The sequence below is a fragment of the Schistocerca piceifrons genome, chromosome 7 (genome assembly GCF_021461385.2).
Source record: "Schistocerca piceifrons isolate TAMUIC-IGC-003096 chromosome 7, iqSchPice1.1, whole genome shotgun sequence".
In the NCBI taxonomy this organism is placed as follows: Eukaryota; Metazoa; Arthropoda; class Insecta; order Orthoptera; family Acrididae; genus Schistocerca; species Schistocerca piceifrons.
The window spans coordinates 85,908,138-87,061,570 of NC_060144.1; the positions used below are offsets into that span (position 1 = coordinate 85,908,138).

A 1,153,433-nucleotide genomic window follows, 5' to 3' on the forward strand; every position below is an offset into this window, starting at 1 on the left:
GCTAAGGGCAATAACTGCAGCTTTAGGAGTGACTTGGATGAAGCAGGAGTATCAACTACATATACAAGGGTGAGTTTTGTGGAGGTCCTGCAGCGCTATGACGAGTCCTCGGTTAACACTGCTGTGAACTGTGTGTCTCGAAATTTGGTAGAAAATCCGAAGAAATTCTGGTCGTATGTGAAGTACACAAGTGGCAGGACGCAGTCAATACCTTCGCTGCGCAGTGCCGATGGTACTGTTACCGACGACTGTGCCGCTAAAGCGGAGTTATTGAATGCAGTTTTCCGAAATTCCTTCACCAGGGAAGACGAATGGAATATTCCATAATTTGAAACACGAACAGCTGCTAGCATTAGTTTCTTAGTAGTAGATACCTTAGGGGTTGCGAAGCAACTCAAATCGCTTGATGCGGGCACGTCTTCAGGTCCAGATTGTACACCGATTAGGTTCCTTTCAGATTACGCTGATACAATAGCTCCCTACTTGGCAATCATATACAACCGCTCGCTCACCGATAGATCTGTACCTACAGATTGGAAAATTGCGCAGTGTTTAAGAAGGGTAGTAGGAGTAATCCATCGAACTACAGACCTATATCATTGACGTCGGTTTGCAGTAGTGTTTTGGAGCATGTACTGTATTCAAACATTATGAATCACCTCGAAGGGAACGATCTATTGATACGTAATCAGCATGGTTTCAGAAAACATCGTTCTTGTGCAACGCAGCTAGCTCTTTATTCGCACGAAGTAATGGCCGCTATCTACAGGGGATCTCAAGTTGATTCCGTATTTCTAGATTTCCGGAAAGCTTTTGACGCCGTTCCTCACAAGCGACTTATAATCAAGCTGCGGGCCTATGGGGTATCGTCTCAGTTGTGCGACTGAATTCGTGATTTCCTGTTAGAAAGGTCGCAGTTCGTAGTAATAGACGGCAAATCATCGAGTAAAACTGAAGTGATATCAGGTGTTCCCCAGGGAAGCGTCCTGGGACCTCTGCTGTTCCTGATCTATATAAATGACCTGGGTGACAATCTGAGCAGTTTTCTTAGGTCGTTCGCAGATGATGCTGTAATTTACCGTCTAGTAAGGTCATCCGAAGACCAGTATCAGTTGCAAAGCGATTTAGAAAAGAATACTGTATGGTGTGGCAGTTGGCAGTTGACGCTAAATAACGAAAAGTGTGAGGTGATCCACATGAGTTCCAAAAGAAAACCGTTGGAATTTGATTACTCGATAATTAATACAATTCTCAAGGCTGTCAATTCAACTAAGTACCTGGGTGTTAATATTACGAACAACTTCAGTTGGAAAGACCATATAGATAATATTGTGGGGAAGGCGAGCCAAATGTTGCGTTTCATTGGCAGGACACTTAGAAGATGCAACAAGTCCACTAAAGAGACAGCTTACACTACACTCGTTCGTCCTCTGTTAGAATATTGCTGCGCGGTGTGGGATCCTTACCAGGTGCGATTGACGGAGGACATCGAAAGGGTGCAAAAAAGGGCAGCTCGTTTTGTATTATCACGTAATAGGGGAGAGAGGGTGGCAGATATGATACGCGAGTTGGGATGGAAGTCATTAAAGCAAAGACGTTTTTCATCGCGGCGTGATCTATTTACGAAATTTCAGTCACCAACTTTCTCTTCCGAATGCGAAAATATTTTGTTGAGCCCAACCTACATAGGTAGGAATGATCATCAAAATAAAATGAGAGAAAGGTTTAGGTGTTCGTTTTTCCCGCGCGCTGTTCGGGAGTGGAATGGTAGAGAGATAGTATGATTGTGGTTCGATGAACCCTCTGCCAAGCACTGAAATGTGAATTGCACAGTAATCATGTAGATGTAGATAAACATTAAGTTGAACGGGTTGCTGCTGACTGAAATGACGTTTCTCATGAGTGCAGTATGTGTTGCTATAATTTTGAACTGGGGATATGCTAGACATGGCCTGCACCTAAACAGAAGAAAGATATGTTCGCTGAGCTTCTTACAGATAATATAAGCCCCCCCCCCCCCCCACCAACGTACAAAGCAAGAGCCCTGTGGTTACTTCTTCTTAGTTAGAATAAGGGATTCAGGCATCCTGTTTTAAAATAACAGAAGAGCACAGAAAAATTCGTAAAAATGCACAGAAGAGTACGGTTAGCTTATTTCATCAAAGTATTAGAGGATGGACTAATAAGGTTGAAGAGTTTTTTTGCCTGTTTGGGAAATTTAGAGAGCTCTGAATAGCTAGATACTCTGTGACTCTCTGAGCACCACATAACCACAGAGCCAGAGACGTTGCATATGGATGACTACCCTATAGCAGATTACTCATACAGAACTAATATGAGAGAAGACAGAAAACAAGATCAAAAGCATAGCGACAAGTTGATTTTGTAGTGACCAGAAAACAGAAGTGAGTGCTTGTCAACTAACACTGAAAAATAATTCACTGTTAATTGTAACTGTATATAGATCCACACTAGGAAATATTGAAATGTTTATGAGGAATCTGGATTCCTTACTGTGCTATCGGTCAGACACCATCAAGCAGTTATTACTCTGTGGTGACTTGAATATAGATTTTCTGCATGATTATTATATTGTTCATCATTGTGTCAACGTCGGGGTGCGTTGAAAATTGTTATAGTATTCTGAAATATCAGCTGCGCCAAGATCGCTTGTAAAATATTTTATTGATTATCTGTTTCGACAGGTCTGTGCTGTCATCATACGGTATTGTAACATACTAACAGAAGTTAATCATTTTTACTCATTCCTAAGTCACATAGTGATGATCCGCGGTTTTACAATAAAAGGCAGCAAGGAACATCATCATATCAAACATAAAATAGCACAAATATAAAACATACATCATGTTGTTCTAACGAGTGTGAATTTCTAAGGGACCAAACTGCTTAGGTCGTCGGTCCCTACACTTACTCAGTACTTAAACTAACTTATGCTAAGAACAACACACACACGCATGCCCCAGGGAGGACTGGAACCTCCGGCGGGAGGGGCCGCGCAGACCGTGATATGCCGCCTCAAACCACGAGGCCACTCCGCGCTGCTACATCATCCTGTGCTGGTGCCCTAGCGCACATGTTCAATTACCACCTCAATGGCAACGCCCCAGGACAGCAGCAGAACATGCTGATGTTCCTTTTTACCTTTTATTGTGAAACGACGTAACAGGACTACATCACCTACATTTTTGGAACGATTATGAACTTCTGCTAATATGTTCTAAGTCCCGATGATGAGAGCACAAATCTGTTTTGAAACCTATAACAAATGAAATGAGTTACAAGAGATCTTGTGGTATCTAATATTTCGAAGTAACAGAAAGAATTGTGAAAGGAAAAATTATCTGGAAACCTTATTTGGATTCTACAATTTGATCTCAGTCACTAACTTTCCAAAACGGGTGGATTAATACGATAGGACCGTAACTGATAATGTGTTCTTCGGTGAAGCTCAAAGCAAGGAAATAACTGTTTACCCAGTAACAAATGCCCTCTGTGATCAATATGCACAGTTAGTTAGATTAAATAACGAAGTGCATTACACTATGGATACTCCTCAGTAGAAATCAGTTAGAATAGATGATGACTCCAGGAGGAACGTTTTTAGAGTAGCTTCCAAGAGGTGACCTGGGATGAAATTTACAATCAATCAAATGCTAACAAAAAAATTTGATGTATTCTTTGACAAATCCATATCACTATTTGAAAATTGCTTTCCGCATAAGCTAATCAGAAAGGGCATTTTAACAGCCATGTAACAAACCATGGATCACTAGAGGGATTACAGTATCTTGTGAAAAGAAAAAGGAAATGTATTTTTTCACAAGAACAAGCAGAAGTACTGCAGCAGGTACACACTATAAAAATACTAAAAATTACTATGAAATGTTATTAAAAATTGAGGAAATCAGTAGTTTCGACAACAGACGTAGGGCTGTATGGAATGTTGTGCAAATGGAGACAGGAGAACCAGCCACTTTACAGGATAACATCATTGTTGAACTAAAGGGAAGGGCTGCAAATGATGAGTCACAGATAGTAAATATACTTAATAATCATTTCTTAAATATGGTAGAAAGCATAGGGAAAAAAAGTTCAAGAGAAAAATCACAGCATTATGTTGAAAAAGAATTCATTTATGTGAATGTATCACGAAGTTCTACTTCTGATATTAAGAAAAACATAGATTCTGTCAAAAACAAAATCTTATATGCTTTCGATTGTGTTTCCAATACAGTACTAAATATTTGTTCACTGAGTACTAAATATTTGTTCACATATAATAAGTATGGTCTTATCTGAAATTTGTAATGCATCAGTAACTCAGGGCATTTTTCCAGAGTGATTGAAATATGTCATTGTTAAGTCCCTTCTGAAGGTGATAAGAGAGATGTCAGTAGCTAACGAACTGTTTCACTGCTGACTTCATTTTTTCAAAATTTTTGGAAAGTTGCCTCGCGGAATGGCCGCGCGGTTAGAGGCGCCATGTAACGGCTTGCGCGGCCCCTCCCGCCGGAGGTTCGAGTCCTCCCTCGGGCGTGGGTGTGTTTGTTCTTAGCATAAGTTAGATTAAGTAGTGTGTAGGTCTAGGAACCTATGACCACAGCGTTTGTTCCCTTAGGAATTCACACGCATTTGAACATTTTGGGAAGGTCTCGCATTTTTATTTTTTTAATTTATTTTTTTGTTCCGTGGGACCAAATTAAGGAGAAGTCTCCATGGTCATGGAACGAGTCAATACATGAAATTATAACACGATATTAGAAACAGATAAAATGAAATATAAAAAAAACATATTCAGGTGACAAGTCGTTAAGTTTAAATAAAGAAAATCAACATTGTAACACTGGAATGCTTAATTTTTTAGCTCTTCCAGGAGTTCCTTGACAGAATAGAAGGAGTGAGCCACGAGGAAACTCTTCAGTTTACTCTTAAAAGAGTTTGGGCTACTGCTAAGATTTTTGAGTTCTTGTGGTAGCTTATTGAAAATGGATGCAGCAGAATACTGCACTCCTTTCTGCACAAGAGTCAAGGAAGTGCATTCCACATGCAGATTTGATTTCTGCCTAGTATTAACTGAGTGAAATCTGCAAACTCTTGGGAATAGGCTAATATTGCTAACAACAAACGACATTAAAGAAAATATATACTGTGAGGGCAATGTCAGAATTCCCAGACTATTGATTAGGGGTCGACAAGAGGTTCTCAAACTTACACCACATATAGTTCGAACAGCCCGTTTTTGAGCCAAAAATACCCTTTTTGAATCAGAAGAATTACCCCAAAAAATAATACCGTACAACATAAGCGTATGAAAATATACAAAGTAGACTACTTTTCATGTTGAACTGTCACTTATTTCAGATACTGTTCTAATGGTTAATAAAGCAGCATTTAGTTTCTGGACAAGATCCTGGACATGGGCTATCCACAACAGTTTAATATCTATCCGAACGCCTGGAAACTTGAACTGTTCCGTCTCGCTTAAAATATGCCCATTCTGTCTGATCAAAATATCGGTTCTTGTTGAATTGTGAGTTAGAAACTGTAAAAGCTGCGTCTTACTGTGATTTAGCATCGAATTATTTTCCACAAGCCATGAACGTATTTCATGAGCTGCATTATTTGATACTGTTTCAATATTACACACAAGATCCTTCACTACCAGGCTGGTGTCATCAGCAAACAGAAATATTTTTGAATCACCTGTAATGCTAGAAGGCATATCATTTATATAAATAAGAAACAGTAGTGGCCCCAGCACCGACCCTTGGGGAACGCCCCACTTAACAGTGCCACATTGGGACTGAACATCACTACCGCTCTCAATATTGCGGAGAATTACCTCTTGCTTTCTGTTCTTAAAGTAAGAGGCGAACCAATTGTAACCTACTCCCCTTACTCCACAATGGTCCAACTTCTGCAGTAATATTTTGTGGTCAACACAGTCAAAAGCCTTCGTTAAATCAAAGAAAACACCTAGCGTTCGCAACCTTTTATTTAATCCGTCCAAAACCTCACAGAGAAAAGAGAATATAGCATTTTCAGTTGTTAAACCATTTCTAAAACCAAACTGTACATTTGACAGCAAATTATGTGAATTTAAATGCTCCAGTAACCTTGTATATACAACCTTCTCGATAACTTTAGCAAACACCGATGGCATAGAAATAGGTCTAAAATTGTCAGCATCATCCCTGTCTCCCTTTTTATAAAGTGGCTTCACTACCGAGTACTTTAATCGGTCAGGAAACCGACCACTCCTAAAGAAAAAGTTACAGTACTGGGCTAACATACATAGAACAATACTTCAGTATTCTGCTAGATACCCCGTCATATTCATGAGAGTTCTTGGTCTTTAGTGATTTAATTATTAACTCAGTCTCTCTCTTGTCAGTATCATGGAGGAGCATTTCGGGTAACAGTCTCGGAACACTATTTTCTAAGAGCGCTATATGATTCCCCGTTGGGACTAGGTTTCTATTTAGTTCACCTGCTATATTCAGAAAGTGATTATTAAATACAATACATATATGCAACTTATCAGTAACACGGACATTCCCACTACGCACTGATTCTATATCCTCGACCTGTCTCTGCAGACCAGCCACTTCCTTCACGACTGACCATATGGTTTTAATTTTATCCTGAGACTTAGCTATTCTATCTGCATACCACATACTTTTTGCGTTCCTAATAACATTTTTAAGCACCTTAAAATACTGTTTGTAATGGACTGTTGCATTTAGATTTTGCCTGTTTCGAACGTTTTGATATAATTGCCACTTTGTTCTACAAGATATTCTTATCCCTCTAGTCAGCCACCCAGGCTGCCTGTTTGTGCTAGTACCCCGTTTTGAAAGTTCTAACGGAAAGCAACTTTCAAAGAGCACGAGAAAAGTCTTGAGAAAAGCATTATATTTATCATCTACTGTATCAGTGCTATAAACATCTTGCCACTCTTGTTCCTTGATAAGGTTTAAAAAAGTCTCTACAGCAACTGGATCAGCTTTCCTAAAAAGTTGGTAACTATATTTAACATGTGTTGCAGCACAAAAATCTTTTAGAGCTAAAATTTGTGCATCATGATCTGAAAGGCCATTCACCTTTTTGCTAACATAATGCCTTTCTAGTAATGAGGAATGAACAAAAATGTTGTCTATGGTTGTTCTACTGTTCCCTTGCACTCTCGTTGGAAAGAATACGGTTTGCATAAGATTATATGAATTAAGGAGGTCTACCAGCATCCTTTTCCTTGCACAATCACTTATACAATTAATGTTGAAGTCATCACATATAACTAATTTTTTGTATTTCCTATAAAGTGAACCAAGAACCTCCTCTAGCTTTAGCAAAAATGTCGTGAAATCGGAGTCTGGGGATCTATAAATAACAACAGTTAGAAGTTTAGCTCCATTAAATTTAACCACACCTGCACAACATTCAAACACCTTTTCAGTGCAGTACTTTGAAACATAAATTGACTCAAATGGGATGCCGTTTTTCACATACATGGCTACTCCCCCACACCGCAAAGAGCTCCTAGAAAAGCTGCCAGCCAACCTGTATCCTGGTAAAGGAAGCCTCTGAATTATCTCCTTATTTAAGAAGTGTTCAGATATACCAGTAATTTCGGAGTCCACATGTATAAGCAGTTCACTAACTTTATCTCTAATACCTTGTATATTTTGATGAAATATACTAATTCCCTCATTACTCGGATACCTAAGCTTTGTCAAAAGTGGTTCCTTTGTTAGAGAGACTTCCCTAAAGCAGGAATACCTATCAGCTGACTTCAATCTAAAAAAAGGTGCAGCTCTAAAACACACTACTGTAGGAATTTTCCCATGAGTGATCCCACCACCCCCACCTATGCTGTCACCTATATGCTTTGCCAACCTCCCCTTCCCATGCCTGTTGAGGTGCAGGCCATGTCTAGTGAACCCCGTCCTGCTGATATACTCCACCGACACCAATGAAATGTGACCCATGCTTTCTGTCATCAGCGCACCCCCAAGTCTCATGTTATTACGCCTGACGGCTGCACTAAGATGAGGCCGATCGTGACGCTGAAACAGTTACACGAAATGCACATTCGTGTTGCTAGTCTGAGTGGCTATCTTTTCCAGGTCACCATCTATGTCATACTCCCCATCGCTATCAATACTATTACCATCCCCGCCCACAATCACTACCTGATCCTCTTCAGTAAAATCCCTACATAACCCCCCTATGTTAACAGTCACCTGAGCCATTCCTGCATTTGGCTTCACAATGCTGGTGACCTGGTACTCACTCCCCAAAACTTCCTGCAACTGTTGGCCTACACCTCTGCCATGAGAACTAACTAACAGCAGAACCTTCTTCTTCCTCTTCGACTTTGCAACTGTCCTAGCCACCGTAACTGCTGAGGTCTGCTGCATACTTCCTACATCTACAGTTACTAGAGATTCCTCTCCACTAGACTCTGACAGTTGTTCATATTTATTGCAAACACCAGTAGTAAAACTATCTGAAAATCTTCTTCTCCTAGCAGATCTCTTGCCAACAGCCAGCTCCTATTCCCCAACCCCCTTCTCCCTCCTCATCCTATCTAGCTCCTTCTGTGCGTTTTTCAACTGCACCTGCAGGGCACAGATCTTACGCTCCTGCTCCTCTATCAACTTACTCTTGCTACATAACTTACAGTTCCAGGAGAGGATTTCACCAGAATGTCCACTGGCTTCCCCACCGCATTCCCCCCAGTGAAAATAATCCGAACACGTCTCACACCGCAATCCACTACTCACGAACCTACGGCAAAGCCCACACTTCTCACTGATGGTAAAATTTTACCCTTATTGAAACAAGAAAACTACTTTATCTAAGTTCCGTTACTACAATAAGAAGATTTTTAAAAACCTGACTACAATAATCACAAACTTACTCTACAAGGGAAGTAACTACTATTATTAACAGTATTAATCAACAACAAAAGAGAATGTAACAAAAGACTAATACAGAAAGAGAATCAAACATCTAATGACACAGTAACGAAACTGAAAACAGTTCCCAAAAGGTTCTTCTGAAATTATTTCACCAGAAAACACCAAGAACACCGGTTGAAGACTACTAAAGTTACTAAATAAACCACTATACACACACAATTAATTAGTACTTAGCTTTCGATACGCCGCTACAGCTGCAACTGGTCAGCGCGGAATGTAAACACAGGTAAGAGGTTAAGTTGCTCGATACGAAACACTCACAAATATCATGTCACAACACAAGAAAGGCAGAGGTGAATGAAGAAACCACTAATAAATCACTTATATAGTAAATATTATCACAAAAACCGTTGAAATATGTATCTGAAACCTAAAAATATATAAAAATTTAGAGAGCGATCTCACACGCAGTCATTCTAGAATAGTATCTCACCTTAACAACAATAATATTATCAGAAAATCAAAGTTTAGGTTTTAGAAGAATTATTCTACTGGGAGTGTCATTTACATGTTCACTTACCAAATTTTACAAGTATGAAATAATATAATAGCTCTGGTTGGTACTTTCTGCAACTTATGTAAGGCATTTGGGTGTATGAATCACAGCATTCTCCTAGACACACTGAAGTTTTATGAGACTGATGGTTTAGCCTACCAATGAATAATGTGATATCTAATCAATTGAATGCAAAATGTTATACTCAGTAATTCAACCAATGTAGTTCAGGGACATTGTTCTGACCGGGGAGAAATCACGTAGGGGGATCCCCAAAGCACAGTCTTCGATCCTCAAATATGTCAACGATTTAACAAACAATATACAAGAAGCAGAACTAGTTCCTTTTGCAGATGACACCAGTATTGCAATCAGTTCAAGTATACGTACACAACAGAAGAAATGGTACACAAGATTTTTAAAAATATCACTGGTTTTCTGCCAGTGGTCCCACCTTCAATTTTTCAAAGACACAAAATATTCGATTCTTCACATCCAGGTGTACTAAACCAATGATAAATGTAACACATGGTGAGAAAATAATAAATAGTGTGGAAATTTCAAAAGTCTCAGGTGTCGATATTGACGAAAAATTAAACTGGACAAAGCACATCTTGAAACTCCTAAAACAAATTAGTTCAGCCACATTTGCACTTAGAATTATTGCAGATCTCGGGAAGAGACAAATCAGTAAACTGACATAATTCGCATATTTTCATTTAGTAATGTCAAGAATAGTGTTTTGGGGTAACTCATCTTTAAGAGAGAAAGTCTTCATAGCTCAAAAACACTCTGTAAGAATAACATGTGGTGCTCAAACGCGATCATCTTGTAGACATTTGTTTCAGTAGTTGGGCATTCTGACTATTGCTTCACATTACACCTATTTCTTCAAGAAATTGGTTGTAAATAATCCACTGTGGTTTAACTGCAGTTCAAAAGGAACAGAAATGTACACAATTACAAAACCAGAGGGAAAAATGGCCTTTATTATTCCACATTAAAGCTGTCCTTAGCACAAAATGGAGTGTACAATGCTGCAATTAAAATTTTTGATCACTTACCCGGAAAAGGAAATGTCTGACAGACAGCAAAATAAAATTTGAAAACAAACTGAAAAAGTTGATCCTTGACAACTCCTTCTGTTCCGTAGAAGAATTTCTATTATTGTAATGTGTGGAAGGAATTACGAACTCAGGTCTGTATATCTCGAAATAAGACAGTCTCGTTTGCAAAATATTTTTTATTTAAAGGAAATGACGCGTTTCGACCTTTTGGGGCATCAGAAGATTGACGTCAAAATTAACATGGAAGCCAACATTTGTCCATTAATGCCCAAATATGGCATCTTTAAGAAAGAATGTTTCGATAGCACAAAAACGTACTGTAAGATTAACATCTGTTGCTCACCCACGATCATCGTTAATGGACGAATGCTGGCTTTCCAAATTAATTTTCTCGTCAGTCTGATGTTGCCCCAAAATGGCGAAATGCGTCATTTCGTGTAAATAAAAAAGATTTTGCAACCGAGACTGTCATAATTCAAGAAATTGATAACCGGTTGCTATACCAGGCGGCCAGCATGGAATGGAATCATTTTTTCACACCTATATTTCTTTTTTGTTTTTTATAAAAACCTTAGTGATGTTGAGCATGTAACCATATTTACAATTAATTTGCGGTGTGAATGTAAAATGACTCGTTCCGCATCTTTATGATTTGTCGTGCACAGTGATTCTTGAACATGAAAGTAACTAACTAACTGTCATCACTTCCTCAGTAGCTGTTGCGATCTCGTACGGAGCTGTTTTTAATTTGTTTTGTTGTATTCGAAACATATAATTTTGTTTTGCATTGATATGGATCCTAAACAGCATAAAGTTGATTGTGAAAATAGGAACTCTTTTACTGAGTGGGCTGAACGATATTATTTTACGGTGCCTGATAGGCCTGAAACTGTTCTAGTTTGCGCCATACGCAACAAAACTGTCTCTTGTTAAAACTGCCTATTTAAAGTGACACGATGAAACAATTCACCAGCAGTTCTATAAAAAATTTCTTCTGGGTAGTGAAGCTCGCCCATAAAACTCCAGGTATACCTAGCTTCTTGTGTAAAAAGCGTGGCCTTACCAAAACACCCTAGGAACAGGAAGTGAAGATATGCCGAAGCAAGGTCCCGTGTGTATTGGACGTATAATAAACAGCAGAAGCCATTTTCAAACTCTGAGATGGGTGTTGGTAATGGCCACGTCAAGACTTTTGATGACTTTATGAACAAAATCAAACATTAGTTACGATAAAACTGTGTCGGGCAGATATGTCAGAAAAGTTAAGAAGGAAAATGGATAGGTTGAAGTTAGATATAGTAGGAATTAGTGAAGTTCGATGATAGCAGGAACAGGAATTCTAGTCAGGTGAATACAGAGTTAGAAATTCAAAATCAAATAGGAAGAATGCAGGGGTGGGTTTAATAATGAATACGAAAACAGGAAAAAAAGAATAAAGTAAGCCACTACAAACAGCATAGCGAACGAATCGTCGTAGCCAAGACGCCTACCACAGTAGTACAAGTTTACACGCCAACTAACTCCACAGATGATAAAGAGACTGAAGAAATGTATGATGAGATAAAAGAAAGAATGTTAAAGGAGGCGAAAATTTAACTATGATGGGGGACTGGAACTCGATAGCAGGAGAAGGAAGTGAAGGAAACATAGCATGTGAATATGGACTTGGAGAAAGGAATGAAAGAGGAAGCAGGCTGGTAGAATTTTGCACAGAGCATAATTTAATCATCGCTAACACTTGGTATCATAAAAGAAGGATGTATACGTGGAAGAGACCTGGAGACACCGGAAGGTTTCAGACTGATAATATAATTGTAAGACAGAGGTTTAGGAACCAGATTTTAAATTGTAAAACATTTCCAGGGGGAGTTGTGGACTCTGGCCACAATTTTCTGGTTATGAATGGTAGATTAAAACAGAAGAAACTGCAGAAAGGTGGAACCTTAAGGATATGGAACCTGGATGAACTGAAAGAACCACAGGTTGTAGAGAGTTTCAGAGGGAGCATTAGAACACAGTTGACTAGAACAGGGGAAAGGAATGCAGCAGAAAACGAATGGGTAGCTTTAAGAGATGAAACAGTGGAGGCAGCATAGGATCAAATAGGTAAAAAGACAAGGCGTAGTAAGAATCCATGTGTAACATAAGAAATATTGAATTTAATTGATGAAAGGAGAAAATCTAAAAATACACCAAATGAAGCACATGAAAGGGAATACAAATATTTCAAAAAATGAGATTAACAAGAAGTGCAAAATGGCTAAGCAGGAACGGCTGTAGGGCAAATGTAAGGATTTAGAGGCATATTTCACCAGGGGAAAGGTTGATACCACCTATAGGAAAATTAAAGAAGGGTTTGGAAAAAGAGAAGCAGCTGTATGAATATCAAGAGCTCAGTCTGAAAACCAATACTAAACAAAGAAGGGAAAGCTGAAAGGAAGGAGTGTATAGAGGGTCTATATAAGGGAAATGTACTTGAGGACAATATTATGGAAATGGAGGAGGACGTACATGATGAGATAAGAGGTATGAATTTGCGAGAAGAATTTGATAAACCCTGAAAGATCTAAGCCGAAACAAGGCCACGGGAGTAGACAATATTGCGTTAGAACTACTAACAACCTTGGGAGAGCCAGGCATGACAAAACTCTTCCATCTGGTGTGAAGGATGTGTGAGACAGGCGAAATACCCTCAGTAGTAATTCCAATTCCAAAGAAAGCAGGTTCTGACAGGTGTGATAATTACCGAACTATTAGTTTAATAAGTCATGGTTGCAAAATACTAACACGAATTATTTACAGAAGAATGCAAAAACTGGCAGAAAGCGACCTCGGAGAAGATCAGTTCGGATTCTGTAGAAACGCAGGAACATACGAGGCAATACTGAGGATATGACTTATCTTAGAAGATAGATTAAGGAAAGGCAAACCTACGTTTATAACATTTGTAGACTTAGAAAAAGCTTTTGATAATGTTGACTGGAATATTCTCTTTGAAATCTGAAGGTAGCGGGGGTAAAATACATGGAGCGAAAGGCTATTTACAGCTTGTGCAGAAACCACACGGTGGTTATAAAGGTCAAGAGACATGAAAGGGAAGCAGTCGTTGAAAAGAGAGTGAGACAGGGTTGTAGTCTATCTCAGATGTTATTCAACGTGTACATTGACAAGCAGTAAAGAAACCAAAAATAATTGGAGTACGAATTCAAGTTCAAGGAGGAGGAATAAAAACTTTGATGTTTGCCGACGACATTGTAATTCTGTCAGAGACAGCAAAGGACTTAGAAGAGCGCTGAATGGAATGGATAGGTCTTGTAATGAGGGTATAAGATGAAGGGCAACAAAAGCAGGACATGAATAATGCAATGTAGATTAATTAAATCAGGCTAGACTAGGAAACGAGACACTTAAAGTAGTAGATGAGTGTTTTGAAAGGTGGATATCAAATGAACAGCAACAAAAGCAAAACATGGATCATGAAATATACTCGAGGACGAATTAAATCAGATGAAGCTGAGGGTACTGGATTATGAAAGCGACACTTAAAGTAGCAGGTGAGTTTTGCTATTTGGACTTCAAAACAACTGATGATGGCCGAAGTAGACAGGATATAAAATGTAGACTGGTAATGGCAAGAAAAGCATTTGTGAAGAAGAGAAATTTATTACCATCGAATACTGATTTCAGTGTTAGGAAGTCTTTCTGAAAGTATTTGTCTGGGGTGTATGCATGGAAGTGAAACATGGATAATAAAAGATTAGACAAAAAGAGAATTCAAGCTTTTGAAATGTGTTGCTACAGAAAAATGTTGAAGATTAGATAGGTAGATTACGTAAAGAATAAGGAGGTACTGAATAGAACTGGGGAGACAAGAAATTTGTGGCACAGCTAGACCAAAGAAAGGGATCGGTTGAAAGGACACATACTGAGACATCAAGGGATCACGATTTAACATTGGAGGGAAGTGTGGAGGGGAAATAGTGGAGGGAGACCAAGAGATGAGTACCGTGAGCAGACTCACAAGGATGTAGGTTGCAGTAGTTATGTGGAGATGAAGAGCCTGGTACAGGATACATTAGGATGGAGAGCTGCATCAAACCAGTCTTAGCACTGAAGACCACAACAAGAACAACTCTTTCAATTGACGGGGCCCCAACGACGATCAGCAAAGAACAGGGACTAGTAAAGAGAATCAATTATACGAATGCAGGACTACTATCATATTACCTAATAATTCATCAGGCAGCCCTCTGTGAAATACTTAGTGCCACTCTGAAAGAAATAATGAACAACTCGATCACGCTGATTAATTTTATGAGGTCTCGTTCTGCTCTTCAGCTCAAAGAGTTCAAAGAGTTTCTATCTGAATGTGATACGGCACATTCTGACTTAATGCAGCACTACAATGGTCGTTGGCAAACAAAGGAAGAAGTGACCTCCTCCTTGGACAACTTGGATACACAAGAAACAAAGAATCATCTGGAGTTACTAGCAAACGAACGCAATATGGTAACTGTAGCTTTCCTGTAAGACATTCTGGAGCATTTAAATGGGCTCAGTACCAAGATGAAATGAACTAGGAAATTAATGTTTTCTGACAGAAAATATGTCATCTTTCCGACGCAAGCTGGACATCTTTGACAAAGACACTCAAACTCAAGAATTTATTCGCGTCCTAAAATTTCTTGAGCATAAAAGCAATTCGGAAATATACATTGCAATATTTTCAAAATTTTATGTTAGATCTGAAAGTACAAATGATTTTCATCTTCAAGTGAATTAATTTTTGGTTTATGCATAGGGCTATACAATGTTCTTGTTAAATACAGGAAAGTCTTAAGAGCCTGTAAAATTGGTGTTACGTGAAATCACTGAAAATTCGTATGGAATTATTCTTCGTTTTCTGTAAGAAGTGTAGCCACTATACGCTCGAACAAGTCTTTGGTGGGACACTATCGGTGGGGCTGACGTCCTTTACGTACATATTCTATTGTCGGACCACAAATTACAGTGTCACAAGTCCTCACTGCATAAGATTGTTTGTAGAATATTTGTGAGTTAAGGTCCTCACGAATCGTGAACCACATATTCTCGATTACTTCATGATGACTCTCAGGCGACATTGGTGGTTTGGCACAACGCCATCACTGCACTGGTGTCAACACAATTTCGGGATCTTGCCAATGAAAGACAGTATCGTTTAACAATGTTTACTGAAAACGATATTATAACATATTTCGACAAAGAATAATTGTAAAAATTGTTTTTTTTTTAATTTACGCACTTTCTTTACTCCTATTTTCTAAGAAAACACAGTTCACTGGCATGATGTGTTTTTTTTGTGTTAGGGAAATGAGAAACTGAAGTAATATGTAATTTTTGTCTCCGTTTTTACCAAGTATTTCATTTAATCATAATCGCCGGCCGCGGTGGTCTAGCGGTTCTAGGCGCTCAGTCCGGAACCGCGCGACTGCTACGGTCGCAGGTTCGAATCCTGCCTCGGGCATGGATGTGTGTGATGTCCTTAGGTTAGTTAGGTTTAAGTAGTTCTAAGTTCTAGGGGACTGATGACCACAGATGTTAAGTCCCATAGTGCTCAGAGCCATTTAATCATAATCCATGTTTTCTCAGTCTGTGTCAAATCCTGGAACATGTTTTTTGGCAACGTCAGTAACAGTCACGGAGTAGTTGTCTTACGTCATAATACTGATTTCAGTATTTTGTCACCCGTCCGGAGTATTATTGTGCCAGTACCGCGTGTCCTCTAGGAAAATAGTAGAGTGGGAAATGCTTACATATGTGAATGTGTGTGCCTGTGATGATTATACATTGAAAAAAAGGAGATTACTTGAAATAAACCGATTTAATGTAATTGTTTGATGATTACACACAAATTTGCTCAAGATGGCTGTATGGGCTAATAACTAAATAATCATTTAAATAATAGAAAACAGAAGCGGTATACATTGGAAAGTGGCAATGTTGTAAAGAAAAGCTATCTGTGCTCGTTGCAAGCATCAGGAAGCGTGAGAAAGAGAAAATACGCTCTCCATTTCATCAAGCATATAAAGTAAGTTATGGCAAACATGTTTGTGGTTAATGTACGGTAATTACATGCTAATACGGTATACTGGTCAGGATCAACCGACGGCTCAGTTTAAATAAACTTCTGCTGGCTAAAGATTTCAGGTACGAACTCAGTCGTATCAATAAACTGTCGTCTGAACGTAAATATCCCTGGGACTATAAATCATACGTTAAAGGTATGCGTACGTTGTATGGTAATTATTATAAATTAAATGTTACTATTAGATTGGCACTGGTAAACAGTGAATCAATATAAAACAGTTAGTAAATCACCTTAATTATGTAGAATAAATATTTTTGTAAAGGTAATGTAAGTTGTAAAGGGGCATCCGTTAACAATCAGATAGATAAGAGACACTAGTGCTCCTTCAGAAGTGTACCAGTATAGAAAGCAGCTCGGTTCTTCCCACAGTGTGAATTCTGTTCTTTTATTTATTACCAGTGGTAGGCAAAATACCGATTTTTTTTTTGCTGTGATGGCTATATTGTAGCAGAGACCAAAGAAAAGTTTACTATACGCTCTTCTAAAGTACCTGAAATTTAATTTCAGTGACGCCCCCGAGAATGGGCCACAGACGGGCTCTCGGAAATGTCCTTTATGTCGTGAATGCTCCTTCCCAGCAGCGTCGGTGAGTCCTTGAGGCGTGTGGGCCGATGCGGGGGTGGGGATTTTGGGTGGGGGTGCGGGTGGCGGGGAGGCAGCGGGAAATTATGGCTTTGAGTCCGTCCCCGAGGCGCGGCCGGATTTCTCAATGGTACGGCTGCCGCTGCGAAAGAAAGTTGGTTCGAATTCCGATTCAGCTCTTCGCTTCAAATTGTCACATGATGTTCAACGCTGTAAACCCTACACTACAGAGTCAGAAATCTCTTTCCAGTTACTTATTGTATGGTAGTCGCTAGTTAGATAGATAAGAGAGAGAGAGGGAGAAAGAAAATTATGATTTCGTGTGTTATGTGGTTTATGAAGGGAGGAAGGAGGGAGGACTAGGGTGTAACGTCCCACCGACATGTGACTTATGAAATTTACTCCATGGGTTACAAGAAAAATTTGCTGCTAGTCGAAACAAGTTTCAGATTTTTACTACGAAAAGAACTGACATTCCTTGAATGTTAAACGACATTGCAACTTCATAAAAATAATAAAAATATCAGAAATAACTTTTTAAAACAATTTTGATGCAAAATCTCATAACAGCTTATAGCAGTTGCACAGAAAATCACAACATTAACGTCCACTAACATCACCTCTCCACGCAGCCATTCTTCTTAAACAAAACCGCAGCGGCTGTTGAATAATTAAACCTTTTTTTAGTACAATCGCCTATGCAACCTAAAGTTACATCATCCTGTACATATGCAATCGATTTACAGCGAAACTTAGAGATTACTGGATGTCCCCAACACTCCCCGTCAAGTTGACGTAAAAGTCCTTAAAATGAATGGTATTTAAAATACGAGTTCTTTTTAAGACAACCTAGCTGACCTTACACTATAGTGATTTGAATATGTACTTGATGATGACTTTGTGTTGCGGAATTGGTTGTACTAATGAAGTTTTATCCACCAGCTGTTGCGGATTTCCTTAACAATATTCTTACAGCTGTGGTTGCCCACAACACAAAGTGTATTGCTCTCTATGCAACGTTACTGCGCAGCTTCTCCAAGGACTTCTCAATGTGGTTTTATCGAGGCAGAAGGTACACACTATCTAATTAATCTTCAGTTTTCATATTTTTCTATAGCACTATTTTGTCTGACGTATCCATAGACAAAAATGTAATGATGTAAGCTGCGCTTACCTCTTCTGCCATCTGTGAACAAATATACTATTTAGATAGTTTCGGCGTCATTAAAAGTGGTCATTTATTTTGCTGGAGTTTCCAGCCGTTAACGCTCTAAGGCGACTTCTAAGGATTTAGCATATAGTTAAAAATGGTTGATGAGAAAGCCTCACGAATGTACAAAAACGCCAACCAGACAGCGCTATGCGTTAAACATGAAAAGAAAACAGAATGAGATTAATGAAATGTGTAGTGCGTCGCACGACCAACTTTTTTTTTCTGACGCTAGTATCTTCGTAGGCTCGTTTTCGACCCTAAAACCAAAAACCATCAGCGACTTATTTACTTCCATGTTTTCTAAACTGTTGTTAAGGATGCAATAAAAGAAAGGTTTCCATTTATGAAAAACCAATCGTTATTAAAAACCAACAATTAAAGCTCTTATATTAACATTGACCTGTTAAAGAGTTCCTGCAATTAACGAAAGAAACAAAGAAAATCTATTGCAACAATGTTCAGAAAAATGTTTTGACTTCAAATAATGAGAAATTAACTGAAGTGTAAAGAAAAAATTAAAGACTGACTTTCAGTAAAAAAAAAATGGCAGTAAGTACATGAACGAATCAGATAAGCACTTATTTCCGTTCATCAAGTCAATGCACAACTTTTCGTCAGCTGAATGGGTTTTGCATACTTATTTTTGACATTTGGAACATATTTTGGTTGTTTTTATGTATTAGGGCGTGGGACACACGAGGTGTCGTGACACCCTTGACTTTTTTGGCCGAGTCGATCCCTTTTGGACTTGCTTTGCATTTTCATCAAACCTGCTCTCATTTTTGAAAAAAATTGCTAAGGGCTTTGTCCATTTCGTTCTCCAAGTTCCTCGAAAGCCCATTATAAGAAAACTTTCTCTGCCATGAAATAAACTACTGAAAATGTTAAAGGAGTAGTAAAACTACGTTGAGTGTAATTCATGTGAAGTGCTAACTTTGCTTATTCTTGTCTGAACAATGAACTAACTAACCCAAAGCAATTAAAAAAATCCCACTAAGTCTTTCCATTTTTCAAACGTATCATAATTACGTGCAAACAAGCAGTGCAGCAACAACTTTACCTCATAACCATCGCTTGTCCAGTAAATATTTATCAAATCATATTCCATAAGTCATCATTATCTGTATCTTTATCTCTGTACTCTGTAAGTTATTTCAGTCCGCTCAGAACGGTACCCAACACCCGACTCACTTCCTAGCTTCTGTTTGAATGCGGCCACAATGGCATTATTACAATACTTCGTTCATCATAAGAGTAAACCTGATGTAGACAAACACAAGTGAGGTGATTGGTCAGCAGCCTAACTCTCGTACACCGGTATTGCTCCACTCTTGGAAGTCGGTCCAACTTATTATGAGATATCTTATTACTATGTCATTATAAATGAAATTTTAAGAAATTCTGATGTTTTAACAGTCATGAACGTTTTTCTTAATCATACTTTAGCTACCGGTACGTAATTCTTTTGTTCAAAAATCGTGTACAGTCGCAGTCGCCGTAAACGCTACTTGTGCTCTGATTGTCTCGCTGTTAATACGTACCTGAAATTGTTGACACTGCTTCCTGCTACGTAGCGAAACATACAGGCGGAACACCGTTAATGGCGAGAAAAAAGTGTTCTAAAGTTTTTCACAAGCTTACAGAGAAAGGTAAGTTCGAGAAACACTATGTTATAAGCAGTAGATCATAGTCATATGTGTGGCGTGATCGGTAACGTCGACGAAGCCCGCGCGGTAGCTCAGCGTGTTCGGTCAGTATAGTATTCAACGATCAGCTCGAAGGGATGTCAAATGACGTCTGCCTAGACCAAATGAGGAGAACTATAACGAACAGAATGGACCAACATTGGAAAAAAATCGTTCAAATGGGTCTGAGCACTATGGGACTTAACATCTAACGTTATCAGTACCCTAGAACTTAGAACTACTTAAACCTAACTAACCTAAAGACAACACATACATCCATGCCCCAGGCAGGATTCGAACCTGCGACCGTAGCGGTCCCGCAGTTCCAGACTGTAGCGCCTAGAGCCGCTCGGCCACTCCGGCCGGCAACGACGGAAAAAAAGAGTGACAATCATGTATGCTTTGGGGTGAAATCTCGGATCTCGTTGAGGTCTATAACTTTTTTTCGGTTTGAAGATCTAGATAACTTAAATATGAAATTCACAAATACATGTTAATTAACTGATATTCAGCCACCATTTTTTAAGAATAATGCGCGTCTTCCAGTTTCTAATGACATATCGCACGAAAAATTCTGATTTTCATTGAAAATATAAGTTCTTAAGTATCAATATTTTCTAAAAGGTTGTTAAAGATTGCTGAAGAAAACATCAAATCTTTTTGCAGAAAAATGAAAAATCTTATACACTTTCTTTGAATATGCTCAGGACAGCAATGGTCTCACACTGGCCAGAGTAATAAATGTCGTAGAAACATGCAAAACAATAATTGACACGACGTGGAGCACACAGTACAAATACTGATTTTTCCAGTTGTCAGAGTACCATCGCTATCTGAACCCAGCAGAACTGATCTAGAACCAAGTTAATGGATTTGTCGCGAGAAATAACAACGCATTAAAGCTGCCAAACGTTGTGGAACTAGTGCAAGAAGTTTTGTGGCACGAAATGCAGAACAGCACGTCAATAAGTATTAGTAGTATGGTATTCTGCTTTACGGCAGGTCTTGCCATGGGTTAAGTCTCTTCCACTTTTATCTATCCATAGCCATCCATAGCCAGTCTTTTCATTTCTGAATATATATCTCCTTTTATATTGTCCAGCATTTGACATCTTCTTTTTCCTCTTCCCCTTTTTCCCTCCACCATTCCTTCTAATTCCTTCCTTCAACAAACAATGTCCAATCTAGTTCCGTTTTCTCTTTCTGATAACTTTCAGCATGTTTCTTTCTTCTCCAACTCTTCTTAATACTTCTTCATTCCTTACTCGTCTTCCCATTTCACTTTATCCATTCTTCTCCATATCTACATCTTTAGTGCCTCCAATCTTCTTTCATCTTCCTTCCTCAATGTCCAGGTCTCCGCACCATATGGTGCAACGCTCCAGATGTAACATTTGACAAGTCTTTTCCTCAGATCTTTGTTTACTGGTCCACAAAGTAATTTCTGTTTCCCCTTGAATCCTTCTTTTGTCATTGCAGTTCTTTTCCTAATTTCTGTTGTGCAATACATATCATTCATTATTACACTTCCCAAGTAATTGAAGTTATTCACTTGCTCAATTTCCTCCCTCCCCCCTCTATTTTCATACGGCATTTTCTCCCCTTTCCTCCAGTTGCTATGCTTTTCGTTTCCTTCTTGTTAATCTTCATTCCATATTCCTCTAATTTTATGTTTAGATCATCTAACATTTGTTCCATCTCTCTTGCACTCTCTGCCATCACAACCATGTCGTCTGCAAATCTTATACACTCCACTCTCCGACACCCTATACAAACTCCTCTCCTTCCATCAAAACTTTCATTAATAGTTTCCTCCAGATAGATATTGTACAGTGTTGGTGATAAACAACAACCTTGTCTTACACCTCTTCCCAGTTCTATTTCTTCACGCATCACACCTCCTATTCTTACTCTTGCTCTCTGGTTCAAATATAAATTTCTAATTAGCCGTATATCCCTCCAGTCACCTACATGTTTCATTAGGATTTCCATCAGTCTGTCCCACCTGACACAGTCAAAAGCCTTTTCAAGATCAATGAACACAACATACACCTTCCTTTTCTTCTCCAAGCACCTCTCCCTTATCACTCTCAGTAGCCCAATGGCATCTCTAGTTCCCACTCCTCGCCTGAAACCAAATTGTTCATCTCCTATTACGGGATTCAGCTTTCCATATAGCCTTCTGTTGACCGTCCTCAGGAAGACTTTGGCTGCATGCGATATCAGGCTCAGTGTTCTATGTTCCTCACACTTTTTGATGTTCTTTTTCTTTTCTATAAGTATTAAGATACTTTCTGTAAAGTCCTTTGGCCATTTCCTCTCATGTACAGTTGATTACACAATTCAATCAACTCCCTTTTCCCTTCTTTCTCCAATGTCTTTAGCAGTTCCACAAGAATCTCATCAATTCCCATTCCCTTTCCATTTTTCATCTCCTTCAAAGATTCTTCAATCTTACTGGTTGGTATTGCATTTCCTTTGTCATCATCTGCAACTTTATCTTCTTCATCTATCCCATGGTCTTCTTCACTTGATCGACTGTCTGCAGTGTATAGCCATTCTATATATTCTTCCCATCTTCTCATTATTCCTTGGGGTTCACTCATCATTTTACCGTCTGCTGCCTCTACTTTCTTTAGTCCATTGTTGTTTCTCTTTTCCCTGAATGTAAAATCCATTGCTTCTTTGTACATCAAATCATATTTTCCTTCTTTCTCCAATTTCTCTATCTTGTTACACTTTTCTGTCAGCCATTTCTCCTGTGCTTTTTCTGTCTCATTTCTTAATCCATTATTTAAATTCCTGTAGTTGCACTTCCCTTCTTCCGTGTTTACAGTTTTTCATTTCCTGCGAACATCCATCTTGGTTATCATATCTAGTGTTACCCATTCTTTCTTTATTTTTTCCTCTCCTTGACTCCAAGCGTTTCCTTAGCTGTCTTTTTGAGCCCATTTTTAAAGCGATCCTATCTTTCTTCTGTGCATTTCGCTTCCTGTCCTTGTATCATGATTTCACCACATGCATTCTTTAATTTTTGACAATTGCCTTTGTCTCTCAGTTTCTCAAAGTTAATGTGCTCCCTCTTCTGTCTTTTCCAGGTTCTTTTCAATTTAACTAAAACCTCAGCATCTACTAATACATGGTATGAATAAATAACTGCACCTGGATAGCTTTCGACACTCTTTAGGCGATTTCGGTATCTTTGTTGTATCATTATATAATCAATTTGGTATCTTTTGTTGTTAAATCGCGATATCCAAGTATAGAGTCCTCTTTTGTGGTTATCAAATAGAGTATTTCCAACTATCATGAAATTTTCATTGCAGTATTCCAACAATCTTTGCCCTCTCTCATTTCTTTCTCCCACTCCAAATTTTCCCAGAGCTTTTCCTTCTGGTCCTTCATCAACTACCGCATACCAATCACCGATTATAACAATACATGCATTTCTTTTCTCTCTCTCTGTTAAGTTTTCTATCGTCTCATTACATTCTTCTACCTCTTCATGTGAATGATTACTTGTAAGCATATAGACCTTGATGATAACTAAGTCTTTCAGCCTCATCATCATTATTCTTCCACTAACATATTCAATCTTGATAACCTTGCTCTTCAGTCTTTTACCTATCAAAATTACAACCCCATACATTCCATTTTTATCTTTACCTTGTAACGTATTACTATCTTTACGACGTTTCTCATCGAGCCATTTCTAGGTGCTTCTCTCACACAAATAATGATAAAAATTCAAGGCCACCAGTAGCCCAAGCCCTCCTAACCATTTAGAAAAAACGGAACAGGAAAATTATTAGTTTAATTACTTTAATAATTTAATTACAAGTATGCAGATTTCTTTAAGTAGCCAGATAAATAGCACTCCATGTCGTGCATGAAGCAACTTGATTAATTCAGGATTGGAAATCGGAGTAAGTGGGTAAGATCAACACTAGATTATTTATTGTATCTAAGTATTTGGTTGCACATCCTAACTACACATAACTGGTGCCTGCCTAGAAATATTTAAGCAAGAATTACTTGAGAATGTAACAGAGCACAATTTAACTACAGCAAGAAGAAACACAGAAAACGGGGGTGGGAGATAATGAGACTATCATCTCCTTTGCATTCATACCATAAAAATATCTCAGTGAGATTGGCATTACGATTCTACGCATGCACTGTTCTGGACAGAGGTTTATAACCAATGCACGAGGTTGTGTGATAATTATTCAACATACTAACTGCGTCTGCTGCTTGCAAACGGCCAAACTAGAGCACGTGGTGCATTCCGAATCAGACTGTTGTGCTGCTTTGTAGAAAGCGTACGAAAGAACTGTTATTCTTGCAGAAATTATAGCTCACTAAGCAAGCAAACTGTTAAAATAAAGCCTATTGCGGTGCCGTGGTGGACCAGAAGTGTCATTGACTACCAAACACGTGGCGCAAAATCGACACACAAAGACAAAAGCAACTTCCACAAAATATAAGATTAATAATCATTAAAAATCATACTCGCTTCGACACAGTATTGCACTCACGCACGGTTGAAGTGATCCTAACCAGCTTTTACTAATCGGATTTACCGTTTGAAATTCTACTTCACCGTTGTTCAAAATGAACAAAGTAACTTCCACACTTTTAACTCAAACACCCAAATGTCGCCTATTTAAAGCAATATAATTATGGCAAATTCGGAAAAATAACTCGCTTCACACGCTTCAGTTAAGCTGAAGTTCTTAAGTATTTCAGCAGTTAAACATAACGAAGTCCTAACTCAACCTGCTTCCTATCACCTGAAACCCCCTTTAAGAGCTGCGATCCGTACTCATGAAGCGTTCACCGAAGAGTGCCGCTTTCTCTTCCGAGATTACCTAGCTCCCCGCGCAGCGGAAGCTACCAGAGGGGTAGCCCTCCGTCACCAACCTCACACACAAAAATAGCCTTCGACACAGCCTTCGACTAAGATGGGTAAACCTCTCTGTTCAGGTATGGGAAACCTAAGTAGGTCATCCTTTACTCCCAGCAGACGATGACCAACTCAGCGTTTCCCACAAAACAAAACCGAAACCCCACATTAAAACACACATATAATATTCAATAGGTCTTATTTGAGCGCTCAGTCTTTCTGGAAGAGTTCATGAATTGAGCTAAAATCAGGTAGTAAAGTGAATAAGTTGTAGCGAATTCGACAAGTGTCTTATGAAACGACTTCACAGAGACGTTTCAACCTGAACAGTACAATCGGAAGTTGTCACTTTCTACTTCTCCACAACCACCCCATCTCACCTCACACATAACGAGTACATACAATTTGTTTCTTGTCATTTCATGCTTGGCATTTTCTAATTTACCTTCCTGGAGAAGGGTTAAAACATTCCAAGTCCCAATCCTCAATAAGTCTTCCTTCCTCTTCTCCTTCCTTTCTTTCCCATTTGCCCTAATCTCTGGAGTCCTCATAGTATTCCCCTGCTGGAGAACCGATTGAGGGTAAACTTTAGCTCCGGAATATTGAACAAAGAGGTCCATCCCGTGAACGTCTAGGGAAGTAATTCCAGTAGTGGTTCCCCGTTGCCTTCCACTGTCCTCCACATCCTGTCGCTGACCCAGTTTCCCGCTGGGGTTGGTTACCCAACCTTCCACTGGGTTGCTCAGCTTAACAGTGGCACCAAGTGTAGGTAGGACTGTGGAGAATTGAGTTGAGAGAGGCTAAGAGAACTCCTTTGTTGAGTTCTTGTATTCGCATCTCACCTCATTTTTTAGCCAGTGTCGCAAGGTTGTATCAGCGACTCCCGCAGGTCATCTCCCAGGCCCACGTCAATAACGAGGAAGAGGAAATGTGGAGCTTTTGGTGACTTGGGATTCTGTTACTGATCGCCTGTTTATCAACGTAGCAGCACTGAAAAGTATTCTTTGGAGTGCCCCCCCCCCACTCCCCCCACCTCCATATCACTGCAGGTTAATTGAGTCACTTGATTGGCCAGTGCTCCTAAGTTAAATGCGCAGGTAAAGCTGTTGTGTCCTTTATCATCGTTGAGTCGATGTACGCGTAACGCACAGCGTAGACCGTATCCTCATAACCATACGTGACTGCAGTCGAGACAGGTTGGGTTCAGCTTCACGTGATACAAAATTCAATGAGGTTGCAGCAAACGCGGAAGAATACGTAGTGTAACGTTTGCAACAGGTTTTTTCTTATGATGAGCTGAGTATAGCAACCAAAGATCACGCTGTTTGCACTCAGAACTTCAATGACGTAACATACTGACTACTGAAAACTACTTGCCCGAAAAATGTTTAGCGTACAAATATGAAATATAACACATGAAATGTAAATGTAAAGCTCAGATCATTTTCCACGAATACCAAAAAAAAAACCAGAGACCTTACACTGGTATTAATGCATAGCTCAGGCATACTCGTACTGTAACCTTTTTTCCACTCTGCAGTAAATTCTTTATTGGTAGGTCTTTGTAACAGAAAAAGCAACAGAAATAGTGCGTCAATTGAGTAGCAGCCAAGGTTTGCTTTTTATACGGATTCCAATTTATATGATTCCAACAACAATATTATTATAGCCTTAAGCTGCGGTAGTCTGAATCAACGCACAAATTTCGACTTCGAAAGAACCATTGCGATTTTCTGCAACAATAATGTGCGCGATTAATATGCTCCAACAATACTTCGACAAAATAATGGTTTCAGAAAATTCTCTGAAACTAAATTTGCAACATTTAGTTTCATGTTTGCGAAGCAGACCTGGCTAATTAGAGGTATGATTCGTCCCTTGCTGTCGAAATTGACCGATATTGACAAGAGGATTTGCCAGCAGTAATTCAGAGGGCAAATAACGGAATTACCGCACTTGCTCGGAGCGTGAAATTGCCTCTGCTGCTTACGTACAAATTTTACATTCACCAACCAACTGCTGAAAATCCATTTCGTGAGATTATATGTTATAGCAATATGATGTGCTATGAACTAAATAAAATACTTCTGATGCATAAGTGTCTTTCGTAATGTGGAACAGGACTCTTCGTTCACTATCGCTCATTTGCAATGCCCTGTAAAGTGAAAACCGTGGGTGTGAGATTATGAATGAGTACCATCGGCTGCCCTCTCGACAGTTTTATTGCGTTCTGTTAACATACACTACTGGCCATTAAAATTGCTACACCGCGAAGATGACGTGCTACAGCCGCGAAATTTAACCGACAGGAACAAGATGCTGTGATATGCAAATCATTAGCTTTTCATAGCATTCACACAAGGTTGGCGCCGCTGGCAACACCTACAACGTGCTGACATGAGGAAAGTTTCCGATCGATTTCTCCTACACAAACAGCAGTTGACCGGCGTTGCCTGGTGAAACGTTGATGCGATGCCTCGTATAAGGAGGAGAAAAACGTACCATTGCGTTTCCGACTTTGATAAAGGTCGGATTGTAGCCTATCGCGATTGCGGTTTAACGTATCGCGACATTGCTACTCGCGTTGGTTGAAATCCAATGACTGTTAGCAAAATATGGCATCGGTGGGTTGAGGAGGTTAATTAGGAACGCCGTGCGGGATCCCAACGGCTTCGTATCACTAGCAGTCTAGATGACAAGGAATCTTACCCTTATGGCTGTAACGGATCGTGCAGCCACGTCTCGATCCCTCAGTCAACAGATGGGGACGTTTGCTAGACAACAAGACTATCAGCTACGGAGACCATGGCTGCGGTTACCCCTGACGCTGCATCACAGACAGGAGCGCCTGCGATAGGGTACTCAACGACGAACCTGGGTGCACGAATGCCAAAACGTCATTTTTTTCGGATGAATCCAGGTTCTGTTTACAGCATCATGATGGTCGCATCCGTGTTTGGCGTCATCGCGGTGAACGCACATTGCAAGCGTGTATTCCTCATCGGCATACTGGCGTATCACCCGGCGTGATGGTATAGGGTGCCATTGGTTACAAGTCTCGGTCACCTCTTGTTCGCATTGACGGCACTTTGAACAGTGGACGTTACATTTCAGATGTGTTTCGACCCGTGGCTCTATCCTTCATTCGATCCCTGAGAAACCCTACATTTCAGCAGGATAATGCACCACCACATGTTGCAGGTCCTGCACGTGCCTTCCTGGATACAGAAAATGTTCGACTGCTGCCCTGGCCAGCACATTCTGCAGATCTCTCACCAATTGAAAACGTCTGGTCAATGGTGACCGAGCAACTGGCTCCTCGCAATTCGCCAATCACTACTCTTAATGAACTGTGGTATCGTGTTGAAGCAACATGGGCAGCTGTACCTGTACGCGCCATCCAAGCTCTGTTTGACTCAATGCCCAGTTGTATCGAGGCCGTTATTACAGCCAGAGATGGTTGTTATGGGTACTGATTTCTCAGGATCAATGAACCCGAATTGCGTGAAAATGTAATCACATGTCAGTTCTAATATAATATATTTGTCCAATTAATACCCGTTTGTCATCTGCATTTCTTCTTGGTGCAGCAATTTTAATGGGCAGTAGTGTATTTAACCCAAAAGGGGTTCACGTGCTTAACCATTATCATCATCGGGTAAGGTGCATCTGTTACATGTTTGTTCGTACTGGAAAACACTGACGCTTTCTTGTAGCAGCACGTGAGATGGCTGAGCGGTTACTTTGCGACTTGCTTTGTTAATATGTAAATAAGCTGTGACTGAGTAGGCCCGGAGAATAAGACTTGACTTTGCACACAATCCCCTCACCGCGAAATATTTCATATGAGTTTGCAAATGTCCATATACGCAAAGGCATTATTATATCTTTCACCACCAGAACCAAATTGGGCACATTACATCATAACAGCAACACAAGAAAACCCTTTACAGGTGTGCACAAAATTGACAGTTGTTTGTTTCTTTCAATAAAATTGAATGTTTACACTGCGATTGTGTCCACTAATGTCAGACAGCTAGATTATCTGTCATCAGATTGAAGGAAAACATGGCATCACTGAAAAGTTAATAATTCTTCGTATCATTGTTATCCATCCATACACTCTAAATAAAATACTGTATTAATCACACAAACATAAGTAGTCTGAATGTGCGGCCTAAAGGCGAAAAACAGATCACTCAACACCGTGTCAACATCCGACTGTAAACACGCTGATAGTTACAGTTTCTAACCAGAAGGTCATTGGTTCAATGTGGACGTTGACTGTCAGTGAATGTTTGCAATTTGTATTAACTGAAGAGGAAAGGAAATTAATAAACATTTACAATGGTCTGGTTGCACAGTGCTATGACAACTACGCCTACATCAGAGTTGCTGGGTGGTCACATGTGCCACCAGAATAGCGTGTGCGGGGTACATGATGCTGGAACCTACGAGAAGCATGGGGCGAGTGGAGCCAGGAATGCTGGCTCAGTAAAACCATTACAGGGTGTACATAAAGTCCGGGAACACTCTCAATTATTTATTGCACAAGAACCGAACACTGTACAGATATTATACGTATGTCATTTTGAAGAGAAGCCCTGAAAGTCTTTTTTCCCTGTATACCGCCACAGCGTAGTTTGGTAATTTGTCGATAGTCAGCGCTAGTCGCAAACATGGCGAGTTCAGGTGCGTAGCGACCCTTCTGTGTGTTGGAATTTTTGAAATGGCCTCCCCGATCACCAGATCTCACTCCGTGTGACTTTTTTCTGTGAGGACACATTAAAGATCTGGTGTATGTACCGCGTCTACCACGTAATGTAGCAGAGCTCCGGGAGAGAATACGGGAAGAGACTGCTACAGTAGACGATGCCATGCTGGGACGTTCAATTACCATACTGATATCTGCCGGGTCACTCAAGGTTCGCACATCGAATGTTTGTAAAGAAAACTTTCAGAATTTCTCTTCAAAATGCAGTATGTATGTCATCTGTACAATGTTTAGTTCCTGTGCAGTAAATAATTGAAAGTGTTCTCGGACTTCATGAACACCCTGTATTAATCGACGTTTTTTTCATACAGTAGTTTGACGGCTCCAGTCCAGGTGCTGACCATGGCTAGGAGCAGTGTGCGAGTCCGCAGAGACAGAGCAAATCAGCAACGGCATAACAAATGTTGACAGTAAAAAAAAAATGGTTCAAATGGCTCTGAGCACTATGGGACTTAACATCTATGGTCATCAGTCACCTAGAACTTAGAACTACTTAAACCTAACTAACCTAAGGAAATCACACAACACCCAGTCTTCACGAGGCAGAGAAAATCCCTGACCCCGCCGGGAATCGAACCCGGGAACCCGGGCGTAGGAAGCGAGAACGCTACCGCACGACCACGAGCTGCGGACCGTTGTCAGTCAAGGAGGACTTGGTGACGCACAGTGAATGTCCACTCCGCAGCACATGCGGCTTATGGCTGGAAGGACATGTTATACACGTGGCCCAAGGCTGTTGATAGTGGCGTGAAGACACGAGTTGAACCCAGGAATCTTAGATATTGACTGCAGGTAAAGCATTTCAATTAATTATTTCCTTTATGCCCTAATTTTTACTCTCGTAATTGATAATGTAATGATGTGTTTTAAGAAAAGGATGGCTCATTTGTAAAAACCCAGTTTGTGGAAAACATAGCAGAAAAATGCTCAAAGACCGCATTTAACATAGTAAAACTTGCAGTGTTTGTAAAAGTGGTGCATGCAGAGCCACTGAGAAGAAATGAAGAAACTCTGCTATTTTGTCTTCTTCCTGTAGAATTATCCCTTGTTCGGAACTTCTTGAGCTGTGCAGCCCTGAGGTGTGTAAGCAGTTATTCTTTAGCGGATAAATTTCATTTACATCTATATATTTTTCTGTTGATTCCGTCATGAATTGTAATTATTATCTAATATCCTTAACAATTATGCAATTTACGTTTAAATTAACATGTGTTTCAGCAAAAAGCGGGCTGCATTGGCGATGGATTGTTCGGATATGAACGATCGGGCGCAGCTGGCGTTCTTTCAGAAATCACTTTTCAATTAGTGCCCAAATCCTCCCGAGTTACTTAATTCGATGATTTCTCGGCTGCATGGAATATTTGCAATCAAAATCACGCGGGTCTGATTGGTTTCCATTTCCGAACAATGATGTCTGCCAGCCTATTCAGTGGCCGAATACCAAGCAGATCCACGTACAAAAGACACGAGGATGGACGTCTGTAAGCCAAATTTTGTTAGTAAGTCGGAAAACTTATGCGTTGCGCACCACACTGTGTGCATCTTTGTGAAATAACCCACCGTCAGTGTGGGTTGTCTCGATGTCGCGGCTGTCCTATTGTTCTGAGTTGCACTATTTGTAAATTATTAAATTGTTTCCGTGCCTATGGGTAACCTTGAACTTTTTTAACTTTTCGTTGCGGGGCAAGGAGAGAAAGACAGTGTGTCGAGCTATGGCACCTAGCAGATGGCTTCGCCTCGGCAGTACCAGTTCGTTATCGTGAAGCATCAAACCTAGCTGATGACCCGTGGACCAGAGGCTTCACCTAGTTGATGGTGCTGCTTGATGAAGTTGTAGCTGTAATGCTGCACATAGAGTACCGTCTGATGTGGAGACTGGGACGGTCGAATACACGGCGCTGGTGGAACGAAACTACCAGCTAATCTAGGAACATGTAAATTTGGCCTATCTAGGCGTGTTGTGACGGGAACTCATTTCTCATTACTATTCTGGCTGGCTGCGAAACTTCACATTACGCTACAGCACTAAACACCAAGGCATTCTATTATTACTGCAGTGGCTAACAACAAAATTAAGCAGAGCCAAGAACTGCACATTATAAACGTGTGCTTATTGTTTATTACTAGTTTGGTGGCAGAATTTGAGTCTTTTGGTATGAGAGCAAAGCACAGTTACCTTTCAAATAACTTACCTCATATTCCTAATAACCTGCAGGTTAGAGTATTACAGAGTAGACTAATTACAGAGTAAAAGTGAATAGAAATCAGTTTACAGACATATGCGATGATTTTAATGTCTACCCGTATTTCTTGAGAGAGGCACAGTATTCATCATCCTACGCCAGTTAGGATACTAGTGGAGCAGGCTGAGGCAAGTACGCAGTGAGAAGAAGTAAACCTCGCTTTCGCACACTGACAGGATAGGTCCCTATTTGTCTCCTCATATTATCTATAAACCCAATTAAATTGTTACCACAGATGTTTAGAACTTCTCTTACGTAATACATGTAGCGTTTTTATACACTGCTGGCCATTAAAATTCCTACACCAAGAAGAAATGCAGATGTTAAACGGGTATTCATTGGACAAATAAATTATACTAGAACTGGCATGTGATTACATTTCCACGCAATTTGGGTGCATAGATACTGAGAAATCACTACCCAGAACAATCACCTCTGGCCATAATAACGGCCTTGATACGCCTGGGCATTGAGTCAAACAGAGCTTGGATGGCGTGTACAGGTACAGCTGCCCATGCAGCTTCAACACGATACCACAATTCATCAAGAGTAGTGACTGGCGTATTGTGACGAGCCAGTTGCTCGGCCACCATTGACCAGAGGTTTTCAGTTGATGAGAGATCTGGAGAATGTGCTGGCCACGGCAGCAGTCGAACATTTTCTGTATCCAGAAAGGCCCGTTACAGCCATGCGGATAAGATGCCTGTCATCTCGACTGCTAGTGATTCGAGGCCGTTGGGATCCAGCACGGCGTTCCGTATTACTCTCCTGAACCCACCGAGTCCACATTCTGCTAACACTCATTGGATCTCGACCAAGGCGAGCAGCAATGTCGCGATACGATAAACCGCAATCGCGATAGGCTACAATCCGACCTTTATCAAAGTCGGAAACGTGATGGTACGCGTTTCTCCTCCTTACACGAGGCATCACAACAACGTTTCACCAGGCAACGCCGGTCAACTGCTGTTTGTGTATGAGAAATCGGTTGGAAAGTTTCCTCATGTCAGCATGTTGTAGGTATCGCCACCGGCGCCAACGTTGTGTGAATGCTCTGAAAAGCTAATCATTTGCATATCACAGCATCGTCTTCCTGTCAGGTTAAATTTCGCGTCTGTAGCACGTCATCTCCGTGGTGTAGCAATTTTAATGGCCAGTATTGTATAATCACTAACTAGTGTATAAACCACTAACTGTAGCGACAGTACTAAATACATTGATGATGCAAATCATTATGACCACCTGCTTAATAGCTTGTTTGTCAGACTTTGAAACGAAATACGTCTCTGGTTCTGCGTATCAGGGATCCAGCAGTTTGCAGTTTATGGATGTATGTGGCATTTTATATCTACGTAAATTCGCGTAAATTTTCTAACTGCATAAATAACGGGCCGCTGATTTGCGTACGCGGTGACGGTGCCCGATAGCGACCCTGGTGGGTTCCATAGGAGTTACATCAGGCGAATTTGGTCGCCGAGATATCAAAGTGCGTTCACTATAACGTTCCTGAAGCCACTGTAGCACGGTTCTGGCTCGGAGACACGGGCAGTTGTACTGCTGAAAAATGACATCGCCGTCGGGGAGGACATCAAGCACGAAAGGGTGCAGGGGGTTGGCAGCTGTCAGCGTGTCTTAGATTACCACTAAAGATCCAATGCAAGCGCAGGAGAATGCCTTCCATAGCACAATACTGCTCCAACCAGCCTGCGTCCGACACACTGTATTTCGAGGCGTTATTAATGAGGCGGGCATAGACGGCTCAGGTTCGGTTTACGGGGAGAATTTTAGGAAAGAGTGATTCATCTGTAAAGGAGACCCCGTGTAGGACGCTGGTGAGTACTGGTGGAATGTTTGGAATCTGTACCAGGACGGATTAGAGGAAGACATGGAAGCAATGCAGAGGTGGGCTGCTAGATTTGTTACTAGTAGGTTTGAACAACACGTACGAGTAAGTGTTGAAATGAGAATCCCTGGAGGGACAGGGACATTCTTTACGAGGAACACCAATGAGAAAATGTAATGAACTGGCATCTGAAGCTGACTGCCGACGGATTCTACTGCCATCGACATACGTTTCAGGTAAGGACCACAAGACGAGACACGAGAAATTAAGGCTCATGTGGAGGTGTATAGATAGTCGTTATCCCCTCGTTCTATTTTCGATGAAACGAAATGACTAGTAGTGGGCAGTAGATCTGTTGAAAAATATCGATATTTCGACATTTTTTTCCAAAATGTACATATGCATCTGCGGTATTGTAGCGGGACGTAAGTTTACTGTCACTGTGTGAAGGAGTCTTACATTTTTTGAGCTTCACCATACCCAATCTTTGTCCTTTGTCCTTGGCAGAAAGAGTAACTCCGATTCCACCGTTCCACCGGGGGAAGGGGGGGGGGAGGGGGGTTGACCGGGAATGACAAGATTTCCGATGAGAAGAAACGGCACACCAGTTGCTATATCTCCACGTGGACGTTCTTCAAAAACAATTGCTGAAAATTAAATGGTAATTAAATCGACACCCTAGCTGCAAACAGGCGTTGATAAACATCATTGGGGATATGTGGAAAATGTGTACTGCGATCGGGACTCGTACCGGGATCTCCTGCTTACATGGCAGACGCTCTATCCATCTGAGCGTCAGCGATGTAAGCAGGAGATCCCGGGTTCGAGTCCCGGTCGCGGCACACATTTTCAACATGTGAGCGTCTGCCATGTAAGCAGGAGATCCCGGGTTCGAGTCCCGGTCGCAGCACACATTTTCAACATGTGAGCGTCTGCCATGTAAGCAGGAGATCCCGGGTTCGAGTCCCGGTCGCGGCACACATTTTCAACATGTGAGCGTCTGCCATGTAAGCAGGAGATCCCGGGTTCGAGTCCCGGTCGCAGCACACATTTTCAACATGTGAGCGTCTGCCATGTAAGCAGGAGATCCCGGGTTCGAGTCCCGGTCGCGGCACACATTTTCAACATGTGAGCGTCTGCCATGTAAGCAGGAGATCCCAGGTTCGGGTCTTTTCAACATGTGAGCGTCTGCCATGTAAGCAGGAGATCCCGGGTTCGGGTCCCGGTCGGGGCACACATTTTCAACATGTCCCCAATGATGTATATCAAAGCCTGTTTGCAGCTAGGTTGTCGATTTAAATATCATTTCATTCTAGAGAAGCTACACGGTCATCAATGGTATCTGTTCTTTCGGGAACACATACTACCTTCATATATTGCTCAAAATGATAAACAAAAATCTAAATGACAAGACTGATCGTTGAGGTGGGTGGAGACTTGTTAGGAGAAATGTAAACGTAATTGACGCTCGGCTCTACCGACAAAAACTGCAACGTTTTGCTTCACCACGCAGTTTTGAGACTAGAGGTGTTGGAAAAAAATCATGGAAGTGAGCATGAATTGTTCCAGACGAATCCGATATGTGACGAAACCGAACGATGGACCCATCAAACTAATTTTATTGTTCTACTTGAGTGCAGTTACGATTGTTAGCAAAGTGATCATCGCAAAGCTTGAACGTGCATCGTTTTCCTTTCAATTCTTGCTCTAAGGCCCGATAGTGATTTTTTTTTTTCAAAATATGGATATATCGGATTCCAGATAGTTTTAAAAATATCCTACAGGGCAGGGTAGCGCCCACAACGCTCCGTCCGGTGGCTTGTATCTACGTAGATGTAGAAGCTGGACAGAAAGGCTAGCTAGAAACCTGACACTGGCATTTGCTCACTTGTACGCACCGTCCTTTGAGTGGGAGTAAACCAACGGGAGAGGAGGCAGAAGATTTCGAGGCACGTGCGGAACAAGCGGAAGTACTGGCAGATAGAACAATCGGAACTGCGTCCGAAATGGAGTAACGTAAGTGGCGCGACTTGGATGTGTGGTGTTGACTCACCGGAAGGCGAGAGCAGGGGAAGAGGCAAAACAGTTCCGTTGTGTAAACAGAAAAGTTTTCCCGTGTCCCTCGGCGCGCGCGTGCGTCACTGCAGAACAATGGGCAGGTGGAGATCGGCGAATTAAGCGCGGCGGAAGGCGGCGCCAGGCGCGCCGGCTGAATATTCAGCGCGCGACCGCCCTGTGCGTGTTGAACACGGTCGGCGGCCAGCTAATGGCTTCCAGGTGTCGCCCGGGTGTGCGGCCCCCGCTGCTGCAGCTCGCGGCGGCGAGACAGCACGCGCTGTTGTTGTTCGGATTCCGCTAAGCAGCTTTAATTGCACGGCGCTCCGGCTGACTCACGCCGCGCACACGTTGCGTAAACAGGACAACCAGCTGCGTGGCGCGCTGTCGCACTCGTTTTTTTTTTTTTTTTTTTTTTTTTTTAAGAAAATTCCATTCCGCTGCCCTGAAGACACTCTAGGATCATTGAGAGAAACGGAAAATTAACAAAATTAATTAGTGTTAAGGAAAATGTTTTCAAAGCCATTTGTTTACATAATGTAACAGTAAAAATGCGAGCAATTTAAGAAGGCAAATTTATTTCTTGAGGATGACACCTAGCGGGTGAACTCAATTTTCGCTGAAACATTCCTGCAGTCTCTTACAAGTAAACCCACTCTAGGGATACACTTAGATTTTCATCGGCTTTCAATACGTCGTGCCGCGCGGGATTAGCTGAGCGGTCTAAGGCGCTGCAGTCAGGTTAGGTTAGGTTAAGTATGGACTGTGCGGCTGGTCCCGGCGGAGGTTCGAGTCCTCCCTCGGGCATGGGTGTGTGTATCATGGGTGTGTGTATTTGTCCTTAAGATGATTTAGGTTAAGTAGTGTGTAAGCTTAGGGACTGATGACCTTAGCAGTTAAGTCCCATAAGATTTCACACCCATTTGAACATTTTTTCCAATATGTCGTGGTGCATAGCAAAATAAGACACACATAATTTTTTATATGTGCCGTTAAGGAGGTGCAAAACCTTCTTCAAAAAACCTTAGTTTAATATTTCTGAATGAATACCCTCAGAGGGTATATATATATATATATATATATATATATATGCTACAACGGTGCACAGAGATTTGTCGAAAAAGTAATTTTTTTCTAAATCCCTTCAAACTTCACTATTATGTTCTTTATTTCGACGTATGACTGGTAGCGTCATTAGTACCAAACTCAACTGTATGGGATGAAGAGATATTCCAAAGACACATCTGTCAGAAATAAGATAGAAATCTCTTTATATCGATGATCGTCCAATATGTGACTGCTTCAATATCAATTGTCATGTGGGCGTTTTAATTTTTTACAGATAAATATATTCTAAATGCATATTATATGTATATTGTTCTCTCTCTCTGTCCATCTCTCTCTCTCTTTTCCCCTTTCAGTTTCATGAAATTCAAAATATCTTGCGTTATATTTCACTTGTCTTTTTACATTTTGTGTCTTGTTATATTTTCAAGTTGCAGCCTTTTCAGATTTAATTATCTTATATTTGAAACTGTTTGTGCATTGCTGTTGTAATATTATTGTAAATCCATACAATAATAAGGAAGGTGCAGAATTATACAGGTACAAAAAAAATGCTGAATGCAGTTTCGTAGAGAGACGGTCTAGATTATGTCTAACAAATGCGTCTTTGGAATCCCACTTCATCATATATGACTCAGTTTGGTATCAATGATGCTATACATTTTGCTATTAGTTAAACTCAAAACGAAAAAGAAAATAATAGGTGAGATGGGATTTTGAAAAAAAGTGAATTTTTCGACAAATCTCCATGCACTACTATAACGTTATTTGAATTTTTTTCATATTTTTTAGCGTTTCAGCGGTATTCTGTCACGAATATTAAACTCAATTTTTTCAAGGGGGTGTTTCACCCCCTCATCAATAGTAGGGAAACATATGAAAGAAAACTGTTACTCTTATTTCTCTCTATACTACAACATATTCAAAGCCAATCAAAAAACGAAATGTACTGGCGTAAGCTGTCGCCAGCGCACTGGTCGGCAAAGATGTAGAGCGAAGATTGGTAGTAGGCGCTGGATGAAGCGCACCTGTCACGAAAGAGGCCAGAGAAACACCGACAAGCAACACGCCGCCAACGCCTTCTCGAGAGCGTGTATTTGTGCCGCCGCCACTGACTGGAGGGGCACTGTCTCGCACTACCAGTTGGTATCTGTCATTCATTCGCAGAGCTGCCTCAGATCACGTAACGGGCAACGACAGTACAAACCGACCAGATTAGTGACAATAGCAGGACCAGCAGTGAGACTAAAGTTTGTAATAGCAATATTACCGATATTGTCTGCAAGAGGACTATTACTGATGAGCTTGTATCACAACACGTGAACTCTATTCAGTTAATGTCCATGTAAATAAACAGCCATTTGTGTTGTAGAAAGAGGATGTTGGCCGCCAGTAATTACATCCTCTCCCTTGCTTCTTTGCTGGTCCCGGCGGAGGTTGGAGTCCTCCCTCGGGCATGGGTGTGTGTGTTTGTCCTTAGGATAATTTGGGTTAAGTAGTCTGTAAGCTTAGGGACTGATGACCTTAGCACTTAAGTCCAATAAGATTTCACACACATTTGAACATTTTGAACAAGACTCTCAAAATGTTCAAATTTTCAAATGTGTGTGAATTCCTAAGGGACCAAATTGCTGAGGTCATCGGTACCTAGAGTTACACACTACTTAAACTAAGTTAACACTAAGGACAACACTCACACCCATGCCACAGGGAGGACTCGAACCGCCGGCGGGAGGGGCCGCACGATTAGTACAAGACTCCATACTGGCTACACGGATACTCCATAAAGTGGATCCCTTGTGCAGTTATACTTGTTAGAAAAAAATATTTGTGGCTGTGAGCAACTGCTTTTCGAATCATAGCTTTAAGTTCTTCTGTTGTAGCAGGTCGACTACGACATACTTTGCGTCAAGGTGACTGTTATGACCAGACAAAACTACAATTCTCCAGACATAACTGTGGATTTTTTTATTGCTCTTTGAGACAGCTCATTGGAACTATAACAGAAAATTTTAATTGACTTTATTAAATGAACGATAAAAAGATTTACTTAACTTGATACAATATGTTGCCACAGGAGTGCATGGTAATGTACAACTGGCATTGACTATTAAAGCACCACTTGATGCATTGCTTAACAAATCTGCTCTTGCAGTACAGTGTTCAACATTTACAAAATTACGTTTCCGTCTGAGTTCTACTTGATGACGTCTACTGCTACCTGAGTTCTTCTCGGTGATGTTTACTGCTTCAGATGACGTCGGGAACTTGGGCAGGGTGCTTCAGTACTGGCCTCTATATTGACCTCTCTGCAAGAGCACTGCTGTACAGAGAGAGAGGGGGTGTGTCTCCTGGAGCACCTCCCGTTGATCATTTCAGTTGCACATTATGAGCGTGACACTGATCCGTGTTGGTGAAACCAACCATTTCCAATAATTTGTGGAAATGTCTATAGGTTTTGCTCAACAAAGGGTTCAGTGATGATAATGTACAGATTTGAGGTGGCTACAGTGGCAAGGCTATTCTCGTCCCTAGAAAAGAAGTAAATAGTGGTCCATTATGACTTACGATGTTGCAGCACACTACATGCGCAGTAACCTTGTTGCAGCGGAAAGTACGCTGGAGTTACTGTGTGGAGTTTTCTTGTGCCCAATAACGAAAAATTCGTTTATTAACATATCTGTTAAGATGGAAATGGGGCCTCGTATGACACGATCAGGTTCTTAACAAACTCATTGTCATTGATTATCTTTTCGAACATTCGTTCTATCGTCGCAATAGGCTATCTTTAGGATCAGTTCTTGGACGATCTGCAGCTTGTATGGGCGGTAATGTGATTCCTGTACCAATATTCTTCGAACACTTGAACTATACAGTTATAAAAATAGTTTATGATGACAGCTTGAACGATGTATGCTTCATACGACAATAGCTCGAACAACTTTGATATTGTTCCTTGTAGGAACAGTTTGAAAAGGGCCTGAACGTTTCTTTTCCATCGCTCAACCTTTTTCCTCAAAATTACGTTTTTCAACGGTGGACGTGGTCAGGTGGGTGTGGTTCACTGGTGCAGCTGCAGAAGGTGTGCAGAAGATGAAGGTAACCAATGGGGTAAATAATTTATTGACTTCCTAGTTAGACTGACAGGAGTAGAATGTGTGCACCTACAGGAGTTGAGTGGTAGCAGCGACCGGCGAACCTCTTGCCGTGTCGGGCAGGCGATGATGCGCTGTGTCAGCACTTCTCATCAGTGCCGCTCGCTACCTTTCTGGCAGCGCATTCCTGCGGCTACGTATTGCTGTCACTGGCGGTGGCACCTCTGCGCTCGTAACCGTGTGTGGAGCGGGTCGATTCTCAGCTTGCGAATTGCTGGTACTGTTGTCCAGGGTCGAACCCTGGACCCCGACCCCAAGGGCTCGGGGCTGAGAGGAACTTAGAATGAAGCCTGGCCCATCAAGGTTGCGGTTCGACCTCTGAGCTAGCAGTCCCTACAGGACGGCGGAAGAAGACTGCGGTCCACACAGCTCATACTATCACAGAGGACTCCGATTTGAGGCCTGACCGTACCCTGCTAAGCTTGGTTGGACGACTGTCTCTTAGACACGACCGGTCTTATTGCACATGAAGTCGTGTACGCAGTCTGCTAAGCGCCTCTGCATTGTCACGAAAGCTGGCATAGCATTACGCTGAGCCGGCGACTGTTTGGCACTCGGCACGTGACTGAGCCTCTATCGTTGCAGTATCCACGTTCTAATTGCATGTGCCGATGGTACGTAATCTTTGTGTTAAATTGAGGTGATGGCGAACTTCTGTGCATTCAGCCTCCACTCTGTGGTGAAAGCACATTGTGCACTACTTCGCAGGCCGGAGTGGCCGAGCGGTTCTAGGTGCTACAGTCTGGAGCAGCGCGTGGATGTGATGTACTTAGGTTAGTTAGGTTCTAAGTTATAGGGGACTGATGACTTCAGATGTTAAGTCTCATAGTGCTCAGAGCCATTTGAGCAGCCAACGTTCCAACAATTTCGACGACTTGTGCTATGTGATGCCAGATGCGCTGGAAATAGTTTTAGTATGCAGGGTGCGCCCAAAATTACGGTTACAAACTCTTAGGACTTGTAGAGGGGAGTGATTGCATAGTATTTTGTATAGGAACCCATGCCCGGAAACGTCATTCAGCGACGCTACAGAGCGTCAGAGTTACAGGCGCTGCCTACCACATAATCTGTTGATGTTTGTACATACGGAGTAATTCCGTCTTGATGTTACAAGCTTTCTAGGGTGATGGAGACGGATAAATGTATCAATTTGAGGTAATAGTAGCGGTACCAGACCTGAACGAGTCAAAAGTTATTAGTGGAAACCGTTCTGATACCTCTGACAGTGGAATACACGTAGTAGTGTTGTTGTTGCTAAGATTCCAGGAAGGCAACTGTTTTCGCTACTGTGGAACACGTCTCCTCTATTGAGCAAGTGAACATAGCTCTTCAGGTATGCATTTTGGAGTGCATGTTTACAAGAAATGTTTTCTTGGTTTGGTGAGTACTACCATCGATGAAAGCTGCCTACCATACAATCTCAACAACAACAGTACCAGCACGAAACTTCCTGGCAGATTAAAACGGTGGACCGGACGGAGAATCGAACTCTGGACCTTTGAATTTCGAGGGGGGGGGGGGAAGGGGGGGGGGCAAGGGGCAAGTGCTCTACCAAATGAGCTACCCAAGCACGACTCACGACTCGTCCTCACAGCCTTAATTCTGCCAGTATCTCGTCTCCTACCTTCCAAATTTCACAAGCTCTTCTGCATACCTTGCAGAACTAGCACTCCTAGAAGAGAGGATGTTGCGGAGACATGGCTTCGCCACAGCCTGGGGGATGTTTCCAGAATGAGATTTTCACTCTGCAGCGGAGTGTGCGCTCGTATCAAACTCGTTACCGGGAGGGCTAGTTCTGCAAGGTATGCAGAAGAGCTTTTGTGATGTTTGGAAGGTAGGAGACGAGATACTGGCAGAATTAAGGCTATGAGGACGGGTCGTGCGTCGTGCTTGGGTAGCTCAGTTGGTAGAGCACCTGCCTGCAAAAGGCAAATGTGGTGTCACCGCCAGACACCACACTTGCTAGGTGGTAGTTTAAATCGGCCGCGGTCCATGTAGTACATGTCGGACCCGCGTGTCGCCACTGTGATCGCAGACCTAGCGCCACCACCAAGGCAGGTCTCGTGATACGAGAGTGGACTCGACCCCAGTTGTACGAGAACCAAGCTACCGCCCAGTTGTACGCGAACCTAGCTATCGCCCAGTGGTACGAAGCCTTTCTCTCTCATTAGCCGAGAGACAGAATAGCCATCAGAAGTTAATGGCTACGAACTAGCAAGGAACCATTTGTATCAGTGCCTATAGCTTACGAGTATTCAAGAGAAATAAAAGATAAGTACAAAGCATCTACATACTTTTCTTCTTATTCATTAATAAGTTCTCATGTTCCAGACTTCACGCCCGTATGCTTAATGCGTGCACTATCGGCTACAGCGTTAGTCAAGCTTTCTTTTGCAGCAATCCACTTCACAGTGTCGGTCCAGCTACCGATACTACAGCAAAGGTTCGAGTCTCGGTCCGGCACACCGTTTTAATCTGCCAGGAAGTTTCATACCAGCGCACACTCCGCTGCAGAGTGAAAATTTCATTCTAGTACCAGCACATGTATTCCACTGTCTGAGATATCAGAAAGATTTTCCGTTATACCTTTCGACTCGATCATTTCCGGTACAGGGACCCCTTACCTTAAATTGATACTTTTATCCTTCTCCATCATCCTAAAAGGTTTGTAACAGCATCACTGGATCACCCTGTATATGCACTGACTTACAGGCGCCGGCGCCTACAACTTTGACGTTCTGTGGCGTCTCTGGATGACGTTTCCGGGCATAGGTACCTATACAAAATACTGTACACCCCCCACCCCCTACAATTACTAGAAGTTTGTAACGGGAGTTTCCGAACACCCTATATGTGGGCTGTAAAAAGCGAATAACACTGAGTACTGTGAGAACGAAGTCTTTTGCGACGGCAATGACACGTAAAACATTCACGGTTTTCTTGCCGCGTCAATTCGATTTCCGTCCCATTCTGAAATTTCCTTCGTGGTGCGTCTTTCTTTTTTTCCTTTTACAGTGTGTACTCTACTTGTAAATGTTTGTACCAAATTCTCGTTTAGCCTGTATTTCACTAAATTTTATTATTCAGATGATGACAACAGTGTAGCCAGTTCATAAAACGGTCTTTTGAAAGTGATATTGATGATAACATATTCTAGCTGTGAACTATATGCTAGAGAAAATTCCATTCCGCTGAAAACTGTTTGTAGATTTATTTGAAAAGTCTCATATTCCTCTTTCAAGCAAAGATTTAAATTTTTCTAAAAATTTAATTTTTCTAAAGTTATTCGCATTCAGAACTTTTGTATTCAAGAATGTTGCATTCTATAAACGATATTCTTTCAGAAACTCATGGTCAGTATTTTAACCCCAGTTTTGCTGATTCCAGAAAGGTATATTTTAATTAAATAACCTGTTACTTTCTTAATTGTTTCATACAGAAAATTTCACTTACTTATGAAATCTTGGCGAACTTTGAGAAGCTCCGTGCACAGTAAAGCTTTTCTGTCATAAAGTAGTACCTATTACTTCCTCATTTTTTAATTTTACAGCTTTTGATTCAACTAATTTTCTTAAATGAATACTGTATCTCTATATGCTTTCCTTGTTTCTTTCATGGGAGCATCTGTCATGTAATAATCTTGTATTTAACCGAAACGTAATTTCTGTTTATCCAGGCGTCTCACACAAAGCACACATAGGCAGCCGAAGGCGAGCGTTAGGAACTTAAACATCATATAGTATTCATCAGCCGTAAACGGTTGGCACGTATAGTTATTCTGTGTCAGCCAGTGAGGGTCCGGCGGTAATCTTGGAAGTGTACACGTCACTTCTGTGTCAGAACGCTTGTGGTATGTGTACATTATCGATCCGTAAAATGAAATCTAGAATCCAATAAAAACCAGTTAATTATCGGAATTGTTTAGTGACGATAAATGTGAATGTCTTTAAAAGCAAAAATCAGTTGTGTTGTATTTAGCTCTCTAGCTTGATAATAACAGAGCAACAACAGAATGACAAACTTTAATTAGACGTGTACAGACATACGAACAAGGTGGGTAACATTCGATGTTATGCCACAGGGGTACAGTTTCAGGAAATCACTCCTCGGTTTCCTTTCAATACATGGCACCATTTTAGCACTTTTACCGAACGATGCTTTCGTTGCCAATGTAAATTTACACGTCGTATCTTCTGTTCTTTGGCCACCTTGCTTCGCATGAAGAAATATTCTTTCACTTCTGCTGCTACTACTTCATCATTCCATGTTTTAATTTTAGGCAAGTCTTTTAAACCTTCACTACTATTCTTCATCACTTTCAGCTTTGTTCTGTTTATCTTTCACCCAAATTTCGTTAAATATGTTGCCCAATTCTTTCAGTAGATTTACAAACCTTCCTTACATGACACTATCTAGAAGATTCAAAGTGTGTAAAGGGAATTCCAAACGGTATTATCCTTTATCAACTGAGCCGCTGAAGTACGAGTCACGACGCAACCTGAAAACTTTACTTCTGGCAGTACTTTTCTCCTATTTTTCTACTTCACCAAAGTTCTCTGGCATACTTCGCTGCAACAGCACTCTTGGAAGAAACGACTCCTGCCAGCAGGCGAGATATGACTTCTGCTACTCTTCAACTTGTATGCCAGTATTTTATTTGACTTCTTCTATTGCTTCTACAACGTAAAAGTTGACCGAAAATGGAGATAATTTTCAGCCGTGTCTTACTTCTTCTTTGGTTCTGTAACCAACCCCTATGATTTTGTAAATGCTTCTGGTTCTGTAATGTAGCCCTACGCTTCTAAGGCCTGCCAATATCTTATCCCACTTTTCATTGGAAAGCCTTACTTAAGACCGCAGATACTGATAACGTATCTAGATCGTTGTACAGTTTGCCTTTCTTTATTAGTCGTGATTTCAACGTTTCTGCTCTGTTACCATTGCCTTTCCTGAAACCAGACTGACTTTCCTAGAGTAGATTTTCAAGTTTCGCTTTTATTCCTCTATATGTCGCTCTGGTCAACAACTTTCAAATGTTCCTTGAGCGAATTGTCATCTGATACTTTTCACATTTATCTGTAAGTGCCTTATTTCGTAATTTTACAATAATGTTTATCTGGAAAACACTTGTTTCATTGTTTTCTGACATCGAGTAAAATATCCTTCCACAGAGTTCAATATCTCCGATTATACACCATCGACTGCTACTTACTTGTGTGAGTTCGTATCATTCAGTGCTCAGTCCAATTCTGACTGCGTAACCGATTTTTCTAGATCTCCCAGATTAACTTCCTCCTCCTTCTCTTCTGTTACCCTTTAGGACATTTCCCTGTAGTTCAAGTGTTTCATGTACCCGTTTCCTCTGTTTCCCAATTCCTCGCTGTTAAATAGACGTTTTCTACTTCTACATGTAGCATTTTCTGTACCCTTTGTCAATGGTTCTCGCAACCCTTACTATCATTACATGCTTTTCCCATCCATTCTGACTGAACTGTTTCGTACTTCCAGTGAACGTCACTCGTAAGCAAATCTACACTGCTGCATTCCCACCTTTCCTAAGATTCTTATATTTTCTTCTTTTATCCTTGAACTTGAGGATATCGTCACTCTTTCACAACGTCCATACCTTTATTTTCTCAGTACCTATGGATTTCAGACTGTGTCTGATTGTATCAGTCTCTTTATATGATATGTTCCGAAATTTAGTCACAGATGTATCGGGTGCATTAAGGAACCGATAAATTTATACAGCAGTTTTCCTTGAAGTACGTCTCAGTATACGTATTTCGGGAGGACGGAAGCTCAGAAGGACAAGCACATAGGGTATTAATGGCAAAAACTAAAGTAATTTATATCACAAACGTGGTTGACGACGTAATTCATCCACATCCCAACGGTCTTCTTCGTCTCCGTCGTTTCTGGCTGTCTAGAAGGCTTGTCAAGGTCAAGAAGGCGGCAATTTAAGTTCCAAGCCAGGTCCGGGTGTACGCATTGCAGGCAAAACAACCAAGGAACCTTTTTGCCACACAGCCGGTTTTCTTGATGCGTCGTGTAGTTAGTAACGAGATTTAGCTACGGCTATGTGAGAAGTATTACCCAGAACCTGTTCTCGATGCTTTAGTGTCAAGGTTTACAATGTGGTCACATCATACTGTCACCTGCAGGCCGATTTCTGAGGTAGTGCTTCCTATCAACAGAATGTTGGCCATACCCACGACAACTTCAAGTGACGCAATAAAACTAACGAAATTTTTTTCCTTGCAGCATATCCGTTCTTAGTGTCACCATTATTTCACAACTGGTGCATCAGAACGAAGCGAACATATTTGGTGCACGTGTTTTTCGATCACTGATACCAATTTATGAACAGTTTACAATATTTGCATGCACAAAACACAAGGGTTGTTAATAGCGCATGAGATCACGGTATAACACTAGATGAACTGCTCACGTGAACTTAGAGTATGGAAGCCGCATACCACAAGGTATGTTCTCTATATCCCGTAAACAAGAATGAAATGCTTTTCTACACAGCCACGAGAAACAAATTGCTCAGGTTGCATCGCTATCAATTTTCGACTTCTGTGGCACCCTGCAAAACGGTCCTAATGGCAGCAACTACCGACACCTTAATTCCAGTCTAGATCCGTATATCAAACGCAGAATCGAGATACCTCTCCATAAAGACGTTTCTCTTCTAGTGCACACTCACTCTAACCTACACAAATTTTAAAAAAGTGTTACTGACACTACGTTTACTCCATGCCTTCTCACTAATCACGAGTCTCCTTCTCTGTTGCAGTACGCAATAATCACATAAAAAAACCTGCGAGGAACTGCCTTTACTTTTTAAACAGCTGACAGTCACCTCTTAATGCTACAAGTAATGAGAGTGTCATTTTGTGTTGCAGACACTTAACTATGGAGCAACTTCTTTTGAAATATCAGACAAGTTCCTCCACTTTTAGAAATAAAATGATGATTGTATCTGTAAGTAATACTAAATCTTAGTTCGTGTACTCTTTGTTAATTTGTTTCCCAAAAATTGTTAAATACCCTTTCTGCGATTCGTCACATCTTTCATTTGTATTTGATGTTGTTGTGATATTTGTTTTTCCATTACATTTATTTTAATTTTTTACAAGCTGCAGGTAACGAGAATCGTCAGGAATGATCATTGTGTATAGAAGTATGGTATTAAAATAGTGAATAACATTGATATGAATTCTAAGTTCTCTGAGGATGTAGACAATGCACTAAGGAGTACTGCAAGAGGAATGAAATGCCCTAAAATGGGAACTCATAGAATCTGAAAAGACGGTTATCCAACTTACAGTGCAGAATCTATGCTACTGGAGAAATGTATTGGACGTTTGGAAGAATATCATCCACATAAGCCCGAAGATAGTAAAAGCAAATAAATGCATAGTCTGCTGCACAATCAGCTTAACAGGTCGTACTTTCAAATTTCAGCCAAGGATAATATACAGGAAATGGAAAAAAATGGAATAACGCATCAGGAAGGCCAGGGAGGCAGTGCTAACGTTGCGCTTGAGGAAAGAGTTTGGAGAAAGCAAGAGAAAGAAATTCATGGAGAAGAAGTAAAAACTTTGAGGTTCGCCGATGACATTGTAATTCTGTCAGAGACAGCAAAGGACTTGGAAGAGCAGTTGAACGGAATGGACTGTGTCTTGAAAGGAGGATATAAGATGAACATCAACAAAAGCAAAACGAGGATAATGGAATGTAGTCAAATTAAATCGGGTGATGCTGAGGGGATTAGATTAGGAAATGAGACACTTAAAGTAGTAAAGGAGTTTTGCTATTTTGGGATCAAAATAACTGATGATGCTCGAAGTAGAGAGGATATAAAATGTAGACTGGCAATGGCAAGGAAATCGTTTCTGAAGAAGAGAAATTTGTTAACATCGAGTATAGATTTAAGTGTCAGGAAGTCGTTTCTGAAAGTATTTGTATGGAGTGTAGCCATGTATGGAAGTGAAACATGGACGATAACCAGTTTGGACAAGAAGAGAATAGAAGCTTTCGAAATGTGGTGCTACAGAAGAATGCTGAAGATAAGGTGGGTAGATCACGTAACTAATGAGGAGGTATTGAATAGGATTGGGGAGAAGAGAAGTTTGTGGCACAACTTGACTAGAAGAAGGGATCGATTGGTAGGACATGTTTTGAGGCATCAAGGGATCACAAATTTAGCATTGGAGGGCAGCGTGGAGGGTAAAAATCGTAGAGGGAGACCAAGAGATGAATACACTAAGCAGATTCAGAAGGATGTAGGTTGCAGTAGGTACTGGGAGATGAAGAAGCTTGCACAGGATAGAGTAGCATGGAGAGCTGCATCAAACCAGTCTCAGGACTGAAGACCACAACAACAACAAGACATCTTCATAGGATTCGTCAATCCAAAAATGTGATCAACAATGGAAAATTGATGAAGATATTTGAATAGTCTCAGACAAATAGATATATGCTATAGGGGCAGACGGATGATAAATAGGAATCTATTGGGAACAATAAGAGCGGAAGACCAAGAACATAATGCTCGCATTAAAAAAGGAGTAAGGAAGGATGGCTGTCTTACTATTGTACTTTTCAACCAGTACATCGAGAAAGCAATGACGCAAATTAAAAAAAAGGTCCAAGAGAGGGTTCAAAATTCATAGGGCAAGGATTTCAGTGATATGATTCGCTGGTGACATTCCTCTTCTTGGTAAAAGTCCGAATGAACTATAGGACCTGTTGACTGGGACGAATAGCCTAATGAATCTGTACAGATTGGTGCAGAAGTTAATCATGGACTGTGGCGAAACAAGGAAGGAAGAGAATCAAAAAACGTTTGGTGTATGTTGGAGCACCACGCGGAAAATTAAGTGGTAATATAAGAAATGAGCAGTTTCTCCGCAGAAATGGCAGAAAAGGGAATGTGTGGAAAACATTAAACAGCAAAATGGATCAGGTGGTGGGACACGTATTAAGGTGTGTCGCATCATCAAGTGAGGGTGTGAGGGTTACAGTCAATGGGCAATGGTAGAAAAGTTACAACGTACTGGACTCCCAGGAGAGCTTCCACGCGGTTTCCAGAGCCGCGCCAGAATCATAGATTTACAGTAGCAGAATGACTCCAACGATGTCCTCGAATCTTATACAATGGCCTAGCACCCTACTAATCTCGAGAAAACTCTTGAGGAAGGCATAAGTTTCTTGGAGAGACGTCGGCAGGGAGCCGGCAGTATGCAATCGCGAAGTAATTTCTGTGTCCTATCGTCTATGTGAAGGTGGGAGGGTTACAGTAAATGTGCAGCGGTGCGTCGCTTACAAGCTACCGAACTCCCCTGATAGGTTCCAAGCGGTGACCGCAGCCGCGCCAGTATCATAGATGAATATTAACGCAATGACTCTGACAACGACCTTGAGGCTTATGCAGCAGCCCAGCAGCCGCCTTAATGGCGAGACAACTCTTGAAGGCGGCATTAGTCTCTTGGAGAGAAGTGAACATTGAGCCTGTAGTATGCAATCGCGAAGCAATTTCTGTGTCCCATTGTCAATGTGAGAGTGCGAGTGATTACAGTAAGCAGGTAGCGGTGCATCGGTTACACGCTACTGGACTCCCACGATAGACTGCTTGCGGTGAATATAGCTGCGTCAGTATCATAGATGTACACTAGGAGAATTACTCCGATTGTGTCCTCGAGGCTTATGCACGGAGCCTGTAGAATGCAATCGCGAAGCAATTTCTGTGTCGCATGGTCAATTTGAGGGCATGAGGGTTATAGTAAACGGGCAGCGGTGCATCGGTTACAAGCTACTGGCTAAAGCTTTTATAAGGACAATTGGGTGTGGAGATTCTTTTCCAGTGAAAATACTCGGAGCTGGTGATGCTTCAATAAACTTTCTTCTAGAAGTAGCAGCGTCAAGGTGGGTGCTACCCCCAATAATCTGCGTGCGGGCTGACTTTTGTGCCTTATTTTAAGAAGTTCATTTGTAGGGACTTGTTGTTTCAAAAATTTGATGGGACGAGTGGGAGCTGCTGACCCATCTTACGGCTGTCCTTTTGTTGTGTTGGCAGAGGAGCCAACACCGTGTTATTAGTGGAGGCGGAAATGCACGCGTTTTAGCTCACGCAGGCTGGCGTGAGGAGGGAAGAACTATACTGACGTGAGGTCTGGAACATGACAAGGAATTAGATTTCAGAAAGCGGACGTAATTAGTTTGATACTTAACTTTAATCCATTAATGAGGAATGTCGCTCTTGACGGTACATGATTCACCATCTTGTCTGTTCAGAAGACATATAGTAACTGAATATGGCGCCTTGCTAGGTCGTAGCAAATGACTTACCTGAAGGCTATGCTAAACTGTCGTCTCGGCAAATGAGAGCGTATGTAGATAGTGATCGCTAGCAAAGTCGGCTGTACAACTGGGGCGAGTGCTAGGGAGTCTCACTAGACCTGCCGTGTGGCGGCGCTCGGTCTGCAATCACTGATAGTGGCGACACGGGGGTCCGAATTTGCCGTTACCTTCCTCTGACCGTAATGGGGATGAATGCTGATGATGTAGACGACACAACAACATCCAGTCATCTGTGGGCAGGTGAAAATCCCTGACCCCACCGGGAATCGAACCCGCGACCCCCTGCTCGGGAAGCGAGAACGCTACCGCGAGACCACGAGTGGCTGACTGATTTATATAAAAACAAATTAATACAATTATAGAAAAAACTGGATATTTCATTCAAGAGAAAGCGCTTCACAAATGCAGCAAGTCAGTAACGTGTTGGTCTACCTTTGGACCTTATGAAAGCAGTTAATCGGTTTGGCATTGATTGATGGAGATGTTGAATGTCCTCCTAAGGGACATCGTGCCAAATTCTGTCCAATCGGCGCGTTAGATCGTCAAAATCCCTTGCTGGTTAGAGGGCTTTGCCCACAATGATCCACACGTACTCAGACAACTCCAGCAATGTTGCCGGCGAAGGTAGTGTTTGTCAAGCTCGAAGTAAAATGGTAGAAATTCTCGCCGTGTGCTGGAGGACATTGTCTAATTGTAATCTTATTGAGTAATCTCATGACGTTCGGATATCTACAGAGTGGTGATTGGTGTTATTCATGCGACTGGCCTGAAGGAACGTCGAAACTGGTTGCCTGATAAAAAAATATCAAAATAACGGCTGTTGGTACAGTGTTATTACATTTCATCGACCAGCCACTGTCCCAAGCTCCTGAACTCAAGATGGAGCTACATTTACCAAACTTACGCCCCGACAACCGCTAATTATCATATAGAGTGACATTTCTTTTCATAGCAGGACCACTTTGGTCCTCATCCGTAGCATGGGTACGTCGACGATATTCTAAGCCCCGTTTGTTGCCCTTCGTGGCAAGGCATCCTGGGCTTACATTTAAGCAAGATAATGCCCGCTCACACACGACGAAAGTTTCAACTGCTCGTCTTCGTGCTTACCAAACCCTACATTTACCAGCAAGGTCGCCGGATCTCTTCCCAACTTAGAACATTTAGAGTATTATTGGCAGGTCCCTCCCACCAGCTCAGGATTTAGACGATCTGACATGGCAGTTGAATCGAATTTGGCGCGATATCCCTCAGGAGAGTATCCAACAACCCTATTAATAAATACCAAGCCGAATAACTGCTATCATAAGCTCCAGAGGTAGACCACACACCTTACTGACTTGCTCAGTTCATGAAACCCTTTCTCTTGAATAAAACATCGAATTTTTCAGAAATTGTAATAATTTGTTGGTCTATACGTACACATCACATCTGAGCCGTGTTGCGCCTTTTCTGGCACACCAGCTCTTTGCACGTCACTATCGATCACCCGGCTGTACTACCATCTTTGCCCCTGTTGTGATCTGGCGGCTGTTTTGCGGTCGCGGCAGTTGGGCTCAGACTCGCTAAGAGGTGGAAGGACGTGTTCGCGGGGACGAAGGAGCAAAACACGCTGGCTCGGCCAACAGCGGCGCGGCTGGTCTACGTTGCAAGACGGTCGCGAGTTTGTGGTGGACCTGCCTGATGTCAACTCCGGGCGCTGTTCGTCGCATTGCCTTGGTGCCTGTATTCTCGGAGAGACCCATCCCTGGAGACCATCTCGAACAACGATCGAAGGTGTAAGTGATTTTGGTGCCTTTGTTTCGTCGAACGATGTGCGTTGCAGCGAGTGTACTTTTTGGTTGGTTGCCCTAGCGTGCCTGTTGATGAAGTAAGTGCAGCCGGCAAGGTGTGTGACCGCATGAAGTACAGCAGTCACTACTTCCTTTAAAAAATCAGTGTTCCCAAATGAGGTAGTAACTGTAAGGTATTGAAGATATTAGGTCATAGTCTAGTTGTAATTTTCTGCATACCATCTACATTGCAGACCTATGCAACCAAATTAAAGTGCACAAAACCTAGTACCGTTGTGAAGTTGTGCATTTGAATAACGTGATAATATCTTGAAATTTTTTCCATTTCATCTTTGTACACATTGCCAGCCTTAATCATATGTGGAAATATTGTTTGGCAAACTATGAGAGTGTAAAAGTCTGATACTATATTTTGAGTATTGGATTTGTGTACAGTTCCTAGTTTAAATGTTTTACAGCATTGATATTGCTGTAAAACTTGTCACTTCTATTGAAAGTATTTATTGGTTCTTCATTTATATTGTTGTTTATTGATCTCTTAACTTATATTAATTGATGTTTGCTTAATGTCTGCCGTGTTTTCTGCCGTCTGTTTGTGTTCCAGTTTTCTGCGAGTTGGGGTGTGCAGGAGCGGCGCCACGTTCCGCTTCGGTGCACAGAAGCTGTGACGTGTCGTCTAATGGGAAGTGACTCCCGGTTGGGCCCCGGCATTTAGGTGTTTTGGACGTTTTGGACGGCTGGTCTGCTGCTTCCGGCATTTAAGTTAAGTCACTGGCGTTCATACTGCAGATTACTACCTCAAAAAAAAAAAAAAAACAAAAAAAACGAACTTTTTGTGCCACCTTTTAAAATCACCTTCGGATTGTAATTTATGTTTCTTAAGTATTGAAATCTCCATGTCTCATATTTTATGTCATGTGATTCTATATTTTGATATTGCCTTAAACACGGCCAGGTGTTATTTTGAATAAATTGTCAGTTATTGATTTGCTAGTTGTTGTGTTAAGGAGTGACATAGTAGGGGCCTTGACCTTCCATGCTAAGTGTACCTCTCATTCCGACTTCCTAAGTCACAATGTCTACCAGTTCTGTCCCATTCGTGTAATTTCTTCGTGGTGCTTCTTTTTTCCTGTCTTAGAGGGTATATGACAAACGAAAAGAACTCATAAAGGAAAAACAAAAATATTGACATCAGAAGTGGTATAATATCAGGTAGGCTAATTCTGCGATGCAAACATTCTAAGCAGGTGAAAAATCTGTACCATCCAGAGAAGAAGAGCCTGGAAACATCTGAAAGGTGAAATTATGAATGGAACAAGTTCTAACAAGAGGAGGTGATGGCGAATGTCTATGGGAGACACTCACCAGAAGAAGTAGACGGTGAGAGGAATGTCTGACAGTGCCTTCGGCAACAGTTAACGTGGTGTCGGAAGGAATAACCGAGAATAAACATAATATATGTAAGACGAAGACTAGAAAATGCAAAACAGATTGTAGAAAACGTTGAGTGTTAACAGTTGTATTAAAGTGTAGGTAGCGGCAGGACAAAAAAAAAAAAAAAAAAAAAAAAAAAGTAACCTGTACGAAACTAGAAACATATAGAGCAGTCAGAATCCCACACTAATGTAATTAATGTAGCAAATATAAGAATGGTCGTGGAAATGCCAGCTGATTATAGAACAATTTCCATCTCCTTTAACAAACATTTCAATGAAATAATTGGATATAAAGAGAAGTGGGAAGTTGTAACTTGTTGTTATTGTAAATTTAACTGGATTGAACTAGACTGGTTCAAATAAATGGTTCAAATGGCTCTTAGCGCTGTAGAACTTAACATCTGAGGTCATCAGTCCCCTAGAACTTAGAACTACTTAAACCTAACTAACCTAAGGACATCACACACATTTATGCCCGAAACAGGATTCGAACGTGCTACCGCGTGGTTCAGGACTAACTAAACTGGTTTCCTGCACTTTAACTTTCGTGTGTGCGTGTGTGTGTGGGAGTGTGTAATCCTGAACAATGTATGTGGTGTAGTTACGTAAATGCTGTCTCACAAAATGAGTCGCCAAACACTTGAAACGGTATACACTATTCGGCCAGAACATTATGACCATCTGCCTGGTAACCTGTGGCATGCGTCATGACGTGGAAGCAATGAGGCCTTGATAGGTCGCTAGAGGGAGATGGCACCACATCTGCACACACAAGTCACCTAATTCTCGAAAATTCAGGCGAGGGGTGGGATGAGCTCTGGCGCCACTTTCACATCCCAGTGCTTTCGATCGGGTTCAGATTTGGAGAATTGGGGGCCAGCACATCAATTGGAACTCGTTACTGTTTTCCTCGAACCACTCCATCACACACCTGACCTTGGGACATGGGCTATTATCTTGTTGGAAAACGCCACTGCCGCCACGGAACATGATCGTCATGAAGGGTTGTACGTGGTCTGCAACAAGTGTACGATACCCCTTGGGCGTCAGAATGGCTTGCACGAGCTGCACAGGACCCGTGGATGCCCACGTGAATATTACCCAAAGCATGATGGAGCCGCGGTCAGCATCTCTCCGTTCCGCAATACAGCTGCCAAGAAGCTGTTCCGCTAGAAGACGACGGATTCGCGTCCTCCAATCGGCATGGTGAAGAAGGTATCGGGATCCATAAGACCAAGAAACCAACGCTCCGCCACTGCGCTAACGTCCGGTACCGATGGTCACGTGCCCATTTCAGCTGTAGATGCCAATGTCGTAGTGTGCATGGGTTGTTCGTTGGCTGTGAAGGCGCATCGTTAGGAGTGTTCGGTGCAGTGTGTGTTCAGACACATTTGCACTCTCCCCAGCATTAAAGTCTGCTGTTAGTTCCGCCACAGTTCTTCGCCTGTCATATTTAACAGTCTGCTCAGCGTACGACGCCCAACATCTGTAACGAGGGGTGGCCGCCAATCTCACGACGTCTGGATGTGATGTCATCTTGTTTTCGCCACGTGTTCAAGACTCTCACCACATCACTCCTCGAACACAGGACAAGTCGTGCAGTTTCCGAAATGCTCATGCCGAGCCTCCAGGTCATCATAGTCTGCCCTCGGACAAACTCATACAGATCGCGCGCCTTCTCCCTTCCACACACGCACAGCTCTGTCACTGATACTACATGCACCGTGAATGTGTCTGACTAGAAGTAATTCCTCGCCAGGCGATGCTGCTATCGTCTGGACGGGCTTATATCGATATTAGGTCGGTGGTCATAATGTTTGGCTAATGAGTGTAAATATATTCACGTGCTGCAATTAACCTCTAGCAAATTTATTAGAAAGCCAAAATTGTATGCCAGGAAAACTGAAAATCTTTACCGTGAAGTTCAATGTGTGACGTCACAATATGTCGTAACTTGCAATTCCTGCACACAAAACTACCAGAATAAAAAATTATAAGTAAGATTTCAAAACGAATTTTGAAAGAATAAGTTTCCAGAATGTTTCTGCAAAAATGCCCTGTAGATTTACGTATCAGAACTAACTCGAAACATTCCAAACTTTAAATGAAACACACGCAAACGCTACGTTGCTGTATACGTATGACAATGGTGGTGGTTGTTGGGATGTTTAAGGGGGACGTATGACAATGTCTGCATAAGAAAACTAAACACAATTTTGAAATGCAAAGCTTCACTGAATAATCTTACTATGTTCGACTGTAGTGTAAAACTGATCCCAACAAATTTTTTTAGCTTACCTGTGGCAGTGGAAACTCGGTAGTGCTCGAAAGGGATCAACATAAAAATACATTGCAGCCCTCTAACCAGCTAAAAGAAAAGAAACTTTGCGCGGTGCAGTGCTAGGGCATGCAACTTTGCTAAGCACATTAAGCTTGAGTTTTAATCCCTGTGTCCGTGAAGTGCAATGTGGCGAGTTACAATTGGAAATCCAAATTTCAGTGGGAAAGCGGTGGAAGATATTGCATTTACTAAATTGCAAAGCATTCAAGAAGTATGTACAATCTCTGATACTTTAACAATTTAACCATCTTCACAAAAATAGTTTACATAAAAATATTACTCTGGCGTGAGTTTAGTTACTGAAACAGTAGGGGTGTGTTGTATCTACAACACTGGGTGCAAGCAATGTGAGCAGGTAACTTTTACTTAATAGCGTCACAATAATCGAACTAACTGACCTCCGAGGCCGCGCGGGATATATACTTGAATATTTCTTGGATCTCAACTGCAGATTTTTCAGCGCTCTTTTAATCGTGGGAGAGATTCTCCGTGGTGTACAATCACTGTACAGAAATTTCTAGAGAAAACAAGCATTACTGGACAATAAGCATAAAACAAAGCATAGGGCTATAGACAGAGAGGGCTCAATTCAGTACATGTGGCAGTTAAAGGAGTAATGTCTGATGACTTCAGTGACTACATTAGCAGAAAATTATTGAAAGGTCTTTCACGAAACCCAAAGAAATTCTGGTCGTAAGCAAAGGCTGTTTGTGGCATCGAGTTTGCGTCCAGTCACTCACGGACGAGACAAAAACTGAAATGCAGAGCAATAAATCAAAAGCGAAAAGGCTTAGCTCTTTCTTCAAATGTTCCTCTGCAGACGAATACCCAGGAGTAATGTCCCAGTTCAATGCTCATACCACTGAAAAGATGGGTGAAATATATATTAGTGCAAGTGGCGCTATGAAATGGCGGAAATCATTAAAACTGAAGATAGCTGCAAGACCCGTCGCAATCTCTGTTAGATTGTACGCCTAATTTGCGGGCGAGATAGTCCCTCTGTTACCTACAATTTATCGTAGATCCCGGCAACAAAAGAACCGTACCTAGTAGTTAGAAGATAGTACGGGTAACACCCACCTACAAGAAGGGTAGCAGGAGTGATCCACAAAACTACCGTCCAATATCCTTTACATCGGTTTGTTGTAGAACTGTAGAACAATTCAGAGCTCAAAACAATGATGTATCTTGAACGGAGTGACCTCACTCATGCCAACCAGTATGGATTTCGATAATATCGCAGATGTAAAACCAGCCCCCACTTTTCTGACATGACATCCTGAAAGAAATGAATGGAGCGAAAATCATTTTACTCAATACCACACCTACGCTTATTATCAAAAGTACGTTCGTATTCAGTACGTAGCGAACTTTGTGACTGCACTGAGGGTTTTTTGGTGAGGAGGGCGCAACAAGTTATCTTGGACGGATAGTCATTGACAGACACGGCATTAAGTTTGGGAGTACCCCAGGGAAGCGAGTTGGCCCGTTTCCGTTTATGTTGTATACTGACTTGACAAAACTAGCGGGATACCTCCTAATATAGTCTCGGACCTCCTTTCCCCTGCGTAGTGCAGCCTGTTGACGTGGCATGGGCTCAACGAATCGTTGGAAGTCCCAAGCAGAAATACTGGGTCACGCTGCATCTATAGCTATTAATAACTGCGAAAGTGTTCCCGATGCAGGATGTTGCGCACGAACTGAACTCTCTATTTTGTCCCACAACTGTTCGATGGGATTCATGACGGGTGATACGGATGGCCAAATTCGCACGAGTTGTCCACAGTGTTCTTCAAACCAGTCGTGAACAATTGTGGCCAAGTGAAACGGCTTATTGCCATGTATAAAATTGACGTCTTTGTTTGCTGCCAATGTTCCCCAAGTAGACGAACATAACTATTTACGGTCAATGATCGGTTCAGCTGGACCAGAGGACCCAGTGCATTCCATGTATACACAACCTCCACCACTACCAGCGTGCACAGTACCTTGTTGACAATTTGGGTCCACGGCTTACTGGGGTCTGCGCCACACTCGAACCCCAACATCAGCTCTTACCAGCTGAAAGGTGACTCATCTGACCAGCCATGATTTTCTAGTCGTCCAGGATGCAATCGATAGGTCACGGACCCTGAGGAGACGCTGCAGGCGACGTCGTGTTGTTAGCAAAGGTACTCACTTCGATCGTCTGCTGCCATTGCCCATTAACGATAAATTTCGCCTTACTGTCCTAACGAATACATACGTCGTACGTCCCACATTGCTTTCTGCTGTTATGTCCCACAGTGCTGCTTGTCTGTTAGCACAGATGACTCTACTGCAACGCCGCTGCTGTCTGTTGTTAAGTGAAGGCCGTCGGTTACTGTGTTGTCCATCGTAAGAGGTAACGTCTGAAATGTGGTGTTCTTGGCACACACTTGACAACGTTTTTCTCGGAATATTGAATTTCCCAACTATTTCCGAAATGGAACTTCCCACGGGTCTAGCTCCAACTATCTTTCCACGCTCAAAGTCTGTTAATTGCCATCGTGCGGCCATCATCTCTCCAGAAATGTTTTCACATGAACCACCTGAGTACAAATGATAACTCCTGGAATGCACTGCCCTGTACGCGATACTACTGCCATCTGTATATGTGCATATCGGTATGCCATTACTTCCGTCACCTCAGTGTGTATTAATGACCTTGCGGCAATATTCACAGTACCCTCAGTCTTTTTGCAGATAATGCAGTTATCTCTAATGAAGTACAGTCTGAGAGAAGCCGAACAGATATTAAGTGGGGTCTTGATACGATTTTAAAGTGGTGCAAGGATAGGCAATCTTTTCTGAATATTCAGAAATGTAAAAGTGAGAATTTCACTAAAAGAAAAAACATAACATCAGCGAGTCGCAATGGGAATGAGTTAACTCATACAAATACCTATACCACTTCGTAGCACCATGAAATAGAACCACCACAGAGGCTCAGTCGTTGGTACAGAAGGTGGGAGACTTCGGTTCATTGGTAGAATACTAGGGAAATATAGTGTACAAAGGAAATTCCTTACAAATGACTCCTCCGTCCCATTCTAGAATACAGCTCAAGTGTGTGGGACCCGTACCGAATAAGACTAACGGGGGATATTGACCTTATACACAGGAGAGCAGCACGAATGAACAGAGGTTTATCTGACACGCAGCAGATTGCCACAGAGATACAGAAAGACGTGAAGTGGCAGACTCTTGAAGATAGATGAAAACTATCGCGAGAAAGCCTTCTTACCAAGTTTCAAGAAAGGGCTTTAAATGATGACTCTAGAAATATCCTGCAACCCCGTATACATCGGTCTCATAGGGATCGTGACACAAGATTATATTAATTACAGCACAGAGGCATTTAAACAATCATTCTTCCCATCCCCCATACATGAAAAAGACCTAATAACTGGTACAATGGGACGTACCCTCTGCCATGCACTTCATAGTGGCTTACAGAGTATGGATGTAGATGTAGATGAAAGAGGATAGACAAATTTGGTACATGGTATTACGTAAGAATAATGAAGATGAGATTCGTAAATCGGGCAACTAATGAAAAGAAACTGAATTGAAAAAAACCTTCGTACTACAGCGTAAGTACACGCATGCTCATAAATTAAGCATAATGCTGATACATGGTGAAACAACGCTCTGGTGGGCGGTTTGCGGGTTTAAATCACCTCGGGGTACGACCATGCGGTGCATTTGACCTGCGGTCTTCGAACGGTGGCGATGGCAGCAGTCCACATAAGCAGAGGTGTGTTGGTGCATGTCAGAGTACGGTGCAGCGAGTAAGTGTGCAGACGTTTTCAGACGTGCTAATGGTGACAATGTGTTGAAAATGACTCAGAGAACACATATTGATGACGCTATGAGGGGTAGAATACTAGGGCGACTGGACTGGTCTAACACAGCAGGTCGTAGCACGGGCCCTCTGTGTGCCACAAAGTGTGATCTCAAGATTATGGCAACGATTCCAGCAGACTGGAAACATGTCCAGGCGCTACAGTACGGGACGTCCACAGTGTACAACACTACAAAAAGACCGATATCTCACCATCAGTCCCCGCAGACGGCCACGGAGTACTGCAGATAGCCTTGCTCGGGACCTTACCACAGTCACTGGAACAGTTGTCTCCAGACACACAGTCTACAGACGACTAAACAGATATGGTTTATTCGCCCAGAGACCTGTAAGGTGCATTACACTGACCCCTGGTCACAAGAGAGCCCGTAAAGCGTGGTGTCAAGAACATAGTACACGGTCACTGGAACAGTGCTCCCAGGTTATGTTCACGGATGAGTCCAGGTATAGTATGAACAGTGATTCTCGCTGGGTTTTCATCTGCCGTGAACCAGGAACCAGATACCAACCCCTTAATGTCCTTGAAAGGGACCTATATGGAGGTCGCGGTTTCATGGTGTGGGCTGGGATTATGACTGGTGCACGTAAACCCCTGCATATCTTTGACGGAGGAACTGTAACAGGTCAGGTGTATCGGGACATCATTTTGCACCAGTATGTCCGCCTTTTCAGGGGTGCAGTGGGTCCCACCTTCCTCCTGATGGATGATAACGCACGACCCCACCGAGCTGCCATCGTGGAGGAGTACCTTGAAACAGAAGATATCAGGCAAATGGAGTGGCCTGCCTGTTCTCCAGACCTAAACATCATTGAGCACGTCTGGGATTCTCTCGGTCGGCGTATCGCTGCACATCTTCAAACCCGTGGGACACTTTAGGAGCTCCGACAGGTACTGGTGCAAGAATGGGAGGCTATACCCCAGTAGCTGCTCAACTACCTGATCCAGAGTATGCCAACCCGTTGTGCGGCGTGTGAACGTGTGCATGGTGATCATTTCCAAAATTGATGTCGGGGTACATGCGCAGGAAACAGTGGCGTTTTGTAGCACATGTGTTTCGGGACGGTTTTCGTAACCTACCACCAATACCGTGGACGTACAGATCTGTGTTGTGTGTGTTCCCCATGTGCCTATGCTATTAGCGCCAGTTGTGTCGCACCACATTCTGCAATTTTCCTTAATGTATGAGCAGAAGGGGTATGTTTTAGGAAACATCCAGGACCATTAACGTCTAGTTAATTTGTTGACTCTGAATTTGCTGTCAAGATGGACAGAGATGGCATGCTTCCATTCTTGGATGTTTTAGCTGAGTGGAAGGCAGGAGTTGGGCTTGCTCGTTCAGTGTACAGAAAAGCTAAGTATGCTGACCCGTACTCGAACGTCAATAGCCTTCACTTCCTGTGCATAAGAAAGCAGTCCCGAACACGTTAGTATACCGGGCTAAGGTTATTTCTGAGGACGACCATCTACAGTCTGAATTTCAGTGTCTGATTAGAGTGTTCAGGGAAACTGGTTACAGCAAAGGAGAGATTGCAGAATCTTTCCGATGTCAGCGACGCTGCTGCCTCCTGATTCGGTGGAGCAGGCCAGCTGCATTCCTACCACACTGCGCGACAACCACCAGCAAGGCAGGACCCGTGCTGCCAGAGACATGGAGTGTATTCCAACCCCACCTCCAAGATACGAGATATGGGTCACTTTGGCCGTCTCTGGAGGGTTCTAGACGCTGCCATCCCACCTTTCTAACTGTGCCAACCCTGGCAGTCAGTGATTTTAACTCATGATGACGACGGCGGAGAAAGCCACCTAAAACTCTACCGTGTTACTCGAAGAGACAAGGATTATTGTAAGTTGAGAAGATATGTTTAAAGTTTGCCACCACGAAAGACTCCGACAGCAAAATTGGTAATTACACTTCTAAATTGCTACAAAATATATGCAGCTAAAAAATAACATCCTAAGCAAGTAGCTGATATTCTATTTTTAGGTCTACATGTGACGATGTACCAAAACATACCTGATCGAGACAATGATTACGGAACACTTGTTGGGTGTAATACTGTGTTAAGTAGGCAAGCATACAAACAAGTAATTACTGTCAGTAACTGGAAGAATGCAGTTAACGTAGTTCTACGTCTCAATGAGAGTATAAAGAACAACAAATCTCAACAAGCACCATTTTAGGAAGGAAGAAGATACGGCGAAAATAATGTATATGTATCACAATGTCTGTCAACCGCACTAATATTCTTTTTACGACATTTGGCTTAGGCACACTTGAGATTATATACGAAAATAAAGTTTGGAGGAAGGCTACAACATTTAAGAACGAGAACTACTGTGTCAAGGCACCCTTCAGTGTTTACAGATCGTATTTCCATAATCAACACTAAATAATACAAAAACTCTAAACATCATGATGCGTAATACGAGATGTAAAACAGCGATAGACATACGAACGGACCTAGCCCAATTTTAAGAGTGACGAAAACGTTTTGATGAGATATTTATTGAATAGCAACACTTAAATTGCATTTTTTCGTAATACGCTAATATGAATTGATAATACTCCGAATACTAGATGATGGAACAAGACAGAGCTGGAAGGTCGATATTCGAAAATTCGTTCTCATCAGCAATAAATTTATTTATCAGAATAAGAAACACACACAGATATATATATATATATATATATATATATATATATATATATATATATATGTATATATATATATAAGTAATTTTATTTGCATATTATCATAATACACAAACACACGTATATTGCTTATCATAATATGAAAATAAAATTACAGATCTCTGACCGTGGGGAAAAAATCCCAACTTTGCACGACAGTAAAATTATTCCTCAAAATCTGTAAGAGCACAATCATATATGACACTACTATCGTGATTTACTTGTGTTTTGTATCACTGAAAAATAAATGCACATAGCTCACTTATTCGCGCTATTGATAAATCTTATAGGTTTAGTAGCACTTGTTGACGACCGTGGTGAGGTAACCCTGCCAAACTTGACTAGCACAATGGACCCACGAACTAAATATTTCAACAAGTATGTTGTCGATACTACTTACCAGAATACACAAAGGCACTAGTGAAGTAAATTTTGGGTTAGTCGATGAGCTTAAATTGTTCTTGTGCCATGTATTATGTTTATGGTTCAAATGGCTCTGAGCACTATGGGACTTAACATCTATGGTCATCAGTCCCCTAGAACTTAGAACGACTTAAACCTAACTAACCTAAGGACATCACACAACACCCAGTCATCACGTATTATGTTTATGAAATCATGTAAAAATGTATTGTATAACACTACAAAATACACATGGGTTCCGTTTCTGACCTACTTTGTAACTCAAAGTGTACTTCTCGACAAACATCACGAAAGCAAACAATGTTATTCCCACAATTTTAACACTGAGAACAACTTATCCTTTCAAAAAGCAGTTTCAACTTGTTCACCACTCTTCCATGCCTCTTTTCATTCCTGGAATGGATTTAGCATAGCAGTGTGATCGGAATACCTAACTCCAGCGATTACCTTTTGCTGATTGGTTGCCAGTGCATCACCGTTAAAGATGCCCGTTATCATCGTGTTCCCTAGTCTTGGTTTAGCCGATAAGCTAACAAGGATCTGGCTCCATCTTTTTTTCTTTTTAATCTAAGCATTTCATTCTTTAAGTAAGATTTCAGTTTCAGTTACAGCATCAATAGATGGAGGCTGAACTGCCCTGCTAAGAAGCCGTGCTATCGCTCCTGTTACGTTGTAATTTTATTTATGTTTTAAATAGACAGTCATCGAAGTAGCATTCGAAATGTGTGTGTGTTTTCGCGTTTTTTATTGTCGCATATACGAAAAGAGCCGCGAAATATCTGTTAATAATGCTGTGCTTTGGTTTTCTTTATCATCATTACCTTTTAGCGGAATAAAATGTATATATGGAAGTCTTATTGTTCTGTATCTGGCCTACAATTTAAGGAACGATTTTTCGTAACTGCAACTCATGCTAAGAATCAATATATCTTCCCTACTTCATAGTGATTAAAAGTTGAAATTACTTTGTTATGAGCACTGATGTTGCAGTCCGTGTGATCGTTCAAAAACACAAGTTCGCAGTGGATTTTATTTCTCGTTAAAATGCTATTTCATACCACGACTAGCCCAAGAACATGAGACTCTCATTAAAAAATACGTTGTCACTATAAAGTTTGCCAGATCAGAACGGAGCACAGCAAGATTCCTATCATATTCTGAAGGTACATTAAATTATTTGCACTGTAAATTATATCCTATCAGCAGCCCGCGTCAATCTGCAACACATCATAAAATCTGCTGATCTTCACTGCCAGTCTGGGAGCTAAAAGAAATAATATTATTTTACTATTATTTTACCGCTTCCTTGCGGTATGCTCGACTATATTGTAAGTCGTTTAAATACGCCGCGGCAGCGGCTCTTCGTTCTCCACGCAGCTCAGCACCACAGATAATATTTATATAACTGAAAAATGTCTCAACAGGATGGGATAATATGCAAGCAAGCTTAACAATAAATAATACAAGTTTTCATTTAAACAACTCTATTAAAACCTTTAAATATCTCAGTGATTACAGACCTTTGTGAATTCACACGTAATGGCGTACATTGCTTAGTCTCGACAAAAGAATGCTACACTAGCGTTCGCTACTACGACACAGGATATCTTACTCGTTCGACTCCCAGATGAAGAAGACAAAGAAATTGCTATTCGTCACGTATTATATACTAGTGACTTATTTTAATCTCTGTTTAACATTTATCTTCTGTGTCGGTTTTATTACTCGCCGACGCAGACGTTTTCAGAAATAAATAATAAAAAAAATACATAATTTTATACAATGACACAATATGATACATCTGATTCTCTAATTACTACATAATATATTGTTTTTGTTTCTCTAGACGTTACAATGCCCCCTGGCAGCAATTGACTAACGTTGGAAATGTTCGGCAATATGCTGCCACTAACGTCTGTTTGGTTATTGTCTGTTACCTTGGTTGGATCATTCACTTTACACTTTTTAGTTCTTTCACTTTGCGAGGTGACCGTCAACCTAGTCCCAGGGTCATTACATTTATTTGGCTCCCCCATTCGGGCTACGTGCGATCAGAAAACCTGGGAAAACTGCGCCGGAGCCTTGGTCATCTCGTCTGGTTTGTTTTAATACCCAGTTTGATCACAAAAGGTTCAGATTCTATCCAGTGTTCACATATAACAAAGGCTATTTGTGAGAGCATGTTAAACATTTAGTCTCTTTGTTACCCATATAATATTTGTGTCTTGGATTGTAATGAAAGTCACTTGTTACACATTTTTACAGTAGTATCATGAATCGTCCTTGCATTTACTCGTGACAATTGGTTTAAAATGTCCAGCATTCATGCGAGTATACTCCATTAACATGACGAAAACATATTATATCTATATATCACTGAACCAATGAATACTTTGAGTCCGTATTGAATAACTCAAGAAAAAAAAACAAATGTTTGTCACGTCATTTCGTGTCCACTAAACCCTATTCATGTTAGTGCATTAAACACCTATTTGATAGTTCATTTGAATGACAACAATGTTGTACGGAGCTGGCGGCGCGAGGCAATTGTTGAGTAGCGTCGTCTGGAACGCCGCGTGCCGACGGCCGCTGGGTTCGACGACCGGCTCTCAGTAACAGCGACGTCGTGCTGACGTGGCGCCCAAGCAGTCGCGCACCGCGGCGAACCATTCGCCGATGTCGGCGAGTGGCAGTGGTTTACCGCGACCGGCTGGCTGGCGGCACGGCACTCGTCTCGGCTTCTCCGCATGGCTCCCCGTTGTAGCGCATGAAACAAACATTCCACAACGGTGTACTGTCTTTAAGGACACAGATTACTAGCTGTGGAAGAAGATGCAACTTGTTAAAAGCGTTTATTGTTCAGTAAGCCGTCGCTTCACTGGTACGCACAGGATGGTTTGGCGTGATAACAGGTTTCTTGTGGCATTGTGACACTGGTATTCAAGGTTCGTCACACGCTCATTGTACTACACATTTTCACTCACTCCACGGTTGGTACACTGCCAGAGCGTCTTTCAACACGTGAAAATGTTTCGTAACACACATACTAAATGTCCCCGTCGATCGATGTTCGTTTAACTCGACTCCGAACGAATCAATAACTACTGTTTTTATACACTGTCTATTGTTCGTTGAGCACTATACTAGGACAGTCTGTCACTCAACACTAGACTTATCGACGTATATATTGGTGCAGATACAACAGTCATTCTCTGTCCCTGCTACACACAATATTCCGTCCTTTCCTCCATTGTTTATGCACACAGTTTATTTTTTAATACCTTTTAACTGTTCTTCGCATACTCACTCTCATCTACATGGCGTCTATTTGTTTTTACCTTATCACAACACACTTTTCATATTGTTACTAGGCGTATATAGCCCTTTTGTGAAATTTTTTAATTTTCTTATCAGTGTAGCTTGCCTGGTTATCACCCATCTATCAAACAGATTTTACCATGTGCATGACAGCTTGACTTGGGCATATTGATCAATAAATACTTCATTTAGCACTAGCATTATTTTTAATGATTTTTCCTATATGACTACAGTGTAGGTTCCACATTGGTTGACTTAATTCGCGTATCGTGTAATGAATATTCAAGGGCGTGTACCAAGTACACAGGCTTCAATTGAAGCATTGTTATATACAAAGCGGATTTTCCACGGAACGGGCTTGTTTTTTGATTAGCTTATGCTCCAGTGTCGTTCTCATATCACTACTGGCAGCAAACATCACATAATTGTTGCATATTACAGAGTCCATGTTTGGCTAGTCAAGATTCTCTCTCTCAGGGTTCCTTATCCTAATACAATTACAACAGTTACCTTACTATATTAGATTGCATCATTAATTGCACTTACATACTACACATAGAAAATGGTTCAAGAAATTAATCCTTTGTATAATGATTCAAGAAATTAATCCTCACTTTATCAACAAGAAGATTGTTCGTTGCTTAATGAGCCTATAATTTTTAAATGGCTCTAATTGTCTGTAAACAAAATCTTTCCTGTGTAAGCTATTGCCTACTTTCTGAATCCACTTCCTCCAAGTTTCATTACACACAAATTTCTTTCTTAATACTAACATACTTATATTCTAAAACACAATTAAAATCTTCTTACAACTATTACTCTTTATATGTGATATGTCACTGAATAAATAACTTCACATCTTTACGTGGATACAATCCTTTGATCTTCCCCGTATGGGGATGTGCTAACAAATAGCTACATTCGTGTGGCACGCTTATTACTTCAAAAGGCCCTGAATATAGCAATTGCCACTTACTATTCTGTTTTAAGGTGGCTGAGGAGTTAGCGTGGTTACGAATAAGTACTAGATCTCCTACATTATATTTCTGTTCGTTAGTTACACCTCGGTCGTACTTCCTTTTCCTCTTTGCCGCACAGCTGGTTAGTCTGTTCCATATCTTTTTCATCTTTTCCTCCCTTGTTTCTGCCTTGACTGGTAGTCTCGGCAAAGGCGTGAGCCATTCATTCGGTGTCTCATTAAATCCCTTCAATATCTCTACCGGTGGATAGCCTGTACTTGAATGGGGTGTTAAATTGTGTATTTCTACAAATTTCGGTATTAGCCCTGGCCATTTTGTATGTTGGTTCCCTATGTAGATTCTAAGGAACTTATTCAATTCTCTGAATATTCTTTCAACTAGACTGGCTTCGGGATGGAATCGGGATACCAGAATATGCTGTATATTTTGTTCCCGTAGGTAATTTTTCCAAGTTCGACCCGTGAAATAAGAAGCATTATCAGTCGTTATGGCTTCGGGTTTTCCCACTTGAGGCAAGTATTCTTGACTGATCCGCCTGACCATGGTTTTGGCAGTAGCTGATTTTATGCAATAAATTGCCAAGTATTTGGAAAAAATATCGTACATGGCCAGTATATATTTCATACCTCCTCTGGCCATGGGATAAGGACCGGCTACATCCACAGATACTATTTGAAGCGGCCTGAGTGGAACTATGGGATGTAATTCAAACTTAGTGGATCTATTATAATGTTTTGCTTTTTGACATATCACGCAAGTTCTAACTGTTGCCTGAATCTGGTGTTTCATACGGGGAAAGTAGCAGTATCTCGCCATGATCTCTGCACACTTTCCAATCCCTGCATGGCCCCATGCCAAGTGCGTGTGCCATATCATAACTTTTACCGACTGGTTAGGTATACATACCGCCCAGCAGTCTTCTTTCGTATTAAGTTTATGATACAAAATATGGTTCACTATTTTAAAACCTTGCTCCTCTCTATTGTTAACACCCTCTTCAATATTATTAATGATTTTTTTCCACATCGGATCTGCCCTTTGTAATTCGCACATGTTTTTACATATATATAAAAAATCCTTCATGTAAGTATTGTCACGCACTACCAGCACTTTATACTCCGCGGATTGCTCTAACATTTCTGCTAAATCCGGTAATCCTACCGGCAGTCGCGACAGAGCATCCGCTATTACGTTATCTTGGCCTTTTATGTACATAATCTTTATCCGGTATTCTTGTAAGACAAGCATCCATCTCCTCAGTCTGGTATGGAATAGTTTGCATGACATCAAAAAACTTAACGCCTGGTGGTCACTATACACTTTAATCTCCTTCCCTTGTAAATAATAATTAAACTTTTTCACAGCCCAGACTACTGCAAGTGCTTCCAGTTCGGTTGCCGAGTAGGCTCTCTCGCAGCTAGTTAAAGTCCTACTGGCGAAGCCGATAATCTTTATTGTTGTCGGGTCGTTTCCTTCCTCCCACTGAAATAAGCACGCTCCCAGGCCATAGGAACATGAATCCGTCGCAAGACAAAAATCTTTTGACAGATCTGGGTGCTGCAAAATATTTGTATTCAGTAGGGCGGTTTTAATCGCTTCAAAAGCTTGTTGACATTTGTCAGTCCAAACCCACTGCACACTTTTTCGTAGCAATTTAGTAGCGACGCGTCATTTAACAACTGATTGGGCACGAACCTTCTGAAAAAAGACGTGAGCCCAAGGAATGCTTTCAATTGCCTCTTAGTGCGGGGGCTTGGAAATTCTCGGATCGCTTCTAGTTTTTTGTTGTCTGGGCGGATACCAAGTGGTGTAATAAGATGGCCTAAAAATTTAATTTTATTTCGTCCAAATTTTGACTTTTCTAGGTTTGCTGTCACACCTGCTTGCTTAAATCTCTCTAGTACTCTACGCAACAATTCCATATGTTCGTCCCAAGTAGCAGTAGCGATTACCAGATCATCAACATATACAGTGATTTTTTCTAATAAGTCTGGACCCAGTACCGTATCTAGTGCAGTAATAAACACTCCAGCACTCACATTCAATCCGAAGGGAAGTACCTTGAATTGGTAACTCCGCCCTCCGAATATGAAAGCTGTGTACTTCCTGGATTCCGGTGTAAGGGGAATTTGCCAATATGAACTTTTCAGATCGACCGAGGTCAAGTACTGTGCTCCATGAAATTTTTGTATCTGCTCATCTAAATTCTCAGGGCGAGTCCGGACAGGTATGATAATTTTGTTAATGTCCCTCGCATCTAACACTAGCCTGATTTTTCCATTGGCTTTCGCCACTGCTACAAGAGGACTACTGTACGGAGAGAAGGAGGGCTCAATGATATCCCACTCTAACATCTTCCGAATCTCTTTAGCTACTAATTCCCTCCTCGACCAAGGGATGGAGTAAGTCACGCGACAGTATGTTTTGTGGGGCATCACCTCTATGTGATAGTGGTACCCTTTGACTATTCCTGGTCGGTCGGTAAATACCATAGTGTATTCCGATAGCAGCTGCGTCAACTGTTGCTTTTGTTTATCGCTTAAACCTTCAGATTCCTGCACTTTGGTTTGAAATGCCTCAATATTTGTTTCAAAATTTCGATCCTCTAAATTCGGGTAATAGAGGTCTGCTGCATGTGACAAATCATCAAGGTGTAGTACCCAAGGGTTCCTACCCTTGATATTGATTCGATTACAACACGGCACAAGTACCTCCTTCGATTTCATCATAGATAACTCAATCCTCCTACCCCTATTAACTATGCTTAATTTCCCCAAGGAGAGGTCGACCAATGCATCCCTCTCACGGAGAAAATCTACTCCCAGAATGCAGGCCACCTTCAATCCTTTAACAACGAGGAACGAGCTCACTATGGCTTCGCCCTCCTTACAAATCTCCACCTGCACCTGGTACTTAACTGATTGGCTCTGTGCACCAATGGCTCCAGACACCTTACAATTATTAACCGGGAAAGTCGGAACGCTATGTCCTTTTCCCAGTGCCTTAAATAACTCCATACTCATTACACTCACTGAGGCACCTGTGTCGATGATTATATTCACTGCAACATCATTGATTTTCGCTTCGATAATAGCTTGCACATTTTCGTTATTATCTTTCTTACATTCGTGTGGTTCGTTCAGTAGATCTTTATCCATACTGACACCATCGTTGTATCGCAGCATACGTATCCCAGGTATATTATTATCACTCGTGTTGCTCTCACTCCATCCCTCGGCCATCGATGGAGAGCATATCGAGGCCGATTCTAGTTTGTTGAATTAGTTACTTGTGAAGTACTTGGAAGGCTATTGTCCGCGACCTCCACTCTATGTACACTCTGATTTGTCGGCCGCCACGGCTGCGCAATAGGCGCGTTTTGCGGCGGTGGTCTATTGTTGTCATACCGGTCATTACCCTGTCGCTCTGGGCTTCTTCGCTGATTTTGCTGCCAATTTCGATTACTATCACTATAATTGCTCTGCCACTGACCTCGCGCATTTTTCCAGCGGTTGGTCCCTGACATTCCAGATTCGTACCGGTCGTCAAATCGACACCTTTTGTTATAGGTTGTTTGTCCATACCCGTTCTGGCCTCTACCATTACTACCATTTTGCGAATGTTCTTGCCGCTTGTTACCACCCCCACCATTTCCATGGTTGTGGTTTTGTGCACTACTATTTCTGTCATGTTTACATACTGACCCATTATTCCGCGAGTGATCACACGCTGATTTTACGTCTTCCTGTATCAAGTCTATAGAATCTAGAACAGACAGGAAGTTTTCCATATCGCTTTCTGGTACGTGTATTAATTTCTCTTTGATATGAATGGGTAAATGTGATTTTAGTAGTCTTATTATGTCTCTTGATGATATAGGCTCGTCCCAGTAGCGTGTTTTGTTTATATATTTTTCAAAATACCGTCTCAAATTCCCCAGACGAGGTGAGTACGGTTCGGGATTATATACTTCTTTTCTTAGCCGCTCTTGTATACAAGGCGACCAATATTTCGATAGAAATGCCCTTTCGAACTGTTCATATGTCATGCAGCTGTCTGCTACTTCTGTAGCCCACAACGCTGCGTCACCTTGAATGTACGACATTACGTATTGAATTTTCTGTGTTTCGTTCCACACACTGGGCAAGATATTTTTAAAGCTTTTTATGAATACTACTGGGTGTACTGATTTCCGTTCAGTAGTAAACGTTTGAAATTGTCTATTTTTGATTAAACTTTCTTCCACTAATATTTTTGAACTACATGGTTTTGCTCCTTGGACATATGCTGTGTGCTCCGAACCGAAGCTACAGCTCTTCGCATTATCGACTACAGATTCCCCATTGTTGTATCGCGTATAAGTTTGTGCGTTGCCAAAACCATGGGCTGTTGGCGACAGAGGTTCCTGTCCCAAATGTTTTCTGCTTTGTGCTAAACCCTTCTCCAGGTCGGATATCCGTTTGTTCATATTCACTTGCCACTGCGGAATATCCTCACTGAGTATTTGTTTGATGGTTTGCACGTCGTTCTGTACCTGACTATTCACTGCGGTACTGAACGATTCGGATCCTCTATTTGCTATGGCTGCTTGTACTTTGGAATTAATGTTCTTGTCAATCTCACACTCCTTCACTTCTAGCCATGAGTTGAATTCTGTTTCAATTTTAGTTGCTTGTTCGTTCCACTTTTGCTCTACAAGCTGCGTGGAATCTGTTTCTAGCTTTTCTACTCGATTGGCTAATACACCTATTTCGTCTACCCTGTTAGTGTTTGCTACTTGCAGGTTGTTGACCTGTTCAGTCAGCTCCTGCACGGCCTTAGGTATCGACTCATAATTCTGTTTCATATCTGCAATCTCTTTTTTCATGTTTTCTAACGATTGCACAAGTTGCTGGTCCCGCTCAGCTTGCCGGCGATCTCGCTCAGCTTGCTGGGCAAGGAAACTTTCTGTTAACTGGCGATCTCGCTCAGCTTGCTGGGCAAGTAAATTTTCTGCTAGCCTACGATCTCGCTCAGCTTGCTTGCGGTCTCGCTCGACTTGCTGTTGCGCAAATTCTGCCTGGTAATTCAGCACGCGCTCTAATATAGCCTGAAGCGAATACCCACCAGGCAGATTACCACTCTCTGGTTCCTGCTTTTCTGGTGGTGGTACAACTTCTTTCTCTACATCCCCTTGAGGACTAATGGGCGGTGGCACCACTTCCTGTGCCCCTGCCCCCACGTTCTCACATGTTATATCCTCAAAGAGAGTACTAGTACTACTTGAGGTACCCGGTTCCACATTTCCTGCACTAACTAATTGTTGTTCCTCAGTATCCATATTGCTCGGACGTTGACTACGCAACTTAACCATATTCATAAATTGCTTACTAAACCACGAAGTCTGACAGTTTTGCCCCTTGCACACAAAATACGTTAATTTATCTACACTAACTGCACACTAAAAATTACTATCTACCATCAACTTTGTCCTGTCACAAACACTAACATCAAACTACGCACAATATGCACACCACTAGCGAAATGAGATCACTTCACTGGAGCTCGACTTCTACAAACAGGACAACTACACTGTAGTCTTACCTTTAGTTTATCTTATCTCGGGGTTCGGCTGCCCCCGGATTACGTAGTCGTTACAGCTTCTCAGTACTATCAGGATCGTCTTCTCAGACTCGTTTGCAGTAGTACGTTTTGTCATGAAAGAGTGTTTACACATTCATTAATACATAGCATTGATCATGATATACATACATACATTTATCACTAAATACATATATATCTACACATACATAACAATCAACACTGAAAGAAAAATACATAAAATTTTATATTTGTGGCCACTGCAAATTCGGGCCCCGCGTTTTTGGGCGCCAGTTTCGCGTTTTTTATTATCGCATATACGAAAAGAGCCGCGAAATATCTGTTAATAATGCTGTGCTTTGCTTTTCTTTATCATCATTACCTTTTAGCGGAATAAAATGTATATATGGAAGTCTTATTGTTCTGTATCTGGCCTACAATTTAAGGAACGATTTTTCGTAACTGCAACTCATGCTAAGAATCAATATATCTTCCCTACTTCATAGTGATTAAAAGTTGAAATTACTTTGTTATGAGCACTGATGTTGCAGTCCGTGTGATCGTTCAAAAACACAAGTTCGCAGTGGATTTTATTTCTCGTTAAAATGCTATTTCATACCACGACTAGCCCAAGAACATGAGACTCTCATTAAAAAATACGTTGTCACTATAAAGTTTGCCAGATCAGAACGGAGCACAGCAAGATTCCTATCATATTCTGAAGGTACATTAAATTATTTGCACTGTAAATTATATCCTATCAGCAGCCCGCGTCAATCTGCAACACATCATAAAATCTGCTGATCTTCACTGCCAGTCTGGGAGCTAAAAGAAATAATATTATTTTACTATTATTTTACCGCTTCCTTGCGGTATGCTCGACTATATTGTAAGTCGTTTAAATACGCCGCGGCAGCGGCTCTTCGTTCTCCACGCAGCTCAGCACCACAGATAATATTTATATAACTGAAAAATGTCTCAACAGGATGGGATAATATGTAAGCAAGCTTAACAATAAATAATACAAGTTTTCATTTAAACAACTCTATTAAAACCTTTAAATATCTCAGTGATTACAGACCTTTGTGAATTCACACGTAATGGCGTACATTGCTTAGTCTCGACAAAAGAATGCTACACTAGCGTTCGCTACTACGACACAGGATACCTTACTCGTTCGACTCCCAGATGAAGAAGACAAAGAAATTGCTATTCGTCACGTATTATATACTAGTGACTTATTTTAATCTCTGTTTAACATTTATCTTCTGTGTCGGTTTTATTACTCGCCGACGCAGACGTTTTCAGAAATAAATAATAAAAAAAATACATAATTTTATACAATGACACAATATGATACATCTGATTCTCTAATTACTACATTATATATTGTTTTTGTTTCTCTAGACGTTACAGTGTGTAAGCATGACCTGCACTAAGCCGCACGTTTATGTTGCAGTACCGAGTTACAGAGAGCTGACGTAAACAAAGGTTCCAGCTCTCGGGGCGACATGACAGCTGAGCTCAAGACCCCAGACTCAGCCACCAGTACAGGCGGGCATCGGCCCCTGGCAGACGGCGCCACCGCACGCCTGCGGGCCTTCGCCGGCAGTAGGTCGAGTCAGCCGACTGTGTGACCAATTGAGTCTATTGAGTCCTTGTTATGCTAACAGGTCGTGTGGCCGTCTCTGACACCTTGCTTTCTTAGGACAAGGCCCACAGGGCTAAAGTAAGTGCTGTTCGTAAGGCTCTTAACCATCTCTTAAGCTGTTAAATATAAAACTTGCTAGGTTCGTTAACATACACACACATTTCGAATGCTACTTCGGTGACTGTCTATTTAAAACATAAATAAAATTACAACGTGACAGGACCGATAGCACGGTTTCTTAGCAGGGCAGTTCAGCCTCCATCTATTGATGCTGTAACTGAAACTGAAATCTTACTTAAAGAATGAAATGCTTAGATTAAAAACAAAAAAAAGATGGAGCCAGATCCTTGTTAGCTTATCGACTAAACCAAGACTAGGGACCACGATGATAACGGGCATCTTTAACGGTGATGCACTGGTAACCAATCAGCAAAAGGTAATTGCTGGAGTTAGGTATTCCGATCACACTGCTATGCTAAATCCATTCCAGGAATGAAAAGATGCATGGAAGAGTAGTGAAAAAGTTGAAACTGCTTTTTGCAAGGATAAGTTGTTCTCAGGCGTCCAGACAGTCGTTTTTCCCTCGCGCGATCCGCGAGTGGAACAGAGGGGGGAAATATGACTTTGGCGTGAATTATGCCCTCCGCCACACACCGCTTGATGGTTAGCGGAGTATATATGTAGATGTAGAAAGAGATCTCACACACCCTTTGTGGACGTTATATGTGCGAAGCGAAGTTAACAGATGGCAGCACACATCACATTTGGGAAACATGTGGATGCAATATGGTAGTAAAATGTAATCAAGAATTAAAGGCTATTGCTTGTGTATTCTGTGTATAACTTACGCATCTCGGTACCAGAAATATATCAAGAAAGTTGAAAAGTGATTCTTACCCGCTTCACCTCGGAAACACAGGATTTCTTCAAACAATTTCTGCTAGGTGTTTCTGATACCAGTCTGCACACAACTACGTCAGTGGCGAGCTGAAAATTTCAGTCAACTGTCAGGAGCACAAGCGGCGCTCTGTTTGCGGCTGCGCACTCTTTGGTTCGTTTACCCTATGTAGTTCATTAAGTGTTCTGCAGTATACGACTTGCTTCTACGTCTAGTAACCCAAATTCAGTCTAAATTCTCTGATTTTATGGCACTGACCCTTGTACTGAAAATAAATATGCACAGTATCTACAAGACAGAGAATCATATTTTTTTGAATGCATTTTTCTTTGAAAAAGCTATATAATATTTTTTGGTTTATCTCCATTTATTTTTTGTGAGTACTTGGGAGAAATTCAAGACTGCAGAAAGCCGTAATGCATTATTAGCTGTACCAATGCACGTGCAGTATTCTGAAATTAATAACTAAAAAATATGATAGAGTTCAAACGCTTTGGCAAAAAGTCTTGTACTGGTAAATTTTCTGAGCATTTGTCACAAGGGGCACTCGGCATCCGGTTGCTGGTTACTGAGTAATAATGTATTTATGATTTATTTGATTTATTGCACCAGTGACCTTTATTTACGTAAAAATACCTTTACAATTGTGAAAACGCCTATAATATTGAATCATCCGAACACCGAAGGATCGTGTTTCTCGTAGGCGCCTGCATACTGAAAGCTCAGCATTGCGTCGTTGTGCTACACTCCCACCGCATTCAGTGAACTCATACACTGCGTACGTATCGACCAACTCTTCTTCAGCAGACATAGTGGCTTTGTATGACTGTCAAGGTACAGCATACCCGAAACAGAACCAAGCAGTACCGAATGTAAGCTCGAGAGCGAAAACCAACGTGCGTATTACTGCTGGCATTAAAAATACCATGATTGAATGGAACATGTCTTTTTCCATTAAAGACACCGTCAATATTTGAAATATTGTGTATTTTGTTCACTGATATACAAGCAGAAAGATAAAGGGGACAAGAAGCTGAACGAAACGGAATTACGCTGTAATGAGCCACTGGAGGCCATAGTTCTGTTATACCAAAATACTCAAAAATGGTCCTGAGCAACCGACAGACTTGCCAGTAGGAATTGGGTTCACCCTATATGATAAGGAAAGGACTTCTAAATTAGATTCCCTCAGTTGCAACTTGTCCTATAACGTTACTCAGCTCTTCCGATTGAGTTACGACAATTTGCAGAGCTGCAAGTCCGACTTTTGTGTGCCTATCCACGACATCGCCTAATTATATCCTGGTGGTACGCCAAAAAAGAAAAAAAAATGACGGAATGGGAAGGGAGGGAGACTTGGAGGAACGGTTCAGTGGAATAGACAGGACACTCAGCCCACAGCGTGGCTTGCTGACGTACGAAACTAATACGAACTAATGAATGAGAGAAATTCCAAAAGAAATATGCTGAACTTCAGAATGTGAGAATATTACAAAAGAGGTGCTAGTATTAGGTTCTGAGAGGAAAAAACGATGTCGAGGATGTCTGGATCAAATAAGATATCAGAAACAAATTGGAAAGGAGAAAGAAGATTTTTTCTAATGTTAACTAATTCAACTAACCCTGAGAATAAACTGAAGAAATCGACCTTGACTGTTGGCCTTGACTTAGTTCGCCAAGATTCGTGCCGTCTAAACACGTCATCTGACTTCATTGGCATTCTGTAACCGGTGGTGTACAGGTTTCCTGTTTGTAGTATTTATTCATATGTTTCGTATTCCGTGCCATATAGTTTTCGCCAGAAACTGTGTACGGAAGTTTGATCTACGAAACGCACTGGATGTTACTGTATACACTTCTTTTTCCTCTTGTTCCTCGACCCTTGTTTAAACTTTTCTTTCATCTTTTTCTCTGTTCCTTATCTTCCTCTTTAACTGTTTGTCTTCTGTTACAGCATCTGTTCTTTCTCTTTCTTTTAGAAAGCTTCTTCCTTCTCTTGCTTTTCAGCTTTCCCTTCACTTGTATTTTTCCATTGCTTATTTCTGGAACTTAGGCTTCTATGTTATTCCCTCTTCTATGTCAGTTCTTCTTCTCCTCTGCTTGCCTGTTTTGTTCTTGTTTTTCTCTTTCATTCTCATTTTATAACTGATAAGTAGCTTGCTTCACTATCAGTATTCTGTCACGAAGATCAAAGACCTCTTCAGATTTTTCGTATTTATTCCCATTTTTGATGGCACACTTATCTGCTTCTTCCTGTATGTATTCCACAATATTATCATTCACTGTCTTTTGGCTCAACTAACTTATGAAGGGACTGCAAAGTCGCAGAGGTTACACTTGAAGTTCTGTAACTGCCATACACCAAAAGAACTTATAATAGCACAGTTCATTTCAACGAAGTTGAGAATTACCTTTTATTTTCATTTTGATCAGGTTCTTACTGGGATCTTGAAGCGCGAATAACGTGTCTGGACACTACTCTACTAAGCGACGAAGTCTATAATATTTTCCGGTTAAATAGAAATTCGCAATGTGAACCTCTTGCTCTTCAGAATAAACTCGTCCTGTTAGTACATCTTCTATATCTTCCAGAGTAGGCTGCTCCAGCTTGCGTGCCCCTCAATAGATAGCTGGGTGCCCAAGGGTACAGCTGGGCAGAAATGGGCATGCAGCTGATGTTCGGGCAGTCGTCCAGTCGTGCCTTGACGTACGTGATCTTACTACAGCCGCCAGACCCACGGCCAGAAGTGATCAAGTGATTAGCGCATGCTCAGAACGCATGGAACAGTGCCTCCTAGCGGAAAGCCTATACGAGCTGCTCCTGTCCGCGTCTAAGCTGATGGGCTTCCAAGCGTGCTAGCAACCTATGCGGCAGCGATTCCTGTCCACACATGGTATGAACCCTTTCTTCACTCGACAGCTTCCTTGTTTTCTTTGATTTCAGTTTCCAGGTGTACTGATTGCGTTCTGGTCGAATATGCTTTCTCTCTCGTGGAATCTTTGGTTTCATTGCTGCAAATAGTATCTCACAGCTGCCTCTCCATGGGTCACTGACTGTTACCATAGCATTAGGAGGGTCTCTATTTCTCAACCTCTACATCACAATTTATATTCCCTGTTTTTATTTCTTGTGGAAAGAACTGTATTGGATTTTTATGTACGAGACTCCAAAGAGTTGCTATGTTTGCTATTTTCTCCCTCTGCACACAGTAGCTCCTTTCCAGGTTTGTATCTGAAATCTGTATGCTGTGCATACGTGACTTTAGTGAATGTGCGTATAGTTTGGTATCAAGTTTGTGGCACATGATTAGTAGAGATTGGAGAGGATGAAATCCGCTGCTACCACATAGTAGCACCAAGGGGACAGCAAAGATTAATGTCGACATCTGATGGCAACACTGTGTTGATGTCTGGATTTTAATCCAGGATATCTGGGTATCGAGAACATTAGGGCACCACAACTACTCTCCATGCCACCGAAATACCAGAAACTGGTTACGTGCGGGTCGCGGGCCATCACATACTGTTGAATTAGCGACCTCATCTGTGGAGCTGGTTGATCTTTCTAAATCTACTGTAACAAATTCCAATCCAAATATGTTGATGTTTTCACACATTCTTAACGATTCTTGCATCTGGACTGCCCACTTTTATTACCTCACATTGTTCTGGGAATTCTCAATCTGACACAAATTCGTCATCGCTTAAGTCCCATTCCCAACTCTCCCATCCACTGTATTTTTCAATCTTCTCTAGAGCTGATACACATTAACGATTTAATGCAGGACTTGCAAGTCAGCTGTATCGTTGTTGCGTTTTGCTCTCGCATATTTACTTGCACAGGATTTCTTCCGGTCACAAGACATAGTTCCCTAAAAGCCAGGAGATTGTTCAAATGATGTGCTGGAAGCGACGCTGCGACTCCCCATTCCTTGTTGCTTTGTTGTTGGCGTTGTTATAGCATGCTGCTGATTTGCAGCATTTACCTTTGTCGCGACGTACGAGTTGTCATGGACCTGCAGCGAATAAGTGAAGTAAGTATAATAATTGTGTTGTCCTTGTGTTGACCAATGATAACGAGAGAAGCGAGAGGGTAATACCTGGTGCCGGCTCCCCGACTACTCGTTTCGAATAGCGCTAAAAGGGCCACCAAGTTCGATGTCCCCATCCGACAGACAGGTCACCAACGGTGTTACATGCCCTCACTTCGTAACAGACTACAGAGCGGTTTTGAATTTAATGCAGGACATTCATGCAAAGACTGGTTTTAACAAAAATCAGTCCAGAGCACAATAAATCGTTTATTTTTAATCCTAGAATTACAAATAATTAATTTATTGAGATATGGAATGTTTTTAGTTCAAGCTGCAATTTACTACCGCTGTCATTCCTAAATGACGTCAAGATTTAGTAGCAAAGATGTCTGATCAGAAACCTTATGCCACAAGCTCTCCTCTAATTATCGGTCAAATACTGGAATTAAAAATCTCATCCATCACCAGGATTCGAACTGGGGTCGGACTGTAGCTGTGGTAGAAAATCATTATTATTTATTAATATTTGAGACTTGTCACTAAGGGTAGTATTGGGGTGATATCATTGATTCCACAAAACAACATTTTTAATTAAAATACTTAAGCAACCTAAACAAAAAAATATTCACCCTTTAAACAAAGAAAATTTAAAGGCAATCAATGTAAAAGTAAAAGATGATATTCACGAAAATAACCAAGAACACAAGTATAAACACCAGAATAATAATTACCATGCTGAGAATAAGAATACATATATAAAGTGTAAACAGCTCAAAAAAAGACAAAAAAATTAAAGCAAAAGATCTAAAAGGAGATCAAGACATAATTCTATTTAATAATCTAAGTTCACCTACCAAATTTAATGAAGGAGGAGCAGCTATATTTGATGATCTTAAAAGGAATCACCATAAAGCCATTCTTGGTATCAAATTAATTATACCCTTGTTAATTAATAATCTTCGTCTACCTAAACGTTCATAAATAATATTAGATAAACAAAATAACCCAGAAGAACATAAACCATGACCAACCATTAAAGATAGAGAACCCATACAACCCCACCAATTCATAGTTATCAAACCTCCAATAACCATTCTTATATGAGCAACAGAAGAATATGCAATTAAAGACTTTAATTTGAAATATTATATTACATATGCATAAGATGTATCAGCATCATCACTACTTGATATTGGTAAAGAAATATAAGTGTATTTATTTTCGTCATAAATAAGCAAATTATAAATATCAAATATTTCATATTAAGAAACAAAATTCTGTGTTCTCAAATACAGATTATGTGTTGTAATGTATACACAGTCTTATATTTTAGTTTTAATTACTGTAATGTATGATTCCAAAATGACTACATGGCCCTGTAAGACTTTTCCCCTATGATTCCAAAATAGTTGCGACTTATCCCCGTCCCCAAAGTCATCTGGGTGTGGCATCGTTCATTTGATAGGCTTGTCACTTACGCTCTGCCAATGAATCAGTCATTAAGAAGCATATTTTAGTCAAATTATGCCACACATTCCTTTTCTCCCCAATTCTGTTCAGTACCTCCTCATTAGTTACATTATCTACCCATCTAATCTTCAGGATTATTCTGTAGCGCCACATTTCTAAAGCTTCTGTTTTCTTCTTGTCTAAACTAGTTATCGTCCATGTTTCACTTCCATACATGGCTACACTCCATACAAATTCTTTCGGGAAAGGCTTCCTGAAACTTAAACCTATACTCGATGTTAACAGATTTCTCTTCTTCATAAACGCTTTCCTTGCCATTGCCAGGCTACATTTTATATCCTCTCTACTTTGACCATCATCAGTTATTTTGATGCCCAAACAGAAAAACTCATCTACTTCTTCGTGTCTTATTTCCTAACCTAATTCCTTCAGCATCACCTGATTTAATTCGACTACATTCCACTATCTTCGTTTTGCTTTTGTTGATGTTCATCTTATATCCCCGTTTAAAGACACTGTCCATTCTGTTTAAATGCTCTTTCAAGTCCTTTGCTGTCTCTGACAGAATTACAGTGTCATTGGCAAACCTCAAAGTTTTTATTTCTTCTCCATCTATTTTAATTCCATCTCCAAATTTTTCTTTTGTTTCCTTTGCTGCTTCCTCAATATACAGATTGAATAACAATGGGGATAGACTGCAACCCTGTCTCAATCTCTTTCCAACCACTACTTCCCTGTCATGCCACTGGACTCTTATAACTACCGTTTGGTATCTGTACAAATTGTAAATAGCATTTCGCTCCCTGTATTTGGTCCCTGCCACCTGCAGAACTTGCAGGAGAGTATTCCAGTCAAAATTGTCAAAAGGTTTCTGTGCGCCTACACATGCTAAAAACGTAGGTTTGCCTTTCCTTAGTCTTTCTTCTAAGATAAGTCGTAGGGTCAGTATTGCCTCGCGTGTTCTAACATTTCTATGGGCGCGTTCTCCCGTTATCACGTGGTGAAATATACCTCACTGCAATTAAAGACTATTAAAACTCTTTAAAAATTTAGAGAACTCTTTCTGTCTTTACTGGGTGTACTAAAATATTTCGTGCTGCGCTTACGATGAGTGGTGTATGAATGAGTGGCCTCCAGTGGGCTGGAGACTTACATTAACATGGGATATCTATCTGACATGCCCTGTTTACCTAGGAGTGTGCAGTGATCGCTCACTGGTCAACACATTGGGCAGCAGGTGTCTGCATGTGTATAGATAGTCGATTTATTGACTGTGTGGTAGCGTGTTACCTGTATATGCGGCACACACACTGTAAAGGTGGAGGCGTTGCCAACTCATCACAATAATGCGTCTCTAGCAGTGGGTGGAGAGGCTCCTCATTGATACTCAGCACTGAGTCCTCGCCTCTGGAGTTGCCAGTTCATAGCCTCCACTATGCAAGGCAGTCCATACAGTACAGCATAACCTCATTTTGTCACACAGACTCTTCGCATACAAACTACCATTGCGGCCTAGGTAATAAAAAGGGCATGTTTGCTGCCTGACGTAAGTTCTACACATCGCAATACACAGGCAATATAATGCATGCATTCTGTATGTTAATGAAGCCTGACTGAGGTCTTTAGTAATATATACTCGAAATTTATTGCCTCTGCTAAAGTTCCTGTGCACCATCAATCCTCCATACAGTGATTTGATTCAGTGCAATAACTTACTCACACACATTCGAGAGGGGTACACCAGCATCTATCTCGAAATTTATAACCCCTGGTAAACTTCCTGTGCGTTATCAATCCTCCATACAACGCCTGGATTCGGAATGTTAATGCTACCCCACACAAAACAGTGATAGACGTGTTTAAATAGAACACACGTAATGGTTGCAAACATCTTCCAGTGAGTCCTTGCACTGTAAAACAATTCTGTCAACATTCTCTTTTCCTGTTGGTCGAAAAATCGTGGGAGGTTACGCTATCACTATCGTTGGCAGCACTCATAAAGATGTTACCGTGATATAGCTCACCTAATAAAGTGGCGTAGAGCACAGTGTCAATCTGAGAGGGAATATACATGTTGTTGTAGTCATGCCGCCTATTCTAGAGATCAATGCGTTGGTAATGTTTGAAAATCCCAAATTTAATGGGATGGAAGTACTACTTTCACATTGTGAATGGTACGAATTATTCCCCAATTCTACAAGAATAACTGCAGTGTTCAGTTCTCAGATGTCTACGGTATTACTGGACTATCATAAATATGATTTAGAGACTACCCAAGGACAGTGAAAATATACAACAATGAGAATACTGCAGTCACACACTTTCAGGAATCCACGTTTAGAAACTTTATATGTGCTAGCTTGGCCATCAAGCGTGCTGTGTATGAGCGTTTCAGAAGGGAATATAAGTATGTGCATGAATTTTTTGGAAATGTGTGGTATGCACTTACAAAGCTTACCCATCAGAGCCCTTCAAATGACACTTTTGCTACTAATTTCGATGGTGTTGTGGTTATGTATGCATATATAAGATGCATCAGCATAATCACGGCTTGACATTGCTAAAGAAATACATCTGTACTTGTACTTATTTGTATACCCTAGAATTTTATCACAGATTAGAAAATAAATGCACATTTATATCTCTAAACTGTGTTTCATTGAAAAGGCAAAGACATGCATATGTAGGCTCTCCATAGCATGTATCAATGCACAGTCATTGTAGCTCAACCAGTAAGGTGCTTCCACTTAAATAAAATAGAAATATCTCATTACTATTGTACCCCCAACTGGCTACGTTATAGCGATAGCACATTTTCATGTGAAATAGAAATAGAACACCTGCAGAATTCACTCATCAGGAAGCATCTTAACAGATTTTTAGATTTAAGCGAATCAAACATGTAATAAGCATTACCTCTCTCCTATTCCTCTTCGCTGAACTGATAGTCCTCCAGTTTCTGAATCGTTACGTGTTCGAGATTCATGTCTTCCAGAATATGTAGGACGACTGGGTTTAGTAGATTTCGTGAGAATATCAACATCCATCTGTCATCACTCTCCCTTAGCAGTGACTTAATTGTTGAGTTCTAAGTTCTGACTGATGCTTCAGTGTTCCAGACTAACAGTATAAATTCACTACCACCACTTAAATTAACAACTAATACTATTTATCTGCGTTTATCGCGTTTGGTGTCGATTATCATATACTTATTCCTAATATGACCATGTCTATGAGAGATACCAATGAACTTCCCGAGGAGATCAGTGTGTGCTTTTTTTGTATATATGCTTTTTTATTTTAAAATTGCATACACTGCTGCGAAAAGCTTTCTCCCTGTCGTGGAAGAACTTTCAAAGGGTGAACACATCAAAATATGCTGTCCAGCTCTCCTCCTCCACCTCATTCCAGCTGACAAATAAGTATCAGTAGTGATGATGGTCATAGCACACTGTAGTCATACATAAGTGTCCAAATAATTATTAGTAATTTCTTTTGTGCAAGTGAAGCAAATCCATTACAGCTAGCTGACTTAAAAACAATAAAATTTAGTTCAACATTCAGTTCAAGCGGTAGTGATAGCAAATGTATTAGTTTGAAGATGATGTCAGATTTTGAATTCTATCCAGGGGTTGCTTTCGAAAATTCTCGGCATAGTTGTAGAGAAGTAATATTATAGTTGGATGTGTGGATCACTTATACGATACTTCAGTAGAAATTTAATATAATCCATTATGGAGTCGAGGTAGCAGTTGTCGTTATACTGGTTATCACTGTTAGCATTCAACCGCGATTCTTATACATATATCTTAACAACGCGTTTCAAGAGACAACTCTCTCATCATCAGGTTGTAAAGTCTATGTCATGAAATTAAACGGACTTAAAAGACAAAATACCATCACAAATAGTTGGGAAGTCCATAGAGTAAAACAGAATTAAAAGTATATTGGCTGTAACCACGCCACAACACCTAGGCACGTCAGTCCACAACAGCTCCCGAGCCGGCACAGTGCGACAGCATACTTGGTAGCTATGGGACGGCATCGACTTGTGTCAGCAACTTCAATGTAAGACGAGGACCCACAGTCCAATATACTTTTAATTCTGTTTTACTCTATGGACTTCCCAACTATTTGTGATGGTATTTTGTCTTTTAGGTCCGTTTAATTTCATGACATAGACTTTACAACCTGATGATGAGAGCATTGTCTCTTGAAACGCGTTGTTAAGATATATGTATAAGAATCGTGGTTGAATGCTAACAGTGATAATCAGTAGAAATTGCTGTCATGTTCCGTGGAACTGTTCAAGCTCTCTTGGTGATACTAGGTGATCACATAATCTCCACAGAGTAATTCTCATGAATGGCTGGACTTTTTAACAAGAGAGAGAGAGAGAGAGAGAGAGAGAGAGAGAGAGAGAGAGAGAGAGACAGAGACAGGGAACACCGTAGGAGAAAATACTTAAAAAAATTAATATATGCCAGTAAGGTGATCCAGCACGCTTTATACAAGTAAATAGCCTAGCATCCATACGTATACAGATTCAATGAGAAAATATGCACTGATATGGAGTTAGTATGCCAAGCTCTACATCCGCTGGGAGAAATCATTGGTCAACTCTACGACACATTCTATGCATCGAAATGTGGAAATACACAACTATATGTAAGTTTATTAATAAAAAATGTTTATGTGCCATATGTGTGTGTTTATTCTGTATAAATTCCCTTGTATGCTATTGGAAACGTATAGTCATCATCAAGGGCGTGTGAGTGAGACACCATCACCACAAGGACTTTATAGCAACTGACTGATTCTAGAGTGAAGAAGAATAAGAGGTAGAAAAGAACAAGAAGGAGAATTGATCGTTCCTCCCAGATAACATACAAACAATAGAGGTGTGTGACGATTCTGAAACAAAAATCATATGCAAGGGCAAATAATTTTTTTCCAGGTACTTATATAGTAGTTCATTGACATCCGTAATCCTCAATACACATATAACCTCCTTATTGTTAGTTGGGTTCGTGCTTCTTAATATTTTCTCAAGCTTGGCTTGGAGATCTATGACCTCCACTGCAATATCATTTCTAAGTTCCATAGGAATGAAAGAAAAAATACTCATAACAAACATACGCAAGCATAAATTATTAGTATTGTTGTAGTGATTACTCTCTGATCTGCTCATTCACAGATGAAATGTATTGTTGTGAACATTGGCCTGAAAATGACGTCATGGCTTTTGATGAGAAAATTTCGTTGTGCTAAATTTCAGCAGCTGTGGCATTTACGATTCTGCCAGTGTGATACGGTTGTCTGAGCTGCCTAAGAACAAAAAAATCTCTTACTCAATGTATGAAGCATGAATTATTGTAGAAACACTCTTTTGTGAACTTATTTCTTACGTACCCACTCATCCACAATCAGACAACAGCACTATGGATTTAGCGCTGAAAATGGCATCATGAATTGTGATAGGAAGTACATCCCCAGGGCTGGGGTGTTTCTATAAAACACAACAGTCATTTATACAGAAGTATTGGGTGTAAATATACCTTTTTATTAGTTATCTCTCTTCTGACTTTTTTTATGTCGGTCACCATGATTTCGTTTCTTCTGCCATCCTCTTCAACCCTGAGCAGCATTTGCGTGCTATATAAATCCATATATGCACACATATATATGAATATTAATTATGTTGATGTGCAGCTGTCAGGCTGGCCTCATCTGGGATAGGCTTAGGGCATATGTCCCATTAGCTAATAGCATCCAGAGACGATAAACTGGTAGTACTGTCTACATCCCAGGAACACAGTCAGACGGCCTGGCTCGGCCATAATACACTCACAAATATTCATTTCAGCAACATCATTCGAAAATCTTACAGGAAAAAGGACATAGCATTAGATAAGCATTGTAAAAAAAAGTTATTCACACACAGATGTATTAATAAATATGCCAATACCCACAATCTTCATTTGATAGCAATGCTGATTAAGTCATACTGAACCAGTCTCTATGTCTCTGGAGCATTTGAGATGCAGTATTAGAGTCAGAAACTGATAGTACTCTGGAATATTTAAGTTCGAACAAGGCGATATGGATAGGTACCTTTTCTCCAGAGTTTCTCATATTGTTGTGGGAAGATGTCGACCAAGTGATTATCCTGCTTAATGTGTAGAATTTACGGGAATGGTGTCACACCGTCAAGCTTTCTGAAGAATGTCAACCACATAATTTCGTAGTAAGCAGGACCCCAAATATCAAGATATTGGATATATCAACGATGGTGTTTTCGATGATGTGAGTGGTGAAACATGTTTGAAATACTCAGAGAACGGGTTGACGTTTTAAGGAAGATGAGTAATGTACAGCGTGTACCAAAAAAGAGGTGCTCGGATGAACGTGGTAAGACGCAGATGCAGTCTTTATTGTCTGCTATTTAACTGTAGATGGTGTAAATACTTTGCTCAACGCAGCATGTGGACTGAGAGTAAATCAGAGAATAACAGAAGTGGTGAGTGACATCAAAAATGAAACTGACGACAGACTTACCACCAAAATGAAGGTCCAGTAGTACAAGAAGCTGCACAGTTCTGCTACTTCGGAAGCAAAATACCGCATGGTGAAAAAAGTAAAGAGAACGTAATAAAAAGTCCGGTTAATGGTTTCAGGAAATAAAGAAAACAAGAGTTTCAAACAAAATATCTTTACTGGTGATCAAAGTAATTACCATTAGCTATATCACGTCTGACATCGGTTCTAAACATGTTGCGAAGTCTCAACAATGCTTCGTGTGTAGTCACTCGAAACCCCGTGGTCACGCATTGTTGGATATACGCGATGTGTGCGTGCACAACTTTCTCTCTCAGTGCAAAGTGATTGTTCTTCAACATCCTCCTTATTCTCCATACTGGGTGTTACCGTACCTTAAATAAGCCCTGAATGGCTTACATGCGTTACAACCGATGTCACAGTAGCTAACGGTGATTATTTTGGAGGTCAGTAAAGGTATTTTGTTTCTAAGTCTTGTTTCCTTTATTTTCTAAGACAACTAACCGAAATTTTAGTCGCACGTTCTGGTATTAAACATAGACATTAATTACGTGTGGAGAACGACAATGTATGCGAATAAATGATGATTTGTTGAGAAAGTTGGAAACTAAGGGCAAAGCGTTTCGGATGTGGTATTACAGAAGGATCCAAAACTTAAGTGGAATCTGCCAAAAATGAGATGTGGAGAAAACTTCTAGAGAGAAGGACAAGATGATATGCCATGTATTGAGATATAAACGAATCGCATTACAGGGGACTGGGCTGGGCAAAAATTGTAAAAGAAGACTTCTTCTTCTTTTGTTTTCAAACCGTAGGTTGGATGGCAACAATGCTCGTTCTCCATTTTTCACTATTTTCTACACGTCTCTTCAGTTCAGAAAATGTTGTCACTCTCATCCCTTCCTTTACCTCCGTGACGTAATGAAGCCTTGATATTACTCGTGCATTTTTTCATTTGTTAATTTCACAATGAATGTGCAGTGTCGTCTAGACGTCCGACACATTGGTCCCCCCATTCCTTAACAGTTTTCGACAATGATCTTCTGTCCTATTCTGTTGAAAACTTCTCCATCTGCCACTGTCTTTGTCCACGAAATCTTACGACTCTTCTCCCATAACATATCTCTAAACCCTGCAGCCTTTTCCGTTCTGGCCCCCCTACTGTCCATATCCACGAGCCTTATAGATCAAAGATCAAACCAGAGGTCTGAAACATTGTTTCCTGCTACTTAAACTAAGATATTTTGATGTTTATAGCTACTTGTTGTTGTTGAATCCCGTTTTAGTTTGTGTAGTTTCACACTTAATCTCCTGGTATTATCTATCATCTTCTGTCATTCTACTACCCAGATATAACTATTGACTTGCTTCAGATTCTCTCCATCCAAATGTAAGTTCACTGCATAGTTTACTACAAACAACGATCTTATTTTTCTTACCTTTTAGGTTCATGGTATCTGATTCTAAAAATTTCTTCTCCATGCCTCCCATGGGCTTTTGTAGACTGTTTACAGATTCGTCCGCAAATTGTAGAATTTTTATGTTTCCTCTGCGTATGGTTATTCCTTCGACAGACTTGTCTTTACGCTCGGTTATTTCATCCTCAATGTGTATGTTATCGTGAATTCGGGAAAGGCTGCAACCCTGCTAAACACCTTCATTTATTGTTGAAAAATTGCTGTCAGTTTCTCTTATTTTGTAAACCGCTGTGTGATTGCTGAAACCTGCTAGATTACTTACCTGTCTCGATGGTACACCTTGATGAGGATTAAAATTTTCATCATGTTACACCAGTCATAAGATTTTTCTAAATCAATAGAGCCTACAAAGAGTACATTATTAATTATGAACATTTTTACACGGCGTTCTTCAGCTAATTACTATTTATCTATTTCCTCTATCTTTCCTACATTTAGATTAATTTTGTCTGCTATTCTGTTGCTTATGATCTTTGTCAGTATCTTGCGGTTTTCTTCGGTAGTAGTACGAGTACAAGGACTGATTTTTGGAAATGTTCAGAGATTTGTATTTCGTCATACATCTAACTCACGAGCTCATATAGAGAACTTAAGTGTTCTGTCGTCTAGTGCTTGGAGCATTTCTCCTGTTATAGTATCATAGCTGGGAATCTTTTTTGCTTTGGTTCTTTATCGAATTTATCGAATTACGTTTTACAGGTTGTTTGTTCCATTTGTCATTTGTTGTGCCGGCTGCCTCTTGATTCAAAGGAAGACAGAGATTGGAATATATCCAGCAAATACTTGAGGACGTTTGCAGTAAGAGCTACCCTGAGATGAAGGGACTGACACCACAGAGGAAATTTTGCCTGTCCGCAACAAATTAGGCAGAAGACTGATCATCAAAAATATATGAGTGTCTAACGGAGCTACAGTTTATCAGTACTCAGCTTGGTTAAAGGTTTATTTGTAGCTGTGGTAGAAAATCATTTTAATTTATTAATATTTGAGACTTGCCACTAAGGCTACTATTGGGATAAAATAATAATTTGAATTATTAGATTACATATACATAAAATGTATCGGGATCATCACTACTTGATATTGCTAAAGAAATTTATGTGTATTTATTTTCATTATAAATAAGCAATTTGCAAATACGAAATATCTCATATTAAGAAACAGAAATCTGTGTTTTCTAATACAGATTATGTGTTGTAATGTGTACACATTCCTTTATTTTAGTTAATCTTAATTACTGTAATGTATGATTCCAAAATGATTACATTTCCCCATACGATTTTTCCCCCATGATTCCAGAATAGTCGTAATTTACCCCCTCCCCCAGTAATCTGGGTTTGGCAGCCATCATTTGATGGGCTTGTCACTTATGTTCTGTCAGTGAATCAGTCATCAAGAAGCATCAGCAGCAGCAGCAGAGATCAGTCACCGCTCGACACCCACTTCTTCTTTCATACTGGCAAAGTGCAACCTCCCACTCGCAGAGGCTCTCACTGTTTCCTTTCTACCACATAGTCTCACTTTTCTGCGTTTAACAGTGGTATCAATTTTATGCTCTTCACCGTTGAAGCCTTTACATTTACGTTATCCGCAAGTTGTTGAGATTTTCCTGTATGGTGAATGATCTTGAAGACAATACTGTAGGGAAGGAAGAGGAATTAATGGCTGTGAAATGGGAGACACGCTACTACGAGGTAAGTTGACGTAGCACTGAATGCCCCCGGAGTCGACGACAGTGCCCCAGAATTATTTCCCTTTCATTTTGGGGGGATCTGCTACTTCTAAGTCCTTAATAAAATAAAACATGGTCCTTAGTAGGCTGTAATATAGACGTTCTACGAGGGCTATTCGGAAAGTAAGGAACGATAGGTCGCGGAATGGAAACCACAGTGAAAATCAAAACTGTGTTATTTGCAACAGTTAGCTACAACTTCCAGCTACTTATCTCCATAGTCACCGATCCGACTTAGACGTTTGTCGTAGCGTTGTACCAACTTTCCAGTACCCTCATTACAGAAGGCAGCAGCCAGTGCTTTCCGCCAATTCTCAATTCTGGCCTACAGCTAGTTGTCTGTGCCAAAATGTTGTCTTCATAGCCAACGGTTCATGTCAGCAGAGACGAAACTCAGAGGGAGATAATTACAGGCTGTATTGTGGATAATCAAACATTTCCAATTGAAAACGATGCAGGAGCATCTTCATTGCTCCTGTAGAGTGCGGGTGAGAATTGTCTTGAAGAAGAAAACGCACGACAGTTGTGTAATGTTGACTGCATAGCTTCAGGCGAAATCTCACTCGCATTTGGCGGGAGACACTATTGTTCTAGGTATCTTTATGTGCTCCCTGTGTGCTCAGAACTAAAAAGAACGACGTAACGCGATCGATGGGCATACTAGAGACACTGCCCACCACACCTGTGCTAAACTTCATCGGATTTTCACTGTGGTTTCCATTTCGCGACCGATCGTTCCTTACTTTCCGAATAACCCTCGTACCGTATATTTAATCGCACGATTTAAATAAAGACTGTCTACATCGTAACCTACTACAGACCATGTTTTGATTTGTTAAAAATAACAAAACTATTCCATCTGGCCTGCCAAATACGTCAAAACAGGCGAAATACCAACGGACTTTAAGAGACACATAATAATTCCAGTTCCAATCAATCAAAGTGCTTACCGATGTGATTATTACCGCGCTTCCAATTTAATAAATCATGGTTTGAAAGTACTGGCGCGAATTATTTACATTACATACAGAAGAATGGAAAAACTGGTGCAAATTGACATCGGGGAAGATCGGTTTGGGTTCCGGAGGAAAGAAGGAACGCGTCGGAACAATACACACTACGACATTTCTTAAAAGACAAATTTAAGCATTAGCCGTTTCAGAGTAAACACTTGTCAATGTTGATTAAAATAATGTCTGTGAAATACTGAAGGAGGCAAGGCGGAACTTTATTTACAACTTGTACTGCAACAAGACTGCAGTTGCAAGAGTCAAATGACAGGAATCGAAAGCAGTTGTTGAGCAGGAAGTAAAACAGGGTTATAGCCTCTCCACAATTTATTTAGTCTGTACGCTGAGCGACCGGTAAAGGAAACCAACGAGCAATTAGAAAAGGGAATTACAGTTCAGGGAGAAGAAGTAAAAACTTCGAAATTTGCCGATGTAACCATAATTCTATGAGAGACGCAAAGAACTTAGAAAATCGTTTAAATGAAATGGGTACTGTCTTGAAAATAGATAACAAGTTCAATATCATCAAAAAAATGGTTCAAATGGCTCTGAGCCCTATGGGACTTAACATCTATGGTCATCAGTCCCCTAGAACTTAGAACTACTTAAAACTAACTAACCTAAGGACATCACACACATCCATGCCCGAGGCAGGATTCGAACCTGCGACCGTAGCAGTCGCGCGGCTCCGGACTGAGCGCTTAGAACCACTAGACCACCGCGGCCGGCCTCAATATCATCACAAATCAATGGTGGTAGGTGGGTAGATCGAATAACTAATAAGAAAGTGCTAAATCGAACTGTGGAGAAACGAAATCCGTGGCACAAGCGGACTAAAAGAAGGGATCGATTGATTGGACACATCCTATCAAGGTATCAGCAGTTTGATAACGGAAGGAAGCGCGTGTGGGGAGGGGCAGGGGGAGTAGTAAAAACTGAAGATCAGGACCAGAGTTTGCATGTAGAAAGCAAGTTCAAATTATTGTAGTAGCTTGCAGTAGTTGCCAAGAGATGATGACGCTTGCACACGATAGATTGGTGTGAAGACCTGCGTCAAACTGGTATCCGGGCTGAAGGCCAGAACAACAATACATGTTGAATTTGTTCTAACAGTGATTATTTCTGTTTTTATTTCTTCTGGTTCCTCTACGCCAGCTGTAAAATAAAGACAGAATCATACGGTGGCAGTCTATAGATAAGGTCACATCCCAGTATAAAAATATCTTTCAGTAACAGAAATAAGTGAGATAGAACACACAGACGAGTGGAAAAATACGACTACTTGCACAATAGTATGTTTATACCCTTTTGGCACCCAATTCAACAGCGATTCTCTCTGGCATGGATTTTAGAAGTCTTTCGTAGGTTTCCAGGCGTAGATGGCACCAGATGCCTACGCACAGCTAATGCACTTCCTGTAAGTAATTACCGGCCGATTGTTTGACGTTGCGGAGATAGCACCCAATAGCGTCGGACATGTGTTCCATCGGATTGAAATTAGGCGAATATGGTGGCGAAGACATCATCGTCAGTCCACTATCGTGCCCTTCAAACCACTTTAGCACGATTTTGAGAGTCTGGCACGGACATTTCTCCTATTAGAAGGCACCATAGCCATCAGGGAAGGCATCAAACATGTAGCCGGCCCGAATTAACATTCACATAGTCCACAGGTGTCATGGTATCTTCGATTACTACTACAGATCCAATGGAAGCACAGATGAATGTCCCCCATAGCATAATACTGCCTTCTCCTCTCTGTGACCGTAGTGCAGTGCATGTTCTGAGCATCGGACACGACCATCGACTTAGTGTAACAAGAAAGGCTATTGACCCGTCTAGATACTAAGTTTTCATGGTACACAGTCCACCCTCTGTGATTCAGTGCCTGCTGCAGTAGTAACTGACAATACTGTTGTTTCACAAGGGAACTCTTAAAGGTTGTCAGCTGCGGAGCACTACGTTCAACAATGTGCTCAAAACAGTGTGCTCCGAAACACTTGTGCCTTCAACAGACTTGTACTGTGTCGGCAGATCTGCGATAGACTGCCGCTTATGCTTCCTTAGAGAGCGAGCATACCCACGACCCCCACAGTCTGTGTTGAAGTGAACACCTTGTCGCCTACTCGTGGTTTCAACGTTCTCCAAGCACTTTCCATAGATGTTCATGACAGTAGCCGACCAGCTTCGCCGTTTCGGAGATGATCGTTTCCAGGCTCTGGACCGTAAGAATTTTTCATTTATCAAAGGCGATTGTGTCGATAGATTTCCCATTTGTTGCCTCTACAGTGATTCTCCATTGGTCTTTGTTCAGTTTAATGTATGTGCCTTATCGCATCACGTGCCCACAACTCCTCCAGTCGGCATTCAATTTAACGGTGAGCAGTCGTCACAATGTTTCGACCCGTTACTGAAGACGAGCGGAAAAAAGCCGAACATGCTCCTGTTTATTGAAAGACTCTGCCTGAAAAGTGGGGTGGCAGCTGCCTCTCTATGTCTTCTTCAGCTCCTTTAAATACTCCCCAAAAGTTTGGTATGCAAACATACTCGCGCTGTTGTTAACAAAAATGTTACCTCTCACTCCCATAAACTCCCCTGACTGTAACTCGCTGACACGCCATAGTCCATAGCTGTAAGTTGCTCATACCCATTCCCACTTGCCTATTCTCTCTCACTCATTCAGCCCTGCTCCTTGTTACTATCTCTTTGTGTCTCTTTAAATATCACTGCCCTCTGTCTCACAGACACAGTCTCCTTCGTTCTGTCCTACTGACTCACCTCACTGCCGCTGCCTCCCTTTCTCTCTCTCTTACTACTACTGTCTCATTTATTCCTTCCGACTGCTGCAGTCACTTCTCACCGTTACTATCTTTCTCTTTCTTGCTGTCACTGTCGTAGACTCTCTTCCATTATCACTGCTCTCACGCACTTCACCTTTCTCCACCTCTTTATTTCTCACCCATGACTTCAACACACTATTCCTAGCACTACTCTGTCACTGTCGACTGTGTTTCACTACCACTATGTTCCTCTCTTTTTCTCACACTGTCGTTGTCTTCTTCGAACTTTCTGTACCACTTTTTGCACCACAACTGTCTTCTAACTTCCAGCACCCCACTGCCACTGACTCTCTCAGCATAAAGAAATTCAAATATGTTCTATACCAAAAATGTTGGGAAAATTTTTAAAGGTGCTGAGGAAGGTGGAATCAGGCATCTGGTCCTCCACATTTCAGTCACAGTCTTTTAATAAACAGGAGCTTACTCGCCTTTTTTGGGATCTGACAGAAGCATTTCTCATGGATTCCCTTATCTTCCCTGCTACCGCACAGCATGTTACACATCAGAAAAGAACTTTATGAATGAGGGGAATTTTGATTGTTTACTTACGTGTAATTGAAGTAATGCAAAAACCATAAATGTTACTCCTCACACCGGATTTTATGTGGACAAAAGATTTGCACATACTCCAGTACTATAACTACGTGGGGTTCCCAGAACACTTGTGATGATAACGGACACACTGAAATCATATTTCTCCGTGATATGTCATTTTATAAACTACGTATTCGCCTCACACCGGATTTTACATGTAAAAGTAGGGTGATTACGAACCTCTGTATTTCGGAAACGGGTAATGACATCAAGGAAATTTTCAAGTTTTTTCGAGATCGGGGTCTTAGGAATAAATCGTAAATAATTCAGCCATTTGCAGTGCATAGCCGTCTTGGAATCAGCGGCTCGGATTTAGTACCCAAAAACTAGGTTTTTCGGGTTTTCTCAGGAACCGCCCATAGAAATAGTGCCTCCATAAGCGCCCTAAGGCTCACTGTAGACCACATTTAATGCAGAAAGAACCATTCTATTTTATCCATTTTCCTTACCTGGATGAAGTGTTCAAAAACGGCTCTAAGCACTATGGGACTTAACATCTGAGGTCATCAGTCCCCTAGACTTAGAACTACTTAAACCTAACTAACTTAAGGACATTACACACTTCCATGCCCAAGGCAGGATTCGAACCTGGGACCATAGCAGCAGCGCGGTTCCTGACTGAAGCACCTAGAACCGCTCGGCCACAGCGGCCGGGGGAGGAAGAGTATAAATTCAAACTTCGACCCTGTACTGTAGCATAGTTACAGTAAGACGATCCTTCTTATGGGTTTGCAAATGATCACTGGACCACGGGCTGTCCAAAATACTTGACCACATTTTTCTGTCACCAACAGAACGCGAGGTGTGAACCCCCGAAAAATCTCGTTTTTATGCGCGGCGTTTTGAAACGTATTACGACATTAGGTAATGCATGCCGTCGCACGCGTATCAATTTTAATGCATTACAAGGTTCACTACTATAGCGCAGCGTAGGTGCCATCTGTAGAAAGCTACGCAGCTTCAGAAATCAATCATGTAAAACTGATTTTTGTGATGAGGACAGTAAGTGAACTCTCCTCAGTTATTTAATGGATTAAGGGAGCCCTTAAAAATTAACATGCCACGTCCGTTTAACCATCACAGCGGACCCCACAAGTCGGGATTAATGCTTGGAAAGAGAGAGAGGAAGTCAAATGGGCTAACTTGGATCAGGAAAGGCGCCACAGGACATTTTAATTTCCCGTGTTTATACTTTTACAAATAAATCCATAAAACGTTGGCAGCGTGACCAGGAAGGATTCAGGATTTCACTCATAGCAGTGGAAGTTCAAAAACATGAAAAATAAATTTTTTTGCATGCGAAACTCCATCATTATTTCACTTACTATTGGCTGAATTTGTTGCTATAAATGCACTTCTCTTCATAAGTAAGACAGATCCTTCGATGAATTTTGCACAGCATACAAACCAAACTTACAGGTGTATGAAACTCTAGGATTAATTTAATTTATGAAAAAATGAATAACCTATTACATTTTCAACTTCATGCTTAGAAAAAAGTCAAATTTTACAGTTAATTATCTCAATTTTAACCACAGTTTTTAATAAATTTGGAAAATTCTAGAGTTTCATACACATTTAAGTATGGTTTGTATGCTATGCAAAGTTCATCGAAGAATCTCTCTTACTTATGAGGAAAAGTGTACCTATAGCAACAACTGCAGCCAACAGTAAATGAAAAAATGATGAAATTCACATGTAAAGAAATATTTTGTTTTGTTTTTGAACTTCCACTGCTATGAGTGCGAATCCTGAATCCCTCCTGGTCATGCTGAGAAAATTTATTTGTAAAAGTATAGACAGTGGAAATTAAAATGTCCTGTGGTGCCTCTCCTGCTCCAAGTCAGCCCATTTGACGTCCTATCCCTCTTAAAGGCTCTCATGAAGCCACTACCAACAACTTCCGCAATTGTGACTCTCACTTTTGGCTTTCGCATACGAACTTTTGGTGTTTCCTTCTCCGAGTCCTTCTCATCAAGCAAAACTGTGAGGACTACAAGGCCACGCGTTGTGTTTGCTGATAGGTTGCCCAATTTGCAAGTGATGGTGATTTTAACCTTATGCCGCCATGACGCCTCCCCTTCAGCGTTGAGAGCATTGCACTGCTTGCATGCGCATCGGGGCGTCGCGCGTGCGTCACGGAGGGCCTTGTTGTCAGACAGTTCCGCATTGGCATGCAGCTGTCGGAGGCCTAGATGTCCCACTGACGTCAAGACCTGCAATCGTAATGGGATAGGAGACACGTTGAGAGAGTGATGGGTAATGTTTCATGCTAATAGTCGCTTATCCGTTAAGTGCATTCTCTGCTTCCCCTCTAGAGTAGGATAAAGTCGGAGATGGTGAGGGAGTGTGCCGCCTGCCACGGAAACCTGTTACTTTTCATATACTGGCAGAAACCCTGGTCAGAAAACGATATACGCAACAGCTAGCGAAGCGTAACTTCGTCTCGGAATGTTGGGAATAAGAGAAAGGGAATTAAGTGCAAAGGTAGACTTACGAAAAGCAGAAGGCCCTGCCGAAATGCGTTTTTGAACCTACGCCTATGACAGTGTTATAACAAAAAAGCTGTAGTGTTATGTAATGTTCATAACGTAGTAACTGAATTTCATTTAAAATGACTTGGTCAGTAAAGCAATAATATTAGCATCTGATTACTAAACTGCTAAAATTGTCACTCATTCTCAGTTGCAGGTTGCCTATCTGATGGGTCCTAAGGGTAGCAAAAATTTGATTTCAGGGGCGCGTGGGATTAGCCGAGCGGTCTTAGGCGCTGCAGTCATGGACTGTGCGGCTGGTCCCGGCGGAGGTTCGAGTCCCCCCTCGGGCATGGGTGTGTGTGTTTGTCCTTGGGATAATTTCGGTTCAGTAGTGTGCAAGCTTGGAGACTGATGACCTTAGCAGTTAAGTCCTATAAGATTTCACACACATTTGAACGTTTTTGGATTTCAGGAAACTCATGACGCATGGCTGCATTAGAACAATTTATTAATTTGCTGCCGGTTTCGGTCAGTGACACACAACAAGGTGTGTGCATGACGAAGGTTGATGAAGCATGGAAATTATTGTTCTGCTGTATTATTATTCATGAAATTGGAAGTTAGTGCAGTTCTTTGGTTTATCATGATTGACATGTGACTTTCAGTGGTTAATTGTTCGTGCTATGTGATGGTCGTTGACCAAAACCGGTAGTAAACTAATAAATTGTTCTTACGCAGCAAAGCGTCATGAGGTTCTTATACATTTATCCGCTGCTGACAATTGCCTGAAGAAAACATTCGAAAAAAATTATTTTCATTATTTCATTATTCACAAAGTGTAATAATACAAAATGTTGTCATAACCTGCTCATTAAAATGCTTACGTTAAGAGCTTAACACAATTCTTCAAGTATTAAAGTTAGCCATTCTCGATGTGTTTAGAGGCAGTGTAACTCATGGCGCGCATATTACCCAGACTGTTCTCATCCTGTATTCGAGAATGATCGCACTTTACACATAACTTGAAATCCTGTAGAAACCTTTTCTTGGAACACCCACCACAAAATAAAAGTAAAAGCTGAAAATCAATCATAAGATTTTAATTTATTACTTCTTTAACCACCAACTCCATTCTCAGCATATTTTGCAGACAGTACCTACACATACCACTGAATAAACCTACAAAATTATGTGATTCGAACGATATATAGTTCAGGACATATGACGTCACAAAAAATAAGATGCTTGATTTGTAAAGTAATCAGACGTTTGTAGCAGCTGCACATATCGGAATTCACACAGTGCGCATGTGTACAACCTTTTTGGGCGTCAACTTCTTCCCAGTGCAAGTATCCAAGAAGTAGAGGACCAGCGACAACAGCTGTGGGCCAGCTTAATCAGCCAATAGCGTCACATACCCTCTCGGTCTGTGAAGTCTTACTTCATTTCTTATTTTCCTTCGGAGCGTTCCACTTTTTTCTCGGGCAGTGTATTTGCATTTGTTCCGTGAATCTTGACTGGCCTTGGGTTCTTCCTTTGCTTAATGTGTAACTTCCGGAAATATACAAATAATTAAATTAAGTTACGCTGTCCGAGAAATTGTTATCGTGTCATATGTTTGTATGACATTCGTTCAAAAACACAGCTATTTAGGTAAACTAAATTAAGGTGGGCACGCTAGAACAAGAGCAGCATGATTGTGACGATTTTATTTTACTCGTGGAAGAGAATCAGAGAGACAAAAACGATCTTCATTCAGAACACTAGAAGAAAGACAGTCAATTTCTTGTGAGAACTTAATTACAAAATATTAAGCTTCATTAAATAATATAATAATATTTTCACTCCCATGTAGGCCGCGAACAAAAATGTATGTTAATTACAACCGGAACAGGACTACGTAACGAGTTCTTCTTTCGATGCTCCATCCAAACGAACCTTCACTAGGTGAAACAATGTTTTTACGACCCATACACTCCCTATTATGACCGAAACTACCTCGCTGCCACAGTCTCCGTTTTCCCTAATCGTTTGACAGCCTTCCTTCACTAAAAATTCACGCCGTTCACTCTGAGAGGTATTATACACTACTGGCCATTAAAACTGCTACACCACGAAGATGACGTGCTACAGACGCAAAATGTAACCGACAGGAATAAGATGCTGTGATATGCAAATGATTAACTTTTCAAAGCATTCACACAAGGTTGGTGCCGGTGGCGACACCTACAACGTGCTGAAATGAGGAAAGTTTCCAACCGATTTCGCATACACAAACAGCAGTTGACCGGCGTTGCCTAGTGAAACGTTGTTGTGATGCCTCGTGTAAGGAGGAGAAATGCGTACCATCACGTTTCCGACTCTGATAAAGGTCGGATTGTAGCCTAACGCGATAGCGGTTTACCGTATCGCGACATTGCTGCTCGCGTTGGTCGAAATCCAATGACTGTTAGCAGAATATGGAATCGGTGGGTTTAGGAGGGTATTACGGGACGCTGTGCTGGATCCCAACGGCCTCGTATCACTAGCAGTCGAGATGACAGGCATCTTATCCGCCTGGCTGTAACGGATCGTGCAGCCACGTCTCGATCCCTGAGTCAACAGATGGGAACGTTTGGAAGACAACAATCATCTGCAGGAACAGTTCAACGACGTTTTCAGCAGGATGCACTATCAGCTCGGAGACGACGGCTGCGATTACCCTTGACGCTACATCACAAACAGGAGCGCCTGCGATGGTGTACTCAACGACGAACCTTGGTGCACGAAAGGCAAAACATAATTTTTTCTGATGAATCCAGGTCTGACGGTCGCATCCGTGTTTGGCGACACTGCGGTGAACGCACATTGGAAGCGTGTTTTCGTCATCACCAAAATGGCGTATCACTTGCCGTGATGGTATGGGTTGCTATTCGTTACACGCCTCGGTCACCTCTTGTTCGCATTCACGGCATTTTGAACAGTGGACGTTACATTTCAGATGTGTTACGACCCGTGGCTCTAGCCTTCATTCGATCCCTGCTAAACCCTATATTTCAGCAGAGTAATGCACGACCGCATATTGCAGGCCCTGTGCGGGCCTTTCTGGATACAGAAAATGTTCGAATGCTGCCCTGGCCAGCACATTCTCCAAATCTCTCACCAACTGAAAACGTCTGGTCAATGGTGGCCGAGCAACTGGCTCGTCACAATACGGCAGTCACTACTCTTGATGAACTGTGGTATCATGTTGAAGCTGCATGGGCAGCTGTACCTGTAAACACCATCCAAGCTCTGTTTGACTCAATGCCCAGGTGTATCAAGGCCGTTATTGCGACCAGAGGTGGTTGTTGTGGGTACTGATTTCTGAGGATCTATGCACCAAAACTGCGTGAAAATGTTATCACATGTCAGTTCTAGTATAATATATTTGTCCAATGAATACCCGTTTACCACTTGCATACATTCTTGGTGCAGCAATTTTAATGGCCAGTAGTGTATCTAGGCGTAACGTTGCAAAGCAGTACGAAATGCAGTCAGGACTGTTGTAGGGGAGGCGATCAGTCGACTTCGGTTTGTTGACAAAATTTTAGGAAAGTGGGGTTCATCTGTATAGGAGACCGCATGTAGGGCACTGGTGCAACCCATTGTCGAGTACCGTTTGAGTGTTTGGGGTTCGCACCAGGTGAGATTAAAGGGAGAAATCGAAGCAACTGAGTGGCTGTTTGCTAGATTTGTTACCGGTGGGTTCGAACAAGATGCAAGTATTACGGAAATACTTCGGGAACTCAAATCGGAATCACAGGAGAAATGGCGATTTCTGCTAGAGGAGCACTAATGTGAAAATTTAAAGAACCAGCAATTGAAGCTGATTGCAGAACGATTCTACTGCAACCAACGTACATTTGCGTACGGACTATGGTGATAAGATGAGAGAGATAGGGCTCGTATGGAGAGATATTGACACTCCTTTTCTCTCGCTGTATTTGCGAGGGGAAAAGGAAAGGAAACGTCCGGTAGTGCTACAGCATCATACGGTTGCTTGCGGAGTATGTATGAAGATGTAGATGTAGAATTTAATCTTTCCCGTGAACGATACACAAACACTAATTACGTTTACAATTCGATCCAAACTTAACCCTTACAAGCACAGGAATAAGCATGCTAGACAAACAAAATGATTAAACTGTTAATTTTATGCTGCGAGAGCCGGCCGCTGTGGCCGATCGTTTCTAGGCGCGTCTGTCCGGAACGGAGCTGCTGCTACGGTCGCAGGTTCGAATCCTGCATCGGGCATAGGTGTGTGTGATGTCCTTAGGTTAGTTAGGTTTAAGTTCTTCTAAGTCTAGGGGACTGATGACCTCAGATGTTAAGTCCCATAGTGCTGAAAGCCATTTGAACCATTATGCTGCGAGAATTTACAATATTTTGAGATAAAGTTCATAAAACGTCGATTTTACACTCTCTATGTGCATTAAATCGTGTTTGTTATATATCAAGGAAGATTTTAGACACAAAGTGAATGAATTCGTATGGTGCGAATGGGCTGTTTGCTCAGGTGTCTTTTGCAGACCAATTTGACGCTGCTGCCGGGGTAGATGACCACAAGCGTCCCTCATCAATTTGTTCATCTCGACTTCACCTACACCACTGTGGTATTTTTAAATTATTGTCATGTACATTCTATATGTGTATGTTACTCTACGAATTGTTGCTATTTCTGTCATGCCCAGCTAACTGAGCGTTTGCACTTACAGTAGCTTTGTAGTTACTTTCTCCTGTTTATATGTTATTACATTCTCTAATTTAATTTAAACTCTTACACTTGTAGTGCTTAAAAATTGAAGTTGATTTTTCATAACAAGGAAATCATTTGCGGACATTCCTTCTGTAGGACTCTTCAGAGAAAGATCGTTTATTTTCACCTTGAATGCTTTTATCCAGTAAGTAATTTAATTTCAGATTATTTTTTTAGAGAAGCATAGGCTTTATTTACTGTGATAAAAATATTTGAAATACTTGTATCAAATTTGTCACTAGATTATTTTGTTATAATTTGTAACAGCTAAGAACTGGAAGTTTTGCATTTATCTAGCTTCTTTTATAAACCATTTATGTACTCCTTCCAATGGGTGACAAAATTTAATAGACTAACTTAGTTGAACTCCGGACACATTACTATCGTTGAAGCCAAACGTAATGCTGAATAAATTTAAGAAGAACAAATAATTTCAATACACACACCTGGGAGATGACCTGGGGCAGTCGCTGCTACAACCTTGCGACTCTAGCTAAAAATGGGGATGAGATGCGAATACAAGAACTCAACAAGAGAGTTCTCTTAGCCTCTCTCACCTCAATTCTCCACAATCCTACCTACACTTGGTGCCCCTGTTAAGCTGAGCAACCTAGTGGAAGGTTGGGTAACCAGGCCCAGTGGGAAACTGGGTCAGCGAGCCGACAGCATGTGAGGACAGTAGAAGGCAACGGCAAACCACCACTGGAATTACTTCCCTAGACGTTCACGGGATGAACCTCTTTGCACAATATTCCGGAGGTAAAGCTTCCTCTCAATCGGATCTCCTGGAGGGGAATACAACGAGGACTCCAGAGATTAGGGCAAATGGAAAAGGAAGGAAGGAGAAGAAGAAGGAAGACTTATTGAGGAGTGGGACTTGAAATGTTTTAACCCTTCTCCAGGAAAGGAAATTAAAAATCGCCAAACATGAAATGACAAGAAACAAATTGGATGTACTCGGAATGTGTGAGGTGGGATGGGGTGGTTGTGGAGAACTAGAAAGTGACGACTTCGGGTTGTACTATTCAGGTGAAGATAAAAGTGGAATGTATGGGGTTGGAATTTTGATAGGTAAAACACTGAAGGACAAAGTTATCAAGGTTGAACATGTTAAAGGAAGAATAATGATGATGAGACTGAAAGGGAAAAAGAAAGACTTAGTTATCATTCAGGTCTATACGACAACAAGTGATCATTCAGATGAATAGGTAGAAGACTGTTATGACAAGATAGAAAACTAAGCAGAGAAAGAGAAAAGAAATGCCTATATTGTTATAATGGGTGACTGGAATGAGGTGGTTGGTGAAGGACCAGAAGGAAAAGCTCTGGGAAAATTTGGACTGGGTGAAAGAAATGAGAGAGGGCTTAGATTGTTGGAATACTGCAATGAAAATTTCGTGGTAGTTGTAAATATTCTATTTGATAACCACAAAAGGCGATATACTTGGATATCTCGATTTGACAACAAAAGATATCTAATTGATTGCATAATGATATAACAAAGATATCGAAATTGCATAAAGAGTGTCAAACGTTATCTAGGGGCAGATGTTTATTCAGATCATAAATTGAAAAGAACCTGGAAAGTACAGGAGAGAGAGCACATTAACTTTGAGAAAATGAAAGACAAAGGCAGTTATGAAAAATTAGGGAATGTGTGTTGTGAAATCATGATGCAAGGACAGGAAACGGAATGCACAGAAGGAAGATGGGATCGTTTTAAAAATGCGATCAAAAAGGCTGCTAAGAAAACACTTCAAGTTAAGGAGAGGAAAAAAGTATAGATAGAATGGGTAACACCAGATATGATAACCAAGGTGGATGATCGCAGGAAATGGGAAACTGTAAACACAGAAGAAGGGAAGCGCTACTACAGGAGATTAGATAATGAATTAAAAAGGGAGACAGAAAAAGCAAAGGAGAAATGCCTGACAGAAAAGTGTGACAAGATAGAAAAATTAGAGAAAGAAAGAAAATACGATTTGATGTACAAAGAAGCAATGGATTTGACATTCAGGGAAAAGAGAAACAACAATGGACTAATGGAAGTAGAGGCAGCAGATGGTAAAATGGTGAGTGAACCCCAAGAAATAATAAGATGGGAAGAATATATAGAATGGCTATACGCTGCAGACAGCCAACCAAGTAAAGAAGACCTTGGGATAGAAGAAGAAGATAAAGTTGCAGATGATGACACAGGAAATGCAATACTAACTAGTAAGATTGGAGAATCTATGAAGGAGATGAAAAATGGAAATGCAATGGGAACTGATGAGTTTGTTGCGGAACTCTTAAAGGCATTATAGAAAGAAGGGAAAAGGAAGTTGATTAAATTGTGTAATCAAATGTACATGACAGGAAAATTGGCAAAAGACTTTACAGAAAGTATGTTAAAACCTTTAGAAAAGAAAAAGAACATCAAAAAGTGTGAGGAACATAGAACACTGAGCCTGATATCGCATGCAGCCAAAGTCTTGCTGAGGACGGTCCCAGAACGCTATATGGAAAGCTGAATTACGTAACAGAAGATGAACAATTTGGTTTCAGGCGAGGAATGGGAACTAGAGATGCCATTGGGATACTGTGAGTGTTAGGAGAGAGGTACATGGAGAAGAAAATGAAGGTGTATGTTGTATTCATTGATTTTGAGAAGGCTTTTGACTGTGTCAGATGGGACAAACTGATGGAAAACCTGAGGAAACATGGAGTTGACTGGAGGGATAACAGCTAATTAGAAATTTATATTTGAACCAGAGAGTAAGAGTAAGAATAGGAGGTATGATGAGTGAAGAAACTGAACTGGAAAGAGGTGTGAGACAAGGTTGTTGTTTATGACCAACACTGTTCAATATCTATCTGGGGGAAATTATTAATAAAAGTTTTGATGGAAGGAGAGGAGTTTGTTCAGGGAGTCGGAGAGTGGAGTGTAGAAGATTTGCAGACGACATGGTTGTAAAGAGAGTGCAAAAGAGATGGAACAAATGTTATATGATCTAAACACAAAATTAAAAGAATGTGGAATGAAGGTTAGCAAGAAGAAAACGAAAAGCATGGTACTTGGAGGAAAGGGGACAGAATGGCGTATGAAAATAGGGGGAGAGGAAATAGAGCAAGTGAATAACTTCAATTACTTAGGAAGTATAATAATGGATGATAAGTACTGCTTAACAGATATTAGGAAAAGAACTGTAATGGCGAAAGAAGGATTCAAGAGGAGACAGAAATTACTTTGTGAACCACTAAACATAGATGTGACAAAAAGACTTGCCAAATGTTACATCTGTAGCGTTATACTGTATGGTGCGGAGACCTGGACATTGAGGATGGAAGATGAAAGAAGATTGGAGGCACTACAGATGTGGATATGGAGAAGAATGGAAAAAGTGAAATGGGAAGACCGAGTAAGGAATGAAGAAGTATTAAGAAGAGTTGGAGAAGAAAGAAACATGCTGAAAGTTATCAGAAAGTGAAAACGGAACTGGATTGGACATTGTTTGAGGAGGGACTGTTTATTGAAGGAAGGAATTAGAAGGAATGGTGGAGGGAGAAAGGGGAAAAGGAAAAAGAAGATATCAAATGCTGTACAATATCAAAGGAGACAAATATTCAGAAATGAAAAGACTGTCTATGAACAGACGAAAGTGAAAGAGGCTTAACCCATGACAAGACCTGCGGTAAGGCAGAATATCGTACTACTAGACACGTGAAACTTAACTGATAGACAGTTTTTGTGCAAAATCTCGATACTTTATTCCATTCACACTGAACAAATATATGGCGGGAGAGAGATAACATGAATGAAGAACACAATATGTTTATTAGTAAAGTTATTGTCATTCGTACAAGATTTCTTACAGTGGTAATTCAGATTGCACCCAAGCCTACTGTACATGCAGGGATTACTCTGGGAATAAAAATATCTTGCAGGCAATTGTATGTATTCATCAGAGTTGATTCTGATGTTAAGCCTATTACTGGGAATAGTGCGAAATAACGAAAACGCAACCTACGTGCAATAATGAGTAGCAACAGTAGGCAGTTTAGTTGAAGAGGAAGGGACATCTCTAAAAAAGGCAATCAGAGACATGGAGGGTAATTGCGAAGAAACCTTGGACAACAGAAGAAATACGTCAAGTCATCGATGAAAGAAGGAAATACAAATAGTTCAGGCAAAGGCAGGAATACAGAAATACTAGTCCTTACGAATGAAGTAAATAGGAAAGGCAGGAAAATCAAGGCGAAATAGCTACAGAAAAATGCGAATAAACACAAAAAAGAGTGGTCGCCGAATGACGTCATCACTAAGAATGCATGGAAGAGAGTGGAGAGATGGAACGAGTTGGCTGAATGCTTCTACGAGGGGAGGAACTGCCTGATAATGTGACAGAAGAAGAAATGGCAGTCGATATGGAAGACGCTGGAGATCTAGTATTAGAAAAATTTTAATAGAGCTCAAATAACGCGGAAGGTGTAGATTACATTCCTTCGGAACTTCTAAAATCTTTTTTAAAAGTGGCAAACTGACGACTATTCAAGTTGGTTTGAAGAATTTATGAGGCTAGAGGAATGCCGAAAGACTTTTGGAAAAATATTATCCTCACAATTCCGTAAACAGTAAGAGTAGAAAAACGCGAATATTATTACAGAAGGCGCGTAATATTTCACGTATATAAGGTGCTGACGAGAATAATACACTGAAGACTGGAAAAGGAAACTGAATACCTGTCACATGATGATCGGTTTAGTTTTATAATAGTTAAAGGAACCTGAGGGACAGTTCAGACGTTGTGCTTGATAACACAAGCAAGACCTACGAGAAATCAACCACGTAAAACCGATCGACAATGTAACATGATTCAATATGTTGGAAATTAACAGAGAAATTGGTACCAGTTATGGTGAGAAACTAGCAATTTACAGTCTACACATGAACCAAGAGGTAATAATAAAAATGGAAGACCAAGAACGAAATGTTCGGATAAATATGTATAACACAAGGATACAGTCTTTCACTCAGTAAAGAGATTAACGGTAAACTTAACATCAAGTAAAGGATGCGAAGATATTTTTCTACTTTTGAAGCAAAATAAGACACGACGAACGAAATACGTAGGACATAAAAAGCAGACCTGCGAGGGCAAAGAGAGTATTTGTGGCCGAAAGAGACCTACTAGCCTCAAACATCGCCCTTAGTTTGAGGAAGAACTTTCTGAGTGTATATATTTGCTATGGTAGTGAATCAGGGACTGCGGGAAACTTGAAAAGAAGAAAATCGAAGCAGTTGGGATGTGGTGCTGTTGAATGATGTTGAAAATTAGTTGGCCTGATGAGGTAAGAAATGAGGAGGTACCCCGTAGAATCGGAGAGTAGAGGAACACGTGGAAAAGAAGAGTCAGCATGAGAGGGCGTGAGTAAAGGCATAAGGGAATAATCTTGTGGTAATAGAGGGAACTGTAGAAGGTAAAACCGCAAGGAGAAGACAGAGACCAGAATATATCCAACAAGTATTTGAGGACGTTAGGTACAATTGCTACTCTGAGGTGAAGAGGTTCTCACAGGCGAAGAACTCATGGTGGGCTTCATCAAAACAGTTACAAAGAGATTACGAGAACTGGAGGAAGTGTGGAGGTAGAGTGATGCAGTGGATGTGTCTAGCGTAATAAACGTTTCTAACTAGGAATTTATATTTGCCGCTGGTGGAGAAGAAGCTACCGGAGAAGACAATACAAGCACTGAGCCACCTCTTCCGACGTAGAGGAGACTGGGATCAATTGGGACCCACTCTTGAGATTATCTTGTGATGTGTCACCAGCTTTCAACAGCGAAACACGAAGCACTAATGACATCGATGAGGGCTGTCAGATCAGCAAGTAATTCACTTTAACTCTGGAGACTAGCCATTACCAGTAACACAGGAAAGGGGCTCACATCACCGCGAGAATTACAATCTCCCATGGAATCTTCAAATTCATTGTATTCCGTATCCTACCATAAATGATCTACTAAGGTAATTAATGAAATTATGTAGCTAATGATAAGTAATTTCTTGTAATCTGTCATTTACCACTGATACATTTTTGCAAATTTTTCAGTTAGTCTAATTTTTGTTGGAAAAAGGGAAAAAAATACTGTGAGGCATCCACTGTACTTCGTTTGTGCTAGTATGCTGTAAAATGTGTTGGAATTATTATGTTTACACATGCAGCCTTACCCAATCATGCATCCACAAATAATATATAATATTATCCAAATCACAATTTTAATTTTAGATTTACTCCAACATTGGGCACGTCATTTTCATATGTATGTACTTAATTCAATAAATAATTGGTAACACATTAACACATAGCTGTTGGTTTCTGCGGCTTGTCATAAATACTGACTGCGCGAATTAAAATATTCTTTCAGTTAAATTAGAGAGGGTTGCAAATTGTTTCACGTCGTATTTAACACTGAAAGAAAAGGACGGAAATGCAATACACTCATTAATTTAGCTGTCTGTCAACATTCGGCTGAGATGTAATTACGACAGTGTCAGAAAACTCCACTCAGTCGTTAAGCTTTTTTGAATAACTAATGTACTATCTGTTTAATTTCCAGATTCAATAGGCCTTTTGTCTCCAGATGATAGAAATATTTTGACAAATAGCAAAGTTCAGGAAAACAGCTAATAAAACTTTTATTGACATCAGTTAATTGTTCGTACCTACGAAACTGTGAACGATTTTCATTCATCCGACGCAGAAAATATGAGGACGTGCTGGAAGTAGAATGATGGATTTACACTTTACACTCTGATAATCGTCATAGAGTAGGAGCCGAAAGTAATAGGTATAACTATATTTTTCACCTTATTTGGTTAGCCTTTTTTAATTTTGAGCCGTAATAAGCACTCGATTACTTTCAGCAGAAATCACGTAACGAATACCGTCGTTTCTTTTGATTTGTAATCATTATTTTTACAGTTAGAGACACAAAAGGGAAGGTGCTATAGACGTTAAAGAAAGCAATTTATATGTTTTTGATTAAAGGGCACGAACAAATTGCCAACACACTCCGGTTCTCGGTAACGGAATAACGAATAAGAATTCTAAGTAAATGAGAATGTTTACTCAACGACATGGGCTGTTCCGCTTGCTTGCATTGCGTTTTTGTTTCCAGTTTTATTGCGCGAAATTATTTTTTCTTTGAATCACCGAAATACGTGTCTGCAAATCTTACGTTCAAAACGATCTTTTCTGTTGCTTGGAGAACTATGATTCCTTAACAAGAGATGTCATAAAGTGATTGGTACATAAAACCCGAGTTTCATAGAACTTGTGTGTACTCGTAGTTAAATGATTTTATTCACATATGGACATGTATACGACACCAGTTGCATTAATCTGTAGAGAATGAAATGTGTAGTCTGCTTCCCAGGCTCAATTTGTTTAGAAAGCGGTATCATAGCAGTTGCAAAAGCTACTGTTTTAATAAAAATAACTGCCAATTATTCATGCTGTGAAGTTTGTTATGAATCACAATTTTATATTAAGTTGGAAATAACTGTACCCCAGAGTTCACTACGATCTATGTTGTTACAGCATGTTATTGTGTAGAATCATCATTAAAAACTTAATATCTATCGGCCGCTATGTTATGATGTTAAACAAAACTGTACATCGTGAACTGCAAAGGTAGCAGCTCTTGATAGTAAGCTTTGAACAACAACGATGGTGCCGCAGTGTGTGGAACAGCAGTATTCACATCTGCTGCTCCTATGTCGTATTTGACTACCGTTTAAATATTCTGTTCATTGCGACATGTTCAGTACCGGATTCCTCCTTAACTGTTAACAGATCACAAATTTACGTTACAAACAGTGATTCTACACTGGACAATATCTGAAAACCTAAATAACTTCTCTTGGCACCACGTTTTATAGTTACACTCCCAAAACAGATGACTTGAAACCATCTCTGTGTTATAACGACAAATGAACATATTCACAGAGAAATTTAAAAGGTACATCTCCGCTACTGGCAAGATACTACACGCTGTGACTGAAAACATGACGATAGCATAGGCGCTGGTGTCTGCTTCTTCAGAAATCATAGTTATTGCTTAGAGGGACGTTTCCACATGTGAATAATTTTATTTTGAACGCACAGTTATCGTAAAATAAATCCTTGGAAGTTTAATTTCTTCATGAAGGTTCAACAGAACAATATTCATTTCTAACACGTTTTAAGATTTTCTACAGAGTCCTAGTCTTTCAATTCGACTGAACTTTGGCGTAAATTTCACCATATCAGTCACAAATTAGTCTAGCGGCTACTAAAACTATAGATTTGGCATTAACTCCGGTTGTTTTCAATTATTTTTTGTGCCATCCCTTCTCACCACATCGCCATCTGTACGGGGAAAATGTCCTCACAGATAACATCCGTGAGCCCAGTCATCTCAAACTTTAGATTCGATCCAAATTCCAATCAGATTCCTTTATTTTTGCATGTTATTACTTGTTTACCTCTAGCACCCATTATAGTATACCCATCATCGGAACTTTCACCTATGAAACAACAATCCCAAAGGCTATGGATATGATATTAATATATGGTCACTTTCGATGGTTTTTCACTTTTCCATGCCTATCAGCGGAGCAAATTCCAATAAAAATCACTCGAAATATTCAACATTTTACTTTACATATTAGTCCCTTTCCCAGTTCCACACCAGTGCCTACAAGTCACTTTTCCTCGAGACTGCCACTTTCCATCCTACAATTTGACACAAATGTTTTTCATTCGTGCATTACCCATTTCTCGGTCCACTGAGTGAAAGGAATTTCGAATTGTCTCTAATCAGTCTAATCTCCACTAATAACCTTCACTTTTGATAATTTTTTTCTGTGCCACCACCTTCCCACATATAACCTTATTCCTAGCAGCACTACGGGCTCTTAAGCTTCCACTCTTAATTTCTTCATAGTCAGGCATATTTTTTAAAGCAATGCACACACACATACACACACACACACACACACACACACATTATATATATATATATATATATATATATATATATATATATTGATACTGACCAGGCCAAATATGTCACGAAATAAGCATCAAACGAAAAAACTACAAAGAACGAAACTCATCTAGCTTGAAGGGGCAAACCAGATGGCGCTATAGTTGGCCCGCTAGATGGCGCTGCCATAGGTCAAACGGATATCAACTGCGTTTTTTAAAATAGGAAACCATATTTTTATTACATATTCGTGTAGTACATAAAGAAATATGAATGTTTTAGTTGGACCACTTTTTTCGCTTTGTGACAGACGGCGCTGTAATAGTCACAAACGTATAAGTACGTGGTATCACGTAACATTCCGCCAGTTCGGACGGTCTTTGCTTCGTGATACATTACCCGTGTTAAAATGGAGCGTTTACCAATTGCGGAAAAGGTCGATATGGTGTTGATGTATGGCTATTGTGATCAGAATGCTCAACGGGCATGTGTTATGTATGCTGCTCGGTATCCTGCACGACATCATCCAAGTGTCCTGACCGTTCGCCGGATACTTACGTTATTTAAGGAAACAGGAGGTGTTTAGCGACATGTGGAACGTCAACCACGATCTGCAAGAAATGATGATGCCCAAGTAGGTGTTTTAGCTGCTGTCGCGGCTAATCCGCACATCAGTCGCAGACAAACTGCGCGAGAATCGGGAATCTCAAAAACCTGGGCTCAGCACAGAGACTGAAATACATTTAACACGCCACTTCATGAAACATTTTCAAGAGTGTCGAAATCTTTTTGACATACGACAGCATGAAGCTTAACATTTCCGAAAATAAAGCTTCGTTTCTAATTGCCTGCCCTATTCCGAAATGACGTAATATCTGCTTTATAAACACTAACCAAACAATAAAATAATGCACACTATTCGCATTCAGAATGATAAAAGTGCGAAAAACATTCAGTTAAATTACACATCTTTTATAAATACACTTCTCTGTTCATGTACAGTAATCATATTAAAAAACGCAAGTAAACGTACAACATTTTTGAATAAAATAAAGGCGTAGAGTGGCAGTTTGTAGACATATACCAGGTATAATTGCAAGAAATCTGCTTGACGGATCACTGGTGGTGTAATGGTGAACGGGAAGGGCTGTGAAGCATGGTGGATTTATAGTAATGGTTCGAAACACCTTGAGGGACAAAAGTCTTTTCTCTTCTATTTTTGTCATTTATTCGAAATATGTGGCGTGATTTGTGAATCTAGAGTCAATGTGCCTATTCTCCTCAATTATTCCTTTTATGTGCATGGAAATTAGCAGCATGGGTATATTACCCATGCTAACGGAATGTGGGAATTCCAGAAGCGCGTCCGTTGTTTCTGCAGTTTGCTGCCGCCTCCAGTTCCATTCGTGGTGGTTCTTCTGTCTTCAGCTATGGCGCTACGAAGTCCGGTGTGGGATTATTCTATGAAGACGAATCCTGAGAAAATTAAGTGTAGCTTGGACTCGGCAGTGTTGTCCCTTAAAAACAGTTCAACCTCTTGTTTAAACAGACATTTCCGACATAACCTTACAATAGTTAATTTAAGTGAAACTCGTTCGAAACGAGTTTTTATGGATCTGGGCAGTGACGAAGACAGTTCAGCTTCCACTGCAACTGTTCAGGAACCTGCCATTTCACTGCCTGTGCGTCAAGGTAAACGATCTGTGCAAGAAATACCCAGTACTTCCACGGGTTTAGTTCTGGGTAGGTGTGGTAGACAAGACCAGTGCCTTCATCCAAATGCGCCAAAATAGACGACCAGATTTTAACACTTGTTGTTAAAGAACATCTTCCGTTTAATGTAATTGAGAGTGAAGAGCTTAGAAAAATGTCTTATTTATTAAATGAAAACCATGTACCTCCCAGCGGAAAAACGCTCTGCAACAGTTTACTCTGTCAAGTGTTCGACAACACACTAGTGCGAGTAAGATCTGCAGTGCAAGGTGCATCTTACATCTGCATTACGAATGATGGATGGACATATGTGAAAAATGAGAATTATATTGCCGTGACTGCTCACTTCATTGACGAAAACTGCAATCTGAAGTCATATTTGCTATCTGATTTTAAATTCATTGACAACCATACAGCTGAAAACATTTCCAGTGAATTACAAAATGTTACTTCAACTTGGGGTATTAAAAATGAAATTGTAACTTGCACTACAGATATTGCACCTAATATGGTGAAGGCAGTGATGATGTGCAAATGGTGGATCTACCCAGTTTTGCACATACACGGAATTTAATTGTGCAAGCAAGCCTTGAACCAATTACAGACACATGGTAAAAGTTAAGTCAATAGTGGAATTTTCCAAAAGAAGTCCTCAAGCACTTGAGAAATTATACAAAGTTCAGAAGCAAATGGGCTTCCCTATTTTAACATCGAAACAAGATTGCCCTACGAGATCGAATTCCACGTATGAAATATTTGACAGGCTTTTGAAAATCGAAGAGTCTTCGCAAAGCACTCTCGCCGTCCTCAGTGTGGATTCACAAAGAAAATGATGATTGGTAAGTTATTGAAATATCTTGTGAAATAATATCCCCTTTTGAAAAAGTCACAACAGAAATTTGCAGCGAAAGAAATGTAACCTTGTTAAAAGTTGTCTTATGAAGCTAAGGTTTACAAAGTCATTGTCTGAGGCTGAAAAACTCAGATTACAGCAATGAAGCCATTAATACAGTAACTGCTAAACTTGAGGATGGAATCTGTACCTGCTTCGTTCAAACGTCTGCATATAAAGCAATTGTTTGTGAAGCAACATTATTCGATCCTCGCTTCAGGGAGCATGGATTTCCGAAAACTAGGCATCGATTAAAAGAAACAAAAAATGTCATAATTAACAATTGCTGTGCAACACTCGGTGTTCTACAGACAATCCACCACCAGTTGTGGTGAGCACATTCAATTCTACCAGTGGCATCACTTGGAAAGATTTCGACCAAGCTGGAGGAGGGTTGATCCAAAGTGTACAAAAATCCACGTGTTGCAAGTATAGTCGAGTTTGATAAATATATGAAGATGCCACTGATACACAGATCACAAGATCCATAGCTGTGGTGGAAAGAAAATCATGTGCTGTTTCCTATGTTGTTTGAAATAATGAAATGACGTCTTTGTATTATTGCCACCTCTCTTCCATGTGAGCGCATATTTTCAAAGCAGGGGCGAACAATAGCAGACAAACGATCCCAATTTGAAGCGAAAAAGTATAAAAATGATATTTCTAAACTATGACTTAGAATAGGTACAGTAGATCTACTCATAAATGAAATAGGAAAACTTCAGTTGATTTTGTTCTTCTCTGGACAATGTGCACTGACTTTATATTTGACTGTATTTTGTTTAGTCCACTAAATCTTACATGTACTCTCTTACAAGAACATTTTATCAAATTTGTTGCACACAGAAGACACTTACGTTTTTGCTCACCATTCAGTGAGTTTATTTTTTGAGTATGTTTATTTAGTTTTGTGTTTGAGAATAATTATCTTCTTTAGCAAGAATTTTAAGTGCTATAGAGCCAGATCTGCCATAATTTAGGTATCACAAAGGCATTACAATGTGTGAATTGTTTTAAATTTATATAAATTGTTTGAAATGTTTACCAGTTCTATCAAGTGTTCATATTATGAGCTGTATCCAGCTGACTTGTGAATGATGAAAAACTGCCATACTTGACCATTGCATTATATGCTCCAGTCTGTTATGGTAATTTTTTTTTGATCTGTGTGCGTCAGTCACTTTGCAGTCCTTCTCTGTGAGACAAACATTGGAAAATTTAACTGTGAGCAAGAAAAGTGTGAGTGGCACACTCATGTATGTGAATCCAGTGCCTCGCTTCCAATAACGCTATTTCAATAAATGGTATCTCATGATATGCCTTTTCAAGAGCACATACAGATTATCACTCATAAAACCTATCAAAATTAGGAGCTAGAATACAGGGAAACGAGTTTGGCAAAATCTGTTATGTCAAACATATAATCTCTGTTCCCAGCCAATTGGAAAGAACGAAGGTCATATGACACGAAATCATCACATATGCTGCAGGACATACGAGACTGCCAAGACACTTAAGTGAAAGTTTCATACTTTCTGCGATATGATTGGGGCTCTACCACTTCATTTGTGTTTATGTCAAGATATTGGTACAGTAGACACTCAAGGTGATATAATGCGTAGGCCTATAACACAAACTGTTTAGAAATATTACATTGTACTACACGATTTGTTTCGAAACAGCTGTGTGTTTCAGTGTGCCCATCTTTGGAGTCATGTTTTCCATCTTCCGTAGCGCTTTCTCAATTAATTTTCCGTGCTGTAATCATAAATGATCTCACACGACACTGCACGGCAGTGGCGTAAAAAAAAGGAAAGAAAGTGAAATCTCAAACGAGAACAGAATAGAGCCTTTTTACGTGGTGATGCCTGTAAGGATCAACAACTTTCTAGGTCTATTGAACAAGCATCCAGGAGTTCCGTTTTTATGATCTGCGCAGTGATCAGCAGGATAGGGTGTATGCGTAAAGCATTATAGTTCTCACGCACGTAGACCGAAACGTTCCGAGACGGGAAGCTTAGGCACTATAAACCAGCTGCGAGCAGAAAGAAACGAATAAAAATTCCAGCAAAGCGAGCAAGAACAGTACTTTAAGAACCAAGTACCTCTGTAAGACGACCCCGTGTCGACCATAGTTCCAGGGTGACGAAGTCTGGACCCCAACATTCCCCATCTCTGAGAGCCAAGCAGCCATTTGTTCCTTCTGAAACGCTTAGCCAACAGACAATGAACGTGCCTATTGCTGAGACTGAGTGGGTATCGTGGTACGTTTCCTTCTCCGCAACTCTACATACTAAGTTGGCTGGCGCCACATCTGTTGCACCTGCATTTGATTTCTTAATGTTCCAGAACTTAATTTTACAACAGTGACGAATTAAAAAAAAATAGGAGCGTGAGGGCACAGGGTATCGAACTGACGAAGAGCAGTGAGATGCAAGACACCAAGATAGGAAGAAGAATGTAGTGACAAAACTTGAAACTAGTCACATATATCTTGGAGAGGAAAGGGACCACCAAAGAAATTCCGAGGCAGCTCGCAGAAACAAGATCAGACCTTGACACACTAAATAAGTGGCACAAAGAAGTAAATAAAAATATTTCTGAGGCAAACAGAAAGGGTTCTGAAATGACAGAGCAGCAAAACAGACTGACAGAGAGTACTAAAAACTGAATATTAATTATGGAAATTAAACTCATAGTGCAAAGCAGTAGAGTACCCATTAATAACACACAAGGAAGGGAAGCGATTCATGAAACATTACATGAACAAAGCAAAGCAATATGAATGGGGTCAGAAAGATTGGAGTTGCTCGCTACCACAGCTGAACAACTTTCGGTCCAGAACGATAAGGACCCTGAACGCTCCTGTCCAGGCACAGTTGGTGACAGAGCAGAGATGCAATTCTGTTGCATTTCAGGCACAATCAGGCTGCAATAAATGACAGGAACAGAGAAGCATTGACCGAGCTTCAGCAGTTTCCGTCCAATGGAAAAACTGTACCAAGTGTGAACATGAGTGATGTTAGCGCAAGCGGAATTACACGTATGCGGACTAAATTACGAGAATTACGTGATCTGGAGGAGAAATTGTGCCATATGCTTGAAACAACCATGGATACAGAACAGAGCAAAGGGAAACTTCAATTGATTTTGATGTGGACGAGCAAGACAACACTTTGTTTCAGTTCAGAAGTAAGTGCTCTTTCATAATAGTTTGAGTGATTAAGATCCATGGACGTGGCCTGAGCAGTTTGAGGCAGACCTACATTAAAAATTAGTTTCTTCTGTGGACACTTGATGGAAGAAGCAGCTGGAAGAATGACGTCGCTAATGCGCGACTATGAAATTATCAGGACTTCAAACACTGAGGTCTGGTCTAAGAGGACCCAGGATCAAACAAAGTGAAGTATTTGGATGATAGCGTCGTATGTCAACTTATGTAATGGAAACATCATTTGGTTTTTCAAGGAGATGATAAAACAGAATCAGTAATTAACTCTGTATGACACGACAGCGTTAGTGTGGAATTGCCTAACTAAACTGCTCCATTGATTACAGAGGTAGATATAGTTGGGCAAAACACGAATAGCGTACAAGCATCTCAGCATATTTTGGAAGAGCAAGGTTAAAACAGCAATAGTGAGGCGTGAACATGAAATCGACGAGTAAGAAATAATTCCCTTTCAAATCGTAGAGCAGAGGTTGACAGTCCCATTATTATTCTACTCTCAATTATGGGAGGTGGAACTGTGGCCACAGGAGAGGACGATGGTCTCCACGAGATAATTATGATAATAGGCGTTATTTTGGTGATAACGATAGGGCTCAGAATAGTCCAACAGAGATTACAGAAGTGCGGATGATCAACCAGTGATCTAACGCCCCAAGTATGAGTGAAGCTGGAAATGCTACGAACTGACTAGAAGTGTATGGATTGGGTACTGATGTAAACAGGGAGACAAAACACGTGACGGTTTATCCAATTTTGAAGGGATAAGAGCTTTGCTGTTAGGGGAAAGAGGAATAAGCAAAGGTTGCTGGTTGCCCAGTATTGAGAATAATGGCCGGTCACAAAAAAATTTGTGGCATCCCCAACACACTACTGAAGTTAGTGCTGCATTGGCAGAGAAGGCAGAAGAAGTCTGGAGGCAGGTGAGAATTGATTTTATTCGACAGTCACTCCCAGTGTGGGTGAATTTCTTAATCGTTGTTTCCTTTACTATCAACACAGTACCAGGGCAGGACATTATAAGCCAGTGGAGGTTGACTGCGAGCTTTGTTGAGAAGTATGTAATGGAAGATGTTAATGGTGAGCACGTCAAGCTAGTTTCCGACGATTACGTAGATAAAGATGCTCTGGAAAAACATTGCTCAGTGATATTTATTACTGTGTCACAGATGGAAAACTCGACACCCTGTGTAAATGATGAGGGGATAGATTTGGCTCGAAAGGTAAATGAAAATCTGAATCACACTGACACAATTGCAGATATGCATCAGCTGCAAAGGATATTTATGTCACATGGTAGCGTAGATCCTGAAACACGTGATACAATGAAGAACTTTGAATAATGTTTTACAGTCATGTCACATCAAAAGATATTTGTGTGATCATAATCAATTCCTTTAGTGCATAAAGAGGGGCAGCGGAAGAGATATAGACTATAGCTGTACATGGAGTTATTGAAACAGCCTCTAGTTTTCACTGCAATTCCCTATTGTGTTTTTGCGCAAGAAGAATGGGCCAATACCTCTAGTACTTCGAACACATCAAATTAGTACAATCTCAGAGCCAGTGTTATACCACCCTGAAACACTAGAAGAATCGTTGCAGCATTTCGTGGTGTGCTTATAGTTACTTCGGTAGATTTACGTCAGTTTATTGGCAAGTGGAACTGCACCCAGACTGCCACTAATATATAGCCTTCCTCTGTCATGGGTGCTGCTATCCATTTAAGATATTACCATTTGGGGTAAATGGCTTATATACCATACTTATCAGTGATTTACAGATAGTAATTCTGCAAGAAGTATCGGTGAAAGTGACATTATATGTTGATGATGTTCTGATCCTGGTACAATCTGGGCAATACCACAACAAGTCCTTGTGCCATTTACTTCACACTTCCAAGATCATGGCGTGACAGTGAACCTTGGGAAGACAATGTTCTGGTGCAAGGAGCTCAACTTCCTCAGGCGCGTGATAAGATGACAACGGATTTGAGCTGCTACTGAGAAGATGAAAGCCATTCAAAATTATGCTGTACCCAGGACAAAACAGCATACTCGTGCCTCGATAAGGCTGATAAATTTTATAAAATATTGGTCTGTATGTTTCTATAGAAATGTGTCACATCACCAACAACTATAATCTTGGCGGCCACTTCATTATCACACATATTTATAATGGTCACTTAAAGTGTATGCAATATGTAAATGTGTTTCAAATGTTTTATAAATTTACAATTACTCCTCCACACTCCCCTATTATCTACTTTCTCATACCAGTTACCTCTTTTTCCATATATCACCGCTACCATTCCATTCCAGCCTCCTTTTCCTCTACCCTCTACTCATCACACATCTTTAAATTATTATTTACGTATAAGCTATGGTTTTATAGATATATCGCAACACCCATACAAAAATCTAGTATTACTCCATCATTCATCTTGTCTCATATGTTACCAGTGTAGAGAATAACCAAACGACTATTGTTTTACACTTGAGTAAATACTTTATATTGTACATTTAAATTCTTATGGAATTTCAACATTTTCTTAACTCACATGCAAACTGTGGTGTGGGTGTTAATGAAGCACATACTCAAGCAGTTTGACAATGTGTGTTATAGGTAGCGGTACACAAATTTTATTAGTACTTCAATAAATTTTATAGTTTAGATTCTACAGGAGTTTTATCTATATTTGACAGATAGTAAGGATCTCAGTGCAATAATCTCATGATCTTTGGTTTTTTCCCCCACCTACCACTTTGGTGACCCACTTCTTTATTCTACCCCTCCATCTCAATTCCCCACCTTCCTCGCCACCCACAACACTGTCACCTCTATCCATTCTGAATGATGTCTTCATGTTCTGTTGGTTCCACAACTGCATCCACGTTCCTTCTTACACCCCACCATTTTGTAATCATTGCATTAAGGTTTTCTTTGTTGATTATGTTGGTGTGAGGGAATTTTGGAAGCATTTGGATGCTTCTGTTGCAGTTTGTAACGAACCATATTACTGCTCGCTTTTATAGTGCACCATGTTTTATATAATTAACTGTATTAAAGAGTAGGAATTCTATGTGTGTTACAAATATGTTACGATAAGACACTTCACGATGTTTACATGTGAACTTTGATAGTGGACCTCCGTCTCATATACCTTAAACACTGTTACGTACCAATCTACGCAAAGATAATGCAATTATCACGCAAAATAAGCACTTCAGCTACCTTGTTCCCTAACATTCCACAGATTGCATTGTCCATACTTTGATGCCTCTCAAGCGATCTTTCGAAGATCGTTTTACCTATATGTCAGCTGTTGTCCAGAGACAATAGTTGGATGTATACCTGTATATTGGTTAGCAGTTTCATATAATAGCTGGGTTATAGGGTCCAGAAATGAAAGTCTACAATATAGTTGGGTATTTTAGAAATATTCTCACTCTTACGTATGAGAGATGTGGTTTTACTACAAGGAATTGTATTTCATACGAGTCTGATGTCTTTTGACATATAAATAAGATAATGAATCAAGGTATTTCTACGCTATTTTTCATGGTTGCTCTGTCTCTTCTTTGTGATTTATACTTCTGTTGTCTACTCCAGTTTTGGCATTTGAAAATGGCCTAAATCCGAAACCGGGATGATGTAACAATAAAATAAGAACTGTTACAGTCAAATGGCAGTAGCTCATTGAAGAAAAGCGAAAATGTAGTAAGGGACAAGCTTTTTTCCTTTCATTTCGTGGGGTTCGTGAGGGAGAAAAACTTTTACGAAAGACTGAAATTATCTGTAAAATTTCTTTCAAGTATCCATGTGCTCTTTTTCTCAAATACTGGATAGTTAAGTTATGGGTACTCACACGTCATAGGCTACATTGCTTTTTCAATACCATTCCCGCCCCTTAATAGATTGGTGGTTTCTACCCACACGGCCCTTCTTTCCAGTCAGTAAATGATATGTGTACGACGTTTGGTTGAAATAAATCCAGTGGTTCAGTAGGGGATGTGGAACACACGTACTTACACACGTACATCACATACTTTCATTTTTTATTAAACAGGCACTTGTCTGTAAATCTTCTATGACCCAACTGAGCGTAAGAATAATGTTCCTTGTTTATGTCATCTTTTGCTGAAAAGTTTTTTGTAAAGATTTTGTGAATCATTGTTTTGCTATGAATAGTCAACCACTTATAGTGTTCCACCACCATTTTTCTCCCCGTATTGCTGCAGAAATTTAATCTTTTGGCTTCATATGAAATGAGAATTGAGAGGAAGACTGCATAGGAAACCGTTGTACATTAACTTGATTTCACTTTATTTTACATCAGCATCATGTGCCATTCCTTTTGCCGGATTTCTCTTCAAGAATGAGCTCTTAAAGCGTTGATGCATGAGTAATTGGGCATTTCTTTGCATCTGAAGATTCAATATGGACTGTCTTTTCAAAAGAATCTTATTTTTCAAATCTGTCTGGTAGTCCGAGCTGGCAGTAGGGAATGAGCTTCCGACTCTTTTTTAAAAAGCACGCTTTGTTGTTGGCCAAATTAGAGCATAAGTGAGAAGCCGTAGCAGTTCCACTCAGTTTTCTGTTCGAATTTCGTCAGGTGAGCTAAAATGGGAGTAAGGCACAAAGGCTTCGGTGGTTTAATTGTGCACCAGATTTGGTGAGATTGTGGCACCACCAGCGTGCTTTTGTGATTGGCCAAATGCCTCCCCACCCTGTAAAGATGCGCAGGTCAAGTGGCTTTATAAAACTTTTGGAGAACAGAGGGAAGCTGCGGCCACAAGCTGAGTAAGACATGCTCTTATGAACATTGCTAATATAAGTCGCATATAGGGGGGTTCGATTCAGCTATTTCATAATCCGACGTAGGTGTTCATTGAGTTACTTCAATTCAATTTCCAGCTATTTAATTCAGTATGGCAACACATAAAGGATAAATTATTTCTAAGATCGGCGGGCATTTTGCTTGAAAGGCATGAGTGTGTTTCCGTGGATCAAATAATCTCTTCAAAGAGTGATCAAATCTTCCGAAGCCGATCACAACGAGTACGAGGATAGATATCTAAATTTGTATGCGACAACATTTATGAATATTAATTTTTTTTAGCAGAATGACTTAGAGATGTCGGCTCGTTAATAATGTTGGCATGCCACACTCTCCTACACAAGTGTCTAAGCATTATGAACGCGTGAAAGGCACAGAAGACCTTAGCAGTCTGAGCATCAGTGGTGACCATTAGAATCTCCACCACTATGGTGCACTTAGCTTCTGGGATTTGTTTCCTTCACCTGTGAAGCCAATATCCGTTAGTCATGCCCCTTACGTTTGAGTTTTCCTTGTTTAATTGATGTGAGTATGAGAATACTGTGACTATTTGGTGCTTATTTCGTTGCCGAGTTCATCCATTTTGCCATCATTTACCAATGCTGATAAACATTCGTAGTTCACTCCCTGCCAACCACTTAGAGAACCATAATGGTATTTTTTTTAAATTTTTGATGCTTGCTGATTGAGTTGAGAAAGGAGTGCCTGAAAGATGATAAATGTGGAACTTCATGGAGAGATATTCAATGATCATGTAAGCAGAAGATCCCGGGTTCGAGTCCCGGTCGGGGTACACAAATTTAGCTGTCCCCATTGAGGTATATCAACAACACCTCTCGGCAGCCGAGGGTTTCAATTAATTATCATTTATTCTAGAGAAGCTGCACGGTCATCAATGGTATCTGTTCCTTCGAGAACAGTTACTATATATATATATATATATATATATATATATATATATATATATATATAGTTAAAGGCTACCCAGCCATTGACCTTCGTCTGTGCGAATGCGCATAGGTTGCCCGAACTCTTACGGGAATCGCCAAAGTGTGCGCGAGTAATGATTGGATGGGCAAATATCTATTAGGTACATTACATATGTAGAATTGTGGACAGTTGGGAATGTGGATCTCACGGGAAGCGGGCAAGGGATAAGTCCCAGCAGTCGCGTTATTCATCTGTGTCTCCTCGGTGGCTCAGATGGATAGAGCGTCTGCCATGTAAGCAGGAGATCCTGGGTTTACGTCCCGGTCGGGGCACACATTATCTGCTGTCGCCATTGAGGTATATCAACAACACCTGTCGGCAGCTGAGGGTTTCAATTAATTATCATTCGATCATTATTCCTCCCCATGTGAACTACACCATCTTCCCCCTCCACCTGTAAGATTGCTCGAAATGGCAATGCTCGTTTGAATAGAGAAGTTTGATGCAATCCATTACTCTCTGCCCTGTCTTGTGAAATCATAAATTTCAAATTCTGTTTCGCTTTCTAATGTAAAATAGTGTGATGCATTCGCCAACTGCCTCGCATTGAGACAGACGTAAAAACCAAAACAGAAAAATATCACAAACCAAAATTGGCATTGTTTTAGTACAACTCTTTTGTGAGTCCTAACGTGGACCACAATGTATTAATGAACGTTGCTTTTCTTTCTCGATAAGATTTTACATTCAACACCGAGTCGTTCTAGCCGTCTACGCCTGTCGCTATGTACGAATGCGTGCCGGAATGACAGACCAAATTCCGCGGAGAGTACAGAGTCGGGACTAACACGCAACATAGCCCAGCATTTTTAATGACCAATGTGGAGGCGTTGGAGAGAGGCCATGTTACTGCCTACATCGTCTGCTTTTGGAGAAAGACTGGCGAATTACGCTCGACTGTGTTTAGCTCTCCTACAAGGCAGATAGCATTAGCCATTTGCTGCGTCTCTCTTGTATTTAGGCCGTTCTTGCAACCCACTCCTATTACCTATTTGATTGGTGTGCAGCAAATTTACGTGCATACTAGGGGATCTGATTACATGCGGGTCAGCCAAACGAAAACTGAACATGCATTACAATTGGACCATGAAATGATTCCATTTAAAGATAATCACCTCAGGCGTTAAGCTATTTATCTTAGTGGGAGACGACTAGATCAGATCCTGTTTCGTATAACGCTGTCTGCCTCTGGCGGGACCACAACCACACGCACTCTTGCACTTCCTCATCCGACTGAAACCAACGTCTGGGCCTGCCTCTCTTCACGTCGCCAAAGAGATGAAAGTCTTTCGCGATCTGGAGAAAGACATACGTAGACGTCGGATGCATTCGGACGAGGAACTGCAAGAGTGAGTGTGGTAGCAAATCAGGCAGCGACCGACTGCGTTCTGCAAAATACAAATATTGATCGTCTCGTCTCCGAAAAGGATCAGTATATTAATCCGTATGGTGATTACTTTTGAAGGGAACCATTCCATAGCCCCGTTGTGGCCGGTGTTAGGTTTTCATTTGACTGCCCCTTATAAACTACTGGCCATTAAAATTGCTACACCAAGAAGAAATGAAGATGATAAACGGGTATTCATTGGACAAATATATTATACTAGAACTGACATGTGATTACATTCTCACGCAATTTGGGTGCATAGATCCCGAGAAATCAGTACCTAGAACAAACACCTCTGGCCGTAATAACGGCCTTGATATGCCTTGCATTGAGCCAAAAGAGCTTGGGTGGCGTGTACAGGTACAGCTGCCTATGCAGTTTCAACGCGATACCACAGTTCATCAAGAGTAGTGACTGGCGTATTGTGACGAGCCAGTTGCTAGGCCACCGTTGACCAAACGTTTTCAACTGGTGAGAGATCTAGAAAATGATCGGCCAGGGCAGCAGTCGAACATTTTCTGTATCCACAAAGGGCCGTACAGGACCTGCAACATGTGGTCGTGCATTATCATGCTGTAATGTAGGGTTTCGGAGGGATCGAATGAAGGGTAGAGCCACGGGTCGTAACACATCTGAAATCACAGATCAAAGTGCCGTCAGTGCGAACGAGAGGTGACCGAGACGTGTAACCAATGGCACCCCATACCATCACGCCGGGTGATACGCCAGTATGGCGATGACGAATACACGCTTCCCATGTACGTTCACCGCAATGTCGCCAAACACAGATGCGACCATCATGATGCTGTAAACAGAACCTGGATTTATCCGAAAAAATGACGTTTTGCCATTCCTGCACCCAGGTTCGTCGTTGAGTACACCATCGCAGGCGCTCCTGTCTGTGATGCAGCGTCAAGGGTAATCGCAGCCATGGTCTCCGAGTTGACAGTCCATGCTGCTGCAAACGTCGTCAAACTGTTCGTGCAGACGGTTGTCGTCTTGCAAACGTCCCCATCTGTTGACTCAGGGATCGAGGCGTGGCTGCATAATCAGTTACAGCCATGCGGATAAGATGCCTATCATCTCGACTGCTAGTGATACGAGGCCGTTGGGACATAGCACGGAGTTCCGTGTTACCCTCCTGAACCCACCGATTCCATATTCTGCTAACAGTCATTGGATCTCGACCAATGTCGCGATACAATAAACCGCAATTGCGATAGGCTACAATCCGACCTTTATCAAAGTCGGAAACGTGATGGTACGCATTTCTCCTCCTTACACGAGGCATCACAACAACGTTTCACCAGGCAATGCCGTCAACTGCTGTTTGTGTAACGGAAACAGGTTGGAAACTTTCCTCATATCAGCACGCTGTAGGTGTCTTCACAGGCGCCAACATTGTGTGAATGCTCTGAAAAGCTGACATGTGCATATCACAGCATCTTCTTCCTGTCGTTTAAATTTCGCTTCTGTAGCACGTCATCTTCGTGGTGTAGCAATTTTAATGACCGGTAGTGTAGTCTGAATCTGCGATACAACGAGGTGACAAAAGTCACGTGATTGCGATATGTGAGTATACTCACGGCAGTGGTATCGTGTACGCAAGGAACAGAAGGGAAGTGTATTGGCTGAGCTATCATTTGTTCTCAGGCGATTCATCCGAAAAGATTTCCGACGTGCTACTGCCCACACGACGGGAATTGACAGACACTGAACGCGGAATGGTAGTTGCAGCTAGACGCATAGGACATTCCATTTCGGAAGTCGTTAGGGAATTCAGTATTCGGAGTCGACAGTGTCAAGAGTGTACTGAGAACAGCCAATTTTGGGCATTACTTCTCGTCACGGACAACGGACTGGCCGGCGGCCTTCACTTAATGATCGAGAGCAGCGGCGATCGCGTAGAGTCGTCGGTGGTAACAGACAAGCAAAAGTACGTGAAATAACCCCAGAGATGAACGTGGGACGTACGAAGAACGTATCCGTCAGGACAGTAAGGCGAAATTTAGCGTTAATAGGTTGTAGCAGCAGACGACCGACGCGAGTGTCGTTGCTAACAGCACGACATAGCCTGCACCCAGTCTCCTGATCTCGTGACCACATCGGTTGAGCCCTAGACGACTGAAGAATAGTGGCCTGCACGGATGAGTCCCGATTTCAACTGGTGAGACCTAATCGTTATGTTGGAGTGTTTGGTAGGCCCCACGAAGCCATGGACCCAAGTTGTCAACAAGGTACTGTGCAAGTGGCTTCGTAATGGTGTGGACTGTGTTTACGTGGAATGGATTGGATTCTCTGGTCCAACTGAACCGATCACAGAGTGGAAATACTTATATTCAGTTGCTTGGAAACCATCTGCAACCATTCAGCGATGGAAAAGAGCACAGGTCATCCCCGTTTTCAAGAGAGGGACGTCGAACAGATGTGCAAAACTATAGACCTACATCTCTAACGTCGATCAGCTGTAGAATTTTGGAACACGTATTACGTTCGAGTATAATGATTTTTCTGGAGACTGTCCGCACCCGGTAGCTGAGTAGCAGCCGGCACGGTTGCTCAGCGTGTTCGGTCGGAGGGTTAGCAGTCCTCTGTAATAAAAAAAAAAACTGAGCTAATCGATTAACAACGAACTTAAACGGATGTCTGACGACGTCCGCACCGAGCACATACAACGAACGAATACGAACAAAATGAGACTTAAAAAAAAAGTGGTCAGCGCGACAGACTGTCAGTCCTAAGGGCCCGGTTTCGATTAACGGCTGGGTCGGAGATTTTCTCCGGTCAGGGACTGGGTATTGTGTTGTCCTAATCTTCATCATTTCATCCCCACCGACGCGCAAGTCGCCGAAGTGGCGTCAAATCGAAAGACTTGCACCAGGCGAGCGGTCTACCCGACGAGAGGCCCTCGTCACACGCCATTATTATTATTATTATTGTTCTGGAGACTAGAAATCTGTAGGAATCAGCATGGGTTTCGAAAAAGACGATCGTGTGAAACCCAGCTCGCGCTATTCGTCCACGAGACTCAGAGGGCGATAGATACGGGTTCTCAGGTAGATGCCGTGTTACTTGACTTCCGCAAGGTGTTCTATACAATTCCCCACAGTCGTTTAATCAACAAAGTAAGAGCATATGGACTATCAGACCAATTGTGTAATTGGATTGAAAAGTTCCAAGATAACAGAGCGCAGAATGTTATTCTCAATGGAGAGAAGTCTTGCGAAGTAAGAGTGATTTCCGGTGTGCCGCAGGGGAGTGTCGTAGGACCGTTGCTATTCACAATATACATAAATGACCTTGTGGATAACTTCGGAAGCTCACTGAGGCTTTTGGTGGATGAAGCTGTAGTATATCGAGAGGTTGTAACAATGGAAAATTGTACTGAAATGCAGGAGGATCTGTAACGAATTGACGCATGATGCAGGGAATGGCAATTGAATCTCAATGCAGACAAGTGTAATGTGCTGCAAGAAAGATCCTTTGTCATTTAGCTACAATATAGCAGGTCAGCAACTGGAAGCAGTTAATTCCATAAATTATCTGGGAGTAGGCATTAGGAGTGATTTAAAATGGAATGATCACATAAAATTAATCGTTGGTAAAGCAGATGTCACACTGAGATTCATTGAAAGAATCCTAAGGAAATGCGATCCGAAAACAAAGGAAGTAGGTTACAGTACACTTGTTCGCCCACTGCTTGAATACTGCTCACCGGTGTGGGATCCGTACCAGATAAGGTTGATGGAAGAGATAGAGAAGATCCAACGGAGAGCAGCGCGCTTCGTTACAGGATCATTTAGTAATCGCGAAAGCGTTATGGAGATGACAGATAAACTCCAGTGGAGGACTCTGCAAGAGAGACGGTCAGTAGCTCGGTACGGGCTTTTGTTGAAGTTTCGAGAACATACCTTCACCGGGGAGTCAAGCAGTATATTGGTCCCTCCTACGTATATCTCGCGAAGAGACCACGAGGATAAAATCAGAGAGATTAGAGCCCGCAGAGAGGCATACCGTCAATCTTTCTTTCCACGAACAATACGAGACTGGAATAGAAGGGAGAACCGATAGAGGTACTCAAATTACCCTCCTCCACACACCGTCAGGTGGCTTGCGGAATATGGATGTAGATGTAGATGTAGAATTTTAATGGATGAGAAAATGGATGTTAGTGGGCCAAAAGCGCTCGCGACTGGTTTGAAGAATATTCCGGACAATTCCAGCGACTTATTTGGCCAACAACATCGCCCAACATGAATCCCATCGAACATTTGCGAGAAATAATCGAGAGGTCAGCTCGTGCACAAAATTCTCCACCGGGCAAACTGTCGCAGTTACGAACGGCTCAGTATTTCCGCAGCGGACTTTCAACGATTGAGTCCATCCCACGTGGAGTTGGTGCACCACGACGGGAAAAAGGAGGTCCGACACGATGCTAAGAGGTAGCCATGTCTTTTCTCAACTCTATACATTTCCAAATAGGTTACGTGCGAGGGTCACTCCAAAAGAAATGCACACTATTTTTGTAAAAATACAGTTTTCGTTCTGCATGTGCGACAGTTTTGCAGTGTGTAGATACATCCTTCCCGCTTGTTTTCAAACTCAGTTCAACCTGTTCCCGTGAGTGGCACCGTCACAGCATGTCTTCAAGATGGCTGCTACACTTGACGTTCGTCAGAAGCAACGTGCTCTCTTAGAATTCCTGTTCTGTGAAAACGAGACAGTGGGAAATATCCACAAGAGGTTGCAAAAGGTGTATGGAGATGCTGCTGTCGATCGCAGTACAGTTAGCCCGTGGGCAAGCAGAGTACTTGATGAAAGGGGGCACGGCAATATTGAGCATTGTCCTCGCAGCGGCAGGCCTCGTACTGCACACACTCCAGAAATGTGCAGAGAGTTAACGAATTGGTGACTGCTGACAGACGCATCACAGTGAACGAATTGTCACGCTACGTTGGGATGGGGGAAGGAAGGGTTTGCAGAATACTGAAAGTGTTGGCGTTAAAAAAGGTTTGTGCCAGGTGGGTTCGCAGGATGTTGACACTGGCTCACAAAGAAACAAGAAAAACGGTATGCAGCGAACTTTTGGAACAGTCCGGGAATGGTGAGGATGAATTTCTTGGAAGAATTGTGACAGGTGATGAAACATGGCTCCATCATTTTTCACCATAGACGAAGAAGCAATCAATGGAGAGGCATCATGCAAATTCACCCAAGAAAAAAAAAAAAATTCAAAACCACATCTTCTGCTGGAAAAGTTGTGGCTACGGTGTTTTTCGATACCGACGGACTCTTGCTTGTGGACATCATGCCAAGTGGAACCACCATAAACTCTGATGCCTATGTGACGACACTGAAGAAACTTCAAGCTCGACTGAGTCGTGTTCGACCACATCGGCAAAAGCAGGATGTTTTGCTGTTGCACGACAATGCATGGCCCCATGTCAGTCAAAAAACCATGGAAGCGATCACAAAACTCGGATGGACAACACTGAAACACCCGCCTTACAGTCCTGACCTGGCTCCATGTGACTGTCATCTCTTTGGGAAACTGAAAGACTCTCTTCGTGGAACAAGGTTTGAAGATGACGACTCCCTTGTGCACGCTGCCAAAGAGTGGCTCCAACAGGTTGGTCAGAATGTTACTGTGCGGGTATACAGGCGCTGGTTCCAAGATGGCGTAAGGCAGTTGAGAGGGATGGAAATTACGTGGAGAAATGAAAATATTGTTCCTAAAGCATGTATCTACACACTGTAAAACTTCCAAACATGCAGATTAAAATATGTATTTAAAAAAATAGTGTGCATTTCTTTTGGAGTGACCCTCGTACGTAGTGTTCATAGTCTGTCGCCTGATAAACGAAGTAAGATCCTACGGAATATCAGACCCGCTGTGTGGATGGATTGAAGAGTTTTTAGCAAACAGAACACAGCATGTTGTTCTCAATGGAAAGGCGTCTACAGACGTTAAAGTAACCTCTGGCGTGCCACAGGGGAGGGTTATGGGACCATTGCTTTTCACAATATATATATAAATGACCTAGTAGATAGTGTCGGAAGTTCTTTGCGGCTTTTCGCGGATGATGCTATAGTATACAGAGAAGTTGCAGCATTAGAAAATTGCAACGAAATGCAGGAAGGTCTGCAGCGGATAGGCACTTGGTGCAGGGAGTGGCAATTGACCCTTAACATAGACAAATGTAATGTATTGCGAATACATAGAAAGAAAGATCCTTTATTGTATGATTATATGATAGCGGAACAAACACTGGTAGCAGTTACTTCTATAAAATTTCTGGGAGTATGTGTGCGGAACGATTTGAAGTGCAATGATCATATAAAATTAATTGTTGGTAAGGCGAGTGCCAGGTTGAGATTCATTGGGAGAGTCCTTATAAAATGTAGTCCATCAACAAAGGAGGTGCCCAGAATGAAATTTTCTCTCTGCAGCGGAGTGTGCGCTGATATGAACCTTCCTGGCAGATTAAAACTGTGTGCCGGACTGTGACTCGAAAAAAAATGGCTCTGAGCACTATGGGACTGAACATCTGAGGACATCAGTCCCCTAGAACTTAGAACTACTTAAACCTAACTAACCTAAGGACATCACACACATCCATGCCTGAGGCAGAATTCGAACCTGCGACCGTAGCAGCAGCGCGGTTCCGGACTGAAGGGCTTAGAACCACTCGGCCATTACGGCCGGCCGAGAATCGAACTCGGGACCTTTGCCTTTCGCGGACAAGTGCTCTACCAACTGAGCTACCCAAGCACGACTCACGCCCCGTCCTCACAGCTTTACTTCTGCCAGTACCTCGTCTGCTACCTTCCAAACTTTACAGAAGCTATCCTGCGAAACTTGCAGAACTAGCACTCCTGAAAGAAAGGATATTGCGGAGACATGGCTTAACCACAGCCTGGGGGATGTTTCCAGAATGAGAGCTTCTGTAAAGTTTGGAAGGTAGGAGACGTATTACTGGCAGGACTGTGAGGACGGTGCGTGAGTCGTGCTTGGGCAGCTCAGTTGGTAGAGGACTTTCCCGTGAAAGGCAAAGGTCTCGAGTTCGTGTCTCGGTTCGGCACACAGTTTTAATCGTCCAGGAAGTTTCATATCAGCGCACACTCAGCTGCAGAGTGAAAATCTCATTCTGGAAACATCCCCCAGGCTGTGGTTAAGCCATGTCTCCGCAATATCCTTTCTTTCAGGAGTGCTAGTTCTGCAAGGTTCGCAGGAGAGCTTCTGTAAAGTTTGGAAGGTAGGAGACGAGGTACAGGCAGAAGTAAAGCTGTAAGGACGGGGCGTGAGCCGCGCTTGGGTAGCTCAGTTGGTAGAGCACTTGCCCGCGAAAGGCAAAGGTCCCGAGTTCGAGTCTCGGTCCAGCACACAATCTGCCAGGAAGTTTCAACAAAGGAGGTGGCTTACAAAACACTCGTTCGACCTATACTTGAGTATTGCTCATTAGCGTGGGATCCGTACCAGGTAGGGTTGACAGAGGAGATAGAGAAGATCCAAAGAAGAGCGGGGCGTTTTGTCACAGGGTTATTTGGTAAGCGTGATAGCGTTACGGAGATGTTTAGCAAACTCAAGTGGCAGACTCTGCAAGAGAGGTGCTCTGCATCGCGGTGTAGCTTGCTGTCCAGGTTTCGAGAGGGTGCGTTTCTGGATGAGGTATCGAATATATTGCTTCCTCCTACTTTTACCTCCCGAGGAGATCACGAATGTAAAATTAGAGAGATTCGAGTGCGCACGGAGGCTTTCCGGCAGTCGTTCTTCCCGCGAACCGAACAGGAAAGGGAAGTAATGACAGTGGCACGTAAAGTGCTCTCCGCCACACACCACTGGGTGGATTGTGGAGTATAAATGTAGATGTAAATGTAGTCCTGCCACGTGGATCGAAATAGAAATTGGAAAGGATTGGACGAATTTGGTGCCATATTAAGTTCACCTGCTGGAGTATGATGTTTCCAGCAAGCAACACTGTTAAAAAAAGGGTAATCGCCGAATACCAACTGTGTGGTGTCGTAGTGGGATGGAGGGGAAGTGACTGACACTTGGCGGCCAGCGTGGGCGTGTCGCCTCTGAACAGGCCAGCAATCAAGAGGGCACCGGGAGGCAAGCAGCAGGTGCGACGGACCTCGACGTCGCGAATCAGCAGCGCCTGCGTGGCGGCGCCTCTGGTGGGGACGGCGGTGGGTGGGGGAAGAGGGGAGCGGCGCCCGCGGGCGGTGGCGGCTTTGGCGGGCAGTGGCTGCGCGGCTGCCGGCAGACGCGACCACCGGCCACCGCGACGCGAACGGCCGGCGCAGCTCCGACGCACGCGGCACTCTCCGGCCTAACTGTCGGCGGCGGCGACGACGCCCGAGGGCTTTCTCCTTACCGTCCCCGAGGAACACCCTAGAGAACAATCACGAAGAACGAGAAACACTCGTATGACGTTATCACAATATTACTCGATATTCTCGGATCGTCTGGCTGCGATATGTCTTACAGTGTTACAGCGCGACATTAATGTGTCACGACAATTTCCCGAGCTCATTCCTCTTCCGAAAACCTTTCTTTCGTATAAATGCTGGTATTTTTCACAGCGTTAGCATACTCTGCGTCTGCGACCAGTCCTCGCGCCTGGGTGAACCGGCTGAAGTAAACCTGTTGGCGCCGTGTGCGGGCTTACATATCGGTACTTGCGCGTCTTCTCGTGGATGAGTCGGAGCAACGACCTGTGTCCGCGACGGAACCTGGGGACAACCACAGTGGTACCGGGAGTGACTGCTGGCGGGTGGCGTCTGCAGAAAAACGCACTGCTCTCCCAGCGAAACAAACTTTTCAGTTCCCAGTAGAGTGTGGTTGACTGAATGTGTGGGCTACACCACTCCTGAAACTATAAATGGTTATGTACATGCCAAAACGTGTTCGTTCAGGACAGTTCAGGACGTTTTAAAATAATATCCCTTGCTTTGCAGTGAGTGACATTGCCCGATTCCTATTTAGTCTATCTGATGTAGTTTAGTAGCTGCAGAAACAGGAGAAAACCCAATAGATACGTACATTAGTTAAGTGCATGACGGCACAGTCACTACTATCTAACGACTACATTAATCGTTCAGAACAATTCATGACGTTTTAAAATAATATCCTTTGCAGTGAGTGACATTGCTTGATTTCTATCTGATGTAGTTTAGTAACTGCAGAAACAGGCGTAAACCCAAATAGGTACGTACGTTAGTTACGTGCATGACGGCACAGTCAATACTATCTAGCGACTACATTAATCCACGACTGTAAAGTGATTACTTTTGTAGATAAAAACGGCCGTAGAAAGGTATTATTTTTGTTACCGCACAAGTACAACGATAGGGCGCCTTACGTTCATAGTTACAGACGGACACTGATACCACTTGTATCGAGGATTGCCAAAGAATGCGTGTTATAGCTCAGTACAAGTCGGAGGATATGTCTGAGGGATTCTGTGTACTGTTCCAGGAGTCTTCTTGATAACGTATTACTTCTCACCCTTTAGTAACCTTTCTTTTCATAAAAGACATTGTGACTTCTTAGTCTGGTGTGTGATATCATCGTCGACTTTTGCAGGTACTAAATAAAGTAACCATTTATTATTTGTCTGCAGTTTATCACGATGGGAAATATAGACAACAGAGAGCAACATTAGACGCCGTGGTCACCTACAAAACTGCAGCGTTTGTACGTTCAGTTTCCTAAGAGAAACAAGGCAGCAGCGACCGATGCCGTAACCTTGGTTAGGAGATGAGAGGAATCTGATGCAAACAAACGCTTTCGCAACGATTAGAGATAGGAAAAAAGAAACGACTTTGGCTCGGCAGTACAACTGTATGTGTTTAGTAAGGAACAGAAGGGTATCAGGAATCTTCAGTGGCCGTTGGACGAAAGTACAGTGGACCGAGGGAAGTTTTACGAAATACAGATTATAAGCGAAACCAGTGCGTCGTTAGGGGATTTCACGCGGTGGAAGTGAAGTTCGGAAAGGAGTCGAGCGTGTGACGATGGCGTTGTGCGACGGCGGCTGCGACCTGGCCAACGCGACGGGGGCGACGGCCGTGGCGGCGGCGGCGGCGGCGGCGGCGAGCGGCAACTGGACGTGCGAGCCGGCGCCCACGCTGACGCGGTCGTCGACGGTGCGCGCGGCCGTGCTGCTGGCGCTGGCGGTGCTCTCGTTGCTAGGCAACGCGGCCACCATCGCTAGCATCCGGCGGCGGCCGACGCGCCAGCCCTCGGCGGTGTACGCGCTCATCCTGCACCTGTCGGCCGCCGACCTGCTGGTGACGGTCTTCTGCATCGCGGGCGAGGCCGCCTGGAGCTACGCCGTGCAGTGGCTGGCCGGCAACGCCGCCTGCAAGCTCTTCAAGTTCGCGCAGGTGTTCAGCCTCTACCTGTCCACCTTCATCCTGGTGCTCATCGGCATCGACCGCTTCGTCGCCGTGCGCTACCCCATGCGCGCGCTCGGCACCGCCAAGCGGCTCAGCCGCCTCATCGCCTTTGTCTGGGTCCTCAGCATGCTGCTCAGCATCCCACAGGTAGGTCGCCGACCGCTAGCAGCTGTACGCCCGCTCTCTAGACCACCGACACTGCTCCTCCGGTACATACAGTGTGGTTACAAAAGTTATGGGGTACCTGCTAATGTCTCGTCGGACCATGTATTGCTCGCTTGAAATGTATGGGCTAAGGTCTGATCAGGGTAGCTCCAGAAAATAGTCGGTAGTTGCCAACCGCAAGGTTGAACGGGTATAATATCTTCGAGTAGGAAGTTCTTTGGTGGTTAAGAGAGCCGGGCGCGTGCAGTAAAAATCCGGGAAGTCGCAGCTAGGTGCCCGGAGGAAGCAGACGTGTGGTGACAGCTGTAAGGTAGGCCGCGCTTACTGCCCCAGACTAAACCTTAGCACGTAAATGAGAGAAGATGTACAGAGTGTTGCAAAAAGGTACGGCCAAACTTTCAGGAAACATCCCTCACACATAAATAAATAAAAGATGTTATGTGGGCATGTGTCCGGAAACGCTTAATTTCCATGTCAGAGATCATTTTAGTTACGTCAGTATGTACTGTACTTCCTCGATTCACCGCCAGTTGGCCCAATTGAAGGAAGATAATGTTGACTTCGGTGCTTGTGTTGACATTTGTGAACGTTTGGGCAGGCATTGTTGGTGATGTCTTGATTGGGCCCCATGTTCTTCCACCTACGCTCAATGGAGCACGTTATCATGATTTCATACGGGATACTCTACCTGTGCTGCTAGAACATGTGCCTTTACAAGTACGACACAACATGTGGTTCATGCACGATGGAGCTCCTGCACATTTCAGTCGAAGTGTTCGTACGCTTCTCAACAACAGATTCGGTGACCGATGGATTGGTAGAGGCGGACCAATTCCATGGCCTCCACGCTCTCCTGACCTCAACCCTCGTGACTTTCGTTTATGGGGGCATTTGAAAGCTCTTGTCTATGCAACGCCGGTACCAAATGTAGAGACTCTTCGTGCTCGTACTGTGCACGGCTGTGATACAATACGCCATTCTCCAGGGCTGCATCAGCGCATCAGGGATTCCGTGCGACGGAGGGTGGATGCATGTATCCTCGCTAACGGAGGACATTTTGAACATTTCCTGAAACAAAGTGTTTGAAGTCACGCTGGTACGTTCTGTTGCTGTGTGTTTCCATTCCATGATTAATGTGATTTGAAGAGAAGTAATAAAATGGGCTCTAACATAGAAAGTAAGCGTTTCCGGACACATGTCCACATAACATATTTTCTTTCTTTGTGTGTGACGAATGTTTCCTGAAAGTTTGGCCGCACCTTTTTGTAACACCCTGTATAATGATTTCAAATTGTTTTTGTTAGATAACATTCAGAGTTAGGATTTGTATGTCCAAGGTTTGACACAGTAAGTGTTTACGGTAGGTTTTGTGTATGAATTAAAATTTTAACAATGTATATATTGAGATCAACATTGTGTTTCTAGCAGCCTGAATCATAATCCAAATCCTTTGCTTAAATTGAATATGAAAATGAGTATTAGAATGAAGTTAGCTACCAATGAAAGATCCAAGTAAACATCAGGGCCAAAAGTTAATTTTCCAGTACCATCTTAATGCCATTGCACAAACGGCATTATTCTCTTAAATTTTATTGCTGAGTCCAATACATGTTGCATTTCTGTCAAAATGGAGGAGTGCAAGAAACAAGTTCACAGACGCAGTCAGATGCAGGTTTGCTGAATAATTAATTTAGAACAATCTTATCAATGCCACTTTCACGTTGTAGTGCAGACACTCGACGTGGCATGGGCTCAGCAGTCGGTCGATATCCGCTGCACAAGTACTGAGTGATGTTGCCTCTATAGCCGCCCAGAGCCGCGGAAGTGTTTCCAGTGCAGGATTTTGTTCACGAACTGTGCTCTCAGATATGTCCAACAAATCTTTGGTAGGATTTGTGTCGGGCGATCTGGGTGGTCAAATCATTCGCTCGGACTGTCCAGAATGTTCTTCAGACCAATCGTGAACATTTTTCCCCAGGTCACATGACGCATTATCATGCATAAGAGTTCCGTAGCTGTTTCGTCTCCATTTAGCTGAACGTAAGGGGGGTAGGACGTCATACAGACCGACTTGGAGCAGGAGAGGCACCACAGGACATTTGAATTTACACTGTCTATACTTTTACAAGTAAATTCATGAAACTTTGCCATCATGACCAGAAAGGATTCAGGATTCATAGTCATAGCAGTGGAAGTTAAAAAAGTAACAAAATAAATTTTTTGACATGTGAAATTTCATCATTTTTTTTCACTTACTATTGGTTGCATTTGTTGCTTTCCTTCATAAGTAAGAGAGATTCTTCGATGAATTTTGCACAACCATACTGAAGGGTGTATGAAACTCCAGAAGTTATTTAATTTATGAAAAACTGAATGAGCTGTTACATTTTAAATTTCATGTTTAGAAAAAAACTCAAATTTTATAGTTAATTATCTCAATTTTTACCACAGTTTTTAGTAGATTTGGAAAATTCTAGAGTTTGATACACCTGTAAGTATGGTTTGTATGCTGTTCAAAATTCATCGAAGAATCTCTCTTACTTATGAAGAAAAGTGTACCTATAGCAACAACTGCATCCAATAGTAAGTGAAAAAATGATGAAATTTCACATGCTAAAAAAAAATTATGTTGTTACTTTTTGAACTTCCACTGCTGTGAGTATGAATTCTAAATCCGTTCTGGTCATGCTGGCAAAGTTTTATGAATTTATTTGAAGAAAATTGTATAGACAGTGGAAATTCAAATGTCCAGTGGTGCCTCTCCTGCTCCAAGTCGGCCCGTTAGACGCCCAACCTCCCTTAAGGGGAGGTTTACTATCTTTGGCCCGAAAAAAGCTTATTCTTTGAGATTTTTTCTCTCGTGATATGTTATAGATATCAATGTCAAATCTGGACAAAATGTTTATTGATATTTCCTCTACAAACTGGATTTTTTCGACCAGAAATGTCGAAGAGCAAAGGCGGAAGTGCCGTCGGAACGAAACAAAATTTCGATGTAGACCTCCACGCGCGGTATGTTACAGGTCAGCCGGCTCGTCTGAAATCAAAGTTGAATTGACGTATTGAGGTATGTAAGATTGTTTAGGAGTTGTACCTCGCTTAAGTTATTTGGACAATAGGAAATAAAAAATTGCAGCCATTTGAAAAAGAATAGGGTTTTTTCATCGATTTTTCGACTTCGTCGGCCAAGTAAAAAAAATTACAGTTGATGGATCGGAATAAATGTGGTACTACTACTAGACAATTTAGTTAGCTTCGTCGGAAACAAAGAATCATGCCAATCGGTTCAGTAGATTTGAAGTTACCATACCGCGCGATAAAAAAAAGTCGTTTAGAGAAAAAAGCTTTTGAGGTTTTGACTACATATAAATGCAATATTATACAACTTACGTTCAATCTGCTATTCCGGGTCCATAAACTAGTCCTTCCTCTTCCGCACACAGGGCGTTCTGCTCGATCTGGGCCATCCTGCACTGCTCCAGAGCCGCTCGTACGACCGATGACAAACGGTTTTCGGCCGCTTGAATCCGGTGGTCGTCCGCATGCTTGGCGAGCTGCGTCGAATAGAGTCCCAGGGTGACGTCCATCGTTGTCATGGTCTTCAGAATTACTCAGTACCTGTCGTTGAAGCTGCTCACTGCCAGGAAAGTTGCAATCTCCACAGTCTTCGCACCAGAATGCATACGCTTGGGAGCTAACCTCCAAACATACCCGTTCAAACTTTCATTTGAATATTGTGAGTTTCCTCCCAAGCACCGGTACAATAACTCGTCCTCCGAAAGAAAAAAAACTGGAGCGTGAAAAAGGCCGATTTCAGGCATGTGCATTTTTTTCAGTTCCGTATTCGGAAAAACCGTTTCAGGGGTGGATTCTACACACTTTTATGGATCCAAAAATACAATTTAAAACAAATCGATTTTTTGATCAAAAAAACGAAAAAACAAAAACGTAAACCTCCCCTTAAACGTGGCCATTCAATGTTCGGTTCAGCTGGACCAGAGGATCCCGTCCATTCCATGTAAACACAGCCCATGCCATTATGAAACAACCACCAGCGTGCGGAGTATCTTGTTGACAGTTTGGGTCCTCTGTTGCGTACGGTCTGCGCCACACTCGAAACCTACCATCAGGTGTTTTCAATTGAATTCCGGACCAGGTCGCGGTTTTCCAGTTGTCTAGGGTCCAATCGATATGCCATCGAGCCCAGGAGATGTGCTGCAAGCGATGTCTTGCTGTCTACAGAACACTCCCTTTGGTCCTCTGCTACCATAGTCCGATAATGCCAGATTTCAACACTCTGTCCTAACAGATACGCTCGTCGTACGTCCCACATTGATTTCTGCGGTTGTTTCACACAGTGTTGCTTGTCTGTTAGCACCGATAACTCCAGGCAAGCGCCACTGCTCTTGGGAGTTAAGTGAAGGCCATCGGCCAGTGCTTTGTCCGTGGTGAGACGTAATGCCTAAAATGTGGAGTTCTTGCCACCGCGGGTCTCGGAATACTCAATTCCCTAACGATTTATGAACTGGAATGTCCCATACGTCTAGCTCCAACTACCATTCCGGGTTCAAAGTCGATTAATTCCCATCGTGCTACAACAATCACGCCGGAAATCTCTTCACATGAATCACCTGAGTACAAATGACAGCTGCACCAACGCACCGCCCTTTCACACCTTGTATATGCATAACTCCCGCCCTCTTACATGTGCATATCGCTGTCCCATGATTTTGTCATTTCAGAGTGTATTCACGGTGTTAATTTTAGCACTACGTCCAAGTATTGCCCTGAATTCGTTCAATGCATTTCTCAGGGGCTAGCGGAAGAAAGTGTTAACTCACGAGAAAGTTATTTAAACACTTTGACTACCAGCCACGTAAACCTTGTTTCTTGGAATGATTTGTCATTATGTCTTATTAACCCCACTACTCAAAATTTTTCATACTAACCTTCTGTCAAAGCCTGAAACTTCTTCTCCTCGATTACACATTTCCATCTTATCTGAATGTTTGGTTTTATTTTCTTACAAGGGGGCTATTCCGAAAATAAGGAACGATCGATCGCGAATTGGAAGAAAGAGTGAAAATCCGATGAAGCTTTACACAGATGTGTTGCACGGCGTCTCTAGCTAGCGTGAAGTCGCTCTTTACAGTTCTGATGGCACAGGCGCGCGTAGAAACTCCTACAAAATAATGTTTCCCGCCAAGTATGAGTGCCTGCCCAGAGATTTTGCCTGATTTCGCGTTACCGGTCATGCAGTTTCCTCTTCATGTATGTTCTCCGCCGCACAATGCAGGGGCAATGAGGAAGCTGCTGCAGCTTTTGCGATGGGAAGTGCATCATACAGCCCGGACTTGGCTCCCTCTGATTTTCATCTCCGCTCAAATGAACCGCTGGCTGTGAAGACAACATTTTGGTACAGGCAAACAGCTGCAGACCAGTGCAGAGAACTGGCAGAAAGCACAGGAGGATGCCTTCTGTGACGAGGGTACTGGAAAGCAGGTACGACATTCTGAGAGGTATCTACGTCAGAGAAGCGGCTATGTAGAGAAGAAGCTGGAAGGTGCAGCTAACAGTTGCAAATAAAACAGGTTTGATTTTTCACTGTGGTTTCCATTTTGCGACCGATCGTTCCTTACTTTCCGAATAGCCTAGTATTTTTAACAAATGTTTGGTTTTGCAAACAGAATAAATTTTACCAAAGCCAAAATAGTTTCCATTTACCTTTCTAGTTGACTTTACTACTTTCAGTAATTGAAAACTTTGAACCTATAACCGCAATTTATTATTTTTTATTTATTTATTTATTGTTCCGTGGGACCAAATTAAGGAGAAGTCTCCATGGTCATGGAACGAGTCAATACATGAAATTATAACACGATATTAGAAACAGATAAAATGAAATATAAAAAAAACATATTTAGGTGACAAGTCGTAAGTTTCAATGAAGAAAATCAACAATGTAACACTGGAATTTGCTTAATTTTTTAGCTCTTCCAGGAGCTCCTCGACAGAATAGAAGGAGTGAGCCATGAGGAAACTCTTCAGTTTAGAATTAAAAGAGTTTGGGCTACTGCTAAGATTTTTGAGTTCTTGTGGTAGCTTATTGAAAATTATAAACTGTTACACCTTTTTTCATATAGTATAATTTTTATGTTTACACGTCTTTTTGCCCATGACTATTTTGCTTTCACTACACTGGTATGATGTGTCTCTTCCTGCAGTCCTTCCTATTTGCCTACAACAAATTAAAAAAATGTATCATGGTTGACAAAATGAAGAAACATCGGGAAAAAAGCAACTTTTCAACGAACGATTTACGAAATAAAAACGAGAAATACTCACTTGAAGATTGACGCAATTCTTTTTCATAACGTCGGGACATTAATCTAAATCGTCCGTAGTGCATCCACACTGTCATCGTAAACAAATTCTTGCTCCAGTTCACGCAAAACTTCGTCTGTGTGTAAACTGAACGAACAGTTGCCGCTCTCCAGCAGCTTGATTTCATACAGCAAACAGCTGTTTTAGAAAATTCAGGCCCCTCGCCAACACAATGCAGACCAACTGAATCATCAATATTTGTGATTTCGTATATACAAAGGGAGAAACCGAAATGTTCTCGTCCCGTCAGTTGATGTGACTGGTAGTTAAGATATTAAGTTATTGCATGTTACAATACCGACAAACTGAATGACATGAACATTAATAAAATAAGACAAACAGTTCAAATAGTAGACATTCTTTCTACCAGTCGTATGGAACACCTTTTCATCTGCATACGGTCTATTCAGAAACACAACAAATACCGTGAGCTGAAGGTTAGCGCTTTGTGGTGGTTCTCTTACCTAAAGCCTGAATGGTTGGGTTGAACTGACAGAAGTCCAGCCTGCAGTTTCAGACCGGTCAGATTCTCTGCAATACCAGTTCCACTAATCTGGCTCGGGTGAAGCGTCCATGAGAAGACGCATAAAAAACCCTGATTAAAGCAGCAGGTTCCGTACGTTAAGTCTTACTGAGGCCATAAGTTTGCATCTGATTGCGTGTTCTCATAGACTTTCTACATTAGACAAAATTACATAGCTCTGGGCATATAATAGCTCCAAGGAACAAACAACTCTCCCTAATACACGTATCAATCCTCTCGTCACGCAAAAGAAAAGACTGTGAATCGGAGACCAAACAAGTCTTACTTACATTCTGAACCCACAGTTACAATCAATGTTCCTCGTGATCTTAACTGTCCTTCCATATGCCAGTTTCAACAGAGATCAAATTCAATCAATTATAATCGGCAGACGCAACAAAAATACACACATCAAAAAAGATTTGGGTCACCCCAGTTCCCAGAAATCCTGAAGATAGACGTTGACAGTGCATATTATATCACAGACACAGTCCCTTTCAATGTTCCTCGTGATCTTAACTGTCCTTCCATATGCCAGTTTCAACAGAGATCAAATTCAATCAATTATAATCGGCAGACGCAACAAAAATACACACATCAAAAAAGATTTGGGTCACCCCAGTTCCCAGAAATCCTGAAGATAGACGTTGACAGTGCATATTATATCACAGACACAGTCCCTTTGACTGTCACTAAACCCGCCTTACCAACAATTAATTTTATATGATCATTCCACTTCAAATCGTTCCGTACGCATACTCCCAGATATTTTACAGAAATAACTGCTACCATTGTTTGTTCTGCTATCATATAATCATACAATAAAGGATCCTTCTTTCTATGTATTCGCAATACATTAAATATGTCTATGCTAAGGATCAGTTGCCACTCCCTGCACCAAGTGCCTATCCGCTGCATATCTTCCTGCATTTCGCTGCAATTTTCTAATGCTGCAACTTCTCTGTATACTACAGCATCATCCGCGAAAAGCCTCATGGAAGTTCCGACACTATCTACTGAGTCATTTACATATATTGTGAAAAGCAATGGTCTCATAACACTCCCCTGTGGCACGCCAGAGGTGACTTTAACGTCTGTAGACGTCTCTCCATTGAGAACAACATGCTGTGTTCTGTTTGCTAAAAACTCTTCAATCCAGCCACACGGTTGGTCTGATATTCCGTAGGCTCTTACTTTGTTTATCAGGTGACAGTGCGAAACTGTATCGAACGTCTTCCAGAAGTCAAGGAAAATGGCATCTACCTGGGAGCCTGTATCTAATACTTTCTGGGTCTTATGAACAAATAAAGCGAGTTGTGTCTCACACGATAGATGTTTCCGGAATCCATGTTGATTCCTACAGAGTAGATTCTGGGTTTCCAGAAATGACATGATACACGAGCAAAAAAAATATTATAAAATTCTACAACAGATCGATGTCAGAGATATAGGCCTATAGTTTTGCGCATCTGCTCGACGACCCTTCTTGAAAACTGGAACTACCTGTGCTCTTTTCCAATCATTTGGAACCTTGTGTTCCTTTAGAGACTTGCGGTACATGGCTTTTACGGGGGGGGGGGGGGGGGGGGGGGGGGGGGGAGGGGGAAGTTCTTTCGCGTACTCTGTGTACAATCGAATCGAATTGGTATCCCGTCAGGTCCAGTGCACTTTCCTCTGTTGAGTGATTTCAGTTGCTTTTCTATTCCTTGGACACTTATTTCGATGTCAGACATTTTTTCGTTCGTGCGAGGATTTAGAGAAGGAACTGCAGTGCGGTCTTCTTCTGTGAAACAACTTTGGACAAAGGTGTTTAGTATTTCAGCTTTACGCGTGTCATCCTCTGTTTGAATGCCATTATCATCCCAGAGTGTCTGGATATGCTGTTTCATCCATTTACTGATTTAACGTAAGACCAGAACTTCCTAGGATTTTCTGTCAAGTCGGTACATAGAATTTTACTTTCAAATTCACTGAACGCCTCACGCATAGCCCTCCTTACGCTAACTTTGACATCGTTTAGCTTCTGTTCGGTTGCGTCCGCATTGTTACTTTGTGCCAGGAAGGGCTCCAGTCATCTCGGAGTGAACCAAAGCGATGTTGTTCGGACGTGGAGGAGATACAGGGAGACAGGAACAGTCGATGACATGCCTCACTCAGGCCGCCCACGGGCTACTAGTGCAATGGATGATCGCTACCCACGGATTATGACTCAGGGAAACCCTGACAGCAACGCCACCATGTAGAATAATGCTTTTCGTGCAGACACAGGATATCGTATTACGAGTCAAACTGTGCGCAATAGGCTGCATGATGCGCAACTTCACTCCCGACGTCTTCGGCGAGGTCCATTTTTGCAACCATGACACCATACAGCGGGGTACAGATGTGCCCAACAACATACCAAATGGACCGCTCAGAACTGGCATCACGTTCTCTTCATCGATGTGTGTCGCATATGCATTCAACCAGACAATCATCGGAGATGTGTTTGTAGACAACCTGGTCAGGGTGAAGGCCTTAGACACCCTGTCCAGCGAGTGCAGCAAGGCGGAGGTTGCCTGCTGCTTTGGGGTGGCGTTATGTGGGGCCGACGTATGCCGCTGGTGGTCATGGAAGACTCCGTAACGGCTGTACGATACGTGAATGCCATTCTCCGACCGATAGTGCAACTCCATCGGCGGCAGCTTGGCGAGAAATTCGTCTTCATGGACGACAATTCGTGCCCTCATCGTACACATCCTGTGAAGGACATCCTTCAGAGTGGCCAGAATGTCTCCAGCCATGAACCCTATCAAACATGCCTGGGATAGATTGAAAAGGGCTGTATATGGACGACGTGACCCACCAACCGCTCTGAGGGATCTATGCCGAATCGCCGCTGAGGAGTGGGACATCTGGACCAACAGTGCCTTGATGAACTTGTGGTAGCATGCCACGATGAATACAAGCATGCATTAATGCAAGAGGACGTGCTACTGGGTATTAGATTAACCGGTGTGTACAGCAATTTGGACCACCACCTCTGAAGGCCTCGCTGTATGGTGGTACAGCATGCAATGTGTGGTTTTCATGAGCAATAAAAAGGGCGGAAATGATGTTTATGTTGGTCTCTATTCCAATTTTATGTACAGGTTCCGGAACTCTCGGAACTGAGGTGATGCAAAACATTTTTTGATGTGTGTGTTAAGTCGGTCAATAATGGTTACAATGCTAAGACTGCGTTTGACAAGTTTTTAGAGAATCTTTTAGCTCAGCCCCGTTTCTGTGCATTCAATGCTGTCCGGTTTATTGCTATGTTGCCTTCAGCCCCGTTATGACTCCTCCGACCAGGATATGTACACTGATATAGTTGGACCGTTACAATTGTCTTCCACCGGCCGCCCTGATAGCTGAACGGCCAGTGTGACGGACTGCCGTCTTAAGGGGCCCTGGTTCGATTCCCGGCTTGGTCGGGGATTTTCTCCGCTCAGGGATTGGGTGTTGTGTTGTCTTCATCATCATTTCATCCCAATCCGGCGCAGGTCGCCCAATGTGGCGTCGAATGTAATAAGACCTGCACCAATGTGGCCGGACCTGCCCCGTAAGGGGCCTCCCAGCCAATGGCGCCAAGCGCTCATTTCCAGTCTTCCGCCGATCCCTTCAACGATGTTACGAAGCTGCTTTGACCATATGATCCGGAACATATTCATTAAAAACTATTTCTTGTTCAGTTCCTTTATGCATCAACATGGAATTTAAGACGTTTGCTATAAAATATTGCATTTTCATTCTTCATTATCGAGTTTTTGCGAAAGCTTTCGACTGTTTCAGTAATGGCTTAAATAATATGGTACTGTGTCAGTTCCCTTTCTTCTCCAAGCGTATCACGATGCGTTTCGAGAATTTACCCCCATTATAAAGAGCAGTTGAATTTTACAGCTGTGTTCTCATGTAATGTCTGCGTTTGTATTTATATCCATCTTTTGCCCTGCCTTAAAACAATTTCAGGATTAATATTTTCAAATTTTGCCGATTTGAGCTGAGACCAGCAGCCTCGTGCAGCACTAACACATACCCCCACAGCACTCGAAAAAGGGAGATAACGTTTATCCTGAGGTCCGCGACTTTTCTTTTGAACTGCCCTTTTATAGATTGAAATTTCCAAATTTATTTAGTTAATTCAGCAGATTAGAATTAGCACATGTTTTTAGGGATCTACATCGATTATCAACTCAGTCCTTAGAACTTGCTGGTTAAATGAATTACATCGAACGTCTTCACACTCTGCATGGAAACGAGTGTCTACATTACAACTTAAAAAATTACTGTTCTGCGTCTCATGACACATATTTTTCCTTCAAATCATATATTACGTTTTTCTCTTTTACTGAATAATATCCTAACTACAGTTCCGATAGCAGTATAATGGCACAGTAAATGAACACCATCTATTTACAATAGCAACGAAACAGAAATACAAATCAATGCTACGCTCTCGCGATTGGAGACTCGCAAAGTGCTTTCATGTGATGGCCAGATCCGGGGACCGTATCTGATTCACGCACGATACATTTCGTTCGGGCGAATTCTCTCGTAGTGAACGCATATTCTGTGTTGTTATTTCCAGGTGTTTCATTATTTGGCACTACACCACAGTAATTAGGCAAAGGAAGTCACGACTTCTGAGAAGCTGCAGTATGAGCAGTTTATTCAGCGACTAAATTCGACAGCGTTATCGTCACTTTGTCAGAGTAACTGAGTCATACCGGCTATACATCAAGAGTCATTGTGAACACCCGCCGTGAATCATTAAAAATTGTGAGCATTCGCATATGCATCTATATTATGTGCATCTGTACGTTGTGTCAAGGGGTAATGTACTCTCAACAAAAAAATGCGAGGTGCTCCGGAACACTACTAAAAAGGACACGTTAAATAAATCACACAAATTTAAACGTTCTCGATTCAACAAAATACCTTCGGATTGAAGTTTCGAGCGACTTAAAGTGGAACCATCACACAGAAAACGATGTGGAGAATGCGAACCGAAGACTACGTTTTATTGGCAGAAATCTTAGAAGATGTAACAGTTTTGCAAAAGAAACTGCCTACACTTCGTGCTTTTGTACTTGGCTGTGGTATTCTAAATTTCTCAATACTGGTTTTTGAAATGTTGTTCGCAGACTTTCGCGGAATAGTTGATATCTGTCCTAAATCGTCTGACAATTCAAGTTTATAGTATTGCCGTAACATTCTACCTTGGCTCAACTATCCTACCAATATTCGTGCTGCCCCTATTCGTATACGTTCAATATCCCCTATTCATCCTATTTGGTATGGTTGCCACACAACTGTGCGATATTCTACGGTAGTTTGCACGTTTTTTTAAGCAATCTCCGCTGAGCATATCCTACACTACTGGCCATTAAAATTGGTACACCACGAACATGGCGTGCTACAGATGTGAAATTTAACCGACAGGAAGAAGCTGCTGTGATATGCAAATCATTAGCTTTTCAGAGCATTCACACAAGGTTGGAGCCGGCAGCGACACCTACAACGTGCTGACGTGAGGAACGTTTGCAACCAATTTCTCATACACGAACAGTACTTGAACGGCGTTGCATGGTGAAACGCTGTTGTGATGCCTCGTGTAAGGAGAATAAATGCGTACCATCACGTTTCCGACTTTGATAAAGGTCGGATTGTAGCCTATCGAGATTGCGGTTTATCGTATCGCGACATTGCTGCTCGTGTTGGTCGAGATCCAATGACTGTTAGCAGACTATGGAATCGGTGGGTTCAGGAGGGTAATACGGAACGCCGTGCTGGATCCCAACGGCCTCGTATCACTAGCAGTCGAGATGGCAGGCATCTTATCCGCATGGCTGTAACGGATCTGCAGCCACGTCTCGATCCCTGAGTCAACAGATGGGGACGTTTGAAAGACAACAACCATCTGCACGAACAGTTAAACGACGTTTGCAGCAGCATGGACTATCAGCTCGGAGACCATGGCTGCGGTTACCTTTGACGCTGCATCTCAGACAGGAGCGCCTGCGATGGTGTACTCAACGACGAACCTGGGTGCACGAATGGCAAAACGTAATTTTTTCGGATGAATCCAGGTTCTGTTTACAGTATCATGATGGTCGCATCCGTGTTTGCCGACATCGCGGTGAACGCACATCGGAAGCGTGTATTTGTCTTCGCCATACTGCCGTTTCACCCCGCGTGATGGTATGGGGTGGCACTGGTTACACGTCTCGGTCACTTCTCGTTCGCATTGACGGCGCTTTGAACAGTGGACGTTACATTTTGGAAGTGTTACGACCCGTGGCTCTACCCTTCATTCGATCCCTGCGAAACCCTACATTTCAGCAGGATAATGCACGACCGCATGTTGCAGGGCCTTTCTGGATACAGAAAATGTTCGACTGCTGCCCTGGCCAGCACATTCTCCAGACCTCTCACCAATTGGAAACGTGTGGTCAATGGTTGCCGAGCAACTGGCTCGTCACTTACGCCAATCACTGCTCTTGATGAACTGTGGTATCGTGTTGAAGCTGCACACGCCACCCAAGCTCTGTTTGACTCAATGGCCAGGCGTATCAAGGCCGTTACTACGGCCAGAGGTGGTTGGTCTGGGTACTGATTTCTCGGGATCTACGCACCCAAATTGCTTGAAAATGTAATCACATGTCAGTTCTAGTATAATATATTTGTCCAATGAATACCCGTTTATCGTCTTCATTTCTTCTTGGTGTAGCAATTTTAATGGCCAGTAGTGTTTCAGGAAGTAATAGCAATGCACTGTGTCAACCACACTGTACGTAAATACGTTACTAATTTCTGAGTGATTCGGTACCAGTGCTATAGTACTATTTTCCTAAAGTATACTTCGCAATAGACAGCTTTACATATTATGGAGTATGAAAAACTGCTTGATGAAAATTTGGTCACCACGCACCCTCGCTTCCCTTCCCAACAGTCACCGATACGTGAGTCTCTTTCTCTACCTTTACCATGTCACTAAATGCCTGTTCATTGCAGGTACTGGTTATGGGGTGAGCACGTTCCCATGTTTTTATGGTATTATGTGTGGTCGGCATTTTGCTGTAAGCTTCTTCCTGCTCGTGCCCTTTAGTGTCAGTTGCGGTAAATTCAGCCGCCAGTGCGCAGATGAAGATCGTGCTTATCGAGCCATTTACACCGACTTAAAACGTTTAATCACTGCATCTGATCCTTGGAAAGGTGGTTGCATTGGGCTGCGGAGACCATTTTGTGTGATGAAAACTTACATGCACGATTCGCGTTGCAGGAATAAGCACAGGGCGGTTTTTTCTTCTCTAGTTTTTCTTTCCGTTTTCTCGTGGTAGCACTGATCGTATCGTGTTGATACGTGGTCGCAGACAGTTTGCTTGCGTCGCTCATCGTGCTGGTGAAGAGGGGAATGGTTAAGCAAAGTGTTTGTTCGAACATAATTTCACCTGTCTGTGTTGTAGCCCTCCTTAAAAGCTGTCGTCTGAATTTAAGAAATGTGACTGCGTTATTTGTTAACTTTTGCATGAAGCAAAGAATTGTGATAACATTAAAATGCGACGAGGTCTGAGTGATTTAAGGTTTTAACTAGTCGTATAGCGTGCGTAGTTACTAAATTTAGTCTTAAAGAAAAGTTTATCGCGCTTAATATTACGTTATTTTGAACTGAAAGGCAATATTCTGCTTGTATTTTCAACTTTCGATCCAGAGGAACATCACCTGCAGTTCTGGAACAAAATGACTGAAACACGCGTTTATGAGATTTATTGTGTGGTTTAATAAAATTAGTGAAGGGACAAAAGTGACAAGATGAATAAGCAAGCTGACGGAATTGCAATGCAGTGGTCACCAAGCTGAAAATCTGGTACAGCACGAAGTGGAAAAATCCGAACAAAATCGAACTCCCGAAGTAACACTTTCCACATCTAGGCTCATCAGGGTTCCGTAGCTCAATATGTGAAAGCGGAACCCTTACAGGGTGACTTTGTCGTCCATCTGTCTGTCTGTCTGTCTGTCTCAGGAACGGATGGAAGCATCTAGTGGAAATTTATGTCACATATTGTGGTCTACGGTCTCTTGACGATACAAAAACGCCGAAGCTTCTTATTCAATGCAATCAAAAGATTTCTATACTCCCAAACTCACTCACTAAACCTACGAGACCTACAATCATGAAATTTGCCACGAAGTAAGGTTTCACGATGAAGAAAAGAAAAAGAAAAATCTGAAAATTCGAAATTTGTAATTACATCAAACGGAAAAAATGATTTTGTCATCCCTTTTCGGACTATGTCTGTTCCTCAGTCTGTTAAATCCCCTTTTTCTCATGAACGGGGGACGCATCAAGCTGAAATTTATGTCACACAGTAATAGCTATGCCGCGCGGGAATAGCCGAACGGTCTCGGGCGCTGCAGTCATGGACTGTGCGGCTGGTTCCGGCGGAGGTTCGAGTCCTCCCTCGGGCATGGCTGTGTGTGTTTGTCCTTAGGATAATTTAGGTTAAGTAGTGTGTAAGCTTTGGGACTGATGACCTTAGCAGTTAAGTCCCATAAGATTTCACACAAATTTGAATTTGAAAAGTAATAGCTATGAACTCTTGGCGGTATAGTAAACGTTAACTTTTAAGTAAATGAAATAACTAGATACGACCATTTATGTAACATGTTTTGATAGAAACTCTTTCATCAAAACCCATAGCATACGGTCCCTTGATGCAGAATCATGATATTTGGCAACAAGCAAAGTTTCACTGTAGACGCCAACGAAAAATCCTTAATTTGTAGTTATATCACAAGACATAAAATCTGTCTATTTTATCGGACTGTGTGTCTGTCCGTCCGTCTATTACGTCCCTTTTTTCTCCGGAACGGTTAGACGTATCAAGCTGAAACTTACGTCACATACAGAAGCCTGCGGTCTCTCGGTGATATAAAAAACGTTAGCTGCTATGTCATTGCAATAAAAAGTTACGGCCATATACGTCACATACTTTGATACTGGCAAACTCACTTATTAAAACTTATGCGTTAGGTTTCCTTGACTCAGAATCATGAAATTTGGCAAGAAGAAAGGTTTTACAGTACAAGTAAAAAGGAAAAGCACGAAAAAATTTTTAATTTGAAATTACATCATACGAAGCAATATTCCATTTGTCATTTATTTTCCGGCTTCAGACTTGAAATTAAAACTTTCTCGGAAGTCTTGGAATCACTGCGATCAATGTCTTGTCAGTGTAACTACTGATAGCCGGCCGACGTGGCCGAGCGGTTCTAGGCGCTTCAGTCCGGACCGCGCTGCTGCTACGGTCGCAGGTTCGAATCCTGCCTCGGACATGGATGTGTATGATGTCCTTAGGTTAGTTAGGTTTAAGTAGTTCTAAGTCTAGGGGACTGATGACCTCAGATGTTAAGTCCCATACTGCTTAGAGCCATTTGAACCATAAACCTTGATAACAGGCAAAAATCGTCCCCATCCTCGATTACCGGAATGGATAAACTGTCTATAGACATAATTAAGTTTCTACGGAAATCTCAATGCGCCAGGCCTACTTGCACCTGGTCAGATTTTTACCTTTAGTTTAAGAGGTAATTTAAAAATTCTGTACGCTTTTCTTCTGACGACTAGCGGCACCCACGTGATGCACGTCAGGATCTATGTTATCATAACTTGATGATGTTGCAACTGTATGTAACTAGCACGATATTAATAACTAACATTTCAATAGACTAAGGAAATTATATATGAAGCTTGAGCAGAAGCCTGCGTAATGCTGTAGCCTACATTTCTATTCTCTTACACAAGTCCGTTACACCTCCCTTTCTTGAAAATTTCAGTCGTTCTCTCTTTTCAGTAATAGAAAGTATCTAATAAGCCCGTACCATTACGTCTCAGTATCTTTGACATAACTGTTGTCAAGAAGATGTTCCCAGTTCAAATATAGTAAATTTCCTTAAAACTGAAAAGCTGTTTTCCACAAATCAACACAGAATTAGAAAGCGTCGTTCGTCAGAAACAGCTGGCCCTTTTCTCACATGATACCCGGCGAACCATGGATGAAGAACAAATGACAGTAGACTTCTTACTCGTAGATTTTCGTAAACTGTTTGACACAGTGACCCAACGCAGACTGTTATCGAAGGTACGATCATACGGATTAGGTTATCAAATATGTGAGCGCGTCGAAGACTCCTACGCTGTCCTAGACGGTGAATCACACTCAAAGACAAGTCAGGCGTGCCCCCGCTCTGATTCTATACATACGTAAATAGTCTGACGGAGAAGGCGAGCATCGACCTGCCCCTGTTTACTGGTGATTTACTGGTAACGCGGCGGTGTACAGAAAGGTATCGTCGTGAAGCCACTGTAGGAGAATACAAGAAGACTTAGACAAAATTTCTAGTTTGTGTTATGAGTACGACCTTGCACTAAACGTAAAAAAAAAAAAAAAATGTTAATGCAGATGAGTAGGAAAAATGATCGCTCAATTTTCGAATACAGCATTTGTAGTGTGATGCTTGACAGAGCCGTGTCGATTAAATGTGTAGGCATAGCGCTGCATAGCGATCTCTCTGGAAAGAGCACCTAAGGACGGTAGTAAGGAAGGCGAGTGGTGGACTGCCTTTTATTGGGAGAATTTTGGGAAAAGTGTAGCTTATATCAAAAGGAAACATCGAACTGAACACTACTGTGATCCATTTTTGAGGACTGCTCGAGTGTTTGGGATCCACACCAGGTGGAATTAGAGGAAGAAATCGAAGCAATTCAGACGCTTGATGCTAGATTTGTTACCGCTAGATTCGATCACCACGGGAGATGCTTCGTCAGTTCAAATGGGAATCCCTGCAGGGATGACGAGGTTGGTTTCGCGAGGCAGTATTGAGAAAATTAAGGGAACGGAAATTTGAGGCTTAATTTAGAACGACTCTACTGTCGGCGACTTACATTTCGTGTAAGGACCAAGAAGTTAAGATGTGAGAAGTTAAGATGTAATATATTGATTATTCCGTGCTACTGTAGTGTTATCTTGAAACTGTGAGAAAGGAGGACAGGAGCTCCAAGGCGCGGTAGCTGAGACGATGCTGAGGGCAGACGAAACTAGGAGAGATATTGTTACACGAAGTAAACCGTAAGGGGAGAGCCTTGCGAAAATGCAGACGCCCCCAGACACGGTCCCAGGGCGCTAGTTACTCTTCAAGGAATTAACATTTAACTACATGCAGGGTTATTACAAATGATTGAAGCGATTTCACAGCTCTACAATAACTTTATTATCTGAGATATTTTCACAATGCTTTGCACACACATACAAAAACTCAAAAAGTTTTTTTAGGCATTCACAAATGTTCGATATGTGCCCCTTTAGTGATTCGGCAGACATCAAGCCGATAATCAAGTTCCTCCCACACTCGGCGCAGCATGTCCCCATCAATGAGTTCGAAAGCATCGTTGATGCGAGCTCGCAGTTCTGGCACGTTTCTTGGTAGAGGAGGTTTAAACACTGAATCTTTCACATAACCCCACAAAAAGAAATCGCATGGGGTTAAGTCGGGAGAGCGTGGAGGCCATGACATGAATTGCTGATCATGATCTCCACCACGACCGATCCATCGGTTTTCCAATCTCCTGTTTAAGAAATGCCGAACATCATGATGGAAGTGCGGTGGAGCACCATCCTGTTGAAAGATGAAGCCGGCGCTGTCGGTCTCCAGTTGTGGCATGCGCCAATTTTGCAGCATGTCCAGATACACGTGTCCTGTAACGTTTTTTTCGCAGAAGAAAAAGGGGCCGTAAACTTTAAACCGTGAGGCATCCAGAAGCTTTAAACTGCGCATACCATCGCCGAATGGAGTTAGCAGTTGGTGGATCTTTGTTGAACTTCGTCCTGAAGTGTCGTTGCACTGTTATGGCTGACTGATGTGAGTGCATTTCAAGCACGACATACGCTTTCTCGGCTCCTGTCGCCATTTTGTCTCATTGCGCTCTTGAGCGCTCTGGCGGCAGAAACCTGAAGTGCGGCTTCAGCCGAACAAAACTTTATGAGTTTTTCTACGTATCTGTAGTGTGTCGTGACCATATGTCAATGAATGGAGCTACAGTGAATTTATGAAATCGCTTCAATCATTTGTAATAGCCCTGTATGTCGTCTAGACGGTGTGGTAGGTTGCCACCGTAGAAGGTTGTAGCCAACAGGCACGTACTAGCGTATAAGGCCAGTATGATACCAGCCCTGAGAACAGCAACGTCAGTAGGCTCACAAGGGTTAGAAAGAGAGTGAAAAGGCCAAAAACTGTTGACCCAGCAGTCCCTACTGCGGGGAGCCCGAGGGGCCTTATTTGGCAAAGCAGTTACGTTTAGCTTTCAGCTGAACAACGTTGATAACAAATACGGACTAAGTGAACAGTGTCACATTCAATATGTTCTGTTTTGCAACTAAGTTGTTGCCTTAAGATGCTGCTAGTGTTTGTTACTGTGTTTAGGATCCACTCTGGGACTTGTGCACTGGCTTCTGTTGTAACAGTGTTATTCATCCTTTTTCTAACCCTAGAACTAGCCTCCAGTGTATTAGTTAGTCCTGTCTGGAATAAACAACAATTTCAAAACCCTGTTTGTCCATGAGTCTTCACACCTAGTTCCCTACCGCATGTCACCACCTGCATTTCTAGTAAATGCCTGTACCAGTGTTGGCTCAGATAGAAGAAAACAATGAAATGCCTTCACTGTGAATTGTCCTTCTGCCTTCTGCTCTGTACCGCTCGGGAGAGCAGACTGACCAGTAACCCCTTTTTCCCTCTCCCACCTATGTCAGGACATGACGTAGGCTCGTACCGAGGCTTATAGGTAGTTATTTTTCCCTCGGTAAATTTGCGAGTGGGACAGCAAATGACTAGTACATGGTACTCCCCACCATGCACTGTACGGTGGCTTGCTGAGTATGTACGTAGATGTAGATCAGAACTGCTCAGTCACTCGTTGTGAAACTAATGATGCGGCGATACCGTTTTTGTTACGATTGCCAGCCTCTTATTGCCGTCTGTCGTTTCCCAGTCCTGAGATCGCACGTGTAAAAACAGTTAATTTCATATTAATGAGATGTTGAGAAGAAAGTCTTGAGAAAACTGTTTACTGGTACAAACACAGGCCAGAAATTACATACAATCGTAATATACGAAGAGTTCTGCTGTTTAATCGAGATCGCTCTCTTACAGGGCGTTTCCTAGTTAGACGTGAAACATAGTGTGACGGCACATTACGTTGTCTGCTCAAGGGCTTGCTGACAGCTGGATGGTGCAATTACCTGCCCGTGACCAGTCGCCCGATAATCGGCGATGGCGAATGGTCGGCGTCGAAGCGCACACGTAGGCGGCGTCTAAAAAGTTCGTTTACAGGGTGTTCGGAACTTCCCGTTACAAACTTCTAGGTCACGTAGAGGGGATTGAGTACGTCATACTTTCTATAGGAACCCATGTCCAGAAAAGTACCATTTGCGTTCTACGTCGGTTTGAATTCAGATGTTAAACAGGCCGGCCAGTTGACCGAGCGGTTCTAGGCGCTTCAGTCCGGAACCGCGCTGCTGCTACGGTCACAGGTTCGAATCCTGCCTTGGGCATGGATGTGTGTGATATACTTAGGTTAGTTAGGTTTAAGTAGTTCTAAGTCCTAGGGGACTGATGACCTCAGCTGTAAAGTCCCATAGTGGTCATAGCCATTTTTTGTTACCTAACAACTGTATTGTGTCACGCTTAACTCAGTTACTCAAGCGGAAGTGCGGAAGTTTAACAAAAATGGCTCGAATAGCTCTAAGCACTATGGGACTTAACATCTGAGATCATCAGTCCCTAGAACTCAGAACTACTGAAAGCCAAATAACCTAAGGACATCACATACTTCCATGCCCGAGGCAGGTTTCGAACCTTCGACCGTAGCGGTGGTGCGGTTCCAGACTGAAGCGCCTGGAAGCGTTCGGCCACAACGGCCGGCAGGTCGCACTCACGATTGATAAAGTTCGCCTGGTGAGCCTGTATTCTCCTTCGGCACCGACAGAAGGAGGGAACGCCGCACCTTTTTTGCCGAAGACGTAGCTCTGCTCTTCCAGGGCAATGCCGACCACTTGGTAGTAGGCAGAGAGTTCAATTGTGTACTCAGACCATCCGCCAGGAGCCGCACTACACCACCTGCCCAGAACTTCAGCCACTTGTAAAGGAGTTTGCTCCGTTGGACACTTGGGTGATACAGCACGGCGACCGAAAGGCATACACCTACTTTACTGGTTTGGATATAATCTACGTCACACTCGGCCTGCGGTCGGCAGTTGTCGACGCTGAGATGTGGCCGGCACCGTTCAAGGACCACCTAGCATATGTGTGTACTCTCACCCTCGCCCGCCAACGCGTCCGACAAAATAGAGGTCTCTGGCGCCTAAGTGTGGCCCTTCTTGATGAGGTAAATTGCAGACACGAAGTTGAGTCCACATGGAGCAAATGCCACCTTGATTACCCGCCTACGGTTCCGTACTTCAGTGGTGGTTATGGGGTGTCAAACATTAGCCAGCTATGGACGAGATAGAGCGTACTGGTGTACTGTGACTATTGATTTCTACTACACTGCGCTCCACGAACTTGCTGTGGAACATCCGTCGCGCGGAACGACAATCGACAGAACACGTCAAGGCTACCTATCACCGCCGTACGTCTTGCGGCTATGCGGGTGCGAGCGAGGACAAGTGATGATGTTAGTGGAGAACGACCTTCCCTCCACCATATCACTCAAGATAGAGGAAGACGCAAGAGGCAGCTGATTACGGAGGTCGGGACGGACGATGGAGGGCGAGTTGACATTGTCCGAGCGTTCTTACAGTCATATACTGTCAGGGAAGTCCTATCTGACCTACCCGTCTCCCGGAACCCACAAGATGTTACTACGCTCTTGTCGGTGGTGACTTTGGAAGAACTACGAGAGGCCGTGTTGCGCGGTTGCTTCCAAAACGCCAGGCCCTGACGGACTCCCTCTTGAATTTTACAAAAGGCTTTTTGATCTCTTGGGCCCAATGTGGGTCAGGATGTACAGAGAACTCCTGAAGTCCGATTTTCAAGTACCATCTGAATTCACTGAGGGTCTCTTGATTGCGGTGACCAAACCCGGAGGAAGCTGTCGGCCACTTGATTTTCGCCCATTAACAATGCTAAACACCGACTACAAACTGTTGACACGCATCCCCCGTCAGAGGCTCAAGTCTACGGTAATGGCGGCCATTCACTCTGACCAAACCTACCTCGGAGGCGACACTGATGTGTTTACGACTTTAAGCACCTATATAGACGTAGTAGCGCTCGTGCAAACAGGCCGCCTCCACGGTGCTCTTATTACACTGGGTTTTTACCATGCTTTCCATCGCATTGAACATGGTTTCCTGCGTGCAGTTATGGAACACATTGGTACACCGCGCATGACGACATCTGTTGTGCTTCGTTTGATCCATGGTGCGGTCACGAGGATTATCGTATATGGCTATCTGTCCGCCCCCGTCCGTGTCAACAGGTCCGTCAGACATGGTTGTCCTCTTTCTGCCATGTTATTCGCCATTGCCCCCGTACCACCTCTTCATGGACGGCGCAGACGCTTGGAAGGACTTAGCCTCCGCTCCGTGACCTTTCGATGTGATGCATACGCCGATGATGTGATGTTCTTAGTACGGACTGGTGACGAAATACGAAAGGCGCTTTCATGGCTCCAACAGTATGGGGCGGTGGCAGGCAGTGTGATCAACCTCCGGAAATCACGCTACATGGAGGTGCGACGGGACATGCCTGCAGAAAGGTCCCAATGGTTAAATGTTTAGGGATATCGCTCCATCGACAGATACAACGGACGGAGGCCTTTACGTATCGTAAGGTCTTACGACGACTGCGCATAGAGGCTCGCCTCAATAAATTCAGATCGTTGGACATTTTACAACGCGCTCAATACGTCAATGTGTACATGGCTTCTCACCTTACGCCCATGTACAGGGTTATTACAAATGATTGAAGCGATTTCACAGCTCTACAATAACTTTATTATTTGAGATATTTTCACAATGCTTTGCACACACATACAAAAACTCAAAAAGTTTTTTTAGGCATTCACAAATGTTCGATATGTGCCCCTTTAGTGATTCGGCAGACACCAAGCCGATAATCAAGTTCCTCCCACACTCGGCACAGCATGTCCCCATCAATGAGTTCGAAAGCATCGTTGATGCGAGCTCGCAGTTCTGGCACGTTTCTTGGTAGAGGAGGTTTAAACACTGAATCTTTCACATAACCCCACAGATAGAAATGGCATGGGGTTAAGTCGGGAGAGCGTGGAGGCCATGACATGAATTGCTGGTCATGATCTCCACCACGACCGATCCATCCGTTTTCCAATCTCCTGTTTAAGAAATGCCGAACATCATGATGGAAGTGCGGTGGAGCACCATCCTGTTGAAAGATGAAGTCGGCGCTGTCGGTCTCCAGTTGTGGCATGAGCCAATTTTCCAGCATGTCCAGATACACGTGTCCTGTTACGTTTCTTTGCAGAAGAAAAAGGGGCCGTAAACTTTGAACCGTGAGATTGCACAAAACACGTTAACATTTGGTGAATTGCGAATTTGCTGCACGAATGCGTGAGGATTCTCTACCGCCCAGATTCGCACATGGTGTCTGTTCACTTCACCATTAAGAAAAAATGTTGCTTCATCACTGAAAACAAGTTTCGCAGTGAACGCATCCTCTTCCTTGAGCTGTTGCAACCGCGCCGAAAATTCAAAGCGTTTGACTTTGTCATCGGGTGTCAGGGCTTGTAGCAATTGTAAACGGTAAGGCTTCTGCTTTAGCCTTTTCCGTAAGATTTTCCAAACCGTCGGCTGTGGTACGTTTAGCTCCCTGCTTGCTTTATTCGTCGACTTCTGCGGGCTACGCGTGAAACTTGCCCGCACGCGTTCAACCGTTTCTTCGCTCACTGCAGGCCGACCCGTTGATTTCCCCTTACAGAGGCATCCAGAAGCTTTAAACTACGCATACCATCGCCGAATGGAGTTAGCAGTTGGTGGATCTTTGTTGAACTTCGTCCTGAAGTGTCGTTGCACTGTTATGACTGACTGATGTGAGTGCATTTCAAGCACGACATACGCTTTCACGGCTCCTGTCGCCATTTTGTCTCACTGCGCTCTCGAGCGCTCTGGCGGCAGAAACATGAAGTGCGGCTTCAGCCGAACAAAACTTTATGAGTTTTTCTACGTATCTGTAGTGTATCGTGACCATATGTCAATGAATGGAGCTACAGTGAATTTATGAAATCGCTTCAATCATTTGTAATAGCCCTGTATTACCGATGACAGACACGATGGCTTCCAGGATACAGGCAGTGTTTGGACACGTGGTAAACGCTTGTGCCGGTTTTAAGATCCGTTTTATTAGTCTTACTTTACCCGTCCACAAAGGAGGTGTTGGACTCACTCACGTCAAGGACAGAGCGTTGGCGCTGTATCTTAGCTCAACGCGGCGGCTCTGGCTTTCACCAACAGATGATCTTCCCGGCATCGTGATAGCAGAGGCGGCCCCACACACGCTGTGCCCACCGGTACCTGTTGGACATTAATCGCATTCGTTGTCACATGTTAGGATGTTTTTCGTGGAGCTCAGCTATATGCTGGGGGCCATACCGGAGACACGGAATCCTACAGCAAAGACTTATTATAGTGTTCTCCAGCGCTGGAATCCGGCTAATGACGTTGTACGACGCCACCCCACGATCGACTGGACGCGGGTTTGGCGAGCCATCCACGCGCCCTTCCTGTCAACTTTTGTGCGGTCGACGTGGTATGTGGTCACTAACGAGAAATTTCCGACCCGACGAACGCTACATGCCAGTCACCTAACTGACTACCCTATGTGGCCCCGTTGCGCGACGGTAGACAGCTGACGAACACAGACTGAACTATGGCCTCGTACGCTAGTGCTGGAAACTGATCCGCCAGATACTGGCTTTCCTGCTACGCCGCCCCTATGTTGCGATTGTGCCCCAGGACCTCTTTCAACCAGACGCTGTGTATTTCCCGATGACCCGAATGAATGCGGTCACTTGGGTACGAGGAATAGCGATACACTACATGTACCGCGTCGGCGAAAAGGAAGTCCTCGATTTGTGGCAATACATGATCGACGAGTTCCTGGTCTTAACGAACCGAACGGAATACCGGAACTTTTTGCCAACTATTCGGGACCGTCATTCATGGACCCAACGCCAAGCTGGGGTATGCTGGGTGTGAGAAGAAATTGACTTGCAGACGTGATGTTTCCACGATTCCACTACGGTAACAGATAAAGTCTCTGACTGTGTGCAGCAGCCACGGCCGCTCCGACGGTTGATGACTGGTGATGTTCATTGCAATGGCGACCGCCTGTTACTGGCTGCCTGCTTCGATATGGTGATCCCAGCGGGCAAGATGGCCCTTTTTAGTTCGCACTATGGGCATATAATTTTTGGCGTATGGCTCCCTTGATTTTGTTCTTACATTAAATAAATAAATAAATATTTTTAAAAAATGTACTGGTACGCGTAAAAAAAACCACTTGGTCGGCAGCCCGGGTTAATTTCCGGTCGAACCATTTGTTTTTGATTTATTCTTCTTTTTCCGTATCCAAGAGGTAGAAGAAATGCATAATTGTTTTACCCATAAAGCAGACAAAACCTCTCTTTTTTTATTAAAGAAAAAAATCTGTTCTAAAAATAAAAAGGTCGGATACAGCGTCTGCCACAAAAAGTGAGTTCGATCAAGGGGGTTGCCGATTCCTGTAAAATAAAAATGGTAAGGCGACCGCTCGGGATAAGTGGGAAATCTGGTTTCGACCCCCCAGTCGAGCATAATTTTGATTTTCGTTGTTCCATTCTACAGCTGATGGTAGTCCTTCGCAATTACGAATTCATTTAATGTACAACGGAGAATCAGCCATAGGTATGGAGTCTCTGGCGATTCATATGTTTGTGGCTGGCCGCGATATGCCGAGCCGCTCTGTCATCGGAATCGAGAAGAGCGCCATGCACTGAACGCCAGACCACCGACCTAGTAACCGAGGGTAGACAGCTTTCAGCCGGATTTAGGGGAAACGGCCTCAGCTAAGGAGGCGTGTATTACTTTGAATGTTTGCACTGTAAGGATGAGCATGAATTTGATCAGGAACCTGGCTGTACATACTCTAATGAAAGTTAGATGTCCGCTGTTTCCAGGATTACAGCTTGCTTTGGCGACTAATACACTACTGCTTGTGAAAATCGCTCTAATGAAGCTTGCAAGCGATGTTTCAGGTCAGTGAAGCAGAATATGATGCGTAAACTACGGAGGGTAGCGCGGGAGTTGACTGAGCAGTGAATAAAGAATGCTGAACATCGATGGAGCAGATGCAGTTCAGTAAGCCCTTATGTCGAACAGGTTAAGTAGCTTTATTTTTTTATGAACGAATATACAAACACAAATTAGGAAGACTTATCTCTGACAGTGATAGTATTGTTTCACTAACGAAATACAACAAATGTAATTTATCAGCGACCGATATTTCCCTTGAATACTTTTCTGATAGTAATACAAATAGTAGATTCGTGGATAACGAATTACATGCCACCCTACTGTGGTCTGCCTTGCCTACTGTGTGTCGTTGCCTGCCAGTGCTGAACATTGCAAAAAAGGACGCTGTGTTTTATCAAACTGAAGTAGATCCTTGTGATAGTGTTATGGAGTCGCAACGAGGATAACTATGTCTGTTTCAGGAACATGGTATCGGTTCTTTCAAATTCATCAAGGAAGTGACATAATAGACGGACAGATCTATGTCCTTGACTATGACCTGCAGATGCCTTCAGCTACAATGTCTCGTTATTACATGCTGTGCCGCATTTTACGACGTACCATGTTCCCGTCTTGAATGCAACGGTGACCACTTTTATGTCAAAACTAGTAAAATGGGGTCTACATTACATTATACGAAAATAATTCCAGGTCTGATAGCTTGGAGCTTTACTGCGCGCAAGGACGAGCTCTGTTATTCTCTCTAGTATCGAACGTTGCTCCAAAGTGGTTGTACACTTCTTGCATCTCATTCATGATTCAAAATAAAAAAAAAAGGCTCTAAGCACTATGGGACTTAACATCTGATGTCATCAGTCCCCTAGACTTAGACCTAGCTAACCTAAGGACATCACACACATCCATGCCCGAGGCAGGATTCGAACCTGCGACCGTAGCAGCAGCGCGGTTCCGGACTGAAGCGCCTAGAACTGTTCGGCCACTCCGGGCGGCTCTCATTCGTGACTCTGCACTTGCTCTAACGAAGATTTGCTCTTTTTACATCAAACATTGCTTTCTTGCGCACGTTTCCATCAAGCAGTTACGTGGTGAAGCTATGTCCAGTAGCAACAGGCAGCTTACCAACCGTCACAGCAACCTGCGTCGTCATTTTTTTATATCTGCATGTAGCCTCGGCTTACCGGTAGGCGCTCGGTATTTACTGCACTCCTTCATCTGCTTGCGACACCTGTGCCCGTTACGTATTTGCGGGCGCCCAGTCTTAACGATTTGCAGGGCGTAGACAAAAATATGGTAACGCCAAAGATACAACACATTACCACGCCTCTTACGGTACGGCAGTCCTGTTCACATTCAAAACAGCATCCAGCCGTCTCGGAATGGCTAAATACAGGTCCTGCATGGTTTTCGAGGGAATTTTGTTCTATTGTTCCAGCAAAATAGTTGAAAGTTCAGGTAACAATGTTGGAGGCAGATAGCGATTACGTATCTTTCGCGCAAATGTACACCACAAAGGCCCAATAAGAAATCTTGTGACATTGATGACCATTGGGGGTGGGAGAATTTATCCTCGTGGTCAGAAAACCAATGCTGAACGATGCCTGTTATGTGGACAGCATCCCTGTTCGGGAAGAAACACTGTACCTTGGGATGGACCCGATCAGCCAAAACCGTCACATAATCCTTGGCAATAATGCCAACTTGCAAAGTAACCGTGGAGCTCATGGAATACCACGATATGGCTGCGCAAGTCATCATCGAACTCTAGATATATTTCACTCTTGGAACATCGACTCGGCATGGGTGGGAAAAAACGTGAAACAAAACTCATACCACCAAACGATTTCTTCCATTGCTCCATAGTACAGTTTTAATGCTTTGGCGCTTCGTTTTCCTGTTAGGGGCATTTGAATCACTGGAACTCCAGCTTGCTCTACAGTTCTCTGCTTCTGGAGCTCTCTCCAAGTTGTTTTGGTGCTGACAGTGTCCTCACTTCTGCAGTGACTTTTGAAGCTGCTGTAATCATCTGTGACTTTCATTCAACATACACTTTCGTCCATGCTGTGTCGGATGATGTTTTTCCGCTTTCCCCGTACGCGGTAAAAATCTTCTACACGGTGCGTCATGAAACACCAAACAGTTCGACTCCCCTGCTTACTGAAGCACTGGCTCTGAGCACTATGGGACTTAACATCTATGGTCATCAGTCCCCTAGAACTTAGAACTACTTAAAGCTAACTAACCTGAAGACAGCACACAACACAACACATACGGAAGCACCCACAATTCGAGCAGCAACATTGTTCTGAATACGACTGACACTTGCAACGAACTGACGACATTTCACGGGTACCGTTCGTCATAAAATACAACACTACAACCTGCTGGCTTGTCAGGAATCTGCATTTATGTTCAAACATGCATTCCTCGCGGTTTTTGCATATTTTTGTCCAACCCCTGTTGCTTCTTTGCGGGTATGTCACTTTATTCCGTGGCTGTGGAACAGATGTTAACAGCATCTCTTACTTCGCGGTTACTCGGCTATATTCACATCTGAACGTCTAGTACCAATGTTAACAGGGTATAGTACACTACTGGCCATTGAAATTGCTACACCACGAAGATGACGTGCTACAGACACGAAATTTAACCGACAGGAAGAAGATGCTGTGATATGCAAATGATTAGCTTTTCAGAGCATTCTCACAAGTTTGGCGCCGGTGGCGACACCTACAACATTGTTGTGATGCCTCGTGTAAGAAGGAGAAATGCGTGCCATCACGTTTCCGACTTTGATAAAGGTCAGATTGTAGCCTATCGCTCCGATTTATCGTATCGTGACATTGATGCTTGCGTTGGTCGAGATCCAATGACTGTTAGCAGAATATGGAATCGGTGGGTTCAGGAGGGTAATACGGAACGCCGTGCTGGATCCCAACGGCCTCGTATCAATAGCAGTCGAGATGACAGGCATCTTATTCGCATGACTGTAACGAATCGTGCTGCCACGTCTCGATCCCTGAGACAACAGATGGGGACGTTTGCAAGACAACAACCATCTGCACGAACAGTTCGATGATGTTTGCAGCAGCATGAACTAGCATCTCGGAGACCATGGCTGCAGTTACCCTTGACGCTGCATCACAGACAGGAGCGCCTGCGATGGTGTACTCAACGATGAACCGGGGTGCACGAATGGCAAAACGTCATTTTTTAGGATGCATTCAGGTCCTGTTTACACCATCATGACGGTCGCATCCGTGTTTGGCGTCATCGTGGTGAACGCACATTGGAAGCGTGTATTCGTCATCGCCATACTGGCGTATCTTCGGCGTCATGGTATGGGGTGCCATTGGTTACCCGTTTCGGTCACCTCTTGTTCGCACTGACTGCACTTCGCACAGTGGACGTTACATTTCAGATGTGTTGCGAGCCGTGGCTCTACCCTTCATTCGATCCCTGCGAAACCCTACATTTCAGCAGGATAATGCACGACCGCATGTTGCAGGTCCTGTACGGGCCTTTCTGGACACAGAAAATGTTCGACTGCTGTCCTGGCCAGTACATTCTCCAGATCTCTCACCAATTGGAAACGTCTGCTCAATGGTGGCCGAGCAACTGGCTCGTCACGATACGCCAGTGACTACTCTTGATGAACTGTGGTATCGTGTTGAAGCTGCATGGGCAGCTGTACCTGTACACGCCATCCAAGCTCTGACTCAATGCCCAGGCGTATCAAGGCCGTTGTTTCGGCCAGAGGTAATTTTTCTGGGTACTGATTTCTCAGGATCTATGCACCCAAATTGCGTGAAAATGTAATCACATGTCAGTTCTAGTATAATAAATTTTTCAAATGAATACCCGGTTATTATCTGCATTTCTTCTTGGTGTAGCAATTTTAACGGCCAGTAGTGTATGTCTTAACTATCAGTTAGATCCAACTATCACTGAAAGAACGTGTTTTTCTTTATGAAAACTAACTGTACGTTTTTGGAGTTGCAAGGTAGCAGATACTTGTAAGGGACTTACGCTTTTCAGTTAGAAAAGTATCTTCATTCGGTTGGGTTAATTTTTCTTTCACTTAAGTAGCTGATTTATTCCCCGCACGAACACTTTTTGAACGTCGCAGCTGCGTAGCGCTTTTGAGCGATTTGCCGAGATGTGCATAGTAATTACTAACTCTTCCCGTCATTTGTCTGTTTTCTGCACACGCTATCACACATCAATTTTGTTAATAGGGCAACAGTCAATTATCAGTTCGCAGTTAAACTAATTTGATTTCCAATTGCCATCAGGCAACATATTTAATTTTATGAGTTTTTGCTGTAGTTTCATTTTCATAACTTGCCAGCTATTACTCTTCAGTATGTAGAACGAAGGAAAACACACTCATTTTCGGCTCGAGTCGGGAGCGAGAGATTGAAATCCCCCCTCCACCACACAAAGAACAGATCGTCGGTATTTGAGATGTCAACTACGCTCTCAAGGATAGTTTTTACTCTTTTTGTTTTGGTGTTTGAGGTCCGCCAGTTACGCAAAACACCGTTTTTCTCAGTACCCAAACATGTTTCGGCACCACTGTGCCATCATCAGTGGGTTTTCGTTTTTATGTATGGTTCAAAAAATTCATGCTAATCAAATGTAAATAATAAATAAAAACGAAAACCCACAGTGGTGCCGAAACATGGTTGGGTACTGAGAAAAACGGTGTTTTGCGTAACTGGCGGACCTCAAATCCCAAAAAATTTAACTGCAAACACGGCCAATACAAGGAGCTTCAAATCAAAAGATGGATAGTTTTTACTGTCTACAGACTGACGATAAATATATAATTACAAGTATAGCTGTAGCAGTATCAATTAAATCCAAAGGACTTAATGAACGTAATAGTAGAGTAGTATTACTGATATATTTCATTTACGTATTTCGTAGTTCACTTTGAATTCTTTTTATGTTGGAAAAAACCTGCAAAAATTTCTTCTTCAACAGTAATCGGGATTGTGTTTCTTTTTTTTAAAGTAAAAGTTATTAATAAATACACTGTTGTTATTAAATACTCACAAAAATTAAAAAAAAAGCAACAGAGGATCGTACGACGACTAGTTGGCGAATAAATGATCACACAAAGAGCGCTGTAGATGTTCTTGAACAAGCAATATCTGGCGTACAGAAAGTAATTCTTGCGTTCACGCCGCGGAAACCGGTTTGCGCAGAGGCAGACACCGAACTCTCTATAATTGATTTGTCCTAGAGCCCCGCCATTAATCCCTGTTATGGATGCTAATCTGCAGTTATTACTCTTGCTGCTCTCGACCTTCCCGTTTATTTTCCTTCTCAGGTCCTCGATTGTTAGGTACAAATTTTGCTTCTTTTGTGCATATGTCACCACTAGGGGCATACTTGCCGTATTAGCATTTCTGAGGCCAGCTTAGGTATTACACGTACTTCCGCGGTCGAGTTTAATGTCAGATTTTAATATTACAGCTATCAACGAGGTTCGGGGTTGCGAAAGAAGTAAACTCGCAAGATACAAATTACTTTTCAACAATAATCGGTAGCTATACTTCCGGCCATTAAAAGAGCAATGGAAAAAAGGATAGCATATGATAAATTTACTTATCGTACGTGTAGAACATACACTGAAGCGCTAAAGAAACTGGTACAGGCATGCGTATTTAAATACAGAGCTATGTAAACAAGGAGAATACGGCACTAACGCCGATAACGCATATATAAGACAACAAGTGTCTGACGCAGTTGTTAGATCGGTTACTGCTGCTACAGTGACAGGTTATCAAGATGTTAGTGAGTCTGGACGTGGTCTTATAGTCGCACGAGCGATGGGACACAGGTTCTCCGAGGTAGTGATGAAGTGGGGATTTTCCCGTACGACCATTTCACGAGTGTACCGTGAATATCAGGAATCTGGCAAAACATCGAATCTCCGACATCGCTGAAGCCGGAAAAAGATCTCGCAAGAACGGGAACATCGACGTCTGAAGAGAATCGTTCAACGTGACAAATGTGGAACCCTTCAGCAAATTGCTGCAGATTTCAGTGCTAGGCCATCAACAAATGTCAGCGTTCGAACCATTCAAGGAAACATTCACCCCTTGATGACTGCACCACAAAAAACTTTACAGCTAGCCTTGGCGCGTCAACATCGACATTGGACTGTTGATGACTGGAAACATGTTGCCTGGTCGGACGAGTCTCTTTTCAAATTGTATCGAGCGGATGGACGTGTACGGGTATGGAGACGACCTCATGAATCCATGGACCTCGCATGTCAGCAGCGGACCTATCAAGTTATTGGGGCCTCTGTAATGGTGTGAGGCGTGTGCAGTTAGAGTGATATGAGGCCCCTGATACGTCTGGATACGACTCTGACAGGTGACACGCACGTAAGCATCCTGTCTGATGACCTGCTTCCATTCATAACCATTGTGCATTCCGACGGACTTGGGCAATTCCAGCAGGACTTCTACGCCCAACACGTCCAGAATTGCTACAGAGTGGAGCCAGGAACACATTTCTGAGTTTAGACACTTCCGCTGGCCACCGAACTCCACAGACATGAACACTATTGAGCAAGTCTGGGATGCCTCGTAACGTGCTGTCCAGAAGGGATCTCCACGCCTCCGTACTTTATGGACAGCCCTGCAGGATTCATGGTGTCGGTTCCCTCCAGGACTACTTCCGACATTGTCCATGCGATGCAGTGTTGCGGCACTTCTGCGTGCTCGCTGGGGCCCTACACAATATTAGGCAGGTGTACCAGGTTTATGTAGGTCAGGAGGTCAGTGGGCGTCGAAGCTGGACAGGAGAGGCGGTGACGGTTGTATGTGTTGGAGGTCGAAGTCTGAGAGCTGATTGGGTTTCATTATTTCCCCCGAAGGAACCAGAGAAACAGACTTTTGGAACAAACATTTTTAACTTTTTTGCTACAGTCAATATTGTCTTCCCAGGTGCTCAGGAAACAGCTGGGCTGCTCGGCCAGGTGTCAGCGAGAAATGCTGGACACAGCACCCAAATAGCTTATAAAGTGCGCGGCACTCTATCTGACTGCGAAGTAGAACAGGGGCGGCAGCGGCACCCCGTATGTCGATCCGTGGACGCGCCGTGTTGAACCCGAAGGCCTCAACACACTTGAAGGACGCTCACGTGGACCTCTACCCACAGCGTCTTCCGGATGGCGGCTGTCGTGAAGGCGGAAGTCCAGGGCTCTCTACTGCCTGGGAGCCGGCTCTCCGGCGCTCACCCAGCAAGCAGAAGAGGGCAGCTTGCAGTCGGGCCGCTCGGCCCTTCACCAAAGGAAGGCTCCATAGGTCTGTATCTTCTACCATTCACGGCTGTGATCTATCAAGAGCGGCGGCGTGGAGCGACTAAGTCCACCTACAGCCGGCAGGCTGCAGTGTCATTATTAGCTGAAGTCTTCAGACACGCTGCAGAAAGTACATAATGTTTCGCCAAGAACGCCAACCTGTAACTAACAAGACTGTCAGTTCGTCAGGATTGTGATGCATACGGAATGAGCAGACACACTAAGGGTGAGCTGTCCGAAACAAGGGTATTTAAAGCCTACATCTACATTTACATTTATACTCCGCAAGCCACCCAACGGTGTGTGGCGAAGGGCACTTTGCGTGCCACTGCATTACCTCTCTTTCCTGTTCCAGTCGCGTATGCTTCGCGGGAAGAACGACTGCCGGAAAGCCTCCGTGCGCGCTCTAATCTCTCTAATTTTACATTCGTGGTCTCCTCGGGAGGTATAAGTAGGGGGAAGCAATATATTCGATACCTCATCCAGAAACGCACCCTCTCGAAACCTGGACAGCAAGCTACACCGCGATGCAGAGCGCCTTTCTTGCAGAGTCCATCACGCTTACCAAATAACCCTGTGACGAAACGCGCCGCTCTTCTTTGGGTCTTCTCTATCTCCTCTGTCAACCCGACCTGGTACGGATCCCACACTGATGAGCAGTACTCAAGTATAGGTCGAACGAGTGTTTTGTAAGCCACCTCCTCTGTTGATGGACTACATTTTCCAGGGACTCTTCCAATGAATCTCAACCGGGCACTCGCCTTACCAACAATCAATTTTATATGATCATTCCACTTCAAATCGCTCCGTACACATACTCCCAGATATTTTACAGAAGTAACTTCTACCAGTGTTTGTTCCGCTATCATATAATCATGCAATAAAGGATCCTTCTTTCTATGTATTCGCAATACATTACATTTGTTTATGTTAAGGGTCAGTTGCCACTCCCTGCACCAAGTGCCTATCCGCTGCAGATCTTTCTTCATTTCGCTGCAATTTTCTAATGCTACAGCTTCTGTGTATACTACAGCATCATCTGCGAAAAGCCGCATGGAACTTCCGACACTCTCTACTAGGTCATTTAGATATATTGTGAAACGCAATGGTCCCGTAACACCCCCCTGTGGCACGCCAGAGTGGACTTTAACGTCTGTAGACGTCTCTCCATTGAGAACAATATGCTGTGTTCTGTTTGCTAAAAACTCTTCAATCCAGCCACACAGCTGGTCTGATATTCCGTAGGCTCTTACTTTGTTTATCAGGCGACCGTGCGGAACTGTATCGAACGCCTTCCGGAAGTCAAGGAAAATGGCATCTACCTGGGAGCCTGTATCTAATATTTTCTGGATCTCACGAACAAATAAAGCGAGTTGGGTCTCACACGATCGCTGTTTGCAGAATCCATGTTGATTCCTACAGAGTAGATTCTGGGTTTCCAGAAATGACATGATACGCGAGCAAAAAACGTGTTCTAAAATTCTACAACAGACCGATGTCAAAGATATAGGTCTACAGTTTTTCGCATCTGCTCGACGACCCTTCTTGAAAACTGGAACTACCTGTGCTCTTTTCCAATCATTTGGAACCTTTCGTTCCTCTAGAGACATGCGGTACACAGCTGTTAGAAGTGGGGGGGGGGGGGGGGCAAGTTCTTTCGCATACTCTGTGTAGAATCGAATTAGTATCCCGTCAGGTCCAGTGGACTTTCCTCTGTTGAGTGATTTCAGTTGCTTTTCTATTCCTTGGACACTTACCAAGCCAGTTATCAAGTCACTGTCGCTTGTTAGGCGACCATTTTCTCTCACTTAAACAGAGATGTCTGCGATCCTGTCTGCACCGTGATGTCTAAAGTACGGACTGTTTCTCCTGCCTCTGTATTTCTCATCAGTACTAACACGCCATGGAGCGGTGGAGGTCGAATGTTGCATGTTATTACACCGTATTGTAGAGCTGGTAGACTGACGTTCTGAGTGACATCATACTGGACCGTTTGCAATCCTTGTCACACTTTTGCTCGCTGTGTAGCAATGAGGTACGGACGTTGTCGTGGTTTTGCTATACTGGCACCCTCTGCATGCTCTACATTACGGTTTTGATACACGACCTGATTTGATCTTGTTTCTTTTAAGGTCGGCCGCTGTGGCCGAGCTGTTCTAGGTGCTTCAGTCCGGAACTGCGCTGTTACTACGGTCTCAGGTTCGAATCCTGCCTCGGACATGGATGTGTGTGATGTTAGGTTTAAGTAGTTAGTTACGTTTAAGTAGTTCTAAATCTAGGGGACTGATGACCTCAGATGTTAAGTCCCACAGAGCTCATAGCTATTTGAACAATTTCAACCATTTGATTCTTTTAACGACTGGGGTGCAATAGCTTCGAAAATTTTTAGTGCAGACGGAAATAGTGTTGCCATGCAACAATGATAAAACATTTAGATCATTTGCAGGTATACAATGCGCCAAACGTAAGGACATAGGGACGTCACCTCTTTCACCAACAATGACTATAACAAAATCGCGCATCTAGTTAAATTGATCGTAATTGATAGAATCGAATACATCATTCAATATTGCATCAACTCCATTCTGGTGTTCATCAGTCCTAGTGTCTGGAACTTGGTGGTGCGTCAGTCACTCGTTAACACATGACCAGTTGTTTCCAATCAGTGAGAGATCTGGACAATGTGCTAGCCCGGACAACAAACACCCAGTGTATAAATGCAGACACAGAGCTCTAGGAGACTGTGCACAGCGACTGACTGTAACACGTGAGAAATGTAGGGCTTGAGTCCACATGCTGCATATGTGAAGACCCAACACAGAACGTCGCGCTGACAGTCCATTGTGCTCCAGAAGCTTGTGTGGCACCTTGTCTTGCTGTGTCTGTGGCTACTTGCTTGCTGTCCATGAGTCCATTTCCTCACTGAAGGTACACTTTGTGGGTGAACGATGTAGCATGGACGAAATGACACTTAACATCTGAGGTCATCAGTCCCGTAGAACATAAAACTACTTAAAGCTAACTAACCTAAAGACATCACACACATCCATGCCCAAAACAGGATTCGAACCTGCGACCGTAGCGGTCGCACGGTTCCAAACTGAAGCACCTCCAACCGCTCGGACACACCGGTCGGCTCAGATTTTATTCACTGAGTATTTGATAATGAGTACAGTTAGTGACTTGCGACAAATTTTACATGTAATTTCGAACTTTTACTCGCTGATAACACCCAAAAAATGTTGAAAGGAAAAAAAGTTTATCACTACATTTTCGCTGTTCATGCAGCAAAACTGCCACATTAGGCATGATGTTCCAATGTATTACTTCTTTACTAGTAACTCTATTCGTTACATATTTTGCAGACAGTATTCACATGTATCACTGAAAGTGCAGTAGGATTTTGGAACGGATACTGGGTTCAAAGACTATGAGTTACCTCAAAGAAAACGATTTTTTGACTAACAGCCAACACGGGTTCAGAAAATACTGTGCTTCTGGAACACAACTAGCTCTTTATTCTCAACAAGTAATGAATGCTATTGACAGGGGATGTCAATTTGATTCTATATTTATGATTTCGAGAATGCTCACAGGCGACTTTTAATCAAATTGCGTGCCGGTGTGCTATCGCCTCAGCCTGGATTCGTGATTTCCTGTCTGAAAGGTCACAGTTCGTAGTTATTGACTGAAAGTCGTCGTGTAAAACAGAATTAGTATCTGACGTTCCGCAAGGAAGTGTTAAACGACCGCTGCTGTGCCTATTCTATCTAAACGATTTAGGAGACAGTCTGAGTAGTACTCTTAGATTGTTTCCAGAAGATGCCGTCTTTTACCTTCTTATAAAGTTATCTGATGATAAAAAATTTGTAAAACGATTTATACAAGATGTCTGTATAGTACGAAAAGTGACAGCTGACTCTGCATAATAAAAAGTGTGAATTCATCCACATGAGCACCAAAAAGAATCCGCTAAATTTCGGTTACACTGTAACTCATACAAATACACGGATATAAATTCAACTAAATAGTTAGGGAACGAACACTTAATTACTGTTGTGGGTGAACTAAACCAAATACTACGATTTATTGGCACAAAATTGAGAAAATGTTACAATTCTACTAAAGAGAGTGCCTATGCTACGCTTGTACATCCTCTTCTATACAATCGACGTATGATATCGGATAAGTTCAAAGAAGGGCAGCTAGTTTTGTGCTGTCACCAATACGGGAGAGAGTGCCATAGATATGATACGTGAATTCGGGTGGCAATCATTAAAACAAAAACGTTTTTCGTTGAGGCGGGATCTTCGTATGAAATTTCTATTACCAACTTTCTCCTCAGAACGCGAAAATATTTTGTTGATGCGCACCTACATACTGAGGAATGATCATAACAAAGTAATATAAATCAGAGCTCGCACAGAAAGATTTAATAGTGTGACGACATTCACATGAGTACTAAAAGGAATCCGTCAAACTTAGGTTACACGATAAATCAATCAAATCTAAAGGCCATAAATACGATTTCATACGTAGGAATAGCAGCTACGAAGAACTTAAATTGGAAAGGAAACACAAAGAAGGTTGTGACGAACACGAACCAAAAACTGCGTTTTATCAACAGAACACTTAGAAGATGCAGCAGATCCACTAAAGGGACAAACTGCACTACGATCGTCCATACCTCCGTCCTCTTTTGGAGTCCTTGCCACATGGGATTAACGTAGTGCATCGAGATGGATCAAAGAATGGCAGCTTGTTTTATGTTATCGAGAAGTGGGGCAGAGAGTGTTACGGACATGAGGCAGAATTTGAGACTGACATCATTAGAACAAAAGCGTTTTTCGTTGCCGCGGGATCTTCTCACGAAATTTCAATCACCAACTCTCTCCTCCGAATGCGAAAATGTTTTCTTAACGCCGACCTACGTAGGGAGAAACCATCATCATAACAAAATAAGAGAAATCAGAGCTCGCACGGAAAGATATAGGTGTCCCTTTCTTTCTCTCATTGTTAGAAAGTGGAAGAATAGAGAATTATTGTGAAGATTGTTCGATGAACCCTCTGCCAGGAAGTTAAGTGTGATTTGCAAAATGGGAGGTCTCTTTTAGCTGACGGACAGCAAATTGCTCAAGCATGTTCACATAAACCATTCCTTATACTGTTTGCTCGATGTAGAAAAATGATCCAGCTATCATGTCTTTCATCACCTTTGACTGTTTCTGATATGTTCCAGAAAACTGTGGAGGTTTTCCGAGCTTCAGATGCGACCGTTGCGCCGATTCAATTTTTCACATTTGTGGAAGGTGGCTTCGTCATAGACAACGACATGTCCTACGTGATAGGGGCTTTCCCCGATCCGGCCCAACATCTCAATAGCAAATTCGTGGCGTGTTTCCAACTAGTTTTGCTCCAAAACTTGCACAATTTGAACTTTGATGGCCTGCAAACGAAGTTGTTCACTTAGCATCTCGTTAACTGTTGAGCTCGAGATGTTTAGCTCTCGACACTTTGGCGAACTGAGGTTGATAGGCTTCTCTGGAAGATTTCTGCGATATTCTCTACTATTTCATTAGATATTCGTTTTCTGCCAGAAGGTGACTGTCTGTTAACACACCCAGTGAGTAGGAGCTTCTGATACCAAACCGAAATTGTCTCAACGTCTCGTAAGCTCCTCTGAAATCCCGTTGGAAACTTCTTTGTACAGCTACATAGCACAACAGCATTGGACTCTCTCTTAGGGTGTAGGCATTTTTGGTAATTATTCAGCACCTGGAACAGAACAAAAGGAATCGTTTTACACAAAACCTTTTAACTTGCTCTATATGATGCCACAAACAGCAGGTATCGATGTACTTTTAATTGCTAATAATTTTTAATGCCATAACGGATCGACAGTGATCGCATTTAACAGTATAACAGAAATAGTCAGTCGAAATCACAACAGTTATTTATGTATTCATTACGTTGGCCTGTTACAGTGTAAGCGATCATGTTCAGACCTGCAGCTCTGAAATGTACAACAAAATGGGCCACGTATGATACAGTTGTTCAGCATAAAAACTAATATACAAACAACATAGTTACAAAATTAAATGATGACGTGTAGGTCCGGTTCATGGAGGAGCTGTGCATACCAGCAAGCACCAGTCGACAACTGGTGATTATCTAGCGAATGACAGGCGTGGCTGTCTGCATGTGCACGTAAAACCGTACTGCTGAACCTCTCACGACGTTGAGTATAAGGCGAGACATACATCGTTCCAGTGGCCCTCATGCAGGACAAGTTATCAGTGGTATATGGTATAGCAGAACTAACGACAGTGCGTTCCCATAGCAACCATTACGTCCGATACAGCGTGATCTTTGCTTGGCAGATCCCAAATGTTTGTGGAGAAAGGAATTACAGGAAAGAGAGCTGTGTATAAAGTTCCTGAGAAAGCCATCGTGAGCCACTCTGTCTACAGGTTGACACTAACTGCTTGTAACTTGGTAATAAGTGGGCAGAAATGGCACATGTCGTTAACAACCAAAGCTACGATACCGTAGGCTCTGTCTCTAGCACTGTCCCTTTTATACGAATTACAGCCTCTTTCAGCATCCGCTGTGATATCTTTGATGTGGCCCACGAAGATACAGGTGCAAGCAGCGACCGCTAGGCGAAAGACGCTCTCCCACCGCTGCTAAATTTGCAGGTGATGCTGATCCAAGAACCAGAAATTTCTCTTCATCTACACCTACATCTACATCCATACTCCGCAAGCGACCTGACGGTATGTGGCGGAGGTTACTTTGAGTACCTCTATCGGTTCTCCTTTCTATTCCAGTCTCGTATTGTTTGCGGGAAGAAAGATTGTCGGTATGCCTTTGTGTGGGCTCTAATCTCCCTGATTTTATCCTCATGGTCTCTCCGCGAGGTATACGGAGGAGGGAGCAATATACTGCTTGACTCGTCGGTGAAGGTATGTTCTCGAAACTTCAACGAAAGCCGGTACCGAGCTACTGAGCGTCTCTCCTGCAGAGTCTTCCACTGCAGTTTATCTATCATCTCCGTAACGCTTTCGCGATTACTAAATGATCGTGTGACGAAGCACGCTGCTCTCCGTTGGATCTTCTCTATCTCTTCTATCAACCCTACCTGGTACAGATCACACACTGGTGAGCAATATTCAAGCAGTCGTTAGCAGCAAATCGATTTGGGGAAGTTTCCGACGGTAGTTTTTATTTCGTTATTTATTTACTTTGTTTTTAGTAGAGACTAATTGAGGTGTGGAAAATCAAGTGAATAGGTTGAACTCAAGATGGAGAGGGTATATGATGAAGAACCCAACCGAAAAACCTTTTTCAATAGGGTATGAGTTACTGGGACACTCCGTGGCGTATCTAGGTATATATGTTCAAATGTGTGTGAAATCGTATGAGACTTAACTACTAAGACCATCAGTCCCTAAGCTTACGGCCGGCCGCGGTGACCAAGCGGTTCTAGGCGCTTCAGTCCGGAACCGCTTGGCTGCTACTGTCGCAGGTTCGAATCCTGCCTCGTGCATGGATGTGTGTGATGTCCTTAGGTTGGTTAGGTTTAAGTAGTTCTAAGTTCTAGGGGACTGATGACCTCAGATGTTAAGTCCCATAGTGCTCAGAGCCGTTTGAACCATTTTTGAACCTACGCTTACACACTACTTAACCTAAATTATCTCAAGGACAAACACACACATCCATGCTCGACGGAGGACTCGAACCTCCGCCGGGACCAGTCGCACAGTATCTAAGTATAGTTACATTGCCAGTCCAAAGGAAATAAGAGGGAATTTTGTGGAAGTGCACGACGATTAACAGAAAACGTGGAAGATATATTTGGAGACGATATGAATAAATAAAAAGTTGACCCCAAGCTAGAAATGGAGGAAAGGCAGTACGTATTGGCTAAGCCACTGAAGACTACAACGAGGCCGAGCAGGGCACTAAAGTGTACTCGTGGTACATTAGATAATTTTTGTGTTACCAAAACTCGTATCGTACTTGCTCTTAGTAACAAAAACGAGTTTTTATCGACGGGCTGGCGTGGATGAAGTTTCACTTTCACTGTCAGCAGAGAGGATTGGCATTGGAGGGCCAGGAAAAAGGCGGGGAACAAAGGTTCCGTACTACTTTCCGGAGAAGGCGGTTCTTGATCTGCCATTGGCAGGGAACCTTAGGCGATATTTTCCGATCTCTGAGCGGCGCCTAATGCGAAAATCGATACGGGAGCCCGAGCAGGCTGGGTCCGCTGTTAACGACAGACTGGGGCAGCAGCAGCAGCGGCGTGCCCGCCGCCTATCTGGCGTTCACACTGAGTTATCCCATTGAGGCCGACTGAGCCAGGCTAACGGCGGGGGCGGCTTACGCGCCGAGGCGTCCGTCCCAGAGAAGACGCGGCGCGGCTCGGCCCGGCGCTGACTGCGGTGTGTGGGGGTTGCGGGACGCTAGGAGCAGCGTTGGCTTGTCTAGCGGCAGCGGCGTAGCGTTACAATAACCACAGGAAGAAAAAAGAAAGTTAGTTGACGGATATTTTTACACTACTGTTATGAGCTGTATTTGGGTGTGGTAGCATGAAGTGATCTGTTGGTAAACTTAATCTGTGGGCCGGCCGCTGTGGCCGAGCGGTTCTAGGCGCTACAGTCTGGGACCGCGCGACCGCTACGGTCGCAGGTTCGAATCCTGCCTCGGGCATGGATGTGTGTGATGTTCTTAGGTTAGTTAGGTTTAAGTACACTACTGGCCATTAAAATTGCTACACCATGAAGATGACGTGCTACAGACGCGAAATTTAGCCGACAGGAAGAAGATGCTGTGATATGCAAATGATTAGCTTTTCACAGCATTCACACAAGGTTGGCGCCGGTGGCGACACCTACAACTTGCTGACATGAGGAAAGTTTCCAACCGATTTCTCATACACAGACAGCAGTTGACCGGCGCTGCCTGGTGAAACGTTGTTGTGATGCTTCGTGTAAGGAGGAGAAATGCGTACCATCACGTTTCCGACTTTCGTAAAGCTTGGATTGTAGCGTATCGCGATTGCGGTTTATCGTATCGCGACATAGCTGCTCGCGTTGGTCGAGATCCAATGACTGTTAGCAGAATATGGATTCGGTGGGTTCAGGATGGTAATACGTGCTTGATCCCAATGGCCTCATATCACTAGCAGTCGAGATGACAGGCACCTTATACCCATGGCTGTAACGGATCGTGCAGCCACGTCTCGATCCCTGAGACAACAGATGGGGACGTTTGCAAGACAACAACCATCTGCACGAACAGTTCGACGACGTTTGCAGTAGCATGGACTATCAGGTCGGACACCATGGCTGCGGTTACCCTTTACGCTGCATCACAGACAGTAGCGCCTGCGATAGTGTACTCAACGACGAACCTGGGTGCACGAATGGCAAAACTTAATTTTTTGGGATGAATCCAGGTTCTGTATACAGCATCATGATGGTCGCATCCGTGTTTGGTGACATCGCGGTGAACGCACATTGGAAGCGTGTATTCGTCATCGCCATACTGGTGCATCACCCAGCGTGATGGTATGCGGTGCCATTTGTTACACGTCTCGGTCACCTCTTGTTCGCATTGACGGCACTTTGAACAGAGGACGTTACATTTCAGATATGTTACGACCCGTGGCTCTACTCTTCCATCGATCCCTGTGAAATCTTATATTTCAGCAGGATAATCCACGACCACATGTTGCAGGTCCTGTACGTGCCTTTCTGGATACAGAAAATGTTCGACTGCCGCCCTGGCCAGCACATTTCCCAGATCTCTCACCAACTGAAAACATTTGGTCAATGGTGGCCGCGCAACTGGCTCGTCACAATACGCCAGTGACTACTCTTGATGAACTGTGGTATCGTGATGAAGCTGCATGGGCAGCTGTACATTTACACGCCATCCGAGCTCCGTTTGACTCAATGCCCAGGCGTATCAAAGCCGTTATTGCAGCCAGAGGTGGTTTTTCTGGGTACTGATTTCTCAGGATCTATGCACCCAAATTGTGTGAAAATGTAGTCACATGTCAGTTCTAGTATAATATATTTGTGCAACGAATACCCGTTTATCATCTGCATTTCTTCTTGGTGTAGCAATTTTAATGGTCAGTAGTGTACTAAAAGTTACTGTACCCAATTGTAGGGAGAGGGTCGGAAAGAAAGTAGGAGGAATTTGTACTCTGAAAACGAAGAAAACAATTTCTTTACCCTGATGCAACCCAATGTTTAGCCGTACCTCGTACGCGTCCAGTCTGTAGCTCATCCCGTCTTCAAGTGCCACGTTCTCTCTCTTATTGTCGCGAGGGGACGCACTTTGTGTGGCACCCTCCGGCCAATCATAGCAATAGCTTCCCGGCGCAACACGATGGTCCTATTGGCTAGCGTCAAAAACGCGCTACGTGGGTTACTCGTGCGCCCAGTATAACGGAAGAACTCTCTAGGAAGATTTCGAAACTCCTTCCGCAAACTTCCATCTACTAAATCAACGATTTTGGTGGGAAAGATCGTTCCACCTACGTGTCCCATATGACGTACGCCAAGAGAGAGAGAGAGCTGGTGTCCTCTACCACCATATGTCTCCTCGTTCTCCGATCCTACGTCCCTCCACCCCCCTACTCCCCACCCCACCCAATATGGTCCTGCTATTTTCCTGTGAATTCCACCGGTTCAGCCCTCCTTTCCTAAGCTCGAAGAGATCAGAAAATTCGCATTAGTCCACAGCTAAACCAAAACAATGGATTTAATGCAAGACATGGAGTGTTCATGAAACAGAGGCTGCTGATCGGTAGGGGAAAGATATACTCAAATAAACGGACGTCTTTCAGTGTGATATCTTTTTTAGATCGTACTACGGTTCCTCAATAATATTGTCTTACGGATGTCAAACTGGGAGTAGGATTCAACATAGAATATGGGAATGAACGTACTCCTCTTCTAGCAGCATATACCTATGGTCACTGGAGGAACGAAAAGTTAGAAAGAAGCGCAGGTCATACCCGTTTTTCTTTTTTTAAGTTATCTATCAAGCAGACAAACCTACGGGCCTATATCACTGACGTCAGTATGTTGTAGAATTTTGGACATGTTTCAGACTCGCATCTTATGATATTTCTGTAGACGGAATATCTTCTGTACACAAATCAACATGAAGCCCAGAAATAACGATCGTGGGAAAAAAAGCCAGCTCTTTTTGTCCACCAGACAAACATATCACTGAATACCGGCTCCCAGATTAATGCCTTGCTTATTGATTTCGATAATCTCGTGTGATGTGTTTCCGCCCTGCCGTGTAATTAAAAAAATACGAGCGTATGGAATATCAGGCAAACTTTCTGACTGGACACCAGAGTATTTGGCAAACAGAACACAGCTTGTCATTCCCAGCTGAGAGAAATTTTTGGACGTAAAAGTAATTTCTGGTGTAGCACATTGGAGATTTATGGAAACACTACTTTTTAAAATGTAAATTAGTGACGTTTTCGTAACGTCTGACGTTCCATCAGGATTTTCAAATCGTTCAAATGGCTCTGAGCACTGTGGGACTTAACATCTGAGGTCATTAGTCCCCTAGAACTTAGAACTACTTAAACCTAGCTAACCTAAGGATATCACACACGTCCATGCCCAAGACAGGATTCGAACCTGCGACCGTAGCACTCGCAGCGGTCCCGGACTGAAGCGCCTGGAACCGCTTGGCCACAACGGCCGACTCAGGATTTTCGTGGATGATGCTGTTATGTACAGAGAATTCGCGAAGCTAGTAAATCGTACCTAGATGCAGGTAAAGCTACAGAGGATCAACGTTTGGTGCAGTGGTTGGAAGTTGATCCTCAACATAAACAGATGTAATGTATTGCGCTTAATAAGCGAGAAGGAGCCATTGTTATATGATCGCACGCTTACAGAACATACTCTGGAACAGTCATATCCATTACACGTCTGTCAGTATGCGTACGGAGCGGTTTAAAGTGGAACGACTTCATGTAACTGAGCGCGGGAAAGTCAGATGCCAGACTGAGATCGTTGAAACAATTCTCATGAAGTGTTATCCTCTCTCGAAGAAATTATCGACACTCGAAGGAAGCACTTTACAAAATCCCTCATTCAACAAATATTTGAATATTTCTTGTTAGTTGGGGATCTGTATCACGCAAGATTAATAGACAAAATAGGGAATATCCAAAGAACAGAAGTCCTCTTCGACACTGGTTCAGTTAGGAAACCCAAAAGCTTTATGGAGAGGCTCACCTAACTCTAGTGGTAGACGCGATAGGCATTATGCATCAAGGTGTGTCTTAGTGCTAAAATTCCGCGAAAGTGTGTTCCTAGAAGTTGTTTCAAATGGCTCTGAGCACTATGGCACATAACATCTGTCCCCTAGAACTTAGAACTACTTAAACCTAACTAAGATAAGGACATCACACACATCCATGCCCGAGGAAGGATTCGAACCTGCGACCGCAGCGGTCGCGCGGTTCCAGACTGAAGCTCCTAGAACCGCTCGGTCACAACGGCCGGCTGTTCCTAGAAAAGTCAATGAATATATTTCGTGGTTCCATGAATATCTTCCGAAAAGTCCAAAAAGGTAAAATCAGAGGAATGCGGGCTCACACACAGGATTGCCTACAGATGTTGTTACCACTAACCACTGGCTGTTGGAACAGGAAAAGAGGGCACGTGACAGTCCTATGCCAAGTACTCTTCGCCACACACCAGGAAGTTCGTAGGTGCAAACGTAGACGTATAATGGAGCCTTGGTGTACAGTTATTCGTTGAAGAGTAATTGCTTGTCTTTTATCACCACCTTTTATCTTTGTGTCTATGTCGCACTGAAAATATCTGTACAGCAGTGCAAATGTCGGTGGTATATGCTGTAAGTCATCTTTCGAATCAAACTTTGTTCATTTTCTCACGGTATTTTCTGTTTACTGCAGTAATGGCCTCTTTTCTCTTCAAGATTGGGTTCTGTACTACTCGGGTCTGCCAGAGATGAGTTTTCCGACATTATTAGTTGTACATTAACAATAATAAGCCGGCTGGAGTAGCCGTGCGGTTCTAGGCGCTACAGTCTGGAGCCGAGCGACCGCTACGGTCGCAGGTTTGAATCCTGCCCCGGGCATGGATGTGTGTGATGTCCTTAGGTTAGTTAGGTTTAATTAGTTCTAAGTTTTAGGCGACTGATGACCTCAGAAGTTAAGTCGCATAGTGCTCAGAGCCATTAGAACCATTTTTGAACAATAGTAAACAGTAGTATGGATACGTGTGCTGATGAAGAATTGGGCGATATGCATCTCGTATATGACTATACTAACAGCAGTGGGAGAATGGCTCTACGACGTTTTGCCGAACTGTTCCCACAAGAACCACAACTACGTCACAGTCCCTTTACATCTATACACAGCTGTCTACGAGAAAATTCCATGTCGGAATGGAAAGTATTGGCCATGCGAGGTATACCAGATCACCCGACCTCATGGAGAACGTGTTACACGGCGATCATTGACATGTGTGCCAGCAGTATAATGTACGAAAAATGCGCTGGCCGCTAGACGCGCAGTTGGCTGAGGAAGCATGTGGGGAGCGACTGTGACTGAGGGGGGGGGGGGGGGGGGGCGCTTAGAGCACTGTAGGGGAAATAGCGAGCGCTGGAGGGGAAGTACCGTTCTAAACTAAAGCCTACGCTCACTTTTTTTTTTAAATATTAAGTGGAGGCCCTCCACACCCACACTTGCATGGTGAAAACTGGAAATTTGTGACAAGGTCGTATGGAACCAAGCTGCTGAGGTCATCGGTCCTTAAGCTTACACACTATTTTAATCTAACTTAAACTTACACTAAGGATGAAACACACACACACACACACACACACACACACACACCCATGCCCGATGGAGGACTCGAACCTCCGACAGGAGGAGCTGAGCGGACTGTGACAAGGCACCTGAGACCACGCAGCTACCCTGCGCGACCACTTGCATGGTGACCATTCTAAAAGATCTAGTATCAGCTCTGCTTTCGTTCCTATATAAAAATAGTCTCACAGAAAACGCAGCTATTTACTTCCGCCTGGCTTGTAAACCATTTGTAACTTTCAGAGAAGCGTCATGAGGCGAATTTTGAGTAAAACCTACAGATTTCTCTTGTTGCCACGTCAAAATCTGCCTCTTTTGCCAAAACGCAGAGGAGTCTACACTGCCTCACCTCACTAACATGTTGTGCAGACACAGTTACTAGAGAATTCTGAAACAGTGGTTTATTAAGTTTATTAAGTGAGGAACTGACGAAAAGTAAAGTCTGTAGCTTATGAAAAAGCACATCCTCGGTACAAAAGAACGTGTAATGTCTTCATTTATGTTGTTCCAAACCCCACAGCATTTCTCGTTTCACCACCTGTCGATGGTCCTTAAAAATTAAATTCCTTCACCGAAAAAGTCTGTACCTATTGGAATAATGCAGTACACAAAAAAGTTTTATATAATAACGATATCGTAAAATACTCTTGTCTTTGTGTGCTACCATCTGCCAAAATCTTATTTCCATATCTGAAACCGTTTATGAAATAAAAGGAATGTTGTGGATATTTCGCTTTGGCTTTATCGCTGGCACGGTGCGATTGCAAATGAGTGTGTTATGTCAGATCAATTTTCTCGAGATTGCTGACAGATAACCCTACTGAAGTCTGAAGAAAAATTCGGTACGTTAGACACATTTCATACGCAACAACATATTACGTAGTATGCACCGAAAGAAAAATCGTAGCGACCTCTACTTTTCATTGTATACTTTTCCGAATTTCGCGCAGTGTCTCACTTTCACGTGAATATCACAGGAACTATGACCATTAACGAAATGATGGGCACGTCATCATAAACCTGACATGTAAAGCTATAAGAAAAGCAAAAATGATTTTTTTTACCAAATAGTTCCTGTAAAATCGTCTGAGAAAGATTGCACAGTGCGCGCCTCATCGCTGACGAGCCAAAAGATGGAAAACACTTATCGGCCTCCCGTTCCGAACACACAAATGAACTCGCCCAGCGTTTTGGACGAAAACTGGTCAGCCATCGTGTCCTGAGCGAGATATAGTCAGAGGATTGCGAAGTTATGAACACAAGCAAAGATTCTGAGCATCTTACAAGAGCAACGGCTGTACCCTCATCATACATGGAAGGTGCAGTTATCGCCGCCTACCGTCTTCCCTTCTCCAGTGGAGACTCCAAAAACACTCCTACAGAAATGTGTAGAAAACCAAGATTGGAGTAACAATTCGAAAGTTACAATACTACTACGTCATGAGCCACCGGCGATTTCCATTATGCAGAAATAGACAGAAAATATCCATAAACAAACTCTGAAACTTTGTTCGCGGATTTCGGCATCTCTCTGTACAGATGAATTCTCGCATAGCGTTTAAAAGCTTTCATACACTTGTAAATACCTCAAATTAATCGACTTGGGGAACACCACGAGATGATATCACAACTTCTACTGACAGCTGCTTCCTAATTTTCTTGACACGTCACTGGACAGAATTATTGGAGGAATTTGAAAAATAAACAGAGGATTTTCCCGGTCCTTCAGGTCACCTACATATGTTCTTCTCAAACGCACGAATTCACTATTCCATTGTGGCAGTAGTGACATGTGTAGCTGACTCTAGCTTTCCTGGGATGCGGAGGTGACATGTTTAGAGGGGTTTAAACTATAGTACACCCAGTCCGCACTTATTATTCTTTGTTGAATTTACTTATCTGTCATACTTTTATTCGACAATGTTGATCCCAGGTAACTGAATTTTTCAACTCTTTCAAAACGGTGACCGTGTGTAGAGCACATCTAGCAAGGGAGAGCCATTAATACTGATTTTGCCCTAAGCAGCAGGTCAGGCATGGACGCAAAATGGGAAGTCTATACTGACATGTGTTGTCCACTTAATGTGCAGCTACGGCCAGGTGGAAGACACGAGGTAGTTCATTATGTGATTTGTTTGTGGCAAGACTGTTAGTCGCAAAAAAATTGACATCAAACACACGGAAGTTGATACATATTAAGTTGCTATTGGCTATATCTGCACTTATACCCCTCACAATACATAGAACAGCTTATACACTCGACCAAGCTTTATGAATAGTATCGGACTGCATATTCATGTATGATATTTGAGGGATAAGTACAGATGTTATAATTAGTAGCTTAAATTGTACCTACCGTGTGTTTGATGCCGTATTCTGCTTCTAATAGTCTTCCCACAAACAAGTCGCAATATTAACTACCTGATGTTTTCTGCTTGGTCATAACTGCACACTACGTGGGCAACACATGTCAGTACATACTAACCATTTTTGCGTCCGCACCTGACCTGCTGCCGTGGGGAAAATAAACATCAATTGCTCCTTCTTGCGAGGTGTGGATTTTGGTACTAACTAACACAAAATATACTGCTCCTTATAGCTGTAATTGCCAGAACATGATGATAATAAAAAAAATACGAAACGCTTGCTAATATTCTGAAAAGTCATATTTATGTGGTCATTAATCAGCTTTCGGCTTCTTAGACCATCTTCATTGATAACTGAATGTCACAAGCACAGATAAAGTGACGTGCCACTTACAAAAGTGTTATCTACACAGAAGATACAAAGTACACAGTAATGGTGACATGCAGAGTGTCTACAAATAAACGTATTACAGTTTTTGTCGCGCAGAAATAGTTACATTAACTGAAAAACGAGCTAAGATTTTATGTAGAGATTTATTTAATAGCTGATGATGAGAAAAAACTTGAATTCGTAGTCTCAACTTGATATTTATAACTAAAACTTAATTTAACCGAAGGTGAAAAGGGAAAGTGAATTTGGCCACATATTCAGAGTATCTCACGCAACACCTCTTTTTCCCACAGTTCCTGCGATAATATGCAGAGCAAATAGGCCTCAGGACAGTGCGGGCAGCCAACTTTACGGCATTACTGCATTTACCAGTTGCTATCGCATCGTTCCAATTTTTTGAAGTCTAAGTATTCCAGATGGTATAAGGTTTGGAGCAGTGACATCAAGTGTGCCATCACTAATTGTACACATAGTGCCATTTAAAAGCCCTAGCTTAGTGTTGAAAGTGGTGTTTGTCTGATTGTATGGGTTGGCCATTCGTGCGCATTGTGTGTGCCCCTGACATAGGTGCATCCCTGACCAACTGCAGTTTTCACATTTTGTTTCATTCCGGAAATACATGAGGTGACAAACTTATGTGGGGCACATCGTAGATTTGCGAACCTACTAATCCCAATCATGGTTCATGTAACGTTGCTCAATTTACACTTGCGGGTTGCCTACCTAATTGCTTCCAGGGCCAACAATAATTTGATTTCCTATATTCCATAGAATTACTAAAAGAATTTAAAAATTTAAAATTTTGTCCTAATCTGCTCCTTGAGATGTAGAATCATATGTTAAAGGTTCAACACAGTGAGACAAGGATTGCAGTTAAAAAGTGTGCATACGTCTAGATGTAGTATATCTCACAAGGCAAAATTACCACTTACCAGTATTTAGAATTGTATGGTCATCCGTATTCACACTGCTAGGAACTAGCTACAAGTTTGTGCTGAACATGCATCACCCTTAGAAGTACATAGGAAATACTTTTTAATGTTGTTCAATGTTATCTTTAGTTCGTTGGGAACCGGTTACTGACTTCTCAGACCATCTTCAGGAGATAACGGAATGTCACGAGCATAGCGAATATGATTTGCGTCTTACACAAATATTATTTGGCCTCCCTGCAACATTCTGTGTCATTCCAGACCATTGGTGGAAGAGCAGACGCACGCAGACTAGGGAACTGCAGTGTCATTCGTAGGCTGCCGTTAACACCATAACACAAACTGTTGTATCCTCGTCGATACTGTAGAGTCTTGTACCGTAGGAATGAAGGGAGAGGATGTTGTTTGGTGGCCATCATCCTGTTTCTACAACACAACTCCACACATGTATTAACAGCGTTCTTTATTTACATGAACAGGAGGCTAGTTATCTTTATGAGTGTCCATGTGGTGCAAGCTCTTCCGTAATAGTCCACCTTAGCGCCACTGCTGGTGATGTTCAAGTCTCGCTATGTGATGAATGACAGATGCCAGGCTGGAGTGCGAGTCCGTGTGATACTGACTCAGCTAGTGACTGAGCGACTACGCTAGTGACTTAGACTGACTGTGCTGGAGAATGAGACTGAGGCCTCCAGTTAGCGGCTGCAATCTAAATACTTGCGGTCGAGAGGGTGTTGGCGGCTTGTTTCTGTCTTTGACCTCTCTCCTAACCTATCCTTGATCCAGCGCCTGCTATCGATGTTCTTGCTACGTCTTTGCCGACCTGTGTGCCTGCGACAGCTTACGCCAGTACAAAAACAGCGGCGTTTAGAGTGGTATCGTTACGTGCTAGCCGATGACTGTCGTCGCATTGTGTTGAGCAATGAATCGGGACTCTGCACTACCCCAGATGACCATCATCGACGGGTATCGTGGCCAGCTGGGAAGAGGTTCAATCGTTCCAATGTTTTGGACAGGCAAATCGGTGTTACTTCTGACGTCGTGGTGTGCGGAGCCATTGGGTATGACTTCAGGTGACGGCTGGTGGTGTTGAGACGACTGTGAGGGCCCATGGTATGTCACGAACATCCTGCGTCCTCTGTGTCGCCCCTTACTCAAAAGTTTGTGGTGTCACTTTTCAACAGAACAATGCTCTTGCACGTGACTCTACAAGCTGTCTGCCTCAGTGTGTTTGTGTGTGTGTGTGTGTGTGTGTGTGTGTGTGTGTGTGTGTGTGTGCTGGGTCGGGGATTTTCTCAGGGACTGGGTGTTGTGTTGTCTTCATCATCATTTCATCCCCATCGGGCGCGCAGGTCGCCCAATGTGGGTCGAATGTAATAAGACCTGCACCAACGCGGCCGGACCTGCCCCGTAAGGGGCCTCCCGGCCAATGACGCCAAACGCTCATATCTCTCTCTCTCTCTCTGTGTGTGTTTTTTTGTGAGTTAGTGTGTGAGTGTGCAGTGTTGACGTATTCCCGTGGTCAGGAAGATCCACAGATCTGTTCCCGATAGAAAATGTGTGGGACGAGCTCTGACTTCAACTTAATCTCAGTGCCAGTACCCAAGATATCAGATATAAGTTACATCAGTTGTGGTCCAGACTGCCGCAGTAGAGAATACAAGGACTTTATTACACCCTTATAAACTAAATCAGTTCAGGCATCCAGGGCAGAGGGTTGGAACGTCATACTGAAGTAGGCTCAAACTGTCATGTTCTTTACAAATGTGACTCGATTTTATGATCGCTGAAATAACATACAGAGCCTCTTAACCCGTGAAATTTCTTTTGGTTTCCTACCCCTCCCCCACTCTTCTGGTGAGTTTTTTTCAGGCAGTGTATAATTGCCAGAGTAGAGAATGCTACGGTACAGCAACATGATAGAGTTTCAGGTGCATACCATTACAATAACTGTGCCAGTAAACCAGAATATGAAGCTATAAGAGGCTTTGAAATCGACTGTAGATAGGGTAAAGTAAGATCACAATTGAATGGAAAGTCGGTATGATGCCAGCACTTGTGATTCATAACAAAAAAGCACACAGCTAAAGATTATTTACGGTTTTGTGGTTGGATATGAGGGCACCAGCCATCTGGTACTGTTCCTCTTCATTCACAACAACTTTGCAAGTTTCCAACTACGTATCTTACTGGCTTCTGTATTTGTGTTCAGATTAATAAATTGGCCGTAGGCAATTCCTCAACGCCTTACTGAACTCACAACACTGACAGAGAAGAGAACGGTTTAGCCTTAGCCTAAGAGTTGTTTCTGGAATACATCTTTCACCGTGGGTGTCAGTACAGATATCCCAGTAACACCGAGCGTCCAAGCTTGAGATCTGTAATATATCAGGACGTTACATGCAGGCCGATACGATTAACTATAATGAGGGAGGGAGGATTGCAACAAACAATAAATTGACATCGAGTGCTCTGAATGCTAGAATAGGCAATGATTAGCACTTCAGCACATCCATACAAAATCTGTAAGGGTAGAAGCATCTGACTTCCGGACATAATGCAATAGTACGCAGCGGGCTTCGTATTCAGAAATCGCGTTCGGATGTTGTTTGTTTGTGAGAAGGTAGTGTTATAACTACTATACGAAGGATAAACTTCAGCTAACAAGTGTTGGGACTGCACACCAGTACTGTCTTGCCTACAGTTTGTTTCGAAATACACTACTGGCCATTAAAATTGCTACACCACGAAGATGACCTGCTACAGACTCGAAATTTAACCGACAGGAAGAAGATGCTGTGATATTCAAATGATTAGCTTTTCAAAGCATTCACACAAGGGTGGCGCCGGTGGCGACACCTACAACGTTCTGACATGAGGAAAGTTACCAACCGATTTCTCATACAGAAACAGCAGTTGACCGGCGTTGCCTGGAGAAACGTTGTTGTGATGCCTCGTGTAAGGAGGAGAAATGCGTGCCATCACGTTTCCGACTTTGATAAAGGTCGGATTGTAGCCTATCGCGGTTGCGGTATATCGTATCGCGACATTGCTATTCGCGTTGGTCGAGATCCAATTACTGTTGGCAGAATATGGAATCGGTGGGTTCAGGAGGGTAATGCGAACGCCGTGCTGGATCCCAACGGCCTCGTATCAGTAGCAGCCGACATGACATGCATCTTATCAGCATGGTTGTGACGTATCGTGCAGCCACGTCTCGATCCCTGAGTCAACAGATGGGGATGTTTGGAAGAAAACAACCACCTGCACGAACAGTTCGACGATGTTTACAAGAGCATGGACCATCAGTTCGGAGACCATGGCTGCGGTTACCCTTGACGCTATATCACAGACAGGAGCGCGTGCGATGGTGTACTCAACGACGAACCTGGGTGCACGAATGGCAAAACGTCATTTTTCGGATGAATCCAAATTCTGTTTACAGGTGGTCGAGCAACTGGCTCGTCACAATACGCCAGTCACTACTCTTGATGAACTGTGGTATCGTGTTGAAGCTGCATGGGCAGCTGTACCTGTACACGCCATCCAAACTCTGTTTGACTAAATGTCCAGGCGTATCAAGGCCGTTATTACGGCCAGAGGTGGTTGTTCTGGGAACTCATTTCTCAAGATCTATGCACCAAAATTTCGTGAAAATGTAATCACATGTCAGTTCTAGTATAATATATTTGTCCAATGAATACCCGTTTATCATCTGCATTTCTTCTTGGTGCAGCAATTTTAATGGCCAGTAATGTACTTCTACTCGCGTTGGTGGAGATCCCATAACTTCCATACAGATATGGAATGCATGACTACAGGCGGCCGGCAGGAGTGGCCGTGCGGATCTAGGCGCTACAGTCTGGAACCGCGCGACCACAACGGTCGCAGGTTCGACTCCTGCCTCGGGCATGGATGTGTGTGACGTCCTTAGGTTAGTTAGGTTTAAGTAGTTCTAAGTTCTAGGGGACTGATGACCTTAGAAGTTAAGTCCCATAGTGCTCAGAGCCATTTGAACCATTTTTGAACTACAGGTGGGACGCGCTCAACGCCATGCAGGTTCCTAACGATACCACGTGAGTGGAGCCAGAGAAGTGAGAAATATTGTTCGCCCAGTTTTTCAGTATCGTACAACCACATCACATACCTTTAGCCAGCAAATGGGAGGACGTATGCATCACTCAGTCGATTGACGATTGAACGTTGTAACACAGAAGGTATAGACGCAGTTGTCCCACTGAAGAAGTTTGAAAGCCCCAAGTTTGTCTCGGCTTAAATAAAGATGAAGAAAATCTTCTGGTTCCTGTTTTTCATCATGTAATTCAATCTACAGCCACGGAGGTGAACCACTATTAACATAGACAAGTTAATGATTACGGTTTATTGCTTGTTATTCATGCTATGACCTTTGATGTGAAATAAGACGCATCTGTTAGATAGACATTTAGGAAAAAATTCTATAATGGTGGTCTCCATTGTTAATTGTGGTGTTTTTCATCACTACTCGCTTCTGGCGCTCCAATATTCTTAAAAAATATGCCCTAGCAACATTTGCTGAGGGCGAAAATGCGATTTAGTTAAGATTTCGAAATGGTAGGTGAATTTATTACTTGTTAAAGTTTTTTTCTCAAAGGTTGTGTCCTTTATAGATCAATTATCTATAACAGACAAAATAAGACCTAAGTAATTAATTAATGTGAGGTAATGGAAGAACTCATCAATGATTACAAACTACCGCATAATTAACTTTCTTATACTAAACGTCGAAGTGGATTACACACCGTGCGAGGTGGCGCAGTGGCTAGCACACTGGACTCGCATTCAGGAGGACGACGGTTCAAACCTGCATCCGGACATTCTGATTTAGGTTTTCAGTGATTTCCCCAGATCGCTTGAGACAAATGCCGAGACGGTTCCTTTGAAAGGACACAGCCGATTTCCTTCCCCATCTTTCCCTAATCCGGGGTTCTACTCAGTCTCCAATGACCTCGTTGTCGACAGTACGTTGAACGCTAATCTCCTCCTCCTCCTCCTCCTCTTTAAAAGGCGCCCAATCAGATATCGACGGAGCTCCTGTGGGCGACGACATTCTTCCTCTAGAAGTGCTTCGTACCACAGATCCGTAATCTGCATGAAAGTCGCAATTTGCGCTGCCTATGATCCCTGATTGTCTCTTTATGCGGTCTTCAAACGTCAAACGATAAACGACGTCAATCTGTTACACTTAGTATTTACGAAAGAAGAATGGGATCATTGCGTCCGATTTTTCTAAATCGGTCACACTTCAGATTTATTCACATCTGTGAATCGTAGCAAAGTAGTGCAATTTCGTTTCCATTCTGCACAAACGTTTTAAGAATGTTTCGAAGAAAACGGACTAGCTGAAGTATTGTGTCATCAGTTTGCTAGCAAGAAGGTTTCTGTTGCTAGCACAGTAATCTTAATTCTTATTGCAACTAAATTCTGTCTAATGGAGCAAAGTTCCATAGTCCACTAATAAGGTTAACAGTAAATATAGCCTCCACGTACAGGATGTTGTAATCAAGAAAACGCTAAGCTACCTCTAGCATATAAACAGCAGTAGTTTCCTGTTATAACTGTGGAGGCAGCAGCTTTTGTCAAAGTAGTACTTCCCGTTACGGTATACCTGATTAAATTTAGCTGAAATACACACGAATGTTGTTAAACTGTATAATAATAGTTCACTGTTCATAAAAATAGCGTAATAAGTTTCTACGGTTTTCTTGTGTTTTGTTAACGTTTACCTTGACTCACACCACACTCCTGATGATTCACCTTCTTGGAGTTATTTATGAAACGCGATGAAAGAATGAAAACTGGGAACAAATGGCTGATGCCTCTTGTAAAATTCCCGCTGAAGTAGCACAACTAGTAAATTCGACAAGCCAGCCTTTATTCTATGCTGTTTTATATGTACAAACGTCAAAAAAAGGTTTGCATCACTCCGGTTCCCAGAACTTCTGAAGGTAGACGTTGAGTGTAGATATTGTGTCACAGACACAGTCCCTTTGACTGTTCAGAGATGTCACTAAACCCGCCCAAAGATGTAAACAACCATGCATGAACGGCGCCTACTAGACGGTGGGGGTCCAACAGCCGATCAGTTCCAATCATTCCACCACGAAGGATGTACACAGCTAGTGTTGACTGTGGTTCAACCACGCTTTGACGGTCAATATTGCGGTTCAATCGCGTACGCATTGTTACTTTGTGCCAGGAAGGGCTCTCAACAAGGAAAGTGTACACGAGTCTCGGAGTGAACCAAAGCGATGTTGTTCGGACATGGAGGAGATGCAGAAAGACAGGAACTGTCAATGACATGCCTCGCTCAGGCCGCCCAAGGGCTACTACGACTGCAGTGGATGACCGCTACCTGCGGATTATGGCTCGGAGGGACCCTGACAGCAACGCCACCATGTCGAATAATGCGTTTCGTGCAGCCACAGGACGTCGTGTTACGACTCAGACTGTGCGCAATAGCCTGCATTATGCGCAGCTTCACTCCCGACTTCTTTGGCGAGGTCCAGCTTTGCAACCACGACACGATGCAGCGCTGTACAGATGGGCCCAACTAAATGCTGAACGGACCGCTCAGGATTGGCATGACGTTCTCTTCACCGATGAGAGTGTCGCACATGCCTTCAACCTGACAATCGTCAGTGACGTATTTGGTGGCAACCCGCTCAGGCTCGACGCCTTAGACACACTGTCCAGCGAGTGCAGCAAGGTGGAGGTCCCCTGCTGTTTTGGGGTGGCATTATGTGGGGCCGACGTACGCCGCTGCCGTAACGGCTGTACGACACGTGAATGCCATCCTCCGACCGACAGTGCAACCATATGGGCAGCATATTGACGAGGCATTCGTGTTCATGGACGACAATTCGCGCCTCCATCATGCACATCTTGTAAATGACTTCCTTCAGGATAACGACATCGCTCTACTAGAGTGGCCAGCATGTTTTCCAAACATGAACCCTGTCGAAATGCCTGGGGTAGATTGAGAAGGTCTGTTTATGGACGACGTGACCCACCAACCACTCACAGAGATCTACGCCGAATCGCCGTTGAGGAGTGGGACACTCTGGACCAACAGTGCCTTGATGAACGTGTGGATGGTATGCCACGACGAATTGGGGCCCGCATCAATGGAAGAGGACGTCCTACTGGGTATTAGAAGCACCGGTGTGTACAGCAATCTGGACAACCACCTCTGAAGGTCTCGCTGTATGGTGGTACAACATGCAATGTGTGGTTTTTATGAGCAATAAAAAGGGCGGAATATATGTTAATGTTGAAGTCTATTCCAATTTTCTGTTCAGGTTCCAGAACCTGCGGAACTGAGGTGTTGCAAAACTTTTTTTAATGTGTGTTGTTTCATGAAGTTCCTCTAGGTGGCGGCGCTATACGAAGCCTTCAAAATGGCGTTTGTAGCGGAGGTGGGTTCCAAGCAGAGAGCTCTCATTGCGGGTTTCTTTTCTCCAATAACCAGTGCATCGCACATATTTATAAGCTCTTGTAGAATGTCTGTGGAGACCAGGCAGTGAACAAAAGCACGGTGAGTGCAACATGGTCGCGCAGACTTGTCCGATCTCCCGCTTGCCGTCCGGCCGCGCACTGCTGTGTCTGCTGCAATGTTGGGACGTGTGGACAACCTCATTCAACCTGATCGACGGATCACACTCAAACACCTCACTGCTCAACTGGACGTCTCTGTTGGTAGCGCCGACACATTCGTCCAACAGTTGGGGTACTGAAAATGGTGTGGGCGCTGGGTTCCTCGCCGCCTCACAGAAGGCTATAATGAGCAACGAAGGACCAACACAATGAAGGATGCTCTACGCAGGAAGCAGTATGTGGATGGTGGGTAGACTTTTGATGCAGCAAGACGTTGGGTCAGAAGTCGAACAGTCGCGTGGCACCAGACAGACATACAGGCCCTCCCAGTAAGGTGGCGTTAGGCCGTACTGATGAACGGAGGTTATGTTGAAAAGCAGGGTTTTTTAGTCAAAAGAGTGCGGAATAATATGACGTATTGCAATTCGGCATTAAATCAACCTGCTTTCCGAAAAAAAGTGTCGTATTACAAACTGAATTCCGCTCGTATTATGTATTTCTAAGCGCTCCATGAGTTTTGTGCTGTTAAATACTCATACCAGTGAGTCAGGGGCGTAAAATCTACGCTGAATGTGTTTGAACAAATCTGCAGGAAAACAGCTATGTCAGCTTGAGGTAGTAAACATTTGCCCTCAGAAGGAAGAAATTTCCCAGAAGACTTGGGTTCAGACTTAAATTTATATCACGACTAAACATTTGGAATCACTTCAATCAGTTTCATTACTTTATAAGATTCTTCTTGTTGAGCAGGCGAACAGCCTACCCTACCTGCTGTATCCGGGATAGAAATTTCATCCACGGGTCCTCATGACACTGGGTTACACAGGCTGCAGTCACTTAATAAAGTACTGTTTGGGACTGTAATATAAAAGATACATCATGTACATCAGAATCTCCTCCAATTCTTGAATCTTCTGCTTATTCTTCTACACTGAAGAGCCAAAGAAATTGGCACACCTGCCTAATATCGTGTAGCGTCCCCGCGAACACGCAGAAGTGCCGCAACAACATGGCATGGACTCGACTAATTTCTGAAGTAGTGCTGGAGGGAACTGACACCATGAATCCTGCAGGGCTGACCATAAATCCGTAAGAGTACGAGAGGTTGGAGATCTCTTCTGAACAGGTATCCCAGATAAGCTCAATAATGTTCATGTCTGGGGGGTTTGGTTGCCAGCGGAAGCGTATAAACTCAGAAGAGTGTTCCTGGAACTAATCTGTAGCAATTCTAGACGTGTGGGGCGTCGCATTGTCCTGCTGGAATATCCAAGCCCCTTCGGAATGTATAATGGACGTGAGTGGATGGAGATGATCAGACAGGATGTTTACGTGAGTGTCACCTGTTTGAGTTGTATCTAGACGTATCAGGCGTCCCACATCGCTTCAGCTGTACACGCCCCACACCATTACAGAGCCTCCACCAACTTGAACAGTCCCCTACTGGCATGCAGGGTTCATGGACTCATGAGTATGTCTCCATACCCGTACACATCCATCGGCTCGATACAATCTGGAATGAGACTCGCCCGACCAGGCGACATGTTTCCAGTCACAACAGTCCAATGTCGATGATGACGGGTCCAGGCGAGGCACAAAGCTTTGTGTCGTGCACTCACCGAGGTACATGAGTTGGCCTTTAGGTCCGAAGGCATGTATCGGTGTTGTTTCGTAGAATGGTTCGCATGTAGACACTTGTTGATTGCCCAGCACTGAAATGTGCAGCAATTGGCGGAGGGCTGCATTTTTGTCACGTTGAACGATTCTCTTCAGTCGTCGTTCGCCCCGTTCTGGCAGGATCTTTTTCCGGCCACAGCGATATCGGAGATTTGATGTTTTACCGAATTCCTTATATTCACGGTACACTCGTGAAATGGTCGAGCGGGAAAATTCCCACTTCATCGCAACCTCGGTGATGCTGTGTCCCATCGTTCGTGCGCCGACTATAACACCACGTTCAAACTCACCTAAATTTTGATAACCCGCCGTTGTAGTAGCAGTAACCGATAACCGATTTAACAATTGTGCCAGGCACTTGTCTTACATAGGCATTGATGACTGCAGAGCCGTATTTTGGCGGTTTACGTATCTCCGTATTTGAATACGCATGCCTACACCAGTTTCTTTGGCGCTTCAGTATATAACCTCTTCCATTCATTACACCATCAGCCAGAACGTAATCTGTTTTGGAGCTATGCCGCCTCCACGAAATCATTATTATGTACAAAAGAAATACGAATGTCAGTATGATCGCTGTAACTATAAAAATCAACAAAAACGGGTAGTAGCATTCCTGCTACATTCAGGTGTGTCCATAAATTGTTTTCATCATGTTGCATATTTTCAGTAATCATCCTACATGTGGAATGTTAACGAAAAAAATTTATATCATGTCAGCAGCTAACATTTTCGAGAGAATTTGTGAAATAATATTATGTGCAATTTTCAGTCTTCATTAGATGAAGCATTTCACAGTATGTAATCAGTGAAACTGGATGTAATCAGGAACTACATTCACGGTAATCAATTTGATTTCGTGCACGGAGAGGAAGAACAGGAGCTGTAAATAAATTTACGAGCGACTCCCGTAGTGATTTTATACATTACAATGTAGGATACGTTACTGTGAGTTAAACTTACTTTCGTTTGTATCAGAAGAGTAATTCCACAGACGACAAATATTACCTGAACACTCGAAGACGAGTGCGTCAAAGGCTGTCGGTAAATTTCATACCATTACTCACTGGTTCGCTGTTATCTGAAGCCTACCGACTTAGAAACGTAAAATGAATCTGATAATTATCAGAGAAACTATTCTGAATACATTAATACCAATACAACCGATTGATGTAGTAAATAAAGTTGTAAACAGCATTTAATACAAATGGTATATATATTCTGCAGTGTCGCTTGACGTGTTAATTTCTTGAATAACCCTAAAAATTGGTTCTCAGCGTGTTTTTGGAAGCACAAAGCGGTACTTTCTCCTGAATATGACTGAAATCTTGGTCTTATGCCCATCTTCTAATACTGTTTCTGTTATTCATACTATACAAATTAGAGACTCTGTTACAACGTACTAGAAATCTTAGGTTTCACATCACCCTCCAATTTAGTGTATACACATATACTTAAACGTTTCAGTTAATGGCAGAATATCCGAGAGCGCTATCTATTGAAACTGTAATGATCACAGTACAAAATTCATAACTGCTAACCATAGAAATTTAAAAAAAAAACCAGAATTATGGAAAGAGTAAGAAAAGTGTGACAAAGCGAGCTTATAGTATTGTAGGAAGTTTCGTGATGCTCTACACGTTGTAATGTACAAGGATACAGACATAAATGAAGGAAGAGCCATCATTATTTGGAGAGATCAGCCATCAGTTTGTCGTTGATATGATGAGGCGCTTTGTATCTTTATTTGAAGCGTGCAACACAAGAAGACTTGAATCGTTCCCTTAGAAAAATGTATGAATGACTGTGCTGATAAACCTCTTACATTAAGCGCAACGCACTCTGACTTTCAATAATCCCTACAAAAGAATGGCCCTGACTAATAATAACCTATACATTTCATGAATCACTTACCTCACAAAAATCTTCGTTACTCAAACTGCTGCAATACAGGGTGCGCCAATACTGCGAGCTGAATAACTATGTATTTACCTCACTAGTGTTCAAAAGTAATAATATATATATATATATATATATATATATATATATATATATATATATATATATATATCAGCTCGTGACATCCAGTCTTACAAATTTACTGTCTCTGATGGACACACGTCCAGACCATACGATCTTAAAATTCTGCCATCTCTCTCCCCACATCCGCCACTGCTGGCGGCTCACCTCCAACTGCGCAACGCTATGCGCTGTTAACAGCCAACTGCCCAACACTACAATAGCATATACTCCAACAATGCAAACCAGCCACAGACTGCACACAGCACAGCCAGTGATTTTCACTACGTGGCGTTACCAATATAAAAACCTAAACAGCCTACTTACAGGCTAAGTGCAACCACTTGTATTCTAAGTAGCTTATACCTAGAATTTTTAAGTGCTAAATTGTGACAAGGAAGGTGCAAGAAGTTGCGATGTTTTAGACAACAGAAAGGTGTCAATTCCAATTGTGCAAATTTGTTATGGAATGCTTATCATCATCATCATCATCATCATCAACTAGTATAATTTTTCATTCGGCATGCAGCATAGGATCCCAACAGGTTCCTCCATTTCTGCCTATCTTGAGCTTCCCACTGCTAACTGAATCCAGTTATCTCTCGTAAGTCTGTGCCTCATCTGTCCGGTGGGCTTTCCCGGTCTGTTTGGATAGATTTACCTCCAGTCTAGTACTCGTTTTGACCATCTGTCATTTAGTGTTCGAGCGACATAACCAGCCCGTGGTCATTTCAAAATATTTACTCTTTCCATTACGTCACTGATGTTTGTTGTACGTGTGATATTAACTGGTTTCTTCCCGTTTTCCTTTGTGGAACCCAACATTGATCTTTCCATTTCTCTTTGGGTTACTGTTAGTTTTCTTACAATGGACTCACCTAATTTCAGTGACACAAAAATTTCGTTTTCGGAATTTTTTAATTTATTTATTTCTTTTTAACTTTTTTTTTTTGCTGTATGATGTTAAGCACAGATTTGGTTCATTTGAGAAAAAAGAAGAAAGCACCTACCTCGACACTTCGTGGGTGCTGAAATAATCAACCGAGAAGACTTTTCTTCTGTACCAACTAGCAGTAATGACTGCGAGTACTTTTTTAGTGATGTGGTCCGGTGCTCAATAACGAACGCGCCAGAGTGGGGATCTGTATGTTTTCGTGCAATTACGTCTGCCGATTTCGATGAAACTTCTTTCTGACTTAATTTTTGCTAGTCCGCATTACGCTCGACGTTATGTAACTTCAGTAGTTTTATTATTTCAGTGTGGACCGCCAGTGTGTATGTATTATTCATTTTCTGCCCGGAGAGTTATGTTTCCGATGTTTTTACAAATTCCACCAGGATATTTGATAATTATTTAAATCTGCCAAATTAGTATGCTCTACTGCATATGATAAATCACAGTAATAATAATACTGATTACTTTCCGATAATATATATCTGCTGCAGATAAAAAGAACAACTTAATGTAGGAAAATAAAGACCGTGCAAATCTGGTGTCGGACTGTAGATTGTGTCAGCATATCCTAAGGTTAACACTTCCAACGCTTGCCCGGTGGACCGACCCGACGTTACTGTCATAGGACATAGGAAATATATAAAATTACCATGCCAATTTTTGTGAGAAACTACGGAGCGTGGAACTAAAGGACGCAATAAGTGTAGGTATTCTTCTCTTTATTATGACGGACATTTGTGCGAAGCTTCATCTACATCATTTACCGGCAATTGAGAATCTCCGCTCGTGTGTTGAAATATGTCGTTACAGACTCTGGAAGAATAAAAAAACCTGGACACCATAAAAGTTGAAAAGAAAGTTAATTAATGTTATCCAATATAACGGCTTTTGACGTAAAAATAGAGCAACATTCAGTGGAATAAATGCTGACATAGTGGTATGTTTGCACAACGAGTGTTTGTGGCTGAACGTTTGCCTAAAGTTTCTTAATACTCGTATATTCCACTGGCCAACAGTGCTCCTAATATGTGTACTAATACGGTGTTTTTCACTATTTGCGTATAACCTCTGAAATGCTACCCTATAGCAACGCTTCCTTACGGACGTTACTTTATCGCATTGTTTCGTTCCTTATTAAAGTGTGCTGTTGTTTGAAAATCCCATTTACCACCCCACAGATACGGCGCAAATCTCCGAAGCATTCTTTCAGCGCCATGTTTAAAGAAAAGAAGGACGCCCTTTAAAGTAAAGCGAACGGGAAAAATTTCGTAATTTACTTACATACCTAATACCACAACCGCTCTTTTCAAGATAAAATTTCCAAGAAGAAACAATATTTTAGCAAAATGGGGGCTACACTGATGTAGCCAGTAGCAAACGTAAACATTAAAACATATATGAAAAAATTACAACGCTGTTTACTCTGCTAATTAAATTTTTGAAGAAGAGTTCATGTCGCTTGTAGCGAAAAGGTAAAGGGAAAAAGCTTGTGTGTGTGTGTGTTTTGTGTGTGGTATGTGTGTGCGTGTGTGTGTGTGTGTGTGTGTGTGTGTGTGTGTGTGTGAGAGAGAGAGAGAGAGAGAGAGAGAGAGAGAGAGAGAGACCGAAATGATATCCTTTAATTGCATTGCCTTGTAGCTTAATAACTTGTAGTTCCTCAAATTGTTACCATGTTTTACCGCGTGTGACATCATGTAAACATTGTTTGCGTGACATGATGTAAACATTGTTTGGATGTTGAAATTAAAATAATTTCCAAAGTATTTCCTGGATTTTAAACGGGATTTGCGACTGTTCTCTTAAGAACTGCGGAGCTCCCAGTGATACGGCTCTTTACTTTATTAAACATTTTATAACTGTTTGTTCCTTCACAATTGAGGAACGCTGTATGTACTTCCTTGTATCTGCTGAAGTAACTGAATTCCAGCGCTCTTTCCCAAGGGCCGGCCTCGGTGGCCGAGCGGTTCGAGGCACTTCAGTCCGGAACAGCGCGACTGCTACGGTCGCAGGTTCTAATCCTGCCGCGGGCATGGATGTGTGTGATGTCCTTAGGTTAGTTAGGTTTAAGTAGTTCTAAGTTCTAGGGGACTGATGACCTCAGATGTTAAGTCCCATAGTGCTCAGAACCATCAGCAATCTTTCCCAAGTAAAGGGATTACCTCGGCCGCATTACCTCAGGTGACTGAAATGCTGCTTGAAGAATTTCCCTGTTGCCAAAATAATCCTAAATGCCTTAGTATTTCTGCTTCTAAGACAAGAAAATCAGCGAAGTTACAAGTGCGCTAAAGCCAACAGTCCAAAAAGATAATATGAAGGTAATGTTTGGTGCTGGTTTACCAGTCGGGCGATAAATCTGTACACAAAGAAACTGGATAAATTGAAAATGCCACAGTCAAACATCCAGTCCAGCCATCCAGATTTACGTTTCCTGTTGTTCCCCCACTTCCATACAGGCAAGTTACAGCCTGAGCAAATCCTGCAGCGGGTGAGTGAAACGAATGCTACAAGACAGTGTGTGCTATTTCTAACATGTATGTGACATAGTTGAATGCTTCACTGATGTGCATTTTCATACCTCCATGGCGTATAGATGGCTCTAGATTTATGGCTTTCAGCACACCACGCCGGAAATCTAATGCTATGTTGGAATCACGTGACTTGGTTTTAAATGGTTCAAATGGCTCTGAGCACTATGGGACTTAACTCCTGTGGTCATCAGTCCCCTAGAACTTAGAACTACTTAAACCTAACTAACCTAAGGACACCACACACATCCATGCCCGAGGCAGGATTCGAACCTGCGACCGTAGTGGTCGCGCGTTTCCGACTTGGTTTTAATGTTTCATTATTGAACACGACGCTCCCCATCTCACTAAAATCTCACCCGACAGCATTGAATATTCTGAAATTTAGTTAGAAAGGGAATACATGTTGGTGATGTTAAGCTTGTAACCAAGTGCAATGCATACATACAATGTGTAGTACATTCTCTAATGCCTGAAGCTTGACAACCATAATCTCTCACTGTTAGCGGTGCCATAATTTCAGTTTACTTCACTTAGTAACCTTCCTTTAAAGTTCATTCCAGAGTGCGAATTTTGTCTTACGAGAATGACGTTAATGAACAAATGTATCAACGACGACAACAATAGGAAGTTTCCACGACTTCCGTGCGGCCTCTTCAAGAAGACAGACTATTGTGGGACACACAATTAGTAGTGAACTATGACCTGACCAGAAATCCGTGATGTATCGGGTGGAAGAAAAAGATGGCTACGTTATAACGTCTCGTCGGCAAGGAGGTTGTTATTGTAGACGAAGCACAAACTCAGTTCGCCAAGGATGGACAAACAAATAGGACGTGCCGTTTTAAAAGGAATAGCCCTATCAGTTGCCACAAGCAATCTTTATATATATATATATATATATATATATATATATATATATATATATATATATATATGACGTCGCCGGACGCAGATATAACCTCTCGCCCCTCCCCGAAGTCCTGTGGCTTAGCCTGTCTTCCATTTCAGTCTGAGGATGGTGAGCTTATATTTCCTTTTAACTTACTCACATATCCTCACGTCAACATTCTTATTAAATCATCATCTGTTGGATGCACGTAGTAGGCACTTTGCCTACGTCTTTGTTGGCGTGACACAGCTTCAACACGTTCGAGAAAGCACCAACATAGGTAACACTAGATTGTTGTTAGCTTTACAGAGAGGTTACTTCTGCAAACAAGATGTTACAGAAGAAAGAAGTGGTTGCTTGAGTCATTCTGAATGGGAAATAAAATAAACTTACCTTTTTTTCTGAACAGTTTCGATCGTAACCATACTACGATCTGTCAGGATTGGAAACGAGACAGATGATAAACTTGAAGAATTTCTGTTGTTTTTTGCTTGGTATCCAACGCCAAATGGTCAGCGCATATACGCTTTGCAATGTTTGCTCCGAGACTGTGTAAGGTAGAGGAGCACCACCCGACATAACTGAAACCGATTTTCATTGATCTGGTTTTACACTCGTCTCCGTTCCATTTCGGTTAGGATCCTTTTACGACCGCTATTGTTATGACGTGTTACGTGGCTGGTAATGTTGTGCCATTTTCTGTAGACACTTCACGCTTATACACTAACACGTCGTGCCTCTTTATACAAGGTGTGGTTCTGGGCAAAACAGGATGGTTACTTTCTGAAATTTTGTAACGTCTCCACCTCCACACATTTTGCTGTGCTGATAGCATACAACCGAGCGGCACTCACATACACACATCATTAACATGTCTTAGGTCAGCCTTGGAGGGTCAAATCTGGTACTATTTCTGCACGATATACAGCGGTTCGATATGACAGTGTAGTCTTTGAAGGGGATGACTAATATTTATCCGCGTTCAGAAACGATGATACTGTCACCTCTTGGCTTATATCCGTTTCCAAGAGAAAAAAACATGCAGTTTTAAGAAGTACGCTTCCTTCGGGTAGGGATCACTTGTTTTTCATTTGTGAGACATTGTGCTTGAAAGAAACATGTGTACAGCAGGTACGTTAAAATGAAAGTGTTACAAATTCATTAAAATATAACCTGTCATCTAGTAAAGAGACTGCATACATTACGCTTGTTTGTCCACTTTAGGGGCGCTGCCGCGCGGTGTGGGATTCTTATCAGACAGGGTCAATAGAGTACATCGAGGAAGTTCAAAGAATGGTAGCATGTTTAGCATTATCAAATAATAGGGGAGAGAGTATCACAGACACGATATGGGACTTGCGACGAAAATCATTAAAACAATGGCGTTTTTCCTTGAGGTAGGATCTTCTCAGGAAACTTCAATCACCAACTTTCTCCTCCGAACGCGAAAATATTTGGTTGATGACGACCTAGATAGGGAAAAACGATCATCATAATGAAATAAGGGAAATAAGAGCTCGCAAGGAACGATATAGGTGTTGGTTTCTTACGCGCGCTGTTAGAGAGGGATAATAGAGGATAATTGTGTAGGTGGTTCGATGAACCTTCTGCCAGGCATTTAAGTGTTGTTTGCAGAGAAGCTATGTAGATGTAGGTAACACCAGTTAATTAACAAGATATTTTGTTCTCTTCCTGGGTCACGAAATTATAACGTGTAGGGTGAATAAAATTTGGTTTATCCTCGTACGTTTGTTGCAAAAAATGGTTCAAATGGCTCTGAGCACTATGGGACTTAACTTCTGAGGTCATAAGTCCCCCAGAACTTAGAACTACTTAAACCTAACTAACCTAAGGACATCACACACAGCCATTTCCAAGGCAGGATTCGAACCTGCGACTGTAGCGGTCGCGCGGTTCCAGACTGTAGCGCCTAGCAGCGCTCGCCCACTCCGGCCGGCGCGTTTGTTGCAGTTTAACTCTGGAACGCCTGGAGAAAGTAGCTGACGACGCCAGTTAATTGTTAAGCTTTCTTATCCTCTGGATATTATAGATTCCATTTGTAACTTCCATGTAAGTATGTGCATGTATGGGCAGTAAAACGATTATTGGAACATAAGTAATTATTTTAAAGATATAAAGACGGTCCTACACTGCCTTATTTATCTAACTGGCCCAAACTTGGAGCTCATTGTAAGGACTGTGGCCGGCCTGGCAGGGAACTTCGCAAACAATGAATTCGACACTAGTATCAGTCCTTTTCGATTATTTGGTACGTCATACTCTTCCTAGTTCCATCCCCATTCTCGGTGATCCCGACGAAAAGTCACGCCAAAAATTAGCATATCCACCACTGAAACAATGGGCACGAAATTAATATCGATGGTTTCTATCTATCCTTAGATGTTACTCCCAAGCCAAGGACTCCATCATCCACAGTGCTGCTACAGATGTTTTACCACCATTTTACTATTTCCCCGGTTAGCAAATTGTATTTGTATAGCAAATTGTATGTTACGCTGAAGTTGCTTCAAGAATTCTTTCATAATCGCTACCCCAGTGGGCTCTAGAGGGATATAGCAAACAGCAAATAGCAAGTAATAGCTGCACAAAATTTTCTTGGGTCAACTCCAGAGAGATTCGTTTGTTATGCTGAAACACATACATATACGCAACCATATATACGTGCTACCGAACGTTGTTATTTCGAAAGTGTGACACGATATTGAAGTTGAAGATCACGAGACAACGTAAACTGTGAAGGTGTGGGATAACTGAAGGAATTGGCAGAAGAAAGGGCTAGCCCGAAAGGTCGTATTTTGAGACATTGCCTTTTACATGTTCGGTTCAAACACAAGAACACAAGTACTATAAGACACAACAATTTATGTATTAGACAGTAGTTTCTAGCGATTCATAGGAGGCTAGTTTCTACCAGCATGCGACAGACTCGGAAACACATAAGAAAAACTGGTCGATGTAAGCCGTACTAAATAAAGTATTATTACTTCGTTCTCGCAACCCGTTCAATTGCTTAAATGCATGCAGTAGTATGAAAATGTAGCTCACTTGTGGATGAAAATGCAATCCTTCCGAAAGAGTAAGTAGTTGTAGCTCTCGGGAACTAAGGACTTTGAAGCATTACTTGAAAAATATTGTCTCTTTTTTTTGGATATTTATTAATAAAAATATTTCAAGTTTTCTACGCCGCGCGGGATTAGCCGAGCGATCTAAGGCGCTGCGGTCATGGACTGTGCGGCTGGTCCCGGCGGAGTTTCGAGTCCTTCCCCGAGCATGGGTGTGTGTGTTTGTCCTTAGGATAATTTAAGTTAAGTTGTATGTAAGCTTAGGGACTGATGACCTTAACAGTTAAGTCCCATAAGATTTCACACACATTTGAACAAATTGTCTACGAAAAACGTAATAAATTAACGATATCACAGAAATGAGGGTATGGCTGAAACGAATCGGAGGAATTGCACTTTAAAAAGAAAATACAAATAAAGTGAGGAGCTAACCTCGTCTCAGCAAACTGAATTTCCGACACGTCTCTTGTTTTCATAGAACTGAGCAGACGTACTGTGTAACTGTCTCTGTAATAGGTAGAGATTTGATTTTAAAATTAAACATTTTAAAAAGGGGTTATATTTTTGTTATCATTTATAACTAACATTTGTTCCCCGCGGTTATTAATTAGTACATGAAATATGGTTTTTGTAATATTTGTTTCAGAAAAACAATCAATTCAGATCCGTGAGGTCAGAGGATCGTCACAAAGAGACACAATCTGCTGAATGCAACTCGCCTTCAGCTATTGATTTCATTCTGCTATAAGCAAAGCGCATCCCTGAGATTATTCGTGGCTCATTTAACAGTGACTTGCGATCATTCTTCGCAAGCGCAAATTACGTATGATGTGGTCATTTTCTCCGAAATGTGAATCTGGTGTTCTAGCTTCTGTCAGAATTACTACGGCTCGTAAATAGTAAAAATTTTAGGACGAAATTGTAGTCTGAGATAATTGCACTCTTTTTATATGCGTAAAAGAAGCAGTAGGAAGAGTGTGCGCCACCATCAGCAGTGACAGTTGCTCCATATCTCACTGAGAAAGAAATTAAATTCATTTGACTTGTTACAAATTATGCTGCTTTATTCAAATACTGGAGCATAAGGCGTCGGCGTTCGGGAAGAAAATATGAATTATACATTGCTCCGATGCTGTGCGCAGGTTTCAAGTTATGACTGCAAGCACGCTACAGAAGGCTTAAGGCAGAAAGGTTTAGCTACAAAATACGTACAGTGTTTTACGGGGTAGGCTGTGTGTAGACTGCACATATGAGAAACTTTTACCTTGATCAGGCAGTGTCCAGATTTGTTGTTGAAAGCTTGGACATTTTTGTTTCACTGTGATAGTCGTTTCTTACATATTTATAAATGTTACCCAGTCGACACTATACCTCTGCTACCATTTTTTAATGGTTGTCCTATCGTCGAAGACACAGCTAACGTCGGTTACCGCGTTCCTCCCGTGTATGTTCAGAGGAGTGATTGTTGATGGTAGATGACTGACAGTACCATCCAAGTGTGGCTCTAATGTCCCCCGTCTCTTCAAAATTTTTCCAAATGCGCAGTCGTTCGATGCGGACAAGACTGCGGTCCTTTTATAATACGAGGATGCGGAGAACAAAGTTATAGCGGTCCGCCCACGCATCTTCATACCGTCCGCCGAGGCGTACCACGTTGTAACTAGTCTTCGCATCGAACACGCCCACGAGGAGCCAAAAGTTTCCCCAATAAAGTGTGAGGTTGCGCCGTAGCTGCACGTGTGTACAAGTTGAGGGGATCGTGAAATACTAACCAGACGGAGTATCTTCGCAAATAAGTTGTTTGCTCGAGGAATATTTGGTTAATATAACTCGGCACGTTATACTGGACTGCAAATTTTAGGCGTAAACGAAAGTACTCCGCAAGCAAACGTAGCACGGACTCTTAGTTTTCAGTATACGAAAATAATTTATCACGCACCATCGGGGGCACCGTAATGTGTTCGCTGATGACTCTATGGGTTTACAGGAAAGTATAGCCCTTAGATGATCCCGCGGTATTGCAGAAAGACTGGGACAAAATTTCCACACGGTGCAACGCGCCCCTCTTATATGTCGATGAACGTAAGGTAATCATTATAACAAAGAATTAGTGGTGAACACCTTGAGCACACTCCATCTGGCTGGTTAAAATTAAAATGCAGCTACCCACAGAGGTGCAGTGAGAGCTGCAGATACCGCACGGCAGCGACACTTGGTACATATTCTAATACGTTAATGGGGAACCGATTTACGGCGAAAAAAAAAAAATTTGTTCAAATTTTGGCCACCAGGGGCAGATATGTCCCTGTGAATGCAAGAAAGACGCATAGAAATTTTTCTATATACAGGGTGATTCAAAAAGAATACCACAACTTTAGGAATTTAAAACTCTGCAACGACAAAAGGCAGAGCTAAGCACTATCTGTCGGCGAATTAAGGGAGCTATAAAGTTTCATTTAGTTGTACATTTGTTCGCTTGAGGCGCTGTTGACTAGGCGTCAGCGTCAGTTGATGCTAAGATGGCGACCGCTCAATAGAAAGCTTTTTGTGTTATTGAATGCGGCAGAAGTGAATCGACGACAGTTGTTCAGCGTGCATTTCGAACGAAGTATGGTGTTAAACCTCCTGATAGGTGGTGTATTAAACGTTGGTATAAACAGTTTACAGAGAATGGGTGTTTGTGCAAAGGGAAAAGTTCTGGACGGCCGAGAACGAGTGATGAAAATGTAGCACGCATCCAGCAAGCATTTGTTCGCAGCCCAGGAAAATCGACTCGCAGAGCTAGCAGAGAGCTGCAAATTCCACAATCAACTGTATGGAGAGTCCTACGAAAAAGGTTAGTTATGAAACCTTATCGTCTGAAATTGGTTCAAGCACTGTCTGCAGCTGATAAGATTAAAAGAATCGATTTCTGTGATTTTATCCTTGCTCAAATGGAAACAGATGAATCTTTCGTTTCAAAGATTGTGTTTAGTGATGAAGCAACTTTCCACACTAACGGGAAAGTCAACCGTCACAATGTCTGTATACGGGGCACCGAGAATCCGCGGGAAACAACTCAGTATGAACGTGACTCGCCTAAGGTGCCATTTCAGCCAATAGAGTTTTTGGTCCCTTTTTCTTCGAAGGTGCTACTGTAACTGGACTACAGTATCTGGAGATGTTAGAGAATTGGCTGTTCCCTCAGCTCTAACAAGAAGCACAACAATTCATATTTCAGCAGGATGGAGCGCCACCACATTGGCACTTATCTGTCCGTAAATACCTGAACGTCAACTACCCGAGACGATGGATCGGCCGCCAGGCAGCCCGTGACAGAGCACTTCATCACTGGCCTCCAAGAAGCCCTGATCTTACCCCCTGCGATTTTTTCTTATGGGGGTATGTTAAGGATATGGTGTTTCGGCCACCTCTCCCAGCCACCATTGATGATTTGAAACGAGAAATAACAGCAGCTATCCAAACTGTTACGCCTGATATGCTACAGAGAGTGTGGAACGAGTTGGAGTATCGGGTTGATATTGCTCGTGTGTCTGGAGGGGGCCATATTGAACATCTCTGAACTTGTTTTTGAGTGAAAAAAACCTTTTTAAATACTCTTTGTAATGATGTATAACAGAAGGTTATATTATGTTTATTTCATTAAATACACATTTTTAAAGTTGTGGTATTCTTTTTTAATCACCCTGTATGGTGGCTTAGGAACGGTACATGGGCAGAAAAGGTGAAACAAGTGAGGAAAGCATAATGTTGATTTCATTATTAATCACCGCTTAGACAATTTGTTCAATATGAGCATCAACGCCGACAGGATGCTGCATCCGTAAAACAACGTGATACACAGTCGGTCGCAGCAGTTTCGGTGGTATCTGAGCAACGTGTTCTTGTACAGTGGCCTTCAGATCAGGTACAGTCCGAACTGGCCCCTGGCAAACGCATTCATTTAGATGTCTCCAGAGTCAGGGTTGGTTGATTTGGGTGAGAGGAGCAAGCAGTAAGGTCATCGGTTCCATTGAATTACGGACGGATGTGAAAGGAAGTATTTTCTTCAAAGAAAAACAGACCGAGGGTAAAGCTGCCTGTGAATCCAAATAATACAGTACTAAACCGCGAGTGCAATGGCTCTTCGTGCACAATACGCGGTGTAACAGTACCCCAAATTCTGTTCTTCTATGTATTTACTGCATACTGTAGCGTAAAATGTGCCTCGTGACTCCATAGAATATTGCCAGTATGCATGTCGTTAACTTCGATCAGTAGCAGAAACTGTATAGTAAATTCGGAACGTTGCTGCGCATCCTGAGGTTTCAGCTGCTGCACCATCTGGATCCTGTACGGATCCCAGTGTAACTTAGACCGCAGAACTTTCTGTACTGTTGACCAGGTGATGGACAGTTCTCGTGACACTGCACGATGCGGGTTTTCAAATAAAATTATGAAATAAATGAGGTAATGGCCCTCAACCACGTACCCTCCGACTCAGAGTTGAAATATTAAAAGTTTTGGCTGGTTTCGTTGTCTAGTGTCTGGGATACGTAGCTGCCGCATTACAATCCAAATACTGCTGAGTCTGCAGTGTACAATATGAATATACACATGAATCGAATGGTAGAAGGTGCCTATCACTCGGTAATTGCGAATGTAACGTAGAAATTTATAAATGAAAGTTTGCAATTAAATAAAATCTGCAGGTACTATGCTAACGACTTTAAATGATGAGTACTATAGTAGAAGTACTTTTGAGAATGTGGTATATTTCTGCATAACACTTGTTGGTGTCGATGGCCAAGGAATAAAATAAAATATAAGTTGAATAACAAGGAAACAATAGATTCATACTGCACGCAATTAGTTATGATCAACAACATAGCTCGCGAGATGTTCACTTCCAAACGCATACTACGTCTTCACTGCAGAAGCCACGGAAATCGCACAAGAGCACAGGTCGGCAATCCGAAATATTTCTATCCTCCGCGACCACGCGCAAAGTGCTCCACTGTCCAAGTTCTCCCGCCGACTGTCCGTCCGTTGCCTCGTCACGTCCAGCACCTCCCGTGTCCTGTGCGACTCTCCCTCCAGAACTGCCTCGTGTCCTCTCCCGAAACAATGCTACTCCCCAACCTCCATACGTCTCTCCTAGTAACGAGTGCAGTGATTAGCTAGAGCGCTCCCTCCATGTCCCCAAGCCAACGTGCACTCACAAACATATTGAAACACATACGAAATACTGGATTTACATTTAAATAATATTCCTACGGCTGGACCATAAACACGCTCTAACACACACTATTGCCGGCCGAAGTGGCCGTGCGGTTAAAGGCGCTGCAGTCTGGAACCGCAAGACCGCTACGGTCGCAGGTTCGAATCCTGCCTCGGGCATGGATGTTTGTGATGTCCTTAGGTTAGTTAGGTTTAACTAGTTCTAAGTTCTAGGGGACTAATGACCTCAGCAGTTGAGTCCCATAGTGCTCAGAGCCATTTGAACCATTTTGAACCACACACTATTAAATACATAAACAAATTAAATAAATACATATCAAAGGAATAGCAACAAAAGGTAGGCCAGTAGCCTAATGTCTCTTGGCTCTGAGCACTATGGGACTCAACTGCTGAGGTCATCAGTCCCCTAGAACTTAGAACTAGTTAAACCTAACTAACCTAAGGACATCACAAACACCCATACCCGAGGCAGGATTCGAACCTGCGACCGTAGCGGTCTTGCGGTTCCAGACTGCAGCGCCTTTAACCGCACGGCCACTTCGGCCGGCTAATGTCTCTGTGCTTTGTAAAACACAGTAAATATTTAACAAATTTCTTCATGAATAGTATGTACTGGATATAAACAAAGACATAGATGAATAAATATAAGCATGCTGCTACCGTCTTTTGTGTAACTGTGGAGTAATTATGGCCTGACGCCATCGATAGTAATCGGCCACTTTGACCTCCAATAACTCATGTACTATTCAAGTTACATGCTTGTAATTCATACCGATTTAGGTTTACTCTAATAGCTTTCTAAAGATACCTAGATCGACGAACTCGGATGAACCGTTTAGATTTTGGAAATTCGTTGCTGGGTGTTACTTGTGTAATTTATGTGATGTCACCGCCAGACACCACACTTGCTAGGTGGTAGCCTTTACATCGGCCGCGGTCCGTTAGTATACGTCGGACCCGCGTGTCGCCACTATCAGTGATTGCAGACCGAGCGCCGCCACACGGCAGGTCTAGAGAGACTTCCTAGCACTCGCCCCAGTTGTACAACCAACTTTGCTAGCGATGGTTCACTGACAAAATACGCTCTCATTTGCCGAGACGATAGTTAGCATAACCTTCAGCTACGTCATTTACTACGACCTAGCAAGGCGCCATTACCAGTTGCTATTGAAACTGTAATAATGTACCGTCAAGACCGACGTTCTTCATTAACGGATTAAAGTTAAAGTATTCCACCATCTACGTCCGTTTTTCTAAATTCTAATTTCCTTGTCCTGTTCCAGACCTCACGCCAGCCTGCGTGAGCTAAAACGCGCACCTTTCGGCTTCCTCTTGTAACCCGGTGTTGGCTCTCCTGCCAACCCACAACAATTTGTCGTCATATACTAAACTTTAAACTAATAAATATATTGAAAATCTGATTACACCATCAGAATCGTCGTGCAAATAATTCTTTTTGAGGTATCATGATCCATCTGGCTACTATTAATTTCTATACGAACTGTGAAATGTCTGCCTTTAAGGTTTCACATGGTCCGCCATCGGCACAGCGTCATAATGGAATTCCCAGCCAGGCAGCTGGACCATGCGCTGGGGCTACCCCTCTCGTCCGGCTAACGTTCGGCACCACGTGTTTGCTGCCGGGCCCCGGCTGGCCGAGCGGCCCGTGCGGCACCTCCGAACTCTTGTTTTCAGGGCATCACAATTCGCCCGTTACACGAGCACTAACTAGCGTTACCCAGGGCACTTGCTGCATGGCGAATTGCAGCAACAGCAAGCTCGTTAATAACTTCCTCTGAGATAGGAAGCCTCCCTCTTCCAGATGCCACACAGAGCTCACCAGTGTTTTCAAATTCCCTTATCATCTTCCCTAATCCATTTAATGATACTGGGCCTCTCCTCATATCTTTCAGAGTCCGATAATCTGTCAGTGCAGCACTGTAACTGCTGCCGTTCACACTACAGAGCCCCATGCCCGGGTTCCCGGGTTCGATTCCCGGCGGGGTCAGGGATTTTTCTCTGCCTCGTGATGACTGGGTGTTGTGTGATGTCCTTAGGTTAGTTAGGTTTAAGTAGTTCTAAGTTCTAGGGGACTGATGACCATAGATGTCTAGTCCCATAGTGCTCAGAGCCACACTACAGAGTTTCACTTACAGCCCATGGTCTCTTTTCGCGATACCCATATTGTACACTTTACGGATTGTCAAATGTCAGTGTGGATATCGTACCACCATGCAACCAGATTGCAGCGCCAGATCTGCAGCTGGTGGCCAAAACTGGAACTCATTTCTTTTTCAGCGTAAATCGGTTCCGCATTATAGTGTTATCTACGAAGAAAGGCTTGAAAGACAGGAGACGAGGTACTGGCTGAATTGTAGCTGTGAGGACGGGTCGTGAGTCGTGCTTGAGAAGGCCAGTCGCTGCCACCACGGTAGCTGAGCGTGTTCGGTCAGAGCGCTGGGTGGCGGTCTCTGTAATAATAATAATAATAATAATAATAAATAAAAAAAACGAACAAAATGGAAAAAAAGTCGGTAGAGAACTTGCCAGCGAAAGACAAATCCCGAGTTCGAGTTTCCGAGTCTCGGTCCAGGAGGTTTCATCTCAGCACACACTTCGCTGCAGAGTGAAAATTTGATTTTGGAAACACCCCCCAAGCTGCGGTTAAACCATGTCTCCGCAATATAATTTCTTCCAGGAGTGCTAGTTCTGCATGTTTCGCAGGAGTGCTTCTGAAAAGTTTGGACGGCAGTAAACGAGGTACTGGTGGAGTTGCAGCTGCGAGGATAGGTCGTGAGTCGTGCTTGGGTAGCTCAGTCGATAGAGCACTTGCCCGCGAAACGCAAAGGTCCCGAGCTCGAGTTCCGGTCCGGCACACGGTTTCAATATGCCAGGAAGTTTCATATCTACTAAGTTTCGCTGTCATGCGATAATTAAAGTCCACACAGAACCTCCATCAGTAGCTGCACTTCAGTTGTAACCACCCATTAATGAGATATTACGCTAAAAAGCGACATGAGACCGTTCGATCACATGATATTAGTATTTGGGAAGATGAGTGGGAGACTTCAATTTCTGTAAGGGTGCTGGAAAAACACAATGTATTTGTCTATGGATTCGCAAGCAAGACCAATTGTGACAAATTGTAGACTACAGTTTCAGTGTTTGGAGTTCTGAACAAGTTGCCATAACAAAAAAATATAAAACAAATTCAGTGGCGGTGCAATTAGCGTCGTAACTGGTCACTATAGTCCATACGAAATTATGCTAGAGGGACAAAAGAGAATCCTTGAAAGAAAGATAACGTAGCTCTCATGAAACCCTGCTGGATAAATTTAGAGACCCATTCGAAGAAGAATGTGTGACAATTCTCCTGCCACCTTAGTATGTCTTGCTCAATCAATATGAGAAGAAGATGGGAGAGATTAAGGCAAGTACGATAGTGGAAGCCATACCGTAGGTGCGATCACAATGGACGGTTATCTACGCAGGCGCCAGAAAAACATGTTGTTCCTGAAGAGGGGCAGCACTCTTTTCAGTAGTTGCAGGAGCAACAGCTTGGGTGATTCACTGAACTGGCCTTGTAACATCAGCCTTCATGATATTGCTATGTTGCTACTACCAACGGCTGAAAACAAGTGGAAAATACAGCCGTTTTTCTCCCGAGGACATGCAGCTCTGCTCTAAGGCATAATGAGGGCTTCACCCACCTGTGTAAAATATTCCGAAGGTAAAATAGTCTCCCATTCGCATCTCCGGGTGGGGACTACTCAGGAAGACGTTGTCATTGGAAGAAAGAGAACCTGGTGTTCTTAGTGTCGGAATGTGGAATATTAGATCCCTTAGCAGGGTAGGTAAGTTAGAGAGTTTAAAGAGAGGAATGAATAGGTTGTATTTAGATACTGGGTGAATCAGTGAGGTGTGATGACAGGAAGAACAAGACTATTGGTTAGGTGTGTACAGGGATATAAATGTAAAATCAAATAAGACTAATGCCAGTATTGGTCCAATAAACAATAAGAATACCGACAAGCTACTATTAACAGCCTAGTCGACGCTTTAGAGTAGCCAAGAATGACACGAAGCCAACACCCACTGCAGTGGTGCAAGTTTATATGACTACTAGTTCTGTAGATGATGAAAAAATGGAAAGAATATATGGTGAAAACATATTACTGAAATGGAAGAGGGAGGCAAATATTTTGTTCTGATGCGGACTGGAATTCGATGCTAGGGAAAGGACGATGAGACGGTACATGACAGCTACTGCTGAGTAGTTGCTCTTCCTAACAGCATCCCATACGAAAACCAATTGCGAGTTTAGTCGGTTTGTCCATTAATAAATAACCCGGAGTTCTTGCGCAAGTGTACTTATGTTAAATGGGAACAGATTGTCGCTAAGATTGCTTACGTAGTTATTTATGTCTGCCTGACATAAGCATCTTCTGGCATTCTTTTCTATTGCTGTGTCCGCTAACATATGCTATTGACCGCCTTTAAATTACCACAGTTTTTAATAGCACTTACAGTCAACATTTAAATAAAGTTACTGGCAAAATAGTAAACTCAAAAAATGGCTCTGAGCACTATGGGACTTAACATCTGAGGTCATCAGTCCCCTAGAACTTAGAACTGCTCGAACCTAACTAACCTAAGGACCTCACACACATCCATGCCCGAGGCAGGATTCGAACCTGCGACCGTAGCGGTCGTACGGTTCCAGACTGAAACGCCTAGAACCGCTCGGCGACAGCGGCCAGCAATAGTAAACTGTTCATTAAAAAGACGGAAGTATAACAACATGTAACGCACTGATGTTGTGTTCATTTTCTGTGTAAATGTAGAGAATACGCTGTTCTGACAATAACTTGCACAGTGAAAAAGATACAAAGGACGTCATAGATCAGTAAATAAAATAGATACAAATACGTAGCTTTCCAGGATGATAGATATAGTTCAATGCCATCATCTGAGATATTGTATGTTGAAATCGAGTGAGGTGTTTGAAAGTTGTTAATTCAGAGATTCATTGTGTAAATGTTTATTCACTGTGAAATATTAACTTTTGTAGTTTTAAAGATGTTGAAATATTGTTGTGTCACTGGATGCGTCTCATTCTCCTGGGATCGTGGATGTATTCATATTTGCTTTAATATTTGGTTGCGAATTATTATAGACTCTCAGAGAGCTGTAAGATGCCATCTTCCAGTTTGTCTCAAAGACCGCCATTGCCGAGAGTGCAGCGATCGACGCGTAGTCCAGATTCCCCACACTAGGATGTTCCAGTTTCCAGCCACGTGCTCCTTTTCTCATCTCCGGCTGTCATGGAGCATCCGTTGCGGCCAGCTATGAGCTCCGTGCCCTTTAGCGTTCAGCTGTACATCATATTCATGTTGCCTCGTAGCAATTCTAGTAGGCCGATTACCTTGTCTACATACGCGTAATGTTACAACAAGAAACGAAAACATTAGTACAACATGGACCGGTGGGAGAGGAATGCGCCGAGCGCAGTTTAATCATGGGTAGCCCTTGATATAAAAATCATGAATAGAAGATTGTATGTGTGAATGGGAGCTGGAGGTCCCGGGAGGCTCCAAAGAGATTCTGTCATGGGAAGACAGAGATTTCGAAACCATATTTTAAACTGAAAAGTATTTCCAGGGTCAGGTGTGGGTTATGACCATAATCAGTTTTAAAGAACTGCCAATTAAAACTTAAAAAATATGGGAGAACGTAGGAAATTAAGGGTGATGAACGTGGATACGTTTAAAAAACCAGAGTTTGTTCAGATTTTCAAAGGGAGCACTACGGAACGATGGACTGAAGCGTTGGTAAGGAATACAACAAAAGACCAATGAATAGGCTTCAGAGACAAAATACTGAAAGCAGTGGAGAATAAAAAAAGTAAAAAGATATGGAGCAATACAAACCACTAAATAACGCACGAAATACTGATTATGATTAACAAAAGGAGAAAATACAAAAATGGAGCAATAAAATCTGGCGGAAAGGATTATGGGAATCTAAAAAATGATATTGACTCGGGATGCAACTGGCAAAGCAGGAATCATTAGAAGAGAAAAAAATATGTTTTATCGATACTCATGTAAATGAATGTGGATATAACGGGTAGTTTACTCATCTCGGTTTCCACTATCACCTACATTATTACTTCAGACAGTGCAGCTATTATACCTTCCTAAAAGGAATGGTACAGTATTCATGCACCGTTTCCTTTTATTTCTCAAAATACATGTTAAATTACACTACTGGGCATTAAAATTGCTACACCAAAAATAAATGCAGATGATAAACGGGTATTCATTGGACAAATATATTATACTAGAACTGGCATGTGATTACATTTTCACGCAATTTGGATGCATAGATACTGAGAAATGAGTACCCACAACAACCACCTGTGGTCGTAATAACAGCATTGATTCGCCTGGGCATTGAGTCAGACAGAGCTTGGATGGCGTGTACGGGAATAGCTGTCCATGCAGCTTCAACACGATACCACAGTTCATCAAGAGTAGTGATTGGCTTATTGTGTCGAGCCAGTTGCGCGGCCGCCATTGACCAGACGTTTTCAGTTGGTGAGAGATCTGCAGAATGTGATGGCCAGGACAGCAGTCGAAAATTTCCTGTATCCAGAAAGGTCCGTACAGGACCTGCAACATGCGGTCGTGCATTATCCTGCTGAAATGTAGGATTTCGCAGGGGTCGAATGAATGGTAGAGCTACGGGTCGTAACACATCTGAAATGTAACGTCCACTGTTCAAAATCCTGTCAATGCGAACAAGATGTAACCGAGACGTCTAAGCAATGGCATCCCATATCATCACGCTGGGTGATACGCTAGTATGGCGATGACGAATACACGCTTGGAATGTGCGTTCACCGCGATGTCACCAAACACGGATGCGACCATCATGATGCTGTAAACAGAACCCGGATTCATCAGAAAAAATGACGTTCTGCCATTCGCGCACCCAGGTTCGTCGTTGAGTACACCATTGCAGCCGCTCCTGTCTGTGATGCAGCGTCAATGGTAACCGCAGCCATGGTCCCCGAGCTGGTACTCCATGCTGCTGCAAACGTCGTCGAACTGTTCGTGCAGATGGTTGTTGTCTGGCAAACGTCCTCAACTGTTGACTCAGCGATCGAGACGTGGATGCACGATCCGTTACAGCCATGCGGATAGGATGCCTGTCACCTCGACTGTTAGTGATACGAGGCCGTTGGGATCCAGCAAGGCGTTCCGTATTACCCTCCTGAACTCACGGAATCCATATTCTGCTAACAGTCATTGAATCTCCACGAACGCGAGCAGCAGTGTCACGATATGATAAATCGGAGTCGCGATAGGCTACAATCTGACCTTTATCAAAGTCGGAAACGTGATGGTACGCATTTCTCTTCCTTACACGCACGAGGCATCACAACAACGTTTCACCAGGCAACGCCGTTCAACTGCTGTTTGTGTATGAGAAATCGGTCGGAAATTTTCCTCATGTCGGCACGTTGCAGGTGTCGCCACCGGCGCCAACCTTGTGTGAATGCTTTGAAAAGCTAATCATTTGCATATCACAGCATCTTCTTCCTGTCTGTTAAATTTGGCGTCTGTAGTACGTTATTATCGTGGTGTAGCCATTTTACTGGCCCGTAGTTTGTTAAGTTCCTTGCTAATGGACGACGAATCCGGCCAAGCCGGTAAGACGCGTTAGTTTTCATTTTTGCTCCTTAAGTTAGCTGTGGAACTCGATTGGCGATTACTGATTTACCCCAGTATTACTCACCGTAAACGAAAAGTGAAATCAACAACTTTAAAAAAGTCTGAAACGAAAGAAAGACAACGGGAGAGACGGAACAGAAAATCTGATAACGAGTTGTAAGTGAGAAGAAATCATCTGCTGTTAAATATGGACTGTTGTCAGAAATAGTGCCAACGTAACCAAACTTTACGTACACACGATGACTCAGTTTGCCGTCTAATCGTTCGAAATTGTTGCGTTCTACATCACTGCTTCAGGATTGCTCTTGATGTTATCTTTTCTACTACCCGCAAGCGGTTATCGTGTTCATTGAGCGGATACCACGCATTTCAAATTCAGATTAGAAGTCCCACGCCCGTTGCATTAAACGTCACAGCTATGTCCATGTCAGCACACAGCGGGCGACCGATGGGTCGCTGAAACGCGCGGCAGTCTCTTATTGGCCGGAAATGTGGTTACCTCATAATTACCCGTGGGACGAAATCGGCACTGATCTGCGATCAAAGAGAAATACTGAAAGATCTGTCCCGATCAATCTGGAACATTCATTCAGTTCGTTACTGGCTTTTAGCTACTGGCACGCCAAAGTAATATCTGGCGCGAGCCATCATACATTTTTTTTCCTCTCTCTCGGGGGGAACTGGCCTGGGGGAAATGGCCCGAAAAGACGGGTCGATCTCTGCCTCCAGACATTAAATAGGAACGCGTCTGCCTAATGTAACGGCTTCTCATAAAAAAGAAAATACAACACAACTTGCGCACCACCTCGAAGTACGCCCCGTCATTCCCTAGTTAAATTTTACTTTTGTGTCAGTACGCAATTACTCTTTTTCTATAAGCAGTCTTTATGTAGTAGTAGAAGTTCGGTCACATCCTGCTCAACCGAACACTTCGTTCACATCATCATACACTGCCCCATGTCTCTGATTGAAGTCTACAAGTATAATGAAGGCGTTCTCTATAGAAAATAACCATCCCTGTCCTCTGGAGCGGTTCTAGACGCTTCAGTCCGGATCCGCACTGCTGCTATGGTCGCAGGTTAGAATCCTGCCTCGAGCATGGATGTGCGTGATGTCCTTAGGTTAGTTAGATTTAAATAGTTCTAAGTCTTGGGGACTGATGACCTCAGATGTTAATTCCCATAATGCTTAGAGCCATTTGAACCATTTGTCCTCTGGCCGTGTGTCGTTTCAATTAATGTGCACTTTCAATGGCCTATGCACAACAGTAAAAGAAGCTGCCTGTTGCACTCGCTAAAATAATGAGTGATTGCAGCAAAAGAGCTAGTTTTTTTTACGCACAAGCATTACTTACGTTCTACATACCTCTCATGAATTGGTCTAAAACTCATGGGAATCGGAATCGCTAACTTCGGCTTATGACGACGTCTAACCTTTACTAACCGTCGAATAGGGTGAGTACTTTGTGCAGTATATTCGTATTAATCATTTATTTCTAACCTTGTTGTTAAGCTCTTAAAAGCTGTGTCGGGAAAATTAGTATTTTACTCAAAACAGAACTTGACGCTAGCTCCTATCTGTCGAGCATTCCTTGCTCGGATTATGTGCAGATTAAACATGAATATGTTTTTCATGCTGTTCCTCTTGGTGTGGAATACGATTAACTGACTTGGTGGATTTCCGTCAGGTCCAAAATAGATCGCAGTCTCGTGCGTATGGAATTTAGGTAAGTTATTACACTGACAAAGTTTCTAATATGTACACTTCATTTTATTGGTAAACGTTCGACTTACATTTATTTTACAATGTAGATAACCAAGCATCTTGCGTGACGCAGTTGTTTTCCCAATGTAGAGGTAGTTCATCCAAAGAGTCCTATTCTTTCCAAGGCCTTAAGCCGCCGAATAAAGGGAAGAAGAAATGCAAGAGTTTCGCGTCCCCATAGTATCGAGTTTACCACAGACGAAGCAATATTCTAACTAAGTAGTGCAATAGAAATATGGGATCATTGTGGTTTAAAAAGAAAGAAAGCAGACCGGCAATCCCCTAGCTTTGTACCACTACAAGACGAGTTGAATAAATGTGAACATAATGTGCACTGCCCATTTTTATTTCGTTTTATCGAAGTTAACAGTGCCTTACTACTGTAATACACTATGTGATGGGAAAAAAGGTATTACACTGACGGAAATATAGCTCCTTACACCATGAATACCTTGACTGAATGATACCAAATGTATGCTTCAGTGGTTCCATATCTGTGGTACACAGTGAGGGCAGAAATAATCCGGAAAGCTTGTAAGGTTGTTGAAGGGTAGGTAGTGATGAGACATAATTGTTAAGAAAAGAATTCGGTATGTTGTCCCGTTTCTGAGTTAACTGATAATGAAGATAGACAATGACGCCGTTGCGCACCCAAGTCCCAGCGCGCGCCGGAGATTGTGTGGTCAAACGCGTTGATCTTTCGCTTTCCTAAAACCGAACAAGGGAGCGATAGAAACATTGAAGGACAGAACCAGAGCCAAAGGCTAAGAAGTCACGAACGCTACCATTTACGCTATTACAAGTGACATTATTTTGTATCTATCGGGTAGCTTGAATTTCCGCGCCTGATTGGCTAAGTGCATTACGAATTATGGCTAAGCACATTGATAATTAATCTGGAAACGCCGTAAAAAATCAAAATTTTTTTAAAAGGTGTTTCTCAGCACAACCTGCCTTGCAACACCCTTACAAAATTTTCAGACTGTTTCTGAACACCCTGTATTTTGACTAAAATTTCATCCTCAGGCGAACTGATTTTCAGCCACTACTAGAAAGGGGGAATGGTGTGAATACTTGGTGGGTATTAGGTGTGACGGACGTTAATCGAACTTTTAAGGTCAAAACCGCAACACAACATGCTCATTATGGATATCTGTGGCACTTTGAAATAGATCGAATCATTGCTATGAGGAACATAGGAGAATCATGCCTACAGTTCACGCATTGAGTTGGCTACACTGCTACGACTGCAGAAAACGTATTGAGGAGATGGTCTCAGGGCAACAGTGTAGCAGCATACACCACCGTGAGCTCTGACGAATATTGGAGTGATAATATGCGAAAGTCGGGCGGAGTTTACACGTACGAACAGACTACTGGAAGTTGGGTTAGCATCTCGAGCTGCTCTGCGCCTTTTTATTGCTGACACCACACCACACGCAACAGACAGTTGCTTCGTGTAGACCCAGAGTCAACTAGGAAAGTTTTATATCAGTTTCCAACAAACAATCTTCTGGAACTGACACAAAATACGTTTCAGGAAGGGCAAGGAGTTACTCACGATGACATTAGGAGGTGTCATTACCACGGCGAACAGATTTGTGTGTTTAGGACTCAAACTGATGTTGACGATGGGCGTAACTGGAATGAAAGTTTTACCATCTTATATTTCTTATGTGATCCACAAAATGTGGTCAGTACAGGACTGGTACTTCATGGCCTACCACTTCCATGTCCGTCTGAGTATTACGAGCCGTTGAGTCGTTCATGTAGTAAAATTGTTCTATGGTGAACATCAGTCCACAAAGATTACATCTTACGAGCGCAGCTTAGTTATGCTGAAATTACTTATTGCTGAGCGCTTTAACTCTTTGAGTATCAGTGTTTTTTCTGCCTGACACCAGTGTTTAATTACTTTTTCTTTTTTGAAGTACCAGTGCCTTTAGTATGATATCCCCGGTCCTATTGCAAGAAAGAGAACTCTAGTGGCACCCTGAAGTATTTCTACAAATGTAGTGAGTGGATTGTAGCAGTCACTTAACAGCGTTGGAAGCAACAGTCGACGCTGAGACTTTGCTACATGATGGTAGGAAACAGCAACACGCGTTTCTTTTTATAGTGATCATAATAAGTAAATCACTGACAGTAAGCTACTGTAACGTAAATTTGTGTCAATACTACTGCTTGTATGACTAGTTTCGAAATGAACGCACTGGAGCAGTATGCACTTTTGACATAACTTTCTTATATTTCAGGCCCGTTTTCGCTTGTTATTTGGGACTATAATTAGTTTTACGCATTGTGAGTTGATGGAAGTGTACAGATGTGGGACCGCGTCTAGGAGGACTTCGAAATTGCTTTCAAATATATCTCATGAAATCATTAGTGGTTGAAAACTGTGTGTCCCAGTGGTTCCAATGTGAAACCACAGTCTTAAAAGAATTGATTCTTTACTTTTTGTGGATTTCTCCTTGTATTCGTAGCTTACTATGAAAATAAAAGTTAATTTTGTAAAAAAAAAAATTATGTTTCAAATTGAAACCACCTCCTTCAAATAATTGATTGCGAAAGTTTTCCACTTTCTTCTTGTATTCGTTGCTTACTGTAGTGATAATGATCAGTTTTCCGAAAAATTTTAAAAATGTTCAAATGTCTGTGAAATCTTATGGGACTTAACTGCTAAGGTCATCAGTCTACATCTAATCTACATCTACATGATTACTCTGCAATTCACATGTAAGTGCTTGGCAGAGGGTTCATCGAACCACAATCATACTATCTGTTTTGGTTGGCAGGAGAGCCAACACCTTGTTACTAGAGGAGGCCGAAGGGCACGCGTTTTAGCTCACACAGGCTGGCGTGAGGTCTGGAACAGGACAAGAAAATTAGAATTTAGAAAAACGGACGTAACTGGTGGAATACTTAACTTTAATCCATTAATGGTGAACGTCGGTCTGGACGGTACATGATTCACAATAGCACTAGTAACCGATAATGGCGCCTTGCTAGGTCGTAGCAAATGACGTAGCTGAAGGTTATGATAAACTATCGGCTCGGCAAATGAGAGCGTATTTTGTCAGTGAACCATCGCTAGCAAAGTCGGTTGTACAACTGGGACGAGTGCTAAGAAGTCTCTCTAGACCTGCCGTGTGGCGGCGCTCGGTCTGCAATCACTGATAGTGGCGACACGCGGGTCCGTCGTATACTAGCGGACCGCGGCCGATTTAAAAGGCTACCACCTAGCAAGTGTGGTGTCTGGCGGTGACACCACACTATCTCTCTACCATTCCACTCCCGAACAGCGCGCGGGAAAAACGAACACCTAAACCTTTCTGTTCGAGCTCTGATTTCTCTTATTTTATATTGATGATCATTCCTACCTATGTAGGTTGGGCTCAACAAAATATTTTCGCATTCGGAAGAGAAAGTTGGTGACTGAAATTTCGTAAATAGATCTCGCCGCGACGAAAAACGTCTTTGCTTTAATGACTTCCGTCCCAACTTGCGTATCATATCTGCCACACTCTCACCCCTATTACGTGATAATACAAATCGAGCTGCTCTTTTTTGCACCCTTTCGATGTCCTCCGTCAATCCCACCTGGTAAGGATCCCACACCGCGCAGCAATATTCTAACAGAGGACGAGCGAGTGTAGTGTAAGCTATCTCTTTTGTGGACTTGTTGCATTTTCTAAGTGTCCTGCCAATGAAACGCAGCCTTTGGCTCGCCTTCCCCACAATATTATCTGTGTGGTCTTTCCAACTGAAGTTGTTCGTAATTTTAACACCCAGGTACTTAGTTGAATTGACAGCCTTGAGAATTGTACTATTTATCGAGTAATCTAATTCCAACGGATTTCTTTTGGAACTCATGTGGATCACCTCACACTTTTCGTTATTTAGTGTCAACTGCCACCTGCCACACCATACAGCAATCTTTTCTAAATCGCTTTGCAACTGATGCTGGTCTTCGGATGACCTTACTAGACGGTAAATTACAGCATCATCTGCGAACAACGTAAGAGAACTGCTCAGATTGTCACCCAGGTCATTTGTATAGATCAGGAACAGTAGAGGTCCCAGGACGCTTCCCTGGGGAACACCTGATATCACGTCAGTTTTACTCGATGATTTGCCGTCTATTACTACGAACTGCGACCTTCCTGACAGGAAATCACGAATCCAGTCGCACAACTGAGACGATACTCCATAGGCCCGCCGCTTGATTAGAAGTCGCTTGTGAGGAACGGTGTCAAAAGCTTTCCGGAAATCTAGAAATACGGAATCAACTTGAGATCCCCTGTCGATAGCGGCCACTACTTCGTGCGAATAAAGAGCTAACTGCGTTGCACAAGAACGATGTTTTCTGAAACCATGCTGATTACGTATCAATAGATCGTTCCCTTCCTACAGTATATGCTCCAAAACCCTACTGCAAACCGACGTCAATGATATAGGTCTGTAGTTCAATGGATTACTCCTACTACCCTTCTTAAACACTGGTGCGACCTGCGCAATTTTCCAATCTGTAGGTACAGATCTATCGGTGAGCGAGCGGTTGTATATGGTTGCTAAGTAGGGAGCTATTGTATCAGCGTAGTCGGAAAGGTTCCTAATCGGTATACAATCTGGACCTGAAGATGTGCCCGTATCAAGCGATTTGAGTTGCTTCGCAACCCCTAAGGTATCTACTTCTAAGAAACTCATGCTAGCAGCTGTTCGTGTTTCAAATTCTGGAATATTCCATTGGTCTTCCCTGGTGAAGGAATTTCGGAAAACTGCGTTCAATAACTCCGCTTTATCGGCACAGTCGTCGGTAACAGTACCATCGGCACTGCGCAGCGAAGGTATTGGCTGCATCTTGCCGCTTGTGTACTTTACATACGACCAGAATTTCTTCGGATTTTCTACCAAATTTCGAGACAATGTTTCGTTGTGGAACCTATTAAAGGCATCTCGCATTGAAGTCCGTGCCAAATTTCGCGCGTCTGTAAATTTTAGCGTCTTCGGGATTTCACGTTCTTCTGAACTTCGCATGCTTTTTCCGTTGCCTCTGCAACAGCGATATGACCTGTTTTGTGTACCATGGGGGATCAGTTCCATCTCTTACCAATTTATGAGGTATGAATATCTCAATTGCTGTTGCTACTACATCTTTGAATTAGAGCCACATCTCGTCTACATTTGCATAGTCAGTTCGGAAGGAATGGAGATTGTCTCTTAGGAAGGCTTCCAGTAATACTTTATCCGCTTTTTTAAATAAAATTATTTTGCGTTTGTTTCTGGTGGATTTGGAAGAAACGGTATTGAACCTAGCTACAACGACCTTGTGATCACTAATCCTTGTATCAGTCATGATGCTCTCTATTAGCTCTGGATTGTTTGTGGCTAAGAGATCAACGTGTTTTCGCAACAATTTACAATTCGCGTGGGTTCGTGGACTAACTGCTCGAAATAATCTTCGGAGAAAGCATTTAGGACAATCTCGGAAGATGTTTTCTGCCTACCACCGGTTTTGAACAAGTATTTTTGCCAACATATCGAGGGAAGGTTGAAGTACCCACCAACTATAACCGTATGAGTGGGGTATTTATTTGTTACGACACTCAAATTTTCTCTGAACTGTTCAGCAACTATATCATCGGAGTCTGGGGGTCGGTAGAAGGAGCCAATTATTAACTTAGTTCGGCTGTTAAGTATAACCTCCACCCATACCAATTCGCACCGAGTATACACATCGACTTCACTACAATATAAACCACTACTGACAGGCACAAACACTCTACCACCAATTCTGCCTAATCTATCTTTCCTGAACACCGTCTGAGACTTCGTAAAAATTTCTGCAGAACTTATTTCAGGGTTTAGCCAGCTTTCTGTACCAATAACGAATTCAGCTTCTGTGCTTTCTATTAGCGCTTGAAGCTCAGAGACTTTCCCAGCACAACTACAACAATTTACAACTACAATTCCGACTGTTCCTTGATCCAAGCACGTCCTGTATGTGCCATGCACCCTTTGAGATTGCAGCCCACCCCGTACTTTCCCGAGGCCTTCTAACCTAAAAATCCGCCCAGTCCACGCCACACAGCCTCCGCTACCCGTGTAGCCGCCAGCTGAGTGTAGTGAACTCCTGACCTATTCAGCGGAACCCGAAACCCCACCACCCTATCGCGCAAGTCAAGGAATTTGCAGCTAACACGGTCGCAAAACCGCCTGAGCCTCTGATTCAGACCCTCCACCCGGCTCTGCATCAAAGGTCCGCAGTTGGTTCTGTCAACGATGCTGCAGATGGGAGTTCTGCCTTCATCTCGTAAGCAAGACCGGCAGCCTTCACCAAATCAGATAGCCGCTTGAATCCAGACAGAATTTCCTCAGATCCAAAGCGAAACACGTCATTAGTGCCGACATGTGCCACCACATGCAGTTGGCTACACCCTGTGCTCTTGATGGCATCTGGAAGGACCCTTTCCTCATCAGGAATGACTCCACCCGGAATGCACATGGAGTGCACACTGGATTTCTTCCCCTCCTTAGCCGCCATATCCCTAAGGAAGCCCAGCCTGTGCGATTGCCCAGACCTTGAAGGCTGAGAATCATCCTCTGAAACAGGGCAGGCAGCTGCATCTGGCTCAGCCAGAGACGGTACCGGAAACCTGTTTGTCAGACGCACCGGGGAGGCTTTCTCATCAGCCTCCGGGGACGTCTTTCGCTGCCTGCCACGCCTTGGAACGACCTTCCAATCAACCACAGGCGAGGGCTCAGCCCCACTGCGGGCAGCAACCGGGGCATCTACAGCGGCAGACCGATCTGGGAACAGACGGGACGAGGTTGACATCCCCGTGATACCGATGTCCGCCTCCCCACAGTGGTGCCCATTGGTAACAGCCTCAAGCTGCACGACCGAAGTCAGCGCCGCCTGCAGCTGTGAGCGAAGGGATCCCAACTCAGCCCTCATCTGAACACAGCAATCAGAGTCCCTGTCCATTCTAATCACAGTACCTAAGCTTACACACTACTTAACCTAAATTATCCTAAGGACAAACACACACACCCATGCCCAAGGGAGGACTCGAACCTCTGCCGGGATCAGCCGCACAGTCTATGACTGCAGCACCTCAGACCACTCGGGTAATCCCGTGTGGCGAAAAATTTTAAAATTATGTTTTTTACATTACTGTGGCTCAAAGGGCTACAGGACTGTTGTTTTATTGTTCGTAAGCATGTTCAGAGTAGTCATAACATGTAAAAGAAACATTAAGTAGAGAAAGTGCCCAGGTAACCAGTGAGTTATTGACTACATAATTCACTGAGATTTAGGAAACTGACTGCAACAATTGGGTTAGGTATGAAACGATTTCTGTTCTTACAGTGTTTATGAAGTCTATGTATTGGCCACGACATCTTGGTAGATGATTGTTGCAGTGTGTGTGTTTATGGGTTGCATTTTTTCATATGACTTGTCAAGCCAATAGCAGCATGGCATCTCTTGCCACAATTCTCACAAGTGTATCTGGCTGATAAGGCAGGAGCAGTGATAGCATTGCGATGCTATATCTCCCTTAACCTGTCTAACAAGCCTTCATCATGCTTCGACATTCCAGATGATATATCATCACGCCACTCTGGTCTCATGCTAGCCCGTGCCTCCCATCTGTTTGTGTCGATTCCAAAGCTCTCCATATCTCGTTTACAGGAGTCCTTGAACCTAAATACAGGGCGACCTACAGGTCTTTTGGCTATAGAGATCTCTCCAAGTATCACCTCACATGGTAATCTGTCAGGATTCATACGGTGGACGTGTCCCAGCCAGCGGAGTCGTCTCTGCTTCAAGATAGCTGAAATACTGTTGCAGTTAGTTTTAGATAGCACTGCTTCGTTGGTCACTCGGTCCTTCCACATTACTCCGAGGATAGATCTCAGGCACCGCATGTGGAAAGCATTAAGGCGACGTTCTTGTTTGGCATAGGTAGTCCATGTTTCAGATGCATACAAAAGGATGCCGAGGACGCAAGTTTGATATACAAGAATTTTGGTGGTCAAAGAGAGTTTGCCAAAAGTTGTCACAGCTCTTCCAGTGCTAGCTTTAATTTCCTTGTCAACAGGCATATTTGATTCTATAGTAGATCCAAGATAGCAGAAGTTATCTACGACTTGCAGAGTAGTGCCATCTAGTGTGATATTCGGCTCTGTGTTAGCACCCTGAACCATAATTACGGTCTTACTGCTGTTTGCACTCATCGAGAATAGGTGGCATGCGTGACTAAATCTTGATACTAGCTCTTGCAGCTCTTCTGCGGAGTTCGCAACAATTGCAGCATCATCAGCATACAGAAGACTGACAGTGAAAAGCCTTCCACCTCTCCTAGTACACAGATGTACTCCAACATTGTAATTCTCGAAAGCCACTTGGAGCAGGCCCGAGAGAAAAATTCCAAAAAGTGTAGGTGCCAACACACAGCCTTGTCTTACGCCACAGTTCATACTGAATGGTTTAGATGTACTGCCATCGAAGATTACAGAGCCACGCATATTGTCGTGAAAAGATCTTATTAAAGACAGCAAAGTTGGGGGACATCCAATTTTTTCCAATATGCTGTAAAGTCCCTCCCTACTGAAGGTATCAAAGGCTTTGTTGAGGTCAACAATAGCCACATATAACGGCACCCTGTGTTCGAGGTACTTCTCTTGTAGTTGGAGCAAGGTGAATATCATGTCATTTGTGGATCTGCCAGTTCGAAATCCACACTGTGACTCAGGGTAGATCCGAGCAGCCAAGGTTTCCAGTCTCTTCAGGATTACCCTTGCATACGCCTTTCCAGGAATGCTCAAGAGAGATATTCCTCTATATTTGTTACAATTACCTCTTTCGCCTTTTCCCTTATAGATTGTTACTATATTTGCATCTCGCATGTCTTGAGGTACTGCGCCTTCTTCCCAGCACTGCAGTAGGATTTGATACAATATCGGCAAAACGAAGTCAAGCTTGATGATTTCTGCTGGTAAGTTATCACGGCCTGTACTCTTGCCTAGCTTTAGACTTTTAGGGGTGAGTTTTAATTCGTCAACAGTGGGAGGATCATCAAGCTCAGACATAACTGGGTAAGTTGGTAAAGTATCCAGAGCTTCTGAAGAAATGTTGACCTCTTCTGAGTATAGTTTAGCACAGTGCTGCACCCATCTATCTAGCTGCTGGTTTATATTGTTGATTGTGTCTCCATTTAGATCTTTTACTGCAGCGAACTTCCTGCTTGTTGGTTCAATGGCCTTTTTGATGCCTTGATACATGCCACTATAATCTCCTTTGTCTCGGCAGATCTGAATAGTTTTACAAAGGTTGGTCCAATATCTATTTGCGCAATGGCGAGAAACTCATTGCAGATCTGCTTTGTAGGCCTTGTATTCAGCTATTGCTCGTTGGTCTTTAGGATTATTCATAACCTGTATATGAGCATTACGTTTCTTGTCTATATATGGAGGCAAGTCACTTTCACATTCAGTAAACCAGTCACTTTGAGTCCTACCCTGCATCCCAAATGTTCCGATAGCTGTCTGCATAATATTTTCTTTAGCTAGATGCCACATATTTTCGGCGCTCTGTGCAGTTATAAATTGCTCAGGATTCAGTTTCATCTCAATTTCTTCACTGAACTTTTTGTACAGCGCATCATCTTGAATGGCTCTTCGACAAACGGTCTCAGCTGAGTGAATCTTCTTTGGCGTGAACCGTGATTTGGTCATAACTAAGGAGTGATCAGTATCACAGTCAGCACTGTGATATGTGCGGGAATTAAGTACATGACGTAGGTCGCTTCTTCTGGTTATGATGAAGTCGAGATGATGCCAATGGCCTGAACGTGGGTGTTTCCATGTTACTTTGTGCACGTCTCTGTGAAGCCTAGTATACTTCTAACTATGTAAAAGTGGCTTTTCGTCCTCTACCTCTGCTTCTCAAAAAATAAATTTAATACGACACATCTGACAAAGTGGAAGTATGTTCATGATCTGTACTGATGTTTCTCTAAGTAATCTGGACTGTTTACTATACGAAAGCGACAATGCTATCACATAAGTACGTATTACAAGTAATTATTACAAATAATAATCACACAAGTAATTACTGAAATATGAAAATGGATAAAACTGTTCTCTTAAACTGCTGTGCCAAAATGATGTGGCAGGATGGGAAAGTGTTGTGGAAACGGGCTAGAATTAGTGTTGGCATAAACCGGTTAAAATTTCCTGTCAGTTAATTAACGGACTCTCGCCAAATATCAGGTTACGGCAAACATTCCTCAGTAGATATAAAATTCTCCACAAATAACTTTTGGCTGTAAGAGTGGTTAACCATAAATTTGCCAAAAATTATATGTCAACGAAAATGCAATGGTTTCAAAATATTTACAACAAGAAAGCACTCGCGTTCACATACAGCGAATATATGTTGTAATTGAAATCATTAACGAGAATACCCTCAAAAACAAACCTCTTTAGAGTCAAGGTAAATATCATACTTGTGATGATCACAGAAGCAACCTGACCTTCAGATAATATTAAAATTTCCGTACACAGGTTACGGAAATATGTAGTTCGATTAAGGGACCAGCAACATAACGTTCGCAGCAATGAATGGTGATGCTGACGATGGTAAAACTGGATGTATAGAAAGAGACTGTAATTCTTATCGCAAAGGCTGTGATATGTATAAAGAGAAGTGTGAACCACGAGCCGTGGAAGATACTCATCAGCGAGAAAGTTTCCAATAGGCCTATTCTTGCAGCATGAAATAATCAGTTTATATACAACAGCAAAGACGCAAAAAAGAAACAGAGTTGTCCTGTTAATACACTTGTTCCACACATAGGAAAACACTGACAGTGTCTGCTTATCTGAAGACGTAGAACTGTTGGAATATGAAATACCTTGCGTTTAACGCATTGTCGATTGAGGGAATAGAGAACACGTTGCTTCTGTCTACTGAAAAACAGTTCCTCAAATGTCTGCTAAGTGTAAGTATGTCATCATTTTAATTAGGTACTAGGGCATTCTGTTTGTGTTAGTCAAATAAACTTCTACATCCCTTAAAAATCTTTCGACAAATCCATTCAGAAAATGTTTTAATAACGGCGAAGGAGACAGTTTTCAGTTGTTACGTGTAACATTGTTTTCATTATTACTTATTACTAAATGTGGCTAATCAACAGTGAAGACTTGATAACGTAATGTGCATCAGGTCCTCTGCAACGTACGTAGATAAAAAAGATCTATTTATTTTGAGGGCCAGAGATGAAAAGCGAGCAGCCATCCTTTGTGAGAGTTTTTCGATTCTCTGAATTTCAGCACCAGCTGTATGGCGTCATTCATCGACACGACATGCACATTACAGAACTGCTGCAGTTATTGGCGTAAGCGCGCTGCCATTGCTGCAAATTTTGCCTCTAACGCATGGAGCTCGGCGGCGGAACAAGAGGTATAGAGGAACAAAGAACTCTTTCTAGGAATAAGTAATCAATCTGAAATCAGTCCACTTGCTTTTATGTTCATTACTTCTGTCCTTCGCAGGCAGATGTTTTAATGCAAATGCTTCCGATGTATCGGATTGTTGCGGAGTAGCTGTGTACTTCGGCAACTACGTGACATTCGTTGCTGTACAGCTTACGTCTATTTAACGAGACCGAGAATACCACGGCTGAAATGTCTGTCTGCGCTGCTGATGTTGGGGATAAACTGACTGAAATGGGAAATGATATACAATGTGAAAATAAACCGCTATTTAGAAAACTTTCGAGAAACGTTCATCACGCGACGAGTTTAAATTAAAGCTACGTGTGGGCTGATATGAAACTTCCTGGCTGATTACAACCGCGTGTCGGACCTGCACTCGAACTCGGGACCTTTGTTTTTCGTCGGCAAGTGCACCACAGACTGAGTTACCCAAGCATAACGTAAGACAGTCCTCACGACCCTACTTCCGCCAGTATCTCGTCTACTACCTTCCAATCTTCACAGCAGCTATCCTGCGAAGCTTGCAAGACTAGCACTCCTGAAGGGAAGGATACTGTGCAGACGTGGTTTAGCCACAAATACAACGAATTATTTTACTTTCATTTCATTCGGAAATAGTGTCCATCGTCAACATTTGAGGTGTGACCTAAAATGGCTCTAATACGCTTTTCTGTTCGTCGTTGAACGGAAAGAAACAGTCTATAAATAACATTTTGAAGAGTTCATTGACATGTATGAAATACATGCCGTGCCAGTTCAGGAAAATTGCTGACTGCAGGCCTATAAAGTATACTTCTTTCGGTCGCATCAATCCTTTGTAGGTGAGAAAAATCATGGGACCAGTCAGGCCAGTCGAGGATTCGTACATTCCTCGAGGCGTTTGTGGCGTAGCTACAGTGTGGGGTCTTGCGTTATCCTGCTGGAATATGCCACTCTGGTCATAATGTTATGACAACACGGTTTGCCATGCTTGCTACTGGGCGTGCATTCAGCCTCCCTTCAACAATTACACAACGTGTTCCGTCATCATATCCAGTAGAAACGCACACCACGAGTGTCGAAGCTGAAATAGCATTGGTCTCGAGAATCGCTACTTCCAGTGGACCTCCAGGAGGCTTTCTGTGCATACATTGGTGTTGATATAACCGCCGCACACACAAGCAAGACTCATTGCTGGACACCGCAGAATGTCAGCCTATGTCCGAATTGATTCTGAGGCTACAGGGCGTAAGTCTTCTTTGTCTGTTGTGTGGTGTTAGCGGTAAACGACGCGTAGTGACTCCAGAACAATCCAGCTTCCTGTAATCCCATCCACTTAAGTCCTCATTTGCCACTTCATCCCGATTTTCAGCTGAGTAATCAGTCTATTCGTAGCAGACAAACACTATTCTACGATTTTCTCGCAGGGTAAGCCTTCTGAGAGGATTCTTCCTGGCACGCTGTTATCCTCAGTCCATCTCGTCACCACGTTCCGCAGTCGCTTCACTACAGTAAACTGTATGTACGAAATGTCGATACAACGTCCCATGTCATTCATGCCAATGAGTGATCTTACTCGAGGTCCAAAATATGGCGATACGCTGCACTTTCACGTACTGTGGGCATGGTGTATCGCTTTCTCCACATAGAATAGTCGTTATGTAAGGGTGCCTGTCTCCATCTGCAGGAATGGCAATTTCTAGTTCAGTAAATACTGAAAACGAGCTTACACCATGGATGAAATTTTAATAAGTGTATCCCGAAGGCACGGATATGCTAGGTATCCATGTCCCAGACTTCAGTGAAGGTGTCCATCAAGAAACACTTTCCGTTTCTCGTCCGTGTAATATGACTGGCACGTCTTCATAACTCAATCTCTATAGTGGGGATCGGTACTGAATGTGACATTGCTGACCATCATATCTACAATGAGTAGGTTTTGCAGTATACTTATCCAGTGAGAGTGGCGACATGGATTTGGAAAACTTCTGTCAAAATTTATCCGATCTTTCTCTAAAAACAAACATTTCTGTAGCCAAAGATCTGTATAGAAACGGTAATCAGCTACAATTTAACTTAAGACTTTGTTTTAAAATCACAATCAGTGCTACGACCAGTGAAAAAAATTTGTGATAGCGGCTGTTTCAGGTTATATGATGAATTCTTGCAGTATGATATTAATATTATATTCCACGACGAAATAATTCAATATGGAGGTTCCGCTTTTGTATAATGGAAATCACTATCAATACACCGTTAGTCCCATTGCGCAACTGATGTCAGCTCTATATTCGACGCACTACCGTTACAGTAAAAAGTTGATACGTTGCATTTGTGCAACAGCTTTAATGTGACTTGTTACGTAGAGATAAATCTGTAACAGTTTCAACGTACACCAGTGTGTTTCACGCAGTACACTATTAAATATAAGCTGTGTGATACCCTGAACAGTAAATTTAAGCAATAACATCGTTTCCACCATGCCCTTAATTTCGATGAGTACTTTATTCAGAACTACTCGCTGGTTTCCAGCATGCGCTCATCCTCAAACGTACCTGCAAACACACGACAGGTAAGCGTGTAATAGAGGATAGTAGGTGAATGTTTCAAACTCTGGACCGGTTATGTCGTATTTATGAATGAAAGTGAGGCTCATTTATGACTGGCTACTAGTCTAAAGCCAAAATTTTTATTCGTCGTTGAACGTATCTACGAGGTTTGCCCAGAAAGTAATGCACCACGTTTTTTTTTTTTCCTCAGCCGAAAACAATGCTACGAATGCGCAACGTTACGTATGTATTATTTGAAGTCTCCTGACAGAGCGCGGTAAGTTTCCGTCACTTCCGACAGATAGCGTAGCTGCAGGACAGTTTCAAAATGGCGCCTGTAGGTGATGTACGTTGCAGATAACGTGCTATCATTGAATTTCTCACTGCAGAGAAAGAAACTGTGGGGAATAGTTACAAACGTTTGTGCAAAGTCTATGGGGCATCTGCTGTCGGCAGAAATACACTTAGCTGCTGGGCACGGAGGGTGACGTCATCAGAAGGCGGTTCGGCGGAGATCCACGATTTGCAGCGGTCGGAGAGAGCATCCACGGATGCCACACCTGACATGTTGCAGCTAGCTGATATTGTTATTCACGAGAACAGACGCATTACGACTCCGCAGTTGGAGCTGCTTCTGACAGTCAGCCAAGGAAGCGTGGATGGAATTAGCCGCACTCTTGAATAATCAAAAGTGTGTGCAAATGGATCCCACTGTGTCTAATAGTGGATCATAAATCGCACAGAAAAAACATTTGTCTTGATTTGTTGCAACGTTTTGTAGCTGAGAGGGAGGCCTTTTCGTTCCGGATTGTGACAGGTGATGAAACCTGGGTTCACCATCTCGAGCCCGAAACAAAACGACAGTAGATGGAACCGCGCAATTCCCACTCCCCACAGAAGAAAAAATTCAAACCAACTGCTTCCGGCGGTAAGGTCATGTTCACCATGTTCTGGAACTGTTAAGATGTGATTCTCATTTATGTGATGCCAAGAGGCGGTACCACTAATTTAGAAGCATATGTTAACACATTAACAAAACTAAAGACGCGCTTCCGACGCTTCAGCGCCACAGCAACCTAGGACGTGTTTTGTTGCAACATGATAACTCTCGACCCCACACAAGTCTGAGGACTCCTGAACACATCGCGTAACAAGGTTGGACAGTGTTACACTATCCACCCTACAGCCCTGACCTAGCCTCTTCAGAGTTTCACTTGTTTGGTTCAAAAATGGTTCAAATGGCTCTGAGCACTATCGGACTTAACATCTGAGGTCATCAGTCCCCTAGAACTTAGAACTACTTAAACCTAACTAACCTAAGGACATCACACACATCCATGCCCGAGGCAGGATTCGAACCTGTGACAGTAGCAGTCGCGCGGCTCCGGACTGAAGCGCCTAGAACCGCTCGGCCATCTCGGCCGGCTCACTTGTTTGGGCCGTTAAAGGATGCCATTCGTGGAAAACATTTTGAGGACGATGAGGAGGTGATTCACACAGTGGTATCGACAGGGCATACACGCCTTTGTTTCGCGCTAAAGGAAGGCCATAGCACAGGATGCAGATTTCGTGGAAAAATTGGGTGTGTGTGATTCTCATTATGTTCAAAAAAGAACCGTTGAACAAAAAAAATGCGGTTCATTACCTTCTGGGCAACCCTCGCATCTATTTCTGATGGAGATTCGTTGAAAAACTGCTGGAGAGGTTCGGTTTCTGTAGCTTTCGGATTTACATGGCTGGACCTACACTAACACAGGGGACATTTTTACTACAGAATATGGTGGATAGCACTGAAGGTTTACATAAACGAAAATAACGATTTTCCTGGGTCCCTTCGAAATGGTAAGCCATTTCCGCAACAGCTAATTCTGTAGCTCACTTTTTCTGGTCCAGGCTTCTGACATGTAAAAGTACTCTTAATAACTGGAACATTGTTTGGGGCAGACCAATATACACTCCCTCCCTTAATAACTGGAGAACCGTTCAGTGCAGACACCATGACGAAAAAGTGAAGCACTTAGAAGATACGATTGGATGTTAGTGTGATTTCTTACGCATACACAACATCGTCGAATACGTAGATGATAAAGAGTGGCAGTTCACTGTGACAGGTAGAACGGCTACCAGGCTACGTTACTGTTGATCGTGTTTAATGTGGTTACCAGATCTGGTTGAGTATACAAGGGGCATGAACAGCGACACATGTTGAGTGATAACTGATGGTCATGGAGAAGCTGGAGCCGGCCGATGTGACCGAGCGGTTCTAGGCGCTTCAGTCTGGAACCGCGCGACCGCTACGGTCGCAGGTTCGAATCCTGCCTCGGGCATGGATGTGTGTGATGTCCTTAGGTTACTTGGGTTTAAGTAGTTCTACGTTCTAGGGGACTGATGACCTCAGAAGTTAAGTCCCATAGTGCTAAGAGGCATTTGAACCATTTTTTGAGAAGCTGGATACTTATCTACATCTACATCTACATTTATACTCCGCAAGCCACCCAACGGTGTGTGGCGGAGGGCACTTTACGTGCCACTGTCATTACCTCCCTTTCCTGTTCCAGTCGCGTATGCTTCGCGGGAAGAACGACTGTCTGAAAGCCTCCGTGCGCGCTCTAATCTCTCTGATTTTACATTCGTGATCTCCTCGGGAGGTATAAGTAGGAGGAAGCAATATATGCAATACCTCATCCAGAAACGCACCCTCTCGAAACCTGGCGAGCAAGCTACACCGCGATGCAGAGCGCCTCTCTTGCAGAGTCTGCCACTTGAGTTTATTAAACATCTCCGTAACGCTATCACGGTTACCAAATAACCCTGTGACGAAACGCGCCGCTCTTCTTTGGATCTTCTCTATCTCCTCCGTCAACCCGATCTGGTACGGATCCCACACTGATGAGCAATACTCAAGTATAGGTCGAACGAGTGTCTTGTAAGCCACCTCCTTTGTTGATGGACTACATTTTCTAAGCAATCTCCAAATGAATCTCAACCTGGTACCCGCCTTACCAACAATTAATTTTATATGATCATTCCACTTCAAATCGTTCCGCACGCATACTCCCAGATATTTTACAGAAGTAACTGCTACCAGTGTTTGTTCCGCTATCATATAATCATACAATAAAGGATCCTTCTTTCTATGTATTCGCAATACATTGCATTTGTGTATGTTAAGGGACAGTTGCCACTCCATGCACCAAGTGCCTATCCGCTGCAGATCTTCCTGCATTTCGCTGCAATTTTCTAATGCTGCAACTTCTCTGTATACTACAGCATCATCCGCGAAAAGCCGCATGGAACTTCCGACACTATCTACTAGGTCATTTATATATATTGTGAAAAGCAATGGTCCCATAACACTCCCCTGTGGCACGCCAGAGATTACTTTAACGTCAGTAGACGTCTCTCCATTGATAACAACATGCTGTGTTCTGTTTGCTAATAGCTCTTCAATCCAGCCACACAGCTGGTCTGATATTCCGTAGGCTCTTACTTTGTTTATCAGGCGACAGTGCGGAACTGTATCGAACGCCTTCCGGAAGTCAAGAAAAATAGCATCTACCTGGGAGCCTGTATCTAAAATTTTCGGGGTCTCATGAACAAATAAAGCGAGTTGGGTTTAACACGATCGCTGTTTCCGGAATCCATGTTGATTCCTACATAGTTGATTCTGGGTTTCCAAAACCGACATGATACTCGAGCAAAAAACATGTTCTAAAATTCTACAACAGATCGACGTCAGAGATATAGGTCTATAGTTTTGCGCATCTGCTCGACGACCCTTCTTGAAGACTGGGACTACATGTGCTGTTTTCCAATCATTTGGAACCCTCCGTTCCTCTAGAGACTTGCGGTACACGGCTATTAGAAGGGGGCAAGTTCTTTCGCGTACTCTGTGTAGAATCGATTTGGTATCCCGTCAGGTCCAGTGGACTTTCCTCTGTTGAGTGATTCCAGTTGCTTTTCTATTCCTTGGACACTTATTTCGATGTCAGCCATTTTTTCGTTTGTGCGAGGATTTAGAGAAGGAACTGCAGTGCGGTCTTCCTCTGTGAAACAGCTTTGGAAAAAGGTGTTTAGTATTTCAGCTTTACGCGTGTCATCCTCTGTTTCAATGCCATCATCATCCCGGAGTGTCTGGATATGCTGTTTCGAGCCACTTACTGATTTAACGTAAGACCAGAACTTCCTAGGATTTTCTGTCAAGTTGGTACATAGAATTTTACTTTCGAATTCACTGAACGCTTCACGCATAGCCCTCCTTACGCTAACTTTGACATAGTTTAGCTTCTGATTGTCTGAGAGGTTTTGCCTGCGTTTAAACTTGGAGTGAAGCTCTCTTTGCTTTCGCAGTAGTTTCCTAACTTTGTTGTTGTACCACGGTGGGTTTTTCCCGTCCCTCACAGTTTTACTCGGCACGTACCTGTCTAAAACGCATTTTACGATTGCCTTGAACTTTTTCCATAAACACTCAACATTGTCAGTGTCGGAACAGAAATTTTTGTTTTGATCTGTTAGGTAGTCTGAAATCTGCCTTCTATTACTCTTGCTAAACAGATAAACCTTCCTCCTTTTCTTTATATTCCTATTAACTTCCATATTCAGGGATGCTGCAACCGCCTTATGATCACTGATTCCCTGTTCTGCACATACAGAGTCGAAAATTTCGGGTCTGTTTGTTATCAGTAGGTCCAAGCTGTTATCTCCACGAGTCGGTTCTCTGTTTAATTGCTCGAGGTAATTTTCGGATAGTGCACTCAGTATAATGTCACTCGATGCTCTGTCCCTACCACCCGTCCTAAACACCTGAGTGTCCCAGTCTATATCTGGTAAATTGAAATCTCCACCTAAGACTATAACATGCTGAGAAAATTTATGTGAAATGTATTCCAAATTTTCTCTCAGTTGTTCTGCCACTAATTCTGCTGAGTCGGGAGGTCGGTTAAAGGAGCCAATTATTAACCTAGCTCGGTTGTTGAGTGTAACCTCCACCCATAATAATTCACAGGAACTATCCACTTCTACTTCACTACAGGATAAACTACTACTAACAGCGACGAACACTCCACCACCGGTTGCATGCAATCTATCCTTTCTAAACACCGTCTGTACCTTTGTAAAAATTTCGGCAGAATTTATCTCTGGCTTCAGCCAGCTTTCTGTACCTATAATGATTTCAGCTTCGGTGCTTTCCATCAGCGCTTGAAGTTCCGGTACTTTACCAACGCAGCTTCGACAGTTGACAATTACAATACCGGTTGCTGCTTGGTCCCCGCATGTCCTGACTTTGCCCCGCACCCGTTGAGGCTGTTGCCCTTTCTGTACTTGCCCAAGGCCATCTAACCTAAAAAACCGCCCAGCCCACGCCACACAACCCCTGCTACCCGTGTAGCCGCTTGTTGCGTGTAGTGGACTCCTGACCTATCCAGCGGAACCCGAAACCCCACCACCCTATGGCGCAAGTCGAGGAATCTGCAACCCACACGGTCGCAGAACCGTCTCAGCCTTTGATTCAGACCCTTCACTCGGCTCTGTACCAAAGGTCCGCAGTCAGTCCTGTCGACGATGCTGCAGATGGTGAGCTCTGCTTTCATCCCGCTAGCGAGACTGGCAGGCTTCACCAAATCAGATAGCCGCCGGAAGCCAGAGAGAATTTCCTCCGATCCATAGCGACACACATCATTGGTGCCAACATGAGCGACCACCTGCAGATGGGTGCACCCTGTACCCTTCATGGCATCCGGAAGGACCCTTTCCACATCTGGAATGACTCCCCCCCGGTATGCACACGGAGTGCACATTGGTTTTCTTCCCCTCTCTTGCTGCCATTTCCCTAAGTGGCCCCATTACGCGCCTGACGTTGGAGCTCCCAACTACCAGTAAGCCCACCCTCTGCGACCGCCCAGATCTTGCAGACTGAGGGGCAACCTCTGGAATAGGACAAGCAGCCATGTCAGGGCGAAGATCAGTATCAGCCTGAGACAGACCCTGAAACCGGTTCGTCAGACAAACTGGAGAGGCCTTCCGTTCAGCCCTCCGGAATGTCTTTCGCCCCCTGCCACACCTTGAGACGACCTCCCACTCTACCACAGGTGAGGGATCAGCCTCAATGCGAAGATCAGTATCAGCCTGAGACAGAGCCTGAAACCGGTTCGTCAGACAAACTGGAGAGGCCTTCCGTTCAGCCCTCCGGAATGTCTTTCGCCCCCTGCCACACCTTGAGACGACCTCCCACTCTACCACAGGTGAGGGATCAGCCTCAATGCGGGCAGTATCCTGGGCAACCACAGTCGTAGTCCGATCGGGGGATGCGTGAGACGAGCTGGCCGTCCCCGACAAACCCCCATCCGGACCCCCACAGTGATGCCCATTGGCAACAGCCTCAAGCTGTGTGACCGAAGCCAACACTGCCTGAAGCTGGGAGCGAAGGTATGCCAACTCAGCCTGCATGCAAACACAGCAGTTGCAGTCCCTATCCATGCTAAAAACTGTTTTGCAAAGAACGTCTGAACTAATCTACAGAGAGCGCAAACAAATCGACAAAATTTAAACGGTTATTAAAATACAAGATTGCCTAGTAAATGCAGTAATGCTGCTACTTACGCACTGCTGACACACTGCTCGGCGGTGGAAGGAGACTACGCGATTTTACACTATTCAGGTACTAAAACGCGATGCTACAACTCTCAAATACTATAATACGCCCGAAATTTATGAATTAAACAATGCAAGTACCAAAAACACGCAAAGGAATTAAGAATTAAACTATGTAACAAATGAGTGAGCTAGGAGTATACGACTTGCTGCTGCAGCTGCTTATCCAACGGCGGCAGGGAGCACACTGACTGTGACCAACCGACACTGGCCGTTCAAAACAAAAACAGAAGACAAACGACTACGCGAATTTACACTATTCAGGTACTAAAACGCGATGCTCCAACTCTCAAATACTATAATACGCCCGAAATTTATGAATTAAACAATGCAAGTACCAAAAACACGCAAAGAAATTAAGAATTAAACTATGTTACTAATGAGTGAGCTAGGAGTATACGACTTGCTGCTGCAGCTGCTTATCCAACGACGGCAGGGAGCACATTGAGAGACAGTGTTATCAGAAAGGGGCTTCACTATGGGTCTCCATTTAGCCGGCTGGTCAAATGGTACAGTGACTAGAGTTATGTGACGTTCATATGTGACAGCAGTTCGAACAAGTGATGGATCTGTTTCATCCCGCACCACTGGATGGAGGGAAGTAGCAGCCATATTGGATAACTACCCTCCCTAGGCTGCCGTTAACATGACAACACAGACGGCTGCGGCTGGGGTGGCACCAAGCAGCTTGGACTGCTGATTTATGGCGTCACATTGTGTTCAGTGATAAATCACGGTTCTGCACTGCCCAGAATGCCCTCGTGAGCGAGTTTGACGGTACGGCGGTGTCACTCCTGGCGTCACGTATTACGTCTCAGGCGACAGGACTCTTGCTCGTTCACACATGAAATGCGTCTGTATGAAAAGTCTGTGCCATGTTGACATAATCTGTGGACTTCAAGATACCCATACCCGTCCCTGTTAGAAATATGTGGAACCAGCTAGGAAGTCAGCACCGTCCCAGAGCTAGTACCAATTACACCAGGTAAGGACCAGCTTCCTTCCACAGTGGATTTATGAGACATTTCCCGACCGAACCAGTGCTTACAACCAGGCTAGACGGTGTGCTGTATGATATGAATAAGCAGCCTTAAACTGCCAAGTTCCTTTTAAATTTGTCGGCCGCTGTGGCCAAGCGGTTCTAAGCGCCTCAGTCCGGAACCGCGCTGCTGCTATGGTCGCAGGCTCGAGTCCTCCGTCGGGCATGGATGTGTGTGATGTCCTTAAGTTAGTTAGGTTGAAGTAGTTCTAAGTTTTAGGGGACTGATGACCTGAGATGTTATGTCCCCTAGTGCTTAGAGCCATTTGAACCATTTGAACCTTGTAAATTTCACTAGATTCTGTAATCACCGAAATAAGTTCGCTTACCCTCTCAATCAATAACGTTTCATTTCGTCTCCTCTTCCCTTTTTGGGTGCTTTACTTTTTGTGAGTAGTGTATTTTCATTGAAGCTATAAAGGTACAACAGCTCATCTAATGTGGGCAACGGGCCACAACGGCGTAAGTTACAATGAAGCAGCGAACGATTTTGCAAAACACAGCAATCTATGAGACAGAAGACACATAAATATCCTGCGTGAAGTAACAGAAAAGGACAAATGCAGATGGCCTACACTGTACGCATCACAGTGCGGTAGAGGAAAGCATTGGATCAACAGTGCATACGTACAAGACCTTTAAACTGTCGTATTAATCTAACGAGAAGTCATACAACCACCATTATTAGATTGCTTTTTTGCCAAGAAAATCCATGTAAAAACAAAGTTGTCCTCACTCTCAAATGACAATATTATGTGGGCAAATAAGAAGGCCTAAAACATCATTCGGAGATCTATATCTACATCTACAAAGATACTTCCCAACCCGCCGTACGGTGCGTTGCGGAAGGTACCTGTAACACTACTTGTCACTGCCTTTCCTGTTCGACTCGCTAATGCAGCGAGGGAAAAACGACTATTTATATGCCCCCGTATGAGCCCTGATTTCTCGTATCCCACCAATTTAAACGCTCAACAGAAGATACTATAAATTATTTAATGAAAACTGTGTTCTTTAGTCTATAACTACCACCAATAGCTCCATACAGCCGTTCCAAGCGTGTACCGTGCCGTAGTTCTGTACACAAAGAATTCAGATTCTTACATATGACATAAGAAATCTCAACATAAAAAGGACAAATAAGAGAAAATAAGAAGAAAATCATGTAGGATGTAATTCGAGTAAGTATCTACGTTTACTGCCTCTATATAAACAGGAAACGACTGTAAACTATAAGCAAAACATTACAGCAGAAATAGATTATACTTCTCACTAATCTAAACTAGATTCTTGTGTGCTGGTTCTAAAATTTGTGTATGGCATGCCTACGAATTAATTACAATTACTTAATGGCAACAACAGCTTTTGTTTGAGAATACGATCCATTAAATAGTGTGGAATATCTTTGTTGTGACGATACGATAACCGTTGCTCAAAATTTATAATTGGGCTCGGGTGTTGTTACGCACAGATGACGTATTGCTTTGGACATTTTCGTTGTGCCAAATTACAGGTTTCAGTTCTTTCACAGTCATCCAGATATCGGAATAATGGAGGTAAGATGAGGCGTCAGACAGGCTATGCGTGTCTGTAACTTTGTCAGCCTCATCTGTACATTTTTTACGGTAAACGTTAAGGTGGAACGAGCGGTAAATTTTCTTTATTTCAAAATATTGTGGGACGTGATCGCTTTCGTACGGAGCAAAATCGCATAATTTGAAGTAAATCACTTATAAAATCCATATTACCGAAAGAAACAAACTGCTTAATTGCATGATCTGTGGAATACGTAAAACCAGAGATTCGTAGTCTATGGTGAAGTCGAGAAATTTCGAGATGCAGAAAAAGGAAATCAGTTGTTTTAGAAAAACTGAATATCAGTATTACGTCCTTCGAGCATTTGCGTGGTAATAGAAGATGTGTTATGACAGGAGGAAGTGTTGGTATACACGTTATTATTTTCGAGAAAGACGAAGAGAGAACCTCTTCATGGTCAGCAGTGATTTGTTTTGGCGAAAAACAGTTTTCAGACAAGGAAATATTAGTGGGAAAAGGTGAGGCTAATTAGTTAAATACTGCTAAAGTGTAATTTGGAATATCCTAATTTTATAGTAACAGTACCAGTGCGTAGGAAACATACGGAACGCCTGTGAACTTTCTTAAGCTCAGATATAAAATGTGAATTTCGACTTTCCTGTCATGAACTAAACTGACCAGACGTCATTTCAATCTTTCGGAATTATTGAATGTGAAGGAGTGATAGAAAGACTTAATTATTCCACTAGTGGTACACATAACTTTTCCGCCTCCCCATTTTGAAGGCAGATCCACGCATCTTGCTGACTCAGAGACTGTCAGTCGATTGTTCACATTAACCAAAGAGGTAGGGGTACTGTCGCTTGTTTGTTGTATGTTGAAGCTCTCCGTTGTCACAACCAATTTTGAATGAAAGGAACTAAATCCGTACAAGACAGGGCATACGCAATAAATAAGCGGAGTTACTCTAGAAATAATAAGCACAAAGGCTCAGTTCTTTTTAAAATTTCGTGATAGAGGTTTGAATTTCTTGAAGCGTATATCATGTTAACATCAAAACAGTACAGAATCTCCCAGTGACTGAAAAACTATGTTCGATAAGTTGAACAGATGCAGAACAATAACTGTAACCCATTATATACACGAAAACAGACCCAAATTCATACTAGGCATATTTTGCGTCAGGATGTGTTGCTCTACACCAAAATAATAATAAATGTAACAATAAAAATGATCACAATAATAATAAAGAATAGTATAAATATTCCAATTCGGCTAAAGGTTCACAAATTTTAAATTTAGAACTAATGTGTCCCTTCATTATCTTATGATCTGAGTGAATAGACCGATCAATAGGTCGTATCCCTTACAGCCTACTCAAAACTTCGGGTTAAAGAATGAACTATAAAAAAGTGGATATTATGGATTTTAAGGAAGTTTTACAATGACAAAGAAACTAACTTCTATGGCTTTAGTATTCTGCGTGAAAAGCTTTAAGTAAATTCTCGAAAAATAGCACTTCCGGAATTAACGAGGGAAAACCAACAGTCAGCGAAAGCTAACACGAACTTTAAAACACATTTACTAACGTAACAGACACCACTGACCTCTGAAGTTCCAAAATGATCTTAGTACATATGTGATCACACACGTGACACGTCACTGCGTAACAAAACTGTTGTTCTATATAATCTACCTATTTCATGCTATTTATTCGTTTCCACGATGAAAGAGTGTGTTGCTACCAAATACGTGTCATTTAGTCATCAGATAGTGTTCAATTACGAATGAAAAGTTCTCAGAGTCTCAGCAAAATGTGATTCTTGTTTGGTCATTCTATTTGGGAAAGAATTCTGTAGATGACGACGAAAAAGGGAGAAGATGTTCTGTGAAACTGATACTCAGTCTACGTACTTGGATACGTGACTGATTTTTTTTAAAACGAACTACTATTACTGACCAGTGATAGTGGTCATATCGTACGAGGTAAGAATAGTTAAAGATTATATACTCAGTGATACCTGTGCCCGCTTACAGCAACGACATTTAAATGTATCAAATAGCAAGAAAAACGCTTTTACAGGATATCACAGCAATTAATGTTAACTACATGTTTTCTAAGAGCATGTATGATACAATAATTCAGTACGTTTTATTTCCTATGTATAAAGTACATAATTTCTGCGTCGTTTGCACTCACACGGGGAAGAAGGAATACATGTAGGCTTACGTGGCGTGATGGTAGTTAATTTATGGTGATTAGTCAGCAGGTTATCTGCTGGGTAAACGATTTTAGATCTAATCAGGAAACTGCATACCCCTTGTCATGCAGCTGGCAATGATAGGTCACTGCAGCTCTAACCACAACAACAGATCTCCCTCATAGTCTGTGTAATGAAAAGTACGTTTTTAGAGTTCTGACTCCGATGACCCAGCCGAAAACGTTACTTTTCCCAAATCTTTATAAGACAAGAAATGGACTTCACTCTGTACATAGTGTTAATTCAGACTGAACTCACATATATGTGGCAATTCAGGATTACCCGAAGTGTCCGCTGAATGTACTGTTCTCTGGCCTGGCGCCAGTTCAGGTTGCAACCGGTGTTGCTACTTGCCAGCAGAAACCAACTGCAAACACCTCAAGATGTCGAACTGTTGTTTTGAAGAAATATTGCGGACGTTACACAACGAGATTCGTCTATAGTCCCCAGAAAAATATGTTAGTACCCTTAGCGTGCACTGTACATAAATTATGAAGTAAAAGTTTTAAAAATTTACAATAATATTAACTTCGCCAAAAAAAAAAAAAAAAAGATTACCATACACTTCCAATCTACTTGCGTGCGTCCGTAAATATTTGTTGGCAACCGGAATAAAATAATAATTGGATCCTTTTACCGACCTCCCAATTCAGATCATACAGTTGCTGAAAGGTTTAAAAAAATCTTGAGTTTGATATGAAACACGTACCCGACTCATACGATAATAGTTGGTGGTGAATATTATAATCCCCAAAGCCTCGAAAAATAAGCGAAAAATATACCTATTCAAAAAAGCAGATAAAAATTCACTTGACGCCTTCCTGAGAAATAATCTCCACTCATTCCTAATTAATAATATAAGTGTAAACCAGATGTGGCCTAAATTCAAAGAAATAGCAGCGCCATCAATTGAGAGATTTATACCAAATAAATTAACAAACGACGGAGCTGATCCTCCTTGGTACACTAAACGGGTTAGAACACAGTTGCAGAAACAAGGAAGCAAACACGCCAAATTTAAACAGCCGCAAAATCCCCAAGTTTGGCGATCCTTTACAGAAGCTCGAAACTGAACGCGGACTTCAATGCGAGATGCTTATAACAGTTTTCACAACGAAACTTTGTCTCGAAACCTGGCAGAAAATCCAAGACAGTGCTGCCAAAGCAGATTTACTAAACACAGCCTTCCGATGTGCCTTCACAAAAGAAGACGAAGTAAATATTCCAGAATTCGAAGCGAGAACAGCTGTCAACATGAGTAACGTAGAAGTAAATATCCTCGGAGTAGTGAAGCAACTTAAATCACTTAATAAAAGCAAGTCTTCTGGTTCAGACGGTATACCAATTAGGTTCCTTTTGGAGCATACTGATGCATTAGCCCCTTACTCAACAATCATACACAACCGTTCGTTCGACGAAAGATCCGTACCCAAAGACTGGAAAGTTGCACAGGTCACACCAATATTTAAGAAAGGTAGTAGGAGCAATCCACTAAATTACAGGCCCATATCGTTGATGTCGATATGCAGCAGGATTTTGGAACATATATTGTGTTCAAACATTATGAATTACCTCGAAGAAAACTGTCTATTGACACACAGTCAACATGGGTTTAGAAAACATCGTTCCTTTGAAACACAACGACCTCTTTATTCACATGAAGTGTTGAGTGATATTGACAAGGGATTTGAGATTGATTCCGTATTTATGGATTTCCGGAAGGATTTTGACACTGTACCACACAAGCGGCATGTAGTGAAATTGCGTTCTTATGGAATATCGTCTCAGTTTTGTGACTGGATTTGTGATTTCCTGTCAGAGAGGTCACAGTTCGTAGTAATTGACGGAAAGTCATCGAGTAAAACAGAAGTGATTTCTGGCGTTCCCCAAGGTAGTGTTATAATGTCTTTGCTGTTCCTTTTCTGTATAAACGATTTGGGAGACAATCTGAGCAGCCGTCTAATGTTGTTTGCAGATTACTCTGTCGTTTATCGACTAGCAAAGTCGTCAGAAGATCAAAACAAATTGCAAAACGATTTATGAAAGATACCTGAATGGTGCGAAAATCGGCAGTTGACCCTATATAACGAAAAGTGTGAGATCATCGACATGAGTGCTAAAAGGAACTCGTTAAACTTCGGTGACTCGATAAATCAGTCTAATCTAAAAACCATAAATTCGACTGAATACCTAGTTATTACAATTACGAACAACTTGAATTGGAAGGAACACATAGAAAATGTTGTGGGGAAGGCTAACCAAAGACTGCGTTTTATTGGCAGGACACTTAGAAAATGTAACGGATCTACTAGGAGACTACCTACACTACGCTTGTCCGTCCTCTTTTAGAATAATGCTGCGCGGTGTGGGATCCTTACCAGGTAGGACTGACGGAGTACATCGAAAAAGTTCAACGAAAGGCAGCACGTTTTGTATTACCGGGAAATAGGGGAGAGAGTGTCACAGAAATGATACAGGATTTGGGCTGGAAATCATTAAAAGAAAGGCGTTTTTCGTTGCGACGGAGTCTTCTCACGAAATTCCAATCACCTACTTTCTCCTCCGAATGCGAAAATATTTTGTTGACACCTACCTACATAGGGAGAAACGATCACCACGATAAAATAAGAGAAATCAGAGCTCGTACGGAAAGATATGTGTTTGTTCTTTCTGTGTGCTATACGAGATTGGAATAATAGAGAATTGTGAAGGCTGTTCGATGAATCCTCTGCCAAGCACTTAAATGTATTTTGCAGAGTATCCATGTGGATGTAAATGTAGAATGTAAAGGAATGTAAATAATCTCCTCAAACACGGTGGTTTCGGAAAATTATTTCTGCAGCGTTAACATCTTTTAGAAACGATCAGAGCCGGCCGGTGTGGCCGAGCGGTTTTAGGCGCTTCAGTCTGGAATCGCGCGACCGCTACGGTCGCAGGTTCGAATGCCGCCTCGGGCATGGATGTGTGTGATGTCCCTAGGTTAGTTAGCTTTAAGTAGTTTTAAGTTCTAGGAGACTGGTGACCTCAGATATTAAGTCCCATAGTGCTCAGAGCCATTTGAACCACTAAGAATTTCCTGAAAATCTAAAAATTTCCTGAAAATTCTACAGTGTTTTCCAATCAGGTTGGAGGGCTCGAAAGCTATTAACATACTGATTCACGCGGTATCTCTAATCACTAGCCTTCAGGAGGCGTTTTTTTTCACATAGTGAGATTTAACTGTAACGAGGTTGGTTGCAACTGCGCTAATCATTTAAGATTTCACAGCAACAACCCAGGCCTAAGGGTGCCTAGCAGTTTTTTTTACCCGACACGTTATTTTTCCATTGATGAGAAGTCACATGTGTGCTATGACTTATTAAGATTACGTTGAGAGTTTCCGCATTTATGCTCACAAACACGCCTTGTAATGTTCTCGTATTGAGGGTTGATGAAACATACTTTTACAATAGAACTGTTCGTTAGAGTAACTAAACAAAGTACACTTGATAACTGAAAACTGTCCATCCTGGACAATATCTCGTGGAGAAGGGACGAGATTTCGGCACGGTCCTACGGTGCAAGGAATTCGTAGGCAGCCACTGGCATCCGCGGCGAATCGGTGCCTCCTGAGCGAGAGGCTGTTGGAAGTGCAGCAGCAGATGCGGTTCACAGCAAAGACGATGCAACGACTCCGAGGACAGCGGGAGCGGCAGCGAACACGGACACGGTAGGTGGCGCCCATTGATGAGATTGAAGCGCTTCTTGATACTTCGAGTCCGTGACGTGTCTAGCTACCTCTGGGCGAAGCGCGGACCTATGTAACCGTCTGCTGAAAGATAGGGCACTGTACCCTACCACGTGAGCACGTGACCGTGCGGACGGCAAATGATTCCCGCTGAACGCAGCGCTTCGTGTTGCAACTCTCAAGCTACATGGTGGCGCAGTTAGCGTTCCCGAACACTTTGGCAGCTCCTGGTCCTCTGACTGAATGCAATTCCTTGCCTCGTCTATTCACTAACGACCTAGTAGGGGTGGCATGAGCTGTACCTAGCCCACTAAACATAGCTGGAAGTATAGAAGCAAAAGCAATGATTTAAAATTTGTGCCACCCCGCGACATTCTTTTTAAATCTTCCCCTGGTAGGAGACAGGGATCCAATAAAAGGAAGGAAAATTGTTACCGCCACTTTTGCCTTAAGTATAAAAAAAAGTATAGAAAAAAGCAGCACCTCAGGCGTTGGCAACTATTTAATTCTATTTCTAGTATGACTAACCTAGAGCTAGCCCGCCAGTTTGGCCGTGCGGTCTAACGCACGGCTTTCCGAGCGGGAAGGAGCACCGGTCCCCGGCACGCATCCGCCCGGCGGATTTGTGTCGAGATCCGGTGAGCCGGCCAGTCTGTGGATGGTTTTTAGGTGGTTTTCCATCTGCCTCGGCAAATGCGGGCTGGTTCCCCTATTCCGCCTCAGCTACACTATGTCGGCGATTGCTGCGCAAACAAGTTCTCCACGTACGCGTACACCACCATTACTCTACCACGCAAACATAGGGGTTACACTCGTCTGATGTGAGACGTTTCCATGGGGGTCCACCGGGGTGCGAACCGCACAGTAACCTTGGGTTCGGTGTGGGGCGGCGGAGGGTGGACTGCGGTAGTCGTCGTGGGGTTGCGGACCACTGCGGCTGCGGCGGGGACGGAACCTCTCCGTCGTTTCTAGGCCCCCGGTTACCTTAACATAACATAACCTAGAGCTATGAGGGGACGAGAAAGGATAAAGTGAAGGAAGTCGCAGGGGGGCTATGGAAAGTAAACATAATTAGCTTTTTTTTCTTTTTTGTGTATGAGCGTGTTTTTTTGTGTATGCGTTTTTGTGTATGCGACGGCCAGCACGTCCAAACGTATCTTGTCGTTGAATGGGCGTAGAGTCCGATATCGTTCCTGTTAGGTTCGGTTAGCTTCAGATTAGTTTTCAGCTTCTCTGGGCTCGGACGTTCCAGCTGCGTGGCGGATCATGAAAGGTGCTCCCTAAGGAATTAGAGAAATATTGCTGGTAGCGTGTGTTGCTTGTTGGGACGTAGTGTCGTTCGTTGAGATAACTCCTATGCCGTAGCGCTGACTTATTGCCACAATTAGGAAGACAACGCATCGTTTGGCTACATGTCCAGGTTCCAAAGTGAGATTTGGTGTGGTGCAGAAGGTCCCCTCCGGGAATAAAAGTGTGTGGATGTCGATCTGAGCGAGTGTTTGGCGAGTAAGATACTCTAAAATACGCCGCTCAAGAGACCAGACTTCGGACGCTGGACCGCAGTGGAACCGGCGGTCGTTTGTGTCGTCCACTCCACAGTGGGTGCAGCGAGGTGAGTCGGCTAGATGGATGCGATGCGGTCGATATCGGTTAACTTTTTTGCAATTCAGTGTGATACACCACGCCGATTGCACGTCTGATTTGAGAAAGCGTGTGTCGACCGCATTCTTTCAAATGGCTCTGAGCACTATGGGACTCAACTGCTGAGGTTATAAGTCCCCTAGAACTTAGAACTACTTAAACCTAACGAACCTAAGGACAACACACACATCCATGCCCGAGGCAGGATTCGAACCTGCCACCGTAGCGGTCGCCCGGTGCCAGACTGTAGCGCCTAGAAACGCTCGGTCACCAGCGGCCGGCGACCGCATTCTTTAAGTGCTGCCACACATACTGGGGATAATTTCGATGGGGTTGGCCAGGTGGCACTGTTGTAACACTTGGTAAACTGTTTTCGTCTGATACAATCGTGTAAGAAATAAAGACCGGTAGACACACCTAAAGTCCGGGAAAAATCATCATATATGATAAAAGGGGGCTGAAATGGTCGATAGCAAACTGGGGTGGACAAGGAGATCAGCACGAAGTCTTGGAATAGGTGTCCAGTGAGGCTCTTTGGGCAACGATGCCAGAGTCTTAGTTGGGAGCTGACGTACACCTCCTTAAATCTGGTCGGCATTCGTATTAGTCCCGCCCCACCATGGTCCCGTGGAACTGTGGGGGAGTCATATTTCACTATGAATAACATCCATGAGCTGACAAAAGAGCCTAATGCCATCAAGAGACATCGGGCCAGTAGAGTTGGGACTGATAGTACCTGAGCGACGTGTGGTATACGGGAAGCATGATAGATTTTCATACATTGCACATGATGTATAGTGTCGAGGGTTCATAGCTGGCGATCTGTAAGGCTTGCTCTGATGGTCTGTACCAAACGCCTACCGTTAATAGTCACCGAGCGACGAGGATCGACCGTAAATTCAATGCTTAGGCCCTCATCGGTCAGCAGCACCCTGGATTTCGACACGTTGAGCGAGCTACCTGATGCGTTGCCGTAAGTCGACAGCTATATCAGGGCTCCTCCAATTTCATACTGACTACACAGATAAAGGACTATGTCATCTGCATAGGCCATGCAACACAAACAGTGCCTGTGCCTCGTCATACCTTCCAAACGTTGGCGCAGTCCCTGGAGCAGATGTTACAAAGCGAAAGCATATGAAATCGTGGAAATGGGGCAGCCTTGCCGCACAAATCGTGCAATGACTAGGAGCGGCGTGAGGGGACCCTTTTACATGAATTGGAGGTCGCCTGTCTCAAAAGGTGCAAAAATATCGTGACTGCCGCTGGGCAGTCCATATACTGAAGAAATGTACGCACATAAGAGTAGTCAACACAGTCCAGCGATGCCAAGGTACCAGGGAGACGTTGGTGGCGAGAAAATGCTGTCATATCTCGGTAATGGCAAAGGACTGTACAGATATTTTTGTCGCCTTCTAGGGAAGTCTGATAGCAGGATGTGCTGTAACATGCGACCCTCTTGATTCGCGTTGCCAGCACCTATGTAAATATTTTCTTAATAATGTTGAACAACGTGATTGGTCTATAATCACGGACCGTTGATCGCCGGTGAAGGTTGCGAAAGGGGATAATGACGCCACTGAGAAAGGTGTTACGGACCACTGACCTCAGACACATCTGCTCTTGTGCGATTGTCGTCCATGTGGGGATACCATTGGGTTCAGGGGATCTGTTATCAGATCCAGCCTTGATAGCATCGAATACTTCCTCTATGGTCACGTCTTCCTGGAGCAGTATGTCGTGCAACCTCTGTGATCAGTTCCATGGGATCCGATACAGCTGGATACAATCTGGTGAAATGATTGTGGAGAGCATGATCGATGGTTTTCTGGGTCCCATACTGGTGGCCTTTCGCATCAGTGAGGACGTGGATCAGAGCCCTGTGTCGTTGTTGTACTTCCTAGAGGAGGCGGTACATCGACAGATGTTCCTGAGGTAGACGATTACAGATTCGAGATCAGTTGCTTCCAGGTTATGGCGCATGTTCAAGGAGATCTGCGCCTTTGTCCAGTGTACCACTGTCTGCCAGGCTGGCGAGAAAGGCATCGTCAGGAAGATTTGAGTAATCAAAATGCAGAGTATAAGTTCGCCACGACTTGACTTCCTTACCATAATCCGTCAGTCTTACGAAGGGTCGGCTTTGCAAAGGGGAGCCACCAAGATAACGTGGAGTCACAGGCATTGCAGTGATGCAGCTTTGTGCCCTCGCATCCTCGACCATACAGCGACAGTTTGGGGAGGTCAGGTGGTCGACATCGAATTTACACAGACCACAACTATGCCACACAGCTATTGGGTCAGAGTAACGTCGCAGAAGTATGCTTCATGGTCTGAAAAGGCCATGTGCCAGTCTTTTGTATTGTGGGTGTCATCAACAAATGGGTGGGTGACGGAGATGCGGACTATGCGGCCTGACGAATGAATGGAGGAAAATGTGTAACCCTGTTGGGTTCTGTGGAGATCCATGATGATGTCAACGAGTCGCAGGCGACTGATGACCAACGAGAGAGTCGCACAAGCTGAATACCATGGGAGTTGGTCGGTGGGCCTTTTTATCGAGTATGAAATCGTCTTGTGGGCTTGTGAAGAGTGGTGTGACCTCCTTGGTGAAACCGTATGGAATTCATGATGGCAGTTAGACCCAGATGGTTTGCAGATATTAATGATACAATACATGCCAATCAGTGTGAGGGCCATACCCCTAGTGGTGGGGAGGTAAGCGACGTCCTCTGCAGGGAGCCCATCAAGTAGGAGGACGATGATGCTGCAACCACTGAGAAACGTGGGTGGCGTACCCAGTGGTACTTGGACGTCAGCGACGAACGCCTTCTGTAAGAGCGCAATATCAACATCCTAAAAGTAGATGGTGTCTCAAAATATAGCCAGTTTTTGAGGGGCTCCGATGGTTGCAAAATTCGTTGTAGTGAAAGAATGTTGCTATTTACAGTCCCTTGCAGTCGATGCAGAATGCGTGATGGAAGCATCTGGCGGGTGTAGATCCACCAGATCTGCCACTGGAAGGGTCCCAGCTGAGGCATCTCCATTGGGTGCACCCCCTCAGACACACTGGCGGTCTGATCTGCTCCTTCTTCAACATCATTGGCCTAGGATACCGGTGATGAAGACATGTGATGGTCATGCATTCTCGGGGTGGGTGAAGTGGGAGCTGCGACAAAAGCTGTTGGGGATCTGTGGTCCTCATGCACTGGAAAAACTGAGTACATGTTCTGGACTGAGAGAGCATCTGTCACGAGAGAGGCGCCAGGAGTGGTAACACCATGTGACTGGACGCTATGTGGAAGGTCACTATCAGAAATCCTGTCGTCATCTTGAGAGGTCATCTGAAGGAGATTTTTGCGCTTCTGATGTGTTGTTTCAAATGAGAATGTGGTCAACCATCGTCCTATGACGTACCCGTCAGGATAAAGGTAGAAATTGGCACTACATTTAGTTTGACGTCCATGGTTTGAAAAGGGTTTTCTGTGGATGGTTCTGGTGTGAGCACTGGAGGTGACGCAATGCTCGTCTCGTCGGCGCGTTTTGTTGCAGTGGGTGGCAATGACGAGTCTTCAAGCATATCCTGGAATGGCTTGGCACGGTTCTCCACTACCTTCGCATAGGTGACAGATAGGGACGTCAGGGCGACGCCAGGGTCACTTCACCAGCCTGCCCTGATTTTCCCCTTCTTAAATTGTCAGTATTGCATAGACTCTCTGATAATGGAATGGAACCTCAGCTTGTCGAAGATAAATTTGAGATTCAGTATGTTTCCAGGCGAATCAAGCGAAAAAAAAGGTCTTTCAAATGGCTCTAAGCACTACGGTACTTGATATCTGAAGTCATTAGTCCCCTAGACATAGAGCTACTTAAACCTAACTAACCTAAGGAACACACACATCCATGCCCGAAGCAGGACTGAAACCTGCGACCGTAGCAGCAGCGCGATTCCGGACTGAAGCGCCTAGAACCGCTCGATTACAGCGGCTGGCCATGCAGGGAGCAACCATGCAAATAACCCTCCCCCTTCCTCCCAGACACACAGAGGTCTCCAATTTAAACTTTGTGTCTCGAATTATTGCGTCACCGTTCACCGTTACAGTCACTAGTGCCCAATAAATATCTGGGAGTAGTTGGGTTGGGTTGTTTGGAGGAAGAGACCAAACAGCGAGGTCATCGGTCTCATCGGAATAGGGAAGGACGGGAAAGGAAGTCGGTCGTGCCCTTTCAAAGGAATCATCCCGGCATTTGCCTGGAGTGATTTAGGGAAATCACGGAAAACCTAAATCAGGATGGCCGACGCGGGATTGAACCGCCGTCGACCCGAATGCGAGTCCAGTGCTGGGAGTAGTGATGTGTAGATATATCCAGTGTAAAAACCATACTGACTTAGCTGTGAGTAAAGCTATGGCCGGCTGCGATTGGTAAATGAGATTCTACGAAACATTGGTTTGTATAAAAAGAAACTCCTTAAAAAATACCTTTGTGGCCCATATTTGGATGCTGCTCAAGCGGGTGGGACCCACGTTAGAGTGATTAAAAGGAAACGCCGATCGTGAACAAAGTAGAATAGTGAAAAAGTCAGAGCCTTCTTTTGCAGGCAAGGAAGCTTAACAGAAATATTGAGAGTAGTAAAGTGGCAGAAATTGGAATAATGACAACGAACGTCTTGCAAGGCTGTGATCAGAAACTTAAACATCAGTCTTTCGGGGCAGAATCCATGAGTGCCCTTCAATTCAGCCCCTCTGTATCAACCCCGTAAAGGGGGCGCAGATCAAATTTGGGAAATAACGGGTGACTAGCAGTCTTCTCCCTTCTTATAAATGGAACAAGAGGAAGCGTCTATGAACGCTTTCAGAAATTTCTGTCTGCCATAGGCTTGACTGTGATTCGCGGAATATAGGTGTAGATGCAGATATAGATGTTGAGGCCAGCATTCGTCATGCTACCAAGGAAGTACTCACTATTAAAATAAATAAATAAATATTTTTTATTTGAATTCATCAGTAAAAAGATACTAAAATCCGTTTGAGCTAGATTTTAGGTATACACCTTACAAATATCTACCTATAACATGTCTTAAGTTTGGTCGAAATACATAAAACCTTGGGCAGATCTATTGCGTTGCTTCGTCACCATTCGCGACGAAATAAGCGCGGAAAATTTCAGAAGTTGTCGGATGATGGGTGCCTATCGACGATGAAAAGGGTAATCTGTAGCTCTGTCGTTCCTACCAGCAACTTATCGGGTAAGTTGGAGATTACCTGCAAGATCTGTCTGGCTCCTTGATCGTACAGCATCGGCGCTCGCAAAATACAGCAGGTGTTACAACAGTAGCACGTTTCAGTTTTTATGGACACGTGGAAATCTAAAGACCAGTAACAGAGATTCTGTAGTTCAATCCAGAATCCGCATATCGATATCAGGCACATGAAATAAAAAGCAAGTCAGCCTTTACAGTTTGGTAGAAGACGTGACTCCGCAATTGTAGATAAATAGCGACACAAGCAAGCTCTCCACAGAGAATGAAGAGCGCAAACACCAGTCCACCCACCCACCCACCCACCCACCCACACACACACACACACACACACACACACACACCAAACAGACACAGATCCAAAACAATAAATGTCAAATAAAGGTAGGAGTTCGTTCCAGCCCTTAGAGGAAATTACTTTCTGTATCGAGAGAGGATTAATCTGAAGGACGTAAGTAAGAAGTTAACGAGTCACAGAGACGAGAAAGAGGGCGCAGGCGCCTGTGCGCGTTGCTTATGACAGGAGATTCAGCTTTCTGGCGGTGGCTGCTTTCACAACCAGATGCGAGTGAGTGTTGTTACAGCGATGACGGAGATTGTATATATTTTCCTGAGATACGACCGTATTACTCTCGTGAGATTCCAGTTCACACCTGACTCCGAGGTAATGGAGTTCAGGACATGTTGCAATTAAGATGGCGACAGATTTAACGCCAATCTCCACGACCAACCGACCGCGATTAGATACAATACGATATGTCTTTGTAATGGCCACACAACTTCTAATAGAACCCTATGCTGCCCACTCTGCATTTCATCTAAACCCCCAAGCTTGCAATCCCCACAACAATTTTCATTTCGTTTATACGTTTACAGTCCTCTCGTCCCTTTACTTAAAATACATTCTGAACATCTGCTACCCACGTTCCTCATCTAATCTCATACTATGGAGGTACAGGTGTACAACACTCTTCTCCACAAGATCCATTCTCTACCAGCTAACATAGTTTAAGTCCAAGCTTCTGTCCTCAACGAAACCCTCTTTGAGATTTATAATCAAATACCCACCACAATAGCGGAAAACCGAACACCAAAAGAATATATCTGGTTAACAAAAACATCTGTACAATATTCCCGCAGAACTACTCTTCATTACTGATTTATTATAAAATTTAACCGACAGTCCTGACACTATGTATGTATCCAACATCCTCGTCGCATTCCGAGTTACGTCCTCTCACAAATGCACAGCTTTTCTCCGCCAGTAATATTGCTGTTGACCTAAACACCCTTATCCGATGCCCTGTAGAACTACTGGAGTGACGTCAGTTTACTGACACTCTCAAGGTAATAAAGTACTCAGTTGACAGTATACCCGTCATCAAAGCAACTCCACGCCTTGATGTTCTCTTAAAATCTCATCACTATATTGGGCGCATTTCTGTAGAAGTTCCTGATATTATCATGAGCATGCCTGCTTAGAGTCAGTTGTCATAAAAGGTTTATGAATATCGTACCGTATAATAATATGAAAAACTTTACCGGAGATACCACCTTTTCGGCCGCGGTTGCAGTGGCCTTTTTCGAGCTCTCGGTAGACGATACTCAGAATATTTTGATGCCGATTATCGTAAGTGTTCACTTACCCATCGAACTCACTATCCGCCACAAAACACCTCACACCCCTAAGCCCATCCAATCCCAACACCAACCCCCTTTTCTTGCACCATCCATTTTGGCAAGCAGTATACTTGGGCATTCAGCTGTGTTTATTAATATTGCAATTCTAGACGTTCTGTTCATCTGTCTTAGTAGCTGCTGTTTATGTGTACAGTATATTAAGTGTTAACGCCATCTTCAGAGACCTATATGACTGTGGATTACTATGAAATACAGTGGAGAAATCAAATAGCATTCACATACAGGTATACTGTACAAGACCCTAACATTTATACTGATGTCGAGATACAAACATATGTCTGACAAATTGATATTGCTATAAGCCATGTAAGTCAAGTCACTACGAAAAGCTATACTGTGATCGACATGTGATGTGTGCGATATTTGGTTTGTCCATCAGTCCGAAGCCAATTGACTGGACAGTATTATTTATGTCTGAAGATGCAGTAATATAACTAAGATTGGTAATATGTTGTATACATATGGACGTTAGGGATATTGGTCTATGACACTGCTACTTATTGTCATTCAAACTTTATACAGGGTGTTACAAAAAGGTACGGCCAAACTTTCAGGAAACATTCTTCACACACAAATAAAGAAAAGATGTTATGTGGACATGTGTCCGGAAACGCTTAATTTCTATGTTAGAGCTCATTTTAGTTTCGTCCACCTACGCTCAATGGAGCACGTTATCATGATTTCATACGGGATACTCTACCTGTGCTGCTAGAACATGTGCCTTTACAAGTACGACACAACATGTGGTGCATGCGCGATGGAGCTCCTGCACATTTCAGACGAAGTGTTCGTACGCTTCTCAACAACAGATTCGGTGACCTATGGATTGGTAGAGGCGGACCAATTCCATGGCCTCCACGCTCTCCTGATCTCAACCCTCTTGACTTTCATTTATGGAGGCATTTGAAGGCACTTGTCTACGCAACACCGGTACCAAATGTAGAGACTTTTCGTGCTCGTATTGTGCACGGCTGTGATACAATACGCCATTCTCCAGGGCTGCATCAGCGCATCAGGGATTCCATGCGACGGAGGGTGGATGCATGTACCCTCGCTAACGGAGGACATTTTGAACATTTCCTGTAACAAAGTTTTTGAAGTCACGCTGGTACGTTCTGTTGCTGTGTGTTTCCATTCCATGATTAATGTGATTTGAAGAGAAGTAATAAAATGAGCTCTAACATAGAAAGTAAGCGTTTCCGGACACATGTCCACATAACATATTTTCTTTCTTTGTGTGTGAGGAATGTTTCCTGAAAGTTTGGCCGTATCTTTTTGTAACACCCTGTATACGCGAGTGTCAGACAGAGCTCTATGTTGCGTGAGAGATTCTCGGTGAATGTTACCAACAAATAACGAGTCCCAAAACATCTTTAGTGTAGCGTCTGGCAGGAATACCATTAAAGTGTAGTGCCTAGGTTGCTTTGAGTAGTCGTAACTGTTCTCCAGTATCGAACATTGGTATGTGCGACTCGGATGGTGTAGAAGGGAGTAGATTTCTGACACATGAATCCAGTATTAAAAGCAGAACTCACTATTTCAGAGTTCTGTGCACCATCTTGTGCTTCGATAATATATTAACATACAGAAAAGTATGTAAAGTTTCGATCTCTTCTCTGATATTGGATTGGAGCAGAATGTACCAGCTTCTCTCATACTTCTTTGTTTAGCATCCTGGCGTTGGAATTGTTCTCGACATAACGCACACCACGAGTTATTATTAAATTTTATCTATTGATTTTGCTACCCATTGCTTTTCGACGTGAGTCTTGGTGCTCTTAATATTCACTGTTTACTGTTATTTCTGTTCGGCTACGTAGCTGTGAGGTCAGCGTGGCCGCCTGTCACACGGGGGATGCCGCATCGGTTCCTGGTACTCTTAGCGATTTTTCCTTTGTGGGAGGTCTGTAACAGGTGAACTCAGCCTCGTGATGTTGATTGAGGGCCTCCTTGAAAGAGTATTAGCAGCACCAGGTATCCTACACCGAGAGAGCGATGTGCTGCCCAGGCACTTCCATACCACATCCATATGACGCCATTCAGAGAGCATGACACGGCGGTCGGTCTGTTTTGTCTATGGGAATAATTTTTTAAATGGTATGGTATTTAGGCTTTGGAGCTGGCATGTTATTATTGAGTGTGTTTGATTTTGCAATCGATATTGATGATATGAACATTATGTTGCTTGTATCTCGCGAGAAGAGGATGGTTATTGTTTCTTTATCATGTCTTTAGGTTTCAGCGCTTCAATCCGTGAAAACGGAATCCTTTGGCTTTGTTTCCCATGTATCTGTCTGTCTGTCTGTGTGCCAATAGCACTTTTTCAGCCGGCCGGAGTGGCCGTGCCGTTCTGGGCGCTACAGTCTGGAACCGAGCGACCGCTACGGTCGCAGGTCCGAATCCTGCCTCGGGCATGGATGTGTGTGATGTCCTTAGGTTAGTTAGGTTTAATTAGTTCTAAGTTCTAGGCGACTGATGACCTCCGAAGTTAAGTCGCATAGTGCTCAGAGCCATTTGAACTATTTTTGAGCACTTTTTCTCAGGAAATGCTAGACGTGTCAAGCTCAACATTATCTCAAGTATTAAGGTCAGTGGTTTATTGGCGGTGTAAAAATTTTAAGCTACTAAGTCAATGCAGTCAAATGATACGGCCATTTATGTCAAATATTTTGATGCTCATCAAAACTTTGTTTCTGTTGACCAAGGATAATGAGATTTGGCACGAAGCAAGGCTTCACCATAAAAGTGAAGGAAAAAACCCGAAAACTATTAATTTATTACTATATAACTCCAGAAAATATATTTTTATCATTTTCTATCCGTCTGTTTGTCTATCCCTCTGTTAACACTTGTGTTCTCTGAAAACGTTTGGCGTTTCAGGTTCAAATTTACTTCATATTAAGCTCTGTAGCTCCTTGCCAGTGTAAACAGTTGAAGCTTGTAAGTAAATGAAATCAAAAGGTAGGATTACCATCATTTATATCACTTATTTTGATACTCTAAATCTCACCTATCAAAACCTGTAGGGTACCTCCCGTTCACCTAGAATAATGAAATTCAGCAAGCAAGATTTCAAAGTTCAAGCAATGTAAAAAATCTCAAACATCTTACATTGCGATGATATCACATAAAAATATCTTTTGCCATTTGAACATACATTGCACTCATCATCCGTCAAAAGCATAATAGACCAACATAATTTCTTGCAAACGTAAACTGTAAGTTGTTGTCATGTTCTCGTAAGTAAATAAAAATGATTTATTAAATGTTCTCTCTCTACATGTATAAACTGATCTCCCCTGCTCAATTCTTTCTGCATGTCCGGGCTAGGCTGAAGAACTACTCCAGAGATTCTGATACGGTCTTGGAATTCCCAGGACCAATATCTATCCAGTATCGATATCGATAACAGGGAAAAATCGTTGAGATTTTAGACTCCCAGGTTAGTTGAACTAATTAGGTTTGTGCGGAACCCTCAGTGCGCAAGTCCTACTCACACTTGCCGAACGTTCTAATTATATCCAGGAACATATTGTTTCAGTCGCTCTTTCCTGACAAGTCAACGTAATTATAAGTTCTTTTTAAGCAATTTTTGATCAATTTTATTCTTGTTTCGCCCGAATTCGCCATGCAGAAATGATATTCACATATCTACACCAGTATAGCACCTTGTAGCAATGTTTCCCCTTTATGTTGCAACGCACCGTGCAGATTAGAGTGACATCTCGTATCTCAGCTGACAGATTACAAAAAATTCACCTTTTGACAACGAAGAATGGATGGTAGACCGCGCTGTATAGGATTGAACTTGTCGGCAGATCAGTTGCGATTTCTTAGACGAGCCACTTTTGTAACATCCTGGGCAAAAGTGAACTGTAGTTATTTCATTTACAACGAAGAATTCACCAACGACGTAACTAATGGCTGATCTCCGAAGGAAGAGTGCCGCTGACAAACATATTACCAATCCGAACCTTGACACAATACTAATTCCGGGCGATATGGCCATATGTTAGATATCTCAGTTGAAAAATTTTTGGATAACGCATATGACTTTAATTAACAAGAAGAATTCCACAGCTCCTACAGTAACCAACACCTATGACACTAGTTTGGCAGGCATTAAATAAATACAACAGCGCTGAATTCTGAGTATGCTCTCCTCAAGAGCATGCAACCTTCCGTAGTCCAGAAAATAACAACTAACCTCGACACGTAGACACCACGTATCAACATCACTCTCCGAGTATTATGATGGAACACACGCTAATAGCGATCGACTGATATGAAATTAACCAACAGCTCTATTCACTTTTAAAAAAAGGGCCAGCCGTCATCACTGTCAGGACGACGTAACGTATATTAATACACTACTGGTCATTAAAATTGCTACACCAAGAAGAAATGCAGATGATAAACGGGTATTCATTGGACAAATATAATATACTAGAACAGACATGTGATTACATTTTCACGCAAATTGGGTGCATAGATCCTGAGAAATCGGCACCCAGAACAACCACCTCTGGCCGTAATAACGGCCTTGATACGCCTGGGCATTGAGTCAAACAGAGCTTGGATGGCGTGTACAGGTACAGCTGTCCATGCAGCTTCAACACGATACCACAGTTCATCAAGAGTAGTGACTGGCGTATTGTGACAAGCCAGTTGCTCGGCCACCATTGACCAGACATTTTTAATTGGTGAGAGATCTGGAGAATGTGCTGGCCAGGGCAGCAGTCGAACATTTTCTGTATCCAGAAAGGCCCGTACAGGACTTGCAACATGCGGTCGTGCATTATCCTGCTGAAATGTAGGGTTTCACAGGGATCGAATGAAGGGTAGAGCCACGGGTCGTAACACATCTGAAATGTAGCGTCCACTGTTCAAAGTGCCGTCAATGCGAACAAGAGGTGACCGAGACGTGTAACGAATGGCACCCCATACCATCACGACGGGTGATACGCCAGTATGGCGATGACGAATACACGCTGCAAATGTGCGTTCACCTCGATGTCGGCAAACACGTATGAGACCATCATGATGCTGTAAACAGAACCTGGAATCATCCGAAAAAATGACGTTTTGCCATTCGTGCACCCAGGTTCGTCGTTGAGTTCACCATCGCAGGCGCTCCTGTCTGTAATGCAGCGTCAAGTGTAACCTCAGCCATGGTCTCCGAGCTGATAGTCCGTGCTGCTGCAAACGTCGTCGAACTGTTCGCGCAGATGGTTGTTGTCTTGCAAACGTCCCAATCTGTTGACTCAGAGATCGAGACGTGTCTGCACGATCCGTTGCCATGCCGATAAGATGCCTGTCATCTCGACCGCTAGTGATACGAGGCCGTTGGGATCCAGCACGGCGTTCCGTATTGCCCATCTGAATCCATCAATTCCATATTCTGCTAACAGTCATTGGATCTCGACCAACGTGAGCGACAATGTCGCGATACGATAAACCGCAATCGCCATAGGCTACAATCCGACTTTTCTCAAGCTCGGAAACGTGATGATATGCATTACTCCTCCTTACACGAGGCATCACAACAACGTTTCACCAGGCAACGGCGGTCAACTGTTGTTTGTGTATGAGAAATCGGTCAGAAACTTTCCTCACGTCAGCACGTTGTAGGTGTCGCCACCGGTGCCAACCTTGTGTGAGTGCTCTGAAAAGCTAATCATTTGCATATCACAGCATCTTCTTCCCGTCGGTTAAATTTCGTGTCTGTAGCACGTCATCTTCGTGGTGTAGCAATTTTAATGGCTAGTAGTGAATCAGCAACAGCGTTAATTAATATTCTATTATCGAGCACTGCTGAGCTTTAGTATGCACCACTATCACCAACAAACTTTTGCTACTGGTGATAACAAAACCTAGCTTTAACTGTGGCGGATTCCACCACAATTCTTTCGTCTGCTTAAACTTACGTGTAGGATATCCACTCGCACAAATAAAAAAACGACCTCCTCCTAGTACGAAACCAAATTGACGAACACCAATAGCTACTATTCCAGTTCAAAGTGAGCATACACAACCTTGTTTAATAATCATACTGACGTATTATAATTTCATGAAATATTACGTATATGTATTCCGTTAGTTTCTGTTGAAGCAACGATATTATTATTACGTCTTATTTACATTCCGTTGCGAACTGGCGTCTGTGTTATTCGCTGCCTCAGCATTCATCATTTTATTCCCATGTTCCAAATCTATTGCGAACCTGTTCTTTCGTAATGTTGCTTCTTTTTAAGTATTTGTACTATCTTTTCCTTTCCAAAGATTCTATCTTTTGCCACGTCCGACTCAATACTGTTATTATTATACAGGTGAGTCAAAAACTATTGACACCAAGAATAGTTCCGGAAGTATGATAGGAGCTGAAAAGTTTGTGGTACAAAAGTTGCATGGAACAACCGGACCCATAATATGACCTTGGTTATTTATTGCTAGGTGGGGTCGATTCAGAGATATGGAGGCCAATTTTTTTTTTTTTTTTTTGTAAGTTGGGATGCTATAGTTTGGTAGGTACTTATTTTCTTATAGCGGCTATCGAGACGAATCCAATGATATGTAACACTAAGGTCTTTGAAGGTTAACGAAGGTCAAAAAGGTGCGATGAACGTCCATTTACAGAAGGTGTTCCAAATGATGTCCATTGGTATCGGTGCAATACTGCAAACTTCTTATCATGGACTGAATGGTATTCCTTACCACTTCGGCGCTTATTGAAGCACATGGTCTGACAATTCTCTCTCGAATATCTTCAGGTGTAGTTGGAGCGTCTTTATAAACATTGTCTTTTACGAATCTCCACAAGAAAAAATCCAGAGGCGTCAAGTCTTCCAATCCAAAGATTTGGGAATTGTCTCTGCAACTCATTTCTAACCACCAGCGAAAAATGTGCCGTACACCCCCAGTGTTGATCCCACATTCTGTTCCTTGTTCCTAAAGGTATTTCTTCCAACAGCAGACCTAATGTTTCTTGCAGAATGTGGTGTACTTCCTACCATTAAGATTTCCTTCGATGAAATAGGGGCCTGTAATTCTGTCCTCCAGAATCCCACACCATACATTCACCGACCACGGTTTTTGGTCTGCAACTTTCCACAGCCAACATGGATTTTCCGTTACCCAGTAATGCATGTTATGCAAATTAAAATTTTGATGGTTCGTGAATGTAACCTCGTCAGTAAATAAAATCAAATTAATAAATGGGTCTTCCATCTGAATCTGAAGTTGAGCCCATAGGCAGAATTCAATGCGATGCATACAACCCGTACCAGTTAATTCTTGGTGGAGACTGATATGGTAAGGATGATATTTATGGCGATGCAGAACACGAACCACACTACTCTGGCTCATGCCAGATTCCCTTGCGATTTGACGCGAACTAACACAAGGATCTCGAACCACAGCGGCAAGAGTATCAATTTAGGTTTCCTCGTTAGTAACTTTCCTTTGCCGGATGTGTTTCCAATGAGTCAAAGGTCCAGTTGTTCTCAATTTGTCACGCACATATTTAAATGTACAACGTGTAGGGTGAGTACGTTGAGGATATCTTTCAGCGTAGAAGTCTCTAGCTCTCACTGAATTTCTTTGGCATTCTCCGTAAATGATAAGCATATCGCCTTTTTCTTCGAAGGAATAAATCACTCACATTCGTTTGATTCGACGATAATAGTCTCACCGTTCCTATTAGTGTTGTATTGCGAAACCGTCGAATGGGGTTTATACGTCAATGTCACGTGAGATGGATACGCCGTACTCGGCGGATATTTACTATTTGCACGATATACGAGAGAGAATTGTCAGAGCATATGCTTTGATAAGTGCCGAAATGGTAAGCAATACCACTCAATCCATGATAAGAAGATTGAAGCACTGGAATGCTACCAATGATCATCACTTCGAACACCTTCTGTAAAAGGATGTTCATGCCACTTTTTTGACCTTCAAAGACCTTACTGTTACACATCATTGAATTCGTCTCGACGGCCGCTATCAGAAAATAAGTAGCACACTATAGCATCCCATTTAAAAACATCAAGCTGATCTTCATATCTTTAAAGCTTCCTCACCTAGCAACAAAAAACCAACGTCATATTGTGGCCCCCGTTGTCCCAGTCAACATTTGTCCCACAAACCTTTCAGCTACAGTCATACTTACGGAGTTGTTATAGGTGGCAATAGTTAGTGACTCACTCTGTATATTTCTCAAATAACGTATAGCAAAATCTTGGGTTGCCTACGTTTACGTAATATTATATTCTTGGCCCGTGCAAATCCAATAAATGCGATTAACTTTAATTAACTTCCCCTAGAGCAACTCTGAAAAAAATCATCTGTTCTCTCTCTGTCTTTCTTTATCTTAATCTCTTTATCTCTTTCTTTCTCTTTACTAAAGGAATGAAAACTTTCTTTAGTACATTCTGTGTACGACAAATGACGTACGCGGAACACAGTTCTAAACTTTCACGTAATTAAACAACTTAATCTTGTGTCTTGAAAATCTCAATGGTCACATTTTACAGTGGTTGGTTCAAGTCTGTTTATGAACTATCCCCCATCGAATCGCGAAAACAAACTAAAACAAACACAAAAAACATGTGTCATCTACGCGGACGCCCACCTAGCTATCTTACGAATCTAAATTGTCATATAGCAACCACGTTGGGCTGCCACGCAGACACCAAAATTTCTCAGAACTAATCCAATCGATTAAACTCCCGACCTGAAAACTGGCTGCCGCATCTTGAACAAATTATTTTCAATTAACTTGGAGTGTATTATTATTGATGACGAACGAAAATTCAGAATCAAACCATGACACGTCAGTGTCCTATTATACACCGCTACTACCGACCGTTACCCATCTACGTCATAACAGCAACTACTCACACTTCTTTCCTCGAGGATCGAAGTAAGAACCATTTTTCGAACAATCTTAGAACGGTGATTATCCCTTGTACATGTTAAGTTCATTCTTCGTGGACTTCGGTAACGTTTCTGGTGGCCAGCGGCAGTAGTTGTTGCGTCGCTGACTCGTTCTACTACCCACTTGCTCTGGTGATGGAGCATCTCTGGTGATGGAGCATCTCTGGTGATGGAGCATCTCTGACTGCGACCTGGTTTTCGTCAGCTTTTTTTCTGGGTCTTTAGATAGTGTACTATAACATGTCAAAGGAATACACGTTAAAAGATATCTTTTACGAAGTTTGAACATGCATTTTCTTGTCGATGCTAAGTTCAGTCGGCTCTGTTAAGTAAAGCGAAACGAAAAAATTTTTGGCGCGTTACAATGTCTTACAACGAAGGACGACAAAGGTTGAATGTAGCGTCGACGCCGAGGTCATAAGAAACGGATCACAAGTTCAGTTTGGTAAAGAATGGGAAATTAGCTGTGTCATCTTCGTTGGAGACTTCCCTGCAATTTACTTAATCAATTTAGTGAAACACGGAAAACCTCGACGTGGACGGGCGAATAGGAATTGTAGCCTCCGTCTCTCGAATGTGTGTCCAGTGTCTTAACCACTGCGCAGCCTAACTTCGTTTCCACGTAGTTAGTGGACACTCTTGAGAAAACGTCTCATTCTAGTAATCGACAGTCTGATGGACTTGATTCGAAAAGGTTCCCACCGACATAAAGAAAATGTGTCGTAGTAGGAATTGTCTTTCAGAATTCTTCGCATTATAAGGTCATTCCCCATCGAAAAGCAATGTTATTTCCGCGCTTGTGATTTTTACATCTTTCACATGTCAGCTTTACTGTACTGGGCACAGATTATATCATGATTTTTTTATTTTATCTTTTTAATAAAAGTCGTGCGACGATGTCCGTTGGAAGACTTCCTCTACCTCCCCCCCCCCCCCCCCCCTTTTGCCACTATATTTAACTGTTGCTCAGTTTGGGTAATATGTTTTCAGTTGGAATCCAAGGGCGCCACCTTTGGATTCTTTTGCTCTGGCTGTTGTTTCTCTCGGTAATAAATCGTGTTGATTCTGTCTCTTTTTTTGAAATTGGAATTTGTAAGCAGGCTCCGATTTTAAGAAACTGATGTAGTCTCTCTAAATAAGATTCTCACTTCTCTGTGTGTGACGTCGCCTGTTATTCAGCTCCATTCTCTTTCGCTTATCTGGTTTTGTTACATTGTGTTTCCAATCTTTTTAGGAATTTCTCGAAGAATTAATGTTTAATAATTTGAGTGATTACATTAGTTTCTTTGAGTGTGGTCTAATGTTTTTGACTTCATTAATAATAATTCGTTTTCTTTTCTAACAATATGGGTTGTACATGTGTTATGACATATAGGACGTGACTTCAGCTGTACGTTTTGGGCTTATGAAGTTAATTGTGGTTGATGGAGTGTGTTCTTTTTGTACGTCGATTATTTGTGTCCATTACGCAGCAAGTTTTGTAAGTTCTTTTCTGTGCTTATTCTGTATCTCTATAGTGTGCAGTTTTATCAAATATAGATCGTGTAAAATATACATTTACTTAGTACGTTTATAAAATAGCATTCTAATGAGCAACCACTCTTTGCATTGCGCAGTGACTGTCCTGCTTTGTGTACGCTAATACGAATTCAGTCAAACAACTGATCTGTGCCTCAGCGACCAATCAGCCTTCTAGGACAAAAAATCGCACTTCAATAAACTGAGTAAACTGTCATACCGCAACAAAATACGGTAGTACTCAGCACTCGCCTCTTAATTTAGAAAAATAAACACAGATACGAGAAACGAATAAGTGTAAATAACAGATTCATTATTCCACAGCAACAAAACACCCTCGAAAACACGAATAGTGGCAACGCTGTAGGTGTATCTATGCATATAAAGAGATGCATTTAATTTTGTTCGCTTCATGAATAATGGAAAACGAAAAGAACCGACCACAAATTTGTTTCTAACTATGTTGAATCGGGAACAGCTATTGCAATGTAAAAATATAACCACATATATTTTATTCGAACACAAAAACTCCAAAACTCCAAAATAACTATCTGTATCCAAATCAAATATTACGAAATCAATTACAATGTGAATTTTGCAGCATAATACTTCAGGTGATGATTGGCAGAAACATGTAAAGCGCTTCTGCTGACATTAAATGGAGATAAAACAGGAGACTGCTGGGATTGGGTTTCTAAACTTTAGCTTTGACAATTCTAAGACTGCAGAAGACAAGTATGCGACTGAAGAGAGAATATTATAGAAAAACAACGTTTCGAGCTACGTCCCACGATATTCTTCTGGCTGTCGGACATAATGAAGACAGATCTCCTATGCGTATTCTTTTTGATGGAGAGGAGATACAAGTGTTGTACAATTACGTGGTGCCCATAGGTAATAATACAAATTGGTACAGTAGTTTTCACCGAATAATGCTGCAAGCAAAGTGAATTAAATTTTACGTTGCAAGTGGAGAGTATTAAAAACAGCATAAGTTAATAAGCTATGAACTACTAATGTTATGAGTAATAACTATTTGTCTACGCTGTCATTAGCTGCAATTTACTATTCTCGCGGTACTCATAAAGCTCTTTAGAATAATGCCAGGATGTAGAATGCTCCATATTCGGCTCTTTCACGCAGCCTTCACTATGTGAGATGGGGTTCTGTCATCGTCGCTGTTGACGAAAAGTTGAACTCTTACTTACCAGTACCGCCTTTCCGTGCCATAATAGGCTTCACACATCACTTTTTTCTTCGTATTTCTATCACAGTCATATATGTAGGGATATCAGTTTTCTTTCCATTAACATTTGAAACAACTCACTGCAGAGTATTAGGTTTCATCATGCTGACAGTGTGAAGAGTCCTGTTTGCTAATGACGCTACGGAACATAAAACAGCCGAAGCTGTTAAAAGCCCAGTACTACATGAATAAATCTGCTTTAATTAAGAGTGAAAGCGTTGTTGCTTATTTAAACGTTTATCTATAATGTAGTGCAGGCACGGAGCTTATGAAGTTGAATGAGGCTCGTAAAGTTCTATATCCTTGAAACAAACAAGGAAGAAGACGGCTTGGATTTATTTACTTAAAGATTGTATGTAGCCTGAATCGACAAACACGACTTTGTTCAAGTTATAAGGCATTTTACGATGCAAATATCTTCCACTCGGAATGTGTGTGTGGATGTATTACAAACTGCCTTGCCAGATGTCAATGTTCAAAGCTCAGAAAGCGAATAACTTGCTTTGCATTTCGTCTCGAAATGTTTTCTGTATTAGGAGCTGAACTCAGCAAAGATTCTTCACTAACAACTAGGGGAACATATATACGTGGTGGAAGGAAGTTAGCATTATCTTAGTAAGAATATGTGCTCATGTATTTGTATATACGAAAATCCCAGGAATTTATAGTGCTACCCCATTCCCTTCTCTCTCTCTCTCTCTCTCTCTCTCTCTCTCTCTCTCTAGTTGCAATAATTGTGGGGACACTCTGTAGGTCACACACTTGCACGAAATTTTATCCTCCATCTAGTTTTCGAAGTAAGAATCTTACTCGTTCAATCACTCTCATCCGTCTCAATAAAGCTAGCAGATAACCTTCTCAAAACAGAGTGGGCAATGGCCATACATCGCGACCTGCCCGCTAATTCCTTAATGGGCTCAATCACCCGCCTAACGTTGAACAGCCCAATGACCAGCAACTCACCTTCTGTTCTTGTCCAGACCTTTGAGGAAGATCGGCCATAGTCTCAACAGGCGAGGCGTCCAGTGCTGGTTCAGCTGTACTTTCAGTACCTGCTCTACGTCTACACTTATACTCTGCAAGCCACGTTATGGGGCGTGGGGGCGCGTGCTAGGGTACCACTGTCATTTAAACTGTTTCCCGTCCCAGCCGCGAATGGTTGGTGGATAAATGGTTGTTGTTAAGTCCTTATGTGAGCTCCCTAATTTTATCTTCATAGTCATTTTTGTGAGCTATACGTAGCAGGAACCGATGACGAAATATGCAGCAGTTGTTTACATTCCTTTATCAGTACTTTTTAGCTCAGATTCTAGAGTGATTACTTGATTGGACAAGTCGTCTTGAGCATCCTCCCAATGAATTTTAGTATGGGATCTGCCTTCCCCGCGATTATTTTCATGTGGTCGTTCCATTTTAACCTCTACATTTGTTTAAGTTGAGGGTCTACTGCCAATTACTACAACAAGCTCTGATCCTCTCCAGATCTACTTGCATTTCGCTACAACTCTCTGGCGTTTCTGTTCCATACAACCGCATGATCTACGAAAAGTCATGCGAAATTTTTCACGTCGCCCACTAAATCATTTATATTTATTGTGAAAAGTAATGGCCCTGTGATACTCCCTTGGGTCCAGCACGAAGTCTGAAGATTTTTCTCCGTTAAGAATGGCATGCTATATTCACTGGTAACCAGGGTCCGATCAATGCACCCACACAGGTGGTCTGATACTCCGTGTGCTCGTACCTTGTTCATTTGGGGGCCGTGCGGGATTGTATAGAAAGCCTTCTAGAAGTCAAGGAACATGACATCAATCTGGGCTCCTGTTCCTACTGTTTCTGGATCTTGTGCAAGAACTGAGCGGACTGAGTTTCACTGATTTCTACAGACGAGATTTCCGGTCTCTAAAACAGTCTCGCTCCTCCAGTGACTGCTGTTAGAAGAGGAGCAAATTCTATCGTACAGACTGTGTAGAATCGCTTAGGTATACCATAGGTCCACTGACCTTCCCTCTGTTGAACGATTTTAGCTGATTCTTTATTCCATGGTTACTTATTTCGATATGTGTCTGCAGATGTTCTTCCGGCAGTTTAAAGGATGTGCTGCAGTACGATCTTTCTCATTGAAACACTTTCGGAAAACAAAAGAAATATACTACAGCCTTCTCCCTGCCATCCTCCGTTTCGACGCCTTTATGTGTGTCTGGACGCATGGCAGTGATCCGTTTACTGATTTAAAATGATGTCAGAACTCTGTGGGATTTTCTGAGATCCGTAGATTGAATTTTACTTTTGAATTCACTAAACACTTCACGCTTGGCTCTTTTTATGCTGATATTAGTTTCATGTACACATACATCGTTCAGGTTTTGCTGCGGGGCTATGCATACGTTTGAATCTGACATGAAGTTCTCTTTCCTTTCGTAACAGCTTTCTAACAAGGCTCTTCAATCACGGCGCGTCTTCTCATCCATCAGTGCTCGGCTGATATTTGTCTAATACCTGTCCCGTACCTGCCTAATACTTTTGAACTTCCTTCACTTATGCCGAACGTTGTCGGTCTTAGAGATAAATACTTGATGTTGACCGCTAAGCTTACCTGAAGTCCCTTTTTTTTGCATGCGCTAAGCAGAAATATCTCCCGGGCTTTCTTTATATTCTTATTTACAACCGAACTGACTGATGCTCTAACTGCCTTATGATCACTGATTCTCTGTTCTTCCTCAACTGCATCAAAATGTTCGGGGCTATTAGTAACCATGAGATCTAAGATGTTACCACCATCAGTAGTTTCTCTGATTAACAGATCTACGTAATTTTCGGGTAGGCATTTACAACAATTTCACGCGATTCCCTGTCAATACTACCCACCCTAATCATCATAGCCTCCCAATCCATAGCCCGTAAGTTGAAATCTCTCACCATTACCGTAACATGACTAGTAAATTTAAACACAACATTTTCCAAGTTTTCCCTAAATATTCCGCCACTACTGCTTCTGAGGCATGGTGTCTATAAACACTTCTTGCTATCATGTTACATGCGCCTTTAACACTTACCTTCAACCAAATTATATCGCGCTCAGTACTTCGGAACACCTGTAGCCACTTCGCTGTAGCACACACTTGACCAATGGTGTACTGTAAGTCTCTTAATTCTCTACTCGATAGGGGAGGTCAAAAAATCAAGATTCAAGATCGCCGCAGAATCATCTGAGCCTCTGGGCTAGCCTTGCTCTCGGCTTCAAACAAAAGAGCCATGTGAACGATGATGAAAAACGCTAGCTCTACTTGTAAACCCACGCACGTGGACAGTTGTCTTCACAAAAGCTGCCATCTTGTGAGGTGCCAGTTGACCATTTAGCATGCCCCTGAGATACTACAGAACCTGTACCTGGTGACCTACAGTGGTAGGCGACTCTCCATAAGGTACTAAAATTAAAACAAAACAATGTGGTGCATGGTCTGCTTAAATTACCAGGGGTGGCCGGAGTAATGCATGAAACAGGGTTCCGCACCTCACGCAGAGATATTGACATCGAGATGCATAAAATTACTAAAAGAAACTAAGAAACACTTTAAAAACCTGATTTACTGGTAAAAGGCGTCAAAAAGTTTTATTCGCAACATCAAGAATGCAATCAGTGATCAAGGGAACAAGGGATTAAAAATATGTACCACAGCATTGATGCAATTGTGTGATACAAACGATACAAAACTGTGCTCGTGAATATGACCAATGATTATGAAATAAATTAATGAGCAAAAGAAAAGACTCGGAAAAGCATGAAAAAACACCATTATTCGCGCATGTCCATAGTGGCTGCAGCTAGCTGACTGTAAGGATTAGATCAGCAAAACGAAACCTTGATTCAAGAAAAATGACCTTGCAATCACCTCATCCCTGTGTACGCAGATATGGCTCATAGCCGGCCGGAGTGGCTGAGCGGTTCTAGGCGCTACAGTCTGGAACCGAGCGACCGCTACGGTAGCAAGTTCGAATCCTGCCTCGGGGATGGTTGTGTGTGATGTACTTAGGTTAGTTAGGTTTAATTAGTTCTAAGTTATAGGCGACTGATGACCTAAGAAGTTAAGTCGCATAGTGCTCAGAGCCATTTGAACCATTATGGCTCATACTTCCTACTTAGTCATGCACGACAACAGAGGATGGCCGCGCGGGATTAGCCGAGCGGTGTAGGGCGCTGCAGTCCTGGACTGTCCGGCTGGTCCCGGCGGAGGTTCGTCCTCCCTCGGGCATGGGTGTATGTGTTTGTCCTTAGGATAGTTTAGGTTACGTAGTGTGTAAGCTTAGGGACCTTAGCAGTTAAGTCCCATAAGTTTTTTTTTTGAAAAAGAAAGACGGAAGATGGCTGCAGTAATGGCTGAGAAGTTCAGCCGTGGCGTCTGCGGTCTGCAGAGCAAGTGCTCGATCTGACCCCCCTATAGTAAATGACCACTACGCTTCGTCTGGAGCAAGTGTTTTCTTTGGCACCCCTGGAGTGCGTGCTTTCTTATTCTTCTCTAGAAAACGTACCCGCTTCTGCTACCACCGGAATCTCACCACTCAAGAGCAACAGACCCTGTGAGTTTGAGCCACTGATAATTTAATAAATATGTTAACAAATTCTCTATTCTTAAGGATTCTGCCGTTTTCAACCAATGGAGCACATTTCAACTTTGGAGTGGGGTAGCAGGTAGAAAATCTCCCCCAATATATGACAGATTTATAGTTACGGACAATGAGAAGACGTGCATGTAGACATTCACGGGGACTCTCCCCAACGACTAAAATAATTGTTAGCCGTCCCTCAGGGATCTTCTTACTGAATTTTAAACAAAAGTCCAGCTGGTCTCCTTTGAGCTTACAGCCGGGTCCTACACTACCAGGGTAATGTTTTCTTGTATCCTTCAGATCTTATCTATGCTAAAAGGCATTCCTTGAGCTTTCATCACTATCAGACTTCATAACGGCCTGCCTCACTTGTCGCTCCAGCTGCCTTCAGCCGGCAGAGCACTCTTCCAGCATGCACTAGGCTGAAGCACTGCTTTCATCAGGCACATTTTTGTTCAAAAATGGTTCAAATGGCTCTGAGCACTATGGGACTTAACATCTGAGGTCATCAGTCCCGTAGAACTTAGAACTAGTTAAACCTAACTAATCTAAGGACACCACACACATCCATCCACGACGCAGAATTCGAACCTGCGACCGTAGTGGTCCCGCGGTTCCAGACTGTAGCGCCTAGAACCGATCGGCCACTCCGACCGGCCACATTTTTGTGGCATGTACTGCTGCCAACATGACTCAGTCCCAGGCTGCAGAACACTACAAGCATTGCGGTATTGCAACGGATGTGTTATTCATAAATATGATGCAAAGATATTTCCGATATGCATACATGTCCGAGAGAACAGGCACTGCGGCATCTACAGCCGTTATGAAATACATTAAATGTATTCGCAGCCGACCTTTCGCCATAAGTGGGAAATCCGGGTTCGAGTCCCGGTATGGCACAAATTTTAACTGTCGTCATTCCATTCTAGAACTGATGGTTGTCCATATTCGCAACTGCGAATACATTAAACGTATTGCAAGCATTCGCCACCTTACCAAGAAGAAAAGGGATAGAGCTAACTACATCCGCAATCATTGGCATTTATTATTATTGCTTGAAGCTCTCATACAGCATTAATGATTTGATTTGAATTATAATTCACATCTGCATACTGATTTATTAAACAGCTTATAGCACAGTTTTGGAGAGAGACTGCCGCATAACAGCCTGTAGGACCCAGACAGCAGGGGTCGTTCGTGCTGATATGAGCCACGGATTGCAACCGGGTGCCACGTGTGGGCTCTATTGCTGCTGGCAGAGCCTTCTCAACAAGTTGGGCGTGGCCTCTCAGCCAACAAACAGAATGGCCAATGGTTTTCTTTTCTTAACTGCCCGCTGTTTCCTTAAGTGGCTTCACCACAAGCGTAATTCTGGAACTCACAATAAGCAACAGTCCCACATTCTGCGTTTGTCCGGACCTCGCATTGCCCACAGATAAGACGTCCCGATTTGGTTCAGGTGAGGTAACTCAAACCTGTATTTAAGGCGTAAGGAGATATCTGTGCAGCCAGTTGTAATGTCTCTTGCAGCGGTCTCTCCGCGATATTTTCAGAAATTTTATAAATTATATAACTCAGTACATATCTCGAAATATCTGTTCTTATCTTACCGATTCCTAAACTTTAATATACGATGATTATCAGTGCAAAGTAGTTTTAAGCCCTATTATTCTTTGGAGCGTGCATTTACTCCATGGAATAGCTTCTCTGCTATCTATATTTTCTCTTATGAAAAGAGCGATTGAGATCTTGCCGATTAGCAGTGAAAGAACGAAGATCTATATGTATGTATTGTTGAGCTAGTCGCCATCTTGATGAGATTCTGTATGAGAAGGAATTTAATACATGAACTAAACTAAAGTAAATGTGTTCGCGTATTATTTAACTGATTATTATTGACAGTGTCTGCTTACTACGCCGTGTTGCACGGGATCAGTGGGGAACGTCTGATTTACACTGGACGAACCTGCCGTTTTGTATTCTCAAGATATCCAGCTTATTACTTTCAATAAATAGGCTAACACGGTCTTACCAGCAGATCTCCGGTCTTCCCCATGTGATCACCGAAAGTTAATAATTATTACAAATGTTTTCAGGAGATCGACTGACAATTTTCGTCGCACCGAGACTTCGAAATTGCTTCACTACCTTATGGAATTTAAGTTAAGCTCAATTTAATCAGGATAGAACAGTATTGAACTGTGTGAATGTGATAAGCCTGCTTTGTGAATGGAAATTCCCTTAATATACGCATGTTTTTTACTGTCCTGATCAGTGAAGCTAAATCAGCCGGTGTGAGAGAGGTTTTTTTTTTTTTTTTTTTTTTTTTTTTAATTTTAGATCCTACAAAAAATATTAAACAGTGCCCAGTTTTGCCTTCCACCCACAGATTCGCATGTGGTCATTGTCCGCCACTCATACTTTCGTGGGTATTGAAAGGCCAAGCCGAGCGCATCGGAAAGCGCTGCTGCAAGAGGAACCTCAGGCGTCGCCGTAAGCAGCAGAGGAGTCATGCCTGTACACCTGACGACTCAACGCCATTGGAGCCCAGGGGAGCAGGCGGATTCCCTATTCATCTTTAATCTGCGTTCATCTACGCAACAAGGAATATAACACAAAACCAACCCTTCCTACTGACGCTGGGGCTGTGATTTGCCACGCTGTTACCTTGTTACCAGTGGATCAGTTCCACACATGTTATCTCGTTTAAGTCCCCTTCGAAGGCTGCTTCAGAAGTACCCAATCTGACTATATAAAAAAAAAATGAATTCGCAATCATGATGCGGCAGTTATAAAGGCAAAAAAATTGCGTGTGTACGTAAGTAAATTCGCAACGTTTACGCAATAACTTTGCATAAACCACATGTCGATAAATTTTGATCGTTAGACGTTATGTACATTATATAAACACAGAGATGAAGTGATTAGCACGGGAAGGAAGGAAACTGAGGCAGGATCTGCGCGATTGGAAAGACTGATAATCGTAAAATAATAAGGGTGGTAGCTGGTACATGAAAGAAATTGTTACGATACCTGTACTTTTTCACTAAACTGTTTGACTTTTATTAATAAATTCGTTAAAAATTTCACGATTTTTGACTAAAATATTTATTCGAGGACGTTGGTTAAGGAGAACCACCACTTTTTTTTTTAGTTTCACGTTTTTTGCAACTACAGGGTGAGTCGCGTAAGACGTAAACCCCCATTATTCCGTTGGCGATTGCACGTATCGACAAGTGGTGTTCGGCGAATCATAGCCGACTATGGGGCACATACTTTGGTACGTGCACAATAATCGCAACGTTTATATTGACCGAGATAATGACGCAAATACATGTTTTTTAAATGGGACGCTATACTTTTTTACCATCATTCGAACGCTCTGGAAAAGACGCGTATAGTGATGTAACGCTTGTTGCTACTGTGATTCAAACTTCGTTTAAAAGAGGCTGGGAAATATTGTACGATTGCTCTCGCACCGTCCTTCCTATGTCACCCTCCACAACACCAACTCCCGTATCTTTTATCCCACGGCTGGTGTCCCCCAGGGTTCTGTCCTCTCCCCTCTCCTTTATCTCTTGTATACAGCTGATATGCCCAAGCCACCCCCACCAGTTCACCTTCTCCAATATGCTGATGACACCGCCTTCCTGGCTCTCTATCCTACCCTTCAACGGTCTCAACGTACCCTCCAAACCCACCTTAACCAGTTCACCACTTGGTGTAATCAGTGGCTCCTCCGTCTCAACCCCTCCAAAACCCAGGCAATCATCATAGGCCGTACCACTCGCTCCTTTCGCCTCCAAGATTTCTACCTCACCCTTTATGGTCGTCCTATCCAACTCACCCCCACCCTGAAATACCTTGGCCTCACCCTTGATCGCCACCTCACCTGGACCCCTCATCTCCTGACCATCCAGCAGAAAGCCCATTCCTGCCTCCCCCTGCTGAAACTCCTGTCCGGCCGGACATGGGGATTGCATCCTTCTACCATCCTCCACACCTACAAATCCCTCATCCGTCCTATCCTCTGTTATGCCAGCGTCGCCTGGATCTCCGCCCCCACCCGCTTTTACAAGGCTCTCCAAATCCTTGAACGCCATGCGCTCCGCCTTGCCTTCCGTATCCGCCTTCCTTCCCCCACACGGCTCCTGTATGAACTGATCCCCTTCCCCCACCTCCTCTTGTTCCTCCAACATCTCCGCATCCTTTACATTGTTCGCAGGCTTGATCCCCCCCACCCTCTGGTTTCCTCCTTCCTCTCCACCCCCCGCCCGTTGCCGCGCCTCTATCGCTGTATCCCTCCCTCTCTCCACCTCCACACCCTCCATCTCCTTCATCAGGGCAATTTCCAACGCCTTCCCCTCCCGGATGTCGAACTTCGCCGTGACATATACCCTTCCTTCCAACTATAACCCGGCCTTGTTCCCCCCCCCCCCCTCCCCAGGGCCCCCTTCTCCTCTTTCTTCCTTCTCCCAGAGCGGATTTTCCTCCATCCCCCCCCTCCCCTGAGACCCTGCCCCCCATACTTGCCTCTCTCCTTCCCACATCCCTCCCTACCTGGCCCTCTTCCGAGCGCCCCCCATTCCCCTCCCCCATCTCTTCCCCTCCCTCCCTTCTTCAGGTCTCCCTCATCTCCTTGAACCTGGCAGATCCTCTGTATTGCTCATCAACAGTGTGCCACGTCAGTGTTGTGTTTCGTGCTGTTTCCCGTGTGCGTCAAGAGGTGTGATTTTAATTGTGTACTGCCTTGAGGTTCGCCGTCAGTGTTACGCTGTGTGCTATGCCATCCGTCAACACCTTTATGCTCCAGTCATACTGTGCCTTGTGTTCTTTTAATCGTCGCAGTGTGTGGCTTTTTTGTGTGTGCTACTTTTAAACAGTTTTTTATCTCCATTTTACAGTCACCCCGTTTTTTTGTATATTGCCTTCCATGATGTTCTCCCTTTTTATATCTATGTTCGCCTTCTTCTCTCCTTTGCTGTTTTTAAATGTCTTCTATTGTTTTGCTCTATGTCTTTCGGCTGAAGAGCAGCGCATATGCTGCTGCCAGCCCGCCCCGATGGGGAATTGAAATACAATAAAGAAAAAAAAAAAAAAAAAAAAATTGTACGATTGAAGGTCGAGGCGGTCGGAAGCGACTGCAGACTGTAAACACGCCTCGCGCGACCCACGGGCCGAGTTGCCGTGCTCTATGCAGCATGCATCCACCCTCTTTTAAGCAAAGTTTGAATCACAATAGCAACATGCGTTACACCACTATACGCGTCTTTTCCAGAGCGTTCGAATGATGGTAAAAAAAGTCTAGCGTCCCATTTAAAAAACATGTACTTGCCTCATTATCTCGGTCAATATAAACGTCGAGATTATTGTACATGTACGAACGTGTGTGTCCCATAGTCCGCTATGATTCGCCGAAAACCGCATGCCGATACGTGCAATCGCCCCCGGAATAAAGGGGTGTTACGTCTTACGTGACTCACCCTGTATACCAGCCCATTCTATCTTGCCAGGAAAGTAAATATTTCAGTATGTAAATTTTCGTACTAATCAAGTTCAGCCAGTCATTTGTTTCTTTTTTTTCTTAGCAATCCCTTTTTACGAACTCATTGACTAAGAAGTCGTTACAACAACACAACAGTTACTGGTAGCATGAAGTTGTTTTGGGCAATGATATCCACTTCCTTGCGTATATCAAGCAGTAGCCTCATCATATAACGAAACAAGCCGAAATATCATCCTTAACTTTACTTTCACTGGAAGTGAAAAACACTGTGTATTTGTTTATGATGTTTTTTGTTTACCGTTTTTGTCCTTTACACACACAGACTAAAAGATATTCTAGTGGGATTGGGCTACGATCTTTTCTTAAGAATGCTCTCTTCATTTTTTCTGCGAAATTGGAATGTTTCGGATTTCACGTTTTTCTCTTGATGTGCCCTTTTCCGAGTTACTAGAGACTCCTGTGACAAGAAGAAGAAACAAAAACAAACTGATATGCGGATGCATACGCCGGGATCGCCGGGAGACAATTGGCAGTTCAATACTCCCATCGCGAAGTGAATACCGCTTCTCTTCGGCAGCTCATGGTATTCTTTACCACCTAAGGCCGTGTGGCATTTTTCGATTCGTTTCAGTCTCACACTCCCCAACATTGATGTTGTTCGTTTTTCGTATTTGGGGATACGGCTGTACTTACATTGCTTAATCCGCAATAGCAATGTCTGATTTTAAAATACGTCCAGCGTATCTCTGTTTACGAAATAGAACCGTTGTGCGTTACGGAGACATAATTTCATGTAAACGCTATTAGTCAGAACGTACTGTGCTGATGTGACAAGTGAAAGTGTGATGGCCGGCCGGTGTGGCAGAGCGGTTCTAGGCGCTTCAGTCTGAAACTGCGCGACCGCTACGGTCGCACGTTCGAATACTGCCTCGGGCATGGATGTGTGTGATGTCCTTATGTTAGTTAGGTTTAAGTAGTTCTATGTCTAGGGGACTGATGACCTCAGATGTTAAGTCCCATAGTGCTTGGAGCCATTTGAAAGTGTGATGCGTGACACAGTTACTCTCTGGAACGCTTCTCTAAGTGTTTACTAAGTGCTCCCATAGCGGCCGTTAGTGTAAACACCTGATATTAATCATTCACTCAGCGTCAGGTCTGTTACTGTTCTTTCCAATATGCAATCATAATGTATCACGGAGAAACTGCAGGAACGGTTTGTTAAATGAAGTTGTTCGATTTCATGTAGATGTTGAAACGTTTCACCTCGATTATCCGGAAAGCTACCGTAGTCTCTAGCGATGACCCGCTCTTAAAAGCTTCCAGAGGCGACACACTCGTAGCGCCGTGCGGTGCGCGAGGCAAACCACGCGACTTAGAAAAAAGGTGCACCGTAAAGGACTGGCCCGAATGGGATGGAAATCGGTAGATGTATATGTACACACAAACAAATGATAACAATTTCAGAAAAAAGTGGATGATTTATTCAAGAGAAAGAGCTTCACTAATCGAGCAATTCGATTACGTGTTTTTCCACCCCTGGCCCTTGTGCAAGCAGTTATTCGGCTATTCATTGATTGATAGAGTTGTTGTATGTCCTCCTTAGGGATATCCTGCCACGTTCTGTCCAACTGATGCGTTAGATCGTCAAAATCTCTAGACGGTTAGAGGGCCCTGCCCATAATGCTACAACCGTTCTTAGCCTGCAAAAGACCCGGCGACGTTTCTGGCAAAGGTAAGGTTTGGAAAGCGGGAAGACAAACAGTGGAAACTCTCAACGTGCGCGAGCGGCAGTTATCTTCCTCAAATACACTGAAGAGCGAAAGAAACTGGTGCATGTGCCTAATACCGTTAGGACCCCTGCGAGCACGCAGAAGTGCCGCAAGACGACGTGGCATGGACTCGACTAATATCTGAAGCAATGCTCAAGGGAATAGACACCATGAATCCTGAAAGACTGTGCATAAACCCGTAAGATGGGGTGGAGATCTCGTCTGTAAAGCACGTTGCAATGCATCCCAGATATGCTCAATAATATTCATCTGGTCGTGTGGGGTGTTGCATTGTCGTGCTGGAAATGCCCAGGTCCACCGGACTGCACAAAGGACATGAATGGATGCAGGGGATCAGACAGGATGCTTACTTGTCAGAGTCGTATCTAGACGTATCAGGGGTCCCATATCACTCCAACTCCACACGCCCCACAGCATTACAGAGCCTCAGTTAACTTGAACAGTATCCTGCTGACATGCAGTGTTCATGGATTCAGGAGGTTGTTTCCATACCCGTACAAGTGAATCCGCTAGATACAATTTGAAACGAGGTTCGTCCGACCCGGCACAATGTGTCCAGTCATCAACAGCCCAATGTCGGTGGTAACGGACCAAGGCGAGGCGCAAAGCTTTGTGCCGTGTTGTCATCAAAGGTACACGAGTGGCCTTCGGCTCCGAAAGCTCATATCGATTATGTTTCTTTGGATGGTTCGTGCGTTGATGGCCCAGCATTTAAATCTGCAGCAATGTGCGGAAGGGTTGCACTTATATCACGTTGCACAATTCTCTTTAGTCGTCGTTGGGCCCGTTCTTGCAGGATCTCTTTCCGGCAGCAGCAATGTCAGAGATTTGGTGAGTTACCGGATTGCTGATGTTCAGGGTACACACGTGAAACGGTAGTATGGGAAAATCCCCACTTCATAGCTAACTCACTAGCTCCAAGGAAATTTGTATAGACATACGTATTCCAGTACAGAGACATGTAAACAGGCAGTCGGCGTCGCCTATATAAGACAACAAGTGTCTGGCGTAATTGTTAAATCGGTTACTGGTGCTACGATGGCAGGTTATCAGGATGTAGCTGATTAATGGAATTTGATGCTTAACACATATTTCCATTAAGAGATTAGTCTAAGATACAAATGTTAGTCCCCTTTTTTACTGGAGTATTGCTGTCGGCTACTGCTTCCCACCATTAACAAGAAATTCCACTAGAACTACAGTCTTCTACGACATGCACACACACCGCCTAACCTCTTGATTTTGAAGCACAGTTTGCATATAAATAATAACCAGTACTTCAGAAGAATAATGAGACTGATGCGCAGTACATATTCCCTCATAGTTTACAGGCAAATAATTAATACTATAGGCAGTCCAATGCTCTGCTTTCCGGGCGTGAAAGTGTGCCGGTCCTCGGCACGAATCCGCCCGGCGGATTAGTGTCGAGGTCCGGTGTGCCGGCCGGTCTGTGCATGGTTTTTACGGCGGTTTTCCATCTGCATCTGCGAATGCGGGCTGGTTCCCCTTATTCCACCTCAGTTACGCTATGTCGGTGATTGCTGCGCAAACACTTTCTCCACGTACGCGCACACCACCATTACTCTACCACGCAAACATTGGAGTTACGCTCGTCTGGTGTGAGACGTTCCCAGGGGGGCCGCTGGGGGCAGAATCTCACAATAACCCTGGCTTCGGTGTGGGGCGGTGGTGGTGTGGGTGGACTGCCGTAGCCTGTTGTGGAGTTGTGAACCACTGAGGGCTACGGCGGGGACGAAGTCTCTCCGTCGTTTCTAGGTCTCTGGTTCAATACAATACAATAGGCAGGCGGACAGCATAGTTTCTAAGCTTTTCTCAGTCTTGATTGTCTGCAAGTTGTACTTCTATAACAGTCAATTTTTCTGCGTCTTTATTTCTCGCGGGACACAAATTTCGGAATCAAATCTTTTGAAATCGTAGCTTCTAGTTTCGTAATACCAAGATCTTAAGGCAAGGCAGATGTTACAGTGTATCATTATTTCCAATAATATTACTGCTTTTCTGGTAGTTTCCCTGGTGGTCGTGGTTTCATGTTAGGTAGTACGCATGTCTTTTTTGTTAAGAACCGCAGCGAAGTCTAGCAGTACATCATATCAATAAGACGACAATCATCTAAACAAAGCTGACGCAATAGTCCTGGCTACCGATCTCTGAGATCCTGCGTTTTAACATCAGCCAACTTTACTTTGCATCACTTAGGCATAGTTCGTTGATATTCGCTCGAAATGGTTTGCACTGCATTCATGTTAATTTTCTTTCCAATACGCCTTTTGCTAATGCAGTATTGTCCAGATGTAGGGGAATATAAGTTTTATGTTAACATCATGTCTCTACAGTGTCCCGTCTTTCCATTATGTCATCCCTTCCCTATACCTAGTGCTTAAAATAAAGTCCAACAGCTCATGCTACAAATTTCGATTACTCCCTCTACATAATGATATTTTTTATAATTGCGTCTGTTAATCAGTGTAGGCAAGAAAATATAATTGATATATTACAGCTGGTTTGTTTGGTAACAAGATCAGATTTCTTCCGTGCAGTGCACATCAAAACAGCGTCAATTCACCACTTGCGTTGCAAAGTGTACATTGCAAGCTGGTTCTGGCATGCTATTCCCATATTGCGAAACAGTTGTTATCAGATGATACAGATGTTTTACCAATAGCACACTGCAAAAAACAAAACCGTGTCTTTCTAAGCGTTCGAAAGACCGTTCACGTCGACAAACGGTGGTGCTGTCTGTCAGTTCTACGTTTTTAGTACTAAAACCGTGATTTATTAATCATGACCAGTTTTTTCTTTAGAAGGAAATGTTAAGATCACGATGTAATCATATTAAGAATTGAACTATTTCGCTGTTATTTTTGTCTACATAGAATGACGATGTATCGTCTCTCACTTAAAAAAGCAACAGACTTTTGTGTGTATATGTAACTATACAATATTTATTGCAAAGTTCACCATAAGATCTTTAAATCCAAAACACCTACCTATCCTCTATGTCCGAAGTAGAGTGTAAACTAATGTGCATGTCGTAAACACTCTCGAAACCATCATTTTTTTGCAGCTAAGTGAACAAATGACCACTATCCTTTAGTGTTTTATCGTAAATACCGGTATACTGTATTCCCGTTTCGTTTCAGTGCTTTTTTTCTTGTTTTACATGCTTTTTCATATTTTTCAGTATTTTCCATACTTTTTCCAGTATTAAGTGTGTAAATGCAGCAGAAAATTTGTGCTTTTATTGCTTATCCTACCTGGTTTCCTAAGCATCTAGCAATGATTCGGATTCCCCAATCAAACCACAGAGTATCTATTAAGTCTGTGCAAGAACACACGTTCCTTTTCTTCCAAATGTCAAAAAAGAAAAACCTCCATCAACACACGATGCTAACTGCCGAAATCAACCCTTGTATGCACTAAAAGATATGGACTGCGGCTGAAATGTACTGATGAGTTTTTTCTATCTCAAATACAGCTTCACATTTACTGATTCGTACAAAATATGCCTCCATGGTTGGTTGGGTTGTTTAGGGGAAGAGACCAAACTGCGAGGTTATCGGTCTCATGGGATTAGGGAAGGATGGGGAAGAAAGTTGGCCGTGCCCTTTCAAAGGAACCATCCCGGCATTTGCTTCAAAATGGTTCAAATGGCTCTGAGCACTATGGGACTTAACTTCTGAGGTCATCAGTCCCCTAGAACTTAGAACTAATTAAACCTAACTAACCTAAAGACATCACACACATCCATGCCCGAGGCAGGATTCGAACCTGCGACCGTAGCGGTCGCGCGGTTACAGACTGTAGCGCCTAGAACCGCTCGGCCACTCCGGCCGGCTCCGGCATTTGCCTGGAGCGATTTAGGGAAATCACGGAAAACCTAAATCAGGATGGCCGGACATGGGATTGAACCGTCGTCCTCCAGAATGCGAGTCCAGTGTGCTAACCACTGCGCCATCTCGCTCGGTCTATGCCTCCATGACCACCTAACAATGATGACATGACTTTGTACTTTCTTGTACGTTGATAACACAGAATACTGTACAGCTACAGCTGCGAAAGCTTCATCTGTATCCTAAAGAAACAAGATGAATGTTCAGAATACTGATTAACTGTGCAATATAACAACTCTCTACTTAAGAACATCTAAATAGAACTAAGGGCTTATAAACTGTTTCTTTGTATACGCCCAAATGTTGTAAACATCCTCCACGAATTTATCACTTTTCTACAAGAATGCAGACGACTTGAACTCATGATTTTTATGCAAGAATGCCAACTTATATAAATCGGCAACACAGTTATTCTGTTTTGTATGTGTGTGTGTGTGTGTGTGTGTGTGTGTGTGTGTGTGTTAGTTTGTCATGGGGAAAACAAGATTCTATCCCAGACCTAAAACGTATGGACCCACCTATGAGTAATACTCTTCCAGGCGTAACGCAAGTGTATACATCTGTGAACACTTCAGGATGTAACACAGTTCGAACGACCTCCGGGTATTATTTCATTCGTAAAACAGATGTACGCACATCCAGATACTACCACTGACCTAACACCTGTGGATACATCTCTGAATCATACCTCAGATCTAATGAATGAGAGTCGAAACCCAAACCTAATCCCAGATCTGCCGCGGACTGTTCCCTGTAATGAAACATAGACTAGGTACACAGCAAGAGAATATTTGTTGGTGTGTGATAATTATGTAACGTGGGGTGTTACTGTAGTTGTTAAAATATCACACTGTACTAACTGTTTAATGTTGGATATCGGTGTATTTCTAATCACACGAAATTGCCCGAGAGTCGTGATTAAGTCATCTGGGGTAGAACTTGTATTGATCCGCCACTTAGGTATACCAAATCGGGCGGCACATTCTCTGAGACCCCCTGGATCATTGGTTATGGTCTGTGACTAAACACAGTGTCAATGTGAATTAGTACTGCTATTCTAAGAACTAAACTTCTCTTTGCACTCTTGTGAGTTTGTATTCTGGAAACTTGAACTTAACGTCTACCCGTGACTTTACCAATAGTGGACTCTTTTTCCTCGACGATACAAGTGTTGCAGTGCGAAAATAACGCGGCTCTTATTTTCGGTGGAGGCAAGTCGGAGCGCTGCCTCACTGGCGTGGGAAGTTCCTACTTTTAAACAACAAACGACCTTGACGATGGTTCGGTAAGACAGGAACGCAGTACCTCGACTGAACGCACGCCTCCCTGATTCTCGGCTCTCACGCCGTCACACTTCCTCCTTTGTGTGTCAAATACAGCGAATGCCCTTTGACATCGAAACCAAACTGCGTTCAGAACACTAGGTCGTGACAGCCTGCAACGCCTTTCGGAGCAAATATAACATTGCCTCAGAAACACTACTTATTTCGAGAGTAGGTCAAAGATAATGTTTGTCCGATATTAAACATCGAATATCAATAGGGACTGTGAGTGGTGGCACAATGAAGGTATCATTACCGCGACACATCTGTTGAAGAATACTCTCTTTTGGTCACAAAAACGTTTATTGAGATGTCAGTCCCAGGTTACAATAATCTCAACATCAGCTACTGCGCAAACTAGTTTGTTCAAGGATACTGATGTAACTGTAAATATTATGTAGCTATTAATATGCTTTAGAACACACACCTTTTCGTCGTAGCTGATCTGAAGATGGTACGTACACTCCAGTGACTGATACAGATTATCGATGATAGTTTTTGCATATCAGATGGTGAGTTATTTAATTAGTTGATCTGTTGATCGTGACGAGCTGCAAGTCTTTTGAGAAGAATTATTAGATCATCTTCATATGGCCTCTGCTTCAGATTACTGCCATATATGGGAGGAAACAAAAAGCAACGAACTGTTTGTGCTGTGCCGGTGGTTGTGCATTTCGCCTGCTGGTTGCCTGTATTACACACTGATTTCAATCACCGGCTAATCGTCATCAACAAAAAAGCGTTAATTTTGTCGGTGTCTATACGTAAAGGCTCTGTCATCATTTTTATTTCGCCTCTTCTATGCCGTGAAAAAGTTTGTCTTTCATTCTAGGGAAGAGAAAAAGAAACTGGAGGAGCGGTAATAGTACGACTGAAAAACTGTTATTTTTTTTAGGTTTTGGAGAAGATTCTCGTGACACCATCAAGAGGGTTGTTGTGGAGGAGCCAGTCTTTCGATCTCTGCAGTACAGGCCGTTCTTCATTCCGTACCTCAAGGAACTGGTGTAACACCAAAGTCAGTAACGAGCGTTAATTGTAGCACCTAGCGGAACAAATTCATGATGGATTATTACGTCTATCATCAACTCACACTATAAATTAATTTCCGCTCACACATTTTTCAGTCTGTACGTGAAGGTAATCTCAAGAGCTACTGTAGGGATTTTGATACGGTTTTCACTATCAGACAGATTAATCCACGAGGAGGGTTTTTTATATCATTTACTACCGCTAAGGCAGTCACGTCGTATGGCTGTAGATAATTAGAAGCCGGGCTGGACCTCTAGTGAAACACTAATGAATATTATTTTGACACTGATTTCGACATCTTTTGCCTTCTTCAGCCATGGTGGTGAAGCAATCTTCCGCTGACTCACTTATCGCTTTATTTCAAAATGTTCAAATGTGTGTGAAATCTTATAGGACTTAACTGCTAAGGTCATCAGTCCCTAAGCTTACGCACTACTTAACCTAAATTATCCTAAGGACAAACACACACCCCAATGCCCGAGGGAGGACTCGAACCTCCGCCGGGATCACCCGCACAGTCCATGACTGCAGCGCCTTATACCGACCGCTTTATTTCTGAGCCATATTAGGCCCATAACATGATGTCTTGTTCTGTATTAATTTCTGACAGAAACTTTATTTAGTGCAACCGCAAACCTGCTGATCGCGTGAAACAGTGATTACGAAAACAGCATCATGACATAACTCACGATGACTGTTAATCAACTCATTCAAAACGGAACGTAACAGAGACACCTAGCAGACAAACCAGGCCATTTCTCCCGTACAAATGAAATCCTAGTTAATTCTTGGTCTCTCCTAGTATAGCATTTGGAGACACAAAATTAGATTTCAGTATCGAGTGTTGGATTAAATTTGTAGCGTACCCTTCGCTAATAACTCGTGAAGTTTCAGCTACCAACACTAATGTTGATCTGATGGTCTTCTTCGTTTCTGCCGTTCCCTAAGCAAGTTTTCTTTTCACTTTGGCATAACAGCTCCTTCCTGCATAATAAATCATTTTCCACTGGAACTAAGATATAGACGCTACGCCCTTGCGATTAATTCCTTCTCCAATCTCCTGGACTACGGTTTTCGGAAACATGTTTCGTAATAAATACCGAAACATTCTACCTTTGCGAGTTATATTGTTCTGCAATAGTACATTTTGTTGCCTCTGACACGTTGCAGGACGATTTCCTACATAACTGGATCAGTGCTCTTGGCATAGTTTTCAATTAACATTTTTCTGGGTGGAAGATCCATATTTTTGGATGCCTGTTTTAAACGTAAGCCCGTTTTTATTGGAATCCTTGCTACTGTATCTATCTTAGATCTTACTTCTTTATCTGTTCTCTTGGACAGTCGATTCTTAAAGTTTAACGGTTAGCCTTCGTTTTTGTTTTGTGTTTTCATGCATACTACTGCAGTCAGCTGTCACACGTTCCATTTCATTAAGCATCCGACTCTTTTTGCTACAGGTCTCTGCAGCTTTGTCGTAAACTAACTATATTACAGTAATTTTGTGTCCATGAAAAATAAGTCTAATATTGAGGCAGCCGTTCACTTTCCTCATTGCCGCATCAATTTTTAAAATTAAATACACGTCGTAGCAACGATAAATCCTGCATCCTTTCATGAGAGAGATTCATTCAGCATAAATGAGCTTGTAGACAGCGTAATAGAAATTCCCCTCTGCCAGGAATTTGCAGTCCCTTGCTATGTATAGATATACATTCAGAGCTTAAGCTAATTCCTCCTTGTAAAATGAGGAGGCTTGTTGGTTCGCGGAGAATTTACGATATTTGTGAACCTTCTACACAACGCACTGTATTGTAGCTGCATTACAAGCTTCCGTCTCACAATAAAAGTGCGAAGTCAGTTATAAAGTAAGTTAGCAGTAAAAATAAAAATCTGTTCTTCCCATCCATTACTGAAAATAGTTCATCTAGTAAAAGCAAGAAATAAAGGAAGTAATTGCTCGCCTATTTCCGCCTCCCTGTGTTAGGTCCGCGATCTATTCCCGCGACAAATGTTGCTTTTATCGCAATTACACCAGACCTCTTTATTGTACCCCAAGCTTCTTATAATGGCGCCACCAATAACCTTAATTGTCTTACCTGATGGACACGGACACGGCGCAGCCATTAACAGGTGTTTTTATTCTGCCCGATGGCGGCCATTAGCTGAGGAAACCATTGTCCGCGAGCGAGTTACGTGCGACGGAGCTGGGTTTGGACGCGAGGACAATATACATAGAAAGGCCGGCGTGGGAGAGAACTGTGTCGGACTGGCGTGGACATTACTGTCCTCGTTAATATGCAGCGAGCAGGGCCGCCGCTATCCGAATGACGTCGACTGCCGGTCGCTTGCTGTGTGTGGAGAGGTTTCGTCCTCAGTACGTCTGTGTGTGTGTGTGGCTCATCGCATTCGTTTCGACTGCTCTCATTTGAGGCGGCTGTGCGACATTGTTCTTTCACGAATCCCCAACATTTGCATCCACCAAAGATAACAAATATTCAGTGTTGAAGTTGTGAGAATGTACTCACAGTTAGAAAGTTCATTAATCCGTATGGGTGGAAACGACTGGTGCCAGAAAAGAGCTACAGAGGTATGAAGGTAATTAGTACACACTGCTGTGGTGTAAGGGAGGTGACTTACCTGACTGATGTTGCCGAAATGACGTGTCAAAAGAAATACTGAGGAAAACGTCTCCAGTGTGTTAGGTCCAAATGTTGTTAGCAGTATTGGTAGTCGTTCATGACGTCGTTAGAGTGTCTGATTATTATCTTGTAAAAATCACTTCGTGGAAGATGTATATCACATATATTTTACAAATAGCTCGCAATAATCAGACAATGTTCCTAGAAGTAATAGTATTTTTTAGCACGTAATTTTTTCATCGGTCTACTGGAGAAAGCGAGTATTTTGAAGTATTATTCATAGCATTCGATAACTTTTGAAAGTAATACCTTGATACGATACCTACAAAGATCATGAGCGTAATTTTTTGGGATAAGGATGAAATTCAAGATAACCATCACTGAAAAAAGAACTAACTTTACGAGGTGCATTCACGTTCTAAGGCCTCCGATTTTTTTTCTAATTAACTACTCACCCGAAATCGATGAAACTAGCGTTAATTCTCGACGTAATCGCCCTGCGTACGTACACATTTTTCACAACGCTGACGCCATGATTCCATGGCAGCGGCGAAGGCTTCTTTAGGAGTCTGTTTTGACCACTGGAAAATCGCTGAGGCAATAGCAGCACATCTGGTGAATGTGCGGCCACAGAGAGTGTCTTTCATTGTTGGAAAAAGCCAAAAGTCACTAGGAGCCAGGTCAGGTGAGTAGGGAGCATGAGGAATCACTTCAAAGTTGTTATCACGAAGAAACTGTTGCGTAACGTTAGCTCGATGTGCGAGTGCGTTGTCTTGGTGAAACAGCACACGCGCAGCCCTTCCCGGACGTTTTTGTTGCAGTGCAGGAAGGAATTTGTTTTCAAAACATTTTCGTAGGATGCACCTGTTACCGTAGTGACCTTTGGAACGCAATGGGTAAGGATTACGCCCTCGCTGTCCCAGAACATCGACACCATCATTTTTTCATCACTGGCAGTTTTTTTTTGTGTCGCTGTCCCAGAACATGGACACCATCATTTTTTCATCACTGACAGTTTTTTTTGTGGCGGTGAATCTGTTTGCTTCCATTGAGCTGACTAGCGCTTTGTTTCTGGATTGAAAAATGGCATCCACGTCTCATCCATTGTCACAATCGACGAAAAGAAAGTCCCATTCATGCTGTCGTTGCGCGTCAACATTGCTTGGCAACATGCCACACGGGCAGCCATGTGGTCGTCCGTCAGCATTCGTGGCACCCACCTGGATGACACTTTCCGCATTTTCAGGTCGTCATGCAGGATTGTGTGCACAGAACCCACAGAAATGCCAACTCTGGAGGCGATCTGTTCAACAGTCATTCGGGGATCCCCCAAAACAATTCTCTCCACTTTCTTGATCATGTCGTCAGACCAGCTTGTGCGAGCCCGAGGTGGTTTCGGTGTGTTGTCACACGATGTTCTGCCATCATTAAACTGTCGCACCCACGAACGCACTTTCGACACATCCGTAACTCCATCACCACATGTCTCCTTCAACTGTCGATGAATTTCAATTGGTTTCACACCACGCAAATTCAGAAAACGAATGATTGCACACTGTTCAAGTAAGGAAAACGTCGCCATTTTAAGTATTTAAAACAGTTCTCATTCTCGCCACTGGCGGTAAAATTCCATCTGCCGTACGGTGCTGCCATCTCTGGGACGTATTGACAATGAACGTGGCCTCATTTTAAAACAATGCGCGTGTTTCTATCTCTTTCCAGTCCGGAGAAAAAAAATCGGAGGCCTTAGAACTTGAATGCACCTCGTATTCAGAAGATAGCTCTTCCGACAGACTGAAACTCAAACACACAATTCCGGAAGTGGCTTGACATAGTGCCTCCTTATGGGCATGGGGCCTGTAAAAAAATGTTAACTTCAGATACATACACGAGTAACTTGGCGAGTGATAATCCACCTCGTTTGGTCACGTGCATAACACGAATCACAATGTCCGATTGATGCAGTGTCTCAGTCTCAAACAATTTTTTATGAATACATTCCAACCATTCACAACATTTTTCCCATTAATAAATGAAAATAGGTCTTGTCATCCAAGCACCAATCACGGTTTTTCGGAGGTTCCTCTTGGTAATCAGACGAATACTGGAATTAGAAATCTCGCCCAAATATTCCCAGTTATTCGTCCCCTGAGCCACAGTTTAACCCGATGTATGGCTGAAACAGGCAAAGTCATACAACAGTTCGCCCGACTCTCATGATTAGGGAACGAGAGGTATCTAAAATAAATCAATAAATTAATAACAAAACACGCGAATCAGCAGCTTCTGTGCTACAAAATACTGCATATGCTGGACAAGATGTCTGTTTACACTATACGCTCATAAGCAAATACACACATACTGGGGCCTGAAATTTCTTTTTTGGAATCCAGTCCCTGAATTAAATTAAAAACTGTCTTTCCCCTTGTTCTGGCCGAGTTTTCGGCCCGTTCCCTTGGATGTAAGGTAAATGCCGCAATTGTAGTTTCCTCCCAAATCGTTCTCACTGCCCCACTGCTACCGGCGCGCCTGGTATTTGGCTGAAAAGACAGTAACTCAAACAGCCTGTTGCAGCTGTAAACACCATAAAAAAGTGTAGCAAAGAAACTAACAGAAATCTGAATGAACAGATGCCACTCCCACATTGATACTCACATACGACAGCGAGTCAGTCACCTGTTCTCTCTACATAGTTTTATTTTGTGGACATCTAGTTGCAGTGCTTTACAAAGCAGTCGCACGGTGATTTTCTGTCGTTATCGTTTTTCATACCGCGCTGTCCATCACAACACCGACTCGATATGCTTATCATAATTTTTCAGCAGAGCTTCTTTAATTACGGTTGCTTGTGATGAAATTCTTATAGCATCAACCTATTCTTGCGTCAGAATTTCGATGTTCCTACGAATCACTTTCTTATTTGCCTGTTTCAAGTGACTCTGAAAGTGGACCAAAACAGAATTCGGATACCTTCACAGAATGAAGATTCTGTTTACGTGTAAACCACTTTCATTAAATATTGACTGAACTTGGTGTGAATGTGGATAGAAAAGCTAAACAGTATAAAGTCCGCAGCTCGTGGTCGTGAGGCAGCGTTCTCGCTTACCGCGCCCGGGTTCGATTCCCGGCGGGGTCAGGGAGTTCTCTCTCGTGATGACTGGGCGTTGTGTGCTGTCCTTACGTTAGTTAGGTTTAAGTAGTTCTAAGTTCTAGGGGACTGATGACCATAGCTGTTAAGTGCTATAGTGCTCAGAGCCATTACACAGTATAAAAACAGATATCACTGAAGAAATTTGGAAATAATAAATAAATAGAATGTGGTAGATATATCAAAATATTGAATTTAATTCATAGATTACTAATTCGAGCAGGCCGGTGTAGCCAAGCGGTTCTAGGCGCTACAGTCTGGAACCTCGCGACCGCTACGGTTGCAGGTTCGAATCCTGCCTCAGGCATGGCTGTGTGTGATGTCCTTAGGTTAGTTAGGTTTAAGTAGTTCTAAGTTCTAGGGGTCTGATGACCTCAATTATTAAGTCCTATAGTGTTCAGAGCCATTTAAACCAAATATGAGGTTGTTCACACTTCTGATAAATAGCAGTAATGGTGCGGATAATACCTAAAGGGAAAGTAAGGGCAATAACTTAATTCACACAACGGAAACTCATAAAGTAAACATAAGCATGAACACTGATATAAAAAAGGTGGCTAATTTTATACTGTAGCCGAAAACAAAGAGCATACTGTCCGTGGCAATCAGGTATAGTTTGACTGCTAGCATGCCGTGTTTCATTTACTAACAGAGGGGAGAATTCAGTAGACTTACATCAGAATCCTACTAAGTTAGGACGGGCTACATTAATCCTATAGTAATTTTATAAAATACCGAACTGCACAAATGATGTCTCACTGTTTCTTCGATAAGAAATAAAAGTTTAGTGAAATTATCAACTGATTTTGTGACAAATCAATCTAAACTTTCTTTTATAATCTGTAAAATGTTGAGGAATTGTAATACGAATGCAATTACTTCGAGGAAGTCGGTAACAATCTGTGCCTGCAACTGGAAATACGAACGAATTCACGTTGCTGTGTCGCACGCCGCTAGACAAGTGAAAATCGCTGGAGCTTATGAAACTCTCACGTCTACATCTACATCTACATCCATACTACGCAAGCCACCTGACGGTGTGTGGCGGAGGGTACCCTGAGTACCTCTATCGGTTCTCCCTTCTATTCCAGTCTCGTATTGTTCGTGGAATGAAGGATTGTCGGTATGCTTCTGTGTGGGCTCTAATCTCTCTGATTTTATCCTCATGGTCTCTTCGCGAGATATACGTAGCAGGGAGCAATATACTGCTTGACTCTTCGGTGAAGGTATGTTCTCGAAACTTTAACAAAAGCCCGTACCGAGCTACTGAGCGTCTCTCCTGCAGAGTCTTCGACTGGAGTTCATCTGTCATCTCCGTAACGCTTTCGCGATTACTAAATGATCCTGTAACGAAGCGCGCTGCTCTCCGTTGGATCTTCTCCATCTCTTCTATCAAACCTATCTGGTACGGATCCCACACTGCTGAGCAGTATTCAAGCAGTGGGCGAACAAGCGTACTGTAACCTACTCACTTTGTTTTCGGATTGCATTTCCTTAGGATTCTTCCAATGAATCTCAATCTGACATCTGCTTTACCGACGATCAACTTTATATGGTCATTCCATTTTAAATCACTCCTAATGCGTACTCCCAGATAATTTATGGAATTTACTGCTTCCAGTTGATGACCTGCTACTTTGTAGCTAAGTGATAAGGGATCTATCTTTCTATGTATTCGCAGCACATTACACTTGTCTACATTGAGATTCAATTGCCATTCCCTGCACCATGCGTCAATTCGCCGCAGATCCTCCTGCATTTCTGTACAATTTTCCATTGTTACAACCTCTCGATACACCACAGCATCATCTGCAAAAAGCCTCAGTGAACTTCCGATGTCATCCACCAGGTCATTTATGTATATTGTGAATAGCAACTGTCCTATGACACCCCCTGCGGCACACCTGAAATCACTCTTACTTCGGAAGACTTCTCTCCATTGAGAATGACATGCTGCATTCTGTTATCTAGGAACTCCTCAATCCAATCACACAATTGGTGTGATAGTCCATATGCTCTTACTTTGTTCATTAAACGACTGTGGGGAGCTGTATCGAACGCGTTTCGGAAGTCAAGAAACACGGCATCTACCTGGGAACCCGTGTCTATGGCCCTCTGAGTCTCGTGGACGAATAGCGCGAGCTGGGTTTCACACGACCGCCTTCTTCGAAACCCATGCTGATTCCTGCAGAGCAGATTTCTAGTCTCCAGAAAAGTCATTATACTCGAACATAATACGTGCTCTACAATTCTACAACTGATCGACGTTAGAGATATAGGTCTATAGTTCTGCACATCTGTTCGACGTCCCTTCTTGAAAACGGAGATGACCTGTGCCCTTTTCCAATCCTTTGGAACGCTACGCTCTTCTAGAGACCTACGGTTTACCGCTGCAAGATTGCATTTCCTTAGGATTCTTCCAATGAATCTCAGTCTGGCATCTGCTTTACCGACGATCAACTTTATATGATCATTCCATTTTAAATCACTCCTAATGCGTACTACCAGATAATTTATGGAATTAACTGCTTCCAGTTCCTTCGCGTACTCTGTGTAAAATCGAATTGGTAATCCATCAGGTCCAGCGGCCTTTCCTCTTTTGAGCGATTTTAATTGTTTCTCTATCCCTCTGTTGTCTTTTTCGATATCTGCCATTTTGTCATCTGTGCGACAATCCAGAGAAGGAACTACAGTGCAGTCTTCCTCTGTGAAACAGCTTTGGAAAAAGACATTTAGTATTTCGGCCTTTAGTCTGTCATCTTCTGTTTCAGTACCAATTTGGTCGCAGAGCGTCTGGACATTTTGTTTTGATCCACCTACCGCTTTGACATAAGACCAAAATTTCTTAGGATTTTCTGCCAAATCAGTACATAGAACTTTACTTTCGAATTCATTGAACGCCTCTCGCATAGCCCTCCTCACACTAAATTTCGCTTCGCGTAATTTTTGTTTGTCTGCAAGGCTTTGGTTATGTTTATGTTTGCTGTGAAGTTCCCTTTGCTTCCGCAGCAGTTTTCTAACTCGTTTGTTGTACCACGGTGACTCTTTTCCATCTCTTACGATCTTGCTTGGCACATACTCATCTAACGCATATTGTAGGATGGTTTTGAACTTTGTCCACTGTTCCTCAACACTATCTGTACTTGAGACAAAACTTTTGTGTTGAGCGGTCAGGTACTCTGTAATCTGCTTTTTGTCACTTTTGCTAAACAGAAAAATCTTACTACCTTTTTAAATATTTCTATTTACGGCTGAAATCATCGATGCTGTAACCGCTTAATGATCGCTGATTCCCTGTTCTTCGTTAACTGTTTCAAATAGTTCGGGTCTGCTTGTCACCAGAAGGTCTAATATGTTATCGCCACGAGTCGGTTCTCTGTTTAACTGCTCAAGGTAGTTTTCAGATAAAGCACTTAAAAAAAATTCCCTGCCACCCGTTATGAACGTTTGAGTCTCCCAGTCTAAATCAGGCAAATTAAAATCTCCACCCAGAACTATAACATGGTGGGGAAATCTACTCGAAATATTTTCCAAATTATCCTTCAGGCGCTCAGCCACAACAGCTGCTGAGCCAGGGGGCCTATAGAGACATCCAATTACCATGTATGAGACTGCTTTAACCGTGACCTTCACCCAAATCATTTCACATTTCTGATCTCCGTCAATTTCCTTCGATACTATTGCACTTCTTATCGCTATAAACACGCCTCCCCCTTCACTGTCCAGTCTGTCTCTGCGGTATACATTCCTGTCTGAGTTTAGGATTTCATTGCTGTTTACGTCTGGTTTCAGCCAACTTTCTGGCCCTAGTACTATATGGGCGTTGTGACCGTTTATTAATGGGAGCAGTTCTGGGACCTTTCTATAGACGCTCCTGCAGCTTACTATTAGCACATTAATATTGTTATTCCCTGTTCCATTTTGCCTACTCCTACCTTGCCGCGTCTCAGTAGGGTTCTTGTCGGGCCTAGGGAGGGAATTCTCTAACCCAAAAAACCCCCATGTGCACTCCACACGTACTCCGCTACCCTTGTAGCCGCTTCCGGCGTGTAGTGCACGCCTGGCCTATTCAGGGGGACCCTACATTTCTCCACCCGATAGCGGACGTCGAGAAATTTGCACCCCAGATCTCCGCAGAATCGTCTCAGCCAAACCATTAGACAACAGTACTGGCACTGCGATGAAGGTAATAGTTAGTGTTATTCACAATATTTTGTCTTGCTTACTATGTGGGTTAACCAGATGGTTTGACCTGACGTCCTAAACACGTAAGTGGGAGACAGATGTTATGCATCTTGATGTTTATAAGAACAGCTGTGGGTGGTTTTACCAATACGACGAAGATGTAGCACTGATCCTCATTTTAGCACTGAAATTCGAAGATCTAAAAGAAACGGTGCCCGTCAAATTCCTTGACAGGAAACTACAACTGCTATTGTGTTTAAACGCTGTAGTACACATTCCTGAAGAAGAAAAAGCATGAACTTGTGTTAACGGAAACACCGTCATATCGGAGCTGCACTGCAAGGAAAAATCATTCCCACAGACATCGCTCTACTGTCTCTTTTCACCTAGCTTCCAAACTGCTTCAGCTCACAATCTGGAAATTTTAGGTATTACGTTTTTGTTAAGTAGCTGTCAAACGCTTTGCTGAACGTATTCAGGAAATTGATCGCGAATAATGTATTCCAGGGCTTTGGATACAATTGGGAAGATACTAATTGGTCGGTAGTCACATTTTGATTGCAGGACATTGCACTATTCTTCGTTTCGATTCAGTGCGATATATCACATTCACGACAAAGAATGCAATTGGTACATTGTTGATCACGCTGCTGCTAATACTGTCGTTGCTTGTTGTTTGAGAAATGATTCTAATTATTGGTTCTCTGCTTGCCTTTATTCTAACACGTTGTTGGTGGAAAGTATAATAGTTATTTATATAGTTTGTGGTTTATTGTGCGTGGTAGCTCTTCGCAGCTTGGAGGTCTGAAAATAAATAATTCATTTCGTCAGCTGAGAGCTGAAAAACAGTTTTCGATTTTGTCTTTGCAATACGCAAGTTTTGGACATTTTTCCAGAGAATCGATGACTGAATTCGCTGTAAACAAGAGAGTAAGTGCATCTGTTATTGGCATTACAAACGTACTGATTGCTTTTCCATGCTTCACAGCTTTCTGTATTCTTCGTAGCGTTTAGACTTCGAATTTGACTTGGAACGTCTGTGAGCTACATCCCGGTTGTTCATAATTTGACGTCGTTCAGCTGTCGGAGTAGGAGAAGTTCTTCTTACTCGTATTGTACGTATAGAAGCATGATTGTCAAAGAGAACCTTCAACTTATCAGTACGTTCATGAACTTTAGCACGGAACCTCATTGGAATTTTGAGAAGTCAGCTGTCAGAGCACGGCAATGTATACGTTTACAGTTTTGTACGAATTATCTGACACGATTTGATGTTTTGGAGATGTAAGGGATATACCAGGAATATTACATAATGTGCTGAGAGGCCTCGAAATGATGGACGACGAGCGTTTATCGTTGTGTCTACGTCCGTGAAAGAATAACTGTGCATCGGGAGGTGTTTCAGCTGTAATGGAGGAATGCTCGTGTTTGCAACTAAGAATTCGTCGTAGGCTTATTGTGAAGAGAATCTCACCTTCCATATCTCTCTCTCACTCTCTCTCTCTCTCTCTCTCTCTCCCTTCTTCTCTTCCTCCTCCCTTCCCACACACACCCACCCTCTCTCGTACTTTGTCCCCCTCTCTCTCTCTCTCTCTGAACAAATCTATGTGCATGTTATTGCAGACAAACACATGTATCTGCGTATCCGTCAGCTACGTTAGTGGAGATGGTACAGGACTTTACCATTAATCTTATGCGGGGATTATTGATTTTATATTCCAATCTTGAAAGAATTACATGTTTGTCACAGCTTTTCTGGGTGAGACCTATTTCATATCCGTGCTAAATTAGACGAACAGAAATATGTATTTTGCACAGTGCAAAAAATATCAATGTAGTGCCTTAAGTGTGAACGCAAGGGCAGCGGATGGCGTGGCGCATTCGCAAGAGGACCAGCGTTCAAATACCCATGCGGCCATCGAAATACAAGTTTTCTGTGCCTCCCGTAAATGCAATGTGACAAATACTTGGATGGTTTCTGCTTTGTCGACCGAACAAGATACAGCCAGGGCAAAATCACCGCCGGCGCAAAAAAGCGAGCTGGTTGTAGTGCCATAGAGACTCGCCAGTTGCGCGAGTTTCACCAGCGCCACGGGCGACTCCGCCTCGGCCACTTGCGGGCCGAGTACAAACTGCCAAAGACCGGATGACAACGGACAGAAGCCTACCCGGAAGATAAAACAGCAGCTCTCACCCACTTGGTTATACAGGGCGTTACAAAAAGGTACGGCCAAACTTTCAGGAAACATTCCTCACACACAAACAAAGAAAATATGTTATGTGGACATGTGTCCGGAAACGCTTACTTTTCATGTTAGAGCTCATTTTATTACTTCTTTTCAAATCGCATTAATCATGGAATGGAAACACACAGCAACAGAACGTACCAGCGTGACTTCAAACACTTTGTTACAGGAAATGTTCAAAATGTCCTCCGTTAGCGAGGATACATGCATCCACCCTCCGCCGCATGAAATCCCTGATGCGCTGATGCAGCCCTGGAGAATGGCGTATTGTATCACAGTCGCCGAAAATACGGGCACGAAGAGTCTCTACGTTTGGTACCGGGGTTGCGTAGACAAGATGTTTCAAATGCCCCCATAAATGAAAGTCAAGAGGGTTGAGGTCAGGAGAGCGTGGAGGCCATGGCATTGGTCTGCCTCTACCAATCGATCGGTCACCGAATCTGTTGTTGAGAAGCGTACGAACACTTCGACTGAAATGTGCAGGAGCTCCATCGCGCATGAACCACATGTTGTGTCGTACTTGGAAAGGCACATGTTCTAGCAGCACAGGTAGAGTATCCCGTATGAAATCGTGATAACGTGCTCCATTGAGCGTAAGTGGAAGAACATGGGGCCCAATCAAGACATCACCAACAATGCCTGCCCAAACGTTCACAGAAAATCTGTGTTGATGATGTGATTGCACAATTGCATGCGGATTCTCTCTCGTCAGCCCACACATGTTGATTGTGAAAATTTACAATTTGATCACGTTGGAATGAAGCCTCATCCGTAAAGAGAACATTTGCACTGAAATGAGGATTGACACATTGTTGGATAAACCATTCGCAGAAGTGTACCCGTGGAGGCCAATCAGCTGCTGATAGTGCCTGCACACGCTGTACATGGTACGGAAACAACTGGTTCTCCCGTAGCACTCTCCATACAGTGACATGGTCAACGTTACCTTGTACAGCAGCAACTTCTCTGACGCTGACATTAGGGTTATCGTCAACTGCACGAAGAATTGCCTAGTCCATTGCAGGTGTTCTCGTCGTTCTAGGTCTTCCCCAGTCGCGAGTCATAAGCTGGAATGTTCCGTGCTCCGTAAGACGCCGATCAATTGCTTCGAACGTCTTCCTGTCGGGGTACCTTCGTTCTGGAAATCTGTTTCGATACAAACGTACCGCGCCACGGCTATTGCCCCGTGCTAATCCATACATCAAATGCGCATCTGCCAACTCCGCATTTGTAAACATTGCACTGACTACAAAACCACGTTCGTGATGAACACTAACCTGTTGATGCTACGTACTGATGTGCTTGATGCTAGTACCGTAGAGCAATGAGTCGCATGTCAACACAAGCACCGATGTCAACATTACCTTCCTTCAATTGCGCCAACTGGCGGTGAATCGAGGAAGTACAGTACATACTGACGAAACTAAAATGAGCTCTAACATGGAATTTAATCGTTTCCGGACACATGTCCACATAACATCTTTATTTGTGTATGAGGAATGTTTTCTGAAAGTTTGGCCATACCTTTTTGTAACACCCTGTAGATCATCGTCTAGGACTGACTTGGACAGGGAACGTCGTTTAGTGAACTCTCGGAAGTGAACAGACGGTTCTTGTAAATTGCATTTGCTACGTACTGCGAAGTTTAGCTACGATTATTTGCGCTTAGCCATTGAGGGCCTTTTCTGTGTTATATTACAAGCAGTGTTGCAGACTTAATCATTCAACAAGTCACAAAGATAAGTAAACGGTATTAACTCAGCTGTGTGACCTTGTTTCTTATTTGTTGGAGTGTTGTAGAACCATCGATCACCTATGTGTTACCTTACTCTGGGGCATAGCTGTTTAATAGTGGTAGGGAGAAATTGTCTTAGCGGTGTACTGCACCAGAAGCCATTTCAAGAACTCACAAACTCGGTCTAACGTGACAACAGTGGCAACTCTGTCTCCATAGCAGTAGCGAAGAGGCCTTTACAAAACTGGCGACGAGTTTGCAAAAGTTTCTCTGAAACGGACACGACTAGCCTCTTTCCTTTGCCTTGCTATGTTCGATTGTTATAACCTCACGAAGCTCCACTCGTCTGGTCGTAAATGCGTGTTCATTGATTGCTCTGGAGGATGGGAACTACAACTACAACGTACGAAACATTAGTTCACTTTATTACGAGAGCGATGAAAAAGTTTTATTTAACTTTATACAGTCCATTGCCACAGGAGTGCAACGAATATTTACAGCTGTCTGAACAGTAAAGCATCACTTGAGGCACGCAATTGCAAACTCTCTTCTTGAAGTACAAGTTCAACATTTACAAAAGTACACATTCGTTTGACACTTGAATAGCACTGGTGTCCGAACCAGATGATGCAGCCTGCTTCATCGGATGTCACGAACTGGGGCAGGGCAACTCCATAATTGGCTCTACAACGAGATCTGTGCCATGGCGATGCAATGCTGAGTGAGAGGGCATCTCTCCAGGAGCGACTCACATTCGTCTTGATGACTGCTTATGTCTGTCGTACCGATGCCCGTTGCCGACTTTAGTGTAGCACTGCGATGTTTGGACGATACCACACCGACCTTGTGCCCCATCTCTAAAGACCTCGACGTTGACCGCTACGGTCGCAGGTTCGAATCCTGCCTCGGGCATGGATGTGTGTGATGTCCTTAGGTTAGTTAGGTTTAAGTAGTTCTGTTCTAGGGGACTGATGACCTCAGATGTTAAGTCCCATAGTGCCCAGAGCCATTTGAACCATTTGAACCTCGACGTTGACTGGCGCTAAACCCAATTTTCTCTCCTCTTTCTTTGCAAAGGAGAATAATGGTGCTGTCTGACGAAAGCTGTCACTGGTCTACTCAGTTTTAAAGAAACCACACTTACTGGTATCATGTTCCTAGACATACTGATAATTACTTTATGACCGGGAATAATTCCCAAATGGACAGTATCATTTCTTGACAGATTCTTTCGGAGATTCGGACCTATGCAATGACCAACACGAACATCAAATTTATACCCATTGTACTTTCTTTTACGCTGTTGCGTATAGGCAAATGTGGTCGTCTTTGGGGGTTTGAGTTGCCAGATCACGAAGCTGACAGAACAGGTCGCACTTTTGACGCTTACTGACGTGCGGCAATAGGAAAGTATCGCGCTTATTATGGCATTCAGGTAGAGCAGTGCTAAAACTCTACAATAGCTGTCCTCATACATGTAAATTGTAACGCAGTGAAGACCATGACCTTAGAAATACCAGAAGTACGATGTCAATCGTTTCGTTGTTGGACATCCTGTTTCTGTGTAGTGACCGTATATTTCTCATAAGACGTCATAAACAGATACTGAAGATGGGACATGTCCTTACATTACATGCACGCATTAAAATGTTAGCGAATGATTTCAGGTAAGGTAATACTTTCAGTAAATTTTTGCGCGCGTGACAAATAATGAAGTGGAATCTGATAAACCTAGACGTAATTTTTCACTGTCAGATGATACATATTGTCTTAGAGTCGATTATCCTCATTGAACCTGCTGATGACGCCATCCTCCAACTTCTCTAACTCAGAAATCATCTAAACTTTAACTTCTCTGTGTGACTTAAATGCTGTCTTGAAATACTCATTTGGCAGGTATTGTGTATTAAGGCAGTCTCTGTTTTTCAAACGATAACAGTGACCAAAGAAATTGTAGATTGCAATTGACAGGCGATGATGTGTTTCCTCTAGCAGCCAGGCACTTTAACCGTAACACATAATACAATTTTCAGTTTTCGTGACTGCACGGAAAAGTTAACATTTCTGAATCCTTTTGCATACAGTAAAAAATATTTCATTCTGTAACCCAGTGGGCAAGCCGAGCATTTCGAAGTCAATTTCACTACGCAGAGAACGACAATTCAACTCTCCTCTGTAACTACAAAGCCCGCAATTCATAACCGCCGTGCGGCGGGCGGTGCGAGCAAACCAAACGCACGCAAGCTGCGTTTTGTTTTGCGTTATATTCTAATATAATCTTCACGTGTCAAATACACGCCAAAAAGACAAAACAAATAGGCACAGAACGAAATACGTCAAATTTCCACAAAAGTGAAATGCGAACGTTGATTTTATTTGTGCTAGAAATAATTATGTTTTAGACCGTTAATAAACGGGTCTTATGTAATTAATTACGAATATCGCATGGTCAAATACGAAAGAGCATAAACAATTTGCCGTCGCACTGGTATTGTTTCACGCTTTGATACAGAAATACGGATTGAAGCGGGTATATATTTACGTAAGGCCTATCAAATCTGATCGTTCGATTACGTGCTGGACGAAGGATTCCAGTACGCTGATTATTACAGCTTTTATTTTTCGAGGTATAGATTGCGAGGCATTAGCAGAGGGAGAAAGTAATTTTGTAACGACAAACAGCATTTGACCAACTGTGTACCATGCAGACGATACTGGTGTCGTAACTGAAATCATAAGCATTCATCCACTGATCATGTCCACCTGGATGCTTTAATTGTCTCAGTGATTCTTTGTTTCTTGTTGGGTAATATTTTCTTTCCTTTATCCACCACTAATCAGTATAACCTACTTTTTGCGGTTCCTAAAGACACGAGAAACCATGTCAGAGGACTGTAAGAACTACACAGAAACCATGCACTTCTTGAAAAGCAACTTGATACGTGGCTTACAGAACATCACTGTGGTTTCAAGATGGGCTGTTCGTACTCTGAATACATCTTTAGACAATACTTAAACTGGCGAAACACAGAGAGAAAATACATGTTACCAGTTCCATACACTAATGAGTGTATTCCACACTGCTTTAGAAAATATCTTCAGCAAATGGAGAAAATGACTCGGGCAAAAGAACCGGCTGATTGATGAAGATAATGATATGTTGCTCCGGCGTGTAACAGCAAGGTCCTTAGTGACAAAATGTCATGATATCAGTATGATTAAAGGGCAAAAACAGATAAAAATTGTAACTACAGAGGAAACCAGAAATAAGGGCCTTAATTCGAGCGCGCGCGAGCGCATACACAAACAAACAAACAAACACGCGCACACGCGCGCTCGCGCGCACACACACACACACACACACACACACACACACACAGAGAGAGAGAGAGAGAGAGAGAGAGAACGAACTCACAGCAATAAAGAAAATTAACGAAACGATGTGAAAGAATACAACAGAAAAAATGGCTGCCCGATCACTGAAACAAAAAGGATGAGCCATCTACTGTGAAACGCATTAAGTTCGCCGGACGCTGAACAGCTGGAACAGAGGGTAGATTTCCACCGAAATCCACTGTGCCTTTTATCCACAACATAAAATGCACTCAGTAAAAATGTGGCATAGAATGCTTTCCACGCTACGGTCTTAACAGACCGGGGGATCGTCTCGCCAGAATCGGAAGCCATGTGTTAGGGACAGTGACCAACTGGAAGAGCTTAAGGGTCGCTTCATCCTACGTGACAGCTAGGAGGTCAACCGCTGCCGGATGGTTGGCTTCACCACTTTCTGCCTGTCGTCCCTCATTGCCAGCCACTCCTCCACCACAAAACTACATGCACCAATGACGCAACAGTGAATTGCCAGCCTGCAGAGCAATGGCGCATTGTGCCACGTCATGTTCCTTGCAGACCTCCTTGGCGGCTCAGTCTGCCTGTTCATCCCCAAACCCCCACGTGCCCCAATACCCAGCAGAATTACACCTGCTCCCTCTGCCATTGAACAAAGTATAGTCGGCCGTGCACTAGATGGACCAGATCCTCTGCTGGGCACACGTACTGCACTGAATGTACAGGACTAAGGGAATCGAAGCAGATGAAACGGTTTGACCTGAAATGCCTTCTGGGTCACATTTAGCTATTAGTAAATACAGATCATTCACAGGGAAGACGAATCGTGAAAACGTGGTCTGGGAGCACTACTGAACAGCTAAGGGTGTGCCCTAAGCTTGATCCATAAGTTTATGCAGCTAGAAAACTGTGATCAAATTTAAAATTTAAAGAAGAAAAACAAAAAGCAAAGGGAGGTTGAAACGAAAAACTGGAGTTGAATCTTTTTTATAATGCGTAAAGTGTGAAAGGGTTTCGGGCCTCTGTAAGAGCCAGGATACAGACCTGCTCCAACCTTGGTAGAACTCTCAAAATAACCCCACCCGTCTCTAAAACACAATGTTTCGCACGAATCCCATAGCACCTTGTCACTATTTATTGACTTTGAAAAAGCCCTTCCATCCTTGGCCGTGCAGCGGTACGGAACGCAGGTGCATAAGGCGTGGCCAGTGTTTTAAGATTCGTCGCATCATGATGAATCATTGTCTGATGTGAAGCGGCGGGTCGCTAACCTCAGCACAATGGCTCGGTAAGAGGCTGGTTCCAAAGGCCCCAAAAGCCAGCCGAAATCCTCCATGGTGCAACGCATCGAACGTTTCTAAATAAGAGGGCTGAGGAAACCCATGCACCGTCTATCAATCATCGAGTGAATGAACGTCTCACCTTGTTGGTCCCTAAGGTGCGCCACCTTGCATATTTAGTTCAATGTGAGCCATAGAAAGCTCACCGTGTTTGTGTAAAAGTAATAGCAATGGCCTCCAATCGCAACCTGGAAAGTTTAAAACAGAAAGTGAACGGTTTAAAATAACGCACAAACACATACACACGCACTCCTCGGGAAGAAATTGAAACCTCCGCCCAATCCTGCAGCCGTCGAATACTCAGTTGCAATTAACAAGTTTTTGCAAGACTCTAAGAGGAGCAAAACAAAGAGAAGTGGTGAACAAACACGGAACACTTGACAGGACGTCTATCTATTGAGGTGATTCTATTAATAGCTATGGCAAAGACACTACCTTGCGGGGCACTTTTGTCTTGCTAAATTAGGCCAGAGGAAACCTCACCGACTTAGTATCTAAAATAGCGTGATGAGAGGAAGGAGCGTATGGAGATGGGAAGACATCCCCGGAAACCTCATTCATTGAGCCGCCCGAGGATAATGTGGCCCAAAGTAGTATCGAAGGCTCCCTCTATGTCAAAAAATATACCTTCCACGTGATTACGGCACAGTAAAGCCTGTTGTATGGCCTGCTTCTGGAGGGCAAAGTTATCAAAGGTGGAGTGATACGTCATGAAACCGCACTGAAAGACTTAAAAGTGTTCCGGCAAAACTAGTGAGGGCAACACTAAGGTAACTACTAGGCTACATGAGGGCTTTCTCAGGTTTCAGAGTGGAATCAAAATTGCCTCTCGCCAGAGTCGTGAAAGAGACCTGATGCCCAAATGAGGTTAAAAATGGCGAGGAGGGGTTCTTAGCTCCGCCCTATGACTTGCCGCATCATAGGCCCTACTACACTGAGCAAAAAGGTGTCAGTTTTTTCGAAGCCTGATATTTCTCTCCCAATACGACACATAAGTCTGAAATTTTGCTCATAAATGCAAACCTTCGCTTGTAATGCTGCAGAAGGACACCCTGCGACATCACCTTTGAGCAGGGCGACGCTTGAAACAGTAAGATGTCACACATGTGATAAAAGGCAACAACTTAGATGTTCATGCGAGGTGTACGGTGGTTAGTGATGTCACACTGGCACAAAATTTCTCCACAATTCTGCCTAAGGCCGTCGCGAAAGTCGTCACGCCACATCTAACCCACATATCAGCCCTTCTTTTGACGCCTCTGTGATCAAGGTCCGAACCGCGACACACACTGCTGAAACCACGCGGCTATCTTCTGCGTGGCCAAGGAAAACACTTATGACACACTGCCGATCAGAATCGACACGAAACGTCCTCAGGAGCTGGCATAAAAGGCGTCAATGGAGAAGCTGCATTTCCCAGAAGTAGCGCCTCCTGTCACAAAAGCTATCAGTGGCCGGGAGGGCGTTGTTGCTGACTACGTGCCCCTCCATATCCGCATGCAATGACGCCTGTCCGGCGGATGATACGGCAGTCGGTCGGTACTGTTGGACTTTACGAGGCCTATTCGGCTGCAGTCAGTCGCAGTAGAAAACGACAGTTCACGGAGCTATCAGCAATAGGACCATTCTCTTGAAGTTCTACACTGTTAACACACCCCGGACATTTCAACACTACTCTTCAGGACACCATGGGGCTGCAAAGCCATTGAACATAATCTGTCCCCTTTAGAGCATAGTGTAACTGCAGTTTTTGTTGCGGTATAAGGGATGTAATCTCTAGGGATCATTCAAAACCATTCGACGAAACCTGAAAGTAATCCGAAGCAGCAACCCGAGTGTTTATTCTTCTTCAGCCATCGAATGTTGCGACCTCCTGTGGGGTGCAACATTGATATGTGAGAGTATAAAACGGCAAAGGGACTCTCTAAGATCCCTCCAGTTTGGCAAAATACTCGGTGCCACCTACGCGCCTTTGATTAGTGCATTAAAAATCTACCTATGAGGGACTTCGATAGTCACTCAGTTAACTGAAAGATAATCAAATCAAGACCCGAAGTTGTCGACAGGCGTTGACATACGTCAACGGGGACAGTTGAAAATGTGTGCCCCGACCGGGCCTCGATCCCGGGATCTCCTGTTTACATGGCAGACGCTCTATCCACCTGAGCCACTGAGGGCACAGAGCATAGTGCGACTGCAGGGATTTATCCCTTGCACGCTCCACGTGAGATCCACATCCCCAACTTAACGTCAACACACTACATTCGTAGTGCCCCTGTCCATACACTCATTACTCGCGGCGGACAATCTTACCGAGTACCGTAAGTGTTCAGGCAATGCGTGTGCATCCAGCACAGAAGAAGAAGGTCAATGGCTGGTATGGAAATGAGCGTTTGGCGTCATTGGCCGGGAGGCCACTTGCGGGGCAGATCCGGCAGCCTTGGTGCAGGTCTTACTACATTCGACACCACATTGGGCGACCTGCGCGCCGGATGGGGATGAAATGATGATAAAGACAGCGAACACCCAGTCCCTGAGCGGAGAAAATCCCCGACCCGGAATCGAACCCGGAGCCGTAGGACGGCAATCCGTCACGCTGAACACTCAGCTATCGGGCCGGACAATGGCCGGTTAGCCTTAACTATATGAAGATGTTATGTGTTTCCAGAATGAGATTTTCACTCTGCAGCGGAGTGTGCGCTGATATGAAACTTCCTGGCAGATTAAAACTGTGTGCCCGACCGAGACTCGAACTCGGGACCTTTGCCTTTCGCGGGCAAGTGCTCTACCATCTGAGCTACCGAAGAACGACTCACGCCCGGTCCTCACAGCTTCACTTCCGCCAGTATCTCATCTCCTACCTTACAAACTTTACAGAAGCTCTCCTGCGAACCTTGCAGTACTGTAAAGTTTGGAAGGTAGAAGATGAGATACTGGCAGAAGTGAAGCTGTGAGGACCGGGCGTGAGTCGTGCTTCGGTAGCTCAGATGGTAGAGCACTTGCCCGCGAAAGGCAAAGGTACCGAGTTCGAGTCTCGGTCGGGCACACAGTTTTAATCTGCCAGGAAGTTTCATGTTATGTGTTCTTTCGGACATGTCCGAAAGAACAGATACCATCTTCACATACTTAAGGCTAACCGGCCATTGCCTGAACTCTTACGGTACTCGGTAAGATCGTCTGCCGCGAGTAATGAGTGTAATGGGCAGAGGCATTACGAATGTAGTGTGTGGACATTAAGTTGGGAATGTGGGTTTCATGGGCAGCGCGCAAGTGATAAATCCCTGCAATTGCACTATCCTCTGTCCTCGGTGGCTCAGATGGATAGAGCGTCTGCCATGCAAGCAGGAGAGCCCGGGTTCGATTCCCGGTCGGGGCGCACAGTTTCAACTGTCCCCGTTGATGTATATCAACGCCTATCGACACGTTAGGGTCTTGATTTAACTATCATTTCATTCTAAGAGAGGTGCATGGTCACCGATGGTATCTGTTCTTTCGGACATGTCCGAAAGAAGAGATACGATCTTTATACACCCATTTAACTGGTACCTCGCAACCTGTAGCGCCTGAGGGCAGGTGACTCCTCCTAAGGGGTGTCGAAGGGGTTGCCTGCCCTCAGGTGCTAGAGCAGCTGCGAGGCACCACCCAGCCGAATGGGTGTCGAAGTCTCTGACAGGTACATTTTTAAGGCGCTCGTCAAAGGTGCGTAGATGGCACACAGGATGTTGCCGATCTGGGGGACAAGGTACCTGCAATAATTCAAGGACTGTGGTGCAGCATACGTGTTATCACAAACCACTTAACAGGAGGTACGCGCCATTTGTGAAATGGCCTGTGTTTTCTCTTTCTCCAGCTACTGTGGTACGATGCGGCTCTACTAAACTACAATGACATTAGGTGCAAGCTGCTTGCGATCGAGAGTAGTGTGAAGCCGGTGCCAGCCTGCGCCTAGCACCTGTTAGTCGGGGTATTTGGCCGAAAGTGTTGGACCGCGGCAGCGGGAGCGCTCCCCTAAACACAGGCCATTATGCAGAGTGGCTGTACACCTGCCCGTGACACGCCACTCATCCAAGCCGGGCGGAGCCGGATGGCGCAGTTCGCATGTCGGCTTGTCACCCTCCATCAGGGAGCGGCGCTTGTCTCATTGCGGGTACGTCAGCCTATGACATGTGGTTGTACTCGGTTTTGCCGGTTTCATCTGTGGGCTTTTTCAGACTAGCGGTAATAGTGCAATCCATTTCCGTGGACATACATGAGAAAACTCTAGTGATAGTGTAATAGATAAAGGAAACATTGTAGCCAATCTGAAATCGTTGCTACGAATTTCCCACGTCAGCCACTAAGGATTAACTGAAGACTGCAGCCGCGCGGGATTAGCCGAGCGGTCTGAGGCGCTGCAGTCATGGACTGTGCGGCTGGTCCCAGCGGAGGAGGTTCGAGTCCTCCCTCGGGCAGGAGTGTGTGTGTGTTTGTCCTTAGGATAATTTAGGTTATGTAGTGTGTAAGCATGGGGACTGATGACCTTAGCAGTTAAGTCCTATAAGATTTCACACACATTTCAACATTCTTTTTTTTGAAGACTGTAATTCTCTGACAGAAATTCGAGGATTGACCGAAGAGGATAGAGATTGTGACTGTCTTTTTCCGTGACTTGGCTGAATATACGAGGTATGTAGTCAGCAGGCTGAAATATTTAAACAGTGGCGATACTTCGGACGTAAGTGTATTCTGAAAACGAAAGCAAAAGTTTTAAAATAATTAATCGCACGTAGTACTAGGAGGAATTTGTCAGTTTCTGTAATCGCTTCATCACCAACAGTTGATATAATAGAAAAACCTAATGGAAGGTCCGTCTGTTTCGCTGAGTGGTAACGTGTTTGCCTATCATGCCGCAGGCCCGCGTTCGATTCCCGGCCGGTTTGGAGGCTTTCTCTGCTCGTGGACTGCGTGTTCTGTCGTCCTCCTCGCCATCATGCCCAATGTGGCGTCACCTGAAATAAGACTTGCAACCTCGCTGCTGAACTTCCCCGAATGGCGACTCCCGGCCAACAACACCACACGATCACTTCATTTTTGACAAACTGCCTATTGGCTTCTGTATCGGGTTCTTCGGCCATCGTTCATCTAATGATTTCACTGGCGTTTCGCCAGCCCGAGTGGCTGGCATTGTCAAAGTTTTATCCTCCATTACCGGTGGTGAAATGGAGCCGAGCTCGCAGCCACAGACTATATGCACCTGGCGCGCCAACGTCCGAGGGCTTCTCCTCGGTCATTTCCGGTGCGGTTCTCCTCTTGCTACCTGCGACGGTCGTTCGCTGCAGTACGCGAAGCCCGAATCCGTTTACCTTAAGGCTTTCCTCTTTCTTGCGTGTTTTTGTATTTCTACAGCTTCTCTGAACAAGCCCGTGTGATAGCGCTTCTCTACAGCCAGAATTTCCGTGTCGGCGAATTTTATGACGTGCTTGGTCTCACTCAGCGCGTGCTCTGCCACGGCCGATTTCTCCACCTGCCCCAACCTGCAATGTCGCTTATGTTCTTTGATTTATCGCCTCCGCATTCCCCTTGTGATGTCTGATTCAGATAATTCGCATTGTAGACAACGGGGTTAGTTGTAGCTGCTGCGGAGAATGTCATCTCCCCTGTCGATAAACATATATTAGATAAGTCGATGACACACCAAAGTGCAACTCATTCAGAATCTCTGATTGGTATATCAAGTGAATTTTGAAAGATAATTCTCTGCCATTCCAGGAAGCAACAAAACTATCACAGCGTTACCAGACATGTTCCACTACGTTGTCATGACCCTATCATAGTCGCAGCAGGGCGATTATGTTTCTACAGGCAATGTCTTTCTTGTGTGGGCTAACAATTTAGGAGTGCATCTTTTGCATCAACGATGCAGCAGCTTAATTGCTTTTCCTACGACGTCATGAGGAATATGCTAGTATTTTTGGTAAGTGAGAAGAATGGAAAGTTGCACAGACCACCGCGATACATACGAAAGAAAATAAACGTAATCCACTGAGCTATAGGTCCATTTAATTGACATAGACATGTAGCAGGACGTGTAATCAAATACCTTGTTCCAAAGTTATGAAATACCCCAAAATATATTACCTATTGACATCAAACCAGCATGGATTTGGAAAGCACCAATCTTGTGAGACACAGCTGGCACGTTATTCGCACAACGTATTGCATATAGGAGCTTTCAGATTGATTCCGTATTTACAGAGTTCGCAAAAGGCCGTTGATATCATTCCTCATAAGCGCCTTCCAACGATATTGCTTTCCTATGGACTATCGTCTCAGTTGTGCGACTCGATTCGTGCTTTCCTGTCTGAAAGATCACACTAACTGAAGGGATGTTACCCAGTGAAACAGAAGTGATGGGTGTAATCCTCGAAAGTAAAGTGATATAGAACTTTTTAAATTTCTAATATACATAAACTATTTAGCAGAAAATCAGAATATTTCTCTTAGACTTGAAGCAGATAGTGCTGCTGTCTAGTAAACTCGTCCGAAGAGCAAAGCGAATTGGAAAATAATGTTGAAAACGTATCTTCAAGGTGCAAAACATGACAGTTTAACCGTAAACAAAGAAACGAATAAGGTTCTTCATATAAACGTAAACAATTCCTTTAAAGTTCGCCTTTACGATAAATCAGTCACATCCTAACGTTGTCGATTCAGCTAAATGTCAGGGAGCTACAATCATGGATAACTTAAATTGGAACCATCATATGGAAAATATTGTGGGGAAGGAAACCCAGACACCGCGTTATATTGGAGAATACGTAGTAGATGATCCCTTTTATTTCGGCACATGAAGGAGCCTAACCCTTTAAAGGAAGATGCTGCTGCAGGTGATGATGAATATGATGATGATGATGGTGACTCTGAACTTCTTTTTCACACTAGAAAAAGAGACCCAGCAGGAGACACTTCTGGGTCAACGCTGACTAAGGAATGGAAAAATGACCGACAAGTATGATAGTTTACTGATATTTGTGGATGCGCAGATATTTATTTATTTTCTGTCATATCTACAGTTTTCCGCCGAGAAACAAATTCAAACTGCTACTACAATCATATAAAAAAGAAGAAGAAATTATATTAATTGCATAACGAAATAAATTATAGCAATTGAAAACTGATCATCTAAAAAACTTCAAAGTGATCTAATTCTAAACGAGAATAGCTGTTTATTCACACGAAGTAATGTGTGTTATCGTCAAGGAATCTCAAATTGATTCCATATTTCCAGAAATCCAGAAGCGACCTCTAATCGAAGTATGTTCCTATTGAGCATCGTGGCAATTGTGCGAATGGATGCGTGCTTTGCTCTCAGAAAAATAACAGTTGGTAGTAAGTAAAGGAAAATCATTGAGTGAAGCAAAAGTGATATTTGTCATTCACCATGTAAGTGTTATAATCCATCTTCTATTCCTAATCTATGTAGACGATTAACGAGACAATCTAATCACCTCTCTTACATTGTTTGCAGGTGATGCTGTCACTTACCGTCTAGTAATCATTTACCTTCTAGTAAAGTCAACAGAAGATCAAACCCAACTGGTGAAAGAACTAGACAATTATCTATACCGCGTGAAAAGTAGCAATTGACTCTGAATAATGAAACTGTACGGTCATCCACATGAGTACCAGAAGGAATTCATTAAATTTCTATTACACGAATAAAACCCCGATCTGAAACCTGTAAATTCGCCTAAATACCCAGGGACTGCAATTACGAACAAAACAGAAATTGGAACGATCACATACACAATGTTGAGAGAAAAGCAAACCAAAGACTGCGTTTTATTGGCAGAAGATGCAATAAGTCCACTAAAGGGACTGCCTACACTACGATTGTGTGTCGTCTTCTGGAGTATTGATGCCGGTATGGGATCCATAACTGATAGGATTAACGGAGGACATCGAAAAAAATTCAAAGAAGGACAGCTCGTTTTCTATTTACAGGAAATAAATGGGGGAGTGTCACGGGTACGAAACGCGAGTTCAGGTACAGCCATTAAAACAAAGGCGTTTTTCTTTGGATTGAGATCTTATCACGGAATTTCAAACGCCAACTTTCTTTTCCGCATGCAAAAATTAATTGTTGACGCTCACCTAGAGAGGCAGAAATGTTCTTAATAATAAAATAACAGAAATCATAGCTCGCAAGAAAAGTTTTAAGTGGACGTTGCTTCCACGCACTTTTCAGTAGTGTCACAGTTGAGAAATAGTCTGAAGGTGGTTCAATGATTCCTCTGCCAGGCGCTTAAGCGTGAATTTCAGGGTGGTCCAGTAGATGCAGGGGTAGATCCGTCTGTCAGCCCGCAGTGTGTTTGTTTACCAAAGCGAAGTCTTCTGATCCGGTTCTCTGTGACACATGGTACTGTTTCGCAGATGCGCTACCTGTCATTGTATACCACATACATTCCTATTCCATTGTACTCACTTGCATGTATGTATTTACAGTGGTATAAAATACTGAGTGTCCGGGCCAAAGGTATACAAAAATATTTGTTTATAATTCAGCATCTATGAAGATTTATAACTTCATTCGTCCAGCAGTGTACACAGGGGCTGGAACATTTTTATGCATGTTGATACTATTCAACGTGGGCACTGTATCTCGACAGGTATTAAAACGGTACTCCACTTCTCGCCTCGTGTTAATAAGCATGACAGATGTTACCGCCTATACTGCGGCGTCGACCCGTTGTCTCACATCTCGAACCCTTGTTCTCTTAACAATGCCCTCGATAAACAACTGAGCCGTAGTAAAAAATGCTGTTTTGAAGAGCGCGCCGCAGCGCGTAGTGTGAAGCAGTCGTCCTCCGTTTCTGGCGGTGGCGCCGCTGTGGCACTCGCAGCTTTGGTGTCTCCCTCTGGTGGGAAAGGTTGCCAGTTCACGTGCATTTAAGGGGCGCTATGAGCTCGCCAGTCGGTCAGTCTGGTCAGTCTGCATCAGTCTCTCGTCCCCAGCTTGCTAGTCTGTCTCTCGTCCGCATTTGTTAGGCAGTTAGTCTCTGTCGTTCGGAGTGCTAGTATGACTGTCGTCCGGATCAATCTTTAAAGCCGGCAAAATGAGAGTCTTTCCACTCCGCCAATAAGAGAACTCAGCGAGTGGTCGTCCGGTAGGGGCTTAGTTCCTGCATCTGAGTCTGTGCGTTAGACTGCCAGTCTGCTCGAGTTTGCTCAGGCAATGGTCATTGGCGGTGGGATCGATCGGTTGGTCGATCGCGCACTGAGACATAAGATGACTTGTCCGTCTTGATCGTCGGCGCATGTAGGGTCGCCACGTGAGTCCAGTGGGCCGCGGCGTATAGCGAGGGGTAGTGGCTTCACGGTCGACACGAGAGCAACAGGAGTCAACCCACGACATCAGTCTGGCCGGTGCGAGCTGCGACGCCGTGAGACGGGAGATCGGCGCGCCTTCCTGCGTCCGTTGAAGTGGCTGGCAGCAGACGGTTCGGGAGAGCGATTTGGGGGTGCTGCGCCAGGTCTTCTCGAGAAATCGCAGTTTATTAGAAGTTAAGTGGTTGGTGATATCTTGTTTGATTTACTGTTGTTAAATTCTACATGTTTTCTTGGTGAGGTTACCAGCCGTCTTGCTTTGGGTTCGTCCCACCATTCTTCTCCGTTTGCCCACCCGCGGGAAGGTGGTTGTTTATAAATTGGGTGGTCCGTTTTTCCCTTGTGGAGTAGGGGTGGGTTAGAGCAACCTGCGATTCGGGTTGTTCGGTAATCTCCCTATCAATCTACCGTACGTTAGTAGCTGCCTCTGTCATGTTTGTCGGATTTGGTGTGTTAACGAATTTATTGCTTGGAGTGTAACGGCCTAACACCTGAAATACGTTTTTATCTTTGGAACCTTTGATATTATTGCCTATGATCTTGAGAGGCGATATCTTAACTACTGTTTGGCCAACCTTGTAGAATTTTATATAACATTGAATTTCATGGGCTTTCATTTAAATGACCATTTTAGTATATAAAGTTGCCACCCTTTCACTGTAACACTTTTCTTAGAAGTTAAAATCAAGTTGCAGCTTCGGTGGCAAGGTTAATATTTTAACCATTTCCATCCCTTCTGGGGGGGGGGGGGGGGGGTGTACCTCACCCCTCATGGTAATGTACATGTGCGTCAGTGAAAAAGACCGATAAAAAGATGTTAGCATGTGGACGTAATGTGCTGTTCCAGCCTCTTCTGTACCTAAGGTCCATCACCGTTCCCTTTGGATCCCTACGTAATTCGGTGCTCTTCGATACACACGATCGAAGAGCGGAGGAGTGGTACTCAAGTGTCAACTTTAGGTTACAATATCTCCGGATGTAATTAACATTTTACAATGCAACAAACGGCACTGATTACGTATTTGTTTATATGTTCAGATGTGCTAACAAAACTAACTTGGTTGCATTTAAAAAAACGTAGGTTTGTGTAAAAAAACATACTTCCGTGAATTTTTCTATGGTTTGTATTAACCAATTACACTTGCCCCTCTCCTCAAGTTCGGTCTGTGGAATCGATTCGTCAGTATTTGATGTGGTTTACGAAATATATCCAGCGGTAATGTTAGGTGACTCACCCTGTATAGTGCAGTGGATTATAACTGAGGAACTGTACATGCAATATTATTCTTCAACGCACCTGAGCAGCGTGTTTAACGTCCTATTGTGGGGTGGTACTTAATTTGTTCCCCATACAACGACGTGGAGCTAATAAGCTATGTCTCATATGATCTGAGTTATTTAATCCTTGCTTGTTCTCTTTGACAGTATTTAGGTCGTAATGCGAACCACTGATGTTCTTCTTGCTGCCCTAGGACCATCTCACTTGTGGTGCCTCTGGCAGCCTGCGTCTTCTCGTAGTTGAGTCCTGTTTCGTCGGGCTCTCTAAGTTACGTTGCGGCACCTTTTCACATAATCTGTTTGATGTCTCGTATAATCGCCGCCCTTAGCTATGCTGTAAAATACTTAATCGTTCTCTCTCTCCATATGTGATATTCGTACGAGGGTTGGAGCTTTTATAGTGGCAGCTATGTATTTACAGATCGTACAAAGTAGATACGTGTTTAAAAGTTTTAATGACCTTCAGAGTAGTCACCAGCATTGCGCATAACCCGTTGCCATCAATGTGGAAGTCGTAGGATACTATTAGCAGTGGTAGTTGCGTTGATAGTTCGAGCGGCGCGGTATATTGCCCGATGAATTTGTAGCAGTTCTGAAGCGAACGCCGTGAAGTGTTTCCTTCAGTTTAGAAATCGAGTTGAACACACGAGGGCTTAAATCAGGGGAGTGCAGTAGGTGGTATAGCACTTAGCAGCCCCATCAGTCAAACAAATCAGTAACAGCTTGCAATGTACGTGCTTGAGCATTGTCCTGCAAAATGATGTTTAGGTCCTGCAGAAACTGTCATCAATTCTGTCTCTAAGCTGGTCGTAGGTTGTGTTCCAAAAATGAACAGCATAGAGACAGAAGTGAGAGTACTTTGAAAGTAAGTAAAACTTTGAAATATGTATCTATTTTGTACGAGCTGTAAATAAATAGTTGACACTATTAGAGTTGCAACCCTCGTGCGTAGATCACGCTCGATGACAACGTGCTCAGGAATCCTGGTCACCTAAAAACCGCAAACGTCGCTTTCCCTTCCGCTTATCTTCTACAAGTATGACTATCTGTATCCTCCATGACAACCGATACTATCGGTATTACCTGCAATGCCGTGGAGGTCATCTGCTCTGACTTGGATGCAATGCACCTGTGTACTGAGTTCCAGGAGCATCTGTTGTCGTTGCACGCACACCGTCCATTTTCGGATACAAGTTCATGGGACATTTCTTCAAAATCCGTCCTCACTCAGTCATATGTTACCCATTGGAACTGTTTATAACTCATCGATTTCTCATTCGTCTGAAAACTGTTGCAATATACGATGACAGTGTCCACCGACGTCCAGCGCTACGACATTCCAGAATCTGACTCTAGACAAGCCCTTCCATAGGAAAACAAGTCGTATGGTATAATAGGCTCAGAGTTTCCGTTTAATGTACTATAGTCCTTTTATTTTCGCAGTATGTGTTTTATACTGTCGTACTTCATTCGTATTTTGTAGTCAGAAATCAGTCCCTTTTATGACGTGTAAAGTTTTAGTGTAAAGTTGAAAATAAGACAAATTAGTAATCTCTATGCATTATTTCCACAAATAATAAAGGTCATTTTCGCAGCCATTTCGGAATATTACATCGGGGAATGATGAAGAAGGGGACATATATACCGGTCTCACATTCTAGTAACTCTGTTTGAGCACAGGGTGTGTAAAGAATATATCTGAATAAGACTGCTAATAGGATGAGTTGGCTTAATATGGTAGGTAATTATTAAGTGATTACACCGGCAAATGGAACTAACACACCTCTCAGTCAAAAAGTACACCACCATGGAATCATGTATTTACGCTTACGCTTGCGTCATTACAGTTGGATGCAATCTGACATTAATTTGATGAAAACGCTGCGTCACGGAAGCGGAACCTACAAAATATGTAACTGGCGTAACCCACCATAAAGCAGCAGCAAACACGTTTAGCTTAATGCAATTGTATTATGGCTGAAATTAATTACTGCATTTCCATTTACACATATTCCACTATCTGATTTCATTATTCAAAGTATCACACACTAACACTGAATTATACGCGGATACTCCTGCAAATCTTTCGAGAAATTTATTGGTTAGATCTTTTTGTTTATCATAAAACAAAAGCGGTTTTAAATTTGTTAGTTACCAGATGATATATTGATAAATTTGCATCCTTTGTCGCAGCTATGAAAGTGGACGACTAACAACTCATATAAGCCCCTGAACACTGTCGCGTTGAACATTTTTTTGAGACATATACATAACGCCATTACACGATGTTGGAAGCAGTAGACGAGAAAACCTGTGAATGGATCTTTATGTTTTTTATTTTTTTTTATTTATTGCCAAATTATAGACCTGTTACCTGATGTTTAAAACAGGTCGTACATCTTACAATTTTCGTTTTTCATCTTTTTACAGTTTTCTTTCCTTTTGTTTTATCTACAATATTTACAAAGAATGATTCAAAATAACAATAATTTGAGGTTGAAATATAAATAAAATTTTGTTGTTTTTAAGAAGAATATAAAAAGAAGATAGGATAGATGAGAGATTTGTTAGTACCATCACCGAGTGTGACTGACGGTGAATACCTCGGAATGGTTTCATCGAGCCGTTGACCGCCAGTCACACACACACACACACACACACACACACACACACACACACACACACACAAATGGTTATTAGTAGAGAAATGTTTCTTATCCTATTTGTTACTAATCCTATGTATTAACTACATTAGGTGCGCATCCATGTACAGCATTTGGTGTTTTCTTGGCTAGATTGCCAGCAATTTACTTATTTACTGTCACATCTCAGCTTCCTCCTCCTGTTCCTCCTCATTGTCACTATTTTCGCTGTCACTGTGGGTATCGCTGTCCATCCCCTGGACATTTGTTACGCTGCACATAGGCATGTCTGTGACGTCGTGTCCGCATATACTCTTCATGTGTTGTTTTTGAAATACTGTTTGTCAGTGCGTTTAATTGTGCCCATTGTTCTTCGTCTCTTATTGCTGTGTATATATCTATGTCTGTATCTGTGTAATCTAAGTGTAGTGTATGTCTATTGTTCGCGTATTGCCCGCAGAAAAAGACAGTGTGTTCTGGGGAACCTTCTTCCCCGCATGTGCATGTAGGTGTCTGCCTCAGACTCATGCGGTTTAAGTGCGTGGGATAAGGTCCGTGCCCGGTTAAGAAATGTACCATACCGCGGCTGGGATCGATATGTCTCATTCTCAACCGCTCCCTTATGTCAGGGAGGAAGTTCTGCAATCTACGTCCCTTATCACTTACATCCCACTCACCTTGCCATGTATCCAAACGCCAACTTTTAAGGTGACGTATCGTCTCTATGGGCACACCGGTTATTGTGTGTACCTTATCTAGTCTCCCCACCTTTAACCAGTACCTTGCAGCTCTGTATTTGATTGTGATATCTATGGGGCATATTCCTAGCACCACACACAGTGCATCCGCAGATGTGGTACCGAAGGCTCCAGATAGCCTAAGTAGGACACTTCTCTGCCCTCGTCTGACGGATGCTTTGTTGGTGACCACGTTCAGTCTATGTGCCCACGTGCTAGCTGCAAAGCTGAGTACTGATTCGAAGAGCGCACAGTGGTATGTACGTATGACTGGTAGAGGTAGTCTGTACTGTTTTGAATTTAGCCTCACCAGTTTGTGGAGTATTTTTTCTGCTTTGTCTGTTGTTAGCCTTATGTGTTCGTGGAAATTCAATTTTTCATCTATGTGTACCCCAAGATAGCGCGTAATGCGTGCTCGTTTGATGTTTGTGTCCCCAATTTTAACCGAAGGATTCCTTTGGAGTGATCCTTTCAGTAAAGTGTATGTTGTTTTGTTTTCGGCTATCCTGAGTTTGTTGTTGTGACACCACTGAGTAATTGTTTGTAGTAATCCACTGGCTTTCTCTTCTAACTGGGCTCTGTTGTTTGCAGTGACTACAACTAATAGATCATCTGCGTAGGCGACAATTCCGTCTGACCTGTCATCCCCATCCAGAAGTTGTAGGAGGGGTTCGATTATGTCCCAGAAGATGGGGCCGCAGATCGACCCTTGAGGACAGCCTTTGGTAATTCTTTTAATTACTTTCCGGCTGTCCATCTGCCATTCGACTACTCGTTCTTTACAGTAGTCCAGAAAACTGTTGTACAGTGGTTGCGGTACCTCCAGATGTCTTAGCCTCTGAAACAGTGCTGGCCACCAAAGATTATCAAAAGCTCCGGCAATGTCAATCATTATTGCCATGGCGTATTTCTGTTTTGTGGTGTTAACTATGTGCAGGGCCTGGTTGATGGCATCATCTATTGATCTGCCCGCTCTGAAGCCGAACTGGTGTTGGCTCATACCCCTGAGAGCTCTGTGTGTTTGCAGGCGCTTGCACAGTAGCTTCTCCTGAATCTTTGCTAGGGTGTTTATTAGGCATATTGGCCTGTAAGTCTTTGGATCTGAAGGATCCCTGTCCGCTGATTTCTTAATAATGACTGCTTTGGAGGTTTTCCATACTGCAGGTACCCTGCCCAGCCGTAAGGCATCGTTCAGTAACGTTGTTAGGAACGGGGTGATCTGCGGTGCTAGTTTTTTCAGTGTTTCCGAGTGGATACCATCTGGTCCAGGTGCTTTTTTGTTTTTGAGCTCTGAGATTGCTAGCGCAACCTCTTCTTGCGCAAAAGGACAGGTGACAGTTGCAGTGTTGCATGGTGTGTGTAGGTTTCCTCTTAGTGTTGCATGATATTGTGTGTCTGTATCGATAACGTCGTCAGGGAGCAGTTTATACAGCAGAAACTCCGCTGTATTCCTCCATCCCCTCGTCATCGTGCCGTCATCCTGCCTTAGCGTTCCCGGAACTAGTGGGGTTTTTATTTTCTCTGTCAATATTTTGTATGGTTCCCCCCATATATTTTGCTCTGTTTGTGTTGTTACAAATAGCTCCCATTGTTGTCTACGCGTGTTGTATAGGGTCTGTCTGTATAAGTCTTGTGCATGCCTATATGCTTCAAGTCTTATTCGTCGGTCCCTATCTGCTATCGCCCTTTGATATAATTTTCGTTTGCGTCTTGCGTCTTGTTTGAGTCTCGTAAGTTCGTTGGTCACTTCCATATTTCCGGAAAGCAGCAAGACTGCACTGAATCACCGTGTTCCCCGTAATTTCATTGACGATAATCCATACAAGGGCGCCACGGAAATGGACAAAAAATATTTCAATCATCAGTGAGTGGGATAGTGCCATACTAGGAATTCACAGACGGGCGTTGACAAATAACGTTTGACGCATTGAAAAATCTTGCTTTCTTCATGGTGGGGACTACCATTAAGTATGTACGTGGAGAAATATAACCCAACATATAGTGATATTGATTCTGACTTCTGACAACTACGTCATCGAATACGCGAGGCAATAGATTGCTTTTCAGTTTCAAATATTACAATAGCTCTCTTGGTACCTACCATCCACTTCACAGAGGAATGATGAAAGACTATTGGAATCAGATTCACTGATGTACTTTACCAGATTCGAATCCTGCCTCGGGCATGGATGTGTGTGATGTCCATAGGTTAGTAAGGTTTAAGTAGTTCTAAGTTCTAGGGGACTGATGACCGCAGGTGTTAAGTGCTCAGAGACATTTGAACCATTTTTGAAAACAACGAATCTCAACTATAATTATCGGTCTTCGTTGTTGATTCGCACTAAATGAAACGTCTCTGTTGGATTCCTTTCGTGTTAATTTCTTAAATATGTTGTCATTTACGGCATAAATTCCTCTTCTAAATTTACTGTGCCGTTTCTGACTATCTGGGAGGAGACTGAGCAGTGTAACGTGTTGTTTTTACACATAAACAAGAACTATCTGTCACACTACTACACTTTAAAGCAAAGTTTATATGTAATTCATGTCACACAGTCTCGTACGGAACCTACATCCGCTTTCGTTTGTATACTGTATATGATAAGATACTGTCATCCCCCTTCCCTTCTGTGTGAGAGGATGAATGGGCAAAAGTATTTGTAGTTGCATGCTGGATGGTAGCAGACAAGCCTGTCTGCTAGAGAACAGTAGGACCAACGTCGGAACAGGTAGCTACGCTTTCTAAAAGCAGAGAGGTTTCTATTCTTAGTATGGTCCTGTCCATCCCTTGTCATGTTGGTATAGGGAGCTGCCTCTCTGGTCACTTCCGTTTGTATTTGGGAAGCACGCTCGGTAGGAGCGCAGGGCAGTCTGCCCGCGGCGAGCATCTGAAGTGGTAAGATCTCCGGCTAAGCGCGTGTCTGCTAAGTCCGTAGGACAATGGATTTCTTAAGTTCAGCCTAACTGAAAATTTAATCACCTTTATTTCAGTTTTAGTTCTAAAATATCTAATGTTATCTTAAATTGCAACGCAGTGTAATTCGCGTGTGAAGTTCAGAATATCTTCCGGTAGTTGCTTTGTCACTACTTTGTGAGTAATGTGGAACCACGTGTTGATCAGTAACTCTAACTAAGATCATCAGTCTTAAATGCGAATGCTCGTGTGATTATAACGTCTTGTCTTGACAATATTTTTCAATATAGCAACTTTTCTTTATGTTCAACCCACGTGGGGTGTACTTTATGAGACCAGTACCACGTGCTTATACAACTGTTTGACCCATCAGGTTAATAGTAAGACGATAGTAACCAGTTCGAGGTTTTTCTTTAGTAAATAGCGTTTCGATGTAATTTATTTTAATTATCAAAATTATTATGGAGTTACACTCTTTGTGTAAACCAAGTTGACCACGTGAAGCATGTGGTGAAAGCATCAAAGTAGCCCTCAGCTATTCTTTTCAGGAAGATTTCACAGAGAGTTAGTACGAATTTAGTATACCAGTGTGTGGTAATTACATGACGGACAGGATTGTGCTACGAACATAACTTCTTTGGGTGAAAATTGAATCGGTTGGTTGTGGTTAATTTCCTCTTGCATATGTTTCAACGTTCTTCTTGTGTTATTTTATGAATGCAGTGTTGTATGCAGTCTCACAATCTTGGCTCCATATTTGATGTGTTCTGTAAGATTACAAATTCACATTTTCACAATCCTAAATAAGGCACCAGCTTAGTTATGACTCAAGTTTAATATGCTGAAATTTCAATGATCAAAGTTAAAATAAATTTCCAAATATAAACTGATTTATTTCCTTTTATTTAAATTCTCTTATTTATATATATATATAATCACCGGTTGTCGTATGACTATTAAAAGATTATAATTAATGTTAGTCTGGTTGGGAATTTGGTAAGCTAGACTGGATACCTGGTGAAACAGTTGCTCAGTAATGCAAGGTTAACTTCCCCAGACAGCTCACAGCTTTAACTCACTTTTATGGTCTTGAATATCAGCACCGCTTTCATAACAAATTAAAGTAACAACGTTACATAAAGACCACTTTCTACGCGACATTAACCTGAGCAGTTTCTGCAGAAACGATTGCAGAGCATGTGTAGTCGCAGTACCTATATAAATTTTTATTTGTTGGAATAATGTGATGCTCTTAGATCAGGAACTTCAGATTCACTCCATTGTAGTAGCTTTTATAGAAGTATGCTGAGCTGATAAATTGCACAATGCGAGATTCGTCAAACTTCGATAAAACGAAACTGAAAGAATCTATTTTTAATAAAACTGCATGAAAAACCTGCTTGATTTTAGGAGAAGAAACTGTCCAAGCCTTTGCCCCGATATTTTCTTCGATTCTCCCACTAAACAGAAATAATACAAAAACGAAAGCCAAATAATAACAACGAAATTAAAACAAGGAGCATAGCCCCTTAGAATATCAATAAATTCATCAAACAAAGCACCCAACTTTTAGAAGGAAAGTGAAGCGAGATAACTGGAATTTGCAGCCTTTGTGTGAGTGAATTAATCTGAAACTTCGGTAAAGTTGCGGAAGGTGGATATAACTTACCAATGAATGGTGTGTAGTGTTACGCCCGTGATTAACAGGCTTTAATTTTGACGGTACACGTGTATTTCCTCTAAGAATAAAAGAAATTTATGGTAATGAGTAGGCAGTGCTACGCGCCGTAGGTTTGACATTACAACTGCGAAAAGCGCTTTGAGTAAAACGCAACATATTTTACGGACTCCCGAGCCACGAAATGGCGACAAACTAACACCTTTGCAGCTTCAGGCCGTTCTCGTTCATGCTCCCCATGTTCCAATTACACGCTACGGCATCCCGTCGACCAAACGCTGCCTCCCAGCGTCTTTTTCTGCTGCTTACGCTACAGAAGCAGCCTGCCTCAGCCGTTCCATACAGGGTGAAAATAATTTAAACCGACAAACTCTGGGAGGTTGTAGGGGACATCAAAACAAATATTTTTCGCTAATGTCATTTCTTCCTATGAGGAGTATTTAAACCGGTAGAGGAAGATTTCTCTGGTCGCAAATTAATTAAACGAACAAACACTTTTCCATTTTTTATGACCAAGAGACAACAGATCAGCACAACCCAATTTCAATTACATTAGAGGTTCAAAAATGCCTCCATTGACACGAAAACAAAGTTTACACCGTCGGATCATGTTCTGTCTGACATGGGCAAAAATCCCAGGAGTATCCTGAATTGTTCCTACTGCTGCTACTATCAGGGCAACCAGATCCTCTTCTGATGTAACAGGAGTTGCGCAAACAGGATTGCGCATCTAGCCCCACACAAAAAAGTCCAGAGGGGACATATCTGGGGATCGAGCAGGCCATGGTACAGGACCACCTCTGCCAATCCACGTTTCTGGGAACCGTCGGTCCAGGAATCGACGCACACGACGACCCAAATGTGGCGGCACCCCGTCTTGTTGGAACCACATGCGTTGTCCTGTTGGGACCGGGACGTCTTCCAGCAATTCTGGCAATGCTCTGGCGAGAAAATTGTAATAGTGCCTGCCATTTAATGGTCTAGGTAGCAGATACGGCCCAATTAAACAGTCCCCAACAACACCGACCCACACATTAAGGAAGAACCGCACTGATTGAAGGATCCCGCTCCACATGCTGCAAGACAGCTTCCTCAAATTGCAACGTTCTTACCGTGCGACGGCGTCCCTGTCCAGGTAATCTGCTAAATGACCCAGTCTCACGCAGACGTTGGTACACAGCAGCAAAGGTCAAATGATGCGGGATACGGCGATTAGGATATTGTTGTTGATAAACCCGCTGTGTAGCTTGTCCGTTGTGGTGCGCTACGTAGTACGCACCAACCATATCAGTGTACTCACTCCAGGTGTATCGCTCCATTAGTAAACACAGACAATGCACTACTACACTGGAAGACAGCAGTTGCCTACAACTGAAGAGCGTAATACGGCCTCTAACAATTGAAGATCGCAATACGGCCTCTAACAACTGACGAGCGTAATACGGCCTCCACCAGTGTAAATAATCCTCATAGGAAAAAATGACATTAGGGAAAAATATTTGTTTTGATGTCCCCTACAACCTCCCAGAGTTTGTCGGCTTAAATACTTTTCACCCTGTATATCTAAACGCGAACTTGCACAGCCAGACACAGTGACATCCACGCTACACTTATTCCACGAGTTCCTTTCTCAGCATTCTTCCATTTGCTTATATCTGAGTCTATTCTTTCTATTTGTACATAAAGAGCTAACGATGTCAGTATCTTCCCCGTATTCGTCGCCCCACGCAGTTTTCAGCCATTTGTTTCATTTCATCGACTAATTAGTACGTCCAGCATGTGGCATGTGAACCTATTTCTTTTATTGGCAAAAAATAAAAATGTTGCAAATTATCGCCCTGTTGAAGTCAAGGACATTGAAGTCTTGGCTCAGTTGTTGGAGGACCGTGGAAAGAACCACTGGGTGGATTTCTTACAGCCTGGTTTCCGCAAACTATTCCAGAATTCTGATCCATGAACTCGATACCCATTTCTACTTTGTGGACATTCTATTGAATCGTTTCTTCGTCCACGCTATCTCACAAATTCACAGTGGCTGCTTTATACTTCGATTTGTTGTTTCATATCTTTCTGTCACGACATACAAAACGTCTCCTTTCCCTTCCTCTAATGTCCATGTTTTGCTTCCATCTAGCACTGTGATTGAAATATATAACTACAACTCATGTTACCCGCCATGTACACAAATGTTGGAATGTCACTGATATAAGCTTTTATAGCTCACGATTATTTTACATACTTAGCAGATTTCATTTACTATTTCAACTGGATTTCATGTAAGTTTCATATTTCTTTACTGATTGCTCAGGGTGGTATAGGCGTGTTTCAATTTGACAGTTCTTTTGAGCTTCCATTATATTCAGCCCGTTCTAAACTTTAATCACTACATTGGTATGCGGGTCTTGAACTGACTTTCGTTCTGAACTTTCATTTAATAAGCACACAATTTTCTGCTTCAGTCGAGTTCAATACAAGTGTTCAGTTTAGCAGAACTGGATGCGAAAACATACTGTTGTCTTTCGGTGTGCAACATTCACCCCGCAATATTACAACAGAAGATTTCGTCATTTTACAGATTTTCGCGAAACGAGATACTCGTCGCCACATGAACCGACGTTGCGCCACATGCGACCTTTTCTATACACATAGTCACAAGACATAACATTATCAGTTTTGTGACAGAGAACAATTATTTATTTGATTTACAAAAATCTGTTTAATGTCGTCTAATAATACACGTTGCCTTTATATGGTTAAATACCACAGAAATAATAAAATGCACTTAAGGAGCATTTCATTGTACAGTACATAGAAAGGAGAAAGATAAAGAAGTCAGATGGAAGCGGTGCGTACGTAGTACCGAAGATAATATGGAGACAGGACGAAAGTTACTGCAAGTGTGATCTAGCAAACAATAATTCCCAACCGGATCGCTATAACTTCAACAATAATTATTAGTGTAGAATTGGCGAAATACGAGGCAGACACGAAATTTAGCTGTAGTCTCCATCGTAAACAATAAAATTTAAAACAGCATTAGAGATACTGGAGATTCTTAGACGTAGTAGCAATGCACATTTTAGAAATAAAAGAAAGATACACCACTGATATTATTAAAATGTGTCCCTCAACGCCTTCATATTCTGACGACAATAGAAAATCTTGCCTCCTCCTATCACACTTGGCAGACGGAAGGTCACTACCAAGTAACCATAACAAAGACTTAAACATAAGGAGACAAAATATCATCGCAATGGCAACGCACACTATACATCCCTCCTCATCATACGACGTTTAAGTTGGGAAGTGTGTGACCTGCCATCACCTACCATTGTCGAATTTTTAATTAGACCGTGATCAGAGTCACAAAACTGACGCTTTTAGAGTCCCCCTTAAAGTATGGCAACCGTCTACCCATCTACTTGACCCCCGCTCTAATCATTTTGCCAGAATCTCGGAGGAAACACGATTCTCAAATGTAAACGGACTGAGATTCCTTCACCGGTTGTAATACTGAGAGCTTACTGACACGCGGCCAGTATATTTTTCTGGGCTCTCTGTTACATTTCCCTGAAATCCTTGCGAGATATCTCGCTGGGTAGTAGTTCTTCAATACATCATAATTCAGCTAATGGGAAATTGGACCTAAAAGTGAGCATCAAGCCCACTGACGTCTCTCTGTGCATCTCATGCTTAGCTGTATTAAATATGTGCATTTACTATGCCAGTCTCGTCCCAGTTTGTGAGATGTAAGTGACGCTACGCAACTAACGCCATCTGCATATTACGCGTACCTCTGTCTGCGAAATATGTGTTTGGAAGCAAGTTGTGGTGGTTGGTTATTTTATTCCGAACCAAAAACAAAACTCCTTGAAACCTCTAAATGTAAATGTGTTGGAATTACCGGATACTAAAGCTTTACATGGACCAAAGGTGCTAAAGCTGTCTTCAACGAATACATTGCAACTTCTACGGTGGTAGTACTTGTAGGAATCAATCATTAGAACCTTGAAAATTATCCACGCATTCCAGATCATACTTGTTTCCTACCCACGACCCTGGAAACGGATCAACAGAATCGATGAACAGCTTCTTCATCTTAATCCTATTGCTTTCGATGCCAACATACCTTGTTTCGTATCTTGTGGTGGTTTGCTTACGGAACACGTCTTACACACGCAAGCCATTGTTCTGATATCCCCATCCATTCCTTTCCAAAAAAAATCCTCCCAGATTCTGGCCTGTGATTTATAGAATCCCCAATGTCCACCAACGGGAAAGTGATGATAATACGGAAATAGCGTATGTACCATCTCCGTGGGCAGCACAGTCTAGAATGTCGGAAAAAAAATCGCAACGCCAAAAAATAATTAATGTAGACTAATGAAGTTGCTGGACTACATTTGTCTATGTACCAAACTTAAGCGACTAATATTGCAAGATCATAGGTTAATATAAGCGCGTTACATCCTATGCAAACGTGATGTGCTGGTACGTTAACAACCGGTGTGACTGCCGCAATGTTGAATGAAAGTATGCAAACGTGCACGCACTGTGTTGTACACGTGCCGGTCGTCAGTTTGTGATTGGAATTCCATGCTTATTGCACTTGGTCGGTCAATACAAGGACGGTTAATGCTGTTTGTGGATCATGCTGGAGTTGTCGTCCCATGATGCTCCACATGTGCTCGATTGGAAAGAGGTCTGGTAATCGACACTCTCTAGAGGACGTTGGGTTACGACATGGGTATGTGGCTGAGCGTTACCATATTGCCCTGAAATGCTGTTCATGAACGGCAGCACAATTAGTCGAGTCACCAGACTGACGTGCAAATTTGCAGTTAGGGTCCATGGGATAACCACACCATAACTCCAGGTGGGGGTCCAGTGTGCCTAACACGCAGAGAGGTTGGTTGCAGGCCCTCAAATGGCTTCTTTCTAACCAACACATGGCAATTACTGGCACCGAGGCGGAACTAGTTTTCATGAGAGAACACAACAGACCACCATTCTGCCCCCCCCCCCCCCCCCGCCCCCAATGAGTACTTGCGTGACTTATTTATTATTCATTTATTTATTTCATTAACAGTACAGAGTAACCCACCGTCTTGACATGTAAGGTGGGTCGGATGCTTCTGAATCTTGCGTGACACCACTGAAGTACCAAATGTTGGTGATATGGTCCTACTCAAGTCTGGATTAATCGTTAAGTAGGAATGAGAGTGAGAGGGCTAAACCAAGTTCCGGGGGATCGAGCAATACAGGTTCCGACAGAGATAGCGAGTGGCGCGCCTCAGAATAGGCACCTCAGCCCAAATACGCGCCCGAGGTACAGGATACAAGATCACGGTTGGAACATCGGAAACCAATGTCGGCCCTGCAATGATCATAAAAACCGACGTTCCTTGTGTTCCCAGACCTTAAGTCGGAAGAATGTATATAAAAGGATGTACCAACATTATGGTCACTACGCAATCATCCAACAACCGGGGCACAATTCTCAATAATGATAGGTTAATTCTCAGATCTGTTGCGACCAAATATATATATATAAAGATTGAGAGAGAACGTATGTACATAAAACTAGAAAAATATAATCAACCAAGCAACAAGCCCAGAATACTACAGCTGAAGGCAGTAAGCTACCAGGAACCCGCTGCGGGTAAGACTATTAAGTGCCCAGAATTATTTTACCTTTTAAATATTAACAGACATAGATAAAGAACCGCAACAAGATAATCGTTGAGGCAACAAGTAGCAGGTAGCAGGTGTTACTGACAACAGTAATACTTAGTCGTCGAATCTGCTGCGACCCAGCATATACATACATCAAAAATAAGGGAGTTTTAACAGCAATACATGTATATAACAAGAACTATGTTATCTTGCTGAAACGCTAATAATCAGTCGCCAGACCTGTTGCGACCCAACATATACATACATAAAAGGAGCTTAAACAGCAATATATATAAACTATGTAATCAACCAAATCACAAGCACAGAGTCGGCCGCGGTGACCGAGCGGCTCTAGGCGCTTCAGTCCGGAACCGCGCGGTTGCTACGGTCGCAGGTTCGAATCCTGCCTCGGGCATGGATGTGTGTGATGTCCTTAGGTTAGTTAGGTTTAAGTAGTATTAAGTTCTAAGGGACTAATGACCTAAGATGTTAAGTCACATAGTGCTCAGAGCCATTTGAACCATTTGTCAAACGGTCCACATCGATATTATCGGTCCCCTTTCCGTGTTCGACTTCGCACTGAAAGCCCGAAATTCGCGTAGCGCTCCTTGCAATTCTCTCTGTGTGCCTGTAGCGTTCCAGCATCGACTTAAGAGCTTTCCAATTGAAAGCGATTGTGTTCTAGGTAGAACCTGACTTTCTCAAAAGCATACAAAACTGCGAAAGCTTCCAGCGCGTATTTTTCTCTAATGGCGACAGTTCTTTCAAGGCGTATCTCTCCGGATATTCCCGAAGCAGCACAGCCGCTACTCCCTGCATATATGCGTCCTTTCGAACAATACCCTCTTTATCGAAGTCAGGTATGGGTAGGACAGGAGCTCTGCCTAGCGCCCTCTTCAGTCCCTCAAATACAGCTTGTTGAGAATCACTCCCCTCAAATTTACAAATTTTTTTCGTAATTTATTCACCGAGGACGAGGTAGCACGTAATAAGTCACCTTTGCTTCGATTTACAATAATACAACTCTGGATGCAGCCATGGGGAAATAATATCCGGACTTATTGATTCGTCTTTTACCACGTATCCGTCAACTTCACCGACCAGGATTCCTATCAGCGATTAATATGGGTTCCTATACGAGAAGTGGCCATTAAATCAAGATAATTTCAATAATTACTACATGCAATGGACAACCCTGATGACAAAAAGTGGGTTCTCTACAGGAATGCAACGAAACAGAAAGCTGAAGAACGTGACTGTGGAATATAGTAGCTGGTTTCTAATCATATGTCTCCTCGCTCAATAACGGCAAGTTGATTATGCGTTGCATATGTCAGGGCGTTAAAATACAATCTGAGTTGAAGAGGGGATGAGGATATACCGCTTGAGGGTGCATTAAACTACCAATAGATTCAGAAAACATCTATGGATTTACATGTATCATTTTTTCCACCGCGGGCCGCGGTGAGACGTGCAGGAGGAGAGTCAATAAGATTGTGGAGGGCGCCGACGAGGAGTTGGGTCCATGCTGCCATGCTGACGCCACTGAAGGGGCCAGTTGCACTAGGTTTCTCAGTTGACGATTCCCGGAGCGAATAGGCAGATCGAGGTGGTCCCACAAATTCTCGATGGGTTTAAATCCGGGAAGAGGTGGTGGGTTCGATGGCCAAGGGTGAACTCATCCTGGTGTTGATACTTCTTGGCTTACGATAGCTATGTGCCAGTCTGAGAATCTAACTCGGGACCTTTGCCTTTTTTCGGGAAAGTGCCCTACCGACTCGTCCTCAAAGTTTCATTTCCTCCAATACTTATTCTCCTACCTCCCAAACTTCACAGGAGCTCTCGTGTGACGGGTCGTGAGTCGTGCTTGGGTCGTACAGTACAGGTGGTGCAGTTACCTGCGAAAAGCAAAGGTCCAGAGTTCGAGTTCTGCTCCGTCACGCAGTTTTAATCCGGTTACATATCAGCGCACACTCTGCTGCAGAGTGAAAATTTCATTCTCGAAACATCTCCCAGTGTGTGGCTATGTCTTCTTTCTTCCACGCGTGCTAGTCTTGCAAGTTTCGCAGGAGAGCTTCTGTGAAGTTCGAAAGGTAGGAAACGAGGTACTGGCTGAAGTTAAGCAGTGAGGACGGCTCGAGAGTCATGACTGGGTTATTCAGTCGGTAGCAAAAGTCCCGACTTCGGGTTCGGATCTTCACACAGTTTTAATCTGCTCCAGTATCATATTTCGTTCTGGAATCCTCCTGGTGTCCTTTGAATCACGCACGTACTCTAAGAGCAGTGTGACACGTTGCATTGTCCTGCTAGTACATGCCGTTCTGCAGAGGAAATACACACTGCAGCCGCGCGGTTTGAGGCGCCATGTCACGGATTGCACGGCCCCTCTCATTGGAGGTTCGAGTCCTCCCTCGGGCATGGGTGTGTGTGTTTTCCGTAACATAAATTAGTTTAAGTAAAGTGTAAGTCTAGGGAATGATGACCTCAGCAGTTTCGTCCCTTAGGAATTCACACACATTCGAACATTTTTTACAAGCTGCGTGTGGGGATGGTCGTGGTCCCCGATGATAGATACATACCTGCGCCTTCTACAACGACGAGATCCACCAGCGAATACCAAGAAAACATTCCCCAAAGCAAAATGCATGTAGGATGTTCGTTTTCACATGTTTCACGCCGTACGTGACAATGGCCGTCTGTCCGATGAACATAAAACATGATTCATCTGAAAATGACACCTGCCGACACTCAGTGCACATGCAAGTTCCAGCTTTCGTTGCCAATGAACAACGATCAGTATGGGTGCATGAAGCAGTTGCCCACTTCAGAGACCCATACGTCTTCTGTGACCTATGGTGCACCACGGTCGCCTCGGCGCAAATTTTTCCATGCAAAGTATACTTTAACCTCGGCGGCATGTTAATAATTTAGAGACTTAGGCCCTCCGCAAATACTTGCACCCCTCGTAGGAAAGCCTTTTGGCCTTTTTGGCGTCAGATAAATCGCACCATTTCCGCAATACGTCAACGACTGCACTGTTTTATGCGTTCTTCCAACAGGCACTGCTACTGTTGCCACCTGCTGTCCGAGATCGGTTATCACTCGCTGACGTCGAACGTAGGCTGTGGTCACATTAACGTGAGTAGACCGTGTAGAAGTAACGGTACTGTATACTCAAACTCCTCATGGGCTATATTGTTCACGAACACTTGTACAAATAAACTGAAAGAGTAATTACAAATATGGAAATTCACTCCGCCCGGCTTTTGGGATTACAGGAGGACACAATAAGGAAGAGGTCAAAAGCACTAGATTCACTCGAATATCTTTCCATTTAAGAAAAAATACATTAACTGCTCGACAATTTATTCTTATTCCAGGAGCAATAGAGCAATCTAGAGTGCTAGGAATGTGCATACACTTTACGGGGGAAGTTCCACACTCAACATCCAAATCAGAATATAAATATTTGGCTCAGTTACCGAAAGGAAATACCGATGAGTTACAAAGATCGTAAGTGTTTTGACTCAGGGCACATGGGGTGTTAGCAGACAAAAGTGCACTGTCTCCAGAAGTTTCAGAAACATGAAAATTACATAAAATTCAAATTTATATATGTAGTTATTCAAATCAGTGGTTCGTGATCTATAATTCGAACATGATTTTTTTGGCTCCAGCATTGTATCTACATCTACATCCATACTCCGCAAGCCACCTGACGGTGTGTGGCGGAGGGTACCCTGAGTACCTCTATCGGTTCTCCCTTCTATTCCAGTCTCGTATTGTTCGCGGAAAGAAGGATTTTCGGTATGCTTCTGTGTGGGCTCTAATCTCTCTGATTTTAATCTCATGGTCTCTTCGTGAGATATACGTAGGAGGGAGCAATATACTGCTTGACTCTTCGGTTAAGGTATGATCTCGAAACTTAAACAAAAGCCCGTACCGAGCTACTGAGCGTCTCTCCTGCAGAGTCTTCCACTGGAGTTTATCTATCATCTCTGTAACGCTTTCGCGATTACTAAATGATCCTGTAACGAAGCGCGCTGCTCTCCGTTGGATCTTCTCTATCTCTTCTATCAACCCTATCTGGTACGGATCCCATGCTGTTGAGCAGTATTCAAGCAGTGGGCGAACAAGCGTACTGTAACCTACTTCCTTTGTTTTCGGATTGCATTTCCTTAGGATTCTTCCAATGAATCTCAGTCTGGCATCCTCTTTACCGACGATCAACTTTATATGATCATTCCATTTTAAATCACTCCCAATGCGTACTCCCAGATAATTTTTGGAATTCACTGCTTGCAGTTGCTGACCTACTGTTTTGTAGCTAAATGATAAGGGATCTATCTTTCTATGTATTCGCAGCACATTATACTTGTCTACATCGAGATTCAATTGCCATTCCCTGCGCCATGCGTCAATTCGCCGCAGATCCTCCTGCATTTCAGTACAATTTTCCATTGTTACAACCTCTCGATACACCACAGCATCACCCGCAGAAAGCCTCAGTGAACCTCCGATGTCATCCACAAGGTCATTTATGTATATTGTGAACAGCAACGGTCCTATGACACTCCCCTGCGGCACACCTGAAATCACTCTTACTTCGGAAGACTTCTCTCCATTGAGAATGACATACTGCGCACTGTTATCTAGGAACTCTTCAATCCAATCACACAATTAGTCTGATAGTCCATATGCTCTTACTTTGTTCATTAAACGACTGTGGGGAACTGTATCGAACGCCTTGCGGAAGTCAAGAAACACGGCATCTACCTGTGAACCCGTGTCTATGGCTCTCTGAGTCTCGTGGACGAATAGCGCTAGCTGGGTTTCACACGACCATCTTTTTCGAAACCCATGCTGATTCCTACAGAGTAGATTTCTAGTCTCCAGAAAAGTCATTATACTCGAACGCAATACGTGTTCCAAAATTCTACAACTGATCGACGTTAGAGATATAGGTCTATAGTTCTGCACATCTGTTTGACGTCCCTTCTTGAAAACGGGGATGACCTGTGCCCTTTTCCAATCCTTTGGAACGCTACGCTCTTCTAGAGACCTACGGTACACCGCTGCAAGAAGGGGGGCAAGTTCCTTCGCGTACTCTGTGTAAAATCGAACTGGTATCCCATCAGGTCCATCAGCCTTTTCACTTTTGAGCGATTTTAATTGTTTCTCTATCCCTCTGTCGTCTATTTCGATATCTACCATTTTTTCATCTTTGCGACAATCTAGAGAAAGAACTACAGTGCAGTCTTCCTCTGTGAAACAGCTTTGGAAAAAGACATTTAGTATTTCGGCCTTTAGTCTGTCATCCTCTGTTTCAGTACCATTTTGGTCACAGAGTGTCTGGACATTTTGTTTTGATCCACCTACCGCTTTGACATAAGACCAAAATTTCTTAGGATTTTCTGCCAAGTCAGTACATAGAACTTTACTTTCGAATTCATTGAATGCCTCTCGCATAGCCCTCCTCACCCTACATTTCGCTTCGCGTAATTTTTGTTTGTCTGCAAGGCTTTGGCTATGTTTATGTTTGCTGTGAAGTTCCCTTTGCTTTCGCAGCAGTTTTCTAACTCGTTTGTTGCACCACGGTGGCTCTTTTCCATCTCTTACGATCTTGCTTGGCACATACTCATTTAACGCATATTGTACGATGGTTTTGAACTTTGTCCACTGATCCTCAACACTATCTGTACTTGAGACAAAACTTTTGTGTTGAGCCGTCAGGTACTCTGTAAGCTGCTTTTTGTCACTTTTGCTAAACAGAAAAATTTTCCTACCTTTTTTAATATTTGTATTTACGGCTGAAATCATCGATGCAGTAACCGCTTAATGATCGCTGATTCCCTGTTCTGCGTTAACTGTTTCAAATAGTTCGGGTCTGTTTGTCACCAGTAGGTCTAATATGTTATCGCCACGAGTCGGTTCTCTGTTTAACTGCTCAAGGTAGTTTTCAGATAAGGCACTTAAAAAAATTTAACTGGATTCTTTGTCCCTGTCACTCGTTATGAACGTTTGAGTCTCCCAGTCTATATCCGGCAAATTAAAATCTCCACCCGGAACTATAACATGGTGGGGAAATCTACTCGAAATATTTTCCAAATTATCCTTCAGGTGCTCAGCCACAACAGCTGCTGAGCCTGGGGAAATGTGGTGGGTTGAACTACAAACTGATTCTAACTCTGGGAAAATCAAAAAATAGACAAGTAATGGGATCTTGTGTAGGTATTCATCTGAATCAATCCATTATGTTTTCTATTCTGAATGACACAGCTAAGCACTAATAGCACACTGAGGGTAACATGATAGGCAGATGGTCAAATTTACACCAACTACATAAAAATTCAAAAATAGACAATTAACATGTATTTCTGCCTCATGTAGGTATTCATCTGAATATACACATTTTAATCTATTTTTGTAAAAGGTGCAGCTAAGCTCTAATATCACATCAGGGGAAACATGAAGGCAGATGGTAAAATTTACACTAACTCTGTAAAAATGCAAAAATAGAAAATCTTTGGGAATATTGGGCTCACGCAGGTGTTCACCTGAATCTGTACACTATGAACTATTTTTTGAAGAACGCAGGTGTATTATTCCGAGAAAAATAAGTAAAATGTTGAATTTAACAACCAATGAAACGGCTATGAAACGCAAAGGCAACTCATGAGAAATATTCGAGGTGACGATTCTCAAATTAATAACTAAGAAAGATGATGTTCTATTATCTTCTAGAAGCATACTGTGGGCACAACAGCTTTCAGTATGCGCTACCGATACAAAGGATCCCATTTTAAATTCACATCAGTATACCAAATGAAATAAATATATTGAAAACATGTCAAATACGAATAAGACCATGGAACGTCCACTATAAATTACAGCTGAAAGAAAATACTGGTAAAATCAGTACCTTTGTTCTCCTCTACTAGTGGTTTGCAAGAACCAGTCATACAAACCTTCAGTCCGAACATTCGGCCCATAGTGTCCATTGGCAGGAGGCGTTGGACCTCTTCCCTGGTGACCAGGTGGCGGGGGACTTCCTGCTAGCCCATGGACGGCGTACCCACTACTTTTTGACGATGTATTGACCTAGCTCTCATCTCGTCACTGTGCAACCAACTGTGGGTCCCACGACGCGGTACTACCCGCCTAAGTTGGCAACACAAGCTTTCAAAGCTACACACCCTGACCATGTGTAGGTAACATCAAAGCATACGTATGCAAGGAAAAATAGGAACAAAGCGGACTTTGTACGGGTAAATGAATAAACAGAGATTGCTCTTTCCTTCTACAGACATTGCGTGGGATTGCACTAGGCCGAAAATGACAGAGAACCAGACACTGCTCGCATGACAAGAAATGAAGTAATCTTTAACCCTTGTGAAACGGATTCAGCTGTCTAGCCACTGCACGAGTTTCGGAACAAACTTCGTAAAACAATTAACTGTATCCACGAATACTGTCACCTTGGCATTCATTGGGATAGGACACTCCCTACAAGACTTCGTGTGTCAGGATGAACTCCTCTCCCAGCGTCACTATATGTCTCTGAAGCTACAAGTCTGGAAATCAGTTCTTCGTCTTCTCAGGTTCAACGGTCAATTGCAAATTCCTAAGACATGTGAACGCCTCTCGTACGTGTCCCATATGTTCCTCCCTCCCCTAACTAAGAATCTGTATATCGACCAGGTTATAATATGAAGATCTGAATTAATTACAAAAAACAACTTGTTTAACAGTTAGGATAAAACTACCACCTAAGTTGTTCGACTAGAAGGCACCGATTAAATTCAGACAGGTTCCAACCAATGGTAAACGCTCTCATATGCTTCGATCCCTCGTGTAATGTAATTTGATAATATGCCCTGTTACGATCTAATGAAGTAAACGCACTGTTGCCTGGAAACCACCCAAAGTATTTATGCAAATTTGGAAATGGTATGTACCGGAGGATCATCTTCTGATTAAGTTCTTCGTTACATAATAATTGTCTGGATTTACCTGCTGGTCTTGGCACAAGAAACATGAGTGCTGCAAACGGCGACTTCGAAGGGCGACAAACCTCTTCCTGCATAACCGTTTTAACTATTTCAATGGTGTGACGACAGGATATATGGTGGCCGCCTCACAGGCATAGTATCAGTCAAATGAAGGCGAATTTGATTACATTGGTAAGTACCGAGTAGCAAGTCAACAAATCTTCAAATTCTCTACATCCTTGGTTTACTTGTTCCCTGAGACTCAATAAATGATCGAGTTACGTTGCACCACCTCCTCCTTCCCCTTGTTGTAAGGCCAGCGCCTTATTTTGAGTTATTCACACGCAAGCACCAAGGGTTTTGTTAGACTTCTAGCATGGTTGTAATCATGACTGAAGATGGCAGTTTTTATGTATCTGAATGAGTGTTTGTAAGAACGAATGACGTCTGTAATTTATTATAGCCTAAACGGTGAGCGTGGAGCTGGGTCATATATCCGAAGTATTAGCGTAAATTTTATTTTTTGTTTATTTTTTATAGTGCACGTCGAACTGAGGAGGCGATTTCCAAGAGTATGGAACGAGATAGAACATGAAATTATCATAAATAAAATAAAATATAGACTAAACCCATGCAGGTGACTCACAGGAATTAATTAATTTTTTCCAGGAACTCCTGAACAGAATCGGAGTTTAGACTTTAATGTGCGAGAATTACTGCTAAGCCATTTTATTTCTTGCGGTAGCTTGCTGAAAATGGATGCAGAAGAACACTGTATGTCTTTATGCATAAGAGTCAAGGAAGTACGATCGTAGTGCAGACTGGATTCCTGACTTGCAGTAACTGAGTGAAAGCTGCTAGTTCTTGGGAATAAGCTAGTTGTTAACAACATACGATATTAAAGAAAATAAATACTGAGAAACTGCTGTCAGAATTCCCAGACTCCTAACAGTGATTGAGAACAGGTTCGCGAATTTACAGGACATATTGGCCGAACTACCCATTAATATAGTGCCATATGTCATAAGCGAAAGAGAACAAGCAAAGTAGACTCATTTTCGTGTTTGTTCCTCATTTATTGCAGATACTCTTCTAATGGTAAATATAGCAGCATTCAGTTTCTGGACAAGATCTTGAACGTAGGCTTTCAATGGTAGTTTACTGTCTATCTGAAGACCTAGAAATTAAGGTAGTTGGGCTCACCAGTCATATGCCCACTCTGTGTAATCAAAATCTGTTTTAGTTTAATTGTGTGTTATAAACTGTAAAATTTGAGTGTTACGGTGATTTAGCATCAATTAACTTTCTACAAGGTATGAACATATTTCTTCTACTGTAGTATTAGATACATTGCTAATATGACACTCAGAATCCTTCATTACCACACTAGTGTCATTAGCAAAGAGAAATAATTTAGAATCACCTGTTACATTAGAAGGCATATCATATAAGAAGTAGTAGTGGCTCCAACACTGACCCCTGAGGAATTTCCCTTCACTCTTCCCCCCCCCCCCCCCCCCCTTCGCCCTCCACTTAACTATGCACCAATCAGATGCCACCTAATAGCTGTTTTCGTTACAGTGCAGAATGACCTTTTGCTGTCTATTTTTAAAGTATGAGAAGAATCAATTGTGATATACTCCTCTTATTCCATAATGGTCCTGCTTCCACAGTAAGATCCACACAATCAAACGCCTTAGTTAAATAAAAGAAGATGCCTAGCTTTCGCATCTTTTTCTTTAATCTGTCCAACGCCTCGCCGAGAAAAGAGAATATAGCGTTTTCAGTAGCTAAGCCTCTCTTGGAACCAAACTGTACGTTAGGTAGCAAATTTTCAGAAATGAAATGATCAGTTAACTTTATATACAGGTTGTATCACAATTAATGGCGTAAACGCATGCAGATCTTAGTGCACGATATTCGGAGGAAAAAAATCTCATTGAACATGGTCTGTAAAACGCATAACTTCATTTCGATACTGTGAAACAAATCTCTTCTACTGTACAAGTGTTTATAGTTCTTAACGCATGCACTTTAAGGCTCATATTTACTGCACATTTTTTCTTGTCTTGGTCCATACTACCTCCTCCGAAAATTTGGAAAGCAAAGAGCTTCCAGTAGAAGAGATCTGTTTTACAGTGTCGCAGATGGCGAAGTGGAGCTAGTTCTTAAGTTATGTGTTTTAGTGCCCATGTTTGCTGAGATATATTTGCTTCAAGTATCGTGTACTAAAACTGTATGCGATTACCCCATCTATTATGCTATCTCTTGATACAGCCTTTTCAGCAACATTTGCAAACACCGATGGCATAAAAACAGGTCCAAAATTGTCCACAATATCTATTTCTGCTTTTTCAGAAAGCGTATTTACTAATGAGTATATTAGTCATTCCGGAAACTGACCATTCCCAAAGGAAAAATTATAAATTTGGATTTGTTCTAACATACGCTGCACAGTGCCTCAGCATGCTGACAAAAACCCCATCATATCCAAGAACGTCTTTGGGCTTCAGTCTCCCCTTGTCAGTATCACTGTGGTGTATTTAAGATAGAACGCTTGGAAGGCCATTTTCTAAGAGAGTGGTTCCCTGTAGAAACTACGTTTCACCCAATTCCCTACTATATTTAGAAACGTATATCTGAATTATCTGTATCAAAAACTTCTTTAATCCGTATTGACTTTATATTCTCGAAATTGCGTTGTTGGCTAGACACTTGCTTCAAGGCTAACCATATAGTTTGAGTTTTATTCTCGGAATTAACTATTTCATTTACATGCCACATGCTTTTTGCCTTTCTAATGAGATATTTAAGCACCTTATAATACTATTTATAATGGACAACTACAGCTCTGTTGTTACCTTCCCCAAAGTTTCGATGTAATTCAAATGATCCAATGTTGGTGAATTCCTAAGGGACCAAACTTCTTAGATCATAGGTCCCTAGATTACTTACACTAACTTATGCTAAGAACAACAGACAAAACCATGCCAAGGGGAGGACTCGAACCTCCGACGGGGGGGGGGGGGGGGGGAGAGGGGGGGCGCCGCGCAGTCCGTGACATGAAGCCTCAAACCGCGCGGCCACTCCGATGTAACTCCTACTTTGTTCTGCGTGATATCCTTATATCACTAGCCAACCATCCAGGTTGCCTGTTAGTATCAGTTTCCTGTTTTAAACGTTCTAATGAAAAAGCAACCTCCAAAGATTATGAGAAATGTGTTGAGGAAAGCGTTATATTTATCGTGTATGTTATCTGCACTATAACATCATAAACGTCCTGCCACTAAACCTGTGTACCTAACTGTCGAATGATTTGGATGAGTTGATGGGTCAAAGTGGATGCCTTCTCACAGAGGTTCTCTGATTTATTTTTGATATATAAAAAGATGGGCGGTTCTCCTAGGAGATCCCTAATGTATGTGTTGGGAGTTTACCTGTCGATCTCAGCTGAACTGCGAAAGATACTGACTGCTCTGTAGTACTCGGAGCTCACTGAGGTATATGCTGGGCCTGCATCTCGTGGTCGTGCGGTAGCGTTCTCGCTTCCCACGCCCGGGTTCCCGGGTTCGATTCCCGGCGGGGTCAGGGATTTTCTCTGCCTCGTGATGGCTGGGTGTTGTGTGCTGTCCTTAGGTTAGTTAGGTTTAAGTAGTTCTAAGTTCTAGGGGACTGATGACCATAGATGTTAAGTCCCATAGTGCTCAGAGCCATTTGATCCATTTTTTATATGCTGGCTGCCATGGACCACACTTCCCATTCACGCAACACCATCGGAAGGATGACGGACTTTTAGAGCAGTAACTTTGTCCTTGTTGTTAGCCCACCTCCCCGCCCCCCCCCCCCTCTCCCCTCATCGTTAAGGAGTGGATACAGCTGATAATAAGCAGCTACCAGAGACCCAAAATGTTGGCAAAAGGAGAACGTCCTTTTCCTTCAAAGTTGGAAGGTGAAGTTGCGAACCCCCCCTCCCTCCTTCACTCCTCTCTCTCCGCTATTAAAGAGAAAGAGAAATGATGCCAGTCAGTTACCTATCTAGATCTCTGCCCAAGGAGCCGCACTAATTAAACTGTGCGCACGGAAGTTAATAAAGGCGACTTTTCGGCCCAGCTGTGTCCTGTTTGCCCTGCAGCTGAGACCATTCACAGAAATCGTCTTATACTGTACCCAGTAATCACACAAGGGATGTCTAAAACTGCTGACATGAAAGAAAAGGAAGAAATCACCTACCTAGTGACTGATGTTGGGTTCCTGTTAGACATAAACATGCGTTTGTGCAGACGTCTCCTTGATTTTCATATAAAACTGACCGATTTCCACATAGGAATGTGATTATTTTGCAAAATAACATACTGAAGAATGAGGAGAGACAAGGTATAATATTTCGTCGCTTTTCAAAGTGAGCTTCTCCCCAATTAGAAATCTGTCTTGACCACATTATCACATCGAGGCTCAAAATCAAAGCCGTGGAAATCCTCAGTTTGATCCTCCATGTGAACACAGAAATTCTCAACTTTGCATATATCTGTTTCAGCACACGCAAGTTGCTTGAATTGCCATCGTTAATCTTGTAAGTAAGCTGTTTAGGTTTTTATGTTGGTAAAGCCCTGTAGTGCTGTGTATGAAAATCGCTGATTGCGCTGTGTGCAGTCTGTGGCTGGTTGGACTTATTGTTGGAATATTCGCTTTTGTAGTGTTGGGCAGTTGGATGTGAACAGCGCCTAGCGCTGGGCAGTTGGAGGCGAGCCGCCAGCAGTGTTGTATATGGAGAGAGAGATGTCAGAGTTTTGAGAGGTTACTATAGTTCAATTCTTTTATCTTGGTGGCTCGCGCATGCCCGCCCAGACGCGGGAGATTGCTGCGTTGGCAGTTGTACACGCCAAGAGGAGCAGCGCCATAGCATAGTATAGTTCGCAAACTTAGGTTTAGGGGGGAGCGCGCAGTTTATGAAGTAAAGCCACCACGGCCGCATTAACCCTTTCGCTGCTACAGAGACGTGCTCCACGCATTCCGCGCTGTGCGCGATTTTGTCATCACTGCACTGCTCGCCTGTGCAGACACACGGTGTTCCGACTGCTTTGACACACTTCCATTCGGTTTCACAGAAACTATTTGGCCCAAAAATTTGATTTTTGCACATCTTCTTGACTGATACCTTCCCCCCATAATTTTGTTTTGATGTTCAGCGCAGTTATTGTGCAGCATTAAATGTAGTAAACCATTGCACGAAATTTTGAAGAGTCTGCAGAGGTAAAAGTCCATAGCGTATACTTTCCATATGGTCGATTTTAGTTGCCACTAGAAATTTCAAAAAATTACATTCAAACGAATAAAATTCATGAAGTAAGACACTTCGATATCGTTTTCAAATAAAGAAAATATTAAGCACCAAACAAGTTTTGCACTCAGAACCTTTCGCTTAGCAGCTATACACGTTAACCATTACACTACAGCAGCTCGTCATTCAATGCATCAACTGGAGGACTTTAAAGTCTCACGCAAATAACCGATAAACGCTGTTGGTATGACTATTAATTATTCACGTTTCGTCGAAGTACAATAGCAAATAAACAATTACCGCTGTTCTTTATTGCGAGAAAGTGGTTAGTGAGAATGATACAAACACCTTTCCTTGCTATCGCCTGAATTAGGAGGCTTATTGCTTGTTTCGTTTAATTAATTAATAGAATATGAAGCAATTGGTGTAAACAATGCTTTTTCCCAAACTTTCTATAAAAGAAACTCTGCTATCCAGGCATTGCTTTTCTTCAATTACTCTATTTATGGGCGAACGTTTCTAAAACTGAAGACACTCGTCCGTGCTCTGCACTGCAGTCGAGCTCTGGCAACGTCGTTCTCTGTTCATTGGCTGACTGTGTTTTGTGACGTCAGATGCGCAGAACGAACCTAAACTCGGCCTCCGTCGTAAATGACGCGCACTTTATAAGCGGACGATCTGGACGTGTGCCCGCCAGAAAAAGGAAATTTGTAAAGATGGATGTCATGAATTAATAGATATAAATATGATGACTTTTGAACATTATTAAGGTAAATACATTGTTCATTCTCTATGAAAATCTTTCATTTGCTAACTATGCCTAACAGTAGTTAGTGCCTTCAGTAGTTAGAATCTTTTATTTGGCTGGCAGTATTGGCGCTCGCTGTATTGCAGTAGTTCGAGTAACGAAGATTTTTTTGAGGTAAGTGATTCATGAAAGGTGTAGGTTAGTCAGGGCCATTCTTTTGTAGGGATTATTGAAAGCCAGATTGCGTTGCGCTAAAAAATATTGTGAGTCTGTTTAGTGATGATCAGAATAAGCAAAGAGAGAACTATCTGAGTACGTTCAGTTTTACTCGGCTGTCTTTGTATCAAATAACGTAGAAGTTTACCAGCACGGTCATTCTAAGGGGACGTTTCAATCTTTGGCCAACCACATACTGCCTGCTTAGTGTGAAACCTTCTTGCATTCACAACAGTGGATAACCTACTGGTTTCAAGCAAACCACATGCTGACATTCTGTCTCGTTATTAATATCGCAACAAATGAATGAGGTGGTATGCCTGACGGCAATAATCAAGTTCACATCCCTTACTGCACTCTCAGGAGAGTTTTAACTGCTTATGTTCAACTCCTTTTTCTGCTGTGTGTAATCCAGCCTAAAGTGTCCTACGTAACAACAGAGAAAAATGTTATTGGGTCTTAAAGTTCGGTTTCAGCTCACAGACTGTTCATGTATTATAGCTACTTCCTGTTCCTCATTCCCTCCTTAGTTAACATATCGAAATCAGTCGATGATACATTCTAAATTCCTCAAAGTACAAGAAGGTTGAGTGGAAGTTACCCGCGAACGGTCAACTGTCGATTCCTTCCAGAATATCAGCTACTGCTTCGGCTTCCATCCCCAGAAGACAAGATGCGCATGCCACTGTGGGTATCCGGTTAACATACTTCCCAAACTTCTCCTGTTTGAGTCTTTATTGTTTAGGAGGTTGTATTATGTATTTTATTATTTACGTTATTTCACATTAACATTGGCCATGAGCAGAGTATTGTCAATTTATTATTAACTGTTTAACATTCCATCGATACCATTGTGTTTTTAAGAAAATAATTTTGAGGTTAATTTTAAGCCCACACCCGAACAACGATTAGCTAAAACTTCACTCCACGCAATCCTTGACCTGCAGTTGGTAGCGCAGTGTGGTTCCAAATTGTCCAGGAGAGGTGCCCATGGCTGTAGATTTGAGAATACTTCCGTAGGTCATCGGTGAGCCGTTGAAAGCAGGGGAGGAGGTGGATACTGACAACATTACGTTGACTATTATGGACACAGAATTAATGCTGCTATTTTTCGGAAGTTAACGGATGTGTAAGTTACAGCGTAGGGCAATTCATCATCTGAATAGGGAGTGAGTGAACTACAAGATAAGTTTGAGTGGGTAGAGGTTGTAATTAGTCGTTTGTTGACTGAGTCATCCTTGTAGGGATGCAGGATGGATTCAAATTTGGTACTAAAGGAGGATGTCAATCAAACAGAGCTGCTAGATATGTCAGGACGAGAAAGCAGAAAGCACAAAACACAGTTCGCTAAGTTACCCCACCTGTTAGCAGGAATGCTGGCTAATCGAGGGTCCTCAGAAGATTCAAATTTTTATAGTATATAGTGTCGCTAGGTGAGTTGAACTAAGGGTTTGAGTTAAAGAGTGTGCAATTATTGAAGTTGTTGAATCCCCACACCTGGCAAAAAGAATAATGGAAAGGGAAACATCCCAAATATGGTTCAGGTCTTATGACACACAAGCAGGCACCAACCAAGAACAACGCAACAGAAAGCAAAATATTCATACTTTCCGCCTATACTACATTACAATCAGGCAATCACGTAAAAATTGTACAATAAATGAATAAAATCACAACAAAATCTATTTCTAATAGCAAGGAACTCCACCACATACAACATGGCCACCAAAGCCACCTCGTCCACAGCAGACAGATGTAATATAAAATTAGAAGAACTTTTATCTATGTACAATAGTTGAAAATTCCTTCAGCGTCATTAAAAGTAGAATACAGAACACTCTCTTATACAACAATAAAACATACCCTCAACGTGCAGATACGACACAATGCAAAAGCGCCCACATGTCCAAGCATTTCAATATCAGAATTTGTAATGAACACTTAACATTCAAAACACATACACCATCGACTATCTCTCTTAACCGTATACAGCCCCTGCTGTGCAATAATCTCAACCTGACGACGTGTCAGTTGTCCACCAACACTGCGAGCCACCTTGGTCCATTCTACTGTTCTGTGTATTACAGCAGCAAGAGCATCAGTCTTCTCTACGAGTCTGGTTTTGGCTGTCTTCTTCCCTGGGCGCCTGGTAAAGACACGTCCCCCCCCCCCCCTCCAGATAGGCGGAGTCCACAACACCTTGGCGTGACCCTACTTTGACGGGTGACTGCAAAGGCTGCCCGGATCCCCAGCACACCACGTTTTAACTGAATATCTGTCTCGGTTGCTGGCCACCAATCAACTGCACTGCACTTCGCTCTTTCAGCAGAGAATTACTGGAGAGCCGTGAAGTCCGTGCACAAAGCGAGCCCTCTGGTGGAGCGCGCCATTCCCAGCCCGCCAAACCCTTTGCCCCGGCGGCGGAAAATCCAAAAGTGAGAGGCACACTACGCTATGGTAATACTTCCAAGTTGCTTAGCGTCGTGATTCAAAGGAATTCCATTCAAATTGTTTATTTTACTTGTATCACATAAATGTGACCACGAATTCAGCCTGTACTGTCTAACATGCATCAGGCCTAACGGAAACTGTTTCCAGTGTCAATGAATATAAAATTGGCGCAACGTCTTTCTCGAGGGAAAACTGGTATATCCCGTGTCCCTAATTTTACGAAACGTGTTCGAAACCGTACCACACCCTAGACTAATAAAACAAAATACGATTATACGGAGACTCGTCGCAGAAGTGTTCTGGGGAGTTGCATTGTGATCAGTCATAGAGTATTATTCCAAGGATTGGAGTCCAAAGAATGTAGAGGCAGCAGCAGAGATTAAAACAATTCACATACGTGGTGCTAAGATCATAACAATCTGTGTTGCCCGTACTGAAATGTAACAGCTGTAAGAACTTAAAATGGATATTTTTGGAAGGAGGATGAGGTACAGATCCGGTTAGTAAACACGTATAAAAGGTGTCTGGGTGGATGGAGTGTGCGAGTGGTATTCTGCTCGTGGCGAATGGAAATGTGAACGATGAAGGCAGCCAGAGGTCGAGAAAGTTCTACATTGTTAACTATAAACAGACGTACGATACGTCACTGCACTGCCTGTGTTATTCCGAATTACGATGCAAAGTTCCTTCCAACATGCATGCATGTCCACGGGAATAGGCACTGCGGCGATTACAGCTGTTATAAAATACAAGAAATGTATTCGCAGTTGCAAGTATGAACAACCATCACCTGTATAATGAAATGAAAATAAAAATTTGTGTCGGACAGGGACTCGAACCTGGATTCCGATGTCCGAAGGAACACTGCATCGTAATCCATAATAAAACAGGCACTGCAATATCGATATATCCACCGACACCGGGCGAACGACTTTAAACTAAAAAGTCATCCCTGTACGGGAATATACGTAATGGATGTACGAGTTCTAGACGCATGGTTGTTGACATACGGAACTCTGGATCTGGTCGTGAGTCGTGCTCGGATAGCCTAAAAGTAAAGTGGCACTCGCGATAAAGGGGAAAAGCGCATTTGAGTCCTGATCCGGCACAAATTTTCATTGTCGTCATCCCATTATACAGCTGATGGTTGTTCATATTCGCAATTGCGAATAAATTTCTTGTAAAAAAATAGTGCAGCGCGCCTGCAGTAACGAGGCGGCAGGCGATGGGCGTTAAACCTTGAACCCACGTGAGGCGTTGTGGACACACCGCTGTAAGTCTTCTGTTGTGACTTGGCAAGACAGCCAAGCCACTAGGAGGAGGGGAGGCCGAAGGGCACGCGTTTACGCTCACGCAGGATGGCGTGAGGTCTGGAACGGGACAAGGTCTTTATAGTAGCAAAAATAGTACGTAGCTTCTGGAATACTTAACTTTAAACCATAATTGGTGAACATCGGTCTGACGGTACATGCATCACAAGATAAATAGCACTTGATAATGGCGCCTTGCTAGGTCGTAGCAAATTACGTAGCTGAAGGCTATGCTAACTATCGTCTCGGCAAATGAGAGCGTAATTTGTCAGTGAACCATCGCTAGCAAAGTTGGCTGTACAACTGGGGCGAGTGCTAGGACGTCTCTCTAGACCTGCCGTGTGGCGGCGCTCGGTCTGCAATCACTGACAGTGACGACACGCGGGTCCGACGTATACAAACGGACCGCGGCCGATTTAAAGGCTACCACCTGGCAAGTGTGGTGTCTGGCGGTGACACCACACCTTCCTCAAAGAGAGCGTCCAGTGACCGGTAGTCTTTCAATCAGCACATTCCCGCAGCCGGATGAACTGTGTCGTGGTGACGTGACAGTGTCCCGGCTTCGGGTGGGCAATGCGAGGCCAGGCTTGGTAACTAGCCTAATAGGAGACGTTGGCGTTGACCCGGGTGTCGAACCCCGCGCCAATGCTGCGGCTCAGCGTCTGTAAGCGTCAGATCCAGGTTGTAATGGTACTTGAATTACGTAACCATTACGGCACCTCACCTCAACCTCTCAATACCAGCAATATTCTACTGTGTTTCTGTAGAGTAGTTAACATATTTCTGAGACAACATTCAGATTTGATTTCATTAATGTAGAGGTACTTTGATACATCGATATGTTTATATTGCAGTGATATTATTCTTATGTGTATTCTTTCTATTGTCACTATGATCTTTGACGTACTTGTAACTCTGATTTTTGGGCGCGTAAGCGGTTATTAGAGAGTCAAGTCTTGGTCGTCATGTTGAAAAGACGCAAATTGTAGTCAGTTTATCAATGTGAACTTTAACAGTGAGGAAGATATTTTCAAGTTTTATATTGTGAAGTGATGCTTTGTGAGTTACGTGATATTGCAACAAAAGTAATAAAAAAGAAGTGTAACTTAAATTCGGAGTGCTGATTACTTTTTTACATCACCATTGTGCTAACTTGCAAAAGTTTAATCTTCAAGAAAGGTTTATGAAACACATCTATAAAACTTTCGAATATCGCAGAATAACACCCAGGCCTCTTTGCATCCGAGCTTGGAATCATCACCACCTAGATTTTCGACGATTGAGCCATGAGTTCAGAAGGAGACCAGTGTGGGAAACACGAAAAGATGAGTGCCTAGTTTATTCATTATTTCATGAAATGGTTTTATTAACTGTGCTCTGTTGACACCTGCCACATAATATAACGTTGTTGTTGCCCAAAATGCAATATTTAGTAGCGTGAGCAACACTACAATCATAATTAATTTCTGACCTTTGTTGTGGTAGGGTTGTGTCACGGAGATGGTAGGACCTCGGACCTCTGACCCTAAGGTAGCGGCAGGTTGCCCGAAAGGTGGTCTGTTGGAGATAACGGTAGAGTGAATGGACCTGGTGTTCCGGCCTTGAGGTAGTGGTCGATGGTTCACAGCCCAGTTGCGACAATTGTAACTGTCGTGAGAAGACTGTCAGCGATCCCTAGGTAGACACCAACATACAGCAAGCGCTGATGCATGGCCAGGTCATGAAGATGGCCTGTTTGGCTGGATCTGGGGTGTGTATTCGGCCAAAACGGGCGTGCTAATGCAAAAGGCAATTACGCTGCTTACTTCATTGCCTTCGAAAGTTCCTGAAGGCTGGTCACTGCCCGGAGAACTGAGTCGCTATTGTGGGCTCTGTCGGTACAGCGAAATGCTGAGTCGGCTGTGTGCGACTCATATCGTAGGTACACCACGGGGCTCCTGTCTTGTGTCGCTACACAAAAATGTTATCCAAGTACCGGTACAACTTGAGTGGAAATAAAGACATTGAGAAAAATACAAAAGTATACCATCAATATTCCTATAAAGTGCCTCAGAAGAAAGACAGGAGGCGATAATTTACTTCCTTCCGTGTCCATCTCACGAGATGACCGTTAATGTGAAACGGTTGGTTGTTTTGTTGATTTGGGAGAGGGGACCAAACAGGCCATCAGTTCCATCGGATCAGGGAAGGAAATCGGCCGTGCCTAGCAAAGGAACCATCCTGGCATTTGTCTGAAGCGATTTAGGAAAATCACGGAAAACCTAAATCACGATGGCCGGAGGCGGGTTTGAACCATCGTCCCCCCGTATGTGAGTCCAGTGTGCTAACCACTGCGCCACCTCGCTCGGTAACGTGAAAGGGACTAAAATGGCAGAAGCTTGTGGGGTACCCACCACCACAGATTACCTGGTGGTTTGGGGAATGTAAGTATCATTGTAGATGTAGGACATCATACAGAAGTTCTGTGCTCACAGGCTACGTACTTTTGGAGTCACAACGCGTTACATCAAAAACATGATATCCTATATATATGTGTGTTCCTAGGATTTTGGCTGTTACGTATTTAAAACTAAATTCAGTGGTACTAATGGATGTGGTATCTTGGTCAACAAACTGTCATCGTCTCACACCCCAACTACATTCAAGGGATGACAAGATGAGTAAAAGAGTAGTAAGGATGAAACTATTATCTTCAAGGCAAAATGAAAACTATGATATTTGAGGCACGCTTGTGATATTGTATTGGTACGTGGTTTGAAATGAGTGCCGCGGAAAGAATAATATATTAATTTTTCCTTTTCCCAATAATAGTGCTACCTACAATCTGTACGTGCCCATATAGGCAGTCTCACATATGATCACAACGACCTTTCTTTTGACATGACGTTCCAGCTTTACGTGTTGCTTTGAATAATTGGCACAATGGCGCAACTAAAGAAATGTAGGTTTGAATGATAAAACATTGTGTAGTCCTCAAAATTTAGGTTTATGACGTGTAAATTCATGTTGTAGAAACAAAACGATCTGTGGGGAAATCAACGTGTCGTCGGCATTACCAGGTGCTTCGAAACTGTTCTCTTCACAACGGGCACCCCTGTCTTAGGCTGTTTAAAAGGACTGACGCATTTTGTCTCATATATCCAGGCGTATACCAACAGAACATAAAATCGCAGTTCTGTTGGATTCTGCCGGAATGGCTGATATTATAATGCCAGCATCATTTATCGTCCACTGCAGGGCTGAAAATTAACGAGCACTCGCCTCAGTTTCGCATACAATGCATGAATCTTCCACTAGCGAGGGCTCGCAGCAATTCGGAACGACGTATGCGAGCCGCTCCTGAAGATAATGCTGCATCACTGCACTGAGGTCGGTATAGTTCTGAGCATGCAAGAACTTAGTCCCAGTTCGAGAACTCGGCTACAGCAGTAAGCGTCATAGTATAGGACCAACCAGTACATAAATTTTCAGATGAACCTGTACTGAAGTCAGTGTTTAACTTTGTACCTCTACAGAACAGGTTGTAAACTAGTACATTAAGTCACGCTTTGTTAGTTCATGTGAACTGTAAATTATCCAATGCCCCCGTGCCAAAGAACTGTGCCAAAGTTAAGTAGAGCCTTTAAGCTCTTATGTAATAAAGTGAACTAATATTTCATGTGTTCTACTTTGATGAGCCTTGTCCCACAGTTGTGGCTGGACGAAAGTAGTTTCGCCTGGTCACAACAATAATCATGCATGAACACAGTATCCAGTTGAGAATCAATCCGTATTTTATTGGAGATCTAGCTGGATCTATAGTATATCCATCACGAGATCGTTTAGCAGCGAAGCATGAAGACCCAGAGAGCTTGTACAAGCACATGTAATTGAAACGACCGTAAACTTCCCGTAGCTCAAATCACTTAAAGGCTGCCGTTTAAAATCCTACACTGGCAGCTACCGTGTACGCCATAGACAATAAAAGGGGGCCTCTATGCTAGTTAGAGTTTGGTTACAAAACATTATAAAATTACGAATTTTGCATTGGATAAATAAAACCAGGCTGAAATACACTACTGTCCATTAAAATTGCTACGCCAAGAAGAAATGCAGATGATAAACGGTTATTCATTGGACAAATATATTATACTAGAACTAACATGCGATTACATTTTCACGCAATTTCGGTGCACAGATCCTGAGAAATCAGTACCCAGAACAACCACCTCTGGCAGTAACAATGGCCTTGATACGCCTGGGCATTGAGTCAAACAGAACTTGGACGACGTGTACAGGTACAGCTGCCCACGCAGCTTCAACACGATACCACAGTTCATCAAGAGTAGTGACTGGCATATTGTGACGAGCCAGTTGCTCGGCCGCCATTGACCAGACGTTTTCAATAGGTGAGAGATCTGGAGGATGTGCTAGCCAGGGCAGCACTCGAATATTTTCTGTATCCATAAAGGCCCGTACAGGACCTGCAACATGCGGTCGTGCATTAGCCTGCTGAAATGTTGGCGTTCGCAGGGATAGATTGAAGCGTAGAGCCATGGGTCGTAACACATCTGAAATGTAACATCCACTCTTCAAAGTGCCGTCAATGTTAACAAGAGGTGACCGAGACGTGTAACCAATGGCAACCGGTACCATCACGCCCGGTCAGTATGGCGATGAGGAATACACGCTTCCAATGAGCGTTCACCGCGATGTCGCCAAACGCGGGTGCGAGCATAATGATGCTGTAAACAGAACCTGGATTCATCCGAAAAAATGATGTTTTGCTATTCGTGCACCCAAGTGCGTCGTTGAGAACACCATCGCAGACGATCCTGTCTGTGATGCAGCGTCAGGGGTAACCGCAGCCATGGTTTCCGAGATGATAGCCCATGCTGCTGCAAACGTCGTCGAACTGTTCGTGCAGATGGTTGTTGTCTTGCAAACGTCCCCATTTGTTGACTCAGGGATCGAGACGTGGCTGCACGATCCCTTACAGCCATGCGGATAAGATGCCTGTCATCTCGACTGCTAGTGATACGAGGCCATTGGGATCCAGCACGGCGTTCCGTATTACCCTCCTAAACCCACCGATTCCATATTCTGCTAACAGTCATTGGATCTCGACCAACGCGAGCAGCAACGTCGCGATACGATAAACCGCAATCGCGATAGGCTACAATCCGACCTTTATCAATGTCGGAAACGTGACTGTACGCATTTCTCCTCCTTACACGAGGCATCACAACAAAGTTTCACCAGGCAACGCCGGTCAACTGCTGTTTGTGTACGAGAAATCGGTTGGAAACTTTCCTCATGTCAGCACGTTGTAGGTGTCGGCACCGGCGCCAACCTTGTGTGATTGCTCTGAAAAGCTAATCATTTGCATATCACAGCGTCTTCTTCCTGTCGGTTAAATTTCGCTTCTGTAGCACGTCATCGTCTTGGTGTAGCAATTTTAATGGCCAGTAGTGTAGATCTGCAATAAAATACAGATCGATTCGGTTTCTGTTGTACCGACCATGATACGTACTCGTGTGATAGACGCAGAACTACATGACCCACTGGTTAAGTCACGGAGCTCGCACTTGGCAGGGTGGTTGTTCAGACGTCCACCTGGTACCAAGACTTAAATTCTCTTTGGTTTTTGGTAAACCAATTGGGGAAAATGACGGCATGGACCCTTTGAAACGGCACGGCCGATTTACTTCGCAGTCCTGATTTGTGTCCCTTCTTTTCAGACCTCTTCGTGGACGGAATATTAAATTCTATTCGGTCCTTCCTTTTGTGAGAACGAGCTAAATAAAACCAGACTGTTGCCATTGTTCATGACCACACTGATCTTAATATCTTTTAATTAATAAACTTGTTGCTTAATTTCATATCTCTACAATTAAAAGAAAAGCCTGTTCACGTTACTATTTACGTGATGTGTTGCCACGCTTTGACACAGGGCAGAAACGGCGGTGTCCAGTCATCGCTCTGTTGGAAACGACGCGTAGAAAGGTTCCGACCAGTGGAAGGAACGAATAGAAGCCAGTGTGGCTTGAGGTGAGTCCAACTCTGAAGACTAAGCATCACTAAATGAACATACCTGATAATCGAACAAATCGGCATCGCTTGTATGTAGTACACGATACTGTCCGGCTACTTTCCATTTGTGCAAAGTCGAACGTCGTGCAGGTTAATCTCTTATACTGTATTACCACTGCCTTTTTCATAACCATTGACAGAACATGAATTTATGTGTGTGAACGTGTGTGCATATATTTTTCTTGCAGCCATGTTTATGCAGCCATTATTACGCTGCATCACTTTCCTGTAGTGCTTAACCGAACATAATATTAATGGAAAGGAGAAAGAAAACTGTTTTAGGTAACCTGCAATAATTGCTTATTTCATAAAGCAGTTTTCGGCTTCATACACCGTAGCAAGTTGAGGACTATCACAAGCCCACATCAAACAAGAGTCGATGCTTCTCTCTCTAACGACGAATTTCGAGCGACAGCTGCCACAGCCGATGTCGCTAAGGCTGACTCGAATCACAGCGGTTGAACAAATGTTCACCGCCGAGAATTGTCCGGCAATGGGAGCGGAAGCTGTGGTGTATGGTGCCACTCAGCATCAATTTTCGCTCCATTGTCCCGGTCTCCATTCTGACTGTCGTGTCACCGCCAGACACCACACTTGCTAGGTGGTAGCCTTTAAATCGGCCGCGGTCCGTTAGTATACGTCGGACCCGCGTGACGCCACTATCAGTGATTGCAGACCGAGCGCCGCCACACGGCAGGTCTAGAGAGACTTCCTCGCACTCGCCTACTTTGCTAGCGATGGTTCACTGACAAATTACGCTCTCATTTGCCGAGACGATAATTAGCATAGCCTTCAGCTACGTCATTTGCTAGGACCTAGCAAAGCGCCATTACCAGTTACTATTGATGCTGTAAAACATGTACCGTCAAGAGCGATGTTCACCAATTATGGATTAAAGTTAAGTATTCCAGCAGCTACGTACGTTTTTTGTTAGTCTCATTTCCTTGACCTGTTCCAGACCTCACGCCAGCCTGCGTGAGCTAAAACGCGTGCCTTTCGGCTTCCTCTCATAGTGGGTTGGCTGTCTTGCCAATCCACAACACTGAACTACTCTACTGCCTTGCAACTCTGCTCTCTCTTCTGTACTGTTCGAAAGAAGAAGCAAAGATAGATTCCGCCCAGCGGAAAAATGTTCCTATCGGAGCACAAAAAATGCGAATACGTTCCCGTTCATTTAAAAGACTCTGAACGATGGAATACCAGCAGTCTCATTTTACCTTCCTCAGCGTTGTGTCCGACGTCTTGGACACTGATGTGGCTAGTAATAGTGCAGTTAATGAGACGCCTCTGAATCAGTAATAATTACTTACAACAAAACTTATCTTTGTCAGCCAAGCTCGGCTGTAACTGTGAAACTGTACACGTGCACTTAAGGTTCAGTACACACTAAATGAGCCACGATTCCTGAGTGGCGAACTGAAACAAGTCAGAATGGCGGTGCTGTAACATCATTACACTCACTAGATACACAAGTTCGTAGACATTTATTGACACAGCTCTGATACCGTTGCCGCGTAGGCACAGTTCGTAGGAGGCGGAAGTCTCTTCACTTCCAGTCGGTTGACACGGCGAGTACGCAGTAGAGTGACGTTACTACGACAGGAAGTTCCTGGAAGTGGGCAGGATCTGACCTCGACCAGAACTGCCCCCCTGACCTCTGGTGACGCTTCTTCAGGGCAGAGCCACGGCGGTGGCCCCTCGGAACTACGGGAGTCACTGGTACTTTCTAGCATCTCATTGGCGCCTCGTGATATCGCTTTGCTGTGCGGTATTTCTGTGGTGCTCGATACTTCTTGCGCCCCGCTCAATACTGGTCGACACCGCACGCAGTACCTTTAAAAAATTTCCCAAAAATTTTGGCGTGAGACAATATTCACGCCCTAAAACACCCACAAGCTCCCCTAACTGGGACTCATTCACAACCATCACCGGCGCTCAAGTCACCCACAGTGGCGTCAAATGAAATACGACTTGCACTTGGCGGCCGAACTGACATACGCTCTTCACCATCTCCATTTTCTCCTTTCATTGTCTCCTGTGTCTAATCCACAGTACGCTTCGTTCTGTTCTACTGCCACAGTCTCCTCTCACTATCACTGTCTCTTTCTTGCTCTCTGCCGGACGTGGTGGCCGAGCGGTTCTAGGCGCTACAGTCTGGAACCGCGAGACCTCTACGGTCGCAGGTTCGAATCCTGCCTCGGGCATGGATGTGTGTGATGTCCTTAGGTTAGTTAGGTTTAATTAGTTCTAAGTTCTAGGGGACTGATGACCTCAGAAGTTAAGTCCCATAGTGCTCAGAGCCATTTCAACCATTTTTTTCTTGCTCTCTCTTACTCCTAAAATCTCGTTGCTTCCTTCCTACTGCTCCTGTCTCTTCTCTCTGTCACTCTCTTCCTCGTTCTCATTGCCATATACTCCGTCTCTCATTATCAATGGCTCTCACCTACCTCTACTTTCTCTTTTGTTTTATTCCTTTCCTTCCCTCCTCCGCCCGGCACTATCTCCCTCACTCTTTTCCTAACACTGTTCTGTCACTGTCAACTACTGTGTGTTTCACTCCCATTGTGTCTCTCTGTTTCTCTCACAGAGCCATTGTCTCTTTCACTCTTTCTGTATTACTACCATTCTGTACAACTTCCAGTATGTATTACTTTTCCCTCTCTTTGCCACTGTCACTGTTCTCTTCTCTCTCAGTATGAAATGAGCGTACGGCATTGTGGGCCGGGAGTCCCCCATTCGGGGAAGTTCGGCCGCCGAGGGCAAGTACTTATTGCATTCGATGCCACATTCGGCGACTTGCGCGTCGGAGATGGGGATGAAATGATGACGAGGACAACACAACACCCAGTTCCTGAGTGGAGAAAATCTCCTGCCCCAGCCGGGAATCGAACCCGGGCCCCTTGGCGTGGCATTCCGCCGCGCTGACTACTCAGCTAACGGGCGCGGACTCTCTCAGTATAAGAAAGCACGAATATGTTCGCATGCCAAAATTTATGGGGAAATTTTTAAAGGTTCTGAGGAACATAGGATGAAGCCGCTGGTACCCCACTTTTCCCTCAAAGTCTTCTAAATGAAGATCATATTCACGTTAGTTCTGCTCCGACAGGAAAATTTTTCCGCTCGTTTCCCTCTTTTCCCTGCTGCAGCAGGGCATGTAGCGCCTGTGGAAAGAACTGTATCGATCAGAAAAATTTATATGGTGTACTTATGCTGTATGCTATACGTGTTCGTGAATCTAGATAGAAAAGCAGTAGTGTGATGTCTCAATGAGGAAACTTTCAGCACAGGGCAGAAGAATGTAGAGGAATTATGGCTCAAGTTTAAAAGAATAATTGACCATGCACTGAGTAGATATGTACTCGGTAGAACAGTTCATAATGGGAGGAACTCTCCTTGGTATTCAGTCACTGTGAAGAAACTTCTAAAGAAACATAGATTATTGCATAATAGAAGCAAAAAAACCTAGGGCTATAGACAGAGAGATGCTGAATGAAATGCGTTTGGCTGTGAGGATCGTAATTCCTGAAGCCCTCAGTGACTACCGTAGCAGAATATTGTCAAATAACCCTTTGCAAGCTTGTTAGTGGCACCAAAGTTAGTGGCCAATTCCTAGTGAATGAGACAGGAACTGAAATTGAGGGTAGCAAACCAAAAGCTGCAATGCTTAACTCTCTTTTCAAATGTTCCTTTACAAAGGAAAATCCTGAAGGATTGATCCAATTTAATCCTCATACCACGGAAAAGATGAGTGAACTAAGTATTAATGTCAGTGGTGTTTAACTGTTTCTCAAGTCGTTAAAATTGAACAAACCTCCAGGTCCCTATGGAACCCCTATCAGATTCTATATTGAATTTGCAGCTGAGTGAGACCCCGTTTTAACTATAATCTATCGTGTCCCAGTTATGGGAAAAGAGCACAGGTCACACCCGTGTACCAAAGGGTAGTATCCATGACATCGATTTGTTGTAGAATCTTAGAACATATTCCGAGCTCAAACATAACGATGTATCTCGAAGAAAATGACTTCTTCCATGCCAGCCAGCATGGATTCAGAAAACATCGATCACGTGAAACCTTTTTTTCGAATGACATACTGGAAGCTTTGGATCAAGGCAACCACGTAGATGCAGTATTTATCGATTTCCAAAAAGCATTTGACTCAGTACCGCACCTACGCTTATTATGAAAAGTACGATCGTATGGGGTATCAAGTGAAATTTGTGACTGGATTGAGAACTTTTTGGTAAGGACGATGCAGTATGTTGTATTGGACTTACAGTCATCGTCAGATATAGAAGTAACTACGGGTGCCCCCAGGGAAATGTGTTGGGACCTTTCTGTTCCTGTTGTTCATTAATGATCTTGCAGACAATATTACAGGTAACATGAGACTTTTTGCAGATGATGCAGTTATCTATAATGATGTACTGTCTGATGGAAGCTGCATAAATTCTCAGTCATATCTTGATAAGATATCAAAGTGGTTCAAAGACTGACAACCTTAGAACTTCACAAAACGAAAAAAACATAGTACCTAGGTGTACCACTTCGTATGGACATGAAGTGGAATTATCACATGGGCTCAGTAATGGGTAAAGCAGGTAACAGACTTCGAATTATTGGTAGAATACTGGGGAAGTGCAATGAATCTACAAAGAAGATTGATTGCAAATCACTCGTAGGGCCGGTTCTAGAATAGAGTTTGGGATCCGTGCCAAATAGGAATAACAGGTGGTACTGAACGTATACCAAGAAGGGCAGCACGAATGGTCGCAGGTGTGTTTGATCCGTGGTAGATTGTCACAGAGATACTGAAGAAACTGAATGGCAGACTCTTGATGATAGAAGTAAACTATCCCGAAAAAAGTCTACTAACAAAGTTTCTAGAACTGGCTTTAAATGATGACTAAGAATGTACTCGAACCCCTTACATATAGGTCACATAGGGATCGTAAGAATCAGATTACAATAATTACAGCACACATAGAGGCATTCACGCCATCATTCTTCCCGCACTCCATATGTGAATGGAACAGGAAGAAACCCTAATAATTGGTACAATGCGACGCATCCTTTGCGATGCACTTCACAGTGGTTTTCAGAGTACAGGTGTAGATGCAGATGTAACTGTGAAATTGAAATAGCGCTAAACAAATGTTCCACGTCAGACGGGATTTTAGTTGCGTAAAAACTTTGCATGTGCTTCAACATTTCAACAAAGGGTTCCCAGACGACAATGCATACACTTTACAGCATAATTCTTCATGTTACGTCACATTATAAAATACGTTTTCGCCTTGCACCGGGATTTACGTGCGTATTTTACATGTACATGTAGGGTAATTTTGAACCTCTGTATCTCAGAAACGGATAGAGATTTAATGAAAATTTTGAATGCTACTCGTGGTCGAGATCTTATGAATACATCCTGAAAATTTGCTGTGCATAGCCTTCTCGGAATCCGCGGCTGGGGTTTGGTATCCAAACAACTACTTTCTGGAGTGTGTCTCGATAAAGGATGAAGATTTTTGAAAACACGGTGATGATTCTTGTAGATAAATTACTGGAGAAGAAACCGTTAAAATTTGGGCAATTTTCTGTGATTATTTATTATTTAGATTTCGTCTCATACCGAATTTCGTAGAAGTAGGATAAATTTGAACCTCAGTGTCTTGGAAATGGATAAAGATGAAAGAAAATTTTCACAGTTGTTGGAGATCTGGATCTTAGGAATATATCGACATAATTTTAGCCGTTTTCTGTGCGTAGCGTCTTGTAATCCTCGGCTTGCTTTTGGTCCTCTAGTGACGGTGAAAATATAGTCTAAACATTTTTTTGGGGGGGGGGGGGAGCCCGAGGAGTCACCCATGAACATATGGTGCCTCCGTAACTTCCATCAAGCCCTCCGCAGACAAAATCAAATGCAAAAAGAACCAACAGATTTGCTCAATTTCCCTAAGGAGGAGGAAGTGTGCAATATTCATGCTTTGACCCTGTAGTGTAGGATAGTGGCACTAAGACGATCATTCTGTTGGGTACACAATTGGTCCCTAGCCCAAGGGCTATCCAAAACACTTGTCCTTACGTTTTCGCTAACAGAAACCGATATATGAGCACCGGAAAATCCTGTTTTGATTCACGGTGTTTTGGACGTACTGGGTACGCATGCTGTCGCATGCGTACCGATTTACAGTAATGTGGGAAACGAAACCGTATTTATTTTAGCACAGACGGAGAATGGCCTAAAAAAGAAAGTAGTTACGCTCCAACAAACGCACCGTGAGAGAACATTTAAAGGTCCCTTGCTGCACCGGTTATATTCTATAACCTGTAAATCTCCGCAGTCATCCATTAGAGGTCGCTGATTATGCCATGCCGGTTACTACGCTACCTTTACCTGAGTTACGCTATTCGAGAGTAATAGAGACGATGCAGGGTGTATGTCGAGTACCATTCTGTGAAGTTATTTGTCTAGTGAGGCGTCAGATAGGTTGTGAACCATGCCAATGTCCTGCGATTGGTTGAGATGAAGTTACAACGAATTATTCTTCGTGAGGTTGGTGTTGGAGTAGGTTTTCCGGTGTCCGTTATAGTGCAAAACCGTATACTGTTGTAACACTAACGCGTAATAATAATGATAGTGATGATAATGAGAAATATCTCGCTGCAAGCTTTGGTGATAAGGAAAGTTCGAGAAGAGACGAAAGAAGCAATGAAAGTGAATTCCAACCTTCTCCTAATAAGGAGTTCATTGTCAAAAGTGTTGTCAAGGTGTTTGATGCCATCACACTAGAGCCCGTGTATATGATGATTATCATGTCAGAGGTTTCAACACACATCACAGGATAATGAAAAGATGCTCTAAACTGAAGGCTAAAAGCATTATTACAAGAGTACTGGACTACGTGACAAAGAAAACGGAAGGCAGTACAGCAAAGGAAATCGTACGCTGCAGCTCACACTCAATATCATCAAGCTGCGTGTAACGGCGAAGTTTGATGAAGCGCGAGAATGCGGTTCGTCCTTTCGTTATTGGGATCACTGGACGTAGCCAGAAATCTCGGGTGTATAAACCTTAACGTCACTGGGATTTATTACAAATTTACTGAGATCTTTTACTAATTTGAAACTACGTTCCAAGTACTAAAGGATAATAACGACGAGTAAGAGACGAATCAACATCTTAAACATTTGTTGCTGAAGTCAAAGCGCGTATGGCGAGAGGGAACACCAAATGTGTTCTGTATGGATCTGTGATCAGATTCAGTTCAATTACGAGCTGTCTTCTGAGAGAGCCCTGTCCATAAAAGGGAGAGAAACATGGTCTCGACCTTGTCATCACCTAACAGTGCGACACACAGCTACACGATCGATGTTGCTGTATCTGGCAGATTGGCATATAGGCTCTAGAATTACATGATTCCAAGAACAAATGGTAAGTTTGAACCACGTGTGCCAAGGTAAATAGAGAAACGGTGCCCTCCGAACGTCTTCGTAGATGCGAATGTGAGCGGGAAGATGAAGGAAGAACACCTGAAGACGTTTCTTATATCACTTTTGAATTCACATTTGACGACAAAGTCACTAGTACCTCGTGACTTCTAGTCTACGGGAAGCCTCTGGAGGACTTTTAGGCCAGCCGCTGTGCCCGAGCGGTTCTAGGCGCATCAGTCCGGAACCGCGCTGCTACTACGGTCGCAGCTTCGCATGGATGTGTGTGATGTCCTTAGGTTAGTTACTTTTAAGTAGTTCTAAATCTATGGGACTGATGACCTCAGATGTCCCATAGTGCTTAGAGCCATTTGAACCATTTTTGAGGAGTTTAAAAAATCGCTCCACCTAAGACTGCAAAATATACAAAACCTCTAGGCATGTATTTCTTCAGGCAATATAAAGTATAGGCCAAGAGAATAACCGACTTCGTCAAACTACGTTCCAGGAACATGCTGCCACAATTGCATGCCAGATTCTTTAACATGAGCAAGCATTATGTCATTTACAATCAATTATATCCGGAAGTATATAGATCAGTCATAGAATGAAGGCTTTCACGACTAGATATCACAGTTGCTGATGAGTGTTCCGGGCTGTATAGCCGTGGTAGAAGAAACTTTTAGGTGCCTGACGTTTCGTCCAGAGATGCGCCACACATCTTCGGAGGTGCTCTAGATGACGCTGAGCCTATTCGACTGCCAGTGAACCAAGACGTTTATCTCGAGATTTCAGGTGATTAACTATTCCTTCTTCTACATTGTTTGGATACTCCCACCATCCCAAAAGAGAACAGCCGGCATTCTTTCCAGATCTGAACACTGTCGCACCATTTAAATGGGAAGTTGTCCGCCCCCGCTAGCTGAGTGGTCAGCGCGGCAGAATGTCAATCGTAATGGCCCGGGTTCGATTCCCAGCTGGGTCGGAGATTTTCCTCGCTCAGGGACTGGATGTTGTGTTGTCCTAATCATCGTCATTATTTCATCCCCATCGAAGCGCAAGTCGCCGAAGTGGCGTCAAATCGAAAGACTTGCACCCGGTGAACGGTCTAACCGACGGGAGGCCCTAGTGACACGACATTTACATTTAATGAGGAGTTAATCGAAAAGTTTAGATTTCAAATATATTTGTAGCGTCTACTGTTTGCGCCCGCATCTCGTGGTCGTGCGGTAGCGTTCTCGCTTCCCACGCCCGGGTTCCCGGGTTCGATTCCCGGCGGGGTCAGGGATTTTCTCTGCCTCGTGATGGCTGGGTGTTGTGTGATGTCCTTAGGTTAGTTAGGTTTAAGTAGTTCTAAGTTCTAGAGGACTTATGACCACAGCAGTTGAGTCCCATAGTGCTCAGAGCCATTTGAACAATTTTTTCTACTGTTTGCGACAGTCGCCGGCCGCTGTGGCCGAGCGGTTCTAGGCGCTTCAGTCTGGAACCGCGCGACCGCTTCGGTCGCAGGTTTGAATCCTGCCTCGGGCATGGATGTATGAGATGTCCTTAGGTTAGCTAGGTTTGAGTAGTTCTAAGTTCTATGGGACTGACGACCTCAGATGTTAGGTCCCACAGTGCTCAGAGCCATTTCAACGATTTTTGACTGCGACAGTATTTCATATAGAAATCAGCGGCAGCTCGCAAGCACACATCCGCAATTATCACGAAAACTGCTTGTCTGCTGACCAACTGGTACAGGAACGCTCACGCTACCGTCGTCGTGTGATTTCACCCGTGCCAGTTGACGCTATTAATTAGTAGGCGCCCTATATCATGAACAAATTCATACAAATATCCACAAACGACTTCAGTGGTTTAAATGAGGCGATGAATCAATCTAATTTTTATACGAGGCCGTGCTAAAAAGTAATGCCTCCGATTTTTTAATCGTGAAAACTCTTAAATTGTTTCAAATAAAACGAACGTTACTAGCATTCTGAATATATATTCCTCGTGTCCACATATTTATCTCTGAAAATAGTCAGCTTATCGAGAGGAACATGTGTCCCACCCAGAGTCCACTTTGTCGATAGCGTTACGACAGAATTTCTGACTTTCTTGACGAAGCAACAGCTCACCTCTATTTGCACCGCCTCGTGAATATCAAAGTGAAGTCCTCGAAAATGTTCTTTAAGTCAAGGAAACAGATGAAAATTGGATGGGGCCATGTAGCACTGCGTGGAGGATGATCGAAGATAGTGAAACCAAGGCGTTGCATTACTGCTGACGTCGCAGAGGTCGTAGAGATGTGGGGCTGTCATGCCGAAGCAGAGGGTACTCCTTATGTGGACGAACGCTTCGAACCCAAAACTCGGTGACAGTACCTTGTTTGTCAGGCACCGAGATAGTTACGTTACACTATGTTTCATGCTACACTACTGGTCATTAAAATTGCTACACCACGAAGATGACGTGCTACAGACGTGAATCTTAACCGACAGGAAGAAGATGCTATGATATGCATATGATTGGCTTTCCAGAGCATTCACACAAGGTTGGCGCCGGTGGCGACACCTACAACGTGCTGACATGGGGAAAGTTTCCAACCGATTTCTCATACACAAACAGCAGTTGACCGGCGTTGACGGTCTGCCGTATCGCGACATTGCTGCTCGCGTTGGTCGAGATCTGTTAGCAGAATATGGAATCGGTGGGTTCAGGAGGGTAATACGGAGCGCCGTGCTGGATCCCAACGGTCTCGTATCACTAGCAGTCGAGATGACAGCCATCTTATCCGCGTGGCTGTAACGGATCGTGCAGCCACGTCTCGATCCATGAGTCAACAGATGGGGACGTTTGCAAGACAACAACTATCTGCACGAACAGTTCGACTACGTTTTCAGCAGCATGGACCATCAGCTCGGAGACCGTGGCTGCGGTTACCCTTGACGCTGCATCACAGACAGGAGCGCCTGCGATGGTGTATTCAATGACGAACCTGGGTGCACGAATGGCAAAACGTCATTTTTTCGGATGAATGCAGGTTCTGTTTACAGCATCATGATGGTCGCATCCGTGTTTGGCGATTTCGCGGTGAACGAACATTGGAAGCGTGTATTCGTCATCGCCATACTGGCGTATCACCCGGCGTGATGGTATGGGTTGCCATTGGTTACACGTCTGTCACCTCTTGTTCGCAGTGACGGCAATTTGAACAGTGCCCGTTACATTTCAGATGTATTACGACCCGTGGCTCTACCCTTCGTTTGATCCCTTCGAAACCCTACATTTCATCAGGATAATGCACGACCGCATGTTGCAGGTCCTATACGGGCTTTTCTGGATACAGAAAATGTTCGTCTGCTGCCCTGGCCAGCACATTCTCCACATCTCTCACCAATTGAAAACGTCTGGTCAATGGTGGCCGAGCAACTGGCTCGTCACAATACGCCAGTCACTACTCTTGATGAAGTGTGGTATCGTGTTGAAGCTGCATGGGCAGCTGTACCTGTACACGCCATCCAAGCTTTGTTTGACTCAATGCCCGGGCGTATCAAGGTCGTTATTACGGCCAGAGGTGGTTGTTCTGGGTACTGATTTCTCAGGATCTATGCACCCAAATTATGTGAAAATGTAGTCACATGTCAGTTCTAGTATAATATATTTGTCCAGTGAATACCCGTTTATCATTTGCATTTCTTCTTGGTGTAGCAATTTTAATGGCCAGTAGTGTATTTGGATCTTCTTAAGTAGAGGGTTGTTATATTGCACACTCAATCACTGTTCTGAACATGAATTCATCTGTTACACTCATCTTGTTTCTTTAGGATACATATGAAGCTTTCTCAGCTGTAGCTGTGCAGCATTCTTTGTTATCAACGTACAAGAAAGTACAAAGTGATGTCATCATTGTTAGGTGGTCATGGAGGCATATTTTGTAGGAATCAGTAAATGTGAAGCTGTATTTGAGATAGAAAAACTCATCAGTCCATCTCAGCCGCAGTTCATGTCTTTTAGTGCATATAAGGATTGATTCCGGCAGTTAGTATTGTGTGTTGATGAAGGTTTTTCTTTTTTGGCATTTGGAACAAGCGGATCGTGTGATCTTGCTCAGACTTTATAGATACTCTCTGGTTTGCTTGGTGAATCCGAATCTCTGCTAGATGCTTGGCAAACCAGGTAGGATAAGCAATAAAAGCACAAATTTTCTGGTGCATTTACACACTTAATGCTGTAAAAAGTCTGGAAAATACAGAAAAATATAAAAAAGCATGTTAAACAACACGGAAAAAACACTGAAACGAAACTGGAATACAGGATACCGGTATTAACGATAAAATACGAGTACTAAAGGAGAGTGGTCATTTGTTTACTTAGTTGCGGAAAAAATGATGGTTTGAAGAGTATTGGTTTCTCAAAATCTATGCACCCAAATTGCGTGAAAATATAATCTCATGTCAGTTCTAGTATAATATATTTGTCCAATGAATACCCGTTTATCATCTGCATTTCTTCTTTGTGTAGCAATTTTAATGGCCAGTAGTGTACATTTCGGAGCCCACTAACGGCAGAGGGCAGCAATTACTGTATATAAATATGAAGAATAAAGCTGTAAAATTTTAATAACGTTCCTTTTAATAAAAAAGCTTTAATAGTTTTCACGTAAAAGACTCGGAGGCAGTACTTTTCAATAAGCTTTACTATTCACCGACATGACAAAGGTCACACGATACCTACCAGTATGCCTGGCGTAGTGCAACAAATCGTTGGTAGTCCCATGCATAAATACTGTGCCATGCTGCCTCTATAGCCGTCAATAATGGCAAAAGTATTGCCGGTACATGATTTTGTCCACGAACTGTGGATTTAGTCCCATAGTTTTTCGACGCGTGGCAAAATACTTCGCTCGAATCGTCCAGAATATTCTTCAAACCAACTTCGAACAACTGTGTCTCGGTGACATGGTACATAGTCACCCATAAAAATGCCATCGCTGTTTGGGAACATGAAGTCCATGAATCGCTGCAAATAGTCCAAGTAGCCGAACATAATAGTTTCCAGTCAATGATCGGTTCAGTTGGACCAGATGACTAGTCTATTCCATGTAAACACAGCCCACATCATTGTGGATCCACTACCAGCTTCCACAGTGCCTTGTTGACAAACAGTGTCCATGGCTTCGTAGAATCTGTGCCACACTCTAATACTATCATCAGCTCTTACTAACTGAAATCGGGACTCATACGACCAGGACACGGTTTTCTAGCAGTGTAGGATCCAGAAGAGACGCTGCTGGCCATGCCATGTAGTTAGCAAAAGGCACTCGCTCCGGTGTCTGCTGCCATAGCCCGTTAACGCCAAATTTCGCCATGGTGTCCTAAGCGGTAAGTTCGTCCTACGTCCCATAGTGATTTCTGCGATTACTTCACGCATTGTTGCTAGAAACTTCCTGGCAGATTAAAATTGTGTGCCGGACCGAGACTCGAACTCGGGACCTTTGCCTTTCGCGGGTAAGTGCTCTACCACACAGTTTTAATCTGCCAGGAAGTTTCACATCAGCGCTCACTCCGCTGCAGAGCGAAAAATCTCATTCTGGAAATATCCCCCAGGCTGTTGCTAAGCCATGTCTCCGCAGTATCCTTTCTTCCAGGAGTGCTAGTTCTGCAAGGTTCGCAGGAGAGGTTCTGTGAAGTTTGGAAAGTAGGAGTCGAGGTACTGACGGAAGTAAAGCTGTGAGGAGGGGCCGTGAGTTGTGCTTGGGTAGCTCAGATAGCAGAGCACTTGCCCGCGAAAGGCAAAGGTCCCGAGTTCGAGTCTCGGTCCAGCGCACAGTTTTAATTTGCCAGGAAGTTTCATATAAGCGCACACTCTGCTGCAGAGTGAAAATCTCATTCTGGACGCATTGTTGCTTGTCTGTTAGCACTGTGAACTTTTCCCAAGCGCCGCCGTTCTCGGGCGTTAAGTGCAGCCTATCGGCCACTGCGTTGTCCGCGGTAAGAGATAGTGCCTGAAATGTAGTATTATCGGCGCAGTTTTGACACTGTGGATCTCGGAATATTGAATTTGCTAACGATTTGCGAGGGGGAATATGCCACGCGTCTATCTCCAACAACCATTCCACGTTAAAGTCTCTTAATTCCCGTCATGCGGCCATAAAAACGTCGAAAACTTTCCCACGTGAATCACACGAATACAAATGACAGCTCCCCCAGTACACTGGCCTTTTATGCCTTGTGTACGCAGTACTATCGCCATTTTTATATGTGCATAGCGCTATCCCATGACTTTCGTCAGCTCAATGTATTATGTGTCAAAATATATGACAGATTTTTTAAGTCTGCTTTAATTTTATAGTCTTATTCAAAAAGGATGATATACTTTATATAAAAATCTATCAGCAAATATAGAAGAAGGTAAAGAACAAAAAATTCATTTTCTGCCGTAATTTGATATTTCTTTCCTTTCTTTCAATACGAAAGAAGAATTGCACAGTTTCCACACTACAGTAACTTTTAATGCGGACTTTGATGAACAGATGAACTTTTTAACATTCAATTTACAGTGGCTGATAGTGAAATATTTAGTTTCTCCCTCAAATCGGTAATCAAGTTTTGTTAGTTATCCTGATTAGTTTCAAGCAAATAAGATTTTTTTGTGAAAAAGTAGAGAACTCGCTGGTCATTTTGATACTCCGTTTCTCCAATTCTCACTCTTCCTTTGGCTATGAAAATTCGAACAAAAATCCATTGTAATGTCTAGGAAGTCTTGTTTTCGCACCTCTGAAATATTTGACCAGTGATACACAAATACATCACAAACTTTTATGTATACTGTATATCCAAAACTGCAAAAACTATTGAATTTTTCGGCTAAAAGGAAACGAATATCATACATCTGTACCGTATTCTTAAATTCAATAAACCCCTTAGCATTCTAGTGGTTAGAAGGACAAACATCGGCATTTCATTCATCAATCGATCCTCATTCGCATATAATTCTTCACACAGCGAGGAACCACGTGGTTGTGGCACGTAGCCATATCGAGTCTCTTACGAACCTCTCGGGTCTCTATGTTACTTTGCTTTATTTTGTTCCTGAAGCAATCCAGTCTGAAACATAGTAGCTACGCAGTTTATTTTTCTTCCATTGTTAAAGCGCCACAGCTGCTGAAGTACTTGGCAGGTACTTAGAAGTGAAGCTTCGTTTGCTGTTAAGTAAACTCATCAAATCATTGTTCGCAGAAGTCATCAAACTATCATGAGACCTCCTAGTACTGGAACTTTAAATCAGATACACCTATTTAGTTGATGAACCGGTGACTTTCTCGGTAATATTTGGACGTACATGATACATAATTATTTGGTACAGTGTTTCAAGAAACTAACAGTTCTTTTATTAATTATGAGCAATGATTATAAGCTCTAGGAGTTACGGAATGGGTTGTACTCTGTTACCACTTTCTACGGACAGCACTACTGGCGCATGGGAAGAGGTGACTTGCCTGTCTTTTCCAGAAGCCAATATCTAAGTTCATAACACAGGCAACTATCGGCTGCCAGATTTCCTCATGGTGGACGGCTTGTAACGCTTTCGGACGGGGTATCAGGCTGACCCATGAATAATTCAGAGCGCTGCACCTCCCGATCTCAGTGCAAAAGGGAACACAGGCCACAGGTAACATCCTGTGATGTGGTGAGACTGGGGTAGTTATGGCACTGTTATGAACACTGAGCGCAGGCATATAAAGATTACATATTTCGTGACCACGTTTATTTCTTCATTTTCTTTCGTGAGTATGCATCTTTTTTCTTTCTCTTCAACTATTGTTGTTATTATTGTTATTATAATTATTATTATACACACATTGGCAGCTAGTCAACACGAAATGTTTAATCGAGGTGAGATTTTCTCAGTCACGACACTCCTTCCATCTTCTCGTAGTGCATTTTCTTCATTTCATCCGACAATGTTGTTTCTGTCCTGAATAGTTTTTCTTCCACTTGAGTGCTTTGTGCTTGAATTTTTGTCTGCCTTGTATTAGGTTGGTATATAGCTTCGTAGCTTTTTTCCGTCCGTAAGCTCAATAATCCCAACAGATCCACATAATAGACACGTTAGTCACCAATAAAATATTATTTTCCTTCACTACTTAGAACAGTCTGCCAACGCTGAGGCATATTTTCCATTCCGCGACTATAGGATTAGCGTGGTTTTGAGCCATGTTCGGGGCTCATCTTCACTCGGAAAGGAAGTTTCTTGGGGTATGTGTGACAGAGAACAGAAAAGGTGAAAATCTGAGGACGTGAGATTAGGTGAATAAGGTGGGTGCGAAATGACTTCCCAAACCAACTCCTGTCCAGTGTTTTTTGTCAATGTAGCAGAACATAGGCGGGCTTTATCGTGGACTAGCATCACTTCACGCAGCCATCCAGGTCGTTGTTCTTAGATTGCGTCTGCAAGACGTCTCAATTGTTGACAGTCAATGTCAGCGGTGAATGTTACACCTCGAGGAAGCAAATCGAAGTACAGCACACCGTCGCTGTTCCATCACATTCATAACACTGTCTTTAGTCCATGCAGGAATACGGGGAGTTGTTGCTCTGCTTGGGTTCAGCCATTTCTCTCTTTTCCTTATATTAGAATAAAGACACCATTTATCGTCACCATTAACGATACACGATAAGCATGGTCGGTGTCGTTCACGAGAAAATTGATGTGGTGCAAGCAGAGATGCACTGAGTTTTGCGATTTTGGCTTACAGATAGTGGTAACCATCGACTCAATTTTTGAATCTTCCCATTGCATTCAAATGTCGGACGATGGTGGAAGATCACAGTTCATCACATTTGTCAGTTCCAGTGTCCACTAATTTGAATCACTGTGGGGTAAGGCCTTTAAAAGAGTCTGTAGTGTCAAAAATATCCTCCTCAATACAAGAAAATAGTTTTCTTGCCGTGCTATGTCCAGTAGCATTATCACCATACATGGAGCAAGTGTTTCTGTCTGTCATCTCTTTTGTCACTCCTCTACTGAACTCAAACAGAAGAATATGTCGGAAATATTCTGATTTCTACATTTGGCACTCCATTTTCTAGCGACCAAGGCACCTAAACTCAAATAACAACAGTGAGCTAGAAATAAAAAGTGACAATTCATAAATAAACCCTTAGCAACCGGAATACCAACATGCAAAACCAAAAGGACACGAACCTATGCACAACGTAATTTATCTGAGTTTGTTGCGCCAAAGTCCTTCATGTCTATTCTGACCTCGGTGTTTCACTTAATGTTCTTAATGCTTTCTGTCTACTGTCTGTGTAGCCTAAGTTCCGTTTAGTTGCTCCGGAGTCTGGCGCTCGTAAAATTTCAGTCGTCGTTACTTCATGTCATGCACTATGTTAGAAGTGTGTTGGGTCTACTGTCTACTCCGCGGTCTGAGGCGTTCATACACTATGTGATCAAAAGTATCCGGACATCTGGCCGAAAATGACTTAAAAGTTCGTGGCGCCCTCCATCTGTAATGCTGGAATTCAATATGGTGTTGGCCCACCCTTAGCCTTGATGAGAGCTTCCACTCTCACAGGCATACGTTCAGTCAGGTGCTGGAAGGTTTCTTAGGGAATGGCAGCCCATTCTTTACGGAGTGCTGCACTGAGGAGAGGTATCGATGTCGGTCGGTGACGTCTGGAACGGCGTTCCAAAACATCCCAAAGGTGTTCTGTAGGATTCAGGTCAAGACTCTGTGCAGGCCAGTCTATTACAGGGATGTTCTTGTCGTGTAACCACTCCGCCACAGGCCGTACATTATGAACAGGTGCTCGATCGTGTTCAAAGAAGCAATCGCCATCCCCGAATTGACCTTCAACAATGGGAAGCAAGAAGGTGCTTAAAGCATGGAAAACAGTTACGGATAAATAAAAAATACTTATTTACTTCTTAAATTTTGATTCGCTAAAACTACGAGTATAACTCTCCGTCTCTCCCCATGGGGTGGGTTTTGAGAGAGAGGTATTAGAGTTTTACAAATGTTGACCCAAATGACAAACCAAATTTATCCGAATCTGCGGAGAAAATTAATAAATTATGAGAGTCCAGCGAGCTAAAAAATGCAAAAATGAGAACATAGATTTTCTTGAATTACAGCGCCACCTACCAAGAATCAAAAGAAATGTTTAAGACAAAATGTACGTAGTTTTTCATGTAGAATTTGATTCTGCAATAAAAAATGGGGGTTCCCACTTGAAATTTTAAAGTTGCCTCCCGCCCTGCCACCAGGGGCTGGGGTGGTGGGCTAATTTTAGCACCAGCAGACGTATCCCTCGAGAATAATCAACTTTGGATTCGACAAATTTTTTCGTATGAAGCTTATTTTCGAGTTATTCTGGTTTGTCGACTGAAAATTTACACCCCGTGTACATCACTAAATGGCTAAATGGACCACCCAGTGAACATGTCCCAGTGCAAGTTGCCTGTCTAACGCCTACTTGTGGCAATGAAAATTTGATTTTCTGAGCGAATTCAAATACTTAAAATGCTCTCATAATCTGTCATGAAGAGGTATAGTCTTAGGTTAAAGGTTTATTACAAGTCAGCAACTGAATTTAGAATCCGTGTATGTATCTTGACACTGTAACTAACGGTGTGCAGATTACCCATACCACATGCATCCAGTATTTGAGGTTGAGAGGCATTAGCGACCTTCAAGTAACTTTACGCACAATTACAGACCTTTCTGAGACTTTCTCTCACTAACACCCCCGCCCCTCCACCTTCCTCCCCCACACTCAGATACATGTACTAATGGATAGAAGAAAGTATATCACTTACTACATTTTCGCTCATATCACAGTGAAAAGCCGCATGAGACATGACATTTTAATTACTTATTTACTACTGAATTAATTCGCAAAGCTGTTATATCATTTTATGATGCATTTCAGCATGTATGATGTCATAAAATTCGATGCTTACAGGTAGTATCCTTAAAACGCTTAGGGAATATGCTGGAATGATTCTTCTGGAAGGGAGTCGACCGTTGCTCTTCCATCTTCCTAACTTACCCATGCTTGTGCTCTTTCTCTACAGACTCTGACGTTCGCAGGATATCAATATCTTAATTTTCTCTTTTCTTAAGTGGTACCCCTGAGTGACATTTAATTCATTGTTGATTCTAAATGAAGACACAAACATCGTGATAATGGACTCCGGGTTTTCCACTGTCTATGGATATAACATTTCACTGTATACACTTCGAGTACAGTCCTTGATTCAATAAGATGGTTGAAAGTTATACCTACCTACTGCTAGATGGTCTGTGCCAAATTTATTGGCTGCCCCTTAGAAGAACTGGTCCTTCAGTGAGTTGTTTGAGAACCTAGTGCATCGAGAAATACATGAGATATTTGCTGTGTAAATAAGGGCTAGTCATGATTTCAGAGATTTACTAGACTGCTATAAGTAAGAACTATCTGGATGAAATAGAATAAAATGTAACTTTTTCCAAGCCATACGTAGGTAAACTAGACATTTTAGGAGTATCTATAGCTTCCTACAACAAAACGCACAACCAGATTACCACCGAAAACGACGGGAAAATCCTAAGTTTCTTAAAATATGTTCTAATCTTGGGGCGTTCCATTTGTTGTACTAGTGGTTGTGGCTTCTAAATAATATGTATGTGAGTCAAGGAAACGAGTTGCGAATACATCATAGAAAAAATTTACGGATACAGTAATTGTTACATATGTTTTCCTGTATTCATTTGTAATAAACTTTGTGTGTCAGAAAACTATTATTTCAGTGATGAGTCCTTATTGGAAGAATTTATTTTTATTTGTGGTAAAATGTAACTTACTCTGCGAGGGAAGATAACGGGCACACAACAAGGAAACTACGGTACTTCAGTGTAACGCTCATCGGATCCAAGTGCGACTCTTCAACTACAGTGTAATTTAACATACATCTGTTTTATGGGTGTCGTAAATATGTGAAAATAGATTGAGGAGAATGTCATATTATATGCAAAAGTACTGTACTTGTTTCTTCAGTTGCACGTCTGCTATACTGATGAGCTTAATTGTCATGTGAACATCAGAATTCCAGCCAGTATTTCGTAGATGAGAGAAGACGAGTGGATTCCAATTTGTGATACGAATTCCACTAATCTCAGCAAGATCTTTGGAAGCAGCACCATAGTACCTAATATAGAATGGAGAAGCTCATTTAAGATAACTGATGGAATTTTAATTACTTGATAAAAATAACTTTTTATTAAATCTGCTTTCATTTCTGACTGAATGATCTCTGGCCTTTAGGCTCCAGGAGGTACCTTTTCTTTTCAAAGCACAAGTTGTGGAATACTACTAAAACGTTTTTATTTGTAGAATAGTAGATGTACGCTCATTGCACAAGTGTTGATGAATTTTTTTCCTTCTGTGACTTGATATGTCACTAGTAACTATCTTTTAATGAAGGTATGGTGCAAACTGAGTAGTTATAAATTGGATATTTATTTCTGAACTTAAATCGGTACTCATTTGGTTTCAATATAGAGAAAAAGGACAAGAAAAACAGTCTAGACCTTTTCCTAGAGCTACCCTCAAAACTGCTGTTGAGAATATTTGTTGTCAAATGCCGCTATCTATCTGCTCAAACAGCAAAACAATGACCTCATAATTTTTGATAATAAATGAGACCTGGCTGGTACTCAGGGAAAGGCAGGATTCAGTGTGGACGGCGCCGTACTCAGTTACCGTTGGTTGCTCAGTAGTTTTTAAAAATCACATACACTTAATTTAAAAACAATTGCAAATAAGGTTGACAGTAAGGAACAATTATTAAATTTGACTGTTAAGACACAATGTCTAATAAAAAATTTCTTAAGCAAGTTGCACTCTCGGCTGAAGGCCGTATTGACTAGAAATTCAGCTTACTTGTTGGCTGAAGGCCCCAATAGTAATAATGCAAAAAATAATTTCACGGCTGAAGGCCAGGATAGCAAATTCTTAAGAATGAATCAAACTTCTCCGAGAGATAGTAAAATATTGTAAAAAAACAATCATTAAATTTTCACTATTAAGAGACAATATGTAATTAAAAATCCTTAAGACAAATTGCATTCACGTCTGAAGGCCTTATTGACAAGAAATTCAAATTATTTGTTGGCTGAAGGCCCAATAGTAATAACTCAAAAACAATTTGACGGCTGAAGGCACAGATAGCAAATTGTGAAGAACAAGTTAACTTTTCCAAGAAATATTGAAATATTAAAAAAAGGACAATCATCTTATTTTCACTATTACAATATCTAATTAAAAATTCTTAAGGCAAATTGCAGTCAACAGCTGAAGGCCTTATTGCCAATTATCACAATCTGACCAAGTCAAGAGAGAAATGGGCCTCAGACAGTGCTCCATGGATTGACCTGCGAAAGTTGCTCAACTTCGTAAACAATGAGACAGGCAGCCAAGAGTTTTATTCACTTAACCGGATGGCAACTCAAACCAGTGACACTTTAAATACAGGCCAACGCTCTTGCAACATCTACTTAACATCTGATAACCAACGGAACGATGGAATAGCCCAGACAAGGCGGAACCGGTGGACAGCACTGCGTCTTCAGAATCTGGTGTTTAGAACATCCAGAAGCAGAAGGACCCAAAGTAGTCCAAAAGAAACAAAATATCCGAACCAGGAGGCTGTCGATCTACACGCCTTACTGGACAGCAGCGGCAAGGCGAGGAAAGTTACACTGCCGCAAAAATATACCAACCTCCAGGGCAGGTAACTGGCGCGTTAGCGGCCTCTAGACAGAAAAATACCGCTGGTTGAACTTCATCAATAAACACAAGGAATTCAATGATTAATAATGATAGGTGGAGGATAGCTAATTAATTTCACCAACTCCTACCACTCCACTCATTGCTCTATGTCTCCGCTACCCTGAGAGCAGCAACTCACGAACAAACGGCGTGATCTCAAAATAGTGGAGGTTTCACTGCTGGGGTAGTGTTCACTCAAGTCAAACGTCCTGGGTCCGGTGGAGAACGCGGCTGAGGCCCTCGCAACTGCAGCCCCGCGATCCGGCAGTGCCTGCGTGCCGCCAGCGATACCGGCATGTCGGCGCCGCTGCAGGACCTCACTGCTTCTCCGTCCCAACCGAAATACCTGACCACTCCGATCCGGAAAACATTTGACGCCCCTCCAAAGATAGTAGAAGGGTACTAGATATCGATAAGCGCTGCTGCTGCCACTCGCAGACAGACAACGCTTGCAAACGTAGTGGCGCCAGTGAACACGAGAAGAAAACGACACGAGACGCCACTATCCCTATTACACGATGCCAACCCACCAACGGCACCAGCGTCGAGCTGCAACACAGCTCAATAAACTATGCTAACACATGATAGTAAATGCCAAAATATACAGCATTTTTACTCTACAGGCTCAAATAAAAGTACGGAACGAACACAGTAACTTGTTGTGAAACGTAATTTCCACGAAATATTGTGGTTGTATAAGTTATGGATTTTCACCTATGCTGCTGAAGTCTAATGAAGGCTGATGTGTTTCTTCGGCAGTGTACATAATTCGACTCAAAAAGTTTTTTTCACAAGGACTCATGGTCAACGATTTGTTTAAAAATACGTCGAAATCTTTCGCATATGCTGTTAATGCTAGACAGAATGGAAATTCACATCCATTAATCCGTCCTGCAATGATCCCCACGATTTGCGCTATGTAACATTTGGCAAGACACCAAATGATTTCAGAGACGCGATCCTAGGATCGCCACAGGTCAATATATCCTTCACAAAATTCGGCAGAGGGTCTCGTGGAATTAAGACAGCAATCTTTAGAAGATCTGCGACGCAGTTCTCGGTGAACCCTGCCGGATAAATCAAGAGAATCGATGTTCCGGAGGACTGTGTGCCAATACTGCTATCTCCACCACACATCTCGCTAAAAGATTTTGATAACGATGAGTCACACAGGTTGAAAACAAAAATTAACGCGGAAATTGGCAAGCAAATAAATATCTGTAACAAGATTTTGTCCAGTAAATAATTTCGTTTGAAAAAGCACACCAGTAGCGGACTAGTAATATTATAAGAAGATGTGCAACAAGTACCATCATTCACATCGACGTAACAACGCTGCCCGATCAGTACAGAGGTCAGGGTCTTAGGCTCTAATATTTGAGCTCGACTCTGGGTGTAAGCGCATTTGTTTATATTTTCTAATGCAGCTCTACTGAATGATACGATAGTGTAACACACACTATTTCTTAAATCGTAACTATCATAAGTAGGAGATTACTTTTATCAGTGAATGTAGCCGGCCGATGTGGCCGAGCGGTTCTAGGCGCTTCAGTCTGGAACCGCGCAACCGCTACGGTCGCAGATTCGAATCCTACCGCGGGCATGCATGTGTGTGATGTCCTTAGGTTAGTTAGGTTTAAGTGGTTCGAAGTTCTAGGGGACTGATGACCTCAGATGTTAAGTCCCATAGTGCTCAGAGCCATTTGAACCATTGAACGTAAGGCTAATTGGTCAAACACCTCAGAAATATTCACTTTACACTAATTTTACCTGTCTTTGTACTCACATTACTACAAAACTTTCTGATATGGTGAACGCGATTAATACGTATACAATTTAAAATCTGCTTGTCTTGCATACTATATTCAGCACTAACAATCAGATACAATACAGCTACTGCAATGCTGCCATCTTGCGATTTTTTGACGTCCACCTACCACTGAGATCGAGTGAAACATAATTATAGATAGTTTTGTACTGATATAACGTGAAGAATTACGTTACGAAGACTGAGTTCTCTAATTTTTATTCAATTTCAATATGTAGTAACCTTTTCTACGGTCCGTGCAGAAATAGACAGGGATAGAAAAACTTTATTGTTGTTATGGTATACACTCCGCCACGCACTGTGCAGTAACATGCAGAGTATATGTGTGAATGCAGATGTTAATGCAGTCAGCTACCGACAACTGACTGAGATCGGCACGTATGCCCATTTCTGGCGGAGGAGACTGTTAACTCGTTGAGTGTTCCATTTCCATCGATTATCCGACCTAACTCCAATAAGCCTCTGTAACAAGCTCTTGCGCCCTTTGCTCGTCGCTAACAACGTCTCAGACTGGTGTGGTTATGCAAAGGGCGTCTCTCCCCGACCTCGTTTCAAGTACTTCGCCGTTCCCTTATCTGAAAAATAACTTGTAGTAACGCGACCGTGTGCATTACTTCTGCACTGTATCTGCGTATGGGTCGTCCTCGTTTTGGCACCTGAAGCACTGTTAAATCAACAGCGTGGTTACCCTCGTTTTTGTCCACAACGAAAATCGCGCACTTGCGTAGTTCGTTGTAAGAAACCAGCATCGTATAGCTTTCTTGGTGAGTTTCCCAGGCGAACTGTAATTTTAATCCATGGATGAAACATGGTCTCGATAGAATGATTTAAAGAGGCTATAATTCATTAATTTCTGCCGATGTAGAACGGGACAAATGCCAGATGTTTGTAATTAAAGTGCAGCTATTCACATAGATCCACTGTGGGCAGTAATTATCGTATGACAGCGAAATTTCGCAAATATTCTAATGCATTAATGTGTAATCAATTTACGATGAAAAAATTCTAATGCATTAATGTGTAACCAATTTACGATGAAAAAATTCAGTAATGTATTTAGATACATTACTGAGCTTCTCATAATAAAATCAGTCACAAATTAGTTTTTTAAAAAAAAGGCAGTGAGGCACACATAACATTACAACGTCTGCGATGTCCCAGCGCATACAAACCACCAGTCTGTACATAGGTGTCTGCTGCTACTTACTTCCGGAAACCTACGCAGGATTTGTCGAAACCCAACAACGCAGAATCGTTGGTGTACTGCGTTCCTTTGGTGCAGTTATAACCAGGTGGTCATACTATTTTGCTTCATCGATGTAGCTGGTGGATACTGAGTATAACTCAGTAAACCGAGCAAGTAAGCGCCACGATACATTGCGTCTAATATGCTAAAAAATGAAATAAAGGAAAATAAAATGAACTTGATACGTCTGGCTCAAACATGTTTACATTTCTTGCATCCTTATCTGAAATGAATAATTTTGGCAGCGACATCACTTTCGCTGGCGAAATTTAATTCAATCTCTACATTAATATAACTACCGATAGCCATTAGACGTACTGTGCGAAACATCTAAAATGTTTCGTCTTCTTGTGCACTTCACGCTCAGACCGACTGTGTGCGCCGACTACATATTAAGTTTTGTGACGTCGTTGACACTGTAGAGTCTTGTACCAGGGAGGCCAAGAGAGCATGTTGTTTGGTGCCCAGTATCCTCCTTCTACAACACAACTGCACTGTATCAACAAGGTTCTTTATGTATCAGAACAGAAAGCTACTGATCTATGAGCTAGACCATGTGAGGTGCTACAAGCTCTTCCGTAATAGTCCATGTCAGCATCACTGCTGGTGAAGTACACGTCCCGGTAAGCACACTGCTCTGGTCGCTATGTGCTGCCTGGGACTGAGACTCTGATTGCGATGCGACAGGGCTGCGACCGATGGCTCCACTCTGCCTGTGACCGACTGGGACTTCCGGTCTGTTGCGGCGATCTAAATACCGGCAGTGGACAGGGCGTTGGTGGGGCGTTACTTACGAGTCTGTCTTTGGTCTTTATCCTGATCGGCTCGCTTGCTCCAGCGCGTGCTATAGATCTTCTCGCAGACTATTAAGAATTGTTCCCATCGTTTTGTCCGTCTTCCACGATCTTTCCTTCCTTGTGGCTTATGATAACTTACCTGTTTTGGTAGAATGTCTTCGTTCATTTTGTAAATATGTTCTTTCTTTTGCAATTGTTCACTTTCTCCCAATTATTATGAATATTTAGTTCTGTTTTCATGTATCGTTAGATAGTATGTCTAAAGTTGAGCATCGTTTCATCTTCCTTAAAAACGTCTTTCCATCTGTTTGCACCTTACTCTTGCCCTTCAGTGTGGACACTCTAGTCTTGCCCTCAGACGTTAAACAACTGTTGCTATTACTTGGCAAATGACGATTCTGCTTTTCTTGCATTGTTGCTCAAAATTCTTTTTATAATTATGTATTCATTGTAGTTCAAAACTTTGAATCTTAGATTCTGTACCTGTCTTTAATGTAACTTATGTCTGCTTCTAGAGTGGAGAAACGAGAGTTTTTTTTCTGTGGGTTTCCTGTTGATCATTGTCTTTAAACGGACAGAGTATTTTCACTGAAATGGCATTACTCTAGTTTTAGGTACTGAAATGTCTAAGACAGATTACTTGGCAACTTATTCAAGTTCACACACATACCTTTCCTTTTTTGTATGGCTCTATCATATCATACCCCCCCCCCCCCTCCCCCCCAAAAAAATTGTTATTTATTTTGATTTCAGGATTTATTTCCATTTTCCATTCTATAACGATATGGTCAACGTTTATGTTCGACAATGTAGATGAAAGGTTACATTCTTGTCTTCGTCGTTGAGTAGCTGCAAATTTAATATTTCAGTCATTTCGATATTGATCAAAAATCAGCTTTTTGGTCGTTCTCTCTCTCTCTCTCTCTCTCTCTCTCTCTCTGTTTGATCTACCCCCACCCAAGGGTGTAGTCGCATCACGTGATAAGCACCCTGACATCTGTCTCCACAAAGTTCTGTCTTCGGCGTGGTGACTTGGGTGCAACGAGCCCATTCAGGTAAAGTTCTTAACCTGGTCTATCCACCGTAATCGTGCACATTCTCTAGGTCTTCCTCCATTGACTTTTCCCTCTGTCATTAGTTTTTCTATTACTTCTTGCAATTTGACCAAAATATTTCACCTGATTTTGGTTGTCAAGAGTGGACATTCTCTGTTGATCTATGCATTAGCTCAATGTACTGTCCGTAGTTTTCGACATAATCAAATATAGCACCACATTTGCAGAGCATCAGTCCTGTGACGATCCACTATCATCATCCTCCAAGTTTCTGCTGTATAGATCATGACAGGAAAGATCAGAGTTCGAACGAGGGTGAGTTCTGTTTTGGCAGTGATGGTGGTGTCGTTCCAGAGGCGGCCAAGTTTTGTTGCAGAATTTTTCTCAATTAAAATTCGCCTACAGATACCACACTCGCAATCTCCAGCATCAGAGATAACAGATCCTAAATACTCGAAGCCGTTGTCGATCTCGTAAAGAAATTCTTGTAATGCCTGGTCTTTTGTCGTAAGGGTGATCTTCAATTATCACATTGATGTTTCTAATATACTCTGCTTCGTTCGTCAACCTTCGCATGATGCTTTCCAACTGATGTTCGTTTGTTGGAATTATTAGTTGATCACTATATACGTGAGATTGTTAATTTTTCTGCCACCTGCAACGATGCTGTCATACCAGTCTTCAAGAAGTTCCCTTATACTGTACTCATTATATGCACTGAACAACAGTAGTGAGAGAATGCAACCTTGTCTCACACCGGCATCAGTCGAAAAGATGTCTGAAAAGCTGATACTGATTCTTACTGTTGCTGCGTTCGAAAAGTAGACAGGCTGGATAAGGTATACTAGGAGCCTTGGCGTACCCATCTCGATGAGGATAGTCCATAGACTTTACTATCTCACCTGGTCGAAAGCGTTCCTGTAATTCACAAAGCATATTAATATCTGGATACTATATTCCCTTGCCTTCTTTATGAGCTACCGAATGTTCAGGATCCGTTAGGGGTTCACTTGCCTGGAAAAAACTCTGCTTCGTATGTTTTTAGTATATGAATTAAATGGCAGGGGGTGTCCTGTGGGGCTCATAACATTCCATAATTTAGATATGTTTACTTTATTGAAAGATTGTTTAAGTCGATAAATGCTATCTGAGGTTGTAAGATGAATTACCGAGTTTTCTTCTGCTATCTGTTTTAGAAGGAAGATGCTATTTTTGAACGATTACTTCTAAATCCTACTTGTTTCTTCTGTAATATTACACCAGTTATTATGGTATGCGGATTATTTATTATCGTAGCATATACGTTACATTCTGAATTCAATAGGCTTCCGCTTCGTAGTTTTCGCAGTGGTAACTTCCTTAAAAAGAGATGTTACTTGAGGAGGAGATCAGTGTTTTACGTCCCGTCGACAACGAGGTCTTTAGAGACGGAGAGCCAGCTCGGATTGGGGAAGGAGGGCGAAAGAAATCGGCCGTACCCTTTCAAAGGAACCATCCCAGCATTTGCCTGAACCGATGTAGGAAAATCACGGAAAACCTAAATCTGGTTGGCTGGACGCGGGTTTGAATCGTCGTCCTCCCGAATGCGTGTTCAGTGTGGTTAGCACCACTGCGCCACTTCGCTCAGTAGAGAGATATTACTTGAGCTTTATGCAATGACGATGGTATATCAGAGTTCCCCCAACATTCGTTTACTATGTGTGAGAATCACAGTTCACAAAACACTTCCCAATATTTTAGTAATTCACTGTTTATTCGTCTAGACCACAAGCTTTTCTATTTCTTGATTCTTTTCGTGCTTGTCATAATTCTGCCAGTGTTATTGGGCCTCCAGCATTTAATTCGCTTTCAATGATATCTCCAACGTTTTTGATTTCACACCATTATAAACCCTCGTAGTGGTTTTTCACATTTCATAATCAATTATATTTAATCTCACTGTGTCCTTTTCTGTTGTATTAAGGTGTTTTAGTACTTTGTTCTCTATTAATCGTCAGCCATGTTTATCATGTTCAATAGTGCTGATATCTCTCTCCACATCTTGTTGATAACCTATTCTAAATAAAGTTTTTGCTTCGTTTCTCTTCCTTTCATAATCTTCGTGACTTTCTGGTCCGTGTAGTTGTAGCTTTTTATGATTTACTTTTTTTACTCCTTTTTCGAAAGCTTGCCTTCATTCTACCTGAAAAATGACTTTCGTGCGTATACATGTTTTAAATACAATAGGTAAAAGGAAAGAAATGTGAGGGCAGTACTTTCTATGACTGTGTAAACTTTTATTCAGAAACTTCTTCACAGGAATTAAATGAGACCAAGGCATTATTGGAGATGATAATGTGAACTGGACGTATCGGAGAAATATTAGACATTATTAACCTGTAGGACCGAAGAAGTAAACTGATACATGCGGTCTACCTCAGGAGCTACTGTAGTTACCAAAGTTCAAATAATCTCGTCTGCAAGTGCATAGGACATCTTCTACAGCTCATGACAAGGTGTCGACAGGCCGCTGTATTTGGGTTTCACTGTCGTGCTTTTATTGAGAATGCTTTAACCAGAATAACGAATACTTTCTGTACACATGTTATAAAAATGGAACCATATTGGCGTGATCAGCTTCTAAATCCGGTTTCAATAGTAGTTTCTAGAGATAAAAATTTGAATAAAAAAATCTTACGTGGTTTCTACACTATATGATTAACGTTCACATAAGAGAATCCGTTATGCCTTGAGAAAGTGGAAATTTGTCAGAAAGATACATAGAACCCTAAATATCATTCAATATATATTTTACAGATGAAAAATCAACATTATATACTACAAACCACCGACATTTCCAACACTTCCTTGAAATAACTTGACGTTAATAAGGTGACATACAAATCAGATTGCCGAATTTTTCAGGCAAGTTATACAGAAATATTATTCGAGAGTAATAAATTCATAATGCACTGTCACCAATATCATCATCAGCCTCATTGTCCCGTATACAAGGTCGCCAGCTAGAGGAGGAATATTTTAAATGTGGGACCGTAGCCATAGAGGCTGGCACTAGGGGTTTCCCTGTTGTCCAACAGCTGGTAGTACGAGTACCAAGGCCCCTGAGCTGATCACTTGGACAAGAGGCACTCCAACTGGAGCTCTAGCCAGTTCTTGCCGAGTTCTTGCCCAGACGCCAGGTAGCTCCAGTTAGCAGCAGTCGAGGGTCGTCTAGTGCAGTCGCAACTTTCTCTACGAAAGTAGTACATCAGGATTACTATCAAGACTTAAGAATATTTTAAAATAGTGAACTGTTAACGTGTTTGAGTTATCGTGGCTTTGCCAAGGACTTGTACACTCATGCTCGTAGACTAAGGATACATATGGCGAAGCAACTCTCTGGTGGGCGGTTTGCGGGTTTAAATCACCTGGTGGTATGACAGTGCGGTGCATTTGACCTGCGGTCGTCGCACGGTGGCGCTGGCAGCAGTCCACATACGCAGAGGTGTGTTGGTGCATGTCAGAGTACGGTGCAGCGAGTAAGTGTGCAGGCGTTTTCAGACGTGCTAATGGTGACTGCGTGTTGAAAATGGCTCAAAAAACACATATTGAAGACGTTATGAGGGGTAGAATACTAGAGCGACTGGAGGCTCGTCAAACACAGCAGGTCGTAGCATGGGCCCACCGTGTGCCACAAAGTGTGATCTCAAGATTATGGCAACGATTCCAGCAGACAGCAAACGTGTCCAGGGGCTACAGTACTGGACGTCCACAGTGTACAAACACCACAAGAAGACCGATATCTCACATTCCGTGCCCGCAGACGGCCAAGGAGTACTGCAGATAGCGTTGCTCGAGACCTTACCGCAGCCACTGGAACAGTTGTCTCCAGACACACAGTCGACAGACGACTGAACAGACATGGTTTATTCGCCCGGAGACCTGCAAGGTGCGTTCCACTGACCTCTGGTCACAGGAGAGCCCGTAAAGCCTGGTGTCAAGAACACAGTACATGGTCATTGGAACAGTGGTCTCAGGTTATGTTCACGGACGAGTCCGGGTAAAGTCTGAATAGTGATTCTCGCCGGGTTTTCATCTGGAGTGAACCAGGAACCAGATACCAACCCCCTAATGTCCTTGAAAAGGACCTGTATGGAGGTCGGGTTTTGATGGTGTGGGGTGGGATTATGATTGGTGCATGTACACCCCTGCATGTCTGTGACAGAGGAACTGTAACGGGTCAGGTGTATCGGGACGTCATTTTGCAACAGTATGTCCGTCTTTTCAGGGGTGCAGTGTGTCCCACCAGGAAGGTGGATGATAACTCAATCGTCCCACGACGTATCGCTGCACGTCTTCAAACTCCCACGACACTTCAGGAGCTCCGACAGGCACTGGTGCAAGAATGGGAGGCTATACCCCAGCAGCTGCTCGACCGCCTGATCCAGAGTATTCCAACCCGTTGTGCGGCCTGTGTACGTGTGCATGGTGATGAGATCCCATATTGATGCCGGGGTACATGCGCAGGAAACAGTGGCGTTTTGTAGCACATGTGTTTCGGGACGGTTTTGTCAACATCACCAATACCGTGGACCTACAGACCTGTGTCGTGTGTTCCCTATGTGCCAATGCTATTAGCGGTAGTTTTGTGTAGTGCCACGTTGTGTGGAACCACATTCTGCAATTATCCTTAATGTATGAGCTTAAGTGTATATGGATTTCAACTAGGATGGTCTGTACCAAAGTTGACCATAAGACAATATTTCTCTCCGTGATTGTGTTCTCTCATTCTTTTCATATGTGCTTCAGAACCCATGCGCCAACCCGACGGGACATTGTGCGAGGCCTATTCGGAAAGTGACGTCCGATCGGGTGCGAAATGGAAACCACAGTTAACGTCTGATGAAGCCTTCCACAGATGTATTGGGCAGGGTCTCTGGTATTTCCGTCGATCGCGCCGCGTCGCTCTTTTCAGTTCTGAGAGTACAATGAGCATGTAAAGATGCCTAGAAAATAGTTTCTCCCACCAAGTAAGAAGGCCTGATGAGAGATTTCGCCTGGTGTCATGCAGCCCGCATAATACAACTGTCATGCGTTTCCTTCTTGATGACAGTTCTCGGCCGCACTCTGCAGGAGCAATGAAGATGCTCCGGCGGCGGTTTCGATTGAGAAGTGTTTGGTCACCCTGAATTTCATCTCTGCTCACATAAACCGCTGGCTATGAGGAAAACATTATGGCACAGTCAACGAGCTGCAGAGCAACGTAGAGAATTGATGGAAAGCACAGGCGGCTGCCTTCTATGATGGTATTGAAAAGTTGGTACAACGCAACGATAAATGTATAAGTTGGAGCGACGACTATTTAGAGAAGTACCTCGAAGGGTAGCCAACTGTTGTAAATAAGACATCTTTAACTTTGACAGTCGTTTCCATTCGTGAACGATAGGACATTATTTTACTTTACGAATAGCCCTCGTACGTTTGACGACGAGACTTACTTGGTCACTTCATTAAGGGGTTGTAATAAAATTTTATTCTGAAGTTTTTCTGGTATGCTTTGCTATTGAAGTGCCAGCGTGTGCTTCCGCAGTGCCTGCATTTGGCCGTTGCAGGACAGAAGCAGTTCATTCCAGTAAAAGTAGAACTCAATATCGCACTTCCCTTACTGCAATCACTGTCGAATAAACTCGCCATCCACACCAGCATTTAGCCAACAGGGAACGTGCGAGGTCAGCCAAGTGTGTCGCTGCTGGAAGTTCCTGGAAGGCAGAGAGCAATTGCGTCGCTCTCTTTTGTGTTGTGATAGCCGGCATACGGACCAGAAGCTCTCTCGTACTCCAGGCTTCAGCCAGGGTGGAATGCTTCCACCCGCCGTCCACATGAACGTGAACCGCCACCTCTCCCATTCTCCATTCCGTTCGTTTCTTTGTTGAAACTCCTGGACTGGCAGTCATACACTAATCCGGCTTCCATCATCTCGAATATTTCCCAAGTTCTTTAATTAACTTTTCTATCTCGCCGCCTCCCTTCAGAAGTGCATCCACCCAGTTTCGCAACTTGTATACCAGGGCCAATCATAGCGCGCCGAACCGCCAAGCGGTCCTACCCACTCTCGGCCGTCTCTGCTTTGCTCCGTCCTCCACAGAGACCCGGTACAGCACGACAATTCATTCAGTTCCGCGGTGTGGCATTCTTCAGTCGGCACAACTTTCTTCAGTTCGACAGAACAGTGCTGTCGGCGCTGCTTACACTTCGCTATTTGTTCGTGATGTAAAGGATGTTGACATGCCCAGTGGTTATTTGCACAAAAAGAGGTAGTCGAGTGGTCTGTCATCACAAGTATTTAAAACCAAGGGGCATGACAGAAGAGAGTGACGGGAATACTTACTATTACGCAATCACACAATTGGTGGGTTCTGCAAATTTGCTATAAAAGGCATTACAGTACCATGCAAGAATAACTTAAAGATTTAGTTGACAACGTAAGAGTAAAAAAATTACAACGATCGACGAGTGGGGATCTGTACATAAAGAAGCACTTTGTGTTATATTTGCAGGCTTCGAGCACATGAAGAAATTGGTGATGTGAATAATAAAATTTCCGATGTCGAATGCATTATTCCACTTTCAGTTGTAACAGTTTTCAGTGGAGCTGAACGAAGAGTATGGATACATTATACACGGTGTTACAAAAAGGTACGGCCAAACTATCAGGAAACATTCCTCACACACAAACAAAGAAAAGATGTTATGTGGACATGTGTCCGGAAACGCTTAATTTCCATGTTAGAGCTCATTTTAGTTTCGTCAGTGTGTACCGTACTTCCTCGATTCACCGCCAGTTGGCCTAATTGAAGGAAGGTAATGTTGACTTCGGTGCTTGTGTTGACATGCGACTCATTGCTCTACAGTACGTAGCATCAACAGGTTAGTGTTAATCACGATCATGGTTTTGCAGTCAGTGCAATGTTTACAAATGCGGAGTTGGCAGATGCGCATTTGATGTATGGATTAGCACGGGGCAATAGCCGTGGCGCGGTACGTTTGTATCGAGACAGATTTCCAGAACGAAGGAGTCCCGACAGGAAGACGTTCGAAGCAATTGATCGGCGTCTTAGGGAGCACGGAACATTCCCGCCTATGACTCGCGACTGGGGAAGACCTAGAACGACGAGGACACGTGCAATGGACGAGGCAATTCTTCGTGCAGTTGACGATAACCCTAATGTCAGCGTCAGAGAAGTTGCTGCTGTACAAGGTAACGCTGACCACGTCACCGTATGGAGAGTGCTACGGGAGAACCAATTGTTTCCGTACCATGTACAGCGTGTGCAGGCACTATCAGCAGCTGATTGGCCTCCAAGGGTACACTTCTGCGAATGGTTCATCCAACAATGTGTCAGTCCTCATTTCAGTGCAAATGTTTTCTTTACGGATGAGGCTTCATTCCAACGTGATCAAATTGTAAATTTTCACAATCAACATGTGTGGGCTGACGAGAATCCGCACACAATTGTGCAATCACGTCATTAACACAGATTTTCTGTGAACGTTTGGGCAGGCATTGTTGTTGATGTCTTGATTGGGCCCCATGTTCTTCCACCTACGCTCAATGGAGCACGTTATCATAATTTCGTACGGGATACTCTACCTGTGCTGCTAGTACATGCACCTTTACAAGTACGACACAACATGTGGTTCATGCACGATGGAGCTCCTGGGCATTTCAGTCGAAGTGTTCGTACGCTTCTCAACAACAGATTCGGTGACCGATGGATTGGTAGAGGCGGACCAATTCCATGGCCTCCACGCTCTCCTGACCTCAACCCTCTTGATTTTCATTTATGGGGGCATTTGAAAGCTCTTGTCTACGCAACTCCGGTACCAAATGTAGAGACTCTTCGTGCTCGTATTGTGGACGGCTGTGATACAATACGCCATTCTCCAGGGCTGCATCAGCGCATCAGGGATTCCATGCGACGGAGGGTGGATGCATGTATCCTCGCTAACGGAGGACATTTTGAACATTTCCTGTAACAAAGTGTTTGAAGTCACGCTGGTACGTTCTGTTGCTGTGTGTTTCCATTCCATGATTAATGTGATTTGAAGAGAAGTAATAAAATGAGCTCTAACATGGAAAGTAAGCGTTTCCGGACACATGTCCACATAACATATTTTCTTTCTTTGTGTGTGAGGAATGTTTCCTGAAAGTTTGGCCGTACCTTTTTGTAACACCCTGTATGTAACTGCAAAGTACACTGGATAAATCAACGGGCATGCCCGGAACGATTTACCGATTTAAAACACGCTGTTGTTGAATCTATGAAGAGAAAGGAGTGCAGCAATGAAATTTAGAAGAGAAGCAATGGATTGCAGACCTCAAACTGATTTGAGTGCACCCTGCCGACAGTTAGACATTGCAAGCTGTGAAACTCTTTCTGATTTGATGGAGATGTGTTTAAAAATTCCACATTTAAGAAATCGTTTACGCAGTAGCACCGTACAAGTCATCAGTAGAAAACATCAGAGATGAAAACAAAAAAGTCGCTAGGTCCGGATAGCACCCCTGCTCGGTTTTACAGTCCTCTAAATCATTGTCCCTTTACTTAGTTTTCATTTATCGCGAATCTCTAGCAAAGTGTCAAGCGACTGGAAAAAATTACAGCCGCGCGGGATTAGCCCGCGGTCTAAGGCGCTGCAGTCATGGACTGTGCGGCTTGTCCCGGCGGAGGTTCGAGTCCTCCCTCGGGCATGGGTGTGTGTGTTTGTCCTTAGGATAATTTAGGTTAAGTAGTGTGTAGGCTTAGGGTCTGATGACCTTAGCAGTTAAGTCCCATAAGCTTTCACAACCATTAAAAAATTACAGGTGACTATTTATGTAACAAGGGTAAAAGAATGGACCCGCAAAATTGCAGACTAATATCCTTAACAGCGGTTTGGGCCGGCCGGAGTGGCCGAGCGGTTCTAGGCGCTACAGTCTGGAACCGTGCTACCGCAACGATCACAGGTTCGAATCCTGCCGCGGGCATGGATGCGTATGATGTCCTTAGGTTAGTTTGGTTTAAGTAGTTCTAAGTTCTAGGAGACTGATGAATTCAGCAGTTAAGTCCCATAGTGCTCAGAGCCATTTTGAACAGCGGTTTGCTGCAGGATTCTAGAGTATATTCTGAATTCGAATATAGTAAATATCCTAGATATCGAAAAGCTCATATCCATGATTCGGCACGTCTTTAGAAAGCATCACTCGCGCAGAACCCAGATTGCTCATTTCTCACATGATATACTGCGATTTATGGATAAAGGGCAACAGGCTGAGTCCATATTTCTGGATTTCCGAAAAGTATTCGACACTGTACCCGAGTGCAGACTGTCAACGAAGGTGCGAGCATACGGAATAGTTTCCCAGATAAGTGACTGAATGGCTCGAAGACTTCTTAAGTGATAGAACCCATTACGTTGTCCTTGATGACGAGTGTCCATGATTAACAGGGCTAATATCAGAAGGCTCCAGCGAAGTGTGATAGGACCACTGTTGTTCTCTATACACGTAAATGATTTGGCAGGCAAGATGGTCAGCAATTCCCGTTGCTCGCTGATGATGCTGTGGTTGTGGTGTTCAGGAAGGTGTCGAAGATAAGTGGCCGTAGATACAATGTGACCTAGACAAAAATTTTAATTGCTTTGATGAATCGTAGCTGGCTGTTACTCTAGAAAAATGTAAGTTAATGAGAATGAGTAGGAAGAACAAACCCATAATCTTTGGACACAGCCTTAATACTGTGCTGCTTGACACAGTCACGTCTTTAAATATCTGGCCGTCACGTCGCGAAGCGATATGAAATCGATCATGTTACTGTTTCGGTAGGAAATGCAATGGTCGAATTTGGTTTATTGTGAGAATTTTAGGAAAGTGTGGTTCATTTGTAAAGGAGACCGCATATGGGACGCTAGTGCGACCTGTTCTTGAGTACCGCTCGAGTGTTTGGGATCGACACCAGATCAGATCGAAAGAAGTCACCGAAACAGTTCAGAGGCTATCTGCTAGATTTATTACCGATAGGTTCGATCAGCATGCAAGTGTTATAGATATGCTTTGTGAGCTCAAGTGGAAATCCCTGGAGGGAAGGAGACATTAATTTCGGAGAACACTACTGAGAAAGTTTGTGGTAGAGAACCGGCATTTCAAGCAGACTGAACAACGATCCTACTGCCGCCAACATACATTTCGATTAAATTAGGCCTCATACGGAAGTATGTGGACAGTCGTTCCCCCCGCCCCCCCCCCCCCCCCCCCCTCTAATTGTGGTACAGGGTACACTCCGCCACGCTCTGTTCGGTTTGTTGCGGAGTATGTGATGACTCTCGATCTTCCACCATAACCCAGTCCATCATGAGGTAGCAAATATGATGTAACCAAGGAGGTGTAAACGTGGGTTCTACTACGCCAAGACTGCTTCGTAGCTGCAACAGGGAAACACAATTAGTTAGCAGGAGTACAAAGTAAGAAAGTGTTCATTACTTAACTTTGTTGCAGTCCATGATCTGTTGGTTCACAATTATAGAAGACGCAAGTATACTAAGTGTCTGCAGAATGACATAATTTACAAGTCAAAAACTTTGCAGTGACGAATTAATCTCTCGTAATATTGAATGTCGAATCCGGTGAATTTGAAGACTAACTTGCAACTGGGACTACAAAGACTTGATGGCAGCAATGACTGAGCTGCAGAAGATGACTAACATGGGCGCTGGCTGACCACTGAGCGCGGCTACGAACTGTAGACTGGCACAACTGCACTACTCCCCTGCTGCACATGAAGTGACTGGCTGTCTACTCTTTGGCTAACACGGCCGTTCTTCTGTTCCGTTTGTCGAGAGAATCGCATCCGGCGGATCGATCTCTCAGGCGGCGGTGTGGTCGTATGGCTGACATCACAGTATGTATGTAGATGTATAAAAAAAAATCGCTTTGCAGAAAAGATAAATTCTGACAAAAGCCTTTTTGGCTACCCTCAGAAGCCTTTAAAAGCGTCAAACAAAACACGAGGTCTTAAGAATCCATTTTGGCCTTGAAAGAGTTACAAGGGTTTCTTCTAAACGTTTTAAGGGTACTACGAATGTTACATGTGTTTTGGAGAGCGTTTGCCGTTTCAATTGAAAGCGCTTCTGTGCATGTGAAGATGTAACTGACTGATCTCCAGTTAATTTCTTTTTTAAGGGCAAATCTTTTTACGACGAAACTCTCGATGACGTCTACATTACTTTCCTCAGATGGAGTTTCCGTGTCTCCATAATGATGCTGCAAAAGTGCTAGAATATTTCGATCACCGTATGAGGCTAAAGGCCTATTTTCATTATAAAAGTATGTAGCTCACCATTATGTGGCAACCAGAGTGCGAACATCTGTCAAAGCTCTCCCTGCTTTAGCCGTAGATTGTCACACACGGCAGCTGATACAACAGTACAAGACTAAGTAATGTAGTACCGTTTTACACACACACACACACACACACACACACACAAACTGTTTCAATTATAGACTGACGGCAAAAACTCACAACACAAATAAGGGGAAGTGCGACATAAGGAAAGGCGTGTTTCTACATCTAGAAGATGGTTGGAAGGAGAAACAGCCTTGGTCGGTTTCTTTTTTGTTTTACTATCCGCAAAATCGATTTTCGGTCACTTCGTGACCATCCTCAGTGCTAGAAGTTAAAAATTTCACTTAACGATCAGAGAGTGTAGAAAATCAAACTACACCTGCGTCGAAACATAACAGTTGGTAGGAACATACCTGTAAGATACAATTAAAATAGTTAGGCACTGGTATTAACAAGCTTAGAGCGATCCCATAAACAGAGGCCGCTGTTTACATGCACCTGTTCAGCAGACCTCGGTGTGACAGGGCTTGGAACGCCCTCTATGTGACATGTGCCACGTGAAAACTTAATATTACTGGTTTCGCGAGATATTAACACAAAATAACTTTTGTGCATTCGTGAATCATGAAGTAAACCTTTTTTGTTGTTGTAATGAATATTGTTTAACGGCATTTCAATTGTTACTTAGTGGGATTTTCGTACTATTACTATTTTTATATATTTCACTTCTCAGTTTTAACGTAATATTTACGTAAATGAAGAACGATATACTTCCAACTTCCCACGCCAAATGGTGGTTGCTATGTTTTACAGTAAGCTACCTTGTATATTTGATGTCATGTATGTATGGGTTCTGACCCAGTGCTTATGCGGAAGCGTATAACCACTGTTATAATAATGCTAGCTTGTCCAAAGGGACAAACGAGATGTACATCATCATGTCGGTTAAATATGATAACAAAATTGTTTATCCACACCTACAAACTTTTTTGTAATGAACATTATGTTTCACGGCATTTTAATTATTACGTAATGGCAGTTTCGTACTATTACTATTTTTTATATATTTGACTCCTTAGTCTTAACGTAACATTTTACGTAAATCACGGACGTTGTACTTCTAACTTCCTACGCCAGATAGTGGGTATTATGTTTTTTAAAAACCTGTGTTATACCTCATTTTATGTTATCCATATATTATTCTTTTTCATTGTCTTTTTCTCTTTTACCTATCCTCCACTCTGACAACTTATTATCGATCTGTTTTATGTTTTGTAAGTTTGTTTTTAAAAAACAATACGCCAATGTATTTTAGATGTTTCCTTCCCCCTTCGTCTGCTATGTGTTTTACGTACATTTTAAATTTCAATTACTTCATGATTCACAAATGCACAAGAGCTATTTTGTGTTAATATCTCGCAAAACCAGTAATATTAAGTTTTCACGTGACACATGTCACATAGAGGGGGTTCCAAGCCCTGGCACACCGAGGTCTGCTGAACCGGTGCATGTAAACAGCGGCCTCAGTTTATGGGATCGCTCTAAGCTTGTTGATACCAGTGCCTAACAATTTTAATTGTATCTTACAGGTATGTTCCTACCAACTGTTATGTTCATACGCAGGTGTAGTTTGATTTTCTGTTTTATACTCTCTGATCGTTATGTGAAATTTTTAACTTTTAGCACTGAGGATGGTCACTATGTGGTGTCACCGCCAGACACCACACTTGCTAGGTGGTAGCCTTTAAATCGGCCGCGGTCCGTTAGTATACGTCGGACCCGCGCGTCGCCACTGTCAGTGATTGCAGACCGAGCGCCGCCACACGGCAGGTCTAGAGAGACTTCCTAGCACTCGCCCCAGTTGTACAGCCGACTTTGCTAGCGATGGTTCACTGACAAATTACGCTCTCATTTGCCGAGACGATAGTTAGCATAGCCTTCAGCTACGTCATTTGCTACGACCTAGCAAAGCGCCTTTACCAGTTACTATTGGTGCTGTAAAACATGTACCGTCAAGAGCGATGTTCACCAATTATGGATTAAAGTTAAGTATTCCAGCAGCTACGTACGTTTTTTGCTAGTCTAATTTCCTTGACCTTTTCCAGACCTCACGCCAGCCTGCGTGAGCTAAAACGCGTGCCTTTCGGCTTCCTCTCATAGTGGGTTGGCTGTCTTGCCAATCCACAACACACTAAGTGACCGAAAATCGATTTTTCGGATAATAAAACAAAAAAAGAAAACGACCAAGGCTGTTTCTCCTTCCAATTATATCCATTATCTGGTCGTGGCGCACAGAACACTCCATGGAGTCGCCAATCAATAAAAGATGGTTTCTGTTCAAATTTCTAGACAGTCGCATAACTGGCGCTAATAGCGTCATTGTGAGTATGCAGATCAAGTTTACTTTAAATGCATTCTGTAACGGTCGCGAGCGTTAAGTTACATTTGAGGTTGGAAGTGTTGAGTTGACGTTAGTAAAGAATACCTTTAATGCGACAAAGGCACCATTATCGTCATCTCACTGAGTCTGATCGATGGCGTGTAATAGGGCTATGAGGAGCTGTATATTCTATCTGCAATGTTGTAGAAAGCCTTGGCAGGAATGTAGCCACTGTACATGAATACTGGCAATGGTGGTCAGGAGAATGTACGGTCACAAGAAGGCAGGGCTCCGCTTGACCATTTGTCACTACCGAGAGGGATGACCATCGTGTTCGGCGTATGGCTTTGGCTCATCGTACTGCATCTGTTGTAACAATATGAGGAGCAGTTGGCACCACAGTACCACAACGAACTGTTGTAAATCGATTTATTCAAGGACAGCTCCGAGTCAGACGCCCTGTGCACCGAAATGCCGCCATTTTCGACTTCATTGGTATAAAACGGAAGTTCATTGGAGGGCAGGGTGGACGTCTGTTGCGTTTTCTCATGAAAACCGGCTCTGCCTCGGTGCCAGTCATGGCGGTGTATTAGAAGGAGGACAGTTGAGGGCCTGAAACCAACAGCAAAACGCTGGGCCTCATACCACTGCTGTAACCAACATAATCTATAGAGTGTTGCCTTGACCTGCTCGATCACCACATCTGTCCCCAGTCGAGCACATATGGGACATAATCGGACGAAAAGTCCAGCTTTGATCGTCCCTGTATTGACCGACCAAGTGCAGCAGGCATACAACTCCGTCTCACAAACTGACATCCTGTACCCCTACAACACATTCGATATTCTGGCGGTTACACCGGTTATGCAGGGTGGTCCATTGATAGTGACTGGGCCAAATATCTCACGAAATAAGCGTGAAACCAAAAAACTACAAAGAACGGAAGCCGTCTAGCTTGAAGAGGAAACCAGATGGCGCTAGGGTTGGCCCGCTAGATGGCGCTGCCATAGGTCGAACGGATATCAGCTGCGTTTTTTTAAATAGGAACCCCCATTTTTTATTACATATTCGTGTAGTACGTAAAGAAATATGAATGTTTTAGTTGGACCACTTTTTTCGCTTTGTAATAGATGGTGCTGTAACAGTCACAAACACAGCGTAACTTTCCGCCAGTGCGCACGGTATTTGCTTCGTGATACATTACCCGCGTTAAAATGGACCGTTTACCAATTACGGAAAAGGTCGATATCGTGTTGATGTATGGCTATTGTGATTAAAATGCCCAACGGGCGTGTGCTATGTATGCTGCTCGGTATCCTGGACGACATCATCCAAGTGTCCGGACCGTTCGCCGGATAGTTACATTATTTAAAGAAACAGGAAGTGTTCAGCCACATGTGAAACGTCAACCACGACATGCAACAAATGATGATGCCCAAGTAGGTGTTTTAGCTGCTGTCGCGGCTAATCTGCTCATCAGTACCAGACAGATTGTGCGAGAATCGGGAATCTCAAAAACGTCGGTGTTGAGAATGCTACACCAACATCCATTGCACCCGTTCCATATTTCTATGCACCAGGAATTGCATGGCGACGACTTTGAACGTCGCGTACAGTTCCGCCAGTGGGGACAAGAGAAATTACGGGACGATGACAGATTTTTTGCACGCGTTCTATTTATCGACGAAGCGTCATTCACCAACAGCGGTAACGTAAACCGGCATAATATGCACTATTGGTAAACGGAAAATCTACGATGGCTGCGACAAGTGGAACATCAGCGACCTTGACGGGTTAATGTATGGTACAGCATTATGGGAGGAAGGATAATTGTCACCCCATTTTATCGATGCCAATCTAAATGGTGCAATGCATGCTCATTTCCTACGTAATGTTCTACCGATGTTACTACAAGATGTTTCGCTGCATGACAGAATGGCGATGTATTCAGAAATGATAAGCTCATACAGGTACATTTATCAGATTGGAACAACCGAAATAAAATGTTCAAATGCAGCTACGTTCTGTACTTTAATTTAAAAAACCTATCTGTTACCAACTGTTCGTCTAAAGTTGTGACCCTATGTTTGTGACTATTACAGCGCCATGCATCACAAAGGGAAAAAAGTGGTCCAAGTAAAACATTCCTATTTCTTTACGTAATACACGAATATGTAAATAAAATGGGGGTTCCTATTTAAAAAAAAAACGCAGTTTATATCGGTTTGACCTATGGCAGCGCCATCTAGCGGGCCAACCATAGCGCCATCTGGTTTCCACCTTCAAACTAGACGAGTTTCGTTCTTTGTAGTTTTTATCATTTGACGCTTATTTCGTGAGATATTTGGCCAGGTCACGATCAGTGGACCACCCTGTAGACATACCAGCATTTCCCATTTGTAGTGGTTCTTCTCGCGCTTACGTTAACCTGTGATCTTGCAACGCTAGTGACTCAAATATGTTATCTAGACAAATATATTGCAAAAATTTCATTATGCTATGTGGTGTCACCGCCAGACACCACACTTGCTAGGTGGTAGCCTTTAAATCGGCCGCGGTCCGGTAGTATACGTCGGACCCGCGTGTCGCCACTATCAGTGATTGCAGACCGAGCGCCGCCACACGGTAGGTCTAGAGAGACTTCCTAGCACTCGCCCCAGTTGTACAGCCGACTTTGCTAGCGATGGTTCACTGACAAATTACGATCTCATTTGCCGAGACGATAGTTAGCTTAGCCTTCAGCTATGTCATTTGCTACGACCTAGCAAGGAGCCATTATCATTTGCTATTTATCTTGTGATGCATGTACCGTCAGACCGATGTTCACCAATTATGGATTAAAGTTAAGTATTTCAGAAGCTACGTAACTTCTTTTGCTAATATAATTACTTTACCTGTTCCAGACCTCACGCCAGCCTGCGTGAGCTTAAACGCATGCCTTTCAGCTACCCGTCACACTGGATTGGCTGTCTTGCCAGTCCACAACATTCTACATTAGCCATATTTTGGCGTTGCGATTCAATTGTCTCAGTGCAGTTTCTGTCACTTTTATATGGGCAACAGCGGTTTTAGCTATTTCGCGAGGTAGGTGATAACAAGATTGCAGCTGACGCTGTTTGGACGGACAGCGGGCGCCTCCACAGCACGGCGGCGCCTAGCCCCGCTACGTAATGGCCGCGCGAGCATTAATCACGCCGCCGCGATACTCGCTGGCTCGCGCGCCTCGTTAGCCTCGGGGGCAGTGCAGCACAGCACTGCGCAACAGATCTCAGCGCGCGCAGGGCTGCTGGGTATCCAGTAGCTGCGGGGGCGGCCAGCGACGCGCCGCTCCCCCTAATCTGCCGCCTGCCGCACAGCTGGCTGCCTCTAGAGGAAGCGGCCACGCCCGCCGCCCCCGCCGCCCCTGCCGGCCCCTGCCACCCCGGCGCAACTACAGCTGCGCCCCCACACCCTATACCGTTCATTTCCGCCACAGCCTCCGGGTCACCCCGCCCTCTCTTCTAGCCGCGGCTTCTGCCCCCGTAAACAGCGAACCAGCCTCGTTAACTATATTTCGCTTGTGTCTCTCGTACCTCAACGAACACGCGATAAAAAACGCTCCTCTCATCGGTCGCTATATATGAATGCGAACGTTGCCCGCTCCCTAGTCTTTTTCTTTTTTTTTAACCGTAGCATCGTGGCCGGATTTTTTTCGCAGCTCTCGTGACGTCGCAGGGAATAATTTGTTTGTAACACACGCCATTTTTATTCCACCAATCGTCCTAAACCGTTACACAACCGCGAATTGTTGTAAAGTTTTAATTATCACCTCAAGAAAGTCAGTCTGCAAACTTGGTGGCGATGGTGGTGTTCGTCCTGGTCTACGTACTCATTTCGCAACGGTGGGAGATTTGGACGTAGACGCCTATACAGGGTGTTACAAAAAGGTACGGCCAAACTTTCAGGAATCATTCCTCACACACAAACAAAGAAAATATGTTATGTGGACATGTGTCGGGAAACGCTTACTTTTCATGTTAGAGCTCATTTTATTACTTCTCTTCAAATCACATTAATCATGGAATGGAAACACACAGCAACAGAACGTACCAGCGTGACTTCAAACAATTTGTTACAGGAAATGTTCTAAATGTCCTCCGTTAACTAGAATACATGCATCCACCCTCCGTCGCATGGAATCCCTGATGCAGCCCTGGAGAATGGCGTATTGTATCACAGCCGTCCAGAATACGAGCACGAAGAGTCTCTACATTTGGTACCGGGGTTGCGTAGACAAGAGCTTTCAAATGCCCCCATAAATGAAAGTCAAGAGGGTTGAGGTCAGGAGAGCGTATAGGCCATGGAATTGGTCCGCCTCTACCAATCCATCGGTTACCGATTTGATGTTGAGAAGCGTATGAATACTTCAACTGAAATGTGCAGGAGCTCCATCGTGCATGAACCACATGTTGTGTCGTACTTGTTAAGGCATATGTTCTAGCAGCACAGTAGAGTATCCCGTATGAAATGATGGTAACGTGCTCCTTTGAACGTAGGGGGAGAACAAACTAAAATGAGCTCTAACATGGAAATCAAGCGTTTCCGGACACATGTCCACATAACGTCTTTTCTTTATTTGTGTGTGAGGAATGTTTCCTGAAAGTTTGGCCGTACCTTTTTGTAACACCCTGTATTTTGGCTGTTCAGAAAACAGTGCACATCGAAAATGACGTCATCATTCTGTAAATCCCTCACAAACATTGGTTCCTCCATCCCACGAAAGAAGACAGACTCACGGAGTGCCATATCCGGAGAAAGTAGTGGTGAATCCCAAATTTTATAGTCCGAAAAGCAGCATTTGTTACCCTGTCCTCTCCAGAACAAACTGGGGCCTTGTCTCACAGCAGAAACACTTGCTTGGACAGCCTACTGTGAAGAAGTCTGTCGGCGGCATATGGCATCGTCGTCACGAAATTCTGGTAATGTGTGTTGTGAGCAGACCAAACTACTGGGTTGGTGGATAAGTTCGTAGCGTTATTGTTTGCATTTTGGTCTTTGAGTTGCTATTGGTTCATTTAGCGATTGTCGTTTTCCACTTGTAGTTCACTGTTACTGTCTGAGATTACATGTCGTCGTTTTCTCGTTTGGAGACAGTGAGCGGAGCTGTGGACGTTAGCAAATGGAGTGTCAAGTGGAGAAATCAGAAAATTTCCGCCGTAATTCTTCTGTTTGAGTTCAATAGCGCGGTGCCAGCAGCGGAGGCAGCCTGAGACATTTGCACCATGTATAGGTATAATGCCACTGTACAGAGTGTGGCAAGATGGATTCCTCGTTTCAAGGAGGATCATTTTGGCTTTAGTGCCTCGCCACAGTCAGGAAGACCTTCCGTGCAAAATGCATTAATTAACTATGATCCACGTCAGTGTACTAGAGAACTGACAAATATTGTGGTTATTCTGCTAATGTGCGACATGTAAATGCAGTGGAGAAGGTTAAAAAATTGGGTCGATGGGTACCAAATGCTCTAAGCCGAAGTCACAAGAATTGGTGGGTGGCCATACAGTGTGTAAACTTTTAGATGGCAGACCTCTCCCTAGTCCTGAATCGGTAGAAGTCGTTAAACGTCGGGAGGCTTCGGTAGGTATGCAGTTTCGACTGCTGCCAACATTACCTAGCTGACTGTGTAGCTGTACGCCGGTGCTTCGCAGCGGAAGAAATCTCGGAAAGTTGTTGAACGATTGATTTAAAATTTTGGCACAACGTTTTTTAGGAATACGCCCGTGGTTTTATATACTTTTTTTAACACGTTTGCGAAACGTGTTGCGAATAGTGTTAGTAGTGAAGAAATAATAGAACAAAACGTCATGCCTGACCCGGCACTTTTTTACGCATCTCGATGTTTACCACGTCATATCTCCTGAATTATATGCCGTAAAGGGACATAAATTTGCCGGAGCATTTACTGATATATGTGGATACTGTATGCGAAATATGTTGCGATTAGAGTTAACAGTAACGAAATAATACATGAAAACGTCTTGCCTACTGCGGCAGATTTACGGTGTATACTGAGAAACTGTAGTAAGCGACAACCTTTTTTCCTTTCATTATTTTGTGCGGGGTGTCTGCGAGAAAAATTTTCGTAAAGGTTTGAAATTGTTATATAACGTTTGTTGCTAGTCGCTAAGTGCTCTCATTCTCAAATAGTGGATGCATAAATCTGGGTATTTTCCAGCGGTGGCATCTCATTGTTTATGACGTCATATCTCCTCAAGAATGTGTCTTATTTCTTATTTTTTTGGCTAGGAACCTTCGTGGGTGTACGGAGAACAAATCAACAAAATTTCATCGCAATCGGATGAATGGTTTGGGAACGCACAGAGGGCAAAGTTAACACACTGTATGTGTATCTCTGCTTGCGCCATATGAACTGGCTCGTGAACAACACTGACCATTCCTATCGTGTATCATTACTAGTGACGGGAAATGCCGTCTATATGCTAATATAAGGAAAAGAAAGAAATCGTTGAGCCCAAACAAAGCAGAACCTCGCCGTACTCCTGCATGAACCAAGGACGGTGCTATGCATCTGATGGAACAGCAACGGTATGGTGTATGACGAATTGCTTCCTCGAGGTGTAACCACTACTGATCACATTTATTGTCAACAGCTGACACGTTTTGCAGACGCAGTCTAAGAACAACGACCGAGAAGACTGCATGGGCCGATGCTACTCCACGATGACGCCCACCTACGTTTTGCTAGATTAACATAAACAACTTTGCACGAGTTCGGTTGGGAAGTCGTTCTGCACTCACCTTATATTCCTTGTACGTAGGCTGTTTAGGTTTTTATGTTGGTAACGCCACGTAGCGCGCTGTATCAAAATCACTGACTGTGCTGTGTGCAATCTGTGGCTGGTTGGCACTGTTGGAGTATTCGCTAATGTAGTGTTGGGCAGTTTGATGTGAACAGCGCGTAGCGTTGCGCAGTTGGAGGTGAGCCGCCAACGGAGGTGGATGTGGGGAAAGAGATGGCAGCGTTTTGAGAGTGGACGATCTGGACGTGTGTCCGTCAGGAAAAGGAAATTTGTAAGACTGGATGCCATGAACTGATATATATATACACTCCTGGAAATTGAAATAAGAACACCGTGAATTCATTGTCCCAGGAAGGGGAAACTTTATTGACACATTCCTGGGCTCAGATACATCACATGATCACACTGACAGAACCACAGGCACATAGACACAGGCAACAGAGCATGCACAATGTCGGCACTAGTACCGTGTATATCCACCTTTCGCAGCAATGCAGGCTGATATTCTCCCATGGAGACGATCGTAGAGATGCTGGATGTAGTCCTGTGGAACGGCTTGCCATGCCATTTCCACCTGGCGCCTCAGTTGGACCAGCGTTCGTGCTGGACGTGCAGACCGCGTGAGACGACGCTTCATCCAGTCCCAAACATGCTCAATGGGGGACAGATCAGGAGATCTTGCTGGCCAGGGTAGTTGACTTACACCTTCTAGAGCACGTTGGGTGGCACGGGATACATGCGGACGTGCATTGTCCTGTTGGAACAGCAAGTTCCCTTGCCTGTCTAGGAATGGTAGAACGATGGGTTCGATGACGGTTTGGATGTACCGTGCACTATTCAGTGTCCCCTCGACGATCACCAGTGGTGTACGGCCAGTGTAGGAGATCGCTCCCCACACCATGATGCCGGGTGTTCGCCCTGTGTGCCTCGGTCGTATGCAGTCCTGATTGTGGCGCTCACCTGCACGGCGCCAAACACGCATACGACCATCATTGGCACCAAGGCAGAAGCGACTCTCATCGCTGAAGACGACACGTCTCCATTCGTCCCTCCATTCACGCCTGTCGCGACACCACTGGAGGCGGGCTGCACGATGTTGGGGCGTGAGCGGAAGACGGCCTAACGGTGTGCGGGACCGTAGCCCAGCTTCATGGAGACGGTTGCGAATGGTCCTCGCCGATACCCCAGGAGCAACAGTGTCCCTAATTTGCTGGGAAGTGGCGGTGCGGTCCCCTACGGCACTGCGTAGGATCCTACGGTCTTGGCGTGCATCCGTGCTTCGCTGCGGTCCGGTCCCAGGTCGACGGGCACGTGCACCTTCCGCCGACCACTGGCGACAACATCGATGTACTGTGGAGACCTCACGCCACACGTGTTGAGCAATTCGGCGGTACGTCCACCCGGCCTCCCGCATGCCCACTATACGCCCTCGCTCAAAGTCCGTCAACTGCACATACGGTTCACGTCCACGCTGTCGCGGCATGCTACCAGTGTTAAAGACTGCGATGGAGCTCCGTATGCCACGGCAAACTGGCTGACACTGACGGCGGCGGTGCACAAATGCTGCGCAGCTAGCGCCATTCGACGGAAAAAAGAACACATTGACACCGGTGTGTCAGACCCACCATACTTGCTCCGGACACTGCGAGAGGGCTGTACAAGCAATGATCACGCGCACGGCACAGCGGACACACCAGGAACCGCGGTGTTGGCCGTCGAATGGCGCTAGCTGCGCAGCATTTGTGCACCGCCGCCGTCAGTGTCAGCCAGTTTGCCGTGGCATACGGAGCTCCATCGCAGTCATTAACAATGGTAGCATGCCGCGACAGCGTGGACGTGAACCGTATGTGCAGTTGACGGACTTTGAGCGAGGGCGTATAGTGGGCATGCGGGAGGCCGGGTGGACGTACCGCCGAATTGCTCAACACGTGTGGCGTGATGTCTCCACAGTACATCGATGTTGTCGCCAGTGGTCGGCGGAAGGTGCACGTGCCCGTCGACCTGGGACCGGACCGCAGCGACGCACGGATGCACGCCAAGACCGTAGGATCCTACGCAGTGCCGTAGGAGACCGCACCGCCACTTCCCAGCAAATTAGGGACACTGTTGCTCCTGGGGTATCGGCGAGGACCATTCGCAACCGTCTCCATGAAGCTGGGCTACGGTCCCGCACACCGTTAGGCCGTCTTCCGCTCACGCCCCAACATCGTGCAGCCCGCCTCCAGTGGTGTCGCGACAGGCGTGAATGGAGGGACGAATGGAGACGTATCGTCTTCAGCGATGAGAGTCGCTTCTGCCTTGGTGCCAATGATGGCCGTATGCGTGTTTGGCGCCGTGCAGGTGAGCGCCACAATCAGGACTGCATACGACCGAGGCACACAGGGCCAACACCCGGCATCATGGTGTGGGGAGCGATCTCCTACACTGGCCGTACACCACTGGTGATCGTCGAGGGGACACTGAATAGTGCACGGTACATCCAAACCGTCATCGAACCCATCGTTCTACCATTCCTAGACTGGCAAGGGAACTTGCTGTTCCAACAGGACAATGCACGTCCGCATGTATCCCGTGCCACCCAACGTGCTCTAGAAGGTGTAAGTCAACTACCCTGGCCAGCAAGATCTCCGGATCTGTCCCCCATTGAGCATGTTTGGGACTGGATGAAGCGTCATCTCACGCGGTCTGCACGTCCAGCACGAACGCTGGTCCAACTGAGGCACCAGGTGGAAATGGCATGGCAAGCCGTTCCACAGGACTACATCCAGCATCTCTACGATCGTCTCCATGGGAGAATAGCAGCCTGCATTGCTGCTTAAGGTGGATATACACTGTACTAGTGCCGACATTGTGCATGCTCTGTTGCCTGTGTCTATGTGCCTGTGGTTCTGTCAGTGTGATCATGTGATGTATCTGACCCCAGGAATGTGTCAATAAAGTTTCCTCTTCCTGGGACAATGAATTCACGGTGTTCTTATTTCAATTTCCAGGAGTGTATTATTCACTATTATAGCGTCACTTGACACACAGATTAACAAACTATTCTCTTGCAGAACAGTGTTCCACCTATAAATGAACAAGTGCAGCGGATAACTTAACTATAAGATCGACGCTAGCAGATGTCCCCGTCACCCTTTGAATTGTCAAATAATAGAAACTCACACAATGTCCTAGCCTCCCATGATCGACGTGCCTGTTACTATCTATTCCCGTTTAAAATTCTGTTGTTACAGAATCTGCTGCTCTTGATATGATTTTTCTACTAAAATCATTTCTACATCTACATCAACATCCACCTCTATGTGCGAAAGTAATCGCTTTGTGTACGGCGGTGTAATTCTGCTACTACTGCCATCCATTCCTCGCTCCAGACGCGAATAGTACAAGGGAAGGTCATCTGTATGTTAGCTTCCGTATGAGCTCAAATTCCTTCGTTATTTCTCGAGACGTATATGGGAGGACACTTTTTGCAATATTCCCTCACAGATTTTATTTTGTAAGCCTCTCAATTGTGCTATCCGTCGTTGGAGTTTATTTAGCACATCCGTCACGCCACTGAGGAAAAGTGCCACACTTGGTGGAATCTTCGGCTGTAGAGGTACACAAAAGGTTCCGTTACAGTAAACAGGTTCCAATTGATGTAGGTTGCAGTAGTTATGCAGTGGTCGAAGAACACAACAAGAACAGCTGTTCTATTAATATAGCCTGATGAGTGTCTCAGACTGGTGAGCAATACTCAAGAAGTCGTTCGAGCAAGCATTTATATGCCATTCGACTAATAGGGTTGTGCCTTAAGCTCAAAAAATGGTTCAGATGGCTCTGAGTACTATGGGACTTATCATCGGGGGTAATCAGTCCCCTATAACTTAGAATTACTCAAACCTAACTAAACTAAGGACATCACACACATCCACGCCCGAGGCAGGATTCGAACCTGCGACCGTAGCAGTCGCGCGGTTCCGGACTGAAGCGCCTAGAACCGTTCGACCACAGCGGCCAGCGTGCTCTAAGGAAACAAAATTTTCTTATTCAAGTCTGCTTTTAAAGTACTATGACACACACATACACACGCATGCACACCAACACAGACCCGCCTCTCAGAGCCTGTCGTTAACACAAAGATCGAAATTCCCGCCCAGAACACAATAAAATGATGACGGAACAGATGAATATTTCGTAAACAGTACGCGTTGATGAGTGCAGTTACATAGACGCATGGAAAAGTAATAATCCTTGGTGCCAACAGGATGTAACATAAATATTTGCTGTAACATAATCTAAAATTGACTAAACGCCAAAAGAAAGAAAAAGAGCCCAAATACCTTTAGTCTCGTTTCAGGCCTAACATTTCATTAAATGTCAGTAATCGATACGCTTGCGCCAGCCTTCGCTGTCTAGTACTTCCAAAACGCCACACACAGCCGGCCGGAGTGGCCGATCGGTTCTAAGCGCTTCAGTCTGGAACCGCGCGACCGGTACGGTCGCAGGTTCGAATCCTGCCTCGGGCATGGATGTATGTGATGTCCTTAGGTTAGTTAGGTGTAAGTAGTTCTATGTTCTAGGGGACTGATGACCTCAGAAATTAAGTCCCGTAGTTCTCAGAGCTATTTGAAAAAAACGCAACACATAGAAACAGGATTTTTCCGAGTCTCATACCTCGGGCTCTGTTGGTGATAAAAAGGCAGGCTCAAGTGTTTTGGATAGCCCAACAGAACGTTCGTCTTACTGTAACTTCCCTACTGTACAGGGTCAAATTATGAGCATTAAACACGTCTTCCAGCTTAGGCAAATGGAGCAAGTCAGTTGGTTCTTTTTGCGTCAGACTGGGTCTACGGTGAGCTTTCAAGAGGGTATAGAGGCACTGTTTAGATAGTGGGCGGTTCCTGAGGAAACACGAAAAACATGACTTTTGGGTACCAAAATCGATCCGCGGATTTCGAGACGGCTGCACTCAGCAAATGTCTGAAATTTTTACGATCCTGATCTCGAAAAGTCTTTAAAATTTTCTTGATGTCTTTCTCCGTTTCCGAGGTCCAGAATTTCAAAGTTAACCTACTTGTACGCGTAAAATATGCAAGTACAGTTCGGCGGGAAACGAAAATGTAGCTTATAAAGTGACATAACTGAAAGAAATATCCTGTTAAGTGTTTCCGTTATCCTCAGAAGAATTTTGGTAACTCTATGCTGTTTTAGTACTGACGTATATGCAAAATTTTTTTGCACATAAAATCGGGTCTGAGATCTAAATTGATATAGTTCTGCGTTATGTAAATTTCACAAAGTAAACTATCAAAATTTTACTGACACGTGAAGTCCATATGAGTGACATGCCCTTCTCTAGCTGGGAAATGTAGGGAACCAGTGGTGAAACGCTGCTATGAGAGCAGAAAGAAAGGCGAACATGTTCCTGTTTATTAAAAGAATCTCACTGAAAAGTTGGGTAAGAGCTGCCCTATTCTACGTCGCTCGGCACCATTAAAACGTTTTCCAGAAATGTTTGCATGTGAACATTTTCGCGATTTTTTTTTGCTGAGAGAAGAACACAGTGGCAGCAGGAAAGAGACGGAAAAGTAATAAATATCGGAAGATAGTAGAGAGGTATACAAAGAGCGAAGACAAGGCAGTGTGAGAGAAAGAAAGAAACACAGTGGCAAGGATACATAGTTGACAGTGACAGAATAGTTCTAGAAAAAGAGTGAAGGAGACAGTGCTGGGAGGAGAGGAGTAAAGAGAAGTGGGAGTGGATGAGAGCCAACGACAAAGAGGCAGAATCCATGAGACCGACAATGAGAAAGAGAGAAATAGTGACAGTGAAAAAAGACGGCAGTAGTGTAAAGGAGTGAACGAGACAGCAGCAGTAAGAGAGACAGTGAAAGCCAAAAACGACAGTGTTAGTAGGACAGAAAAAAGGAGACTGTGGCTCTGAAAAAAGAGACAGCGACAGAGAGACACCAAGAGATAATGACAGTGAGTTGCGGTGAATGAATGAGCGAGAAAGGGGGCGTGGTAGTGGATGGGTGTGAGCGATTTACTGCGACGAGGGTAGTGGGTATGGGTCAGTTGCAGTTAGGGGAGCTTGTGGGAGTGTGAGGTGAGTTTCATGTTAAAAAGAGCTGGAATATTTTCAGGAAACTTTAAAAGGTGCTGAGGAAGGCAGAATGAGGCATTTGGTAGTCCATTTTCCAGTCAAAGTCTTTTAATAAACGGGAGAAAATTAGTCATTTCGTGTTCCGATAGGACTTTTTTCCCCTGGTATACTATGGGGAGATTCTGATTGTTTGCAGTTCACAAACTGGAGCAAAACGTCAGCCGTATTGCAGACGAAACACAGCTACACGATGGTCGGTAGTGTTATTACGATGTATATTTTATTAATAATGTTGTGAATATTAATACGATAGTCATTAATGTATATGTATAGTCATGAAACATCCGACAAGAAATGGGAAGATTCCGCTGCCGTAGGGAAACCACACCGAAACATCTATAGGCGTCAAAGAAGGAAGTGATGTTTTGTTAAGACAGATAGCTATTTCTATAATTACGTTTTGTGGACGAATTAAATTTCCTAAGAAATCTTGCAAGGAGTCTCAACTGGCACCGGTTTCCTACAACTAGTTTTATGTGAACGTTCCACTTTAAATCGCTGCGGAGGATTACTTCTACATACTTCAGTTACACAGTAATACGGCTGTAGTCTCTCCAGTGATTTATCGCCATTAGCGTATACGGTTGTGGATCTCTTTGCCTTTCTGTGTGAGTTGCGTCACATTTATTTACGTTTAGAGTCAACTACATGTCATTTTACCAGTCGTCGATCCTTTGTAGGTTTTCCTACATTCCGCTACAAAAGTTTGCTGTTCAGAGTTTATATGAACAGCAGCATCGTCTGCGACCACCCTGACGAATATTCTGACCTTGGCAAGTAGCTTTTTTATATAGCGACCACTTGGCATACTTCTGAAGTTAGATTTACGTTCCTCAGTTTTATCACATTAAGAACGACGACGTACTAAATATAACGGAAAATGGAATCCTTATGTTGTAAATGCGTGTTTTAGAAACTGTTGTGTTTTAGGAGGAAAGTTTTAAATATATGTTTGAATGAGGTTCTTTAAAATTGTTTTGCATACTTTGTAAACCAGCGTATGAATGTCTGTTTTTGGTGGAGAGGATAAATCTGTTGTTACTCCGGATCACACGCGCACGTGCGTGCCGCACGTATCCTCATGCTGAGAGAACTTGACAGTTTTGCCGCGTGGAGGAACATTAATTACGGGAACGCCGAAGGTTCCGAGAACTGCAGCCGTTTGATTCCGCCATGTGGCTGAGGAGACAGCAGTCTGGATGCAGTGTGCGTCTTGTTGCGTGGCTTGAGGTACTAGAGTCAAAGGTATGCCACAAAAGATATCGCAAGCTCCCTAGACTTGGTGAAAGACAACTATAGAAAAGAACAGAATGTGTAAGTGTGTAGCAGTATCTCGGTTAAGTGAAACACCGAGGAAAAAGGAAGTCTGCACAGTCATCTTTCTATCCCTCAGCGTAAGTAGATCACAGTTTATGATCACTTGCACTGTCTGTGACAGAGATACCGGTTGAACAAAGAGTTTCCTGCAGACGATGACAGCAGAGTTCATAAAGTACACGACTAGACAGAAACTAAGTCCATGGCGTAACGAAAGTCATAATAACCGTGTGCAAACGATGCAATAAGCGAACTGAACAAAAAAATCTTCGTACATCCATATTTAAAATTTATAAAGGTGGAACACAGCTGGTATAATTTTTATTAAAAATGAAATTCCTCTATACATCACATACATCCATGCCCGAGGCAGGATTCGAACCTGCGACCCCTAGACAGCGAAGGCTGGCGCAAGCGTACCGATTACTGACATTTAATGAAATGTTAGGCCTAAAATGAAACTAAAAGTATTTGGGCTTTTTTTCTTTCTTTTGGCGTTTAGTCAATTTTAGATTATGTTACAGTAAATATTTATGTTACATCCTGTTGGCACCAAGGGTTATTACTTTTCCATGCGTCTATGTAACTGCACTCATCAACACGTATTTAAGATTTTTTATTTACTTCGCTACTAGTTTCGACGTTACGTCAACGCCATCTTCAGGTCCGTACACTTCGAGCCACACACAACTGATTTCATCAAAATGTACGGGCCTGAAGGTGACGTTGACGAAACGTCGAAACTAGTAGCGAAGTAAATAAAAAATCTTAAGTCAAGCTGGAAGAATTTCATTTTTAATAAAAATTTGAAAAAAAATGCATAGACACAGTCAGAGTAAAACACTGATGTACTATCACAGGCGCGTAGTGAGGGCCACAGTCCAAGTCTAAGGAAAAAAGAAAAGAACGAACCACCACGGAAGAATTTGCCGAGAAGGATGGAAATGGTTGGATGTGAAATACAGTGACATCAGTTTCGGGAAAATTGGATGATCTATTGAAGAGAAAGTGCTTCACAAATTGAGCAACTCAATAACACGTCGATCCCCGTCTGGCCCTTATGCAAGCAGTTATTTGGCTTCCCATTAACTGATAGTGTTGTTGGATGTGCTCCTGAGGAATACCGTGCCCAAATTCTATACAGATGGCGCATCAGAGCGTCAAAAACCCGAGATGGTTGGAAGGTCCTGCCCATTATTCTCCAAACGTTCTCGATTGGGGAGAGATGCAGCGACCTTGCCGGTCAAGGTAGTGTTTGCTAAGCACGAAGGCAAGCAGTAGAAACTTTCGCCGTGTACGGGTGGCGGCATTATCTTGCAGCGCAGAGTGGCTTGCCAGGAATGGCAACAAAACCGGGCGTAGAATATGGTAAACTAACGGCTGTGCTGCAAAGGTGCTGTAGATGACAACCAAAGGGGTCCTGCTATGGAAAGAAATAACACACCTGACTATCAGTCCTTGTTGTACGGCCATATGGTAAGCGACAGTCACGTTGTTATTCAACCGCTGTCTCTAGACATATCTTCGGCTCGGAATCTCATTGACTAGAGTGGAATTGTCTTCGGTGATGAGTCACCCCTGGTCAACAATTTTGCCACTTCTCTCCCTAGTTTGAAACGTACCGTATGGAGCATTAAGGGGCAGGGTCCTCCAACCATCTCGGGATTTTGAGAATCTAACGCCCCAGTTGGACATAACTTGGTATGAAATCTTTCAGGAGGACATCCAACAACTCTGTCAATCAATGCCAAGCCGAATAACTGCCTGCTTAAGGTCCAGAAGTGGACCAACGCGTTGTTGACTTGCTCAATTTGTGAAGCCTTTTCTCTTGAATAAATCGTCTAATTTTTCTGAAATTGTAATCATTTGTTTGCCTGTATATTTACATCTCATCTACAGACCTCCTTACCATTAGGATAATTCTTTCGTGGTCACTCGTTTTTTGTCTTAGGGTTTGCTCACTAGGCACTCCTGCGTCAGTCGATGCCGTCGGCGGCGGCAGCGCCAGCGGCGGAGGCGGTAGCGGCGCCTTCCGTGGAAGCAAGACGCAACACGATATTTTCCAACAGGCTGAAAGGTATGCGCCAGTAATGTAAGAAAATGAAGCAAAGGTTAAAGGCTACACTGCAGCCTCAGTTGCGTGAGCTCAAAGAGCAGGGAGCCTTCCTGCTAGCAGAGTAATGAAATTTAGATTGTGGGCGGATGTCTAACGTGACGTTCCGTCTAAAGGTGCTTCGCTTGCTGCTAATTACACTATTTTGCCCTGGTAACTTGTGAAATATGTCACGTCGGTGGGACAAATTGTAAGATTTAACTCTCGAAATTGTTCCTGTGAACAACAGGTTTTTTCCCCTTCTGAATTTCTGTTGCTTCTCTGAATAAGCGAGTGAACCATTTCCGCGCTTTGCATGTCAAGAAATGATATCGTATGCTGAAAGGTTGCCAACGTTACTTTGAACCTATTCGTCAACGTATTCGATCGAAAAGGCATTGGCCTTGCTGATACGGTGAAGTAAGCTTTCTCATACGTTTTACGGGTTTGAAATTAAAGTTTCAAGCTGCCAGATGCACAATGCATGTAACTTGTCTTGGACGTGGTTCGTAACAGTTAGTTTCAGCTGTGTTCATAATTGTATTATGCTGACATTAACATAATGCTCGCTGTATGTCAGCTGCTCAGTGATTTAGGAAATTTCACTGCGAGATCAACACTCAATTTGTTTTTTCGTTTTTACATTTCTCGTCGTAGACCTACGAAAGGAAAGAAAAACAATATTCTCATTGCAGGAAGACTTAAAGAATGTAAGTCCCATGTAGAAAATAGTTTCAAAAGCTGATTACTTTACAAATAAGATAATGTGTTAAATACGAGGGTAATCCCTAAAGTAACGTCTCCTATTTTTTATAAGTACATAGACCTGTTTATTTCTACAAGGGTTTACGTCTGTTTACAGCTTGAACATTTAGCTATTTTTCGACATAATCACCATTTCTGTCATACCAGCTCGCCGCCATGCTGTTCAGGACGTTATGAACCTCTTCTTTCACCTCATAGTCGGAGCTGAATCGCTTTCGGGCCAAATGTCCTTTTAACCTAGGGAACAGGTGATAGTCACTGGGCGCCAAGGGCGGGAGGGTGGGTGGGTGATTATGTTCCACTGAAACTGTTGCAGGAGAGCAACCAACGGTTTGCCGAGCGATATGTGGGCGAGCGTTGTCATGCAGAATGTATACGCCCTTGCTCAACATTCCTTTTCTCCGGTTCTGAATTGCCCGTTTGAGTTTTTTCAGAGTCTCACAGTACCTGTCAACGTTAATTGTGGTCCCAGCGATTCAGCTCCGACGACGAGCTGATCGAATAGGTTCATAACTTTCTGAACAGCATGGCGGCGAACTGGTATCACAGGGGCATACAAAAACTGCCACCGCGTCTACAGAAATGCATCGACAGAAATGGTGATTATGTCGAAAAGTAAGTAATTGTTCAAGCTGTAAACTGATGTAAACCATTGCAGAAATAAACAGGTCTATGTACTTATAAAAAATAGGAGACCTTACTTTTGGGATTACCCTCGTATTTGACGTTAAGTAACAAATTTAGAAAAGATTTCAAATTATGTTTAATGTTCGTTGTACGTAGTCAAAATCCTCTTGCTATCAAACACTTGATACATATAATCTGGGTAATTTGGTCTCTGTTTCAGTAAAATCACGTTTTTCATGTATCTCAAAATTTATGACGCCATACCTCCAGAAGTACGCGTCGTATAGTCATATAGTTTTATAGATATATCGAGTGGTAGATGTGGATACAGTTTGCAAAAATTCTTGCTAATGTAGTTACTACTAAAGTGATAATAAATTAAAATGTTGTGCCTGCCGCAGAAATGTTTCTGTGTCAACAGCAAAAATGTAGCAAGTGATGGACGTCTGTATGCATTTCGTGTCGTGCATATTAGGGGTAGATACAAATGGACAGAGAGATTGGGAAAGAGCAGACTCAAAGAGAGCGAGAGCGAGAGTGGTATTAGGAAATGGACGGAGAGAAGAGAACGAGGATATGAACAGAGAGTAAGGACGGAGGAGATGGGCGTAGAGAGGTGTAGGCGAGTTGGACAGCAAGGGGGAAAAACGGAGTTTGAAAGATGAAGGGGGAAGGAGGGAGTTACGGAGAGACACGGAAGGAGGAGATGGACAAATGGATGACTGGAATAAATACATAGCTGAGAAATGCCAGATACTCAGGTAGTTATGTATATTAAAGTATCAAATATTTTTTCAGTATCGTTTTGTATCTGATTAACTTTCCTGGAAAAGGCAAATATTTTTTGAAAAGTGTAAGTTTCTACTTCTAGTGTTAGTCTAACACTGAAATGGATCGTAAACTTAATCGTGCATATGTTATTATGTCTTTGATGGAATTAGCATTTGACGACATGAATTGTACTTATCATTGGGTCATTTCCATGCATTTCCTTCACTGTAAATTATCTTTGAGTCTAAATTTATCCGCTTATGCTTTGAAATCGCGTAATAAATGCAACAACTCATGGACTCTTAGCTTTCTTGTATCACATGTCTCCTACATTTGATCCTTCTGAGCCAATTGGAAAATAGATTTTAGTGCGGCTTTCTTTGCTATCTGTTCCACAGCTATAAGTTTACATTCACGACAGTTGGTCGGCGCTAGGTTGTGCAGTGCAGCACACCTGGAACAAACAGCGGCGACGATACGAAAGCTACTGCGTTCACGATTAGGCTGCCCGGCAAAGAAGTCAAGTCAGGGAAACAGGCCGCACCATAAGCGAGCTAATCAGAACGTCTCTCTCATTCCTTTTTTTTATCTTTGTCTGTTTCAAACCGAATAGGAAGGAACAGGCTTCTTTTGAAAATGATCACTGACTATAATTACTGAAGAGGCCTATTACCAGTCTTCGATTTTAGACGTCCGGCCCATGAACGACAGTGTCAGCCCACCATGAGGGCATAAAATGTGATTCACCCTCAAACGGAATAAGAGTTTCCAATGATTAACATCATCGCATATCTGTAAGAACCATACAATAAAAGGTGCTGCGGAATTGGGAAAGGTGTGAAGGCGCTGGATAGAGAAACGGCTGCTGGAAGTGACAGAATTGTTGTTAAATTCTACATGGAAAAGCGGAAGAAAGAACCTGTCTTCTAGCAGCAGTCTGTCGTCAGTCGCTGGAGGAGCGGAATACCGCACACGACAAGAAGAAAGTGAAGTTCGCAACAGCAAAGAAGAAGGGAACTGAGACCGATAAGCAGGATTACAAAATAATGGTTCAAATGGCTCTGAGCACTATGGCACTTAACTGCTGAGGTCATCAGTCCCCTATAACTTTTTTTTTTTGCAACCTACGTCCTCAATTATTTGCTTGACGTATTCCAATCTCTGTCTTCCTCTACAGTTTTTGCCCTCTACAGCTCCCTCTAGTACCATGGAAGTCATTCCCTCATGTCTTAGCAGATGTCCTATCATCCTGTCCCTTCTCCTTATCAGTGTTTTCCACATATTCCTTTCCTCTCCGATTCTGCGTAGAACCTCCTCATTCCTTACCTTATCAGTCCACCTAATTTTCAACTTTCGTCTATAGCACCACATCTCAAATGCTTCGATTCTCTCCTGTTCCGGTTTTCCCACAGTCCATGTTTCACTACCAAACAATGCTGTACCCCAGACGTACATCCTCAAAAATTTCTTCCTCAAATTAAGGCCGGTATTTGATATTAGTAGACTTCTCTTGGCCAGAAATGCCTTTTTTGCCATAGCGAGTCTGCTTTTGATGTCCTTCTTGCTCCGTCCGTCATTGGTTATTTTACTGCCTAGTTAGCAGAATTCCTTAACTTCATTGACTTCGTGACCATCAATCCTGATGTTAAGTTTCTCGCTGTTCTCATTTCTACTACTTCTCATTACCTTCGTCTTTCTCCGATTTACTCTCAAACCATACGGTGTACTCATTAGACTGTTCATTCCGTTCAGCATATCAGTTAATTCTTCTTCACTTTCACTCAGGATAGCAATGTCATCAGCGAATCGCATCATTGATATCCTTTCACCTTGTATTTTAATTCCACTCCTGAACTTTTATTTCCATCATTGCTTCCTCGATGTACAGATTGAAGAGTAGGGGCGAAAGGCTGCAGCCTTGTCTTACACCCTTCTTAATACGAGCACTTCGTTCTTGATCGTCCACTCTTATTATTCCCTCTTGGTTGTTGTACATATTGTATATGACCCGTCTCTCCCTATAGCTTACCCCTACTTTTTTCAGAATCTCGAACAGCTTGCACCATTTTATATTGTCGAACGCTTTTTCCAGGTCGACAAATCCTGTGAAAGTGTCCTGATTTTTCTTTAGCCTTGCTTCCATTATTAGCCGTAACGTCAGAATTGCCTCTCTCGTCCCTTTACTTTTCCTAAAGCGAAACTGATCGTCACCTAGCGCATTCTCAATTTTCTTTTCTATTCTTCTGTATATTATTCTTGTGAGCAGCTTCGATGCATGAGCTGTTAAGCTGATTGTGCGATAATTTTCGCACTTGTCAGCTCTTGCCGTCTTCGGAATTGTGTGGATGATGCTTTTCCGAAAGTCAGATGGTATATCGCCAGACTCATATATTCCACACACCAACGTGAATAGTCGTTTTGTTGCCACTTTCCCCAATGATTTTAGAAATTCTGATGGAATGTTATCTATCCCTTCTGCCTTATTTGACCGTAAGTCCTCCAAAGCTCTTTTAAATTCCGATTCTAGTACTGGATCCCCTATCTCTTCTAAATCGACTCCTGTTTCTTCTTCTATCACATCAGCCAAATCTTCACCCTCATAAAGGCTTTCAATGTATTCTTTTCACCTATCTGCTCTCTCCTCTGCATTTAAGACTGGAATTCCCGTTGCACTCTTAATGTTACCACCGTTGCTTTTAATGTCACCAAAGGTTGTTTTGACTTTACTGTATGCTGAGTCTGTCCTTCCGACAATCATATCTTTTTCGATGTCTTCACATTTTTCCTGCAGCCCTATAACTTAGAACTACTAAAACCTAACTAACCTAAAGACATCACACACATCCATTCCCGAGGCAGAATTCGAACCTGCGACCGTAGCGGTCGCGCGGTTCCAGACTATAGCGCCTAGAACCGCTCGGCCACTTCGGCCGGCCCAGGCCTGCAGACCGATGTCACTGACGTCCATGTGTTGTGTTATAGTGGAATATGTCCGTCTGTCGCCTGTATGACTTTTTCGGGTACTGAAAATGTCGTGTGGAGGAATAAAGATGGATTTTGCTTGCAGCGGCCGTGTGAGAGCTTGCTCTGTTCATGGACAGACTGTAGACTGTGCTGCCACCGTTGATATCTTCACTCGATTTGTGACTTGCCTTGGACACAAACTGACGGAAGAAAAATCGCAACACGAAGGAGGAGTTGTGCGCCATAAAGTAAAGTTGGTAGACGTGTTTCTACATCTGATAGATAATGTCTATTCAAATTTCGCGACAGTCGTATAGTAGTGGCGACAGCAGCGCCGTAATGAGAATGCAGATGAGGTTTGCTTTAACTCTTTATAGGATAGTGGTCGATATATTGTCCACCTACCATAAGTGCGAAACCGTGTAAGTTTTCTATAGAAAAATGACCCTTAAAGATGCATCAGGTGTTGCTAAGTGGATGGTGTACTCTCAAGCGACCACTTTTTGTTTGCTGAGGTTGGTAGAACATTCTTATTGAAATGATGGTTGGCTAGGCGACCACTGTCCACGTGAGGAGTATCTTTGCTGGCGTTTTGTGTGTATGAGAGAAAATCGTCCCACTGAAGGCGCAATTAATGTGAGAATTTGTTAAAATATAAGGTATGTATGACATTTATTGAATTAATAGTTACGTGTTTTACATTGTATATACGTTTTATGTACCTAAATAGAGACTACACGTAATAATACAGAGATAACTGAGAGCGTGGAAGCAAAACTTGAGTGTCGTTTATTACATTTTCGTAAAAGTGCTCTTTTATCAAATACGTACGAGAGACTATGCAATATTTACGATATACCCCGATAATATGCAATTAATTTACAATATATATAAGCCAGTTTTAGTGTCTGGCTAACAAATTATTAGCAAATGCACAATGACAAAACGTAAACTGACATAACCTCGCATTTTATTATTAGAGATGCACAGAACTAAGAACACCTTCACATTTCGTGTATTGGAAGAGATGTCATCACAAGACTTCGAGAGTTTGATAGGCGATGATCAGGCTGTTGATTCCGAGTGTGGAGGTGATTCGGATGCCGACGACGTATTGACAAATACTCATCCCACTAATATAAGCAATGGAGATAATTCATCCCATGACTCTTGTAGTGATTTCATTCCTCCACCACCTCAACGAACATGTGTAATCCCTGAAAGTGATGAGGATGAAGACGAAAGTGCAGAAGAGGATCAACGTGACGATGCTCATGTTAGGCCTACCATGCAGTACAATTTATCAAAAAACATTACTAATCCTGCCATATACAATTCAGTAAATTATTCACAGGGTTTTGGAACAAACATTGAAGTGAATTTAGAATCTCCTACAGTTTTATTCTCGCAGTTTTTTCCTATCTTTATCTTAGAACATATTGTCAGGGAATCTAACCTTTATGCTAATCAGAAAGGTACTGATCTAAATGTGACCACAGCTGAATTGAAAGCATTCCTTGTTGTACTTCATATAATGGGTTTGCACAGACTTCCTAGCATAAGACATTACTGGTCATCTGATCCCAATTTATTTGTAAACAGAGTAGCTTAAGTTCTGCCAAAAAAGGGAGAATGTGGGTATGACAAATTTTATAAGCTTCATCCACTTCTTACCCATCTAAACCAAATTTTTTTGAAAACTTTTAGACCGAGCCGATTAATCAGTATTGATAAAAGCATAGTGGCTTTCAAAGGTAGGGCTTCCCGAAAGCAGTATATGCCAATGAAGCTTACAAAACGAGGATTTAAAATTTGGGTTGCAGCCTGCAGTGTTACAGGGTACATGTTATCTTTTCAAGTGAATGAAGGAAAATCTGAATTCAAAAAAGAAGGTTCTCTAGGTGAGAAGGTTGTTTTGTCACTTTCAAAACGATTCCAGTTTTTATGGTACCGCCGCTTTTTTGACAGACTTTTTACTAATTTACCATTGCTTTTTAAATTATTGACTAGAGGAACATTTGGTTGTGGAACAATGCTTCAAAATAGAACATATTTTCCTAAAATGTTATTGAAAGCTGACAAGCATATGAAATTAGGACAGCATGACTCTGTTATGAAAGATGATATTTCTATAACAAAATGGAAAGGCAGAGGTACAAAATCAGTAGTATTTGGGAGCAACATGCATAACCCTAGTAACATGTGTCAAGTGTCTAGGAGAAACAAGAAGGGTGAAAAGGAAAGTATAGTGTGTCCCAAGGCTATCGCTGACTATAATAGCTACATGGGAGGGGTTGATAAATTTGATCAACTGATGTCTGCCTACAGGGTTTCATGGAAATCAAAAAGTGGTGGATAAAATTATTCTGTTACTTTCTGGATGCTGCAGTTGTCAATTCCTTCATTCTTTATTATGAGACTGAAAAAATGGCACAGTCTTATAATGGAAGGCCACTGCCACATCTAAATTTCCGCAGTATCTTGGCCAATGAGGTAATTGTAACTTTTTCTAGCAGGAAGACATGTGGGCCACAAACTTCCCCGAAAGTTTTTATCACAAAAACAAAGTTTAGGGGCAAAAATGTTTCAAACGTGAATCCACAGATAGTAATGAATGTAGGGGCACATTTGCCACAGAGGGGTACAAGCAGAAGGTGTGCTCACTGTAGCACAAAAAAGCAACCCGAAAGAAGTAGTATTGTATGCAAGGAATGCAAAGTTGCGCTTTGCCTTCCATGTTTTCACCCGTTTCATTCTAGATAACATGTTTACCACTGGAATTTGTTGTATTTCATAGTGTTTGCTAATGTTGTATTGTTTGAATAGTGAAATGTGTTCAGTTTTTGTACTTCAGTACATTTGTTAATAAACTGTATCTTACTTTCATTCAGAATGCCATGTTTTTATTTATCTGTACCAGATATAAGAAGGTGGTCTTTTAAATGACCACCATCCACAGTAGTCTAAGCCCCACCCAAAATGGATAGTGGTCTGTATATCAACCACCTATTTCTTCCTTTCAGTTCCAAGACAAATGAACATAAAATTATTCTAAGTGTATTACATGCCTATGTAAGTCAAATGGGATGCAATAAAAATATTACCTTTTAAATTTTCAGAAAAAACGTTTTGTCCTATAAAGGGTTAAACACATACGGCAACGGTCGTGAGCGTTAGTTTGAGATAGGATGTGGTGAGCTGATGTTGGTCAAGAGTGCCTGTATGGTGATAAAGACGCCATTATCAACACCTGACCGAGTCTGAACGTTGTCGTGTAATGGGGCTACGGGAAGCTGGATGTTCCTTCAGCGTTACTACAGAAATGTAGCCACTGTACATGAATACTGGCAGCGGTGGTCACGAGAGTGTACGATGGCAAGGAGACCAGACTCCCTTGGCACTATCGAGAGGCAAGACCATCGGGTTCGGCGTATGGCTCTGACGCATCGTACTTCGTCTGCAGGAGCAATTTGATCCCGTTGGCACCATAAGGACACAAAGAACTGATACATATCGGTTACTTCAAAGGCAGCTCCGAGCCAGACACCCAGTAACGTGCATGCCACTGACCACAAACCATCGCCGTTTGCGAGTTCAGTGCTGTCAAGGGAGAGCTCATTGGAGGACAGGGTTCAGGTGTATTGCGTTTCTGATGAAAGCTGGTTCTGCCTCGGTGCCAGTTGTGGTGTCACCGCCAGACACCACACTAGCTAGGTGGTAGCTTTAAATCGGCCGCGGTCCGGTAGTACACGTCGGACCCGCGTGTCGCCACTGTCAGTGATAGCAGACCGAGCGCCACCACACGGCAGGTCTAGAGAGACGTATTGGCACTCGCCCCAGTTGTACAGCCGACTTTGCTAATTGACGTGATTTCCGGCGACGTCGACGCACACCATTTGTGGGACGAACACAGTCACTGTTAGAGAGAGTGGCACTGGGCGGAGTGGAATTAACTACATGAATTTCCATGGGCGAAGGTTCACGAGCCTGAGTATTCTTGGTTCGATTTCGGCGCGAAGCAAAGGGCCTGGAATGGTTGTGAGTGTCCGATCTGAGCTTTTTCTGGCAAACACTCTGAACATGTCCTTTTTTATTACAGAAAAAGCAAATAGCTTGGCGTGACGGGCAATTCTCACGCGAATGTCTGGTTGCACACCGCGGGCATGATTTTAGCACCGCATTTGCGTGCTGGCGCGGGACACGTGGCTGCGCGGACATGCGCGAGGGCTGTTTACTGTTCCGTGCAGCGCGCCCGGCGGGCCGGTTAACGTGACACACGGCTGGCGAAGTTTAAAATGATGCCTGAGCAAAGTCAAGTGTGTCGTGCCTATCCAATATGTCTATCACTTGTTGAAGGGAAGGATTGACTAGTTTCAAAATTTGCTCCCGTATACGAACATCAGAAACGTTCTGTGCAATTGCATCACGTACCATGGTATCTGAATAAGGGAGTCCACATTCACACTCAAAAGCACAATCCCTTGTAAGGCCTTGCAAAGTTGCAACCCACTCCCGATTAGTTTGACCGGCCGTACGTTTTGTACGAAAGAACGTATACCTTCATGCAACTACATTGACTGATTCCTTGAAATATGCATCTAACGCAGACAAAATTTCTTCGTAGGACAGAGTTGCTACGTCGCGTCGGGGAAACAATTTCACTATCACACGGTACGTCTGGATGCCGACACATGATAATAAGTGAGGCTGCCGCTCATTACCTTGAATTCTGTAGGCGGCGAGATGGAATCCAAATTGGCGTGACCACTCCGTCCAGCTTTCCAGTGCCACATCAAACGGGCGAAAAGGTGGTGCAACTGCGTGTTGTGGCTGCGTGAGCGGTGAAGCGGCGGCTGCCGCATCTTTTTGCATTGCACGTTGACCCTGGATGAGCTGTCCAAGGGCATCCAATAACACCTGCGTCTGCTGATTCTGCAAGCGATAAAATTCGGACAGTACATCTGGAGATTGTGGCGAAGCCATGACACAAGTAAATTAGAGCAATACGACCGTTAAATCTTCGTCGCCATATATGTTGTGTCTAGGCAAGACACCCTAGACACAATGAGAGGAAGCCGAAAGGCACGAGCATAAACTCACGCAGGCTGGCGTGAGGTCTGAAACAGGATACGTAATGAATGCTATAAAGAAAAGTACGTAGCTTCTGGAATACTTAACTTTAATCCACATTTGTAGAACATAACTCTTGATGATACATTAATAGAATCTCAATATCAATTGAATACGGTGCCTTGCTAGGTCGTAGCAATTGACTTAGCTGAAGGCTATGCTAACTATCGTGTCGGCAAATGAGAGCGTATTTGTCAGTGTGGCGTCGCTAGCAAAGTCGGCTGTACAACTGGGGCGAGTGCCAGTACGTCTCTCTAGACCTGCCGTGTGGTGGCGCTCGGTCTGCTATCACTGACAGTGGCGACACGCGGGTCCGACGTGTACTACCGGACCGCGGCCGATTTAAAGCTACCACCTAGCAAGTGTGGTGTCTGGCGGTGACACCCCACCAGTGATGGCCGTGATTAGGTGGAGGCCCGCTGAGGGCCTGAAACAAAACTGTCTGCGTGCTAGACAGGCTGCAGCTGCATCTGGAGTTATCGGCACGGATCCGATGTCATATTACAGCAGGAGCACCATCGTGGTTGTCCCACGCACTCTAATTGAAAATCTGTTTGTCAGTCTTCTGATTGGACCTGTTGTACTGCCATTCACGAACAGTATTCCAGCGGACGTCTCCAACGCTCGTCCTCTAACAGAGTTTGGACATGTTGCCCTGGCCTGCTCGATCACCAGATCTGTCTCCAATCGAGCACATTCTGGACATCATCGGACGGAAACTCCAGCGTCATTCACAAGACCCTTTATTGACCAACCACAAACTGACATCTGGTACCTGTGCAAGACAATTCATGCACGTTTGCATGCTTCCATTCATCATTCTAGCAATTACACCCATTATTAAAGTACCAGCATTCACATTCTCAATGCCTTACTTCGCTCTTACATTAATCTTGCGATTTACTTTAATATGTTACCTAGACAAATATATTCCCGAAATTCCGTTACTGTGTATTAATTATGTTTCAGTGTTCCGATTTTGTGTCCTCAGTGTAGTTCCGCGCCACTGCTTAGATCAGATACGTCCGTAGGGAATGTCATAACTCGTATTCTATGGCGAAATTAGAATTATATTAATACATTCAGCTGCTGACAGGCGTTGATTTATATCACCGGGGACAGGCGAAAATGTGTGCCCCGACCGGGACTCGAACCCGGGATCTCCTGCTTCCATGGCAGACGCTCTAGCCATCTGAGCCAACGAGGGCACAGAGGATAGTGCGACTGCACGTCTCCCGCGAGACCCATATTCGCACCTTGTATGTCCACACACTACATTCGTAGTGCCCCTACCCAACACACGCATTACTCGTGGAAGACATTCTTACCAAGTCCATTATGATTATCCTGGCTGTTATGCCCTGGTCGGTTGATGAATTTTGCCTCAATTCCCAACGTTTCGTCCCCGTCTGCGGATGACATCTTCAAGTCCCGTAAGAGTTCGGGTAGTATGTGTGCATCAGCACAGAAGAAGAAGGTCACGGCCGGTATCGCCAGAACTATATCCATATAAGTATATCCATGTAAGTACGTTTTCTATAGGGCTGAAGATAAACAGAGAGGAGATATTTTCAAAATGGTTTAAGGTCAAGCGAAATGACGAAAAATAACGAAGTCCTGCCTTCACTGACAATATTCAGAACTGAAACCCACATTTTATTGTCTCGAAAGTGCCATTGGGCAAATGATGAGCATTTTTTATCTGTCTGGGACGTTTCAAAAGTTGTATGAACGTCAAAAATGTGAAAATTGGAATACGGGCATGGGGCTTCGTCACGGGTTTATTCTGCTCGAAGCGTCGCAGGAACGTTTAACAGACTCCAGCAGAAAACTCAACAATTGGATGAGAATTACTCTCAAAACTCAGAGAATAAAGAAACGTTACTTCTATCAGTATTATGTCCCGCATAATAGTTACGAAGCTAGCATTACATAAACCGGTCGTATACAAAGGGGTACCAACAACCTGTGTACCTTTCTTTGCACCACCCATGAGCAGAAAACAATAGAGGAAATGGAGATAAATGTGGGACGTCTTGTAACCCCGTGCCGCAGCAGGTGGTAGCTTGCGGAGTGCAGATGTAAATCTGAGTGTAGACTGCAGCCCTGAGTAACGGAACATAACATATTTAATAGAAAAGGTATCTGAAAATGACTGACAGTAGGTCCAAAGCTTAGTAGTTCATTGTCTGCATCATTTACCGCACGTCACACGTACAAACGATAGAACTGATCTAATAAATTTCGTTGGACAGTGAGCACACCAGACTACATTATCGTTGCTCCCATTGTGTTCCTAGGCAACCAACGCGCTTGTATAGGGCAGCCCTTGGGAGAGGTTACTGGGCGCCAAGCCAGGCATAACCATTTCTATCCTAACTGTGTCGCTGGAACACACAGCAGCCAGGCATTTAGCATTGCGGAGATTTAGTCATGACGTGCAATACGTGACGCAAAACAGAAACTCTCTTGGCTCCAGCAGACCGATCTAGCATTCTGCGTATCACCCTCGTTCTACAACCTCGCCGTCCGCTCCCTCTACACGTTACCCAGTGACAAACTAAATCAATCAGTAGCAGTTCTCTCCCAAATTCTGTGTAGTCTCCAAAGTATTCTGCTCGACTGTTCTTGTAAGGGGTGGTCACACAATTTTAATTCTCACCTAAAACCTACAAAGACATTTAATTACACTCAAGCGCCAAAGAAACTGGTACAGGCATGCGTATTCAAATACAGAGACATGTAAACAGGCAGAATATGGCGCTGCGGTCGGCAACGCCTATATAAGGCAATAAGTGTCTGCCGCAGTTGTTAGATCGGTTACTGCTGCTACAATGGCAGGTTAACAAGATTTAAATGTGTTTGAACGTGGTGTTATAGTCGGCGCGCGAACGATGGGACACAGTGTCTTCGAGGTAGCGATGAAGTGGGGATTTTCCCGTACGACCGTTTCACGAGTGTACGGCGAATATCAGGAATCCGGTAAAACATCAAATCTCTAACATCGCTGCCACCGGAAAAAAGATCCTGCAAGAACGGGAGCAACGACGACTGAAGAGAGTCGTTCAGTGTGACGGAAGTGCAACCCTTCCGCTAACTGCTGCAGATTTCAGTGATAGACCATCAAGAATTGTCAGCGTGCGAACCATTCAACGAAACATCACCGATATGGGCTTTCTGAGCCGAAGGCCCGTTCGTCTACCCTTTGCGCCTCGCCTGGGCCCGTCAACACCGACATTGCACTGTTGATGACTGGAAACGTGTTGCCTGGTCGGACGAGTCTAGTTACAAAATGTTTGGAGCGGATGGACGTGTACGAGTATGGAGACAACCTCCTGAATCCATGGAACCTGCATGTGGACAGGGGACTGTTCAAGCTGGTGGAGGCTCTGTAATGGTATGAAGCATCTGCAGTTGGAGTGATGTAGAAGCGCTCGTACTTCTAGATACGAGTCTGACAGGTAAGCATCCTGTCTGATCACCTGCATCCATTCATGTCTACTGTGCACTCCGACGGGCTTGGGCAATTTCAGCAGGACAATGCGACCTCCCCTCCCCCACATCCATATTTACTACAGAGTGGCTGCAGAAACGCTCTTTTGAGTTTAAACACTTTCGGAGGCCACTAAACTACCCACTCATGGGGACCGATGACCAAGCAGTTTGGTCCCTTTTCCCCCTTTTCAACCAACCAACCAACCATCCCCAGTCATGAACGTTATTGGGCATATCTGGGATGCCTTGCAACGTGCTGATCAGAGATGATCTCCACCCCCACGTACTCTTACGAATTCATGGAGAGTCCAGGACGATTTACGGTGTCAATTTCCTCCAGAACAACTTTAGTCATTAGTCGAGCCCATGCCACGTCGTGTTGCGGCACTTCTGCGTGCTCGTGGGGGCCCTACACGATGTTAGTCATGTGTTCCAGTTTCTTTGGCTCTTTCGTGTATTATTTGTATGTATTTGCAGGTAAATGTCTCTAATCTTCGCACTCAATGAAATTATCCTGCCACAGCACCGTAGTACGTTTCTTTATTTTGTTTTGGTCCCTCTAGTGGCGCCATAGGATTCCGTGGCCCGTAAATTCGATGAATAACAAGAATATAGATGATTACCTGCAAATATGTAAAAATAATAATTACGTAACTTCATATTTTTTAGGTGATGATTAAAACTCTATGACTAACCCTTACAAGAACTGTTGAGAACAATGCTTTGGAGATTATACGAACTTGATTTTCTTTCTTTGGGTTTCATTTGATACATAAAGTTGTTTGTCTTTGCAAACCCTCGTAACACTCTGAACTCGGTACTGACAAGGGAACCTCCCCATCGCACCCCCCTCAGATTTAGTTATAAGTTGGCACAGTGGATAGGCCTTGAAAAACTGAACACAGATCAATCGAGAAAAAGGGGAAGAGTTTGTGTCGGCACAATGAAAAAAATAAGCAAAATAAACAATCTGAGCAGTCCATGTGCAAGATAGGCAACATCAAGGACAGTGTGAGCTCCGGAGAGCCGTGGTCCCATGGTTAGCGTCAGCAGCTGTCGAACGAGAGGTCCGTGGTTCTAGTCTTCCCTCGAGCGACAAGTTTACTTTCTTTATTTTCCCAAAGTTATGATCTGTCCGTTCGTTCACTGACGTCTATGTTCACTGTAATATGTTTAGTGTCTGTGTTTTGCGACCGCACCGCAAAACCGTGCGATTAGTAGAGAGGCATTGAAGAGGCACGTCCTTTCGTTTACTAATCGCACGGTTTTGCCGTGCGGTCGCAAAACACAGACACTAAGCTTATTACAGTGAACAGACACGTCAATGAACGAACGGACAGATCATAACTTTGCGAAAATAAAGAAAGTAAACTTTTCACTCGAGGGAAGACTAGAACCAAGGACCTCTCGTTCCGCAGCTGCTCACGCTAACCACGGGACAACGGCGCTCCTGAACTCACACTATCCTTGATGTTGCCTATCTTGCGCATGGACTACTCAGTTTGTATATTTTACTTTTTTTTCATAGTTTCACACAACTTCTTCCCGATTTCTCGATTGATCTGTGTTCAGTTTTTCAAGGCCTATCCACTGTGCCAACTTATAACTAAATCTGAGGGGGGTGCGATGGGGAGGTTCCCTTGTGAGCAAGTATTTGTAGAAGCTAATGCACTCTCGTACACTTCACAGTAATGTCTTATGGAATGGACGCTTGTGTATGCGTGTTGTGCATGACAAACCGACGACAATAATCGAACGAAAGCCTCATGTAAATTAATGCGTGAGAGTGAGTTGGCGTAGTTGAGTATGGAATCGCAGTTTTTTATTAGCTGCAGTAGCAGAGTTGTAGCGCTGTTTGCGCTTATTTACGGCAGTCCAGTTGCCGGTGCGTAAATATCGGATTTCTGACCCCCCTGCCGGTCGGACAGGACCGTCCGTTGCTGGCAGACACCGCCGTGCCTTCCGGCTCGCTCATCGCTGCCTGCCGGGATGAAATATGACGCACCCGCCGCTCCAGACAGCGGCGTCCGCGGCAAAATTATCTGGATGTAATTTTGCCGGACGCTTCCATTTCCTTCCTCAGAGTCTAGATGCTGCACATATTTCTGGCAGTGTATTTCCAGGAAGCGAAAAGTTGTCAAATGCAAAGCATTTTTTGGATGCAAAAAAAGTTTTCAGCATCCAAAAAAAAAGCAATCAGAATAATGTGTGGGGTCCATCAAAGACACTCTTGCAGGCACTTGTTTCGGAAAATAGGTATCCTAACAACTGCCTCACAGTATATTTTTTCCTTGTTGACCTTTGTGTGCAAAAATTATTCTATCTACCAAGACAACAGTAAATTCCATGGCTCTAACACCAGAAACAAAAACAATCTACATTTCGAAACGAAACGTCTCACTCTGGTACAAAAAGGAGTTTACTACTCCAGCATTAAGCTGTTCAATGCTCTACCGCTACATATCAAATGTGTTCATACAGAACTGCCAAAATTTATACAAGTTCTCAAAGATTACCTGACAGAGAAATCTTTTTATACTGTGGATGAATATCTGAAAGAAAATGTATACCATCACTAAACGTATTGTCTCTAGAAGTAGTTCAATTGATTTTATTGTGCATTTGAGCATTAGCACATTTTTTGTAACAACAAATTGGCTGCACCTGTATTTACTCTTGTAGGCCTAATATCTGATTTAACTTTTTGCTCTTATCATTAACCTTTATTTGAAAGTCCTTTTTCTGTTCAATGGTTGTTATGTTATCTAGCTGACATTGTATCTGTTACTGTATTTATAGTATGTCTTACTTAAACTATGTACAGTTTGGCATTGAATTTCCGTTGTATTTATTGTAAGTTTAAATTCGAACCTGTACAATTTGACACGTTCCATATTGTTGTGTACATAGTTCTGCGTAGTCAGCGCGTACACAACTTTCCCACTAGAGCGCGCCCCGCTGAGCACAACAGCACAGGCGCCGCGCTCGTCGTCTCCGCACTACGAGATGGCACTGCCATAGAGACGGACCAAATTCTGCTTCCACCGATCCGCGTGTTAACATGTAACGCAGCCAATGAGATTGCTGCTAATGTAGAACCTTTTCTCCTCCCGGATCACACTCGCGCAGTGATACCTGAACGTGCTAGGTATTATAACGAGTGTACAGACCTCCGATTAGTCAGTCTGCATTAGTCTGCATTAGTCTGTAGTCAAATTTCAGTCTGCGCCTAATAAGATTATCATATTCCTGTACATAGCCATGAAGAGAAATGCATAGACACTTTGTCAAGTACCAGAAATGTGAGAATAAGATTAACGTACCAAGACCAAAGGAACTTCAGATTGTCAATTGTAAATAGCATCCAGAACCAAGTTAAGTTATTTTTATGCTTGTTATTATTTCAATAAATGTCCAAAGTGGTCGAGCGGTTCTAAGCGCTACAGTCTGGAACCACGCGACCGCTACGGTCACAGGTTCGAATCCTGCCTCGGGCATGGATGTGTGTGATGTCCTTAGGTTAGTTAGGTTTAAGTAGTTCTAATTTCTAGGGGACTGATGACCATAGCAGTTAAGTCCCATAGTGCTCAGAGCCATTTCAATAAATGTGTGTGAAAATTAATCAAGTTCTGTTTAAAGTTGGTTACCGTCCATCTGCTACTCTAAGCGTGCAAGTGGCATTTCTATCGTTTGACCTAACGGCAGAAGATAAACACGCCACAATAAGACAACGAGACATATTGCTGACACTCGCCTACTTCGTTAGAACGACAAGTCAAATAATCTGATGGTGTGTGTACTGAAGGTCTTACAGTACGCACACCACACATATCCTTGTGATTGACTCACTAACTGGATCTACAGAACATGAAATAAATAAATAAATAAATAAATATTAGTGCCTGCACTGCAACTAGCCAGTTGTACGTAGATTGGGAGTGTCATGCTATCGCAACTGGTGCCAGAGACAGGGAGTCGTACGACATACTTCTGAATGTCTTGGCGAAGAGGAAGGTATCCGTGACTATAAGGTTATGATAGCAACTATGACCACGGGTTTTGCAGGGAATATTAAGAGAGGTACGAAAATATATTTTGGTCAGTAAGAGTGGCAGGATAGAATCTGCAGAGTATATGAATAGTCAGCACAAAATATTTGATGGTGAAGACGGAGATGCGGTGCACAAACGGAAGAAAATCAAAAGTATCATTCAGTATCCCTTAGATTACTACGTTCCGTGCACGGTCTTACAGGACAGAAAAAGCCCACCACCGTTTAATAGCCGTATTAAATACTGCTATGTATACCCCCGCCGGCGAAACATTGCACTTGACAGTTCGCTTTTTGTCTATTTAGGTTGGCTACTCTGTAATAGCGATGTTGCAACAGCAGCCTCTATACACACAGCAGACGATACAGTTTTCCGTCCCGTCTCGTAAATGCAAGCGATTGAGCAATTACAGTGTATATAAAAACTCGTTTTTAGTTGTACTACAATGACAGGAAGTAAACAACCGTATAACAATACATGTAAAAGCATAACTGCGCACCCTTTCGATAACGGAGCAAAGAAATACAAAAAAACAAGCATCTGACGACTGGTACTTTCAAATCAATAATGTACGTAGTTTACAAAATAAATAACAACCGAGATTGCAATAAATAACCAATATTAGTAATTTTTCACTCACCAATTTACAGCGATAATGGAGCAATTCCATCCAGCTCGCCATCGTCACTGTTGTCCGACTCATCGCCAAAACCGTCTTCATCGTCGTCATCAGCAAGACAAATCATTAATTGTTCATGGCCACTGATAATGCCTTCTATTGTCTGTGCTGCTCGTATAAGCTTCTCGACGTGCTCTACTTTTTGTCTCCATGAGGCTGCATCCACAGTCACAAGAGCTTCACGCAACAGCTTTTCCACCTCTGTTATTGTAAAGGACTTGTTGTTGTTCCTTACATACATTTTTACATCACTCCATATTAACTCAATAGGGTTGAAATGGCAGTGATATGGTGGCAGCCTTATTACAGTATGACCCTGCTCCTTGGCAATTTCGTCTACTACATATGTAGGTGTCGTAGGCTTATTTTCTTTAACAAGAGAATACAACAGAACCTTTGTCATACTCATATCCGCTGCAATATTTCGAGCCTGTAACCACTGCACCATAACTTCTTTCCGATCATTTGTGGTTGGGGCTTTGTTCTGTATCGCCGAATGATATGGAGCATTGTCCATTACAATTGTTGTAGGGACAGGAAATTGTTTTAAAAGGTTCCTGAACCACTCAACAAATCGTGTGTGATCCATATCTTCATGGTAATCACCAGTCTTTTTCGATCTAAAAACTAAAAGTGCGTCAGGGACAAAACCACTGGAGGAGCCTGCATGAACCACAATTAATCTAGCTCCTCTTCCCGTCGGCTGATGGCCGCTACTGCTGGGTGTGTTATCCGTCCAACATTTACTGACAGCTTCCCCGGCATTAACCCACGTTTCGTCTAGCCAAATTATGGAATGAATGTCTCTGCCCACAAGTTTGTGCAAGAAAATACTACGAGCGGTAACAATATGTGCCCTCTCTAACAGTACTTTGCGTCCGTCTAGCGTTTTGTAACGGAAACCCATATTTTTTAGCACTATTTTTAGTGATGTTTTACCACCCCTGAAGAGTTCACTTTCTTTTAAAGAGATTAATAACTTAGCTACAGTCGGATACTCTTTTCTGCTGTAGTAAGCATAAACATGCCTACGAATTGCATCAGTCTGGAAAGAATCAATCTGTGATAGGACTAGGCCGCTTTTTCTTCTTTCCCGGGGTTGATAAAAATGTATTATTTGATCCAGACAGCTCGGAATCATTACGGCTCACTTCAGTATCTTCCAAGTTTTGTAGTAATACTCCCTTACTTACTACGGTTCTTGCACTAATACCAAGAGTTTTCGACGTACGTTCCACCACTTTGTCGGCAGGAATTGATGGCTGTCCATGAATGCTTACGTAGTTTTTCTCCTGCTCGTAAAACTCACGAGTTCTGCGTAATAACTCCAGTGCCTGGCTGTTTAGCGGCACCCCTCGACGCAAGGGATTGTCACTAAGTGAACGAAGTCTTTTCGGTGGCATTTTCCAAGTATGTACACTCACAACGTAACAAAAGTCACAACGATATAGCACACAGTACAACGAAAACACGCGGTAAACAACATACAATTCACGTTGTATACACATTCACTAAACAAAGCCGGCAACGCGGGAACTTTGACGTCACAGCACGTGAGTAACAGCTGTGCTCACTGCGCTGTGATTGGCTGGCGCCCCACGCTGAACGCCTAGCGCCTATCGTTCTTCACTTGTTACTCTGTTACGCTGCCAATTTCATGCGCAAACGTCAAGTGCAATGGTTCAGCGGCCCGGGTATAAACAAACAGAGTTTCATTACAGTGTTACGAGAAATCAACTAGCTGACAAAACAAAACCCGAACGAATGGAAAATGAGAGTAAAAAGAGCAATGAGTGATGCGTTCAATGACTTTGAAAGTGAAATTTAGTCAACCAATTTCGGGTAATTTATCAAGCTAAACTAAAGTTTTCCGGGCACGAACACTTGCAGTAAGAGTTATATGTGGTGTGAACTCAAGAACATCCTGTAGAAGGCTGTTTAGGGAACTAGGGATACTAACTACTGCTTCCCAATATATTTATTCCTTAATAACATTTGTCATTAAAGATATATCACTTTTTCAGACCAACAGCTCAATTCATGGAATCAATACTAGAAATAAGAACAATTTTCACAAGGATTTAAAGTCACTTACTCTTGTACAAAAAAAGTGAGCATTATTCAGGAACACACATTTTCAATAACATAAAAAGCTTAACAACCAATGAAATTCAGTTTAAGAGAAGCCTTAAGGATTTATCGGTGGCCAACACCTTCTACTCCAGTGATAAATTTCTCAGTAGGACCAACTGATATACACTCCTGGAAATTGAAATAAGAACACCGTGAATTCATTGTCCCAGGAAGGGGAAACTTTATTGACACATTCCTGGGGTCAGATACATCACATGATCACACTGATAGAACCACAGGCACATAGACCCAGGCAACAGAGCATGCACAATGTCGGCACTAGTACCGTGTATATCCACCTTTCGCAGCAATGCAGGCTGCTATTCTCCCATGGAGACGATCGTAGAGATGCTGGATGTAGTCCTGTGGAACGGCTTGCCATGCCATTTCCACCTGGCGCCTCAGTTGGACCAGCGTTCGTGCTGGACGTGCAGACCGCGTGAGACGACGCTTCATCCAGTCCCAAACATGCTCAATGGGGGACAGATCCGGAGATCTTGCTGGCCAGGGTAGTTGACTTACACCTTCTAGAGCACGTTGGGTGGCACGGGATACATGCGGACGTGCATTGTCCTGTTGGAACAGAAAGTTCCCTTGCCGGTCTAGGAATTGTAGAACGATGGGTTCGATGACGGTTTGGATGTACCGTGCACTATTCAGTGTCCCCTCGACGATCACCAGTGGTGTACGGCCAGTGTAGGAGATCGCTCCCCACACCATGATGCCGGGTGTTGGCCCTGTGTGCCACGGTCGTATGCAGTCCTGATTGCGGCGCTCAACTGCACGGCGCCAAACACGCATACGACCATCATTGGCACCAAGGCAGAAGCGACTCTCATCGCTGAAGACGACACGTCTCCATTCGTCCCTCCATTCACGCCTGTCGCGACACCACTGGAGGCGGGCTGCACGATGTTGGGGCGTGAGCGGAAGACGGCCTAACGGTGTGCGGGACCGTAGCCCAGCTTCATGGAGACGGTTGCGAATGGTCCTCGCCGATACCCCAGGACCAACAGTGTCCCTAATTTGCTGGGAAGTGGCGGTGCGGTCCCCTACGGCACTGCGTAGGATCCTACGGTCTTGGCGTGCATCCGTGCGTCGCTGCGGTCCGGTCCCAGGTCGACGGGCACGTGCACCTTCCGCCGACCACTGGCGGCAACATCGATGTACTGTGGAGACCTCACGCCCCACGTGTTGAGCAATTCGGCGGTACGTCCACCCGGCCTCCCGCATGGCCACTATACGCCCTCGCTCAAAGTCCGTCAACTGCACATACGGTTCACATCCACGCTGTCGCGGCATGCTACCAGTGTTAAAGACTGCGATGGAGCTCCGTATGCCACGGCAAACTGGCTGACACTGACGGCGGCGGTGCACAAATGCTGCGCAGCTAGCGCCATTCGACGGCCAACACCGCGGTTCCTGGTGTGTCTGCTGTGCCGTGCGTGTGATCATTGCTTGTACAGCCCTCTAGCAGTGTCCGGAGCAAGTATGGTGGGTCTGACACACCGGTGTCAATGTGTTCTTTTTTCCATTTCCAGGAGTGTATATGATTTCTGCACAGTTTTAGTGCAGTACGGTGTTCATTGTAAATAAGTGTGTGTGTGTGTGTGTGTGTGTGTGTGTAAGTACAATCCTGGAAATTGAAATAAGAACACCGTGAATTCATTGTCCCAGGAAGGGGAAACTTTATTGACACATTCCTGGGGTCAGATACATCACATGATCACACTGACAGAACCACAGGCACATAGATACAAGCAACAGAGCATGCACAATGTCGGCACTAGTACAGCGCTCAAAGTCCGTCAACTGCACATACGGTTCACGTCCACGCTGTCGCGGCATGCTACCAGTGTTAAAGACTGCGATGGAGCTCCGTATGCCACGGCAAACTGGCTGACACTGACGGCGGCGGTGCACAAATGCTGCGCAGCTAGTGCCATTCGACGGCCAACACAGCGGTTCCTGGTGTGTCCGCTGTGCCGTGCGTGTGATCATTGCTTGTACAGCCCTCTCGCAGTGTCCGGAGCAAGTATGGTGGGTCTGACACACCGGTGTCAATGTGTTCTTTTTTCCATTTCCAGGAGTGTAACTTCTGCACCATTCAGTGCAGTGATGTGTTCAATGTAAATAAGTATTGTAGAAGTTCTAATACATGTTTAGTACCTCATAAACAAAAAAAAGCTTTTTTATTTTAAATTCAGTGCATTAGTGTTTGTAAAATGATTCTTTCATATAGTGTTAATGTTCTGACTTGGCAAGACAGCCAAGCCACTATGAGATAGCCGAAAGGCACGCGTTTAAGCTCACGCAGGCTGGCGTGAGGTCTGGAACAGTTAAAGGAATAGAGACTAGCAAGAAAGGTACGTAGCTTCTGGAATACTTAACTTTAATCCATAATTGGTGAACGTCGGTCTGACGGTACATGCATCACAAGATAAATAGCAAATGATAATGGCTCCTTGCTAGGTGGTAGCAAATGACATAGCTGAAGGCTAAGCTAACTATCGTCTCGGCAAATGAGAACGTAATTTGTCAGTGAACCATCGCTAGCAAAGTCGGCTGTACAACTGGGGCGAGTGCTAGGAAGTCTCTCTAGACCTGCCGTGTGGCGGCGCTCGGTCTGCAATCATTGATAGTGGCGACACGCGGGTCCGACGTATACTACCGGACCGCGGCCGATTTAAAGGCTACCACCTAGCAAGTGTGGTGTCTGGCGGTGACACCACAGTTAATTAAAAAAGTGACGATCATTCCACTTGGGACCTGTGGAAGGTACATTAGCTTATTTGTTTCAGTTGTAAATATTTGTCATGTATTATTGTTTTTCTGACATGTTCCATATCCTGGAGGACCTCCTCACTATGGATCAATTGGAATGAAAGTAAATCTAATCTAATTTAATCTAAAAACTTTAAGAAATTTCAGCCTTACGAAATATCAGTAAGTGGATCAAAATCATCGTTCACTCAGTGACTATAATGCCACCGAAATGGAAGATAACAGTGAGAAGAACGAAATACTGAATTCATTCTTCCGAAACTGTTTCATTGCGGAAGATCATAACTCGGTCCCTCCTTTCGATCGGCATACGAATGTCGATATGGCAGGTAGTGAGATAACTGATCGCGCAATAGAAAAACAACTGCAATCACTCAGTAGTGGAAAGGCATCAGGGCCAGAAGAGATAATTACAAGATTTTACAAAGATTCAATGAAAGTACTTGCTTCCCTTCTTACAGCAGTTTATTATACATCGCAGAAGCAACGAAGGGAATCTAGTAACTAGAAGAAAGCGCGGATTTATTCGGTTCTAGAAGGGCCGTAGGACAGATGTATGAAATTATAGGCCTATATCGTTGTAGAGTCTGTTGTAGAATTATGGAACATATTTTGCGCTCAACAAGTATAACCTTTTCGGAGAGCGAAAATCTCCTGTGTATAAATCAGATCTTGTGAAACTCAGCTCGTTCCATTTCTCCGGCGCGGGTGGTAGCCGCGTGGTCTAAGGGGGCTTTGTCACGGTCCGTGCGGCTCCCCCCATCGGAGGTTCGAGTTCTCTCTCGGGCATATATATATATATATATATATATATATATATATATATATATATATATATATCTGTGTGTGTGTGTGTGATTGTTTGTGTTGTCCTTAGCGTAAATTAGTTTAAGTTAGATTACGTAGTGGGTAAGCTCAGGGACCGACGACCTCAGCAGTTTAGTCCCATAGGAACTTACAACGAATTTCCAATTTTCCATTCCTCCATGGGATCCATAGCCCTGTAGACAACGGCACTCAGGTTCATTCCGTGTACTTTGACTTCAGGTAGGCATTTGACACCGTCTCGCCCGAGCGGCTAGTGAAACAAAATATGAGCTTATCGAGTATCTGACTAGGTTTCCCACTGGATACAAGACATCCTTGCAGGTACAACTCAACACGTTGCCCTTAACGGAAGAAAATCGAAGGATGTGAAGGTAATTGCGGAAGTACACCAAGGAAGTGTGACAGGACCGTTACTATTTACAATGTATATGAATTACCTAGTAGAAAGCGTTGGAAGCTCTGTAAGACTGTTCGCAGAAGATGCAGCTGTTACAAGAAAATAGCAAGACAGTATCGATTTGCAGACAGACATGCAGAGGAATAATGAATGCTTCAGGCTCTGGCACTTGACCCTGAACTTGACTAAACAGAGCGATCTTAAGTGGAATGAACCCAAAGAAATAGTAGAAAGAGCAGGTTCTTAGGAGGAATATTAAGGAAATATAGCTCACACATTAAGGAAACGGCTTAAAATTCGTTTCTTCGAGCGATTCCTGCGTATTGATCATCAATCTGAGATCCTCACTAGGTAAGACTGGTAGAAGAGCTCAATAAGATCCCACGAAGATCGTTTACTCGGTGCGAGAGCGTTGAAGAAATGGTCAACAAACTCAAATGCAGACGTTACAAGAGAGGCGTTGTGCATCGTTGAGAGGTTTGCTATTGAAATTTCGAGAGAGCACTTTCCGGGAAGAGTGAGAAACCATATCATTTCCTCCCACATATATCTCGAGAAATGACCACGACAAGAGAATTGGAGAAATTAGAGCTAACAATGAGGCTTACCGACAATCGTTTTTCCCTCGTGGCATTGGCAAGAGGAACAGGCAAAGAGAGTCAGTTAGTAGTATCGGAAGTGTTCTCCGCCAGACGCCGTTGGCTAGCTTGCGGAGTATGATGTACACGTAGTATCCCATGCCCATCCACAGCGGACATCTGCTCGTATGTCTACAGCTATACGTATATACCGCAAGCCACATCATGCTGTGTAAATGACGGTGCTGCCTGTACCAGTATCTTATGCCGTTGCCCCGTTCCGCTTGCGAGTGATGCGTTGAATGAACGTCCATCGGTAAACCATTCCTTCTTTTTCTTATTTTCTCAATTTTCTCATTTATCTTGATATGTATCGGAGGCAACAACACCTCACTAGATCATACATTAGTCGGCCCCATAAAATAGCACACTTGTCGCTTCGGAGCAATGTAGTTGGTACAAAAGTACCAGGTGGCCATGTAACTTCCACCACTGAAATACGTCAGTTCAGTGAAGTGGTCTGTATGTGACAACGACTATTTGGTATCATCACATTACAATGAGTAGAAGAAACGATCGTGAAAGACTGGGACAAAGAAATTATCATGGTAAAAGATTCTCATGATCACATTGTGCATAAATTTGCCCCATGTAGACACATAAAAGAGCGTAAGAAATCGGAGTACTGGGTCTATGGCTGTACAATGATTCATGCACCCCCCCCCCCCCACACTGTCAGTCGCTTTCAGGGTCACACCCCTCCCATCCAAATCCTCTTGCCAGCTCCTCTCTCTCTTTCTGTAGACCAATAGGACTGTGATTCAATCTTTATTCAGGATCTAATATACGAGCCTATGGAGTTAGGATATTGCTTGGAAGACAGTTGTTGATGTTTATTTAGGATCCAACTTATCACTGTATTAATTATCCTTATCACTATGACTTATTACCAAAATAGCAGCCTCTATATTTATGTGACCATTTTCTTTACCGCTATAATTTATAACCCTATTTGTCTTCCAGATGTTATTGCAGGATAAAATTGTCTTAATTAGTATAATTAGTGATCTGGTACAGTTTTCAAAATCAAAACATGGCTCTCTAAGACAAGTTCGCCACTATGCCATTACAATTGGCATATATTGTTGTCGTGCTCTTCAGTGCAAACACTGGCTTGATGCAGCTGTCTGTGCTACTCTGTCCTTAGAAAACCTCTTCATCTTTGCATAGCTACTGCAGTCTCCATCAATTTGAGCCTGCTTGCTGTATTCACTTCTTGGTATCCCTCTACAATTTTTAGCCCATCCACACTTTACTCCAATTCGAAGTTGACAATCCCTTGATATCTCGGAATGTCTTCTATCACCAATCCTTCCTTTTAGTCGACCTACCCCACAAATTGTTCCCCCCCTCCCCCTCCCCACCTACATACACTCCTGGAAATGGAAAAAAGAACACATTGACACCGGTGTGTCAGACCCACCATACTTGCTCCGGACACTGCGAGAGGGCTGTACAAGCAATGATCACACGCACGGCACAGCGGACACACCAGGAACCGCGGTGTTGGCCGTCGAATGGCGCTAGCTGCGCAGCATTTGTGCACCGCCGCCGTCAGTGTCAGCCAGTTTGCCGTGGCATACGGAGCTCCATCGCAGTCTTTAACACTGGTAGCATGCTGCGACAGCGTGGACGTGAACCGTATGTGCAGTTGACGGACTTTGAGAGAGGGCGTATAGTGGGCATGCGGGAGGCCGGGTGGACGTACCGCCGAATTGCTCAACACGTGGGGCGTGAGGTCTCCACAGTACATCGATGTTGTCGCCAGTGGTCGGCGGAAGGTGCACGTGCCCGTCGACCTGGGACCGGACCGCAGCGACGCACGGATGCACGCCAAGACCGTAGGATCCTACGCAGTGCCGTAGGGGACCGCACCGCCACTTCCCAGCAAATTAGGGACACTGTTGCTCCTGGGGTATCGGCGAGGACCATTCGCAACCGTCTCCATGAAGCTGGGCTACGGTCCCGCACACCGTTAGGCCGTCTTCCGCTCACGCCCCAACATCGTGCAGCCCGCCTCCAGTGGTGTCGCGACAGGCGTGAATGGAGGGACGAATGGAGACGTGTCGTCTTCAGAGATGAGAGTCGCTTCTGCCTTGGTGCCAATGATGGTCGTATGCGTGTTTGGCGCCGTGCAGGTGAGCGCCACAATCAGGACTGCATACGACCGAGGCACACAGGGCCAACACCCGGCATCATGGTGTTGGGAGCGATCTCCTACACTGGCCGTACACCACTGGTGATCGTCGAGGGGACACTGAATAGTGCACGGTACATCCAAACCGTCATCGAACCCATCGTTCTACCATTCCTAGACCGGCAAGGGAACTTGCTGTTCCAACAGGACAATGCACGTCCGCATGTATCCCGTGCCACCCAACGTGCTCTAGAAGGTGTAAGTCAACTACCCTGGCCAGCAAGATCTCCGGATCTGTCCCCCATTGAGCATGTTTGGGACTGGATGAAGCGTCGTCTCACGCGGTCTGCACGTCCAGACGAACGCTGGTCCAACTGAGGCGCCAGGTGGAAATGGCATGGCAAGCCGTTCCACAGGACTACATCCAGCATCTCTACGATCGTCTCCATGGGAGAATAGCAGCCTGCATTGCTGCGAAAGGGAGATATACACTGTACTAGTGCCGACATTGTGCATGCTCTGTTGCCTGTGTCTATGTGCCTGTGGTTCTGTCAGTGTGATCATGTGATGTATCTGACCCCAGGAATGTGTCAATAAAGTTTCCCCTTCCTGGGACAATGAATTCACGGTGTTCTTATTTCAATTTCCAGGAGTGTATATTCTGTACCTCCACGTTACTTACAGGATCTACCCATCTAATCTTCATCATTCGTCCATAGAAGCACGTTTCAAAAGCTTCTATTCCCTTCTTGACTCAACTGTTTAAATTGAAATTTCACTTCCATACAAGCCTACACTCAGACAAATACCTTCAGGAAAGACTTATCGATGATGGGCGTAGCCCTGTGTAAAAACGGTGTGAAATAAAAAAAAAAATTGGCTGAAGTATCTTGCATTTAGCCTGGTCTGCTTATACAGTGGAGAGCCAAAGAAGTTAGTACACTTGCCTAATATTGTGTAGGGCTCCCACGAGCACGCAGAAGTGGCGCAACACGACGTGATATGGACTCGGCTAATGTCTGAAGTTAGAATGAAATCAGTACCTTCGGCTGCTGACGGGTGTTGATATATATCAACGGGGAAAGGTGAAAATGTGTGCCCCGACTGCGACCCGAACCCGGGATCTCCTGTTTACATGGTAGACGCTCTATCCATCTTTCTTTTCTTTTTTCTTTTTATCGTGGGCTTTGGTCGTTGCGGACGTCACATGACATCCGTTAAAGTTAGTTTGTTGATCCTTCCACTCAGTTTTTTTTATTATAGAGGCCAATCAGCTCTCTGACCGAACACGCTGAGCTACCGTGCCAGCATCCATCTGAGCCACCGAGGGCAGAGAGGATAGTGCAACTGCAGGGACTTATCTCGTCCACGCCCCCGTGAGGCCCACATTCTCACCTTACATGTCCACATTCTACATACGTAGTGCCCCTACCCAGCACACTCGTGGAAGACATTCTTACCAAGCCCCAAGTTCGGGTAGGTTGTGTGCATCCGCACAGAAGAAGAATATCATGGCCGCTATCGACAGAACTAAATGCTTATATGGGTATGGTGTCTGTTCTTTCGGAGTCCGAAAGAACAGACACAATAGCCATACAAACTCGATCGTGTTGAAAGAAGCAATCGCCATCCCCGATTGCTCTTCAACAGTGGGAAGCAAGAATATGCTTAAAACATCAATGTAGGTCTGTGCTGTGATAGTGCCGCGCAGAACAACAAGGAGTTCCTGCCTATTCCATGAAAAACACGACCACACTATAAAACCACCGACTCCGAATTTTACTGTTGGCACTACACACGCTGGCAGATGACGTTCATTCGCCATATCCACACCCTGCCATCGGATCGCCAAGTTGTCTACCGCGCTTCGTCACTCCACGCAACGTTTTTCCACTGTTCAATCGTCCAATGTTTACGCTCCTTACACCAACCGAGGTGTCGTTTGGCATTCACCGGCGTCATGTGTGGCTTATGAGCAGCCGCTCGACCATGAAATCCAAGTTTTGTCACTTCCGGCCTAGCTGCCATAATATTTGCAGTGGATCTTGATGCAGTTTCGAATTCCAGTGTGATGAAATGAAATGTCGTGTGACTGGGGCTTCCTGTCGGGTAGACTGTTCGCCAGGTGCAAGTCTTTCGATTTGACGCCACTTCAGCGACTCGCGCGTCGTATGGGATAAAATAATGATGATTAGGACAACGCAATACCTATTCCCTGAGCGGAGAAAATCAGGAATCGAACCCGGGCCCGTAGGAGTGACATTCTGTCGCTTTGACCATTCCGCTGCCGGGGGCGGACTCCTGTGTGATGGCCTGGATAGATGTCCGCCTATTACACGGCCCTCTTCAACTGTCGGCGGTCTCTGTCAGTCAATAGACGAAGTCGACCTGTATTATTTTGAGCTGTATGTGTCTCTTGATGTTTCCACTTCACTATCAAATCGGATGTTTAGGAGTGTGGAAACCTCTCGTACAGACGTATGACTCAAGTGACATCCAATCACCTGACCACGTTCGAAGTCAGTGAATTTCGCGGAGCGCCCCATTATGCTCTCTCACGATGTCTAATGACTACTGAGGTCGCTGAAATGGAGTACCTGGCGGTAGGTGGCAGCACAATGCACCTAATACGAAAAACGTAAGATTTGGGGGTGTCCGGATACTTTTGATCACGTAGTGTATTTGTTTCGTCTCATAGGCATTTAATAATTTTACCAACACTCGCTAAATCTCGTGATTCCAGTGCAAATTTTAGAAGTCACAGGCAATAGGTTGTCATTTTCACCACAGGCCTGTTCTCGTCTTAAATATACTTATATTTGATGACTAAGTACAGATTAAAATATTGAAAGCCATTGAAATCTGGTTCGGTCCGGGGAGCGGGCTCGGATCCTAAGTGGTATGGTGACCGCAATATGCCAGAAATCGGGATTAGAGTTCCGATCCGGTACAGATTTTCCTATGTCGCTGTATGTGTTACATCTATACCTATTACAGTTAAGTTGACTATCAGAAATTAATTTCATTACTTGAATCTGTAGTTCATCAGCATTAAATATAATTTAGTGTTACTGTCGCACCGTGATTTGTTCCCAAAACAAATCACTAACAATATTATACTACTCTTCCTCGACAATGAAACACTTATCTCATCCATAATGCCATTTATAACGCAGAGATGAGATACCGACACTCGAATTGTACATGCGGATGTCAGAAACAATCAGAAACACTCTCAGGCTGACTTATATATCAGATATTCGCGACTTCCGCGTGCTGTACTACTTATAACATATAATATTTTATGTTACTGCTAGTCACAATTTTCTTTATTTTCTTTTGAAATGCCATGTGTATTTAGACCATAGACACACCCGTTATTAAGATCCACTAGTAGGTCTGGGGATACTTTTGATTAGCTAGTATACACACAATGTAGACCACATCGCACTACGAGTAACTAACAAAGGAGCAAGTTTGTGAATGTGCGCTACGCAAGTAGCGGGAGGTACACGCTGTGCCTGTGAACGGATGGAATGTACCATGTAAGCCCATACAGTCAAATAATACAGGGTGTATCAAAAAGGCGGCCGGAGTGGCCGAGCGGTTCTAGGCACTACAGTCTGGAACCGCGCGACCGCTGCGATCGCAGGTTCGAATGCTGCCTCGGGAATGGATGTGTGTGATGTCCTTAGGTTAGTTAGGTTTAAGTAGTTCTAAGTTCTAGGGGACTGATGACCTCAGAAGTTAAGTCCCATAGTGCTCAGAGCCATTTGAACCATTTTTGTATTAAAAAGAATCATCCGATTTATGTTATTTGTTATATGAGATATGTGTGTGAACAGCGTATTGTTGGAAAGAGCAAACTCTATAGTTTTACAAGGTTCCCGCTACGTAGCAGCATTGTGCCCGCATTTCAGTTCTAAAAGAATGGTGTCAGGACCAGAAAGTGTTTCGTGTTCTACGTTCTGCGCAGTGCGGGTCAGTAATAACTAGAGGCCGGATTACATGCATCATAGAAACATTAAAACACGTATGCAAATATGCATGAAAAATGCTTTAAAATGCATGAAAAATGTCGATATATGCAAGATCAAATAATAAAAAAACGTGGTTGTTACTCAAAGTCGAATCGGTGCATATCAGTTACAAGGTAGAGCGCCGACCGCGCGAAAAATCGGTACATTTAGAACGCTGATATTAATTTCTGAATAATTTCTGGCAAAGGTTAGGAAAGAGGCCTTTCTGGGATTATTTTCTAAAAATTCGCAAAATGGGGACGCACACCGTGTGTCAAGAATTGTTCCTTCGTTGCTATTGTTGTCGGTAACAAGCGGATGCGATGCGACTGAGTCGCAGCGAAATAATCAATATCTACAGGACCAACTTCGAGATATAACGCAAGCAGAGGGGCATGGTCAAAAATTCCACAATATTTTGTTCAAAAAAACAACACACAATAATGAATTTTTTTGAATGGCATTAACTTTTAATTAACACTATTGGACCAAATAATCATTTATAATTTATTTAACATTTTTTCTACTATTGTAAACATTAACGGCGAAATACTTTTCTAAATGTTCGGTAGTAAGGTAGTTTCTTCGATCACTCAAAACATTTTTGGAAGAGGAAAAGGACCGTTCTGCATCAACTCAAGTAACTGTGCAGTATTTCAATTTGGGTGCTATGTTGGCACTTATTGTTTCTGGTAAAAGTTCACTCATCCCATTAATAAAACTATCAATTTGATACAAGGGTTCGAAGCCTGGGTTATTGTTTAAAATGTTTTCAAACTTTTCTTTAGGTTTCCTTGGGAATACCTCCAGCAATGAGGAGTTCACTACAGTAATGTTTTCATTAACTAAATAGATTCATTCAACCTTGAGTTTAAAGCTGTCCAATACTTGTAGGTATAAGGGGAAATTAGTGCTAATCACAGCAATGTCTTTTTTAATACAGGAATCATTGAAAGCTTCCTTGCACAGGCAAACTGCCAAGTCTCTGCGCTATCGAGGTCTTTTACTACCCCTCTAATAGCCTCGAAATGTTCATTGTAAAACAACACTGCTTCGACCTACGTACCCCAACGACCTACCACTGGTTCGGGAAGTAAAGGCACATTTGATAGTTTTTCTTTGTAGGTCTTGATGTGAGCAGGAGCCTTTAGAAACGTTTTCTTTGTGAATGAAATCAGTTTATTCACGTTCACAAACGTGGATTTACTTCTTCAGCAAGGAGATGTACGTCATGAGCAAAGCACATCGCATGCACAAAATTGGGATAAAATACTTCGAGAGCTTTTCCTGTTTTGATCATACTGCCAATCGTAGAATGATTTAACTTTTCAAGTTCATATATTAAAAAACTAAAAAAAACCTCGATTGGGAAAAAACACCTAGTGTTAAGTGTTAATCCGGGTTTCGGCGTAGATAACTACACCTTCTTCAGAACAACAATAAAACCCACGAGTGCCTAAGAAGACCTTTGTCAATGATTAAAAGAACACCATAGCTATACATATATAAACGAAAAAGAAAAGGAAAACACAAAAAGTACATATGTACAAAGTCAAATCCACTACTTAACTTAATGGTGTACGTTCCACCTCACACCGGCCTATGTTCTATGGGCCATGACCCGCCATAAACTGCAGCTACAAACGGTCGCTCATTTACAAGCCTGACCCGCTATCTATGCACATGCGCAAGACAAGGGAAGTTACTTGAATGCGCATGCATATGCGAATACGAGAAAGTTTATATATGGGTCGGGGCTAAATAGCCCATATATTCCCAACCGTGGATCAACGTATATCAAAAAATGAAATGGATAGAACAAGAGACGAGCTAAATAGGAGATGAAACCTAAAAATAACCGCACACGGTTGCTTATGCTAGTAAAGAAATTTATATATGAAGCTACCTATGACAACAGGAGGAACTCTTAAAACTATACCTTAAGCCAGTTGTTAGCCTGGAGGAGGGGGGGGGGGGGGCTGAGGGGACGTAATCTAAAGACGTCGTGGTAATAAAGATATAGAAGCGGACTGTAAACATAGACCGAAAATATGCATCGTCACTAGTTTTTAGTTAAAACATACAATAACTGCTGAAAAGTAGCCAAATGTGCAAACGCACATGCAACATGCAAATGCATATGATCCGGTCTCTAGTAATAACTGTTCAGCGCGACTTTCGTACTAGATATGGTGTTGGTCCTTCTAGAGGACAGAGCATTTGACGATGGCATGAACAATTCCGAGAAACAGGTTGTGTAAGTGCAATTCGCTGGGCCATCCCCGAGTGTTTGACACAGACGTCGAATGCATCCACCATAGTTTCATAAGGAGACCGAAGAAATCCGTTAACCGTGCAGCTCGGCAGCTCATCGTGCCCCCCAATGTCCGTCTGGTGTGTGTTGCGTCGACGTTTACATATGAAACCATACAAAATTCATCTACAGCAAGTTCTTCGTGAAGGTGACGAACAACAACGTGTAGATTTCTGTAATTTCGTTCTTGGTAAGATGGAGGATGACAGTTTTCTTCCACGCTTAGTGTTTAGTGATGAGGCAATATTCCATTTAAATGGAATAGTGAACCGTCATAATGTGAAAACATGGGATACGGACCAACACATGAAGTTGTACAGTCCGCAGCTCGTGGTCATGCGGTAGCGTTCTCGCTTCCCGCGCCGGGGTTCCCGGGTTCGATTCCCGGTGGGGTCAGGGATTTTCTCTACCTCGTGATGACTGGGTGTTGTGTGATGTCCTTAGGTTAGTTAGGTTTAAGTAGTTCTAAGTTCTAGGGGACTGATGACCATAGATGTTAAGTCCCATAGTGCTCAGAGCCATTTGAAGTTGTACAACATGAGAGGGGCTCTCCAAAATTTAGTGTGTTTTGTGGGAAAAGATATATGGTCCATTTTTCTTTGCCGAGAACAGTATTACAGGCAACACATGTCTTGATATGCTTGAGAACTTTCTTTTCCCACTGACGAACGACTTCATTTACCAAGAGGACGGTCATCTGGAAGTGCGGGAATTTTTAAATCAAAAGAATTCTGATCGATCGGTTGCACTGGACCAAACGATTCAGCCTTACATTACTGGCCTCCAAGGTCACTGGACCTGACCGTCTGTGATTATTTCTTGTGGCGGTTTATAAAAGATTCTGTTTATGTGCCTCTGTTACCAACAACAATGAATGAAGTGAGACATCACATGAAGGACTTATTTCAATTGTGCTACAAGTCCATTTTTGATCATTCTGAAATACAGAGTCCTAAAGTTAAATGAGCGCTGAAAAATCTACAGTTGAGATACTAGAAATGTTCAAGCATATGGCTTCTTGCTAGAGATGTGTTGTAAATGCGACTGGGACGGTCACAGGGTTGAAATGACGGAAATTGCGGCGGGACCCGCGGAGAGGCCCACGAACAACAACACAACGGGAGAGGACGGACACGACCAACGAAGGACAGAATGAACAACAACAAGATCGAACAATGGAGTCACAAGGAAACCTAACAAACACGTCCACTCGTACACAGAACAAGAAAGTAAGTAAGCTGTCTAACGCGAGGCGATGTGTCCACAGACGTACGCGAGATTAGACTGACTGCCTGAGCTTTTTTTTTTTCCTTTATTGTTAATTCCCACCTGCTACAGGTAGGCCAGCAGCGACATAGTACGCGGCTCTTCGGCCACAGATAAAACTAAAGATACAAAAGAAGACAATCGTAGAACAGACAGGGTGGATATACAGAAGTAGACATACAAAATTAAAACACACGGAGCCGTTCACGGGCGCATAGTCCAAGATAAGAATGGTCAGGCACGTGGACACTCACAGAGACGATAGATGGCGCGCGCAAACATTGGAGCACAAACGAATAAACACTGGAACACTTGAGCATGAACACGACGCCACACACAAACACTAGGCGACGATATCCGGTGCGCCAATGTCCACGGAACGTGTGCGAGTCTGGGGACCTGCCAAGAGGGGACTGGCTGAGCGAGAGGCAGGCGCTTAAGTAGTCTATCGGGGGCGCCGCTATTGGCCGCTGGGACCACGTGTTCCACTGTGGCGCCCTCACACTGAAAGCGGGCCAGGAGGCGCGCGCTGCCACAGCTTACGGCGCGATGCTGCAGAGACATCTAGGTGTCTTCGACGTCCATAACGTCTGGCAGGGATTCAAATTACTTGGCGCGCGGCACCAGAAGATGAACCTTTCTTTCTGTTTGTTTGGATCATTAATTTCAGAATCATTATAGACAGAAAAGTGGAGACAATGTACTTGTAGCACTATTGGAATAAGCCCTTCACATAACAGCAGCTGTGGAAGCTGTAACTAAAGACATGCTCGCTGCGAGTAGGAAAAAATGAATACCGCATTGAGATATGCCATGGATCTCAATGGCACCATATTTAACACTTATGAAAAGGTATGAAAAAAACTTTGACTTTCCCGTACATCAAAAACCAAAATTCACTATGTATGTTTATTAGCTTCAGATATACAAATGTGCAAAATCGGATGATTCTTTTTTACACCCTGTGTTATGCTACCATATAGGAGGGAGATGATACTACAGATCTGTACTTGAACAGACGAATAACAAAACATTCTACAACTGTCATAAAATTGTAACACAGAAAATTCATAGATCGATCATACATCAAAAATTATGTGGTCACTGCAGCAACTAAGTTGCAAGCAAAGTGTGTTCAGCTCTATACAGGTGAACCTTGCTAGGTATAGTACATAAGGATGGTGGGAATGTTATCATCTCCTTCTTAGAAATATTACAGGCGACTAAGAAGCCAGAAACGATCCAGTAGCTTAGGTGAGAGTGATACCACTATAGCGGTGCACTCTGAACCAGGGTCTGTCGACAGATGCATGGTGGCCATGTTGGTGGGTGTGTTTCACAGTGCAGCCTGAGTGTGGGCAGTTGCTTCTTCAGGCTGGTGGCTCGATGACTCAAAGACTCTTATCTGCTTCTGGTGCAGGTTGGAGTGATTAATGCGTTTGTTGGGGCATGGCATTGTCCTTCCACTACAGACACATAGCGATGCTGCTAGGTGCAGAGCAGAGCAGAGCCACAGCCCCTGATGTGATACAGCTCCCTGCTATCAGCTACTGGCTGGGCGAGGTAAGCCATAATTGTTGCATTCTTTCTTACAACACGGGATGTTACAATATGACTGCACAAAAAAAAAAAAACGATCTTTAGACATGGAAAAAGTGACTATCACTTTCGTTTGTTTATTCATCCCCGCAGTGCAACTGAGCCATGTGTGAGGTGCAGCGCACTATAACGTAATACTACTGAATACATGACTGGAGGGACCCAAAAACATTTCTGCATAGATAAACCATGCAAAATGCAAACTGTCTCACTTGAATTCTTTTAAATTCACATCGTCTTTGCCCTAGGCTATGTCCACTATTATGTCATAGTAGCGGCAGCCAAGTTTTGTTTCTGATAGTGATACTGGACCATAAGCTATACTACTTGAGATAAAACTATCTTGGAAAAACATCATGCGGCTACAATGAGTAATGGATTATAGCGATAGTGATAGGGGTGAGGCAGGCATCTTTGATATTATATATCTCATAGTGACAAGGATAATTAAGTGTGTGCTAAATTACATCCTAAATAAACATCAACATTTTACATCCAGACAAAAGGGTAACCCCCTCGGGTCACCAATTAAATCCTAAGTAAATATAGAATAACAACAGCCAAAGTGCTCTACAGGAAGAGGGGTGGTGGTGCAGTGAGGGGGGAGGGGAGGGATGTGACGCTGAAAATGTCAGATAGGGGAAAGGGTCATGGAACATTGTACATATACAGAGATTATTCCATTATTCACCGTTCGTAAAATGACCTTAACCGACAAGAACATCAGACAAGTGTGAGGCTTTGTCAATCAGATTAGGTTTCGAAACCGACAAAAATTATTGTTATCAGTGAATGCAGATCAGTCTCGAGAAGTCTCCAAGAGAACACTGCGAATGGAACTCCAAGTAATTGAATTTTGGCGTCTGGTACCTTGTAAAAGACCTCTGTCTGCAGAGGCATATTTTCACTGCGCCAAACAAGACAGAAACTGGACAGTAATTGTCTGGCGGCATGTGGTGTAGTCAGATGAGTCGCGAGTTTACCTCTTTTCGAATGCTAAGTAACTTCTCGATCGTATCAAACAGTCACAGAGAGTGTTCTGTGATACTGAAGTCTCATTCAAAATATCGTGAACGTGAACCAGGATGTATATCTCAGCATTCTCGGCGACTACCTCTTGCCCTTACCTGTAAATCTCAACATCATATATGCTGTGAAGACTCCTGTTTTCGAATATAGCAAAGGCTGTCTTCACGTGGCTGCATGTACACCATTCTTGGTTTGACGAACATTCAGGGACAGTTTCGCGCCCGCACTGTTCTCGGTTCTAAATCGCATAGGAAATGTGACTGTTTGCCAGAATGTATAGCGTTATAGATTCTGGCCACGAAATACGTATATGCATATATGTATAGCCCCGTTGTAACTTTGTTACCCTCTAAAATACGAGATAAAATTTACCAATAGAAACATGTTAATACGGTGATATATGGTGAATTTTTCTGCGTAAAACACAGTTTGCAATAAAAATAATAATAAAAACGTTTGTTCAAAGACTTTTGTTAAAGAAGCCAAACGGAAACTAACTCTGTATCTCTTTCGCTTCAAGACAAATGAAACTGTACAGGGCTATTACAAATGATTGAAGCGATTTCATAAATTCACTGTAGCTCCATTCATTGACATATGGTCACGACACACTACAGATACGTAGAAAAACTCATAAAGTTTTGTTCTGCTGAAGCCGCACTTCAGGTTTCTGCCGCCAGAGCGCTCGAAAGCGCACTGAGGCAAAATGGTGACAGGAGCCAAGAAAGCATATGTCGTGCTTGAAATGCACTCACATTAGTCAGTCATAGCAGTGCAACGAGACTTCAGGACGAATTTCAACAAAGATCCACCAACTGCTAACTCCATTCGGCGATGGTATGCGCAGTTTAAAGCTTCTAGATGCCTCTGTAAGGGGAAATCAACGGGTCGGCCTGCAGTGAGCGAAGAAACGGTTGAACGCGTGCGGGCAAGTTTCACGCGTAGCGCGCGGAAGTAGACGAATAAAGCAAGCAGGGAGCTAAACGTACCACAGCCGACGATTTGGAAAATCTTACGGAAAAGGCTAAAACAGAAGCCTTACCGTTTACAATTGCTACAAGCCCTGACACCCGATGACAAAGACAAACGCTTTGAATTTTCGGCGCGGTTGCAACAGCTCATGGAAGAGGATGCGTTCAGTGCGAAACTTGTTTTCAGTGATGAAGCAACATTTTTTCTTAATGGTGAAGTGAACAGGCACAATGTGCGAATCTGTGCAGTAGAGAATCCTCACGCATTCGTGCAGCAAATTCGCAATTCACCGAAAGTTAACGTGTTTTGTGCAATCTCACGGTTTAAAGTTTACGGCCCCTTTTTCTTCTGCGAAAAAAACGTTACAGGACACGTGTATCTGGACATGCTGGAAAATTGGCTCATGCCACAACTGGAGACCGACAGCGCCGACTTCATCTTTGAACAGGATGGTGCTCCACCGCACTTCCATCATGATGTTCGACATTTCTTAAACAGGAGATTGGAAAACCGATGGATCGGTCGTGGTGGAGATCATGATCAGCAGTTCATGTCATGGCCTCCACGCTCTCCCGACTTAACCCCATGCTATTTCTTTCTGTGGGGTTATGTGAAAGATTCAGTGTTTAAACCTCCTCTACCAAGGAACGTGCCAGAACTGCGAGCTCGCATCAACGATGCTTTCGAACTCATTGATGGGGACATGCTGCGCCGAGAGTGGGAGGAACTTGATTATCGGCTTGATGTCTGCCGAATCACTAAAGGGGCACATATCGAACATTTGTGAATGCCTAAAGAAACTTTTTGTGTTTTTGTATGTGTGTGCAAAGCATTGTGAAAATATCTCAAATAATAAAGTCATTGTAGAGCTGTGAAAACGCTTCAATCATTTGCAATAACCCTGTACTTCAGTTATTCTCGCCATTCCGTCGTCTGGCTGTTGTAAAGTAAGCACACATGTTTCTATGTGCCGAAACTTTACATAAAATGTAAGATATTCCCTTGAACTGTGTCGGGAGAATTTAATTGTAGTTTCAGCCCTGATCATATCACATGGTAATAACCATAACTTCGCATGAATATTTGCATCTTTCTTTTCGGAGACTGTTGAGAAAGAGAACTGGTGAAGAATTGTTCGAGAGTAGAACGACCGAACACGTTCCCTCGTTGTCTGTTGAATATCGCTAAGCAGACTCATCCTGAGATCGGGTTGCTGATCATTTGCTTTCATTCCTTACGTATATTTTCAACTTAAAAATCATGTTAGACCGATCGGTCAGTTACCTTCGAACCACGACGTCGCAGTCGCTTCAGTGACTTGATGTATGGTGTCTCACGATATTAATAGGCCGCAACCTGATAATTACGTGTATAGGTAAATTACATCTTATGACAGTATCCATTAATGTAATTCATCTGTATTTTTTGCTCAGTTTTGCCATCTTTGAATGTTTCTTTCTGCCCCCACCCGCCACGGAATTGCATAATAATCAGAATTTGTATTTGCCGTGACATACTGGGAACAGCTTACATAACAGTAATATCTCTGGCCTTTGCCTTGTCCTATAAATTCACGAGGGAAGCGCTGAAAGTGTTTGAAATGTGGCAGTCTACACATCCGCGAATTGGTAGCTCTGCAGGATACAACAATCGTTGAGTAGCATACCCGAAGAAACTTGTGTATTCTTCTTCTCCCTGACTTGGCGCCATTATCAGTACTGTAAGTGACAAAGACTAGTTATCTTTCCGTTGCGTTGTCCTGCTCTTCCAATAATCTTCTACGTGATTGCAATGCCTCTTTTGTAGCGGCCTTCAATGGAGTTTTTTGCACGCCTGATTAACGCCTTTGTGCCTAGTAAACGATGCCGTCAAGAAATGTGTAGTTCTTCGTTGTATCTCTTCTATTAATCCCACATGATAAGTGTTTCAGGCGATCTGTACCCAAGAATCGGTCAACCAGCTGTTGTAATATTTCCTCTTTATGGCTGAATTACGTTTCCTTAGGATTTTCTAATGAATCTCACACGTGCATCTGCTATTTATACAACAAGTTATATTTTTCTCTTTGTGCTTTATGTCACCCCGGAATGTTAGTCCTAGGTATTTTATGGCTGCTAATATTTAGAGTGATTCCTTACCAATAGCGTAATCGAACAGTAATGGGTATAACACAGCTGGTCATTCGTAGCATGGAAGAAAAATTTTATCAGTCTCCAGAGAACACAACTCATCGTGCGACTTATAGTAAAGTCTTTATCAAGTGTGCGAGTCCAGTCCCACATGCGAGTAGTAGGAGATACGAAACACATAATTTTTTAAAAAAAGTAGACTGAGCTGACAGATACTTTAACATAGAGGCAAACTATCCTGTGGAACCATAACTGGAAAGTAATCTTAGTGTCAGGAACCTAGGAATAAGATAAAACCCCTTACTTATCCCTCCTGTGGGAGTAGTGAGAGCAAGGTCAGAAAAACTGCAATCATTCTTCCTATCGCCCCGAAGTAAATGGAATAATACGAAGACTTAAAAACAGAAACAGTACGAAGTATTATCTTCCATGTATTTCATAGTTGCCTGTGGAGGATAGCTGTAGATATATAACCATCTTGAATGGCTACAGCAATTCAGTTTTTCTACATTGTGTCATTTGAAAGTTCGCAAACAGATTAATCAATTTATAATCAAAGTTTATCTACTTTCATTTGTTCACTGAGCACTTAAATATTACTTTCGGTTAGCAGAACTCTTGGGAACGAAATATTGCTGAGCGAAAGCGGCTCTAAGAATAATGTTTGGAATGACACTCTTGAACACACCTCTTCCATGGTTGTAAATAAAAGTTAAAAATGTGGGCCGAACTCCGACCTCGTCTAATGGACCGCCTTAATAAATGCACCTAGAATCCGATTAGACTAAGAGATTTACTCTCAGCAGCGACACTATGACTGTTTCCGGGGCTGAACCGAACGCTCCATTATATACTTGCTCTCGGCGCTACAGAGTCACTGCGCTTATAAGTAGTTACAAAAATTTTGATCTTCCATACAGCACATCACGTTGTCGAGGAGCACTTTCCTTCCCTTTCTTTTTAAGGTTCCATACGCCAGTGGGTAAAAACGAAGCACTTATAGGGCCTCTTTGTTGTCTGCCTGTCTTCCCAAGTCAGGAACGGGTCGATGAATCAAGTTCAAACTGATATAAATTACTTAGATTTACTGCCCCTTGGCGGTGTAAAACGTTAAAGCTTCAGAGTCAATGCAATCAAAAAATAAGCTCATCTTTTGGTACTCGCAAGCTCACTCGTCAAAACCCATAGGGTACTTCCCATTCTCCTAGAATCAAAAAATTTGACAAGAAGCAAGGATTCACGGAACAAGTAAATCAAAAAATCCTGAAAGTGTTAATTTGTACAAGTAACTATTACAATTTTCTCACTCCGATTCCACTTCCCTCACAAACAATCTCATTTTACTAAGGCTCTTGATAAGATCTTTCAACCTATATCTGAGCACGTTCTTCATTTCAATGACAGCCTGTGACATCTGGGCCCTTCCCTTACAGCCATTATCTTTAGCTGCAATTTTGATAATATAGATTTCTTTCTCCTTAGAAGATAAACTGAGGGAGTTTCACAGTTTAACATGCCATTTTGTGCAGTGAAGGGTGCCATGAAGAATTATTTATAATTACATTTGTGGTGGCTAGTTTTCTATGAATTATAAAGACATGCTTTTCATTTATCTTTTTTATTCTAAGATCAAGAAAACTGATGCATCCTTCTGTGTGATGCTCAACAGTGATTTTGATATTGTGGTGCATGTTACTCATGGCATTTGCAAATGATTCCATTTCCTCTACTGTACCAGTGAAGGAGATTATTGTGTCATCAACATACATTTTATAGTAAATTAGTTTATCTTTTAAAAGGATATTCGCCCTGAAAAATTTAATTTCCAAATGTTTAATGTAAATATCGACTGAAAGGCCTGCAGGACTGCTTCCCATTGCTAGGTCATCTGTTTGCATACACATTTTCTCGCTGAATGAGAAGTTGCTATGTGCTAGAGTTAATTTTAACATCTCTATGAGATCATATATCTATGCCTTGCAAAGCTATTTGCTTTTTTAAATTAAATTTCACTTAATTATTTAAATAATATCACAGACAGATATATTTGTACACAGTTTTACAATGCACAGGGATGCAAATCTGGCACTGCCTGGTATGCACACATCACTTACATCATTAATAAATTGTTGGGGATTTTTGGTACAGAAGTTCTCTTCAAATGTGTAAAATGAGGAAATCTTTGTGCTTTTTAGAGATGTAATATGCGGGACTATTCCTTGAATTAATAATGGGACATAATAGGCACTGACATTTATGTATCCTTGTCTGAGATCTTAGTTTTGGAGGCACATGATTCATCACTATACTTTGTTGAAAGTCAGCATCAGATACAAGGTAGCTGCAATTTTTAATAAATTTGCTAAGCTTAGTTTGATATTTAGGTATGGGACCAGTCTTCAATTCCTTCAGGTTGTTTTGAAGAAAGAATTGTAGGGATTTGTTGATGTAGTCATATATAACTACTGCAATGTTACTTTTATCTACATTAACAACAAGGGCTTTGTTATCTGTAAGTTTTTATAAATGCTAGTAAGTATTGTTGACTCGTTTTTTTCCAGAAATATGTGTTTGCAGATTTCTTGCAATAATTTGTTTGGATTTTGAAGTTACAATATTTTGTTCTTTTTAGCTTAGTTTTTCAGTGTCACATCCAATTTGTTTGCTGACAACTAATTCTTTGATGGTTTTGTAAGTTCAGTTGTGAGGCCTTTATTTAGTAGATGAAGTTGAGCTTCTTCAGGTAAAATGCTGGTGGAGTTTACTACTCTAACATAAAATTCAGATTCCAGGTCGTTGCTGGTGTCAGTAGGATACTTTGTTAATTGTGAAGTAAGTGGCTGAATTCTTTTTATCTCTGATGGAGATAATCAACTATTCTTTAATTATCTGCCTATTGATGTTATTTAAGATGTGCATGATGTCTGTAGATGCATCTGATTACAGAGTTGAAGTTGCATTTCATATATTTACGTGTTTAGTATGCTTAGTTTCCTTTGTGGAGGGGGAATCTGATTTTTAACCGCATTATGTCACACTTAGATTAGGCAATGTGCACAGATTTACTCTGGCTCTTAATGTAATCTTAATGTAGTTTGGGATACATTTAAAACTAGACAGGTCTTGTTAAACTTTATATCTTGTACTATTTTCATAATCTTCACTTTGTAGTTTTTAAATGTATAAATGATGTGAAATGTCTCGCTTCGCAATGTCAATGTTTCTTTTCACATGTTGTATCTTGTGATCTCTAGGGCCATTAATGGTGTTTGGCCCCATATACTTTAAAAATGTTTATTGTAGTGCCATTACCGGTTCTGGATGACAATTCATACCTTCAGAAGCCAATTATCAGCTTCCTCCACATGGAAGAACGACGTACGAAACAGACAAATATATATCAGATGCAACCTACAGACTTCATGCACATCTTAAATAATATCAGTAGACAGCTAAGCAGAGAATGGTTTATTATCTCCATGAAACATGAAAAGAAAATTCGGTCACTTACTTCCAAATTAACATGTGATATTATTGACAACACCACTGCCTTTTAACTGGAATTTTATGATACAGTAGTAAATTCCACCAACATTTTACTTCATTAATCTAAACTTTGTCTGTCAATTAAAGGTCTCAGGCATAACATTGTACCAAAACTGAATGACAAAAACATCACAGAATTAGTTGTCAGCAAATAAATTGGATGTGACATTGAAACACCGAGCTCAAGTGAACAAAATACTCTAAGTTCCAAATCCAAACAAATTATTGCAGGAAATCTGCAAACAACACATATTTCTGGGAAAAATGAGTCAACAATACTTACTAGCATTAGTAAGAAACTTACAGATAACAAATCCCTTGTTGTTAAGGCAGATTAAAGGAACGCTGCAGTAGTTATATACGACAAAGACAACATCAATAAAACCCTACAATCCTTTTTTCAAAACAATACAAAGGAACTGAAGACTGGTAACATACCTAAATATCAAACTAAGCTTAGCAAATTTATTAAAAATTGCAGCTACCTTTTATCAGATGCTGACTTTCAACAAAGCATAGTGATGAATCATGTGCCTCCAAAGCTAAGATCTCAGACAAACATACAGAAATGTCAGTGCCCATTTCATCCTATTGTTAACTCAAGGAACAGTCCTGCATATTACATCTCCAAAATGATTAAAGATTTCCCCATTTTACATACTTCAAGAAAACTTATGTGCCAAAAGTCCCCAACAATTTATTAATGATGTAAGCAATGTGTGCATACCTGACAGTGCCAGCTTTGCATCCCTTTGCATTGTAAAACTGTGTGCAGATATACCTGTCTGTGATATTATTGAAATAATAAAGTAACATTTAATAAAAAAAAAGCAAAAAGCATTGCAAGGTACAGAGATATGAACTCATAGAGATGATAAAATTAACTCTAGCACATATCTACTTTTCATTCAACAAGGAAATCTATATGGAATGAGATGACCTAGCAATGGGAAGCAGTCTTGCAGGCCTTCTGGCCAATATTTACATTAAACATTTGCAATATGAATTTTTCAAGGCCAATATCCTTTCAAAACATAAACTGATTTATTAAGAAAGGTATGTTAATGACTCAAGAAGCTCGTTTAGTGATGCAGTAGATGAAATGGAATTATTTGAAAATGCCATGAGTAACATGCATTCAAATATTAAGTTCACTGTAGAGCATCAAACAGAAGGGGGCATAAATTTGTTTTATCTTAGAATAAAAAAGTTGAATGGAAATCATGCATTTGAAACACATAGAAAACCAACCACAGCAAATATCATTATAAAGAATTCTTCAAGAGGTGCTACACAGCACAAGATGGTTTGTTTCAGGCACATGTTAAACACCACAAATAAAATTTCTCTCAGTTCAACTGCCAAGGAGAAAGAAGTCAATATTATCAAAACTATATGCAAAAATAATGACTATAAGCCACAAAAAAGATATTAAATCCTGTAAACTAAATTAACTACCCCTAACGGTCACATGACTGCAGTTTAAGATTCCAGTATGTAAATTTATAAATATAAACTACCATGATGAAGAAATGTGTTGCTCTCATCACACCCTCCAACTTTTTAGTTTGGTATTTCCTGCAACTAACTTATAAACTGTAATGATAATCAAATATCTGTATATATAAATGTGTGCACATGTATGTATACTTCATTTTGTCAATAATTTCTACTGTCAGTAAAAAAATGCTACTAACAGAAATTTTTCCTACTATATTTTAATAATAAGTTTTCTCTTTGAGTGCAAATATTTTCATGTTATTACCATGTTACATGTTGCACATCCCACACATCGTCGTTGCTCTGTTGACGTACTTTTTCAATATTTAATGAATGATGTCTTTGTATCCAGAATATCTTTGTATGTTTGCTTAATGATGACTATTGCACTGTAAATAAAAACATCGAATGTACAGCACATTGCAATGCTCAACACTCAGTTTAGGAACATTGTGAAATGTGCCTGAGTAATTTATATACAATATGCATGCATAAGGAAATTTAGAACATATACATCAAGTTAAAAAAACACATGGACAACAGCAAAAAACTGCGATCTCGTTTTATGTATGTAAGTGAACATAACTAATTTCCATCTAAAAAATGTAAGCACTCTGTCATATATTATGAAAACAACTTATAAAGTGGCGCTAGGTATTCAAATATTCTTGTACAGTGTGGAGCAAACGACATGCATGGTCAAAACATCTGTGTGACGAAAAACATTAGTCATCTGAAGATGGGCATAGTAACCCAAAACCAGTTCTGTTGCTGGTTGTGTCATTTACAAATTTTCTTATAAATTTTCTGAATTACAAAGAATTAAAATTAAGTTGTGATAACAATTCTATTGCCACCTAACGAACAGTCACCATAACTTGAGAGAGCAGAAATGCCTCGAAAATGCAGTAAGTGGAATCTCATTTACATCCGTTGTGGTGCTCTAGTGGTAGAGCGAGTGGCTGGAAACACTCAAATATGTAAAGACACGGATTTTAAATATGATGACAGTTTCAGACTGACAGTTCCTGCTTCCCTCAGATTAACAGCTGCATTTCAGTCTTAATTCTCTCCATATTCTTCGTACAATGGCATTGAGACTCTCAACTTTGAAGCATCATAATAAATTTCACCAATAATAATAGATAACAGTACCATTATGAGGCTGAGATGTACTACTTCCCTGAAATCGTTTAAGAACAGTTGCATAGGAATATAAACACGCTGATCCAAAATGCGTGTTCTTTTGTTCTTTATGGTACAAGTAAAACATTTTCGAAAACCTACGTCAGCAAGCATGAGCAACTTCGCTTCGTTTGTGTACAGTGCGTTCTTTCAGCAACGAAGTAGATGACTCACCTTTCAGCTTTCTGCCTTTCTTGAGTCAAACCTAGATTTAGACACGATTCTTTGCGTGTTTCGGTGCAGAATTCATTATAAAGACTCGACGACAACGAATTGCAGCAATGAGTTTCTACAGTGCGTACTAAGCTTCACAGCAAGAATGTTGTTACACGAGCTAAATATGTACATCATGCCTGTTTTTTTGTTATTTTTTTCTTTTATTTATCCCATCTCAGCCAGCCTGTAATACATGTTGAAACATTGAACGCACGTACACATATGATTCGCATTCATTAATTACACTAATTGTAAATATATTATTTACATCGTTAAGTGCTCCCTTCATTGCCGTGAGACGTCATTTCATACACCGATTAAATGTGGAACACATAACATTCATGTCTCTAGACAAACTTCCTGTCGTACGCTAGAAACATTGCGTAAGGTATGTGAACGATGTGATATTCACTCACTCAACTTTCTCTGAAATTATTCATAGCTCAATGGAGTGACCAGGAGACAAAATACGCTACGCCGGAAAGTCGTCTGCTCGTAATACTTAACGCTTACCCATAAGAAGCCAGGCCTTGTCGCTGTTTGTACTGCTTGTATTTCCTTCAGCGTTGAACTTGCCCTGTCAACTAATTACATCGTTTATGCCTTTAGTTATGTTATCAAAAGTTTCTATAGTCGTACGGTGGTACTTATTAAATTTATATGGGGAATTTTGCAAAGTTTATCGGATTACAAACAACTGCCCTTCAGATCAGTCTTCTTTATACTGTTGCACCCAAATCTTTTTTCTAATTTCCTCTTAAGAACAACGTTCTTCTCCAGCAGAAACCAACACAATAAATACCACGAGGCGCATAATCGTTCTGCATCGAATCGGGGAAAAATACAGATACATTCTAGGTGTAACCCATAACGACGCCAGACGACATCGCATCACACAATAGGTCTACATCACATCAGTCACACCGCTTCTGATACCGACAGCCGTCAACCTCCTGCCCTGCCTTGACCTACCAGAAGAACCTGGAAACTCCACGCACCACTCTTCTGCGCATCACTCCCTCCCCCAACTACCACCCCCACCCCCCTTTCCCCCACGCACCCATGCGAGCGGTGAGAAACTGGTTCCGCGCCGTGGAGGCGGCGGCGACAGCCGGACAGATTTCATTAAGGCCGCAGCTGCGTACGAAGTTCTCTAATCTTCCGGCCCTCACCCTTAGTAGTGCCCCGTTTTTGGACTTGACACCCGACTCCCAGGAACGAATCGATAAGTAATTAGGAATTAGCCGAAGCGCCAGATAGCGTGATGGGCCACGAAATGTGTTTCGTTTGTCTCTGGCGAAAGAGCAAATTAATGCCGTTTGTGCTTGCTGATCTCCGTGGCGTTTCCCTAAACGATCTGCCAGTGTAATTATGCAAAGGGAAACTTAACTCCCTTCTAGTTTGTAATTCCTCGAAGGACCACCTATATTTGGGATATCAAAGACATATGCAGCATCTACTGTTTCTGGCAGTTCGATTTGTACACAAATAAGACTCCCCTAAACAATTTCTACAAGAATTCCACTTGTTTCACTTATTAATTTTTGATGTTGTGCTCAACTTCTATCTCAGGACTGTTTCAGATTTTGTTGTTAGTATTTCCTTCATGCCATAGAGGCTATGCCGAAAGTTTTTAATAGAATGTGTGAAAAAAAATTTATTTGCAAAAAAAGTTTACAACTTTTCAAAATACTCTCCATTAGCATGTATACATTTTTCCATTCTCTGAAACCACTTATAAAATGTGTCAGTCCAAGCTTCTTTTGAGATGCCACTTAGTGCACTCTCGTACGTTGCAATGGCCTCTTCATCTGATGAAAACCGCTGCTCTAGAATTTTTTCCTTAGTTTTAGGGAACAGAAAGAAGTCACAGGGGCCAGGTCAGGTGAATAGGAGGGATGGGGTAACACTCGCACTTTTTCTTTCTCCAGAAAGTCCATCGTTCTGGCAGCCCCGTGCGCAGATGCATTGTCGTGATGCAGCAGAAGGTGCCCACTCTTGGACTTTGGATGCTGTGACTTCCATGTGGCGATGACTTTTGGAAGACAGTCGTTCACGTACCGTTCAGCATTGACTGTACGACGTGATATGCGCGATCTTTGTGAAAAAAGTTGCCACCATCTTTTTTCCTGAGCTCCGACTTCGTCGAACTTTTGTGGGTGGTTCCCCCCCTGGAAAGCACCACACAGAAGACTGTCTCTTCGTTTCAGGGACATAATGGTAGACCCACATTTCATCACCTGTGACGATATTGTAGGTGTCTTGGGACTTCCCTCCATTGAATTTTTGGAGCATGAAACGACACCAGTCCACTCTCGCCTCCTTTTGGCTTTCTGTCAGGGAATGTGGCACCCAACGGGCACATCTCTTAGTAAGGCCTAAGTGACTATGAACGATGGTCTGTGCAGCTGTTGATCCAATATTTAGGGTCCCTTCAATGTCGCAAAATGTAAGATGTGGATTTTCTTTGATCATTTTCCTCACAGCATCAATGTTTTCAGGAGTCACAGCTGTTGCTGGCCGACCAGGACGAGGTTCATCTTCAGTTGACTGGCGACCCCTCGAAAACTCACGAAACCAATTTCCAACTGCGGCCCTAGAAGGGGAAGCTTCACGAAAAACATGCAGCAAAGAAGAATGGCATTCTTCGGAACTTAAACCCTTTTTATAATCGTAAAAAATCATGGCACCGTCTCGCACTCAGCACTGCCTGTTCTTTCTTATCGCGCTGTTGGGGGATCACCGCTAGCCAGGGGCTGTGCGCACACGTCCCAAGATCGAAAACATCGCTCTTTCGCATGAAAACAACCCCATTGTCCTCCGCCTTACGGTTTACGGGCTGCTAAAAACTTTTGGCATAGCCCTCGTATAATTGTCTTTATGTCATTCCCATTTCTCATCCTTTTCATTTCTTTTTTCACTCCGTCTTTATACTAAATCTTCTGTTGGTTGACAAAATGCTCCTTTCAACATACATATCTACAATCTCATCATATACACTCCTGGAAATTGAAATAAGAACACCGTGAATTCATTGTCCCAGGAAGGGGAAACTTTATTGACACATTCCTGGGGTCAGATACATCACATTATCACACTGACAGAACCACAGGCACATAGACACAGGCAACACAGCATGCACAATGTCGGCACTAGTACAGTGTATATCCACCTTTCGCAGCAATGCAGGCTGCTGTTCTCCCATGGAGACGATTGTAGAGATGCTGGATGTAGTCCTGTGGAACGGCTTGCCATGCCATTTCCACCTGGCGCCTCAGTTGGACCAGCGTTCGTGCTGGACGTGCAGACCGCGTGAGACGACGCTTCATCCAGTCCCAAACATGCTCAATGGGGGACAGATCCGGAGATCTTGCTGGCCAGGGTAGTTGACTTACACCTTCTAGAGCACGTTGGGTGGCACGGGATACATGCGGACGTGCATTGTCCTGTTGGAACAGCAAGTTCCCTTGCCGGTCTAGGAATGGTAGAACGATGGGTTCGATGACGGTTTGGATGTACCGTGCACTATTCAGTGTCCTCTCGACGATCACCAGTGGTGTACGGCCAGTGTAGGAGATCGCTCCCCACACCATGATGCCTGGTGTTGGCCCTGTGTGCCTCGGTCGTATGCAGTCCTGATTGTGGCGCTCACCTGCACGGCGCCAAACACGCATACGACCATCATTGACACCAAGGCAGAAGCGACTCTCATCGCTGAAGACGACACGTCTCCATTCGTCCCTCCATTCACGCCAGTCGCGACACCACTGGAGGCGGGCTGCACGATGTTGGGGCGTGAGCGGAAGACGGCCTAACGGTGTGCGGGACCGTAGCCCAGCTTCATGGAGACGGTTGCGAATGGTCCTCGCCGATACCCCAGGAGCAACAGTGTCCCTAATTTGCTGGGAAGTGGCGGTGCGGTCCCCTACGGCACTGCGTAGGATCCTACGGTCTTGGCGTGCATCCGTGCGTCGCTGCAGTCCGGTCCCAGGTCGACGGGCACGTGCACCTTCCGCCAACCACTGGCGACAACATCGATGTACTGTGGAGACCTCATGCCCCACGTGTTGAGCAATTCGGCGGTACGTCCACCTGGCCTCCCGCATGCCCACTATACGCCCTCGCTCAAAGTCCGTCAACTGCACATACGGTTCACGTCCACGCTGTCGCGGCATGCTACCAGTGCTAAAGACTGCGATGGAGCTCCGTATGCTACGGCAAACTGGCTGACACTGACGGCGGCGGTGCACAAATGCTGCGCAGCTAGCGCCATTCGACGGCCAACACCGCGGTTCCTGGTGTGTCCGCTGTGCCGTGCGTGTGATCATTGCTTGTGCAGCCCTCTCGCAGTGTCCGGAGCAAGTATGGTGGGTCTGACACACCGGTGTCAATGTGTTCTTTTTTCCATTTCCAGGAGTGTATTTTAAGATGAGTGTCTGCAAATTTCCATCCTTTTTTTCATTTCTATTCTCTTCATTCCTTTCCCTTTTTTCTTTTCTTTCATTTCCTTTCTTCCACGATTACGCATTCCTGGTGTTTATCTAGTTTGTGTTTCACTGTGTGCCGAAATATCAATAATTCTGAAATGCAAATTATACTGCATATCGAAAGTGTCGTTAGACAAGTGGGTCCCACAAACAATTTCCGAAGTCTACACGTTTGACAGCTAGGTTCAGCCAACTCATGATGTTTCAAGTCCACTGACCGGTAGTATATCTGCGCAGCTACGTTTATGATGGATGAGAACATCGAGAAAGTGTGCCTGATTTACAGTTAATCTACAATCAGATTCAAATTCATCTTGCAACATTCCATGGACATGCACATAGATATCTGGCTGCACTTTTAAAATAATTGAGTGGCACGATGTGTTTCATCACACATGGCACTAATGGCACACACCCGTTTGTTGACGCCTTGTTTTACAGGCAGATCAAACTGATTCGTAATGACTATTTATTCATCATAGCCGCTACCTACTGGATATTGCGATAATGCTTACAGGTGTGAATATTAATGAACCATCATCACTGAAAAATACTGACACGAATTTCTTACAGAAGAACAGAAAAACCCATAGGAGCCAACATAGGGGAAGATCAGACTGGGTTCTGGAGAAATGCAGGAACACATCAGACAATACTGACCCTATGACTTAGCTTAGACGATAGACTGAAGAAAGGTAAAACTACTTTTATTGTATGTATATATCTAAAGAAATCTTTTGACAATGTTGGATAGAAAGACAATGGAGATAAGGTATGGGCATCAAAAGACTGTCTACTACCAGATGCAGATATGAGTCTAGGGCATGTAAGGGTAGCAGCAGCTGAGAAGTGAGTGTTGCAGTCTATCCCCAATGTTATTCAAACCATATTTGAACAGGCAATAATGAGAACCAAGGAGAGATTTGGAAAGGGGATTACAGTTAGTGGAGAAAATCTGAAACTTTAAGGTCTGCCAAAGTCATTGTAGTCAGAGATAGGAAATGATTACGAAGAACAATTGAACGGAATTTATATTGCCTTGGAAAGAGACTATTAGATGAACATCAACAAAAGAAAAAGCCAGGTAAGGAATGTAGTAGGAATAACTCAGGCCACATTGAAAGAACAAAATTAGAAAAAGTACAAAAAGTGATAGATGAGCTTTGCTGTTTGTGCTGATAAATAACAGATGATGGCTGAGACAGAAAAGAAAAGTATGTAGTCAATAAACACTATTAATAGGAAGAAAATTATTTCTAGAGAAAATAGTTACAGTCGAGTATAAATTTAAGTGTTAGGCAGTCTTAACTGAAGATATTTATCTTTAATACCTTGTATGGAAGTTGAACGAGGACATAAACATTTCAGACAGAATATAGAAACTTCTGAAATTCGGTGCAACAGAAGGATGTTAGAGATCAGATGGTTAGATCGAGTACCTGATGCAGAAGTATTGATTAGAACTGCAGAGACAGGAAATTTATGACTCATCACGACTAAAAGAAGGCTTTGATTGAGAGGACACGTCCTGAGGTATGAAAGAATCGTCATTTCGGTAATGGAGGGAAATCTGTAAGGTAAAATTTGCATATGCAAGCCAAGGCATGAATGGCAGTAGTAAGCATATTAAATTTGATATAGGTGACTGTCGTTTTACACAGCTGATGGACTTGTACAGTGTGGTGTGCATCAGATCAGCCCTCGGACTGAAGACCGCAACAAAAACCACATGACAAAACAATTCGCCTAAACAAACGTATAAAAACCTATGTATTCGACGTATATCAAAGTACATAGTTTACAAGCAACTGCACCATGCATGGTGGAATTGTTCCTTTTATCATACCTAATTATTCTATTTCCATTTCACTAACAGATGAGGTGATTAGTGTTATGACTTTCTACCAATTTTAATCTCTCTAATTTTGTTCTTATTACCCTTAAGCAAGATTAGAGTTGGAAGGAGTTGAACATGTCTCGAATCTGTCACTGAAAATACTACACCTATGGTCCTTAGACAACTTTCACCTTCAACAATATGCTGAAGATAATGAAAGACATACATATACATGTAATGTCCCCTCATACATGACCTTACAAGCCTTGCTTTGCTTAGCAGTGATGTGATCACTCTTATCAATGACGTAATGGGTCTGAAGGTGATGTCTTCATGATCATCATTATGTGGCATACCACACCATCCCCTCCTACTCCCCCCATAGCCAATAAGAGCTTAGCTATGAAATGAAACCGCAAATCACAATGTTGACTCTCAGAGTAGTATTGTAGCGACTATTAAAGCGGAACAACCAGTTTCAATGTAGTCCCAAAGCTGAAATCATGGGCATGCCTCAAAACAGTACTTGAAAGATACTCAAATGTATTTTTTGTGCCCTCTTCAGGAGTATCTATTCAAAAAATTAAGTAAGGATGCGACCTGTAATATTTGTACATGTGAAATATGACAGCAAAACACACACACACACACACACACACACACACACACACACACACACACACACAAACACAAACACATACACATACATATCTGTCAAATTACTGCGTGAAACTTGATGTAAGGTCTTGAATTACTTACCGCAGTGCTATTATCATACCTAACTGGTTATAAATAACATGCTAAACAGATAGTTGACATTTGACATGAGGTGATGTAGAAAAACCAACCTGATGAAGCATATAACTGCAAAAAGCATGTGTTTGCTAAAATACTCCACTAATCAGTCAAGCACATAAACAGTTAGACGCTCTGAAATACTGCCAGTTTCTAGAAGAAGATATTTAATTCCATTTTTTAGCCTACAGCTGGTGTAAGTACATTGGACCGTCAAATAAAATATTTCCAAATCTAAATACTTTAGTTATGAATGTCAAGTGTTACAGTGGTATTCCCACAGCCGAAATACTAAACAGTTGTTGCTGTTTCAATCTGTTGCTATGACTTTGATCTTTCACAGTACATATTGTCATTATATGGCGCTTATTCTGATTTTTCGGTAATATTTCATTTTAGCAAGCTCCATCTAGGAGGGAAGAAGATATTGCATACTACAGTGGAACACTGTAGTCGATGATTCAAAGTTTCTCAATGTTATGTACAAAAACTACCTTCTAGGAAGGATGCAACACTCACTAGTCAGAGCTATGGTGCCAAGGCTCTCTAATACGTTTACAGACTATATTTCCAATAATCAGTTACTAAGTGACACCAAAATCTAATCAAAATATTTGACACTAAAACACACAACATAGACTAACACAAATGGATTGGTTAAGCACAATTTTAGGAACGAAATAAGAAGATGTTTTGTTGAGATGTTCATTGTGAAGCAACACTTAAACTTCATATTTTCCTAAGACACAAGGAAGACATTATAATACGATATGTTTACATATAACTGAACATAATCAAATATGGTTATGGAAAAAGACAGAGATAAAACATGACCAAAGATAATAGTGGTAGACAGTAATGAACGGCGTATATATCGAAAACTCAGTTTTTGACACCAAAATACAACTAATTATCATAATAAGTAATGGTTTTGAGTATAAAAAAACATATACACAAGTTTATTATCATAATAGACAAGTATAGTAACAGATCTCTGTAATCGAATATTCAAAATTTGCACTTAAATTAAATCATAATATTGCTTGAGTACAATATACATGTGGCACTACTGTCATAACTTTATTGTAAGAAGAAAATTTCCCTATCATTTGATGAAACCTGATACAACTTTGAAGCAACTGCTTCTAGTTTTGGGACAATTTGTTACGGTTTTCGAGCAATTTGTTAACGCATTCATTTAACTTGTTACAGTTCCAGAGCAACTTGTTACAATTTTGGGCAATTCATTAGAGTTCCAGTGCAACATGTTGTAGCTTCATAATCACATGGAGAGCAGCTGGTTACTGTTTTGGGGCAACTTGCTACAGTTTTACTGTGATGTAGAGGGCAAATTACTACTGTTCTGCTGCCAGTTTGTTGCAGTTCTGCTATAGCATTAAGGCCAATCCAGTTTCTGAAACTCCACAGTCGTTGACATATCCAGTATATAATGTACTCAGTGGTTGACACCCCCAACTGCTTACATCCACTGAACATACAAATTTTTGGCTTGTGGTGTTTCAATATAATTTTAAGATTCAGTAGCTCACAGCCATAGTCAAGTTATGACCAACACAATCTTAAGTTATGAGGCTTGCTGTTACATAAAAGTGACTTATCATAACGAGTAGTTGGAAGTTCTCAGAACTATTTGAACTTTCTGAAACTTCTTTTCAGATCGTGGCATATACAGTTACCAAGCATTTGAGGTAGTGGTAGTCACCATTATTGGGGTAATGGCATCACCATGCAAAGTGACCCTCATTTTCTCACGCAGTATTCACCATTCAGGTGTCACATAGGATTAACTACTTAAAATTTGGCTATACATTGTTGGCAGCTTGTTGACGTTTCATTGTAATATGGGGCGATTGGTTACAATATGGGTAAAGCACAGGGGCCAACCTACGTAGCTGTCACTACCAATAGCTGACAACTCCATCAACTGACAAGCAATGTACATACTAACTCTCGGATACTGGCTTTGCAGAACAGTTTAAAATTCTAGAAGCTCAAGCCCCCTTCCCGTTATGGCACATAAATCGTATGTATTTGTCTTTCGAATACTATTTGAGTTCTGAATGGTTATTTGTTTGTGTCAACTTCCACTGCCTTGAGTGCTCAGCGTTGTCAGCAGAAAATGACAAACGTTTTGTAATAAAAGACTAAAATAACACATTAGCATGGAATCTCTACATTGTCTGAGTGACTCTGAAAGTGAGTAGTTGAGAATCCTCATTTCACACCTACATGAATGTGTATTAGTGCTGTTCAATACTCTATTTCCTCAAAGTGCCATCTAGAGTCCACTGTGCAGCAGCACGTGTTAGCGCTATTGGCAGAAGGTGAGAGACATTTTGTACTGAAAAATACAGTTACCTCCTTAACGTGATGGTTACTGTAAGGTTTGACATTATCAGCAGAAGATGGCAAATGTTTTGTACTACAAGGTAAAATTAATACCGTAGCATGTGGTTGCTACAATGTTTGGGCGACTTTAAAAGCATAAAAACCTTCAAATCGTTCCTATAAATATTTGTATCACTGATACGTGGATCCCTTATTCGTACCACACTTACCCACCATATCGTAGATACCATAGAAGAGGAAGCGGGATGGAATCATGGTTGGTAGTCACAATTTATAATTAAGACAGTTTATTGACATTACGGTTTTTAAGGAATTTGACAATTACAAACTGTGGACGAGCCACTAGATAATGCTTTGCAAATACAGCTAGAAACCCAACGTACTCAGAACTAAAATAAAGAGTCCCTTAAGAGAAAGTTATAAAAAAATTAATGTGCCAGGCATTTATAGAAACCTTAAGCATAGCAAATATCAATTATTTCACATAGTCACTTCATCAACAGTTATTACATCAAGATGGCCACACTTAACATTCTTCACTAAAATACCCTTATAAACCTACTATTTCAATCCGTTAAAGAAGCACTTGTTAAAGGTCAATTACAAGCTTAACGTTGCCGGGCACTGATATCCCTTGCTTTATTTTCCTTTACTAAGGAAACAGAATTACTTACAAACTTCAGAAATTCAAACTCCCATATAGGATTTCCCTCGAAATACATAAACTGAAAACAGTTACCAATAAAGGGTGACTTAATGACACTACGACATTAGTGTTAAGCTAATTACATAACATGATAGAACCACTTACATAAAAAACTACAGCAGAGACACTGACCTTTAAAAATGAATGTCCTCGTGCTCAGACGTAATAATAAAAGACTACTAGAAAGAGTTGCGCAAGGAACTCAGCAGATGCTATGCAATTTAAAATTTAGCCAGTTGGCAGTCTCTAACATTTAAGGAAACAGGTTCGTATAAGAACAAGTTACATACAATATACATTTATATATCTACCAGCTTAACCCGCCTTGGCTGAAGGAAGATAAATACTAAACTTTGGAAGGCGGTATGTGAGCAGCTCCCGCAAGTGCCCAGATTCTTAAACACTGCCAGTCCTAGACCTCGGATGATATTTCACTCCCCGCTAAGGCGATGGCACAATCAAAGGTTGTTGCGCGAATCACAAAGACATTCCAATAACTCTGAAACATAGAAACACTCGGCAGAACCTTTGACTCGCCATATGGGTAAGTGTGGGAAGGAACGCCTTACACTACTGACAAATCCGCAACTTTGACTTTAAGCATTTTACACTCGGACTACTGTGCTAATAGAGTGCATGCTTTGAAATCGCCAACATAAAATCATTCGATTACAAGAAACACAGAGCACTAGTAAAACTTCTGAGAACACTTTCAAATAACGGCCACCATTTAACTAGGCCAGCTGAACTCTTCCTCATCATATTATAGTTCGCCTATGAAAGTCTCACCATAATACACTACTGGCCATTAAAATTGATACACCAAGAAGAAATGCAGATGATAAACGGGTATTCATTGGACAAATATATTATACTAGAACCGACATGTGTTTACATTTTCACGCAATTTGGGTGCATAGATCATGAGAAATCAGTACCCAGAATAACCACCTCTGGCCGAAATAACGGCCTTGATACGCCTGGGCATTGAGTCAAACAGAGCTTGGATGGCGTGTACAGGTACAGCTGCCCATGCAGCTTCAACACGATACCACAGTTCATCAAGAGTAGTGACTGGCGTATTGTGACGAGCCAGTTGCTCGGCCACCATAGACCAGACGTTTTCAATTAGTGAGAGAACTGGAGAATGTGCTAGCCAGGGCAGCAGTCGAACATTTTCTGTATCCAGAAAGGCCCATACAGGACCTGCAACATGCCGTCGTGCATTATCCTGCTGAAATGTAGGGTTTCGCAGGGATCGAATGAAGGGTAGAGCCAGGGGTCGTAATACATCTGAAATGTAACGTCCACTGTTCAAAGTGCCATCAATGCGAACAAGAGGTGACCGAGACGGGTAACCAGTGGTACCCCATACCATCACGCCGGGTGATACGCCAATATGGCGACGACGAATACACGATTCCAATATGCGTACACCGCGATGTCGCCAATCACGGATGCGACCGTCATGATGCTGTAAACAGAACTTGGACTCATCCGAAAAAATGACGTTTTGCCATTCGTTTACCCAGGTTCGTCGTTCAGTACACCATCTCAGGCGCTCCTGTCTGCGATGCAGCGTCGTCCATGCTGCTGCAAACGTCGTCGAACTGTTCGTGCAGATGGTTGTTGTCTTGCAAACGTCCCCATCTGTTGACTCAGGGATCCAGACGTGGCTGCACGATCCGTTACAGCCATGCGGATAAGATGTCTGTCATCTCGACTGCTAGTGATACGAGGCCGTTGGGATCCAGCATGGCGTTCCGTATTACCCTCCTGAACCCACCGATTCCATATTCTGCTAACAGTCATTGGATCTCGAACAACGCAATCGCGATAGTCTACAATCCGACCTTTACCAAAGTCCGAAACGTGATGGTACGCATTTCTCCTCCTTACACGAGGCATCAAAACAACAGTTCACCAGGCAACGGCGATCAATTGCTGTTTGTGTATGAGAAATCGGTTGGAGACTTTCCTCATGTCAGGACGTTGTAGGTGTCGCCACCGGCCCAAAACTTGTGTGAATGCACTGAAAAGCTAATCATTTGCATATCGCAGCATCTTCTACCTGTCGGTTAAATTTCGCGTCTGTAGGACGTCATCTTCGTGATGTAGCAATTTTAATGGTCAGTAGTGTAATAAAATTCCTCTGAGTGCGTCATGAACAAAACAGAATTACGACCATTTGCTTCACATCACATACACAATACAAAGGAGCGGCTTCCACAGCTTCACCGCTTCACTTCAAATTTTGTTCCCAGTGGAGTCACAGAACTTGTATCTCCAAGCTGCCCATGTTGCCAAAACGCCCGACCAGTTTCACACCACAACATATAACAGTATCGCAAGCCGTTGACACTCTCCTCCCAGCGAATTTGACGAGATCTCGAGGGTTACACGTCGAAGGCTAACAGCCAAAATTGCTCTGCCTGCCGACCCACAATATAAGACACCCGAAAAGCAAAGATAGCTTAGCTCAGCCACAGTGAATCTCAATGATACACGAACAAAAGAACACTGACGCCAGATCGCCACGGCTCAATTACTACTGATCGAAGGCATGTAGTTTCCAATGTTTGACAGCAGGAGATGACTTCGTGTTGAACCGCAATATGAAGTAATGCACTGACGTTGGATCACTATAACGTTTGGCTAACTTTGATATCGGTTGTACAGACGAGATTTTGACGAACTTAGGTTTGGGAATAACAATGTTTGATTTGCTAATTCTTCACAAATAATAAAATGTTCTAGGCTATTATGCCATGGTCATATTACACATTCGAAGGTAACGTTTCTTCCCAATCTGCATGGGACGTTTTCAAAGAGAATCATACGTGCTTGAGCGTCCGATTTACACCCTGGCTCAGTACTGTAGCGCAGTTAGTAGCGATCCAGGGTATGAATCAGACACTAACAGAACCTACGATCCCACTTAAAATGTCCTCCGCAGATGGGGACGAAACGTTGGGTTTTAATGAGAAATCTATTCGATTTTATTAACTGTGACGTTTCCATCCATGAAAATTTACATTTTACAGTTTGGTAAATCTAGTCAACAAGTGAACTTGAAGATGTGAGCTAGATCAGCCGTAGTGTTCATCTGTCTCTTGCAATAGTGTAGGGTCAATATTGACGTAGTTTGATGAATTTAATCAGTTGTATCAGCACGTACCACGGTCAATGAACCATGGGCCTTGCCATTGGTGAGGTAACTTGCGTGCTTCAGTGATACAGATAATTGTACCGCAGGTGCAATCGCAACAGAGGAGTATCTGTTGAGAGGCTAGACAAACGTGTGGTTCCCGAAGAGGGCAACAGCCTTTTCAGTACTCGCAGGATCAAAAGTCTGGATGAGTAACTGATTTGGCCAGGTAACATCAACCAAAACGATCTTGCTGTGCTGATACTGTAAACGGCTGGAAGCTTGTGGAAACCACAGCCACAATTTTCCTCAAGCGTATGCAGCTCTACTATGTGGTTAAATTATGATGACATCTTCTTGCGTAAAATATTTCGGAGGTAAAAATATTCCTTCATTTGGATCTCTGACCGGAGAACTACTCAGAAGGATGTCGTCATCGGGAGAATTGAAAGTGGTGGTCAATGGATCGGTGTGTGGAATGTAAAATGCATTAATAGGACAGGTATGTTAGAAAATTTAAAAAGCGAAATGGATGGGTTACAGTTACATATTATGGGACTTAGTGAAGTTCGTGACAGGTGGAACATGACTTCTGATCAGGTGGGTGCAGGGTTTCAAATACAAAAGCAAATAGTGGTAATGCAGGATTAGGTTTAATAATAAATTAGAAAATAGGAATTCAGTTAACCTGCTGTGAACAGCAAAGTGAACGCTTTATTGCAGCCGTGATAGACGTGAGGCCAACACCCAACGCAGTATATATACGTTTCTGTGCCAACTAGCTCTGCAGATGACGAAGAGATCGAAGAAATGTATGATGAGATAAAAGAAATTACTCAGGTAGTTAAGGGAGATGGAAATTTAATTGTGAACGGGAATGGAATTTGGTATTAGGGAGAGGACGAGGAAGAAAAATTGTAGGTGATTATGTACTGGGGGAAAGGTATTATAGAGAAGTTGTCTGCTAGAATTTCGCACAGAGCATAATTAAATCATAGCTCACGTTTGGTTTAAGAAACATGTAAGAAGGTTGTATACGTGGAAGGAGACACCGGAAGGTTTCAGATTGACTATCATCGTAAGACAAAGATTTCGTAACCAGACTTTAAATTATAAGACAGAGGCAGATGCGGACTCTGACCACAGTATATTGGTTATGAACTGTAGATTAAAACAAGAGAAACGGCAAAAAGACAGGAAATTAAGAAGCTGGGATCTGGATAAGTTGAAAATACCGGAAGCTGTTGAGAATTTCAGAGAGAGCGTTAGGCAACGAATGACTAGAACATGGGAAAAGAATGCAGCAGAAGAAGGATGGGTAACTTTGAGAGATGAAATAATGAAGGCAGTAGATTATCAAATAAGTAAATAGAGAAGAGATAATACAAATCCTTGGATAACACAAGATGTATTGAATTTAACTGATGAAAGGACAAAACATAAACATGCACTAAGTGTTGCAGGCGATTGGGAATTTAAACGTCTGAAAATGAGATTGACAGAAGATGCAAACTGGCTAAGCAGGAATGCTTAGAGGATTTAGATGCAGATTTCACTAGAGGAAAGGCAGATACCTCCTACAGGAAAATTAAAGAGGCCTTTGGAGAAAAAGCAGAAATAGTGTCTTGAGATCAGGTGAAAAACTAATCCAAAGCAAAGAAGGGAAAGCTGAAAGGTGGAAGGACTATAAAGACGGTCTGTACCAACGGTTATTAACTTGAAGATAATATTATAGTTGTGGAAGAGGATGTAGATGAAGTTGAGGTGGGAGATATGATACTGCGAGAAGAATATGACACAGCGCGGAAAGACCTAAGTTGAAACAAGGCTCCGGGAGCACACCACATTCCGCAAGAACTACTGACAGACTTGGGAGAGACATCCACGACAGAACTCTTCCATATCGTGTTTTAAATATATGAGACAGGTGAAATAACATCAGACTTCAGGGAAAATGTAATAATTCCAATTCTAAGGAAAGCAGGTGCTGACAAGTGTGAACACTACCAAACTCTCAGTGTAATAAGTCCTGGTTGCAAAATACAAGCACATATTCCTTATAGAAAAATGAATGGCAGAAGTCGATCACAGGGAAGATTAGTTCGGCTTCCGGAGAAATGAAGCAACACACGAGGTAATAGTGACACTACGATGTATATAGGTTAAGGAAAGACAAAGCTACGTTTATAGCATTTATAAACGCAGAGAAAACTTTTGACAATGTTGACTGGAAGACTCTCTCTGTAATTTTGAAGGTAGCAGGGGTAAAATACAGGGAGTGAAAGGCAATTTACAACTTGTGCAGTAACAAGACGGCTGTTGTAAAGTTATAAAAGTCGAGGGCCATGGCAGGGAAGCAGTGTACTGGAATTAAATCAGTTGGTGCTGAGGGAATTAGGTTAGTGTGTGCGCGCTACTACTTAAAGAAGTAGATGACTTTAGTTATTTGGGCACCAGAGTAATTGATGATAACCGAAGCAGAGAGAATATAAAATGCAGACTGGCAATGGGAAGAACAGCATTTCTAAAGAAGAGAAATTTCTTGACATCATATACAGAATTATGTGTTCAGAAGACTTATGTAGTATTCGTATGTATTTGTATGGAGCGTAGCCAGTATATAAGTGGGGCATGGGTGATAAATAGTTTAAACAGGAAGAGAATAGAAGCTTTTGAAATGTGGCGTTACAGTAGAATGTTGAAGAATAGGTAGGTAGATCACGTAACTGATATGAGATACTGGACAGAATTGGTGAGAAAATAAATTTGTGGTCTAACATAACTAGAAGAAGGGATTGGTTGGTAGGAAACTTTCTAAGACATCAAGGGATAAACAATTTAGCACTGGAGCAAAGTGTGTGCGGTTGCTGGAAGGGGGGGGGGGGGGCGGGTAAAAATAATTGTGGAGGGAGACTAAGAGATGAATACAGCAAGTAGGTAAGTAGGTTGTGAAAGGCGTAGGCCTAGATTGCAGTAGTTATTCGGAAATGAAGAGGCTTGCACAAGATGGAGTAGCATGAAGAGTTGCTTCAAACCTGTCTTCGAACTGAAGACCACAACAGCAACATCCATATGTGTTACAGATGTCGAACTTCACGCGTCAATCACCATACAGTTTATTTCAATAGTACCAATAAGTGAGCAACGTGTATTTTAATAAGTAAAACAGTCAATTTTGATGAGGAAGTGTTTCATTTGAAGAACTTTGGTCGCCAACAAGAGCTGCTCAGCGTATCTGTTTTTACCAATAGTGCCAAAATGCAAGCGATGTGCATTTCTTAATCGTGTAGAACAATTACGCTAGTAAGAGCAAGAGTGCTTTGTGCTTGAAATCTTCCATATATTGTGAATAATACTATTTTCTTTAGGTACAATGTTTGAATTTTCGTTTTCGATCAGAGATTAGTAATTATACTTGCATATTATAATAAGCAACCAGTGTATGTGGTGTGGTGTGGTGTGTGTGTGTGTGTGTGTGTGTGTGTGTGTGTGTGTGTGTATGTGAGTCTGTAAAATCAAAACCATTACTTATGTCTGACTGATTTGTCTGTTTCTGTGACGGGTGTGGGCGCTTGTGTATGTGTGTGTGAATGCGTGTAAAATAATATTATGACATTTGACATGAACAGTGTTCTCGTATTTCTGCATACAGTTAGGACACTAAGATTCTGACCCTCGACTATCGTCACAGAACAATTCGGATGTGGAGGACACTTTGTGCCTCACAGCATGTGTGGTACAAAGATCGAACTTCGCTTATTAAATAGTGCTGCTTAACTTTTAACTTCAAGGCATAAACATTATTTGTGTGTGTGTGTGTGTGTGTGTGTGTGTGTGTGTTATGCTGTCATATTTCATATGTAAGAGCGTTGCAAGCAAGCTACACCATTTACGTTATTTTTTGGATAAATAATTTCAAACATGGTGTAAAAAATTCAGAACGTTCATATTCTTTTCAGCACAGTCGAAGTGGCTGCACTGCAATTGTATTGTGACTGGCTGTATCATTTTAATGGGTACTAAAATACTATGCAATGATTGACTGTTTGGTTTTAATGGTATATGCGGCTATTGGCTGGAGAGAAGAGGGGAGGCGAGGGCGTGGTTTTCACGTGATGATGATGACGTCATTTCAAGGGCCATGACGTTATTAATAAGTGTGATGATGTTACTAATACGGAGGATGGGACTTTTGATGCCTTGGGTGGGGGGGGGGGGGGCACATGAAGGTTACGCGTGTATTATTCATGACTTTTAACAGACAGATGAAGGTCCCATAAATATGCGACTGCCAATGGATCATTTTACGTAATGATCTTCTTCGTTCCAAGAGCTCCCATTTCTTTAAGACTCTCGCAATGATCGAATAGACCTAATGTAGTTTTCACACACTCGAGCTCTATTCACGAATGGGTCGTCTGCTTTGCCGATGAACTGCACGTTCTCAGAATTCTACGAATAAAAAGTAATTGGGTTCGCCGTATGTCCAGGTTTCATTCACTATCGTTCCACGGCTTTACTACTAGTTATGTAATCGACGTGACTAAATCACGTACAACACAAGCTTGCCATCGTATCAACTGTAATATCCTTCGGAATCACACTGACGAATGGTTAGTTTCTAGTGTATGGATAACGCGTGGGCGGTCGGAATGGACATGGCAACAACTTGAGTAGCCTGCAGGTTGTTCAGAGCGATAATACCTTAAATTGTGCTTAATATGGATTTAGTCTCACGTAAGGAGTAGATGTCGGATGCCTGAATGCAATATACGGTATACCGCCAAGGCTTCCTTCGGAAAGCACTATTTTGTGTTGCATTAATACCGTATCCGAACATCCATTCGCATTAATGTACATTTATCAACATTTTGAGAAGGCACCCATTCATCACACGAGACCGAACGAGGTGGCGCAGTGGCTAGCACACTGGACTCGCATTCGGGAGGACGACGGGTTCAACCCCGCGTCCGGCCATCCTGATTTAGGTTTTCCGTGATTTCCCTAAATCGCTCCAGGCGAATGCCGGGATGGTTCCTTTGAGAGGGCACGGCCTGCTTCCTTCTCCGTCCTTCATTAATCCGATGAGACCGATGACCTCGCTGTCTGGTCTCCTCACTCAACCAATCCAATCCATCACACGAGATATAATTTCTTCCTCTGTCATTCTGAATCTGCCTATAGTCACTCAACGGCATCACTTGCCTGTTACACAAGAGCGGTATCAACAAAATGTTTCACATTGCTGCTCACAGTATCCGGCAACTCGATATACACTCATGCTCATAAATTAAGGATAATGATGATACATGGTGAAACAACGCCCTGGAGGGCGGTTTGCGGGTTTAAATCACCTCGGGGTATGACCAGGCGATGCATCTGACCTCGGTCGTCACACGATGGCGCTGGCAGCAGTTCACATACGCAGAGGTGTGTTGGTGCATGTCAAAGTACGGTGCAGCGAGTAATTGTGCAGACGTTTTGAGAGGTGTGTGTTCAAAATGGCTCAAAGAAGACATTTTGATGTTATGAGGGGTAGAATACTAGGGCGACTGGAGGCTGGTCAAACACAGCAGGTTGTAGCACGGGCCCTCCGTGTGCCAAAAAGTGTAATATCAAAATTATGGCAATGATTCCAGCAGAAAGGAAAGTGTCCAGGCGCTACAGTACGGGACGTCCACAGTGAACAACATCACAAGAAGACCGATATCTCACCATCAGCCCGCAGACGGCCACGGAGTACTGCAGGTAGCCTTGGTCTGGTCCATACTGCAGCCACTGGAACAGTTGTCTCCAGACACACAACCTACAGATGACTGAACGGATATGGTATATTCGCCTGGAGACCTGCAAGGTGCGTTCCACCGACCCCTAGTCACAGGAGAGCCCGTAAAGCCTGGTGTCAAGAACACAGTACATAGTCATTGGAACGGTGGTCCTAGGTTATGTTCACGGACGAGTCCGGGTATAAAGTGAACAGTGATTCTCGCCGGGTTTTCATCTGGCGTGAACCAGGAACCAGATACCAACCCTTAATGTCCTTGAAAAGGACGTGTATAGAGGTCGTGGTTTGATGGTGTGGGGTGGGATTATGACTGGTGCACGTACACCCATGCATGTCTTTGACAGAGGAACTGTAAAAGGTCACGTGTACCGGGACGTCATTTTCTCATTTTGCACCAGTAAGTCTGCCTTTTCAGGGGTGCAGTGGGTCCCACCTCCCTCCTGATTGATGATAACGCACGGCCCTGCGAAGCTGCCATCGTGGAGGAGTACCTTGAAACAGAAGATATACGGCGAATGGAGTGGCCTGCCTGTTCTCCAGACCTAAACCCCATCGAATACGTCTGGAATGCTTCTCGGTCGACGTATCGCTGTACGTCTTCAAACCCCAAGGACATTTCAGTAGCTCCGACAGGCACTGGTGCAAGACTGGGAGGCTATACCCCAGCAACTGCTCGACCATCTGATCCAGAGTATGTATGTGCAGCCTTTGTACATGAGCACGGTGATCATATTCGATATTGCTGTAGGGGTATACGCACAGGAAACAGTGGCGTTTTGTAGCACATGTGCTTCCGGACGGTTTTCTCAACTTATCACTAATACCGTGGACTTACGGATCTGTGTCGTGCGTGTTCCCTGTGTGCCTATGCTGTTAGCGCCAGTTCTGCAATTATCCTTAATTCATGAACATGAGTGTATATCTCTTTTGTGGGTCGCATTTTATCTGCTGTTTCAGCAGACATTTGCAGTTTCGTTTCTGCAACGCGTAGCTGGTGTGGTGTCACCGCCAGACTCCACACTTGCTAGGTGGTAGCCTTTAAATCGGCCGCGGTCCGTTAGTATACGTCGGACCCGCGTGTACCCACTGTCAGTGATTGCAGACCGAGCGCCACCACACGGCAGGTCTAGAGAGACTTCCTAGCACTCGCCCCAGTTGTACAGCCGACTTTGCTAGCGATGCTACACTGACAAATACGCTCTCATTTGCCAAGACGATAGTTAGCATAGCCTTCAGCTACGTCATTTGCTACGACCTAGCAAGGCGCCATTACCAGTTATATTGAGATTATATTAATGTATCAAGAGCGATGTTCTACAATTATGGATTAAAGTTAAGTATTATAGCAACTGCGTCCGTTTTTCTAAGTTCTCATTTCCTTGTAATGTTCCAGACCTCACGCCAATCTGCGTGAGCTTAAAAGCGTGCATTTCAGCCTCCTCTAGCAACACGGTGTTGGCTCTTCTGCCAACAGTTCAGCTGGTGTCATTCCAAACAAATTCTGCACATGGTGTCTTTCATACCATGCCCAGGGTCGACGAACGCGTCGATTTGTTTCCGTTTGGAAGCGAAATGGTTCTGAAATGGGAATTTTCAGTTCCCATTCGATAGAGCGCGACCAGTTTAGTGTGATATTCTGTTTACCGACAGTGAAACAGGAAGAATGGTCATTACTCCAGCAGCGCGCTTCTGTGTGGTGGCAGCAGTGAGAGCGGGCCGGGGCGGCGCTGTCGCTGCCAGACTACTCGTCATCCTTCGTGTTTTGCTGTCCCTGTTAATACATTTCGGTAAACGAGTGTCGCACTGGACTAATCTGTGATCGCTCTGTCGAATAGGCACGTAAAATTCCACTTTAAAAATCGTTTTGTTTGTAACAGGAGGCAAACCTACGCTGTCCATCGTGATCGACGCGTGAAGGCCGTGATAAGCAGTATTTCTTTGGCTGACTTCAGCTACACTTTGCAAGAAAAGAATTGCCGATATCTACCAAAACAGCAGAGGAAATGCACCTGACGTCTCTTAGGAGAGACACCCAGTGTATGTAGAACTGTTGTACTATAATCCGTTCACCACAAGAATAAACCTGATGTAAACAGACACAAACGCAATGATTGGCCAGAAGCCGTAGCACATGTACACTGGTGTTGTTACGCTCTGGGAAGTAGGTCCTACCTATGTATTAGATACGTTATTACTAAGTTACGTTAAATTAAACTTTAAGATATTCAAATGTATTAACAGTCATCAACGTTTTTCTCAATCACGCTTTAGCTACGTAGTTTTTATTTCAAAAATCGTGTACAGTCACAGCTTCTACAGCATTGTGCTCTGATTGTCGCGCTTTTAATGCGCAGTATGAAAATGGCTCAGGATGCTTTCTGTTCCGTAGTGAAACACGCACGAGGAACACGGTTAAAAAGTGACGAGAAATAGGCTGTTCTTGATGTTTTTCATAAATTTACGGAGATAATCGGCTTTGAACGTTTCCCAGCGTTGTATATAGTGCTTGTATGTTTGCTATTCAACCTTGCATTAAACATGCAACGTAGTTAGTAGCGTAATGGAGTTATTCGCGCGTGCGTTCGAATCTCCTCAGTATCATTTTTTTTATCGTTCAATCTGAAATACCTACATCTAGTTATTACAAAACTCATCATCATTTTTTTATGACTAATGCAGGTCTTCTTGTTTCTAATCACATACTGGACACAAAATTCCTGTTTCCATTCCACATATAAATTCTTCATTATAGATGTTTTATGAAAGACTGTTCATAAAAGTTGTTTAAATTATCACAAAGTAACAATTTAATTTTTTAAAGCAAAACTGAAAAACCAAATCCTCTTTATTTCGACTATTGTCCATTATTTTGTACCACAGAGTGTAGATGAGTATCGTAGAAACATGAAAAACAATCATTTTCACAGCACTGAGCACATCATACAAATGGTGCATTTTTATATTTCCTACTGTACCATTACAATATGAACCCAACAGAAATGATCTGGAGCCAAGCTGTGTGATTTGGCCCGGGAAGTAAAAAGACTGTTAAGGCGCCAGACGTAAAATGCTGCGAATGGTTGGCTTCGTGGATTCTGTTGTTGATAGGCCCGTCATCAACATAGTAGGCGACCCTTCCAGAACTGAAATGTATTTCTCGAATTCGCATAAGGAAGAAGCTGAGACATTACCAGACGACTGACTGTAAGTAATACCTTCAGTGGCTTCAGTATTTAACTATGTCTGTCAGACACAGCAAAGGACTTGGAAGAGCAGTTGAACGGAATGGACAGTGTCTTGAAAGAAGGATATAAGATGAACATCAACAAAAGCAAAACGAGGATAGTGGAATGTAGTTGAATTAAATCGGGTGATGCTGAGGGAATTAGATTAGGAAATGAGACACTTAAAGTTGTAAAGGAGTTTTGCTATTTGGGGAGCAAAATAACTGATGATGGTCGAAGTAGAGAGGATATAAAATGTAGACTGGCAATGGCAAGGAAAGCGTTTCTGAAGAAGAGGAATTTGTTAATATCGAGTATAGATGTGTCAGGAAGGCGTTTCTGAAAGTATTTGTATGGAGTGTAGCCATGTATGTAGGTGAAACATGGACGATAAATAGTTTGGACAAGAAGAGAATAGAAGCTTTCGAAATGTGGTGCTACAGGCGAATGCTGAAGATTAGATGGGTAGATCACGTAACTAATGAGGAGGTACTGAATAGGATTGGGGAGAAGAAGAGTTTGTGGCACAACTTGACTAGAAGAAGGGATCGGTTGGTAAGACATGTTCTGAGGCATCAAGGGATCGCCAGTTTAGTACTGGAGGGCAGCGTGGAGGGTAAAAATCGTAGAGGGAGACCAAGAGATGAATACACTAAGCAGATTCAGAAGGATGTAGGTTGCAGTAGGTACTGGGAGATGAAGAAGCTTGCACAGGATAGAGTAGCATGGAGAGCTGCATCAAACCAGTCTCGGGACTGAAGACCAGAACAACAACAACAACAACAACTGTGAAATCCTTCAGTACCCTCTTACGTTACACACAGCTTATGCAGAAATATTATCCTGTGGTTAATCCAGGAATTTTATCGTTCTTGTTTCTAATTACAGTAGTACCTTAGCTAAAACAGATAACGTGTTGCGGTTTTCGTCTAGTCGTCTAAGGAGCGTATTGCGGAAATTTTGCAGTGTATTATTTCATTCTGCTTAAAAATTAAATGACATTCGAAGCTGTATTGCACCTCTACTCGTCTCTTTTCACGTGTGAACTGCAGCTGGTCACTTCACTGCAGGCTAGCTGTACCAGCTGACCTGCCATTAATGTCCAAGTTACATGCGCCCGGTAAAGTTGTTGTCCCGTATAAACGCTAAGTCGATGTGCGCGTAACGCACAGCACAAAACGTACCCTCGTTATCGTACTTGACAGTACTCGAGACAGCTTGGCTGGAGTCCCATGTGAAACGGAAATCCAATGAGGTTCCAGCAGACGCGGAAGAATACATAATGCAATGATCAGATTTATTCTTATGATGAAAGTGTTATACGTCTTCCTGAAACGCTCCTGGTGCTACTCTTGTCTCTAGTGAACATAAGCAGACCGGGACATCGCACTGGCCTCTGTTACTCAAAAGATAATCGAGGCAATCGCGCATTTGATAACATATTTCTAATGCTCGGACGTATGCGAGTTTACAGTTAAGTACCCTGTTGGACAGTTTCCGGGAATCAAAAAGTTCGGAATCTGTCTGTTGGTCTGCATGCATGACTCGCAGAATATAATGATGCTGCAGGGCAATCTATGTTTCGCAAGAGGTCTGCTTTCTAAATGTATCCTGATTTATGCACAGAAGAATTTCCTTCTTTAGAAAACACGTTATATTCGAGCTGGGAATATGTTCAAGTGTTCTATAGCAGATCAACGCCAACGGTATTGGTGTGTTATTCCGAGCATCTGTTTTTTCCTGATTTTACTTATGAGTAGCCCGCTATTTCCATCAAGTTGCTTGGGTTTGTTTACTGTTCGAGATGTGTACGACATAATATGTGAGCGTATATCGCTACACAACCCTTTAGATGTTTGGCGCTTTGTGTGGAAGTCATCAATGATTAAAAATTACCCTGTTCAGACGTTATTCAGAGGTGTGTCCCCTTCCTTTGAGCTATGCAGGTAGTATACTTCCACCCGGTATCTAACCATACTCTGTACTGTAGATATTTAACAATCGCCTAACTGCTTCCAGTGTAAAAACGCCTACCAGGCGCACGTCTCAAAATGGCGTAACAGGCGTCACAACATGTAACAATGAAGAGAGCTGATGAAGGCGTAAATGCTGTAAACCGCGTCTCTGAATGTTCGAAAACAACACTTAGAATCAGGTAGAATAATGTCTTTAGAAGCCTTCTCTACTCTTAACGCCATTATTTTTAATTTTACCTGAAGTTAATTTGATTTTTCTAAATCCTGATCAGTCGTGCCGACGTATGGTTGTATACATTTTCTGTACCTCCAGTTCTCATCAGTTCTTTTGCACCTCCCAATAATTTGATTCCTAATTGACTTACGCTGCTATATTCCTTTCTTTTTCTGAACATTTTTTGTATTTCTTGTGTTATCTGTGGTTTCTTCGCAGCTAAATTCCTTGTACGTACGTTCGTCAGTCCTACTTCAGTGCCTACCCATTTCAAACATTCCCATTCCCCTCGATCTAATCTTCCTACAATGGTAGTCATCATTTCAGTATCTACTGCTTTAGAGAAGTTCAGACGCAAATCATCATTCTCAATATTTTAACATCGACCTCCTTTCTGATGACTGTGATAAACTACTGCCTACAGTTCATCTCTACTAAACTGTTGTTGTGAGTGAACATCTGCTTCTGGGCACGCTTTACAGTTTAGTATCTGACTTGGAAACCTGTGTCTCATCCCGGCGTAACCCAGCAGATACTTCCAGTGTCACCAGGCCTTTATCAGGTGTACTTCCTCCTCTTATGACCCTTTCACAGAGTATTTGCTATTACTAGCTGAAATTTATTGATGAACACGGGGAGTTTTTCTCCTCTTTCATTTCTAACACCGAGCACATATTATCGCGTAACTCTGTCTCCTATTCCTTTTCCCTAATCACCCTGATAATTATACCTTACATACAGAGTTACCCCTTCAATGCCTTCATTCACTCTGTTTTCTGATCTTATATTTGCAACTTTGTCTTGCATACCTGAAAAGTTGTTGGCGTTGACTTTGATGTGAATAATGTTATTGCTGAACTGTCCAGAGTGACTCACTCTTTGTTCTACCTTCCTATTCATTAGAAATCCTATTCTCTCTATGAAATTTTCTCTTGCTGATCATATATCTTTTATTCGGCAAGAATCAATGCCAATTCTTCGCCTTGTGTATTTTTCTGTCATCGAATTAAATTGGACTTGTGTTAAACGTGGTGTTTAACCAGTGAAAGATACGTAACGTTACTGAATACACTGGTCGTAATATACACGTTCTGTATGATTACTCTATTTCAGTTATTTTATTTATGATGTAGTTCCTATATGTTCCATTTCTTTTTAGAATTGCCAAATACGATTAATAAATTACTGTTAAGATCCTTCGTAAACAGCAATAAGATGCGTACTAGAGAAGATATTAAGAAAGGCGCTATATAACTTTTATGCATTGCTGTGTGTCGATAACTACATGCCTGTAAAAAGTAATCTTAGCAAACTTCTCGAATTTTGCCCTCAAATCAACTGCAGCAACAAGGACAGCACTGTTACATCCAAACTACCCCCACTCCCTTCTGTGTCCACTGCTGGTAATTGTATTAGTACAAGAATTACAAGAAAGAAATGAGATGTCTAGAGCGACTGTTACGTTTTTGTGTGGAAAGCACATCCATCACAGGATGAGCAGCAGTAACTTACTGCCTCAGTTATCCCAATTCTGTGTATGAAGATCACTGTTTAATAGAAGGCTCGCTTCATATTTCTTTCGACACCCAGTTTCCTTGTGACCATCTAACTGCATGCACTCGACCGAGTTAAGTCCCACTACAGATTCAAAACGAAGAGTGAAGGTTTTTCTCCTCTGACTGCGGTTAACGATACACGTTATCTAACACGGAGATTCAGCCACACGATTTACGGCGTTTGGTTTCGTTCCCACTAAATTCGTCGTCACTGTCTCGACGATGAATATTCATGACGCCCATTCGTTGTAGTAGTGTCTCCTTGGTAAGCGACCAATTTGCATGTTAACACCGTCTCGGTAACCCTGCTCTCACAGCAGATCTGCGATCTAGTATTCAGAATTGTAGTAACTATAGTTCAATTCTTTTATCTTGGCGGCTCGCGCATGTCCGCCCAGACGCGGGAGAATGCTGCGTTGGCAGTTGTACGCGCCAAGAGAAGCAGCGCCATAGTATAGTATAGTTCGCAAACTTACGTTTAGGGGGAAGCGCGCAGTTTATGAAGTGAAGCCACCACGGCCGCATTAACCCTTTCGCTGCTACAGAGACGTGCTCCCCGCATTCCGCGCTGTGCGCGATTTTGTCACTGCACTGCTCGCCTGTGCAGACACATGGTGTTTTGACTGCTTTGACACACTTTATCATTCGATTTCACAAAAACTATTTGGCCAAAAAATTAGATTTTTACACATCTTCTTGACTGACACCTCCCCCCCCCCCAAATGACTTAATTTTGTTTCGATGTTTCGATGTTCAACGCAGTTATTATGCAGCATTAAATATAGTAAACCATTGCACGAAATTTTGAAGGGTTTGCAGAGGTAAAAGTCCATAGAGTATACTTTCCGTATGGTCTATTTTAGTTGCCACAATGTTGAGAATGAAATGTGGAAAAGATACTTAAATTTCATATAAAATTTACTGTATAACAATATCTCATTTAATTTAAGTACCACATAGGTATCGTATGTAATATTGAGAAATATTCCGTCTTTCGCGACTGTAACAAAAGTTTTATTTACACCGGCACGTTTGGCTTTATTTTAAAGCACTTCAGTCAATCAAAAGGAAGTAGACAAAATACATTAAACAAACTGTGGACTTGAATATACCGTCTATCAGAAAAGTGCTCTGAGCTCTGTCAAATATAATTTTTGTGTGTGGCACACACAAATAGCATTTGTTTGCTAAAACATTGATCAGCCGACACAAACGTTGAATATTGTGTTACCGCAGCACAAAACTACGAAAGGTGACTTGGCAATGGAGGAGACAAAATACTGTCCACTGAAGATGCTTCAAAAGAGAGAAACGCGTCTGGTCTAAATAAGTCGCTTATTACAGTTGCAGAAGAGGAATATATTTCAATACTATTGGTAAAACTGCGACTGTGGAACAAAAACAAGAAAGAGAACATGAGTACCATTATGTATGTGCCGTACCTTTCATTGACTGAAGTGCTTTAAAATAAAGTCAAAGGCGCCCGGTGTAAATAAAACTTTTATTACAGTCGCGAAAGACGGAATATTTCTCAATATTACATACGACACCTATGTGGTACTTAATTAAATGAGATATTTTTATACAGTAAATTTTATATGAAATTTAGATATCTTGTCCACATTTCATTCTCAACATTGTGGCAACTAAAATCGACCATACGGAAAGTATACGCTATGGACTTTTACCTCTGTAAACTCTTCAAAATTTCGAGCAGTGGTTTACTACATTTAATGCTGCACAATAACTGGGTTGAACATCGAAACAAAATTAAGTCATTTATGGGGGGAAGGTAACAGTCATGAAGATGTGTAAAAATCTAATTTTTGTGCCAAATAGTTTTTGTGAAATCGAATGATAAGTGTGTCAAAGCAGTCGGAACACGATGTGTCTGCACAGGCGAGCAGTGCAGTGATGACGAAGTCGCGCACAGCGCGGAATGCGGGGAGCACGTGACTGCAGCAGCGAAAGGATTAATGAAGAGACAAAGCACTAGAAATTTCAAAAAATTACATTCAAACGAATAAAATTCGTTAAGTAAGACACTGCGATATTGTTTTTAAATAAAGATAATATGAAGCACTGCACAAAGTTTGAACTCTTCACCTTTCGATTACTATCCCAACGCCTTAACCGTTACGCTAACGCAGTTCGTCCTGCAATGTATCTCCATGAGGAGTCTAACAGGTCACCCAAAATACTGACAAACACTGTTGGTATGACTGTGAATTACTCACACTTCGTCGAAGTACAGTAGGAAATAAACAATTACCGCTGTTCTTTATTGCGAAAACGCGGTTCGTGAGATTGATACAACCACGTTTCCTTGCTATCGCCTGAATTAGGAGTCTTATTGCTTGTTTGGTTTAATTAATTAATAGAATGTGAAGCAATTTGTGTAAAGAATGCTTTTTCCAATCTTTCTATAAAAGAAAGTCTGCTATCAAGACATTGCTTTTGTTCTATTACTTTATTTATGACTGAACGTTTATAAAACTGAAGGTACTCGTCCGTTCTCTGCACTGCAGTCAAGATCTGGCAACGTCGTTCTCTGTTCATTGGCTGACTGTTTTTTGTGACGTCAGATGCGCAGAACGAACCTAAACTCGGCCGCCAACGTAAATGACGCGCACTTTAGTTGTTTTCAATGTTCGTAATCCTGCAGAATGCACCATATTTGCGACAAATAAGAGGGAACCATAGAGTCTAACAACTAAAGAAAAAAGATCCTGTAGTTTCCTTATTTTGAGAATAGATTAAGACGGATAAAATCTTCCAGGTGTGGTTTGAGATCATAAAATTGTTTCTGAACATCTTAACAATACTGTAATATATGTATATATATTTTTTCACAGAGTGCATGCATGGGAGACGCTTTCCTACTCATTCCGAATATCATACAATTAGCATATAATTTTGATAACAATCAAGTCATAAGAACAAAAGTGGGGAACAGGTAAGGTACTAGAGCAGCAAAATATAAGGATCAGCAGTTTGAGGACAGATGGTAACAATATGGAGACTCACATTCGAGAATTCAGACTGCATGAAAATAAGAAAGCTTTAGAGAAACATTTCAATAAACTGGGGACTATGCTTAACATTTAATATTTTATTGAATTCTGGAAATAAATGGAGAAGAGTGAAAACTTGAATCTGATCTATTTAAAGCCAGTAATAATAATAATAATAATAATAATAATAATAATAATAATAACCCCTGTGGAGGCCCGGGAAAAGAATAGGCCTCCGGTATGTCCTGCCAGTCGTAAAAGGCGACGAAAAGAACGAACCACTAGTAGGGCTAACCCCCCTTTTAGTGTGATTAGTTGGTTCAGGACAGAACTAAAGAAGCCTCAGACAAGCGCTGTCATGGTTGGGGACGACGCTTGAACTCTATGCCTGTCCACAGTGGTAACGACACTGCTAGCCACACGGAAAATGATTTATATCCAAATAGAGGTGTCTAGCAGGATATGCTTCCTGCAACCACTCTAGAAGGAAAACAGAGGATGAGATGGTCAGCAACAAACTTAGGAACCAACACAACTGGATACAGATCACAAGTATACACAACATTTATTACCAGATACCCAGAACCAAAATTTTTAACAGAACAACGGCTATCTGATCAGATCCTTGTAATAATCAAAAATAACAGGATACCGCAGTCGGAATTAGAAAACATCAAACAACAAGTACAACAAATACTGGAACAAAATAATGTGCAATCAGAAGAAGAAGAAAATGCAGTAGTGGACTCAAACATCCCAGAGTAACCAAACAAAGAACAAATCCATCAATTAAGCAATCAGAGGAAAACGAAATCTTAAGACAGCCACGAGAACAAGCACAAATAGAACATGAAGTGACACACATGTTAGATATAGAAGAAAAGTTTCAGTTGACATATATAGAATACAAGACACAAATACAGACATTAGACCATTCTTGCATAGACCACCAAATAACCCACAAGTCGAAACAACAATAACAACTATCAACACAATCATACACAACAACATAAATGAAAATACAACTATGGAAGAGTTACAACTACTGGTTTATATAGGAGCACTCACTACATTAAATATACACACTAGGCAGAGATCAGAACCAACCAACACACAGAAGAAACCCACAAAACCAGCATGGCAACACAGGCTATGGATCAGAATAGAAAAACTGAGAAAAGACATCGGACAGCTAACACAATTTATAAGAAATGAAATATCAGACAAAAAACGAAAAACGTTATGTAAAATCTCACAACAAGAAGCGATAGAGCAATTAGATGGAAAGAAGCAGAAATTTCAAGCATTGGCCAAACGACTTAGAAGATACAAAAAAAGTGAAAATAGAAGGAAACAAAACCAAACATTCAACACAAACCAAAAGAAATTTTACCAGACAATAGATAACACACACATTAAAATAGACAATCCACCAAACATAACAGACATGGAACACTTCTGGAGCAACATATGGTCAAACCGGGTACAACATAACGGACATGAACGGTGGATACAAGCAGAAACAGACTTATAAAAGATGATACCACAAATGACTGAAGTGATAATATTGCAACATGAAGTCACACGAGCAATTAATTCTACTCACAATTGGAATGCCCCTCGAAATGATGAAATAGCAAATTTCTGGCTAAAGACGTTCACCTCAACACATTCACATCTAACTAAATTATTTAACAATTACATTGCAGACCCATACACAGTCCCTGATACACTTGCACAAGGAATAACTTATTTGAAACCTAAAGATCAAGCAGACACAGGAAACCCAGCAAAATATCGCCCCATAACATGCCTATCAACAATATACGAAATATTAACTTCAGTCATTACACAGAAATTAATGACACATACAACACAGAACAAAATTATAAATGAAGAACAGAAAGGCTGCTGCAAAGTAGCACGAGGATGTAAAGAGCAACTGATAATAGATACAGAGGTGACATATCAAGCTAAAACCAAACAAAGGTCGCTATGCTACACATACATTAATTACCAAAAAGATTTTGATAGTGTACCCCACTCATGGTTACTACAGATATTGAAATATACAAAGTAGATCCTAAATTAATACAGTTCCTAAACACAGTAACGAAAAACTGTAAAACCACACTTAATATCCAAACAAATTCAAATAATATCATATCACAGCCAACACAGATTAAGCATGGAATATACCAAGGAGACTCATTAAGTCCTTTCTGGTTCTGCCTTGCTCTGAACCCACTATCCAATGTGCTAAATAATACAAATTATGGGTATAATATGACTGGAACATACCCACACAAAATCACACATTTGCTATACATGGATGATCTAAAACTACTGGCAGCAACGAATCAACAACTCAACCAATTACTAAAGATAACAGAAGTATTCAGCAATGATATAAATATGGCTTTTGGAACAGACAAATATAAGAAAAATTTCATAGCCAAGGGAAAACACACTAAACAAGAAGATTACATATTTGATAACCACAGCGACTGCATAGAAGCGATGGAAAAAACAGATGCCTATAAATATCCTGGATATAGACAAAAATGGGAATAGATAATACAAATATTAAAGAAGAACTAAAAGAAAAGTATAGACAAAGATTAACAAAAATACTGAAAACAGAATTGACAGCAAGAAACAAGACAAAAGCTATAAATACTTATGCTATACCACTATTGACCTACTCATTTGGAGTAGTGAAATGGAGTAATACAGACCTAGAAGCACTCAATACACTTACACGATCACAATGCCATAAATATAGAATACATCACATACATTCATCAACAGAAAGATTCACATTAACCAGAAAGGAAGGAGGAAAGGGATTTATCGACATAAAAAACCTACATTATGGACAGGTAGACAATTTAAGAAAATTCCTTATAGAACAAGCAGAAACTAACAAAATACACAAAGCAATCACTCATATAAATACATTGGCTACACCATTGCAATTTCATAACCACTTCTACAACCCTTTAGATCACATAACATCAACAGATACAAAGAAAGTAAATTGGAAAAAGGAAACATTACATGGCAATCACCCGTATCATCTAACACAACCACACATTGATCAAGACTCATCCAACACATGGCTAAGAAAAGGCAATATATACAGTGAGACAGAAGGATTGATGATTGCAATACAGGATCAAACAATAAACACCAGATATTACAGCAAGCATATTATTAAAGATCCCAATACCACAACAGATAAATTCAGACTTTGCAAACAACAAATAGAAACAGTAGACCACATCACAAGCGGATGTACAATACTAGCAAATACGGAATACCCCAGAAGACATGAGAATGTAGCAAAAATAATACATCATCTTGCCATACAACATAAACTAGTAAAACAACACTTTCCCACATACAAGTATGCACCGCAAAATGTACTGGAGAATGATGAATACAAATTATACTAGAACAGAACCATTATAACAGATAAAACAACACCACATAACAAACCTGACTTCATACTCACCAATAAAACGAAGAAATTAACACAACTAATCGAAATATCCATACCCAATACAACAAATATACAGAAGAAAACAGGAGAAAAAATTGAAAAATACATCCAACTGGCTGAGGAAGTCAAGGACATGTGGCATCAGGATAAAGTTGACATTATACCAATTATACTATCAACTACAGGAGCCATACCACACAGTATCCACCACTACATCAACGCAATACAGCTACATCCAAACGTATATATACAGCTACAGAAATCTGTAATTATTGAGACGTGTTCAATTACCCGAAAGTTCCTAAATACAATGTAACGCAAACCGTACAGTTGAAAGGAAGTCACGCTTGATCAAGGTCTGCGTCACTTTCCATTTTTAACCAGACATAACGTCTGAGAAATAAAAGAAATAATAATAATAATAATAACACTTACTCTTCCCTTGCCCACACCATTTTTTTAAATGTAACTATGTTCAATAAAAATCTTACGTTCTAATGCTTGCACTTATCTCATCGGTTGGATAGTTTCATATGCGTGTCACACAGCGACACCATCCTACTCACCCGACATGTCGCACATTTCATTATACACACAATCATTATTTTCCTTTACCACACTTACTTTGACAGATTATCGAGTAGCTAAGTGCACCGAAACAAAGAAAAGTCGCAATATATTTGTATTCCCCTTGTTGCAAAGACATAGTATTCACAGCAATCATATTATTTTCCGAAGTGAAAGACTTGTGTCAATGTGAAGTACTTATGTTTTTCTCAATTATATGGGAACTACCAGAGATGAGTAGCTTTTTCAAGTTCTGAAATAAACCTTACGTCTCTCTGTTTTTATTTCTGCATGAAATGTATTAAGGATTATTCGAGGTTCGTTTTCTACGTGAATACTTCGCAAATCACACTTAAGTTCTTGACAGAGGGTTCATCGAACCACCTTCGCAATAATCCCCTATTATTTCAATCTCCAGCAGCGCACGGAACAAACGAACACCTACGTCTTTCCGTGCAGCCTCTGATTTCCCTTATTTTATTGTGATGATCGTTTCTCCCTATGTAGGTCGGCGTCAACAAAATATTTTCGCATTCGGAGGAGAAAGTTGGTGACTGGAATTTTGTGAGAAGACCCCGTCGTAACGAAAAATGTCTTTGTTTTAATGATGTCCACCCCAGATCTTGTATCATACCCGTGACGGTCTCTCCTGCTTCGGGATAATACAAAACGTGCTGCTCTTCTTTAATCTTTCTCGACGTACGGTACTCCGTTAATTCTATCTGGTAAGGATCCCAGACTGCACAGCAGTACTCCAAAAGAGGACGGACAAGTGTAATGTAGGCAGTCCCTTTAGTAGGTCTGTTACATTTTCTAAGTGTTCTGCCACTAAAACGCAGTCTTTGGTTAGCCTTCCCCACAACATTTTCTATGTGTTCTTACCAGTTAAAGTTGTTCGCAGTTGTACCTCCTACGTATTTAATTAAGTTTACGGCCTTTAGATTTGACTGTTTTTCGTGTAATCGAAGTTAACAGATTCAATTATCACATGTGGTTGACCTCACGCTTTTCATTATTTAGGGTCAACTGCCAATTTTCAGACCATTCAGATATCTTTGCTACATCGATTTACAGTTTGTTTTGAGCTTCTGACGACTTTACTAGACGATAAACTACAGCATCATCTGCAAATGACCTAAGATGGCTGCTCAGATTGTTTCCTAAATCGTTTATATAGATAAGGAACAACAGAGGACCTATAACACCACCTTGTGGAACGCCAGAAATCACTTCTGTTATACTCGATGACCTAACGTAACTTACTACGAACTGTGACCTCTCTGACAGGGAATCAAGAATCCAGTCACATAACTGAAACGATATTCCGTAAGCACGCAATTTCACTAAAAGGCGCTTGTGAGGTACAGTATCAAAAGCCGTCGGGGAATATAGAAATACGGAATCAATTTGAATCCCTTGTCAATAGAACTCAACACTTCGTGTGAGTAAAGAGCTAGCTGTGTTTCCCAAGAACGATATTTTCTAAATTCGTGTTGACTGAATATCAATAGACCGTACACAATATATGTTCCAAAGTCCTGCTGCATATCGACGTTAATGATATGGGCCTGTAATTTAGTGGATTACTCCTACTACCTTTCTTGAATACTGGCGGACCTGTGCAGCTTCCCAGTCTTTCGGTAGGGATCTTTCGTCTAGCGAGCCGTTAACTATGGAGATATTGCAACAACATACTTTGAAACGAACGTAATTGGAATACAGTGTGGACCGGAAAACTTGTTTTTATTAAGTTATTTAAGTTGCTTCACTACTCCGAGGATATCCATTTCTAAATTGCTGATGATGGCAGCTGTTCTTGTTTCGAATTTAAGAATCTTTACTTCGCCTTCTTTGGTGAAGGAATTTCAGAAGGCTGTGTTTAGTAACTCTGCTTTGGCAGCTCTGTCGTCGTTAGTATTTCCTTTGCTATCGCGCAGTGAAGGCGTTGTGTCTTGCTGCTAGCATGCATTACATACGACTAGACTCTCGCTGGATTTTCTGCCAGGTTTCGGGACAACGTTTCGTTGTGGAAACTGTTATAAGCATCTCACATTGAAGTTCTAGCTAAATATCGAAATTCTGTAAAATATCAGCGGCCGTAGTGGCCGAGCGGTTCTAGACGCTACGGTCTGGAACCGCGCGACCGCTATGGTCGCAGCTGCGAATCCTGCCTCTGGCATGGATGTGTGAGATGTCTTTACGTTAGTTAGGTTTAAGTAGTTCTAAGTTCTAGCGGACTGATGACCTCAAAAGTTAAGTCCCATAGTGCTCAGAGCCATTTTGTAAAATATCGCCAGTCTTGGAGATTTTGTATTCTTTCAAATTTGGCATGCTTTTTTCGTTGTTTTTGCAACAATATTCTGACCCGCTTTGTGTACCAAGGGGGCATCAGCTCCGTCGTTTGTTAATTTACTTGGTACAAATCTGTCAGTTGCTGTCGATAGTATTTCTTTGAACTCTGGCTACATTGTTAATTTGGAAAGAGTGGAGATAGTCTGTCAGGAACGCGTCAAGCGAATTTTAGTCTGCTTTTTTGAATATTTTGTACTTTTCTGATATAGCGTGCTCTGTACACCTGTAATCCTATAGTAAAACCTACTTCAGTTCTCACAATTGTACGAGGACAGTTCGATAAGTAATGCAACACATTTTTTTCTGAAACAGGGGTTGTTTTATTCAGCATTGAAATACACCAGGTTATTCCCCAGTCTTTTAGCTACACAACACTATTTTTCAACGTAATCTCCATTCAATGCTACGGCCTTACGCCACCTTGAAATGAGGGCCTGTATGCCTGCACGGTACCATTCCACTGGTCGATGTCGGAGCCAACGTCGTACTGCATCAATAACTTCTTCATCATCCGCGTAGTGCGTCCCACGGATTGCGTCCTTCATTGGGCCAAACATATGGAAATCCGACGGTGCGAGATCGGGGCTGTAGGGTGCATGAGGAAGAACAGTCCACTGAAGTTTTATGAGCTCCTCTCGGGTGCGAAGACTTGTGTGAGGTCTTGCGTTGTCATGAAGAAGGAGAAGTTCGTTCTGATTTTTGTGCCTACGAACACGCTGAAGTCATTTCTTCAATTTCTGAAGAGTAGAACAATACACTTCAGAGTTGATCGTTTGACCATGGGGAAGGACATCGAACAGAACAACCCCTTCAGCGTCCCAGAAGACTGTAACCATGACTTTACCGGCTGAGCGTATGGCTTTAAACTTTTTCTTGGTAGGGGAGTGGGTGTGGCGCCACTCCATTGATTGCCGTTTTGTTTCAGGTTCGAAGTGATGAACCCATGTTTCATCGCCTGTAACAATCTTTGACAAGAAATTGTCACCCTCAGCCACATGACGAGCGAGCAATTCCGCACAGATGGTTCTCCTTTGCTCTTTACGGTGTTCGGTTAGACAATGAGGGACCCAGCGGGAACAAACCTTTGAATATCCCAACTGGTGAACAATTGTGACAGCACTACCAACAGAGATGTCAAGGTGAGCACTGAGTTGTTTGATGGTGATCCGTCGATCATCTCGAACGAGTGTGTTCGCACGCTCCGCCATTGCAGGAGTCACAGCTGTGCACGGCCGGCTCGCACGCGGGAGATCAGACAGTCTTGCTTGACCTTGCGGCGATGATGACACACGCTTTGCCCAACGACTCACCGTGCTTTTGTCCACTGTCAGATCACCGTAGACATTCTGCAAGCGCCTATGAATATCTGAGATGCCCTGGTTTTCCGCCAAAAGAAACTCGATCACTGCCCGTTGTTTGCAACGCACATCCGTTACAGACGCCATTTTAACAGCTCCGTACAGCGCTGCCACCTGTCGGAAGTCAATGAAACTATACGAGACGAAGCGGGAATGTTTGTAAATATTCCACAAGAAATTTCCGGTTTTTTGAACCAAAATTGGCCGAGAAAAAAATGTGTTGCATTACTTATTGAACTGCCCTCGTAATCTTGTATGTTGAACAGCTTAAATTTCCCTGCGTGATATCAGGTGACTTCCACAGTGATGTAAATACAAGGGCATGCTATAGTAAAAAGTTACGCCTCCAAATTTTTTATGTTTAAGCTCTCAAATGTTTTTAAATGAAACTAACCTATTCTATACCTTTATTCTTCGTGTCTGCATATTTGTAGCCCTCTGCCACTAGAGGACTCCTAATTCTAGCGTCTAACATGGCGGTGTGTAACATAACAATGCCGGTGCGTGAGAGACAGCTTGCTGCAGTCGAGTTTCGAATTCGAAGTGTTTGACCACATACGGAGCATCATGTCCTTCAGCATGACAAGGTCAAAGCACACACGAGCGCTGCGACATTTACAACAATCCAACTTGTTGGGTTCACTGCTATCGATCATAGTGTCGATTTGGCCTCATCCAGTTTTCATCTGTTTCCAAATCCTAAGAATACCGTCGAGGAGTTAACTCTGATAGTTCTGAAGCTGTGCAAGCAGAGGTGAAATTGTGACTCCGTCAACAAAGTCAAACATTCTAATGTGACAGTATCAACAAGCTGATCTCTCTTTGGGTGTAATGCATTCAACTCTAGAGTGACTATGTTGAGAAATAAATCTGTAAACATTAAGAATAAAGAAGTAGAATGTTAATAATTTTTGTTTTATTTAAAAAGGTTTAAGAATTTTCAAGTAAAAAATTTAGAGGTACTACGCCGCAGCACGCCACCGGATATACATCCCATAGAAAGTCACAATTTGAAATACTAATAAAAGGTTACAGGATGGTTCCCTATTGGTATGATTCATCTAAAATTTATATTCCTGTTTTTAGAAGTTAAATTTGCGAAACTACATCTTCCTCAGAACAGCATAGTTGTGGTAATGGACAGTGTACGTTCGAATAGCACATATTACTCTTTTAGTATTACAGCAGTTGAGCATTCAGAAGACTTAACAATACTTAATCACCGTTTTGGTCAATAGTTATGCATGTTTTTGCGCCATTAACTGTTCATCTTACCACACACTAAAACGTTGGGTGAGATGTTTGTTCAGTTCAACAGCCTCCCTCCTTTTGTCCAGAGGCCTCCCCGTTTACCATCATGTACTTTTCGTTACACCATCTTTCTTCCATACACCACATTTCGGTGTGTGACGGCGGATACGTCTGGGAGCGCTTTGTTTAAGCCTTTCCTCTTATCTATATATACGATATTGCAGTGCCCGTGTTATTCTGATTACGACGCAAGGTTGCGGCGACTACAGTCGTCATGAAGTACATTAAATTAGTTCGCAATTGCAAATAATGACAACTATCGACTGTAGGATGGAATGACGACACTGAAAATTTGTGCCGCACCGCGACTCGACACCGGATTTCTCGTTTATCGCGGGCGGTCGCCTTACCATTCGGCTATTCGTGCATGTCCACGTATGTCCAAATGGAAGTTTGAGTCCGGCGGTGGGCGGTCTTTCTGACCGGTTATGTACGATACACTAGATTTGCCAGTTTCCCGTCCCTGTACAAACTGTTGATAATGTGCTGAGCTTCATTCCACGCACGAAGTATTTAATATAATGAGGACGCAGAAAACTATTTGAAAGAGGATGCAGAAAATAAATGAAAGGCCGTAGATAACCTGATAATACTCGCCCAACGATTCCTACTGCCTAAGATATTCAGAGCGTATGAAGTATGCAGGAAGCTAATGTCACCTGATCTTGAATGAGTAGATCAGATTATGGAATATTTCGCGAGTGGGATGCGGTTATCTCAGAACATTCACTGACATTTGTGTCTGGGTTTCTTGATTCAAAAATGGTTCAAATGGCTCTGAGCATTATGGGACTCAAGACCTGAGGTCATCAGTCCCCTAGAACTTAGAACTACCTAAACCTAACTAACCTAAGGACAGCACACACATCCATGCCCGAGGCAGGATTCGAACCTGCGACCGTAGCAGTCGCGCGGTTCCGGGCTGAAGGGCCTAGAACCGCTCGGCCACACCGGCCGGCTCTCTTTATTCATGTAGTCTGCAGTTTTAAAAGAAAGACAACATATGTACGAGGGCTATTCGGAAAGTAACGTCCGACAGGTACCGAAATGGAAAACGCAGTGAAAATCGATAATGTTATATTTGCAAATTTGCTGTACCTTCCAACTACATCTCTACATAGTCACCTCGTCGACTTGGACATTTGTTGTAGCGTTGTATCAATTTTCCTATGTTCTCACCATAGAAGGCTTTCCGCAAGTTCTCTAAGCTGGTCTGCAGTTCGTAGTCTGTGCCAAAATATTGTCTTCATAGCCACCGGTTCATGTCAGCAGAGATGAATATCAGATGGCACTAAGTCCGAGCCGTACGGTGGGTGATCAAACACGCCCCATCTGAAACGTTGCAGAGGCGTCCCCATCGCCCATGTTACGTGCGGCCGAGAATTGACATGAAGAGCGAACTGCACTTCATGGGGGGTTGCATGAAATCAAGTCAGATCTAGCAGCGTGATCCCTTACTTAGGGGGAGATGGTTTTGTTCTAGGCACTTTATGTGCTCACTGTGTGCTCAGAACTGAAAGGAGCGACGTGATGCGATCGACAGGCATACTAGAGGCAAGCCCACCACGTCTGTGCCAAGCATCATCGGATTCTGACTGTCATTTCTATTTCGCGACCTATCGGACCTTAATTTCCGTATAGCCCTCGTGTTATCTTATTCTTCTTCAATTCTACTCATGTGCTGTACAGAATGATCTACTTAGGGAACAGACGTGAAAACCGTAATTAACACCGAGAAGAGGATCAAATTTTTCTACCGTCTACGGTTCATTAAGAGCTTACATTATATGACTATAAAATATGTAGAGCACGTTATTCATCTAAGCAGATGTAGTGCAATTTATTAACGAGTTAGCAATTCTAAGAAAAACTTTTGGCTGCTCGAAAATCGATAGATAGTCAACAAATTTATGCTCTTGGAGAATTTCTCAAACTGCAAGTTAAAGTAAAAAGGAAATATTGTAGTCAGATGACGAGGAAAACACTGATTTCAAATTGAAGAAAATACCAGCCTTCAAATTTTAAAGATTGAAAACAGTCTTGATCGCAACTTTTTATTTTTATTGTAGTGACCAGTTTCGATTCTATTTAATAACCATCTTCAGACTATGAAAAATCATATTACCAGATAGAGGGATCATTAAAATAGTAAGTATATACAACAAAATGTAGAACTAATAAATAAATATACCCAGAACGGTGGGTGGACTATGTGGTGCAAGTTGCGCCAACCCTCGATGCTGCAATAACTGCTAATCGGACAAGTTTTTTTTTTTTTTTTTCGTTATTGTGATTTCATTCCCCTGCCCCATATGAGCAGGGGAGGGCTGTCAGCGGCACAATCCGCCGCTCTTCAGCTGAGTGACATAACAACATAAAATAAGAATAAAATGTTACATACGTAAGGCGAGAAAGGGGAACATAAAACAGAATAATGGGAGAAAATGGAGGTAAAAAATAGACTAACACGGAGACATTCATGGACGACAGTCACCAGAAAGTTAACAAACACAGTTGGCGAGTCGTCAAAACTCAGAGAAGACACTGAATGGACACGCACACGTTAAAAGTCGGCCACAGTAGTAAAAACACTCCGGAACAACACACTTAAAACCCACTTGGAGCACACACGACGAAGAATAAAACTGCCAGGCGGGACCTGCCGAGGGAAAGGGCAGAGAGGATGGAAAAGGAGGGGAGAGCATGGGGCAGCAGGGGAAGCGGCGGGATGTAGAGAGAAGGGGCATCAGTGGGTTCACGAAGAGGCAGGAGACACGTGGGGCAGGAGAGGAAGAGGGATGACAGGGCAGGAGGGAGCGCAGAGACACTGAAAGGAGGCAAAAGAGATGGAGGGGTAGTAGGAGAGGGAAGCCGCTCAGGAGGAGGGAGGGAGAGGAGAGGGAGCCCTGAGGAGGAGGCAGGAAGATGGGGTTAGAGTTGGTAGGAAGGGTAGATGTCAGGGCGAAGCTCATCATCCGGGAGGGGTAGACGATGAAAGTTGTGTTGGGAAAGAAGATGGAGGGTGTGGAGATGGAGAGATGGTGGGACACAACCGTAAAGGCACGGCAGCTGGTTGGGGGTGGAGAGGAAGGGAGACACCAGGGGGTGAGGGGGATCAAGGCAGCGGACAATATATAGTGTGCGGATGTGTTCAAGGAAAAGGAGAAGGTGGGGGAAGGGGATGAGGTCGTAGAGGATGCGCGTGGGGGACGGAAGGCAGACGCAGAAGGCGAGGCGGAGCGCATGGTGTTCGAGGATTTGGAGGGCTTTATCGAACCGGGGAGGGGCGGAAATCCAAGCGACGCTGGCATAACAGAGGATGGGGCAGATCAAGGATTTGTAGGTGTGAAGGATGGTGGAAGGATGGAGACCCCATGTCCGGCCAGACAGGAGTTTCAGGAGGTGGAGGCAGTTGTGACCTTTGTTTTGGATGGTAAGGAGATGGGGAGTCCAGGTGAGGTGGCGGTCGAGTGTGAGACCAAGGTATTTGAGGGTAGGAGTGAAGTGGATAGGACGGCCATAAATGGTGAGGTAGAAATCATGGAGGCGGAAGGAGTGGGTGGTGCGGCCTATGATGATCGCCTGGGTCTTGGAGGGGCTAATCGGACAAGGAGGGAACGGTTATTAAAATAGGCTTGGTCACGCCCACCGTCCTGAGTGTGACATCATTGCTAGCTAATCAGAAAGACGTCATTGATTAATTAAGCACAAGAAGTAGATTAAAAAGTGCGTTATAGTTAAATTACATCGTAACATCATTATAAGTGATTATTCGTCATAAAATATAAACTATAAAGGTTACTTGCTTTAAGATCAGCTAAAAGTATGCTGCCCTCTAACGTCTATTCTGCGAAGATGCACCAAAGGTTGTTAAATCGACAAGGAGACGCTACTCGCAAAGATACATCGAGGGTTGCCATGGAAACGGCGCCCTATTCCGATATGGTAGTCTACAGTGCCCAGAGATTACAATAGGCGAGAACCAACAGCCTGTGTCGATATAACATGTTGGAGATAACTAGAAAATGAATTATAGTTATATTATATCGTAACATTACATAAGTCTCATTATTCGTCATGAGATAAAAACTGCTATCTCCGCTAGCACCGTCTCACTAGCAATATAGCGACCTTTGGTGCATCTTTTACAGAATTGACATTAGAGGGTAGCGTACTATTTGATGTGGACTGACAATGCAGCCAGTCCACAGTGACGGGTAGCCGGAAGAAAGGCACGCGTACACACACGCCGACTGGCGTGAAGTCTGGAACAGGATAAGTATTGAATGCTAATAAGAAAAGTATGCAGCTCCTCGAATACTTAACTTTAATTCTTTGTTGGTTTACAACGTTCTTGATGAGACATTTCATACGATAACTCTCAAACTATGTAAGGCTAATGGCGCCTTGCTAGGTCGTAGCCATTGACTCAGCTGAAGGCTATTCTAACTGTCTCTCGGCAAATGAGAGCAAAGGCTTCGTCCGTATAGCCGCTAGCAATGTCGTCGTACAACTGGGGCGAGTGCTCGTCCGTATCTCGAGACCTGCCTTGTGGTGGCGCTCGGTCTACGATCACACAGTGGCGACACGCGGGTCCGACATGTACTAAATGGACCGCGGCCGATTTAAGCTACCACCTAGCAAGTGTGGTGTCTGGCGGTGACACCACACTATTAGCTGCTCTTAAATCTTTAACCTTTACAGTTTTACGATGTAATTTAACTATAACGCACTTTTTAATCTGATTCTTGTGTTTACCGAATCATAGACGTCTTTCTGATTGGCTAGCAATGTTGTCACATTCAGGATGGTGGGCGTGACCAAGCCTATTTAATAACCGTTCCCTCCTTGTCCGATTAGCAGTTACTCCATCGTCGAGGGTCGGCGCAATTTGCACCACGGAGTCCACCCACCATTCTGTGTATATTTATTTATTAGTTCTACATTTTGTTATATATACTTACTGTTATAACGATACCTCTAACTGTTAATATGTTTTTTCAGAGTCTGAAGATGGTTCTTAAACAGAATCGAAACCGGCCACTCCAATAAAAATAAAATGTTGCGATCAAGACTGTTTTTTATCTTCAAATTTTAATTTTAAGGATCGCTGATAATGTTTTCAAAAATTTTACCAGCCTTCAAGTTACGCAAAGTTTGGTACCAACACCACATTTGTCAATTACGGATTCATACGTCACTAAGTGTAAATGATGAGGATAATGGAAGAAAACTGTGGCTGTCTTACAGAACGCCACTCCGTACAGAAAGCGAAGTAACACAAAATGTAGGGGGTCAACAAACTACAAAATTAAACATTTTATCTATGTGACTGTGCTTCCGACTTCTCCCTATAATTGGTAACTGAAATTACTGTTATTCTTACGTTAAAAACTGTTCCAGAGGAACTTAAGGTTCAGTGACGTGGCGGGTTCTCCTAAACTAGTCTCTTAATGGATCCCATGGCTCTTGGCCAACTGAGAAGATAATAAAAACGATTACATAAATGTCATGTTAGAACTTTTTACGTAAAAAAATGAGTGATATACGTCCTGTAACAGTGTCAGCTGCAATTACTTGAGCAGGTTTCATAGCTTCCCATTTCACCTCCGCAGCCTAATGCACGACATTTTAACATTAAGAAAGCGGGTTTATTGTTTCCGGACAGTTAGTGGCGTAATGGGCAGCTTTGGTGCTAAGCTTCCCACACTGGTTTCGGGAGACCAAGGGCGCCAATTAAACGGCCAAGAACGTCGGCGTGTCACGACCTTGAACAGGCTGTAATGAGCGAACTATCTCTGAGCAACTGGAGTCGTATTTGACAGGGATTCACATACACCTTCTGCCTTCTGATATAGCTCTTGAAAAGCTATGTAAATTAGTTAACACGAATGTTTGGATAGTTCCTTCTGCTACAGCTCTTCATCACAACGAGTGTTCCGTCTCTAATGATCTCCATATTCGCTAGACATTCCAACCATTTGTGGACAGACATCATCTAAAACCTAACGTAACCTTCCAGTTCACAAGTAACACATGTAGTGGCACTTGCTAAATGTTTCCAAAGAGTTATACCTAGGATAGAAAAGGAACTGATGCGCTACAGCAGAGATGCTTTTAGATGAGAGGGATATGACAGTCATTTTTTTAAGTCAGCAGAAGGAGTGGAGTCTGTGCTGTGTCTTTATGATGAGAGGACGCGAACATTTTTATTGCATTCCCTGTTTTAACAGTTTTCTGAACAAGATTATATTTTGGGTTCATATAAAAGTGAAGTGAAACACGGCGCCTGACGATTTATCTCACAAACAATTCATGTCACCGCATCGAAATAGTAGTTTCTTTCATTAGGCGACTCGGTCAACAATTAGCAACTTCTACAGCGGTTGTATTCGAGACGATCATCGCAGCAGAAAGAAGAGGTAAAATTTCCCACTGTGAAGAAAACACAATTGGGAATATTTACTATTAAATTTCCTAGAAAGTTTATTTCAGATACGTTACAAGGGGTCTATTCCACAGCCGGCAGTAAAAGCATTTAACCCTGCGTTACTAGCGCGAAAATTCGTCACATCGTCACTCGCGCGGATGACTGGTGTCATCCACAAAGCAAGTGGTCTATTTGTACACTTTGAACGGTCTTTATGATTGGTTGTACGATTTTTTATTAAATCTAAATACAATACATTTAATATTTGTACACAGTACAATATATTTTAACGTTTCAAACAGTTTGACCATTCGAAGAACAATATCTTCAGCTGAATTACTGACATGACATGGTCCCTTTTGTTGGTTACCAACGTACTTTTCTAAATTCAAAGTGTAAGTTGTTTTTACATCAACCAAAGCAAACACTTTAACCCATACTTTGCTGGTTTGGTAGGAATATATTGCCTGAACGGGCAGTTTCCTCCAAATGCCAAAAGATATTCGTCAACAGTAAGATATTCACTAAGTGAAAAATATTTTTGGCAATTGTTCGTGAATAGTTCAAGTACCTCTCTGATAGCTATGATAGCAGCCAACTTGACAATCTCCCTGCGAACACCCTTATCACGGATATTATCAAACCTCCGACATCTCAACAGAAACCTGAATCGCCTTTCACTTGTGCATAAATAACATGATTCAAGTGCGTTTCCTTTTGAGTTGTCCCACAATACTCCTCCTAGAACATCTCAAAGATCCACACAGATATAACAAACCAATGAAAGCTTTGATCTCTGTCGCATCTGTTTCTTTAGCGACCCATTCCCTAGAGAAGTTACCAGGAACTTAGTTGATGTATATATTAGTGCATATTGCGACAGTGCTTATTTTGTTTTCATCCAAGAACAGATTCAGAATTTCTATTCCTGTCTTTTTTATACGAGCTTATTTTTTGGTCCAGGCAAATGCGTAATAAAATTACAAGATCTGCTTCTAACACTGGTAGGATATTTGTTGTTCCTCCGTTTAGGTATTCCATCTTTCCCTAAAAAATGCATCCTCTTGAGTTACCTCTTCCTGTGATCCATATTCATCATTTGCTGACACTCCTTGTTCTGTTCCTGAATCATGACCGCCTTCATGAACACAGTCCTCAGTCTCTGAATCAGCTCTATCACTGTGAGCATCTTCATCACTCAGCTCATTGAACCATTCCAGTCATACATTAAGATCTCTACTGAACTCTGTCCGAGGTTTACTGCCTTTGACATTTCTTCCACAATTTAAAATTAAAGAGACTACTAGGTAACACGGAAGGTAACCGCAATCAGTTTCAATACGTCTAAATTTACGCACATGAAAGATCGATTGAATCCAGGAAAGCAACAAAGTAATACAGATTTACTTTGATTCAGATTGTGGCAGCAGAGATCGCGCGGATGGCAAGTGTCCTCCAGACTATAATAATGTTTCATAAACAATGTATCTTTGGTAACTGAAAGACAACAATGATTGGAGCTAACAGCCGGAGAGTTAACAGAAAGGTACTGAAAATGGCGCGGAGTTAATCCAGCCCCGTCGGACAAAATTGAGCTGGAAAGTCATGTGGATGACGAGTGTCATCCGCGAGAGCAAACGGAGGGTTAATTACCTTCCATTTACGAAATCATAGTTAAAAATCGTAAAACATTTCCCGTTCAAAAACTCGAGTTCATTATACAGCTAGCAAGTAGTAAAAAATAGAATGCAATATAGACGTGATGTTTCCCTGTGTTGTGAGTGATTGATTCGGGAAGAGGATTATACACTCCTCGAAATTGAAATAAGAACACCGTGAATTCATTGTCCCAGGAAGGGGAAACTTTATTGACACATTCCTGGGGTCAGATACATCACATGATCACACTGACAGAACCACAGGCACATAGACACAGGCAACAGAGCATGCACAATGTCGGCACTAGTACAGTGTATATCCACCTTTCGCAGGAATGCAGGCTGATATTCTCCCATGGAGACGATAGTAGAGATGCTGGATGTAGTCCTGTGGAACGGCTTGCCATGCCATTTCCACCTGGCGCCTCAGTTGGACCAGCGTTCGTGCTGGACGTGCAGACCGCGTGAGACGACGCTTCATCCAGTCCCAAACATGCTCAATGGGGGACAGATTCGGAGATCTTGCTGGCCAGGGTAGTTGACTTACACCTTCTAGAGCACGTTGGGTGGCACGGGATACATGCGGACGTGCATTGTCCTGTTGGAACAGCAAGTTCCCTTGCCGGTCTAGGAATGGTAGAACGATGGGTTCGATGACGGTTTGGATGTACCGTGCACTATTCAGTGTCCCCTCGACGATCACCAGTGGTGTACGGCCAGTGTAGGAGATCGCTCCCCACACCATGATGCCGGGTGTTGGCCCTGTGTGCCTCGGTCGTATGCAGTCCTGATTGTGGCGCTCACCTGCACGGCGCCAAACACGCATACGACCATCATTGGAACCAAGGCAGAAGCGACTCTCATCGCTGAAGACGACACGTCTCCATTCGTCCCTCCATTCACGCCTGTCGCGACACCACTGGAGGCGGGCTGCACGATGTTGGGGCGTGAGCGGAAGACGGCCTAACGGTGTGCGGGACCGTAGCCCAGCTTCATGGAGACGGTTGCGAATGGTCCTCGCCGATACCCCAGGAGCAACAGTGTCCCTTATTTGCTGGGAAGTGACGGTGCGGTCCCCTACGGCACTGCGTAGGATCCTACGGTCTTGGCGTGCATCTGTGCGTCGCTGCGGTCCGGTCCCAGGTCGACGGGCACGTGCACCTTCCGCCGACCACTGGCGACAACATCGATATACTGTGGAGACCTCACGCCCCACGTGTTCAGCAATTCGGCGGTACGTCCACCCGGCCTCCCGCATGCCCACTATACGCCCTCGCTCAAAGTCCGTCAACTGCACATACGGTTCACGTCCACGCTGTCGCGGCATGCTACCAGTGTTAAAGACTGCGATGGAGCTCCGTATGCCACGGCAAACTGGCTGACACTGACGGCGGCGGTGCACAAATGCTGCGCAGCTAGCGCCATTCGACGGCCAACACCGCGGTTCCTGGTGTGTCCGCTGTGCCGTGCGTGTGATCATTGCTTGTACAGCCCTCTCGCAGTGTCCGGAGCAAGTATGGGGAGTCTGACACACCGGTGTCAATGTGTTCTTTTTTCCATTTCCAGGAGTGTATTTCACAAGACTGAAGAAAGTATCATAAAAGGCTCGTAAGGGAAGGCGCTCGCCTGACAGCCAGCTGAGCAACAGTGCTGGTATCAGTGGTCGTGCGAATATTCTCACACCTGTAGACCAGGTCCTGGACGTCCTCGCTGCACACACGCCCGCCAGGAACCACGCAATGTATGGGCATCAGTGGCAAATCGTACAGTTACCACAGCACAGATAACAGGCCTTGTGATTCCAGACGTGTCAACAAGAACTGTTACGAATCGGTTAATAGCATTCGGACTCAGGGTATGCACACCTCTAGCCCGTCTTCCATTCAGGCCACAGCTTCGACGTGCACGGCTCAAGTGGTGCCGCCAGAGGTAGTTCTGCCCGTATGTAAGCAATGTTCGTTTGCGCGTACGGTGTAGACCTGGTGAACGTTACCTCGTAGAGTGCATTCGTCCAAGATACACAGGTGGCAGCCCGGGCCTTATGATCTGGGCTCTCATAAGCTACAACTCTCATTCACCTTTGGTTCAAATGGCTCTAAGCACATCTGAGGTGATCAGTCCTCTAGACAGAACTACTTAAACCTAAGTAACCTAAGGATATCACAGACATCCTTGCTCGAGGCAGGATTCCAACCTGCGATCGTAGCAGCTGCGCGGTTCCGGACTGAAGCGCCTAGAACCGCTCGGCCACTCACCTTTGGTGTTTCTGGAGGTAACGCTAAGTATCGTTCGGTACGTGCAGAATGTTCTTACACCAGTTGTTTTGCCATGCTTACTGCAGGAAGGTGAAGTGTTGTTCCAACAGGACAATGCTTGCTCGCACCTTCCCGTGAAACTCAACGTGCTCTGCAGCACGTCAGCAACCTCCCTGGCCAGCCCGATGTCCAGACTTGTCTCCAATTGAGAAAGTGTGGGATGTGATGGCACGAGAAGTGACTCGCGCTACTCGTCAGCCAACAAATCTTACATAACTACATAAAGAAGTCGAGCAGGCGTGGCGTACCGTAAGGATCTGTACGATCGACTGGATCATCAGCGCCTGCAATGTCGCCCGTTGAGGCTTCGCCACATACTAATATGGTTGGTTTAGCATGGTTGATGTCTGGTACTTAAGAACTGCTCGCGCTATTAATCTCAAAATCGACTGTTGCGACAGTAAATCTTCTGTGAACTGGAAGCCTCGTGAAGGGCATACTAATTTTTCTCCTACGGTGTACTTACAGTGCATATCAACGAGAACAGGAAAGTAGGGCTGACCCTGAGTGCCAGTCGAAGAAACGATAAAATATCGGGGCTTGAGGCGCTCGCGATTTCTTTCGAACCTGGGGTGGCCTTGAGCATGCTGCTCACGCTAGTTAGTGTAGAGAATGGCACCTATGCACTCAAGTAACTGGCCACTGACATCCAATCGAAACAATTCTGAAAAAATTAATTTTTTGTTTTCTTCGTATAATAGAATTCTATAAGTTACAGTGTTAATCAGCTGATCTTAATTAATAAGCTTTCAAGAAGCCACCGTGTCTGCCAAGTTCCACCGATTTCTATACTGAACAGCTGAAACATCTAATCAGGTTGCCCTTGTGACCTCTCACATACAACACAAAGCTCTGTCCCATGCGGTACTTTCTTACTTTTAGTAATTTATTGCAGCACTCGTCGCAAAAATTCCTAACAATAAGTGACAACTGGCAGTGGACTCAGTCTATGCCACGGTACAGACCCTATATTGTTCTTTCAGTTATATGAATTTCCCATTCTTCTGAACCATACTGGTTCTAGCAATGTGAGTGGTGTGTAAAATGCAACTATTGCTTGCTGTTAGAGCAGTAAAATCATAAATATACGTAAAATGTAAATGTATTTTGGCTCTAACAGCATTCTAATGATGTAATAATTATCTTTAAATTTCATATACAGGGTGTCCCAGCTATCTTGTCCACTCAAAATATCTCTGAAACAATAACAGCTATCGGAAAACGACTTTCACCGGTATCAATGTAGGGCTGGGGCCCATGAATGTACATATTTGGAAACATTCTAAAACGACAGAATATGTGTTTTTTAACACAAAATTATGTTTTTTTTAAATGGACCTATATTTTTTCTTCAGCAATCCATAGCATAACGAAGCACATACACAATGGCGTTGATTGCATCGCAATATTCCCATTACATCCCGAGATATTGAGACGCGAAGTTGACGCTTGAAAAACACGACATGCGCTGCTAGCGCACCTCCTGAGGCTCAGGCGTTAACCCCATGCTGCCCGTAATCGCGCAGCAGACCGTATTATTCGTTTCGGACCTCTTGATAAGTATGGAAGTGTGATTACGCATGTCAATCACATCACGATTACGGGCAGCATGGGGTTCACGCCTGAGCCTCAGGACGAGCGCTAGCAGCGCATGTCGGGTGTTTCAATCGTCAACTTCGCGTCTTAATATCTCGGGATGTAATGGGAATATTGCGATGCAATCAACGCCATTGTGTATGTGCTTCGTTATGCTATGGATTACTGAAGAAAAAATATAGGAGGTCCATTTAAAAAAACATAAGTTTGTGTTAAAAAACACATATGCTGTCGTTTTAGAATGTTTCCAAATATGTACATTCATGGGCCCCAGCCGTACATTGATACCGGTGAAAGTCGTTTTCCAATAGCTGTTGTTGTTCCAGAGATATTTTGGGTGGACAAGATAGCTGGGACACCCTGTATATTGCCATACTAAAATTTAGCTCCGTTTACAGAATATCATAAAAATACATCAGCTAAAACATGAAACAGTGGATCATTTAACATAGCGTACAGTTTAACATTTGATTGCATACTGTATTCCTTTCAGATTGATCGTGTGCAACAACTTAGAAGTAACAGAAGCAATGCAAGGAATACGACATGTTAGTGTACATACAATATATTTTTTGGAAGGCGCAGGAGCACTACCACTCCACAATAAGATGTTTCGATCAGCCATGAGTGATTACGACTGTATTTAACCTGTATTGTAATAATCTAATATGAAGCCCGTACGGGAAGCAGGTTCTAATTTTACTGTTTCCCCAGCAGCCTTACAATAGCAGTTCGGCGCATGCGGTGTACTTAGTTTGAGTCAAGGAGAAGGACGTGACATATTTCCGAGTTCTCCGTGTGATATATATGCTCTGTAGCGTTTTTTTTTAGAACGGTGAAGGTTACTGAAAACGCGACCGCTTGTGAAATTAGAGCTGTAACTCATTTTTTAGCTACGAAGAGCATTAAACAAGTCGACAGTCATCGACGGTAGAACAGTAGTGGGTCTCTACTGTGGCTTAGAGGTATGTAGAAAATGCGATGAGTGACTCAACACTAAGGAGAGAATCCGACAATTCAATGAAGAGCGTGATCAGTTACACTACGATGAAAGATGCGGAGTCCATTCCTGGTTAATGAAGAATTCGTTCGAGCAGTTAAAGAATCCCGTATCAAATTTTTCTAAAAACTTACCGCTAATTTCAAGATAACTTCTTCATGAAATTGTTTTTGGAAAACTGAATTTTCGAAAACTGTACTCGTTGGTTGGCAAAACTCTACTAGCGTAACAGAAATAATAGCATCTGGCCATGTAGCGACCAGAGATGAAACTTGTGTCGTTTATGAAACCCTTCACTGGAAACGACAATCAGTGAGCACATTGTGTCACGAGACTAAACCCAAGCAAATCTTGACACCTTGAAAAGTTATGGGCAGACTCTTTTGGATTAGACTAGAGTTATCTCTTGGAACAAGACGAAACAATCAGAGCAAATGTTTACTGTGAGACGGCTATGAAACTGTCGTGCAATACTGAATCAGAACCGCAGGAAGCGGACAGACGGTACAGTTTTGATTCGATACGCAGTCCAATACCACACGGAGAAGAAGACACAACTCTTACAGGACACTGGCTGAAGCTGGTTTGACAACCCTCCTCACACCCCTGGCCTCGTCTCTAGCGACTTCAACCTCCTTTTGCAACTGAGAACGTTCCATTGTGGACAAAAATTCAACATCAATGACTGGCTCAAAGAACATATTAGGATATGGCAGACAACACTGTCGGCCACATTCTATGCTAAAGGTGCGTAAAATTTTGTGCTAAGGTACGATAAGTGTATACAGAATATGTACAAAGATAATGTTAGATTTTTAGTTTTTTACAGTAAATAGTTCTTTCTGTAACTGTACTCGTTTTGTTCTTATAACCACCTGAAATTTATTTTCTTCGTGCAGTTCATATTATTCCACAGAATTCTTCACAAAATTGAATGTATCACTTTCACTGTCGTGAGACGAGCTCAGCTGTTGCAGATACTACTGCGGTATTTGAGTCATGCATATTGACTGACACCTCTGTCCAGTTGTGCAGTAACATTTATTGGTATGTGTCATTGTGTAGTTCATTACTACGAGGTCGTATTTGTTACCAGAAGCTACGAAATCTCGTGCAGTTTGATTCATAATCGTCTGTTCTGATCGAGGAAAACAGCCAAATTTACGAAGTGCGAGTCATTACGTCACAATATGTGACATGATATGAAGGGCTTATTTCAATAATGGTACAAGTCCATTACCTCCACTTTTCTGCCTATAATGCTTCTGCAATTAATGATCCAAACAAACAGAACGAAATGTTCAACTCTAGCAAGAAGCCATACGCTTGGATATTTATGGTACCTCAACTGCAGATTTGTCGGCGCTCATTTAACTTTAGGACTCTGTAACTCACAATGAACAAAAATGGACTTGAAATTTCCTGGCAGATTAAAACTGTGTGCCGGACCGAGACTCGAACTCGGGACCTTTGGCTTTCGCGGGCAAGTACTCTACCATGTGAGCTATCCAAGCACGACTCACGGCCCCTCCTCACAGCTGTACTTCTGCCAGTATCTCGTCTTCTATTTTCCAAACTTCACAGAAGCTCTCCTGCGAACCTTGCAGAACTAGCACTCCTGGGAGAAAGGATATCCTTTCTGGTGCAGAGGAGTCTACAAACTAAGAAATCGACGAAGGGAACATATCGTGTAAAAAACTGAGGTACATATTCAAACGTGTCTATTCAAACTGAACTTAAGCAGTTCTAAAATAATCGTTATAATAAAGGTTACCCATGTACTTTATCCAAGCATTCACGGTTCACTCTAGTGGTCTGGCAATTTCAATATTTATGCAGTACTGAGCTACATCACGGTAGTAGGGATTTCATAGGGTTGTAAATTGTTTAATACCTTTCCAAAACGTGTAAACAGGAAAAGGTTCCCTATATGTCGTGACAGTCTGTTCCGTGCACTTTAGATGCCCATGAAGGAGTCCCAGCGCTAACGGGAGGTAAATTAAAGATGTATTTAAGAAACAGAATTAAAATGTTGGCAATGACTTCAGTCAGTCGAGTGTACAATCTGCAATTACCTATTGCCTCAGAAGACATTTGCGCGATGGATTTCCATATAGAGATTGTAGCAACTTAGCTTATGAGAGACCCGTTAGTCACTAAAATCCGATGCCTGGTCATTAATCGCTTCTGCAGAGCTTGCCGGTGTCGAGAAAAAGTCGTGTAACAGGTCTGTGGAAGCCTGATAAGTATCATTAGCCGTTCCTAAGCCGAGACTGCGCACTTTTTTGCACGGTACATGTATTAAAACAGCTGTCTACATCAGTCGCTTTTTTCCCCCGCGACGCGTTTCAAGGGCTTACACCACACCTGCAGGTGGATCAGTGTATTACGTTACAATTTTGTTCGCTGGGTGCAGCCACTTGAAGCTACTCACAAGACGTTCCAGCACAAAGGACCCTGAGGGTAATTACGAAGACAAAAATGATGTTACTTACAAGGAAATCCAACAGAAGGAACCCTGAGCGTCATTGTTGTTGTTGTGGCTCTGGTCTCCAGACCGAAGACTGGTTGGATGCATCTCTCCACACTGCTCTGTCATGAGCATCTCAGAATAAGCACTTTGACCTACATCTTGCGCACCAGGTGGAATAGTTTTGTCATGGCTGGCCCTCCGAAGGATATCAGTAGTTCTGAGAGAATGTTGTCTGCCCTAGGGGACTGTTTTGACTTAGGTCTTACAGTGCTCTGCAAAATTCTTCTCGCAGTATTACATCTCTCACCTCATCTTCATCTTCATCCCTTTCAAGTTCATTACCATAGTACGTACTGGTGCTCTATATGCTCCTTCCACCTGGTTTTCAATCCGAACCCTTGATATTCATACACCTGCATCTCTTTTCACCTCAGGGCTCTTTAAATTTCGTGTAGGCGGTGCCTATCGTTCTAGATATACATACTTATATACAGGGTGTTACAAAAAGGCACGGCCAAACTTTCAGGAAACATTCCTCACGCACAAAGAAAGAAAATATGTTATGTAGACATGTGTCCAGAAACGCTTACTTTCCATGTTAGAGCTCATTTTATTACTTCTCTTCAGATCACATTAATCATGGAATGGAAACACCCAGCAACAGAACGTACCAGCGTGACTTCAAACACTTTGTTACAGGAAATGTTTAAAATGTCCTCCGTTAGCGATGATACGTGCATCCACCCTCCGTCGCATGGAATGTCTGATGCGCTGATGCAGCCCTGGAGAATGGCGTATTGTATCACAGCCGTCTACAATACGAGCACGAAGAGTCTCTACGTTTGGTACCGGGGTTGCGTAGACAAGAGCTTTCAAATGCCCCCATAAATGAAAGTCAATAGGGTTGAGGTCAGGAGAGCGTGGAGGTCATGAAATTGGTCCGCCTCTACCAATCCATCGGTCACCGAATCTGTTGTTGAGAAGCGTACGAATACTTCGACTGAAATGTGCAGGAGCTCAATCGTGCATGAACCACATGGTGTGTCGTACTTGTAAAGGCACATGTTCTAGCAGCACAGGTAGAGTATCCCGTATAAAATCATGATAACGTGCTCCATTGAGCGTAGGTGGAAGAACATGGGGCCCAATCAAGACATTACCAACAATGCCTGCCCAAACGGTGGAAAAACTGTGTTGATGACGTGATTGCACAATTCAACATTACCTTCCTTCAATTGGGCCAACTGGCGGTGAATCGAGGAGGTACAGTACATACCGACGAAACTAAAATGAGCTCTGACATTGAAATTGTTTCCGGACACATGTCCACATAACATCTTTTCTTTATTTGTGTGTGAGGAATGTTTCCTGAAAGTTTGGCCGTACCTTTTTGTAACACCCTGTAGATTTGCATTTGCCCTCTGGCTTTTCCCACTTAAGGATTTTTCACTTTATGTCAATCTCATTTCTTTGACGTATGTATTCCCTTTTCAGGCTTTATTTGCTACACTTTTATATCTTCTCCATTCAATAGTCAAATTTAGTATCTCCTCTGACATCCAAGGACATCTATTAGGCCTGTCTTTTTATCTGTCTGATCCTCTGATGCCTTCACTGTTTTATCTCTCAGAGCTACCCGTTTGTTTTGGTGCAGGGGAAATGATTTGAGGATAGACGTTTCTCATGTTATTGCCCAAATGATGAAGACATTTGTTGCTGTGTGCCGAACTCCTTTCTGAGCCACTGACAGATATAATAATGGGCGATGAAGGTGATTTGTTTCTACAATGTTGTATTTGTGAATATCACTATTAATCTGAAATTGTGGTGGAGTATTTATGACGAATTTCATAGTACGTCCAACTGCTTGAAAATCTACCAGAAGATACCCATGCGTCAACACCACTCATTGTTAATTGCTCGCTTTTGTACAGTCAATAATTTCTTTCTAAGTTGCCCAAAACATTGTTCCATAATTCGTTGCTGAGTGAAAATGTGCAGAATACACACATAAAAAAGTGTGGCATCACCTCGGTTCCCAGCTCTCGTGAACACTGACATTGAATGTACATATTGCATCAATAATACAGTCCCTTAAATTATTCATAGATGTCACTCAACCAACATGAATGTGTAAACACCCATGCATGAGCTGTGCTTAGATGACGGAGCGGGTGAGACAGCCGATCACTTCTAGTCGTAACACCGGGAAGGGAGTACACTACTGGTGTTATCTGTAATGCTGCCGTGCGTAGAATGTCAATTCTGAAGTTTGATCGTATCCGCATTGTTATGTTGTATGAGGAAGGACTCTCTTAGAGAAACTTCCAGACGTCTGAGAGTGAACCAAAGCGATGTTGCTCGGACATAAAAGAGATACACAGATGCAAGAATTGTAGATGAATTGCCTCGTTCAGGCCGCCCAAAGGCTACAGTTCATGACCACTAATTACGGATTTCAGCCCGGGGGAACCCTGAGAGGAACACCACGGGGCTGAATAATGACTTTAGTGCAGCCACAGGACGTCGTGTTTCGACACCATGACCTGCAACTTCACTACCGACTGCCGACGTCCATGGTGAGGTCCTACTTTAACACATAGACACTATGCAACGCGGTACAGGTGGGCGCAATAACATGCTGAATGGACTCATCAAAACTGGAATCAAGATCTGTTCACAGATGAGACTCGCATACGCCTTCAACCAGACAAAGGACGGTTTCGTTTTGGAGGAATCTGGTCAGTCTGAAAGCCTTAGACACACTGACCAGCGAGTGCAACGAAGCGGTAGTTCCCTGATATTTTGGGGTGTCATTATGTGGGAACAACGTAGTCCACTTCTGGTCAGTGAAGACAATCAAACGACTATACGTGTAGTGCAACCAAATCGGCAACGTTTCGGAGAGGGATTCGTCTTAATGGACTACAATCGTGTGAATTCATTTCTTTATGGTAACGAAATCGCTAGATTAGACTGGACAGCACGTTCTCCAGACATGGACCCTATCGAACATGCCTGGGATACATTGAACAGGAATGGTTTTGGACGAGATGAGCCACCAACCAATATGAGAGATCTACGCTAAATCGTCGTTGAAGAGTGGGACAACCTGCCTTGATCATCTAGAGGACTGTATTGTACGACGACTACGGGCAGGCATCAACGTAAGAGGACGTGTACTGGGTGTTAGAGATACTGATGTACGCTGCAATCAGGAACACAAGTTCAAAAAATCTAGATTATTATCGTACAACTTGCAGCTTTTGTTTTCATGTACAATAAAGAGAGCTGTAATGTTGTTTTTGTGTATCTTTATTTCAGTTTTATATAAAGGGTCAGGAACTCCCACAACAACGGTGATGCAACACTTTTTTATGTGTGTTTGTCGGGAGGTTGATTCACTTGCTTCCAATTAAAATTACTTGCTAGTTGACGTCTGTCACTCGTCGGCACTGCCGGCAACCTCTCGGTGACAAACGATGCACAAAAACGGCGTGTCATTTCAAAAATGCTGTTAATGTTGGCCGCCTCGAGATACGTCGGGAATGCGAGATGTTTTGTCGACAGTTAATTTTAAGTAACCAATGACCACGCTGCGGCAGACGATGCGTTTTGTAACGCTGAGTTTAAACTCATGTTCGAGGCTAATCACATCCTTATGATGCCCAATGTATCCGCGAGAAAACGGCGGTCAACAATCTGCGGCAGAACTAAAATCACGATCGCTTTGTTCACGGCAATTAAAGTTAACCTCTATGAGCCAACTCAAGACAGAAAAAAATTAGTTTCAGCAAACCGTAATTTCTCGCTATCGTTGGTTAACTGATCCTATCCTAACAATGACTACACGTGATGCCGCTTCACCAACTGTTGATCAGTCCTCGTTGGCAGTTGGTAGCAGATTATAGTCGATATAGGCAGATTCGAAACGAATAAAAGAACAAGAAGAAAAATAAGAGCAAATAAAAAAGTCAATACACTGATGAAAATGACGCGGTTAATAATTAGAAGTAAAAGATATTACATTTAAACGGATTAATTGAATAAAAATAAAAATCCAAGTCTTATGATTTGATTTAGAAATAAGAAAAATGTCGCTATATTTAAACCCATGAACGTCTACTCGCCAAATTAATACGCTAACCGTTGCGTTACGCCACAACGTTTCGTCAAGTACTTGTATTTATAACTGTGTTGACCCAGTCGTAACGATGAACTGCAGCGTTCAAAAAATCAGCTTCACGTAATGTCGTGCGGAGCTTATTTAACGCGAGCCGATCTCTGTGATTATGATAACTGTATACCTACACTGTATCGTGTCTTGTGCTGATGAATCCAGTAGTGTTTCTTTGACGCTGTAGATGAAGTGTGTGTGTGTGTGTGTGTGTGTGTGTGTGTGTGTGTGTGTGTGTGTCTGTGTGTCTGTGTGTGTGTAAGTGTGTGTGTTTGTGTGTGCACTTTTTTGGTGGGATCATCATGTGTGATGAAATACGGAATAAAAGTGGCAGATCCATGATCTGGGATACAAACACATCAAGAAAGAACGTCAGACAAGTAACTGGAAGTGTACTGACCAGTTACCGTGGCAGTTTGGCAATTGTGAATGGTTTCCAGGTGTGACATGGAGTGTTCTGATTGGAGGAAACCAGTTCCGAAGTGTGAGGTGTCATCTATCAAGTAATTTTAATCGTCTGCAGCAGTACACAAAGAGCAAAAGAAGATTAACTTAATTGTTTGAGAAGCTCTGTAAAATTCTTCTTCCATTTAAGGTTTTCGTGTATGCACATTAAAAAATTGACAGCATTCAGCTACATTTACTAACTCTGTTTCATCTGCTATATCACTTGTTGGTATGACTCTCTTTGTTGTACAGAAGAGAATATAGAGTGTTTTTTAAAAATTAACTGAGAGCCCTTTTTCAGAGAAACATTTGATGATCACGTGTAAAATATCATTAACGACTCGTCTGTTGCTTGCTCTCTAAAAGGCTTTAGTATAACAGTAATATATGCATCAGCTTTGCTTTATCTAACAACTGCGCCATACACTTATAGTCTTATATAGGCGTTGCCGACCGCAGCGCTGTATTCTGTCTACATATATCTGTATTTTAATACGCATGCCTGTACCAGTTTCTCTCTCGCTTCAGTGTATTTTTGCCACTACATTTACAAAGTGATTGTTAAAGGTAGTTACAGCTTGTGAATTATCAATCAGATAATTGTCATTAAGTTAATCACTATCATACCTTGTTCACTATGTGTCTGACTTGTCTCCCGTTTGACTCTACCCCATGTAGTTCTAATCTTATATTAAAAAAAATGGCTCTGAGCACTATGGGACTTAACATCTGAGGTCATCAGTCTCTTAGAACTTAGAACTACTTAAACCTAACTAACCTAAGGACATCACACACATCCATGCCCAAGGCAGGATTCGAACCTGCGACCGTAGCGGCAGCGCGGTTCCAGACTGAAGCGCCTAGAACCGCTCGGCCACACCGGCTGGTTTCTAATCTTATCATCTGCATTATTGATTTGTGTCAGAATATAATATCTCTTGGCATTTCAGTGACCGTCCTTAAAACAATAAAAAAAAATTGTAGTATGCGAGTAAAGTCAGTTATTGACTTAGTGTGCTCCTTGTATAAACTCCTGTCTGCGTCTTACATGGAATATTAATTCCGATATTTATCAAGGGCTTACTTTTTATTTTTTTGGTGGTTATCTAGATAACATTTTAGGTAAGTATGAACACGTCTCAGGCCTAAAAGGTGGTGTCTTGTCTCTTTTCGCTAATTGTGCATGATGATCAGATAGTCCATTAGCAATTGGGTCAACATTAACTGTTTCAGGCTGAACAGTGACTACAGAAATGTTAGCAGTCAGTCTCTATTTTCCTGCATCCAAGTTGGAAAAGTGGCTACTGACATTAGATTGAAATACCAAGATAGTGATTCCAATTCACTTTTCCCGTCCTTACCTTTTAAGAAATCTACATTTAACTCTCTACATGCTTCACTATGTGATCAAAAGTATCCGGAACCTCCAAAAACATACGTTTTTCATATTAGGTGCATTGTGCTGCCACCTACTGCCAGGTACACCATATCAGCGACCTCAGTAGCCATTAGACATCGTGAGAGAGCAGAATGAGGCGTTCCACGGAACTGACGGACTTCGAACTTAATCAGATGATTGGGTGTCACTTGTGTCACACGTCTGTACCCGAGATTTTCACACTCCTAAAGATCGCTGTCTACTGTTCCCGATGTGATTGCGAAGTGGAAACGTGAAGGGACGCATACAGCACAAAAGCGTACAGGCCGACCTCGTCTGTTGACTGACAGAGACCGCCGACAGTTGAAGACGGTCGTCATGTGTAATAGGCAGGCATCTATCCAGACCATCACACAGGAACTCCAAATTCCATCAGGATACACTGCAAGTACTAAGACAGGTGGGAACTGAGAAAACATGGATTTCATGGTCGAACGGCTGCTCATAAGCCACACATCACTCCGGTAAATGCCAAACGACGCCTCGCTTGGTTTAAGGAGCGTAAACATTGGACGATTGAACAGTGGAAAAACGTTGTGTGGAGTGTCGAATCACGGTACACAACTTGGCGATCCGATGGCAGGCTGTGGGCATGGCGAATGCCCGGTGAACGTCATCTGTCAGCGTGTGTAGTGCCAACAGCAAAATTCCTAGGCGGTGGTGTTACGGTGTGGTCCTGTTTTTCATGGATGGGGCTCGCACTCTTGTTGTTTTGCATGGCAGCAATTAGGGGATGGCGACTGCTTCTTTCAACACGATCGAGCACCTATTGATAACGCAAGGAGTGTGTACACGACAATAACATCCCTGTAATGGACTGGCCTGCACAGAGTCCTAACCTGAATCCTATAGAACACCTTTGGGATGTATTGGAACGCCGACTTCGTGCCAGGTCTCACCGACCGACATCCATACCTGTCCTCAGCGCAGCACTGCATGAAGAATGGTCTCCGATTCGCCAAGAAACCTTCCAGCACCTGACGGAACGTATACCTGCGAGAGTGGAAGCTGTCATCAGTGCTAAGTGTTGGCCAACACCATATTGAATTCCAACGATGGAGAGCTCCACGACCTTGTAAGTCATTTTCAGCCAGGTGTCCTGATACTTTTGAACACATAAAGCATTTAGATTTATCGTAGCAGCTGAAGTTTCCTGGAGCAGATTTGTAAAGTGTTAGATATTACCGGAGAAGCATTCTGCAGTAACAGCTCACTAGCACGTTACTCTAGGTTTCGAACTACAAAATAACTGTTTGTTTCAAGAAGTCTTTGTGTCTCAGTGTTACATATGTTGCAACTCCTGCTTTTCCCATGTTAACTCTATATTAAGATGCTGCTAGTCTATAATCCCCGATATATATCCTTGACAGTCATTACAATGACCCTCATGTTTGCTTTTGCTGGAAAATATTGTAAGTAGCTTTATTGTTTTTTATTATTCCAGTGCCATATTGCGATAACAAGTGAGATATTACACTTATTTATAGTGAAATGAAGCTGAAAACAAACAGCTAACTGTATATAGCATACAAAAACACGGCGTAATACACTGAACCACACAAAGATGATGGTGAATGAAAATAAAATTGACTAACACAGATAACTGTTTTTATTTAACTTTTTGATCTCTAACTGTACCACGTTTCAAACCACAGTCCTACAAGGACGCCGTAAGATTTGTGTATAGTGTTAACAAGATTCATGTGGCAGTGCACAATACAACAAGTATGCCTGATATTGCGTTGTGCACATTTCGTTTACTCTGTTCTTCTGTTTCCCGTATACTTCATAAGTTGTGATGTTCAGTTTTGCTTCAATCCTCTTTTATGACAATCTCGTTTAATGGGACGTAACATATCAGGGTGGCATGATACCGGTGTTGATTAAACGCTGATGAGCATCTTTGTTATAAAATCCTTTAAATATACGAGTATATTATAGAATTAAGGCCACCCCCATGAGATACTGGAACTGCGCCTTTTAGAGCACCATGATTGACATGTTTCTGGTGTATAGTTGTGGAGTGATGTGTCTCTGGACGTCTGTACTCAGTACAGTACGACAGACTATTCTGTCATCTTGATAGTCATTGAATCTGCGAAAATGAAATTGTATGGCATACGATGTGATGTTGATATTACTGGGGTGAAACAATCTCCATAAATTCTATGCGGTGTGGGTCATTATACAAGTGTCTTTACTCATGACACATTAGAGAAAAAATCTTACTGGACAGCTGATACCATACAGACCTACGATGAGTTATATGTAGCACAACTCAAAGTGACCTCCTTCCATACATTTGTTTTGAGACGCAAGCTCTTTGTTTATAAAGAAACCTTTTGCGCAGTCAGGATACTCGGTACCCAAATAATCGATTGCCGTTACCATTCACTTCTTTCTGAAACATATAATCCCACCAGTTTGCTTGAATAACACGGTCAAAGCTACACTTCTGCCATATGTAGCAGTCTTAAACGAACACTATGTTCATATAGTCCGATATTGTGAACTTACATTGTTTATTACGACTATTTTTCCCGTGCATATGTAATACGGTATGTTGAACCGCGCTGTAAGTTGCTAGGTGGTCATTGGTTGGGAATGAGTTAAATAAATCATATAAAATCCTGGAATTTGCCCAAATTACTGTATAGGATGGGTCCAAAAGGGCATTTCAACTTTGGAATGATATGAAAATTTGTTGAGATAACTTACAGAATCGGCATTTAGTAGCAAAAAACGTCAAGTCTGATTCACGTCGTGCATCAGTAGTGCAGTCCGCCACCAGGAGCGCCAGCGAAGTGCACAGTTAAAATGACTACTTTGCTGGTGCGGAGCGTGCTCGCTGGGTGATTTCGATTTCATGATGCCGGCCGGAGTGGACGAGCGGTTCTAGGCGCTTTAGTCTGGAACCGCACGACCGCCATAGTCGCAGGTTCGAATCCTGCCTCGGACATGATGTGTGTGATGTCCTTACGTTAGTTAGCTTTAAGTAGTTCTAAGTTCTATGGGACTCATGTCCTCAGATGTTAAGTCCCATAGTGCTCAGAGCCATTCGAACGATTTGATTTCACGAAACGGACTTGCAACAACTGTTTGGAGTAAATTTCGCTCCGAATATGCTAGAGAACTTCCAAGCAGGCCTACAGTTTACTGTTAGAACACGAACTTTCTTGAGACAGATTGTTCGCTGCGACATGATAAATCACCAGGTCACCAGCGTGTTGGTGATTATGTCTGAGCTTAGGGAGAGCTTTGCCTGTAGTCCACAAAAATCAACTCGACGTGTATCTCGCGAGACTGGTACTCCACAAAAGACAGTTTGGCGAGTACTCCTTAGACGTTTACACTTGAAACCATACAGATTCAGAATGACACCGCACACCAGTGATGCAGATAAAGATTCGACCGTCGATCAATGGAAACATGTTGGCTCTTCGGATGAAACGCATTTTTGCTGTAATCGAGGTGAACGACGGCTCGAAACGTGCAGCGCGCCGCGGACGCAGGCTGGTGGGATCAGTGTTGTGCTATTGGAGACATTCTTCTGCGCTTGGATGGGATCTGTGGTAGCAATTGAAGACGCGCTGATAGCTGCGAACCACCTGCATCCCTTCATGCTTGATGCCTTTCCCGACGGCCTTTCAGCAGTATAAGTGCCCGTGTTTCGGTGCCACTACCGTGCTGCAGTGGCTTTAGGTGCATTATAGTGGACTCACATTCATGTCTCCGCGACTAATTTCGAGTCATGTAAATCCCAGGGAACCGACCTGGGTCGCTATCGGGCGTCATCACCGCGTACGCGAATCAGCAGCCCCTTATCTACGCTAATTAAATGACGTGTGTGTGGACATCTGATGCCACATACCTCCACAAACCTACCGATAAACAGTCGGACCCCTGATACGCAGAATCAGTGAAGTACGGTGTTTCGTTCCAAAGACGGTCAAACAAGCTATTAAGCAGGCGGTCTGAATGTTTTAACTCATCGGTGTATTTATTTGCATTAAAAGATGTACATTCGCTATTAGAAGGGAAAACGTTCCTATCCCTATTCCTGATTCATTGTGGGGATTACGGACAAAGGTAGAACAGGTTATGAATGTGACGCACATAAGCAATAATCGATAATAAAGCGGTTATTACCCAGTCCTTCTCCCAAAAGAGACATATAATAACGAAAAGCAGCAAGAGATCAGTCTGCTAGACTAACTCAGAGTAAGCTGGGCATTACAAATGAGAGGGACATCAAAGGGGGCTGAAACAGCCACTTTCACCGTGAGTAGCGCTTTTTGGTTTTATTTGAAGTACACAATATTTCTGCATGAGGACTTACAAATTTATAAGGGCATCAGCGGTGAAATTCATTTCGTTTTGCTGAAGGTAATTAATTTAAAACGACGTTTAGTACGACCTAAGACCACAGTTCTCCTTCGCATTGAACAACGTTTTCTGACGTCGCAGCAACAAATCTGTGATGTTTACTGAAAAGCCGAAAATTAATTAGGGAAATCGGATTAAATTAACGCTGACTGCTCTTTCAAATCGAATTGGATTTGCGACATTCGAACGACATCGCATTTCTGCTTTTATGCAAATTCATGTTTTGGAATGGCAATACAGCACTTCCAGAAACATCATTGGTAAGGTGTACGAGCTAAGATTTACGGCGATTTAAGACAACATGGTGCTGTTTTGCCGTATTTTGTTATTTCTTTTGGTTACATAAATGATGGTATCGATAGTTTCTCCTCACGTAGTGAGTATTTACTAATACCCGTTTTGTCTGAAATGTCTCTGAATCGTATGACAGTAGAAAAAGGATGTGTATGACGACAGAATATCTTATTTCGTTATCAAAGTGATCCGTTCATCGCAAGATGCCTATAACTATGTTCGTAAACTATGGGTGAAGTTCGACTTTCAAACCGAACAAGATGCTGTCGTAGAGCATTTTTGCCTGGCCGTCGAAATGTGACGCTGAGAGCTCAGGAATCAGATCATCATTTTCGTTTAATGTATTCTTGACCGCACCAGTGGCACTAGTTTAATCCCACGTGATGACTGTTCGAGAAAGCGATACTCGTCATCACGTATGTCAGTGACATCTTAGCACCTTCCGTCACTGTTGTCTTCTGCTCAGCACTCAGCTTATGCCGTCCGAGCGGTTCTAAGCGCTACAGTCTGGAGCCTGCCTAGGGTATGGATATGTATGATGTCCTTAGGTTAGTTAGGTTTAAGTAGTTCTAAGTCCTAGGGGACTGATGACCTCAGAAGTTAAGTCTCATAGTGCTCAGAGCCATTTGAACCATTTTGAACTCAGCTTATAGAGTGCAAACGGGAAACAAGGTGTGATGTGAAAATGTAATTTTAACGATAACGTTGTTATTAAACAGTTACTCTAATATCAATCGCAGCCATAAAAATGGCTCTGAGCACTATGGGACTTAGCTTCTGAGGTAATTAGTCCCCTAGAACTTAGAACTACTTAAACCTAACTAACCTAAGGACATCACACACATCCATGCCCGAGCCAATGTAGCGGTCGCGCCGGTCCAAACTGTAGCGCCTAGAACCGCTCGTCCACTCCGGCCGGCTCGCAGCCATAGTCACCAGTCTTCTCCTAACATATGTCACAATCACTCAGTGTTTACTGTTGTAAAATTTGTTGAGATTACAGCATATAAACTGTTTACTTAATGAACTGAAAGCGTTTGAATCAATCGTAAGCAGGTAATTTGATTACTGCCAGTGACCCTTGCATTTGTAATGACTGGAATATATCCATTTCTGTGGCTATTTTTCGCAATACATAGCTCAGTATGAAGTTTACACGTAATTCCATCGCCCTGTAACATTCCATATACCACTGGCAACAACAGACGCATCTTCTTCCCCTTGCTGTGTTTGACTCTACGATATGCTATTCGAGAATGTCACTCTGCCTGCTCATGTACTCGTTATTAACACAGGCCGTCTATATGCAGCAGTCATTCCACAGTTCCTTTTGACACAACACGTACTTGGATTGATAACTATTTAGATACAATAAAATGACAGATGTGAAAATAATAGCCGGCCGAGCGGTTCTGAGCGCCACAGTGTGGAACCGCGCGACCGCTACGGTCGCAGGTTCGAATCCTGCCTCGGGCATGGATGTGTGTAATGTCCTTAGGTTAGTTAGGTTTAAGTAGTTCTAAGTTCTAGGGGACTGATGACCTCAGAAGTTAAATACCATAGTGCTCAGAGCCATTTGAACCATTTTTGAAAATAATAAACACGTATTGTTGTTCTTAACTGTCATCTGGTGTTTGGTTATACTTAAACTGTAACTTTCGTTTCGCATTGACATCTGCTATGAACTGTCAATGGCATGATCATCATCTTTGTTCTTTTGCTTCACTATTGGTTTTCCGAATATTGAAGAAAATTTATTTTCAGGTATTAATGAATATGTACATTCTTTGTATTAGGTATGCTTGTAATTGTAGGTGTTATCTTGTTCCTATCGCTCACCTTATTTTCTTTATTGTTATTTGACTCCCCCCGTCCCCCTACGGGCAGTAGGTGGTATGTTATCAGGTACAATTCTCGTCACTGTACGTAGGGTATTGTGCTAAGCTGTCAGTAACTCGTTATTCACATTGTTTTAGTTCGAAGTAAACTCGATTATTAATTTCCCATCGTCAGTATTCCATGTTGATGCTGTGTAAAGTCTCTTTGTGATACAAAAGTTTCTTCTGTGTGTTCATGATTCGCAGACTATGTTAATATATCTGTTGATGTTTTCTGTAAGTGCTCTGCCCTGAGCTGCACGTCCGTTCAGGCCCCACCGTGATGTTTGCGGTTTAGGACGTTACACTTTACAGCTATGCCAGTTCAGTGAACACATTTGGCGCTATGTGTATTTTATACATTCATCTTCTTATTGCTGACAATCGCAAATAATGCGATAGCTATAACTTTCTGAAGAAGGGTACTGAGTGCCCAAAACCAGTAACGAAATTAAATTTTTTTCATGCAGCTGGTTGCTTGTTATTTCTTTACATAAATTTATTTACTTCGTTTTATCTTCATCTGCAAAAAAAAAAAAACCTGCTGAAATGCAATGCCGTTTTCGCCTTTTTCGGGGATGGTAAGATATGTCGTGTGACTACGGCCTCCCGTCGGGTAGACCGTTCGCCGGGTGCAAGTCTTTCGATTTGACGCCATTTCGGCGACTAGCGCGTCGATGGGAATGAAATGATGATGATTAGGACAACACAACACCCAGTCCCTGAACGGAGAAAAATCTCCGACCCAGCCGGGAATCGAACCCGGGCCCTTGGGATTTACATTCGATATAATTCGTTGAGTTTGGTCTGGGCGGACGTCACAAGACATCCGTTCACGTTGATCGTTGATTCCTTTTTTATTAGAGAGAGCACATAGTCATCTGACCGAACACGCTGAGCTACCGTGCCGGCAACCACTCAGCTGCCGGGGGCAGACTCGGGGATGATGAATTAATGTTACCCTGCAGTCATAGTGATACACCATCACTCATCTGTGGTGACAGTGTTAAGTTCTCCTCTACATATTCGTTCTTAAACGGTCCAAATTATCTCAACAAGGTTTGGCTTGGCAATTTCGTCGTTCTACAGTGAAGCGTCAAAGAAAGTAGTAGAGGCATGTGCATTCAAATACAGATATATGTAAACAGGAAGAATACGGCTCTGCGGTCGGCAATGCCTACATAAGACAAGTGTCTGGCGTAGTTCTTAGCTCGCTTACTGGTGCTACAAAGGCAAGTTATCGAGATTTAATTGAGTTTGAACGTGGTGTTATAGTCGCCGCACGAGCGATGGGGGACAGCGTCTCCGAGGTACCGATGATGTGAAGATTTTCCCGTACGACCATTTCACGAGTGTACCGTGAATATCAGGAATCCGATAAAACATCAAATCTCCGACATCGCATCAGCCGGAGAAAGATCCTGCAAGAACTGGACCAATGACGACTGCAGAGAATCGTTCAACGTGATAGAAGTGCAACCCATTCGCAAATTGCTGATTACATTGCAGAGCAGCAACATGTGTCTGCTTGCGAACCATTCAGCGTAGCATCATCGATATCAGCTTTCGGAGCCGAGCACCCACTCGTGTACCGTTGATGACTGCACGACACAAAGCTTTACGCCTCGCCTGGGCTCGTCAACACCGACAGTGGACTGTTGATGACTGGAAACATGTTGCCTGGTCGGAGGAGTCTCGTTTCAAATCGTATCTAGCAGATGGACGTGTGCGGTTATAGAGACAACCTCACGAATCCATGGACCCTGCATGTCAGCAGGGGACTGTTCAAGCTGGTGGAGGCTTTGTAATGGCGTGGGGCGTGTGCAGTTGGAGTGATATACGACTATATACGACGTAAGCATCCTGTCTGATCACCTGCATCCATTCATGTCTATTGTGCATTCCGACGGACTTGGACAATTCCATTAGGACAATGCGACACCCCACACGTCCATTACTGCTACAGAGTGGCTCCAGAACACTCTTCTGAGTTTAAACACTTCTGATGGCCACCAGACTCCCCAGACCCGAACATTATTGAGCATATCTGGGATGCCTTGCAACGTGCTGTTCAGAAGAGCTCTCCACCCCCTCGCATTCTTACGGATTTATGGACAGTCCTGCAGTATTCATGGTGTCAGTTCCATCCAGGGCTACTTCAGACATTAGTCGAGTCCATACCACGACGGGTTGCGCCACTTCTGCGTGCTCGCGACGGCCCTACACGATATCAGTCAGATGTACCAGTTTCTCTTGCTCTTCAGTGTATTTTGGCAGCTCGATGGTAAAGTGGAATTTCGTGCCTCACGACACCTGGGGTGTACAAGATACCTTGCTAGTGTGGCCCGCCTTTTGTCGGGCAAGCAGTACGCACTGTGGAACAACGCACGGACCAGCAGGAGAGGTTTTATCGCCTACGCTATCCTGAGAAATCTGCTTTATCGTAACATGTTTCAGAAAACGGACACCGGACAAACTTTGACGAAATATCCGCGGTGGCTCGCTCAAACGGCTCCTGGGATTGCGTGCTTAAAGTAGCCGTCGAAATAAAAATCACCGATAACGCCCTAAAGAGAGGCGGCGGCCTGCAGCTCAGCACAGCGGGGGATCCAGCGATCGCGAGGTTGAAGCGGCGCATCGAACGCCGAGTCAACATATGGCTGGTATATGGCGATGTCACGGGGGCCATTGACGTCACAGCCCGCAGCTAGTGTTCAAAGAGTACAAGGGGCTTACCAGCAGTCCATCGGCAGCTACACCGCTTGCCAACGGCGAAGCAGTGGCTGGCCGAAAGATCGTGTAATTTTAATTACTTGACGCGGTTCGAAATCTGGGAACTTTTTATTCAATGTTACAGCCGAGAGACTCTGCATTCTTACAGACTGTAGATTCTTGCATCTGTGTAATGACTCTCGTAATATTAGTCATGAACAGATGTCAAGGACTGCACTAAATTGTTTAATTCGCTTGACTGCCACAGATAAGACATAAGGAAGATACAGAAGAATTGGAAATTATTCTTATGTACGGTATCCCACGACCCAGAGAGGGACTTTATCATATTTGCAAACGCTGTTTAGCTACAAAAAAAAATGGTTCAAATGGCTCTCAGTACTATGGGACTCAACTGGTGAGGTCATTAGTCCCCTAGAACTTAGAACTAGTTAAACCTAACTAACCTAAGGACATCACAAACATTCATGCCCGAGCAGGATTCGAACCTGCGGCCGTAGCGGTCTTGCGGTTCCAGACTGCAGCGCCTTTAACCGCACGGCCACTTCGGCCGGCGTTTAGCTACAATAAATATTATTATTTAATTGTGTGCTACGGATAGGTTTCGGTATTTGCTACATATTCTAGTGTATGTGTGTAGGTATCTTCTAATCCATATACTCTTCGCAGTGTAGTAAGAGAAGGAACTGTGCAGAATAAAAGAATAGCGGACGTCCTAGGTGAACACCCTTGCAGAAATGATGCTCCCGTCTAGGAATCTAGTGACGCTCACGTGTTCAGCTCTAAGAAATCAGTTGCATACTGCGCTTATGACAAATGTTAAATTTTAAGCTGTGTACAAGGCATTTTCCATTTGAATAGTTAGATGGATAGTAACGGTACGCAATGCGATAAGAAGACATTTGTAAATCTTCGTTTAATATCTTATTAGTCTTACTCTATTCTAACTGATCAAACATATACAGCTCTATTTTGGATTTGTTGGGTTTGTGGTCCACCAGTTATCAAAACACCGTTTTGCGTAGTACCCAAACATGTTTTATCACCATTGTGCCATCATCAGTGGGTTTTCGTTTTTATTTATTCTTTACATTTGGTGAGCACGAATTTTCTGGACCACTTTTGTGTTAATTATTACAGGTAGCTTGTCATGTTTTCGTGTGGAAAGCATGCTGAGATGTTGTGATGCATACGTAGCTATAACAAGTATTTTCCACAAATAACGTAGTAAAACTCTTTTCACTACACCAGAACACAAGGAGCTGCAAATCAAAAAAATGGGTATACAGCTCTTGTTGAAAACTGAGGAATAATTCATCGATAGTGTGATTATCAGGGAATGAGAAGCATTCTGGAAGTTTTATCTTTCTTTAGGTGTAGAATACATGTGTCACAAGAACAAGAGTAGGAAGACATTGCCAATCTGTATCACAGGGCAGCGTGACAGCGGGTAGACAAAACATCTTAACTTTCTAGAATTCGTGAGCTAATGTTTCTGTCCTAAGGTATTGAGCCTGTCTGCCTCTCATAATAAACTACTGTCCTTAGAGCCCGTTATATGGCTCAAGCGTTATTCCGACGGGAAATCCTGCCACACCGTATTCCTCTTTATGAGGTTATGAATATGTAATATGTTTTCTCACTCTCCAGATTCAAGAGTAAATACTACTAACGTAACTTCGAGCATGAAACATACAGTGTTCAGTGTTATTATCGCCGCATAATATGCAAATCTCTGTTATGATTATGTAACTTCATCAAAGGAAAACAACGTATTACGTCCAGTAAGAGTACCAAAAAGTTCCTACACGCATATGCCAAGTACCTAGCAAGTCCAAAACTGTAGTCATTTAAAATTCGTTAGCAAATTGTCAACGACTCCAGGCAGTATTTGACACATGTCCATAGTAAGAGTGTGACTACAATTTAATCCGTTACGTTTGCTTATTCAAATGCTTTTAATCATACCACACAACAGGAACGTTCTTATGTAATTATTGTAGAAAATATTCTCCAGGACATTGTCGATGTGTATGAGCGCATCAAGAGGCAGGGGAAGAATTTTAGCAGAATTGACAGGATACCTCCGCGTAACGATTACACATTTTCCTGTTGCGGAAAGATCTGAATTGGCATCCGCTTATCATCGTGAGTTCAAATGAGAAGCCGCTCAAATAAAAAAGCGACTAAGTGGTCTCAAATTGAAAGGATTGCGTTAAACTTGAAGCAACTACATTTGTTCTTCTTTTAGTTTTGTTAGAAGTTCGTAAGCTCATAGCTGTATGGTCGCTGATTTCGACGTGAGAAAAAAAACTTCAAATTTGGGATGCCACATGTTTCTTCCTGGTTATACCCTTTATTTGCTCTCCAAGTCATGAATCCTTATCCCACAAAGTATCCGCACATTAACTATGTGGTCTACATATTTTACTGTATTAAATTATTTTCATCCTTAAGAAACGCTGAAGTTGTGTACAAAAAAATTGAAATAAACACCGAAACGTTAATGACTGTAATACGCAGGTGCTTGATAGCTGCCCCGTGTGGTAGAAGTATCGCCAGCGGGTGTCTCTGAATTTACATGATAACGTAATTCTTCAGTCGTGCTCAAGTGAAGACGAACCATTTTGTGAATATAAAACAGCAAAATCTAGGTTTGTTAAGAGGGGTTTCGTGCTGCATGTTACAGAAAGTCACAGATTTTAACAGAAGAGAATGAACATTACACAGCTAAATCCATTAACGTACCTCAAGCGCAACATAATGATACCAGTTTTTATTGTGTATAGGAAGTAGAGAATTCATGAATATAACATTGATCAAAACCTACTTTTACTAGTTCCAGATATAAGCTACACTAAGATGTGTCAGTTGGGATAATGTATAATCGCTTACTTTCAGATAATATTTCACGCAGAATGAACCAAATAGTTTTCTTGTTAGCTCAAATGGCTAAGAGCACTATGGGACTTAACATCTGAGGTCATCAGTCCCCTAGAATTTAGAACTACTTAGACCTAACTAACCTAAGGACATCACACACATCGATACCCTACGCAGGATTCGCACCTGCGACAAAGCGATTGCACGGTTCCAAACTAAAGGGTCTAGAACCGCTCAGCCACACCGGCCGGCAGTTTTCTTGTTAACTTACCCCTTGTTGTCATTAATTTTGAATGCAATTAGTGAAATTTCAAGTATATAGTGATAGGTATTTCAGCATTTAAGATAAATGGAAATATTCGTCGTAAAGGGGTGAATGGAGGATAAACAATCGAAGTCGATAATTCAAAATTCGTACGAAAAGATCCGACCCGAAAGCACCATTTGCAACAAATGGAAATATTTCTTGCAAAGAGACAAATGCGCATACAAAATCGAACACGCATGCTAATTCAAAAGTCATACGGACAGATCCGATCCCAAAACACCATTTGTAACAAATGCCAAGTTCTTGTCTGGCTGTCTCTTGTTCCTAAGCCAGTTACACGAATACGTGAAAACGGAAAAGAGTACGGTGCTTGAAGCTTCTAAATAACTCATATGTTTAATTTACTCTCTTCGCACACGAGAGAAGGAAAACCAAATGCCTCTGCTGAAAATCAGTGAATGCCACAGGTAATAATAGCTGAAAACTCATAATATCAGGAAGACATGGACAATGCTGGGCTGTGTAAGGCTCATTGATGAAGATTACAGTTGTCTTACTGAACTTTAATACAATACACGTATGCGTAACAAACCGAACAGCCGAATGGTTTATGGGAAAAGTATCTGTCTACGAACTATTGCATATCTCTCAAATTTTGTTCAGTACTAAAGTAAATCTAAACACTCATGTAAAATAAATTCAGTAGTGATTTAATTAAATTAATAACTGTATATAGGGTCTTAGCAATTTTTGTTCAACGACAGAATATTACAAGCTTCATTATTATTTTCTTCCATTTCTGGAAGTAGGCGACCACATGAAAGCCTGTCTTTGTTTTAATCAATTATATATTATCTACCTGGCAAAACCTTGCTTTTTTGAATCTGCCACTTCACGCTATCGTAATTAGGAGAACAACGCATTACGTTTTTTGAAGTGCAGAAATACTTAGAAAAGGTTTCCCCGGTTAGTGAACATTTGACCGAAACACGAAAGATCACTTGGATACGTAAGGCAATACAGGAAATTCGTCTCAGTAGTTGTTTTCGTTAGGCCTATCGAAGTGAACAGAAATATTTCACTTCTTTCTCCCACCACTTAAACAGAATTAAGTTTAGCAAGACAAACAAGAGCAGACTTACAAAAACGAAATTGCGCGGCTCAGGTAGATCCGTATATTTAATCTGAGAAGTCGGAATGAATTAACGCTGACTGCTCCTTCAAATTAAACTAGAGATCTGACGTTTAAATGCTTCCGAATTCCATCTGCTGAAGAATATCTCGAGCTTTGGAACTTAAGAATACCTAAGTATTTAGTTACAAAGCAGAGATCAATTCCAGAATGAGAATTTCAGAGATCAATTAATTACTAGACACGAAGAGAACGAAACGAAAATTCCAAAATTAAGTAATTCTGACTGATTCTAAAGTATCGTGCATAGTAATCGAAACACTATGACATTCCCATCACTTTCCCTTCGACGACCGATTTTGATTAGGTACTTTATATTATTATACCTTAGTCGTGGAGACACGTAAAAAATTAGTGCCTTGTAGTTCCTTATATCGTTGCTCCACATGTGAGCAAGTAAAAAGAAAAAAAAAACTCTATTAACAGCGGTGCGAAATAAAACCTCGGTGTCGTCCAGCCACAGTTCGCAGAACCGTGCAGCGTGCATACTCAAGCGCAGGTCCATCAAAGTACCAACGCTTAATTAGTTTGTAATTTAACAGTGCAAGACAGTGGGTTCTGTGTAACACAGAGGAAAAAGTAGTCACATGAAGATGATGTCGAACCCTTCAATATCAAAACAAGATGACGCGCTAAAAGTGAAAACTCAAAGTCAGAAAACTCAAAATTTAATGTAATCGATTCGGGAATTTTATATCGTTTGACTAGTGTGACAGTATATGCACATATTCATAAGTTCATGTTACTCGCGGCTACGCTCGCATGTCAGTAGTTTTGTTACGATGAGTCATGGTAAGTAAGTAAGCTACTGTAAGAGTAATTGCGATAAAGTCAGTCACTATCACGCGTCTGCCTGTTCGGGTAAGCGCAGCCAGACGAACAGGTGCGCCGACTCCTCTCCATCTACAACAGCACACGACGATGTGTTTACAGTCTTGCTGCCGCGCGATACATGCTGATGGACTGAGGCAGGTGCGCGCATCGTGATTTTGGCGTAGCTACACACAATACAGCGGTACATTCCGCAATACAAATAATAATTTTTAACGTGGTTAAAGCTCACTGAAACCATGCCTGGAAGATAACTAGACTTCCAGCCGGTCCCAAGCCCGGATAAAGTGGGAGGGTTAACTCGTAAAAAACTGACGGGTTCCTATACAGTCACACGCAGCCTCGGATTGGAATGGATCTGACGGAAAGCGATCCAAGCTTATGAATAAAGGACTACTATTAGGTATTCTGTGGTGAACGTGTGGCGCGCCCAGGTTCCCGGGTTCGATTCCCGGCGGGGTCAGGGATTTTCTCTGCCTCATGATGACTGGGTGTTGTGTGATGTCCTCAGGTTAGTTAGGTTTAAGTAGTTCTAAGTTCTAGGGGACTAATGACCACATACGTTAAGACCCATAGTGCTCAGAGCCATTTGAACCATTTTTGAACGTGTGGGTGCTATTCTGTCATTCTGCGCAACGGATTAATCTGAGATGTACTCTTGGCTCTTGCAAGATCGCAATTTCCACCCCCAAACTACTACAGAAGTCAGACAGACGCTCCTAACGTTCTGAAGAGAAATGCCTGAAAAACTTTCAGCAATAAATATCTTCTGGAGTCTTCCGCTGTAAGGAAATGACACAAAAATTCACAAAATTTCTTACGTAACTAGTGGGACACTTGGGTGCTGGAGTAGTTCTAGTTAGTGTAAGAAAAACATGAAACTAACGAAAATTATTATTTTTTTGCAAAAATTCTGAGAAATCGCAATGGCACTTTTAGCTATGAACTGAACAAGTTATTTACGGGTTCTTTTCGCAATGTGAAGTTACCTCGTAATGATAGGATTCGCTAATGAAATTTCCATACAAAATTTAAGATTGTTATTGACTTGGCAGAATGGCTGAGAGCCGCGCCTACTCAACTTGAATAATTATCAGTTAGAATGTTGCTAGGTATGGTCGAGGCTGTCATGTGTGAAATGCAGTGAAGTGTACTGTTGTGGAGGAAATGTGGAGCTCGCAAGAGCTGTAGCGCACCAATACCGTAAGCTGCGATGACTGCTGTCAGCGCCGCTCGCTGCTGACAAATAAGATAACTCTCATTCTATCTGGATTGACTTTCGCCAATTAAACTCTCCCTACGCCTTGATGAAGTCAAGGACTCCTATTCGCCCCTAGTCTAGCTATTGGCGTGGTACACTGGTCAGATAACCAGCCCATCGCGATGCCACACAAAAATTCGCTCACAGGCGTTTAATTATAACTCTGTCCGTTCACACCGCACAATAAGTGTGGCGGCCAACACAGTGGACAATGCTTAATCGCAAGGACTCAGTACAGAGTCGCACTCCGATTCGCTCTCGACAGAGGTGCTCTCCCAGTGAGGTACTGAGGAGAGACTTGTTCCTCGCTCTTTGAGTACGCGTACGAGCGCACACGCTCTCGTTGCCTCTCCCTAACTAAAAGCTTTTGTGACCATTGTGTCGTGAATGTGTGTGTGTACGCCAGCCTCGAGTATTTCAACCTCGGTGGACACTTGTGATTTACTTGTTATTTGCATATCGTTTACATGAATTTATACAACGTTGACTTTATGTTATCGAGTTTGGGTTCGAATGAAGCGTCTTGATGTTCGGAATATGATTGTGAGGGCGGAATATGTAGGCAATGAAGGTCAGGAGACTATGACATCTTACAGTATATGGAACGTAAAAACACTACGCTGCAGGACAGACAAAGATACTTGATGGAGAACTAACACAGTACAAGATGAATATTATAGCCCTGCAGGAGATAAGATGGCATGGACAAGGTATGCACAGAGAAAAAACTACATGATCATATTCAGCGGAAACAAGCATGGTCACCATATATTTGGAACAGAATTTGCGGTTCATAATAAAATAATGGCCAATGTGATGACACTAGAAAATGTAAATGAAAGAATATGCTACATCAGAATCAAAGACAAATATAGAAATATATTATTAATCAGTGTTCATGCCCCAACTGAAGACAAGGGGGAAGACAAAAAAGACGAATTCTATGACACCTTAGAGCAGATGTACTCCAGATTATCACAATATGACGTCAAAATTGTGCTGTGAGACTTAAATGCCGAAATAGGACAAGAACAGCAATGGGAACCGTATATAGGCATGTTCAGCCTTCACACTGAATCAAATGATAATGGTATAAGGCTTATGAACTTCGCCACAGCTAGAAACATGAAAATAGAAAGTACATCGTTCTCCCATAAAGACATACATAAAGCAACATGGACCTCACCGGATGGATTAACTACGAACCCAATAGACCATGTTTTGACAGAGAAAAAACGTAAAAAGGCAATAACACATGTTGGACAATGAGCGGAGCTGAGATCGGATCAGACGATTCTCTTGTGCTAATAAAGATGAAACCACCTAGCAAGAACAACAGTGGTAAAAGAACCCAAAGAGTGGATGTGAGTCGGCTAAAAGAACAGGACGTGAATAAACAGTTTAAGATTAAGCTTAAAAATAGATTCGCTGAATTAGAGAAGCCGGCCGGAGTGTCCGAGCGGTTCTAGGCGCTACAGTCTGGAACCGAGCGACCGCTACGGTCGCAGGTTCGAATCCTGCCTCTGACATGGATGTGTGTGATGTCCTTAGGTTAGTTAGGTTTAAGTAGTTCAAAGTTCTAGGGGACTGATAACCATAGCAGTTAAGTCCCACAGTGCTCAGAGCCATTTGAAGCATTTTGAATTAGAGAATGACAACAATAGAAAAGAAGATGAAGATATAAACACAAAATGGAAGAAGGTGACAACAGTCATTAGGGAGACAGAGCATGAACTACTAGGAGATAATAACAATAGCAATATAAAAAGCAAATCATGGTTCAATGAAACACGTAGAAAGGCAGTACAGGACAGGAAGAGAGCCAGGCAGCGAATGATCAACAATAACAACCATGAAAACCAAAGTACTTACAGGAAAGCCACGAGAAAAATGGAGAATATAATAAGGCTAGAGAAAAGGGAATTCATATGTAAACAGACAGAGAAGGCTGAGGAAGACTATAACCAGTAAACAGTTTTACAGGGCAAAGTGTTCCTATAGATAAGAGTACAGAGCTAAGCCTGTGATAATGAAGGATGAGAATAGAAAATTGATCACTAAAAATCAAGGAAATTTGGAGAACTGGAGGAAATACTTCAAAGAACTGCTGAGAAACCCGGTAGATACCTACAGCAATGAAAACAAGGCAGAAAACAATCAGAACGTACAGCGATTAGTCGAAGAACCAACTCTGATGGAGGTGAAGGACGCAATAAAAAGACTAAAAAATTGGAAGGCCCCTGGCGTAGACATGATATCAGCATAGCTCATCAAAGAAGGGGAAGAGAAGATACATGAATGGTTAGCCGAACTGATAAAAGAGGTGTGGAGGAAAGAAGTAATGCCAGAGGAATGGAAAACTGCTGCTGTACGTCCCATATACAAGAAAGGAGACAAAATGCTGACACAGAACAACAGAGGGATATCTCTCCTATGCACATGCTATAAAGTAATATAAAGAATTATACTGAACAGGCTAAACCCATACATTGAGGAAATATTAGACACAGCGCAAGCAGTGTTCAGAAAAGGTAAATCAACAGTCGACGAAATATTCGCACTAAGACAAATATTTGATAAGAACTGGGGGCACAATCATGATACCTTTTGCCTGTTTATAGGTTTCGACAAAGCCTATGACAGCATAGTAAGAGGGGAAATGTGGGGGATAATTGCAGAGTGTGGGATACCTGAAAAGCTAATAAAGCTAACTAAAATGTGTGTGACGGAATTAAAGTGTAGAGTGAAGGTACAGGGGGAGTTCTCAGAAGCATTTGAAGTAAAAACAGGAGTGAGACAGGGAAATATTGTATCACCAACCCTTTTGAATTTGGCCCTTAACAACATTCTGGGGAATGTAACATGCGAACGTGCAGAAGTCACCTTAGGAAAGAAGGTAAATATCCTGGCTTTTGCGGGTGATATTGTGCTGATAGGAAAGACATGGAAGACCTGGGGAAAACAGGGACTGTGCTAATGAAAGAAGCTAAGAAAGTAGATCTAAGCGTGAATGAAAGTAAAACAAAGTTCATGGTAGCAGGAAGAAGAGCTCGCAGTAACAAGAATTAAAGCTTGGGGAAGATGTCTAGGAGCTATGCACAACATCATAAGATCGGAATTACCATCTAGGCAGGCAAGAATAAGAATATATCAAACCATCATCAAGCCAATAGTGTGCTGTTCAAGTGAGACATGGACCCTGACAAAGAAAACAGAGAAAAAACTCATCACTTTTGAAAATAAAGTACTGAGAAAAATATATGGACCAGTGACGGAAAATGAACAGTGGAGAATAAGGAAAAAAGAGAACTCTGATAGTTATACGCACTGCCTGACGTCGTAGCTAGTGTGAAAAAGAAAATGACCAAGATGGTACGGACATTTGAGAAGGAGAGGTGTGTGTGTGTTTGAGGTTTACGGGCGCTAAACAGCGGGGTCATCAGCGCCCAAGAAGGAGAGGGGAGAACTCGGTAATAAAGGATGTAACGGATGGAGAAGCTGAAGGAAAGAGACCACTGGGACGGCCGAGAATGAGATGGGAGGATAATATGGGAGACATGCACATACTGGGTCTGGGAGATGAAGATGCAGATGAGAGGAAAGAGTGCAAAGCAGGAGTGGGGCCAAGGACCGGCTGCGGTTTGTGTGGCCGGTATAAGTAGTAAAGCTGACTGATGAAAAGAGTGTGTTCTCTAAAAATGCTTTTAAGTGTCGACTTCCTTTTTCCTAAGGTAGCCTATGTTCTTTCTCAGAGTTTAGTTATCCCTGTACCAAATTCCATTCAAACTTGTTCAGCGGTTTCATTGTGAATACGTAACAGGGTTACTTTCGCATGTATTAAATTACACTGAGCTGACAAACGTGATGGGATACCTCCTAACGCCGTGTCGGATCTCTTTTTGCCGGCCGTAATGCTGCAACTTGACGTGGCATGGACTCAACGAGTCTTGCGAAGTCCCCTGGAGAAATATTGAGCTATGCTGCCTCTGCTAGACGTCCGTAATTCCGAAAGTGTTTCCAGTGCTCGAAATGACCTCTCGATTATTTCCCATAAATGTCGTGCGATCTGAGTGGCCAGATTATTCACTCTAATTGTCCAGAACGTCCTTCAAACACGAACCATTATGGCCCGGTGACGTGGCGCATTGTCACCCATAAAAATTTCATCGTTGTTTGCGAATATGAAGTCCATGAATGGATGAAAATGGTCTCCAAGTAGCTGAACATAACCAGGACCAGTCTATTGCACACAAATGCTGGCCACACCATTATGGAGCCAAAACCAACTTGCTTGAACTTGGGTACATGTCTTCGTCGGGTCTGTGCCACAATCGAACCCTACCATCAGCTCCCACCCAACTGAAATCGGGACTTATCTGACCAGGCCACGGTTTTCCAGTGGTCACAAGCCGAACTGAGGCGCTGCAGGCGATCTCGTTGTGTTAACAAAGGAATTCGCGTCGTTCGACTGGTGCCATCGCCCATTAACCCATACATTCGTAGCACGTCCCACGTTGGTTTCTGCGGTTGTTTTACTCGGTGTTGCTTGTGAGATAGCACTGACAACTGTAGTAAAACATTGCTACACTCAGGCGTCGCCCAGTGCGTTCGCTGCGATGAGAGGCAATACCTGAAATTTGGTATCCTCAGCACACTCTTCACAATGTCAATTGCGGAATATTGAATTCCCTAACGATTTCGGAAATGGAATGTCCCATGCGTCTAGCTCCAACCACAGCTCCGAGTTCAAAGTCCGTTAACTGCAGCCGCGCGGCCACAATCACTCCGAAAGCAGTTTCCCACGAGTCACCTGAGTACAAATGACAGCTCCACTAACGAACTTCCCTTTTACGTCTTGTGAACGTGGTACTGCCGTCATCTCCATACGTTGAAACGTCCCCTTTGAACAATTATACAAGAGTGTGCTTAAACTGACACACAATATTTTGTTAGCGCAACGCAATCTGACTTTCAAAATTCCCTACAAAAGAATGGCCCTGACTAACATTAAACTATACCTTTCACAAATCACTTACCTCACAAAAATCTTCGCTGCTCAAGCTACTGCAATACAGCGAGCGCCACTACTGCCAGCTAAATAAAAGATTCAAACTATGGAACGCACTAACTACTGATAGGGATAGTTAGCAAATGAAAGATATTAATAGAGAACAAACAATGTATTTACCTTGATATCATCATATATAAATATAACAGTTCATGACAAATTTCAAAACTCCGCCATCTCTCTCTCCACATCCACCACTGCTGGCGGCTCACCTCCAACTGCGCAACGCTACGCGCTATTCACATCCAGCTGCCTAACACTACAATGGCGAGTATTACAACAATGCAAAGCAGCCACAGACTGCACACAGCACAGCCAGTGATTTTCATACAGAGGTGGCGTTACCAATAAAAAAACCTAAACAGCCTATTTACATAGCCCCCATGCTCCCCACAAAAAATTTTACAAATTGGATTGGGCAGTGGCCAATACAGATTTGAAAAAAAATTTTCATAATTACAATAACAAAGAAATCAAATGCACACACTTATTGATACAATGTTGGTCAAAAGCTAAAATTTTCTCACAGTCCATAAAGACAGTCCTGATCATTCATCACAGTAACATTGCAGTGTTTTTCTCGAAGTCTGAGCAGTAAAAGAAAATGCACATGGAAGTAGTGGATTTCCATGCAATCTTGAAGAAGTAGTGTTGTCCTTCCAACGGAAAGACAGTGCTGACTCTTGACATGCAGACAGGTATTGGTCCACAACAGAGCAAACCCACAGCAGAGTCTTTCGAAATTTTGAAGAGTATTGGTAGGTAGGTCATCACAGAGCAGACCCACTGTAGTCCTGGTAGAGATTACGGTACTGGTGGGCCACCAGAGGCGCAGCCCCACTGCAGTCCTTGTAGAAATAATGGTACTGGTGAGACAGCAAAGGTGTAGACCCACTGTAGTCCTTGTAGAAATGGCCAGCAGCCATCTGTTGTGACTGTGCAGGTGCACAATCACCATTGAAGAGTCTTGCGGATAATATAGCAAGTCCATAAACCACCACTTGTGCACTCACAAAGTTTTTTGGAATTGTCCTTAGAACGAGCAATGTTGTTATCCAGTCCCTTGCTGAATCATCAACACACGTGCAAACACTAACAGTCCCTACTTCTCACATATTGTCCATATACTATGACCAACAGAAACGTGTGCAGTGAAATGTAACTAACAAGTAAATAATATCATGAACTGGTGACAATAACAATTTTATGATGTAAGAATACAATTACAAAGGTACAAAATACATCATTAAAAACATAACAATACAGATAACATTTGTAGTAATATAGGCTCTACAAAACAATAGAAATAAACATATACGTCAGTGTTACAAGAATTATGACATAAGTAAATACATAAAAGATCAGAATAACTTGCGAAACATCAACTTCACACATGAGCATTAAAACAAAACAGAATAAATAATGTCTAAGCATCTTTACAAAGTAAATAACAGAGTATTAGAAAAATTCTACAACATAGCTCTCATCAGCTAAACACATAAAGACAGGAAAAACACAAATACACAAGGGTACACAAACATATAGAGGGATGACACAAAAGGAAAGGACAGGGTTTGTTTTACTGCAGTATTTTGCATGGAGATCTCCCTTCATTCAGCATTATTCCCAAAAAGTCCTATCTAAGCCTGCTTTCTGTATTCTGTTCACATCCTCTGTCAAAAATAGTTTTTCTCCACTGTACAGTATCCTTTTTTTTTTGCCAGACCATTTTCTGATAGCTTCTCAATGCATTTCTTATAAATTCATCATCGTTAGTTTCTTATATAGTTTACCCCCTCTTAAGCTAACTTAAATCTACTGAGCTCAGATGCTAAACTAAGGGACGAGGCAATGCAGCAGCACATAACAAATCAACACAAACAGCAATGACAAAAAACGCCAATTTGCAAAGCAAGCTGCAGTAAATCTAAATTAACAGAAAAAAAATGCAAAATTACAACTAATATGAGCCAATGTGCAGCAACAAGAAAAATAAATGAGTAGTAAAATTGGCTTAGCAGAGTAACACAAAGTCAAATTCAGTAACACTACGCCTGGCAAACAGCAGTAACTTATACCTAAACATGACATAGCTCAAGCAGAAAAAATATTAAAGTAAAAACAACAATGCAGATAAGGGAAATGTATATTCACATCTTAATATCTATGTAATTAAAGTGGTGCACCACAACAACTGATTGTAAAAAGAAATATTACCACGTACTTGAAAAGAAAATTATGTGTTACTGTTACTAGTTCCTTCTTATTGTTCTTTCCTTTCCAAGTGCTCCTTTTTTAAAGAATGTGGATCATAAAATAATTATTTAATAGATCTGTTGACAGAAAGTGTTCACATTAGTAAATGCATTTCATTTTATAAAAGCAATGCTGCAACACAGCTGGAAACCAGATATCAAATGAAATAAGCAACTATGAAAAGCAAAGCATAAAAATATCATTCAATAGCTATGTGGCATTTCGTAAGTCAGTAGCTCTCAACTCTCGTAGAAAGACACTTGTCATTATCAGGTTTGCAGATGTAAGAATATTTCTTGTCATTTTATTAGGCATTTCAGTAAATATCATAAATTACGAGCTCCACAGTATGCTTTCAACAAGGAAATGTCAGTAGCATGGACAAATGCCTCCCCTTTTTTTTTCTACCTGTGCCGCTGAAAGGCTAATGGCTTTTTTTTTTTTTTTTCGGGCGGCTGTCGCCCAGGTGGGTGCCCGCGACGCATTACGTGCAGGTGGTCACTTAACTTTCTTACAGAAATATTTACGACAGCAGTTTCCGCTACAGTGACAGTCTCACATAAAAATATTTCACAGGTCAAGAATTAGCGTTGCAAATCTGTAGAAACAAAATCCTATAAATATAAGTGTCCAAAAAAATTTTCGCCGGCATTGTGATACATTCACGCATTTACACACATTTCATAACTCTTAAAGTACGATTCTTGGTTTCCAACATCCTGTTTCACAAGTCAAGAGTCCCTACCCACTATTCATTACTCCTTACCTTATTACACATATACGTATCCATCGACACTCGTCAATATTTCGTCACTATAAATATGAAGCATAATCAAATAATTCATATAGCCTCAGCCTATTAATCATAAACATACCTCAGCAGCATAATACACATCGTCGTCGTAAAAATAACATCATAACACCTCAGTCAAATCTCAAAATCGTCGTAGCTTCCTCCAATAATTAAAAAAATTCTCTGCTCATGTCAAAAGTGTCATCTGCCTCAAACGTACTTTAAAAATCATGATCTCATACCAAATACATCATTCATAGCTCTCATAGTATCACAATGGGTCCGAAGAAATATGAACAGTTCGCAAAGTACAGACAAAATACAATTTCGTAAATGTGAAGTTATCCAACGGTGTAATCACATAAACATCTGTCACTGACGTAGTAAAAAACATGTTTATCTCTCAGTTAAATGATCAGATAGCTGTGTAATTTATGTTTTAGAGAAATATGGTACCGATGTGTAAAGTTGTATAAGCAAATACCATATTAGCTAGGGCTCCTTGTGCTTGCCAAACACATGGTACACAAAGCAGGCGTGTACCCCCCTGAGGATAAATGTAATTATACTCCCAGGTGTTACAAATTACACCAATGGAATGAAATGCATCACGGAAAACTTTCTCTGTAATTAAAAAAATCTTTAAAAATAAGTGTTTTAAGTATAAGATTAATCACTCAAATGCGTGTACTGTAGCGCTAAACTGTGCATCTTGTCGCAACATAATCTCTGTGGAAGTGTCGTAGTTATCGTCCTCCGAAAGCTAAGTTCTGCAGAAGTCAATGTACTTACCACATGATAAACAAAAGTGAAATGCTTTGCGTATAGATATCGTAGTTATTATGCTTATTGGCGTGATGAAGAAAGTACTGTGCTGTAACGTATTGTTGTGCTACGAAAAGGCTGTCTCATTGTAGCTATACCACAAAAGTTACTACTAAAACATGCTTTTCTTCCTAGAAGAATTCAGAAAACTGTGCAGATATAAAACAGATACACTGCAAAAGCAACATTGTAAATTGTCACTCATTAGTAGCGTCGTGATAAAATCGTGTAGCTGTCACATAAACTAACCACTGTGTCATCACAGAAAGTACTTTAATTCAGAATGTATTTTCAAGTAAACCAAAATGTTGCATTAAAATCTCATTAGCAGTACCAGTATAGTATGTGTCCTAAGTATGTAAGCCTGATAGTCGTTACATAGTCGTGCAACTAACAAGCAAGAATGTACAAATGCAACACTGTGTAGTCTGTTCACTATAACAATGCATTCGTAATTTCTGTTTAAATAAGTTCTCTTGGTTCGTGACTGGATATTTAACTTCAAACATTGTTGCATGTTAACAGATTCTAAATCTGACAAAGCATACTAGAAATGTGAAGTGAAAAGTTTTATAGCAAAGACAAAGTTAAAAAGCAGATTATCTTTCAATAATCGGTTTTACATGTGAAATGTGGTACAATCTTTTACTCTTCAAGGTACTCAGAATTTCAGCTTGAACGCAATTATCATGCAGTATACGTCGGTAAAGAATACTGGAATTTTTCACAAGGTTAGCATCTATGTTATTTTTCTCTGAGCCAGCCGGCGCACGTGGGTGCCTGCGGCGCGAGTCATTGTCTGTCTCTTTGTTGGCGCGCGTTGTTATTGGGATTAGGAGACCTAACTTCTACAAATTCGCCTTGACGAGAGGGCCCTACCCTGTTTAAATCCCGCCAGTTCTGATTCAATTCAGGTCTGTCGTTATGATCACATCGCCTGTCGTCATGTTGGTAGTTCCTGTAGTTTCTTTCTTGTCGGTTAAGTGGTGGAGAATTTCTCCCTGAATCGTAACTGCGCGCTGGACCGTTGCGTCTAAAGTTATTCTGTCTCCCGTAATAATAATTATTTTGGTTCCCATATTGTCTGTTTCTCTGATTGTCTCTGTAATAGTCATTACCGCGGAGAGGTGATCTTTCCCTGTAATTATTACTACTCTGCCAACGGTTGTCATACGGGTGGTGTCTGTTTTGGTCACGATTTACGTTATAAGAATAGCCTTGTCGTGTATTATTTCTGTCATCGCGGAATTGTGACAGATGTGACCTGTAATTGTTGTGCTCCTGTTCCCGCGTTCCCCGATTGTCAGTGTCAATTTCCAGTTCTTGTAACAGTCCCTGAAAAGCCTCAATGTCTTCTTTGCAACGTCCTGCTAAAATAATATGTCGTAAATGTTCAGGTAATTTGATTAAGCAAATGCGGATGAGTTCTGAGGGGCTGTATGGGTTTGACAGGTACTGATTCTTGTGCAACATGTCTTCAAAATATTTCACAAGACTGGAGAATTCAGATTGTTCGAAATGTTTCATCATTATGATGCCATGTTTTACTCGGTCTTGTGTGGCTTGAGACCAATATGCTGAGAGGAAGGCATGGTAAAATTCTCCTTCACTGTGGCAATCGTGAATGACCGATCGCATTCTTACAGCTGGTTCATTCTCTAAATAGCCACACATGAATTCTAATCTGTGTTATAACGACCAGTTGGGAGGAAAACAATGAGAGAATTGATGGAGCCATGCTTGTGGATGAATGTCGTTGCCAGAATTCTTAAATGTTTTGAATTTACGTGTAGTAATGAACAGCTTATAGTCAAAATCATCATGTCGGCAAGTCGCATGTCGGTCATTGTTACGTCGTTTCGGCGGTTCCATCTCAAAATTCGGCGTACCTTGCCAACTTCTTTCACAATTTCCGAAGTGCCCTGTGTTGTTATTTTGTGTCTGTTCCGTATTTCTATGTCCCTCTTCCTGTATTGGGGCGCGAGTGTCCTCTGAAACACGTAATTCTTGTACTACTTGTGCCAACTGATCTTGCACTTCCCGGATTTCTCTTTTGTACTGTGTATTGATTTGATTTTGATTTTGTTTGAATTTTCTAATTTGTTCATACTCTTCAGTGTCCGTGAAGGCTACAGGTGTTGTGTCATCCAGATCATCATCTACCTTTGTAGATAAATTAGTGAACTGATCCGAAAGTTTGGCTACTTTCTCCGATAGTGTACTTATTTCCTCAGTGTGTTTTTCTGAACCAAGTTTCAGAGTATCTACTGTGTCCTTTAAGTTTTCCTGAGTTTTTGCAAGTTGCGTAACCGAATTGATAGATGCAACTGAGTCAATTTTAGCTTGCAAGGTCTCATGATTTTCATGAACAATAGTTTGCAGTTCTTTTATGGATGCTTCGTGATTCTGTAATGCATTTTCATGCCGCGAAAAAATAGGTTGAAAATGCTCACAAATTTGTGTTTTTACGTCATTAGAGACTTTTTGACATTTCGATTCAATGTTATGTAACTCAGTAGTTAAATCTTCACGTGTTTGTTCAAGAGTTTGTTCCAATGAGTCTAACTTTTTAAGATTTTGTTCCATTGTGTCTAACTTTTGAAGCTTTTGCTGTGTTTGTCCCATTTGTTGTATTAATTGTAATAACAATGCATTGGTGTCTGAAACATGTTCCTCAGTGCTTTTCGGCAGTGAATTTGCACCGGAAACATTCACATTTTGACAAGCAGAAAATGTGTCTTGACTTATTTGAGAAAACGGTGAGGATCCAAAACCTGAATCTACAGTATTTGCGAGATCGTGTCGTGTCATTTCGGCTTCCTGAGGCGAGCTATTGCCGACCGATCGATCGATAATGCTTCCGTCTTCACTAATTGTTTCACTGTCCACGCCATTGTTTGACGCCCGCTCCATTTCCCTGTGCACAGTTACCAAATTTCTACTTTGAACATTAGTAAATTCATTACTCGGCGGCGCTGATAAGCTACGCTCGTCGTCACTATTATTTCTCAGTTTAGTTTGGAGCCTAGTGTTACGTTTTTCACACGCCATAATTGTCACAATATTTCACACGATAACACAGAAAAGCACAATTTGAAGTGCAAAAATAGGAGAACACATTAACATAGCACTGAAAATAATATCTAGTTAATTGCAAGCGTAGCTGCGAAATACTTGGTGCAAATCTATATGCATGCCACAACTGTTTTACTGTACAACAATGAAAGGCTAAAACTACAAAGGAGATTGTCTCTACAATTACGCGCTAGCAATAAACAAAAGCTACACTAAATACACAAACTACAAGAAAAAATCAGAAGATTCCAGTGAGTTATCCTAGGCTAAGGGTCGACATATGAAACGTCCCCTTTGAACAATTATACAAGACTGTGCTTAAACTGACACACAATATTTTGTTAGCGCAACGCAATCTGACTTTCAAAATTCCCTACAAAAGAATGGCCCTGACTAACATTAAACTATACCTTTCACAAATCACTTACCTCACAAAAATCTTCGCTGCTCAAGCTACTGCAATACAGCGAGCGCCACTACTGCCAGCTAAATAAAAGATTCAAACTATGGAAGGCACTAACTACTGATAGGGATAGTTAGCAAATGAAAGATATTAATAGAGAACAAACAATGTATTTACCTTGATATCATCATATATAAATATAGCAGTTCATGACAAATTTCAAAACTCCGCCATCTCTCTCTCCACATCCACCACTGCTGGCTGCTCACCTCCAACTGCGCAACGCTACGCGCTGTTCACATCCAGCTGCCTAACACTACAATGGCGAGTATTACAACAATGCAAAGCAGCCACAGACTGCACACAGCACAGGCAGTGATTTTCATACAGAGGTGGCGTTACCAATAAAAAAACCTAAACAGCCTATTTACAACGTGCATATCGCTATCCCACGACTTTGCCATCTCACTGTATAATATGGAAGTATGGATTAAACACCTTGAGGATTGTAGAAGCATTGTATTCACTACTCTGAACTGTATTTTCCAGAACATATGAATCATTTGTGCAAGTATGATGAAGTCCAAAACTCAAGGAATAAATTCCTTTCTCAAAGAATAAATATTTTCCCTAATTCTCTTATTATTCTCCAAAACAATAATTATTTTGTAGTGCGCAGTTTCGGTGGTAGCGTATGCTATTTTGTCAGCGTTCAAACTACTTCCACACCAAATTCCAAAAACTCGGATCAGCTGTTTAATCATGAAAAAGAAACAGACGAATACACTATCACAATTGGAATACTTTTTACACTACTGGTCATTCAAATTGCTACACCAAGAAGAAATGCAGATCATAAACGGGTATTCATTGGACAAATATAATGTACTAGAACTAACATGTGATTACATTTTCACGCAATTTCGGTGCATAGGTCCTGAGAAATCAGTACCCAGAACAACCACCTCTGGCCCTAATAACGGCCTTGATACGCCTGGGCATTGGGTCAAACAGAGCTTGGATGGCGTGTAGAGGTACAGCTGCCCGTGTTACTTCAACACGACACCACAATTCATCAAGAGTAGTGACTGGCGTATTGTGACGAGCCAGTTGCTCGGCCACCATTGACCAGACGTTTTTATTGGTGAGATATCTGGAGAATGTGCTGGCCAGGGCAGCAGTCCAACATTTTCTGTATGCAGGAAGGCCCGTAAAGGACCTGCAACACGCGGTCGTGCATTATCCTGCTGAAATGCAGCGTTTCGCAGGGATCGAATGAAGGGTAGAGCCACGGGTCGTAACACATCTGAAATGTAACGTCCACTGTTCAAAGTGCCGTCAATGCGAACAAGAGGTGACCGAGACGTGTAACCGATTGCACCCCATACCATCACGCCGGGTGATACGCCAGTATGGCGATGACGAATACACGCTTCCAACGTGCGTTCACCGCGATGTCGCGAAACACGGATGGGACCATCATGATGCTGTAAACAGAACCTGGATTCATCCGAAAAAATGACGTTATGGCATTCGTGCACCCATGTCTCCGAGCTGATAGCCCATCTTGCTGCAAACGTTGTCGAACTGTTCCTGTAGATGGTTGTTGTCTTGCAAACGTCCCCATCCGTTGACTTAAGGATCGAGACGTGGTTGCACGATCCGTTACAGCCATGGTGATAACATGACTGTCATCTCGACTGATAGTGATACGAGACCGTTGGGATGCAGCACGCCGTTTCGTATTACCCTCCTGAACCCACCGATTCCATATTCTCCTAACAGTCATTGGATCTCGACCAACGCGAGCAGCAATGTCGCGATACGATAAACCGCAATGGCGATAGGCTACAATCCGACCTTTATCAAAGTCGGAAACGTGACACGAGGCATCACAACAACGTTTCACCAGGCAACGCCGATCAACTGCTGTTTGTGTATGAGAAATCGGCTGGAAACGTTCCTGATGTCAGCACGTTGTAGGTGTCGCCACCGGCACCAACCTTGTGTGAATGCTCTGAAAAGCTAATCATTTTCTCTGCCAACTGAAATACCCCAGCACGACTCACGCCCCGTCCTCACAGCTTTCATTCCGCCAGTACGTCGTCTCCTACCTTCCAGTCGATGCTCTTTGCGGGTACTGTCTGCCGACCAGACGCTTCACCGCGAGATTCGATTAATGGTAAATCGTGGAACCTGTCATTAGTTTCTATCTGCCAGTGGCATGCAGTCTGGGGTAACGGTTCGTTTATTGTCCTACCTTTCGTCGGTGTGCTGTTTCCATGCAGCTTCTGGCCATTAGTGGTGAAATCGGTACATGCCTTTGGATTACGGAAAACATTGATATCACAATCTACTTGTCTACTTGTAACGCAGCATGTTATTACGAGATGACATTCGTTGCACTAAAGCACGCAGCCGTCTGGCTCACAGCACAGCGTCTGCCGTGAGAACGGCATTCAGTCGATATTAGTTTTTATCCGATTTTGTTCAAATTTGGTACACAGCTTTTTGTTATTAATGGAATGATGCTGTAAAAATTTCAGATTTTTATTTATTATAGTTCTGAGGATAAAGAGAATTACCTAGAACTCCTACACCTACGCTTGTTTTTTAAAACCAAGTTAGGAAATAACAGATTGACTTTCATTATCATTTGAAGCCATTCCAAAGTTATAAGTGCATAAAAATAAATTAATTAGAATTTTCTTTTTAAAACGTCAGTCACTGTGCGTTACGTAATACAAAAAATCGGTCAAAATTGTTATTTGATTATACACTCCTGAAAATGGAAAAAACAACACATTGACTCCGGTGTGTCAGACCCACCATACTTGCTCCGGACACTGCGAGAGGGCTGCACAAGCAATGATCACACGCACGGCACAGCGGACACACCAGGAACCGCGGTGTTGGCCGTCGAATGGCGCTAGCTGCGCAGCATTTGTGCACCGCCGCCGTCAGTGTCAGCCAGTTTGCCGTAGCATACGGAGCTCCATCGCAGTCTTTAGCACTGGTAGCATGCCGCGACAGCGTGGACGTGAACCGTATGTGCAGTTGACGGACTTTGAGCGAGGGCGTATAGTGGGCATGCGGGAGGCCAGGTGGACGTACCGCCGAATTGCTCAACACGTGGGGCATGAGGTCTCCACAGTACATCGATGTTGTCGCCAGTGGTTGGCGGAAGGTGCACGTGCCCGTCGACCTGGGACCGGACTGCAGCGACGCACGGATGCACGCCAAGACCGTAGGATCCTACGCAGTGCCGTAGGGGACCGCACCGCCACTTCCCAGCAAATTAGGGACACTGTTGCTCCTGGGGTATCGGCGAGGACCATTCGCAACCGTCTCCATGAAGCTGGGCTACGGTCCCGCACACCGTTAGGCCGTCTTCCGCTCACGCCCCAACATCGTGCAGCCCGCCTCCAGTGGTGTCGCGACAGGCGTGAATGGAGGGACGAATGGAGACGTGTCGTCTTCAGCGATGAGAGTCGCTTCTGCCTTGGTGCCAATGATGGTCGTATGCGTGTTTGGCGCCGTGCAGGTGAGCGCCACAATCAGGACTGCATACGACCGAGGCACACAGGGCCAACACCCGGCATCATGGTGTGGGGAGCGATCTCCTACACTGGCCGTACACCACTGGTGATCGTAGAGGGGACACTGAATAGTGCACGGTACATCCAAACCGTCATCGAACCCATCGTTCTACCATTCCTAGACCGGCAAGGGAACTTGCTGTTCCAACAGGACAATGCACGTCCGCATGTATCCCGTGCCACCCAACGTGCTCTAGAAGGTGTAAGTCAACTACCCTGGCCAGCAAGATCTCCGGATCTGTCCCCCATTGAGCATGTTTGGGACTGGATGAAGCGTCGTCTCACGCGGTCTGCACGTCCAGCACGAACGCTGGTCCAACTGAGGCGCCAGGTGGAAATGGCATGGCAAGCCGTTCCACAGGACTACATCCAGCATCTCTACGATCGTCTCCATGGGAGAATAGCAGCCTGCATTGCTGCGAAACGTGGATATACACTGTACTAGTGCCGACATTGTGCATGCTCTGTTGCCTGTGTCTATGTGCCTGTGGTTCTGTCAGTGTGATCATGTGATGTATCTGACCCCAGGAATGTGTCAATAAAGTTTCCCCTTCCTGGGACAATGAATTCACGGTGTTCTTATTTCAATTTCCAGGAGTGTATTTTGCCGTGTGAGTGCGTGAGAATGATTGAGAGAGTGTATGCGGGACATTATAATTTCATTCTTCGTAAAACATTGTACAAACGAACTGTGAGAAAGTTATGTTGCAACCACGATTCAGGTGACGTATGTCGATGTGTGCTTGCTTTCGTATAAAAGTAGCCAGAATGGAAGTTAGAGCCGGAATAAATTTATTTATCAATTTAAAGAATATTTAGCGCTTCGTTTATTTTGATTAAACAAAATACAAGAATTTGAAGTTTTGCTGACATTTATTACTATCAAATTAGTGATTGGATAAGGCAAGTTTGGATAAGGGAAGATCCGAGGAAGAGAAACGTATTTCGTCACTGGCTCTTTTAGTGAACGCAATATTGTTACGAAGATGGTTACCTCTTGTAGTGACCTAGGCCCACAATGGAGCTGTTATGCATCACGGATACACTTAGTATTATAATTCCGAAAAACTATGTTCAGGAAAGAGTTGGCCAATATTTCATTTCTTACCAAAAACGATTCTCGAAATGATCACTGCGAGAAATACCACACAAATTAGAGCCCATATGGAGGTTTATCGACGGTCGCTTATCCCACACATTGTTCACGAATTTAGTAAAATGAAAGTGGTACGAAAATTATCCTCCGTCAAACTCCGTAAGCTGGCCTGCGGTGAGCACGCGTAGCATGTATGTAAATGAGTGGAAAATTTGGGATCCAGGTAATACGAACGTACTGCTTATCACGTGCGTTTAAAAGAGACGGACCAGTAATCAGGACGGAGTTTCAGCGGCGATAGTCACCATAAAAAGAGACGTTCACCAAGGAGACTAGGGTATTCGTGTTTAGTGAAGTTGCAGGCAGTAACTAACAACTCTCTCAAAAATATAACTCAGGAAATTTAGCTAATATCCGAGGAAAGTAAATAAGTTGCAAATAAGACGCAAAAGACATACCACGGTGTAATGCTATCATTCAGAGATTTTTCTGAAAGGGACTTTGTACACTTTAGATACAAATGTAAATGTATCCAGATGGAAATTTACCACAAACGATTGATCACTGCGAGAAATACCATACAAATTACTTCCTGGCGACAGATCAGTCACAAATTCGTAGGAATTTCTCACACAGAGTAAAGTCAAAGGACCAATTCTAAGATCCAACCTTCCTCTGTAGGCAACTGTTATGTTGAACCTGAAGATGATAATGATAAAGTTGAAATGTTATATACTGAACGAAATCTCCACTGAATGGAAAAGGAACCAGACAACATCTACGTGTAAAAAAGTGAATTAACTGGTGTACATAGTTATACACCAATATCTATGACTTCGGTTTGTTACAGAGGACAAGAGAAAACCTAAAGTATTAATATTACGACATTTCTTTAAGCAAAGGAGCGTGCTGAGATTTTATCGTCTTTGGGAGCTTAAATTGGAATATATGGATGAATTACTACGTTATTCAAGCGAAAGCCTTTGTTGTAAATTTAGAGAACTATTGTTTAAGTATGAATGCAAAATTTTATTGCCTCCATCATATATTTCGCGCAGCGCCCATGAACATAATTCTAATGTCTTCGTCACTCGCTCCACACGTCAATGGAACAGAACAGGAATTGGACGATTTAGAGTGAAGTGATTTCCACCACGTACTGTCTAGTCAAGGACATGTTGTTGTTGTGGTCTTCAGTCCAAAGATTGGTTTGATGCAGCTCTCCATGCTACTCTATCCTGTACAAGCTTCTTTATCTCCGAGTAACTACTGCAACCAGCTCGACCTGAATCTGTTTACTATATTCATCTCTACGATTTTTACCGCCCCTCCCCCCCCCCATCCCCTCCCGCTTCCCACCTGTACTAACTTGGTGATTCTTTGATGCCTCAGAATGTGTCCTACCAACCGATCCCTTCTTATACTCAGCTGCTACCACAAATTTCTCTTCTCCCAGTTCTATTCAGTACCTCCTCATTAGTTACGTGATCTACCCGTCATCTAATCTTCAGCATTCTTATGTGGGACCACATTTCGAAAGCTTCTTTTCTCTTCTAATCTGTTTATTGTCCATGTTTCAGTCCTATACATGGCTACACTCCATACAAATACTTCCAGAAAGGAAATCCTGGCACTTAAATATATACTCGACGTCAACAAATGTCTCTTTTTCAGAAACGCTTTTCTTGCCATTGCCAGTTACATTTTAAATCCTGCCTAGTTCGACGATCATCAGTTACTTTGCTTCCCAAATTGCAAAACTCATTTACTACTTTAAGTGTCTCATTTCCTAATCTAATTCTCTCAGCATCTCCTGATTTAATTAAACTATATTCCATCATCCTCTTTTTGCTTTTGTTGATGCTCATCGTATTACCTCCTTTCAAGGTACTGTCGATTCCATTCAACTTATCTTCCAAGTCCGTTGCTGTCTCTGACAGAATTACAATATCATAGGCAAAAATCGAACTTTTTATTTCTTCTTCCTGGACTTTAATTCCTACTCCATTTTTCTTTTGTTTCCTTTACTGCTTGTTCAATATACAGATTGAATAACATTGGGGCCAGGCTACAATCCTGTCTCACTCCCTTCTCAATCACTGTTTCCCTTTCGTGCCCCTCGACTCATACGACTGACATCTGGTTTCTATTTCAAATTGTAGTTAGTCTTTTGCTCCGTGTGTTTTACTCCTGCCACCTTTAGAATTTGAAAGAGAGTATTCCAATCAACATTGTCCAAACCTTTCTCTAAGTCTACAAATGTTGTAAACTGGGTTTGCTTTTTCTTAACCTATCTTCCGTGTGAAGTCGTAGAGTCAGTATTCCCTCGCGTGTTTCTACATTTCTCCGGAATCCAAACTGATCTTTCCCGAGGTCGGCTTCTACCAGTTTTTTCAATCTTCTGTAAATGATTGGTATTAGTTTTGTGCAACCTTGACTTATTAAACTGATAGTTGGGTAATTTTCACACCTGTCAGCAACTGCTTTCTTTGGAATTGGTATTATTATATTCTACTTGCAGTCTGAGGGTATTTCGCATGTCTCGTACGTTTTGCTCACCATACGGAAGAGTTTTGTCATGGCTGGTTCTCTCAAGGCTATAAGTAGCTCTATCGGAATGTTGTCTACTCCCGGGGCCTTGATCAACTTGAGTGTTTCAGTGCTTTGTCAAATTCTTCACGCAGTATCGTATCTGCCTTCTCTCTTCCTTTTTGTCTTCTTCCATTTCCATAATATCGCCCTTAAGTACATCTTTCTTGTACAGACCTTATATATTCTCCTTCCACCTTTCTTCTTTCACTCCTTTGCTTAATAATGGTTTTCCATCTGGGCTGTTGATATCCATACAGGTTAATCTCTTTGCTCCAAACGTCTGTTTATTTTCCAGTAGGCAGTATCAATCTTACCCCTAGTGATATATGCTTCTACATCCGTACAGTTGTCCTCTAGCCATTCCTGCTTAGCTGTTTTGCACAACCTGTCGATCTCATGTTTTAGAAGTTTGTATTCCCTTTCGCCTGCTTCATTTAGTGCATTTTTATATTTTGTGCTTTTGATGATTAAATTTAATATCTCATATGTTACCCAAGGATTTCTACTAGCCCCCGAATTTTTACCTGCTTGATCCTCTGTTGCCTTCACTATTTCATATGTCGAAGTTGCGTACTCTTCTTCTTTGTATTCCTTTCCCCTATTCTTGTTAATTGTTCGCTGATGCTCCCTCTGACACCCTCTACAACCTCTAGTCCTTTACTTTATCCAGGTTCCATCTTCTTAAATTCCTGCCTTTTTGCAGTTTCTCCAGTTTTAGTCTGCAGTTAGTAACCGGTCAGAGTCCACATCTTACAATTTAAAATGTAATTCCTAAATCTCTGTCTAACCATTATATAACGATCTGAAACCTTCGAGCGTCTCCAGATCGCTTCCACGTATACGGCCTTCTCTTATGATTCTTAAACCAAATGTTAGCTATGATTAAATTAATCTCTGTGCGAAATTCTACCAGGCGGCTTCCTCCTCTATTCCTTTCCCCCAGTCCATATTCAACTGCTATTTTTCCTTCTCTTCCTTTTACTGCTATCGAATTCCAGTCCCAGATGACTCTTAAATTATCGTCTCCCTTAATTATCTGATTAATTTCTTTTGTCTCATTATACATTTCCTCAATCTCCTCCTCACATGCGGAGCTAGCTGGCATCTAAACTTGTAGTACTATGGTGGGTGTGGACTTCGTGTACATCTAGGCTACAATAATGTGTTCGCTATGCTGTTCACGGTAGCTTATCCGCATTCCAACTTTTTTTACTCATTATTAAACCTACTCCTGCGTTACCCCTGTTTGGCTTTTAAATTGTAACAGTGTATTTACCTGACCAGAAGTCCTGTTCCTTCTGCCACTGTTCCTTCTGCCACTGAACTTCACTAATTCCGACTTTATCTAATTTTAACCTATCGACTTCCCTTCTTAAATCTTCTACTCTACCTGCCCGATTAAGGGATCTGATACTCCACTCTCCGATCCGTAGAACCCATTTGTTTTTTCTGATGGCGACGCCCTCCTGAGTAATCCCCGCCCGGAGATCCGAATGGGGGAATATTTTACCTCCAGAATATTTTACCCAAGAGGCTGTCATCATCATTTAACTATACAGTAGAGCTATATGTCCTTGGGAACATTAGCGACTGTAGTTTCCCCTTGCTTTCAGCCGTTTGCAGCACCAGCACAGCAAGGCCGTTTTGGTTGATGTTAGAGGGCCAGATCAGCCAATCATCCATACTGTTGCCCCTGCATCTATTGAAAAGGCTGCTTCCCGTCTTCAGGAAACACGCTTTTGGCTGGCTTCTCAACAAATACCCTCCGTTGTGGTTACACCTATCTGTATCGCCGAGACACGCAAGCCTCCCCACCAACGGCAAGGTCCCCTCCTCATCAACGATAAGGTCAGGGGAAGGGTGAAGTATATATGTAAATATAAATTTAAGTCAGAGCCTAAGAGGTATTTAAGTCGAAAAGTGTATGTCCTCAATTTTGAGAGTCGTGAAGTTACCGAGGTCTGTATTGTAAGTGAGTACTCCCTCGCAATATTGTTCAAAGCGGCAGAGATGCCAAATTTATCTTTCGTAGTGGGTCACTAGTTTGGAAGATCATTTCAACGTGAGATACATCACCATGAAATCAATTTCAACACTAATAAAACCAAAACTGGAAATCTTTATTTGAATTTTATTTTAATTTTTTTTAAATAAACGTTGGGACATATACAAAACGACACAGTAGTCGTATGGGAAACCGCATACCGTAAGAAAGACATTAAGCTAAAGAGAAAACCGTAACTAACAGACACGTAGGCTACATTACACAAAGAAAGGTGTAAACAGACGTAAGTGGTCCTAATATTATCTTGCTTTACGTTAAGAAACGCGTAGTACTCTAAGGAAAAGTGAAATTATACCAAAAATATAATTGCGTAGGTTGTCAGTGAAACTTCGTACACGTATACATAGCGGCTGGTAACATCTCCGCCTGGCATCCGAGAGCAAATAATGGACTTTCCTCGGCATTCCGTGCTATCGCGCGCCATTGGTTGGAAACTAGCAGCAGTCAGACTGCGAAACTACGACGGCTATTCGGAAAATAAGGTCCGATCCATCGCGAAATGGAATCCACAGTGGAAATCCGATGACACTTTAGACAAATGTGTTGAACGGTGTCACTAGCATGCACATGGATTGAACCACGTCACTCTATTTAGTTCTGAGCGCAGATGCCTAGATAAATAGTGCCTCCCGCCAAGTATGAGGGGCTGGTGTGAGATTTCGGCTGCTTTTATGCAGCCCACATAACACAGCTGTCATGATTTTCCTTCTTCGTGACAAATCTCGGTCGCACACTGCAGGGGCAGTGAAGATGCTCTTGCAGCGTTTTCGATGGGACATATTTGATCACCAACATTACAGCCCGTAACTGACGCCCTCTGCGTTTCATCTCACTTCGCATACATCGTTGGCTATGGAGCCAATATTTTGGCACAGACAGCCCGCTGCATACCTGCATAGAGAATTGGCGGAAAGCACTGGCGACTATCTTCTATAACGAGGGAATTGGAAAATCGGCACAATCTCTACGATAGGTGTCTAAGTTGTAGCGGTGACTATATAGAGAAGTGGCTGTTGCAAATAAAACATTCTTGGTCTTCACAGAGATTTTCGTTTTGCGACCGATCGGATCTTACTTTCCGAAAAGCCCTCGTGCGTCCCAGAAATACGCTGCTCATCGTATCACAACAAGTACTGCTGCACTCGGTGTGGCACCGTGTCCGAGAAACATGGATTACTCATGTCTTACCTCTCATGTGACAGTATCGTCACGCCACTTCTCAGCAGGAAAATGCTTATGTACACACGGCATGTGTCTCTAAGAATGGCCTGCATGATTTTGAGGTACTCCTGTGGCCATAAAGATCCCCACTCGTCTCCGCGACAGACCGTGTGTGGGACAAGCACGGATGTGAACTTCGTCCCTCTGCTACTATCCAGGACATGAAGGACTAGCTACAACAGATGTGGGCTATATAGCCACAGAAGTGGTTACAACGGATTTATAATACCTTCCTCATCTGAATCAGTGCACGTATCTATATATAGTTCAAATGGCTCTGAGCACTATGGGACTTAAATCTGAGGTCGTCAGTCCCCTAGAACTTAGAAATGCGACCGTAGCGTTCGCGCGGTTCCAGACTGAAGCGCCTAGAAGCGCTCGGCCACTGCGGCCGGCGCGCGTATATGCGCCACAGGGATTACAGCCTCATGCTGATAATTGGACTCTTGCAACAAAGTTCTTTCTGAATTTGACTCGATGTTGTAATCGCTGAACTAACATCACATACGCTCTTAAACAGCAATGTCTCATTTAATTTCCTTCCCTCCCTACCTTCCCCTTCGCTACCGCTCTGGGTACTTCACTTTACAGTCCAGCATGCATCTTTCGTTTCAGGCCACTACTGATGATGTAGTAAATGAATGAATAGCTATTGACAAAATAAATATGCGGTTTTTAGGAGTTGCAAGGACAGATCTCAAATACCTTAACTACTATAAAGCAACTACTTGCATACTGCCCACACGAAGAAGAAATTAATTATATTACGTAAACGCTGAAGCCTTCATCAATTTGCATGCGACAGCACGCGCCACCAGTACGTTTAAAAACGCCGCACGTAGAAACGAGATTCTTTCCGTACCGAATCCGAATCTACACTGGCAATTCTCTCATGGAGAATTTACTGGATTTTCTTTTCGTTTTTCGTGTGCTGAAATCGGAGACACATACTAAGTGTATTGAATCGATAGCGGCAGTTATGCAGAATGGAAGGAAAGTAATAAGATGGTTTCTAGAATGCCTGATTGATACGGGCGAGTCATTTAGCCACGGGATGAAATTCAAGGAGAGCACTTCGATAGAATGAATATTTTTCAATGTCGTCGTCAGTGTGCTTGCCAAAAAAGGGACCACAGTTTGAGGTGGATACAAAGGTCACATAGTGCAACTATATAAGGTAGATGGCGAAATGGATATATTCAGTTTTCCACTTTTAACGTTTTGCGTTATATCGAAATGTAGTGTTACCGTCAAATTACTCTCGGACCGCTTTTGCGACAAATGTTCGTGTCTTACACGCAAGATTACTAGGACTGTCTGCGCTAAAAATATCGAGATCAGTTTTAACTTTGGTTTAGACTGTCAACCGAATCGTGCAATGTTCAGCGTGTTAGGGGTGTAAGTGACCGAGGACAGTATATCAGTATTTACTTCATTTTATGTATTGTACAGTAGTTTCACACCTTTGTAAAAACAAAGTTTTAACAAAATGTCAGTTTGGTTTCCAGAAAGGATTTTCAACGGAAAATGCTATATATACTTTCACTAATGAAATATTAAATGCTCTGAGTAACCGGAAGTCATCCGTTGGAATTTTCTGTGATCTCTCAAAGGCTTTTGATTGTGTAAATCATGGAATACTCAAGTACTGTGCTATGAATGGCACAGCGCTCAAATGTTTTAAATCATACCGAACTGGAAGAGTGCAGAAATTTTAAATAAGCGGTTAACATAATATGCAAAAGCTGGTGATTTCTCAAACTGGGGAACAATCAATAATGGGGCGCCGCAAGGTTCGGTCTAGGGTCCTCTGCTGTTCTTAATATATATTAATGACTTGCCATTCTGTATTCACGAAGATGCAAAGCTGGTACTTTTTGCCGATGATACAAGTATAGCTATCACACCCAACAGACAAGAATTAACTGATGAAATTGTAAACGATGTTTTTCAGAAAATCATTAATTGGTTCTCTGCAAATATATACAGTTCCGCACAGTGAATGGAATGACACCATTAATAAATATAGACATCGATCAGAAATCGGTAGCCAAGGTAGAATATTCAAAATTTCTAGGTGTCTGCATTGATGAGGGGTTGAACTGGAAAAAAAAACACACTGAAGATCTGCTGAAACGTTTGAGTTCAGCTACTTATGCTATTAGGGTCATTTCAAATTTTGGCGATATACATCTCAGTAAATTAGCTTACCACGCCTATTATCATTCTCTGCTTTCGTTTGGCATCATATTCTGGGGTGACTCATCATTGAGTAAAAGAGTGTTCATTACACAAAAGAGTGTAATCAGAATAATTACTGGAGCTCATCCAAGATCATCCTGCAGACATTTAAAGAGCTAGGGATCTTCACTGTAGCCTCACAATATATACATTCACTTATGAAATTTGTTATTAACAATCCGAAAGAATTCAAAAGTAATAGCAGTGTACATGGTTACAACACTAGGAGAAAATATGATCTTCACTACTCAGGATTAAATCTAACTTTGGCTCAGAGGGGGGATAAATTATGCTGCCACAAAAGTCTTTGGTCACTTACCTAATAGCATCAAAACTCTGACAGATAGCCATACAGCATTTAAAAGGAAATTAAAAGAATTTCTGAATGGCAACTCCTTCTACTCATTAGATACGTTTTTAGATATGGCAAATGGGTAATACTCCCCCCCCCCTCCCAAAAAAATTAAAAATATTAAGTGTCATGTAATATTTTGTGTAATGTAATGTCTTGGATAGACACCTTTTATTAACCCGACACGTTCCACATCATTACAAAGTATCGTATTCATGATCATGGAACAAGTACTAATCTAATCTCATCTAATCTTGCAGAACAATAACTAGAGTTATTAGGAGTTGCATGGTGTCAGATTGGCTAGTACGTTCAAGCACACGTGGTAAAAGCGAGCCACACTAATGGTTACTTTGCTCTGGGCAGCAAGCGAGGTGTTGACGTGCTGGTGCGTAGATGGAAAACGGGAAAACTACACTAACAAGTGAAGTGCACATTGCGGTGCAGCTACGACGTGCAGAGAAGACCAGGTAGCAAATTGCGTGAAATATATACTGGAAGACTGCTAGACACAGAGAAGAAACAATTAAGACACTGAACTGGGTACTGTTAAGGGACCATAAAAAAAATCGTTCAAATGGCTCTGAGCACTATGGGACTTAACATATATGGTCATCAGTCCCCTAGAACTTAGACTTACTTAAACCTAACTAACGTAAGGACATCACACAACACCCTGTCATCACGAGGCAGAGAAAATCCCTGACCCCGCCGGAATCGAACCCGGGAACCCGGTCGTGGGAAGCGAGAACGCTACCACACGACCACGAGCTGCGGACTAAGGGATCATCCTATGTGCTCTTGTACCCCTTACACCCTGTAAGTCTTAACAGAGTTATCAGTCTGAAGTACATTTGCATCCTCATATGTTTCGAATGATTTAGCCTCCTTAATTTTAAATAGTGGAACTAGAAAGTGAACCTGGGAACCATTTATATCAAACCAGCAGCCAGGCTACGAAATATTCTTGACTGACCGACACGCTGCTAAAAAACGTATTGCGAGGATACTGTCAGGACCAAACGAGATGAGAAATTTTGTTTCCGTATCAAGGCCGAGAAGAGCACGAACTGCAGACGAGGCTTAATAAGCTGATTACGCAGACGCTGGAGGCCGGAGGCCACTTTCTGTTTTGAGCGACGTGGGCGGCTTGCACCTCGGGTTTTCATCATGCAGCGCTGTATTCTGAGGATATCCACCACGTTCTATTGCTTCTTATTTTATATGTCCTGACCCAGGCCTACGTTCGCTCTGGAATAATCTCTTATTTACTTCTTCGAAGCTACGAAAATACAATTAGCTCCCGAAGAATATAAAACGATCAAAGCAAATGTACATGCGGCTACTACGGTCATTCCGTTTGCTAACGCAATTGTTCATAAGCGAGAAAACTAGCAGAAGGAATATTGATAACATCTGATGCAGCAGCAAAGTTCTCGGGACGGAATAGAAAAACGTACTTACATCACTGAAACTTGGTACAACTTGATCCCATCTCGGAAGTGAGTTCCCTCCAGGGCTGAAAATAGTTGTCAACTCTGGCTATCAATTCTTCGTTTGAAGTGAATCTTCGTCCACCAAGAAAAATTTTCCGTTTTGCGAAGAGGTGGAAGTCTGACGGAGCCATATCAGGTGAATACAGCGGGTGCGGGAGCAGTTCACACCTTAGTTCGTGTAATTTTGCCATGACGAATTTCTAATTCTTCAGTTAAAATGTGATATACCCTTTCAGATGACATGTGCCAAGCGTGAGCAATTTCGCGCACTTTGCCGGTCGGAGTGGCCCTTGCGGTTCTAGGCGCTACAGTCTGGAGCCGAGCGACCGCTACGGTCGCAGGTTCGAATCCTGCCTCGGGCATGGATGTGTGTGATGTCCTTAAGTTAGTTAGGTTTAATTAGTTCTAAGTTCTAGGCGACTGATGACCTCAGAAGTTAAGTCGCATAGTGCTCAGAGCCATTTGAACCATTTTCGCGCACTTTCAATCGACGATCCTCCATGACCATTTTGTGCACTTTTGCAATGATTTCTGGAGTAGTGTCACACATTAGCCGCCCATTGCACGGACCATCATCTAAGCTCTCCCGACCAAATTTAAATTCATTTGTCCGCTTGGCAACATTTGAATGTGAAGGAGTAGAGTTCCACAGTGTATTCTGGAAATCGCCATGAATGTCCTTTGCTGTCATACCTTTCTTTACGAAGTATTCAATCACTGCTCGAATCTCGATTTTTTTCCATCTTCGCAAATCACTACGCTGGAAAAACAACAGCCACGTCACCGCCACAGCTCTCTTCCAAAAGCACTGACGTGGCACGTGTTTACCGACAGCAGTGCAATGAATATCACGTCAACAACTCGTCGTGCTAGCGCTGACCTCTAGTGGTGATTCCGACGACTTTTCAAACCACCCTCGTAATTCTTCCACTTCATTTGTGAAATTAATCTTCAAGAAGTGTATTGTGCCTTTTTTCGTGCCTTGTGGCCCCAATCTTCTTACCATGACTAAATTCATGAACAGAGAAATACGTTATGTCTATTGTACTGGCAAATAATAAAAGAATGAAGGGAGAATGTCTGCACGGTCAGTAGCGACTCAAGAAGCAGAAAACTAAGTAACCACCGGGCGGATGTCAACAGCAGGAAGTGTGACCCATGGGAAGCGCACTGATCGAAAGTGGGGCTGGCCAACACTCACATATGGAATAAGCATTGGTGTAAAACAACAAAATAAAGTAACAGGCACAAAATATGCACAAAATAGAAGGAATACATTTTGGCGCCGACAAAGCTGATAAATTTATTTACACACTGTAAGGAAAAACAGAAAGTAAAAAAAGAGCACACCACGAACGAATTAGGTATATGAGACGGAAATCGCTAGATCTGATATACATGTACAGAAAAAAAGGTTACGGTTTCAGAAAAATTGGATTATGCAAGAAAAAGTGCTTTACAAATTGAGTGAGTTGGTCCACCTCTGGCTCTTATGTAAACAGTTATTCGGCTTGGCATTGACTGACTGGCTGTTCTCCCGAGGGATATCTTGCAACATCATCAAAATCCCGAGATGGCTAGTGAGCCCTGCCCATAATGCTCGGAACATTCTCAATTGGTCAAAGATCTAGCGACGTTGCTGGCCAAGTAGGGTTTGACAAGTATGTATACAAGCAGTAGAAACTCTCTTCGTGTGCGGGCGGGTATTACTTTGGTGCTGTCCGCGGCTCGTGGTCTTGCGATAGCGTTCTTGCTTCCCGCGCACGGGATCCCGGGTTTGATTCCCGGCGGGGTCAGGGATTTTCTCTGCCTCGAGATGACTGGGTGTTGTGTGTCTTTCATCATCATTTCATCCTCGTTCACTCGCAGCCCTAGTGGCGTTAAAGAACTTGTGGACCGGCGGCCGAACCGCCCCGCGAGAGGTCTCCCACCACCAATGCCTTACGCTCGTTACTATTATTGCTTTGGTGCTACATGAGCCCCGGATGTTTGCCATTAAGGGCAACAAGATGGGACGTAGAATATCGTCAGCGTATGACAACCAAAGAGTTTCTGCTGTGAAAAGAAACAACACAACTGATCGTTGGACCGTACAGCGGGAGACCGTGAAGTTGGTAAACTACCGCTCTCTCGGGCGTCTCCAGACACGTGCTCGGCCTGGAATGTCATTTACTGGACTAGGACTGCCGTCATTGATGACTTCCGCTTGGAAATGAGCCCCAATGACCAGTGAAAACGAGTTTGGAGATGGCCCAAACAGCGGTGTGATACCAACCTGTCAGTTGCCCTCAATACGGCACGACAACCAAGAGTAACGATCTCGGTTCCCAAATCTATTCATAGCAGGACCCTTTTGGTTGTTACCCGGGGTTACACTTACAGCACAGCGGCACGTCAAAGACGTAAGCCTGCAACTACATCGGATACCAAAAGATGCAAGCTGAGGAGGTATTCGTGTGGGGGAAATGTTAACACGGGGTTAAGTGGTCCATCTGCTTCATCTGCCATCGTCTCCCCTCGGGAAGCTGTACAAAGAACTGATGCTCAGTCGCATGAATCCCATGATGCTACACTTAACCTCATAAATATCGATATCCAACCCACTGCTCCGGAAGTCTTAGAATGGTTACAGAATGGTTATAAGAATAGCCTCAGTAATAAGAGTTCTTGCACATTAGAGATGTGTGGCGTGCAGGTCCGGTACATCTCAGTAGCTTCTGAAGGAAGACTGTATGCGAAGAACAATCGAAAGCTGTGAGATGCTATATCATGATTTACACATATTTTAATTAGGTAAATTGAGTAGTTAGCACTATGACCTCACTAAACCATCTAAAACATTTACATGCAGAGATATAGTAGACGATTCGGCATATGGAGAACTGAATAAAATTAACAGGGCTGCCCGAGAATTGCAGCAGAGAATAAGTGTTTGCCAAGTCAAGCGTACATGTACTCGCTGGGGCACGTACTTTTAATCACTGACACCACCTCTAGTCCCAGCTGCAAGTCAGTCTCATTTGGAAATTAGAGTGTATAACTTGCTTGTTTGTAACCAGACATCGTAGGTAGCATTTATTAGCCAAAAAAAAGGGGGGGGGGAGGGCAAAGTCAGCTAGCAAAATGGGCATGCATCGACATTAGATAGTGGCGTTTATCAGCATATCTCCATTAGATATTGTATTTTCCAATGATATTTTTGGAGAAAGCTTTTCAAGAACATGCAACCGATGTATTTCTAGAAAGAAAATGGGCTTTCATTATCATCTGAATGTCGGTTCTGTTGGCCTGGGGATCGGTTCCGCCTTGAGGGCAGATTGGGAAGTTTGCTAGTATACCGCCACATCACAACTTCACTCGTGCCTGGACAGCTTTTCCTCAGTGTTGTTTGTGTATTCAGGTGTCGCCGTGTGAGACCCATGACGCGAAAGCAACCAGTCCACTTGTAGCAGGTACAAAACCTTAACTAAAAAGATATCGTTGTTTGGATCGAAATAGGCAGCATCAACCTGATCATATGTTTCAAGCACAATATTAGTGAGCCAGTCATGAATCTGCAGAAATTCCGGCTGCACGGAACGTGTGGATTTGTAGCAATTAAAGCTAACTGTACCTTTTCTCGTAATACGCTTGGAACCTATGACCGACCTTATGAGCTGACAACTAAAACTATGGACGAACCGCCAATGTGAACCACACTGCTTGCATTATTACAAGATTCAGCACTTGTTAAACGGTACCGGTGAGAACATGCAGCCTCGCTCAACTCCTGTTTTCACTGCTGTTGGATCCCCAAACAGACCTCGAATTGAACCTGGCACGTTTAGTTTTCAGACATGCACTTGACAAGAGCAATTATTTTCTTGGGAATTCCAAAAGTTTGCAGTGAGCTCCAGGTTTTTGTTCTAATTATACCGTGGAAGGACTTTTCAAAGTCTATAAACAGCACGAAAAGCGGTGATTGATATTCATATGAATGTTCAGCTATTATTTCCAACGTGTTTATCTGCTCAATGCAAGAGCGACCTTCCCTGAACTCTGCTTGTTCTCTTCTTATTTTCTTGTCTACACAGGCTTTTATCCTATGTAGGATTATTCGGGAGAGTATCTAGCTTGGGATTTGACAGCAGGGTGACGCCTCTCCAGTTATCACAAACCGATAGGTCTCCTTTCTTGGGGAGCTTGATGAGCACGCCTCTGTCCCAATTATTCGGTACTTTGAATTCATCGATATGGTTGCAGGAGTGGATGTAAAACTTCTGCTGTTACAGAGGGATTTACTTTTCTATTTTCTGTTTGTGGGGCTCTTTTAGCGATTTCTTCTTCGGATGGCTGTTATACGTTAATTGATTTATCTTGCTGGGGTCCTTCCCCGTCCACATTCAGCTTAGTTACAGTGTCATCTGTAGTTTCACGGTTCAGAACGTTCTCAAAATGTTGTTTCCACCCCTTCACTTTGTCTTTTCTATTTGTGAGTAGTCTTCCCTGCTTCCCCTTGACTGGCATATCACCCCCATATTTCTTATCTGACAGTTTCCTTGTCTTGTTATATTGTGTCTTCGTCGCCTCTCTTAGCTGCTGTCTCCGCCTTTGCTGGGAGATTATTGATGAAGGGTCTCTTATCTTTGCGGAAAGTCGTCTTCACCGCCCTGCTGGATTTCTTTACTTCCCTTGTCTGTGCGCAATTTATCCGGAGATTGGCCTTCCTACTCTGCTGCATTGCGTGCTAAGTATGGTCAGAGATCCATTCTTGTCTGCCGTGGACCTTTTCCCAAGAATTTCTTCAGCAGTATTGTCCATCTTCCCAAAATTAAACTTAATCCTCTTCTGCCTCGATTTCTGACGTGTACAGCTGTTTTTGGACAGACTGTTGCTCGCATAAGGTGGTTGCCGCTACAAACATCTGCTCCTCTTTTATTCCTCACATCTAGGAGTGAGCTTCGTTGGGTCATGCTAGTTGCAAAGTGGTCTATCTGGTTCTCTGTTTTGCCGTCTGGTGAAACCCACGACAAGTTGTGACACTGTTTATCGTGGTAAATGGAACCTCCAATGATCAGGTTAAACATGCCGCACTAATCTATGAGACGTTCGCCATTGCCGTTTCGGGTGCCCAACCCACGTTGCCAGATGATCTGTTCTATACCATGATTGTCATTCCCAATATTTGCATTAAAGTCATCTGTCAGCATCAGGATATCTCTTTTGCGACACTTTTGTAGCTTATCTTTGAATTTGCTACAAAACTTGTCTCTCTATTCATCCTCAGACATTTCTATTGGTGCATAACATTGTACAATGCTCTCTAGTCTTACCCTCGTTGCAAAGTGAGCGACTATGATTCTCTCTGTAACTGGATGCCACACTATCAAAGACGGTATAATGTTAATGCCACTCTTTCACTAGAGGTTTCATCCTGTCTTGCAGAATAAACGAGGATATGCACTTCCTTTATTCTTCTGTCTTCAAATCCAGTTACCCTTGTTCCAGTTAATCCTGAAATTTCTAATCTTTATCCTTCCATTTCTTGTAGCACTTCCGTTTGTTTCCCTGCCTGTCACATTGTTCTCACGTTCCAGAAACCTACTCATGTCACCTTTTTCATTGCCAAGATTGTCATCATTGAATCTGTCCGATTATTGGTATTCTCTCCTGCAGTTTCTGTGAGATGCTGGTTTCAGGTTGACCGGTTATCGACCTGTACACTCTAGTTCAGTGTAAGGGCTGCTCCGTTGACTGCAATCGAGCTTACATGAGTTTTCTGTCAGGGTTCTCTCCCTTAGCCTTTTAGAGACCTCTCTCTCTGCAAGACAGCGGCAACTCTGTGAGGGGTAAATGGTGCCCCATGGGCCGCCCCCCCCCCAGGTAGAGGATAGGTCAAATATGGTGCATACCGGGGAAATAAAATACCACTTCAGGTACGTATACGTGTACCTATCGTACCCTACGTGTTAATTCAAATGGTTCAAATGGCTCTGAGCACTATGTGACTTAGCATCGGAAGTCATCAGTCCCCTAGAACTTACTACTTAAACCTAACTAACCTAAGGACAACACACACATCCATGCCCGTGGCAGGATTCGAACCTGCGACCGTAGCGGTCACGCGGTTCCAGACTGCAGCGCCTAGAACCGCTCGGCCACACCAGCCGGCCTTGTTAATTCATGATATAAGATATCTCCATTCGAAATTCCATCCAAATTAGCAGAGACGTTTCAGCATGATGGAGTAACAAGCATACTATGTACACACACTGTCACACAGACAACAGCTTTCGCATTTATAACAAATGTAAGATTCGTTGAGATCGTCGGAGGTGTCTTGCTTGAGGAGTGCCTCTGTTCCATCTGTTGACCCCAACTATTCACTTTCCGTGTCCCCCTCCATCAGTGTCACTTTCATGCTGCCGTCTATCCCTCGTGATAATGTTGACATCTCTGAATATCTACTACTCCAGCGTTTTAGATATTCTGTCTTATTTATTCTACTTTTCATCTAACAATCAGTTTTTCCCTTGTTACTTCCGGTGTCAAGGTAACTTCTCTTGAATGAGTAAGTAGATACGTTAGTAAACTGTCCCTGCTGTACAATTTCTGTAGCATAGTTTATCACCATTTTCTCCGAATATATCTTTATGTCGCAGTTTATCATTCCACTTAGTTACACCCCCGCACTTGGAACCAAATATCAGAGTCTCTATCTTGATTGTGCGTCATTTTACAAACAGTTTTGCTCTCGAGTCATACAGTTTCAGGAGTTTCACCCTCGGTACTACGCCAGTGTATAATGATGGTACGTCTCTCTCACCTCCCACGTTTTCTTCTTTTCTTTCAGAAAACCATGTAGAAATTGTGTAAAATATTCTTCTGTTTTACTCAAATGTCTCATTAACTGAGAACCAATGACAACACTACTCCAATATTATTATTAGACAATGTGCATTATCTGGTGATGCGAAAATCTTGCATCCCATCCACATAAGTGCACCACACTCCCGTGTTCATATTTAATAAATGTGCTTAAAAGAAGCAAGACAAATTTTTGAACGAGTAAAGCCCCGATTGGCTAAAGAAGGGAGCTCCCATGTACAAAACGGCTTCTAACTTCTAATTACTTCGCAGACGAACTGATGTTTTAAGTAGTCGATGTTAAGCATTTAAGCGAGAATAAGTTTAGAGAAAGTTTGAAATTATGTTTAAAGTTTGTTGGGAGTCGCGACGTATACTCACTGTCAGGACTGGACGAATACAGTCTGGGTAATTTGTGTTCTCTTAAAAAAAAAAAAAAAAAAGTTTTCTTGCGTATCAGTGTTTGAAACGTCACATCTCTTGAACTCTGTCTGGTACACTTATATACTTTGCAGGCACATTCAGTGGTATATATCTATACTTGCTGCAAAATGCTTTGTTAACAGGATTTATAGTGAAGCAGTAATTCAATCATCATGCGTGATGCGGCCGTTTTGTTGTATGAACAGCGAAAAAACAGTAGGCAACGAAGTTTTTATTTACATTATTTTGTGAGGAGTGTCAGCGAGGAAAAGTTTTGCTCAGGTTTGAAATCATGTTCAGCTATGTTGCATGTCTCTATATGCTCTCATTCTCAAATACTGTATGAATATAGTCTGGAAATGTTTCCGCACTGATTTACGTTGCCTGAAAACATATAGACAGTTTTTGTTAACTGTCCTTATTATTTTAGACCGCTAACATATGATATACCTTCTACTGAGTACTCTATGACAGCACTTTAAATTTTTAAATTGTATAAGAAAAAAGTGAAATGTGCAACGTGAGTGAGCTATTCCATCATTATATACTGGCTTGGTAATCAGGGTGAAATTGTTGAACCTGTATGACCGGAGAGAATAACTGTTTGGATCTGAAAACCATTGGCAAAATGAAGCGGAAGTAAGTTAAAGACTCTGAAATCTGGTGCCATATACAGGTGTGTAAAGAGGAATGATAGACTGTGACATAAAGGTATACCGGAGCAACAGCTCACAGAAGCAGCGTAGTAGGGACAGTTTACTATCTTCCGACTCATTCGAGAGAAGTTACTCCGGCACCAGAGGTAGCGTGGGAAAAAAACTGCTTTCTCACACAAAAAGTAACGGAAAACGTAAATTCGGATGGTGAAACTGGGGTTTAGCTGAAAGCCGGCCCAGTTACTGATAATGTTTCGGAAGTCAGATTACATACTTGTTGCCAGCACTGGCACCGTACTCTAAAAGAGAGTAACTTGAAAAAGTGTATGGGTATATGGCGCGTTGAATTACCTGAAACTACGATTTCTAACCATTTTCTCCATTGTACTCGAATACTCAGCATCAGCTACATTTTAAAAAGGAAGAGGCAGTGTTGAAATGTAGGCACACATTTTCGTCATCAAACTGAGGTATGACATAACTTACAACGTGTAACGCAGTTTCTTTAGCGTACAGTGTGCAAGCTGTATCGTCGTTCTCGAACAGCATAATCGCCACAAGCTACCGTAAACAACAGAGTAACAATTATTGTAGAAGATTCCCATACATTTTCTGCAGTTTCCACTAATGTGTACTAGTCCCCCTACCCAAAAGTACAGCTTTGCATTAATTCTTGCATAGTCACTAATTCCTAGTTATGTTTTATACGCATTTTATACGCATGGCCGTGAAACATAAGGCTCGCGCAGAATTTGGCAAAAAGGTGGCTGGCACACGTCCTGTTGAAGAACTCAGAGTTCCTGGTGATGCATCCCAGGACATGTGTTGCGAATTAGCTACTAAACTAGTAGTAAAACGTTATGGAGGTTTAGTACCCAGACGAGAGCAAAGCTGATGTAAAGGAAAATTCAGATTCATCTAGTCCGTTAACGCTTCCAGCTGCGGAATCAGAAATATGCACAAAATCCCTTCAAATAATTCTACTTGCTTTCTTTTGCACAAAGATTATTTTTTGTTAACGAGTACAATAATCTCATAATATTATTAGATGATGTAGATGAGCTTAAGTATTTTAGCAGAGCTTATACAGGGTGAGTCACCTAACGTTACCATACAAAAATGCACGGAAATATGTTTTTAACACAAACCTACGTTTTTTTATAATGGAACCACGTTAGTTTTGTTAGCACATCTGAACATATAAACAAATATGTAATCAGTGCCGTTTGTTTCATTGTAAAATGTTAATTACATCCGGAGATATTGTAACCTAAAGTTGACGCTTGAAACCTCCGACGTTCAGTTGCGTGTTGTAACAAACACGGGCCACGGTCGGCGAGCAGTATCTGCAGGGACATGTTTACGATGACGACCGTGTTTACGAGTGTGGCTGTAGTGCACTGTTGTGGTTTGGTCTAGCTGTCGCAGTGTCCGCATGTAGCGCTTGCTGCTATTGTTATTCTGCATTCGTCTCCGCACGCAGACCCACTGTAGTACACCGTGTTACCAGACGTCTATGATTGTGTAGTGTTGTAGGAACTGTGACCATGGTGTATACGAACACTGAAAAGGCGGAGATGATACGTATGGCGAGTGTCGACGAAATGCAGCTGAAGCCTGCAGGGTGTATGCAGAACGGTACCCGGACAGAGAGCATCCAACGTGCCGCACATTGCAAAACATCTACCGCCAACTGTATGCAACAGGTATGGTCATAGCACGCAAACGGGTCCGAAACAGGCCCGTCACAGGAGAAGCGGGTGCAGTTGGTGTGTTAGCTGCTGTTGCCATGAACCCACACATGAGTACACGGGACATTGCGAGAGCCGGTGAACTGAGTCAAAGTAGTGTCATGCGCATACTGTATCGTCACCGCTTTCACCCGTTTCATGTGTCGCTACATCAGCAATTACATGGTGACGACTTTAATCATCGAGTGCAATTCTGTCAATGGGCATTAACAGAGAATGCGTTGCAGTTCTACCTGTTTACCGATGAAGCGGGTTTCACAAACCACGGGGCAGTGAAAATACGGAACATGCATTACTGGTCCGTGGACTATCCTCGCTGGCTCAGACAGGTAGAGCGACAGCGACCGTGGACTGTAAATATATGGTGCGGAATCATTGGCGACCACCTCATTGGTCCTCACTTCATTGCAGGGGCCCAAACAACTGCAACATACATCGCGTTTCTACAGAATGATCTGCCAACGTTGCTCGAAAATGTCCCACTGGCAACGCGTCGACGTATGTGGTATCAGCATGATGGTGCACCCGCACATTCCGCAATTAACACTAGGCTGACCCTTGACAGGATGTTCGACGGGCGTTTCATAGGACGTGGAAGACGCATAAATTGGCCAGCCCGTACTCCTGATCTTACACCTCTAGACTTCTTTCTGTGGGGTACGTTAAAGGAGAATGTGTACCGTGATGTGTCTACAACCCCAGACGATATGAAACAACGTATTGTGGCAGCCTGCGGCGACATTACACCAGATGTACTGTGGCGTGTACGACATTCATTACGCCAGAGATTGCAGTTGTGTGCAGCAAATGATGGCCACCACATTGAACATCTATTGGCCTGACATGTCCGGACACTCTATTCCACTCCGTAATTGAAATCGGAAACCACGTGTGTACGTGTACCTCACCCTTCATGGTAATGTACATGTGCGTCAGTGAAAAAGACCAATAAAAAGGTGTTAGTATGTGGACATAATGTGCTGTTCCAGTCTCTTCTGTACCTAAGGTCCATCACCGTTCCCTTTGGATCCCTAGGTAATTCGGTGCTCTCCGATTCACACGATCGAACAGCGGAGGAGTGGTACTCAAGCGTCAACTTTAGGTTACAATATCTCCGGATGTAATTAACATTTCACAATGCAACAAACGGCACTGATTACGTATTTGTTTATGCGTTCAGAACTAGCGGGGTTCCATTTAAAAAAACGTAGGTTTGTGTTAAAAAACATACTTCCGTGCATTTTTTTATGGTTTGTATTAACCAATTACACTAGCCCCTCTCCTCACGTTCGGTCTGTGGAATCGATTCGTCAGTATTTGATGTGGTTTACGAAATATATCCAGCGGTAATGTTAGGTGCCTCACCCTGTATATGGTTTTTTCAACTTAAGTTGCTATCAGTATGCACAACAGAAACTACCAACTTCTTATGTTGTGTAACTTTTTGTTAACAAGATAGATTAAAGGGAGATTTGGTACGAAAAGCAGGAAAAATGTTGTCCACAGTACTTTTTATCTTCACCCAAAGTTTACAGCTATTCAGTGTATTCAAAGTTAGATAGTATCCTTTACAATTTTCCCTCTAACGCTACTTTAGTCCGCTTCACAAAAATATTTCTAACTTCTTCATAGTAGGCCATTTACACTTTTCTCCAAATAAAATGGAAGGTCATACTTGTAGAACAAAAGCGGTAATGGATCGTTTATGCTGTTGAAGGATTGACGAATATTCTGTCCTTGAAAATAATTCGGTATCCCTCTGGGAGTTATTTAAATATCCTATCGTACGTTCTGCATCCTGAGCCTTAAGTCGAAACTACAACAAGCGTTTGCTAAACCATGATGTAATTATGTTGCAGCCTTAAGATGGACACGCTATATACTATCTTCAATAAATAGATAAAATCTCAAAAACTAATATTTAAAAACTGAAAGCTCTATTATTCGTTCAGTGAGTATATAAATAGCTTTATCACTAAAGCAGTACTTTTGAAATTCAAACTGTCATTTGCTACCTGTACGTCCTCCATGATGTACAGGCTGGTGACACCTATTACATTATCAAAAATTTTGAATAGCTCGTGATTTCTGGAAAATATGAATTCCTTTTTATGACAGAGAAGTTGAATAGTTGTATGTTTTAATCTGTCTGTGTAAATATCCGAAATTAATGATTGCATTACAAGACGCACCCGGAATCCGCCAGATGAATTAACGGCGAGAGCCAGTTTGCCAGACTGGATGTGTTTTTACGAGATTTGCAACATCTGGCTAGTTTAATACCATGGTGAAACCTACGCTCATTCCCCCTCCCCCACATCACAGCTACACGACTCGCATGCTTTCCGGAAACGTTCTCATACTTCCACATGGGTTAACACTAGATGCAGAAATATAAAGTAAGCACAATTCGTTCCGGGGGCACTAACGCTACCAAATTCATATTATCCTGTAGACCCCATGATAAAACGGGGAGAGTCCAGGAATACAAGGACGATTGCGTTAAAAATTTTACCCAGAATATTCAGCCTCGGAGGGTTATAAAGTTTGTGTTCTATCAGAAATTTCGGTTCCATACGAACTGTTATATATGACCAATCTTTCAGAATTCTCCCATTCTTCCAAATGTAAACGGAAAGATCTTGCTGTTTCAGATACATTCCCTACTCAATTAGTTGTTACATCTCACTACTCAATTTTGGGCGGGATATATATACTTCTGTTCGTTTTACAACGTTTCTTAATAAGTTACGGTACTGTTTACATTAAGGCTTGTACCCCCGTGTTTCTATTCATTCCGACGATATTGCTGGTGTCACATTTAGTTTTAAGGACACCCTTATACCTCTAAGGATGCACTTTTAGGATAACTGTGATAAAATAGAAATTTAGTAATAAACTTGTTCATTTAAACAAACACCGAATTACCCCTTTTGAAGCTTTGTTGCCAAAGTAAACACCGGTAACACATTGAATGTGATTGTTAATATATGTTACATTTTCCTTATCACAAAATGTGCATGTACGATATTTATTTAGCTTTTTAGTATTGTATAAAATACCTCCAGCTACTGGAGCAGAGATATTTATGAATACTATTAAATGACAAGTTACTAAATCTTCTTTAGATCAAAATTTCGTTCAGATTCCTTTAATTAATTTACAAGAAGCAATGTTTTCTAAGGATTAGCTTATGCAACAGATGGTGATAGGATTTTAGCTATTGTTCAAATAGAAAGAATGAGAAAAGATCTGATGCAAAGATAGTGGTAGGCCCTAATTGGGGCAAGAAAATTGCTTGTTCGGGTGCAAAGTAGTGTATTAAGTATCGGAGGACCCAATGCATCCCAAGAACGTCTTTGTTTCCACTTATCTTTTGTCTAGTTCCTGCGGCCAGGGGATTACATTGTATTTCAGATTTTCACATTGTCAATTTTCAACTGCCGTGAATCCACGAATAACCCTATCTGTCTCCCCGCAGAACTGGTTTAATCGTGTGCAAACCATTGGTCTTGGTGGGGCTGTGTGTTTAGGTACAGACTCCAGATTGACAACTGGCAATAAAATTATTATGTGCAGACAGCTGGAGATGAGATGGGTGAGCTAAAGTGGGAGTAATCACTCTGTGAACCGGCTGAGTCAACAGATGGAGGAAGCACAATAGATTTACAATAACACAGCACTAGCGCGGTGCCACAAATGATGTTTGTCCAGCTGCCGGGAGCGATACGGGAAGCAGAATTTTCCATAACGTGGAGATGTTACGAGCACACACGTTCTCACGTCTCTATCACATGTGTGGGTGACGTGCTGTGCCATGAATATTCATGGGCGCGTGCGATCCGGCGCAAAGCTGCGTCGCGTTATGCGAATTCTATTGCCCGCTTACGTCGGACAACCACAGCCGTATTTACTGCTCCTGGGAGAAAGGAAATAATGCTTTCCGTCTTGCCAAACCGAAGGGCAAATTGCTACCGGAGAAAGCTCTGCCCTCACAAAATGCTTTTATTTCGTGAATCCCTTGCCGGCAGGGGCATTAGCATTCGACTCAGGTCTAACTGTGAACAGCATTATGAAGGAGTAAACATGAAAAGTTCCTTCCGTTAAGTGTTGGACTCATCCCTATTTAAAGTTAATAAAAGCACTGACTATGAGTATCTTCTGATTTTTGACGGCGAGGATGGAGGATATTGTCCGAAAATGGTTCAAATGGCTCTGAGCACTATGGGACTTAACATCTGAGGTCATTAGCCCCTAGCACTTAGAACTACTTAAACCTAACTAACTTAAGGACATCACACACATCCATGCCCGAGGCAGGATACGAACCTGTGACCGTAGCTGTCGCGCGGTTGCAGACTGTAGCGCCTAGAACCGCTCGGGCACTCCGGCCGGCTATAAGCTATAGGTCAACCATCTGCTCATGTGGCGTTCGTGATTAGTAGCTTATGTCTGGGACCGTGGATGTTAGCTGCTGTCAACTTTATTATAATAAGGAAAAGATTTGTCTTTTGCATAATTACCAGCCTGTGTTGCAGATGGACTGCCATGGACGTTCATGTGGGTGATTAGCTCATTCCTCACATCATCCGAGCCTCAATAAGTTTTTTTTGCACTAAAACAAAAGGAGAGAAGCAGCGAGAACAGAAATAGGACAGCCTTGAGAACAAACTGTACGTATTCCTATTTTGTTAACGTTTTTCTCTTTCCATACATATTATAAACAGCGTCCACAATAGTAGCAGTTCGATTTTTCCCTTCCCAACCCTGACAATGTCTCTCCTACGTCTCTTGATTGTTATTTACTGACTGTTTTCCGTAGAAATCTTCTTTCGCCTATTATTTCTTTTGTCTCTTCACTTTTTCCTATGCCAGTCGTCTATTTTTAACATCCTCTAGTAGCGACACGCTTCAACTGACTCCAGTTACTGATTCCGCAGGTTTCATTACGGCCTACCTATGACCATCTATCAGTGTTTAGCTCCGGGCCAACTGAATCAGAAACATCTTTCTGAACAAATACATGATGTAAAACCTCTAAAAATGTCTGTGATAATGTTTAAGACCTACTGATAAAATTTTTGTCAATATTGCAGTTAATTTTGTTTTGTTATTTTCCTTACGATTTGTTTTGGTACAACCGCCATCAGATCTGTATACTAAAGGAACATGTGTGACAGTTAAACAATTGTAGTCAATTTCCTCTGAAGGGAGAGAAAGAGTACCTTCAGTAGTTTTATCGTGTTTGTGACCGAACAGTGTGGCTAATTGCATTGGGCGGTTCTGTAAGTGGAAGATGAGTCAGCCCAGGTTGGGATGCGGTGGACAGATCACGAGAGAGAGAGAGAGAGAGAGAGAGAGAGAGAGAGAGAGAAGGAGGGAGAGGGAGAGAGACAGAGAGCGAGACAGGAGAGAGAGAGAAAGACGAGACAGCAAAGAAGGAACGAAATTGTGCGAATAGTAGTTAGTTCATTCATCACTCCCAGCAAATATGAATTGATTAGCAGAAGTTACAGTGATACGAACTATGTTAATTACTTGTTTGTATGGTTAATTATGATTATTGTTCCTTCAATATATTCTAGATGTAGCTTACAAATGAGTCTGTGATCCTTGTGAATTTTTGTGATTGAAGCACCAATATCGTCTAATACATTTATTTATTGTGACATTTTGGCTACTGGCATCAGAAGGTGAAAAGTCACATCTCGTAAAATAAGATTCAGTATCCGTTGCAATAAAACTTACGCCGACTGGAACGCCATTAGATGGCTGTACTTGCAAAAACTGAAATTAATCTTTTACCGTTACAAATGGTGTCGTCACGCCATCCCGCATCGTTTTCAGGTTTATTCTCATGAAATATTTTAAAGAGGTACCAACTGGATATGAACAAGTAACGTACTGCTTATCATTTGAAACATTTACAACAGTTTGGTTACCAGAGGCTGGCGTTAAAGAGGTTGCTGGCCTACTCCTCACTAAAAGAAAGTTAATTTGTTCCTAAAAATATTTAGTTCAGTAATGAAATTGTGATCTTTATGTATCTGTACTGCATATACAATTATAATGAAAGAGACAAAACGTAAATAATTAAACAGGTATGTATTTGTGTTTATCTTCTGTCTACCAAAGACTTCGTTGTTTCCTTCTCCCCCATTGCTATCCAGATATTACAGAAAAACAACCGTAGTTCTATAATAGTTCTATAACAGTTCTATAATAGAACTCTATTTATTACATTATGTGTTATAAAACCATGGACTTTACAGCCAGTGGAGAGGCTTGCGTACCTGAGCGATACAGATAGCCGTACCTTAGGTACAACCAGAACGAAGGGTATCTGGCTGTTGAGAGGCCAGACAAACGAGTGGTTCCTGAAGAGTGGCAGGGGCAACAGACTGGATGATTGACTGATCCGGCCTTGTAACATCAACCAAAATGGTCTTGTTGTGCTGGTACTGCTAATGGCTAGTAGTACGGGGAAACTGCAGCCTTAATTTTTCCGGAGGACATGTAGCTCTATTGTATGGTTAAATGATGATCTTGGCTTACATATTCCCGAGGTAAAATAGTGCCCCATTCGGATCTCCGGTCGGGGACCACTTAAGAGGATGTCGTCGTCAGGAGAAACAAAACTGGAGTTCTACGGATCGAAGCGTGGAACATTATATTACTTAATCTGGCATGTAGATCAGACAATTTAAAAAGGGAAGTAGACAGGTTAGCATTAAATATAGAGGGAATTAGCGAAGTTCGGTGGCAGGAGGAACAGGACTTACGGTCAGGTGAATACAGTGTTACAAATTAAAAGCCAAATAGGGGGTAATACGGGAGGGGGTTTAATAATTAATAACGAAACAGGAATGCGGGTAAGCTACTACGAACAGCATAGTGAACGCATTATCGTAGCGAAGATAGACACGAAGCCTACGCCTGCCACAGTAGTACGAGACTACATGCGAACTAGCTCTGTAGAAAATGAAGAGATTGAAGAAATGTATGAAGAGATAACAGAAATTATTCAGATAGTTAAAGGAGACAAAAATTTGATTGTAATGGGGGACTGGAATTCGGTAGTGGGATAAGGAAGAGAAGGAAAAAATAGTTGGTGAATATGGACAGGGGGCAAAGGAATGAAAGAGGAAGAGGTCTGGTAGAATTTTGCATAGAGCAGAATTTAGTGGTTTAAGAATCATAAAAGAAAGCTGTATACGGTGAAGAGACCTGCAGACATCGGAAGGTTTCAGATTGATTACATAATGGTTATACAGATATTAAGGAAACAGATTAAACTGTAAGGCATTTCCAGGGTCAGATGTGGAATCTGACCACAATTTATTCGTTGTGAACTTTAGGGTAAAATTGAAGAAATTGCAAAAAGGTAGGAATCTAAGGAGATGGAACCTAAGTACGTTGAAAGAACCAGAGGTTTTTGTGAGTTTCAGAAGAAGCATTAGGTAACTGTTTACTAGAACAGGGGAGAGGAATACATTGGATGGCAAATGGATAGTTTTAAGAGCTGAAATAGTAAAGGCCGCATAGGAACTAATACGTAAAAAGACTAGTAGAAACCCTTGGATAACACAAGCGATATTGAATGTAATTGGTGATAGGAGAAAAAGACGCAGCAAGTGAAGCAGGAGAAAGGGAATGCAAACTGTTAAAAGTGAGATTGACAGTAAGTGCAAAACAGCCAATCAGGAATGGCTAGAGGACAAATGTAAGGATTTAGAAGCATATTTCACTAGGGGAGATACATATAACATCTACAGGAACATTAGAGAGGTCTTGGAAAAGAAAATCAGCTGTATGTATATCAAGAGGTCAGATGGTAAACCAGTCCTAAGCAAAGAGGGAAAGCCGAAAAGTGGAAGGAGTGTATAGTGTCTATACAAGGGAGAATAACTAGAAAGCAATATGATAGAAAGGAAAGTGGACTTAGATGAAGATCAGATGGCACATATGATACTGCGAGAAGAATTTGACAATGCTCTGAAAGAGATAAGTCGAAACAAGGTACGGGGGTAGACGATATTCCATCAGAAGTACTCATAGCCATCTGGTGTGTAAGATGTATGAGACAAGCGAAATACCCTCAGACTTCAAGAAGAATGGAGTAATTCCAATTCCAAAGAAAGCAGTTGCTCACAGGCATGAAAGTTACCGAATTATCAGTTTAATACGTCATGGTTGCAAAACGCTAATACAAGCTCTTTACAGAAGAATGGAAAAACTGATAGAGGCCGACCTCGGGTAAGATGAGTTTGGATTCCGGAGAAATGTAGGAAAACGTGCGGTAATACTGATCATACGACTTATCTTAGAAGATGCGTTAAGGAAAGACAAACCTACATTTGTAGAACCTGTATACTTCGGGAAAGCTTTTGACAATGTTGACTGGAATACTCTCTTTGAAATTCTGAAGGTATCAGGGCTAAAATACAGGGAGCGCAAGGCTCTTTACAACTTGCAGAGAAACCAGACAGCAGTTGTAAGAGTCGAGGGATATGAAAGGAGGCGGTGGTTTACAATGGAGTGGGACAACTTTGTGGACTATCCCCGATATTGTTTAATATGTACTTTGAACAAGCAGTAAAGGAGACCAAAGAATAATCTGGAATAGGATTTAAAGTTCATGGAGGAGAAATAAAAGCTTTGAGGTTTGCCGATGACATTGTAATTCTGTCACAGACAGCAGAGGACTTGGAAGAGCAGTTGAACGGAATGGACAATGTCCAAAAAGAAGGATACAAGATGAATGAACATCAACAAAAGCAAAACAAGGATAAGGGAATGTGGTCCAATTAAATCGGGTGGTGCTAAGGGAATCAGATTAGGAAACGAGACAAAGTAATACATGATTTTTACTATTTGGATAGCAAAGTACCTGTTGATGGCCGGACTGGAGAAGATATAAAATGTAGCCTGGCAGTAGCAAGGAAAGCATTTCTGAAGAAGAGAAATTTATTAACACTGAATATAGATTTAAGTGTAAGGGTGTCTTTTCTGAAGGTATTTTTCTGGAGTGTAGCCATGTACGGAAGTGAAACATGGACGGCAAACAATTTAGATAAAAAGAGAACAGGAGCTTTCGAGATGTGGTGCTACAGAAGAATGCTGAAAATTGGACGGGTCGATGACGTAACTAATGAGGATGTATTGAACGGAATTGGAGAAGCAAGATATTTGTGGTACAATTTGACCAAAAGAAGGGATCGGTTGGTAGCAGACATTCTGAGACCTCAAGAGTCGCCAATTTATTACTGGAGATAAGTGTTGGAGGTAAAAATCGTAGAGAGAGACCAAGAGATAAATACACTAAGCAGATTGAGAAGGATGTAAGTTGCTGTAGTTATTCGGAGCTGAAAATGCTTGCAAGGGATAGAATAGCATGGAGAGCTGCGTCAAACCAGTCTTTCGACTGAAGACCACAACAACAACAATCACAGGCTTTCTTTTCCTATGGCTGTTGCTGTGTTCCACGGGTGTCATGCCGGTAGTCGAACCGCGTTCGATCTCACTCATCATCACTTTTGTAGACGATCGCCGCCCGTGTCCTGGTTCTGCACGTATCGGCTTCATATTTTAATTGAGAGGTTATACCATTCACTCCGTTTTCTAACATTGTATCCTTGTCACGTATGGAAAGTTCTCTGCCTGCAGCCGGTCGCTGTGGCCGAGCGGTTCTAGGCGCTTTAGTCCGGAATCGCGCGGCTGCTCTGTCGCAGGTCCGAATCCTGCATCGGGCATGGATGTGTGTGATGTCCTTAGGTTAGTTAGGTTTAAGTAGTTCTAAGTCTAGGGGACTGGTGACCCCAGATGTTACGTCCCATAGTGCTTAGAGCCATTTGAACCATCTATGCCTGCAGTAGGCCCTGGAATGCTTTTCCCTCACCTTCTGGTGTAATGACTTATTACATGACTCTTACACTACTGCTGTCTCTTACACGTTGTCCTTCAGTTTTTTAATTTCCTTAATAAAATGGTGTTGTGTTTACTGTAGTCCAATTTTATTTAAAAAAGAGCTCTCATTTTCAACAATGTGGAAACGGCCCTCTAATTTTCTTCCCGCCTTTTGATTTCTTTTTAGTCAGAAAAACCAACTACGCCGTGTATTCAGAGAAGAGTAGGCAAACCGAACGACGTCTCCGACTTCGGAAGGCACGCCTTGGTAATTAGTGGAACATCGAAGAACGAGCCGTTGTTCTTGTTTCCGATGAACCATGTCTCTTGTGACATGATGTGTCTAGAATTATAATACCCCTTGCGTTTCTCTTTCACTGTCTTTCGCGTTCTTTATAAGTTATGCTTACTTCTCAATAAATGTCTTTTATTGTAATAGTAACATTTCTTGACAGCTATTTAATACGTAATTCGTATATCCATTATCAAATGGCCATTTGCGTTGGGAGGGCTTTTAGTAAAATATCGTAACAGTTGCGAAATTAAGTAGATAAATAATAAAAATGACGTGAGATGAAACTGTGCACATTAAGTAAGATTTACCAACGAATTCTGGTTCTACTACTACTATGGAGATGGCCTCATGCATAGAGGCTGAATCAAAACGCCACCGACAGTCTTTCAGAGGTTGTGTATGGTTACCTTCTGAGTATTTTGGTACAAGGGACACGCGGCCTACGGGTTCTTGTTACAGAGATACTGCATTTCGTTTCGTTTCTTACCCCACTTAGATTTATATCAAAAATTGCATTGAAAGTTATCAATGTACTGGTCGATGGCACGTGCTGTTAATACTGTCTGCAAACATGTGAAGAATCTACTTTTGAGGCTCAGATCGATACTCGCAGTCACGGATGTAGTACGTCAAACTCTCCTGATTCTTGAGCGTGTAAGATGGTCGATGGTGCGTCAAATGGCTCTGAGCACTATGGGACTCAACTGCTGAGGTCATTAGTCCCCTAGAACTTAGAACTAGTTAAACCTAACTAACCTAAGGACATCACAAACATCCATGCTCGAGGCAGGATTCGAACCTGCGACCGTAGCGGTCTTGCGGTTCCAGGCTGCAGCGCCTTTAACCGCACGGCCACTTCGGCCGGCGATGGTGCGTCGCTGTACACTCTACGTCACCACGGTGATCGAAATTTTGAACAATAACCCTAAGAGAACGACCCTTCATTTGCTACATGCTGTTCTGCAGACTGACAGAAGAAATTGAATACACTGTGGTAAAAGTGTACGTCTTTAGTCTGAGGGTCATTGCATTACTCTGTGTTGTGTGTTGTACGTTTTGGTTATTGGATATTACACTGAAGACCCAAAGAAACCGGTAAACTTGCCTAATATCATGAGAGCCCCCGCGAGCAAGCAGAAGTGCCGCAACACGACGTGGTGTGGAGTCGACTAATGTCTGAAGTAGTGCTGGTGGGAACTGACAACACAAATACTGCAGGGGTGTCGTTAAAGCAGTAATGGTACGAGGGGACGGAGATCTCTTCTCAACAGGACGTTGCACAGCATCCCAAATATGCTCAATAATGTTCATGTCTGGGGAGTTAGGTGGACAGCGGAAGTGTTAAAACTCAGAAAAGTGTTCCTGGAGCCACTCCGAAGCAATTCTGGACGTGTGGGGTGTCGCGTTCTCCTGCTGGAATTTGACAAGTCCGTCGGAATGCACAGTGGACATAAATGGATGCAGGTGATCAGACATGATGTCAGAGTCGTATCTAGACGTGTCAAGGGTCCCATATCACTTGAATTGCACACACCCCACACCATTACACAGCCTCTACCAGCTTGAAGAATCTCCTGCTGACATGCAGGGTCCATGGATTCATGAAGTTGTCATAATACCCGTATACATCCATCCGCTCGATTCAATTGAAACGAGACTCGACCGACCAGCAACATGTTTCCAGTCATAAACAGTCCAGGCGAGGCTTAAAGCTTTACCTCGTGCACTCATAAAGGGTGCGAGAGTGGGCCTTCGGGTGCTAAAGCACATATCGATTATGTTTGGTTGAATGGTTCGCACACTGACACTTGTTGATGGCCCAACATTGAAATCTGAAGCAATTTGCGGAAAGATTGCACTTCTGTCACGCTGAACGATTCTCTTCAGTCGTCGTTGGCCCCGTTCTTGCAGGATCTTTTTCCGGTCGCAGCGTTGTCGATGATTTGATGTTTTCCTGATATTCACGGTACCTTCGTGAAATGGTCGCACGGAAAAATCCCGCACTTCATCGCTACCTCGGAAATGCTGTATCCCATTACTCGTGCGCCGACTACACACCACGTTCAAACTCCCTTAAATCTTGAAAATCTCTCATTGTAGCAGCAGTAACCGATGTAACAACTGCGTCAGACACTTGTTATGTTAAGGGTGTCAACAGCAGCACCGTATTCTGCCTGTTTACATATCTCTGTGTTAGAATAGTATACCTATACCAGTTTCTTTGGCGCTTCAGGGTGTAAGACTCTTTTCTGTTGTGAAGGTATTTTCAAAGATATAAATGTGATTGTGATGTGAGCTGTATCATGTAGAAATTCCTGGTATCCGGTGCTGCACTTCTGTGTGACAACACAACCACTGAATATTTTGTCAAGAACCACGTATTTTAAAAATGAAGGGAACGTTTCTAAATTAACGACTGTTCGACTGAAAAAAAAAAAATTCTCAAAGCAACTGAGCGTAGATGTGGTGAAAGACGACATATTATAAGTCGCGGCAGGCGTTACTAGAAAGAAAAAAAATATCGCCAGTAAATCTGACAATCGTTCTGAACGATACGAAACTACTCAATGTTACCAGAACGATGGTCATGTATAGAGCTGCTTGTCCTTTTAAAAAGTTTCAAAGTAATGTTCAGGTTTTGTGTTGATAACTGACGACATCCTGGTCTGTTGAACACGATGGAACACTCAAAAAGCTGATATATAATCGCTAACGGCGGAAGCCATTTATCATTCGTTACTGGATAAGTTCTCCTTTGGACTTTTTCATGCATTCTATTCACCTTCCACCAGGTAGTAGTCAAGATCCTGTATTGTCTTTCAAGCAGAGTACTTGCTAGGCCATTTTTCCACCTATTAGCTTGGAAACGCAAGTTGTCCGACTGAATTTCACTTCTTTACACACGTAATTACGTCTTCGTGTATTTATTTCATTCGATTATTTGCTACCAATAAAACGAAGGTATTTGAGGGTTTCATTTAACTCTTACTCCCAATTGTCCCCAATTTAGGGAGTACTTTAGGCCTAATGTTGTCGATTTATGAATCCTCAGTTGCTATTAATATCATACTAATGATATTTAGGTTCTGTCCGTCAATTTTCTACTGAGTAAATATACTGTTTCATTCTTTATTTTCCTTAAAGATTTACGGTATTTGACTGCTTATTTAAGTCACATTGCCATCTTTTGGGGAAAATGAGAAACTGCAATTAGATTTTAGATTTTCACTGCAGGAGTGGTTTATTTGCTTAATAAAGAACAAACGGCAAGAAAGTTTGATCACAGCAGTACAGTAGCGCTTATCTGCGGCTAGCTTTTCGCGCGCAGACTTAATCATTAAAACGATCTACTTTCTCGAGAACATACATCGCTGTACCTACTATCGTTCACCATTGGATTTCCCTTTATCCTACTTACCATACGTTTCTTAGACAGAATTGTGGCATGGACTAGGTATCGAAAAACCTGAAAGCAGCACAAAATACGAATGTTCGTTGTAATGTCGTTCGTATTAAAAACACAAAATGTGTTCCCAGATACGATAATACACTGACGGAAAGAATCACAACACACAAAAAATTATGTAGAGTAACGAAATTTGGAGGACACATTTGTCTAGGTAAAATACTAAAGTGATTAGCGCTCCAAGACCACAGGTTAATGCAAGAGAGAGACAAGCCATTGTAAATGTGCAATGCTGGTACATTAATAAGCGGTATAACTGCCAGAATGTTGAATGCAAGCAAGCAAACGAGCAGGCCAAGGCAACATGTCTACACTCTCTAGAGCATGTTAGAATACAAGATCGGTATGTGGTCGAGGGTTATCCTGGAATGCTGTTAATGAGTGGCACCATAAAAGATCGAATCACCAGAGTGACGTACAAATTTGCAGCCACGGTGCGTGGGATAACCAAGAGAGTACACCTGCTGCCATAAGAGCCGGCCGGTGTGGCCGTGCGGTTCTAGGCGCTTGTCTGGAACCGAGTGACCGCTATGGTCGCAGGTTCGAATCCTGCCTCGGGCATGGATGTGTGTGATGTCCTTAGGTTAGTTAGGTTTAAGTAGTTCTAAGTTCTAGGGGACTGATGACCACAGATATTAAGTCCCATAGTGCTCAGAGCCATTAGAACCATTTGCTGCCATAAGAAATCGCACGATAGACTATAACTCCAGGTGTAGGTCCACCGTGTCTAGACTGCAGACAGGTTGGTTGCTGACGCTGACCTGGCTTCACTCTAACCAACAAACGGCTAGCACTGAGACCGAGCCAGAATCGGCTTTCATCAGAAGACACAACAAACCTCCACTCAGCCGTCGAGTGAGCTTTCGCTTGACACCACTGAAGTGGCAAATGACAGTGGTTTGGAGTCACTGGAATGCACGCTGCAAGGCGTGTAGCTCGGATCTGTTCTTGAAGTAATCGATTTGCAACACTTCGTTTTGGTGTGAACTGCTGCTCAGATAGCTGCTGCAGATACAGTATGATGCGTCAGTCATACACCGAACACGATGGTCTTCCCTGTCTGTAGTGCCATGTGGCCATCTGGAGTCGTCTTCTCGCGCTGTACATTCTCTTGACCACAGCTGTCAGCAGTAATACACAATGCCTCAAGCCCGCCCGGTTAGCCTTTCGGTATAACCCACTGCTTTCCGGTTTGGGAAGGAGCGCCTGGTCCCCGGCACGAATCCGCCCGGGGGAATTGGATCGGGGTCCGGTGAGGTGGCCAGTCTGTGGATGGTTTTTAGGCGGTTTTCCACCTGCCTCGGCGAATGCTGGCTGGTTCCCCTTATTGCGCCTCAGCTACACTATGTCGGCTATTGCTGCGCGGTCGTGCGGTAGCGTTCTCTACTTCCCACGCCCGGGTTCCCGGGTTAGATTCCCGGTGGGGTCAGGGATTTTCTCTGCCTCGTGATGACTGGGTGTTGTGTGATGTCCTTAGGTTAGCTAGGTTTAAGTAGTTCTAAGTTCTAGGGGACTGATGACCATATATGTTAAGTCCCATAGTGCTCTGAGCCATTTGAACAATTTTTTTAAGGTACTACGCACTCGCAGGGATCAGTGAGTCCACTGGCACTCATTTCTCAGTGCCGTTGCCTTATTTCAAACAAATATTCTCGTAGAGACAATTACCACTCATAAGATGCCATTTTTTATTTTATAGACTTTGTTCACGTTTTCCGACCGTAGGCAATATTCTAACCTACATAATACGCAACTGTATCGGTAGGACATACTGCAGAAACTACAAACAGCACTTCAGCCGCTGTTGTCAAGAAAGGTTTGGAGATTCCAGGTGTATGCGTCCTTCCACACACCTCAGTATAGCTTTCCAGCCGTAATCGATATGCCCATACACCAGCTCCAAAGTCCACTGCTGAATACGAAGTTGAGGTACACAAGCACAACATTCAGTGACATTTTGGAATCTACAATACTGAAACGGGCTGTTTAGTGTACAATTTTGACAGCCTTCGGCGAACTGTTGCTATCGGTGTGGAAGCATTTCTTCCCTCCCCTGCCCCTCCCCTCCCCCCCCTCCCCCTCAACGTCAATGTGCAAACCTATATATTTGAAAACAATATTTCCATTTATTACAATTCCACGGAACCCAGTAGTGTAGACTAGCGTATTTGAACCATTTTCATTGCTGCGCAAACAAGTTCTCCACGTACGGGTACACCACCATTACTCTACCACGCAAACACAGGGGTTACACTCGTTCCCCTGGGAGTGGTGAGGGGGGGGGGGGGGGGTCCACTGGGGACCAAACCGCACAATTAACCCTGAAAGAGTGGTTCGATGTGGGTCGGCAGAGCGGTGGACTGCGGTAGTCGTCGTGGGGTTGTGGACCACTGCGGCTGTGGCGGGGACGGAGCCTCTCCGTCGTTTCTAGGCTGCCGGTTAACATGCAGTACAATACAATATACTGTGCCTACATTCCTGTCAAGGGTTTCCGCAGTATCGCAGAAGAAACATTAAACTTCTCGTAGCCCTATTCCCATTCTCGTTCAGACTCAGTGAGTTGTTGATAATGGCGTCTTTGTCGCATTGGAAGCATTCTTGACTAACGTCAGCTCATCACATCCAATCTCAAAGGTAACTAACGCTCACGACCGTTAAAGCGTATATTTTTAGCAAACCTGATTTGCATCCTTATATGCTGTTACTAGCGCCACTCTTATGAGACTGGTGCGAAATCTGAATAGACCTCATCTTTCAGGTGGAAAAACACGCCTACCAAGTTTCGTTCATATCGCATGACTCCTTTTTGATGCTGCGACTTTTTTCCGTCAGTGTACAACAACTGTGCCCTTCACTAGAACCACACAAAAATTTTTGCCGGAGTGGGACTCGAACCCAGATTTGCCTCTTACCGCGAGCGATCGCCTTTACTCCTTCAGCTATTAGAGCAAACGCAAGAACTTATCCAAAATACCATATATCATAGTATCTCGTCCCGCACTGTTCGCACTTATGTGTTCTCACACAGGGACAGACATTGTTTTACTCGTCAGTTTGACTTCGCTTTGGCGTGAAATACAGTTACTGCAGTGTCTGTCTTTCTGTTCTTGAAGATGCTTTTGCATGACTTTCAGTTATCAGATTTACACAAATTTCTACAGCTTTCGCCTGCGGAATGAAGAATTTACATAATGTAAACTGGCTGCAGAAGAACTTTAAAAATTAACGTAAGGAATTCACCGCAGAATCGTCGCACGAAGGAACGTACGGAAAACACTGACAAGAAGAGCGGACAGGATGGTAGGACATCTGTTAAGACTTCAAGGAATAACTTCCATTCCACTAGAGGGGGCTGTAGAGAGCAAAAACTGTAGAGGAAGACTGAGAATGGAATACATCCAACGAATAATTGAAGACGTAGACTGTAAGTGCTACTCTCTGAGATGACGAGACTAGCGTAAGAAAGTCTTTCGTGATGGGCCACATCAAACCAGTCACACGACAAATCATTTCATCCTCACTGTTTCATCCTCTGCAAATTCAAATACAGTAACTTTTGCCCTCAATCGCATTTTCCTCTTCACTTCGCCACCGAACAACGGAACGATACATTATCAGTAACAAAAGATTGCAAGTTGATCGAACATACACAAGTCACCCAATCTAGTGCATACGGTTGTGACGTCATGCATTCTGTGTGCAGTCATTCGTTTTTCAGAATATTCTGGCAGAATGTGGCAAAGAGCCGCAGAGAGAGAGAGAGAGAGAGAGAGAGAGAGGCGAAGACAGACACCGCAGGGCAGCAGAATACGGCAGAGTAGAACTGGTTAGATCGATTTTTGGTGAAGAGTTAATAGGCTCATTAAGTAAAGAAGAATGCTCTTTGAGTTATCTGATTATGTCAAGGTTGGTTTCATGTCTGACGAACTATAAGTAGCTACATTTGCAGTTAAATTTCTTTCATAAAAGCAGTCAGATTTCATGCAAATTAAATAATACGAGGACAGTTCAATAAGTAATGCAACACATTTTTTTTTCTGGAACAGGGGTTGTTTTATTCAGCATTGAAATACACCAGGTTATTCCCCAATCTTTTAGCTACACAACACTATTTTTCAACGTAATCTCCATTCAATGCTACGGCCTTACGCCACCTTGAAATGAGGGCCTGTATGCCTGCACGGTACCATTCCACTGGTCGATGTCGGAGCCAACGTCGTACTGCATCAATAACTTCTTCATCATCCGCGTAGTGCCTCCCACGGATTGCGTCCTTCATTGGGCCAAACATATGGAAATCCGACGGTGCGAGATCGGGGCTGTAGGGTGCATGAGGAAGAACAGTCCACTGAGGTTTTGTGAGCTCCTCTCGGGTGCGAAGACTTGTGTGAGGTCTTGCGTTGTCATGAAGAAGGAGAACTTCGTTCAGATTTTTGTGCCTACGAACACGCTGAATTCGTTTCTTCAATTTCTGAAGAGTAGCACAATACACTTCAGAGTTGATCGTTTGACCATGGGGAAGGACATCGAACAAAATAACCCCTTCAGCGTCCCAAAAGACTGTAACCATGACTTTACCGGCTGAGGGTATGGCTTTAAACTTTTTCTTGGTAGGGGAGTGGGTGTGGCGCCACTCCATTGATTGCCGTTTTGTTTCAGGTTCGAAGTGATGAACCCATGTTTCATCGCCTGTAACAATCTTTGACAAGAAATTGTCACGCTCAGCCACATGACGAACAAGCAATTCCGCACAGATGGTTCTCCTTTGCTCTTTATGGTGTTCGGTTAGACAACGAGGGACCCAGCGGGAACAAACCTTTGAATATCCCAACTGGTGAACAATTGTGAAAGCACTACCAACAGAGATGTCAAGTTGAGCACTGAGTTGTTTGATGGTGATCCGTCGATCATCTCGAACGAGTGTGTTCGCACGCTCCGCCATTGCAGGAGTCACAGCTGTGCACGGCCGGCCCGCACGCGGGAGATCAGACAGTCTTGCTTGACCTTGCGGCGATGATGACACACGCTTTGCCCAACGACTCACCGTGATTTTGTCCACTGCCAGATCACCGTAGACATTCTGCAAGCGCCTATGAATATCTGAGATGCCCTGGTTTTCCGCCAAAAGAAACTCGATCACTGCCCGTTGTTTGCAACGCACATCCGTTACAGACGCCATTTTAACAGCTCCGTACAGCGCTGCCACCTGTCGGAAATCAATGAAACTATACGAGACGAAGCGGGAATGTTTGAAAATATTCCACAAGAAATTTCCGGTTTTTACAACCAAAATTGGCCAAGAAAAAATATGTGTTGCATTACTTATTGAATTGCCCTCGTATAAACAAGTGTCAAATCTCCGTTGCACACATATATCTTACTACTGAGACAGTGACCACAAGCAGATTTCACATGTTTTAATGTGTCAGAATTCTTTAAACAGAAAAGTGCAGTTATGCGCCAAAGTTACTAAGATACTGCTGCGCAGTTGATTAGCTCCACAGTGCTGTGATCCAGTGAGACAGTGACAGTGTTTGTTATACACACCTCAGACAGAAAGATTCACTAACAACGTATACAACAAGTGTACCATATGGCCACCGTTCATGTGAAGGCAGTATTTAGCATGTCTCCATATCGATGCCCATATTCATTGAAAAATTCCAGGCGTGTTGCAAATGCATTGAGCTAAGTTCATAACTATCTGAAAAAGAAAAAGCCAGCGGGTTGAACTCAGAGGACATGGGAGCCCACGCCATTGGCGAGCCACTAACGATACACTTGCTGTAGTAACGCTATTTGCCAGTACTTACGTCTCTGCAATGATGATAGACCATCGCAGTTTATCACCATGTAATGTACACCTCACATGCGGTGATTCGAAATCACGTAGCCGCAGACATTAATAGTGTTGTAACTTTGGCGTGACTGGAATTGCGCAGATGTTGTATTGGAGAAGCAATACGTTTGCGATTTACCTTTATAAGGATTATTTGCTTGCTTCACTTTTTGTTTTGTTTTTGTAATACCCAAATACTCTATACAGCGAGCAATAAGATTGAGCAGCAAGGTGATAAAGCTGTTCGCTCCTACAAACAGAACTCAACAGCGCACATTAAAGGGCAACACGTCAAACACTTACAGAGAAACCTCACAGGTGCTACCACCGCGGCCATATTATGCGCACGATTGAAGTAGGATCGTCAATTCCCCTTCTATGTTTACTTATAAACCACTTCGTTATTTAACCAAAGTACACCATTCAAAGATGATGATGCTGATGTCTGGCTTGTGCGGCGCTCAACTGCGGGGTCACCAGCGTCCATACGAAGTCCCAGTTTTTACACAGTCCAATTTTTTCGTTTTTTACACAGTCCAGTTTAGTCACTGTCACAAACTATGACGATTAAATGATGAGGAAAACACAAAAACCCAGTCCCTGGCAGAGAAACTCGCCAACTAAGCCGGAAATCGAACGCAGGTCCCCATTATCTAGAGGCAGCAACGCTAGCCACTAGACCATTCAAAAAGATTTTCATTCGCCCCAGTTGACTTTTGGCGACGCCTATAAAACTCCTACAACTGTAAACGAAGATTTCTTTCGGTATCGGTCGCAGCTTCAGAGTCACACATGTGTGGGGGATTCCTGTCAGTGCTATGCAGAAAACCGTACACTGCAATCGTAATAGCCACCTGCCCAATACCGTGTCGAGTTGGTGCCATTTGATCTGATTCCACCCGATGATGACACGCAGACAACTAGTATGTTTGTCACACATGCTGTAGAAATATCTACCAGTTACAGTTTGTGTAGTCGTCTTCTCGTCAGACAATTTGTGCTTTAAACATCAGTAGCAGACATTCGGCTTTACTTTAATACCTGTCCACGATAGATTTAACATTTTCCTAAGAGTCTTCGCATGGACAGTCGGAGATTTTGAGACCGCAGATGTCTCACACACACGCTATTGTATCAGTAGTCGTGTTTGAGATACAAGCCGCAAGCGATGTATCGTCAACATTTTTCTTTCTATTCCAAATGCATTAGAATCAGCAGGAAAGGTATTTGCAAACACGGCTAGTCATACGTACACTTGCACCGAAAACCCTTCGGACAACAGGCAAGTATTAGGGAGATGCTTCGAGCACTCAAGTGGGAAACGTGAAGGGAAGACGACGTGCTTTTCCAGAACTTCTATTGAGAAAATGTAGAGAACCTGTATTTGAAGGTGACTGCAGAACGATCCTACTGTCGCCAACATACAAAGGTCGTTCCGAAAGTAATGCCTCACATTTTTATTCATGGAAACTACAGGAGATAAAGAAATCGCAACAGCACAGGTAAACAGCGCCATACTTCAGCTACAAAATATCATTTTTCCACTTAGTCACCACCTTTCGTTAGGCACTTTTGCCAACGATGAAACAACCCTGCATGCCGCCCTTATAAATACTGGAACCACCGGAGGTGAGCCACTTCCTTAAAGTTTTGACAGCAGCACCAGGGTCTTGAAAATTTTCGCCACATAGTCCATCTTACGTAGGTCCAAAGAGATGGAAGTCTGATGGCTCTAAATCGGGACTGTACGTTAGATGTGTTAAGACAGTCCAGCTGCATTTTGAAATGAGTTGCTCCGTGGCGAAACTGGTGAGCTGCCTGACGCTATCATGTTGTGGGTCAAAGTTGGTCTTCTCCTCTGCCTTACCCTGGAAATTCGGGCTTTCAGCTTAGTCCGTGTCGTTGTGTGGCGCGCAGAACTGACAGTTTCTCCAGGCTCCAGGACATTCAAAAGAACCACTCCCTGGCTATCCCAAAAGAGTGCGCGCATCAATTTGCCTGCAGACGGATGTACCTTGAATTTCTTCTTTAACGGAGAATTCACATGTCGGCATGCATTGACTGTCTTTTGTATTCCAGCTCGTAATGGTGACATCACGTCTCATCAGAGAAAATGTTCAGAAAATGTTCACCTTCAGCTTCATATTGGTCCAGTAGATCCTGACAAATTTCCATTCGTTCAGTTTTTTGTTCATTTGCAAACACCCGCGGGACCCGTCTCGCAGAGACTTTGCGATAACCAAGACGTTTCAGCATTTGTTCCAAGGCATTCTAGCCAACAGTCAGCTGTGCACACACAATTCTCTAGTCGATATCGGCCGCTCCGCACGGATGAGTTGGTCAATACGCTCTTCATTCCGAGGAATGACAGCTGTGCAGGGTAGACTGGGCCGTGGCTTGTCGCGCACACCCTTTTCACCACCTTCAAAATGTCGTACCCATGGCCTCACGTTGCTCATGACTTTTGTATTGTCTCCTTACACCTTCAGCGAGCGTCGATGGATTTCAATCGGCGGAATTTCTTCACCAATGAGAAATTGAATTACGTATCTCTGTTTTATACGGGCGTCCATATCAGCCTCCATTTTGGAACACTCCTCTACTGGCGAAAACTACCGCAGAACAATGGAATCACTTGAAAATGAAAGAGGAAGGTTTAGGCATTGGCACTACACCAGTGACATCTGACGCGGACATCCAAAGCCACCAGAAAAAAATAGGAGACATTAGTTTCGGAAAGTCCCTTGTATATTTCACGTAAGAACCATGAAGATAAGACACGAGAAACTAGGCCTCTTACGGAGGCATATAGAAAGTCGATTTGTCTCGCTCTGCTTGCGAGTGGAACAGGAAGGGAAATAAGAACGTAGGCTTCCGCGGCCGGTGTCATAGTGATTAAAATTCTTTTGGGTGTTATGCCGCGTCATTGCTAAAAACAGACAACAATAATAAACTAAAAAAATGGTTCAAATGGCTCTGAGCACTATGGGACTTAACATCTGAGGTCCCCTAGAACTTAGAACTACTTAAACCTAACTAACCTAAGGACATCACACACACCCATGCCCGCGGCAGTATTCGAACCTGCGACCGTAACGGTCGCGAGGTTCCAGACTGAAGTGCCTAGAACCGCTTGGCCACAACGGCCGGCCAATAATAAACTAAAACCAACGTTTCGGCCGAATTACAACGACTGCCGTGCCCTGAGGAAGGCCGTCGCAATTCGGCCGAAATGTCGGTTTTAGTTTATTATTGTTGTTAGTTTTCAGCAAAGTCGCAGCATAATACCCAGAAGAATTTAATCACTAGGAAGGGAAATGATTAGCAATGGTACAAAGTAGCCTGCGTCATGCACCGTACGCTGGAGTTGCGGAATAAGTATGTAGATGCAGAGGTAGGAATCGCTGTTTCACGCAGTCCCAAAAGAACACTTCATGTTTATGCGGTGTTCCGTTGTCTAAACCAGTAGTTCTCAATCTTTTCTCCTTTGAGGCGTACGTTTCGAACTTCCGCAACAACGCTACACATGAATTTTCTCCTAGATGCAAAAAGCAAAACAAATGAGAAGCACCCACATTTTTCTAAATGTTATGCTTATATTCACTTATAATGATGGTGATTTCTTTGAAATTAGGCTACTCGAAGGAACGATTTTGAGATAATCTTTTATCTGCGAGAGATATTTTATCTCCGGAAGATCAGAACACATCAAAGATCTCGCGACACACCCGACATCTATTCGCGACACAACAATGTGTTGCGAAACGGCGGTTGAGATACGCTAGTCTACACTACTGGGTTCCGTGGAATTGTAATAAATGGAAATATTGTTCAGGTTTGCACATTGATGTTGAGGGGCGGGGGGGGGGGAGGGGGAGGGGCAGGGGGGGGGGGGAAGAAATGTTTCCATACCGATAGCAACAGTTCGCCGAAGGGTGTCAAAATTGTGCACTAAACAGCCCGTTTCGGTATTGTAGATTACAAAATGCCACTGGATGTTGTGCTTGTGTATCACAACTTAGTTGACTTCGGAGCTACTGTATGGGCACATCGATTACGACCGGAAAGCTGTAGATCTATACTGACAAGGAAACCTCCCCATCGAACCCCCCTCAGATTTTGTTATAAGTTGGCACAGTGGATAGGCCTTGAAAAACTGAACACACATCAATCGAGAAAACAGGAAGAAGTTGTGTGGAACTATGAGAAAATAAGCAAAATATACAAAAAGAGTAGTCCATGTGCAACATAGGCAACATCAAGGAAAACGTAGGCGCAGTAGTGCCGTGGTCTCGTGGTTAGCGTGAGCAGCTTCGGAGCGAGAGATCCTTGGTTCAAGTCTTCCATCGAGTGACAAATTTTATTTCTTTATTTTCGCAAAGTTATGATCTGTACGATCGTTCATTTACTTCACTGTTCACTGTAATAAGTTTTGTGTCTGTGTTTTGCGACCGCACCGCAAAACCGTGCGATTAGTAGACGAAAGGGCGTGCCTCTCCAATGGGAACCGAAAACATTTGATCGCAAGGTCATAGGTCAACCGATTCCTCCACAGAAAAACACGTCTGATATATTGTATACGACACTGGTGACGGCATGTGTGTCACATGACACGAATTTGTTGCCGACCCACCCAACTTGTACACTTGGCGAATGGGTAAAAAGATTCTTCTACCTTGCCCGATTTAGGTTTTCTTGTGGATGTGATAATCACTCCCAAAACACTGATGAAAACATAATAGTTTATCACATAAACTGAAAATAAAAAATGAAGCTTTTCACTCGAGGGAAGACTTGAACCAAGGACCTCTCCTTCCGCAGCTACTCACACTAACCACGGGACCACGACGCTCCTGTGTTTGTGTTTTCCTTGATGTTGCTTATCTTGCACATGGACTGCTCAGTGTATATATTTTGCTCATTTTTTCATAGTTCCACACAACTTCTTCCTGTTTTCTCGATTGATGTGTGTTCAGTTTTTCAAGGCCTATCCACTGTGCCAACTTATAACTAAATCTGAGGGGGGTGCGATGGGGAGGTTCCCTTGTGAGGTGTGTGGAAAGACGCATACACCTGGAATCTCGAGGCCTTTCTTGACAACAGCGGTTGAACTGCTGTTTACAGTCTCTGCATTATGTTCTACCGATACAGTTGTGTATTACGTAGGTTAGAATACTGCCTACGGTCGGAAAACCTGAACAAAGTCTATAAAATAAAAAGTTGCATCTCATCACTGGTAATGGGCCCTACGAGAATATTTGTTTGAAATAAGGAAACGACACTGAGAAATGTGTGGCAGTGGAGTCACTGATCCCTGCGAGTGCATAGTACCTTACAAAATGTTACACAAGATTGGTATAGCAGAATGAAAGATCCAGAGTTAAGCTTGTAAGTGGACACAAGAACATGCACAGCATGGAACAGCCCTATATATGAATGTGGACTTCCTTTAATTGCGCATTCTGACTTTAGCTGTGCGTGAGATTTTGTATTAGAGCAATACGGCCTCGCAGAGACTCGATTAGAGGTGGAACAGCTAACAGCCGCAGGGCAGAAAGTGCATTAGACATAATGTAGTCAGCACGACAAGGGACTTGGCAAGATAAGAAGTCTTTCGTAAGACAGCCACGGAACCTTGAGGTATACAGGACGTAAATAAAGTTGTTGTACATACATCGGGTTGACTTCCTTTCTTTAACTGCGGTGTGCTTATACACAAAAATTATTTCGTTTTATTTATTGAACACATTATTTTACATTAAACAATTTTTTCGACAAAAGTAATTTTATGACTGCAGTTGGAACCATCATGGGTTGTCATATGCTAACACTTGTGTGATGAACAACCTAGAGTAGAGGTTCAAGATGATAACTCTTGATGAAACGGCAAATTAGAGAAATTATGGAAATTCAACAATCAAGAATGTTCCAGGGCACTGGAATACAAGTCTCCAGACTCACAAAGTCCGACAGCCTGTAGACGACAATACTGCATCATCTGATTGTTTTCACAGCCTCATGTCGACCTATCGCCACAAGCTGTCACTTATAAATCCGTTTTTTAACTCAACCGTATTTTGTACTTCATTGTTTTTCGATGATACTCTCCACATTTGAGACACGGTGTCTTCCACTTAGTACCGAGTAGGTCTTGAGGATCAACAGGTGGCTCAGACTAGTACACCTTGCTCTGTTACTTGTATGCCAGGGTGCATCTGTTCTCATTCCAGATGGTGATCTTCCACGTGGAGAGGGGCCCGTTCTGCGAGCTGTTCCTGCAGTGCGTGACGTACGGCTTCTACACGGAGCCGTGGCAGGAGCAGCTGTACGCCGCCTTCAGCCTCATGTGCATGTTTGTGCTGCCGCTCGCCATCCTCATCGGCACATACGTGTCCACCGTCATCACCATTGCGAGTGAGTATACCTAGCTGCACACCTTCCAGAGGTGTCGTATGCCCGAGCGCAGCCACCATTTCGCCTTGCTTTGTAGCTGCGAAGAGGTTATCCTGGCAGTGTTGCTTAGTTTGATATCGAGAATATCGAACAAAGTCGTTTGAGAAAAGTATTCGTCACATGATCAAAGAAAAAGTTTCAGCCAGTGACGGATGAAAATAGGCTATTTTACCCGATCATGTTGTATGGTTGTTATTTCTGTTATAAATATCTTAACAGCGAAGGTGAAAACAGTGATATGTAATAACATATATGCGTTTTTGCTCATACATTATTTTCCAGTTTTACCTCTGAATTTAGGGCGTTTTCATTGAGATCCTAAGATTTAATCATTCATCAACATCTATATAAAATGTAGGGGGGGGCCGCTCTATCACTAATGGCACGTCTTCCTTGAAATTTTGTTAAATCACTTTCGCGTTCGTGAGATGTGGCACGATGGTAGACACATTTTAGGTCAACTCCGAGCACTCCAACCTTGACAACAACAATAATAACAAAACTGTTTCGGTGCAATTAAGCCCAACAAATCCATCATTACACTTGCAGAATATATTTCCGAATAGCAGAAGAGCCAACACCGTGTTACTAGAGGAGGCCGAAATGCACGCTTTTTAGCTCACGCAGGCTGGCGTGAGGAGGGAAGAACCATATTGACGTGAGGTCTGGAACATGACAAGGAATGAGAATTCAGAAAGCGGACGTAATTAGTTTCATACTTAACTTAAATCCATTAATGATGAACGTCGCTCTTGACGGTACATGATTTCACAATATTGTCTGTTCAGAAGACATAGTAACTGAATATGGCGCCTTGCTAGGTCGTAGCAAATGACGTAGCTGAAGGCTATGCTAAACTGTCGTCTCTGCAAATGAGAGCGGATGTAGACAGTGAACCATCGCTAGCAAAGTCGGCTGTCCAACTGGGCGAGTGCTAGGGAGTCTCTCTAGACTAGACCTGCCGTGTGGCGGCGCTCGGTCTGCAATCATTGATAGTGGCGACACGCGAGTCCGACGTATACTAACGGACCGCGGCCGATTTAAATGCTACCACCTAGCAAGTGTGGTGTCTGGCGGCGACACCACAGCATTTGTCACTGTATTTTCATAAAGAGAGTAAGACTTTCAGTTTGTTTTATTTTCTCAGAATGAGGAACATCTGCTAAACCCGTTACACTCGTTGCTGTTCTCAACCACCATGCTCGTGAGTAAAGTATGAAACACTTCCACGACTTCTGAAAATGAGTTCTTATCGTTTAACAATTTCCATCACGTGTAAAGCGGATATCAGTCTATTTTCACTCACCAGTCGTAATCCTTTGCTACCGTCATTCGCCTGCAACTTTCTTTTCACTAATTGTAATAGAAATGACGCTAAAAATTTTACAGGAGAATATTTACAGTTTTTCTCCACGCACAGTCACAGTTATCCGAAACAATGTAAAAATCAATAAAAGGAAGTCGTTTTGAAGGCAGCCTAAAAGATATATTCGCCAAGATAAACAAAACTTTAGGGTTACCTCTTCATGTTTCAATAACTACGTTAGCTGTTACTAGCCATTCAAGGAGTGCTTTACGTGATCTGGCAAAGCAACTGCCAAGTGGTCCATTAAGTGCCTTTTGACGATAAACTGCCCGATTTCCAGTTAATACATAGAATACAGTTCAACAGAGAACATCAGTGTATGATGAACAGCCACGTAGAACATTCCTCATTCCGAAATGAAATGTACAGAGCACACAACGGAAGAAACTAGACGTGACGAATCAATATTCATACGCCAGAGCTGAAAAATTCCTATTTTTGCACAGAAAGAAAAGAGATATAGCTATTCAACACACATTAATTCAACAAGTGGATCCCTTCTACCCTCCTCCATCTCCCAAGATAGTATTGAGGAAGGTGCATCATTGTTCCAGATTTCCTATTTCATTTAAAGCGCAGTTATATGATAGGCAGCCAAACTAGCTTTCAGAGCTCTGTTTTATGTTTCCTCTGTCGTCAAAATGACCTTCCACATACTTTAGGGACCAGACGCAGTGAATAAGAGGAATGGCTGACCAACTGAAAACACAGAACCATCAATTTGACAGTAACATCTGGAGAAATTTGCTAAGCTGTGTTGTTCTGCAGCAAAAGAATCGTTATCTTTCAAGACGTACCTACACACTTTTGTCGTTCAGCTATTGTCTGCGCAATATTCTTCGGATATATTTCAGTCCTTAGGCAGGTAGTCCATGAACGGAATACGTGTTGTCCCGGGGAGCAGATGCCCTGCCTTTCTGGCCATTTTTGGACGCGCAACTTCTTAGATCGCAGCCTCCTCCAGTATCTACTCGTATGTAACATTCATTACTATTTGATTTCAGGACCTTAAAAGTTGGTCCATACTTCATTCTTAACTACTAATTTGGACAAAAAGTCCTTCGGAGCGTCAACGGGGCGAAAAAATGTTTTGGATGATTCGACTCATGCTTCTTCCTGTTCGCTGTTCTAATATTTTCGAAGAGGGGTAGTGCAGTAGTTAATACACTGGACTCAATTTCGAGAGGACGACGGTTCATACCCCCGTCCGGCCATCCTGATTTAGGATTTCCATCATTTCCCTAAATCGCTTAAGGGAAATGCCGGGATGGTTCCTTCGAAAGGGCACGGCCACTTCCCTTCTTCATCCTTCCTTAATCCGAGCTTGTGCTCCCTCTCTAATGACCTCGTTGTCGACGGGACGTTACACTATTCTTTTGCTCCTCCTCCTATTCAAATATTTCAACATCCACTTCGTTGAAAGCTTTCTCATGCGTACAATATTGTTAATAATGAAATCAATACACTCCGTGGAGGATTTAAGTATCTTGATTTCCTTTCTGATGGATATTCGACGGTCCTAATCACAGAACTGTTTGTTGATGTTCTGAGCCACTCACTTCGGATTCGGAATTTAAACGAGAAAATCGGGTTCTGACTGTGCCGTGAGTATGACACTTCTCCTTCAGCAATTCTGACAACTTAGTATGAAAATCCTTTGCAGACTTTAGCTATAGAAAAAGACACCTCATAATTCAAAGAGATAAACTTTCCAACGTTTCTACCATCTCACGATCCACTTTACTTCACAACATTTATGTGAATAGGAAACTTGTAAGGTATCAAGTTATCATGTGATACCAAATTCATTTCTTACTCCGAGCTGTTGGGACCACACCTGGAAATTCTGCAGACGTCCGTAAAACTGTTTGAGAAACATAATCGAACAGGTCGATGTTACATATCAATAGCACGTTCGCACATCTCAGTCATTTATAAATGATGTGTTATTCGGCCTTAGTGAAATACTCCAAAAAATGTTAGTTTTTGCGACAGTATATCCTAAGTGATTATTAGAGAAATGACACTTGTTCCCCGTTAATCAAGGCAAATGATTAACTGCGATGAATTTTATTTCCTTTAAACAGGACAACCGAAGTCAGTAATCATTTAAGTAGAGTCCTAAGATTGGAAGTGGGTCGTTTTACGATTTACGGAATATCGTTATAAGTCGCTTTAAAAATAGTTCACACTTTATAATTGTAGATAATGTAATTAATACGTGTGAATGGGAAAAAACCGGTCCAGATTCACCTGAGGAACAAAGAAAAGTAAATGTATAGACACGATGTTTATAGTGGAAATGATAAGGAGAGTTTCACATTACCAGGGAATGAAACATACATTTGAATAGGGTTTCTATTTTGTGGTCTGATTTGATAGCAGAGCAGTAAACAGTGTCGGGAAAAGCTCAGACCCGCTCAAGGATAGCTCGGGTTTAATGTATCTAAGGAACTCGTGCATAATATAACTAAGAGAGAATACATGTTCAGTGATGTGTTTATGTTAAAACGATCTCATTTTCTATTACGTTTCGCCCTGAAGAAGATTTGTAGGGAAGAGGTGGAGGAACCCCTTATAAACTTGACAATAAATATCCACATGAAATACAAAAGACGCTCGGACTTCAGAAATACTCTGATCAGTCAGAACGGAACAGGTATCCAACAGCCGGTATGTCCACCTTCGACACGAATAAAAGTGGCGACGCGTCGTGGCGTGGAAGGAATGAGGTCTCGATAGGTCGCTGGAAGGAGTTGGCACCAAATCTGCACACATAAGTTACCTAATTCCCGTAAATTCTTGGGAGCGGAGCAATGAACTATGACGCCACGTTCACATCCCAGATGTGTTCGATCGGGTCCAGATTTGCCGAGTTGGGGGCCACCACATTAATTGGAACTCACCACCGTGTTCCTGTAACCACTCTGTCGCACTCCTGGCCTTGTGAGAGAAGGCACATTATCTTGTTGAAAAATGCCGCGGCCGTCGGGAGGCATGATTGTCATGAAGGTATGTACGTGGTCAGCAACCAGTGTGCGATGCTCCTTGGCCGCGATGTTTCTCTGCACGAGCTCTACTGAACCTAAGGATGCCTACGTGAATGTTTCCTAGAACATAATGAAGCCGCCCCGGCTTGTCTCCGTCCCGCAGTACAGGTGACAAGGAGCTGTTCCCCTGCACGGACTCGCGCCCTCCCATCGCCATGATGAAGAAGGCATCGGGGTCCTTCAGACAATGCAAAGCTCTGCCACTGCACCAACGACCAATGCCGGTGGACGCGTGCCAATTTAGGTCGTAGTTGACATCGTCGTGCTGTTAACAACTGCACATGCGTAGGTCGTCGGCTACGGAGGCCCATCTTTATGAGAGTTCAGTGCACTGTGTGTTCAGACATTTACACTTTCACTCTGCCCAGGATTATAGTCTGATGTTAGCTCCGCCGAAGTTCGCCGCCTGTCCTTTTTTACCAGCCTGCCCAGCCTACGACGTCCGACATCTATAATGAGGGGTGGTCGCCCAACCCCAAGACGTCTGGGCGTGGCTTCACCTTGGATTCGTCACACTCACCACAGCACTCCTCGAACACCCCAACAAATCGTGCAGTCTACTTGTGCTCGTGCCGAGCCTCCGGACCATCACAATCTGCGCAATCAAACTCAGACAGATCGTGCGCTAATCCTACACACGGACAGCACGACCGCTGATACTACGTGCACCTTGCATGCGTCTGACTGGCAGTTATTTCTCGCCAGGTGCCGTTGCTATGGGACTTAACATCCGAGGTCATCAGTCCACTAGAACTTAGAACTACTTAAACCTAACTAACCTAAGGACATCACACACATCCATGCCCGAGGCAGGATTCGAACCTGCGACCGTAGCGGTGGCGCGGTTCCAGACTGAAGCGCCTAGAACCGCTCGGCCACAGCGGCCGGCCCAGTCATCATAATGTAGCGGCTGTGCACATGTAACGGGACTCACGAATTTCTAACAGAAACGGTTGTTACCTTACGATAAGTGAGGAAATCTATAAGAAAACAGTCGTAGATTAATTTGATGGAAGTCCTCTTTTCGTCTCGCTTTGTGGTAATATTTTCATTTGTCTCAGTACCGCGCCAACATTTGAAGGGTGTGTTTGAAGTACCTCAGACTTTTCTTCATATGCCGCATTCCTCACAAGATATCCTGAGGACGGGAGAAATATTTAAATAATAATATAATAAATCATACCAACAATGACGTGTTTATGCCTTCAGCCAAGATAGTAGATGCATGCGTGATTCTTTCAGTTGTTCTTTCAGTCCTACTTAATTAAGAATTGGCAGTCACTGTGGGGCTTCCACTAACTTACTTGCTTCCCCAAATGTTGTTCTGATTCTAACTTTTCACTCCAGATTTTTGCCAAGTTGTTGATACTTTCATTCAGTTGAAATCTGTCTTGAGAATTCATGAACGTAACTGTTCTCTGATATCCGTGCACTTTATGCTTGACTTGAAGTTCACAGGACCTGTTATCTCGTAACAATGTGTTACTAAATATGTGATGTAACATCTGACGTATCTGAGCTTATGGTCACCAGATGGGGCTTTATAGTGACCTTCCCATTTAGTAGTTTGCTGAATTTCGTATTCTCAGAACCTTTGTGAGTTACTCCACACATTTTTCATGTGTGTTAGGACCACCCCTGTTTAGTTAATTCAGTTCACTATGGTATCCATTGTGTGACACCTGTAATTAAATTTACGTGACCTATGTACTGGTAAGCTCACCCTGTACAGATCATTCTCACATGGACAACCGTAACTTCACATTTGCTCTCCACAACAGTTCTGCCTACCGAAATACATTTCCTCGTTCACTACAGACATTTGGCGTGTCTCGGGAATGGATTACACGAGGCTTGCCCAGAAAGTAATGCAGCACATATTTTTCCTCAACAATTCTTTATTGAACATAATGATAATTACACATACGAGAGAATGGTGTTTATCTAAACTCCCTATTTTTCCACGTAATCTCCACCCCGTTCTGTGTCCTTCCTCCAGCGCGAAACAAGGGCGTGTATGCCCTGTCGGTACCAATCCTTGTCCTGATGGCGGAGGCAGTGCTTCGCTGTGTGACTCACCTTCCGATGCAGCGCCAATTGCCGACTCGTTAATGCGTCTGCCCTCGCGACTGACATCAGTTCGCCGCAACATGTCAGGTGTGACAGCCGTAAATGGTCTCCTCGACCGCTGCAAACAGTGGAGCTCCGCCGAACCGCCTTCTGGTGACCTCTCCCTAGGTGTCCAGCAGTGACTAACTGTACTCCTGTCGACAGCAGATGCTCCTAATCGTGCGCTTCTTCTAGTAAGCTGTACAAGCACAAAAAAAAAGAAAAAAAAACACCCACCGCCATCTGACTGTATGTTACTGTATTTTTTCTGTATAATCCAGATTTCATCTTTCACGCCATTGTCGAGTACAATGTTCGTAAACCGCTAACATCATTTTGCTGTGTACTGTGCAGGATGTCAGACACACAGTTCAACACACTTGCTTAACATTGATAAAAATGGTACAAAAGTAACGTCTTGTAGGAATCCAGCACGTTGTCGTACAAGCACTTAAAATCTGGCAAAATCAGACGAAAGCAGATAAACACAAGACTAGCACATGCCTTAGAGACGTGTACCTATTAAAGTAACCGATGGTTTTGCGCGCTGCACCATTGTCGGTGTTGTTACTGTAATCGCTCGTGTTGCTTTACATCTCAGAATATATTTCATTAATAAGAAAAAAGGTGGAAAATATAATATCTCGTAAGTACTACTGTATATAGAGATGCAAATATGAATTATTCCAATGAATTTTGTTACATCATTTTACTATCTCCGCTCCTTCCCCATGGGAATACCCTAACATCTACATCTACGTGATTACTCTGCTATTCACAATAAAGTGACTGGCACAGGGTTCAATGAACCACATTCAAGCTGTCTCTCTACCGTCCTACTCTCGAACGGCACGCGGGAAAAAAGAGCACTTAAATTTTTCTGTGCGAGTCCTGATTTCTCTTATTTTATCGTGATGATCATTTATCCCTATGTAGTTGGGTGCCAACAGAATGTTTTCGAAATCAGAGGAGAAAACTAGTGATTGAAATTTCATGAGAAGATCCCGTCTCAACGAAAAACACCTTTGTTCTAATGATTGCCACTCCTATTCACGTATCACGTCAGTGACACTATCTCCCCTATTTCGCGATAATACAAAACGAGCTCCCCTTCTTTGTACTTTTTCGATGTCGTCCGTCATTCCCATCTGATACGGATCCCACACCGCACAGCAATACTCCAGAATAGGGCGGACAAGCGTGGTGTTGGTTCAAATGGCTCTGAGCACTATGGGACTTAACAGCTGTGGTCATCAGTCCCCTAGAACTTAGAACTACTTAAACCTAACTAACCTAAGGACATCACACACATCCATGCCCGAGGCAGGATTCGAAACTGCGACCGTAGCAGTCGCGCGGTTCCGGACTGCGCGCCTAGAACCGCGAGACCACCGCGGCCGGCAAGCGTGGTGTAAGCAGTCTCTTTAGTAGATCTGTTGCACCTTCTAAGTGTTCTGCCAATGAATCGCAGTCTTTGGTTTTCTCTACCCACAATATTATCTATGTGATTGTTCCAATTTAGGTTATCTGTAACTGTAATCCCTAAGTATTTAGTTGGATTTACAGCCTTCAGATCTGTGTGACTTATCGCGTAATCGAAATTTAGTTTATTTCTTTTAGTACTCACGTGAATAACTTCACATTTTTTTTCTTCAGGGTCACTTGCCACTTTTTGCACCATACAGATATCTTATCTAAATCATTCTGCAAGTAGTTTTGATCATCTGATGACTTTACAAGACGGTAAATGACAGCATCATCCGCAAACAATCTAAGATGGTTTCTCAGATTGTCTCCTATGTCGTTAACATAGATGCTGAAACAGGTGCGGATAACGTCGGATGATTGGTGTAGCTGTCTGTTGTCAACAGAAATGCAGCAGTACCAGAAGACTGTAGTGTAATGCAGACAGACCTACAGAGAATCCGGTGTCAACTGACCGTCAGCACAAGTAAATGCATTGAATTTCGCACAAATAGGTGGAGAGGTCCATTAGTGTTCTATTATTAAGGTGATAAAACTGTAGAACCAGTAACAAGTATATAAGACGAGGGAGTAACCGCCAAGAGCTACGTATAATGGAACCGAGCACAAAAAGCCAGCTGTAGGAAAAAGCAGATGCCAGGCTGTCAGTCATTGGAAGAATTTTAGAAGAAAAGTAGTTCATTTACGAAACAGGTATCTTTGAAACATTCGATGTGTCTATTCTTGGCTGTTGCTCGTCAGTCTAGAACGTTTATCTGTTTATAATTTTGCAAAAGAGAGAGAGAGAGAGAGAGAGAGAGAGAGAGGGAGAGAGAGAGAGAGAGAGAGAGAGAGAGGATCAACCGGAAAGTTGTTCAGAGTCACTCAAGGGACCCTAGTGACGGAAGCTACGACCGAGGAACTGTGTTGAACGGAAACGTTTGCTGTCAAATTTCTCAGGGTGTATACAACAAGAATCACCAGCAGTGTGTTACTTCCTTTCACAAAAATATCAAGAAACGATGACAACACGAAATTAATAATAATAAAAAAGAAACATAGCTGATATTACCTCTCGCTGGCTGTCCGTTCACAATGGCACGCCGTTCAAAAATGGAACAAGACAGGGGAGAATAGATAATGAGATAACACTTGGTTTAAGAATCATGATAGAAGGTTGTATACATGGAAGAACCCTGGAGATACTAAAAGTTATCAGATAGATTATATAATGGTAAGACAGAGATTTAGGAACCAGGTTTTAAATTGTAAGACATGTCCAGGGGCAGATGTGGAATCTGACCACAATCTATTGGTTATGACCTGTAGATTAAAACTGAAGAAACTGCAAAAAGGTGGGAATTTAAGGAGATGGGACCTGGATAAACTGAAAGAACCAGAGGTTGTACAGAGTTTCAGGCTGAGCATAAGGGAACAATTGACAGGAATGGGGGAAAGAAATACAGTAGGAGAAGAATGGGTAGCTTTGAGGGATGAAGTAGTGAAGGCAGCAGAGGATCAAGTAGGTAAAAAGACGAGGGCTAGTAGAAATCCTTGGGTAACAGAAGAAATATTGAATTTAATTGAAGAAAGGAGAAAATATAAAAATGCAGTAAATGAAGCAGGCAAAAAGGAATACAAACGTCTCAAAAATGAGATCGACAGGAAGTGCAAAATGGCTAAGCAGGGATGGCTAGAGGACAGATGTAAGGATGTAGAGGCTTATCTCACTAGGGGTAAGATAGATACTGCCTACAGGAAAATTAAAGAGACCTTTGGAGATAAGAGAACCACTTGTATGAACATCAAGAGCTCATATGGAAACCCAGTTCTAGGCAAAGAAGGGAAAGCAGAAAGGTGGAAGGAGTATATAGAGTGTCTATACAACAGCGATGTACTTGAGGATAATATTATGGAGATAAGAGAACCACTTGTATGAACATCAAGAGCTCAGATGGAAACCTAGTTCTAAGCAAAGAAGGGAAAGCAGAAAGGTGGAAGGAGTATATAGAGGGTCTATACAAGAGCGATGTACTTGAGGATAATATTATGGAAATGGAACAGGATGTAGATGAAGATGAAATGGGAGATACGATACTGCGTGAAGAGTTTGACAGAGCACTGAAAGACCTGAGTCGAAACAAGGCCCCCGGAATAGACAACATTCCATTGGAACTACTGACGGCCTTGGGAGAGCCAGTCCTGACAAAACTGTACCATCTGGTGAGCAAGATGTATGAGACAGGCGAAATACCCTCAGACTTCAAGAAGAATATAATAATTCCAATCCCAAAGAAAGCAGGTGTTGACAGATGTGAAAATTACCGAACAATCAGTTTAATAAGCCACAGCTGCAAAATACTAACACGAATTCTTTACAGACGAATGGAAAAACTACTAGAAGCCGACCTCGGTGAAGATCAGTTTGGATTCCGTAGAAATACTGGAACACGTGAGGCAATACTGACCTCACGACCTATCTTAGAAGAAAGTTTAAGGAAAGGCAAACCTACGTTTCTAGCATTTGTAGACTTAGAGAAAGCTTTTGACAATGTTGACAGGAATACTCCCTTTCAAATTCTAAGGCTGGCAGGGATAAAATACAGGGAGCGAAAGGCTATTAACAATTTGTACAGAAAGCAGATGGCAGTTATAAGAGTCGAGGGACATGAAAGGGAAGCAATGGTTGGGGAGGGAGTAAGACAGGGTTGTAGCCTCTCCCCGATGTTATTCAATCTGTATATTGAGCAAGCAGTAAAGGAAACAAAGGAAAAGTTCGGAGTAGGTATTAAAATCCATGGAGAAAAAATAAAAACTTTGAGGTTTGCCGATGACATTGTAATTCTGTCAGAGACAGCAAAGGACTTGCAAGAGCAGTTGAACGGAATGGATGGTGTCTTGAAGGGAGGATATAAGATGAACATCAACAAAAGCAAAACGAGGATAATGGAATGTAGTCGAATTAAGTCGGGTGATGTTGAGGGTATTAGATTAGGAAATGAGACAGTAGTAAAGGAGTTTTACTATTTGGGTAGCAAAATAACTGATGATGGTCGAAGTAGAGAGGATATAAAATGTAGACTGGCAATGGCAAGGAAAGCGTTTCTGAAGAAGAGAAATTTGTTAACATCGAGTATAGATTTAAGTGTCAGGAAGTCATTTCTGAAAGTATTTGTATGGAGTGTAGCCATGCATGGATGTGAAACGTGGACGGTAAATAGTTTGGAAAAGAAGAGAATAGAAGCTTTCGAAATGTGGTGCTACAGAAGAATGCTGAAGGTTAGATGGGTAGATCACATAACTAATGTGGAAGTATTGAATAGGATTGGGGAGGAGAGAAGTTTGTGGCACAACTTGACCAGAAGAAGGGATCGGTTGGTAGGACATGTTCTGAGGCATCAAGGGATTACCAATTTAGTATTGGAGGGCAGTGTGGAAGGTAAAAATCGTAGGGGGAGACCAAGAGATGAATACACTAAGCAGGTTCAGAAGGATGTAGGTTGCAGTAGGTACTGGGAGATGAAGAAGCTTGCACAGGATAGAGTAGCCTGGAGAGCTGCATCAAACCATTCTCAGGACTGAAGACCACAACAACAACAACAACAGATAATGAGAACTTCTATAAGTGTCCTCCGTCAGCATTTTAAGGGGCTCCGGAAAGGCTCAAAATCATGAAAAGTTCAATTTTTACTTTTTTGCGTTTTCTGAATCTGCAGACTATTACCTCTTAATAGATATATAATTTATTCAATTCCGAAGACTACAACTATTTTTTAAATTTTTTTTGAAATGTGTTCTACATGGGCGTGACCCACTGTGGCGCTGTTAAACTGCTGTGAAATGGTGTTATTATTAACGTCCGTGTTCATCAGGTACATTTTAGTGCTGTGAGATAAAGTATGTGTTGTGGCTAACCTGTGATGGTTCAATATATATCGCTGGTGTGATTGTGGATTGTTTCATGTTTATTTACTCTGTGGTTATCTCGAAAATATTCGTAATTAATTCTGTTTCTTGAGTCTCTGTTTTGTTGAAGTATAATAATGAGTAAAAGTAAAGTTATTAGAAATCCTCTGAAGGCTTTTAAGAAAAGGAGAAATGTTGGAAAGCCAAAGGTATGTGTTATTACTGTAAACAATAAAGACGATAACCAAGTGAGTGAACCTAACCTCTCAAGTACACCTGCCCATAGCAGTCAAGGTGGGAAAGAAAATACTTCACCGAAGAAGCTTGGTTCAATGAGTGAAAACTATGAATGTTTTATGGGCGAATCGGATGTGAATGAAATATTTGATATGTCGGTTCTCAAAGGAATTTTTTCAAACTGTGTAAGATGTATTCATTGTAGTGAAGTTGGTCTGGAACTTACCATAATAAAGCACGTAGGACTTGCTAGTGAAGTACAACTGAAATGTGATAAGTGTTCATACATGACCACCTTTTGGAACAGTGTTGCAGTAACTGCAACTGAAGAAAATGGTAGCAAAATCTACGAACACAACATCGAGCGATGCTTGCTTTAGACAAGGAACGCCTTCGGGCTGCAGACAGGGCTGTAAAGAGTCTAGAAATACAAGCAAGAGTAAACAGGAGGAGGAACAAGAGGAAGCTGGAGGAGGAGTTTGCAGAGGATGAAGATAATCCATCCTATGGACCTGGAATGCACTAAAAAGTTAATCCAATCTTTGTCGCTCGATTCCCAAAACTTTTATTTTCTCATACTAATTACATGTTTTCTAAGGATCTTCCAAACATATTTGTTTCAAACTTTCAGTAAATGTTACACAGTACCATCTGCATAATTTAACACAGCCTTTTTCCAAAAAATTGTATATTTTTGAATATATAAATAAAAAATTGCCAAAAAATGTTGTGAATTTTCATTACAATTGAAAAAAAATCATCTTTAATAACTGAACTAAAATTTTGTAAAATCCCTGTGTTAAATTGTAGCCCATATTCCAATAAATAATCTGTAAAAAGTTCAACTTCCTACCTCAAATACTTTGTGAGGAAAGATGTAATTTATAAGCGTTATTTTAACATTGCATGTATAGGGCGTTCCGGAGCCCCTTAAGGTGGCGTGCGTAACAGAGATGAAGATTAATCGGAATTAAAGTGGACTTCCTATCGTACCTGTTTTCATCTTGACCAGGCGATCGGCTGATTGGTAGCATAGACGTCCTCTCAGCTGCTGGAACGGGGTCAGCTACAGACGATCACAGGCCGGCTCTTCCTTGCAATCCTTAAGAATGATGTTGCAGAATTTTCACAAGATTTCAATGGAGCGATTGATCATTATCGTTAGACAATGATATTGGTTGTTGGTGAAAGATTCTAGGACAGCAGCAGTTTCCAAACGAATCGCATACACTCAGTCGAATGTCCCAGCGGGCAGTAAAATACTCTCGTGAAATTCCACTAACGGTGAATTCCTTCGTCTTATCATTATAGAGCGTCGAAACATTCCGAAAATTCTGAGCCTTTTAAATAGCTGAAAGTAGTTTATACAGAAAAACATTGGTTGTTGATTGGGTACTGAAACGGTGAAATGTATTTGCGAGAGATTGGTAAAGTTAACGAATATAATGGGGCGCTAGCCAGAAAAGAAGCGAGTCATAGCTCTTGTGCAACTTGAAGTATCTGTGTAGGCCATGGAGGGACTAGTAGAGGAGCAACGTGGTATGTATAGAGGTACATAAAAAGACAGGCGTGTTAAACTGGGATTACGTAGGGCAATGGTAGAGCTGAGATGTTTACATGACTATCATACGGTAACACCATTTTAGGAACGTAATATTCCCAATTACATAGATGGCAGGTACTAAAAAGTCTGTAAACTTGGAAACCATCGCAGAATACTAACGAAAACTGTTTACATAGCAAAGGAAAGAGGTTAAAGCCGACATCGGTGAACATCAGTATGGGTTCGGGAAAATAAGTAGGAATATGCGAGACAATGCTAACCCTAAAACTTAGAAGATAGACTGAAGGAATTCCGACCTACATTTATAGAATTTACAAATTTAGAGAAAGCTTTTGACAGAGTTGACTGGAATACGCTATTTTAACATCAGTCATGTTTGGTGATGACACTTTAATTCAGGTAAAGGCCAACAAAGATCTACGAGACTTATTAAACCTAATGTACAGGTTATAAGTTGAACATTACAAAAGTAGAACAACTGTAATACAACAAATTTACGAGATTAAACTAATATATTATGAAGGAATTAGATTAGGGAATCGGGTACCGAGATTATTATATGAGTCTTGCTGTTTGGGAACTACAATAAATCACCGTAACAGAAGGAAAGTGGATACGTAATGCAGACTTACAACAGCAAGAAGTTTCTTTATCAAAAAGAGAAATTTGTAAGTAAGTAACCAACAGGACAGGAAATCTTTTCTGAGGTCTCGACTGTAGCCTTGTGTGGAAGTGAGACAAGGACAGTGAACATTAGAGACAAGAAAACAGAACAGTTGAAAATATGGTGCTGCTGAACAGTGCTGAATATTAGACGGTTAGATCGGTTAATTAACACAAAGACACCGAATGGAATTGGTGACGAAAGAGATTTATGCAGAAACACGACGAAGAGAAACGAACAGTAAGTAGGGCACTTTCTGTGGCGGCGCAGATGGATATAGAGTGCAGCAGTTATGCAGGGATGAAGATCTTCACACAGGGTAGGCCAGTGGTGGAATCTGAATCAGACCAGTATTCGGTCTGGACTAAATAACAACAAATAAGCGTTTGAAAAAATTTATTGTTCATGTTGGAAAGAAAGATATTTTTAAATTTTGCTAGTGTTGATGGAGAAGTGCTGATGCTTTCTCGCAATTCTAAGTCGTATTGCCTAAAATATGAAATTAGTGTTGGAACGTCACATCAAACTGAATATAAAAACTTTTAACTCGTCGGCAGCTCGTGGTCCAGTGGTTAGCGTTGCTGTCTCTGGCTCACGGTGTGCCGGGTTCGATTCGCAATCGGGTTGGGGATTTTCCCTGCCTGGGGACTGGGTGTTTGTATTGTCCTCATCATTTCACCATGATTCGTGAAAGTGGCGAGATCGGACTGTGTGCGACGATTGGCGCTGATGACCACGCAGTTGAGCGCCTCACAAACCAAACACCATCAGCAAAACTATTAACTCTACTATTGCCCAAGTTCTATCAGCTGGCAATTAAGATGCGACTTAGTGAGTACACGAAATCGCAATTTGTTTTCTTAATAAAAGCTGTCAATAGCAGTCTCCCTAGAGAAGGGGGCGGGGGGGAGGTTCTTGCTTGTAAGTGTACTTAACCCAAGTATATTCTCACAGCTCCGCATGATTCGGATACAAGTACAACTTCCCAGCCTCAATTTAAGATTGTAACTTAACGGACGATTAATCACGTGGCTCTCTGTGTCATTATATCTATGAAGTGTGAAGGCCAAGTAGCTCGCAGGGAGAGGAAGACGCGCTGAAATTGCGTCAAACTTGGGAACCACTGAACCGCGCTAACCAAATTTCAGGAACTTCGACAGCCTTTAGCAGCATCGCCGTGTAATTGCATTAAGTTTGTCGTTCAGCAAAGGTGGGTGCTCTGAGAGATGAGTGCGAATTTTACCTACGAAAACACCGGATCGAACATTCCTGGCAACTGTGCGCAGTTCTGTAGACGCGTAACGGTTGTGCCAGGTGCCCCGAATATAAAATGAGCAATCGCATTATCACTTCTCTGTGACTATGGCACATATTGCCTCTTTCCATTCGTTTCCTTGTTGCAAACTGATGAATCAAGATAGCAATGAGTCAATAGAAAGCAATTACACACTTCCTCTTTTAAAGAAAAATTTTGCCAAAATAGCTTAGTAAAATTGAAGCAAAAAACCCTCTACTCTGTCGTAATTATAGCTGTATAGAACAAGTAACTTTTATCTGGTGTTAGGAGTAGTTTCTAGTGTTCTCACACATCAGCACTTTTACAATACAAAAAGTTATGCGCCTGTTTCCCATGATTGGTATTACGTCGTGTAAGCACCCCAACAATGTCAGAAAAAATTGCTGTCGTGCTTGGTACAGATATTAAGACTACATGCGCATTAACACGATATATTTTTTTTTACCAATCATTTCTTTCTGCCCTCTCACTCTTAAGGCCGTACCTTTTGGAATATGAGACTGAGAGTACTTTTGCTCATATGCTCATTCATTGGAGAATCCGTCCTCTAAATTTGGTCGTAATCACGGTAGTGTGTAGAGGAGTCTATAAGTCTTTCATCGGTACAGACGTATGGGCTAAGAAGTAACTTATGGGCTAAGAAGTACTTTTGAGTATCACATCAATGAAGCAGCTGCTACTGACTGTCAAATATTTCTCCTGTGCAAATATCTATCTGCCAACTGGAGATTTGAAGACCGTTCACAGTGGTAAACTCAGGAGGACTGTTAAGAGTCTCAGAATCAGTTGCATCTCTTTCTCTATTCTAAATGAAATTTCCAGGCGTACAAGAAAAAAAATAGTAGAAAACAAGTGCGTTTCTTCAAAATAGCTTTATTCTCGTAACAGGGTCCATAAATTTCACCATATAAAATTACACAGGTGTTAACAGTACAGGAGGACACCGAGAGAGGAAAGGTCTCCTTTCTTTCAATGTCTGAAATGTGCCCAACTGTGGTTTGAATATACTGGATACGGCTTGTAAACAGCAAGGTTAAACACGTAGTCAGACTATATTTTACTAATTATAACCTGATAGTGTGCGATGTACATCGTGAAACGGCCGATTATGTGTTGTGCATTTCGCGTTGCATAGCTTACTCACCTTCTCCCACGGTTGCTAGTCCAACAAGTAGATCTGAATATCTTCACAACGAACCACGCATAAGAACAAGTGACAATAATCAGAGTTCACTTGTAGCGTGCAAGAGACAGTTACCAATTCTACAAAACTGAATCAAACTGAAGAGTCAAGACGCAGAGTCATAGTGCACATTGGGGAATTTGGAATGAACGGAGAATTGCCAACATATCGTCTCGTTCTTCAGGAAGACACTGAAATACGTATCACTTACGAAATACTTTAAGATGTAGATAACACTGGACATTATTTGTCTTTACTGTGACAAAATGCAAGTTAAACGTAATATTTTGTACGTGATGTAATTTTCAGCGATAAATTCAGGCATCAGCTGAAAATAAATATTATTATGGTTTACCGATTTCGACAAATTAATTTTTGATCTTGAAAAGCCTACAAAATTAGGAATATCACAAATCTTTAGACCTTGCCTATATCTTAACGTGAAGTATAAAATTGTATTACAGATACTTATTTAGTAAGTTTCTGTAATATGCTTACTGTGATTGGATTTACGCAAACAAACATTCACAATATTAATTTAGTAAATTAATTAAAAAAATGAATCAGATTCACTTATGGAGGAATTTGTGTCCAATGGCAGCGCCTGATAATCGCATAATACTTCTGGAGGCAACCCGTGACAAGCAGTAGTCGTTTTCTTCGCTCAAAATAATTAACAATGAACTGAGGCTCATGCACAGGTATTCTGGCAATATCAAATCCAAAGAGAAGCATTTAACACAGGACGTAAAAAACAGAATACAATTAGCTTAAATGTCCATAATAGGCAGTGGGGATGAATATTCAGGTACGTATACGCAGACAGTTTGTCAACAGGGAACGCCACTTCCGTTGCAGCTGCTATAACTTTTCACAGTTGTAACCCCAAGGCGCTGGGACTTTTAAAGTTCTGCACTACGAAAACGGAAAGCTTAACAGAGCTTCTAAATTTTTAATCATATACCCTAATTTCCCCCAGGGGTGGCATAACGGAAATGAGACGCGCCGGGCTTACGAGGATGGGTAGACGTGGCTTCCGGGACCTGGGATGAGCTTCACGAGGATATGGCGCAGTTGCGTGCGCTCCGAGCGGCCGCTCTTTCGTGGTTGAGTCAGATTCCAAACTACGCGTGGCGCATTCGCAGTGGTGACTCAGAATGTAGTTAGATAAATGCCTCCGTCACTAAACAGATGAGTAGAAGTAAGACAAATTTTGAAAGTTATTCTCAGATGCTAAATTAGTTTGCTGAAAGTCTCGTCTTCATGCTTTTGGTATCACACAATAGATACACGTGGAACCACTGGGTGATTCCAAAAGAACTTTATAACTTTAATTACACACAGAATTTTAGTGAGACGACTTAGACGTATGGTTAAGGTTTCATATTGCAGCAAAATGCTGCAAGTTTCATCCCATGTGTCCAATTTCAAATTAACGTCCACTTTAATTCTCATTTTGGCTGAATGTGTCTGTCATTGCTCATACAGCAGAAGTCCAATCTGAAGTCAGTTTCTTGGCACACCTTATTCAGCATATCCTGTGAAGCATAGCGTTTTTGGTTTCAACTTTCTGACGTTCCTAGAGACGAAATTCCTTACTATAATAATAAGTGTATGAAACTTTTGCTACAAGATGGCACGGTAACCAGACGATTTTTAGTATTCTGTTGTTGCTAGGGCGGAGTTTCGTACTGCAACAATAAGTGAGTGGAACTTTTGCTACAGTAGGCACCTTACTCACGGTTCTAATTTGTGTCGATAAAATTTCTATACGTAAGTGGAACTGTGAAATCCTTTTTGAATCATCAGCAGACCATTAATTCTGACGAATTTATCACTCTGTGAACATTCAGAACTTATTTTCAATGGTTTCATCCAGCAATAAGGTTTTCCGTCGAAAAATTATGTTGACACTGGTCTGATCGAACATACGATTTAAGAGGAATTATTACCGATTCGTTCAGAAGCAGAAGACCACGCGTGACACCATTCCGCATGACGTTACTCCTATGATGCGAATGACAGGTTCTTTATCTGAGCTTGCGTTCAGTATTAACGTACGAAATGATCGGAGGCTGTAGGCTGCTATCGTCTTAATGACAGGAAGATCATAAACGCCACTGCCCATTTCAGGCGTATGAGTACACATACGCAGCATAATTAAATAATTTAATCTGATATATTCAATTTATCTTCCTGGTAGGCGGGTAGAATGAGACGTTATAAGTGCGTACTTCACTTTCTTTCATCTTAGAATAATTCTGAAAAAAATAATGATTTCAGAAATCCTATAAAAAATTTAAAATAGCTGTCACAACTCCTAAAATTCGTGGTCTTCTTCAATGCAATAATGATTTTTATTGAGGCTTTCCATACAAAAAAAGGACAGTATGTTATGAAAGAGTAGAAGACGGACAAGTAACCATTAATGATAATTTAGTTCGATGACGAACTTTAGCTGTCTGGAGGAGTAAACGTTTATCACTGACGTGCGATGTAAAATAACTCTCTGATATTTTTCCATCAAAGAGATGGCTACAATCAGGATGACGATGTAAGTCATCACCCGACGAATCCGTGTTTCAAAAGTATCGGAAGACTGTATTTCATTTCGAATCATGACACCGACATGCTCGTCATATTACTGGGGGAAATTTGGGTATATGATTAAAAATTCAGAAGCTCTGGTAAGCTTTCCGTTGGTGTAAAGCAGAACTTTAAAATTCCCTCCGCCCCAGGTTACAACTGTGAAAAGTTATAGCAGCTGCAACGGAGGTGACGTTTCCTGTTGACAGACTGTATGCGTATACATAATTGAATATTCCTCCTCCCTGATAAGTGTGGGCATTTGAGCTAATGATATTCCTACTTAGAAGGAACAAAAGCACGATACTAGCTCTTGAGAGATGACAAGAAAAGTCATAAAATTGAGATACCAAAGATAAAAAGAGATAACGATGAATTGGAATCTCAAATGTTCTTTTACAAAAGAATATCGAAGCGTACTGAACCAATTCTGTTCTTACACAGCTGCACAGATGCGTGATACAGATATCCGTGAGAAGGGATTCATAAACAGCTGCAATCGTTAAAACTGACCGAGACCCCACGGGGCAGCTAAACCTCTGCAGATGCTACACCGAGTTAGCTACGCCCTTACCAGTGATAAAACTGGAGATTTCTCTAACAACAATAGTGCGCTCTGCGGTTGGAAGAAATTTCAGGTCACACCTGCCTACGGGAATGGAATCAGAGCTGACCGTTACACGTGCGGTCCAAACTCAGTGACATCCGCCTGTTGTAGAATAGCACAACACACTCTTAGCGCAGAAGTAATGAGGAATGTCGATCAGAATGATCTCTATTCCAAACAGAAGGGTCATGACACACTGAACCAGCGCTTTTCTTTACGTGACACCCAGTGGCGCAAAGCAATTAGGTACATGATTTCCGGAATGAATTTGCAGTCGGCGAGAAAACAAATGCCGGCCGCAGTGGTCGAGTGGTTCTAGGCGCTTCAGTCTGGAACCGCGCTGCAGCTACGGTCAAAGATTCGAATCCTGCCTCAGGCATGTATGTGTGTGATGTCATTCGGTTAGTTAGATTTAAGTACATCTAAATATAGGGGACTGATAGCCTCAGATGTTAAGAAACATGTGTGCTTAGAGCTTTCTTTCTTTGTGTTTTTTTTCCCGCAGCGACGTATGTGAGTCGTCCCTGAAGACCACATCTCCCCCTCAGGACAGAAGCGCTCTCAGGCTGCGGTCAGTATAGTGCCAAACTTGTAAGAGTTCAACGCTGTTCAGGACTCAGCCACAGCAGTTAACATCATCATCTAGGACCAACGAGTGATTCCAGTTTTAGATAGACCTGTACTGTTCTTAATGTTTAGCATTCTACCTCAAGAGAACAGTTTCTTCATTTTTTCAATGCTGGGCCATCAGCAAGTGTCAGCGTGCGAACCATTCAACCAAACATAATCGATATGGGCTTTCGGAGCCAAAGATCCACTCGTGTACCCCTGATGGCTGCACGGGACAAAGCTTTACGCCTCGCCATGGGCCCATCAACATCGACAAGACAGTTGTAAATTATACAGTATTCCCGTGGCGAAGACGAGTGTCAGAGTTTGTGGTGTCACCGCCAGACACCACACTTGCTAGGTGGTAGCCTTTAAATCGGCCGCGGTCCGTTAGTATACGTCGGACCCGCGTGTCGCCACTATCAGTGATTGCAGACCGAGCGCCGCCACACGGCAGGTCTAGTCTAGAGAGACTCCGTAGCACTCGCCTCAGTTGTACAGCCGACTTTGCCAGCGATGGTTCACTGACAAATTACGCTCTCATTTGCCAAGACGATAGTTAGCACAGCCTTCAGCTACGTCATTTGCTACGACCTAGCAAGGCGCCATTACCAATTACTATTGATGCTGTAAAACATGTACCGTCAAGAGCGATGTTCACCAATTATGGATTAAAGTTAAGTATTCCAGCAGCTACGTACGTTTTTTGTTAGTCTCATTTCCTTGACCTGTTCCAGACCTCACGCCAGCCTGCGTGAGCTAAAACGCGTGCCTTTCGGCTTCCTCTCATAGTGGGTTGGCTGTCTTGCCAATCCACAACAGAGTTAAGCAAATCTTTTATTCATTAACGTAATAAAGTGAGCTTATATTTCATCTGTTGTAGTTAAGAATAACACATCTGCCAGAACAATAAAAAAACGCACACTTGTGTCCAGAAAATTGTGGTATCATCTGATCACAACAGTAGGTACGTCTAAATACACTGAAGCGACAAAGAAACTGGTATAGACATGCGCATTCAAATACAGAGTTTTGCAGACAGGCAGAATACGGCACTGCTGAGGGCAACGCCTATATAAGACAACAAGTGTCTGGCGCAGCTAGATCGGTTACTGCTGCTGCAATAGCAGGTTATCAAAAGTGAGTTTGAACGTGGTGTTATAGTCGTCGCATGACTGATGGGACACAGCATCTCTGAGACAGCGATGAATTGGGGATTTTCCCGTATGACCATTTCACAAGTGTACCGTGAATATCAAATGTCCGCTACGGCCTGAAAAAGTTCTTGGAAGTACGGGACCAACGACGACTGAAGAGAATCGTTCAATTTGACACAAGCGCAACGCTTCCGCAAATTGCTGAGATTTCAATGTTGGACCATCAGCAAGTGTCAGCGTGCGAACCATTCAACCAAACATAATAGATATGGGCTTTCGGAGCCAAAGATCCACTCGTGTACCCCTGATGGCTGCAAGGGACAAAGCTTTACGCCTCGCCATCGGCCCAACAACACCGACAATGGACTGTTGATGAATGGAAACATGTTGCCTTGTCGGACGAGTCTCGCTTCAAATTGTATCGAGCGGATGGAAGTGTACGGGTATGGAGACAACATCACGGTTCCATGAACCCTGCATGACAGTACGAGACTATTCAAGCTGGTAGAGGCTCTCTAGTGGTGTGGGTCGTGTGCAATTTGAGTGATATGGGATCCTTGGTACGTCTAGATACGACTCTGACATGAGACACGTATGTAACCATCCTGTCTGATCACCTGCATCCATTCATTTTCGTTCTGCATTCTGACAGACTTGGGCAATTCCAGCAGGACAATGCGACATCCCATACGTCAAGAATTGCTACAGATTGACTCCAGGAACACTCTTCTGAGTTAATACACTTCCGCTGCCTATCAAATTCCCTATACATGAACGTTATTGAGCATATCTGCTTGCAACGTGCTGTTCAGAAGAGATCTCCACCCCCTAGTACTCTCTTGGACGGCCATGTAGAATTCATGGTGTGAATTCCCTCCAGCACTGCTTCAGGCAGTAGTCGAGACCATGCCACGTCGTATTGCTGCACTTCTGCGTGATCTCTGGGACCCTACGCAATATTAGGCAGGTGTACCCGTTTCTTTGACTCTTCAGTGTACCTTTGAAAATGAAAACGAAACACCAGATATTTAATTTCAGACGCAACATCTTAGAGTGTTCAGCAGATGACCTTCACATAGTCTAAGTCATTTGGGAAATTTCAAAATATGTGAGACATATCGGATTTTTTTTTTGATAACGCTACAATTCGTTTGTAGCAGACGTCGTAACTTAGCAGAGGGAACAAAAACGAGAACAAAAGAGTAGGAACAAGAAACATATATCCAGAAGATAGCGAACGCGTACATATTTCACTGACATCCAAACGTCCACAGAAATGCAGCTCAAAGAAAGTAATTTAAAGATCTCCTCAAAAAAGTGCGGAAACGATGAGCATTATAACACTGATATCAACAACCTATTAAGAGAAAGATCGTGTTGAACACTTCAGTAGTTTGTAGAAAGCATTAAACACGAAGCTGCTGTTCCGGAAGATTACCAATCCCCAGGAAAGTTACGCTGGGTGCAGCGCCTCTGGTGAAGTATCCTGAAAACCGCTGGTCCTGTGTGCTTGACACCAATGCTACTGCCCGGCTCTGGGACGAAACTGGTGCACTACTGTAGGCAGTTAATGCACTTTTAAAGTGAAGTTGACACAGCTGATGTTACATAAGACCATTTGCTACAAGTATGTACACATTTTCTTATAGCGTCGATATTACATAAGTGGTTAAATCTTGCCAAGTCAGTTTCTAAGCGGACAATAATTTATGAAATTAAAAAGAGGTATTTCCTATTTTAAAGTACCTGCCTCAAGCCGCATTACACAACGTTTTGTGTTCACTGTGTCCGATTTTGCCAAAGGTACCCATGCCCCAAAGAAAATATTGTTGCAGCAAACAGTGATCTGTATCACACAATCTATCATCTTTCTTTATCTCAATAACTGAAGAATGTGTCAATTTGGTACACCTTCTTCACGATGCTTTTGCTAAAAGAAGATAAATCGACATTTCGACTATGAAACTGATATAGGCTACATGGTGCAATGGTTGAGGCAATCGACTTGGCTCAAATCGTCATCCGAGTTTATCTTGATTTTCAAAATTAACAAAAGGCAAATATTCTTATGATTCAGCAGATGTGTACACGGTAGACCTTTACGCTAAGAAACTGGACCGCAGTTCCGTCTCCAAAGCTTTCGCTGCCTTAAAAATATCAAGACGTAATGCTTCTTATCTTACCATCGAACTGGTGTTTACGGACAACAAATGCGATCTCAGTGGCGAAAAATATGTTTCGTATTTATTACTGAATAGCGCGAAAACAGTTAAACATCATTGTTGTCATTTGTTTACAGTAATTCAGCGCACCGGCCGAGGTGGCCGAGCAATTCTAGGCGCTCCCGTCTGGAGCCGCGCGACCGCTACGGTGGCAGGTTCGAATCCTGCCTTGGGCATGGATGTCTGTGATGTCCTTAGGTTAGTTAGGTTTAAGTAGTCCTAGGGGACTGACGACCTCAGAAGTTAAGTCCCATAGTGCTCAGAGCCATTTGAACCAATTCTTCCCGAAGTTGCTCTTCTAGTAGCATCTCAGGAAGGTCACATGAAATCTGGATGAAAACTTTATTGCCATAAGTACTTGGATTATAAAGAATTATCTCACCAGGACTACTGCGCCGAAGAATGTAATTCATCATGATATAGTAGCCAAGTTAAGAATTCAATCTATTCAAGAGGGTAACAATAAATAGTAATTTTATTGTAAGCACAAGTTTTGTGCAGCAATAATTATTTACTAGTAGTGCGACACGTTACGTAAAACCCCACAGACTGCTAGACTGGCAGTACAGTCTCCAACATCGTCGGTGTCTCTCAATCCAGCGCTTTAGAACAGCAATATGGCGAAGAGCGCAGAGGACGTGTAAACAGCTTTTTATTTACTGATACAACAGTAGTAATAAATGGGAACAAACTGTTATAACGAAGTTACGTTTTGAATTTTCACGTAATCATCAATACATGCGTCGAGTTAGGCTGTAATTTTTCGTGCAGCAGACGGAAACTACAAGGAATGGAATATGTCTCAATGCAAGCATAACTGGAAGCATATTACGTATTTTTTGTGGTGTCCGAAACCCTACGTAATTATACAACAATTTGGTAGTTGAAATATAGAGAGTGTTCAAATAGTTTATGGATATTTCAAGAGGGTTAATAAATGTAATATTAACATACTTTTTAACCATTTTCGGTCAGCTTAGGTTCTTCTTCGAACAATATGGTCATTATGAAAGTGCTCCCGTAAGCTGAATATTTTATTTGTTGTTGACAAAAATTGTCTTTATACCTTTGAACGTTATTACGAAAACTGCAGTCTGCTTTAAACGTGCATAAGGAACCATTTTGGAATGTATGTGTTAAACCCTTTATTTGGTAATATTGACCTCAAGCAACATATTCTTCCTTATTCTCGTGTGGACGGTCCTGACGAATACGGCCACTTCTTGTCAGTGTTTCTTCAAAAAAAAAAAAAAAAAAAAATGGTTTAAATGGCTCTGAGCACTATGGGACTTAACTTCTGAGGTCATCACTCCCCTAGAACTTAGAGCTACTAAAACCTAACTGACCTAAGGGTGACACGCACATTCATGCCCGAGGCAGGATTCGAACCTGTGACCGTAGCGGTAGCGCGGTTCCAGACTGTAGCCCCTATAACGTCTCGGCCACTCCGGCCGGTTGTCAGTGTTTCTGTCTGTTAACACTCCCTGAACACGATTCAGCACGTTTTTGTTTTAGTTGTTTGCAGAGAGGTGCGCAGAAATCGTTTGTTTGAGTGCATGTAACGGTTAGCTGTGACTAAGCTGCGTAGTGTTCTAAATTCTTATATGATTTAGGTAGTGGAACTTTGAAAAGATAAGTGTATCTGCAATTTGTTTGTAGCAAAATGTCTGCCATTGTAATATGATTGGTGGTTTAAAAGCAAATCTGAAGGACAGAGAAAAGACAAAATATACGCCTTGCTTTAGAGAAACATTGCCAATAAAAGTAACTGGAAAGTAACATCACGGCTAATAGGTACTTTTGTTTGCAGCTAAAACGAAGCTGAATCCAGTGAGCCTTTCTGGAAAAAGGAGGTGTAAAGCCATTATATTTCCTCCGCTGGATCCTTTGCATTCTGACTGCGACAATCCAAGTTCGGAACTAGATGTTCTTGCGGACAGTTCCAATGAAGATCCGGATTACCAGCCTCAAATTTCAGGAAATAATCAGTTTGTATTCGGAGCAGAAACTGACTCTAAAGATGAAGAAGTAACAACAGACTAAGTAGTACCACCTCACCAATGTGACATATGTGGCACACCAGGACGCTCCACTTCCACCAAGAATAGAAATCCCCAAGCAAGTCAGTTCAAATGGGTGAAGCAAGACCTCAAGTGTGTGTGTATTCAGATCTGTCTCATGAATTACGTGAATCGTGTAGTGAAACTCTTTCACAGTATTTCAGAAAACTATTTAACTTTGAGATAATAAGACAGATTGTTGATCGGACAAAATTATATTCTGTGCAGCAGTAATCGTCATCACTAAATACAAACGTAAGTGCCGGCCGGTGTGGCCGAGCGGTTCTAGGCACTACAGTCTGGAACCGAGCGACCGTTACAGTCGCAGGTTCGAATCCTGCCTCGTGCATGGATGTGTGTGCTGTCCTTAGGTTAGTTGGGTTTAAGTAGTTCTGAGTTCTAAGGGACTGATGACCTCAGAAGTTAAGTCCCATAGTGCTCAGAGCCATTTGAACCATTTTGAACAAACGTAAGTGAAATGGAGCATTTCATTGATATGCTAATTTACATGGGTATAGTAAATTTACTGTTATTATAGAAGAAACCTCAAGTGTTAAGGGGTTTGAAAAGATTTCAGAAACTCCGCAGATAGCTTCACTTCTCAAATAATGAGAATTCTGCCAGTTTTAGCGACAGGTTGGTGAAAAGTAGACCTGTTCTAGATGCTGTAATAAGGAAGTGTCGAAGCCTTGATACAGAAAATGAATATTCAACCCATGAAATTATGGTTCCGTATAAATGTACCAGGGCTGGAAATCTATGTCAGTATATTCAGAACAAACCCCACAAATGGGGCTCTAAGATTTCTGTGTGAGCAGGAGTGTCTGCAATTGTATACGATTATAATCCATACACCGGTAAAGGTATCATTACGGAATATTCAGAAGATGAAAAGAAATCTGGAACTGGTGGCCAAGTTGTAATTCTTCTATGTAAGACTATAGCTCAGTCGCTCACTCCAGGGGTGTACATTGACAAGATCTTTTCACACTGGAACGGTTCATTTCCCTGGAGAATAAAATGAACTTAAATTGTCTGGGAACAGTACGTAGAATCGAATAAAAGATTGCTCGCTTGAACCAGAAAGGTCACTACTGAAGCGATGTCGGGAAAGCTATGGAAATGTTCGTAGTTTTGTGGATAGACAACAAGGTAGTGAGTTAAGCAAGTTCATTTTGTGGAATAGAACCAGCGAAGGCTGTGAAACGTTGGAATACCGTTCAAAAACGAGGGACAGATATGCCATGTCCGAATATTGTTTCTACATTAGGCATATGGGTGGTGTAGACCAGACGGGAATGCTTGTCGAACTACACAGAGTACCTCTCAATTCAAAGCGCTGGTACCTGAGAATTTTTGGTTGGTTATTGGAGCTGTGTGTCTACAACGCTTTTTTCTCGCCGTGACAGTTGAGATACGAAAATTTCGTTGAAATCATTTTGAGTAGATATCGCTAATGCTTTGATGGGTGCAAACAAAGAGAAAGCAGGAAGACCTAGTAAGGAATCGCAACCTCTCAAGAAGAGAGCGAAGATTCCAGTGCCTGTACAAGACGTGAGGCTCGATGGCCTTGACCACTGGCCTATTCATGGATCAAAGGGTCGATGTCGTTATTGCCCGAGAGGTTACCCAATAGTCACGTGTTCTAAGTGCAATATAGTTCTTTGTTTTGTGCCTGGAAGAAATAGTTTCAAAGGTTTTCATACTAAACGTAATTGATATGTACAATTATCCATCACTGGTAATCATCGTTTTCAGTTGTTATGTGTATCAGGAGACTGATATTCTCATGTATGAAGACTATAAGGTAGTTGTGGACACATTTATCACAAATGAACTGAAGGTAAGCAGAAAACGAATTACTTTCAAATTTCAGTATATCACTGTCACTGTTTGGCAATGTTGCTCTCAAGCAACATTCTGTATTTTTTATAGAATGAATAAATGTTACAACATTTATTATCATTATTCTAAGTCTATCTAATGAGGTTAAACAAGGAAAATATTTGACTCTACAACTTTAGTATTTGCCAAATAGAGGGTTAAACTCAACTAGTACGCAAATATTTGCTCAAGTGCAGAACTTGTTTAGATCATCTTGTAAAGCTTGCGTCATTTCGTTCCAGAAAATCGCAATAGCACCCTAAACAAATTTCCTGGCGCCGTCATCTTATCTCGCCAAACGTCAGGCTTCAGGTAAAGATGGGGTTTGGCTTTTGCCAGTCTGGTAATGTGTGTCTGTGCAAATACCATAAAATACTATCTCTGAAAAATGAAACGTAATCACTGACTTTCTACGAAATAGATATTCCATTATAAATATGTAGTACCGCATGAGCCGAAGCTTTCAAAAGAGATGTTAAAAATAACTTTACAAGATCACGCAAAGAGAAAGATAAACATACACTGAAGAGCCAAAAAAAAAATGATACACCAACCTAATATCGTGTAGAGCCCCCGCGAGCCCTTAGAAGTACCGCAACACGACGTGGCATGGAACCGACCAATGTCTGAAGTAGTGTTGGACGGAATCGACACCATGAATCCTACACGGCTGTCCATAAATTTGTAAGAATGCGAGGAGGTGGAAATCTCTTGTGAACAGCACGTTGCAAGGCGCCCCAGATATGCTCAGTAATGTTCAGGTCTGTGGAGTTTGATGGCCAGTGGAAGTGTTTAAACTCAGTAGAGTGTTCCTGGAGCCTATCTGTAGCAGTTGTAGACTTGTGGGTTCAAAATGGTTCAAATGGCTCTGAGCACTATGGGACTTAACTTTTGAGGTCATCACTCCCCTAGAACTTAGAACTACTTAAACCTAACTAACGTAAGGCCATCACATACATCCATGCCCGGGACAGGATTCGAACCTGCGATCGTAGCGGTCTCGCGGTTCCGGACTGTAGCGGCTAGAGCCGCTCGGCCACTCCGGCCGGCGTAGACTTGTGGGGTGTCGCATTGTCCCGCTGGTATTGCCCAAGTCTGTCGGAATTGACAATAGACTTCAATGGATGCAGGTGATGAGATAGGATTCTTACGTACGCGTCACCCGTCGAAGTCGTATTTAGCCGTATCAGGGTTCCATATCATTCCAAATGCACACGCCCCACACCATTACAGAACCTCCACCAGCTTAAATAGTCCCTAGCTGACATGCAGGGTTCATGGATTCGTGAGGTTGTCTCTATACCTGTATACTCGATATAATTTGAAACGAGGCTCGTCCGACCAGGCAACATGTTTCCAGTCATCAGAAGTTCAATGTCGGTGTTGATGGGCCGAGCGTAAAGCTTTGTGTCTTGCATGGTAAAGGGTTCACTAGCAGGCCTTCGGCTTCGAGAGCCCATATCGATGGTGTTTCGTTGAATGGTTGCCACACTGACTCTTGTTGACGGCCCAGCACTGAAATCTGCAGCAATTTGTGGCAGAGTTACACTTATGTCACGCTGAACGATTCTCTTCAGTCGACTTGGTTCCGTTCTTACAGGATCTTTTTTCGGCTCCAGCGACGCCGGAGATGTGATGTTCTACCGGATTCCTGACATTCACGATACATTCGTGAAATGGTCGCACGGGAAAATCCCAACTTCATCGCTACCTCGTAGACACTGTGTCCCATCGCTCGTGTGCCGACTGTAACACCAAACTCACTTAAATCTTGATAACCTGCATTGTAGCAGCAGTAACCAATCTAACAACTGCGCCAGACACTCGTTGTCTTATACAGGCGTTGCCGACCGCAGCACCGTAACATATCTGTTAACATATCTCTGTGTTTTGAATACCCATGCCTATATCAGTGTCATTAGCGCGTCAGTGTATATATAACACGATCACATCAAAACAAAAAGGCAACCACCTCACATTAACCAAGAGACAAACACGACGTGCTTTATGTAGACATAGACTAACATAGACGTAAGGGAAAATATTATGCATGTTACACCATCTTCACAGATACACTTGATAATGGCAAAACTCCGAGACCAGCTCGTCGTGGAACTTGTATCACTACGAGTAAGTAAATAATAACGTAGCAAAAAATTTGTAGTTCAAATAAAATATGTTGTTCTTCGACCTCACGGAAGCTTTGGGCCCACTAGAAAGCAAATAAATAGTGAGACAACAGCCAGCACTGAAAATCATTTGCTACGGGAATTCCGATTTCAAGATAACAAATCGCAATATCAAATTTATTACAATCACGTGCTGTAAAGCTATAAAATTCTGAGCATGTTACATGGTAAAGACCTTATTGCGCAAGGGAGCGTTATTGAATATATTATATCAAAACGTTAGAAACAGTCAAAATCTAAATGCAGCAGCCCATTACAAACAGTATTGTAAGGTGCTTAAAAATGTTATTAGGCAGGCAAAAAGTATGTGGTATGCAGATAGAATAGCTAAGTCTCAGGATAAAATTAAAACCATATGGTCAGTCGTAAAGGAAGTAGCTGGTCTGCAGAGACAGGTCGAGGATATAGAATCAGTGCGTAGTGGGAATGTCCGTGTTACTGATAAGTCGCATATATGTACAGTATTTAATAATCACTTTCTGAATATAGCAGGTGAACTAAATAGAAACCTAGTCCCAACAGAGAATCATATAGCGCTCTTAGAAAATAGTGTTCCAAGACTGTTACCTGAAATGCTCCTCCATGATACTGACAAGAGGGAGATTGAGTTAATAATTAAATCACTAAAGACCAAGAACTCTCATGGATATGACGGGGTATCTAGCAGAATACTGAAGTATTGTTCTATGTATGTTAGCCCAGTTCTCAGCCATATCTGTAACTTTTCCTTTAGGAGTGGTCGGTTTCCTGACCGATTAAAGAACTCGGTAATGAAGCCACTTTATAAAAAGGGAGACATTGCTAATGTTGACGATTTTAGACCTATTTATATGCCATCGGTGTTTGCTACAGTTATCGAGAAGGTTGTATATACAAGGTTACTGGAGCATTTAAATTCACATAATTTGCTGTCAAATGTTCAGTTTGGTTTTAGAAATGGTTTAACAACTGAAAATGCTATATTCTCTTTTCTCTGTGAGGTTTTGGACGGATTAAATAAAAGGTAGCGAACGCTAGGTGTTTTCTTTGATTTAACGAAGGCTTTTGACTGTGTTGACCACAGAATATTACTGCAGAAGTTGGACCATTATGGAGTAAGGGGAGTAGCTTACAACTGGTTCGCCTCTTACTTTAAGAACAGAAAGCAGAGGGTAATTCTCCGCAATATTGAGAGTGGTAGTGATGTTCAGTCCCAATGGGGCACTGTTAAGTGGGGCGTTCCCCAAGGGTCGGTGCTGGGGCCAATGCTGTTTCTTATTTATATCAATGATATGCCTTCTAGTATTACAGGTGATTCAAAAATATTTCTGTTTGCTGATGACACCAGCTTGATAGTGAAGGATCTTGTGTGTAATATTGAAACAGTAACAAATAATGTAGTTCATGAAATAAGTTCATGACTTGTGGAAAATAATTTGATGCTAAATCACAGTAAGACTCAGTTTTTACAGTTTCTAACTCACAATTCAACAAGAACCGATATTTTAATCAGACAGAATAGGCATATTATAAGCGAGACGGAACAGTTCAAGTTCCTAGGCGTTCGGATAGATAGTAAGCTGTTGTGGAAAGCCTATGCCCAGGATCTTGTTCAGAAGCTAAATGCTGCTTTATTTACCATTAGAACAGTATCTGAAATAAGTGACACTTCAACACGAAAAGTAGTCTACTTCGCATATTTTCATACGCTTATGTCGTTTGGTATTATTTTTTGGGGTAATTCTTCTGATTCAAAAAGGGTATTTTTGGCTCAAAAACGGGCTGTTCGAGTTATATGTGGTGTAAGTTCGAGAACGTGTTGTCGACCCCTATTCAAAAATCTGGGAATTCTGACATTGCCCTCACAGTATATATTTTCTTAAATGTCGTTTGTTGTTAGCAATATTACCCTATTTCCAAGAGTTAGCAGCTTTCACTCAGTTAATACTAGGCAGAAATCAAATCTGCATGTAGAATGCACGTCCTTGAGTCTTGTGCAGAAAGGAGTGCAGTATTCGGCTGCATCCATTTTCAATAAGCTACCACAAGAACTCAAAAATCTTAGCAGTTGCCCAAACTCTTTTAAGTCTAAACTGAAGAGTTTCCTCATGGCTCACTCCTTCTATTCTGTCGAGGAGCTCCTGGAAGAGCTAAAAAATTAAGCAAATTCCAGTGTTACATTGTTGATTTTCTTCATTTAAACGTACGACTTGTCACCTGAATATGTTTTTTTATATTTCATTTTATCTGTTTCTAATATCGTGTTATAATTTCATGTATTGACTCGTTCCATGACCATGAAGACTTCTCCTTAATTTGGTCCCACGGAACAATAAATAAATAAATAAAGGGAACGTGAATTTTTGAAACTTGGTCATCGGGGCTCAGTTCGAAACGGGCTAATCACTGCATACAGTTCTACTCCAGTCAATGAGATTCAAGGCCGGGGAAGTGTCGCGAGACACCCTGGACAGCAGCGGGATGCCAACGTGAATCTAGTCTGCCGTACGGCCTGATAACCGTGATTGATGATGTCGGGCGCCGTACCTCTTCATAGCAGGGCCCCTTTGGTTGTCATCTGGGGAACCCATACGCCACAGCTGTACGTCGATGATATTCAACGCCCCATTTTGTTACTCTTCATGGCAAGCCATTCTGGTCTTTCATTTCAGCAAAATAATATCCACGGTGAGAGCTTCTAGAGCTTATCCTCGATCTTGCCAAACCCTACGTTGGCCAGCAATCTCTCTCCAAAAGAGTACGCATTAAAGGCAGGGCCTTCCAACTAGCTCGGGATTTTGACGATCTAACGCAACAAATGGACATAACTTGGTACCACATCCCTTATGAGTACGTCCAACAACTTAGTGCCAAGCTCAACAACTGCTTATACAAGAATCAGAGCTGGACCAATGCGTTATTAACTTGCTCCATTTGTGAAGTTCTTTCTCTTGAAAAAATCATCCAGTTTTTCTGAAATTCCATCAAGTTATATATCTGTACATGTACATCATGTCAACCGATCTCCGTCCCATTCGCATAATTCCTTCTTGGTGCATCGTTTCTTGTGTGTTAGAGTGTTGATGCTGCGGGACGGAAGAAAGATTTGGCACTTCACGAGATGTATGTGTATCTTACTGTTACGTTAAATTCAGACCGGCATTTTAGATTAAACAGATCTGTAGCTACATGTACATAGGTACCCCGCAAGTCAGTGTACGTTCCACTCGAAAATAGAGCGAGGGAAAAACGACTGTATGTATGCCTCCGTATGAACCCTAATTACTCTGTCTTAAATTTGCGGTCCTTTTGCTCGCAACGTATGTTCGCGACAGGAGCATCGTTCGGCAGTCAGCTTCAAATACCTGATCTCTAAATTTTCTCAGTAGTGTTTCTCGTAAAGAACGTCGCCTTCTCTTCAGGGATTCCCGTTTGAGATCCGGAAGCATCTCCGTAAAACTCACGTTTCGTTCGAACCTACCGGTAGCAAATCTACCAGCCCGCCTCTGAATCGGTTCGATGTCTTCCTTCAACCCGATCTGGTACGGATCCCAAACACAGCTCTAAAATGCTCGTTCCATCTAATATCGCTTTGCAACGTTACTCCCAGGTATTTACAAGACTTGACTGTGTTTACCAGGACACCAGCAACACTGTAACTGAATATTACAGCTTTTATCTTCGTACTCATCCGCAGTAACTTACGTTTTTTGACATTTAGACCTAGCTGCCATTCATCGCACCAACATCACACCAACAAAAATTTTTGTCTAAGTCGTGTTGTGCCTTCCTCCAGCCACTCAACTTCGACCCTTCACCGTTCACCACGGCATTATCAGCAAACAACCGTAGATTGCTGACCATCCTGTCCGAAAAATCATTTATGTATACAGAGAACAACAGCGGTCCTGTCACACTTCCCTGGACACTGCTGACGATACCCTCAACCCTGACGAACATTCGAGTCGAGGACAACGTACTGAGTTCTGTTATTTAAGAAGTCTTTGAGCCACTCAGATGTCTGTACCTTCGTTTATAGCCAGCAATGCGGCACCATGTCGATATCACGTGAGGAAAGGTCAAGCTAAGTGAAGTGCTGGCAGAAGAGCCAACACTGTGTTGCTAGAGGAGGCCGAAATGCACGCTTTTAAGCTCACGCAGATTGGCGTGAGGTCTGGAACATGACAAGGAAATGAGAACTTAGAAAAACGGACGCAGTTGCTGTAATACTTAACTTTAGTCCATAATTGTAGAACATCACTCTTGTTGATATATTAATATAAGCTCAATATAACTTGTAATGGCGCCTTGCTAGGTCGTAGCAAATGCCGTAGCTGAAGGCTATCCTAACTATCGTCTCGGCAAATGAGAGCGTATTTGTCAGTGAACCATTGCTATTAACGTCGGCTGTACAACTGGGGCGAGTGCTAGTAAGTCTCTCTAGACCTGCCGTGTGGTGGCGCTCGGTCTGCAATCACTGACAGTGGCGACACGCGGGTCCGACGTATACTAACGGACCGCGGCCGATTTAAAGGCTACCACCTAGCAAGTGTGGTGTCTGGCGGTGACACCACACTAAGTTTCGCATTACCGATGCTTTCTAAAACCTTGATATTGAACATAAGTTTCTCAGTCTCAAGAAATTTTGTTATATTGGAACAGAGAATATGTTCAAGGGTTCTACAGCAAACCGAATTTACGGACATTGTTTGCGGGTCCATTCTTTTATCCTTCTTATATACAAGAGTCAGCTGCGCTTTTTTCCAGTCGCTTGGCATTGCACACGGAGAGAGTGGCGTTTAGAGATAATAGGAGTGCATTTTATATTTGGACAAAAATTAACGTTTGATCATTCGGTTGCCTAAAGGTACAGGGAGAAAGCTGCAGCGACGAAAGCGTTAGAAGCGGGAAGCTTCGTTATTATTCACACAACAACCTACAAATCTTCGTCACCTCCAGCACAGACACACACACAAACACAAACACACACACACACACATTTTTTCTCTTTATCAGAGCTCAGTATTTTACCACCACAAAAAGACAACCAGCTGAACATTATGAACTCCGAAGGTGGCCATCTTTGTCTCTCAACCTCATTTGGCGCCAGAACAAAATCGCTGTTTGAACGTTGTAACCACTTGGTACAAGCACAATGAACACCCCTCCCCCGCCCCCCCCCCCCAAGTTTAAACGTCACAATGCTCTTTCTACGTCTAAATTGTCTCTATTAGCCGCGCGGGATTAGCCGAGCGGTCTCGGCGCTGCAGTCATGGACTGTGCGGCTGGTCCCGTCGGAGGTTCGAGTCCTCCCTCGGGCATGGGTGTGTGTGTTTGTCCTTAGGATAATTTAGGTTAAGTAGTGTGTAAGCTTAGGGACTGATGACTTTAGCAGTTAAGTCCCGTAAGATTTCACACGCATTTGATTTTTTTGTCTCTATTAATTGTGCAGAATACTCGTAGCTCACGTTATTATGGTTTAACTAACAGATTTGGTGCACTAGAGCATACAAAGGCTAAATTCAAATACCCACATGCTCTCGGCTAGAAGAAGGTTTGCAGAGAGTGTACACAAATGTGGCGCCTCCATTTTGTGGGCTCCGTTATCGGGGAAAGAATCTCCTACCATTTCATACACTGTGTCCTGATCATCAGAATCTGAGAGATGTTTATCGGTTTTAGCCGGACTAAGAGGAGTTTTTGACACATAATACATACATTTTTGACACGTAAATAATATTGTGGTACTTCGTGTGTGGGTGTGTTGCGCCTGCCACAAAGTGGGTACATAAATAAAACCATGGTCGTGGTTTTCTGTAGTACAGCAAATTATTACGCATTTTTAATCTATAATAAAGACAACTTAGCCGTGGAAATATTATCATGGTACTTTACGGATTCATTATTCCTTGGACAGAGTTTGTACAATGATGAAACAGCAGCCTGGTTTTAGTTTCAAGTGTACCATTGACTGCAAAAATGGTTCAAATGGCTCTGAGCACTATGGGACTTAATATCTGAGGTCGTCAGTCCCCTAGAACTTAGAACTACTTAAACCTAACTAACCTAAGGACATCACACACATCCATGCCCGAGGCAGGATTCGAACCTGCGACCGTAGCAGCCGCGCGGTTCTGGACTGCGCGCCTAGAACCGCTAGACCACCGCGGCCGGCCATAGACTGCAACTTAGACCGGTAACGCCAGTAACTGAGCCGGTTGTCGATTGTGCAGTTACGTAATAAAACTTTATATACACTGACGGAAAAATGTCGCAACAGAAAAAAGTTTATGTATAGTAATTGGATTTCGGGAATACATTTGTCTATGTAACTTACGCAAGTGATTAGAATTGCAAGATCACAGGCTAGTGTAAACGCGAGATAAGCCATTGCAAATGTGAAATGCCGATACATTAATAACCATTGTAACTGCTGGAATGTTGAATGCAAGCATGCATACGCGCAGGAATTATCTTCTGCCGAATGTCAGTTTGGAGGGGGGGGGGGGGGGGGTCCATTACTGTCGCACTAGGGCGCTCAATAAGGGACGGTTAATGTGGTTGTGGATGACTCTGGAGTTGCCGCACGATGATGCCCATTGTGCTCGATTGAAGACATATCTGGCAGTCGAGCAGGGCAAGGCAACACGACGACACTCTGTAGAGCATGCTGGGTCACAACATCGGTACGTGGGCGAGCGTTATCCTGTTGGAAAACACCCCCTGGAATGCTCTTCACGAATTGCTGCACAGCAGCTCGAAACACCAGATTTGCAATCAGGGTGCGTGGGATAACCAAGAGAGTGCTCCTGCTATCATTCGAACACAAGACCATAAATCAAGGTGTAGGTCCAGTGTGTAACACGCACACAGGTTGGTTGCAAGCCCGCATTTGGCCTTCTTCTAACCAACACACAAGTATCACTGGCACCGAGACAAAATCGTCTTTCATCAGAAAACACAACAGATACCCTACAGCGATATCTCGCTCGACACCACTGAAGTGACAAGTGGCGGTGGTTTGGGGTCAGTACAATACACGCTACATGCCGTCTGGCTTGGAGCTGTCCTCGAAGTTATCGAATTGTAACAGTTCGTTGCGTCACTGTGACCCCAACTGCTGCTCAGATTCTTGTTACAGATGCGGAACGATGTGCCAGAGTCATACGCCGAACGCGAGGGTCTTCCCTCTCGCTAGGACCACGTGGCCGCCGCGAGACCGGTCTTTTTCCGGTCTATCGTTCATCAGAGGAATAAAAAATAAAGCAGAGGAGCTGTTAGTGTGTTTAGATGATCTCAAAAATAAGAATGAGATTGATATACTATGTCTGTCTGAACACCATGTAACTGTGGGGATGGAAAGTGTCAGTATAAATGGTTACAATTTAGCATCTTACACTTGCGTAATCTAGCATGGATAAAGGAGAAGTCACCATTTTCGCAAAACAAGGGTGTAAGTACTAAACAGTAGAAGTCAGCAAATTTTGTATCGATCACCACTTTGAAGTTTGTGCATGTGAACTGCAGCTAGATAATGTAATGTTGATATTAGCATCAGAATACGGGTCCCCATTAGAAGATTGGGAGCTATTCATAAAAAAATTTGACTCTCTATTACACTGCCTGTCAGCAAAAAGAAGGAGTTATTAATCTGTGGTGATTTCAATGTAAACTTTCAAAGCAATTCTGATAGGGAAATTGAACTAGAAGTGTTATTAATGACAAAGAATCAGTGATGAATTTCCCTACACGTATAGCTGAAGACAGTAGCACTCTAATAGATAATGTATTTGTGCAGCAAGAGGATGTAAAACTAACGTATGCTTTCCCTGTGATAAATAGATTATCATACCATAGTGCACAACTGATTAACTTTCAAAGCTTAGCAGGGTGTACAGTTCAGAAGCCATTAAGTAAAAGTGTAAGGCTGGTCAACCCGGTATCTACGGAGCACTTCAGAGAAAGTTTAAGAAATGTTAATTAAAAAACAGACTTTATGTTCTGTCTTACGGAAGGCCTGGTCATGGGAGAAGCCTCGTCAGAGAGGTCCACCGCATGAGTGTCTTGGGAACTGATTCCAGTGGTGGTTTCCTGTTGCCTTTCACTGTCGACGATGAAATGATAAAGATGAAACACAACACCCAGTCTGCCACACTGACCACTCAACCGTCAGGGAGATGTATATAATGAGACAAATGCCAATGATGAATGCAACATATTTCTTGAGAAACTTATTTCCCTTTTTGAACACTGTTGCCCCAAGAAAATTACTAAATATAACACCAAATAGTTTTCAAAGAACCACTACAGGTATTAAAGTCTCGTCAGAAAGGAACATAAAATTGTATGGAGCAGCAAGAATTGGTTAACACCCGGAAGTAATTTTAGATTATGAAACTTATTGTAAAATACTAAGAAAAGTGGTCAGAAAATCAAAGATATGTATTTTAGACAAGAGACGATATTAACATCTCGGCCAATAAAATCAAATCAGTATGGAATGTTGTTAGAAGAGAGACAGGAGAAGTAACCACTGGGATAGGTATAGTATTACTACTAAAGAGAATGAGACCGTCTTAACCAAGAGTACACCAGTATCTACTGTATTTAACAACCATTTCTTAAGTGTAGGTGAAAAAATTGGAGGTAATAAACTTCCTGGCAGATTAAAACTGTTTGCCGGACCGAGACACGATCTCGGGACCTTTGCCTTTCGTGGGTAAGTGCTCTACTATCTGAGCTACCCAAGCACGACTCACGGCCCGTCCTCATAGCTTTAATTCTGCCAGTATCTTGGTGGTAATAGTTCTAAACAAAAAGCCATGCAGTATGTGGAAGAGTCAGTTTTGAGAAATCCTAGTCAGATTAATTTTCATCTAACAAACTCTTGTGAAATAAGGAAAATCATTAAATCTTTGAAAAATAAATGTTCTATTGGAGTAGATGACATCTCTGGCAAGATATTAAAGGAATGTGGAGCAGTTACAGCTGATATTCTGAGTCACATCTGTAATGCTTCACTAACTCAAAATATTTTTCCAGACAGGTTAAAATATGCCACTGTCAAGCCTCTCAACAAAAAAGGGGACACCACAGATGTCAATAATTGCTGCCCCCCCTTTCCCCACCCCCCCACACCCCTCACGCCTTCGATAGGTAAGTGGTTCTTACCCCAACAGCGATTCTTCCCAGGTAGTAAATAATATGTGTATCACGTTTGGTTGAAATAGGTCCAGTGGTTTGGAGCCGATTTGAGACACACACACACCAGAACGTTATGACCACTTACCTAATAGCTGGTATGACCACATTTGGCACGGATAACAGCCCCAAAGAGTTGTGGCATGGAAAAAAAGGAGCCTTGGTAGGTCGCTGGAGGTATTTGCCACCACATCTGGACACACAAGTTACCTAGTCCCCGTAAATTCCAGGGAATGGGCGATGAGCTCTGACGTCACCCCAATCACATCCCAGGTGTGTGAGATCGGGTTCAGATCTGGCGAGTTGGGAGGCCAGCACATCAAGTGGAACTCGCCATATCTTCCTCTAACCACTCGATCACACTTATGGCCATGTGACATGGCTCGTTATCTTGTTGAACAACGCCACTGCCACCAGTATGAAAGATCGTCATGAAGGGATGTGATCTGCAACCAGTGTACGACACTCCTTGGTCATCATAGTGCCTTGCACGAGCTCCTCTGGACCCATGAAAGTCCAGTTGTTGCCCTGGAAGACGACGGTCTCGCGCCGTACCATCTGCATGATGAAGAAGGTATTGGAATTCGTGAGACCATGAAAGTCTCCGTCACAGCGCCAACGTCCAGTGACAATGGTCACGTGTCCATTCCAATGATGGATGCAAATATCGTGATGTTAACACTGGCAAATTCATGGGTCGTCGGCAGTAGACGCCACACCTGTACTTGCCCAGCATTAAGTTCTGGTGTTAGTCCTGCCACATTTCACTACCTGTCCTGTTTTACCGGTCTGTCCAGCCTACGACGTCCAACATCTGTAACGAGGGGTGGCCACCCAGTCCCACAATGTCTGGACGTGCTTACACGTTGGTTCAAACTCGGCTAGATCGCGCGTCTTCCTTATTATACGAGGGGCGTTCAGAAAGTAAGCTCCGATCGGTCGCGAAATGGTAACGACTATGAAAATCCGATAAAGCTTTGCACAGATGTGTTGAGTAGTGTCTCTAGTATAACCCCAGTTAGCATCACGTCGCTCTTCTCATTTCTGAGCTCGCAGTGAGTGCATAAAGATGTCTAGAAAATAGTGTCTGCCGCCAAGTACGAGGGCCTGGTGAGAAATTTCGCCTGAAGCTATGCAGCTAACATTACATAACTGTCGTGCTGTTTCTTCTTCAAGACAATTCTCAGCCGCATTCTGCAGGGGCAATGAAGATGCTCCTGCATCGTTTTCAAATGGAAATGTGAGATTACCCACAATACAGTCCGCAATTGTCTCCCCCCTGAGTTTCATCTCTGGTCACATGAACCGCTGTCTTTGAAGACAACATTTTGACACAGACAACGAGGTGTAGGCCAGCGTGGAGAATTGGCGGAAAGCACTGGCGGCTGCCTTCTATGATGAGGCTATTGAAAAGTTGGTACAACGCTATGACAAAAGCCTAAGTCAGAACGGCGACTACGTAGAGAAGTAGCTGAAAGGTGTAGCTAATTGTTACAAGTAAAACATTTCTGATGTTCACTGTGGTTTCAATTTGGCAATCAATCGGAGCTTACTTTCTGAACACGCCTCGTACATACGGATATCACGCTTACAGATACTACATCCACAGTTCGTGTCTGACTGGTATTGATTCCCTACCAGGTTACGCTGATATCGTCTGGACTGGTTTGTATCGGTATTAGGTCGGTGGGCGTAATGTCGTGCCTGATCAGTGTAAATACATACATACGTGTGTATACATTTTTATAATATGTACGGATAAAGCAATTTCGACATGGGAATAACATTGTGAAATTTAATATCAGGATCGAGTGTGCCTTGCACCAAGCTGAGTGTAAAGACAGAACAACAGTCGTGTTTGGGGGACAAGTGGGGTACACAGAAATAAATGGCCAGCTCTGTCGTGCATACAAATTGGCCACTTCGTTTTTAATAGCGGTAAAGTGCTAGGTTGTGATTGAGAGATTAAAATGAGTGTGTGTGTGTGTGTGTGTGTGTGTGTGTGTGTGTGAGGGGGGGGGGGAGGGGGAGTGTGTGTGTGCTGCTGATGATGAGCTGCGTGCGTTCTGCGAATGCGAATAAAGCGTCCAGGTGACGCAGCTTTCCTAGCCGCAGCTCTCCTCCTGTATGTAGCTAACCTACACGTCAAAGGCTAATTTGTGTCCAGAGAGTAGATAGCTCACCTACCAGAAATATACACACGAGTAGTAAATGTTGTTAGAGAAGGATGTAAAGTCAAATATGGCATTTGCAGTGCGACATGACAATGGTCACGTGTCCATCCCAGTCATAGATGCCGATATCGTGGTGTTCACATTGTTAAATTCGACGGTCGTCGGCTGCAGAGGCCACACTTTTACGGTTAGATTACAATCTTACTATTCTGGGTAAATTGCCAAAAACTTACACAGCAAATACTGAGGAAATGGAAAATGCTACTGATGTGCGGGTTTCACAGAATGTGCTCGTATTCTTAGCTAATAAGTAGTTTGTAACAGCACTTATAAAATGTATTTTTTGTGCAGACATACACTTTTTTAAATGTAACATTGACTATTGACACTGACAAACAGAAAGCATGGTAAATTAGAACGTCAGTGGTGTTTGATGCAGGATTGCATTGCCAGTTGTTTACCGGATATTTTATTTTGAAAAATTTCAACACCATCACTTCCTTGTGCCATTCAGGATGCGTAGTTGCTAGGTACGATGTTATTATGTTTGCTTATTACAGTGTGCTTGTGTGTTCCTTGAGTGCACTGCGACTTGCTAGTCAGCTACTATGTGACAATCTAAGCTGTAAGTCTTGAGTGAAGGAGGGAATTTAGCAATCCTGCAACAGTCGATATTCTCATGGTGTGTGGAATGTGTAGGAAGAATGCAGTTCGTTATTGTAGGCGGCGAGATACCCCAACAGACGTCAACCGTCTCGGCAGTTATTTATCAACATCTTCAATGAGTTACGTAAAAGTGGTAGTGTAACACCTAAAGATGCAACAAAAGGAAACAACTGACCACAGAAGAACGAGAAATTAATATTCTTGCTGCTGTTGTAGTTGACCTTCAAGTTAGATCCCGCGCATTCGCACGAGAAAGTGGCACGTGTCAGGCAAGCGTTCTACGCATTCTCCATTGACCTACGTTCCATCCCTCTCATATCTCTCTCCATCAAGAGCTGCATGCTAACGATTATGAGAACCGTGTTAACTTGTGAAATGAGCTTTAAGACAGGATACTCAATATGTATCGTTATCTTGTTTAGTGACGAAACCACATCTACCGTTCATGGCCACGTAAACCGTCGACACATACACTACTCGTCTGTTGGCACTTCTCTTTGGCTCCGTCAGGTCGAATGTCAGCGTCCATGGAGTGTAAACGTGCGGTGTGGGATGCTGAACCATTAGCTCACAGGCCCCGTTTTTCATGGGCAGAACACTGAATGCGCACAAATATCCCAGCCTCCTAACAGATCATGTTCCACAGATGTTCTAGAAGACGTTTCTCTGCAGACTAGGAGAAACCTATGGCACCCACATGACGGGTGTTTAGCTCATAGTGCGCGAAGTACTACATACTGTCTTCACGAATTTTTTTCAAATCGTTGGGTTGAGGCAGCGGACCTGTGCCTTGTCCTGCCCATTCCCTGGATTTGATGCCTGTAGACTTTTCTCTGTGGGCAAAGCTGAAGGACACTGTTTACACGAACATACCAGCTACACCTGATTATATGTAACGACGTATTACTGCAAGTCTGCTCGGTCATCTCCGCTGAAATTCCAGCAGGTGTGCAGCAGTCGTTCCACACCATACTAGAGGCATGTACTGCCGCTGGGGAGCTGCTAGTGGTGATTTGGAACACAACCTGTGATGGTCAGTTGTCTCGTTAATGGTCAGAATCCAAATAACGGGTGTATGCCGTTGTTTTGTTCTTTAGAGTGTGCTACGATTGTCGATGTGCGAATTTTTCAACATACGCTATCTCGAAAACGATTTGCACTAGAATCCTGTAACAAACACTACTGACATTAATATCAATAGGCATTGTTCCATTTAAAAAATTGTATATTTGTACAAAAAATACACTTTATAAGTATTATTACAATCTGTTTATTGGCTAAAAATATGAAGCTCTGACTACCAACCCATTCTGTGAAAACCGCACATCAATAGCACTTTTCTTTCCCGCAATAATTGCGATTCAAGTTTCCGATGATTCACCCTGTATATCTGTCATAAACTCTTTCACTAATGCAAAGACATACTCCATTACAATTTTAGTAACTCGATCTGAAGTTAGGTGGAGAAACAGTGCATCAGGGACGAGTCACATCCTATAACTGGCTCTATAGCTGTTGATGAACTTTATAGTGGTCGCCCAATCGTTGATATTTCTATAATCGCACTGTATCACTCCAATATACGAAGCTTGTTAGCACTTGCTGTAGAGAATTTGGTTGGCGCCATTAAATTGTATTGTAGTAGTTGCTGCTGTTGCTGGCTGGTTCACAGCTGTATCTTGATGTTAATGTTGGCTCTATATGTATTCGTCTAGGGGTAAAAAGGTGAGGTCCCGTGTTGTTGATGTGCTTGTTGATAAATAATGAACGACAGCATAAGTGAACTTCAACTATTTATTGGCATGGTAGCCATCTTATAGCTGTTGATGAACTTTATAGTGGTCGCCCAATCGTTGATATTTCTATAATCGCACTGTATCACTCTAATATACGAAGCTTGTTAGCACTTGATGTAGAGAATTTGGTTGGCGCCATTAAATTGTATTGTAGTAGTTGCTGCTGTTGCTGGCTGGTTCACAGCTGTATCTTGATGTTAATGTTGGCTCTATATGTATTCGTCTAGGGGTAAAAAGATGAGGTCCCGTGTTGTTGATGTGCTTGTTGATAAATAATGAACGACAGCATAAGTGAACTTCAACTATTTATTGGCATGGTAGCCATCTTATAGCTGTTGATGAACTTTATAGTGGTCGCCCAATCGTTGATATTTCTATAATCGCACTGTATCACTCCAATATACGAAGCTTGTTAGCACTTGATGTAGAGAATTTGGTTGGCGCCATTAAATTGTATTGTAGCAGTTGCTGCTGTTGCTGGCTGGTTCACAGCTGTATCTTGATGTTAATGTTGGCTCTATATGTATTCGTCTAGGGGTAAAAAGATGAGGTCCCGTGTTGTTGATGTGCTTGTTGATAAATAATGAACGACAGCATAAGTGAACTTCAACTATTTATTGGCATGGTAGCCATCTTATAGCTGTTGATGAACTTTATAGTGGTCGCCCAATCGTTGATATTTCTATATTCGCACTGTATCACTCCAATATACGAAGCTTGTTAGCACTTGATGTAGGGAATTTGGTTGGCGCCATTAAATTGTATTGTAGTAGTTGCTGCTGCTGCTGGCTGGTTCACAGCTGTATCTTGATGTTAATGTTGGCTCTATATGTATTCGTCTAGGGGTAACAAGACGAGGTCCCGTGTTGTTGATGTACTTGTTGATAAATAATGAAGGACAGCATAAGTGAACTTCAACTATTTATTGGCATGGTAGCCATCTTAACTCCGCTGACTACACAAAGACGTTGTCACAGTACAGAGTAACACTTCTTTTACAACATATTTGCATTGTTTTTCCACATAAGACAATAACATACACACTTTGCAAAAGTTCTATCAAGACTGAGCTGACGGGGCTTCTTGCTGCTTGTATTTATAACCTTGTCAAAGAACTACTAAGAAGAGATTTGGTTTATAAGTCAGGCATCCATCTGTTATCGTATATTTGTGCAAAGAAGTTATTAATTTACATCGAGTGACATCATTTAACATGTCATTAAAATGACAGACAGATTTGTCAACTTGTCAGAACAATTCTTTGTTGCATAAAGGCCGTTTTTCAAAGGTACATCTATTGACTTCGCTCATTTGCATACATAAGTAAATAACGTGAATTATTAAAAATTACAGTGGTTCTCGTTTTAAATAGCTGTGTTTACGTGAGCAGTGAATGAAAACAGTCCTAGTGAATAAATAGGTTTCACTGGGTAATTTTTATTTAAGGAGATCCAAAATACGTAAGTTGAACAATATTATTCGTATTTCATATTAATTATTTCAGCTGAATATAGTGTTTTTACATAATGACATCTGCTGTATCAGTGTTCAAGTGATGTTAACTTATGTGTGGGTCAATTATTAATAATATTTTAATGGGTTGACTGTTTATGTAGACATGTTATGCAATCATTGCTAACATACACAATTACTTTTCTATTATCATAATTGCTAGTTAAACTGGTTGAATTAGGAGGGTATCGCATACTTCGTTATAATGAAGCCTTTAATAGGTTCAGTTACAACTGCTTTCAGTTAAATTTTCAGAAAATTCATAATGAGTTTTCAAGCGAATCCTACTGTCATGATAGCTGAAGCAATCACATAACTCTTTAACTTCTCCGCTGTATGGTATCTTTCTGCGGCGATGATTACATCGTATATGCTTACGTTATTACTTTCTCGATTTTACAGGAGGCGGAGTTTTTAAAACTCAGAAAACTGATTTGAAGCAGATTTCCAATAAAATCATTATAACCTTTCTATAAGTAAAAGTGGATTGAATGAGTGCTGACAATGGTGTTTATATCCGTGACACAACACTCTCAGTAACTTTCAGCTTCCTAGGCGCTATCGTCCGATTTATATCTCTCCACATATCTCCCTAAACTAGGCCCTCGACTTTTCCATTATCGTTACAATCAATTTACTTGTCGTTAATTTAAACGAATTTGGCGAATGACAGGCATTTTTTAGACACTGTTGAGGAGCTTCATATCCCTGCATTGTATCCGTTCACCACTGTCACATGCTTTTTTGCGTATGGAAGTGTATGTATGCTATACAGTTGCTTTAAAAAAGGAAAGAAAAAAATCCAGTGTCGTGTGTAACAGACTTAATTAAACGCAATCAAAATCGCCTGTGTGAAGAATCATTATTAAACTTTGTTCGAAGCTTAAATGGCCGCTTTAAAAGCTGATGGGGCCAACAAGCAATCACATATGAAGCGACAAATGGATATTGGCAACGTACCAAAATCGTATGGCTCTTGCATGTCAGTCACACATTCGGACACCTCCGTCTGTCCACAACAGCAATGACAAAGAGTAATATTTTGCCGGATGTCGATCTGGCTAAACATAATAAACGTGTATCTTTACACTTTCTGTTGTCTTTGGCTCATTTCTCAAACATTAAATAATGTAACCAGTCCTACATTAAAAGATTACCTATTGTACGTGTAGAACTGAATTGAAGATACAATAAGAAGGGCTTAGAAACACTAGATACGAAATAATACTAGACGAAAACATTAATCATTTCACAGTAGATACAGTACTGCACAGGGAAAACCTTAGCCCTCTTCCGACAAGAATATGTCCATGGTTAATTCATTCTTGCTATACTTCAGAGACAACTAAGGAACCGTGATAGTTCGTCCACGGTAGGTAAGGAATCCGACATTATCAGTTTCATATCAGACGACCCATATGAGAACAGATGAGGCAGAGTGACCTCTAGCCATTGATAACAATAATCCTCAAAAATGAGGTCGTCTAAAACGTTATCTTCATTAAAGCGCTGTTCTAATGGGTTTTCAATTACATTAAAATATTGAATGCCAGTTCAAGTATATATGTAGTAAATATTAGCCATCAGAGATGTTAACCAACAGATTAACAGGTTTTCAAAACTAAGCCGTATGTCGAAAATAAACTTTTGCCTTTTACTACTGTGTCAGCCACCTTTTTCTCACTGTAGTTTAATTTAAAATTCCTGCCATGGTTTGCAAAAAGGTAATCATCTTTTCTTGTTACTCACAGAGGAATTAAAAAATGGTTCAAATGGCTCTGAGCACTATGGGACTTAACTTCTGAGGTCATCAGTCCCCTCGAACTTAGAACTACTTAAACCTAACTAACCCAAGAACATCACACATCCATGGCCGAGGCAGGATTCGAACCTGCGAGCGTAGCGGTCGTTCGGTTCCAGAGTGTAGAGCCTAGAACCGCTCGGCCACACCGGCCGCCACAGAGGAATTATCCTTTTCGCAGTTAAATATTGTGACTGAACGTTCTGAAGAAGGGCACTAACTGCCCGTAACCAGTTAAGAAATTAAATGTGTTTTATGCAACTGGTTGCTGATTCCTTCGATATATCTCTGCAGTTTGCTTATTTAAGCATCAGCGGCGTTTCGCCATATATCCACCGCTTACTACACCCATTTGTATCCGTATGGGTCTTGTATAGATGGCTGGTACAAGTTCTAGCTTTAACGTTGCCCGTGGACTTAGCACTGGATACATCTACATCTACATGACTACTCCGCTGTTACACTTAATTGCTAGGCAGGGGTTCATCGAAACACTTTCAGATTAATTTTCTACCGTTCCACTGTGGAATAGCATCAGGGTAACCAACGCCTAAACCTTTCCGTGCGGGCTCTGATTTCTGTTATTTTATTACGATGGTCATAGTCTCTCAACGTCTGCAGTGCCTCGGAGCGCAGCTTGTTAATATACTGGCCCCACGATGGATGCCTGTCGCGTATAACACCAAGGTGGCGAGCTGTTAACGACAGATTTTGAAATGGCTCTGAGCACTATAGGACTTAACTTCTGAGGTCATCAGTCCCCTAGAACTTAGAACTACTTAAACCTAACTAACCTAAGGACATTACCCACATCCATGCTCGAGGCAGGATTCGAACCTGCGACCGCAGCGGTTGCGCGGTTCCAGACTGTAGCGCCACTTCGGCTGGCGTTAGCGACAGATGTCGACAGGTGATAATGCTGCAGGCACTTCCAGCTGCGTGATGGTTAATGCCTGCGTTTTCGCCGGGTTAAACTCAAGCTTCCACATGGTGGCCCATCCGGTGATCCTTGTTGCTGTTGAATGAACCGCAGCATACTTGATTTGATGAGATTACTTAAATCAACACCATCAAGAGGCGAAACCAAAACATCATATCACGTCGTCATAGGCAAGCGAAACTCGTAATATAAAACAGCCAACAGAAAAAGAGTTGCGTGGCTTGTAAATTTAACGATTGTTGAATTGATACTTGAGTGAGATGAGTTAACAGAGAAAACACGTATAGTTGTTTATGTGTACATGAGGCGAAAACAATTAAGAACTCATAACGACGATTTATTTCGTGCATCACATATAAAAACACGACATGCAAATTTGTAAACAAAACTGCTGACATCTTTGAAAAATGTGTTATTTTCGTGCGTATGAACAGTTAGGGACATCTGGGGCATTTTTAAATGTAGACTACAGAAGTTTTTTAGTGAAACATTGACACATTTGCGAGTAATATTTTGACACAATCACTCTGAACCAAGCACATCACAGTCGGTTACATTCACGCAGTCTTTTGTTATCAGTACCAGATCAAGAACAAATTCAGTGCATTGAATCTCGTTTAATGAAACCCTTCTTGAATAGACCATCTCTTTCAAATGATTATATGTCACAATATACAGTATGTGGTGTCACCGCCAGACACCACACTTGCTAGGTGGTAGCTTTAAATCGGCCGCGGTCCATTAGTACATGTCGGACCCGCGTGTCGCCACTTTCAGTGATAGCAGACCGAGCGCCACCACACGGCAGGTCTAGAGAGACGTACTAGCACTCGCCCCAGTTGTACGGACGACGTAGCGATGCACACTGACGAAGCCTCGCTCATTTGCAGAGCAGATAGTTAGAATAGCCTTCAGTTGTCAATGGCTACGACCTAGCAAGACGCCATTAGTAACATTGCATGTATCTATGGAGTCTCACTTATATCGTCAATAGCGATGTACCAAGGATGGATTAAAGTTACGTATTCCAGAAGTTACGTACTTTTCTTTATAGCATTCATTACGTATCCTGTTTCAGACCTATCTCTTGCCTGCGTGAGTTCAAGCGAGTGCCTTTCGGCTTCCTCTCATTGTGTCTAGGCTGTCTTGTCTAGACACAACACAGTATGTGATGGAACTGCGCACATAGATCTATACACTATTCTATCACTATTTTCACTCAGTTCTTTTTTCGAACGTTACTTCATCTTTCAGTTTCTGAATGTTGATATACGAAATTCTTCTTAAACACCCATTCTGATTGGCTGCACTAAATTGATGTTTTCGGCAATACCGCTACCTCGAACGTGCTTTTTCTTCTGGTCGCTCTCTCTGGATGGCCCTGCAGCTGAAGACAGGTAAACTGGGCAGATCGGAAAAGTGCCTGGCACGCCATTTCAGTCAAGCGCTGGTTTTGCGGGAGGAGAAGTTATGAATGTTTCCGTCTGTGGCCGATACTTTCCAGATAATGTAGCTATCTTTGAATTGCTTGTGACACACATGAAAACGAAGTAGATTAATTGCAATATATTCAAGCCAAATCATCCCACAAATAACAATATACCTTAATTTAAAATGTGCATTACTAAGGGACATGCAGAACGAAACTTACCACTGAGCGATTAGTAACTGCGAGATCCTGGCCTGGGATTGAATGGATCCATATATGTCTTTCTATCGTCCATAGGAGCACTTGAACCTTGTTTTTGCTGTGTCATTTCCATTAGCTTTTGGCGCGCAACACTTCATAATCGGAAAGAAGATGGAACTGCATAAACGTGTGTTACGTTGAAGTAAACTCACACGAACGAAACTTAGTAACACACAGTATGACTTCCGTGTATTAAATAACAATCTCTTAAAGAAAAAAGGTTCATATGGCTCTGAGCACTATGGGACTTAACATCTGAGGTCATCAGTCCCCTAGACGTAGAACTACTTAAACTGAACTAACCTAAGGACGTCACACACATCCATGCCGGGGCAGGATTCGAACCTGCGACCGTAGCAGCAGCGCGGTTCCGGACTGTAGCGCCTAGAACCGCTCGGCTACAATGGCCGGCCAATCTCTTAACAATCACATAGCACAACGAGGTTTTGTTGCCCAACACGTTTTTGATTAAATGCAAGACAGCTGTTGACTCCCTCCTGTTCTCGCTGGCGTCACAAGTTCGAATTCCTCCATTTGTTCTGTCTTCCCATCTAGGTGGTGTTGCTTAAATAAGGCCTTCATCATCATCTGTAGCCTCTAGGATGACGTTCATCGATCAGAGCAGGGTCCGTGGAATCATCTATGGGCGTGAAAATCTCAGCAAAGACGTCTGACAGAGCTTCAGATTTAGCGTGCGGGTTGCTGACAACCGAATCCCGGACGTGAGGTGGTGGCACGCATCTCAGGAAGCACCGTGTAGCCTTCGACGCCGTTCCGTCTGTGAAGCGTAGTGCGGCGACCACACCCACGTACACCTGCCTTCTGCCGTCTTCAGTTTCCTTCCAGGTGTAGCTCCGCATTCCGTTAAGCAGCCGTCTGTTGGCACGGTTGCGTGTGAACTGCCATTCACGTCGGCCCACGAAGACGTCGCCTCAGTGTAGCCCCCAGCAAGGATCCAGAGTCTAACCATAGATGCGATTCATGCAGAGGTTTTCTGCCGGCGTGCGACGCTTCAGGCTTCCTGAAGCTACAGCACTCTCGTCCGTTCTTTTAAACCGCTGGATCCCGCCACTACACGTGTCCCCACATACACAAGAGGGCCAGAGATGCTATTAAGTGACAAAGTTGTACGAACTGGACCTGTGGTTGGACGCTCGATTCAAGTTTGGATATAGGTGCATCAGTAGGAGCTGCACTATACAGACGTCTTTGCGAGTTTATCAAAATGCCAGAGTCCATAGTTTGTCCAGGCTCAAACGGCTTTCTCTGTTGATTAGATACTTCTCCAAACATATTTCCACTTCTTCCTTCAATCGTCGAATACTAGGACGATGAAGTTGACGGTAGAATTTCGACTTTTTCGTATTGCGTTGAGTAACCAGTGCCCATGAAGGCGTAGTGCTGCAATCGAATTGCAGCGGTGTAAGAGCCAGTGAACCTTCGGTGTTATGGTAATTTCTCATTGACTGCACGCATCGTCTTCCCGATGTATAAAAGATCACACTCGCAGGGATCTTGTAAGCTCAAAAGCCTGTGGAGCATCAAGTCATCCTTGACGGAAACCAAAGTTGCTGACGTCTTCAGTGGATATTGAAATAGCACTTCAGCTCTTGCTCGGTGAGGATTCAATCTATTTTTTGCGACAGACCTCCCACATATGGCTGGAAAGACATGGATTTAAATCTGTCTGCTGTGTCTTCCTCATTACGTAAGCCCAAACGGTGTTTTACCCTTAGTGCTTTCCGTATTGTCGCACTGGTAAGTAGTGGAGGCAATAAACTGGGTGATAACTGTACAAAATGATTTGTCAACATTTATCATCTTAATACTACAAATTCTGAGAACCAATATTTGACAGTTTTACTCACACGTAAATTACACACCCTGACTCAATACTTTTCATTAATACAATCAACAACAGCGTTCACCCGTTGGTAATGAAAGACCATTCTCAGCTCAGAGGCCATAGGTTACGTATGGCGTTGCGCCACCACCTTCAAAGCAGTACTCAAGTGGGTATTATTGGTCATCTGAGAAACCGTCTACTTCAGAACCGGGCCAAAATGGCAACTTACATTCACTATATAGAAAATACTGTGAAGGATGGACAGTTAAGTTATTTTCATTTTATCGGCACATTTACGACTCGTTGTTCTTCTTTTTATTGTGCGTTTGCCCTGCTCCCAGGATGGAATATGTGGATGCAATATGTGTACCCTGATACCTGCGTGTAGTATCACACATTTTAAACTTAGTGGAAGTTTCCTAAATGTTTGTCAGTCGTGTAATTGAGGCGAGATTTGAGTACCAACCCAGTGTTCATATAGTGAGAGGTGAGAAACCAGCCAGAAACCACATCCGAGTTCGCCAGCACACAGATCTTCGTCGTTAATCTGCCTGCCCGATTCGACGGGGAACCAGCGAACCTCCCCATTGTGAAAGTGGACTTCAACACGCACGTCTAGCTGGATTGGAATAGTTAGCTTTTAAAGAGCCAGTACTCTAAGTTTGGAGGTAGAAATTTAGACACGTTAGTTACCGAGAATTCTGCCGGGTTGTATGGCCGTAGTCCGTGGAACTCTTCTTTCCGTGACGTTTCGTGCAAAGCTACGTTGGACATCTTCGGAGGTGCTCCTGTTTGTGCTGAATCTGGCCGATCGATGAGTCGGAGTCGAAGAGCGGCCTAAATACCGTGGAAAGTGGGCGTGGTCTGGATTTCACGTGATGCATTGATGAACCTTGTCAAAGATAAAATAGAACTACCGATCATAGTACGTCAAAGATAAAAACTTCTCATCGAGTCTGTAGCGCCACTGTCCATATGTCGCGGAGTTTCATGGCTTCTTCTTTTCTGTTAAAAAGTATCCCCATGTTTATAGAGTTCGATGGCTTCTCTATATAGCAGTGGATAATAGTTCGTAATAGTACATAAAACTTCAGTTTCCGAAAATTTCACTACGTGATCACATGACTGAAGAGCATATTCCGCCACAGCTGACTTGTCTGTTTTCCTTAGTCGGCAAATACTTTTATGTTCCTTTAACCCTGTATTCACACTTCTCTTTGTAGTTCCAATATAGGCCCTATCACATGTACCCAGAATCTCGTATACACCAGTTGCAGACAGAGGGGGACGTTTATCCTTAACGGAACAAAGTGTTTGTTCTATTTCCTCAGTTGGTCTGAAAATCGGTCGAACGTAATGTTTCCTTAAGATCTTGCCGATTTGATCCGTTACTTTTTTGATGAAGGGTAGAGAAACCGTGTTCTTCCATCGCTGTGTCCTGTCGTTGTCCTTATACCTCCTGTTATTCGGTCGCAAAACTCTATTTATTTCCTTACTACAGTACCCATTCTTCTCAAAAGCCTGGTTTAGATGATTTAACTCGGCGTCCAGGTATTCCGGCGCACAAATCCTTTTAGCTCTGTCCACTAGACTTTAAATTACACCTATTTTCTGTTGTGGATGATGATTGGAATCCTTATGCAAGTATCTATCGATATGTGTAACCTTCCGAAACAGTTTATGTTTCAAGCTGCCGTCAGTCTGTCTCATAACGAAGACATCGAAAAAGGATATTACATTGAATTTCTCCATTTCCATGGTAAACTGGATTTTAGAATTTATACTATTTAAATAAAAAAAGAATTCCTCTAAAGCTTTTTTGCCATGTGACCAAACCACACATGTATCATCCACGTATCGATACCATCGACATAGTTTCTTATTCGGTTCTTCCGGAGCTAATTGTTCGAATTTTTCCATGTAAAAACTGGCGATCGTAGGACTCAATGGGTTACCCATGGCCACACCATCAACCCGCTCATAAAAATCATCTTCCCACTGGAACTGACTAGAGGTAAGACAGTTTCTGAAAAGGGCAGTCAAATCTGCTGGGAAAACATTCGCGGTGTAAACCATAATTTCGTTAAGCGGAATCACAGTTCATAAAGACACTATGTCAAAACTGACAAGAATATCCTCAGGAGCAAAAGTTAGTGCCTCCAGTTTCTCAATGAAATGAATCTTTTACATCAGGTCTGCCAATATGTGGTTGTAAACAAGTTGCCAGATATCTTGCTATTTGGTACGTTGGGGAATTAATAGCACTGACAATGGGTCTCGGAGGAAGGTTAATCTTATGAACTTTATCTTCAGCTGGGTGATCAGGTAGTGAAATTTTTGGAAACTGAAGTTTTATATACTATGACGAACTCATATAAACTGCTATACAGAACAGACATCGAAATTTATAAACGGGGACAAGTTTAACAGAAAAGAAGAAGCCATGAAACTTAGCGATATATGGACAGTGCGCTACAGAATCGTTGAGAAGTTTTTATCTTTGACGTACTATGGCCATAGTTATAGTTTATCTTTGACAAGGTTCATCTCTGCTATCACGTGAAATCCAGACCACGCCCACTTTCCACGGCACGGTATTTAGGTCGCTCTTCGACGTTCGACTCGTCAGTCGGCAAGGGGCAGCAGAACCTGGAGCACCTCCGAAGATGTCCAACACAGCTTTGGGCGAAACTTCAGGGATAGAAGAGTTCCATGGATCACGGCCATACAACCCGGAAGAATTCCTGGGTGCTGAAATATCCGGTCGTGAAAGCCTTCATTGTATGACACGTTACTTAACTAGTTCAAAATTATATCTTTATAATAGAAAGTTGGAATGCGCAGCACATTTTAAAATACGAAAATCTCAGAGACAGCAAAATCTAACATACAGCCAGAGTAACAACATAATTTTTCCTTAAAATGAAAGCCTACAAAATTGTATATCAACATTAAGCCCCACATGTGTGATGAATTAATTTTGCTTTGTATAGTTCGCAGCAAGCATAACACATATGCAGCATACACAAGTGGCCAATATGCGGCTCATAACACACATGCGCGCACACTCACCGCTAAGTGGATATGGTAAAGTCTGATGTATGCAGCACCAGCTCTCAAAGAAATTTCTGTGCCACAAAAATTCTCTGGCCACACCCCAGTCCCAAAACGGTGTCGTCTTCCCTAGGTGAAGTGCCCAGAAGAGTGGACAACCAGATTAACAGCCATACAATTACCAAGCAGATAGGTAGCAACCGAAAGAGCGTACAACAAACATTCAGTAAATCATTGCGTGAGATGCATCTCTCCTCAAACGTGTTCCCTCCTGAAACCTTATGTACTGTCGAACAGATATACACAGTTATCGTGGAGAATCAGCTTTGTCCAGTGCATCCGCGGTTCACCGCTCTACACACGATTCCCAGAACAGCCGATGACGAACGTCGCCTTGCAAACATCATCGCAGCTTGGCAACTCAGACAGGAGGCCAGCAGCACGACACAATGGCGCCCCTTTCCCTTTACAGTACAATGGCACTCTCGATGCTTTCCACGCTAGTCACTTGACGGAGTCAGTTGTTCTCCGACAAGCCCGTCTTGCAGTGCGGAGACAGAAAGAAGACGAACCGGCCTGTGTCTACGCCAACCTCTGCCTTCGCCACGGAGTTTGGCAGCTGCACAAATCCAAGGATAACAGGACAGCTCGTCACAAAGGAAATACGTAACCTAGCGGCGCAGTATCCGTTGTGACCAGTATCTATTTGCTCCAAAAATCTCTATTTAAGTGCGCAGTGACGTTCCGCAGAATGCTCTCGTCAATATCCCTGTACGCCACATGAACCAAAGTTCTAAGAACACCTATGGTTGAGAAGCGTCATGGAAGGTATTTGTGTGTAAATAAGTGTAAATAAAAGTCGATATGAGGCGGTCTAGCCGGCCGGAGTGGCCGAATGGTTCTAGGCTCTACAGTGTGGAACCGCCCGACCGCTACGGTCGCACGTTCGAATCCTGCCTCGGGCATGGGTGTGTGTGATGTCCTTGGGTTAGTTAGGTTTAAGTAGTTCTAAGTTCTAGGGGACTGATGACCTCAGAAGTTAAGTTTTTTTTGAGGCTGTCTGTGATTAACTGCGTGGCGCCGTTATCCAAATATGTGTCGATAGTTGATAGCACATAATACCTAGCTTTAAACCAAGTTGCTTTTATCTTCCTTTTAATGTCAGGTGACTGGTAATTAATTATTCATGGAATGGCTCAAACTTTTATTTTGATTCGTACTGTCAACGTTCCGTATACTCTGCTGCTGGAGGAGGTTTTCCACCCACCTTCAATAGTGAAACGTATAAAGTGCTGTAACACGTAACGTTACAGTGTTCACTGTATGCGAGTGGAGTGAAAACTTGGCTCGAAATTTTACAGGAAAATATAGTGAGGTGCGAATATAACATGTGCTGCTCCACAAATAGAAGGGATCTCAACCGTACAATTTTTGAACTAGTACATTGCTCTAATCGTGTGGAAACAAATTCCTATGGAGATTCTTTTGAATAATGATAAGGTTGTGTAATTCGTCATGGGGGAACATCGTTTTCACAGTTCTCTATGACACCTTGAGGATTATCCTCAGCTTTGAAATCCTTATCAAGTTATACTAATCGAGAACTAGTAAAGATGAGTTTCTTAGATTCTCAGACAATGTTAGGAAACTCCATTGGGATATGCGGCAAGAAACAAGTTTTGCTAATTTTTTTCAGAGTAGTGAAATATAAATAAGTCCAGTAGATGACAAAAAAGAAAAGAGACGATTCTTCACTTTTGAATGGGAGACATATCAGCGATGACTGTCTGTCAATGCTGTGCCACCATTGGTTTCATCGAAAGCCGTTGCCTTTGATGTGAATTGCAGCTGCTGTAGCTGATGCTGCCATGCGCCGGCAATAACACAATATGTGGGTCGGCGTTTATATAACACAGTTGTTGGTAACGACCAGTACTTGCAAACTGTTTCGAAAATAACATTTTCCGATTTGCCTGTTGCTGTGCCTGAGCACGTACAGGACTGTTATTTATCTCGTTGCGTATTTATAGGACTGAACTTGCTGCTGTTTATCATGTAACGATTTGGTTGTTAATAAAGAAAAAAACAAATATATTTGCATAGGGATGCATGATATACGCCGTGAGTGAACATTCAGAATGAATATTAACCTTTCTGTATGTAGTCGGGTAATAAAATATCTGCGCAGTAATCAACGAAACAATTAAAATTATATTGTAAGGACACGAAATGTACGATGTTAAAAATATTGGTATCACCCTCACAAAGTAAACGAGATGCATAGGTTGAAAACAGAGTAAAATCACGAGTCCCACCAGAACAGGAAAAATAATTGTGTAGACTGCATATTAATGTTCACTTCCGGAACATCAAGAAGAATTAAGAGCGAGTAAGTGTGAGCAGAAATAGGAAAATATAATCACGTAAATTATAGATGTGCTAACGACCAATACATGACGTTCATACAATCGTTCATGCTGATCAAAATAAATAATGAAAAATCGTTAGCAAAAAACACGAATCTTTACAGTCTCTGCACACAGCCTAAGTTCAATCCTGGAGTCTAATGTTTCGGAAGGGATCAGTAACCACGCTGACAGAATGCTATTAAAAATTATTACAAATTCCTCGCACTCTAACACAATGCACTAATGCGGAAAAATTTGTTGAAGGTATTTTTGCAATGCTACACACGTCTTTTCAAGAAATGATTGATATGCAATCCCCACTGATGCCACAATCAAAGATGGCGTCCAGCTGATCTTGGAAAGTGCAAGTGTTAGTCTGGGTTGTCTAAATGCCCACTGACATTTCGATGATGTCCACAAGCCCTCCTGTGTTTCCCCCTCCCCTCAACCTCCTCTCCCTCCCTCCTCCCCCCCCCCCCTCCAGAGAATCATAGCATGAAGATAGTGGAACTACTCCAATTATTCTAGGGTGAAAATAAAAAGAGCCACACCCCCTCCCTCTCATCCTCCTCTCCCCCCCTCCCACCTCAGCGTAGTATTAAAATAAAAATGAATACACTACATTCATACCAACCCACTCACCCACACCCAACCAACCACCCACACACACACAGAGACACACACACACACACACACACACACACACACACACACACCCAAACGCACATACACACACACACACACACACACACACACACACACACACACACACACACACACATGCACACGCGCGTGCGCACACACACACACACACACACACACACACACAAACAAAAGCTGTATGTCAATTACCCTATCCTCAGCTAAACGTTTCATTGATTTTATGGTCATTTGTTTTGAAATTTAAATACTGTCCTGTCTCAGTAGTAAATTTCTTCTCCCTCTCTCTCTCTCTCTCTCTCTCTCTCTCTCTGGCTTATCATACCCCACTAACGTTTATGTCAAACGCTGCGTTACCTCGTCATCAGTGTGAAAGAGAGGGCATGAAAACGTAATAACGACTCAAACAAGAAAATGCTCCATTGTAAGAAAACTGCCTTCCAAAAAATGGTAGTTGCACACTTGGAGAACTGTGCGTAATTACGTACAACAAGAAATATTTAGAATATAAATTGTACAGTTTTTTTCTTTTTTCACATTATATTCTACTCTATAAAATATTCTGGTATCCTCACAAGCAGTTTGCTTTACAGAAACAGATCTTCAGTTTATGCTACCATAATCAGTGGAAACATATAAAATTCACATACATTTCAATTCATTTTCGACACTTTTGAGAATATCATTGTTTTAAACAGTAGGTTGTTACAGTCATAGTAAATATTTGAGGTATCTTCGCCAGCTAACCTGGTTTTGCTAGTAGTATCAGTTTTAATAAAGCCTAAATTGTGTTTTATGTGTAAAGTGTATGTAGTATGAGTAATACATTTACCTTTAATTTAAGAATCAACAGTGTTATGTCACTGAAACAGAATCACTTCAGTATAATAAATGGATTCATATTTATCATACACTTCAATAACAATAAAGTATTCAGAATTTGTAAGGCTCTGAAACACCTGTATTATTTTTCACGTTCACTCCTGAAAAAGCATTCGGATCAGAGCCAAATCTATTGGTATTTTAAGTGAGGACCAAATACTCTTGTGAGTTAGACACAGAATAACAAGAATCTTCCATTATAAAGTAAACATTAACTTCCCTAATATTTCCATTCTGTGATGCCTTGTCAACAGGAAGTGATATTTTCAAATCTACCCTGTTTTATATTAGACAAAACGTTCGTTCTTATCATTGATTTCGAAATCAGCTGTCTCCATCTTGTTCACTGTTCCACGATATATCATGACCATAGTGCTGTTTCTATATCTCTCATCCTTCAGGTAGACCAGCAGTGCTGCTCCAGATATGGTGGTGACACAATTTGCTTTCATGACTGTTTTTCTCCTTCTCCTACAGTGAAACCTTTTCGATGTGGATTGTGCTACCACATGCTTCAAGCTCTGCAACATGGTAGCGGAAGAACCCCTGCTTCTTCAATTATAACAAGTAATTGACAAGCAGAATAAAATTTTTATTAAATATAGTGTATATTACACCCAGACTTACTCCAGTTCGATGACGTACACACAGACCACAGCACCAACAGCAACAGCAATCATGACTTACTTCTACTAAGTCATCTTATATTTATGCCGATTTTCCAGCTGAGTCAGCAACTGTCGACAAGCTCTGACAAACACAAGACGTTAGTCAGGGAGTGAATAGTTTCGGAATCTGAGAGCATGTTACATGTCACCGACTCGGCAAAAATGCGTGTGTGCTTTGCTCAGAACAGATTGAGGATGGCAAAAATCCATAGTGGTGAGTTTAGACTTACCAATAGCTAACTGGCATGACCATTACACTGAAGCGCCGAAGAAAGAAGGCATGCGTATTCAAATACAGAGATATGTAAACAGGCGGAATGGCACTGCGGTCGGCAACGCCTATAAGACAACAAGTGTCTGGCGGAGTTGATAGATCCGTTACTGCTGCTACAGTGGTGGGTTATCATAATCTAAGTGAATTTGAATGTGGTGTTAATAGTCAGCGCACGGGCGATCGGACCCAGCTTCTCAGAGGTAGCGACGAAGTGGGGATTTTCGCTTAGGACCATTTCACGAGTGTAGCGTGAATATCAGGAATCCAGTAAAACATCAAATCTCCGACATCGCTGCGGCCGGAAAAAGACCCTGCAAGAATGGGACCAACGACGACTGAAGAGAATCGTGCAGTACGACAGAAGTGCAACCCTTCCGCAAATTGCAACAGATTTCAGTGCTGGGCCATCAACAAGTGTCAGCGTGCGAACCATTGAATGAAATATCATCGATATGGGCTTTCGGAGCCGAAGGCCCACTTGTGTAACCTTGCTGACTGCACGACACAAAGCTTAACACCTCGCTTGGGCGCGTCAACACCGACGTTGGACTGTTGATGATTGGAAACATGTTGCCTGGTCCGACGAGTATCGTTTGAAATTCTATCGAGGAGATGGACGTGTAGGGATATGGAGACAACCTCTTGGATCCATAGACTCTGCATCTGAGAAGTGTATTGTTCAAGGAGGTGGAGGCTCTTTAATGGTGTGGGGAGTGTGCAGTTGGAGTGATATGGGACCCCTGATACCTCTAGTTACGACTGACAGGTGACACGTGTGTAAGTATCCTGTCTGATCAGCTGCATCCATTCGTGTCCACTGTGCATTCCGACGGACTTGGACAATTGCAGAAGGACAATGTGACACCCCACTCGTCCAGATCTGCTATGGAATGGCTCCAGGAACACTCTCCTGAGTTTAAACACTTCCATTGTCCACCAAACTCCCCGGACATGAACTTTATTGAGCATATCTGGGATGCCTCGCAACGTGCTGTTTAGAAGAGAACTCCACCCTCTTGTACTCTTACGGATTTATTGACAGCCCTGCAGGATTCATGGTGTCAGATCCCTCCAGAACTGCCTCAGACATTAGTCGAGTCCATGCCATGTCGTGTTGCAGCACTTCTGTGTGCTCGCGGGGGCCCTTCACAGTATTAGGCAGATGTACCAGTTTCTTTGGCTCTTCAGTATATAATACGCCAAGCCGAGAGTCAAATACAGTGGTCTCCATTAACTGTGTGCGATTACTGTTATGAAGCAGTTATATGTTTTCTATTATACTTCTAATTTTTCGACAGACATTGTAAGCTGCAAGCACACACACAAACACACACATACACACAAACCGGCCAGTTCAGTTTGTTATATTGAAACAGCATGACTTCAATGAAGTATATATATTCTTGCATATCAGACTCTTCAGAAGCAACAAAGTGTTCATAATCTGGAAATACCGAAATTATTCCATTGCTGGACCCGTATTCCAGTCGTGAATCTCATGACAATCATCCGTGTCACCGGAGTCGTAATGACACCACATTCCAGTCGGTACCTTCCTGAACCACACTAAATCTCTTCCTGCTTGGCTCACAGCAGTCCACGCAGCAAAAGGTGGTTATTAAGAAACTGGTGAGGTTGTCGTGTTAATGAGAATGGACAGTGTATATCCACAGCGGAAGTCGGAAAGAAACGACTTGGAATTATCCTTAATCTACATTCCAACTCCGTTTGTCAGACTGTAGTGAGTCCGTTCATTTCGATGGTGACTACATTTTTATTAAAAATGACGCTCCTTCGAAAATTTGGTTTTGCAATAAATGTACCTGTCCTGAATCGGCCTTGCCACTGTGTTGGTTATCCCGTATCACTCTTCTTCGTACATATTGCATAGTTTTGCCAAAAATAGCATTATACACGACTCTGAGATAGTTCTTGTAGAACTCATTGGTTGTATTCATGCGCGTTTTTGTGTTCATCTCAATGAATGCCTTTTCTAAGGATATTATCTAAATGAGAAAATTCGATTAAACCCTTTTTTAAAGAGTTATTTTGTTAAGATCGTTTCAAATTTCTGAAGTGAACGATAAGTTTTACTTATGATTAACAGCTGGAAATAATTTATTTGGTTTCATATTGTTTGATAATGGCGAAATTTTTTTCTAAATGCAATGTGGAGTGCAACCCATGCTCGAAACGTATGCTCCTTCAGATAACTTTTCACACACTATGGAGGAAGCCATTCACAACTGGGCACTGCAAGACGCTGAACATCGAGCATCTACATACGCTCTTCACATTAAGATAAATGATTAAAGATTCATCGACTTCATCATTAGAATCGACCATGCCTCTGTTTTTAGCTACTTGAGGTCTTCAAGAACAATGGAAATTTCTGTGTGTGACGCCTCACTCAAGAAACTATAGTTATCCAACATCTGTTACAAACTGCAGCTCTGCTTTACTAATTTTCAGCAAAGCATCCCATGCCAAGCCAGGCGAAGTAATACACTGTCCAGTCATTTTAATGTTACCACCTATCACGAGAATAAATAACTACGAAGTTTGTCCAGAAAGTAAAGCACCGCATTTTTTTCTTCAACAATTCTATACTGAGCATAAGGAGAATTCCACGGAACAATGGTGTTTTATTTACACACCTTATTTTTCCACGTAATCTTCATTCCGTTCTCTGGCTTTCCTTCAGCGCGAAACAATGGCGTGTATGCCTTGTCGGTACCAATCCTTGTCCTGAGAGACACTGCTTCATTGTGTGGATTGTCCTCAAAATGTCTTTCGCGAATCGCATCTTTTAATGGCCCAAACAAGTGGAAGTCCGAGGGAGCTAGGTCAGGGTTGCAGGGTAGATAGGGAACCACTGTCCAACCCTGTTTTGGGACGTGTTCAGCAGTCCTCATACTTGTGTAGGTCCGAGGGTTGTCGTGTTGCAGCCGAAGTCGCCGGAAGCGCGTCTTGAGTTTTGTTCGTGTGTTGACATACGCTTCTGAATTATTGGTACCGCCTCTTGGCATCACATAAATGAGAATCATATCTTCTCAGTCCCAGAACACAATGCTCATGACCTTACCGACGGAAAGAGTTGGTTTGAATTTTTTCTTCTGTGGGGAGTGGCAATAGCGCTATTCCATCGATTTGTTTCGGGCTCAAAATGGTGAACCCAAAATTCATCACCTTTCACAATGCGGGACAGGAAGGCCTCAACCTAAGCTTCAAAACGTTGCAACAAATCAAGACAAATATTTTTTCTGTGCGATTTGTGACCCACCGTTAGACACCGCTGGACACATCTTCCACACACTTTTGAATATCCAAGAGTGCGGATAATTGCATCCACATTTCTTTTACAGATTGACAGATGCAGTGTCAACTGCCGAGTCGTAATGTGTCTGTCCTCGCGAATGGCAACATCAGCTCGCTGTAACACATCAGGTGTGACAGCCGTGGATGGTCTCCCCGACCGCTGCAAATCGTGGAGCTCCGCCGAACCGCCTTATGATAACCTCACCCTCCGTGCCCATTAACGAACTGTACTTCTGTCGACAGCAGATGCTCCATAGACTATGTACAAGCCTTTGTGAATATTCCCCGCAGTTTCTTTCTCTGCAGTGAGAAATTCAATGACTGCACGTTGCTTGTAACGTACATCACCTACATCGCCATTTTGAAAATGTCCTGCAGTTACGCTATCTGTCGGAAGTGACGGAAACTTGGCGCGCTCACTCAGGAGACGCCAGATAATACGTACGTAACGTTTCACGTTCGCAGCATTGTTTTCGGCTAAGAAAAAAATGCAGTGCATTATTTTCTGGGCAACCCGCGGACATTTTGCAGTATGGACCACTGTAAGACATGATGGAAGATAGTCAGTGAGGTTCTGGAAGGGACGTGATGTGGAGGCATGCCGATTCCAGTGCCATGGATAGCTGCAGTAGGTTTCTCAGTTGAGGATGCGTGGAGCGGACAGCCCGACCGAGGTGGTCTCATAGGTTCTGGATTGGGTTGGAATGCGTGGAGTTTAGTTACAAGGATTGTACTGTAAAATCATCCTGGTGCTCTTCGAATGACGTGTGTACACTAAGAGCTGTGTGACATGCTGCATTGTCCTGCTGGTAGATGCTATCGTGCCGTGTATAAGAAACTGCATGTAGGGGTAGACATGGTCCCAAAGCATAGATGAAATCTTGTGTTTACACGTTGTGGCTTTCACGACCATAAAATTCCGTCGTACAGGCTTGACCCTTCCGATCAGTGTTGCGTGGTGTTTGCTTTCATATGATTCACGCCACAAACGCCAAAAAGGCATGTGTCCAAAGGAGCATAAAACGTGACTCATTTATAAAGGCCACCTGTCACCTCTCAGTGGGCATCCACTTGTCGTTTTGGCTTGCAGACTCGAGCCTTCGTTACTGATGAACAGCACTCAGCATAGATGCGTGTACCAAGTACCTGCTGCAGAGACCCATGCACAGCAAAATTAGCTGAACGGTCATTGAGAAGACTATGTTGGTAGCCCCTTGGCTCATGTCTGCAGTCTATTTCTCAATAGTTGCACATCTATTCAGCCGTACACAGCCATCGCTCAACCTGTCATCTATAGCCCATGGAGGACCACAGTCACCCCAGCGCTGGTTTTGCACGGAGTTAGTTTGCCACGTATGTTGCACTTTAACCAATGTGGCGTACGATCATTTTACAAACGTTGGCTCAAAAGGAAATGATCGCGCTCTTTTGGACGTCCGTTTCCACATTGCGACACTGACTGCGCTGTTTCCCGCGGCACTGCAATACGTATTCTACACCCTCCACTGCTAGCGTTCCCACCTGCTGTCAGTGAGTGGTTATTGTACGTTGACTTCGAACGTAGGAGATGGTCACATTAATATGTCCGTTTATATAAAAGAAATATCCGGCAAATCGTGTAAAACTGAAAGCCTCGTATACCATATTCAAGCTCCAAATACCTATGTAGATACTACGAGTGGTGTTCGCGAATGGTTCGATACTTTGGATTTCCTAGAAAGTAAGAGATATGGTACTCCACTGGTGTATAAAAGAGTTTTCGGTTAATGAAAGTCAAACTGAATGGCGAACCGCTGCTGTATCTGTTCATCTATGAGTACAAATGTATGCTCATGAGACCAATTCTAGGTGCATAACGCCAGCCGGTGTGGCCGTGCGGTTCTAAGTGCTTCAGTCTGGAACCGCGTGACCGCTACGGTCGCAGGTTCAAATCCTGCCTCGGGCATGGATGTGTGTGATGTCCTTAGGTTAGTTAGGTTTAATTAGTTCTAGGCGACTGATGACCTCTTAAGTTAAGTCGCATAGTGCTCAGAGCCATTTGAACCATTGGAACCTAGGTGCATAACGTACAGGGCTCAAGGTATAAAACTGTCTCCTGTGAGAAACTTAACCAATGACGATTAGATTCGAAAGTATGAATGACCACGCAGAACACGAGTCAACCTACCAACCAGTTGTTTCTACTATTAAACTTTAGAAACTTGCATTGTCTGCTGAATACGATCAACTTTTCGATACTTGTGGTGGCGTTGGGATCACTATCGCATGCGAAAAGATTACTCTTTGTTGCAAACTGTGACTGTAGTTATACGTTGGAATTTGGATTCACCGCCGTCTTTATAGCTGATGTCAATACGATGTAAATATCCGAAAAATATGAGTCAGTACTATAAATTACAGATTGTAACTGATGTGTGAATTTTCATTCTCCTTACTCATCTTCTCATTACTCTGAAGATTATTTTTCGATGGAACTTTAGTTCACGTGTTCAAATGCGTGTCAGTTCCTAAGGGACGAAACTGCTGAGGCCATCGGTCCCTAGACTTACACACTACTTAAACTAATTTATGCTAAGAACAACACACACGCCCATGCCCGAGGGAGGACTCGAACCTCCCGCAAGAGCGGCCGCGCAATCCGTGACATGGCGCATCTAACCGTGTGGCCACTCCGCGCGGCAACAACTTTAGCACTCCATTGCAAATACTCAGATTGGAGATAAATATTATTTTTAGAGTATTCTTTTGCTTCTGGTCTCTTTAACATGAAATATATCTTTCGGTGGGAATTTTGTGATCCAAAGCACGTAAAAAAATAGTAGTAGACTACACGTAAAAAATTTTGTAATAAATTTTTATCTAGAATTTCTTTGTTGAGTTTCTACGTCGTTTCTCATTCTCTCTGTAATATACTGACAATGGGGCAATACAGTATTTTCGTATAACAATACTGGAATATGGAATTTGCTGATGAGTCAGCTACGAGATGAAATTTACTGCTTAGGCAGTATGGTATTAACATATACATTAAGGTGTGAGTATTTGTCGGTGTTGTGACTGGTCGTAAAAACCGCAATATTTTTTTAATTTCCCTCCACAGTTTCAAAATACGTTTATGTGTGTTCCGTGACAGGCAGAAAAATGCTTTTTTTTGTTGACAATATTTAAGTGTATGTACGGCTACATATTTTTTTTGAATACATTTTTTGAATTCGATGCAGGAAAGACTTTTGAATACTTTTGAAGACGGTCCTAGTACTTGTGTGTGCGTGTGTGTGTGTGTGTGTGAGAGAGAGAGAGAGAGAGAGAGAGAGAGAGAGAGAGAGGGAGAGAGAGAGAGAATGAACTTGTCATTTTTACGTTTCATTTCAATAGCAGGGTGTGACTAGCTGCTGCAGAGGACGCTGGGAGTGGGGGGGGGGGGGGGGGGGGGGGGAGGGTAAATCAAATGCCTTTTTTAAATTTTCACTGTAGCACTATTGGCCAAGTTTCAACATCTCGCATTTTTTATTGGTTGTCTCTTTTTATGACTTGCTATGTTAATCTGGACAGGGAGGGTAGGGTGAAAGGGGGGCAGAGCCTGAAAATATCATTGAAAGGTCAGTGACTAGGGAACATGCAGGTAACCTGCTCTAACCCTTGCACATTTCAGGGGCAATTGGACGCCATGTTGAATGGCCGCGTCAGTGGCATCGAATACTACAATACCTCTTTTGACTGCATAATAGGTCAAAAGCTCCCTAAACATTCTACTGTTACAATTTTCACTTACACAACATATTAAAGAAATTTTAAAATAATCTTTTTAATTTTGTTCTTGACGAATGGTTGTAGTCACATTGTGCATAGGCAGCTTCGAGTTACGTTTAATTTTCATGAAAATATCAATGGGTAAAATGCAAAGAAGTCAATTTTCAAAAGGATCTTAACAAAAGGAATACATCATATATTTTATGGTAGACACAGTTTACTTCTTCATTTAGGTTATTTTGCTCTAACTGCGGATTATCTATTGTTGTTCAAACAATAATTGTGACTATAATAACTTAAGTAAACGTTAACAGGACCGCTGACACTGGATGTTAAGAAAACACACAATGATATTTAGGGAGGCATTGACTCACCATTGAGTTGTCTGGTCTATCTATGTGACACATCTGACTTCGATGTGACGAAATGTAATTTCCTCTGAATATTACTTATTCGACTGGGAACATATACGAGAAAATGGCTGCAGAGAAAGTGCTAAATGGGGAGAGACTGTAAAGAAGATGAAACAACTAATCAGGAGAATAATATGAGTGCAACACAGGATGCTGCCGTAAGTAGTTAGAAACCAATTAAGCAACAAAGCGGGGGACTTTCGCAGATACGAGGAAACTATGCAGTTTGAATCTTGGCTATGGGCCGACGTTACAAAGCGGGACATCCAAATCGTGGCAGTCGACGCCACGCCAAGTATCCGGAGAATTCAGCACTGCTGGAAGTGGTTATATCTCATCGGCAGAGCTCCTTAACCTTGTTTGGATGTTGGAATAATGTCTTCTGCGCGTAATTATATCAGGCTGTCAGCCGGAGAGGGCAGACGCAAAAGAGCAGCGTTGATGAGGATGGAGGCGCCGGGCGGACGTCGTCCCACTCTGCTCGCCAAATATTCCCAAATATGTTCTTCCAAAGTCTCCTACAGCCACGTATCGAGAATGACTTCCAACTTTGCCCTAACTTTCACGACCTCGTCATCTTTCATTTTTGTGCAAATTCTGAAGACGTTGACGAGCTTTGCGATATAGAATTCTGCTCCTTCCGGATCCGGTGATACGCCGTTTCCTATATTTTACAATATAGAGCGCTGTTTTGTGTTTGATATGTTAACACCTAAGGAAAATATCTGAAGCAGCGTGACAGGACTCTCCAGCTATTGCGCATGTGGATGAAAAATGCCTCTCATTAGTAATAGCAACTCACCATTAGAAAAAATATATGTATTTAGTGTAATGGGACATACTCCTCTAGCATTGCATTTCCTCAACAGTAGTTGTCGATACCAGTATTATTTTTCGAATTCTGGACAAGTCAGTATTATCTCAGTTGCTTCTCTGAAAACTGTCATATAATTTTGCGCGCAGTATGTTATATTTGAAGATAAACTTCATGAAAATGGATTACTTTATAAAATGTTTTACTCTCGATGTTATAATCGGTAAGCACTAGTGTTGAATGTACAGTTAAAATTATTTTTTTTTTGACACATTTGAAATTACAAATTATTGGCACACTTAAAATTTCCATTATTAATTACGCAATGCTGTACTGGTTTATTTCTGGATTCATTTATTAAATAATAGTTTGAACTAATAATATAATAGAAACTAGTAGAAAAATTGTAAACCCTTTGGAATATGGTTATTTCCGCAGAATGTGAGAGTCGTAAGTATGCCTCTGATGTGATCAGATATATTTTAGTATTATGTGCGAACAACTTAATTTCGGCTTTGTTTGTGTGAGAAACCAGGAGACTGTATGATATACTAAAATATGACGAAATGTTTTTACGTAAAAGCAAAAATTCTGCAACAACAATCTTAGAATTTATTTAGTTCAGTTTAACCGTGAGGACCTGAAATGTGAGAATTTCAGCTTCAAGAATCAGACCCCAAGACAAGTAGAACTGGAGTCAACTCAACATGACAACCTAAGTAAACTAGAAAGTTTATTGTAATCTTCGCTCCTCTCAAATTTTTCATAAAAGACTTTGCTTATTGTGGACAATAGCTGCGAGTAGGAAGGAGGGGGAGATTACATTGAGTAAGAAGGAAAACAAAACCTTTGAGTGGTAGATGCTGGTTTATTTTTAAAAGGTGAGTTAAATGTTAAGTCATATGATAAAATTTCGCCGGCCACTGTGGCCGCACTGCTGCTACGGTCGCCAAGTTCGAATCCTGCCTCGGGCATGGATGTGTGTGCTGTCCTTAGGTTAGTTAGGTTTAAGTAGTTCTAAGTTCTAGGGGACTGATGACCTCAGATGTTAAGTCCCATAGTGCTCAGAGCCATTTGAACAATTTTTTGATAACATTTCCAAAAAGAATGACAAAAACTGTTCTATTCACTTTATCCAAGCCTGCCATTACTTCTTGTCTTTAGCAGCGTTATTGATTTCATTCGTTTTTTGAGATCCTGCACACAGATAGATGAGGACTGGCTTGCTCCTTTGAGCCTATCCAAGACAGTAGCGTGACAGGACTTACTTTATATGGAATAGTGGAGAAGGAGATATCTTGAGACTATCGTGACTCCAACGTACTTGGGCCCTTTCAACATCAGCTGTCGTAACTGAATAGCACATAAAAGACATCCCAGTATCATAAGTGAACATTTGTTCGTTGAATCATCAAACCCATATGGAATAGCCGTAGTGTCGGAAATTTTAAAAAATGTGTTAAATGTTAGTAAAGTTTGATATCTGAGAAAGGAAAGTAAATCATATCCCGGTGAAACCTGATGAAGAGCTAGTGCTTAGTCAGATACATGTCTCATCTGTTGGTCGATCAGCACAGATTTTATTCGGGTACGACAACTGAAGACAGAACCAACCTGTTAGCATACAGTTTGCCCTAAGTAATCACCAATACACTGTAGATAGCGAAAGTGACAGGAAAAACTGAAAATCATTGTCGTAATTATCTAAGGCGTGGATAAGACGCTTGGAACATCTAGATGGCCACTCTCATGAACGCTATTACGTTATTGCGTGAGAACCTTTCAAGCTGGAGCGTATGGCTGGAGGGCTATTACCTCTCTCATCTTTTGGTCGATCAGCACAGATTTAATTCGGGTAAACTACTTACAGGAATCTGCTTTCAAAATAACAGGCTCCTAGTGGTGGCCGTCCACCTTAGCGGTTATGTAAATTGTATAAAGTGTGTGTGTGTGTGTGTGTGTGTGTGTGTGTGTATGTGTGTGAATTGCTAAAAAAAATGGTTCAAATGGCTCTGAGCACTATGGGACTTCACTTCTGAGGTCATCAGTCCCCTAGAACTTAGAACTACTTAAACCTAACCACCTTAAGGACATCACACACATCCATGCCCGAGGCAGGATTCGAACCTGCGACCGTAGCGGTCGCGCGGTTCCAGTCTGTAGCGCCTAGAACCGCTCGGCCACTCCGGCCGGCTGTGAATTCCAAAGGGACCAAACTGCTGAGGTAATCGGTCGCTAGACTTACACACTACTTAAACTAACTTATGATAAGAACAACACACACTCCCAAGCCTGAGGGAGGACTCGAACCTCCGGTGGGAGAGGCCGGCAATCCGTGACATGACGCCTCAAACCGCGCGGCCACTCCGCGCGGCTTGCATAAAGTAAAAAATCTTTTGCACTACAAGAAATAAATCAATTTACGAAGGCAGCCACATTTCACCAAAGGTATCATGAGTGGTGTCGTGGCCTGTTGCATGGCGTTGGTTTACAGATATTGATTATATCTCCAAAACACGGCACACCTACATTTTAAAATAAAATAAAAGGTGTACCTAATTCTTTAGTGGCAATATTGTTTCCTCTCACACGGTAACATGTTGAATGTCGCACTTTTTGGATCTTTGCATTTTTTAGTATGTGTGCGTAGGCTGTTTATGTTTTCTTATTGGCAACGTTACATAGCGCTCTGTATGAAAATCACTGGCTATGCTGTGTGCATTCTCTGGCTAGTTTGCATTGTTGTCTGCCATTGTAGTGTTGGGCAGCGGCAGCTGGATGTGAACAGCGCGTAGCGTTGCGCAGTTGGAGGTGAGCCGCCAGCAGTGGTGGATGTGGAGAGAGAAATGGCGGAGTTTTGATATTTGTAAAAATGGATGTTATGAACTCCTATATATATAATGACTTTTGATGATATTAAGGTAAATACATTGTTTGTTCTCTATTAATATCTTTCATTTGCTAACTATCCCTATCAGTAGTTAGTGCCTTCCATAGTTTGAATCTTTTATTTAGCTGGCAGTAATGGCGCCTGCTGTATTGCAGTAGTTCGAGTAACCAAGATTTTTGTCAGGTAAGCGATTTGTGAAATGCATAGGTTAATGTTAGTCAGGGCCATTCTTTTGTAGGGATTTCTGAAAGTCAGATTGCGTTGCGCTAAAAATATTGTGTGTCAGGTTAAGGACAGTCATGTATAATTGTTCTAAGGGGACGTTTCATATGTTAAAATCGAAATTTCCGTGTTTCACCTCATTATTTGAAAGTAATATGTGATATTATTAGTCAGCCACTGTAGCATCTGGGTCACCAACTTCTATAAACATCTTGTTATGTCTAAAAGGTCATTCCATGTCTACTAACGTGTGGTTCACTTCAAGCGTGATGCAGCTGCATTGTACTTTGTAAGTCGACGTTGATGAACATTGTACACAAAGTGCGTGCGTCTGTCCATAAAAATGGGCACACAGGTTGGAGCGTAGATGTAAACTTGTGCATTTCCACTCTGTGAACTGATTCAAACGAATTTATGTTAATGGTTATATGAATACACACACATGCGGAAAGTCTAACTGAGGAGAGATAATACTTGGAAGAAAGATAGAACAGATAAGGAAAAGATTTGTGCGAACTTTATTAGAACAACAGAAATGAGGGAACGTGTGTTAAGGCATGGTAACTTCAGTAGTTTTGAATAGTTGGACCCATATGATTAGCAGAATTTAAGGGGAAAGAAAAGACTAGATATCTACAGTCTAGTCCAGATAAATATATGGAAATCACCAGGGAAAACAAAATTTCCGAGCATGCGCTTTCATATCTTGAGTGAGACCCCGGGGTTACTTTAAGTTTGCTATAGTGAACTTTGCCAATTATTTTCCGCCTTTCACACGCACACTAAACTTAAACTAAACTATTTGCTACATGGGTACACTGTCTGTTTCAGAAGTTTCATATCATGCAAGATATTCATGTCTGCTACTTTTCCTGCTTTCTCTTCAGATATTCGTAGTTTAACTTAATCATCCAAGATACGTACATTCACTTTTCAATAACACATTTAAAATGATTATAAAGTACCACTCTGGCCCGGAGATATGTTTGTCCATCACATAGTTTTTCTTACATGGGAGATGTACTTCAGGACGACAGCTCATATGGAAAACCAGTCCCAAGTAATTAAGGGAAAGCAGAAAAATGGAAGAAGTATATAGAGGGTCTATAGAAGGGAGATGCACTTGGCAGCGTTATGGAAATAAAAGGGGACGTAGAGGAACATGAGAAGGGGCATACGATATTGAATGAAGAATATGACAGAACGCGCAAAGACGTAAGTTGAAACAAGGCTTTGGGAGTAGGCGACATTCCGTCAGAACTAGTGACAGACTTCGGAGAGCCAGCCATGGCAAAAGTCTTCCATCTGGTGTCGAAGATGTATGAGACTGGTGAAATACCCTTAGACTTCAGGAAGAATGTAATAATTTCAATTTGAAGAAAAGTAGGTGCTCACAAGTGTGAAAACTGCACAACTATCAGTCGAATAAGTCACGGTTGTAAAATACTAACACGAGTCATTTACAGAAGAATGAAATAAACTTGTAGAAGACGACGTCGGGGAGGGTCAATTTGAATTCCGGAGAAATGTAGGAACACGCGAGGCAATACTGACTCTACGACTTCTCGTGGGTTAAGGAAAGGCTAATCTACGTTTGAAGCATTTGTAGACTTAGAGAAAGCGTTTGGCAATGTTCACTGGTATGCACTCTTCCAAATTGTAAAGGTGGAATGGGTGAAATATTGGGCCATGTACAATTTGTAGAGTAACCAGATTGCAGTTATAAGAGTCGAGGGGGGGCAGCGGTTGAGAAGGGAATGAGACAGGTTTGTAGCCTATTTCCGATGTTATTCAATTTGTATATTCACGAAGCAGTAAAGGAAACAAAAAAAATTTGGAGTAGGAACTAAAGTCCAGGAAGAAGAAATAAAAACATTGAGGTTTACCGATGACGTTGCAGTTTTGGCAGAGGCAGCAAAGGACTTGGAGGAGCAGTTGAACGGAATGGACAATACCTTGAAAGGAGGATGTAAGATGAACATCGAGAAAAGCAAAATGAGGATAATGGAATGTAGTCGAATTAAGTGATGCTGAGGGAGTTAGATTAGGAAATGAGACACTTAATGTAGTAAATGAGTTTTTTTATTTGGGAAACGAAACAAATGATGATGGTTGAAGCAGGGAGGATATAAAATGTAGACTGGCTATAGCAAGGAAAGCGTTTCTGAAGAAGAGAAATTTTTTAACATCGAGTAGAGATTTAAGCATCAGGAAGTCCTTCCTGAAAGTATTTGTATGGAGAGTAGCCATGTATGGTAGTGAAACATGGACGATAAACAGTTTAGCAAAAAGAGAATAGAAGCTTTTGAAATGTGGTGCTCAAGGAGAATGCTGAAGATCACGTAACTAACGAGGAGGTACTGAACGGAATATGGGAGAAAAGGAATTTTTCGCAAAACTTGACTAGAAGAAGGGATCGGTTGGTAGGACATATTCTGAGGCTTAGAGGTATCACCTATTTAGTACTCTATGGAAGCGTGGAGGGTAAAATCGCCGAGGGAGACCATGAAATGAATACAGCAAGCACACTTAGAGGGATGTAGGTTACAGTGGTGACTCGGAGATGAAGAGGCTTGCACAGGATAGAGTTGCATGACAGCTGCTGCATCAAACCAATCATCGGAATGAAGACCACAACATCAACATTACGCGTCTACTCATTTTGTAACACAGACTGAAGTTTTAAAGAAATTTCAAAAGCTGTACACAGTAATTAGTTTATCTTTTCACTTTACGTCTGTGCTTAAGCCTTGCTCTGTCTGACGACGCACCACACACACACACACACACACACACACACACACACACACACACACACACACATGGACACTGACACGCACATGAGCCCTCGTTATCGAACGCTTACGCAGCGGTTTGTGGAAGGCACAAGAAACTGTAGCAGCGCACCGCGGCCTTGCCGAGAGATACATTTGCGGTCCGACACGTAAGAGGCCGCAGAGCGATTACAATCGCAGTTAAGCAATGCTCAGGAGTTGTCGAGGCCAAGCAGGAAGCAGAACTGCTGCAGCTCTGAAAAATGTGTGCGACTCTATGAACAGTGTTTTAGTTTTTTATCCTGAAACTAGAAAGTTTGAAGTTCGCAGGTTTTTCACAGAATTATCATCGTATGTTTACTGCAAAAATTATTTTGTTCCACATAATGTTACTACTATGAAAGTAGAGTTTATAGTGCGAATATGCTCACCGTAGAGCGTTCTCGGTATTATCGCGAACAGTTGCGTGGTGTTGTGGAAGAGGATCACAACACTAGATGCGATCGATTACCTCCCATTTGAATGCCAAAACATAGAAATAATCAGCCGGAACTTGAGTGCGATATTTGACGTAGGGTGATTCGCTTACTGTCGTACATTAGATACGTAAATCGTGTTCATGGCTCTGAGCACTATGCGACTTAACTTCTAGGGTCATCGATCGCCTAGAAATTAGAACTAATTAAACCTAACTAACCTAAGGACATCACACACATCCATGCCCGAGGCAGGATTCGAACTCGCGACCGCTCGGTTCCAGAATGTAGCGCCTAGAACCGCACGGCCACTCCGTCGGCAAACCGTGTTCATGAATTCCGTGTTTGGCACCACGCATATAACGGAAATATTTCATTGCTGCCCAACATTTCTATTCCTTATAACGTTTAGCTAACGGCACCATACGGAAGTATTTATTAGCTTCGATCGTTTAGTGGAGAACAACTGGAAAACTTGGAACTCTGATAGATTTGCGACGTGTTATATACCAATGTCAGCTCTTGTTATAAGCCCACAAACACTCTCGTATTCGATCTAATGGAATTAAATTTTCTTGAAACATAGAGTCTCATCTCCATCTTTAATAATGATAAAAGCTGGCCGGTACTTGAACCTGGGTTTACTGCATACTAGGCACATGTGCTAGCCGTTACACCCCCGCAGTAGTATAATTAACACAGCCCCACGAGCTACCCTTGTCCAACACCCTCCCTAACACAAACTTCAGTTCACACCTTCATCCTATTTTCCCCCCTTCTTAAGAAAGGGGTCTAGCACTATAGCTAACACAGGTGCGTGGACAACCCTTTCTTAAGAAAGGGCAAAATAGGCTGAAGGTGTGAAGTTTCTTTTAGAGAGGGCCTTGCACTAACGTAGTCCAAGCAGGTCTCTAAGCTACTGAGTGCGGTGGTGCAACGGCCAGCTCTTCTACCTCATTAAAGAGTTCAAGTCCGAGGTAAAGCAGAAATTTTAATTCATTTCTTAACTGGGTTACAATTCTATGGGGTTTATTCTTTTACCGTTATCAGATGTTACTGGGACAATTTGAACACATTTTCCTGAATCGACTTCTAATAATTAGTAAACGGTGCATCCAGTAGCAGTAAAAACTCTTACAGTGGTCTGTGTGCAGGTTCGGGCTTCAAGATATGGATGTACAAGATACTGGGTGATCAAAAAGTCAGTATAAATTTGAAAACTGAATAAACAACGGAATAATGTAGATAGAGAGGTAAAAATTGACACACATGCTTGGAATGACATGGGGCTTTATTAGAACAAAAAAAAAGTTCACAAAATGTTCGACAGATAGCGCTGGACAGCAAAACGTCAGTGATTGCTACCGCGATGAGTGAGAGGTACGCAACAGAAGCACATCATCCTCAGCCTGGCTGATAAACACCTGCTGGAACGTACGATGTTATACAGGATGGCGCTCCACCCCATATTGCTAGACGCGTGAAATATCTCTTGTGCGCGTCGTTTGGTGATGATCGTGTGCTCAGCCGCCACTTTCGTCGTGCTTGGCCTCCCAGGTCCCCAGACCTCAGTCCGTATGATTATTGGCTTTGGGGTTACCAGAAGTCGCAAGTGTATCGTCATCGACCGATATCTCTAGGGATGCTGAAAGACAACATCCGGACATGCTTTACAGCGCTGTTCACAACACTATTCCTCGACTACAGTTATTGTTGAAGAATGATGGTGGACATATTGAGCATTTCCTGTAATGAAAATCATCTTTGCTTTGTCTTACTTTGTTACGCTAATTATTGCTATTCCGATCAGATGAAGCGCCATCTGTCGGACATTTTTTGAACCTTTGTATTTTTTTGGTTCTAATAAAACCCCATGTCATTCCAAGCATGTGTGTCAATTTGTACCTCTCTACCTACATTATTCCGTGATTTATTCAGTTTTCAAATTTATACTGACTTTTTGATCAGCCGGTATTTAACCGGATGTTTGTTAACACTGTAGAAATATCATCATAGCAACCGGAAATGCATATGTATCAAAACACATCGATGTTGTTAAGCAAGTCGCCACTTAACACAAAAAAATATTCGACGTGTCAAGGAAGGCCATCAGGTGGTGGTGCATCTATTAAGACACAGAAGCCGTTTTGGCAAAGAGTGTCTGTCTTTTATGTTTAAAGACTCGCTGAAAGATTAAAACTTAGTGCTAATCTAGAACTCAAGTCATCACCCATATCTTAATTATGAACGTTTCCTACAAAAGGCAAGGCCCTAAGAACTACTTAACGTCTTCTAGTCGTTAGGATCGTTTACCTATGTGGAGCTAGCTAATTAACGTTGATTATATTATAGGTTCTATGTTACAGGATATTGTTATACGTTTTAAGTATTTGGTGCAGAACAGAATAATGCGACGAAGTAATTGTTTCTGCTGCGTATCGCCGAGGTAAGCTTTTACCCACATTTGATTACTCCCGGAAGCAGGTATATAGACAATCTCCCGAAATAATGCTCGTATCATAAAATGCTTCCGGATTACTGTTTTGCACACTGCACGTGTACCACGGTAATGCAAGCTGTGGTATGGGATCAAACAGGATATCGATCGCATGGTCCTGATGAATCCCAAAGTATAGAGGTAGTCTTAATGCAGCTGTAAGCTCGCCTCTCACATTCTTTATTTCTTTAGAGAGCATGAATTTATTAAGCCTTTAACAACTGTTGTTTGGAGCGATATATTGTGTGGTGGAGAACAAGAACACGTCTGCAGGAAACTGCACGTCGGTAGCATATGATTTTATCAGCCTTGCTGGACTTTGATATAGTACAAAAACAGAATTCAGAATCGAATAAATTTCGTTTACTAATACAGACATGACAGCAGATGCTTGGTAACGTCTGAAACTCGTTTTCTTTGGATCGAAATAAGATCATGCCGCAAAATATTAGTCAGCTAGTTGAAAAAGTACACTTGCCGTTTTGTAGTGCTATGAGTAGCGTTAAATTGGTACCAGGAGGTCGTTTATTTGATCTTGGCCGCTGGCGTAAATCATGACAGTGAAGTTGCGTTTTTGTGACTGTTGAATGAAAGTAGCGTAGTAAGTGGGTCAACTTGGAGACATGACAGATGTTTTGTCTGTGTCTGGACTTGTTCAGCTATGGTCGCGGGGTATCCAACACGACTACAAGAAAAGGCATTTCATCTGCTTACAAACAGAGCTCGCTTGAAGAGTCTGAGCAGAGACTCCCTATCGATGACACTCGGTTTCCACACCGACAGGACTTAACTGCTGTCAGTCAACGCAGGTTCATATCAAGCAGTTTCCGAGCGATCATTGTGAAGGGAAGTGCTTGCAATGGGCTCTGGAGTCCGATGCTCACAAAAGGCCATTGCTCAGAGCGTAACGTAAAACTGCCCATCTTTAGTGGCCCAAACAGTACAGAAGCTGGGCACCAGCTAACCGGAGGCGTGCACTGCTGTTCGACAAGTCGTTATTATGCCTCTTGTCGAACGATGCAAGGCGTCGAGTGTTCTGAGTGGCCAGTGAGTGAGTCTCTTACACTACAGTATGTGACGGGCCGGAGATTGTTCTGCGATGTTCTGGGGGTGTTTATCGTTCCATGACTTCAACCCACCACCATGAACATGGACCAGGATGTTCATCTCAATGCTACCTTCCTCCTTTCTCGGTTCATTTCCTCTTCCACCTCTCAGTCCATCTCCTTTTCCGCCCTCTCTTTGTCCACTTCCTCCATCCCCCACTTTCCGTCCATCTTCTTCTGCCCCTTTCTGTCAATTTGCTACTGTCCCCATTCCTCTCTCTCTCTGTTTATCTGCTTCTCTCTCCTCCTTTCATTCATCTGACCGAGCGAAGTGGTGCAGTGGGTCCACAATGGAATCGCATTCGGGAGGACGGCAGTTGAAATTCGCGTTCGGCCTATTCCCTAAAACGTTCAGTGCAGACGGCAGGATGGTCCCTTTGAAAGGGCACGGACGATTTCATTCCCCGTCCTTGAAACAGGCCGAGATCGCCCTCCGTCTCTAACGATCTCGATGTCGACGGAAAATTAAACGCCAAGCTTCCTTCCTTCCTCCAGTCCGTCTCATCCTCGCCCCTCTCTCTCTTTATTACCTACTTTTCCCCTTCCCTCGGTCCATCTCCTCTTCCGCCTCTTTCTGTACATCTCCTCCTATTTCTATCTCCTCCTGCCCCGTCTCTATCTACATCTCTATTCCTTTCTCGGCCCATCTGATACTCCCCCTCTCAATGCCCATCACGTCCTCTTCCCTTTTTCCGCCCACTTTCATTCTCTTCCTCTCTCTGTCCACTTCATTCTCCCTCATATCGGTGTACATATCCTCTATCCCTTCTCTGTCTGTCCATCTATATCTACACATACATGGCTTCTTCACAAATCACACGCAAGTGCCTGGCAGAGGTTTCATCGAACCACCATCACAACAATTCTTTATTATTCCGCTGTCGAAAGGACACGGAGAAAACGAGCACCTATACCTTTCGATGCGACTTGTGATTTCCCTTATTTTATTTTACGATGCTCGTTTCTCCCTATGTTGGTCGGCGTCAGCAAAGTACACTATGTGATCAAAAGAATCCGGACACCACCAAAAACATAAGTTTTTCATATTAGGTGCGTTGTGCTCTCACCTACTGCCAGGTACTCCATATCTGCGATCTCAGTAGTCATTAGACATCGTGAGAGAGCACACTGGGGCACTTCGCGAAACTCACGGACTTCGAACGTCGTCAGGTGATTAGGTATCACTTGTGTCATACATCCCTAGGTTCACTGTCCCCGATGTGATAGTGAAGTGGAAACGTGAAGGGACACGTACAGCATGAAAGCATATAGGCTGACCTCGATTGTTGAGTGACAGAGACCGCCAACATTTGAAGAGGATCGTGACGTGTAAGAGGCAGACAGCTATCTAGAACATCACACAGGAATTCAGAACTGCATCAGGATCCACTGCAAGTACTATGACAGTTAGGCGAGAGGTAAGAAAACTCGGATTTCGTCGTCGAGCGGCTGCTCATAAGCCACACATCACGCCAGTAAATGTTAAACGACGCCTCGCTTGGTATAAGGAGCGTAAGCACTGGACGATTGAACAGTGGAAAAACGTTGTGTGCAGTGACGAATCACGGTACACAATGTGGTGATCCGGTGGCAGGTTGTGGATATGTCGAATGCCGGGTGAACGTCATCTGTCAGCGTGTGTAGTGACAACAGTAAAATTCGGAGGCGGTGGTGTTATGGTGTGGTCGTGATTTTCATGGAGGGGGCTTGAATGCCTTGTTTCGCGTGACACTATCACAGCACAGGCCTACATTGACGTTTTAAGCACGTTCTTGCTTCCTGCTGTTGGAGAGCAATTCGGGGAATTGCGATTGCATCTTTCAACACGATCGAGCACCTGTTCATAATGCACGGCCTGTGGTGGAGTGGTTACACGACAATAACATATCTGTAATGGACTGGCCTGCACAGAGTCCTGACCTGAATCTTATAAAACACCTTTGGGAAGTTTTGAAACGCCGACTTCGTACCAGGCCTCACCGACGGCATCGATACCTCTCCTCAGTGCAGCACTCCATGAAGAATGTGCTGCCATTCCCCAAGAAACCTTCCAGCTTCTGATTGAACGTATGCCTGTGAGAGTGGAAACTGTCGTCAAGGCTAAGGGTGGGCTAACACCATACTGAATTCCAGCATTACCGATGGAGAGTCACGAACTTGTAAGTCAATTTCAACCAGGTGTCCGGATACTTTTGATCACATACTGTATTGTTGTATTCTGAGGAGAAAGATGGTGATTGAAATTTTGTGAGAAGATCCCGCCGGAACGAGAAACTCCTTTGTTTTAATTATGTCCATCCCCATTCACGTAACACGTCCGTGACACTCTCCCCCGTGCTCCTCGATATACAAAACGTGCTGACCTTCTTTGAAATTTCGCTATGTACTCTCTAATCCTGTCTGTTAAGGATCCCATGCCACGCAGCACTACTCCGAAACAGGACGGACAAATGCAGTGTAGACACTTTGCTTCTCCTCCATTCTCTCTCCACATTTTCATCCCCATCCCAATAGCAAAAGGGGTTTTTAACACCAGCTCTACCCAATTGCACACATGACACATATATTTAACATATTTCGCAAATATTTGCACATATATCAGCGGCATCTCTAATGAATTTCTCCCTAAAGCTTCTTTTCCGTGCAGCTTCATGTTTATGATATTATATCTAGTGAACTATCTGTCGTAAAATGTTCTAATTTACAGACACATCCAGTAGAATATGTGAACGCTCTCTGCAAAATGTGTTGCCAAAAGAGTAGATTTTATAGCATCTCAATATTTATGACGTTATATCTTCTGAACAATATGTCGTACAGTCATACATTTTTGAGAGTACATCATTACATGTGTCCTACCTCCACACCCGCTATTTTGAGAGGTACGTTGTTCATGGACACGCAGTGGTTCTCTCCAGACAGTTTGACTGAAATAGTTTAAGCGGTTTAGAAGGAGATGCGGAAGATACATACTTACATGTATGCATTTCGTATTATGTGTGGATTCTCAGTGATTAAGTGTTGCTGTTTCTTCTACATCCTCGTGATTAATATGCTGCCTGCTGGATGACAAAAGTCGAGGTCACTGTCTTGCGCACGAATGTTCCTGGCTTCAGGAGTTTTCAAACATCTTATCTACAGGATCTGATCATCATTGTAAATCTTTAGCTGGCTATGGCGTAATGGAAGAGGTGAAGAATCTTCTTTCCCACTCTGTCACAATTATCGAGGCTAGGTGTTGTTACGTGCTAGTAGCAAGATGTTTCCTGTCGGGAGCGCTTACACAACGACAAAAATTTAAGGAAAAATATTCTACCGGTACCATATTCGTACTATTTTGTGATACTCCATTGATCTAAATCCTCTAAATTGCGTAAGATACAGTATTTTGATGTACACATAGCCTTCTAAGGCTCCTGAGCATTATGCGATTGACCAAGGGCAAAAGTCTGAACCTGCGTTTCCCCTACACAACGTGAGGCAGTTCGCAGGCTCGACCGTCTCCACGTGCTGTCATTTCTGTTGTCAGGGAGCGAGCGGGCGTTCCGGGCAGAAGTGGCCGTGGGGCTGAAGAGCGAGGTTCTGGACGCCAACCGGCGGCGTCTGATCCACCGCGCCAAGACCAAGTCAATGCGCATCTCGGTCGTCATCGTGGTCGCCTTCATCGTCTGGTGGACGCCCTACTACTGCATGATGATCATCTTCCTCTTCCTGAACCCTGACAAGCACGTAAGTACCTCGACCACCAGCACCGCTCACTACCGCTGTAGCGGGAATGTTAAAAATTTGAGTGTGTTACTGCTAAGGAAGGCCCTCGTTACGCGAAAGAGAAGAAGACTGTGTGCGTCTTCTAAATTAGGTCTGGTTTCGAAGTTTTAATTTCCTCGTCTTCTTCTCCTTCTGTTAGTTTTTATTGTTACTACGGTGTTACTATGGTTATTCGACACGTTCTTGTTCTACCGCCAGTTTACATAGCTTAACATTGATGGAATCTTAACGTCATCCGCAAGACCACACGCTGTTGTTGTTGCTTTTGTGGTCTCCAGTTCAGAGACTGGTTTGATGCAGCTCTCCGTGCTACTCTATCCTGTGCAAGCTTCATCATCTCCCAGTAACTACTGCAACCTACATCCTTCTGAATCTGCTTAGTGTATTCATCTCTTGGTCTCCCTCTACGATTTTTACCCTCCACGCTGCCTTCCAATACTAAATTGGTGATCCCTTGATGCCTCAGAACATATCCTACCAACCGATCCCTTCTTCTAGTCAAGTTGTGCCACAAACTTCTCTTCTCCCCAATTCCATTCGATACCTCCTCACTAGTTATATGATCTACCCATCTAATTTTCAGCGTTCTTCTGTAGCACCACATTTGGAAAGCTTCTATTCTCTTCTTGTCCAAACTATTTGTCGTCAATGTTTCACTTCCATACATGGTTACACTCCATGCAAATACTTTCAGAAACGACTTCCTGACAGTTAAATCTACACTCGATGTTAACAAACTTCTCTTCTTCAGAAACGCTTTCCTTGCCACTGCCAGTCTACATTTTATATCCTCTCTACTTCGACCATCATCAGTTATTTTGCTCATCTACTACTTTAAGTGTCTCATTTCATAATCTAATTCCCTCAGCATCACACGACATAAGTCGTCTACAATCCCTTATCTTAGTTTTGCTTTTGTTGAGGTTCATCTTATATCCTCCTTTCAAGATACTGTCCATTCCATTCAACTGCTCTTCCAGGCCCTTTACTGTCTCTGATATAATTAGAATGTCATCGGCGAATCTCAAAGTTTTTATTTCTTCTCCACGGATTTTAATACCTACTCCGAATTTTTCTTTTGTTTCCTTTACTGCTTGCTCAATATATGGATTGAATAACATCGGGGAGAGGCTACAACCTTGTCTCACTCCCTTCCCAACCACTGCTTCCCTTTCATGTCCCTCGACTCTTATAACTGCCATCTGGTTTCTGCACAAATTGTAAATAGCCTTTCGCTCCCTGTATTTTATCCCTGCCACCTTCAGAGAGTATTCCAGTCAAAATTGTTAAAAGCTTTCTCTATGTCTACAAATGCTAGAAATGTAGGTTTGCCTATTCTTAATCTATCTTCTAAGATAAGTCGTAGGGGCAGTATTGCCTCAGGTGTCCCAATATTTCTACGGAATCCAAACTGATTTTCCCCGAGGTCGGCTTGTACCAGTTTTTCCATTCGTCTGTAAAGAATTCGCTTTATTATTTTGCGGCCGTGACTTATTAAACTGATAGTTCGGTAATTTTCACATCTGTCAACACCTGCTTTCTTTGGGATTGGAATTATTATATTCTTCTTGAAGTCTGAGGGTATTTCACCTGTCTCATACATCTTGCTCACAGGATGGTAGAGTTTTGTCAGGACTGGGTCTTCCAAGGCTGTCAGTAGTTCTAATGGAATGTTGTCTACTCCCGGGGCCTTGTTCCGACTCAGGTCTTTCAGTGCTCAGTCAAACTCTTCACACAGTATCGTATCTCCCATTTCATCTTCATCTACATCATCTTCCATTTCCATAACATTGTCCACAAGTACATCGCCCTTGTATAAACCCTCTATATACTCCTTCCACCTTTCTGCTTTCCCTTCTTTGCTTAGAACAGGGTTTCCATCTGAGCTCTTGATATTCATACAAGTGGTTCTCTTTTCTCCAAAGGTTCTTTAATTTTCCTGTAGGCAGTATCTATCTTACGCCCAGACCACCCATTAATGAGCAAAAATAACATCGCCGCTGCCCACAGCGATATTCAATGCCAACTGACGTGTTACCGTATACAACTGGAGCAATACGAAGGTGGAAATGAAAACTGGTTGTAAGGGTAGTTGTAAGAGTGGGAATAAAATGAAACCATGTTCAGTAATGTTAACAGTAATAATGTATACATATCCTGTAAACTGACACGTTCCAGACCATTTTGATGAGAGAATCAGTAGAGACTTGTAGCGTTGGAAGGAAGACAGAGGATGTTATGGTTGGCTGGTATCCCCTTTATTAAAATGCGTTGGCTGGTATCCCCTTTATTACAATGCAAATGCATACGTGATTTAAGAGGGTTCTTTATTTACATGAACAGATAGCTATTACTCAGCTTTTACAGAGACTATGTGTGGTACAAGTTCTTTCAATAATAGTCCACGTTACCCTCACTGCTGGTGAAGTAGAAGCCCCGCTATAAACACTACTCTGGACGCTATGTAGTGTCCTAGGCGAAGCCCTCTCTGCGAATGAAAGACGCCAAACTGGAGTTAGTGAATTAGTGACTGAGCTATTGACTGAGTGACTGAGGCCCTCCGGACAGCGGCGGCCTTGTCCGCAGCTCGTGGTCGTGCGGTAGCGTTCTCGCTTCCCGCGCCCGGGTTCCCGGGTTCGATTCCCGGGGGGGGGGGGTCAGGGATTTTCTCTGCCTCGTGATGACTGGGTGTTGTGTGTTGTCCTTAGGTTAGTTAGGTTTAAGTAGTTCTAAGTTCTAGGGGACTGATGACCATAGATGTTAAGTCCCATAGTGCTCAGAGCCATTTGAGAAGGCCTTGGCGGCTTGTTTATTGCGAGTGTGTCTTTGGCCTCTTTCGTGATACTCGCGCTTGATCCAGCGCCTACTATTGATCTTAACGCTAAATCTTTACAGCTTACGCCAGCAGAGAATTATTCAAAACATGTATGCAACATGTAACTAACTAACTAACTGGCAACGATATTGGCCACAGATGAGGAAATAATCTAAAATAAGCGAATTTGACAAAAGGGCAAATTGTTATCGCTCGCCACCTGGGAATGAGCATCTCGGAAACGTCGAAGGTGCCAGGTTGTTCGCGTGTTATTGTCGTTATCGTATGTGGAAACTGATTGAAGGATGGAGAAACCATGAATACACGACAGGGTGTTGAACGACAACGCCTCACCAGCCACGCAGCAAATACTCTGTCTTCCTGTAAATGTTGGAGGCTCGCCACCCTCTCCAAACCAGGATCGCAGTGATCTACGGCAGACATTACGACAAAGTGTAATGCTTGTGCAGCTACAAATGTTTTGGAGCACACCGTTTACCGCATCTGGTTAAATGTGGGTTTTTGCAGACGATGAGCCATGTCGATCAAATGACATAGTCAATTGCGGTTTCTGTGGGCACAGGATCATCGACTGGACGCTGAATGAATGGAAACATGTTTCCTACATGTACTTTGGTCGTGTCCGCACACGCCGTCTCCAGGCAGATGGTTGCTCGAACATGCGTCGCCCCATGCGCTCAGACCAGTGGGGGAAGGATTACGTTAGCGTAGACATTTTAATGAGCCCTGTGATGGTAATCGAAGGACGCTGTTGCGGGCCATTCGTGAGTGGTACCTTCCTCCGAAGGCTAAGTCATCCTCCAGCAGGTTTTGACCACACGGGACAGCTTTTGATACTCTTCACTTGGCCAATTTTTTCTATCCACGTGGGGTACTTCGTGAGAATATGTATGCGGAGAGAAACAGAGTCAAGAAGGAAGTGGCCATAACCATGCTACAGGGGTTTCAGCGTATGACACAGAACTCACGTTATATCTTGATCACTGTATTCTCCTAATCTGAACTCGGTGGAACACACTTCGTACGCTGTCGCGAGCAGCTCCACGCTTACAAACCATCGCCCCGTAAATTAAATGAATTGAGCACCTAGACATACGGTGCCACACAGCTGCGTTAACTACCGAGACTTGTCGAATCCTTGTCACTCAGATCCGCTACTGTAGTGCGTTCCGAAGGTGGAGAAAACATGGAATTAAGTAGATGGTCATAAATATTTGGCTGATCAGTGTACGGCTGTGTATTCCGTTGATTCGCTTTCAGAGAGAGGAAAGAATGAAATAAGATTGTTTTGCCGTCCCATCGAAAAAGAGGTCATCAGAGACGGAGCATAAACTCGAATTCGGAAAGATGAGAACGTAATCGGCCCTGTTTATCCTGCTGTAAATTATTTCCTCGTGCATTTTCGGCGGCTTAGCACTGCGCTTTCTCTCTCGGTTTACTTTTGGTTAGTGAAAGCAGGTATTTGTACAATATCTCTTTCCCTCTCTTTCTAGGTTTCCTTTGAACAAGTCATCGAATGTACTCTGTATGTGGAACAACTAATAAGCTTTTACGTACAGTAGGCTTCATATTTTTTAGCTGGGGACATAGAGTCCCAAAATAAAATTAAACATAGTTCCCATGCCCCCCTTCTGAGCATTTTTTTTTTAAATTTCTCCTGATCGTAAGGCAAAAGCTGGAGCTGGAAAGGTAATCACATGTATTCTCAATTGGGACTGCCTATGACCCATTAACAGTTCACTGGACGTTTGGCTGCAAACCCATTGACCCCACTGTTGCTGATCTAGACAGAGCGCAAAAAGTGCAGAAAGTGACTTTGGGAAAGGCATTGAGCCGAATGTCCATACGGCCGCTATGTTTAGGACTTCCTTTGTTTCTGTAATCACTTCATCCCTTATTTCAGTAGATCAGTTTTCTCTCCCAGCCTTTGTCGAATTGAGATGTTGTTTCCTCACATATACTGAAAATGTCGACGAAATATCTCTCATCATTATTTCCTTCTGCCCACTACTCGTGGTGTTGTGGTAAGTATCGCTTCCTCTAGGTCACGAGGTTCCGGATTCGTTTCCCAGACGAGTGGGAGAGTGCGCAGGGCAGCGTTTGTGTTGTCCTAATCATTTCATTTCTTCTTCGTCACAAAACCACGCAAGTCAACGAAGTTGCATCAGATACAAAGACTTGAACCGGGCGGCTGATCTACCTCAGACGGATTCTCCCGGTCAATAATGCCATACGATTGTCTCGTTTCATTTCTTCCGTCTTGACTTTCTTTCTCTCTGCATTCACATTCTCTTGAATGCCCCCTCCAAGATAAAAAATCAAGTAGTCACATGCCTTCCACACAGAGCGAAGAGTATAAAAACTGATTCCATGTTTTCAAAACTACGAGAATCATTTGTGGACACAGCAGAGCGTAGTAGTGATTATGTTTTCTCGTTCATGGAGTGTCAGGCATCAATGTAACAACCACGCAGTTCCCTCACATTTTATTCATTTACCACTTTTCTGTTCAGAATATACTCCCAAATTCACAAAACATTCATCACAGGACCTGCACCCTCCCCGTCCCTATCCCGTCCCACCCACCCACACATCCTCGTATCCGGACTCTTTACACTGAATTTTTTATGTACAGTCTTGAGTAATATCTTCAAGTACTCCTCACAAGGGAACCTCCCCATCGCACCCCCCTCAGATTTAGTTATAAGTTGGCGCAGTGGATAGGCCATGAAAAACTGAACACAGATCAATCGAGAAAACAGGAAGAAGTTATATGGAACTATGAAAAAATAAGCAAAATATACAAACTGAGTAGTCCATGTGCAAGTTAGGCAACATCAAGAAAAGTGTGAGATCAGGAGCGCCGTGGTCCCGTGGTTAGCGTGAGCAGCTGCGGAATGAGAGGTCCATGGTTCAAGTCTTCCCTCGGCTGAAAAGTTTACTTCCTCTATTTTTGCAAAGTTATGATCTGTCCGTTCGTTCATTGACGTCTCTGTTCACTGTAATAAGTTTAGTGTGTGTGTTTTGCGACGGCACCGCAAAACCGGGCGATTAGTAGACGAAAGGACGTGCCTTTCCAATGGGAACCGAAACATTTGATCGCAAGGTCATAGGTCAACCGATTTCTCCACAGGAAAACACGTCTGATATATTCTACATGACACTGGTGGCGGCATGTGCGTCACATGACAGGAATATGTTGTCGACCCACCTAACTTGTACACTTGGCGAATGGGTAAAAACATTCTTCTACCTTGCCCGATTTAGGTTTTCTTGTGGATGTGACAATCACTCCCAAAAAAGTGATGAAAACATAAGCATTTGTCACATAAACTGAAAGTTAAAACTTTTCACGCGATGCAAGGCTTGAAACAAGGCCCTCTCGTTCCGCAGCTGCTCGCGCTAACCACAGGACCACGGCACTCTTAAGCTTGCGTATTCCTTATTGTTGCCTATCTAGCACATGGACTACTCAGTTTGTATATTTTGCTTATTTTTTCATAGTTCCACACAACTTCTTCCTGTTTTCTCTATTGATCTGTGTTCAGTTTTTCAAGGCTTATCCACTGTGCCAACTTATAACTAAATCTGAGGGGGGTGCGATGGGGAGGTTCCCTTGTCAGTAAGAAACTCTTCTTGTTCGTCTCAGACGCAATATGGCGAGCCTATTCCTTCATCTAGGTGCAGATTTTGTTTAATAAGTGTCCATTACTGAATTTTATAAGTTCCACTGATACATAAAATCTGTGTGGTACGTTTCGTTTATTCATGTAGTATACCAGTACAATGCAAACGTATATGGTAGTACTTCTCTGATAGCGCTAGAGCTTCCTTGAATTGAATTACCAAATGTGTGTACGAAACTTATTGCACGTCCGTGTCCCAATGCTAATTTCTTCTTTTTCTAACTTCTCAGCCACTTCATTCCCGTGAAGGTTGCGGTGTTTTGCCCGCATAAAACAACTTCGTTGTTGCCATCACTGCACTATCTCAATGGTAATTCCTCTACAGAAAAAATTAATAGAGAAAAATTTTAATAATTATGGGAAATCATATTCACCCTTTAACGATAAGAAACAATAGGGGAACAGGTTTTCCAAATGCACAAACTATACAACTGTCAGTACTGGCATTCGCAAGTGTAACGGCTCAGTAGATTATAAACACTCAAGTATTCTGTATAGGACAAAGAAAATCCACCATACCCCAATAAAATATTATTGAAATGTATCTCCAGGTAGTTAAATATAGCAACAGAATGTATTATAAATTTACATTAAATATAATTATTACATAAAAAGGCACCGGAAGATAGTCACAATCTGATCAAATTTCGCTGTGCTACAGAACATTGTTCAGCGTCTGAAGTAAGCTATAGGGCACAAGAAGTCATAATAACACACAGACACACAGGCACAGATATGCACACAAAAACACTCACAAACACTCGAGTGTGTAAATCAGTGACGTGCAGGGGGTGACTGTGTCCTATCCGTTTGGAAAGAATTCTTCACGAACCAAACTAACATTCGATCGCGGCAGGTGGACAAATTATTATATGATCTGAGAGAAGGCATAGCATGTAGTTGTTATTGACTAGCAGCAAGAGCAGCGGAGAGCGTTGAGCCCAGAAACACTTCTCAGACATTCGCCTCTAGCAATCAAATTGATAGGAATTTAAAGTATTTTCTTATTCCATTTTTAATTGGTGCTATTGTCTTAATGTGTGCTTCAGTCAGTCTTTTTCTGAAATTACAAAAAGTGGTGCTTCGGTAAAGTAAGGTTTTTACAAATATGAAAATATTTCTTACTGTCCCTGTTGGTGGGAAAAATCGTCAATTCCGAAGAACAATTTAAATATATATATACACTACTGGAAATTGAAATAAGAACACCGTGAATTCATTGTCCCAGGAAGAGGAAACTTTTTTGACACATTCCTGGGGTCAGATACATCACATGATCACACTGACAGAACCACAGGCACATAGACACAGGCAACAGAGCATGCACAATGTCGGCACTAGTACAGTGTATATCCACCTTTCGCAGCAATGCAGGCTGCTATTCTCCCATGGATACGATCGTAGAGATGCTGGATGTAGTCCTGTGGAACGGCTTGCCACGCCATTTCCACCTGGCGCCTCAGTTGGACCAGCGTTCGTGCTGGACGTGCAGACCGCGTGAGACGACGCTTCATCCAGTCCCAAACATGCTCAATGGGGGACAGATCCGGAGATCTTGCTGGCCAGGGTAGTTGACTTACACCTTCTAGAGCACGTTGGGTGGCACGGGATACATGCTGACGTGCATTGTCCTGTTGGAACAGCAAGTTCCCTTGCCGGTCTAGGAATGGTAGAACGATGGGTTCGATGACGGTTTGGATGTACCGTGCACTATTCAGTGTCCCCTCGACGATCACCAGTGGTGTACGGCCAGTGTAGGAGATCGCTCCCCACACCATGATGCCGGGTGTTGGCCCTGTGTGCCTCGGTCGTATGCAGTCCTGATTGTGGCGCTCACCTGTACGGCGCCAAACACGCATACGACCATCATTGGCACCAAGGCAGAAGCGACTCTCATCGCTGAAGACGACACGTCTCCATTCGTCCCTCCATTCACGCCTGTCGCGACACCACTGGAGGCGGGCTGCACGATGTTGGGGCGTGAGCGGAAGACGGCCTAACGGTGTGCGGGACCGTAGCCCAGCTTCATGGAGACGGTTGCGAATGGTCCTCACCGATACCCCAGGAGCAACAGTGTCCCTAATTTGCTGGGAAGTGGCGGTGCGGTCCCCTACGGCACTGCGTAGGATCCTACGGTCTTGGCGTGCATCCGTGCGTCGCTGCGGTCCGGTCCCAGGTCGACGGGCACGTGCACCTTCCGCCAACCACTGGCGACAACATCGATGTATTGTGGAGACCTCACGCCCCACGTGTTGAGCAATTCGGCGGTACGTCCACCCGGCCTCCCGCATGCCCACTATACGCCCTCGCTCAAAGTCCGTCAACTGCACATACGGTTCACGTCCACGCTGTCGCGGCATGCTACCAGTGTTAAAGACTGCGATGGAGCTCCGTATGCCACGGCAAACTGGCTGACACTGACGGCGGCGGTGCACAAATGCTGCGCAGCTAGCGCCATTCGACGGCCAACACCGCGGTTCCTGGTGTGTCCGCTGTGCCGTATGTGTGATCATTGCTTGTACAGCCCTCTCGCAGTGTCCGGAGCAAGTATGGTGGGTCTGACACACCGGTGTCAATGTGTTCTTTTTTCCATTTCCAGGAGTATATATATATATATATATATATATATATATATATATATATATATATATATATATATAAGCTTAAGTAATAACGATGGAAAAAAATTTGACAAATGATAAAAACTGCAGGGTAGTTAGCAAAATTTTAGATAATTAAGTCAAAAACATTTTTCAGTTTAGATTTCGACTGTTATAGAGAACGGTAGCTGATTCAAGCTGTGAGCGAATAATGTTGTAGCGTTATTAACCAATTTGGAAAAGTATTTACATAACAATAAATGCGACACACTCAGGCGGGAAGGGGCACAATAGCACTGGCTCGAGTTCACACTCAAAATCACAGTTAGCGACATGAACTAAATCTAATCGGGAACTCAGTAAAGGGAATTGCGCTAAGCATATGCACTTGAGTACTAACTGTCTGGCACCCAGTTTGCGTAATAAACAGCTTCGCGCAGTGTACCATAACGCCTACTGTTAATATTTCTACTATTGTAATTGTTCTCAAAAAAATTTTTCTGTTAAACAAAATATGTCTTGTGTCCTCGGAGTCTTTCGCGACGGCATACATGAATGAAACCTCGATTTTCTAGCCGCGTCAATTCGAATAAAATCCTCGAGTTTTCGATTCCCCTCTCCGGCATCGTCGTCCGAAGTTCATTGACTGCCGGGAGTGCTACGGTTTCTCGCTTGTATAGGCATGACGACATCAGCAGCAGACAATCAGATATGCCCACTATGGCGCGCGCTGACAGTGTACCCCTGGTCTGTGTTGAGATTGTTGTTGTTTAAACGATTCTCTGCCGCTTCCTTTATAACGGAGTCCCAATATGTAGAAGCATGAGCCAACACTTTCGTATTTTCGAACTGTATTTTATGTCCGTTTTCTAGGCAATGCTCCGCTGTGGCCGACTTGTCAAACTCCCTTTGTTTTACACGACGCTTGTGCTCAGTACAACGCTCCGCCACCGTGCGAATTGTTTGTCCGATGTACGTGCTGCCACATTTACTGGGTACACCACACACGCCGGACATTCGAAGATCAATGTCATCTTTAACAGGGCGCAACATATCTCGTATTTTGGGGGCGGACCGGAACATTGGTCTTAGCCCATGTTTCTGCAGCAGACGTCCTAACTTTGCTGCTAGTAGCTCCACAGTATGGCAGGAATGCAGTCCGTTTGGCCTCTTCTACTGATTCACCAGGTGTCTTTCGTCGGCGGCTCTTGAAAGCTATATCCATTTTCCCCGAAAACACGTTTTAAGTTCTGCAATTCTGAATGTAGATGGTCGTCGTCAGAGATAATCTTGGCTCTATGAACCAACGTGTTCAGGACCGCTTTCTTGTGTATAGGGTGGCGGAAACTATTGGCGTTCAAGTCCCGATCAGTGTGTGTTGGTTTCCGATACACTGAATGACCAAGCTAGCCTCCTGCCTTCCGCTGAACCAAAACATCCAAGAATGGTAACTTGCCGCGCTCCTCCATCTCGACAGTAAATTTAATGTGGGGATGGACACCATTCATGTGATTGACGAACTGCTGTAGTGTATCTTCACCATGAGGCAATATCAGGAAGGTGTCATAAACGTATCGTAGAAAGCAAGACGGCCGGAATGTCGCAGTTCGCCTGCTCCTCAAAGTGCTCCATGAAGAAATTTGCGACTGCTGGAGACAGTGGTGATCCCATGGCTGTGCCGTCCGTCATCTCATAAAATTCATCGCAGTACTAAAAGTACGTTGTCGTTAGGACGTGACGGAACAACTTAATGATTCCAGATGGAAAATGTTGCGCCAAAAGATCCAGCGTACCTTGTATTGGTACCCTCTTAAAACGTGACACAACGTCCAGGCTAACCATAGGTCGTTTGGGCCTATCTTCATTCTCTTCAGTTTCGCAACAAATTTCTGAGAGTTGACAAAATGGTGTTCACAAAGTCCCAATTTTGGTGCTAATAATCCTGCCAGATTTTTAGCGAGTCTGTAGGTGGACGAACTGATTGCACTAACAATGGGCCTCAGAGGTACACTATTATTTTTGCTTATTTTATTTTATTTTTATTTTGCCGCTCAATGTACGACCGAGAAAAAAAAATTAAAACGTGCAAATTTAGTTAGGTCTTGCTGTCTTTCACTTATAAAATATTTTTTAAAGGCATCAGTGTGTGTAAGTAAGATCCTCAACCTGCGAACATTAAACAAGACTTAAATTTTTGGATTAAGTTTAACTAAAAAATTTAAAGTATTTATGCAGTCTGATAGACTAAGAGATTTTTTTTTTTCAAAACTTTGAAATATAATTAATCAAGTGAATCACAATATTTAAAAATGGTGCGCATAAAATAACGCCCTCCCCTTGGTACTGCGTGGCTTAATGTGTGGTATAAGCCGTTCAGAGAATCATAACGTGTCTACACCTAATTAATATGTGAGTGCTATACGCTAAACGTCTTCAGTTGGGATTTTCTATAGGCTTCACGGTATGCCGCAGTGGTCAGTCTTGCACTTAGTTACGTCCAGTAGAATCAGAGTGCAACGGAGCCAGAAATGCAGACGTCGAAGCTGCTCCGGCCGCCTGGCAGTCAAAACACGGACGAGGCCTGCCGTAACGTCGCGCCGGAGGCCAAGGACCCCGCGACCGCAGTGATTACTACCGCCGCACGCTTCCCGCCGCACCGGCTGTCCTTCGCACGAGCCCACCTGATGATGATGGTCTTCGCGGCGCTGGCAACACCTAACTCTTTGCTGCCGGTTACCTCCTAGCGTTCGCCTACGGGCTTCGGTTTCCTTTTCGTCCGTGGCACCTTTCGATTACTTGAGCACTCTCACTGTAGTCTGCTTTCGAAACTCGAATTAGTACCGCACGAGGAATTCCTCCTCATGCAAGGCACCTTCTTAGTTTCGTTTTACCCAGACATGTTTCAGTACTTTTTGTGCTATCTTCAGTGGATTATTTTTTTTATTTTCTTATTGTAAAATTGTTGCTACATAATAACATTTAGCGAAACTTTTGGTACATAATATTTACAATTGTGAATGAATTATTGTTTCTTCATAGTTCACAGTTGTGAAATGTATTAACGACCTGATGCACTGTGTGTTGTTTATAACACTATGTCTAAAGTTCTAGTTATAGCTGAATTGGCAAAACAGTGGATGTAGGCATTAGTTTACATACCTTACATGATGCTACTGGACAATTACGTTCGTAGCTATTCGGCTACACAATCTACAACTTCTCATCTGCAAACACCAAAACGTAATTCTTATTTTTCTGTAACTTACGGCTTTGATAATGTAGTGCGTTATCATATGTTGTTGGCGAGGTGAATAGGCCGATTTCATGACCTACGCTCGCTTGAAACTGCACTTTCTCCGATTTTTCAAAATATAGGCGGAATTGTCGTCGACATTAGGTGTTGTTGTGGCTGTGTAGTATTTATTGGTTTCATTGCGTGTTTTGCTGGGTGAGGCGCGTAAGTTTGAAGTGTATTTGCCGTTTGTGGTGTTTGGTTTGTGTGTGTGTGTGTGTGTGTGTGTGTGTGTGTGTGTGTGTGTTTTCAGGATTGGGGCAGAGAGAGAGAGAGAGAGAGAGAGAGAGAGAGAGAGAGAGAAAGAGAGAGAGAAAATGCCTTTTTTCCCCTCACGAGTAGTTTTGGCCGGCCGGTGTGGCCGAGGAGGTCTAGGCGCTTCAGTCTGTAACCCCGCGACCGCTACGGTGGCAGGTTCGAATCCTGCTTCGGGCAGGGATGTGAGTGATTTCCTTAGGTTAGTTAGGTTTAAGTAGTTCTAAGTTCTAGGGGACTAATGACCTCAGATGTTAAGTCCCATAGTGCTGCGAGCCATTTGAACCGTTTTAGTAGCTTTGGTGTGGGTGTTATTTGTATATATCCTCAACTGCGGCAAAGAGGGTTTTATTGCACAGTGATGTGTATTCATTTAGTACATTCTTTCCTTGGGATGTTGATTTTTGGATGTGATAGTTTTCTTCTACAGTTAATTTTTGGTATAACCTGCTACTAGTTTTAAGGATGTGTACGTCAGTTTCAATGTTTGTTGGGTGGTGACTGTGTGCTGTCAGTGGTCTGCGAATGTTGAGAGTGAGCTACAATAATTGAAGAACCATAGAAATAACACCCACACCATAACTACTTAAGAGAAAGGGGAAAAAAATTCATTCTCTCTCTCCCTCCCTTTCTCTCTCTCTGCCCCACTCTGCCCCACTCCTGAACACACACACACACACACACACACACACACACACACACACACACACACACACACACACGCACGCTCACACAAGCACGCACACTCACACAAACCAAACACCACAAACGCGAAGTCAGACACGCTACGAAACAATTGAGTACTACACAGCAGCAACAACACGTAATGGCGACGAAAACTCTGCCTATGTTTTGATAAATCGAAAAAAGTGCAGTGTCAAGCGTGCGTAGGTCACGAAATCAACCTCTTCACCTCGCCAACAACATATGAGAACGCACTACAATATCAAAGCCGTATGTTACACACAAAAAACGTTTTCATTTGTAAATGCATAATAAACAGAAAAATAAGAATTACGTTTTGGTGTTTGTAGATGGGATGTTGTAGATTGTGTAGCAGAATAGCTATCAACACAAATGTCCAATAGCATCATGTAAGGTATGTAAACTAATGCCTACATCCACTCTTTTGCCAATTAAGCTATAACTAGATCTTTAGACATAATGTTATAAACAACACACACAGCATCTCGTCGTTAATACATATCGCAACTGCGAAATAGGAACAAATGATGTATAGTATTTTACAACAATTATTGATTCACAATTGTTAATATCATGTCCCAAAAGTTTGTCTAAATGTTAATGCGTAACAACAATTTTACAGTAAGAAAATAAAAAATAACCCACTGAAGATAGCACAAAAAGTATTGAAACATGTCTGGGTAAAACAAACAAGAAAGGTGTCTTACCTAAGGCGCAATTCCTCGTCCTATTTTCAGAGAAAGTACGGTCATAAGAAGGAGAACTGCAACACCACAAGATCGAATTAGTATTTTTCATTTCCAGTGGAGTAAAATCAAGTAAAATCAATGAGAAAGTGGTCGTGAAATTAGTCCTCCCCCCCCCCCTCCAAACAAGTTTGAAGGATTTCTAGATGCGAGTACCTTACTGAGTGATATGAAACACGCTGAACACACTCCGTGTGTAGATACGACTCTCTTATTATCGATGCGTTGTTTGTAAAGGAATCGAATGAAACATACAAAGTTTTTTACAAAATTTGGAGACGGTGTTCCTTCTGTATGAATAGTATTAGGTTGGTGCGTAGGTTCGTAGTGTTTTCGTTCTGCATGTTGGTATTGCTGTTGCTATGGGTTTATGTATTGATTTTAATTTTTTATTTGTAGCTCAATGTCGCCATTTAAGTTTACGCATTGTCATTTTGTCATTTGGAGAACATTTCCGGCGTATTCTTGTCTTCGTGTTCAGAAAGGGGTAACAGCAGCTGAGGCAGTCAGAAACATTTGCACCGTGTATAGGTATAATCTCATAGGACACAGCACGGCATGAAACTGTTTTTCTCGTTTTACGGGGGATCGTTCCGACGTTATTGACTTCCCACGGTCAGGAACACCTCCTTTGTGGTTCGTTGAAGATCGTTTCACCGTATAAATCCACAATGATCCATGTCAGTGTACTCGATAACTTGCAAATGTGATGAACTGTGGTCATTCCGCCATCGTGCCACATTTGTATACAGTGGGGAAGGTTCAAAAATTGGGTGTATGGGTACCACATGCACTAAGGGAAGGTCACAAAGATCTGCGAGTGGGCATATGTGCCCTGCTTACTCGTTGTAACTGGTTCGTGAACAACACAGATTCCTATCCTGTATCGTTAGTGGTGACGAGACTTGGTGTCTTTATTCTAACGTAAGGAAAACAAGGGAAGGACTGAACCCAAACAAAGCAGCAACTTCCCGTACAAAGAACTGTGCGCATCCACAAAAGATAGTGTTATGCATCTGGTGGAACAGCGACCGTATACTGTCCTAAGCATCGCTTCCGCGAGGTGAACCCATTACTGTTGACATTTATTGTCAACATTTGAGACGTATTGCAGACACAGTTGAAGAACAACGTCGAGGAAGACGCCGTGAAGTGGTGCTATTACACGATAACTCCCTCCCGCATTCTGTTGGACTGACCTAAAATAGTACAGAGAAGTTGAGTTATGAAGTCATTCCGTGCCCACCTTATTCATCTGATCTTGCACAATCGATTTTCATCTTTTCCGCTCTCTATCGAACAACCTTCGAGAAACTTCCTTTCTGGATGAACGCTCGCTCCGAATGTGGTTCGTTGAGTTCTTCACCTCAAAACCACGTGATTTCTGCAGTCGTAGAATCGAGAAGTTAATTCAGCGGTGGCACACTGTTATAAATAGTGAAGGAGAACGTATTATTGATGACTGAAAGTCTTTTTTATATGTATCTGTTGTCTTATGGAAAAACGCTACCAACCTATGCAGCAACCGAATGTTGTTATATCGACGAGAGATAAATAGAGACAGAAGCTAAGTCTCTGATTCCCTGTATCTCAGCGTTTCCATCTGCCAGAGAAAAGTCTCCATCGAGAAATAGAGTGCAAAAAGGCAACATCTATGCATTGCAGACTGACAAGAAAGGAAGTTGTTACCCCACGAGCATCACAACTAAACGCTTCCAAACTATTACACCAATATTTACAGGTCTGTAGGATGTATTGTTCAAGATTTCATTCTTAACCGATGTTATTTTCAGTGTAATTAATGCAGAGGAAAGCTACACATACAGACGGAGAATAACTCTTGAGCTAAGATCACTGAGATAGGTATTAGATCTGCACAACGTTTTTGGAGCTTTCGGTGCAGTTAGCAGCACAACGGGCACAAAGGGCTTGTAACTCCAGCTTCTCACCATCTCCCCGGCTTTGCAAAAGGTCAAACGAGATACCTGCAACAGGCTTCTGGCCGCAGTGCAGTGACTGCAGAACGACTGTTAACGAGATGGACTCAGGATAACGGCTTGGGAAGAAGGAATACACCACGAAGGGATCGCAGGATTGTTCGACTGTCTCTGACGAACAGACGGATAATAACAACTGAGCAGGGGAGTTGGAAGGGATCAGGAACATAGAGCTTATTTTTCTCCTTATGCAAACCGGCTGCTTGGCCTAGTGTAAACAAACAACTAACTTGTTATGTTTATCCAAGTGTAACGTATGACCCAAACATAAACAAACCAGTCACTTGGCTAGGCCCCTTGAGTATACAAAATAACTTCTTTATACATTTAGCCCTATGTAAACAAACCATACGCTTGTGCTCTTATGTTTACGTAAGTCTAACTTATGAGCAGATGGTCTTAGATTATCTTAATGACCATAATTTATGACCCAAAATGGCCACCATCACCCCACTTATCTTGGCCGACTGAGGATTTAACACAGACCACTAGTCCTCCTCCCCCCCCCCCCCTCCCACTACACTGCAGGCATGGTAGATGTCATCATGAGATAGACTAGTCATTCAGGGTCTGCAAACGGCTTGGTTACCATAAAGTGTCAGCTGGAGAGATCAGCCATCGCCCATAGACAGAACAAAAAGAGGGAGAAGACTATCATACTAGAAAAATCCATATTTCTCACTGCCCGTTATTATTATTTGCGTTTACATTAGTTACTATTTCTCCCATAGTGTGAGGACCTCTGATGATGCAGTGGAGCAACGACTGTCTACACCATGGTAGTAGCAGCACAGACTCGACCTACATAATTTTTGGCATCAGGACATGCAGCAAGTGCTTGCATTTCCATTGTGTACACCACTGCAGCAGTGGACACTCAGCCTGACTATTCAATTAGCCTTTCTTCAACATTGAGCCTACACTGTAGTCGCAGCAGCACTGGCACACCCATGATATAACCTCTTCCCTGACACTGAGTCCCTGCTACCACAGTCATCAGCACCAGTCCTCAGGCTATTACTATGACATTCCTCACCTATAAAAATGATACTGTTCTCTGTAATATACAACCTAAATGTTTGTTTAAGTAAATATGTGGTTGTGGGCATGTCCTCTAATAATGATTTCAACATAGTAATAATGTTTGAAAATCCACAGTTTAATGACATTAAAGTACTGCTTTCATACTATGAATGGTATGAATTACCTCATAATTTTTGTGTCCTGGGGTACTGCTACTGTGGGGGAGTTCCGTCAAGCAGACTGGGCACAAATTCTGGGGACACTCATACATCTTTATTGCGGAAGTAAACCTGACTCGGTGACAAAACATCAAGCACATTCATGAATATACTAACCATGGTGATTCAGCTTGTATTTCACTCAGGTTCGTTCCATAAATTTTGGGCGCAAACACGGGAAATCTGACTCAAGGAATAACACAAGACTCTCAGTGCTGTATGTAAACCGCTGCAAAGGCTGGCTTCTGTTTGCACTTTCTGGAGGCGTTGACCTTTCCTTGGACGCCATTTGGAATCTGATGTGCACTTCTTGGGTGGCCTCTGCTGTTCTTTAAGGCCAGCTGTTGAATCTTGGAGTGGATTCCTAATGTGTTGTTTGTGAAAATGGATGAGCACATTCCTCGCTCGACCCCCTCCCCCACCAGACTTCTACATAATTTTTGTTTACTTTGATGGCAAGTACTATCTATGGGGAGGGACGGGAGGAAGGAGAGATCTGAACACATGAGCTGCTGAAGAAACAGGGGCTGCATCGCTGGCTGATGGCAGACCCATGTCTGCACCCTGGCATGCACCTTAAGAGTGACCAGGCATGTTGGCTGGAAAACTGCACGCAGGGTGCACTTGTGAACTCAACGACTGTCAAACAACTGCTGAAGCATTTGCGACTTGTGATGGACCCTTCAGGAGTCTATGAAGATGGTTGGTTGCAGGATCATAGACCACTGGAGCTGAGCTGCAAAACCAGCAGTGGCGATGGAAGTTGCACATCGATCTTCGTCGGTGCCTCATCCAAAGTCTGGGCTTGGAGAAGGTGAGGACAGCACGTGCTGCAGAATCCTGTGAAGTTAAATATCTGTGAACAAAGTGTCTGAGGCAAGGGTACGCAACTGACTCTGATGCTGCCGGTACAGCCTAGATTGTCGTTGCACAGACTAAAAGGATCTGCCCAATGCATGTGTTACAATGTCCTGTTTCCGATGATGACCTTTACTGAACACCAGGAATAGCGCTTTCTCCTGGGGCTTGCACTTCATGAGCCACATGGAAATCTAGGACCTCTGTGGTAGTTGCATGAGACACACCTGGGTACGATGCTGACGTCCATGAAGGAGTTCCGTTGGCGACCTGCTGTTGCCTGGGAGGGAAACATACGGAAACATGAGAAGGGCTCACTCCCGGTAGTGGAAGGCATGGAGTTTGTCCGTCTGACTCCTAAAGGTTCTCACGAAACGTTTGGCTTCTCCACTGGACCCAAGATAGAACAGAGCAGTAGTAACATGCTGATTACCATTAACAGAAATGCCGAAAGTCTCCTGACGTAAACTGAGAACCATTATCTGATGCAATGACCACTGGTACTTCTTCAATGCAAAACACAGAGCAAAGGGGTCTCATTGTACTGGCAGTCCACATGAACTGCATGGAAACCATGAGAGTAAATTTGCTGAACGCATCACTCAGACATACTTTCACTAAGGTTCAACACAATCAACATATAGTCGTTGCCAAGGGCCACCTGGTCGTGGTGATTCAGAGAATTGCTGCGGAGGAGGAGATTGATGGTCCGCACATGCTTTGCAGTGGACAATCAACTGCTTGATCTTGGTGTCCTGGTGTCCATCCCGAGCCATGTACAGTGGTGGGTAGGTAAATGTTTGCTGTGTGCGATTCCCCAAAGACATTGGTGTAGTAGCTGTAGTATTTCGCATTGGAGGCAGTGACATAGGGATAAGACCCTCTGACTGGCATTTTTATGTTTGGACTATGATGACATCACGCCTTAGAGAGAGAGAGAGAGAGAGAGAGAGAGAGAGAGAGAGAGAGAGAGCATGCCACAATGCAAAATAACGGCGAATCAGGGAATTGTGAACACCATTCGCACTGTAAGGGCAAACGTTGCAGATGTACTGTAATACACTTTGAGATTAGAGCCCATAGCAAGCTATCTGCCGATAATTTATAGGAAATCCTTGAACTGTTCCTTGATCTTGAACGTCAGTCTGTCTCCTGTGATGAGTCAAAAACTGAATCTTCACCTTCTGACAACCGCTATAACGTTTAAGTATTGTGATAAAAAGCTTGTGACGGCTGTGATAGGGAAGGTGAATGGTCGACTTCGGTTTATTGGGGGAATTGTAGGAAAGGGTGATTTACCTGTAAAGGAGACCGCATACAGGACTCTGGCGCGACCTATTCATGAGTACTGTTCGCGTTTTGGGATCCTTACCACGTCGGATTGAGGGAAGACATCGAAGTAATTCCGAGGGGAGCAGCTAGATTCGTTATCGGTAGGTTTGAACAACACGTATGCATCGGGAACTCAAAAGGGAATCCCTGGAGGGAAGGCGACGTTCTTTTCGAGGGAGACTATTGAGAAAATTTAGTGAACCACCATCTGAAACTGAGTGCTGAACGCTTCTACTGCCGCCAACATACATCGCGCGTATAAAATAAGATACGAGAAATTAGGCCTCACACGGAGGCATATAGACAGTCGTTTTTTCCTCGCTCTATTTGCGAGTCGATAGGAAAAGAAATTCCTAGTTGTGGCACGAAATTTCTCCCGGACGCTATAAACACCCAGCACTGTAATGTCATTGCAATTATACTATGAAATTGTGGACTGTGACTGATGAAGCTTGGGAGTATCCAAGAACACGTCTGTACAGAAGTGTAACTGGAGCTCCGGTAACTAAATGCAGTCGAACACAGATTAGCAACTTGTAACTATACGTAAAGTTTGTTGACCGTCTTTCAATGACCGATAACTCCTCTGACGTTTCTCTAGCAAACACTGTCTACAGAACATGCTACTTTCTAACGGAGCGCTTGACGAACACAACATTGACATTCATTGAGGAACGCGTTCAATCCGAGCCAGGTTGACGATTGGCTTTAAGTTTTTGCAAACAGGTACATTTTTCTTAAGCAGAAATGATTCGTGGCAAGTACATTCATTACGTTCATGAGTACTGAAGCACAGCGGGCAACACTTAGGGTGTGTGCTGGGGCATTATCACGCCAACAGGGTTGGGTGCGCTATCTGGAACCGCGCCTGAACATGGTTTGGCGTGCTTCGTCGGATTGGTGGGGAAACCGATGGTTACTTTCACACTTAACGTCGGAAAAAACCAGAGCTTCAGATCGACTTGCACACTTTCAGATGTGTCTTGGGTCTCTATAATTTTAAGCACAGTATCTAAACTAGGATACGGACCTTCAGGGTGTCTGCTCGAATTACCGCGTCTTATACTTGGTGCATCGAGGAAACTCGTAACATAGCATCACTGTAAGACTTTCCACAAGCACGCTTCAGTGTGCGGCTCCTCGTTAAGCCAAAATCAAAAAGAAAAAAGTGAATGTGTATCTTTCCAGACTGTGTTTTATTTCTATTAGAACATGTCACAACAAGAGATAAGGTGCATGGCCAATATGAGATTCCTGTGCAGTGTTATGTGTGGAGGCTTCTTGAGCGTGTAAAAGCGTTGATTTGCCTTCTGCTCGTGTGGACCTGCTCACAGTGGCCATTTGCATGCCAGAAGTGTAAGAAGAGGTGTTAGTTGATAGGGCGAACGGTCCATACGCTGCACAAGACACAGGTATTTGTAAACAAGAAAAATTGTAAGGATATATGATAACAAATTAATTACTAGTTTCTTTACCAAATGTATATATAATATTTTTTTTCATAACAGTTTTTTGTACAACATTTTTAGAGATACCTTTTTCGTATCAATTTTTTTAGTGCAGTATGTAAGACATACTTCAACAATGAGTAGAAGCTTACATATACACACATATCTTCAGAGACATATTTTACATTAATAATAGAAACACGTGAAACTAAAAAGAATATACATAATTTTGTGGACTGGCAAGACAGCCAATCCACGAGGACAGGAGGCCGAAGGGCACGCGTTTAAGCTCACGCAGGATGGCGTGAGGCCTGGAACAGGACAAGGTCTTTATAGTAGCAAAAATAGTACGTAGCTTCTGGAATACTTAACTTTAATTCATAATTGGTGAACATCGATCTGACGGAACATGCATCACAAGATAAATAGCAAATTATAATAGCGCCTTGCTAGGTCGTAGCAAATGACGTAGCTGAAGGCTATGCTAACTATCGTCTCGGCAAATGAGAGCGTAATTTGTCAGTGAACCATCGCTAGCAAAGTCGGCTGTACAACTGGGCGAGTGCTAGGAAGTCTCTCTAGACCTGCCGTGTGGCTGCGCTCGGTCTGCAATCACTGATAGTGGCGACACGCGGGTCCGACGTATACTAGCGGACCGCGGCCGATTTAAAGGCTACCACCTAGCAAGTGTGGTGTCTGGCGGTGACACCACATATAACACGTTACCCATAGCAGTCTTTAAAAAATATTGTAGTTACGTTTCCTCAATATATTTGTCACAGTATCCTTCTTACATACTATAGCTGATGGAGAATTTTTGTGATACAGTTGCTATAATTATCACTCTTCAATGTAGCTGTTGCGATGTTAATGCGTCCCTCTTTGATATTACTGTTTCTTTGCAACCTTTTTTTCCCACGGGAAACGAGAAATGATTTACGCAAATAATACTGACTGGGATGACCAGCAGCAGTTGAGAAAGATATACAATATATAGTACATACACATATATTATATTGGTGCACACATATTATGCAATGAAGTCAGATATACAATGTATACAAACACATTTAGTGAGTGCTCTAATCTCTCTCTCTCCCTCTCTCTCTCTCTCTCTCTCTCTCTCTCTCACACACACACACACACACACACACACACACACACACACACATCCATTTACACTATGAAAAATGAGATGTACTAGGTACCCATTTGTCTTCAATGCGCAAGAGACTGACGTTCAGCTACAGTACACTGTGTACCACATGGTCTCATGTTTGAATGGCGATTTGGTTCACCATATGCAGAGGAGGATGTGGAGCACTGCCAACACCACCGATCAGCCACTCCAAGTAATAAATTTGAGAGTCATCGTGGCTTCACGATACGCATCCTTTGCCTGCCTTTAGGTGGCTCCTGTATTTGTACAATATCTGTACATTTTCTGTCCAAGGCTTACAAGCTTCGAATCCACAACCCGTTCACTTCATCTTTCAGTAGGTCGACAACCTTGTTGGTTCCAAACGTTATGCCATAAGTATTACTGTACAAGCCACATATCCAGACGTCTCGAATGAGTTGTCGGCGGCACCTTACTGCTTCATAGATCATAGTCCTTCACCATTATATGAAGTTGTCTGTCTCTATGTAAAGTAACTTTAAAGTAACTCTGAATGTTCAAAGTGAGTTTTTGCAAATCCGTAATGAAGCTGGTGCCTGTGTAGTTTGGATAGACCCAATATACACATACTGACATAAACAGATTTCTGGAACTCTAACGAAACCTTAGCCATCTCCTGAGTGACAAATTTTGTATTGCAGATTTTGGTTCATTTAAAATTTGTACTGGTGCCATACATACCCACCCATTTCGTTCTTACGTGAATTTTCCTGTGGTTGGAAGATTCTCCATTGTTCTACCGAAAATTGCATTATTCATAAGTTTAAAAATATCGTTTTCGAACTATTACATCACGGAATCTCTCTTTTCGCTATTGGTATCAATATACTCCTTCGACAAATGGTGTAGCTAGGAGGAGACAGCACTGGTCACTCTTAATCAGTTTCATCCTCAACTTGACACACTTCTGGGGGATTCTATAATGCATTCTGTATCTCTGTTTATCGTGCAGCACAGCCATCAGCTTGGGGAGGCGCTCTGTACATAGTGGCAAACTGCTGTGTGGATCATTCAAACTATTAGAGTATGCTGTTTTCATCTCCACAACATTTTCTATGGCAGAATAAGCAGCCACTTACTTGACTCAACTATTTCGGTGATTTCGTGACTGGACAGCTATGGCAGAGACTGTTGCTTGATGTGCCAGTAGTAGTTGTTTTCATCTAGGTACAGTATGTAACTCATGTCGTTGGACCCATTCACATTTTATTTTACTTGCCGTGACTATAAGTACATTGACAAAGCCACACAGGAATTACTTGATCAAGTAAGAGCGACATGTTTACACTATTTCGGTGTTGACGCGTATGTTTCTGAGCACTGCATCCCGGGAAAGCCCTGGAACTGTGTAATAGAAGTCAGGATCCATAGCGTATGTTTCCATGCATACACTCCGGAAATTCTCGGAAATATCTGTCAGCAAGCGTACATGCATGGCAATAGAAAGCTTTGCATGCTCCCCTAAATAATAGATGTTGAATTCTTGCCAAACATTCACTGCATGCACTTACTCCATATCCGTTATAAGATTACTGATGAATACAGTTATTTTGAGCAATATGGTTTCGTTGAGTGTCTCCACTGAAACCAGGTATTCATATGGAAAGACACTTTTCATCGTCATGAGCTGAAATTTTGCATAATTAGGATGTGTACCTTCAGTGATTTGTATATCCTCCTGGCACATAGTTTCAAGCAGTTTATGGAATGGTATATACAAAAAAGTAGGAAGTCCAGAAACTGCAGCACATTGTTCTTGGCGATTTGCTTGCAAAAAGAAACATATTTTTCGATGCTCTCTTGGGACTGACCTACTCATTTCTTAATCAATAATCAGCCAAGTGTTCACCTATGTAGTGAGCGTCATAGCAGACAAGCTTGTGGAAGGAAGCGGGTGTGTGTGTCGTGGCTGTTGCCTGTTGAAGTTGCATGTGTTGTGTGCTACGTTGTGGATCTTTAGCATTAGATAACAGTGATCTCTATGGGCAATTTCCTCTTCTCCCGCTAACTGCAGCCCAAAATTACGACAGCCAACTGCATTCTTGTATAATTCGTCATTTTCCTATGATGCGAATGTTGGTGAGATGTGTCATATCAACATATGTTGTTCAAGCTCAGAGAGCAACCATCTCACGAGATAATTCTGAAAATATGATGCAGAACACTTGTGGCTCGAATCATATGGGCATTCAACCTGGTATGTCACTGCATATGATATGTGCCACCATGTGAGAGTACTACGTGGGGCAGTGGGGTCACCTTCACGCTGACCACACGAGCTAGGAAGCACTCAAAGTCAGTGTATACTGCAACATTCCGGTCACTCACGAGTATAAGATTTTCATATCCCTGAATTACACGTTCAATGTCCTCATATGCATTCTCTACGTCTTCACCTCCTGACTGTGATGCAGCCATATGTACCTGTATTATTGTTGTGGACATTGATTTGTTGTCGATTCTAATGAGAGTAATCCTATCACTAAACTGCCCAAACTCACTCTCTGTGCTACCTTACAATTCATGACGAATCCTATACATGCTACAATATTTTTCGCCATTGCCAATAACAACAGCCTATACTTGTATGACCAGATATCTTTATTTTGGTTCCATTTGAACTCAGTGAGCACCACTGTAGCCAGACTGAGTCTTTACATTTTTCTTCCCAGAATTCATAACTTCCCTGCCACATTTAGACTTCTGAGATTTCACACTCCAACACGTAGATTGTATTTTTCGCATACTTTTCAATCTGTGGTCTTCCTCTTGGTGACCTCCCTCGTGACCGGTAGACTGAGCCGGAATCTTTTGCCAACGAAGAGATCATCATAACATTTTTTTTCAATTAGGAACCACATGACCTGTGGACATATATTACATGTGGCTTTAACACAGTGGTCTCCATTGCCTTGTATTTCTTCATACCGTTGACCATTGCTGATCCTTCCACATCTTATGTGTATTTTCCCACCTGCCAGGCAAGGGGGTGCCGCAAATCATTGTCTTTCCTCCGCCCTCGTTACTAAGGCCGCTGGCAGGACAAAGGTCATCAGTTATACAAGAAGTCTACGGTTGGCATTGTTGATGACATTTAATCAGGATTTAAGCAGTGGCTGATGTCGAAATCTGAACTCATAACGTTTTAATTACTAGTGAAGGATTATGCCTTTACACCGAAGGACTTTTTCTTCAGAGAAAATTACGACAAGAAAACGGGAAGTGGATGGAGCTGAGACAGGTAATGCGACACGACCAGAAAAATTCAACAGAGCACTGAAACAAAAGTGAATTAGTCGACATTCCCTCAAAATATTTGTGTTCTTGGGAGAACCAATCATGATAAAAGTTCTCCAGGCATGCAGAATATATGAGGTTGTCGATATGCCCTCAGACTTTTAGACGAATGGAATAATCCTCTTACCAATGAAGGCAGGTGCTAACAAGTGTGAGTACTCCAAATCCATATGTTTGTGTCATTGTTGTAAAATACTAACACTAATGATCTTCAGAAATATTGAACGACGAGTATAAACCGGCCTGGGAGAAAATGATTTGACTTCCGGAATTATGTAGGACCACAGGAGGTAAAAGTGACACTACAACTTACCTATATTTAAATTTATAATCCGCAACCCGTCTACAGTAGATCGTGGGGTGCACTTCTTATAATATACATTGAGGAAAGGCAGACCGGTGTTTACTGTATGTGTAGATGTAGGGAAAATGCTTTTGACCGGTGTTTACAGTCTATGTAGATGTAGAGAAAATGCTTTTGACAATGTTGACTGAGAAACACTCTTCGGAGTTCTTAAATCATCTGATATAATACACAGAAAGTAGTCTGCAGTTACAAGAGTCGAAGGACGTGAAAGGCAGGCAGTTGAAGTTGAGGACGAAGAAATAATAGCACTGAGGCATGATGAAGGGTCTGTAATTTTTGATACTGCCTTGAACGGAGATTACAGGATGTACATAAATAACAGTGTAGCAAATTTAACAGAATGCAATCACTTTACATCATTCGATGCTGAAAGAATTAATTTATACATTAGTAAGTATTTTCTGAAAGTATTTATGTGGTGTGTACTCTAATGTGGTATAAGTTAAACAACACAGGCAAGCAGAAAACAGGAGGCTTTGAACTGAAGACGGAGACGGTTTTCGCTTAACTTGAGCAATACAGCGAGACGACTCTTGTTTGGTGACAGAGGTAAACATCGAGACTCAAAGAGATTATCAAAGTTCACTAAAAGTGTTGAGTGGTTGCTTCATGCCAGCCAAACAGGTGATACGGTGATAACGTTTGGAAAAATAAATTGCCTTGAGGAGAGGACATTTACAGGGCACCTAGGAAGACAACTTGATAAGGATAAAAGAAGGTCCTATGGCGAGAAACTGGTTTTGTACGTGGCCGCGCGGTGTCCCAGAGTAATGAAGTGGAAGCAATGGCAATGCCGGCGTTAGGTCATCGAAAATAGCAGGTGAATTGCCTAATGGCTAACGAAATGAGACGACTGCCTTCGAGGTATCTCATGCCGTAATTGGTGCCTGCAAGCTGAGGTTTAGGACCAGTGAAATTGCAGGAGTGTAATGCCAGTTAAGAACGGAGACTTCGGAGGGGATCCTTGAACCTTGCGGCCTCTGTCTTGGCGGCTAGGGCGCGGACAGGGTTGCAAGTCAATTGATCGGTTGTTTGATGGTACGGGCGAGCAGACAAACACCTGGCGCTCTATGTTACGATTAACTTTGACTCTCATCCTCAGATTCCATTTTATCATACAAACAAGTACTGACATATTGTCAAGTAGCGCGAATATGAGAACGGTTAGCACGCCTAAATGGAACACGACTGCTAATTGTGCGAAAAGTTTAGTTGTACTTATTACCTTTTTCCATTTCTCACAATCAGCGTATCGTTTACGTTGATGTCAAAGATACAGGAAGTTTTCTTTATCGTGTAAGAATAAAGAACTGGTTGGTTGCGTGCCACTGCTTAGAGATTACCCTGATTTGAACAGTATGATTCGGGAAACGTGTGGATGCCTGAAATCTTGCAACGAATCATGTTTGTTATCACGGATTGTATTGTTACCAATTCACCACATCGGTCCAACAAATATTCATTCTGATTCACCGCAGCGTTCTGACAGCAATGTCAATCGCTAAACCAATTTTAATATTGTCTCTTCGTTTTACCAACTGGAGACGATCTGTCAGCAATCAGAGAAAAAAAACTCGAGAAAACCGCTCTTCAGCTGAAGGAAACTAATTTTTTTACTAGTTACAGTAAATATTTTGTAGTAAAAATAAAGGCAACAAACGTATTCATTTAAAAATAGATCACAAAATGAGATGACACAGTTGGTGGTATCTTACCCTTCCTGCTACTATATCAGTGTACAACAGTCACTAGCAGAATAATCGACCATGCTTTTGTAATCGATCATGCTTTTGTGGCCGTCTGCTTACATTCGTTTGACTCGTCCCACTGTAACCTTTCAACGAAAGTTACCTTCCACGGCAACGGTTCTTCAAACGCCTGTTTCCAGTTCCAGTCATCGATAGTTAATTTGTTATTAGGTTCCATTTATATCTTATCTGCATAATTAATAACACAGTTTACTGCTTTATACTCATCATGTTTCCTCTTCTCCAATGATTCGTACTTCGCGTGCGCGACTTTCCTCTTTTATTGTTCCCAAAAAAAAGGATACTAAAATTGATGTGTTGTTGTTGTGGTCTTCAGTCCTGAGACTGGTTTGATGAAGCTCTCCATGCTACTCTATTCTGCGCAAGCTTCTTCATCTCCCAGTACATACTGCAACCTATATCCTTCTGAATCTGCTTAGCGTATTCATCTCTTGGTCTCCCTCTACGATTTTTACCCTCCACGCTGCCCTCTAATGCTAAATTTGTGATCCCTTGATGCCTCAAAACATGTCCTACCAACCGATCCCTTCTTCTGGTCAAGTTGTGCCACAAATTTCTCTTCTCCCCAATCCTATTCAATACCTCCTCATTAGTTACGTGATCTACCCACCTAATCTTCAACATTCTTCTGTAGCACCACATTTCTAAAGCTTCTATTCTCTTCTTGTCCAAACTATTTATTGTCCATGTTTCACTTCCATACATGGCTACACTCCATACAAATACTTTCAGAAACGACTTCCTGACACTTAAATCTATACTCGATGTTAACAAATTTCTCTTCTTGAGAAACGCTTTCCTTGCCATTGCCAGTCTACATTTTATATCCTCTCTACTTCGACCATCATCAGTTATTTTACTCCCTAAATAGTAGAACTCCTTTACTACTTTAAGTGTCTCATTTCCTAATCCCTCAGCTTCACCCGACTTAATTTGACTACATTCCATTATCCTCGTTTTGCTTTTGTTGATGTTCGTCTTATATCCTCCTTTCAATACACTGTCCATTCCGTTCCACTGCTCTTCCAAGTCCTTTGCTGTCTCTGACAGAATCACAATGTCATCGGCGAACCTCAAAGTTTTTGCTTCTTCTCCATGAATTTTAATACCTACTCCAAATTTTTCTTTTGTTTCCTTTACTGCTTGCTCAATGTACAGATTGAATAACATCGGGGAGAGGCTACAACCCTGTCTCAATCCTTTCCCAACCACTGCTTCCCTTTCATGCCCCCCGACTCTTATAACTGCCATCTGGTTTCTGTACAAATTGTAAGTAGCATTTCGCTCCCTGTATTTTACCCCTGCCACCTTTAGAATTTGAAAGAGAGTATTCCAGTTAACATTGTCAAAAGCTTTCTCCATGTCTACAAATGCTAGAAACGTAGGTTTGCCTTTTCTTAATCTTTCTTCTAAGGTAAGTCGTAAGGTTAGTATTGCCTCACGTGTTCCAACATTTCTACGGAATCCAAACTGATCTTCCCCGAGGTCCGCTTCTACCAATTTTTCCATTCGTCTGTAAAGAATTCTTGTTAGTATTTTGCAGCTGTGACTTATTAAACTGATAGTTCGGTAATTTTCACATCTGTCAACACCTGCTTTCTTTGAGATTGGAATTATTATATTCTTCTTGAAGCCTGAGGGTATTTCGCCTGCCTCATACATCTTGCTCACCAGATGGTAGCGTTTTGTCATGACTGGCTCTCCCAAGGCCATCAGTAGTTCTAATGGAATGTTGTCTACTCCCGGGGCCTTGTTTCGACTCAGGTCTTTCAGTGCTCTGTCAAACTCTTCACGCAGTATCTTATCTCCCATTTCGTCTACATCTACATCCTCTTCCATTTCCATAATATTGTCAAGTACATCGCCCTTGTATGAACCCTCTATACATTCCTTCCACCTTTCTGCCTTCCCTTCTTTGCTTAGAACTGGGTTGCCATCTGAGCTCTTGATATTCATACAAAAATTGATACTATGTTGTTATTATGTCGACACATGGAACCTTTATCCTCTCTCTAATCTGCTACACATATGATCGTGCTGGCATTAGCATAATCGGATCAAAAAATTAATGCAGTCGTTTCTGAAATAATATCTGCGTTGTGGGATGTAATTACCACAAATTTACTATGCAAATACTGTACTCCACGCGTCTCTTACATAAAATTTGGAAGATCGTTATAAATAAGTGCAAATCACACACAAAAATGACAACAAAAAGAACCACGAGGATTTTCATTAGCCGAAGGGAAATCAACGAATTATTTCTAAATTTGATCGCCAGTTCAGTTGGACATACTCTGTTCGTTAAATCCAGTAGTTGGTTTTCAGAAGTGAAAATTATTACGTAAAATATCTGAACAAACATATCGAATAAATGTCGAATAAATAGCTCACTCACGAAACTAAAAGCTTCACTTCACAAAATAAGAATAATAAACGCTAACTCTGATTTAAAATCACTAAAAGAAATTAAATTTAATAATAGGAAAGAGATACAAACACTCGTTAGGAACATGATTAAATGGTGAGCTCTTTCAAATAATACTAAAAATTTCGTTACGTAGAAGCATCTTTTACCTACACAAGTAAAGTTTATTAACTTCATAAATGTAAATTATAAAATGTAATTGTTTTAAATAATTTGGATCTGTTTGCATTAAAAAGTAATTACTAAATTTCAGCTCAGCTGCAATACGAAGGCGCCAAGCAAGCGTTTAACAAAGCACGTTCAGAAAGTCAACCATCAAATGAAAAGTTTGAAAAAACATATTTTCAGTTTGCCATTATTGTTTCATTTAAATTGTTGTACTGATACTTGCATACCACTCTCAGTGAAAATATAATGAATCTTACTGTCTCTGATTTTTATTTTGAACAAAGTGACTGACTGATCAAGATCATTTTACTGCACGAGTTAGCCTGTTCTCCAACAAAACAAATCAGGCATAATTTTGAACCGTTTTCCTTCCTATAGTTGGCAGAATATGTATTAATCAGTAACAACCATATTGTCACAACAGGGAAAGTGCAGAATCCTAGTCCAAGTAAGAATGGTTGGGGATAATGACAAGATCGTGGAGTTAGAATATTACAGGAATAATGTGGTTATTCATTAAGAAATTCTGATTGATGTTCACTGGATATGCTTTACGGAATGAAAGTTATTACGTAACTCCATAAAGGCAGTTACCTAAAAGAACTGGACTGATGAGTTGGTCATCAGTAATTTTGTGGTGTCACCGCCAGACACCACACTTGCTAGGTGGTAGCCTTTAAATAGGCCGCGGTCCGCTAGTATACGTCGGACCCGCGTGTCGCCACTGTCAGTGATTGCAGACCGAGCGCCGCCACACGGCAGGTCTAGAGAGACGTACTGGCACTCGCCCCAGTTGTACAGCCGACTTTGCTAGCGATGGTTCACTGACAAATTACGTTCTCATTTGCCGAGACGATAGTTTAGCATAGCTACGTCATTTGCTACGGCCTAGCAAGGCGCCATATTCAGTACCCATGGATATTGTGAATCATGTATCGTCAAAAGCGACGTTCATCATTAATGGATTACAGTTAAGTATTCCACCAGCTACGTCCGTTTTTCTAAATTCTAATTTCCTTGTCCTGTTCGAGACCTCACACCAGCCTGCGTGAGCTAAAACGCGTGCCTTTCGGTCTCCTCTAGTAACACGGTGTTGCCTCTCCTGCCAACCACAACAAATTTTGTACTCAGTTATGGGTCAGATCTGAAACACCCTTCTCTTCTTCTTCGAGCACAGTGAAAAAAAGGAAGAAAATGTAGCGTACTGTGAGGCGCACGTGAAGTAACTTCTCTCTGTTATTAAAGAAAAGGTTACTGATTCTCTGGAGAGCATTTATACACCCACACTTATGCAAATAACAAATGTTCTTTGCTTGTTTAATTCCTTGAGTCCATCAATGATGTGTGCAGACAGCTTGTCGAGCATGCCAGTGTTTCGGAAATGCGCCTGCAGCACCGAGGCCAAATATTTCGCCAGGGTGCGACATGGCGGGCGCTCGCTTGTGGACTTCGCTCTTAGGCCAACCGCACAAACAGTAATCTGATGGAATAAGATCAGGCGACCTCGGCGGCCAAGAAATGACTCCACGGCGACTGATGGAACTGCAAGGACACTTTCCAGTGGGACGCTGACTAACTGACGGTATGGTATGCGCAGGAGCTTCGTCGGACTGCAGAACATCCTCCAAATATTTTGGAAACATATTTTGAAGGAAATCAAGATAAGCAATTCCATTAAGACAGTTATCTAAAACAACTGGACTGTCGTCAGTAATACCGCACTACACATTCACTGAGAAACATCGTTGAAAATTTGTTTCCACAGTAGCGTGCAGATTTTCACCTGCGCACACGAGAGAGTTGCGCGTGCTGTTGTTACCGCTGCGGGTAAACCGTGACTCACTAGTGAACACAATACGCCGTTCATTGATATCATTTCCTACATGCAGGTTCTGCACACTCTACCCATGACGCGGATGCAGACCCTGTTCATGTACTGTGCTAGTAACTCGTGTTTGTTGAATACCAAACAATGCAGCAATTCTTCTGGGGCTGGTAGTTGGGCTGTGTTCAACATTTCACCATGACCCACCCTGTGCAGCTACGAGAACATCACTGCCGCTGATATCGTGTGCAGGTTCAATACAAGCTGAATGAAAGGAAATGACACCGCCAGCATTGCTGACTAACTACGCTGTTTTGCATTAAAATTATAACAGCAAGAAGAAAAAGAATTAGTGACATTTTACTTATCATGGGTCTACAGTATAGTAAGTAAAATACTCGATTAAATTTGTAGGTCTCACAGGCTATGACATGGTCGCGAATATAGACTAAATTTCTTTTACTTCACGTCTATGGTAACAAATTTTTTGTCATCAGGCCACCTGTTTCGGTCTATAATGACCATCTTCAGATATGCAGCAAAATATGGGAAAACAAAATATACTAGCAGATTATCTACAGCTTGAAAGAAAAAGTAGACCATAATGAAACGTACTTCAGACATACTTGTCCATTTATGCGCTTTAAATATGAAGAGGCAAGTCTGCTTTATAAAAATATATCATCGTATATATATATATATATATATATATATATATATATATATATATATATATATATCTTGTCAGCAGCACTACTGTTCACAACACACTTGCCACAAAATGTTTGTGTTGCAAGTTCCCCAGATGTCGCTATTGTAGGCGTACAGATATCCTTCAAAGATTACTTGTAGGATGTAAAAGAAAGTGGGGTACAATGTGTAAAGTCTGTAATGGGCTTCTTATGTGTAAGATTTTTACCTCCGTTTATTGTATTTCAGTGCTCCATATGGGGCGGGCTGGCAGCAGCGTAGGCGCTGCTCTTCAGCCGAGAGACAGACATTAAGTACAGAACATGAAGACAGTTAAAAAAAGTATCAAAAAGGAGGAAATACGACGAAACAGACTTATAAAAGGTTAAACACAATGGAAGACAGCGTAAAAAAGGGAGTGCCTGTAAAATGGTGATAAAAAGCTAAAAACTGTACACAAAAACCACACACTGTGACAATTAAAAGAAACACAAACCAGGATTTGGAGGGCCTTATGAAAGTGGGGGAGGAGGGAGGGGGGCAGAGATCTAGGCAACGCTGGCGTAACAGGGGATAGGGCGGATAAGGGATTTGTAGGTGTGCAGAGTAGTGGAAGGATGCAATCCCCATGTCCAGCCAGACAGGAGTTTCAGGAAGTGGGGTCAGGAGTGGGCTTTCTGCTAGATGGTCAGGAGATGAGGTGTCCGGGTGAAGTGACGGTCGAAGGTGAGGCCCAGGTACCTCAGGGTGGAGATGATCTGGATGGGATAACCATAAATGGTGAGGCAGAAATCATGGAGACTGAAGGAGCGGGTGATGTGGCCTATGATGATTGCCTGGGTTTTGGACCAATGTGTAAGAAGCATGACAGTAACAAAGAAGAGTGAAATAAACCAAGACAAAAGTTAGATTGTTAAAAAGAAAAAAGTTAAGAGGCAATAATTGACATACGCTCAGGTGGCGATATTATAGATAATGAGATGGGATAATAATCAGCGTTCTGAGTACACAGAGTAATACAAAAATTACAAAACAAGTAGATAAAGAAGCTGAATAAATGAAAACAGAACGTCGCACATAATCAGCGCCCTCTGTTAGCGCTAACGCCAGAACACTGCATAGGCGAGAAGTGGCAGCAGAACGTGACTGCCAGAGGGCCCCTCGTATCCTGCAGTACGCCGTTCCAAGGAAAGAATGATAAAACCCCGTACCAGTGAGTGAACAAGATGATCAAATTAATGATGTATATTTTGTAACCAGAGAAGAAACAAGAAATCACTGCAGTTACGTAAACAACTTAAGAAAACGAAGTAAATATCTAAGGCACCCTATACTCGATGAAACTATCAGCAAGATATATAAAACAGAGGTGTACATTGTCAGGTACATTCGATCCCAAGTGAGAAGATTACACAGCCTGGGCTACACTCAGGGGGAATCAACTTATTTGGCAGTACCCCCTGCCTGCTCCCCGCCAGCACGGATTTCTGCCTGCTGCACCACAGTCTCTGTGACACACACAGCCCCACCCACTGCGTCACCCACCCCTCAGGGAAGACCTGTCCCCTGACACCTCCCCTTGCAACACATCCCCCAGTCCCCTTACCACCCAGTCCTGTTCACGAAAACTACTGAATGTCCTAATGTTGACCCTGCCCCCACCCTCTCCACAAAGAAAACCCCTGATCCCCATGTCCCACCCACTCTCAATGACGTGATCCCAGGCCCCACTCCTACAACCCCTTCCACCCACACCTTCGTCCTCTCCAATCCTGACCCTCAGTTCCTCGATTGCACCCTCTTCATGGCCATGTGTAAAGACTTCCCCAATGCCCCCATCTCCCTTTTCATTCCTCTAAAGGACTCGGTCCTCATTAAATCCCCAAATGCTTCCTTCGACATCGATCTCCTCTCCAAAATCCCACGTATCGAATTTGGCCCATGAGCCATCCTATCCCCTACCACGCCCTGTTCTCTCCCCAACAGCTTCAACCTCCCCGACACCCACTGACCTTCATCACTTTGATCACAAAGCTTAGCCACGTGATCACAGAGGTTGAGGTATTGGCAGAGCTAAATTCACATCTCCACATTGAAATCCGCTTGGCCCATCGCCGCTTGGCCCATCGCATCTTTAATGATGCTGGGCCAACTTACCTTATGCACCTATTCACAGAATCCTCCTCCTCTATCGACTGCCTTTTTATAGAGGGAGCCTTCATTTACAATAGATGTCACAAAGTTGCCCTCTCTCCCTCCATTTATCCCTCCTATCAACTCCGATCCTCACCTCCCCCTCCCTTCCTCTCTTATTTTCCTGGGCTCCCTCTCCCCCCTTCCATTCTGTTTTTTTCTCTGCCTACCCTCTCTTCGACTCCATTCCCCCACTTTTGCTTTCCCCTTCTCTGCCTTCCCCACTCCTTGCCGCATCCACCCTGCCCCTCCCCTTTTGTGTGTCCTCTCCCTCCATCAGCTCCCCCTTTTTCTTTTCCTTTCACCCCCTTTTTTCCCCCCTCATCGGTTCAGGTCCTCCCCCCCCCCCCCCACTCCCCATCTGCCGTCGTGTTTCCATTATGGTGTAGTTTTAAGTGAGTTTTCGGTGTTGTGTGTCCCATTTCAGTGTTCTAAACAGACACCAAACTGTCGCTAGATGTGTTTTTTAACTCTTGCGGACAGAAACCAGACTATCACAGTGTTTTTTAATTGTGCCTGTCGGCATCACGAATCGTTTTTTTTTATCTTCACTTCGCAACTTTTCGCCACTTTCCAATTTTAACCAATCACCGTTTTGTCGCCTATTTTTATTGAGGAATGGAAATTTAATAAAGAAAAAAAAATTGTCAGATAAAACAAAGTACGAATGGGGCACCAAGTGGTTCTAGCCACGTTTGTCGGCTCTTGTTTTTTCGCTTTGTGAACTTCAGGCTCTTCTAATACACTAAAAATACTGCCTATTTGCACCCTGTGGAGAATATGCATACTATTCTCAATGTTCCTTATACAATTTGTAGGTGGAAAATATAGTACATAGAGCTGCCACCCGTGATAACAACGGATACATTCTAAGCTACTTCAACTAAATGACAGAGTTGAGAATTCATCGATCGCAATAGCTGGCCACTAGTTGCGCGTCAGTGTCTCCACAACCTGTGGCTAGGTCTTTTCAGTGGTTGAGCGACCTGCAGAACGTGATGACAAGGAGACCCTCTGTATCGAGATTAATCAGGAAAATACAGATAACATATGGCCTTGCATTATCCTGTTGAAACATGACGTCACTGGGACCTCGAAAATATGGCGCATAGACCTGCCTTAACAGATCAGAAACACAAGGCGTACTGTTCAAATTAGGGGCTATTCGCACCAGAGGAGTTTTTATTGTGTACCCAGTCGCGCTACACGATGTCGCGACAGGTGTTGAGCGCGTGTAACGATGAGGAATGCAATCTGGCGACATTCGCTCTCCTGGGCACCTCCGCACACAGAGAGGATCATCGCGGTGGTGCATGCAGAACCAGGAACCGTCTAGACTCTAGAAGGACGGCGCGGCTGTGTACAGTGTTGCGGGCGCGCCGCATCACACGACCTCTGCTGAAGCGTCAAAGAAAACCCAACAATGGGCGCCGAGCTGGCTGTCCGGGGTGTTCCAGACGTCTTCCCGCTGTCCGCATGGACACGTTTTGCCAAAGACACGGCGCCCGTATCCGACTGGTCGGCGGGAAAAAAGCGGTGCTAGGCTGCAAGTTTAAGATCTCCGTTACTTCCCTAAATTGTTTAGGGCAAGTGCCGAGCTGGTTCTCTTGGTAGAACGGCCAATTTCCTTCCTTACCACCGCCCAATTCAAGCTTGTGTTCCGTATTTGGAGACCTCGTCCTTGACAGGGCGTGAAATCTTTATCTTCCCTGTATCCTTTTTTATGAAGATGCTATTGGCTGATCGTTTCTTAGCCAACTGAAAGCACAGGAAAGACTGCATTACTACAAGGGGCACAAAACACGAACAACGGGAGGCCAAGACGTTGGGATCACAGATCTACTTCAAACTTTGTGCACCTTTAGTAGGCCATTAAAACAACATAATGTTCAAGTAGATGCACTACTCTGACAGTCCAGAGAAAATAACAAGAGGCGTTTTACGCGTCTATTATATCCCTTATGTAAGTGTGGATAGCTGCCGGGTGTTAGAGAGTTGATGTTAGTTAAGTGGTTTTCATTCGAGCGTCGAAAGACGAACATGGCTGAAGCGATAGTTCGACTCCCGCTCAAACTTAATTTTTAGTCTATATTTTTTTCGTGACTGGTCATATTATTTAATTTCTATGACATTTGAGACGTAATATAACAAAAAAAAACCACATGTATTTGCATGAAGTTTTAATGAATTTCATGTTGTTTGAGTAATCACAATTTTTAATTAAATTTAATTATGAGAACAAATACATTTATAACTGTCGACAAGTAAATGAATAAACGCAAAGAACTTTCCTGAAAAAGTGTGTCTGCTGTGATTTACAAAGTCTCTTACACATGCTACCTGTCACGTACCCGGAACTACTTTGCACCCCGACGCTTCGAGCTGCAGACGCAGAGGCAGCCATCAGTTGGCAATTAACTTGCGCAGCAGTGAGACGTTGCTAGCAAGAATGAACAGTGTAGGCGCAGTTTGTTTAAATACCACAGAATTGAACCTGTGCTACAGAAATGAAGATTTGAACGAGAGTCGAACCATCGTCTCAGACACATACGTCTTACGAAGCTCAAACGTTAACCACTTAACCGCCATGAACTCTAACGTTTAGTACGTACGCACAGATACACCAGTTATATAACAGACGCGTAAAACGTCTTTTGCTATTTTCTCGGAATTGCCAGAGAAGCGCACCTTACTATCTGCACATTATGTTGTTTTAATGGGCCACTAAAGACGTACAAAGTTTGAAGTAAATCCTTGATGTCGACGTCGTGGCCTACCCTTGTAAGTAGTAACCAAGGGGTACGTGCACTCAGTTCTGTTCTATTTTTATCTAGCTCCCTCCCGTAGCAAAAAAAAGAAAAAAGTATCGACGTGTTGGGAATTTCAGAAGATCAACATAATCATGTTTATCTGCTTATAAATGAGAAGCAAATTCGTGTGTTTGTAGTTTTTTGGGTGCTAGAACGGTAGTCACCCATGGGTTTTACTGGCACATTAGAAGAGCAGTTAGTGGCGAAGTGCTGAAAATGTTTCAGGTGATGATGTTTTTCACCTCTGGCCCTTGCATTGGTACAAATACGGAATGTGCATGTGTCTGCTCTCACACGGCTTAAAATATGCAAGATTGGTTTGATAATAATGATATTGTAATAATATTTCTTCCCTATTTACTATTTACGATGTATCAGCTTGTGGATTATCGCCCCACATTTTTGGAAAAACAGCAACGGAACTGGAACATCGAAGACGTCAGAAAGACACAGTAGAGGCGGGTGGTCATTATAATCGTTTCGATGAAAGCGGCTCTAAAACAGGCGGTTAGTTGCAACGTAATAGTCGCACAATGTTTCTCGATCTGTTTATAGTTCATAACACGATTCATGCTCCGCTCATCTTCAGACTGGTAATACGAAAGTATTTTTACAATCTTGCAAATTTTTCATAAGTGTCTTAAAGGAAACGGAAATGAACGTATGGCATCATTGGCCGGGAGGCACCTATTCGGGGAAGTTCGGCCGCCAAGAGCAAGTCTTATTTCATTTGACGCCACATTGGGCGAATTGCGCGCCGGTGATGAGGATGAAATGATGATGGCGACAACATGACAGCCACTCCCCGAGATAAGAAAATCTCCACCCCGGCCGGGAATCGAACCCAGGCCCAGCTTGCATGGGAGGCAAGCACGCTACCACGCAGCTAATCAGGCGGACGTCTAAAAGGAGGAGCTATGCTAAAATGTTATTGAACAACAAAGGCATTTAAAACAAAATACATACCATTTAGTACAGCATGAGTATACAACTTTGACAACTTCAGTTAACGTTGAAAGAAACATGAAGTTTCCTGTTTCTGTCTGTAGATAACTTTATGACGACACTTGTGCTGTTTACAGCCGAGTGACGTGGCTGGCAGACAGGTCCTCCTAAGAGAGCTTGTTGACGCCACATGGCGTGAGAGCTGCAGCACTGTCGTAAATGGCCGATACATCAATGCAAGTGATGATAACATATGTTAAAAAATTTATACAGTTTTTTCTTACATCATAAATTAATTTAATGCCAACCTTAGACAAAGACAAATTTAAAAGACAAATGTAAAAATGTACCGGGTTTTAGTACCATGGAAGAGAGCTTACTGACGCTGGATGGTGTAAGTACTATGATGCTACGGTATATGACATACAAGTGGTAATTTAAAAGCATATTGCACTATCTGCGTTTTTCTGTTACCACTTTGCTACCAGGTCATCTAAAGATAGGCCGAGTCCGTAATGTGTAACGAATAATAAATGGGCTACGAAGTATTCTGTGATTATTATTTTGCTCCCAACCAGCTTTACAAAGAAGCCGTTTTCATCGTTGGAACTGAAACACTTTCTTTGCAGTGGCCTGTGTGAAATCCTGTCTAACGCCACCTAAGATCCACATGTATTTGCTCCCACCAGGACTTAATAATTAGAATTTTAGGAATCCGCGAAGGTCGATAAGATGCTCCGTGCGATAGCAAGTGGAAGCTTACATTACTGCATTCACTACCCCTGCAACTACAGTGTGAGAAATTAGATGGTTCGTGTAAGTTGGGTTGTATGTCTTACGAAGTTGAAATTATTTCCGAGAGACTTTTGTTACGCCCACCCTCGCTTTGTTCATTACTGTCCCCGCAACTTAACAGGTAGAAGCTATCGAATGAGCGAATATATGTAGGCTAATATAATCGATATTGATACTGTTGTTAATTTACTAGTGAGTATACGTTACAAATAGTCCTCTGCCACGGTTATTACCGAATCCTGCGTAGTGTTATTGTTTGTGTGTCTGTGTGTGTGTGTGTGTGTGTGTGTGTGTGTGTGTGTGTGTGTGTGTGTCTGTGTGTGTGTGTGTGTGTGTTTTGATTGACTTCGGGGTCGTCGGCAGTGACCGGTGTGTGCTGTTGCAGCTGAGTGAGGACTTGCAGTCGGCCATCTTCTTCTTTGGGATGTCCAACAGCCTGGTCAACCCAATCATCTACGGCGCTTTCCACCTATGGAGACCAAAACGCAGGGGTCGACTCAGCGATAGAGGGAGGTATGTGTAAACTTTTTCAAAGAAGGTTATTGTTTTCTTGTAGAAATACTAAATAGCCAGTCAGTTGCAAAATAGAAGCTTTATTAAAACTCCTTACAATGGTTTCAGCGCACTAGGTGTACATTGGTAAGGAAATACCAAACGACTACAACAATGTTGTGGATGTTTAAATTATTATGTAATCCAGTTGTCAATATTTTCTTCTGACGAAAAGGTTTTTATAAACATTGAAACCTTGTTAAAGGGATTTTAATAAACCTTCCATTATGCACCTGATTAGCTGTTTACTATTTCTGCAAGAATCTTTCATCCTACAGTTGCTGTTGCAATTATGTACAAATTTTTTTTCTATGTTGTTGCACCTATCCAAGCTGTGCTGTTGTGTGAGAAATGTACGATTTCCATTTCACGTTATAATACCGCGCACTTCGTGTAACGTGAACACATTCAGTACACGTAATCGGTTCCAGTTGTAGAAACTGGTCGTATCCTAGCGGTAAGACATAATCAATGCCTTCTCTGCGCGATAGCAAAGAAATACTATAGACAACACTCCTGCCAAAGTAGAGTTACTAAACACAGCCTTCCGAAATTCCTTCACCAAAGATGCCGAAATAAATATTCCAGAATTCGAATCAAGAATAGCTGCAAACATGAGTAATGTATAAGCAGATATTCTTGGAGTAGTGAAGCAACTTAAATCACAAGCAGGTCTTCTGATCCAGACTGTATACAATTTAGTTTCCTTCCAGAGTGGGCTGATACAATAGCTCCATACTTATTGTTCACTCGACGAAAGATCCGCACCCAAAGAATGGAAAGTTGCACAGGTCACACCAATATTCAAAAAAGGTAGTAGGACTAATCGAATAAATTACAGGCCCATATCGTTAATGTCGATTTGCAGCAGGATTCTGGAACAAATTTTGTGTACGAACATTACGTATTACCTCGAAGAGAATCAACACTGATTTAGAAAACATCGTTGCTGTGAAACACAACCAGCCCTTTACTCACATGAAATGTTGAGTGCTATTGACAAGGGATTTCAGATCGATTCCGTATTTCTAGATTTCAAGAAAGTTTCTGACATTATATCACACAAGCGGCTTGTAGTGAAATTGCGTACTTGTGGAATATGTGACTGTATTCGTGATTTCCTGTCAGAGAGGTCACCGATCGTATTAATTGACGGAAAGTCATCGAGTAAAACAGTTGTGATTTATGAGGTTCCCCAAGCTAGTGTTATAGGCCCTTTACTGTTCCTTACATATATAAACAATTCACCAGACAATCTGAGCAGCCGTCTTAGATTGTTTGCAGATGATGCTGTCGTTTATCGACTAGTAAAGGCATCATAGGATCAAAACAAATTCCAAAATGATTTGGAAAAGATATCTGTATTGTGCTAAAATTGGCAATCGACCCTAAATAATGAAAAATGTGAGGTCACCCATATGAGTGCTAAAAGGAATCCGTCAAACGTCGGTTACACGATGAATCATTCAAATCTAAAGGTCATAAATTCAACCAAAAACCTAGTATTTACAATTACGGACAACTTAAAAAAGAAGAAACACAAAAATGTAGTGGGAAAGGCTAACCAAAGACTGCGTCTTGTTGGCTGGACACTTAGAAAATGTAACAGATCTACCAAAGGGACAGCCTACACTACGTTTGTCCGTCCTCTTTTTAGAATACTGCTGCGCGGTATGGGATCCTTATCAGATAGGATTGACGGAGTACATCGAGGAAGTTCAAAGAAGGGCAGCACGTTTTCTATTATCGCGAGATAGGGGAGAGAGTGTCACTGAAATGGTATAGGATTTGGGGTGGATATAATTAAAACAAAGGTGTTTTCCGTTGCGACAGAATCTTCTCACGAAATTTCAATCACCAATTTCCCCTCCGAATGCGAAAATATTTAGTTGACGCCGACCTACGTAGGGGGAAACGATCATCATAATAAATTAAGGGAAATTTGAGCTCGCATGGAAACATACAGGTATTCGCTTTCTTCGCGCGTTGCACGAGATTGGAATAATAGAAATTGTTGTGCAGGTTATTCGATAAACCCTCTGCCAGGCACTTAACTGTGATTTGCAGAGTATCCATGTGGATGCAGATGTAGAACTAGGTTTCTGGTAAGCGACAGTACACAAAATGACAATTATTGTGCTGTACGGTAAATATTTATATGTTTTTCTTTTATTTTATTAGACGTCGAAGCAGGTACATTTTTAAAATCAAACTGCGTTAGATATTTGTGGGACTGTTGGAAGAACGTAAGAGCTCGCTGTGAACCACACTGAGAAAATTCTATCACATATAGGAATGAGGTCTAGGAGCACATCAGTTTCAGCCATCAATTTATGCGACATTTTCACCTCTATGAGATTTAGATTAGCCAAAAAACTATGATTGGAAGCGTATAGTCCCAACGAGTGAACAATAAACCTGTAGTGACCCATCGTCTGAAGGAGCTACTATGAAACTTTGATAAAGCGCGGAAGGAGAGAATCAAAAAGTGTTACATCGATGAAGTATGCCTGGCGGTTCAGTTGCATAGAACTAAGTGACAGGCGTTCCTCGCGTGAATTTATACGGGGTCAAGGCGAACTCCACTGACGAAATTTCAGAGCTTGTTCACGGCGATTTTCTATTTCCGCTATCTACAGTGGTTTGCTACAGAGTAATAGGGTAATTATGATTTATTATCTTTCTTACATCATTTCCTTGGTTTTGTGAAAGTATTTTCACACCAATGAAGAAGCCCGTAATGTGCAGTCATCAAAAAGTACTACACGAAACGCAAAATTACGCAACAGCTGTCAGAAGATGCTAAATTACAGTGTTGTGGTTGCTGTCGCTACGTAGTTGTGATTCGTCGCGGCTCTCTTGCACTGCACTGTCTGTACCCGCACGCCATCAGCAGTAAATACACTCCTGGAAATGGAAAAAAGAACACATTGACACCGGTGTGTCAGACCCACCATACTTGCTCCGGACACTGCGAGAGGGCTGTACAAGCAATGATCACACGCACGGCACAGCGGACACACCAGGAACCGGGGTGTTGGCCGTCGAATGGCGCTAGTTGCGCAGCATTTGTGCACCGCCGCCGTCAGTGTCAGCCAGTTTGCCGTGGCATACGGAGCTCCATCGCAGTCTTTAACACTGGTAGCATGCCGCGACAGCGTGGACGTGAACCGTATGTGCAGTTGACGGACTTTGAGCGAGGGCGTATAGTGGGCATGCGGGAGGCCGGGTGGACGTACCGCAGAATTGCTCAACACGTGGGGCGTGAGGTCTCCACAGTACATCGATGTTGTCGCCAGTGGTCGGCGGAAGGTGCACGTGCCCGTCGACCTGGGACCGGACCGCAGCGACGCACGGATGCACGCCAAGACCGTAGGATCCTACGCAGTGCCGTAGGGGACCGCACCGCCACTTCCCAGCAAATTAGGGACACTGTTGCTCCTGGGGTATCGGCGAGGACCATTCGCAGCCGTCTCCATGAAGCTGGGCTACGGTCCCACACACCGTTAGGCCGTCTTCTGCTCACGCCCCAACATCGTGCAGCCCGCCTCCAGTGGTGTCGCGACAGGCGTGAATGGAGGGACGAATGGAGACGTGTCGTCTTCAGCGATGAGAGTCGCTTCTGCCTTGGTGCCAATGATGGTCGTATGCGTGTTTGGCGCCGTGCAGGTGAGCGCCACAATCAGGACTGCATACGACCGAGGCACACAGGGCCAACACCCGGCATCATGGTGTGGGGAGCGATCTCCTACACTGGCCGTACACCACTGGTGATCGTCGAGGGGACACTGAATAGTGCACGGTACATCCAAACCGTCATCGAACCCATCGTTCTACCATTCCTAGACCGGCAAGGGAACTTGCTGTTCCAACAGGACAATGCACGTCCGCATGTATCCCGTGCCACCCAACGTGCTCTAGAAGGTGTAAGTCAACTACCCTGGCCAGCAAGATCTCCGGATCTGTCCCCCATTGAGCATGTTTGGGACTGGATGAAGCGCCGTCTCACGCGGTCTGCACGTCCAGCACGAACGCTGGTCCAACTGAGGCGCCAGGTGGAAATGGCATGGCAAGCCGTTCCACAGGACTACATCCAGCATCTCTACGATCGTCTCCATGGGAGAATAGCAGCCTGCATTGCTGCGAAAGGTGGATATACACTGTACTAGTGCCGACATTGTGCATGCTCTGTTGCCTGTGTCTATGTGCCTGTGGTTCTGTCAGTGTGATCATGTGATGTATATGACCCCAGGAATGTGTCAATAAAGTTTCCCCTTCCTGGGACAATGAATTCACGGTGTTCTTATTTCAATTTCCAGGAGTGTATATGCCTACCGATGTATATCACTGCTAACATACAACCAACACTGCCGAAACACCCAAAGAGCAATACTACATTCGAGATTGAGTGCGAAGGGTAAAGAGGGTAATAGTGCTGTCAACAGCAAATACTGTGAGTGAAGGAAACAAATTTTTTCCGGCAATTTTCATCAGTTGATATATGTTTCAAAAAACTCATGACACTAAACTGTATCAACCGGATTTTATTAGTAGTACCGGTTTCGGCCGTAAACCATCATCTGGTACGTAAATCACTTAAAACATTTCATTTGTCATGAATATTAAAACACACAAGATATTGAATATTTTAATCCACAAGAAATACGTAATAAAATACGTAATAAAGAAATTCATTCGTAGTGCAGAAATCGTCCAATTCATGTGAGATAAATGCTATGAGGGTCCTTTTTCCACCGTCGACGTTCACACAGTTGTGCAGTTATATTTAAAGCAGTTCAGACACAAGAATAAGTGCAGTAAGAAATCAAACGAAATGCTGTTAATCTGTAACGAGCCACCGGAGATGACGGATCTGTGATACGAAAATACTCAGAAGGTATCTTTGAACAACTTCCGAAATTTAGTAGGTGGAAGTAGGGTTCACCATTTATGTCAATCTCTGACTCGTTATGATCAAAAAATTTACGCAATCGGATGAGATCATTAAGTTAACATATTACATGTCGTTCAGTAAATAGAAAAAGGAAATAGGATATCACCATAAGTAGAATTGCTTATAATACACCAGCAAAAAATGCTTCTATTGGAACAGGAAAGACGATATTATGTTCCTATTTTAGAAGACGCTGACTGAGAATTTTGCTACCACCTGCCTCTTTCTACCTTTCTCAACACATTTCAAAAAGTTCCCCTATAGTCTGACATGCGAACATATTCGCGCTCTTTTTAACGTGCAACTCATCTCTAACCCTCACAAGCTCCCCTAACTGTAACTCGCTCACACAACACTAGTCCATCGCTGTAAGTCCCTCATACCCGCCCATTCCCACTTGTCCGGTCTCATTCACTTATTCAGCTCCACTCATCGTCATTATTTCTTTGTGCCCAGCTGTAATTGTCTCCTGTCTCACATCCAGAGCGTTCTTTGATCCGCTCTTCTACTACTACTTCTACTACTGTCTCCTCTCACTCTCTCTGTCTCCCACTTGCTCTCTTTCTGTTAATATCTCATTCACTCATTCCTTCCTTCCTTCCTACTGCTGCAGTCTCTTCTCACTGTCCCTATCTCTCCCTGACTCGTCGTCATTGTCATAGACTCTGCTTTTCATTATCACTGACTCTCACCCACTTCCACTCTGTTCTTCTATTTGTTCTTCCGCCATCGTCACTTTCTCCTTAACTCTTCTCCCAGCACTGTTACGTCATTGTCGACTATATTCCACTGTCACTCTTTCTCTTTCTCTAACACTGCCATTGCCCCCTTCGCTCCTTCTATACTGCACCTACTCCTTACAGTCTCTCTCAGGGTTTATTACCATGAAGTACTTTTACCACTGCCACTGTCTTCTTCTCGCTCAGCATAAGAAAGCGCGAATACCTTCGAAAGCTGAAACTGTGGCGAAAATATTTGAAGTTGCTGAGAAAGGTAGAATGAGACCTTTCAGTCAGAGATTTTTAAATCAGGAGCATATTAACGTATTTTGTGCTCCGGTAGGGGCATTTTTCCCTATTTCTCTTCCTTTCCCTGCTGCTACAGGGCGTGTCACTCATTGGAAAAGAATATTACGGGTCACTAAATTTTTTATAGTTTACTTATGAGAAACTGAAAAATGCAAAAGTTATTTCCCACCTCAGACTGGATTTTACGTGCACACAAATTCTGCACGTGCTTCAGAAGTTGAACATGGGGTTCCCAGAACCCTTATGATGATAGTGGAGACACTCTACAGCATATTTTTGGGTGCTGCGACACTTAAAAAACTACGTTTTTGCTTCACACCTGATATTACGTGCGTATTTTACGTGTACAATTAGGGTAACTTTGAACCCCTGCATCTCGGACACGGGTAAAGTAATCAAGAAAATTTTCAAGACTGTTGAGGGTCGGGATTTTAGAAATATATCATAAAAATTTCAGCCATTTGTTGCGCATAGCTGGCTTGAAAACCGCGGCACGGTTCTGGACCCCAAAAACCACGGTATTCGAGTTTTCTCAGGAACCGCCCATGAACTAAACTATGCCTCCATAAGCCTCTTAAGACGCACCGAAGACCTCATCTAACACAAAAAGTACCAACCGAGTTGCTCCATTTGCGTAAGCTGGAGAAAGTGTGTAATACTGAAACTTGGAATCTGTAACGTAAGTTATATACAGTAGGACGATCATGCAGTTGGGTAGATTCGTGCAAATGGTCCCTAGCCCAATTGTTGTTGTTGTGGTCTTCAGTCCTGAGACTGGTTTGATGCAGCTCTCCATCCTACCAGATCCTGTGCAAGCTTCTTCATCTCCCAGTACTTACTGCAACCCACATCCTTCTGAATCTAATTAGTGTATTCAACTCTTGGTCTCCCTCTACGATTTTTACACTCCACGCCGCCCTCCAATGCTAAACTTGTGATCCCTTGATGCCTCAAAACATGTCCTACTATCCGGTACCTTCTTTCTGTCAAATTGTGCCACATACTCCTCTTCTCCCCAAATCTATTCAATACTTCATCATTAGTTATGTGATCTACCCATCTAATCTTCAGCATTCTTCTGTAGCACCACATTTCGAAAGCTTCTGTTCTCTTCTTGTCCAAACTATTTATCGTCCATGTTTCACTTCCATACATGGCTACACTCCATACAAATACTTTCAGAAACGTCTTCCTGACACTTAAATCTATACTCGATGTTAACAAATTTCTCTTCTTCAGAAACGCTTTCCATGCCATTGCCACTCTACATTTTATATCTTCTCAACTTCGACCATCATCATTTATTTTGCTCCCCAAATAGCAAAATTCCTTTACTACTTTAAGTGTCTCATTTCCTAATCTAACTCCCTCAGCATCACCCGACTTAATTCGACTACATTCCATTATCCTCGTTTTGCTTTTGTTGATGTTCATCGTATATCCTTCTTTCAAGACACTGTCCATTCCGTTCAACTGCTCTTCCAAGTCCTTTTGCTGTCTCTGATAGAATTACAAGTTTTTATTTCTTCTCCACGGATTTTAATACCTACTCCGAATTTTTCTTTTGTTTCCTTTACTGCTTGCTCAATATACAGATTTAATAACATCGGGGAGAGGCTACAACTCTGTCTCACACCCTTCCCAATCACTGCTTCACTTTCATGCCCCTCGACTCTTATAACCGCCATCTCGTTTCTGTACAAATTGTAAATAGCCTTTCGCTCCCTGTATTTTACCCCTGCCACATTTAGAATTTGAAAGAGAGTATTAAAGTCAACATTGTCAAAAGCTTTCTCTAAGTCTACAAATGCTAGAAACGTAGGTTTGCCTTTCCTTAATCTTTCTTCTAAGATAAGTCGTAAGTCAATATTGCCTCACATGTTCGAATATTTCTACGGAATCCAAACTCATCTTCCCCAAGGTCGGCTTCTACCAGTTTTTCCATTCGCCTGTAAAGAATTCGCGTTAGTATTTTGCAGCTGTGTCTTATTAAACTGATAGTTCGGTAATTTTCACATCTGTCAACACCTGCTTTCTGTGGGATTGGAATTATTATATTCTTCTTGAAGTCTGAGGGTATTTCGCCTATCTCATACATCTTGCTCACCAGATGGTAGAGTTTTGTCAGGACTGGCTCTCCCTAGGCCATCAGTAGTTCTAATGGAATGTTGTCTACTCCTGGGGCCTTGGTTCGACTCAGGTCTTTCAGTGCTCTGTCAAACTCTTCACGCAGTATCGTATCTCCCATTTCATCTTCATGTACATCCTCTCCCATTTCCATAATATTGTCCTCAAGTACATCGCCCTTGTATAGACCCTCTATATACTCCTTCCACCTTTCTGCTTTCCCTTCTTTGCTTAGAACTGGGTTTCCATCTGAGCCCTTGATATTCATACAAGTGGTTCTCTTTTCTCCAAAGGTCTCTTTAATTTTCCTGTAGGCAGTATCTATGTTACTCCTAGTGTGATAAGCCTCTACATCCTTACATTTGTCCTCTAGCCATCCCTGCTTAGCCATTTTCCACTGCCTGGCGATCTCATTTTTGAGTCGTATGTATTCATTTTTGCCTGCTTCATTTACTCCATTTTTAAATTTTCTCCTTTCATCAATTAAGTTCAATATTTCTTCTGTTACCCAAGGAGTTCTACTAGCCCTCGTCATTTTACCTACTTGATCCTCTGCTGCCTTCACTACTTCAACCCTCAGAGCTACCCATTCTTCTTCTACTGTACTTCTTTCCTCCATTCCTGTCAATTGTTCCCTTATGCTCTCCCTGAAACTCTGTTCAACCTTTGGTTCTTTCAGTTTATCCAGATCCCATCTCCTTAAATTCCCGCCTGTTTGCAGTTTCTTCAGTTTTAACCTACAGATTGTGGTCAGAGTCCACATCTGCCCCTGGAAATGTCTTACAATTTAAAATATGGTTCCTAAATCTCTGTCTTACAATTATATAATCTATCTGATACCTTCTAGTATCTCCAGGATTCTTCCATGTATACAACATCCTTTCATGATTCTTGAACCAAGTGTTATCTATGATTAAGTTATGCTCTGTGCAAAACTCTACCAGGCGGCTTCCTCTTTCATTTCTTAGCCCCAATCCATATTCACCTACTATGTTTCCTTCTCTCCCTTTTCCTACTCTCGAATTCCAGTGACCCATGACTCTTAAATTTTCGTCTCCCTTCACTACCTGAATAATTTATTTTATCTCATCATACGTTTCTTCATTATCTTCATCATCTGCAGAGCTCCAAAATTGTGTCAGAGTGCCTCAAAGAGCATGTGCCAATGACGCCTTCATCGATGGTGCGTTAGCCCCTAATCTTCTTTCTTCCTTTCGACTAATCGCTGAATCGCTACAAGCACTGAATCTTTCGGATGCTCCACTCTTATAAACGAAAACAACCTGCGACTGGTAAGTAATAATCGTGGACACGTATAACAATAAAAAAAATTGATTCTTCTCTTAGAACTTTCATTTGTTCGCTGGGCAAGAAAATGAAGGTATTAGGATTATTTCTAAGCACACGTTTATTACAGTGATTTATGTTCTCAGGTACAGGGGAGAACATAAAATTTCACTCACCCGATCATTCAATTTATATTTTAGTGTGAGCTTAGGTGTTCGCCTACGGTAGCGCTTTAACATCTCAGCATATTGCGCTCGTGGCTAGTCGGCTCGCAGCGTAAATATAACAGCACTCTCCCCATAATTTTCATTCTCTGTTTTTAAACGAATTTAAAAATTTAAGGAAGTAATTCAGTGGCTCCAGCGCTATATCAAAAGCAGAGGTTAATTTAAATAAACCGGCCTGAGCATGAAACGATTCAAATAGTTCTACAGGAGGATGAAAATATTTTAGGATGAAAGTTATATACCTTACGTAATTAACTGAAATTCTTATGGAACCCAATTGCATGTATCGAATTCTTCCGATATATTCAAAAATTGAGACGTTTCCATAGCAGTTCGCTAACGTCACTTAGTTACAAGAACATGACTATTCCTGTCGTTGCGTAGATAGCACTTTTTTAGTTGTACACAGGCAATTTCAGTGCAATAGCAATGTTCAGGAGATGGAAACAAAGAGGAAATTTAAATCTTCTGTAGTTTCGGTATTAAGATAAGAAAAGTATATTCCAAGTCAACGTAACAGTATTTTCTCAAATTGAACTAAATGTCAGACAAGTCTAATGATAGCCTAATACCAAAATAAGTCATAATAATGTAGTTGCATTCAGCGGAAAATATAAAATATAGAGCCTTCTAGAGAAATAAGATTTTTATCACCTAGGGACTTAAAATCGATCTGCAGTACAGGAAAAAAGAGAAAATAAGGATTTAATACCCCACCAACGATGCTGGTATTACAGATGGAGCAGTTGTGGTTCGGGAGGACAGTGATTAAAATTCGCGGTGTTCTTTTCTTTTCTCTTTCAAGGATTCGAGCCGCCGTTATTCCGCTTGCGTTGGTGCCATATTGCCGTATTCTAATGCTCGACAAAAAAAAAACACATTCAACAGAATGGATAGCTTGGTAGGTAGCTGTACCCTAGGTGGCCATCATTGAAATATGAATCAGAAATGAACTGTTCTTCCACATAATACAGAAACATGCATTGAAAATACGCGTCGGAAAAATTAAGTCTGAAATCTGGTCACTTACACACATGGTGAGCCACCTCGAAACATAATAACCACCGACTCAACAGCTTTTTGATATGATTTTGGAATGCAATACAGTAGAAAGTCTGCATGGTGTGAATTCCAAAAGTCCTTGGTAGGTTATCGGATCTATGCGACATCAGATTCATACGCACAGGTCAGGCAGTTTCCGTAAATTACGGTGTTTTTTGGGGACGGTGCTGGTCCCCAATATCAAACGAGGTGCTTGCACGATTCTGGCCTTGTGACATGGACAGTGGTCCTGTTGAAAGATGCCATCGCCATCGCTGTCGGGAATGACAGCAAGCTTGAAGGGATGAAAGTGCTCCGTAATGTGTCATGGTGCCTGACATTACTACCACAGGTCCCAAGGGAAGCCTAGGTAAATGTTTCCACAGCATAAAATTGAACCTCCAGAATGCACGGGTAGCGCCAGTGCGTGTTTGGAACAGCCATTTACTTAGATGACGGCTATCCAGTCACCGACATGATCTAACAAGACACGTGACTCATTAGACCCGGCGACAGCTTTCATTGAACAACGGGACAATTCAGTTATCCTGTTTCCGCCACAATCGTAACAGTCGATATCGTTGCGTCAACGTTGGAACATGCTGGGGTTGTCTGCTGCCGAGCCCCACGTTCAATAAGAGAGAGGTGCTCCGAAACACTTGTGCATGACCTGGCATTGTACTGTTTTGAGATCTGCCACAGGTCGCAACCGGTGACGTTCTTAAAAACGGGCAAACTTCCGGCCCCATATTCTGTAATGTGACGTTGACGTTCAATTCTCGGTCCCATACTCTCGGTTTCACTTTCTTTCAACCACTTTCCATAGATGCGCACGACGGTAGCACGCGAACACGCGACTAACTACGTCGTTTCCTAGATGCTCAGTCCAAAGAGTCGAGCGTTGAGAGTTGCCAATGACGATTGCGTTCAGCTTTATAAAAATATTCCATGAATTTAAAATCCAAGCACAGATTCTGTCGAACTTTGTAAATCTGGTAGGCAAATTTTGCACTTATAAGTACATGGAGGAGGCAAAGAAACTCGTACACCTGCCTAATATCTGTAGGGCCCCCACGAGAACGCAGAAGTGCCGTATCACGATGCGGCACGGACTCGACTAATGTCTGAAGTAGTGCTGGAGGGAACTGACACCACGAACCCTGTAGGCATGTACATAAACGCGTAAGAATATGAGGGGTTGGAGATCTCTTCTGAACAGCACGTTGAATGCAACCCAAATATGCTCAATAACGTTCATTTCTAGGGAGTTTGGTGGCCAGCGGAAGTGTTTAAATTCGGAAGAATGTTCCTTGAGATATTCTGTAGCAGTTTTCGACATGGTGTTGCATTGTCCTGCTGGAATTGTCCTAGTCCGTTGGAATGCACAATGGACCCGAATGGATGCAGGTGATCAGACAGAATGCTTACGTACGTGTCATCCGTCAGAGTCGTATCTAGTCGTATCAGTTGTACCATATCACTGCAACTGCACGTGCCCCACAACTTCACAGAGCGTCCACTGGCCTTTACAGTCCCCTGCTGACATGCAGGGTCCATGGATTCATGAGGCTGTCTACACACCCGTACACGTCCTACCGATCGATACAATTTGAAACGAGACTCGTCCGGCCAGGCAACATTTTTCCTATCATCAACAGTCCAGTGTCGTTGTTGACGGGCCCAGGTAAGCTGTATGGCTCTGTGTTCGTTGATATACACTCCTGGAAATTGAAATAAGAACACCGTGAATTCATTGTCCCAGGAAGGGGAAACTTTATTGACACATTCCTGGGGTCAGATACATCACATGATCACACTGACAGAACCACAGGCACATAGACACAGGCAACAGAGCATGCACAATGTCGGCACTAGTACAGTGTATATCCACCTTTCGCAGCAATGCAGGCTGCTATTCTCCCATGGAGACGATCGTAGAGATGCTGGATGTAGTCCTGCGGAACGGCTTGCCATGCCATTTCCACCTGGCGCTTCAGTTGGACCAGCGTTCGTGCTGGACGTGCAGACCGCGTGAGACGACGCTTCATCCAGTCCCAAACATGCTCAATGGGGGACAGATCCGGGGATCTTGCTGGCCAGGGTAGTTGACTTACACCTTCTAGAGCACGTTGGGAGGCACAGGATACATGCGGACGTGCATTGTCCTGATGGAACAGCAAGTTCCCTTGCCGGTCTAGGAATGGTAGAACGATGGGTTCGATGACGGTTTGGATGTACCATGCACTATTCAGTGTCCCCTCGACGATCACCAGTGGTGTACGGCCAGTGTAGGAGATCGCTCCCCACATCATGATGCCGGGTGTTGGCCCTGTGTGCCTCGGTCGTATGCAGTCCTGATTGTGGCGCTCACCTGCACGGCGCCAAACACGCATACGACCATCATTGGCACCAAGGCAGAAGCGACTCTCATCGCTGAAGACGACACGTCTCCATTCGTCCCTCCATTCACGCCTGTCGCGACACCACTGGAGGCGGGCTGCACGATGTTGGGGCGTGAGCGGAAGACGGCCTAACGGTGTGCGGGACCGTAGCCCAACTTCATGGAGGCGGTTGCGAATGGTCCTCGCCGATACCCCAGGAGCAACAGTGTCCCTAATTTGCTGGGAAGTGGCGGTGCGGTCCCCTACGGCACTGCGTAGGATCCTACGGTCTTGGCGTGGATACGTGCGTCGCTGCGGTCCGGTCCCAGGTCGACGGGCACGTGCACCTTCCGCCGACCACTGGCGACAACATCGATGTACTGTGGAGACCTCACGCCCCACGTGTTGAGCAATTCGGCGGTACGTCCACCCGGCCTCCCGCATGCCCACTATACGCCCTCGCTCAAAGTCCGTCAACTGCACATACGGTTCACGTCCACGCTGTCGCGGCATTCTACCAGTGTTAAAGACTGCGATGGAGCTCCGTATGCCACGACAAACTGGCTGACACTGACGGCGGCGGTGCACAAATGCTGCGCAGCTAGCGCCATTCGACGGCCAACACCGTGGTTCCTGGTGTGTCCGCTGTGCCGTGCGTGTGATCATTGCTTGTACAGCCCTCTCGCAGTGTCTGGAGCAAGTATGGTGGGTCTGACACACCGGTGTCAATGTGTTCTTTTTTCCATTTCCAGGAGTGTATTATGGGTCGTGGGACGACGGCTGGCAAGAACTTCTTGATGCAATAATTTACCAACAGCCGTATGATTTGTAGAAGTTTATTTTATTTTATGAACTTCTATGTGCTACCAGTTTCGGCATTACATTAATGCCATCTTCAGGTCCCACGTGTCATAGTCGTAAAATCGCTATGCACGGAAGGAGCCATATAACTGGATCCGTGAATCAATCGTCCTGCAACAGCTCTTGGTGGCCTGGCCACTTATACAAATCATACGGCTGTTGGTAAATTATTGCATCAAGAAGCAAAGCTTTGTATCGTGTCGTCATCAAGGGTGCACTGCTGGAACTTCGGTTCCGAAAGCGCATATCGATGGTGTTTTGTTGAATGGTTCGCACGCTGACACTTGTTGATGGCTCTGCATTGAAATCTGCAGCAATCTGTCACGTTGAACGATTCTGTTCAGTCGTCGTTGGTCCCATTTTTTCATGATCTTTTCCGATCGCAGTGATGTCGGAAATTTGATATTTTACAGGCATCCTGACGTTCACGGTACACTCGTGAAATGGTCTTATGGGAAAATGGCAATTTCGGAGATGCTGTGTCCCATCGCTCGTGCGCCGACTGCAACACCACGTTCAAACTCACTTTAATCTTCATAACCTGCCATTGTAGCAGCAGTAACCGATCTAACAACATCTGCAGACACTTGTCGTCTTATATAGACGTTGGAAACCGCAGCTCCGTATTCTGCCTGTTTACATATCACTGTATTTGAATATGCGTGCCAATACCAGTTTGTTTGGCGCTTCAGTGTAATTTTTCCAGCGATTTCGAACCTGCCGACATGTTGCCAATGAAAGGGACGGTAGGATGGGAAGGTTCAGATAATTTTTCAGTTTCAGAGAATCAATGCAGTGAAAAGTCCCAAGATAATGTGTCGGCCGTTGTGTTCAAATTCAGTGCGAAAACACGCTTCCACAGAGAGAGGCATTCTTTTTCGCTGAGGTGTTGGTCTGGCGACACTGAAAAACGTCCGACCTAAATGCCCGCCTCTTCGCCTCGAATGTAGCAAGAAGAGCCAGCACTGCCTCCGTAGTAACGTTGGAAATGTGAGATTACGTTTTCTAGAGTGAAGTCTCCCTTGTGTCACTGACCATTCCCTTGCCAGTTAAGGATCCATTTGGCCTTAAAAGTTGGGGAGAACGTGCGTATATCTTCACTATATTACTTTATTTTACTTAGTCAATACTTTTATCAAATAATTTCCTTGTTCAAGAAACTTACGGGTTTGCTGCCGGGTGGCGTCGTCGGACACCGCCGATATTTCGACAGGAGCACACCCTGCCATTCTCAAGGCACAAATGCAACGAAGAAGAAATGTGCAAGCAAATTTAATACCTCGGTTCACAGAGGAGAAACAAGGAAGACACCACACACAGAACAAGTGTCAACACAAACAAAGATAACCAACATCAGAAATATCGATAGTTACTATTAATCAACAGGTGAGGTAGCACTAATTCTGTCCCTCTGTTTTTTGATGAGAGACAGAGCTGGATTGCAAGCAACATTTAAACAAAATCCACCATCTCTGTTAATAAGGTTGCTTGATTAATTTCAGCAGCTTCCTTAATAACACTATCCCAATAGCTGGACGTGCAAGCCAGAATCTCCGTGTTGTTGTAATTCGTAGGATGACCGATGTCAAGGCAATGTTCTGCAATAGCGGATTTGCTCGGCTGTGGTAAGCGTGTGTGACGCTTATGTTCAATACACCGGTCTTCCAAAGTCCTGATTGTCTGACCAATATATGACATGCCACAACTGAAAGAATACGGTAGACCCCAGTCTTACGCAAACCAAGATCATCTTTTACGAACGCCAACTGGGCCTTAATCCTAGAAGGTGGTCGAAAAACACATCATATTTCCGCAAAATACGGTCAGTCCTGTTGGAAATGCTTCCTGCGTAAGGCAAAAAGGCCGTAGACCTAGGTGACACTTCGTTGCTATCGTCACTCCGCCGTTGCACAGAAGGCTGATGGCGCAACGCTCGTTTGATCTGCCTCTCACTATAACCATTCTGACGAAAGGTGACTTCGAGATGTGCTAGCTCAGCTGTCAAACTCTCAGGGTCTGAGACAACGTGGGCCCTGTGAACCAAGGTGCGAAGTACTCCTTCACGCTGAGCTGGATGGTGACAACTATCAGCTCGCAGATACAAGTCAGTTTGGGTAGGCTTCCTATAAACAGAATGTCCCAACGTACCATCAGTCTTCCTATTGACCAACACATCAAGGAAGGGAAAGCATCCATTCTTTTCTACCTCCATAGTGAACTGAATATTCGGGTGGATTGAATTCAGATGTTCCAAAAACCGGTTTAAATTCTCACTACCATGAGGCCAGACAACAAAAGTATCGTCTACATATCTGAAAAAACACACAATTTCCTTGTTTCACGTAATTACATGACTCTCATCCACTCCTCTCATCCTACTACCCTTCCTACCCTTTTTTAAAGAATGCTGAAGTTGAAAAGCTGTCTTAAAAATTTATATTTCTGAAACTATGCAAATGTCATGCAGATTACCCTGTGGAATACTACTGTATAATCTGCCGAAGTACTTTTGTCTTCGCGTGTGTTACATGAGTTTAAAGAGATACATATGATTTCACTCTCCTAAGAAACTTCGACCTCTACCTATTGTTGCATTTAGTATTGTCGACAACGGAATGGATAATTTACGTCACTGCTTGCTGTATATGGCTTTGATTTCATTTTCTTTTGCTAGACAGTTATTTAGCGTAATTTTCTGGTTTTATAACGCTTCCGCGTCTCGTATTTTTATCCACTGACAGTCTGAAGATGACCACTGACTGTCCGAATGCGATTACGGCGTTGTGAAATGCCCTTGAGATAGTTCCTTTTTCTCCTTGTTTCGTATAGTTCCCCTAAGGACCACGACATTGTAGTATTGTATACGAAATTGTTCTTTGGTCGTTCGCCCAGTAGTTGCGTATGCTATGCCTACACTGTTCCTTCCTCTTGGTCCTTTGTTCTGGATGTCACTTGCTTAAGCATCTCCCGAAGTATGTCCGATCTTTTAGGTCTCTTCTTGCACATCGCATTTCCTGCAGATCTTTTATAACTTCTCTCAGTTTTGATGACCTTTTTTCCGTCCTTCGCCAGTACTTGAGGATATGACTGGACAACCTGCTGGGACGTCCACACAAGGCATGATGTCTGTTCTTAGCGAAGTCCGTATTATTGTGCAGCACTCGTGGAGGCCTTGGTTTCACCGCCTTTTAATTTCGTTACTTCACTGGTCCCCTATCTTCCTCATTATGTTTCTCTCCTCTGTTTCAGATTTGTGCGTGAGACTATTCCTGTTGAGTACTAGACACTCGGGATTGTACGAGGCTTCGGGGCGGGTGATCATCTGGTACTGTCTTATGTTTTACTTACAGGAAAGACGCGTTTCGTTATACGCACTGCTGGTCAGTTGCTATGTCATTTGCCCCTTGTTAATTCGGATTAATAATTATAGTCTTTCGGAAAGACTGTATATCGGATATTCTCCCAGGAATTTAAACCTGTTGGTTTTCTTGATTTCTTCCCGCTCCTGATGCAGTGTGCCTGCAGAATCATCACTGTCTTCCTCTTGTGTCGCATTTTATTCGGGCGACACTTGTAACCCTACCTTTGCTTCTTGTTCCCTGAGAGCACTGAGGTGATACACGGAAATTCATGTTGAGTTACGTATGTGTGACAGATCGTCGGCAAATGTCGGGCAATCAACATTGAGCCATCTTCGATTGTGTCGCTCGGAGATACTACTTAGAAGCCTGTCTAACTCCTCTCGAAACTCTCTCATTACCTTTTCCAGAGCACAGTTAAAGAAGAGACGGGAGAGACAGTCACTCAATCTTGATTTCAAAACTTCTTGAAAGTCGTCTGCTCAACTTGAGCCTTGTTCTGCTGTTGTTTACAGTAGGCTTCTGGTCCAGTCATAGTACCTGCAAGATATTCATGAGAGTATTTATGTCAGTCGCTCCATACTCCTTTTTGAAACCAACAGATGCTACGACATACTTCTTACCACCAGTATTCTTTTGGTCTAGCACTAAGTTCAGGTTTAGTATTTGTTTTGAATCTTCCTTGCTATTCTCCTAGTTATGTGCCCCTTTGGGATTTATGCCTGTTTCACAAGGCCTCAGAGGAAATATTTGACTGGTACCAGAGAGATCCGTCGACAGTATCTCATATGTCCTTGTACGTGCAAGCAGAAGTCCAATCAGTTGGTAATGTTTCGCCGACCTGAAATTTTTGTTGTTTCTCTGTCAAGTTGCTTACAGCACCATCTCCAGCTTAGTTCCATAGTCCAGCTACTGTTGAATCATTCCCATACGAGATTGTATATTTTTTTATTTATTTACTTAAATTAATATTATTAGGGCCTTTTGGTCTCTCTTCCATCGTAACAGGGTTCTACACATCTATATAGTCTACGACAAAAATTACGACGCGTCACGCAGGAGTTATCCGAATGGGAGCGAAATCGATGGATGTGAAGTACATCTACGGAAAAGTTATTACAATTTCAGAAATATTCGATGTCTTATCCAAGAGAAAAAGCTTAAAAAGGTAAAAAGGTTATCAAGTCAATAAACCGTTAGTCCACCTCTGGCGCTTATGCAAGGAGTTATTCAGCTTGACATTGTTTGATAGAGTTCTTGGATGTGCTCCTGACGGTATCATGCCAAATTCAGTCCAGTTGGCAGCTTAGATCTTCAAAATACCGAGTTAATTGGCGGGGGGGGGGGGGGGGCTCCGCCCATGTTGCTCGAAACTTTGTCAGTTGGTGAGGGATCTAAGGACCTTTCTGGCCAAGGAAGAGTTTGGCAGCCACAAAGACAAGCAGTAGAAACTCTTGCAGTATGGGGGCGGGCATTATCTTTCTGAAATGTAGGTGCAGGACGACTTTAGCAAAGGGTAACAAGACGGAACCAAAGGCGTAATACGAGAAATAGCACCGCAAACCACCACTTCTGATGGCTGGAACGTATGATGGACGACGGTCAGATTGTTATACCACCGCTGTCTGGAGTGACTCCAGACACGCCTTCGGTTTGGAATTTCATTGATTGGAGTAGAATTGTTCTCAGTCATGATTCCCAGTTGGAACTAAACCCCAATGACGTATGATGATGTGTCTTGAGACGCCCCGAACAGTGATGGGATACATGACTGGCTGTTGCCCTGTATACTGCCAGACAGTGGTCTGGGGTGTCATTTCTATTCACAGCACGACCCTTTTGGTTGCCATCCGCGGCACCCTTACATCACGGCGTTACGTTGACGATATTTTACGGCCCGTTTTGCTCTCTTCATAGCAGACCAGCCTGGGCTTACATTTCACAAAGGTAATAGGCATGATGAGAGTTTCAACTGCTTGTCTTCGTGATTGCTAAACCAAAAGTTTCCCAGAAAGGTCGCCAGATCTACCCCCAATTGAGAACGTTTGGAGCTTTATGGGCAGGCTCCTCCAACCAGCTCGGAGTTTTCACGATATAACAGGCCAAATGGACAAAGTTTCGGGCGGTGTCCCTCAGGAGGACACCCAACAACTCTGTCAATCATCGCCAAGCCGAATAACTGTTGCATAAGGGTGAGAGGTGGACCAACGCGCTATTGACTTGCTCAAATTATGAAGCTCCTTTTTCATAAATAAATCGTCCATTATATTACGAAATTGTAATTATTTGTTTGTCTGTGTATGTACATCATATCTACCGATTTCCGTCCCATTCGCATAATCCCTTCGTGCTGCATCGCTTTCTTTTGTCTTAGAGTATATATAAATACTACGTATATCAGTCCGTTTTCAGCGTCAGTCTCCCGTGTTGGACGTAATGTGCTGTGTAGATTGGATTTGCTTAGAGTGGTTTTAAGTTTTCCACCGAGAAGTCCGTATGTGTTCTTTTTCACCGTTCTCGTTCGATTTTAACCTTTCGCGAGTTGAGGATGAGGGACACTGTCCTTACGTTTACAGACACGGTGAGATTTCTGGGGCTCGTTTTTGACTCGAGGTTTACATGGTTACCTCATCTTAAAGACCTGAAACGACGGCCACTTTAGGCTTTAAGTATTTTAAAATGTCTTAGCTACAGTACATGGGCAGTCGACAGGACTTGTGTGCGACCTCGGCTCGATTATGGGTGCACGGTGTGTGGGCCTGCGAGCCCTTCTTACTTAAAGATGTTGGAAGCTGTGCACCATGAAGGGCTTCGGTTGGCCACTGGGGCATTCAGAACTAGCCCCATACCATGCCTCTGTGCATAGGCTGGTGAACCGCCACTTCATATGTGGCGGCGGCTACTTACGGTGCGCCAGGCGTATAAATCTTTGTCCACGCCATACACACCTGCATACCATACCATTGCTTAGCCTCCTCTGGCACAGCTATTTCATAACCGGCAACGAGCTACGCGGCCCTATGGGATTCGCGCACAGGATTGCCGCTCTACGATGGATGTGGCTGGTCTTCATGTTTTCCGTCGCGGTTGGAGCAGGTTTCCACCTTGGATCCTCCGGAGACCCAAAATTATTTCAGATTTGACTAATTTTAAGAAAGATAGTACACCAGATTTTACATTCCAATCTCAGTTTTTTAACATTTTAGATGGGAATCACGATTTTACCGTCGTTTACACTGATGGCTACAAACAGGAGAATTTCCTTGGCTATTCTGTAGTGTTACCTACTATGTTACCTGGATTCGCCTCCCTGATGAATATACCGTTTTCACAGCGGAGCTCCACGCGATCCTGAGGGCACTGGAGCGGATGAATCGTGTTCGGGGCAAATCGATTTCTCCCCTGCTCCGATTCTCTTAGTGCCTTACAATCATTTCAGAATCTGTACCCAACTGAGGAGATGGTCCAGCTGATATATGACTAACTGTACTTGCTCCAACGTCGGGAGTAAGGAGGTGTCCTTCTGCTGGGTGCCTGGTCATGTAGGAGTATGGGGCAATGAACAGGCCGATCGGGCTGCCGAGGAGGCCTGCAGAGAGCAGGATGTGGTCCAGTGTCCTATTCCCTTGCAGTCTGTCATTTCTGCACTCCACAAGAAGTGCATGGAGTTGTTGGAGGAAGAATGGCTGGCTGTGACGGCCAATAAACTGCGGTTGGTGAAGTCAACCACTCGGCCGTGGCGTTCCTCCTGCCGGTTGCTCAGGCGGGAGGAAGTGACCCTCACGCGTCTTCAGATTGGCCACTGTCCTCTCACACATAGCTTTCTATTACGGCGGGTGGATCCTCCGTTTCGTGCGCATCTCTGTCCGTCATATTTTAACAGACCGCAGAAGCAAAAGTTGATGGTGATCTGCCCTGTGTATTAGCTAATGATGAGACGTGTGTATGTAGGGTTTTGAAGGTTTGTGATGTGTCTGGACTCTGGCCTAAGCCTTTAGGCTTGAGGTTTTAGTGTATTGCACAGTGGCTGGCTCCTCCCTGTTTCCCTGCGGTCAGCCAGCCACTTCCATCTGCTATATTGTTTTAGCTCCATCTACCACTTTCTTCCTGTGTTTTCCATGTTTTACTGCTGGCGGCATTCTTCGTCCGACGCTTCGGTGTGGTTAGGCCCATATTTTTCCTAGCTTGTTACCTGTGTTTTACGCTCTGTTTTATCTTACTGTTCTGAGTCTTTTCTTGACACCCGTCTCAATCTGCTACTGAGCGGGCGCTGAAGACCTTGCCGTCGTGCGCCCATACGACCCTTTCCATCCATCCATCACATCGAAACACTTCGGTACGTGAGGTACGCTAACGCCGGCCTCGTGGTCTGCCCTTAGGGACGGCTCGACGTTCACGCAGCGCAGCCTGATGGGCAGCATGCGGCGCGTGCGGCCGCCCACGGCTGAGGAGACGACGCTGGTGGCGCTGGAGGAGGGCCCGGCCGCCGCCGCCGCCGCCGCCCCCGCAGCGGGTGCCGCCCCCGCCGCCAGCGCCAGCCGCCTCTCGGTGCGCCTCCTGCGCCGCGCGTCTCGAGCCGGCAGCTTCAAGACGGCGCTCTAACGCCGCCCCCTCGCCCGCTGCTCTGTCAGGCTGCTGCGCGGTGGCGGAGACGGTAGCGGCGCTGTCGCCGCGTCGACGGGGCCCCCCTCGTCTGGGGCTAGTCCTCGCCGTCCCTGCCTACAGCAACATCCCTGCCTGGGAAACCAGTGCGTCTCTCATCTCGCAGTCCACGCCGGCAGCGCCTCTAACAGTGGGACCACCGCCACCTTGCTGCCGCGTCACTTGCGGAGCACATCCGCCGTCGTCAGTGACTAAGGACTCGGCCGAAGTTGCCGGGCTTCAGTTTACGGCAGAACCGACGATACTGCTACGGCTGTACCCCTCTCCCAGTTCTTACACGTTGCTGCCTTGTTAGAGTTGTGACTTCCCGTTGAATGGCGCTGCAATGAACTTACTCATCCGCCGCAGGTCACGAGGACGAACAGTCGCTCCCCTGAGCGAAGCATGGACTACTTGCGTCTTTGTCACTGAGTAGCGATTTTCTTTAAAAGCTGTTGCGCGGTAACGTTGATCTCAAAGAAATATGGAGGTGGTTGATGTCACACACAGTGAGTCTCTCGCCGAGTCAGGAATTCCAAGTGTTCACCCGAGAGCATTATTGTCTCCTTTCCTCAGACGACGTCATCTCACTCATACGACTAAGCAAACTCTGTGCTATACTTATGTCTTAAATAACAAGAGAAATTCACAGATGTCCAAATACGAGATTTACCATCATATCCTTGACATAAGTTTGGAAACAGGGTAACTTCAACACTGCCTAGGTGTTCACCTTGTTTTAGTTATAAAGTCACAGTATGTTTATACATTGACTCGTAGTTGCGGACCTAATGAATGTTGAGAATTTTCTGAGACTATCCTTTGATCTCCTTATTACGTACTGTACGATGTTTTAATACATGACTTTGAAACTCCTTTCTACGCATGCAGTAACCAATTGGGACAATTGGGACTTTTGTTTTAGTACCAAACATACTGATGTTAGATACAGTTTCGCTCTTATTCCTTGCAAATGCTACAGTTGAGCCAATGAGATTTTCTAGAGTGCTTGTGACAGCCTTGAACACCAGAAGCTTCATATCTCACCATTAGAAGGAGTCGATAGGAGATAAGGTATATTTTCAGCCATTAGCTCGCTGAATGTCAGTCACAAGATGAAGCAAAATGCCTTACAGTAGTCTTAACACATTTTCAAGATCTGCAGACGGGTGTTATCTTGTAACCCAGTTTTTATCACAGAAATTTCTTTTAGAGCACCTACACATCATCTTGCTAGTACCATCCAGTCTTCCTCAGTCCTATGATCGTTTATAAAAGTTTTCGCAAAAAAATAAGTAGCCTTTCCGAAGAATGTGTAAGATAAACAAACTGGAAACACATACATGCTGTGCATGTACAATGCAGATGTATCTTTTCTCCATTTTAGTGCGTTCAGTTTGTACGTTGAGAACTTAAAGAAATATATTACTTTTACGTACTCCTACTGCAACCTTCGATGGCAAAACAAGAGGAATGATTCGTGTAAATTATTCAGTAAATCTGTTCCTCACATGTGTCGGTTACGTTGAGTACTACAGTCCCATACCTATAATGTCAATCGTAAAACCTGTTCAACGGGCTACTTCTACTATTTCGGTGAGTGGAAGGCACGTATCTAGACAGCAAAATATTTCTATCACAAGATACAACGCGTACTGGGATAAATACGTTATGCGCTCATAGTACAGAAGGACAGTCTCTAGTTTTCTTCTTTAGTTACGTTTCTCTCGTAGACTATCGCCAAACGGTGCTAAGGAAATTAATTTCATTCTCTCTTTCTACTCCACGCCACTCTGCGGTGCAGAATAGCCTATCAGACGCCTGCAACCTTCCAGTGCTTTTATCAGTCACATTCATTCTATCTGTTTTGATCACCAACTTGTTTAACAACGTACTTATCTTGTGCAACAACGAAGTACTGTTCCAGACAGTACACTTGACTGCAGCGGATTTGCCCGACATTTCACACCATTGGAAACCACAATACATTATTGAATTTAGTACAAAGCAATTTTTTTGACCAAAATTTTCAGCTTTGAGCTTAGGACGGCTGACTGACGCTACCATTTAAGCGACGTACAAAATGAACAGTTCTACGGAAACTGATAGCTAAAACCAGGTCTCTTCAAAGTATTTCTTATTTTATATGTTTTCAGCCCGTTAAAAATTGTGGACCTCTGTAAACGTACTCTCTGAACGTAGTTGAAATTATTTCCACCCATTTTTGTTTTTGAATGTCTTTTATTTGAACTATAAAAATCTTCTGTCTCATGGTTTTAGTAACATTGACCAATTTCTTGATAATGCAGATTCTAAAACTAAAGCCTTTTTCTTAGAACTATGATATTATTGCTGTTCTCAGCTCGTAAGCTGACTGTAATTAAATTTCCTGCTCCGAATCGGAGACAACTCGGAATGATGAAACAAGGCTACGATACATCATGAAATTAGGCGGCGAAATGTTGTTCAAGTGAAGCAAATGAAGGATAATGTTAGTGGTATGACAATTGTCTTCCTTACGGAAGTGTTTGTATAAACTGTGTTGTCCTGTAAAATATCAGCGCATATTTTAAAAATGTTTTACCAAATCAGTTTGCGAAACCGATAACATATAAATATTATCATTACCCACTTAACCCATATGATATTTTTAACAAGAAGTATTTAATCAATGAGAAACTCTGAATGCTTTATATCAGGTGTTACATCGGAATATGCGTACTCGAAAGCCCTTAAATGGAGACTATCTGCACCACACTTTGTTAAATGATTTTCAGGTCTTTTTTATGACGAAAATCATAGTCTTACACATACAAGCACGTAGATTTATGTATATTGTTTACTGGCACATCAGTTTTATGACACTTGCTATGGAATATTAACTGACAATGTAAAACTTAAAAAGTCAAATAAAGTATCATATTTTGTATTTATTTTTGAATTGTGGTATTTGTTCCGAAATAACAAAACTGTAATGCCTCGTGACTTTAAATGCCTATTTCTACTCCACTAACAATAGAGAAATATGTTATTTTAATAATATTATTCTTTTTATAGTTACCTAAGACATAAAACTGACAAAAGTAGAAAGCGCAGTCCTTCACGCCAGCGAGAAACTGGTAAAATTTTACTGTTAGCAAAAACTTTGTCCAATTTTACGATTCACATAAAGATTTCTTATTGGATCTGCACAGGAGGGCCAACATTAACGCAAAACACAACGTTTTATATTTTAGGATATCTTGACATGGAACTTGCATTAGAGTTACGACATATCATTATATCAGAATGATTAAGATAAATTTTCGAACACCTCGTGCACTTTTATTTGTAATTATTGAAAGACTTAAAGATTCCTCCTTTGTAAATATCCCTACTGCAGTAGTGAAAAACCATCATACGTAAAGAAGTACAATGTAAAAAAGTAATATGAGAAATTTCTAAAGCAGGTTAAGTAGCTAATATTTTTAGGATGATCCCTCGAACGAGGAATGGGAATTACAGTGGTATAAACGAACGTAAGGCAGATTTTCTTGTGTTAAAGGTAAGTGCAATGCAGGTAAGTGTTATCTGCTGAGGACACTCAAAGTTGAAGTATGAGTTCATTACATCAACATCTATGTTAGTTGTAATTTCTTTTATTTTGACATTGATAAATTTGTGGTGACATTCTTTTAGCTATTGATTTATTAACTAGCCTACACATGAAATGTCTTGGTAATGATTGTATTATTTCTATCCCCAGTCTCAATGTTCGAAATAGTTTCTTCATAGAGGCGAAGCGAGACTTGCTTTAAAGTATGTAGTACGTATATTATATTGAGTTTGTAAACATTTGAAAATAACTTCAAAGCTAGAACTTTGTAAACGGTCTGTTGTGTAATAAAAACAAGCGACTGTACTATCATGAGCAGTTAATTAAAGTCCATAGCTCTGAAGCTATGCTCTACTATTAGAATATTTATGACTCACAAAACAAACTGGAAACGCGATCTGACCACAAAGTTTGAACGGAATAGCCAGAGACACACAATGTAGGCGTACCAGGAATGAATTTTGCGTAGCTGTATAATCAAAATTATGCAGTAGGTAGACATTCATCAACAACCTGTCCAGAAGTTATGTGATGCGTACATATGCTTTCATCTTGCAGCCAAAGCTGAAATGAGAATTATCACTCGTATGTATAATCACTGAAGAAAGACTTGCAATGTCCTGACTGACTGACTACTCATCGTACAGCCCAAACCGCTAAAGGATAGAAACTTGAAGTTTGTAGAAGGGTGTTTTCGAAATTCCAACACTAAGGGGTGAAATAGGGCGTTAAGGGTTGTTTTGAAAAATGTCGCTATTAAAGCAATTTTCAAGCTATTCCTACGAAAACTGGTATTTCTTTCTCAGTCGAAATAAAGAAATACGTGTTTCAGCATTTTTGGAAATTTAGTCCGTTAGGAGGGAAATATTGGGTGAAACCTTGTTTTGAAAGTATATCATTATGAAAGAACTACTAAAGCATTTTTAAAGCTGCACCTATGAAGATTGGTATTTGACTTCTCGGTTACAAATAAAAAAATATACGTTTCAGTGTTTCTGGAAACAGAGCTCTTAAGGGAGTGAAATAGGGGATGAGACTTTTTATGACGCTGTTTTATCATGAAAGAATTTTAAAAGCTAAATCTATGAAATTTTAAATTTGATTTCTCAGTTAAAAACAAAAAAATTGTGTGTCATTGTTTTTGGAAATTCAATCACTATGGGCATGAAATGGAAGATGGAAGTTTTAATGTATTTCATTGTGCAATCATGTTTGAAGCTAAATTTATGAAAATTTGTATTTGGCTTCTCTATTAAAAATAAAACATACGTACGAAAGAATATTTAAAGCTAAATCTTTGATAACTGGTGTTTGGCTTCACGGTTAAAGATGAAAGAAAATGAGTTTCACTGTTTTAGCAAATTGAAACACTAAGTGGGTGAAATAGTGCCAGACTGATTCCTGTCCAAACCCATCAGGATAGAAAAATGATGTTTGGAGAGAGTGTGGATCTTCTACTGCAGGCATCGTTTAAGAAGGGATTTCAGTGGTTCCACTCCCAACGGGGTGAAATAGGGGATGAAAGGCTTTTTGAAAATATGTCGTTATTAAGGGAATTTTGAAGCAATAACTACGAAAAGATTGTTTGTGTGGAAGAGGCCTGGAGACACTGGAAGGTTTCGGATAGATTATATAATGGGAAGACAAAGATTCAGGAACTAGGTTTTAGATTGTAAGACATTTCCAGGGGCAGATGTGGACCACAATTTATTGATTATGAACTCCAGACTGAAACTGAAGAAACCGCAAAAAGGTAGGACTTTTAGGAGATGAGTACTGGAGAAACTAAAAGAACCATAGGTTGTAGAGAGTGAAGGCAGCAGAGGATCAAGTAGATAAAAAGACGAGGGCTAGTAGATATCCATAGGTTGCAAAAGATGTATTGAATTTGACTGATGAAAGGAGAAAATATAAAATTGCAGTAAATGAAGCCAGCAAAAAGGAATACAAACGTCTCAAAATGAGATTGATAGGAAGTGCAAAATAGCTAAGCAGGGACGGCTAGAGTACAAATGTAAGGATGTAGAGGCATATATCGCTAGGGATAAGTTAGATTCGGCCTAAAGGAAAATTAAGGAGACTTTTGTAGAAAAGAGAACCACTTGTATGAAAATAAAGAGCTCAGATGGAAAACCAGTTCTAAGCAAAGAAGGGAAAGCAGAAAGGTGGAAGGAGTACGTAGAGGATCTATACAAGGTCGATGAAATGGAGGGCAATATTATGGAAATGGAAGAGGACGTAGATGGGAGATATGATACTGCGTGACGAGTTTGGCACTGCACTGAAGGACGCGAGTTGAAACAAGCCCACGGGATTAGAGAACATTACAACTATTGATAACCTTGGGAGAGCCAGGGAGCCAGCCAGCCCTGACAAAACCCTGCCTTCTGGTGAGCAAGATGTATGACACAGGCGAAAAACCCGCAGACTTCAAAAAAAGTATAATAATTCCAATACCAAAGTAAGCAGGTGTTGACAGATGTGAAAATTACCGAACTATCAGATTAATAAGTCACGGCTATAAAACGGCTAACACGAATTCTTTACAGACTAATGGGAAAACTGGTAGAAGTCGATCTCGGAGAAGATTAGTTTGGATTCCGGAGAAATGTTGGAACACAGGAGGCAATATTGACCCTACGACTTATGTTAGAAGATAGAATAAGGAAAGGAAAACCTACGTTTCTAGCATTTGTAGACTTTGAGAAACCTTTTGACAATGTTCACTGGAATACTCTCTTTCATATTCTGAAGGTGGTGGGGGTCAAATACAGGGAACGTAAGGCTATTTACAATTTGAGCAGAAACCAGATGGCAGTTCTTGGAGTGAAGGGGCACGAAAGGGAAGGGAATGAGACAGGGTTGTAGCCTATCCTCGATGTTATTCAATATGTATATTGAGCAAGCCGAAAAGGAAACAAGAAGAAACATTTGGAGTAGGAATTGAAATCAATGGAGAAGAAATAAAAACGTTGAGGTTTGCCGATGACATTGTAATTCTGTAACAGACAGCAAAGTACCTGGAAGAGCAGCTGAACGGAATGGGCAGTGTCTTGAAATTAGGATATAAGATAAACATCAGCAAAACCAAGACGAGGGTAGTGGAATGTAGTCGAATTAAATCAGGTGATGCTGAAGGAATTAGTTCAGGGAATGAGACACTTAAAGTACTACATGAGTTTTGCTGTTTTGGGAGCAAAATAACTGACGATGGTCGAAGTAGAGAAGATATAAAAGTAGAGTAACCATCGCATGGAAAGGGTTTCGGAAAAAGAGAAATTTGTTAACATCGAGTATAGATTTAAGTGTCAGGTAGTCTTTTCTGAAAGTATTTGTACGGAGTGTAGCCATGTATGGAAGTGAAATATGGGCGATAACTAGTTTAGACAAGAAGAGAATGGATGCTTTCGAAATGTGGTGCTACAGAAGATAGAGAAAATTGGAAATTTGTGGTAAAGCCTTATGGAACCAAACTGCTTTGGTCATCGGTGCCTAAGCTTACACACTACCTAATCTATCTTAGACTAACTTACGCTAAGGACGGAACACACACACATGCCCGAGGGAGGACTCGAACCTCCGACGGGGGAAGCCTCGCGGACAGTGACAAGACGCCTCAAACCGCGCGGCTACAGAAGATTGCTGAAGATTAGATGAGTAGATCACGTAACTAATGAGGAGGTACTGAATAGAATTGGGGAGAGGAGGAATTTTTGGCACAACTTGAATAGACGAAGGGATCGATTGGCAGAACACATTCTAAGGCATCAAGAGATCATTAAATCTAATATTGGTGGGCAGCGCGGAGGGTAAAAATCGTAAGGGGAGACCAAGAGATGAATACACTAAGCTGGTTCAGAAGAATGTAGGCTGCAGTAGGTACTTGGAGATGAAGCAGCTTACACAGGTTAGGACAGCATGGAGAGCTGCATCAAACCAGTCTCTGGACTGAAGACCACAACAGCAACAACTACGAAAACTGGTATTTGGCTTCTCAATCGGGAAAAATACGTGTATCAGCATTTTTGAAAATTTTATCCACTATGGGGATAAAATAGTGCGTGAAAGCTTTTTTTAAATAAACAATTACCAAAGAACCGCTAAAGGATTTTTGAGGCTACATCTATGACAATTGGTATATAACTTGTCGGTTATAAATTTAAAAAAATCTGTGTTTCAGTATTTCTGGAAATTGAAGTCCTAAGGAAGTCCAATAGGGAACAAAAATATTTATGAAAATAGTTATATTTAAAAAGTTTAAAGCTAAGTTTATGAGTATTCATATTTGATTTCTCGGTTAGATACAAAGAAATATTTTTTAGGGAATGAAAGTTGCCATCAAAATATGTTCACAAGAACGCAAAAGGCATGACTAACAAAATCTTTGGTCTCCAGCAATAAGAATCGCTTTTTGGTCAGAAAAGACCATGCTTTTATGGCCTTAATTAGTGTGACAAACTTAAAAGATGTTGCAATTTGTGAACAACATAAAAATTCAGTTGAATAAAAGCAAAACTGCAGCCCATATAGTCTACGCGATTGAATAAGCTGGCGTTAACTTAGTTATGATGCTACTCAAGAACAAAATCTCACATACTGCTGCAAATGGGGAGTACCCCGCTATCATGCGTTCCTCTAAAGATCTCATTAATACACAAGAACAGGGAGCATTGACTTAAGAAATAATCAGTCTTTCAGAACAGTATCTGACAACGCCAAGTTACCTTTCCCCACCTATTGTCTTAAACCGTGCAAAGAATGGTGTAATATAGCTAATGGTTTCCAAAGTTACCATATGATTAATTCAGTTGGTTGTTTATGCGATATGTAAGCACAGCAATGATGAGGCCTGCAGCTACAGGCGAGAACAAAATCGTATCACAGCAGTATGTAGCTATATTACGTGGGATAATAAATGAAATGACTTAACTTGAACGAAATAATTCAGGGAGAATATTCGAATGATGTTTGAATATTGTTCTTAGAACTGTCCAGTCGACATGGGTCCTCAATGTCACCAGCACAAAGCAAGTATCTCAGAAATAGTGATGACACTATTTATTTTCAATACACAACTTCAAGGAAGAAAATAAATCATTTTGATACTGAAAATGATGATAAGATCGAATCTTAAACACTTGATCCTACAGTGAGCATCCATTTCACGAAAAGTAAGCAAACTACGAGTTCCCGCTTCACCATATGGAAAAATACCACTGTATATTCCGTATGCAGAGAAATCACAAAATAACTGTGCTAATGTTTAGAACGCAAGCCTAAAGTAGCCTTCCCATAGCTAATTATAAAGCAGGACAAATAACTGCAAAGAGTGCAGGAATTCTGAAATAAGGAAGGAACATTGGTTTTAACGCCATCGAGGCTATTAGAGACGGAAATTTCGAACCAGCTCGAATTGACAACTGACAAAGCAAGAACAAAAGAGACCAGATTGTCTTCCGAACTGAAAACTGGGAACAGTATGACGAAGACTTATTGGAAACTATATCGCCCCGTAATTACACAACCGCAAGGGTTTCCCATTCGCTGATGGACTAAACATCCCTTCAAAGATAAGAAACGCATCAACGAGTCACAAATAGTGCAAACACAAAAATCACTGCAAAAATAAACCTGCGAGTTATGAAAATCAAAAATATTGCTTTCAGAAAATGAAAGCCATAATGAATTAGCAAGTTTGAACTTTTAGGTAATGGAAATATAAAATAAAAATAAATTTTACTGCTCTTAATAACAGTGCGGTAAATTTTATCGTTTGAGGAGTCATACAGGTTCCACCGTTCACTCAGACTGAAATACTTCTACCGAAAATTAAGGGCACTAAACTATTAGTTTGAAATTGATAATAACTCATATTAAGAGGCGTCAGTTAAGAAATACGAAATAATTCGTCAGTAGTGAGAAGCAGCTGTGGTACTTGCCAGTAAAAAATTACTGAATTCAATGAAATGGAAGGAAGTATAATCTCAGACAAAATTAAATCCGTAATCTTTTTCTGACTACAATTCTCGTGATGTCTATTGTAAATTAACTACTTACGAGCTAATTATACGAAGACTATGTCTATGAATCCGCTATCATTGTTGTATGTTGTTTCTTTTTATTCACTGCTTGAAATGCATTTGTCTCACTGTCTCACTGTCATCAACTGAATATATAGTAGGATTTTCTATAAGATGACATGGCGACAGTGACATGGGGAAGAACAAGAAGAACAAGGTAGTGATGGTGACGGACCTCAACATCACTTTCTAGCGACTGCACAAAAAATTTTTGGACCTTACATAGCAGCAAAACGCCTCAAGTGCACAAGAACAAGTAGTCTGGACGTGTAAAGGCGGCCATAAAAACAAAAGTACAGCATATAGTATATAAAAATGGGTAAATGAAAGGAAATGGCTAACACGCTGTAGCATATTATAGGTTTGGCTAGCACATTACGGCCTTAAAAAGAAAAATACAGTATGTAGTATATAAATATGGATAAATGAAGAGAAGTGGCTAATACATAGTAGCGTGTTACGTTTGGATAGCACATCAGAGAAAAATCGATAAACCAGTGTAAGTGATGTACATAAAAACGTCTGTACAGAGGATATGATGCAGTGTTCGGAGTACGTACAAAGCTTTAAGAGGCATTCCACACACGTTTCACTATCAGTTAAGACATTATGCTGGGCCTAGCTTGAATTTACGTTGTTAATGAGAAATTGTATTTCTCAGACGCAGTTTTGCAATACTAGGGTAATTATAAATACCTAAAATAAGAATGTGCATTAGTCAGGTAAAAGAACACCGTGATGGCACGACTGAGTGTTTGGAAGAAAACGACGCAGTCACATGATTGATTTTACAGTTTGTATCTTGTCACTCATTTCACATTTCTCCGTCAACAATTGAGGAACTGCTCAACTATATAAGAATATCTCGTTGTTCATGTCTGTATTCCCCGTTGTATTAGCCTGCTCGTTTGTTTTGAATCCACGTACCACTAATTTTGTAGCAGGGAAACTAAAATGTTGAAAACCTGATTGTTTCGGAATATTTTGGTGAATTTCTTGCTGGGAACTAACAGAGTACTGCAAGATGGAAAATTTCTGTCTGTCTCCGCAACATTTCATCTGAGTCACTACTGTGAGATTCGCTCACACTTGACAATGAGTGTATATTCCGCAGTAGTTGATGCGATCATTTGAAATGAAACCAGTTGCTGGAAACACAGCGTCACGAACTTCGTAAGTGTGTCTTCTTACAATGAAATATCGCACGATGAAGCTTTGTATTTAAACAGTTACTTCGACGGGAACCGGTACGTCATTAGAATCCGGCTGATTGGATCTAATGCTAAATATTTTCCAGCTTAGAAGTGTGTCATTCCGACAGTCATTCGACTGACGGCTGAGTTGACTTGGTGGACAAACGTCGTGTGAGTTGCCCTTGTCTTCTGCTTTGCATGCATGCATTGCACAATGAAGTCATTAACCAACTGCTCGCCGCTCATGCAAATCAGCCTGAATAAACGTGGGACGAGGGAGACGCGCATCGGGAGAAGTACACGAAGAGAAGACGAGGAGCCAACACTGGGGTTTGCGAACTGCTCCTGCTGCGGTAGCACGTCTCAGCTGGGTTGTACAGTAAGGACTCCCTCGTGGCGTACCGTCACTTTTTTTCAGAGGCAAAGTATTTATACATCCCTAAAGCTCAGAGGAACACAATACGATAAACTCTTATTATCCAGAGATCAGTTGCTGTAGTAGTAATAAGTCACAAATACAAGAGTGCAAGAACAGATGATAAAGTTTGAAGACAGAAACTGTCACACAGAACTTCAGTCAAAGCTTCAGTTTCTATTAAAGGCCTAAACAACAGATGCATAAAGTGGAAATCTTAAATCAATACCATACCGAGGAAGCTAAAAATCAGGCTTCGCTCATCATACAGGAATTTAATTTTCTTTCCATTTGTTGTGATTTCATTCCCTTGCCCCATGGGGACAAAAGATGAAATGTACACGTGAGAAGGAGGAAGCAATTGGAGTTAAAATATACAAAAAAAGGGTAGTTCGATGAGGCACATTTACATATAATCCACATACAGTTAAAATGGGACTAAATGAAAATGTAGCACATGAACACTGGTGGCACAAGCAGCACCAACAAAAACAGTGTTCACAGTATGGGACGCCGACACTGAACACCCACTGCACTGAAGTTACATACATGACGAGCACAGCCGGCCAGGGTGGCCGAGCGGTTCTAGGCTCTACAGTCTGGAACCGCGCGAACGCTATGGTCGCAGGTTCGAATCCTGCCTTGGGCATGGATGTGTGTGATGTCCTTAGGTTAGTTAGGTCTAAGTAGTTCTAAGTTCTAGGGGACGGGTGACTTCAGAAGTTAAGTCCCATAGTGCTCAGAGCCATTTGAACCATTTGAACAAAAGCACAACGGAGTAACTGCAGTAAAATTTGAAGGGTCTGCCAAGGACGAAGAGGCCAAAGAGGAAGGAAGGAGAAAAGAGAAATGGGGTTTGACAGAGAAGGGGGCAGCAGGAAAGGGGGGGTGGGGGTAGAGATGGAGTCGGTAGCACACCGATGGGCAGGAGATGGAAATGGAGTGCAAGGACTGGGAAAGGAGAAGTGAGATGGACAAGACCGGGGAGGGAGGAAACAGCAGAGGGGGGAAGGGAGGGAGATGGTGCCCAAGGGAGAAGAGGAGGCGAAGAGGAGGGTCATAGTCGGAAGGAAGGAAAAATATTCTAGTGAAGCACATCATCTGGGATGGGGAGATGGTGGAAGTTTCTTTGGGAGAGGAGGTGGGGTGTGTGGAGATAGAGAGAGGGGTGGGGGACACATCAGTAAAGGTGCGGCAGCAGGTGGGGAGTTAAGAGGACTGCTGACACCTGGGGGTGAGGAGGATTGAGGCGGCAGTTGGTTTGGAGGACACGGATGTGGTCAAGGAAAAGGTCGAGATGTGGGGACAGGTTATAGAGATCCTCGTGGGGGATGGGAGATGGATACGGAAAGCTAACAAATTTTATTTGCCAGTAGCCGCAAGACAAGAGCAAATAGACCGAGTAGGTGGAAGATGCATATTTTATTACATTTGGAAATAGATTTCTTCTAGGCCAGCACTCAGAACGGTTTATTAAATATTTCTGTTTAACATCCCATCGATCTTGTTATCCTAATAGAAAAAAAAGGATAAGAAAGATTGCACTTCTTGACGCACTATAGAATGTCTTCAAGACATAAACAGCAGGGCGTGAACAAGATGGCGCCCTCGCCTGCCTGCCACTGATGAGCCACTGCATCTGCTTCCACGACGCTGTAATCTCTGCTGCCAGCAGGCGGCACTCCCACGTTAAGTCAGTGTGTATTCAAAGCGTTAATTGCTAATCTACGTTAGATATGTATCTCTAGTAATGGTTTCCGAGGAATTGGCCATGTCACTGCCAGCTATACTACATTAGCAGCTAAAAAGAGAGATTTACGATTCTCTTGCTGTGAGGTGATAATATGTAACTCTAAATTAGTGAAGACAGTTACCGCTGAAACAACTGGTTTTTGGTTTGTCGGATTTTTTTCAACGCCAGTTTAACCTGACTGTTAAGACTGTCCAAAATAACCAGTTTCTCAAATAACCGATTTCCGGTTTTTTATTCCTATTATCTCTTGTAGCAAAAGGTGAAAAAAGCCATGTCTTTGTTGTTCGTTTCTGTCGGCATTGCTATTGCAATAGCACTGCTCGTTTTTCTATAATAATGTAATATTTCAATCAAATACAAATTTTACGAATCAAAATTACTCCTTTTTTAAAAAATGGTTTATTTAAAAACGAAAAATTTTGGCGTTGCTTCTATGGGTAATTGGTGTTTCAGTTTTTTTTATTCAGTTATGGGTAAAAACAAAAAAAACCCTGTTATAAGAGAGACCAAACAAATACGAAAAAATACTTGCTATTTTGAACTAAAAATCTTTCGATTTTAATCGGTCATTTTCCCCATCACGCCCTGGATGCTTGTACAGAGCACGTATTGCAAACAGAGGCTGTATGGTAAATATGTAAAGGTTTTCTCAATGATAAATAGAGCAGACTTTTGGATGTGAGTAGAAGCGCACTTGTCATGTTTAGAACTTATTTAACATTCGTGAAGATTTAGAAACTACGAACAATCATCTGTCAGACGATAATATAGACTGGGCAAAATAAAAAACGCATGCAAGAAAATAATTATTGCAAATTACGTAATGCCAACGTTTTGTGGGTAAAAGAATCAGAATCTGAATTATAATTATTATTTGTTAGGTTTGTGTCATAGTTGCGTACAGTTTCTTGGTGGTGACTAGTCTCTAACGTTAAAGTTTATTCTCAAATCAGTGCCTCCTTTTCAAGTGTTTCTTAGAGCATAATTGCAATCATACATTTACAAGACACCTTCATAAAACAAATCTGCATGATAAATGCGATATTGCCATAGTAGAAAGTGGTATTTCTGACCTTCAGTATAACCTAGTTTCTTGAATGCACGAATCCTGTATCATGGAAATAGCAAATTTATAATGAAGAGCTGTTTTATGGAGACGTAAACGTATCAGTGCAATTATGCCCTAACAAAGTTTTTAAATGCAGTCAATGGTCTCAGAATGAACGTTAACGTCACCAAAAAGAAACCCCTACACAAACGTGACAGGAATCTGCATAAATAAAAATTATTATAATATCTACGTATGCCAGTGATGCAGCTGGGTTTCCACTTCCTTTGTATACTCAAATTTGCTACTGTGATACGTATTTAACTTAAAAAAATTGTGTAAGCCTGTCATACTTACGTAAAGAATCATGCAAGCTGTCCACTACAATTTGATGAAACATAAGTACGAGGGAGGAACAAATTTCGCAAAGCATCCCTAATGGAACCAGGCCTGTATTCACCTCAAATAAAGTAGGAGACTCACGGAGCACATCTTCCTAAAAAGCTGAAAGCGACTTTTAAGTCACTCTTGCCAGACACAAGTAACTTAAATTAAATATAAATATCCTTCACCCTTCTTCTACCAGTGGTGAGTTTGTTGCTTCACTCTCTTCAGTCTTGATCATGTCTCCAGCAGATCAGTTTCCTGGGTATATTTAAAAGTGCCTCCATCGATGTCTTTAGAGCTAACGTAAAATTTTGTTGTGGTAATTTCGCTAATTTCACTGATAATAAATTTTTACTTTCTTTCGTCTCCAGCGCTACAGTCAGAGCCATTTTGTTGCTGCAAGAATTTTCAGAAGGGTGTACAATCGTAAAAAATGCCTTACGATTATCTTGACCTCACGTTTCGGAGCTCTGTGTTTTGTCTGAGCAGAGCTGATTAAAGAAAGCCGTTTCCAGGTCTTTGAAAATATTACTTCAAGTATCGAGTCTCCTATCCGGCTCAAGATTCTTTCATCCTTCCTTCCCCACTTCCATATTTTCAGAGGGAAACTTACATGTCCTACAGTTACTTTTCAAATCAGGTTCGAACTATTTTCTTTAATTATGAAGTGTTGCCTGTAAGTACCGACACTGACCAAAATGCAAAGTGTTATGCAATGTGACATACGTGCAATATTTATGAAATTTAGTACTGATGTTAATCACGTAAGCGATAACACTTTCTTTCCATTCGGAATAAATCTTTATCATGAACAATAGTGAAAGGTCTGATTCACTATTATTACTATCATTATCACTATTATGATAAATTATTCTTATTACTGTTATTGAAAAAAGTAGAACTCACTTCAAATTCGTCTCCGATTATCTAGATCAAGCTTCTCCGCGGTTTCCCTTAAGACGCTAAGGACGAGCGCTGGGATAGTTCATTTGAAACACTACTGCCGATTAACTACCGTGGTCAGAGATTGTGCGCTTTAATGATATCTTTGGCGATGTAATGTTGAAAGCTAATCTTCTTATAACTGTAGAGTTATTACTAGTGTCGCTGTTCATATTGATAATGAATATTGGGGAAGAAGATACACTAAAGGCAGTGGCTTAGTTTGTCGCCATGCAGATGAAGTTCTGGTTGTATTGATTATGAAAACACTGGAAGCAGAGCAACTGTATAAGGTTGCTAAAGAGATAGTTTCTTGTTTCCGGCAGAGTACTGAGATCAGTAAACTTTGAAGAAGATCTCTTCTGAAATGGAACACACGCAGACAAGCTCTGCTCCCTGTGTCCTGTGCATAATACGTTTTAAAGTAAGAAATCGCATGAGGGACTCAGGTGTCAGAACCCTCAGTTGTTGCAGGAGGGACGGTGATATAAAATGGATCACAGGAGTCTCAGTGAATATTTTAATTTTAATGACACGTTTCGCATTCAGTGTTCCGCTATATTACGAAGAAAAACAGTAAAACCTGTGCTAACAGATTTCTCTGTAGAAAAACTTAAACCATTTTTTACATATAGTTACTGTATCCTCCCGACTGCAGCTGGCGTGTACTTCCTGGAAGACTGAAAAATGCATCTACAGTTATGAAAACACAGTCGCACTTACACTAAAGTTGAGGAACACCATTATCTAACATAAAACGATCTTGTATGCTTCATTAACTCGGTATCTTACGTAAGATGAGGGGAGGAATGACAACAAGAAAACTGGAAGACGTGCCTGGAAGTATCATACCTGAAGGGTCCTAGTGCTTCTCGTGATGAGAATTACACTACTGGCCATTAAAATTCCTACGCCACGAAGATGACGTGCTGCAGACGCGAAATTTAACCGACAGGAGGAAGATGCTGTGATATGCAAATGATTAGCTTTTAAGAGCATTCACACAAGTTTGGCACCGGTGTCGACACCTGCAACGTGCTGACATGAGAAAAGTTTCCAACCGATTTCTCATACACAAACAGCAGTTGACTGGCGTTGCCTGGTGAAACGGTGTTCTGACGCCTCGTGTAAGGAGCAGAAATGCGTGCCATCACGTTTCCGACTTTGATAAAGGTCGGATTGTAGCCTATCGCGATTGTAGTTTATCGTTTAGCGACATTGCTGCTCGCGTTGGTCGAGATCCAATGACTGTTAGCAGAAAACGATATCGGTGGGTTCAGGCGGGTAATACGGAACGCCGTGCTCGATCCCAACGACCTCGTATCACTAGCAGTCGAGATGACAGGCATCTTATCCGCATGGCTGTAACGCATCGTGCAGCCACGCCTCGATCCCTGAGTCAACAGATGGGGGGACCTTTGCAAGACGACAACCATCTGCACGAACAGTTCGACGACGTTTGCAGCAGCATGGACTATCAGCTCCCAGACCATGGCTGCGGTTACCCTTGACGCTGCATCACAGGCAGGAGCGCCTGCGATGGTGTACTCAACGACGAACCTGAGTACACGTATGACAAAACGTCAGTTTCTCGGATGAATCCAGGCTCTGTTTACAGAATCATGATGGTCGCATCCGTGATTGGCGACATCGCGGTGAACGCACATGCGGCGTGATGTTATGGGGTGCCCTTGGTTATACGTCTCGGTCACCTCTTGTTCGCATTGACGGCACTTTGAACAGTGGACGTTACATTTCAGATGTGTTACGACCCGTGGCTCTACCCTTCATTCGATCCCTGCGAAACCGTACATTTCAGCAGAATAATGCACGACCGCATGTTGCAGGTCCCGTACGGGCCTTTCTGGATACAGAAAATGTTCACCTGCTGCCCTGGCCAGCACATTCTCCAGATCTCTCACCAATTGAAAACGTCTGGTCAATGGTGGCCGAGCAAGTGGCTCGTCACAATACGCCAGTCACTACTCTTGATGAACTGTGGTATCTTGTTGACGCTGCATGGGCAGATTTACCTGTACACGCCATCCAAGCTGTGTTTGACTCAATGCCCAGGCGTATCATGGCCGTAATTATGGCCAGAGGGGGTTTTCTGGGTACTGATTTCTCGTTATCTATGCACCAAAATTGCGTGAAAATGTAATCACATGTCAGCTCTAGTATAATATATTTGTCCAACTAATACCCTTTATCATCTGCATTTCTTCTTGGTGTAGCAATTTTAATAGCCAGTAGTGTATAAATGTTAGGTATGCATTGTCTGCGTGGGAAACTGTATTGTACGATTGCCTCCAGGGAATCGGTTTGCCAGCAGAGGAGTAAAATCCTCTGAAGCTTGACTGAAATCCACTACGGTACTTTTATGGTTCCAAGAGTTAAACAAGAAGATGGTATACTATTTGCTACAAGGTCTTTCCCATAAAGATAGTGAGGGATGCACAGCGGCAACGACTTTGACCACGTACGACCGTTACGATGGTTGAGGGGAGGATTAAAGTATCTTTCTTTCATGAACTGGGAATGATCCCAGGTCCGCCTTAAAAATTTAAAAATCTAGATTTCTATCGATTCCTGATGAGATTCTACTGTATACAGTAACAAACATGTAGTGGAGTTCTCCTCACTCCGCCTTTATCCTGTCTTTAGCCAAGGCTTCGGGATAGAGAAAGGTGGGGGGGGGGGGGGTGTCAGTGGGCGGGGAGAATGGCCTCCGGAGAAAGAGGTCAGATTGGTGGGGTTTAAAATGTTACATCCAATGTTATCAATAAGTTTTGATACACGAAGTAACAAGCAATCATCTGTGCTCTGTCACTCAAAATTCCTTCGAATGGTATGTACATGAGGCGTATATGAGTGTGTAGAAGTGGTCGAAGGGTAGTAAAGTTGAAGGCATCATGGTGATTCAGTGACGAAAAGTTATTGCTGTGGGACAAGTTGCAGCAGTCTCATATAACAAGAGAACCTCCTCCGCCACCCCCCCCCCTCCCCCAAGCTCTAACTCCCCCACACCGAGTAAAAATAATTTCAGAATACGGCGACATGCCTGATGTGTAACTCATCAAACGAAACGTAGCAGCTGGTTGATTTTGACACCATCGTAAGCGTGGCTTTTTATGTTTTCTGATGCTGTGCGGATGCAACAAAAATGATGTAGGAAATTCTCCTGTTGCCCGTGTCAAGTTGACGTACAGTTCCATTCCTCTGTGTTTTAATCACTCCATTGAACACCACATTTGCACTCCGATGATGAGCAAGGGAGAACGTACAACACAGCAGTTTCTGCTTCTGGGAATATTATCCTCAAGCACTCCAAGGATTAACATATATTGGTTCAAGGCAATCTTTAGCCGTTGCGACGTTCTTTTAAAAAATTGTTCTTTGAGGTACTTAAGTGAGTGCCTGTGAACACAACAATGAAATAAATTTTCCTTAGCTCTAGAGTCGCAGCGGGTGTCTGATCTCTCCACAGTAGGCATAGAAAATATTCAGTCTTGGCACAGCGAAGTGCAACGCCGGTCGTAAAATAGCGTCATACAAATAATATCAGTAGATTGGTTGATAAACGAATAACCTTGCAAATGTTCAGTAAAAATATTGAATATTGGCGCAGCACTGTGTAATGCTGGCGGCACTGAAGCTGTGACAAACATTAACACTTTTTTCTGAGTCTGGTACAATAACATTTTTCTGTCTCTGACTGAAAAAAGATTTATGTAAAAAGTATTCATTGGATTTAAATAAACACGACATGGAAGAGGATGAGGCACTGATAAGGGGATATCCTAAAAGCAAAAGCTTCAGTTTGAAAGTTGTATTCAAAATAAAGTTTCTCCTTCACAAACCTGATATGAAACATTTTACATTAACCTCAAAATCAGTGAACTTCACAACTGTTCTACAATTCTCACTTACCATCGTAATTAAAAAACACTTGGATTGTTACATGACAATAAGTCTGACATCGTTTGTCAAAATAGATTACAAAATTTAATTACTTTGTATCAGGATTACAAAACACACAAAATATTACCAATCAAGTATACTAAATCAAAGTATACATTAAATATAATGGAAAATACTTTGTTCCTACACTCAAGGGTCAGCACTTTAAAATTTAGCGAAATCCATAAATTGCGTTGCTGCTTACTTGAAACTAAGTATACAAAATATCATTACCTTACAAATTTGTCCCACTTGCTTTGCTTCTGTGTTACAGTATCATTCATCACTTCATTTTATGAAAACTGTATTATGCTGCGTCTACAGACTAACAAATAAATTCTTACCGCTAACCACTAGCTTTAAGCCTTACATCTTACCTATAACACACTGGAACGACAACTGCAACCTACTTATAATCGAGTCTGCCACTCAGGCACCAACTTTGCTTCAGTGGTGTCAAAAACACAATCTCTTCTACATACGACAATCATTTCAGGTCATTTTTCATGAATTATTTTACAAAATCTTGCTCCAAGTACAAGTGGACCCTTTACACTGTTTACGAAATACAGGTAACGTCCCACACGGGTGGTACAAATTACGTATCTTCATCTTCCACAATTATTATAATTTTTATTCGACTTTAGTCTTTAGTTTTGGATACTCTTCTTCTAAGGTACTCGTATAATGGAGTGTGCGTGAATTTATGGAGACGACTGAAATTTCATTTTAAGCACTAAAATACATCCGGTTTTTCGATCCCTTGTAAGGTGTAGTGTCTGTGGATGGTCTGAATGATAATACTGAAGCCAATACTTTTCACGTGGGTTTCAGTTAATCAACCGCTTCCAATATGTCCTTTATTAATCCCGAAGTGTGTGCAAATAGTAATGATTACTGAATGTTTGCACTGAAAAATAAGGGACCAGCCATAAGCGGTTTTGTAGAATGCTAATTATATAGCGTCATTGTTGTGTAAATATAAGTACGTGCCTCAGTTACCTAGCAACGGTCAATCTATAGAAGTCGCCTTCAAACTTCGTTTCTCGGAACGCCTTGAAATAATTTTGATAGTTAGAGAAATGACCCAGTGTGCATCCTTCACGAATTCAATAGTTTGAGTCTAGTCGTAGAAAGTGTATGTGCATATCACCAGAACTTCGAATTCTTATCTTGGATACCGACCAACCAGCTGGCGACTACGGCAATGGGAAGAGGCCTCTCCATGGGACATCAGCAGCTTTCTATACGGTCGCAGGCAGTCTCGTGCAAGCTGTAAGTACGCTCAATTATAACGAAACAGAATATATTGTAATAAACCTAGAGACTAAAACTGTGAAATGTAACACACCCAGGTAATTGCAATGACTTAGAAATCACTGTGGCCGGAGGTAAGACATTAGTAGTAGACTAGGAAACGACAAAGACGGACAAAAGGCAACGATAAGACCAGTAAGACAGCGAAATATATGCAAGAGCTTAACAGCAGATAGTGGTGTGTTGTACTGAAACGAAATTTGGTTACTAACAATAACTTGCTAGTTTGTACGATGTCTACATGGAGGGACTAGACACTAACATTGTAGAGGTACAGTCAATGAAGCCTGACAGTTTGTGTTTTGAATTCAGATAGACAGACACCACCACGATACATATATTTGTGTGGGACAATATGTGAAGTAAGATAGTATGGACTGCCGATGAGAATCTGTAAAAAATTGTTTGAGTCTGCGACACCCAGGTAATTAGTTTTGGAGACAAGCGGTCTGTGTGTCGATAACCACTATATACAGGGTCATATTTTCCACCGTGTACAAACTCTAGGGACTGATCGATAAGTGTATACGTAACAAAAAAGGTCTAATGAACTTGTGCCCGGAAATGTAAGGTTTCCATGCTAGAGACCATTTATTCAATCATACCTTTTTATAGAGACTGCTGTCAAAAATGGTTCAAATGGCTCTGAGCACTATCGGACATAGCTTCTGAGGTCATCAGGCTCCTATAACTTAGAACTACTTAAACCTAACTAACCTAAGGACATCACACACATGCATGCCCGAGGCAGGATTCAAACCTGCCACCGTAGCGGTCGCGCGGTTCCAGACTGTAGAGCCTAGAACCGCTCGGCCACCGCGGCTGGCAGATTGCTGTCAAATACGCGCTATACCATGCAGCCACGGTTTTAGTATGCATGGTTTCCTCGTAGAGGGTGGTTCTGTTCCTCATATGCCATGCCCTAGCGCTCTCTCCTGCCATAATAATTGGTAATGTTGTGTCCGATTCACCTCTCCTACTGACTCACCTTGTAGTGTATGTGATACAGCGATGTACACAATGGTTCCGTATTCGAATCGAGAGCTCGCCGACATGGTGTTTACTTACGGAAAGGCCAATGACAACGGGCGGCGGGCAGCATGGTTGTTTGAGGAGAACTATCACTGCCGACAAAAACCATAGCATTCAGTGTTTGCAACAGTATTTCGCCGTTTGTCTCAGACAGGGTCGTTTCAGGAAGCAGGAAATCAGGAAGGACGTAACCGATATTTTCGGACACTGCGGAAGCCGACTGCCGTGTCAGCACGAGGCATTTGGTCCGCCAGTACAGAGTAAGTCAGACGACTGTGCGGAACATTCTCCACGACAATTTTTACCACGCTGATCACTTACAGAGTGTGTAAGGCTTACTAGCGACAGACTTTGCACATCAGGAGCAGTTTAGTCAGTGATTTATTCACCAGGGACGCACGATTTCGGGATTTGTGTCATCCATCCCATGCTCAGACGAGGCCACCTTTATGCGGAGTGGTATCTTCAACTTTTGTAACAGTCATCCGTGGGACAGTATGCAGAATCCCCACGGTATGGTTACAGCGAATCATCAGCATCGGTGTAGCCGGATTGTGTGGGCCGGGATAACTGGCGACCGTATTTTGGACCAGTTTTCCTTCCATGACGCCTACCAGGCCGGAAGTATCGACTTTTCTTGGGGGTGACTTTTCCTCCCCTGCTTGAGGAAGTGCCATTAACGATTCGAAGAGTTACGTGGCTGCTACATGATGGTGCTGCCGCCCACTTCGCCGTTAACGTCCGGACGCATCTCAGTCGTGTCTTCCCTGGTCGATGGATCGGACGAGGGGGTCCAATTGCATGGCCTGCAGCGAATCTCAACCAGTGCGATTTCTGGTTACGGGGCAGTCTCAAATGTACTGTGTATGCAGAGCCTATTCAAGGTCTGGAGACACCGAAGCAGCTTATTCATGCTGCTTTTGACACTTCGGATGTGAACGTGTGAGACAGAAGACGCTACGGCGCTTACATCCATGCGTTGAGGCACCTGGAAACCATTTTCAACACATGCTGTAGCTGCCTCTGTTAACAGTGTATGACTGTATAAATTGTCAGTTACATGGAAACGAAGAATTTCCTGACAAAAGTTCCTTGTACCTTTTTTGTTTTGTATCCTCTCATCGATCGATCCCTGGCGATTTATCAGTGGAAAAAATCACCTTGTACAGGGTGCAGCACTTTCATCATAGTGCGATGGGCAAATTTTACTATTTTTTATTCATTTGGCCTCCATAGTTGTACACTATTTAGGAATGTGAAACACCTGCTTACGTTCAATTGTATGAAAAGAATACATAAATTCACAGTTACAACCACTATAGCTGAAGGTTTCACAATTTTCTTCACCGTAAATTATTAATAGGACGTAGATTGAAACAGTTGTGATATATCAGTTCACAAAATTACGGAAATTGTATCACAAGCAAGACGTATAAATGAAAAACGCATACTATTGAAACATACAGCCTTTTCCCAACACTCTTAAGGAAAGTAATAATTGCTTTATAAAGTTGAAATTCTTTGGTAAATAACTCAGCCATGTCTTCAAGAAGTCCAATCTCTCACAGTCAAATTTGAGACACAGAAACATGAATTATTCCTTTCTTTATATCTTTTTCAATAGACCTGTATCGTTGGCGTCATTCTGTTGTAGAATTATGGAACATGTTTTATGCTCACGAATTATGACGTTCTCCTCTGTAAAAATCAATCTGAATTCCGCAAACAGAGACCCTGTGAAACTCAGTTCGCTCTGTTCCTACATGAGATCCACAGCGCCGTGGACAACGGCGCTCAGATTGATTTCAGTGATGCATTTGATACCGTCCCGCATTGCCGTTTAATGGAAAAAATACGAGCTTACGGAGAATCGAAGCAGACCTGCGATTGGATTGAAGACTTTCTTGGGGATAGAACTCAACACGTCGCTTGTAACGGGACTAAACCGACACATTTAAAGGTAATAGACGGAGTACCACAGGGAAGTGGGATAGGACTGATGCTGTTTAAATATACACTACTGGCCATTAAAATTACGACACCACGAAGATGACGTGCTACAGACGTGAAATTTAATCGACAGCAGATGCTGTGATATGCAAATGATTAGCTTTTCAGAGCATTCACACAAGGTTGGCGCCGGTGGCGACACCTACAACGTGCTAACATGAGGAAAGTTTCCAACCGATTTCTCATACACAAAAGGCAGTTGACCGGCGTTGCCTGGTGGAACGTTGTTGCGATGCCTCTTGTAAGGAGGACAAATGCGTACCATCACGTTTTCGACTTTGATAAAGGTTGGATTGTAGCCTATCGCGATTGCGGTTTATCGTATCGCGACACTGCTGCTCGCATTGGTCGATATCCAATGACTGTTAGCAGCATATGGAATCGGTGGGTTCAGGAGGGTAATACGGAACGCCGTGCTGGATCCCAGCGGCTTCGTATCACTAACAGTCGAGATGACAGGCATCTTATCCTCATGGCTGTAACGGATCGTACAGCCACGTCTCGATCCCTGAGTCAACAGATGGGGACGTCTGCAAGACAACAACCATCTGCAGGAACAGTTCGACGACGTTTGCAGCAGCATGGACTATCAGCTCGAAGACCATGGCTGCAGTTACCCTTGACGCTGCATCATAGACAGGAGCTCCTGCGATGGTGTACTCAATGACGAACCTGGGTGCACGAATGGCAAAACGTCATTTTTTCGGATGAATCCAGGTTCTGTTTACAGCATCATGATGGTCGCATCCGTGTTTGGCGACACCTCGGTGAACGCACATTGGAAGCGTGTCGTCATCGCCATACTGGCGTATCACCCGGCGTGATGGTATGGGGTTCCATTGTTACACGTCTCGGTCTCCTCTTGTTCGCATTGACGGCACTTTGAACAGTGGACGTTACGTGGCTCTACCCTTCATTCGGTCTCTGCGAAACCCTACATTTCAGCAGGATAACGCACGACCGCATGTTGCAGTTCCTGTATGGGCCTTTCTTGATACAAAAAATGTTCGACTGCTGCCCTGTCCAGCACATTTTCCAGATCTCTCACCAACTGAATACGTGTGGTCAATGGTGGCCCAGCAACTGGCTCGTCGCAATACGCCAGTCAGTACTATTGATGGACTGTGGTATCGTGTTGAAGTTGCATGGGCAGCTGTACCTGTACACGCCATCCGAGCTCTGTTTGTCTCAATTCCCAGGCGTATCAAGGTCGTTATTTCAGCCAGAGGTGGTTGTTCTTTTTGTGGCGGTGTTCGTAGCGACAAACACTTGGCTGTAGAAATGGCTTACGAAGTCACCGCCACACTTTTAATAGCGGGCCGACCGGTCCGCTGGAACAGTAAACAGAAAGATGAAACCCCAAACACTCGGATTAAATAAGTCGGTACTTATCTTTATTCATGAAGATACAGAAACACAGTAGTGAACTCGGTGTCTACAAAAATCTGTCTAGTTCGAGTCGGAGCGGCTAGGTCAGCGTCGGCTGACGACAAACAACTCTGCTGCGATGAACACACAACTGACTAGCAAGTACACAAATCGGTGGCGAGTATACAACTGAGCGGCGAATACAGAACTGTCCTAGCGCTCGCGACTCCAGCGCTTAAGAAGCCAGACGCCAGCGGTGGCGCGCGCAGACTTGCGGCGATTTCCTGTATCGCTGGCGCTGCTTATGCGGACGGCGTCCGGACTTTGATGCTGCCAACCTTTTGGCAGCGTGCTCGGGTGGCATTACTGGCTAGGACGTAACAGTTCTGGGTACTGATTCCTCAGGATCTATGCACCCAAACTGCGTGAAAATATATGCACGTGTCAGTTCTGGTATAATAAATTTGACCAATGAATACCCATTTATCTTTTTCATTTCTTATTGGTGTAGCAATTTTAATGGCTAGTAGTGTACACAAATGATCTAGTAGAAAGCGTCGGATGCTCTTTACGACTATTCGCAGAAGACGGAATTGTTTATACCAAAGTAGTAAGGCACAAGACAGGATTTGCAGAACGACCTGCAGAGAATTGATGAATGGTGCAGACGCTGGCATTTGCCCTTTTCCATAGGAACAGAAATCCACTACTGCACAGCTGCACTACTGATGACAAACACCTGGAGGCAACGTCTGCCGTAAAATATCTAGGAGTAATTATCCAGACCGATCTTAAGTGGAATGACAATATAAAACAGATAGTGCGAAGGCAGACACCAGACTCAGATTCATCGGAAGAATCTTAAGGAAATGTAACTCATCCACTAAGGAAGTGCCTTACGAGTTGCTTGTTCGCCCGATTCTTGAGTATTGTTCATCAATCTGGGATAGCTACCAGGTGGGACTGATCGAACAGATAGAGAAGTTCCAACGAAGAGCGGCGCGTTTCGTCACGGGATCGTTTGGCTGGCGAGAGAGCGTTACGGAGGTACTAAAGAAACTCCACTGGCAGACATTACAAGAGAGGCGTTGTGCATCACGGAGATATTTACTATTGAAATTTCGTGACAGAAGTTTTCAGGAGGAGTCGGGCAACGTATTGCTTACCCTCACATACATCTCGCGTATTGATCACGAGAAGAAAATTCGAGAACTTAGAGCCAATACAGAGGCTTACCGACAGTCATTCTTTCCACGCACTGTGCGCGAGTGAAACAGTATTGGAGGGATCAGATAGTGGTACCGAAAGTACCCTCCGCCACATACCATTAGATGGCTTGCGGAGTATGATGTAGATGAAGATTATAACACCCCAATTACAGAAACCCTAACAAACAACCCTTTGTTACAAAAGAAGTAGGAAAAGTAGTCATCCTGACAGTAACGGCAGCTACTGACGACAAAATTTTCACTTGTGATAATTTGACCAACAGGAATGTCATGTGAATAATAATATTTATCATGAAATAGATACTGAATGAAAGAATATGATAGGATACGCAACAAAAACATCAAAGCGGTTCTAGGCGCTCAGTCCGGAACCGCGTGACTGCTACGGTCGCAGGTTCGAATCCTGCCTCGGGCATGGATGTGTGTGATGTCCGTAGGTTAGTTAGGTTTAAGTAGTTCTAGGGGACTGATGACAACAGATGTTAAGTCCCATAGTGCTCAGAGCCATTTGAACCATTTTTTGAATTAATAACGAAGGATACAGCCCAGATGGTAAATTGGCCATAGAAGAGAGTTGTAGCCACATCGCAAAGGAAGATCGATGCGACTACAATGTAACTCGGAAATGGAAATGTCAGCTTCAGTTGCTATCTAGTCGCTCTCTAGTACTATTGCGAAAGTAGCAGGCATGTAAGCGCTACTAGATTGTTTTAAGCTAATCGGAAGTTTGAAATTTTTGCGATATAGATTGAATAATTATTCAGAAGTCATACTGAAGAAAAGTCATCTTTACCGTTAGCAGGATAACTGGATACGGAGATTCACGACGAAATTAAATCGTGAGAGATTTGTGATGGGACTTGGCCTTCGTGATACTGAATAAGCACGAACATTCAAGGACAATGAAAAGGAAAGATCGCCGACAGAAAAACAATTATTAGTCTCAAGTAGGTAACAGGCAAACGCAAACACCAAGAACGTACAGTTTCACCGAGTCGTCAGAAGTTGTCGTCAACGTCAGTATTACTGATGCAAACGAAAGTAATTCCCGGAGTCAGAATTCGATGTACGTGCTCAGCGTAGAGACAATTAATTGCAAGGAACAGTAAAATTGGATTCAAACTTTAATTCTTCGTGTCGCCTACATAATTGAATAGACATTATCATTTGTATTAGTGACAATTAATTGACTATTAAAATATTATGAAGTGAAAAGTGAATTCAGGGTTTTTTAACAGCGAACAGTCATCAATTTGCCCCAATATTACGACGCATTCTGAACATTGCTTAAGTATATGTTATCTCTGAAACTATGTCGTGTAGTTATTGAAAACGCGACGTAGCGACGTCTTGACCACGGAATAACAATTTATTAACTTAACATCCTCGAAATTCCATAATGTGGCCACGACTTGGGTGATGGATTGAAGATTCAAGACTTTATATTATTAATATTCGATGTCCAATATCTAACCGAGAATAATAAAGCTGAAAAGTCTGTCGCGGACTCACAACAAAGGAAAACTGGTGGTCATCATTCCAGATCAAAGGAGTCATCGCGTCATAGAGTGGTGCAATTGCCGCGTTTATCAGTGAAGGAGCAAGAGCGGCTTACACATTCTGACGCGCTGCTCTATCGAAATATTGACATGAATCACGAAAGACGGTATCTGAAATATGACCAAACCACGCAAGGAGTTTGTGTTTTACTACTAGTTACAGGGAGGCGTTGTCGTGAGCGACGGACGCCGTTCCACGTCATACCGACTGGGACAACCATCACCACCGAGTCGTGTCAACTCTAAGGAGACGCCGACGCCACAAGATGTTCTTGAGGGAAAGGAAGAAGGAAAATATGATGTCGGTCATCGCTGTCAGGAGACGGATTATTAAGGAAAGGAGTCGTGGGAGGCGCAAACGTGTCGATAAATTCCTCTGACCAGGCAGAGGGGGTAGGGAGAGAGGAAGCCAGTCAGCACTTTGTAAAAGCCTTTTATCATGGCAAATAGCTGTCATACCGGTAGCTTTATTGCCTGAAGAGGAAAATGTAATCAGATTATCCTGTTTTTCCAGGAATTTATTAAGATCCGCATTTAATTTGCACACTTTAAAGAGATTGCCCGTGATAGAATTCTGGCTACAGGTTCAATACAAGAGGGCGATTTTCAGCTTCTCGAGAGCACTCGGTATTCCACTAAAAGGCGGAATGTTGCTTCATAACAGTGAACTCTTTTTTTCTTAGGAAGACCGACTCACGCTACAAATTCCTTAGCGGTGGGTAAAGCTTGGTACACGTCTTCTTCCCGTATGTCACGTCGCTAGTTTTCCAGTGTCCGTCGAACTTGGTCCTCATATTTATACCAGTTGGCTTTCGTAATCTTCCGCTTACTATTAGCGTAACATATTTGTAAAGTATCAACGTTGATATTAATGTGGAACTCTGTTGGGAGATAATCGGATTTCGCTGAGTCTGCTTTAACATGGAAATTAGAAGTTTCAGTGATACAGGGGGTGCTTGATTCAAATGGCTTTCAGCACTATGGGTCTTATCATCTGAGGTCATCAGTCCCCTAGACTTAGAACTACTTAAACCTAACTAACCTAAGGACAGCACACACATCTATGCCCGAGGCCGGATTCGAACCTGCGACCCTAGCAGCAACGCGGTTCCGGACTGAAGCGCCTAGAACCGCTCCGCCACAGCTGCCGGCTCAGGGGGTGCAAAGAGATCTACTGCAAAGTGTGTACTGGAAGATGAGTATATCATAATTGACTACCACTAGGTTATTATCTTCTATAACATTCATCTAAGCCCTGCCGTTTCCATGTGTCATGTCTCCTGCCATATCACACGATGACAATCCTAGTCTTGGCTTATTACAAAGGGAATTTGCATTTGGTTTATTAGTAGTGTCCAGACATCTTACTCAATTTATGGTGGGCAGCTTTATTCAACGATCCAAATGTCAAGATATTTTGAACAGATTGTATCTGTACAGCAAGTAATTCTGTGTCCCTGTTCATTAAATTGAGTGGGTATGGCTGATGCGACAGTGAATATTTTATCAATATAGGAACGCCACTCTTTCCAGCGAGACGATCCTCCATTGCTATGAAATAATCTTTAAAGTGAGCATTCTGTTGAGGTTTGAACCACGTTTCACATAAAGGACTCTTATCAGGTTGACTAATGAATATACAAGCTTTCTTTAATGGAGTTAGCTGATCTAGCGTTCCACTGCAATACTTTTATAGGCTTCATAATTTAGGCAGAAGCAAAAGGAAATTTATCCGTTACGAGTTTCCGGATATCGGTGTCATTCATATTATTCTTATGTCGTGCATCTTGAATGACAACTTCAGTAAAATTTATTAGTATGAACTGCAGACTATCGTTGAGTTTTTTAGTTGGGGAGTTGCTAACCTGTGAGCACCAGAATGGTAGCGATTCTGGCTTATAGGTGTGGTTAAATGTTGCGTGGTGTATAGGAGGCTATGGCAGTGAATCCACCCCACGTTCATTACGGCGTTTGCGTGCTTCCGCCTACCGCGGGTAAGTTCGGTGAGCGGGGCTTGTCGGCTGAGGCTCACCCACAAATTCAATTCCATACCTGCTCCTGTGCAGTTCCCGCTGAATACTTGTGGCGGACACCTGCTGAAAAAGGTCCGGGTTTTGAAGTTATGGAGCACTGAAATTTGACAAAGCAGCGATGATTGGTACAAGAACTGTTGATGTCTGCCCCACCCAGGTGACGAAAGTGTAGGCTGATATACGAGCAATGTTCAGAGCATTAGTGAAGTCCGTAATACTGAACGCAGCTACTTCTTGGGATCGTCGGCATATATTATATTCAGCACAGGACTGATCCTGCCCCCTCTACCTCCCCACCTATAAAGTGTACACAAATTGTAATGGGGGAGGCACGGCGTTCAGCAGAGTGAGGCCCATTACATTTGACGAAATCACTGACTGACATTGTTTACTGATGCGGCCGTACGAAGCCAATTACAGCATTGTCTGATAGTTGGCACATAAAAACCTACAATACATACAGTTCCGTGGATAGCCACAGCTCCTGGTAAAGCTTGAGACTAAAATGTTATCAAGCAGGTACGCAGTTTGGAAGTTTGTTCTTTACTATATCTCCTCGTAAGTTTGCGAGCATTTATAACGTGATAGACTGATTGCACGACTTCCAAAATCTATGTTTTTACAAGTTCAGTATGAACTTTTCTGATTACTCCCAGTTCGTGAATAATGAAAGAAGGAAGCAAGCATCTACGTTTCTAGAGTTAAATGCTCCCCTAAGAAATGAGCCTTGTCTGCAATTTTCAATTCAACCTCCACCTTGGTCTTACCAACAGAAGAAATATTAATTATGTCCCCTTGAGTTATTGTAAGGAAAGATGAGAGAGTTTCTGTTGTAATCTGTTGTGACCGCGACCGGAACGGTCGTGGGGTGGCCGAAAAAGCGCGGCGGGACCAAACGGACAGCGGCCCGCGAACAAACAAACGAACGCAAAGGACGGACACGAAACAACGACGGCGATGGAGAAAGACCTTACGATGGCAACACGCAAAACGCAACGGAGTGACAGAGACAACCAAACGAATCGAAGACGTCCATGATAAACACGCTGGCTTGTCGAGGCGATGTGTCGAGACTCACACAACGATCAGATTCGCTGGCAGAGTGAGAGACCGGCTCTTAAATACTCTATCGGGGGCGCCGCTATTGCCCGCTGGAACCACGTGTTCCACTATGGCGTTCTCACACTGTATGTTCCACTGTGGCGCCCTCACACTACATGCAGCCCAGTACGCGCGCGCCGCCACAGCTCATGGCGCGATGGTGCAGAGATCTCTAGGGGTCTTCGACGTCCATGACGTCTGGCGGGGATACAAATTCCGCGGCGCGCGGTACCAGAGTTTCCATAGAGGCACAGGATGCAGGCGGCCTCTGTTTTTATCATAATTTCTCTATGAAGAACGTACGCCCCATTATCTGTAAATTTTTAGACGTTGGGAGACCGCTGAGTCGCAACACTTCTCAAGGTAGGAGAGTTGGTAGCATTTTGCTGGTCCATAGTGGAAAGAGAAGCTACTTTGGCCAAGGGGTCAGCTACGTTTCAAACGGCAGACACTAGCTGAGCTTCTGCAGAGTAGGTTCTTGAATTTATGGTCCAAACAAGACTCACTTTGTCGTTTATTTGAAATGGTTCAATGGCTCTGAGCACTATGGGACTTGACTTCTGAGGTCATCAGTCCCCTAGAATTTAGAACTACTTAAACCTAACTAACCTACGGACATCACAAACATCCATGGCCGTAGCGGTCAAGCGGTTCCTTACTGAAGCGCCTACAACCGCTCGGCCACTCCGGCTTGTCGTTTATTTCTCGAGGCAGAGGAACAGTAGGCATTGTGTTCTTGGAACTCCGTCTTCTCTTCGTCGAAGTTTATTCTAGATTCAACCCGAAAGAGCGCTAACGAGTGCCTCATACCATCCATTGTGGTGTCCGAAGCAGTTCCTGGAGGAGATGGAAAAGGAACTGCATATTGGTGTAGCCCCTGGGCAGCCGCTAGTTGTTGGTGTTGTACAGCAGGGCCGTCGAAATCACCCGCCTTTTCACCATACACTTCACCACACATGACTGGGTTTGACGCCATCAAAGTGAAAGTCAAGTGTTAAATATTATTTAAAGTGAAGGGGGAAGAAAGAGAAAGGAAAGGAAAGGAAAGCGAAAGAGCAAATGAAATCAGGTGCATCGGAACTTATTGCAAACTCAGCAGTGATAGGCATTTGCTTTAACCACTGCGCCACCTGGACACAGTGTTTATCGGAAATGCAGGGACTGCCTCGGCACGCTCCTGGGCCGACTCACCTTCGTACCTAGCGGCAATTACCCGCTGCCCTCGTCCACGTCCTCCATTCTCGCTAGTTCTACATTCATTGATGAAAGGAGGAAGTACAAACATGTTCCGGGAAAATCAGGAATACAGAAATACAAGTCGCTGAGGAATGAAATAAATAGGAAGTGCAGGGAAGCTAAGACGAAATGGCTGCAGGAAAAATGTGAAGACATCGAAAAAGATATGATTGTCGGAAGGACAGACTCGGCATACAGGAAAGTCAAAACAACCTTTGGTGACATTAAAAGCAACGGTGGTAACATTAAGAGTGCAACGGGAATTCCACTGTTAAATGCAGAGGAGAGAGCAGATAGGTGGAAAGAATACATTGAAAGCCTCTATGAGGGTGAAGATTTGTCTGATGTGATAGAAGAAGAAACAGGAGTCGATTTAGAAGAGATAGGGGATCCAGTATTAGAATCGGAATTTAAAAGAGCTTTGGAGGACTTACGGTCAAATAAGGCAGAAGGGATAGATAACATTCCATCAGAATTTCTAAAATCATTGGGGGAAGTGGCAACAAAACGACTATTCACGTTGGTGTGTAGAATATATGAGTCTGGCGACGTACCATCCGACTTTCGGAAAAGCATCATCCACACAATTCCGAAGACGGCAAGAGCTGACAAGTGCGAGAATTATCGCACAATCAGCTTAACAGCTCATGCATCGAAGCTGCTTACAAGAATAATATACAGAAGAATGGAAGAGAAAATTGAGAATGCGCTAAGTGACGATCAGTTGGGCTTTAGGAAAAGTAAAGGGACGAGAGAGGCAATTCTGACGTTACGGCTAATAATGGAAGCAAGGCTAAAGAAAAATCAAGACACTTTCATAGGATTTGTCGACCTGGAATAAGCGTTCGACAATATAAAATGGTGCAAGCTGTTCGAGATTCTGAAAAAAAGTAGGGGTATGCTATAGGGAGAGACGGGTCATATACAATATGTACAACAACCAGGAGGGAATAATAAGAGTGGACGATCAAGAACGAAGTGCTCGTATTAAGAAGGGTGTAAGACAAGGCTGTAGCCTTTCGACCCTACTCTTCAATCTGTACATCGAGGAAGCAATGATGGAAATAAAAGAAAGGTTCAGGAGTGGAATTAAAATACAAGGTGAAAGGATATCAATGATACGATTCGCTGATGACATTGCTATCCTGAGTGAAAGTGAAGAAGAATTAAATGATCTGCTGAACGGAATGAACAGTCTAATGAGTACAGAGTATGGTTTGAGAGTAAATCGGAGAAAGACGAAGGTAATGAGAAGTAGTAGAAATGGGAACAGCGAGAAACTTAACATCAGGATTGGTGGTCATCAAGTCAATGAAGTTGAGGAATTCTGCTACCTAGGCAGTAAAATAACCAATGACGGACGGAGCAAGGAGGACATTAAAAGCAGACTCGCTATGGAAAAAAAGGCATTTCTGGCCAAGAGAAGTCTACTAATATAAAATACCGGCCTTAATTTGAGGAAGAAATTTCTGAGGATGTACGTCTGGAGTACAGCATTGTATGGTAGTGAAACATGGACTGTGGGAAAACGGGAACAGAAGAGAATCGAAGCATTTGAGATGTGGTGCTACAGACGAATGTTGAAAATTAGGTGGACTGATAAGGTAAGGAATGAGGAGGTTCTACGCAGAATCGGAGAGGAAAGGAATTTGTGGCAAACACTGATAAGGAGAAGGGACAGGATGATATGACATCTGCTAAGACATGAGGGAATGACTTCCATATTACTAGAGGGAGCTGTAGAGGGCAAAAACTGTAGAAGAAGACAGAGATTGGAATACGTCAAGCAAATAATTGAGGACGTAGGTTGCAAGTGCTACTCTGAGATGAAGAGGTTAGCACTGGAAAGGAATTCGTGGCGGGCCGCATCAAACCAGTCAGTAGACTGATGAGAAAAATAAAAAAAGTTCTACATTTCCGCTGGAGGTCTAACGTATACGTGCATCCGCACTCAGTTTTGTGGATTCGTTGCCCATCAGGGGAAACAATTACTTGTATACAGACATCGCGCATTCACATAGTCGAATGTTTAACTTTGTTACAGTTAACCGAATCAAACGCAAAACCGGTATTGACACTCTACATGGAATCCTCTCGCTTGTGCGATGGAGTTAATCAACGTAAGAACACTCCCGACCGTTATCGCATCTCAAGCGAAATAGTGCAAATTCTAGCCTACCTCACAAACTAGTGAACAAAACACGATGTCTGGAATATGAATGACTGTGGCGGGCACACGAGTTCACGGGAAGGCGTAATATTTCGATCAGAACCACAACTGAAGCGTTGATGGTGGTGGTTGTTGGGATGTTTAAGAGGGACTAAACAGCTGAAGCGTTGAAAACGGTATCATACAAAGCCAGAAAAAAAGTTTTGTACATCCTTTTCGAGTTTTCCAGTTGATTCTATTTATTGCTGCAACTGCTTATGCAGTACAAAAAATGGTTCAAACGACACTATGGGACTTAACGTCTGAGGTGGTCTTCAACGATGAAAGGAGGTTCTGCCTGCACGCAAGTGAAGATCGTTTGCGTGTGCGACGCAGACCTCGTAGACTGCGTTTGTCCAAGACACATCGGGCCTTATAGTCTAGGATGTGATAAGCTATCACTCTCGTTCAGATTTTGTGCTTCTGGAGGGGAAGATAACCACCGCTCGGTATGTGCAGAATGTCCCCTGGACTTAGAACTACTTAAACGTAACTAACCTCAGGAGATCATACGCATCCATGCCCGAGGCAGGCTTCGGACCTGCGACCGTAGCAGCAGCGCGATTCCAGACCGAAGCGCCTAGAACCGCTCGGCCAAACCCGCCGGCTATGCAGTACATTGACAGATCAATAGCACAAGGGGCTCTGAGGTACTAGGTATCGAAACCATGCTGAAACTCCCATATTAGCACGTGGTGCAGCCTCTACGTGCAGCAATGTAGGTGCTGACTCTGGCATCCAGTCCATCGTACAGATGGCGAGTACTGTCCTGGGACACGTTATTCCACGCCTGTTCCACCTGTTTACGTAGTTCTCTAAGAGTTATTGATGGACGTGTCTCCCAAGTCGTTTGTCGTCCCATCACATGCCATGCGTGCTCGATTGGAGACAAGTTAGGAGCCCGTGCTGGCCGGGAAGCTGCTGCACATTTTGCAGAGCACTTTGAGTCGTGGGTGAGCATCACCTGTTGGGACAACACATCATTTCCTGTTGTATGAACAGCAAAAGAAGGTATCTGACAACATTCTGCACATACCGAGCGGTGACTATCCACCCGTCCAGAAGCACGAAATTTGAACGAGAGTGGTAGCTTATCACATCCCAGACTATAAGGCCCGATGTGTCTTGGACAAACGCAGTCTACGAGGTCTGCGTCGCACACGCAAACGATCATCACTTGCCTGCAGGCAGAATCTGCTTTATCGCTGAAGACCACGACACACCAGTTTATCTTCCATGTGATCCTCTGGCGGCAGCCGTACGCACTGATGCTGTGGCGCGTGTGGAAGACGGGCTAGACGTGTGCATGTATGTAGTCCCAGTGCTAATAAACGCTTCCCAACAGTTCGTCTTCACACGTCTGGCCTCACAAGCCCTCTTATCCGTGCTGTTGTAGCTGTACGATGTGCCACTGCTGCCGTTTACATACGACATCTACATGTACATCTACATACTACATGGATACTCTGCAAATCACATTTAAGTGCCTGGCAGAGGATTCATCGAACCATCTTCACAATTCTCTATTATTCCAATCTCGTATACCGCGCGGAAACAATGAACACCTCTATCTTTCCATACGAACTCTGATTTCCCTTATTTTATCGTGGTGATCGTTTCTCCCTATGTAGATCGGTGTCAACAAAATAGTTTCCCATTCGGAGGAGAAAGTTGGTGATTGAAATTTCGTGAGAATATTCCGTCGCAACGAAAAACGCCTTTCTTTTAATGATTTCCAGCCCAAATCCTGTATTATTTCTGTGACGCTCTCCCCCATATTTCGCGATAATACAAAACGTGCTACCTTTCCTCGAACTTTTTCGATGTACTCCGCCAGTCTTACCTGGTATGGATCCCACACCGAGCAGCAGTATTCTATAAGTGGAGCGACAAGCATAATGTAGGCAGTCTCCCTAGTAGGGCTGTTATATTTTCTAAGTGTCCTGGCAATAAAACGCAGCCTTTGGTTAGCCTTCTCCACAACACTTTCTATGTGTTCTTTCCAATTTAAGTTATTCGTAATTGTAACACCTAGGTATTTAGTTGAATTTACTGCTTTTAGATTAGACTGATTAATCGTGTAACCGAAGTTTAACGAGTTCCTTTTAGCACTCATGTGGATGACCTCACACTTTTCGTTATTTGGGATCAACTGCCACTTTTCACATCATTCAGATATTTTTTCCAAATCGTTTTGCAGTTTGTTTTGATCTTAAGATGACTTTATTAGTCGATAAACGACAGCGTCATTTGCAAACAACCGAAGAGGGCTGCTCAGATTGTCTCCCAAATCGTTTATATCGATAAGGAACAGCAAAGGGCCTATAACACTACCTTGGGGAACACATGAAATCACTTCTGTTTTACTCGATGACTTTCCGTCAATTACTACGAACTGTGGCTGTCTCCGCTGCATTGATATCCAGAACGTCGTCTACGGATGTGTGAATGTTCACGTGACCACTGATACAGCGTCGTTGCACAACTGACGCAGCACGTCTAAATTGTGTGTCAATTCTCTGAAAGGAGCATCCCGTCAAACGAAAGGCCACAATTTGATCCCTTTAAAAGTTGATCAGTTGGCTGTAGGAAGCACGAATATTTCTCCGCGACATGGTTGACTGCTTTCTTCAGACGTTTGCACCAGACTGACCCTTCTGGCTGTGAGCATTTCCCATTAGACGGTAGATATGGATGGCGCTGTGGTAGCTGTGCGATTACGCTCTCAGTTGGCAGACGATGTTAAAACTGTTATCATTGCATCTATTATCCCCCAGGTATACTAATTTCTTTCCGGCAGTGTATGTGCAGAAAGCCAACCAGCGAAAGGCCATAGACAAGAGATAACAGGTCGAACATAACGAACCAGAAAGTGTTTCCACAAATGATATCTGAGAATACAATAACAGCGTACAATAGGTATGCGAAAAGGCGAAATTAGTCATAGCACACCGTATCTACAGTCAGTACCGCAACAAAATAAAGCGACACAAACGCCAAAACAAAAGTGCGTACTGACTCTAAATGACTTTAGAGTTTTAAATAGGTCTTTGAACCACAAAAAGTTTGGGAAGAATTTTTGTTGAATAGTCTGTCAAACCGACAACAAGGATCGTCACGCGAAAGAAGCTGAGGAAGCCTGAAGACAGACATGATATGCGTCAACATGTGGAAACACGGTTAAGACACATCTTGTACCCTCTTTAGCGTGTCGTACGCGAAATCCTGACAAGACTCTCCAGACGGAATCTTATTATCTTGGTAAACTCCCCTGCTGAACTGCAAATAAAATGTAGACTAGTTCCCTCAAGTCAAGAATTTTATGTAAGTTTCTTCGATTACAGCAATCACACGTTCATGGCAATAGTGAGATCTATGATAGCTTGGTCCAGGACCGAAACATAGGAATAGATGCCTAAAACTGGGTCATCTGCGTGTCTCGTCTGCAAAGGAGGTCCAGCGATGCTGTGTTGTGACAACAGGTCACCACTTCCACTTGAGAAAGAGCTGCCTACTGTCTTAAATTATAATGAGGCGAATGACAGAGGTTTTACGGATTTGTGTGAATCTGGACTCCTGCCGTATTTATTGTGAGGCTTATTTTAATGTATTTCAGAGCGTCCGTTTCATGCTCTTTTTTAGTCGACGATCAAGCCATACACGATTATCTGAGTCACTGCATGTCGATTTCCCCTTTAATGTATATTATTAAACTGAGACACATGTTCTTATTTATACACTTTTAACACTCATGTCTAGGGCTCCTGTCACAACATTTACTTGTTCTCACAGTGGCTGGCTGATTCCTTGTTTATGTTAGTGGTCAGCTAGGCACATGTGCCAGGGAATAACTTTTGGCATTTTTCCACTAATTATTGTTTTATTTAGTGTTTTATATTAAAAATGAATTATAGTTTTATTTATGCGTAAGGAAAGGATGTGATCACACATGTAGTCACCCATGCTCCCATGCATAGTTACCAAGGCCCCCTTTAATATGATGATAAGCAACGACTCTCTTCGTAGTCGTTGCCGGACACTCCTTCAGTATCTAAGATTTGTCCGTGGGTCGTTTTACTAAGAAGATCGCTTTGAAGGAAAATCTCTATTCTCAATCAACATTCAGTTATTGATACCGACCCGTCCCGGCTTCGGAATGGGAGTACACAGTATCTGCTGCTGGACGACTTTTTATAATAAGTAGTGATATACAAAAACATTCTTCGTGAATCAGTCGTTAGCCTTCACAAAACGTGGCGAGGGGTTTTGAACTACAATATGTACATATTCTGCAAGTACTCTCTTGCCGTTGCCGTTGAGGGCTCTGAAACCAATATCACTGTCATCATCATCATATCTATGGAGTAGTACACTTACCTACAAGCTGAAATGCATGCACAGATTAGTCAAGAATATATTGTTAAACAGAGAAATATTATTAGATAATAGCTAGAGGAAAGTTAGAAATTTTGAAAGACGTTGGTCTGTGCCGAAGATCATTTGAAGAAGATAGTATTTTATTTTATTTATACCGTATTGACGAACACTGACATGAAAAAAATTACAGAACCGCACTGTTCGTAGCTAAATAAGTACATTATTTAGTCACACACATGTTCAGTGACGCCGTCTAATAATTATGTGAACTGAAATCTGTCAAAACTACTCTTTCAGGAATATAAAATAAGTATTGCAAATGCAAGAATATATTAATACTTATTATCATATTAAACAAGCTCTTTGCATCATATCTGTCTGCTGGCAAGATCATTGCAGACCAAACAGGAAAACAATACTTGATTTCTTTCGAAGTTAACAACGGAATAATCGCAACAGGTACCAAGAATTGGAAGTCATGAAACTGGAACGTGGATGATGACTTTAGTTCAACCTGCACTGCCAGAGCATAATGTATAGCCTGGAATAGCGTTGTAGAGAAACCAACACAAGGGATGTGTAGTTACCAAGAAGTGGGCGGGGATCTGAGCTAAGTAAATAAAAATCAAACAGACAAGCGAATTCACTATGAATTAGATACAAAACGACTGAGCTTTTTTTTACCAACACTTCCATAGTTCAAACATATTAATGTCGATTACCAATACGGAGAGTACGCGCAGCGAACTTTAGGCTGCGCCCTAGCGACTGGCTAACTCGAAAGTTAACCACAAATTCAGTTACACCAGCGTGTACCACTCAACCCTCAGCCGGAATTTGAGTGACGTCACGTTCGTCACGTGACACAGCGATCAAAGTATAAGCACGACATTCACTGTGGGTGATTTCCGAGTCCATTACGCGACCTGGGGTTCCTTGCAGGTCGTTTGACTGGTAGACAGTTACGGAAATAATAGACGAAAAATTTATACACTCATGCAGGACTACAAAGCAGATCGATCCATCTCACTACTCTCATGTGGCGGTAGACATGACTGTCACCTCGATCACGCGGGATTTACAGGCCTCATCGACAGCGTTAATTGACACACGAGGTTCCCACTATTTGCCTAATCTAATCTATCGGCTTCAGGAACCTCCCCTGCAACTACCTATCAGAAATATCGTTAGGACGTCAGTGAGGAGAATTGAAAGTCTATCGCTGACATTTAGACTGAACTGTACCACTGTAAAAAGAAGGCGGCGACACACATGGATACTAACATAATCTGATCGAAGAGGTCTAAAACACAGACGGGAAAGCAGCGGCACAACGGTGAGCGATAGCCGTACGGAATGAACAATCCCTGTGTGTAGTCGGACACGGATTACCAGGAGGAATTTCAATGCCAAAAGAAGCCTTTAAAAGCTGCAAATCTAACGCTGCATCGGAAAGTTATCTACACTACTGGGCATTAAAATTGCTACCCCACGAAGATGACGTGCTACAGACGCGAAATTTAACCGACAGGAAGAAGATGCTGTGATATGCAAATGATTAGCTTTTCAGAGCATTCACACAAGGTTGGCGCCGGTGGTGACACCTACAACGTGCTGACTTGAGGAAAGTTTCCAACCCCCATACACAAACAGCAGTTGACCAGCGTTGCCTGGTGAAACATTGTTGTCATGCCTCGTGTAAGGAGGAGAAATACGTACAATCACGTTTCCGACTTTGATAAAGATCGGATTGTAGCCTATCACGATTGTGGTTTATCGTATCGCGACATTGCTGCTCGCGTTGGTCGAGATCCAATGACTGTTAGCAGAATATGAAATCGGTGGGTTCAGGAGGGTAATACGGAACGCCGTGCTGGATCCCAATGGCCTCGTATCACTAGCAGTCGAGATGACAGGCATCTTATCCTCATGGCTGTAACGGATCGTGCAGCCACGTCTCGATCCCTGAGTCAACAGATGGGGACGTTTGCAATACAAAAACCATCTGCACGAATAGTTCGACGACGTTTGCAGCAGCATGGACTATCAGCTCGGAGCCCACGGCTGCGGTTACCCTTGACGCTGCATCACAGGCAGGAGCGCCTGCGATGGTGTACTCAACGACGAACCTGGGTGCACGAATGGCAAAACGTTATGTTTTCGGATGAATCCAGGTTCTGTTTACAGCATCATGATGGTCGCAATCGTGTTTGACGCCGTCGCGGTGAACGCACATTGGAAGCGTGTATTCGTCATCGCCATACTGGCGTATCACCCGGCGTGATGGCATGGGGTGCCATTGGTTACATGTCTCAGTCACCTCTTGTTCGCACTGACGGCACTTTGAACAGTGGACGTTACATTTCAGATGTGTTACGACCCGTGGCTCTACATTCGATCCCTGTGAAACCCTACATTTCAGCAGGATAATGCTCGACCGCATATTGCAGGTCCTATACAGGTCTTTCTGGATACAGAAAATGTTCGACTGCTGCCCTGGCCACCACATTCTCCAGATCTCTCACCAATTGAAAACGTCTGGTCAATAGTGGCCGAGCAACTGGCTCGTCACAATACGCCAGTCACTACTCTTGATGAACTGTAGTATCGTGTTGAAGCTGCATGGGCAGCTGTACCCGTACACGCCATCCAAGCTCTGTTTGACTCAATGCCCAGGCGTATCAAGGCCGTTATTACGGCCAGAGATGGTTGTTCTGGGTACTGATTGCTCATGATCTATGCACCCAAATTGCGTGAAAATGTTATCACATGTCAGTTCTAGTATAATATATTTGTCCAATGAATACCTGTTTCTCATCTGCATTTCTTCTTGGTGTAGCAATTTTAATGGCCACTAGTGAACATATTGTCGTGTAATATTTCGTCCACAACGGTACCGAGAGTTGGGCTACAGAGCGGTGTAACCGCTGTCGTTATAAGGAAGCTACACGGGAGCGGAAATCATTAGAGAACACATTAATACAGTATAAGTTTTACTTCAGGCGTTGTGGAGAAACGAGAGAACAAACAGCTGTAAGTCCAGTTATTACAAGAAACAAACTAAAGACCGCCGTGCAGCATGAGGCTCCCACTGCTAATGTACAAGCAGACTGTTGACGCCTGACTAAGGCTGAAGACAGTTGAAGACTGAGACCGGGCTGAGCAGCCGCCGCCGGCCATCCTATACTGCGGCGGCAGAAAGCACTCTTAGTCGCAGCAGGTGAAGCTATGGCTCAGTGGGCGTGCATCATTGGTTACGGAAGATCTCTGTGCGAACACTATCGGTGTCTCTCGGAAACATGGGTTTCCATTGCTAACTATGAGATGCCAGTGCAGGTGGTATTGATGTATAATACCAAATCCCTGCCCGTCCCCCCCCCCCCCTCCCCCCCCCACAAACCTCCTCAGTCTTGCTATGTTACGTGGATGAATGAACGACGACAAGGGGGGGGGGGGGGATGGAGGGAGGGCTGGATGTGGGTGGCAATGAGGAGACAGGAGCCGAAACTGAGGCCAGTGCCGAGCTCCCAACAGCACCCCAGCATGCTCCCTGAGCCAATGAATTAGGCAAAGGGCGCGCACCCACATTCAGAGTCGGGACAGCAAACGAATACAGAGGGATTTGGACGAATACAGAGGGATCTCAGGCAGCATGTGGGACAGCCTGCAGAAAGAGGGGCTGATCCCAAGGCAGTGGTGGCTGTCGAGATGGTGACAACCATGAAACAGCGTCTACTTCCATCGTCTCCAGGGCTGGCGCCGTCAGCGTGGATTCCCAGGATCCGGACGTCATGACAGCTGCTTGCTACAAACGACAGCCCAATCACTGTGGTGTAGCAACCAAAGCATGTCAGGCTAGAGAGTCTTGGGAACCACAGCACTTCAGTGGCCGTTATCAGTGCGAAGCAAAATGACATCTTGGAGAACAGCAACGGAGCGCCAATGGGCAAAATATTGGAGAACTACAGAGGTATGAAGTTGTCTGGCTGAATGCAGCCAATTAGTGAGCATGTAGTGCAACAGAATCTACAAATGCTGTGCCCTGGGTGATTTTCGGCGATTGAGAGGAAAGCAGTCCAAAGAATAGGTGCCTTGTGCATCAAAGTAGCAACAAGAAGCAGAGGACTCGGCGAATGCTGAATCTGGGCCAACGGAGTGACGAGAAAGAGCATCTACGTTGGCATGCTTAGAAGTAGGTAACACACAATCTTATATTGGTAATTTGACAAAAGAAGAGCCCAGCGCTGCAGCACCCGCGCTATTCGCGTTGGGACTGATTGAGGAAGGTTAAACGAAGACTGAAGATGTTTAAGGTCAGTCACCAAGAAAAATGTTTTGCCAAAGAGATACTGGTGGAAGGTAGCTAGCTACAACATAAACTCCTTTCCAATTTTCGTATAATTATGTTGAGCTTGCATCAATATCTTCGAAGCAAAGGCGATCAGCCTGTCAACTGAACCAAATTTATGGAACAGAACTGCACCATTGCCGTAAGAGGAGGAATCCACAGTCAAGACCACTGGTTTGGCTCGATCAAAAGGAACAAGGCATTTATGACTAGAAAAAGAATCTTTCAACAAATTTATGAGGCAGAACTGCACCAATGCCATAAGAGGAGGCATCCACAGCCAAGACCACGGGTTTGGCTTGGTCAAAATGAACGAGGCATTGATCACTACGCAAAAACTCTTTCAGAATCTGGAAAGCAGATTGACAATCTTGCGACAAAACAAAAGGAACGCTCTTCCTGCGCAAGTGATGCTAGGGAATCCGATTTGTGCGTCGTTGGCATTAAACTGGATGTTTTGTGTGAGCTTCCCTAACACAGACTGCAATTCCCGCACATTGCATGGGGATGGAATGTCACGGAGGTGTGCTAGAGAGTAATGCATCAGCTGCCGTTGTAGAGAACCTGAACGAGAGCAGAATTCATTAGTGAACACGAAAATACGGTAAACAGAACTTTTTCTTAACTTTTAGTTTTCTCGAAGCGTACGGAAGAAGTTTGACAAAAGAATGAACAGCAATAAAGTCCACTTATTATAAGAAGCAAACTAATGACCGCTGGGCAGCGAGAGGCTACCACTACTAATTCATGGGCAAACTGTCAAAGGCCTGGAGATTGTGGAAAAGTGTGACTGAGACTGGGCCGAGTAGCTGCCGCTGGCCATCCTACGTCACGGCGGCAGATGGCGCTCCTAGTCATAGCCACTGAGGGCGTGGCTCAGTGGGTGCATCATTGGATCTGCTGAGTTCTCACGCGACTGCCGACCGCCGTTGGCGTCTGTCCGAAACGTTCGTTTCCACTGCGATTTGTGAGACGCTGGTGGGGTGGTATCGATCTGTGATACCACGCAAACCAAATACACATGATCACGAAGAGAAAACAAGTATTGAGAAGGACGAACAGAAATAGTTTGGAGGAATTCTGCTCGAAATTATATGTTGATGTGCAGGTGAACGAAGTGTTGCAATAGAATCAAAAGGCTTCTCCCTAAAGAATCCAATAAATGGCGAACGGAGTTACCAGGTAAAGGAGCTGCCGGGGCAATCTTACACAAACTGTTACCACCGGCGGTGCACCCAAACCTCACTCACAGTCAGTCCAGTGGCATACATGAGCTACTTCAACTCCTGGGTACACCACAAATGGAGAAGGCCTTACTTCTGGGAAGGGAAACAGCTACGCAACTGGCAACGTACATTTCAGTATGCTGGAACTCCTGCCAGCATCAGGAGGGCAAAGACTGTTTAACACACTTAAAGTATGGAGTCAAAGGATAAACATTGAGGATAATGCCTGTCATTCTGCGATCTTTTCCTTTGAAACTACTTCAGCGAATGATAAGAACTACGTTAGAATTGTTGACTGAGAACGAAGACGAATTGTGGAGCAACGAGGTTAGCTTCATGTCTAGCTGAAGCTCTTTTGCTGCGAACAACCGGTAGTGAGTTATGTCTAAGCTTTAACGAACATGAAAGGTGCAGAACAATAACCTGTTAATAAGATGGGACACTTGTAATCGATCACAGTTTTCCAGACAGCCACAGCCCAGGGTTACGGCTATAAAACGACAGCCAGTCGCCGACGAGCAAGTGGAAGTGTCTAGCAGCGTTGTTTTATCCGACTGAGCAACGGATTTGTTATACTGCGCTTGTTGTTTATCTCTTCGACGATGTAAACTTTGTACCGATGTTGGAGGCAGAGATTTCAAGCACATGCTGTAATAAATACTATTTGAGAAATTTTTTAACACCATTTTGTCAGCTGAGACATACCGATCATCTGTACATAGTCACATTATCAAAAGTTAGGGCATGTGGTTTTTAAACTTCATTATTAATAACATTGTACATGTGAACTACCTAACCGCAATACTGTTCTTGCGGCACACCTCAATATGTTCACAAATTAATCGCCCTGTAGCACTTTTGATGTAGTTCAAAAATGGTTCAAATGGCTTTGAACATTATGGGACTTAACTTCTGAGGTCATCAGTCAGCTAGAACTTAGAACTACTTAAACCGAACCAACCTAAGGACATCACACACATCCATGCCCGAGGCAGGATTCCAGACTGAAGCGCCTAGAACCGCTCGGCCACTTCGGCCGGCTTTGATGTAGTTGTTTAATAATCAAGCTTTACTCAGTAATCATCACAGAAGGTTCACTTCTAGCGAACTAGAAATTTATCTGAATTTTAAATTTGCCTAGTTTTGATAGTTCATCTAAAACCATCACCATCTGCTAATTACTATAATATGAGTAGCTTGGGCATACTACTTTTGTTATGACTTCGTTGCATGCTCTGGTGTTCTTTAGTGGATACAGAAGCGAAAAACAGATGCTATTCATGAATAGATAATTCGGATATTAATTTCTTCAACGTCAAATAGTAAAAATAACACGTAACTTTGTTGCTGCATTTGTAGCGTCAGTTGCTAACAGTAGATCTGAATGTAGAACACTATATAAACACAATAGATTTAGAAATCTTTCACTCTTCAGTGCAATGTCTATTCAGAAGAAGTTGAGCACTGGTCACTTTGAAAGTCTGTAAAAGTCATTCAGCTGGCAGACACACAAATATGGGTGTCTGTGACTGAATGCTCGGTGATCGAGCTCTGGAGAGGGCATACTAGCGTCTCATTGCCAGCGCCGTAATCGTTCATGGCTTCACAATGCCGAACTTTTTTTAATGATGACACTGAATCACACTTGATTGGTATCTGTATTATATTAATAAAAGGCGTCGTTATGTCCAGGCCAAGTCTTCGGAAAAAGCAATGAATTATTTTTGCAAACTGTAAGAAGAAATTTCGACTGTATCATTGAAAATTATTTTCTCCCACTTTTAGAGATTTTGTAAGTCACCGCTGGATATATTTCGTAAACCACATCCAATACAGCTCGTGGTCGTGCGGTAGCGTTCACGCTTCCCACGCCCGGGTTCCCGGGTTCGATTCCCGGCGGGGTAAGGGATTTTCTCTGCCTCGTGATGCCTGGGTGTTGTGTGATGTCCTTAGGTTAGTTAGGTTTAAGTAGTTCTAAGTTCTGGGGGACTGATGACCATAGATGTTAAGTCCCATAGTGCTCAGAGCCATTTGAACCGCATCAAATACTGACGAACCGATTCCACAGACCGAACGTGAGGAGAGGGGCTAATGTAATTGTTTAATACAAATCATACAAAAATGCACAGAAGTATGTTTTTAACACAAACCTACGTTTTTTTAAATGGAACCACGTTAGTTTTGTTAGCACATCTGAACATATAAACAAATACGTAATCAGTGCTGTTTGTTGCATTGTAAAATGTTAATTACATCCGGAGATATTGTAACCTAAAGTTGACGCTTGAAACCTCCGACGTTCAGTTGCGTGTTGTAACAAACATGGGCCACGGTCGGCGAGCAGCATCTGCAGGGACATGTTTACGATGACGACCGTGTTTACGAGCGTGGCTGTAGTGCACTGTTGTGGTTTGGTCTAGCTGTCGCAGTGTCCGCATGTAGCGCTTGCTGCTATTGTTATTCTGCATTCGTCTCCGCGCGCAGACCATCTGTAGTACACCGTGTTACCAGACGTCTGTGATAGTGTAGTGTTGTAGGAACTGTGACCATGGTGTATTCGAACTCTGAAAAGGCGGAGATGATACTCATCTATGGCGAGTGTCGACGAAATGCAGCTGAAGCCTGCAGGGTGTATGCAGAACGGTACCCGGACAGAGGCATCCAACGTGCCACACACTGCAAAACGTCTACCGCCAACTGTATGCAACAGGTATGGTCGTAGCACGCAAACGGGTTCGTAACAGGCCCGTCACAGGAGAAGCGGGTGCAGTTGGTGTGTTAGCTGTTGTTGCCATGAACCCACACATGAGTACACGGGACACTGCGAGAGCCGGTGGACTGAGTCAAAGTAGTGTCATGCGCATACTGCATCGTCACCGCTTTCACCCGTTCCATGCGTCGCTACATCAGCAATTACATGGTGATGACTTTAATCATCGAGTGCAATTCTGTCAATGAGCATTAACAGAGAATGCGTTGCAGTTCTACCTTTTTACCGATGAAGCGGGTTTCACAAACCACGGGGCAGTGAATCTACGGAAAATGGATTACTGGTCCGTGGACAATCCTCGCTGGCTCAGACAGGTAGAGCGACAGCGACCGTGGACTGTAAATGTATGGTGCGGAATCATTGGCGACCACCTCATTGGTCCTCACTTCATTGCAGGGGCCCAAACAGCTACAACATACATCGCGTTTCTGCAGAATGATCTGCCAACGTTGCTCGAAAATGTCCCACTGGAAACGCGTCGACGTATGTGGTATCAGCATGATGGTGCTCCTGCACATTCCGCAATTAACACTAGGCTGACCCTTGACAGGATGTTCGACGGGCGTTTCATAGGACGTGGAGGACGCATAAATTGGCCAGCCCGTTCTCCTGATCTTACACCTCTGGATTTCTGTCTGTGGGGTGCATTAAAGGAGAATGTGTACCGTGATGTGCCTACAACCCCAGAGGATATGAAACAACGTATTGTGGCAGCCTGCGGCGACATTACACCAGATATACTGCGGCGTGTACGACATTCATTACACCAGAGATTGCAATTGCGTGCAGCAAATGATGGCCACCACATTGAACATCTATTGGCCTGACATGTCGGGACACACTCTATTCCACTCCGTAATTGAAAATGGAAACCACGTGTGTACGTGTACCTCACCCCTCATGGTAATGTACACGTGCGTCAGTGAAAAAGACCAATAAAAAGGTGTTAGCATGTAGACGTAATGTGCTGTTCCAGTCTCTTCTGTACCTAAGGTCCATCACCGTTCCCTTTGGTTCCCTACGTAATTCGGTGCTCTCCGATACACGCGATCGAACAGCGGAGGAGTGGTACTCAAGCGTCAACTTTAGGTTACAATATCTCCGGATGTAATTAACATTTTACAATGCAACAAACGGCACTGATTACGTATTTGTTTATATGTTCAGATGTAATAACAAAACTAACGGCTGCCGAAGTGGCCGTGCGGTTAAAGGCGCTGCAGTCTGGAACCGCAAGACCGCTACGCTCGCAGGTTCGAATCCTGCCTCGGGCATGGATGTTTGCGATGTCCTTAGGTTAGTTACGTTTAACTAGTTCTAAGTTCTAGGGGACTAATGACCTCAGCAGTTGAGTCCCATAGTGCTCAGAGCCATTTGAACCATTTGAACCAAAACTAACGAAGTTCCATTTTAAAAAACGTAGGTTTGTGTTAAAAAACATACTTCCGTGCATTTTTTATGGTTTGTATTAACCAATTACACTAGCCCCTCTCCTCACGTTCGGTCTCTGGAATCGATTCCTCAGTATTTGATGTGGTTTACGAAATATATCCAGCGGTAATGTTAGGTGACTCACCCAGTATATATATTGTGAGTGTGCGGGTGCTATTCTGTCATTCTGCGCAATGGATTAATCTGAGATGTACCCTTTACCCTGTGGCTCCTGCAAGATGCAATTTCCACCCCCACACTACTACAGAAGTCAGACAGACGCTCCTAACGTTCTAAAGAGAAATGCCTGAAAAACTTTCAGCAATAAATATCTTCTGGAGTCGTTCGCTGTAAGGAAATGACACAAAAATTCACAAAATTTCTTACGTAACTAGTGGGATACTTGGGTACTGGAGTAGTGTTATTTAGTGTAAGAAAAACATGAAACTAACGAAAATTATTATTTTTTTTCGTAAAAATTCTGCGAAATCACAATTTCACTTTTAGTTTTGAACTGAACAAGCTATTTCCGGGTTCTTTTCGGAATGTGAAGTTACCTCTTAAGGATAGGACTCGCTAATGAAATTTCTATACAAACTTTAAGATTGTTATTGACTTGGCAGAATGGCTGAGAGCCGCACCTACTCAACTTGAATAATTATCCCTTAGAATGTTGCTAAGTACAATCGAGGCTGTCGCATGTGAAACGCAGTGAAGTGTACTGTTGTGGAGGAAATATGGGACTCGCAAGAGCTGTAGCGCACAATACCGTAAGCTGCGATGATTGCTGTCTGCGCCGCTCGCTGTTGACAAATAAGATAACTCTCTTTCTATCTGGATTGACCTTTGCCAATCAAACTCTCCCTATGCCTTGATGAAGTCAAGGAGTCCTATTCGCCCCTAGTCTAACTATTGGCGTGGTACACCGGTCAGATAACCAGTCCACCCCGATGCCACTCAAAAATTCGCTCGCAGGCGTTTAACTATACCTCTGTCCGTTTGCAATGCACAGTAAGTGTGGCGGCCAACACAGTGAACAACGCTTAATTGTGTAATTTTTCCTCCTATCTATGTAATTATTTAATTATGTAGTTCTCAATTCGTTCGAGCAATCAATCATTCATAATAGGAAAGACAGTCATAGCTGAGTCACTCAAAATGATTCAGAAATTTTACTTATTAGAATGAAATCCGGCAATGATTCTTCTTCTCTGCGGGCTCGTGCTTTACGGCAGTCTGCTAATCTGTACAAATAAAATGCCTCGTAATTTTGGGAGCATTGTATAATCAGTCGGGCGGATATTTGGCTTTGATGAAGTTTAACCTTCCTGAGAAGTAATGGAGCTCTTGCATTATTAAATGCAGGTTCGTATCCAGTCTTTCGGAAGTTCTCTTCTGATTAACAACTACGCAATATATCAATGAATATCATTAATTTTCAAATGTCAAATACACACCTTTTGTATGAAGGAGCAATATATATAAATATATATATCCCTTTTAATCGTACAATTTCGTATGAGGTATCTTTTGTCATAAATCTTAGTATTCAGATTACAATTCTTCAATCAATGCTCGGGCTAATCGGCACGAAGACAATCTCGGAAGCTTTTTTTCTAACAACCACCAGAGAATAATTATGCGCTCATGGCATAGCTATTATATGAAACTACTTTGCGCATGGATTCTGCGAGTATGAAGATAGAAAATTAGTAAACGTCATTCAAGGGTAGAGTTGTATCAGAATAATTCATCGAATATAAAGAGATATTAAAATTGCCCCTCGCAGCGAGCAAAGTTAATGATAACACACTTTGCGAGCTAACAGAAATAATTTGTTGGGTTGTTTATTCAAAAGAGGAATATTTTGAATTAATAGAATTTTACTATAGAGAGTATGGGTATCATGTTAAGACAGTAAGTTACGAGAATACCTAAGCTATAGCTTTCACATGTACCAGGGTATACCCGCATCCCGAAAACATAACCAGGGAAGATGCAGTTTGGTGTAATTACGAAAAAGGTCTACCCATTTGGGAACTGGCCTTCACAGGGAAACCCTGGAAAACCCGGAAGAATAGACCCCAGCTCAGGTATTAAAGAAGATAGGAAAGCCTAAATCCAATAATTTTGAAATATATAGAAGCTCCATAGATTAGATCGAAGGAAAAGTGCCTCATAGCCAAAACATTTTTACAATATTGCTAAAAAAAAATTTTGAAAATTCTTCTTTCGACGACGTACCCGTCGATCTCGTTGTGAAGTCGATGGAACAGGAACACTGGGTACGGACAGCGGGTAGGCGACGTACAGCGTTTGGTGGAGGCGGCACGGAGGACAGGCGATGGCTTATGGTACAGGATAGAAGCTGGTAATGTGCCGAAGAAACAGCAAGATGATCTCAGGAACAGATGGTCAGGGACGTGAACATGGAACAGGTTTAAAGTGGAATAAGAAAAGGTTGTAACTGAATAAATCCCTGGAAGAGAGTGGATTAAGGCAACGAAGTCCATATTTCATCGTTGAACTCAAAATCGGAGTGGATTCTTATATTCTTCCATCTTTACTAGACTGGAACATCCATCAGTCCTGACAATCGCGAATTTTTTTGTAGTCCTCAATACCAAAGTTGTTTTGCATTACAACTGCTTATTGTCCAAAACCTTGCCAAATAGACTGTAGGCATTTAAATTTTGTTGTAGCTCATATCGAATGTATTCCTCTCAATTTTTTTTTCTAATCTTCGTTTTGTTGTAGTGTAGGTGGAAGTAGAGCATTGAATCTGTCCGAGATTTGCTTTCAATTACGAAATTATGGGCAAAATTTAAGTTTACACCTGATGAAAAATTTTAAACATAGGCATATGACACTGACTCCACAAAGGGAATAGTTTCTAGAAAAAAATTTCTGAAAAATTTTCATTATTCTTATAATTAATTGATTTATAGATCCACCTGCAAATAAATATCATTAATGATGACGTATGTTCATTTAACAAATCAGCCACTCACAGAATATTCTTAATTCTCTTATGAACATTTACGGAAATATATTTCAACAATTATGTCCATAATATGAAACACACAAACTGCTATTCTTAAAATGTTAATTAAAATTCTTAAATTAATTCTCCTGGTAAAGAAGTCATAATGAAAAATCTAAAAATTATAATATTTTTTTCTCGCGCAACCAGAGTGTTTCTTCAATTGTTTGCAGCAGTGACATTATTGACCGTTGCTTCATTTCACAGTTCATTTGTTTTCTTGTGCGAACAGCGCACATCATACACACAGCGTGTTTACCTACATATCCAGCACTGTTCAAGTTTCACACGCAGTTTTCACATAAGTGCCGTGTCTTGAGGAAATGTAGATGCACTTTCATTGTATATCACTATGGCTTCTGCTCATAGTCCACACTTACAAACACTAGTGATTAACAAATTCTTCTATGTATCTTAAATTTTGGTGCTAAACTATCACAGGAGTAACCTCACTGTCTCTTAACCTATCACAGGAGTAATCTCACCGTCTCTTGAACTATCACAGGAGTAACCTCACTGTGTCTTAACCTATCACAGGAGTAATCTCACCGTATCTTAACCGATCACAGGAGCAATCTCACTGTCTCTTAACCTATCACAGGAGTAATCTCACTGTCTCTTACCCTCTAAACAACATAAACATCTTGATATGTATATACACATTCGACTCATAGTCAAAATCCACTCTAAATTCTTCTCCATATTTGGTATCACAATCCTTCAAAAAACTTCTTAATATCATTATGCGGGAATAGTCCCTTTATTCTTTTCGATTCGGGATATGCCAACAAGTATGATCCAGGATTTGGTATATTTACAATAACATTTGGTCCGGTATGAATAAGATTCCATTTCTTTATGTTCTTCATCAGGTTCGAGGAATGGATGTGTCGCCTCAATAAAACCTTATCTCCAAGATGAAACGTCTGAATCCGGTGAATCCGTTTATAATATGTCAGTTTCCGTTGTATTGCCTTTTTAGTCAAATTGACAAGTGCGAGTTGAATCTTTTCCTCCCATTTCAAATTCTGATCTTTATACTTTGGCAGATGGTTTATCCATAAGTTCTTTTCTCTGTTGGAGTAAAGTTAGTTGAGATATGTGTCGGATTATTAAACATTTGTTCAAATTCTGACTAATAATCAGCCCATGATGTTTGTTTACTGTGACATTATGTACGCATGAATCGGTTTAATTCTCGGAAAACTCATGCTATTGGATTACCTTGTGGTTGATAGCATGATGTCAAAATTTGTCAATACCAAGCTGTGTTAACGTTTCTTCCATTTAAATCCGGTAAAAATTCTGGCATTATCTGCAATTATGGATTTCGGTAAACCTACATGCGGAAGATAGTCACGCACCAATCTCACTGCAACAGCTCTGGCAGTAGCACACTTTAATGGATGTAGTTTTACATATTTTGTAAATACATCAAAGAATCCAACAATGAATTTGACTCCCCCTCTTGATCGTGGGAGAGGGCCGCAGATATCACATGAAATTAACGCCCTTGGCTCTCGTGGAACAATTGAATGCAGAACATGCTTACTACCTCTATTATCCGGTTTTGCTTTTTGACAGAATAAACAATTTTGTATTGTTTCGTGCACTTTTCTCCGAATAGTCGGAAAATAATAGTATGATCCTATTTTACTGGCACATTTGATTACACCAAAATGTCCCCATGATAAGTGGGTAAACCAAATTAATTTTTCCTCATATGCCTTCGGGATACATACACACCACCGTGGATTGTTGTCCTTCCCACATCTGAAGAATAATACTCCATTTACTAATTTATAATGATCTAAACTAGCCCTTGAATTTTGTTGTTCCTTTAGCTGAATTATCTTCTTCCATCTAGGGTCATTTCGTTGTAAATTTCCCATATCTCTACAAAGATGTACATAATAAGTTTTGTAGATATTGTCCTGCAACAGTAATACTGGAAAATCCGAAGTATTGACTGATTCTATTTCCGGCGTTAAACCTTCTGGGGATCTTGACAGTGCATCCGCAATGATATTTTCTTTGCCAGACACATGAATAATTTTAAATTGGTACTGTTGTAGTGTCGCTGTCCAACGTGACAATCTGGGATGTAATAATTTACATGTTTCCAAAAAGGTTAGTGATTTATGGTCACAATACACAATCGTTTTCGAACCATGTAAATAATAGTTATACTTCTTGAATGTCCAGATAACTGCAGGTGCTTCAAGTTCTGTGGTCGTATAGGCTCTTTCACAGGGCGATAACACTCGACTAGCAAATGCTATCGGGCAGAATTTTGGTACCCCTTTTATTTTCCTTATTTGGAAGAGATAAGCACCTAATCCAACATCCGATAAATCCGTGGACAGACAGAACTCATAATTCATATCAGGGTGATATAATAAGGATGCGTTAACGAGTTGGTCTTTAACGTCTCGAAAAGCTAGTTCACATTCTTCAGTCCATTGCCATGGCACATCCTTCTGTAGAAGCCGGTTTAATGCCTCAGAATTCATGTCTTGATTCTTTATGAAACGACGGAAGAACGATACCATAACTACAAATCCCTTCAGCTGTCTTTTATAACGCGGTGATGGAAAATTTCGAATTGCATTTATCTTCTTCTCGGTAGGCAGGATACCTTTCGCATCTATCATATGTCCTAAGAACTTAATTTGTGGTAAAGCAAAATGAGACTTCTGTAAGTTTACTGTAATTCCAGTTTTCTTGAAAACAGCAAAAATCCTTTCCAAAATATGCAAATGCTCTTCCCATGTTTTCGTGGCTATTAATAAGTCATCAACAAACACAGATATGCGACTACCCAATTCTGGTCCAAGAACATAATCCAACGCTGAAATAAATATTCCGGCACTAATATTAAGTCCGAACCGGACAACTCTAAATTGGTAACTTCTCCCGGCATAGATAAATGCGGTATATTTCCTAGATTCTTCATCCATTTGGACCTGCCAGTACGAACTTCTCAAATCAACACTAGTTAAGTACGAAACATCCTGGAAATTTTGAATTAATTCATCTATATTTTCCGGATGAGTCCTTACAGGTTGTTGTTGTTGTTGTTGTTGTGGTCTTCAGTCCTGAGACTGGTTTGATGCAGCTCTCCATGCTACTCTATCCTGTGCAAGCTTTTTCATCTCCCAGTACCTACTGCATCCTACATCCTTCTGAATCTGCTTAGTGTATTCATCTCTTGGTCTCCCTCTACGATTTTTACCCTCCACGCTGCCCTCCAATACTAAATTGGTGATCCCTTGATGCCTCAGAACATGTCCTACCAACCGATCCCTTCTTCTGGTCAAGTTGTGCCACAAACTTCTCTTCTCCCCAACCCTATTCAATACTTCCTCATTAGTTATGTGATCTACCCATCTAATCTTCAGCATTCTTCTATAGCACCACATTTCGAAAGCTTCTATTCTCTTCTTGTCCAAACTATTTATCGTCCATGTTTCACTTCCATACATGGCTACACTCCATACGAATACTTTCAGAAATGACTTCCTGACACTTAAATCAATACTGGATGTTAACAAATTTCTCTTCTTCAGGAACGCTTTCCTTGCCATTGCCAGCCTACATTTTATATCCTCTCTACTTCGACCATCATCAGTTATTTTGCTCCCCAAATAGCAAAACTCCTTTACTACTTTAAGTGCCTCATTTCCTAATCTAATTCCCTCAGCATCACCCGACTTAATTAGACTACATTCCATTATCCTTGTTTTGCTTTTGTTGACGTTCATCTTATATCCTCCTTTCAAGACACTGTCCATTCCATTCAACTGCTCTTCCAAGTCCTTTGCTGTCTCTGACAGAATTACAATGTCATCGGCGAACCTCAAAGTTTTTATTTCTTCTCCATGAATTTTAATACCTACTCCGAATTTTTCTTTTGTTTCCTTTACTGCTTGCTCAATATACAGATTGAACAACATCGGGGAGAGGCTACAACCCTGTCTCACTCCCTTCCCAACCACTGCTTCTCTTTCATGTCCCTCGACTCTTATAACTGCCATCTGGTTTCTGTACAAATTGTAAATATCCTTTCGCTCCCTGTATTTTACCCCTGCCACCTTTAGAATTTGAAAGAGAGTATTCCAGTCAACATTGTCAAAAGCTTTCTCTAAGTCTACAAATGCTAGAAACGTAGGTTTGCCTTTCCTTAATCTTTCTTCTAAGATAAGTCGTAAGGTCAGTATTGCCTCACGTGTTCCAGTGTTTCTACGGAATCCAAACTGATCTTCCCCGAGGTTGGCTTCTACTAGCTTTTCCATTCGTCTGTAAAGAATTCGTGTTAGTATTTTGCAGCTGTGACTTATTAAGCTGATAGTTCGGTAATTTTCACATCTGTCAACACCTGCTTTCTTTGGGATTGGAAATATTATATTCTTCTTGAAGTCTGAGGGTATTTCGCCTGTTTCATACATCTTGCTCACCAGCTGGTAGAGTTTTGTCAGGACTGGCTCTCCCACGGCCGTCAGTAGTTCCAATGGAATATTGTCTACTCCGGGGGCCTTGTTTCGACTCAGGTCTTTCAGTGCTCTGTCAAACTCTTCACGCAGTATCGTATCTCCCATTTCATCTTCATCTACATCCTCTTCCATTTCCATAATATTGTCCTCAAGTACATCGCCCTTGTATAGACCCTCTATATACTCCTTCCACCTTTCTGCTTTCCCTTCTTTGCTTAGAACTGGGTTTCCATCCGAGCTCTTGATATTCATACAAGTCGTTCTCTTATCTCCAAAGGTCTCTTTAATTTTCCTGTAGGCAGTATCTATCTTACCCCTAGTGAGACAAGCCTCTACATCCTTACATTTGTCCTCTAGCCATCCCTGCTTAGCCATTTTGCACTTCCTGTCGATCTCATTTTTGAGACGTTTGTATTCCTTTTTGCCTGTTTCACTTACTGCATTTTTATATTTTCTCCTTTCATCAATTAAATTCAATATTTCTTCTGTTACCCAAGGATTTCTACTAGCCCTCGTCTTTTTACCTACTTGATCCTCTGCTGCCTTCACTACTTCATCCCTCAAAGCTACCCATTCTTCTTCTACTGTATTTATTTCCCCCATTCCTGTCAATTGCTCCCTTATGCTCTCCCTGAATCTCTGTACAACCTCTGGTTCTTTTAGTTTATCCAGGTCCCATCTCCTTAAATTCCCACCTTTTTGCAGTTTCTTCAGTTTTAATCTACAGGTCATAACCAATAGATTGTGGTCAGAGTCCACATCTGCCCCTGGAAATGTCTTACAATTTAAAACCTGGTTCCTAAATCTCTGTCTTACCATTATATAATCTATCTGATACCTTTTAGTATCTCCAGGGTTCTTCCATGTATACAACCTTCTTTCATGATTCTTAAACCAAGTGTTAGTTATGATTATGTTGTGCTCTGTGCAAAATTCTACCAGGCGGCTTCCTCTTTCATTTCTGTCCCCCAATCCATATTCACCTACTATGTTTCCTTCTCTCCCTTTTCCTACACTCGAATTCCAGTCACCCATGACTATTAAATTTTCGTCTCCCTTCACAATCTGAATAATTTCTTTTATTTCATCATACATTTCTTCAATTTCTTCGTCATCTGCAGAGCTAGTTGGCATATAAACTTGTACTACTGTAGTAGGTGTGGGCTTCGTATCTATCTTGGCCACAATAATGCGTTCACTATGCTGTTTGTAGTAGCTTACCCGCATTCCTATTTTCCTATTCATTATTAAACCTACTCCTGCATTACCCCTATTTGATTTTGTGTTTATAACCCTGTAGTCACCTGACCAGAAGTCTTGTTCCTCCTGCCACCGAACTTCACTAATTCCCACTATATCTAACTTCAACCTATCCATTTCCCTTTTTAAATTTTCTAACCTACCTGCCCGATTAAGGGATCTGACATTCCACGCTCCGATCCGTAGAACGCCAGTTTTCTTTCTCCTGATAACGACATCCTCTTGAGTAGTCCCCGCCCGGAGATCCGAATGGGGGACTATTTTACCTCCGGAATATTTTACCCAAGAGGACGCCATCATCATGTAATCATACAGTAAAGCTGCATGCCCTCGGGAAAAATTACGGCTGTAGTTTCCCCTTGCTTTCAGCCGTTCGCAGTACCAGCACAGCAAGGCCGTTTTGGTTATTGTTACAAGGCCAGATCAGTCAATCATCCAGACTGTTGCCCTTGCAACTACTGAAAAGGCTGCTGCCCCTCTTCAGGAACCACACGTTTGTCTGGCCTCTCAACAGATACCCCTCCGTTGTGGTTGCACCTACAGTACGGCTATCTGTATCGCTGAGGCACGCAAGCCTCCCCACCAACGGCAAGGTCCATGGTTCATGGGGGGGTCCTTACAGGTACTATTACTTTATTAATCTCTCTCGCATCCAGAAATAATCTTACGTTGCCTCCAGGTTTTGGAACGACTAAGAGCGGAGAACAATATGGCTCAATCAAGTTCTATTCTAACATTCTATTTATCTCCCTTTGAACAGATTGTTTTAAACGCCAGGGGATCGGATAGTGCGTGTAACAGTAACTCTGATGTGGCTTCACTTGTAGGTGACAAATATACCCTTTAATAATTCCTGGTTTCTCATCAAAAATCTCTTCATATGTCTCTAACAAATAATGAATCTGCTGCCTTTGTTCTCCGGGAAGCTGATTTGATTCACTAGCTTTTATCTCTGTTGTTTGGTTGAAGTCCTCCTGTTATATCAAATCCTTTGAAAGCTCCTTCCAACGACCGTTTGTAGTGTCAATTAATTGAATTATGGCACCGCGACAATATTTCTCATGCACCGTCTCCTTTCTATTTAAATCCAGTGCTATCTCTTCTCCATTTAATCTAAATTTAACTATTCCTTCCAAAAAATCAATCTGACAATCGTACTCCTGCATACTCCAGATACCAAGAATACAGTCCACTAATAACTTCTCCACTACAAGGAACGTACATTTTATTGCTACATTTCCCATTTTCATCTCTAATTGTGTTTGTATTTTGACATTGGGAGACCGTGCTCCGACAGCTCCGATGATTTTGCAGTTCTGCATCGGCAAAATTGGTACCTTCTTCTTCCTAATAATTCTCCTAAAAAGAGCGCCTGAGATGACATTGGCGGAAGCGGCGGTGTCTAATATCACATTCGTTGGAACTTCCTCTGTTTCAACAAATACTTCCAATACCGAAACACTCGATCTGTTATCATGACATGTTATTAAATCCTTTGTTAACCCTTCAGTCAACAGCTCACCATCATTATATCTTAACAATTGTAATTTTAGTGTTTCGCCCCTAACAGATCTCCTGACCGCTCCTCCGGGGCTACTTCAGTGATTATCGGTTGTTGTGATGAATTCTGTCTATATTATCTTGCTTGATTCGTGTAATTACTGTTGTTGTTCTGCTGGTGCTGGTAGAACTGTCTTGTGTTGCCATACATTGGATTACATCGATTAAAATTCCTATTGTTCTTAAAATAGCCCCTCGCTGCACCATTACTAAAGTTTCCATTATGGTAATAATCATTGTTTGCATTTGGTCCGTTTCCTCAGAGAGTGTAGTTGGTTATGATTATTGTTACTGCTACCATTACTGCCATTCCCATTCGAGTTGCAGCTCGGATTCGCTTCTATTGCTCTTCTTTGATATGGCATTTCTCTTGCCCTTTTATTGTCCTCCTCAATTATATCAATATGATCAAGTGTAGTCATAAATGAGTCTATATCCTTATCATTTATATATAACAGCTGATTCCTTATAGTGGTGGGTAGTCTGGACTTGAGTATCCTAAGTATATCTGGCAAAGGAATCGGTATATCCCAATACGAAGATTTGTTAGTGTATTTCTCAAAATATCTCTAGAAAATAAGAAACGCTCAGGATATAATACTTCCTGCCTAAGTCTTTCTTGTATTCCAGCGGCCCAATATTTTGCTAGAAAATCCTGCTCAAATTCTTTATAACATTTACAAGAAGATGTTTGTTCGGATGCCCACAATGCTCCTGATCCTTGTATATATCCAGATACAAAACTAATATTTTGCCATTCTGTCCAAGATCGTGGAAATAGACCTCTGAAACTTCGAATAAAGACTACAGGATGAACATTCTTTATGTCAGGGTTAAGGATTTGAAATTATCTCTGTTTAATCATCTTTTCCTCAACGGTACTACGATTCCAAAAATCATCCTGTTCGTACTCATCTCTGTGGATATCCGTTATATCGAATCTAACTTGTGACGCTCCAGTTCTGTCTACATCCGATCTTGACGTGGACGGAATCTCACGCGCAGATTGAGAATTTTGCTTCCTATTTCTCTCTGTTTCCAAATCCTCCTGCGAGAGATTTAGTGATCTTTCGATATTTTCTTTCCAACGCCAGAATTCTTCACCAAGTTGTTCATGAACTTCCTTTAACCCTTTGTTGAAAAAATTCTGTTCGGAACTCTCTGAAATTGACTGTAAAGCTACTTTCACAGTTTCTTCTATCGTTTCCGAAGGAAAATTTTGCCGCTCTAATGTCATTTCTGAAAACTTTCCCCAAGTACATTCATTCTATGTTCCTCTGTCATCTGTTTTTCCTTGCTTCTTTAGATTCCAAATTGCTTCTTTAGATTATCTTGGGATTCTATAATTTCTGGTATCATAGCTACGGAACACTGTATGTTCTTTTGAGCTTGCATTACTTGAGGAAACAGTTCTACTTGTTTTTGTATCTTGTCAATTTTGACGGATACATATTCGGTTAGTTCCGCTTTTAATTTACTATTGTTTTCTTGGCATTGTTGGCGGACCTGCTCAATTTGAGCAATAAGATTCTGTTCGGTCCTTTCTGCCTGTTCTTTTATTTCCTGTGTCTGGATATTTAATCTCTGATCTAATTCGGTAAAGGTTGCTCTTAATTGATTTTGTAATTCTGTTTGATCTTCGGCTAATTGATTTTGGAGTTCATTTAGTATAACGGATAAGTCTCGTTTTACTTCCGCTTGGCCTTCGGCTAATAGAGACAACTGTAGCATAATAACAACTAATGCGTCAACAACAGTCTGATCAGCTTTTGTATGAATGTTTTCTGAACCAGCGGGATTATTTATATTGCTACCGCTAGCCACAACAGTCTCAGAATTGCTATCCGTGGCCTCTGCTTCTGCGTAAAGAGCTGAAGGCTGTTGCACGTTTCGTTGCTGATTCAATGACATTTTAAATGCCGCTCTAGTCAATACAATTAAATAACTGTCAATATCAGGTTCTTGTCGCTAAATACGGTTTCAAATTAACTTTCAAATTACTTCACAGATGGTATCAAACTCAATGTCCAGATACGAAAATCACACAATATACAGTTCTACAATCTAACTACTATCTGGAAAAAAGTTCTTTCTTCATTAATTTCAAACTATTTTAACTACAGGATAAAAAAATTAGATTTCTCTGGCCTTGTTCTGTAGTCTCGGTGTTGTCCAATAGTTGAAATCGTTTCTTGGTATCAGCAATCTTTTACTATGGGCACCGAATCTCTCTTCAGATTGGTTGCCTCTTGTTCTCGTTGGTTTTCATGAAACAAAAGATACATATATTATATAATAATCCAAGAGGGTCCTGTCGCACTGGCGCCACTGTAATTTTTCCACCTATCTATGTAATTATGTAGTTCTCAATTTGTTCGAGCAATCAATCATTCATAATAGGAAAGACAGTCATAGCTGAGTCACTCAAAATGATTCAGAAATTTTACTTATTAGAATGAAATCCGGCGATGATTCTTCTTCTCTGCGGGCTCGTGCTTTGCGGCAGTCTGCTAATCTGTACAAATAAAATGCCTCGTAATTTTGGGAGCATTGTATAATCAGTCTGGTGGATATTTGGCTTTGATGAAGTTTATCCTTCCGGAGAAGTAATGGAGCTCTTGGTTTATTAAATGCAGGTTCGAATCCAGTCTTTCGGAAGGTCCCTTCTGATTAACAACTACGCAATAAATCAATGAATATCATTAATTTTCAAATGTCAAATAAACACCTTTTGTATGAAGGAGCAATATATATATTACAGTTTAGAATCTATCTGACAGTTTTTCTTTCACACTTTATGGAGTTTGGCGCGTATTGTGTACTTCGTCTGAACCCTTCTTCCATTTATACAAGTCATGTTCAGATTTTACTACACAAAACCGGTTCGCATACTGCATTGTTTAAATTTTTTCTACCTCATTGGTTTATCTAAGAAATTTACAGTAAGCTTTTACTGCACATGTTTTATTTGGGCTTGGAAGGTACTCTGTCTTTGTTCTGAGCTTTAATTAACACAACGACTGTAATTAGAAGAACGGTTCAAAGAATAGACAGAGTTATTTTCCGATTCTTTTTATTTTTACAAATTCTAACGAAATGCTGACATTCCATTGGTATTAATGTCCAAGAAATTAATGAATAAATAATACATATTTAGGTATTTGGGAGAAGTAGGTAATCTTGACTGCATACTACGTTCTTTTGATTTCATCTTTGCAAGGTTTAAAACATTAATCTCATTGCACATTGTTGTGAAACTCTCGAACCCGCACAAAGACAAATGGTATTAGCAAGCATGTATCAGGAAATCAGAAAGAAAATTAATTCAGTTTTACCTCCATTATTAACACTTAGCGTTAAGGAAAAGGCAACTGCCAATTATTATGGATGTTAAAAGAGCTGCAAATCCGAGTGAATTTTAACTGTGAACAACGATGTCGGAGAAACTAGTAACAGAAAGTGAAGTTCGCTTTACAAATTACGACTGAGGTGTGTCGTGTGATCTGCTTGAAGATGTATCGCCAGCCAAGGACATGTGCCCGCCGTGTTGCACACGCGCCGTCCACTGCAGTTGCAGCAGAAGTGTACTTCTCGCCAGCCGCCTGACGAGTTCCGAATTTGGCGAATTTCAACACTTTTTTAAGTACTTACAGTGTGTCTTAGGGGCTAAAATATTGACACTTTGTTTCCTTCGGTGTGTTCTACCTGTATAAAAAGTTTCGAGGCAGGTTTCGACATGTCGGCTCGGACCGTTCGCATGTAAGTTCGGCCACCTGAACGATGTGGCAACAATGTGGATTGCGGAAGTGTCTGGAGGAATTGTACTCTTCTGCTCCAGCTGTAACAGTGTCGTCTTTGAGCGTCATCTAGTGATAAACGTCGCGCATCGTGGAATCAAAGTCATAAGTAAGCGTCACCTCGTGCCTATATTTTTATAACGGCTCTGCTGCTATCAGCTAAACTTATCAGTCTGATGTAGCGTCATACATAATATGCTTCACGTTCTAACCCAACAATAATAGCAAAAACTTACCCTAAAGAGTTCGCAGCGGCATCATGTTGAGAACGGTTTCCCGCCCTGCAGCGCCAACTGCAAGCGACCATCCACCACCTACAGCCGTTTCACCACGTGAAAGCGGCGCCGAGCGGCACACCTTGGACACGTCTCTGCTCTCGCATTCTGAAGCATGAAATTGTTTCTTATGTTAGTTTAAATTACCTGTGCGAAATAATTTTGATGAACAGGGTGAGCTCCCTTCAGTTAGACAACGTGAATAGGTTACCATTTGTTTGTTCATCAATTGCCACTTCCTTATTTGAAGTTCCAGTATGTATCTCGTAGATTCGAATTGGATGTAGCGTACGCGAATCTTATGAAAGTGTTGAGTCGTTTTGAAACAGGATCACAAGTGGAAAACACCTGCTATACTGGGACGAGACAGGTGGAAGCAAATTCAAATGTTCGTTTTGTCTTTAGGGAGAGTGCTATAGGACTAATCACGCCAGAGAAGGATTATCTTGTTTCAAGAAAGTTCGTTGTCTCATGAGTGATTTACCACATTGGCGATGAATGGATAACTGGCGTACATGATGAACTGCGACCGTTTAAGATTTAAGCTATGTGCGAACCGTGCATTCAATAGATGATGTTCAGAGGACGGGTGTAGAAGTACTGCAAGCTCTCATTCAAAGCATCTAAAATAAATGGGCAACTATTAATGCATTTTTATTAGAACTTTATCACTTCGCTGATAGAGCATTCTTATGCAATAGTGTTAGTGGTGACGAGTTATGATGCCATTATGTTTGCTTCTTAATTAAAGGAGTCATTACTCCGAATATATTTCTGAATATCACAGTGCATGATACTGATGGAGGTGTTATAATATCCTCGGGTATGGGTGTGTGTGTTTGTCCTTAGGATAATTTAGATTAAGTAGTGTGTAAGCTTAGGGACTGATGACCTTAGCAGTTAAGTCCCATAAGATTTCACACACATTTGAACTATTTTTTTTTGTTACAATATGCCAAAAGTGAGGCGTATTCGGAAATACAATCGGCAATCGTTGCAGTTCAGAAAGCGGTATCAAATCACCATGAAACACGATGAGTGATTATCACTATAACCGTGGCGCTTGCAAGAAACGTTAATTTAAATGCTGATTTCATCAGGCGGGTTCAAAAAATTGTTTGTCATCGGAGTGCGCTGGAAATTTGATTATAACGATGGCATAATTACTTGAATCATAAACTGTGATCTGCTAATAGCTAATGAAAATCACAAGGAATCATATACTTCTTAGACATTGTCTTTACACCAAGACGACAAAAAAATCACGGGAAACCTCCTGATATCTTATCAGTTCTACGTCTATAGCCATCCATAATTTCAAAAGTGTTGCCGATGGAGGATTTTGTGCACGATCTGACCTCTTGCTTCTGTCCCATAAATGTTAAATGAGAATCATGTCGGGTCATCTGGGTGGCCAAATGATCGGTGGAATTGTGCAATATTTTTCAAACCAATCGCGAACAATTGTGACTCCGTGTGACCTGGCACAGAGTTATCCACAGAAATTTCAGTTTTACTTGAAAACAGAAAGTTCATGAATGGCGTCAAATGGTCCCCAACTGACCCAGCATAACAATTTCCACTCAGTGATCGGTGCAGTAGGACCAGAGGATCCAGTCCATTCCACAGCCAACACCATAATGGAATGATCACCAGCTTCGACAGTGACTTGTTGCCAATTTGGGCCCAAGACTCCGCGGGGTCTGCGCCACACTCGAACCCTACCGTCAGCTCTTGCCATCTAAAATCGCGACTCAACTGACCAGGACACGGTTTTCCAGTCGTCTAGGGTCCAACCGATGTGGTTACGAGCCCTGGTGAGAAGCTGCAGGCCACGTCGCGCTGTTAGGAAGAGCACTCGCGTGGTTCACCTGCTGCCACAGCCAATTAACGCCAAATTTCGGCACACTGCCTGTCGGACACGTTCGCCGTACCCCTCACACTGATTTCTATGGTTATTTCACGGAGTGTTGCTTGTTTGTTAGCACTGACAGATCCACGCAAACGCCGCTGCTCTAGGTCGTCAAATGGAGGCCGTCGGTGACTGCGTTGTCCGTGGTGAGAGCTAAGCCCTGAAATCTGGTACTCTCGGCACACTTTTGACACTATGGATATCGGAATTTTTAATTGCCTCACAGTTTCCCAAACGGAGTGTCCCTTGCGTCTAGTTCCAACTACCATTCAGCGTTCAGAGTCTGTTTATTGCCATCGTGCGGCCGTAATCACGTCGGACACGTCTTTACATCAGTCATCTGAGTAGAAATGACGGCTCTGCCAGTCCACTGCCCTTTTATACTTTCCGTACTCGATACTGCCGCCATCTGTACGCCTGCACGTCGCTGTCCAGTGACTTATCACCTCAGTGTATAACAGAACCAAAGGGGAAATTATTCACATATACAACTAGGGTCGTCACCACGGTATTTAGGACAGTACTGTTCGAATAAATGTTAAGTACTTTGGGAGCTAGCAAATTAATTCAACCGTGGTTTAATCCAAATTTCGAAAGAAGGCAAGAATGTGAACCGAGTGCGAAATATCTCTGTAAATCCATGGTGTGTTAGTAAAAGCGTCCAAAAGTTTAACAGGACATAGAGGATGATCCATTGAACAATTTGAGGTAGGGAACCTGGGATCGGAGAAGCCAGCTTAAGGAGATATGGAGGTAAATTTGTCTACCGTTTTGTCTAGCATTACTGTTTTCCAGCTTATTTACAACTAAGATGCGTGCAATTTACACGTACTCTGCTCTTAATTTAGATGCACATCGACGACGAGCCACATCTTTAACGTGGCCGTCTCAATGGCCGCTTGTGCTTGGGGTTCGTGGAAAGAATTCTACCTGAGTTGTTGGAGAAAGTAGCCTTGGCTTTTCGTCAGAGGATGTGGATACAACACGCCGGCGCCACGTCTCATTTCATTGTATATGTTCGCAACGATCACAATGCTGTATTTTGTGTTCGATGTATTGGAAGGGGAAATCCTATTCCATGCCCTAAAAGGTCATCTTGTAAGTAGGCTCTTCAGGTTTTTATGTTGGTAACGCCACGTAGCGCTCTGTATGAAAATCACTGTCTGTGCCGATGTGGCCGAGCGGTTGTTGGCGCTTCAGTCTGGAACCGCGCGACCGCTACGGTCGCAGGTCCGAATCCTGCCTCGGGCATGGATGTGTGTGATGTCCTTAGGTTAGTTAGGTTTAAGTTGTCTAAGTTCTAGGGGACTGATGACCTTCGATGTTAAGTCCCATAGTGCTCAGAGCCATTTGAACCATTTTGTGCTGTATGCAGTCTGTGGCTGATTTGCATTGTTGAAATAGTTGCTATTGTAGTGTTGGGCAGTTGGATGTGAACAGCGCGTAGCGTTGCGCAGTTGGAGGTGAGCCGCCAGCAGTGGTGGATGTGGGGAGTGAGATGGCGGGGTTTTGAGAGCGGACTGTCTGGACGTGTGTCCGTCAGAAAAAGGAAATTTGTAAGACTGGATGTCATGAACTGAGTATATATATATATATATATATAATGACATTTGAACGCTATTAAGGTAAATACATTGTTTGTTCTCTACCAAAATCTTTCAATTTGCTAACTATGCCTACATTTAGTGCCTTCAGTAGTTAGAATCTTTTATTTAGCTGGCAGTATTGGCGCTCGCTGTATTGCAGTAGTTCGAGCAACAAAGATTTTTGTGGGTAAGTGATTCATGAGAGACATAGATTATTGTTAGTCAGGGCCATTCTTTTGTAGGGATTATTGAAAGTCAGATTGCTTTGAGCTAAAAACATTGTATGTCAGTTTAGTGATGGTCAGAATAAGTAAAGAGAGAAATGTCTGAGTATGTTCAGTTTTGCTCAGCTGTTTGAAAATCAAATAACGTAAGGGGTTTACCAGCACAGTAATAGGTACATAATTTTCCAAAGGCGACGTTTCAATCTGACCTAAATCCCCTTCATTATTTTCTATAGGAATATCTAAAGTCACTTGTGTGTGAGTCCCCGGTGGATACGGATAGGGAATTAGTTACCACAATTGTAGCTGCCTGGGATGTGATTCGAAACACACCAGGGATATTTGACAGGATGTCTCAGAATCTTGTTCACGAACGTCACGCTTGCATTGAGGTTGATGGCCGACACTTTCTGCACGTTTGTAAGATACAGTAAAGCTGTAAGTTCATTGTGTCAGTGATGGTATTGGCAGTTAACTGTAACTAAATAAAAAAGCACATAGTAATGTGATTTTATTCCTATTATCACCTTAAGCTGGTTTCTCCAACCCCAGGTTCCCTACTTCAAATTGTTCAGTGGAGCACCCCCTCTATGCCCCGTTAAATTTTTGGACGCTCTTAAGGAATTACGCTGTATAAGAACAAGGAAGAAATCATATCAACATGGCCTGAAATAAATTATTCATCATTCTAAAGACGATACGTGATTGGTGCTTAATTAAAGTCCCCCCCCTTCCCCCCGAATTGAGCGTGGCATAAAAAGATAGAACTAAGCCAGCAGCTGCGTGAAGCGCATGTCATAGTCAAGAGATTAGATGAAAGTAAAACATAAAAATGAAGCGCATCTCTCCTCAAACAGCTGAAATTTCTGTCGTCCATGGATCGCACTGCTGTGCGGGTTTACCGCGTCTGCAACGAGTCTGAGTGTTGTCGGCGTGGCCGTGCGGTTAAAGGCGCTGCAATCTGGAGCCGCAAGACCGCTACGGTCGCAGGTTCTAATCCTGCCTCGGGCATGGATGTTTGTGATGTCCTTAGGTTAGTTAGGTTTAACTAGTTCTAAGTTCTAGGGGACTAATGACCTCAGCAGTTGAGTCCCATAGTGCTCAGAGCCATTTTTGTTGTCGGCGTACGCCGGGCTTCTGCGAGCGCTGTTGTCGGCTGGCGTAGGGCGAGCTGTGGCAAAGCCTTCCATATACAACGCCTACGCACAGCGGCCATATTGTCACTTGACGTCACAAACTGTTGGCCATCTTATCTTCAGTCGGCAGTCCTGTTGGCGTGTATGTTGTGTTGAAAGTGTGTGACACGTGAAAGTCATATATATTTCATACAGTATTCGCCTACAGTTCTTTGAAGTATGGCTTACAAGTGCTGCTTTCCTTTTAGCCACGGAAATTATAAATCCTAAAAAGGCATGACAGGGCACATGTTTCGATTTCCCAAATGTGTGAAGTTGAGAAATCGCTGGATTGCAGCTATTCCCAGACAGGAATTTGTGTCTACGCATCATTCAGGGGTAAGTAAATGACAAAATATTTGTAGCGTGTTATTTGTTTCCATTGCACCACATTTGCCAATTGTTTTTAAAAACAGTTATGTATCATATACCAGTATCACTTGTTTCTTAATTGTGGACCATTGCTGCGAGTTTATTACGAAGCTGGCTGTGAAATGTCTCTCATATTTGCAACTATTGACACATAGAATAGTTATATTACTTAGTGTGACTCGAAAATGTTTAGTATTCCTTATCATTCCTGCTAGATTATTGAGTTTCCAGTACTTTTATTTTGAAGAGCTACAGAATAATTTTGTTCAGTTTTATACGTACAGCTATTCGCAAATAATTTTAATTCGAGTAAACTACCTTACAAAATTGCTTTAATGAATTCAATGTTCGACAGATTAAGCAGTATAGAAAGCAGTATTTCGAGGTAAGTGCATTATGATTAAATTAACAGCACTCGGTGACACGAATTTCAATGAAGGATACAGGAGAAACAATCATTTCATGTTTAAGGTTCTAAAGTTCTGGAGAAAAAGGGAAATAAAATATTTTTTCGAGTTTTTTGATTTATTGATCATTATGTCAGGAGGTGCTCCATTTCGTCGAATGATTTGAGTTTCGTGTGAGGTCAGCAAATTTTGAAGTGGAGACGACAATTTACGAAAGTAACCAGGGAAACAAATTCTTAAATTCTGTAGGAGCTCCAACTGCTTTATTTAAAACCAAAAACGTCTGCTTTTTGTTGCATATTGCCGATTTTTTTACTGCAGGAAAGCGTAGCTCCTGAGGTAAAAGACAGAATTTAAAATTACAGTTTGTATTCAAGCCAAGAAACGCGTATTTAAAGCAAATCGTCAAAATAATTTTACATCTTGAAATAACATAGGGCAGTTTTGTTCAGTTACTTTAGGCAATGATATACACAAGGACACGTAGAAGGGGAAAGCACGAGAATCCCTATGCGGTCTCAGCTCAAGACTCTTTAAGTTCGTACAGCTGCAGAGTGCTTAACAGGAGCGTTCCGATACAGACGCGGCCATCAGTATGTGACGTCACAAGTGTGGGCGCAGGCTTGTAGTCTAGGTGGTGTTGGCTGTGGCGGGACGCACACAAGTCTCCTCAGAGGCGATGGCGGGAGATTCAGCCAAGTCGCGAGAACTGCTAAATCAAACTCCGGCAACGTGGCATTGAGCCGGATTCCAAATCGGCTCATCAAAGTCGTTGCGGTCTTAGAGAAGCGCCCAGAGCGCCGCCACCGTGAGTCTATCCCTTCAGAAGAACCCTTCGCTCCCCGTCAGAAGCCTCTGTTTCTCCGCTCGGCTCTCTTTGTTCGGCAATCACTGAAAAGGCCTAACCTCCTGTAATGAGAGGAGCGGTATTTACCCTGGTGTCTCCCACCAACAATTTAGATTCAAATACGAATGAACGTGTGAGAAAACTACCTGGCACAGATCCATGTCTCACAGCCGTTGCCTTCCTCCGACTCCTCAACTCACGTACTCAGAGAGTATAACGTAGATTCCGATACACGCTGGAACTTATCATCACAGCTGGCATTTGGTAGCAACAACCAAGACGCATTTTTGTCGCAATGTAAGAAACTGACCAAGAAAACTACCGGGTGGTTATAATTAACCTTTCCCTATTTAACACGTTGTAACACGGAACTAATTACCGTACGAGGTCCAAACTTGGTAGCATTAATATCGAGGACACGAGGAAGAGAAATAATGCAGAATCAATTCAGTTGAAACAGTTTTAATATGCTGCTACGGTACGTCATACCATTACATACCGATACCATTGCTGCTACAAAAGGGGCTCAATATGGCGCCCATCAGGGTCCAGAAGAGTGTGAAAGTGCAGCACTGCACTCTGCACAGAAGAAAGAAATTGTTGTTGTTGTGGTCTTCAGTCCAGAGACTGATTTGATGCAGCTCTCCATACTACTCTATCCTGTGCAAGCTTCTTCATCTCCCAGTACCTAATGCAACCTACATCCTTCTGAATCTGCTTAGTGTATTCATCTCTTGGTCCCCATCTACGATTTTTACCCACAACGTTGCCCTCCAATAATAAATTGGTGATCCCTCGATGCGTCAGAACATGTCGTACCAACCGATCCCTTCTTCTAGTCATGTTGTGCTACAAATTTCTCCCCAATTCTAGTCAATACGTCCTCATTAGTTACGTGATCTACCCATCTAATCTTCAGCATTCTTCTGTAGCACCACAATTCGAAAGCTTCTATTCTCTTCTTGTCCAAACTATTTGTCGTCCATGTTTCACTTCCATACATGGCTACACTCAATACAAATACTTTCAGAAACGACTTCCTAACACTTAAATCTATAGTCGATGTTAACAAATTTCTCCTCTTCAGAAACGCTTTCCTTGCCTTTGCCAGTCTACATTTTATATCCTCTCTACTTCGACCATCATCAGTTATTTTGCTCCCCAAATAGCAAAACTGCTTTACTACTTTAAGGGTCTCATTTCCTAATCTAATTCCCTCAGCATCGCGTATGTCTGTAAATATGCTGGCTACCTCACTTGATATGCTGCGCTTCAGATCAGCACATGTGTAAATCTTTCCTTGGTAAGCCTTGTCCGTCAGGTAGCCCCACAACCAGACATCACTGGGAGTGAGATCAGGTGATCGTGTCGGCCAAGCATTTGCAAACGATCGGCTGATAATTTGATGGTTTCCAATTGCATTCCGGAGATGCTGATAAACTTCACGAGCGATGTGCGGTGGGGCCCCATCTTGTATGAAAACTGTTGATGCCTCAAATGGCTCTAAGCACTATGGGACTTAACATCTGAGGTCATCAGTCCCCTAGACTTAGAACTACTTAGACCTAACTAAACTAAGGACATCACACACATCCATGCCCGTGGCAGGATTCGAACCTACGACCGTAGTAGCAGCGCGGTTCCGGACTGAAGCGCCTAGAACGGCCATAGCGTCCGTCTAAAACTGTTGACTTCAATGCGTCTCTCTCTCCTGTAGGACGGGTATGAGATGTTGGCGAAGCATATCGCAGTAACGCTGGCCAGTCACGCTGCATGTCTTTGGTTCCTGAGCGCCAACATGCGTCAAAAAGAATGGGCCAACGATGAACGCAGCCGTCGAGCCACACCCAACGCTGACACGTTCACCGTACAGATGAACTTCATGCACAATGACTGGAAGTGAAGATCCTCACACTCCGCAATTCTGTGTGTTCACCTTGAAACGTCCCCTTAGAAAAATTTATGAATTACAGTGCTGATAAACCCCTTACGTTATTTGATTTTCAAACAGCTGAGCAAAACTGAACGTACTCAGACATCTCTCTCTTTACTTATTCTGATTGTCACTAAACTGACACACAATATTTTTTGCGCAACGCAATCTGACTTTCAATAATCCCTACTAAAGAATGGCCCTGACTAACATTAACCTACAGTTTTCATGAATCATTTACCTCACAAAAATCTTCGTTACTCGAACTACTGCAATACAGCGAGCGCCAATAATGCCAGCTAAATAAAAGATTCTAACTACTGAAGGCACTAACTACTGATAGGCATAGTTAGCAAATGAAAGATTTTGATAGAGAACAAAAAATCTACTTACCTTAATAGTGGGCAAAAGTCATCATATATATATATATATATATATATATATATATATATATATATATATATATATTACTTCATGACATCCAGTCTTACAAATTTACTCTCTTTGATGGACACACGTTCAGTTCATCCGCTCTGAAAACTCCGCCATCTCACTCCCCACATCCACCACTGCTGGCGGCTCACCTCCAACTGCGCAACGCTACGAGCTGTTAACAGCAAACTGCCCAACACTACAGTAGCAAATTCCAACAATGCAAAACCAGCCACAAGCTGCACACAGCACAGACAGTGATTTTCATATAGAGCGCTACATGGTGTTACCAACACAAAAACCTAAACAGCCTACTTAAAACCTCACCCGTCAGAGAAAAATGGGCCTCGTCTGTCCACAGGATGGTCCATGGCCAGCCCTTGTCAACTTCAGTCCTTGCTAGAAAGTGGAGAGCGAATTCAGCACGTTGTGCGTCCTGTGGCGCAAGCTGCTGCACGGTACGGATCTTGTACGGATGCCACTTCAGATTGGTTTGAAACACCTTTCGTACAGTGGACCACGGGACGTTCAACTGTCGTGACACAGCACGAGCTCTGCCTGACGATCGGGAACTGCAAGCAGTATTGTCTGCCACAGCAACAGCGATTTCAACAACCTGCGATGCACCCGATCGTCGGCCTCTTCCCGGAGCGGCGTCCAGTTCTCCAGTTGATTCAAACTTTATCATGCTCCGCACAGCAGGTGGAGAAAAAGTACCCTTCCGTAATATGTCAGCCGCAGCGTTGTTGTTGTTTTAAAAATAGGGCTTCACCAATGATGTCCCGCTCCTTTTGTCCAAGCTCATGTTCACACGTCAACAAGTGCACTGCGACTGGCCAGGTGTGTCAGACTATGAATCGCGATGACTGACCACGGCACCTGGTGGCCATAGCTGGAACTGGACGGTGGCGCTGTGACGCATGGAAATCAAGCAACCCATACTCCGGACATTAATGCTACCAAGTTTGGTGCTCGTATCGTGAGTAGTGTTATAACGTGTTAAATAGGGAAAATTTAACTATAACCAACCGGTTCATAGTTTTTCTACCACATGATAGCACGTGCTGTTATTTCATAAACCATCACTTTATCCAACAACCAAAATAATTCATTTCCTGACGAAAATTCGCTTCAGACATGGCTTGACGACAATTTTAACTCCGAACGAGTAGGTTTCTAGAGGCGTGGAATCAGTAAACAACATATGCAGCGTCAGACTATTTTCGATAGTCTTAGAGAATAGCTTGTAGGAATCGATAATGCACCAAGTTTACTATTAGACTACGAACAGATACAGCATTGTTACAACTCGACCAGAAGACAACACTGCCGCCAGACACTGCCAGGTTGAGGAGATGGATGGACTTCTACGAGATGGCCAGGTTCCTCCGATTTGCAAGATGATTTATGGATTAATCGAGAGACACATGATGTACTTACGTGTACAGAGGTATCAGGTAAGGCCACGAAAAATCCGTAGGCATTATCAGACCAAAACGGTAGTGTCAGTATACTCACGGCAGTGAATCCCGAAGGGGTTGCCCCATACAAGTAATCAAATAACTGTGGCTACCCACAGCTGAAAATTGAAGTGAACAGCTGATGATAAAACAGAGTTAGAGAAACGCGAGAGGCCTATCAGTATACTACGAGGTAGATACCTCCGTTATGATGAACTTGTTTCCTACATTAATTTGCCAGAATCTCAACTATGGAAGTTTGGGTTGGGTTGATTTGGGGGAACAGACCAAACAGCGAGGCCATCGGTCTCATCGGATTAGGGGAGGATGGGGAAGGAAGTCGGCCGTGTTCAGTCATAGGAACGATCCCGGCATTTGCCTGAAGCAATTTAGGGAAATCACGGAAAACCAAAATCAGGATGTCCGGACGCGTAATTGAACCGTCATCCTCCCGAATGCGAGTCCAGTGTGCTGACCACTCCGCCACCGCGCTCGGTATGGAAGTTTGTCTTATGGCTGAGCTTACGTAGCATCCTAGAGAGATTAGAGAAAACATTGTATGGAATAGAATGAAATGTTCACTCTACAGCCGAGTGTGCGCTGATATGAAACTTCCTGGCAAATTAAAACTGTGTGCCGGACCGAGACTCGAACTCGGGACCTTTGCCTCTCGCGGGCAAGTGCTCTACCAACTGAGCTACCCAAGCTCTACAGCCGAGTGTGCGCTGATATGAAACTTCCTGGCAGATTAAAACTGTGTGCCCGACCGAGACTCGAACTCGGGACCTTTTTCTGGGGCCAGCCCGTTCTTCTGATCTTACACCTCTGGACTTCTGTCTGTGGGGTACGTTAAAGGAGAATGTGTACCGTGATGTGCCCACAACCCCAGAGGATATGAAACAACGTATTGTGGCAGCGTGCGGCGACATTACACCAGATGTACTGCGGCGTGTACGACATTCATTACGCCAGATATTGCAATTGTGTGCAGCAAATGATGGCCACCACATTGAACATCTATTGGCCTGACATGTCGGGACACACTCTATTCCACTCCGTAATTGAAAACCAAAACTACGTGTGTACGTGTACCTCACCCCCCATGGTGATGTACATGTGCGTCAGTGAAAAAGACCAATAAAAAGGTGTTAGCATGTGGACGTAATGTGCTGTTCCAGTCTCTTCTGTACCTAAGGTCCATCACCGTTCCCTTTGGTTCCCTACGTAATTCGGTGCTCTCCGATACACACGATCAAACAGCGGAGGGGTGGTACTCAAGTGTCAACTTTAGGTTACAATATCTCCGGATGTAATTAACATTTTACAATGCAACAAACGCCACTGATTACGTATTTGTTTATATGTTCAGATGTGCTAACAAAACTAACGTGGTTCCATTAAAAAAACGTAGGTTTGTGTTAAAAAACATACTTCCGTGCATTTTTGTATGGTTTGTATTAAACAATTACACTAGCCCCTCTCCTCACGTTCGGTCTGTGGAATCGGTTCGTCAGTATTTGATGTGGTTTACGAAATATATCCAGCGGTAATGTTAGGTGACTCACCCTGTATATTTCACATGTATTTAACATCTATTTCATACATATTTGTACACCTATATCCGTAGCTAATTTCACCCTGCAGTTCCGTTTCCACGCTGCCCGATCTTGATTCTTACTAACATTATAAATGCGAAAGTAATTCTGTCTGTTACGCTTTCACGGCTAAATCGCTGAACCGATTTTAATGAAATTTCATATGAAGATAGCTTGAACGATGAGGAAGAGCACAGGCTACTTTAAAAAGTGTGTAGTACAACATATTTACAGATTTGGGGAACATAACGCGAAATGTGGAATAATAATCAGTCTTTGAAAAAGCTACAGTATTTTCTCTTTGACTTTGAACTTTATCATATTTGTGAAAAATGCTTTTACTGCTCGGTTCGTTCCAAATAACACGATTCAACGTAATGAATATAATGCTAATACAATCTCCAGCTTGTTTAATCCACTTTTCCATACTAGTATCGGTTGCGAGCGCGTTGCATTTTAGCCGCTCAGCATCACGTATCTCTCATTATTTGTAATTTGCTTCAGTAGCTCACGGTCTGCTGGTTGGCGTTTCTGGCTCTCTATCATGAGATTCCGGGTTCGTCTCCCGGCCTGTTTATAACTTTCTTTCCACTCCAGACTGCGTGTGTGTGTGTTATCATCATTTTGTTACCATTGAAGTGCAAGTCGCTGAAGTGGCATCAAATAAAAAGACGTACACGAAGCGCTCAAACATTCCGATCGGGGCCTCCCGACCGCTAAAGCCATACACATACCTAATTAATTCTACTGATATGCGAGCGCAGCGGCCAGTAATAGCGAGTGATTTCTATCTTCTGAACAATAACATAAATTTGTGGTGCATTCCCGACATTGTGTGTTATATGGGTTGCAAATACAGATAATAATATAGACGTAATAAATTAAAACGTCATGCGTGTTGCGGAAGTTTTTCACGCATCTCAGCGTTTGTGACGTCGTATCTCCTGACTACATTTCATACAATGATGTAATTTTGTAGGTGCATTCAACGACGTAGAACGCCTGGATAAACAACGAAACTGTAGTAAGCGATAAACGTTTTCACTTTTATCATTTTGTGGGTGTCGTCAGCGAGAAAACGTTTCGTAAGGGTTTGAAATTGTGTACATTATGTTGACAGTCACTAAATGCTTTCACACTCAAATACTGGATGAATGCAGTCTGGGAATTCATGCGTCGTGGGCTACACTGCTCTTTTACCCCGCCGGCCGGAGTGGCCGAGCGGTTCTAGGCGCTGCAATCTGGAAGGTTCGAGTACTGCCCCGGGCATGGATGTGTGTGATGTCCTTAGGTTAATTAGGTTTAAGTAGTTCTAAGTTCTAGGGGACTGATGACCTCAGATGTTAAGTCCCATAGTGCTCAGAGCCATTTGAACCATTTCTTTTACCCCTGAATCTGTCGTTTAGGACGAGATGTGAAAATATACATATACATATATACGTACATTCATCTTTATAATATGTACGGCTGAAGTATTGCACTATTAACATAAGGTCGACATATCATTTACAACACCTAAAATTGCGTATGTTACCCAACGATATAAGAACACATGGGCTATGTTAGCGGAATGTCACCGTATCGTCTGATTTCTGATCGATTAATGTACACAGTCGGACAAACGAAGTTACTCGCATTTTCAGATGGGTGAAAGGATATTGCGCCCTTCACGGGAATTAAAATCGGCGTCAGGAGTAAGATTTTGTAAACCAATCCAAGGAAGCGTCAAGAAATAAACAGAACTATAAATGGAAAGGGTAAGGTGCCTGTCGTTGCAATCCGTAAATTACGCGACATTTTTGTTTACGTTCGCGATACTGAAGTCTGTGTGATGAATGGAAGGCTGTTTATAAACTGTCATCACGTCACTTCTACTAGATTTTCTTTCAACGACTGACGCTCATCGATAACCCTTACGACATGATGGAAATAGCTTCTCTAGAGAATATTTAAGGGATCTAATGTTAGGTAAGAGGGATACATCTAAACAGGGTGGAAACTTGTAAGTATACAGGGTGGACAAGCTTAATTCTTAAAGGGGAATAACTTGTGATGTAGATGAGATGCAGCAAAATGTTTTAGATGAACGGTGCAGGTGACAAAGAGGGTCTCGGATAGGTAATGATGATCGTGACCTTGAACGTGCGTTTCAGGAAGATTTGCAGGTTAAGGTGACTTTTTTCAACGCGAATGTTTGATTTAAGACTAGGAAAAAGTGGCAAAATTTATGTATAAAAATACATTATTGAAGTTCATGACAAGGTTCAATGAAGGTCAAATAAGCAAATATACACTCCTGGAAATGGAAAAAAGAACACATTGACACCGGTTTGTCAGACCCACCATACTTGCTCCGGACACTGCGAGAGGGCTGTACAAGCAATGATCACACGTACGGCACAGCGGACATAGCAGGAACCGCGGTGTTGGCCGTCGAATGGCGCTAGCTGCGCAGCATTTGTGCACCGCCGCCGTCAGTGTCAGCCAGTTTGCCGTGGCGTACGGAGCTCCATCGCAGTCTTTAACACTGGTAGCATGCCGCGACAGCGTGGACGTGAACCGTATGTGCAGTTGACGGACTTTGAGCGAGGGCGTATAGTGGGCATGCGGGAGGCCGGGTGGACGTACCGCCGAATTGCTCAACACGTGGGGCGTGAGGTCTCCACAGTACATCGATGTTGTCGCCAGTGGTCGGCGGAAGGTGCACGTGCCCGTCGACCTGGGACCGGACCGCAGCGACGCACGGATGCACGCCAAGACCGTAGGATCCTACGCAGTGCCGTAGGGGACCGCACCGCCACTTCCCAGCACATTAGGGACACTGTTGCTCCTGGGGTATCGGCGAGGACCATTCGCAACCGTCTCCATGAAGCTGGGCTACGGTCCCGCACACCGTTAGGCCGTCTTCCGCTCACACCCCAACATCGTGCAGCCCGCCTCCAGTGGTGTCGCGACAGGCGTGAATGGAGGAACGAATGGAGACGTGTCGTCTTCAGCGATGAGGGTCGCTTCTGCCTTGGTGCCAATGATGGTCGTATGCGTGTTTGGCGCCGTGCAGGTGAGCGCCACAATCAGGACTGCATACGACCGAGGCACACAGGGCCAACACCCGGCATCATGGTGTGGGGAGCGATCTCCTACACTGGCCGTACACCACTGGTGATCGTCGAGGGGACACTGAATAGTGCACGGTACATCCAAACCGTCATCGAACCCATAGTTCTACCATTCCTAGACTTGCTGTTCCAACAGGACAGTGCACGTCCGCATGTATCCCGTGCCACCCAACGTGCTCTAGAAGGTGTAAGTCAACTACCCTGGCCAGCAAGATCTCCGTATCTGTCCCCCATTGAGCATGTTTGGGACTGGATGAAGCGTCGTCTCACGCGGTCTGCACGTCCAGCACGAACGCTGGTCCAACTGAGGCGCCAGGTGGAAATGGCATGGCAAGCCGTTCCACAGGACTACATCCAGCATCTGTACGATCGTCTCCATGGGAGAATAGCAGCCTGCATTACTGCGAAAGGTGGATATACACTGTACTAGTGCCGACATTGTGCATGTTCTGTTGCCTGTGTCTATGTGCCTGTGGTTCTGTCAGTGTGATCATGTGATGTATCTGACCCCAGGAATGTGTCAATAAAGTTTCCCCTTCCTGGGACAATGAATTCACGGTGTTCTTATTTCAATTTCCAGGAGTGTATTTTAGGTGTAGTAGGGATTAACACGGAATAAAGGAGGGAAATAACAAAATACGCTGTTAGATACTGACCGGAAGTGGCATAAGGCGACACATATCATGATCTTAAAGGTAATTATCGAAGGTTGATCTTTGAGTCATAGAAACTCCTATTTGTGAGGTCGGATTTGGAAAGACTGAAGAGGCATTTGAACTTTAAATTTTAATACATCGCAATGTATAAATGTTATTTTGACACTTGCGACACAGAACAAAGATAAACAAAAAGTAGATCATTGATTTACAAGTCGGTGAGTGAGCCCTCTCGCCTCTCATTCGTGAGGGTGCTTGATTTAAAGAGTAACCAAGCCTTTCGCTTTTTATCTGGAAATTAGCCTTTAAGCATGTGTTTAAAGTGACCACCATTGGCTTCAATGCACAGATTACTCCTCCTTCAGTAATGTCTGATAGTGGATATTACGACATTCCGCCTGCACAAGCTCTCCGGATACATTCCGTCATGTTTTCTCAGTCGTTGGCTGCTGCTCATAACAAATACTTTTAAAATATCCCCAAAGGTAAAAACCATGGGGAGTTAGATCGGGTGAGAAAGGGGGCCACGGACTGGGACCGCCACGCCCAATCCATTAGTGTGGTTATTGTTCATATAAAAATATCCGTACGATCTGTGGTTAATGTGGCTGTGCGCCATCGAACTCTACCCACGTTCTTCGTCTGGTCTCTGAGTCGACATCTTCAAATAAGCCAGGTAACTGGTCTCTAAACACTTCTAAAATATCATGTTCATCTATATTACCAATAAAAATATAGGTACCATTCAGGTAGCGATTGACAACACCACACAAAACGTTAAGGTTCCACCGATGTTGGTTCTCAACAGTTCTGTACCAGGGTGGATGGATACAGGACCAGCAATGAATTTAGTGCCTGTTTAATTCACCAATATTTGTAAATGTGGCTTCATCTGAAACATCACTGATGTGAACAGCTCTTGATGATGTGCAGTCCAGCGGCAAAATGCAAGGCGTTCTTCGAACTTCCGAAGCTCATTTCTTGGTTAAATGTGATGTAAGCATGAAATCTACACGTCTTTATGATTCTGAGGACCGTCGATTTCGATAACCCTATTTATATTTGAATTTTCCTTGAAGTAATATGAGGGTTTACCTGAACCATTGCAAGAACGTCTGAGCCGCGGTTATCATTTTCCCCATATTCATGGCGACGACGACGTGACCGTCCGTACCTGGCTCTCTCAATAAGATCACGAATAGAGTGGGTATCGCCTATTGGGAAAACTTTTAGCACATAGTGCGACCGCGTTGACGTAAACTCTCATAAAATCATAATCACGTCTTCGATTTGATTTGGAGTCAAATCAGTCATTGTAGCAATGGGACTCAAACAAAGCAAAACGGAGTCGCTGTTTTCACGAACTGATCACTAAAACTAGCACTGAAACAAGAACAGTGTTCGAGCACGATGACGTGGGCAACACGTGTCTCTCGTTGCGCGCTGCGGCCCCATACGACCGACATCTCATCCGTTCTGCCAGCGGCAGTGTACAAAAACGCCCGAATACACTGCGCGATGGTGTACCGCAGTACGACCACGTTTAGTAAGTAGACTAGCCAATTAAGTGCATAAATTTTGTTACAATATAACGCTAACACGTTATCTATATTCGTTGCCTTCTCGAAATAAGCATGGTCGAGAAGAGATTGTTTCCTTTGTTCAGAAAGGATTAGTTATTGCTTAAGATGTGCCACTCTTTTCAAATCTGAAATCAAATATTAGGATTCCCATTAAAAAATTTAAAAAAGCACTAAGTACCAAATTACCTTGAAATTCATGTACAAGGTCACTGCCATTAGTAGTAATACTTGACTGATTTTGCCACCTACAACTTCTAACTAAAACGTTTTCTGCATTTCATCTTGATCCTGAGTTATTCCCGAATAAGAATGAAAATTTCTCACCCTATATAATGAATCTATGATATGCATATACACTAAAGCGCCAAAGAACCTGGTATAAGCATGGGTAATCAAATACTGAGATATGCAAACAAGCAGAATCTGGAGCTGCGGTGGGCAACTATTATATAAGACAACAAGTATCAGGCACAGTTGTTAGATCGGTTAGTGCAGGTTATCAAGATTTAATTGAGTTTGAACGTTGTGTTATAATGGACGCACGAGCGATGGGACACATCATCTCCGAGCTAACGATTAAGTTGGGATTTCCCCTAAGCCCATTCCACTACTGTACCGTGAATATCAGGAGTCCGGTAAAAACACCAAATGTCTGACATCGCCGCGGCCGTAAAAAAGAATCTGCACGAAAGGGACCAACGATGACTAAAGAGAATCGTTCAGAGTGACAGAAGTGCAGCCCTTCCGCAGGTTACCACATATTTCAATGCTGGGCCATCAACATGTGTCAGGGTGCGAACCATTCAATGAAACATCATCGGTATGGGCTTTCGGAGCCGGAGGCTCACTCGTGTACCCTTGATGATTGCACAACACAAAGCTTTACTCCTCGCCTGGGCCCTTCGACACCGAAATTGGACGGTCAATGATTAGAAATATGCTGCCTGGCCGAATAAGTCTAGTTTCAAATTGCATCGAGCGGATGAACGTGTATGGGTATGGAGACAATCTCATGAATCCATGGACCCTGCATGTCAACAGGGGACTGTTCTGTAATGGAGTAAGAGGTCCATGATTAAGGAATTTGTTGCTAGCGCACTCGGGCAGATGTAATTTCGATGAATTGCTCACACGTTGCCTGCGATATGTAAGGTATAAGAGAATCTCAGACCAGAGATCAGTGTTGTCACCAGTAGGAGTTTGTAGTTGCTAGCGAGCAGTTTGGTGTATGGAGTTGCCTGGGCCGGTCGTGTTGAGCGATGGCGGTGCCTGAGCATTGCAGTATAAGGTAAAAACAGCATCGCGCATATGTAGTATTGTTATATCAAGTCCCATGTAAATGTTTTTAAAAAAAATCTCTTAATAATAATCTATCTTATAAAAATTAACTTTTGACAATCATTCATCTCAATTTAAAGAATTCACAAATTTCTCCAATCCATGTTCATCCCGATTATTGTAAAGAAAAATCAGTTGTTTCCTTTTATACATGACAAATCTATCGGCCAGCATTGCACTGGGCTGTGCCAGACAATTTTCTTATAGGAGCAGATATATATGCGTTATCCGGCGACCTTACTGAGGTAAGAATTTTCAATTTATTCAGTACGATCTTTCAGGTCCATGACGCAGCACTGCTGACGTCCAATTTTACCAGTTTAAATTCACAGTTAATTATTGAAGGGTTATAAGTGAACCACAATTTTATTGAGAGATTAGTCGCATTTTATTATTGATAGGTTGCGCAATTTATTTATTGGGAGGTTACACTAAATTAAAATATTATTTATATTGTTTATATTATTTTACTGTGGGGAGGTTACACTTGGCGACAACCGGGCAGGATCGTATTTTTGTGAATTTCTGAGACGTAGTCATATATCTGCTCTTATTTACCAAATGTTAAATGTAGATTGCACCTGGCGCAATGCGTTTACTAATTTGTCACGCTTTCTTTCACAGATCATCGGCAGTTTATTGCTTTTTGTTGTTATTGTATTTGTTCCGTTTTGCTTTGTCTTTGATTTTGTGCCTACCTTTGACTTGTGAAAATGCGGCGAAAAACTGCTAACAGGACATCGCGATCCGTAATGTGTGAAAAAGCCGACTAGAATAATTTGACTGATAATACTGTCGACACTCAGTATCATAATGATAATCCTCAAATTACAGATCAGTGGGTACCGACCACTAGTAATGATTTTAATCGTAATGATGAGCAAACAAATTCAATTATGTCCAGTAAAGTTAACAATTGATGACGCGGCACGTTCCGATTCAATGAACGCTGCCCAGTTTGACACACCTGATTTGCAAAATTTACACAGTGAACAGATAAATGTTTCTAACGAAAATGAACAATGCAGTCAAAACACGTCAGATTTATGTGATTCCGCTGTAGTGACCCACAGTGCACATCCAATTAGCAGACCTTTTCGTGAATCAGACAATGACCAGATGGTTACACTAAACGTAACACATGTAGATACGCCATTCCACAGCACAGAAAATAGAGTCGCTAATTTTGGCTTGTATCAAGTTATGGCATTATTACTACAACTCAATGGAAAACACGACAACCATTTCAAACAACTTGATGAATCGAACAAACAACTTAATGAAAATATCAAACAACTTATTGTGAAATAGGACAATTATAAACAACTTAATGAATCGAACAAACAACTTAATGAAAGTTTCAAAAAGTCGAATGAAATACACGACAACCTTAATGAACAGAACAAACAACTTAGTGAACAGATTAAGCCGTTGCCGTGAAACGCCATGATATGAAAGAAAAATTGCGTGAGGAAATTAAGGCTTGTGCTAGGAACAGTAGTGAAGAAATTAGATCTGTTGCACAAGAATTAAGTAATACACATGTAGCCACAACGAAATTATTTGTAGATGAAATTAGTGCAGTCGCTAAACAATGTTCTGAAAACGCAACACAGTTACGCAACGAGTTTAAATTAATGTCAGCAGAACTTTCACGCACTCTGGATGCGAAAGTCGATAAGAAATTTGAACAACAGAACAGCCAAATTGACGAACGTTATAAAGTGACAGGAATGAAAAATGTTTCAGTCTTTAACACGTCACAGCATACGCCACTTTCCGAACATTTCTCACACCCACACAGCCAGTATAACTTAGGTAATTTACAGAGAGTACGTGACTTGGTTTCTGGGCACACACAGACAAACGGATTATCATACAATCCTGAAAGAGTTCAGACGTTCAGAGACGATAATTTTGATTGTAAGCACTTTCTATCTGTGAGAAAATTTAAGGTATTTAAGAATGACGGAACATAGATACACTCTTTAGACTGGATACAACAATTTACTTCTGAATTTTCACCTACATTGCCTGTAATGCAGAAACTAAAATTTATTTGCAGCGCGTAAGCGACCTCAGGGGATTCATTATGCTTCGATGAATATGTGCTGTAGCGTGCACAGGGCCCCGAGCCGTAGTAGTGCTATTTCTTGTTTAGTTTTCTGCACTGCTGCCTACTCTTTTACTATCCTTTATATCTATCAAAACAGCTCTCCAACTATCGATCTATCTAGGATTAAGGATGTGTAAAGATAACCTGATATGACAAGTTTTACCGAAAGTGACAATTTTCATTAGACACTCCAGAACTACCAGCGTAATTTTAATAAGGGACGAAATTTTAATCATCGGTATGTATAAAATTTTCAGCAATCGTAGACACATTTTGGCTACAATAGAGGCATTTCCCCACAACAGCAACAAAACCAGTCGGTTAGCATACCTAACCAACAATGTGGTTTGCAAGGTCAACCAAGCTTTAATGTTTCGCCGCCTACACGTATAGCGTCGGCTCCACCAAGTAGTAACGCGCAGCAGCAAGGAAATCAGTATGTACAGAAAACCCATCATTTCAACTCCTATCACAATGCGCCTTATAGTAATGACTATCATGACAGACGTAAAAGTAATCAGCACAGTTTTCAGCGTACATTTATTAAACAGTCGACCTTACCAGCAGCAGAATCACCCGCAACAACAGATTATCATGGGTGAACCAGACAGTCGGTATCATCCCGAACCTAATACGTCAGCACGAAGTAACAGAACGGTTCAAATAGTCGAAATGCCACAGCATCCTCCCGCAAATAACAGCACGTCAGAAAGAATTTGAATAGATACAGTACATGTTGCATCTTCCAATAACGTAAGCACTACTTTTGACACGCAGAATGTTATTCACGAAAATGTTATTACTTTTGACGACATCCGAGACACTCTTTTGCATGAAAAACGAGTTATTCAAAAAACCATTTCCCACCCTGTCATTGAAGTAAAGATTGGAGCATCCACATTTTCAGCAGTAATCGATTCTAGATCACCTATGTCAGTTATAAATGAAGAAACCTTCAACGAATGCAACAAAGAGAATATTTATCCTACATTACCATTAGGCAAAACTAAAGTAAAAGGAGCAGTATCTGGTAAAGGCGTAGATGTAAAATTACAGGCGCTTATCATTTTGTATTGCAGGTCATACGTTCCACTCAAATGTTTGGATTGTTCCCTTATTGACAACAGACGTTATTTTAGGTACGAATTTTCTGGTACAACATGACGCAATTATTGACTTTCAAAATTCCTGTTTAATGTTAAAGGATGAAAATGTACGACTGGCATTAGGATTTCAGCACGCTTTATCTGCAGATGAACGGGCAATTAATCGAACAGAGGTCATTTCTACATTGCGTAACACGGACTGTCATTCCACATTGTTCACAGATACGTACTTACACAACTACAATACACCAGACGAAGCCGACTATGACGTTATGCAAATGATTTCTGAGAAGGTAAAAGAGAGCAGTGCAAAAACAGACGACGAACGTACTCAACTACGCAATATTCTTTTACAGCAAGCTCCAGGTTTTGACAACGTCCCTGGTACTATGTCCGGTTTTATGTGTGAATTTCAAGTTAAACAGCACGACACATTTAAAGCTAAACATTATCCCATTCCTTATATCCACAGAGAACAAGTTAAGAAAGAATTACAAGCTATGGTAGACCAAGGAATTATTGAACCAGCAGTTAGTCCGTACATAAACCCGCTCCATATTGTTAAGAAAAAGGATGGTTCACTTCGACTCGCGTTTGATTCGCGTCATGTCAACGACATTATTATTAATGAAACAGATCGCCCACAGACACTACAAGAACTTTTACAGAAATTTCATGGTACTGCTATTTATTCCACGTTAGATTTGAAATCGGGATTTTGGCAAATTAAGCTCCATCCGAACTGCAGAAAGTGTACAGCATTTCTCTGTTTTGGTGATTGTTATCAATTTTGCAAATTACCGTTCGTTCTAACAATTTCTTCAGCTGCATTTATTCGTTGTTTGAATACTATACTTCCGACAGAACTTAAAGACCGAATCACAACGTATGTAGACGACATTCGTATTGCAGAAGCTAACTGGTCTGAACGTAACCTGATTCTGGAACAACTGTTGCAAACTTTTCGTGCACAAGGACTCACAGTTAATCTTAACAAATCGCACTTTGGCAAAACTTCCATAAAATTTCTTGGACACGTAATTTCATCAGAAGGCATTCCTCCGGACCCGGAAAAACTTCAAGCTTTACGTGACATTACTGTTCCAACGACAAAGAAACAATTACGCAGCTTTCTGGGATTAATTAAATTTTTCCGTAAATTTATTCATCACTCTGCTTTAGACACTCCCGGATTATGCCAATTGACGGGTAAAAACGCTATTTGGTCCGGGGATAGCTAAGTACATTCTGAATTTGTTAATTTGAAACATGCCTTGTTGAATGCACCACTTTTATCGCACCCAGATCTTACCAGAAATTTTTCTATTGCCACCGACAGTTCTAACACCGCTTTAGGCGTACACATTTTTCAGGAAATTGAAGAAAACGGTACTACAGTAATTAAAAACAACGCCTTTGCAAGTCGCATTCTGTCGCCTGCTGAACGCAATTATTCTGTTACAGAACTTGAAACATTATGTGTTGTATGGGCAATTACGATATTTATGCATTTTCTTTATGGAAATCATACAACCGTTTACACAGATCATAGAGCTATACAGTTTTTACTTTCTGCAAAATTTACACACGACAGGTTAAGCAGATGGAAACTTTATTTACAGGAATTTAATTTTACAATTGTTCACATTCCCGGTACATAAAATATTGTAGCAGACGCACTATGCCGTTCTCTCAGCAACAATCAGCAAGACATCGCAACCAACTTCTGTCAAGCAAATTCTAGCGTCATGTATATTCAACAAGTCGCATTTGAAAATTTCACTTCATCGTCATTACGAGACATAACACAAGAGCAGAGCAAAGACAACGTATTGAAAGAAATTAAACACCTTTGGCAAGATAGGAATAACGTTACCATTAGAAACCATTATACTGTACGCAAGAACATTCTGCTTCGCCGCTCTCACCCTGACAGCAACAACTGGCTATTATGCATTCCTGACGAGCTTGTTAACAAATTAATTTGGTATACTCATTTAAGTTACGCACATTATGGGGCAAGAAAATGTTTTCTTATACTGAGACAGAACTGTTATTTTGCTAACATGGAGAAACGTATTCGACAAGTTTTAGCGTCATGTAAAATCTGCTAGAAAGCTAAATCAGACACGACTTCACATATTCCTCCGTTACATCCCACTGTACCCGTTAAATTGAGACACATGGCCGCTGTAGACCTTTTTGGTCCGATTCCCAGATCTAATAGAGGTTTTTGTTACATCTTTGTCACTGTTGAACTTACTTCGAAATTTGTTACCTTCACTCCGTTACGCAATGCTACTGCTAAATCTGTTTCGAATGCATTTCTAAAACATTTTCTATTTCATGTAGGGCATGTATTGAAAGTAATTTCCGACAATGGACCACAGTTTCGATCTGCGATATGGACACGTATGTTACGAGCTAGAAACATTTCTCCGATCTATATATCCAAATATCACTCTTCTTCGAACCCTTGTGAACGACTGACGAAAGAAATTGGTAAACTATGTAGAATATACTGCCATAAAAAACATATCTATTGGGATACACACATATTCTCATTCCAGGAAGTAATTAATTCCATACTAAATCAATCTACTGTGCTATCTCCGACTGTTATATTGAAAAATGTTGAACCACCTAACCAAATTAAAGAATTAGTATCCTTTCCAACATCTCGTCGACTACGCCACCATGAAATAATTGACATTGCGCTCAGAAACATCAAATGTGTCGCAGAGCGCCGGAGAAGACAGCAAAAACAAGTTTGTACACGCCGTGACTTTCACATTGGACATAGTACGCACACACTATTTATCCAACAGAGGAAAAAGTAGGTGCAGTAAATTTGACCTTCTATACGCAGGTCCATATAGAACTCGTAGCATTCCTCACCCCAATGTAGTACACGTCAAAACTTTGAGAACCAGAAAAAGCAAGGGCAGTCACCACATTTACAATATTAAACTCTTTATTGAATGAATATACTGTACGATTTATCACACTGTAATGCCATTTCCTGATATTTGTATGACCACTTATGTAATTATATCTACGTAACTACCTGCTGATAATCATATTTTTTCTTGGCAGATGCCAGGCAAGGTAAGGTTACCAGGTCGCTTTCCTTGTCGTTACACATCAGATCGTGCTCATTTTTCATTTTTTTTTTTGTGTATGTATGATTGTTTTCCTATCGAAAGTAGAATTTTTGTCAGTATGCACTATGAAATTTTTAAGATATAACAACACCAGTTGACTTTGACATTTTCCTTATGATATCTCAATATCTTGACTACTCTACATTTTTTGCCACTCTGTTATGATATTGTGTATACATTTTTTTTACACTTGAAAGCTATGTTTTTGACATAATACATTTTCTGTCATGCTATGCTGTATGCTTGTCACTAAAAACAAGGTTTTATTTAATGGGTATATGACTTAAATGCTAGATATTAATCCTTATTCATCATTTTCAGAAAGCAATAACGTGTAAAACAAATAAATTAAACAAACCACAGTGGCTTACTATGAAATAGAAATTTCACCATCGGAATGAAAGAAAGAAAACGCAGTATATTGTCATGAAGAGTAAATGGATCAGAATTAACAAGCATTAACAAGAATGTACTATACACATCGTATGATAGCAGTTTTGACTAATTACTTTTCTTTCAGAATACTAGGCGATTAATGCAGGCTGTCAGACAGAACTACACATGCTAATTTTAGTGATGAAATATGTTAGAAGTAAGAAACTCTATACTATATGAAGTAATGAATGATAATGAATAGTTGTATGAAGTAAATGGTACTATGAATATGAATAATGATGTGTCTGTTTTTTGCAGATGATAATAAATGGTGATGAATAGTTATATGAAGTATACGGTAATATGAATAATGAAGTTTTTCTTTGCAGATGATGATAATGATGAAGTTATGGTAATATGAATAATGAAGTTTTTCTTTGCAGATGATGATAAGGATGAAGTTTATATATTTTCTGTTAGTTAAGAAATGCTATGTAGTTATTTAAGTATTTGTTGCAGTTCCTTTTGGCAGCATGTCTTATGTTGCATAGTATAATGACTGGATGTTTCGGGAAAGACAGCTACAATACACAGATATTGAGTACACGTTTCATTACCTGTTAATTCGAAGTTTACTACTTTTCGGCATAATATGAATACATTGCTTCTTTCAGCTCAATAATCCATTTTGTATTTTCCAGGAGAAGCTTTTCGTGATATTAATGTGCTATAAGCAGTTAGTTATTAAACCTGTTCTAGTACTTGCATTTTTTTACCCAGTTGTCTCTATGATTTATGAATTTGATCACATATACTGTACTTGTTTCATAACCTTGCTACAGCTGACTCATGATGAATGATGTTAATAATATTTATTTCCAGCAATAAGTCAAAAGCAAATATTTTCATGCCCCAGCAATTAATTATCGATCCCAAGGCTATGCATTGCTAGCACAAAAAAAATATTACCAGTATACAACTAAATAATGCTACCAGTTTAAGATGTATTTATAGTCCTAAATATAATGCAAATTTTTCTGATGTATTGATTCCATTATTTCAATGTATTATTGGACTAAACACCTTGAATACTAGTTCCAATGTCTTGCATTTTAAATATGTCTTATGTCACTTACATGATATCATATATAAACACCAGTAGCTTGATGCTACACTCAATAACTTCTGTTTTGAATGAGGACTTGTGAATAACACTGAATAATGTTTTGTAAAACTATATGAATACTTTGTAACTGGCCAATGAGTGCCAATAATTACTGCAAAGACACGAGTTCTTAATAATATTTTGTTATACTCTATAAACGAATGCCAATCATTACTGCAATGGAGATGAGTTATGAATAATGTTTTGTAATACTCAATACTCGCTACATGTTTAGTAACTGGCCAATGAATACCACTGATTTCTGTAACGAGATGGCTTATGATGCCAATGATTACTGTAATATGATGACTTGTGCATAATGCTATGCCAATAATTAACTCTTGTTTTGAATGATGACTTCTGAATAATGCATAAAAAATGCTTTGTAAGTGGACAATGAATGCCACTGATTACTGTAATGAGATGACTTATTCATAAATGCTATACCAATAATTACTGCAATGATATGACTTCTTAATATTTTGTTATACTCCATAAATGAATGCCAATAATTACTGCAATGACATGAGTTATGAATTGTGTTCAGTAATACTCAATACTTACTACATGTTTAGTAACTAGTCAATGAATGCCAGTGATAAATGTAATGAGATGACTTATGAATAATGTTCTGTAATACTCCATATATATACTAATTAAATGCTGTGTAAATAGCCAATGAATGCCAATAATTATTCAGATCGGTTGATACACTAGTGTAATTCTGAATGATGACTAGCATAAGACTTAATGTATCCTTCACCTTCTGACCTAATTACCAGCAATTACTGCAATATCCGTATGTCCTGTCCACCCTCATGATCATGGAGCACTATATTTGGTTTTTGCACTAATTCTACGTTGATGCAAGAGTATGGATTCTACAAGAATGTGGTCTTTTAATTCTACGTTGATGCAAGAGTATGGATTCTACAAGAATGTGGTGTTGACATACCAAGCTGTCCACCACCTTGAACGCTGGAGATGTTATTATGGTCCTACTGTTTGGTGTACCTAATGTACTACCAAAATGATAACATACAATATTAATGCAACATTTCAGTGTCTTGGCTACACTAATAAATACTTCAGGAAGAGAACTTCCGATTGTCTCACTTGGTGTTGTGCTTCTGTAGAAAGATATGAACTTTCAGTGCAGCTACGTGCAACCTACTGTGCTACAACCATGATGCAATCCTTCCCATTCCTTTCCTAGCTCTTATAAAATGGTAAAGACTTAAACAGTGCTTTTAAATTCTTGCAAAATGATAAAAGACGTGCGTGTGCACTTCATTTCATTTGTTAATGAGATCAGTTGTCCTAAATATGCTAAAGACTTCTACAGTGCGTGAGCACTTTATTTCACTCCTTGATATGTTTAATTGTTGTAAAAATGCTAAAGACTTTTACAGTGTGTGTGCTCTTTATTTCTTTTCTTAATGTATCCAGTTCTTATAAAATGCTAAATACTTTTGCAGTGTGTGTGCACTGTATTTCATTAGTTAATGTTTTCAGTTCTTGTAAAAAAGGCTAAAGACTTATACAGTGCGTGTGCACTTCATTTCATTTGTTAATCTGATCAGTTGTCCTAAATATGCTAAAGATTTTTACAGTGTGTGTGCACTTTATTTCATTTCTTAACGTATTCAATTCTTGTAAAAAATGCTAAAGACTTATACAGTGCGTGTGCACTTTATGTCACTTGTTAATATATTTTGTACTCATTGCGTACACACTATTTCATTTCTTAATATGTTCTGTACTCATTGAGTATACATTTTTTCATTTCTTGATATGCTCTGTACTCAGTGCGTGTGCACTCTATTTCGTTTCTTAATATGTTCTGCACTTATCAATAATGTATATACCCTGTGACTGTAGACTTAGTAACTAAATAGATTATAGAAAAATTTGTTGCTCATGGCAAGTCCAAGTGACTCACCATCGCTGCCAAATTTTTGACCCCCCCTTCCCCTCCAGTGGAGGGTTATGTAAGAGGCCCATGATTAAGGAATTTGTTGCTAGCACACTTGAGCAGATGTAATTTCGATGGACTGCTCATGCGCTGCCTGCGATATGTAAGGTATAAGAGAATCTCAGACCAGAGAGCAGTGTTGTCAACAGTACGAGTTTGTAGTTGCTAGCGAGCAGTCTGGTATAATGGAAATGTCGTGTGGTTAGGGCCTCCCGTCGGGTAGACCGTTCGCCTGGTGCAGGTCTTTCGATTTGACGCCACTTCGGCGACCTGCGCGTCGATGGGGATGAAATGATGATGATTAGGACAACACAACACCCAGTCCCTGAACGGAGAAAATTTCCGACCCAGCCGGGAATCGAACCCGGGCCCTTAGGATTGACAGTCTGTCACGCTGACCACTCAGCTACCGGGGCGGACTGCAGTCTGGTGTATGGAGTTGGCTGGGCCGGTCGTGTTGAGCGATGGCGGTGCCTGAGCATTGCAGTATAAGGTAAAAACAGCATCGCGCATATGTAGTATTGTTATATCAAGTCCCACGTAAATGTTTTAAAAAAATCTCTTAATAATATTCTTTCCTATAAAAATTAACTTTTGACCATCATTCATCTCAATTTAAAGAATTCACTAATTTCTCCAATCCATGGTCATCCCGATTATTGTAAAGAAAAATCAGTTGTTTCCTTTTATACATGACAAATCTATCGACCAGCATTGCACTGCGCTGTGCCAGAAAATTTTCTTATAGGAGTAGATACATATGCGTTATTCGGCGACCTTACTGAGGTAAGAATTTTCAATTTATTCAGTATGATCTTTCAGGGCCATGACGCAGCACTGCTGACGTCCAAATTTTACCAGTTTAAATTCACAGTTAATTATTGAAAGATTATAAGTGAACCACAATTTTATTGAGAGATTAGTCAAATTGTATTATTGGTAGCTTACGGAATTATATTGTGGGAGGTTCCAATGGCATGTGGGGTTGGTGTGATATGGGACCGCTAATACGTCAAGGTTCGACTCTGACATGTGATACGTACGTAAGCATCCTGTCTGATCACCTGCATCCATTCATATCCATTGTGCATTTCGACGGACTTGGGCAATTCCAGCTGGACAATGCGACACACTGATGTGTCGGCTGCTGGGCCAACACCTTGTAGATCGAGATGGCTGAAAATGCACGCTAGACTAACGCAGACGGGCGTGAAGTACTGGAACAGGCTACGTAATTAATGCTATGAAGAAAAGTACGTAGCTGGAATAATACTTATCTTTAATCAATCATTGTGGTACATCGCTCTTGACGATACACAGGAGACTTTAATTACAATCACTGTAAGGCTAATGGCGCCTTGCTAGTTCGTAGCCATTAACTTAGCTGAAGGCTATTCTGTCTCTCGGCTAATGAGAGAGAAAGGCTTCGTACATCTAGTCGCTAACTAGGTCGTCCGTACAACTGGGGCGAGTGCTTGTTCGTATCACGAGACCTGCCTTGTGGTGGCGCTAGGTCTGCGATCACACAGTGGCGACACGCGGGTCCGACATGTACTAAATGGACCGCGGCCAATTTAATCTACCACCTAGCAAGTGTGGTGTCTGGTGGTGACACCACACACACCACACCAGAGTAGCTCCAGGAACGCTCTTCTCAGATGAAACACTTCCGCTGGTCACCAAGCTCCGCAGACATGAACATTATTGATCATATCTCGGATGCCTTCCAACGTGCTGTTCAGAAGAGATCTCCAGCCCCTCGTACTCTTACGGATTTATGGTCAGCCCTATAGGATACATGGTGTCAATTATCTCCAGCACTACTCCAGACATTTGTCGAGTCCGCGCCACGACGTATTGTGGCACTTCGTCGTGCTCGCGGGAGCCCTACACGATATTAGGTACGTGTTTCTTTGCCTCTTCAGTGTCTATTATCTAGCATTAAATTGAGTATCCTAGAGCTGTATACTGATGTCATCTGGTACTGGAAATCTGGAAATGTTTTCCAAAATTTGGATTATATACTTTCGCATGAAGTTAATATTCAATGTACACATTCTAGCCAAAGGAGTGACATTCAGTTCAGAAAATATTTCTAAACGTTGGTATTAGCAGTCTGTGTAGCAGATACGAGATTAAGAAGAAAGAAAAATTAAAATATTTCTGTGTTTCGTACTAGTGTATCCGATGTTAAATGTATATTTATTGATGCAATAGCTCTAGACAGCACACGTGCAAAGAAATCGGTTTTGAAAAGAACATATCAAACATAACATTTAATAGTAGCAAGTAACAAACTGGTGGCATTACATAGCTTTCACTATTTCCCATTAAGATACTACTCAAACGTACACGAGCAGCTTCCATTTAAGACACTTTGTCAGCTTCAGGCTCCAAATAGTAGCATTTTGCACAGGTAACTCTGACGTATTTAATGATGTAAAATGGGGGTGCAATAACTGATAATAAACAATCGATCTTTATGCGTAGTTAATTATGATGTTGTTGTTGTGGTCTTCATTACAAAGACTGGTTTGATGCAGCTCTAAGTGCTACTCTATCTTGTGCAAAACTCTTCATCTCTGAGTAACTACTGCAACCTACATCGTTCTGAATCTGATTTGTATACTCATCTCATGGTCTCCCCCTATGATTTTTACCCTCCATGCTTCCCTCCAATGCTAAATTGGTGATCCCTTAATGCCTCAGAATGTATCCCACCAAAACGATCCCTTCTTCTACAGAATCCAAACTGATCTTCCCCGAGGTCGGCTTCTGCCAGTTGTTCCACTTGTCTTTAAGGAATTCGTGTCAGTATTTTGCAACCGTGCCTTATTTAACTGATTGTTCGATAATATCCACACCTGTCAGCATCTGCTTTCTTTGTAAGTGGAATTATTATATTCTTCTTTAAGTCTGAAGGTATTTCGCCTGTGCCGGCCGGTGTGGCCGAGCGGTTCTAGGCGCTTCAGTCCGGAACCGCGCTGCTGCTACGGTCACAGGTTTGAATCCTGCCTCGGGCATGGTTGTGTGCGATATCCTTAGGTTAGTTAAGTTTAATTAGTTCTAAGTCCAGGGGACTGATGACTTCATGTGTTATGTCCCATAGTGCTTAGAGCCATTTGAACCATTTCGCCTGTCTCATACATCTTGCTCACCATTTACAGTAGAGGTCTAATTTTACTCATTTACTTGGAGAGTTACAGTAGAACTCTCAAGAAAGACAACTCAAATATACATACTAAACGGAGAGTTTGTGAGGTATACGTAGCTGAATTTCGAACTTGAGGGAGAGTGGTAACAGGACAGAAGTCTCAAGAGGTCCGGTCGTTGATTCAGCAAATAGGAGAAGAGTCGTTGAAGACCAGGGCTGGAGCGTCTGTACTGTAGCCGTGTCTGCCGACGTTAATGCAATACGTGCGTTGCCTTGCGAGTTGGAAGTTGTCAGAGTGAGAGTCACGAGTTTCAAGCACTCCTATACTGGAATGAGATCGGTGGGGTTTTAAGTCGTGAGAGTAGAGAACAACACAAAACGAGAATAGTTTCACAGAAATTAACTTGAATCATGTCTGCTCAGATAAAAGATGTCATTTTGGATGCCACGACCCCATTGCGTATGCAGCAGTCATCCGCTGAAGAAGGTGTTGTAACTGAGAGGGATTTCAGTACAATAACCTAACATTTCTCATAGTATCCAGTTACACGTTATCTGCAGAGTACTGCTATTTCCTCACTGCGATGTATGTGTGTGAGATTCTTGGAACTAAAGATGAAAATATGAAAATCGGTTTATAAACTCCACAACTCCAAAATAGGCTATGAAAAGGAGAAGTATACATTAAAAAAGATTATGCTCGCTAATCTTTCAAATAGGCTGTACCTTGACGTTAATTTTTTGTTCACAATGATCTATAAATTTATTTCCCAGTAACATAAACTTTCACATTTGATGAGTTTTCGTTTCGTATGTTGCTCCTACGCAAAATCTACGAAAAAGAATTAGTGTGCATTGTTTTAGGTACTACAGTTCAACACAAGGTGATTTCATGTCTGCATGACGTCATTGCTAGTTACTAAAAAAACTCTGCCACGGACAAGGTGTATTTCCAACTTTTACTTTACCAGTTTGTGTCCCATTGTTGTCTATGCTACCTTGTGTACGAAAATTACTAATCTTTTCCCAAATAAAATAAACTTAACATCAAAAATTGATGTACTTTTACTCCTTCCTGGCACTATGCATTTGGAATTATTCTGACACTGTCGAAACGTATGTAGTTGAAATAAAAAAGGTTACTTTGTTTAAAGAATTAGTTAAATGCGTGATTCCTTAGTTTCTCCCGGCATATTACTCGATCTAATAGTCCACAGGTTTACTGCCAGTTTATGGTGTCCTGCGTGCGTAATACTTCGGTGAATAGACATATCGCAGTTGTCAAATGCGCAATTCTTCATCAAAATATAGTGTTCACTGGCGGGACATCCATGAAGTGGCTGGTCGATGTTACAATATTTTCCCATATTCTTACAGGAAATAATTCGGATCAAAACTAAAAGCCCTACTAGGCTAAGTCCGGAAAAAAGTACTTGCTGAGAGAGAACACATATTACTTGTTTCTACAATAGACATGGCCAGACATGGCCAACCGTTTCGGCTCGTAATAGCAATTGGCAAGTCGCATGTAAACAAGCAAACTTGAAAGACTAAGATATTTTGGCTCAGCACCTCACTTCACCTCCCCCCCCCCCCTCCCCCCCTGCCCGCGCTATCCCGGTTTTTTGGAAAACTGCCCCTGTAGACCATGCACAATGAACTCAACGGGATCGATAGAACGAAAACTGAGCATTTTTCATCGCCATGTGTAGGGTTCGAAAAGGCACATTTTGCTGGATATCAGAAAAGAAAATTTTCAGCCGCCATGTATGTATCCATAAATAATATGGAGTGAAACGTAAGCAGTCCTGTCGTAGCGGTGAAGGCAAGTGGCTCAGAATCTGTGTTCTTCGATTGCTAGCTGCATTCGCTTTTTTTCCCATTGTAACTGGCAGGAAGAGGAGGATTAATTAGCTAAGTAAATCAATAAGAAATAATAACAGAGTGGGCCAATAAATTTCTCCAACGACTTGGGTTAGCAAAGAATTAAAATTTTATGTTTCATTGCATGAACATTACGCAGAATAAGATTACTGCGAAGACGAACATTCGACGTACGTTATCGCCTAAGGTGGAAACTAACCCTTGTCGTAGTTGGTGGTGTATATAAAATAACGCATTCGTACACGGCGCAATATTCCATCAGAACATCTGGAAAATTGTCTGCTTGATTTCTTCCCATACTTGCAAGGAACAAATGATTTATTTGGTCCTCCAGGCATAGGAGAGGTCCATTGTTTAATTGACTCGTTAAAAAGATGTTTACTTCACTTGCTTCAGATCCGAGAAACAGAAGGTTTAATATATTTTGAGCACGTTTTAAAACCATACGTTGCTGATAAAAAGTTTTGTCTGATATTGGTTTTCTGGCGTGGGCGAACTAACACCATCATGTATGATAGCAGGTTTATTGATTACGGTCGTTAACTGAACTGCACGGTAGAAATAATACCGCGAAACTGCACAGCTGTGTGCCAGCCATGTGATGCTTATTTTTACTGCCAAGCTGATAATATTATACTGAGACTTCGGAATTACCTTTAGCTTCTAGAACTCCACCGAGAATTGTACAAGCGAGTGGATGTAATAACGATTCATGATGAATTTTCAACTTTCATTTTTCGGACAATGTTGCCGTATGAATGGTATACAGCAGAATAAATTGCGGAAAAAGAAATACATCAAGTTGCGAACCAAATTTGTTTTCCACCTTCTCCTTGGAAGCAACGATGTAGTTTCGCGAAGCTTGCATTCGTTAGGTGCTCGTGATGTAAGTATATATGCTTCAAATCTTTATGTGACGTGTACCATCCATCTACCTGTTCGAAGAAATTGAAGATCTGCATCTACATCTACACAGATACTTCGCAAGCCACCGTGCGGTACCTGACGGAGGGCACCCTGTACCACTACTTGTCATTTCCCTTCCTGTTCCACTCGCAGGAAGAGCGAGGGAAATACGACTGTCTGGTCTGGACGCCTCCGTATGAGCCCTAATTTCTCGTAACGTATCTTCGTTTTCCTTACGTGGAGTGTAAGTTGGCGGCAGTAGAATTGTTTGGCGGTCAGCTTCAGGTGCCTGTTGTCTAAATTTTCTCAACAGTGTTTCTGTAAAAGAACGTCGCCTTACCTCCAGGGATTCCCATTTGCGTTCCCTAAGCATCTCCGTAACACTTACGTGTTGTTTGAACCTACCGGTAACAAACCTAGAAGTCCGCCTCTGAACTGCTTCGATGTTACCTTCAGTTCGACCTGGTACGGATCCCAAACACTCAAACAGCACTCAACAATAGGTCGCACCAGCGTCCTATATGTTGTCTCCTTTACAGGTGAATCCCTCTTTCCTAAAATTTTCCCAATAAACCGAAGTCGACCATTCGCTTTCCCTTCCTCAGTTCTCACATGCTTGTTCCACCTCATATCGCTTTGCAACGTTATTCCCAGATATTTAAGAGACTTTACTGTACCAAGGAGGACACTAGTAATACTGTATCATTACAGATTTGATCTTCCTACTCATCCGCATTAACTTACATTTTTCTACATTTAGAGCTAGCTTCCTCTCATCACACCAGTGGTAATCTTGACTAAGTCGTCTCGTATCTTTCTACAGTCACTCGAGACCTTACCGTACACCACGACATCATCAGCAAACAACCGCAGATTGCTGCCCACCCTGTTAGCCAAGTCATTTATCCACGTAGAGAACCTCAGCTGTCCTGTCGCACTTCTCTGGGACACTCCTGACGGTACCCTTATCTCTGATGGACACTCGCTGTCGGGGACAACATACTGGGTTCTATTATTTAAGAAGTTTTCGAGTCACTCACATATCTGTGAACTTATTCCATCTGCTCGTACTTTCGTTAGCACCCTGCGCTGGGGTACCGAGTCAAATACTTTCCGGAAATCTAGAAATATGGAATCAACCTGTTGCCCTTTACCCATAGTTCTCAGTACATCATGTGAGGAAAGGGGAAGCTGAGTTTCGCACGAGCAATGCGTTCTAAAATCGTGTTGATTCGTGCACACAGGCATCTCAGTCTCAAAAAAGTTTATTACATGCGAGCTGAGAATTTGTTCAGAGATTCTGCAACAAACAGAATTTACGTATATTGATCTGTGGTGTTGCCCGTAACTTTAGATCCAGTAGTAAAACTGGTATCTCGCGACGGAACCGCTAACTAAAGACAGTCACTACCAGACGCCGTCGCGAATGAGAGACATCGGCGAAGAGACGCCCTCAAGAAGTTACGAAGGGCGCCACAGCTGGACGTCTAATTAGGACAGAGCGCAGCGCCGCTCACCCCAGGCTTATATACCACAGTCTCATAGCAGAGGCATCGTAGCTCAGATCCAGGCAGCGATCTGGTATAGTTAGTGAGAACAGTGCATTAAAATGATATTTCACTGTCATTAGGTATAGTTCAAAGTAAAAAACCGTTATTATTGTGTCTGTGACATTACTAAATACATATGTCATTCACTTGAACATGGATTGCATCCAAATAGCTCCCACTCCTCCAGCAGCAAAACTATAGAACTGCCATCTAGGTGGCGACGGCATATATATGAGGGGACACATAACAGAGTAGGTGAAAGAGACATTGCAAATTGACCGGGAACGAACTTACGACTCTCTACTGATCCAAGAATTTTATATGGACAGCTTTGTTATTTACTTATCATTCCTAAGAAACTTATTTGCCCCCCTTGTTATTACGAGGATTTCCTTTTCACTTATTTACCTTATTAACCCTCCTATGCCTATCAATTTCGAAAAGAAAAAAAATACAAAAAAAGCTGCAGAATGCAACTGGGAATAGAACACAGGTTCTCTGCAGCCAGGTCCCTTGGTCGGTACACAACCAGTGCTTTCGTTTAACAGTATGTACTTTGTGGATACATAAGCGGCAGTTGAAAATATTTCCTTCCTCGATTTCTAGGAAAACATGCGTTTGCGAATCTCCATACATATTGACGAAAAGTGCTCAATTTTCAGTTATTTATCGATACAGCAAACTCTTGAGTCGCCTCTCTTGAGGCGACTGCCCGTCAGGAACTTCGGTGGTAATATTCTCAAAAATGTGTTTGTCCAGCCAGAAAATCTTTGTCTTTCATTTTAGGCTGTAGACAAGGGACCTGCCAAATACTATGTTATGAAATGTATCCGGACACCTGTCTGAAAATGACTTACAAGCTCGTGACGTCCTCCAACGGTAATGCTAGAATTGAGTATGGTGTTGGCCCACCCTTAGCCTTGATGACAGCTTCCACTCTCGCAGGCGTACGTTCAATGAGGTGCTGGAAAATTTCTTGGGGAAAGGTAGCCCACTCTTCACGGAGTGTTATCGATTACGGTCCTTCAGGCCTGGCACTAAGTCGGCGTTCCAAAAAGGCGTTCTATAGGATTCAGGTCGGACTTTGTGCTGGTCAGTCCATTACAGGGATGTTATTTTCGTGTAACCACTCCGATACAGGCAGTGCATTATGAATAGGTGCTCGATAGTGTTGAAAGATGCAATCGCCATCCCCGAATTGTTCTTCAACAGTGGGAAGCAAGGAGATGCTTAAAAAATCAATGTAGGCCTGTGCTGTGATAGTGCCACGCAAAACAACAAGGAGTGCAAGATCCGTCCACGAAAACACGACCACACCATAACACCACCGCCTCCGAATTTTTCTGTTGGCGCTACACACGCTGGCAGATGACGTTCACCAGGTTTTCGCCATACCCACGTCCTGCCATCGGATGGCCACATTGTGTAGTGTGATTCGTCACTCCATACAACGTTTCTGCACTGTTAAATCGTCCAATGTTACCCTCCTTACGCCGTCCGAGGCGTCGTTTGGCATTTACCGGCGTGATGTGTGGCTCATGAGCAGCCGCTGGCCCATGAAATCCAAGTTTTATCACCTCCCGCCTAACTGTCATAGTACTTGCAGTGGATCCTGATGCAGGTTGGAGTTCCTGTGTGATGGTCTGGATAAATGCCTGCCTATTACACATTACAACCCTCTTCAACTGGCGGCGGTCTCTGTCAGTCGACACACGAGGTCGACCTGTGCGCTTTTGTGCTGTACATGTCGCTTCACGTTTCCACTTCACAACAACATGGGAAACAGTGGACCTAGGGATGTTTAGGAGTATGGAAATCTCGCGTACAGACGTATGTCACAAGTGACACCCAATCACCTGACAACGTTCGAAGTTCGTGAGATCCGCGGAGCGCTCCATTCTGCTCTCTGACGATGTCTACTGACTACTGAGCTCGCTGAGATGGAGTATCGGGCAGTAGCTGGCAGCACAATGCACCTAATACGAAAAACGTAGGTTTTTTTGGGAGGGGGGTCCGCATACGTTTGATCACATTGTGTATGAGCCTTGATTGCCACACTGTTGTCGGATGCAGCTCTTACAACTTTATTTCGCCTTAGCCATTCTGTACGTATCATTTGCAAATTTTGTTGACAGCAGAACAATATTTGGCCTTTCATAAAAGCTGACAAACTAAAAAGTGAAATGGAATTCTAATCTTCCAATCGGGAAACAGTGGACACGATATTCTGCGGTGATTTACGCAATAGTATTAATCAGCAGCCAAATGTCATGTACAGTGAACGATGTGCTCAACGAAGTACTGTACTCCACGTGAACAGAAAATGTTCAGCAGGATGTGGGGAATCTATTTCTACATCCATACTCCGCAATCCACCCGACGGTGTGTGGCGGAGGGTTCCCTGAGTACCTCTATCGGTTCTCCCTTCTATTCCAGTCTCGTATTGTTCGTGGAAAGAAGGATTGTCGGTATGCTTCTGTGTGGGCTCTAATCTCTCTGATTTTATCCTCGTGGTCTCTTCGCGAGATATACGTAGGAGGGAGCAATATACTGCTTGACTCTTCGGTGAAGATATGTTCTCGAAACTTTAAGAAAAGCCCTTACCGAGCTACTGAGCGTCTCTCCTGCAGAGTCTTCCACTGGAGTTCATCTATCATCTCCGTCACGCTTTCGCGATTACTAAACGATCCCGTAACGAAGCGCGCCGCTCTCCGTTGGATCTTCTCTATATCCTCTATCAACCCTATCTGGTACGGATCCCACACTGTTGAGCAGTACTCAAGCAGTGGGCGAAAAACCGTACTGTAACCTACTTCCTTTGTTTTCGTATTGCATTTCCTTAGGATTCCTCCAATGAATCTCAGTCTGGCATCTGCTTTACCGACGATCAAATTTATATGATCATTCCATTTTAAATCATTCCTAATGCGTACTCCCAGATAATTTATGGAATTAACTGCCTCCAGTTGCTGACCTGCTATTTTGTAGCTAAATGATAAGGGAACTATCTTTCTATGTATTCGCAGCACATTACATTTGTCTACATTGAGATTGAATTGCCATTCCCTGCACCATGCGTCAATTCGCTGCAGATCCTTCTGCAATTTAGTACAGTTTTCCATTGTTACAACCTCTCGATACACCACAGCATCACCCGCAGAAAGCCTCAGTGAACCTCCGATGTCATCCACAAGGTCATTTATGTAAATTGTGAACAGCAGCGGTCCTATGACACTCCCCTGCGGCACACCTGAAATCACTCTTACTTCGGAAGACTTCTCTCCACTGAGAATGACATACTGCGCACTGTTATCTAGGAACTCTTCAATCCAATCACACAATTAGTCTGATAGTCCATATGCTCTTACTTTGTTCATTAAACGACTGTGGGGAACTGTATCGAACGCCTTGCGGAAGTCAAGAAACACGGCATCTACCTGTGAACCCGTGTCTATGGCTCTCTGAGTCTCGTGGACGAATAGCGCTAGCTGGGTTTCACACGACCATCTTTTTCGAAACCCATGCTGATTCCTACAGAGTAGATTTCTAGTCCCCAGAAAAGTCATTATACTCGAACACAATACGTGTTCCAAAATTCTACAACTGACCGACGTTAGAGATATAGGTCTATAGTTCTGCACATCCGTTCGACGTCCCTTCTTGAAAACTGGGATGACCTGTGCCCTTTTCCAATCCATTGGAACGCTACGCTCTTCTAGAGACCTACCGTACACCGCTGCAAGAAGGGGGGCAAGTTCCTTCGCGTACTCTGTGTAAAATCGAACTGGTATCCCATCAGATCCAGCGGCCTTTCCTCGTTTGAGCGATTTTAATTGTTTCTCTATCCCTGTGTCGTTTATTTCGATATCTACCATTTTGTCATCTGTGCGGCAATCAAGAGAAGGAACTACAGTGCAGTCTTCCTCTGTGAAACAGCTTTGGAAAAAGACATTTAGTATTTCCGCCTTTAGCCTGTCATCCTCTGTTTCAGTACCATTTTGGTCACAGAGTGTCTGGATATTTTGTTTTGATCTACCTACCGCTTTGACATAAGACCAAAATTTCTTAAGATTTTCTGCCAAGTCAGTACATAGAACTTTACTTTCGAATTCATTGAACGCCTCTCGCATAGCCCTCCTCACACTACATTTCCCTTCGCGTAATTTTTGTTTGTCTGCAAGGCTTTGGCTATGTTTATGTTTGCTGTGAAGTTCCCTTTGCTTCCGCAGCAGTTTCCTAACTCGGTTGTTGTACCACGGTGGCTCTTTTCAATCTCTTACGACCTTGCTTGGCACATACTCTTCTAACGCATTTTGTACGATGTTTTTGAACTTGTCCACTGATCCTCAACACTATCTGTACTTGAGACAAAACTTTTGTGTTGAGCCGTCAGGTACTCTGTAATCTGCTTTTTGTCACTTTTGCTAAACAGAAAAATCTTCTTACCTTTTTTAATATTTCTATTTACGGCTGAAATCATCGATGCAGTAACCGCTTTATGATCGCTGATTCCCTGTTCTGCGTTAACTGTTTCACATATTTCGAGTCTGTTTGTCACCAGAAGGTCTAATATGTTATAGCCACGAGTCGGTTCTCTGTTTAACTGCTCAAGATAGTTTTCAGATAAAGCACTTAAATAAATTTCACTGGGTCTTTGTCCTTGCCACCCGTTATGAACGTTTGAGTCTCCCAGTCTATATCCGGCAAATTAAAATCTCCACCCAGAACTATAACATGGTGGGGAAAAATTATCCTTCAGGTGCTCAGCCACAACAGCTGCTGAGCCAGGGGGCCTATAGAGACATCCAATTACCATGTCTGAGCCTGCTTTAACCGTGACCTTCACCCAAATTATTTCACATTTCGGATCTCCATCAATTTCCTTCGATACTATTGCACTTCTTATCGCTATAAACATGCCTCCCCCTTCACCGTCCAGCCTGTCTCTGCGGTATACATTCCAATCTGAGTTTAGGATTTCATTACTGTTTACATCTGGTTTCAGCCAACTTTCTGTCCCTAGTACTATATTGGTGTTGTGACCGTTTATTAATGAGAGTAGTTCTGGGACCTTTCTATAGACGCTCCCATAGTTTACTATTAGCACATTAATATTGTTATTCCCTGTTGCATTTTGCCTACTCCTACCTTGTCGTGTCTCAGGAGGCGTCTTGTCGGGCCTAGGGAGGGAATTCTCTAACCTAAAAAACCCACATGTGCACTCCACACGTACTCCGCTACCCTTGTAGCCGCTTCCGGCGTGTAGTGCACGCCTGATCTATTCAGGTGGACCCTACATTTCTCCACCCGATAGCGGAGGTCGAGAAATTTGCACCCCAGATTTCCGCAGAATCGTCTGAGCCTCTGGTTTAAGCCTTCCACTCGGCTCCAAACCAGTGGACCGCGATCGGTTCTGGGAACGATACTACAAATAGTTTGCTCTGATTCCACCCCACGAGTGAGGCTTTCTGCCTTCACGAATTCCGCCCACCGCCTGTACGAACTGAGGATGACATCTGAACCCAGACGGCAGGAGTCATTGGTGCCGACATGAGCAACAATTTGCAGTCGGGTGCACCCAGTGCTCTCTATTGCCACCGGCAGGGCCTCCTGCACATCTCGGATGAGACCCCATGGCAAGCAGACAGAGTGAACACTGGCCTTCTTCCCCGACCTTTCTGCTATTTCCCTAAGGGGCTCCATCACCCGCCTAACGTTGGAGCTCCCAATAACTAGTAAACCCCTCCCCCCGTGAGCCTGCTCGGACCTTGCCGAAGGAGCGGCCACATGTCCACTCACAGGCAGAGCGGGCGATGCCACATGGCCAGCCTCCACATTGACCCTCCGCCTCGTGCGCCGCCACTCCCCTTGGGGAGAGGGTGGCCCAACCACGCCCAGTACCCGCGAAGATGTGTCGGCAGCAGGGACAGTGGGTGAAGCATGTAACACCTGGGGTGTACCATGTGATGCACCAGACTCCCCACTGCCGCTACACTCTGAGGCAGCAGCCTGAAGTAGAGATGGGCAAAACTGTTCTTTTCAGAGATCGGATCAGAACTGTTCACTCCCTGAAATGAACTAGCTCTTTTTCATTACTCACCACTCATTCACAATAGAAAATAAATGGAAGGCACATTGTCCTTTAAACTTGGTTTATTCCAGTACTATACCTGTATTTTGATCTTATTTGATCCTATTTTGCAGTAACACAGATAATGAGTAAGAATTTTGTATTGTTCATTGAAATTCCCACGATATGACAAAGTTTTTGATTAGTGATTTATTTTGCACTATCGTGGTTTTTTGAGTGATCGGAAAATGTTGTAACTTGAGATTTATATTAGCAATATATTTGGCTATAATGTATTAAAATTTCATTAACCTCGCACAAATACATCGCAAGCCATATATTTTTAATGAGAACGTTTCCTTCCGAAGACGCCTAAAATCGCAAAATCCGTACCAGAATAAGAAAAAATATATAAATTTGACTGTAAGACTAAAGTGCTGCATATAGCCTTATGCAGAATAAAACAAGGAAAATATTGGTGTATCACATTTTGCGATACGTTTATCGGTTCGTTCGTAATTAAAGCGTAAATTCGAATGTCCATAATAAAAATCCTATAGTAAGAGGAGTCGTCAGGAACCTAATCTGATCAGTTTAAACAAATAAAAATAAAATAAAAACAAATGATGTATACGTAACATAATAATGTAATATACATAGTGGTATTACTACGAAGAACAATATCCAGTAGAGACGAACTCCGATGCAGAGGCGCTGAGTCAAGCAGGTCGAGCCCCGAACTGTATTACTGCGTGAGCCACGACCGCAGAGACCAGAGTGACACCTGAGTTGCTTTGCTCAACGCCCTGGCTGGAGTAGAGAACGGTGGGATGAGCGTTGAGCGGGCGAGTTCTGCGGGTGGGGGGAGCGGTGAACGGGCGAGTTCCGTGGGTGGGGAGAGCGGTGAACGGCCGCCAGTCACCCGCTCCGAGACAAATATTCCGTTCTCTTGCGAGCAGGTTGTTGCAAGTAGTTCTTATGTTCTCCGCTAGGAGGCTCTCTGTCCTGTTGCTCGCATCAACTACCCAGAGGGCAGGACGTGCGACTGAAACGATCGCCGACGGAGTGCGAGCTAAGCTGCGGTACACTGCACGCGGCAGAGGAAGCGCAGAGACGGCACGGCATATGTGAAACACAAAATACAATGGGGCACTGCACAATGCAGGCAGCCAAGGCAGAAGCAGGGCAGAGGCCGGCGCTGGCTGTGTTGTGTGGCGTGCAGTGTGCTCTGATCAGCAGAGGCCCCGCTGATATGCTCCGTCTCTCTCTCTCTCTCTCTCTCTCTCTCTCTCTCTCTGCTGTGGGAAACGTTTGAAGCTACCGTTCTTTTTTTCTAAATCACTGATTGTTCACTCCTTTGAAAGATTCAACTCTATGAATCAGTTCAGGAGCGGTTCCCCCATCTCTAGCCTGAAGACGGCTGACTGCGGCCATCAACACATTCCCCCACATGTCAGAATATCTGTTATATTTAGTGACATTTATGTAAGTTCATTGCTTAGCGTCACCACACAGTACGCGTTCAAGCCTTCGGATTAATTATTCGTCTTGCGTTTTAACCATTTTCAAGTTTCGTTGTGGCGTGACTAACGTTGTATTGTGGCCTACGGGATATTGTTAAGACGGAATGCAGCTGAATTGATTTGAAACTAAAAGTAGCTTCGGGAATAAGTTGTGCAATCTGTGATATGCAATTACCTGTTACTGTCAGGCCTCTCATTGACCGCTTCCTAAAATTTGGGTGCAAAAGAAAGTATATAACTGGGTCATGTAGGTGAAGAGTAGTGAGACAGCATCTGTCGACATAGCACACCAGCATGACGTGTTGTATGACTGTTACAGAGACTGCATAAACTGTCTCAGTCACAACGAACACAATGAATCCCTGTATCCCTCTACATATGCGGAACAAGTGTTGCAAGAAGAAGAAGACAATCCTGGAACCAAGCGTTTGAAGAGCTGGCGCTGCTGATGGCCTAACCACTGCCTTGCACCGTCATTCCTGCATGAGCAGTTGCAGCATCATATCAGTTTATTACGGATGAGGCATGATTCAGACATAGTGGGATAAAACGTGACACACTATCCACTTATAGGCAACTACAAGTGCCCAAATCCGAAAATAATCAGAGTCGTTTATCAGAGAAAAATTCCAGTGACTGCGGTATAAATTCCGTGTTTTGCGTCTGTTGGATTGCAAGGGTGGTCCTCAAGCGCAGATGAGCATTCTGTAATTCCTTTTATTTTGTTCAGATTACTGAATTACGAAACTGACATGATTCAGTTTTAACAGTAAATATAGTACACACTTTTTTTTATCCCACCTGGAAGGCGGCGTGGGTCTGCTCCTGTAAACTGAAGGGTAGGCCGAATGTAGGAAGTGAGTAGGAGCAGGAAAAGGTGAAAATCTCTCGGTACAACTCTTAGAAATGGTTTTAGTATATCACAATATTAACTGAATACATAATAACGTGAATACCTAACTTTGCACTGAGGTGCGAAGCCTTAGACCCGTCGTAACTAGTACATAGTCTCAATCTGAAACGAAGCTGAAGTGAAGTGTCCCAGCCGTCTGCTCTTGATGGAATGGGCAGAATCTGCAGTGGCGCTTTGTAGAGCTGAAAGCGCCTGCTAGAGGGCGCTGTCGTCAGTGTCGACGTCGTAGTGCCAATCTATGAACTTGCACCTACGCCGTGGCATCGTAGCTATCGATACCACACACTTCGTCTTCGCAACCAGATCACTTTCTGCCGATGAGTCAGCAATATATTTGAAACATTTCATAATCTGTGTCAGCAGTTGATTTCTGTGTATGCAGTCACAATCTTTCGTAACCCATAAGTCGTTGCATAACGACACTCTGATTTTTAATAAATGAATAGCCAAAACTACGATTAAATTTTAATAAATCGAGACATGTAAGAAGAGTATGAATCACATCCAATTACTACAATACTAAGAGTTTGGAAGCGTAATTTACAATAAAATTCATTAAATATTGTACGCAATATAATATACTATCAGTCAGATTAGAAATAAATGATAATACCTCAACCATGGTTACCAAACAAAGAGAAAAACACGACTACGAACGACTATTATATTACACTGTAAGCGTAACCTCGCTCTAAATAGAGAGATGTTTTTACACTTTGAAAGCTTACAATCATTTCACGTAGCACAGTTGAAACACACAACACAGTACGCTGAAATTCCAGTCACGAAGACATACCACAATTTTGCAAAAAATATGCCAGATAGTTGGACTTGGTGAAACACAGCTCTGGTGACACAACCAATTATGATTTTTGCTAGCATATTTTACATATTCCCTGCAAGGAGGCATTAACATCACAAATTCTGTTTGACACAAGTAAAAGAAGCTGACACAGAAATGAATCAAATGTAACAAGCAACCACATATAAGTATGAACAGCAAAGATCTCATATCATTTATCAAAGAAAAACAGCAGTGTGTGTATACAGGAATGATAAATGTGTAATTAGAATTATCGGAAATCAGTAGTTACAGTTAAAAAATCAATTTCTCACAGGAATACAGTAAGTGATCTCACATTCAAATTGCAGATTAACGCTAGGAACGTTTTTGAGAGCTCACTTATTTTGCTGCACTTCGTATCCCTATATCTTCTTTTCTTCTGCCTGCATTCTTATCCTCCTCACCCTTACCATGGATCAGGATACAAGAAATCAGCCAATCAAGTATGTAATTTATGCGACGGACAGTCCTGTCAGGGTACAGTTTAGGTCAGTTTTTGCATGTTCCGTGGATCATACACTCAACTGTACGCCATGATGTTGACCATGTCAGTAGGCTTACAAACAAGATACTTTTCTTTGTAAAAGCATGGCTATGCGCTGGTGATATGCGTAAATGGATTTACTTTAAAATCTTAACGTATAGCAAAATTCGTGAACTGTAAACCGAACCACACATACGAGTATAGTACCTGTTTACTATCCGTGATTTATCAGCACCTTATAGGAGTTTGAAAGGGCCTCATTCTAGGTCTCCATCGTAGTTCAAAACGCACAGTGTCCAGATTTGTGGGCCAATCAGAAGTGACAGTGGCCTTCTGTTGGACTACATGGGAACGTGAGCGCATGCTCGTCGCCAAGATTCCGGTAGACGACGACCGACCGCCACTAGGGAACATCGCTATACTGAGCACCAGGCCCATCATAATCCCTTCAACCTGCGTCTGAACACGTAATTGTCGTGCTGCAACCTTCTGCGTCATCCCGCACCCTTGGTGTAAGACTAGCATCAGCCGGGCTATGGACTTACCGTCCAATACGTCGGATGCCGTTCGCAACACAATAGGACTTCCGGTGAATTTAAAAATATCGGGATTCCAACGCATCGATATTAAAAAGAAATATTGTCGGTTCTTGATATATCGATATATAACTAAACAATATCGACGTACCGGCCAAAAAAAACACAGTAAATATATTGCCAGTTTTACAGGCTGTATATTTAAATATTTATTTCTTATTAAATATTCAGTACAACATCAAGTTAGCAACCTGCTTATTCCCCTTAGAGCAAGAACTGAAAGGAAAACGATGCCCGTTCACTGTTGCCGGTAACCAGTTTGCTAACAATGGTACCTGCTTGTAACTGCAGCCCCGGATTTACGATATTTCCTAGCCTGGCCAAATCTTAATAGTGGGTCCCCACTCCCTCACGCCCGCCCGCCCCCCTCCAATCCCCCCCCCCCTCCGCCACGACTCTCGAGTATTCGAGATAGGACGACAAGAATAAGAGACTTTCCAAAAATATGTTTATTTTGTAGCGCACATCTTCATGCACAGTTTGAAAACACTACTGGCCATTAAAATTGCTACACCACGAAGATGACGTGCTACACACGCGAAATTTAACCGACAGGAAGAAGATGCTGTGATATGCCAATGATTAGCTTTTCAGAGCATTCACACAAGGTTGGCACCGGTGGCGACACCTACAACGTGCTGACATGAGGAAAGTTTCCAACCGATTTCTCATACACAAACAACAGTTGACCGGCGTTGCCTGGTGAAATGTTGTTGTGACGTCTCGTGTAAGGAGGACAAATGCGTACCATCACGTTTCCGACTTTGAAAAACGTCGGATTGTAGCCTTTCGCGATTCCGGTTTATCGTATAGCGACATTGCTGCTTGCGTTGGTCGAGATCCAAAGACTGTTAGCAGAATATGGAATCGGTGGGTTCAGGAGGGTAATACGGAACGCCGTGCTGGATCCCAACGGCCTCGTATCACTAGCAGTCGAGATGACAGGCATCTTATCCGCATGGCAGTAACGGATCGTGCAGCCATGTCTCGTACCCTGAGTCAACAGATGGGGACGTTTTCAAGACAACAACCATCTGCACGAACAGTTCGACGACGTTTGCAGCAGCATGGACTATGAGCTCGGAGACCATGGCAGCGGTTACCCTTGACGCTGCATCACAGACAGGAGCGCCTGCGATGGTGTACTCAACGACGAACCTGGGTGCTCGAATGGCAAAACGTCATGTTTTCGCATCAATCCAGGCTACGTTTACAGCATCATGATGGTCGAATCCGTGTCTGGCGACATCGTGTGAACGCACATTGGAAGCATGCATTCGTCATCGCCATACTGGCGTATCACCCGGCGTGATGGTATGGAATGCCTTTGGTTACACGTCTCGGTCACCTCTTGTTCGCATTGACGGCACTATGAACAGTGGACGTTACATTTCAGATGTTTTACGACCCGTGGTTCTACCCTACATTCGATCCCTGCGAAACCCTACATAATGCACGACCGCATGTTGAAGGTCCTGTACGGGCCTTTCTGGATATAGAAAATGTTCAACTGGTGCCCTGCCCAGCACATTCTCCAGATCTCTCATCAACTGAAAACGTCTGGTCAATGGCCGCCGAGCAACTAGCTCGTCACAATACGCCAGTCACTACTCTTGATGAACTGTGGTATCGTGTTGAAGCTGCTTGGGCAGCTGTACCTGTACACGCCATCGAAGCTCTGTTTGACTCAATGCTCAGGCGTATCAAGGCCGTTATTATGGCCATAGGTAGTTGTTCTGGGTACTGAGTCTATGCACCTAAATTGCGTGAAAATGTAATCACATGTCAGTTCTAGTATAATATATTTCTCCAATTTCTTCTTGGTGTAGCAATTTTAATGGCCAGTAGTGTATATAAAACGTATATGCTCGAGGAAATGTAAGGCATGTTATTTGGTCTTAAGTGTGCAAGAGTGCAGTGCCACGCGCCTTCACACAGCGTTCTTCTGTCGCATGTCAATGTAGGAGGGTCGTTCAATAAGTAATGCCCCATATTTATTTAAAAAGCGATTAATATACACAGAAAAACATCCTTGTTCATGCTTCACATTTGATGTTTATTCTGTGCGCCTGTGAAGTTTAGAACCGTTCTGGCAGATGGCAGAGCCGTAGCACAACGTCAAAATGGCGTCTACATACGACTCACGTTACATGCAGCGTGCTGTTATTGAATTCTTGTGCGCAGAAAAAGGAACCGTGGTGAACATCCATAAACGTTTGTGTGCGGTGTATAGCGATGCTGCAGGTGATAGTACAGTTGGGCGATGGATGAAGAAAGTTACAGCCTCAGGAAACGCAGACACAGAGCTCCATGGGTGTACTGCCGGTCTGCAGTGCCCAAGGGATATTTTGATTATCAAATACGCCGGGAGAAGCTCAAGAATCACACAGAGCTCCAAGATTAGCCACTCTCGGGACGTCTTGTCGCAACCACTGTTCCAGACATGGTGAAACGAGCGCATGCCGTTATTCGTTCCGACCGGCGCGTCACAACTTGACTATAGGCTCTATAGTTGTCGATCAGCATTGGAAAAGCATCTGCAATGGTCGAGTCTCTCGGATATTCAAAGAGATGATCTCGGTGGGCTCCACGAATGCTCACAGCGGACCACAAGATTCAAAGAAAGGCCATTTCATGTGAATTTTGGAGCGTTTTGAGACCGGCAGAGAAGCGTTTCTGTCGCGGATCGTTACGGAAAACGAAAGTTCGGCGCAGCACTTTGCTACGGAAACAAAACGGCAGTCCATGGTCTGGCATCATCCTCATTCACTACAAAAGAAGAAATTCAAGACAACCCCTTGTGCCGGAAAAGTCATGGCGACAGACTTCTGGGATTGTAATGGTGTCATTCTCGTGGATGTGATACCAAGACTATCAACCATCAATTCAGAGGCATACGTGAAGACTCTGAATAAACTCATGAACCGTTTCCGACGTGTTCCATCGGACAAGAATCCAGGAGAAACCTTGCTCCAACACGATAATGCCTGAGAACCCGGCAACACCCCGCCAAATTTGGTTGGGCATCATTGTCTCATCCACCCTATAGTACAGACCTGGTACTCTCGGACCTCCAACTCTTTGGGCCGCTTAAAGATTCCCTAAGGGGAACACACTTTGAAGATGATGAGAGTGTCAGTCATGCAGTGAAAATATGGCTACGCCTACAGGACAAGAGATTTTACCAGCAGGGAATACATGCTCTACCACAACGATGGCGGACGGCCATAGAACGTGATGGAGACTACGTAGAAAAATAGGACATGGACAAGACATGTTGATGTCTATTCGTACCAAATTCTGACTTAACAATAAATATGTTCCGAGGAAAAAAATGTGGGGAATTACTTATTGAACGACCCTCGTATCTCGCTCTGTGGAGTTGTAGCGTGCACATTTTGTAATGGAAGCCATGAAACCTATATTCAGGATAGTGCAAATTAAAATGCCCTGTGATGCCTCCCCTGCTCACAGTCGGCCAATTTGACATCCTGTCCTCCTTAACAAAATTCTCAATTAATAATGGGTGGGATTACTTGTGACCAAAAGAATAAGAACTCTTCAGAAAATTTGGACTGTTTATTATCGATTAGCTACAAACTTTCTCTTTCGTGTGACAAAATTAAATACAGGAAATATAAAACTATAAAAGACAAGAGACCAGCAGAACAGTATACATTTCTTCAGTCCTTAGGTCCCTTAATTTTTTTCTCTCTAATCTTGCTGCAGCTTTACACGACGAGCTTTCCTATCCGCGAAAAAATATATTACCTCATCAAAGTTCGCCAAACGTTTTGCTACATGAAAAATCAAAATGTCGTTCAAATGCCTATTAGGTCTACTACAAGTAAAACGTTTTATGATAGGAAATAGTTTCACATTTCACTCATATGCTCGAGTTTCTCAAGCATGAGATCGAAAAGTAGAAGTACGAAATTTTTATATAAATTTGGAATCATCATATTCTTCCATATAATTTGTGTAATGTCCCTGTTTCTTCTCCTTCCTTTTTATCACTAATTCTGTACCTATTCCTGCCACTGTCAGAACTTATTCTCCGGTTAACTTCACTAACCCTGCCAGAATCACTGGTTTAGTTATTCCGTTTTATTCTCCGATTAGGCGTTATTGCGAGTCAGTACAACGCGTTTTTCGCGCTATTCCAAGATTAGAACTTAAGCGGCTGCTAACTGGGTACTATACAACTGTCCCTTAGTAGTCTTGGCACTTGATATTGAAATTATGCACTGAAGCTCCAAAGAAACTGATGTAACCATGCGTATACAAGTACAGAGACATGTTAACAGGCAAAATATGGCTCTGTGGTCAGCAATGCCTATATAGAGACGGTAGGAGTCCGGCACACTTCTTAGATCGGTTACTGCTGCTACAGTGGCAGGTTATCAAGATTTGAAGTGAACGTGATATTATAGACAGCGTGCGAGCGATGGGACACAGCAATTCCGAGGTAGCGATGAAGTGGGGATTTTCCCGTACTACTATTTCACGGGTGCATCGTGAATATCAGGAATCCGGCAAAACATCAAAGTTCTGACATCGCTGCGGCTGGAAAAATGATCCCGCGAGTATGAAATCAACGACGACTGAAGAGAATCGTTCAACGTGACAGAAGTGCCACCGTTCCGCAAATTGCTGCGTATTTCAATGCTCGGCCATCAACAAGTGTCAGCGTGCGAAACATTCCACGAAACGTCATCGATATGAGCTTTCGGAACCGAAGGTCCAGTCGTGTACCCTTGATGACTACACGACACAAAGCTTTACGTCTCGCCTGGGCCTGTCAACAACGACACTGGATTGTTGATGACTGGAGACATGTTTCCAAGACCTAACGAGTCTCGTTTCAAATTGTATCGAGTGGAAGGACGTGTACGGGTATGTAGGCAGCGTCATGAATCCATGGACCCTGCATGTCAGCAGGGGACTGTTAAGCTGGTGGAGGCTTTGTAATGGTGTGGGGCGTGTGCATTTGGAGTAATATGGGACCCCTGATACTTCTAGAACGACTCTTGACAGGTGACACGCACGTAAGCATCCTGTCTGGTCACCTGCATTCATTAATATCCATCGTGAATTTCGACGGACTTGGGCAATTATAGCAGGGTGATGCGACACCCTACAAGTCTAAAATTGCTACAGAGTCACTCAAGGAACATTCTACTGAGTTTAAACACTTCCACTGGCCATCAAACTCCACAGACCTGAACATTATTGAGCATGTCTGGGATGCCTTCCAACGTGCTGTTCAGAAGAGATCTCCACCCCCTCGTATTTATGGAGAACCCAGCAGGACTCATGGTGTCAGTTATCTACAGCACTACTTCAGACATTAGTCGAGTCCATGCCAAGTCTTGTTGCGGTACTTCTGCGTGCCCGCGGCGGAGCCTACACGATATTAGGCATAAGCAACCATTTCTTTGGCTCATCAGTGTGGCTTGTTTCGTGTAACCTTGTAGCGAATTTGTTTACTCCCATTATTCATTACTGATTTTCAATTAAATATGCCCTACACATAATATTACTGTTCAGTTAGTTCTTATTTAACGCTTGGAACACCAAGGCATTTTCCATATGTGCATTGCCTAAGGGGGGGGGGGGGGGGGGGAGCGGTACCTTATGCCCAGCCTACAAAATTTAACACAGATTCAAAATTTGTTAACTGCCATCGACTTATATGAACAATACGGTTTTTAAAGAACTACAGATGTATTAGGATGGACCAGAACATGAAAATATCTTTTAGCACACTCGTACCAACATCAACGCGCTTTCAATAACATGTACATCAAGGGGTGGATGCTTTATGGCTCAGTGGCCGTGCGGTTAAAGATACTTCAGTCTGGAACCCTGAGACCGCTACGGTCGCAGGTTCGAATCCTGCCTCGGGCATGGATGTGTGTGAAGTCCTTAGGTTAGTTAGGTTTAATTAGTTCTAAGTTCTAGGGGACTGATGACCTCAGAAGTTAAGTCGCATACTGCTCAGAGCCATTTTTTTTATGGCTCAAATGGCTCTGAGCACTATGGGACTTAACATCTGAGGTCATCAGTCCCCTAGAACTTAGAACTAATTAAACCTAACTAACCTAAGGACATCACACACATCCATGTCCGAGGCAGGATTTGAACATGCGATCGCGGTCGCGCGGTTCCAGACTGTAGCGCCTAGAACCGCTAGGCCACCCCGGCCGGCGGTGCTTTATGCCAGGCATAAAAAGTTAAAGATGCAAATTTTGGTCAGTGTTGTTGACTTTAAGCCGGCCATTGTGGCCGAGCGGTTCTAGGTGCTTCAGTCCGAAACCGCGCTGTTGTTCGGTCGCAGGATCGAATACTGGCTCGGGCATGGATTTGTGTGATGTCCTTAGGTTAGATAGGTTTACGTAGTTCTAAGTTCTAGGGGACTGATGACCTCAGATGTTAAGTCCCGTAGTGCTCAGAGCCATTTGTTGACTTTTACGAAAAACATACTTTTTATACGGATCTTGATGTTTAATTAAAGGCCTGAACCTGAAAATACTTAATATGACATTACCTGGGGAAAACCGTTATTTCTACTAACACTTAAATTTTTGGGTAAAGTTTAGCTGAAGAACTTGAAATATTTGTGGAATCAGGCAGAATAATTCACAAAAAAATACTTTTTGACAGTTTAAAAGTATAAAGTAATTGACTAGATTACAATGTTTTCAAGAGGTGGGCTTAAAGTATCCGAGCTCCTCCCCCCCCCCCCCCCCCCCCCCCCCTCCTGTCTTTCGCTTTGTGACGGTTAACCACTACATAATTGAATATTGCAGCCTTATTTCTAGTTTCAGAAAACTACTTCAGGAAACGTTTTTATAATTCAGTGTTTCACTATTTTGAAGCTAGGAGTAGCCCTAATTGGTGTGAACTAATGAAATGGGTGACCTTTCACAACGGAATCGTAGCAAGCCGCTCGGAATGGTTGAAAATTGCACTCACACGTTGTATTTGCCTTTGAGAGACATTGTATACAAAGGCTTAACGTGCTAGGAGCTCCCCGTAGTTTTGTAATTTACGTCAACGCATACACGTACAACGTTCTACTCGAACGCTCCGGAGAGAACAGGTGGAGAGAGAGAAAGAGAGTGAGTGAAAGAGAGAGAGAAAGAGATGGGTAAGCCAGAGGCTAGGGGTTTATTACAGAGCGAAACTTCCACCTGAGAGCGGAGAGTATTCTGAAGGGAACTTTCTCTACGGATTAAAATCTGTGTGCTGCATACAGGAGCTCCACCTGGGCATATTCCATTGTCTTTGAGCCATTATTTATTGAAATAGTTGTGAACGTGTCACAGACAGTAGATGAAATTCGTTATGTGGCCCATTATTGCTTATTATTCTTTTCCAGTAGGGGGAGAAGGGGTAGGAGTGAGGAAGATGCTTGCAAGTACTAGCCGTTTAAATGATATTTTCTATGGAGCTCACTGCAATAGAATGCTTCATTTGAGACAAAATACGTTTCAGTTTTGTTCAAAGGCTGAAGCATTCCACAATGTGAATATCTGCTGTCTGGTTATTCATTTGTGAAGCATGAAGTACAAACGTTAACTATGTCACATGTGTCTTCAATTGAAGATGCTAAGACTTAGCACTCATAAAAGAATTTTACCACTCGCAATTCTACAAAACTGTTTGCAATAATGACCCGAATCAGGCAGTATGTTTAGTGAAACTATCAAACGATCATCCACTGCTCTTAACCAAAACTGATGAACTACACAAATAAGTAACCCAATGACATCGTATTTAAAGATGCTGGGAAGTGAGATTTCATACATATCAGCTAGTATGACTGTTTTAATCATCGGGAAATGTATTCGCAATTGCGAATATAAATCACCGTCGGCTGTACATTGGAGTGACGACAATGAAAATTTGTCCTGGACCGAGACTCAAACCCGGACTGCCCGCTTTACACGAGTGGTCACCTTAGCCTCTACGGCTATCCGTGCAGGAATCACGACCAGTTTCAAACTTCCTTAAGTTGCCATCCAAGCATGATAACCTGCAATCATATGTTACGTATATTTCCTGCCAGGAAGGGCGTATTTGTTGAAAGTCGAGGGCCTGGTGTTAGCGAATAAATATGAAATAGCAGTGCTTGTACTACAAAGCTTGGTTGGTTGATTTGGGGGTGGGGACCAAACAACAAGATCATCTGTCCCTTGAGATTAGGGAAGAATAGAGAAGGAAGTCGGCCGTGCCCTTTCAAAGGAACCATACAGGCATTTGCCTGAAGCGATTTAGAGAAATCACCGAAAATCTAAATCAGGATGTCTGAGCGCTGGTTTGAACGGTCGTCCTCCGGAATGCGAGTCCAGTGTGCTAAAGTACGATGCAGTGTTCCTTCGGACATACATGCATGTCCGGAGTAACATTGCAATGTAGTTCTTAACAACACAGGTATTGCTATTTCGTATCATTTTATGGTACAGTACGGTTGCTGGCTACGGTAGATATCAAAAGAAGCTTTGAAATGTAGAACAACACCACGCAAAACCAACACCTTTTTAAGACGTAGTTTTTTCTTCTCAGTTGAGAGTAAGAGCATTGGGAAAAGAGCTCATGGCTTTTCCTGAAGTCTCAAAGTGGAGGTGTTCATTTATGGTTGCGTGTGGACAAAGTACTCAGCTAGTTATGCGCTGTCGGCCAGATGCTGTAACAACACTCTCTTCATCACCACGAACCATCTAATGGTTCAAATGCCTCTAAGCACTATGGGACCTGAGGTCACCAGTCCCCTAGACTTAGAACTACTTAACCCTAACTAACCTAAGGACATCTCATATATCCATGCCCGAGGCAGGATTCGAACTTACGACTTCAGCAGCAGCGCAGTTCTGGACTGAAGCGCCTAGAACCGCTCGGCCACAGCGACCGGCACGAACCATTCTCTTCGCTCTTTTCGTTGTTTACTAGGATCATCAACGACGTGACACATACGGCCTGTGCTTTGCTTTAGAATACAAGAACAGCCATCTATTAGGAAGAAACTGTCCCTACGCATTCGTATACTTCAAGCTGCCGCCTGTGAGCAACAAGTTACGTACTTAGTTTTTTTCTGTGTTTTTTCGAAGATTAATTCTTCAGTTACGGGGGCGTTTTGTGTTAGAGAAGTTTTAGTAACTGCAAGGTGAACATTCGCGCAGTAAGTAGTAGAACTGTCATTTCTTTTGTCTGGTCAGCTACATAGCTCAGTGAAGCGTCAGGTCAACCTTCTTTGATGAAACGTCAGGAAGGCAACAAGTTACATACTTAGCTTTCTGTGTGTGGTGGTATACTTAATTCTTAAGTTAGTAGTAGTAGCATGGATAGGCTGCGTGCTTGCTGTCTGCGGACGAAAGAGGAGCTGGCAGCAGTATAGGAACAGCTGAAGGTGTTTCTGGCTACGGTCAGCCGTCTTTAGGCTACTGCCTAGGGGTATAACGGTGGTGGAGAATCTGGTGCGTCACATGGGACACTTCACTTGTGGCTTGTCTCGCAGTGCGCTCTGCTGACGAGGCACCTTGCAGTGTATCTGACTTGGTGGAACTGCCCTCACCGCACCGCGAATGTCGTGTGGTAACGCATTCTCATCGCTCAAGCGGGGAAGCAAAGTGCGTGTTGGTCATCTGGCCTCACCCATTCACCCATTCACAAGTGACCGGTCCCTCAACGGGGGTCGAGCTGGCACACGTGTGGAAGAGTTTGATCGTTATCGAACGCTCCCATATTAGGCGGCTTATGCAGACCCTTAGAGAAATAGCATCCAGTACGGGAAGGAAATCCAGTGTGCACTGTATATGTCTGCCAGGTTGGCCTCATCCGATATGTGGAGGGGTGCTGCCTGCAGCCGTCGAGTGTGCAGGGTGCAGTCGTCTGCAAGACGTGGCTCACATCGGCACTATTGACGTCTGTCGCATGGCTTCTGAGGCCATCCTTAGTTCATACTGCCGGCTGGTAGAAATTGTGGCCTCGCACGCTGGGTACGAGTAGTACAAGCAGAGCTCATAAGTTGAAGCATCGTTCTCGGAACTGATCGGGGGTCCTTTAAATTCAAAAATTGTGGAGCGTCCTGAACAAAGGTTGCGTTGATTTTGTTACCGACTCAAGGGAAGCAGCTACTCGGGTAGCGGAGAAATATGGAGCGCACATAGTTTTCTTATGCTAGGCGGTGTTCTGAGGACCTCTGATGAATACTCGCTAGTCAGTATGCACACAGAGCAATCAGACCGCATAAAAACTACAGACACTTTCTGTGTCAAAATTTTGACAGTAAATTGCCGCAATATTCAAAACAATGAACCTGAATTTATTCCCGTCCAGGCTGTTACGGCCTAAGGTCGAGCGCCGGCACGCCAGTCGCAAACGATAGAGATGGCTGTGAGAAGAAGTCAGCCAATCGCACGCTGACCTCCCTTCGAGGACGACAACGCGACAGCAGCGTCACGACTGGTGGGGCGCACTTCTATAGCAGCTTCATGACTAGCGACTCGGATAGCAGTGTCAACGATAGTGACTTCGATTGCAGTTCAGGAAAGACTTTTGTTTGTTAGAGATCAGCAGTCGCTGCAAAGACTGATTATTTGATATGTCGCCCTCTGTTTGCGACATGTCTGTGTAACTGCCAGAGTTAGGTATTATAACTTTCTTATTGTAATAAAACTTATTAATACGACTTGTTTGATTGTTTGTCCAGCGAACGGAGTATGCGGGCTCCCTAGACGCAACAAGATCGACGCCGAGGGTGGACAAAATACAGGCAGGACACCGCGCTCCAATTATTCTCGGTACAGAGAGTGGGTTGAAAGCCGAATCTCTTAAATATTCACCAAGGCAAGGAACGTATATCGACAATACAGATTAGACGCCATAGGTGGGGTGGGAGTGTTCATTGACTTGGACGAAAACGTTGTGTCAATCGAGGTCGGAACTGCGTCTGACTGTAAAACTATTTGCGCCCATTTAATACCCCTAAGTGAACTCAAGCTATTTATTTGTCGTTTTTACTGGCTACCCGATTCCATTGACAGTTTTAGAAACATTCAAAGAAACTCCACGCTCGTAGCGTGGAAATGCCTGGATCACGCAATTTCAGTCGCAGGCGACTTTCACCTTCCGAGTATAAGCTGGGAAGTCATTGAATTTTTGCAGGTGGTTCGGACAGGAAGTCTTGTATTTTGAATACGTTTTCTGAAGACTCTCTAGAGCAAATAGTTCGACAGCCTAAACGCAATGGAATCATCTTATACCTTGTAGCTTCGAATAGGCCACAGCTTATATACGGTGTCAGTATAAGAGACTGGGATTAGTGACCATGTCGTCGTCTTAGCGGAGAAGGTTACTAAAGTTAATATACCCATTGTGAAGGATAAGAGAGAGTTTTTGCTAGAAAGAGCAGATAAGCATTTTTTAGCATCCCAGTTAGAAAAAGAACGTACATCATGTACTTCCAGTATGATGACATAGATGAACTGTGGTCAAAATTTAAACAAGTTGTAAATAGTGACCTGGGGAAGGGCGTGTGGAGTAAGTGGTTTAGGGAAACAGATAGAAATTCGTACGTCTGTAAAAAGAGCTCTGTGCGAAGTATACAAGTACCACCGTCATGCCTCACGGAAAGATCTTACCAAGAACCTCAGAAAATGCTACGTGAAACCACTAAGCGACTCGAAGGTTTCTATCCTCTCAGTCTTTCACCAACCTGGTGTGGCAGTAGACGAGTAGCAGTAGAAGACAGCAAAAAGAAAGCCGAAGTTTTAAATGTGTCGTTTAAGAAATTGTTCACACGGTCGTTTACCCGTAGTATACCCGTAGACTCCCGTATGGACGGACTCCTGGCGTAGGGAAGCAGCTGAAAGATTTCAAAACAGGTAAATCGCGAGGTCCGGATGGAATCACAATTCGGGCTAGAGAGAGTGCTCTGTGGCATTAGTCCCTTACTTAACTTGCGTTAATCGCGAATTTCTCCCCAGCGCAAAACTCCAAGGAACTGGAAAAAGCGCAGCTATCTCCTGTATATAAGAACGGTAAAAGACGAACCAGCAAAATTACAGGCCAGTATCCCTAACACTGGTTTGCTGCAAAATTCTTGACCATATCCGAAGTAGAATGTTCTGAGGTATTTAGCGAGTCATGGAACGCTGACCAGAAAGTCAGATTAGACGCGTAAGGATGGAGGCTCTTCGTTGCAGTCGATCAGAATATTGTCTCTAATGAGTTTGAAATTGAGTGTGACAGTGACTTTATCTGGTCACGTGTAACAGGTCTAGATGAAACCATGTTAACTGTAGGATGTAGTTATGGGCCGTCCGATTCTGCTAAGACAGGTCTAGAGTCATTCAAAGGAAGTCCACTGTCAGTAGCGCGTACACACTCAAATCATACAATACCAGTTGGAGGCGACTTTACCCTTCCGAGTATGGACTGGGACGTCTATGGATTTATTGCAGGGGGCGCAGACAGACAGTATCGCGAAGTATTTTTCAACACGTTTCCCGAAATTTCTCTAGAGCCGTTACCTCGACAGTCCACGCGCAATGGAAATATATTAGACCCTGTAGTTTCAAGTAGGCCTAAACTTATCGACAATGTCACTATAAGAGATTGGGGTTAGTGACAATAATGTCGTCATAGAGACTTTGATTACGAAAATTAATCAATCAGTCAAGAAGACTGGGAGAGTGTTTCTGCTACAAAGAGCAAATAAGCAGTTTTTAGCATCTCACTTAGACAATGAACTGCAGTCACCTAATTCCCTCATTATGGACATAGAGCAATTATGAGGAAAGTTTAAACCTACTATAAATCGTGCTCTGGACAGGTATGTGGCTAGTAAGTGGGTTAAGGAAAGGAAAGACTCACCGTGGTTTAGGACCGAATTTCGGAAAATGCTGAGGAAATATAGGCTGTTGCACTCTCGGTTCAAAAGAGAACGCGCAAATGATAGCAGGCAAAAATTAATAGAAGTTCGTGCGTCTTTGAAAGATATATGCGAGAAGCATACAACTACCATCGTCATACCCTAGCAAAAGATCTGCCGAGAAGCCGGGAAAACTTTGGTCCTATGAGAAATTGCTAAGCGCTTCTAAGGCTTCCATCCAATCACTTCTTGATCAGTCTGATGTGGTAGCTGAAGGCGGCAAAACGAAAGGCGAAGTTTTAAAATATGCGTTTAAAAAATCGTTCGCGTTGTCCAACGCACAGGGTCCCGTATGGACGATATAGTAATTAGCATTTCTGGGGTAGGGAAACAACTGAAAGAGTTCAAAACAAACAAGTCCCAGGTCTGGATGGAACCCCAGATAGATTTACAAAGTGTACTCTGCGGCATTTGCCCCTTACTGAACTTGCATTTACCGTGAATCTCTTGCCCAACGCAAAGTCACAAGGGCTGGACCCTGTATATATGAAGGCTAAAAAAAAGACCCGCAAAATTAAAGACCAATATCCCTAAAACAGCTGTGAAGAAAAATTCTAGAACGTATTGTCATTTCGAATATAATAAATTTTCTTGAGATCGGAAAGCTTATGTCAACGAATCAGAATGGTTTTAGAATACATTGCTCTTGTAAAACCTCAGCTTGCCATTTTCTCTCATAATATACAGGGAACTACGAATGAAGGACAGCAGGCAGATTCCATATTTCTAAATTTCAGAAAAGCATTTGATACGGTACCCCATTTCAGGCTGTTAACGAAGGTACGAGCATATGGAATACGTTCCCAGACATGTGAGTGGCTCGAAGACTTTTTAAGTTATAGAACCCAATGTGTTGTCCTCGATGGTTACACTTCATCAGCGACAAGGATATCATCAGGAGCGCCTCAGGAGAGTTTATAGGACGGCTATTATTTTCTATACACATAAATCATCTGACAGCCATAGCGAGCAGCAGTCCGTGGTTGTTTACTGATGACGCTGTGGTTTACGGGAAGGTATCTAAGGTGAGTAACTGTAGGAGGACACAAGATAACATAGACAAAATTTGCAGTTGCTGTAATGAATGCCAGCAACCTCTACACGTAGAAAAATGTAAGTTGACGTGACTGAGAAGGAAAAATAAACCCATAATTTTCGAATACAGCATTGGTAGTGTCCTGCTTGACACAATCACGTCGTTCAAATATCTGGGCCTAACGTTGCAAAGCGCTGTGAAATGGAGTGAGCATGTGAATGTTGTGGTAGGGAAGACGAATGGTCGACTTCGGTTTATCGGGAGAATTTTAGGAAAATGTGGTTCATCTTTAAGAGAGACCGCATATAAAACGCTGGTGCGACCTATTCTTAAGTACTACTCGAGTGATTCTTTAATTTCTCCAGGCGTATTTCATGACGAAATATATCTCGGGTGAACAGCCTGGTGTGGGTGGACAAAGGACACAATACGAGGGTCACTCGAAAAGAAATGCAAACTATTTTTATGAAAATACAGTTTCCATTCTGCATGTGTGAAAGTTTTCCAGTGTGTAGATACATCCTTAGCGCTTGTTTTCAAACTTAGTTCAACCTGTTCCCGTGGGTGGCGCCATCACAGCATGTCTTCAAGATGGCTGCTACACTTGACGTTCGTCAGAAGCAACGTGCTGTCATAGAAATCCTGTTCTGTGAAAACGAGACCGTGGGAAACATCCACAAGAGGTTGAAAAAGGTGTATGGAGATGCTGCTGTCGATCGCAGTACAGCTAGTCGGTGGGCAAGCAGGTTACGTGATGAAAGCGGGCACGGGAATATTGAGGATTGTCCTCGCAGCGGCAGGCCTCGTACTGCACACACTCCAGATGTGCAGAGAGTTAACGAATTGGTAACTGCTGGCAGACGCATCACAGTGACGAATTGTCACGCTACGTTGGGATAGGGGCAGGAAGTGTTTGCAGAATACTGAAAGGGTTGGCGTTAAAAAAGGTTTGTGCCAGGTGGGTTCCAAGGATGTTGACAGTGACTGACAAAGAAACAAGAAAAACGGTAAGCAGCGAACTTCTGGAATAGTACGAGAATGGTGGAGATGAATTTCTTGGAATAATTGTGACTGGTGATGAAACACGGCTCCATCAGTTTTCACCAGAGACGAAGAGGCAATCAATGGAGAGGCATCATGCAAATTCACCTGAGGAAAAAAAATTCAAAACCACATCTTCTGCTGGAAAAGTTCTGGCTATGGTGTTTCTCGATTCCGAAAAACTCTTGCTTGTGGACATCATGCCAAGTGGAACCACCATAAATTCTGATGCATATGTGACGACACTGAAGAAACTTCAACCTCGACTGAGTCGTGTTCGACCACATCGGCAAAAGCAGGATGTTTTGCTGTTGCACGACAATGCACGGCCACATGTCAGTCAAAAAACCATGGAAGCGATCACAAAACTCGGATGTATAACACTGAAACACCCGCCTTCCAGTCCTGACCTGGCTCCGTGTGACTATCATCTCTTTGGGAAACTGACTCTCTTCGTGGAACAAGGTTTGAAGATGATGACTCCCTTGTGCACGCTGCGAAACAGTGGCTCCAACAGCTTGGTCCAGCATTTTACAGTGCGAGTATACAGGCGCTGGTTCCAAGATGGCGTAAGGCAGTTGAGAGGGATGGAAATTATGCGGAGAAATGAAAATATTGTTCCTAAACGATGTATCTACACACTGTAAAACTTTCAAACATGTAGAATAAAAGGTGGATTTAAAAAAATAGTGTGAATTTCTTTTTGAGTGACCCTCGTATTTCGGCAATCGATCTTGTTGTCATCATCAGGTGTACTACCAAGAGACGGAAGTCGTGAGGTATATATCAGATTCGTCCCCTAAGAGGGAATGCCCAGACGCTACGCTACTCAAATGCACGGAACTTCGTACTTCGGTGTGTTGTAGGGTGAGTGGATCACACCGTTCCTACTTCTGCCTGGGTGAGATAGTGGTAGTCCTCTCCTGGGAATGTTCCTCACGTTGCGTTTGTCATTTTGTTCATCTTTCTCATGTTGCGGCGTGCCTTCACTCCAGCAACAGGTCTGGCGACCGTGTGGTCGGGCGCCAGTGCACTTTGTGTCGCAAGGTGCGAATAAGCTCGTTCTCTGACATCCGGGAGGCCGCGTAAAAACGATGCTACGCCTGCCGGAATCGGTGCTTGAGCAGCGGGACTCCTGTTACTCTGTGGAGTTCTCCGGTGCTGAAATCTCGTGGCAGGTGAAGCGCTAACCTAAGCGCCTTGTTCTGGACCGCCTGCAGCCTGGCGATGGACGAGTCGGCAGCGTTGCCCCACACCACAGAAGCGTACTCTAACACATGCCTGATGAGTGTCAGGTGCAACGTTATGCCACAGTGTGGGGGTGCTCAGATGGTGGGCTACAAGCCGGGCGTCGTACCCGGGCGCGGACGGCCGAGAGAGCGCTCGCGGCGCGGACGGCGGAGGAAGGGCCCGCGGGAGCGGGACTCTGATATATGCCTCACACCTACCGTCCCTTCACCTAGCACACCTGATGATGGTAAGAAGGTCGAGTGCCGAAATACTGTGTACACTCACACCAGGCTGTTCACCCGAGATTTATTTCGTCATGAAATACGTCTGGACAAATTGAAGAATCACGTCACATACCTCTATGGGGATGAGATGCAACGTAGTATGAAAAGATTCGAGAAGCTGCATCAACGAAGAAGTCGGCTACTGAGCTCGTTTGCTTTCCTTATGAGATGCCGAGAAGAACGCGTGGTACCGAGTTTTGCTAAGGTAAGCCACCACATTGACTCAGCAGCAGCTCGAAAAATCAAGAAACTTTCCAGTCTAGCTTGGGTACGAGGGAGAGTTCGTTACACTCTGTGGTGTCCTGGCACCACCAATAAAGAACTCCTCCAGCTACAACTCGCCAACCGCTTCAGTTCCTGCACCTAGGATTGGGTTGATGGTGCCACATGGGCCGCAGCAGACCGTGCGCAAAAGAAGTCCACCGAAGGACAGACATCCAAGTTCGAACGTATCTCGGAGAAACGGTCCTCTAAGGATATGGGGAAGACCATAATCAATCTCACGAACATAGCACTGGATAATGACGCGATCTCGGTTCTCAAGAAAGGATTGAACTTGGCTCCAACACCTAAAGATGCATCCATCGCCGACATCATTAGCGCCGTTGAAGAGACAGGGGCTCGACTCCCACCTGAGGCAGCGGAAGAAGTGCGTCGCGAAACCTGCAGGGCCATAATTGGAACTGGACCTATGAAACCGAATAATTCTAAAATAGTGAGGGCGGCCATCCAGAAGCTAAGAAAAGATCGAGATTTAGTGGCCTTCCTGGCAGACAAGGGCAATGCTATGGTAATCTTGTCCCTCCAGGTTTACACCATGAAGATGCGGGACCTGCTAGATGACACCACATACCACAAGATTGGCACCAATTTCACCAAGAGGGTCGAAAGGAAATCTTAGACGCTTCTCAAAGATTCTAGCTTCCCTGAAAAGGTCACAAAGAAGTTATGACCCAGGGCCCCTGTTACTCCGAGGCTGTATGGCTTACCGATAGTCCACAAGGAACACATACCGTTTTGTTCTATCGTCAGCAATATTGGTGCCCCGACGTATCCTCTCGCCAAGTACCTCAAGGAGCTGCTCAGCCCTCATGTGATTCATGCCAACACTATATCTGTAACTCTTTGGATTTCTTTGGACGCATCAACCACCTCACGATTAAGGAATCTGACATAGTTGTGAGCTTCGACGCGGTTTCCCTGTTGACTAGGGTTCCGTTACCTGAATCTCTACCGGCCGCTGTGGCCAAGCGGTTCTAGGCGCTTCAGTCCGGAACCAAGCGACTGCTACGGTCGCTGGTTCGAATCCTGCCTCAGGCATGGATGCGTGTGATGTCCTTAGGTTAGTTAGGTTTAATTAGTTCTAAGTTAAAGGGGAATAATGACCTCAGATGTTAAATCCCATAGTGCTCAGAGCCATTTGAACCATTTGAACCTGAATCTCTGGAACTCATCGGCCGGAAATTTGATGAGAAAACCACCGATCTGTTCAGACATGTTCAACATATTTTATATTTGACAGTGACTACTACGAGCAGACCGAAGTTATTACTATGGGGAGTCCTGTCTCTACCGTCGTTGCTAACATGTACATGGAACATTTCGAGGAAGAAGCCTTGGAGTCAGCGCATCTAAAATCTATCTATTTCGTGAGATACATGGACGACACGTTTGTTATTTGGCCACATGGAAGAGACAAGCTGATGGAATTTCTCGCACATCGAAACTCAAGGCACGAGAATATCAAGTTCACCGTGAATCAGATGGGATGCTCTCCTTCTTGGATGTTCTCGTCAAAAGACGAGATGACGGCAGGTTGGGGCACAGCGTGTATAGAAAGAAAACTCACACCGACTTATACCTACGCGCTGATAGCTGCCACCACCCTGCTCAGGAAAACGGCGTGCTAAAAACTCTTGAACACAGAGATCGCGCCCTCTCTGACGAAGACAGTCGCCAACAAGAAGTGGCCCATCTGAGTTTCTGAGGAACGGTTGTAAGGAAAAGCAAATCCGGGATGCTCTACGTCCGACACTCGCAACACAACCGGCTGAAACTAATGAAGAACCTGAGAAAAATACGACCATGGCACTCATTCCGTTATGTGGTGCTTTATCAAGTAAAAACCGTCTTCTGCCCTCCAACTAAAACGAGAGCACTTCTTGGCAGCGTTAAGGACGACCTTGGTTAACGGAAATAAAGGGTTTACAAAATACCGTGCCAATGCGGTAAGGAATACATAGGTCAGACAATTCGCACCATTGAAGACTGATGCCGTAAACACCAACGACACACGGGATTGCAACATCCTGATAAGTCTGCAATCGCCGAGCATTGCCTGTCAGAACTTCACGGCATGGATTATTACAAGAACAACGTCCTAACACAGACTTCGAAATATTGGGACTGTATCATCAAAGAAGCTACAGAGATCAGAGTAAGAAAACGTGAACTGAATCGTGACAGCGGCTATTCCCTTAAGGAGACATGCGCGAAATCGGCTCCAAAAACCGAAATTTCTTTTATGGTCATTTCAAATGCTTTGTAGTTTTCTTTGTAAAAGGAGCTTTGTTTGATGCAAATCTGACGACAATCTTCCGAGATATCGTCAGTTTTACAATACGTTGTCCGTCAAGTGCCACATCCATTTTCGTGTTACTGTAATGTTTCGTGCATATGACCTCGTGGTATGTCATGGTGATGTTAGTATCTTTGATTTACATTTCAATGGTTTTTCAGACTGTAATCAGGGTGACAACTGAACATCATTTCACAACAGACGGCGATCACGTAGTTTTGTTTATTTACACACGTGAATTGTTGTTGTGATTCATTTCTGCAAAGGAAATGCCGAGAATAAAGAAGTTTTCACCAAAGACAAGATTCAGAGGAAATCAATATACAAGTAATAAAAGCAGCAAACAAGAGAATGGCTGCCTTTACATACTTGAAACAAGCAACCCGTAAGTGGTTCAAATGGTTCAAATGGCTCTGAGCACTATGCGACTTAACTTCTCAGGTCATCAGTCGCCTAGAACTTAGAACTAATTAAACCTAACTAACCTAAGGACATCACACACATCCATGCCCGAGGCAGGATTCGAACCTGCGACCGTAGCGGTCGCCCGGCTCCAGACTGCAGCGCCCAGAACCGCACGGCCACTCCCGCCGGCCAACCCGTAAGTGCATCAAGAATGAAGTTGAATGTAACACTTGATTCTGTGTTTGACTGTCACATAAACCTTCAAAACAGAGAAAACTGTGGAAATATTATAATTGACTTGAAGATACTGAGTGAATTTATCAGTTCACATACATGATTTAAGGAGTGTGGTGGTATTATATCTGTGGGGGAGAACAGAAATATTCGTAAGGGTATTGTGAGTCAGCTAGTTTTAGAATGTGCTAAGTGCAAATATACTGTGGCAATAATGACGTCTAGCTTAGGTCCAACGAAGTTATATGACAATAATACACCCCTTGTACATAGACTAAGATCAATAGGCAAATGTATGCAGGCAGGAGAGATTTTCTGTGCACTTTTAGATGTTCCTCAGCCTCCTACGCGATTTTCAGTTTCTAATAAAGTCATTGGTTCAGCTGTCAGTGAGGTGTGTAAATGTGTGTAAATGAAAGAAGCAGCTCAGCAAGCGATAAATGAAAACACCGAAGATAACTCCACACATATAACAGCTTGTTTTGTTGGTTATGAGGGCACACGTCTCTCAATGGCATCGTTTCGGTCACATATTTTGACACTGAAAAAGTTTTAGATGTAGAAGTAATGAGTAAATTTTGCTTTGTTTGTAAAATGACCCAGGGGCAAAAAACATCTGTACAAAAGATTATAGTGGAGCAAGTGGGGGTATGGCGGTGGCTGGAGTACGAAAAATATTTCAGCGCTCTGTCGGTGCAAGAGGTGTCACGAAATATCTCGGTGATGGCGACTGGAAAGCCTTCGCAAAAATCTGCGAAGAGAAGCCATATGGCCCTGACATTCAGATCACAAACCTAGAAGGCATAGGACATGTTCAGAAAAGATTTGGCTCAAGGCTGAGGAAGCTTCTAAAGGAAAAGGCAGGAAACAAATTAGAAAATGGAAAAAACTTGGAAGATAGGACTTCTTACAAACTGTGAAATAGACAAGCTGCGAGTTTACTATGGGTTAGCCATAAGAAGGAACTGTAATGGTTTGGAAAATATGAGAAGAGCTGTATGGGAAATATTTTTCCATAAAGTATCAAGTGACGAAGACCCACAACACAGCCTTTGCTCAAACGGTCCTGAAACTTGGTGCAAATGTAATCGGGCATTATGTTCTGGTGAAAATTTTAAACACACACACTCTTTACCTCTAGCAGTTATGAGTGCAATAAAACCTGCATTTAGGGACTTGGCTGGTACTGATCTACTCAAGAAGTGCTTACATGGAAAAACTCAAAATTTGGACGAAAGTTTGAACTTTGAAATGTGGAATCGCCTACCGAAAACGGTCTTTATACACTATGAAACTTTAAAATTTGGGGTATTAGACGCTGTTTTGTGTTTTAATGGTGGAAGATCAAGAAAAATTGAGGTACTGGAGAGACTTGGAGTAAATGCAGGTGCAAACACTAGACTGGCGTTGCGTAATATCGATTTTTCAAGAATTCGTAAAGCGGACATAGCTGCTCTCAATTGCACAAAAGAAGAGAGAAAAAGAAGAACAGCCATGAATAAAAGAAGGGAGGATGCCTAAAATTCAGATGATGCTGAATATAGTGCAGGAAGATACTAACTGTATGTACTGTAACAAAAATTTGTAAATAATATACAAATAAAACTATGAACCGAGTTTTCTCAAAACTACATTTTTTATTTTGTAGGTACCATTATTTCCTGAACGGTTTGTCACAGAACGTTGAAATTTTGTGGAGTTGTTGCAAGACAACAAATGAACAAACACATGCACATTTGGCATTGTGAGTGTGTTTCCTTTGAGGTAGGCCAAAAACAATTTTAAATTTTATAAAAAGAAGAAACCAAATGTTTGAAAAAATGTCATACGGTCTCTACAAATTCGATGTGCCTGAAATTGCACTAGATTAAAGCAATTATTGCTGAAAATATGCATACCAAGTTTCAAAGTTGAGAAACAGTACCTGAATACCTCGGAAATTTACATTGCCACCATGGGGAATATGGCTCGCGCCTGTCTCCTCTTAACCAAGCTTTGGAACCAGCCATTACCCAGATTAAGGAGAAGAAAGAAGTATCCCAGAATGTACTGTTTTTGAGGGTAGGGGGAGGAACCTCCGAAACGCCGCCGGCAAACCTCCCTGGTCGTGGACCTATGAGGGAACACCCAGACGCTGCGTGCGTGCGTGCGTGTGTGCGTGACTCGCGTGCATTCAATGCACGTTTGAAGCATGTTAAGCAAGGCCTGCCATTCCAGCGTCGTAGATCTCAGTTGGTGTGTGGTCCTCTCTGTCAGATTCGTTTAGTGTCTTCATCTTCTCTTGCTGCCTGGTGGCTATTCCAGCAGCAGGTCAGGCCATCTGGTCGCTGGGCGCCAGTGGGGTTGGTTTCCCAGTCCACTGACCAGCGTGATGTCCTCGCCGACTCGTAGAAACTTGTTCCGAGCGCGCGGAAGCGGCGCTTCAACATCGGAACTCCCGCGATGTCGTGCAGCAGACGAGTGTCGTAGTCCCTTGGCAGGTGCAGCGCCGCCGAAGGGCTTTGTTCTGCACTCGCTCAGCATCTGTAGGTGTGTGTCAGCAGCGTTTCCCCACACCACGGCCGCGTACTCCAGCATAGGCCTGATGAGGGCTAGATAGAGCGAGAGGCCGCAGCGAGGGGCAGCGTCGTCGTGGGGTTGAGGAGGGGTTACAACAAGCGCATCTGTCCAAGCGCTCGGCACCTCAGCTTCCGGATGTGTGGACCCCAGGTCAGGCGTCGGTCCAGCGTGACGCCGAGGTATCTTCCTTTGCGCGACCACAGGATAGGGCCTCCCATGATCCGTACTTGCGACAAGGCGTCGGGTATGAGGGGGCGCGTAAACACCACCACCTGGCTTTTCTCGGCGTTGAACTTAAGCCCCATTTGGTGGCCCACGCTCCAAGTTCGTTGCAGGCAAGTTGTAGGCGGCGGCGCATTAGCTGCGCGCTCATGCTGCGCGTTTAGAGTGCGGTATCATCGGCGTAGAGCGCCAAATGTACCCTCGGCGTCGTCTTTGGGACGTCGGCGGTGAAGAGGGAGTACAGAAGGGGGCCAAGCACGGACCCCTGCGGTACTCCAGCTCGGATGTGGCTCGCCGTTGACACGCCACTGTCAGCACGCACAGGTACGACTGGAGAAGGCGGACGTGCGACATGGGTACCCCCTGTACCAGCAGCTTATACAGGAGGCTGTCGTGCCACACGCTATCGAAGGCCTTGAAGACGTCAAGGAGCACCGCCCCAAGGTACTCGCGACTCTCCAGCGCCCCCATCGTCTGCTCCACCAGTCGCAGAAGTTAATGCTGAATGGCCGCTGCTGAAACCAAACTGCTCGTCAGGAAGCACGCCTTCTTCACTGACGTGGCGCTGCAGCCGTTTGGCGAATATCCTCTCGAAGACTTCGAGAGGAAAGGCAACAGGCTTATCAGTCGATAGTTGTGCGCCAGCCTGGAGTCTTTGCCAGCCTTCGGGATGGCGACAACCTTGGCGTGTTTCCACGCAGTGGGGTAGACGCCAGTCCAGAGGATGGCGTTGAAGCTTGCCGTGACTACGCGCACTGATTCCAGTGCCAGCTTCTTCAGCAGTGCGTTGTCCATCCTTCCTGGGCTGTAGGAATGTGAGGTGGCGTTGGACTTCCTTCTCTGTGGTGGCGTCGATGTCATCGTCCTCGTCCTGTTGGTTCAGGTACAGCTGAAGATGCTCGTTCACCTCCTGAATCATGTTTTCGTCGACAACGTCGTCCACTGGCGTAAAGTCATCTGCGAAGGTGTCTGCGAACATGCTGGCCTTGATGTCTGGCTCTGCAGCGACGTCCCGACAAACTTGTAGCGGTGGGATGCGCTGACCCTTGCACAGAAAACTCTTGGTCATGGCCCAGGCGGTTCCATCGTCGATCAAGAGTGTGGCTATCTTGCTAGCCCAGTCCCGATTTCTGTGGTGGCCGACGGCCCCCGATATCTCGCGGCGCAGGCGGTTAAGCAGCCGCTTGGTGGCGCGGTTTCGCGTGATCTGCCACTAACGAAAAACCCAGTTTTTCGCACAGATGGACTCCAAGAAGTCAGGCGGAAGCTGCTTGGAGTTCTCCTTCAGCTTCCGCGGTCGCCACAGCGCTGCTTCATCTGCCGCCACCAGTGTGTAGTGGGTGAATGCGGCTAGTGCTGCATCCACCCCCTCCTAGTCCGGATCAGGTGTAGCTGTGACCATCTCTGTCAGGTGCTGCTAAAAGTGCGCCCAGTTGGTGTTGAGGCGGTCACAGCGATGGTCATGTGGTGCCATCCTGTCTGCGTCCAAGTCGAAAATCACTGGCAAGTGATCGGAGGACAGGGCACAGCGAGTGGTCGCGATCGCTTCTTGTGCTGCCCCTTTCACGATTGTGATGTCGAGCACGTCGGGACGGCCGCGCGTCGGCTAGTTCGTAAGGTCGAAGGGACCCAGCACTATGGCGTCGTGGTCATTAACGACCCGGAGTAGCTGGCTGCCACTGATGGTGGTGACCCTGGGTTTCCACTCCGGGTGTTTTGCCTTGAGGTCGCCGCCGATGAGCAGATTCCCACGCATCGACGGCAGCGGCTCGACATCCCTGGATTGGAGGTGTCGTGACGGCTGTCAGTAAGCTGCCACGAACGTAACGTGACCCACGGAAGTGTTGACCACGACGCCGGTGGTTTCCAGGTTTGGCGTTTCGGGAAGTTGCACCTGGTAGTGGCGCAGTGATGTCTTCACATAGACCACCGTGAGTGGTGAGGATGGTCGGTGTGGTAGCAGCGAAAGTTCGCCGCCCGCACTTCCACACCCTGCTTCAGCCAAGTCCCTGTGACGAGACAGACGTCCACGTGTTCGTCCCACAGAAACTGGCGAAATCCTCCCGCTTGAGATCGAAGGCTGTTTCCATTCCACACACAAACGGTTAGACCCTGGATGTGTCTATCCATGTTTGGGTGTGGAAACAGCTGGTGTGGTAGTGGCCTGGGCAGCCGACTGCACTGCAGACGCAATCATCTGTGGGAGTTGTCTCAGGAGCAGCTTAAAGTCCTCCCTCAAGGGCCTGACTTCTTCCGCGACGTTCACTGCGTTTGTCCCGTCAGTGCACGGATATGGTGCCGCTTGCTGGACTAGAACGGCGGGCTGTGTGGCTGCAGGCTCGCGGGCAGGGCGCTCCCTCTGCCGTCCGCGCCGGCGGCCAGCCCGTGGGCGACTACCGCCTCTGGCGCAGGCTCTGACTGTCTGCCACGCCACTTGACGTCAGCGGGGGTAGCAGTACGCTGCTCAACTGACTTGGCGTGTGCCTTATCAGTAGCATCGGAAGCGTAGCTCCTCCCGGGTCGTACCAGCGCGGAATGCGCCGGTTGTCCTCGTTTTGCGGTGGCACGCCGGGAGCCAGTGCAGCCGCGGAACACGTCACATGTTTCTCACCACAATGGCAGCATGTGGGTGCTTCCGTCCTCGGTATCTTCCACTCCCAACTGGGATGGTCCCCCATGCATTTGACACAGCATTAGTGAGAACGCGGTGTAAGTCGCGTCCTGCGACTCGGAATGTCACCATCCCCTTAACCACAGCTTTAATCTTCTCTCGGAATTCATGGAAGCTGCCAGTCCACTTGATGACCATGGGGGGGGGGGGGAGGGGGGACGACTTCTTCTGCTTCTGGCTCTCCATGGGCTCACCAGTATCATCAATGAGGGCAAAGAAACGGTTGCCTGTGTTGATGACAGACTGTTGAGCTAGGACCACAGCCCTACCTGTGTGCTGGTGTGAGGGCTGCATGACTCTCACTCACTCATTCCTTAAGAGTCTGCCCTGACTCATGAAGGTGCAGGCTAGGCATTCGTTGCCATTCCTGTGGATCCTGTTTGTGTGGGATGGCTTCAAAAATGGTTCAAATGGCTCTGAGCACTATGGGACTCAACATCTTAGGTCATAAGTCCCCTAGAACTTAGAACTACTTCAACCTAACTAACCTAAGGACATCACACACACCCATGCCCGAGGCAGGATTCGAACCTGCGACCGTAGCAGTCCCGCGGTTCCGGACTGCAGCGCCAGAACCGCTAGACCACCGCGGCCGGCAAGGGATGGCTTCCTCTTGTTCCGAATTTGCCTGGATTTCTGAATGGGGATGTCCTGACTCTGTTACGGAAATTTTTATTCCTGCAACAGGTCAGGCCAACGTTTGGTTGGCCTGTGATGTATAGGGTGGCCCAAACCCCTGATGAGCCGGTTGCCAGACCGTTCGAACCACTCGTAAAACACTCGCGCCGACTGCTCGAAGCAGTTGCGGAGGAGGGGGATGCCTGTCTGCTCGTGCAATCGAGCGGTCGAGTAGAGCCTCGGCAGGCACAGAGCGATCTTGAGCGCCCCGTTCTGCACCCTCTGCAGCTTGTTGACGTGTATTTCAGCTGCGTTGCCCCGCACCACAGCTGCATATTCCAGCACTGGTCGAACCAGCGCCAGGTATAGCAAGATGCCTTGGTGGGGAGGCAGCGCAGACGATGGATTGAGCAGAGGGTACAGAACTTGTAGGCGCCATATTTCCCTGCCCCTGACGTCCTCTATATGTGGCATCCACGTCAGCTTCTGGTCCAATGTGACTCCCAGGTAGAGGCCAGTCTTGCTCCATGAGACGGCCCAAGGACAGACCCCTGCAGCACCCCAGCATGGATGGGTCAATGTGTGGATGGCCCATCTTCCAGCCTGACGTGGAATGTGATATGACTGGAGGAGGACTCCATGTTACATTGGGACCCTGTGCACAAATAGGTTGTACACAAGGCTGTCACACTGAGTCGAATGCCCTGGAGAGGTGAAGGAATACTGCCCCAAGGAATTCCCATGTCTCCAAGGCGTGCATGGCCTCTTCTACCAGCCGCATCAGCTGGTGAACAATGGAATGGCTCCTCCTGAAACCGAACTGCTCGTCCGTTAGAAATCCTTCCCCCGTCATGTGGTGGAGCAGGTGCCTTGCATATAGGCGCTCAAACACCATGGAGAGTGCAGGTGGCAGTCTGATGGGTCGGTAGTTGGCTGCGTGACGTGGGTCCTTGTTCGCTTTGGGGATGGCCACCATCTCTGCATGTTTCCACACAGAGGGGCAGACCCCAGAACGAAGAACGTGGTTGAAGATACCCGACAGGAGCGGGTGAGCACCCACTGGCAGGTTCCTCAATAGGTGGCTGGTGACTCCATCAGCACCCCCGACCTTCCTGGTGTTGAGCGTCTCCAGCTGCATAGCCACCTCCTCCCTGAAGATGGGGTCGATGTCATGTCCATCGTCCCTGGCTTCCAGGAACACTGGGAGCTGCTCTTCCACCCTGTAGAGGTGTTCTTTGCCTATGTTGTACTCCACTGGGGTAAACGACAGCTCAAAGTGGTCCACCAGTGTATCTGCTTTGCCATCAGGGCTGCAGACGACGTCGTGTCCGACGAGTAGAGGTGGGGTGCACTGTCTTCTGCGCAGAAAAGGCTTCACTATCCTTCAGGTGCTGCTGTCCTCATGGTTCAGGGAGGTGACGCAGTCTGACCAGACGCTGTTCCTATGGGCCTTTGATGTCTCTCCACATGCAGTTGAGGCGCCGTTTTGTCGCAGGGTGGCTAGTGAGCATCCTCTCCCAGAATAGTCGGTTCTTCTCCCTTATTGCGTCCTGAATAGGAAACAGTAGACTTTGGGAGAAGTCCCTGGTCCCCTGTGGATGAGGGGGGAGGCTGTGTCGACTTCTTACAACAACTGACGGGTGAAGAATCGCAGGGCAGCATCCGCCCCCACTGCAGCAGGGTCAGAGGACTCCACTAGCAATTTCAGGACGGTGTCTTGGAACCTGTCATGGTCCATGCGCCGGTACGTCTGACGGCGTGGTGGGAGCATGGCTCCGTCGATGTCTATTTCAAAGACCACTGGCAGGTGTTCCGATGACATCGCACACCACGTGGAGGCGATTGGTGCCCAATGCCTTTGATGACTGCTGCATCAAGCATGTCCGACTGTCCCCTGGTCAGAAAGATGGTGTTCATGTGGGCCCATGACCAGGTTGCCGTTCCAATGGGCAGCGCAAAAAAGTCGGCGGCCACTGACATTTGTGAGGTGGGAATACCATTCCGGGTGCTTTGCATTGAAGTCACCCGCAATGAAAACCTACCCCCCAAACGTCAGGAGTGCTTCGACGTCCGCCTCCTGGAGGTGTCATTGGGGTGGTCTCTATGTGGCCATGAAGGTGATCTGCCCTGCAGCCATGATGACAGTCACCTCAGTAGCTTCCATGGTGGCCAAGTCTGGGAGTAGTACCTGGTGGTGTTGGAGTGAAGTGCGGACTTAGACGGCAGTGCCCCCACATGCCATCGGCCTGTCATTTCGGTAGCAAACATAATTTGCTACTCTCACGTGGCCCACTGGCTTAAGGTGAGTTTCTCAGACCAGGCACAGGTCGATGGCCTCGTCCTGCATGAACTGGCGAAACCCACCTTGTTGTGGGAACAGGCTGTTGGCATTGAAGCCGCACATGGTCAGTCCATGGATAAGGGCATTATGCATGCTGCGCTTACATGGCGATGGCAGCGGCTTGGAGGGCCCCCGTAACTGCAGTGACAAGCGCCAGTAGTTGCTGAAGCAGGGCGGAGAGAGAGTTCAGCAGATCTTCCAGGTCTGCAGCTTCCGGTCCTGGTGAAGGTGTGGGTGCCACCACAGTTGTGGGTGCGGGGGTTGCAGGGTGCGGCGTTGCAGCCACATCCGTTTGCAGGGCCACATGCCTGGCAGTCTGAAGCGTAGCAGTGGTGGGGGAACGAGCAGTTTGCCGTCCTCCCTTGTGGTGCTCGTCCTGGGTGGCAGCCGAGTGGGCTGACGGACCAGGCACAGTGGTGACTGGCAAGGACTCGGTGGAGTCCACGTGTTGTAGCGGCAGGAAGGCCACTTGCCGTCCCTTGGGGGCGTCTGCGGACACCCCCTTGGTGGCAGAAGTGAAGCTGGTGCCAGGTTGCACCTTCTGTGCAGGTGCTGCCCGCCCTTGTTGCCGTGGGCAGTGTCGGAAGGCTGCACAGCCTCTGTACCCCGCCTCATGTGGCTCGCTACAGTTGCAGCACTTTGGTGTCTCCTCACGTTTCTTAGTGCAGTCCCAGCTCCGGTGGGGGTTGGCACACTTGACGCAGCGGGCCGGCATTGAGCAGTAGCACATCACATGATCAAGGCACTGGCAGGAGAAGCACTAGGCGCGCCTCCCCTTGGCCTTGAGCGGCTCCACCTCTACTCCAATCTGGGCCACCGTCTGCAACTGAAAAATCTTTCTGTTCTCGTAGTTGTTTGGTAGGACAATGAGGAATAGAGGCATGTCCCACCTCGTCCTGAGGGGACTTCATAATTGTGACCGAGCTAGCCATGTAGCCCATTCCTTCCACCTCGTCCTTAAGGTGTACAGTCTCCATCTGCAGAGGGAGGTGGCGCAAGACCACCTTCAGCTGCATCATTGGCTCCGCATTGTGGGTGAAGCAGTGGAGCCTCTCCTCCACAATGAGCCACTTGACGGCTTGGTATTCCTCCAGTGTGCCGATCGAGACTCGGTACAAGTCTCGACCAACACATTTAATATTGGCAGAGGTCGTGACTGCCTGGAACTTGTCGAGGAACGTCTTGCAGGTGTCCTTCCATGACACAGTAATCGGTGGCGGGGTGGGTGTTCGCATCTTGGGTGCCTCGGTGGCATCCATGGCCTTTGTCTCGTCTGCAACGCCCGTGAACAAGCTCGGCATCGGAAGCGGCTGCACTGTCTCAAGCTGTTTGACCCGAGCTGTGTGCGTCGCTTCGGGACAACGAAACCGTCGTCTGGCCCCTGGTCTGCCTCAGTGTGGGCAGGAACATCTGGCATCTTCTTCTTCTGACTCCACCTGTGGACAGATTCAGAAGTTGTGGGGGAGTCATCTTCTTCCATTGCAGTAGGCCTCTTCCTAGTGGGATGGGACGTATCCATGGCTTCCGCCTCAAGCAGATCGCCAAGGTTCGCCTCTATGATGTCCTTGTCACGTGGCAGGACTGTGACGTTTTCTTCCATCACGCCTGCAGGGACAGTGTCCGGGATCTCTGTGGCTTCTTCACTGGAAGAGACCGGAGTGGCAGCCAGCTGTGCACGAGTTTCTTCTGTAACTGGGACTGGTGGCGCAACACTCATCGGGGACGCTGCTGGCAGAACAGTGTCGTCTTCATTCGACACGCCTGGCAGGGCTCCAGACGGTACTCTCGCCTCTTGATCGACCACGCCACTGAGTGACTTTAGGTACTGCTGGAACAAGCAAAAAGCTCGTTCATCGTCAGCACGTTCCGGGTATTCAGTACCCAGTGCTAATCTGTGTATTATGAGGTCCACCTGCTCCGCCGTGAGTGGGCAAGTATCCGATGAATAAGTCGTGCCGTAGTCCGTCGTCATTTGCTGCGTCGTCGTACGTGGAGGGCTGGATAGGGCCGCCGACGGGGCTGACTCGGTTGCCCGAGTCCGTCCCGCCGGGCAGCCATCCGCCACACCCTGCGCCTGAGTAGCGTGGTCCTGCTCGCATGGAATGCTAACTGCGAATGGGCTGCATGAGGCCCAGACGTTGGGCCACAAGCCGGACGTCGAACCCCGGTGTGGACGGCCGAGAGAGCTCCCGCGGCACGGACGGTGGTGGGAGCGCCCGTGGAAGGGGAAGGGGGATATGGTATATACCTCACGCCTACCGTCCCTTAGCAGTACATCAGCACACCTGATGATGGCAACAAGGTCGACTGCCAAAATATTGTGTCCTTTGAACATGCACACCAGGCTGTTCACCCGAGATTTATTTCGTACTGCTCGAGTGTTTGAGTTCCGCGCCAGGTCGGGTTAATGGAAGACATCGAAGCAATTCAGAGGCGGGCTGTTATATTTGTTACTAGAAGGTTTGAACAACAGGCAAGTGTTACGGAAATGCTTCAGAAGTCCAAATGGGAATCCTTCGAGAAAGGCGACGCCATTTGGAGGTCACTGCAGAACAATCCTACTGCCGTCAACATACTACATTTAGCGTGGCGACCACGAAGATAAAATCACGTACAGAAGCATATAGAAAGTCGTTTTTCCCTTGTTCTATCTGCTAGTGGAACAGGAGGGGAAGCGACTAGTACTGGTACAGGGTAGTCTCCGCCACGCACCGTCCTGTGGCTTGCCGAGTATGGATGTAGATGTCGTCAAAAGACACAGAGGGAGAAAAAATAGATATCTACAGAAATACCCCCCCCCCCCCCCTATTCACGTCTTCCGCGAATTCGCCCAACATAAAACAAAGCTCAAAAGGCGGACCTCGTTTTTGCAAAAGAGCTGAACACCCTAAAGATGTTACTTAGCTGGCGAATGCTGGTCCAAATCGCCACTCTCACGCCACACACCTGGCCGCATTCTGCCTCGTGCAGCCACTGGACGTCATGATGAGTTTTGGCTGATCAGTCATTTCACACCTTAATGCAATGTATATGTAAACAGCATCGCCATGAAAGGTATTACATACTCTTGCAACAATCATTTTTTTCAAACAAAGGCTCACACGTTTGAAAATTAAAAAATACGTGAATTTAACTATCATGGCGGAAGTTGCCATGATATAAGTAGTTATCATTGACTCACTGTAATCTTGTAATGTGCAGCAAGCCCAAGACTAGAAGACAACACGCGATCGTACAGCAGAGACTGTAGAGTCGCAGGGTGACCGGACTCCGGAATGCACATATCATTACCGAGACGAAAGACCATAGTGTTCGGCGTGTGGTTCTGGCACATCGTGCTGCATCCAGAGCAGCAATCTGAGTAGCAGTTGTAACCACAGGGACGTAACGAACTGTTACAAATCAATTAATTCCAGGACACCTCCGAGCCAGACTCCCTGTAGTGTGCGTTCCACTGACCCTAAACCACCGTCATTTATGAATTCAGTGCTGTCAAGCGACAGCTCATTCGAGGATGCGGTGGAGGTCTGTGGTGTTTTCTGTAGAGATGCGAAAACTTGTTCATCCTTGGGAACTAGTTCACTGGTGATCGTTCTTTTTTGGGAACCGTTCATTTTTACTCCTTTACCGTTCATTTGTGCTTAGTATATGGTTCTTATGAAAAACTGAGAACTAGTAGTGTAGGTGACTGCAGGATGAAGGGCATCAAAAGGAGCACTTGCCTCCTTCCTGGGGTACAGAGTTTTTATTCATTACAGAATTCTTACACACTTGTGAAAGTTATTTCTGTGATTCTGCAGAACTTCTCGTTTAGCCAACTTTAGCGTTGCGTGGCTGATCGCAGGGAAATGACATAAGGTGGCGCACGGAAAACCGGCCCCGAGTACAGACTGCTCGCCAGTTAAGCACGGTTTGTTGCCCGTTACGAACAGATACAACAAATAGATAAACATGTAATAAAAAACTTCCTGGCAGATTAAGAATGTGTGCCGGACCGAGACTCGAGCTCGGGATCTTTGCCTTTTGCGGGCAACTGCTCTTCCAACTGAGCTACCCAAGTACGACTCTCGGCCCGTCCACCGGCCGGAGTGGCCGAGCGGTTCTAGGCGCTACAGTCCGGAACCGCGCGACCTCTACGGTCACAGGATCGAATCCTACCTCGGGCATGGATGTGTGTGTTGTCCTTAGGTTAGTTAGGTTTAAGTAGTTCTAAGTTCTAGGGGACTGATGACCTCAGAAGTTAAGTCCCATAGTGCTCAGAGCCATTTGAATCATTTGAATGGCCCGTCCTCAGAGCTTTACTTCTGCCAGTACCTCGTCTCCTACCTTCCAAACTTTACAGAAGCTCTCCTGCGAAGCATGTAATAATTAGGCATTGAAGAAATACCAAATAAGCTAATGCAAGCAACAACTGCGAAACAATAGATGACAATTGTTGGGGACAATGGGCAGTCAATTACTCGGGGCCGATTTTTTGTATGCCAGCCTGCCTCTGAAATAATATTGTAGATGTTATCATATTGTCTTTACAAAATATGACACCAGACACTCCATTATGGATCGCAGGCTTCATTCGATTGTAAGTCGGCCTGTCTTCCATAGCAATGAACATGCCGTTTTGGATCAAAGAATGACGGAAAATAGCTGCTCGTCTGTGCCGTACCGACTTCCTTCATGCCATCTTCGAAATATTGTTGTGGAGTTGCGTATGAGGCGTTTCACCGCTGTCGAAATACCGTATTCCCCGTCACAGTTTTCTTAACGTAATCAGCAATAGCTAAAGGTTTTTGTTTAACAGAAAGCCGTGTGCACTGCGCTCTGCCTTAAAAATTTTTTCTGCTTCATAGCTTTCGAGAAAGATTAGTCAAAGGTTCTTTATGACTGGTTCACATTTGTTTATAACCAATAACTCATTTCTGATCGTTTCATACTTCAGATTTTTCGCCGTCAGTACCAGTTTGACGTCAGCAGTACTTGATAAAAATATGTTTTCTAAATATTTTGCTGTTTTATTTCCTAACTTACTGGTCATTTTCTTGAATACTTGTTAAATGCTATCGCAAAACGATATAATGTTAGACCATCAACTTGAGAAATGTGTCATTTCCAGAATCGTATTAATATCACAGAAAGGTTTATTTCAAAGAAGATAATCGTGAATCATGCTTGTCTTATAAGTATCAAAGTAGTTTACACATAATAAACACGAATATTGAGTCGATATCCCTCATTTCGTGGAGAGTTCTGATGGCATGACACATTTCAAATGAGATCAATTAATTTATATCGAAAATGGGTATTTTAGAGCCTTGCTTCCCTCCTTGGAAAAATTTCTGCGGACACTCACGACTAGTAGAATTGTACCCTGGAAACATTGCGTTTTACAGTGTTGGATAAAAATTGTAGAAACATATTTTTAAAATTAAAATTCATAAATCTTTATTTCATGGCACAAACTCATTTACAACAAAAAAGTATTGCAGGTAATACAAAAATTGTAGTATTTGAATAAATAATACACATTTTATAAACTCAAGTGGGATCAGACGTTTCCGGAACACGTGCTATTAAAAAAAATTGATGACTTGAGCGAATGAAAAGGAGATTACAATGAACTTAAAGCAGTCAGACTGCCCTATAATTCCTCCAAAGGATTACCAACCGAATTTGAAATTTAGAAATGGTGCAGGGGACTATTTAGACTAATTGATTTCACTTCATTGTAAAACTTTATTTAACAGCTTCTAGAACACATATGTACAAACTGAAACATTGCCGTTCATACAAATAATTTAGAAATTTTTGATGGCCCCAATCGACTTCTTTTTTCAGTCAGTGTTTGTCCTGCTTTCGAAAATATCCTCTCTGAAGGTACCGAAGTCGCTGGTACGCACAGCCTCTTTAGGGCCAATGAATATAAATGCGGGTAAAGAAGTTTCCCTTGTTCCCACCACAACAGAGGATCACCATCCCTCGGGAGCAACTTCTCAGAAATGTGTTTGTCCATTTCAGTTACAGCCATAGCCTTAGAATGTTTGTGTTGTTTTTGCCACTTCGTTGTCAAAGACTTACCACAAATTAAAATTTGTTAATATTGGAGAGATTGATGATGATTGTCCGCATCTCGTGGTCGTGTGGTAGCGTTATCGCTTCCCACGCCCGGGTTCCCGGGTTCGATTCCCGGTGGGGTCCGAGATTTTCTCTGCCTCGTGATGACTGGGTGTTGTGTGATGTCCTTAGGTTAGTTAGGTTTAAGTAGTTCTAAGTTCTAGGGGACTGATGACCGTAGACGTTAAGTCCCATAGTGCTCAGAGCCATTTGAACCATTTTGATGATGATGATGGGAGTCTCTTTGAAGAGGGAGTTACTGAAGTGGGTTCGTTAGCGTTTTCTTGTGCTAATACTTGATTAACTTCACCCACGATTCCATCGTATGCCTGCATATACTTCGTGCATCTTGGTGTGAATCCTTTTTTTTTTTTTTTTTAATCGTGGATCAAGTAACGTCGCTTGGCCAACAACATACGACGTATTAACAAGCAGCTCTTCGGTAGCCTTTATCATCGTCTCAGACATTGCAACTATTACGGAGGGAAACCCTTCCTTGTTTTTAAACGTAGACATGAAGGTTAAAAGCGTCCAGGTTAATGGCTCTGAGCACTATGGGACTTAACTGCTGTGGTCATCAGTCCCCTAGAACTTAGAACTACTTAAACCTAACTATCCTAAGGACATCACACACATCCAAGCCCGAGGCAGGATTCGAACCTGCGACCGTAGCGATCGCACGGTTCCAGACTGTAGCGCCTTTAACCGCTCGGCCACTCCGGCCGGCACGCGTCCAGGTTAAAACCTCCGTTATGGGCAACGACACAGTTTGATCAACGCTCACCTCTTTAGTTCCTTCATAAAAGATTTGAATTAACGTAATTAAGTGTTCTATGATATCCCACTCCTCTGACGTTAGTTTATGCTCATCGTTTCCCAGAACAGTTAAAGTGGAAATTATGACCAATTTGTTTCCAAAAACACGTCTAGCATGTCGAAAAGCGAGTTCCATCACATGCGGACTTCTTGTTTTAGTTTTAGTATCGGCAGATTCATTTGCATTTGCGCTTCCTTTTGTTTATTCATTGCAAGTGAACTTTTTTTAAAACATTGAACGAGACATTTGTTTTTTTCGACAACACTGTCAGTTGGTTTTATACCCGATTTGAGAATTAAATTTATAGTGTGGGCGTAACAGGGAATGTGAACCCATTTACCAATTTTGACCGCAGCAACCATGTTAGCTGCATTGTCGGTTACAACTGCCACTGTTTTGTTGCTTATTCCCCAGTTGGTTGCTTCTCTTTGTAGGAAATTACCTATGTTTTCTGCAGTGTGTCGAGGTGAAAATTCCAGGCAACATTCGAATCAAGTCTCGTGTTACCATCCACATAAATCGCAATAAAACTTTGATCGTTCAAGGAAGTCCACCCTAAGTTGTCAGAGCGACAGCTGTCGTCGAATTCAGTTTTCCTCGTAAATTATCCCGCAGTTGACATAGTTGCGGCAGCAAGTTGGTCGAAAGGGTTTTCCAACTTGGAAGCTGGTAATTGGGGCAGAGCAGGGATACGAACTTCCTAAATTTTTTGTCTTCCACAATGCTGAAGGGATGATATTCCTTACAAATCATTTTAAGCAACTGTAAGTCAATTTCTTTGCTTTTATAAATTGGGAGGGGCTTAATAATACTGACAAAATTTGTCAAAGATGACTGTCCTCCTCCTATTGAAACACGTTCAAAGGTGGCCAATGCAGGCATCCTGCTGAATACATTGACAGATCCGCTCACAGAAACTGAGGAGGTAGAGGCTGGGGTGAATCGCTGGCAAGACGCAGTTGACGTCGTAGCACTTGTTTCTGTGGATGTTGACGATGGAGAACTAGATCGAAAACCCGTCCTTTCCAGTGGCACTGTGGGGTGTATCTTTATAAGATGCCTTTTTTAATTAGCCATAGAGCCTCCAGAAATACTGATGATGGCTTTGCAATATTTGCATTCTCCTGTATCCACCGCTATTTTCTTGTAATGCTACCATAATACAGACGTTGAAAATCTTGGCATCTGTAATATTATTATAATTTAATTGCTAATTCGCCTTGAAAGTTACATTGAAAAGTTTTAAAGAGAATCTCTACATGCATTGCACAAACCATTACAAATAAATATTGATACCTAAAATTGCACATGATTTAAATAGTTGGAAATTGAACAGTAGGGAATGGTGTCGATAAAATCAATGATAAAAGATTCGAAGTATAATTATGGTTGCTCTTATGACAATTTTAAAAGAAACCTTTTCTTTTCTTGGGCGACCATCCCTCCCTCTTCTTTCCCAACTGGGCTCCATTCCATGTAGAAACGAGCTTTGAAATTTGAGCTCAATGAGATAAGGACCCTTGACCATAAAAATCTGAAAACCCTGAAAAAATATTAATTCCACCCAAGTATTACTTCTGCACGACTGCATGATAAATTCATTAATTGCCTAATGTAGACAGATTGTTTACTTAAACTTTCTTAGCTGAATGCGTTTTCCGCATCGCAATATTCCTGTGACGTGCCGGTGATTACATGCAGACAAAGATGTTCTCCATGGCCACATGGTCAGGTAAAGACTAACAGATAGGCCGACTGGCTCAGCGCCAACGGAAGTACGGATTTACGGAACTAAAACCTGTTTACGACCCAGCACGGCTACCCCAGAACATAGTCGCCTTTCCTTTTCGAGGGAAGATCGTAGCAAGTGCAACATCTTTGTTTTCTGTTCGTTTACGTAAAATAATTTACATTCGCAAGGGAATTACTTGCATCAAATAACTGCCTAGTAATGAGTCGGCTATCAAACCAACATTAATAGTTTTCTTTTGCAATTTGCTGGTGTCTACATCACATTGTCTGCGCGTCAAACTGCCACACTAACTGTGCGGGAACAGAAGATTTATTTATATAATTCATAACTTACGACACAGGAGCTGAGAAACGGCATACTAAAATCAGAAGCTTTGTATCAGCAACAGCGGCAAGTTCATAAGGATGATGGAGTATCGTCTAAACTTTATAAGTGAAAAGAAAGAAGATGGGGGAAGGGTTCGTGAATGGAATCAGTCATCAGTTATTTGAGAAAGACAACTTCTGAGCGAGCAAGGGCAGTCAGGTAGCCACTAACAGACGAGATTGAAACGAATATGAAATTTTACCATTACGTTTTACTGTACTTACTATAAACTTTACACAAATGTATATGAAAATAAAAGCGAAATCTATTACTAGTTCAATGCTGATAATTGTGTTTAACGTAATATGGAAAAGGTTTCAAAGTCACTTCTCTATGTTTTTCTTTAATAAGTGGAAAACCATGGCCTCTAGCGAAAACGTATCCCGATAAAATATTTAACTACATTAAATTTCCTGCAAAAAAAGGTCCTATTAATTTTTTCTATCATTAATAGTTTGCGTGTAGAGAGCTGGACAAGAGAACATGAAAATCTCACGCGACGCGCGTGGGCTATAGCTCATGTAGTCTTGTAAACCTGTTGGTGGCTAACTTAATAGACCACAAGTATCTTGCATAAAATTCTTCGTCTCGCTATGCTACGTTGTAAACAGTTATCGTTTACACCGTTTCACGTTGTCTCTGAGTTCCTCGGCGAAGTAGAGACTTTATGGAAGAATAAATGCTTTTAAAATAAAATGTGGTTTTCTCATCATACTTGCCTCACCAGCTTACAAAAAATTTGGTTTTTATGTCCCATTATTAAAGTTAATGCAGCCATAATAATTAAGTTCTCAGTAATAAAGTTTTTGGTTTGAAAGCTCCTTCCGAACAAATGTTTTTGAGATAATAAGTAAATAGGATTTTATGGCAATCTGTGTCTTTTCAAATGGAGAGGCACCCCTTTTCCTACTGATCCAAGATGACCCGCAACCCACTTTTTTTTTTTTCAAAGAAACCAAACTAGCAGGCAATACAAATCTGAAACAACCAAACTTAAAAGTAATTAGAGCCTTCCTAAATGTAATGTTTTGTATATGAAAGATACACGAAAATCGTTTTATATTCATTTTCTTACACTACAAATTAAGCAAATTATTGAAAGTTAGTTGCTACATCAAGACGATAAAACCCCTTTTGTTACCTGAAATGACGGACCTATTACATACAACGTAATTTTTATGTAATTTACGTAACTATAAAATACTTTTTAATTACCGGTTGTGGACGCTGAATAGACAGCACCAAGTGCAAGAACAGTTTGAAACACATTTAAAATGGGCAAGCGCAGTAAACGAAACGAACAACAGGATACTGAACTAACTAGGAGCAGTCGGCAGTGGAACTGCGACAGGTGGTTATGCGAAGAACGACGGGTGCGGCCGAGGGAGACCGAGACAGACTGAGACGAGCACGGGACCGAGGCTGGAACGAGAACTGCCGAAGTCACCGCCGCGACCGAAGTGAACTAGTGAACTGTGAGCCGATCGTTCCTCGTTCCAGTGAATTATAAGCAGACCGCCGCGACTGAAGTGAACTGTGAACCGATCGTTACTCGTTCCCAGGAACTATAAGCAGACCGCCGCGACCGAAGTGAACTATGAAAGACAGTTCCTAGGAATTCGTTCCTCTGTCCTTTCGTTCATCTTGGTGAACCGTTCCTTTGGACCTGATCGTACGCGAACTACCCACCTCTAGTCGTTTGGCATTTACTGGCGTAATGTGTGACTTATGAGCAGCAGCTCGACCATGAAATCCAAGTTATCTCACCTCCTGCCTAACTATCATAGCACTTGGAGTCGATCCTGATGCAGTTTGGAATTCCTTTATTTATTTATTTATTTATTTATTTACACGTCAAGTTCTGTAGGATCAAATTGAGGAGCAAATCTCCAAGGTCATATAATGTGTCAGTACATAAAATTGCAACATAAAAGTAATAACAGATAAAAATAAATGTTCATGAACCTCAGTCCATATATTTAAGTAAACGCAACCAACAATACGAAAAGAATCAGCTTAATTTTTCAAGGAACTCCGCGACAGAATAGAAATGAACCATGAGGAAACTCCTCAATTTCGATTTGAAAGTGCGTGGATTACTGCTAAGATTTCTGAATTCGAGCGATAGCTCACTGAAAATGGATGCAGCAGTATACTGCACACCTTTCTGCACAAGAGTTAAGGAAGTCCGATCCAAAAGCAGGTTCGATTTCTGCCGAGTATTAACTGAGTGAAAGCTGCTTACTCTTGGGAATAAGCTAATATTGTTAACAAGAAACGACAGTATGGAACGTATACTTTGAGAGACCAATGTCAAAATACCCGGTCTTGTGAACAGGGGTCGACAAGAGGTTCGTGAACTTACACCACTTATTGCCCGAACCGCCCGTTTCTGATCCAAAATTATCCTTTTAGAATGGGAAGCGTTACCCAAAAATATAATGGCATACGACATAAGCGAATGAAAATAAGCAAAAAAGACAAATTTTCGATTCCAATGATCACTCACTTCTGATACAGTTTGAACAGTAAAAATGGCAGCATAAAGTCTTTGAACAATATCCTGAACGTGGCCTTTCCACGACAGCTTACTATCCATCTGAACACCTAGAAATATGAACTGTTCAGTTTCACTAATCATGTGCCCCTTTTGTGAAACTAAAACGTCAGGATCTGTTGAATTGTGTGTTATGAACTGTAAAACCTGGGTCTTACTGTGATTTAGTGTAAGTTTATTTTCTACAAACATCCTATACTACCAAGCTAGTGTCATCAGCAAACAGAAATATTTTAGAGTTTCCTGTAATACTAGAGGGCATATCATTTATATAAATAAGGAACAGGAGCGGCCCCAACAGTGATCCCTGGGGCACCCCCACTTGACTGTACCCCACTCGGACCCCACATCACAGCCATTCTCAACATTGCGCATAATGACCCTTTGCTGTCTGTTTCTAAAGTAAGAGTGAACCAATTGCGAGCTGCTACCCGTATTCCGTAATGGTCCAACTTCTGGTGCAATATTTTGTGATCACCACAATCAAATGCCTTAGTTAAACAAAAAAAAAATATGCCTAGCGTTCTAAAACTTTTGTTTAACCCATCCAGTACTTCACAGAGAGAAGAGAATATAGCACTTTCAGTCGTCAAACGACTTCTAAGGCCGAACTGTGCATTTGAGAGCAAATCGTGTGTTGTAAAATGATCAATTATCCTTACATAGACAGCCTTTTCAATAACTTTAGCAAACACTGATGACATAGAGACAGATCTAAAATTATCTACATTATCCCTTTCTCCCTTATTATAAAGTTGCTTTATTACTGAGTACTGTAATCGTGCAGGAAACTCACCATTCCTAAAGGAAAAATTACAAATATGGCTAAATGCAGGGCTAACATGTGCAGCACAGTACCTTAATATTCTGCTAGGCACTCCATCATAACCATGAGAGTCCTTAGTCTTCAGTGATTTAATTATTGACTCAATCTCCCTCTTGTCTGTATCACAGAGAAGTATTTCAGATATCAATCTCGGAAAGGCATTTGCCGAGAAAGATATATGATTCCCTGCAGAAATTAAATTTTTCTTTAATTCACCAGAAATGCTCAGAAAATGGTTGTTAAATACTGTACATATATCTGATTTATCAGTAACAGAAATATTTTTACTGCGAACTGACTTTATATCGTAGACCTTGTGCTGCTGATCAGACACTTTGAAAGGTGGCTACACTGTGCCACTGCGCCAGAGAGTGCGCCAAAGAGTACTATTAAGCCGCCTCCACAGTGCGTGTTTAGAGTTCGTAGCGGACAGTGCTTGTTGAGAGTTCGTGAAAGTCAGTGCTTGTGAAGAGATCGTAGAGGACAGTTTTGTCGAGAGCTCGTGGTTGTTGTGAAGTTGGAGCAAGATGTTGTAGTAAAGAGTATAGTTCCATGTCTTATGCAGTTATTTGATGGGAGAGATAGCAGATGTTATTGTAATGAGTGCATTTCGTCAATATATATGAAGGTAAAACTTACAATGTTCCTTTATTTTTTGTGTATCTGAAATAATGTGTTACTACAGGTTCAGTCAACAAAGCATCTGGCTTGTGTTCTTGGATTAGAGTGTAATTGTGATTTTCTTGCGTAATTATAGTTTTTCTAAATTTTCTTTTGTCACGTCAGCATAGTTGGTATTTAAAAAGAAAATTCTTGTCTTGTTGGAAAAGAACCGTGCCAGATGTGGACGTTGAGTCACACTCCCACATACAGAACAGTTACTCTTGTGCTTGTTGGCTTCGTAGATTTTTATAGTTGCTGGGATCTTAATTAATTAATTGTGTTTACGAAAATCTTCTTACATTGTTCTTTGCAGTCAGATAGCGTAACAATTCTAGTCAGGGCCAACCGTTTACGAGACTTACGTAATCGGACAGACAGCTACTAAAATCATTTTCAATTATATATATTTAATTAAGCCCCCATGCACGTGGCGACCGCTGCTTCGGATCGTCCCTTGGAATTGTTCTGATTGTGAAAATTGTAGACTGTAGTATTGTTGTAGTCATTTTGAGTTTAGTGATTGTAGTCTGCATTGAGTGTGTAGATTTGGTAATTGGCATTCTTCTAATGGTATTTTTCAAAATTTAATTTTTATTGCCTTGTATACGCGTTTGACAATTTTGTGCAATTATTTCAATTGTTCGTTAATCGTGTTTGAGGGAGACATCTAGTGTGAATAGTATTGTTGGAGATAAAGAGTCATTGTGTGTAATTTTCGTACAGTGACGAATCTTTCGTATATTTTGTAAATGATTACGCGATCTATGAAAAAGGCGAAAATGATGAATAGTGAGAATAACGAAATTGTTGACATGGCGAACTCGCCAACACAGGAAAACAGTATGGTGGATGATGGAGTTGAAAACAATGTAATAAGTCGGGAAAATAGTCCAGAACCATTTCAAAATTTTTCTCAATCAGAAAATTCACAGAATACGAGATTAGCGATAGAAGATCCTGAAATAGTATCGAACACAGATAGCTTTATGGCTATGCAGAAGGAAGTTAGTTTTGTGGGAAATGTTAGGGGCGAAAGGAATTTCGAAAAAGTTAGTACGGAGCAGTTGATGAGTGCAATATTAAATTTGGGATCACAGTTACGATCTGAATTAAAAACAGAGATAGGAACAATTAAAACTGAGATGGGAACAATTAAAACACAGATGGGAACAATGGAAACACGGTTTGGATCTGAATTAAAAACAGAGATGGGAACTTTACGGGCTGAATTAAAAACTGATATGGGAACAATGGAAACTCGGTTAGGATCTGAATTTAAAACAGAGATGGGAACTTTGGAAACACGGATAGATTCACGAATAGGGACATGTTTCAAAAATATGAAAGATGAATTAAAGAAAGAAATCAGGGAAGAAGTACAACCGATTCTGAATTCTCACAATAATAGATTAATTGCAGTAGAAATCAGACAAAGGGATCAGGATAGAGAACAGGAAGAAAGAGATCGCGTGATAGTACAGAATTTTTCAGAGTTAAATTTACAACGTGCAAAGGATAAGGAAGAAATATTTGAAAGAATCGAGGAATCCGTACCAAATGACAGAATAAATAATCTAACACAACAATATGAACAGCTAGCTACCAAATGTGACAATACTGAAACCCGAGTCGCGACACTTACGGAAGACGTAAATAAACAGAAAGAACAATTTGGTGACTTATCGGAAAGAGTGGAGGAAATTTCAGATAAACTGACAAATCTTAGTTTACATGGGGACAGAGATTCGGATGATACAGCTCCATTACCATTTGCAGAAACCGAAGAATACCAGAACATAAATAAGCATGTTGAAAATCAGGGAAAATTTAATGAACGCGTGAAAAGGGAATTTGAGGCATTACGAAAGCAAGTCAAGCTGATCGAAGGGGAAATTGTAGGAAAAGATAGCAGAAGAAATTTAGAATCACAGGTAGCAGAGGGGTTTGAAGAAAATAATTTGTTTCACTTACGGGATGCAACAAGAGAGCGCCAGGCGCGCGAACTTTACAATAATCGACATTCGGACCGGGACAGACGCGGTAGGTCTTTGTCGCCACGAGGCGAAAACTTTGATTATAAACACTTTTTGACTGTCCGGAAATTTAAGATCTTCCGCAACTCTAAGAATGACATACATCCATGTGCATGGTTAGCTCAATTTACGTACGCACTTCCGCCAGATTTGCCACAAAGTCACAAACTAGAAATAATGTGCAGCTATTAAAGTCCTCAGGGGATTTACTATTCTAAGTGAATATGTGCCGTAGCGAGCATAGGGCCCCGAGCTGTAGTGGTGCTATTTCTCTTTTAGTTTTCTGGACCGCTGCCTACTCTTTTACTATTCTTTGCATCTGTCAAACCAACTCTTCGACTATCAATCTATCTAGTGAGTAAGTAAATAATAACCGGATTTGACTAATTTACCTAAATGTGATTTCGAAAATTGTTGTTTGGACTTACTGTACCTTCTGCAGCATTCATTCGTAGTTTAAACGAAATGTTACCTGTTTTTCTTCGTGACAAAATTACTTCTTATGTTGATGACATTCTTATTGCTAAACGTTCTTGGAGTGAGCACAACAAAATTTTGGATTCATTATTACGTATTTTTGCACGAGTTGGCATGACAGTGAACTTGGAAAAATCTGAATTTGGTCGTTCTCAGGTGAAATTTCTCGGTCTCATTATTTCTACAGAAGGTATTCTTCCTGATCCAGAGAAATTAGACGCTATTCGTAATTATGCTGTTCCTACCACAAAACGTGATGTTCGTAGTTTCCTTGGTGTCTGTAATTTTCTTAGACGCTTTGTTAAATTGGATGATTTGGCCACACCTCGTTTTTGCGATCTATCTGGAAAGTTCTTTTTAAACGAAAATCGGTCGACAACTCCGTTTGGTTAGTTTGTATTCCTGATGAGTGGGTCAATAAATTGATTTGATATACGCATTTCAGTTATGCACACTTTGGTCCCCGAAAATGCTTTCATAAATTACGAGAAAATTGTTACTTCAGTAATATGGAAAAACGTATTCGATCTGTTCTTGCCAAATGCAAATTATGTCAGATGGCTAAGCCTCCAACGATTTCTCACAGAGCACCGTTGTTTCCCATCATCCCAGCGAAATTAAAGGAGATGGCCGCAGTCGATTTGTTTGGTCCAGTGGTTCGTTCTACTAATGGTTTTGCGTACATTTTCGTAGCAGTGGAACTGACATCAAAATATGTGTGTTTTACACCTTTACGCAAAGCAACAGCTCGTTCAGTATCGAATGCTTTCATCAAACATTTTCTTAAAGAAGTTGGTCATGTTGACAAGGTTATATCAGATAATGGATCACAGTTTCGTTCTAAAATTTGGCTTCGTACTCTACACCGTCGTAACATTAAACCAATCTTCATATCACTTTTTCACCCTCAATCTAACGCTTCAGAAAGATGGATGAAGGAAATCAATAAATTGTGTCGGCTTTATTGTCATCAGAATCACAGAACTTGGGATCAGTATCTTCATATTTTTCAAAACATTCTGAATGAACTCCCTAATGATTCAACTTCTTTACCACCTATACTGGTATTAAAAAATAAGGTACCAACAAATCGCATTTCTGAAATCGTTCCTTTTCCGGCTTCACGGAAACTGCGGCATTCTGAAGTTGTTAACCTGGCTCTAAAAAATATTGCATCTGCGGCTGCTAGAAGAGAGAAATCAGCGAGACGTCCTGGTCGTTCAAAATTCTTGTCAGTTGGTCAGAAGGTATTAATTAAGTCCCACCGTTTGTCTCACAAAGGAAAAGGCTTGTGTCGCAAATTTTTTCTGCTTTATAACGGTCCATATAGAATTCGCAAAATTATACATGATAACACTGTTGAAGTAGAAACTCTTAAATCACGACGCTCTAAGGGAATACATCATATATCTAACGTTAAAATTTTTGTGGAATGACATACTTGTGAGAAACTAACAGCTAGATGTAAACATGCGGAAAGTGCAAGGATACCGCGCTATGTTTTGGCGGCGGCACATACTCAAAGCAACAGTCAAGTCTGCGCGCCGCACAAGGCAGTCGTTGACCGCGAACAATAGCTTCCTACGTCACGCGCCCACAGCTGATCGAGCGCTCAGTGCGAATGCACTGATAGCCGTAAACAAATACTCAGTTTAATTTCTCCGATTAAATTCAGTATACAGCTACAGTGACTTGATGAATTATGTTATTAACATTCAGTATTTTGCAGGATACGGTTGTATAAAGTATTTAAGAACTTCAGGTAAATTCTGTGCGTGTCCGACGTTAAGACGACCTGCTATCGAGGAAATTTCAGGAAGAATGTAATTTCGAAGAAGAAACTAATTAACTAAAAAAGGTAACTATTAATTGAGTTTATTTTTCAGGTAGCAAATTTCCACTTAGGTACGTACTTTAGACGTAATTTGCTGCTCACGATTACGTGATTCATACTTTGTGCTAATTTCATGTTCTATGAATTTACTTGTGAAGCGGCGTGCTTGCGTACATTTACTGATTTTGACAATTATTGATTAATGAACAGGGTTGTTATTTGTATATATTATGCATCGCTTGGCTGCACTGCTTTTTCACTGATGTCATTTTTAATTATGTGCCTGCTGTGCTTATTTATTTGAATTATAATTGTAACCTGATTTATTGTGCTGATGTGTTTAGGTATGTAAGTTATACTTTGTGATTTATCTGCTTGCGCCTTCATGTTTATTTATTAGGATGACATATGAACATTTATTTGCTTATGCTGATATGATGCTAATGACTTGTTTATTACGTAAGATATATGTTTGCTGCTTTTTGCATGGATTACATATTTACACATTTCTGTTTTGTTGCCATAATTGCTCTTTAATTTGGTATATAGAAATGCTGATATACTGTGTATAAACATAGAGTTTAGGTCACACTATTGGATTAATTATAGATCGTTCGCTTGGCAGAGCCTCGTTGTAGGGATTGTGCTGCATCCACTTGTTGACATTCTGTTCTTTACTGGTCTATTTACTCGCTATTGCTTGTTTTGCTTACGCTCAGTGCCTTATATTTTTAAGATAAGAAAATTCACTGCTATAATTCGACGAACGACATTAGTACAAGAAAGTCATTGAAGTCACATGAGCTGAGGTTTTATGGAAGCTGTATAAATTTATGCAAATAGGAAGGAGGCTAACGACATGACAGACCGAAACTAGGTTTAGACCATTAACAATTATTAGACTGCATTTTTCGTAAGCAATTGAAATAGGAAGTGACACTTGACACAAAAAATACTCCACATGTTTGCTTCTGCTATGATTCTTGAAGTGGTGTACACACTGTGAAATATTATGATCATTCACACTCCGTAATCGTACTTAATTACTGAGAGTTATTCGAACTAAGTCTGTTAGAGGTCAGGTATGCATTTCTTTTATTTAATGATGGACAAGGAACCAAAATGTATCTTATAATTTATAATGAGTAGAAAATTTGGGTCAGATGGATTACACAGAGGTTGTGTGTTGACAATGTGTCTTCGGATTGTATGAGATGATGAGGTTTGCATTAGGATTTTATCTGTACTTGTTCAAGGAGACTGACTAGAGGAAAGAGTTGTTATGGAAGTGAAATGATATTGGTGCTGAGGTTTATATGTAGCGACGTATTATTGAGGTATTGAGAGTATATTAAGTTGATGATTATTGGAGTTTTTGTGGACAAGAGGTAAGGTAAATGATATTGATGATAAGACGTATTGAAGAGGTATTATTAAGGTATTATTGAGATTATGTGATGCAGATGATTATTGGAGTTTTGGTGTATAAGAGGTAAAGTAAGTGAGGAGCATATTTTTTTTTTTTTTGTTGGTCTTATGGAACAAGGAGGATGAAGATAGCAGACTAGAACACTAAAATAGAAGGAAGATAGTCTATACACACACTTTGTTAAATCACTAAGCAGTATATACTTTTTTTTTGGAGAGAGGAAGTAATTGCATATCTTGGCTCACTGACAGTTGTTCAACAACAGTACATTTTGATCTGGCTTTGCAAACATTGGTCTTGACATGATGACTATGATGTTGACTTAACTATTATTGACTGTTATACATTGCTGCCACTACTACTTGATACACATGATGAACATTAAATTTTGACAGAATTGCATTTACGCAATTAACACTATTCAATTACACAGTAGTACTTAATGTGGATGAAGGATGAGTGAGTGTGTTCTGTGTGTTTTCCTTTCCTAATCCTACCCACCTATCTCCTAAATATTATTTTATTTGTTTGTAGTGGCTTGCACTGACACCCATGAATATTATAGGTTTACTGGTATTTGTGTATTGTAATAGTTAATAGGACAATTATCTGATATCATTTGTGTGTTTGTTATGATTTGTATGTTACTGTAAAAGCATCTGTATGTGCATTCAAACTATTGTTCATGCCTGAACTGTCTGATTAGTGAAGATAAATATTCTGAACTGTTACCTGCACTTTTCAACATGATGTGTGACATTTGGTCGTGTTTAATTTCTGCTGATGAACTGTGTGATCAGTGCTAGTGAGTTTGATGGAACTGCTTCTGCTGAGAGATGTGACTTTTTGCTGTCTGCACCTACTCAATATTGCTGGGTGCCACTGATAGACTGCGTCTACTGAAGAGATGTCCCCTGTTGCTGTGTGCACCTGATCAACATTGCTGGGTGCAACTGATGAACTGTTTTTACTGAAATAATGTCACTTGTTGTTGTCTGCACCTGCTCAACATTGCTGGGTGCCTCTGATGGACTGCTTCTACTGAAAGGATGTCCCCTGTTGCTGTGTGCACCTGATCAACATTGCTGATGCCACTGATGGACTGCTTCTACTGAAATGGTGTCACTTGTTGCTGTTTGCACCTGCTCAACATTGCTGGGTGCAACTGATGAACTGTTTTTACTGAAATGATGGTCACTTGTTGGTGTTTGCACCTGCTCAACATTGCTGGGTGCAACTGATGGACTGCTTCTACTGAAATAATGTCACTTGTTGCTGTCTGCACCTACTCAACATTGCTGGGTGCCACTGATGGACTGCTTCTACTGAAATGGTGTCACTTGTTGGTGTCTGCACCTGCTCTCAACATTGCTGGGTGCAACTGATGGACTACTCCTACTGAAATGATATCACTTGTTGGTGTCTGCACCTGCTCTCAACATTGCTGGGTGCAACTGATAGACTGTTTTTACTGAAATGAAGTCACTTGTTGCTGTCTGCACCTACTCAACATTGCTGGGTGCAACTGATGAACTGTTTCTACTGAAATGAAGTCACTTGTTGCTGTCTGCACCTGCTCAACATTGCTGGGTGCAACTGATGGACTGCTTCTGAAATGATGTCACTTGTTGGTGTCTGCACCTACTCAACATGGCTGGGTGCAACTGATGAACTGTTTTTACTGAAATGAAGTCACTGGTTGCTGTCTGCACCTACTCAACATTGCTGGGTGCCACTGATGAACTGCTTCTACTGAATTAATGTGACTTGTTGCTGGGTGTACCTGCTAAACTTTACTGGGTGCAACTGATGGACTGCTTCTACTGAAAAGATGTCACCTGTTAGTGTCTTTTTTTTGTACAAACTAATCATTGAAAACATTTTATGTGAACTTTTGTATAAACTGATTTTTTGTATATTGTGTAAACTATTATGTAAAGTCACATGCATGAAAAGAAGTTGTATTGCTTACTGTATTTCATATATTAGGTTAGTAAAAGGTCAGTGCAAAGCCAAAAATTTTAACTAATTATGTTATATTTAGGTATTAATATTATCTTTTATTTTGTCTGTATTTTTCTGGACGAATTTGGTGGTATTTTCACCACCAATGCTGGCAAAAATACCATCAAATTCTGGCCTGTGGAGGAGGGGCATATGAAAGGTGGCTACACTGTGCCACTGCGCCAGAGAGTGCGCCAAAGAGTACTATTAAGCCGCCTCCACAGTGCGTGTTTAGAGTTCGTAGCGGACAGTGCTTGTTGAGAGTTCGTGAAAGTCAGTGCTTGTGAAGAGATCGTAGAGGACAGTTTTGTCGAGAGCTCGTGGTTGTTGTGAAGTTGGAGCAAGATGTTGTAGTAAAGAGTATAGTTCCATGTCTTATGCAGTTATTTGATGGGAGAGATAGCAGATGTTATTGTAATGAGTGCATTTCGTCAATATATATGAAGGTAAAACTTACAATGTTCCTTTATTTTTTGTGTATCTGAAATAATGTGTTACTACAGGTTCAGTCAACAAAGCATCTGGCTTGTGTTCTTGGATTAGAGTGTAATTGTGATTTTCTTGCGTAATTATAGTTTTTCTAAATTTTCTTTTGTCACGTCAGCATAGTTGGTATTTAAAAAGAAAATTCTTGTCTTGTTGGAAAAGAACCGTGCCAGATGTGGACGTTGAGTCACACTCCCACATACAGAACAGTTACTCTTGTGCTTGTTGGCTTCGTAGATTTTTATAGTTGCTGGGGTCTTAATTAATTAATTGTGTTTACGAAAATCTTCTTACATTGTTCTTTGCAGTCAGATAGCGTAACAATTCTAGTCAGGGCCAACCGTTTACGAGACTTACGTAATCGGACAGACAGTTACTAAAATTAAAAATCATTTTCAATCTTATATATTTAATTAAGCCCCCATGCAACTTCTTCACAACTGACCATATGGTTTTAATTTTATCCTGTGAATTAGCTATTCTATTTGCATACCACGTACTCTTTGCCTTCCTAATAACATTTTTAAGCGCCTTGCAATACTGTTTGTAATGGGCTACTGTAGCTAGATTGATATAATTACCGCTTTGTTCGACATGATAGCCTTATCCCACTAGTCAGCCACCAGGGCTGCCTACTACTGCTAGTACCCTGTTTAGAACGTTCTAATGGAAAGCAACTATCAAAGAGCATGAGAAATGTGTTAAGGAAAGCGTTATATTTATCATCTATGTTAATAGTACTGTAAACATCCTGCCACTCTTGTTCCTTGACAAGGTTAAAAAAAACTCTCTATTGCTGATGGATTAACTTTCCTATATATTTTGTAATTAAATGTGACATTTGTTTTACTAAAGTCTTTTAGAGTTAAAATTTGTGCACCATGGTCTGAAAGGCCATTCACCTTTTTACTGACTGAATGCCCATCTAACAATGACTAATGAATGAAAATATTGTCTTTGGCTGTGCTTCTGTTCCCCTGCACCCTAGTTGGAAGAAACACTTTGCATGAGATCATATGAATTTATGAGATCTGCTAACATCCTTTTTCTTGCACCATCATGTACAAAATTTATATTGAAGTCACCATATATAACTAATTTCTGGTACTTCCGACAAACTGAACCAAGAACCGTCCCTAGCTTGAACAGAAATGCTCTGAAGTCAATGACCCGCTTAACTGTCATAGTACTTGCAGTGGATCCTGATGCAGTTTGTAATTCCTAAGTGATGGTCTGGATAGATGTCTGCCTATTACACATTACGACCCTCTTCAACTGTCGGCGGTCTCTGTCAGTTAACAGTCGAGATCGGCCTGTACGCTTTTGTGCTGTACGTGTGCCTTCACGTTTTCACTACACTATCACATCGGAAACAGTGGACCGAGGGATGTTTAGGAGTGTGGAAGTCTCGCATACAGACGTATGACACAAGTGACACCAAATCACCTGACCACTCTCGAAGTCCGTGGCTTCCACGGAGCGGCCCATTCTGCTCTCTTACGATGTCTAATGACTGCTGAGGTCGCTGATACGGAATATCTGGCAGTAGGTGGCAGCACAAGGCACCTAATATGAAAAACGTATGTTTTTGGGGGTGTCCAGCTACTTTTGATAACATAGTGTACATTTGGGATTGATCAGATCGTGTGTCTACTACACGGAGACAATGCAACCTTGTATACAAGACTACAAGGAAACCTTCCTTCGGCAACACTGTATTCTGAAAGGCCAACTATTGGCGAATATCGCTGGCAGATTTTTGATCAGGATTGTTTATTAAATACATCACTTTAATTTCTTATTATCCTGCAACAGGAGAAAACAAGTAAACAGAGAGTGTACTTCATTTACGTTATTTATCGTTCCTTTATTCAGTTTTGTTTCTAATCATCAATTTGTCTGGCTCTGATACTCAGATATGTTATTTATCCGTACATCCGTCTTTACGAGGACGAAGAAAAGACCTTCCAGGGAAACAAGCTGTGCGGTTAATAAGCTTTGAAACGACGCTTTGTGGTAGATTCAACGCTACTGACAGTGCTCAATGCCGTGATATGTCTACAGTGCTTTCATGGCAACGACAGCCTTCAAGCGGTGACTTTCAGCAGCGGTACAAAACCGAAATCTTCGTCAAATTTCAACATCAGCGACAGTTTATCAAACATTGTTCTACATAAAACGTGATGAACTTTGTAAGCACACAAATGTAATAATCAATTATCAGGGAAAAAGGTATGTATTCTGACCAGCTTTCTTTTAGAACAATAAGGTACATGGATCCGTGGGTGAACAAATATATAACTTACAGAAACATGTAGTGTGAAGTCGGGTAAGAGAACACGTCTGGTACGAGTTCGCAGTGGCATTTTTTCTACGTTGGCAAACATTGACCGGTAATGAAAAACTATAATCAGTTGTCGCTTCTAAAGCGACGCCATCACAGGTAATCTTAAAGAGCTCCGCCATATTTATTGGTTATAGCAGATAAATATAAGTTTTTGTTTTACATCTTCAAGTTGTATATCGCACGCAATAAGCACTACCTAGCTATGCACTAGAAAATAAAATTATTTGGCAAAAAAAATCACCGATCTGTAAGGAACAAATAATGGCAGTACAAACAGCGGAACCAAGCAGTGACTGCCCCTTTTTTTCGTGAACTGTGCGGCACGTCGGTTAAGAGTACGCTGTAAGAAAGCGGGAAAAACTACGCACGTACCATTAACCTCTCACCCTTTTTGTTTCTAACGGTTGCTAATCCAGGAAGACCCATTAGGCAGACAGATGTGAGTGCTTTCTTTCGACCTGTAAGTTCTAGAGCAGCCGCAGTCCCACTACTAAAAAAATGGCTCTGAGCACTATGGGACTTAACATCTGCGGTCATCAGTCCCCTAGAACTTAGAACTACTTAAACCTAACTAACCTAAGGACATCACACACATCCATGCCCGAGGCAGGATTCGAACCTGCGACCGTAGCAGTCGCGCGGTTCCGGACTGAGCGCCTGAACCGCTAGACCACCGCGGCCGGCCCCACTACTGAGAAATCCTTCGAGTCAACGGGAATGTTTCGGTTCAATCCGTATGTCTTCACGGCAGAAGACTTTGTTCCATCGGAAATCACTGAGCCAAACGAATTTACAACAGCTGAAGAAAACAAAGGAGTTGAACAGGAGTCCATGAACAATTGTTGCTCCTGGTTTTCTGTGCAGTCACCAGGAACAAACCAGAACGTGACAACTGAAGCTCAGAGTGCTGATGTACTAGCAGGTACAGCTCAATCCAGGGTTTATCCACTGCCAAAATATGATCGACCCACAACAAAGAAGAAAATGGTAAAAAAAATCCAAGATTTTGTCTAGGTCGCCGTACAAAAATGTATTGTTAGAAAAACTAGCTAAACCACACGAAACCAAGAAGGGACAAAATACCCGTAACGAACAACACAGAATTTCTAGGCCTAATCTCGACTTAAATGCGCCATCATCTTCAGGGACAACAAAGTCCAAACTCAAGGAGGGAACTGATGTTTTCCAACTGCCCACGGTGTGGTGACAGAAGATAGGGTTAAGTGTGATAATTGTATCCAATGGTGGAATGAAGAATTCACCGGTTTTGATGAACGTGGGGATTTTTTGTAGTTTATGTTAGTGCGTACTGTTTGACTACATTTTGCGTACTCTTCCCAGACGATGTGAGAAAGTGTAAGAGTACGAACGAGCAGTGTCTTACATATGTTGGCGTTTAAGGTTTATCATAAAAGTTAAGCAGTTGTAAGTGATGTATGTTTTTCCTAAAGAAACCCGCAATAATCTGTTGTAAGGAAGGTTTGTTTTAACCCGCTTATCTACTAAATATTAGCGGTTAAATACTAAATGCGTACTCTTTCCCGACTTTTCCCTATTCCATATATGTGTTAGAGGATCATATATTTATGGACGTAAGACTCGGTCCACACTGAAAAGCCTCCATTTCAGTTGAGTGACTTTCGTTTAGAATAAACTACAAAAAATTAATTCTCTAACAGTATATCTTAAATTTACAAATAAAGATATCCAATTTTATAGCCACCAATATGCCTAATATTATTTTGTGCTTCTGCTTTATATTCAAACGTTTGCCTAGTATGTGTGACGAAATGTAGACAATGGAGTGGCGTCCTGAAAACTGTGACTAAGGTCTTGTCACCAGGGATCTATTCATAAGGCAATAGCACTGCATATCTAAAAGTAGATCACGCTGCGCAATAATATTTAAGAAAAGTTGTATTGAGAAGAAAATTAGTAATTGTAGAAATGGTAAACTTCATTTGCAACAAGTCTTTTTTCTACCCAATTTCCAATTCAACATTATAAAGAAATAATGACCTTGCATAACGATTTTATTATTAATTTAGATGTCTTCAGAGACGATTCTTTTGTCATAAGAGTCGCTTAGATGAGTGTTAAGCAGTCAGTGTTCAATGTCCGTTGTAATACACAGGATCTTCGTTTGAAGTGATTACAACGTTCGCAGTACGCATGTTTTTCTTCTCTTTGAGTGTGTGTTTGTGTGTGTATGTGTGTGTATGTGTGTGTGTGTGTGTGTGTGTGTGTGTGTGTGTGTGTATGTGTATGTGTTTGATGGTGGTTTTGAAGTTTACTTGGAAGAAAACCTTTAGCGAGACTAATTTTCATTTTCTAGATTTTGCACCAACTGCAGTTGTACCTAATGTTTCAAACAATGATATTAAGGTACGGTTCAAAACGCAGACCTATTCTCGTTGTACAGGCTAATACCCAGGTTTGCCAACCAAGCCAGGAGGCTTGAGCTCGTACAGTGCTCAGCCTAAAAACGATCTTTCGGGTCTCCGGTTGTACCATTCTGCAGTGCTTCTATGGGAATGTTTCTAAGGCAAATCGTCATTCAGCTACTTATCCGAAACTTTGTCGTGTCGTGAATGTCTAATACACTGTTAGGCATCATAAAATTCGCCCAGTGTACGTATATGTCTAACTTCATGCAGGTATGTACGATATTCAGAGCGGAAGCTAGAAAACCACAGGTAAGGATAAAGACTCACGGGATCTCAGTTGAATATGAACAGTAGTGAAGGCAGTTCTGAAATTATTCTTATATATCTACCTCACTCTGTTATGGAGTGACGTACTTCTGGACGTGATCACATGAATGAGAGTTGTTTTACAGATTCACAGCTCTCTCTTCTCTGTGATACGTAGTACGTGCGTATGTTCTTTGTGGTGTCACCGCCAGACACCACACTTGCTAGGTGGTAGCCTTTAAATCGGCCGCGGTCCGTTAGTATACGTCGGACCCGCGTGTCGCCACTGTCAGTGATTGCAGACCGAGCGCCGCCACACGGCAGGTCTAGAGAGACTTCCTAGCACTCGCCCCAGTTGTACAGCCGACTTTGCTAGCGATGCTACACTGACAAATACGCTCTCATTTGCCGAGACGATAGTTAGCATAACCTTCAGCTACGTCATTTGCTACGACCTAGCAAGGCGCCATTATCAATAGATATATAACTTGTGATGCCTGTACCGTCAGACCGATGTACACCACTTATGGATTAAAGTTAAGTATTCTACCAGTTACCTCTTGTTTTGCTAGTCTTATTTCTCTGACCTGTTCCAGACCTCACGCCAGACTGCGTAAGCTTAAAAGCGTGCATTTCGGCCTCCTCTAGCAACACGGTGTTGGCTCTTCTGCCAACACTTCATTCTCCAGTGAAATACTTTCTTATCCATATAGACAAGAGTGTAGGATCTCGTCTTTTGATTAAGTTTGGTACAGACGTATCGTTCCGTTTTGCGCAAGACCGGTTTTCATTACAACTCGCCATTACACTCGCCAGCTTCTTCGTAAGCCTGCTTCGATTACAATGTTTCGTGTCATCGTGACAGTGCAACTAACTGATGGAGGAAAAAAGAATCAACCTCTATGATGGACTTTTTTTAAAGTAGCTGGAAGACCTTCAACGGAGCAGCTCGAAGTAGATTACACAACGTTAGGTAGAGCAGACATATAATAACCTCGAAGATCATGTCAGGTACACAAAAAAAAACTAGAATGATAATGTGTGACTCATTAACGAACGAGATAAAGATATTGGTCATCGTCCAGTTTATGCGAATACCTTGTATGTGCCTGGGTACAAATATAAGGCAGCGTGTGATATCGTACGACGAAAAACATGGCAACGACAGAAAATAACTAACGAAGAGTAATGAAATTTTCTAGAATACACTCCTGGAAATGGAAAAAAGAACACATTGACACCGGTGTGTCAGACACACCATACTTGCTCCGGACACTGCGAGAGGGCTGTACAAGCAATGATCACACGCACGGCACAGCGGACACACCAGGAACCGCGGTGTTGGCCGTCGAATGGCGCTAGCTGCGCAGCATTTGTGCACCGCCGCCGTCAGTGTCAGCCAGTTTGCCGTGGCATACGGAGCTCCATCGCAGTCTTTAACACTGGTAGCATGCCGCGACAGCGTGGACGTGAACCGTATGTGCAGTTGACGGACTTTGAGCGAGGGCGTATAGTGGGCATGCGGGAGGCCGGGTGGACGTACCGCCGAATTGCTCAACACGTGGGGCGTGAGGTCTCCACAGTACATCGATGTTGTCGCCAATGGTCGGCGGAAGGTGCACGTGCCCGTCGACCTGGGACCGGACCGCAGCGACGCACGGATGCACGCCAAGACCGTAGGATCCTACGCAGTGCCGTAGGGGACCGCACCGCCACTTCCCAGCAAATTAGGGACACTGTTGCTCCTGGGGTATCGGCGAGGACCATTCGCAACTGTCTCCATGAAGCTGGGCTACGGTCCCGCACACCGTTAGGCCGTCTTCCGCTCACGCCCCAACATCGTGCAGCCCGCCTCCAGTGGTGTCGCGACAGGCGTGAATGGAGGGACGAATGGAGACGTGTCGTCTTCAGCGATGAGAGTCGCTTCTGCCTTGGTGCCAATGATGGTCGTATGCGTGTTTGGCGCCGTGCAGGTGAGCGCCACAATCAGGACTGCATACGACCGAGGCACACAGGGCCAACACCCGGCATCATGGTGTGGGGAGCGATCTCCTACACTGGCCGTACACCACTGGTGATCGTCGAGGGGACACTGAATAGTGCACGGTACATCCAAACCGTCATCGAACCCATCGTTCTACCATTCCTAGACCGGCAAGGGAACTTGCTGTTCCAACAGGACAATGCACGTCCGCATGTATCCCGTGCCACCCAACGTGCTCTAGAAGGTGTAAGTCAACTACCCTGGCCAGCAAGATCTCCGGATCTGTCCCCCATTGAGCATGTTTGGGACTGGATGAAGCGTCGTCTCACGCGGTCTGCACGTCCAGCACGAACGCTGGTCCAACTGAGGCGCCAGGTGGAAATGGCATGGCAAGCCGTTCCACAGGACTACATCCGGCATCTCTACGATCGTCTCCATGGGAGAATAGCAGCCTGCATTGCTGCGAAAGGTGGATATACACTGTACTAGTGCCGACATTGCGCATGCTCTGTTGCCTGTATGTGCCTGTGGTTCTGTCAGTGTGATCATGTGATGTATCTGACCCCAGGAATGTGTCAATAAAGTTTCCCCTTCCTGGGACAATGAATTCACGGTGTTCTTATTTCAATTTCCAGGAGTGTACATTAATCTAGATGACGTATTTAATTGATTAAGGTCCCACGATCACGGGTTAATGAGAGAGCGAGATAAGTCTTGCAAATGGGAAATGCTTTACATTAATAACTAGTGTGACCCCCAGAACGTTGAATGTGTTGTACAGGTGCTGGATGTCAGTTGGTGAGTCAGAGTTCCAAGCCTGCTGCAGTTCGTCGGTCAATCCATGGGCGGTTTTTTGGTGCTCGTGGATGTCGTTGGGGTTGTCGTCCGATGATGTCCCATATGCGCTCGATTGGAGACAGATCTGGTGATCCAGCAGGCCAAGGACCCATGTTGACACTCTGTAGAGCGGCCTCCTTTTAACCAAAACACGGCCATCGCTGGCAGAGTCAGAACCAGCTTTCATCAGTAAACACAGCAGCCGTCCACCCTGCTCTCCAATGAGTTGTCGACTGATGCCGGTGAAGCCGCAGATGGCGGTGGTTTGGGGTCAGTGGAATGCGCACCTCAGGGCGTATGGTGCAGAGCTGTTCGTAAGTAACAGTTCGTTGTGTCACTACGGTGCCAACAGCTGCTCACATTGCTGCTGCACGTGTAGTACGATGCGCGAGAGCCATACACTGAACACGATAGTATTCCCTCTCGATAGAACCACGCGGCCTTTCGGATGCCGGTCTTTTTGCGACCGTTTATTCTCGTGAACACCGCTGCCAGCCATCCTACACGGTGGCTACATTCCTGTCAAGTCTTTCTGCAGTATCGCAGAAGGGACACACAGCTTCTCTTAGCTCTGTTACACGACCTCTTTAAAATTCAGTGAGGTGGTGATAATGGCATCTTTGTCGCCTTAACCCCTTCAACATCAAGGGGTGGGAACTTTATGCCAACATTTTGAAAATATAGTAATCTATTTCATAGATTTTGAAAAACAATTTTTTTATTGTTTTTAGTGATTTGTTATACCATATTCCATAATTTTTCAGCAATATATAATCCAAATACTTAAGTTTAGTCGTAAATTTGACTTTTCGCAACAGATGTGATATTGAAAGTACAATGAAATGAACACCCTTAGCTGCTGACAGGCGTTAACATATGTCAACGGGGACAGATGTCCGAAAGAACAGATGTCAGAAAGAACAGATACCATCTTAGTAAATATATATAGTTCAGGCTCCCCGGCCATTTGACCATCTTCTTATTCCGTGCGAATGCAACTGCTGTGTTCGGATGCAGGCTGAGTTGGCATCCCTTCGCTCCCAGCTTCAGGCAGTGTTGGCTTCGGTCACGCAGCTTGAGGCTGTTGCCAATGGGCATCACTGTGGGGGTCCGGATGGGGGTTTGTCGGGGACGGCCAGCTCGTCCCACGCATCCCCTGATCGGACTACGACTGTGGTTGCCCGGGATACTGCCCGCATTGAGGCTGATCCCTCACCTGTGGTAGAGTTGGAGGTCGTCTCAAGGTGTGGCTGGGGGCGAAAGACATTCTGGAGGGCTGAACGGAAAGCCTCTCCAGTTTGTCTGACGAACCGGTTTCAGGCTCTGTCTCAGGCTGATACTGATCTTCGGCCTGACATGGCTGCTTGTCCTGTTCCAGAGGTTGCCCCTCAGTCTGCAAGATCCGGGCAGTCGCAGAGGGTGGGCTTACTGGTAGTTGGGAGCTCCGACGTCAGGCGCGTAATGGGGCCCCTTAGGGAAATGGCAGCAAGAGAGGGAAAGAAAACCAATGTGCACTCCGTGTGCATACCGGGGGGAGTCATTCCAGATGTGGAAAGGGTCCTTCCGGATGCCATGAAGGGTACAGGGTGCACCCATCTGCAGGTGGTCGCTCATGTCGGCACCAATGATGTGTGTCGCTATGGATCGGAGGAAATCCTCTCTGGCTTCCGGCGGCTATCTGATTTGGTGAAGACTGCCAGTCTCTCTAGCGGGATGAAAGCAGAGCTCAGCATCTGCAGCATCGTCGACAGGACTGACTGCGGACCTTTGGTACAGAGCCGAGTGGAGGGTCTGAATCAGAGGATGAGACGGTTCTGCGACCGTGTGGGCTGCAGATTCCTCGACTTGCGCCATAGGGCGGTGGGGTTTCGGGTTCCGCTGGATAGGTCAGGAGTCCACTACACGCAACAAGCGGCTACACGGGTAGCAGGGGTTGTGTGGCGTGGGCTGGGCGGTTATTTAGGTTAGATGGCCTTGGGCAAGTACAGAAAGGGCAACAGCCTCAACGGGTGCGGGGCAAAGTCAGGACATGCGGGGACCAAGCAGCAATCGGTATTGTAATTGCCAACTGTCGAAGCTGCGTTGGTAAAGTACCAGAACTTCAAGCGCTGATAGAAAGCACCGAAGCTGAAATCGTTATAGGTACAGAAAGCTGGCTTAAGCCAGAGATAAATTCTGCCGAAATTTTTACAAAGGTACAGACGGTGTTTAGAAAGGATAGATTGCATGCAACCGGTGGTGGAGTGTTCGTCGCTGTTAGTAGTAGTTTATCCAGTAGTGAAGCAGAAGTGGATAGTTCCTGTGAATTATTATGGGTGGAGGCTACACTCAACAACCGAACTAGGTTAATAATTGGCTCCTTTTACCGACCTCCCGACTCAGCAGCACAGAACAACTGAGAGAAAATTTGGAATACATTTCACATAAATTTTCTCAGCATGTTATAGTCTTAGGTGGAGATTTCAATTTACCAGATATAGACTGGGACACTCAGATGTTTAGGACGGGTGGTAGGGACAGAGCATCGAGTGACATTATACTGAGTGCACTATCCGAAAATTACCTCGAGCAATTAAACAGAGAACCGACTCGTGGAGATAACATCTTGGACCTACTGATAACAAACAGACCCGATCTTTTCGACTCTGTATGTACAGAACAGGGAATCAGTGATCATAAGGCCGTTGCAGCATCCCTTAATATGGAAATTAATAGGAATATAAAAGAAGGGAGGAAGGTTTATCTGTTTAGCAAGAGTAATAGAAGACAGATTTCAGACTACCTAACAGATCAAAATGAAAATTTCTTTTCCGACACTGACAATGTTGAGTGTTTATGGAAAAAGTTCAAGGCATTCGTAAAATGCGTTTTAGACAGGTACGTGCCGAGTAAAACTGTGAGGGACGGGAAAAACCCACCGTGGTACAACAACAAAGTTAGGAAACTACTGCGAAAGCAAAGAGAGCTCCACTCCAAGTTTAAACGCAGCCAAAACCTCTCAGACAAACAGAAGCTAAACGATGTCAAGGTTAGCGTAAGGAGGGCTATGCGTGAAGCGTTCAGTGAATTCGAAAGTAAAATTCTATGTACCGACTTGACAGAAAATCCTAGGAAGTTCTGGTCTTACGTTAAATCAGTAAGTGGCTCGAAACAGCATATCCAGACACTACGGGATGATGATGGCATTGAAACAGAGGATGACACGCGTAAAGCTGAAATACTAAACACCTTTTTCCAAAGCTGTTTCACAGAGGAAGACCGCACTGCAGTTCCTTCTCTAAATCCTGGCACAAACGAAAAAATGACTGACATCGAAATAAGTGTCCAAGGAATAGAAAAGCAACTGGAATCACTCAATAGAGGAAAGTCCACTGGACCTGATGGGATACCAATTCGATTCTACACAGAGTACGCGAAAGAACTTGCCCCCCTTCTAACAGCCGTGTACCGCAAGTCTCTAGAGGAACGGAGGGTTCCAAATGATTGGAAAAGAGCACAGATAGTCCCAGTCTTCAAGAAGGGTCGTCGAGCAGATGCGCAAAACTATAGACCTATATCTCTGACGTCGATCTGTTGTAGAATTTTAGAACATGTTTTTTGCTCGAGTATCATGTCGTTTTTGGAAACCCAGAATCTACTATGTAGGAATCAACATGGATTCCGGAAACAGCGATCGTGTGAGACCCAACTCGCTTTATTTGTTCATGAGACCCAGAAAATATTAGATACAGGCTCCCAGGTAGATGCTATTTTTCTTGACTTCCGGAAGGCGTTCGATACAGTTCCGCACTGTCGCCTGATAAACAAAGTAAGAGCCTACGGAATATCAGACCAGCTGTGTGGCTGGATTGACGAGTTTTTAGCAAACAGAACACAGCATGTTGTTATCAATGGAGAGACATCTACAGACGTTAAAGTAACCTCTGGCGTGCCACAGAGTAGTGTTATGGGACCATTGCTTTTCACAATATATATAAATGACCTAGTAGATAGTGTCGGAAGTTCCATGCGGCTTTTCGCGGATGATGCTGTAGTACACAGAGAAGTTGCAGCATTAGAAAATTGTAGCGAAATGCAGGAAGATCTGCAGCGGATAGGCACTTGGTGCAGGGAGTGGCAACTGACCCTTAACATAGACAAATGTAATGTATTGCGAATACATAGAAAGAAGGATCCTTTATCGTATGATTATATGATAGCGGAACAAACACTGGTAGCAGTTACTTCTGTAAAATATCTGGGAGTATGCGTGCGGAACGATTTGAAGTGGAATGGTCATATAAAATTAATTGTTGGTAAGGCGGGTACCAGGTTGAGATTCATTGGGAGAGTGCTTAGAAAATGTAGTCCATCAACAAAGGAGGTGGCTTACAAAACACTCGTTCGACCTATACTTGAGTATTGCTCATCAGTGAGGGATCCGTACCAGATCGGTTTGACGGAGGAGATAGGGAAGATCCAAAGAAGAGCGGCGCGTTTCGTCACAGGGTTATTTGGTAACCGTGATAGCGTTACGGAGATGTTTAATAAACTCAAGTGGCAGACTCTGCAAGAGAGGCGCTCTGCATTGCGGTGTAGCTTGCTCGCCAGGTTTCGAGAGGGTGCGTTTCTGGATGAGGTATCGAATATATTGCTTCCCCCTACTTATACCTCCCGAGGAGATCACGAACGTAAAATTAGAGAGATTAGAGCGCGCACGGAGGCTTTCAGACAGTCGTTTTTCCCGCGAACCATACGGGACTGGAACAGGAAAGGGAGGTAATGACAGTGGCACGTAAAGTGCCCTCCGCCACACACCGTTGGGTGGCTTGCGGAGTATAAATGTAGATGTAGATGTAGACAGTGCCCGAACTCTTACGGGAATCGGCAACGCGCCGCGAGTAATGAGTATAATGGGCGGGGGCACTACCAATGTAGTGCGGGACAATACGTTGAGAATGTGGGTTTCGCGGGAGGCGTGCCAGAGATAAATCCCTGCAGTCGCGCTATCCTCTGTGTCCTCGGTGGCTCAGATGGATAGAGCGTCTGCCATGTAAGCAGGAGATCCTGGGATAGAGTCCCGGTCGGGGCACACATTTTCATCTGTCCCCGTTGACGTTGTAACCTCCCCGCAAAATTTCGTAAGACAATTTATTCAAATGTTAATGGGAATATAACCTAGTGTAACCTTCCAGCAAATAAAATAATTTATTGACAATGACAATTAAATGAGAACTAGCAACCTCAGCCATGTGTAAGCTCCCCACAAAAAATGAAAGTCAATTCAATAAAAATGAAATCTCAGTGACAATGAAAACGCAAATAGACCGAAATGTCGATCTTAGGCCCTGTTCTTACCTCAGTAAAATTGCATCTGCTCTTATTTTTCGCCATAGCTTGGAGGAAATGCATCGCAAAAATTCTTTGAATTTAAGCAAATTTTTTCTTTAAGGAAATGCATGGGAAAGTTTCTTTCAATAAAATGTTTGTTTTGTTAAAATGCTTGGTTTGAAAACAAAATTATTATTGGGGCGATTCTTGAACTAATTAATTACACTTAAGATGCATTACATTATCAGATGAGCGCAGTGCTGCTTCATTACCTTATTTAAAAAAATATACCTCGTCCTGAATATTGACCAGAGGCCCATGTCGACGCCCGCCGACTCCTCACACACAACTCCGACTGTCTCTCGCGCGCTACTACATGCTCTCGCGACTCGCTACGTACAACTGAACTCTCTCGCAACTCGACCGCAACTGCTACTGCCGACTCCCTGCATGCAACTGCCACCGCCGCGCGGTCAAGCGCAGACTAGCCACGATAAATAACTCTCTGGTCAGAGATTCTGTCATGCCTCGCCATCGCTGTACTAAATACATACGCGTTTCATAACCCTCCACTGGGGGGGGGGGGCAAAATTTGGCAGCGATATTGAGTCATTTGGACTTGCCATGAGCAACAAATTTTTTCTCAACTAATTAACTGTACAATTACAGCATATATACAGATATAGAACATGAAGTAAATATGGTGCACATGCATCAAGTACAAAACATATTAGACAATGGCAAAATGTGAGTACAAAACATATTAGCAAATCAGAAAAATGTGTATACAAATTATTTGATAGATAACAAAAGTGCACACGCACTAAAAAACTCTTTAGCATTTTCAGAACAAATAAACAGAATGGCAAAAAATCATGTTGACAAGTGACATGAGTGCACATGCACTGCAGTTCAGAACATATCAGCAAATGAGGAAATGTATATACAATGAGTAAAAAATGCCATAAGTGCATACGCACTGAAGTATTGAACATATCAGGAAATCACAAAATGTATACAGAATGAGTACAGATCATATTGAAAAATGAGAAAAGTGCACAGGCACTGAAGTTCAGTAGAAAACATATTAACACATGACATAAGTGCACATGTACTATAGTTTAGAACATATCAACAAATCAAAAAAATGTATAGATCATGAATACAAATCATGTTAAGAGAAATTGTTTTTTTTTTTTTTTTTACTATGTTACAAGAATTAGGATAGGAAAGGGAAGGATTGCATCATGGTTGTAGCACTTTAGGTTGCACACAGCTGCACTGAAAGTCCATATCTTTCCACAGAAGTACAACACCAAGTGAGACAATCTGAAGTTCTTTTCCCAGAAGTTCAAAAAATGGCTCTGAGCACTATGGGACTCAACTGCTGAGGTCATCAGTCCCCTAGAACTTAGAACTAGTTAAACCTAACTAACCTAAGGACATCACAAACATCCATGCCCGAGGCAGGATTCGAACCTGCGACCGTAGCGGTCTTGCGGTTCCAGACTGCAGCGCCTTTAACCGCACGGCCACTTCGGCCGGCTTTCCCAGAAGTATTGATCAGCGTAGCCAAGACACTGAAATGTCGTAGTAATATTCCATGTTATCATTTTTTCAGTACATCAGGTACACTAAACAGTGGGACCATAATAACGTCTTCATCGCTCACGGTGGTGGACAGAATGTCGTGTCAACACCACGCTCTTACAAGGCACACCAACGTAGAATTAGTGCAAAAACCAAATATAGTGCTCCATGATCATGAGGATGGACAGGGCAAATGGATATTGCAGTAATTCAGGGTAGTTACCTCAGAAGGTGAAGGACATTAAGTCACATAGTAGTTTTCATTGAGAATTACATTAGTAGTTTGCGGCATTCATAGCCCAGTTATTGAACATTTCTGTACCATGTATTTAGTATTACAGAATAATGTTCATAAAATTAACTGAATATAGCAATTATTGGCATCATGGGTAATCGTATTACAATAAACAGTGGCAATCCTAGGCCAGTTACAAAGCATATTTAGTATGACAGAATAATGTTCATCAGAAGTCATCATTGAAAAGGAGAGTCAATTATTGGCATAGCATTAACATAATACATTGAGTTATACTAATTATTGGCACTCAGTGGCCAGCAAGTATTGAATAGTACAACATTTTTAATTATTGGCAGTCATTGGCCTGTTACAAAGCATCAAAAACCATCATTGAAAACAGGAGCTAATGAATGGCATAGTATTAACATAATTCATTTAGTTACACTAATTATTGGCACTCATTGGCCAGCAAGTATTGAATAGTACAAAACATTGTTCATCATTCAGTATTATTCAAAACTCTCTTAACTGGGTAACATTATTTTGAACTGGTGATACAATTTTTTTTTGTTAGCTATGCATTGCTTTGGGTAATTAGAAGGGAAAGCAAGAAGAGAAAAAGAAAAAAAAATTTGCTTCTGGGTTGTTCCTGTAAAGTGAAAAATGTGTAACGTCATTCGTCATGAGTCAGCTGTAGCAAGGTTATGAAACAAGGAAGTATATGTGATCACATTTATAAATGATAGACACAACTGGGTAAAAAAAATGCAAGTACTAGTACAGGTTTAATAAGTAACAGGTTTAGTAAGTATCATGAAAAGCTTCTCCTGAAAAAAAATGCAAAATGGATTATTGAGCTGAAAGAAGAAACGCATACTATGCTGAAAAGTAGTGAACTTCGAATTTACAGGTAGTGAAATGTGTATAAAAAATGTGTTCCATAGCTGTCCTTTCCAAAACTTTCCATCATCATACCATACGATATAAAACATACTGTCAAAACAAACTGCAACAAATACTTAAATAACTACATAGCATAAATACATAAACTTCAACATCATCCTCATCTGTAAAGAAAAAAATTTCATTATCCATCACTTCATTATCCATATTATCATAACTTCATTATTATCATCACCTGTAAAGAAAAACTTCATTATTCATAGTAGCATATTCTTCATCATTACTCTTCATCAGCATTCATTATCATCTGCAAAAAATCACTTCAATTCTCATTACACAACTATTCCTTATCTCTAGCATATTTCATCACTAAAACTAAGATGTGTAGTTCTGTCTGACAGCCTGCATCAATCGCCTTGTATTCTGAAAGAAAAAATTACTTAAGACTGCTATTCTACGATGTGTATAGTATATTCTTGTTAATGCTTGTTAATTCTGATCCATTTACTCTTCCTCATAAGGTTTTTGTATCTTCTTTCGTCTATTCCGTAGTTGAAATTCCCATTTCTATTTAATTTATTTCCTTTACACGTTATTTCTTTCTGAAAATGATGAACAAAGATTAATGTCTTGCATTTACATCATATACACACTAAATAATGACTGGTTTATGGTGACATAATTAAGCATACAGCATAACATGACAGAAAACGTAATATGTCAAAAGCATAGACAGTGTTCAAAGGCAAAAATGTACAGAGAATATCACAATGTAGCAGCAAAAAAAAAAAAAAGTAAAACAGTCACGATGTTGAGATATCATAGGGCAAAAAATGTCAAAGTCAACTGGTGTGTGTTATACCTTAACTATTTCACAGTGCATACAAACAAAACATGAAAACAAACGTACATACATAAACAAATGATGACAACTTGCCAAGAAAAAATACGATAGTCATCAATAAGTAGTCACTTAATTATAATTGCATAAGTGGTCATAAAAATTAGTAAATGGCATCGTAGCATGTTAAATCATAAAGTGGTTTCATTCAATAAAGGGTTAAATGTTCGACACATGGTGGTTGCCCTTACTTTTCCTGGTTCTCAAAGTTTCGACGTGTACAACATTGGGGTGAGGAATGCTGCGAATCCGATATGGACCTGCGTATAAAAGTTCAAATTTACTGCACTTACCTTTTATTCTGCTGGATAAATAGTGTGTACGTACTAATATCTTCTGTCCAATGTGAAAGTCACGGCGTGTACAAACCTGTTTTTGCTGTCTTCTCCGGCGCTCTGCGGCATGTTTGATGTTGTTTAGCGCAATGTTAATTATTTCATGGTGTCGTAATCGACGAGATGTAGGAAAGTGTACTAATTCTTTAATTTTGTTAGGTGGTTCAGCATTTTTCAGTATAACAGACGGAGATAGCACAGTGGATCCATTTGGTATGGAATTAATTACATCTTGGAAGGAGAATATGTGTGTATCCCAATTAATATGTCTTTTGTGGCAGTATATTCTACACAGTTTACCAATTTCTTTCATTAATCGTTCACAAGGGTTCGAAGAAGCATGGTACCTGGATACATAGATCGGAGAAATGTTTCTAGCTCGTAACATGCGTGTCCATATAGCAGAACGAAATTGTGATCCATTATCGGAAATTACTCTCATCACATGCCCTACATGAAATAGAAAATGTTTTACAAATGCTTTCGAAACAGTTTTAGCAGTAGCTTTGCGTAACGGAGTGAAAGTAACAAATTTTGAAGTGAGTTCAACAGCGAAAAAGATGTAGCAAAAACCTCTGTTAGTTCTCGGAATTGGACCAAAAATGTCTACTGCGGCCATATGTCTTAATTTAACAGGTATAATGGGATATAATGGAGGAATATGTGAAGTGGTGTCTGACTTAGCTTTCTGGCAAATTTTACGTGACGCTAAAACTCGTCGTATACGTTTTTCCATGTTGGTAAAATAACAGTTCTGTCTCACTATAAGAAAACATTTTCTGGCTCCGTAATGTGCATAACTTAAATGAGTATACCATATTAATTTGTTAACCAGTTTGTCAGGAATGCATAATAACCAATTGTTGCTGTCAGGATGAGAGCGGCGAAACACAATGTCATTGCGTACAGTGTAATGGTTTCTAATCGTAACATTATTCTTATCTTGCCAAAGGTGTTTAATTTCTTTCCACACATTGTCTTTACTTTGCTCTTTTGCTATGTCCTGTAATGACGACGAAATAAAATTTTCAAATGCAACTTGCTGACTGTACATAACGCTGAAATTTGCTCTGCAGAAGTTGGTTGCGATGTCTTGGTGATTGTTGCTGAGAGAACGAGATAGTGCGTCTGCTATAACATTTTGTGTGCCGGGAATGTGAACAATTGTAAAATTAAATTCCTGTAAATAAAGCTTCCATCTGCTCAATCTGTCGTGTGTGAATTTAGCAGAAAGTAAAAATTGTATAGCTCTATGGTCTGTGTAAACGGTGGTATGTCTGGCATAAAGAAAATATCTAAATCTCGTGAAAGCCCAAACAAAACATAACGTTTCCAGTTCTGTAACGGAGTAATTTCGTTCAGCAGGCGACAGAATGCGACTTGCAAATGCGTTGTTTTTAATTACTGTTGAGCCCTCTTCTTCAATTTCCTGAAAAATATGTACGCCTAAAGCGGTGTTGGAACTGTCGGTGGCAATAGAAAAATTTCTGGTAAGATCTGGGTGCGATAAAAGTGGAGCATTCAACAAGGCATGTTTCAGGTTCATAAATTCAGAGTGTGCTTGCTTATCCCAGGACCAAATAGCATTTTTACCCGTTAATTGGCATAATCTAGGTGTGTCTAAAGCAGAGTGATGAATAAATTTGCGAAAAAAGTTAATTAAGCCCAAAACACTGCGTAATTGCTTCTTCGTTGTAGGAACAGTAATGTCACGTAAAGCTTGAAGTTTTTCCGGATCAGGCGCAATGCCTTCTGCTGAAATTACATGTCCAAGAAATTTTATGGAAGTTTTGCCAAAGTGCGATTTACTAAGATTAACTGTAAGTCCTTGAGCATGAAAAGTTTGCAATAGTTGTTCTAAAATCCGATTGTGTTCAGTCCAGTTAGCTTCTGCAATAAGAATATAGTCTACGTACGTCGTAATTCTGTTTTTAAGTTCTGTCGGAAGTATTGTGTTTAAACCGCGAATAAAAGCTGCTGAAGAAATAGTTAACCCGAACGGTAATTTACAAAATTGATAACAGTCGCCAAAACAGAGAAATCCTGTGTATTTTCTGCAATTCGGATGAAGCTGAATTTGCCAAAATCCCGATTTCAAATCTAGTGTGGAATAAATAGCAGTACCGTGAAATTTCTGTAGTAGTTTTTCTAATGTCTGTGGTCGATCTGTTTCATTAATAATTATGTCATTGATGTGACGTGAATCAAGTACGAGGCGAAGTGAGCCATCTTTCTTCTTAACAATATGTAGCGGGTTTATGTATGGACTAACTGCTGGTTCTATAATTCCTTGGTCAAGCATATCCTGCAATTCTTTCTTAACTTGTTCTCTATGGATATACGGAATGGGATAATATTTAGCTTTAAATGTATCGAGCTGTTTGACTTGAAATTCATACATAAATCCGGACATAGTACCAGGAATGTTGTCAAAAACTGGAGCTTGCTGTAAAAGAATTTTGTGTAATTGCGTTCGTTCGTCGTCTGTATTTGCACTGCTTTGTTTAACTTTATCGGAAATCATCTGCATTACGTCGTAGTCAGCTTCGTCTGGTGTGTTATAGTTATGTACGTACATATCCGTGAACAATGTGGAATTACAGTCTATGTTACGTGTTGCGGAAATGACCTCTGTGCGGTTAATTGTTTGTTCTTTCGCAGATAATGAATGCTGAAACTCTAAAGCCAATTGCACATTTTCATCCTTCAACATTAAATAGGATTTTGAAAATCAACCACTGCGTCGTGTTGTACGAGAAAATTAGTACGTAAAATAACGTCTGCTGTCAATAAAGGAACATTCCAAAAATTTGAGTGAAATATGTGACCTGCAATACAAAATGATAAATGCGCGTGTAATTTAACGTCTACACCTTTACTCGATACTGCTCCTTTTACTTTCGTTTTCCCTAATGGCAATGTGGGATAGGTATTCTCTTTGTTACACTCGTTAAAATTTTCTTCATTTATTACTGACATAGGTGATCCGGAATCGATTACTGCTGAAAATTTCGATGAACCTATTTTAATTTCGATGACAGGATGTGAAATGGTTTTTTGAACTGGTCTTTCCTGCAAAAGAATGTCTCTGATATCGTCAAAAGTAATAACATTTTCGTGAACAACATTTTGTGTGTCAAAACTAATGCTTGTGTTACTGGAAGATACGACCTGTACAGTATCTAGTCAAATTCTATCTGACGTGTTATTATTATCAGGAGGATGTTGTGGCATTTCTACTATCTGAACTGTTCTATTACTTCTTCCAGACGTATTACGCTCTGGATGATACCTACTGTCGGGTTCATTCATCAGAATATGTTGTTGCTGACCATTTGGCTGCTGGTAGGACCGACTGTTATTATACGTACGCTGATAATTGTGCTCATTGTTTTTACGTCTGACGTGATAGTCATTCCTATACGGTGCATTGCGATAGGAATTAAAATACTGCGTTTTCTGTACGTAGTTGTTCCTTTGCTGCCATGCATTACTATTTGTTGGACCAGGGACTATACGTCCACGCGGCGAAACATTAAAGTTAGGTTGACCTTGTTCACTACATTGTTGGTTAGGTATGCTAACCGGCTGGCTTTCATGCTGTTGTGGTGGAAAACGTCTATTGTTACTAAGATGTGGTTCCTGTTGCTGAAAACTTTGACGGTATTGATAATTGGAATTTTGTCTATTATTAAAGTTTTGGTGGTTGTCATTCCTAAAGCGTCTGTTACTTTTACTATTGAAATTACGTGGCTGATCGTAATTGCTGTATGTTTGTTGGTCTTGGTTGTTATACGAAAAATTTTTGTTTACGAAGGAATAATCTGATTGCTGCACTTCTAAAAGCTGCAACAGATCTCTGAATGCTGAAATGTTTTCCTTCTGTTGACCCGTTAGAAATGACACTCTTAATGACCTTGGTAATTTAGAAATGCATAATTGTATCAGTGCAGATTCACTGTATGGTTCACTTAGGTACTGGTTTTGTTGAACCATGTGCTCAAAAAATTGCGAGACAGTGGAAAAATTGGAGTTCTCATAATTTGGTAAACTAATTAATTGGTCTTTGATTCTGCGCTGTGTCGTCTTCGACCAATACGCTGATAGAAAAGCATTCTGAAACTCTTCTACTGAATAGCATTGCCTTGCGATCGGTCTCATACAAGTTGCCGGTTCCCCTTCCAAAAAACTGCAAATAAATTCAAGTTTTTGCGTAACAGGCCAAGTCGGTGGAAAAGCAAAGATAAACTGTTGTATCCAATCTAGCGGATGAATCTGTGTTCTGTCATTTTTAAACACTTTAAATTTTCTCACTGACAGAAAATGTTTGTAATCAAAATTATCGTCTCTGTATGATGGAACAGGTTCAGTATTGTAAGAGAATCTATTTGTCTGTGTCTGTTCGGAATCTAAGTCCCGTACTCTCTGTAGATTACCCAAATTATACGCGCTGCGTGAGTCTGACAAATGTTCGAAAAGTGGCGTCTGCTGTGATGTGTTATTAACTGAAATATTTTTCATCTCAGTTATCTCTTCCTGTAAACTTGACAATTTTCTACGCAATGTGTTATTAGATGAATCTATCTTATTAATTGTCTGCTGTAAATTTTGAAATTCTTGTGTTTGGTTAAACGAAATCGGTGCAGTATCATCTGATTTATTGTCATTATTACTTTCAATAACATCAATACGACTGGCCAATTCATCACATTTTTCAGTCAGTATTTTTACCTGATCATCAGTCTTAGTGTCAGAAGTATTAATCTGCTTTTGTAATTTACGTGTGGTTTCGTTCAATTTTTTAACGTCAGCTTTGACGACATCGGAATCCTGTGTTAGTTCTAATTGTTCGAATCTGTCTGTCACTGTTTGAATATCTACTGTGTGTGATTTAAGACCAGAAATTTCATCACGTAATTCCGCGTTCAACTGTTCGATGGTATTAATTTTGTCGGACACTGTAGCAATATTGTTGTCTATGTATGTTTTTGCTTTCGCAAACATTTTACGTTTGTCTTCTTGTCTCTGAGCAGTGATTGTTTCCATGACTTGACGTTTTACTTTATTTTGATCCTGAATAAATTTGCGGAAACGCGTATCACTGTTTTGTATGTGAAGATTAAAACGTTCGTCCATGTGAGAGTTCTGTTGGTCGAATTTCGCGTCTATCTTTGCGTCCATTGTACGCGAAAGTTCTGCTGTCATTGCTTTAAACTCGTCGCGTAATTGTGTAGCCTTTTCAGAGCATTCTTTACCGACTGCACTAATTTCTTCTCTAAGTGTTTCTGTTGTAACTGTTTGCATATCCCCTAATTCTTGAGCAACAGATCTAATTTCTTCGCTACTTTTCTTTGAACAAGCCTCAATTTCCTCGCGTAACTGTACCTTAGTGTCATGACACTGCGCGGCAACAGCTTTAATTTGTTCACTAAGCTGCCTGGAACTGTTGTCTAATTTTTCATTAAGCTGTTTGTTCTGTTCACTAAGTTGTTTGAGATCTTCATTATTATTGTCTAGTTTTTCATTCTGTTGTCTGACCTGTTCACTAAGTTGTTTGAAATTTTCATCATTGTTGTCTAGTTTTTCATTAATTTTATTAAGTTGTTTTAAACTTTCCTTAACTTGTTTGTTATTTTCCTTATTTTGTAGCAATATTGCCATAATTTGACCCAATGTAACATTATCTACTCCATTCTCTGTACTGTTTGACGGTGTATTTGCAATTGTCGCGTTTTGTGTGACCATTTGTTCATTCTGTAATTTACAAAAACGTTTACAGTCGGATGTACACTGTCAGACACTATTTCGGAATTAAATAAATCCGTCTTACTTTGAATATCCTGATTATTTTCATTAGAAATACTTGTCTGTACGTCACTCGAATTTTCCAAACCGGTTGTGTTAAGCTGGGCAGCACTCATTACAATAGAGCGCCCCGCGTCATCAATTGTCGTCAAATTAACAGAGGAGACAATTGAGTTCGCTTGTTCAACATTAAGGTAAAAGTCATCATTAGCGGTTGGAACGCACTGATTGTTAGTGAATGCAGCATTGTCATCATTACTCTGCGCGTCACAATTACTATGGTTCACGTTGTTTAAGTCGGTAATTTCATTCATAATACCTCGCGATACACTATTCATAGTCTTTCACGGCATTTTTACAATAGTCACAATTATTCACAAAAGAAATAAGCACAAATGCAAAAAGCAAATAAAATAATTTATTGACAATGACAATTAAATGAGAACTAGCAATCTGAGCCATGTGTAAGCTCCCCACAAAAAATGAAAGTCAATTCAATAAAAATGAAATCTCAGTGACAATGAAAACGCAAATAGACCGAAATGACGATCTTAGGCCCTGTTCTTACCTCAGTAAAATTGCATCTGCTCTTATTTTTCGCCATAGCTTGGAGTAAATGCATCGCAAAAATTCTTTGAACTTAAGCAAATTTTTTCTTTAAGGAAATGCATGGGAAAGTTTCTTTCAATAAAATGTTTGTTTTGTTAAAATGCTTGGTTTGAAAACAAAATTATTATTGGGGCGATTCTTGAACTAATTAATTACACTTAAGATGCATTACATTATCAGATGAGCGCAGTGCTGCTTCATTACCTTATTTAAAAAAATATACCTCGTCCTGAATATTGACCAGAGGCCCATGTCGACGCCCGCCGACTCCTCACACACAACTCCGACTGTCTCTCGCGCGCTACTACATGCTCTCGCGACTCGCTACGTACAACTGAACTCTCTCGCAACTCGACCGCAACTGCTACTGCCGACTCCCTACATGCAACTGCCACCGCCGCGCGGTCAAGCGCAGACTAGCCACGATAAATAACTCTCTGGTCAGAGATTCTGTCATGCCTCGCCATCGCTGTACTAAATACATACGCGTTTCAACGTATGTTAACACCTGTAAGCAGCTAAGGGTGTTCATTTCATTGTAATTTCATTCTAACGAGCTGCTTGGTCACGGATGGTATCTGTACTTTTGGACATGTCCGAAATCACATCGCGCGGTGACGGGCGGTAGCGCGGGCCGGTGTTTCCGTCGCGAGCAGCGCTGAGGTGGAGAGCTGAGCAGCGTGTGCGAGCGCTGTTAACGTTTGTTTCTGTATAATGGTTGTAAGTACGATGTCGACAATTAACAGAGCGAACAGCGTTCAGTGTGTTTTCGATCGAGCTGCCTTGCGACCGACGGCGTTTGAAATTCACGAGTGGATCTCTGAGGATTTGAAATTGCCTGAAGATATAGTCGACACGTTCCAGTTGGACTTTGTGCAGTACTCGTTATCTGTGAAATTTATTTCGAGTGACACTTATGAGAAATTCGTTGAGGAGCATGCTGGCGTGAGACCATTTCGTCATAATGATGGCAGTATCTGTAATGTCCAAATCGTGCCGTCGGGATACGGAGTGAGAACCGCCAGGGTATTTAATGTGCCACCGGAGTGCCCTAATGATTTGGCTGCACGGTCTCTGTCACTGTACGGCGCTGTTTTGTCAGTTACAAATGAAAAATGGTCGAGTGCATATCGCTACCAAGTTAACAGCGGGGTGCGAAGTGTACGTGTAGACTTACAAAAGCATATACCTTCGTATGTTGCCATTGGCGACTGTCGTGCACAGGTAACTTACATTGGACAACCCCCTACCTGTTCGATCTGCCATTCAACAGAACATCTGCGGATGAACTGCACACGTCGACGTCCATTTCAACTTCCACGGGAACATCCTACAGACGGTAGTGAAAGGCTTGTTCCGCTATTGAGTGAGGTAGTCGCGGGGACTGTACCACCACCCCGGCAGCCGGAACATGTTAGCGAGACGGAGTTGCCAGTTCAGGTGGAATGCAGTGCCAAAGACATTCGCGGTAGGACGGACGTCGATTCGGCACCGTCATCCTCGCCGGGGCAGTTACCGCTGGATACCGACGATGCGCCAGCAACCTCTGAAACTGAGCCGTGTGAGATACAGGAGCGGGTGCAGATCAGTTTGCCTGAACCACCCCTATCGGTAGAGACCGCACCAGAAACGAAGAAAGGCCGCCGTAGGAGAAGTAAAGGGAATAGACCCGCACACATGTCAGAGAGTGGCAGCGAGACTGAACCTCAATCTTCTTGCTCCGTGCGCTGCGAGGACACCGCGAGGCAAGAACGCATTCGTGAACAAACCAAACGCCTGAAGGCACTTCTGAGCGCTGAGAGGGAACAGAGCACCGTAACGGCTAAGAGGAAAAGCGAGCAGAGCAGCGAGCAGCCGCAGCAGCGCTCCCGCAGGAACTCGCTGACGTCAGTCACAGCCCCTCGTGTTGACCAGGCGGGTGCGACCACGTTGACAGACTCAGCCGGCGGTGGCGGGCAGGGCGGCGCGCGCACCGCGAAGCACCCCGACAGCAATGAGCCGTGGTGGCAGCAGGACGAGGAGATGCAGCAGTAGCTGCTCTCGCGCATGACCATCGCGCCGCGACATTTCCACTCCCTGACCCGTTACTGGTTTTGACATTTCGCCTCGTGCTCCAGACGTTACCAACGAGCTCGGTTCAAAGCCGTCGAGAAGGACGATCCAACACTCAGAGCTCATTGTCCTCTGAGCCATCGTGTGCGGCAGCCAAACCTACAACATTACCACACTTAACGTTAATAGAATTCAAAGTGCGGTGAAAGTCCGTTCGCTGATTTCTTGTACGGTACCAGCGTTGACATTGCCCTCCTACAGGAGGTAATCACAGTCTTAGAAGTGCCTGGTTACGTTCTTATTTATAACATCAATCTCCAGGATGCTGTAGGCACTGCCATACTTCTGCGCGACGGTATACCCTTTGCGGATGTGCAGCGGCTGCCAAGTGGTCGTGGCATTTCTCTTCGAGTGAGTGGTGTGCAGATTGTTAACGTGTACGCCCCCTCAGGTAGCACTCGTAAGAGAGATCGTTCAATTTTTTATAAAAAACGAGGTTCCCATTCTTCTTAGCGCTTATCGTGCGGATCTAATCCTTGGTGGTGACTTCAATTGTGTGCTTAACGACAGAGACCAAACTCCTAACACGAACAGATGTATCGAACTTGAACATTTAATTCACGGCATGCGTCTTCACGATACATGGGAACAACTGCACTGTGAACCGGTAGCGTACACCTTCGTAACCAGTCATTCTGCCAGTCGGCTGGATAGGATCTGTGTGTCCGATGCCCTCCAGCGACACATTGTGAACTGTGACATAGCTCCTGTCAACATCTCCGACCATTGTGCATATCAATGTTACCTTAACCTACAACGCCAGCAAATTTACCGCAGGAAAGGCTACTGGAAATTGAATGTCAGCCTTCTGCAGGACGCCCAACTTGAAGAGGAGGTGAACATAACGTGGCAACAGCTCCAGCGGCACCGACGTCGTTGCGCTAGCGTTCTACAGTGGTGGATTCAGTGTGCTACGCCTAAATTACGCCTCACCTTCATGAGCTACGCCCGACAAATAAAGCTTTTGGCAGAAACAGGCTATTTAATTTTATTATCGCTGTTTGAGAGAACTGTACAGTCGCACTACCAACCCTTCTCGCGATATCGACGTAAAGATCAAACGATATAAAGCGAAAATCACGGCGATACAACGCCAACGAATGCGAGGCATCATCGTGCGATCCCACCTCAAGGACGTTGCCGCCGAAGAACGGGCCTCTCTGTACCACATCCTGAGAACGACTAAACGGTGTAAAGCCATGTTGATTGAAGCCGTCGTTGATGACGCTGAGAATGCCATCACGAAGCAACGTGACATCATCTCGCACGTCTACGACTATTATAGTCAACTTTACAAGAAGCAATCCGTTGATGAACACTCGTGCGACGATTTTGTTAGGACCTTGAGCTGTCGCTTGTCACAACAGGATAATGCAAATCTGGAATCTGTTTTCACAGAGGACGAAATCCGACTGGCGTTCCACAGTGCAAAGAAAGGGAAATCACCAGGACCCGACGGTCTCAGCACTGAGATTTACCAGCGATACTGGAACCTCCTCGGTCCGACACTCCTCGAGATAGCGAATGAACTCTGGCACCTGGAAGTAATACCCAAGGCATTTACGGAAGGTATCATCTTGCCCTTACCGAAAAAAGGGAGCAGCAGGAAGGTCGAAAACATGCGACCCATCGCATTCCTGAATGCCGATTTCAAAATCATCGCCAGATCGATTGAGCTACGGATGCAAACCGTTAAGTACAAGGTTTTAGGCAGTTACCAGTACAGTGCAGTGTAAGGCCGAAGTGCAATCTCAGCTGCCTACGGTTTGAGGGACATCATCTGTTCATATGCTGAAACCAAAGGACAGGGCGCTCTGATTTTTCTAGATTTTGAGAAGGCTTATGACCGTGTACGTCATGACTTCCTCTTTAAAAGCATGAAGAATCTAGGATTTGGACCTCACCTCATAGAATTAATTCGTAAACTTACTACAAAAGCCTCTTCACTGATTCTCATTAATGGCCATTTTACAAAAGAAGTTACCATTGAGCAGTCCATCCGACAAGGATGTCCTCTCTCAATGATTTTGTACGCCATTGCAGTAGAGCCGCTACTGAACAACTTAGCGCATAGCGGGATCGGGCTTAGCGTCGAGTCTGTCACTATCCCATGCATTACGTATGCTGACGATATATGCGTAACTGTGTCATCATCACAACAACTTCTGTCAGCGGAAACTCTTTTACAAACATTCACGTTTCTTTCAGGAGCGATACTAAATAGAACTAAAACCACAGCTTTGCAGATCGGAGGCCGTATCGGAGACGTATCCCATGTTACCTAGTGCAAGGTCAAGGATTATCACACAACCCTCGGTGTTACCTTTGAGGCCAAACCAGACAAATTTCTGACGAAGAACTGGTCACACATGCTTAATAAATTACGTGCTGCTTTGGTACTTCACTCCGACCGTGACTTGAACGTACTACAGAAAGTTAAGATCATCGAGATCGCCATTACGAGCAAGATGAATTATTTGCCGCAAATTCTTATAATCTCCGACCATCTAGGCAAGAGTATACAACAAGCGTTATGTTGGTTTCTTTTTAGGGGGCACAGCCTCAAAGCCTTGACCCACCCGTTAATATCGCTGGCATTCCACTTTCTTACCGACATTTGCGACTGTACTACATGGAAATGAGCTACATTCGACACAACATCGTCGATAACGGAAGCCTGACTAACAGGAAGCTTTATGACCTTCTCATGACAACAAACCACAGGAATCGTCTCGGTCCGCAGCTCGTGGTCGTGTGGTAGCGTTCTCGCTTCCCAAGCCCAGGTTCCCGAGTTCGATTCCCGGCGGGGTCAGGGATTTTCTCTGCCTCATGATGACTGGGTGTTGTGTGATGTCCTTAGGTTAGATAGTTTTAAGTAGTTCTAAGTTCTAGGGGACTGATGACCATAGATGTTAAATCCCATAGTGCTCAGAGCCATTTGAACCATTTTTTTTAATCGTCTCGATGAAAAACATCCACATACACATTGGATTATAGTATGGCGGAATGTGCACAGCGATATGTTACCTTCAAGCGTCATAGCCGACTGGTATCTAACAGTCAACGATAAAATAGGAATGAATGGAAAGCTACATAAAATAGGACTTCATCCAACGCCCGACTGTGACGCATGGGGAATAGTCGATACGCTTATTCGTAGGTTCACGTGCGGACATGCAGAAGAAATTACAACATTTCCTCGTCAACGATTGTCGGTGATAGACCGTACGACGCCCTGCGGTGTAGATCTTTTAGAGATCATTCAGCCACAAAAACTGAGATATCCACGAGCAAAAAACAACGCTGCAACGTGGATCATGGGCCACACAGCATCGTTTATTATGCAGAATAGGCATGCTACTTTCCTAGACTATTATTCTTACATAGAAATTGAACACTTACAAAATGAGTCAACATTTTGACTACAGGAGGAAATTTGGAAATATGCTGAAAATCATAATTAACGGTTAAATGCTTGAAATACAATATTTCGGATAGCAGAGGTTGCCAGTGACCTATATATATGAATCCATTTGCTTCCTGGGACTTAAGTTCTTGTCGGAATTTTAAGATACTATTCAGACGCTCACCAATTCAGAAGGCATTTTTTCTTTCCCATTTTCGTTTTTAACATTTTCCTTCTCTCGCAGAGCAGCGGAGCAACTTTCCTTCAACAATGACGTGATAGTCTTTTGTGCAGCATAAAATTTTCTGTTTACTACTTGGCCAACAAAAAAAAAAAAAAAAATAAAAAAAATAAAAAAAAGATGGATAGAGCGTCTGCCATGTAAGCAGAAGATCCCGGATTCGGGTCTCGGTCGGGGCACACATTTTCATCTGTCCCCGTTGACGTATGTTAACGCCTGTAAGCAGCTAAGGATGTTAATTTCATTGTAATTTCATTCTAACGAGCTGCTTGGTCACCGATGGTATCTGTAATTTCGGACATGCCCGGAGGAACAGATACCATCTTGATGTAACTCTTCAGGCTTTCTCGGCGATCTAATGACATCTTGGGTTGTCGGGTGTTCTGCCGGATATCAGCGTCGTACTTGCACGATATTTCGGTCACGTAGCTCGTAACCTTCATCAGGTGCGACCTGAGACTGCTCCTCGAGTGGACCTGGTCCAGCATTTATGCCTATGGCCTTCCGCCGAGAGACCTGCAGGGCCCTCACCAAGGCCAGGCCGCCGAAATCAAACATCACAACCGAGGAGAGGCTTGCACTCAAGAAACTCCGGGAAGACAACAGCATTGTGGTACTGCCAGCAGACAAAGGAAACTCCACTGTCATCTTGCAGGGGGTGGATTATGATGAGAAAGTACGCCAACTTCTGGAGGACCCTGCATACAGAATTCTGGAGTGTGACCCCACGGACAAGGTGGCCAAGAAGACTATTGCTCTCTTGAAGGAAACAGGGATGCCTGATAAAATCATCAGACAACTACGGGAAAAAGCGCCAGTGCCACCCAGACTGTATGGTCTGCCTAAAATACACAAGGAGGGCGTGCCCCTACGTCCAATTGTCAGTAATATTGGGGCACCTACGTACACAACAGCCAAGTACTTGAAAGGTCTCCTGTCTCCATATGTGGGCAAATGTATTCACCACATCCGCAACTCAGAAGATTTCCTGCAACGCCTGAAGCAACTGCACATCACAGATTCGGACATCATGGTCAGTTTTGATGTGGTATCGCTGTTCACCAGGGTCCCACTGAAGGACTCCCTAGAACTGATTGCAGAGAAATTTGACGGTGATCTGTTGGACCTGTTCAGTCATACACTGACATTCACGTATTTCCTGTACAGAAACCAATATTACGAGCAAACTGAAGGTGTAGCTATGGGCAGCCCACTGTCCCCTGTGGTTGCCAACATGTTTATGGAGAGTTTTGAGGAGAGGGCATTGGAGACAGCCACATTTAAACCCACATGCTTCTTTAGGTATGTGGATGACACCTTCGTGATCTGGCCACATGGGATGGAAAGGCTCGATGAGTTTCTTGAACATCTTAACTCATGCCACCCTAATATCAAGTTCACCATGGAACTGGAGTAGAATGGCCAGCTGCCATTTCTGGATGCACTAGTCCAGAGGAAAGCAGATGGATCAATTGGCCACAGTGTGTACCGAAAACCAACACACACTGATTTATATCTGCAGGCCAGCAGCTGTCACCACCCTGCACAGAAGAATGGGGTTCTGAAGACTTTGGTCCACAGAGCAGATGCCCTGTCAGACCAAGAGAATCTACCTATAGAGATAGAACGTTTCAAAACAGTTTTCTCCAAGAATGGATACACGGACAGACAAATTGAGAGGGCACTCCAACCAGCCACCATACCACAGGTTCCTGAAGAATACCAAGATGAAACAAAGAAGGTGGCATATCTGCCTTATGCTGGCTCTATTTCTGCCAGAATCAGTAGGATCCTCCGTAAACACAATATCAAGTGTGTTTTCTGTCCATCCAACAAGATTGGGGGACTGCTGGGGAGTGTCAAAGACGACCTGGGGTTACGAAAACCAGGGATTTACAACATACCTTGTCAATGTGGCAGGTCCTACATTGGCCAGACGACAAGAACTGTGGAGATCAGGTGCAAAGAACATCAGAGGCATACTAGATTAAGACAGGTGACTGTCAGCCATTGCTGAACACTGTCTAGAACTAGATCATGCCATGAAGTATGAGGATATCAGGATTCTAGCACAAACACCCAGATTTTGAGACAGTGTTATAAGAGAATCGATAGAAATTAAAATGGCTGACGATCTTATGAACCGTGACACAGGGTACCAGCTAAGCAGAGCCTGGGATCGGGCTCTGGAATTGTTAAAGGAGCAACGGGGCCAGCTGCAACACTGCACAAACAGAAGAACCAGAGACATGGAGATGGAAAACGAGCCCCTGACGGACTGCCAGGAGCACCAGACCGAAGATGGAACACCCAGAAGTGGGACTGGTGGGCGCGGACCGCAGAGGGAACATCCAGAGCCGCAGCGGACGAAAAACGGAGCACCAACGCTCCAACAGGTCGTGGTGAGCGGGCGCGGACTGCAGGGGGAACGCTTGGTACCCCAGACCGTAGATGAAACCCCCAGGAGCGGGGTTGGTGGGCGCGGACCGCAGAGGGAACACCTAGAACCGCAGCGGACGGAAAACTGAGCAGCAACGCTCCAGCAGGTCGCAGGGAATGGGCGCGGACCACAGAGGAAGCGCCTGCAGCCGTTGGTGGAGGGGGAAGGCCATAGGCATAAATACTGGACCAGGTCCACTCGAGGAGCAGTCTCAGGTCGCACCTGATGAAGGTTACAAGCTACGTGACCGAAATATCGTGCAAGTACGACGCTGATATCCGGAAGAACACCCGACAACCCAAGATGTCAGATACCATCTTAGTAAATAAAGATGTGATATTCATATTTTCAATTTCAGGATCATTTTTACACATCTGCATGTGTGAATTACCTGCCAAATCACCAGTTCAATCGCACGATCCAGATGTAATGCTGGTTTCTTTTCTCCCTCACCAAAGCAACTAGAAATGGAGCTTGTATATTTTCTATCCCCTTAAGTAATGGTATCTACGTCGGGACTGTGTCTTCCCAAGGGAGCATACGACGGAACGTTCACTAAGAGGTTTGAGAAGATATGTCTGTCCATGCAAATAGGAGAAGAATATTTAATTATGCGAAGATTTAAAAGAAGTATGTACCTGTTCCGCATAGACAGAAAATTCGGGAGGATATTCGAACATGTCTGGCACACTCCTAATACTTCCCTTTTAATGTATTTCTTTCCTGATGGCGTGTTACATCCTTGAAGAGACACATTTCAATTGAACTCATTAAAAAAATATTCGTATCTGTCTAGTTGTCAGCTTCGAGCCAGTACGCTTACTGAACAATTATTTCATTGTAATAAATACCAACCATCTACATAACATTAAGCTATATTTGTGTGACTCATTAGACCTATTAACTGATCATACTTCTTTTTGTTGGGTTGTAGTACTGTCTAATAAGGTACTACCAACTAAAGTGTTGTGAAGCGAGCGCACGCTTGTGTGTGTGTGTGTGTGTGTGTGTGTGTGTGTGTGTGTGTGTGCGTGTCGGTGAGTGAATATGTGGTTTGACAAGGATGCGGAAGGCTTACCCCTGTATAGAGAAAAAGACAGGGAGAAAGGGGACTGTGGTCAGTGAGATTTCATTAAAGCTTTGAGAGACACACTGTTTCCTCTCTAACGAATTTTTCTCGTCAATACTAATCTACCTTACGTCTGGTGACTTGCCTTAAGGTTCCGGTATTTAACTATTACGCATATTGTATTTAAATATGTCTTTGCGACCTTGAAAAATCTTTCAAAGATCACGCACGGTATTTACGACGTTAGAGGACCGCCTTCGCTCCCCACACTGAAGCTCGTGATATTGAACCTGCTACGCAGGTTCCCAATCCGCAGAAGCCAATCAAGAAGGCGTATTTGTGTACTGCCCCTGGGGAGAGTAACGATCCAAGGAATTCTACATCGGTCCACTGCTCCTGAAGACGCTTATTACCTTGTAACGTACGGTTTAATTAGATTTCCATCGATAGAACAGTAATGGCTTCAATATCTGGCTAGAGGACTGACCCGAGGCTACTAAATCTCGTAGACGCCAATATCCACAATATCACGAGGGAGACAACAGGAGAAGCATTCAGCGGAGCGTTTCCATAAGGACCACATTAAAAATAGTAAAAATCGGAGCAAATGTAAAAGACATTAGATAGAAGATCAGGGTCTATTTGAAACTGGAGCCTTATTGATAAGATAGAAAAAGCGCTATCGAAATTAAACGGAGAGGGGAGTGGCTCAGTAGTTATGGTACTGAATTCATTAGAACTAAGGTTCAGTTGCTCATCCACACATTTCAACCTCTAGATTTAGGTTTATTTAGTGTCGTTTATTTGCGACAATACAAACAAAAGTCTGATATTTCTTTAAAGTTTTTATTTGCAGTGTTAGATTTACACGATCATGATTTCGGCTTTACAATGTCATTATCAAGTGTTTTAATTGTTATACAGTGCCTAAGGTGGCGTACTGTCGTATTTAAAATACACTGTTAGACACACGATCGTGTAAATGTAGCACTGCAAATAAAAAACAGTCTAATGGCGGTACTGACTTCAAAGAAATATGTTATGACTGCGGCCCCACATTATGTAAAAATTATTAAAAGTCTGATAGTTCCTATGAAAACGATATGTCAGGTTCCTTTCCATATCTTTGAGTTTTCAATGCTTGTGTTTTGTCCCTAATGAGCTTGTTGTTGATACGTTAAACCCTAATTGTTCTTCTTTCGATAAAAAACGCGAAATCGCTTTAATTTTTAGATCATCTACAGCCGAGGTAGTAGTGGAGAATACCAGCATATTTAGGCAATGGTAACAAAATACACAGCTGACCTGGCATACAGTAGCTGAAAGCCATACTTGATAAAGGTCTTTCATGTTATGTATCAGTGTGCGAGTTGCGAACCAATCGAATGACTCAAAGATCTTACGATTTACGCATTCGTCTGATATGGTGGTCTTGTCTTTGGTTGAGCAGAGAGAAGCATTTTTTCATTCAGTACATTGAGCGTGGAGTCTTTGTGAGCCAATCAAATTGCTTAGGGCAGTGCAGGTTTCAAGTTAGCTTGGGCCGCGTGAGGAAACACTTCCCGTCGTCACCACCTCGAGCTGCCAAAATCATTCCAACTGCTGATGATTTTTAATATTCGAACATTTGCCTTGTTTAGTAATAAGATAGGTATTTCTATGCTGTCGCGATGAGGATCATTGGCGGGACTGTTGCTTCCTTGCGTTGCATTGTTCATATTACATGATTTTTGAGGTTTACCTCGGGGAAAAACTTTTCAGTTGTATATCCACGTGAACAAGGCCTGATTTTACGGTATTGCAGTGCCTGTCTTATTTAGAATTACGATGCCTGCATGCCCGTATGAACAGTCACTGCGGCAACTACACCCGTTGTGCAATACAAGAAATGTATTCGCAGCTGCGAATATGGGCCACCATTAGCTGTGTAATGGACTGACGGCAATGATAATTTGTGCTGGAGCGGAACCTGGACCCTAGTTTACCGTCGGCCGAGCGGTCGCTTTATCATTAGGCTACCCGAAGAACGATTCACGGCCAGGTCCAAACTTCCGTAATGGATGTACGAGTTCAGATTGTACACACATGGTTGACAACATATGGAAATTTGGAAAAAGGAAGGAAGGACGACTGGGTATTATGACCCGTCGACACCGAGGTCTTTAGAGACGGTTGTCATTAGAAACGGAGCACCAACCCGACATTTACCTCTAGCGATTTAGGAAAATCACGGAAACACTAAATATGGATGGTCGGACGCGAGCTGGAACCGTCGTCCTCCCGAATGCGAGTCCAGAGTGCTAAGCAACGTGCCACCCCGCTCGGTGAATGGAATTTTGGGCGTGGTCGAATAGCCTAATGGTAAAGCACCCAATCACGATAAACGGAAAACTTGGGTTCGAGTCCCGGTTTGGCACAAATTTTCGTTGTCGTCATTACATTATGCTTCAACGAATACGTTTCTTGTAAGTTAGCTCTTTGTTTAGAGCGCGTCTTTGTTCAGATATACGAGAATCAATATCTAATTTTCAGTGAGTCATAGGCAGGTACAGCTTGAATTTCAACTTACTCTCTCACTTTCCAAGTAAAGTACGGTGATTGAAGAAGATATGACATTATTTTCTCCTTTTTGTAAATGTGTGATGATGTACACGCACTTGGTCCGTTAAAGGATATTTGTATATGCTCTTCATGAAATGTATCTGCCTGTGAGTAATAACTGAAGTTAATTTAAAATATCTCACGAATTGTTTACCTCTCTTAATCTGTTTTCAGTCCTAAGATCGCCGCGGGGAGTGGCCGGGTGGTTTGAGGCGCCATGTCGCGGATTGCGCGGCCCCTCGCGCCTAAGGTTCGAATCCTCCATCGGGCATGGGTCTGAGTACAGTTCATAGTGTACGCCTAGGGACCCATGACCCCAGCAGTTTGGTCCCTTAGGAATTCACACACACATTCAATCTTACGATCGTTTATAGCGATACACACTTAATCTTCATTCAGAGTACCGCCAGGTGCTGGTACAGTGTATTTAAAAAGAATTACCTTTGGCAGAATCAATTATGAGTAAAACTTACCTTAGCAGACAGGATATAGTACTATTTCATGTACAAATTTTCAGCCTAACGGTGTCAGTAAGAGTTGGAGAGATGTGTGCTGCACAATGAATACTTGGTAACTTTGCGTGACATGAACCATTTCCTTATCGTTAGCCATTAGTATACATAACATACAGTGAAATATGCATAGAAAGTATCTTTTTTACAAGGAGAGAGGCATTTACACCCATAGGTTCCATTAGGACAGTTTAAAACTGTAATTCTTCTTCATTTAATCTATGTTAAAGGCCTCTAATTATGCACCGTTGGTCCATGAAAGTTCGCCTTCTATCTCATACTTCATTAACTGCAGTCAGGTAGCGTTGTTGTTCATTCATGGGTGCAATTTCATACAATTGGGAATAATTTCAGGGCATTAATACCGCAGCCATAATTTGCTATGCACTCAAGTTGAACTTTAACACGTAATAGCGTCTTTGAAGGGGTAACAACTTTAGAAACTTATTCCACAAGACGGAGAGTTGTAGTAGATAAGTGTCTAGTTCGAAAAATGGCATCTGACTCTTAAACAGGGGATTGTAATGGATGTAAAGTTCGTGACGAGAGGAAAACGTCCCATGCCGTTTCACTAAGTGCTAAGTCATCATCGGTGGAATCTGTCAAGTAGATAGCGATCTAACCTGTTGAATAAAAATCTTTTTCGTTTACAAGCCTTGCCACTTCTAATAAGTGCAATCACATCTGCGTTGCACGTGCTTTATTCGAAGTGACGTGGCTTGCAAATCAAAAAGCTTTTAGTCAAGCATGCCACAGCATAAGACTTTGAGGATACAGTCTAACCTATTGTTTGCTCCTTCTGTCAACTCGTCCATCTTTCTGATATGTACGTAGTGATGCTCGGTAGCTTAGCTTTCGTCCGCACTAAGATGTGTGGAAAATGAATCTCTAGTAGCGTGGGCGTACTAACGTCTATGATGAGTTACGCTTGTATTCTGTTTCCTCCCTCTGTGATCGCGGCCGCGTCTGATTTGGGGAGGCAGCACGCTTTGTCATTCTTTCGTTTTCCAGAGGTTGGTCAAGTTCACGGCATTCGACATGCAGAGCTGCAGAGTGGAATGGATTTGCCGAGTATCGTGCACGAAACACATTTATTTTATTCGGTTCCTTGTTTCCTTTGGACAGAATGAATGCCCACTAAGTCGACCACATTTGTTTCCAAAAATTCCATCTATACACGCGTCAGTTTGAGAAGCATCACGCCCACCATGAGTCTGTAGGAAATTCGTGTCCAGCGATGGTACAAGGCCTGAAAGATTGATCTACTCCATCTGATAATTGGGTCCAGTAGAATGACAGCTCCTCAGGCCAGTTGTCATGACGGTTTTGATTTGTACCACGGGTGCCATGGATCCCAGCTGAATGTTCCCCGCAGTATTATACTAACCACCCCTCCCACACCCCTCCTGCCCCCCCCCCCCCCTCATACGGCTACGACGTGAGTGAGGGTATGCATGTCCACGTATCTGCACGTGAGTGTGTGCCCTGGTGGAACAAGGAACGTGTTTAATCCGACGATTTCCATTGATCCATGGTGCTATCTCGAATACCTCGTGCGTGCTGCGATTGTAAGTGAAGTTAGGTCAACGTGGGAACACGTAGGGGTCCTTTGCTGCGGAGTTCCATGTTCCGCAAACTGCACCGAATGGCGTGCTGCTCAACATTTGTTCGTGCCCTAGCATTGTGCCCTGTCGTCAGATTTGCCACACATCGCAGCCTATCCTCCTTTATACTAAGGTGACAAAAGTCACGAAATAGCGACATGCATGTATACAGATGGCGGCAGTATCGTGTACACAAGGTATAAAAGGGCAGTGCATTTGCCGAGCTGTCATTGGTATTAAAGTGATTCGTGTGAAAAGATGTCCGGCGTGATTATGGTCGCACGACAGGAATTAAAAGACTCTGAACGCGGGATGGTAGTTAGAGTTAGACGCATGGAACATTCCACTTCGAATATCGTTACTGAATTCAATATTCCGAGATACAAAGTGTAAAGAGTGCGCCGAGAATACCAAATTTCAGACATTACCTCTCACCATGAATAATGCAGAGGCCGATGGCCTTCACTTAACGACTGAGAGCAGCGGCGTTTGCGTAGAGTTGACACTACTCCTGGTCTCATGAGAAGATCGGTACGATCATAGACTATTGGTCGTAGTTGTCAAATGAGTCCCAGTTTCAGTTGGTAAGAGCTGATGGCAGGTTTCCAGTGTGGCGCAGACACCACCATTCCATCGATCCAGGGTGAGAACAAGGCACTGTGCAAGGTGGCGGCTGCTCCACAATGGTGTGGACTGCGTGTACACGGAATACACTAGGTTCTCTAGTCCAAATGGTTACGTTCTGTTACTTGAGACCACTCGCAGCCACTTATGCACGTCATGTTCCGAAATGATGATAGAATTGTTATGGGTGACAATGCCACCATGGTCACTGGGCCAAAGTTGTTCCTGAATGGTTTGAAGAACGTCCTGAACAATTCGAGCGAACGATCTGACCCGAGATGAATCCCACTGAACATTTATGGGACACAATCGAGATGCCAGTTCGTGCACAAAGTCGTGCACTGGCACCACTTCCGCCATTACGGACAGCTGTAGATGCAGCATGACTGAATATTTCTACAGGAGACTTGTTGAGTCCATGCCACGCTGAGTTGCTGCACTACCCCGGGCAAAAGGCGGTCCGACGCGACATTAGGAGGTAAAAAATGGTTCAAATGGCACTCAGCACTATGGGATTTAACATCTGAGGTCATCAGTCCCCTAGAATTCAGAACTACTTAAACCTAACTACCCTAACGACATCACACACATCCATGCCCGAGGCAGGATCGAACCTGCGACCGGCAGTCGCTCGATTCCGGACTAAAGTGCCTAGAACCGCTCGGCCACCACGGCCGGCCATCTCCCCTCAGTGTACACAGCAGGCAAGCTTCCAAGCTCCACGTTCTGTGACGGGACGTGTACGCCGGACACCTCGCCGCCCACTCGTTCTTCCACCGTCCTCCTACCAGTTTCCACAGAAGTTCACGACGCTAGCACAAGAGCACCCGACCGCTTTCGCGATTTCCCAGATTCTCTTTCTCTGGCGCCGGGCCATAACAATGTCCTCTTAATGGAAGTCGCTTTTGTCATTACATTTCGCCATTTGCGGGCCGTATCTTCACTAGAATGATTACCCACTCGTCTCTGATCCGTATACGAGGGGCTTTTGAAAAGTCCGTGCAAAAATAAAATCTACTTACGAGTTTGGGGTAAACCTTTTTTATTTTTCGACATAGTCTCCTTTTAGACTTAAACACTTCATCCAGCGCTGTCCTAATTTGTTGACCCCTTCCGAATAATAGGAACTGTCCAAGTCTGCAAAATAGCTATTAGTTGCTGCAATCACCTCCTCGTTTGAATAAAATCTTTGTACCGCCAGCCATTTCTTCAAATTGGGGCATAAATAATAGTCCGAGTGAGGCAAGTCTGGAAAATAGGAGGGATGTGAAACGATTTGGAAGCCTGTTTCCAATAATTTTGCGACCATAACTGCTGAGGTGTGTGCTGGTGCATTGTCGTGATGGAAAAGGACTTTTTTGCGGTCCAATTGTCGGCGTTTTTCTTGCAGCTCGGTTTTAAAACGATCCAATAACCTGTAATATTTTTACCCTTTTCCAGATAGTCGATGAGGATTACCCTTGCGAATCCCCAAAGACGTTTCCGGCCGAAGGAATAGTCTTCACCTTTTTTGGTGCAGATTCTCGCTTGGTAACCCATTGTTTAGATTGTTGTTTGGTCTCAGGAGTATAGTAATGTATCCATGTTTCTTCCACACTGACGAAACGACGCTTGAAGTCCTGCGGATTCTTCCTGAACAGCTGCAAACTATCGTTGCAACACTTCACACGCTTCCGGTTTTGGTCAAGCGTTAGCAATCGCGGAACCCATCTTGCGGATAGCTGTCTCATGTCCAAATGTTTATGCAAAATATTATGTACTCTTCATTTGAGATGACCACAGCACTAGCAATCTCACGCATCTTAACTCTTCTGTCATCCATCACCATATCATGGATTTTATCAATGATTTCTGGAGTCGTAACCTCCACACGACGTCCAGAAAGTTCAGCATCACTTGTGCCCGGATGGCCGCTCAGAAAATTTTGAAACTACTTAAAAACTGTTGTAATCGAAGGTACAGAGTCACCATAATTTTTATCAAGCTTTTCTTTAGACTTCTGAGGCGTTTTGCCTTTCACAAAGTAATGTGTAGTCACCAAACAAAATTCTTTTTCGTCCATTTTTTGACAATCACTCGACTTTCTTGATTCACACGAATGCCAAACACAAAGAAATAGACAAATATGGCTGAAACTCGGTGTGCGTTCTTTCCAAAGATGCTAACTAAACATGAACTTGAAATGCGGCGGTGCTGCCATCTGTTGGACTTTGCACGGACTTTCCAAACGCCCCTCGTATATATATATATATATATATATATATGAGAGTAGTGAGATAGGAAAACGAATTGTTTTTTATTCTAAAAGTAATCGCCAGATATGTTAATACATTTATCCCATTGTAAGACAAGGCGGTCAGTCCATAAATGTGTGCTGTCACCTGAAACATGGTTGTACACACGTGTGTAGCTCTCCGTCTGAAGTAAATCGGCGGCCACGAATGTCTTTCATCAGGGCTCCTAAAATACGGAAATCGCATGAGAGAGATAGGGCTCTTATGGAGGACGCCTAAGGACTTTCCATTCCAGCAGAACTGCTGCAGAGTAGTAGAAACAACCTTGGCAACATGAGGATCTGCGCATCAGTAACAGATACGCTCGAAAGCCCTTACACATCCTCCTTACAGTCTCAACCTTTCCCTATGCGGTTTTCACATACATTTTTTTAACCGTGAGAAAGACAACCGCGGCCGTCGTTTATCTTCGGACGATGAGTTGCACTCCCGGGCGCAAACATGATTCCCTGGGCATCTTCAAACATTTTTCCATGAAGGCACTGACGATCTTCTCTCACAGTGGGAAAAATTTATGAACAGTTATAGGGATAACTTTTTAAATAATAGATTATTTACTTACATTTTTTCCATCTGCCTCGTTCCTATTTGCGTGCCCTTACACCAGCCTGTGTCGTGTTTCTCTGCCCCTTTTATATTGACTGGCTTGTTGGCTTAGGGAATAGAGTCGTTGTAGTACTGCAGCTGGGATGAGCTGCGGCACCCGTTCCTTTACGATACCCGGCGTTGTATCCATGGTTTGTTACATCATATCTAATATTTTAATGCGGTCTTCATGGCCAGTAGTGGCGCCTCTGTAACCAGCAGGTCGCATTCCGTCATCGATTTCTTTACTGTTTGCGTCACGAGCTGCAGCTTTCCTAGGTTGTCGAGAGCCACTAGCGGCTCTAGATGGATTTTAGATTTTCGTGGCCTGTGGATGTTGGGACTCCGTGGGTTATGGTAGTGGTAGTTCGGTGACAGTCAGTTCTGTTGGGTAACGTGTCAGATTCAGGAACAAAATGGTTCAAATGGCTCTGAGCACTATGGGACTTAACTTCTGAGGTCATCAGTCCCCTAGAACTTAGAACTACTTAAACCTAACTAACCTAAGGACATCACACACATCCATGCCCGAGGCAGAATTCGAACGTGCGACCGTAGCGGTCGCGCGGTTCCAGAGTGTAGCGCCCAGAACCGTTCGGTCACCCCGGCCGGCGATTCAGGAACAAGTCCTGAGCTTACGACACTTATGGCCTTCATACATCTGTGCGGGAGAGGTGTTTCAAAATGTTTCCTATACCGGGGGAGCAACCACGTTGTGCGCCACTGGATTATTGCAGTGTGCTGTATAAAATATGGCAGGAACACCACAACACGTATTGCGCTCCCCGCAGGGTAGGTGAGACTGCCTTCTGTATAGTCTATAGTAACGACGGTTACGTCACTTACAGAGAATGTGAGGCATTCAAAGGAACGATCGCTAGGCTGCAGAACACCTCTTCCGCATAGTTGCACGAAGGCCATGAGTATCGTAAGCTCAGAGATCATTCGTTTGAATACCTCACATCCTCTGAAGGCCGGCGACACGACTAACTTAGATGCAGCAGGTATTATCATCCTTGCGGGGAGTGCAGTTCTTTTTAAGGTTTTCCTACCATATTTTACACAGCGCCGGCCGCTGTGGCCGAGCGGTTCTAGGCGCTTCAGTCCGGAACCGCGTGACTACTACGGTCGCAGGTTCGAATCCTGCCTCGGCCATAGATGTGTGTGATGTCCTTAGGTTAGTTAGGTTTAAGTAGTTCTAGGGGACTGATGACCTCAGATATTAAGTCCCATATTGCACAGTGCCATTTGAACCATTTTGCACAGCACACTGCCATAGTATAGTGGCGCACAACGTGGTTCATCCCCAGGCGTGGGAGGCAATGTGAGAGCCCACATTTAGCTAAACAAGTTTCAGAAGGGTGTGCCATATGCTCCAATTGAAGAAATTTGCAAGTTGAAGTTTGCACCTATTGTTGGTAACAATAAACATACTGAGTGCAGTTCATAACCTTCCTGTTGTAGCTCTTTATTAACAGTACCATCGATATCTTTACAGGGTTGGTCTGTAGAGGATCTTGAGTGGTTTCGCTGGCTTCGTGGCATAAGTGTAGAAGCGAATTCCAGCTTCTGCTAATACGCCAGCAATCCAGTAGTTGTCCTGCACTGAGCAGAGGAATAATTACGATGTCTTTTCTACCTGTTTTGTTGGGAAACGGGTGCACCGGTGGCACTTGCTTCGTGAGGTGCACAGCGTCATGTTGGTAGTACTGTCGTTTACTGTATTTCTCTGCATAGTCCAATGCCAAACTTCTCATAACTCCCTTTCAAACACGTGCATCCGCTACACATTTTTCTTCTTTCCCTACTCTTTCTTCCTCTTCTTCCTCTTCATTACCCTCACTGTTCCACAACGCCATTCTTCATTTTATTCGCCCGTCACAAAACTGCACCTTCACGGAAACTGTTCGCAGGGCACGCACCTCGGCTTCTACAGCCTAGTTACGCCACTGTGTGCGCGTCCTGTGGCGCAGATTGAAGCCGCTAATGTTAGTGAAATATTCCCGTTTTGAGTTCATGCCTAGCATTTTACTGGAAAGCATGGTGGCAAGAGTCGACACTCGCAGCAGTGTACAGCCTCGAGGCTCGCCACAGAGCACCGCTGCACGCGGGCGCCCGCTCGCTAGCCCTGGCCATATATTGCGGCAGCTAGCGATGCCGGAGAACGTCACAAACTTCCATTACCCCGCCCTCTTTCCTTCCGAGCTCCTGAAAGTTTTCTTCCATACGTTCGAGCGCTCTCCACACAAAAGTATATCACGCCCGGCGCGCAAGGTTTCGAGCACACGGAGGCTTGTTCATTCTCATGACTCGCCAGTTGTTAGTTGACCTACATTGTGAGATTTGGCATTTGCACAAATTATCATTTTTCGCCTTCGTCTTCATATTGAGCAGAGTACCGTATAATCTTCAGCGCCATGAACTTTTTTTCCCTTACGAATGTGTCTTCCATTGCCACACCTCACATTCCTCCTTGTTCGATGTGCTATATCATAATGTACATTCTTTTGGTTAATATTTTATGGGAGTTTTCTCTAAGTTGTTCCATTATTTGATTCCTTAAATTACGATTATTCTAAACACCAGATGTTTAGCCCACATTGTATGTCGATGTCTCTTCGACTCCCAGTTCTCTGAAAACCTCCAACTCCCCTTAAGAGAATCGTATTCCGAATCTACTTACTTCCTTGTATTTCATTACCCATTCTTGTCAGTCACTTAAAAAGTAGAACAGGCACCAAGAATCTCATATTCTCACCTTGGATTTTTCATACTCATCTATCTGTTATTATCCTTTGTTATCCTCGTGTATTTGGTTCCACGCATTGTTTAAATTGCATCTTTCTCACATTTTCTTAATTTTCCAAATGCGGCTTCCGGACATGAAGTTTACAGATGTCTATAAATTATACATTTTGACTTCGATATATGCCGTCACCAGAAATCTTAAATTGATTCAATTACTCTGTGGTACCGGCTCTGAATATTAGGTTTAAGTTGAAGGAAGAGGATGCTATGAAAGATATTACTTTAGTGTCGGATACAGAGTCTTCGATATCATCTTTTTCCTACAATCTCATAACATTTGTACAGGTCTCTTTGTAAGACTTCTTGCTAGTCTGAAGCGATATATTCTTTGTTAAAGTCCGCAATTCTTTGTTAAAGTCAGCGTCATGTTGGAAGGCAACGCAATTTTCAGCCGTTCTGCGCATCCCCCCCCCCCCCTCCACTAGCCACTGGCAGCCAATAATATTCATTTTTTTCCGAGCAGCGAGTTTCAGCTAGACAGCGAGAATCTCGATCCTACATGCTACACCGTTGCCGTACTTCGCGACAACCAAATTATTCATTCAACTGTCAGTTTTATTTCGTTTTTCTTTCTTGTAGCCGTATAGGTGTGAGTGTATATCTAAATGTGTAAGTGCGAATAAAAAAGAAATAAAAAAGAGCCAGCTGACGGCAATAAATGTCAAATGCTTCACAAGCAGGCGAGGGGGATTATTTACAGCATTTATAACTTTTTCAAACGTAAATTTGAAAGCAGGTCTTCTATTGTTGACAGTTGAAGAGACTAGAACGGGTTCTAGAACCATGTGTTGTCGGCAAGAGAACTGTAAACGAAAGTGTGAGAACTGTAGGAACCGTAATAAAAAAGTTAATTTCGTGTCACCTGGAAAGCATCGAAATCGCAATATACCTGTAACACAAATGGATTGTTTTAACAACGATGTTTTTAAGTGCTCCATGTGAATGATGAATGTCCGACGTCAAAAAACGTGCTACATTTTTCCAGGAGCAAATAGTTTCCATGATAAGCGCTTCGTCAATGTAAAGAATTTTAAAAGACGTTGGTTCCTGATTTGTTGAGAAGAGAGTTTTTAGTTCAAAGAAGTGACATAGGTACAGCACCAACTACATCCCATATAAAGAATCACGATACAACAGAAGGAGCTAGTTCAACAGTGTATTACCTTGATGAAACGTAGGCCAATTAGAATCATTCCAGGAAGATCTGCTGGAAAATGAGTGATGCGACTCACGGTTTTAAGGTTTTCATAGGAATAGGTTCCCGGATAATTATTCTGCGTACTAATTCTTCTTCTGTTTTTGTTTCTGAGAGTCAGCTTGTATTTACGCGTAAGAAAAACAGAAAAACGGCAATGACTACCATTCGGAAATGAATGCTGTAAGTTTCGTGACGTGATTCTCAATTCTTGTCATATCTTGCTTCGAGGTCGGCCACTGCCTGTTATAATTCAACTGTTACAGAAAAAACACCAAGTATAAACACCATAAAAGCGGATATTTTTCCCTGGCTCAAAAAAAAAAAAATATTAAGCACAGACTAAACCAGACTCGTGCCGATCTCCTGCACGCATTCATTTATACAAGCCACGTGGCAGAACGTACAAACTTGACTTCCTTGGACGTGAATGGGATCACACAGTTTTGCGTTTACCGACGTGTCTCTGTCAGTGTAGCCCTATTGCTTTAATTTTGGTAAAGGGTAAAGCTATACGGGAGGAAAAAAAAAACATTCAAGGTAACATTCAGTGAACCGCTTGCGCATGATGCAGTTGACAACATCTCACTTACGGTGTGGGCACATCTGTGCGACATACTGAAAAGCTTGGAAAAGAATAATTTGCCAGGGAGGTGATGATGGATATAAGCCTTGAACAAATAATCGTAAATTTATAATCAGATTGTTCCGAAACAGTCTCAAATAGAAGTGACAGTGGTATAGCAATGTAGACTTTGGAACAAAGTAATAATATTTTTTAGTTTTAAAGACTCTTGGTTCAAAAAATGTTTGTCGCCGTATCAGTTGCATACATATTAATGAGGACTTCCTAGCCTTTTTGATTAGGACTTTGTATCTTTGAATTATGCAGACTATAATGCTCAACATATCGACCAAGGAGAAGTTAAGCTTCTCGCACCATGTTGTATGCTCCAATACCACGCAAGAATGCAGCTAGATAAATTCGTCATAAGTCCGATATTTTCACATGTAAACCCCTGTCATTTTCAAGGCACAAACTGGATAAGGCCCTAAAATGACAGTGACTGTTACTGGTAGAGATGTCGATGGTTTTCGATGTTATCGGTCATCTTTCCCTGGAGTTATTCGCAGACGACGGTTATTTGCTTGTTCAATGGATTATAAATGCGGTCTCCCACTGTAATGTCGAACGAGTTAGTTTACACTCATAACGCCAGTTAACAGCGAAATATATGAAACTTACTTACCATTTTTACGATAGGCTTTTCATTTGTCTTTCGTAGCATTAATTCTTTTATATGCGCAGTGATTACACTTAACTACACTCAAACTCATCAACACACACCTTATACACATTTTTAAAAATTATATTGAGTAGAAGCAGTTGGCAAGCAAATATAATGATTTCGTTTGTGCTTGAAGGTAATTTTGTTGTGTATCAAATTTTTACGTATAATACAGTTCAAATCGCAATAAATGATAATTATTGCAAGCACTTTCTATGAACGTGTGGTTAGACAACTGTCATTTTGAGAAAAATTTTACTTCACCTCTTCACAAAGGTGTGCCAACTGTTCTCGCCTCCCGGCATCACGCAGAGTAAATCTGTGGAGCAGTGGAGGCAATGTCGTCAAGACGTGAATTAATATTCCTCTCATGATGACTGATTGAAATTGGTTTTAATATTTACTATTCCCCCAGAGATTTGAACGTATAATGCGATGTACTGTAGGCAAAGGAGTCTGACTATTGTCTGCAACAATGCAGTTCGGCAACGTGGACTTTGTTTGCCTGCTCTCTGCTGCCGAGCATGCGCATTTCTCATCCTTCCATTTCTCTGCCTCCATGCATGGAAGCGTCGTCTTACGTGACGCGAGCTATAGTGCTAAGCCTGAAAAAAAATTAAACAACTGACAGTAGCGACATTATGTATTTTGACGAACACAGTACAACACTGACAACGTTGTTTTTGTCGGCTTAAAAGTGTTTTCACTCTGTAGTTTATTCCCGGAAAACAAACGCCTACACCAGTTTTACGTCGACTACTTTTGGTTTACATTAGCTGTTGTATTGTTTTTACGCAGTTCGCAACATGCCAAGATCAAAGAGTATTCAGCAGGCCTAAAAAATGCGGTAATATATGCTCCACAGTGAAGCAAGTCTCAAGCAGATTTTACTATGGGTTTTGCTTTGGACAGACAAATAGCGAGTTTTGGGAGTAAGAAGAAACGATTAACAGGGACCACAGATAATAAACAAAGAATGGGTAGGCCCAGCAAAGTCACATTCCGAACGAGGAATCTCATAAGAAGGACGTCAAAGGGAGATCCAATGACTGCTGTTGGCAGAAACGTGAATTTCACAATGTGGAAATATCGAACAATACCGCGAAACTTATCTTCGAAGAGTCTAATCTTCAATGCCAGCGCCCACGCAAAAAGCCAATTACATCAGCAAAGAATAGGAAATCCCGATCTGAGTTTGCCAGAGTGCATAAGGCTGGAACCTCAACAGTGGTCACGTGTGCTCTGAAGAGGTGAAAGTAAGTTTGTTTTTTTCCTATGGGATTCGATATTCCGAAGACTGGTCGATACAAGAAATTATGTCCGGTAGCCAGTACCCAACATTAGCCCGGCTGGCTAGCCGCGCGATCTACGCGCTGATTCTCGAGCGGGAAGGGTGTTTTGTCCGCCCGGCGGATTAGTGTCGAGGTCCGGTGTAAGGGCCAGCCTGTGGATGGTTTTTCAGGTTGTTTTCCATCCGCCTCGACGAATGCGGGCTGGTTCCCCAGTTACACTACGTCGGCGAATGCTGGACAAACACTGTCTTCACATACCCGTACACCATAATTACTCTACCACACAAAAATCTGAGTACACTCATCTGGTATGAGACGTTCCCAGGGGGAGGAGGGGTGTCCACTGAGGGCCGTATAGCACAATAACCCTGGGTTCAGCGTGGGGCGGCGGCGGGGTGGGTAGACTGCTGTAGCGTTGTGAACCACTGAGAGCTATGGCGGGATGGAGCCACTCCGTCGTTTCTATGTGCCCGGTTTAAATACACAGTACACCCAATATTAAGCACGCTGGTGGAAATGTCGTTGTGTGGGATGCTTCTCCCGTTCACGTGTCAGCCCTCTACTGCCTAATGGCATTATAGATCGTTTAAAATATGCTGAAAATGTTCATGTAGCCCCACGCCAAAGATGAAATGGGAGTACAATGGGAATTTTAGCACGGCAACGATACTAAGCACACCTCTGCGGCGGCCGCGGTGGTCTAGCGGTTCTAGGCGCTCAGTCCGGAACCGCGCGACTGCTACGGTCGCAGGTTCGAATCCTGCATCGGGCATGGATGTGTGTGATGTCCTTAGGTTTAAGTATTTCTAAGTTCTAGGGGACTGATGACCACAGATGTTAAGTCCCATAGTGCTCAGAGCCATTTGAACCACACCTCTGCTTATGTCGCAGGCTTGTTGAGAAGGATGCGAGTAAAGACCCTTTAATGGCCTAGTCAAAGCCCAGATCTCAAGCTGATAGAACATGCGGCGGAGGAAATCGATCGAAGGCTAAGGCGACGATAATTCTCCAACCGCGAGCAATTATTGCAAACTTTGGTTAAAGAACGACAAAAAATCACCTGCATCGCTTTGCTCCCCTCGATAACACGATACCAGTGTGATGCCCTGCTGTAATTAAGGCGAAAGCTTCTGCCAGCAAGTGCTAATGGCTACGGTAACTGATTCTAATTCCACGACATTTTAAGCCATAACATGACTTTTGTTAAACTACAGTAATTTTGTAATACTATCCCTGTTATTGCCTGTTAGTTTTTCTTATGAAAATATATTTGTCAAAATAATTATTGCCGCTACTCTATGTGAACCGAGTACTGTTTTGGTACTTGACTCATGGGAATAGTCTATCCGTTTCGAGTAGTACTATCACGATGTAGGTTTAATAGGATGGGTGTTAACCTACACCGTACTCCAAGTTTATCAACCATATGGCGTCTGTCCTGTGTGTGCATGTATATGTGGCGCTACATAAACCCCATAGCTGTTGCAATAAATTTGCGAGGTACGTTTTAATATATTGCATACTTTTCGACTAACAAAGGTGCCAAAAGCGTGTAATCAATGAATATTACTCATGATCTCTTTATTGAACTAGTGTCTTATCCACTAGATGTGTTACAACAAACGGTCATCTGCAGAACATTTTCCTTGATTAAACTTACTAACTACTCATTCTCTCAATTCTGTGGCTATTCTCAAAGGTCTCTCTCTCTCATTCTCTCTCTCTCTCTTTCTCTCTGTGTGCGTGTGTGTGTGTGTGTGTGTGTGTGTGTGTGTGTGTGTGTGTGTGTGGGTGTCTGTGTGTACGAATAGGAGTCCATTAACTAAACAACTATCCCATCACGCAAACCATCTAAAAGTCATATTTTTCCTGTGCACCGAGTAATGACTACAGCACTAAAACTCGTCTAAAGAAGCAACTACTCGAATAGTTCACTATTACCGTTGCCTGTTTATTAACCTACCTAACTGCTTGATTTTTGTGTCTGTGCGGGTAATTCTTAGTTTTTCTATCCCGCACACTATGTTCCAGATAATTTTCTTTCGTTATCTTATTTATCTCCTCCTATTATCATGAGGTGACTGACGTCTTTGTCTTATTATGGATTTTGATACTTGTGAAAGGTGACTAGATTTAATGGATCACTTATATCAAATGAGTTAAGCAGGTAAAGTTTATGGGTATTCGTACTTGACTGTGAACAGGTACTGAATACATTACTTCTGCATTACTTCCTCTTAATCTAGTGTAAGCAATGTACAAGAAAAAGGTATAAAATAACTCGTTTTAAAATTATGTTCTCCTGCATGTTTTGTACTACTACTTTCCACGTTTCGCACTTAGAGAAAGTGCTGTTTTAAACACAAAAAGGGTACGTGTCCTATCAATCTTCCATCAAATTTGTGATTATAATAATAATATGTGAAAATAGAGAAATTTACATGTCAATAATTCCGTCCACATTGCCCCCTTTCCTGTGTTGATGTTAATATGCTGACGGAAAAGAAACAGCAGCACCAACAAATAATTAATGCAGAGTACTTAAATACCCAGAATACATTTGTATAGGTAAGATATGTAAGTTATTGATATTGTAGGATCGTAGGTCATGTAAGTGCGAGAAAAGCCACTGCAAATGAGAAATGATGATACAATGGCTCTAAGCACTATGGGACTTAACATCTGAGGTCATCAGTCCCCTAGACTTAGAACTACTTAAACCAAACTAACCTAAGGACATCATACACATCCATGCCTGAGACAGGATTCGAACCTGCGACCGTAGCAGCAACGCGGTTCCGAACTGAAGTGCCTAGAACCGCTCGGCTACAACGGCCGGCTATGATGGTACATTAATAGCCGATGCAACCACCAAAATGATAAATGCAAGCTTGTAAACTTGCATGTATTGTATCGTACAGGTGCCGGATGTCAGTTTGTGCGATGAAGTTCCATGCCTGCTGCACTTCGTCAGTCAATACAGGGACGGTTAATGCTGCTTGTGGATGACGCTGGAGTTGTCCGATGATATGTCATATGTGCTCGATTGGAACTAGATCTGGTGGTCAAGCAGACCAAGGCAACTTGTAGGATTTTGGTTTATAGCAGCGGTATGTGGGCGATCGTTATCCTGTTGGAAAACACCAGCTGGAATGCTGTTCATAAATGGCAGCACAACAGGTTGAATCACCACACTGCTGAACAAATCTGCAGTCAAGGTGTGTGGGATAACCACGAGAGTCGTCCTGCTGTCATATGAAATCGCACCCCAGACCATAACTCCACTTGTAGGCCCAGTGTGTCTAGCACACAGGTAGGTTGGTTGTTGGCCTTCAACTGACCACCTCCTAACCAACACATGGCCATCACCGGCACTGACGCAGAACCAGCTTTCATCAGAAAACACAACAGACCTCCACCTTGCCCTCCAATGTGCTCTTGCTTTATACCACTGATGTTGCAAATGGCGGTGGTTTGGACTCAGTGGAATGCACGCTACAGGACATGTGGTTCGTAGCTGTCCTTGATGTAAGCGGTTTATAACAGTCTGTTATGCCACTGCGGTGCCAACAGCTTCTCAGACTGCTGCTGCAGATGGAGAACGATGCACCAGAGCCATACACCGAACACTATGGTCCTCCTTATCGGCAGTGAAATGTGGGCGTCCGGAGACCGGTCTTCTTAAGACGGTACATACCCGTGATCACCGCTGCCAGCAATCATGTACGGTCTGTGGTTTGCACTCTGCAGGGGAGTGTGCGCTGATATGAAACTTCCTGCCAGATTGTATGCCGGACCGAGACTCGAACTCGGAACCTTTGCCTTTCGCGGGCAAGTGCTCTACCATATGAGCTACCCAAGCACGACTCACGCTCCGTCGTCACAGCCTTACTTCCGCCAGTACCTCGTCTCCTACTTTACAAACTTCACAGAAGCTCTCCTGTGAACCTTGAAGAACTATCACTCCTGGAAGAAAGGATGTTGCGGAGACATGCCTTAGCCACAGCCTGGGGGATGTTTCCAGAACGAGATTTTCATTCTGCAGTGGAGTGCGCGCTGATATGAAACATCCTGGCAGATTAAAATTGTGTGCCGGACCGAGACTCGAACTCGGGACCTTTGACTTTAGCGGGCAAGTGCTCTACCAAGTTCTGCAAGGTTCACAGGAGAGCTTCTGTGAAGTTTGGAAAGTAGGAGACGAGGTATTGGCGGAAGTAAAGCTGTGAGGACGAGGCGTGAGTCGTGCTTGGGTAGCTCAGTTGGTTGAGCACTTGCCCACGAAAGGCAAAGATCCCGAGTTCGAGTCTCAGTCCGGCACACAGTTTTAATCTGCCAGGATGTTTCAATCATGTACGATGGTTACATTCCTGCAATAACGCAGAAAGGTCATCTATCTTTTTTTTTTTGAGCTTATTGTACGCCCTCGTGCTGTTGATAATGTCATCTTTGTCACCTTAAGAGCATTCTTGACTAACATCAACTCACCACGTCAAATCTCGGAGGTATCTAACGCTCAATACCGTTACAGAGTGTGATTAAGACAAACGCAATTTCCATCACTCTAATGTGATTGGCGTGAAATTTCAATATACATCATCTTTCAGATGTAGAAACACGCCTACCAACTTTCGTTTATGTCGCACTGTTCCTTTGGTGTTGCGCTTTCTTTCTGTTAACATATTAGTGACAAAGGTTACGAACCTCCTCATAATGATTTTCAATTAAATTGCCACCCGTATAAAGGAATATACATCATTCTCGTTTCAGAAACGTACATAAAACGCGTTTTATACAGTTGTTGACAGATCACCACAGTTTGTATAATTTTTGATCAAAATCTGGCCACTTCCAGTAAATTTTCCGTTCTTGGTTAAGACCATCTTCTTTGTAGGTGGCTTGACATTGAAACATGTGTTAAACAGTCTATTCTTCCCCGCAGTCACATTGGGTTTTGTTTTCTTCAATGTACTTATCCCCATTCTGCCAGACCCATGATCTGCCCACTCCTGACCTCAGACTATTCAAGGACTACCAGATCGGAAAGTTATCATGACCAGGGGGTAAAGATTCTGAAAATCTTTTCCAACCAGGAGAATGCGATGCCTGAGCCCTCCATAGTTGCAACCTGGCTTCTTCATCAGCTGTTAGTTTTTTCGTTGTTCTGAGGAAACATGATCTTAGTCGTTGTGGGTAGAGTTGTTGCCAATGCATGGGATGTGCTTTTCCTTCCTCCAGTTTCGTTCTTTCCCTGTTTGCTGCTATTTCTCTTCGAACCGGGGGTGGTGCAATTCCTGCAAGATGGTGGAGCCATTCGACTGGAGTTGACTTCAAGCAGCCTGTTATAATTCTGCATGTGCCGGTTAGGGCAATATCGATCTGTCTGGCACGCGCTGACTTATACAAAACAGCATACTCTGCAACGGAGTAGCACAATGCAATTGCAGGAGTTCCGATGGTTTTAGCTTGACTGCCCCACTGTGGCCCGGCCAGCTTTCTCACTAGCTTGTTCCTGGTGGAGACTTTTGATCTGAAATTCATACAGTGTTTCTTGAATATAAGAGATTTATCAAGTGTTACTACTAGGTATTCTGGAGTGTCAAAGTGTTCTACTTTAACCGCCTACCATTCTATTTATAAATTGGCGGTGGATTCCCGATTTCTCAGATGGAAAGCACACACTTGTGTCTTCGATGGGTTTGGTTTAAGCTAGTGTATTCCATAATATTGTGGAAGACCTAGAAGAGCACCCTTTAGGGTGATTTCTATTGAATCGAAGTTTGTGCTTTGGGTTGACATTGCGAGTCATCAGCATACAAGAAACTCCTGCACTTGGGGACTAATGACTGTCGTTAGTATATATACTGAACTGGAACCAACACACTTCTCTGGAGGAGGCCATTTTTCTGTAGCCTCCATCGGCTACGTTTTGTATGGCCAGGAAGCGTGTGCGAATAACCCAAGGGTGCGGCAACCGCTCGCGGTAAGCGGGCAATCCAGATTCCAGTCCCGATCCGGCACAAATTTTTATGTCATCACTCATGATGGTTGTCCATTTATTCGCAGATAGGTTCACTTGTACGAATGCCTCTTGATACAAAATAAAATTATCTTCGTCAAATATCGAATAATACTGAAGTAGGAATAATTAATTGGAAAAATATCCCCGTCGCTTGTAGATGACTGATCAACAACCCTCACGTGTCCAGCCGAATGGCAGCATTGAAGTTACATGTTGATTTTGCACAGGTCAAAAGCGTAGTATTTTGCAAGCGTGTCGAGACATTGTGGACGTTCTTATTTTTATTCGATTAGGGACTGCCGCTTCCTCCCCATGAGTCTGAGCATCGGAGTTCTGTGAGAGACGGTGCTGAAGGGGTGGGGGAGCAGATTCGGCTCCCGGGTCTCCAGGATGGACATTCTTGTCCTGGGTTGTAGAAATCCTCTCAGAGACAGAGCTGATAGCGCTCGCTCATGTTACGAGACAGTCGCCTCTCCTGCGAATCAATAAGGCGCCCATCGTTGAACGGAATTTAATCCGGGACGAGAATTTCCACCGAGAGTTTCGAACACAGACTCCGACCCTCGCCGGTGGCCATCACGGTAGTCGAGTGGAGCGGGTGTCTCTCGTATGTAGAATAGAATTTCTGCACTATTGCCATACTTCGCTTAAACTTCATAGGTACTGCATAGTCAATGTGATTCTCGGTGCAGCTGTAAGTTCAGAAATCCGATAGCTTTCCATCGTCATTATAAGCTAGGAATACTACTTCACACACATTGGGTGCTTCGCACATTCCTAATGATACCTACAGGTGATTGTCTTACTGATTCCTTGAAAATCATGGGGAGTGTTACCTTTCTTTAAACGAAACAAGATTATGATATCTGATTGCGTGCCACGTAGTGTTTTCTTGAACCTCCTGTCACGTTGAAACTGAAATCGTATTCCCATTAATTTCCGGGCAAGGATTACCATTCAGGATACTGTCATCGGAAGAAATGAAACTGATAATTTATGAGTCGCAGCGTGAAATGTTAGATACCTTGATCGGATTGTTAGGTTAGAGAACTAGAAATAGAGAAAAAGAAATGAGTGTATTGAAGACAGATATAATGAAAATCAGTGAAGTGTGGTAGCAGGAAGAAGAGGAATTTTGGTCAGGTGAGTACAGGGATGGAAGTATAAAATCGAATATGGAACTGCCGGAGCAATGCAATAAAGAATTTAAAAAATACAAATATTTCTGAGCTACTCTCAACAGCTTACTGAAAGAACTGTAGTAGCCAAGACACACTTAAACACTCGTGACAGTACAACCCGATGTAATTCCGCAGAAGATGAAGAGAGTGAAAGATCATATAATGAGATAAAAGAAGATATTCAGACCGTTAAGTGAGACGAAATTTACCTGTGATGGCGGACTGGAATACGATTGCGGGTTATGAAATAGAAGGCAAAATAGAAAGAGAACGAGGATCAGGAATGAAAGGAGATGCTGCCTGGTAGATTTTAGCACAGAGCACAACTTAATGATGACACATGGCTGAGGTATAATGAAAGAAAGTTATGTACGTGGGAGACACCTGGAGATTCTAGAAGGTTTCCCATGGATTTCGTAGTGGTAAGACAGATTTGCAAACCAAACTTTGAAATGTAAAACATGTGGATAGCGACCGTAATTTGTTGTTATGAACTGAAGAATAAAACCGAAGATATTGCACACTCGCGAGAAATGAAGGACCTGAGACATTGATGATTTTGAAGACCTTGAAGGGAAATTAAAATCTCTTTGGAGAAAAGAGAGGCAACTGAATGAACATCACGAGTTCAAGTAGCAAACTAGCACCACGTAAACGTGGAAAGGCTTAAGAGTGTAAGCAGTATTTAGAAGAGCAATACAAAGAAGAAGAATTAGAGTACGTTATTATGCAAAGAGAAGGATATGTAACTGAAAAGGAGAGATATAGGCCCCCAGGTGCACACTTCATTTCTTCTGATATACTGAGATTTCGTGATGTAACTATTCCACCTAGCATGCGCGAGATAAAAGATAGGCGAAGTACCCTCAAACTCAAAAAAAAAAAAAATTACAAATTTAGTTCCAAAGAATGTAGTCGCTGACAGGTGTAATTATTACAGAATCTTACTTTCAATAAGTTAGAACTGCTAGATACTAACACGAATTATATACGGAATGACAGGCAGAATCTGACCTCAGGGAAGATCAGGCAGAATTCTGGTGTAGTGCAGGGCAATGCTGACCACACGAAGTTAAGTTAGAAGACATACCCAAGAAAAGCAGACCTATATTAATTGCATTTTCACATTCAGAGAAAGGTCTTGACAGTACTCACTGGAAAACGCTGTTTCAAATTTTGAAGGTAGTAGAGATCAACTATAGTTAGCGAAGTGTATCTACAACTTGTGTAGAAACCACACTATAGTTATAAGTGAGGAAATACGTGAAAGAGAATGAACATTTGGAAAGTGAATCATTCCATCAGTATATTGACCAAGCAGTAAAAGAAATCAAAGGTAAGTTTGGAAACGGAATTTATGTCCCATGTGCGGAAATAAAAACTTGGAGGTTTACAGATGACAAAGCGATTCTTTCAGAGACGACAAAAGAATAGGATGTGAATGGTGTCTTAAGAAAGAAGGTATAAAATCACTATCGGCAAAAACGAAACACTGTAGTCGAATTAAATCAGATGATTCACAGACCGTTAGATTATTAAATGAATCAGCAAAGTAGTATATATCTTATGCTGTTCGGGTAGTTAAGTAAGTGGCGATCAACGAAAAAGGGAGGATATTAATGCAGACTGCAAATAGGAAGAAATTTGTTTCTAAGAAAGGAGAAATATGTTCACAACAGATATAAATTTATGTGCTAGGAAGTCTGCAGTGATAATATTTATCTGGTGTGTAACCTTAAACGGCAGTGCTACATGGATGATAAACGAAACAGACAAGAAGAGAATTAATGCTTTCGGAGTGTGATGTACAGAAGAATGCTGAAAATTAGATGAATAGACGGTATGAAGACGAGAAATTCATTTATATGAAACACTGTGAGGCATCAGGGATTTGTCTGTTTGGTAGTTATGGAAGTGTGAGACTAAAAGTTGGAGAGCGAGAGAAAAGTTTGACTACAGTAATCAAAGTTAAATAGACACAGTAAGTAAGAAGTACTGTAAAGATGTATCCAGTACTTCATGCCTGAACAACAACAGTAAAATGATGCTTCTTGTTTTTCTTCATTCTACAACCATGCCCACTTTCCAGTAGGTATTTTTGCGCCTGTCTAGTAACGTGCCATGCCAAAACATTCTACCCAAGAAAGCGACTGATGCTAATTAGATTTCTGATTAGTGATCCAATTTGGTAATAGAGGTCAGTAATGGAGCTCGCCTCAGAGATAGCCGACCGAATGCTTGTAGTGACAGAAATTTTCACCGCCAGTATTCACCTGGAGAGGGAAGGAGAAATGATGGCGTAAAGTTCCTCGTCTTCAGCCTTTGCAACATTGTTCTGATTTACATTGCAAACCTTTTCACAGTGCCTTATGGAATGTGACTCCATTGACAGTGATCCGTCCGTAGGATAGGGATGTTAAGTCCGGAGGCCATCTTCGAACTATTGAACTTTTTGCTGGGAAGGAGTATCACATTTCCCGTTCTCTTTCGTCTTCATGAACAACATAAACATGAGACCACACACCTGTTCCACTCACCTACTCTGAACAGGTATATGTACGACTCAACCCTCCCACAACACTAGGAAAGAAGTCATTCACGAATGGAGAAGAAAATTACGACGTTACAACTAATCGGCGAGATGAGAGAACCAACAAAACCGTACCATCCCTTCTGTCTCTCGTGTATACGATAACGTAAACGTAAATATTGTGTAAGACGTTGTGGTCTCCCGAGCTTAATTGCTTACATATTCCGCCCTCAGAATCATATTCCGCACATGAAGAGACGCTTCATTCGAACTCGATAAAATAAAGTCAATGCTGTATCAATTCATGTAAACGATATGCAAATAACAAGTAAGCGCACCGTGGTTGAAATACTCGAGGCTGGCGTACACACACACATTCGAGACACGACAGTCACGAAAGCTTTTTAGTTTGTGAGAGGCAAACAGCGCACACCAGGACGTTGGTCCCTTCAGAGGTGTTCACAGGAAGCTATCTACGTCGGCCGGCGGCCGCCAGTGGAGCTGACAGCATTTGCCTGAGGGAAAGGAGGAACGACCCCTTGTTCGGCTTAAAAACAAATTCCACTACATTGTGTGGGGGCGGCCAGCCTACGCATTCTTTACACATAGCACGCAGTTTCAGAGATTTTCACAAGGAGACAGCAAACGCCAAACGCCGATGCTACAAATTTCCGGATTGGTCGCCTTAAACGAAACGTCATTCTCCAGTTTTAGAAGAGCAATGCTGATTGGCAGACGATATTTCTGATGCCTTGAGCTGACCGATGTACCCCTTCACGTCTGGCGTGGAGAGGGGCCGTTCCGTTGTCGCTCTTGGAGTGAGAACACATAACGAGAGTGTGCGCGCTCGTACGTGTACTCAAAGAGCGAGGAACAAGTCTCTCCTCAGTACTTCACTGGAAGGGCACCTCTGTCGAGAGCGAATCGGAATGCGACTCTATATTGAGTCATTGCGATTATGCGTTGTTCACTGTGTTGGCCGACACACTTATTGTGCGGTGTGAATGGACACAGTTATAGTTAAACGCCTATGAGCGAATTTTTGAGTGGCATCATGGTGGACTGGTTATCTGACCGGTGTACCACGCCAATAGTTAGACTAGAAGCGAATAGGAGTGCTTGACTTCATCAAGGCACAGGGAGAGTTTGATTGGCGAAGGTCAATCCAGATAGAACGAGAGTTATCTTATTTGTGAGCAGCGAGCGGCGCAGACAGCAGTCATCACAGCTTACGGTATTGTGTGCTACAGCTCTTGTGAGCCCCATATTTCCTCCACAACAGAACACTTCACTGCATTTCACACGTGACAGCCTCGACAGTACCTAGCAACATTCTAACCGATAATTATTCAAGGGGAGTAGGTGTGCCTCTCAGCCATTCTGCCAAGTTAATAACAATCTTAAACTTTGTATAGAAATTTCATTAGCGAATCCTATCCTTGAGAGGTAACTTTACATTAAAAAAAAAAGAAAACAAACAGAAATAACTTGTTCGGTTCATAACTTAAAGTGCCATTGTGATTTCTTACAATTTTTGCAAAATAAATAATAATTTTCGTTAGTTTCATGTTTTTCTTACACTAACTAGCACTACTCCAGTACCCAAGTGTCCCACTAGTTACATAAGAAATTTTGTGAGTTTTTGTGTCATTTCCCTACAGCGGACGACTCCAGAAGACATTTATTGCTGAAAGTTTCAGGCATTTCTCTTTAGGACGTTAGGAGCGTCTGTCTGGCTTCTGTAGTAGTGTGGGGGTGGAAATTGCATCTTGCAGGAGCCACAGGGTAAAGGGTACATCTCAGATTAATCCGTTGCGCAGAACGACAGAATAGCAACCCCACGCTCACAATCGGAATTTACAATGTTTCTGCAATATTTCGACCACTAAAATCGATATAAGGAATCCCTTGCTTGTCCTCAAACAAACGTCAAGCTACAGTTGATGATTTTCACTATAGCATGCAGACGGCAAATTTAGTAGTGATCATAGCTTCTTCTGCATGTTATTAAGCTACATGTATCGCAAAATTGAAATATTGCAAGCTAGTGTGAGTGACAGCAGGTATCTCGTCTTTAACGGTGCATTACTTATAAAACCGACATATGAAACAAGGAACTTCAACCGATATACCAGTGTCGCCATACTATACAAATTTAACTGGTCCACTTCTTAAAAAGGAATGCCTCTTCTTTATTGACATACCTGCAACAGTCTCATTCTTACTGCTGAAATGGACAACGGTTATGTTTAAACTGACTGCGCAGATGCACGTGTAGGGGCAGCGTTTATTAATTCAAACGAATCACCGACGCCAACGACCCGTGTAGCGCCAAACTCGACATCTCTCGTACACGCAATCACTCTAATTGAAACTGAATTGTCGTCAGTGTTTCGCGAAATGCACTGGCAGCAACTTGTAATGGACTGGCGGCAGCGCGGCAATGTTTGCCTGCCAGCGTAATAGGCACTATGGCTGTTAATTACGTCGCGAACAACTGTCAGTCGTTACGCAGACCAATCTCGATATCACCTGTTTGTTGCCATTAGGGTAAGCAATGTGGCTGTCATATTGGAGTAACAATTTTCATCTAACCAAGAAAATTTCGAGGCAACTTATGTATTATTTGCCTTATTTATGCAGCGTGTTACAACATATCCTCATTATCTAAGGAATGATTTTGTTGTTACAGTTGTACGACGATAAACGCTGCGGAATACCATTTCATCTGGATTTAAACAATGCACTGTAATGTAAGATTTGGATAGATTTTTTCCTCGTGTAACGCCTTCTGTCGACAATTTTCATCCTCAGTACAGCAAGTAGTGAACTAATTAGCATTTTGTCAGCGAATATTGCGATCTACTGGCCGCTAAATGCCTGGATTCTAATAAGTTTCACATATGAGACCTATTCTTATAACTGAAGCAAACTCACTTCTCCATTTCTAGATGATTATTTTTACAACAACCAAAACAGTGTCTTGCAAGATTCTGCACAATCTATTTCGAATCATATTACAGAGTTTTTAAATTAGTATCACTGATTATGGGTGAGGTCTCACCGATAGTGAGACTTTTGTTCTGAATGCACATAAGATCGAAAGTAGGTGTATGGTGATGGCCGTTGAGTAAAATAGCAACCCGTATCCTGTCACTGAAGATGACGCCGTGTGTCGAGAGTGATGCAACGGAGCTGTTTTCTTTTCTATTTTTTTTTTTTATTTGCGTCTGCGTTTCAGAAATCTATCTATAACTGTCATTACTCGCTACAACTCAAACACCAAATAGATACAGCTAAAATAAAACAAAAAATAGTACTATATCAAGTGTTGCTGTGTTTCTATAATGCATGGCCGAATGTCGTCACATTAATGCAAGCAGCTATCCATATGCTCGGTTAGGAGTTGACATCACAGCCTGCATGCTCCCTGATATGGTGCCCTTGGACGACTTTTTTTTTACAGTGTTTTCTATCAAACAACATTTGAATCCTATCTGTAGCGTAGATCGCAATAATATTTTCTTTGAGGACCTCTTCAACTGCCACCTTTACCAGCGAACAGATTTCGTCATATGTGGTATCAAGAAACCACCCACCACTGGAAAATTCTTGGAGAATAACTGACAATTACGTTACCACAAAATAAAGCGTTGTACACAACACAAATCCATTAATTATTTCAAATGTTGTCACAATGTGGCAGAAGGCAGTGCTCCGTCGAAGGCGGGCTCTACGACGACCACAAAATTAGTTTTTTTCCATTTCGTAATTCCTGAAAAGGAATTGACTAAAAAGTCAATGTTTCGTGTTGGGTACAAAGACGGCGCACAATTGTAAAAGTGAACTGAGTTCAACACAGCTGATTCACTCGCTTTATTAATGATTGTGGATCGTAAGGTCGCTTGACAAAACATTAGTGACCCATTTTAAGGGATCACACTGGTCGCTTTGGAGCACTGTGAATGTTGTAGAACTGGTATCAGTCGGCTGTGCGATGATGCCCCGTTTGCGTAAGTTGAGGCAGTGAGGTAGTCTGTATCGAATAGTCGATTGTATGGAATGAAATCAGTAAGATGAGTTACTTTTAGACGTGAAAGAATGGTAGAGAGAAGCTTTCGTGTTTGGACGTGACCATGACCACATCATGAATTAAGTTGTCCGAGGTGTCGGCGTATCCACCGTGTCTACAAGGAATGGTGTACCACAAGCAACCACGTAAGAATAATGCTCGTAAAAATATACTAACCGATTGCTGCCTGAGATGAGTATCACACCTTGTCAGTGACAGCTGACTTCAAACCCGAGCAGAGTGTCAGCCAATCACAGTCCATCTGAACCAGTTTCTGAGTGAACAAACCAAAAGGAACTGCATGCAATGGAAACCTGGAGCTGGCTACCACACAAAGGCCGTTCCTTTCAGCTGCACGTTAATCTGCACGTCTTCAATAGACCAACAACTCAGACCAGTAGTCGACTGTTGCCGTGCAGTGTGGTCCGGAAAATTGTGAGTTTTCCTCTTCAAGGCGTTGAACACACTGACGATCCACGGAGACGTTTAACCTGCAACGTCGGGAGGTCAGAAGTGGCTATAAGATGTCTTGTTGATGTTTATCGTACCAAGGCTTGGACTATGTTATTGTGATGTACGCTCAAGAACTCTATCGCATTTCGCCTGGCCCTTTAGATCTCCTCATCTTAATGCCTTGGAAAACGATGGGTCTTATTTGGAACCACGGGTGACGCATTTTGACCAACATCCGGAGACTACCGTATTTGCCACAAACATACTTCTACACATTAAAGTTTGATTATCCCATGTCTATTTACTGTGGTCTAAGGAAGTCAGCTCCATGTTTAGCTATAATACACCATAGAACCCCCAGAGAAAAACTTAGGCCCAGTAGTACCACAGGTGACGTCCGTCTGTAACAGTACCAAAAGGATCCACAAAACTTCCATTACACCAAGTTGCCGTTCTTTGCAGCACTCTGAAATCATGAAGTATTTTCTTTTCTGGATATTTGCAGGTGTTGGAAAGCATGATGTTAAGGATTCCGCTGACAGCTGGTAAAATTGTTCTTCTATTGATGCGCAACAGGTATCGCAGCTTAAAGGTGCATCAAGAGGTGCAACCTATTTGATAAGTGAGTTTTTTTATTCCCAATTCGACAGGTGTCCTCTCAATATAATATGTATTTTTTGCATGCAGGCAAATTTTAAAAGAAACTGCATGGGGGCTTAATTATATAGAATGCAAATAATTTTTAATTTTACTCGCTGTCTGTCCGGCTACGAGGTCTCGTAAACGGTTGGCCCTGATTAGTATTTGTACGCAATCTGACTGCACAGAACAACAATAAAGAATGAAACGAAATTTCCGTTAACACAATTAATTAATTAAGGCCCCAGCAACTATGAAAGCTACGAAACAACAAGGCACAAGTGTCGCTGTTCTGTGTGTGGAAGTGTGATTCAATGTACACATCTGGCACGCTTCTTCCTCAATACGACAAGATATTTTAAATAGCATTTATACTGAAGTAAGTAAAAAAAATAAACAGAAATACTATAATTGCACATAGAAACTAGAAATACAGTCTAATACAAGAACACGAGCCAGATACTTTGTTGACTGAACCTGTGACCAAGAGGCATTATTGTTTAAGCCATTGAAATAATGAAAAAAAAGGAATTTTTTACCTTCATGTATATTGACGAAAAGCACACTCTGATCATTACAGCATACCCAACCCAACAATATCTGGTGTCTAGCCCATCAAAACAATACTACAAGTTCTGAACCAGCACTCACTACCGCAACTTCTCAACTGCGACTCGCTACTGCAACATCTCAACAAGCACTGCCTACTGCTACTTCTCAATAAGCACTGCCAGTGGAGACGGCGGAATAAAACTCTTTGGCGCAATCTCTGGCGCTGCGGCTCAGTGTAGCCACCTTTCATATGCCCCTCCTCCACAGGCCAGAATTTGATGGTATTTTTGCCAGCATTGGTGGTGAAAATACCACCAAATTCGTCCAAAAAAACACAAACAAAAATAAAAGATAATATTAATAATTAAATATCACATAACTAGATAAAATTTTGGCTTTGCACTGACCGTTCCATATCCTAATATATAAAATACAGTAAGGAATACAAATGCTTTCATACATGTGATTTTACATAAAGTTTACACAAGTATCATTCAATCAATGGCACCAGCAATGACGAATAGGTGTAGGTAAGAGTCTCATAACATTTCGTAAACAGTAAATACGCAAAAAAAAATCAGTTTATACAAATATTCACATAAAATCTTGTCAATATATCAATAAACAAGTAGTTGACAGTTCCAGCAGTAGCATCCAGAAATGGTCAACAGGTGCAGACACCAACGAGTGACATTATTTCAGTAGAAACAGTTCCATCAGTGGCACCCAGCAATGTTGACAGGTGCAAACAGCAACAAGTGACATTATTTCAGTAGAAACAGTTCCATCAGTGGCACCCAGCAATTTTGAGCAGGTGCAGACAGCAAGAAGTAACATAATTTCAGTAGAAGCAGTTCCTACAGCGGCACCCAGCAATGTTGAACGGGTGCAGACAGCAACAAGTGACATCATTTCAGTAGAAGCAGTTCCATTAGTGGCACCCAGCAATGTTGAATAGGTGCAGGTAACAGTCCATAGTATTCACTATCACCAATCAGACAGTTCATCAGAGTTTTTCAGCAGAATTTAATTTCCAGGTGGCACCCATGAATGATGATAGGTGCAAGCACGAACAACAGTTGGAATGCACACACAATTGCTTTTACAACATTATTTTCAATGCTCTTACACTAAACATACAAAATATAATAAACACACAAAAGATATCAGATAATTGTCATATTAAATATTACAAATACACAAATATCAGTAAACCTATAATATTTATGGGTGTCAGTGCAAGCCACAACAAAAAAGTTAAATAATATTTAGGAGATTGGTCGGTACCAATCATTTGGGATTAGGAAAGGAAAACACACAAAACACACTCACTCACCTTTCATCCACATTAAGTACTACTGTGTAATTGATTAGTGTTAACTGTGTAAATGCAATTCTGTCCAAAATTTTATGTTCAACTTGTGTATCAAGTAGTAGTGGCAGCAATGTATAACAGTCAAGAATAGTTAGTCAACGTCATAGTCATCATGTCAAGACCAATGTTTGCCAAGCCAAATCAAAATGTACAGTTGCTGAACAACTGTCAGTGTGCCAAGATATGCAATTACTTCCTCTCTCCAAAAAAAGTATATACTGCATATTGATTTAACAAAGTGTGTGTGTAGTCAATCTTCCTTCTACTTGAGTGTTCTAGTCTGCCATCTTCATCCTCCTTGTTCCATATAAACCAACAAAAAAAATATGCTCCTCACTTACTTTACCTCTTCTCCACCAATACTCCAATAATCATCAGCATCACATAATCTTAATACTACAATAATACCTCTTTCATCGATACATATAAACCTTATCATCAATATCATTTACCTTACCTCTTGTCCACCAAAATTCCATTAATCATCAACTTTACACAATCTCAATACCTCAATAATACCTCTTCAATACGTCGATACATGTAAACCTTATTACCAATATCATCTCCCTTCCATAACAACTCTTTCCTCTAGTCAGTCTCCTCGAACAAGACAAAATCCTAGTGCTAACTTCAATTCATCTTCCCATGCAATCCGAAGACAATGTCCACACACAACCTCTGTGCAATCCATCTGACCCAAATCTTCTACTCATTATGAGTCATAAAATACATTTTGGTTACCTTGTCCATCATTAAATAAAAGAAATGCATACATGACCTCTAACAGCCTTTAGTTTGAATAACTTTCAGTAAGTAAGTACGAGAATGGAGTGTGAATGATCATAATATTTCACAGTGTGTACACCACTACAAGAATCATGGCAAAACAGAAGCAAACATGTGGAGTATTTCTTGTGTCAAGTGTCACTTGCTATTTTAATTGCTCACGAAGAATGCAGTGTAATAACTGTCAATGGTCTAAACCTAGTGTTGGTATGTCATGTCGTTAGCTTCCTACCTATTAGCATAAATTTATACAGCTTCTATAAAACCTCCAGCTCATGTGACTTCAATGAAGTTTCTTGTACTAATGTCGTTCGTAGCATTATAGTAGTTCATTTTCTTATCTTAAAATATAAGGCACTGAGTGTAAGCAAAACATGCAATAGCGAGTAAATATACCAGTGGAGAACATAATGTCAACAAGTGGATGCACCACAATTCCTACCACGAGGCTCTGCCAAGCGAACAATCCATAATTAATACCATAGTGTGACCTAAACTCCATTTTCGTACACCGCATATCAGCATTTCTATATACCAAATTAAAGAGTAGTTATGACAACAAAACAGAGATGTGTAAATATGCAATCCATACGCAAAGCAGCAAATACGTATCTTACATAATAAACAAGTCATTAGCATCATATCAGCATAAGCAAATAAATGTTCATATGTAATCTTAATAAGTAAACATGAAGGCGCAAGCAGATACATTACAAAGTATAACCTACATACATAACCATTTCAGCGCAACTAATCAGGAGACAATTATAATTTAAATAAATAAGCACAGCAGGCACATAATAGAAAAAAAATGTGACATCAGTGAAAAAGCAGTCCAGCCAAGCGATGTATAATATACACAAGTAACAACCCTGTTCATTAATCAATCATTGTCAAAATCAGTTAATGTACGCAAGCACGTCGCTTCACAAGTAAATTCATAGAACATGAAATTTAGCACGAAGTACGAATAACGTAATCGCGAGCAGCAAATTACGTCTAAAGTACGTACGTAAGTGGAAATATGTTACCTGAAAAATAAACTCAATTAATAGTTACCTTTTTAGCTTATTAGTTTCTTCTTCGAAATTACATTCTTCCTGAAATTTTCTCGATAGCAAGTCCTCTTAACGTCGGACACGCACAGAATTTACCTGAAGGTCTTAAATATATTATACAACCGCATCCTGAAAAATACTGAAGGTTAATAACATATTTTACCAAGTCACTATAGCTTTATACTGAATTTATTCGGAGAAATTAGACTGTGTATTTGTTTACGGCTGTCAGTGCATTCGCACTGAGCACTCGATCAGCTGTAGGTACGCGTGACGTAGGAAGTAATTGTTTGCGGTCAACGACTGCCTTGTGCGGCGCGCAGACTTGACTGTTGCTTTGAGTATGTGCCGCCACCGGAACACGGCGCGGTATCCTTGTATTCTGTAGGTGTTTACGTATAACTGTTAGTTTCTCAAAAGTATGTCATTCCACAAAAATTTTAACGTTCGATATATGATGTACTCCCTTAGAGCGCCGAGATTTAAGAGTTTTTACGAATCCTATATGGACCGTTATAAAGCAGAAAAAATTTGCGACACAAGCCTTTTCCTTTGTGAGACAAACGGTGAGACTTAATTAACACTTTTTGACCAACTGACAAGGTTTTTAAACGACCAAGACGTTTAGCTGATTTCTCTCTTCTAGCTGCCGCAGATGCAATATTTTGTAGAGCCAGATTCACAACATCAGAATGCCGCAGTTTCCGTGTAGGCGGAAAAGGAACGATTTCAGAAATGCGATTTGTCGATGCTCTGTTTTTTAATATCAATATAGGCAGTAAAGAAGTTGAATCATTAGGGAGTTCATTCAGAATGTTTTGAAAAATATGAAGATACTGATCCCACGTTCTGTGATTCTGATGACAATTAAGTCGACACAATTTGTTTCCTTCATCCATCTCTCTGAAGCGTTAGACTGAGGGTGAAAAAGTGACATGAAAATTGGTTTCATCTTACGACCCCGTAGAGTACGAAGCCCAATTTTAGAGCGAAACTGTGATCCATTATCTGATATAACCTTATCAACATGACCCACTTCTTTAAGAAAATGTTTGATGAAAGCATTAGATGCTGAACGAGCTGTTGCTTTGCGTAAAGGTGTAAGACACACATATTTTGATGTCAATTCAACTGCTACCAAAATGTACGCAAAACCATTAGTAGAACGAACCACTGGACCGAACAAATCGACTGCAGCCATCTCTTTTAATTTCGCTGGAATGATAGAAAACAACGGTGCTCTGTGAGAAATAGTTGGCGGCTTAGCCGTTTGACATAATTTGCATTTGGCAAGAACAGATCGAATACGTCTTTCCATATTAGTGAAGTAGCAATTTTCTCGTAATTTATGAGAGCATTTTCTGGGACCAAAGTGTGCATAACTGAAATGTGTGTACCAAATCAATTTATTGACCCACTCATCAGGAATACAAACTAACCAGAGTTGTCGACCGATTTTCGTTTAAAAAGAATATCATTGCGAACTAAATAATACTGTCTAATCGCTACGCTTTCCTTTCTCCTCCACGTCTCCTCAATGTCCTTCCAGATTGGATCCTTATTTTGCTACTTAGCGATGTCCTGGAGCGAAGACAAAAAAAATTTTCAAACGCAACACCTTGAATATACATCAAACAATAATCGTTTTCTTTGCAGCCCTCCTCAGCACTTTGTTTCAAACCCATAGGTGCACGTGATAAAGCATCAGCAATAATATTTGAAGAACCCTGTATGTAAACAATACAAAAACAAAATTCCTGTAGGTACAGCGCCCATCGTGACAATCTTCCATGTGTTAATTTTGTTGACATAAGAAACTCCAGAGCTCGGTGATCGGTGTAAACCTTAGTATGTCTGCCAAACAAAAATGTCCGAAATTTTGTGAAAGCCCAAACAACAGCCAAGGCTTCAAGTTCCGTAATCGAATAATTCTTTTCTGATTTAGAGAGAACACGACTTCCAAATGCAATAGTTTTCTGTACTACAACGCCGTTTTCTTCTATCTCTTGAAATAAATGTGCACCTAGGCCTTTGTATGATGATTCCGTTGCCAAACAAAAATCTTTAGATAAATCCCGATGTGAAAGAAGTGGAGCAGCAACTAAAGCAACACCAATTAGAATTCTTTCCAGATAGTTCACATAAATGAGGTGTGGCCAAATTGTCCAATCTAACAAAGCGTCTAAGAAAATTACAGACACCAAGGAAACTACGAACATCACGTATTGTGGTAGGAACAGCATAATTACGAATAGCGTCTAGTTTCTCTGGATCAGGAAGAATACCTTCTGTAGAAATAATATGACCAAGAAATTTCACCTGAGAACGACCGACCAAATTCTGATTTTTCCAAGTTCACTGTAATGCCAACTCTTGCAAAAATACGTAATAATGAATCCAAAATTTTGTTGTGGTCACTCCAAGAACGTTTAGCAATAAGAATATCGTCAACATATGAAGTAATATTATCACGAAGATAAACAGGTAAAATTTCGTTTAAACTACGAATGAATGCTGCTGAAGATACAGTAAGTTCAAACGGTAATTTCCGAAATTGGTAACAGTTACCAAAGGCTAAAAAGGCAGTGTATTTTCTACAATTAGGGTGGAGTTCTATTTGCCAAAAATTTGCGCGCATATCAATCTTGGATAAAACTTTAATTCCATGGAAATGTTGAAGAAGTTCATCTAAATTTTGTGGACGGTCAGTTTCAGGAATGATGATATTATTTATCGGTCTGGAATCCAGAACCAAACGAATTGACCCATCCTTTTTAAGAACGACGTGTAATGGGCTGGTATAAGGACTGACTGCTGGCTCAATAATGCCTTGATCTAACATGTATTGAAGTTCACTCTTAACCTTGTCTCTGTAAGCCAAAGGAATAGCGTACGTTTCTCCTCGAAATGGTGTGTGTTCTTTTACTTTAAATAAATATTGTAAGCCTTGTATAGTTCCTGTGTGATGACTAAATACTGTAGCATGTGAAGTCAAAATTTGGTGCAGTTCTTCTCTTGCAACGTCATCTGGCACTTCAGCTTTCTTAACCTTTTCATTAATTAATTCTTCGCTATTAATTATATCATCCATCCCGTCTCTGTATCTATTGTCGTTGTCATGAATGAACACATTGTCGTCATAATACTCAGTGAAAACATCAGAAGTACGAAACCTTAAACATTTTGTATCTGATTCAGATCTTGCTAAACACTCGAAAAATTTCAAACATTTCGGCATTCCGGCAACAGTCAAATTCACAAATCCTTCTTTAAAGTTCAAAATTGCCTTATGTGTGTTAAGAAACTCCATACCTAATATAATTTATGTACTGAGTAATGGAACAATAATAAAATTAGCAGAAAATTCGTATCCTTGACAAGTGAAATTTAGGTTGGTCTGCTGTTTGACTTCCACACTTTTTCCAGAAATAGCTCCTCTAATTGTAGATTTAGAAACAGGAAACACAGGACAAGCAATAGTTCTTACACATATACGAGAAACTGTTTCACTAATAACATTCAACGGGCTCCCAGAATCTAAAACCGCAGTGAACTTATTCTTACCCACACATCAATAACAGGATGTAAAAATGCATCTACATTATTTTCCTTTTCGTCTAGCAAAATGTCTCTCATGTCTTCCAGACGTACCTAGTGTATAGTCCTAGTGTCATTACTTTCTGAACCGTCTATATTGCTGCCAGAAGCCGAAGCTACAAGTCATTGTCGATTGTTTGCGTCACGTCTTTGATTATTCGCGTCATTTCGCGGATCAATTTCTACTATTTGCACTTGTCTCTCTGAATTTCTGTCACGTGGAGGATGCAAATTAGGTCCCTCCTGTCTGTTACATGTAAATTCTTGGTTGCGTCTGTTATTAAAATTTCTATTTTCCTGGCTATCTGCATGACTACTTCTTGTGTAATTTCGACTGTCAATTCTGAAATTATTGTTATATCTACTACCCTGGTTATTTCTCTAGTAAGAATTTCTATTATTGTATGAATAATTTCTGTCTTCATGATACCGATCACTGTTTCCGTATGAGTGATCATTCCGGTAGGAATTTCCGTTATTATAATTGTCTGTGTAATTTCTGTTAGACCGTCTGTTATTGTCATAAGGCTGGTATCTATTGTCCTGTCTGTTAGGTATGTCATTTTCAAAATTACCCATATAACGTCAGTTCCGATAATTATCCCTTCTCTCTGAAAATCTATTGTAATTACTGTTACTGAAAAAATTGCAAGAAGTCTCGTCGTCGTTGTCATACTCAAGTTCTTGTAGCAAAGTCTTAAAAGTCTCAATGTCGTCTTTACATCTTCCGGCTAAAGCAATTTGTCTTATCGATTGTGGCAGCTTAGTTAAGCAAATGCGAATTAATTCAGTCGGGCTATATGGGTTGGACAGGAATTGATTCTTTCGAATAATGTCTTCAAAGTATTCTGCTGGCGTGCGGAACTCAGACTGTTTAAAATTACGCTGCATAATAAGACTATGTTTGACTCTGTCTTGCGTGTTTTCTGACCAATATGCCGATAGAAATGCATGATAAAAATCATTTAGATTATTACAATCTCTAATAAGTGCGCGCATCCGCGTCGCCGGATCGTTTTCTAAATATCCACACATAAATTCCAGTTTGTGACGTAGTGGCCAATTTGGTGGAAGTGCGTACATAAATTGATCTAACCATGAACATGGATGTATGTCGTTCTTAGAATTGCGAAAGATCTTAAATTTCCGAACAGTTAAGAAGTGTTTATAGTCAAAGTTTTCGCCTCGTGGCGACAAAGACATACCGCGTCTGTCCCAGTCCCAATGTCGATTATTGTTAAGTTCGCGCGCCTGGCGCTCTCTTGTTGCATCTCGTAAATGAAACAAATCATTTTCTTCAAACCCCTCTGCTATCTGTGATTTTAAATTTCTTCTGCTGTCTTTTCCTACGATTTCACCTTCAATTTGTTTGACTTGCTTTCGTAATGCCTCAAATTCCCTTTTGACGCGTTCATTAAATTTTCCCTGATTTTCAACATGCTTATTTATGTTCTGGTACTCTTCGGTTTCTGCAAATGGCAATGGAGCTGTATCATCTGAATCTCTGTCCCCATTTAAACTAAGACTTGTCAATTTATCTGAAATCTCCTCAACTCTTTCCGATAAGTCACCTATTTGTTCTTTCTGTTTATTTACGTCTTCCGTAAGTGTCGCGACTCGGGATTCAGTATTGACACATTTAGTAGTTAATTGTTCATACTGTTGTGTTAGGTTATTTATTCTGTCATTTGGTACAGATTCCTCGATTCTTTCAAATATTTCTTCCTTATCGTGTGGACGTTGTAAATTTAACTCTGAAAATTTTTGTACTATCGCGCGATCTCTTTCTTCCTGTTCTCTATCCTATTCCTTTTGTCTGATTTCTATTGAAATTAATCTATTATTGTGAGCATTCAAAATCGGTTGTACTTCTTCTCTAATTTCTTTTTTTAATTCATCTTTCATGTTTTTGAAACATGTCCCTATCCGTGAGTCTAACCGTGTTTCCATTGTTCCCATATCAGTTTTAATTGTTCCTATCTCTGTTTTAATTTCAGATCGTAACTGTGATACCACTGTTTTTAATTCAGATCCCATCTGTGATCCCAGATTTAATATTGCATCCATCAACTGCTCCACATTGACTGGTTCGAAATTCCTTTCGCCCCTAACATTTCCCGCAAATCCAGCTTCCTTCGTCATAGCTGTAAAGCTATCTGTGTTCGATACTATTCCAGAATCTTCTGTCATTAATCACGTATTCTGAAAATTCTTTAATTGTGAAAAGTTATGAACTGGTTCTGGACTATTTTCCCTGCTTATTAAATTGCTTTCTACTTCACTATTCATGATACTGTTTTCCTCTGTTGGCGAGTTCGCCATGTTAACAATTTCGTCATTCTCACTATCCATCATTTTTGCCTTTTTCATCGATCGCATAATCATTTACAAAACATACAAAACTCGTCACTATACGAAAAATAAACACAATATGACACTTTATCACCAACAATACCATTCACACGAAATGCTTCCCTCAAACACGATTAACGAACAACTGAAATCTTCATAATTGCACAAAATTGTCAAACGCGTATACAAGACGACAAAAATTAAATTCTGCAAAAAAATACCATTAGAAGAATGACAATTACCAAATCTACACATGAAATATAGACTACAATTACTAAACTATAAATTACTACAACAGTACTACTGTCTGCTATTTTTACAATCAGAATAATTCCAAGGGACGATCCGAAGCAGCGGTCGCCATGTGCATGGGGGCTTAATTATATAGAATGCAAATAATTTTTAATTTTAGTCGCTGTCTGTTCGGCTACGAGGTCTCGTAAACGGTTGGCCCTGATTAGTATTTGTACGCAATCTGACTGCGTAGAACAACAATAAAGAATGAAACGAAATTTCCGTTAACACAATTAATTAATTAAGGCCCCAGCAACTATGAAAGCTACGAAACAACAAGACACAAGTGTCGCTGTTCTGTGTGTGGAAGTGTGATTCAACGTACACATCTGGCACGGTTCTTCCTCAATACGACAAGATATTTTAAATACCATTTATACTGAAGTAATTAAAAAAATAAACAGAAATACTATAATTGCACATAGAAACCAGAAATACAGTCTAATACAAGAACACGAGCCAGATGCTTTGTTGCACATAGAAACCAGAAATACAGTCTAATACAAGAACACGGGCCAGATGCTTTGTTGACTGAACCTGTGACCAAGAGGCATTATTGCTTAAGACATAGAAATAATGAAAAAAAAAGGAATTTTTTTACCTTCATGTATATTGACGAAAAGCACACTCTGATCATTACAGCATCCCCAATCCAGCAACATCTGATGTCTAGCCCATCAAAACAATACTACAAGTTCTGAACCAGCACTCACTATCGCAACTTCTCAACTACGACTCGCTACTGCAACATTCCAACAAGCACTGCCTACTGTTACTTTTCAATAAGCACTGCCAGTGGAGGCGGCGGAATAAAACTCTTTGGCGCAATCTCTGGCGCTGTGGCTCAGTGTAGCCACCTTCCAAAACGTCTCTTACTACATGATCCAGTCATCAGTAATTTTTAGGTAATTAATGGATCACATCTTTGTCACCCTTGGTTAGCCAATATAAATTAGTCAATGTTCACTGGATAACATATCTTGATCTGGAACGGTGAGTACACATATGCCCTTTCAACACTGTGAGTATATTTAAGGTCTGTTTATTAATTTTAATATCCACAAAGTTGAGACACTGTATATTGCTCTTTACCAGGTAAGCTGAACAACAAGTTTCCCAGCTTCCAGCGAAATTCTTCTAAACATCGTGACTCTGAAATCATGCCGAAATTTCGCTGAAAATTTGTGATTTTTTTTAGACTCTACATAGTTGTAGGTTATAACTGCCTCAACTGCGAAAGGTCTGAAGCTACTATTAATATTGTCTGCATGGTCATTAATATACAGTATGGAGAGCAAGGACCCCAACATGCTCCCGTGGAGTCACCTGAAGTTACATCTATAGCTGTCGAATTACGGTCCATTCAAGTTAACGGGCTACTTGCTCACAACCAAAAAATCCTCAATTTAGTCAGAGTATTCACTTGATACCCCATACGATGGTACTTTCGGTACTAAATGTGGGTCTGTTACTGACTGCCTCTATCTGACTATTGCGATCCATGACTTGGAAGGTGTTATGTGAAGAAAGCGCAAATAAGGCTCCACATGTTCGATGTTACCGTAGTTCAAGCTCGTTGCCATGTGGGGGGTCATTCTGTTCGAGATACATCAGTATGTTTAAGCGGAAAATATGTTCCATCGAAAAAATAACAGAAGCAGATGAGGCAATTGGTGAAAAAAAAGTACAGTATAGCACTGCCATATCATTTTTATAGTAATAATTAACTGACTTGCGGACAGCGAACTACTTTCGAACTGATGATTTTAATGAAACGTTATGGCCCAGATTCATCATACCTCCACTGTGATCTCAGATTTGTTAATTTAGTACTAGATAGAAAGTCAAAAAGCTCATTGATGTAAACAGATTCTTCCATAATCTTTGCCGGCCGTAGTGGCCGAGCGGTTCTAGGCGCTACAGTCTGGAACTGCGAGACCGCTACGGTCGCAGGTTCGAATCCTGCCTCGGGAATGGATGTGTGTGATGTCCTTAGGTTAGTTAGGTTTACGTAGTTCTAAGTTCTAGGGGACTGATGACCTCAGAAGTAAAGTCCCATAATGCTCAGAGCCATTTGAACCATAATCTTTCCTTCACTGCTAACCACTATATAGCACCAACTTTTCTTTTGCATTTACCTATGCCGAAAAGAAACTGATATTTAACCTTTTTTCATTATTCGCCCATTCCGTTATATAGTCGCCTATTTCAATTTCTTTTCTCCAAGTGTTAATTACCTTTTAGTTTCTGCACTTCCAACTGATAATGTATCTGACACTATACCATTAAAGGTTTCTGTGCTCTGGGAAACTCTGAAGTCAGTTTTGTTTCACGAATTTATACTTTGTGGTACCTTCAACCATCTAACGGTGTTGTTGATTTGAACAAACAAAGAATTACGATCAGGGTGCTTGAACTACCCAACGACTAACTAGTAATAACACACATTGAACACATTGAAAGCCGTATTAATCTAACCAAGACTACTTGATATTGAGGTATGTCCGCACGATGCCTCTTTCCACTCAGTTTACTGAGGAGTTGCTGTGCTGTTAAGTCGCCATAGCATGAATATTCGTCCACGGTTTTCATATACATTTTTCATAACTTTGTGGCTTTTTCTTCTCTGTTTTTCTACTTCGAAACTTACCCTATCTTATTACAGCAATACGATCCGATACATTTCATATAATACTTGATGCTCAAGGCATCAAATCTCAAATTTTTATGCAAATAATCTTCAGAAGTGGCATTACATACGACTTTTGTTTGTCTGCAATCATCTACAAATTTAAGTGTGCTTCCTTTGGAGTCATCAGACATTATTGCACATAAATCCTTCACATTATAATCTCAACATGCTACACAATAAAACACACATGGTGCCCCGGCTGCCTGTCGTCTGCAAAAAGTCCAAATATTCCTTGAAAAGTAGGGAAGCAATGCGCTTAACGCACGGCTACCATTTCCAGGAAACTACGCAAGCACAAATGCCCACGCGTAGTGGCGCTGTTGGAAATTTATGGACATGCCCAAAGTGGAACACAAAAAAAAAGACATCATGTGGACGCACTTTTAGACGTCTGCCACTTGGTTCTAGAGCGTTACCCCATGCTGACAGTCGAATGAGCCGGCGGTAGCGCAACGTAACGGATCAAACGTGCACACTGCACGACATCAGTACTGCAACTGAACTGATGTTTCGTTGTGATGTACTGGTTATGCTATCTGTGTTTAATGCGAATTGATGTTCCTTTTGCGATGTTGATAGCCCCCGTGATTAATCACCGTGTAAAGTGCCGACTAATAAGTAATTTCAATAAAGCAATAGTTTATATGAAATAAATGATGAGAGCTATGACCGGCCACCCAAATCACGCACTGAGCGAGCAAATGTCTTCAGATGAAGGGGACAATGTCATATCTCCAATGTACGCAGTAAATTTCTAACGCATATAGCTGTTGCGTTATCTCTTAATTTACTGCCTGAGTTCGTAGAAGTCTTGCGCAAGATTTGAATTTATGTACACGTTGCGTTGATCGTGCTTAAGTTTTCGCGGAGCCTGCAGGTACGTTGTGAACATGCTACTATGAAGATGTGTGCGAGCGACAATCATGAGGTTACAATTTTCGTCAAGTGATTTCCTTGGACTCACGGGATATTTTTATGCAAAAAGCGTTGATGTTCCTTACGAGTTTATTGCGTTTCTAATTTTGGTTGCAGGACACAACATGAATCACAATCAACCAGTTTCTAGTTCGGTATGTGTTGATGATCCTGAAGTAGTATCGACTGTGAATTTATGTCTCGAAGAACATGGCAACGAGGCTGAAAATAAAACTGAATTTTCAAAATTTGAAACAGGAAATCGTCAGAACCTACCCGAATTAAACTCTGATGACAATGACAGTGACTATATTCGCGGTGATCGCGATTCTAACTCTGAATGCTCTAAGATGTCATCTGATGAGTGCGACTGCATCAGTGAAGAATCGGTATTACCATTATGGAAAAACTGAATACAAATGGACAGTTACACTTGCAATTCGAAACGTTCGTACACCGGCGCACAATCTTTTACGTTTGCGTAGTGTAAAACCAGCAGCTACAAGACAAGAGTCTCTTACTCTCAGGGATTCATTTCAAAGAATTTTTATTGAATTGATGTCGAATGTGATTGTAACATGGACAAACAAAACAAACTGGTGGATTAGCGCTTTAAATATCCATACGATGCAGCTTTTACAAATACAAATCACGTTGCACTGGAAGTTTTACTGCCGCTACTATACTATTTTCTTCAAATCCACTTCGTTTTCCATTTGCGAATCTTGAGTAGATGGGTAAATCTCAGTATGGGCTTTAATTTCTCTTTCTCGTTGTGGTTATTTCAGGAGGGAGGAAGAAATAAGTTGTCCGTCTCTCGTCGGAGCGCACACTCTCTTGATTTTAAATCAAAACCAGTGCGTTAGGCACAACGCCTCTCTTCTAGGATCTGCTCCTGATCTTTGTTGAGGTTAAATTTACTCCCTTCTGGCGTACAGCTTGCGGCACCGTACCATGTCTGGCTTGGTTTCTGTTCCCTATTTATTATAATTAACCTCTCTTCTATTGAAATTCTGTAAAGAAGTTTACTTACCCTACGAAACTGTTCAGTTGCTCTTGTTTGAGATCTCCTCTTCCCTTTATCTGTCCGTTTCCTACTTCCCCTCCCGCAGTTAATCTCCTCCTCTCCATTTATCTACTTCTCTCTTTCCCCCCCCCCCCCACTTTCACTTTCCATCTTCTACTTCTTCCTTTCTCTTCCATCTATTCCTATCCCCTATATGTCCGTTTCCCCTCTTCTAACTCTGCCCATCTCTTCTTCCCCCTACCTGTGCCTATCTCTTCCTTTCCCATACCTGTCTGTCCGTCTCTTCATCGTCCTTCTTTCTTCACGTTATCACGCTCACAGCAATAGGACGCTGGTGGGTCTTACCAAAACCGTATCTCTTTCCAGGTGGTAATTAATATGTGTACCATTTTTTATTGCAATCATTCGATGGGCTTAGGGTAAGCTTTTTACCAGTGGCTTTGCTGGCATGTGCACATGTGAAATCTATACTGAAGAGCCAAAGAAACTGTTACACCTGCTTAATATCGGGTAGGGCCCCCACGAGCACGCAGAAGTGTCGTAACACGACGTGGCATGGACTCCACGAATGTCTAGTCAGGATGGAACTGGCACCATGAATCCTGCAGGGCTGTCCATAAATCCGTAAGAGTACGAGAGGATGGAGATCTCTTCTCAGCAACACCTTGCGAGGCATCCCAGAATGCTCTATAATGTTCATGTCTCAAGTCTGGTGGCGTTCCTGGAGCCACTCTGCAGCAGTTCGGGACGTGTGGGGTGTCGCATTGTCCTGCTGGAATTGCCCATGTCCGTCGAAATGCACAATTGACATGAATGGATGTAGATGATCAGACAGGATACTTACGTACGTGTCACCTGTTAGAGGCGTATCTAGAAGTATCAGAGATCCCATATAACTCCTACAGCACTCACCCCACACCATTATAGGGCATCCATCAGCTTGAACAGTCCCCTGCTGGCGAGCAGGATCCATGGACTCGTGAGCTTGTCTCCATTTCCGTACACGTCGGTCCACAAGATACAATTTGAAACTAGAGTCGTCCAACCAGGCAACGTGTTTCCAGACATCACCAGTCCCATATTGCTGTTGACGAGCCCAGGCGAGGCGTAAAGCTTTGTATAGTGGGGTCACGAAGGCTACACGAATAGGCATTCGGCTCGTAAAGCCCATATCGATTACACTGAATGGTTCGCACGCTGACATTTGTTGATGGCCCAGCATTGAATTACGCAGCAGTTAGCGGAAGGGTAGAACTTCTACCACGTTGAACGATTCTCTTTCGTAGTTGTTGGTCCCGTTCTTACACGATCTACACTCCTGGAAATTGAAATAAGAACACCGTGAATTCATTGTCCCAGGAAGGGGAAACTTTATTGACACATTCCTGGGGTCAGATACATCACATGATCACACTGACAGAACCACAGGCACATAGACACAGGCAACAGAGCATGCACAATGTCGGCACTAGTACAGTGTATATCCACCTTTCACAGCAATGCAGGCTGCTATTCTCCCATGGAGACGATCGTAGAGATGCTGGATGTAGTCCTGTGGAACGGCTTGCCATGCCATTTCCACCTGGCGCCTCAGTTGGACCAGCGTTCGTGCTGGACGTGCAGACCGCGTGAGACGACGCTTCATCCAGTCCCAAACATGCTCAATGGGGGACAGATCCGGAGATCTTGCTGGCCAGGGTAGTTGACTTACACCTTCTAGAGCACGTTGGGTGGCACGGGATACATGCGGACGTGCATTGTCCTGTTGGAACAGCAAGTTCCCTTGCCGGTCTAGGAATGGTAGAACGATGGGTTCGATGACGGTTTGGATGTACCGTGCACTATTCAGTGTCCCCTCGACGATCACCAGTGGTGTACGGCCAGTGTAGGAGATCGCTCCCCACACCATGATGCCGGGTGTTGGCCCTGTGTGCCTCGGTCGTATGCAGTCCTGATTGTGGCGCTCACCTGCACGGCGCCAAACAAGCATACGACCATCATTGGCACCAAGGCAGAAGCGACTCTCATCGCTGAAGACGACACGTCTCCATTCGTCCCTCCATTCACGCCTGTCGCGACACCACTGGAGGCGGGCTGCACGATGTTGGGGCGTGAGCGGAAGACGGCCTTACGGTGTGCGGGACCGTAGCCCAGCTTCATGGGGACGGTTGCGAATGGTCCTCGCCGATACCCCAGGAGCAACAGTGTCCCTAATTTGCTGGGAAGTGGCGGTGCGGTCCCCTACGGCACTGCGTAGGATCCTGCGGTCTTGGCGTGCATCCGTGCGTCGCTGCGGTCCGGTCCCAGGTCGACGGGCACGTGCACCTTCCGCCGACCACTGGCGACAACATCGATGTACTGTGGAGACCTCACGCCCCACGTGTTGAGCAATTCGGCGGTACGTCCACCCGGCCTCCCGCATGCCCACTATACGCCCTCGCTCAAAGTCCGTCAACTGCACATACGGTTCACGTCCACGCTGTCGCGGCATGCTACCAGTGTTAAAGACTGCGATGGAGCTCCGTATGCCACGGCAAACTGGCTGACACTGACGGCGGCGGTGCACAAATGCTGCGCAGCTAGCGCCATTCGACGGCCAACACCGCGGTTCCTGGTGTGTCCGCTGTGCCGTGCGTGTGATCATTGCTTGTACAGCTCTTTCGCAGTGTCCGGAGCAAGTATGGTGCGTCTGACACACCGGTGTCAATGTGTTCTTTTTTCCATTTCCAGGAGTGTATTTCCGGCAGTAGCGGTGTCGTAGGTATGATGTTTTATCAGCTTCCTCATATTCATGGTACACTCGTGAAATGATCGTACGGGAAAAACGCCACATCATTGCAACCTCGGAGATGCTGTGCGCCATCGTTTGTGCGCCAACTATAACACCACATTCAAAGTCATTTAAACCTTGATATCCTGCCATTGCAGTTGCAGTAATCGATCTGACAACTGCTTTTTTTATTCCAGTCTCTGATCACAAACGAATTCATTAGACGATGACCGGTTTCAGTCTGTAATGACCATCTTCAGATCTTTTTTACACCATGTCCCAAAGTGATACGGCCATAATGGCATCGTCAAAACATATAATCAGCATAGCATCGTCACACAGATTTAAAATACGCTGTAGATTAGGCCACATCGTCCACCCCACGCGTCCAGAATTGCTACATAGTGGCTCCAAGAACACTCCTCTGAGTTTAAACACTTCCGCTGGCCACCAAACTCTCCAGACATGAACATTATTTTATATATCTGGGATGTCTTGCAGCGTGCTGTTCAGACGAGGTCTCCACCCCTTCGTACTCTTACGGATTTGTGGACAGCCCTGCAGGATTAATGGTGTCAGTTTCCTTCAGCACTACTTCAGATATTAGTCGAATCCATGCTACGTCGTGTTGCGGCACTTCTGCTTGCTCCGGGGGCGGGGGGGCTATATCACATTAGGCAGGTGTACCAGTTTCTTTGGCTCTTCACTGTATATAATTACACACGAACATCCATTTTATAATTCGTATAGTACGGATATAGAAATAGTCACTACAGAGATAGCCTACGAATAACAGTCAGGTGAGTGTTGCGTTAAGTCAACTGACCTGTTTTCCTCGATATGAGGAATCATCATATAACTGGGTATCCGAATCTACTCTGCTACATAAAGCACCTAATGTTGATGCGAGTCCGCAGCTCGTGGTCGTGCGGTAGCGTTATCGCTTCCCGCGCCCGGGTTCCCGGGTTCGATTCCCGGCGGGGTCAGTGAGTTTCTCTGCCTCGTGATGACTAAGTGTTGTGTGCTGTCCTTAGGTTAGTTAGGTTTAAGTAGTTCTAAGTTCTAGGGGACTGATGACCATAGATGTTAAGTCCCATAGTGCTCAGAGCCATTTGAACCTTTTTTTTTTTTTTTTTTGGTTGATGCGATCGTGTAGTACCTGCTCTCAAAAATCAATGAGCGAGACTGCGCTCTGAACAGTTTCTGATGGATTAAATCGAGCACGCTTTGCACTTTCTTTCCTTTTGTTATTTTTTATATATTTTTTTTGTGCCATCAGTCGCGCTATGTGGCAAGCACCGTGCCGGAAGCGTCTCTGAATTGCCCGCAAAATTTGGCGCGCTTTCATTAGGTCCTGCGTGCTCTAACAAGTGCACAGCGCCACAACACCGCAACACCAGCCAACACACAGCCATCAGTAACGAACAGGCAACCGACAGGCACCCACTGAATTCGCCGCATCTAATTTCCAGTTTCACGCCCTGGCGTGTTTTCAAAATACCTTCAGTGACCAAACTTTTGGTTCCGCATATCTTACAACTGCAATCGCGGATAATACTCTACAGCGCGGTTGTTCACGAAAATACTGTCTGCAGCACGGCCCTCTCCCTACCGATCAAAGTGCACCTATCCGCCAGCTAAAGAATCTCTACTTCCAAACTACCGTTTCACTCTACAGCGTAGACGTTACACTCATTTATATCTTTTCTAAGAAAAAAAAATCAAGACTTTAACAACACTGGAAAATTGCAACACCACGAAGATAGTAGATAGCGGAATTTTACGTGTTACTATTGCGAAAAAATAGCAGATAGGAAGTGCAAGGAATACATTGAATGGCTATATTTTGAAGAAGACGTTAGAAATGATTCAGTTTACATAATCACGGCAGAAGAAGCGGAAATTAAGTTCATAGGACCATTGTTATGATGTGAGAATTCAACAATGCTTTAAACAACAAAGCAAACTGTATAGATAACATTCCTGCTGAATTACTGAATAATGCTGCAGACACAGTGGCAGAGCAACGGTACAAAATCACGCATGTAAGACATGAAGATGGAATATTTCTAACAGAACTAACAGAAGCGAAAAAAGAAAACCTGCTCTACCTAATGCTTGCTCAAATTATGTAATCTCGACGTTACTAAACCATGCTTCGGAAATTTTACACCTCATTGATAACAAATGCCTAAAGACTAAGAACAACTAACATTCAGAAGACGACGACCTCTGCATTTACAAAAAATAAAAAGATCCAGAGAACCTATAATGACATTACGAATGATCTTAGAAAGACGAAAACTTACGACGCATTCATTGATCTACAAAAGATTTTCACAGTGGGAACCGAAAGATATTGTTCGAAAAATTGAATACAACAGGAACAGAATGGAGATGTAAAAGACTGATTCACAAACTATACCTTAATCAGATTATTGAAACAGGTATGAATGTCATTAAGAAAGTGTCCATGATAAAAAGTGTTTGCTCTCTCTTCATTTTTATTTAATTTATTTATAAAATACAATACAAACAATAAAAAGTGGCACCAATGGGATCAAAATAAATTATAGTCAAATTCGTTTTATTCGATTTGCTGGTCAAATACTAGTCATAGTACATTCTCAAAAGGTCATGACATATAAGTTAAAATTTTTGCTGGGCACCTTGGACAACCACAAAGCGCAACCAAACACTAACAAGTCCAAAATAACGATAGTAGACGTATCGAACAGGTGAATAGCAAACATTATGATTTGAAAGAAAGCACTAAGCCGAGTGAATGAATTTTGTCAGTTGAGAATTACAATAAATGATGACAATCGATGTATACTGGATATCAAAACAAGAATCGTAGTGACTACACAAGAACTCAAATATAAGATTATTTATTAATAAACGGCAATATTAAGGTAGAAGCAAGAATGAAATCCATCAAGACGTTTATTTGCAACATTTTAATCTATAGTTGTGAAGAATGGACTCTGTGGGAGCAATAAAAGAAAAACTTAGAATGAATAGGTATGTAAATAGGGTCAGAGGAGGAGTGGTAAATATTCTAGGATATGACAGGAAGGATATGAAGCAAAAGACTACGTATGGCTATATGGCCTATTCCAAATGGTTACTAAGATAGAATACATTTAACATAATGCTCTTGACCGCTGACAGGCATCTCGTACACTGTTTCTTTAGCATGTTTATTACATCTTATAAGTGTTGTGGTAATGAAAACGCTTTATCATAAGGACGTATAACAATGCACATTCATTCAATGGTACTCTGGACATGAGAGAGAGAAGATATGTAGGTAGTTTGGATATTCTGGGTAGTGTAAACTTCATTAGAGGTAAACAGTCACAGATGTAGTGCAGTTAGTATAACCCAATGGATGTAAATGCTTTTTCTCGTTAAAGTGAGTTACCATACATCAGATTCGTGTATTGAGACAGGAAACATCTAGCTAGGCCAATTCTTTATATAAAATCTATGAATAGATTAAGAGCTTAATTTTTCCTTCTAAGAAACTGCACAGAATTAAAGAACCATGATTTTACTGTTATTTGTCAACACTGCTTTCCACAGGATTAAACAACATCATTTTAATTCCACGAATAATACTATTGTTAAGATATTTAGGCTTGTAGTAGACAGTGCTGTATCCAATTCTTAGTAAGGCGGGAATGTACACCATTTAGAATACAATTAAAACATTTTGGGTGCATGTAACTTGTTCATTTCGCTAAGCTACTAATGGCTCGACCCAGCAGAGTGAAGTATATCATAGAAAACAATGGATTCCACTATCACAGAAACACTCCATAACATAGCAGCTATAATTCGTTGCCTAAAACCAAATCCTTTAGATTTACCAATTTACTGATATTTCACTGGCTTATAGATAAAAAAGGCAGTATACAGAGGATGCAATTGGAATTTGCAATTGAGGCTGTAGGGTTTTAATGTAAACACCATACATAAGAGAGGGGTGACGTCAGATACATGTACATTAATAGAGAGAAAATGAGACTTTCTAAGTTATACACAAAATGCGTTAGTGAATTGATCAAATAAACGATGCGGGCACAAACTGTCAAATAAGACTACACTATAGTATAAGAGGGGTATGACACATATGTACATTAATAGAGGAATGATGATACAGTCTAAGTTATACATCAATTGACGAATTGCATTGACGGAAGAAACGATGTAGAAACACGCTGTTAAATAGTATTACGTTACAATGTAGGAAGGATATAAAACCAAATATATATTTTTTGATTACTATATAAAACTAAGAAATTTCTTCCAAATTTAGTAAAGATATGTGACAGAACTTGATACTGCCAAACTCTTAAGATGCCAGAATCATATGATACTAAAGATCTCTGTCATTGGGTCAGACTCCTATAGACAGAAATTGCTGGAACATAAGTTAATAGCACTGAACCTGAACAGCAGTTATGATTTTATGGAAACCAGTTCAGATTAACATTTTATTCATGTTATTGACTTAATTTAAACCTCTTTGGAGGTTTACAGAAGCAACAGAAATTATAGCAAAAGGCTCGTATAAAATGAAGAATGTAAATTTGCCCTCTTACTACTTTCCGACTCGTTTTACCACATAAGCTGAAGATTTACTTCAGAACCAATTTATCAAATACAAACTGCGCCCCATGATGTTTCCTGTAATTAAACAGTTTAAATTTCCTTTACTTCTCGTATATGGTCACAAATTTTTTTCTCATTAGATTACCGGTTTCTGTCTGTAATGACCATCTTCAGATCTGTATCAAAATATGGGAAAAACACAAATACACTAGCAGACTGTCTACAAGTTAAAACAATAAAAGAGGCTATAATGAAACATATTACTGAAATACATATTAATTTGTGCTCTTTAAATATGAAGAGGCATACCTGTTTTTATAAAACACGTCCTACTATACTGGAGTCATAGTGGCATCGTCAAATGCTAAACACAAAATCAGCGCCGGTATAGTAATAGTATATACAAGAGTCATCTTGTCAGCAGCACAACTGTTCAAAACAAACTTTTCCCTTCTTAACAATCTAACTTTCGTCGTGTTTTATTTCATTGATTTTGATTACTGTAGTGCCTCTTTACACTATATAAGCCCATTACAGACTTAACTGATTGTATCCCCTTTTATTTTATATCGTACTATTAATCACTGAAGAGTATGTGTACGCCTACAGTAGCGACATCTGGAGAACTTGCAATGTAAACATTTTGTGGCTGCTGTGGGTTAGTTTGTTTTGAACAGTAGTACTGCTGAGAGGATGACTCTTTTACATACTAGTATTTATACAAATCTGACGATGCTGACACTCATTTTGTGTTTAGCATTCGACGATGCCACTGTGGCTCCAGTATATTAGGACATGTTTTTATAAAACAGGTATGCATCTTCATATTTAAAGCGCCTTATTCTAGGTTATGTCCACCAAATCTCTTTTAAGATCTGTTTCTAATACTGGAGCCACTCTCTCCTCCGTATCGACAGCTGTTACTTCCTCTATCACTTTGTCCAACAATTCTTCCCCCCTTATGGGGCCATTCGATACACTCTTTCCACATGTCCTCTCCCTGCACTACTTTTAGCAGCGCAACTCCCATTGCTCTCTTAATGTTATCACAATTGCTTTTAAAGTCACCGAAGGTTGTTTGCACTATTCTACAATCCGAGTCAGTCCTTCCGACAGTCAATTCTTTTTAGATCTCTTCACATTTTTCATGCAGCCATTTTGCCTTAACTTTCTTTCATTTCCAACTTATTTGTATTTCTTTATTCCTGAATTTCACTGAACATTTTTATACTTCCTTCTTTCATCGATCAACTGATGTATGTTGTGTTACCCATGGTTTCTTCTCAGTTACCTTCTTTGTACCTAAGTTTTTCTTTCCAATTTCCGTGATTGCCGTTTTTAGGGATGTCCTTTTCTCTTCAACTGAATGGCCTACTGAGCTACTCCTTATCACCGTATCTTTAGGCTCAGAGAACTTAAAGTGTATTTCTTCATTCCTTAGTACTTCTGCATGCCAATCCCTTGCGCATTGATTCATCCTGTCTAGAGTATTAAACTTCAGCATACTCCTCATCACTACTAACTTGTTCTGTGAGTCTATATCTGCTCCTGGGTATGCTTTATGTCTGATTTAGCAATTTTTCCTACTGAAATCTTCCCTATCTCCTCGGATTTTCCTCCTCTTATGATTCTTGAACAGAAAATTCGCTATTACTAGCCGAAATTTGTTGCAGAACTCAGTTAATGTTTTTCCTCTCTCATTCCTAACACCAAGTCCATATTCTCCCGCAACCCTCCATTCTACTGCTTCCCCTTCAACCGAATTCCCATCCCCATGACTATTAGATTTTCATCGTCCTTTACATATTGAATTACCCATTCCACGTCCTCAGATACTCTATCTCTTCATCTTCGCCTTACGACATCGGCATGTGCACCTGAACTACCATGGTCGGTGGTGGTCTGCTGCCGATTCTAATGAGAACAACCCTATCATTGAACTGATTACAATAACTCACTCTCAGACCTACCTTTCTATTCATAACGAATCCACCTCCAGTCAACCATTTTATGTTGCTGTTAGTATTACCCTACACTCATCTGACCAGATATCAATGTCTTCTTTCCATGGCAGTTCACTGACAACCCCTATATTTGGACTGAGCCTTGGCATTTCCCACTTAGATTTTCTAGCTTTCTTACAACGTTCTAAGTTCTGACATTCCACTCCCAGATTATTACAACGTTATCCTTTCGTTGGTTATTGAGTCTTTTTCTCATGGTCATCTCCCCCTTGGCAGTCCCTTCCTGGAGTTCCAAATGGGAAACTAGCCTAGAATCTTTTGCCAGTGGAGAGATCATCATGATTCATTTTCAGTTACAGCTGACATGTCCTTTGGATACTCATCATATGTCTTTAATGCAGTGGTTTCCATTACTTTCTGCATCCTCATGCCGTTGATCACTGCTGATTCTTCCACCCACCCTCTGCCCTCTTTCACAAGGCTCTTGGCACAACGAGGTAGTCTTCTTATATCATAAGTCTTTGGTTGTCATTGCTGATGATTTTTATTCAAAATTACGTCTGGCAGGGTACGGATCTGGGGCCAAAGAAGTGTTGATTACTAATCAAAGACTCTACCCCTAGACCATGAATGATCCACCAAACATGTATAATCCACACAATACCATTTATTGTGCAGATATGAGGAACCAGCCCAGAATTTCCATATGTGGGTGTCAGAAGCTATACAGAACACCACTGTCAGATTGACCTTGATAAGAGAAACCTGAATGTCTCCATGTAGGGTTCTGACTCTTATTCTGTAATGATGATCATTTCTCCCTATGTAGGAGGGTCACCAAAATATTTTTGCATGGTTTCTCTTATAGTCATCCCATGACACAACTGTCCCCTGTATGTGCCGACGTTTGCCGACGTTATTTTTACAGAAAGTGCTTGCTTGGATATATATACACAATTATGGTTACAGATTTCTGATCAGAAACGACAAATTCACTTGTTTCTTTTGTAACAAAGTAAATAATGTCTTTTTCACATGTAAATCTCTGAGTCATTCTGTAAAAAAAAGAAAAGTAAATTGTTCTGCTAAAATCGATGTTAAAAGTCTCCATGTGTAATAGTGACCATCCTCCCCAATGGTATGGCAGATTCTGACATGAAATTTCCTTGCATTTTCCTTGGTGTCATCTATAGACTTGCCCAGTTCATACATAGTGTCCACTTGGAAGTGACATCTCGCATTTAAAAGACTTCAAGACTGATTTCCATCCAAAAGTGGTGTTTGGCTGAGTAGAGTAACCCTACAACACACAAGAAACAAGCATGTTGCCTATCATAAAACATACGTGTTGTTAGAGATGTTTATTTGCAGATTATACTCATGAAGACCGATGCATATAGCTTGGATATTTGCATTATGTACTGCTTTACTGTGCAAGGATGCAATGTATTTGTCAGTCTACAACATAATTTTAGGTATGTTGGGATGAAGAGTAGTAGCATGTGTACAAAGGACACATAGGTTCCTTCTCATCACACTCAATGGTGATTACAGACATCTGATTGTGGCTGAAAGAAATTCGATCTTGTATCAAAATAAAAACATTCTGTATTATTATTTACCAAAATGCATAACAATGTGAGTATGAAGGATGTATGGTGCTATTGTTACAACATAACTGTTCTACTGCAGCAAGAAAATGCACATGGTTCAAATACTGGCACAAGTGATAAGATCATATTGCATGAATAATTGGTTGTTGCTGACCGACGAAGCAAACGCACCAATATAAACGATCCAGTGGAAGCTCCTTGAGGCTCCTTGCAGATGATACTGTTGGCTACAGTAAGACCATAGCAAGTCCTGAAGACTGTACTGATTTGCAGGAAGACCTGCAGAGGTTTGAGAACGGGTACAGGCGTGGGAGTTGTCACTGAATGTAAGTAAATGTAACTTAATACATATAAATAGACCTTACATCCAGTACTTTAGGATTACACTGCTGCTGACATATCACTAGAAATAGCAACAATCAGAAAATACCTGGAGGCAACAATCTGGAATGAAGTGAAGTGGTCTGACCACATGAATAGACACTTGGGGAAAAAACAGATGCGAGGCTCAGATTCAATGAAGAAATCTTAGAGAAATATAATTAATCCTCAGAATAATTGACTTATGAAACACTTTTTTGAGTAATGTTAGTTTATTTTTTAATATTGGTCACCTGTCTCAGACAGTTACTGTGTTACATTAACAGAATTGGTAGACAAGATCCAATGCAGAATAATTCATTTATGGTCACTTGGCTGCTGAGAGGGCATTATGGAGATACTGAACAAACTCCAGTGGTAGACAGTAAGGTAAGGAGGATTACTGCAGGGTTACAAGTTACAGCAATAATGGTCCTAAATAGGGCTTCTGACAACCATGCAGGCTGTGCCAGTATGCCTTAGGCGACAGAACTGCAGCGTGCCATTTTATATGTGATGTAATTGGCCTAGGGAACAGGGGTGGTGGAGGCTGAGGGTGGTTGGGGAGGTGTAAGGTTGATTTGGCAACACTTAAGGCTGTGCCAGCACTGGCTCTGCCCCACTATTTGTGAGTTGAACAACATCGAAAGGAGGCCTTTTCTGAGAGTCCTGAACCGTGAATTTACTTTCAAAACTTTTTAATAAGAATTCACTTTATTTACTAGCTATTCATCAAGAACAATAACACATTTAATCACACTATGTGAGCGTGGAAGTAGTTGCCATTGGGTAACTGATGAAATGAAATCAAATTTCTTTCAACAAATGGAAATTTCATTCCTAAAAGCCTTTTTTTTAGAAACAGATTTAAAATTACAATCAGAAACACCCTCTAAATATCAAGTTACAATTTATTCAGTGACAGAAAGAACAAATTTTTTGACTGTATGAGCTTTCGGGCTGAGAACCCCACTCCCTTTTGACACTGCCATAGTCACGACTGTTCACAATAATCTCTGAAAGACTACACTGGTGCAAATCTGCAACACACCAGATTACATTAAACCAAAAATTTTAACAACTCACACAAGCACATAAACTATGCACCCTGTAGGAGGGATGGAAATGGTACAAAACACTGACATTACAAGATAAACTTGCCACCGAAGGTGCAACTTGACTTACGGTGGAAGGGTGGCAACTTTATATACTAAAATAACCATTTAAATAAATACCCATGAAATGCACTCTAACATAAAATATACAAGGTTGGCCAAACATGCTCTACATTACACTTATACCGACTCTCAAGATGATAGGCGAGATAAAAACATATTTCAGAAATTCAGCCGTTACATTCCAAGCAATAAATTCGTTAGCACCGAATCCAACAAACATGACAGAGGCAGTTATTAACGTACGGCAGACCGACAGACAGACAGACACTAACTGCCTAACAAATGCGGACGGGAGATAGACGAGCAAGCTGGGGACGAGAGACTGACCAACACAACAAGTAGAATTTAACAAGTAAATGAAACAACATATCACGAATCACTTAACTTCTAATAAATTGCGATGTCTGGCGAAGACCTGGCGCAGCACCCCCCAAAACGCTCTCCCGAACCATCCGCTGCCAGCCGCTTCAACAGATGCAGGAAGGCGCGCCGATCTCCCGGCTCACGGCGTCGCAGCTCGCGCAGGCCAGACCGATGTCTTCGGTTGACTCCTGTTGCTCTCTTGTCGGCCGCGAAGCCACTACCCTTCGCTACAAGACGCCGGAAAAGTCATCTTGTGTCTCAGTGCGCGACCGACCAACCGATCGATGCAACCGCCAATGACCATTGCCTGAACAAACTCGAGCAGACTGGCGGCCTAACACATACTAGCATTCCGGACGACAGACAGACACTGACTGCCCCACACCGACCCGGCTGACCAACTGACCAGACTTGCCGCCTCGTGAGCTTATAGCGCCCCTTAAATGCACGTGAACAAGCTACCTTTCCTCTTTCCCACCAGAGGGAGACACCAAAGCTGCGATTGCCACAGCGGCGCCACCGCCAGAAACGGAGGGCGACTGCTTTACACTACTCGCTGCGGCGCGCTCTTCAAAACAGCAAATTTTACCACGGCTCAGTCCCATTCGGCTTTATGAACTTCTGTGTATTCTACTCAAGCGGGGAGAGATTATGTAGAACACATGAGTCATTTTGAGTTCTGTGACTGTACTATAGATTTATGAAATAAGTTTTACTGCTTTAGTCGCTACTAACTAGTGTTTATTAGCCAGCTGCCATCATCAGTTGCATTACAGCTGCATGTACATTACAATAATATGGAGTATTTGTAGTATCTACGAGCTTATTTGATACTGAAGACAGTAGCAGCTCATGTTGCCGTTACCTCACAAACGGTTTGTTTGTGGACTTAATATTATTATAACGCTTCTACTATGATGTACTTTCACTTGTCTGTTTTCGTTGTTCACACACGCTGTATATCTTGTTGCTTCCCGTAGGTGATTTCTGACGATACTGGCAAGCTAATAAGCATAGAGTAACTTTAAATGTAACCTAATCACATTCCAGGCGACAGCAGCTGTTACCAAAGTACAGGAATGTATATCTGTCCCAGTACACTGGCTTGTAAGCGCCAGACTGCCGCAGGACCTACTCACTAAAAACATGGCGCAGCATTCCTCGCGGTTGCCCTTTGTAGTGATAAATTGATGAGGACCACGCATGCTTATGGGGAAGGCACTGTCAACGGTATGGACTCAGGGATTTATTCAGCCTTATCAGTATATATGGTGTCGTTCTGCATTCGGCCGTAATGCTTCGAACAGCCCCCAATTCGCACGGACAGCTTTCTTTTCGCGGCACGGAACTCTTCGTTGCATCTTCTAGACTCCATATGTATGTAGTGTTAGAAATACAAAGTGTCAGTGAAAGGTTTGATAAGTAGAGGAACCAAAGTGAGAACAAAAGTCCACGTAGTGTTTATAATTGTAACATTTTGAACAATGGGATGGTAATAAGTGTTAAATAATTATTAAAATGACTTGGGGATAGGAAATAAATATTTGGAAGAAAAAGCGAAGTAAAGGAAAATTCAATCATTTGCACAATTTACAGCTATGTGTTGAAAACACACAAGCTGGCAGAGTATATAATTATATTCTTAACGAACATCGTTAATTATATGCAATGTAAGTAGGGTAAATGGTATATGATAATCCGCCATATCTCCTACAATATAGCAACTTGTAGTAATAATCAGACAATAATAAATTCTAAAATGGAAAAAATAGCTTTAGTAATGTTGTTATTTAGCGGTTTTGAGCAATATAAATTTTTAAAATTAACTGTATATTTTTTGTATTATTATGTGATACCGACTTGCTGGAGGATTTCCAAATCTGCGGTAGTTTAAATTAAGTTTACTTTATTACCTACAGCACATCTGAAAGCCTGTGTGTCAATTATCTGGTGGAGGTCGGCGTAATTTAGGTTTCTCCTCCTTTTTTTTTCCTTCCAATAAGAGAGAGGTGATTAGCACACACTACAAATTCGCAGATGCTCAGTTCTAAAATTTATTTAGACTGTTCACATCTCCTCATACTAAAAAAAGTACATTTGCAGCACATGTTGGGTGAGTTGTATTAGTGTTAACTGTAGCTTACATTTTGTTGCACACTGTATCTTGTTGTGCTGATAGAATGTCTTTGTATGTCTAATGTTTCACTCTCTTTGCCTTTTATACCAACAAACGGTCTTTTATTCCTTTGGATATGTTTGCGTTCTTTTTCTTTTTTTTTTTCTCTAGGAAATGTTCCGCACCTTGATTTTTTAAGTGCCTTCGTTTCATCCAAGAAATAAAACTCGTTCATCATATGGTGCTATAATTTAATTACAGCCTGTCCAACAGGTTATGAGACCAGAAAAACGCGTAAATTTACTGTGGTAACGTTTTATTTTCTTTGCATCAATGAAGTCTCTATGCACGTTCAATTACATGGTGGGTCTTACTTAGAAACTGAGAAGGTTAAAAAATGATGGAAAGAACGAAGCTCTTCAGAATCCAAAACTTGGACGGAGGTAATTTTCAGTTATGGAAGTATCACATGGAAATTACTTTTCGACCTGAGATATTGGTAGATGTCGTTGACGGAAGCAAAGTAAAATCATTTGAAGGCAAAGATGCATATAACTTGTACGATGAGCTTAATGCTAATTTCATCTTGTATGGAATTTGACCAGCTGCAAATTGTCATGTCATGTCCAACAGCAAATTTCCTGTGGAACTGGCATAAGATAATTCATGAACGACACCTGCAATAAATAATATATGGTTGAAACAGCATCTCTTCAGCTATAAGATGACATTCTGTGATACTACTGCACAAAATAATAGTAAAGCTGAAGCATTAGCACAGTCACTTGCAGATGCTGGTAAACCAATGGGAGATACAGAAAATAATACAAAACTTCAGAGTGAACTTCCGCCAAAATACGGTTGTTACAGCTTGAGTCTCGTGTGATGAAATGAGGCAGAGTTTCGATAATTTAATAGCAAGGTTATTGAAAGAACAACAACGTTTGGCATAGAGTGAAGGAATAATGTTGAATGCTGTCACTGTCGTAACAAAGGTCATTGTAAAGCTGAGTGCAAGAAAAGACTGATGGAATTGTCAATAGAAAATTCAGAATCTAAACATCAAGCTCTGAATGGAGAAGCCAGGTTCATTATGGCTACTAATTCAGATAACTTTGACTTGCTGACAGCACTGCATGTGAACGCATGACATCACACAAGGAATGGTTTTTAATGCTTAAACCGGTAGGGAAGTTCGAAGTTCCTGCTCAGACAGGAGATAATTCAGCTGTCTATGCCGAAGGTATTGGAGCAGTCAAGTTAAATGCACTGGTAAATGGTGTATGGGAACATCTTACACTGGAAAATACATTCTGTATACCTGGTCTGAAAAAAAAGTTTTTTTTTCAGTGGGAGCAGTAGCCAGTAAAAGTTTGTAAGTCACACTTAACAGTAATAAATTGAGGTACGTAGTGAGAGGATCGTGGGAAGACGTGTAAAAGCTGAAAATAAGTGTTACACAACGTTATTTTATATGGGAAATGTAGAGCAAGCAAGCTGTGCATCATTTGATTTAGCTTTGTTATGGCACAAGAGGTTGGGACAAGTAAAATTCAAAAATTTGAAGAAAGTGTCGGCTTTTGATTCCAGAAATAAAATAAGTAAGTTTTTCTGTGAATCATGTCAGCAAGGTAAACTGGATAGGAAGGCAATTAGATCAAGTTTTCAGACTCGTGCCTGTGCTCCAAGAGAATTTATCCATGCTGATACACATGCAAAGATGTCGCACATACCGTTAGTTAGAGCTAGCTACTGTTTTGTATTTAAAGATCACTTTACTTCATATAGGTTTGTATGTTTTCTCAAGAACAAAACTGATGTCGCTTTGTGTTCTTATAGTTTCAACTCTTCGTGCGAAGGCAGGCAGGGAATAAGCTTAAACTTGTTAGGGCTGATAATGGGACATATTTTGTTAATGATCAACTCCATAACCACTTCAACAAGACTGGTATTATCGATGAAACCAATTCACCATATACACCAGAGTGGTAAAGCTAACCATGAAATCAGATCTGTAGTGGAAAGTGATCGCACGGTGTTTGTCGAGTCTGATCTTTCAGAAACACTTTCGGCAAAAGCTCTCAACGCAGAAATCTATGTATTAAAACGCTGTATGCGTAAATCTAATTGTGATGAGGTGCTTTACGATAAACAGTTCAGGTAGAAAACCTCATTAAAGCATTATAGGACGTATGATCCTGTAACAAAGAACATAAGTGTTACACAGGACATAGTTTTCAACGAAAATGCTACGCCGTATCCTCCAGAACTCAGGTGCAACAACATTATATTCGAGCACAACTTCCTGACAGGTGCAGAAGGAAATCGAGTTCAATAATCTGTTGAAAACGAAGAGGGATTTGTGCAAATTCAAGAACCCCATGCTACTGGAAAGAATGCTCTGTCAGAAGTGAATCGTGGAAACAGTGATAAACTTTGTCCTCCAGTTCATTTCCAAAACCATGTGCCTCTTGCTGCAGTCAATGACAAACCACAAACATTCAGGGAAGCAATGACATCTGGCGACTCTGAAAAGTTGTACGAAACAATGAAAGATGAAATATCTTCATTGGCAGTAAATAATATTTCGGATTCCGTGGTTTAAACGTAAACCAGGTGGTAGCATAATGAGGTATGTGGGTAGATTATGTGAAAAAGGGTATAATCCGAAAACTGGACTTCATTATGAAGAAACCGTTTCACGTGATGTTCGGTATGAAGCAATTCGCAAGGCTTTGGAAGAAGTGCGGGAAACGGATATGAAGCAATTTGACGTGAAAACTGTTTTTCTCACTGGTAATTTGCGAGAAGATATATCCAAAAAACGGTCTGAAAGTTTCACTTGTGAAAACGTAAAATGGTCTGCAAATTAAATAAAAGCCTTTATGGAGTAGATAATCGTGGATTCCTTCCTCAGGCTTATGGTCAAGTAGTATTTTCGGCTATTTTTGTGGATGATGGGTTAATTAAGAGTAAATCAACAGCAACTGTATAAATAATACGAGGGTGAGTCAAATGAAAGCCTTAAAAATTTTTTATATATTATTTATTGTTCAGAAGTGGTACGAAGCTGTATCATTTTTCAACATAATCTCTCCCACGCCCAATGAAAGTCCTCCAGCACTTACAAAGTGCATAAATTCCTTTAGAAAAAAATTCTTTTGGTAGTCCGTGCAACCACTCATGCACCGCGTGGCGTACATCTTCATCAGAATGGAACTTCTTTCCTCTCATTGCGTCTCTGAGTGGTCCAAACATATGGAAATCACTTGGTGATGAGGAATGGCGCCATTTCTCGCTCACTCTCTTCGTTTCCGGTTGGTGGAAGTGAACCCAGGTTTCGTCTCCAGTAACGATTCTTGCAAGGAATCCATCACCTTCTCGTTCAAAGCGCCGAAGAAGTTCTTCACAAGCATCAACACGTCGTTCTCTCATTTCAGGAGTCAGCTGCCGTGGCACCCATCTTGCAGACTTTGTGAAACTGGAGCACATCATGCACAATGTGGTGTGCTGACCCATGACTAATCTGTAAACATGCTGCAATGCCATTCGGTGTCACTCGGCGGTTTTCCTTCACTATGGCTTCAACTGCTGCAATGTCCTGTGAAGTCACAACTCGTTGCGCCTGCCCTGGACGAGGAGCATCTTCCACTGAAGTCACACCATTTGCGAACTTCCTACTCCATACGTAGACTTGCTGCTGTAACAGACATGCATCACCGTACTGAACCTTCATTCGTCGATGAATTTCAATAGGTTTCACGCCTTCACTACGCAAAAACCGAATAACAGAAGGCTGTTCTTTCCTGGTGCAAGTCGCACATGGGGCGGCCATCTTTATACTGATACTGCGACGGTATGTGTGCATCTGCACTATGCTGCCACCTACAGGCCATTCTACAAGCTGTTTGTAGCACGCTTACCGACTTACGGGATAACGGCGTGAAATTTCGATTTGTTATTACAAATTTAACGTTTTCATTTGGCTCACCCTCGTACTTGAAGATTTCAAAACACATTTTGAAATTGTTGTTGAAAACACTAGTTAGTTTGTAGGATTGGAAATCGACTGAGAGCATGAAAGTAAGGAACTGTTTATCTGCCAAGACGGTTACATCACTCGTCTCTTAGAAAAAACCAGCGTTAACAATTGCAACCCTAGCAGTTTACAGTCGAATTTTGGAGTGCCCAGTGAATGAAGATAAGAAATGTATGAAAAATGTTCCGTTTCCTGAGGCTGTAGGTCGATTGACCTCCTCTGCCACTGTGACAAGGACTGATACAACGTTTTCTGTCAGTCAGGTAAGCCGGTTGCTTAACAACTCTGGACTGAGCTGTGGACTGCTGTTAAACGGATCCTGAAGTATCTTCGAGGTAGAAGAGACAATGGTATTAATTACAATGGTAACAACCTTAAACTTCACGTGTATTCGGAGGCTGAGTTTGCTGGATATAACGATACTCGTCGTTCATCAACGGGCTACGTCTGTGTGCTAACCAATGGACCTGTTACATGGGCATACTTCAGGCAAACATGTATTGCCAGATCTACAACAGAAGCAGAGTATGTTGCAGCATCTGTTACAGCTGCTAAAATCACCTGGCTTCATACATTCGTACATGGAGCAACTAACACCATTCTCTGAGGACAACCAAAGTGCATTACAATTAATGAAAAACAATGAACATGATAAAGGCACTAGTCATGTCGATATAATGTTCCATTGCATTCGTTAAAAATAAATTACGGATCTACTGTTGTTTCTTATGTGAAGTCAGAAGATAAACTGACAGACATGTTCACAAAAGGACTGTCAAAAGAAAAGTTTCAGACTAATTGTAATCATTATCGACTGTGTCTTAAAAATCAACGAACAAGTGTTGGAATGTTGCGTAGTAGCCAGTACCTAGTTGTGCTGATATAACGTCTTTATACGTCTGATGTTTTACCATGATTGCCGTTTTGGCTAGCACACGCTCTTTTATTCTTTGCATATGTTTCATTTTTTTATTTTTTAAAAATGTTCTGTGTCTTCAGTTTCTAAGAACCTTCGATTTTTCAGAAATAAAACTCGTTAATCTTATGTGGCTACATTTTAATTACAGCCTGCCCAACACATTTTACCAGTACTTGCAAGTATTATGTATTTCCTGATGGCAATCTAACCGACATACTGACGTACTGTGACGAACTAAAGATTTCAATCTATAAATTGAAGCACAGTATAGCATTTTTCTGACCACTGAGAGACGCCGTTGAATAACTATGGGGGCGAAACCGATTATGACTTTTCCTTTCAAAAAAGTCAAATCTTCCGATACATATCTTACGAATACAGCAATTTGTATCTTTTTTCAAATCTTGTTGCGTATTTTTTAAGATCTATGTACTAACTACGATGGAAAACCATTGTTTACTGCTGTGTTTTGCAAGCGCCTATTCCCTGTTGCTAGGTATCTGTTTTAATGGTACTTGTGACGATTTGTTGTTAGATTCCTAAATAGGCAAAATAATACTTCTGATAATTATTGGTGAAGGTTAAATCAAGAAATATGTCGACGTAATATTTAAATCTGTGAGCCAAGTTACCAATTTCCAACAGCCTTATAAATTTTCTATTTTATTTCATTAAGAAAGGAAACCTGCGTGGGGTTTGACCATTTTGATATCAGGCAAATGTGAGTTCACAAATAACTTAATCCTCTAATATTACTTATTCTACGAAGGCAGTAAGCTGCAATTTTTGTGGACACAGCAGTCTATTTTACAGTTCATGAATTTATGTTTAACAATTTCTATTTTCTCTACTACTATTTCTGTTATAAAATTATTTACATTAACTTTGTCCTGTAGTGTGGGAAGTAATCGTACCACATTTCGTCACCAACTATATTTTACGTCATAGTACAAGTGAATTCTCTGAAGAATTCACAATTTCCGATTGCTCGAAGGATAGGAAAAACAGTTTATGGCTATATCAGAAGAACTTTTGCGGGTTTCCCCTCTTCGACCTGATGTTTATTAATTATTTCTTGATCAGACCTCTTTTCTCCTGTTAAGAGAATTTGCGAAAAAGTGTTTTTACATTTCTTACGTGAAATTCAAAGGCTATGCATATGGGCACCTTCTGCGTGCACTCAGATGTTTCAAAGACGTATGAGGGCTTGAATAGACAACATCCACAGAAACTGAAAGATCTGAGAGGTGCCAAGTGTTTGCCAATTAGGATGTCTACTTCTGTTTTATTTCACATATTTTGTCCGTATTTTGAAACAGGAAACTCCAGGTGTAGTGATTTCTGCCTCTAGACTCCTCTTTAATTTGTAAAGCTCGGAGTGGAACGTAGACCTAAAGAATAAATGACAACGATCGACTTCCGTTATCATTAGATTTTAGTAAATGCGAACCATCGCACCCGGTAGCAATAAACTGAAATTACAGAATAAGTTGACGTCAGTAACTGCATGCGCGTATTGACAATGGAATTCGCAACGGACAACGGCTACCCAGGTACCTGAAGTAATGGAAAGCGTTAAAACGACATTTTTTTACTATAAAAAGTGGAATTTTTTTTAGTTTTAAAATCATGATGTCACTGTGCACAAAACGTGTCACTATTTAAGCAACCTAATGCTATTAAATCCCAATAATATTATTAATTCATTTATTTCCATTAGTCAGAGGCCGGCCGTTGTGGCCAAGCGTTCTAGGCGCTTCAGTCTGGAACCGCGCGACCTTTACGGTCGCAGGTTCGGATCCTGCCTCGGGCATGGATCTGTGTGATGTCCTTAGGTTAGTTAGGTTTAAGTAGTTCTAAGTTCTAGGGGACTGATGACCTCAGATGTTAAGTCCCATAGTGCTCAGAGCCATTTGAACAATTAGTCAGTGGAAAGAACAGATGGTGTCTCTGGCAATGGTAGTTGATCACTAGATACACTGAAGGTTAGAAGACAGTTTTACAATTACGTTTTGAGATTATCTGGTGAGTTTATAGAAAAACTTAGCTCATCTGCGTTGCGAAATGTAAGAAGCCATGTAACGCCAAGTGGAAGCCAGTGAAGTTAGGCCAAGGTCATACAACCTTCAGTAATCAGAATGGATAAACTGACAATGCCGTCGATTTTCAATACACACCAACGCGAGAAGAGGGGAAACAAACAGTTTATGAACCGGGACTGTCCCCGTCGATGTAGGTGAGTATAGTCAATGAACTGAATGTTAATTATTATTGCGAACGTTATTGCTGCTAATTGTGAACGAGAGATGCCCCAAATTTTTTCACGCACTGCGCTTCCACTCTGAAATGTAGTATTACCGGTTTAATTAATTCTGAGAATTATTTCACATAACAAATCCTAGCAGATAACGTTCTGCCAGTTTAATTAATATTTTAGTTAACGAATTAAACGTGCGATAAAAAAGGTGCGGGAGTCTGGAAGGGCTCATAATTTTTTCCCCTCTGTGTTACCAATTGCTCCGAACACTATTTTTGCGAGCTGTGCAATCGTGTTTTTCGGTTTCTCTTTGGGACCTAATACGAGAAATTTTTCCAGTATTAGTAGTTATATGGTCTTGACGCGTATACAAAGAAACAGAATGGGCAGATCTGTCAATAGCAATCACGTCTAACCATACTAATCGATAGGAGTGTCGATTGTCATGGATTGCTTTGACTGTTTTATGACATGGACCTGTTGCCGATTGCATGTTTTCCTTTTGGGTGGGCGGGAGGGCGGTCTTATTACCAGTTGGACGTAACCTTCCAATATTTTCTACATTGTGTCACTTTGTTTCAGAGTAATACGTACATACTAGTTTCTTAATTACTCGTTATTTTTATTCCAGTCTATGACTTCTGCTACAGCTTCTATCCATTACGTCACCCTTTGATATCACGGAAGTTACCCACTGTTCTCAAAACAAATGTCCTGCCCTTCTACTCCATCTTCAAGTTAATACTTCCGAAATATTCCTTTCCTCGCCAATTCAGCGAAGAATCTCCTCGTTTCTTTAGTTGCCTCAAAACATCCAGAGAACCGGTGGAGAATACTTACTATCGTAACTACGCCTTGGAAACCTCTGCAATAAATTTTAGCAGGTAGAATGAAATCTGTTTCACAAGAGGAATAAGGAGTACAGGTAAATAAATCCCTTGGAAGTGATCTTAATAGAAACTACAGAGAAGCTAAAACTAAGTAGTTTACAAAAAAATAAGAAGAAATCAAAAGGTGAAGTTGGTCGTATGATCATATTCAGCATACTTAAAAGTGCTGATGTAAGAGAAGAAGAAATGGAAGTCCGTCTGAAAGTCATATGGATCAAGGGTTAGAGTCAGCGTTTGAAATCAATATCACACACACATACGGGAGCCAACACTCGCTCCTAGCAAACTTCTCAACTAACATACCTATCAAATCACTCAAATTCTATATGGTCCCAAAATACTTAACCTCCCCTTTATTCATTCAAAATATATTCGCTCCCTACCACAAACTCCTCGCCAACAAAAAAATAGCTAACAATATTCATCTCCAAAAACATTACCTTCAACGCCATTTTTAATACCATCAACCTCCAAATACGCCTATATAACATACTTTTAAATAATAGTAATAGTAATAATAACAATAATCCTGTGGAGGCCTGGGAAAAGAATAAGCCTATATATGTTCTGCCAGTCGTAAAAGGCGACGAAAAGAACAAACCACTAATAGGGCTAACCCCCCTTTTAGTGTGATTAGTTGGTTCAGGACAGAACTAAAGAAGCCCCGGACAAGCGCCGTCATGGTCGGGGACGACGCTTGAACCCTATGCCCGCCCACAATGGTAATGACACTGCTAGCCAACTGCAAAATTATTTAAATCCAAATAGAGGTGTTTTGCAGGATATGCATCCTGAAACCACCCTAGAAGGAAAACAAAGACAGAGGATGAGATGGTCAGATGAACTTAATCGACACCTCATGTTCTGTTATTACCAAGCAACAAACCTAGGAACCAACACAACTGGATACAGATCACAAAATCTATTACCAAATACCCAGAATTAAAATATTTAACAGAACAATGACTAGCTGATCAGATCCGTTTAATAATCAAAAATAACAGGATACCCCAGTCAGAATTAGAAAACATCAAAGCTAAACAAAGGTCGCTACACTACACATACATTGATTACCAAAAAGTTTTTGATAGTGTACCCCACTCATGCTTACTACAAATATTGGAAATATACAAAGTAGATCCTAAATTGATACAGTTCCTAAACATAGCAACGAAAAATTGGAAAACCACACTTAATATCCAAACAAATTCAAATAATATCACATCACAGCCAATACAGATTAAGCATGGAATATACCAAGGAGACTCGTTAAGTCCTTTCTGGTTCTGCCTTGCTCTCAACCCACTATCCAACATGCTAAATAATACAAATTATGGATACAATATTACTGGAACATACCCACACAAAATGACACATTTGCTATACATGGATGATCTAAAACTACTGGCAGCAACAAATCAACAACTCAACCAATTATTAAAGATAACAGAAGTATTCAGCAATGATATAAATATGGCTTTTGGAACAGACAAATGTAAGAAAAATAGCATTGTCAAGGGAAAACACACTAAACAAGAATATTACGTATTGGATAACCACAGCGACTGCATAGAAGCGATGGAAAAAACAGATGCCTATAAACATCTAGGATACAGACAAAAAATAGGCATAGATAATACAAATATTAAATAAAAACTAAAAGAAAAATATAGACAAAGACTAACAAAAATACTGAAAACAGAATTGACAGCAAGAAACAAGACAAATGCTATAAATACTTATGCTATACCAATATTGACCTACACATTTGGAGTAGTGAAATGGAGTAACACAGACCTAGAAGTAATCAATACACTTACACGATCACAATGCCACAAATACAGAATACATCACATACATTCAACAACAGAAAGATTCACAATAAGCAGGAAGGAAGGAGGAAGGGGATTTATCGACATAAAAAACGTACATTATGGACAGGTAGACAATTTAAGAAAATTCTTTATAGAATGAGTAGAAACTAGCAAAATACACAAAGCAATCGCTCATATAAATACATCGGTTACACCACTGCAATTTCATAACCACTTCTACAACCCTTTAGGTCACATAACATCAACAGATATGAAGAAAGTAAATTGGAAAAAGAAAACATTACATGACAAGCACCCGTATCATCTAACACAGCCACACATCGATCAAGACACATCCAAGACATGGCTAAGAAATGGCAAAATATACAGTGAGACGGGAGGATTCATGATTGCAATACAGGATCAAACAATAAACACCACATATTACAGCAAGCATATTATTAAAGATCCCAATACCACAACAGATAAATGCAGACTTTGCAAACAACAAATAGAAACAGTAGATCACATCACAAGCGGATGAACGATACTAGCGAATACAGAATACAGGAAAGATGACAATGTAGCAAAAATAATACATAAACAACTTGCCAAACCACATAAACTAATAAAACAACACGTTCCCACATACAAGTATGCACCACAAAATGTACTGTAGAATGATGAATACAAATTATACTGGAACAGAACCATTACAACAGATAAAACAACACCACATAACAAACCTGACATCATACTCACCAATAAAAAGAAGAAATTAACACAACTAATCGAAATATCCATTCCCAATACAACAAATATACAGAAGAAAACAGGAGAAAAAATTGAAAAATGCATCCAACTGGCTGAGGAAGTCAAGGACATGTGGCGTCAGGATAAAGTTGACATAATACCAATTATACTATCAACTACAGGAATCATACCACACAATATCCACCAGTACATCAATGCAATACAGCTACGTCCAAACTTATATATACAACTACAGAAATCTGTAATTATTGATACATGTTCAATTACCTGAAAGTTCCTAAATGCAATGTAACATATACCGTACGGTTAAAAGGAAGTCACGCTTGATCAACGTCAGCGTCACTGTCCATTTTTGACCAGTCATAACGTCGGAAAAAAGAAATAATAATAATAATAATAATAATAATAATAATCATTCATCCTAACACACACATTATGATCGCACTATCATCCTCTCTCTAATCTAAATAAGGTCTTCACTGATACTATGGATTATTTGTGTATAATTTTATAAATTATAAAATGCTCAGCCCTCCACCATGTGCAGGAACCATCTGACTATTTCAGCTTGCATCTACCAGGGGTGCTAGTGAACTCATTCACCACCCCACAGAATTCTCAACACTCATTCGTTCATCCTAAGATCATGTGATACTACGTCATCACACTTATATAAGGAGCCACCCCCTGGTCATATTTCTCACTCTTCAGTTGTCCGCCGCATCGTGCGTTTGTTCTCGTGTGTGTGTGTGCTGTATCTTATTAAGATGAAGAGAATTAACGACACCCAGAAGTCTGCTGCGAAGAGACTTAGACTCCACGATTGGTCATTATCGAGTAAGTAAATAATTTTTATTTTTAATTATCATTTTTCTCTGTAACTTATATATTCTCCTTATTAATAATATATCTCATTGTTATAGCTGAACTCGCGGACTTTATCATCGAGTCTGAGGAGCGAGCAGGTGGCGACAATCAGCCTTGTCCTGAACAAGTTCCATTACCTGATAAGTACATTTTTTCAATGGATTGATATCTCTACCCATTAACTCCGTGTACGAGCGCTACATCTGGTTTGGATAGCTCTACATAAAGATCCGCTTTTCACTTGGTGTGTGTTATACTCGCTCTCTATAAAGATTTCATTTGTTTTATATACACTCCTGGAAATTGAAATAAGAACACCGTGAATTCATTGTCCCAGGAAGGGGAAACTTTATTGACACATTCCTGGGGTCAGATACATCACATGATCACACTGACAGAACCACAGGCACATAGACACAGGCAACAGAGCATGCACAATGTCGGCACTAGTACAGTGTATATCCACCTTTCGCAGCAATGCAGGCTGCTATTCTCCCATGGAGACGATCGTAGAGATGCTGGATGTAGTCCTGTGGAACGGCTTGCCATGCCATTTCCACCTGGCGCCTCAGTTGGACCAGCGTTCGTGCAGGACGTGTAGACCGCGTGAGACGACGCTTCATCCAGTCCCAAACATGCTCAATGGGGGACAGATCCGGAGATCTTGCTGGCCAGGGTAGTTGACTTACACCTTCTAGAGCACGTTGGGTGGCACGGGATACATGCGGACGTGCATTGTCCTGTTGGAACAGCAAGTTCCCTTGCCGGTCTAGGAATGGTAGAACGATGGGTTCGATGACGGTTTGGATGTACAGTGCACTATTCAGTGTCCCCTCGACGATCACCAGTGTTGTACGGCCAGTGTAGGAGATCGCTCCCCACACCATGATGCCGGGTGTTGGCCCTGTGTGCCTCGGTCGTATGCAGTCCTGATTGTGGCGCTCACCTGCACGGCGCCAAACACGCATACGACCATCATTGGCACCAAGGCAGAAGCGACTCTCATCGCTGAAGACGACACGTCTCCATTCGTCCCTCCATTCACGCCTGTCGCGACACCACTGGAGGCGGGCTGCACGATGTTGGGGCGTGAGTGGAAGACGGCCTAACGGTGTGCGGGACCGTAGCCCAGCTTCATGGAGACGGTTGCGAATGGTCCTCGCTGATACCCCAGGAGCAACAGTGTCCCTAATTTGCTGGGAAGTGGCGGTGCGGTCCCCTACGGCACTGCGTAGGATCCTACGGTCTTGGCGTGCATCCGTGCGTCGCTGCGGTCCGGTCCCAGGTCGACCGGCACGTGCACCTTCCGCTGACCACTGGCGACAACATCGATGTACTGTGGAGACCTCACGCCCCACGTGTTGAGCAATTCGGCGGTACGTCCACCCGGCCTCCCGCATGCCCACTATACGCCCTCGCTCAAAGTCCGTCTACTGCACATACGGTTCACGTCCACGCTGTCGCGGCATGCTACCAGTGTTAAAGACTGCGATGGAGCTCCGTATGCCACGGCAAACTGGCTGACACTGACGGCGGCGGTGCACAAATGCTGCGCAGCTAGCGCCATTCGACGGCCAACACCGCGGTTCCTGGTGTGTCCGCTGTGCCGTGCGTGTGATCATTGCTTGTACAGCCCTCTCGGAGTGTCCGGAGCATGTATGGTGGGTCTGACACACCGGTGTCAATGTGTTCTTTTTTCCATTTCCAGGAGTGTATATCTGCCTTCGTCCTCTCATTTCTGTATCACCAAACTTCTTCTACAAACATTTTTTACTTTACATTATACTCATTATATTACATCTTTGTAGATTACACCGGCCCAGCACTAGAAGAGCTTGATCGCCAACTCGAAATGGAGAGAGCTCGTCGTGAATGTAAGTACATCTCTAATAATAATAAAAATCATACTCGCTAAAAAATTAAATAATTTTTTCTTCTTGTTCTTTTAATATATACCCTTCTTCCTAGTCTATTGATACAGCCTTCACATATATTTTGTTTCTAGATCATCCTAATTCCACGCAGAGCGAGGGAGCCGAACACAGTAATAACTTTTTAGATGAGGACGAACTGGACATGCCTGACTGGCTTGAGGGGCTTGTCGAATGCGGCAATGAACTGCTGAAGCCGTGGAATGAGATCGGAGAAGGTGAATAGTTTTCATCATTAGTCCAAAATAATTACCATTATTTACTGTTATAATAATAATTATTATTTATCCCTCTTTTAAATCCAGATCATTAAACTTATATTTATGTTACAGGTATGTCACACGGCACTGCCCGTGTTCCGCGAGCGGCGGTTGCAGGCGCGGCGCTCGAGGGTGGGCGAGGACACGCCCCACCTCGCATCGCACCGACCACCGCAGCTCGACAGGCCGCGGCGGCGGTTACAGATAAAAATTTTACACCTCTTATAATCAAATAGAAGAAGACGAAAATACAGTTTTCGCAGTTTGTACCTGCTTTGATCTTAGTATTAGTTGTAAGTTTCACCTGCCGCTAGCCATCCTGTCAGAACTAGTTTTTTTATAAGAATGTGAGTTCCACCAATTAAATTCTTTATATAAACTTGACTGTGGAAAAAAAATCTTTATACCGAAAAATATGTGTTCACCTGCTTGTTGTAGTGGAAAATGTCTAGAGCTACTTACTTCAATGAAACATAATTTAAATTGCTAGTGGAAAATGTTTTAGAGCCACTATCTTGAACTAAAAATACGTTTGCCATAAGTTAAAAAAGTGCTACCGGTGGAACGTGACTAGAGATATTATTTACCTTGTAAGATAATATAATTACGTTCTAGTACCTCTGCTTTAGTTATATATATATATATATATATACAGTGCTTATATATTTATGAATAATGTAAAAACACGTATCTGCAAAAATCAGAACTTTCATATTTTTACTTGAAGACAAGTAATCTATCTGTAAACTCATATAATGTGAAAAAAAGTGAATCATTTTACTGTAAACTGATATATCGCAAACAAAATCCGAGTTCAATAATAAATTCAATTTTTTTATTGTAAAAATTGCCCGAGTTTTTTATTATTTGATCCTCAATCATGATCCATACACGTTTCACTGGCACAGAGAGAGACCTATAAGAATTTTACTGATTTAAAGACAGAGATGAAATCTGAATGATGCGTGCTGGACTTCGTCCGCCGGTCACAAACAGACCCCGCCACTCTCTTTGTGGTCCTGTCACTTTGAACAGCGGCCATCTGGCGAAGCCGACCCTAGCACTCTCTCTTTCAGGTCCTGTCACTTTAAACGGTTGACTCATCGCCGCGTCGGCGAGGTGGAATCAAGTAAACTGGCTCAGACAGCTCCAGTGGAATGTGCCTCACGAACAGTATCACCAATAAACTTACTTCTATGGATGTAGGTGTCACAGAAAGAAAACAAGAATAATTCTTATGGAGAAAAAAATTATTTATTTATTTGTAAGCCATTTTAAAAGTAATTTTACGTTTTCAGATGCCGACACAAAACTATTTTTTTCTTCTTCACACGTTCGCTGTCTAAGTTGATGGATGGGTGGACAATCGTAGTATTCCAGGTTCTGGATAGCCGCATGTTTGAAGATTCGACGCAGCCAGCTACTCTTCTCATCGCCTTTAACGTAGATTACTGTCTCCTTGTGATCAAATACTCTCAGCAATTGCAGCAAATGTTTATAAGAGATGCCAGGGGCGTCCCACTTAATCCCATGATAGAATCTTTTTAGCCACATCGTGCTTCTGACTGTCTTATTGCACTTGACGTCTTTAAATGGTTTCGGCTATTCAACTCTTGATACAAATGTTCCTATTACTCCATCACTTTGCGTGAATGCTATTAATGCACAGTCTTTAATTATGAAACGCCTGCACTCATCATAGTAAAATCCTTGAACATCAGCTACGATCCTCACACCTTCAGGTAACATCGTGATCTACGCTAGAGCTAGCAGAGTGCGTATTAATTTATACAACTCGTTGCACTACTACAGTGAGCGGACAGTAGTTAACGAGACGATCATGCAAAACGAGAGCATATGCCGAAGTCTGATCAGGGAAGTTTGCTGAAGATTTAAATTCAATCCGTACATCTATAGGTCCTGATTTAATTACCTCATTCTGTTTTGAACAGTCAATCACGATTATTGGCGCTAGCTTCTTGAAACTCTGTGGGCTGAGTAGGCATCCTTCATTTTCAACACCTTCGTAGTAAGATGCTCGGAATCTCGCATACACGTCAAATGCCAGACTGTATACATTGCTGTCCCACTGTAGATGTAGATTCTCATATGGGTAGTATTCTGAATTCAAGTACACTCTGGCGTTAGTTAACTTGCAGTGGTCAAATTCAGTTGAGTCCTTTGATACATTAGCACGCCTTTGAGTTTGAAATGCTAGTATGATGAATAGAGGTGCTTCCAACTGCACTGATGTTTTAATAGCCCAAGTATGTGTGAACGCTGTAGGTAGGACTGGGTATTCAAAAAGCTCCCATGATCGGAAAGTTAGTGGTAGGTAGGTGCCAGCGTTCAGAACTTTTAAGAGCTTCAAGCGCTCCTCGTCGGCAACGGTGATGTGAGGCATTTTCCATGATATGCTATTAATCTTGATTTGAACATTCTCTGCAGCTGTTTGAGAGAATGAATTCGTGTCACTTGCACTTCTCACCAAAATAAGTTCCTGTTTAGAGTTGATAATTATACGCTGCATATCCTCAAAATAACCCATAAGCATTTTTAGTGGCATGCACGCGGTAAATCGGCTTTGTCCACCCTCCCCATCCTCTGCATCTATGAACCACCCAGCATTTTCCAAACTGTTTGAATCAGAGGGTGAGGTTGAAACGTACGTCTTAAGGGCTGATGTAATGCCAACATTTCTAGTTCTGTCTATTTCAATTCCGTTGAGTTCACAGCGTATCTCTTGAAACAGGAATGCTACGCCGTTTCGAGTGAGCTTCGAGAGCGCTACGGCAGCCCCGTCAGCTTTCTTAAATGTGTAGTCCAGATAGAGGAAGCTCTTGCTAGGCAGTGTTACCGCGTCCTGATGCTGGATAACAATCCTAATTTCATCATTTTTGTTAAATGTGCTTGAAGCGTAGGGTTTGTGTGAGTGGTATTCATGACGAATAATTCGGTCATCACACTCTGCTGACTGAGTTACGTTGAGCGACGTCATTCTGCGGCTTTAAACCTGCTGAAATGAGGAATTCGTAATTAATGCGTGTATTCACCTTGCCCTTCCGCGTTGCACTAATGGGTTGTGAGCCTGGTGTGCTGGCTTTATACCTTATTCCCATCTCGCCTTAGATGCAGGGGTACAATGATCTCTTCTCCTCTAAAGTTAACAAGCTGATTATTCTGATCCACAATACGCAGTTCAAGGTAGTCCAGTGTCAGAACAGTCACCGGGAGATATATAGCGTTTGTGGGGGCCTGAACTATTTTATACCCTGTGCCGACTGTAGGAAAGAATCCGTAAATTGAATGAATCAATTTATCGTTCAGGTATGAGTTTTTAGCAATTGTACTCACTGTGAGTATATCTACAGCATGATATGATGGGTAAAATTTACTTCTGTCCTTCACCAAAACACGATCCTTCGCAAAACCTAGCAGTGGACCAATTGAATGCCTCTGTGTAAAGTCGATAGTAGCACTCTCTGTCCATATTTCAGATTTAAGGGTATTAATGTTTGCCCTTAGTTCAATACCTTTTTCTGGCTGTTTTAAGAGTTCGTTTAAATCATCAATATCGTAGGCACCAGGATGTATTTGTAGACTCTCCCTCCGGCCGTCAGTTTCTAGATGTAGTTTATTGTTGCTCTGTGTAATATTTTGAATGCTGTTATACGCCTCTAGACCAATCAGTGCAATACTCCAGTCCCCTGCACTTAAATCAATCGGCGGAAAGTAATTTGCACGTAATACTGAGCCTCACTCTTTTAAAGTCAGAGTGTACGACATTGCATCTAAACATCAAATGATGATCATGTGTTCAGTGACAGCTCTTTTATATATCGCGCACATGATCTGACGATGACGCATTCTAGAGGGGGTTCGCCGTCGCTGTGATGAGGAACATAGCGCAAAGATGACCACAGAGATACGTGTTAAAGTCCTGATATCGCCGGACATCGTAGAAGACACGTCTTTTGCTGGTGAAGTAGCGTTGTAATTCTTCAGGCGGCTGTAAATCGCCGAATGAATCGAAATACTGAACTCTGCACTTTTCTTAACATACACAACCCAATGGGTCCCTGGACCCCCAGCTACATCTAAATTTACAATTCCGCACTCATTGGTCCGCCACATGGTCTTCGGTAATGTATTCCGCATAAAGACGCCGTGGAATCCACGAATGTGAAGTTTTTGTTTAATAATTTTAACTAGATCTTTATTCGTGAGCGCTCGGTCGGATAGGATAACTGTCGGACTTTTTTTTATTTATGAAGAGACCAAGTCCTTTCCTGTATGGTTTCAAGTAGAGACATTTTTCGATAGCTGCTGCCTCCATAGCGCGATTATGTCTTCTGGCTTCCTCTAGTTGGGTTTGTGCATTCTGTGTGTTTTTGACCGTTTTGGCTACAGCTGCGGCACCGCCTGTGAGTGAACCTATAGCGGACAGTGCTGCAAGGGCTGGAACGAGGAACGGGATAATTCCGCCCGAAGTCTTTGGTAGCGGTAGGACCCTAGGTGGTTTAATTGAAGTCATGTTTTTCTTCTTGTTCCCACCATTGAACACACGTTTAGCTGCAGACATCGAGGTGAGAATACATTTTTTCAAACAACCGGGTTTATTGTTCTTCTTCCTGTTCTTCTTCGCTGGCAAAGCTGTTCGCGCTGCTTTCATAATTCGTTTGAAATTCATCACACCCAAGCCCAACTTAATTTTTCCACGCATGGTTTCATCAACCACGAATGCAGCAACGCGTTGACCTATTCCGAGATCTTTTCTTCGCCTTATTTGCTTGGCTTTATCTGCTAATATCCGGTCGGCGACGTGGCGTGCTGGGAGATCCTTATTTGCTGCATATGCGAGGTCGTGCTCAAGGCAGGCTTCGTCTAGTAGCTTAATACCTTTATCGCCTCGTGCCAGGCGTTTCTGAAGCTTTGTTCCAGGCCCACAGAAGTTATATCCGGGAATGTGCAATTCAACAGGCAACTTGTCGAGAACACCACCTCCACCTCTTATTATGATGTTCCTCCTATCGTGCATGATACGCTACTGAGGAGACAGAGGTCTACTCTCCCCGTTATATACTAACATGTCAGCTTCGATCCAACTGTTTTCTGATGATGGAAATCCTAGCGATTTAACCAGTGCTCTATTCCCACGTCTTATCACGCGCTCGATGAGAAATATATCTGGTTCAGAACTCTTCTGCTATTCCTCCGTGTAAAAGCATCCTGCAATTTCTTCGCCCTTGCCGTCCTTTAAGATATATGTCCTAGGGTTTGTTCGCTGCACGTTGGCTACTGTGAATATCTCAGCCGACCAATTTGGTAAGTACGATTTCTCGAACGCTGTCTTGTGTTTTGAAATACGTACTAAGTCGACTCTGTATGCGAGGGTCGAGCATTTTAATCCGTAAATATACTGTGTCCATGAGTGAATTATCGCGAACATCGATCGGTCTCATTTTTATTGTACTATGTTTGGTTCGATTATACTTTGCAATTATCTGTGGGCGGATATCTACCTACTTGTACGAACCGCGAAGATTAAACTGCATCCACATTTGAGCATTGATTGTCCTGTTCAACCGCTCGACGATACTAGCTTTAAGGTGGTTAAACGTGGAGTTTGTTCTAATCAGAATCGACAGCAGACCAACACCGACAATGGTAGTTCAGGTATACATGCCGACGTCGCAAGCTGAAGATGAACAGATAGAGAAAGTGTATGAGGATATTGAAAGGGTAATGCAGTATGTAAAGGGGGACGAAAATCTAATAGTTATGGGCGACTGGAATGCAGTTGTAGGGGAAGGAGTAAAAGAAAAGGTTACAGGAGAATATGGGCTTGGGACAAGGAATGAAAGAGGAGAAAGACTAATTGAGTTCTGTAACAAGTTTCAGCTAGTAATAGCGAATACCCTGTTCAAGAATCACAAGAGCAGGAAGTATACTTGGAAAAGGCCGGGAGATACGGGACGATTTCAATTAGATTACATAATGGTCAAACAGAGATTCCGAAATCAGATACTGGATTGTAAGACGTACCCAGGAGCAGATATAGACTCAGATCAGTAGTGATGAAGAGTAGGCTGAAGTTCAAGACATTAGTCAGGAAGAATCAATACGCAAAGAAGTGGGATACGGAAGTACTAAGGAATGACGAGATACGTTTGAAGTTCTCTAACGCTATAGATACAGCAATAAGGAATAGCGCAGTAGGCAGTACAGTTGAAGAGGAATGGACATCTCTAACAAGGGCCTTCACAGAAGTTGGGAAGGTAAACATAGGTACAAAGAACGTAGCTGCGAAGAAACCATGGGTAACAGAAGAAATACTTCATTTGATTGATGAAAGGAGGAAGAACAAACATGTTCCGGCAAAATCAGGAATACAGAAATACAAGTCGCTGAGGAATGAAATAAATAGGAAGTGCAGGGAAGCTAAGACGAAATGGCTGCAGGAAAAATGTGAAGACATCGAAAAAGATATGATTGTCGGAAGGACAGACTCAGCATACAGGAAAGTCAAAACAACCTTTGGTGACATTAAAAGCAACGGTGGTAACATTAAGAGTGTAACGGGAATTCCACTGTTAAATGCAGAGGAGAGAGCAGATAGGTGGAAAGAATACACTGAAAGCCTCTGTGAGGGTGAAGATTTGTCTGATGTGATAGAAGAAGAAACAGGAGTCGATTTAGAAGAGATAGGGGATCCAGTATTAGAATCGGAATTTAAAAGAGCTTTGGAGGACTTACGGTCAAATATGGCAGAAGGGATAGATAACATTCCATCAGAATTTCTAAAATCATTGGGGGAAGTGGCAACAAAACGACTATTCACGTTGGTGTGTAGAATATATGAGTCTGGCGATATACCATCTGACTTTCGGAAAAGCATCATCCACACAATTACCGAAGACGGCAAGAGCTGACAAGTGCGAGAATTATCGCACTATCAGCTTAACAGCTCATGCATCGAAGCTGCTTACAAGAATAATATACAGAAGAATGGAAAAGAAAATTGAGAACGCGCTAGGTGACGATCAGTTTGGCTTTAGGAAAAGTAAAGGGACGAGAGAGGCCATTCTGACGTTACGGCTAATAATGGAAGCAAGGCTAAAGAAAAATCAAGACACTTTCATAGGATTTGTCGACCTGGAAAAAGCGTTCGACAATGTAAAATGGTGCAAGCTGTTCGAGATTCTGAAAAAAGTAGGGGTAAGCTATAGGGAGAGACGGGTCATATACAATATGTACAACAACCAAGAGGGAATAATAAGAGTGGACGATCAAGAACGAAGTGCTCGTATTTAGAAGGGTGTAAGACAAGGCTGTAGCCTTTCGCCCCTGCTCTTCAGTCTGTACATCGAGGAAGCAATGATGGAAATAAAAGAAAGGTTCAGGAGTGGAATTAAAATACAAGGTGAAAGGAAATCAATGCTACGTTTCCCTGATGACATTGCTATCCTGAGTGAAAGTTAAGAAGAATTAAATGATCTGCTGAACGGAATGAACCGTCTAATGAGTACACAGTATGGTTTGAGAGTAAATCGGAGAAAGACGAAGGTAATGAGAAGTAGTAGAAATGAGAACAGCGAGAAACTTAACATCAGGATTGATGGTCACGAAGTCAGTGAAGTTAAGGAGTTTTGCTACCTAGGCAGTAAAATAACCAATGACGGACGGAGCAAGGAGGACATCAAAAGCAGACTCGCTATGACAAAAAAGGTATTTCTGGCCAAGAGAAGTCTACTAATATCAAATACCGGCCTTAATTTGAGGAAGAAATTTCTGAGGATGTACGTCTGGAGTACAGCATTGTATGGTAGTAAAACATGGACTGTGGGAAAACCGGAACAGAAGAGAATCGAAGCATTTGAGATGTGGTGCTATAGACGAATGTTGAAAATCAGGTGGACTGATAAGGTAAGGAATGAGGAGGTTCTACGCAGAATCGGAGAGGAAAGGAATATGTGGAAAACACTGATAAGGAGAAGGGACAGGATGATAGGACATCTGCTAATGCATGAGGGAATGACTTCCATGGTACTAGAGGGAGCTGTAGAGGGCAAAAACTGTAGAGGAAGACAGAGATTGGAATACGTCAAGCAAATAATTGAGGACGTAGGTTACAAGTGCTACTCTGAGATGAAGAGGTTAGCACAGGAAAGGAATTCGTGGCGGGCCGCATCAAACCAGTCAGTAGACTAATGACAAAAAAAAAAAAAAAAAAAAAAAAAAAAAAAAAAAAAAAAAAAAAAAAAACGTGGAGTAGTTGTGTATGCCATACCGCGCCATCACAGTCTTGAAATGGTCATTGTAAAACTTCCCACCGTGATCGGTTTGAAGATTGGTCGGGCATCGATTCGTTCCTGTCCGCAGGAGACGCTCAAACACCACAGCAGTATCTCTACCGGTTTTCGTTTTCACAGGTAATGCTCAGGCGAATTTAGAGTATGTATGAATAACCATTAAAATGTATTTCAGTCCATTATTATGAGGTGAATACCGATTCATATCTACAAGATCAGCTTGACAGATTTCATCCATCCCTTTAATCATGACATTTCTACTAGGGTATGTTTTGCGTGCTGGCTTGTGCAGTTCATGAACCACGGTTTCCATACTTATTCGATGATACCTCTCTCTCGAAGCTCTGAGATTATGGATACAACCCCATTCGAATGAGCTGTATTGCCCGCAGCAGCCGAAGCCATCAACAGTCGAAGTCTGTCTATTAGTTCATCTGGGTCATCGTAATATATATACTGTGGGACCTGATTGCTCACTCCTTTACGCTGAAAGTCTACACCCTCACCGACACTTTTAGTTTGCTCATTCTGTAAAGGTTGTATAATGGTAGTGTATTTAGAGTTTTCAGTCTTTTTCAGTGTTCCGTCGGGATTTTTGTACAGATCAGTCAAGTTAAGTATTTCCCGATAGACTTTGCGATCATCGGTTGAGTATTTTAAGTTTTTTGATGGCCTTAGGAAGATTAGGTTCATTAAGCCAGGTGTTCTTTTAAACTCTGTATCCCCAATGCGTACTGTGCTATCGGATAAAGTTATAGTTTGAGAGCCCAGCATGTACGGTCTCGCCCTGCTGACACCAAATGTTCTATCTATCTTAACGGTCGGATACTGGTTGGTGAATTATGCGATTGGGTCATTATTATGCAAAGCTATCTTGGTGATAGATTCAGTATAAGGTTTAAAAGTTTCATTTAGTATTTGCTCGCGATCTATATGCCCCAACTTCAGCAAACGTAATTTCTCTCGAACTGCTTTGTGCGCCTGAATGACTTTATGATTTGTCGACATCTCGCAGGATACTAATCAGAGCTCTGAATATCACGTGGTTTTATATATGCTTTGTTGTACTTCTTCTTCTCCTTTTTTCCTACGCCACCTTCTTCAATAACAACGGCCTCGGCTTCTATCACGCCCTCAATTGCACTAATTCTGTTCTCTATCCGGTTTTGGTTAATGGCAAGAAGTTTATGGGTGTCCTTTAATTCCCTTGCAACTTTAACTAGTCTGGACTCAAGATTTTTAAATTTGATATCGGTGTACATTCGGGTACTCTGTCTTTGCACACTTAATCTCTCAGACTGAACGTCCACGATGCGTGCGAATTTGTCCATGGTGAAGTGTCAACTAATGGGATAAGGTATTTTCGTACGTTTATATATGGAGAAGGTCTTGGAAGTTCCGGCTATACCTACAGTCATTTAGTTTACTAGTTTTATCAATAACGAGAAAGCCGCATTGTGAGCGGTTCCAGCAATCAGCACATATCTTTACAAATTCATTGTACGACATGTCAGTCCCTACGTGAGCATGGTAAATGTGCTTTAAATTGAGGTTGTCTTGTTTGAATGTTATAATGAGATTTGCGTTGTCCCTCACCAGCTGTTTTGGGATCCTGGAATACGTTTGACTCAGATAAAGTACATCAACACCCATATGACGGCCAAAGCAGAAATATTTACGGATTTGATCTTGCTTTTCAACAGCGACATCGTCAAATGTGAACGCTGTGTTAGGCTTTACCTCTTCAGGTGGGGGGACGTCGTCGCTTTCACTGAAGGCTCTCTACGTTACGCCGTCTACTCCATCTAATATTTTCTTCGGTAACTTGTACTTGGGCTGAAAGAGTGTTTTGGAGAAGACGAAAAGGTGCTCGAAGCGGACTCCGTCTATGTGCGATAACAGAGCCATGAGGACATTTGTCTTACCACAGCTGGATGGACCTACAATTATAGCTCGTATGCTGTCGGGAAGGAGTGGTCCATTCTTGTTGGTCCATTTGGAAACTCAACGAAGTAAAACCAATAAATACATACGTATTAACATACAAGGGCAAGACAGTGAGCTCTGAAGAGTCCATATGAAAAGCAACCCAGACAGTGAGTTACAGAAACGTTACAAATGCCAAACATCCTTTCATGTCATCGCTAACATAGAACAATATCGTGCCATCCATTTCATACCTAGTCGCAGTCTACGTGAAGTACTATCAGACGAAATGCATTATTCACGTAATAAAAAGTACACACAACACACTGTGATAGCGGGAAACCAATGTAAAAACCGAATTGTTCGCCCGAAATCACTTCGTACAGAGAAAATCAACACTGAACCCACTCCCAGTTAGTAACGAATCAGACTCAACCACACATTTAAAACCAAATCGGATGTCGTAGTTAAAGTCATTCATTATATAACATAACATAACCGCCACAAAGTCACAACCGAACACTGCACAAGCACACACAAAGTAGTAAAGAGGCGAACTAATATATGAAACAAACGACAGGCTGACACACTTTAAAAACAGCAAGTGATCGTTAAATATCCAGACCAAATTGTCCAAAAAACATTCCAATACCACACACTGGGCAAGTGATAAGTGATACACCTAGTAACAACAAGTTACAGATGACCTAAGTAGCCAAATGGAAATTGCTACAGACACTGTACATACGTTAACCACCAGAATGAACTGTTTTAAGCAAGCACCAGAGAACCCTAAAAGACATAAAACCTTCGTAAAAATCTAAAAACTAAATACATATTCACACTGGGAATTGCAAATTGTAGGAAACATCTGTACGTTTTTAAAAACACAAAACACGAAACATTTGAATATCTGCAAAGCAACGAACTAGCAGACCGATTTAGAAAAGATATATGTATGGTGCAAAAATTGACAACTGACCCTAAATAACGAAAAGTGTGGGGTCATCCTCGGGAGTGCTAAAAGGAATCCGTTAAACTTCGGTTACACGATAAATCAATCAAATCTAAAGGCCGTAAATTCAACTAAATACCTAGGAATTACAATTACTAATAACTTAAATTGGAAGGAACATACAGAAAATGTTGTGAGGAAGGCTAACCAAGGACAGCATTTTATTGGCAGGACACTGAGAAAGTGTAAAATATCTAATAAAGAGACTGCCTACACAACGCTTCTCCGTCCTCTTTTACAAAACTGCTGCGCGGTGTAGGATCCTTACCAGATAGGACTGACGGAGTACATCGAGAAAGTTCAAAGAAGGGCAGCACGTTTTGTATTATCGCGAAATAGGGGAGAGAGTGTCAATGAAATGATACTGGATTTGGGTGGACATCATTAAAACAAAGGCGTTTTTCGTTGCAGCGGAATCTTATCACGAAATTTCAGTCACCAACATTCTCCTCGAATGCGAAAATATTTTATTGACGCCGACTTACATAGGGAGAAACGATCATCATAATAGAATAAGTGAAATCCGAGCTCGCACCGAAAGATACGGGTGTTGGTTTCTTACGCACGCAGTACAAGATTGGAATAACAGATAATAATTGGAAGCTGGTTCGATGAACGCTCTGGCAGGCACTTAAATGTGATTTGCAAAGTATCCATGCAAATGTAGATTTAGATGTAGACATAGATGTAGAATTGCATACACATAATCAACCGAAGAAATAACAAAGTATTACATGTGGAAGGTAAAGTGAGATCAAATGGCTCTAAGCACTATTGTACTTAACACATGAGGTCATCAGTTCCCTAGATTTAGAACTACTGAAACTTAACTAGCCTAAGGACATCACTCACATCTATGCCCGAGACAGGATTCGAACCTGCGACCGTAGCAACAGCGCGGTCCCAGACTGAAGCGCCTAGAACCACTTGGTCACAACGGTCATGCGAGACACAGCTGCATGATGTACAACAGGCTCTAGATACCGGCTCCCAGGTTGATGCCATATTTCTCGACTTTCGAAAGGCGTTCGACTCAGTTCCGCACTGTTGCTTGCTCCAAAAAGTACGCGCTTACGGTCTATCCGATGACATTGAAACGGAACAGTAGTTTACGCTCCATAAGCAGCAGGTTTCGCTGCTCGCTCGCACCAGGAAATACAAACGGAGGCGGCTCCGCCATCAATTTTATTGCACGATGCGGCCGGCCGCAGGTGCAACAGAACCCATGTGGACGGGTGGAAAGAAATATATCAGGCTTCATAACACGTATTTATATGTGTCATGTATAATGCATTTCTTGTACGTGAATGTGAATCTGCACATCAACTTTCCCAATCTACCTCACACCTTTCCATAAAGCGTGGCCAAATCTTAGTTGGGAAGTAGCTCTGTAATATACACTCCTGGAAATGGAAAAAAGAACACATTGACACCGGTGTGTCAGACCCACCATACTTGCTCCGGACACTGCGAGAGGGCTGTACAAGCAATGATCACACGCACGGCACAGCGGACACACCAGGAACCGCGGTGTTGGCCGTCGAATGGCGCTAGCTGCGCAGCATTTGTGCACCGCCACCGCCAGTGTCAGCCAGTTTGCCGTGGCATACGGAGTTCCATCGCAGTCTTTAACACTGGTAGCATGCCGCGACAGCGTGGACGTGAACCGTATGTGCAGTTGACGGACTTTGAGCGAGGGCGTATAGTGGGCATGCGGGAGGCCGGGTGGACGTACCGCCGAATTGCTCAACACGTGGGGCGTGAGGTCTCCACAGTACATCGATGTTGTCGCCAGTGGTCGGCGGGAGGTGCACGTGCCCGTCGACACGGGACCGGACCGCAGCGACGCACGGATGCACGCCAAGACCGTAGGATCCTACGCAGTGCCGTAGGGGACCGCACCGCCACTTCCCAGCAAATTAGGGACACTGTTGCTCCTGGGGTATCGGCGAGGACCATTCGCAACCGTCTCCATGAAGCTGGGCTACGGTCCCGCACACCGTTAGGCCGTCTTCCGCTCACGCCCCAACATCGTGCAGCCCGCCTCCAGTGGTGTCGCGACAGGCGTGAATGGAGGGACGAATGGAGACGTGTGGTCTTCTGTGATGAGAGTCGCTTCTGCCTTGGTGCCAATGATGGTCGTATGCGTGTTTGGCGCCGTGCAGGTGAGCGCCACAATCAGGACTGCATACGACCGAGGCACACAGAGCCAACACCCGGCATCATGGTGTGGGGAGCGATCTCCTACACTGGCCGTACACCACTGGTGATCGTCGAGGGGACACTGAATAGTGCACGGTACATCCAAACCGTCATCGAACCCATCGTTCTACCATTCCTAGACCGGCAAGGGAACTTGCTGTTCCAACAGGACAATGCACGTCCGCATGTATCCCGTGCCACCCAACGTGCTCTAGAAGGTGTAAGTCAACTACCCTGGCCAGCAAGATCTCCGGATCTGTCCCCCATTGAGCATGTTTGGGACTGGATGAAGCGTCGTCTCACGCGGTCTGCACGTCGAGCACGAACGCTGGTCCAACTGAGGCGCCAGGTGGAAATGGCATGGCAAGCCGTTCCACAGGACTACATCCAGCATCTCTACGATCGTCTCCATGGGAGAATAGCAGCCTGCATTGCTGCGAAAGGTGGATATACACTGTACTAGTGCCGACATTGTGCATGCTCTGTTGCCTGTGTCTATGTGCCTGTGGTTCTGTCAGTGTGATCATGTGATGTATCTGACCCCAGGAATGTGTCAATAAAGTTTCCCCTTCCTGGGACAATGAATTCACGGTGTTCTTATTTCAATTTCCAGGAGTGTAGTAGTAACAACCTTACTCCTGGTAGGGGATCAGAGAGACAGCACAGGCAGGTAAAAGTCAAAGACGTTCCAGTGTCACAAGATTTGGGATGGAGAAGTTGGTCACGGCCAGGTGGTTCGACCATACCCTCCACTGGTGCCCAGGAAGACCTCCGGGTGCCCGCCATATTCTAGGGGGAGTGTTACAGAAGACGGGTAAGTGAGCAGGCGTGCCCTCAGTGCGTCTATCTCGATGTTCACGCGTGGAAGAGAAGTATTTGAATACTGGAATTAATTTTTTTATTTCCAGCTTCGGATTGTGTAAGGAAATGAATGTTCTCGTTTAATTTCGGAAATTTAGACCCCTTTTGTTAATGTATGTGGTCCCCAGTTTCCCCGTTATCCTATTCACATAGTGGAGGTCCCATGTAAAATATTGGGAGACTTTGGTGGTATACATTTGGCCAACGCAATTCCGTCTTGCTCGTAGAAATGTGCCTCCAGATTATTTAATATAACCGACCTATAAGTTGTAAAATTGTAATATCTGTAAACTGGAACAATTGCTGAAATCGCTGTAAAGTCGAGTGATAATGTTTAAAATAAATAGGTAAACAATTGTCATCAATCTTTAACATACCCTAAAAATCACAAAGGAGTCAAGTTAAAGGAATTCATTTAAAGTGTTGTTGTGGTGTTCAGTCCAGAAACTGGTTTGATGCATCTCCCAGTACCTACTGCAACCTACATACTTCTAAATCTGCTTATATTCATCTCTTGGTCTCCCTCTACGATATTTACCCTCCACGCTGCCCTCCAATTCTAAATTGGTGTTCGTTGATGCCTCAGAATATGCCCCACCAACCGATCCCTTCTCCTAGTCAAGTTGTGCCACAAATTTCTCTTCTCTCCAATTCTATTCAATACCTCCTCATTAGTTATGTGATCTACCCATCTAATCTTCAGCATTTTTCTGTAGCACCACATTTCGAAAGCTTCTATTCTCTTCTTGTGTAAACTATTTATCGTCCACGTTTCACTTCCATACATGGCTACACTCCATACAAATACTTTCAGAAACGACTTCGTGACACTTAAATCTATTCTCGATGTTAACAAATTTCTCTTCTTCAGAAACGCTTTCCTTGCCATTGTCAGTCTACATTTTATATCCTCTCTACTTCGACCATCATCAGTTATTTTGCTCTCCAAATAGCAAAACTCATTTACTACTTTAAGCCTCTCATTTCCCAATCTAATTGTCCCAGAATCACCCGATTTAATTCGACTACGATCCATTTAAAGTAAAAGATATAGAAAGCAGGGACCCACACATCAGCGTGTGAGCCCTCCAGCCCCTTGCCAAGTTTCGTACAGAATAGGGCACGCTCTCTAGGTAGCGCTCTCAAGCTCCCCTCCCCGGTTATCCGTTGCGCAAATTTTATTCACGGCTTGACGACATCAACTTTCATCTGGCGTCCCTAGGCAAGGAGGTTTGACGGTAATCTATCAACATATGCGGTTGGATAGAAAGTTTTCTAACAGACAGAGAGTAGTGAGTTCTCGTGATACCAGGGACTACGCACAACTCAACATTTAGTCACAGGCGAACAGTACTACCATCAACCTAGAAACGTCCAAAAATAATAGACCAACACCAAGGGCCATTACTTAGTTCAGTGCAATAAACCAGGATTCCGTATATGGCACACAAAACACCTACGACTGGGGAAACACCCAACGGTCACAAGCAAATAATGGTAATCACCGCTATTCGGACAACTATAAAATAAAGTAGAAATGGCAGTTGTAGACGTAAGGTTAAATGTGGCATAAAAGTAGTATCTGTAGTCGTAATGCCCAAAAACAACCACTGCCATACAAGCAATATTGTTAAAAGTTGATAAAATAACGAATCTAAATCTACATATATATCCCGCTAGCCACCAAGCGGTGTGTGGCGGAGGACACAATTCGCACCAAGGTCGTATTTCGCGCCCTCTCGTCCACTCGTGGATCGCGCGAGGGAAAAACGATTGCCCGAACGCCTCAGTACGAGCTCTTATTTCCCTTATCTTTGAAAGGTGATCACTGCGCGATTTGAAAGTTTGTGGTAATAACATATGCTCTATATCCTCGTTGAAGATCGGATTTCGGAATTTAGTGAGCATCCCCTTCCGTTTAGCGCCTCGTCTATCTGCAAGTGTGCCCCACATCAAACTTTCTACGAGATTTGTAACGCTCTCGCGATGGCTAAATGTACCAGTCACGAATCTTGCCGCTCTTCTTTGGACCTTTTCAATCTCTAGAATCAGACCCACCTGGTAACGGTCCCGCAGGCCGGAGTGGCAGAGCGGTTCTAGGCGCTACAGCCTGGAACCGCGCGACCGCTACGGTCGCAGGTTCGAATCCTGCCTCGGGCATGGATGTGTGTGATATCCTTAGGTTAGTTCGGTTTAAGTAGTACTAAGTTCGGGACTGATGACCTCAGAAGTTAAGTTCCATAGTGCTCAGAGCCATTTGGAACCATTTGGTAACGGTCCCATACAGATGAACAATACTCTAAGACTGGACGAACTAACGTATTGTAAGCAATTTCCTTTGTTGAAGGACTGCATCGCTTCAGGATTCGACCAATAAATCGTAATCTAGAGTTCGCCTTGCCCGTTACCTGTGTAATGTGATCATTCCATTTGAGATCATTTCGAATAGTCACTACTTGACGGATGTTATCGTTTCCAAAGGCTGATCATTTATTTTGTACTCGTACATTATTGGGTATTTTCATCTTGTTGTACGCACTAGGTTACACTTACTAATATTGAGAGATAACTGCCAGTCATTACAGCACGCATTTATTTTTTGCAAATCCTCATTGATTCGTTCACAACTTTCGTGTGATACTACTTCCCTGTAGACTACAGCATCATCGGCAATTAGTCTAAGGCCGCTGTCAATACCATCAATCAGATGGTTTATGTAAATCGTAAAAAGCAGTGGACCTATTAAGCTGCCTTGGGGCACACCAGAAGTTACGCTTGTTTTTGTTGAAGTCGCCCCATTCAGGACGACATACTGCTCTCTGTCTGTTAGAAAACTTCCTATCCAACCGCATATGTCATCGGATAGACCGTAAGCGCACACTCTTTGGAGCAAGCGACAGTGCGGAACTGAGTCGAACGCCTTTCGAAAGTCGACAGATATGGCATCAACCTGGGAGCCGGTATCTAGAGCCTTTTGTACATCATGCACAAAGAGGGCCAGCTGTGTCTCGCATGACTGCTGTTTCCTAAAACCGTGCTGGTTTCTGCAGATGAGGTTCTCAGAGTCTAGAAAGGTCATTATGTCTGAACACAAAATATGTTCCATGATTCTACAACAAATCGATGTCAGTCAAATTGGCCGGTAATTATGTGTATCCGATTTCTTACCCTTTTTGTAGATTGCTATGACCTGGGCCTTCTTCCAGTTCCGTGGAACTTTCCGCTGTTCGAATGATCTCTGATAGATGAAGGATAAATTCTAGGTGATCGTCACTAATGCACCATCATGGATAAATTCTACGTGATCGTCACTAATGCACCATTACTCATGAATTGTGACACTGGGTACGAACTCAATCAGCGCCTGGGATCCTGCAGTGGAGATGGTAAAAACGCAACGGTTTCAGCAGCAGAACGTAACAGAATGAGGAAATGGGAATGTGGATTTGGTGAACGAATGCCAGACAAAGAACAGAACGACAGATCGCTATAAGGCGTACCGGACTGAAAATTGAACCTCAGCACTGGGTCAGGCGTACCGGCCCGATGAGAAAACATCTGAGGGCGTCTCTGGTGGGAACGGACCGCAGGCGGAAAATGAAGAACCGACGATGGAGGTGTACGAGATCGAAAATGGAACGCCATGTCTCGGGCAGGCACACCGGACAGAAGGCGGGACTTCTCAGGACGCTTCTCATGGGAGCGGACAGCAAAAGGAATGTCTAGAATTGACCAGAAGGTATAAACATTGGACCCGTTCAGTTCGACTAGCAGTCTCAGGACAGCAACGCGTCACGTTGCCGAAATTTTATGCATGGACGACGCTGATATCGGACGGGACATCCACGCTTCAATTCCTTATAACTTCTAAATAAAGTATTGTATCGGAATAGCAAGTAACACTAGTCTTTGTTTTTCTATCCTTTGTAACCTAGGCAAAGTACAAGAGTTACAGTTAAATCAAGTAGATAGATTTGTCTCGTTATTTGACTGTCAAGGTCTGTTCTCCCTCTTTGGTCTTCCTGTACTCCCTTGTGTTGTCAGTTTTGCGGAAGCAAATAAATTATTAGATGCCAAAAGCAGTAAGCGCTGTTGCTCTAGACACTCTTGTATCAACTTTATTACAGACTAAAAAGAATAATTTTATAAGCTCCTTTGTGTAGGATAAAGATCCATCCAAAACGGAATAAACGTGGTAGCTCGCTCTAGAGCAAGAGAGGAAAGATCATACGGAACTTCAACAGCACGTCGTTACTACCCGATGTTTTGGGCTGTGAATACAGTCTCTCGGAGATTCGGTAAGGTTGCCATATTGTGCACAGTTGCAAAGCTAATACCTTGATAGTCAAGTTGCAAAATGGTGTGAAACCTGTGCCTCATCTTCTCTAAACTCTAATTTGTGAACGTAAGTGTCTTCCGACTCTGTCTGTGGCTGAAGTATAACCATAGCGTTACTTAACATCAGTGGATTTAATCACCCCCCATATGCTTTTACTTGAATTTACTTTTAAAATTTTGACTTCCTTGTGAAGTTCCAGGTAGTGTCGCAGATCGGCCACAAAATAGTAAGCAAACATTATTTACTATCATCAAATCACTGGATCCACAATACCGGGTGCTTCGCATGTGTATACCTATCAAAGCATGAGACATAAAACTATGAAACTTTAAACTCATATTTAAGAATCTCTGAAGTTTATATTACAGAGCCGCGCGGAGTGGCCGAGCGGTTTGAGGCGCCCTGTCACGGATTGCGCGGCCACTCCCGCCGGAGGTTCGAGTCCTCCCTCGGGCATGAGTGTGTGTGTGCGTTGTTCTTAGCATAGGTTAGATTAAGTATTGTGTAAGTCTAGGGACCGATGACCTGAGCGGTTTGGTCTCTTAGGAATTCACATACATTTGAACATAGGCCTACAGATGTTCACTATGTCCTCCACCAGCGACACGAATAATATCGCATCTACACTCGAATTTCTCCCATACGCGGGTAAGAATGTCCATCGTTATGGACGTTATTCCGGTACGGATCCGGTTGTTCAAACCTTTTAGGTTTTGTGGTAGTGTTGATGCTTAAAAATTGTCCTTAATGAAACCACAGAGGCAGAAATCACAGGGCATCAAATCCAATGACCGTGGACGGCAGAAGAGGAAAGCTATGTCACCGCCTGTTTAAGGACCTATCCAGCGGTTGGGTAGAGCTTCATTCACATCTTCACGCACTTGGCGAATTCTGTGAGAAGGTGCCCCATGTTGTTGAAATATGAAGCTGCCAGCGTTGAGTCTAAAAACAAAAAGATTTGTAACATAGCGATATACTGCTGACCGATAACCGTGTTTTCATCAGGGAAGAATGGGCCGTAGACAGATTAGTGGGATATCGCACAAAACTTCGGGTGAATCTTGCACATGGTCACTATGTGTGTGGTGTCACCGCCAGACACCACACTTGCTAGGTGGTAGATTAAATCGGCCGCGGTCCATTTAGTACATGTCGGACTCGCGTGTCGCCACTGTGTGATCGCAGACCTAGCGCCATCACAAGGCAGGTCTCGTGATACGGACGAGCACTCGCCCCAGTTGTACGGGCGACCTAGCTAGCGACTAGATGTACGAAGCCTTTCTCTCTCATTAGCCGAGAGACAGAATAGCCTTCAGCTAAGTTAATGGCTACGAACTAGCAAGGCGCCATTAGCCTTACAGTGATTGTAATTAAAGTCTCCTGTGTATAGTCAAGAGCGATGTACCACAATGATTGATTAAAGATAAGTATTAATCCAGCTACGTACTTTTCTTCATAGCATTAATTACGTAGCCTGTTCCAGTACTTCACGCCCGTCTGCGTTAGTCTAGCGTGCATTTTCAGCCATCTCGAACTACAAGGTGTTGGCCCAGCTGCCGACACATCAATGTGCATGTGGAATCTGTACGCCCCAAATTCGAAAACTGTGATGTTTACTTTCCCACTACGATGGAAAGTCGCTTCATCACTGAACACGATGCGCTGAGCAAAAGTGTTATCATTGTCAGTAGCAGTCTGAAGTTCGTCAGAAAGTACTACACGCTTATCGTTAGTCGTCATGACGTAAAACCTGTAACAGATGTAACTTGTCAGGCTTCATAATAAACCGACGCCTCAAAACACTAAAACTTGTTGTTGTAGGCAGTTGTAGCTCCTGTTAGCAGGAAGAGTTTATTTTGTAGACTGTGCTGGAAAACGGTTTGAATTCATGCGACACTGTCGTCGGAAACACAGGGTAGGCAGGACTTTTTCCTTTACACTCATATCCTGTGTGTAACAAACTGTCGATACCAACTGTGAATGCTCCATCCATTCAGTGAGACAGTTTTGTGCCTCATCTTGAAACATCTTTGCAACGTAATCACGCAAACTCGAAAATACAAAATGATATCTGCTGCAAAGAAGCAATTTTGTGACATTTGACGGTAACAAAAAAAGAAAGGAAAGGGGGAAAGAACCGACATCTAGCGACGATGACTATAAAGTGACAATGTGTTCGCTCCTCCAATATTCGAGCCCTGGTGAAGCGATCGATGGTTTTGACAACATAATATTTTGTGATATGTACAAGAACTATTCGGAAAGTAAGATCCGATTTCTCCCGAAAGGAAACCGCCGTTAAACACAAAAATGGTTTATTTCAAACCTTCCAGTTACTATATAGTCACTGCTACGACATTTGTCGTAGCGTTGTACAAATTTTCCAACAGCTTGTCACAGAAGGCAGCCGGCTCTACTTACCACCAATTCTGTACTCTGGTCCACAATTCATTGTCTGTGCCATGGTGCTGCCTCCATAGCCAGCCGTTTACGTGGGCAGAAATGAAACTCAGCAGAAATGAATTGTGCGTTGCACCGAGGGCGATCAAACACTTCCCATAGAAAACGCCGCAAGAGCGTCATCATTTCCATGCAGATTGCGGTCGAGAATTATCATGGTGAAGGAAACGAATGACAGTTATGTTATGTGGGCTGCATGACACCAGACGAACTCTCTCACTAGCCCCTCATACTTAGCGGGGGACACTATCTTCTAGGCATCTTTACGTGCTCACTGTGCATCCCGAACTGAAAAGAGTGACGAGATGCGATCGACGGGCATGTTAGAGACACTGCACAACACGTCTGTGGAAAGCTTCGTCGGATTTTCACTGTTGTTTCAATTTCGCTCCCGATCGGACCTAACTTTCCGAATAGGCCTCGTACATTCTTTTCGAAACAACATGTAGCACGAAAATTTCGTTACCTCGTGTAATGAATTTGATCAATTACATCTACCGTTACCGCGACAACCGGGAAGCTCTCACCGTTTGGGTTTCACGCGCTGTGCCTTCATTTGATGTCAATTGTGTAGCACTTCACTGTTCCAGAGAGCGGCGAGGGCACTCCTGCTTTGTGCGTTTCCGCCCACGCACAGTGGGCGGCCGTTATTGAAATGGACAGCGCAGAACGCCGGGCGCGCAGGTCAGTGGTTGGTGAGGGTCTGGTGTGGTGTGGTGTGGTGTGGTGTGGGTGTTAACGACTCCCGGGGGGCCGCTTCACACACGACGCCCCTCTCTGGCCTGCTGTTACGACGTCGTTCGCGATGCGCAGAGTCCATTCTCAAATGTAACGAGTACAGCGTATATGGCGAAGAGGAAATCTTATAGATGTCAATAGCACTTCCGAATGCACCTTTGCAGCGCGCATGGTACCGATTTGGAGCCACTCCCAGAATTTTATGAACACTTCTCGTCCTCAAAACTTAAAACACACACACACACACACACACACACACACACACACACATGCATGCATCTACTATCCTTTCCCTGAGCACAAACTTCTGTCAGAATGCATTAGAAATTCGCTGGGAGGCGAGAATTACTATGCTGGGCCAGAGCTGATGAGGAACTTTGCTCCTCGATTTTATCACATCCTGTCCAGGAGTTTCAAAAAAGCATCGATCCCTCCATCATTTTGTATTACTATGTCGAGGTCACAGTTCTGGAAAACCAAAGAGCAACCAACTTTTCCACCTTGCTTTAACCCACCAATGTGCTCTAGAGTTTACTTGATCCGCTGGTTTCCAATATTGTCAGATATGTTTATAAAAATGTTATCCGCAGTGTTGTCTCTTTTACTCTGATAAATTTAAAATAATATTGCACTTCTATGGCAGCCATGATGGATGACGATTCCAGCATAGGGACGAATATACACTGCATTTTGTCACGTGGCAGCACCGGAAATAACTCGACGATACATAATGGTCTATGGAAAGTCCAGTGATTTAGCTTATAAAGATGTAATTCGTCAAACTGGTATCGTTAGTCATCTCAACGTGAAGTGTTTACTGCATAGAAAGGTGTGCTATATAGCCGCCTTTACCAGGAAAAAAGAATATCTGTATCACTAAACGGTTAACTCGGGACACAATCCTAGTTGCAGGGTGCCTATCTAACATCTTCCAGGAGCGACAAATAATTCGTTTTCAATATTCTGTACACTTATTGACCGGATTAAAAATTGTCATAATCTACTTTTACAGAGCTATAATTTTAAGTTCATGGATTAACATAGTACGACAGGTATTAGAGTCAGAAACTGTGTGTACATCTTAAGGCAGGTTTACTTTTGCAAATTATCCGAACACTGTTCGTCCAATATTTGAGGAAGAGAGTGTTTAGTAGCTTCCAACACTCTCTATACATACTTTCACACCTTTACGAAACTTTTTCTTGCCGACAGCCCTCACAACGGAAAACGATTTATCCCTTTGTACATTTTCGCTGTATGTGCAGTAAAACTTTAGCATCAGACATCATGGTTTAATGTGTTACGTCTTCACTACTAACTATATTCGCAACTCATTTTGCATACTGCATCAGAATATAGCACTGAAGATAGCTGCAAAATTACGTCATAGTCAACACACAGTTCAGGAGATACGACGATACAGACATTGAGATGCGTGAGAAATTAGCCTTCGCTTAAAAGCGATCGCAAATTACCCAGAAAATCCTCACGCACTCTTTGATAATGGGAGGACTTCCCACTTAAAACAAACTTCGTAATTGTTTCTAACCACTACTAAACTTTTCTCACTGTCACGCTTAACGATAAATGTTTCACACATTAACTTATTCTTAAAGTAATTACACTACTAGCCATTAAAATTGCTACACCACGAAGATGATGTGCTGCAGACGCGAAATTTAACCGACATGGAGAAGATGCTGTGATATGCAAATGGTTAGCTTTTCAGAGCATTCACGCAAGGATGGCGCCGGTAGCGACACCTACAACGTGCTGACATGAGGAAAGTTTCCAAACGATTTCTCATACACTAACAGCAGTTAACCAGCGTTGCCTGGTGAAACGTTGTAATGCCTCGTGTAAGGAGGAGAAATGTCTACCATCACTTTTCCGACTTTGATAAAGGTCGGATTGTACCCTATCGCGATTGCGGTTTATCGTATCGCGACATTGCTGCTCGCGTTGCTGAATATGGAATCGGGGGGTGCAGGAGGGTAATACGGAACGCCGTGCTGGATTCCAACGGCCTCGTATCACTAGCAGTCAACATGACAGGCATCTTATCCGCATGGATGTAACGGATCGTGCAGCCACGTCTCGATCCCTGAGTCAACAGATGGGGACGTTTGCAAGACAACAACCATCTGCACGAACAGTTCGACGACGTTTGCAGCAGCATGGACCCTCACCTCGGGGACCATGCCTGCGGTTACCCTTGACGCTGCATCACAGACAGGAGCGCCTGCGATGGTGTACACAACGACGAACCTCGGTGTACGAATGGCTAAACGTCATTTTTTCGGATGAATCCAGGTTCTGTTGACAGCATCATGATGGTCTCATCCGTGTTTGGCGACATCGCGGTGAACGCACATTGGAAGCGTGTATTCGTCATCGCCATACTGGCGTATCACCCGGCGTGACGGTATGGGTTGCCATTGGTTACACGTCTCGGTCAACTCTTGTTCGCATTGACTGCACTTTGAACAGTGGACGTTACATTTCAGATGTGTTGCGAGCCGTGGCTCTACCCTTCATTCGATCCCTGCGAAACCCTACATTTCAGCAGGATAATGCACAAGTGCATATTGTAGGTCCTGTACGGGACTTTCTGGATACAGAAAATCTTCAACTGCTCTCCTGGCCAGCATATTCTATCTCTCACCAATTGAAAACATCTGGTCTATGGTGGCCAAGCAACTGGCTCGTCACATACGCCAGTCACTACTCTTGATGATCTGTGGTATCGTGTAGAACTACATGGGCAGCTGTACCTGGACATGCCATCCAAGCTCTGTTTGACTCAATGCCCAGGCGTATCGAGGCCGTTATTACGGCCAGAGGTGGTTGCTCAGGGTACTGAGTTGTCAGGATCTATGCACCCAAACTGTGTGAAAATATAATCACATATGAGTTCTAGTACAATATATTTGTCCAATGAATACCTGTTTATCATCTGCATATCTTCTTCGTGTAGCAATTTTAATGGCCAGTAGTGTAGACGTTTAGACCTGTTTCATACAGTGAAGTTCGATTTTTTAAAGAAGCAAGGACTGTGGGCTTCATACTGGTCTATTCTGGTATGGATTTTCCTCAAATGACATTGGAAGCGATTAGCCGAAATAACATCCTGGACTCGAGAATACAGACCAGGCTCACCATACGTTCCAAAGTCGTTTCGTCGGCTCTTGATGACGGTGCAACGAAAACCAGTCACGCAAGTGTTGCTTTCCCAAAATTTGTATTAATTGTTGCAATATGATACAAATTAAGTACAGCAAAACATTATTTTTGGTTAGTCTTATGAGGAAGTCAATGGTTTAAGGACTGAATAAGCGTTTCCAAAAACTTCGTAAAGACGTTGAAGACGACGGGCGTCCTTCACGCTGCAACATAACATCAGCGCGTGAAATCGTGGGAAACGTGAGAGCGGTGATCATGGACGATCTCAGAACCTTAGTGGAGAAATAGCTAATGGTGCTGGTATATCTCCTGGTTTCTGCCAGTTTGGGTATGAAACGTGTGACAGCAAATTTTGTTCCGAAATTGTTGAATTTCGAACAAGAACAGCAGCGATTGCAAGATCCTCAGGAGTCACTAGACAAAGCAACGATTCAGAGCTACTGGAACATGTAATACGCATCACGTGTTTGACTTCGGAATTAATGCTTAATTGTTCCAATGGAAGCTTCCTGGATCACCAACACTGAAGAAATCTGGAAGAATGCGGTCAAATATGAAGATTATGCTCATTGCATTCTTAGATTTTCATTGCATAGTGCATCACGACCTCTTGCCAAAAGATCGGTAAAGAGTGCTAATTACAAGTTCAACACCGTTTGCGTGAAGCAATCCGGAAGAACCACAATTTGAGGCAAAACACTCATTGACTTTGCACCTGTCCCTGAGAGACACGGTCCTTGCCGGGGTGGGGTGGCTTCCGCGCCGCAACGATACAGATAGCCCTACCGTAGCTGTTATCGCAGCGGAGGGTGTTTGTGGAGAGGCCACACTGATCTTGGGTTCCCGGACAGGAAGACTGGCTTCTCAGTGATTACAGGGAAACAAATTGGATAACTTACAAAATCAACCAACATAATCTTGCTGGTACTGTGAACGACTGGAAGCAGAGGAAACTACAGCCCTTACTTTTCCCGAGGACATGCATCTCTTCTGTGTGGGCAAATGATGATGGCATCTTCTTCGGTAAAATAATACAGAGTTAAAATAATGCCGGCCCGAGTGGCCGAGCGGTTCTAGGCGCTTCAGTCTGGAACCGTGCGACTGCTACCGTCGCAGGTTCGAATACTGCCTCGGGCATGGATGTATGTGATGTCCTTAGGCTAGTTAGGTTTAAGTAGTTCTAAGTTCCAGGGAACTGGTGACCTAAGATGTTAAAAGTCCCATAGTGCTCAGAACCATTTGAACCAGTTAAAATAATCCGCCTTTCAGATTTCCGGCGGGGACTACTCAGCAGAATGTCGGCAGGAAAGACAAAACTGGCATTCTACAACTCGGAGAGTGGAATGTTGGATACTTTAATCGGGTTAGAAAGTTTCAGATGAAATGAACATAGACATAGTGGGAACTAGTGAAGTGCGGTGATAGGATGAACAACACATCTGGTCGTCTACTTACAAAAGAAGATAAAAGTCGGTATGACGTCTTTCTAAGAGACAGTCTGCACTGCTTCCAATCAGACTGCTAGCGTAGACCAGATGCGGTTCAAATTCAAAGAAATCGTATCGACGCTAACTGAGTTGTATACTGAAGCGCCAAAGAAACTGCTATGGGCATGCGTATTCAAATGCAAAGATATGTAAGCAGGCCGAATACGGTGCTGCGATCGGCAACGCCTATATAACACAACAAGTGTCTGGCACAGTTGTCAGATCGGTTACTGCTGCTACAATGGCAGGTTATAAAGATTTAAATGAGTTTGAATGTGGTTTTATAGTCTGCGTACGAGCGATGGGAACACAGCATCTCCGACGTAGCGATGAAGTGGAGATTTTTGCGTACGACCATTCACGAGTGTACCGTGAAAATCAGAAATATCGGTAAAACAGAAAATCTCTGACATCGATGCGACCAGAAAAGGATCCTGCAAGAACGAGACCAACGACGACTAAAGAGAATCGTTCAACGTGACAGAAGTGCAGCATTCCCGCAAACTGCTGCAGATTTAAACGCTGGACCATCGACAAGTACCACCGTTCGAGCCATTTAACGAAGCATCATCGACGTGGGCTTTCGGAGCCGAAGGCCCACTCATGTACGCTTGATCACTGCACGACAGAAAGCTTTACGCTTCACCTGGGCCCGTCAATACCGAAATTGGACTTTTGATGACTGGGAACATGTTGCCTGATCGGATGAGTCTCGTTTCAAATTGAATCGCGCGGATGGACGTGTACCTCATGAATCCATGGACCCAGCATGTCAGCGAGGAACTGTCCAAGCTGGTGGAGGCACTGTCATGGTGTGGGCTGTGTACAGCTGGTGTGATACGGTGCATGGAGGCTTAATTAAAATGCGTGCATGGGGCTTAATTATTTTTAAAATGAAAATATATTTTAGTCGCTGTGTGTTCGGTTACGAAGTCTCGTACCCGGTTGGCCCTGAGTAGCATTAATACGCAATCTGACTGCATAGAATAACAATAAAGAATGAAAGGAAATTTCCGTTAACACAATTGATTTACTAAGTCCCCAGCAACTATAAAAGCTACGAAGCAACAAAGCACAAGTGTAACTGTTCTGTGTGTGGAAGTGTGGTTCAACGTACACATCTGGCACGGTTCTTCCTCAATACGACAAGATATTTTAAACACCATTTACAATGAAGTAATAAAAAAAAAACAGAAATACTATAATTGCACATAGAAACCAGAATTAGAGTCTAATACATGAACAAAAGCCAGATGCCTTGCTGACTGAACCTGTGACCAAGAGGCATTGTTATTTAGGAAATTTGAAATAAAAGAAATTTTTTGTTACCTTCATATATATTGACGAAAAATACACTGTGATCATTACAACATCCCTAATCATAAACCATCTGCAGTCTCGTCCAACAGAACAACTGCACACGACATGCTCTCAACTAGTGCAGCTATCGACATCCTCTCAACAACCTCTGCCCTCGGCAACTTTTGAACTACTACTGCCAACGGCAACTTCGGAAACTACAACTGCCCCGGGGGAGGCGGCGGAAAAAAACACTTTGGCGCAATCTCTGGCGCTGTGACTCAGTGTAGCCACCTTTCATATGCCCCTCCTCCCCGGCCTGGAATTTTTCTGGTGTTTTTACCAGCATTGGTGGTGAAAATACCACCAAATTCGTCCAAATTTAATAAGTAAGTATCACATAACTAAATAAATTTTGGCTTTGCACTGACCCTTCAATAACCTAATATATAAAATACAGTAAGGAATACAAATGCTTGCATACATGTGATTTTGCATAATAGTTTACACAAGTATCAATCAATCAATGGCACTAGCAATCACAAATAGGTGTAGGTAAGAGTCTCATAACATTTCATAAACAGTAAATACACAAAAAATCGGTTTATACAAATATTCACATAAAATCTTTTCAATAGTTCAATAAACAAGTAGCACTCCTCAGAGTAGTTGACAGTTCCAACAGTAGCACCCAGCAATGGTCAACAGGTGCAAATAGCAGTCTCATAACATTTCATCAGTAATATATAAACAGCTCCAACAGTGGCACACAGCAATGTTGAACAGGTGCAGACACCAACAAGTTAGATACTTTCAGCAAAAGCAGTTCCATCAGAGGCACCCAGGAATGTTGAACAAGCGCAGACAGCAACAAGTGACTTAATCCAGTAGAATCAGATCCAACAGTGGCACCCAGATATGTTGAACGGGTGCAGACACCAACAAGTGACATCATTTCAGTAGAAGCAGTTCCATCAGTGGCACCCAGTAATGTTGAACACGTGCAGACAGCAACAAGTTACATCATTTCAGTAGATGCAGTTCCATCAGTGGCACCAATAATGTTGAACAGGTGCAGACCGCAACAAGTGACTTAAACCAGTATAATCAGATCCAACAATGGCACCCAGCAATGTTGAACAGGTGAAGACACCATCAAGTAACTTAATTTCAGTAGAAGCAGTTCCATCAGTGGCACCCAGTAATGAACAGGTGCAGACAGCAACAAGTGACTTAATCCAGTAGAATCAGATCCAACAGTGGCCACCAGCAATGTTGAACAGGTGCAGACACCAACCAGTGGCATCATTTCAGTAGGAGCAGTACGATCAGTGGCACCCAGTAATGTTGAACAGGTGCAGACAGCAACAAGTGACTTAATCCAGTAGAATCAGATCCAACAGTGGCACCTAGCAATGTTGAACAGGTGCAGACACCAACAAGTAACCATTTCAGTAGGTACAGTTCCATCAGTGGCACCCAGTAATGTTGAACAGGTGCAGACAGCAACAAGTAACATCATTTCAGTATAAGCAGTTCCATCAGTGGCACCCAGTAATGTTGAACAGGTGCAGACAGCAACAAAAGACTTAATACAGTAGAATCAGATCCAACAGTGGCCACCAGCAATGTTGAACAGGTGCAGACACCAACCAGTGGCATCATTTCAGTAGGAGCAGTTCGATCAGTGGCACCCAGTAATGTTGAACAAGTGCAGACAGCAACAAGTGACTTAATCCAGTAGAATCAGATCCAACAGTGGCACCTAGCAAAGTTGAACAGGTGCAGACAGCAACAAGTGACATCATTTCAGTAGAAGCAGTTCCATCAGTAGCACCCAGTAATGTTGACAGGTGCAGACACCAACAAGTGACATCATTTCAGTAGAAGCAGTTCCATGAGTGGCACCCAGCAATGTTGAACAGGTGCAGACAGCAACATGTAACATAATTTCAGTAGAAGAACTTCCATCAATGGCACCCAGTAATGTTGAACAGGTGCAGACAGCAACAAGTGACTTAATCCAGTAGAATCAGATCCAACAGTGGCACCTAGCAATGTTGAACAGGTGCAGACACCAACAAGTGACATCATTTCAGTAGAAGCAGTTCCATCAGTGGCACCCAGTAATGTTGAACAGGTGCAGACAGCAACAAGTGACTTAATACAGTAGAATCAAATCCAACAATGGCACCCAGCAATGTTGAACAGGCGCAGACACCAACAAGTGACATCATTTCAGTAGAAGCAGTTCCATCAGTGGCACCCAGTAATGTTGAACACGTGCAGACAGCAACAAGTTACATCATTTCAGTAGATGCAGTTCCATCAGTGGCACCAAGTAATGTTGAACAGGTGCAGACCGCAACAAGTGACTTAAACCAGTATAATCAGATCCAACAATGGCACCCAGCAATGTTGAACAGGTGAAGACACCATCAAGTAACTTAATTTCACTAGAAGCAGTTCCATCAGTGGCACCCAGTAATGAACAGGTGCAGACAGCAACAAGTGACTTAATCCAGTAGAATCAGATCCAACAGTGGCCACCAGCAATGTTGAACAGGTGCAGACACCAACCAGTGGCATCATTTCAGTAGGAGCAGTACGATCAGTGGCACCCAGTAATGTTGAACAGGTGCAGACAGCAACAAGTGACTTAATCCAGTAGAATCAGATCCAACAGTGGCACCTAGCAATGTTGAACAGGTGCAGACACCAACAAGTAACCATTTCAGTAGGTACAGTTCCATCAGTGGCACCCAGTAATGTTGAACAGGTGCAGACAGCAACAAGTAACATCATTTCAGTATAAGCAGTTCCATCAGTGGCACCCAGTAATGTTGAACAGGTGCAGACAGCAACAAAAGACTTTATACAGTAGAATCAGATCCAACAGTGGCCACCAGCAATGTTGAACAGGTGCAGACACCAACCAGTGGCATCATTTCAGTAGGAGCAGTTCGATCAGTGGCACCCAGTAATGTTGAACAGGTGCAGACAGCAACAAGTGACTTAATCCAGTAGAATCAGATCCAACAGTGGCACCTAGCAAAGTTGAACAGGTGCAGACAGCAACAAGTGACATCATCTCAGTAGAAGCAGTTCCATCAGTAGCACCCAGTAATGTTGACAGGTGCAGACACCAACAAGTGACATCATTTCTGTAGAAGCAGTTCCATGAGTGGCACCCAGCAATGTTGAACAGGTGCAGACAGCAACATGTAACATAATTTCAGTAGAAGCACTTCCATCAATGGCACCCAGTAATGTTGAACAGGTGCAGACAGCAACAAGTGACTTAATCCAGTAGAATCAGATCCAACAGTGGCACCTAGCAATGTTGAACAGGTGCAGACACCAACAAGTGACATCATTTCAGTAGAAGCAGTTCCATCAGTGGCACCCAGTAATGTTGAACAGGTGCAGACAGCAACAAGTGACTTAATACAGTAGAATCAGATCCAACAATGGCACCCAGCAATGTTGAACAGGCGCAGACACCAACAAGTGACATCATTTCAGTAGAAGCAGTTCCATCAGTGGCACCCAGTAATGTTGAACACGTGCAGACAGCAACAAGTTACATCATTTCAGTAGATGCAGTTCCATCAGTGGCACCAAGTAATGTTGAACAGGTGCAGACCGCAACAAGTGACTTAAACCAGTATAATCAGATCCAACAATGGCACCCAGCAATGTTGAACAGGTGAAGACACCATCAAGTAACTTAATTTCAGTAGAAGCAGTTCCATCAGTGGCACCCAGTAATGAACAGGTGCAGACAGCAACAAGTTACTTAATCCAGTAGAATCAGATCCAACAGTGGCCACCAGCAATGTTGAACAGGTGCAGACACCAACCAGTGGCATCATTTCAGTAGGAGCAGTACGATCAGTGGCACCCAGTAATGTTGAACAGGTGCAGACAGCAACAAGTGACTTAATCCAGTAGAATCAGATCCAACAGTGGCACCTAGCAATGTTGAACAGGTGCAGACACCAACAAGTAACCATTTCAGTAGGCACAGTTCCCTCAGTGGCACCCAGTAATGTTGAACAGGTGCAGACAGCAACAAGTAACATCATTTCAGTATAAGCAGTTCCATCAGTGGCACCCAGTAATGTTGAACAGGTGCAGACAGCAACAAAAGACTTAATACAGTAGAATCAGATCCAACAGTGGCACCTAGCAATGTTGAACAGGTGCAGACACCAACAAGTGACATCATTTCAGTAGAAGCAGTTCCATCAGTGGCACCCAGTAATGTTGAACAGGTGCAGACAGCAACAAGTGACTTAATACAGTAGAATCAGATCCAACAATGGCACCCAGCAATGTTGAACAGGCGCAGACACCAACAAGTGACATCATTTCAGTAGAAGCAGTTCCATCAGTGGCACCCAGTAATGTTGAACAGGTGTAGACAGCAACAAGTAACATCATTTCAGTAGAAGCAGTTCCATGAGTGGCACCCAGCAATGTTGAACAGGTGCAGACAGCAACAAGTGAGATTATTTCAGTAGAAGCAGTTCCATCAGTCGCACCCAGTAATGTTGAACAGGTGTAGACAGCAACAAGTGACCTCATCAGTAGTAGCACTTACATCAGTGGCACCCAGTAATTTTGAACAGGTGCAGACAGCAACAAGTAACATCATTTCAGTAGAAGTAGTTCCATGAGTGGCACCTAGCAATGTTGAATAGGTGCAGACAGCAACGGGTGACATCATTTCAGTAGAAGCAGTTCCATCAGTGGCACCCAGTAATGTTGAACAGTTGCAGACAGCAACAAGTAACATCATTTCAGTATAAGCAGTTCCATCAGTGGCACCCAGTAATGTTGAACAGGTGCAGACAGCAACAAGTGACTTAATACAGTAGAATCAGATCCAACAGTGGCCACCAGCAATGTTGAACAGGTGCAGACACCAACCAGTGGCATCATTTCAGTAGGAGCAGTTCGATCAGTGGCACCCAGTAATGTTGAACAGGTGCAGACAGCAACAAGTGACTTAATCCAGTAGAATCAGATCCAACAGTGGCACCTAGCAATGTTGAACAGGTGCAGACACCAACAAGTGACATCATTTCAGTAGGTACAGTTCCATCAGTGGCACCCAGTAATGTTGAACAGGTGCAGACAGCAACAAAAGACTTAATATAGTAGAATCAGATCCAACAGTGGCCACCAGCAATGTTGAACAGGTGCAGACACCAACCAGTGGCCTCATTTCAGTAGGAGCAGTTCCATCAGTGGCACCCAGTAATGGGGAACAGGTGCAGACAGCAAGAAGTGACTTAATCCAGTAGAATCAGATCCAACAGTGGCACCTAGCAATGTTGAACAGGTGCAGACAGCAACAAGTGACATCATTTCAGTAGAAGCAGTTCCATCAGTGGCACCCAGTAATGTTGAACAGGTGCAGACAGCAACAAGTAACATCATTTCAGTAGAAGCAGTTCGATGAGTGGCACCCAGTAATGTTGAACAGGTGCAGACAGCAACAAGTGAGATTATTTCAGTAGAAGCAGTTCCATCAGTGGCACACAGTAATGTTGAACAGGTGCATATAACAGTCGATAATATTCGCTATCACCAATCAGACAGTTTATCGGAGTTTATGAGCAGAAATTAAACATTTCCAAGTGGCACCCACCATGTTGAACAAGTGCAGGTAACAGCCCATAATATTCACTATCACTAATCAGAGAGTTCATCAGAGTTTATCAGCAGAAATTAAACATTTCCAAGTGGTAGCCACCAATGTTAATACGTGTAAACACGAACAACAGTTTGAATGCACACACAATTGCTTTTACGAAATTATTATCAATGGCCTTACACTAAACATACAAATTATAATAAACACACAAATGGTATCAGATAATTGTGATATCAGTAAACCTATAATATTTATGGGCGTCAGTGCAAGCTACAACAAACAAGTAAAATAATATTTAGGATTTAGGTCGCTACCAATTATTTGGGGTTAGGAAAGGAAAACACACAAAACACACTCACTCATCTATCTAATTGGATAGTGTTAACTGTATAAATGCAATTCTGTCAAAAATTTGATGTTCAACATGTGTATCAAGTAGTAGTGGCAGCAGTGTATAACAGTCGATAATAGTTAGTCTACGGCATAGTCATCATGTCAAGAACAATGTTTGCCAAGCCAAATCAAATGTACGGTTGCTGAACATCTGTCAGTGTGCCAAGATATGCAAATACTTCCTCTCACCAAAAAAAGTATATAATGCTTATTGATTTAACTGTGTGTGTAGACAATCTGCCTTGCACTTGAGTGTTCTAGTCTGCCATCTTCATCCTCCTTGTTCCATATAAACCAACAAAAGAAATATGCTCCTCACCTACTTTACCTCTTATCCACCAAAACTCCAATAATCATCAGCATCACATAAAACTTAATACTTCAATAATACCTCTTACGTCGATACATATAAACCTTATCATCAATATCATTTACCTTACCTCTTGTCCACCTAAACTCCAACAATCATCAACTTCACACAATCTCAATACCTCAATAATACCTCTTCAATACGTCGATACATGTAAACCTTATCGCCAATATCATTTTACTTCAATAACAACTCTTTCCTCTAGGCAGTCTCCTCGAGCAAGTACAGATAAAATCCTAATGCAAACTTCAATTCATCATCCCATACAATCCGAAGACTCAATGTCCACACACAACCTCTGTGTAATCCATCTGACCCAAATCTTCTACTCATTATGAATTATAAAGTACATTTTGGTTACCTTGTACATCATTAAATAAAAGAAATGCATACATAACTTCTAACAGCCTTCAGTTCGAATAACTTTCAGTAAGTAAGTACAAGTACGGAGTGTGAATGATCGTAATATTTCACAGTGTGTACACCACTTCAAAAGTCATGGTAAACCGGAAGCAAACATGTGGAGTGAAACTTCCTGGCATAATAAAACTGTGTGCCCGACCGAGACTCGAACTTGGGACCTTTGCCTTTCGCGGGCAAGTGCTCTACCATCGAGCTACCGAAGCACGACTCACGCCCGGTACTCACAGCTTTACATCTGCCAGTATTCCGTCTCCTACCTTCCAAACTTTACAGAAGCTTTCCTGCAAACCTTGCAGAACTAGCACTCCAGAAAGAAAGGATATAGCGGAGACATGGCTTAGCCACAGCCTGGGGGATGTTTCCAGAATGAGATTTTCACTCTGCAGCGGAGTGTGCGCTGATATGAAACTTCCTGGCTGATTAAAACTGTGTGCCCGACCGAGACTCGGACTCGGGACCTTTGCCTTTCGCGGGCAAGTGCTCTACCATCGAGCTACCGAAGCACGACTCACGCCCGGTACTCACAGCTTTACATCTGCCAGTATCCCGTCTCCTACCTTCCAAACTTTACAGAAGCTCTCCTGCGAACCTTGCAGAACTAGCACTCCTGAAAGAAAGGATATAGCGGAGACATGGCTTAGCCAGGAAGTTTCATATCACCGCACACTCCGCTGCAGAGTGAAAATCTCATCCTGGAAACATCCTCCAGGCTGTGGCTAAGCCATGTCTCCGCTATATCCTTTCTTTCAGGAGTGCTAGTTCTGCAAGGTTCGCAGGAGAGCTTCTGTAAAGTTTGGAAGGTAGGAGACGGGATACTGGCAGATGTAAAGCTGTGAGTACCGGGCGTGCGTCGTGCTTCAGTAGCTCGATGGTAGAGCACTTGCCCGCGAAAGGCAAAGGTCCCGAGTTCGAGTCTCGGTCGGGCACACAGTTTTAATCTGCCAGGAAGTTTCATATCAGCGCACACTCCGCTGCAGAGTGAAAATCTCATTCCGGAAACATCCCCCAGGCTGTGGCTAAGCCATGTCACCGCTATATCCTTTCTTTCAAGAGTACTAGTTCTGCAAGGTTCGCAGGAGAGCTTCTGTAAAGTTTGGAAGGTAGGAGGCGGGATACTGGCGGATGTAAAGCTGTGAGTACCGGGCGTGAGTCGTGCTTCGGTAGCTCGATGGTAGAGCACTTGCCCGCGAAAGGTAAAGGTCCCGAGTTCGAGTCTCGGTCGGGCACACAGTTTTAATCTGCCAGGAAGTTTCATATCAGCGCACACTCCGCTGCAGAGTGAAAATCTCATTCTGGAAACATGTGGAGTATTTTTTGTGTCAAGTGTCACTTACTATTTCAATTGCTCACGAAGAATGCAGTGTAATGACTGTCAATGGTCTAAACCTAGTGTTGGTATGTCATGACGTTAGCTTCCTTCCTATTAACATAAATTTATACAGCTTCCATAAAACCTCCAGCTCATGTGACTTCAATGAAGTTTCTTGTACCAATGTCTTTCGTAGAATTATAGCAGTTCATTTTCTTATCTTAAAATATAATGCACTGAGCGTAAGCAAAACACGCAATAGCGAGTAAATTTACCAGTAGAGAACAGAATGTTAACAAGTGGATGTAGCACAATCCCCATAATGACGCTCTGCGAAGCGAACAATCTGTAATTAATACCATAGTGTGACCTAAACTCCATGTTCGTACACCGTATATCAGCATTTCTATATACCAAATTAAAGAGTAACTATGACACCAAAACAGAAATGTGTAAATATGCAATCCATACGCAAAGCAGCAAATATATATCTTACATAATAAACAGGCTATTAGCATCATATCGGCATAAGCAAATAAGTGAACATGAAGGCGCAAGCAGATACTTCACAAAGTATAACCTACATACATAACCATATCAGCACAACTAATCAGGTGACAATTATAATTTAAATAAATAGGTACAGCAGGCAAATAAAAAAAAAGTGACATAAGTGAAAAAGCAGTGCAGTCAAGCGATGCATAATATACGTAGGTAACAACCCTGTTCATTAATCAATCATAGTCAAAATCAGTTAACACAAAGTATAAATCACGTAATCGCGAGCAGCAAATTACGTCTAAAGTACGTAACTAAGTGGAAATGTGTTACCTGAAAAATAAACTCAATTAATAGTTACCTTTTTAGTTTATTACTTTCTTCTTCGAAATAACATTCTTCCTGAAATTTTCTCGATAGCAAGTCCTCTTAACGTCGGACACACACAGAATTTACCTGAAGTTCTTAAATATTTTATACAACTGTATCCTGAAAAAAACTGAACGTTAATAACATAATTTATCAAATCACTATAGCTTTATACTGAATTTAATCAGAGAAATTAGACACTGTATTTGTTTACGGCTGTCAGTGCATTCGCACTGAGCGCTCGATCAGCTGTAGGTACGCGTGACGTAGGAAGTAATTGTTTGCGGTCAACGACTGCCTTGTGCGGCGCGCAGACTTGACTGTTGCTTTGAGTATGTGCCGCCGCCAGAACACGGCTCAGAATCCTTGTATTCTCTGCGTGTTTACGTACAACTGTTAGTTTCTCAAAGGTATGTCATTCCACAAAAAATTTAATGTTCGATGTATGATGTATTCCCTTAGAGCGCCGTGATTTAAGAGTTTCTACTTCGACGGTGTTATCATGAATAATTTTGCGAACTCTATATGGACCGTTATAAAGCAGAAAAAATTTGCGACACAAGCCTTTTTCTTTGTGAGACAAACGGTGAGACTTAATTAACACCTTTTGACCAACTGACAAAGTTTTTAAACGACCAGGACGTTTAGCTGATTTCTCTCTTCTAGCAGCCGCAGATGCAGTATTTTGTAGAGCCAGGTTGACAACATCAGAATACCGCAGCTTCCGTGAAAGCGGAAAAGCAACGATTTCAGAAATGCGATTTGTCGGTGCTTTTTTTTAATATCAATATAGGCGGTAAAGAAGTTGAATCATTAGGGAGTTCATTCAGAATGTTTTGAAAAATATGAAGATACTGATCCCACGTTCTGTGATTCTGATGACAATGAAGTCGACACAATTTATTCATTTCCTTCATCCATCTCTCTGAAGCGTTACATTGAGGGTGAAAAAGTGAAATGAAAATTGGTTTAATCTTACGACGCCGTAGAGTACGAAACTGTGATTCATTATCTGATATAACCTTATCAACATGACTCACTGCTTTAAGAAAATGTTTGATGAAAGCATTAGATACTGAACGAGCTGTTGCTTTGCGTAAAGGTGTAAAACACACATATTTTGATGTGAATTCCACTTCTACCAAAATATGCGCGAAACCATTAGTAGAACGAACCACTGGACCGAACAAATAGACTGCAGCCATCTCCTTTAATTTCGCTGGAATGATAAGAAACAACGGTGCTCTGTGAGAAATAGTTGTCGGCTTAGCCTTTTGACATAATTTGCATTTGGCAAGAACAGATCGAATACGTTTTTCCATATAACTGAAGTTGCAATTTTCTCGTAATTTATGAGAGCATTTTCTGGGACCAAAGTGTGCATAACTGAAATGTGTATACCAAATCAATTTATTAACCCACCATCAGGTATGCAAACTAACCAAACAGAGTTGTCGACCGATTTTCGTATAAAACGAATATCATTGCGAACTAAATAATACTGTCTAATCGCTACGCTTTCCTTTCTCTTCCATTTCTCCTTAATGCCCTTCCAGATTGGATCTTTGTTTTGCTCCTTAGTGATGTCCTGGTGCGAAGACGAAATAAAATTTTCAAACGCAACACCTTGAATATACATCAAACAATAATTGTTTTCTTTGCAGTCCTCCTCAGCACTTTGTTTCAAACCCATAGGTGCCTGTGATAAAGCAACGTCAATAATATTTGAAGAACCCTGTATGTAAACAACACTAAAATCAAATTCCTGCAGATACAGCGCCCATCGTGACAATCTTCCATGTGTTAATTTTGTTGACATAAGAAATTCCAGAGCTCGATGATCGGTGTAAACCTTAGTATGTCTGCCATACAAAAATATGCGAAATTTTGTGAAAGCCCAAACAACAGCCAAGGCTTCAAGTTCCGTAATCGAATAATTCTTTTCTGATTTAGAGAGAACACGACTTCCAAATACAATAGTTTTCTGTACTACATCGCCGTTTTGTTCTATCTTTTGAAATAAGTGTGCACCTAGACCTTTGTATGATGATTCCATCGCCAAACAAAAATTTTTAGATAAATCCGGATGTGAAAGAAGTGGACCAGCAACTAAAGCATCACGAAGTTGTTCAAATTCTGATTGAGCTTCCTCATCCCAACACCAATTAGAATTCTTTCCAGATAGTTCACATAAACGAGGTGTGGCCAAATTGTCCAATCTAACAAAGCATCTAAGAAAATTACAGACACCAAGGAAACTACGAACATCACGTTTTTTAGTAGGAACAGCATAATTACGAATAGCGTCTAGTTTCTCTGGATCAGGAAGAATACCTTCTGTAGAAATAATATGACCAAGAAATTTCACCTGAGAACGACCAAATTCAGATTTTTCCAAGTTCACTGTAATACCAACTCATGCAAAAATACGTAATAATGAATCCAAAATTTTGTTATGCTCACTTTAAGAACGTTTCGCAATAAGAATATCGTCAACATATGAAGTAATATTGTTACAAAGATAAACAGGTAAAATTTTGTTTCAACTACGAATGAATGCTGCTCAAGATACAGTAAGTGCAAACGGTAATTTCCGAAATCACTTTTGGGTAAAAATTCAGAAACATCGTCCAGTACGCCTTAGATAAGTTCGTACCGACTAAGGTCCAAAGCGAGGGGAAAGACCCACCGTGGTATAACAATCATGTACGAAAGGTACTACGGAAACAAAGAAAGCTTCATCATAGGTTTAAGAGTAGTCGAATCATAGCTGATATGGAAAAGCTGAACGAAGCGAAAAAGAGCGTAAAGAGAGCAATGAGAGAAGCATTCAACGAATTCGAACATAAAACATTGGCAAACAATCTAAACAAGAACCCTAAAAAGTTTTGGTCATATGTAAAATCGGTAAGCGGATCTAATTCCCCTATTCAGTCACTCGTTGACCACGATGGCACCGAAACAGAGGACGACCGAAGAAAGGCAGAAATACTGAATTCAGTGTTCCGAAACTGTTTCACTGCGGAAAATCGTAACACGGTCCCTGACTTCAGCCGTCGCACGGACGCCAAAATGGAAAATATTGAAATAAACGATATCGGAATTGAAAAAACAACTGCTATCACTTAGTAGCGGAAAAGCATCCGGACCAGACGAGATACCCTTAAGATTCTACAGTGATTATGCTAAAGAACTTGCCCCCTTTCTATCAGCAATTTATCGTAGATCGCTGGAAGAACGTAAAGTACCTAGCGACTGGAAGAAAGCGCAGGTCGTTCCCATTTTCAGGAAGGGTCATAAATCAGATGCGAATAATTATAGGCCTATTTCGCTTACGTCAATCTGTTGTAGAATAATGGAACATGTTTTGTGTTCTCGTATTATGACGTTCTTAGATAATACAAATCTCCTTCATCATAACCAACATGGATTCCGCAAACAGAGATCATGTGAAACTCAGCTCGCCCTATTTGCCCAAGAAATTCACAGTGCCGTAGACACTGGCGAGCAGATTGATGCCGTATTCCTGGACTTCAGGAAGGCATTTGATACGGTTCCGCACTTACGTTTAGTGAAAGAAATACGAGCTTACGGAATATCGGACCAGGTTTGTGATTGGATTCAGGATTTCCTAGAAGAAAGAACACACCATGTCATTCTTAACGGTTCAAAATCTGCAGATGTAGAGGTAATTTCGGGAGTACCGCAGGGAAGCGTGATAGGACCTTTATTGTTTACAATATACATAAATGACTTAGTTGACAACATCGGTAGCTCCGTGAGGCTATTTGCAGATGACACGGTTGACTACAAGAAAGTAGCAACATCAGAAGACTCGTACGTACTCCAGGAGGACCTGCAGAGGATTAATGCATGGTGCGACAGCTGGCAGCTTTCCCTAAACGTAGATAAATGTAATATAATGCGCATACATAGGGGCAGAAATCCATTCCAGTACGATTATGCCATAGGTGGTAAATCATTGGAAGCGGTAACGACCGTAAAATACTTAGGAGTTACTATCCGGAGCGATCTGAAGTGGAATGATCACATAAAACAAATAATGGGAAAAGCAGGTGCCAGGTTGAGATTCATAGGAAGAATTCTAAGAAAATGTGACTCATCGACGAAAGAAGTAGCTTACAAAACGCTTGTTCGTCCGATTCTTGAGTATTGCTCATCAGTATGGGACCCTTACCAGGTTGGATTAATAGAAGAGATAGACATGATCCAGCGAAAAGCAGCGCGATTCGTCATGGGGACATTTAATCAGCGCGAGAGCGTTACGGAGATGCTGAACAAGCTCCAGTGGCGGACACTTCAAGAAAGGCGTTACGCAATACGGAGAGGTTTATTATCGAAATTACGAGAGAGCACATTCCGGGAAGAGATGGGCAACATATTACTACCGCCCACATATATCTCGCGTAATGATCACAACGAAAAGATCCGAGAAATTAGAGCAAATACGGAGACTTACAAGCAGTCGTTCTTCCCACGCACAATTCGTGAATGGAACGGGGAAGGGGGGATCAGATAGTGGTACAAAAAGTACCCTCCGCCACACACCGTAAGGTGGCTCGCGGAGTATAGATGTAGATGTAGATGTAGATCCGGTTATTCTTTACCGACTCTCTAAATAGATTGATAGTTGAAGAGTTGTTTTGATAGATACAAAGAATAGTAAAAGAGTAGGCAGCAGTGCAGAAAACTAAAAGGGAAATAGCATCACTACAGATCGAGGCCCTGTGCACGCTACGGCACATATTCACTTAGTGTAGCGAATCCAATGAGGACTTAAATAGCCGCACATCAATTCCAGTATGTGACTTAGTGGCCAATTTGGTGGAAGTGCGTACATAAATTGATCTAACTATGAACATGGATGTATGTCAGTCTTAGAATTGCGAAAGATCTTAAATTTCCGAACAGTTAAAAAGTATTTATAATCAAAGTTTTCGCCTCGTGGCGACAAAGGCCTATCGCGTCTGTCCCAGTCCGAATGTCGATTATTGTCAAGTTCACGCGCCTGGCGCTCTCTTGTTGCATCTCGTAAATGAAATAAATTATTTTCTTCAAATCCCGCTGCTATCTGTGATTCTAAATTTCTTCTACTGTCTTTTCCTACGATTTCGCTTTCAATTTGTTTGACTTGCTTTCGTAACGCCTCAAATTCCCTTTTAACGCGTTCATTAAATTTTCCCTAATTTTCAACATGTTTATTTATGTTCCGGTACTCTTCGGTTTCTGCAAATGGCAATGGAGCTGTATCATCTGAATCTCTGTCCCCATTTAAACTAAGACTTGTCAATTTATCTGAAATCTCCTCAACTCTTTCCGATAAGTCACCTATTTGTTCTTTCTGTTTATTTACGTCTTCCGTAAGTATCGCGACTCGGGTTGCAGTATTGACACATTTAGTAGTTAACTGTTCATATTGTTGTGTTAGGTTATTTATTCTTTCATTTGGTACGGATTCCTCGATTCTTTCAAATATTTCTTCCTTATCGTGTGCACGTAGTAAATTTAACTCTGAAAATTTTTGTACTATCGCGCGATCTCTTTCTTCCTGTTCTCTATCCTGTTCCTTTTGTCTAATTTCTATTGAAGTTAATCTATTATTGTGAGCATTCAAAATCGGTTGTACTTCTCTAATTTCTTTCTTTAATTCATCTTTCAAGTTTTCAAAACATATCCCTATTCCTGAGTCTAACCGTGTTTTCATTATTCCCATTTGTGATCCCAAATTTAATATTGCACTCATCAACTGCTCCATTTTAACTGGTTCGAAATTCTTTTCGTCCCTAACATTTCCCGTGAAACTAACTTCCTTCGTCATAGCCGTAAAGCTATCTGTGTTCGATACTACTCCTGAATCTTCTATCGTTAATCTCGTATTCTGAATATTTTTCAATTGTGAAAAATTTTGAACTTGTTCCGGACTATTTTCCCGGCTTATTAAATTGTTCTCTACTTCATTATTCATCATACTGTTCTGTGTTGGCGAGTTCGCCATGTTAACAATTTCGTCATTCTGACTATCCATCATTTTTGCCTTTTTCATCGATTGCGTAATCATTTACAAAACGTACAAAACTCGTCACTATACGAAAATTACACACAATATAACACCTTATCACCAACAATACCATTCGCACGAAATGCGTCCCGACAAACACGCCTAACGCACAATTAAAACCTTCACAATTGCACAAAATTGTCGAAACCCGTATACGACTCATCAAAAATTAAATTCTACAAAAAGTTCATCAGAGGAATGACAAGACAACTACAAATATTCAATTACAAAATCTATACATGCAATATAGACTACAATTACTAAACTACAAATCACTAGAACATACCCACTGTCTGCTATTTTTACTATCAAAAGAATTCCAAGGGACGATCCGAAGCAGCAGTAGCCACGTGCATGGGGCCTTAATTATTCGCAGTGGTTAGCACACTGGACTCGCATTCGGGAGGAACGGTTCAATCCCGCGTCCGGCCATCCTAATTTAGGTTTTACGTGTTTTCCCTAGATCACTTCAGGCAAATGCCGGGATGGTTACTCCGAAAGGGCACGGCCGATTTCCTTCCCCATCCTTCCCTAATCCGAGCTTGTGCTCCGTCTCTAATGACCTCGTTGTCGACGGGACGTTAAACGCTAATCTCCTCCTCCTCCTTAATTATTTTAAATACAAATAATTTTTAGTCGCTGTGTGTCCGGTTACGAAGTCTCGTACCCGGTTCGCCCTGAGTAGTATTAGTACGCAATCTGACTGCATAGAATAACAATAAAGAATGAAAGGAAATTTCCGTTAACACAATTGATTTACTAAGTCCCCAGCAACTATAAAAGCTACGGAACAACAAAGCACAAGTGTAACTGTTCTGTGTGTGGAAGTGTTATTCAACGTACACATCTGGCACGGTTTTTCCTCAATACGACAAGATATTTTAAACACCAGAAGCCAGTTGCTTTGTTGACTGAACCTGTGACCAAGAGGCATTGTTATTTAGGAAATTTGAAATACAAATTTTTTTTGTTACCTCCATATATATTGACGAAAAATACACTGTGATCATTACAACATTCCCAATCGAACAGCATCTGCTGTTTCTTCCAACAGAACAACTGCAGACGACTTGCCCTCAACTAGTGCAGCTATCGACATCCTCTCAACAAGCACTGCCCACGGCAACCTCTGAACTACTACTGCCAACGGCAACTTCTGAACTATAACTGCCCCAGTGGAGGCGGCGGGAAAATACTCTTTGGCGCAATCTCTGGCGCTGTGACTCAGTGTAGCCACCTTTCAACGGGTCCCTGATACGTGTAGGTACGACTCTGGCAGGTCACACGTACGTAAGCATCCTGTCTGATCACCAGCATCCATCCATGGCCATTGTGCATTTCGACGGACGTGAGAAATTCCAGCAGAACAATGCGACACCCACACGTCCCGAATTGCTACACAGTGGCTCCAGGAAGACTCTTCTGAGTTTAAACACCACCGTTGGCTACCAAAATCTCCAGACATGAACATTATTTAATATATCTGGGATTCCTTGCAGCGTGCTGTTCAGAAGAGATCTCCACCCCCTCGTAGTGTTGCGGATTTACTGACAGCCCTGCAGGATTCATAGTGTCAATTCCCTGCTGCACTCCTTCAGACTTAAGTCAAGTCCCTGCCTCGTCATGTTGCGGCACTTCTGCGTGCTCGCAAGGGCCCTACACGATATTAGGCAGGTTTACCAGTTTCTTTGGCTCTTCAATCGATATATAAAATAAAATCATGCCAAATTTAAAACAACGCAAATCCCCAAGTTTGGCGAAATTTTATATAACCTGCAAGACGTAATCAGTACCATCCCTGCGCGATGACGATGGTGATGTTACTGATGACAGTGCCACCAAGGCAGAGTAACTACACGTACACTCCTGGAAATGGAAAAAAGAACACATTGACACCGGTGTGTCAGACCCACCATACTTGCTCCGGACACTGCGAGAGGGCTGTACAAGCAATGATCACACGCACGGCACAGCGGACACACCAGGAACCGCGGTGTTGGCCGTCGAATGGCGCTAGCTGCGCAGCATTTGTGCACCGCCGCCGTCAGTGTCAGCCAGTTTGCCGTGGCATATGGAGCTCCATCGCAGTCTTTAACACTGGTAGCATGCCGCGACAGCGTGGACGTGAACCATATGTGCAGTTGACGGACTTTGAGCGAGGGCGTATAGTGGGCATGCGGGAGGCCGGGTGGACACACCGCCGAATTGCTCTACACGTGGGGCATGAGGTCTCCACTGTACATCGATGTTGTCGCCAGTGGTCGGCAGAAGGTGCACGTGCCCGTCGACCTGAGATCGGACCGCAGCGACGCACGGATGCACGCCAAGACCGTAGGATCCTACGCAGTGCCGTAGGGGACCGCACCGCCACTTCCCAGCAAATTAGGGACACTGCTGCTCCTGGGGTATCGGCGAGGACCATTCGCAACCGTCTCCATGAAGCTGGGCTACGGTCCCGCACACCGTTAGGCCGTCTTCCGCTCACGCCCCAACATCGTGCAGCCCGCCTCCAGTGGTGTCGCGACAGGCGTGAATGGAGGGACGAATTGAGACGTGTCGTCTTCAGTGATGAGAGTCGCTTCTGCCTTGGTGCCAATGATGGTCGTATGCATGTTTGGCGCCGTGCAGGTGAGCGCCACAATCAGGACTGCATACGACCGAGGCACACAGGGCCAACACCCGGCATCATGGTGTGGGGAGCGATCTCCTACACTGGCCGTACACCACTGGTGATCGTCGAGGGGACACTGAATAGTGCACGGTACATCCAAACCGTCATCGAACCCATCGTTCTACCATTCCTAGACCGGCAAGGGAACTTGCTGTTCCAACAGGACAATGCACGTCCTCATGTATCCCGTGCCACCCAACATGCTCTAGAAGGTGTAAGTCAACTACCCTGGCCAGCAAGATCTCCGGATCTGTCCCCCATTGAGCATGTTTGGGACTGGATGAAGCGTCGTCTCACGCGGTCTGCACGTCCAGCACGGACGCTGGTCCAACTGAGGCGCCAGGTGGAAATGGCATGGCAAGCCGTTCCACAGGACTACACCCAGCATCTCTACGATCGTCTCCGTGGGAGAATAGCAGCCTGCATTGCTGCGAAAGGTGGATATACACTGTACTAGTGCCGACATTGCGCATGCTCTGTTGCCTGTGTCTATGTGCCTGTGGTTCTGTCAGTGTGATCATGTGATGTATCTGACCCGAAGAATGTGTCAATAAAGTTTCCCCTTCCTGGGACAATGAATTCACGGTGTTCTTATTTCAATTTCCAGGAGTGTAGTTGCCCTTCAGCAAAGAAGTTGAGGTATATATTCCAGAACTGGCATCAAGACCAATTGGAGACATGAATAACTTAAAAGAAGGTATCGTCGATGTAGTGAAGCAGCTTAAATCACTGAGAAAGGCAAGGCCTCCTGTCCAGATTGTATACCAGTGAGACTCCATTCAGAGTATGCTGAGACAATAGCTCCATACTTACCAATCACGTACACCGCCCGCTCATAGAGAGATCCGTAACTAAAGACTCAAAAGTGGCACAAGTCACAGTAATACCCAAGAAAGGAAATAGGAGTAATCCGGTGAATCACAGTCCCATACCACAAACCTCGATTTGCAGTAGATTTCGTAACGTATTGTGCGCTCGAACATCATGAATTACTTCGAAGAAAATGATTACTTCTCAAACAGCCAACATAGATTTAGAAAATGACGCTCTTGTAAGCACAAAAGCTCTTTATTCTCACGAAGTAATTGGTGCTGTCGACTGAGGATGTCAAATTCATTCATATTTTTAGGTTTCCAGAAGGCTCACAAGCGACTTTTAATCAGAATGCACAATAATGGTGTCCCGTCTCATATGTGAGCCAAGATTGTCGATTCCCGTTAAAAATGTCACAGTTCAAAGTAATTTACGTAAAGTCATCGAATAAAGCGTATGTAAAATCTGGCTTTCTCCAAGGAAGTGTTATAGGCTCTCTGGTGTCCCTGACGCACGTAAAAGATAGAGGAGACGGTCTGAGCAGCTCTCTTAAATTGTTTGCAGACGATGCTGACATTTACCGTCTTATACAGTCGCCAGATGATCGAAGCAATTGCAAAGTGATATAGACAAGATGTCTATATCGTGGGAAAAGTGGCAATCGACTCTAAATTTTGAAAACTTTGAAGTCACCTTGTAACCTCCCCCTCACTTATCGACCTTTATGACAGCGAAAAATTAAACCGCGTGCACCTAACGGAAATTTGAGAAAAGCAATCGTCACCGAAGTTAATTTGTCGGTAAAGAGGGAGGAAAGGGTTACATCTGAATGAAAGGTAAAATGCAAATGAAACTGGTGGGAATTAATTTTGAGAAAAGGGTAAAATTAATAAAGAAAGTAAATGTGCGGTCGTTACGTTAACAAGTAATTGGCGTCAATTATATATTTGAGATTTGGGGAAAATTACGGTCGCCAGTCCTATGGACAACTACTATAATAACTGAAAATGAAAAATTAATGCACATATAATTAGCACTAAAAACGTGGCAACTGAAGGTTGACACGCGTTGTGTGAAAACTGAATTTTTGTCAGAAGTAATAAATATCGCTTCACTCTGACTTAATTTAGCAAAAGAATTAATAAAACCGGAAAACTGAAAGTTAATTTAGTGACTGAAATTAATAGTGAACTTGGTTTCTGAAAATTTCAGCGAAATTCAGTAAAATAAGGTTAGTCTTGGGCTACATCATCAATCATTTCAAAAGCTACTTGAATCTACGCAATTTAGAAATAAGGGATTTAACTTTGAATTTGAATTAAATGATTCTGAACAATCAACAATAGTAAAATTTAGTACGTACCAAGCTGAGCTGCAGTCACAGGTAAGCTATAATATGGTAACAAAACTCGCACTCTTAATTCCTGCTTGTGTAATCTAAATATTGTAGCCCGCTATGAATACTTTAACTGAACTTTGAAATTAAAGCAGTGAAATGGAATGATATTACTTCAATGCTGGCGTATGAATTTCAACGACACTCGGGTTCGTTCCAGAAAAGGAAGGGACCCTGCTTGGTAATGCAATTGGGACAATGAGCAACAAAGGTTCATGCTAAGTTGCTGTGTTTTTGTGATGCAACAGTTTGAAAAGCTGAGGTCTGCCATAAAGTTCTAAACTTCACATGCTTTTAGTCTTCCTTGTTGGTTGATTGAAGGTTTGCAGAAGTTGCAGAAGCTGGATGTTGGCGCGCCTTCTTCTCGACACGGTCACCAGGCGAAACGGGCTCCTGATGTGCGCCAGGGTGTCAGAAACTATCATAGCAAGTCAAGCGCAATTACATGCTGCGAAAACCCGAAAGCGCGGCAACTCGCGGGAGCGTCACACAACACACCTGCTCTACCGCCCTACTCCAGCCAGACTCTCTGCTCTGCCCGCGCTGCATGCGGCAGAGTTAACACTACCGAAGATCCTAAACACTTCGTTCCCCACACGACCTATCGATGTAATCGTTCGATAGCATAGTTTTCCATAGGCAAGACCCAGCGTAAAATACAAATAATATTTACAACACAAACCAATTATACAATGGATATATATACACAAATAGTAGAACAATTACAATATATAAAGACACAGAAATGTCATATCTTCAGGTAACAAAATAAGGAAAAAAATTTTTTCAGTACAATAGATGGAGATAGGGGGATATGCATTTCCGGCGTTACAACCTACATGAGTACTTAAAGTAATCCGCTACATTTCGGTTACGGATAAATCATACAAATCTAACGGCTGTCCGTTCAACTAAATACTTAGGGATTACAGTTACAAATGACATGAACTGGAAAACTCACACAGACGATGTTCTGGCGAAATCAAATCAAAGACTGTGATTTATTGCCGGAACACCCAGAAAAAGAAAGAGCGCTTCCAAAGAGATTGCTTACACACTGCTTGTCCACTCTCGTCTGCGTTTTTACGTGTGGTGTTGCATCCACATTAGATAGGATTGACGGAGGATATCGAAAAAGTCAGTAGAAGGGCAGGCTTTTTCTGCACTTTCGCGAGATAGAGGAGAGAGTGCCACTGTGAAAATATTTTGCTGACGCCAACGTACATAGAGGAAAATGATCATCATAATAAAATAAGAGAAATCAGAGTTCGCACGGAAAAATTTAAGTATCCGTTTTTCCGCACGCTTTTCGAGAATGGAACGGTAGAGCAATACTGCGAAGGTGCTTCGATGAACCCTCTGCGAGGCACTTAATTGTAAACTGCAGAGTAATCATGTAGATGTAAATGTAGGGATATGGTTATACAGACGAAACAGGACTCGGTTAAAAACTTGGGAAGAAAATATGAATGGCGGTAAGCTGCTGTGAACATCATAGTGAATGTATTACCGTAGCCAGGATAAGCACGAAACCATCACCCATCACAGTTCATATGCCAACTAGTTCCTTGTATATTGAAGAGGTTGAAAGAATGTATGATGAGATAAAATAAATCATTCAGTGAAAAAAACGTAATTGTACTGGGGGACTGGAATACGATAGTAACAAAAAGACGGGAAGGGAAAGTAGTACGAGAATTCGGAATGGTGGAAAGGAGTGACAGAGGAATCCACCTGGCAGAATTTTGTACAGGCCACAATTGTCTCAGAGCTACCGCTCGGTATGAGGTTCATGAAAGAAGGTTTTTACTCGTGGCACAGACTTGATTATGTAATGGTACGAGACTGATTTCGGAGCCAGATTCTGAACTGTAGGACGTTTCCATGGGCAGATGAGGATTCTGAAACACTTTATAGTTTATGAACTGTAGATTAAAACCGAAGAAATTGCAGAAAGGCAGGGAAATAAAGAAATGGAACTTTGACCAGTTGAAAGAATAGGAGCACGTTCAGAGTTTCAAAGAAAGCACTAGGCAACGACGGATTGAAAAAGGAAACGAAAAACGGTAGAAGACGAAGGGGTAGCTTTGAGAGATGAAACAGTGAAGAAAGCGGAGGATGAAATAGGCGGAAAGATGAAGTCCAGTATAAATCGTTGGTTTTCACAGAAGTACTGAATTTAATTGCTTAACAAAAGTCTAGCAAATGAAGCCGCAGAAAGGAAACACAGACGTTTGAGAAAAGATATTGATAGTGTAACATACCGACGCGGCAAAACGCCGAAACTTAAAGACGGTAACAGATGAACATTCTCTCCTTTTTATGACAAAGGGGGCCTGGCGTTTTTGGCTAGACTCAGGGTTGCGCTAGGTATTTAATAGCTGAGGTCGTTGCCACTCTGGGCTGGCCGGATACTGTTCGGAGAATGAGCGAGGAGGTAGCGAGGCTTCAGTCACCGTTGCTGTGGCCTACAAAGCATGCTACAAATATTTAGATTCCGTGATTGGCGTGGAAGGGAATGTGGAAACCAGGAAGCTACACATGAACGCTGCTGCTGGCATTACCAATTTAAATAATAATAGAGTCTATTCTATGGGAGAGGGCCTTAAAATAATAATATCGATAATTTGAAAGAAGAACAAAAATGGACTCGAATATTTAAATTGGGGATATAAGTGATAAACTGTTGAATTTAAATGTAAAAGTTTGGTAAGGTCAAGCTTAAACTGACATGCAGAGCGAAAGCAGTTGAAGCTGAATGAAGGGGAATATTGATGCAAGCAAGTAGAGATGAGAAACTATGGATGATAGGCAGCGCCTGATCGAGGTGAACGACAAGATCGTGGCTCGCAGTGATGAAATAAATTCTATGCGAGACGTGAACCGATGATTGCAGCTGATAATTTAAGAAACGAAATGGAAGATGTAGTCACTTTAAGGAATGATGAGTTAACCGAAGTTCAGCGCAGAATAATTATTTAGAATGAAGCAATATTTCTGAAAATGTGGGATGGTCTGTGATGCAGGTTCCCAATACCAAAACATTTTCTGAACATAGCAAGTGTAATGCAGTGGACTCCCTTGCTGCTTGTAAAGATTGTTTTGTGGAGAGCATGAACCACGAAGCTAAGATTAAGTCTGTGAAGTGATTTCTGGAGGGATCTGCTCAGACCTTTGTGAATCAAAATTATGACCAATTTTGAAATCTTTGAGCAAGTGTTTGAAATAAATACTAGTATCGTGCAAAATAAATAAATAAATAAAAGTAGATTGCAAAATGAATTTCTTAATGCACTTGTAAACCTATGTGGTGAGGAAAATTTACAATGAGGGTGTTATGCCAGCAAGAGTTAAGAAAGTTGGTGCACCTGATTTGGCCATTGTGATATTAAATGAGATATCCACTCTAAGCAGGAGGTTATCTGAGCCATTACAGAGGAAGTTCATACATTACCCCGCTGATTCAGTTGAAAATTTCATTGATTTTGTCGAAAAATGGATCAGGCAATGCCCATTCACCCAACTGGGTGAACATTACTCAAGGTAATAATCAGAGAAATTATCAGGGTAGCAAATTGGGAAAGAAATAATGAGAATAATAATGGAAAGGGGAATCAGGATGAAAAATGGAAAGATGATAATGAGCGAAACAGAAACCAAAGATTAATGGGAATACAATTGCAGGATTGAGGACGGCAATACATGATAATAGGCCAAAGATCGTCAAAACTAAGAGAGGTGAACAGCAGGGAAATTGGTATCTGTTCCAATTCGAGTCCATTTTGGGACAATGAATTATGAGAGAATTAGGACCAGAGATGGAATATTATTAGGCATAATAACAACAGGGGCTTTTTAATAACAAATAATAGAAGTGTAGAGCTAAGAAAGTAAGAATTTGCATAATGGGTTCAATCTTCGGAAAAAGTAATTTATAGGAAGGTGGATTTGGGCTGAACGATTGGAGAAAATTAAAAAAGGGAATCACTTGTACAAAATCATATTCAGGTCAGAAATTAGTATTGGAAGTATATTTGGTGAGGAAGGTTTGGTAGCTTTGGTAGCTTCTGAGAGTTCAGAACCTGAATCACTTATGGTGTCAGAGGGAGTAAATGCGTACTGTAACTAGATGAATGAGAGCATGAATGACAAAATTAACAATACTGATGCAAGTAAGGCAAGATCTACTGCAGTTGAAGTTGATGTGTGCTGTGTGCAGGGAGAAGGGCCTGCGTCTGGTGTCTTTGTTGACAGAGATGTACAAGGAAGCACATGCTCTAGTAATAAGGCTGAAGACGGTTGTATGCACGCAGTAGGGACGGTGTCTCATGTTTTTGTGGGTGGAAATGTGAAAGGATATGCATGTTGCAGTAATGAGGTAAGGTTAATTGTGTGCTGGTAGCGTAGCCTTTGGTAGATGATGTGTAAAGAGGTGGTACACTCACTTTTGTTTGTTAATGGTGACCAACATACGATTGCTGATAACGATGAAAGCAAGGAACCTAGGCACAGTAAGAGGAAAAGTGATTTTGATGATGGTGATGGGATATCTAGAGATAAATTCTTTCAGGAGTGGGTACCTGATGACTGGTATTATGCATAAATTTGATTATGTTAAGCAGATAAGGGGCTTAAGTGATTCAAATGGTTCAAATGGCTCTGAGCACTATGGGACTTAACTTCTGAGGTCATCAGTCCCCTATAACTTAGAACTACTCAAACGTAACCAACCTAAGGACATCACCCACATCCATGCCCGAGGCAGGATTCGAACCTGCGACCGTAGCGGTCACGCGGTTCCAGACTGTAGTGCCTAGAACCGCTCGGCCACCCCGGCCGGTGGCTTAAGTGAGAAGATGAGGAATGTAACGATGCTTTTAACGAAATATTTGTTGGGGATGAGTATTTTAATCTTGGGAATAATAGCTGTGCATGATGTAGAAAGATTACGTGGGTAATACTGGTGAGGTGAGTGATATTATTAATAATATAGGAAATGGTAATGATGGAGATGAGACACATTGTCAGTGAGCAACATATGGTTGTGGATAAAAATGAATGAAGCGATGATTGGACAGAAAAATATGTGCGTAATTATGGGTTCAGTGATTGGGTAGAAGTTCCATCAGCTATTGATACGGCAACAATGAGAGGAAGATAAATGTAATGTAGCTAAGGTTTACGTACAGAAATTCAAAATTTGAGGAAATTTTTAATGTAATCTTTGATGAGGATAATTAGCTAGGCTGGTCTACCATGGGGTTACATTGGGCTTAATTAATCCTGTTGAGAGAGTTTTTTTAGTAGGTAACGGAAAATGAAGCGAGCATGGTTAACGGTGGGAGGAAAATCTTCAATGTATAGAAAAATTAGTTTAATCGTACTGATAGGGAGAGGTTATGTAAGGATACTGCTTGAGTAGAAGCAGTCCAGAGAAAGAAATTAATATTTGCTAGTCGAAAACATTATGTGCTGCACTGAGATGAATGTGTGAGTGTCAGCATGGGTGATACTGATTTAGGGGCCAGTTGCATAGCTGATAGTTATATTATGGAAGTTGGGCTTACGGGTAGTGTTTTCCCGGATGGAAATGTATGTGGAAGCACGTGTGCTAATGATTCTTGTGTCGTGCAGAATGGAGCTGTGAATGACAGTTGTGCTGTAGATACTGCGAAAGTTGTACTGGAGACTACTGATGATATCAACTTTGTTACAGAAATTGCGTTTCAAGAGGCAGTACAGGAACTTTTAGCCATAAGACCTGCACTAGATTCGTTGCTACCTATGCGTCGACGGTCTCTCAAAAGGTGGGGAAAGTGTAAGGGAAAGCACAATACTGTTGCTGCTCTAGGACAAAGCGTGGCTGAACTACGAGGACCGTTGTTCCATCTGGGGTAAACTGTTGTCAGTGACATTCTGCCACAAGGCTCGTCTGTTGTGAAGGATAAACAGGTTAAACTATATGCAAAGTCACCAAGACTCACTTCGAATGTTGAAGTACTGCAGGTCAGAGGAAAAGGTAGGTCTACAGGGAGGATTAAACCCATAATTAATACGCAATAGGAAGTAGTAACAGAGACTGCCTTAACGAGTACTGGTAGTTGTGCGTTATGTGTCAGCATAGTTTCAGGGAGGAATTTTCAGCGATATCGTAAGGAAATCTTTGTTGCAAAGACGAGGTACCAAGAAATGTACCAAAACGGAGTGTATAGAAAAAAACCGTTAAACGAGCGGGAATGAGAAGAATGAGAGGTCCATTTGCTTTTAAGAGACGAATTGCTAAGGAATTTGCTGTGCAGAAAGAATTTTCAAATATTATTGTTAGTGTTTTCTCTATGAGTGCTGCGAAATGATTCAGCGAAGTAATGTCCATAGATGAGAAATAAGGTTAGTTGGCTGAATTAATAGCAACACAGAAAGGAAGTGTTAGTGCAGAGAAAATGCTTCAGCATGTGCAAAAATATCGCAGTGAAAACAATAATATAGTCATAGCAATAACTATTAAAGAGTCGGGACAATCTTTGTTTTGATTTTTGCTGTGCGACCTGTATCAGTCTAAGGTAGACAACTGCCCTCCAGCCTCCACTCCCTGTGCGCAAAACTCGGACCGAATGGGTCATTCATTAACAAAAAATAATTAAGTATACAGACAAGGAACACTGAGTTGAAGCTGAGTCGGTGTAAGGAAAACCTGAATGGAGTGCAGACGTATGTAAAAAGTTAAATTATCCGCGATCTTACTGTTTCTACTGTTGTGGGGTGTCCATCCGGATGCAGTCGTTTCCGTAGCACGATATTTCGACAACGCACCTTCCCGCTACCTTAATTTGGTACCTGTAGAATGAGTGTTTTGCTACATCCCTCCTCCTTTATACTCTGCCTCCTCCCACCCCACACCCACCCCCATAGCGCGAACTCTGGTCCGTTATTACTCCTGTGGCCAGCATCGGGCGAAGAAGTCGCTTTCGGCTGACGTTGTGATTTCCGTTGGCCGGATGCTGTATCCCAAGCTTTGCTGAGAGTGAACCCAGCGGCTCTGTTGATCAGTCCGTCAGCCTCTCGCATTTCAATAGTCTTGTTCAGAACACACTCCCAAAATGAGGAGATACTGTCTTAGCAGTTCCGGTTTTTCATACTTCATACACTCTCTTGCAGCCATCCAGTGTTCTGCAACCTCTAATTTTTGTTGGCTGCTTCAGTTCGGTGTGTCTTCTGTTTTCCTTGATTCTTCCTCCGATTGCTGTACAATCTCCCCGAAATACGCCTTACCGCATTTACATGGAATATGGTAAACATCTGGTTTACGGCGCCCGAAGTCATCTTTCACCGTACCGAACAGCGCACACGTTTTCGGGACTGGATGGAAAACACATTTAATGTTACATCTGGCCACGATTCTGCCGATTTAGTTCGATAGTTTGCCGGCGTAAGGTATATACGCCATTGCCTTCTCCTACTCGTCGTTTCCTTTCTGGTGGGCTTATATTTTCTACCCGAAAGAATTTGTCTCCCGCCCATAGGATTAGTTAGTTTGACACTTGTAAGGGAAAGGATCCGGTACACAAGTCAGCGACTGGATACAACTTCTATAGAATTACTCGCAGTCCACTTAGACATAACTTGCTCATTCTCGCCTGATTTTTCGGAGGTGGATGGCCCGTTTCTTGGACTCATGCGGACCAATCTCAACCAGTGCTGCTACCAAACAAGTCTCTATGTTGGAACGTCTCGCAGCAAGAGAGCAATAGCTGCAAGAAGAGCCCAATGACTAACCGTTTTCACCCTCAGGGGGACGGAGGTTGATGATGCGGCAAAATCAGTTCTGACAGAAATTCGCTCCAACACCGAGAGTTATACCAGTTGCTGATTTAATCAGTGGGATGGAACAATTAATTTTCACACTCCCTAGCGACAATGTGGAAGAGATACGCCGAGAACGAGCCGCTCGCTCAGAAGGGCCATCCCACCGAGAACGAACGTCACGAAAGAGGCAAGAGCTGCCATTCGAGAACTATGGAGTGATCCTGAAATAGTAATTCTACTTGCGGACAAAGGAAATGCCACAGTACTTCTACCGCTGTCAGAGTACTCGAGGATGCACACACAGAAAACTGAAGGGAGACCAGACCAACAGAGTGATGAATAACAGTACTGCCGAAGGAAACTATAAAAAGCTTCAACCAAGACATGCTACACCACCAAGGTTCTATGGCTTACCAGAGGTCTGCAAACGGAACGTTTTTCTACGTACTATTGTAAGCAACATAGGCACACCAACGTACCAACTGGCCAAACGTCTAGTGGCAGTATGAAGCACCTACGTCAGTAAATGCCAGCAAGAAATCAGGAAGTCTGTACATTTTATTCAACAGGTGCAAGAACTACGTCTCTTTGACAAGGACCTTATGGTGAGCTATGACGCGCTATCCCTCTGCACCATATTGCCGCTTGCTGGTTTCCTCATATCGATCAAGGAGAAATTCAGCCCGACAGTGACCAATCTCTTCGAATTTGTCCTCACATCAAGATTATTTCTCTGTAATGGTGAATAAGATGGACAAAAGGATAGTGTCGCCATGGGCTGCCCTCGGTCAGTGGTTGTGCCAAACTTGGTTTATGGAGGATGTAACCGTTCTTTAGAGAGTGGTTATACGGAAACGAGTATTAGATTAAATTCTGTAATACATAATGAAATGAGGGTAGATGTTAGAAATAGAGTAACGCAAATTAGTACAAACGGAATCCAAGGAAGACATAACAGAGCTGCGTTTTGTTTTGAACGTAATATATAAACCAATGCGCAGCATTGTTAGGTCTCTTGAATTTTTGTTTTCAGCGTTGGCGAGTGTGTTCGCAGTTCTTCCGTGGTAGTCGGAATTTTGGGATTAGGAGCCTAACTAAATTGCATTCTTACAACTGGATTAGACATTGGAGTGGTGGAAAATAGATTATTTTCCGATAAATTCAGAGACGGAGTCAATTAGAGGTGATTGGGTATACATTGATATTCAAGTTAATGGTGATTTTATGTGTTACACGATACGCTGCGATCGTATACTTAAGATTCTGAAGAGATTTATTGACAATACGGAAACGTTTATGTTCAATTAGGACTTTATTCGCTGTATGCGAATTATTAAAGAGTATTGGGACCGAAAATAGTTTGTACCTTATCACACTCGTATCTCTGCCGTTCGTTGTCAAGGTGATTCCGCTAATAAACGAGAAGTGCATGTTAAAAGACTAAACTTCTACTGAACCGACATTGAAAGGATTCGAACCCATAACTAACATCGTGTAGTGAGATTTGAGAAACTTAGACACTCTAAGGCCCAGAGACATATTTATAATTTATCGGACATTTCATGGGAAATCATGTCTTTGGTGATAGGCACACGAAGGCATGTGGTATTGACTGACTGTTATCATACCGAAACAATACACACTAGGACAAACTCTCCTTTAGTTCATCCCCCGGTGCCATCTCTCATTAATTTAAGAACTTACTTGTGTCAATAAAACAGAAAAATATGAGACATTCCCAGTGTTTACTAAACTCCATAGTGAGCTAGTACATAGACAACAATGTCTGTGAACGTTCAACGGTTACTGAAAGAAGCGGATATACCTTTTTACAAACAGATTTAATAGGATTCAACGGATGCATACAGACTGCTAAAGTAACTAAATCAAATTACTCAGAGGAACAAATTAGTAAAAATAGACTGGAGCTCAATTGATATCTTACTCCAAAGGAATAAAAAAAATTGTCTTTGGATACGTCGTGGTTGAAACTGTATGAAATATCTGTGGAAAAAAGCGGGCAATTTTCAACCACTAGTTCCCACGACTAGATTCACGACGTGATTCAGAGATGTTTTATGCCCGATCCACACGGCAGGGAATGGTTCTTAAGTAGCCGGGACAATATATATACACAAACTTTTGAGATCAACTCCGCTGCCGGGCGGCGGTGGTGAGGTGGAGGGGAGAGGGGGGGGGGGGAGGAACTGCAGAGCGATATCTGTGCAGTCGCGACGACGGTGGGTGTGTAGGACTTCGAAGCGAAAGCTCCGGAAACAGCTACACTGAAGTGTACGTGCATCCAATAAGGTCGATGACCCGTTTGTCATGTGGCCACATGGAAGTGGACGACTGGTTCAAATGGTTGAAATGGCTCTGAGCACTATGGGACTTAACATCTGAGGTCACCAGTCCCCTTGAATTTAGAACTACTTAAACGTAGCTAACCTAAGGGCATCACACACATCCATGCCCAAGGCAGGATTCGAACCTGCGACAGTAGCAGTTGCGCGGTTCCGGACTGAAGCGCCTAGAACCGCTCGGCCACAGCGGCCAGCGTGAAAGACTGCACGAGCTCCTCCAACATCTGATCTCTTGGCAACCTAGTTTCAGATTCACCATGGAAGTGGAAGGGAATGGCGAAATACCCCTTTTGGACGTCTTAATCAACCGCAGAACGAACGGCACTATTGACACATTTTGTACAGGAAAGCTACCCACATTAATTTGTTTCTCCAAGCTGCCAGTTGCCATCACCAGTCACATCATAAGGGTGTGCTATGTATACTGGTACACAGGGCCGGAGCAATATCGGATGAAGAAAGCCATCTAAGGGAGCATAACCGCCGGCCACGGTGGTCTAGCGGTTCTAGGCGGTCAGTCCGGAATGCGCGACTGCTACGGTCGCAGGTTTGAATCCTGCCTCGGGCATGGATGTGTGTGATGTCCTTAGGTTAGTTAAGTTTAAGTAGTTCTAAGTTCTAGGGGACTGATGACCACAGATTTAAGTCCCATAGTGCTCAGAGCCATTTGAACCATTTGGAGCATAACTGCGATAAGCACGTTTTGAATGAGAACGGCCACGACGGGAGATGAGTCCAACTATCCGACGTGCTTTTAGGCAGAAAGTACAAGACCAGAAGACAAAAAACTACGAGCAGAAGACAATGGCGTATCTGCCTTACGCCGGCAAACTGTGGTACAAAATCGACAGAATCCTGGCTCGACGTAACATTAAATGCATTTTCCGTCCATTTCCCAATACGCGTGCCCTATTACGTATAGTGAAAGATGACTTGGGGCTCAATAACCAGGTGTTCGCCGTATTCCGTGAAAATGCCGTAAGTCTTGTGTCGGGGAGACTGTACAGACAGCTGAAGAAAGATGTAAGGAACACAGAAGACACACCGAACTCAAGCAACCAACAAAATCTGCTGTTGCAGAACACTGCATGGCTACAGGGGATTCCATGAAGGAAGGCGTTCGATACAGTTCCGCACTGTCGCCTGATGAACAAAGTAAGAGCCTACGGAATATCAGACCAGCTGTGTGGCTGGATTGAAGAGTTTTTAGCAAACAGAACACAGCATGTTGTTACCAATGGAGAGACGTCTACAGACGTTAAAGTAACCTCTGGCGTGCCACAGGGGAGTGTTATGGGACCATTGCTTTTCACAATATATATAAATGACCTAGTAGATAGTGTCGGAAGTCCCATGCGGCTTTTCGCGGATGATGCTGTAGTATACAGAGAAGTTGCAGCATTAGAAAATTGTAGCGAAATGCAGGAAGATCTGCAGCGGATAGGCACTTGGTGCAGGGAGTGGCAACTGACCCTTAACATAGACAAATGTAATGTATTGCGAATACACAGAAAGAAGGATCCTTTATTGTATGATTATATGATAGCGGAACAAACAGTGGTAGCAGTTACTTCTGTAAAATATCTGGGAGTATGAGTGCGGAACGATTTGAAGTGGAATGATCATATAAAATTAATTGTTGGTAAGGCGGGTACCAGGTTGAGATTCATTTGGAGAGTCCTTAGAAAATGTAGTCCATCAACAAAGGAGGTGGCTTACAAAACACTCGTTCGACCTATACTTGAGTATTGCTCGTCAGTGTGGGATCCGTGCCAGATCGGGTTGACGGAGGAGATAGAGAAGATCCAAAGAAGAGCGGCGCGTTTCGTCACGGGTTATTTGGTAACCGTGATAGCATTACGGAGATGTTTAACAAACTCAAGTGGCAGACTCTGCAAGAGAGGCGCTCTGCATCGCGGTGTAGCTTGCTCGCCAGGTTTCGAGAGGGTGCGTTTCTGGATGAGGTATCGAATATATTGCTTCCCCCTACTTATACCTCCCGAGGAGATCACGAATGTAAAATTAGAGAGATTCGAGCGCGCAAGGAGGCTTTCAGACAGTCGTTCTTCCCGCGAACCATACGCGACTGGAACAGGAAAGGGAGGTAATGACAGTGGCACGTAAAGTGCCCTCCGCATCGTTGGGTGGCTTGCGGAGTATAAATGTAGATGTAGATGGCAAAATGGAAGTGCTAAGATAGACCTCGTTGTTTTAGGAGTGTGCTTTGGTGTTCTGAAGGAGGCTATTGAAATACGAGCGGCTGACGGGCCAATCAACAGATATACTGCGTTCACGTTCTGCGAAGCTTGGGACCCAGCACCCAGCCAACGAAAATCACAGCGTCCGCGGCGAGCGACTTGCTTGCCCGACAGTGGCCTCACGAGTACTGAGGGGCCATAGTTTGCGCGCAGCATCCGGCGGTGCCCTTCCCCCTTGCCCCTTCCCCCACCCCACCCTACCATCCCTCACTTCACCCTTCGCGGTGTGCGATGGGCAGTGGAGGAAAGGGCGGGTGCCGATCAGAGTATGAAGGAGGCAGGAGTACCAAGACGCTCATCAGGTATCAGCTGAAGATGATCGCGAGGTATGTTGTCGAAATATCGTGTTACGGAAACGAGCACATACCTGTGGACACCCGGCAACAGTACTAACAATGTAAAATATCTTTGCATAATATTTTCAGAGGTCTTGACAAATTGTGATCCGGTGGACCATATCCACCTGACAGGGGAGGCCTCATGCATTCCGCCATTTGGCAGTGACATCTACATCTAGTCTTAAATTTTTGGGTTAAGTTTAAGTGAAAAATTTAAAACTTAAATGGAATCTGGCATAAGAACTCATTAAAAACAATAAATATTTTTTTCAAAATTTTAGGATTAAAAGAAACTGACTGGATTACTACACTTACAAAAGGTAGACATCAAGTATCGCCGCCCCCTTGGTATTGCGAGACTTAAACACGGATGAGGCTGGCTTCGGAATACCCGTACCATGCCTCAGTACATGTTTCAAATATAAAGTAATTAAATATTAGTAACAAATTGTGCAAGCATCAACGAAATGTTACGCGGTCAAGGCCTACCAAAAATTTATCAGACCCATTTAATATTCGGCACCGAAAGCTTGCGAAAGCCAAGGTTCTACACCATTGAATTATCGAGGACAGACCCCATGAGAAAACTGATGTTTGTGGAGGAGGGACAATGGAACTGAATTTGTGGCAGCAGACAGATTCTTAAATTACTTACAAATTGAGCCTGCAGGTTTTTGGCATCAGTAACAAATACGAGTTGGGTAAATATTAAAAACCGGATTCTCCAGCCTAATCGCCGGATGTAATTCATAGCATCCGCGAAAATGTCAGTTCCTGATTAAGTACGTTTTCTTTAACAAGAACAGACTTTAGTCGCTACACATCGTTTGGGGTACATTCAACTTCAAAAGTGGTGAATGGGAGAAAACGTGTATTGAAACATTTACGTAAGTTTTCCTCGAAACTTACCTGTAAGTTCAAATCGTCTAGAGAACAATACACGACGGACAGTTAGCAGATGTGTGGATGTTTACACATGGCATGAGATCAGTGATCACAAAGGAGTTGTGGCTGCTATGACAAGGTACAAAGGGCTAGAAAGTAACAATGAAAGCCTACACAGTCTGCAATATGGGCACGAGCATGTCATCTCATCTCTCAGGAAGAAGCCCGAGTCACAAAACATACATATTAACGATGTCTCAAATTCAAACACATAGTCTGGCCAACTGCAGTAAAATATGTACTAACGAAGACCAAAACCGCAACTTTAAGTTCTTTCTTAAAATGTTTTTCCAGAAATAAACATGATGAGGAATGTAGTGTACAGCTTGAACGATATAGTACATTAACCAGTATTAGTTACATTGTGGGAGATGTTTCAGCTGAGTACTGAACATGGAGTGTGTTTCACGTATTTTTTTTTTAATGAAAGAAATAAAACAGTGAATCAACTATACTGTAAACCATAATTTAACATGGAACTCTTGCGTAGAGAAAGTTACCCTCATTGAAAGAGGCACTTTCCGCACATATTTAAATAGAAAAACTTTGAAAAACCTACAACTTTTTGTGGAACCGGTTATACAAAAGTATTAAATAAAGTAGATTAGAGAATCATTTGACGTCTCTTAGATTTTGCTTGGAATAATGTACAGCAAGTGAGATGTCAGCTGAGAATTTGTTCAGTGTCTCGCCTTCAGTATTTTTAAAGTACTGGAGGATATTTGCCAGGTGGATTATGTAGAGAGTGAAGTGTGCACTTGTGTGACCCTCACATATTACTGTTATGTGTAGTCAGTCGATAAAATATTTTATCAGTTGAGACGCTATTGACTGGGAAAGTCAAATGTTTCAATATTTTGCTGACAGATATATACTATTGTTATGCGAATCATTAACAGTAGCAACTGACACGCTCATAGGTTAGTGAGGTGAGGGAACCATTGAGTGAAATTCGTCAACCAATTCCAATTGCTGTCTGATCGAAGGCTCCAACATTATTCCATTTTTGGATTAACTTTTTTGTGTTGACAAAAGTTAGTGAGCAAGAGCAAAGTCGTGAACAACAGTAGGTAGGCAAGCACTATTTCCCTCATCAATTGCATCCTGCTTTTTTGCACTGATAGATTCCCAGCGAAAATTATTTCAGTTCTGAAATATTGTTGACGCTTCTTCACATCCTTTGCTACAGATCACGAAAATATGCCAGAGCCACACAGTAGCATTGAATAATGAGCAAAATATCCACGAGAAAAGTATTTCCTTGAACCATAGAAAATTTCAATCCGAATGGTAAAACAAAAGTGTGGTTGACTTTACCACACATAATCAAGCCTTTAAATATTCAAAATCAGGAAAAAAACGTAACAGCTGGAACGCTCGTACCTTAGTTGTATAGAAGGAACAGAACGGGATAGTGGAATCCGCCGGGCGGGGTCAGGGATTTTCTCTGCCTCGTGATGACTGGGTGTTGAGTGATGTCCTTAGGTTAGTTAGGTTCAAGTAGTTCTAAGTTCTAGTGGACTGATGACCATAGATGTTAAGTCCCATAGTGCTCAGAGCCATTTGAACCATTTTTGTGGAATCCGCGGTTCGATTGGAACTGCTCTCTGTTGTGCAGTTCACATTTTACACTCTTTTTGTATCGGGGAAAGCGAGTGAGCAAGAGCAATGATGTCGGCAGCACTTCTAAGGGTGCCATTACTCCTTGCGACACACGCATTCTCCTTCCTAACAGTCGAAGGATTCTGCGAAGAAAAATTTTTGAAACTGAAAAATTGTTCGAACCTTTTAACATTTTCGAGGGTAAACGATATACAATACAAATATATCAAGGCCTACAGAAGGAGGTTTCACGTTGCACATAACCCACGAGACACATATTCCCTAGCAATCTTTAAAATCTCTATCGGCATCTCATTTTCTGTACACCATTTTCAGAATCTTTCAAAGGTCCACCAAATGATTCTCTAACCTGTTTTAATTCCTACTTTCAGACAAATCATTTTACAGAACATTTGACCCCCTGAGGATTTGGAACTGCGTCAGGTCTGTTTCTTTTAGCCATTCTCCTTGTTCGCTGTCCGTCTTCGTCCCTTCACCGCATGTGTTCCTGTTTCTATGCGTTTGGGCGCTGATGACCATGCTGTTTAGCGCCCGGAAACCTCAAACCACACACAAACTTTTCATTTTCTTTAATTCCAAGTTTTGTTCAGAAAGTACAAGCGATAATATATTTAAATATCGATTGGTGTTCGATTATTGTTGAGAGTTTATAGATGACGTGAAAGCATAGATGTTTGGTGTTATGCTGTGATTTGATATTAAGTTTAATTTTTTCAATATGAAATAAAGAATTTCACAATCTAATGATGAGAAGTAGAAGTCTGATAAATTCGGGCTCACTATCAGCATAGTTGAAGAGCAGTTCGACGGTACTTAAAGAAGGTCCTTCCATTCTAATGTGCTGCTCCGCATCAAACGGGGCAAAGTATCCCTGATGCGCTCCTGGATGATCTTATTTGTTCCCTGTCCTTCTGACATGCCTTTAGTGGTGCTTGAAGGCTTGCCACGTTTACAAGGCATCTCTGGAGGTCAGTCATGATTGAACACTTCATGTGATGGTGGAGACATTCCAAAAACTCATTCTGTGTTTCTATACACGTGACGAGTTATCAAGAATACCAGATAAAAAATTTTACTTCACGTATTGTCATTTTTACACGTTTTTCCGGAACAGTGAGCTGATACCGAGAAACGACTTTCCCGTGTGAAACCTGACCGAAAACAGGGCTAGAGAGAGCGAATCGCAACTTCTTTAATGCATTTCTACTCACTTATTATTTTTGTTGATTCTTCCCATCTGTTCGTGCATTTTTCTGTTTTTGATAACTATGTGTCATATCGGGTCCCATTTTACATCAAAATGAGCGTAAAATCAATGTCCATTTTTCAGTTTTTACATTTAGATATGTATCATCAGCTAGACATGAAATGTCCTAAATATGGGTCTTGATTCAAAGGGAACAATTTAAAAATTAAATATCTTACAAACGCAATTTGTTTTATACAAACAGTTAAGCCTCATTTTCCTTCATAGCGTAGCGTCTAAGTCAAACACTGTATCTTTTCACGCTGGTAATAGGTAGGCAGCTTGTACCCGTGGTCTAGGGGTGGTGTCTCTGATTCATAATCAAAACGTCTTCGGTCCCGGGTTCGATCGCCGCCACTGCCTAAATTTTGACAAATAAACAGCATTGGCGGCCGAAGACTTCCGGCATAAGAAGTCAGCCTCATTCCGCCAACGGCCTTGTCAAAGAGGGCGGAGGAGCGGATAGAGGTTCAGGGCACTCTCTTGTCCTAGGGATGGGAAATTGCCCCTAAAGGCGGAAGAATGAGCAATGATCAACGACTTGACGATGCAGAAGGCAATGGAAACCACTGCATTAAAGACACGTAACGTGTATCCACAGGGCATGTGGCCTGTAACTGAAGAAGTGTCATGATGATCTCTCCAATGGCAAAGGATTCCGGAATAGTCCCCCATTCGGATCTCCGGGAGGGGACTGCCAAGGGGGAAGTTACCATGAGAAAAAGAATGAATAATCAACGAAAGGATAACGTTCTACGAGTCGGAGCGTGGAATGTCAGAAGCTTGAACGTGGTAGGGAAACTAGAAAATCTGAAAAGGGAAATGCAAAGGCTCAATCTAGATATAGAAGGGGTCAGTGAAGTGAAGTGGAAGGAAGACAAGGATTTCTGGTCAGATGAGTATCGGGTAGTATCAACAGCAGCAGAAAATGGTATAACAGGTGTAGGATTCGTTATGAATAGGAAGGTAGGGCAGAGGGTGTGTTACTGTGAACAATTCAGTGACCGGGTTGTTCTAATCAGAATAGACAGCAGACCAACACCGACAACGATAGTTCAGGTATACACGCCGACGTCGCAAGCTGAAGATGAACAGATAGAGAAAGTGTATGAGGATATTGAAAGGGTAATGCAGTATGTAAAGGGGGACGAAAAACTAGTAGTTATGGGGGACTGGAATGCAGTTGTAGGGGAAGGAGTAGAAGAATAGGTTACAGGAGAATATGGGCTTGGGACAAGGAATGAAAGAGGAGAAAGACTAATTGAGTTCTGTAACAAGTTTCAGCTAGTAATAGCGAATACCCTGTTCAAGAATCACAAGAGGAGGAGGTATACTTGGAAAAGGCCGGAAGATACGGGAAGATTTCGATTAGATTACATCATGGTCAGACAGAGATTCCGAAATCAGATACTGGATTGTAAGGCGTACCCAGGAGCAGATATAGACTCAGATCACAATATAGTAGTGATGAAGAGTAGTCTGAAGTTCATGACATTAGTCAGGAAGAATCAATACGCAAAGAAGTGGGATACGGAAGTACTAAGGCATGACGAGATACGTTTGACGTTCTCTAACGCTATAAATACAGCAATAAGGAATAGCGCAGTAGGCAGTACAGTTGAAGAGGAATGGACATCTCTAAAAAGGGCCATCACAGAAGTTGGGAAGGAAAACATAGGTACAAAGAAGGTAGCTGCGAAGAAACCATGGGTAACAGAAGAAATACTTCAGTTGATTGATGAAAGGAGGAAGTATAAACATGTTCCGGGAAAATCAGGAATACAGAAATACAAGTCGCTGAGGAATGAAATAGATAGGAAGTGCAGGGAAGCTAAGACGAAATGGCTGCAGGAAAAATGTGAAGACATCGAATATGATATGATTGTCGGCAGGACGGACTCAGCATACAGGAAAGTCAAAACAACCTTTGGTGACATTAAAAGCAACGGTGGTAACATTAAGAGTGCAACGGGAATTCCACTGTTAAATGCAGAGGAGAGAGCAGATAGGTGGAAAGAATACATTGAAAGCCTCTATGAGGGTGAAGATTTGTCTGATGTGATAGAAGAAGAAACAGGAATCGATTTAGAAGAGATAGGGGATACAGTATTAGAATCAGAATTTCAAAGAGCTTTGGAGGACTTACGGTCAAATAAGGCAGAAGGGATAGATAACATTCCATCAGAATTTCTAAAGTCATTGGGGTAAGTGGCAACAAAACGACTATTCACGTTGGTGTCTAGAATACACTCCTGGAAATGGAAAAAAGAACACATTGACACCGGTGTGTCAGACCCACCATACTTGCTCCGGACACTGCGAGAGGGCTGTACAAGCAATGATCACACGCACGGCACAGCGGACACACCAGGAACCGCGGTGTTGGCCGTCGAATGGCGCTAGCTGCGCAGCATTTGTGCACCGCCGCCGTCAGTGTCAGCCAGTTTGCCGTGGCATACGGAGCTCCATCGCAGTCTTTCACACTGGTAGCATGCCGCGACAGCGTGGACGTGAACCGTATGTGCAGTTGACGGACTTTGAGCGAGGGCGTATAGTGGTCATGCGGGAGGCCGGGTGGACGTACCGCCGAATTGCTCAACACGTGGGGCGTGAGGTCTCCACAGTACATCGATGTTGTCGCCAGTGGTCGGCGGAAGGTGCACGTGCCCGTCGACCTGGGACCGGACCGCAGCGACGCACGGATGCACGCCAAGACCGTAGGATCCTACGCAGTGCCGTAGGGGACCGCACCGCCACTTCCCAGCAAATTAGGGACACTGTTGCTCCTGGGGTATCGGCGAGGACCATTCGCAACCGTCTCCATGAAGCTGGGCTACGGTCCCGCACACCGTTAGGCCGTCTTCCGCTCACGCCCCAACATCGTGCAGCCCGCCTCCAGTGGTGTCGCGACAGGCGTGAATGGAGGGACGACTGGAGACGTGTCGTCTTCAGCGATGAGAGTCGCTTCTGCCTTGGTGCCAATGATGGTCGTATGCGTGTTTGGCGCCGTGCAGGTGAGCGCCACAATCAGGACTGCATACGACCGAGGCACACAGGGCCAACACCCGGCATCATGGTGTGGGGAGCGATCTCCTACACTGGCCGTACACCACTGGTGATCGTCGAGGGGACACTGAATAGTGCACGGTACATCCAAACCGTCATCGAACCCATCGTTCTACCATTCCTAGACCGGCAAGGGAACTTGCTGTTCCAACAGAACAATGCACGTCCGCACGTATCCCGTGCCACCCAACGTGCTCTAGAAGGTGTAAGTCAACTACCCTGGCCAGCAAGATCTCCGGATCTGTCCCCCATTGAGCATGTTTGGGACTGGATGAAGCGTCGTCTCACGCGGTCTGCACGTCCAGCACGAACGCTGGTCCAACTGAGGCGCCAGGTGGAAATGGCATGGCAAGCCGTTCCACAGGACTACACCCAGCATCTCTACGATCGTCTCCATGGGAGGATAGCAGCCTGCATTGCTGCGAAAGGTGGATATACACTGTACTAGTGCTGACATTGTGCATGCTCTGTTGCCTGTGTCTATGTGCCTGTGGTTCTGTCAGTGTGATCATGTGATGTATCTGACCCCAGGAATGTGTCAATAAAGTTTCCCCTTCCTGGGACAATGAATTCACGGTGTTCTTATTTCAATTTCCAGGAGTGTATATGAGTCTGGCGACATACCATCTGACTTTCGGAAAAGCATCATCCACACAATTCCGAAGACGGCAAGAGCTGACAAGTGTGAGAATTATCGCACAATCAGCTTAACAGCTCATGCATCGAAGCTGCTTACAAGAATAATATACAGAAGAATGGAAAAGAAAATTGAGAATGCGCTAGGTGACGATCAGTTTGGCTTTAAGAAAAGTAAAGGGACGAGAGAGGCAATTCTGACGTTACGGCTAATAATGGAAGCAAGGCTAAAGAAAAGTCAAGACTCTTTCGTAGCATTTGTCGACCTGGAAAAAGCGTTCGACAATATAAAAAGGTGCAAGCTGTTCGAGATTCTGAAAAAAGTAGGGGTAAGCTATAGGGAGAGACGAGTCATATACAATATGCACAAAAACCAAGAGGGAATAATAAGAGTGGACGATCAAGAACGAAGTGCTCGTATTAAGAAGGGTGTAAGACAAGGCTGTAGCATTTCGCCCCTACTCTTCAATCTGTACATCGAGGAAGCAATGATGGAAATAAAAGAAAGGTTCAGGAGTGGAATTAAAATACAAGGTGAAAGGATATCAGTGATACGATTCGCTGATGACATTGCTATCCTGAGTGAAAGTGAAGAAGAATTAAATGATCTGCTGAACGGAATGAACAGTCTAATGAGTACACAGTATGGTTTGAGAGTAAACCGGAGAAAGATGAAGGTAATGAGATGTAGTACAAATGAGAACAGCGAGAAACTTAACATCTGGATTGATGGTCACGAAGTCAATGAAGTTAAGGAATTCTGCTACCTAAGCAGTAAAATAACCAATGACGGACGGAGCAAGGAGGACATCGAAAGCACACTCGCTATGTCGGAAAAGGCATTTCTGGCCAAGAGAAGTCTACTAATATCAAATACCGGCCTTAATTTGAGGAAGAAATTTCTGAGGATGTACGGCTGAGTACAGCATTGTATGGTAGTAAAACATGGACTGTGGGAAAACCGGAACAGAAGAGAATCGAAGCATTTGAGATGTGCTGGTATAGACGAATGTTGAAAATAAGGGGGACTGATAAGGTAAAGAATGAGGAGGTTCTACGCAGAATCGGAGAGGAAAGGAATATGTCGAAAACACTGATAAGGAGAAGGTGAAACGTCCCCTTACAAAAATTTATACACGACTGTGTTTAAACTGACACACAATATTTTTAGCGCAACGCAATCCGACATTCAAAAATCCCTACAAAAAAAATGGCCCTGACTAACATTAACCTATGCGTTTCACAAATCGCTTACCTCACAAAAATCTTGGTTACTCGAACTACTGCAATACAGCTAGCGCCACTACTGCCAGCTAAATAAAAGATTCAAACTACGGAAGGCACTAACTACTGATAGGCATAGTTAGCAAATGAAAGATTTTGATAGAGAACAAATGATGTATTTACCTTAGTAATCATAATATATATAGCAGTTCATGACATCCAGTCGTACAAATTTCAAAACTCCGCCATCTCTCTCCCCACATCTACCACTGCTGGCGGCTGACCTCCAACTGTCCAACGCTATGCGCTGTTCACATCCAGCTGCCCAACACTCCAATGGCAGACAGCAATGCAAACTAGCCACAGACTGCACACAGCACAGCCAGTGATTTTCATACGGAGCGCTACGTGGCGTTACCAATAAGAAAACCTAAACAGTCTACTTACATGGCCCCCATGCTCCCCACAAAAAATTTTACAATTCTTTTGGGCAGTGCCCAAAACAGATTTGAAGAATTTTTTCATAATTACAATAACAAAGATATCAAATGCACACACATAGTGATACAATGTTGGTCAAAAGCTAAAATTTTCTCACAGTTAATAAAGACAGTCCTGATTATTCATCACAGTAAAATAGCAGTGTTTTTCTCAAAGTCTGAGCTGTAAAAGAAAATGCACATGGAAGTAGTGGATTTTTATGCAGTCTTGAAGAAGTAGTGTTGTCCTTCCAACGGAAAGACAGTGCTGACTCTTGACATGCAGACAGGTAATGGGCCATAACAGAGCAACCCACCGCAGAGTCAGTCGAAGTTTTGAAGAATATTGGTAGGTAGGTCATCACAGAGTAGACCCACTGTAGTCCCTGTAGAGACGGTCAGAAACCATCTGTTGCGACTGTGCAGGTGCACAATCACCATCGAAGAGTCTTGCGGACAATATAGCAAGTCCATAAACCACCACTTGTGCACTCACAAAGTTCTTGGAATTGTCCTTGGAACCAGCAGTGCTGTTATCTAGTCCCTTGCTGAATTATTAACACACGTGCAAACACTAACAGTCCCTACTTCTCACATATCGTCCATATACTATGACCAACAGAAACATGTGCAGTGAAATGGAACTTACAATTAATAATATGATGAACTGGTGTCAATTACAATTTTATAACATAAGAATACAATTACAAAGGTACAAAATACATCATTAAAGAACATAACAATACAGATGACATTTGTAGTACAGGCCTTACAAAAGAATTGAAATAACATATACATCTGTGTTACAGGAATTATGACATGAGTACATACATAAAAGATCAGAATAACTTTCGAAACATCAACTTCACACATGAGCATTAAAACAGAACAGAATAAATAATGTCTAAACCTTTTTGCATAGAAAAATATCACATTATCAGAAAAATTCTACAACATAACTCTTATTAGCTAAACACATTAAGACAGGAAAAACACAAATTCACATAGTGTAATAACACAAAAATACAGGACAGGGTTTGTTTTCAGTGAGACATTTGGTACTGCAGTCCACCCCAAAACTTCATTCCATATATCTTTCCTCTTATTTCAACATTTGTTTCCACCAAAAAAATTCTATCCAAGCATGCTTTCTGTATTTATATGTTCACACATTTCTTACCTCATTATTTATTTCCATTATCTTTCCTCATCATTTATTTCCAAGAAAATCCTACCTAAACCTGTTGTCCCTAAACCCTACTTTTTTGGTTCATATCCTCTTTCAAAATACTTTTTTGACCAAACCATTTTCTTATAGCTTCTCAATGCATTTCTTCCAATTCATCATAGTTAGTTTCTCATATGATCTACCCCCTCTTAAGCTAACTTAAATCTACTGAGCTCAGATGCTAAACTAAGGAACGAGGCAATGCAGCAGCACAAAACAATTGACACAAACAGCAATGAAAAAAAATTCAAATTGGCGAAGCAATTGCAATATTACAACTAATATAAGGCACTGTGCAGCATACAAGAAAAATAAATCCGTAGTAAAACTGACTTAACAGCGTAATACAAAGTCAAATTCAGTAGCACTATGCCTGGCACACAGCAGCAGCAAATGCAACAACTTATATCTAAACATGACAAAGCTCAAGCAGAAAAAAATATTACATTAAAGACAACAATGCAGACAGGGGAAATGTATATTCACATCTTAATGTCTATGTAATCAAAGTGGTGCACCATAACTTATTCTACAAAATAAATTACCAAGTACTTGAAAAGATAATTATGAATGCAGTTCCCGTGAAGGTAAATTTCTTTTTGTGCTCCCTCATTTTTTTTTGAAAAAAATTATTATTTACTCGATCTGTAGACAGAAAATATTTATAATAGTACATCTATAAAATTTTATTTTAACCAACGCTGAAGTGCAGCTAGAAACTAGATATTAAACAAAATGAGTTAATAAATGCATAAAGCAAGCCATATGGCATTTCTCTCAACTAGCAAGACAATAGCCATGAAATGTTTCTCATCGTTTCATTAGGCAGTTTAGTAAATATCATAAATTAAGAGCTCCACAGTATAATCATATGTTTTCAAGTTTGAGCGTGTCGTATTTGCGATGCTTTCTACAAAGGAATGTCAATAGCGAGGGTAATGGCCTCTCTTTTTTTCTTCTACCTGTGCCTCTGAAAGGCACACACTAATGATTTTTTTTCCAGGCAACTGTCGTGCAGCTGGGTGCTTACAGTGACCTACCTTCCTTACCGAAATATTTATGACATCAGTTTGCACAACAGTGACAGTCTCACATAAAAAATTTCACAGGTCGAGAATTTGCGTTGCAAATGTGTAGGAACAAAATCCTACGAATATAACAGTGTCCAAAAAATTTTCAGTGGCATTGTGATACATTCACACATGTACACACATTTCATAATTCTAAAGTACGATTCTTGGTTTCCAACATCCTTTTCCACAAATCAGAGTCCCTAACCACTACTCATTATTCCTTACCTTATTATACATATACATATTCATCGACACTTCTTCAATATTTCATCATAATAAATACGTAGCATAATCAAATTCCTCATATAGCATCAGCTTATTGATCATAAACATACCTCAACAGCATAATACACATAGCCATCGCAATAATAACATCATAACACCTCAGTCAACTCTCAAAATCGTCGTAGCTTCCGCCAATAATTTCAAAACCTAAAAAAAATTTTCTGCTCATGTCAAAAATGTCATCTGCCTCAAACGTACTTTAAAAATCGTGATCCCATACCAAATATATACATTCAAAGCTCTCATAATATCACAATGGGTCCGAAAAAATATGAACAGTTCACAAAGTGCAGACAAAATACAATTTCGTAAGTGTGAAGTTACCCAACTGTGTAATTGCGTAAACATGTGTCACTGATGCAGTAAAAGAATGTTTGTTTCTCTGTTAAATAATCAGGTAGCTGTGTAATTCTGTGTTGGAGAAATATGGTACTGATGTGTAAAGTTGTATAAGCAAATACTTTGTGCTTGCCACACAGATGGTACACAAAGTAAGCGTGTACCCCCTGAGGATTAATGTAATTATACCCTCAGGTGTTACAGGTTACAGCAATGGAATGAAATATATCACGGAAAACCTTTGCATCATTGTACTTCAAATATCTTTAAAAATAAATGATTTAAGTACAAAATCAATCACTCAGATACGTGTCCTGTAGCGCTAAACGTTCGTCTTGTTGTAAGGTAATCTCTGTGGAAATGTCGTAGTTATTTTCCTCCAAAAGCTAAGTTCTGCAGAAGCCAATGTACTTACCTCATGATAAACAGAAGTGAAATGCTTTGCGTATAGATATCGTAGTTATTACGCTTATTGCCATGATAAAGAAAGTACTGTGCTGTAACATATTGTTGTGCTACAGAAAAGGCTGTCTCATTGTAGCTATAGCACAAAAGTTACTACTAAAACATGTTTCACTTTCCAGAATAAAACAGAAAACTGTGCAGATATAAAACAGATACACCACAAAAGCAACATTGTAAATTGTCACTCATTAGTAGCGTCATGATAAAATCATGTAGCTGTCACATAAACTAACCACTGTGTCATCTGGTATCTCACAGAAAGTACTTTAAATCCAGAATGTATTTTCAAGTAAACCAAAATGTTGCATTAAAATCTCATTAGCAGTACTGGTAAATGTTCTAAGTATGTGAGCCTTATAGTTGTTACGTAATTGTGCAACTAACAAGCAAGAATGTACACACACAATAACACTGTGTCGTCTGTTCACAATGCATTCTTAATATCTGTTTAAATAAGTTCTCTTGATTCTTGACTGAATATTTAACTTCAAACATTGTTGCATGTTAACAGTTTCTAAGTCTGACAAAGCATACTAGTAACGTGAAGCGAAAAATATTATGGTAGAGACTAAGTTAAAAAGCAGATTATCTCTCAAGAAACGGTTTTCAATATGAAATGTGGTGCAATCCTTTACTCTTCCTAGCACGCAGAGTTTCAACATGAACGCAATTATCATGTGGTATACGTCGGTAAAGAATACTAGAATTTTTCTCAATGTTAGCGTCTATGTTATTTTTCTCTGAGCCAAACGGCGCACGTGGCTGCCTGCGGTGCGAGTCATTGTCTGTTAACTCTTTGTTGGCGTTCGTTGTTATTGGGATTAGGAGACCTAACTTCTACAAATTCACCTTGACGAGAAGGCCCTTCCCTGTTTGAAGCTCGCCAGTTCTGATGGAATTCAGGTCTGTCGTTTTGTCGGTAGTTTACATAGTTTCTTGTTTGTCAGTCATGTGGTGGAGAATTTCTCCCGGAATCGTAACTGCGTGGTGGACCGTTGCGTCTGAAGTTATTCTGTCTCCCTTGATAATAATTGTTTTGGTTTCCATATTGTCTGTTTCTATGGTTATCTCTATCATATTCAGTATTACGGAAGTGCGATCTTTCTCTGTACCTATTATTCTGCCAACGGTTGTCATAAGGGTGGTGTCTTTTTTGGTCACAATTTGTGTTGTGGGAATAGCCTTATCGTGTCCAGTTATTATTTCTTTCATCACGGAATTGCGACGGATGTGACCTGTAATTGTTGTGTTCCTGTTTTCGCATTCCGCGATTGTCAGTGTCAGTTTCTAATCCTTGTAAGAGTCCCTGAAAAGCTTCAATGTCGTCTTTGCAACGTCCTGCCAAAATAATATGTCGTAAATGTTCAGGTAATTTGATTAAGCAAATGCGGATGAGTTCTGTGGGGCTGTAGGGGTTTGACAGGTACTGATTCTTGTGCAACATGTCTTCAAAATACTTCGCAAGACTGGAAAATTCAGATTGTTCAAAATGTTTCATCATTATGATGCTATGTTTTACTCGGGCTTGTGTAGCTTGAGACCAATATGCTGAAAGGAAGGCATGATAAAATTCTCCTTCACTGTGACAATCGTGAATGACCGATGGCATTCTTTCAGCTGGTTCATTCTCTAAGTAGCCACACATGATTCTAATCTGTGCTCTAATGACCAGTTGGGAGGAAAACAATGAGAGAATTGATGGAGCCATGCTTGTGGACGAATGTCATTGCCAGAATTCTTAAATGTTTTGAATTTACGTGTAGTAATGAACAGCTTATAGTCAAGATCATCGTGTCGGCGAGTAGCATATCGGTCATTGTTACGTCGTGTCGGCGGTTTCATCTCAAAATTCGGTGCACCTTGCCAATTTCTTTCATAATTTCCGAAATACCCTGTGTTATTATTTTGTGGCTTTTCCGTATTTCTAAGTCCCTCTTCCCGTGCTGGAGCGCGAGTGTCCTCTGAAATATGTAATTTTTGTATTACTTGTGCCAACTGATCTTCCCGGATTTCTCTTTTGTATTGCGTATTAATTTGATTCTGATTTAGTTTGAATTTCCTAATTTGTTCGCTCTCTTCTGTGTCATTAAAGACTACCGGTTTTGTGTCATTCAGATTATCATCTACCTTCGTAGATAAATTATTTAGCTGATCCGAAAGTTCAACTACTTTCTCTGATAATGAACTAATTTCCTCCATGTGTCTTTCTATTGTGTCCTTTAAGTTTTCCTGAGTTTTTGCAAGTTGCGTAACCAAATCGGTAGATACAACTGAGTCAATTTTAGCTTGCAAGGTCTCATGATTTTCATGAACAATAGTTTGCAGTTCTTTTATGGCTGCTTCGTGATTCTGTAATGCATTTTCATGACGCGAAAAAATAGGTTGGAAATGCTCAAAAATTTGTGTTTTTACGTCATTACAGACTTTTTGACATTTCGATTCTATTTTATGTAACTCAGTAGTTAAATCTTCACGTGTTTGTTCAAGCGTAGCGTGAAGATTTTGTTCCATTGCGTCTAACTGTTGCTGTGTTTGTCTCTGGTGTTGTTCCATTGCGTCTAACTTTTGAAGCTTTTGTCCCATTTGTTGCATTAATTGTAATAACAATGCACTGGTGTCTGAAACATGTTCCTCAGTGCTTTTCGGCAGTGAATTTGCACCGGCAACATTCACATTGTGACAAGCGGAAAATGTGTCTTGACTCATTTGAGTAAACGGTGAGAACCCAAAACCTGAGTCTACAGTATTTGCAATATTGTGTTTGTCATTCCCAATTCCTGAGGCGAGCTGTTGCCGACCGATCGATCGATAAGGCTTCCCTGTTCACTACCTGTTTCACTGTCTACACCATTATTTGACGCTCGCTCCATTTCCCTATCCACAGTTACCAAATTACTACTTTGAATGTCTGTTAATTCATTACACAGCGGTGCTGGTAAGCTACGCTCGTCGTCACTATTACTTCTCAGTTTACTTTGCAGCCTAGTGTTACGTTTTTCACACGCCATTATTGTCACAATATTTCACACGATAACAGAAAATAAGAGAACACATTAACATAGCGCTGAAAATAATATCTAGTTAACTGCAAGCTGCGAAATACTTGGTGCAAATTTACATGCGTGCCACACCTGTTTTACTGTACAACAATGAAAGACGGCAACTACAAAGGAGATTCTCTCTACAATTACGTGCTAGCAATAAACAAAATGTACACTAATTACACAAACTACAAGAAAAGAATCAGAAGATTCCAGTGAGGTATCCTCGGCTAAGGGTCGACATATGAAACGTCCCCTTAGAAAAATTTATACACGACTGTGTTTAAACTGACACACAATATTTTTAGCGCAACGCAATCTGACTTTCAAAAATCCCTACAAAAAATTGCCCTGACTAACATTAACCTATGCGTTTCACAAATCGCTTACCTCACAAAAATCTTGGTTACTCGAAATACTGCAATACAGCTAGCGCCACTACTGCCAGCTAAATAAAAGATTCAAACTACGGAAGGCACTAACTACTGATAGGCATAGTTAGCAAATGAAAGATTTTGATAGAGAACAAATGATGTATTTACCCTAATAGTCATAATATATATAGCAGTTCATGACATCCAGTCGTACATATTTCAAAACTCCGCAATCTCTCTCCCCACATCCACCACTGCTGGCGGCTCACCTCCAACTGCCCAACGCTATGCGCTGTTCACATCCAGCTGCCCAACACTCCAATGACAGACAACAATGCAAACTAGCCACAGACTGCACACAGCACACCCAGTGATTTTCATACAGAGCGCTATGTGGCGTTACCAATAAGAAAACCTAAACAGCCTACTTACAAAGGGACGGGATGATAGGACATCTGATAAGACATGAGGGAATGACTTCCATGGTACTAGAGGGAGCTGTAGAGGGCAAAAACTGTAGAGGAAGACAGAGATTGGAATACGTCAAGCAAATGATTGAGGACGTAGGTTGCAAGTGCTACTCTGAGATGAAGAGGTTAGCACAGGAAAGGAATTCGTGGCGGGCCGCATCAAACCAGTTAGTAGACTAATGACAAAAAAAAAAGGTAGGCCGTGAAAAGATAAACTGTTCTACAGCTGTACATTCGTCTTTCGGATATTTGTTGTTCTCGAAATGTCCTAAAAATAGTACTTTATTCGAAGTAAGGTCTTTTAAGAATGAATACCATACCAGCCCAACGTTTTGTACGCAGAATGGCCACGTATTGAGGAGATTAACTTCCTGACAGCTAATTTGTCTACCTACTGTATGCTGTTCACGATAGTCCTATATGTAGTACTTCATTTGAAAGAAGCCTTTCTTACAGTGAAATACTACATTACTATAACATTTTATGCGCAAAATAGCTGGGACTTGGAGAGGTGAAATTTTTGGCACTTGTAGCAGCAGCCGTTCGTAATACACTCCAACTTTCCCTCGAATCGCTTTCTGAATTACGCTGATTACTTTCAAGCATTTAAGTTTTTTTTTTGGTAAGTCTATACTACACGCTGGTTAATTCTACATCTACATCTACATTTATACTCTGCAAGCCACCGAACGGTGTGTGGCGGAGGGCACTTTACGTGCCACTGTCATTACCTCCCTTTTCTGTTCCAATCGCGTATGGTTCGCGGGAAGAACGTCTGTCTGAAAGCCTCCGTGCGCGCTCGAATCTATCTAATTTTACATTCGTGATCTCCTCGGGAGGTATAAGTAGGGGGAAGCAATATATTCGATAACTCATCCAGAAACGCACCCTCTCGAAACCTGGCTAGCAAGCTACACCGTGATGCAGAGCGCCTCTCTTGCAGAGTCTGCCACTTGAGTTTGCTAAACATTTCCGTAACGCTATCGCGGTTACCAAATAACCCTGTGACGAAACGCGCCGCTCTTCTTTGGATCTTCTCTATTTCCTCCGTCAACCCGATCTGGTACGGATCCCACACTGATGAGCAATACTCAAGTGTAAGTCGAACGAGTGTTTTGTAAGCCACCTCCTTTGTTGATGGACTACATTTTCTAAGGACTCTCCAAATGAATCTCAATCTGGTACCCGCCCTACCAACAATTAATTTTATATGATCATTCCACTTCAAATCGTTCCGCACGCATACTCCCAGATATTTTACAGAAGTAACTGCTACCACTGTTTGTTCCACTACCATATAATCGTACAATAAAGGATCCTTCTTTCTATGTATTCGCAATACATTACATTTGTCTATGTTAAGGGTCAGTTGCCACTCCCTGCACCAAGTGCCTATCCGCTGCAGATCTTCCTGCATTTCGCTACAATTTTCTAATGCTGCAACTTCTCTGTATACTACAGCATCATCCGCGAAAAGCCGCATGGAACTTCCGACACTATCTACTGGGTCATTTATATATATTGTGAAAAGCAATGGTCCCATAACACTCCCCTGTGGCATGCCAGGGGTTACTTTAACGTCTGTAGACGTCTCTCCATTGATAACAACATGCTGTGATCTGTTTGCTAAAAACTCTTCCATCGAGCCACACAGCTGGTCTGATATTCCGTAGGCTCTTTCTTTGTTTATCAGGCGACAGTGCGGAACTGTATCGAACACCTTCCGGAAGTCAAGAAAAATAGCATCTACCTGGGAGCCTGTATCTAATATTTTCTGGATCTCATGAACAAATAAAGCGAGTTGGGTCTCACACGGTCGCTGTTTCCGGAATCCATGTTGATTCCTGCAGAGTAGATACGCAAGCAAAAAACAAGTTCTAAAATTCTACAACAGATCGACGTCAGAGATATAGGTCTACAGTTTTGCGCATCTGCTCGACGACCCTTCTTGAAGACTGCGACTACCTGTGCTCTTTTCCAATCATTTAGAACCTTCCGTTCCTCTAGAGACTTGCGGTACACGGCTGTTAGAAGGGGGGCAAGTTCTTTCGCGTACTCTGTGTAGAATCGAACTGGTATCCCGTCAGGTCCAGTGGACTTTCCTCTGTTGAGTGATTTCAGTTGCTTTTCTATTCCTTTGACACTTATTTCGGTGTCAGCCATTTTTTCGGTCGTGCGAGGATTTAGAGAAGGAACTTCAGTGCGGTCTTCCTCTGTGAAACAGCTTTGGAGTTTAGTATTTCAGCTTTACGCGTGTCATCCTTTGTTTCAATGCCATCATCATCCCGGAGTGTCTGGATATGCTGTTTCGAGCCTCTTACTGATTTGACGTAAGACCAGAACTTCCTAGGATTTTCTGCCAAGTCGTTACATAGAATTTTAATTTCAAATTCACTGAACGCTTCACGCATAGCCCTCCTTACGCTAACTTTGACATCGTTTAGCTTCTGTTTGTTTGAGAGGTTTTGGCTGCGTTTACACTTGGAGTGAAGCTCTCTTTGCTTTCGCAGTAGTTTCCTAACTTTGTTGTTGAACCACGGTGGGTTTTTCCCGTCCCTCACAGTTTTACTCGGCACGTACCTGTCTAAAACGCATTTTACGAATGACTTGAACTTTTTCCATAAACACTCAACATTGTCAGTGTCGGAAAAGAAATTTTCATTTTGATCTGTTAGGTAGTCTGAAATCTGTCTTCTATTACTCTTGCTAAACAGATAAACCTTCCTCCCTTTTTTTATATTCCTATTAACTTCCATATTCAGGGATGCTGCAACGGCCTTATGATCACTGATTCCCTGTTCTGCACTTACAGAGTCGAAAAGTTCGGGTCTGTTTGTTATCAGTAGGTCCAAGATGTTATCTCCACGAGTCGGATCTCTGTTTAACTGCTCGAGGTAATTTTCGGATAGTGCACTCAGTATAATGTCACTCGATGCTCTGTCCCTACCACCCGTCCTAATCATCTGAGTGTCCCAGTCTATATCTGGTAAATTGAAATCTCCACCTAAGACTATAACATGCTGAGAAAATTTATGTGAAATGTATTCCAGATTTTCTCTCAGTTGTTCTGCCACTAATGCTGCTGAGTCGGGAGGTCGGTAAAAGGAGCCAACTATTAACCTAGCTCGGTTGTTCAGAGTAACCTCCACCCATAATAATTCACAAGAACTATTCACTTCTACTTCACTACAGGATAAACTACTACTAACAGCGACAAACACGCCACCACCGGTTGCATGCAATCTATCCTTTCTAAACACCGTCTGTGCTTTTGTAAAAATTTCGGCAGAATTTATCTCTGGCTTCAGCCAGCTTTCTGTACCTATAACGATTTCAGCTTCGGTGCTTTCTATCTGCGCTTGAAGTTCCGGTACTTTACCAATGCAGCTTCGACAGTTTACAGTTACAATAGCGGTTGCTGTTTGGCCTCCGCATGTTCTGACTTTGCCCCGCACCCTTTGAGGCTGCTGCCCTTTCTGTAATTGCCCGAGGCCATCTAACCTGAAAAACCTCCCAGTGCACGCCACACAACCCCTGCTACCCGTGTAGCCGCTTGTTGCGTGTAGTGGACTCCTGACCTCTCCAGTGGAACCCGAAACCCCACCACCCTATGGCGCAAGTGGAGGAATCTGCAGCCCACACGGTCGCAGAACCGTCTCAGCCTCTGATTCAGACCCTCCACTCGGCTCTGTACCAAAGGTCCGCAGTCAGTCCTGTCGACGATGCTGCAGATGGTGAACTCTGATTTCATCCCGCTAGCGAGACTGGCAGTCTTCACCAAATCAGATAGCGGCCGGAAGCCAGAGAGGATTTCCTCCGATCCATAGCGACACACATTATTGGTGCCGACATGAGCAACCACCTGCAGATGGGTGCACCTTGTACCCTTCAAAGCCTCCAGAAGGACCCTTTCCACATCTGGAATGACTCCCCCCCGTATGCACACGGAGTGCACATTGGTTTTCTTCCCCCTCCCTTGCTGCCATATCCCTAAGGGGTCCCATTACGCGCCTGACGTTGGAGCTCCCTACTACCAGTAAGCCCACCCTCTGCGACCGCCCGGATCTTGCAGACTGAGGGGCAACCTCTGGAACAGGACAAACAGCCATGTCAGGCCGAAGATCAGTATCAGCCTGAGACAGAGCCTCAAACCGGTTCGTCAGACAAACTGGAGAGGCCTTTCGTTCAGCCCTCCAGAATGTCTTTCGCCCTCTGCCACACCTCGAGACGACCTCCCACTCTACCACAGGTGAGGGATCAGCCTCAATGTGGGCAGTATCCCGGGCAGTCACAGTCGTAGTCCGATTGGGGGATGCGTGAGACGAGCTGGCCGTCCCCGACAAACCCCCATCTGGACCCCCACAGTGATGCCCATTGGCAACAGCCTCAAGCTGTGTGACCGAAGCCAACACTGCCTGAAGCTGGGAGCGAAGGGATGCCAACTCAGCCTGCATCCGATCACAGCAGTTGCAGTCCCTATCCATGCTAAAAACTGTTATCAAAGAATGTGTGAACTAATCTACAGATAGCACAAATAATTCGACACAAAATTTAAACTGTTATTAAAATACAAGATTGCCTAGTAAATGCAGTAATGCTGCTACTTGCGCACTGCTGACACAATGCTCGGCGGCGGAAGGAGACTACGCGATTTTACACTATTCAGGTACTAAAACGCGATGCCACAATTCTCAAATACTGTAATACGCCCGAAATTTATGAATTAAACAATGCAAGTACCAAAAACACGCAAATAAATTAAGAATTAAACTATATAACAAATAAGCGAGCTAAGAGTATACGACTTGCTGCTGCAGCTGCTTATCCAACGGCGGCAGGGAGCACACCTGTTTGTTCACTTCTCACTCTTCACCTGGGTATGAAGATTCCCAGTACAAGAAGTAAGTTGTTCTTAATTATCCTGATTAATTTCATGCACATAAGCCTGTTTTTTCATAACTAGACTTCGCGCTGGTGAATTTGATTTTCGACTCTATCTGTATTTGAAAATTAGCAGAAAAATCCATTGTTTAATTTCTAGGGAGTTCTGTTCTTACTCCACTCAAATATTTGACAAAAACAAATGGGCTGAATAACTGCGGTACTAGTGTCCCATATTACTCAGAATAATCAATGGAAAAATTTAATAGTATATTCTGCGTTCAAGTAATTACTCATTAGAAATTATCAGCAGTTCCGAAAACATAAATGATGCGGTAATCAGTCCGTCTCCTAAGACGCTAATTCACCACTCTGGGAGGGATGTAGGAACAAGGTTATTTGAGTTGTTGCGAAAAATCCGTGAAACGTAGACTTAGCATGATATTTCGGAGAAATAGAAGGGCTATCCACAATTTAACCTCCAAGTGGCTATTAAAAATGAACAAACCCTTGTAGTTTCATGGTGCTTATGTGGTCAGAATATAAATTTGATGATAACGTTGAGTCAGTCAGCTTTCTGTTTCGTTTGTCGGTGTATAGGGAGCAAGCTATGAGTAATCTTGTTGTGCGAGAGTGTCGCAGAAAATTAGAGGCTGGTGCTACAGTGGAGCGTGATTAAAGTGGTCGAAAAAGTCACTGAGATGTCACAAATGAACTTCAGCAACATGTCAACGAGTCAATTATCACAATGAATGGGTTTTTCGTTGACATTTCTTCAGCGCTACTATGAAGAGGAGGAATTTTTGAACAGAACTATGACTGGCGTGAGTCATAGATTCAGTACGTTATCTCTAAAACTAAGGAACACTCTAAAAATGGATGCACACTGAATGGGGGCTTAATCAAAAGAATAAATGCAATAATTTTAGTAGCTGTGTGACCGGTTACGAAGTCTCGTAACCGGTTGGCTAATATTAGCACGCAATCTGACTGCATAAAATAAAAATAAAGAATGACAAGGAATTTCCATTAACACAATTGGTTAATTAAGTCCCCTGCAACTATAAAAGCTACGAAACAGCAAAGCACAAGTGTAGCTGTTCTGTCTGTGGTAGTGTGACTCAACGTACATGTATCTGGCTCGGTTCTTTCTCAATACGACAAATATTTTAAACACCATTTACAATGAACTAATTGAAAAACCAGAAATACTGTAATTGCACATAGAAACCATAACTACAAGTCTAATAAATGAACACGAGCCAGATGCTTTGTTGACTGTACCTATGACCAAGAGGCATTGTCATTAAAGAAAACTGTAATACCTTTTTACCTCATTATATATTGACGAAAATTTTCCATTACACCACCATCGTAAATCAAGAGCCCATCTCCTTTCTCAAACGCATTGTGACAATTGCAACTTCTTCCATCTATACATTACACCAACCGAACAGCATCTACTCTCTCGCCCAACAGAACAACAACTGCCCTCGACATCTTCTCAACTACTACTACATCAGTGGAGGCAGCGGAATAATAATCTTTGGAGCAATCTCTTGCGCTGTGACTCAGTGTAGCCACCTTTCATATGCCCCTCCTGCAAGGGCTAGAATTTGGTGGTATTTTTGCCAGCAATGGTGGTGCAAATACCATCAAATTCGTCCAAAAAACAGAGACAAAAATAAAAGATGATATTAATAAGCAAATAACACACAACTAAATAAATTTTTGCTTTGCACTGACCCTTCAATAACCTAGTTTATAAAAATACAGTAACGAATACAAATGCTTGCATACATGTGATTTTACATAATAGTTTACGCAAGTATCATTTCTCAGCGTAGTTATACAGTTCAATCAATGGCACCAGAAATGAGCAATACGTGCAGATAAGAGTCTCATAACATTTCATAAACAGTAAATACACAATAAATCAGTTTACACAAATATTCACATAAAATATTTTCAATAGTTCAATAAACAAGTAGCACTCCTCAGAGTAGCTGACAGTGCCAACAGTAGCATCCAGAAATGTTCAACAGGTGCAAATAGCAGTCCCATAACATTTCATTAGTAGTATTTGAACAGCTCCAACAGTGGCACCCAGCAATGGCGAGCAGGTGCAGACAGCAACAAGTGACATTATTTCAGTAGCAGCAGTTCCAACAGTGGCACCCAGCAATGGCGAGCAGGTGCAGGCAGGAATGAGTGTCATGAAGTCAATAGTAGCAGTTCCAACAGTGGCACCCAGCAATGGCGAGCAGGTGCAGACAGCAGTCTCATAAAATTCACCAGTAGTAATTAAACAGTTCCAACAGTGGCACCCATCAATGTTGAACAATTGCAGGTAACAGTCGATAATATTCACCAGCAAGAATTAAACAGTTCATCAGATTTCCTCAGCAGACATTAAACATTTCCAAGTGGCACCCACCAATGATAATAGGTGTAACCACGAACAACAGTTTGAATGCACACACAATTGCTTTTGCAAAATTATTATCAATGCTCTTACATTAAAGTACAAATCATAATAAACACACAAATGATATCAGATAATTATCATATTAACTATTACAAATACACATATATCAGTAAACCTATAATATTTATGGGTGTCAGTGCAAGCCACAACAAATATGTAAAATAATATTTAGGAGGTAGGTCGGTACCAATTATTTGGGATTAGGAAAGGAGAACACACAAAACACACTCAATCATCTTTCATTCACATACTAAATACTCTTGTGTAATTGAATAGTGTTAACTGTGTAAATGCAATTCTGTCAAAATTTTATGTTCAACATGTGTGTCAATTAGTAATAGCAGCAGTGTATAATAGTCAATAATAGTTAGTCCACGTCATAGTCATCATGTCGAGGCCAATGTTTGCCAAGCCACATCAAAATGTACAGTTGCTGAACAACTGTTAGTTGCCAAGATACGCAAATACTTCCTCCGGCCCACCCCCCCCCCCCTAAAAAAAATATATACTGCTTATTGATATAATAATGTGTGTGTGTAGACAATCTTCTTTCCACTGGAGTGTTCCAGTCTGCCATCTTCATCCTTCTTGTTCCATATAAACCAAAAATAAAAAAAAAATGCTCCTCAATTAATATACCTCTATCATCCAGCAAAACTCCAATTTCAGTAATACCTCTTCAATACGTCGATACATATAAACCTTATCATCAATATCATTTACCTTAACTCTTGTCAACCAAAACTCCAATAATCATCAACTTCACACAATCTCAATACCTCAATAATACCTCTTCAATATGTCGAGACATATAAACCTTATCACCAATATCATTTCACTTCCACAACAACTCTTTCCTCTAGTCAGTCTCCCCGAACAAGTACAGATAAAATCCTAGTGCAAACTTCAATTCATCATCCCATACAATCCGAAGACACAGTGTCCACACACAACCTCTGTGTAATCCACCTGAGCCAAATCTTCTACTCATTATGAATTATAAAATACATTTTGGTTACCTTGTCCATCTTAAAATAAATGCATACATAAGAATTTGAATGAATAAATCGTAATATTTCACAACGTGTACACCACTTAAAGAATCATGGCAAAACAGAAGCAAACATGTGGAGTATTTCTTTGTGTCAAGTGTCATTTGCTATTTCAATTGCTCACGAAGAATGCTGTGTAATAAATGTCAATGGTCTAAAGCTAGTGTTGGTAATTCATGTCGTCAGCTTCCTTTCTATTATAATAAATTAATACAGCTTCCATAGAACCTCCAGTTCATGTGACTTCAATGAAGATTTTTGTACCCATGTAGTTCGTAGAATTACAGCAGTTTATTTTCTTATCTTAAAATGTAAAGTACTGAGCGTAAGCAAAACATGCAATAGCGAGTAAATATACCAGTTGAGAACAGAATGTTAACAAGTGGATGTAGCGCAATCCCTATAACGACGCTCTGCCAAGCGAACAATCTATACTTAATACCATAGTGTAACCTAAACTCCATGTTCGTACACAGTATATAAGTATTTCTGTATACTAAATTAAAGAGTAGTTATGACAACAAAAAATATGCAATCCATACTCAAAGCAGCAAGTATATACCTTACGTAATAAATAGTTCATTAGCATCATATCAGCATAAGCAAATAAATGTTCATATGTAATATTAATAAGTAAACATGAAGCCGCAAGCAGATAAATCACAAAGTATATCTTACATACATAGCCATATCAGCACAACTAATCAGGTGACAAATATAATTTAAATAAATAGGCACAGCAGGCACGTAACAAAAAATATGACATCAGTGAAAAAGCAAAGCAGTCAAGCGATGCATAGTATACACAAGTAACAACCCTGTTCATTAATAAAACATTGTCAAAATCAGCAAATGTACACAAGCATGTCGCTTCACAAGTAAATTCGTAGAGCATAAAATTTAACACAAAGTATAAATCACGTAATCGCAGAAAATTACGTATAAAGTACATACCTAAGTAGAAATATGGTACCTCAAAAATAAACTCAATTAATAGTTACCTTTTTAGTTTATTTCTTTCTTCCTCGAAATTACATTCTTTCTGAAATTTTCTCGATAGCAAGTCTTCTTAATGTCGGACACACAGAGAATTTACCTGAAGTTCTTAAATATTTTATACAACTGTATCCTGGAAAAACTGAACGTTAATAACATAAGTTATCAAGTCACTATAGCTTTATGCTGAATTTAATCGGAGAAATTAGACTGTGCATTCGTCTACAGCTGCCAGTGCATTCGCACTGAGCGCTCGATCAGCTGTAGGTAAGCGTGACGGAGGAAGTAATTGTTTGCGGTCAACGGCTACCTTGTGCGGCGCGCGGACTGACTGTCGTTTTGTGTATGTGCTGCCGCTAGAACACGGCGCGGTATCCCTGTATTCTCTGCGTGTTTACGTGTAACTGTTAATTTCTCAAAAGTATGTCATTCCACAAAAATTTTAAAGTTCGATGTATGACGTATTTCCTTAGTGCGCCGTGATTTAAGAGTTTCTACTTCGACAGCGTTATCATGAATAATTTTGCGATTTCAGAAATACGATTTGTCGGTGCTTTATTTTTTAATATCAATATAGGCGGTAAAGAAGTTGAATCATTAGGGAATTCATTCAGAATGTTTTGAAAGGTATGAAGATACTGATCCCACGTTCTGTGATTATGATGACAATAAAGAAAACACAATTTATTAATTTCCTTCATCCATCTCTCTGACGCGTTAGATTGAGGGTGAAAAAGTGAAATGAAAATTGGTTTAATCTTACGACGCCATAGAGTACGAAGCCCAATTTTAGAGCGAAACTGTGATCCATTATCTGATATAACTTTATCAAAATGACCCACTTCTTTAAGAAAATGTTTGATGAAATCATTAGATACTGAACAAGCTGTTGCTTTGCGTAAAGGTGTAAAACACCCATATTTTGATGTCAATTCCACTGCTACAAAAATGTACGCAAAACCATTAGTAGAACGAACCACTGGACTGAACATATCGACTGCAGCCATCTCCTTTTATCTCACTGGAATGATAGGAAACAATTGTGGTCTGTGAGAAATAGTTGGCGGCTTAGCCTTTTGACATAATTTGCATTTAGCAAGAATAAATCGAATACGTTTTCCCATATTACTGACGTAGCAATTTTCTTGTAATTTATGAAATCATTTTCTGGGACCAAAGCATGCATAGCTGAAATGTGTATACCAAATCAATTTATTAACCCACTCATCAGGAATGCAAACTAACGAAACAGAGTTGTCAACCGATTTTCGTTTAAAAAGTATCATTACGAACCTAAATAATACTATCTAATCGCTACGCTTTCCTTTGTCATAAGGCTGGTATCTATTGTCCTGTCTGTTTCGTCTGTCATTTCCAAAATTACCGTTATAACGTCCGTTTCGGTAATCATCCCTTCCCTCTGAAAATGTATTGTGATTACCGTTACTGAAAAAATTACAAGAAGTTCCGTCGTCGTTGTCATATTCAAGTTCTTGTAGCAAAGTCTTAAAAGTTTCAATATCGTCTTTACATCTCCCGGTTAAAGCAATGTGTCTTATCGATTGTGGCAGCTTAGTTAAACAAATACCAATTAATTCAGTCGAGCTATAAGTGTTGGAAAGGAATTGATTTTTTCGAATCATGTCTTCAAAGTATTCGGTCGGCGTGCGGAACACAGACTGTTTAAAATTACGCTGCATAATAAGACTACGTTTGACTGTCTTGCGTGTTTACGGACCAATATGCCGATAGAAATGCATGATAAAAATCATTTAAATTATTACAATCTCTAATAAGTGCGCGAATGCGCGTCGCCAGTTCACTTTCTAAATATCCACACATAAATTCCAGTTTGTGACTTAGTGGCCAATTTGGCGGAAGTGCGTACATAAATTGATCTAACCATGAACGTGGATGTATGTCATTATTAGAATTGCGAAAGATCTTAAAGTTCCGAACTGTTAAAAAGTGTTTATAATCGAAGTTTTCGCCTCGTGGCGACAAAGACCTACCGCGTCTGTCCCAGTCCGAATGTCGATTATTGTCAAGTTCGCGCACCTGGCGCTCTCTTGTTGCATCCCGTAAATGAAATAAATTATTTTCTTCAAACCCCCGCCGCTATCGGTGATTCTAAATTTCTTCTGCTGTCTTTTCCTACGATTTCGCTTTCAATTTGTTTAACTTGCTTTCGCAAAGCCTCAAATTCCCTTTTAACGCATTCATTAAATTTTCCCTGATTTTCAACATGTTTATTTATATTCTGGTACCCTTATGTTTCTGCAAATGTTAATGGAGCTGTAGCATCTGAATTTCTGTCCCGATTTAAATTAAGACTTGTCAATTATCTGAAATCTCCTCAACTCTTTCCGATAAGTCACCTATTTGTTCTTTCTGTTTATTTACGTCTTCCGTAAGTGTCGCGACTCGGGTTGCAGTGTTGACACATTTAGTAGTTAGCTGTTCATATTGTTGTGTTAGGTTATTTGTTCCATAATTTGGTACAGATTCCTCGATTCTTTCAAATATTTCTTTCTTATCGTGTGCACGTTGTAAATTTAACTGTGAAAATTTTTATACTATCACGCGATCTCTTTCTTCCTGTTCTCTATCCTGTTCCTTTTGTCTAATTTCTATCGAAGTTAATCTATTATTGTGAGCATTCAAAATCGGTTGTACTTTTCTAATTTCTTTCTTTAATTCATCTTTCTTGTTTTCAAAACATATCCCTATTCCTGAGTCTAACCGTGTTTTCATTATTGCCATTGGTGATCTCAAATTTAATATTGCACTCATCAACTGCTCCATTTTAACTGGTTCGAAATTCTTTTCGCCCCTAACATTTCCCGTGAAACTAACTTCCTTCGTCATAGCCGTAAAGCTATCCGTGTTCGATACTATTCCAGAATCTTCTATCGTTAATCTCGTATTCTGAAAATTTTTCAATTGTGAAAAATTTTGAACTGGTTCCGCACTATTTTCCCGGCTTATTAAATTGTTTCTACTTCATTATTCACCATACTGTTCTCCTGTGTGGGCGAGTTCACCATGTTAACAATTTCGTTATTCTGACTATCCATCATTCTTGCTTTTTCAACGATCGCGTAATCATTTACAAAACATACAAAACTCGTCACTATACGAAAATTACACACAATGTAACACCTTATCACCAACAATACCATTCACACGAAATGCTTCCCGACAAGTACGATTAACGAACAATTAAAACCTTCACAATTGCACAAAATTGTCAAATACAAATTACTACAATAATACTACTGTCTACTATTTTTACTATCAAAAGAATTCCAAGGGACGATCCGAAGCAGCGGTCGCCACGTGCATGAGGGCTTAATTAAAAAGAAAAGCTATGAAACAACAAAGCACAAGTGTAACTGTTCTGTGTGTGGTAGTATGACTCAACATACATGTATCTGGCTCGGTTCTTTCTCAATACGACAAATATTTTAAACACCATTTACAATGAACTTATTGAAAAACCTGAAATACTATAATTGCACATAGAAACCATAACTACAAGTCTAATAAATGAACACGAGCCAAATGCTTTGTTGACTGTACCTGTGAGCAAGAGGCATTGTCATTAAAGAAAACTGTAATACCTTTTTACCTCATAATACATTGACGAAAATTTTCCATTACACCACCATCACAAATCAAAAGCCCATCTCCTTTTCTCAAATACACTGTGACAAATGCAACTTCTTCCATCTATACATTACACCAACCGAACAGCATCTACTCTCTCGCCCAACAGAACAATAACTGCCCTCGACAGCCTCTCAACTACTACTGCACCAGTGGAGGCGGCGGAATAATAATCTTTGGCGCAATATCTATCGCTGTGACTCCGTGTAGCCACCTTTCAACGCTCATTCTCCCAATAAAGAAAACTCAAATAGACATTGTCACACGACAAAACGATAATTTCAGCTTATTGGGGTCAGAAATAAAACTTGAAAACTGATTTCCAGAAACTATCTCATGAGAACACTGTGATATCACTAGTTTATTATGAGGAATATCCGGAAGTCAACTAAATAGACAGTCTAGGATGGTCATTCAAGGAATAATTCTCCTTCACAACAATGCTCGACCCTCTACTGCAAATCGGAGTTAGGAAAAACTCTGGCATTATGCAGCATCTTCCCTATAGTCTTGACCTGGCTGTAAACGAGTTTCATCTCTTCCTCATAATGAAGGCATTGCCGGATATTTAATGCACTACGACAGACAATGAGCTCAAGGATGCTGTCGAGAACTGGAGCACCACTGTTTGAAGAAGGGATGAATACGGCAAAATACGACAAATGTTTGAAGTTGCACGAGGACTATGTGGAGAAGTAGTGTCGACATGTAAGTACAGTTGTATACTCAAAAAAGGTGAAAAGAAATAGAAAAGAGAAAGAAAGAAGGGTAAAGTGAGAATACTCTCCTTCTCTGAGGGTTCCGTGCAATATTATTTACGTATCTAGATAGTTAATCTAGAGGTTTGATGTATAACTTTGCGACTATCGAAATATCTAACATAAATGGCTATGTCTTCTGATTTCACTGACTTAGAGGCTTAGAGTATCAAAATATGTGACATAAATCGGCGATTCTGCGTTGACTTTGAAGCATAAATTTTTAACACCATCAAGGGACCATAATTAGCCAGAAATTGCAACTTTATACCGCTACTCACTCCTGAGTAAAAAGTGTATTAACAGACGGGTAGATAGAGAGATGGATAAACAAGTAACCCTGTACGGGTCGGGAAAGCCGTCAGAAACGGCCGGGAGAGCGGTGTGCTGATCACAAGCCCCTGCATTCCTGCATACCGCATAACAGAGGATGACACGGCGGTCGGTGACATGTCTAGGGCGAGGAGCTTAAGAAGAACTGTCACCGTATTTATCATTGCAATATCAAGACATACACGCGACAGAACATATTAAAACTATCAGCCCATTAATGTAAAATGTCATGCTTGCAAACTGTTGACTAGAATGTCAGCTTGTTGCACGAAGAACGGTTTCGATTCAGGTGAGGAGGAATTCCTGTTTTGTGTTTGTAATGGAAGGCAGATAGCAAAAAGAACGGGTAGCTTCCTGGGACTGGTGTACCAATAGGAACCCTTTGGCCGCGTAACATGGTGTATTATCTTCACAATTCTTAATAAAAGTCAATAAATTCGAAGCGGGAATTATGAATGTGTACTGTAAAGAAAAAGACATTTATTTTCAAAAGATTATAATATAAAGTTTATCACAACTGTTTTTCAAGTATATCTTCAAAGAACCACAGAAGGATATGAGAGAAATCTTCTAAGATGCAAAAAAGTTGAAGGGGAACAGACTGCAATTCTGCGGTTCGCTGACAAGAATATCTTTGTAGTCGGAAGTAAGGGAACTGTTGAAATGAATGGACCGCATATTTATCACGCAATATGGCTTAAACGATTTGTACTCGTATCTTGGGTAATCTGTCTTCGAGCTGGTTTGATGCGGCCTGCTATGAATTCTCCTCTTGTATCAATCTCTTCATCTCCGAATAGCAATTGCACCGTACACCTTCAATTATTTGTTGGATGTATTCCAGTCTGTGTCTACTTCCAATGATTTACCTTCTATAGCTCCCTTTATTACCATGGAACTCATTGTCTGATGTCTTAACACGTGTCCTATCATAAAGTACCTTCTTCTAGTCCGGGTTTTCCTTATTTCCCTTCCTTCGTCATTCTGCGGAGAACCTCCTCATTCGTTCCCCTTTTAATCCACATGATTTTAAACTCTCTTCTGCAGTACCACATTTCAGATCCTTCGATTCTCTTCTGTTTCGTTTTCTCACAGTCCATGGTTTATAACCGTAAAACGCTGTGCTCCAAACGCACCTTTTCAGAAATTACTTCCTCAAATTAAGGCCTATGTTTTAACACTAGCAGACTTCTTTTGGAATTAATGTTCTCTTTGCCTATTTTAGACCACTTTTTATGTCCCCATTATTTCATCCTCCGTGGTTTGTTTTGTGCTGTACTGGACAAAAATACACTTGACAGGACAACGGTGGGCTCTGGGAGGAGTCCAAGTGGATAATGTAACACATAAAACATGTGAAACTTCCTCACAGATTAAAACTGTGTGCCGGACTGAGACTTAACCTCGGGACCTTTTCCTTTCGCGGGCAAGTGCTCTACCATCTGAGCTATCGAAGCACGACTCACGCCCCGTCCTCACAGCTATACTTCCGGCAGTACCTCCTTTCTTCCAGGAGTGCTAGTTCTGCAAGGTTCGCAGGAGAGCATCTGTGAAGTTTGGAAAGTAGGAGACGAGGTACTGGCGGAAGTAAAGCTGTGAGGATGGGCCGTGAGTCGTGCTTGGGTAGCTCAGATACGCCGGCACGGTAGCTCAACGTGTTCGGTCAGAGAGCTGGTTGGCCTCTGTAGTAAAAAACTGAGTGGAAGGATCAACAAACGAACTTTAACGGATGTCATGTGATGTCCGCAACGGCCCAATACAACGATGAACAACGAAAAAAAAAATGGTAGAGCACTTGCTCGCGAAAGACAAAGGTCCCGAGTTCGAGACTCGGTCCTATACACAGTTTTAATCTGCCAGGAAGTTTCATATCAGCGTACACTCCGCTGCACAGTGAAAATCTCATTCATAAAATATGTATTTACTTTAGTATAACATTGATAAGAAGAATTACTTATCCCTGCACAATCCATTTACTCAGTAATGTCATGAGTTTGAACACTAATGCATCACTTGATTTTAACAATAAAAAAAGGTACAAGTCTCACACTCAGACTACATTTAACAATATCTCTCCCTAAGAGTTTAGCTTAATACTAATACACCGATCACTCAGCCTGCCAACTAGCAGACGATGCCGCCGCATTAGTCGATGACCGCGGACTGGGTGGAGCTGCCCTGTACTCGACCGTAAGTAGAAGCGCGACTGTGGCGGCGCAGAGAAACGTTTGTGGTCGTGGCTACTACTCTGTCGCTCATTCTTCCACACGGTTTGCACGACTGTCATCTCTCCTGGTTGCGATGCGACGTACCAACCTTGATTTGGCATTTCGCTCTTCGAACGACGCCACATTTTGCTTCCAAGATAGCAGAATTCCTTACCTCCGACTACTTTTTGATCACCGGTTTTGACGTTAAGCTTCTCGCTACGCTCATTTCTGGTACTTAACATTACTTCCGTCTTTATTCGGCTATACCTGTCCATATCCTGCATTCTTTTGGCTATTCGTATCAATTATCAGATCCTGTGATTCTTCTACAATTTTCACTTAAGATGGAAATGTCGTCAGCGAATCTTCTCATTGATGCCTTTTCCACCTCGATTTTATACCCTCTATTAACCCCTCATTTCATTTCCGTCATTGCTTCTTAGATGTACAGATTCATTAGTAGGGGTGAAATACTGTGCCGGCCGGTGTGGCCATGCGGTTCTAGGCATTTCAGTCGGGAGACGCGCCACCGCTCCGGTCGCAGGTTCGAATCCTGCTTCGAGCATGGATGTGTGTGCTGTCCGTAGGATAGTTAGGTTTAATTACTTCTGCGTTCTAGGGGACTGATGACCGCAGATGTTGTCCCATTGTGCTCAGAGTCATTTGAACCACTGAAATACTGTATCCCTGTCTTACATTCTTTTTAATCCGAGCACCTCGTTCTTGGTCTTCCAATCTTATTTTTGTTCCCCCTTGGTTTTTGTACATATTGTTTTTTACCGGTCTTTCCCTGTAGCCTACCAATATTTTTTGAGAATTTTGAACAACTTGAACAGTTGTACAATAATGAACGCTTTTACCGGGTCTACAAATCCTATGATCGTGTCTTGATTTTCCTTCAGCCTTGCTTCAAGCGCAGCGTCTGACTGCCTCTCTGGTGCCTTTGCCTTTTCCAAAGTCAAACTTATCGTGCTCTAACAAATTCCAAATTTTCCTTTCAGTTCTTCGGCACATCACTCACGTCAACAACTTGGATGCATGAGCTATTAGGGTGACTGTGCTATAATTCTCGCACTTACCAGCTCTTCTTGTCTTAGGAATTGTGTCGATGATATTTTTCCTAAAGTCAGATGGTATACCGCCAGTGTCTTAGATTCTACACAGCATCTTGAACAGTCGTTTGATTGCCAGTTCCTCTAATGATATTAGAAATTTGGATTGAATGTTGTCTATCGCTTCTACCTTCTTTTACCTCATGTCTTCCAACGCTATTTTAAATTGTGACATTTTATATATGCTGAAACAGACGTCCCGAAGGAAATTTCTTTTCTAATTTCTTAACGTTTTCCTTGTAGCCATTTCGCCTTGACTTCTCTTCACTTCCTACTTAAGTATTCGTAAGTGATTTATATTGTTGTATTCCTGTCTTCCCTGTACATTTTTGTATCTCCTTCTGTCGCCGATCAGCTAAAATATCTCTTCTGTTCCATAACTTTTTTTCGCTGTTATCTTTCTTGTATAATGTTTGTCTGTCCATCACCTGTGATTGCTCTCCTTAGAGACATCCATGGGCCTTCGACTGAAGTGCTGACTGCGGTAGTTCTTGTCGCGGTATCCACATCTTGAGCAAACTTCCAACGCGTTTCGTTATTCCGAGGTACCTTAATATCCCACTTATTGCCACACTGACTCTTCCTAACTAGTCTCTTAGACTTCGGCCTACTCTTCAACATCACTAAATTGTGAGCTGAGTTTAAATCTGTTCCCGGATACGCCTTACAATCCAATACGTGATTTCGGAACCTCTGCCTGATGATGTAATCCAGCTCGAACCTTCCCATGTCTCTTGGCCTTTCCCAATAATACCTCCTCCTCTAGCGATTTTTGAATAGAGCATTCGTTATTATTATCTGAAATTTATTGGAGAACTGAATTAGTCTTTCCCCTCTCTCATTCCTACTACCAAGTTCATATTCTCCCGTGTACCTTTCCTCTAATCCTTCCGTTGGAAATGCATTCCGCATCGAAATTATTAGATTTGCATCTTTTTTTTACATACTGAGTTACCAGTTCAATATCGTCATATTTTTTCTCTACTACTTCATCTTGCGAAGACGTCATGTATGCACCAACTATTGCTGTCGGCTTAGGTTTGCTGTCGAATCTAATCAGAAGAATATTATCACTGAACTGTTAGGAATAAGAAAAAAGCACAGATTAAAGTTTTGAAGACTGACACAAACGAGAATTCGGACTTGTTTAACATCAAAAACGGGAAAACACAATATTGGTGGAATCGAAATAGTTCCCCTCTCTAGGAATCCAGTTTACACGGATGAAGCAAGGAAAGCAAGAAAAATATCAGAAGTAGATTTGCAGTGACGGAGAATCCATTTTCCATTTAAGAGTTCCCTTGGTGTCGCATACAATTTTGGGTATGGGGTACTTGTTCTCGAATGTGTCAGTGTTAATCACAGCGTTCTGTGGAAGGGAAATGCGGAACATAGGAAATACGGTGCAGTAGGAGAAAAAAAACCTATGTGCACATATAAAGTAGGAAATGAATAGGTGTGTGTGTGTGAAATCTTATGGGACTTAACTGCTAAGGTCATCAGTCCCTAAGCTGACACACTACTTCACCTAAATTATCCTAAGGACAAACACACACACCCATGCCCGAGGGAGGACTCGAACCTCCGCCGGGACCAGCCGCACAGTCCATGACTGCAGCGCCTAGACCGCACGGCTAATCCCGCGCGGCGAAATGAATAGGTACTGCAAACATTAGGTGGAAATACGTCTTTGGAAGACAGTTAGTGGATGAAGGGATAGGTTTACGGATCATCTGCTGAGGCATCTAGAAACAGTTAATCTGTAACTGCAAGGGAGCACCGGAAAGGAAAAATGTTTATGCAGCACAATGAATGAAACTATGAAAAGATAAACATATAAAGGATGAAGAAGAAGGGATTTCATTCATAAAACTTGTACAACTTATTCTTGAATACTACCGATGCCTATGGTACTGTATCAGGTCGTATAAATGGACAGTGCTTGTTCCACTGGCGAGAGAGTGTTAGGGGGACACTGAACATGCACACTGGAAGGCCCTCGCTAAAAGACGCTGTATATTTAGCGACAATCGGCTTAGAAAACTACACGAACGCTCCTTCAGGGCTGGAACTAGGAATATTCTTAAAACCATTACGCTTCTATACAACAGATACCGTGCAGATAAAAACAGGCCGCAATAACAGCTCACATATAGGCGTACAAGCACTGCTGTTTTCCACTGTCCACGCCATATGATTGCAGGGAACAGCAACAAATATCTATAACCGGTTCATTAGTAAGCACCGCCAGAAACGTGCTTCATAGTGACTCGCAGACTATAGATACAGATGTAGATATCCATTTAGACGAAAATAAAAATATAGATCAGGTATCCTTTAAATGATTGGACTGCAAGATATTTATCTCATTTAAAGAGAGGTCATAAAGAAAGTGATGACAGTCTTGAAATAATATCAGATGACACGGATGGGTAGAACAGCTTTGATTTTGTAGAGTATGTTATGGTTAATTCAGCCACACTTCATGTAGTGAGGTATAGCCACGGAAGGACCTAGCTGTGCCCCATGAGCTATAGCCGTCACCTGAGTTCCTTAAGCCAAGTACTCCCAATATTTGTTTCACTCGTAGCCCTGACATCTTTGGAACTTGCAAGAGGCGGTAGGACATCCCGAATACTGGCGCTACACGGGACACAGGTGCCACTCACATGGTTCTGATCTTGGTAGTCTCAGCTCAGGCCTATGTGCCACGGACTCTCAAATACTGAGGCGAATGCAACACGATAGTGTACTGTTCAAGTAGTCACAGTGCCCTTAGATCTCAATATTTTTCGTTAGCAACGAGTCGGTCCTTGTGAGACAACTGTTATCATAACGTGGACAGGCTTGCTCACAGTGGCTCACTAGTCCGTCTACCATGGTTCAATTGGCTCTAAGCACTATGGGACTAAATGTGGTGTCACCGCCAGACACCACACTTGCTAGGTGGTAGCCTTTAAATCGGCCGCGGTCTTTTAGTATACGTCGGACCCGCGTGTCGCCACTATCAGTGATTGCAGACCGAGCGCCGCCACACGGCAGGTCTAGAGAGACTTCCTAGCACTCGTCCCAGTTGTACAGCCGACTTTGCTAGCGATGGTTCACTGACAAAAAACGCTCTTATTTGCCGAGACGATAGTTGGCATAGCCTTCAGCTACGTCATTTGCTACGACCTAGCTAGGCGCCATTACCAGTTACTATTGATGCTGTAAAACATGTACCGTCAAGAGCGATGTTCACCAATTATGGATTAAAGTTAAGTATTCCAGCAGCTACGTACGTATTTTGTTAGTCTCACTTCCTTGACCTGTTCCAGACCTCACGCCAGCCTGCGTGAGCTAAAACGCGTGTCTTTCGGCTTCCTCTCATAGTGGGTTGGCTGTCTTGCCAATCCACAACACTAAACATCTGAGGTCATCAGTCCCCTAGAACTACTTAAACCCAACCAACCTAAGGACATCACACACATCCATGCCCTAGGCAGGATTCGAACCTGCGACCGTAGCGGTCGCGCGGTTCCAGACTGTAGCGCCTAGAACCGCTCGGCCACACCGGCCGGCCGTCTACCATGGATTTAGAGTGTAGCCGACCTGTGGGTCTTCCTCACAAAGCAGACTGTCAACATAGTTGCCATGCAGATACCGACAGCTTTTACGGCGTTAACTTCTCAGTTGTTGTGATATTCCCCTGGAGCTTCCCTGTATCAGAGAATGAAGATCTATCACTGCGGTTACTTGTTCTATTAGGTCTTACAACCTAGAAAGGACATAGAGCAAATTATTGTTACACTCAAAACGTAGAAAGGATTTGTACTACTAATAAACTTGTGAACGTTGTTCCTAAACACAATAAAAGTGTGTTCGTTTCCGAAGAATAGATTTTGGAAAGCAATATTCTCAAAAACCTACCGTAACATTATTTTTTCTTCACTGAAGATTGAATACAGTACTCGTTTTCGTCATAAGGCAAGACGTCATGTGACTGAAATACAACACGTCATCATCCATGGTTATATAACTATAATTATCATACAGCTGCAATACTTCTCCTGTAATTCCAAAACCTTGCTGCAATATTCTTTAATTTTGACACTAATGCCATTTCAGATGCATTAGCAATAGCGTGATGGTCTTGCTTGACAATGAGAAGAAATGGATGTGATTTATATATCTAGCTCCTGCCCCTCTGAGTTCCTATGAATACCTGCAAATCTGTATATCACACAGCAACACTGATTATTTTTGGAATTTGTTGTTAGTCATTGAAGCATCTCATGGAAACATCTTCTCCGAACCTATGGACACATTAGACAAGGCATAGAACGTGAATGAGACATTGCGCCAGTGGCAGTGCTTTGGACCGGGCGATAATTTACAAGGATAAAGCAGAGGAAACGAAATTTCAGGTAGATGTAGAGAAAATTCCACTGCAGAGAACAAACTGAACGGAGTACAACAAAATCAGTGAACGTTACCGCGCAACTTTTTATTTGGGGATATAGGAAAGTAGAATAGGAGAGCGTATAAATTTTTTATATCATAAGAACGCCACAACACTGTTTTTGTTTGGTAACAGATGTTTCAGATTAAATGCACATGACGTCCACTATTCTTCCTATTCAATGTGCCGTCCATAACCTCTTCTTTGCCGAAGAGAGCTTATGCTGAACTTTTAGAAATTTAAGGAGTCCGTACCAAGATCGTGTTCCAGATTCGTTTTCATACATCGATGCTCTTTCTTATGTTATTATAATTTTGTTAACAGTACACGAATTCTCCAATAAACAGTGCAAGTTTGTTCCTACTTTGATATTTGTGAGCTCTTAGCCTCTCACGAGTGTTGCAGCACAGAACAGTACACCCTGCTGAGCAACTTCACCCAACAGCAAGTATATGTCCTCCAAAGTTCTCCAGGAAGGGGGAGATCCGGGTAGCGATATATGACTTCCGACCCTTAACGATCAGTGTTCGCCCTTGTACCGGTAATTACGCTCTAACTACTGCGTTAGATTCCAGAGCGAACCCTCAACAATTATAGCATGTCTTATCATTTACCAAATATAATAGCATTAATAAGAGATTAATTGGTAATAATTCAGGCAGACTGGAGCTAAATTTCGCCTGTGCCGACCGTACGTGCAATACAAGAGACATGAACGATCTAAAGCACAAAAAATGCTTCCTTTTTTACCGTTCAAGTAGATTGATGTAATGTACTTCCGACATCATACACTTTGGGACTAATTGCCACCGCATCGTTGGAGAGATTATGTCAGACTTCTTTACAGAGTACTTACATCTCAATACTGATACGTTTTTGCTTGCCTTTTGATTGATACGTTCACTCGTATCAGGATGTTTCGCAACTAATTATCCTGTAGAGATGATTTATTACCAATTTCTTATTTACTCAAAGCTATGACGGCATGATTACGTCCCAACAACACTATCAACAACTGATCGCGCAACCATCGACAGGCCAATGATTCAATGAGTGGCGTGCATGCAAGCAACAGAGAGACCATACAATGACATTTACTTCTGCAGTCTTCTCAGCGATTGGTTCCCAGTTGATGTGCTTTGAATCCCGTTATTTGACGATTCGACTTACATGTTTGCTTTTGTATTGTTGTTCAAGAAAGGGTCAAAGTGAAGAACGGAAATATTTTGGTAAACTGGATACTAGTGAAGCGATGAGAGAAATGTGTTTTAAAATTAGAAGCCTTTTGGAAATAATGTCAAGCATGAAAAAAAAGAACATTAGAAAAAGTTTAAAGACTACATCCCATTACAACAACGCGGTAAAGGTTTTTACCTAACAAGATGATGGGAGTGTGAAGACATCGCCGCATGTCTGTTAGTATAAATGTGTGGTTACATGGGTAGGAAAAGTGCGTAAATTTAAAAAAAAAATGAAATTTTTGAATAATCAAGACATGAAATCTTTGTTTCCCTAGTTGGATAAGGTGGCCAGAGGGCACCAGACGATTCAACTAACATCAGCATTCAAAAAGTTCAAATGTGTGTGAAATCTTATGGGACTTAACTGCTAAGGTGACCAGTCCCTAAGCTTACTCACTACTTGACTTAAATTATCCTAAGGACAAACACACACACCCATGCCCGAGGGAGGACTCGAACCTCCGCCGGGACCAGCCGCACAGTCCATGACTGCAGCGCCTAAGACCGCTCGGCTAATCCCGCGCGGCTAACATCAGTGTTCTCCGTGCATTTATTTCCAAAGACAGGCAACATGTTGTCAAAGTCGCTTAAGAGATTATCAGCGAAACGACTGGATAAAATATTCTTTCCAGTGACTGGACTAGTGTACACAGGATGTCACGTTATCTACGCTCACACGTTACTGTACTTTTGACAGGTGTCTCTCATCGTCATGTTCCAGAATTTCTGTGTAACGCCAAGTAAGGTAAGTATACTTCTTAAGTCATGATACTGGCAGAGATCGGTTGTAGCTTCAGTCGAAGACTCTTTCCAGTGTTTCCTGATGACGTTCTGTCGAACGAAACCAGTCGTGTCATAATAAATATCAATTCAACAGTGCTTGTTTCTTATTGACGTTAATAAGAATCAGCTGTGAATGATCAAGATATATTTCTTATACAAGGTGTTACAAAACGAACCCGACAACCTTCGAGGGGTTGTAGAAGAACAAATTGAGGACAGGAACCAGAGACGTCAGACAGAGAAGTCAATCAACGACGGCACAAAGCCTCGAAGTTACAGGCTCCAGCGCCCGCCGCTAGAGCACCCCTTAAGCAGTAAACGTGACATTGCAGGCTGACGGACCATAGGCGGTATGTCTCGCACTGGAGCTGTGTTGTTTGTTATTCAGTGATTGCGGGGAGAGCCACTGTGATAAGTGGAGAAGCTGGAGCTAGCTGCTGTGTAGATACGCCTTATCTCCTACGCATGCGATGCTCTGTTTCCTTGGCGGATGACGAGTTCGGAGACGCGTTTGCATATCGTCTATTGTCTCCAATGTTATCGATGTACCGGATGTAACAGGGAGATACCAACAACGTCGAAATTACAAGGGCTAACGTCTGTCTACGTTTCCGGAGATGCGCTCCTGTCAACTTTTTCCTCAAGATAATCACCACAACAACCTCTCAGTCTGTCGGTATCGTTTGGTCACCATGAATAAATATTTGATGTGTACTGAATACACGCAGACAGAAAAAAAATCGTAACAGCAAAAAATAATTACTGTGGAGTAATGCAATTTCGGCAATACATTTATCTAGGCAACATACACTACTGGTCATTAAAATTGCTACACCACCGTCATGACGTGCTACAAACGCGAAACTTAACCGACGGGAAAAAGATGCTGTGATATGCAAATGATTAGCTTTTCAGAGCATTCACACAAGGTTGGCGCCAGTGGCGACACCTACAACGTGCTGACATAAGGGAAGTTTCCAACCGATTTCTCATACACAAACAGCAGTTGACCGGCGTTGCCTGGTGAAACGTTGTTGTGATCCCTCGTGTAAGGAGGAGAAATGCGTACCATCACGTTTCCGACTTTGATAAAGATCGGATTGTAGCCTATTGCTATTGCGGTGTATCGTAGCGCGACATTGCTGCTCGCGTTGGTCGAGATCCAATGACTGTTAGCAGAATATGGAATCGGTGGGTTCAGGAGGGTAATACGGTACGCCGTGGTGGATCCAAACGGCCTCGTACCACTAGCAGTCGAGATGACCGGCATCTTATCTGCATGGCTGTAGCGGATCGTGCAGCCACGTCTCGATCCCTGAGTCAACAGATGGGGACGTTTGCAAGACAACAACCATCTGCACGAAGAGTTCGACGACGTTTGCGGCAGCATGGACTATCAGCACGGAGACTATGACTGCGGTTACCCTTGACGCTGCATCACAGACAGGAGCGCCTGCGATGGTGCACTCAAGGACTAACCTGGGTGCACGAATGAATGGCAAAACGTCATTTTTTTCGGATGAATCTAGGTTCTGTTTACAGCATCATGATAGTCGCATCCGTGTTTGGCGACATCACTGTGAACAGACATTGCAAGCGTGTATTCGTCATCGCCATACTGGCGTATCACCCGGTGTGATGGTATGGGGATGCCATTGGTTACACGTCTGGGTCACCTCTTGTTCGCATTGACGGCACTTTGAACAGTGGACGCTACATTTCAGATGTGTTATGACCCGTGGTTCTATCCTTCATTCGATCCCTGCGAAACCCTACATTTCAGCAGGATAATGCGCGACCGCATGTTGCAGGTCCTGTACGGGCCTTTTTGGATACAGAAAATGTTCAACTACTGCCCTGGCCAGCACATTTTCCAGATCTCTCACTATTTGAAAACGTCTGGTCAATGGTGGACGAGCAACTGGCTCGCCACAATATGCCAGTCACTACTCTTGATGAACTGTGGTATCGTGTTGAAGCTGTATGGGCAGCTGTACCTGTACACGCCATCCAAGCTCTGTTTGACTCAATGCCCAGGCGTATCAAGGCTGTTATTACGGCCAGAGGTGGTTGTTCCGGGTACTGATTTCTCAGGATCTATGCATCCAAACTGCGTGAAAATGTAATCACATATCAGTTCTAGTATAATATATTTGTCCAATGAATACCCGTTTATCATCTGCATTTCTTCTTGGTGTAGCAATTTTAATGGCCATTAGTGTATTTAAGTAATTAACATTGAAATATCACAGGTTAATGTAAGTGCAAGATAATGTTTTAGAAATGTTTGTGCTAGTTCATTAATAACATGTGAAACCACTAGAATGTTGAATGCACGCATTCAAGCGTGATATATTGCGTTGTACAGGTGCCGGGTGTGAAATGGCCTTTTGCACCTGTTCGGTCAGTACAGGGACGGTTATTGCTGTTTATGGGTGATGCTGGAGTTGTCGTCAGGTGATGTCACTTACGTGCTCGATTGGAGACAGAGATGTTGTTCGAGCAATCGAAGGCAACACGTCGACACTCTGTAGAGCATGATGGGTTGCAACAGCGGTATGTGGCGCGCTGTTGGAAGACACTCCCTGGGATGCTGTTCTTGAATAGCAGTCCAGTGGGTCGAATCAAAAGGGTGACGTACAAATTTGCAGTCAGAGTTCGTGGGACAACAGAGTGCTCTTGCTGTCACAAGAAATCGCAACCCAGACCATGACTCCAGATGTAAGTCCGGTGGATGTAGTTCGCAGAGAGGTTGGTTTCAGGAACTAACTGGCCTCCTTGTAACCAACACACTACCACCACTGGCACCGGGACAGAACCAGCTTTCATCAGAAAACACAACAGGCCTCCATCCTGCCTTGCAATAAGCTCTCGCTTGATGTCACGGAAGTTGCAAGTTTTGGTGGTTTGATGTCAGTGGAATGGGCGCTATCGGGCATCTGGATCGGAGCTGCCGTTGAAGTACCCGATTTGTAACAGTTCGTTGTATGAAAGTGGTGCCAACTGCTGCCCAGATTGCTGTTGCAGATACAGTATGATGCAGCTGAGCCATACTGAGAACACGATGGTCTTCCCTCTCGAAAGTGCCACATAGACGTCCAGAATCCGATCTTGTTGAGACGGTACATTCTCGTGATGATGATGATGATGATGATGATGATGATGGTGTTTGGTTTGTGGCGCGCTCAACTGCGCGGTTATTAGCGCCCGTACAAATTCCCAAACTTTGCTCGGTCCAAACTCCCCACTTTCATGAATGATGATGATATGATAACGACATCACAAACACCCAGTCATGTCGAAGCAGGTGAAAATCCGACCACTGTTGCCAGCAGTCTTTTACGATGACTTCAATCCTCGCAAGTATTTGTGCAGTATTGCAAAAGGAACATCCAGTTTCTCGTAGCTTGTTCAAACTCAATGAGGTGTTGATAATGGCACTCTTGACTAACATCAGCTCACCAAGCTCAACCCCAAAGGTAACTAACGCTCACGACCGTCACAGCGTATGTTTAAAGCAAACCTGGTTTGCCAAAAAAAAAAAAAAAAAAAAAAAATATTCAAATGGCTCTGAGCACTATGGGACTTACCTTCTGAGGTCATCAGTCCCCTAGAACTTAGAACTACATAAACCTAACTAACCTAAGGACATCACACACATCCATGCCCGAGGCAGGATTCGAACCTGCGATCGTAGCGGCCGCGCGGCTCCGGACTGAGCGCCTAGAACCGCTCGGCCACTCCGGCCGGCTCCTGGTTTGCATCCTCACAGTTGCGCTACTAGCTCCACTCTTATACGACTGGTACGAAATCTGAGGAGACGTTATCTTTTAGATGTAGAAACAAAACTGTCCCTTATGTTGCACAATTCCTTCTCGGTGTTGTGATTTTTTTCCCCTGTCAGTGTAGATCAGTGACTAATGATAGGTTAAGAAAAGTCGTACAGCGTATGCAACAAGCTCAACTGACCTAAACGCAGCTGCCAGGATTATTGCGATCTGAGCTCCAAGCAGGTCTTTTCATACTGGCAGTGTATATGCGGGACAACCACCGATGGAATTCCGCAGCGGTGCCGCTGCCGTGCCGCTGGCACTACATCCTGAGGCTCTGCGTTCTGCCGCCAGAGGGAGACTCGGTTGCTAAATGCTGTAGCGCAATGCTGCCTTGCCAAAGTCGGGTACACGACAGAAGCCAAACTCATGTCACATCTCGTCCGGTCGGAGATGGCATAAATGCACGCAACTGAGCCAGGACGAGCATCATTGCTTCAGCGTCATGGACTCGACGGGCGCAATCTCAGCGCCAGTCATCGACCGAATGTGCGGCTAAGCTGCTGCAAAGTCATAAAGCAGCGTCACCGGTTATAGGCAAAGCCGCTAGCCTAGGAGCTATCAGCTAGCACTGACATTTCCAGGTTACATCTACATCTACATCCATACTCCGCAAGCCACTTGAGGGTCTGTGGCGGAGGGTACCTTGAGTACCTCTGTCGGTTCTCCCTTCTATTCCAGTCTCGTATTGTTCATGGAAATAAATATTGTCGGTATGCCTCTGTGTGGGCTCTAATCTCTCTGATTTTATCCTCATGGTCTCTTCGAGAGATATACGTAGGAGGGAGCAATATACTGCTTGACTCCTTGGTGAAGATATGTTCTCGAAACGGCAAGAAAAGCCCGTACCGAGCTACTGAGCGTCTCTCTTGCAGAGTCTTTCACTGGAGTTTATCTATCATCTCCATAACGCTTCCGCGATTACTAAATAATCCTATAACGATGCGAGCTGCTCTCCCTTGGATCTTCTCTATTCCTTCTATCGACCCTATCTGGAACGGATCCCACATCGGTCAGCAGTATTCAAGCAGTGGGCGAACAAGTGTACTGTAACCTACTTCCTTTGCTCTCGGACTGCATTTCCTTAGGATTCTTCCAATGAATCTCAGTCTGACATCTGCTTTACCGACGATTAATTTTATATGGTCGTTCCATTTTGAATCACTCCTAATGCCTACTCTCAGATAATTAATTCAATTAACTGCTTCCGGTTGCTGAGCTGCTATATTGTAGCTAAATGATAAAGAATCTCTCTTTCTATGAATTCGCAACACATTACACTTGTCTACATTGAGATTCAATTTCCATTCCCTGCACGATGCGTCAATTCGTTGCAGACCCTCCTGCATTTCAGTATAATTTTCCATTGTTACAACCTCTCGATGTACTACAGCAACATCCGCAAAAAGCATCAGTGAACTTCCGATGTTATCCACAAGGTCATTTATATATATTGTGAATAGCAACGGTCCTACGACACTCCCCTGCGGACACATGAAATCACTCTTACTTCGGAAGACTTCCCTCCGTTGACAATGACATGGTGCGTTCTGTTATCTAGGAACTCTTCAATCCAATCACACAATTGGTCTGAGAGTCCATTGCTCTTACTTTGTTCATTAAACGACTGCTGGGAACTGTATCCAACGCCTTGCGGTAGAAACACGGCTTTTACCTTTGGAACCCGTGTCTATGGTTCTCTGAGTCTCGTGGACGAATAGCGCGAACTGGGTTTCACACGATCGTCTTTTTCGAAACCCATGCTGATTCCTACAGAGTCGATTTCTAGTCTCCAGAAAAGTCATTATACTCGAACATAGCACGTGTTCCAAAATTCTGCAATTGATCGACGTTAGAGATACAGGTCTATATTTCTGCACATCTGTTGGACGTCCCTTCTTGAAATCGGGGATGACCTGTGCCCTTTTCCAATCTTTTGGAACGCTACGATCTTCTAGAGACCTACGGTACACCGCTGCAAGAAGGGGGGCAAGTTCCTTCGCGTACTCTGTGTAAAATCGAACTGGTATCCCACCAGGTCGAGCGGCCTTTTCTCTTTTGAGCGATTTTAATTGTTTTTCTATCCTTATGTCAAGTATTTCGATATCTACCATTTTGTCATCTGTGCGACAATCTAGAGAAGGAACTGCAGTGCAGTCTTCCTCTGTGAAACAGCTTTGGAAAAAGACATTTAGTATTTCGGCCTTTAGTCTGTCATGCTCTGTTTCAGTACCATTTTGGTCACAGAGTGACTAGACATTTTGTTTTGATCCACCTACCGCTTTGACATAAGACCAAAATTTCTTAGAATATTCTGCCAAGTAAGTACATAGAACTTTACTTAAGAATTCGTTGAACGCCTCTCATAGCCCTCCTCACACTACATTTCGCTTCTCGTAATTTTTGTTTGTCTGCAAGGCTTTGGCTATGTTTATGTTTGCTGTGAAGTTCCCTTTGCTTCCGCAGCAGTTTTCTAGCTCAGTTGTTGTACCACGGTGGCTCTTTTCCATCTCTTAACGATCTTGCTTAGCACATAGTCATCTAACGCATATTGTACGACGGTTTTTGACAACATCCAGCGAATCGAGGCCACCCAATTGGTGCTTTCGCCACCCACTCCAGCCCTTCTCTATGTGTCATTAGTGCGACCCAGGGTCCACGCGCTTTCCATCAGCATCACAGAATGCCGGCAGTTCTCTCCTTGGCCTGCGTTGGCCTGACGAACCAAACTGTCGAAGCGAGTTCGACAAGCCCGCTGCCCGCCACCAGATAGTGCTTTCTCAGTATATGTCAATCGTTGTCTAGTGGACAAGACCAGAACCTGGTCGTGTATTGTCCAAGTAATGAATGGAAGACGTCAAGCATTAAAAAATATTACTGTTGCTCTGGCGACACAAACAGCTACCTGCAGAACATATACCATGGCATAGTGCATCCCTAGGGTGTCCCTTATTTTCTACTTCAGTATTTTGTAGCGCTCATCATGCATCATTGGCAACAGTCTTGCCACAGTGGATACACCGGTTCCCGTGAGATCACCGAAGTTAAGCGCCGTCGGGCGTGGTCGGCACTTGGATGGGTGACCATCCCGGCCGCCATGCGCTGTTGCCATTTTTCGGGGTGCACTCAGGCTCGTGTTGCCAATTCAGGAGCTACTCGACTGAATAGTAGCGGCTTCGGTCAAGAATACCGTCATAACAACTGCGAGAGAGGTGTTCTGACCACACGGCTCTCCTATCCACTTCCTCAACTGAGGATGACACGGCACTTGGATGGGTGACCATCCCGGCCGCCATGCGCTGTTGCCATTTTTCGGGGTGCACTCAGGCTCGTGTTGCCAATTCAGGAGCTACTCGACTGAATAGTAGCGGCTTCGGTCAAGAATACCATCATAACAACTGCGAGAGAGGTGTTCTGACCACACGGCTCTCCTATCAACTTCCTCAACTGAGGATGACACGGCGGTCAGGTGGTCCCGATGGGCTACTTGTGATCTGAAGACGGAGTGCATCCTGCATCATTATTACTCTGGACGATTCTAAAACAAATCTGTACAGAATTTTGTGCGGATCGAAGCAGTGTAACCCATGCCAATTTGAATGTGACATCATGAGGAACACGATCTTTCATAATGTCCGCGCATGTCACGCTGACACGACCACAGCTTATCATAGTGTGCACGTGTGGTGCAGTCTGTTACTCATATGCTGCTGATCGTTTAGCTCTTATTTTCTTGTTGCTTTCACGTCAGTTACGCAGTACCAGAAAAATCTACATTGAAATTTAGTCCTTATTTGTGATATTCTCAGAACTGTTGTCTCTCTTATCGTTCTTTGATGATGAAGAAGAGGTACAAACCAAAATCAAAATTCTAAGAATTTGGTCAGAGAAGCTCTGGAAATGAAAAAGAAAAATGTATCTTTCTGTGGAGAAGTGGATACACCATTATATGACAAGTTCAATATTATTCTGATTATTATTTAATAAAGTCCGCCCGCGGTATCTGAGTCGTCAGCGCGACAGACTGTCAATCCTAAGGGCCCGAGTTCAGTTCCCAGCTGGGTCGGAGATTTTCTCTGCTCAGGGACTGTGTGTTGTGTTCTTCTAATCATCATCATCATTTCATCCCGATCGTCGCGCAAGTCGCCGAAGTGGCGTCAAATCGAAAGACTTGCACACGGCGAACGGTCTACTCGATGGGATGCACTAGTCACACGACATTTACATTTAATAATGATTTTAGTTCGTTAATTTAAACATCCTATTTCACTCTCATCTTTATTTCAGAGAAAACATTAGTGACAGTAGAGATCTTGGGCCTGAAGATCAAGGACACTAGTTTTATTCAAGAATGCTGTAATGTTTCCCCAAGTATTAGCGGATTTCGTGACTCTGTGTTTTCGTGTAGTAGCGACGAGACGATTTTATTGCTGACAAAAGACAGTGCGATTATCTATGTAATTTAAGCGAACAAGGACTCTCAACTTCTTTTTTCCTGGTCAGCCATTGTCTGGTACGGTCATAAAATATATTGCTTCGTTTATGTTACGTAGAGATCTTGTTGTTTGTGCTCATTTTGCATAATAATAACTATTTAATTTCATTATGTTTGTTATTATGGCTAATCATACCTGTTTTCCTCTACTTTTTTTATGAATTTGATAGTTAAATGTGGCTTGCTTTGTGTGGGCATGTCTGTTATCGAATGATCGAGTATTGACAGCACCAATCAGAGTAATACGTTTCGTTTGCTTTCAGAATAGAGCTTGCATCTAAAATTTCACTTTTTTACAAAACGAAGTCCGATAGCTTTTAGGCTAAAATTGCGCCCTAAAATTATATTCGTAAACAGACAATGGCGGTAGAAGAGCCTAGCTAAAAAATATGAACTATGATGGTAGTAATATCTGGTGAGTTGCACTCAAATTTCAGTTTTCAATTATGTATATTTTCTTAATTTAATTGAAGACTCAATTAGCCAAAGATGATTTAATTTGATTCAGACGTGTATTTGAGTTCAAACATTTTAAAATCCAGAATAATATCTAACATTATGCGTGGTGTCTATTTGTTCTAAGTCGTGTCTCCCTACCACTTCCGCGCAAAGACGCTCTGAGCGTGTTCTTTAGGGAATTGACTAGTTTGAACCTGGGACCTGTTGCTGGTAAGGAGACGCCAGACCACACATAACATGTAGAGTTCAGAAGAGTTCAGTGAGACTAGCGATGATATAGCCAAATACTTAATGATTTCAGCGTCAGCTCCACTGCACTCCCTGTAAAAGGATGTTAATACTAACTGAGGGCCTATGGGGTATCGTCTCAGTTGTGCGACTGGATTCGTGATTTCCTGTCAGGAAGGTCGCAGTTCGTAGTAATAGATGGCAAATCATCGAGTAAATCTGAAGTGATATCAGGTGTTTCCCAGGGAAGCGTCCCGGGACCTCTGCTGTTCCTGATCTATATAAATGACCTGGGTGACAATCTGAGCAGTTATCTCAGGTTGTTCGCAGATGATGCTGTAATTTACCGTCTAGTAAGGTCATCCGAAGACCAGTATCAGTTGCAAAGCGATTTAGAAAAGATTTCTGTATGGTGTGGCAGGTGGCAGTTGACGCTAAATAACGAAAAGTGTGAGGTGATCCACATGAGTTCCAAAAGAAATCCGTTGGAATTCGATTACTCTATAAATAGTACAATTCTCAAGGCTGTCAATTCAACTAAGTACCTGGGTGTTAAAATTACGAACAACTTCAGTTGGAAAGGCCACATAGGTAATATTGTGGGGAAGGTGAGCCGAAGGTTGCGTTTCATTGGCAGGACACTTAGAAGATGCAACAAGTCCACTAAAGAGACAGCTTACGCTACACTCGTTCGTCCTCTGTTAGAATATTGCTGTGCAGTGTGGTATCCTTACCAGGTGGGATTGACGGAGGACATCGAGAGGGTGCAAAAAAGGGCAGCTCGTTATGTATTATCACGTAATAGAGGAGAGAGTGTGGCAGATATGATACGCAAGTTGGGATGGAAGTCATTAAAGCAAAGACGTTTTCCGTCGCGGCGAGATCTACTTACGAAATTTCAGTCACCAACTTTCTCTTCCGAATGCGAAAATATTTTGCCCTGAGCTCAACCTACATAGGTAGGAATGATCATCAAAATAAAATTAGAGAAATCAGAGCTCGAACAGAAAGGTTTAGGTCTTCGTTTTTCCCGCACGCTGTTCGGGAGTGGAATGGTAAAGAGATAGTATGATTGTGGTTCGATGAACCCTCTGCAAAGCACTTAAATGTGAATTGCAGAGTAATCATGTAGATGTAGATGTAGATGTAGACTAAATTTAGTGGAAGGGGTTCAAGGCTTTCCAATTTTTAGTTAGCTGGTAAAATAACGTGGAAAAAGCAGTCAAGTTTGCCAATAGAATTTTTATTCTACTCACACACCATTGTTTATAAATTGTACAGTTGATAAAAGGAAATATTTTAATACAGGATGATAAAAACCAACTGCGTTCAACAAAAATGTGAACGAATATTCCCTGAATGGTTTCAAAGTTCGATAATGGATCGAAGGACGACCTATGCCATATCACATCTATAATCTAGGTTTAAATTAAGTTTCATAAAAGAGAAAACTATCAAAAATGGTCTACAGTGACCCTCAATTATCTTACTTATTTAACTTGTCGTAAATTACAGTGGCTGATGTAGCTTCTCAATAATTATATAACAGAAAAATCATCGCATTTCAGATTTTAACGTCAAGTAACAAATGTGAATGCCACGAAATTTAATTAACGACCGATACTAGCATTACTTAAAAAGGGGATGTAACAGATGAGACTCCTGCAGTTGTGAGTGAAACCTTATGCGCTCTTATGCGGCATCACATGCGTTCGTTACCTTGTTGGTGGTTAGGCAGTGTCAGGGGCGGCTGGCGGCGCAGCTCCACACACCTCACCATCTCGGTGGCAATTCTCTCGAAATTTAATTAACGACCGATACTAGCATTACGTAAAAAGGGGATGTAACAGATGAGACTCCTGCAGTTGTGAGTGAAACCTTATGCGCTCTTATGCGGCATCACATGCGTTCGTTGCCTTGTTGGTGGTTAGGCAGTGTCAGGGGCGGCTGGCGGCGCAGCTCCACACACCTCACCATCTCGGTGGCGATTCTCTCGAAATTATCCTTACTACTGTTTACCGAAGTTGGTTTAAGAAAAAGGTATCTGCCTATGTTTTCAAGTGACAAATCAGCATCTCAATGTTAACCTAACAGAGATGCGTATAGTCTCACGCTAAAACTTGCAGCTGGTGTGGCCCTTTTAGTGTTATCGTAAGATCTGTATTGTTCTTCTGGAGGGCTCTATCTTTTAACATGGGCTGGGGGACGGACCTCTTGGAGGTCGGCCGGCATTGCGTGTGTCCCATTGTCTGGCTCTAATCGTAGGGTCTTCTAGCCTACATGGCTCTGCTCTCGGCTTCTGTTCTCGTTTCTCCCCTCGGAACTGCGTCTGTTTCATGGTGGGAAGGTATGATATGCATTTAGACGTTCTTGTGTTAGTCTGTGGTATTCCATTTGCTCACTCATTGATCATATAACTTTGGTTAATTTAATGTCAGGATTTATTGCCGGTTTTGCTATCATGTCAGGGTTTTCATGGAAGGATTTGCCTGACACCTTACAAATATTAAACTAAATAGTAATTACAAAACCCAATAATAATAATAATAATAATAATAATAAAATAAATAATAATTTAAAACCACCATTAAAAATGACCCCCTTAGTACAGGACCTTTTTATGTATGTACATAACATATGTATGAATATGAGTATGTATCATTGTAATTTTGGTATCTAAAAGAATTTGTATATTTCTGAAACTTCCTGGCAGATTAAAACTGTGCTGGACCCAGACTCGAACTCAGTTCGCAGGAGTGCTTCTGTAAAGTTTGGTAGGTAGGAGACGAGATACTGGCAGAAGTAAAGCTCAGTTCGTAGAGCACTTGCCCGCGAAAGGCATTGGTCCCGAGTTCGAATCTCAGTCTGGCACACAGCTTTAATCTGCCAGGAAGTTTCATATCAGCGCACACTCTGCTGCAGAGTGAAAAATCTCATTCTGTACATTTCTGTTACATGAAAAACCACTGTAACGAGAGATGAGACAATTTCGTCAAGCTGGGTAATACGAGACGTGGAGCACGATACATAAAAGAAAAAATCACGACTCGAGACGTTGTTGGAAGTGCAGTTAGAAAGGAGGTAAGGACATTAGTATTTTCCTTTGCCCTGGTGTGAAAAGGTCACTTGGAGGTGTTAAATTCCAAGAAAACGTTTATCACAATAGTTTGCAATTTTTTTGGTGAATTTTGCAAAACGAAATGTCGGCGAGATAGCCGCTTTCTAGAAAGACTGAGAATCGTCGTAGATTGATTCATCGTAAATCTCTATCCATTAACAGTAATTCTTCTTTCACAACATTTGGCGTGTGTGACTTGAGTAGAACTAACGATCATGTTTGTTAAATTGAGTGAGGTGTATTTTTTTAATTAATGCGCAAAGTTGGTAGAAACATTAAAAGGGCCACACCGCCCGGAGTAGAGTCAGATGTAGACAGTGACGAACAAAATATGGTGAGTCACGAAACTCAAAATAATGAATTATCAGTGGGTCAAATGCACGTATGGCCGAACATACTGAAGAATCCACGCAGAGTGAATCAGTACCTACTAATTTCGGGGAACTGTTCACATTTTTCAGAGAACAGATGGACGGTTTACATCGCGCTATTCATGAACAACATGCACACTTTATAGAAGGTCAGAAAAATGTAACAGACCGTTTAGATTCAATAGTCAAAATGTGACTGACAATTTAGATGCAAAACTACAAAAAGTGACTGACCATTTAGATGCAAAACTACAAATTGTGACTGACAATTTAGATGCAAATCTGCAAACTGCAGCTACTGACATCAAAACTAGTATGACCGGCAGTTTAGATGCAAAACTTCAAAATCAGACTGACAAATTAAATAGAAAACTTCAAACTGCTGCCAATGAAATTCAAAATAATGTAACCACATTAATAAGCGAAAATTTGAACGCCATAGCCCATTGGATACAAGAAAATATTGCCACACAAATCCGTGACGACCCTGATAGAAAATTCAGTAAAATTGAAACTAACTTCAAAAATATTAGTGATGAATTTGTCGTAATGCGAAAAACATGCAAGCACTTGCTTGAAGCTGTCAATGATGTAACCAAGCAGGCCGCGCAGGTTAATGCAGCAAAAAGTACATTAGAAAATGCTGTGCAGAAAATAGCTACGCAGGTACAGGCACTCGCTATCGAACAAGAGAAATCTGTAGAAATGATGTTTGTAGAGAAAGGCAGTCAGTTTACTCTTGACTTTGTAAAGTGGTTGAACATGAAAGACAACCAATTTCAATAATGTTTACGGGACGAACTGCCTGTAACCGTAAAGAAAGCAACAAACGAAGCTTTGTCTGCAGCAAACATTTAGATGAAAACACCGAACAGTTTTCTGAATGGAAACAGACACTTACACAAGAAGTAGACACTGTAAAAAGAGAGCTGGCAGCGATAAAAAAAACGCAGCAGGCGAGTCTGATTTGTATGTCAATAAGTTGCCAGAGAAGTAAACTGCGAAATCTCGAGCAGCAACACCAATCAGTTGTTCGGCAACAATGCCCATTTCGCAACCCATACAGAAAATACAGTTTGTCACTACCCATAATCAAGGTGCTGGAGCCTTATGGGCGAGTGAAGTAATAGATTATCGCCATACTTATGAGGCATTCGAAAAAGCTTTTCTAAATAAGTATTGGTCAGAACTTTTCAGGTGTGAGGTGTATAATCCCGAAATTTACAATAGTAAAGCAGGTACACTGCGTAAATATTTTGAGAAGTATATAAATAAGACGAAATATTGGGATGAACCAATACCGAAACAAAAAGTCATATTGCTTTTTAAATCAAAATTACTAGGTTCAATAAAAGAAAACCTACTTCATATACCAGACTCAAACGTAGAACTTTTTATGTCAGCGCTTGATTGTATTGACCTGTTGCATGAGGAAGCAAAATTGAACGGGGGCAGTAATGCTCATGTACCAAACAACAGCAGTAATAACTATTGCCAGTATCACAATAAAAACGGTTATGGTAACCAAAATGGGAATAGATTGCCTCAATCTTACAACGGTAATAATCACCTAGGACAAAGGGATGGAAGAAATTCTCCTTCTTTTAATAAGAGGCGCAGGCAAGACAACAGATATCGTCCAGGGTACAGAAATTACAATATTAATAACAATAATCAGCCAAACCGCTGGCAACCAATACCACAGCAGTCAAACAGTAACTGGCATCCTAATACAGGAACCAATTCAAAATCAGCTGCCGCTTCTGCACCACCGAACAGTGCCGCTGAACGCAACAGTTCTGGACAAAACTGGAGGCAATAGCGACCAGTAAGAATTATAGAAGTGGTGGGCAATACTACGCCCAGCACTTCACAGGCGTTAAACTAAATGCGACCTCATACAGCCCTCATATGGTGGTCGTGGAAGAAGCAGCGGGCAAATGTCTTGAGAGCGTGTATTTAATAAGATATAATCAGGGAAAAAATCTGAGTGATGAACTTTGCGAAGAAAACCATTTCTGTAATCTAACAGAAAAGGAAACAATTCAAGCTTCATTTCACGCAGTGGTTGGTGGAGATCAACCACAGTTAATGTTGTCACGGGCATGGCTACAAATTATAAGGCTTTAGAATTCTATAATGAGATTTGAGAACTTCATACACAACATACATTGCTGGTACACAATTCTACTATCATTGGTGCGTTTGGAAATAAGTCAAAGGGAGTACGCATGCAGACTCAAGTATTAGTTGAGGTAGGTAATGGAGCTATAGAGAGCACATTCCTGATTTGTGGAGGTTTATCAGTGAGCTGCATATGGGGAGTAGATTTCTTACAAGAAAGACATGTCGTAATTGATCTTTCTTGTGGCACATGTGTATTAAAAGTGAATGGGAAGGGGATAGCGCTACCACTTATTAAATTCAAGCCAGAACACAGTAAGTTATTTCAAGGAGTCCGAAGCAGATACATAAAACCAGAAAAAATATTATGGGACAGTCAGTTTCCTATGTTGCCAGATCAAACACAGCCCAGTAAACAGAAATTTGATGTACAGTCTTGCAGACAAGAAATACAAAGCAAAGTTCATGAATCAGTTTATTTAAACACTATACAACAAAACAAACAGATTGAACTTTTAAACAAATATAAATCTGTTTTTGATGAAAAGCTCGGTATAATTATAGGATATGTGTCTACAATGCAGGTAAAGCATCAGGAAACATTTTGCTACTCTAACTATTCTGTCCTGTAGGCCAACACAGAATCTGTATCAAATATACTCCATCGCATGTTAGAGTGGGGTATTATAGAACCATATTATGGCCCACTACTTGCAGTGGCTTAACCAGGAGGAAGTGTACGTCCTGTGCTAGATACAAGAAATATAAACAAAATTATCATACCCGTACAGAAGAGGTCAGAGAATTTAGAGCACCAAATTCAGAGATTTTACAGTGTAAAGTATCTCACATCAATTGACATGAAATATTCACAATGTCAGGTGGAGATTTCAGAATGTTCTAGGAAATAAACAGAATTCATTTTTGCAGGTAGGAGTTATCAGTTTAAAATACTAATGTCTGGTCTCAATGTAAGTGCAGGTGTCTTTATTACTGCATTAAATACTGTCTCAAACCTGAACTGATTAACAGAATCACTATTGATTGCTACTGCGACTTGGGAAGAACACATAGAAATTGAAACGTCCCCTTAGAAAAATTTAATGAATTACAATACAGATAAACCATTTACATTATTTGATTTTCAAACAGCTGAGCAGAACTGAACATACTCAGACATTTCGCTCTTTACCTATTCTGATCAATACTAAACTGACACACAATATCTTTAGCGCAACGCAATCTGACTTTGAATAATCCCTACAAATAATGGTCCTGACTGACATTAAACTATACCTTTCACAAATCACTTACCTCACAAAAATCTTCGTTACTCGAACTACTGCACTACAGCGAGCGCCAGTACTGCCAGCTAAATAAAAGATTCAAACTACTGAAGGCACTAACTACTAATAGGCATAGTTAGCAAATGAAAGATTTTGATAGAGAACAAACAATGTATTTACCTTAATAGTGTTCCAAAGTCATAATATACATAACAGTTCATGACACCCAGTCTTACAAATTTACTGTCTCTGATGGACACTCGTCCAGATCATCCGCTCTCAAAACTCCGCCATTTCACTCCCCACATCCACCACTGCGGGCGGCTCACCTCCAACTGCGCAACGGTACGCGCTGTTAACAGCCAACTGCCCAACACTACAATGGCGAATATTACTCCAACAATGCAAACCAACCACGGCCTTCACACAGCACAGTCAGCGATTTTCATATAGAGTGCTACATGGCGTTACCAACATAAAAACCTAAACAGCCTACTTACATAGTCCCCATGCTCCCCAAAAAAATTTTACAAATTATTTTGGGCAGTGGCCAATACTGATATGAAAGAAAATTTTAATAATTACAATAACAAAGAAATGAAATGCACACACTTATTGATCCAATGTTTGTCAAAAGCTAAAATCTTCTCACTGTCCATAAAGACAGTCCTGATCATTCATCACAGTAAAATTGCAGTGTTTTTTTTCTCAAAGTCTGAGCAGTAAAAAAAAATGCACACGGAAGTAGTGGATTTCCATGCATTCTTGAAGAAGTAGTGTTGTCCTTCCATCGGAAAGACAGTGCTGGCTCTTGACATGCAGACAGGTAATGAGCCACAACAGAGCAAACCCACAGCAGAGTCAGTCGAAGTTTTGAAGAATATTGGTAGGTAGGTCATCACAGAGCAGACCCACTGTAGTCCTGATAGAGATTATGGTATTGGCAGGCCACCAGAGGTGCAGACCCACTGCAGTCATTGTAGAAATAATGGTATTGGTGGGCATCAAAGATTCAGACCCACTGTAGTCCTTGTAGAGACGGCCAGCAGCCATCTGTTGCGACTGTGCAGGTGCACAATTACCATCAAAGAGTCTTGCAGACAATATCGCAGGTCCATAAACTACCACTTGTGCACTCACAAAGTTTTTGGAATTGTCCTTCGAACCAGCAATGCTGTTAATCAGTCCCTTGCTGAATTATTAACACATGTGCAAACACTAACAGTCCCAACTTCTCATCTATTGTGCATATACTATGACTAACAGAAACAGTGTGCAGTGAAATGTAACTTAATTTGATGAACTGGTGTCTATACAATTATAAATTTACAACATAAGAATACAATTACAAAGGTACAAAATACATCATTAAGGTACATAATAGTACATATAACATTTGTAGTAATACAGGCTTTACAAGAGAATAGAAATAAACATGTACATCAGTGTTACAGGAATTATGACATAAGTAAATAAATAAAATAATGAGAATAGTTTTCTAAACATTAATTTCACGTATGAGCATTGAAACAGAACAGAATTAATAATGTCTAAACATCTTTACAAAGTAAATAACATATTATAAATGCAAATTACATTTGAGGATAACAGTACTCCTCATCATAGTGAATGTAGCTGAGTATTAGAAAAATTCTACAACATAAATCGTATCAGATAAACACATAAAGACAGGAAGAGCACAAATACACAAGGGTACACAAACATATAGCGGAATAACACAAAAGGAAAGGACAGGGTTTGTTTTGTTGCAGTATTTTGCAAACAAAACTTTCTTTACTTCTTGGAGATCTCCCTTCACTCATCATTATTCCCAAAAAGTCCTATCTATACCTCCTTAGTGTATTCTATTCATATTCCTTTCAAAATAATTATTTCTCATTGTACAATACTCATTGTGGCCTAAATCTTTTTCATATAACTTCTCAATGCATTCTTTCCCTATTCTCCATAGTCAGTTTCTTATATACTCTACCCCCTCTTAAGCTAAGTTAAATCTACTGAGCTCAGATATATATACTAAGGGACGAGGCAATGCAGCAGTTCAAAACAATTAACAAAAACAGCAATTACAAAAAAATGCAAATTGGCAAAGCAAGCAGCAGTAAATCTAAATTAGCAGAGCAAATGCAACGTTACAACTAATACGAGCCAATGTGCAGCAACAAGAAAAATAAATCAGTAGTAAAACTGGCTTAACAGAGTAATACAAAGTGAAATTTAGTAGCACTATGCCTGGCAAACAGCAGCAGCAAATGCTGTAATTTATATCTAAATATGACAAAGCTCAAGCAGAAAAATAATCACAGTAAAGATAGGAAATGTCTAATAACTATGTCAGATCTTAACACTAGAGAGATGCATCACCTTAACGTACACTACTAAAAAGTTACCAGTCATTGACAAAAATTATTTATGCAATTCCTGTGAGGGGAAATGTTTTTTGTGCTCCCTCGTTTTTTTGAAGTAGATCATAAAGTTATTATTTAATGGATCTGTAGGAATAAAGTGTCTATATTAGTACATCTATAAAATTTTATTTTAACCAATGCTGCAGAGCAGCTAGAAACTAGATATTAAACAAAATGAGCAATCTCTTAACTAGAAAGACAATAGATGTAAAATGTTTCTCATCATTTCATTAGACATTTTAGTAAATACCATAAATTAAGAGGTCCACAGTGTAATCATATGTTTTCAAGTTTGAGCGTGACGTAATTGCGATTCTTTCTGCAAAGAAATGTGAATAGCGAGTATAATGGCCTCTTTTTTTTCCACCTAATGGCTTTCTTTTTTCAGGCGGCTGGCACAGCTGGCCGCTCACAACGCATTACATCAAGATTACTTGGCTCTCTTACTGAAATATTTACGACAGCAGTTTGCACTACAGTGACAGTCTTATATAAAATATTTCACAGGTCGAGAATTTGCGTTACAAATGTGTAGAAACAAGATCCTATAAATACAACAGTGTCCAAAAAAATTTCGGTGACATTGTGACACATTCACACATTTACACACATTTCATAATTCTTCAAGTACTATTCTTGGTTTCCAACACCCTTTTCCGCAAATCAGAGTCCCTAACCACTACTCATTATTCATATAAATATAAGCACGTAATTGTGAAACGTCCCCTTAGAAGAATTATACATGACTGTGATTAAACTGACACACAGTACTTTTAGTGCAACGCAATCTGACTTTCAATAATCCCTACAAAAGAATGGCCCTGACTAACAATAACCTATACCTTTCATGAATCACTTACCTCACAAAAATCTTCATTACTCAAACTACTGCAATTCAGCGAGCGCCACTACTGCCAGCGAAATAAAAGATTCAAACTACTGAAGGCACTAACTACTAATAGGCATAGTTAGCAAATGAAAGATTTTGATAGAGAACAAACAATGTATTTACCTCAATAGTGTTCAAAAGTCATAATATATATATCAGTTCACGACATCTAGTCTTACAAATTTACTGTCTCTGTCCAGATCATCTGCTCTCAAAACTCCGCCATTTCACTCCCCACATTCACCACTGCTGGCGGCTCACCTCCAACTGCGCAACGCTACGTGCTGTTAACAGCCAGCTGCCCAACACTACAATAGCAAAAACAATGCAAACCAGCCACAGACTGCACACAGAACAGCCAGTGATTTTCATACAGAGCACTACGTGGCGTTACCAATAAAAAAACCTAAACAGCCTACTTACATAGTCCCCATGCTCCCCACAAAAAATTTTACAAATTGTTTTGGACACTGGCCAATACATATTTGTTAAAAAATTTTCACAATTACAATAACAAAGAAATGAAATGCACACACTTATTGATACAATGTTGGTCAAAAGCTACAATTTTCTCACAGTCCATAAAGACAGTCCTGATCGTTCATGACAGTGAAATTGCAGTGTTTTTCTCAAAGTCTGAACAGTAAAAGAAAATGCACATGGAAGCAGTGGACTTCCATGCAGTCTTGAAGAAGTTGTATTGTCCTTCCAACGGGAAGACAGTGCTGACTCTTTACATGCAGACAGGTAATGGGCCACAACAGAGCAAACCCACAGCAGAGTCAGTCGAGGTTTTGAAGAGCATTGGTAGGTCGGACATCACAGAGTGGACTCACTGTAGTCCTTTTACAGATTACGGTATTCTTGGTCCATCAAAGATACAGACCCACTGCAGTCCTTGTAGAGATGGCCAGCAGCCATCTGTTGCGACTGTGTAGGTGCACAATCACCATCGAAGACTCTTGCGGACAATATACCAAATCCATAAACCACCACTTGTGTACCCACGAAGTTTTTGGAATTGTCCTTCGAATTGTCCTTAGAAGTCTTGCAGACAATATAGCAAGTCCATAAACAACCACTTGAGCACTCACAAAGTTTTTGGTGTGTCCTTAGAACCAGAAATGCTGTTAACCAGTCCCTTGCTGAATTATTAACACACGTGCAAGAACTCACAGTCCCAACTTCTCACATATTGTGCATGTACTATGACCAACAGAAACGTGTGCAGTGAAATGTAACTTAATTTGAAGAACTAGTATCTATACAATTATAAATTCACAACATAAGAATACAATTACAAAGGTACAAAATACATCATTAAAGAACATAACAATACAGATAACATTTGTGGTAATGCAGGCTTTACAAAAGAATCGAAATAACATATACATCAGTGCTACAGGAATTATGACATAAGTAAATACATAAAAGGTCAGAATAACTTTCGAAACATCATCTTCACATGTGAGCATTAAAACAAAAAGGTGTTCGTCAGGATAGAAGTCAGGAGCGGAGGGCGTTGTAAAATGAAAATTAATTGAGTGGAATGGACCCAGTTTATTCTTGTAATGATGGTACAGTGGTGCCTACGTAGGGCTGAGCAGCCCCAAGAGGGGTTGCCGTCTGCTCATCAGAGAGGCAGAGGCTAGAGGAGCGACTACTCGGGGCCGAGGTCAGAAGCTAAGAGAGCGCGGAGCTGTTTCCAAGCCGCCCTCGCCGCTCCCGGCCGCGTCCCCACGTGATCACACGATTAGTCTCTGATTGGAGGATTGATTCCACCAACGCGCCTTGCTAGTAGCGTGCCCCCGTCAGCGCAACCAACCCGTGGGACTTGAGTCTGACCGAGGAGCACGTGGCAGGAATGTGCCGACCATGGTCTTCCGGCCAGCACCTTCCACCACAGTATGCCCAAGCCGTCTACGGCCGAACATTATGCATTGAAAATTTATTTAAATAAAATTTTGTCGGCAATGATCCCTCTTGGGGGTCTCCTCCCTGCACAAAGGAATAAATAATGCCTAAACACCTTTACAAAGTAAATAACATATTATAAATGAAAATTACATTTGAGGATAACAGTATTCCTCATCATAGCGAATGTAGCTGAGAATTCGAAAAAAATCTACAACATAAGTCTTATCAGATAAACACATAAAGACAGGAGGAACACAAATACACAAGGTACACAGACAGATAGTGGAATGACACAAGAAGATAGGTCAGGATTTGTTTTCAGTGTGACATTTGGTACTGCAGTCCAACCCAAAACTTCATTCCATAGATCTTTCCTCTTATTTCAACATTTGTTTCCACCAAAAAACTCCTATCCCAGCATGCTTTCTGTATTCTGTTCATATTCTTTTTCAAAAATAGTTTTTCTCTACTGTATACTACTTTTCTGGCCAAACAATTTTCATATAGTTTCTCAATGCATTTCTTCCAACTCATCACAACTCTTTCTCTTATATAGCCTACCCCGTCTTAAGGTAAGGCAGGGTCGCCATATGAAATGTCCCCTTAGAAAAATTTAATGAATTAACTATGCAGATAAACCTTTTACATTATCTGATTTTCAAACAGCTGAGCAGAACTGAACATACTCAGACATTTCGCTCTTTACCTATTCTGATCAATACTAAACTGACACACAATATTTTTAGCGCAACGCAATCTGACTTTGAATAATCCCTACAAATAATGGTCCTGACTAACATTAAACTATACCTTTCACAAATCACTTACCTCACAAAAATCTTCGTTACTCGAACTACTGCACTACAGCGAGCGCCAGTACTGCCAGCTAAATAAAAGATTCAAACTACTGAAGGCACTAACTACTGATAGGCATAGTTAGCAAATGAAAGATTTTGATAGAGAACAAACAATGTATTTACCTTAATAGTGTTCCAAAGTCATAATATACATAGCAGTTCATGACACCCAGTCTTACAAATTTAGTGTGTCTGATGGACACACGTCCAGATCATCCGCTCTCAAAACTCCGCCATTTCACTCCCCACATCCACCACTGCGGGCGGCTCACCTCCAACTGCACAACGCTACGCGCTGTTAACAGCCAACTGCCCAACACTACAATGGCGAATATTACTCCAACAATGTAAACCAACCACAGCCTTCACACAGCACAGTCAGTGATTTTCATACAGAGTGCTACATGGCGTTACCAACATAAAAACCTAAACAGTCTACTTACAGAATATTACAACAAGTATTAGAAAAATTCAATAACGTGGGTGTAACCATAAACTTGAAAAAAATCAAAATTTGGTGGAGACAAAATAAAATTTCTGGGGCACACAGTGACACCCGAAGGCATAGTGCATGACATTAAGAAAATGGAAGCTTTAAAAGTCATGCCACCTCCCAGGTCGAAAAAGCAATTGAAAGAATTTTTGGGCCTAGCGTCATTTTATAGTCGTTTCATACCCGGGCAGTTGCTTAACAACCTAGCGTTGTTAAGCATACTAAAGAAAAATGCTTTATGGATGAGGACAGCAGAATGTCAGGAAGCTTTTCAGAACATAAAACAAGTACTGTTAAACGTACAGTTATTACACCACCTAGACATGACCAATGAATTCTGTATTGCAACAGATGCTTCCAGTTACGGTTTAGGAGCTTGCCTATTCCAACTATTTGAAGTAGGTGAGAAAACAGAAGTAAGAATCATTGGTTTCGCCAGCTGTACGTTGTCACAATGTGAACGAGTTTACTATGCAACTGAACTGGAGGCATTAGCAGTGGTATGGGCATTTAAAAAGTTGAACTACTATATTGTCACGTAGAAGAAGGTGCAATTACATGAATGGCGAACACTAACTTCACTTAACGAAGGTTTATTCAGCACTTGCACATACAAGAGCTTGGAGCGAACTGCCTCCGGCCAGAACACATATGGTATATATACAGTTACAGAACATTCCAGTACAATGAGTCTTGACATTTGTGGATACTTCTAGAACGTAATCTAAACGAATATAGAAATTGAAATTTTACATGTCAGGCGACTTGAACTCGAGACCCTCCATGCAACAGTCTAGTATCAAAACCATTGCACGGCGATGGCTGTGTTACTCAGCTTCTCCTGCGACATTGCTCCCTTCTTAAGTCCTCCTAATCCGGGAACGGGTCATCGCTACTGCATACTCCGACTCCCCATGACTGATGTTTGCCGTGGCTGTGACATTCTTATAAATTCCTTCGCCGCTACGCTCTTCGTCACCTTTCCGCTTGTTGCTTGTCGCTGGAGCTTCGAATTTACCTTGGGTTGCAGGATCCTAATACGGCTTCATTCGAAGGACGTGGACTGTATCTGCGATCTTTCGTCGTCTTGCGCCGGGGTCGAAATCTTCAACTTCATAAGTAACGTCAGACAACTGTTTTACAAACTTATAAGGTCCAAAATAGCGCTTCAGGAGCTTCTCAGGGAGGCCAACCTTCCGAACAGGAGTGAAGATCCAGACGAGGTCACCAGGCAGGTAGACAACAGGGCGGTGGCTCGCGTCATACCTTTGGCGATCGTTTCCTTCAGCCTGCAGCGTGCGGAGTCGAGCCAACTGCCGAGCTTCCTCAGCTCTGGTTAGCACCTGGCCGATGTAGTCGTCGTCCACGTCATCAGGATGTAACGGAAACATGGTGTCCATTGTCGTAGTCACCTCACGCCCATGCACCAGGAAAATGGCGTAAATCCTGTGGTGTCTTGTTTGGCGGTGTTGCAGGCAAAAGTCACGAAAGGTAGCACCTCATCCCAGTTGCTCTGCTCAACACTGACGAACATTAATAGTATGTCGGCCAAGGTCTTATTAAGGCGTTCAGTAAGTCCGTTAGTTTGCGGATGGTAGGCAGTCGTCATGTGATGAATAATGTTGCACCGACGGTTTATCTCTGTCACAAGATTCGATTGAAAAAGTTTGCCTTGATCCGTAATTACCGATCTTGGAGCACCGTGTTTTAATACAATGTCTTCCACAATGAATTTGGCTACCTCGAATGCTTCGGCTATTTTCACGGTTTTTGTAATGGCATAGCGTACAGGATATTCAGTGCAGTCAATAATCCATCTATTGCCACTATCAGACGTTGGAAATCGTCCGAGGTCAATCCCAACACGCTGGAAAGGCGTTTCGGCTGGTGGAATTGGTATGGGTCGGCCAGGTGGTTTCTGAGGAATGTCTTTCTCCTCTCGCACTCTCGACAGTGCGAAACATAGTGACGGAAACTCCGAAATAAACCTAGCCAGAAGAATCGTTTGCGGATCCTATCGTATATCTTAATAAATCCTAAATGTCCAGCCTCAGGTGTGTCATGCTTCTATGCGCATGTGTTTAGGAATCAGTGGTAGCTAAATCTTTCCAAATGGATCAAAGCTTTTCTTGCAAAGTAATCCATTAACTACCTTAAATTGTCCCTTCACATCCTCTGACCGATTTAAGGCAAGCATAATTTTAGATATGTTAGCGTCCTTCTTCTGCACAGCAGAGAGATTCTGGAGTGCAGTGATACAGTCACTATCTTCATCAAAGACTTGATGGTCTTGCACAGGGTTTCTTGAGAGACAGTCGGCATCTTGGTGTTTTCTTCCACTTTTGCACGCTATGGTAATGTCATACTCTTGAAGACGTAGTGCCCACCTGGCGAGTCGTCCTGTTGAATCCTTAAGATCTGTCAACCAACAAAGTGAATGATGGTCTGTAACAACTGTAAATGGCCTTCCATAGAGATACTGCCGAAATTTGCACAGGGCTCATATCACAGCAAGACATTTCTTTCTGTAGAGTAATTTCTCTCGGCTTTTGTAAGTGTCCTAGAAGCATAGGCTATAACCTTCTCTTTTACATCCAAAATTTGCACCAGAACAGCAACGATCCAATACCAACTGGCATCTATGTGTAGTTCTGTAGATGCTCTCGCATCATACAGACCAAGTACAGAGTCAGTCGTCAGAGCTTGTCATAGGACATCGAAAGAATCTTGCTGAGCACCACCCCCGACAAATGTAGCATCGGCTTTTAACAACTCATGGAGTGGCCTGGCTTTGATACAAAAGTCTTTCATAAAACGACAGTAATTAGAACATAATCCCAGAAAGCTTCTCACATCTCTAATATTTTTACGAATAGGAAATTCCGTTATAGACCTCATCTTTTCTCGGTCTGTCCGCACACCTTCGTTTGATACAAGGTGTCAAAGTACTTTGATTTCTTTGGTTCCAAAGAGACACTTTCTTGGATTAAGTTTCAGTCCACCTTATTGGAGGCACTTAAGCACGGCCCTCAGTCTTTTTACGTGTTCATCAAATGTCTCTGAGAACTTTATAATATCTAAACAACAAAGACACATAATCCACTTCATGTGACTTCCATTCAAAAGTTCCTTAAACTTATACAGGCCCTCAGGGGTGATGAATGCAGTTTTCTCACGATCAGCCTCATCTACTTCGATTTACCGGTATCCCGGGGTGTAAAGCTAGTTCGCGTCCGTAGTAGAATACTACACGTGCACCCTAGGTAACGCTAAATGAACTAGCAAAGTACAGGCGACCAGATAATCCTTAGTTGATCTCCTGGTCACGGCAAATCACGATGAATTCTAGCAAAACGAACCCTTTGACTAGAGAACTCGGATCGCTGATTCGAGTCTGCCACCTGAATATTGAAGGCATAAGTAGAGCCAAATGCATGTACTTGCATAAAGTTTTAACAAAGAACGACATTGACGTAGTCGCAATTCAGGAGACCCATACTGAAGATGACGAGCGGCTAAGATCAAGGGGCATAATATCTGGCTATGACCTAATAGGCGCCACACACCACAGACATTATGGCACGGCAACATACGTCAGGAGAAATATCGAAGAAGTGGCTCTCGTATCAACATCTACCACAAACGAGATTCACGAAGTCATCATAAAAGTGGGTGAAGTCACAATAAGTAATATATACAAGCCTCCAGGGCAATCGTGGCCCCCACAAGCCCTTCAAATCCTGCCTCACCCAGCAATATACGTGGGTGACTTTAATAGCCACCATGAACTGTGGAAATATCGAATATCTGACCAAAACGGCGAAGACCTGGTGAAATGGACAGAAGATCATAATACTCAACTAATCTTTGACGCCAAAGACCGAGGTACATTTAAATCAGCCGCTTGGCTAACTGAGACCTGCCCTAACCTCAGTTTTGTTACAACTGACAAGAACAACAAACCCCTGCCGGTCTCTCGCAGGGTACTTGAGGATTTCCCCCACTCTCAGCATTGTCCAGTGCTCTTAGAAATAGGTCTTACTATTCACCTGATATCCTCTTATCCTCGTCCTAGATGGAACTTTGGGAGGGCAGATTGGGCTGCTTTCTCGGAGAAACTTGATAAATGCCTTGGATGGATACCCCCAACGTATAAGAACTACGAAAGATTTGTTGGAGCCGTCATCAGCTCAGCTAAAGCTAGTATGCCCAGAGGATTCAGAAACGAATATGTGCCAGGATGGAGCGAGGAAAGTGAACTACTTTATAGACAGTTTCTGGACAATGGGGATAAAGAAATTGCAGACGATCTATTACATAGCCTAGACGCGGTCAGGCATGCTATGTGGATGGAGACCGTGGAACAAATGGATTTTACAAGATCAAGCAGAAGGGCGTGGTCTTTGCTTCGGAGACTTGGAGGTGGAGGTAAAAATCTGCGAATGACCAGCGCTGTGTCCCCAAATACAGTTGCGGTTCACATCAGCAGGACGTCCAGGGCCCCAAAGGAACGAGCCCATACTATAAAAATTAAAAAGGAGCTTAAAGAGCTAAAATCGACAGCAGAGAACAATACAACTTATTCCCAACCCTTTTCAGTCGAAGAGTTAAATATGGCCCTGAACGATATAAAACCAGGAAAGGCCCCAGGGTTTGATGGGATTCACCCAGAATTTCTGCTCCACTGTGGTAAATTTGCCAGATTATGGCTTGCGCGATTCTTCTCTAATGTGTTGCAAACTGGAAAAATTCCGCACACTCTCAAAAAGGCTAAAATTGTTGCCATATTAAAACCGGGCAAACCCAGTGACCAACCTCAGAGCTACCGCCCAATCGCCTTACTCAGCATGATCTATAAATTACTGGAGAGACTTATGTACAACAGAATGAGCGAAGTCATCCTGGAGGCTGTACCAGTAGAACAGGCGGGCTTCCGGCCGAAAAGAAGCTGCACGGATCAGGTCCTCACTCTAACAACCTACATCGAGGTGGGCTTCCAAAGACAGCAAAAAACATCAGTGGTATTTGTTGACCTGACGGCGGCGTTCGACACTGTCTGGGGACAGGGCCTGATTTATAAGCTCCTCCGCATCGTGCCATGTCTAAAAACGGCTAACCTTATCAACGAAATGCTCTGCAATAGTCCATTCCAGGTTGTCATCGGTAACAACAGAAGTAAATTCATGAAACTTAATAATGGCCTGCCCCAAGGTTCAGTACTGGCTCCACTGCTTTTCAGCATGTATATAGCCGATATGCCTAGGACGAGATCCAAAATGTTCGGATATGCGGACGACTGGGCCTTGCCCACACAACACCGAGTGATGGAGGAAACTGAGATCACACTATCCAGCGATTTGACCACTCTAGGAAAATACTTCCGTGACTGGAGGCTCCAACCCAGCCCATCCGAAACAGAGGCCACTTGTTTCCACCTGAATAACAAATTAGCAAACAAAGAGCTCAAGATCCGCTTTGATGGCGGCGTTCTTCCATATAATAGAACACCAAAGTATCTGGGCGTGACACTCGATAGAACATTGAGCTATAAACAACACCTTGTAAACACTGCTGAAAAAGTCAGAACTAGAAACAACATTGTCCAAAAGCTTTGTGGCATTAGTTGGGGGTCCACTGCCTCCGTTCTGCGTAGCTCTGCACTAGGACTTGTCTATTCTGCAGCAGAGTACTGTTCCCCAATATGGTTAAATAGTGCTCACATCAAGAAGGTGGATGCAGTCTTGAACCAAACGATGAGGATTATCTCTGGAACGATCAGGTCAACTCCTGTCCAATGGCTGCCTGTATTGAGCCATATCCCGCCGCCACATTTACGCAGAGAACACGCACTTGTCAGGGAGTGTCGAAAAATCCAAAATAGCCCAGATCTTCCTATCCACAACCTGAGTAATGGAATTGAGCAAAATAGATTGAAATCCAGACACCCCCCTCTCGCAAGTGCCAAAGATCTGGTAAAGAACGCTTTTATTTTTGAGGACCGCTGGAGAGAAGAATGGGAGGAAAAGACACCGCCTCAGGTTAACACCTTATTGGGAACATCTAACAGACCTCGGGGCTTTGACTTGCCCCGCAAAATCTGGTCTACCCTTAATAGGATCAGGACGAGCCACGGCCGTTGTGCGGACTCCTTGTACAAATGGAGCATAGTGCCATCACCACAGTGTGACTGCAGCGTTGACAGGCAGACAATTCACCATATCGTGGTAGAATGCCCTCTGAGGGCCTACCCTGGGCGAACAAGGGACTTCATGGATGCGACTAACAGTGCAATCGATTATATTTCTAACCTAGATGTTTGTTTGTGATATTGTAACTGTTTTGTGTGTTATGTACTTTTAGATTTGTCATACGTGATTTGTACTTGCCATACGCTAAATAAATAAATAACTGGTATCCTGAGCGCATATCCATGGTTGAGGAAAACTTAGCCCCCTTCAGACAATCCAGTGTATCGTCAATACGTGGAAGGGGATAAATGTCCTTTTTAGTTATCTTATTAAGCTTCCTGTAATCAACACAAAAGCGCCAGCTGCCATCCTTACTCCTGACGAGAACCACTGGTGACGACCATGGGCCCTGCGAAAGCCGAATGATATTCTTCACCATTTTGTCTACCTCGTCGCGAATTATTATACGTTCTGTTGCTGACACACGTTTAGCTCTCTGGCTTATTGGTTGATGGTTTCCAGTGCTAATCCGGTGCTTCACCGTCGATTTGTCTAATTTGCTCTTTACCTGTGGATTGAAGCATTCAGAGAACTCTTGAAGAATGGCAAGTAGCTTCTTCTGTTGTTCCTTAGTGAGATCTGGCGACAGTCGATCTTGTCTCGTAGTGGTAGCGGTACTTTCGCCCTCAGACTCGGCATGGGAGGTTTCTATGACGCTCAGCTGTTCTTCAATTAACGGCTCAGCGTTTGCTACGCACTTGCATCTTGTAAGGATCTGCGGTTATCGGCGACAGTTAACTATCCACAATTCACAGAATCCATTTCTAAAAGAGAAGACAGAGGCTGGGGCGACCAAGTTATTCTTCAGTGGTATGCCTCTCTTACTCCGCGTGCCGCGGTGGTCTATCGGTTCTATGCGCTCAGTCCGGAGCCGCGCGACTGCTACGATCGCAGGTTCGAATCCTGCCTCGGGCATGGATGTGTGTGATGTCCTTAGGTTAGTTAGGTTTAAGTAGTTCTAAGTTCTAGGGGACTGATGACCATAGATGTTAAGTCCCATAGTGCTCAGAGCCATTTGAACCAATCTTACATTCTACTACAAGATCCATGGGTTGATGCATGGCATCACACTTGACAGCTACTTTTCTAGTGCTCACTGCGGGAATGATCACTTCATCCAGCACACACAGTCTCCATACACTTGGATGGGCATCTTCCTGTCCACACTATCTCATCTCGTCTAGCATAATCTTCGAGCGACCACAATCTATAATTGCTGGAGGAGCTTTCAAAAAGTCTCAGCCGAGAATGACGTTATGACTACATTCTTGTAAGACGATGAATTCTAAGGCCTGTGTATGACCCACAAGAATGACACATCTTCCTGTACGTTTTACATATTTCCAATTAGCCACCTTCAGCAGAGATGTTTTGTTGTTAACGAATATGGTTTTCTGCAACTGGCGGCGGTACTTCTCCGAAATGACCGAATATGATGCTCCAGAGTAGACAAGAGTTTGGGCTCATCGGCCATCTATGAGGATATCGACGTAGTTTCCTACTATTTTTGTAGTGATCGACGGAGGAGGATTTTCCACTTCGGTGGCCTCACCTGCAAGGATGGTCGCATCCTTTAGTTTTCCATGTCGCGGTGGCTAGGTGATCGACTGGAGCTTCTAAACGACGATGGAGACCTTGATCGGCGTGTTGTGAAGCGTCCTCTCCAGTGGCGGCGATGGTGATCTACGTCGTCGTGCACCCACATCTTCTTGTTCATTTTCGTCGTCCCGGAGTTGACGTCGGCTAAGATCGCTCTTCTGTCTACTGGCGTGGGCCTCATCAAATATCCGCCGCATTTCTCGACAATAGCGCACCACATGTCCTGGTCGTCCGCAGTGGAAACATACTGGTTGGTTATCCTGGGTCCTCCAGACGTCAGTCTTCCTTGGTGCTCCAACAGGTTCCTCATGCGGCATTTTAGCAACGTAACTTCGCCTGGGTCTCGACTTTTACACCGTTTTAAAGGGAAATGAAGGACGAGAGTTTGGGTTCAATGTCTGTTCCACTTCCTCCCTTATGACCTCTTCGAGCGTCTCGGTTTTTTGCTCGTCGTGTAATCCAAGTGCCTTCTGAACTTCCTCTCTCATTACCTGACTAAAGAACACTTGTGAAATCAGTTCCTTCCTCCACCACATACATCGATACGACTTTGGAAGGCGTTCAAACTTCTAGCGTGTAATTCTTTTTTGCTGCATTGTCTCAATATACTGGCACCATTTTATGAAGTCGTCTGGTGTCGGAACCTGCTTCAGGTCCTTCTGCTTAGCTGGGTGGTAACGTGCTCGCCTCCCTTGCAACCGGGCCCGGGTTCGATTGGGAGTGGACTGGGTGTTGTGTCGTTCTCATCATTGCATCCCCATCACCGACAGGCAAGTCGTCCAGTGTGGTGTCGACTGAAATAAGACTTGCACTTTGCGGCAGAACTTCCCGGGTGGGGCCTGCCAGCCAACATTTCCGTAAGCTCATTTCCATTCTTACCTCCTTCAGCGGTAGGGCTTGATACATGTCCTCATCAACACCCTTCATGAGATGTGCAACCTCATCTTCCTCCTTCATTCTAGGATCCACTATTTCACACAGCTCCAAGACGTCTTGAATATAGGATGCTGTAGTTTCTCCTGGACGCTGTGCCCAGCACTTTTATTTATCTTCAGCCTTGCACCTCTGTCGTTGTGTGTCGCCAAAATACTTGCGCAGTTTCACCTGGAATACTTCCCAGCTTGCGAACTTCTCCTTGTTGTTCCCATACCGTTGCTTGGCAGTGCCCTCCAAGTAGAAAAATACGTTAGCCAAACACACAGTGTTATCCCATTTGTTAAATTTGGCTATACGCTTGTATACCTTCAGCCGCTTGTTTGGATCTTGGCCACCGTCACCAGAGAACTCGGAGGGATGTCTCATGTGGTGGCACACAGTTGCTGTCATCGTAGCGTTCTCTTCTTCTTCTGCTTCCGATAGATTGCGATCTGTTGAATATGGCTCAAACTCGGGTTTCTCGCCACGTAAGCTGCGGCTCTGTCGTGGCCTGATTTGAGCCACTGTGTCGTCGATAATGAGCGCTGTCACAAGTTCTTATACCCGGCGCCTCCACCAGAATAATGTCACATAAAAGAAGGTGTAATTAGATGAATGACAAACACTAACTTCACTTAATGAAGGTTTATTCAGCACTTGCACATACAATAGCACAGAGCAAACTGCCTCTGGCTAGAACACATTCGGTATATATATATATATATATATATATATATATATATATATATATATATATATATATATATATATATATAGCTACAGAATATCCCAGTTCAATGATTCTTGACATTTGTGAATACTTCTAGAATGTACTCGAACCAAATATAGAAATTAAAATTTCACAATTCCGGGAAGTCTTGAACTCACGCTCCTCTACGCAACAGTCTAGTATCATAAAGACTACACCACGTGCACGTCAATCTTCAATTTGAATAAGGCATGGTAGTCTGCATCATGCTGTTGCTTCGTGAACAGTCAGTAATGCTGTTGCCTCACGAGAGAGATATACAGTCCCGTGACGTCATTGTGATAAGCTTATCAGGGCGTGGCAGGAAATAACGCCGCTCAAAACCGCAATGGCGGCGCTGGAAGCAGACCTTTCCAGCAGACCGCGCTTAGTTAAAACTTAGCGCGATCCGGCAAGCCCTAGTGGCGGCCGAGCAAAACTCGTTCAAGGTCACCCGCCAATATGGCTGTGTGCGCCGCCATCTTGGCGGGTGACCTTGAACGAGTTTCGCTCGGCCGCCGCTAGTGCTGGGAGGATCGCGCTAGGTTTTAACTCAGTGCGATCCGCTGGAAAGACCCGTTTCCGGTGCCGCCATTGCGGTTTATCGGCGCGCTGCACTGCGGCAGTATTTATGGACACCATGTAACAGTATATTCTGACCACCGAGCTATAATCTTTTTCCTTGGGTGCAAATTGATGCATAAACGCCTAGCGCGCTGGCCATTAGTTCTACAGGAATATCCCTTCGAGATTATACACGTAAGAGGAAAATGTAACATAATTGCAGATGCACTTTCTTGTCTACCACTCAGATGCTGTTGAGGAAACATCAGAATACAAAATATTACTATTAAAAGATCCGACTTATAGAAAGTATTATCCTGACACGTGCAAAAATATGGAGACACTGAAAAACATAGACCATAGGTGGAATAAAGTAAAACAGCTATTGCAGCAAAACACCCCTGGTAAAATAGGAACCTATTATAAAATGTACAAGGGAGTACTGTTTCACAGGAGACACTCAAATTTTGACATTTCGTGTGTTTGTATACCAGATGAGGATAGGTCCCATACTCCTCAACAGAGCATAGGAGACGATGCGGGAGACCTGCACCAACGTACTATGCAAGGTCCTAGCGGAGGAGGTTTGCCATTGCCTTCCTCCGACTGTAATGGAGTGAATGATGATGATGAGGACGACACAACAACACCCAGTCATCTCGAGGCATGTATACCAGAAGTCAACCTAAAAACAGTTATCTTGCACACACACTTTGTTTGGGGACACTTTGGTATAACAAAATGTTGTGAAAAGTGTTGTGTCGGTAGCTGGGCCGACACCGTGAAGTTGAGATGGCTGAAAATGAACTCTAGACTAACGCTGTAGCCGATAGGGCACGCAAGGCTAACGCCGACGGGCGTGAAGTCTGGAACAGGATACGTAATTAATGTTAGGAAGAAAAGTACGGAGCATGTTTAATACTTAACTTTACTCATTCCTTGTGGTACATCGATCTTGACGATACACAGAAGACTTTAAGTACAATCACTGTATGGCTAATGGCGCCTTGCTAGTTCGTAGCCATTAACTTAGCTGATGGCTATTCTGTCTCTCGGCTAATGAGAGAGAAAGGCTTCGTACAACTGGGCGGTAGCTAGGTTCTCGTACAACTGGGGCGAGTGCTCTCTCGTATCACGAGACCTGCCTTGGTGGTGGCGCTAGGTCTGCGATTACACAGTGGCGACACGCGGGTCCGACATGTACTAAATGGACCGCGGCCGATTTAAGCTACCACCTAGCAAGTGTGGTGTCTGGCGGTGACACCACAAAAAGATTAACAACTACTGTTTTTTCCTTAATTTAAGGAGACATGTACATGAAACACTACGAACATGTTTACTATGTCAGAAAGCTAAACCCGCAAATGAGGGATGTCACCAACCATTGGATTCGATTATTCCGACCTAGCATCCTCTCACCATAGCAAGAGGAGGAGTAAAGTACATATTAGCAGTTCTAGATGTTTTCTCTAAGCATGTAGAACTGTATACCATGAAGTCAATAACATCAGGACCAATTATTAACAGAATCACTAAAGGAACCATTCCACAAGTCGGAAAGCCTAAAGCCATTGTAACAGATAATGCATCGAATTTTACAAGCAGAAAGTGGAAATCCTTTTTGAGTTACAATGGTATAAAACGAGTTTTCATATCCTGAATCAGGTCCAATAGAGAGAACTTTTCGCGAGTTTAACCGTTTTGCATGAACATATGCCTCAAAACAAGAAACTAAATGGGTAGTTTAATAAAAATTTTGGAGAAAGTATTAAACAATCTACCCCATATGTCAACAAAATATACTCCAAATGAGCTTATGTTTAATGCTAAAGAAAATAACGAATGGCTGTCTCCCTTGCCCTGTATACCAAGAGAAGAATTAAGCTGGAATGAGAAAATAAGACAAGCTGTCATTCCTCTAACACATCTACATCTACATCTATACTCCGCGAGCCACCTTACGGTGTGTGGCGGAGGGTACTCATTGTACCACTATCTGATCCCCCCTTCCCTGTTCCATTCACGAATTGTGCGTGGCAAGAACGACTGCTTGTAAGTCTCCGTACTTGCTCTAATTTCTCGGATCTTTTCGTTGTGATCATTACGCGAGATATATGTGGGCGGTAGTAATATGTTGCCCATCTCTTCCCGGAATGTGCTCTCTCGTAATTTCGAAAATAAACCTCTCCGTATTGCGTAACGCCTTTCTTGAAGTGTCCGCCACTGGAGCTTGTTCAGCATCTCCGTAACGCTCTCGCGCTGACTAAATGTCCCCATGACGAATCGCGCTGCTTTTCGCTGGATCATGTCTATCTCTTCTATTAATCCAACCTGGTAAGGGTCCCATACTGATGAGCAATACTCAAGAATCGGACGAACAAGCGTTTTGTAAGCTACTTCTTTCGTCGATGAGTCACATTTTCTTAGAATTCTTCCTATGAATCTCAACCTGGCGCCTGCTTTTCCCACTATTTGTTTTATGTGATCATTCCACTTCAGATCGCTCCGGATAGTAATTCCTAAGTATTTTACGGTCGTTACCGCTTCCAATGATTTACCACCTATGGCATAATCGTACTGGAATGGATTTCTGCCCCTATGTATGCGCATTATATTACATTTATCTACGTTTAGGGAAAGCTGCCAGCTGTCGCACCATGCATTAATCCTCTGCAGGTCCTCCTGGAGTACGTACGAGTCTTCTGATGTTCATACTTTCTTGTAGACAACCGTGTCATCTGCAAATAGCCTCACGGAGCTACCGATGTTGTCAACTAAGTCATTTATGTATATTGTAAACAATAAAGGTCCTATCACGCTTCCCTGCGGTACTCCCGAAATTACCTCTACATCTGCAGATTTTGAACCGTTAAGAATGACATGTTGTGTTCTTTCTTCTAGGAAATCCTGAATCCAATCACAAACCGTATCAAATGCCTTCCTGAAGTCCAGGAATACGGCATCAATCTGCTCGCCAGTGTCTACGGCACTGTGAATTTCTTGGGCAAATAGGGCGAGCTGAGTTTCACATGATCTCTGTTTGCGGAATCCATGTTGGTTATGATGAAGGAGATTTGTATTATCTAAGAACGTCATAATACGAGAACACAAAACATGTTCCATTATTCTACAACAGATTGACGTAAGCGAAATAGGCCTATAATTATTCGCATCTGATTTATGACCCTTCTTGAAAATGGGAACGACCTGCGCTTTCTTCCAGTCGCTAGGTACTTTACGTTCTTCCAGCGATCTACGATAAATTGCTGATAGAAAGGGGGCAAGTTCTTTAGCATAATCACTGTAGAATCTTAAGAGTATCTCGTCTGGTCCGGATGCTTTTCCGCTACTAAGTGATAGCAGTTGTTTTTCAATTCCGATATCGTTTATTTCAATATTTTCCATTTTGGCGTCCGTGCGACGGCTGAAGTCAGGGACCGTGTTACGATTTTCCGCAGTGAAACAGTTTCGGAACACTGAATTCAGTATTTCTGCCTTTCTTCGGTCGTCCTCTATTTCGGTGCCATCGTGGTCAACGAGTGACTGAATAGGGGATTTAGAACCGCTTACCGATTTTACATATGACCAAAACTTTTTAGGGTTCTTGTTTAGATTGTTTGCCAATGTTTTATGTTCGAATTCGTTGAATGCTTCTCTCATTGCTCTCTTTACGCTCTTTTTCGCTTCGTTCAGCTTTTCCTTATCAGCTATGATTCGACTACTCTTAAACCTATGATGAAGCTTTCTTTGTTTCCGTAGTACCTTTCGTACATGATTGTTATACCACGGTGGATCTTTCCCCTCGCTTTGGACCTTAGTCGGTACGAACTTATCTAAAGCGTACTGGACGATGTTTCTGAATTTTTTCCATTTTTGTTCCACATCCTCTTCCTCAGAAATGAACGTTTGATGGTGGTCACTCAGATATTCTGCGATTTGTGCCCTATCACTCTTTTTAAGCAAATATATTTTCCTTCCTTTCTTGGCATTTCTTATTACACTTGTAGTCATTGATGCAACCACTGACTTATGATCACTGATACCCTCTTCTACATTCACGGAGTCGAAAAGTTCCGGTCTATCTGTTGCTATGAGGTCTAAAACGTTAGCTTCACGAGTTGGTTCTCTAACTATCTGCTCGAAGTAATTCTCGGACAAGGCAGTCAGGATAATGTCACAAGAGTCTCTGTCCCTGGCTCCAGTTCTGATTGTGTGACTATCCCATTCTATACCTGGTAGATTGAAGTCTCCCCCTATTACAATAGTATGATCACGAAACTTCTTCACGACGTTCTGCAGGTTCTCTCTGAGGCGCTCAACTACTACGGTTGCTGATGCAGGTGGTCTATAGAAGCATCCGACTATCATATCTGACCCACCTTTGATACTTAACTTAACCCAGATTATTTCACATTCGCATTCGCTAATAACTTCACTGGATATTATTGAATTCTTTACTGCTATAAATACTCCTCCACCATTGGCGTTTATCCTATCCTTGCGGTATATATTCCATTCTGTGTCTAGGATTTCGTTACTGTTCACTTCCGGTTTTAACCAACTTTCCGTTCCTAATACTATATGCGCACTATTTCCTTCAATAAGAGATACTAATTCAGGAACCTTGCCCTGGATACTCCTGCAGTTTACCAATATTACGTTAACTTTTCCTGTTTTTGGTCTCTGAGGACGGACGTTCTTTATCAACGATGATAATGTCCTCTCTGGTAAGCCGTCAGGTATTTTATCGTTTCGCCCAAGGGGGGGGTCCCTCTAACCTAAAAAAAACCCCGTGTGCACGCCACACGTACTCTGCTACCCTAGTAGCTGCTTCCTGTGTGTAGTGCACGCCTGACCTGTCTGGGGGGGCCCTACAGTTCTCCACCCAATAACGGAGGTCGATGAATTTGCAACCATTATAGTCGCAGAGTCGTCTGAGCCTCTGGTTTAGACCCTCCACACGGCTCCAAACCAGAGGACCGCGATCGACTCTGGGCACTATGCTGCAGATATTAAGCTCAGCTTGCACTCCGCGTGCGATGCTGGTTGTCTTCACCAAATCAGCCAGCCGCCGGAAGGAACCAAGGATGGCCTCAGAACCCAAGCGGCAGGCGTCATTCGTTCCGACATGTGCTACTATCTGCAGCCGGTCACACCCAGTGCGTTCAATAGCTGCCGGAAGGGCCTCCTCCAAATTACGGACGAGACCCCCCGGCAAGCACACCGAGTGCACACTGGCATTCTTCCCCGACCTACCCGCTATTTTCCTGAGGGGCTCCATAACCCGCCTAACGTTGGAGCTCCCTATAACTAATAGGCCCGCCCTCTGTGACTGTCGGGACCTTGCCGGAGAATCGGCCACTGGCCCAACAGGCGAGGCATCCTGTGGTGGCTCGGAAACGATGTCATCACCACTAGGAAGCACTCCGTACCTGTTGGAAAGGGGTAAGGCAGCTGCCACGCGGCCAGATCCCACCTTCGCCTTTCGGCCAGGCACGCGCGAGCCCACCACTGTCCGCCATTCACCCTGGAGTGATGGCTGACCGGTAAGATGCTCACTGCCGGAAGACGCAGCGACATCAGGGGTTCCATGTGATTCCAAGGCCACCGAAGTAGGCATAGGTCTCACCACAGTTGCCCCAGCGCCACTACGAGCAGACGCCTGCGCCTCGAGCTCGATGAGCCTAACAGACAAAGCCTCCACCTGCCCCCGAAGAGTGGCCAATTCTCCTTGCGTCCGCTCAAAACAACCACAGTCCCTACACATGACTATGTTTACCCTACTGTATACGGTGACAAATTCCCAAGATAATCTTCTGATGAGCTACTCTGATAATCAAGAAACACTCACTGAAATACGAGACGCGAAAACTACACTAGGTTTTCCCAGAAAAACTATTTAAAAGCTAAGCGCATCAAATAAGTACAAAAACGCTTTATACAAACAGTACTCGCTGCTGCTGGTGCTCTCGCTCTGGCTGTCACAAGACAACACATCAGGCAAAACTGAAGAAATGTCGATATGACAAAAAGTTACAGACTTTAAACACAGCGGAAGAGGTGATGCTAAGGACTCATGTGAAACGCTCGCTACTAAAGAAAAGAAAAAAGAAGTGGCAGATGTTACTTTCTGGATTATTTAAAGTTATAGCAAAAACACATGGTTGCAGCTATCTGCTAGCATATAAAAAATCAAATGAGATCAAAGGTTTGTATCCACACCAGGATACAAAGAAATATTTTGCTGAGTAAAGATTTCCTAGAGTGGATGTACATATGTAAATACTATGAAAATTTGTAAGAGTGTACATAGTAGTCTTAAGACAAATTTATTTTCTTCATGTGCGTAAAGTAGATCTTAACTAAACCTTTTACTGAACAACAAACTTCCACATTAATAGTAGAAGTTAAAGAATAATCCTTTACATAAAGTCATTTCGTTAATATTATGAAGAGAAAAGTAAACAAGAAACTTGTTTTGATGTAATCGTAGTAGTATTTTTCATGGATGCAATTATTCCATTTCCCTTGCTATGCAATTCTAAATATAGAAAGTAAGGCAGAAACCATACGGATGATAAAGTTTTTTCTATCAGTACATTTTCAGTTTTGTACAGATGCAATGATTTGTATTGTAAAATAATTTTTCTGTTTATGCCTAACTTATAGTTCGTAAACATAAACAGCAAGGTACTGAGGGTCGTGTGTTTAAAGTGGAGTAATGAAACTATTTAAATTTTAGTCCGATAATAGGGAAAGGACAACATCGTGCCTTAAGCAGATTTGTATTCTGCATTAATTCTCTCAACTAATTTCAACGGCATATAACAGTTTGTGTGAGGTAAAAAAAAAACCAGTGATGTCCTTAGCTCCAGTAGTAATGACGGAGCTCACATTACATTCTGAAAAAAAAAAAAAAAAAAAAAAAAAAAAACACTGTGAAGCCAGGCTTCACTACCGCAAACAGCCACACAACGAAATTAATCTCGCGAAAAATTATAAAAGTTGGGAAGTTACAGAGCATAAACACTATATAAATCATATAGTTAGTACCTACTGAAGAGTACGTAAGCTGTGGGATTTTTCTTTGAGCACATTTGTAAGTAATCTGACACGTACCGACAGAGGCTGAGTAATAAGTTGTCAATGGCAAACAGAGCTGTCAGTGGTGAAGTAGCGCACGTAAATTTGCGTTTCACGGGAGGACTCTTTATACAAGAGCAAAGAGGAATATGTGTTATCAAGAGTGATAGTACAATTTCGCCTGGTGAAATAAATACAAACACTTTGCGCTAATGTCGAGTATGGACGGCACTCTTAGCGGCAAGTGAACTTAATTTGTGTACTCACCCAGAAGAGAGCTGTGAAGCAATGTGATGATCCACTTAAGAGGACCAGAGTGAAGTGTTATTACTTGAAACTCAGATAGTGTGTACCGCGCATAAACTGTGGGCCAGACTGTAGCGCTGGAACTTTATGAATGTGACGTCACGTGTGACTATTACACGCCGACGCGAAGCTAAGCACTTAAGAAACGAAAACTTCGATAAACACTTTGCAAACACATGTAATGTACGGTATTTTGAGGTCACTAATTAATGTGCGGAAACCGAAACTATCATGAACGTGGTTGTGCATTAACGGTGTTGATGTCAACTGACAGTACAGTGCATGAACAGAAACCAGCCGGCCGCTGCGGACGAGCGGTTCCAGACGCTTCAGTCTGGAACCGCGCGACAGGTACGGTCGCAGGTTCGAATCCTGCCTCGCTCATGGATGTGTGTGATGTCCTTAGGTTAGTTAGATATAAGTAGTTCTAAGTTCTAGGGGACTGATGACATCAGATGTTAAGTCCCATAGTGCTCAGAGCCATTTGAACCTTTTCAATAAAAACCATACATTTAGTATCACAGCGAAAACATGTATATTATGTAATCCACAGCTATCACCGAACAAACTAATGTAAATTAGTGTTACAAGTGATTACAACTATGTATTAATCAAAATTTTTTTGAGGGCATGTGTATTAAACATTGTGGTACTGGCCCCAATCTACGAATGTTTCAAGTGATCCCTATATCCTGAACTGACTGGATCCTGTCGAGCACAACCTGTCCACAACTCCGCAATCTTCTTGCTCCATCGCAAACAACGCACATCGTCGTGACTCACACGTAGGCAGATTTGTCGACATCGCGAGCACGCCCCCGTGACCGCCTTCCACAGTAGCAACGGCGAATGCTGCAGCACGACTGACTTCGCCCACAATGCGTCCCCTTTACAACCGTCGAGCAAGAATGAGTAACGTGCAAATGAGTGATTATTGTAAAATGTTTCAAAAACCACACGTATTTCTGTAACGAAAACCCATACGGTGATTCGTAAGTGTTTAATATGAACATTTCAAAACTCAAACTAAAATCATAAGGACAAATAACTGTCAAAACTGCTAACTTCCGACCTTAATGATTTTTTATAACAATGTAATTTGTTCATCCTGATTAATGATGTGATTTTGTCAATGTGTAATGTTTTTAAAATTTATGAGAAAACATTACATGTGAAAAAAGGAACTGGAATCCTATGCATTTCCTGTTGTTTCGCCATTTTCTGGTAAGATCACACCGAATGGGACGGCAAATTACATTCCTGGCTAAAACAGGCGCCAGCTCAGACGAATAAAATGATGGAAAAAATGACACTCTAAAGACTAAAAGTTAATGAAGTGATGTAAATTTTTAAAAGGTTTCACAAAGACTTGACAAACTTTTAAAAATTTAGGGGGCTGTATGATGTTTCCCCATGTGTTAGCGGATTTCGTGACCGTTTTTTCGTGCAGTAGAGGTGAGACTATTTAATCGCTGACAGAAGACACAGCGATTATCTACGTAATTTAAGCGAACAAGGACTTCCAACTTTTTTTTCTCATCCCGGTCAGCCATTTTCTGGTACGGTCATAAAATATATTGCTTGGTTTCTGTTACGTAAAGATCTTGTTGTTTGTGCTCATTTTGCATAATAATAACTATTTAATTTCATTGTGTTTGTCATTACGACTAACCACACCTTTTTTCCTCAGCTTTTTTTATGTATTTGATAGTTAAATATGGCTTACTTTGTGCGGGGATATCTGTTAGTAAATGATCGCGTATTAACGGCACCAATCAGAATTATACGTCTGGTTTGCTTTGAACAGAACTTGCATCTAAAATTCGACTTCTCACAAAACGAAGTCCGATAGCTTTTAGACGTAGATTACGTCCCAAAATAATATTCGCCAACAGACAATCCCGGTAGAGGAGCCTAGCGAAAAATTTTGAACCATAATGATCGTAATAACTGGCGAGCTGCATTCAAATTTGAGTTTTCAAGTACGTAATTTTTCTTGATTTAATTGAAGAATCAATTAGCCACAGATAATTTTAATTTAATTTAGGTTTGTATTTGAGTTCAAACATTTTGAAAACCAGCGTAATATAAAATTAAATAATAATTACAAAAACCAATAATAGTAATAAAAAATAAAATAAATAATAATTTATAAACACCATTAAAATGCCCTATGACATGGACGAGCAGCACTTCATGTTAAAACGCTAAAAGGATAGTTCAGGAGTAAAAGCTATTAATTAGTCTGCTGAAAGGCGTCGTAAATTAATGAAAGATTTTCGTAGACTACTGATCGCGGGTGAGGATCAAAAGTCATCTGTAGTGCACTGTGTTCAAGAACATCGGAGACTTTACCCGGATTGCAAGAAAAGAAAATATTCTCTAAAATACTAAATGCGTCCCAAAAAGCAAACAGGCGTTTAATTAGGACTTCATGCAGACAATGACTAAAAACTACATCACCTAAAACTCCAAGTATTAAAACTTGTCACTCTACTCGGCTTGGGTTAATGTCATCCTACTGAGATGAAGTTTTTATCCAGAATAAATCTAACGAAATAGAAAGCATGTATAGAGTGAAGGTAAAATTTATGGAAACAGGCTTTGGGGTAAGATAAGGTGCACTCCCTACACGCCCCGCGTGCTAATAGACCATAAGCCGTGGCTACTAAAACCGGCGAAGGGCACCTCCAAACCAACAGCGGGCGGCACCAATGGCCAGTTTAGATATATGCGCTCAGCTACGGTCGATGCGCCGAGGTCGAACTGTTTCGTACTTCCTTGGAAGCCGACTGGAGTCAAACACAAGTAGGGTACCTATCTTTGAGGCCCGACCGGCTAGCAGCGCGGTCTAACGCGACGCTTCCCGAGCGGGAAGGCGTGCCGTGCCGGTCCCCAGCACGAATCCGCCCGGCGTATTAGTGCCGGCCAACCTTAGGATTTTTTTTTTTTTTTAAGGCGGTTTTCCATCTACGTCGGCGAATGCGGGCTGGTTCCCCTTATTCCGCCTCAGTTACACTATGTCGGCGATTGCTGTGCAAACACTGTCTCCGTGTACGTGTACACCATAATTACCATGCCACGCTAACATTTGGTGCTACACTCATTTGGTGTGAAGCGTTCCCGGGGGTCGTGGGGGGGGGGGGCACTGGTGGCCAAATCGCACAATAGCCCTGGGTTCGGTGTGGGGCGGGGGTGGAGTGGGTGGACTGCTGTGGCCTGTTGTGAGGTAGAGAACCACTGAGGGCTATGGCAGGACGAAGCCTCTCCGTCGTTTCTAGGTCCCCGATTTAATGCACAGTACGGAATCTCTCCGTGAGGAAATTACTTACGTTTACGCTCCGGCTCCAGGACTCAGTTTCAGCGCAACGAGAAGCTGTGGAAAAACTTCGCCAGGACATCAATCGCTGCAACGCGGACGCCTCTCCATTCACCGAACTTCGTATATGTAACGTGCCGTGCTAGCACGCCTTAGTATGATCTCCTTCACTACTTTTTCACCCCTTTGACAGTGTCGCACTTACTTCTGGTGGTACTTGCAGAAACAATTTCTTTGCTTCTATCCTCAGGAGTTTATCGGCGATGTACAACCCTAAGAAATTCAAATGTTGTGATTCAGTTACAACTTTCATACTTTAACGTCTGTTTAAGACTCCGGACTTTAATATTTGGATGCTATTTCAATACTTAACTTCAAGTACCCCGGAAATTTAAGTTACACTTCGGACTTCAATTTGGTCAAACATATGGACTTTAACTTTGTGGAACTATGAAGTTGTTCTTGTTGTTCATCATTCACTACAAGAAGACACAATATTGTTTTATTGGAAGTTACTGATTGTGATACGATAGAGCCAGTGACATTGCCCGTGTGAAATTTACTTGCCCGCATCTCGTGGTCGTGCAGTAGCGTTCTCGCTTCCCACGCCCGGGTTCCCGGGTTCGATTCCCGGCGGGGTCAGGGATTTTCTCTGCCTCGTGATGGCAGGGTGTTGTGTGCTGTCCTTAGGTTAGTTAGGTTTAAGTAGTTCAAAGTTCTAGGGGACTGATGACCATAGATGTTAAGTCCCATAGTGCTAAGAGCCATTTGAACCATTTTTGAAATTTACTTTGTTTACAACAAACTTTTTTAATAGCGCGTCTGACATATTTTCGTGTGATAATCACTTTGGGACGAGACGTATCACCTGTTGACGAAGTATCCTTCAGTCTGCGCTCGATATGGTACTGCAGGAACCGTACCTCAGCTTCCTGTACATGTAACTCCACAACCAGTACCAAAATAGATGCAACAGGAGATTTATTTTGCGGGAACCAATAGAAATATAACATCTATCAATCACCTACTAACGTACCTGAAAATACATTGAAGCGCCAAAGAAACTGGTATAGACATGCGTAGTCAAATACAGAGATATGTAAGCAGGCAGAATACGGCGCTGAGGTCAGCAACGCCTATATATGACAACAAGTGTCTGGCGCAGTTGTTAGATCGGTTACTGCTGCTACAATGGCAGGTTATCAAGATTTAAGTGAGTTTGAATGACGTGTTATAGTAGGTGTACGAGCGATGGGAAACAGCATCTCCGAGATAGCAATGAAGTGGGGATTTTTCCGCACGACCATTTCACGAGTGTACCGAGAATATCTCCGACATCGATGCGGCCGGGAAAAGATCCTGCAAGAACGGAACCAATGACGACTGAAGAGTAACCGTTCAACGTCACAGAAGTGTAACCATTCCGCAGATTGCTGCTGATTTCAATGCTGACCATCAGTAAGTCTCAGCGTGCGAACCATTCAACGAAACATCATCGATATGGGCTTTCGGAGCAGAAGGCCCACTCGTGTACTCTTGATGACTGCACGACACAAAGCTTTACACCTTGCCTGGGCCCGTCAACACCGACATTGGACTGGTAACGACTGCAAACATATTGCCTGGTCGGACAAGTCTCGTTTCAAATTGAATCGAGCGGATGGAGATGTACGGGTATGGAGTCAACCTCATGAACCCATGTTCCCACTATGTCAGCAGGGTTCAAGTGGTGGATGTTCTGTAACGGTGTGGGATGTGTGCAGTTGGACTGATATTGGAGCCCTGATACGTGTAGATACTACTCTGACTCTCTACGTAAGCATCCTGTCTGATCACCTGCATCAATTCATATCCACTGTGCATTCCACGTCACTTGGGCAATTCCAGCGGGACAATGCGACACCCCACACGCTCAGAATTGCTACAGAGTGGCTTCAGGAAGGCTCTTCTGAATATAAACACTTCCGCTGGCCACAAAACTCCCCAGACGTGAACATTATTGAGCATATCTGGGATGTCTTGCAACGTGTTGTTCAGTTGAGATCTCCACCCCCTCGTACTCTTACGGACTGAAGGTCAGCTCTGCAGGATTCATGGTATCAGTTCCTTCCAGCACTACTTCAGACAGCAGTCGATGCCACGTCGTGTTGCGGCAATTCAGAGTGCTCACGGGGTCCCTACACGATATTAGGCATGCGTACCAGTTTTTCTATCTCTTCAGTGGATAAAGCAATAAAATTAGCTAGTGCAAAACTAAAGCGACAGGACATTGTCTGACTAAAATTATTCGCTCACAACGGAGATACAGATTTTATACTAGAAAAAGGTTAGCTCAGTGTAATACGGAGAGTATACTGCTTTCTACTTTATGCTGTTGTTACTAAAATTCTCGAACAGGAATATTTTTAACTTATTTTAACGGAAAAAAGTTTGCTTTCCTTTCTTTGTGTCGAGTACTTCAAAGGCAAGCTGATGGTGTTCAACAAGTAGCCGTATAGAATTAGAGTAAAATAGTTCTCCAAGACCAAACGAAAGTTTGCAAAGCATGAAATATTACTACCTTTTGTGCGAGAAACCAAGAAAATGATTGATTTCGTTGCCCACGCAATCTGGTTCTGCTCAAAGCAAGCCGTTATTTTTTACTTTGCTTTTGAAATGCGTCGGAAATTGAGGGCATGTTCCACCATGATAGCAGACTCCCCACTCCGAATAAAGAAGTGATATCACGTGCAGCGCTTTATGCGATCAGCTCCGGCGCGGCGCCTCGTAGACTTTCATTTTATCGAAGACCGCGCTGCATCGAAAGCAGCGCATTGCAGGCGGGCGTTCGTGTGTTCCCACTCAGCGTACGTGGTAACAAGGCTGTGCGACGGGGCAGCAGCATAGAGAAGGAGCCGAGACAACTGCGAGGACAACACGAATACGGTTGAGGGAGGGTACGTGGCTAGAGCGTTTCCCATTTTCTCAAAACAAAAGTTTCGATAATACTCAAAACGGTTATCAACTTACTGCTTAAGTCACTTTTATTTTAAATACCACAGCGCGTGTCAGCAGACATGTCATCATCATCATCAGGTGGGATTTACTTTCGACAAGCTAATGTATCGATTATGTTGTAGGCAGTAATGTGGCAAGAATATTCTGTCGTGTCTTGTGTGTCAATGTGGAATAATACATTCATTGTTTCGCTCGTAGCGGTATCTGGAGAAAGATAACTTCATGTAGTTGATACCTCTAAAAACACAAATTTTGTGAGTAACAGAATGATGACTGGCACAAACGGAGAGAGTTCCTAATCTTCTGTTAAAATACCAATTAAAATGACTGCTTATGATTCCACGCGTTAGTTTTCGTTACGAGGGCGAGTAAATTCACTCGAAGATTTTGACAAGTAGTTCGCAATGTAAATAAGTAACTGTAATAATATTCAGCTCGAGTCATTGAATTGTAAGGTGAACAAATACACTACTGGCCATTACAATTGCTACACCACGAAGATGACGTGCTACAGACGCGTAATTTAACCGTCAGGAAGAAGATGCTGTGATATGCAAATAATTAGCTTTTCAGAACATTCACACAAGGTTGCCGCCGGTGGCGACACCTACAACGTGCTGACAACAGGGAAGTTTCGAACCGATTTCTCATACACAAACAGCAGTTGAGCGGCGTTGCCTGGTGAAAAGTTGTTGTGATGCCTCGTGTAAGGAGGAGATATGCGTAACATCAGGTATCCGACTTTGATAAAGGTCGGATTGTAGCCTATCGCGATTGCGGTTTATCGTATCGCGACATTGCTGCTCGCGTTGGTCGAGATCTAATGACTGTTAGCAGAATATGGACTCTGTGGGTTCATGAGGGTAATACGGAACGCCGTGCTGGATCCCAACGGCCTCGTATCACTAGGAGTCGAGATGACAGGCAACTTATCCGCATGGCTGTAACGAATCGTGCAGCCACGTCTCAATCCCTGAGTCAACAGACGGGGATGTTCGCAAGACAACAACCATCTGCACGAACAGTTCGACGACGTATACAGCAGCACGGACTATCGGCTCGGCGAGCATGGCTGCGGTTACCCTTGACGCTGCATCACAGACAGGAGCGCCTGTGATGATGTACTTAACGACGAACCTGGGTGCACGAATGTCAAAACGTCATTTTTTTCGGATGAATCCAGGTTCCGTTTACCGCATCACGATGGTCGCATCAGTATTTGGCGACATCGAGGTGAACGCACGTTCGAAGGGTGTATTCGTCATCGCCATACTGGCGTATCACCTGGCGTGATTTTATGGGGTGCCACTGGTTACACGTCTCGGTCACCTCTTGTTCGCATTGACGGCACTTTGAACAGTGGACGTTACATTTCAGATGTGT

General features: G+C 42.6%; 1 protein-coding gene, 2 non-coding genes and 1 pseudogene across 3 annotated transcripts; 3 read left to right on the forward strand and 1 right to left on the reverse strand.

The window, feature by feature from the left end:
• Positions 1–134,642: 134,642 nt before the first annotated feature.
• Positions 134,643–740,045, forward strand: LOC124805453 (gonadotropin-releasing hormone receptor-like). Its single transcript, XM_047266015.1, has 6 exons — positions 134,643–135,173; positions 595,953–596,136; positions 677,670–677,869; positions 717,757–717,884; positions 739,568–739,694; positions 739,914–740,045. Exons 1-6 carry the CDS (start codon positions 134,643–134,645, stop codon positions 740,043–740,045), a joined length of 1,302 nt encoding a protein of 433 aa, XP_047121971.1.
• Trnaa-ugc lies at positions 309,508–309,581 on the forward strand. Its single transcript has one exon. It is a non-coding gene; the product is annotated as a tRNA-Ala (tRNA).
• Positions 422,210–422,284, reverse strand: Trnap-ugg. The gene has a single exon. It is a non-coding gene; the product is annotated as a tRNA-Pro (tRNA).
• Positions 740,046–1,112,598: 372,553 nt separating the features above from the next.
• On the forward strand, positions 1,112,599–1,112,716 carry LOC124709339 (annotated as a pseudogene).
• The last annotated feature ends 40,717 nt before the right edge of the window (positions 1,112,717–1,153,433 follow it).

What these genes read in the sequence shown, in the direction of transcription:
- LOC124805453 (XM_047266015.1), top strand. Translation starts at nt 134,643, where the DNA reads ATGGCGTTGTGCGACGGCGGCTGCGACCTGGCCAACGCGACGGGGGCG. An exon ending in CGACTCAGCGATAGAGGGAG is followed by an intron (nt 717,885 to 739,567) that starts GTATGTGTAAAC and finishes GTCTGCCCTTAG; the next exon opens with GGACGGCTCGACGTTCACGC. An exon ending in CCGCCGCCGCCGCCGCCCCC is followed by an intron (nt 739,695 to 739,913) that starts GCAGCGGGTGCC and finishes CCCTGCCTACAG; the next exon opens with CAACATCCCTGCCTGGGAAA.